This window comes from Eurosta solidaginis, chromosome 5 (assembly GCF_040869045.1).
Source record: "Eurosta solidaginis isolate ZX-2024a chromosome 5, ASM4086904v1, whole genome shotgun sequence".
Classification (NCBI taxonomy): domain Eukaryota; kingdom Metazoa; phylum Arthropoda; class Insecta; order Diptera; family Tephritidae; genus Eurosta; species Eurosta solidaginis.
In genome coordinates this window covers 121,346,600-122,382,611 of record NC_090323.1, presented here as the reverse complement: position 1 = coordinate 122,382,611, position 1,036,012 = coordinate 121,346,600, and the positions used below count along the sequence as shown (strand labels likewise).

Sequence of the window (1,036,012 nt, the reverse complement as noted above, 5' to 3'; positions counted from 1 at the left end):
TCATACACACACATACCAGGGTTATTTTCGGTCCATTTTCCTACATGGTTATTTTCCCTTATGTTGCCACCATAGCTCTCAACTGAGTATGTAATGTTCGGTTACACCCGAACTTAACCTTCCTTACGTGTTATTACTAAAACAAAGTAAGCCTCTTTTAACGAATGACGAAGAAGAAATTGAAGTGTTGTCAACGACACCATTATTTTCACCATCCACAACAATCGCACCGTCGCACAGTGTTTCGTGTAGAACAAGCTAGCTGGACAAAAACAAAGTTCTTATTCCAAGAAAAGTGTAATGAGAAATGAAAGAAAACAAACAAAATAACGGGATTTTTGCTATTTTTGGATATTTTTGCTCATATAAATTGAGTAATTGAAGTAAGAAAGCAGGAGTGCCCGTAAAATGCATTGATTAATTTGCAAAATTCTTGTTGAATATTAAGCTTTGTAAAATAATAAATGAGCAAGGGTAAGGGTTTGGGTTTTTAATTAATTTATTTGCAACGCGATGTGCGGAAATTATAAAGTAGTAAGAAGAAGAAAGATGAAGAAAGTTGAATAAAGATGAAAACAAGTTGAAACCTTAAAAATAAACAAAATTACAGAATTTCATTAATAATAAATGTACGTGGTAATGACAGACCAGGTTTATGCTGTTCGTGTCATATAATATAATAAAAAATATTAGTGACCAGCTTTTCGCTGTTCGCCTAATATATTATTACATTCCTATCTAACAACAAATACTAGAGACCAGCTTTTCGCTGTTCGTCTAAGTAAATGCTTGCCTATCCAATAACAAATACTAGAGACCAGCTTTTCGCTGTTCGTCTAAGTATTTGCTTTACACACACATATAAATATATACGCTGATATATATGTAAAGGCTCCATTACTGATACTTAGCATAGACTTGCGAACTGTCACTTACAGTTCTGTTAAATGAACAATGCATGTTACTGATTACTCAAAACTTAACTTGACTTAGAAGTCTGTTGAATTTTGATTTTCTATGTAAGTTCTAAGTGATGTTTACATTTTGAGATGCCATTTGTTTGTTTCCATTTCATTTTGACATTTTGTCATACAAATTGACATTTATTTAAAAATAAATTTCAACACTTATTATGATGCCAGATTTTATGCGCCAAGTGGAGTATAATCGTGGCTAAGTTGCCAAGTTTACGCCAAGTCAAGTCAAGTCTATGCTAAGTATCAGTAATGGGGGCTTAAGAGGCCAGCTTTGCATTGTCCGTCTTCCACATATTACCAGCGTGCCCTATCTAATTATTTCTTACCTCTTGAGTGAACGTTCGCAATCCAAATGAACGAGCACTCAAAGGAACACGCTATTTATTGAAAATTTGACAAAGCTTTTTGAAAATGTAGAAAATGTAAAAATAGAACCTATGGATATGTTTATGTTAATCTAACAGAAAGCTGTGGACAGTATACTTAGTTAACAGCAAGATTTTGATATTATGTATAACAAGGTTGCCACACTGGAATGATCTTAAACTTAATCCTAACTAACACTATGAAAATATCTTAGTCACACATTATATAATATACACATGCTACAGTCTCCCCCTTGACGGATGATGAGTGTTTGAACAATCAGTCGTCACACGTTTGTTTGGATTTTCGTGGTCTTCCTCTTCTGCGCATTGGGCGAACTGGAGCTGGATGTTCTTCACCATTGCTACCTCTGTAGACTGTTAAAGCTGAGGCGTGATACGAACCTAGCGATATCTCCGGTTGTTCTTTGGAAGCGACTTCATACGTGGATGAGCCAATCTTACGAGTAACGATATATGGACCATCTCGCTTTGGCACAAATTTCGCTGTGACGCCCTTAGACGCTTAGCTGAGTACATGTGTTGTTACCAGAACTTCGGAACCTACTTCAATATTATCTTGTGGTCTGCGACGTTTGTCGACATATGCTTTGTTGCAGTCTTGTATCAATTGCTCAGTTTCCCTTGCGTTCTTGAACCCTTCTATCATGCTCTTTAATTATGGCGTAATTTGAGGAATGAAGTTATCACTTTCTATGATAGCTCTGACATCATGCTCTATATCGTCGAATGTTCGTAGCTCTCGTCCAAAAGTCAGGTATGCTGCTGAGTATCCAGTTGACTGACATTTAGCGGAATTCATGGCAAATCGTACAGCAGGTAAGCCAATATCCCAAACATTGTGATGATTTTGGACGATTATTGCTAACTGAGCTTTCAGGTCTCTGTTTTTACGTTCTACTGGGTTGGCTTCGGGGTGGTACACGGGAGTAAATACTTAATTGATACCCATACAATAAGCAACCTGTTGCATAACTGATAACGAATTGAACACCATTATCAGATTGTAGGCGTCTCGGTACGCCAAAACGAAAAAATATTTCATTTATAAGTGTTTTTGCGCACACTTCCGCAGTAACTTCCAGCTTCCTTTAAGGGAAATATTTCCATCCATCGACTAGCATCATCTTCTGTGATGACTATCCATTGATACCCGTCGTCGGTCTTGGGAAGGGGACCAAATAAATCTATTGCAACTACTTCGAACCGTTGCTTACTCGCGGTGGTTTGTAGTAAACCCATCGGCTTCATGTTGGAAGCTTTGTAACGTTGACACTCGATACAAGTACGTACGTGCTTTGTGATTTCAGTACGCATTCCTGGCCAAAAGTAACGGCTTGCAATACGTGCGATGGTTTTCTCCACACCATAATTACCTGCAGTACTCTCGTCATGGTATGTTTTCAAAATATGAGTTCGCTCATGCTGTGGGACTACAAGTTGTGCATCTTCCATGTCATCATTGGCATAGCAGTACAGAACTCCATCATTAATAAGATATCCACGATTGCACCATAAACTTACGTTTTCGTCACTATCTTCTATTGAGTTTATTATATTCTTCAAATACTCGTCTTTAAGCTGCTCAATACGTATTTCGCTTGACTTTTTTCGCGGCAAGTCTACAAGAAAAGTGCATAGATAGTTTGGAGTGCTATGGCTGGTTTCAGGACAAGGTGGTCGCGAAAGCATATCAGCTAACGAGTTCGTCTTTCCAGGCGAATAATCGATACGAAAGTTGTATTGTTGAATTTGCAGTGCCCATCTGGTCGATTTTACGGTTAGTAACCATTTGAGCGGTTGGTGATCGGTAAGTAGGTGTACTTAAGCACCTTCAATATAGCCTATAAACTTGGCGCATGCCCATACTATGGCAAGTGCTTCCCGTTCCGTGGTTGAGTATGTACGCTCTGCTGAAGTAAGTAAACGACTTGCATATTCGATAGGGTGCTCTTGTTCTTTCTCCCCCTGCATTAAAACTGCTCCTAATGCATAAGCGCTTGCATCGGTTTTTACCAAGAAGGGTGCGTTATCCGCGGCTTGTTTTAAAATTGGTGGGCTGACTAGAAGCTGCTTTAGTTTGTTAAAAGCTTCAATCTGCGGGTCGGTCCACTGCCAAACAGTATTCTTTTTTTTTGATATCTGTGAGTGGTTTAGCAATTTTCGCATAATGTTCAATGAATCGACGATACCAAGAACACGTTTGGATAAAGGATACCAGCTCTTTTATATTACGAGGCGCTTTGCGCTCTGCAATAGCCATTGTTTTTTCTGGGTCAACCATTATACCATCAGCTGTGAGGACGTGACCAAGATACTTTACACTGGCACAGCAAAAACTACATTTAGCGTTGTTAACGCATAGTTTGAACTTTTCCAGCTTCTGCAATACTACGTGCAGATCTTTTAAATGGTCGTGAAATGTAGGCGAACGGATGATAATGTCATCAAGATACGGCAATATCTGTATATTTGGTATTGATGTTTTGAACCGATCAATCTGGCGTTGAAAGGTCGCAGGAGCTTTACGAAGTCCGAACGGCATACGTTTGAACCTGTACGTCTCAAAAGGTGTAATAAGTCATGTCTTATCCCGATCTTTTTCTGCAACAGAAATTTGAAAATAGCCACTCTGCAGGTCCAAAGTTGTCATGTACTTGGTACTCTTTGCGGCGTGTAACAAATCATCCATACGAGACAGTGGGTATCTGTCGGGCTTTGTTATAGAGTTTAGTTTGCGATAATCTACGCAAACACGTATGCTTCCATCCTTTTTCGGTACCATAACAACCGGTGATGACCAAGCTGAATCACATTCTTCGATAATATCGTTTTCAATCATTTTGTGAATTTCGCTCTTCAACTCCTGAAATTTAGCGAAGGACAATCTATATGGTGGTAATGCGATGGGCTCGTGTTCACCCGTATCTATATAATGCTGAGCAAATGGAGTAGGCTCATGAGATGCACCGAAAACTTTCGGATGCGCTTCTAAAGTGTCATTCAGCTGCATCTTTTCGGTTCGTGTTAGCTCTAAACCATCTCTATCTTTTAAAAAACGAAAGTCTACGGAAGCTAGTTCTATTGTCCTGGGTTCTCTGACGACTCCAGTGAACAACCCGCCACCGTAAGCTCTTTCGGGTGTTATAACGTCTGGTGGAAGAGAATCCCTAAATATATTCTGAATAGATTCCGGTGAATATGTATCTGGCACTTCCGGGCCGTAATAATCAAATTCGGACATATACACTTTTTGCTGGTTTTCTTATATCACAACGTCATCTTGTTTACGTTTGCCAATAGGACCACTTACTTTCACTGTCTCTACAAGATTTAACTCAAGCGGCAATGGATCTGCAAAATCGAAATGTTGTGTAGGATCGCTCTCAAAGTACCAGTATCGTTGGGCCATGTTCAAGACAATCTCTGCTTGTTCCATTAAGTCTGCACCTAGTAGGGTTCTTTTTGCATTGGGTAATACTATAAATTAGATATTGAGGCATTTTCCACCAATCTTTATCTTACAAATGGTTGCTAAGCATTCTTCGAACGAGGATCTGCCGTCGGCGAGTGTAATCTCACACCTCACTTTCTTGAAAATATACCCTTTGTAGTCCATAACCCGTTTAAGGTTAACACTAGCAACGCTTGTTCTTTCCCCCGAGTCAAAGTATGCTTGTCCTGGTACACCAAACATTTCTATCATGACAACTGGGATATCTCGACCAATTGTGACATTTAAAGAATTGAAGCTTACCGAGTTCGGTTTAACTACGACCTCGGATTTAATACAGTTAGGGCAATTTGCACGAGTTACACCTGGCGCGTTGCATCCATAGCACGCGTACTTGGGTTTTAACGATTGTGCTTGAGCTAGCTTTTCAGTGTGCGTTTCCTGTGCTTTTGCATTTTTCTTTTTGGGACATTCTTCGGTGCTATGCCCTTTTTTGCGACAAAATCCGCAACGTACTGGCCACCGGCTGGCTTTTCAGATTCCTCAGTGTTCGCAGAAGGAATTTTTCTTTCCTGTAGGCATAGTTCGACTTCACGAGCTTCTTTTAAAAGTTCGTTATAGTTATTAAATTTGTGAAGTTTTACCTTATCACGAATTTGCATGTGCAGCAATCCGAACAATAGATCTAATTGGTCAGCTTCGGCTGGGTCCTTGGTCAATTGGGAAAATAGCGCACGTTTCTTACGGATGAAGGTATCAGTTGGTTCATTTTTCTGCTGTTTCAATTCGAAAATCTCTACATAAATACGCCATGATTGCTTTGGAGGGGAAAAGACTTCACGCAGCATACGTATGACGTCAGAAAACGATTGTGCTTCAGACTTTACCCCACGGCACCATTCTGCACCGTCGACCTCGAGGACCATTGGCATACCGCTTATTGCGTGTTCATCGCGTACTTTTTCGACTGTTTTATAAGTCAGAATTGCCGCAATGAATTCCTCAACTTTTGCGGAGCTACGTTCACCCGTGTAGCGAGCAGTGCAGCGAGAAAACGAGCCAGGCCTTTCATTAACCTGAACTACAGATTGCAGAAATTTCGCAAATTGTTCTTCAGTGAGCATATGCATTTTTGTAGATGCGTTAGAAATAGCTTTTACACGTTCGCTTCGGCGAAGAGGGATTTTTGAATTCCTCAAGAGGTTTACCACTATGTTGGGCGCCAATTGTAAAATAATAAATGAGCAAGGGTAAGGGTTTGGGTTTTTAATTAATTTATTTGCAACGCGATGTGCGAAAATTATAAAGTAGTAAGAAGAAGAAAGATGAATAAAGATGAAAACAAGTTGAAACCTTAAAAAACAAAATTACAGAATTTCAATAATAATAGAGACGTGGTAATGACAGACCAGGTTTATGCTGTTCGTGTCATATAATATAATCAAAAATATTAGTGACCAGCTTTTCGCTGTTCGTCTAATATATTATTACATTCCTATCTAACAAAAAATACTAGAGACCAGCTTTTCGCTGTTCGTCTAAGTATTTGCTTTACGCACACATATAAATGTATACGCTGATATATATGTAAGAGGCCAACTTTGCATTGTCCGTCTTCCACATATTACCAGCGTGCCCTATCTAATTATTTCTTACCTCTGAGTGAACGTTCGCGATCCAAATGAACGAGCACTCAGAGGAACACGCTATTTATTGAAAATTTGACAAAACTTTTTGAAAATGTAGAAAATGTAAAAATAGAACTTATGGATATGTTTATGTTAATCTAACAGAAAGCTGTGGACAGTGTACTTAGTTGACAGTAAGCTTTGGATATTATGTATGTATAACAAGGTTGCCACACTGGAATGATCTTAAACTTAATCCTAACTAACACTATGAAAATATCTTAGTCACACATTATATAATATACACATGCTACAGCTTCATATTTCTTTTAAGTGAACATTTTTATGTAATTTTTTAGATGGATTCTAAGCTCGAAGATAAGTAAAATTTTCTAATAGTAATTCTTTCGCAATTGGAGTATTTTCAATATATTTAACATTCCGTTATTAAGAAGAAAAGGTATTTTTTCTCTATATTTTTAACTTTAGGGACAAAAAAGTTACATACATCCGCGGACATCCGGGCTAAATTTTACATATGTTATAGTAGCAGGTATTTTCTAATAGTCGAAAGAAAAAACCATTGCGAATTCTTTGCACATCTATTTTTAATTTTTTTGTGTAGATTTAGTTATCTCCACATATAAAATAGGATGTATGTACGTACCAGCTCCGACGAGATATTTGAACCTTTAAAGCTGATCTACAAACGGAAAAACCAATTCTCAGGTACAGGGAACAAACACGTAGCCACAAAACACACAAAAAGAAACGCGCAAGGTCAACAAGAGCATACCAAAAGCAAAAAGGCGAAGATCACTAACTTCAACCTGCCACAACCTACCGCACCAGTCACCAAGGTATAAAAACAGGTACATTCAAAGCAATCCTAATGCAGGTATATCCACACAGGAACGCTACACAAGCCAACCCCATTTGGTAGCATCTACGCCAATACCTGAATGTAATATAAATACTGCACAACTGATAACAAATCAGAACGATCAACGACACTTAAGGTGGCAGCACAACAATCATCAACTATTCACCCTGTCGGAAAATCAACAACACAAAACAGTTTAGTTATAACCGTACCAAGAACGGAGTTTTTTGACATTTGGGTTCAACATTTGAACGAAACCAGATATAAAGAATTATTGAGTTTTGTTGTACTTAAGTACGATTTAAGCGAAGCAGCCGAGTATTCGATAAAAAGTTTAAGCTTACAAATATCGGCATATTCGTCGAAGCTGGATCAAAAGTGGAACACTTCTGGAAGACATAACGAGCGTTTTTTGAATAAAAACTCGGAGTGGCTTTCGGGTCCAGACTTCCCATTTACAATAACGGTGGGTTCAAAGTTGCATCAGGCCAACCAACCACTTCTTCAGGTAACCCCGGCCCCGGAAGACGAAAGAAGGACTTTGTTAGTTGCAGTGAAAAAACCAAACGGCGTCGAGTGGATGACCTCTTGCAATTTAGAAGTCCTGGTGAGTTACTTTATGCGGCAGAAGTATCAACGCGTATGTCCGGCAACAGAAATGTTGCTAACATTATAACAAAATCACAGATGCAAGATGCTTGAGCAATGTAGAAGCTTTAGCATACTACGTAGATAGCAAGTCGACGACTCATGCGTACAAAACGACTAGGAAGTGGAGCATCAAGGCAGGCCATAAGGTTGATCCATCATTTTATAGTCTAAGAAAAGCTAAGGCAGAATGCTATCCAAATGAAATTGATGTGGGTGAAACACGTGCGGAAATTAAAGTCCAGTCCGTATTAGATAAAACAGTTGTGCGTTTAGTTTTAGCAAATCAAGAAGTTTTTGTTAGTTTATTACCTACAAACTTGACGTATACTTTAATCAGCAAGTGGGGTTGCGATGGAAGCTCTGGCCATAGCACATATAAGCAAAATTTTACATGCAGTTCTGACACTGATCAGTTTTTGTTTATATTTTCTTTCCTTCCTCTTCAATTACTGGATGAAAAAGGTAACATTGTTTGGCAGAATCCTCGACCTTCTTCTACCATGTATTGTCGTCCAATTAAATTTATTTTTTCTAAAGAAACAAAAGATTTTATTGTTTTTGAAACGAACAAAGTTTTAGAGGAAATAAATGCGTTGTTGCCAGCAAAGTACATGCTCGAAGAATACGAAGTTTCCGTAAATCACAATATGCTTCTAACAATGATTGACGGAAAAGTTTGCAATGCTTTGACTGAAACTTCTTCCGCACAAAAGTGTTATATTTGTGGTGCCACTCTAAAAGATATGAATAACGAGTTACGGGACTTTACGCCTTCCCAAGATAATCTTGGTTTTTGTTCGTCTACTCTCCATGAATGGATAAGATGTTTTGAATGCTTGCTTCACATAAGTTATCGCCTCGAAGTAAAAAAATGGCAGCTTAGGAATGACGCAGATAAAGAGAGTGTAAGGCTACGTTCTCCAGAATAAATTTACCGAAATCCAGAATAAATTTAAAAGTTTACTTGGATTGATAGTAGATAAACCAAAACCAGGTTTCGGCAATACCAATGACGGCAACACTGCTCGTAGGTTTTTCGAAAATTCTGAAGCTAGTGCTGAGATTAAGGGGAATGGATGCAACGCTCCTCAAAAGATTCGACACTCTCTTTCGCGCATTTGCATCTGGGTACAATATAATTATCGAAAGATTTGAAAAATTTGGGTCGAGACTAAGAAACTATACATAGATCTCTATCCATTGTTTAATAACCTTGTTACAATTCATAAAATCTTAGTGCATAGTACTGATATTATAAAATCTGCAATTTTACCTATTGGTCAACTTTCTGAGGAAGCACAGGAAGCCCGTAACAAAGATTTGAGACGATTCAGGGATGATATCACACAAAAGCAGTCGCGTGAAGCCACGAATAGAGATCTTATGAATATGTTGCTTATAACATCGGATCCTTTAGTTAACAGTTTTAGGGAGATACCTAAGAAAAAATTTAAAAGTCTGACTTCAGAAGTCTTAAATTTACTGTCCCCCGATAATGTTGAGGAGTCAATAAATACCTCAGTTCTTTCAAGCTTTCACAGTAGTGTTGCTGATGCTCATGACTATTCCACAAGTGACTCATCGAATGAAAGTGATGATAGCGAATAATAACATAATTAATTATAAAAAATAACCTACCCTATAACTTTTTGTTGGAAAGGTTTTATTTAATTTTAATCTATTGTCATTTCTACTTTGTATGATACTTTTCTTTTAAGTTTTTGTAATAAGTAATTTTCAGATAATTAATTTAATTATTTACATTGTTATTATTATTATTGTAACTGAATGTTACTATAAAATAATTTTGTAAAAATTGTAGTGCCAGGATAAATACTCAAATAAATACAAAATATGTATGTACCTATGTACAGTCACTCACATAAATAAGTAGACATCCCTTTTTGGACAATTCTTAAAATTTTCGCTTTCGAAAATTTATTTTAACTAATTTCCCATAAGAAAATTTGTCACGATCTATAACAAAAACTAAATTATGTTTGAAAAATCCGACGAATTTTCATATTTTAACTAATTTCCCATAAGAAAATTTGTCACGATTTATAACAAAAACTAAATTATATTTAAAAAATGTTTGAAAAATTCGACTAATTTTCATAAAATTTTTTTATTTTTTTCCGAATTTTTAGAATTTTTTAGAGTATTGAGATTTGTAGTCCATTCAATTTAAGTAAAATAAAGTAATATTCTTAATTTCTTTAAATTTTTTTATATGAAATAAGTAAATGTATGCATATGAAGTAAAATTTTGGAAAAAAATAAAAAAAAGAACATATGGCTGAAAAAAATTACGTAGTTGTAATAAATGACTGCATATGAAACGGAAAATCTCATAAAATAATTTTGTCCAGCTAGCTTGTTCTACACGAAACACTGTGCGTCGTCTAAAGGTGATTTTTCAACGAGCGAAGCCTATGAGAATTTTTGCTATAGATGAAGCTATAGAGGCATTTCGTAGAGAGCTCATTGAAAAGGAATCTGATATATATTGGAGGAATTATTGAGTCAAAACAAGCATTTTATCAACATTTTAAATTGGAATATGATAATTTTGATCTACCAATTCGTTGTACTTATGTTAGTAGATACGTAAAAAAAATGTTGAGCATCAAGTGCTTTGAATATCGTGAAATTGAAAGTGAACGAATTCTTAGTAATGGTGATATTGAAAAGATTCTAGCCCAGGATACTTCATTTAAAAGGCCACATATAGAAATAATTGATGTGAAAAACTATAGACAAACATATAATAGGATCATTGTATAATGTGACTCACATGTGTATAGATAAAATCAAAAAAATAAAAAAACCGATATGAAATTAGCTCATTTAATAAAAACTTTACTTATTTACCTGTTTCAATTAAGTTATGGAACAAGTTATCCCTAAAATCAATTTATGAATCAAGAACAAAATATAAACAGCTTTAGAAATTTTGAAAATAGTAAACATACAATAAATACAATATTCCAAACACTTCATTACGTTTAAAAATAAATGTAACAATTCAATTGTTAGATCAAAATTTGCCTGAGCTCCACCAATCATTATTAAAAACAACATCAACAACAACGCAGAGCCCTGGGGATTCTTTTAGATCAACTATCCGCGATCAAAGGAGTGAGTCACATGTTGTGAAAAAAAGTGAATACACCATTCTAGAGGCTATTGACAATTTTAAAGAACTACTAGTTGAAAAGGAAAAGAGAATAGGAGGTATTCTTGAAAGCCCAGAGGTTTTTTATAGACATTTCAATTTAGTTTACCATAATTGTGAAATACGAATTAATGCTCTTAGTACAGCAATTATAAGCAGCGTACTTTAAATATCTATTGCTTTGAATTTCCGGAAGACAATACGGAGTTATTACATAAACGAGAAGCATTATATGAGCACACTTCGTACGATATATGTAAATCCAACAATAATTCATGTTGATCGTTATTATCAAACATTGCATATGAAGGTTCAGTAATGACAAGCATATCATCTTCGTGGTCGTCAGCAGCAGTAGACATATTTAATTTTCTCAAACAATTTCAACAAATTTTACCTGAAGAGCAGAGGAAAAGACTTTTGGAAATTCATTCAAAAATTGAGTATGGAGATAAATTAATGAAAATAAAGAATCATTTCGGTGAACACTATGAAAACTGTGTTTGGTCGAATTCTAATAGCACAGATGGCCCAGACACTTGAAATTGCTCACACCTAGAGCGTTTGGATGAGGAAGCCTAAGCAGCAAATAAGTTTGAGGAAAATTTCTTTAAATTATTGAATAATGCTGTGTATGGGAAAACTATTGAAAATTGTAGATAAAAGAGTAGATGTCAAATTAGTACAAGATTGGGAAAATACTAGTATTGGTATAATTTTCTAGAGGCTATTGACAATTTTAAAGAACTACTAGTTGAAAAGGAAAAGAGAATAGGAGGTATACTTGAAAGTCCAGGAGTTTTTTATAGACATTTCAATTTAGTTTACCATAATTGTGAAATACGAATTAAATGCTCTTATTACAGCAATTATATGCAGCGTACTTTAAATATCTATTGCTTTGAATTTCCGGAAGACAATACGGAGTTATTACATAAACGAGAAGCATTATATGAGCACACTTCGTACGATATAAATCCAACAATAATTCATGTTGATGGTTATTATCAAACATTGCATATGAAAGTTCAGTAATGACAAGCATATCATCTTCGTGGTCGTCAGCAGCAGTAGACATATTTAATTTTCTCAAACAATTTCAACAAATTTTACCTGAAGAGCAGAGGAAAAGACTTTTGGAAATTCATTCAAAAATTGAGTATGGAGATAAATTAATGAAAATAAAGAATCATTTCGGTGAACACTATGAAAACTGTGTTTGGTCGAATTCTAATAGCACAGATGGCCCAGACACTTGAAATTGCTCCCACCTAGAGCGTTTGGATGAGGAAGCCTTCAAAATTACGAACACTTACACACAAATTTATAATCAACTTCCTCATAAATATTGTAAATAAGTTCCAACAGATTGATTACAAAAATATATTGATTTAAATAATTATCATAGAACATTAGCAGCAAATAAGTTTGAGGAAAATTTCTTTAAATTATTGAATAATGCTGTGTATGGGAAAACTATGGAAAATTGTAGATAAAAGAGTAGATGCTAAATTAGTACAAGATTGGGAAAATACTAGTATTGGGGGAAGAGGTAGGAAAAAATTAGGTGCTAGGGCCTTAATAGCAAAACCAAATTTCCATAGTCTAAGCAAATTTTCTAATAATTTAAAAGCGATTCAATTGAAATAAGTGTCAACTCTGTACAATAAACCGATGTATATTGGTTTTACCGTATTAGAACTTTCTAAATTTAAAATGTATAGTTTTCATTATGATTATATCAAAGAGAAATATAAAAATAATATTGCTTTGAATTATATGGATACTGATTCATTCATATATGATATTCAAACTGATGACTTTAATAATGATATTCGTGATGATATTTCAAAATTTTTCGATACATCCTTATATCCAAAGGAAAATATTTTTAATTTTACTCAGTTGAATAAGAAGGTTCTAGGTATGATGAAGGATGAATGTAATGGGAAGTTAATAAAAGAGTTTATAGATTTAAGAGCAAAAATGTATTCATTTAAAATTGATAACGATATAAATGAAACTAAAAAAATTAAGGGAATAAAAATGTGCGTAACTTCTACATTGAGTTTAAGTGATTTTACAAAATTTCTGTTGGAAAATAAATTGTATAATGCATCAATGTATACATTTAAATCTAAATTACATACGGTTTATACACAAAATATTTATAAAGTAGTTCTAAGCAATATGGATGATAAGCGAATTGTACGAGAAAATCATATTGATACTTATGCTTATGGACATTTCGAAACTTTATAGTAGTACTTTACTATTATAAATTTAAGAAAAAAAAAATAATAAACAATTTATATTTTATATATTTTATTTTTATTAAATAAAAATTTTAAACATAATTGACCACATGTTACTGTGTTGTATTTTTCTTTCTGCTCATAATTGTAATGTATTGATGGCTTCAGATAATTAACCAGTTCAATCGGTGGCTGTAAATTTCCAAAACTATAAAAATATTCTTTTTAGTTTTTTTTAACACTTTCATGGTCTTAGCAAGATTTGCTAATGCAGTCATATGATTATTTAACATGATTTTAAACGAACGATCAAAAAAATATGTTACCTATCAGCTGTGTATCTGATAAGAATCTTCTAAGTCTGTTACCTATCAGTTGTGTATCTGATCAGCGGAGAAATCAAAAAGAGACATGAGTTGTATGTGATCCATCAAGCAGGAAAGGTTTTTGTGGTTATTGTTGTTTCAACGATAAAGACACTCCCCGAAGGTTCTTGGGAGTGTTATCGATGATGATGGGCCATTGCCGGACATAGATCGGGTACGTTCCGGTAACAAGGCACCATTAAGGTACTTGTCCCACCATCTCGGTAACGATTAATATAACCTCACTAAACATCCTAGACCATGCTTCTGGCATCCCATACTTATAAGTTAGGCTTCGTCAGTGACATCAGATGTAGGAAGTTCGAGCTGCAGGAAGAAAGAAGAAAATGTGCACCTGTCAACGCAGTAATTAAGCTAGGTTCCAGATATCTTCTATATTTGCAATGAGAACGGAGTTATTCTATAACATATGGCGCATAATTGGGGCTGTTCCGTTTTAAATCTGTTACCTATCAGTTGTGTATCTGATAAGAATCTGGTCTGATACCAATTTTACTTATTTTGAACTGTTATATATGTAGGGTTCGACCTAGGGGCGGCCGTTTATATCAAACAAATGTAACCACGTACGCTACCAGAATAAGTGACACAAAACGATTCTCTTGACCGTGTGATCAGTTTTATAATTTAATAGTTCTTAAAGTTAATTAAATAAAATTTAGTATATAGCTTTTCATTAATATATGTAAGTACTTTCACTGGCAACGATTGGACAACCTTTCTGTTCAAGTGACGCGACGTAACTTAAATTAACTGAAGTTTTACTTGATTGTCTTGTCCATTTTTCGTCAGGCTCGTTCAGTTTAAGGGTTTTGTGATTTTATGTCAGAGTGGTATTGCCGGCCACTTCGGCCTCAATTTGAGCCCGGCACAATATTGGGTGCGCTTAATGGCTACCAACTCATCTACTCGATATTTTGTTTCTTCTTTCCTACTTTTATTAAAATTTCGTCGATTCTCTTGTTGGATCTTACAAATATTTTGCTGCGCATCTTTGCGTATCGATTCTCTTTCCTTGTCTAGTTCTTCGATTGCTACCTGTTCCAAAAGTTCTTTCAAATTGGGTGGCACACTCACCCTCATTTCAACGCCTGTTAGCAACCTAAAAGGCGAAACTTTCGTGCTTATAGGTGGTGTATTATTAATTAGTTGTTGCACCCTATCTTATTGCTTATACCAATTCGTAGGATTGTCAGAACATAACTTCGAGATCATCGGTATGACTATTTTGTGAATACGCTCCACTTGCCCATTACCCCTCGGAACACCGGTAGCTATCATTAAATGCTGTATACCCTCATTCTTACAATATTCAGAAAACAAACGTGACGTAAATGCACTACCTCGATCTGAATCGATCTGATGCGTCTCGGATTTTCAAATATTGATGCCTGTCGCTTTAACTGATCTCCAACGCCCTATGCAGATGTGGTTCGGGTATAACCACACAAAATTCGAAAACGCATCGACAACAACGAGAATATGATTGTAAAATTTGTTTGTTTCCGCCATTGGCCCTACATGGTCGATATGATACGTTCCTAATGGTCTACCTTCTTTGTCTATGGGCGTGAGGAGTCCTTCCTTTTTCCCAGACTTGCTTTCCGTAATTATGCAGGCGACACAACTTTTTACTACTCTTGATGCTTTTGCGAAAAACTGAGGTATATCAAACGATTTTTCGACAGCATCTTGTGTCTTTTTGGGGGAAAAATGACCTTGGCTGTGGGCTATTTTTAATGGGATCCTTATAAAGTACACCGTGTTCCACGAAGTAGTCCTCGTAAGTATCTTTCTCGAGAACTTTGATAACTGCTTTTACCCAAGGGTCCATTAACTAAGCCTGGCGCAGTCTATGCTGTAACGATTCATCCAACATCATAAAACATACTCGGCTTAATGCATCCACATGCCTCATCTTGCTTCCGCTCCTATGCTCTATTTGGTAATCAAAATCTTGCAAAAATAAAGCCCAGTGGGATACTCTTAATGGGATATCCTTTCTGTTCATAGTCAAGGCGAATTTTAGGCCTAATAAATAAACCCTCCACTTCTTCAAGGCGGCTACGATCGCAAGTACCTCCAGCTCATAAGTATGATACTTTTCTTCCGCTGGAGTTGTCTTCTGGCTCATATACTGTATTGGGTGGAAACATTGATCTTCCGAGTTCTTTTGAAGAAGAACACCGCCGTATCCGTGTATAGATGCATCCGTGTGCACCTCTGTCAAAGCTCTCGGGTTATATAATCGAAGAACAGGAGCATTCACCAATGCTCTTTTCAACTGCTGAAAAGCTGCTAATTGGTCTGCTGCAAGTAAAACTTAGCATCCTTTCGCAAAAGTTCTGACAGAGGTTTTGCGACAGTTGCGTAGTTCTCAATAAATCGTCTGAAGTAAGAAGTCAACCCGAGAAAACGTTGTACGGCTTTCTGAAAGGAGAACATTTTCAATCGCTCTGGTTTTCTCTCTTGACGGTTTTATAGTGCCATTTTCAACGACATATCCCAAAAAATCTATTTTGCTTTTAAGAAATTGGCATTTACTCTATTTTATTCGCAAGTTATAATCGGCTGCTCACTTCAGCAAGCGCTCTAACTTAAGTATACCCTCATTTACGTCTTTAGCGGGAATAACAAGATCGTCCATGTAAGTTATGACCGTGCCGTCTTCAACCATATCTTTAAAGACTACAGAAATATACTTCGAAAACACTGCAGGTGAATTCGATATCCCGAAAGGAACATACCGAAACTCGCAGTGCCCGTTATGTGTAACAAACGCAATGTATTTTCTGGAATTTTCTTCCACCGGTACATGGAAGAACCCATTTGCCAAATCTAGTGTCGTGAAGACCTTACTTCCTTCTAGCCTTTCAATGGCATCGTCTAGCAACGGCATTGGAAAATTGTCCCTAATAATCTTGTTGTTTATTCGCCTATAATGACAGCAAAGCCTTTTCGTTCCATCTTTTTTCGCGACAAGCACTATTGGCGATGCATATTCTGATGTACTGGGCTGAATAACACCCTCATGCAACCATTTCGCTATTTTTTCCTCCACTACTTTCTTGTTGGCAAACGATATACGTCTGGGCACTTGGTAAACAGGATTATCGTCAGTCAAGACAATTTTCATTTCAACCGGCGATTCCTTGCTTCTTAAAGGTGCATAGTTTTTAACTAGTGCCCCTACTGCTTTTGCTTCTAAAGGCTTAAGGTGGGATAAGTCTACGTTATCTTTCGCTTCTTCAGCTACTGCCACTTGACACAACCTTTTAAACTCTGTCTCAACATCCTCATCCACATTCTCAACTTTATCTGGAGTTAAACGATTCTCTTCCACGGCGTCAACTGCACTTTTCCCCTCTATTTGACTTTCTGCAGTCCCAGTGATTTTCGCCCTGAACTCCACTGAACCCTCCGACACAACGAAATCAAAAACCTTTAGCACGCTGACACCGATTAATGCTGAATAACGCATGTCACATTCCCTGACCACATGAAAAACCACTTCAAGGTCAATATTGTCTACCACCTCCATGGTTTTGAAACTACCTAACGTCATAAGTTTAGCATTTGCAACGCCGACCATACATCTTTTGTCCTTTCTCAATTCGATTTCACTATAAAACAACAACAAAACATCACGACGAATTAGACAAAGATCACTTCCAGTTTCGATAAGGGCAGAAAATATTGTACCCTTTACCTTAAGGTTCTTAAAAATGCATCCCCCTGTTTCATTTATTTCATTATTCAATGTTTTAACATCGTTTTTCTCTTTTTTAACTTCAACTTGCTGCTGTTGGCAATCGACAGCACGGTGACTTGGATGCTTGCACTTGAAGCATATACTTTCTTTTTGACGGCAATCTTTTGCAAAATGCGCGGTATCGCCACATTTGAAACAAAGCTTCACGTTATCTTTCTTGTCGTCTCCAACTCCTGAAGGTGTTTTCTTCAATTCACCTAAACGACCTGCACCTGAGCTATATACTAGGGGTGGGACTATCCGAATAAAAATTATCCGAATAATAAACTCTTTTATTCGCCAGGTATTCGTAATCCGAATAATATTTATTCGGATTTTGTATTCGTTTATCCGGATAGTACTATCCGGATAATTTTTATTCGGATAGTACTATCCGGATAGTGCGCACTATCCGGATACTTGGAATAGTAAAATAAAAGACATTGCGTTTATGTTACGCTCATCGCTTGTGCAGATGAGCATGCATATATATTTATACGTACATATATTTATGTGTGTATAGATGCATATATGCATATATTTTTGTTTGTTTGGGGTTGCTTTGTTAATATTCATTTATTTAGTTACATATATTTACGTAACCAAATTTGTGCTTGAGGCTTAAGCTAGAAATAGTTATCGGGGTCGTTTACAACTGTACTGATCATAGAACTTTGTTTATTAGTAAACAGGTGTGGAAATGGTAATATGGTAGGGATTTTTGTTTCCCATATACATACATATATACATATGTATGTATGTAAGTTGTATGGAAAATGTTTGTTTTGATATCGTTTGGTTTGTATAAACATCTAAATTAAAAAAATAAGTTTACATGTCATTGTCAACATTTTTTGCGAAGTCTGATGGATCAAAAGTTATTTAAGGTCAATGTTAACTTAATGAAAACTTTTGAAAAAATTTCCTAAAATAAAGTTTGAAGCAATCAATTTTAAACGTAACAAAATTCTAGTGGAATTAGTGACTAGTTTCAAAAACGGCTGTCTGTCTGTTTTTGCCGCTCCTTAAAATTTTGATTGTCCTTGAACGCGTTAAACGCTGTAATATAAATACCCAAATGTGCATATAAGCATATTCTAACATACATATGTACATGTTGTATTCTTGCAGATTCCTTTGAAATTAGATTCATATACAAGTGCATGTGGGTATCTCTATGTGTATGTATATGTATTCAAGAAAATGCGCAAAGGGTGATATGAAATAAGAATCCCACCTACTTTTACGGTTAGTGTGGGTATTAGGGGGACTCATGTAACCGTATAAATGCCTTATAAAGTGTGTAAACGTATAAATTTATCCAAAGCGTAAACGACCTGTCAAATTTTGTATGAAAAATCGTTTACACAATTTGTATAAATTTACGCACACATTTCATTGTGTAAACGCGGTAAACTCAAAGGAATGCAACCTTGCAGACATTACAGCAGGCATTTTCATCAGAAATCTCCAACATCAGCAAGTAAAGGCGTTTTAGTTTTGATTTTTCACTTAATCTTGGCATTTTTTAATTTGTATAACAATCAAAAAAATTTTGTTTGGCAATAATATAGCTGATAAACAATCAAGTTTATCAAGAATATTAACTAGGTGCGTTCATATAACAGTGTGTGTAAATGGACATAATTTTACACCTTATAAGTTTATATGCTTTCATGAGTCCCCCTATTATGTTTATTTTTTTTAATTTAATTTTGTTGATGCTTGGACTAGCTGAGTATTTTTGCTTGCGAATGAAATTCTTTTCTTTTAAATCTTTTGGTTGTTGCAATACTTTTATGTGAGCATACTCGTGTATTCTACCTGCTACTGACTGACCTAACTACTGCTACTGACTGATCACAGTCCTACAACCATAAATACATACGTGTAGGTAATTCTAAAATAAATTTGCATATACATAGATGGAAATATTCAGGCAAACTTTTCCTTCGGTTTTTAGTTGTGGATTTTTAATCGATTATGTATATGTTCTTTGTCTTTCTTTAAATGCCGCGCTTGGAAATTTCGTTAACAATAAATATTAACCAGCATTGTCCTTTTATATCCTGCATCGCGTAACTTATTCATAAATAAAAAACGAAACAATGGAAAGTATAAAATGAGGATACCATCTTCTTTTTGTTGATGGTGTGGGTACCTATACTCCGTATTGAACAGAAGACAAATCACTTATCACAAATAATCAGTAGTATTTTGAGGCATATTTCGAGTTATAAAACATTCAAAAAGCAAAAAACCTTAACCTTTGCCCTTTAAAGTGATCAATTTTTTTTAATTTCATGATAAAATTTTATTTATTTATTTCTTTTATATACATACTTACAATAAAAACAATCTTTGCTTAACTACTCATTTCAGTGTCACATAAAGTTGATTTTCTTATTTATATATATGTAGATGATGACTTAGTTCTAAAATCTGTGTAAATATTTAACTTTTTTTATTTTGGTGTAAAAATATTAAAGCTGATACAAGATATGGTTTAAGTTTACTTCTTGAAGGCTTAACAATATTACCAGCACTTGAGAAAACTCGCTCGGAACTTGCTGAAGTAGCTGGTATGGCTAGATGGCGATGCAGGATATAAAAGGACAATGCTGGTTAATATTTATTGTTAACGAAATTTCCAAGCGCGGCATTTAAAGAAAGACAAAGAACATATACATAATCGATTAAAAATCCACAACTAAAAACCGAAGGAAAAGTTTGCCTGAATATTTCCATCTATGTATATGCAAATTTATTTTAGAATTACCTACACGTATGTATTTATGGTTGTAGGACTGTGATCAGTCAGTAGCAGTAGTTAGGTCAGTCAGTAGCAGGTAGAATACACGAGTATGCCCACATAAAAGTATTGCAACAACCAAAAGATTTAAAAGAAAAGAATTTCATTCGCAAGCAAAAATACTCAGCTATTCCAAGCATCAACAAAATTAAATAAAAAAAATAAACATAATACCCACACTAACCGTAAAAGTAGGTGGGATTCTTATTTCATATCACCCTTTGCGCATTTTCTTGAATACATATACATACACATAGAGATACCCACATGCACTTGTATATGAATCTAATTTCAAAGGAATCTGCGAGAATACAACATGTACATATGTTAGAATATGCTTATATGCACATTTGGGTATTTATATTACAGCGTTTAACGCGTTCAAGGACAATCAAAATTTTAAGGAGCGGCAAAAACAGACAGACAGCCGTTTTTGAAACTAGTCACTAATTCCACTAGAATTTTGTTACGTTTAAAATTGATTGCTTCAAACTTTATTTTAGGAAATTTTTTCAAAAGTTTTCATTAAGTTAACATTGACCTTAAATAACTTTTGATCCATCAGACTTCGCAAAAAATGTTGACAATGACATGTAAACTTATTTTTTTAATTTAGATGTTTATACAAACCAAACGATATCAAAACAAACATTTTCCATACAACTTACATACATACATATGTATATATGTATGTATATGGGAAACAAAAATCCCTACCATATTACCATTTCCACACCTGTTTACTAATAAACAAAGTTCTATGATCAGTACAGTTGCAAACGACCCCGATAACTATTTCTAGCTTAAGCCTCAAGCACAAATTTGGTTACGTAAATATATGTAACTAAATAAATGAATATTAACAAAGCAACCCCAAACAAACAAAAATATATGCATATATGCATCTATACACACATAAATATATGTACGTATAAATATATATGCATGCTCATCTGCACAAGCGATGAGCGTAACATAAACGCACTGTCTTTTATTTTACTATTCCAAGTATCCGGATAGTGCGCACTATACGGATAGTACTATCCGGATAGTACTATCCGAAGAAAAATTATCCGGATAGTACTATCCGGATAAACGAATAAAAAATCCGAATAAATATTATCCGGATTATTTGAAACGAATAAATGTATTCGTTTATTCGAATAACGTTTATTCGGATATAATTCGAAAATAATCCCACCACTACTATATACCTGATGTCTACCTGCCCATAATTTTTCGTATATACTGGGCTGAATCTTGAGCTCTTCAACTGTCTTCGCCTCATATAAATTACGTTTGTTAGCATTTGAATCAGGGAAGCCCTCGAAAAAATATGTAACTAAACTCAACTCATCTAAATTTATAGGCTTTCCTATTTTCATCAAAGTGTAAAGGTATAGCTTTCGTTCGGTCGCTTACGCCGGCTCCTGAGCATAAGATGCACTTCAATGGAAGACACTACAATGCCAAACTCTGATTTTAGTGCCTGTTTCAAAGAGATCCAATCTCTAACACCACGTTGACTTCGAACAAACATTTTAGCCGCTCCTTTCAGCAGCTGTTCGGCATATATAAACTTCTGTAAATAATTCTAGTGAACTGCAGTCGCATTTTCTGGGGAGTTAGAGCCACTAAATGTCGACAAGGAGTCTTCAATGTCACGCAAGGTAAATATAGCTCGCTCATAAGTGGGACTTTGTACAATCGCTGAACCAACATCATCATATTGAGATACATCATCTTCATCACCGTCAGTAGCTAGGCCGAAATGCTCGAGTAGCCTGTCTTGCAAAACTGCCTTACGTCCTGTGGTTATTAAGCTCAACTCCAATAATTTTTCTTTCAAATCGCGCAAATTCAAATCTAGAATATCACTTGGTTCCATGTTGTATATTCGTTCTCAGTGATTACAAATCAATTAAAAATTTTATTTCCAACTCTACGAAAATTAATGTTATTAAATATGTAAATGCAATAAAACTACCAACGGCATTAATTTTATCTTCAATATGTGTATGCTTAAAATTTGTTCATTTAATATCGTATTTTATTTCACTTTTAGAGATCAGTCTTACTCTTTACAGTAGTTAAACTTGTGTAAATTTGGGGATTAACGACAACATTGAAAACATAAAAATGTAAGCAAAAGGTTTTAATGAACACTTTTTCTTATATTCCGTTTCCTATCTTACCAACTACTTCCAATTATTCTACTTATCTTTTCATGCAACTTGAAAAATTCTCTTCCCCGCTCTCTTTTGCATATCGACGCTCTGCTGACCTTGAAATATTTGTTCTCTTCGCTTACTCGCCACTATGTATGGTATTGCCAATCAAAACGAAATGCAGCAATATACACTGTATTTCCAATAACTTTGCATACTGTAATGTACAAACTCTGCAATAGAGCCTTTGTTACAACCAAATGTTTCTATTTTGCGTTTATTGTCTTTGCAAAATATCTTCTTTCCCGCATAAATGTACATACTCGCACAACTGAGTAAATGTCCCATGTAGCACTTCACGTCGTCGCTGTTGATTCTAGTATTCTTCCTCAGCTTTTATCACTTATGTATATGTAGTTACACTGCCTTTCTTTAGTGAGAGTTTCCTTCACTAAATAGCTTCAAATGTATCTCTCGTCGCTTGTGAGAGTCGATTCCTAAAATTCCGTTCAGCGTTATATATTTCGGTGTTATTTACAGCTTGCATATAGCATTACCAAAGATTATCGAAAACAAAGATGTTGCAGGGACGAAAAATTGTGTGAAGCAAGCTTCACAAAATTCTAGTAGGTCACATTCACCACTTACCACAGCAGAATTTGTTAACTACCACTGTCTGTATTTGTTTTTTAATAATTATTTGTACACTTTTTATTCAGGTAATGTGTTCAGAATTTTAACTTTTACTCTCTAAAACTCCAATCAGTGTATTTCTGTGCTTAAATTATGTTAAAAATTGTGTTAAAGTTTTTGGTGTGGTGAACGTGACCTACTAGAATTTTGTGAAGCTCCGCTGCTTTCCACCGAAGTTTGCGCCTGCAACATCTTTATTTTCGATGATTCAAGGTTCGATTCGAGCTCAAGGCCAGAACAATAATTATTTTCTAATGATAATTATTGTTATTTTTTAATTTTTCTAAATTTGAAAAATTTTATTTTGTTTTTGGAATAGTAAGTAGAAAATTTTTCAGACAACCTGCCATAGGCCGATAAAAAAAAAAACAATTGTGGATTAATATACACATAAAAACCTACCATCTGCAAAAACAAAATCAATTCATAATTAGAAGAGATCTTCACAAGTAATATATATCAGTTCAAAATAAGTAAAATTGGTATCAGACCAGATTCTTATCAGATACACAACTGATAGGTAACAGATTTAAACGAAACAGCCCCAATTATGCGCCATATGTTATAGAATAACTCCGTTCTCATTGCAAATATAGCAGATATCTAGAACTTAGCTTAATTGCTGCGTTGACAGGTGCACATTTTCTTCTTTCTTCCTGCAGCTCGAACTTCTGCTGTCACTGACGAAGCCAAACTTATAAGTATGGGATGCCAGAAGCATGGTCTAGGATGTTTAGTGAGGTTATATTAATCGTTACCGAGATGGTGGGACAAGTACCTTAATGGTGCCTTGTTACCGCAACGTACCCCATCTATGTCCGGCAATGGCCCATCATCATCGATAACACTCCCAAGAACCTTCGGGGAGTGTTTTTATCGTTGAAACAACAACAACCACAAAAACCTTTCCTGCTTGATGGATCACATACAACTCATGTCTCTTTTTGATTTCTCCGCTGATCAGATACACAACTGATAGGTAACAGACTTAGCACATTCTTATCAGATACACAGCTGATAGGTAACAGATTTTTTTGATCGCTCGTTCAAAATCATGTTAAATAATCATATGATTGCATTAGCAAATCTTGCTAAGACCATGAAAGTGTTAAGAAAAACTAAAAAGAATATTTTGATAGTTTTGGAAATTTACAGCCACCGATTGAACTGGTTAATTATCTGAAGCCATCAATACATTACAATTATGAGCAGAAAGAAAAATACAACACAGTAACATGTGGTCAATTATGTTTACAATTTTTATTTAATAAAAATAAATTATATAAAATATAAATTGTTTATTATTATTATTTTTTAAATGTATTACAGTAAAGTACTACTATAAGGTTTCGAAATGTCCATAAGCATAAGTATCAATATGATTTTCTCGTACAATTCGCTTATCATCCATATTGCTTACAACTACTTTATAAATATTTTGTGTGTAAACCGTATGTAATTTATATCTAAATGTATGCATTATACAATTTATTTTCCAACAGACATTTTCTAAAATCACTTAAACTCAATGCAGTAGTTACGCACTTTTTTATTCCCTTAATTTTTTTAGTTTCATTTATATCGTTATCAATTTTAAATGAATATATTTTTGCTCTTAAACCTATAAACTGTTTTATTAACTTCCCATTACATTCATCCTTCATCATACCTAGAACCTTCTTATTCAACTGAGTAAAATTAAAAATATTTTCCTTTGGATATGGGGATGTATCGCAAAATTTTGAAATATCATCACGAATATCATTATAAAAGTCATTAGTTTGAATATCATATATGAATGAATCAGTATCCATATAATTCAAAGCAATATTATTTTTATATTTCTCTTCGATATAATCATAATGAAAACTATACATTTTAAATTTAGAAATTTCTAATACGGTAAAGCCAATATGTATCGGTTCATTGTACACAGTTGACGCTTGTTTCAATTCAATCGCTATTAAATTATTAAAAAATTTGCTTAGACTATGGAAATTTGGTTTTGCTATTAAGGCCCTAGCACCTAATTTTTTCCTACCTCTTCCCCCAATACTTGTATTTTCCCAATTTTGTACTAATTTAACATCTACTCTTTTATCAACATTTTCCATTATTCAATAATTTAAAGAAATGTTCCTCAAACTTATTTGCTGCTAATTTTATATGATAATTATTTAAATCAATATATTTTTTTAACCAATCTGATTGATTAAATTGTAGAATTCTATGAATTTTTTTTAATACAAGTCCATGTTTAATACATTGTTGTAAATTTCTATAATGAATAATATATTTTATTTATTTGTTTCGGAAAACACCAATCAACTTTGAGTTTTTCATTGAGCCAACTTTTTTATTTTCAAAACAAAATGGTAAATCATTATGAATATTGTGAGTGGTTATGGGATAATCTAAATCTACTTCTAATATATATCCGACTAAAGAATCTTCTGGTATGCTAAAAACGTCAAACTCCTCTACGTTTTCAGTCCATTCAAAATTATTATGAGGGAGATATTGTGACATAGCATAACCATATAAATTATTAACATCTAAATAAATTATATAATTTGAAGCTTTAGTCTCATCGTAATCACTTAATTATTTATTGTTAGCAACTGAACGCCGTTTGCAACATTGAACAATCCCGCCCTAATACCCGACATTATAAAATTATGCATATTTTCATCAGTAAACAATTCTTATTCTATTCTAGTTATTTTGAGCATTGCGTCCCGAGATAATCCTGGAGATGTATAATATTGACAAGGGTCTAGTTGAAAAATTCCTTTACATAATTTTCTAAAATTTTCAAAAATGTTACTGAGGAGTAGCACATCTACTTTTACGCTTCCCAAGGCAGTCGGTTCTATGTACCGGAGCGACTCGGGATTTTTCCCGACCAAGGACTGTCATTTCAGTGTGACCCCATCTAATTTGTTTCGTCCCTCCCACAAATTATCATCCTTCCAGCAGCTCCTTGCAGCAGGACTGCTACATATTTTCATACTCCGGGAAGGCATCGAATCCAATCCGGGTCCGTCTCCTGACCCCGGTCCTGAGAAATGGTTTTGCTGCATCTGCCGGAAAAGAATCTTTTTAGGACGGTCATACTCTGTTCAGTGTGTCCCGTGCAAGGGATGGTTCCCTCCTGCCACCTGTTGCCCCAGTGGATACCGCCGTAATATCAGGGCCTTACTCACTGGCAACAATCGCATTATCTTAGGCGATTTCAATGCCCATCATGATCTATGGCATTCAAACTTGCGGGCGGAAGTAGGGGTGATACGTTGGCGGATCAAATAGAAGAAACGACGTTCTGCACAATAAACGAAGACGCCCCCACACGTATGGTAGGAAGCTGTCACAGCTCGCCAGATATCTCAATCGTGATCGCAGAACTCGTAAACTGCGTCAACTGGCAGCCGATGGTAACATTGGCATCCGACCACCTGCCCATACTTATTTTGCTTGAGCGTAACGCCGACTTCATCGTCACTGGAAAACGCACTTTCATAAACTTCAAAAAAGGAAAGTGGGAAGAATATAAATCCTTTACAGACAGCCGCCTAGCTGCCCTCCCTATCCCGACTGATGCCCGCCAAGGGGAGCGTGCCTTCCGTAAGGTAATTAAATCCGACTCGGCACATTTCATTCCCGCCGGGAGAATTCCCGAAATCCGGCCCCACTTCCCGGCGGAGGCCGCAAACTTAGCGAGAGAACGTGACCTTATAAGACAGCTTGACCCAGGTGACCCCCAAATAAGGGATATAAACCAACGCATCAGATTGCTTGTAGATGAACACAAGCGGGCGAAATGGGAGGAGCACCTAAGAGGTTGTAACCTCTCTACCGGTGTGGGTAAACTTTGGTCCACCGTAAAGTCCCTATCGAATCCGACTAAGCACAAAGACAAAGTTTCCATCGCCTTTGGCGATAAGTGCTGTCGGACGCGAAAAAATGCGCGAGCGCTTTCTGCCGACAATATATAATGCATCCTACGGTCGACAAAGATAGACGGAGAGCCAATAGACGCGCACATAAACACAAATTCAGCGCGTCACCAATCACCATCACCGCTAAAGAGGTTGAGGACGCCATTGGTCGTGCTAAACCATCCAAAGCAGTGGGCCCAGACGGCATAGCCATGCCGATGCTTAAAAACCTAGGGAAAGAGGGGTTCAAATATTTAGCACATGTCTTCAATCTGTCTCTTTCCAACTTTGTCATACCTGAGAAATGGAAAATGGCCAAGGTGGTCCCGCTACTAAAGCCTGGGAAACCAGCTAACATAGGTGGGTCGTATCGTCCGATATCTCTCCTATCGCCAGTGGCAAAGACGCTTGAAGCCATTCTGCTCCCTTATTTACAAGCAAATTTCCAGCTAGCCCCTCATCAGCATGGCTTCAGAAAACTCCATAGCACTACCACCGCGCTGAATGCCATTAGCACCCAGATAAATTGCGGTTTAAATCAATACCCCCACCATAGAACAGAACTAGTAGCGCTAGACCTATCAAAAGCTTTTGATACGGTCAACCATGGCTCGTCACTGCAGGACCTGGAAAGGTATACCCTTCCCCCATGTCTTAAAAGGTTGACCGCAAATTATCTGGGTGGTCGGCAGGCATCGGTGCAATTTAGAAACGAAACATCAAAACCAAGGAGAATTAAACAGGGGTTCCACAGGGTGGTGTCCTATCCCCACTTTTGTTTAATTTCTACATATCTAAGCTACCTTCACCACCGGAAGGAGTCACAATCGTTTCCTACGCCGATGACTGCACAATAATGGCCACAGGCCCAGGCCCAAAGATCGATGCGCTATGCAATAAAATAAACGGCTGCCTCCCTGATCTCTCCAGTTTTTTCGCCTCGCGAAACCTGGCATTATCACCGACTAAACGCGACCTTATTTACACATGGACGCCCCAAATGTCGACTATTTTGAACATCCATGTCGATGGCACTACGCTACCGACTGTCCGACACCCCAAAATCTTGGGTGTGACGTTTGATCAGGATCTACATTTTGGTGAGCACGCAGCAGCAATTGTTCCGAGAATTCAGAGCAGTAATAAAATCCTCAAATCCCTCGCTGGCAGTACTTAGGGAAAAGATAAAGAAACGCTCATGACTACATACAAAGCATTTAGCCAGCCGATTACATGCTACGCGTCACCCATATGGTCGCCAAGCCTAAAAATCACCCACTGGAAGAAACTACAGGCCTGCCAAAATACTGCTCTCAGAATCGCCACGGGCTGTCTTCTTATGTCCCCAGAACACCATCTGCATAATGAGGCGAGAGTACTCCCCATCAGGGAGAGAAATGAGATGCTGACCAAACAGTTCCTGTTGAATACCCAGAAACCTGGGCATCCCAACAGACATCTGATTGATGAACCAGCACCGCCTAGGGGTTTAAGGAGTCATCTCCGTAAGCATATTGAGGAAATACGGCACCTGAGAACCCAGCCGTATGAAGTGAAAAAACACAAGCAGGTCCTTGGTGAACTCCATAAACAGGCGTCGGACCTTTATGCCGGGAATTGCCCGGTGAATCCAGTACTTAACGAAAATTATCCAAAACTTGCGGAAGAGGAACGCATACTCCCCAGGGAAACGCGTGTCACTCTTGCTCAATTTCGTTCTGGATACTGTAACAGGTTAAACTCTTACCTATCCAGAATCAACCCCGACATACAAAATGTATGCCCCGCTTGCAATGTGTCCCCACATGACACCAACCATCTCTTCAATTGTAATGTGGAACCAACGCCTCTAACACCCCTTTCCTTATGGTCCACCCCTGTTGAAACGGCAAGTTTCCTTGGACTCCCGTTAGAGGATATTGATGACAATTTGTGATCGGTCGCGGCTATTAGGTGGGGCGAGCATTGCTACAACAACAACAACAACAACATCTACTTTTAGATATAACTAGCTTTACCAGGCGCACGTTGTATGTTGGGGAGAGGCTCAAAGTCCCCAAACACAAAATCCCCAAATTCAAAATCCCAAATTCAAAATCCCCAAGTGCAAATCCCCAAATACCGAATCCTTCAAGTGTAGGATCGGCCGTGGGATATTTTTTGTAAGCACGGTCAAGGGCCGCCTACGTAGAATAGAAATACTGGGGATAGCGTAGCCAGTGTCGGATCGGCTAAGAGTTATTTTTATGAAGCCCGTCCGAAGGCCTACGCAGAAGGGTGTACTACGCAGAAGGACGTCACCGTGGCGGTAGCCACGGTTAGTGCACACGTCCGGAATGGCATGGCGTAGCCCAGGGTTATTTTTTATAAGCGTGGCCGTAGGCCACCTACGCAGAAAGTTTTTTTAATACGGAAATACTGGGGATCGCGTAGCCGGAGTTGGATCGGCTAAGGGTTATTTTTATGAAGCATGGCCATGGGCCACCTCCTCAAAAGGAAGCTCTGCACAGAAATACTGCGGATTGCGAAGCCGGTGTTTCAAAATTTCTGAACTTGCTGTTTAGGAAATAGAAAGATCGTAGTCTACTTTGAACATATGCATGAATGTGTGCATACATATTAAAAAAAAAAAATAGTTACATTTGAAGTATTATACGAGTATCGTTCGCTTGTACTTGTGTTAGCAATTAGTGCTTGAAAAAACTTTTTAATTAATAAAATGGAAATCAAAATACAACTAAGGCTTTTTCCTATGCGCCACCTAGCGGAAGATCTGCCAAAACACGCCACCTAGCGGTGAGATCAGCCAGAACACAAACCGGAAGAACGGATGCGACACCTAGCATATATATGTGTGTGTGTGTGTGTGTGTGTGTATGCTTTTCCTTGCACCATTTTTTCCATACAAAATTGGTTTGGAATCGGTATTTACATACTACTTACTACTACATACCCCCCTCTGTGACTGGCAATAAGATATGAAGAAGAATGAGAAAAACTTCAGAGAAGAGAAAAGAGAGAAGTAGAAGGAGACTGAGAAAGAGATATAATGAGATGAAGATGGAGATAGATGAAGCGAAAAATACGGAGGGCGCAGTAAATTCAAAGATTAGGAAAAAGTGTAGAGGGGCGAGGGCAGAGTTAGACGGAAAAAGCTTACTAAAATGTATGCAGATAGACCAAGTTTAGGGGAGAACAACGTCTGCCGGGTCTTCAAGTTTCACTACAAATTTAAATTACTATCCGATATGTATTTGAACAAAATATATGCTGATTTTAAAGCACAACGAATTTGTCGTTGGTTGATTTTCACATTACAATCAGTAGGAAAATGATATTGACAACGCACAACATCTGGGTGTAAACTATATAATCTAGAGAGATTCATTCCATCACATCCTGTACTCTCCCCTTCAATGTTAAACACCGGCTTTTGGAGGAAATCTGCTATCCATACACTTTTTTGTCGCCCCTTAACATAAACTTTTATGTTCTTCAATGCTGACATCAAATAGTTTTTTACATATTTAAAACTATCATTTCCATAGGACCATAATAAATTATGGTGGTGTAACATTAACCAATTATATTGTCGTTGATTATCCTTATTCAGATCCGAAAATTCAAATGGAGCTTTTATGTGGAAACAGTGGAATTCTTCATTGTTGGGGACTACAGCTATTTCCTTTACAATAAATCTATTATCGTTTGATTTGAAGCCTTGAACATCTACTGTCGCAAACATTATGAAAATTAATAAGGAAATATCTTTGTAATGGTAGGCTTTTTATACGTTAAGCACAGACAGGTGAAGCATAAATCAAAAAAAAAAAAAAAACACATTGCCACAGTTATATACTTTAGAAATATGAGAGGTCATTTAAAAATTTGGGCCCTTTAAAAATTTGGAGCCCTATTTTAAAATCTGAGCTCGATACTCTCCTGCACTGATGAACTTCTAAGCTCTTTTTTTCTTGCAGTCAGAACACAAAACAAACAATTCGAAGCTTTTTCTTATAGATCAGCCAGAACGTATGCGCCTAAATGCAGGCACACAAACTTACAAACTAATAAAAAGATAAACAAAATGTTTAGTCTTCATATTTATTTGCGGCTTTATGAAATTCTCACACGCATATATATGGGCCGGCATGTACACACAAACTTACAATCTAATAAAATGCCAAAAAAAATGTTCAATCTGCCCCTTATCGGGTTTCTATGTTTTATACTTACGGAAAATCTGATAACGAATTTAATTAAATGAAATACAGCATGAGGTTTTATTTACTTATATACATATAAATATGTTTCAATGTTGTACGGTTAAGGTTTCTTATCAGTGTGGTGTAATAAAATTCCCATGTACAAACATATGTGACAGTATGTACACACAAACTTAAAATCTAATAAAATGCCAAACAAAATGTTCAATCTTCATATTTAAAAAATTATAATTTATGTATATGCTTTAATATTTAAGGATCTCAAATGGAAATCATAAGTTCAATATTAAGATAACCTTTAGTTAATTATGAAATTCTCACATGCATATATATATGGGACAGCATGTACACACAAACTTACAATCTAATAAAATGTCAAACAAAATGTTCAATAATGGAAAATCATAAGTTCAGTATTAAGATAACCTTTAGTTAATTATGAAATTCTCACATGCAAATAAATGTATATATATATATGGGACAGCATGTACACACAAACTTACAATCTAATAAAATGCCAAACAAAATGTTCAAGCTGCCCCTAATCGGGTGCCCGACAGGCCCGTTTTGTAGACGAGAAAAAAAAGGGGGGGGGGGGGGGGGGGGACCGCGGTACTACAAGTGCCCATCGGCTCCTGTTTGTAGACGATAAAAAAATGGTGTTGGGCTTGGGGTGTTGTGGGTTGGGATTGGGCGGTACTACATGTGTCCAACTGCTACTTTTTGTAGATGAGAAAAAAGAGGGGTGTGGGGGGATTGGGGAGCAGTCGCTCGATTTCTTGCTGGATTCACAAAATTCTCTCACGTACATACATATGCGTCAGTATGTATACAAGACAAAGGCAAGCGGCTCTTTAGAAATCTATGGGACTCTTTAAAAACGCTCGCGTGAAGTCTAGGACTCATTAGAAATATGATGGGACATTTAAAAATTTGCAGCCCTTTAAAAATGTAGGGCCCCCATTTAAAATCTGAGCTCGATCCTCTCCTGAACGGCTAAGCTCTGCTAAAGGCAAACAGCTCTAAGCTTTGTCTTATAGATCAGCCAGAACACAAACCGAAAGAACGGATGCGCCTAAACGTAGGCAACGAAATTGTTTTTCTGTTTTGCGATTTTATACGTATGCGCCTAAATGTAGGCAACGAAATTGTTTTGCTGTATAAATATGTGTGTCGGTGTGTGTATACTTTTCCTTTCTCATTTTTCCTTTCTCCATTTGAGCTGGAACCGCCAATTCCATACTACTAAAGTTTTTCGCAATTGCCTTCTTTTTGCATATTTAATCTTTTACACATTGCATACTTCGTATGTTATTATGTGTTAAAGCTATGCATAAATTTTTCCCAAATTATTAAATAAATTATAAAATTAAAAATTGCTTCAAATAAATGTTTTCATACATTTAAAGCAATACGGGCAATCCCCGATTCAATCATTTAAACTATATTGTTGATTTCCGTGCTTCATTTTTGAAAATTTTATTTTTTCCAATGATGTTCTGTGAACGTTTTCACAGCAAAGGAATAGCGAGATGAAAGGAACCTCATTTAAACAATAACTGTCAATGCGATATTGAGAAAATGGTTAAACAGCGTGGGCCCTTATGAGGCTAGATTAGGCAATCTTGTCGGACTTTCCACGTTTGGACTCACAGGCATGCAGAATTTTCTGTTCATTTAGATATGTCCTACCTACTTATTTATTTGGCCTACAACAATTTAAACGATTTTGGTACTCTAACGAATTGCGATGGTCACTTCTTAACATGGAGCCGATACAACTTGTTAAAGCTTGATGAACCTCATTTGATCCGTGACTGTCCATGGTTGTTTTTTCGAGACATTGTTAAAAGCTCCGGCTATGTCCAGAAAAACATCTAGAGTATATTCCTGGTGTTTCAAGGCTTTCTCTATTTACATGACAACCCTATGCAATGCAGTATCGACTTTTTTGCCTTTGGTGTAAGCATGTTGTGCTGAAGAGAATAACTCCTAGTTCATATTTGATTTATATACACATCTAATAATCTCTCTAGGGTTCTGAGCAGAAAGAATGTCAAACTAGTATGCCTGTAGTCTTTCGGGTGCAGAGGACTGGTTTTCCCGCTTTCGGTATGAAGACAGTTCGAGCCGTCCTCCAGGTTTGCGGGACGTGGTTGAGTTTTATGCAATACATTCTATAATCGTTCCATCGGTCATCTGCAGCAAAGCAGGGAATATCCCATCTGGACCCGGCGATTTGAACTTGGGAAAAGTTTTTATTGCCCATTCAATTTTACCATTTCTCACTATTTGTACCTATCGCTCCGTATTAGGATTGTAGATATGGTTACATAACACTTCCGCATCATCTGCTGATGGGAATTGTGTGTTAAGTAGGGACTCTTCTCTATTGTGTGACCATTCCTCGTCGTCCTTTTTTGTCAGTCTCTATACCTTATCACCCGTAGCACTTTCCTCATCCTCGCCGTTTTACTGGAGCATTCTTAGTTGTCACAGAATTTCCTCCACGAAACCCGCTTTGACTAGTTGATTTCACGTTTATAGGTCCTCAACAGATCTTATAATTCGTCCCAGAACTCCTCGCTTTTCGCAACTTTAGCCAGCTTAAAATTCTCTTTCACCTACTCTCTAAGAATACTCAACCCCTCACTCCACCATGGTGGCTTTGCTTTCGGCTTGGTCCTTCTCAGAGGACAAGTTTTGTTGTACGCAGTTATCATCAACGCTTTTGATAAGAAGTTGTTGGACTCCTTCAACTCCTCTACGGCGGAGAGCTCTTTAGGCTGCCCCAGTCCTCCTGATACACATTTCTGAACTTGTACCAGTCATTTGCACTAGGGTTTCTAAAGATGTTTCCTTTCTCAACCCTCTTTAGGGGGATTTTGCTGATATATGCAAATTAACACGCTCTGCCACTTCACAGTCATACCATTCCCACGTTCGATCAACACACGCACCGCAACGTCAGCACATTTGTTTCCTATCGATCGTTGCACGCGCTGCAGCGTAATCATATTTGTATTTCGTCATGAAATGAAATACCAATAATTTCATTATGCAACGCTTGTGGGAAATCAAGCCCACGATTAATCTCACCTGCATTCGAACACACTTGCGTAAGGGTTGCTCCGCTGCGGCCGGCGCTGTGTTTCTTAGGCAAACTTCCAAGAGCGTTTGGGTAGTTGCTGTCGGGGATCCGTGCAATTAAGTCGAGTTGTCTAAAAATAATATTTAACCATTTAATAAAGATACCTCGTTAACTTTAAATCTTATTTATGTAATTAGCGAGACTTGCTCATATTGCTTTTATACAATGGTTTTTGTTATTGATATTAGGGAAAATTTGCAAAGTTTACAAACGGCGATGGTTACTAGGACATGTTTCTGAATTTCACGTCTTTATCAGCTAGCTTCTCGGGAGATGAGGATTGAACTCGGATCTCCAACAACCACTCAGCCATATGAATGCCCCGCTGCTCGCTTCGCAATTGGTATCTAAGAATTGCATTTTTGTTGCTATCCTTTTTTATTCACTATTAGGTGCATACACTCTGCTACTCAATAAAGACCTTTACACTGGTATGAATGTTGGAGATTCGAGTTCTGTCCGCAGCTCCCGCCGTTTGTAAACTTTGCAATTTTTCTTTAAACCTTATTTTTTTGTATTAGCTTGAAACTTCCTATTTTGTGTGGAGTGAGTTGGCTCTTTAATTTTGTTAGTGGAAGGATCTAACATCCTTTAAGTGGCGCCCGAGCAGGGACCGCTTGGTGAAAGTCAAGTACCTTTAAGGATCCAATTGGAGAAAAGGGCTGTAAAGTGTAAAGAAGCTTGAATTGAAAAGAGAAAGAAAGGGTATAAGGTGTAAAGAAGCTTATATTTAAAAGAGAAAAAAAGGATGACTTTTTAGTCATCAAGGGAAAACCTTTATTCAGTGCTATATTACAGCATATTTGACAAAAAGTCCGGGATACGGCGGACAACGCTCTGATTTCTTACAATATTTTCGACAACAATTGGTCCAAAATGAAGGAAATCCTAACTTTGCATTACGCAGATAAGCGAGATGTCCGCACTCTCGAACATCAGTTGCATCAATTGTAACAAAGAGGTGACACTGTTGTCGAGTTCTACGCTCGAGTGAACCACCTATTCAATTTGATTCTGAACAAATTGCATACCGAGTCTTACACAGAAGAAACCAAGAAGGTCCTTATGGACACTTACAGAAATAGGGCGTTGGATGTATTCATCCACGGTCTAAATGGGGAGAGCTCAAGGATGCTCCTCGTTCAACGACCGAAGACTCTTCCAGAGGCTTATTCAGCTTGCCTGGAGTTGCAGACTGTCAACTTCAGAAATGTATCGCTTCAGCCATCTTTAGGTATTAATCGTATAGTAGTCCCTATTAACAATTTGAACGAGACTAAATCCTCCTTCGAAGGCAGACCACCTGCGATTCCACCCAAGCCCACCTACCGTCAAAAGATAGTAGGGCTCCATTCGATAGAAGGGAGCGTTTTTCAGGTAATCGTGCTCCACCCGCTACTCAGTCTACGAATGCCCCGTCGAAAAAATGAATGTAGACCGCATAAAACAATCGCGAGCAGTAAATTATATTAACCGCCCTAATCCATTCAAACGCGAAGCAAGATCGGAAAACCTTCCTAGGAAACAACAAAGGCTTTTCCACTCGACAACCGGCACCGATGAGGATAACACCAAGGTAGAAGAAGAGACCAAGAACGAGGATGAAGGGGATTTTCTATCGCAGGGTCATCTAGCGTACCATACTTGGAGTACACACTCTCAGACGGCCGCACCCTCGACTTTCTGATTGACAAAGGGGCCAAACAATTTTCATTAGCGAAAAAATTGCAGCTGGGGGTGATCCCGTAGAGAAAGTGTTTAATGCCCATTCAGCTGGTGGGGCGGTGCAAATTAATAAAAATATAGATTTACAATTCTTCAAGGAGTTGGACTTCCCTTTAAAGATAGCATTCCTTTCCTTCCGGGACTGAAATCCTTCGCCGGTATTATCGGCGATGATACGTTGAGAATGTTAGGGGCAGTAGTTGACGGAAAGAATAATTTCTTAAGGATCAATAATTATTGATATTGATATAAATTATAATTTCAATTTGCCACTAAAGGCCAAAATCTCGAATCAAGTTAATTACTCAATGGGAAAGAACGTATCCGCTGATAAAAGACAGCACGTTGACGAAGTATTGGACAAATACTCCGATCATTTCCTCCCTCTTAATGGCAGTGAGCTCGTGGATACAAATGTGCGAGACGAAATACGGACCACCACCCCTGAACCTATCTACACCAAAATGTACCATAAAGTTTAAAGAATGCTCCCGCCATTTTCCAAAGGATGATCGACGACGCCCTCAAGCAATACATAGGGAAAATATGTTACGTCTACATTGACGACATCATTGTTTTTGGAAAGGACCCGGAGAACAATTACTAAACATTGAAAAGGTATTTTCAGGGCTTCGCGAAGCAAAGCTTAAAGTAAATCTGGAGAAGGCCTGCTTCTTCGAAAAAGAAGTAGAATTCCTTGGGTATGTCATCACCTCTTTTTTTTTAATTTATTTATTATTACGGCTGTTTAGGCCTAAAACTTAAACTACTAAAGTACAATTCATTATTACAATCACTTTTTTCTATTGAATATGCTGTTGGAATGCCATGTGATTCCGATCAGCTTATTTACTAGCTTGACAAAGGGACGAGTCTGGGAGCCACTCATTTAAAGGAGGTGGAAAGGACGTGTTTCCAATCCTCCAGTGCTCCCAGCTTAAGGCAACAAAATTCGGAGCTTATATATTTCAATTATATTTGTCTTTTAAGCTGTCGGAATGTATTAGTCTCCGATCAACACAGCTAAGCATGCCTTTGGATGTTGGGAATTGGAAATAACGTGTATCCAATCACCTCTTTGTTTAGTAAAGACGCTGTCGGATTGCATAAATATTCGGATCAGCACAGCTCAACATATAATGGGAGATTGAAAATGACGTGTTTCCAATCCCTCCTGCTCCAACTTTTGTTTGGCCTTATTTTCGGTATTTTCGTTACACATCATTTAATTTTATTGTTATATTAATACTGTCGGAATGCGAGTGATTCCGATCAGCAACAGTAAAACTCGGCTGAAAGTACCGAATTCCAGCGAAATTAGTTGTTGGAACTGTCTGGAGTTACAGGTGGCGACCGTTTTTCTTTTCCTTAGGGCCGGATGCATTATATTTTGCTGCTTCCGATATTACCATTCCCTTTTCGCGTTCCAGTATCGGATATATCATGTAAAAAATAAAAAGAGAATAACTTTATGTTATTGGAAGGGTTTTACAATGCTCCAAAAATTTTTTAAAAGTATTGAGGTTATTACTACTTTTTATGTGATTAGGAAGTTCATAGAAATATTTCAGGCCCTTATAAAATATAGTTTCCTTGTCCACTTCTGTTTTGAAAAGAGGCAGTCTAAAATTATTGTTTTCTCTGATTACGTATGAATGTGAATCATTTAGATATATAAACTTTTCGCTGCGGTATGTTGGTAATTTACCGTGCTTGATATTAAATACAAATTTAATACTGTGGTAGAATATAAGCTGTTTTATACTCATCCAGTTTAGTGCTTCTATCACGTTATTAGTGGGAGTATCAAACCTCATGTTTAATATAAATCTCATAGCTTAATATTGCATAACTTGTAGCTTATTTATCTGAGTTTCATTGGCAATAAAGAATATTGTGGGACAATGAACGAAATGCGGCTCTATGATGGATTTATACACTTTCAGTTTGTATTTTCTATTGATAAATTTGCATGACCTCTTCCAAAAACCAATTTTCTTGCCTGTTTTGGCAATTATATAATCAATATGATCATTAAATTTTAATTTGTTATCAATATGAACCCCTAAGTACTTAAAAGTTTTAATTTCGTTAATGTTTGAGTTCACACATAAGCAGTTTTTCATATAGATGATTTTAACACAAGCTTATGCATTATGAGTAGTAGAATGAGACACTGGCGCGATCTGATATTAAAAAGTAGCCAACTCCCCAATTTTGTTCCAAGCAAATCATAAGAATTTGACATTTACTTTGTCTAAGGGTGTTGGCACACTTTGCAAGTGAAATTATTTTTCCCACTGGTTGGTAAATTTTCTAACATTTTTCGCAATTAAAAACTGCAATAAACAATCGAATACGACACCAAACATGTTAGCAAGTATTTCTGTTGTATAGGGAGAATGTTTACAACAGTGCTTCGCGAAATTTTGTATGTGAATGGGCAAGGCGTAATAAACTTCAATTGCCAAGTCTGAAGTTCCTTCATATTTACAAACGCAACATCCTGGTTGCCTTCAAAAGCAATTTGCGATCACAGTTGACAGCGAACAACCACACGAACTGCATTCTTTTGTAAAAATTGTTACAATTTTAGTTCTTTTCAAGTAATGCAGGGTGGCACTGAACATTTTAAGTGGCTACAATTTCACAGGGCGAAGTGAAAATCTTAAAATGTTTGCCGCTGAAAGTGGCGACATTTTCGTTTAGAAAAGAAATCACCATAAGTTTAAGCTTATTGTTACAAAGCCACCTGTATAGGTAGTTTAAGTCTTCCTGCATTTTGCTCCTAGCTAACGTGATATCCATTTCACTTACTTCGAGCAATGCGCCATCCGCAAACAGCCTTATTTTACTATTTTTTAGTGCCGAAGATATATCATTTATATTTATGTTAAATAGGACCGGTGCCAAAACCGATCCTTGTGGCAATCCAATTCCTATCAATAGCTCATCCGAGACAACCGACTCAATGGCTGTTTTTGTCTTCGGTTACCTAAAAAGCTCTGAAACCACTGCAGCTCGTTACCCCTAATTCCAATTTTTTCTAATTTTTTAATCTTATATTTCTGTCTATCATTTCAAATGCTCTCTTTAAGTCGATAAAAATCGCAGTATACTTTTCTTTTGATTTATTTCTTCTTTCCAGCTCGAGATTACGTAATTTAAAGCCATTTCATAAGAGTGCCCTTCTCTGAAACCGGATTTTCTTTAATTAGTATTTTATTTATTTCCAAGTAACTCGCGAGCTGATTTTTTACTACTGTTAATAAAATTTTTTCGATATTCGACAACATGTTGATCGGTCTAAAATCTTCTGCCATTAACGAATTTTTTTACCTTTTTTTTTTGTTACTATTGTTGATATTTTCCATGCGTCGGGCACTACTCCCTCTAATAATGATTTATTTATGATATCCGCATAGAAATGCCCCATGTAAGACACCAAATCTTTAATTACTACTTCTGATAGTAAGTTTGTCAATCCGATTTTTTTTTTAACCTTTTGGCTACCAATATGAGATCATCACCCGTAACTTCTTGGAATTTCAGACATGTACTAACCGTGTATTGCACACTGTCGCCACTATCAAAAGTTTCGATTTCTCTATTTATATCAACAATACTATCAACAAAGAAGGAATTCAATGCTTTAGCTATATATTCTGGTGTTTCATATGTTAAACCATTTACAATCACTGTCAGGATATTGTCTCGCACCTCAGTTAAGTATATTGCTTGCTTAAGGTGTTTCCACATTAATCTGCTATAAGAGGAATTTAAGGGGATATTTCTCTCCATATTGGTACTTAATCTTTTTAATTTTGACTAGTTATATATATATGTTATAATACTTCGCCACCGTATTATATTCCGAGAATTCACCAGAGGATCTGGCTTGTCAGTGCAATTCGATTTTTAATTTGTTAATTTCGGTCAGTTCATGATCGTACCACTTATTTCTCAACCTCACTATTCTGTCTTGTCCTGATGTTAATAAACCCATGCAGTGTGATAAACAGGTATTTATATATTCTACCGAGTAATTGACATGCATATTTTTTAATAGCTGAAATCATAGTTTCTTAATAAGTAAATGAGGTTATCAGCAGAGTAATTTTTCCAACACATTGTGGGTATCACTCTCCACAGAGGATTTGTATTACACACTTTGAGAGCAAATGTAATGGTTTCGTGATCAGAAATTTGGTGATTTTCAAGATTAGTACAGGACAGTACATCAGCATTTGCATATAGTAGATCTATTCTCGTTTGGGACCTCTCAGCAATTTTTGTATTGAAATTTACAATTTGCCTCATCGCTCTACATGAAAATATATCATTGAGCTTAGAACTCGTTGCAGTAATAATATTTATGTTAATGTTCAAATCCCCAATTAACAAGGAGTTTGTACCACTCTCCAGTTCCTCAGAAAGTATAGCTTCTAAGTGATTTAAAAATTCGATATCACTAGAGCTTGGAGAATAGTACAACACACCTATTTGCCATTTAAAGTCGAACTTTTTTAATTTAATTGAAGCACACCAAACATTTAAATCAATAGATCTGTTATACCTAACTTTGTACTCGATACCTTTTTTTCATAGCAAGACTACACCTCCTGTGTGTCTGCTATGAGAAGCGCAACGAACCATTGTATAATAAGGAATGTTTATTTCCGCATCACTTACATCCGGTCTTATACATGCTTCTGAACATAGAACTATGTCCGGATCTAACTCTTCTATAATTCTTTCGAGTTCAGCTTTGTTGGCTAGAAAACTACAAATATTTAGATAAATGCACTGTAAGTTAAAAGCTTTTATCCCCCGATCAGCTAGTTTTGGTGGTTAAAAGCCCACGCGTTGTCTTTCCAGCTTAAGTTTCCTTAAATAAACTGGACATCCATAAGTCATGATATGCTCTTTATTAATATTTAAACCTAACCGATTATTGGTATCTATGCAATTAGCACATTTATTTAGGGGTACACTCTGTACAGTTTTTTTTACTACACCTCTGTTTAAGTGTACAAGTAGCCGCTATATGGTTAAACCCTAAGCATTTATAACATCTTTTTACCGTTTGAGCGTCGTCGACCGGACAGCGGTCCTCCAATATTGATTTTCTTGCATTTCAACACGTCTTCATAGTATTTGTGCTCAATCTCAATGACTGCATTGATATAACAAGCTCTGTTTTCCTTCCTTGATTTAATAACTCTTACGCATTTCATTTTAGCATCTCGCAAAAACTCATTTTGGTTGGTGATCTTACTAACAATTTTCTCTTCAGGATGCTCCGTACTAATGTTAGTCACCATGATTTTAGGAAAATATACTTTCGGTTCAGCTATGTTGTATTTACTTTTATCTAGCCTTTCTGTTGGAGTGTCCTTAATTTTATCCTTATCACTAGGTGACTTCGCACTAATAATTATTGTACCATTGTATCTATTTTCGACCCTACCTATATTCAAATTGGATGGATCTATTTTATTCAAGTCCGTTTTTGTTTTCTCTAATGGGTTAAAACCCTGGGTTTAATTACTATTGGAGGAAATTCCTTAGTAATATTGACATATGAGTTGACTTCTTTAGCACTAACAGCTTTATTTTGGTTTGCAACATTTTTAACCTCTCTTATAATTTCCCCCTTTTGCTTATTAAATGCTTCATTTGGGATGTTGATCTTATTAAGCATTTCTTTATTTGCTTTGCAAAGACTCTCTACATTTTTAATCAACTCTAATTTTTCCATGTTCACTCTGTTTATATTATCCACAATTCTTTTCATTTCTCTTTCGCTGTGCGTTATGGATGCGCTTATCTCCCTTTGTGTTCACTCAATATTTTTTCAAGTTTACCCGTTTGCTCCCTTAAATTTACTTTGTTAACTTCTGAAATAGAAAATATTTCTCTAAGGGCATCATATCCATTGGAGATATATGTCATACAGCCATCGCACATAAATCTTAACAAGTAAGGAAGGTTAAGTTCGGGTGTAACCGAACATTACATACTCAGTTGAGAGCTATGGTGACAACATAAGGGAAAATAACCATGTAGGAAAATGAACCGAGGGAAACCCTGGAATGTGTTTGTATGACATGTGTATCAAATGAAAGGCATTAAATAGTATTTTATGAGGGAGTGGGCCATAGTTCTATAGGTGGACGCATTTTCGAGGTATCGCAATAAAGGTGGACCAGGGGTGACTCTAGACTTTGTTTGTACGATATGGGTATCAAATGAAAGGTGTTTAAAGGGAGTGGGCCTTCGTTTTATAGGTGTTCGCCTTTTCGAGATATCGCCATAAAGGTGGACCAGGGGTGACTTTAGAATCTGTTTGTATGATATGGGTATCAAATGAAAGGTGTTAATGATTATTTTAAAAGGGCGTGGGGCTTAGTTCTATAGGTGGGCCCCTTTTCGAGATATCGCCATAAAGGTGGGCCAGGGGTGACTCTAGAATTCGTTTGTGCAATATGGGTATCAAACGAAAGGAGTTAATGAGTATTTTAAGAGGGAGTGGGCCTTAGTTATATAGGTGGACGCCTTTTCGAGATATCGCCATAAAGATGGACCAGGTGTGACTCTAGAATGCGTTTGTACGATATGGGTATCAAATGAAAGGTGTTAATGAGTATTTTAAAAGGGAGTAATCCTTAGTTCCATAGGTGGACGCCGTTTCGAGATATCGCCATAAAGGTGGGCCAGGGGTGACTCTAGAATTCGTTTGTGCAATATGGGTATCAAACGAAAGGAGTTAATGAGTATTTTAAGAGGGAGTGGGCCTTTCTTGACCAGGGGTGACTCTAGACTTTGTTTGTACGATATGGGTATCAAATGAATGGTGTTAATGAGTATTTTTAAAAGGGAGTGGGCCTTCGTTCTATAGGTGTTCGCCTTTTCGAAATATCGCCATAAAGGTGGACCAGGGCTGACTCTAGAATGAGTTTGTACGATATGGGTATCAAATTAAAGGTATTAATGAGAGTTTTAAAAGGGAGTGGTGGTAGTTGTATATGTGAAGGCGTTTTCCAGATATCGACCAAAATCTGGACCAGGGTGACCCAGAACATCATCTGTTGGATACCGCTAATTTATTTATATATGTAATACCTGCCAAGATTTTTTATTTCGCCCTGCAGAACTTTTCATTTTCTTCTACTTAATATGGTAGGTGTCACAACCATTTTATAAAGTTTTTTCTAAAGTTATATTTCGCGTCAATAAAACAATCCAATTACCTTACCATATTTCATCCCTTTTTTCGTATTTGGTATAGAATTATGGCATTTTTTTCATTTTTCGTAATTTTCGATATCGAAAAAGTGGGCGTGGTCATAGTCGGATTTCGTTCATTTTTCATACCAAGATAAAGTGAGTTCAGATAAGTACGTGAACTGAGTTTAGTAAAGATATATCGATTTTTGCTCAAGTTATCGTGTTAACGGCCATGCGGAAGGACAGACGGACGACTGTTTATAAAAACTGGGCGTGACATCAACCGATTTCGACCATTTTCACAGAAAACAGTTAGCGCCATAAAATCTATGCCCCTACCAAATTTCAAAAGGATTAGTTAATTTTTGTTCGACTTATGGCGTTAAAAGTATCCTAGACAAATTAAATGAAAAAGGGCGGAGCCACGCCCTTTTTTCAATTTTCTTTTATTTTTGTATTGTGTTGCACCATATCATTACTGGAGTTGAATCTTGACATAATTTACTTATATACTGTAAAGATATTAAATTTTTTGTTAAAATTTTACTTTAAAAAAAAATTTTTTTTAAAAGTGGGCGTGGTCCTTCTCCGATTTTGCTAATTTTTATTAAGCGTACATATAGTAATAAGAGTAACGTTCCTGCCAAATTTCATCATGATATCTTCAACGACTGCCAAATTACAGCTTGCAAAAGTTTTAAATTACCTTCTTTTAAAAGTGGGCGGTGCCACGCCCATTGTCCAAAATTTTACTAGTTTTCTATTTTGCGTCAGAAGTTCAACTCATCTACCAAGTTTCGTCGCTTTATCGGTCTTTTGTAATGAATTATCGCACTTTTTCGGTTTTTCGAAATTTTCGATATCGAAAAAGTGGGCGTGGTTATAGTCCGATATCGTTCATTTTAAATAGCGATCTGAGATGAGTGCTCAGGAACCTACATACCAAATTTCATCAAGATACCTCAAAATTTACTCAAGTTATCGTGTTAACGGACGGACGGACATGGCTCAATCAATTTTTTTTTCGATCCTGATTATTTTGATATATGGAAGTCTATATCTATCTCGATTCCTTTATATATGTACAACCAACCGTTATCCAATCAAACTTAATATACTCTGTGAGCTCTGCTCAAATGAGTATAAAAATTGGCAGCCTTGCAAGCAATTCATGCTATATTCGTCCATAGATGCACTTGCAATTGTTTTGTGGTATACTTTACCACACATACCCTAACATCGTACACCTGTCCCCGCCTTAATTTTTTTGTGGCATTTATCGCACATCTCCATTCTCTTTTAAGTTTCTATTTTCATTGTTACATACGTATGTAGAACTGAACAAGCAAAATATATTTTAGCACAATACCAATTGGAAATTTTACTTTAATGTTTATTTGTATACAAAAACACTTTAATTTTTGAATGTTGGTACATCACGTCCTGTAGCTTTATTGTTTACACCACTTTTGGGTGCTTAATAACGCACAGAACTTAAGAATTTTCACTTTCTTTACTGACTCTAAAAACACACGTCCGTCCGCCGATAGATCAGAAAAATTTAATCTCATCTCTCTGATGGCGTTCGCACTGACCCAACCAAAGTCCAAGCGATTAAGCTTATTTCACCACCAGAAATCTCAAGGATTTGAAACGCTTTTTAGGAATGACTTCTTATTACATTACATTCATAAGAGAATATACAAAAGTGGCCAAACCACTAACCAATCTCACTTGAGGCGAGAATGCTCAGGTGAAAGCAAATTGTGCCAAAAAAGAAAAAATTGAACTTGACGACAGGGCCCTTCAGGCTTTTCATGACTTAAAACAGCTTCTCGTATCTGCTAATGTCCTTTCCTTTCCAGATTTCGAAAAACCATTTAACCTCACTACGGATGCCTCGAACTGCGCCATTGGGGCAGTTCTCTCCCAGGGAGTAGTAGGCGAGGACAAACCTATGCCTTACATTTCATGTACACCGGGCTCCCGGCTGGCAAAAGAGGGTGCTGCACTCGCTGAGTCGACGATAGGTGTCCCAATTCGTTTGTAAGAAATCAGAAGGGGACAGGAGTTGCATATGATCCATCAAGCAGGGAAGACGTGGACAGAAGCACGGGGTTGGAAAACGTTTAAGATCATGTGCAAATCCTACGACGTTAGACCGACAAGGTTCTTATATCTTTAAAGAAAGAAAAGTTAAGCGTCACGAAGTGCATATTAACTTGACCCTGCCTTCTGACGGCATATGCTTATAAGTTAGGCTTGGTCAGTAACAGCAGATGTTGGAAGTGCGAGCTATATTTGTGACCTGCACTCGCCAGGTCAAGGCTCCTGGAACGAAGAGAACACCTGCAACGAGGAGAACACAGTCCATAAAAATTAATAAATGTAAGGCGCAATAACCTCCTGAGATATTTTAGGCCGAGCTTCTCTTCCAATTTGCGGAATGACATGCCCCAGCACATGTATTTTCTTAAATATTTATTTTATTATCAAAACGGGTAATCTATCGCTTTCAATAGCTTTCATTAACCTTAAAAAACAGGATATCTGCCACGTTCTATATACCACAGGTTCTCCTGTTTGATGGAATAACTTTTCAAAGGTGGCCGAGATATCACATACCCCACAAAACTACTGAGGAAACTCTTCGTGTATTTTTTTACTGAGCTTCTTTGTTTACATTATTGATGATTTTTGATAGACTTGTAGGTATTTGTTATTGTAAAACATTAAATGAGCTAAAAGGCCGTAGCTAAATAAAACACAATATTTAAAATTATAATTTAGTTTTAATTCGTCGATGGCTCGATTTCAGTCTGAAATCATCTTCAGGACTGTCAAATACAAATAGAAAAAGGAACATTAGAATAATATTCTACGTTGCATATCTACACTAATTATGTAAAAATGCTTATATGGGAAATGTTTGGAACGGCTAATCTCAAGAAGTACCAAACCGGTTTTTATGAATTTTTTTTAAAACAAAGTATTGGCGCAAATAAACACCCTGCGCTTTTTATATTTTCCATTTTCACAAACTAAAGCCCTTTATTATACTCAGCTGAGCAGAGCTCACAGAGTATATTAACTTTGTTCGCATAACGGCAATCCGTAACGGCATAAAATAATCGAGATAGATATAGACTTCTATATATCAAAATGGTCTGGGCGAAAAAAGAAATTCATTTAGCCACCTCCGTCCGTCCGTCCGACCTTAAACACGAAAACTTGAGTAAATTTTGAGGTATCTTGATGAAATTTGATACGTAGGTTCCTTGGCGCTCATCTCAGATCGCTATTTAAAATAAACGAAATTTGACTACAACCACGCCCACTTTTTCGATATCGAAAATTTCGAAAAACCGAAAAAGTGCGATAATTCATTACCAAAAGCGATGAAACTTTGTAGGTGCGTTGACCTTATGACGCAAAATAGAAAATTAGTAAAATTTTGGACAATGGGCGTGGCACCGCCCCTTTTAAAACAAGGTAATTTAAAAGTTTTCCAAGCTGTAATATGGCAGTCGCTGAAGATATCATGATGAAATTTGGCAGGAACCTTACTCCTATTACTATATGTATGCTAAATAAAAATTAGTAATATCGGATGACGAACACGCCCACTTTAAAAAAAATATTTTTTTAAGTCAAATTCAACTCCGCTAATGATATGGTGCAACAAAATACAAAAATAAAATAAAATTTCAAAATGGGCGTGGCTCCGCCCTTTTTCACTTAATTTGTCTAGAATACTTTTAATGCCATAAGTCGAACAAAAATTTACCCATCCTTTTGAAATTTGGTAAGGGTATAGCTTCTATGACGACAACTGTTTTCTGTGAAAATGGGCGAAATCGGTTGAAGCCACGCCCAGTTTTTATACATAGTCGACGGTCTGTCCTTCCGCTCGGCCGTTGACACGATAAATTGAGCAAAAATGATATATCCTTACTAAACTTAGTTCACGTACTTATCTGAACTCACTTTATCTTGGTATAAAAAATGGCCGAAATCTGACTGTGACCACGCCTACTTTTTCGATATCGAAAATTACGAAAAATTAAAAAAATGCCATAGTTCTATACCAAATATGGAAAAAGAGATGAAACATGGTAAATGAATTGGTTTATTGCCACAAAATATAACTTTAGAAAAAACTTTGTAAAATGGGTGTGAAACCTACCATATTAAGTAGAAGAAAATGAAAAAGTTCTGCAGGGCGAAATCAAAAGCCCTTGGAATCTTGGCAGGAATACTGTTCGTGGTATTACATATATAAATAAATTAGCGGTACCCAACAGATGATGTTCTGAGTCACCCAGGTCCACATTTTGAGCGATATCTCGAAAACGCCTTCACATATACAACTAAGAGCCGCTTCCTTTTAAAACCCTCATTAATACCTTTAATTTGATACCCATATCGCACAAACATATTCTAGAATCACCCCTGGTCCATCTTTATGGAGATATCCGAAAAGGCGTCCACCTCTAGAACTAAGCCCCACTCCCTTTTAAAATACTAACCCCTGGTCCATCTTTATGGAGATATCCGAAAAGGCGTCCACCTATAGAACTAAGGCCCACTCCCTTTTAAAATACTCATTAGCACCTTTCAATACCCCTATAGTACAAACGCATTCTAGTCACCCCTGGTCTACTAAGGCCCACTCCCTTTTAAAATACTCATTAACACCTTTCGTTTGATACCCATATCGTACAAACACCTTCTAGTGTCACCCCTGGTCCACCTTTATGGCGATATCCCAAAATGGCGTCCATCTATAGAACTATGGCCCACTCCCTTTTAAAATACTCTTTAGTACCTTCCATTTGGATCTCATGTCATACAAACACATGCAGGGTTACCCTAGGTTCATTTTGCTAAATGAGGATTTTCTCTTATTTTGTCTCCAAAGCTCGCAGCTGAGTATGTAATATTCGGTTACACCCGAACTTAGCCTTCATTACTTGTTTTTAGGATAAAATTGATGAAAACCCTCAAATAATACAAGGATAAGAATTTTCGATGGCCAAGCCCAAGATACACATACTAGTCCCTCAAATTTTGAGATATCTCAATGACATTTGGCACAAGGATGTATTTTTTTATTATATTAGACATTTGTCGGATACGGTAGGATTGGACCACTATAACATATATCTCCCATACAACCTATCGTTCAGATAAGACGATTTTGGTCATTCCTGCCGCAATTTAGAAAGTATAAACGTCAAACTCGGTGATATATATTCTAATATATCATAGAAGATATCCTGAAAAAATCACTTTGATCGGAGCTATATATAGTATATACCCATACAACCGATCGTTCAGATAGAAAGATTTTTGGCAATTTCTCCCTTAATTTAAAAAGTATAAACTTGAAACTCGGTGATATATATTTTAATATATCATAGAAGATTTTCTGAAGAAACCACTTTGATCGGAGCTATATATATTATATATCCCATACAACCGATCGTTCAGATAGAACGATTTTTGGCAATTTCTCCCTTAATTTATTATTAATATTTATTCTAATATATCATAGACGATTTCATGAAAAAACCATTTCGATCGGAGCTATATATAATATATATCCCATACAACCGATAGCAGTTGGCAATTTCTCCCTTGATTTAAAAAGTATAAACGTGAAACTCGGTGATATATATTTTAATATATCATAGAAGATTTTCTGAAAAAATCATTTCGATCAGAGCTATATATAATATATATCCCATACAACCGATCGTTCAGATAAGGGGCTTTTTTGCCATTTTTTATTTTAAATATATATGTTTTTCTGTTTGTGAGCTCTAGGCCTCTTTTAAATAAAACAACTCGATTTGTTGCTAGTATGCATTTAATTATCGATATTTCGATCTCAATCTGAGATCATCATCAGGAATCTTCCGCTGAAATATATATATTTATTCATTAACGGCCAATAAAAAATCAATTTTTTATTTTATATTTATCTTAAAAATCGTTAAGGTATGTTCATCTGTTCAGTATATAATTTTTATCTTATACATCCGATTATTTGGAGATTACGAACGGGATAAGATTATTGTTCAGCCCCATTCATGAAAGGCATGAAGTCTTCGGCATAGCCGAAGCCAGTCCCGTCCTTACTTGTTTGCTTTGTTATTGTTTTGCGACAACCACTGAAAATCATAACAGTGCGTTCCGTACAAATGAACACATATATACTTATGTATGTAGTAAAGTTGATTAGAAAAACATATTATATGTAAATCCAAAATGTGATTTGCTTTGATATTGTTTTTCTCCAAGAGAGTTAAAATGAAAGGTTGCGGGCATTGAACAACAGGCAAAGGGCGATTGGTCTGCATTCAGCATTTAACTACAAACCACATCTGAATTATATGGAAAATTCTCCACTTTTCATTGGCCGCATAGGTGAAATTTGCGTTTTTTGTAAGGCTGGGAAGTGGCCAAAGGGCACACCAGGTATGTGCTGTGCAATCAAAGCGCTGCTTACAGGAGAGCATACGTCGTCAAGTCATTTTAAACAAAATAAAAAAAAAATACAATGGTTGTTTCGCTATGACTTCGTTTGGCGGTAATGAAAGTAGAGAAGGTAATTTCATGCCAACTTGCAAAATACATGGACAAGTGTACCATATTATTGTAAGTTTATTACCACCGCCAACATGGTTCCAAAATTTTTACAAATATATTTTTCTTCCCAAGAGGAGCAGCTTTCGTTGCGCCAAAATGCTGCACCAACCCTTCAAAGAGATATTTTGAAATTATTTCAAGAAATTCTGGTTGAAAATAATGTGTATGTTCGAAGTTTTATGACTTCTATGGAGCGTATGCTATCTAATCCGAATAACTATGGGGTTGTAATCCATGTCGACAAACGCCATGTTAATGAACACCTGGTTGATATAATGCCCCGACTACAGACGAGGTCGCAGTATTGATAGTTGACGAAAATGATGGTCCCTGCCATATTGTGCTACAGTCCCACGATAACACTCTCCATCGTGTGTCAGAAATTCATCCTTCATATGACCTCTTGCAATACGCTATCATATTTTTAAATGGTGAGGACGGTTACAGCATAAATATATACTTCTCCAAGCAGTGGGGCACAAAGAACAGTTTCATGTATGCAATTTTATGCATATAAAATTATGATTATAGAAAATAGCTTTAATGCGCTTCATAGATATGGATATCTCTTTGACCGATACTGTGTGGACATGGCTGCTAAACTGATGATCAAAAGATTGAATTTTATAAGAGCACACCAAAAGACGTTGCGTGCAAATAGTTCTATACATCTAAGGGATGCTGTTAACAAGGATTGCAATCCTGAAAATATTGCTCAGTTAGTAATTTTGCCGTCCTCATTTACTGGATCCCTCGATATTTGCGTGAACGTACACAAGGCGCCTTCTTATATGTCCGTCATTATGGAAGGCCTGACTTATTTATAACATTCACATGCAATATATAGTGGAGTGAAATCAAAAACGAATTGTTTCCTAATCAACGACCAAGTGAGCGCCATGACATTGTGTCAAGAGTATTCCATATCAAACTACACCAACTCATGTTTAATTACAAAGCAAGATATTTTTGGAGAAGTTAGATGCCATATGTTAACTGTTGAATGGCAAAAGCGAGGTTTACCTCACGCGCATATGTGTTTTCATTTGGCTAATAGATAAAATTCTTCCCGATGACATGGATCGTATTATATCAGCGGAAATTCTAAATAAAGACGAAGATCCGATGTTGTATGATATAATGACTAAAAACATGATCCACGGCCCATGTGGGGTTGATAATTTATCATAGCCCTGCATGTTGAATGGACAACGCTCAAAACGATACCCACGCGAGCTCCAACAGCATACGCAGACCGGGGAAACTGGATATCCAAAATATAGACGAAGGTCTTCAGCGGACGGTGGCTATTCCCATGTATTTTCTAATGGGACAACGTCGACAACCGATGGATCGTTCCATATTCCCCCGTTCTTTCCAGATTTTTCTCCGCTCACATAAATGTAGAGTACTGTCATTTAGTGCAAGCAATAAAATATATTTTTAAGTATGTCAACAAAGGTAGCGACATTTTTTGTTCAAGATAATAAGGGCGACGTGCAAAATTTTTTGAATGGCAGATATTTAAGCACATCAGAAGATATTTTAAGATTACTGGGATTTTCGATTCATGAGCAATTCCCAACGGTTGTATATCTATCTGTTCACTTAGAAAATGGACAAAGGGTTTATGGTACTGCAGGAACCACTATAAACCACTTTGGCAGCATTTTTCCCCTTTGTTCACATGACGATTTTGTAAAGACTTTGCTTTACTCCGAAGTACCCGCCCATTACACTTGGACTAATACAATTATAATAAATAAGTCGCAAGGACAAACATTTGGTTATATTGGCGTAGACCTTCGTAGTGAAGTGTTTTCTCACGGTTAACTGTATTTCGCTATTTCAAGAACTGGTTCCCCGCAGAACCAAACTTTTCTCACTCCAAACTTCATCATTCATTCATGATAATAAAAAAAGAATGTTATATTCCCGGAAGTTTTTAATTAATGAAAAAAATCTACCTTATTTTATGTATTAATTTTTTACGTTCTACAATCCAATTTCGACTGCTGAGTGGAATAGCACCCTATTCAGAGTTGTTTTCAAAAGCGTCCTACCTGGGAATTTGACTCAAAAATGACCTACCGCAAAATTTGATTGAAGAACGCCCTATTTCAAAATTTGTTTCATCACGGTATAAACTCAATACATTTTGAGCTGAGATAAATTCTGAGATGGGGCGTTCTTCAATCATATTCTGAGATAGGGCGTTTTCGAAAAAAAATTCTGATGTAGGGTGTTGAAAAGAATTTCGAGATGGGGCGTTTTTGAAAAGCGTTTTGAAATAGAGTAATATTAGACTCAGCAGGCGATTTACTTAAGTACCTAATGTTATTGGAATTGTTATCTTTTTGCGTTTTGTTTTCTTTCAAAGTGTTTCATTAATAAATCGTTTATAACGCTAACGAATTTAAAAGTGTTTGCATTTCATACAACAGAGGGTATTACACTATTATCTACATTCGTAGCAGAAAAAATACATGACGTATGTATGTTTAACTCTTCTTTTAAACTATACCCAAATAGCAAAAACTCAATAGATTTACTTTTTGCGGCGTAACAACATAAGCCGGGTACTTGCTAGTAGGTATATAAAAACAGAAGAAAGAAACTTACACATATGACTATGTTTGATCGACTGATCAGATGTTCAAAAATTAAGTAAAATAAAGCATAAGAACGAAAGTAAACAATTCAAAATACCGTAAGTGTAAAGAAATTTTTGCAATAACAATAATACATAGCTCAAGGAACAATAAGACAGAAATAAAATAATTAAAAATAAATTTTCAAGTTAAACGGTTTTATTGAAAACAATACTTAAATGAAGAAATAATAATACTAAAAGCTAGAAAATAATTAGGTAGGTCCTAGGTACTAGTCATCACTCTCCTCATCAATCTAGGGCTTTGATCAGACAATTAAATAAAATGTAGTGCGTTGATCAGACAATTAACTAAAAGCGTTGGGCGCGTGAAATTTCTAAAAATGTTAGGCGTATCATAACCTTGTTAAGGTTCTACTTATAAATATCAATAGATATTTTACGCGTCCAACGCTTTTATTTAATTGTCTGATCAACGCCCTAGATTGATGAGGAGTGTGATGATTAGTACCTAGGACCTACCTAATTATTTTCTAGCTTTTAATATTATTATTACTTCATTTAAGTATTGTTTTCAATAAAACCGTTTAACTTAAAATTTTTTTTTATTGTTTTACTTTCAAGTTTTTAGTCTTTATTTAATTGCCTATCATTTCCCATTCTATTTAGTTCATTTAGTGACTCATTATTACAAGCACTCTTTCCTGACAATTTGTTAAAATCTAATTCCTCAATACATAATCCCTCCAAAGACTTTACTCGACTCTGCGCCACGTATGATTGTCCCTCCTCCAACTCCAAAATATTTTGCTGTCACTTCTACTGGACTGTATGTAATATTTGTCCCAAATATGAGCCAAATCGGACATCATAGGTCGCTTTCTATTCCTGTATGTATTATGTGTTCCAAATATGAGCCAAATCGGACCACAAATACGATTTTTGTAAATATCTCGATCCTTGCGCCAGCTAGCGGCGATTTTTTTTTTTCATAGGTCGCTTTATATTCTTGTATGTATTATGTGTTCCAAATCAGACCACAAATGGGATTTTTGTGAATATCTCGATCCTTGCGCCACCTAGCGGCGATTTTTTCATAGGTCGCTTTCTATTCTTGTATGTATTATGTGTTCCAAATATGAGCCAAATCGGACCACAAATACGATTTTTGTGAATATCTCGATCCTTGCGCCACCTAGCGGCGATTTTTTTCCTATTATTGCATTGTCATCGGGTTCTGGACTATATTCCAAGTTTCAAGCTTGTAACTTATCGGGAAGTTACTTAAATTTCACTTACAAAATTCGTTCACAACGGCCGTACATCCGGCCGTTCGGCCTGCCTGTCAAGTCAAGCTAAATAAAACCGTTTAATAACAAGTAAGAAAGGCTAAGTTCGGGTATAATCGAACATTACATACTCAGCAGAGAGCTTTGGAGACAAAATAAGGGGAAATCCCCATTTAGCAAAATGAACCTAGGGTAACCCTTGCATATGTTTGTATGACATGGGCTTCAAATGGAAGGTACTAAAGAGTATTTTAAAAGGGAGTGGGCCTTAATTCTATAGGTGGTGGGCCTTAGTTATATAGGTGGACGCCTTTTCGAGATATCGCCATAAAGGTGGACCAGGGGTAACTCTCGAATGTGTGTGTTCGATATGGGTATCAAATGAAAGGTGTTAATGAGTAGTTTAAAAGGGAGTAGGCCTTAGTTCTATAGGTGGATGCCTTTTCTAGATATCGCCATAAAGGTGGACCAGAGGTGACTCTAGAATGTGTTTGTACGATATGGGTATCAAATTAAAGGTATTAATGAGGGTTTTAAAAGGGAGTGGCTCTTAATTGTATATGTCAAGGCGTTTTCGAGATATCGCCCAAAATGTGGACCTGGGTAACCCAGAACGTCATCTGTTGGGTACCGATAATTTATTTATATATGTATTACCACGAACAGTATTCCTGCCAAGATTCCAAGGGCTTTTGATTTCGCCCTGCAGAACTTTTTCATTTTCTTCTACTTAATATGGTAGGTTTCACACCCATTTTACAAAGTTTTTTCTAAAGTTATATTTTGCGGCAATAAACTAATCCATTTGCCAGGTTTCATCTCTTTTTCCATATTTGGTATAGAATTATGGGATTTTTTTCATTTTTCGTAATTTTCGATATCGAAAAAGTAGGCGTGGTCACAGTCGGATTTCGGCCATTTTTTATACCAAGATAAAGTGAGTTCAGATAAGTACGTGAACTAAGTTTAGTAAAGATATATCGATTTTTCGCCCATTTCAACAGAAAACAGTTCTCGTCATAGAAGCTATGCCCTTACCAAATTTCAAAACGATTGGTAAATTTTTGTTCGACTTATGGCATTAAAAGTATTCTAGACGAATTAAATGAAAATGGGCAGAGCCACGCCCATTTTGAAATTTTCTTTTATTTTTGTATTTTGTTGCACCATATCATTGCTGGGGTTAAATTTTGACATAATTTACTTATATACTTTAAAGATATTCAATTTTTTGTTAAAATTTGACTTTAAATAAATTTTTTTTTAAGTGGGCGTGTTCGTCATCCGATATTGCTAATTTTCATTTATCACACATACAGTAATAGGAGTAAAGTTCGTGCCAAATTTCATTATGATATCTTCAACGACAGCCAAATTACAGCTTGCAAAACTTTTAAATTACCTTGTTTTTAAAATTGGCGGTGCCACGCCCATTGTTCAAAATTTTACTAGTTTTCTATTTTGCGTCATAAGGTCAACGCGCCTACAAAGTTTCATTGTTTTAACCGTCTTTGGTAATGATTTATCGCACTTTTTCGGTTTTTCGAAATTTTCGATATCGATTTCGTTTATTTTAAATAGCGATGTGAGATGAGCGCCAAGGAACCTACGTAGCAAATTTCATCAAGATACCTCAAAACTTACTCAAGTTATCGTGTTTGCGGGCGGACGGACAATGCTAAATGAATTTCTTTTGTCGCCCAGATCATTTTGATATATAGAAGTCTATATCTATCTCGATTATTTTATGACGTTACGGATTACCGTTATGCGAACAAAGTTAATATAATCTGTGAGCTCTGCTTAGCTGAGTATAAAAAGTGCATGAATCATATTTTGGTTTTAGTTCACTGGACTCTGTTTGACTTTGCTGAGCACCGTGAAGCTTGCACTGCATGTTGTTGTTGCTTAAGCTATAAATATCGGTATGCATATGCACATTGGTCGGTGTCACTTTTCAATTCATTCTCTTATCATTAGGTGTGCTCATAATATCGAGCATTTCCAGGGTAAAGCGCTTATTATAATGTTTCTCTATATCCAATATAGAAATATTTTTGAAGTCAGGATAGTGACCAGTATCCTTACAATGCGCTTTCAAGGCCGTCTATTGTTTTTAAGCTTTATATTAGACTTATGACCGGAAATGCTTGTCTTTAGCTTTAATTTGGTTGTCCTCACATATACCTCATCGCATAAGAAGGACCCGTCACCGTTACATGGAATTTTATAAATGATGTTGGATTGTTCATTCTTCGAGATTCTGTCCTTAGTATTGCTGTAAATCTGTCGTAACGTGTTGTTATATGTGAACGCTAGTGTTATTTTCTCTTTATCATATTGTAACGAATTTAGTGCAATTCCTCTTATTTGCAACCTTCTACTAACGTTCAAATCACTAAGCTGTTGAATAAATAAATCCACTATTCAATAATGCAAAAAGGCCTTTATTAAAGTACAATAACACTTATACTTCGCAACTGATAGCTTGCTTAAATCAAACTGATTGTCGTGCCTCAACTGTTGGTGCTTTCTATACTGTTTGGTTTCCTCATTGACATATTTTGCTTAGGCGCTTCTATTTCTAGAATTTACTGGTTAGTTATCAGCTATAAATTTCTCAGCTATAAGTACAGATGCACGATTTTATATCTTCTCTCATAGCCCATGCGCATGTATATGTGAATGATACTTGCACAAATGATTGCATACTTTTGGGAGTATGTGTTTGTGCGTTTCTCTCCGCTGCTCGTATGGTCATATGGGTAGACATAATGATTGATTTGTTGATATGCGTACGGGTCACTGCTTAGTATCGGCTTAGAAATGATAGTATCCCTCAGTGTTGCTAATATTCATCACACTGCCCTCCACCTAAGTCTGATCGTCCCGATCAGACAAATCCCTCGATCCAAACGCTGCCAGCCTTTCCTAATGAACCACTTTCATTTTGGTTCGTGGTTTGGCAATGGTTTGTATGCCGTACACTACATCGTTGATCCGTTTTACAACTTTGTATGGGCCTTCCCAATTACACTGCAATTTCGGGGACAAACTTTTTTTCGTTGTGGGATGTATAACAGCGCCAAATCTATTTCCTGAAACCCTTCCGAATTAATTGCTTTATCGTATCTGGCTTTCATCTTGTCACTCATAATATCTGCTCGTTGCTTTACCAGATCGTGTTCTCTCTCAGCTCTTATTCCAAGACACCACTGAATTTCTTAACATTTCTCTCCGCATCGGCATCTATCCCAAACTTCAAATCAGCTGGCAGTCGAAGACCATTGTCAAAAATTACTTTTGCGGGAGTTTGGCCTGTTGTCTCATGCACTGCCGATCGGTAAGCCATCGAGAATATGTGTGTATCCCACTCCTTATGGTACTTGTCTACTTCTTTCCTTAAATGCTCCTCTAATGTTCTATTGAAACGTTCCACCATACCATCGGACTGCGGGTGCAATGCAGTTGTCCGTGTTTTTCGAACACCCAACTTCTTACACATTTCATGGAACACAGCTGATTCAAAATTCCTGCCTTGGTGAGAATGTAACTCCATTGGTACCACATACCTTGCAACCCAATCGTTTGTAACTGGTTCTGCTACTGTGTCCGCTTCTTGGTTTGGGATTGGGTATACCTCTGGCCATTTACTGAAATAATCCATAACCACCAGCACGTATTTGTTTCCGCGGTTGCTAGTAGGAAATGGACCTGCGACATCCATGGCGATCCTTTCAAATGGTGCACCTGAAATATACTGCTTCATCTGGCTATGACTTCGTGTTTTGGGCCCTTTCGCTCTGTTGCAAACCTCGCAGTTGGCAATCCACTCGGTGACCGACTGACGGCAACCAACCCAATAGAATCTCTGCTTAATTTTCTCGAGCGTCTTCGTGATTCCAAGATGATCTCCACTTGGACCATTATGCACCTCGCTGAGCACGTCAGGAATCCTCTTTCTGGGAACAACTATCAGTTTCTTCTTCAATAACCATCCTCACTCTTCCATACTCGATGCAAGGAACCGGATATCAATTCTAAACTGTTCCACTGTGCCCAATATGACTTTGCAATGGGACTCTCTCCTGACATCTCCTCTCTGTTTGGTCTTTCGAGCCCTTGCATAACATGTGACAGATCTGTATCTTCTAGCTGACACTTTCTTAGTTGTTCCTTGTCCCATTCATGCGTACACGTTATAGTTATTAGTCGGACATCTATAATGTCTTCTTTAGCCTCGGCCTTTGAACAGTGCTTGCATTCCAAACTACATGGTCTTCGTGACATTGCACCAGCATTTCCATTGGTACTACCTTTTCGATGCTCAATGGAAAAGTCATAGCTTTGTAGTCGCTCGATCCACCGTGCCAATTGTCCTTCCGAGTTACCGAACTGCAGAAGCCATTTCAACGCTGCGTGATCTGTCCTGACGCGGAATCGCTGGCCGTAGAGGTATTTGTGAAAATGTTTATTGCACTCTACCAATGCCAACAGCTCTCTCCGTGTAACGCAATAGTTCCTCTCTGGTTTTCCAAACGGCTGTAATATGCAACTGCCTTCTCCTGCCCATCGACCAGTTGTGATAAAACGCCTCCTATAGCATATCCACTCGCATCTGTATCTAGAATAAATGTTGCTCCTGGAATCGGATATGCAAACATTGGGGCAGTGCACAAACGCTCCTTCAATGTTTGGAAAGCCACTTGTTGCTCCTTCTTCCATACAAAAGCTTTATTTTTTCTTGTAAGCTCATGGAGGCTATGGGCTACGCTGGAAAAGTTTGGTACAAATCGGCGGTATTATGTGCACAGCCCAAGGAAACTTCTTAATTCATGCAAGTTCTGTGGTCTTGGCCAATCTTTTACAGCTTCTTTCTTTTCATTCGCAGAGCAGATGCCCTCTGTCGTTACCTTGTGACCCAAATAATTTACTTCCTTTTTAAACAGCGAACACTTTTTGGGAATTAGTTTCAGACCAGCGCCAGCTATTCTCTGGAAAACTTCCTCCAAGTTCTTAAGATGTTCATCAAAGTTCTTGCCCAATACGATGATGTCGTCTAGGTACACCATGCATATTTTCCAATGTAGTCTTTTCAGTACCTGGTCCATGAGTCTCTCAAGAGTAGATGATGCATTACAAAGTTCAAAAGGCATCACTGTAAATTGCCAAAGACCATCACCGACACTGAAGGCTGTTATCTCTTTATCTTCCTCCTGCATCTCAACTTGCCAGTAGCCGCTTTTCAAGTCCAGTGTGGAAAACCATTTCGTACCAGATAGCGAGTCCAGAGTATCGTTAATTCTTGGCAATGGGAAGCTATCCTTTTTCGTGACGTCGTTCAACTTGCGGTAGTCCACGCAAAACCTCATTTTCCTATCCTTCTTCTTCGCAAGTACCACCGGTGAGCTCCATGGACTAGCTGATGGTTCGATGGCGCCGCTGTCGCTCATTCCTTGTACGATTTAACTTACAACTTTCCGCTTCGCCAGTGAAACACTACGAGGAGCTTAACATATCAGCCTCGCATCTCCAGTGTAAATTTGATGTTTCACAACATTGATGCGGCCTTGTTTGGTACCATCCTGGTCAAATATGTTTGCGTACTTTAGGAGCAGTTGCTTCGCCTTACTCTGATAATCTTTATTTAGCCCCTCCGCCCATGCCGTGATGTCATTTGAAATATCAGTCTTGCTAGTTGAAACGTGTTCTTGGAGCTGTTCACAGTTAATAACTATTTGAGCCTATTGGCATCTTCCCAATGTAGCTCCTTTTGTCAGTTTGAGTGGTGACTTGAACTCATTGAGTACTCTTACTGGAATGCGTCCATCTTGTTTTGTTATAGCCACGGTTTTTCCTACAAGTATGTTCGGTGTTGATTTGTTTGCTGCCTCGACAACCCACAATTTGTTTGTCCCAAAATCTCCATCAACCTTTGCCCAGATGACTGCTTCGGCTTTTGGTGGTATTTGCTGACTCTCTTCCACCAGCAATCGTTTACAGCTGTAGTCTCTCTCGTAGCCGAAATTAAGTGGCACATCCATGTTCTTATATCGCATCGTCTTGCTTTGCATATCGATCTTGATGCCTTGGTCGGTTAAGAAGTCCGCTCCAATTATAATTTCATCAACAATCTCTGCCACTATAAAATTGTGTAGTACCGTGTCATTCCCAATTGCTACTTCACATGCTTCTTCTCCAATTATCTGGGTGTCCTCCTCCGTGGCTGCACGTAATCTTGCTCCAAGCAATGGTCTTATCTTCTCGTTGACTAAATCTGATCGAATGATGGAATGGGATGCACCCGTATCTACAGTCAGTAAACGTTCCTTTCCATCCACATGTCCTCCGACAGTAAGATTGCTTAACCTTCTTTCAATTTGCGAGATAGAGATTATGGGACATTCAATGAGGGAGCCAGGTTGCCCCTTGCGGCTGACTCGCTTTAGTTTAAAGATTGAGTGGATTTGGAAATTTGCTCATCTCCTTCAGCTCTGGGTTTACGGCCAGCCACATTGCTGAAACTGTTAGCATTGGTATTGCAATAACGTGCAATGTGCCCTGACTTTCCACATTTAAAGCATTTTACGGCACCATCGTTTTTCTGCTGCGTTCCTTTTAATGCCTCCAAAATTGTGTCTACCCAGTCTGGCCATTCCACTTCCACGCGATGAGCTTTGTATGCGAGCTTACTCCAAAGTGACGCTGTTTCCTGAGTCAGTGCCTTGGATACCGTTTCTGCGAATGTGGGTTTTGGGTTTGCATATGTCGCTCGCTTCGTTTCTACGTCCCGTACTCTGGATTTTTACCCTCTCGGCGTACTCCACGGGTGCGTCTGCATTTGCCAAATGAGCCAACCTTTCAACATCCGAAGCAAACTCTTGCAAAGTCTCATTAGCTTTTTGGTAACGGTTTTGCAATTCTATTTGATATATCTGTTTCCTGTGTTCGCTTCCGTACCTTCGTTCTACAGCAGCTATCAATGCGTCATAAATGTTCCGTTCGTACTCTGGAATAGTCTGTAAGGTTTCGGCAGCTGGTCCTTTCAATGCTACGAAGAGTGCAGCAACTTTATCTTCAGCATTCCAGTTGTTCACTATTGCGGTCTTCTCAAATTGTAGCTTAAAGACCTGGAAAGGAACAGAACCGTCAAAGGATGGTGTTTTTACCTTTGCATTACTTGTTGAAACTGCTGGGCGATTTAGTTGCAACTGCTCGATACGTCCTCTCAAAGCATCCACCTCGGGCTCGATTTTTTCCTCAAACTGTAAAATTTTTGTATCCTGGGCCTCCAGCTTCGATGATACCCTTATCTCCTATGCCTCCAGCTGCGAGGATATGCGTGCCTCTTGTGCTTTCAACTGCTCAGCCAACTGAGATGTCATATATGACTTCTGTTCTTCCAGTTGAAATGCCATATATGTCTTCTGTTCTTTCAGCTGAGATGACATTTGCCTTTCCTGGGCTTCAATCTTGGATGTTATACGGTTCTCCTGTGATTCCAGTTGGATTGCCATTGTCGATGTTTGAGCAGATATTGCAGCCAATATCATGTTCAAGCCTGTGCTGGTAACTGTCTGCGATGTTGCGTTTTTCTCTTCAATTTTTGTTGCTGATTCTTCCACATCAGGATAAAAGACATACTCGTCAACATTAATTTCTTCCAACTCCAATACCTCTCGTAGCCGTACTTGAAGTTGGATCTTATTGCCGGTTGTATTCAATCCACAGCTCTCCAACTCCTCCTTCATTTGCTGGATCCTCAATTCACTCAACTTTGCCATGTCCAAGTTGTATTCGCAATCTTCGGAATTTATTCAACAATTCCTCTTCTGACACCAATTGTAGCGAATTTAGTGCAATTCCTCTTATTTGCAACCTTCTACTAACGTTCGAATCACTAAACTGTTGAGTAAATAACTCCACTATCCAATAATGCAAAATGGCGTTTATTAAGTACAATAACACTAATACTTCGCAACTGATAGCTTGCTTAAATCAAACTGATTGTCGTTCCGCAACTGTTGCTGCTTTTTATACTGTTTGGTTTCCTCGTTGACATATTTCTAGGCGCTTCTATTTCTAGAATTTACTAGTTATTTATCCGCTATAAATTTCTCAGCTATAACTACAGATGCACGATTTTATAGCTTCTTTCATAGCCCATGCGCGTGTATATGTGAGTGATACTTGCAAAAATGATTGCATACTTTTGGGAGTATCTCAGATATATGCATGTGTTTGTGCGTTACTCTCCGCTGCTCGTATGGTCATATGGGTAGACATAATGATTGATTTGTTGATGTGCATACGAGTCACTGCTTAGTATCGGCTTAGAGATGATCATATTCCTTAGTGTTGCTAATAGTCGTCACAATATAATTGCGATGTCTTTATTCTCTCCGATATTCCTGGAACATATACTATTGACTTACATATTTTACTTTTCGTTTCACATGTTACCTCATCATTAGAGGTTCTTATTCTGAAATTTCGTATGAGTTTGTTGACGAGGTTACAGGGAAATTCATTTTCGTCTAGAGTTTGCTTTATAATCGCAATATTCTTTCCGTGGTATTAGCGACAGCTTTCCAGCTTGTGCAATAGCATAATGTCACCTTCTAAGAGTTTCGACCCTTTAACTTCAGATTATAATAAATTTTTGTCTCACGTACCTTATTTTCATTATAAAATAAATAAATGTAAGGCGCGATAACCTCCGAAGAGATCTAAGGCCGAGCTTCTCTTCCAATTTGCGTCGTGCTCCTCTTGATTTTTCCCTACAAATTGGCCGGACGGGACCTACATGTTTTATGCCGACTCCGAACGGCATCTGCAAGGCAGATGAGTTTTTACTGAGAGCTTTTCATGGCAGAAATACAATCGGAGCGCTTGCCAGACACTGCCGAGGGGCGACCCCGCTTAGAAAAATTTTCTTCTAATTGAAAAATCTTATTTCTAAAATTTTGATGTTGCTTTGCCCGGGAATTGAACCCAGGGCATACGGTGTGATAGGCGGAGCACGCTACCATCACACCACGGTGGCCTTATTTTCATTATACCTTTAAAAAATATATACGAATTAAAAAAAAGATACATTTATAGACGAATTCATTTAAAGAAAGATACGTAATATATGTCGTGACTTCAGAATTTCACTAATAGAGCAATTAAGGCTACGCTTGCCGCACAATATAGAAACGCTTAACAAAATAAATTTCTTTTCGGTTGGAAACACTTTGAGAATTGTAAAACCTCAAAGGCTTTCATATTTCACAAATGAAAAAACAAGTATAGCACTAATGAAATTACGAGAGTACAAATGCAGTGGAAAAATATATATATCCTAAATTGGAAAAATGTGACTTCAACATTAAGTTTTTGGTTTGATGTTATTCAGTATAATTCTAAAAGCTTGTCGATTTTGTGCTGCCATTAAGTAATGCTGAAGTTGCAAGAAACTTTTCAAACATGAGATTGATTAAAAGCAAACACAGAAGCAAAATGACTTTAATTATGTTGAATTCGCTTCTGACAATAAGAAGTGGTCTTAAACGGCTGCATAAATGAAGTCATGACTTTGAAATAAAGAAAGATTTCTTAAAATGATTGAAAAAAAAAACAAATATTTATGGGTGTACCAAAAATAACAATTCATCTTCTGAGGACGAAATCATAGATTTTGAAATCTAAGGCCCTTCAAACATATCTTGTCCCAAAACTTGAATATGGCACAAGTGCATTTTTATGGTGATTCGTACACCCGTAGGACGTTAAAAATTGAATAAAAAAATTGGAAAAATTTAAATTTATTTTCATCGGCCAACATTTTGGCAAGCCGTATTTTTGGCGAACCAATAGTGTGAAGTGTGAAAAATACTTCTTACTTTTTAACGATACCTTACCGCCAAATGACAAAACAAAATTAAAAAAAAACGTATTGTAACGAATTTAGGGTAACTCCGTTTATTCCTAACCTTCTGCTAACGTTCGCTAAACTGTTGAATAAATAACTCTAATATTCAATAATGCAAAATGATCTTTATTAGACTACTTTGAAAGTACTTCACAATAACACTTATACTTCACAACCAATAGCTTGCTTAGATCAGAACTGCTTAGCCATGCCTCAGCTTGCGCTGCTTTTATATTCTCGCTTTCCTCGTTCACCCATTTCTTTTAAGGTCTAGTAATTTCGTGAACTTCATGCTTGGTTACCCATCATATACAAGTATATTTGTAGTTCGTAGTCATATGCGTGTGTATATGTGAGTACTACTTCGGCTGATATTGAGTATCTCTCTGTTGCCTTGTATGTACATGTGTAAATGATGATTGCTTTGTTTACGTACATACGAGTGGCTACTTTGTATCGGCTTAGGGATGCTAGTATCACTTACTTACTTACTTACTTAATTGGCGCTTAACCGTCTAAACGGTTATGGCCGTCCAACAAGCCGCGCCAGTCGCTCCTTCGCTCCGTCAACCGGCGCCAATTGGTAACACCAAGGGAGTTTAAATCGTTTTCCACCTGGTCCTTCCAACGGAGTGGGGGCCGCCCTCTACCTCTGCTTCCATAGGCGGGTTCCGATAGAAACACTTTCTTGGCCGGAGCATCATCTTTCATTCGCATAACATGGCCTAGCCAGCGCAGCCGCTGCGTTTTAATTCGCTGGACTATGTTGATGTCTGCGTATAGCTCGTACAGCTCATCATTAAATCTTCTTCGGTATTCGCCATCGCCAACGCGTAGAGGTCCATAAATCTTTCGAAGAACTTTTCTCTCGAACACTCCCAAAGCCGCTTCATCTGCTGTTGTCATGGTCCATGCTTCTGCCCCATATAGCAGGATGGGTACGATAAGTGACTTGTAGAGTATGATTTTCGTTCGCCGAGAGAGGACTTTACTTTTCAATTGCCTACCTAGTCCAAAGTAGCATTTATTGGCAAGATTGATTCTTCGCTGGATTTCAGTGCTGATGTTGTTGCTAGTGTTGATGCTGGTTCCCAAATAAACGAAGTCTTTTACTATTTCGAAATTATGGCTGCCAACAGTAGCGTGGTTGCCAAGGCGCATATGCGCTGACTCTTTGCTCGATGACAGCAGGTACTTCGTTTTGTCCTCATTCACCATCAAACCCATCTTTACCGCTTCTTTTTCCAGCTTGGAGTAAGCAGAACTAACAACGCGGGTGGTTAGGCCGATGATATCAATGTCATCAGCATATGCCAGTAATTGCACGCTTTTATAGTATTTTGTTCCAGTGCGGTTAAGTTCTGCAGCTAGTATAATTTTCTCCAGCATCAAATTAAAGAAATCGCACGATAGGGGGCCACCCTGTCTGAAACCTCGTTTAGTTTCGAACGGCTCGGAGAGGTCCTTCCCAATTCTGACTGAGCTGATGGTGTTGCTCAACGTCATTTTGCACAGCCGTATAAGTTTTGCGGGGAAACCAAATTCAGACATAGCGGCATATAGGCAGCTCCTTTTCGTGCTGTCGAAGGCGGCTTTAAAGTCGACGAAGAGGTGATGTGTGTCGATTCTCTTTTCAAGGGTTTTTTGCAAGATTTGGCGCATTGTGAAAATCTGGTCGATGGTAGATTTACCAGGTCTGAAGCCGCACTGATAAGGTCCAATCAGCCGGTTCACGGTGGGCTTCAATCTTTCGCACAATACACTTGAAAGGACCTTATATGCGATATTAAGAAGGCTGATTCCACGATAGTTGGTGCATTTTGCAGTATCCCCCTTCTTGTGGACTGGGCAAAGAACACTTAGATTCCAACCGTCGGGCATGCTTTCGTCCGCCCATATTTTGCTAAGAAGCTGCTGCATGCGCCTTACCAACTCCTCGCCGCCGAACTTGAATAGCTCCGCAGGCAATCCATCAGCGCCCACGGCCTTGTTGTTTTTCAATCTGGTTATTGCTATTCTAACTTCGTCATAATCGGGCGGGGGGACATATATTCCATCATCATCGATTGCGGGATCGGGTTCTTCATCTCTGCGCGGTGAATTGCTGCCTCCATTTAGGAGAGCAGAGAAGTGTTCCCTCCATAATCTAAGCACTCTCTGGACATCAGTTACAAGGTCGCCGTTTTCATTCCTACAGGAGTTTGCCCCGGTCTTAAAACCTTCCGTCTGTCGCCGTATTTTTTGGTAGAATTTTCGGGCGTTATTCCTGGTGGCTAGCAGCTCAAGCTCCTCGCACTCACGCCTTTCTGCTTCTGCTTTTTTCTTCCTGAAAAGGCGTCTCGCTTCCCTTTTCCCTAGCTAGTATCACTTAGTGATGTTAATATTCGTCACAGTATCTTTGTTATTAAAAAAATATAAAATGAACTATAAAGACAGTATTATTTATGTTCCTCTTTTGTACCTTATTTTTTTTTTTTTTTTTTTTGTGTTAGTTTACTGTACCTTTTTTATAACTTTGTTTAAGTTTGATTTGAAATAAATGCCAAAATTTACATTGAAAAAAATATACATATGGGGTAATCCATCCCATTTCGACCAATTTTGAACCCGACCCTTTTATAATTGCCTGAAAGTTTTTCTTCTTTTTCTAACTTACAAAAGACGTTTTTCAGAATTTTTTCAAATTTTTTCATCCAACTCTAAAAATGTTATGAATTTAAAAAAAAAACACCGTTTTTGATTTCAAAATGCTATAACTTTTTCAAAAATTGACCGTTTTGATCTTTTTTTTTTAAATTTGTTTTAAATGTACTTTTCGGAAAAAATACAAAAAAAATTTTAAAAGTTTTGTTTTTAATTTTTCAGTTTTTCGAGATTTTTCGAATTTCGCCATTTTATGGTAATCTACGATTAAAATAACCAGGATTAATGACTGACACAGTAAACATGTAAGTTTTACCATAATATATAAAGAAAAGAATACTTAAAAATCATTTTCTTACATTTTTTGTTATATAAATAAAATTGATAAAAAAAAATTTTTATTTTTGATCAGCCCAATCCGGGCTTATTGTAGAATTGATTGAAGTTTTTTATGAGAAACAAAAGGGCGAAATTCGAAAAATCTCGAAAAACTGAAAAATTAAAAAAAACTTATAAATTTTTTGTATTTTTTCCGAAAAGTACATTTAAAAACAAATTAAAAAAAAGATACCAAACGGTTAATTTTTGAAAAAGTTATAGCATTTTGAAAACAAAAACGGTGTTTTTTAAAAATTCATAACTTTTTTTGAGTTGGATGAAACAATTTTTAAAAATTCTGAAAAACGTCTTTCGTAAGCTAGAAAAAGAAGAAAAACTTTCATCCAATTCTAAAGGGGTAGGGTTCAAAATTGGTCGAAATGGGATGGAATACCCCATATATTTTTAGCTCTTTTTGCAACGGGTTTTGGATTTTCTTGAAGAAATTTAGCTCCTTCTAGCCCTTTTTTTCTAGATTCGAGCCCCAAAGAAATGTTTTTTCTGGCAACTCTGCCAATGACAACAACTAAAGACCATAGTTATGATTCATGCACTTTTTTCTGTCTTATTGTGCCTTGTTCTATGTATTATTTTTATTGCAAAAATTTGTTTACACTTACTGTATTTTGAATTGTTTACTTTCATTCTTATGCTTTATAACTCGTATACTTAATTTTTGAACATCTGATCAGTCTATCGAACATAGTCATATGCGTAAGTTTATTTCTTGTGTTTTTATATACCTATATGCAAAATAGAATATTATTCTAATGTTCCTTTTCTATTTGTGTTTGAAAGTCCTGGAGATGACTTCAGACTGAAATCAAAATATCGACGAATTAAAACTAAAATACAATTTTAAATATTGTGTTTTATTAAGCAACGGCCTTTTAGCTCATTTAATCTTTTTTGTTTACAATAATAATTTTCCTTTAATAACGCTGGATTTACGAGAGCCTTGAAAGAAAACCGCCTGTAATATTATTATTATCATAAAATAAAACGCCGAAAAAATGTGTAACAATATGACAAAATACTATTTGTAATGTAAGTTTTTATATGTGATGGAAAAGAATTCATTAATTACAAGAAACTTGTTATATCGAATTAATTCAGGACTAACTTGTTCGTGTTCTTCACATGTTTCTTTTCAAAAGAAAGAACCAGATGCGCACAAACAAAATGGCTATCAATTTAACTTATAAAGTACGTATTTTAAGGAATATAAGAAAAGGTTTAAAGTAATCGGTACATAACTACTTGGTATTAATTATTATACGTAACATCCTCCTCTCCGTGATTCGATTCACTGCCGGGAGAATCACCCTTTACATCGAGTACGGCAAACTTTGAAACCGGCCTTTGTAAATTTCCCGCAGCAGTTTTCATCAAGACTGCCTTGACCTAACCATCGGTTGCCGCATTTGCTTCCAGGACGATGCCTTTCTTCCATTGCCCACGGTTTTATTTGTTTGAACCATTTTACGCGTCTAGTCAAAGTCGGAAGATACTCGAGAACCCATATCTTCCAGAACGTTTGCTTTAGCTGCTGTGATATATGCCACTGTTTTCTTAAACATCCCACTTGTGGTACCTCAGCTGCTTCGACGAAGTTGGAATAGCCTAACAGAAAGTGGTTTGGTGTAAGCGGTTCATCGTCGATGTGCTCAAGCGGAACATGTGTTAAAGGACGAGAATTCACAAGATTCTCTGCTTCCGTAAGGAGGCTATATATGGTCTCCAATTACGGAGGTCTTTTCTTTAAGGTGAATTGCAGCACCCTCTTAACCGTGCGAACTATTCGTTCCCACACACCACCAGCTGACGGATTTGCCGGAGCATTAAACAACCACTCGATGCCTCTGCGGCAGCCTTCACTAGAAATGTCTTTTTCAACCTCTACCCACGTTTCTTTGCTAGCACCTACAAAACTTGTGCCTCGATCGCTTCTCATACGAATTGGAACGCCCCTGCGGTTAATAAAGTTGCGACATACTATAACGGCGGCGTCGGTAGATAGCTCTTTCGCTAGCTCCAGGTGAATAGCCCTAATCGTAAGACAAGTAAAGATGGACACCCATCGCTTTTCATGACGCCGTCCAATAGATACCATGAATGGACCGAAGTAGTCCACGCCTGTGAATGAAAATGGTCTTAAAAACGGGGTAAGCCTATCCTTGGGGAGTTGACCGATCAATGGTGTTTGCAGAGCGGCTGCCAAATTTTTGCATAGTTGACAACTTACTTTAATTGATCTTAACAGACAGCGAACGCTTGTAATGCAATATTTGTATCGTATAGCGGCAACCATTGACTCGAAATTATGGTGATGAAACATTTCATGGTAATGTTTTCCTACCAAGAAAGAGACCGGATGACCTTTAGGCAGTATCACTGGTCGCTTAGTTGCAACCAGCGTAATCGATTCGGCCACCCACACAACCCCATCTTCATCCAATGTGGGACATAATTTGTAAATTAAACTGCCTTTACTTAGCGGCGAACCACTGGACAACATTTGCATTTCGTCCGCAAACTTAGTATTTTGAACTAGGCGGTAGATAAAAGTCTCTGTTTGCTTTATTTGTGTCGCCGAATTTATGCACGACCAAATTTTTCTTTTTTGCCAGCGAACGAATTTTCGATGCTGCAAATCGCACCTACGTCATTATTCGGAGAAATTTGTACAAGTTGGTATATTTAGCAAAGGGCACAACATGATCGTTTGTCTGTATTGTATACAGTGTTTTAGAACGCAGCTCGGTATCGGTACCTTCCTCAGCAACGTCTTTTGAAACAGCAGGCCAACGATCTTCGTCCCAATTTAAAAATTGAGGACCATTAATCCATTTATAATTTGAGTAAAAACTTCTTTGGACATCGTCAGCGGGATTGACACTCCTGGCACCAATCTCCACTGGTGCACCTCGGACGACTGTAACATTTCTGATACGCGATGAGCCATGAGCTGTTTATAGCATCTAGGGTCGGATCTAATCCATTGGATCACAGTCTTAGAATCCGTCAAAAACAGTATCATGTTAGGTGTAACGTCGTGGCTGGTGATTATGACTTCCTTCAGCCGAACGCCTATAACGGCATACTGTAATTCCAGGCGATTTCAGATTTTATTCGCGGAATCTTTTTTGAAAAATTAAATGAAAATTTGTCGTAAGCATGTAAAGTAAGTTGTTTTTCGTCGTTTTTGTCAGCTTTCCTATGAAGGTTTTCATCATTTCGTTGTTTTGTCTTTGATCTTGTCTGCACTGCTAAAATTTGTTTGTTCGATTTCTTAATCTCATCGATTGTAATGCGCGATAGTGCATCAGCACCAACGTTTATTAACCCTTAATATATACAATAGTGAAATTATATTCAGCTAGTTCTAGCCTTATTCTTGAAAGTTTTTAAGATGGGTCTTTCATATTGAAAAGGTATACTAGAGGTCTATGATCTGACTTTACAATAAAATGTGTGCCCTAAATATATCGTCGAAATTGCGAAGTAATAGCAAAGAGTTCCAATTCTATAATAGGTTTTTTCTGCTCTGTTTTATTAAATGCTTTAGAAGCGAAACAAACTGGTAAATCCCTGCCTTGCTGTTTTTTACTCAAAATAGCGCAACATGCAGTTGTTGAAGCATCGACCGTAATAATGAATTGTTTTGTAAAATCTGGGTATTGTAATAATTTTGGTGAAAGTAATGCTGCTTTCAAAGATAAAAATGCCCTTTCGCACTCAACATCCTAAACAAATTCAATTCTTTTTCTGCTTAATCGATTTAGAGGCGCTGCCAGAGACGCAAAATTTGGTATAAACCTTCTGTAATAGTTTGCAAACGCGACGAATCGTCCTACCGCGTCTTTATCAGTCGGTTTTGTATACTTTTTACTTGCGTTTATTTTTGAGTCGTTTGGCAACAAACCTTTGACTGAATATTTGTGACCTAAAAATGTAACTTCTGGTCGTAAAAAGTTGCATTTATTTGGGTTAAGCTTGAGATTGAAAGACCTACAAGTATTGAAAACTTTTAAAATATTTTTAATATGGTGTGCTTTACTACAACATATGACGATAATATCGTCGACGTACAAAAATGCGACATTGGGTGGTATACCCGAAAAAGCCATTTTCATTATTCGTGAGAATGAATTTGGTGCTATATTTTAGCCGAATGGAAGAACTTTCCATCTAAATGCACCTCAGTCAGTGCTGAAGAAAGTAATGTCACGTGAGTCAGGATGCAAGGGGATTTGATGAAATCCCGAAAATAGATCTAATGTCGGAAAATACTTTGCCCTGCCAAGATTGTCTAAAATATCGTCAACTCTAGCTAGTGTGAATTTATCAGCATTGAGTTTTTTGTTTACTGCGCGAAAATCTACGCACATACTATAAGCTTTTTGACCATTAGTGTCCTTCTTTGGGACTACAATCAAAGGGCTATTGTAATTAGAGTAACTAGGCTAAATAAAATCGTTGTCTAACAGTTTATATACTTGGCAGTTTATTTCTTCGCGTTGTTAGTATGGCAATCGATAGTTCTTTAACATATACCGGGTCGTTGTCTGTCAGTCTTAATTTTTGCTCGTACAAGTTGTTTAAAGTCATTTTGTCCATGTCAAGAGCGAAAATGGGGGCTAAGGTACTTGGCTTGGCTACTGATAATGGCCGAGCACAGGGGAGAGAGGACCCTTCTAAGGGGCAATATCGGTACACAACGGTAACGAACTGGATTGTTAAGGATTTTGATTTCGACTCTGTTTTGGTCTTGATGACTTTGGGCTGGTAGGTGCGGTATTCTGCCACCTTAGTAGGTCGGGGTGAAACCTTACCGAAATGGCTGGTAGGCTAATTCTGCACCTGCCGACGTCCCGTTAAAACCGTGGCGGGCCTCAAGGTAAGTTCCGGCACCGTTAAGTTGGTGGTGTAGGTGAAAATTTTCCCGCTTTGCGTCCGGTCTGGCTCTGATCGCATTGCCCATAAGGTAATGCGTCAATCCTCGCGTGGCCTCCCTGCGTAGCATAGATAACCACGAGACCGTTGAAGGGCGACTACACAATCGGCTCCGGATAGCGGACTTGAGGGATGACTTATTAGAATGGACAAGACTAACACGAATCCGCCAAGTATGGGGTGCGGAAGAAGATCAGTTTTGACGGAAATCCGTCAAATCAATCTTCAGCACTCTAAGGCGGCTTACGCAAATTCATTGCTCTGCCTTGAAAAAGGCGGAGTGGATATATTCCTTGTCCAGGAGCCGTAGCTGAGTAGTAACGGCAGAAAGATTTCTGGATTAAGGACTGGAAAATTCAGCACATTAGTGCATGGGGAGGCAGGTAGGCCTAGATCCTTTGTGCTTGTTAAAAAAGAGATTAAAGCTTTTATTCTCTCTAATTTCAGTAATTATGACGTAACCACGGTCTGCCTCGAGCGAGGCACTAATGAAATGTGGGTGGTCTCAGCGTACATGCCCCATGGGGACGTAGCGGGACCACCACCTGCGATACTGGGCGAAATCACCGCTGAAGCAAGGCGGAGAGGTGTTGGCGTGATCATCGGTGCCGATGCTAATGCCCATCATAGCATCTGGGGAAGCTCGGACACAAAAACTAGAGGTGAGTCTTTATTTACTTTTATTGTAGATGAGGGGCTTTGTATATGTAATAGGGGGTATGGCCCGACTTGTATTACTGCGGTAAGGGAGGAGGTCCTGGACTTCACCCTGGTTAGTAGAGAATTGGAAGGTCGGATATCTGTCTGGAGGGTTCTCAACGAGCACTCCTTCTCTGATCACCGGTATATTCAGTTCTCGGTGAGCGAAGAACGTTCCGGTAAAATTACTTTTAGGAACTCTAAAAGTACTAACTGGGACTTGTAATGTAGGAAGCTGGGAGAGCTGTTGCCTGCGGCGCCTACTGTTAATTCGGACCTGTCCGAATCTGAGATAGACGTTCTGGTGGAAAACTTCACCTCGGCAAGCAATAGCGCCTTTCAACTGTCCTGTCCATTGGAAACTTACAGGGGGAAGGGCAAGCCGCCCTGGGGGCCGGATTCTCTTGAAGACCTAAGAGCGTCCAGTCGGTGGCTCTTGAACAGAACCAGGAGGAGTAAATTACCCTCGGACTGGGAGCTCTATAAGGTGAATCTGGGGATTTATAAATATGAAATAAGGATAGCCAAGCGAGATTCATGGCGAAGCTTCTGCGAAAACGTAGAACGCTGCAATTAATCCGCGAGGCTTAGAAAAATACTCTCTAGGAATCCCGCTCCTCTGGGGTATCTGAGAGATGAGGGTGGGGACTGGTCGATGAGTAGCGAGGAGTCCCGAAAGATTTTACAATGTCCCATCATCATTTTCCCGATGTCCCAGTTGCGCAGGGATCTTCGCCTGCATGGTCGGCGGTCGTTTGCCATGCATAAGTGCTGCCATTCCAATACGGGAAAGTCAAATAACCTGGGCTATAGGGTCGTTCAAGCCCTATAAGTCTCCGGGCCCGGATGGAATCATTCCTGCGCAACTTCAAAAGTCTTTGGGGATTTCCTAACGCTGGTTGGCCATCATCTACACTAACTGCCTCAGGCTTTACTATATCCCGAAGTCTTGGAACACGGTTAGGGTTATCTTCATTCCGAAGGCCGGCAGAATCTCTGATGTATCACCTTAGAATTTCAGGCCAATCAATCTCTCGTAATTTCTTCTTAAGACGTTGGAGCATTTGATTGACTCAGGGTTACTGTCGGCTTCACAGCATGCGTACTGCAAGGGCAGATCGACGGACACGGCTCTCCATTCGATTGTAAAACAAATAGAGGGGTCCCTAGAACACAAAGCGTATGCTCTGGGTGCCTTTCTAGACATAGAGGGGCTTTTATCTTACCGGGGGCAATCGAAAGAGCTCTGGTGGGTTTAGGAGTCGAGGCGGCTCTGGTTGAATTTGTTAGCAAACTTCTATGCGGCAGAATTGTCGCAGCCGAGTGGGGAGGGGCCATAATTAAGGGGAAGGTGTGCAGAGGCACGCCACAGGGGGGTGTCCTATCTCCTCTGCTCTGTGTTGTGGTAGTCAACGAGCTTCTTGTGGAACTGGAAGCCAATGGTTGTCGGGTGGTTGCCTATGTAGATGACCTCGCTATCCTAGTCAGAGGCAAATTTCTGGGCACCCTGCGCGATGTTCTGCAGGGCTACCTGGATACTGTGGCTAGGTGGGCTGAATCATGTGGATTGGCGGTCAATCCGGGAAAACGGAATTGGTTCTTTTTACAAGGAGATATAACATGCCCGATTTCAGAACTCCCCCAATTTGAGGGGTACCGTTGGTATTTTCTGATAGGGTTAAATATTTGGGGATTGTTTTGGACAAGAAACTGTTAGTTTAATGTCAGTGCAACGGACGGCGCTGATCGATTTTGTCAAGAGCAAAATGTAAGCCGCAAGTTTAAGTTGGCTGATCACTGCAGTGTATTCCAAGCGGAAGTTGCTGCGATTAAGGATGCGGTGGATGAAATGCTATCCAGTAGGGAATTTAACATCTACTCTGATAGCAAAGCGGCTATCAAGGCCTCGAGCTCAACTACAGTGCGATCGAGGGTGGTCTGGGAATGCCTGACCTCGCTTGCGATTGCATCGAATTATTTTACAATTGAGATTATCTGGGTGCCGGGCCATAGTGATATCCCGGGTAACTGTCAAGCGGATTTCTTAGCCCGCATCGGTACAACTGAACCGGATGAAGATGCTCCTCCACAGCTGGGCCTCGAGTCAGCTCAGCAAACGTTGAGCGGACACCACGTCTTGCAGGGTAGCAAGATCTTTCTGGCCGAAAGTGGATGGCAGGAGGTCTGGTGAAATTATTGGGTTCACTAAGGCTCACCTATCAATGGTCATTGGGGTATTGACAGGGCACTGTCCCATGGGTATCCATGCGGTACGTCTCAATATACTGGAAACTCCATCCTGCTGCAGCTGTATGGAGGATGATGAGGTGGAATCACCAAATCACTGTATGCTTGATTGCCCAGCTTTTGCCCGAACTAGGCGAAAGTACTTCGGTCGCGACTCACTTGGTTGGATCTGCCGGGGATTTATGCAAAGTTGAGATCGGTATCACTCGGAGCTTTATCGTTGCTACCCAACGATTCTCTAAGTAGCTAGATCTAAGTCACCGTTATTTTTGGTATATGTGGCATCACAACGGACCTTCGTGTTGTCGAAGTGAGCTATCCTTATTAGGGCAGCTACCACCTAACCTAACCTTATTTATGTTGTATGTGGTATCACAGCGGACCTTTGTGTTGTCCAAGTGAGCTTGCATTATCAGGGCAGGTACCACCTAACCGGAAATGTCGTTATAATCTATGCAAAGTTCAATTAATTAACTTTAAGCATTTTGAGGTATTTGATTTTTTTAAATTGAAATCAGTTTTTTCATACGTTTGTCTTCTGTTTCTTTCTTGTTAATTGTATGAACATTGTAATTTGAGGGTTTTTCTGTCCGAATACTGTTTCTTTTCACATACTTTACATCATCCGTGATGTTTATGACTTTAATTATTGGGTTACCGGAGTTAACAATGCACCTAGCTGTGAAAACAGCCTTTTCAATTTCCTGCGAGTCCACGAAAAGTGGCTCGGGTGAATCTCCTAAGTCAAAAAGTTTGAAAATTTCACATCTGGGAGGAATGATACAACTGTCGCTTTCTGTTCCGTGCAGGATTGGCACCGCGATTTTTCATTACCTACCCAAAAGGAAATACTATTTCTTTCATAATTAATAATGCATTTGTTAATTTTCAGAAAATCTTTACCCAATATGCCATCGGATGGATGACTAAAGTCTTCATTTACTACATGTAAAAGAGAAAAGTGTGAAAATTTTAAATTTACGGAAATTTTACCTAAAGTAGAAACTGAATTGGGATTGACACTGGTAATGTTAATAATGTCGTTTATATTTAAGGAAATTTACTGACTATACATGATATTTTTACTAAAGCTGGAGTGTCTAATAAAAAAAAACAAAATTTTTGTGACTCGTTAAGTTGTAACTCTATGAAATCTGAATAATTTAAATTTAAACAATAGATGCCTATTGGTGAGGGAAAATCGCTTACTCGATTAGTTCGTCCTCCCCCAGTGTTCGCTCTTTTTATACTCAGTTGAACAGAGCTCACAGAGTATATTAACTTTGATTGGATAACGGTTGGTTTTACAGGTATAAAGGAATCGAGATAGATATAGACCTCCATATATCAAAATCATCAGGATCGGAAAAAAATTTGATTGAGCCATGTGCGTCCGTCCGTTAACACGATAACTTGAGTAAATTTTGAGGTATCTTGATGAAATTTGGTACGTAGGTTCCTGAGCACTCATCTAAGATCGCTGTTTAAAATGAACAATATCGGACTATAACCACGCCCACTTTTTCGATATCGAAAATTTCGAAAAACCGAAAAAGTGCGATAATTCATTACCAAAGACGAATAAAGCGATGAAACTTGGTAGGTGAGTTGAACTTATGACGCAGAATAGAAAATTAGTAAAATTTTGGGCAATGGGTAATTTAAAACTTTTGCAAGCTGTAATTTGGCAGTCGTTGAAGATATCACGATGAAATTTGGCAGGAACGTTACTCCTATTACTATATGTATGTTTAATAAAAATTAGCAAAATCGGAGAACGACCACGTCCACTTTAAAAAAAATTTTTTTTTTTAAGTCAAATTTTAACAAAAAATTTAATATCTTTACAGTATTATAAGTAAATTATGTCAACATTCAACTCCAGTAATGATATGGTGCAACAAAATGGAAAAATAAAAGAAAATTTCAAAATGGGCTTGGCTCCGCCCTTTTTCATTTAATTTGTCTAGGATACTTTTAATGCCATAAGTCGAACAAAGATTTACCAATCCTTGTGAAATTTAGTAGGGGCTTAGATTCTGGGACGATAACTTATTTCTGTGAAAAAGGGCGATATCCGTTGAAGCCACGCCCAGTTTTTATACACAGTCGACCGTCTGTCCTTCCGCTCGGCCGTTAACACGATAACTTGAGCAAAAATCGATATATCTTTACTAAACTCAGTTCACGTACTTATCTGAACTCACTTTGTATTGGTATAAAAAATGGCCGAAATCGGACTATGACCACGCCCACTTTTTCGATATCGAAAATTACGAAAAAAGAAAAAATGCCATAATTGTATACCAAATACGAAAAAAGGGATGAAACATGGTATTTGGATTAGTTTATTGACGCAAAATAGAAGTAGAAAAAAAACTTTGTAAAATGGGTGTGACACCTACCATATTAAGTAGAATGAAATGAAAAGTTCTGCAGGGCGAAATAAAAAACCCTTGAAATCTTGGCAGGAATACTATTCGTGGTATTATATTGTTACGAATATTAGCAAAACTAAAGAGTGCTGCCGTCTCTAAGCCGATGCTAAGCAGTGACGTGAATGCACATCAATAATTCAATCATTATGTATCTACATAAACGAAACAATAACTGCGTCTACATATATGTACCATGTACGTATACGAGCAGCGGAGAGTCAATGCACTAACACATGCATATATCTGAGATACTCCTATAAGTATGCAATGATAAAAACTATAAAATTGTGCAATTGTAGTTACAGCTGAGAAGTTTGAGAGCTACGGGACTAGTAGATTCTGGAAGCGCCTAGAAGATGTATAAAATTGTGCAATTGTAGTTACAGCTGAGAAGTTTGAGAGCTCATGGACAATGCTAGTAGATTCTAGAAGATGCGAACGAGGAAACCAGAGAGTATAAAAGGCCGCAGATGTAGAGGCGCTGGAATTCAGTTTGATTTGAGTTGTCAAGCAGTTACGACTAAGACGATATCTAGCGAGCAATAGCAGTATTATTTTGAAAGTCAGTTTCATTTAAGCTATCAGTTTGGTTATTAAGCTATTCGTTGCACAGTTTGAGTGTTATTGTGAAGTATTTTAATAAAGGCCATTTTCCATTATTCAATATTGGAGTTATTTATTCAACAGTTTAGCGATACGAACCTAGCAAAAGGGCAAATAAGAGGATTTGCAAGTAAATTCGTTACAATTGGTGTCAAAAGAGGAATTTTTGAATAAATTCCAGAGGACAACAAGGACATGGCAAAGCTCAGTGAATTGAAGATCCAGCAACTGAAGAAGGAGTTGGAGAGCCGTGGATTGAATACAACCGGCAATAAACTCGAACTTCAAGCACGGCTACGAGAGGTAATGGAGTTGGAAGGAATTGATGTGGAAGAGTATGTCTTTCATCTTGATGGCGAGGAGATAACAAAAATTGAAGAGAAAAATGAAACATCGCAGACGGTTACCAGCACAGACTTTAACATGATATTGGCTGCAATATCTGCACAATTGGCATCCCAACTGGAAGCGCACGTATAACAGGGATGTCATCGCAAATATCCACCAACATGTCATCTCAACTAGAAGAACAGAAAACGTTTATGTCATCACAGATGGAATCCCAAGAGACACGAATAACATCGAAGATGGAAGAACGGAAAACACACATGGCGTCACAAATTGCCGAACAATTAAAAGAACAAGAGGCACGCATAACATTACAGCTCGAAGCACAAGAAGAGCGCATCTCAACAAAGCTGGAGGCACAGGAAACAAAATTCTCATCGCAGCTGGAAGCTGTTAGTGAACGACAAAATAAAGTGGAGGCCGAGATGGATGATTTGAAAGATCGGATTCAGGAGTTACAATTGAACCGTCCAATCACTTTAACGTCTACTCTGAAGGTAAAATCCCCAACGTTTGATGGTTCTGTTCCATTCCAAGTATTTAAGCTCCAATTTGAGAAGACGTCGGTAGCGAACAACTGGAATGCGGAAGATAAAGTTGCTGCACTGTTCGTGGCATTGCAGGTGCCAGCAGCGGAAATCCTACAGACGATTCCCGAAGGAGAGCGGAACAATTATGAAGCATTGATGGCTGCTGTAGAACGACGTTATGGAAGCGAGCATAGAAAACAGATATTCCAAATTGAGTTGCAAAACCGCTACCAAAAATCAGATGAGACATTGCAGGAGTTTGCTTCAGATATTGAAAGATTGGCTCATCTTGCAAATGCGGACGCACCCGTGGAATACACTGAAAGGGTAAAAATCCAGAGTTTCATAAATGGCATACGAGATGTGGAAACGAAGCGGGCTACATATGCGAATCCAAAACCAACATTCGCAGAAACGGTGTCACAAGCTCTGATTCAGGAAACAGCGTCGCTTCTGTGTAAGCCAGTTTTGAAAGCACGCCGTGTGGAAGTAGAAAGGCCAGAGTGGGTAGACGCAATATTGGAGGCGCTGAGAGGATCGCAAAAGGGGAGTGAAAAAGTTATCAAATGCTTCAAATGCGGGAAGTCCGGTCACATTGCACGTCATTGCGATCTTGGTCCTAATAGTTCCAACAATGTGGGTGGCCGTAAATGCAAAGCTGGCGGAAATGAGCAAGAGCGTGTCGGATGTAAAGAACGAAAACTTGCCCCGGCTATTGAATGTCCTGTGATATCTGTGTCGCTGATTGGAAGGAAATCAAGCAGTCTTACCATCAGAGGGAATGTGGATGGTAAAGAGCGTGTACTGACTGTAGATACGGGGGCATCTCATTCCTTGATTCGATCTAATTTGGTCTACAGGAGAGTAAAGCATTACCTGGAGCAAGGTTGCGTGCGGTCACAGGAGAGTATAATCAAGTCAAAGGCGAAGTGGTATGTGAGGTATTAATTGGAAAAGTCATGGTTATACACAAATTCGTTGTGGCGGAGATCGTTGATGAAGTCATATTGGGAGTGACATCAGGATCGATATGCGGAAAAAAATTATGCGCTATAAGAACCAGGACATACCACTTAACTTTAGTTTGGAAAAAGGGTTCAACAGTTAAAAGCGAGCGCGACAAGAGGAGTGTGTGAACACTATCGTGAGTTGAAAAGGGAAGCGAGACGCCTTTTCAGGAAGAAAAAAGCAGAAGCAGAAAGGCGTGAGTGCGAGGAGCTTGAGCTGCTAGCCACCACGAATAACGCCCGAAAATTCTACCAAAAAATACGGTGACAGACGGAAGGTTCTAAGACCGGGGCAAACTCCTGTAGGAATGAAAACGGCGACCTTGTAACTGATGTCCAGAGAGTGCTTAGATTATGGAGGGAACACTTCTCTGCTCTCCTAAATGGAGGCAGCAATTCACTGCGCAGAGATGAGCAACCCGATCCCGCAATCGATGATGATGGAATATATGTCCCCCCGCCCGATTATGACGAAGTTAGAATAGCAATAACCAGATTGAAAAACAACAAGGCCGTGGGCGCTGATGGATTGCCTGCGGAGCTATTCAAGTTCGGCGGCGAGGAGTTGGTAAGGCGCATGCAGCAGCTTCTTAGCAAAATATGGGCGGACGAAAGCATGCCCGACGGTTGGAATCTAAGTGTTCTTTGCCCAGTCCACAAGAAGGGGGATACTGCAAAATGCACCAACTATCGTGGAATCAGCCTTCTTAATATCGCATATAAGCCCACCGTGAACCGGCTGATTGGACCTTATCAGTGCGGCTTCAGACCTGGTAAATCTACCATCGACCAGATTTTCACAATGCACCAAATCTTGGAAAAAACCCGTGAAAAGAGAATCGACACACATCACCTCTTCGTCGACTTTAAAGCCGCCTTCGACAGCACGAAAAGGAGCTGCCTATATGCCGCTATGTCTGAATTTGGTTTCCCCGCAAAACTTATACGGCTGTGCAAAATGACGTTGAGCAACACCATCAGCTCAGTCAGAATTGGGAAGGACCTCTCCGAGCCGTTCGAAACTAAACGAGGTTTCAGACAGGGTGGCCCCCTATCGTGCGATTTCTTTAATTTGATGCTGGAGAAAATTATACTAGCTGCAGAACTTAACCGCACTGGAACAATATACTATAAAAGCGTGCAATTACTGGCATATGCTGATGACATTGATATCATCGGCCTAAACACCCGCGCTGTTAGTTCTGCTTACTCCAAGCTGGAAAAAGAAGCGGTAAAGATGGGTTTGATGGTGAATGAGGACAAAACGAAGTACCTGCTGTCATCGAGCAAAGAGTCAGCGCATATGCGCCTTGGCAACCACGCTACTGTTGGCAGCCATAATTTCGAAATAGTAAAAGACTTCGTTTATTTGGGAACCAGCATCAACACTAGCAACAACATCAGCACTGAAATCCAGCGAAGAATCAATCTTGCCAATAAATGCTACTTTGGACTAGGTAGGCAATTGAAAAGTAAAGTCCTCTCTCGGCGAACGAAAATCATACTCTACAAGTCACTTATCGTACCCGTCCTGCTATATGGGGCAGAAGCATGGACCATGACAACAGCAGATGAAGCGGCTTTGGGAGTGTTGGAGAGAAAAGTTCTTCGAAAGATTTATGGACCTCTACGCGTTGGCGATGGCGAGTACCGAAGAAGATTTAATGATGAGCTGTACGAGCTATACGCAGACATCAACATAGTCCAGCGAATTAAAACGCAGCGGCTGCGCTGGCTAGGCCATGTTATGCGAATGAAAGATGATGCTCCGGCCAAGAAAGTGTTTCTATCGGAACCCGCCTATGGAAGCAGAGGGAGAGGGCGGCCCCCACTCCGTTGGAAGGACCAGGTGGAAAACGATTTAAACTCCCTTGGTGTGACCAATTGGCGCCGGTTGACGGAGCGAAGGAGCGACTGGCGCGCCTTGTTGGACGGCCATAACCGTTTAGACGGTTAAGCGCCAATTAAGTAAGTAAGTAAGTAATCGGGTACTGGTGGAAAAGACTCGACAAAGACCACGAAAGTCAAAGGCAAAGGTTGATAGATCGAATGGGCCAAATAAATCAAAATCAAAAGTACCTGCAAGAGAAACACTGGGACAAAACCTAAAAGACGCAGGAAAACGAAGCAACGAATTTCCGAGAAAGAATGCGAGGGTAGTTTCAAGCCAGAATGCACTACTCTGGGGAAACGTGGGAACGATACTGATTATGCAAAGCAAATCCGTCCAGCGCAAGCTCTACGAAGTAGCTCATCGGCCAAACAACAGAGTGTGAAGGAACGAACCAGGGTATTGAGTGGTACGATGAAACACAGGTACCAGGAGAACAATAATTCGAAAGGTTTCTTGGCGGGAGATTTTGTACTGTTATACAACCCTCACCGGCGGAAAGGTGTTCCATCCAAATTTCGGTGCAGTTGGGAAGGCCCGTACAAGGTTGTGAAGAAGATCAGTGATACCATCTACCGCATACAAAGCATTGAGAAACCACGGAGTAGAATAGTGGTACATTTGGCGATGCTAGCAGCGTTTAGATCGAGAGATTTGTCTGATCGGGACGATCAGACTTAGGTGGAGGGCAGTGTTACGAATATTAGCAAAACTAAGGAGTGCTGCCGTCTCTAAGCCGATGCTAAGCAGTGACGTGAATGCACATCAATAATTCAATCATTATGTATCTACATAAACGAAACAATAACTGCATCTACATATATGTGCCATGTACGTATACGAGCAGCGGAGAGTCAATGCACTAATACATGCATATATCTGAGATACTCCTATAAGTATGCAATGAGAAAAACTATAAAATTGTGCAATTGTAGTTACAGCTGAGAAGTTTGAGAGCTACTGGACTAGTATATTCTGGAAGCGCCTAGAAGATGTATAAAATTGTGCAATTGTAGTTACAGCTGAGAAGTTTGAGAGCTCATGGACAATGCTAGTAGATTCTAGAAGATGCGAACGAGGAAACCAGAGAGTATAAAAGGTCGCATGTGTAGAGACGCTGGAATTCAGTTTGATTTGAGGTGTCAAGCAGTTACGACTAAGACGATATCTAGCGAGCAATAGCAGTATTATTTTGAGAATCAGTTTCATTTAAGCTATCAGTTTGGTTATTAAGCTATTCGCTGCACAGTTTGAGTGTTATTGTGAAGTATTTTAATAAAGGTCATTTTTCCATTATTCAATATTGGAGTTATTTATTCTACAGTTTAGCGATACGAACCTAGCAAAAGGGCAAATTAAGAGGATTTGCAGCAAATTCGTTACAATATATATAAATAAATTAGCGGTATCCAACAGATGATGTTCTGGGTCACCCTGGTCCAAACGCCTTCACATATACAACTGCCACCACTCCCTTTTAAAAGCCTCATTAATACCTTTCATTTGATACCCATATCGTACAAACATATTCTAGAGTCACCCCTGGTCCACCTTTAAGGCTATATCTCGAAAAGGCGTCCACCTATAGAACTACGGCCCACCCCTTTTAAAATACTCATTAATACCTTTCGTTTGATACCCATATTGTACAAACGCATTCTAGAGTCACCCCTGGTCCACCTTTATGCCGATATCTCGAAAAGGCGACCACCTATACAACTACCACCACTCCCTTTTAAAACCCTCATTAATACCTTTAATTTTATTCCGATATCGTACAAACACATTCTAGAGTCACCCCTGGTCCACCTTTATGGCGATATCCCTAAATGGCGTCCGCCTATAGAACTAAACCCCACGCCCTTTTGAAATACTCATTAACACCTTTCGTTTGATACCCATATTGTACAAACGCATTCTAGAGTCACCCGTGGTGCACCTTTATGACGATATCTCGAAAAGGCGTTCACCTATAGAACTAAGGCCCACTCCATTTTAAAATGCTCATTAACCCTTTTAATTTGATACCCATATCGTACAAACAAATTCTAGGATCACCCCTGGTCCACCTTTATGGCGATATCTCGAAACGGCGTCCACCTATGGAACTGAGGGTCACTCCCTTTTAAAATACTCTTTAACACCTTTCATTTGATACCCATATCGTACAAACAAATTCTAGAGTCAACCCTGATCCACCTTTATGGCGATATCCCTAAATGGCGTCCACCTATAGAACTATGGCCCACTCCCCTTTAAAATACTCTATAATACCTTTCATTTGATACACATGTCATACAAACACATTCCAGGGTTACCCTCGGTTCATTTTCCTACATGGTTATTTTCCCTTATGTTGCCACCATAGCTCTCAACTGAGTATGTAATGTTCGGTTACACCCGAACTTAACCAGCCTTACTTGTTTTTTTAATTTTTATTTATTGCCCAAATCACATTTACATACATATTTTACGTACTTATGTTAAAAATTTAGTTATTTGTTGTTATCCTAACATACATTTGTATTTATCTAGGAGCTTAAAATTTGTTCTGTTACTTTCTATATACAATAGATTATGATTATTTCTTTTTATACATTTGTCTTTGACAAGAATTATTTAAGAATTTTTAATTTTCCTCCAAAAAGGGCTTAAAAGAAGATATGCTAATATTTTATCTGGTTATGTGTGTATATAAAATGTTTTTAGATACCTAAGTATGTAACTTAAAGCTACTTCTTTATATATAGGTCTGTACTATAAACTAAATTTTCTGCGTTGGTATTATAGGTTTTGTAACGTCGATGATAGTAAATTGTTTTGTTATTTTTATGTAGTAGAGAATTGTTTTTTAATATTTTTAAATATATTAGAGATAAGTATCTTTCTGTCAAGTGTAAAGATATTTCTGTTTGCTTTGACAAATATTTACTGATCAACTCGTTTTCTAAGTATGTCATTCTTTCAACAAATCTATCTGAGGATTTAATTAAAAAAGTATTTGTTCGTGAAATTTAACATTTTTCATACAAAACTTTATTGGAAATTCTCTTCCTGAAGGTGCCCGTTCCGTATGGTTGGCGGTTGAGCCCGCTACAAAGTCGCAAGATATTACGCTCAAATCGTCTGAGTCTCTCCATTTGGCTCGACGAGATATTAAACCATATAGGATGGGCATATGAGATTATTGGTCTTATTATTTGTTTATATATATTCAATTTAATACAGTTTGAAAGGCCAGTCTGCCTTTTAATTAAGTTGGATAACCGAAAAACATTTTTTTTTGCTTTTGCCAATATAAAATCTATGTGTCTCGCAAATGTAAATTTGATATCCAATAATACTCCCAAATATTTTATTTGCTCTTTGTTGTTTATATTTATTTCATTAATTTTTATTTGCGGTTCATACTTACGAGCGTTTGGAAGCAAACTTTTTTTGTTCCCTTAATAATTATAGTTTCGCTTTTAGCGACATTTAATTTTAATTTCCATTGTTGGAAATATCTATTTATTTGGCCTAGGTATAAGTTAATTGTTGGATTTAGCTATGCGCGAATGAGATCCCAGTATTAGAATATGGTCCGCGTATATAATAACTTTTATTTCGGAATTGTTTGTTATAGTACCCACTGGTGGATTGGGAAAATCGCCTAGGAATATGTTATACAGGAAAGGGCCTAATAAAGACCCCTGGGGCACACCTGCGCCAACGTCTCTTATCATAGAATTAGGTGTATATTCACTTACGTAAAATGCACGGTCTTTTAAGTATCTGAGCAACATTTTGCATAAATGTTTATCAAAGTTAAAATTTCGATACATTTTAAATATAATACCTTCGACCCAGGCTGTGTCGAAAGCTTTTTCCAAATTAAGACTTACTAGAATGGTTGCTTGACGACGGTTTAGATTACTGCATACAAAGTCAGAGAGCAGTGTTAATGCATGATTCGTCGAGTGGTATGGCCGAAAGCCAAATTGATGGTCTTATGAAGTTTACTTATATTTGAAAGAAGGAATATTGGGTGGTAGCTAAAGACTGAATCAGGGTTAGAGTTTGGTTTCGGCACACAGATTACCTTTGAGGTTTTCCATTGTGTCGGAAAATATCCTAATTAAGTGAATGGTTGAAAAGGATAGCTAAAAATCTCCAGAAATCATTCGTTGTTTTCCTGAGTAAGAAATTTGAGATTCCGTCATCACCGCAACTCTTTTTATTACACTTTGATTGTAGAATTGTACAAATTTTCTTAGCATTTACAAATTTATGTCGCTGTTCAGATTCGATATCATTAAGTTCACCGTCCGTAATGGTGTTTGAAAAATGTACTATCGGCTCGCTATAGCTAGTTAGTTCTGCCACACTGTTTTGAACGAAGCCTGAAAAGCTTTCCTCTCCCATGTGTTGGTTTTGAAGGTGTATTTTTTCAAACGCATAAGCTAATGCATTTACTTTGTGAAAATTATCTGTTAGGACAATATTGTTACTATGATTGTTGCTCGTTTGATCTGCATAATCAATGTTTTGTCGATTAATTATCAAGTCTGGAATTTCTGACTTTTTTTTTAGTTCACATAGCCCTTTTATTTTGCTGTATGTTTTGTTGTTCATACGTATTTTGGCAAAATAGTTTGCCCAATATCTGTCTTCATGTATCCGAATTCGATCTTCTATTATTTTATTGAGATTGCGAATGATAGCCATAAGAGTGTTTTTGCGCTGAGGATCCACGCATCTTGAGGCGGCGCGGCGTAAGCGCTTCTTTTCAGATATTAGTTCAAGTATTTCTGTAGGGAGGTCTATCAAACCACGGTTGCGTACTTTCACTTTTGGAATAGCTCCTGAATTTGGGGCTGAATCAATGGCTTTGTTAAAATTTATAATGCAATTTTCAATCTCATTTCGAGATGCATTACAATTGATTGGTAAGAATTTCGATCTAAGGTTGTTTAGAAGAACATTGTTAAAGTGTTTAAAATCAGTTTTTTCATAATTGAAGTACTCGGTTGGCTGGCAATCAAGTATATAATGTTCTGATTCTATTATCAGTTCTACTGCACTATGGTCTGATTCAAATTCAAGTTCTCATCAAAATAAATTCCAGCAAAGGGTGTCACTAAAAAGATATCTAAGTATGAAGCCGTGTGCTTAGTTACTCTAGTGGGATGCTTAGTTGGTATTAAGGTTAAAATGGGGCATAGTTGAAGCCAGTTGTTCAGTATTCTTCCGTTGTAATTTGTCAGGGAATCCGAGCATTGAGATATCCACCAATAATTATTTTGCTTGCGCTAAGAGACTCCAATACTAAATTAAGGTCACTTACATGAAGTAAGTCTGATGGACGATTGTATAAAGATACTATTGAGATTTCTTCATCGTTTTCGAAAAAGATTTTTGTTGCCACTTTTTCCAAATGGATGGTATCAGCAATTTTGATCAATTCATATTTATATTTTTCCCTTATACAAATCTCGGTCGCAGTACTACTTGTGGACTTTCTATTCCTTACATGTTTGGCGTTATCTACTTGAGTGATAAAACTATAACCTTTGAAGTTAACTCTATGCTCTGGGTTCAGCCGATGGTTCAGCTATAAGAACTATGTCTGGGTTATGTTTTTTCAAAAAGAGGTTAAAGAAATGTCTTTTGTGCTTAGATATTAATGAGTTCACGTTTATGAACATGCATTTTAATTGTTTACTGCCCATGATTTCATCTTAACTCTGTTAAAAGGCCAAAGAGAGCTATTGAATTTTCATCATCATTATGCAACTCTTTGTAGGTTTTTGAAAAACTTGCTATTTTTTTCATGCAATCAGAAATATTGCTACCGAATAGTCGAACACATTCACTATTAACACTTTCAAAAGGTTTTGCCCCTGATGTTATCTTTGGTTTGCTGTTGCTACTTTTTAAAGAACGTTTAGTGTCGTCACCACGCTTAACTAAAGCATACGAAGGTGACAACTTACCCGGTGTAAGACTACGTGTAGTCCCTATGCTTAAAGTGGATTTTTTATTGTTGTTATTATTATTGTTATTGCGCACATTCATTCGTTTGATTATTTCTAATCGTTTTGGACAATTTAAATAATTAGCCATGTGGCCCTCTTTGTTACAATTTACACAACCAACTGGGATTCCTATTTTCTTAACTAATTGGCCTGTCTCATTATCAGTATATACGTGCTCCTTATTGTTATGTTCTTTTTGGGGTATTTTACATTCACCAGGGCCATGAGCATCAATACATTTGACACATCGATATGGCAGGTAACAATTACTAGCTGCATGTGTAAAACACTGGCAGTTCTTGCATTGCGATGGTAGCAGTGGTTTTAGTTTTTCAAAATCTACCTTACAATTCAGAATATACTTAATATTATAAAAATCAGCTAGCTTACAATTATGACTGAGTTGGATTAACCAATTTCCACTTTTAAATTTAGATAATATAACTATTTCAATTTCGAGCTTAAGGTCACTTAAATAAGCAAGTATTTCTTCGCGTTCATAGACGTTAGCCAATTTTTTTATTATGATAGAGTATGGCTTTTCCTCATTGGGAGTAAAAGTATAGAAGTTGACTTTCTCGGCAACCAGAAAGGTCTTAATCTCTTTAAAGTCTTTTAAGACGCATGAACTTATATGAGTTACGTTTTTGTTGATAATATTAAAGACAAAGTTTTTGTGGTTAAGTAATTTTTGTAAATTTTTTGACATTTCCTTTTGATTTATGTTATAACAAATAATTACAGGTGGATTCTCCTTAGTTTTTTTCTTTTCACACATTGGTGCTTGTTTTGCCTGCTTGGGTATTGTTTTTGGAAGAGCTCCCGAAACCTGTTTATGGTTCTCTGTATTTTGAGTAACATCATTGTGTTCTTTATTAGGATTTGTGTTTTTCTTTAGTTGTTCATTTTCTTCTTTAAGTTCAGCTTTTTCATAGTTAAGTTGTGATATTATGCTTTTAAGTTCAGCGATCTGCTCGGTAAGTGATTGCAGTAATGCCATCATTGATGGGTTACTCTCAATTTCGTCAACATCGTCTCCGACATTGCGACGTAAGTCGGTTTGGTCATCTCTTTGCTCTCTCCGTCTTTTTATTAGATACTCTGCTTTTGCATTGTTTTTAGCTCCAGAGTTACCACTAGCATTGTTGTTGTATGTTTGCACCTGTTTAAGGTCACCTTGTCGTTCACTTTGTATGCTTTTTGCACACATCATATTGTCTGTTTTTTGAGTTAAATTTTCTTTAGTTAAATTTGTATAATGTTTATTTGAGTAATCTTCCAATAATCCAAATGGATTATTGCTATTATCTTTTTCACTCATAGTGATTGTATTCACATCTAACTAGGATTTAAATGTGTTTTACACAATTTTCAATGTTTTTTTTGTATTTTTTTATTTGTATTTTTACACTATTTGCTTAGACACACGCCCGTTCTCAATCACCACTCTATTGTGAATGTATTGTTACCAGCCGATCGAATTGCTAAAACCTGACGCTCTTTTACTTCGTTATTTTGTTCTACAATTAGTTTCGCTACTACGTCTTTCGGATCAGTAAATGCCGTTGAGGCTAGAATAGTTTTGACTAAATCGGATCTAGCGTTTAAACGGCACACGTTAACCGTTTGTTCAATTGCCATTTCATGAGATTTTGCTAAATCTTTAATTTTTTTTCCGAAATCTGTATAATTGTTGATGTTAACGTGCAACGCTGCTATTTTCCCTGCTACAACTTTCGAGTTGTCTGGTTTGCTCCTACTAGGTAAAGATACTTTAATTTCATCAACTGAATTTACCTGCGTCGGTGTTGCTTCACGGGCTTTTCCCTCTAATTTTGTCTTTAAAAACGCTATTAATGTACTGGCTAAGTTCTATTCTGCGAATTTTTCAACCAATCTAATTTTATGGAGAAAGAATCGAGAGCTAAGGGATCTCCACTATAATTTTCCCTAATTGTCGATGCTCAAATGCTTATGAAAGCTTTCTTTTCTTCTACTGTTGCCATGATTTGATCGCTAAGATCTGAATTTAAATTAGGAAAAGGTGAAGCAAAGTTTGCACTATTTGCATCGTTAAGATCTGGATTTAAATTAGAAGAAGTTGAAGTTAATTTTGTAGTATTTGAATCGTTAAGATTTGAATCTGGGTTAGAAGAAGTTAAATTTTTGCTCGAAGAATCTTCGAAGCCTGGGAAATCTGTCGACAAAGATAACCTATGTTGTATAACTGACTGTTGAGGCAAGGCAGAGCTGCATGTGGCATGCTGGCAAGCCCCTGCTAGCTCGTCGGGTGGGTGAGTTTTTGCTCACTCGCCTTACCTACAGTTATATACACAAAAAGATAGTTCATGCCTGAAATGTACATTTACAAAGAAAAGCAGAAAGAAAAGGTCTGCTCGTGTCAGGTGGAGTCATCCTTCTCCTTCTGCGTCAAGGTTTTTCTTTATGAGTGAGCAAAAACTCACCCCAGCCGACGAGCTAGTAGGGCTTGCCAGCATGCCACATGCCACCTCCGCCTTACCCCGACCGTGTATGGACCATCTCTCCGTGTGGCGAACTTGGACGTGGTGGCTTCACTTGCTTTGATCAGTAAATGCGTTGCAACCAGCACTTTATCGCCCACATTGAATTTGGGACGCGGCCTTCTTTTACCATCGACATACGCCTTGTTCTTATCTTGTTGTTTCTCCTGTATTTCAATAGATGTTTTTAGAGTATCTGCTAACTTTAACAAGTGTGGTGATATCTGTGGTACAAAGTTTTCGGCTTCCACTGTGGCCTTCAAATCATGATGCGCGACATGAGGATTTCGGAGCTCACGCCCAAAGGTTAAATATGCAGGTGTCTGACCTGTACTTTCGCATCTTGCCGCATTCATTGCAAACCTTATTGCTGCAAGACATGTGTCCCATGACGTATGGTCTTTTCCCACGTAAATTGAAAGTCGTGTTTTCAAATCTCTATTCTTTCGCTCCACAGGATTGGACTCTGGGTGATAGGCTGGAGTGAAAGTTTGTTGAATACCTAAACAATATGCAAGCTTTTGCATGAAACATGAAACACATTGGCTACCGTTATCTGCATGGAGCCGTCTGGGAACGCCATATCGGAAAACAACTTCGTTTAAAAGTATTGTTGCACATGATTGTGCCGATGCATTTTTCAAGGCGAAAAGTTCAACCCAACGACTGCAAATATCTTCGACCACGAATATCCATCGATTGCCGTTCACGGTGCATGGCAACGGACCAAAAAGCTAATGGCAACTATTTCAAACCCTTTGTTGCTAGTGACTGTTTGCATTAGGCCAGCTGGTTTTAAATTCGCTGCCTTGTATTTTTACATTCGATGCATGACTTAACATATTCGGCGATTTCGGTTCGCATGCCAGACTAATAATAATTCGGTGTTATTCGATTAATTGTACGTTCGATACCGTAGTGACCTGCTGTTGGATCGTCATGCATTTTCTTAAATATGTCTTGTCTCATATTTTTTGGTACAACTAATTGACCGTTTTCAAAGTCTTCCTCTGCACCAAAGCGATGTGGAACTCCATTCACCATTATATATCCTCTGTTTACGCATCTCGATACATTTTCATCGTCTTTTTCAAATGAATTAATAATGGTTTTTATGTCTTCATCTTCAAGTTGCAGTTTCCTAAACTCTTCGGCTCCTTTTCCTGGGAAATCCGCCTCAAATGCACAAATTTCGCAATTCTCCATCGAATGGGTGGTTGATGAACAGGGAGGGCGGGACAGCATATCTGCTACAATGTTTTGTTTTCCAGGGGTGTACGCAAAGTGCAAATTGTACGTTTGTCGCAAGGTGGCAAGTCGACCTGTGGTTGTTTGGAGACTAAACAACCATTTTAAGGGCTGGTGATCAGTGAGCACTGTTATTTCCGCTCCCTCTATGTAACCCCGAAACAACAGCAAGTGCTTCTCTTTCCGTTGTTGAGTAATTAATTTCCGCCGGAAGTAGTAGACGACTTGCGTATTCAACAGGATGTTCTCTTTCCTTTTCCCCTGGAGCAAAACAGCTCCCAACGCATAGTTACTTGCATCTGTTTTGAGGATGAAAGGTTTGTTTTCGTCCACCTGCTGCAGTACTGGAGGAGAAGCTTAACTATTTTTCAACGAATCGAAAGCTTTTTGCTGCTCTACTGCCCATTGCCACTGTACGTTTTTCTTTCTTAACTTCGATAATGGCTTTGAAATTTCTGCAAAATTCGGTATGTATCGTCGTAGCAAGTCTGTAGAAAGAAAATTAGTTGTTTCAAGTTCTTTGGATTCGCACGATCCAAAATGGCTTTCGTTTTTTCGTTGTCTATCTTTATTCCTTTGGCTGTCAGAATATGACCCAAATATTTAACTTCAGCGCAACAGAAAACACATTTTCTCCTGTTAAGTGTCAACCCAAAAGATTCCAGCCTTTCAAATACTTCCGTCAAGTCATTAAGGTGAGATCGAAAATCTTTTGAACAAATAATTATATCGTCGAGATACGCCAAAATTAAAATTTGCGGGAGTCCCGTTTTAAATTTGTCGATTAGCCGCTGAAAAGTAGCAGGCGCGTTCTTTAAGCCAAATGGCATTCTATTGAAGGTGAATATGCCGAACGGCATTGTAAACGCCTGCCAATAACCAGATTTTACGTCCATAGTTGACATAAATGGTGTAGCTTTAGCAGCGTGCAACAAATCATCCATTATTGGCAAAGGGTACGAGTCAGTGGTGGTAACGGCATTCAAGCGACGATAGTCCACACAAAATCTTACTTTGTTATACTTCTTAGGGACAAGCACTACTGGAGATGCCCACGGAGACTCGCACTCTTGGATAATACCTTTTGCCAACATATCATCGAGCTCTATTTTCAACTTCGCCCTCATCGCCGGTGAAATACGATATGGTGGAGATGATATTGGGGCATGAGAACCGGTGTCAATGAAATGTTAAACGTGCGGTATCGATTTCGCAGTTGGTTCAAAAGCTGCTTTATGCTTTATAATCAGACGTTGTAAGCCGTTCTTTTGACTCTCGTCTAACTGAGTACCCTCGTCGGATCTTAGATGTAGATCAAGTGGATTTATATTGATGAAGCAGCTTACTCTCCCTTCAGACTGCTTGCATCTTTTAACTCTTTTCATAGGCGGAAATAGGTTACTTTTTCCTGGCGATTTATAATTTGCCGGTAAACTGTCAGCGAAAATCTTTTCTATACCCGTTGGCGAATATACGTACGAATCTTCGGCCATGCTTGATGTTTCAGTGCCCTCACTATTCGATTTTTCGAACCAATTTAAAAAAATCTGACAATTCGTCCTGGGTGCTAGTATGACTTTCAACGTTGGCTTCAGTAAGTGAAATGTAATTTTCAATTTTTGCTTCCTGTGACTTATTTTCAAAAATTGTACCAGGGTCATCCTTAAAGTGTCATGTTCTTTGAGCCAAGTCCATTACTATTTCGGCTTGTTCAAGAAAGTACCGAGTAATGTCCGATTATTTCTTGCATTGGACAAACAAATGAAGCATATTCTCTTTAAGCGTTTTCCTATCAAAATATCGACAATAGTAGAGTAAACCATCTCCTTACGGGGTATGCCATCTGCTAATCTTATTTCTGCATATACTTTTTGGAATTTTACTTGCTTTTGTCTTAGTTGTTCATACAGTATCTGACTGGCAACGCTTGTTCGGGCGGCGGTATCGAGGTACGCTTCGCCTTCTAGACCATTAATATTAATTCTGACTGTAGGTACATTCCTTCCGATTATGGTTGATTTCACTAAATTAAAATCGAGTGGTCCGGGCGGTCTAACGGATTGGCTTTATTGCATTTTGGGCAATTAGCACGATAGTACCCAGGCGTTCCACATCCGTAGCAACTGTAGGTAGGTTCCTTGACCTTGCATGAACCTTTCTTTTCCGACTCAATTTTCTTAAAGCATGTTTCAGCCGTATGATTTTTCTTTCGGCAGTATGAACAGCGACCAGAAATCTTATCAACCGGATGAACTATCCTTGTAACTTCGTTGCTTTCTTCCAGCATCCTTTCAGCTTCCCTTGCCTTTTCTAGCAACTCGTGAAATGTTTTCACCGAATCACGAAATATTTTCTCCTTAATTTTTAATAATAATTGCGAGAAGATCATATCGATCATGGTTTTTTCTGAGAGTCTTTCGGACAATTGCGAGAAAATTTGTCTTTTTCTGCATATAAAATCATCAGTTTGCTCAAGAGTTTTTTGTTTATCGCTATTTATTTCAGCGAATATTCGCCAATCCGGTTTTGGTGGAGAAAACGCACTCCGCAGAAGATAAATGGCACCATTGAAGGATGCTACTTCGCTTTACACTCCTTTCCGCCAGGAGGAAGCAGAGCCTTCTAGCAATAAGGGTAAACTTAACAATGCCATTTCATCAGTAACGTTTTCTGCTTATTATTCAATTTTGGTAACATTTCTACCGCAATTAAAACGAGCGCTGCATTTGCTAAACGTTGTTCTGGTTTCCTGAGCTACATGAAGGTTACCTAGCAACAACCTAAATTGACTTTGCGACAAAGTAATATTGGCTTGACCTGAATTAAGATTGGTGCTTCGACTAGCGTCTAGTCTTTGCGAATGTACACCAACTGTACTAGTGCTTGCGTTTGATGGAACAGCATTTGCCGTGGTGTTTGCACTTTGCCTTGCACCTTCCATTGAAATGGCCTTTGAATTGGCATTAGAGGTCGTAGCGTTATTTTGCTTTTGAGCGTCCATGTTAGACTTATCTGCTTCCAGGTTTAATCTGGAGAGGTTTGTCGAAAGGTAAGTAGGACCTTTTAGAAGAACAGCAACACAGAAAAATTCAATACAGGAATATAATTTTAGTCTTCCTAAATGGTTAGTTTCGCAAATATTGACCAACAACCGTTTTATATGGTAGCCAACAACAACCCACGCATAAACTGATTATAATAAATATGTGATTCTGTTATATGGCAATAATTTCAGCACCACACAAAATTTTCCAGCATTCAAACTTAATATTCTCTCGTTTAGATTTTATTTCGTTTTACTGCAATCTTCCCTTGTCTGGTATCAACCATATACGCATAAAATATTGCACCAACAACAACAACAATTGATGATGAATTCGCGTAGGTACACACAGTTAGCGGTGCCAATAATTGCAGTACAACAACAACACACAATTTCTAAATGCCGAGTAAATAAAATTACTTGCCGGAATATTATTTGATGTCGCTTTCTTTTTGCCAGTTGTATTCCGCAATAGTGCCAAAATTCGAGCGTTTTTCTTTTTGCCCGTTGTATTTGCGCAATAGCGCCAAAATTCTAGCGTTTTTTTTTTTTATATATAAATCACTAGCCGCAAGAGCCAAACAACTTTGTCTACAGGCGTCTTAATGAATTATTTTTTGTCTTTTATTTGAAATTTATTTTCTTTTTAGTTTTATTTGATTTTACGTTGGGCGCCAGTTGTAGGAAGCTGGTTAGACTTCGCTAATTAAGGTTTGATGTATGTTGTTGCGTTTGCATGACCAGCCAACAAGAGCCAAGAATGGTCTACAGGCGCACAGTGTTTCGTGTAGAACAAGCTAGCTGGACAAAAACAAAGTTCTTATTCCAAGAAAAGTGTAATGAGAAATGAAAGAAAACAAACAAACTAACGGGATTTTTGCTTTTTTTTTGATATTTTTGCTCATACATATTGAGTAATTGGCCGTAAAATGCATTGATTAATTTGCAAAATTCTTGTTGAATATTAAGCTTCACATTTCTTTTAAGTGAACACTTTTATATAATTTTTTTGATGGATTCTAAGCTCGAAGGTAAGTAAAATTTTTAATAGTAATTCTTTCTCAATTAGAGTATTTTCAATATATTTATCATTCCGTTATTAAGAAGAAAAGTTATTTTTTCTCTATATTTTTAACTTTAGGGACAAAAAAGTGACACACATCCGCGGACATCCGGGCTAAATTTTACATATGTTATAGTCGCAAGTATTCTCTAATAGTCGAAAGAAAAAACCATTGCGAGTTCTTTGCACATATATTTTTAATTTTTTTTTTTGTAGATTTAGTTATCTCTACATGTAAAATAGGATGTATGTACGTACCAGCTCCGACGAGATATTTGAACCTTTAAAGCTGATTTACAAACGGAAAAACCAATTTCCAGGTACAGGGAAAAAACACGTAGCCATAAAACACACAAAAATAAACGCGCAAGGCCAACAAGAGCACACCAAAAGCAAAAAGGTGAAGATCACTGACTTCAACCTACCACAACCTACCGCACCAATCACCAAGGCATAAAAACAGGTACATACAAAGCAATCCTAATGCAGGTATAACCACACAGGAACGCTACACAAAACAACCCCATTTGGTAGCATCTACGCCAATGCCTGAATGTAATATAAATACTGCACAACTGATAACAAATCAGAACGATCAACGACTCTTAAGATGGCAGCAAAACAATCATCAACTATTCACCCTGTCGGAAAATCAACAACACAAAGCAGTTTAGTTATAACCGTACCAAGAACGGAGTTTTTTGACATTTGGGTTCAACATACGAAGGAAACCAGATATAAAGAATTATTGAGTTTTGTTGTACTTAAATACGATTTAAGCGAAGCAGCCGAGTATTCGATAAAAAGTTTAAGCTTTCAAATATCGGTATATTCGTCGAAGCTGGATCAAAAGTGGAACACTTCTGGAAGACATAAGGAGCGAATAAAAACTCGGAGTGGCTTTCGGGTCCAGACTTCACATTTACAATAACGGTGGATTCAAAGCATCAGACCAACCAACCAATTCTTCAGGTAACCCAGGTCCCGGAAGACGAAAGAAGGACTTTGTTAGCTGCAGTGAAAAAACCAAACGGCGTCGAGTGGATGACCTCTTGCCATCTAGAATTCCTGGTGAGTTACTTTATGCGGCAGAAGTATCAACGCGTATGTCCGGCAACAGAAATGTCGCTAACATTATAAAAAAATGACAGGAAACCACTCAAATATCCGGCAAAAAGATGACATTTGAGCCAGATGCAAGATGCTTGAGCAATGTAGAAGCTTTAGTATACTACGTTGATAGCAAGTCGACGACTCATGTGTACAAAACGACTCGGAAGTGGAGCATCAAGGCAGGCCATAAGGTTTATCCATCATTTTATAGTCTAAGAAAAGCTAAGGCAGAATGCTATCCAAACGAAATTGATGTGGGTGAAACACGTGCGGAAATTAAACTCCAGTCCGTATTAGATAAAACTGTTGTGCGTTTAGTTTTAGCAAATCAAGAAGTTTTTGTTAGTTTATTACCTACAAACTTGACGTATACTTTAATCAGCGATGGAAGCTCTGGCCATAGCACATATAAGCAAAATTTTACATGCAGTTCTGACACTGATCAGTTTTTTTTTATATTTTCTTTCGTTCCTCTTCAATTACAGGATGAAAAAGGTAAAATTGTTTGGCAGAATCCTCGACCTTCTTCTACCATGTATTGTCGTCCAATTAAATTTATTTTTTCTAAAGAAACAAAAGATTTTATTGTTTTTGAAACGAACAAAGTTTTAGAGGAAATAAATGCGTTGTTGCCAGCAAAGTACATGCTCGAAGAATATGAAGTTTCCGTAAATCACAATATGCTTCTAACAATGATTGACGGAAAAGTTTTCAATGCTTTGACAACTTCTTCCGCACAAAAGTGTTATATTTGTGGTGCCACTCCAAAAGATATGAATAATGAGTTACGGGACTTTACGCCTAACCAAGATAATCTTGGTTTTGGTTCGTCTACTCTCCATGCATGTATAAGATGTTTTGAATGCTTGCTTCACATAAGTTATCGCCTCGAGTAAAAAAAGTGTACTTGGATTGATAGTAGATAAACCAAAACCAGGTTTCGGCAATACCAATGACGGCAACACTGCTCGTAGGTTTCTCGAAAATTCTGAGGATATTGCTGAGATTACGGGATTGGATGTAACGCTCATCAAAAGATTCGACGCTCTGATTCGCGCATTAGCATCTGGGTACAATATAAATATCCAAAGATTTGAAAAATTTGCGGTCGAGACTAAAAAACTATACGTAGATCTCTATCCATGGTTTAATATGCCTGCTACAGTTCATAAAATCTTAGTGCATAGTACTGATATTATAAAATCAGCAATTTTACCTATTGCTCAACTTTCTGAGGAAGCAAGGAAGCCCGCAACAAAGATTTGAGACGATTCAGGGATGATAACACACAAAAGCAGTCTCGTGAAGCCACGAATAGAGATCTTATGAATACGTTGCTTATAACATCGGATCCTTAAGTTAACAGTTTTAGGGAAATACCCAAGAAAAAATTTTAAAGTCTGACTTCAGAAGTCTTAAATTTACTGTCCCCCGATAATGTTGAGGAGTCAATAAATACCCCAGTTGTTTCAAGCTTTCCCAGTAGTGTTGCTGATGCTCATGACTATTCCACAACTGACTCATCGAATGAAGGTGATGATAGCGAATAATAATATAATTATAAAAGATAACCTACCCTATAACTTTTTGTTGGATCAGGTTTTATTTAATTTAAATCTATTGTCTTTTCTACTTTGTATGATACTTTACTTTTAAGTTTTTGTAATAATTTTCACATAATTAATTTAATTATTTACACTGTTATCTATATATTAATACGCTAACAAAATTTCCATACAATCAATTGACAGGCTGTTTCGCATACTTAGCATACGTAAAATCATACAAAAGTTATATGAATCGATTAGTATTGATCAGCCGCAGTGCATAGGCCTATTTTTGTTAACAAATATTACTATATTTGTTTATAATTAATAGAAAAAGTTGTTTGTAAATTCGAGCAATTCATACAAATATCGTAATTCATTATCGTGCACAAGCGCCCCATCTTTGGGAACAATTTTCTAAGTTTGCTAATGCGAATTTCAAAGACCTAAACCTTTATGCACAAGCGCGCCGTCTTTGGGAACAATTATCTAAGTGTTTAATTTGAATTTCAAATTTTATGTATCCCCGCTAAATTCGAAGGCACAAATGTTTCACCTGCATACAAATATGGTTTCTCATTGTTGCCGCTTACCTATAATAGCCTCTACCAAAATCCTAAAAAATTGTTCCAAAATAATTTATAGCGTACCAAAAACCTTAAATAGAATTAATTTTTGACCGGCCCATTTTTTGTGGCAAATTTTACCTACACGTAAATACATAAGTCTTTATTTAACAGATTCTTTGTTTTTTATTTTAGTTGTTTTCAAAAAAACATGAAATCACAAATAATGAGTTAACTTTTGTTGAAACTAACTAATTTATTTATAACAATTAATGGCAAATTTGCTCGAAAATGTTGTTGTATTTGCAGATTTAATCCTCATTTTAGATAAAGTACGTCTTATACTGAACAAAAAAAAAATACAAAAATATAACATTACATTTTTTATATTGCCTTTTATGCTAATTACGAAACAAAAAAACGTCCCAAAAACTTTTTTGATTTTAGGTCAGAGCGGCAACCAGCATCATAGCGGCCGTCTTGCATAGGCAGTATATTACCCACTCTCTATATATTAATACGCTAACAAAATTTCCATACAATCAATTGACAGGCTGTTTCGCTTACTTAGCATACGTAAAATCATATAAAAGTTATATGAATCGATTCGTATTGATCAGCCGCAGTGCATAGGCCTATTTTTGTTAACAAATATTACTATATTTTTTTATAATTAAAAGAAGTTTTTTGTAAATTCGATCAATTCATACAAATATCGTAATTCATTATCGTGCACAAGCGCGCCATTTTTGGGAACAATTATCTAAGTTTGCTAATGCGAATTTCAAAGACCTAAATCTTTACGCACAAGCGCGTCGTCTTTGGGAACAATTATCTAAGTGTTTAATGTGAATTTCAAATTTTATGTATCCCCGCTAAATTCGAAGGCACAAATGTTTCACCTGCATACAAATATGGTTTCCCATTGTTGCCGCTTACCTATAATAGCCTCTACCAAAAGCCTAAAAAAATTGTTCCAAAATAATTTATAGCGTACCAGAAATCTTAAATAGAATTAATTTTTGACCGGCCCATTTTTTGTGGCAAATTTTACCTACACGTAAATACATAAGTCTTTATTTAACAGATTCTTTGTTTTTTATTTTAGTTTTTTTTCAAAAAAACATGAAATCACAAATAATGAGTTAACTCTTGTTGAAACTAACTAATTTATTTATAACAATTAATGGCAAATTTGCTCGAAAATATTGTTGCATTTGGAGATTTGATCCTCATTTTAGATAAAGTACGTCTTATACTGAACAAAAAAAAAAAAAAAAGTTACAAAAAAATAACATCACATTTTTTATATTGCCTTTTATGCTAATTACGAAACAAAAAAACGTCCCAAAAACTTTTTTGATTTTAGGTCAGAGCGGCAACTGGCATCATAGCGGCCGTCTTGCATAAGGAGTATATTACCCACTATCTATATATTAATACGCTAACAAAATTTCCATACAATAACAAATTGTTCCAAAATAATTTATAGCGTACCAAAAATCTTAAAAAGAATAAATTTTTGACCGGCCCATTTTTTGTGGCAAATTTTAACTACACGTAAATACATAAGTCTTTATTTAACAGATTATTTGTTTTTTATTTTAGTTGTTTTCAAAAAAACATGAAATCACAAATAATGAGTTAAGTTTTGTCGAAACTAACTAATTTATTTATAACAATTAATGGCAAATTTGCTCAAAAATGTTGTTGCATTTGCCGATTTAATCCTCATTTTAGATAAAGTACGTCTTTACTGAACAAAAAAGAAAAAGTTACAAAAATATAACATTACATTTTTTATATTGCCTTTTATGCTAATTACGAAACAAAAACACGTCCCAAAAACTGTTTTGATTTTAGGTCAGAGCGGCAACCGGCATCATAGCGGCCGTCTTGCATAGGCAGTATATTACCCACTATCTATATATTAATACGCTAACAAAATTTCCATACAATCAATTGACAGGCTGTTTCGCATACTTAGCATACGTAAAATCATATAAAAGTTATATGAATCGATTCGTATTGATCAACCGCAGTGCATAGGCCAATTTTTGTTAACAAATATTACTATATTTGTTTATAATTAATAGAAAAAGTTTTTTGTAAATTCGAACAATTCATACAAATATCGTAATTCATTATCGTGCAAAAGCACGCCATCTTTGGGAACAATTATCTAAGTTTGCTAATGCGAATTTCAAAGACCTAAACCTTTATGCACAAGCGCGCCGTCTTTGGGAACAATTATCTAAGTGTTTAATGTGAATTTCAAATTTTATATATCCCCGCTAAATTCGAAGCCACAAATGTTTCACCTGTATACAAATATGGTTTCCCATTGTTGCCGCTTACCTATAATAGCGTCTACCAAAATCCTAAAAAATTGTTCCAAAATAATTTATAGCGTACCAAAAATCTTATATAGAATTAATTTTTGACCGGCCCATTTTTTGTGGCAAATTTTACCTACACGTAAATACATAAGTCTTTATTTAACATATTCTTTGTTTTTTATTTTAGTTGTTTTCAAAAAAACATGAAATCACAAATAATGAGTTAGCTTTTGTTGAAACTAACTAATTTATTTATAACAATTAATGGCAATTAATGGCCTTATACTGAACAAAAAAAAAAAAAGTTACAAAAATATAACATTAAATTTATTTTTTAATTTTTTTTTATGCTAATTTATTTTATTTCTTATTTTATTTTATTATATATTCTTTTATTTAAACTTAGGTTATTATTATTTAAATGCAACTTGACTGAATCGGAAAATTTCACGTTGTATATTAAATGAAAAAAACGTCCCAAAAACGTTTTTGATTTTAGGGCAAAACGGCAACCGGCATCATGGTGGCCGTATTGTGTACGCAGTATACTACCCACTATCTATATATTAATACGCTAACAAAATTTCCATACAAACAATTGACAGGCGGTTTCGCATAGCGAGCATACGTAAAATCATATAAAAGTGATATGAATCGATTCGTATAGATCAGCCGCAGTGCATAGGCCTATTTTTGTTAACAAATATTACTCTATTTGTTTATAATTAATAGAAAAAGTTTTTTGTAAATCCAAAAATTTCTCCAAATATCGATATTTACTTTATTGCACAAAAGCGCGCCATTTTTGGACAAATTATGTAAGTGCTCTATCCGAAGATTAGAATCTTCATATTTCCACAATGATCACATTAAAAACCGGAAAAAAGTCTAAGTGCACTTATTGCGTTTTTATATGGAACTGTTTGTTCACTTCACTTAATTTCAAGTAATTTCACCATAATTCTATATCAATTTCATTTGATTTTACATAATTTTTATATTTTTGTTTAAGGAGCTCCATACCAAAACGTCATAATTACATGTGAAAAGTTTGTAGAAAATTTAAGAAAACACAATCAAAAAGTACAAAGTCTTAGATAAAATTCAAGATTTTACAGAAAAAGTTAAGTAGGTTAGACCAGTCTGCTATATTTCCAACACTTGATGCATAGACTGAGTTGAAAAAAATACACGTTGGTCGAATTTCGACCACAGGCGATACTAGTTATTATTATTGTAATTCTATTTTACATTCCTGACTGGTACTAAAAAATAATTTTGTAAAAATTGTAGTGCCAGGATAAATACTCAAATAAATGCAAAATATATATGTACATATGTACAGTCACTCACATATATAAGTAGGCACCGCTTTTTGGACAATTCTTACAATTTTCGCTTTCGCAAATTTATTTTAGCTAATTTCCCATAAGAAAATTTGTCGCGATCTATAACAAAAACTAAATTATATTTAAAAAATGTTTGAAAAGTTCGTCGAATTTACATATTTTAATTAATTTCCCATAAGAAAATTTGTCACGATCTATAACAAAAACTAAATTATATTTAAAAAATGTTTGAAAAATTCGACGAATTTTCATAAAAAATTTTAATATTTTTTTCCGAATTTTTAGAATTTTTTTGAGTATTGAGGTTTGTAAGTCCATTCAATTTAAGTACAATAAAGTAATATTCTTAAGTCCTTAAATTTTTTTGGATCTATGTCACTTATTCACATGATTTACTGTATATGAAATAAGCAAATGTATGCATATGAAGTAAAATTTTGGAAAAAAATAAAAAAAGAACATACGGCTGAAAAAATAACGTAGTTGTAATAAATGACTGCATATGAAACGGAAAATCTCATAAAATAATTTTGTCCAGCTAGCTTGTTCTACACGAAACACTGTGAGGCGGCCAAATCACACAAAGCGCAGGGGGGAAAAATAAATAGGCGAATTGATTTAGAATAGTCTGCTCGGCTTGAGCAGTGCATAGGCACTGCGAATGAATTTTATTATTCTTACTTTGCTTAGCTTAAGGTACATTTTTAAAGTATTATTGAGAATCAAGAGAAACAAATAACAATAACCGTTAACTCTACATTGTACTAAAACAGTGGTGGCTAAGCATATTAAGCTGTACATAAATAACAATAAATAATATTCAAGTTACACTAATGGTAGATATATTAGTCAGCTCGTTACAAATTTAAAATGTGTTTAAAAGTATATAAGTATGAATTGGCAAAAATGTCAAAAATGTGGTAATCACGGACGCACCACTTTATTTAAAAAAAATCTCAATTGGGTTTTCACGGAACCACCGATTTATATCAAAAAAATCTCACTTGGTTTTCACGGAACCACCGCTTATATAAAAAAAAAAAAACAAAAATTATAGGTTACATGCAAACAGGCGCACCGTTGCTATCCAAAAAATGTAAATATATTGAATGAAATGCGAACGCACCGTATTTAATAAAAGTTTTAATGTTCGTATCATGGTACAATAACCAGGTAAAAGCATCAGAGTTGCATTTTGCATGTTTTTTCATTCGAAGCTAGTTATAAAACGTCAAACTTTGTTTATGTTTACATTTTTTGTTTATTTACTTTTGATGTGAAAATTTATTTTGAAAATTTTAATTGAGCTTTAGGCCAGATTATTGAATAAAACTTTTTTTTGGTAGTATTCAAAATATATTTACTTGTTCGATATTTCGACTTCAACCTGAAGTCATCATCAAGAATCTATGAAAAGAAAACAATTAACATTTTTAAACATACATTTCCGTAGCAAAAATACGACTTATACATATGGATATGTATGATCGACTAAACAGAAATTATGACAAGATAAAGAGCGAAAAAGATAAATCAAAAAACTCCCGCGAATATAAACAATTTCATGTACCGCAAGTGTAAACAAAAATCATATGTATACAATAAAAAATGTGTCAACAAAAGTTAAAAATATATATATGTATGTATATGTACGTATTTAATGTATGCTATGCTCTCAGATTGCGAGAGTTATTGTTCTAGCTTAAATTTAGCGAGTGTGCTTAACTGACAGCAGCTTGAATGTTTTGTTTTAAGACCAAATTTCTGTAGGTTTGTGCACAGTGGTCTACATCTGATTTAAAATTCATTTTTATATAATTAGGGGTGTTCAAAATGTGTAAGGTTTCCAAAATGAAGCGCTTATTATAATGTGTCTGGATAGTGTCCCGTGTCTTTGCAGTGCGCAGCCAATGCTGTCTTGTTTTCTGGATTATTATTTCTCAATTTATTATTCGATTTGTGGGCGGAAAGCCTCGTCTTTAGTTTAAGTTTAGTTGTCAGAACATATACTTGTTCGCATACGTGGGACCCGTCGCCGTTGCATGGATTTTTGTACACCACGTTGGATTTCTCATGATTTGGTATTTTGTCCTTTAAATTACTATAAATTGGTCGTAGAGTGTTGTTGTAAGTAAACGCGATTTCATATTTCTTTTTATCATATAAATTTGAACCCTTGATTCTTTCAGACACTCCTGGGATATATGTCATTGATTTATAAATTTTATCAACTTTCTCGGTTGTATTGTTATTGGCGTTCGCTGTGCGATGTTTATGGATCAGTTTGTTTATAAGGGCCATGGGAAAAGAATTTTGTTCCAGGGTTTTTCTAATTATCGCTATGTTTTTGTTGTGAAACATCTTATCACTTATGTTAAGAACCCTTCTTATAAAATTTTTCGCTGTGTTCAAAATAGTGTTGGGTGCGTGTTTGGAGTTATAATTGATAAGTCTACCCGAAGCTGTTTGTTTTTTATACCAATCAATGTATAATTTATTATTATTTTTAATTATTAATGTGTCAAGGTAGGGAAGTCTGTTGTTTTTCTCCACTTCCATAGTAAATCGTATGGATTTGTAATATGTGTTGAGTAGTTTAAGCATCTTTTCCATTTCGCTCGTTTTGACGATGCCAAATAAGTCGTCAACGTATTTGGTTAACAATCGGGGTTTACTTTCTGATTCTATCTCGAATCTTGTTAGCAGTTCATCCAAAACTATGCCAGCTATCACTGGGGAGGCTGGAGATCCCATTGGCATACCTGATCGTTGTTCCTAAGTTTTGTCGTTGTATTTAAAATATCTATTGTCCCTCACGCAAAATTTTTATATGTTCATGAATAATTCTTTTGTTAAACATGTGTGCTCTTTAATGTCAGTCCACCTGGAGGCAATGATGTCGATAGCCGCATCCACGGGAATGCTGGGAAACAAAGAAACCACGTCAAACGACACCAAACTCTTATCATCGTAAATGTATGTGCCTTAGCTTTTTCTTTGAACTCTGTGGATTCTTTGACATTGTATTTTGAAGATTTTGTAATATTTTTAAGTATACGGACTACATATTTACACAAGTTTTAGGAAGGGGACCCGATATATTAGCAAATCGGGCGCAAAGGTATGCCATCTTTATGGATTTGTGGTAAGCCATAAATCCAAGGAGGTTTTGCAACTTTGGAAATTAGGAAGTTATTTTCTTTTTCTACTATGTGGCCATTTTTAAACATTTTCATTACTAATTCATTGTTGTTGTCCTGTAGCTTTGTTGTGGGATCTCTTTTTAGGACCCTGTAATCAGAAATATTATTCACAATAATTTGTATTTTCCTCGTATAATCAATTTTCTCCATCGCTACAGTGAAATTGCCCTTATCCGCATTAAGTACCAGAATTTGTTTGTTGTTGTTGAGAAACTTTTTAGTAGAATGTAAAGTCTCGCACATGAATTTGTCAAGAAATGAGTGTGTACTCTTTTTCATGAGTTCTTGTATCAATACCGTGAAATTGTTTCTTTCGATTTCTTGCCTTTCTTTGTTTTGCACGGTTTGGATAATATTTTCTCCGTCGGCTATAAATTTGAAAAGGGGGAATATTTCTTTTTCTAATGGTAAAACATGTTTTGGACCTAGAGATAAAAGCCATTGTGAGTCTTTGGGGATGTCCAAAGATGTTGTGTTGCAAAAATATTCTGGTACCACCCTAATGTTGCATTTTTCTTTTTCTTTCTCTCTTAAGTTTTCGTATTTAATTATTTGTATATTTCTTACTTTTTTGCTAAGATTATTTATTAAGAAATCCTCGCTCTCAAAGAATGCCGTTGAGTGATGCGGGTCGAGGCTTAGTGTTATTTCTGCTTTTAGTCTACTTTTCTCTTTTTCTTTTTGTCTTCGTAGATAATGCTTTATACGTATAATGAGGTTAAGGAGTTTTATTTGCCCATTCTCTATGTACCTTGACACAACTTTTTTAAACTTACATGGAATTTTATTGTTGTTGATATTGTTCGTGATGGTGTATGTGATGTTCTTGGTTGCATCTATGATGAACTTTGGAACCAAACCGCTTCTTTTGCACCTCTCCAAAAATTTTGTCGATTCTGCCAGTCGAGTGATTTGTTGTGTGGTTTGTTGGTTTCGTGTGAGTGTCATACTTGACTTTGATTGTTTTATACACTTTGTGTGTATTGTTGATTTTTCGGTGTGCTCTCCGATTTTCCATTTTATTGGAAAATTAATAGCCTTGTTTAATATAATTTGTTAATTTTAATTGAGCTTTAGGCCAGATTATTGAATAAAACTTCTTTTTTTAGTAGTATTCAAAATATATTTATTTTTTCGATATTTCGACTTCAACCTGAAGTCGTCATCAAGAATCTACGAAACGAAAACAATTAAGATATTTAAACATACATTTCCGTAGCAAAAATACCACTTACATATATGGATATGTATGGTCGACTAAACAGAAATTATGACAAGATAATTTTAGTAGAAACAAAAGAGCGAAAAATATAAATAAAGACTAGTACCGCCCGTTGTCGAAATTCGACCAACTTGTATTTTATTCAATTCACTCTATGCATCCAGTGTTGGGGTAGTGCAATAATGCGTTAATAGTTGAGCAGTGAGTGGAAATATAGCAAACTGATCTATCTTACTTAAAGTTCTCATTAAAATTTTGAATTTGACCTAAGACGTTATAATCTTTGATTGTATTTTCTTAAATTTTCTACAAACTTTTCAAATGTAATTATAAATTTTGGTGTAGAGCTCCTTAAAAAAATATAACAAATATGTAAAATCAAATGAAATTTACATAGAATTGTGGTGAAATTACTTGAAATTGAATTGAAAATTTGCGTTTTATACACCACCCGGGAGATACGCTGTTGGCGCGCTAGCGAAGTTAGTTTTGGGTGCTCGGTTCCCCAGTAGGCTTATATCACCAATATAAACTACATATACATATATCGCCCATTTATTTCATAAGCGTCATAATTCAAAAAACACGAATTTTTAGTTAAGAACGAAGAAATGTGCTAAAGGAATTTAACCTATTTCACACCACCTGTTAGGTATGCAATCGGCGCTTTACTACTAAATATGTATTTATAATTAATTAAATAAAATTATAATTTGCCATTAATTGTTATAAATGAATTTAGTTAGTTTCAACAAAAATTAACTCATTATTTGTGATATTCTTGAAAACAATTAAAATAAAAAACAAATAATCTGTTAAATAAAGACTTATGTATTTACGTGTAAGTAAAATTTGCCACAAAAAATGGGCCGTTCAAAAATTAATTCTATGCACTGCGGCTGATCAATACGCATCGATTCATATAACTTTTATATGATTCTACGCATGCTAAATATGCGAAACAGCCTGTCAATTGATTGTATGGAAATTTTGTTAGCGTATTAATATATAGATAGTGGGTAAAATACTGCATATGCAATACGACCGCCATTATGCCGGATGCCGTTTTCACCTAAAATCAAGGGATGCTTTTTTTTCGTTTAATATACAACGTGAAATTTTCCGATTCAGTCAAGTTGCATTTAAATAAAAATAAAATAAAATAAGAAATAAAATAAATTAGCATAAAAGACAATATAAAAAATTTAATGTTATATTTTTGTAAATTTTTTGTTTTTTGTTCAGTATAAGACGTACTTTATTTAAAATGAGGATTAAATCTGCAAATGCAAAAACATTTTCGGGCAAATTTGCCATTAATTGTTATAAATGAATTTAGTTAGTTTCAACAAAAGTTAACTCATTATTTGTGATTTCATGTTTTCTTGAAAACAACTAAAATAAAAAACAAATAATCTGTTAAATAAAGACTTATGTATTTACGTGTAAGTAAAATTTTCCACAAAAAATGAGCCGTTCAAAAATTAATTCTATTTTAGGTTTTTTGGTACGCTACAAATTATTTTGGAACATTTTTTTAGGATTTTGGTAGAGGCTATTATAGGTAAGTGGCAACATTGGGCACCATATTTGTATGTACGTGAAACATTTGTGCTTTCGAATTTAGCAGGGAATCATAAAGGCTATTATAGGTAAGCGGCAACAATGGGAAACCATATTTGTATGCAGGTGAAACATTTGTGCCTTCGAATTTAGCGGGGATACATAAAATTTGAAATTCACATTAAACACTTAGATAACTGTTCCCAAAGACGGCGCGCTTGGGCATAAAGGTTTAGGTCTTTCCAATTCGCAGTAGCAATCTTAGATAATTGTTCCCAAAGATGGCGCGCTTGTGCACGATAATGAATTACGATATTTGTATGAATTGTTCGAATTTACAAAAAACTTTTTCTATTAATTATAAACAAATAGAGTAATATTTGTTAACAAAAATAGGCCTATGCACTGCGGCTGATCAATACGAATCGATTCATATAACTTTTATATGATTTTACGTATGCTAAGTATGCGAAACAGCCTGTCAATTGATTGTATGGAAATTTTGTTAGCGTATTAATATATAGATAGTGGGTAAAATACTGCCTATGCAATACGGGCGCCATGATGCCGGATGTCGTTTTCACTTAAAATCAAGGGACGTTTTTTTTCGTTTAATATACAACGTGAAATTTTCCGATTCAGTCAAGTTGCATTTAAATAATAATAAAGTAAAATAAGAAATAAAATAAATTAGCATAAAAGACAATATAAAAAATTTAATGTTATATTTTTGTAAATTTTTTGTTTTTTGTTCAGTATAAGACGTACTTTATTTAAAATGAGGATTAAATCTGCAAATGCAAAAAAATTTTCGGGCAAATTTGCCATTAATTGTTATAAATGAATTTAGTTAGTTTCAACAAAAGTTAACTCATTATTTGTGATTTCATGTTTTCTTGAAAACAACTAAAATAAAAAAACAAATAATCTGTTAAATAAAGACGTATGTATTTACGTGTAAGTAAAATTTGCCACAAAAAATGGGCCGTTCAAAAATTAATTCTATTTAAGGTTTTTTGGTACGCTACAAATTATTTTGGAACAGTTTTTTTAGGATTTTGGTAGAGGCTGTTATAGGAAAGTCGCAACATTGGGCACCATATTTGTATATACGTGAAACATTTGTGCTTTCGAATTTAGCAGGGAATCATAAAGGCTATTATAGGTAAGCTGCAACAATGGGGAACCATATTTGTATGTAGGTGAAACATTTGTGCTTTCGAATTTAGCGAGTATACATAAAATTTGAAATTCACATTAGAAAACTTAGACGGTGCGCTTGTGCATAAAGGTTTAGGTCTTTCCAATTCGCATTAGAACACTTAGATAATTGTTCCCAAAGATGGCGCGCTTGTGCACGAAAATTACGTACGATATTTTTATGAATTGTTCGAATTTACAAAAAACTTTTTCTATTAATTATAAACAAATAGAGTAATATTTGTTAACAAAAATAGGCCTATGCACTGCGGCTGATCAATACGAATAGATTCATATAACTTTTATATGATTTTTCGTATACTAAGTATGCGAAACAGCCTGTCAATTGATTGTATGGAAATTTTGTTAGCGTATTAATATATAGATAAATCAAAAAACTCCCGCGAATATAAACCATTTCATGTACCGCAAGTGTAAACAAATATCGTATGTATACAATAAAAAATGTGTCAACAAAAGTTAAAAATATATGTATGTATGTATGTACGTATTTAATGTATGTTATGCTTTATCGGTAACCGTATCGGTAACATTATAACAGCTGATTCGACCAACTTTATGAGAATCAATGCAATCGATTATTAGTGCCGCTAAGGTCGTAACCGTATCGTAGCCAACCAATTGGGTTTTGGCTTCCGTCGTAACGATAAACAGCTGATTACGTTGAAGATACGGATACAGCGATACGACATACGGCACCAATGACTCCGGCTTTATTGTTCCAGCTTAAATTTAGTGAGTGTGCTTAACTGACAGCAGCGTGATGTTGTTGTTTTAGACCAAATTTCTGTAGGTTTGTGCGCAGTGGTCTACATCTGATTTAAAATTAACTTTTATATCATAAGGGGTGTTCAAAATGTGTAAAGTTTCCAAAATGAAGCGCTTATTATAATGTTTTTCGTGTTCCAGAATGGTTACGTTTTCAAAATCTGGATAGTGTCCCGTGTCTTTGCAGTGCGCAGCCAATGCTGTCTTGCTTTCTGGATTATTATTTCTCAATTTAATATTCGATTTGTGCGCGGAAAGCCTCGTCTTTAGTTTAAGTTTAGTTGTCAGAACATATACTTGTTCGCATACGTGGGACCCGTCGCCGTTGCATGGAATTTTTTACACCACGAAAATTTATAGGTAATTCTTTACTTTAGCTCACAACTACTAACACCCGTCCAAAAACATCGGGAGAGGTGTCAAAAAACGCCGAAACGGAAATTGAAAATTTTATTTCTTTCCAGATTTATTTATAAACCAAGTTGAAAATTTTCATGTGGCTGTTGTAATTTTGATGGTGTTGGGTACTCACAAAAAAAACTGTGGGTAAAAGTGTTTTGCGCGGATATAGATTTGGTCTCTCATTGTAATTTTTTATAAGCGCGACCGAAGGCCGCCAATGCAGAGAAGTGATCTGCGCAAAAATACTATGAATTCCACCCCCGGTTTCGGAGCGCTTCGGTGCCATTTTTCAGTTTTTTGGGAATATTTTTTGACAGAAATAAAATTTTTAATTTTCGCTTTCGGATTCGTCGTCCTGAGCCCAAAACGCATTTTTTGATACCTCTCCTGATATGTACATATGTGTGATGCAGAATTTATATTTAATACAGTATGCTAATGCAATGTTTCACTCCCTAGTTTTTAGTCTATTGTCAATTTATATTGTTTCTTTTTCTTTGTTTATCACTCTCACCTTACATTTTCGCTCTAATTTTTCATACTGCTTTGTTGAGCACATTTTGCTCGTTTGTTATGTTAATGGGTGATTTCACCAATGATAACGGTGGGCATGTGAGGTGTATTTTGGGCCAAATATTCAAAATACGCAAAACCCTAAATATCTGCCATTTAAATTCTCGTAGTCTCACGGCTGCGAAGTTAGATTATCTTTCATATATATTTGATGATAACGTTATTGATTTAATTTGTATTACTGAGACCTGGTTCAGGTCCAGCGTTGATGATCACTCCTATAAAATGGGTAATTATGTACTATTAAGAAACGACAGAAAAGGCAATGTTCGCGGTGGAGGAGTTGCTATATATTGCAAAGGTGTTTTAAATCCTAGAATAGTGTATCAGTCAGAACTTGGAAGTGAAGTGGAAAGCATTTTTATTGAGATAAGCGACACTCGGACAAAGTGCTTCGTTGCCTGTGTTTACAACCCTAACAGGTCCAATGACCTAACTTACTTATTTCAGAAGTTGACTGAGTTTTCTCTAAGTTATGAGCACGTTATTATTTGCGGTGATTTCAATATAGATATTCTTAGTAGTAACTCCCGTAGTAAGTCCATCATAGATAGCTTTGAATCGTGTGATTTACACATTATAAATCAATTCGCGACCCGTTTTGCTCCCAACAGTAAACCTAGTCTGCTAGACCTGGTATGTGTTAATAATGTCAATTTCGTAAATCATTTTGACCAACTTCCCATGGAAGGCATTTCTGACCATGAAATGCAGATATTAGCGTATGACTTGGAATTTAATACTAAAGAATCTGGCTTTGAATTAACATATAGGAACTAGATCGGTGTTAACTTAGAAGTTCTAAATGAAGAGGCCTCTCGTCTGGATTGGAGAGGATGTAGGTATTTTTCTACGTTAGATGAAAAATTGCAATATTTTTATAACATTGTTAATTGCCTCTTTAATGCACATGTTCCCCTAAAAACCATAAAAGTTCAAAGCCATAAGAAGCCATGGTTTACAGCGGAAATTTTAAATTTAATAAAAAAGCGTGGGAGAGCGTACAGGGAGTGGAAGCGACCTCAAAATGCAACCCATTGGGAAGCTTACCGCGTTTTGCGAAATCGGGTTAATCTTTGCATCCGCGATGCTAAGGTAGCTTATCTGAATGCTAAGTTTGATACTAATTTACCTCCTAGAATGATTTGGAAAAATCTTCGTTCCTTAGGAGTATCCAAAAAAGATCGTCTTGAGTGCAGAGTTGACCCCAATGTTATGAACTCGTTCTTTTTACGCGGCCAATCATATGATAGTGAAAATAATGCTATTATTTATGAAGATGATAACGATCATAGTAAAATAGCTGTAACCGGCCTACCTCAGGTACTTTTGATTTCACTGTGGTAACTGAGAATGATGTGCTAGGAGCTGTTATGGCTATTAAGTCTAATGTCGTGGGAATCGACGGCACTAGCTTGCGTTTTATCAACCTTATACTTCCCTTTGCCATCTCTTCTCTGACACATATATTTCATTTTTCTATAATAACCAGTGGATTTCCAAGTGAATGGAAAACGGCGAATGTTATTCCCATTCCTAAATCAAATTCTCCTGATTCCTGCAAAGACTTTAGACCAATTAGCCTACTGCCTGCTTTATCCAAAGTATACGAAAAGCTACTATCAAAGCAGATAATTGACAATATTCATGAAAACCACTTGCCGTCTGAAGTCCAATCAGCTTTCAGAAAAGGGCATAGTTGTGCTACATCCATGTTGAAGATTCTGGAAGATATACGTCCAGCTTACGACAACAACGATCTTACGGTATTAGCACTTCTAGACTTCTCAAGAGCTTTTGATATGGTTGATTTTAAAATACTACTTCGCAAGCTCGAAAATTACTATAATTTCAGCCCTTTTGCAATTAAGTTAATGCAAAATTATCTCACTGGCCGATTGCAGCGAGTTCAGTGCGGTGATAGACTATCTGATTTAAAGTCCATAACGTTGGGCGTTCCACAAGGATCCATCCTGGGACCAGTATTGTTTACACTTTTTATCAACGACATAGTCGCCTGTTGCCGCCACGCATCTATACATCTTTACGCTGACGATACCCAACTCTACATGTCGCGCCCGATCGGGCTCTCCGAAGACTTATTTGTTAGGCTGAATAATGATTTAAAGCGCATAAGTAACTGGGCTCGCGCAAATAAGCTACATCTTAATGCGTCAAAATCTAAGGCGATTGCAATATCGAACGCAGCATACGATTTAAGCAGCCTTCCTGAAATTTTGCTAAATGATGATAAAATAGGTTTCCAGGATGTGGTTACCAATCTAGGCTTCAGAATTAATTCTAGTCTTACTAGTGCTAACCATATCAGCTTTGTGGTGGGTAAAATCTATAACACCCTTCGCCATCTTTACAGAACTGCCTATTTACTACCGCGAGACACTAAACTGAAGCTGGTAAAAACTCTTATAGTACCTCAAGTTTCTTACAGTGAACTTATATAAGGTAACCTTGATTCGGTATCGCTTAACAAACTTCAGCTGGCCATCAATAATGCCGCCCGATTTGTTTTTTCTAAAAGAAAGTACGATCACATATCTTCGTGTGCCGTGCAAATACTCGGGAGCGACGTCTGCAATTTCTTAAAAATGAGAAATCTATGTTTCTTGCACAAACTTCTGCATTCTCAATATCCCCTTTACCTATTTAATAAGCTAACCTTGAGTCAGTCCACTCGAACATTGAATCTGTTCATACCGGCTTTTAAATACTCCACATCCTCTAGAATGTTCTTTGTCAGTACAATCCGTCTACGGAACTCACTTCCTTCCAAGACAAAAGCAATTCGTAGACAGGATGTTTCAAACAAGCAGTATTATATTTCCTAAACTCTTAACTTACCCTAATTTACATATCCCAAACCTTCATTCTTCAAATATTGGTCTGGAATTGTTTCTATCACACTATTATTAATTAAATACGTATAAGCTTTTTATTATTTTTAATCAAAATTTTGTACTCATTCTTTATTAAGTTTATTTATATGTAACTTAAATTTTTTTTGATGTGATTGATGTACTACCTAAAAGACAGTGTCTTACTTGTACAAATAAGTTTTCAATAAATAAAATAAATAAATAAATATTCTTGCACGTGTTTTTGCAGATGTGAGCTAAAATAAAGAATTACCCCGCAAGATCAAGGAAGAGGAAATATTGGGAAAAAGCTTGTGGCGTTAGCTTCCCTAAAATGTCTTAATTTGTTCGCTCCATTTTCAGGCCTGTGACCTAATTGTGGGAGCTCAGAGAGTAAATTTGATGGCCAACTCCACTCCATCGCTATATTTACCGTCTTTGATGTAAATATTAAGTTTCTCGAATGTAGTAAGATAAAAAATGTAATATAATTTTATGTATGACTTAGCAGTGCTAATCAAGAGTTTGTAGAAAAAGGAAGTTGTCTCATCGTCTCCAACGGTCATTCCTATCTTCCAAAATATCGGACAATACTTTCGCCGCTACTACGTGAAGGAAGGACGAAGAATAAATAATAAAGTCCCTTCTACATGTTCGCTTTTTTTTAAGTGACACCGTTGGAGTGAAAGGCCAATACTTGGCACGCAACAGCTGCAGCACACAAACGGATATGCATGATGTACCACGAATAAGCTGTGAAACCCAGACGCAGTAAGCTCCCCTAGGTTCAGGGGCACCATCAGTTTACAAAGAGCGAAAATATGGTATACAAAGATATGCAAAACGGTCCTTATCAGGGCCACCACTAGTCAACAAAGAGAAAAAGATTGCTAAACTATTATACCTACGAAAAGCGGCCCTTATCAGGGCCACAAACAGTTTACGAAGAGAAAATATTGCTAGACAATTATGTTTTACATACTATAGATTTACTTTTGGATTATTTATATCATCCATATGATGACAAGAAGAAAACCGGAGTATAACCGATGGAGTTGAAAACGGAAATATTCCAAGCCGAACTTTTGCCATAGCAGGTACCGTTACCAGATCCAGCCTAAAGCCGAAACTGCTACAAAAGCCTTCTGGCTAGAGCCAGAAGGAAAACCCGGAACCGTAATTGAAGTCAGTACTACAACCGAACTAGTATCCAAAAATTAAACTGAAAGCAAAATCGGTTCCGAACAGAGGAGCCAAAAGAAAAATTGGATCAAAACAACCATGCAATGGCGCTGAACCTGAAAGTTCTGTGGCAAAACTACTAAATTTGAAATTTTCAACACACCGGTGCTTTTTTTAATTAAAAAAGATTACATCTCAAGACACGGAGTACATATCCTTCAAAGAAATCTGCACCTCAAATACCGACACGACGAGTTTCCAACGTTGAACATTATTATGTATATATGTGTCTTCGATATTTATTAGGTTCCTAAATTACTTAATTTTTACTTTACAAAATACATGAATTTTTAAAATAAATCAGTACTGATTCATGAACACACTATTAACTCAACATTTTATATACAATCTCATCCTAAATTTTCAACATCTCTTGAAGACAGTAACGTTAGCACTCATACATACATGTATTGAAAATAAGGTCCACTACAAAATACATTTAGCAATAACAATAGCATTTCCCAATATAAATTTAATACTACAAAATAACGACCTTAGACAGATAAAGTAAGAACTATATACTTCCTAAAAAGTTGTATCTCACTTTACATTAAACTGCTTTGGAATACAAATACATACATTAAAAGATGCATACAATACAAAACGGTCCCTTATTTATATATATAAACTAAATTAATGTTGCGACCATTGGATATTTTTCAAATCAATTGTTTCTAGCACCATCTCCCATAATGGAGACATTTCACGTAAACGTTCGGCATGTTTGATGCATGTATCGGTAATATAATCAACCTCTTCAATGGTGGTAAAACGACAAATACTAAACCAATAAAAGTTTAACAATAAATTACTTTCAAATTAACTACACAATTCAGTATGGTAAACTCGTATACCTTATTGAACTATGTGCCAAATCCTCATCAGTTCCAATCGCACGTTGTACGTACAAAGGTTCCAGTGATGCAGAAGTAAATGCTGAGGCACTACACAACGCCACATCTTCTAAGACCATCAGTAATGACAATTTTAATAAACCACTATACCTTTGACTAGATCACCATTACATATATCATGTGATAATCTTGAAGTTATTCAATCATATAAACGTTTCGAAAGAAAATCTATAAATTTCTTATCATACTCCTTTTCGTTGAGTGCAAGATCACATGCTGCACCAAATCCAATAACAATAATCCGAAGGCGGAAAAGAAAAATTTTAGCTCGTTCAAAAGATATTCCCAAAAAACCGAAAAATTACCCCGGGTTGGGATTCATAGTATTTTTGCGCTGGCGGCCTCCGGCCACCCTAATCTGGGTGGGTCTAACATCGCTTTGGAGACAAAAACTATATCTGCGAAAAACACTTATGCCCACAATTTTTTTTTCTGGGTACAAAATATCATCAACATTACAACGCCCACATGAAAATTTTAAATTGAAAAATTTCAACTTCTTTTGCAAATATCTCTTGACTAACACAAACTATTTTTCCTCCGCCTTCGGATTATTGTTGTCGAGGTTAATACGCGTCTTCTAACACCTCTCGATATTTATGGACGCGTATTATCAGTGTCATGCTGTCGTATAGAATTACCAAGAGTTGATGCGCTGTAAACGTTGAAGAAATGATTCAACTGCTATATGTAAATAAATAATAACAATAAATTAAATATATCATTTAAAAATCAGCTAATTACCTTTATTTTCCGTTAAATATGCATTGTTTACGCAACTACTAAGATTAAATACAACGCTGTTATTCTTTATGTTTCTTTGTCACATATCATTCATTTATTGTTCTAGTAGTGAAATCATTAATACGACAAAGAGCTTCGATTAAAGCTCAAGTTACACGCATAGAAAATTATTTGCAGAAGCCCGAGTGCACAAATGCCGATATCAAAGTACGTTATGCCAAGATAGACGACATTATCAAGCAATTTGATATGGTTCAGACATCAATCGAACAGTCCGTTGCCGAAGACAAGTTTCCGGAACTAATTAAATGCACGTGATGAATTCGAAAGTATTAGCTATAAAGTTAAGGCTAAAATGTTCACCCTACTCGACGAAGCTGCCACTACAATTGGTAGCCCTTTTCAATACGATGAAGCTAGCAATACAAATATAGGTGCCGCCCTAGAAAGTATCGCTAGTAACCAAACTGCTCTTAATTCCATATTAGAGAAGATATCAAATTCATCAATACAGCGGGAATCTACATCTAATCGTGGCATTATGAAGAACAAGTTACCAGAGCTGTCCATTCCTGAATTTAGTGGAGTGTTTGATGATTGAGTTCGCTTTAGGGATTTATTCGCTGAAATCATAAAATCTCGCAAGGACTTAGCCGGCATTGAAAAAATGGAATATTTGCAAGGTCGACTCAAGGGCGAAGCATTGTCTATTATCAAACATTTTCACCAAGTGACGACAACTTCGAAATAGCGCGGACCCTATTATGTGATCGCTACAAAAAAAATTCTCTTATTGTAGATACTCATCTATGCAAAATATTTGAGCAATCGCCAATTAAAACGGAGAATATTGATTCTCTTAAACAATTTTATTTCACAACAAACAAAAATTACAACGCATTACAAGTATTAAAGCAACCTGTGCTTTCATGGCTAAATTGGCTTGGTCGCGCGAAACTAGAAAAATTGATGAGCCAACATTTCAACAGTTTCTTTCATTCTTAAATGAGCGGATTGTAGAAAAGGAGAAATTCGAAGATTGCACTCGCCACTCACAAAAAGCAGTGCCATCAAAGTACACAAGGAATCGGTCACTTGCAGTTTCATTTCCATCGCGTCTCAAGTGTAAACAACAGCATGCACTTTACCAATGCCCTTCATTTAAGGAATTGTCAATACCTGCGAGAAATGAGCTCGTACATACAAATGGCGTATGTCCAAATTGCCTACGTACTAAACACAACTTGATAGAGTGCGAATACTCAAATTGTAGATTATGCAAGGGCAGACACAATACGCTTCTCCACGAAACCAAGGAATCAACGAATGTTTTATCTGTAAATTCAGCCGAGTATGTACCTATACCAAAATACACAAAAATAAGCATGCTACCTACCGCCGTAGTAATGGTATGTGATAGGCAAGGCGTACTTCATCCATGTCGTGCACTTCTAGATTCTGGTTCGCAGTCGACACTTATAACTGAATCATGTACGCAGCGCTTAAAACTACAACGAACGAACGCAAAAATCTCTATAAGTGGAATTGGTCAACTCAAAAAAGGCATGACAACTCGTGGAAAGGTTGTATTGAACATCGCAGCAGTAGAGAATATTACAGCAACTGCATATGTTGTGTCAGCACTGACAGATGATTTACCGCAGGTAAGATTGACTGAATCCAGTGTAAACTTCTTTCAAAACCAAAATTTGGCTGACCCATACTTCGGGCAGCCAGGCGCAATCGATATTTTATTGGGTGTCGATGTTGTTTTTCAAGCATTTATCGACGGGCAAATTAAACATCCATCACAGGCGTTAATCGCTCAGAATACACTATTTGGTTGGGTCATAGCTGGTAGCACTGAATGCACAGAACCACCAACTGATATAAGTGTACTAAATACGTCTTTCTCATACCTTGATCACCTCTTAAGAAGCTTTTGGGAGCAAGACAGCTTCACTGATGGTGAAGGTTCGGATGAAACCACTGAGAATTCAATAGAAAAACATTTCTGTCAAACCCATGCAGTGCGTGCAGATGGAAGGTTTGTAGTTCGGTTGCCTTTTAAATCGAATGTATCATCCCTTGGCGAAACTCACGATAATGCTATTCAAGGCTATATGCTATATAACGTCGTTTTCGTTGCGATTCCAACTTCAAGGCCCAATATACGGCCTTCATGCGCGATTATGAGACGCAGGGGCTTATGACACGTATTACGCATATTGGCAACGACGATAAAAGCTATTTTTTGCCACATCATGCCGTGCTAAAACCGTCCAGCACATCCACGAAACTCCGCGTAGTTTTTGACGCATCAGCTAAACCTAAAAGGGGATTGGCACTTAATGATTGCTTGATGTTGGGTCCAGTTATTCAAAATGATTTGTTTACAATCTTCGTCCGCTTCAGAACTTTTCGTCTGGCCGTCACCGCTGATATAGCGCAAATGTATAGGCAAATTTTGGTAAACGATAGTGATTCCTATTTCCAAAAAATTTATTGGCGAGAATCTGAAGAGTTAAATCTATCAGTGTACAGGCTAAATACAGTTACGTACGGTACAACACCAGCCTCTTTCCTAGCCACACGAACATTGAAACAAATAGCGCTTAACAACATGGAAATTTATCCTCACGCAGGTTCACATTTGTTAGAACAATTCTATATGGACGATTATTTGGGGGGTGCTCAAACAATAGAGGCTGCAAAGAGTATATCGAAAGCTTTAAACGACTTACTTCTATCAGCCGGCATGAAGCTACGTAAATGGTCGTCAAATTGTCAAGAATGTATAGAAGATATGCCCACCTCCGACCGGGAAACCAGTGAAGAGCAGTTAATTGGAGGAAGGGGTGCCATAAAAACTTTGGGCATGTGGTGGCAACCACAACCCGATGCTTTCCGTTTTCGAGTAGAGCTTAAGGATATCGGCGTAAATGGTACGAAAAGAGAGTTGCTATCAGTAATCGCTCGAATATTTGACCCGATGGGGTGGTTATCCCCTATGACAATATTTCTTAAAATTTTAATGGAAAAGGTGTGGTCTGCTGGTATCACCTGGGACGATCCCATACCAAAACCATTGGTAGACGAATATAACGCATTTCGAAATGGTGCAGAGGTTATATCCGAGCTGTCCGTGGGTAGATGGACACAATTTTTTGAAAATACAAATTCTCAACTGCATGTCTTTGCGGACGCCTCCAAATTGGCCTATGGTGCAGTGGTTTACCTGCGCGTACAAGATTCGGACAACAAAAGTTATGTCTCGCTTATTGCATCGCATTCCACGGTTAGAATTATGCGCAGCACTCCTTGCCGCGCAGCTCATCGATAAGGTCAACCGTTGTATCAAGCACGCCAGCATGCAATTGTTCGGATGGACTGACTCTACAACGGTTTTGTATTGGATCAAAGGGTATCCTCGCCAGAGAAATGTATTTGTCGATAATCGGCTTTCAAAAATCGTTAGCATACTATCGGGTACAAGTTGAGGCTACATTCCCACAACTGTTTATCCTGCGGACTACACAACGAGAGGAGTCACTCCGAAAGATTTATTACAGCTGTCGTCATGGTGGCGTGGCCCTGACTTTTTGCACCACTCAACAGTGAAAGGTTGGTCGATTCCTCCTATTGAATCAAAGTACGCTCACAACGAAGATAACGTTTATACAAGCACAATTAAAAGCTCTCAAACGCCTGACTTCTATGATGAAAATTTAAGCAGATTTTCCAACTATAATCGATTGATCCGCTCCACAGCCAGAATTAAACGACTATTCCGTCCCAAAGGTGAAGCGGTAAACGGTCCTCTCACTGCAAACGAGTTAGATGAGGCCAGACTAACACTAATAAGTCTTGCCCAACACTCAATAGGGGGACTCATGTAACCGTATAAATGCCTTATAAAGTGTGTAAACGTATAAATTTATCTAGTTTACGCAGGAGCTGTCAAATTTTGTATGAAAAATCATTTACACAATTTGTATAAATTTACGCGCACATTTCATTGTGTAAACGCGGTAAACTCAAAGGAATGCAACCTTGCAGACATTACAGACGGCATTTTCATCAAAAATCTCCAACATCAGCAAGTAAAGGCGTTTTAGTTTTGATTTTTCACTTAGTCTTGGCATTTTTTAATTTGTATAACAATCAAAAAATGTTGTTCGGCAATAATACAGCTGATAAACAATCAAGTTTATCAAGAGTATTACTAGGTGCGTTCATATAACAGCGTGTGTAAATGGATATAATTTTACACCTTATAAGTTTATATGCTATCATGAGTCCCCCTAATGTTCGAAACTGAAATCAAACAACTAAAAACTGCTAAGCCAATTCCCAAGCGGGGAACATTCTACGGTTTAGATGCATACATTGACGTTAAGCGTATAGTTCGCGTTAACGGCAGACTTACGTCGGCAAATATTCCATACGAACAAGCGCACCCGGCTATTCTGCACAATAATCACAATTTCAGTAGATTGCTGATTGAGTCGCTTCATAAAAACAATCTTCATTCTGGAGTTCGGCAAACAATTGCCCTAGTCTCATTGACTTACCACGTTATCGGTTGTTCAAGAGCCGTGCGCCGATGTATATACCGATGCACAGTTTGTATGCGGTACATGGGAGTTCCATATCAGCAGATCATGGGACAATTGCCACGACAACGAGTTCAACCCAGCATGCCCTTCACTAACACCGGCGTCGACTACTGTGGCCCGATAACTATTAAGGCATGGAAGGGACGTGGTGCCAAAACATATAAGTCCTATATTGCAGTTTTTGTCTGTATGACGACAAAGGCCCTTCATCTTGAGGCCGTAACTGAGCTGTCAACGGAGGCTTTCATCGCAACCCTTCGTAGATTTGTGGCACGACGTGGTCTGTGCCGTAGTATATTTAGCGATAACGGTCTAAACTTCGTTGGAGCCAATCAATTTTTGCGCAACGTTTTCAACTTACAAAGCACTCAAGATTAACAAATAGCAATCGTCAATGAATCGGCCAGCTTGGGCATAGAATGGTACTTCTCACCGCCTCATGCCCCAAACTTTGGAGGATTATGGGAAGCTGTGGTAAAGACAGTTAAATTTCACCTTCGACGAGTGATGGGGACTAGTTCCTTTACCTACGAGGAGCTCTCAACCGTTTTGTGCCAGATCGAGGCCTGCGCGAACTTACGTCCACTGTGTCTACGGTTTGAAGGCGACACCGATCCGTTAACTCCTGCACACTTCTCTATAATGCGCCCTATAAAGTCCTTACCGGATCAAGGCAGCACAGTTTCCACCTTGAATCGATGGCGTTATATGCAAACGATCGTAAATGAGTTTTGGCGAAAATGGTCAGATGACTATCTGACACAACTGCGTAGAAGACCTAAATGGCATAAAGCACTGGCAAACTTAAAGTTAGATGATGTGGTAATACTCAAGGATGTAAACCTACCGCCTTGCAGTTGGCAATTGGGGCGCTTACGTCAGCTATATCCCGGAAGTGATGGTTTAGTACGGGTAGTGGATGTCAAAACTTCGAGTGGAGAATATCGCAGATCCATATCTAAAATATGCCCGTTGAGTATTGACGACTAGTTGAAGGCCAGCAAGAACTTCAACCGGGGGAGTATGTTTACGCAACTACTAAGATTAAATACAACGCTGTTATTCTTTATGTTTCTTTGTCACATATCATTCATTTATTGTTCTAGTATTCTCTTTAGTGACATTCCTTTTTTCTCTTGTACACATATAATGTAATATAAAAACATCCGGAAAGGAGAAGTAAATTTTTTACAGTCCACATGTTAACGTGATTTAGCAATCGTAATTTATTTGTTAATCAATCAACTTAATGTATACAAAAATAAATGTTCTTTCAAAATCATTAACCGACACATCGCGTTTCATAATATTTCTTACATGCCTTTTTTCTCCAGCTTCATCAGCAAAACAACTTTTTTTCTTTTTTTGTTTTGGCTTTGTTGACGAAAATTACATGTGACATCTTTCTTCTTCCATCACTTTTGACAGAAGAAATTGAAAGAACGATTGACAGTTTATGTACGATCGGCAACAACAAAATACACAGGAGGGTTGCATTTTCACTTCTGCTTCTACCTGGTAATTGTACCATGGTTCGTATACATACATATGTGTGTTTTAAAAGAAAAAACCGGCAGGAAAAACAATTTTAATACATACATATATGTGAAATACTTATTTTCTGCTGCTGCTGCTGGTCTTCGCTGGCGATGCTACTACCGTAAACGCTGCCGTTGCCAATGCTTCTGCTGCCGAAGTCGCTGCTGCTATTTGCGTGATACTGCTGATGTTGTCGCTGGGTGCGTGGAGTGGGTATTTGTGTGCCGTTATGCGCGTTAGATTTTTACGGCGTGACAAAATGCACCGTTGCAAATTGGGGATTAAGCACTAATTTCATTCAAAAGCACTTCCAGGTTAGAAAAATCAACCGACTGGAACAATGTTTACACAGACATTTTCGTACATGAATTCTGAAGAGGCTCACATCGCTTAATTTTTCAAATTTGTTTATTAAACAATTTGTTGCTCCATTTTCAGGCCTGTGACCTAATTGTGGGAGCTCAGAGAGTAAATTTGATGGCCAACTCCACTCCATCGCTATATTTACCGTCTTTGATGTAAATATTCAGTTTCTCGAATGTTGTTAGATAAAAAATGTAATATAATTTTATGTATGACTTAGCAGTGCTAATCAAGAGTTTGTATAAAAACGGAAGTTGTCTCATCGTCCCCAACGGTCATTCCTACAGTTATCTTCCAAAATATCGGACAATACTTTCACCGCTACTACGTGAAGGAAGGACGAAGGATAAATAATAAAGTCCCTTCTACATGTTCGCTTTTTTTTAAGTGACACCGTTGGAGTGAAAGGCCAATACTTGGCACGGAACAGCTGCAGCACGCAAACGGATATGCATGATGTACCACGAATAAGCTGTGAAACCCAGACGCAATAAGCTCCCCTAGGTTCAGGGGCACCATCAGTTTACAAAGAGCGAAAATATGGTATACAAATATATGAAAAACGGTTATCAGGGCCACCACTAGTCAACAAAGACAAAAAAATTGCTAAACTATTATACCTACGAAGAGCGGCCCTTATCAGGGCCACAAACAGTTTACGAAGAGAAAATATTGCTAGACAATTATGTTTTACATACTATAGATTTACTTTTGGATTATTTATATCATCCATATGATGACTAGAAAAAAACTGGAGTATAACCGATGGAGTTGAAAACGGAAATATTCCAAGCCGAACTTTTGCCATAGCAGGTACCGTTACCAGATCCAGCCTAAAGCCGAAACTGCTACAAAAGCCTTCTGGCTAGAGCCAGAAGGAAAACCCGGAACCGTAATTGAAGTCAGTACTACAACCGAACTAGTATCCAAAAATTAAACTGAAAGCAAAATCGGTTCCGAACAGAGGAGCCAAAAGAAAAATTGGATCAAAACAACCATGCAATGGCGCTGAACCTGAAAGTTCTGTGGCAAAACTACTAAATTTGAAATTTTCAACACACCCGTGCTTTTTTTAATTAAAAAAGATTACATCTCAAGACACGGAGTACATATCCCTCAAAGAAATCTGCACCTCAAATACCGACACGACGAGTTTCCAACGTTGAACATTATTATGTATATATGTATCTTCGATATTTATTAGGTTACTAAATTACTTAATTTTTACTTTACAAAATACATGAATTTTTAAAATAAATTAGTACTGATTCATGAACACACTATTAACTCAACATTTTATATACAATCTCATCCTAAATTTTCAACATCTCTTGAAGACAGTAACGTTAGCACTCATACATACATGTATTGAAAATAAGGTCCACTACAAAATACATTTAGCAATAACAATAGCATTTCCCAATATAAATTTAATACTACAAAATAACGACCTTAGACAGATAAAGTAAGAACTATATACTTCCTAAAAAGTTGTATCTCACTTTACATTAAACTGCTTTGGAATACAAATACATACATTAAAAGATGCATACAATACAAAACGGTCCCTTATTTATATATATAAACTAAATTAATGTTGCGACCATTGGATATTTTTCAAATCAATTGTTTCTAGCACCATCTCCCATAATGGAGACATTTCACGTAAACGTTCGGCATGTTTGATGCATGTATCGGTAATATAAGCAACCTCTTCAATGGTGGTAAAACGACAAATACTAAACCAATAAAAGTTTAACAATAAATTACTTTCAAATTAACTACACAATTAAGTACGGTAAACTCGTATACCTTATTGAACTATGTGCCAAATCCTCATCAGACACTAGACAACGCCACATCTTCTAAGACCATCAGTAATGACAACTTTAATAAACCACTATACCTTTGACTGGATCACCATTACATACACCATGTGATAATCTTGAAGTTATTCAATCATATAAACGTTTCGAAAGAAAATCTATAAATTTCTTATCATACTCCTTTTCGTTGAGTGCAAGATCACATGCAGCACCAAATCCAATAACAATAATCCGAAGGCGGAAAAGAAAAATTTTAGCTCGTTCAAAAGATATTCCCAAAAAACCGAAAAATTACCCCGGGTTGGGATTCATAGTATTTTTGCGCTGGCGGCCTCCGGCCACCCTAATCTGGGTGGGTCTAACATCGGTTTGGAGACAAAAATTATATCTGCGAAAAACACTTATGCCCACAATTTTTTTTTTCTGGGTACAAAATATCATCAACATCGCCCACATGAAAATTTTAAATTGAAAAATTTCAACTTCTTTTGCAAATATCTCTTGACCAACACAAACTATTTTTCCTCCGCCTTCGGATTATTGTTGTCGAGGTTAATACGCGTCTTCTAACACCCCTCGATATTTGTGGATGCGTATTATCAGTGTCATGCTGTCGTATAGAATTACCAAGAGTTGATGCGCTGGAAACTTTGAAGAAATGATTCAACTGCTATATGTAAATAAATAATAACAATAAATTAAATATATATCATTTAAAAATCAGCTAATTACCTTTATCTTCCGTTAAATTTGCCTTTTTTCTCCAGCTTCATCAGCAAACCAACTTCTTTCTTTTTTGGTTTGGCTTTGTTGACGAAAATTACATATACACAGGAGGGTTGCATTTTCACTTCTGCTTCTACCTGGTAATTGTACCATGGTTCATATACATACATATGTGTGTTTTAAAAGAAAAAACCGGCAGGAAAAACAATTTTAATACATACATATATGTGAAATACTTATTTTCTGCTGCTGCTGCTGGTCTTCGCTGGCGATGCTACTACCGTAAATGCTGCCGTTGCCAATGCTGCTGCTGCCGGAGTTGTTTCTGCTGCCGAAGTCGCTGCTGCTATTTGCGTGATACTGCTGATGTTGTTGCTGAGTGCGTGGAGTGGGTATTTGTGTACCGTTATGCGCGTTAGATTTTCACGGCGTGACAAAATGCACCGTTGCAAATTGGGGATTAAGCACTAATTTCATTCAAAACCACTTCCAGGTTCGAAAAATCAACCGACTGGAACAATATTTACACAGACATTTTCGTACTTGAATTCTGAAGAGACCCACATCGCTTGAATTCTCAAATTAATTAACAATTAATTAACAATTTGTTGCAAAATAGCCTGCTAATTATGCAAATCTAATAATAAATTTAAATTCAACGTCTCAAAACACCATCTTTATTATTTCCGTAGTATCTGATTTTGATTTTATCTTATAAAAACCGTTATATTTGCTAAAACCTGTTTGAATAAATTCAGTTCGTAAAACTATATAACGATATACCAGCAAATTTAAATTAAAGGTAACAAAAAATTAATTAATTTAAAAAATCGGGCGATGTGAGTCTCTTCAGAATTAAATTACAAAAATTTCTGTTCACTAGGGTAGCACCTTGTCGTTGGTGTGAGGGCTTAGCCGAACTCCATAGCGCCCGACTATGAGGCGGAGCTGTTTAGGACTGACAACTACGCCGTTTCGCTTCATAGGAGGGCGGCGGGATGTCGGCGACCAAGAACTGCCAACCCCCTAATCCAGGGTGTTATGCGGACCGTGCCTATTGGACGATTTGCAGCCAGGGGATAAATTCGGCTGTATTCGAATGGAGCCTTCCCGAAACCGGGCCACCTCGGGAAGTATTAATGGCCTTACCACAGTAAGGGGCGCTGCTGTGGCGGACGATTCTTTCCCCGTATATAATACTGCACCGCTAAGCCCGCCTTGTCGGGCAGATGGTCGTACGACCAAGATGAACGATTCATTACCTAATTGTAATAAGGACGATGTAAAGAGGAGGACTGAGTCGCAATCCAAGGACGAAAAATACGAATTAAGCGATGCGTTGGACTCGGGGAGCGAGAGTAATGCTGATTCAAGGAACTCCGTGTTGGAGAAGCACAAAAATGAAAACGGAGTAGAAGAGTGGAGAAGGGTACGGAACAGAGAAAGTAAAAGAGCTCTCTCGCAGTACCGTGCAGCAGTACGAATTGTACAACGCTTGGGAGCAGTGGTCGATGCAACAGAAGTGGATATCGAGCGCTTGGAATGGGCCCGTGAAGCGGTAGAAGCAGGTCGAAGGCAGTTCAAAGGTTTGCTGCGAGAAACCCTCGGTTCTGCAACCGGTATGAGGAGGAAGAAGCGTCGAATGGCAGAATGAAGAGGCAACGTTCGGCGGAAGGCGACAGGCTTGCTTTCAAGAGGCAGAAAGGATCCAGTCCTAGAGCCGCGAGGCATGGCAGTCGCATAGACAAGACAAGTAGGCCCAAAGCTGTAAGACAGATGGGCTCCAATAACGAGGTAGCAACTACCTGGAAAGCCGCGAGTCAGAGGGAAGTTCCAATTACGGAAGTAGGAGATAAGCCAAAGGGAGATAACGCTAAGACTCCGGTTTTCTCGGAGGCGCTAAAGGGAGTTAACGCTAAGACTACGGCTTTCTCGGAGGTGCCAAAGGGAGATAACGCTAAGACTCCTGCTTTTCCCGAGAAGATGAGTGATGTGGCAAAGCAGTAACTGACTGTGGCGCTGGTTGATCGTAGCAGTCCTTTCGGACAAATAACTACTGAAGGGTGGATATCTGTGGAAAGGGAGCTTATTAGCTTAATGCTTAAGATGATGCGGGAACAACCAAGTAAGCCCCTTCTAACCTTTGATTCGGGGGGAATGGTATAATGGTGTGAAGATGATAGCGTGCGACAACATCGCGAGCTTGCGGTGGCTGGAGAAAGTGGTTCCAAACATCTAAAGGCAAGGCACGAACGCGCGGTTTGAGGTGGTGGATAAAGCGCACACGGTACCAAAAGTTAAGGTATGGATACCATGCGTGATGAAGTCGGAGGATAAACTGCAACTTCTGCAGAATCAGAATCCGAACATACCGACACAGGATTGGAAGGTACTTACTGTATCTCGGCCTACCGAGGATGGTCAGTTCTACATCTTCCAAATAAAAAAGCAGGCGGAGGATATTTTGTACACGCAGCTTGGCAAAATGTCCTTTGGTACTGGAAAAACTTACATGCGACTCAGGAAAAGAAGTCCCGAGGATAAAAACCCTAACACGATGGAGGTGGGAGAAGTCGAAAAGGACCTCAAAAGCCTAATGGAAAAAAGACTGGTGGAGGTCCCCGACGTCACCACGAACGTGCTAGAAGAGGACCAACCGCTAAATGGTGCTGTGACTCGCACAGAGGAACACCCGGCACAACAGTCACGAGGGGCTGAAGGGGGCATCGAATACTCTAAACCAAAAGGGCAAGGGGAGGACGATGACGTCAAGCCGAAGGCGCTGGAGGGGGACAAACAGCCCAATGGTGCTGCGAGTCCTACAGATAAACCTCCAACACAGTAAATTGGCGTCGAACTCCTAACCCTTAAGGAGGGTTGGTTTGACGTGGCGCTGATCAAGGAGCCGTGCTCTTATCGGGAAGAAAGGTTTCTGGACTTAGCGCGCGCGGGTTTGGCGTTTACTACGCGCAAACGGAAGGACGGGTGCGAGCTGTAGTAATGGTAAGGAAACAGCTGCATTCATATATGCTGCCTAATTACACCACTGAGGATCTCGTAGCGGTGGCCGTTGAGCAAAAGAATAAGCAGGCATTTATCCTGGCGTCCTGCTACATGGCCCATGCTGCGGAGGTTCCACCGATGGAGAGCAAAAGGCTAGTAGAGGAGGAAGGGCGCAAAGGGCGGTTGGTCATAGGCGCAGATGCAAATGCGCACCACAATGCGTGGGGAGGAGCAGATATGAACGAGAGAGGCGAATCTCTGTTTTGTTACATCCTGCAAACCAATTTGCAGATAGCCAACAGAGGAAATGTCCCTACATACATTGGGCCAACATCCACCAATATTTGGATATTACATTGAGCTCCGAGCGTGATATATAAAGATATGATTGGATGGTTCTTGATAGACCATCCTTCTCCGACCATGCGTATATCAGCTTCACCATCGCCCTAAATAGGGTAGAGAAGGGAGGAACCTTTAGAAACCCTAGGTCAACGAACTGGACTGAATTCCAGAAACATGTAGAAACAAAACTGGGACAACCCAAAGAGGTTGCTAATGTAGAGGAGCTGGAGGAGTGGAATGAATTCCTAACAAAGACGCTTATGACTGCGTATAACAAAGCTTGCCCTCTAAGAAGATTCAGAGGAAAAGCAAAGCCGCCATGGTGGAGTAATGATCTGAGTCTTCTAAGAAGACAGGTAAAAGAAATGTTTAAGCTCGCAAAGACCGCGGAAAGCGAAGCGTGGGACGAGTACAAGGATTTACTGAGGATCTACAAGCGTGAAATTACCAGGGCGAAGAGAAACTCATGGAAAAGTTTCTGTACTGACATAGAGTGCTCCAGCTAAACGGCACGGTTGAAAAAAGTCCTAGCAAAGGGAAACATAGTCCAGGGACTAATAAAGAAAGAGAACGGGGAATGGTCACGTAATAGTGAGGAATCCCTTGATGTGCTTCTCGATACACATTTCCCACCGGGAGACGGTTTAGAAGAGCCAGCAATCATCACTCACACTTCGATCACGGAGCTAGTAGTGCCGGGCTTGGTGACCGATACCAAGATCGAGTGGGCAGTGAAGACGTTTTCTAAGTTTAAATCGCCGGGCGCAGATGGTATATTCCCGGCCATGCTACAAGTCTCAAGTAGGGCGGTCATGGAATGGCTTAAAATAATATTCGATGGGTGCATAATACTGAATCATGTACCGCACTCTGCTCGTGTAGCTTTTCTACCAAAGGCGGGGAAGATCGGTCACGTGTATCCCAAAGACTATAGACCCATAAGCTTAACATCATTTCTGCTACAAACCTTTGAGAGGCTGATAGATATGTTCATAAAGTCCAACGTGGATGAAAAGCTGCTCTCCACAACACAGCATGCGTACACCAAAGGCAAGTCGGTAGACAGTGCATTGCATAGGGTGGTAATAAGCATAGAGAAATCCCTGGAATATAAGGAGTATGCTCTAGGAGTCTTCTTGGACATTACCGGGGCTTTCAATAATGTTGCAAAATGGGCGATTATGGATGGTCTTAATTACAATAAAGTACATCTTGCCTTAATCAGATGGATCGGCTGCATGTTAAATTGCGGAAAGATTACATCACAATGGGGATTGTACGAGGCCACAAAATCAGTGGACAGGGGCACGCCGCAGGGAGGGGTGCTATTACCTCTGCTGTGGACGCTGGTCATCAACCAACTGCTCAGGCACCCGTAAAATTTACGGCTTACGCAGATGACGTTGCAATTGTCATAAGTGGAAAGTGCTTCCAACGATTAGTTTTTTGATGGATCGGGCGCTTAGGGATATTCATACCTGGGCACCTAATGTCGGGTTGAAAGTCAATGTGGAGAAGACGGATATGGTCTTGTTTACAAAGAGGTACAAGGTCGCAAATTGGACCAGGCCTAAGTTAGGAGGGGTGACCTTACAGGAGAAACCTTGCACAAAATATCTAGGAATCATCCTAGACAGTAAGCTGTAATGGAAGCTCAACGTGGAGGAGAGGGTCAAGAAGGCCTCAACGGCACTCTATGCAGGTAAAAGAATGCTGGGGTGTACGTGGGGCCTATCGCCCTCTCTTTCTCATTGGGTTTTTACAGCGATTGTAAGCCCTATTCTATACTATGGAGTTCTTGTTTGGTGGAAAGCCACACAAAAACAACATACCTCAAAAAATTAGAGGGGGTATGCAGACTATCGATGCTTAGCATTACGGGAGCCCTGAAAACAACCCCGACGGCTGCACTGTATGCCATTCTGCACATCCCACCTGTAGACCTGGTAGCAAAGAACAAAGCGTTAACGACCGCAACCAGGCTCGGTGTTTCGGGGCAGCTTGAGCGCCGACCATATGGCCATAGTAGTATAGCGTCATCAATCACAAGAAGAACAGACTACATGATTCCCTATCTGCGCTTCGAGGGAGATCTTAAGGCCACAATAGAGGTGGACGGTTGGCGCAAGTGTGCGCAAATGGCGGACGAGGCGATAAATGTGTACACCGATGGTTCCAAAGTAGTGGAAGGAGTAGGGTCTACGGTATACTGCACTGATCCTGAAATAAGCAGATCCTACAGTCCGGATTACTGTAGCGTTTTCCAAGCGGAAATATTAGCCGTAAGCAAAGCAGTAGACACCCTGGAAGAGAATAGCTTAAGCTGCAACCGTGTTAACTTTTATATTGACAGTCAAGCAGCAATTAAGGCAATAATCTCGCATAGCACAGCACCTAAATGCGTGTTAGAGTGTAAACAGTCTGTGGAGAGAATCGGGACAGGGAGAAGCATACATCTATATTGGGTCCCAGGGCATATGGGAATAGATGGGAATGAAATAGCGGACGAATTAGCTAAAAAGGGCGCATCCCTTGAAGCTTGCTCCGTAGATGTCCCAATTAGATTGGGCGAGATTAGGCGAATGCGAGAGGTGCACTTGATCGACCAAGCGGGAAAGGCGTGGGTTCAAGCGCGGGGCTGTAAAGTGTCGAAGATTATGTGTAGGTCTTACAACCTTAGACTAACACAGTTGCTTCTATCATTAAAAAGAGAGGACTGTAGACTCATGACGGGTATGCTGACTGGACACTGCCTTCTGGCGTCACATGCCTTTAAATTACACCCAGCGCAACACACACATAAATCTCACTATTTACACGTTGATTTAACTATTTTTGTGAATGGTTTTGCAGTTAATTGGAAAATAGTCATTCTAACTATGCTGCACTTTAAAAATAATATGTTTCATATTTGTTTCAAATATATTCTTTTATAATAATGAATATAATTTTAGTCAAATCTAACTGACAGCTTATTTGTTTCAAAGAACATTCATATTCAATCTTACTATGCAGCATATTTAGAATTACTATTTTTCATAGTTATTACAACTAACTGCATAGTAGAATTTACTATGTTTCGTATTTAATTTTAATTGCACCCATATTTAAATTTACTATGCTCCGTATTTGGTTTTAATTACGTGCATTGTTAAATATAATGTGGTGTATACTTACCAGAAATATTTCGTATTCCAAATAATAGTTTTGAATTAGTTTTTATGTATATTTTATTCAAAAATAAATAAATTTGTACAATATTTCGTACAAAACTGATGGTTAAAGCGATTTGTATTTTACATAACTTTTCCCATTATTCAATTGGTATAAATGTAAAGGGTAACTTGTAAAATAAACTATGTCAAAGATGTACGTTTCTGGATTTCTTTTACCGATTTCATATGCCTGCATGTGGTTATAGAAACGTTCAACATTTATATTATTACATACAATGTATACAATTCCCTTATGACAAAATAAAAATTGTATCTTATACAACTTAAAAACTTCGCCTTTGTGTGCTATATAATAGTAAGCTGACCAGAATTTTTTGGAGAAAAAGGAGGACAAATACTAAAAACATAAAAATTGCTAAGATGAGCAAAATTTTTCGCAGAAAAGGACAAATTTTCCGCATAAAAAAACACAAATTATTTTTTCATTTATTTATTTAGAAACATATAAAAATCGAAAATGAACACTGTTTTAAACAAAAACAAAAACAATTCACAGTTTATATAACTAAAAACAGGTAAATAGCGACAAACGAATTTTAAAAAATTCTAAGTTAGTCAATGTTGATATACATACGTACATATTTCAAGGTACTGAATATAGATTTTTCCATATTTTTGCTTTTAATGGCTAGTACAAATAAAAAATGAGAACAAAATTTGGCATTTGAATGAATTTTCTTCAATAAACCATGATTATTTTTTAATAAGTTATAAAACGACATACAATCTAAATCAATATTACATTTAACAATTATCATTGCTGCTAAAGTCTTCACATGAAGTCTTGACTTTTCACTAGTGCATATATCATTAGATATTGAAAATACTCTTTCAACATTTGCGTTTGTGCCCGGTAAACATAGAACGATTTCTATTATTATTTTTACGTTATTAAAAGGAATGTGGTGTTTTGTAAAAAAGTTGAATATATGGATCCATTTTTTATCAATCTCTACGTCTTCTATTTCATTTAATATATTATTGCTCAACATATTATTAATTCTGCCTACCTCATCAAACAGCAAGTTATCATCAATAACAATACCTAGTTTGTTTTTACAAAAGAGCTCAATACATGCTCCCATTCGATTTCATTTTTTAACAAAACCCATTCAAACAAAAATGAGTAATCGTCGAGTTTTGTCCAATTTTCTAAATATTCAAGAGCGGCTTTATAAAAATTGTTTACATCCAAGTAAAACTTCTTTTTAATTTCCGAATCGTTTCTAGACAATTTGTTTAAATTTGACTGAACAATTAATGGCAAAAAATTACATTCACATCGTCGTTTTAGCTGATCTTTCAAAGTGTTACAGTGAAAACTTACTTCAGTTGCTGTTATGTTTTCCCTTTCAATCTTTTTTATTAATGAGTGAAACATGGTGGCCTGACTATGGATAAATAACAAAATTGTTTCAGGACATTCATTTAAGAAGAAGTTTTTTAGATTAAGAGGACATTTTTCCAAACTTAGAAAATATGATTACAACGGTTCAAATAATTTCAGCACTCTTTCAATTGCTGGGGTTAGCGCCAGCCACCTGGTTTTTGAATAACCTAACAACTTTTTGTATTCTACTGAGGCGTCCTCACAAAAACCCTTCAACGAAGCCACCCTAACCGTAAACCGTTTAAAATGTAAATAAATTTGTATTATGATGATTTCAACATCAATACTCATTAAACTAGAAGCATTATTTAAAGCATTTAAAAAAATATGTGCATTGCACCTTATTCCAAGGAGTGTGTTTTTACACAAAAACATACATTTTTTATGGACATTGTTAATACCATTACGATTGACGCCTCCAAAGTTTGTATTGGTGTTATCAGCGCATATTGCAATTACTTTACTTTGTAATTATTGGTTTCGATCACATTATGTAAGTGGTTGGACAATATTTCAGACGTCTCACCTTGTATTGATTCAAAAGACAAAATTTTTCTTTGAATACCTTTTTCAAAATCCATATAGCGAACTAAAATAGGATACAATTTTATATCTTTGTGGCTTGAGGCATCTGACAACATAGTCACAAAAGCAGCTTTCCCTAAGTCATCTTTTAGCACATCTATTGCATATTGATGAAAAACATTACGAAATATTGCTTCACCTTTAGTTCTAGCGCAGTGAAATTTTTGATTATACAAACATCGGTTAATTTTGGATACACAGTCTAAGCTTCTAAAACTTTGGTTATGCATTACAGCGTGATATGCTGTTAAACCTTCCGCAGTTGCCAATTTCTTTTCAGAATCTCCAAATTGTTCACCTCTTACAAAGCTGGCTACCTTGTGGGAGGTAGTTGCCAAATTTAAACTGCTTTGGTGTTTTTTTGAAGAAAGATGTTTTGTTATGCTCGATCTACCGCCAACTGCAATGGTGAATTCAGCTGAGCAAATGTCGCATCTCACAAAAGAATCGTCTTTCTTCTGGCTTAAATGTATGAAAGCGAATTCTGCCTTTAAATTTGCGGTTAAATGACATTTTCTTTTTTTCGCGGACATGTTAATTCTAGAGAAAAGGTTAGATTTATTATTTATCCTACCTTATTTACCTTTTTATATCTACAGCAACAGGTAATCCGAAAACAATAACAGCAATAGTGATTCAAGTCAAGTATCGATACATCGATAACTACGTACATATGTTAAGATAGTATTCAGCATAATTGCCTAGACACATAGTATTTCAGTATAAAGCCTGGACAAACAAAATCGGTAGTTTTTAGTCAACTTCTCAATGCGAAGTGGTATTGTGAGCATTTTCGAAGCTTGCATATAATAATTTATTGTACATAGGAGATAAAAGTTCGTCGAATACAATTTTAGCTGACACACTAGAAAATGAGGACAAAAGTGGACAAGAATTTTTCGGAGGACAAGCTGCATTTTCGGAGGACAATCCTCCTAAAAGGAATTTAATAGACAAAGAGCGACATGGATTTATTCTTGACATAATTGTACTTAAATACGATTTTGCTTCCTTATGTTTTGCTTCAAAACGCATCACCCAAGCATATTTCAAAGGTCCGCGTTTTGAAATTGCTGTAGGATAATGAACCATAAAGTGATGCTTAGGTTTTAAGAACGGTCCATATAATTTGTGGTGCAATTCTATTTTCTTTTCTAAAGATTTCAAATCTTGTACACTAAAATTATTTTGAAATAATAAATCTATAATTTCCAAAAGTTTTTGTAGTAAAATCCAGTGTTCATTGCTTTCTGGCACCAAATCGCCTATCATTAGTGGCAGAAAGTTAGCAAAACAAAGCATTTCACTAGCGGTCATTTTTAGTTTAAAACTTTTTAGTCTGTGCATATCCAATGGTACCGAGAAATTATCTACCTCTATTCACCATACCAAAAGTTGCTTTCTACTATTAATTGTGTCTAAGCTCAAAATTTTACTGTCGAGCAAGGCCAAGAGAACTTTGCAAATATCATAGACACAAACGCCTTCCAAAATATCGTGCATCAAGTCAAAATAAAAGTTTTGTGTTACATGAAAATTTGTTAGTTTGTTTAATATACAATTGGTTTTGATGCCGGTTTCCAAAAAGTTTTCGGATTTTTAATCATTTTCATATGTAAATTTATTTCTCAAAAACTTTTTTATTTCAATAGTCTGTTTTCATTTCATTATTACTTCGTCGGCAAGATCGGCAAAACCGTCTAGATCTGAATGAACTTACAAAGCCAAGAAATGAATTTAACCCCAAATTGTCTCCTAAAACTAGTCCTGTTACGAAATAAACTTTTTTTATTCCGTTAGGCGTATCAATTTCAATGCCGTTTTCCAACTGCTTAAGCTCACGCAATATATGGTAAAATACCGTTTCATGATCATGAGATTTTAACAAATTTGATGAAATAAATGCAAAAGGAAAAATAAGGCTAGCTTAGACAGCAGGTATTGAGGTATCGTTGGAAACGAATAATAAAATGCGCAAATAGACTGCAGATGAGTTCCTAGAGCATTGTTCATTTGAAATTCATCTAAATACAGAAAAAATGGTATTACAATGTCATCAGATAGAAAATTTTTTGATTTGTTCGCGAATGTACCAGAATTTATAAAATTTGAGAAAGATTCGTTCTCCAAAAGCGTTTTTTGATTGTGAATTGTCGCGTTAAGTATGTTCGGTAGTTCAAAGAAAGTCTTAAACTGAAACTGGACGTTACTGATGTAAATATCAATCTTTTTTGGAAATAAAGACGAATTACCTCTTAAAATTGTTTGTGAAATTTTGCTTGATACAACATACGATTTCGGATCTTGATATAATTTCATTTCTCTTAAAACTTTTAAAAACCGATACTCAGAATCAATATCCTTGAATGGCTTAGTACAGAAATTAGAAATGCATTTCAAATCTTCATCTATGTCAGGAGCGTCGGGAAGTGAGATAAGTTTAAGTATATTTGAAACTGATGAAAGCAAATTCAAGACCATTCTTTGGATAGCAACGACTTGATTTCTAGGCATAAACGACTGTGCATGTAGTCGAAGTGTAAAAGTTATAGCTTCTTTGTTAAGATTTTCTATATGTTCTTGTATGTTAACAGTTTTAAAATTTTTAACTGATATTTTTTCATACAATGGCGTTATACATAAATTTAGATTTGAGTTTTCATAAATAGGGGCTTGTGCGATACTTATAGGATAAATGCCCTTTACGCATGAGTGTATTTTACATAAATGTGCTTTGAATGTGTTATACATATTAAATAATTGGTTACAATTATTCACTTTGCATTGTAATGGGCTATTTCGCGATAAAAAATGGTCATATTTTAGATGCCTTATTAATAAATCTACAGTAATCATAGTTTTGTTATATTTGAAGCAAGGATACATCTTGATAAGCAGTTTTTACTTTGTTTTGTATAGTTTTTGTGTATTTATTTTAAACTACGTTTCAGTTTTCATAAATTTCAACAGTGCCGTCAAATTTGAAGATTTTGTATCATATGTAGTGTCGATTTCAAAAAAGAATTTCTGAATAAATAACCATGATAATTCAGATGCAATTGGGTACTTTAAATTTAATATATGGAATATTTTGAAACATGTTACCAAGGATTCAATGAAGGAGTTTAACTTGTATAAATTTTTATCGAAATAAACAAAAAACGACTTCAGATTGTATGAACTAAATCCTTCTACAATTATAAACGGCTGAACTGTTGAATTTTTTGAAAAATTTTTTTCAACAATTTCGGCTATTTTCTGTTCGTAGTCGCTGACTGAAGACAAATGTAGAACCAGGCTTTCTTGTGCGTCCAGTATTGTTATTTTCTTTCTTTTCTCCTTCGGGCCACTCTTATACCAGGAAGTGGGGGTAAAACAAATGGGAGCAAGGTTGCTATAATGAAGTCGGATGAATCTGTTACGTAAAATTTAATTGGAAATGATTTATTTAAAAACAAATTAATTTATCTGTACTTACCGTGGTTTTCAGCAAGCTGCAATTCTATTAGTAGCTTTTTGCAACTTTCATTGTGTAAATTTTGTCGGTAATAAAGCTCGATTTTTGTTTTAAAAACATCCCACTTGCTAAATAGCTTCAGCTCTTTCCCCGGGTATATGATGTTGAAATCGACCTTGAACTTAAATATTCCAATATAAAAAAAAAATTAACTAGAAACGCAAACATATCTTACTAATTCGATAGATCTGCTATCGCTATATTTGGGCCATTCGCTAAGGAACTCCACCGAATCAAGCAAAGACAAATCTTTAAGGCGCAAGTGAAAAGTTTTATGCCATTTGTCAATAACAGCTTCCCAGTCTGAAAGGTCTCGTTTAAGCTCTGCCTTTAAAGCAGTTGAAATTTTGACATCGAACTCTGGCTCCAGCTCTATATTGGCATCAGCCACCTTATTAGGTGTGTTGGAAAACTTCAATCGCTTTTCTCGGCTGTTTGTATATTTCGCGTACAATTTGTTTTGCCAGTCCGGGCAATAAAGTAAAATTCCTGTTAAATATAGGAAATTAGGAATTTATAAGGGGTATTCCATACCAAATCGACCACTTTTGAGTCCGACCCCTTTAGATTTGGCTGAAAGTTTTTCTGCTTTTTCTACGTTACGAAAGACGTTTTTCAGATTTTTTTAAAATTGTTTCATCCAACTCAAAAAATGACAAACTTCGAAAAATCGGCGAACTTCGAAAAATTGGTATTTTTTTTCGAAAAACTGCAAAATCTCATATAAGATGAACTTTGAAAATTGTTTTTGTATTTATTTCCATTTAAACACAAAAATTATGGAAAAAAGGATCCCAAACGGTAAGTTTTTGAAAAAGTTCTAGCATTTTAAAAAAAAGAGCACTTTTTTCAAAAATTCATAACTTTTTTTTTAAGTTGGATGAAAAAATTTTAAAAAATTCTGAAAAACGTCTTTCGTAACGTAGAAAAAGAACACTTTCAGCCAAATCTAAAGGGGTCGATTTGGTACGGAATACCCCATAAGTATAAAGGAATATTTTGACGTCACACAAAGTCATTTACCTTAGCTTCACGTTCTCCAGGAAATATTGAAATTATTTGGTCCACGATTGCAGGATAGTCGGAAGTTCTAATGGTTATGTCATTGCAATTTACTTCTTCCACTAATATCGTGACTAGTTGCTCACTTTGAGTATTAGTTAAACCAGAGTGATTCTCAGCGGCCACCGTGGTGTGATGGTAGCGTGCTCCGCCTATCACTCCGTATGCCCTGGGTTCAACTCCCGGGCAAAGCAACATCAAAATTTTAGAAATAAGATTTTTCAATGAGAAGAAAATTTTTCTAAGCGGGGTCGCCCCTCGGCAGTGTCTGGCAAGCGCTCCGATTGTATTTCTGCCATGAAAAGCTCTCAGTGAAAACTCATCTGCCTTGCAGATGCCGTTCGGAGTCGGCATAAAACATGTAGGTCCCGTCCGGCCAATTTGTAGAGAAAAATCAAGAGGAGCACGACGCAAATTGGAAGAGAAGCTCGGCCTTAGATCTCTTCGGAGGCTATCGCGCCTTACATTTATTTTTTTATTTTAGAGTGATTCTCATAGTAACTTAGAATGCTCCTGCCTTTCGAACAGCTTTTTAAAATGGTGCTGATGTCCTGAAATTATAGGAAATTTTAAAAATAAATACGGGTAAGAGAAAATAGTGATTTACCAGCAATGAACTTTTGCGTATTTACGTGCTGAATTCCGTTCAATTTGAGGTCTGCGATTTTTCCAACCAAGATATGACTCTGGACTATACACTTTCAATATTGATGGAACTAGTAAGAACGAACGTTTTAATGTTATGACAAGATTATTTAGCTACGTGTGTCACCTCGGATTTACGCCAAGCAAAAAGTTTTTCCCTGAACTCAGCTCTTAATCCAATATTGGAGATAACATCCTTAATGTCAGACTTTGAAACGTATCTGAGACAGCGATAAGTCACTCCGTTCGCTGGAATAACTTTAATTCAATAAAGTTGCATTGACAGTTTTCCAATAATGTTTTACTTACATCTTAAACGTTCAAATAAGCAGTCTAACTCGAATAAATTTAATAGTTCTTATAATTTTTCGTCATCAGTTCGTTCGCTTTGCACATTTAACATTTTATTTCTGAATGGAATAGAAAGAACTAATAAATATTTCAACGTATAAATCAAAAAAGTTTCGCGTGAAAAACATCTATCTACCGGCATTCATACACATTGACATGCAAATTAGGGTAGCATATGGACGCCTGTCCATACATGCTTTTCACGCAAACAAACACTTTTTTAAGAAGATTGATTTCTGATTGAATATTATTTTCACACTTACCAATATCATTAGGTAATATAATTTGCAATTTAGTTCAAAACTCCTATTCACTCCAAGTACACAAAACCTGACCAAAGGTAATCAGAAATAGAAGCAACATTATTTGAATGTAAATGAATATCTTCTGAAGAAATTATTCGCGTATAAACATGTACATATTGTACCGGCATCCATACACATTAGTATGCACATACATACTTACATACGTACGTTTAATTACATCTAATTTATGTATGTGTATGTGCATATTAAAGTGTATGAATGTCTGCCCATACACGTTTTACACGCAATTTAAGATTATTATTTTCTTACCAATAATGTAATTTAATTTTTGATAATAGATCGCACGCCTTATTCACTTCTGATAATTGGCAATTTTACAGTTATCCACGCCAATGACATCCTATGGTTGCCAATGTTCAAAAACTAAAATCTTTGAGAACCTGGCTCATTTTTGATAACAGCACCACTTTCAAATATCATTTCATAATGCGTGTATATTATACATTTTATGCATATTGTAGGAATTTTTTATAAACAATTGTTTTTGTGGATTTTTTTATTATAATTGCATATCTTAGAAGAAAAATAAAACGATGTTAGAATGCTCACTTTTTAAATATCTATATATATAAAAAGAAGTGTACATTTTGATTGTCACTCCATAACTCGAGAACGGATAGAAAGATTGCCATGAAATTTTTAGGATAACTTAATAGGAACCCGGAGAGTGTTTGTGAAAAGTTTTTTTTTCGGGAAGTGGACCAGGGACCGATTTATTCTAAACTGTCGTATATATGGCTCGATTTGCCTGAAATTTGGTACGTAGGTAGCGTTATATCTATAATAAAATGTCGGATAATTTTTCTTCCGGGAAGTGGACCAGTGGTGACTAGGGTCTCGAGAAATAGGACAAAAAGTGGACGCGGGTGCCCCTAGAATGTGTTTATACAAAATGGATATCAAATGAAAGCTGTTGATGAGTGCTTTAGTACAGGGTAGTTTTCATACCTATTGGTGACTAGGGTCTCGAGATATAGGCCAAAATGTGGATCAGGGTAATACTAGCATGTGTTTTTACATTATGGGTATCAAAATGAAGCTGTTGATGCGTGCTTTAGTGCAGAGTAATTTTTATATCGCTGTGTGACTAGGGTCTCGAGATATAGGCCAAAATGTGGATCAGGGTAATACTAGGATGTGTTTTTACATTATGGGCAGCAAAATGAAGCTGTTGATGCGTGCTTTAGTGTAGAGTAATTTTTATATCGCTGTGTGACTAGGGCCTCGAGATATAGGCCAAAACGTGGACCCGGATACCCCTAGAAGGTGTGTGTAATATGGATAGCAAATGAAAGCTGTTGATGTGTGCTTTAGTACAGAGTAATTTTTATATCGCGGAGTGACAAGGGTCTTGAGATATAGGCCAAAACGTCGACCCGGATACCTGTACAATGTGTGTGTATTATGGATATCAAATGAAAGCTATTGCTGAGAGCTTTAAAGTAATTTCCATTGTAATATTCGATTTAGTAGCATCAACCTGGCAAAACTGATAAATAAACATGCGAAGCCAAAATAAAGACATGAATTAATAATACCCACATACCTATATATGTACCTATGTACGTCCTATTCGATTTGCCTGAAATTTGGTGTATTAATTTGCCTGTATTAGTATTTACAATCCTTTTTTCCGGGAATTAGACCAGACGCGAACTGGGACTGGGATTAGGACCACCCTCTGGAACTGGCAATGAGAGATGAAGGAGAACGAGAAGAACTTGTGAGAAGAGAAAATTGGGTAGGAGAAAGAGACTGAGAAAGAGATAGAGTGAGATGAAATAGAGATAGATGAATCGAAAAAGACGGAGGGAGGAGTGAATAAAAGATTAAGAAAAATATAAGAGGGGGAGGCAGAGTTAGACGGAAAGAGCTTATTAAGATGTATGCAGATAGACCAAATTTAGGGCAGAACAACGTCTGCCTGGTCTGCTAGTTTCAATATAAAATAAACTAGTGAAATCCCATTTTGAGACTATATGGTATTCACTTAGCATTCTCACGTCACTAGTCTCTAAAAATAAGTCGCTAATTTGGGATCGGGTTCTGAGCAGATCACAAATGCAGTGCCAGGGTTCAAATCATATTAGTGGTACTTATTTGTAAAAATATTATTATTATTGGTTTGGTTTATTTTATTGGTTTTTATTGAGATAAAAAGAGTCATTTTATTATAAACACAAAATTTTAGAAGAAAAATTCAATTTGCGTGGTCATTTGAGTATTAATTCGTTGCAGCATGCGGCCGCAAAGTATGTCCTAATTTGGTATAAACATGTTGGTATCTTGGCAACACTGAACCAATTGCGGTGAAGTTATGTACATATGTATGAATCGCGGTGCAGATGGCCCATAGTTAATATATAAATAAATGTCTGTATGAATGTATGTACATATAATAAATACTGGGTGACTACGACCATAGTTAAAATAAATATGCTGCAACGTTGAACTAAATATCTACATAAATTAGTTACATTGAAATTTATTTTTGTTAATTTAACGTTGCTAGATTCTTATTTGTTGATCAACTATATTTGTATTCAAGTCAACGTGTGTCACATTTAAAATCAATATTTTTCATAGTAAATCCGTTGATTAACTATATTTTTAGTAAAATCAAGGTGTAAAATATTCAGATTCAGGTTTTTCATATTAGATTTGAGCATATTTAAATTGAATATTTTCATAGTTATTTCTACAACGCGTTTTTTCTCTGGGTGTAGGCTTGGTCAGTGATAGCAGATGTAGCAAGTGCGGGTTGGAGGAGGAAACGATCGAGCACGTTCTGTGCTCGTGCCCTGCACTTGCCAGGCTATGACTCCAGCTATTAGGAGTGATACAGCTGTCAGATCTAGAAGCAGCAAGTGGGTTAAGTCCTAGGAAGCTGCTAGTATTTGCCAAGAGGACGGAGTTATTTTATAACATAAGTCCTGGTTTTTGATAGGGTTTTTCAGTTTGGTCGTTAAAACAAACTTCTGGTAACTCTACGGACTCAATCAGTATATGTAAGGTCCTCATGGACCGGCCAGTTCAACCTACCTACCTCTGTACAAAAACGATTAAAATCGGTTAATATTTGTGATATGTAGGTGGTTTTGAAAAGTTCGTCCCCAATGTGCGTTGTGTCTTCTCATGATACAGCACCGCTAAATTTTTATTAAATCTCTATTTTAAGTAAAGATTCTATGTTTTTCCAAATAAAAACCTTCCGTTTATTTGTGCTTAATAAGCTTTGTAACAACCTACCAAGTCAATAAAATATAAGTCAAAGGTTATTAATATATTTTTTAGTACTTTATTCATCAACCAGATGTTCACTATTTGAATGTCTATAACCAACTAACTACTCTCTCATTCAGCCTGTATGGTATAGCTCTCATTCTCATTGTCAGTTCTCCACATCCCTCCTTTATTAACAACACTAATGACCTGATATGAAACTTCTCGCTCTCTGAGAGCGCGTGAAAATGTGCATTTTTTATAACATCGGCCATAGATGCCATTATGCTAAAAATCAAATTTGGGCATTTCAGAATAACTTTGGGGTATTTTCCATGGTAAAGGTTTAATTTATGATTTTCACTGAAAATTTACTCAAGATTGTCAAATGGGATATCAAAAAACTCGAATTTTTGTCAGGATTACAAATCCGAAGAAAAAAATAACTCCTTTTCACCCGTGGAAAATTTATCAGTGACAACACCTTTCATTGAAGGGCTGCACACGTAACGGGTTTTGGTAGCAATTCCCGATTGATATAAAAGTCAGCTTCTTAGTCTTCGCATTGATGTAAATGGATGCATAAAGGCCATGTTTTTGTGGAGCGTTGCGACATTCCATTTTTGACAGCTGAGATAAATTGTAGGTATACGTATAGGTTAACGCAACATGTTTAATAAATAGCTTTTTGCGGACGACAACGCAGATACTTCACCAAGTGATATAATTTCGTAATTTCTTATACATTTTTTGCGTTTTTTATTGTATGTGGATATACATACATATGTATGTACATAAACGTTTTGGTCGCATCAAAATGAAAAAAGGGGCTAGCCGCTTATTGTTATCTTATGGCGGTGCCAGAGCAACAAAGCAAAGCAACGCAATTGAAATATATTATTTCATATTTTTTCACTTATCTACCACAATATATTTCTACAAAACTTTACCTTTTTTATAAATTTTAATAAGTTTTTATCAGCTTACTTGCTGATTTATTTGAAAATAATGAAACCGAACGGATTTTTTGGAGAATTTTTTTTTGCGTATTTTAGGCAACTCTGTAGCCATCTGATTTCAAGCCCCATTCTTGGAAACGAATGAACTTTTGTTTACAATTTAATAAACAGACAGCTGATTTCAAGCCCCTTTCCTGGAAACGAATTGAGAGAGAATGAAAGTTTCGTATCAGGTATCAGTAATTAACAAGCTTCAAGCGCAACTTGGAATCACCAGCTGTAGCACTGCTTCCGGGTCGGTCGGGATCAAGTTCCCTAGGTGTTTCTGATGAAGTTCCGTTAATGGTGGCGTCATGTGTGTATAGACAGATGTCGGTGCGGCTGAAAATAAAGATGGGGCGGTGGCTTTAGGTGAATTAGTCTGTTCAAGAGTAGGAGTGGTATCCTTCGATTGGGCTAAGGTTTCAAATGGCACTTTTTTTATATGGCTTATATTTCGACGTATTCGTTTCCCATCTGCCGTGACTACAACTTCATTTCCATACCGTTCCAAGACTATGAACTCCGTTGGGCCAAACGTTGGTGTCAGCTTATGCGAGAAAACGAAATTTCCGAGTAGTACCCTATCTATATTAGATGTCTTGGATCTTCTTGCCGTATCCCCTTTCTTTTTCCCTTTTTGGTTATTTATCAAGTCTAAATCCCTCGCTTCCGAATCCTCGCTTCGTTGTATAATGTATTCCAGGAATTTTCTCCCGAATAATGCGATTGAACAAGAGTTCTGTTGGGGCTGATCCCGTGGTGACATGTGGGGTGACGCTATGCATTAAGATAAACTTCTGAATTTCCTCCTTGTAGTTATTTCTGTTGGTATGAGCAATTCTCAAGCGTTTCAATAAGGATCTATTCATATTTTCGACCTCACCATTCGCTTGGGGCCTATAGGGTGGCGTGGTGATTAGCGTAATGTTATTGTTTTTGCAATACTCTCTGAACTCATTACTTACAAACTGCCTACCGTTATCTGCTCTAATAGCTTTGGGTCTTCCCAGACGACAAAATATTTCATCTAAAATTTTTCTTATAGCTTCAGATGTAATTTTCCGTATAAACTTTATTTCCTGATAACGTGAATAATAATCTATCATGACGAGTACGTATTCATTATTGGGTAGAGGCCGCAATAAATCTGTACCAACACTTTGACAAGGACCATTAGGAAAAATGTGCCTCTGCATTAGGGGTTTACGCCGATCACTTTATCGGCGGCGGCGGCGTAGGCTCTATTATATACCGGCGGCGGCGGCGTACGCCGGTGTTCTTACTTCAAAAAGCTTGATTTTTCTATTCAAAAAACTAATATTTAGGAAAGGTTTGTTTGTATGTATTTAAGGAAATCAACGTTTTGGCTCCTTGCGGAGGGATTGTCCCTCGTTCATTTACTCCAGAGAGGCTTCGTACCTAACCCCGGTCTTTGGAATTGGTACTCCTGCGTCTGCTGAAAATAAATAGAGATACGTAAAATGGTCACACCTTTGTCTGTATATCTCGTGCAATGCGTAGTTTCACCTGGGGTTAACTCCTAATAATCGTCGCTGACACAATTTCTTTAAATCATGTGTGGCTCCTTGGCCACAAGCGCAAAGGCGACTTACGGTTGCTATTAATGGTCTATTAATACTCATGACTCTCGTGGCACAGGGCGCCTTCAGTTTTTTCGGCTGTTTTTAAGAGCTACAATTCCCGATGTGCAAACGTAGCAATCCTGACCACATAGACGTCACTTTCCTAGAAGCTCTAGGTGTAGCTCCGAAGACTTTCTAACGGATGTTTTTGTTGAGCTATGCTGCCGAGCTACACCAGAGAAATATCTTGAAACGTTAGGGAGTGACTATTCGGTCAAGGATGCCGCCCTCGAAATCATAAACAGTCTAAGTGGATGTCATTGCGTAACTCATGGGTGAAAATCGTATAATCCTCGGCGCATCTACATAATTAAAATTTTACAAGGACCCTGGATAAAGTTTTTAAAATGTAGACCAAAATTTGCAGACGTTTGTGTTCACAACATTGATTGCAATAGTCTTCGTGAAATCAAAACGATCGTAACGTGTAGGTGATATTTAAACTTCGTTGATAGGCTATAATCAATGTGATTCACTCCAAGGGACTAGTTTTGGATAGGGCCGTCAACTTTATTTAAAACCGGGAGACTTGGGTGTTGAAGGATGAAGTGTGAAAATTAAAATTAACAATTCAGACGTTATTGTATAGTTTCGCAAATAAACAACAGGTTTTTGAATGTAAGCCCAAATGATTTTTCAAAACCTTCTCATACGTACATATATCCTCAACTTAAGTATGAGGTAAGAATAATGTCAAAGGAGTGTTTATGCGCTTAGAACCCACTAAAGGATTTTGCATCACTGATTCCGCTTATTCTTTCAGCCAATCGCAATATAAAATTTTAAAAAAATCGGTACCTTTTTTGCTTTTTTTAACAACTTGAGGATAATTTGAAACGCCTTGGGTAATTTTATTTGAATTCATTGTTCAATATTTTTTGGAAAAAATATACAAAGTAAGCATATAAATTTATTATATAACTTTTCTTTTAGTGTTTTGTTTTAATAACTTGGTGAAATGGGTGATGCAGAGTCCGTATTAAGCTGACATCGAAAACGTCTGTTTTTTTTTCAAATAACTTTTGAACAGTTAGAAAGAGTTAAATTTCGCAATTAGTTTCTTATAACTGGCAGTGATGCGCATCCGTTGATATAACTTTCTACCATATCCGACCAATTTTCGACATGAACAATAAAACAGTCTTTTTAACCGAGTAGAAAATATAGTAACGCGCCGGACGCCGCCGCCGCCGCGCCGATATTTTTGACATTCGGCGGCGGCGTGCGAAAAACGACCCTAATCGGCGGCGGCGGCGGCGTTTATCGGCGGCGTGTATCTCTACTCTGCATGGGTGCTGGGTTATTTAGTCTGGAAACTACCAAACAATCTCTACAGTTTTTTACATATTCCTTCACCTCTCTGTCAACAAGAGGCCGCCAAACTTTGGCCCGAACCCTTCGCTTCATGGCGGACTCACCCGGGTGTCCCTCATGTGCCAGTTCCAAAATTCTTCTTCATAAAGCTGTTGGCACTACAATGCGAGTACCTTGTAACACGATATAACCCACTGTTGACAATTCATGTCGAAACGGATAATATTTATTCCGGCAGTCAGATGGCCACGAATCGATCTTAATATATTCGATGGTGTCAACTATCTCTTTCTCCTGAGAACTTTTTTTAGAAATCTCGGTGATGGTCACCGCAGATGGGGTTGAACTACACACTATATGGAAAATTGATTGTGCCCCATTCTCGTCAAAGGATTTCGTTTGCTCGATTTTGCATAATATCGAAATAGAATCGGCAATATTTTCTTTTACTGGACAGTAAATACCTTTAAATTTATACGGTTGAAGCCTTAACAGCCACCATTCAATGCTGGCAGGTGGTTTCGAAGTCTGTTTAAAAGTAGCTTAATAAGCCCCTTATGGTCAGTGACCAGTTCAAAATCAAAACCAAGTAAATAATAACATAATCTCTATACTGCCCAAACTAATGACAAACTTTCCTTTTCGGTTTGGGAATACCTTTTCGCAACTTCCGAGAGACTCTTTTACTGCCGAACGAAATGATATGTGCTTCGTTATTAGAGTCAAATGGAATGAGAACCGCACCGAGGGCTACTGGACTCGCATCTGCTATTACTCTAGTTCTATTTACTGGATTAAAATACGATAGGCTGGGTATGTTTGATAAACGCCTTTTTAGTTCTTCAAACCCTTTTTCCTGTGAGGCACCCCAATCAATTTAGAATGTAACTTTAGCAAGCTTCTCAGTGGTTCCCTGATATGAGCCATATCTGGAATAAATTTTCCTACGGAGGTAATGAGGCCGAGAAAACTCCTCGTTTATACTTTTGTTTGTGGTGCTCTAAAATCTAAAATTGTTTTTATTTTAGCTGTGTCTGGAAATATGCCTGCATCTGATAGCACGTGCCCCAAAAAACTTAAGCTTTCAAAACCCCAAAGGCATTTCTCTTGATTAAGTAAAATATTATTGTTCTTAAAAACTTCGAGTACGTTTTGAACAGATGTATTGTATTCTTCTTCCGTGTTACCGTATATAATTACGCCATCAATGTAGTTTAAGCAATTTTTACAAGGGGATAATAGTTCCTCCATAACCCGTTGAAAGATCTCGGGGGCAGAGCTAATGCCAAACATAAGTCTTTTGAAGCGAAATCATCTCTTATGCGTTATAAATGTGGTAATTTTACGACTAGATTCTTCAAGCTCCAGTTGATGGTAGGCCCATTTCAGATCTAAGCGGGAGAAGAAATTAGCTTCCTTTAATTTTGTCATAAAACGATCAAAAGTCGGAAGCGTATAATTTTCACGCAACACTGCTTAGTTGGTCCTACGCATATCCACACACAAAAGCATTTCTCCTCCCTCATTAAAAACAGCAACAATTGGCGATATCCATGAACACGGTCCAATAACCGGCTCAATGATATCTTTAGCAAGGGCTTCATTCAACTTGTCTTCGACCTTTTTCTCAGGAGCAATTGGTATACGGCGCATCGGTTGCTTAACTAGTTTTACGGAATGATCAAATGATAATTTTACTTTAATATTGGATATTTTAGGAAAAGGCTTTACTTCTTCAACGCTGTTCACACTCAGACCCAACTTCAACACTTTAAGCTGGATGGCAGTAACACGACCAAGAAAAGATTGCTTGCCATCTTTAATAACGTAAAAAGTCGCTAAACTTTCTGAATGCTGTTTCACCGCTATTGGTGCCTCGAAAACAAAAAAGAACTCCTAGAAGCTGACTCTCTGCGTATGCTTTGAACCGGTTAACTGATTCTGTGCGAATGTTCCACATTACTGCTTTCTACAATTAAGTTCGTCCCAGGCTTGCTGACTAAGCAAATTGAAACGAGACCCTGAGTCGATAATCATAGCGATTTCGCAACCTCCGATATGACATTTAATCATTTCGTTTACTAACTACGAAATGTCTACCTGAAGGCAGTCATGCTCGTACGAGCTATCCGAGAAATCGTCCCTATTTTCCTCAATGCACCTTACTCTTGACGGCTGAAATCGACGTTGTTTTGATTTGCTAACCCCTGACTCATGTTTTCATTTCAAACTTTTTGTTTTGCATCTGCGAGCAAAATGTCCCAATAGTCTACATTTATTACAATTTGATTTCTTTGCCGGACAGTCAATATTAAAACTTGCATGACCAACCCTGCCACATCTAGAACATTCAGCCATACTACTTCCAGCCTTGAGAGATGTCGCATATACCTAGTTAACTGTCTCGTTCTCTTGCTTGGAAAACATACCTTGCGATTGCTTTTGGATTTGTTCATAAATTTGGCACGCCCCAATGATTTCATTCAAGCTTTGCTCTTTTTCAAGAAGGCGTTTTTTTAATTCTACGCTAGCCCAAGGGTCAATAATTTTATTCTTTAATGAGATATCTTCAACTACTCTTTTAGTTTCTCCGAAAGATCATTTGGACGCTCGGTGTCGTAAACGCAACAAAAATTTGTTAAAACATTCGCTTTCTTGTGGGTTAATGCTTCTAAACAGGTGCCTTTCGAATGTCGAGTTTCGCTTGGGTGAAAAGAAATCATTGAGTTTTCCTATCAAAACATTAAAAACATCAATTTGGTTTTCCGTGTCAACTTCTATTAGTGCTCCAGGAATATTAAAAATAACTTCCTGTAGTTGGGGCCCACCTAAATGAAGTAACTTATTTCATAGCTTCACTGTTTCTTTGATATCTTCTGATTGAAGATATAAAGTAAATGATCTCACTCATTTCTCCCACTCACTCCGCAATATCGACTTGTCAATGCTATCGCAAAGGAATGGCCTAATTTCAGTCATATTGTCAGAGCTGATGAATAATGAAATCATTTGCTTTTTGAAATTAGAGCTTTTCTACAATCAGTATTTCACAGTTTTTTCTTCATACGAGAATTATGCTTTCATTTTTTAATTCTAAAATCATGCAGAGAAATAAGGATTTCATTCAGCACCGCATGCAATTGAAGAGAATGCTAAATCAGACTGCAGAAATAAATATACTGAAATCAATGAGGGCACTCAGGTGATTTCACATTTTTGGTGTGTGAAATCATGCATTCAGTACCAATCACTTACTACAAAAATGCGCAAATAGTAACTAAAATAGTATGAAAAAATGTTAATTTCGTTTTTATGAAGCTTAGTTGTAAAAATTGGTTGGAAAAGTTTTTATGAAGATAATTAGCATGAGAAGAGTTAAGACAACTTGCTCAAGAGCATTAAGCATTGCAATTTTAAAAATGTCGGGTTATATACATTAATTCAAAACGGAACGGAAAACAAATGGCTATCCAACTACTTTCTTCTTTGAAAGTGTAGTGTCTGAAAATCCTGCCGATGCTTGCAATCTGTTTGCAAATTATTTTCAGAGAGTGCATCATAAGTGCGACGCTGTTAGCAATCATACAATTGCCCATTTGCCCTTAGGCAATATCGATAGTTTAACGATTTCCTCGGATGAAGTCGAGCTTGCGATTTCTAGTCTAGATAAAAGCACCTGCGTGGACCATGAAGGTTTTGCTCCAATATTTTTTAAGCTGCATTCAGCGCTGTATCAACTCCAATAGCAAATATTTTCAATTCAGCCTTTCTAGATTGTTGGAAAGTAGGGTCAATCGTCCCTATATACAAGTCTGGTAATCGCAATAACGTTTGCAATTACAGACCTATTATAAAGCAAATCACCATTTCAAAGCTATTCAATTTCGTACTTCAAAAAAGACTAACGAATCAGGTAAATTGTGTAATATCGAAATTCCAACACGGCTTTATGCCACAAAAGTCGACTTGCACAAATCTTATGCTAATTACGAAAAAAAATTGTAAATGCTCTCGAAGATCAAGCCCAGCTTGACGTAATTTATACTGACTTTTCGAAAACCTTTGATAAGGTTGATCATGCAAATTTGATCAGCAAGCTCTGGGCTTTCGGTTTTAACGGAAAATTTTTAAATTGTTTTCATAGTTTCTTAACAGGAAAGAAACTATTTGTTAAAATGGGCACCACCAACTCTTCTATATCAGTAAACGCATGGTCAGGTATACCGCAGGAAACGCATTGCGGTCCACTCCTATTTCTTATATTTAACAATGATTTGCCTAATCTTTTTGCAAAATCAGATTGTTTTATGTTCGCTGATGATGTGAAGCTCTTTATCAAAGTACGTAATTTGACTGATTGCCTCGATCTTCAGTCAGATCTAGATAATTTGCATAGGTGGTGCTCAGTCAACAATTTACATCTTAATATCCAAAAGTGTTGTGTTGTTTCATATGCAAGAAAAAGTAATCCTTGTAATTTCGCCTACTCAATAGACGGCAAAACATTAGAAAGGAATACGCTGTTTATGAACTTAGGTCTTATTTTTGATTCGAAACTAACTTTTATAAAGCATATCGACCATATTGTGTCTAAAGCTTTCTCAATGGTTGGCTTCATACGTCGTAACTCCGCCGAATTCTCTGACCCAATGACCTTAAAATCACTGTATATCTCGCTGGTGCGTAGTCTTCTAGACTATTGCTGCATTATTTGGAGTCCATACTTCCAAATTCACTCTCACAAAATAGAAAGGGTGCAAAAAATGTTTACCAAGTTTGCTTTATGTAAATTTAATTGGCCTCATGGCGTGCCTAATTATCTGGGAAGGCGTAAACTGTTAGGATTGACAAGCTTATCAGACAGAAGGAGCTACTTTTCAATAATGCTCATATATAACATCATCAATGGTAAAGTAAATTGTACTCAAATCTATGAGTCAATAAATTTTAACCATACAGCGCGTTAACTTAGACAGGTGAGACCTTTTACTGTTCCTGCGCATAGATCTATACCTATGCATGCAACACATTTTCGGAGGCTATTGATTTTAATTTGAGTATAAATACCTTCAAACTAAATTTATTTAAAATATTTAATTAATCAAGTAGTCTGTAAGATTATCCGTAGACGAAGAAATAAATAAATAAATAAATATTGAAAAAAGTATCATTCTGACAAGTTGAACATTCCTGCCTTTCATATTAAATTTTTTATTGGAGTTGCTGATATAGTGATTTTTTTAATTAGGCATATTTAATTAACCATCGGAGCATATTTGGTGATTCATTTTGTTAAGTTTTTTAACAAATTTTTCTTGCCTTTTTGCGAAGGAGCCCTTTAAATTCGCTGTCACAGCTTTAGAAAAATAAAGCTACGTGGAAAATAAATGCTTATCAACATATTTTTTTTGGAAATTGTCATAGACAAAGTGCGAAACTACCCAAGTAACACACATCGTAAGATTTTAGAGCTCTGAACCTCAGACACCCCACTCATAAATTTTTTATTTGCACCTTAATTTTGAAAATTAACAGTTGGATAATATGTTGCTTTCACAAATGCAATAGACTCTTTAAGTAAGCAGAAGCATTTTTAAATTTAGAAAGATGATTACTTACCTTCTAATGGTAAAAATTGGAAGAGAAAAAGTTGTCTACAGTAAGTTTTCTACCCACCTGTAAAGTTTGCATCATCGGCTTCAATCAATTTTTCCCCCGTGATCATTTTGATAAATGTAAATCTTTATTATTTATTTCGATTAGTTTATGCCATTAGGATGCAGAGTGACAGATGAAACCAATAACCTTATTATCTTGGGTAGAATAAAGTAAAATAGATATATCCAAAATTCTACATCATTTGCGCACCATACAACAATATATGGAACATTTAGTTATATAAAAATCTGTGAAAATCGGCGTGATATCGAGCAATCTATTTAAGTGCGCTTTGGGTGTAAACTATTTACTTTACAACAAAATTTCTAAACTGTACATACTCGCTAAGAGCTATGGATCTTACTTAGCTTGGTATTCTTTATTTACGCTGTTTTTTTTTTGTGCTCTTTTTTTCATAAATAAAGTTTCTAGATTTTTTAATGTTTTTTATGTTATTTGTAAAATATATTTATATGTGACCCGGTCTATGCAAAAGTAGCTTATGACCTAAAAAAAAAACAGCTGTTAACAGCTGTTTCTCGCAAAAAAAAGAGCTGTTAACAGCTGTTTCTCGCAATTTCTATTTTGAGTCATAAGCCACCTTTTCATAGACCGGGTCACATATACGTCCTCACCGTACAGGTTTCTGAGGTCTCGATAACTAGTGATTTAGATAATGTTTTCTAGTTTCCGAATAATAGCACCATGTGCCACCAAATGGGTTAATGAATATGCCAACAAGTTCTAAAACTTCACCTTATATTAGGGATGTCAATATCTTATAATTTCAGAATCCCGGGTTTTTCGGGATCTTGTATTGTAATTAATATCGGGAATTAGATATTCTTTAGATTTCAAAAACTTAACCTACGAAAATGCACAATATTATTTGGGATAACCTTTTATGCATCAAATCATAAGGGTTAAAATTAATTCAGAATTAAATAGGCTTCAAACTTCGTTGCATAATATTTTCAATTCAAACTAACAATCACATATTTTGAAAAAAATAATATATTTTTACGAATATTAGCAAAACTAAGGGGTGCTGCTATCTCTAAGCCGATGCTAAGCAGTGACGCGAATTCACATCAATATCTCAATTATTATGTATCTACATAAACGAAACAATAATTGCGTCTACACATATGTACCATGTACGTATACGAGCAGCGGAGAGTCAATGCACAAACACATGCATATATCTGAGATACTCCTATAAGTATGCAATGAGAAAAACTATAAAATTGTGCAATTGTAGTTACAGCTGAGAAGTTTGAGAGCTGCTGGACTAGTAGATTCTGGAAGCGCCTAGAAGATGCGAAGGTTGAAATCAAAGAGTATAAAAGGCGACAATTGTAGAGGCGCTGGAGTTCAGAAGCAGTTTCGATTAAGACGATAACTAGCGAGCAATAGCAAAACTAAGGGGTGCTGCTATCTCTAAGCCGATGCTAAGCAGTGACGCGAATTCACATCAATATCTCAATTATTATGTATCTACATAAACGAAACAATAATTGCGTCTACACATATGTACCATGTACGTATACGAGCAGCGGAGAGTCAATGCACAAACACATGCATATATCTGAGATACTCCTATAAGTATGCAATGAGAAAAACTATAAAATTGTGCAATTGTAGTTACAGCTGAGAAGTTTGAGAGCTGCTGGACTAGTAGATTCTGGAAGCGCCTAGAAGATGCGAAGGTTGAAATCAAAGAGTATAAAAGGCGACAATTGTAGAGGCGCTGGAGTTCAGAAGCAGTTTCGATTAAGACGATAACTAGCGAGCAATAGCGGTATTATTTTGAAAGTCAGTTTCATTTAAGCTATCAGTTTGGTTATTAAGCCAGCTAGTTGCAAAGTATAAGTGTTATTGTGAAGTACTTTAATAAAGGCCATTTTTCCATTATTCAATATTGGAGTTATTTATTCAACAGTTAAGCGATACGAACTTAGCAAAAAGGCAAATAAGAGGATTTGCAAGAAAATTCAGAAGAGGAATTGTTGAATAAATTCCGAAGATTGGGAATGCAACTTGGACATGGCAAAGTTCAGTGAATTGAAGATCCAGCAACTGAAAAAGGAGTTGGAGAACCGTGGATTAAATACAACCGGGAATAAGATCGAACTTCAAGCACGACTACGAGAGGTAATGGAGTCGCAAGGAATTGATGTGGACGAGTTTGTCTTTTATCCTGATGGGGACGAAACAACAACAAAAATTGAAGAGAAAAACGAAACATCGCAGACGGTTACCAGCACAGACTTGAACGTGATATTGGCTGCAATATCTGCACAAACATCGACAGTAGCATCAATGTCGTCGCAATTGGCATCCCAACTGGAAGCGCAAGAGGCACGTATAACAGAAATGTCATCGCAAATATCCACTAACATGTCATCTCAGCTGGAATCGCAGGAGTTATGCGTGTATCGAAGATTGAAGCACAAGAAACGCGTATGTCAGACACAGATTACATCCAAGATGGAAACCACAGCTCGAACAACAGAAGACATATATCGCATCCCAACTGGAATCACAGGAGCCACGTATTTCAGAAATGACGTCGCAAGTGTCATCTCAACTGGAAGACCAAAACCCATATATGGCATCTCAATTGGAAGCGGAAGAGGCACGTATATCTGAAATGTCGGCAGAAATTTTGGAACAGGTATCATCAAAACTGGAAGCGCAGGATGCAAAAATGGCTCAATTTCAGGCAGAAGTAGATGATTTAAAAGGTCGTATGGAGCAGTTACAACTAAATCGCCCAGCTGTTTCAGCAAGCAATACGAAGGTAAAAACACCATCCTTTGACGGTTTTGTTCCTTTCCAGGTCTTTAAGCTACAGTTTGAGAAGACCGCAGCAGTGAACAACTGGAATGTGGAAGATAAAGTTGCTGCACTGTTCATGGCGTTGAAAGGTCATGCAGCTGAGATTTTACAAACCATTCCAGAGGGCGAACGGATCTGTTATGAAGCATTGATGGGCGCTCTATAGAGACGATATAGAACTGAGCATAGAAGACAGATATACCAAATGGAGTTGCTGAACCGCTTCCAGAGGCCTGGTGAAACATTCCAAGAGCTTTATAAATGGCATACGGGACGTCGAAACAAAGCGAGCTACATACGCAAACCCAAAGCCAACATTCGCAGATACGGTGTCAGAAGCTCTGATTCAGGAAACAGCGTCGCTTCTGTGTAAGCCAGTTTTCAAAGCACGCCGTGTGGAAGTAGAAAGGCCAGAGTGGGTAGACGCAATATTGGAGGCGCTGAAAGGATCGCAAAAGCGGAGTGAAAAAGTTATCAAATGTTTCAAATGCGGGAAGCCGGTCACATTGCCCGTCATTGCGATCTTGACCCTAGTAGTTCCAACAATGTGGGTGGCCGTAAACGCAAAGCTGGAGGAGATGAGCAAGAGCTAGTAAGAAGTAGAGATCGAGAGCTAGATCCAGCTATTGAATGCCCTGTGGTATCTGTGTTGCAAATTGGTAGAAAATCAAGCAGTCTTACCGTCAGAGGGAATGTGGATGGCAAAGAGCGTGCACTGACTGTAGATAAGGGCGCATCTCATTCCTTGATCCGATCTGACTTGGTAAACAGGAGAATAAAACCGTTACCTGGAGCAAAGTTGCGTACGGTCACTGGCGAGTATAACCAAGTTCAGGGAGAAGTGATATGTGAAGTCTTGATTGGAAAGGTCACGGTTCTACACAAATTCGTTGTGGCAAAGATCGTTGAAGAAGTCATATTGGTAGTGAACTTGTTGGTTGACCATGACATCAAGATCGATATGCAGAGAAGGGTGATGCGTTATGAGAACCAGGATATACCACTTAACTTCAAGTTGGAAAAAGGGTTCAGTAGTAATCGAGTACTGGTGGAGAAGACTCGACAAAAACCATGGAAGTCAAAGGCAAAGGTTAATAGGTCGAATGGGCCAAATAAAGCAAAATCAAAAGTACCTGCGAGAGAAACACTGGCATTGACAAAACCTAAAAGACGCAGGAAAACGAAGCAACGAATTTCCGAGAAAGAATACGTCAATCACAAGCTCTACGAAGTAGTTCATTGGCAAGCAACAGAGTGCGAGGGAATGATCCAGGATAATGAGTAGTAAGATGAAACACAGGTACGACAAGGGAAATAATTTGGAAGGTTTCCGGGATGGAGATTTGGTACTGCTATACAACCCTTACCGGCGGAAAGGTGTTCCATCCAAAAATCGGTGCAGTTGGGAAAGCCCGTACAGAGTTGTGAAGACGATCAGTGAGGTCATCTACCGCATACAAGCAATTGGGAAATCACGAAATAGAAGAGTGGTACATTTGGCGATGCTAGCAGCGTTTAGATCGAGAGATTTGTCTGATCGGGACGATCAGACTTAGGTGCAGGGCAGTGTTACGAATATTAGCAAAACTAAGGGGTGCTGCTATCTCTAAGCCGATGCTAAGCAGTGACGCGAATTCACATCAATAATTCAATCATTATGTATCTACATAAACGAAACAATAATTGCGTCTGCACATATGTACCATGTACGTATGCGAGCAGCGGAGATTCAATGCACAAACACATGCATATATCTGAGATACTCCTATAAGTATGCAATGAGAAAAACTATAAAATTGTGCAATTTTAGTTACAGCTGAGAAGTTTGAGAGCTGCTGGACTAGTAGATTCCGGAAGCGCCTAGAAGATGCGAAGGTTGAAATCAAAGAGTATAAAAGGCGACAATTGTAGAGGCGCTGGAGTTCAGTTTGATTTGAGTTGTCAAGCAGTTTCGATTAAGACGATATCTAGCGAGCAAAAGCAGTATTATGTTGAAAGTCAGTTTCATTTAAGCTATCAGTTTGGTTATTAAGCCAGCTAGTTGCAAAGTATAAGTGTTATTGTGAAGTACTTTAATAAAGGCCATTTTTCCATTATTCAATATTGGAGTTATTTATTCAACAGTTTAGCGATACGAACTTAGCAAAAAGGCAAATAAGAGGATTTGCAAGAAAATTTTATCTATTGTGATCTGATAAGTCAAAGAAATTTCATAACATCCTACTATGTTCTTATTTTAAAACTAAGCAACATTCAAAAACTTCAAAAAGTATTCATACATTCAAAAAAGTACTACTACTATAGGTTTGTATATATTCTTATGTAAGGTAAGCTTTAAAAAGCGGGTTTCTGACGGCACCTCATGTTTCTTAAGAAATTTGGAGTTCCGAAATTGCTAGAATTTGTATTAAAGATAATGTCTCTGAATTTACAACATTAGCATACATGTTTGATAATTGTCAAATAAAAATAAAAAATATATTCAAATAATTTTACACACCAAGCGCACCAGTAGGAAATGAGCGCATGTATGGCAAAGTTTCTGCAAGCATATCTTATTGTTACTATTTAATAATGTAACCATCACTAAATTTGTACAAAATGATGCTTTTCCGGACAACATTTTATTAAATGAGGATGTAACCTTTCGGGAGAGCTGCGAAAATAATTTATTCCAGAAAAGAACACAAACATGTCCACTGCCAAGAGTGGGGAAAGGGTTTATGAGGTTGTTTCATAAACTTCACCCTTAAATTGAACAATTGAAGTCTAAGCACTACCGCAGTATTACTTTAACAATTTTTTGCATACTGACGGCCCCAACCGTACACATTAATTCTGCTTAACCGCTTCCCCAACATTTTTGCCGAAAAATATACGTACTTATTCTAAGTACCAAGAAATTGTTTTCATGATATAAACCAAAGTAGGAAATTATGATTCTTAGTGTACGTTTTAGCACCACAAATTAAAGGACTTAAAGGATACAAGTTTTTATTACCTTCATTTTAAATGATCCCATCAAGTAAATGGAGCATTTTAGAAAAAAGTGTTCAGAACGGAGGGTTTTTTTTAATAATTTTTTTTTATGGACGTTGTGACAGCGCACTGCCATCAAGTCGTCCAATGAAAACAGGCTAATCCTGTTCATGCCGAGTCGTTGTAAGGCAATGGTTTGTTAACCGTCGAAATCTAAAACTGCTCAGCTAAAGAGGAAACCTCATCAGCTAAGTAAAATAAATGCCGTATTAGTAATTAATATACATACATATAATGGATAGAATTAGTAGAAAATGAATTCAATATGTTAATGAATACAGTTAGTTACTATTAAGAGAGGAAATGACAGATTTTTTAATACAAAAAAGCGAGTCCGAAATATCAAATGTGCTAGAGTGGGAGTTGTAATTCTGACACAAACAGCGGAAGGGCTCATTTAATTCAAAACTTGATCTACTATATTTTAGTTAGAGAGGTTTAAGATGTCTTGAAGGCCAGTGTACAATTATGGTGTGTCCAAACTCGGCACGGGAGTGGAGGCACCACATTTGTGTTTACGACAATGTGAAATAAAATAAAAGAAAGGAAGGCGAGATATTTCGCGTTATAATAGTGTATTTTAGTGAAGTGGAAATTATAATTGGAACAATAATTTACTTTGTATGAAGCTATGTGGAGGGGCTCCTCGGGACGCTTCTAGCTGTGGTTCGCTCGACAATCGCTGAAAAGTAGACGGTTGCCTTGTCGAGGACAACCGTTGAACCGCGGGAAAATTCTCCGGTTTTAAGGGGAAGCTTCCCCACACAATTGTACCGGCATGTATGTATATGTGCACGGACAACATAACCCTACATATGTACACATATACATGCATGTGGGCGAACTAGTGGTCGATAACGTGGTGCTATTAGGGTGGCGCGAGTTATTATGAATTTGTGCTTCGGGCCTAAACAGCCAGGAAGGGACATTAAAGTTGTTTACTTCGCTCAACAGGAATGAGTTAGAGACCGAACCATTCAGTAATTTAATCATAAATAACTCCAAGCATTTCCCTACGACTAGCAAGGAAATCCCTTAAGCAGAAAAGTAGGAATTGTTTTTGAACTGATTCTAGCTGATCAATATGAACCTGGTAGCTCGGGTTCCAAATTATTACACCATATTCTAATATCGGCCTGACTAATGTTGTAAAAAAGCTTTAGTAGCGTACGGGTCGCTGAATTCTTTATACCATCGCTTTACAAACGCCAGAATACCTCTAGCCTTATTAACAGTTGCAGTAATATGATAACAAGTTTACTGTCCATATCAACCCGAAGGTCTATAAAACTGTATACATTAGACTGGGTCGATTTATTAACCGATATCGCGCCATTGATTTTTCGATAGGATTTGGGCTCAGAAAAAAGTTCTACTAGGCATACCCAAAAAAATAATTTTCGAGCCTGCAAAAAAAAATGACGAAACGGTAAATTTTTCGACCAAAACACTCCCCAAAACCCAAAAAATATTTTTTTCAAAAAACTGTTATCACCAACGTTTTTACAGCAGTTTTTTGAAAAAAAAAAAATATATATTTTGTGTTTTGGGGAGTGTTTTGGTCGAAAAATTTACCCTTTGGTCATTTTTTTTTGCAGGCTCGAAAATTATTTCTTTGGGTATGCGTAGTGGAACTTTTTTTCCCGAGCCCAAATCCTATCGAAAAATCGATGGCACGATATCGGTTAACTTTCACCCATACCAATCGACCGTGTAGGAAGCTGCCTGAAGTGATCTACATTAATTTGCATTTTTTAAGATTAAGTGGCATATAGTTGATGGTGCACCAATTGAGCAGTGTCTCCAAATCTGACTGTAAAGGAGACCTTTCTTCGCTTGACGCATAGGATAAACAAATTTACATCTTCCTTTGTAAGAGAAAGACTTATTATTATTATTAACTCCTTTATTTGGCCGAAATCAAAAATTCTACGTTGGTGTCATGCGAATTTCATCTTTCTATATGAACAAATTTTCTAAAAGTCTTGAAAACGATGGAGATCATATTTTTCATTGCTAGCAAAACTTTCTGAATTTTCAAACCTATTGCAGGGGCTCCAAGAAAACAAAAAAAAATCGTTTTTATAAATAATAATCTGTACAAAATCCCCCTTTCTCCTTCGTTTTGATCACCCTGATGTCTTTATGTTATTTGTACCAAACGGGAAGCTTAGTCAATGCACAGAGACATCACACCCCTAGATTTAGTGGAAAGTAACTATCAAATCTTGGTTTCTTTAAGTTAACCACACAATGCCGAAGACTTTGTAAATCGGAAAAATGGTTTTTTTAAATTTCAGAGTAGCTTGTTTTTTTTTTTGTTTGTTTTGTTTTTTTTCGTTGATTTTTTTTTTTCTAATGACTTCTACTTTTGACTTATACTTAGATACATTGAAACATGCTTTACAGATGTTGTTCAATTTCGATACATATTCGCTAGTAACAGTATTCAAGACTGTCCCAGATAAAGTGTTAAATCACTGATTACCATAGTTAACCATATCAAGAAATGCTGAAATTAATGTACTACAAAGGCAAGCTTATATCTGCAAGTGAAATAGTCGCAGTCTGAGAATATATATTTGGGAAAGATCAAGAAATGCCGGGCCCATATATGTAATACTCCTATATTGCTACAAAAGACTAGGTACATTCCCAAAAATCAGAATGCCGATATATTGCTGTTTAAACGTTTTTGTTTTTGTATTCAATAATCGAATGTACCTAAATTAAAATTTTTTCTTGCTACACTTATGCTGCTACAATCACAAAAATTTTATAGGCTGTCTTGTTTTGATTTCGAATTCAAAACACATTGTGAACATTTTCTGTTAACAATATAGGTGTATTACATATATGGCCGGGCCTTTGAATAATACAATCACATTTTATGTGTTTTTGATATAAAGAGGAACACTGTGCACAACTATTTGACGTCTACCGTTTAAGGTTTTTAAACGCATTTTTCTACACCTTCACTGCACTATAATCTACAAGAAGCACTTCATTATATTACTTATTTATGTGGCAATTGATTTCTACTTAACTTTTAAAAAAATAAAGCTTATTTTTGTAGAAAATACCAAAATACAGTTTTATAATATAAAATGTCAAAACATTGAGTCAGAGTTGCCGTCGCTATTGAATGCCAGAACCACATTTGGGATTTATGATTGGAAATTATTGTATTGGAAATAATATTTTAATCCCATTATGTTTTATGAATGTATTAACTCATTTATTCGTGTTTCTTATTTATTTCAATCAGAACTGGAGCACTTAAAATTGAATTTCATTCATTTGGTGCGAAATTCCCCGATTAAAAATTTTTAGAATCAAACAAAATATTTTAAATGAAATGTGGCAGCCCGGTTATTAATAACAATTTTGACAACTTCAAACCAATCACAGGTATGTTAGCCATCAAAAGTACGAAAGTATCAACCCTGAAAGCGGATATTTCAATGGAACTGGATGAAAAAGTGAGTGCAATCAACAAATTTTGCAATTACTCGTGAGTGGGAGTGCTCTCGATGCATTCAAAATCACGCTAAATGCTTTTTTTACAGTCATGAAATCACTAACGGAATTTTTGGATGGAAAAAATGAAATCGCATTCAAACTTGGCTTATATATTTGAAATAAAACAATCATATTTGTAAAATTAATCAATCTTGATTTATAACTGTATTGATTGAATCATTTTACAGCATTGCGAATGATAACTAAGTGTGATATCTTCTGCATAGACGTCAAAATTCCAAAGTGATTGGATCACCTGATTTGTATTTGACTATCGCTGTCTCATTCTGTATCTCTATCACCCGCTGAAGATAGGCGCCACCATATTGAACACCCTGCCAAAACGCTAACAAGTAGCCATATTGAACATCCTGTCAGGCATTTGACAGATAAGATATCACACTTAGTTATCATTCACAATGTTTTACAGCTCTGGTAGTTTCACTCAAAATTGTTTGACGTATTGGGGGATTTTTGAAGTTTCATAATGTTTGTTGTTTTGCCAGAAGCGTTGCCATACCGTTGCTGTTTAAGGCGAAATTGTGGTTTTTCGGGGTGGAGATTTCCTTTAGTATGAAAACGCAAAGGTCATCTGAGACAATTACGGTTGTCGATAGTGAGAAAATTAGTGTCGACGCTCATGAATTGGTATCGGCGTTGTCAACGTCGATAACTATTGACGGGTGTTGACGCTTTTTTGGTATTGGGTAAAACAATGTAGAAGTTGTGTTGACGTGACGCGACACAAAATTTGTCGACATAGTTTTTGGTGACGACAAGCGCGGCAATACAGAGTTCAGCTATTAAAAATTCAAAAATAAGCTTTTTTATGCTCTTTATTTATTAATTTTTTATTCAATTTCAGAAAATAGCCGAACTAACCAGCAACAGTCAGTTTAATAGAATTGTGGTAATGTTCTAGGGCAGCGATATACTGCTAAACCACGTCCAAAAAAACTCAGGAGAGGTATCAAAAAAAAGGTATTGACCTCGATTTTAATAATCCGAAGCCGGAAAATAAAAATCTTACTTGCGTTCGGAAATATTTGCAAAAAAATCAGTTGCAAGCTTTCAAGTGGTTCATTAAAAGGTGTTTTGTGAATATTCAAGGATTTTTTATTTCCGCCTTCGGATTATTAATACCGGGGTCAATACGGGTATTTTGATACCCCTCCCGAATTCGATTAAATTTTCCATTAGTGCACCACGCTCTGGGAGAGAAATGCAATCATCTAAAATGCTTATTTGTGCACTAATAGATTTCAGCAATTATTTAGATCCACAAATTGTTCACTAAACAAAAAATTAACTCAATACAAATTGTAAATAAACCACTGTCAAAAATATAGGGATCGTATTTTTATCGCTATCACGTCGACATCAATACATTGTCTTAGACGAAGTGATGGTTGACGTTGACAACCGTAATAGGGGTGAATAATAAATAATATGCTTTAGCACGATTTATGTGCATACATATCGATTGAGAATACAGTAAAACATGCAATTTTATTGAAAAATAGTGGATAATGACTCATAGATTGGTTAATGACTCATATGTTTATGGCAGCTTGACCTCTAGACAGAAAAAAATAGACGAAAAATCTTGTTGTTCTAGTATGGCACTATTATCATGCCCCTACAGTGGATATTTCTCAAGGCATGTTGAGAAAAAGTGTACCTCCAAAGTCTGCACATCTATGTCAATGTCCTCACAGCACCAGACCCCATTACATTTTATTTCAGAGTCCCTGTTTATTTATCACAAAAAAAATTATTTGGTGCACTAATTTCCCACTAACGAACAAAAAAATAAAGCTCTGCTGTTAATAAAGGCGATACAATCTCATAGCTAAAAAATTCATTCCCCTAAAAATGAGCTGCCTATATGTCGGGGCGCTCGTGCTTCTATACCCTCCCTACCTTGACATTCAACTCTGCTCATGAAATTTTGTTAATGTCCCTATGTGAGGATCACTTACCCTTTTACTAGGTTACCACCAAGATTAAATTTACTCGATCATATTGGATTTCACTTCATTCACATAATCAATACATTTTATTTAAATCATAAAAATTTGTATGTAGTGGTAACTTATACGTCCTAAATTTTACATGTATATGTTTAACCTAATCGCAATTTCACACAGACAGCTTGCGACGCCATAAATCAGCTTTTCTATATCAATGCTCTTATTGAGCTTAATTCCTCACACAAAAATATAGATTTCTGATTATTTAATCAGCGCAATATTGAATGCCTAATGGAATACCAAATCTAGTCAACTTAGATTGGTGCTTAGAACTTTATTGTTTTTTCTAACAACAATTTATTGTTTTTTCTAACAACAATTGAACGTTAAAGATTTATTACTTTCAATATTTAATAAGAAGCTGAAAAAGTAAATATCTGCAGTTGAACTCCTGCAGCATTGGCAGCACAAGATAAAACGGCTTTTGAATAAAAGCAGTACCTTTACGCGCAGGTGTGATGTCTATACATAACCAATTGATGACCAATTGTACTGGCGTACGTGCTTGAAAAAAAAAATACATATTCGTTATAATGATTATTCCGAAAAAACCACACAACTTACGATAGGGTATATATCATTTTCCCTTTGTCAATTAACCTAATTCGTACTAAAAGTTGTGACATTCCGAACACTTCCTTCTATGACATTCATGAAACAGCTGATTTGCCAGCCTTCAAAAAATTGCCCACTTGAGTTTCCGGGAAACATCTTTCTTTTCTTTTTTTCGGAACGAACGTGTGAGGAGGTAAGACCAGCAGAGATACGCCAACATAACCATGAGTTCAAAACGTTTAATGGTATAGCCAAACGATATAAATATATATTGACGCGGTTATTTAAATATTATTTAGAGTAGTAAATAAAAAGTGTGCGCTTCAAATATTTTAATCGGCAACGCGTGTTTAATCTCTGCTGGCTACAAGGCTGCTACCACCATCCAGATTCTAATTAGCTGCTACCACTATTAAGACTCTGTAACCACCAGGAGGAGGCCGATCCTCTGCGAATCAGCATCATCATCCTACACCAGGAAGCCACAAATTCGTGACACAGATAAATAAACATATTTTCTCTCCCAAATAGGTTGCTTTTTTATCCTAATTGTATTTCACTGCTCCCAAAGTAAAATATTTTTAACTTTGCTGTGCCAATAAATGTTATATTAAATTAAATATGCACCAAAGTAAAAATAACTTAACAATATATACGTGTGTGTAAACACGTGCATACACTAAGCTAATTGCGATAAAAGGTGTTAACATTTTATATTCCCACGAAGGAAATTATACATTAATTTTAAGAAGAAAAAAATCTTAAATCGCGATAAGTATTATAAAGGAATTTTCTTTTATAAAGGTAGTAAGAAACACGTGTTAGAAAAAAAAAGATTAAAAAACTCTAAACTAAATTAATGATAGCGCATGTATGTTACAGTGTGCGTACACAAAGTAATTATGGCAGAATAAAATAAAAAAAAAACAGTTAAATGAAATGTTGAAAACCAAAATTCTGATCTAAAAAAAAAAAAAACAAAAAAAAAACCAAAGGGTAATTTAACTTTTTTTATTGTTTTAACTTTGTGTATTTTAAATTATTGTTAACTTAACTTAGGTCAATGAAAATAAAATCTAATTAGAATAATAATAATTGTTAAATTATGATTAAAATAAGAGTGTCATTTTGGCATCTCTGAGGGCCAAAATAATTATTAGTCTCCCTCAACAAGGGTTGGTTTTCTCCTTTTAGTTTTCTCTTAAAATTTCGATTTCAATGCACACATACGTTTTACATATTTATACACATGCATGCTGTCAAATGATTTAGGAGATCATCACATTTAGTGAGCCCTCCCTTATTATTCCTCTGCTTTTCAATTGAAATTCTTGGCGATTTGTTTCATTTTATTTCTTACAATAACTAAAAATATGAATACTTACTAGGGTGGATAGGAAAATAAATAATATATACATATATGAAACAAACATAAAACCTAGGATTTCAGCGCACACAGCAAGGAGGCCTCCTCGCTACGTGGGACTGCTTTATTGACACCAATGTAAGTGATATTAAATTATTATTTTTCGCTAATTATAAAAACAATTTTTTTTCATCCATATGTACCTATATACGTGTGTATATACATAAGTGCGGTTGTACCCGCGGAATTAGTGTACTTAAATTTCTTTTACGTTTGGTTTACTATTCTGATCACCTCTTCTAAGTGATCATACATACGATGATACGTACATATGGAGGAGCTTAGTTTTTGATCTACATACATATACAACTATGCAAAGATTATGAACGAACTGGAATTCATTCATAATATAAAGAATTTCATTTTTTTCGATTCACTCAAACTTTCTGCCAACATTGTTTTTATTTGAGAACCAACCGTGGTAGACTCTGTTCTCCCACTCTTCCCTAGTTCTTGGTTTTCTCCTTTCCTGTTTTTTGCGAAAACCAATGCATGTGTATGTAGGTATGTAATTAGGACATGCAAAATTACATACTTTAAGAATATAGGTCAATGACCAAATAAGATACCAGCTGTTGAGGTAGGTTAGTTATTGTCTTTTTGTATAAGACCCATCAAGAAATTTGTTAGCAGTTAAGTGATAGAAGAATATGTGAAATTTGAAAGTCGAGTTTCTTCTCTTAGAATCCTAAGTGCCATAAGCACATAATTATGCCTTGAATGTAAATAAATATAGTTTTTATAATGGATTGCTAAAATAATTAGTTTGGTCTGATCGAAGGAAGTGGGGGGTAGTCTAATGGGGTCTCATTACCATCTTAAAGGCCAAGGTAGGGTGGGTTTAGAGCAGCCGAAACCTATAGATGTGCTGGAAGGTTTGAAGGTTTTGTAAGGGTTGAACACGTAAGTACGCTTGTAGAAGTAAGACTCAGGTAATAGTTTTCTTTACGTCTAGTGTGCAAGTATAAATATTTCTTGTTAGGACTGTAGAATAGGGAGAAGGTATCTTGGTCCTGTAGCTGTTTGAACTACCCCGCCCCAGGCTGAAGCTCCGGGAACAATCCAGCGCACACGCGGCAGCTACAGGGGGCATCTCACAAGACCTTCGCTAAATTTTTATTAAATATCTATTTTAAGTAAAGATTCCATGTTTTTCCAAATAAAAACCTTCCGTTTATTTGTGCTTAATAAGCTTTGTAAAAACCTACCAAGTCAATAAAATATAAGTCAAAGGTTATTAATATATTTTTTGGTACTTTATTCATCAAAAAGATGTTCACTATTTGAATGTCTATAACCAACTAACTACTCTCATTCAGGCTGTATGGTATAGCTCTCATTCTCATTGTCAGTTCTCCACATCCCTCCTTTATTAACAACACTGATGACCTGATATGAAACTTCTCGCTCTCTGAGAGCGCGTGAAAATGTGCATTTTTTATAACATCGGCCATAGATGCCATTATGCTAAAAATCAAATTTGGGCATTTCAGAATAACTTTGGGGTATTTTCCATGGTAAAGGTTTAATTTATGATTTTCACTGAAAATTTACTCAAGATTGTCAAATGGGATATCAAAAAACTCGAATTTTTGTCAGGATTACAAATCCGAAGAAAAAAATAACTCCTTTTCACCCGTGGAAAATTTATCAGTGACAACACCTTTCATTGAAGGGCTGCACACGAAACGGGTTTTGGTAGCAATTCCCGATTGATATAAAAGTCAGCTTCTTAGTCTTCGCATTGATGTAAATGGATGCATAAAGGCCATGTTTTTGTGGAGGGTTGCGACATTCCATTTTTGACAGCTGAGATAAATTGTAGGTATACGTATAGGTTAACGCAACATGTTTAATTAATAGCTTTTTGCGGACGACAACGCAGATACTTCACCAAGTGATATAATTTCGTAATTTCTTATACATTTTTTGCGTTTTTTATTGTATGTGGATATACATATGTATGTACATAAACGTTTTGGTCGCATCAAAATGAAAAAAGGGGCTAGCCGCTTATTGTTATCTTATGGCGGTGCCAGAGCAACAAAGCAAAGCAACGCAATTGAAATATATTATTTCATATCTTTTCACTTATCTACCACAAAATATTTCTACAAAACTTTACCTTTTTTATAAATTTTAATAAGTTTTTATCAGCTTACTTGCTGATTTATTGGAAAATAATCAAACCGAACGGATTTCTTGGAGAATGTTTTTTTGCGTATTTTAGGCAACTCTGTAGCCATCTGATTTCAAGCCCCATTCTTGGAAACGAATGAACTTTTGTTTACAATTGAATGAACAGACAGCTGATTTCAAGCCCCTTTCCTGGAAACGAATTGAGAGAGAATGAAAGTTTCGTATCAGGTCATCAGTGATTAACAAGCTTCAAGCGCAACTTGGAATCACCAGCTGTAGGTAGCACTGCTTCCGGGTCGGTCGGGATCAAGTTCCCTAGGTGTTTCTGATGAAGCTTCCGTTAATGGTGGCGTCATGTGTGTATAGACAGATGTCGGTGCGGCTGAGAATAAAGATGGGACGGTGGCTTTAGGTGAATTAGTCTGTTCAGGAGTAGGAGTGGTATCCTTCGATTGGGCTAAGGTTTCAGATGGCACTTTTTTTATATGGCTTATATTTCGACGTATTCGTTTCCCATCTGCCGTGACTACAACTTCATTTCCATACCGTTCCAAGACTATGAACTCCGTTGGGCCAAACGTTGGTGTCAGCTTATGCGAGAAAACGAAATTTCCGAGTAGTACCCTATTTTCAGGAACTATATTAGATGTCTTGGATCTTCTTGCCGTATCCCCTTTCTTTTTCCCTTTTTGGTTATTTATCAAGTCTAAATCCCTCGCTTCCGAATCCTCGCTTCGTTGTATAATGTATTCCAGGAATTTTCTCCCGAATAATGCGATTGAACAAGAGTTCTGTTGGGGCTGATCCTGTGGTGACATGTGGGGTGACGCTATGCATTAAGATAAACTTCTGAATTTCCTCCTTGTAGTTGTTTCTGTTGGTATGAGCAATTCTCAAGCGTTTCACTAAGGATCTATTCATATTTTCGACCTCACCATTCGCTTGGGGCCAATAGGGTGGCGTGGTGATTAGCGTAATGTTATTGTTTTTGCAGTACTCTCTGAACTCATTACTTACAAACTGCCTACCGTTATCTAATAGCTTTGGGTCTTCTCAGACGACAAAATATTTCATCTAAAATTGTTCTTATAGCTTCAGATGTAATTTTCCGTATAAACTTTATTTCCTGATAACATGAATAATAATCTATCATGACGAGCACGTATTCATTATTGGGTAGAGGCCGCAATAAATCTGTAGCAACACTTTGCCAGGGACCATTAGGAAAAATGTGCCTCTGCATTAGGGGTTTACGCCGATCACTTTATGGGCGGCGGCGGCGTAGGCTCTATTATATACCGGCGGCGGCGGCGTGGATTGGGCGCCGGCGTACGCCGGTGTTCTTACTTCAAAAAGCTTGATTTTTCTATTCAAAAAACTAATATTTAGGAAAGGTTTTGTTTGTATGAATTTAAGGAAATCAACGTTTTGGCTCCTTGCGGAGGGATTGTCCCTCGTTCATTTACTCCAGATAGGCTTCGTACCTAACCCCGGTCTTTGGAATTGGTACTCCTGCGTCTGCTGAAAATAAATAGAGATACGTAAAATGGTCACACCTTTGTCTGTATATCTCGTGCAATACGTAGTTTCACCTGGGGTTAACTCCTAATAATCGTCGCTGACACAATGTCTTTAAATCATGTGTGGCTCCTTGGCCACAAGCGCAAAGGCGACTTACGGTTGCTATTAATGGTCTATTAATACTCATGACTCTCGTGGCACAGGGCGCCTTCAGTTTTTTCGGCTGTTTTTAAGAGCTACAATTCCCGATGTGCAAACGTAGCAATCCTGACCACATCGACGTCACTTCCCTATAAGCTCTAGGTGTAGCTCCGAAGACTTTCTAACGGATGTTTTTGTTGCGCTATGCTGCCGAGCTACACCAGAGAAATATCTTGAAACGTTAGGGAGTGACTATTCGGTCAAGGATGCCGCCCTCGAAATCATAAACAGTCTAAGTGGATGTCATTGCGTAACTCATGGGTGAAAATCGTATAATCCTCGGCGCATCTACATAATTAAAATTTTACAAGGACCCTGGATAAAGTTTTTAAAATGTAGACCAAAATTTGCAGACGTTTGTGTTCACAACATTGATTTCAATAGTCTTCGTGAAATCAAAACGATATTTTAGAATGAAAGTCGGCCGATTTTAAGTTGAAAGGTGTTAACTGCTGTTTTCCGGCCTTATGATATAAGAGCTCATTACGGATGACCGCGTAGCTTCGGTTTTCAGACTAGTTCGACTGTCCACTACGTTAGGGTAGTAGCACACACGGTCATTATTTCGACTGTTTTCGGAAAGCTTTTGCTTCACCACTTTGATGCCTACGTATTCACATTTGTAAAAGGAGCCGTAACGTGTAGGTGATATTTAAACTTCGTTGATAGGCTATAATCAATGTGATTCACTCCAAGGGACTAGTTTTGGATAGGGCCGTCAACTTTATTTAAAACCGGGAGACTTGGGTGTTGAAGCAGAGAATTTAAACACAATGAGAAGGCGTTTTTTTGGCATCCACTGCTTACGATCCATTTGCATGTGACACGTCTTGCACTTCACCACTATTCCCCAAATTCATGTTAACTTAACAGGGTGCAAGACGTAACAGAAAATTCTCTTAACGATTTTCTCTGTTCGTCTGTTACCAAAAAATTCTCTGATCAGAGCAAGTATATTGCAAATTTAATTCTCTGATTTTTTTTTAATAAATTATGATGGTTGGAAGGTTGAAGTCTTCGGCACAGACGAAGACAGTCCTGTCCTTACTTGTTTTTTTTTATATTCAAAGTGTGAATTTGAATCTGTGCCTATGATTCAGGGCAAAACAAAAACAAAAGTGCTACAAGTGTATAGGGGTTGAGCAGCTCCGATGTAAAGAAGTATTTTGACAAGTATAAAATACATTATTCAGTCAACAAATATAGTCAAAAAAGATTCAGAAAGCTGAATTAAAAATTATTATAAATTTTTGATCTCCTAAAGTAAACACATTTGATTCAAATATGATTCCAAAATGTGGTTGAAAAAATATATTCAGTGTTTGATCATCTAAAGTATTCATATTTGATAATTTCTTTTGTTCAATTGTATGGTAACTCATTATTTTGTCAGAAAGAGTAATCAAATTATATTAATATGTAGAGAAATTGAAAATTTAATCACCTAAATGGTGAGTGGGTATAAACAAACCTAGATTGGTATATATGTATACACATATATTCCTAAACTAAAGATCAGCCTACACCCCCATTTCCCACCCACTTCATTGATACCAATATATTCATGCATAAGCTAACAAATGTTTGTACATTCACATGTTCAAATAAAAGACAAACTGTTTCAATCAACCACTTCCTACAAAAACTATTCTTACGCACAAGCATATGTACAAATTTATGTTCATATGTAAGCTAAGAAATATTTTTATATTCGCATGTTGACAAACAAACCAAAATTCACTTCAACCATCCAACCATACGCACAAGCACACATACATATGTACATATGTATGCTCATGTTTTGTATGTAAATCGCAAAATCCTGAAAACTAGATTCCTCTAGATTTTTCATTCATAAATGCTTCTTCTTAAGTTGTCCGAATTGGTGATAGAATTCGGCAACATGGCATTTTGCAATTCGGCAACATGGCATTTGATAAAATCGTCAAAAGACAAATTTTTGCGATTTTATAAATTCCAACTTCGATGCATATTGGGGGTATTCATTATGACGAGCATAACTACTTTCATAACCCCTCACTTTTCCTATGAAATAATACCAAACTATTTATAAGCCTGTATGAAAGTACTAATATGGTAGTAAAAAATGTAAATAAACATGCACAGATATTGCCTAGTAATTGTCCACTAACATATTAACTATATAATCTAAAACTTTCCATCCATTGTTCATATAAATTATTGCAAATAATTTTCTCATATCCTGAATTGCCGAGTTGTCAAAGCTTATGGACATTTTTATTTGCTATTTGAAACCCCCTATCATATTCTGCCGAAAAATTGTTCGCGCAGTCACGCAGCCAAATTTGCAGCAACTGTGTTGCAGTTGCTACATAAGAGTGGTGTTTTACCCGTTTCTGGCCCGAATTCGCACTGTGACGTCATACTGTATATGCTGACTTGTTTATCACATGTCAGTACAAAGTAAAAATTTTACATTATTTTCATAGATAAAAATTAATATATGGGAGCGGCGAAATAAATTAAAGTAATTTTGCGAAGAAATATAACATTATTTCGCAAAAGAGCAATAAATTCGTTTATTTTAATTTTATATTAAATTCCCCTTTTAGCTGTGAGTTATTAAAGGTATAAACGGCAACACTTTTAACCACCGACGACACATAATTTGGCTCGTGCCTATTGTATTTCGTCGGCTAATTGCTACGAGCATTGATATTTACATATACATGGCCGTATACGCGGATTGCCATAATTGATTTGGTCGCTTCATAACGCGGAAAGCGACAAGTTGTTTTATTAATAACTTAAGACACTGCCACAGCATCAAAGCGACCAAGCTTTTTATACATGTCTGCCTTTAATTGGAGTATTATTGAATATGTATATGTGTACATATGTATGTATGTACATTTGTACTTTTTTTTGGTTTGTATTTTCATACATATATCATATATATTCAATGATACAATGCTCAACATCTGATCAACAGGCACATGTCTTTTGTGTATTGTTGGTCTTATTTACATATTTAAGGGTTGATTTGAGGCAGGTCAAATGTATTTAAGTTTGACTTGGCTTATCAAACCTGCCTTTGAAAATATTCAAGTACATAGGTACTTACATCATTGTACTGAATAACACATATAAAATGCTTTAGGAAATTTCTTTATAGGTACCTCCCCTCCCACCCATAGTCCAAATAATAACTAAATAATTTTTTATTAATTCAATTGTTACCAAATATTTTATTTATTTCAATTTTTTATTAATAATTCATACTTCATGGTTAATATGCATACATTTTATGCAAATTAACGTTTTATAAAAATGCAATGGATTTCGTGTGCACAGAAATTCCAAGTGTGCAAATGCCGTCGGCAAAACACTATTTGCATGCATATTTCAATTTGCATACATTTTCCTAACATTTTAATTTATTAGCAAAAAGGGATGGGATAATTCATAAATGTATGATTAATTTACATACATTTCATGAAAGGGCATATTTTGGGTATATGAATAGGTTTTTGTTTGTAAAGAAATAAGCAAAATTTCTGCAATTTGCATCAACATAAAACAAGCAAATATATTGCTATTATTATATTAATTAAGTTCAAATTCATATTAAATCATAAAACAAGCAAATATATTGCTACAAGTAATAAAATTTAAATTTAATTAATCCTACTAAATACCTATGTATATTCCCACAAAGAAATCATATTAAGAGAAAATCCAGAGAATTTATACACCAGCTGAAACTGTTGACAGAGAATTTTCTGCTGTTAACTGGTTAACATTGAAATTGGATTGTGTGTGGTGAAGTGCAAGACGTGTTCACATGCAAAAAAGTTGGAATCTAGCAAAAACGCCTTCTCGTTGTGTTTAAATTCTCTGGTTGAAGGATGAAGTGTGAAAATTAAAATTAACAATTCAGACGTTATTGTATAGTTTCGCAAATAAACAACAGGTTTTTGAATGTAAGCCCAAATGATGTTTCAAAACCTTCTCATACGTACATATATCCTCAACTTAAGTATGAGGTAAGAATAATGTCAAAGGAGTGTTTATGCGCTTAGAACCCACTAAAGGATTTTGCATCACTGATTCCGCTTATTCTTTCAGCCAATCCAGAGAATTTAAACACAATGAGAAGGCGTTTTTTTGGCATCCACTGCTTACGATCCATTTGCATGTGACACGTCTTGCACTTCACCACTATTCCCCAAATTCATGTTAACTTAACAGGGTGCAAGACGTAACAGAAAATTCTCTTAACGATTTTCTCTGTTCGTCTGTTACCAAAAAATTCTCTGATCAGAGCAAGTATATTGCAAATTTAATTCTCTGATTTTTTTTTAATAAATTATGATGGTTGGAAGGTTGAAGTCTTCGGCACAGACGAAGACAGTCCTGTCCTTACTTGTTTTTTTTTTATATTCAAAATGTGAATTTGAATCTGTGCCTATGATTCAGGGCAAAACAAAAACAAAAGTGCTACAAGTGTATAGGGGTTGAGCAGCTCCGATGTAAAGAAATATTTTGACAAGTATAAAATACATTATTCAGTCAACAAATATAGTCAAAAAAGATTCAGAAAGCTGAATTAAAAATTATTATAAATTTTTGATCTCCTAAAGTAAACACATTTGATTCAAATATGATTCCAAAATGTGGTTGAAAAAATATATTCAGTGTTTGATCATCTAAAGTATTCATATTTGATAATTTCTTTTGTTCAATTGTATGGTAACTCATTATTTTGTCAGAAAGAGTAATCAAATTATATTAATATGTAGAGAAATTGAAAATTTAATCACCTAAATGGTGAGTGGGTATAAACAAACCTAGATTGGTATATATGTATACACATATATTCCTAAACTAAAGATCAGCCTACACCCCCATTTCCCACCCACTTCATTGATACCAATATATTCATGCATAAGCTAACAAATGTTTGTACATTCACATGTTCAAATAAAAGACAAACTGTTTCAATCAACCACTTCCTACAAAAACTATTCTTACGCACAAGCATATGTACAAATTTATGTTCATATGTAAGCTAAGAAATATTTTTATATTCGCATGTTGACAAACAAAACAAAATTCACTTCAACCATCCAACCATACGCACAAGCACACATACATATGTACATATGTATGCTCATGTTTTGTATGTAAATCGCAAAATCCTGAAAACTAGATTCCTCTAGATTTTTCATTCATAAATGCTTCTTCTTAAGTTGTCCGAATTGGTGATAGAATTCGGCAACATGGCATTTTGCAATTCGGCAACATGGCATTTGATAAAATCGTCAAAAGACAAATTTTTGCGATTTTATAAATTCCAACTTCGATGCATATTGGGGGTATTCATTATGACGAGCATAACTACTTTCATAACCCCGCACTTTTCCTATGAAATAATACCAAACTATTTATAAGCCTGTATGAAAGTACTAATATGGTAGTAAAAAATGTAAATAAACATGCACAGATATTGCCTAGTAATTGTCCACTAACATATTAACTATATAATCTAAAACTTTCCATCCATTGTTCATATAAATTATTGCAAATAATTTTCTCATATCCTGAATTGCCGAGTTGTCAAAGCTTATGGACATTTTTATTTGCTATTAAACACAATGAGAAGGCGTTTTTGCTAGATTCCAACATTTTTGCATGTGAACACGTCTTGCACTTCACCACACACAATCCAATTTCAATGTTAACCAGTTAACAGCAGAAAATTCTCTGTCAACAGTTTCAGCTGGTGTATAAATTCTCTGGATTTTCTCTTAATATGATTTCTTTGTGGGAATATACATAGGTATTTAGTAGGATTAATTAAATTTAAATTTTATTACTTGTAGCAATATATTTGCTTGTTTTATGATTTAATATGAATTTGAACTTAATTAATATAATAATAGCAATATATTTGCTTGTTTTATGTTGATGCAAATTGCAGAAATTTTGCTTATTTCTTTACAAACAAAAACCTATTCATATACCCAAAATATGCCCTTTCATGAAATGTATGTAAATTAATCATACATTTATGAATTATCCCATCCCTTTTTGTTAATAAATTAAAATGTTAAAAAAATGTATGCAAATTGAAATATGCATGCAAATAGTGTTTTGCCGACGGCATTTGCACACTTGGAATTTCTGTGCACACGAAATCCATTGCATTTTTATAAAACGTTAATTTGCATAAAATGTATGCATATTAACCATGAAGTATGAATTATTAATAAATTGAAAAATTGAAATAAATAAAATATTTGATAACAATTGAATTAATAGAAAATTATTTAGTTATTATTTGGACTATGGGTGGGAGGGGAGGTACCTATAAAGAAATTTCCTAAAGCATTTTATATGTGTTATTCAGTACAATGATGTAAGTACCTATGTACTTGAATATTTTCAAAGGCAGGTTTGATAAGCCAAGTCAAACTTAAATACATTTGACCTGCCTCAAATCAACCCTTAAATATGTAAATAAGACCAACAATACACAAAAGACATGTGCCTGTTGATCAGATGTTGAGCATTGTATCATTGAATATATATGATATATGTATGAAAATACAAACCAAAAAAAGTACAAATGTATATACATACATATATACATATTCAATAATACTCCAATTAAAGGCAGACATGTATAAAAAGCTTGGTCGCTTTGATGCTGTGGCAGTGTCTTAAGTTATTAATAAAACAACTTGTCGCTTTCCGCGTTATGAAGCGACCAAATCAATTATGGCAATCCGCGTATACGGCCATGTATATGTAAATATCAATGCTCGTAGCAATTAGCCGACGAAATACAATAGGCACGAGCCAAATTATGTGTCGTCGGTGGTTAAAAGTGTTGCCGTTTATACCTTTAATAACTCACAGCTAAAAGGGGAATTTAATATAAAATTAAAATAAACGAATTTATTGCTCTTTTGCGAAATAATGTTATATTTCTTCGCAAAATTACTTTAATTTATTTCGCCGCTGCCATATATTAATTTTTATCTATGAAAATAATGTAAAATTCTTACTTTGTACTGGCATGTGATAAACAAGTCAGCATATACAGTATGACGTCACAGTGCGAATTCGGGCCAGAAACGGGTAAAACACCACTCTTATGTAGCAACTGCAACACAGTTGCTGCAAATTTGGCTGCGTGACTGCGCGAACAATTTTTCGGCAGAATATGATAGGGGGTTTCAAATAGCAAATAAAAATGTCCATAAGCTTTGACAACTCGGCAATTCAGGATATGAGAAAATTATTTGCAATAATTTATATGAACAATGGATGGAAAGTTTTAGATTATATAGTTAATATGTTAGTGGACAATTACTAGGCAATATCTGTGCATGTTTATTTGCATTTTTTACTACCATATTAGTACTTTCATACAGGCTTATAAATAGTTTGGTATTATTTCATAGGAAAAGTGCGGGGTTATGAAAGTAGTTATGCTCGTCATAATGAATACCCCCAATATGCATCGAAGTTGGAATTTATAAAATCGCAAAAATTTGTCTTTTGACGATTTTATCAAATGCCATGTTGCCGAATTGCAAAATGCCATGTTGCCGAATTTTATCACCAATTCGGACAACTTAAGAAGAAGCATTTATGAATGAAAAATCAAGAGGAATCTTGTTTTCAGGATTTTGCGATTTACATACAAAACATGAGCATACATATGTACATATGTATGTGTGCTTGTGCGTATGGTTGGATGGTTGAAGTGAATTTTGTTTTGTTTGTCAACATGCGAATATAAAAATATTTCTTAGCTTACATATGAACATAGATTTGTACATATGCTTGTGCGTAAGAATAGTTTTTGTAGGAAGTGGTTGATTGAAACAGTTTGTCTTTTATTTGAACATGTGAATGTACAAACATTTGTTAGCTTATGCATGGATATATTGGTATCAATGAAGTGGGTGGGAAATGGGGGTGTAGGCTGATCTTTAGTTTAGGAATATATGTGTGTACATATATACCAATCTAGGTTTGTTTATACCCACTCACCATTTAGGTGATTAAATTTTCAATTTCCCTACATATTAATATAATTTGATTACTCTTTCTGACAAAATAATGAGTTACCATACAATTGAACAAAAGAAATTATCAAATATGAATACTTTAGATGATCAAACACTGAATATATTTTTTCAACCACATTTTGGAATCATATTTGAATCAAATGTGTTTACTTTAGGAGATCAAAAATTTATAATAATTTTTAATTCAGCTTTCTGAATCTTTTTTGACTATATTTGTTGACTGAATAATGTATTTTATACTTGTCAAAATATTTCTTTACATCGGAGCTGCTCAACCCCTATACACTTGTAGCACTTTTGTTTTTGTTTTGCCCTGAATCATAGGCACAGATTCAAATTCACACTTTGAATATAAAAAAAAAACAAGTAAGGACAGGACTGTCTTCGTCTGTGCCGAAGACTTCAACCTTCCAACCATCATAATTTATTTAAAAAAAATCAGAGAATTAAATTTGCAATATACTTGCTCTGATCAGAGAATTTTTTGGTAACAGACGAACAGAGAAAATCGTTAAGAGAATTTTCTGTTACGTCTTGCACCCTGTTAAGTTAACATGAATTTGGGGAATAGTGGTGAAGTGCAAGACGTGTCACATGCAAATGGATCGTAAGCAGTGGATGCCAAAAAAACGCCTTCTCATTGTGTTTAAATTCTCTGGTCCGAACTTCGAAGACGCTTCAGTTATTGAGAAAGAAAGGAAATGGAAGAAGAGGTACATATTAGAAATGTTACATATCGTTAACACACCTTCAAACATACGAATTAACTACAAAAAAGATATTGATAATACTGCACAGTCATACAGACACTTGTTGACAAAAAATAAACAGTATAATACTCCACGTCAGACAGTGTAAAAGTGAAATAAATGTATGTAATTGGTTTTTTAAAGAAAAATTATTGTTATTTGTGATATATTGTTTCATTATAATTTTCATGTTGTTTTTTATTGTTAATGTTGTTGTTGTTGTTGTAGCAATGCTCGCCCCACCTAATAGCCGCGACCGATCACAAATTGTCATCAATATCCTCTAACGGGAGTCCAAGGAAACTTGCCGTTTCAACAGGGGTGGACCATAAGGAAAGGGGTGTTAGAGGCGTTGGTTCCACATTACAATTAAAGAGATGGTTGGTGTCATGTGGGGACACGTTGCAAGCAGGGCATACATTTTGTATGTCGGGGTTGATTCTGGATAGGTAAGAGTTTAACCTGTTACAGTATCCAGAACGAAGTTGAGCAAGAGTGACACGCGTTTCCCTGGGGAGTATGCGTTCCTCCTCTGCGAGTTCTGGATATTTTTCTTCAAGTACTGGATTCACCGGGCAATTCCCGACATAAAGGTCCGACGCCTGTCTATGGAGTTCACCAAGGACCTGCTTGTGTTTTTCCGCTTCATACGGCTGGGTTCTCAGGTGCCGTATTTCCTCAAAATGCTTACGGAGATGACTCCTTAGGCCCCTAGGCGGTGCTGGTTCGTCAATCAGATGTCTGTTGGGATGCCCAGGTTTCTGGGTATTCAACAGAAACTGTTTGGTCAACATCTCATTTCTCTCCCTGATGGGGAGTATTCTCGCCTCATTATGCAGATGGTGTTCTGGGGACATAAAAAGACAGCCCGTGGCGATTCTGAGAGCAGTATTTTGGCAGGCCTGTAGTTTCTTCCAATGGGTGGTTTTTAGGCTTGGCGACCATATGGGTGACGCGTAGCACGTAATCGGCTGGCTAATTGCTTTGTATGTGGTCAAGAGCGTTTCTTTATCTTTTCCCCAGGTACTGCCAGCAAGGGATTTGAGGATTTTATTACGGCTCTGAATTCTTGGAACAATTGCGGTTGCGTGCGCACCAAAATGTAGATCCTGATCAAACGTCACACCCAAGATTTTGGGGTGTAGGACAGTCGGTAGCGTAGTGCCATCGACGTGGATGTTCAATATGGTCGACATTTGGGGCGTCCATGTTGTAAACAAGGTCGCGGAAGATTTAGTCGGTGACAATGCCAGGTTTCGCGAGGCGAAAAAACTGGAGAGATCAGGGAGATAGCCGTTTATTTTATTGCATAGCTCATCGATCTTTGGGCCTGGGCCTGTGGCCATTATTGTGCAGTCATCGGCGTAGGAAACGATTGTGACTCCTTCCGGTGGTGAAGGCAGCTTAGATATGTAGAAATTAAACAAAAGCGGGGATAGGACACCACCCTGTGGCACCCCTTGTTTAATTCTCCCTTGTTTTGATGTTTCATTTCTGAATTGCACCGATGCCTGCCGACCACCCAGATAATTTGCGGTCCACCTTTTAAGACATGGGGGAAGGGTGGACCCTTCCAGGTCTTGCAGTAACGAGCCATGGTTGACCGTATCAAAAGCTTTTGATAGGTCTAACGCTACGAGTACTGTTCTATGGTGGGGATATTGATTCAAACCGCAATTTATCTGGGTGCTAATGACATTTAGCGCGGAGGTAGTGCTATGGAGTTTTCTGAAGCCATGCTGATGAGGGGCTAGCTGCAAATGTGCTTGGAAATAAGGGAGCAAAATGGCTTCAAGCGTCTTTGCCACTGGCGATAGGAGAGATATCGGACGATATGACTCACCTACGTTAGCTGGTTTCCCAGGCTTTAGTAGCGGGACCACCTTGGCCATTTTCCATTTCTCAGGTATGACAAAGGTGGAAAGAGACAGGTTGAAGACATGCGCTAAATATTTGAAACCCTCTTTCCCTAGGTTTTTAAGCATCGGCATGGCTATGCCGTCTGGGCCCACTGCTTTGGATGGTTTAGCGCGACCAATGGCGTCCTCAACCTCTCTAGCGGTGATGGTAATTGGTGACGCGCTGAGTTTGTGTTTATGTGCGTGTCTATTGGCTCTCCGTCTATCTTTGTCGACCGTAGGATGCATTATATATTGTCGGCAGAAAGCGCTCGCGCATTTTTTCTCATCCGACAGCACCTTATCGCCAAAGGCGATGGAAACTTTGTCTTTGTGCTTAGTCGGATTCGATAGGGACTTTACGGTGGACCAAAGTTTACCTACACCGGTAGAGAGGTTACAACCTCTTAGGTGCTCTTCCCATTTCGCCCGCTTGTGTTCGTCCACAAGCAATCTGATGCGTTGGTTTATATCCCTTATTTGGGGGTCGCCTGGATCAAGCTGTCTTATAAGGTCGCGTTCCCTCGCTAAGCTCGCGGCCTCCGCCGGGAAGTGGGCCGGATTTCGGGAATTCTCCCGGCGGGAATGAAATGTGCCGAGGCGGATTCAATGACCTTACGGAAGGCACGCTCCCCTTGGCGAGCATCAGTCGGGATAGGGAGGGCAGCAAAGCTGCTGTCTGTTGCAGATTTATATTCTTCTCACTTTCCTTTTTTGAAGTTTATGAAAGTGCGTTTTTCGGTGACGATGAAGTCGGCGGTACGCTCGAACGAAATAAGTATGGGCAGGTGGTCGGATGCCAATGTTACCATCGGCTGCCAGTTGACGCAGTTTACGAGTTCTGCGCTTACGATTGAGATATCTGGCGAGCTATGACAGCTTCCTACCATACGTGTGGGGGCGTCTCCGTTTATTGTGCAGAACGTCGTTTCGTCTATTTGATCCGCCAACATCTCACCCCTACTGTCCACCCGCAAGCTTGAATGCCATAGGTCGTGATGGGCATTGAAATCGCCTAAGATAATGCGATTGTTGCCAGTGAGTAAGGCCTCGATATTAGGGCGGTATCCACTGGGGCAACAGGTGACAGGAGGGATGTAGATGTTGATGATTTCTAGATTTGCATCGCCTGACCGGACAGATAGGCCTTGACGTTCTAAGACATTGTCACTGCGGTCGATGCCAGGATCAAATATATGATATTGCCCAGAGTGGTGTATGATAAACGCGAGGCCGCCTCCATTTCCGCTCTCGCGGTCTTTCCTGTGGACATTATAACCAGAGCAGGTCTGCAATGCAGATCTTGCTGTGAGTTTAGTCTCTTGAATCGCAGCAATGCGGATGTTGTGCCGCTTCATGAAATCGACTATCTCCGTAATCTTCCCAGTTAGTCCATTACAGTTGAACTGCAGAATTCTGAAGTGCATGAGGGGTGACGCCGCCACTCTAGGGGTAAGTGAGGGGTGACTACGCCTAGGTTGTGGAAGGCCAGGACGCAATTGCTGTTGTGGCCTTGGGACTGGGCGCCCTTGGGCAAGCATTGGGGTACCCGGATGATTTGGGTTTGCGACCTGGCAACATGGCGCGATGAAACCCGTCGAGGGGGTGCCGTCGCGGAGACCAGAACATCTAGGAAAGTGGCACCACCCAAGGCAGGAGCTGCATTGAGCGGATGTCGCAAACCTATATATTCTGTGCTGGCAGACGGTGCAAACGGAGGCAGGGACTAAGAGTCTGTTTCCCTGACCTGCACGATTGCTGCCAGAAAAGAGGGGGGGAGAAGAAGACGGGGGCAGGGGCTGATGCTCAGCATTGCTACCAGCTCTACTACGAAGGTAGTAGTTATGAGTGGTATCAGCTGTTTGAGTTGTTGGCGCCGTGGGGCGCGAGCAGCAGCGGGTACTTGTTGTGGCTTGCTGAGCAGCGAAGCTGCTGGAAGTTAGTGGGGATACGCTTAGGCGTAGACTACTGGACGCCCTTGGGCGTGAGCAGCAAGGAGCCACAAAAGATTTATAAAAGTTACGTGGACGTCGGGTTTTGGGATCAAGCCCAGAACAACCTGTCCGATGCAACCATCCCTTGCACGAGACATACTGAACAGAGTATGACCGTCCTAAAAAGATTCTTTTCTGGCAGATGCAGCAAAACCATTTCTCATGACCGGGGTCAGGAGACGGACCCGGATTGGGTTCGATACCTTCCCGGAGCAAGAGAATATGTAGCAGTCCTGCTGCAAGGAGCTGCTGGGAGGATGACAATTTGTGGGAGGGACGAAACAAATTAAATGGGGTCACACTGAAATGACAGTCCTTGGTCGGGAAAAATCCCGAGTCGCTCCGGTACATAGAACCGACTGCCTTGGGAAGCGCCCTGAGGACGATTACCGAAGGTAATCGAAATATATCGGTTCTACAAGAACTTCTTGTGTTTTATTACACCTGACCTCGAGCCAGCTTAACTCACAGATATATTGTAAGTATAGTTTTTAAGACAATCACGAGTCCAATTTCTTATAGTGTACTTTCTCTTTTTGACACCGGCAGCCCAATCAGTTTGATGAGACGGTCACTGGTCCCAGAACAGCTAAGAGAAAACCATTCGATTAGGACGGGGCCTAATTATAAAGGCATCGGGATGAACAAAATTAAAATTCTTTATAAAATAAAATGTAATATTAAATTTATAAACAAGTTAAATTAAATTAAATGTCATTGAAGATCGAAGTATGAGTATGCCGGTTATTCTGGGACGTGACTTTCTTAGCAAGTTTAATATTAGTCTAATTAGTGATCGCAATAGATATACCAGAGATGAGTTATTGAAAATGAGAGATGATTTTGAAAGTTATAACCTTTATAAAGCAAAGCAGTTTGTAACTGATTCCGACGCACAACTTGCTATTACTAAATAAAACTGGTTTGATGATCAAAATCAAAATGACTACCCCTGTAAGTTTCAAGATCCTGCCGTTTTGACGTACCTGACGACCCCACTGCCGCTAACGGGCCTCATGACCTCACCGTAGCTGACGTACCTGACATCTTCTGTATCGAAATTCCACATGACGAAAAGAACCTACATATAAGTATTAAGTTAACTAAGCAGCAGCAAAATGATATGAACGGCTTATTAGAGATGCATACTTGGACTCGGGCACACAACCCGAAGCATTAAAATACGAAATGAAGATACATCTGACGAGTGATGTTCCTTTCCATTGTGCTCCCCGAAGGCTCTCGTACGCTGAAAGAACACAAGTGCAACCCATAGTTAACGATCTCTGCCGAGATGGAATCATAAGACCTAGTAATTCGCCTTCTAGTTAAGAAGAAGAATGGTAAAATACGAATGTGTGGATTATCGGACGTTGAACAAAATGACTGTCAGAGATAATTACCCATTGCCCCTAATCCATGATTGCATAGAATACCTAGAAAACAAACACTTCTATTCGGTAATAGATTTAAAAAACGGGTTTCACCAAGTGCAAATGGCTCCTGAGTCAATACCCCTAACTTCTTTCGTAACACCTAACGGGCCCTGCGGTATTTCAACGATTCATAAATACTATTTTTAGGGACATGTTAGACACAAGAAAAATTATTATTTACATGGACGACATTATCATAGCTACAGGAAAATTTGACGAACACATAACTCTGCTGAAATTAGTATTGGAACGACTGACCTTACGGGGTCTGAAGATCAATTTGGATAAATGCCAATTTGGATACGATGAAGTTAATTATTAAAATATGTTGTGTCACGGTCAGGAATATCGCCCAATGACTTCCACATTAGAAGTATACAAAATTTTCCAGTTCCGACAAATACAAGGCAGTTACAATCGTGTGTAGGTCTCTTTTCATATTTTCGCCGCTTTGTGCCTTCCTTTTCCCAAATTGCTAAACCGTTGCAGAATCTTCTTAAGAGACGCTCACTACATAACTTTGACGAAAAATGCCTCAATGCCTTTTTCGAACTCAAATCAGGATTAGTCGAGAGCCCAGTCTTGGCAATATTTAACCCGTCTAAGGAAACGGAGCTTCACTGTGATGCCAGTAGTATAGGATTTGGCGCAGTGTTATTGCAACGGCAAGGCGACAATAAGTTCCACCCTATATCATATTTTTCGAAAACAGCATCAAGTGCCGAATCAAGATATCACAGCTTTGAGCTGGAAATCCCATCCATCATATACGCACTTAGGAGATTTAGGACTTATTTAGAGGGTATACCCTTCACTATAATAACAGACTGCAACTCATTGATTATGACTCTTGAGAAAATACAGTTGAATTCTCTGATTGCCAGATGGGCACTTGAGCTCGAAAATTACGATTATAAGATAAAGCACAGAAAAGGATCATCCAAGGGGCACGTTGACGCCCTCAGTAGGAGACAGATAGCATTGATAGTAAACACGGACGATGTGGAGTTCCAGATACAGATTGCACAAGAGCGAGACAAAGATATTAGTTCTATACGGCGCCGACTAGAAAACGAGGATGACAACGAAAATAACTCGGAAAGTTAAAATGGTATTACTGGTTCCCAAACATGCGACAAAAGGTAGAAAATTTTGTTAGGAATTGCTTGAAGTGCATTATGTATGCGGCACCACCACAGGCTAAAGGAAGGACTTTACATGTCATCCCCAAAACTCCACTGCCGTTTGATACGATTCATGTGGATCATTTTGGAGCACTTCCGTCACTTAAGTCAAAGAGAAAGCATATTTTGGTTGTCATTGATGCATTCACTAAATATGTAAAACTCTACCCAACTAACTCAACTACCACTATAGAGGTCACTGCGGCCTTAGACAATTACTTCAGTTATTACAGTAGGCCACAGCGGATAACACTGGTCAACAACATTTTTGTACATGGGTCGTGCGTATATTTTTTTATTGCTTTTGCACCCAGAAATAAGAATATGAACATAAAAAAGTTTTTGATTTGGTTTTGTTCGAAAGCAATGAGAAAAACGAAAAACATGAAAATTCATAAAAATTTGACATAGATTTGATTTATTCAAGTATAGTAAAAATCAATTTAAGATTTATTCTTATAAATTTAGTTTTATAATACAGTTTAAATATTTAAAAATGCTTTTTCCTGCTTTTCCTGCCATATTCGGTAACATTTCCTCTTATTAACGTCCAAATATAGTCCCCCATCATGCTTTTCGTATACTGGCCTTGGTAGCGTTCCTCTAACTCCATTTTATCTTGATGGAATCGCTCCCCGTGTTCTTCTGAATAAGCTCCCATATTATCTTTGAATTTATCCAGATGTGAATGTAACATGTGCATCTTTAGCGACATTCTACATCCGATGGCAGCCCAATTTAATATGCAATAAGGCCCAATTTAATATGCAATGGCGGCATCAATATATTTTTAGGATCGACAATTGCTTCATGTTTAATATTAAATCTTCCCACTCCATACTCACTACGATCAGGCCAATGTTTTGGCGATAGTGGGCGGCATCATTTATGCTATCCCGTAGGCAAAGATAACAGGAGTGTTTGGTATATCCACCTTGCATTCCAGTAAAAAACAAACCATCTTGAAGTCTCCAATAACTTCGAAATAAGAATATGAACATAAAAAAGTTTTTGATTTGGTTTTGTTCGAAAACAATGAGAAAAACGAAAAACATGAAAATTCTTCAAAATTTGACATAGATTTGATTTATTCTAGTATAGTAAAAATCAATTTAAGATTTATTCTTATAAATTTAGTTTTAGAATACAGTTTAAATATTTAAAAATGCTTTTTCCTGCTTTTCCTGCCATATTCGGTAACATTTCCTCTTATTAACGTCCAAATATAGTCCCCCATCATGCTTTCCGTATACTAGCCTTGGTAGCGTTTCTCAAACTCAATTTTATCTTGGTGGAATCGCTCCCCGTGTTCTTCTGAATAAGCTCCCATATTATCTTTGAATTTATCCAGATGTGAATGTAACATGTGCATCTTTAGCGACATTCTACATCCGATGGCGGAAAAAGTCGTAATCATGCCAGTTATCAGATCATCATAATTTTCATCCCTATGATTTCCAAGAAAGCCATGAACTACTGCCTTAAAACTGTTCCACGCTAGTTTCTTCTCATTGCTAAGTAGGTCCGGGAAATATCGCAGTTCATAATTTTTTTTATTTGAGGGCCAACAAAGACTTCAGCTTTAATTTTCGCCTCTGACAGCTTTGGAAAAAAGTATGCAAATATTTGAAAGCTTTAGACTCAATATTAAGAGCCTTCGCAAATTGTTTAATAAGGCCCAATTTAATATGCAATGGCGGCATCAATATATTTTTAGGATCGACAATTGCTTCATGTTTAATATTAAATCTTCCCACTCCATACTCAGTACGATCAGGCCAATGTTTTTGGCGATAGTGGGCGGCATCATTTATGCTATCCCATAGGCAAAGATAACAGGAGTGTTTGGTATATCCACCTTGCATTCCAGTAAAAAAACAAACCAGATTGAAGTCTCCAATAACTTCCCACTTGTATTCCGTATTCTTCATGACGCTTTCTTTGCCGAGATATTCGAACATCAGAAGTAAGTAAATTTCGTTGTTTAAGCCGCGATTCTAATAACTCTGCTTTGTCTTTTGATAGATTTAAGTCTCTTATTAAGTCATTGAGATCTTCAGAGTTGATGAGATGTTGTATTCCTGGTTCAAATTGAGGAGCAAATTCGGAATGTACGGATGCAGATGAACTCGGTGTTTGAAAGCTGTCTTGAGGGAATAGTTGCTTTTCCAACACAGGTGGATCAGGTACAGGATTTTGTTCCGAATTTGGTACTGGAGCGGATGTCGATGGTAGTTCCGGATATATTGTTTTCCTTAAACGTTTCCCTTTCAGTGGGGAAATAGCAATGAGTGTCATGATTACTCGGTTCCCTCCAAATCCTCGGCACTGCGAACTTCATGGCTCTTTTCTCACCCTGGTACCAAATTATAATAAAACGTAAAGCATTTCATAACAATTTCAGTTACTATGCAATTATATATATGTAGATATATGTACATATATATGAAACAGTTAGTATAATAAAAAAAAGAAAATAAACTTGCGCTCCAGAATTCTTTTGCAAGAGTTACATGAAACATGTGGAGCCCATTTTTTGTCCTGGTTTTTAACAGGTAGACCGAAGTAGGCTATGTAGGTCTCGCAAATCCTTGTGTTTTTAGTTAAATCAAACTTTTTTTGTCTTCTTTTAATACATTCCCCACATATATAGCAAAACGAATTAGCCGCTCGTTTACAACTTCTCGAAGACATCATTCCTCTGTGATATGCAAAAACATAGTGTCGCCCACAACGAGTAACCCAAGAAACTACAGCTTCTTAAAAAAAAAGTTTACTTACAAAAACGCTATCAGGTAGCTGGCATGCTCTATTGCTAGGCCTGGCAATCCGTCAGTAAAAGTTTCGATGAGTTTCTTAATATGTACTTAACGAATTGCCAAATCTACCTAAAATCATGTGTATCTGGGATCTTTTATCTCTTTTTACTGTTTCTCAGCCACATTTTTTTGGTTTTGTTTTAAGATGAGTATGTTGTGCTTTAAGTAGATCTTTTTTCGATGCATCGATGCAGCAGGTAGCTAACCGCCGCCATCTATCGACCGAAATAGCGCGAAATTACCTACATTAGCCTGGTGCAAAAATGCAAAATTTTCAAATCGCCATAACTTCTACAAAGCCAAATATTTTTGATTCGTGATTGCATTTTTTTTTATAGAATTGAACATAGAATCCGAATATATAGGGCAAAACCCATGTACAAAATATTTTGGTTGTCATTGATGCATTCACTAAATATGTAAAATTCTGCCCAACTAACTCAACTAGCACTAGAGAGGTCACTGCGGCCTTAGACAATTACTTCAGTTATTACAGTAGGCCACAGCGGATAACACTGGTCAACAACTTTTTTGTACATGGGTCGTGCGTATATTTTTTTATTGCTTTTGCACCCAGAAATAAGAATATGAACATAAAAAAGTTTTTGATTTGGTTTTGTTCGAAAACAATGAGAAAAGCGAAAAACATGAAAATTCATCAAAATTTGACATAGATTTGATTTATTCTAGTATAGTAAAAATCAATTTAAGATTTATTCTTATAAATTTCGTTTTAGAATACAGTTTAAATATTTAAAAATGCTTTTTCCTGCTTTTCCTGCCATATTCGGTAACATTTCCTCTTATTAACGTCCAAATATAGTCCCCCATCATGCTTTCCGTATAGTGGCATTGGTAGCGTTTCTCAAACTCCATGGAATCGCTCCCCGTGTTCTTCTGAATAAGCTCCCATATTATCTTTGAATTTATCCTGATGTGAATGTAACATGTGCATCTTTAGCGACATTCTGCATCCGATGGCGGCCCAATTTAATATGCAATGGCGGCATCAATATATTTTTAGGGTCGACAATTGCTTCATGTTTAATATTAAATCTTCCCACTCCATACTCAGTACGATCAGGCCAATGTTTTTGGCGATAGTGGGCGGCATCATTTATGCTATCCCATAGGCAAAGATAACAGGAGTGTTTGGTATATCCACCTTGCATTCCAGTAAAAAAACAAACCATCTTGAAGTCTCCAATAACTTCGAAATAAGAATATGAACAAAAAAAAGTTTTTGATTTGGTTTTGTTCGAAAACAATGAGAAAAACGAAAAACATGAAAATTCATCAAAATTTGACCTAGATTTGATTTATTCTAGTATAGTAAAAATCAATTTAAGATTTATTCTTATAAATTTAGTTTTAGAATACAGTTTAAATATTTAAAAATGCTTTTTCCTGCTTTTCCTGCCATATTCGGTAACATTTCCTCTTATTAACGTCCAAATATAGTCCCCCATCATGCTTTCCGTATTCTAGCCTTGGTAGCGTTTCTCAAACTCAATTTTATCTTGATGGAATCGCTCCCCGTGTTCTTCTGAATAAGCTCCCATATTATCTTTGAATTTATCCAGATGTGAATGTAACATGTGCATCTTTAGCGACATTCTACATCCGATGGCGGAAAAATTCGTAATCATGCCAGTTATCAGATCATCATAATTTTCATCCCTATGATTTCCAAGAAAGCCATGAACTACTGCCTTAAAACTGTTCCACGCTAGTTTCTTCTCATTGCTAAGTAGGTCCGGGAAATATCGCAGTTCATAATTTTTTTTATTTGAGGGCCAACAAAGACTCCAGCTTTAATTTTCGCCTCTGACAGACTCAATATTAAGAGCCTTCGCAAATTGTTTAATAAGGCCCAATTTAATATGCAATGGCGGCATCAATATATTTTTAGGATCGACAATTGCTTCATGTTTAATATTAAATCTTCCCACTCCATACTCAGTACGATCAGGCCAATGTTTTTGGCGATAGTGGGCGGCATCATTTATGCTATCCCATAGGCAAAGATAACAGGAGTGTTTGGTATATCCACCTTGCATTCCAGTAAAAAAAACAAATCATATTGAAGTCTCCAATAACTTCCCACTTGTATTCCGTATATTTGATTGCAGTTAATAGCATTTTAATACTGTCATAATTTTCTTTGAGGTGTATGGAATGTGCCCGTGGAATAGATGGAAATTTTTTCCCATTGTGTAGTAGAAGTGCTTTTAGACTTTTTGTTGAGCTTTCGATAAAGAGGCGCCATTCATTTGTATTACAAAGAAAACCAATTGCTTCAAATAAACCTTTCACGTCATAGCAAAAACAGAGCCCATCTTCCTTACTGTAGAAACAAGAAAATTCTTCATGACGCTTTCTTTGCCGAGATATTCGAACATCAGAAGTAAGTAAATTTCGTTGTTTAAGCCGCGATTCTAATAACTCTGCTTTGTCTTTTGATAGATTTAAGTCTCTTATTAAGTCACTGAGATCTTCAGAGTTGATGAGATGTTGTATTCCTGGTTCAAATTGAGGAGCAAATTCGGAATGTACGGATGCAGACGAACTCGGTGTTTGAAAGCTGCCTTGAGGGAATAGTTGCTTTTCCAACACAGGTGGATCAGGTACAGGATTTTGTTCCGAATTTGGTACTGGAGCGGATGTCGATGGTAGTTCCGGATATATTGTTTTCCTTAAACGTTTCCCTTTCAGTGGGGAAATAGCAATGAGTGTCATGATTACTCGGTTCCCTCCAAATCCTCGGCACTGCGAACTTCATGGCTCTTTTCTCACCCTGGTACCAAATTATAATAAAACGTAAAGCATTTCATAACAATTTCAGTTATTATGCAATTATATATATGTAGATATATGTATATATATGAAACAGTTAGTACAATAAAAAAAAAGAAAATAAACTTGCGCTCCAGAATGCTTCTGCAAGAATTACATGAAATATTTGGAGCCCATTTTTTGTCCTGGTTTTTAACAGGTAGACCGAAGTAGGCTATGTAGGTCTCGCAAATCCTTGTGTTTTTAGTTAAATCAAACTTGTTTGGTCTTCTTTTAATACATTCGCCACATATATAGCAAAACGAATTAGCCGCTCGTTTACAACTTCTCGAAGACATCATTCCTCTGTGATATGCAAAAACATAGTGTCGCCCACAACGAGTGACCCAAGAAACTACAGCTTCTTAAAAAAAAAGTTTACTTACAAAAACGCTATCAGGTAGCTGGCATTCTCTATTGCTAGGCCTGGCAATCCGTCAGTAAAAGTTTCGATGAGTTTCTTAATATGTACTTAACGAATTGCCAAATCTACCTAAAATCATGTGTATCTGGGATCTTTTATCTCTTTTTACTGTTTCTCAGCCACATTTTTTTGGTTTTTTTTAAGATGAGTATGTTGTGCTTTAAGTAGATCTTTTTTCGATGCATCGCTGCAGCAGGTAGCTAACCGCCGCCATCTATCGACCGAAATAGCGCGAAAGGACCTACATTAGCCTGGTGCAAAAATGCAAAATTTTCAAATCGCCATAACTTCTACAAAACCAAATACTTTTGATTCGTGATTGCATTTTTTTTATAGAATTGAACATAAAATCCGAATATATAGGGCAAAACCCATGTACAAAAAAAAAATGTTTTTTGTTGACCTGTGTAATTAGTGACCGAGGCACTTGCTTCACATCTCTTGAATTTAGTTCATTTTTGTCGAAGCGAAATATTGGCCATGTGCAGGTCGCAGTGGCTTCTCCACAAGCTAATGGGCAAGAGGAAAGAATGAATAGAGTATTAAAAACCATGTTGGGAAAGTTAACCGATCCTATCAAACATGATGACTGGGTTAAAAAGTTGCTCGAGGTCGAATACGCAATTAATAACTCTGTACATAGCACCTGCCGGGATACCCCGAGTCGACTTCTATTTAGAGTCGAACAACGCGGAGTGGTGATTGACGAGTTCACTGAGTATTTCCAAGAGAAGGCTTGCTAAGGCGAAGAACGAGATTTGGATCGCATACGCAAGAATGCATCCGAGTTAATTGCTGCCCGTCAAGTGTACGATACCACGCGGGCTTCCATAAATAAGGGCCAGAGCAGAACCTATGACGTAGGAGACTTTGTGGTAGTTAAAAATGTTGACACCACTCCTGGAAGTAACAAAAAATGTATACCTTTGTACAAAGGGCCATACAAAGTGCATAAGGTACTAGGGAACGACAGGTACGTCATACGCTACATAGATAATTGCCAGATTACCCAAATCCCATATGATGGCGTCATAGAGAGCCACCCAATGAAAATGTGGCGGCAACTCTCCGAGGTTTGCGTCGAGAATACAGAAAAGGATCCACTAGAAATAGGTTAGGCTTCCTTGTTGTTTTTGATCGGGGCCGAGTTGTAAATGTAACGTCAACGGTATAATGAAACATGGTGTGAACTTAATATAATACTGTTTTCACACAGACGGCTTATTGAATAATAAAGGCAGTTTTCTACATTAAGACGCTTATTGAGCTCAATCTTCCCTACAACATTCGAATCTATTATTATTTCATTAGTAGCTAATCGAATGCCTAATGAAGTCAAAAGCACAATGCAACTCTGTTGGCAGCGTTCCGCTTCCGTTTCCGCTTCTTAGTTTTCAAAGCAAATGTCATTGTCTGCATGGCGGAACGATACAAGGTGGCCGCATCGAACAGCTGATTATAACCTTTTTTACTTGATTTGATACATCAACTACCGGCGCAGTACGGTTTTGACATTTGTCCATCGAATTTACAAGTACATGGAATTTTTTTTGTTTGTAGGTATGTCACCATGCTCCCACCTTGTATCGTTCCGCCATGATTGTCTGTCTCATCCTTCATACTAATCGAGCAGTTACTTCTGTGTGAAAGCAAAAAATTTACGATTTCATTAGCAGGTGAAATGAGATCATTAAGTTTCTGTGTGAAAACAGTATAAGGAATGTATAATCTATTATAACGAATGCAACTCTGTATTTACTTGGTATTTAAACAATGAACACAACCATGTATATGTATGTAAGAAAAGATAATAAAAAGAAAAAGGAAATGGTGACACTTCCGGTTTTGGCATAAAAAGAAGAAAGACGTGTTTTTTAACTCGCTAATTTATATCCACTATAATCCGCTTTAAATTAGCGGAAAAGTACCCGAATTACATTAGAGATAATTTTATGCCGACGTTAAAGGTATATACTTAAACAGGATTGTCCCAATCAATCTGAATCATAAAAGTATTCTATAGTTTTAAAAATTATTATGCAACATATACCTAAAATTGCATACATGTTGCAGATTCAGGGCCAAATTTATCATCAAGCTGGTTCGTTATTGCCATACCCCGACGCTGATTATAAATTTTTGCAAATTTATTTTATTGGTGATGAAAATCGTTAATTGGATCAACGTTGTGCAATTGCCTTGAATACAAGACGAGAAATTATTTGTGAGCTACAAATGTTTTTCTATCAGCATAACGCATTAGTTCAATGGTTCAAAATTGCTCTCGATCGTATTTCATCTGATAATCACAAAATCGTAATAAGGGCTGATGGAACACCTTTTGGAGAGCATGAAAGGCGATTCAATGCACCGACATTTGATGAGGTTGCAATTGTAATTCTTGGTGATCAGTTTCAATCCCGTGATATTATAATTCATCGCAGAAATGAGCAATTGCAACGTGTTTCGGAACTTCATCGTAATTACGACGCATTACAATACCCAATATTGCAATGGAAAGGTGACGATTGCTACCATATCAATATACCAATGATTGATCCACGAACAGGTAAATAATATTTTCAGTGTGTTGACATTTCATCATTTGTATAAATTTCTTAAGTCACATTTTGCACTTATTTTCAGGTCTACATGTACAGAAAAAAGTTAGTGCCTTGAATTTTTATTCGTATCGATTGATGGTTCGTCCACAAGAACAAAATTATATCTTGAGATGTGGTAAGCTATATCATCAGTACATCGTTGATATGTATGCCAAAATAGAAACAGAAACTCTTAATTTTATTCGTTTCAACCAAACAAAATTAAGATCTGAACAATATATTCATTTGCAAGATGTGATAGCGAATGATGCTAATATTAATGACATCGGACGTTTAACTATATTGCCATCTTCGTATATTGGTAGCCCACGGAATATGAATGAATTTGCACAAGACGCAACCTGTTATGTACGAAAATACGGTCGACCGGATATGTTCATTACATTTGCATGTAATCCGCAAAGGGATGACATCAAAAACAATTTATTTGCAGGACAGTCGACTACCGATCATCATGACATTACTGCGCGTGTTTTTCGGCAAACATGTAAAGCACTAATGGATTTAATTGTGAAATTATATGTATTTGGGGAGGTGCGTTGCCATATGTACTCCATCGAAGGGCAGAAAAGGGGATTGCCGCACGCACATATACTAATTTGGCTGGTACATAAAATAACTCCGGATCAAATCGATAACCTTATATCAGCTGAAATTCCTGATCACACTACTGGTCCTGAGTTATTTCAAGTTGTCGTTAAAAACCGCCGTGCGGTGAACTAAATGTGAATTCACCATGTATGATTGATGAAAAGTGTTCGAAACGATACCCAAAGCAATTTACTTCAGACACAATAGCGGGCATGACGGATATCCGTTGTATCGACGTAGATCACTTAATGATAATGGCAACACGGCAACCATTAGAATGCATAACCAGGAAGCTGAAGTTGATAATCGTTGGGTGGTTCTGTATTGTCCATTATGACATGTGCTATGAATCAAGATGAGGCAATGAATTATTCAATTGAATTTTTAAATTCATTAGAACCGGCTGGTATGCCACCGCATTCTTTGAATCTGAAAGTGGGTTCTTTGATTATATTATTGCGAAATATTAATCCACCAAAAATGTGTAATGGCACCAGATTGGCAGTGAAAAATTTATTGCCAAATTTGATTGAAGCTACGATCTTAACTGGTAAATCAAAAGGAGAAGTTTGTTTAATACCGCGTATCCCTATGATTCCAACTGATATGCCATTTGTTTTCAAACGATTACAATATCCTGTGCGTTTATCATTTGCGATGTCTATCAACAAAGCCCAAGGGCAAATACTTAACGTTTGTGGTGTGAATTTGGAGGAATCATGTTTTTCACATGGCCAACTTTATGTTGCCTGTTCCAGAGTCGGTACCTCCCAGCTGTTTGTTTATTCATGCTCAAAATGGAAAAACAAAAAATATTGTTTATCCAAATGTTTTGGATTAAGTTTTAAGATAGCTAGCACATAATAAAATATCTTTTTTTTTTTGTAATAATTGAGTTTGATTTAATATTTCACTTTATACGTAGCGAAGCACGTACCGGGGCGCTAGTATCGTATATGAATTACTGTAAGTAGGTAAAATCAAGACATAAAGAATAGTATTAACCAGCAATAACAACTATCGATTATTACATATCGAAGCTTACGATATAAATTTAATGAATAATACTAAGGGAATATCAGTCGCGAACAGCAAGTTTATTAAATTTTTCGGTTTCCAAAGTAAATTTTGATTTATTATGTTGTCCTTTAAATATTCTTAAAATTACATCTACGTCCTTAACCTTAACAATGGCGAAAATATGTCTACATACTTCGTTATGTATTTTATGCTTATGTCGTTGGATTTTAGCTTTATGATGCTATCGTCAATAATCTTGTATAGGATTATGTCGGCTATTGTTGGTGAAAATGGATTGCCCATTGGCATCCCATAAATTTGCTGATGGTATTTGTTGTCGTATGCAAAATAATAATGTTCCCTGGAGCAGAATTCAAGAATATTGAGGAATTTGGTTTTTGTGATTTTTGTGTGGGTTTTAAGGATAGTATAAAATGTGCGTTTTGAAAATTAAGTGCGAATTCTCTTTATTCAAATATTTTTAGCTTATTTATACTAAATTATTCTAAACATATTCTTACATACATATTTACTTTAACTTTAAATACTTAGTCTAAACATATTCTTACATACATATTTATTTTAAACATACATACGTACATATCTACATACAAATCGACACAAATATGTACCTACATATTTGTGTTGATTTGCGACGCCTGTGGGAAATGCAGTATCAGCAAATTTGCCTAAATGCAAATTTGGTTTAGTCGCGCGGTGCACACACATCTGTATTAAATCGTGGGAATTGCGCTATCAGTAACAATTAGTAAATGCGCCGTTTTGTGTTGATAAAACTTTAGACTCATTTTGTTACAAGGTAGCACATTAAGTGGTTTACCCGTTTGGCATTGAAATTGTTGGCTGTTTACACTACATCTCCTTTTTTTCAGAATGCTTATGCATTTGGCGAATGCGTGAGCATTCTATTTATTTAGCTAAATACAAATTAATTCTATATTTTGTTTTTTATGTTTGTAAGTTGAAAAGTTACTTATTCTATTAATTAAAGTCTATTTTTGGGTATTATTCTTTTCTTATTATTTATGATATCGCTATTTTCTATGTTGTCGGAAAATGTTTGCTTATCATTATTTCCTATTCTAGACGGGATTAAAGTGTAACTATTTTTATTTATATCTATGCTTTCTACCTTATAGGGTATTAGAGTAAAATTATTATTTGTATCGATATTTTCTACCTTGTAGGGCCCTTTATATCTGCTATCTAACTTATGACCTGCTTCATTTTTTACAAACACTAGCTCCCCTATAATTATTTCCTTATAGTAAATATTTTTATCATAACTAATCTTTTGTTTTTCTTTAGCTTGTTTTACTAATTTAAAGGTTCTATCCTGTGCTATTTGTAACCTTTCTTTAATTTCTTTATCATAAGCCTCATAATTGTATAATGGGCTTACCATATTTTCTTGTAAAAATTCGTAAGTCTGAGGTTTTTTACCAAAAACCAATTCGAACGGGCAATACCAATGAACTGTAGATGGGGTTGTATTGTAACAATATGCAACATATTTAAGATACTCATCCCAATCATCTTTGTTAATGGATATGTAAGAGCGCACATATTCATTGAAAGTTCTATGGCTACGTTCAATAGTGCCTAAAGTTTGATGGTGATACGGCGTAGATGTTTTGTGCTCAATATTGAGAAGCTTACATAGTTCCTCAAATAAGTTATTTTTATATTCAGATCCCATATCTGTTATTATTGTTTTCATACTTCCATAAATTAAGATGACATTTTCGAATATGGCTCTGGCTACTGTTTTTGCATGTTTGCTCTGTATAGGAATTGCAACTAGGTATTTAGTCAAATCACATATCAGAGTAACAGCGTATTCATTTCCATTTAATGATATCGGTAAAAGTACACTTGTATCTATTTGTACTCTTTCGAACGCCTTCGTTGGTGTTTCAGTCAAAATCATTGGTTCTTTTAAATTTTTATTAATTTTATTTTTATTACAATTTACGCATTTCTTTATATAGTTTCTTATATAATTTTTCATATTTTTCCAATAATATTTTTGTTTAATTTTATTAGTTGTACGATTGATTCCTGGGTGACCACCATTAACAGGATCATCGTGATATTTTTGAAGAATGTTTTTAATTTTATCATTTTCCGTCACATGCACAACCTCCGGAGTTAATGCAATAGTTAAATTTCTGAGAACTTTGGTACAAATCTCTTTAAATGTGTTTACTCGAGTATACTTAAACAATTTGTCTCCTAAGGACAATTGTATTTTATTTATTTTTAAATTGCCGGCTTCTTTCATTAGCCTGGTAAACAATAGATCTAGGTCAATCTTCGCCTCAATAATTTGATTATCAATATTTATTTCACTACAAATTTTCTTTCCTTTTTTGAAATATAATTTCGGAGGATCGAAAACGAGCTGGACTAGTCTTTTTACTTCACATTTATTAAGCACTTCATATACTATAGAGTTCTCTTTGTGACTTTTCTTCTCTTCATTTTTATTAATGTTATTATTGGAGTTATTTTTAGTTTCCAACCTTGTCGTAACTTTCATTATTTTGCATGCCTGTACTGACATTTCTTTCAAATCATTGATATCTATTCGTGACAGAGTGTCTGCCACGTAATTTTCTTTTCCAGCTATGTACTCCACCCCAAAGTCATAATCTTCCAAATCTAACCTGGGGACCTACTCTGTACTGCGATGCGAAAGGCAGTGCGATGCGAAATGTAATTGGAACTCTGTAGCGCTATCGCATCGCTAACAATGCCGCTTTTCGCTTTTCTGGGAAGCCGAAGGTGGAGAAATGGTTGGGGAAATCTTCGGGCACGAGCAGCATTTGCATTATATTGTCTTGAAGAATATCATAATAATAAACATTTTATATACATACTTATTTTACTGAACTTTATGATTGAAAAAACGTGTGTGTGAAAAAAATAAGATTTTCAATGAAAAGTAAAATTTTAATAAGTATAAAATTCATCATTCAGTCAACAAATATAGTAAGAAAAGATTCAGAAAGCTGAATTAAAAATTATTATAAATTTTTGAGCACCTAAAGTAAACACATTTCATTCAAATATGATTCCAAAATGTGATTGAAAAACTATATTCAGTTTTTGATCATCAAAGGTAAGCATATTTGGTTTATTCTTTTTGCTGGCTTTTATGAAATATTAAAATTTAATCATCAAAGGACTTCAAAAATGATTCCAAAAATTGATCAAAAAAGTGAAACTTCTTGACATATGTACCTGGGTATGTCTTCAACATCCCGTGCCGTATTTAAGATATTGACGATCATAGCTGATGCTCTGATGCTGGATGTTGTAGTCGCAGGTGTATATCGGTCAAGTTTGTTTGCGAGTGACCTGTGGTTGAAATAGCTCACATCCGCATGCTTTCTTCCCCTGATGAAATAAGATTATTATGTAGTATTATTTTATTTATTATTTTGAATTAGAAATGAAGAATAAATGCATCATAATCGCATTCAAAAATTATTCAAAAATCTCAACCAAAACGATTGAAATATGTTCACGAATATGATCAGAAAATGACTGTGAAAAGCAGTCAAATATTACTGTAAAACAATTAAAGTTCGTTTTACAATGATATGAATTATGAATAAAAGGCATTTTGAAATATGAATCATAAATGATTATTCAAGAATAATCACATTTATGGTACACCTTTCTCCCGACGATACATTAATTTTCGAACAGAAAATGCTTTTAAATTTTAACGTTTTTAATCATCTTGGGGTATGATATTTAAATATTTTTTGATCAAAATTTTCAAAAAATGCTGGCTGGGTATGAGTCTTAGCGATCAAAGGTAATTTAAACGTTACAAAATTACTTATATACTATTGCTTTATGTTCTATTCATTAGTTTTGTGCAGAATTGTCGGCTTAACAAGGAAGCCTTTTTGTATGTGCTAAATGGCATTAAAAGTGAGTTGAAAACTCCACGGAGAGCAACGGCAGTTCCTGAAATAATAAAAGTTTCTACAACGTTGAAGTTGTTTTCGCGTTTGGTGTTTTAAGTAACCCTTTGGCCAAATCTGGGTGTATTGCCATGAAGTCCACTAGGATTTCAAATTGTTGCTTTTGTGTTTTTGTTTTTTGAGTTGTTCTAGATATTTTTAAAAGAATGTACAATGAATATAAAGATATCAATTTATAAAATCATCAATTAATACTTACATATTTGAACAATGCGAATGCCTATTACTTGTAGCAAGAAAAATGCGAAAATGAATGCTGTTTGACATTCGCTTTCGCTATACAGAGTGCTGGCAATGTGAAAAGGGATAAAAATTGCGAATGGGCAAAATGTGAATGCGAAAGTCAAAATATGCATGCGAATGTCAAAATACAGAGTACCGATTTTGCGATTTCGCGTATTTTCTCTTTCGCATCGCAATACAGAGTAGGCCCCATGATTCTAGTTAATTTTGATGAAGGGTTTTTCATTGAAAATAAATATGTTAAAAGTCGATGATCTGTTTTCACTGTGAATCTTCTGCCATAAACATATGGTCTAAAATATATAATGGCCCAATGTATGGCCGCCAATTCTTTTTCGATCGTGGCTTTATTTATTTCGACTTTTGTAAATGATCTTGAGGCATAGGCAATTGGTAATTGTTTTCCTTCATACTCTTGGCTTAGCACAGCACCGCAAGCACAACCACTTCCGTCATTTGTAATACAGAACTCTCTATCAAGATCGGGATATTGTAGGATATATGGACTAATTAATGCATTTTTTAGGTAGTTAAAAGATTTTTCGCAGTCGTCTGTCCATTTGAAGATGACATTTTTCTTACTAAGCATTGTTAGTATTCTAGCGTATTCCGCGAAATTTTGTATGAATCTTCTATAATAATTACAAATTTTAAATTTATTTGGGTCTGGTAAAATTCCAGTACTTGTGCATTTATGTCCAAGATAAGTAACTTCTTGGCTGAAAAATAAACATTTGTCTGGATGTAATTTTAAATTATATTTTCTGCATGTGGAAAATACATCCCGTAAATTTTTAATCTAATTATTTTCGGAGCATCCTAATACGACTAAATCGTCCATGTATAAAAATACTTCTGATGGTTTTAGACCTGCGAATGCTAACGTCATCATCCTCTGGAATGAGTTTGGAGCTAATTTGAGGCCATAAGGCAATCTTTTGAAAGGATAAGTACCGTTATCCGATGTAAAGAATGTGATATCCCTTGACTCTGGACTGAGTTCTATTTGGTGAAATCCTGACATTAAATCTAGGCATGAGAAATATTTCGCTCTTCCTAATTGATCCAGAATATCATCTATTGTAGGCAAAGGGAATTTATCAGCTGTTAATTTTTATTTATTTGTCTGAAATTAACAACTAATCTCCACCTTTTTTCTTGTTTACCTGGAAGGGATTTTTTAGGGACCAATAAAATAGGGCTGTTATATTCTGAAGTTGATGGCTCCACAATATCATCTTGAATTAATTTGTTTACTTGTTTGTTTACCTCACTCTTATGTGATTGAGGTAGTCTATAATTTTTAATATAGACAGTATTATCAGCTTTTATATGCAACTTTTGTTTGTAAAAATTGTTGGTCGTGATTGGTTCTGTTTCTAATGAAAATAAATCAACAAATTTTGAGCATAACGTGTTGAGTGATTTACTAGCGAATGGCGGAACATTTTTTTTCAATCTTTCTAACTTTTCTTTATTATTAGCTTTATTGTGAGGTATATTTTCAATTATTACATAGTCCTCTAAATTTTCTGTTTTGATGTCATAATCTTGAATGATTGAATATTTATCTGTTATATTTATTATTCCTGCCTGCTTTGACCCTCACTAGGGTAGGCACCTTGTCGTTGGTGTGAGGGCTTAGCCGATCTCCATACCATCCCGACTATGAGGCGGTGCTGTTTAGGACTGGCATCTACGCCGTTTCGCCTCATAGGAGGGCGGCGGGATGTCGTTGACCAAGAACTGCCAACCCCCTAATCCAGGGTGTTATGCGGACCGTGCATATTGGACGATTTGCAGCCAGGGGATAAATTCGGCTGTATTTGAACGGAGCTTTCCCAATACCGGGCCACCTCGGGAAGTATTGATGGCCTTACCACAGTAAGGGGCGCTGCTGTGGCTGACGGTTCTCTTCCCGTATATAATACCGCTGAGCCCACCTTGTCGGGCAGGTGGTCGTACGACCAAGATGACTCATTACCAAATTGTAATAAGGAGGATGATAAGAGGAGGACTGAGTCGCAATCCAAGGACGACGAATACGAATTAAGCGATGCGTCGGACTCGGGGAGCGAGAGTAGTGCTGATTCAATGAACTCCTTGTTGGAAAAGCACACAAATGAAAACGGAGTACAAGAGTGGAGAAGGGTACGGAGCAGAGGAAGTAAACTAGCTCTCTCGAAGTACCGTGCAGCAATAAGAATTGTCCAACGCCTGGGAGCTGTGGTCGACCCAACAGAAGTGGAGATCGAGCGCTTGGAATGGGCCCATGAGGCGGTAGAAGTAGGTCGAAGACAGCTCAACAGGTTTGCAGCTAGAAACCCTGGGTTCTGCAACCAGTACGAGGAGGAAGAAGCTTCGAATGGCAGAATTAAGAGGCAACGTTCGGCGGAATGCGACAAGCCTGCTTTCAAGAGGCAGAAAGGACCCAGTCCGAGAGCCGCGAGGCAGGCAGTCGCATAGACAAGCAGTAAGCCCAAAGCTGTAAGACAGATGGGCCCCAATAGCGAGGTAGCAACTACCTCGAAAGCTGCGAGTCAGAGGGAAGTTCCAACTACGGAAGTAGGAGATAAGCCAAATGGAGATAACGCTAAGACTCCGGCTTTCTCGGAGGTGCCAAAAGAGTTAAGGCTAAGATTCCGGCTTTCTCGGAGGTGCCAAAGGGATTTAGCACTAAGTCTCCGGCTTTTCCCGAGAAGATGAGTGATGTGGCAAAGCAGTCACTGACTGTGGCGCTGGTTGATCGTAGCAGTCCTTTTGGACAGATGACTACTGAAAGGTGAAGATCTGTAGAAAGGGGACATACTAGCTTAATGTTTAAGATGATGCGGGAACAACCAAGTAAGCCCCTTCCAACCTTTGATTCAGGGGGATGGTATAATGGTGTGAAGATGATAGCGTGCGACAATATCGCGAGCTTGCGGTGGCTGAAGGAAGTGGTTCCAAACCTCGAAAGGCAAGACACGAACGCGTGGTTTGAGGTGGTGGATAAAGCGCAAATTCCCACGGTACCAAAAGTTAAGGTATGGATACCATGCGTGATGAAGTCGGAGGATACACTGCGACTTGTGCAGAATCAGAATCCGAACATACCGACACAGGATTGGAAGGTACTTACTGTATCTCGGCCTATGGAGGAAAGTCAGTTCTACTTCTTCCAAATAAACAAGCAGGCGGTACAGGCAAAATTTAAATGCGACTCAGGAAAAGAAGTCCCGAGGATAAAAACCCTAACACGCTGGAAGTGGGCGAAGTCGAAAAGGAGCTCAAAAGCCTAAGGGAAAAAAGACAGGTGGAGGTAGCCGACGTCACCACGAAGGTGTTAGAAGGGCACCAACAGCCAGATAGTGCTGTGAGTCGCACAGAGGAGCACCCGTCACAACAGCTACAAAACGCTGAAGGGGGCTTCGAACACTCTAAACCAAAAGGGCAAGGGGAGGACGACGAAGGTGCTGGAGGGGGACAAACAGCCCAATGGTGCTGCGAGTCTTACAGATAAACCTACAACACAGTAAATTGGCGTCGAGCGAACTCCTCCTAACCATTGAGGAGGGTCTGTTTGACGTGGCGCTGACCCAGGAGCCGTGGCCCTCATCGGGAAGAAAGGTTTCTGTACTTAGCGCGCGCGGATTTGGCGTTTACTGCCCACAACCGGAAGGACGGATGCGAGCTGTAGTAATGGTAAGGAAACAGCTGCATTCATATATGCTGCCTAATTACACTACTGAGGACCTCGTAGTGGTGACCGTTGTGCAAAGGAATATGCAGGCACTTATCCTGGCATCCTGCTACATGGCCCATGCTGCGGAGGTTCCACCGAGGGAGTGCAAGAGGCTAGTACAGGACGAAGGGCGCAAAGAGCGGTTGGTCATAGGCAAATGCGTACCACAATGCGTGGGGAGGATCAGATACGAACGAGAGAGACGAATCTCTATTTTGTTACATCCTGCAAACCAATTTGCAAATAGCCAACAGGGGAAATGTCCCTACATACATTGGTGCAACATCCAGCAATGTTTTGGATATTACACTGAGCTCCGAACGTGATATATCAAGGTATGATTGGATGGTTTTTGATAGACCATCCTTCTCCGACCATGCGTATATCAGCTTCAGCATCCCCCTAAAGAGGGTAGAGAAGGGAGGAACCTTTAGAAACCCTAGGTCAACAAACTGGACTAAATTCCAGAAACAGGAAGAAATGAAACTGGGACAACCCAAAGAGGTTGCCAATGTGGAAGAACTGGAGGAGTCTAATGAATTCCTAACTAGGACCCTTATGACTGCGTATAACAAAGCTTGTCCTCTAAGAAGATTCAGAGGAAAAGCAAAGCCGCCATGGTGGAGCAATGAGCTGAGTATTCTAAGAAGACAGGTAAAAGAAATGTTTAAGCTAGCAAAGACCGCGCAAAGCGAAGCTAGCGAGTCAGGGATCTACTGGGGATCTACAAGCGTGAAATTTCCAGGGCGAAGACAATCTCATGGAAAAGTTTCTGCACGGACATAGTGTGCTCCAGCGAAACCACACGGTTGAGAAAAGTCCTAGCAAGGGGAAATATAGTCCAGGGACTAATAACGAAAGAAAACGGGAAATGATGGCGTAATAGTGAGGAATCCCTAAGTGCTTCTCGATATACATTTCCCATCGGGAGATGGTTTAGAATAGCCAGCAGACAGCACTCACACTTCGATCACGGAGCGGGTAGCGCCGGGCTTGGTGACCGATACGAAGATCGAGTGGGCAGTGAAGACGTTTTCTAAGTTTAAATCGCCGGGCCCAGATGTTATATTCCCGGCCATGCTACAAGTCTCAAGTAGAGCGGTCGTGGAATGGCTTAATATAATATTAGATGGGTGCATAAGACTGAATCATGTACCGCAATCTTGGAGAACTGCTCGTGTATGCCAAAGATTATAGACCCATTAGCTTAACATCATTTCTGCTCAAAACCTTTGAGAGGCTGATAGATGTGTACATAAAGTCCAACGTGGATGAAAAGCTGCTATCCACAACACAACATGCGTACACCAAAGGCAAGTCTGTAGACACCGCATTGCATAGGGTGGTAATAAGCGTAGAGAAATCCCTGGAATATAAGGAATATGCTCTAGGAGTCTTCTTAGACATTGCCGAGGCTTTCAATAATGTCTATAAATGGGCGATTATGGATGGTCTTAATTACATTAAAGTACATGCAGCCCTAACCAGATGGATCGGCTGCATGTTAAATTGTACGAGGCCACGAAATCAGTGGACAGGGGAACGCCGCTGTGGACGCTGGTCATCAACCAACTGCTCAGGCAAACTTACGGCTTGCGCGGATGACCTAGATTGCCATAAGCGGAAAGTGCATTCCAACGATTAGATCTTTGATGTATCGGGCGCTTCGGGATATTCATACCTGGGCATCAAATGTTGGGTTGAAAGCCAACGCGGATAAGACGGATATGGTCTTGTTTACAAAGAGGTACAAGGCCCTAAATTGGATCAGGCCTAAACTAGGAGGGGTGACTCTACAAGAGAAACCTTGCACAAAGTATCTAGGAATCATCCTAGACAGTAAGCTGTCATGAAGCTCAACGTGGAGGAGAGGGTGAAGAAGGCTTCAACGGCACTTTATGCATCTAAAAGAATGCTGGGATGTACGTGGGGCTTATCGACCTCTCTTTCTCATTGGGTTTTTACAGCGATTGTAAGCCCTATCCTATACTATGGAGTTCTTGTTTGGTGGAAAGCCACACAAAAAGCAACCTACCTCAAAAAATTAGAGGGGTGTGCAGACTATCAATGCTTAGCATTACGGGAGCCCTGAAAACAACCCCGACAGCTGCACTGTATGCCATTCTGTACATTCCACCTGTAGGCCTTGGAGCAAAGAACATAGCGTTAACAACTGCAACCAGGCTCGGTGCCTCGGGGCAGCTTGAGCGCCGACCATACGGCCATAGTAGTATAGCGTCATCAATCACAAGACGAACAGACTACCTGATTCCCTATCTGCGCTTCGAGGGCGATCTTAAGGCCCCAATAGAGGTGGACGGTTGGCGCAAGGATGCTCAAATGGCGGACGAGGCGATACATGGGTACACAGATGGTTCCAAAGTAGTGGAAGGAGTAGGGTCTGCGGTATACTGTGCTGATCCGGAAATAAACAGATCCTACAGGCTGCCGGATTACTGTAGCGTTTTCCAAGCAGATATAGTAGCCGTAACAAAAGCAGTAGAAACCCTGGAAGAAAATAGCCCAAGCTGCAATCGTGTTAACTTTTATATTGACAGTCAAGTAGCAATTAAGGCAATAATCTCGCATACCACAGCATCTAAATGCGCGTTTGAGTGTGAGCAGTCCCTGGAAGGAATCGGACAGGGAGAAGCGTACATCTATATTGGGTCCCAGGGCATATGGGAATAGATGGGAATGAAAAAGCGGATGAATTAGCTAAATGGGCGCATCCCTTGAAGCTTGCTCCATAGACGTCCCAATTAGACTGGGCGAAATTAAGCGAAAGTGAGATGTGCACATGATCGACCAAGCAGGAAATGCGTGGGTTCAAGCGCGGGGCTGTAAAGTGCCGAAGATTATGTGCAGGTCTTACAACCTTAGACTAACAAAGTTGCTTCTATCATTAAAAAGAGAGGACTGTAGACTCATGACGGGTATTCGGACTGGACACTGCCTTCTGGCGTCACATGCCTTTAAATTAGGCTTGGCAGTGATAGCAGATGTAGGAACTGCGGGATGGAGGAGGAAGCGATCGAGCACGTTCTGTGCTCTTGTCCTGCGCTTGCCATGCTAAAACTCCAGCTATCAGGAGTGATACAGCTGTCAGATCTAGAAGCAGCAAGGTGCTTAAATCCTAGGAAGCTTCTAGTATTTGCCAAGAGGACGGAGTTATTTTATAACATAGGTCCTGGTTTTTGGTAGGGTTTTTCCGTTTGGTCGTTAAAACAAACTTCTGGTAACACTACGGACTTATTTGGTCCTCACGGACCGGCCAGTTCAACCTAGCCTAACCTGCTTTGAGTTTACTATCGTGTTGGCTACAAAAATGCAATCAGTCAATTCTTGATGTGGTATTAATAGTTCATTATTGTTACTGTGCATATGAACCTGTCTAATTACTTCAGATCTTGCGGGTATTGTAATGCTATTGATTGTTGGTTTATTCGTCATTTGTATAACTATATCTTCTGGGTAATCATATGGTCGTAGTATTAGGCTGTCCCCATTTTTATTATAATCTAAAATGCAATTATATTTTTTAATGAAATCGAGTCCCAAAATTCCATGACATGGGATTGGGAAATTGTCTTGTACTGTGTGAAATTTGTGTCCTATTAAAAACTATCATCTGTTGGATCTGCTTTTACTGTTCCAAGTGTGCTTGTTATGCCTCTACCAATTCCTTTTAAATCTGTGAGTTATTTATTGTGACATTACTGTCAATTTGACCCTTCTTTATAATTGAGATATCCGCTCCTGTATCTATCAGAAACGTTGAAGTTGACTTATTTAGAGTTAGTTAAAGGGAAGGATAATACAGCACTCACCTGCAGTCCAGTGGTTTTGCCAATAGTGATGTTGGTGTTGATGATGTTGCTGATGAGGATTTGGGCGATGTTGGCGGCAACTGACTCCTCCTAGACCGCTCGTTGCGTTTTGTGTGAAATAATACTGACGTCCAACGGCCAATCTCCACAGGTTGCTTTCGCACAATACGTCGGAAAGTATGCCAAAGCGAACAATTGTATATCTTTCCAATTAGGAATATTACCACGGAGTTTGTTAAAATTCTCAAACTCATCAAAAATTTACAGGAAATTGTAGGTATTTGTTGCAGGATTATGCTGCACTTTACTTTGCTTTGCTGAACGAGTTGGTTTTTCCTGAAACCTTAACGTTTTCACCACCTTTTGCCTTATTCTGCACACGAAATGCAGTATTAATCCACTCAATAAAATACGATCTTTTTACATTAATCAAATATTTATCTTTAATTCGGATAATTTCAATATTAAGTTGAATTCACATATTTATATCTGCAATGTTTCACTTACTGAATATAAATCAATTTGATTTCATATTAAGATTTAAGCAAAGCTATACACTTCAAAAATCCACTGCAAACACCGACTATAAAAGGACAGCTAAGTCAAGATGGATTTCACATTGGTTGCAATTTAGACATAGGGTATTGTAAAGTTTTGGATTATTTATTTGAATAGCTTCTTTGTTGAGCTCAAAAGAGAAAAAAAAATCACCAGCAACTTTTCAAGATTTGGATATATAAAGAAACTATATGTATGTTGCCAAAACGGTGGTGGTTTTTTGACAGATTGGCGATCATGCCATATCGCCATCCTGCATTTGCGGCGAATTAAATTTGGTGGATTTTCGCGGTGGAGGCTGCCACACGTCCATTAGGATTCCCACTAGGGAATTCAAGGGTAGATACCATGCATTGATTCTAGGGATATTTCAATATAAATTACAATTCAATAGATCGAATACAATACAAACTATGGGTTGTAAATAAATTTAGAGATATACGTATGTACAAGGAGGAGAGGGGACGGGTGGCAGCCTACGCCGCGTAAACATCCTGGCCCGCCTAGGCGTACTAAGCGCTTAAAGTGTGTTGCAGCTCGGCCAGAGCTCGAACTGCTTCCTTGATTAGGATTTTGCCCACTTTGGTTTTCTACGTGGCGGTGCGTAAACCGGTAGCGGTGCACCGGATGGTGCGGTCTGACACGGTCTGTGGGTGCTGGTTACGCCGGGAACGGGGTGTGGGCGATGCTGCTGCCGGTTGTTGTTGATGAGTGCTGCGTTTTGGTGGTTGGCGGCGGCGCGATTGACGATGATGGCGCACCGGCTGTGATGCTGCATGCTGGGGTTGGCGACCCACGGTGTCGCGGTGCAAGAGTGTGTGGTGAGGGAGCCCACATACGTGACAGCGCTCGTGGGAGGTACACACACGTGTGTGGTGTGACAAGGCCAAGCAATTAGTGCAATATTTATGCGCCCTGGCAATCACGGCACGTTGTTGTGGTGGCATGGCCGTAAACAATGGGCACGTCGATAACGCATGATGTCGCATACACAGACGGCAGCGTCGATAATTGGACACGGCGTCGTCAATTCGTGATGGAGTCGCTGAAGTGTCACTTGGGACGCCAAGGAGCGACGCGGTGTAGGAACCGGGGCACGTTGACGATTCATCTGTTGAAAAAAGGAGTATATGAATGTGTGTTGTATATTGAGGAGAACATCAAGGTAGGGACTGCCTGTGAGAGTTACGGTATGATTCAGTTTGTTCTGAGATGGTATCGATAGTTAAGCTTAGTGGACTGTAGTTGGTTGGGGAGATGGTAAGGAACCGTGGGGTTCTGAGTCGAATTCCGCTGGTGGGAGGAAACACAATTTTGTGATAGGCCTGGTGAGCAGACCATTTTGCGTGCGTACGTCGACTACTCGGATATGGCCGTCTCTTCCTATATGGGTGTCTTCCACGCGTCCTAGGCGCCATTGTTTTCCTAGGGGTATACAGACTACAATCTGTTCCTATTTCTGTATTTACTCAAGAATACTCCAGTTTCGTGCTGTGTGAAGAAACTACAAACTTTTTCATACTGGGTGATTTTAATTTAGACCTTTTGCATCACTGTAATACAACTGACGATTATTTGACCTTGATGGCTGGAAATGGTTATACTTCCTATATTAATGAGCCGACGCGCTTAAGTTCGGGTACGTGTATTGATCATATTTTTTGCCGCTTTAATGCCGTACCATATAGATATTGTAATAGTTTTAACATTGACTTGCAAGTAACTGATCACACGATGACGGGTTTGCAAATATTTGGAATTGTTTTCGACAAACCAAAAGCAAATCGCGTTCAGAAATCATATACCAAAGTTAATTTCCCTATGCTGAATCATAAGCTATGTTTCGAAAGTTGGTCGAATGTCCTCGCTGAAAATGACATATCAGTAGCTTTTTACATATTTTTAGATACCTTAAACGCGCACATTCTCAACTCTTCGTATACTGTAAATGATCGTAAAAAAAATGTGAGACTTAAGCCTTGGATTACTCGGGATCTCCTACAGAAAATAAAGCTTAAAAACCAACTAAGAAAAAAGTGTGCTAAGTATCCTAGTAATAGAAGGCTCCGCACTAGATACAACAAAATAAGTAATAGCACCAATAAGGCCATACGACTGACGCGGGAAAACTTCTTTCGAAACAAGTTTAATTCAGCACTTGGTAATATTAGGAAAGAATGGGAAGTTGTCAATAATCTTCTTAATCGAAACGGTGAAAAAGATAATGAGCGAATAGCATTACAAGCTGGGAGTCAGTCGATTACGGATGCTGTGGAAGTAGCTAATAAACTTAACACGCACTTTACAACGGTTGGGAACACAGTATTAACTAACTGCAATTGTCGGTTTGCGACCCATTTACCATCGGGCCAAGATGCTCGAAATAGCTTCTTTTTTGACCCTATCACAGGTTTCGAAATTATAAGCATTATAAAAACCTTAAAAAACTCTAGTTCATGCGGTGAGGATGGTATTTCCAATTTAATTTTAAAAAAGATATATTTTAATGTGGTTGATATACTGATATACTTATTCAACACCAGCATTACTCAGGGTATTTTTCCCGATGGTTTGAAATGTGCGATTGTAATTCCGATCTTGAAAAAAGGGGATAAAAAAGATGTTAATAATTACAGACCTATTTCACTACTCTCGGCCATATCTAAAGTTTTTGAAAAGGCTGTTAAAACCAGAATTGTTAATTTTCTAAATAAAGCGAGCTTTTTTAGCTCCATGCAGTTTGGCTTTCGTTCTGACCTTTCAACAGAAGACGCTTTGCTAGATTTTTGCACCAACGTCTACAAAGCTCTGGATGAAAAAAGAAGTTGTGCTGGTCTCTTTGTGGACATAACAAAAGCTTTTGATATGGTCGATAGGGGTGTACTATTGGATAAACTATATAGTGCAGGATTCCGCGGTGTTATGCATAAGTGGCTTAAATCGTATATATCGGGCAGAACACAAAAAGTTAAAGTAGAATGTAGCTACAGTAGATTACAGCTTGTTAATCTGGGTGTTCCCCAAGGCTCAGTTCTTGGTCCAATATTGTTCTTGGTCTATATTAATTCAATATTTAAGCTTCCATTGAGAGGCAAGGCCACTGCCTTTGCAGACGATCTTGCAATTGCGTACAGTACACCGAATTACTTTGAATTAATATGTGACATTAACCATGATATACATTTGTTACGAACCTGGTTCGCTTCACACAAACTGATTGTAAGTAGTAAAACTAGACTTATGTATTTCAGTCATGTTCTCAAAGAACAACCAAGTTATGATGTCATATTTCACTCCGCGGTGTGCTCTCGCTTTAACATGCACCATATATCGTGCACTCAAAGTGACGCGATGAGATCTTTTGATTGTAATAGAAACTGTAGTGAGAGCTGCTTCAGGGTTGAAGTTGTTGAGAATTTCAAGTACCTAGGAATTATAATAGACAACCGCTTGAGTTGGTCTGAGCACATTAATGCACTAAAAAAATACTTTCTATATACCACTCGTCACTTTTATCGTCTGAAAAAGTTATGTTCAATATCCACTTTAAAAACAGTTTACTACGGAATATTTCAATCTAAACTGCAATATGGTATCACATGCTGGGGCGGCGCTTCGGCTAATAAGCTGTCAGCAGTGGTAACAATTCAAAAGGGGATTATAAGGCGAATCTGTAGTGCAAACTATAGGTCTCACTCTATGCTATATTTTAGGAAACTAGATATATTTCCGTGTCGACATCTCTATTTTTACAAAGTTTTAAAAACATTCTTTATACGGTGTGGCTACCTGGAAAGCTTTCCTTCGGAAGTCTACAACTTACGAAGAAATCTACTTCCGATGGTACAAATTCCGCATACTAGGACGTCGCACTTTAGAAGTTTTTACACATACACGTCGTGCAAATTTTTCAACTCCCTTCCTGCCACTGTACAGGTAATAAGAAATGTCAACTTATTTAAAAAAGAAGTTAAGCTGTATCTTTTTGGTTATAATCACTTTGAATTAGAAACGATGCTGAGGATGACCCTATAAACCGTACACACCTTAGGAAGCTGCAAATATTTAGTATTGATTCTCTTTCATATCTTTGATGATTTAATTTAATGTATAACTTAAACTCTTTATGAAATTTTTATTTTTGTACACCCCACACAAAACAATATACCAAAGCTAGGACTGGCATTTAGAACTATGTTAAACTTTAATATAATAAATGCCATATACGTTTCCTATGCTGCATAGTAATTTGAAATTATTTAATGTAATATTGTAATCTTAGGTTAATAAGTATGCATCTGGAAAATGTTTAATAAAATACAATACAATACAATACAATACAATACAATTCGGTAGGGGGTAGGTTGTCTTCCTTAATGACGACTAGATCGCCGATTTTAGGGGGAGGTTGAGCGGTTTGCCATCGATAACGCTTATGTAACTCCATGAGATAGTCATTCTTCCAGCGTTTGCTGAATTGGTGATGTAAAACTTTCAACCGGTCCCACCGGTTGATCATAGAGAGGTGTTCATAGTTCGGCTCGGGGATGGCGAGAAGGGGTGCGCCTCGGAGAAAGTGGCCGATTGTGAGGGCGGTGAGATCCGCTGGATCCTGAGAAAGCGGGGAGATAGGACGAGAATTGAGAACGGCCTCGATGCGAATTAATAGAGTCGAGAATTCTTCAAAGGTGAAGCTGTGCGTTCCGGCGACCCTTTTAAGATGGGTTTTAAAGCTTTTGACGGCAGATTCCCATAATCCGCCCATGTGGGGTGCGCCGGGGGGTATAAATTTCCAATCGATGCCTTGTGGCGCATACTTTTGGACAACATCTGTCGAGACTTCGTTGAGGAAGTTGACGAACTCTACTTCGGTAGCTCGCTTAGCACCAATGAAGGTTGTGCCGTTGTCGCTCATCATTTGCTTCGGATACCCTCTACGCCCTACAAACCGGGCGAAGGCAGCGAGAAAAGCCTTACTAGTGAGATCCGAACACAATTCCAGGTGGATCGCTTTGGTAGTGAAGCAAACGAAAACGGCCACATAACCTTTTACGAGGGTTGGAGATCGGAGCATCGACGCTTTGATTGAAACGGGCCGGCGAAGTCTACGCCAGTAGTAGTGAAGGGGGGCGCGAAAGTGCATCGTTCGGGGGGTAAAGCTGCCATTATTTGGGATTGCGTTTGTCGCTTATGGATGGTGCAGACTTTACATTGGAAAATATATTTTTTTAGCTGAGGTTTGAGTCGGGGGGTATAGAATTCCTGCCTCATAGCTTGTTGCAGGAGGCGGAGGTCCGCATGGAGGAAGCTCTCGTGTAGAAACCTTATATAGAGGGAAGTAAATCTCGCTTTTTCGGGGAGAATGATGGGATGACACTCATTGTATGTCATGTCGGCGTTTACTAATCTTCCGTTGGCACGGAGAATCCCGTTTATATCCAGGAAGGGGTCAAGTGCCAGTAGGGGGCTTCGCTTTCCGATTGGTTATGAATTTCCGAGGGAGGCTCTTTCGGAAGCGAAGAATTTCGACTGAGTCAAGCTCAGCAGACGGATTTTCGCGCGCATGACGTCGGCGTAAGAGAGGGCGGGATTGTTAGGGGTACGACTGCCTCCTACGGCATTTCTAAGCCGAGTTACAAATTTTAACACGTACGCTGTTACGCGTAGGGCGCGGGGATAGGAGGAGAACCGTTCCAAGAAGTCTTCTGACTCTTCCGCTGCATGCAGTGATTCGACTCGGCGAAGTTCGGGGGGTACAATATTTCTGGCCGTTGGTGTTGGCCAGTCCTCGGGGGGTCGGGAAAGCCACTCTGGACCATTTCACCATAGCGACGAGTTAGAGAGATCGTCGGGGCTGCATCCTCTGGTTCCAAGATCCGCGGGGTTGTCTTTGCTTCGCACATGTCGTCAAGGGACATTTCCAACGAGGTCTATGATCTGCGCTGTTCGGTTAGAGACGTAAGTTTTCCACGAGTGGGGTGGCTTTTCCAGCCAGGCTAGCACGATTTCCGAGTCGGACCACATGATTAATTTTTTTTGACTTAGGCCGAGATGGGGTTGTACTACTGCGACTAATTTTGCTAATAAGAGCGCTTCGCATAGCTCCAGGCATGGCAGACTAATAGTTTTGAGAGGAGCCACTTTGCCTTTGGACACTATAAGGTGAGAGTGGACCTGAGTACCGACGGTACTTCTTAGGTACAGGGTTGCGGAATAAGCCTTTTCTGAGGCGTCGCAGAATCCGTGGAGCTCAACGTATTGATCGGGCGTAAAATTCATCCATCGGGGTATCTGGATGGCTGAGATAGAGGGAAGGTTTTGAGAGAACTGCGCCCATTTGGCTAGACGGATGGGTTTAACCTTCTCGTCCCATTCGGTCCCATCTAACCACAATTCTTGCATGAGCATCTTCGCTTGGATCATTATGGGCGTCAGCCACCCTGCGGGATCGAAAAGTTTCGCAATAGAGGAGAGAATTTGCCGCTTCGTGGCTGCAGTGGATGCCGGATTTGAGTCGACGGTATACGAGAATGTATCCGTTAGGGCGTTCCACTGGATGCCCGGGTCTTGGCGCTGCTAGTCTTTTCGAACTCGAGAAAGTTTGTTTCCAGCAGATCAGTTTTCGATATTTTTTGGAGGATGTTGGGATGGTTTGCCGAGATCTTTTTTAGGGGAAAGCCGGCTGAATTGAGAGCGTCTATGGTCTCTGTTAGGGATTGCTCGGCTGATTGAAGATCATGACTGCCAAATAAAATATCGTCAACATACGTCTCGGATTTTAGTATTGGGGCTGCGCGTGGATGGGAATCGGCTATGTCTTTCGCCAGCTCGTGTAGAGTGCGAATAGCCAGGAAAGGCGCGCAGTTAACCCCGAAGGTGACCGTTTTTAACTTGTAGTCCTTTATTGGACTGTGTTCGGGGGTTCGGAATATTATCCGTTGGTAGTCTCGGTCATCGGGGTGCAAGAGAATTTGGCGGTATATTTTCTCGACGTCGCCATTAAACACATATTTATATGTTCGCCATTTCAGCAACATAAGTCGGAGATCGGGTTGGAGGGTTGGTCCGGTACATAAAACATCGTTGAGGGAGTGACCGGAACCCGACTTTTTGGTGAGGGAGATAGAATGAGCAGTATTTACCCAGGGATTCTATTTCATTGGGACTGCATTCTTCCATGTGGCCTAGGGACAGATATTCCTCGAGTACCTGGTCGTATTGCTGCTTGAGATCGCCCTTTTTTGAGAGGGAACGTTCCATGCCGTGGAACTGTCGTAAGGCTGCAGTACGGGATTGACCTAGGTCGATATCGTTCGGGAACGTTGGTTTAAAGGGGAGCCGAACCATATATCGACCGTCATCCATGCGAGTGGTCGTGCTTTGATAAAAGTCTTCGCACATTTTATCTTCTGGGGTTTCCACTTGCGTTCTGGGTATTTCTTCGATTTCCCAGAATTGCCTTAGCTGTTCATTCAGCTGGACATTCGTCACTTCCCACGCTTGAGAGGAGTGTGATCCGACCTTTTCGGGGGTTTGGCCACTTATTATCCAGCCAAATAATGTGTTTTGTGCTAGCAGTGTGGGCGAGATCTTTTCTATGCCATTTAGCATGATTTGAGGGATGAGATCGCTGCCTAACACCAGATCGATTTGGGAGGGATTCTGAGAATTCTGGTCTGCTAGCTTGAGGTGTGACCATTTACGTATTTGGTCGTTATTTAGCGTGAGTGTTGGGAGCTGCCTAGTGAGTCGAGGTAGCACGATTGCCTGGGCCTTTATTTTTACCTTGTGGTCATTTGAGACTAGGGTCAGTGAGCATAGCTTGTTGGAGGTTTGTACTACTCCGCCTCCCATTCCCGATATTTCAAATAGGGAGTGGGTATATGGGAGGCCTAGCTTGATTTGAGCTTTCGACGAGATGAAGCTACGCTCTGACCCTTGATCCACTAAGGCTCTGAGCCTGAAGCAGTCCCCTCGGTGCTCTATGGACACTATCGCTGTGGGGAGAATGATCTTGCTATCATTTTCCGCATACAAAGATTGAATGCGGGCAGCGTTTGAGGTGGTGGGAAGTTCCTCGTTGGGATCTGGGTTGGTAACGTCCTGAGTAGTTGCTACTTGGGCTGCCGTTCTTCGAGGGCCATTGGTTTGGTGTGATATTCCGGTATCGTGGAGGGTGGAGTTGTGGCGACCTTGGCAGTATAGACACGTTCCTGTGCTTGTGCAATCTTTTACGAGGTGGGTTTGTGACAGGCAGTTTTCGCAGAGATTGCTTTCTCTCACGAATTTTTTCCGTTCGGGGATTGCCAGCTTTTTATAATGCAAACAGCTTTGTAGCTTGTGGGAGTTCTGCTTGCACTTTCTGCAGGCGTATACTTTTTGATGCTCGGCCACATGAGCATTTGTGCGAGTTTGAGAGTAGTTGTTGTTCTGCGGGGGGTTGCGGCTTTGGTTAGGGGTTTGAGCCTGTCTGAACTGGGGATTGTTTTGACTTGTGGGAGGCTTTGAGAAAGTAGTGGAGGGTGGGTTATATCGGGATTTGGCTGGTCGCCTTTGATCCACCCTTTCCACTATCTCGTAGCGAGTAGTCAAAAACTGATCCATTTGGGCCCAGTTCGGTAGGTCTCTTCTGGAGCTTAAAGATTGCTCTCAAAGCGCAACTGTATTTTCCGGCAGTTTTGAGGTTACCAGATATATTAATATGGGGTCCCAACTGTCTGTCGAGACTTGTTGGGTTGCTAATATCTGGAGACAGTTATTAACGGAGGATTGCAATCGCTGCATGTCTTCGCTGTTTTCAGTCGGAAGGGGCTTGAGGTTCATGAGGGCTTTTATTTGGTTGTCGACCAGGACTCTTTTATTTTCATAACGGGATTTAAGAGCTTCCCAAGCCAGAGCAAAGTTGTCATCACTCAGTGGAAATTGCTTTACTATCTGGCCGGCTTTCCCTTGGGTTTTGTACCTGAGGTGGTACAGTTTTTGGGCGCTCGAGAGTTTGGGGTGGTTGATATAGACCGCCGTGAACATGTCACGGAAGGACGGCCATTGATCATAACTCCCGTAAAAGACTTCGGTGTCACAGGCGGGTACTTTGAGGTGCATCCCGGAATTTTCTTGGGGAGTGGTAGTTGTAGCGGGGACGGGCTTGCTTAGTAACCTTAGCTGGAGCTGATCGCCTATTCTTGCCTTTGTGTCTTCATATGCTATAAGGCAGTCGCGGTATTTATTGAAGGCTGAGGCCTTAAAGTCGACGGGAAGATCGTTGTCATCAGATTCCACGACAGCGTCATATGCGCTCTGTAGCCTTTCCCAGAACACATCAATATTTTTGTCTTTTATCTTTAGGGATGCCTCGGTGTTATCTTGGATCTCGGTTGTGCCGAACCGAGCGCAGTAATCCGAAAAGAGATCCGTTTCGGATATAAATTTATTTTCGACCACGGTAGCCATTCTGAAGAGGGACTTGCTTAGTTTTACTTTAGCTATTTTGGGAATTTTTTGGGACTGCCTGGTGTTTATTTATGAGGGAATACCAAAGGCAGAAGCTTTCCTATCGGTCAAGAGTGGGTAGGTTAGGACCAGTTAGATTAATTGGGAGTAGTCTGAGATCAGTTGGGATGACCTGCAGAATTTGCTGCTGGGTATTTCAGACTATGTGAAAGTGGCCGAATTTTTTGCTGGGTATCGTCAACAATGTAAATGTGGAGATATGTATTTAATTTATACCGCAAGGGACTCAAGTATTAAAGGGCAATGAGCTAACTTTGTGCAAGTGTGTGTGGGATTTGCCTCGAAATTTTTTAATGCACCGCTTTTACGTACAGGTGTATATGGGGGTGATAGTGTATATATATATATATATAAATGTATTTTTAGCGGGAAATTATAATTCTGGCGGGAGCCACCAAAATTTATTCGGGGGATATACGTAATGTATGTACGTGTTTTTTATATTGTTGAGAGGCTGGTTTCGTCAATGGCGACGAAGGACCATTAGTTAAAGGGAAGGATAATACAGCACTCACCTGCAGTCCAGTGGTTTTGCCAATAGTGATGTTGGTGTTGATGATGTTGCTGATGAGGATTAGGGCGATGTTGGCGGCAACTGACTCCTCCTAGACCTCTCGTTGCGTTTTGTGTGAAATAATACTGACGTCCAACGGCCAATCTCCACAGGTTGCTTTCGCACAATACGTCGGAAAGTATGCCAAAGCGAACAATTGTATATCTTTCCAATTAGGAATATTACCACGGAGTTTGTTAAAATTCTCAAACTCATCAAAAATTTACAGGAAATTGTAGGTATTTGTTGCAGGATTATGCTGCACTTTACTTTGCTTTGCTGAACGAGTTGGTTTTTCCTGAAACCTTAACGTTTTCACCACCTTTTGCCTTATTCTGCACACGAAATGCAGTATTAATCCACTCAATAAAATACGATCTTTTTACATTAATCAAATATTTATCTTTAATTCGGATAATTTCAATATTAAGTTGAATTCACATATTTATATCTGCAATGTTTCACTTATTTGTATCCATCTGAATATAAATCAATTTGATTTCATATTAAGATTTAAGCAAAGCTATACACTTCAAAAATCCACTGCAAACACCGACTATAAAAGGACTGCTAAGTCAAGATGGATTTCACATTGGTTGGAATTTAGACATAGGGTATTGTAAAGTTTTGGATTATTTATTTCAATAGCTTCTTTGTAGAGCTCAAAAGAGAAAAAAAATCACCAGCAACTTTTCAAGATTTGGATATATAAAGAAACAATATGTATGTTGCCAAAACGGTGGTGGTTTTTTGACAGATTGGCGATCATGCCATATCGCCATCCTGCATTTGCGGCGAATTAAATTTGGTGGATTTTCGCGGTGGAGGCTGCCACACGTCCATTAGGATTCCCACTAGGAAATTCAAGGGTAGATACCATGCATTGATTCTAGGGATATTTCAATATAAATTACAATTCAATAGATCGAATACAATACAAACTATGGGTTGTAAATAAATTTAGAGATATACGTATGTACAAGGAGGAGAGGGGACGGGTGGCAGCCTACGCCGCGTAAACAAGAGTAGTATTGGAAGATATGTAGCTGTTCAGATGCAAGTTGAATGTACCTACTTTATTACCTTTGGAGTTTACTGTTGGAGTGGAATTTGCTGGTTTTCCTGTTGGTTTATATTATGGAGATTTCGCGTGTTACTCTGATTAGATGATCTTGACTGACCTCCAAAATTGCGTCTTGGGAAATTATTATTTTGTCTATTGTTATTATTATTATACCGGTTAGTGTTATTATGATATCTCCGGTTTTGGTTCCCTCGGTAATTATTATTTCGGTAGCTTCTTCGGAAGTTACCCCGGCAATTACCTTGTGAGCGCGCCAGGCGTAATACTGTATTTGAGTTACCCGTGACCACAGTACAGCTATTCGTAAATTTTGAAATAGCCTCGTTCATAGATGTGAACGTTCCTACTTGCATTATCAATTTAACTCTTTCGTTAGCCGAGTTCTTACACATAGCCTTTACAGCTGATTTTGTGGCACATTTGGTTGCCAAATCAGTGGCAAGACCGTCAGATATGTAAGCACCCTACAACGATTTTGTCAATTTTTCGATTTCTGCAGTGTACTGGTTAGCTGTTTTACTGCGCTGTTGGACGTTTAAGAGTTTTGCTGTCAAAACCTCTACAGATTCACCTTTAATTTCTGAACTCATTGCTTTATTGCTAGTATTGAATTTTCAGTGCTCAAAAGGTTTCTAGCTGTTCCCTTGAGCTTAGTTTTTATCATGGAGACTTCTATGGTCTCATGAGTATCCTTAATTTGTTCTAGGATATCTAGTGCGTCTAAGAAACCAAGTAACTTAGGCAGAAATGACGAAGCCGTTTTTAAAAATTCTACTGTGTTTTGTGCCATTTTGTCTTTTCTTGTTTGGCAGTTTGGTGTCTGTATTAAAATTTCTTTTTGTTCCTCTTTTTATACTCAGTTGAGCAGAGCTCACAGAGTATATTAACTTTGATTGGATAACGGTTGGTTGTATATGTATAAAGGAATCGAGGAAGATATAGACTTCCATATATCAAAATCATCAGGATCAAAAAAAAATTGATTGAGCCATGTCCGCCCGTCCGTCCTTTAACACGATAACTTGAGTAAATTTTGAGGTATCTTGATGAAATTTGGTATGCAGGTTCCTGAGCACTCATCTCAGATCGCTATTTAAAATGAACAATATCGGACTATAACCACGCGCACTTTTTCGATATCGAAAATTTCGAAAAACCGAAAAAGTGCGATAATTCATTACCAAAGACGGATAAAGCGATGAAACTTGGTAGGTGAGTTGAACTTATGACGCAGAATAGAAAATTAGTAAAATTTTGGACAATGGGCGTGGCACCACCCACTTTTAAAATAAGGTAATTTAAAATTTTTCAAGCTGTAATTTGGCAGTCGTTGAAGATATCATGATGAAATTTGGCAGGAACGTTACTCCTATTACTATATATATATGCTTAACAAAAATTAGCGAAATCGGAGAACAACCACGGCCACTTTTAAAAGCAAATTTTTTTTTAAGTCAAATTTTAACACAGTCGACCGTCTGTCCTTCCGCTCGGCCATTATAACGATAACTTGAGCAAAAATCGATATATCTTTACTAAACTCAGTACTTATCTGAACTCACTTATATACCAATAACAAAATGGCCGAAATCCGACTATGACCATGCCCACTTTTTCGATATTGAAAATTACGAAAAATGAAAAAAATTCCATAATTCTATACCAAATACGAAAAAAGGGATAAAACATGGTAATTGGATTGGTTTATTGACGCAAAATATAACTTTAGAAAAAAACTTTGTAAAATGGGTGTGACACCTACCATATTAAGTAGAATAAAAAGAAAAAGTTCTGCAGGGCGAAATAAAAAACCCTTGAATTCTTTGCAGGGATACTGTTCGTGGTATTATATATATAAATAAATTAGCGGTATCCAACAGATGATGTTCTGGGTCACCCTGGTCCACATTTTGGTCGATATCTGGAAAACGCCTTCGTATATACAACTACCACCACTCCCTTTTATGAGCTTCATCAATACCTTTAATTTGATACCCATATCGTACAAACACATTCTAGAGTCACCCCTGGTCCACCTTTATGGCGATATCTCGAAAAGACGTCCACCTATACAACTAAGCCCCACGCCCTTTTAAAATACTTATTAACACCTTTCATTTGATACCCATATCGTACAAACATATTCTTGAGTCACCCCTGTTCCACCTTTATAGCGATATCTAGAAAAGGCGACCACCTATAGAACTAAGGCCCATTCCCTTTTAAAAAGACTAATTATCACCTTTCATTTGATACCCATTTCGTACAAACAAAGTATAGAGTCACCCCTGGTCCACCTTTATGGCGATATCTCGAAAAGGCGTCCAACTAAAGAACTAAGCCCCACGCCCTTTTGAAATACTCATTAACACCTTTCGCTTGATACCCATATTGTACAAACGCATTCTAGAGTCACCCCTGGTCCACCTTTATGGCGATATTTCGAAAAGGCGTCCACCTATAGAACTAAGGCCCATGCCCTTTTAAAATACTCATTAACTCCTTTCGTTTGATACCCATATTGTACAAACGCATTCTAGAGTCACCCCTGGTCCACCTTTATGGCGATATCTCGAAAAGGCGTCCACTTATAGAACCAAGGCCCACTCCCTTTTAAAATGCTCATTAACCCCTTTTCATTTGATACCCATATCGTACAAACAAATTCTAGGGTCACCCCTGGTCCACCTTTATGGCGATATCTCGAAACGGCGTCCACGTATGGAACTAAGGATCACTCCCTTTTAAAATACGCATTAACACCTTTTTTTGATACCCATATCGTACAAACAAATTCTAGAGTCACCCCTTGTCCACCTTTATGCCGATATCTCGTAAAGGCGACCACCTATACAACTACCACCACTCCCTTTTAAAACCCTCATTAATACCTTTAATGTGATACCCATATCGTACAAACACATTCTAGAGTCACCCATGGTCCACCTTTATGGCGATATCTCGAAAAGGCGTCCACCTATAGAACTAAGCCCCACGACCTTTTAAAATACTCATTAACACCTTTCGTTTGATACTCATATCGTACAAACATATTCTAGAGTCACCCCTGGTCCATTTTTATGGCGATATCTCCAAAAAGGCGTTCACCTATAGAACTAAGCCCCACGCCATTTTGAAATACTCATTAACACCTTTCGTTTGATACCCATATTGCACAAACGCATTCTAGAGTCACCCCTGGTCCACCTTTATGGCGATATCTCGACAAGGCGTCCACCTATATAACTAAGGCCCACTCCCTTTTAAAATGCTCATTAACCCCTTTAATTTGATACCCATATCGTACAAACAAATTCTAGGGTCACCCCTGGTCCACCTTTATGGCGATATCCCTAAATGGCGTCCACCTATAGAACTAAGGATCACTCCCTTTTAAAATACTCATTAGCACCTTTCATTTGATACCCATATCGTGCAAACAAATTCTAGAGTCAACCCTGATCCACCTTTATGGCGATATCCCTAAATGGCGTCCACCTATAGAACTATGGCCCAATCCCTCATAAAATACTCTTTAATACCTTTCATTTGATAAACATGTCATACAAACACATTCCAGGGTTACCCTCGGTTCATTTTCCTACATGGTTATTTTCCGTTATGTTGTCACCATAGCTCTCAACTGAGTATGTAATGTTCGGTTACACCCGAACTAAACCTTCCTTCCGTGTTGCTCTTCTTTTTGTTCTACTTCTGGTTCCTCTTCTAAATCGGAGGCTGACTCCAGCAGGAATGTGCTAAAGTCTATTTCTATTTCTTTTTCGAATCTCGTTGGTACTATGAATTCAATATCATATCTTGTCAGTGAGGACACCAATTTGTCTCTAACGCTAGTAAAAATTTGATATGCTTGGGCTTTTCGATTACCGTCTAGTTTAGCATTTAACTGTTGTATCGTTTTCCCTATTTTATTAAATGCTTCAACTATTATTTTGAGATGATTTACTACTGTTTCTGCCTCTATTTTTTTCTATTTATTAATACATTTTTAAGATTTTTCTCCTATCGTTTTTTCGTCTTTAAGTAGTTTAACGATATCTTCCCATTTGCCCATTGGGGATGGTAGATAAATAAGTTTGTTAAACCTTATCTAAACCGTCGGCGCGGCTGGCATATCGCTTTTTTAGGAATTTGTTATGGGTTGAATAGAGTTTCAGAAACAAATTAATGCAAGTAACTGCACAGATGATTAGAAGCATGACCTTAATAGTATATAGTGTCTCAGTATTGTCTACTACTTGGACTGAGTTTACAACGTTTGCCGTTGCTTCTTCTATTTTTGATTCTTGGCCTCCCATCGTAAAAAATATGAAAAAAAAATTTTTTTTGTGTTTATTTCTCCTTTATTAATTTTTTGTCATTATATTATTTTGTTCTTCCTAAAAATTTGACTTCGTACCTATATAACTCTTCAGGTGTTGTTTCTATTGGGTTCCTTAGGCATATCAATAAGTTTCCACCAATTTTTCAACCATACTAGGGTTTTTTCCTCATCTTCAATTTTTATTTCATTTTTAAGGTCCTCAAGTGGGCCTTTTACATAAGTTTTAACCTAACTCTTTCCATAACTTAAAATCAATACTTTTACAATATTTTTATTTTTTTTGACACCCTAATGCTTATATTTTTTTATTTTTACAATTATTATTTCTTAATTACTTAACTTCTTGCTTTAGTTTAATTTTTCCTTCGTGATTGGTACTTAAATTTATTCTTTCATAGATCTTGGCTATTGTTTTTCTAATGTTAAATTGCTTTCCTCCTCTTTTCTTTTTAACTTTATTGGCTTTGGAATTTTTGGTTCTTTAATTTTTTATACCCTATTCCTTTTTCTATATTCTTCGATTTTCAGCGGCTTAGGGCCTTGACTAATCTCTTCGGCTAATTTACTTTTCTCTGTTAATTCCAAAGTCAATGCAGTTAAACTATCGAAGATTTGGTCAAACTGTTCTTGGTTTTCTATGTCCTCCTCTGGGAACATAATATAGAGGAGTAAAAAAAAATTATATTTATTTTACAGCAAAAATATAAAATTTTTGCTAGTCAATAGGCAGCCCTTAGGTTGCCCGAATATTTTCTTACTTAAACATAATGTCTAAATTGTCAACCAGACTTCAGAATTAAGCTAACTATAATTATACGTATTATGCTGCCAGTCCTGTTGTTTATTCCACCCTTTTTATGCTCTGACCGACTTCAATAATTTTTTCCCAATTATTTACCACCTTATCACCATTGGACATTTCTGGCTGGCTAAGGACATAGATTTGTGTTTGTAAAATTTGTGTTTAGCACCAACTTCCTTTGCTGTGACAATTCAAACGTTATTATGTTGTTATGTAGATAATGCCTTTGGCTGGGATATTGCTAGTGCCGCTGGTTGTTCTCCGCCTGACCTTTCACTTTCTTCCTTTCCGTCTACTGCTGCTCGCACTATTCTGTTTATTTTATAAATTTAGAGAAACTATTGTGTTGGTAGCTTCGCGTTTTTTATAAGGCTTAGGCTGTAATCAGCCAGTATAATCTCTGCCAGTTTAGAAAAACTATTTTGTTGGTAACTTCGCTTTTTTATAAGGCTTAGGCTGTAATCAACCAGTATTATCTCTGCCAGTTATGAACTTAGGCTGAATAGTCAGCCAGCTGTATCAAAGGCAGAGACGCCATATAAAATGTGCGTTTTGATGTTTAAGTGCGAATTGTCTTTATTCAAATATTTTCAGCTTATTTATACTAAATTATTCTAAACACATTCTTACATACATATTTACTTTAACTTTATATACTTAGTCTAAACATATTCTTAAATACATATTTAGTTTAAACATACATACTTACATATCTACATACAAATCGACATAAATATGTACCTACATATTTGTGTTGATTTGTGACGTCTGTGGGAAATGCAATATCAGCAAATTTGCCTAAATGCAAATTTGGTTTAGTCGCGCGGTGCACACACATCTGTATTAAATCGTGGGAATTGCTCATTTTGTTACAGGGTAACACATTAAGTGGTTTACCCGTTTGGCTTTGAAATTGTTGGCTGTTTACACTACAATAGGCCATCGTTTTAATATTGTGTTAATCGCCAGATGGATAGGTATATTTGTGAACAGGGATACCACGTCTAGTGATATAAGTATTTCATTGTCGGCAATGTGTATATCTTTTATGGCTTGTTTTAGTTGGATTGAATTTATAATATTATATTTTTCCGAGACCAGGTTTATATCTTTTAGAAGATCCTCCATTTTCATTTTATAATTTTTTTGTACATCATGACAGTTTTATTCCCTTTACCTGCATTAGTGATCATAATGACATCTTTATGCTGATACAAAAATCGCTTATAGGTTTTTCTTTTCTGAAATAAATTGCTGCCTAAGTAAATGGTAAAGCCTTAATAGAGTTACTCCTACCCCTGAAAATTTTCAACATTTATAGTGCATACAAAGAACATTTCAACTCACCATATTCACTCATATTAACAGAGTATATATGGAACTTAAGAGCGAATTGAGAGTTTCACAGAGTTGCACTGCCACATCGCCATTTTATACAGGGTAAAAGAGTAACGCTTTTGCGTTGCGAGCAGGCAACAATTTTCACAAAAGAACGAAATACCCTGTAAAGGCGTTGCCTGTTTTTTAGAATAGAACAACAACCCTTGCGCGGCGTACAAAAAGCGTAACACTTTAGCCAGAAAAGAATACGCTATTAGTTTCTTCGTAGAGTTGCAATATAAATTTCTCTTTCTCGCTGTTTCTTGATTAATTTTTGAATATATTAACCCTTGTTGCGAATTTCCATCTGTACATATCTTTCTCTCTATCATCTGTTATGGTCCGAATAGTCTGTTCGACATCAGCTATAATATGTAGTGGCGAAAAAGTCTTTCTAGTTATTGGATGTGCGAATTTGTTCCCCAGGGATAGTACCCATCGATATTCAAGAGGTATGTCAATTTCGGTATAAACCCGTCTGCATTGAATTTCAGGTCGAATTTTTCAAAATTTTTCTTGATTCTATCCTTCAGTTTTTTATCTAGGTTCTTTTCTATTAGCGTTTTAATATATATTAAAGATTGTTTTTGTGTTTCAACTACGGAGTTATATATGTTTTTTTCTAGAGTTTCATTTAGTTTCTATTGTACCTTCACAATTGTACGATTTAAATTACTAATTATCATATTTCCATCCTTAATTCCCAAATTTAATATTAAAAAAAAAAAATTGTCTTCTTCTTGTTTTTTCCAGTGTAAATCCGTGTATTATTTTTGTGGTCTTACCCGTTAGGTGTGCTGGTATAATTCCGAATTCCGAACTAAACGATTTTTGTATCAGCATAAAGATACCATTATGATCACTAATGCAGATAAAGGGAATAAAACTGTCATGATGTACAAAAAAGATTATAAAATGAAAATGGAGGATCTTCTAAAAGATAAAGCTACATACAAAACTATAAAAAATGATCCAACCAACCCAGGTCCCACTGAGGAAAAATAACAAAATAGTCAACGAAATCTACAAAACACACAACATCGACGAAAAACAAAAAAGACATTTAACATGCACAGCAGCCACAGCCCCACGCCTTATGGCCTTCCAAAAGTTCATAAGGCGCACACACCACTTCGCTCAATATCATCCTCAATATATGTTCCCTGTTCGAAATTATCCAAATTCGTAGGTCAGATTTTAAAAAACGTGTTCTCGGAAAAATATAATATTAGAAATTCGATCCAACTAAAATAAGCCATAAAAGAAATACACATTGCCGACGATGAAATACTTATATCACTAGACGTGGTATCCCTGTTCACAAATATACCTATCCATCTGGCGATTAACACAATATTAAAACAGTGGCCTATCCTTAAAAAACACACAAAAATCACAAAAACCCAATTCCTCAATATTCTTGAACTCTGCTTCAGGGAAAATAAATATTTTGTATACGAAAACAAATACTATCAACAAATTTATGGGATGCCAATGGGCAATCCATTGTCACCAACAATAGCCGACATAGTCCTAGGCAAGATTATTGATGATAGCATCATAAAGCTCAAATCTAACGACATAAGCATAAAATACATAACGAAGTATGTAGATGATATTTTCGCCATTGTTAAGGTTAAGGACGTAGATGAAATTTTAAGAATATTTAATGGACAACATAATAAATTAAATTTTACTTTGGAAACCGAAAAATGTAATAAACTTGCATTCCTAAACATGGAAATCCACAACATAGACAATAAAATAAAAACGAATTGGTATTAGAAAGCCGGAGCTTCTTCAAGAATGATCAATTACTAATCTAACCATCCTTGGGATCAAAACAAGAACACCATTATTAACTTTATAGATAAAGTTAACTCCTTGAGCGACCAGGAGTTCATAAGTGAAAATAAGAAAATCACTAAAACAATACTTACTAAAAATGGATACCCTAATAAAATAATAGATACTCTAATGTCTGCGGCCGAAAATAACATAAAAAGAGTAATACCGCAACAACAACCACATATGATAGCAACAGAAGAATATACACAGGAGCCTTATATATACCAATCCTAACAGACAACAACACCTTGCACAAAATTATCAAAACCAACAACATAAGCTATGCATACAAACCAAATCACACAATTCAAAGCATTCACACAAAAACCAAAGACATAATCAAAAAGGAACAACTACACAAAGTGATTTATGAAATCCCATGCATGGATTGAAATTGGTCGAAGTTTTTAAAACTAAAGACATGACTTCACATTTTGTTTTTGCCGTTTTGGTATCGTCCATACAGTTTTAAGTGACAGCGGTCGTTATTTTGTTTCGGAAGAGTTTTCAAATTTCTTAGAATTTAACAATATTAAACACGTACTTACGTGACCAGGGCAACCATCAACAAATGGTCAAGTTGAAAATTTTATAAAAAATTTTAAGAAATATTTAGTAGCAAATTTGAAAACTGAACGCGATAAAAATTTTGATATAATCCTGAATAGGTTTTTGATTGATTATCGGGTAACAAAGCATTGTACTACAAATGAATCACCAGCTAAGATCTTCCTAGGCAGGTTTATAAAAACTCGTTTCGATTTTGTCAAACCACCGAAAATTACAGAAAATATATTACTTAGTCAACAAAATAGTCAAAAAAATTATCCAGGGAAAAGATCTGTAGAGTTTAATTCAGGAGATAAAGTTTATATTAGAGATTTCAAAAATCCTAATAAAGCAAGTTGGTCTCCAGCGACAATACAATCCCAAATTGGTCCACGATCTTATAATTGCACATTTGAGAGTAGCAAAATATTAATTAAAACACATATTGATCACATCAAAAGCGCGTCAACACCAAGCACTGATATTGAGTTGCTGGAGCAGGAATCCAAAGAAGCTGAGATAAGTCAATCGACTGGCGCTGAGAAAAATAATGTATCTTCTGAATGTCCACATCGAAATGAATGTAATGACAATGAAAATTTGGAAAATGTGTCGAATGACAACGCAAATATACAAGTAGAACGTAGATCATTGCGTTCAAGAAACCAAGTTAAATATAAGTTTTAGTTAAATAATTAAGTTTAATAAAAAACAAAATCGTATGTATACTATTATTGAAAAATACTCTTAATTGAAATACTTTTACATAGGTATGAAAACAAAGAAACTTTGTTTAGGAGGAGCGTGTTATGTGTTTCCCTATGTTACCATATCCTTACATCAACATATGTCTTTGTAGCTATGTAGGTTTCATGATTGACACAAAATGAAATGAAATTAGGCCAGTTGCTAATTATAACTACTCTCTAAAACAACGTCTTTTATTTGCACTCTGACACAACAATTAAAATATCCGATTCAGCGTCTAAGATATTAATTTTATTGTGGTCATTCAACGGAATTCCTCATTTATGATTTCCTCTAACGCCCCGATTCTAGTGTGGTAACAACATTCTTCACCACCGCGGGTTCGAATCCAGCTCAAGGCCTAACAATAATTATTTTATCATTATTATTGTTATGATAAATTTTTTCTTAATTGAAAAAATTATTAAATTAGAATAGAAGAAAGAAAAAATTTAGACAACTGCCAAAGCTCGTTGTATAGATCCATTTCGGGAACTGCTAAATTCCTTCATCGGCAACGTTTAGGCGCCGCTGCTATAACCATTCAGCCATCACAGCGATTTTTTGTTTGTCTTCATTAATCCTACTTCTATTCTGGTTCTTGCCAATTGTTATTCACAACACTGCGACATCTGTTGCAGAATGAATGTGAAAATTGGACTTGTTTGATGGCAATGCTGCCATAGTGTCATAATTTATTGACACTTTTTCCCCGTGCTCTGGGAGGTATTAACAATTTTTGTTGTTATATCGGCCTACTGATTTGTAAGATCGCGGGTTCCAATCGAGCTCAAGGCCTAACAATAAGTATTTTATCATTATTATTGTTATGATCAATTTTTTCTTAATTGAAAAAATTATTAAATTAGAATAGAAGAAAGACAAAATTTAAACAACAGCCAAAGCTCGTTGTATAGATCCATTTCGGGAACTGCTAAATTCCTTCATCGGCAACGTTTAGGCGCCGCTGCTATAACCATTCAGCCATCACAGCGGTTTTTTCTTTGTCTTCATTTATCTTACTTCTATTCTGGTTCTTGCCAATTGATATTCACAACACTGCGACATCTGTTGCAGAATGAATGTGAAAATTGGACTTATTTGATGGCAATGCTGCCATAGTGTCATAATTTATTGACACTTTTTCCCCGTGCTCTGGGATGTATTAACAATTTTTGTTGTTGTATCGGCCTACTGATTTGTAAGATCGCGGGTTCGAATCGAGCTCGAGGCTTAACAATAATTATTTTATCATTATTGTTGTTATGATACATTTTTTCTTAATTCACAGCGGTTTTTTTTCACCACGGTAACGAAATCATGTGGCAACATTTACACCCTTTTGGTATTCTACCCGGAAAGCAGCCGAATAATTTTTTACCCACAAAAGTAGGTGGTTACATCGAAAAAACCACACAACAGCTGTTGTTTAGAAAAAGGCAAAACTGAAAAATAAAGAATTGGTAGCGCAAATAAGTAAAGATAATAGTAAAAAAGTGTTACCTCTTGCTATACATATTTGTTTACCCTATGTACTTTCACAGAATAAATTACAATATCTCTATGTAGAAACTTATAATGCATAATATGCATATAGGTACACATCGTCCCGTTTATTCGTTAACCTCGCATCTACAGGTAAAGCAAGCACGGTTACCACACCATGTTTTCATTTGGGACCAAAATTCATCGAAAAAATGGACTAAATTTTTGTTTTATTTTATTAGTATAAAATACAAAATTTTAGGATGTTTTCATATAAAATTTTACTAAATATAGTGAAGACTTTTCTTTAATTCAAGCTGAACAAACAAATATATGTGCTTGCAACCAAAAATGGTACTATATTTTGACATAGGATAAGTCTATGTCTTTCACCAACCAAACGTTCTCAACCTAGTTTTGGTCACAAAGCTCTTGGTTCTAGCATTATGTTGTTGATTGCAAAGAAATAAAATGTATAGTGCAGTTAGGTTTTAGTAAGAAACGGTTCAAAATTTGCGTTCTGGTGTTGCCGAACTATGTATGTGAATAACTCAGTAAATCATAAATGAAACTAGGCAATTTTGTTAGTGCTATTTTTATAGATGCTTACTTTTTCCCTTAACGTTTAAACTTCATATCAGAGCCTAGATTCAATAAGTGTGAGTTTTGATCCCAGGCCCTAGGGGTTCTGCTAGCACCTATGGAAATAATTTTATACAAAACATTTCTTCCGAAATCAAATCTCTTTTGCATTTGCTCCCTTCTGTCTTCGAGTTAAAATATTTCTTGTGCCAAAATACTTAGTTTTCAATTACCTTGCGTGGCTTAACACCACAATAGTCCTGGAAATCCTTGAACTCATTAACCTGGGTGAGAAAGATTTAAATATCAACGTGCCAAACGAGAAGTAATGCATAGAATTTATTTGTATAAGTTTTTAAAGTGTTAGGCTCACGGCAAAGTGCTCGCTATAAGCTATGCTAGGCGAGAAGCAATTTTTATTTTCATATATGTGGGATTAGATATTAATAAAGTAACCCGTTCAGGAATTGTATATTGAAAAGTCAGTTGTGAAAAAATGAAACTATAAAAGAAGGAATGAAATATTTTTCAGTTTAGTTTTATTAGAAAAATTGTTGAACAAACATATAATTTCAAATCGTTAATTTTGTTAAAAACTATTTAAATGTTTTAAAAAATGTAATAAACTTTTTATAATTAAATAAAGCTACGAATTTACATTTTATAATTAAATAAAACTACATATATTTTACATTGTGTTGTATAACCGATCAAAATATCTAGCCATTATTAATATTATTTTAAAACAAGAGTTTTTTTTTTGATTGGTCGCTTATTTCATCAACAATTAACGACAATGTGTTTGCCAACACTTTTCTTTTTAATGCCTGGCATAAATTATATCCTACGTGAAATGTTATTGTTCTGTTACATTTTATTGACTGAGCAATTTTTTATGGTGAGAGTTCCATTGAAGTAAATTCAAAATTATATGGGGGCTAACGAAAGTGTGGCGAATTTTTGGGCAATAATGTGAATTTTTATCTGAGTGAACAAGAAAGAAAAGTACCAATCGTGGCTACTGCCTAAAAATGACCAAAATTGAAGAAAAGGGACCAGCGGACCAGATGGGGTTAGAAAGGACCATTTTTGGTCCAAATGGACCAAAGTGGCAACCGTGAAAGCGAAGAAAACTACCTTTCAAATTTCTCCAAAGCCACTGGTGAGTTTTTCGGTGATGACAGCGTTACCACTTGGGGCAGAATCGCGGATAAAAGAACTGGTAACGATATTCGGTTACATAATGTTCTGGGTACTATTTTACCGGTAACGCTCAGAGTCGTATGTCAAATTTGTAATGTGAAAAATATCAATACTCTTCATATATGTATAGAAACGTCTCCATTCTCAATCAGTACATAACTTTGTCGGGTATAACCCACAATATCGGTGATTATTGAGCCGAGTAGGGCTTCAATTATAAATAATATCATGTTGAAAATCTACGAATAATTATAATTTTATATTATCCTTATGTATGATAATATCTCTATTGATAATTATTATTTTATTTTCTAAATTTTCCTTAACCTGCTGTTTTTTATATATAGGGTTTAGCTTATTTCTTTCTCCTATAATTTTTTTATAAATAATTTGCCCTGGGCAATGTTGTTTTCAACTCTATCCTTATTATGAGTTGATAGCATTTTATCCTGTGCTTGTTTAAGATTTATTGGTAAATGTTCATGATTCCCCTTATAGAGCCTCGTTCGGTTTGAAATTGGTTACTGAATATACGTTATATTATATTGTTTTACCGCTCTAAGAATTGTTTTCAAATCACTAATTATATTGTACTCCACCTTTATACATCTAGCTATTTCTATTGTCGAATGAACGTTGCATCAAGGATTTAAATGTTGGCGTTGTTAAACTTTTTTCATTGTCTAAAGTCAGGGTTGGGCGCTTACAACATTTTTTGGATTTTTTACACTTTCATTGTAAAAAATTTTAAACAATTGTAAATAATGTAAACAGTTGCAAACATTTTCCAGCATATGTCCCCTGCAAAAAAAATGTGAGACCAAAAACGCACACAGCCACACGAATTTTTGACAGGGGTGATGATTTGGAATGAAAAATTCTCCAAATGAAATAGCATGTTGACAAATTTAGCTTTGCCACAATGTATCGTGCTCTCCCGAACCTACTATATTCATAGGTATTGTGAAATATGTAATTTTTGTGCGGAAACAAATTTTCAGCGAGTCCGCCATTTTCCGCGAATTCAGCTGCAGGCCTGTGCTAATTTTGGAGCATTAAATTAAATTAAATTAAAACAAAAAGCCACAACAACAACCGAACAATAACTTTATAGCTGGTCAATATGGTGAAACAGCTGAACCGCCCCTCAAGCCAATGAGCCAACTTCCATGGGGCAAATATGCCTGGCTTGCCTCATACTTTGTGTTTAATAAATTTTGTTATTTTTCTAGACTGGTCAACCACCAGTTTCAGGTACACCACCAACATCAAGTGCAGGCGGTGTTGCAGCTCCATACCAGCACACAGGTGAATAGCAAATGCCACCGCAATCGTGTTCAATGCCACGACAGTCTGGTCTAATGCAGTCACAATCCGATCAAATGCCACCAACACCATATGCACCAGCCATTTGGTGGCCATGAGAAACATGGTCATCCAGGTATGCCGCCCGCATCAACTGGACCAGGTGGGGCAATGACCACATCCAGTTATACCAAGGTATATACCACAACAGTAACCGGGTTATGCAATGCCACGATAGCAGCAGCAACAACCTCCCCAGGCTGGCTAACTGCCAATACCACAAAATCCGGGCTATCCACCACAACATCAACATCCAGGTTATGCTCTACAACAACCAGGTGCACCACGTGGTCACATGGGTCAAATGATGCCACCAACACAACCTGGACAGACGCCAATGCTCAGTCAACCACCCAAGCCGGGTCAACCCCCAATACCCGGACACGTCCGGACGTCCTTGTTATAATGTATGCTAATACAACTAATAATTTACAAATTTGCTGATGATTATTTTCTTTAGCAACCACCTGCACCTGTTACTGGTAAATATCAACAGCCGCAACAGTATGATCAAGCCCAACGCCGTTTAGATCCCGATCAGATGCCAAATCCGATAAGCGTTATCATTGAAAATCAAAATAGCGCTGATGGTGCTTTTATTACTAAAGAACAGGGTTTATTACCACCATTGGTGACCACAAAATATGTGGTAGAAGATCAGGGTAACTCCTCGCCACGTTACGTTAGGTGTCGATAATCAAAATTAATGTTTTTTTGGCAATTACATTGATCTTTCTTCTTTGCAGGTCGTCTTTGTATGGCATACTTGCAACAGCTGATTTAATAAAAACAACAGCTTTGTCCATTACACTTACCGTCTCACCAATGGCACGCACGGTTGAGGGTGAATATGAGCCACCCATTGTAAATTTTGGTGAATTGGGTGCAATTAGTAGTGTTGGGAACTATCGAATGAAAACTATCGAGTTATTCGATAGTTCACTAATTTTCATTCATTCGATAGTCATTTGAAATTCGTTCATTACTATTTTTTCGAATTACTAGTTTTAGGTATGAATGATTCGTTCACTACTATTTTTTCGAGTTACTAGTTTTAGGTATGAATGATTCGTTCACTACTATTTTTTCGAGTTACTAGTTTTAGTTATGAATGATTCGTTCACTACTATTTTTTCGAGTTACTAGTTTTAGTTATGAATGATTCGTTCATTACTATTTTTTCGAATTACTAGTTTTTGGTATGAATGATTCGCTCATTACTATTTCTTCGAATCGTTCGTTCTGTTTAAATTTTTGCTGTGCATATATCAGTGTTAAAAAGATATTAAAATAAATTTAGCATACGTCAACCTAATCGACAAACGTTTTAAGCGTGGTAATTATTAAATATTTTTAACTGAGGAAGTGATTTTAACGATTTCATTTGTGTAGATATTTATAATACGGCCTGAATTGAAGAGATCTTCCGTTTGGGAGTTTTTACCAAAAATGGCAATGAAGTTAAATGCCATATATGCAAAAAAATTTTAAATTTTCTGGCAACACATCAAATTTAAATGACCATCTACGCCGTAAGCATCCGTCTTCCTCAGAACCATGGTGGAATAACCAGGTGAAGTAAGCCGTCAATTGTCTCGCTCTAAATTCTTCTTTGTTCTATCATTCGGCTATCTGAAAATTTTTCACCAATGTTGTCCCCGAAAAATGTGGTTTTTTTGCATTTTTCAGGAGTGAAATATGGTAGTTTTAGTCATTTTTTCATCTAAACCAGTGGGTGAATATCGATGGACCTTTACCGGATTTAATTACAGAGATTCATATTTGGGTATATTTGGCGTGGGCTTCCATAAGTAAGGTCGTGCTTAACTATTGCGTTTATATTATTGATGTTTCCATCATATAAGTATGTTTAATTTGTTCCAAAAAAATTTGAAACAGGTCTTTGTTAAAACAAACTATTTGAATTCGCGTCATATCCAACAAGGATTTTCGCCTGTGCAGCGCTACTGAAGACTTTCGAAAAATGTGCAAGAACAACAAAACCATCGTATTACACCTTATTTATGTAAACACTTCGCTAAAACAATGGATTTCTAAATACAATTACGAAAAATTGTTACTCACTATGTTTGTTTTGGCCTAAAAATTAGACCACTATGATAAGAAGAATGTTGCTGTTATGGATTGTAAATTAGAATATATGAATCCGGCTCGCTTGGATTAGCACCTTCTAGTTCTAGGCCGACTCCTATTATATCCCCTGACATATTTTAGTAAATAATAACTTGGGACCATTAGTAATACATCATGAATTAACTGTCAAGAGCTTATGGGAGATCTTCTGATCAAGTTTGTATGATATATTAAAAGGTCATATGTTTTACTTCCAACTCTCAATGTCAAATCAACAGAGCAGATGGAAAGAACAATGGAATTTTAGAGATCGAAACACATTTAAAAGTATTACGATCACTTCCAAGTGTGACTGTAAAACTTTTCATCAAACCCGAAACCCATTTAAGTGCGCAAAGTTCCTACAGTTCAACTATATAATGGATAACACCTCTCCCACTTATGTCCGGTTTTTCGATAAAAGCTTCAACTGAAGTTGAAGTTGAGGTCAGTTTACTTTAGACGCATTCTTGAATTTTACTACTCATCGCAGTTTAAGTTTTTAATTTTATTCGATGCCTAAAGTAATATAAGTTCGCACTGGTCTTGTGTATCCCTTTTGTATTGGCATTAGGTTGCACTGATATGCTGAAAAAGAAACAGTCTGTAGTGGCTTTCGTATCGTTATCAAAAAAGGAAATCTTAGGAAATCATACCTCCCAAAATATAGCTACAGAATTGAAGTTAATATTTGATGAGTGGTCCGTTTTTGACAAAATAGTTACTGTAGTAAGTGATAACGGGGCTAATATTAAAAAGACTATAATTGAAATGCTACAGCAGCACCACCACCCATGTGTAGCGCACACATTAAATTTATGTGTAATTGATGCCACCAAAGCTGTTCCACAAGTTACTGCCAAGTGTCGTGCCATAGTCACTTACTTTAACCATAGTTCTCAAGCGACGGAAAAATTAAAAAATATGCAAAAGCAAATGGGCGTTACTGAACTGAGGTTAAAACAAGATGTCCCTACCCAGTGGAATTCCACCCTTATAATGATGGAGCGCATATGCTTGGTAAAAAAACCACTCTCTGCCATAATAACTTCTTTACCAAATGCTCCTGATTTCCTCAATTCATCAGAATGGGAAACATTGTTGGACTACACTAATCTTTTCAAGCCCGTAGAGGCTATGACAACCGAATTGTCAGGAGAAAATTATCCCACGATGTCACTGGTAGTGCCCCCTGATCAGAGGTCTTCAATACGCAGTACGAAATCGCAAAATGAAAACTGTAGAGGGAGAAAGTTTGAAGAGCAGATTGTTAGAGGTAGTTTGGATACGATTAGGGCAGTTGGAGTCTGACAAAATGTGCGCCAAATCAACATTCCTAGATCCTAGGTTTAAAAAAATTGCGTTCGGTAATGAAATTAATGCAAATAATACAACAAAATTGCTAGTGGAAGGAGTAACTTCCCTAATACGGCAACAAAACACAAGTGTTTCTACCAACACCCCAAGAGAAGCATCGGTCGATAAAAGCGAAGTATCTCTCTGGGACCTTCTCGATGTAAGAGTTGCTGAAGCAAAAACAATTTGTCAAAACGCGCCCAATGTCAATGCAAATATTCAGTTGGAGCAATATCTAAGGCAAAATTTTGTTGATCGCTCAAATAATCCCCTAGACTATTGGAATCGTAGCCAGTCAATATTTCCGGAACTATATATGCTTTCGAAAAAATATTTATGTATACCCGCAACATCGGTTCCGTCAGAACGAGTTTTCTCGAAAGCAGGGCAAATAATTAACGACAGGAGAAACCGACTTAAAGGAGATAAACTAGATATGATAATATTTTTGAACAGCAATTTAAACATTGAAGGTATTTTTCATGTCAACTCGATGTACATACTTGAGTTATTTACTTTACAATCAATTTTTTTAGGGGTTTAATAACGCAATCAGTTGCCATCTCTGCGGCGAAAATTTAATATAGACCCTCATGCACTATCCGATTTTGGCTAGAACAACTGTTTAGGCAGGATGCCTAACTTTTCCGAAACTGATTGCGACCCCCCCAATGCAACTCTGCAAATCGATACTCGACTTAATTTACAACCACCTACACCAACACCCTCATGCATGTGCATGCATGTACATGCACGTGTATGTGTGCTTTTTGTCAGCACTCATGCATATGCATGTCGGGGTTGATGTGTGGGTGCCTTTCCCCTCCAAAACGGAGGATTTTGCGGGTCAACGGTTGTAGCTTGCTATACAACCGGCCTCTTTGATTTCAACAGCCAACCAGTTAACATCTGCCGCCAGCGATCTCTGCCGTATTTCTGCGTTTATTCAGGTAATATTGTAACTATTGCTAGTTTTACATTTACCCAATAAATCACATATATTATAACGAGAAATCTCGTCTATTTGCTTATTTTCATTTCCAACCCGCTTATTCCCACTGAGATCGACCCCGGTGCGCCCACCTACCTCCAGGAGCACACGCACCCCGGACGAACAACAACTATAGCGACTTTTAGTATTTAAGTGCTTGAAATATTTGTTTTATGTTTCTTTTATAAGTGAAATTTAATGTGCAATTTTTATATTAATTAAACGTGACCTGAATTTTGAAAAAAAAAAAAACAGTAGCTTATGTATAAGTTAAGGCAATCAATAATGCCTCTGAAACAGATTTGAATAATACAGATAAAAAACCATCTTAAGTAACCCTCTTTCCTGTTGTTGTTGTTGTAGATTTTATCTCCCCACAGGTTTGGGGAGACCAAAAAACTCAGTGGGTTGCGAACCAAGGTCATTTGCATATCATTCATGCGCTTTGCATAACATGTAACAAAGGCATTTAAATTGAATATTTTCATTATTTACTTGAAGCAAAATTTACACCATTTTAGTCATATTTAACGTTTTTGTTACGTTCCAATGTAGCGTGATCCGGATACGGATAGAAATTTAACATACAAATGCAACAACAAATTGATCCATATGGTTCACATTGTTGTCGCATTTGCATGTTAAATCTCTAGCCGTATCTGGATCACGTTTCATTGGAACACGACGTTTTTTGTCTTATATAGGTTTGTTCTTTAGCTACCCCGAGGGGTAACTAAAACAATCCAGAGATTGTTCTTTTGGCTTCTGGCAAGCTAAAGAACAAATCAAATGAATGAATGAATGAATGAAAAATTTCGTTCGATAGTTAAAATCATTCAGTAACTAACTATCGATAGTTGAATTCATTCGATAGTTCCCAACACTAGCAATTAGATGTAATCGTTGCAAGGCTCATATGCAACTTGTAGATGCTGGTTGGCGTTTCCAATGTCTAATGTGTAAAGTAACAAGAGATGGTAAAAAAAAAATCTTTCACCTTTACTTGTGTTCATTTATCCATATTTTGGTAATAGTCTAGTTGAGGGGTCGACTGCTAATACGCGTCAAAAAATATCGAGAGAGGTGTCAATAGATGCGTATTAATCTCGATAACAATAGCCCGAAGGCGGAAAAGAAAAATTTTAACTCGTTCAAAAGATATTAACGAAAAACCGAAAAAAGACCCGCGGGTACCTCCTAAACCGGGGGTGGGATCCATAGTATTTTTGCGCAGAACACCTTTCTACGTTGGCGGCCTTCGGCCGCGCTTAGAAAAATTGTTATAGTCTAGTTGAGGGGTCGACTTCTAATACGAGTCAAAAAATACAGAGAGAGGTGTCAAAAGACGCGTATTAATCTCGAGAACAATAATCCGAAGGCGGAAAAGAAAAATTTTAACTGGTTCAAAAGATATTAACGAAAAACCGAAAAAAGACCCGCGGGTACCTCCGAAACCGGGGGTGGGATCCATAGTATTTTTGCGCAGAACACCTTTCTGCGTTGGCGGCCTTCGGCCGCGCTTTTAAAAAATGGTAATAGTCTAGTTGAGGGGTCGACTGCTAATACGTTACCAAAAATATCGAGAGAGGTGTCAAACGACGCGTATTAATCTCGAGAACAATAATCCGATGGCGGAAAAGAAAAATTTTATCTATATTCGGAGATATTTGCAGTTGGCGATTTTCATGTGGTTGTTGTTGTGTTGTACCCACAAAAAAATTTGTGCATCACCGTGGCGGTAGCCACGGTTATACCACACACCCGGACTTGGCATGGCGTAGCCCAGGGTTATTTTTTATAAGCGCGGCCCAAGGCCGCGCACTCAGAAAGGTGTTCTGCGCAAAAATACTACGGATCCACCCCCGGTTTCGGAGGTACCCACGGGTCTTTTTTCGGTTTTTCGTTAATATCTTTTGAACGAGCTAATATTTTTATTTTTTGCCTTCGGTTCATTAATACAGATGTCAATACGCGTCGTTTGACACCTCTCTCGATATTTTTGGTAGCGTATTAGCAGTCGACCCCTCAACTAGACTATTACCCAATGTCCTCCAATGTCCAAGAGTATCAGAAAATTGTTGATGCTGAATAGCGTCTCCTGTACAATAAACTAGGTAAGTAAGGCGCCAATGTTGTGTTTTCTAAACTACCAATTGGTGATGTTGCTACACAGTATTTTGCAGATCGTGATATGTTCTGTGCTGTTCATGTACCAGACGAAGATTGGAAACGTAGAATGAAAGCTTATGGTGGTGCTGTTATGACTACAGCGAATGATATTAATTCAAGTGTTTTGGGTCAATGTGATTACTTTGAAGAACGTCAGGTTGGTGGTGATCGTTTCAACATTTTCCAAGGTTTGATAGTGGATTTGACATTAATTTCATTTTTATAGTTTATAATTATTTAAAGGTTGCGTTAATGCTAGAACATATACATTGATTTTACGTGGCGGTGCCGAACAATTTTTGGAAGAAACTGAGCTATAATGATTGTGCGGTGGAGTCGTTCAGTGTAATGTGTAATGGCGACCCCAAGTTCCTCGTGGAAATAGGGGGTGGGGCGGGATGGCTTAGAAGGTTTAAAGTGATGATATTAATCGTTCCCGAGATGGTTGTTGTTGTTGTAGCAGTGCTTCGCCCCACCTAATAGGTGCGACCGATCACAAATTGTCATCAATATCCTCTAACGGGAGTCCAAGGAAACTTGCTGTTTCAACAGGGGTAGAGCATAATAAAAGGGGTGTTAGAGGCGTTGGTTCCACATTACAATTAAAGAGATGGTTGGTGTCATGTGGGGACACATCGCAAGCGGGGCATACATTTTGTATGTCGGGGTTGATTCTGGATAGGTAAGAGTTTAACCTGTTACAGTATCCAGAACGAAGTTGAGCTAGAGTGACTCGCTTTCCCTGGGGAGTATGCGGTCCTCTTCCGCAAGTTTTGGGTACTGTTCCTTAAGTGCTGGATTCACCGACCAATTCCTAGCATAAAGGTCCGACGCCTGTTTGTGGAGTTCACTGAGGACCTGCTTGTGTTTTTTTTTTTGCTTCATACGGCTGAGTTCTCAGGTGCCGTATTTCCTCATAATGCTTACGGAGATGACTCGTTAAGCCCCTAAGCGGTGTTGGATCAACAATCAGATGTCTGTTGGGATGCCCAGGTTTCTGGGTATTCTCCAGAAACTGTTTGGTTTGCATTTCATTTCTTTCCCTTATTGGGAGTTTTCTCGCTTCATTGTGCAGGTGGTGTTCCGAGTACATAAGAAGGCAGCCCGTAGCGGTTTTGGGGGCAGCATTTTGGCAGGCCTGTTCTTTCTTCCAGTGAGTAACCTTTAGGCTTGGCGACCATATCGGAGACGCGTACCATGCAAACGTCTATTTATATTTACCACAAGTACTGCTGATTTATCGAATTATATTAAATATTTGTTACAGCTCTGGATTTTCGTTACAATTGCTAGTGCATGCTCTCCAAAATGTAGATCCTGATCGAAAGTCACACCCAAGATTTTAGGGTGTAAGACAGTCGGTAGAGTAATGTCATATGGTCGACATTTGGCGCGGCCATGTTTTAAATAAGGTCACCGATGATTTGGTTGGTGACAATATCAGGTTTCGTGAGGCGACAAAACTGGAGAGATTGGGGAGATAGCTGTTTATTTTATTACAAAGCTCATCGATCACAATAGCATAGGCGTAGAAGCAATAGTGACTCCTGGTGGTAAAGGTAGCTATTGATATGTAGAAGTTAAACAGAATATGAGTTTTTCTTAAGTTATTGCAAAAAAGTGTTGAGGATTTTTAATATCTTACGAGGTACGTTCGTACATGTTTCTAATAATGAAGAATGAGACTTATTCAAACTCAATTTTCACCACGACAAAGCCGCTGAGACTTTGCTATACTTTAACATACAATACTTAGCCCTTTTTAGCACTACTATCATTTTTGATTTTATTAAATTTTATAAAATGTTTCTTCCTCTACAATTTACGTATTAGATGGTAAAGATGGCTTTCGCATTTTCTCCATCAATAACTGTGACAAGGTGGAAGAAATCTATGCGCGTAAATCGCAACATATTATCTTGGTCGAGCGTTTCTTCAATAGTTCTCTAGTGGTGATGGTGACAGCAGAGAAAACCAACTGTTTACTGGGGATACCCACAGTATATGAATGAATCGAACGCACCCAATTGTCTGCCTAACGGATAGTATACATATTCATCAAATCGAAAATATTGCACCAAACGAACTGGCTTTGAATACTGAAACAGTACACATATTCAAAATCGATGAGAAGGATGTGGTATAGGGTGAGTTGTTGAATAACATACGAAAACCACTTTAACCCATCTATATATTTGCATTACAGCTAAAGCTTTTCAAACAGCAAAAATTGCTGGCGCCGAGAAATTGGAAAAGGCAGTGCAGCATTCATCACACTGTACCGATGGTGCAAAGTTAGAAACTGCTGTTGTAACTGCTGCCACCGACACAACAGTCATCTCTACTTCGCCGAGTAGCGGCTCGTCCGACTATCTATCGAATACAGTATAATCATATCTTTTGCCAGGTTAGCGATGTGCTTGCACAGGAAAAGATTTCAATTGGAAAACGAAAACAAATTAAGCGAGTTTATGTTATTATTAAAGTACTTACTTCTTTTTTATATGAACTGTATTAATTTAAGTTACAATTTCATGTACATATATAATAAAGTATGTCGTGGTACGATTGCTGTTGGAATTAGATTTGAAACCAATCAATACTTCTGCTAAGAGTTGCGGAATTATTGCTGGAATGATTAGATTTAGAACAATAATAAGTCTGACTCAATTAATAGTCGTACATTTTAAAGTTCACCAATTACGACAGCAATCTGATACCACGACACCTTTGAATATTCTTGATCTGAAAAAAAAGTAAACCTAATCTGAATTTCTACTAAGCTTTAAGTTGTAGATTATTGAAATAATTGGAGTTTTTCTAAAGCTTAAAATTATTTTCTGCTCGCTTAGAAAAGATTTCAACTGGAAAACAAAACCAATTAAGCGAGTTTAATTATTATTAAAGTATGTTACGTGGCTGACTGTTTGGGTGGCGAGGAGCGGCGGCAAGCAAGTATGCTTGCGGGCCCAGGCTAGCTCGTCGTCTTGGACGGGGCATTTCACCACCGTCCTCACCCGCAGCCACATGAACAAAAAGGGTTCATACCTGCATATGTATAGGAAAGGAAGGAGAAAGAGCTGAAAAAGATGGAAACATACGTGAGGGGCAGAGTTAAAAGGGGTAAAGATGAAGGCCTGTCCTGTCAGGTGGAGTCTTCCCTCCCTCTGTAGTGCAACTTGCACCGCACCGTGGGCACTGTGCTGACTCCTGTTTACCTTACAGTGCCCCAAACCTGACACTAGTCTGTCCTCTGTCAATCGGTCATTTTCCCTAAACACTCACCTTCACCTTACCTTGCCACGCATAAGCGCAGCACCAACACCAAATATTGTCAACCTAACCCTGCATAATGAATATATTCAAATTTCATCCAAACATAATTCTTATAATTTATTTACAAAGCTCTTGGTTTACAAATTAGCAAATACCACCCTACTACTAGTTCAATGATTTATAAAAAAAAAGAGAACTTTAAACTCAGAGTTTAATACAAAATACTGTGACAATGATTTCAAAAGGCTTAGCTACTAGGATCACTTCCAAAGTTTCTATTTAATCAAAAATAAAATAAAAAAAAAATGCTTAAATTTAATGCTAAACTTTATTGCTAATTAAAATTGTAAATTCAATTCAATCGATTCTGAATTCAAATCAATACAAAATACTTACGACTAATAGACCAAGTGTCTGAACTCAAATAGAAAAAAATTAAAACTTTTAGGGCCACCCTAATGCAATATTATTAATAGGAGCTAATTCTAGATCCTAAAGATACAAATTCAATCAAAATAAAATAAGAGGTCGAACAAAAAAATTCAAGTACCCTATTCCCTGACCTATCGCAACCGCTCAAGTAAAAAAAGATCAATTTTGTATAAAACAAAAGTAGGTCACCAAAGTAAAGCAAAAAAAAAAAAAACAGTTTGGCATATTATAAACAAAAGGTGTGTATGTTTGTAGTTATGTATGTACATATATTCCTTAAGCTTAGGTTTCCTTCTTCTATTTTCTCAAGAAGATCAGGCATCACATATTAATATATGTACATACATTCAAATATGTGTATTAGCAAAAATATTGTGCTCAAATTTCACTCACCCATATACTCGTACTCCAACGGCGCCGGTGCAGTTGAGTGGATGTGCTGAATTCGCTGAAATGGCAAAAACATACATACATGCATACGCTCACGGTAGCCACCCTCAATCACTCAACCAGATCGCTCGCTTGAAATCTTGGTTACTGAGTGTTTTGATATTATCAATTTTAACAGCGGGCTGATTAGATGCAAAGATTGAAAAAAATGTGCATTCTATAAAAAATGTCTGTGGTGCGAAAGGCACCCTAACCTGCATAATCTCGGGATGTGAGGCAAAAACAAACATATGTTAGAATTGATTTTGCCTATAATCATCAGTAGAAAAGTAAGTGCCAAACAAAATTGAAAATAGGGCAAAAGTTCGAAATTTTAAAATTTTGTGTTAGTACTACCGTAGGTAGCAAAAAAAAATGTGCAAAAGAAAAATGTGTATATGGTAGAAGATGGGGATATAAAAATACTAAAAAGAAATTAAATGTCAAACTGAAGTGGAAAAATTAAGAAAATGATGACACGAAAAGAAAAAAAAATTAAGGAGGCAAAAGTGCCACCATTAACTCCTGAAATATGGAGTTAAAGTAAAACTCAGACTTTATATGCGCGAAACGGAAATGCTTAGCCCCGGAGATATAATGCCCCCTTTTTGACCGTTCCCTGTAAAAATTATGACCCTTATACCAATATTTAAATAAACTTAATAATATATCCAAAATACACAAATTTCAAAATATAACCTAATGTGTTGTTTGAAAAGCTCCTCCCTCCGCCGGTGTTTGTTGTTGCTTGTGTTTTTCCCTTTTGTCCACTTTGCCCAAAAATTGTCTTGTATTTTTTTTTTGTTGTATATGGTGTTGTGGCTGTTGTTGTTGCGGCCCAGTGCCGCCGGTGAAAATTGCTATCGGTGTTGAAAATTTTATTGTGTTTTTGAAGAATTTGTTTTTGTTGTTGGTGTTGTGTGTGCGGGTAAAATAAACATATAATGTAGTGCTTTTAGATGCGTGTTATTGTTGTTGGCCGGAATGTCACCAGTATGATGTAGTTGTTGTTGACGTTACGCCGCCAATATAAACCATGTTGTAGGGCGGTACGTCGCAAATAAAAAGAAGATACTGTTGTGGTTGCTGCGGCCGTATATTGCCACTAAAAAAGGTGCTGTAGTGGTTGTTCTTGTGGTGTGCGCCACCAAATTACAGATGTCTTGTAGTGCGTGGCAGTTGTTGCCGGGCGGTATGTAGCCAAAACCAGCGCCCAGTGGGTATTTTCCAGCGGAGATTAAATTGTGTGCTCTGTAATGAGATGTCAATGAAATTTATTATCGGAATCCTAAGAAAACATTTTATCTATGCGCCCGTACATATACATAATTGCCTATGGATTTCTTGTCTGCATAGTCATATATTCGTCTGCATACATATATTTGTATACAGTGATATATATGTCGATGCAAGTTTTCTTTTGGCTTGCTTGGGAGATAGGCCAGGTTGGAGACCCAGCTCCCGTCAAGCATGCCTGTACCAACAAAAAAAAAAACAAAGTGGACATGTCTTACCTTTCGCAACATATGCTTGCTGGAAACTGCTATCCCTTTTTAGGTATCGCGGAAACTTTCGACCCGCACAAATTTTTCAAAAATGCGATTAAATTCGCGCACTCCAAACTTTGTAAACTTTTTTTTTCACTTTCGTTTAAAAGCGCGCACTTCACTTTTGACTATCACCACTAGACTTGCACTGGACACTGTTAAAACAAGACTTTGGCCCGTTGACTAATTTTTCCCCTTCGTATAGCCACCGCCGTGGTAGGGAACGTTACCCAGAAACGGAAAATTTTTACCATCACATGCCAAATTTTCTTTTCGGCTTTCCCGTATTTTCCATCTATACAATCAGGCACTCATACATTCACACGCTTACCGCTCCACAAAACGAACACCTACACAGATACATTTGGTTCGTGCCTTGACCGCTCGCACTGCTGCATTCACACGCTCATAGCCTTACACATATACACATACGTATACATAATACAGAACAAACAAACACATAGGTGCAAGGCATTCATCAATGTTGCTAGGTTGTTAGTAACATAGTGACTGCTGCTAACAGCCTGATGCCAACGCGCAACATCTTATTTCCGCTGCAACATTGTGTACCCTGTAGCTACAATGTTGTCAATGTAAATATTATTATGTTAATATCATGTTAATGGCAACATTGCGGCTAAGGCACGGACCTGGACACAAAATACCAAAACACATAGTCACATCTACACGCTGCCACTCATTCCAGCCAGCATGAAAACAGGCTGTCGTTACAGGCTCGCAACCGCCGATGGGGCCTGCACTATGGAGCGTGTGCGTAAAGAAGTTTAAACGCAGCCTGGCAAGTATTATTTCCCGCGTCCAACGTGTGGCCTCGACCCACGACTCAATGCCGGGCCTATTTCTCTTCACGTCTTTAAACTTTTGTACTGCTTATCTACAAACTAAATCACTGGGCTAATGCTACTACTTAAACCTATATCACAGATACTACTCTACATATCTAATAGTAAATAAAATATCACAGATGGCAAAAAAAAAAATTATAAAAAATAAAAAAATATTACAGATTTTATAGTCAGGTAGGTAAAAAAAAAAAATGTAAAATAACTAAATAAATTAAATAAATGCAAAAATAATCAAATAAATAAAAAGTCAAGAAAAATAAAATAATTTAATAAAATAATCACGTACGTCAATAAGTTAATAAATAAAATTCGTCAATAAATAAATAAATAAAATACGTCGATAAATAAATAAACAACATAGAAAAAGAGTACTAGCACTACAAAAAACATTAAACTATTTTGCAAAAATATCTTTAGCGTGGTATACGCCGATCTTTTTCCCATTGCTATCGCCAAGCTCATACATTGAATTCCCTATGGAATTACGTACGATACATTTTACTTGTTTCGGAGCTAGCTTGGCGTTGTAGTTATCGACCTGGGAACTTTGCTTAAAGTTTCGGCGATATACCACTTGTCCAATTTGAAACTTAACATCCCTACTCCTAGTTTCGTATACCTTTTGGCTTCTTTCATGGGCCAACTTCAGCTCTTTCATAATTTTGTTCCGAATTAGTTGCAGTTTATCACCTGGGGCCTCTACCTCGAAATCAACATCCTTCACCGCTGTCAGCTTTCGGTATAGCTCATATGATGCAGCATGCTGTATCATAGGAATATCGAAAGTGGCGTAGTACGGCGACGTGTTGATTGCTGCATGTGAAACGCTGCGGAGTGCAAATGCGGCATCACTGACGCATTTGTCCCAATTTTTCTGATTATCTTTTATAAATGATCTAATGATCTGTAGCACAGATCGGTTTACCCTCTCTGCACCGTTACCCTGAGGTGAATAGAAGGCTGTTTTTACATGTTTGGTGCCATACTTTTCTAAAAAGTTGTTGAAGATCTCAGATACAAACTGTTTTCCGTTATCCGAATGGACGTATTCGGGCACGCCGAATACGTGGAAAACATCCCCCTCTAAATATTTTATGACTTCAGCTGAAGTTGCCCTTCTCATCGGTTTTAACAACACAAACTTCGAGAAATGATCAAGACAAACAAAGATATATACATTACCATCTACAGTACGCGGATACGGACCCATAAAATCTATGAATAAGCGTTGGAAAGGTCGTTCTGTGAGTTTTTGTTTCCCCATTAACGGTTGTTTAAAAACGTTTTGTGACTTATTGATTTTGCAAGATTCGCAATCTTTTGTATGGGCGCATACATCTGTGACCATTCCTGGCCAGTAATATTTCTGACGTAGTCGGGATAGAGTTTTATGTATACCGCCATGTCCAGCGGATGGTGAGCTGTGAGACGGCTCTACCAGCTCCGGTCGCAATTCCGACTGTACCCAGAGTTTCCAGGTCTGGTCCGCTAGGAGATCGTCCCCCCTGTCGAATTGCGTCCGTGTATAAACGTAACCGTCCGATATGCATACGTCTGGTAACTTGTCCTTGTTCTCGGTCACCGTCTTTTTCAACTCCGTATACTCCTCCGACTCGAAGCACGGTGAATCGAGACATACGTCTATGGCTCGGTCATTCGTCTGGATTTCGTCCATGTGCATTCGTGAGAGTGTGTCCGGAACCACGTTTTGTGCACCTTTTCGATGTTGAATATCGAAGTCATAACCCTGGAGTTTCAAACTCCACCTTGCCAACCTCCCAGAAAGATCTTTCTGATTCATGAGCCATTTGAGGCTGATCATTATGATGGTGAACGGGGTTCCCTCCACGTAAGGTCGGAATCTTTTAACACTCACGATCGAAGCATAGCATTCTAGTTCTGTTATGCTGTAGTTTTTCTGCGCTTTATTTAGCTTTGCCGAAACGTAGGCAATCGGTCTTTCGTTCTGGTCATCGTCTAGTTGGAACAAAACCCCTCCCACTCCATCCATTGATGCATCACATTGAATATAAAAGCGGCGATTAAAGTCAGGATGTGTGAGCACCGGTGCAGAAACCAAACTCTGCTTTAAAATTTCAAATGATTTCGTTGCTTCGTCCGTCATTGCAAACTTTTTGATTTTTTCTTTCTTGAGGCAGCGGGCCGCAATAGTCGCATAGTCCTGTATGAAACGTCGGTACCAGCCCGACATACCCAGGAACCGTCGCAGTTGGTTCGGGGTTTTCGGAACTGGAAAGTCCCTCACAGCTACCACTATGTTGGCGTCTGTTCTAATGCAACCATCCCCGACTACGTACCCTAGATATCGAACTTCTTTAAAGCAAAACTTGCTTTTTTCTACATTAATTGTTAGCTTAGCCTCGCGAAGACACCGAGCGACTTTTTCCAACAGACACATATGAGACATAAAATCTTCACAACACACTAACAAATCATCCAAATAAACAAAAACACATTCACGTAAAGCGGACGGAATGACCTTGTCCATGAGACGACACATTCGTTGTGCTGCATTGCACAACCCGAAGGGCATGACCGTGAAATGGTATAGGGGTCGGCCAGGGACAGTGAAAGCAGTCTTTTCTCTTGACTTCTTCTCCAGAGGAATCTGCCAGAAAGCGTTCTTTAAATCGATGGCGGAAATAAATCGCGTATTTTGTAGTCGGCTGAGGATTCCATTAATGTGGGGTAAGGGGTAAGCATCCTTAATTGTTCGTTCGTTGACTTTGCGAGCGTCAAGGCACAAGCGGTTTTTCGTCCCTTTTATTACCAGCGATACCGGCGAATTCCAGCTGCTGTTGGACTCCTCGATGACTCCCATGTCCAACATTCGATCTAACTCTGCGTATATGAGTTTTTGAATAGCTGGTGAAATCGGGTAATGGCACTGCTTTACTGGCAGATTCTCGTCAACCACCTCGATGACGTGTTCCTCTTTGTCTGTCCGGCCTAACCCCAGTACCGCGAAAGACGGGAATTGGGTCTTCACACGCTCCAACATATGGTTTTGTTCCGTCGTCAAAACGTGTTGGACTGCGTCAAAACACAAGTCACCCTCGGCGGGCAGAAGCTCCGCCACACTGGCACCATTCACACTACCTTTACTCACAACACTCATACCGAAAGCCTGCCAAAAATCTATCCCAAAATATACTTCCTGTTGCAGATCAGGAACTATCAAAAATTCTAATTCCCTGGTCGTATTATCCCACTCGACTGGTAACTTTATGACCCCTACCACGGCGGTTTCCTCGCCGTTCGCGGTTCGGATATTTTGGCCCCTGATTGGCACAATCAAGGCCTCTTTACCGCACAGGAGTACCGCTGAGCCTTTTCCTAAGCAGCTGGCACTCGCCCCGGAATCCAAGAGAGCCAATACTGCCTGACCTCCTACACTCGTTTTGGCAAAAAATCTATTGTCACCTTTTACGGTGAAAATTGTCGCGACAATTTTGCTGCGCAAACTCTTGAAATATCTCCTTTTCTCCCTCATCTTATGAATCTTGACCTATTCTTGTTTTCTTTAATGAGTTTCTCGGCTCTCTTGCATTCCGACTTGAGCTCCGCCAACGAGTCCATTTTTATGGCGAAGGTACGGTTTGAGGTTGCCCCTGATGATGCCAACCAACTCCCTCTCAGGGATCCTCTTCCGCAAACGGAACGTTAAGTTGTGGACTTTGCTATAAAAGTCGTCGAAAGCCTCTGCGGGCTGATGTTTCCGTTCCATTATTTCACAGATTATTTCATAGTGGGACTCAGCAGACTTGAAGTGGCTTAGCATTTCGGCGTTCAGCTCGAAGTAGCCGAAATCGGGCTCATCTGCATGGTCCTCTAGGACCTGCCAATACCACTTCAAGGCACCGTCGGAAACCAGACTATGAAAGTCCGTGAAAAGCTGGAAGTAGGAAATATTGTGTTGCTTCCGCATGCGTTCAACACGAAAGATGAAGCTTTCGACGCTTATACCCTTATCGGTCCCATCAAATTTGATGTGCCATTTTTCCAAATCCAACTTTTTCCACCTTGGAGGGTCACTAACATCTCGCTCAGTAATCCGAATGCCACTCGGAATACCGTTGCGGGTAGCAGGTTCCCCCCTGCGGTTATGAGGCTCGGGTTTGGATGCCACAGCGGACCGCTGCCCACCGCGTGACTGGATACCTCCATCTCTGCCACGCGACCACCAAGATGATCGACGTTGGTCTTGATGTTCCGCACTTCACCCGCCATTTACACCACCAAATCTTGTTGTTGCGCCAGCATCGCCATCATGCGGCTCAGCTGTTCAACATTGGTTGCATGCTCATTAGCGTCAGTGCGAGGAGCATTTAGGCCGCCGTGAACCATTTCTGGTGCGTTTCGCGATGGAACATCGCCCCCCTGTGCACCCACGTTCTCGCTATCGGACATTTGGCACACCACATCGATTTTCTGCGAGAAGTTCAAACTGTCCCCTGTCTCGTTAAACGACACTCCGTTCGCGAAAGAGACCCTAATCGGACGCTCAGGGCTAAACGATGTAAAGATCCGCGACGCGCACCTATTAAAGTAGTCCGTAGGGACAAAGTCAACGGGCCTCGGTATACCCGTGTCAATTTGGTTGAAAATAGCACCTGCAATTTGGTTTTCTAGGGCTCGCGCACGGCTCCTAGTTACGCGTTGGTTGGAATCTAGTACCCCTAATCCCCCAGTAACTCTGTCTTTGGTATAATTCCGTTTTTCAGACATTCACTGTCTGAACGAAAACAATTGCAGGAAATTCAAAAACGTGACCAGGTACGCTAATGTAACTAACGATTCAGTATTCCCAAAAGCGAACGCCTACTAACGCACAACCCCAAAAAAATTAGCACGACAATTGTAAAAAAAAGCCAATGAAGTCCAATAACAATATAAAATTTCACTAAAACAGTGGGTATTTGTTTTGACGATAGGATTAACAGAAAAAAAAGGAAATCAGACAATCTAGGGGAAAATGAATTCAAATTTATATGCAAATACGTGGATGACATTTTCGCGGTAATCAAACGAAATGTTGCGAACACAATTTTAAAAATTTTAAATAAGTACCACAATAAATTACAATTTACTATGGAAATGGAAGTGTTTTCCAAAATTCCGTTCCTGGACGTTTGCATACACAGGGAAAATCATAATCTTTTACTTGACTGGAATGCGAATCCCACTTCATCCGAGCGGCTGATAAACTACCTTTCATCGCAACCAAAAAAGTACAAAATTAACACGGCTAAGAACCTTATAAGTAAAGTGTTGGCCATAAGCCACAATAAATTTCACGAAACAAACTTAGAAAAACTAAAGAACATTCTAAGCAAAAATAATTATCCAAAAAGTTTAATACGCGAATTAATAGACCAGGAGCTCATGAAAAGAAACTGCCACAACCAAATAATAACAAATTCGGAACCACAAACACAAAAGAAATTCTTCAGCGCAACATACATACCACGACTCACCGAAAATGTTTACCACAGCATAGCAAAAACACCTAACACAGTACTAGCTTACAGGTCAAACCAAACCATGTCCACAATATATACAAGAACAAAGCATCCCTTAGAACACCAACAACAAAACAATGTTATATACGAGGTAACATGCAAAGGCGATGAAAACGACGAATGTAGAAGAATATATATTGGTACTACAAAACGACCTCTTTCGGTTAGACTAGGCGAGCATGAAGCGGATATCAGAAAACAAAAAACAAGTACAGCACTAGCGCAACATACATATATTAACAAGTGGACACTCAGCTGACTTTACCAACACGAAAATTATTGATAAGGAAAAGAGAGAAGCAACAAGATATACACTTGAGAGCCTGAGAATTATGGAAAGACGAGAAAAGACGATCAATAAACGCGAAGATCCGGAAAACATAGCGGCCGCTTACATTGTTTGTTTACAAAACAATAATTTTTAGTATTAACGAAGCTACCATGATAGTTAGATGGTAATGATTATATTGTGATGATTTATGTTTTTAATGTTTTCTACAACAGTTTTGATTGCTTTAATGACAAAATAACGTAAGTTTATCTTGTTAAATGTTAAACTATTCACCAAATTGTTTTCTTTGTTGTTTTTCATGTCTGTTTTGAAAACTAATTGATAATTTTCATAATTTTTATATATTGTTTGTAACAGATAAATTAATAAATATTCCCCTGATGATGCTAAAAATAACAAGTAAGGAAGGTTAAGTTCGGGTGTAACCGAACATTACATACTCAGTTGAGAGATATGGTGACAACATAAGGGAAAATAACCATGTAGGAAAATGAACCGAGGGAAACCCTGGAATGTGTTTGTATGATATGTGTATCAAATGAAAGGCATTAAAGAGTATTTTATGAGGGAGTGGGCCATATTTCTATAGGTGGACGCCATTTAGGGATATAGCCATAAAGGTGGATCAGGGTTGACTATAGAATGCGTTTGTGCGATATGGGTATCAAAAGAAAGGTGTTAATGAGTATTATAAAAGGGAGTAATCCTTAGTTCCATAGGTGGACGCCGTTTCGAGATATCGCCACAAAGGTGGACCAGGGGTGACCTTAGAATTTGTTTGTACAATATGGGCATCAAACGAATGGTGTTAATGAGTATTTTAAAAGGGAGTGGGCCTTAGTTCTATAGGTGGACGCCGTTTCGAAATATCGCCATAAAGGTGGACCAGGGGTGACTCTAGAATGTGTTTGTACGATATGGGTATCAAATTAAAGGTATTAATGAGAGTTTTAAAAGGGAGTGGTGGTAGTTGTATATGTGAAGGCGTTTTCCAAGATTTCAAGGGTTTTTTATTTTGCCCTGCAGAACTTTTTCATTTTCTTCTACTTAATATGGTAGGTGTCACAACCATTTTACAAAGTTTTTTCTAAAGTTATATTTCGTGTCAATAAACCAATCCAATTACCATGTTTCATCCCTTTTTTCGTATTTGGTATAGAATTATGGCATTTTTTTCATTTTTCGTAATTTTCGATATCGAAAAAGTGGGCGTGGTCATGGTCGGATTTCGTTCATTTTTTATACCAAGTTAAAGTGCGTTCAGATAAGTACGTGAACTAAGTTTAGTAAAGATAAATCGATTTTTGCTCAAGTTATCGTGTTAACGGCCGAGCGGAAGGACAGAAGAAACAAAAAAGAAAAAAATTATCATCATAGAATCTATGTCCCTACCAAATTTCACAAGGATTGGTAAATTTTTGTTCGACTTATGACATTAAAAGTATTCTAGACAAATTAAATGAAAAAGGGCGGAGCCACGCCCATTTTGAAATTTTCTTTTATTTTTGTATTTTGTTGCACCATATCATTACTGGAGTTGAATGTTGACATAATTTACTTAGATACTGTAAAGATATTAAATTTTTTGTTAAAATTTTACTTAAAAAAATTTTTTTTTTAAAGTGGGCGTGGTCCTTCTCCGATTTAGCTAATTTTTATTAAGCATACATATAGTAATAGGAGTAACGTTCCTGCCAAATTTCATCATGATATCTTCAACGACTGCCAAATTACAGCTTGCAAAACTTTTAAATTACCTTCTTTTAAAAGTGGGCGATGCCACGCCCATTGTCCAAAATTTTACTAACTTTCTATTCTGCATCATAAGTTCGACTCATCTACCAAGTTTCGTCGCTTTATCTGTCTGTAATGAATTATCGCACTTTTTCGGTTTTTCGAAATTTTCGATATCGAAAAAGTGGGCGTGGTTATAGTCCGATATCGTTCATTTTAAATAGCGATCTGAGATAAGTACTCAGGAACCTACATACCAAATTTCATCAAGATACCTCAAAATTTACTCAAGTTATCGTGTTAACGGACGGACGGACGGACATGGCTCAATCAAATTTGTTTTCGATCCTGATTATTTTGATATATAGAAGTCTATATCTATCTCGATCCCTTTATATATGTACAACCAACCGTTATCCAATCAAACTTAATATACTCTGTGAGCTCTGCTCAACTGAGTATAAAAATATTAGCGAAACGTTGGGAAAACGGTGGAATAATTTAGTTTTATTCGCACATAAAATATAGATTGGAAAGCCTACTTACACATATATTTAATATTAAAGAAGAACCAATCGGAGTAATATAAAATATAAAAAGAATTCACACAAGATCCAATAACCAAAATGTTATTGCAATATGTCTAAACACAATCCAAGTATTCAAATAATAAGTATTAATAAGTGTGGGTGTACGTATATATTTATGTGTTGAAAATTCAAGTTATGTGTGTAGAATCTGCACTGTAGATTTTTTTATATATATATAAATGCCTAAAAAAAAATTGCTAAAATTTACCCAAAACCCAAGATCAAAAATAAAATGGAAGATATAGGACTGCGTAGTAAGTATTGCAAAAAAACAAATACAAAGCTATTCCGCAAGTTAAGGGATGTGATAAAACATACAAAATTCGAATATATAGGAATTCAATTTACGTATGTATGTGTATTTTTTCTTTCTTTTTAAGTCACTAATGAGACATGACAAGAATAAAACACCAATATATAACAAAGAAAAAGATTCAATATTAAAAATACTTAAAACTAAAAGAAAATTCAAATGTATGGTTTGTGTGGATGTGTGTGTGTAAAACAAAACTTTAATTCAGGTTTCATGTGCTTACAACGAAAATTAGATGCCAATCCTAGTTTTGTGGCAGTGTTATCCGAACGAAGATGGTACTCACAAAAAGGAAAAGTAAGTATGAAACAAACTAAGAAACTGTTGGCTGCGAATTGAAAGAAAACCCAAAACCTGAAAACGCAATAAAAAAAATGCTTGGACACAATCCTAAATTATCAACAATAAAAATTGTTACTGAGGGCGAAAATTCCAAAAAAAAATCAAATTTGAAATTGGCTAAAGAAAAAAAATTCAGAAATGACGCTGAGTGTGTTTAAGTTTACCTTGGTGTGTGTGGTGCTGCCTTGGCGAAGGTTCGGTGAAGGCAGTATGTCCGTCCGTATCTACCTACTGTCTAGTCAGTTTTCGTGCTGTCCGTGGAAGTATGGCACTTCACGCTCGAGAACTAGTCCCTAAGGGTGGATGCCATACCTCCTTTCCTAACTATCGTGGCGACGACTGCAAACCTCACTTACCGGCAGTGCTGGACTCCTGGTAAGGTAGCTTAAACAGCTCGCCACGACCTCCTGCTAACGTCCGTCTTCTAGCTGAGTATCATACCAGGTACCACTTTCTTGAGCTGTTGAAGTTCAACAAAGGAACCCTGACATGGACAGTCAGCTAATCCCTATCCTCTGATCATGATAACACTTGTCGATCAGGTGAACCCAATCGGCGTTGCCATCATGACTGTCCCTGTTCTGTCAAAAGACGGAAATAAGGATTGGGTTTGAAAGGAACATAGGATACAAAAACAGGAAATCTGAAATAAAAGTGGGAAAATTAAGGAATAGTGAAAAATAGAGTTAGTTGAAAAAGGTTGGAGAAAAAAGATGATCGGGCTATTAACGTTGGGCGCCATTGTTACGTGGCTGACTGTTTGGGTGGCGAGGAGCGGCGGCAAGCAGATATGCTTGCGGGCCCAGGCTAGCTCGTCGTCTTGGGCGGGGCATTTCACCACCGTCCTCACCCGCAGCCACATGAACAAAAAGGGTTCATACCTGCATATGTATAGGAAAGGAAGGAGAAAGAGCTGAAAAAGATGGAAACATACGTGAGGGGAAGAGTTAAAAGGGGTAAAGATGAAGGCCTGTCCTGTCAGGTGGAGTCTTCCCTCCCTCTGCAGTGCAACTTGCACCGCACCGTGGGCACTGTGCTGACTCCTGTTTACCTTACAGTGCCCCCAAACCTGACACTAGTCTGTCCTCTGTCAATCGGTCATTTTCCCTAAACACTCACCTTCACCTTACCTTGCCACGCACAAGCGCAGCACCAACATCAAATATTGTCAACCTAACCCTGCATAATGAATATATTCAAATTTCATCCAAACATAATTCTTATAATTTATTTACAAAGTTCTTGGTTTACAAATTAGCAAATACCACCCTACTACTAGTTCAATGATTTATAAAAAAAAGAGAACTTTAAACTCATAGTTTAATACAAAATACTGTGACAATGATTTCAAAAGGCTTAGCTACTAGGATCACTTCCAAAGTTTCTATTTAATCAAAAATAAAATTAAAAAAAAAATGCTTAAATTTAATGCTAAACTTTATTGCTAATTAAAATTGTAAATTCAATTCAATCGATTCTGAATTCAATTCAATACAAAATACTTACGACTAATAGACCAAGTGTCTGAACTCAAATAAAAAAAATTAAAACTTTTAGGGCCACCCTAATGCAATATTATTAATGGAGCTAAATCTAGGTCCTAAAGATACAAATTCAAACAAAATAAAATAAGAGGTCGAACAAAAAAATTCAAGTACCCTATTCCCTGACCTATCGCAACCGCTCAAGTAAATAAAAGATCAATTTTGTTTAAAACAAAAGTAGGTCACCAAAGTAAAGCAAAAAAAAAAACAATTTGGCATATTATAAACAAAAGGTGTGTATGTTTGTAGTTATGTATGTACATATATTCCTTAAGTTTAGGTTTCCTTCTTCTATTTTCTCAAGAAGATCAGGCATCATATGTTAATATATGTACATACATTCAAATATGTGTATTAGCAAAAATATTGTGCTCAAATTTCACTCACCCATATACTCGTACTCCAACGGCGCCGGTGCAGTTGAGTGGATGTGCTGAATTCGCTGAAATGGCAAAAACATACATACATACATACGCTCATGGTAGCCACCCTCAATCACTCAACCAGATCGCTCGCTTGAAATCTTGGTTACTGAGTGTTTTGATAGTATCAATTTTAACAGCGGGCTGATTAGATGCAAAGATTGAAAAAAATGTGCATTCTATAAAAAATGTCTGTGGTGCGAAAGGCACCCTAACCTGCATAATCTCGGGATGTGAGGCAAAAACAAACATATGTTAGAATTGATTTTGCCTATAATCATCAGTAGAAAAGTAAGTGCCAAAAAAAATTGAAAATAGGGCAAAAGTTCGAAATTTTAAAATTTTGTGTTAGTACTACCGTAGGTAACAAAAAAAAATGTGCAAAAGAAAAATGTGTATATGGTAGAAGATGGGGATATAAAAATACTAAAAAGAAATTAAATGTCAAACTGAAGTGCAAAAATTAAGAAAATGATGACACGAAAAGAAAAAAAAATGAAGGAGGCAAAAGTGCCACCATTAACTCCTGAAATATGGAGTTAAAGTAAAATTCAAACTTTATATGCGCGAAACGGAAATGCTTAGCCCCGGAGATATAATGCCCCCTTTTTGCCCGTTCCCTGTAAAAATTATGACCCTTATACCAATATTTAAATAAACTTAATAATATATCCAAAATATACAAATTTCAAAATATAACCTAATGTGTTGTTTGAAAAGCTCCTCCCTCCGCCGGTGTTTGTTGTTGCTTGTGTTTTTCCCTTTTGTCCACTTTGCCCAAAAATTGTCTTGTATTTTTTTTTTTGTTGTATATGGTGTTGTGGCTGTTGTTGTTGCGGCCCAGTGCCGCCGGTGATAATTGCTATCGGTGTTGAAAATTTTATTGTGTTTTTGAAGAATTTGTTGTTGTTGGTGTTGTGTGCGCCGGTAAAATAAACATGTAATGTAGTGCTTTTAGATGCGTGTTAATTGTTGTTGGCCGGAATGTCACCAGTATGATGTAGTTGTTGTTGACGTTACGCCGCCAATATAAACGTTGTTGTAGGGCGGTACGTCGCAAATAAAAAAAAGATACTGTTGTGGTTGCTGCGGCCGTATATTGCCACTAAAAAAGGTGCTATAGTGGTTGTTCTTGTGGTGTGCGCCACCCAATTACAGATGTCGTGTAGTGCGTGGCAGTTGTTGCCGGGCGGTATGTAGCCAAAACCAGCGCCCAGTGGGTCTTTTCCAGCGGAGATTAAATCGTGTGCTCTGTAATGAGATGTCAATGAAATTTATTATCGGAATCCTAAGAAAACATTTTATCTATGCGCCCGTACATATACATAATTGCCTATGGATTTCTTGTCTGCATAGTCATATATTCGTCTGCATACATATATTTGTATACAGTGATATATATGTCGATGCAAGTTTTCTTTTGGCTTGCTTGGGAGATAGGCCAGGTTGGAGACCCAGCTCCCGTCAAGCATGCCTGTACCAACAAAAAAAAAAACAAAGTGGACATGTCTTACCTTTCGCAACATATGCTTGCTGGAAACTGCTATCCCTTTTTAGGTATCGCGGAAACTTTCGACCCGCACAAATTTTTCAAAAATGCGATTAAATTCGCGCACTACAAACTTTGTAAACTTTTTTTTTCACTTTCGTTTAAAAGCGCGCACTTCACTTTTGACTATCACCACTAGACTTGCACTGGACACTGTTAAAACAAGACTTTGGCCCGTTGACTAATTTTTCCCCTTCTTATAGCCACCGCCGTGGTAGGGAACGTTACCCAGAAACGGAAAACTTTTACCATCACATGCCAAATTTTCTTTTCGGCTTTCCCGTATTTTCCATCTATACAATCAGGCACTCATACATTCACACGCTTACCGCTCCACAAAACGAACACCTACACAGATACATTTGGTTCGTGCCTTGACCGCTCGCACTGCTGCATTCACACGCTCATAGCCTTACACATATACACATACGTATACATAATACAGAACAAAACAAACACATAGGTGCATGGCATTCATCAATGTTGCTAGGTTGTTAGTAACATAGTGACTGCTGCTAACAGCCTGATGCCAACGCGCAACATCTTATTTCCGCTACAACATTGTGTACCCTATAGCTACAATGTTGTCAATGTAAATATTATTATGTTAATATCATGTTAATGGCAACATTACGGCTAAGGCACGGACCTGGACACAAAATACCTAAACACATAGTCACATCTACACGCTGCCACTCATTCCAGCCAGCATGAAGACAGGCTGTCGTTACAGGCTCGCAACCGCCGATGGGGCCTGCACTATGGAGCGTGTGCGTAAAGAAGTTTAAACGCAGCCTGGCAAGTATTATTTCCCGCGTCCAACGTGTGGCCTCGACCCACGACTCAATGCCGGGCCTATTTCTCTTCACGTCTTTAAACTTTTGTACTGCTTATCTACAAACTAAATCACTGGGCTAATGCTACTACTTAAACCTATATCACAGATACTACTCTACATATCTAATAGTAAATAAAATATCACAGATGGCAAAAAAAAAAAAAAATTATAAAAAAAAAAAAATATCACAGATCATATAGTCAGGTAGGTAAAAAAAATATGTAAAATAACTAAATAAATTAAATAAATGAAAAAATAATCAAATAAATAAAAAGTCAAGAAAAATAAAATAATTTAATAAAATAATCACGTACGTCAATAAGTTAATAAATAAAATTCGTCAATAAATAAATAAATAAAATACGTCGATAAATAAATAAACAACATAGAACAAGAGTACTAGCACTACAAAAAACATTAAACTATTTTGCAAAAATATCTTTAGCGTGGTATACGCCGATCTTTTTCCCATTGCTATCGCCAAGCTCATACATTGAATTCCCTATGGAATTAAGTACGATACCTTTTACTTGTTTCGGAGCTAGCTTGGTGTTATAGTTATCGACCTGGGAACTTTGCTTAAAGTTTCGGCGATATACCACTTGTCCAATTTGAAACTTAACATCCCTACTCCTAGTATCGTATACATTTTGGCTTCTTTCATGGGCCAACTTCAGCTCTTTCATAATTTTGTTCCGAATTAGTTGCAGTTTACCACCTGGGGCCTCTACCTCGCAATCAACATCCTTCACCGCTGTCAGCTTTCGGTATAGCTCATATGATGCAGCATGCTGTATCATAGGCATACCGAAAGTGGCGTAGTACGGCGACATGTTGATTGCTGCATGTGTAACGCTGCGGAGTGCAAATGCGGCATCACTGACGCATTTGTCCCAATTTTTCTGATTATCTTTTATAAATGATCTAATGATCTGTAGGGCAGATCGGTTTACCCTCTCTGCAGCGTTACCCTGAAGTGAATACAAGGCTGTTTTTACATGTTTGGTGCCATACTTTTCTAAAAAGTTGTTGAAGATCTCAGATACAAACTGTTTTCCGTTGTCCGAATGGACGTATTCGGGCACGCCGAATACGTGGAAAACATCCCTCTCTAAATATTTTATGACTTCAGCTGAAGTTGCCCTTCTCATCGGTTTTAACAACACAAACTTCGAGAAATGATCAAGACAAACAAAGACATATACATTACCATCTACAGTACGCGAATAAGCGTTGGAAAGGTCGTTCTGTGAGTTTTTGTTTCCCCATTAACGGTTGTTTAAAAAGGTTTTGTGACTTATTGATTTTGCAAGATTCGCAATCTTTTATATGGGCGCATACATCTGTGACCATTCCTGGCCAGTAATATTTCTGACGTAGTCGGGATAGAGTTTTATGTATACCGCCATGTCCAGCGGACGGTGAGCTGTGAGACGACTCTACCAGCTCCGGTCGCAATTCCGACGGTACTCAGAGTTTCCAGGTCTGGTCCGCTAGGAGATCGTCCCCCCTGTCGAATTGCGTCCGTGTATAAACGTAACCATCCGATATGCATACGTCTGGTCCTTGTTCTCGGTCACCGTCTTTTTCAACTCCGTATACTCCTCCGAATCGAAGCACGGTGAATCGAGACAAACGGCTATGGCTCGGTTATTCGTCTGGATTTCGTCCATGTGCATTCGTGAGAGTGTGTCCGGAACCACGTTTTGTGCACCTTTTCGATGTTGAATATCGAAGTCATAACCCTGGAGTTTCAAACTCCACCTTGCCAACCTCCCAGAAAGATCTTTCTGATTCATGAGCCATTTGAGGCTGATCATTATGATGGTGAACGGGGTTCCCTCCACGTAAGGTCGGAATCTTTTAACACTCACGATCGCAGCATAGCATTCTAGTTCTGTTATGCTGTAGTTTTTCTGCGCTTTATTTAGCTTTGCCGAAACGTAGGCAATCGGTCTTTCGTTCTGGTCATCGTCTAGTTGGAACAAAACCCCTCCCACTCCGTCCGTTGATGCATCACATTGAATATAAAAGCGGCGATTAAAGTCAGGATGTATGAGCACCCGTGCAGAAACCAAACTCTGCTTTAAAATTTCAAATGATTTCGTTGCTTCGTCCGTCATTGCAAACTTTTTGATTTTTTCTTTCTTGAGGCAGTCGTGCAGCGGGGCTGCAATAGTCGCATAGTCCTGTATGAAACGTCGGTACCAGCCCGACATACCCAGGAACCGTCGCAGTTGCTTCGGGGTTTTCGGAACTGGAAAGTCCCTCACAGCTACCACTTTGTTGGCGTCTGTTCTAATGCAACCATCCCCGACTACGTACCCTAGATATCGAACTTCTTTAAAGCTAAACTTGCTTTTTTCTACATTAATTGTTAGCTTAGCCTCGCGAAGACACCGAGCGACCTTTTCCAACAGACACATATGCGACATAAAATCTTCAGAACACACTAACAAATCATCCAAATAAACAAAAACACATCCACGTAAAGCGGACGGAATGCCCTTGTCCATGAGACAACACATTCGTTGTGCTGCATTGCACAACCCTAAGGGCATGACCGTGAAATGGTATAGGGGTCGGCCAGGGACAGTGAAAGCAGTCTTTTCTCTTGACTTCTTCCCCAGAGGAATCTGCCAGAAAGTGTCCTTTAAATCGATGGCGGAAATAAATCGTGTATTTTGTAGTCGGCTGAGGATTCCATCAATGTGGGATAAGGGGTAGGCATCCTTAATTGTTCGTTCGTTGACTTTGCGAGCGTCAAGGCACAAGCGGTTTTTCGTCCCTTTTATTACCAGCGATCCCGCGAATTCCAGCTGCTGTTGGACTCCTCGATGACTCCCATGTCCAACATTCGATCTAACTCTGCGTATATGAGTTTTTGAATAGCTGGTGAAATCGGGTAATGGCACTGCTTTACTGGCAGATTCTCGTCAACCACCTCGATGACGTGTTCCTCTTTGTCTGTCCGGCCTAACCCCAGTACCGCGAAGGACGGGAATTGGGTCTTCACACGCTCCAACATATGGTTTTGTTCCGTCGTCAAAACGTGTTGGACTGCGTCAAAAGACAAGTCACCCTCGGCGGGCACGAGCTCCGCCACACTGGCACCATTCACACTACCACTCACACCCTTACTCACAACACTCATACCGAAAGCCTGCCAAAAATCTATCCCAAAATATACTTCCTGTTGCAGATCAGGAACTATCAAAAATTCTAATTCCCTGGTCGTATTATCCCACTCGACTGGTAACTTTATGACCCCTACCACGGCGGTTTCCTCCCCGTTCACGGTTCGGATATTTTGGCCCCTGATTGGCACAATCAAGGCCTCTTTACCGCACAGGAGTACCGCTGAGCCTTTTCCTGCGCAACCTCTTGAAATATCTCCTTTTCTCCCTCATCTTATGAATCTTCTCAAAATTTCTCTTTTTTCTATTAGTACTAATGGTTTCACAAAATATCCTTCTTCTTGCTTCCTCATAATCTAGCTTTCTTTGGTGCAAACTCTTTACTTCGCGTTTTTCCACGGTCCTTGTGCTTTCCTAACCTCCCCTCTCTTTTCCATTTCTTCTCTCTTCAGGATACTTATTTCAGGGCTGCCGGGTTGCATAACTCCTGGCTGGAGACCCCGGTCAACTCCGCCAGCCTCGGGTTTCCCTGTTTGGGTTTAAAAACACAGAAGGACGCATCACTACCACAAGCAAAACACACCATGTTGTGAAACGCGGACGAACATTTATTTGGTTTTTGTGTTTCTGCGGGTTTTTCACTTAATGATCCACCGGCATACCGCACGAAAAACATAACATTAAATGGAAGGGAGACGCACAAAAGGAATTGACAGTAGATTTAGATGCAGGACTAACAGAATTACTAACAGACGGACGGGCACTATTGGGATGGGCTGGGATTTGGGTTTGGAGTTGAGTTTCGAAAGCTTCTACTTTTCTTCCCTCTAAATCTGGCATTTCAAACCCTCATTTATTAACCGCCCTTGACCTATTCTTGTTTTCTTTAATGAGTTTCTCGGCTCTCTTGCATTCCGACTTGAGCTCCGCCAACGAGTCCATTTTTATGGCGAAGGTCAAGTTGGCCAGGTACGGTTTGAGGTTGCCCCTGATGATGCCAACCAACTCCCTCTCAGGGATCCTCTTCCGCAAACGGAACGTTAAGTTGTGGACTTCGCTATAAAAGTCGTCGAAAGCCTCTGCGGGCTGCTATTTCCGTTCCATTATTTCACAGATTATTTCATAGTCGGACTCAGCAGACTTGAAGTGGCTTAGCATTTCGGCGTTCAGCTCGAAGTAGCCGAAATCGGGCTCATCTGCATGGTCCTCTAGGACCTGCCAATACCACTTCAAGGCACCGCCGGAAACCAGACTATGAAAGTCCGTGAAAAGCTGGAAGTAGGAAATATTGTGTTGCTTCCGCATGCGTTCAACACGAAAGATAAAGCTTTCGACGCTTATACCCTTATCGGTCCCATCAAATTTGATGTGCCATTTTTCCAAATCCAACTTTTTCCACCTTGGAGGGTCACTACAATCTCGCTCAGTAATCCGACTGCCACTCGGAATACCGTTGCGGGTAGCAGGTCCCCCCTGCGGTTATGAGGCTCGGGTTTGGATGCCACAGCGGACCGCAGCCCACCGCGTGACTGGATGCCTCCATCTCTGCCACGCGACCACCAAGTTGATCGACGTTGGTCTTGATGCTCCGCACTTCACCCGCCATTTGCACCACCAAATCTTGTTGTTGCGCCATCATCGCCATCATGCGGCTCAGCTGTTCAACATTGGTTGCATGCTCATTAGCGTCAGTGCGAGGAGCATTTAGGCCGCCGTGAACCATTGCTGGTGCGTTTCGCGATGGAACATCGCTCCCTGTGCACCCACGTTCTCGCTATCGGATATTTGGCACACCAAGAGAAGTTCAAACTGTCCCCTGTCTCGTTAAACGACACTCCGTTCGCGAAAGAGACCCTAATCGGACGCTCAGGGCTAAACGATGCAAAGATCCGCGACGCGCACCTATTAAAGTAGTCCGTAGGGACAAAGTCAACGGGCCTCGGTATACCCGCGTCAATTTGGTTGAAAATAGCACCTGCAATTTGGTTTTCTAGGGCTCGCGCACGGCTCCTAGTTACGCGTTGGTTGGAATCTAGTACCCCTAATCCCCCCCAAGAACTCTGTCTTTGGTATAATTCCGTTTTTCAGACGTTCACTGTCTGAACGAAAACAATTGCAGGAAATTCAAAAACGTGACCAGGTACCCTAATGTAACTAACGATTCAGTATTCCCAAAAGCGAACGCCTACTAACGCACAACCCCAAAAAAATTAGCACAACAATAAAATTGTAAAAAAAAGCCAATGAAGTCCAATAAAAATATAAAATTTCACTAAAACAGTGGGTATTTGTTTTGACGTTAGGATTAACAGAAAAAAAGGAAATCAGACAATATAGGGGAAAATGAATTCAAATTTATATGCAAATACGTGGATGACATTTTCGCGGTAATCAAACGAAATGATGCGAACACAATTTTAAAAATTTTAAATAAGTACCACAATAAATTACAATTTACTATGGAAATGGAAGTGTTTTCCAAAATTCCGTTCCTGGACGTTTGCATACACAGGGAAAATCATAATCTTTTACTTGACTGGAATGCGAATCCCACTTCATCCGAGCGGCTGATAAACTACCTTTCATCGCAACCAAAAAAGTACAAAATTAACACGGCTAAGAACCTTATAAGTAAAGTGTTGGCCATAAGCCACAATAAATTTCACGAAACAAACTTAGAAAAACTAAAGAACATTCTAAGCAAAAATAATTATCCAAAAAGTTTAATACGCGAATTAATAGACCAGGAGCTCATGAAAAGAAACTGCCACAACCAAATAATAACAAATTCGGAACCACAAACACAAAAGAAATTCTTCAGCGCAACATACATACCACGACTCACTGAAAATGTTTACCACAGCATAACAAAAACACCTAACACAGTACTAGCTTACAGGTCAAACCAAGCCATGTCCACAATATATACAAGAACAAAGCATCCCTTAGAACACCAACAACAAAACAATATTATATACGAGGTAACATGCAAAGGCGATGAAAACGACGAATGTAGAAGAATATATATTGGTACTACAAAACGACCTCTTTCGGTTAGACTAGGCGAGCATGAAGCGGATATCAGAAAACAAAAAACAAGTACAGCACTAGCGCAACATATATTAACAAGTGGACACTCAGCTGACTTTACCAACACGAAAATTATTGATAAGGAAAAGAGATAAGCAACAAGATATACACTTGAGAGCCTGAGAATTATGGAAAGACGAGAAAAGACGATCAATAAACGCGAAGATATGGAAAACATAGCGGCCACTTACATTGTTTGTTTACAAAACAATAATTTTTAGTATTGACGAAGCTACCATGATAGTCAGATGGTAATGATTATATTGTGATGATTTATGTTTTTAATGTTTTCTACAACAGTTTTGATTGCTTTAATGAAAAAATGACGTAAGTTTATCTTGTTAAATATTAAACTATTCACCAAATTGTTTTCTTTGTTGTTTTTCATGTCTGTTTTGAAAACTAATTGATAATTTTCATAATTTTTATATATTGTTTGTAACAGATAAATTAATAAATATTCCCCTGATGATGCTAAAAATAACAAGTAAGGAAGGTTAAGTTCGGGTGTAACCGAACATTACATACTCAGTTGAGAGATATGGTGACAACATAAGGGAAAATAACCATGTAGGAAAATGAACCGAGGGAAACCCTGGAATGTGTTTGTATGATATGTGTATCAAATGAAAGGCATTAAAGAGTATTTTATGAGGGAGTGGGCCATAGTTCTATAGGTGGATGCCATTTAGGGATATAGCCATAAAGGTGGATCAGGGTTGACTATAGAATGCGTTTGTGCGATATGGTATCAAAAGAAAGGTGTTAATGAGTATTATAAAAGGGAGTAATCCTTAGTTCCATAGGTGGACGCCGTTTCGAGATATCGCCACAAAGGTGGAAAAGGGGTGACCCTAGAATTTGTTTGTACAATATGGGCATCAAACGAATGGTGTTAATGAGTATTTTAAAAGGGAGTGGGCCTTAGTTCTATAGGTGGACGCCGTTTCGAAATATCGCCATAAAGGTGGACCAGGGGTGACTCTAGAATGTGTTTGTACGATATGGGTATCAAATTAAAGGTATTAATGAGAGTTTTAAAAGGGAGTGGTGGTAGTTGTATATGTGAAGGCGTTTTCCAAGATTTCAAGGGTTTTTTATTTTGCCCTGCAGAACTTTTTCATTTTCTTCTACTTAATATGGTAGGTGTCACAACCATTTTACAAAGTTTTTTCTAAAGTTATATTTCGTGTCAATAAACCAATCCAATTACCATGTTTCATCCCTTTTTTCGTATTTGGTATAGAATTATGGCATTTTTTTCATTTTTCGTAATTTTCGATATCGAAAAAGTGGGCGTGGTCATGGTCGGATTTCGTTCATTTTTTATACCAAGATAAAGTGCGTTCAGATAAGTACGTGAACTAAGTTTAGTAAAGATAAATCGATTTTTGCTCAAGTTATCGTGTTAACGGCCGAGCGGAAGGACAGAAGAAACAAAAAAGAAAAAAATTATCATCATAGAATCTATGTCCCTACCAAATTTCACAAGGATTGGTAAATTTTTGTTCGACTTATGACATTAAAAGTATTCTAGACAAATTAAATGAAAAAGGGCGGAGCCACGCCCATTTTGAAATTTTCTTTTATTTTTGTATTTTGTTGCACCATATCATTACTGGAGTTGAATGTTGACATAATTTACTTATATACTGTAAAGATATTAAATTTTTTGTTAAAATTTTACTTAAAACTTTTTTTATTTTAAAGTGGGCGTGGTCCTTCTCCGATTTTGCTAATTTTTATTAAGCATACATATAGTAATAGGAGTAACGTTCCTGCCAAATTTCATCATGATATCTTCAACGACTGCCAAATTTCAGCTTGCAAAACTTTTAAATTACCTTCTTTTAAAAGTGGGCGGTGCCACGCCCATTGTCCAAAATTTTACTAATTTTCTATTCTGCGTCATAAGTTCAACTCATCTACCAAGTTTCGTCGCTTTATCTGTCTGTAATGAATTATCGCACTTTTTCGGTTTTTGAAATTTTCGATATCGAAAAAGTGGGCGTGGTTATAGTCCGATATCGTTCATTTTAAATAGCGATCTGTGATGAGTGCTCAGGAACCTGCATACCAAATTTCATCAATATACCTCAAAATTTACTTAAGTTATCGTGTTAACGGACGGACGGACGGACATGGATCAATCAAATTTGACTGATATATAGAATTGAATTTTGATATATAGAAGTCTATATCTATCTCGATACCTTTATATATGTACAACCAACCGTTATCCAATCAAACTTAATATACTCTGTGAGCTCTGCTCAACTGAGTATAAAAATATTAGCGAAACGTTGGGAAAACCGTGGAATAATTTAGTTTTATTGGCACATAAAATATTGATTGGAAAGCCTACTTACACATATATTTAATATTAAAGAAGAACCAATCGGAATATATATAAAATATAAAAAGAATTCACACAAGATCCAATAACCAAAATGTTATTGCAATATGTCTAAACACAATCCAAGTATTCAAATAATAAGTATTAATAAGTGTGGGTGTACGTATATATTTATGTGTTGAAAATTCAAGTTATGTGTGTAGAATCTGCACTGTAGATTTTTTTATATATATATAAATGCCTAAAAAAAAATTGCTAAAATTTACCCAAAACCCAAGATCAAAAATAAAATGGAAGATATAGGACTGCGTAGTAAGTATTGCAAAAAAACAAATACAAAGCTATTCCGCAAGTTAAGGGATGTGATAAAACATACAAAATTCGAATATATAGGAATTCAATTTACGTATGTATGTGTATTTTTTCTTTCTTTTTAAGTCACTAATGAGACATGACGAGAATAAAACATCAATATATAACAAAGAAAAAGATTCAATATTAAAAATACTTAAAACTAAAAGAAAATTCAAATGTATGGTTTGTGTGGATGTGTGTGTGTAAAACAAAACTTCAATTCAGGTTTCATGTGCTTACAACGAAAATTAGATGCCAATCCTAGTTTTGTGGCAGTGTTATCCGAACGAAGATGGTACTCACAAAAAGGAAAAGTAAGTATGAAACAAACTAAGAAACTGTTGGCTGCGAATTGAAAGAAAACCCAAAACCTGAAAACGCAATAAAAAAATGCTTGGACACAATCCTAAATTATCAACAATAAAAATTGTTACTGAGGGCGAAAATTCCAAAAAAAAATCAAATTTGAAATTGGCTAAAGAAAAAAAATTCAGAAATGACGCTGAGTGTGTTTAAGTTTACCTTGGTGTGTGTGGTGCTGCCTTGGCGAAGGTTCGGTGAAGGCAGTATGTCCGTCCGTATCTACCTACTGTCTAGTCAGTTTTCGTGCTGTCCGTGGAAGTATGGCACTTCACGCTCGAGAACTAGTCCCTAAGGGTGGATGCCATACCTCCTTTCCTAACTATCGTGGCGACGACTGCAAACCTCACTTACCGGCAGTGCTGGACTCCTGGTAAGGTAGCTTAAACAGCTCGCCACGACCTCCTGCTAACGTCCGTCTTCTAGCTGAGTATCATACCAGGTACCACTTTCTTGAGCTGTTGAAGTTCAACAAAGGAACCCTGACATGGACAGTCAGCTAATCCCTATCCTCTGATCATGATAACACTTGTCGATCAGGTGAACCCAATCGGCGTTGCCATCATGACTGTCCCTGTTCTGTCAAAAGACGGAAATAAGGATTGGGTTTGAAAGGAACATAGGATACAAAAACAGGAAATCTGAAATAAAAGTGGGAAAATTAAGGAATAGTGAAAAATAGAGTTAGTTGAAAAAGGTTGGAGAAAAAAGATCGGGCTATTAACGTTGGGCGCCATTGTTACGTGGCTGACTGTTTGGGTGGCGAGGAGCGGCGGCAAGCAGGTATGCTTGCGGGCCCAGGCTAGCTCGTCGTCTTGGGCGGGGCATTTCACCACCGTCCTCACCCGCAGCCACATGAACAAAAAGGGTTCATACCTGCATATGTATAGGAAAGGAAGGAGAAAGAGCTGAAAAAGATGGAAACATACGTGAGGGGAAGAGTTAAAAGGGGTAAAGATGAAGGCCTGTCCTGTCAGGTGGAGTCTTCCCTCCCTCTGCAGTGCAACTTGCACCGCACCGTGGGCACTGTGCTGACTCCTGTTTACCTTACAGTGCCCCCAAACCTGACACTAGTCTGTCCTCTGTCAATCGGTCATTTTCCATAAACACTCACCTTCACCTTACCTTGCCACGCACAAGCGCAGCACCAACATCAAATATTGTCAACCTAACCCTGCATAATGAATATATTCAAATTTCATCCAAACATAATTCTTATAACTTATTTACAAAGTTCTTGGTTTACAAATTAGCAAATACCACCCTTCTACTAGTTCAATGATTTATTTTTTAGATTAGATTAGATTAGATTTATTCATTTTCTTTCAAATCAACATAATTTTTTACATGTTTACATATATAAAATTGCCACTTAAATTAATACATTGAAATTGAAAGAAAAGTAAGGCATTCTGTAAAGTTATCTAAAACTTTAGTTTTGAAAGAGAACTTTAAACTCAGAGTTTAATAAAAAATACTGTGACAATGATTTCAAAAGGCTTAGCTACTAGGATCACTTCCAAAGTTTCTATTTAATCAAAAATAAAATTAAAAAAAAAAAATGCTTAAATTTAATGCTAAACTTTATTGCTAATTAAAATTGTAAATTCAATGCAATCGATTCTGAATTCAATTCAATGCAAAATACTTACGACTAATAGACCAAGTGTCTGAACTCAAATAGAAAAAAATTAAAACTTTTAGGGCCACCCTAATGCAATATTATTAATAGGAGCTAATTCTAGATCCTAAAGATACAAATTCAAACAAAATAAAATAAGAGGTCGAACAAAAAAATTCAAGTACCCTATTCCCTGACCTATCGCAACCGCTCAAGTAAATAAAAGATCAATTTTGTATAAAACAAAAGTAGGTCACCAAAGTAAAGCAAAAACAAAAACAGTTTGGCATATTATAAACAAAAGGTATGTATGTTTGTAGTTATGTATGTACATATATTCCTTAAGTTTAGGTTTCCTTCTTCTATTTTCTCAAGAAGATCAGGCATCATATGTTAATATATGTACATACATTCAAATATGTGTATTAGCAAAAATATTGTGCTCAAATTTCACTCACCCATATACTCGTAATCCAACGGCGCCGGTGCAGTTGAGTGGATGTGATGAATTCGCTGAAATGGCAAAAACATACATACATACATACGCTCACGGTAGCCACCCTCAACCACTCAACCAGATCGCTCGCTTGAAATCTTGGTTACTGAGTGTTTTGATAGTATCAATTTTAACAGCGGGCTGATTAGATGCAAAGATTGAAAAAAATGTGCATTCTATAAAAAATGTCTGTGGTGCGAAAGGCACCCTAACCTGTATAATCTCGGGATGTGAGGCAAAAACAAACATAAGTTAGAATTGATTTTGCCTATAATCATCAGTAGAAAAGTAAGTGCCAAAAAAAATTGAAAATAGGGCAAAAGTTCGAAATTTAAAAATTTTGTGTTAGTACTACCGTAGGTAGCAAAAAAAAATGTGCAAAAGAAAAATGTGTATATGGTAGAAGATGGGGATATAAAAATACTAAAAAGAAATTAAATGTCAAACTGAAGTGGAAACGGAAATGCTTAGCCCCGGAGATATAGTGCCCCCTTTTTGCCCGTTCCCTGTAAAAATTATGACCCTTATACCAATATTTAAATAAACTTAATAATATATCCAAAATATACAAATTTCAAAATATAACCTAATGTGTTGTGTGAAAAGCTCCTCCCTCCGCCGGTGTTTGTTGTTGCTTGTGTTTTTCCCTTTTGTCCACTTTGCCCAAAAATCGTCTTGTATTTTTTTTTTTTGTTGTATATGGTGTTGTGGCTGTTGTTGTTGCGGCCCAATGCCGCCGGTGAAAATTGCTATCGGTGTTGAAAATTTTATTGTGTTTTTGAAGAATTTGTTGTTGTTGCTGGTGTTGTGTGCGCCGGTAAAACAAACATGTAATGTAGTGCTTTTAGATGCGTGTTAGTTGTTGTTGGCCGGAATGTCACCAGTATGATGTAGTTGTTGTTGGCGTTACGCCACCAATATAAACGTTGTTGTAGGGCGGTAAGTTGCCAATAAAAAAAAGATACTGTTGTGGTTGTTGCGGCCGTATATTGCCAATAAAAAAGGTGCTGTAGTGGTTGTTCTTGTGGTGTGCGCCACCAAATTACAGATGTCGTGTAGTGCGGGGTAGTTGTTGCCGGGTGGTATGTAGCAAAAACCAGCGCCCAGTGGGTCTTTTCCAACGGAGATTAAATTGTGTGCTCTGTAATGAGATGTCAATGAAATTTATTATCGGAATCCTAAGAAAATATTTTATCTATGCGCCCGTACATATATATAATTGCCTATAGATTTCTTGTCTGCATAGTCATATATTCGTCTGCATACATATATTTGTATACAGGGATATATATGTCGATGCAAGTTTTCTTTTGGCTTGCTTGGGAGATAGGCCAGGTTGGAGACCCAGCTCCCGTCAAGCATGCCTGTACCAACAAAAAAAACCAAAGTGGACATGTCTTACCTTTCGCAACATATGCTTGCTATCCCTTTTTAAGTATCGCGGAAACTTTCGACGCGCACATATTTTTCAAAAATGCGATTAAATTCGCGCACTACAAACTTTGTAACTTTTTCTTCACTTTCGTTTAAAAGCGCGCACTTCACTTTTGACTATCACCACTAGACTTGCACTGGACACTGTTAAAACAAGACTTTGGCCCGTTGACTAATTTTTCCCCTTCTTATAGCCACCGCCGTGGTACGGAACGTTACCCAGCAACGGAAAATTTTTACCATCACATGCCAAATTTTCTTTTCGGCTTTCCCGTATTTTCCATCTATACAATCAGGCACTCGTACATTCACACGCTTACCGCTCCACAAAACGAACACCTACACAGATACATTTGGTACGTGCCTTGACCGCTCGCACTGATGCTTTCACACGCTCATAGCCTTACACACATACACATCCGTATACATAATACAGAACAGAACAAACACATAGGTGCATGGCATTCATCAATGTTGCTAGGTTGTTAGTAACATAGCGACTGCTGCTAACAGCCTGATGCCAACGCGCAACATCTTATTTCCGCTGCAACATTGTGTACCCTATAGCTGCAATGTTCTCAATGTTAATATTATTATGTTAATATCATGTTAATGGCAACATTGCGGCTAAGGCACGGACCTGGACACAAAATACCTAAACACATAGTCACATCTACACGCTGCCACTCATTCCAACCAGCATGAAGACAGGCTGTCGTTACAAGTACTTGCTTCTTATATATATGAACTGTAATAATATAAGTTCCAAAATAATATTGAAAATAATAAATATTGAAAATAATAAATATTGAAAATTCAATTTTTTTGGTTCATATTTTATTCATACGGTTGCTCCAGGTGAAGTAAATCTGCAGGAAAATTAATGTTATATGGCGGTTATATAAATGGTAAAACCGCAGTAAAATTGATTGTCAAATGACTCAAAAATGTAGAGTGAAATGACGGAGAATATGACCGCCATTTGACGAGAATCGTTACGTGTGTAAGCAGCACAGTACTATGCTCACATCCTATAGGTGGGAGCGGAATGCACTATCACATTAATAGGAACGAAACGGAAAATTTGGTCACAAAACCTAATCACGCCCATGCAAATGTGACTATGAATATAACCGCTGAGAAAAGTCACAATGACCGTAAAATGACTAGTCAAATGACGTGGAGCGTTTTTGCAGGGTCTTTCAACTTATATTGTAAACTGCCAAGTCAAACAGGTCGATTGTTGAACACAGATGGTACTGTGACCTTTATCGATAACATAATTTTCGTACATGACTGACAGTTCAGAATTCCGCAAACGTGAATTATTTTAACTCGTCGTCTTATGTTAAAAAATGCATTGTAAATAATGACAAAGTGTGATATCTTATCTGTCAAGCATTTGAGAGGCTGTTCAATATGACAGGCTGTTCAATATGGCTGCCATTGCCGATCGAGCCGAATGATAAAAAAACACGAGCCGAATAAAGACCTTCGTGAAAAAATAACGGGAAAATTCTGGGTTACCGTTGTTAGTTTGGCCACAATCGGCAATTAGGGTTTCGTGCAGGGCCAAGAAAAGTTGAAACAGGGTTTATGTTTGCTCAAAAGTGTTGCTGTGTTGCACACAGCATCGATTTTAATTTGTGACAATTTTTTTTCACACGGAATTGTCGTTTGTTATGTATTTCATATAATTTAGGTTATAAGGGACAGAAAATTTAATAAATACAAATGCAAACGAACGCTCTTCGTTGAAACAGAATTTTTTTTATTTTTAAGTCTAAATGCAAAACCAAAATATGTTTCAATTGTAAATTGTAAAACATGCTCTATGTGTACATTTACTTATTCCATAAAATATTCACGCCTATCTATTAACCTGGAGATTAAGACCCTGGAAAATTTGACAAAGTCATAATGTCTTCGTCATAACCATGTTTATGTAAACATATTTATTGGCATTGCTGCATCTAGAAAATCTGATAATTTCAGAAAAAAAGATTCTTCAAAAAAATTACCAACTACATTGACTTCCATATAGAGCCAGTTAAACTTCATTAACCCTAACGCCATAGTCGTAACCATACCCATATCCATAACCATCTCCATTGTGATCGATTAATGGTGCCATAAGCTTAAACAGCTGAAATTTTCGTAAAAATTAGGAAAACGCAAAAAATTACAAACATATTCCACAAACAAAAAGTCTCTTAGTCAAAACGTATCCCAAACCAGTACATAAAATATTCAAAAAATTTATAAATTCACCAACTCAAATATTTTTAGGTTATGGATATGGCGAAAACCCAAAACCAATTGGTTGGCTATGGTACGTTTATGGCTTTAGCGTTATGGTATGGCACTATTCATCGATTACATTGATTTTCATAAGGTTGCTTCGATCAGCTGTTTTATCTGGTTAGGTATAAGTCACCATTAATGGGCTTTTAAGGTTTGTTGGATCAGCTGTTTTATATGGCAAGTTATAGTCACCCTGTGTTGGTGAAAACGAATATTTTAAATAAAGCCATCTGAAGAATTGCTATCCTCCAGTCATGACTCAATTATAAAGCTGGCTCATTTCGTCAGTTGATTCAGCTTTTTTAAGGGCACTGGCGCAGGAATTTTCAAAATAAGAATAAAAATTCAAAATGTAACGACCACTTCAATAATTTTTTACTGCCGTGATTGTCTACTTGGTATTAAAAAAGTACAAATCAGCTGGCACGCCATGATAGCTTGTTTATATTTTTATTTCACTTGACAATTCATTTTGAAATCAAAAAATATTTAAAATTTTCAATTAATTAAAATTTATAGCGAAAAGCCTTTTTTATGCAACCCTGCAACACATATATACATGCCATTATTTGAAAAATCATTTTAAACGTTTTCTTCAACTAAACGAGAAAGTGGCTTACAATTTTGTGCATAAATTTTACAATTTGTTATTGTTAATAATACGTTTTTCTTTACAGATTTAATAAGGAAAAGGCGAAGCAACATAGCGTACTTCAGTTTGGTGAGCATTGTAATTGAATTTCAATGATTTTAATTATGATATGTGTAACGACAGCCTGTCTCCATACTGGCTTGAATGAGTGGCAGAGTGTATATGCGGCTGTGTTTATGTGTTTTGTGTCCAGGTCCGTGCCTTAGCCGCAATGTTGCCATTAAAATAATATTAACATGATAACATTAACATTGACAACATTGTACCTGTAGTGAACACAATGTTGCAACGGAATTAAAATGTTGCGCTTGGCATCATGTTGTTATAATAAGAAAAATTTCACCATGTTGCTAACAACCTAGCAGCCTTGACGAATGATATGTAACTATGTGTTTGTTCTGTTCGGTATTATGTAGGTGGATGTGTATTTGTGAAAGGCTATGAACGTGTGAATGCATCAGTGTAAGCGGCCAAGGCACGAACCAAATGTATCTGTGTAGGTGTTCGTTGTGTGGAGCAGTAAGCGTATGAATGTATGAGTGCATGATTGTATAGATGGAAAATACGGGAAAGCCGAAAAGAAAGTTTGGCATGTAATGGTAAAAATTCTCCGCTTCTGGGTGACGTTCCTTACCACGGCGGTAGCTATAAGAAGGGGCAAAATGAGCCAACGGGCCAAAGTATTATTTCATCAGTGCCAGTGAGTGTAAGTGCAGTGTTAAAGCCTTAAAAATCTTTAAATACACCCAGTTCTTAGTGCGCGCCTCAAATCGCAGTAAAGACTGTTTGCTAAATAGTTTGGACAGTTAAAGTTTTTTTGTGTAGTGCGCGGCGAAAAGAGTATCGCGAACGCTAACCTTGCCACCTAGCTCCCGATCCTGACTGTGACAGCAGAAATGAGCTAAACCACAACGTGTGTCGCGACAGCTAAAAACCAGGTGAGTCTAATGGTTTTCGTTGGCTTTGGATGGGTTTTCTTTTTCAGTTTGGCATGCCCACTGGGAAGTTGGCTTCCATATAGCCAATTTTCCAAGCAAGCCAAGAGAAAACTTGCATGCATGTATGCACGCCTACATACAGACATATGTGTGTCGGTGCGTATATTAATAATGCAGACAAAAAAAAAAAAAAAATAATAAGTTTCAGCTTCACCAGTTTTTCCACATTAGGAATTCTTGAAGAATAATGTTTTTTTTTGTATATTACCAGGGCACTTTTGGAAAGAACACACGCGGCGGAGAATTGAAAATTTCGGTTAGCGGCCTAAAAGCCAAATTAGCGACATCGCACCCAACAACAAACATATATTTGTTCATCGACGGCGCAACGCCAGTTACAAGTAAAACCCCTTTTTTCTATTGGCAATTACAATTCCCACCTGCGGCCACACTTAATTGGTATTGCAACAAAAGAAACGTGTCACAGAAAACATCAGCAACAACCACAACAAATTTTGACAGCAACGTTTTTCCGACGGCACATCACGCATACAAAAACTACACAGAGGTTTTTCACCGACGGCACAACACCTAGCACAACACAGGTATTTATTGGCGGCGCAACGCCAACAACAACCACATATTTTGATACCGGCAATACATTACCACCACAACAACAACTATAACAACACTATCTCCATCCACCAACCAGCCCAACAAAGTAATTTTTATCAGCATCACACGGATAAGAAGCTAACATATAAAGAAGCATAAAAGCGGTATCGGCGATATATCACCACAACAACTACAACCACAACAACTCCATCTTCATCCCTGCTCAACATAATAAATTTGCATCAGCTCGGTCAGCCTCCAGAGGCCAACAACAACACCATTTCACAACAACACACAACACCACGGCAGCAGCAGAAATAATCACCAACATTTAACTTCAAAATTTCTTTTCTGTCCTTGTAACAAGTAACACGTTTGTATTTAACGCATACCTTTTTACATATGTATATTTCTATCCATATGTATGTTCCTTTTGGGATATAGATTTTGGTGCGAAAAAAAAAGGTGTGAAGAAAGCGAAAGGCTTCGAGCTTTACTTTTGTTAGTTTCTAAATTGAAAATTTTTCGAAGTAAAGTTTTCGTTAAGTAATTTAACTTCACTTTTTAAATTTTTGTTGAGTAATTTTTCACTCACACTTTTCCTTTTCTTCTGACATTTATTTAGACTCATTTATTTTTTTTTTGATTCTTTAAACTCCTTTTCTTGGTTAATTACTATGTTCTGAGTACGCCGATCTTTATCGGTGCGCTCTGCCCACAGTTCCACGTCCGCACATGTTTTTTTTTTTTTGGACTAAGTCGAAATTATGCAATTTTGAACTTACTTATATTACTAATTTGGTTTGCCCAGATCGCACATACATACTACTTTGCCGGAACGCTTCCGACAAACTTACCCCTGACTTCCGCACATTTAGCCTCAGGAGCTTGCTTTTAAACACCTGAAAAATTGTTGAATTTTTTTTTTATAATTTTTTTTGTTTTCTTTCGAATTTTTCTTTTCTTTCACTCACGTTTTTTTTTATATATTGTCAGCACGGCTATAACTTTATCACTATTAATACGCTCACATCCAACACCGTATGCGATCGATCTTGATCAGTGGTTGGGCGTGGTCATATGTACGTATGTATGTTTGAGTTTTTTTTGTTTCAGCTACTCAACTGCAGCGGCGCCGTTGGATAAGGAGAGTAACTTGGTGAGTGTTTTGAGTGAAATATAAAAAATTTATCAGAATACGCCTGTTTAGTTGTATGTACATGTGTTAGCACAGATTCCTGCTCTTGCAAAAATAGAACAGGAATTAGCAAAGCAGAAAATAAAAACAGAGTGCAACGAACATATGTGCATGCATGGAAAACGTCACAAACGTACTTACATACATACCATTTGTTTGCATATACACATGAATTCTTTTTCTTGATGACCTACTTTTGCTGTGTACATAATTGATCTTATGTTTATTTGAGCGGTTGCGGTAGGTCAGAGTTTAGGGTACTTGACTTTTTTTATTCACCCTCTTATTTTATTTTATTTGAATTTGTATCTATAGAATTTAGAATTAGCTCCTATTAATAATATCGCATTAGGGTGGCCCTAAAAGTTTAAATTTTTTTGTTTGACAGGCACTTGGTCTATTAGTCGTAGGTATTTTTTTTATCGAATTGAATTTGGAATGTATCTACTGGTTCTTGCACTCTTATGAATTTTTTATGTTCACCAGTAATAAAATTTAGCATTAAGTTTGAGCAATTTTTCTACTGTTACTTTGAGTAAACTTTTGAAACCCTTGGAAAATTATTTTGTAGTAAATTTTGATTTTAAAGTTTTGTTGAAAGTTTTGAACTGGTAGTAGGGTATTAGTTGGTAATTTGGAAACCAAAAATTTTGTAAATAAATCATAAGAATTAAGTTTGGATGAAATTTTAATATTTTCAATAATGCAGGGCTAAGTCGAATTTTGGTGTTGGTGCTGCGCTTGTGCGTGGCAAGGTAAGGTGAAGGTGAGTGGTAGAGAAAAATGACCATTTGACAGACGGACAGACTAGTGTCAGGTTTGGGGGCACTGTAAGTAGATAGGAGTCAGCACAGTGCCCACGGTGCGGTGCAAGTTGCACTGCAGAGGGAGGGTAGACTCCACCTGACAGGACAGGCATCCATCTTTTTCCCCTCTTAACTCTGCCCCTCACGTTTATTTCTATCTTTTTCAGCTTTTTCTCTCCTTTCTATACACATGCAGGTATGAACCCTCTTTTGTTCATGTGGCTGCGGGTGAGGTCGGTGGTGCAATACCCCGCCCAAGACGACGAGCTAGCCTGGGCCCGCAAGCATACCTGCTTGCCGCCGCTCCTCACCACCCAAACAGTCAGCCGCGTAACAATGGCGCCCAACGTTAATAGCCCGGTAATCTTCTTAGTTTTTTTTTGTCTTTCCATTTAGTTAATATTTTTCAGTTTTGTTTTGATCTACATAAATCCGGTTTAATTACTTTTAGTTCCCAAAATTTTCTTTCAGTTCTTAGGTTTTGTAGCCCGATCAATTTTTCATTTCCACGCTAATTGACTATCTCTTACTTTAAATTTCCCAATATTTTTTTTATTGGAATCCGTATTTTTAATTTTTGAATTTCTTAATTTATTTTTTTTCTACCTTTCCTTCCTTAAATTTCCCAAATTTGGTTCTTCTTACCTTCTTACCCTTCCAAGCCCCATCCCTATTTCCATCTCCCGACTTAGGACAGGGACCGTCATGATGGCAACGCCGATTGGGCTCGCCTGGTCGACAAGTGTCGTCATGACAAAGGTATAGGGAGTGGCTGGGTATTCATGCCAGGGTCCCTTCTTTTGGTTTCTACAACTGGACTAAGTGGTACCTGGTATGACACTCAGCCAAAAGACGGACGTTAGCAGAAGGTCGTGGCGAGCTGTTTAAGCTACCTTACCGGGAGTCCAGCACTGCCGGTAAGTGAGGTTTACAGTCGTCGCCACGATAGTTACGTAAGGAGGTGCGGCATCCACTCTTAGGGACTAGCTCTTGAGCGTGATGTGCCACACTTCCACGGACAGCACGAAAACTGACTTGACAGTAATTAGATACGGACGAACATACCGCCTTCACTGAACCTTCGCCAAGGCTGCACCAAACACACCAAGACTTATACATATATTATAATTCAGGTTCAACTCATATCCAAACTTTAAGTTGATATTTCTAAATCCCTGCCTTTTATAAAAAAAAAAAAAAAATTTTGTTGTTGACTAATTTCCAACCATTAAGATTATTATCAAAAATAGTTCAGTTCCCGTTTCTGTCGGAAAGTTTGGAATTTTTCAATAATTTTTTTTATATATCCTTCAAGTTTTTTTGTAGTTGAATTTTTTTTTTTATTTTTTTTCTTCTTATTTCAATCTTGGTTTTAAGTAGCCATTTTTGTGTATTGCATTGGAATTTTTATATGTTTAATTTATAGTGAAAATTATTATTTTTCTCACATACACACATACATACTTACACACACATCCTTAGCATTGAATTTTCTTACACGTCTTATACATACAGGCATTGCCTGTTATTCCCTTTATTAATTTTGTTTATTTTGCAATTTTCAGTCGTAGGGTTTTCGATAGATTTTTTTTTTTATACCCCCTGTCCATGCATATAACCTCAATACATTTCTTATATATTTAGTTATTCCACAAACAGAAAAATATTTAAGTTTTCATTTTTGGTTTTGGGTTCATAGACATTTAAGGCAATTCACTGAATTCTTTCTTATCTCTAAGATACACACATATACACATTGCCTGGATTTTTACACACATTCACACATATTTGAAATACACATCCATTTATTAACACACATTATTTACAATAAATAACTTATTTATATATAATTTTTTTTCTTGCTAAATTTTGTTCATTCTTCTATCACCTAACACCAAAATATATAGATTAACATATCTTTTTCATATTTTTATCGCTTGTTACTCGGTTAGTTGTGGGGTTTTACTTTCCTTGGATCCATTACACGTAAACTTTTGAGTCTTGACTTTTTTTTGTTTCTTTTCTCGTTTGGACTTTTGCTTAAACGTCTTTTTTTTTGCTGCTGCAGACAGTGAATGTCTGACCAAGACCAGGGCAAACATACCGAGGAAAGACCTTTTGGGGGATTGGGGATCTTAGAACCTAATAGGCGCTTAACTAGGAGCCGTGCACGAGCCCTGGAAAACCAGATCGCCGGGTCCGTGTTCAATCAAATCGACACTGGTATTCCCAGGGCCGTCGACTTTGTGCCTACAGATTACTTTAATAGGTGCGCGTCGCGGATTTTCGGATCGTTTGGCCCTGAACGCCCGATTAGGCTCTCTTTCGCGAACGGGGTGTCGTTCAACGATTCGGAAAATAGTTTAAATTTTTCCCAGAAGATCGATTTGGTGTGCCAAATGTCCGATACCGACAACGTGGGTGCACAGGGGGGCGATGTTACATCGCGAAACGCACCAGCAATGGTTAACGGCGGCATAAATGCTCCTCGCACCGACGCTAATGAGCAGGCAACCAATGTTGAACAGCTGAGCCGCATGATGGCGATGATGGCGCAACAACAAGATTTGGTGGTGCAAATGGCGGGTGAAGTGCGAAGCATCAAGACCAACGTCGATCATCTCGGTGGTCGCGTGGCAGAGATGGAGGCATCCAGTCACGCGGTGGGACATCGGTCCGCTGTGGCATCCACGCCCGAGCCTCAGAACCGTAGGGGGGAGCCTGCTACCCGCAACGGTATTCCGAGTGGCAGTCGGATTACTGAGCGAGATAGTAGTGACCCTCCAAGGTGGAAAAAGTTAGATTTGGAAAAATGGCACATCAAATTCGATGGAACAAGTAAAGGTATAAGCGTCGAAAGCTTCATCTTTCGGGTGGAAAGGATGCGCGAGCAGCATAATATTTCCTACTTCCAGCTCTTCACGGACTTTCATAGTCTGGTTTCCGGCGGTGCTTTGAAGTGGTATTGGCAGGTCCTTGAGGACCACGCGGACGAACCCGATTTCGGCTATTTCGGGCTGAAAGCAGAAATGCTAAGCCACTTCAAATCCGCCGAGTCCGACTATGAAATCATCCGTGAAATCATGGAAAGGAAACAGCTGCCCGCGGAAGCCTTCGATGACTTTTATGCCAAAGTCCACAACATGACATTCCGTTTGCGGAAGAGGATCCCTGAGAGGGAGTTGGTTGGCATCATCAGGGGCAACCTCAAACCGTACCTGGCCAACTTGACCTTCGCCATAAAAATGGACTCGTTGGCGGAGCTCAAGTCGGAATGCAAGAGAGCCGAAAAACTTATTAAAGAGAATAAGAGTAGGACTAGGGTCGTTAACGAGGTCGATTTTGAGCAGTCAAGGTTAGGAGAGGCAACAAAAGTCGAAGCCTTTGATAGGAAACCTCAACACCAATCCCAATCCTTACCCCAACACCAAAACACAGCCAATCCCAATAGTGTTCGTCCTTCTGTTAGTCCTTCCGTGTCCAACTGTACCGTCAATTCCTTTTTTGCATCACCCTTCCACTTGATGTTGTGTTTTTCGTGCGGATGCCGGTGGATCACTTTGTGAAAAACCCGGCAGAAGCACAAAAACCAAATAAATGTTCGTCCTCGTTCCACAATATGGTCTGTTTTGCGTGTGGAAGTGATTCGTCCTTTTGCGTGTTTAAGCCCAAACAGGGAAACCCGAGGCTGGCGGAGTTGACCGGGGACTCCAGCCAGGAGACAGGCAACCCGGAAACACTCAAGTAAAAATTTTGAGGAGAAGGGATACGGAAAACAGGGAAGAAGTGAATCAACCAGGAACGACACGGGAAAAGAAGGAGATTAAGAGTTTACACCAAAGAAAGCTAGAGTACGAAGAAGCAAGAAAAAGAATATTTTGTGATACAATAAATGCAAGTAGGAAAAACAGAAATTTTATGAAGATAGAGAAGATGAGGGAAAAGAGAAAATATTTTAAAAGGTTGAAGAATAAAATAGTTGCAACAATTGTTACCGTGAAAGGAGATAACAGATTTTACGCCAAAACAAAGATAGGAGGTCATGAGGTTCTGGCTCTCTTGGACTCAGGGGCGAGTGCCAGCTGCTTAGGCAAAGACTCAGCTGCACTCCTTCGGGGAAAGGAAGCCTCGATTGTGCCAATCAGGGGCCAAAATATCCAAACCGCGAACGGGGAGGAAACCGCCGTAGTAGGAGTAATAAAGTTACCGGTTGTGTGGGATAATACGACCAGGGAATTAGAATTTTTGATAGTTCCTGATCTGCAACAGGAAGTATATTTTGGGATAGATTTTTGGCAGGCCTTTGGTATGAGTGTTGTGAGTAAGGGTGTGAGTGGTAGTGTGAATGGTGCCAGTGTGGCGGAGCTCGTGCCCGCCGAGGGTGACTTGTCTTTTGACGCTGTGCAGCACGTTTTATCGCCGGAGCAAGATGATATGTTGGAGCGCGTGAAGACCCAATTCCCGTCCTTCGCGGTACTGGGGTTAGGCCGGACAGACAAAGAGGAACACGTCATCGAGGTGGTGGACGAGAATCTGCCGGTCAAGCAACGCTATTATCCAATTTCGCCGGCCATACAAAAACTCATATACGCAGAGTTAGATCGAATGTTGGACATGGGAGTCATCGAGGAGTCCACCAGTAGTTGGAATTCCCCCGTATCACTGGTCATTAAAGGAACTAAGAACCGGCTGTGCCTAGATGCTCGCAAAGTGAATGAAAGAACTATAAAGGACGCATACCCCTTACCACATATTGATGGAATTTTGAGCCGCCTACAAAACACGAGATATATCTCTGCAATTGATCTCAAGGACGCTTTCTGGCAGATTCCCCTCGAGAGAAAATCACGTGAGAAGACTGCCTTCACAGTCCCTGGCCGACCCCTTTACCAATTTACCGTCATGCCTTTCGGGTTGTGCAATGCAGCACAACGAATGTGTCGTCTCATGAACAAGGTCATTCCGGCCGCTTTACGTGAATGTGTTTTTGTTTATCTTGACGATTTGTTAGTTTGTTCTGTAGATTTCGAGTCCCATATGTGTTTATTCGAAAAGGTCGCTCGGTGTCTTCGCGAGGCTAAGTTAACAATTAATGTCGAAAAGAGCAAGTTTTGTTTCAAAGAAGTTCGATATCTAGGGTACGTAGTCGGGGATGGATGTATTAGGACGGACGCCAACAAAGTGGTAGCTGTGAGGGACTTTCCAGTTCCGAAAACCCCGAAGCAACTACGACGGTTCCTGGGTATGTCGGGCTGGTACCGACGTTTCATACAGGACTATGCGACTATTGCAGCCCCGCTGCACGACTGCCACAAGAAAGACAAAATCAAAAAAATTGCAGTGACGGAAGAAGCAATAAAATCATTTGAAATTTTAAAGCAGAGTTTGGTTTCGGCACCGGTGCTCACACATCCTGACTTTAAGCGTCGTTTTTATATTCAATGTGATGCATCAACGGACGGAGTGGGAGGGGTTTTGTTTCAGTTGGACGATGACCAGAACGAAAGACCGATTGCCTACGTTTCGGCAAAAATAAATAAAGCGCAGAAGAACTACAGCATAACAGAACTAGAATGCTATGCTGCAATCGTGAGTGTTAAAAGATTCCGACCTTATGTGGAAGGAACCCCGTTCACCATCATAACTGATCATGCCAGCCTCAAATGGCTCATGAATCAGAAAGATCTTTCTGGGAGGTTGCCAAGGTGGGGTTTGAAACTCCAGGGTTATGATTTCGACATCCAACATCGAAAAGGTGCGCAAAACGTGGTTCCCGACACACTCTCACGAATACACATGGACGAAATACTGACGAACGACAGAGCCATAGACGTGTGTCTCGAGTCACCGTGCTTCGAGTCGGAGGAGTATACGGAGTTAAAAAAGACGGTGACCGAGAACAAAGATAAGTTGCCAGACTTATGCATATCGCACGGTTACGTTTATAAACGGACGCAATTCGACAGGGGGGACGATCTTCTAGCGGACCAGACCTGGAAGCTCTGGGTTCCGTCGAAACTGCGAGCGTCCGAAAAAGAAAAGCAAGAGATTGACATCGTTCGAATAGTATTCACGAAATATCGAAAAATGGCGCCGGACCCCTCCGAAACCGTGATTGGCATCCATAGTATTTTTGGGCTGAAAACATTTTGGCCGGTGTGTGGTCACAATTAATTCCGTGTGTGATCAAAATTAAATCCGTGCAAAATCTTTTTGTACACAATTTTTTTTTGCTGTGCAAAACAAAGTTAGGTAATAGTCTAGTTGAGGGGTCGACTGCTAATACGCGTCAAAAAATATCGAGAGAAGTGTCAAAAGACGCGTATTAATCTCGAGAACAATAATCCGAAGGCGAAAAAATTTTGTCTCTGTCCGGAGATATTTGCAGTTGAAGTTGGCGATTTTCATGTGGTTGTTGTTGTGTTAGTACCCCCAAAAAAATTGTGCATCACCGTGGCGGTAGCCACGGTTATACCACACACCCGGACTTGGCATGGCGTAGCCCAGGGTTATTTTTTATAAGCGCGGCCAAAGGCCGCCAACGCAGAAAGGTGTTCTGCGCAAAAATACTATGGATCCCACCCCCGGTTTCGGAGGTACCCGCGGGTCTTTTTTCGGTTTTTCGTTAATATCTTTTGAAAGAGTTATAATTTTTATTTTCCGCCTTCGGATTATTAATACTGATGTCAAGACGCGTCGTTTGACACCTCTCTCGATATTTTTGGTAGCGTATTAGCAGTCGACCCCTCAACTAGACTATTACCCAAAGTTACAACAACCACATAAAAAGTTCCAATTTCTATTACAAATATCTCTTCGCCGATGCAAAATTTTTTGTTTCGGTTTTCGGATCCGCGATCCTGGGTTCAAAACGCGTATTTTTATACCCCTCCATATTTTTGGACGTGTATTGAGAGATTCATGCTATTGTATAGAATAACAATAACCCAAAGGCGTAACAAAAATTTTTTAATAGTTTACCAACAGGAGTCGACAGCTGATATGCGTCCAAAAATATCGTGATAGGTATCTAATTACGCGTCTTGAGCTCGGAAACAACAACTCGAGGGCGGAAAAGAGAACTTTCAGCTCTGTTTACAATTTTCTTGTGGTTGTTGTAATTTTTTTGTACACACGGAGAAAAACTATGTACAAATTGAATTTGCACGGATTTTATTTTGATCCCACACCATTAGTGGACCGGCCAACGCTACTTATTAAGGGGGCCAATGCAGAAGTGTGTTTCGAAAAAATACTTTCGACCGCTGATTCGGCGAGTGAGGGGGCGGGTGCATTTGGGTATAATAACACCTCTCCAGATATTTTTGGACGCGACTTAGCAGTCGGTTGCTGCTTTAGACTTTTAACGTGAAACCGAAACATTTTGTGAATATGTGAAATTCTTTATATATAACAATTTTCTCATTTTTTTCAGAAAATGGTAAACAAATTTTGTATAGTTGGGTGCGGGTTAGGGGTACCGCTTTATCCCTTCCCACCGGAGGGAGAAATAGACCGGTGAGTAGAAAATGTTTAAAGTCTTAATACAGTGGTCGAAATGGGCAAAGGCTCCAAATCCTCAAATGCGATCCCCAAATACAAAATCTGCAAATACCACGACCCATTCGAACAATTACTTCTTAATAATTTCTACACATAATAACTTTACGTATACTGACCTTCACTAATATTACAAATTCAATGGGTCAAATAAGTCGAGGGCTTGCAAAGTGAGCAGTGACACCCTCCGCCCCCTCCCTCTCTGGTGTGAAATCTATAAATTGTTATAACTCTATAAATTTTCTCCTAAATCAATAATTTTTGGTATCTGGCTCATACAGATCGAGTTTTGGAAAAACGATTAGTGGTGCTCTCCTCATCCCGCTATCCGCCCTCCTTCAATTGTTTTTATTGGCACGCTTTTATTAACTTTACCTGTATGTTTGTTTGTTTTTAACTTCTTCAAGGTCATATCGAGACCCTTCCGGGATCATTTCTGGAATTTCTTCCAATTTCTTTAAAAAAAATAATATATTTTGTCCTTCAATTTTCTTTGCATCCCATTCTACTAACTTTTAGGGCACGCTTCTAACTACATATAATAAAAAATTAAAAATTTTATAGTGTAAAACTAGACCAATATATCTCTTTTTTTCAGCGGAGATGCAAATAAGTTAATAAAACACACTTTCTTTATTCGCAATCAGTCTATATCTTGACAACAGGAAATTGACCATCATCTTTCTTCTTATTTTACATAGTTGCATTTATTCTCAATATCATATATTTCGTAATCTAGTACAATACAATAATACAATTCACTAGCCGTTTCCAGAGTCACCATTTTACAATAGCATAAATACGACAAAATTTTTAAGGGTCCTATTTTTGATGGTTATAATAATAATCGCACTTCTTGATGGCTTTTCCATTGGTTATGTTAAATTTTTGTAACCTTGACTTTCACTTTCATTAAATAACCTTGACTTCCATGCTACATTTTATTAAACCAACTGACTAATCTTTCAAACCCATTTATGCTTCGTAGTTCCCTCATATAGACATGTATGCACATCACATTTCTTGTCCATACGTTTGAACTAATGCATGCTCTTTTGTTTTCTTTCTGCGTGAATGGTTGCGGCTGTTGGGTGTTAATGGCCCGACACCGGTGACAGTCGATGAGAAAAATGACTTAAGTAGTACACTTGACCCTAAATTCCCTTAACCTGATGGAAGTTCACATGATGCAATGATAGTGTTAGGCATAGAAGATTTTCAACCTGTCCACTTGTCGCCCACAGAGGCAGAAATGACGCCATCTCCAATCACAGTTGAGTCTTCTCTTGAAGCTAAAGTTTTAGGCGTCGAAGATTTACAGCCGGTACCTTTGTCGCCCAGAGAGGCAGAATGGACTTTAACCCCAGATATGGTTGAAGTATCCTTTGAGCAATTCCATCTTCCCTCTTCGGATGTTGAGTTTAACTCCTCTTTAACTTCTCTAATCCAAATAGGGGCTAATAGCAGACAAACCCAAACACCTAAACATCTGACTGATGGAACTCCTAGAAAAAGAAAGTACCGGGAAATTATAAAAGAAAAAGATGAGGAGTTTGGTAGGCTGCGCGAAAGAGTAGCCATTTTAGAAAAAAAAGTTTTTAGTTTAGAGGTTAATCCGAATTTAACTGTAGAATGGCAGGACAGTGAAATCCAAGAAATATGTGCCAAATTGCCTCCACATGTGGCAGAATGTGTGAGGAATTGCCTTAAAAACACACCCCGAACGCCTAAGGGATATAGATTTGGCAGGGAGTTAAAAACATTAGCACTAGCTGTTAAGTTTATTGCTCCTTTAGCTTATAGGTACCTTAAGCCCCTATTCACCTGGCCTTCCAGAAAAACACTAGAACAGTTTTTTCAAAGTTGGCCACGTAACCCTCGCTGCGGCTACAGCAGCATAAAAGCTCTAGAGCTGAGAAGCCATGGCTTCACAAAGGCACAGAAGTATGTTTCTATCTGCTGTGATGAAATGTCCCTGAAAGTGCATGTCCAATTTGAAAGGAATAGGGATTTAATTATGGGACTGGAGGACTATGGCGATGAAAATCGCACATCCAGAGTAGCTACGAGCGTTTTAGCTGTCCTTGTCCAAGGCATCAGTGCGAAAGCTTGAAACCATCCTTTGGCATACTTTTTTGTGCACAAAACGTGCCGAGGGTCTGTTTTAAAACAATATGTTTTTGAAATTATAACTCAGCTTCAGAGTATTTGGACTTCATCCCTGCCAAATGGTAACCGACCAAGGGCCAAATTTTGTAGGGTTTTCAAATATTGTGCGAGTCTCTCGGGAAAGGCCATTCTTCGAGGTTAACGGCCATAAAATATTTTATTTCTTTGATTCCCTACATCTCATCAAAACTACTAGAAACTGTTTGGAAAATAACAAAAATAGAGTATTTTTTCAAGACCGCCCTGTAGATTGGATGGATATTGTACATCTTTATGAACAAGGGTCTCAGTATGATATTTCATGTACACATAAATTAACCGAAAAACATGTAAGACCGAAAGTTTTCGATAAAATGAGCGTACATTTAGCTACACAGGTCTTTAGTAATTCTGTGGCAAGTGCAATGTTCGCTATCTACAGCTCCGGGATTTTAAATATTTCCAAATCTCAATCCTTTTTTAACACTGCCGAGTTCGTCCTTTTTTTCGATAAACTTTTTAATATATTTAACAGCAGCTACTTTGGAAAAGTAGGAAATTTTAAAGAACCATTTCAAGGTACTGCGAATCAACTGAATTTTCTTGACGAGACAGAGCAGTTCTTAAGCTCAATTAAAGTTTACGAGGAAGAATGTGATATTACCAACACTTATCTCTTTATAAAAGGTTGGCTGTTAAATATAAGTAGTTTGCGTCATTTGTGGCAATTCTTGTCAAATAATGGCTTTACATTTTTACTCACACGTAAACTATGTCAAGATAAATTAGAAAACTTTTTTGGCCATATTCGTAGAGGTGGGTCATTTGATACGAGGATAACTCCGCAGAGATTCTCGTATCTCTTTAGGCAAGCCTGGGGCATAAGTTATATTAAATGCGTTGACAAGAGGAACTGCGAACTCTTGCCTGAGGATAAATGGGATGAATTTTCTAACAGCACCCTAATAGCAGCTTGCAACGACGCCTTAGTTAGAGATACATCTTGGCTGCTTTTTCAAGGCTTACCTAGGCCTAGACCACGCTCATTTCAAGATGTCCGAATCAATATTTCGGTTGATGTTGATGAAAGTAGTTTCCTCCATAGAGCGCTTTTGTGTATTTTTCGGAATATACGTATTTTAAATATTCCAAGCATAATGTCTGTACAAAACCATTGCCAAGATTTGAAAATGAAATTCCTGAAAGCGATTTCTTTTTTACCAAGGAAAAGCAATTTACCAATTGCCAACTTGTGTGCCCTCCAACCGAATTTGTGGAATTTATATGGAAATTAGAGAAAATCTACACAGATAATTTATTTCAATTATGTTTGAGAAAATGATAGACGTAGAGCCGTTCGAGTGTTGTAAAAATTGCAACACCGATATTTTTAAATGTATTTTTATAAGAATTATAACTTATTTTCTACTTAATAGCTTTAATAAAAAATCGGCCCATAAAAATATAAGTTTTTTGTATGTGCAAAAGAAACCGCCGATTTTAGATACTAGTGTTCGTCCGCAAATTTCGAATCAATCCTAAGGATAAGTTTTATATCGATTTGGGTATCTAAAAATGAGCTCCCAAATAGTAAGGTTGTATGCTCATTCCCTTGTTCAACGATTTGTGTATTCCTCTGCCCACAGTTCCACGTCCGCACATGTTTTTTTTTTTTTTTTGGACTAAGTCGAAATTATGCAATTTTGAACTTACTTATTTTACTAATTTGGTTTGCCCAGATCGCACATACATACTTCTTTGCCGGAACGCTTCCGACAAACTTACCCCTGACTTCCGCACATTTAGCCTCAGGAGCTTGCTTTTAAACACCTGAAAAATTGTTGAATTTTTTTTTATAATTTTTTTTGTTTTCTTTCGAATTTTTCTTTTCTTTCACTCACGTTTTTTTTGTATATATTGTCAGCACGGCTATAACTTTATCACTATTAATACGCTCACATCCAAGACCGTATGCGATCGATCTTGATCAGTGGTTGGGCGTGGTCATATGTACGTATGTATGTTTGAGTTTTTTTTGTTTCAGCTACTCAACTGCAGGGGCGCCGTTGGATAAGGAGAGTAACTTGGTGAGTGTTTTGAGTGAAATATAAAAAATTTATCAGAATACGCCTGTTTAGTTGTATGTACATGTGTTAGCACAGATTCCTGCTCTTGCAAAGATAGAACAGGAATTAGCAAAGCAGAAAATAAAAACAGAGTGCAACGAACATATGTGCATGCATGGAAAACGTCACAAACGTACTTACATACATACCATTTGTTTGCATATACACATGGATTCTTTTCCTTGATGACCTACTTTTGCTGTGTACATAATTGATCTTATGTTTATTTGAGCGGTTGCGGTAGGTCAGGATTTAGGGTACTTGAATTTTTTTATTCACCCTCTTATTTTATTTTATTTGAATTTGTATCTATAGAATTTAGAATTAGCTCCTATTAATAATATCGCATTAGGGTGGCCCTAAAAGTTTAAATTTTTTTGTTTGAGGCCAGATACTTGGTCTATTAGTCGTAGGTATTTTTTTTATCGAATTGAATTTGGAATGTATCTACTGGTTCTTGCACTCTTATGAATTTTTTATGTTCACCAGTAATAAAATTTAGCATTAAGTTTGAGCAATTTTTCTACTGTTACTTTGAGTAAACTTTTGAAACCCTTGGAAAATTATTTTGTAGTAAATTTTGATTTTAAAGTTTTGTTGAAATTATTGAACTGGTAAGTAGGGTATTAGTTGGTAATTTGGAAACCAAAAATTTTGTAAATAAATCATAAGAATTATGTTTGGATGAAATTTTAATATTTTCAATAATGCAGGGCTAAGTCGAATTTTGGTGTTGGTGCTGCGCTTGTGCGTGGCAAGGTAAGGTGAAGGTGAGTGGTAGAGAAAAACGACCAATTGACAGACGGACAGACTAGTGTCAGGTTTGGGGGCACTGTAAGTAGATAGGAGTCAGCACAGTGCCCACGGTGCGGTGCAAGTTGCACTGCAGAGGGAGGGTAGACTCCACCTGACAGGACAGGCCTCCATCTTTTTCCCCTCTTAACTCTGCCCCTCACGTTTATTTCTATCTTTTTCAGCTTTTTCTCTCCGTTCTATACACATGCAGGTATGAACCCTCTTTTGTTCATGTGGCTGCGGGTGAGGTCGGTGGTGCAATACCCCGCCCAAGACGACGAGCTAGCCTGGGCCCGCAAGCATACCTGCTTGCCGCCGCTCCTCACCACCCAAACAGTCAGCCGCGTAACATATGGAAAATATTGCAAGTCACGCAGACGCCATGTTGAATATATTTTTTAACTAGGCAATTTGCAATATTTACATATCCTTGTATTAATGTTTATTATAAAGTTATTTTAATTTTTTTCAGATACTCTTTACTGAATTTTTGAAATTCTGCAGCTGGTGAGTATTTGGAACACCTTTTAGTGAAATCCCAGCCAAAAATGAGGTAGCTTTTTACGCCAGCATGACACCCTTCAAAAATGTCCAAAAATATCGAGAGGGGTATGAAAAGACGTATTTGTGATACAGGATCGCGCGTCCGAAAAAGAAAAGCAAGAGATTGACATCGTTCGAATAGTATTCACGAAATATCGAAAAATGGCGCCGGACCCCTCCGAAACCGTGATTGGCATCCATAGTATTTTTGGGCTGAAAACATTTTGGCCGGTGTGTGGTCACAATTAATTCCGTGTGTGATCAAAATTAAATCCGTGCAAAATCCTTTTGTACACACTTTTTTTTTGCTGTGCAAAACAAAGTTAGGTAATAGTCTAGTTGAGGGGTCGACTGCTAATACGCGTCAAAAAATATCGAGAGAAGTGTCAAAAGACGCGTATTAATCTCGAGAACAATAATCCGAAGGCGAAAAAATTTTGTCTCTGTCCGGAGATATTTGCAGTTGAAGTTGGCGATTTTCATGTGGTTGTTGTTGTGTTAGTACCCCCAAAAAAATTGTGCATCACCGTGGCGGTAGCCACGGTTATACCACACACCCGGACTTGGCATGGCGTAGCCCAGGGTTATTTTTTATAAGCGCGGCCAAAGGCCGCCAACGCAGAAAGGTGTTCTGCGCAAAAATACTATGGATCCCACCCCCGGTTTCGGAGGTACCCGCGGGTCTTTTTTCGGTTTTTCGTTAATATCTTTTGAAAGAGTTATAATTTTTATTTTCCGCCTTCGGATTATTAATACTGATGTCAAGACGCGTCGTTTGACACCTCTCTCGATATTTTTGGTAGCGTATTAGCAGTCGACCCCTCAACTAGACTATTACCCAAAGTTACAACAACCACATAAAAAGTTCCAATTTCTATTACAAATATCTCTTCGCCGATGCAAAATTTTTTGTTTCGGTTTTCGGATCCGCGATCCTGGGTTCAAAACGCGTATTTTTATACCCCTCCATATTTTTGGACGTGTATTGAGAGATTCATGCTATTGTATAGAATAACAATAACCCAAAGGCGTAACAAAAATTTTTTAATAGTTTACCAACAGGAGTCGACAGCTGATATGCGTCCAAAAATATCGTGATAGGTATCTAATTACGCGTCTTGAGCTCGGAAACAACAACTCGAGGGCGGAAAAGAGAACTTTCAGCTCTGTTTACAATTTTCTAGTGGTTGTTGTAATTTTTTTGTACACACGGAGAAAAACTATGTACAAATTGAATTTGCACGGATTTTATTTTGATCCCACACCATTGGTGGACCGGCCAACGTTACTTATTAAGGGGGCCAATGCAGAAATGTGTTTCGAAAAAATACTTTCGACCGCTGATTCGGCGAGTGAGGGGGCGGGTGCATTTGGGTATAATAACACCTCTCCAGATATTTTTGGACGCGACTTAGCAGTCGGTTGCTGCTTTAGACTTTTAACGTGAAACCGAAACATTTTGTGAATATGTGAAATTCTTTATATATAAAAATTTTCTCATTTTTTTCAGAAAATGGTAAACAAATTTTGTATAGTTGGGTGCGGGTTAGGGGTACCGCTTTATCCCTTCCCACCGGAGGGAGAAATAGACCGGTGAGTAGAAAATGTTTAAAGTCTTAATACAGTGGTCGAAATGGGCAAAGGCTCCAAATCCTCAAATGCGATCCCCAAATACAAAATCTGCAAATACCACGACCCATTCGAACAATTACTTCTTAATAATTTCTACACATAATAACTTTACGTATACTGACCTTCACTAATATTACAAATTCAATGGGTCAAATAAGTCGAGGGCTTGCAAAGTGAGCAGTGACACCCTCCGCCCCCTCCCTCTCTGGTGTGAAATCTATAAATTGTTATAACTCTATAAATTTTCTCCTAAATCAATAATTTTTGGTATCTGGCTCATACAGATCGAGTTTTGGAAAAACGATTAGTGGTGCTCTCCTCATCCCGCTATCCGCCCTCCATCAATTGTTTTTATTGGCACGCTTTTATTAACTTTACCTGTATGTTTGTTTGTTTTTAACTTCTTCAAGGTCATATCGAGACCCTTCCGGGATCATTTCTGGAATTTCTTCCAATTTCTTTAAAAAAAAATAATATATTTTGTCCTTCAATTTTCTTTGCATCCCATTCTACTAACTTTTAGGGCACGCTTCTAACTACATATAATAAAAAATTAAAAATTTTATAGTGTAAAACTAGACCAATATATCTCTTTTTTTCAGCGGAGATGCAAATAAGTTAATAAAACACACTTTCTTTATTCGCAATCAGTCTATATCTTGACAACAGGAAATTGACCATCATCTTTCTTCTTATTTTACATAGTTGCATTTATTCTCAATATCATATATTTCGTAATCTAGTACAATACAATAATACAATTCACTAGCCGTTTCCAGAGTCACCATTTTACAATAGCATAAATACGACAAAATTTTTAAGGGTCCTATTTTTGATGGTTATAATAATAATCGCACTTCTTGATGGCTTTTCCATTGGTTATGTTAAATTTTTGTAACCTTGACTTTCACTTTCATTAAATAACCTTAACTTCCATGCTACATTTTATTAAACCAACTGACTAATCTTTCAAACCCATTTATGCTTCGTAGTTCCCTCATATAGACATGTATGCACATCACATTTCTTGTCCATACGTTTGAACTAATGCATGCTCTTTTGTTTTCTTTCTGCGTGAATGGTTGCGGCTGTTGGGTGTTAATGGCCCGACACCGGTGACAGTCGATGAGAAAAATGACTTAGGTAGTACACTTGACCCTAAATTCCCTTAACCTGATGGAAGTTCACATGATGCAATGATAGTGTTAGACATAGAAGATTTTCAACCTGTCCACTTGTCGCCCACAGAGGCAGAAATGACGCCATCTCCAATCACAGTTGAGTCTTCTCTTGAAGCTAAAGTTTTAGGCGTCGAAGATTTACAGCCGGTACCTTTGTCGCCCAGAGAGGCAGAATGGACTTTAACCCCAGATATGGTTGAAGTATCCTTTGAGCAATTCCATCTTCCCTCTTCGGATGTTGAGTTTAACTCCTCTTTAACTTCTCTAATCCAAATAGGGGCTAATAGCAGACAAACCCAAACACCTAAACATCTGACTGATGGAACTCCTAGAAAAAGAAAGTACCGGGAAATTATAAAAGAAAAAGATGAGGAGTTTGGTAGGCTGCGCGAAAGAGTAGCCATTTTAGAAAAAAAAGTTTTTAGTTTAGAGTTTAATCCGAATTTAACTGTAGAATGGCAGGACAGTGAAATCCAAGAAATATGTGCCAAATTGCCTCCACATGTGGCAGAATGTGTGAGGAATTGCCTTAAAAACACACCCCGAACGCCTAAGGGATATAGATTTGGCAGGGAGTTAAAAACATTAGCACTAGCTGTTAAGTTTATTGCTCCTTTAGCTTATAGGTACCTTAAGCCCCTATTCACCTGGCCTTCCAGAAAAACACTAGAACAGTTTTTTCAAAGTTGGCCACGTAACCCTGGCTGCGGCTACAGCAGCATAAAAGCTCTAGAGCTGAGAAGCCATGGCTTCACAAAGGCACAGAAGTATGTTTCTATCTGCTGTGATGAAATGTCCCTGAAAGTGCATGTCCAATTTGAAAGGAATAGGGATTTAATTATGGGACTGGAGGACTATGGCGATGAAAATCGCACATCCAGAGTAGCTACGAGCGTTTTAGCTGTCCTTGTCCAAGGCATCAGTGCGAAAGCTTGAAACCATCCTTTGGCATACTTTTTTGTGCACAAAACGTGCCGAGGGTCTGTTTTAAAACAATATGTTTTTGAAATTATAACTCAGCTTCAGAGTATTTGGACTTCATCCCTGCCAAATGGTAACCGACCAAGGGCCAAATTTTGTAGGGTTTTCAAATATTGTGCGAGTCTCTCGGGAAAGGCCATTCTTCGAGGTTAACGGCCATAAAATATTTTATTTCTTTGATTCCCTACATCTCATCAAAACTACTAGAAACTGTTTGGAAAATAACAAAAATAGAGTATTTTTTCAAGACCGCCCTGTAGATTGGATGGATATTGTACATCTTTATGAACAAGGGTCTCAGTATGTTATTTCATGTACACATAAATTAACCGAAAAACATGTAAGACCGAAAGTTTTCGATAAAATGAGCGTACATTTAGCTACACAGGTCTTTAGTAATTCTGTGGCAAGTGCAATGTTCGCTATCTACAGCTCAGGGATTTTAAATAGTTCCAAATCTCAATCCTTTTTTAACACTGCCGAGTTCGTCCTTTTTTTCGATAAACTTTTTAATATATTTAACAGCAGCTACTTTGGAAAAGTAGGAAATTTTAAAGAACCATTTCAAGGTACTGCGAATCAACTGAATTTTCTTGACGAGACAGAGCAGTTCTTAAGCTCAATTAAAGTTTACGAGGAAGAATGTGATATTACCAACACTTATCTCTTTATAAAAGGTTGGCTGTTAAATATAAGTAGTTTGCGTCATTTGTGGCAATTCTTGTCAAATAATGGCTTTACATTTTTACTCACACGTAAACTATGTCAAGATAAATTATAAAACTTTTTTGACCATATTCGTAGAGGTGGGTCATTTGATACGAGGATAACTCCGCAGAGATTCTCGTATCTCTTTAGGCAAGCCTGGGGCATAACTTATATTAAATGCGTTGACAAGAGGAACTGCGAACTCTTGCCTGAGGATAAATGGGATGAATTTTCTAACAGCACCCTAATAGCAGCTTGCAACGACGCCTTAGTTAGAGATACATCTTGGCTGCTTTTTCAAGGCTTACCTAGGCCTAGACCACGCTCATTTCAAGATGTCCAAATCAATATTTCGGTTGATGTTGATGAAAGTAGTTTCCTCCATAGAGCGCTTTTGTGTATTTTTCGGGATATACGTATTTTAAATATTCCAAGCATAATGTCTGTACAAAACCATTGCCAAGATTTGAAAATGAAATTCCTGAAAGCGATTTCTTTTTTACCAAGGAAAAGCAATTTACCAATTGCCAACTTGTGTGCCCTCCAACCGAATTTGTGGAATTTATATGGAAATTAGAGAAAATCTACACAGATAATTTATTTCAATTATGTTTGAGAAAATGATAGACGTAGAGCCGTTCGAGTGTTGTAAAAATTGCAACACCGATATTTTTAAATGTATTTTTATAAGAATTAGAACTTATTTTCTATTTAATAGCTTTAATAAAAAATCGGCCCATAAAAATATAAGTTTTTTGTATGTGCAAAAGAAACCGCCGATTTTAGATATTAGTGTTCGTCCGCAAATTTCGAATCAATCCTAAGGATAAGTTTTATATCGATTTGGGTATCTAAAAATGAGCTCCCAAATAGTAAGGTTGTACGCTCATTCCCTTGTTCAACGATTTATGTATTCCTCTATTTTACAGTAAATTTGTATAAGCTAATTTTCTTGGCAGTTGTCTGGTGTTATATATTATTATTATTATTACGTTACATATCCCATTTCCCCCCATGTCTACTTACTACATAAGTCATATTTTTCTGGTCTGTCACAGGACGTAGTTGTAAATATATATATATATATATATATATAAAACCATAGCACTAATGTACCTGAATTGTACAATCTTTTATTTTTTGTTTTTAACATATTTCTTAGTAATTTTATTATGTAGGAATAGTATGTATAAATATGTCGCACGTTTTATTGTAAACTGATTCAACTCAAAATTTTGATCCTTTTAGATATTATGACAGACCAAGATAACCAACTGGCGATATTATACTGACATTTATAAAATACTCAAAAAGATCAAAACATAAATGATTATAAAGTCATTTTTATATTGAAATAAAATTTTGGATTAAAGATGTAAATAGATCGTGCGATGTACCGACATATGTAAAAAATTTAATACGTACCTGAATTGTGCAATCCTTTATTTTTCTTAAAACTGTTGCTTAGCCATTTTATTGTTAAGTGATATATTGGTTAGTAGACTTTTAGAAAGTAGATACTTATGTATGGGTGAAAATGGGCCTCCTAGGGAACCGAACACCCTAACAAAGTCGGTAGCGCGCCTGAATTGCTGCCTCTTGGGTGGTGTGGAAAAAGAAAACGAGAAAACTATTGGACTCTGCACGTGGTTATCTACTTTTTTTGTTAGCAAATATAAATGTCTTTAGTGTACTTTGTTTTGGTTAATTGGGTTAGGTATGTGACCCCATTACCTGGTAGTCAAAATCACGTGAATATCCAATATGTACTCTTCTCCAATATGTATTCAACATACTCTATAATTCAATTCTTCTATTTATTTTAATTTTTCAGCATGGAGTACGAGATACGAGGAAAACAGACAAGGAAAAACGGAAACGGAATTTGGTGTAACATCCTGATCTTTCCAAGAAACATATTGTTACGAATATTAGCAACGCTAAGTGATACTATCATCTCTAAGCCAATACTAAGCAGTGACCTGTATGCACATCAACAAGTCAATCATTATGTCTGCACATATGTACGTACACGCAGCGGAGAGAAAACGCACAAACACATGCATATATCTTATCTGATATGCGCTCAAAAGTAGGCAATAATTTGTGCAAGCATCACTGACATATACACGCGCATATGAGAAGCTATAAACGTAGTTAAAGCTGGTAATTTTATAGGTTGTATCGAATTCAACTAACTGATTTTGATTTTGTACCAATGATTTTGTACTGATGATTTTGTACCAAAAAAAATATTTATTTTAAATAGCTTTGTATATTATAAAATAAGAAAAATTAAAGTTAACATTTTGTTTAATAAATCCTTATAAAACTAACTTTGCACAAAATTTTTCTTTGGTATAAGCAGTTGGCAAGTAAGTACCAGCGTACTCGTAGTAGAAGACGTGGAAAGCAGTTTTAATATTAATTAAAATGAAAAGAAATTATAATTGCAAGAAAGGTAATTGAATCAGCTTTCTTTTTATGTAAATGACCATTATGATTTCTTATCATCTTTCCTTAACATTAGCCTGTCCTTAGAAATTACAGTATACCGTATATATACCTCTGAATGCCCAAAAGGCAGTTTACAAAAATTAAAATTTTTAAAGAAATATTAATTAAAATGAAAACAAATTATAATGGCAAGAAAAGCAATTGAATCAGCTTTCTTTTTATGTAAATAACCATTATAATTTCTTATCATCTTTCCTTAACATTAGCCTGTCCTTAGAAATTACAGTATACCGTACATATCCCTCTGTATGCCCAAAAGGCAGTTTACAAAAATTAAAATTTTTTAAAGAAATATTAATTAAAATGAAAAGAAATTGTAATGGAAAGAAAAACAATTGAATCAGCTTTCTTTTTATGTAAATAACCGTTATAATTTCTTATAATTCTTTCCTAAACATTAGCCTGTCCTTAGAAGTTACAGTATACCGTACATATACCTCTGAGTGCCCAAAAGGCAGTTTACAAAAATTAAAATTTTTTAAAGAAATATTAATTAGAATGAAAAGAAATTATAATGGCAAGAAAAGCAATTGAATCAGTTTTCTTTTTATGTAAATAACCATTATAATTTCTTATCATCTTTCCTAACCATTAGCCTGTCCTTACAATATGCAGAGTACGGCACATATAAGCCTGCAGATTATCCATTTGTTCGCGTTGTATCGGATGCGGTTATGCCAAATTTATTACGCAATCTGTTAAGAAAAAAATATGTAACGTACAACTTTTGAAGTTCAAAAAATTACATTATTACCTACTAGTTGCTGCGTTGTAACAATCATTACCCAAAAAATCATAGTTGATGCGTCCATAATGCGCTAATACATTATCATGACTTGACACAACTACATCGACTTTTACCCCCGCCGCCGTAGAGATATTCACCCCTATTCTGCATTTCGACTTGGATTGGAATTTTTTCGATTTGGCAATTTTCGGTATTCTGTGTTCCAATCTCTTTTGATCCAACTTCGAATCGTTCGATTTTGTGTATTCTGCATTTCGATCGTAGTTCCGTTTTTCTAAGTTGCAAATTAGTTGGCGGAAAAACTTTTTTTTAAATTTTTTTATTAACTTATAACAGAACTTTAACAAAAATGTAAGTAAAACTTGTTAAGAAACGTAAAAGGCTTGATGATGACTGTTTTTTATGTTTCCAGGTCAAAAACAACATGTCGATGTCGCACATTGGGGACGAACTTTTCAACACCACCTACATATCACAAATATTAACCGATTTTAATCATTTTTGTACAGAAATTTTTGTAATTGAAATCTGAAGAGACTTACATCGCCTGATTTTTAAAATTAATTAGAAAATAAAAAAAATTTTGCAAAATGTTCTTTAAAAAATTGTTTAAACAAATTAGTTTTGCAAAACGTATGCAAATTAGCAACACCTACTGTCTCTTAAGGTGTATATCATTCTCTTAAGTATTGAGCAAAAATTGTATGCCACGAAAATGATACATAAATACGTATTATAATATAAAGTTCTGCAAAGAATAGGCTATTTTGCAACAAATTGTTTAATAAACAAATTAATTTGAAGAATCAAGCGATGTGAGTCTCTTCAGAATTCAATTACGAGGTAAACATTCACCCTTATCGCGAGTTTTATTTTGACCCGAAAATATTCACAGTTTTTGTTAACCCTATCGCAGAGGGTGGCGAAAAAATGTTTCATGTTCGAAAAGGATTTCACCTTATCGGCAACTCTTTGTTCGGCGAAATGAACACCCAAATTTGTTCACTTATATTTTACAGGCGAACGAGAGGAAAACAAAATTTAAGTAATTTTTTGTTTTGAAATTCGATACTCTTATAATTATATGTTCTTTTATTATTAGAAATAAATCAATAAATAATGCACAATCGGAAGCTGAGTGGAAGAAGTGAAATTCCTGTATTGCTGTAAATTCTATTTTTTATGACAACGTATCAATTGGCCAAGTTATCCATTGTGGACAAAGCAACGGTTCCAAAATGTTGAGCACCTCACTGAAACAAGATTGGCTAAGACCCACTTCATGGTCCTTTCCGACGCCTTTTCCCTATGCGAAAAAACGAAGACATGTACACAATTTTACAATTAGTGGAACTCCAAATTTTTGCTTCAATGGTGACAAGGAGTGGTAAGAATAACTAGCAAATATTAGAATGCGGACTTGTTTAGCCTGTAATATTGGCGAAAACTAATTGAAAAAAATTAATTTGTTATTCAAAAGTGCTGAAAATAGTAATTTTTAGCTTACAGTGAATCATTTAGCTCCAAAGGGTTAGAACTTTCCCTTAATTGCCTCTGAACCGCTTTCACATTTATGTATATTCTCCTCACGCTCAATCAAGACCAACCTAAGTGCAATACTAAACATTATTTTATACATTTTTTATTTCTATTTTTGTTGTATTTTAAGGAAATATATGCTTGGTTACAAAATTTACACAATTGTAAGTAAATCATTTGTTCACTGCCAATTCGCAATAGAGCATCAGCTGTTTCGAAGTGAACTTTTTTCGCCCGAAATTGCCGATAGGCGGAAAAAGTTCACCCGAACAAAAGAAGTGAAGGGGAACACTTTTCCGCGTGAACTTCGCGATAAGGGTGATTGTTGCAATCGGTTGATTTTTCGTACCTGTAAGTGGTTTTGAATGAAATTAGTGCTTAATCCCCAATGTGTGTCGAAGTCCTTGGACGTATTTGCCCCGCAAAAGTATCTAACACATACTTGAAAGCATCCTTATTAAGTCGAAAGTTTTTTTTAACCTAAATAAGAAAATAAGTCATTAAACTTTACCACTTTTAAGTTAAATTTCTTACAATACGGCACTCATCTTAAATGGATTACAAAAATCTCGCAATATTTGCCTTTCCATTCTCGCCTGGCCATTTTCGTATGCGTTGCTTTCCAACTCCACAAATAATGCCGCGGCTATTGATTCCATTATAATAGACAGCTATAATTTGTGTCTGTTCGTTGGGGCAGATTATATGCCAAAGCAAACTGCCGGAGTAGAGGAAGGTGAAAAGCGAAAACGTAAACAATCCTTGCGGAACGAATAAGTAAATCTTTATAAAGTATTTTAGGCCAGTGTAATGAAATTAGCATACATAAAATTCATAAAATGTCAACTATATTCATGCAGGAATCCGTTTTAACAAAATTTGGTGGCCGCGGCAGGGAATTGGCCAAAATAAGGACAAAAACACACTTACAGTTATGAAAGCACTTCATTCAAAAAAATATAACACTGCGGCAATATATTCTATTGCTTTTCTTTGTACAAAATGGCTTGGATAATAAAATATTAACGTTTTTCAGTGTTTTTTACAAATTTTCCTCAATTTATTTTGTCCCAGTGTTCACACATTCCGTACAGACAGCTGATTTCGAAAAATCATTTGCTCCTCCTCTTCTCGTTACGATTTCGTCGTAATGCAGATTACCCAACTTCGACCAAATATTATCGAAAATAAAGATGTTGCAGGCGCAAACTTCGGTGGAAAGCAGCGGAGCGTAACAAAATTCTAGTAGGTCACTTTCGCCACACCAAAAACTTTAACACAATTTTTAACATAATTTAAGCACAGAAATACACTGATTGGAGTTTTAGAGAGTAAAAGTTAAAATTCTGAACACATTAGCTGAATAAAAAGTGTACAAATTATTGTTAAATAACAAATACAGACAGTGGTAGTTTAACAAATTCTGCTGTGGTAAGTGGTGAATGTGACCTACTAGAATGTTGGGAAGCTTGCTTCACACGATTTTTCGTCCCTGCAACATCTTTATTTTCGATAATATTTGCTTCGACTTAAACGGAGCGTAGAACGGGAACGTAATTGAAATGCAGAATAGGGGTGATTGTTTACAAAAGGAGTAAAAACCGTTTAAAAACATTGTGAGCAGTCGTTAGATATACAAATTCAATGGATATAAAACCACTTACATTATTGCTTGCAGTATTCGTTCGGTCACAGCCACACATCTCAACTGGAAATTGTATAAACCCTGCAGAAATCGTTGGATCATGTGGCCCACTGGAGTACTTACCATTGTACTCCACTGTAATGCAGTGATGGACCAACTCATATTTCTACACGAACATATTGTTAGCTGATCATTGCTCGGTTTTAACGATTGTAATCACTACACGATGTTTATTGGACTGTGGGTACTCCATGGATTACTCTGATGTAATGCGGAGCTGGAGTATATGGTCCAGTCCTAGGACATCGCAATGTTAATTGGACCATATCTTTTGTATGAATTCTGGTTAATTTTGGAGCATTCGGTTGGTCCATAGCGAGTACTCCATACATGCATGCATTTTTTCTTCACATTCCTGGCGATTTTACAAAGACCTTTTGTTATGATATCAGTAGACTGAAAAAGATGCATTGCAACAGATTAGCCTAGAATTCATGATAAAATTGTAATTTAAAGAATAAATCAATTTAATAATTACCTATGTGCATATATGGATGTACTATGGTCCTGTCCTCCCTGCTTTGCTGGCGCTTGCAAAGTCAAAGCTACTTCAACCTTTATTCCTAAATAAAAGAAATGAAATGTTTTACAATTTATAAAAAAAAAATGTAAGGCGCGATAACCTCCGAAGAGATCTAAGGCCGAGCTTCTCTTCCAATTTGCGTCGTGCTCCTCTTGGTTTTCCCTACAAATTGGCCGGACGGGACCTACATGTTTTATGCCGACTCCGAACGGCATCTGCAAGGCAGATGAGTTTTCACTGAGAGCTTTTCATGGCAGAAATACACCCGGAGCGATTGCCAAACACTGCCGAGGGGCGACCCGCTTAGAAAAACTTTCTTCTAATTGAAAAACCTTATTTCTAAAATTTTGATGTTGCTTTGCCCGGGGTGTGAACCCAGGGCATACGGTGTGGTAGGCGGAGCACGCTACCATCACACCACGGTGGCCGCCGTACAATTTATAGTTCTCAATATTTGTACAAAATATTACAATATTTACTTACCATTCCCAAAATGTTCTTTGTTTACAAACGAACACCACATGAATATTTTATCGAAGCCACCATGTTCAAAAGCATGGTTGCACTTCGTAGTACTTTTTAAAAACTTTAAAAACCACAGGAACGCTTACTAAAAAGCATATTTATCCTGGCAAAAAATTGTTGCCCCATAGCAAAAACTACAAATGAACTTTGAAAAATATATTATGGTAAATGTTCAATTGGAATTTTTAAACTTTTCAAAAATTCATTTCACCAGTTCACCTGGAGCTACTACATAATTCTACTGCACATGCAAATGCAACTCAGCTCAAAATAGTTATCTTTAGACCAAAAAATCACCTCTGAATATCAGGTGATCCAATCACTTTGGAATTCTGACGTCTATGCAGAAGATATCACACTTTGTCATCAATCACAATGAAAAAATTAGTGGTGCACCGTAAAGGCCAACTTGGAAAAATTTTAACTACAAACAAATAAAAAACGGCAGAAAATACTCAGCCCAGTGTTTGTTTTGTGGCCAAACATTGCAACATGTCGACAGGTATCGCATAGGTAAGTGTAATCATTTCAAAACCTTATACGTGCTTACAGTGAACAACCTATCATTTTTAGAAAACGATGTTTACAGAAAAAGAATACGATGAAACTATAATTCTAGAAGTGGACGAAATCGTCACCAGTGCAACAGAATTAAATGATTCTGCATATTCAGTAATGGATGTGTCAGCAAGTGGCACCCTTATCGATACAGATAATATTTTATCTGATGGCATATCATCAGACTCGCAGCCTTCAACAACTCTAGAAGCAACACCTTCATCAAGCTCCTCAAGTAATGCGATATGTTTTAAAGAACCTTGTGAAAAGCAGAAGAAAAAAAAACAAAGTGGCATTAAAAGTTATATGGACAATATGACTGTGAAGGATTGATTCTGTGCATTTCAGGGCTCTTGTGTGCAAGCTCAGGCCCTGCTATGAGCCTAATATGCCTGGCAGAAAAGCACTTTCAACCACTCTGCTAGACAAGGGGTATAACAAATTCAATCCACAAAAAATGATGTTGACCGTATTTCAGTGCTATTGATTGATGGGTGGAAGAACACGGCGAATAACTCAAAAGCAGTAGTTACTGTTGCATAATGTCAACGGCACTAAAGTATGTCTAGAAGCATGGGACGTGTCGGGAGAAAAAGAAAGTGCTGAAAAGCTATGCGAAATTATAGCTGAGTCTATTAAAATATCGAAAACCTTGTACAATACTGTAGCTTATGCAATTGTGTCGGATACTGCCGCAAACATGGTGCGCATGGGCAAGGATACAAGCATTTTGCATCCATATCATGACCGAAACAAGTTAGATCCTGATAAAACTTTCTACTATTTCGGCGTATTGCAGTCAAAAAACTTGAGCAAAGATGCCTGTTTATGTTAGAGAATGACATCGCTGAAATATCCACATCTAGCAGAAACAGCTTTAAAACTAATCAATATACCAGCCTCTTCAGCGCAAATTGAACGCTTATTTTCGAATGGAATTTTATTCATTCAGATTTGAGGAACAGACTCTCGTTTGAAAGGTCCAAAAAGTTACTTTTTATTTGTTATAAAATGAAAATTGACCAAAACAATGAAGAATCGGACAGCGAAAATGAATAAAAAATATTAAAATACTAAATAAAAAAGCGATTTTTTTTAATTATTTTTTTACAAGTTTGGAAAACTGTTTGAAAAATAGAGGAAATGCTTAATTAGTAGTAAATTGTTTCTGACTCATAAAAAAAGCAAAAAATAAATAGTTTACAATTGTATACAAAAATGGATTGTTAATGTAAACAATTAGCTCGTAAACAATTATATTGTTTACATGTAAACAATTGCTGTAAAACATGTAAACAATTTACAGGCCCAACCCTGCAAATTTTCCACTGTATCATATTCTATTAAATGCCTTTTATTTGCAAAATTTTCAATTAATTTGTGAATTGTAAATCTGTTTCTACATAGGATTATCTGTTGTTTCAATTGATTTACAGGTTTTTTTGTTTCTTGTATTCTAATACTTTCAGTACTTAGTGCGGAATGTTGTGATTCGTTACTCTGCGCATCCTGTGGATCATCGGAAATATCTGACAGTGCGTCTACCACAACATTGGTTTTACCAGGTTTATAACTAACTTTTGGAGAAAACTCTTCTTTTTGTGATCTTTTCATTTTCGGATTAGGGTTACGAGGTGACAAAACAAATGCCAATGGTTGGTGATCAGTGTGAATCTCCAGATTAGTGACACCATATAAATAGGTTCTAAGAGTTTTTATTGCCAATATATTGGCAAATAATTCTTTTTCATTTTTTGCATAATTTCTTTTTATTGATATGAGAGAAAAATTACAAAGTTTACAAACGGCGATGGTTACTAGGACATGTTTCTGAATTTCTTTTCTTCATCAGTTAGCTTCTCGGGAGCTGAGTATTGAACTCTAAATCTCCAAAATTCATACTATATACTAGTATAAAGGCACTTTATCCAAGGCCTTTATCCACTCAGCCACATGAATGTCCCGCTGCTCGTTTTGCAATTGGTATCTAAGTGTTGCCTTTTTCTTACTATTCCTTTATTCACCATTTGCTATGCTATATGCTTTTTAATCAAAATTGTGTGAAATAATTTTAGGCGCGCTGCTTTTATAAGCAGTACTTGCGCTTTTCACTATTAGATCAATATTATTATCTGTGTTTAATTAGCGAGACATGCTCAAATTGCTTTATACAATTGTTTTGTTATTGATATTAGAGAATAAATAACAGTTTAAAAAAAACTAAAAAAAAACACGCTTTTATAGCAAACCGAACTAAAAAATATAAAATAATTTTCAATTAAAAAGAGTTTATATAACAGCAGTAGAAGGTGAAAAAATCGTTTATAATTAATCACCTCAAAACAAAATTATAATAAAATTTAAGTTATTAACAGAATAATTTAATTCAGAGTAAAAAGCGTGGGTGCATTTGACTACATTTAATATCTTTCCTCTACGATAGTTGCCAATAGAATGATTGTAACATTCAATATCAAGCACCCCACGCTTTTTACTGTGAATTAAATTATTCTGTTAATAACTTAAATATTATTATAATTTTATTTTGAGGTGATTAACTATAAACGATTGTTTGACCTTCCACTACTGTTATATAAACTCTTTTTAATTGAAAATTATTCTCTATTTTTATACCTTTCATGAAAATGAAATGGTATATTAATTTCGTCACGAAACCCAAAATTGTAAGTCGTTAAAGGAAAATAGATAGACCCACCATTAAGTATACCGAAATAATCAGGTTGAAGAGCTGAGTTGATTTAGCCATGTCCGTCTGTCTGTCTGTCTGCCTGTCCGTCTGTCCGTCTGTCTGTTTGTATGCAAACTAGTCCCTCAATTTTTGAGATATCTTCATAAAATTTGGTGAGCGGGTGTATTTGAGTGTCCGATTAGACATTTGTCGGAACCGGTCGGATCGGACCACTATAACATATATCCTCCAAACAACCGATTTTTCAGAAAAAGAGGATTTTTGTAATATCTTACTCAATTTAGCAGATTGAAGCTTCAAACTTCACCATATAATTTCGTATATTGCACATATTGTTGCCTGAAAAAATTGATGAGATCGGTAGTATATATAGTAAACTTTATAGAAACTTTTCGTAATTGCTGCCCTATTTTAAGAGCTAGAGGCCTCAAATTTCACCGAATGCTTACGTATATGGCATATATTGTTGTCTGAAAAAATTATAGAGATCGGTTGTATATATAGTATATATCTCATACAAACGATTTTTCAGATAAGAAACTTTTCCCAATTTCTACCCCATTTTAACAGCTATAAGCTTCAAATTTCGCCGATTGCTTACGTATATAGTATATATTGTTGTGTCAAAAAATCATAGAGATCGGTGATATATATAATATATATATGATGGTTATATAGTATGATGGTATATATAGTATATACATATTTTTTTTTTGCGATTTCGGCCCCATTTTCACAGCTAGAAGCTTCAAATTTCACCAAATGCTTACGTGTGTAGCATATATTGGCGTCTGAAAAAATCAATGAGATCGGTGGTATACATAGTATATATCTCATACAACAGATTGTTCAGATAAGAAACTTTGCGCAATTTCTTCCCCATTTTAACAGCTGGAAGCTTCAAATTTCACCAAATGCTTACGTGTATAGTATATATTGTTGTCTGAAAAAATCATTGAGATCGGTGGTATATATAGTATATATCTCATACAACCGATTGTTCAGATAAGAAACTTTGCCCAATTTCTGCCCCATTTTAACAGCTATAAGCTTCAAATTTCACCGATTGCTTACGTATATAGTATATATTGTTGTGTCAAAAAATCATAGAGATCGGTGATATATATAATATATATATGATGGTATATATAGTATATACATATTTTTTTTTGCGATTTCGGCCCCATTTTCACAGCTAGAAGCTTCAAATTTCACCAAATGCTTACGTGAATAGCATATATTGATGTCTGAAAAAATCATTGAGATCGGTGGTATATATAGTATATATCTCATACAACCGATTGTTCAGATAAGAAACTTTGCGCAATTTCTGCCCCATTTTAACAGCTAGAAGCTTCAAATTTCACCAAATGCTTACGTATATAGCATATATTTTTGTTTAAAAAAATGATAGAGATCGGTGGTATATATATTATATACTTCATATATACTGTCATTTTTGCCCCTTTTTTACGGATAGAAGCTTCAACATTCATCAAATTTCATAAAATAGTTACGTTTACGTCATATATTGTGGAAATACGTGATTCGTAGTCATAGTTTTTACACGCAGACCACAAAAAACCTGAAACTTTGCACCCTCACACAAAGTAGCTACCTATTTTTATACCTTTCATGAAAATTAAATGGTATATTAATTTCGTCACAAAACCCAAAATTGTAAGTCCTTAAAGGAAAATAAATAGACCCCCCATTAAGTATACCGAAATAATCAGGTTGAAGATCTGAGTTGATTTAGCCATGTCCGTCTGTCTGTCTGTCCGTCTGTCTGTTTGTATGCAAACTAGTCCCTCAATTTTTGACATATCTTCATAAAATTTCGTGAGTGGGTGTATTTGGGTGTCCGATTAGACATTTGTCGGAACCGGTCGGATCGGACAACTATAGCATATATCCTTCATACAACCGATTTTTCAGAAAAAGAGGATTTTTGTAATATGTTACTCAATTTAACAGATTGAAGCTTCAAACTTCACCATATAATTTCGTATATTGCACATATTGTTGCCTGAAAAAATTGATGAGATCGGTCATATATATAGTATATATCCCCCACAACCGATTGTTCAGATAAGAAACTTTTCGTAATTGCTGCCCTATTTTAAGAGCTAGATGCTTCAAATTTCAACGAATGCTTACGTATATATCATATATTGTCGTCTGAAAAAATCATACAGATCGGTGGTATAAATAATATATATATGGTGGTATATATAGTATATATATATAGTATATATATATTTTTTCGCAATTTTAGCCCCATTTTAACAGCTAGAAGCTTCAAATTTCACCGAATGCTTACGTATATGGCATATATTGTTGTCTGAAAAAATCATAGAGATCGGTTTATATATATAGTATATATCTCATACAACCGATTGTTCAGATAAGAAACTTTTCGCAATTTCTACCCCATTTTAACAGCTATAAGCTTCAAATTTCAGCTATTGCTTACGCATATAGTATATATTGTTGTGTTAAAAAATCATAGAGATCGGTGATATATATAATATATATATGATAGTATATATAGTATGATGGTATATATAGTATATATATATATTTTTTTTTTGCGATTTCGGCCCCGTTTTAACAGCTAGAAGCTTCAAATTTCACCAAATGCTTACGTGTATAGCATATATTGATATCTGAAAAAATCATTGAGATCGGTGGTATACATAGTATATATCTCATACAACCAATTGTTCAGATAAGAAACTTTGCGCAATTTCTGCCCCATTTTAACAGCTAGAAGCTTCAAATTTCACCAAATGCTTACATATATAGCATATATTTTTGTCTGAAAAAATCATAGAGATCGATGGTATATATATTATATACTTCATATAAACTGTCATTTTTACCCCTTTTTTACGGATAGAAGCTTCAAAATTCATCAAATTTCATTAAATAGTTACGTTTACGTCATATATTTTTGAAATTCGTGATTCGTAGTCATAGTTTTTACATTCAGACCACAAAAACGTGAAGCTTTGCATCCTCACACAAAGTACCTACCTATTTTTTATTTTATATTTATCTTAAAAATCGTTTAGAATGTTCAAATTTCAACAAATGTTTACGTGTATAGCATATATTGTTTTCCGAAAAAATCATAGAGACCGGTGGTATATATAATCTCATACAACCGATTGTTCAGATAAGAAACTTTGCGCAATTTCTTCCCCATTTTAACAGCTAGAAGCTTCAAATTTCACCAAATGCTTACGAGTATAGTATATATTGTTGTCTGAAAAAATCATTGAGATCGGTGGTATATATAGTATATATCTCATACAACCGATTGTTCAGATAAGAAACTTTGCGCAATTTCTGCCCCATTTTAACAGCTAGAAGCTTCAAATTTCACCAAATGCTTACATATATAGCATATATTTTTGTCTGAAAAAATCATAGAGGTCGATGGTATATATATTATATACTTCATATAAACTGTCATTTTTGCCCCTTTTTTACGGATAGAAGCTTCAAAATTCATCAAATTTCATCAAATAGTTACGTTTACGTCATATATTTTTGAAATTCGTGATTCGTAGTCATAGTTTTTACATTCAGACCACAAAAACGTGAAGCTTTGCATCCTCACACAAAGTACCTACCTATTTTTTATTTTATATTTATCTTAAAAATCGTTTAGAATGTTCAAATTTCAACAAATGTTTACGTGTATAGCATATATTGTTTTCCGAAAAAATCATAGAGACCGGTGGTATATATAATCTCATACAACCGATTGTTCAGATAAGAAACTTTGCGCAATTTCTTCCCCATTTTAACAGCTAGAAGCTTCAAATTTCACCAAATGCTTACGTGTATAGTATATATTGTTGTCTGAAAAAATCATTGAGATCGGTGGTATATATAATATATATCTCATACAATCGATTGTTCAGGTAAGAAACTTTTCGAAATTTCTGCCCCACTTTAACAGCTAGAAGCTTCAAATTTCACCAAATGCTTACGTATATAGCATATATTGTTGTCTGAAAAAATCATAGAGATCGGTGGTACATATATTATATACCCCATATAAACTGTATTTTTTTGCCCCTTTTTTACGGCTAGAAGCTTCAAAATTCATAAAATTTCATCAAATAGTTACGTTTACGTCATATATTGTTGAAATACGTGATTCGTAGTCATAGTTTTTACATGCAGACCACAAAAAACCTGAAACTTTGCACCCTCACACAAAGTCCCTACCTATTTTCATACCTTTCATGAAAATGAAATGGTATATTAATTTCGTCACGAAACCCAAAATTGTAAGTCCTTAAAGGAAAATAGATAGACCCACCATTAAGTATACCGAAATAATCAGGTTGAAGAGCTGAGTTGATTTAGCCTTGTCGTCTGTCTGTCTGTCCGTCTGCCCGTCTGCCTGTTTGTATGCAAACTAGTCCCTCAATTTTTGAGATATCTTCAAAAATTTGGTGAGCGGGTGTATTTGGGTGTCCGATTAGACATTTGTCGGAATAGGCCGGATCGGACCACTATAGCATATATCCTCCATACAACCGATTTTTCAGAAAAAGAGGATTTTTGTAATATCTTACTCAATTTAACAGATTGAAGCTTCAAACTTCACCATATAATTTAGTATATTGCACATATTGTTGCCTGAAACAATTGATGAGATCGGTCGTATATATAGTATATATCCCCCACAACCGATTGTTCAGATAAGAAACTTTTCGTAATTGCTGCCCTATTTTAAGAGCTAAAGGCTTCAAATTTCAACGAATGCTTACGTATATATCATATATTGTTGTCTGAAAAAATCATACAGATCGGTGGTATATATAGTATATATATGGTGGTATATATAGTATATATATATAGTATATATATATAGTATATATATTTTTTCGCAATTTTAGCCCCATTTTAACAGCTAGAAGCTTCAAATTTCACCGAATGCTTACGTATATGGCATATATTGTTGTCTGAAAAAATCATAGAGATCGGTTGTATATATAGTATATATCTCATACAACCGATTGTTCAGATAAGAAACTTTTCGCAATTTCTACCCCATTTTAACAGCTATAAGCTTCAAATTTCACCGATTGCTTACGTATATAGTATATATTGTTGTGTCAAAAAATCATAGAGATCGGTGATATATATAATATATATGATGGTATATATATATATATTTTTTTTTGCGATTTCGACCCCAGCTAGAAACTTCAAATTTCACCAAATGCTTACGTGTATATCTTGAAATGTATGCTTATATCTCTTGAGATATCTTTGGACTTACAAGAACACTTTCTATACCAAACTTGCTTCTGGTACCCAATGAAGAAAAACAAGTTACTTTGATTATAATATATTTATTGAGATGTTTACTCGAACGCAGTTAAAAAGCAAGTCACTTCGATTTCATTTGAACAAGTTGAAATTATGTACAAAGAACATAGAATAATAAAAACAGTGTTGCATGAATACGGTCGTTGTATATAAGTGTGCCGTGCAATATATTTCAACACGCCTCCTCAACGGTCATATTCGTGCATTTAAATTCAATTTAAATCAATACACAAATAATTTAGCTTAAACCTAACAATTTAGTAAATTTATCGTGACTAGGTCTAGCCAAATTCTTAGTTAATATATCTGCTACCATGTTACTACTGCAACAATATTTTAATTCAATTTCGCCTCCTCTATAAGCATTTCTAACATAATGATACTTGATGTCAATATGTTTACTCCTTGAATGATATACCGGGTTCTTAACAAGATTCATGGCGCTTAAGTTGTCACCATTCACTACAATCGCTTTCGGACATTGAAGGTTCATTTCATTCAGTAGCTGCTTTAAATAAATTGCCTCCTTTTCTGCAGCTGTTAAAGCCATATACTCCGCTTCGGTACTACTCAATGCAACTGTTGCCTGTTTTTTTGATTCATACGAAAATACGCAACCAGCGAAGAAAAATGCGTAACCAGTATAAGATTTTCGATCGCTGTCATCGCCGCCCCAATCTGCATCAACAAACCCTTCTATGTCTTTTCCGGTGCTATAGTATCTTAACTGTTTGTCTTGCGTAGTGTTTAGATAATGCAAGATTCGTTTCGCTGCTGCCATATGCTCTGAATGTGGATCGTTGTTACGTTGAGCAAGTTTACATACTGAGTGTAAAATATCCGGTCGTGTACATATGGCTAAGTACATCAATGACCCAACTAACGACTGATATTTTGTTTGATCAGCCTTCTGACACTCACTTTTGTCACAATTAACTTGATGCCCTGCATCTAATGGAACTGTAATTGGCCTGCAATCATTCATTCCATATTCGCTCAACAATTTACGTATATGTGATTTTTGTCCAATACATATAGGCCCTGTTTCCCCATCACGATCTATTTCCATACTCAAAAAATGTTGTACAGGTCCTTTGTCGACTACCTCGACTTCATCGGAAATACTTTTCTTTATTTGTTGCATCTGTTTATATTCAGAGCACGCTATCAACAAATCATCTACATAGATTGCTATTATGCTGACATTACCATCACTGTGTTTTACATACACACAAGGTTCACTCTCACATGCTTTGAAACCTATCTTCTTTAAAATACTGTCAAGCTTAATATTCCATTGTCGCCCTGACTGTTTAAGGCCATACAATGATTTCTTTAACTTTAAATAATGATTTGGGAAACGTTTATCTATGAACATCTCTGGCTGGTACATATATATTTCGTCACACAACTCACTGTTCAAGTACGCGGTTGATACATCCATTTGGTGTAGATGTAAACCAAATTCAGCCGCTATTGCAAAAATCATTCTTATTGTGCTATATCGTACCACCGGAGAAAATGTCTCATTATATTTTACGCCATAAGTTTGAAAACAACCTTTCGCAACTAATCTTGCTTTGAAACGCTCTACATGGCCTTTTTTATCTTTCTTCAAAGTACTGTCGATGCTGCTTGTTGCATTTCATCTTCGTCTGTATTTACATTCGTATTTACACATTTATCGCCACTGTTGTGCTGTATGACCACTTCAAGTACCTGTGTACCATCTTTTACACCATCAGCTGTATTTTTAGCTGTACAATAATCATTACGTGGTATTGACGTCATACTTTCAACAAAGAACACATCTCTGCTGACAATCAATCGCCTAGCTTCACTATCATACAACCGATATGCCTTCGATGTATCAGAGTAACCCACAAATATGTACTCTTTCCCCTTTGCTTTGAACTTATTATTTTGTCGCTTATCTAATGCAATTGCAACTGAACCAAAAATACGTAAATGAGATACCGTCGGCTTATAATTATGCCATACTTCAAATGGGGTTTGCGTATATAACGCCCTTGTTGGTGACCGGTTTCGTAAATAAGCTGCAGTATTCACAGCCTCTGCACATAACGATTCACTTACACCTGAACTCAGCAACATACATCTTGCCATTTCGATAAGAGTTCGGTTAAACCGCTCTGCCACACCATTCTGCTGGGGTGTGTAGGGCACGGTAAGCTGTCTCACTATACCATTATCTTTTAAATATTTGTCAAAAGCATTATTAATAAATTCTGTACCATTATCGCTACGCAGAATCTTAAGTTTTTTACCAGTGTGGCACTCAGCCATAAGCTTAAATTCTTTAAACTTTTCAAAGACTTCATCTTTTGTTCGTAAAAAATAAACAAATACATATCGCGACTTGTCGTCAATGAAAGTCAAAACATATTTTGCGCCACCAATTGATTCATTTCTCATAGGGCCACATATGTACATCTGTATGTACTAAACCCAAAACATCTACTGCTCTGTTTTCAGCATTGCTATATGGTTTCTGTGTACATTTGCTTTGCATACATACCGTACAAATCATATCTTTTGGTATGCTCACATTCAGTCCCCGCACCATTTGTTTGTCGTTCAAATATTTTATGCTAGCAAAATTGAGATGGCCATAACGAGAATGCCATTTATTTGCCTCTTCAACAGATTTCCTTGCAAAAAACAGTGTGTTTTTATTTGCTTCAAATATAAACTAATCACTGACCTTATTTGCACGTAAAATTGTACCTCCGTGCTTGTTCTTGATTGTTGCCGTGTTTCCGTAAAATTCCACGCTGTACCCACTGTTGACTGCCCTTGAAACTGATACAAAGTTGCATTGCAACCCTTGCACATACAACACGTTCACTAGTGTTACGTCAAACTTGTTGGATTTCAACCGCACAACTCCTCTGCCTGTAGCCAACATCTTGTTGTCGCCAGCTAGCATGATTTCTTCTTCATATTTCTCAAATTCAACGAACATATTTCGATTACAACATAAATGTGATGAGGCGCCACTGTCAACGCACCAAACGTCTGCATTTAATACGTTTTCATTTACTGTTGCAAATAATCCGTTCTTGTTATTGTAGTTGTCGCCTTTCTGATGATTTTGTTGTTGTTTCTCTCTGCACTCGGCTGCAAAGTGGCCTTTCTTGCCGCAACTGAAACATTTTGAATTTTGACGCTTGTTTCTTTGATTGTTTTTGTTTTTGTTGTTGTTTGATGTACCCGACCGTGTGTTTATCTGTTCATTTTTTGCTGTATATTTTGCGCATGTATTTTCGCGCACCATAAATGCTTGTGCGTTGCCTTCTGCATTTTCAGACTTCGTACACTTGCGTCGCTCGCCTTCTTCAATTAGCTTAATCTTTACAGCACTTAGCTTTGGAAGATCATCTCTTGATTCCAATGCTACCACCAAACTTTCGAAAGATTTTGGCAAACTTGCGAGTAGCATTATCACTAAGAACTCATCTTGAAGCGATACGCCAATTTCTCCAAGCTTCTCTGCCACTGACACAAAGTTACACACATATTGTTGCACGCGCTCACCATCGGTCATACGCATTCCAAGTAAGCGTTTGAATAGCGTTACTTTTCGTATTGGCCCTTCTGGTCTGTGCACATCGCGTAGGGTATTCCATGATTCGTTTGCCGTCGTACAATTTTTGATGTGGTTTATCTGCATAACGCCAATGCTTAAAATAATTGTAGCAGATGCTTTTTCATCTTTAGCTTTCCATGCTAAAACTTCTTTATTGTCGCCATTTTCCGCAGGCTCTGGACAAGCTTCACTACCAGAAGTTACTGCCCACAATTCCACGAGTCATAATTGGACTCATCCAATTTCGCAATATTGAACAGAGACGAACTCATCGTTGCTATACACACTTATTGTATACGTATATATTGCGTTTCACCAATTATTTCTTTTTGGCAACTATCTCGAACTTGTTATTTTCTAGGTGCCAATGAATTTGCACCTGGTCCCATAACCTCTTGAAATTTATGCTTATATCTCTTGAGATATCTTTGGATTTACAAGAACACTTTCTATACCAAACTTACTTCTGGTACCCAATGAAGAAAAACAAGTTACTTTGATTATAATATATTTATTGAGATGTTTACTCGAACTTTAACTGCAAGTCACTTCGATTTCATTTGAACAAGTTGAAATTATGTACAAAGAACATAGAATAATAAAAACAGTGTTGCATGAATATGGTCGTTGTATATAAGTGTGCCGTGCAATATATATCAACAGTATAGCATATATTGATGTCTGAAAAAATCATTGAGATCGGTGGTATACATAGTATATATCTCATACAACCGATTGTTCAGATAAGGAACTTTGCGCAATTTCTTCCCCATTTTAACAGCTAGAAGCTTCAAATTTCACCAAATGCTTACGTGTATAGTATATATTGTTGTTTGAAAAAATCATTGAGATCGGTGGTATATATAGTATATATCTCATACAACCGATTGTTCAGATAATAAACTTTGCGCAATTTCTGCCCCATTTTAACAGCTAGAAGCTTCAAATTTCACCAAATGCTTACGTATATAGCATATATTTTTGTCTGAAAAAATCATAGAGATCGGTGATATATATATTATATACTTCATATAAACTGTCATTTTTGCCCCTTTTTTACGGATAGAAGCTTCAAAATTCATCAAATTTCATCAAATAGTTACGTTTACGTCATATATTTTAAATATTTAACGAGCTCGAGGCCATATACATATACGACGCGCATTTTTCCGTATCTGCTTTGTAGTTCATTCGTTTCTCTCTCGGTTCGTTAATAATAAACAACATCTCAAGTGTGTATCTTTTGTTGTTGTTGTGCTACAGTCTTGATGAAAAAATCAGATTATGAAATGAAGGTGCAGCAAATGGTTAATGATATTTCGTGTGACCCTACCAATAAGTTACAAGAAAAAAATAATGAAATTGTTGAGAAATTATTCAAGAATAAAATGATAGATACAAAAGAGAGATATAAACTTTTGAGTAAAACGGCTAACGCGCCAAGATTATATGGTCTCCCAAAGATCCACAAGGAAGGAGTTCCCCTAAGACCCATTTGTTCGTCTGTTAACTCCCCTTCGTACAGTTTATGTAAATATGTTGTTAACGGCCTCAAAAATATTACGAAATCATCAAAATATAATGTCAAAGACGCTATTGAATTCAAGAATAAAATAAAAGACACGCACATATTTGATGATGAGAGTCTAGTATCATTCGATGTTGTTTCGCTATTTCCCAGTATTCCTGTGGATCATGCCTTGGAAATTATATCGTCCAAATGGAATCTGATAGAACCCCATACAACTCTGACCAAAGAACTGTTCTTGGGAGTCGTGCGTTTTTGTATTAAAGAAAATAGGTATTTTAAAGTCAACAATAAAATATATGAACAGCGTGTAGGAATGCCGATGGGGTCACCGGCATCGCCGGTCATAGCAGACATAGTAATGGAGGAATTGCTAACAAAATTTGAAGAGAATGCGTCTCAAAAGCCCCGTTTGCTAACAAAATATGTTGACGATCTGTTTGCCATTGTGAAAACGAATTCAGTGGAAGACATGATAAATCTATTAAACAGCTACAACAGAACTATCAAATTTACATTTGAAATTGAAAAAGATGGATTACTACCATATCTAGATACGCTGGTAGTAAGAAAGCATAATAAGTTATCCTTTGATTGGTACAAAGGACCCACTTCATCGGGCAGATTGATAAATTTTTATTCAAAGCACGACAAATCAACCATAGTCAACACAGCCAAAAACTTTATCAAGAGAGTTTTATCAATCAGTGATACGATATACCATGGAAAAATATAGAAATCATTACGAAAATTATGAAAGACTACGATTTTCCTTTAGGTCTAATAAGAGGCTATATTCACGACTATTTTACAAAAGCTAACACCAATCAAACCTTTAATGACAAAACTAATAAAATATATAAGACATCCACGCATGTTCCGGGGCTATCAAATAGAATGAAATATTCCAAAATGTATGACCGTGAGAGATTTAAAATAGCATTTACTTATAATAATACCGTCCAGAAAATATTCAGTAATACAAAAAGCAAAATAGAAAAATATGACAAATCGGACGTTATATACCGGATTCCTTGCAAAAATGACGGGTCCTACGTATGCCCGAAGGTATATGTTGGTACAACTAAGTCCAGATTAAAAACAAGGATTTCCGCCCATAAATCAAATTTAAAAAATCGCGACCACCCTAATGAAAACAAAACAGCTTTAAGTCAGCATTGCAGAGAAACCGGGCACACTCCAGATTTTGAGAACGTAGCAATAATGCAACAGGAGAAGCATTACAAAAAAAGATACACACTTGAGATGTTGTTTATTATTAACGAACCGAGAGAGAAACGAATGAACTACAAAGCAGATACGGCAAAATGCGCGTCGGCATACCGCCAACTGATCAACAGGAGTAACAGGAGAGCACTATGAGAGTTTCGCCTATTATTTAGTTAGTTTAATGTATTGCTGTTTGTGTAAAAATTTGTTTACCATTACTGTATATTTTTTTGGATGTTTACTTTTTCGGTTCTATTGCCTTCTTGTACTTATGTTTAATATTGTAAAATTAGTCGACAAGCTACACCCAAGAGTGTAAGTTTATAAATAGGTTCTTATATTATTTATGATTTTAATGTTTCATGTTTGTTTTTTACAGTCTTGAGAATGACCTCAGATTGAGGTCGAAATATCGACTAAATAAAATTTAAAATATATACATATATATAAAATCTATCCGGGTTTTAATCTGAATATATATGTATATGGCCTCGAGCTCGTTAAATATTTAAAATTTATAAATCTAAGGCCGAAAATAATCAGAAGATAATTTACGTCATATATTTTTGAAATTCGTGATTCGTAGTCATAGTTTTTACATTCAGACCACAAAAACGTGAAGCTTTGCATCCTCACACAAATTACCTACCAATTTTTTATTTTATATTTATCTTAAAAATCGTTTAGATATGTTCAAATTTCACCAAATTTTTACGTGTATAGCATATATTGTTTTCTGAAAAAATCATAGAGACCGGTGGTATATATAATCTCATACAACCGATTGTTCAGATAAGAAACTTTGCGCAATTTCTTCTATACTTCATATAGACTCTCATTTTTGCCCCTTTTTTACGGATAGAAGCTTCAAAATTCATCAAATTTCATCAAATAGTTACGCTTACGTCATATATTTTTGAAATTAGTGATTCGTAGTCATAGTTTTTACATTAAGACCACAAAAAACGTGAAGCTTTGCATCCTCCCACAAAGTACCTACCTATTTTTTATTTTATATTTATCTTAAAAATCGTTTAGATATGTTCAAATTTCACCAAATGTTTACGTGTATAGCATATATTGTTTTCTGAAAAAATCATAGAGACCGGTGGTATATATAATCTCAAGAAACTGTACGCAATTTCTTCCCCATTTTAACAGCTAGAAGCTTCAAATTTCACCAAATGCTTACGTGTATAGTATATATTGTTGTCTGAAAAAATCATTGAGATCGGTGGTATATATAGTATATATCTCATACAACCGATTGTTCAGACAAGAAACTTTGCGAAATTTCTGCCCCATTTTAACAGCTAGAAGCTTCAAATTTCACAAAATGCTTACTTTGCACCCTCACACAAAGTACCTACCTATTTTTATACCTTTCATGAAAATGAAATGGTATATTAATTTCGTCACGAAACCCAAAATTGTAAGTCCTTAAAGGAAAATAGATAGACCCACAATTAAGTATACCGAAATAATCAGGTTGAAGAGCTGAGTTGATTTAGTCATGTCCGTCTGTCTGCCTGTCCGTCTGTCCGTCTGTCTGTTTGTATGCAAACTAGTCCCTCAATTTTTTAAATATCTTCTTAAAATTTGGTGAGCGGGTGTATTTCGATGTCCGATTAGCCATTTGTCGAAACCGGCCGGATCGGACCACTATAGCTTATATCCTCCATACAACCGATTTTTCAGAAAGAGGATTTTTGTAATATCTTACTCAATTTAACAGATTGAAGCTTCAAACTTCACCATATAATTTCGTATATTGCACATATTGTTGCCTGAAAAAATTGATGAGATCGGTCGTATATATAATATATATCCCCCACAACCGATTGTTCAGATAAGAAACTTTTCGTAATTGCTGCCCTATTTTAAGAGCTAGAGGGTTCAAATTTCAACGAATGCTTACGTATATATCATATATTGTTGTCTGAAAAAATCATACAGATCGGTGGTATATATAGTATATATATATAGTATATATATATATTTTCGCAATTTTAGCCCCATTTTAACAGCTAGAAGCTTCAACTTTCACCGAATGCTTACGTATATGGCATATATTGTTGTCTGAAAAAATCATAGAGATCGGTTGTATATATTGTATATATCTCATACAACCGATTGTTCAGATAAGAAACTTTTCGCAATTTCTACCCCATTTTAACAGCTATAAGCTTCAAATTTCACCGATTGCTTACGTATATAGTATATATTGTTGTGTCAAAAAATCATAGAGATCGGTGATATATATAATATATATATGATGGTATATATAGTATGATGGTATATATAGTATATATATATATTTTTTTTTTGCGATTTCGGCCCCATTTTAACAGCTAGAAACTTCACATTTCACCAAATGCTTACGTGTATATCATATATTGATGTCTGAAAAAATCATTGAGATCGGTGGTATACATAGTATATATCTCATACAACCGATTGTTCAGATAAGAAACTTTGCGCAATTTCTTCCCCATTTTAACAGCTTCAAATTTCACCAAATGCTTACGTGTATAGTATATATTGTTGTCTGAAAAAATCATTGAGATCGGTCGTATATATAGTATATATCTCATACAACCGATTGTTCAGATAAGAAACTTTGCGCAATTTCTCCCCCATTTTAACAGCTAGAAGCTTAAAATTTCACCAAATGCTTACGTATATAGCATATATTTTTGCCTGAAAAAATCATAGAGATCGGTGGTATATATATTATATACTTCATATAAACTGTCATTTTTGCCCCTTTTTTACGGATAAAAAAAAAAAAAAAATAAATGTAAGGCGCTATAACCTCCGAAGAGATCTAAGGCCGAGCTTCTCTTCCAATTTGCGTCGTGCTCCTCTTGATTTTTCCCTACAAATTGGCCGGACGGGACCTACATGTTTTATGCCGACTCCGAACGGCATCTGCAAGGCAGATGAGTTTTCACTGAGAGCTTTTCATGGCAGAAATACAATCGGAGCGCTTGCCAGACACTGCCGAGGGGCGACCCCGCTTAGAAAAATTTTTATTGAAAAATCTTATTTCTAAAATTTTGATGTTGCTTTGCCCGGGAGTTGAACCCAGGGCATACGGTGTGATAGGCGGAGCACGCTACCATCACACCACGGTGGCCGCCACGGATAGAAGCTTCAAAATTCATCAAATTTCATCAAATAGTTACGTTTACGTCATATATTTTTGAAATACGTGAGTCGTAGTCATAGTTTTTACATTCAGACCACAAAAAACGTGGAGCTTTGCATCCTCACACAAAGTACCTACCTATTTTTATACCTTTCATTAAAATAAAATGGTATATTAATTTCGTCACGAAACCCAAAATTATAAGTCCTTAAAGGAAAACAGATAGACCCTCCATTAAGTATACCGAAATAATCAGGTTGAAGAGCTGAGTTGATTTAGCCATGTCCGTCTGTCTGTCTGTCCGTCTGTCCGTCTGTATGTTTGTATGCAAACTAGTCCCTCAATTTTTGAGATATCTTCATAAAATTTGGTGAGCGGGTGTATTTGGGTGTCCGATTAGACATTTGTCGGAACCGGCCGAATCGGACCACTATAGCATATATCCTTCATACAACCGATTTTTCAGAAAAAGAGGATTTTTGTAATATCTTACTCAATTTAACAGATTGAAGCTTCAAACTTCACCATATAATTTCGTATATTGCACATATTGTTGCCTGAAAAAATTTATGAGATCGGTCGTATATATAGTATAAATCCCCCACAACCGATTGTTCAGATAAGAAACTTTTCGTAATTGCTGCCCTATTTTAAGAGCTAGAGGCTTCAAATTTCAACGAATGCTTACGTATATATCATATATTGTTGTCTGAAAAAATCATACAGATCGGTGGTATATATAGTATATATATGGTGGTATATATAATATATATATTGTTTTTCGCAATTTTAGCCCCATTTTAACAGCTAGAAGCTTTAAATTTCACCGAATACTTACGTATATGGCATATATTGCTGTCTGAAAAAATCATAGAGATCGGTTGTATATATAGTATATATCTCATACAACCGATTGTTCAGATAAGAAACTTTTCGCTATTTCTACTCCATTTTAACAGCTATAAGCTTCAAATTTCACCGACTGTTTACGTATATAGTATATATTGTTGTGTCAAAAAATCATAGAGATCGGTGATATAAATAATATATATATGATGGTATATATAGTATGATGGTATATATAGTATATATATATATTTTTTTTTTGCGATTTCGGCCCCATTTTAACAGCTAGAAGCTTAAAATTTCACCAAATGCTTACGTGTATAGCATATATTGATGTCTGAAAAAATCATTGAGATCGGTGGTATACATAGTATATATCTCATACAACCGATTGTTCAGAAAGGAACTTTGCGCAATTTCTTCCCCATTTTAACAGCTAGAAGCTTCAAATTTCACCAAATGCTTACGTGTATAGTATATATTGTTGTCTGAAAAAATCATTGAGATCGGTGGTATAAATAATATATATCTCATACAATCGATTGTTCAGATAAGAAACTTTTCGAAATTTCTGCCCCATTTTAACAGCTACAAGCTTCAAATTTCACCAAATGGTTACGTATATAGCATATATTGTTGTCTGAAAAAATCATAGAGATCGGTGGTACATATATTATATACCCCATATAAACTGTATTTTTTTGCCCCTTTTTTACGGCTAGAAGCTTCAAAATTCATAAAATTTCATCGAATAGTTACGTTTACGTCATATACTGTTGAAATACGTGATTCGCAGTCATAGTTTTTACACGCAGACCACAAAAAACCTGAAACTTTGCACCCTCACACAAAGTCCCTACCTATTTTTATACCTTTCATGAAAATGAAATGGTATATTAATTTCGTGACGAAACCCAAAATTGTAAGTCCTTAAAGGAAAATAGATAGACCCAGCATTAAGTATACCGATATAATCAGGTTGAAGGGCTGAGTTGATTTAGCCATGTCCGTCTGTCCATCTGTCCGTCTGCCTGTTTGTATGCAAACTAGTCCCTCAATTTTTGAGATATCTTCATAAAATTTGGTGAGCGGGTGTATTTGGGTGTCCGATTAGACATTTGTCGGAACCGGCCGGATCGGACCACTATAGCATATATCCTCCATACAACCGATTTTTCAGAAAAAGAGGATTTTTGTTATATCTTACTCAATTTAACAGATTGAAGCTTCAAACTTCACCATATAATTTAGTATATTCACATATTGTTGCCTGAAAAAATTGATGAGATCGGTCGTATATATAGTATATATCCCCCACAACCGATAGTTCAGATAAGAAACTTTTCGTAATTGCTGCCCTATTTTAAGAGCTAGAGGATTCAAATTTCAACGAATGCTTACGTATATATCATATATTGTTGTCTGAAAAAATCATACAGATCGGTGGTATATATAGTATATATATGGTGGTATATATAGTATATATGTGGCGGCAACCACATATTACGAATTTACATAAATAGCTATAATAGTTTCTTAGTGTTCATTTTAGAATTACTACCTAATTGGTATAACTAAAGGTTAAGTTATCTTATATTTTAATTTACATTATTATTCCAACTACATTTTAATATAGCATAATAATGCTATGTTGTTGTTGTTGTTGTAGCAGTGCTTCGCCCCACCTAACAGACGCGACCGATCACAAACTGTCATCAATATCCTCTAACGGGAGTCCAAGGAAACTTGCTGTTTCAACAGGGGTGGACCATAGGGAAAGGGGTGTTAGAGGCGTTGGTTCCACATTACAATTAAAGAGATGGTTGGTGTCATGTGGGGACACATTGCAAGCGGGGCATACATTTTGTATGTCGGGGTTGATTCTGGATAGGTAAGAGTTTAACCTGTTACAGTATCCAGAACGAAGTTGAGCCAGAGTGACACGCGTTTCCCTGGGGAGTATGCGTTCCTCTTCCGCAAGTTTTGGATACTTTACTTTGAGTACTGGGTTCACCGGGCAATTCCCGGCATAAAGGTCCGACGCCTGTTTGTGGAGTTCACCAAGGACCTGCTTATGTTTTTTCGCTTCATACGGCTGTGTTCTCAGATGCCGTATTTCCTCAAAATGCTTACGGAGATGACTCCTTAAGCCCCTAGGCGGTGCTGGCTCGTCAATCAGATGTCTGTTGGGATGCCCAGGATTCTGGGTATTCAACAGGAACTGTTTGGTCAGCATCTCGTTTCTTTCCCTAATGGGGAGTATTCTCGCCTCATTATGTAGATGGTGTTCTGGGGACATAAGAAGACAGCCCGTGGCAATTCTGAGAGCAGTATTTTGGCAGGCCTGTAGCTTCTTCCAGTGGGTAATTTTTAGGCTTGGCGACCATATGGGTGACGCGTAGCACGTAATCGGCTGGCTAATTGCACGACATTGGGGTCACCAATGTAGGATCTTGATATTTATTTAATAATTCATAACGCGTCAGCACGACGCAATAGTCAAAATCCAACTGGTTTTTGACATTGCAGTAAATTCTCATTAGACATTGCTCAAAATCCAACTGGTTTTTGACATTGCAGTAAATTCTCATTAGACATTGCTGTAAATTCAGTTGGATTTTGACTATTGCGTCGTGCTGACGCGTTATGAATTATTAAATAAATATCAAGATCCTACATTGGTGACCCCAACGAAGACTACAACACCAAAGGTGAGCCCTACAAAAAGTACAGTGCAGTCATCAACTGCTTAACTTTTGTATCACATTGGGCATACATCTTTCTTCTTCGCCTTGTACTGCCATCTTGTACAAGAGCAGCCTGTGAGTATTTTAAACACTCATTGGCATTTATTGGTTTTAATTTGCAAACAATTTTTTTTTTTTGCGCAATACCAATTTACAAAAATGCCATCCGATGAGGAGACACCGCGCACATCAAAACCAGCATTGTTTTCCGGCAACAACGCAAACACCGCAACAATCCGTGTCCCCAGTTTTAATCAAGACAAACCGGCACTATGGTTTGCACAATTATAATCGCAGTTCAGAAACCACAACGTGACAAGCGAGATCGACAAATTTCACCACACGATCCCACTTATAGATACGCGCATTGCTGCAGATGCTGAAGATATTATAGAGAAACCACCGGCAGACAAGCCATATCAAAAATTGAAGACATCATTAATCGCTTGCTATTCGAAATCGAGAGAAGCAAAACTTCTTCAGCTTCTGGACGGGGAGCGTCTTGGCGATAGAATGCCCTCTCAACATCTTTGACATCTACGCGGATTGGTTCCTGATATTAGCGAAGAGGTTTTAAAAACCAGGTGGCTCTCACACCTGCCCGATCAAATGCGCGTATGTTTGGTTGCACAACGCACAGCCGAACTTCAAGAGTTGGCCGAAGCAGCCGACTGTTTGCATGATGTACTCAAACCAGCCCCTGGTACACATGTCGCCGCAACATCGTTTTCAAGCGCCCAAGGTGTTTTGCACTCAGACTTCGAGCAACAGTTAGCTCACATTACGAAATGTCTGCAGAAATTGTTGGATAACCAACAAACAACTGGACGTAAACGCTCACGCTCACAAAACACCATTAGAAGCAGGTCAGTTTGTCCCGCTAGTACAGCCGGAAGCATGTGCTGGTACCACAAAAAATTTGGCAACCTAGCTCAAAAATGTACACCTGGTTGCAAACACGTGGGAAACGAGTCAGAGAGACGTTAGCGGCGGAAAGCGCCTCTCTTCCACCATCATACCGCTTCTTCATCATCGACCGAGCCACCTGAACCCGATTTTTAGTGGACACTGGCTCCGAAGTTTCACTATACCCATACAGACGTATTGCCACTGAGAAGATGGCGACTGGTTTCCAACTCATTGCAGCTAACGGAACGCCGATCAATACATTTGGCGTCACAACTATCAGTTTAAGCATCGGTCTTCGAAGACCATTAACATGGCGTTTTATATTGGCAGACGTATCACGTCCAATAATAGGCGCTGATTTGCTATCCTACTACGGCCTTCTCGTTGACCTCAGAAAGCAACGCCTTATCGACGGAACCACTTGGCTACTTACCAAAGGCACCACCCGGAGCGTAGATGTGCAGTCAATCAAACTGCAGGAACCGCACCAATCATCTGCGTTTTGGAATCTACTCGCTGAATTTCCCATGGTTACACGCCCAGACGGTATTCCTGTGCAAGTTTCACACACAACGAAGCACCACATTAAAACAACACTCGGTGCTCCAGTAAGTAGTCGCGCTCGTCGATTGGCTCCTGACCGTCTAAAAATTGCGAAACATGAATTCGAGAAAATGATCAAGCTAGGAATTGCAAGGCCATCAGACAGTCCATGGTCATCTCCACTTCACCTCGCACCCAAAAAGTCTGGCGAATGGCGCCCATGTGGCGACTATCGCCGCCTTAATGAGCGAACTATACCAGACCGGTATCCAGTCCGATATCTCGAAGATTTTACCGCCAATTTACATGGTACGTCATGCTACTCAACCATCGACTTAATTCGAGCTTTCAACCAAATTCCTGTAGAAGAGGAGGACGTACAGAAAACCGCCATAATCACACCGTTTGGGCTCTTTGAGTTCCCATTTATGAAATTCGGTCTTCAAAACGCGGCCCAAACATTCCAGCGTTTCATAGACGAGGTTACTCGGGATTTGCCATTCGTTTTTGCATACATCGACGATTTATTAGTGGCATCTGCAAATGAAACCGAGCACCTACAACACTTCCGTATTGTGTTTGAGCGTCTTCAACGGTATGGTCTGGTTATAAATGCAACAAAAACGCATTTGGGTTTAAACGAAGTCGAATTCCTCGGCCACACTATTTCTGCACACGGCACAAAACCACTTGCAGCTAGAGTGCAGGCAATAATCGACTACCCTCGACCGTCAACCATCACTAAGCTTCGTAACTTTATTGGAACAATCAATTTTTACCGCAAATTTATCAGACACGCATCAACGTTATTAGCACCACTAAATAAGCTACTTGAAGGTCCAAAAATTTCGGGAAAAACTCCCATAACTTGGACTTTATCACTGGAAAATACATTCGCAGAATGCAAAAAGCCCTTGCAAATACAACACTATTGGCACATCCAAATCACAACACGGAATGGGCAATATTTTCAGACGCATCTGAAAGTGGAATAGGTGCCGCCCTCCAGCAACGCAATGGCTATCACTGGCAACCGCTTGCTTTCTTCAGTTGCAAGCTTTCAGCTTCGGTGCAAAAGCGATCACTATACGATCGCGAACTTAATGCGATTTACGAAGCAGTTCAATATTTTCGCCACATTTTCGAAGGGCGACACATTGTCATATACACGGACCACAAACCGTTGATGCATGCCTTCAAACAAAAACCTGAACGTGCGTCACCGTGGCAATTCCGAAGATTAGATTTCATAAGCCAATTCACGACTGAAATTAGACACATCGCTGGCTCAAACAACATAGTTGCCGATGCGCTCTCTCGAGTCGACGCAATCCATAAGGCAGTTACGTCTGAAATGCTCGCACATGCTCCGGCCAATGACACAGAGCTTCAACAGCTAATCACCGACTCCAATACTTCACTAGAACTACGAAAAATAAGCAGCAATTTCACAGACGTTGCTCTCTATTGTGACATATCGACAGGCACCGCACGGCCTTTCGTTCCACAACCACTGAGGCGACGGATATTCGACACACTCCATTCAGTTTCACATCCAGGTCGTCGAGCATCCAGGCGCCTTATAACAAGTAAGTTCGATTGGCCATCGATTAACAAAGATTGCATTAGATGGGCAAAAGCGTGCATTGCGTGCCAGCGCAATAAAATCGCCCGCCATACAGTCTCACCCATCGCAACCTTTGAACCACCATCAAGTCGTTTTGAACACATCCACATAGATTTGGTGACTCTCCCACTGTCAAAGGGACACACCAAGTGTCTTACGATAATTGATCGGTTTACTCGATATCCAGCCGCCGCAACACTCATAGATGGCACAGCGGATCGGGTTGCACATGCACTTATGTTAACGTGGATTTCATATTTTGGCGTCCCAATTCGCATAACTACCGACCTGGGAGGACAATTTGAGTCAGATCTTTTCAAAAAACTCTCTGACCTCCTCGGTTTCAAACATCAACGCACGCGTAGTTACCATCCTCAATCAAACGGACTTATCGAACGCTTTCACCGGCAATTTAAATCATCCCTTCTGTGTCATGGCGAATGTTGGTACGATGCACTTCCCGCAGTTCTCCTCGGGTTGCGTGCTGCTTTCAAAGAAGACATCAAAACTACACCATCAGAAATCGTTTTCGGTGAACCAATTCGACTACCAGGTGAGTTTTTCGCACCATCACGTACAAGCATTGATGCACCCGAACTCGTCAAAACGCTCAGAAAAGCATTCCAAAACCTATCACCTACGCCTGCATCTCGGCACAACAAAGAGAAAATATTTATTTCAAAGGAACTTGCTAACTCATCGCACGTATTCATCCGTAACGACAAAGTTAAGCAGTCATTTTCATCACCATACGATGGACCATTTCTCGTGGTAGAGCGATCTAACAAATTCTACAAAGTGATGCTTCATGGGAAACCTACTACAATATCCATCGATCGACTCAAACCAGCTTTCCTTTGTAATGATGGAAGCGAACATGTTAAATAGCAGTCCATCAGGGGATAATCAACATCACAATAACAACACCGAGCAAAGAAGCCCAAAAAGAGTTCGTTTCCAAATTTCATCAAAATAATTATTTTTTCCTGTATGTAAAATCATTTTTTTTCTGTATGTAAAATTTTTTTTTCCCGCAGGGGAGATATGTGGCGGCAACCACATATTACGAATTTACATAAATAGCTATAATAGTTTCTTAGTGTTCATTTTAGAATTAATACCTAATGGGTATAACTAAATATTAAGTTATCTTATATTTTACTTTACATTATTATTCCAACTACATTTTAATATAGCATAATAATGCTATCTCTTTCACTCATATGAATTAAGCTATTATATTATTGTTCTCAATAATGTACAAGACATCACCTGATGTTCCTTATTTACTCCAACAAGAATTTACAGCAATGTCTAATTAGAATTTACTGCAATGTCAAAAACCAGTTGGATTTTGACTATTGCGTCGTGCTGACGCGTTATGAATTATTAAATAAATACTAAGATCCTACATATGTATATATATAGTATATATATTTTTTCGCAATTTTAGCCCCATTTTAACAGCTAGAAGCCTCAAATTTCACCGAATGCTTACGTATATGGCATATATTATTGTCTGAAAAAATCATAGAGATCGGTTGTATATATAGTATATATCTCATACAACCGATTGTTCAGATAAGAAACTTTTCGCAATTTCTACCCCATTTTAACAGCTATAAGCTTCAAATTTCACCGATTGCTTACGTATATAGTATATATTGTTGTGTCAAAAAATCATAGAGATCGGCGATATATATAATATATATATGATGGTATATATAGTATATATGTATATATATTTTTTTTTTTGCGATTTCGGCCCCAGCTAGAAGCTTCATATTTCACCAAATGCTTACGTGTATAGTATATATTGTTGACTGAAAAAATCATTGAGATCAGTGGTATATATAATATATATCTCATACAATCGATTGTTCAGATAAGAAACTTTTCGAAATTTCTGCCCCATTTTAACAGCTAGAAGCTTCAAACTTCACCAAATGCTTACGTATATAGCATATATTGTTGTCTGAAAAAATCATAGAGATCGGTGGTATACATAGTATATATCTCATACAACCGATTGTTCAGATAAGAAACTTTGCACAATTTCTTCCCCATTTTAACAGCTAGAAGCTTCAAATTTCACCAAATGCTTACGTGTATAGTATATATTGTTGTCTGAAAAAATCATTGAGATCGGTGGTATATATAATATATATCTCATACAACCGATTGTTCAGATAAGAAATTTGCGCAATTTCTTACCCATTTTAACAGCTTCAAATTTCACCAAATGCTTACGTGTATAGTATATATTGTTGTCTGAAAAAATCATTGAGATCGGTGGTATATATAGTATATATCTCATACAACCGATTGTTCAGATAAGAAACTTTGCGCAATTTCTGCCCCATTTTAACAGCTAGAAGCTTAAAATTTCACCAAATGCTTACGTATATAGCATATATTTTTGCCTGAAAATATCATAGAGATCGGTGGTATATATATTATATACTTCATATAAACTGTCATTTTTGCCCCTTTTTTACGGATAGAAGCTTCAAAATTCATCAAATTTCATCAAATAGTTACGTTTACGTCATATATTTTTGAAATACGTGATTCGTAGTCACAGTTTTTACATTCAGACCACAAAAAACGTGGAGCTTTGCATCCTCACACAAAGTACCTACCTAATTTTATACCTTTCATGAAAATGAAATGGTATATTAATTTCGTCACGAAACCCAAAATTGTAAGTCCTTAAAGGAAAATTGATAGACCCTCCATTAAGTATACCGAAATAATCAGGTTGAAGAGCTGAGTTGATTTAGCCATGTCCGTCTGTCTGTCTGTCCGTCTTTCCGTCTGTCTGTTTGTATGCAAACTAGTCCCTTAATTTTTGAGATATCTTCATAAAATTTGGTGAGCGGGTGTATTTGGGTGTCCGGTTAGACATTTGTCGGAACCGGCCGGATCGGACCGCTATAGCATATATCCTCCATACAACCGATTTTTCAGAAAAAGAGGATTTTTGTAATATCTTACTCAATTTAACAGATTGAAGCTTCAAACTTCACCATATAATTTCGTATATTGCACATATTGTTGCCTGAAAAAATTGATGAGATCGGTCGTATATATAGTATAAATCCCCCACAACCGATTGTTCAGATAAGAAACTTTTCGTAATTGCTGCCCTATTTTAAGAGCTAGAAGCTTCAAATTTCAGCGAATGCTTACGTATATATCCTATATTGTTGTCTGAAAAAACATACAGATCGGTGGTATATATAGTATATATATGGTGGTATATATAGTATATATAATTTTTTTCGCAATTTTAGCCCCATTTTAACAGCTAGAAGCTTCAAATTTCACCGAATACTTACGTATATGGCAAATATTGTTGTCTGAAAAAATCATAGAGATCGGTTGTATATATAGTATATATCTCATACAACCGATTGTTCAGATAAGAAACTTTTCGCAATTTCTACTCCATTTTAACAGCTATAAGCTTCAAATTTCACCGACTGCTTACCTATATAGTATATATTGTTGTGTCAAAAAATCATAGAGATCGGTGATATATATAATATATATATGATGGTATATATAGTATGATGGTATATATGGTATATATATATATTTTTTTTTTGCGATTTCGGCCCCATTTTAACAGCTAGAAGCTTAAAATTTCACCAAATACTTACGTGTATAGCATATATTGATGTCTGAAAAAATCATTGAGATCGGTGGAATATATAGTATATATCTCATACAACCGATTGTTCAGATAAGAAACTTTGCGCAATTTCTGCCCCATTTTAACAGCTAGAAGCTTCAAATTTCACCTAATGCTTACGTATATAGCATATATTTTTGTCTGAAAAAATCATAGAGATCGGTGGTATATATATTATATACTTCATATAAACTGTCATTTTTGCCCCTTTTTTAAGGATAGCAGCTTCAAAATTCATCAAATTTCTTCAAATAGTTACGTTTACGTCATATATTTTTGAAACTCGTGATTCGTAGTCATAGTTTTTACATTCAGACCACAAAAAACGTGAAGCTTTGCATCCTCACACAAAGTACCTACCTATTTTTATACCTTTCATGAAAATGAAATGGTATATTAATTTCGTCACGAAACCCAAAATTGTAAGTCCTTAAAGGAAAATAGATAGACCCACCATTAAGTATACCGAAATAATCAGGTTGAAGAGCTGAGTTGATTTAGCCATGTCCGTCTGTCTGTCTGTCCGTCTGTCCGTCTGCCTGTTTGTATGCAAACTAGTCCCTCAATTTTTGAGATATCTTCATAAAATTCGGTGAGCGGGTGTATTTGGGTGTCCGATTAGACATTTGTCGGAACCGGCCGGATCGGACCACTATAGCATATATCCTCCATACAACCGATTTTTCAGAAAAAGAGGATTTTTGTAATATCTTACTCAATTTAACAGATTGAAGCTTCAAACTTCACCATATAATTTAGTATATTGCACATATTTTTGCCTGAAAAAATTGATGAGATCGGTCGTATATATATTATATATCCCCCACAACCAATTGTTCAGATAAGAAACTTTTCGTAGTTGCTGCCCTATTTTAAGAGCTAAAGGCTTCAAATTTCAACGAATGCTTACGTATATATCATATATTGTTGTCTGAAAAAATCATACAGATCGGTGGTATATATAGTATATATATGGTGGTATATATAGTATATATATATATTATATATATTTTTTCGCAATTTTAGCCCCATTTTAACAGCTAGAAGCTTCAAATTTCACCGAATGCTTACGTGTATGGCATATATTGTTGTCTGAAAAAATCATAGAGATCGGTTTTATATATGGTATATATCTCATACAACCGATTGGTCAGATAAGAAACTTTTCGCAATTTCTACCCCATTTTAACAGCTATAAGCTTCAAATTTCACCGTTTGCTTACGTATATAGTATATATTGTTGTGTCAAAAAATCATAGCGATCGGTGATATATATAATATATATATGATGGTATATATATTATGATGGTATATATAGTATATATATATAGTTTTTTTTTGCGATTTCGGCCCCAGCTAGAAGCTTCAAATTTCACCAAATGTTTACGTGTATAGCATATATTGATGTCTGAAAAAATCATTGAGATCGGTGGTATACATAGTATATATCTCATACAACCGATTGTTCAGATAAGAAACTTTGCGCAATTTCTTCCCCATTTTAACAGCTAGAAGCTTCAAATTTCACCAAATGCTTACGTGTATAGTATATATTGTTGTTTGAAAAAATCATTGAGATCGGTGGTATATATAGTATATATCTCATACAACCGATTATTCAGATAATAAACTTTGCGCAATTTCTGCCCCATTTTAACAGCTAGAAGCTTCAAATTTCACCAAATGCTTACGTATATAGCATATATTTTTGTCTGAAAAAATCATAGAGATCGGTGGTATATATATTATATACTTCATATAAACTGTCATTTTTGCCCATTTTTTACGGATAGAAGCTTCAAAATTCATCAAATTTCATCAAATAGTTACGTTTACGTCATATATTTTTGAAATTCGTGATTCGTAGTCATAGTTTTTACATTCAGACCACAAAAAACGTGAAGCTTTGCATCCTCACACAAAGTACCTACCAATTTTTTATTTTATATTTATCTTAAAAATCGTTTAGATATGTTCAAATTTCACCAAATTTTTACGTGTATAGCATATATTGTTTTCTGAAAAAATCATAGAGACCGGTGGTATATATAATCTCATACAACCGATTGTTCAGATAAGAAACTTTGCGCAATTTCTTCTATACTTCATATAAACTCTCATTTTTGCCCCTTTTTTACGGATAGAAGCTTCAAAATTCATCAAATTTTATCAAATAGTTACGTTTACGTCATATATTTTTGAAATTAGTGATTCGTAGTCATAGTTTTTACATTCAGACCACAAAAAACGTGAAGCTTTGCATCCTCCCACAAAGTACCTACCTATTTTTTATTTTATATTTATCTTAAAAATCGTTTAGATATGTTCAAATTTCACCAAATGTTTACGTGTATAGCATATATTGTTTTCTGAAAAAATCATAGAGACCGGTGGTATATATAATCTCATACAACCGATTGTTCAGATAAGAAACTGTGCGCAATTTCTTCCCCATTTTAACAGCTAGAAGCTTCAAATTTCACCAAATGCTTACGTGTATAGTATATATTGGTGTCTGAAAAAATCATTGAGATTGGTGGTATATATAGTATATATCTCATACAACCGATTGTTCAGACAAGAAACTTTGCGAAATTTCTGCTCCATTTTAACAGCTAGAAGCTTTAAATTTCACCAAATGCTTACGTATATAGCATATATTGTTTTCTGAAAAAATCATAGAGATCGGTGGTACATATATTATATACCCCATATAAACTGTATTTTTTTGCCCCTTTTTTTACGGCTAGAAGCTTCAAAATTCATAAAATTTCATCAAATAGTTACGTTTACGTCATATATTGTTGAAATACGTGATTCGTAGTCATAGTTTTTACACGCAGACCACAAAAAAACCTAAAACTTTGCACCCTCACACAAAGTACCTACCTATTTTTATACCTTTCATGAAAATGAAATGGTATATTAATTTCGTCACGAAACCCAAAATTGTAAATCCTGAAAGGAAAATAGATAGACCCACAATTAAGTATACCGAAATAATCAGGTTGAAGAGCTGAGTTGATTTATTCATGTCCGTCTGTCTGTCTGTCCGTCTGTCCATCTGTCTGTTTGTATGCAAACTAGTCCCTCAATTTTTGAGATATCTTCTTAAAATTTGGTGAGCGGGTGTATTTGGGTGTCCGATTAGACATTTGTCGAAACCGGCCGGATCGAACCACTATAGCATATATCCTCCATACAACCGATTTTTCAGAAAGAGGATTTTTGTAATATCTTACTCAATTTAACAGATTGAAGCTTCAAACTTCACCATATAATTTCGTATATTGCACATATTGTTGCCTGAAAAAATTGATGAGATCGGTAGTATATATAATATATATCCCCCACAACCGATTGTTCAGATAAGAAACTTTTCGTAATTGCTGCCCTATTTTAAGAGCTAGAGGGTTCAAATTTCAACGAATGCTTACGTATATATCATATATTGTTGTCTGAAAAAATCGTACAGATCGGTGGTATATATAGTATATATATATAGGATATATATATATTTTCGCAATTTTAGCCCCATTTTAACAGCTAGAAGCTTCATATTTCACAGAATGCTTACGTATATGGCATATATTGTTGTCTGAAAAAATCATAGAGATCGGTTGTATATATTGTATATATCTCATACAACCGATTGTTCAGATAAGAAACTTTTCGCAATTTCTACCCCATTTTAACAGCTATAAGCTTCAAATTTCACCGATTGCTTACGTATATAGTATATATTGTTGTGTCAAAAAATCATAGAGATCGGTGATATATATAATATATATATGATGGTATATATAGTATGATGGTATATATAGTATATATATATATTTTTTTTGCGATTTCGGCCCCATTTTAACAGCTAGAAACTTCAAATTTCACCAAATGCTTACGTGTATATCATATATTGGTGTCTGATAAAATCATTGAGATCGGTGGTATACATAGTATATATCTCATACAACCGATTGTTCAGATAAGAAACTTTGCGCAATTTCTTCCCCATTTTAACAGCTTCAAATTTCACCAAATGCTTACGTGTATAGTATATATTGTTGTCTGAAAAAATTATTGAGATCGGTGGTATATATAGTATATATCTCATACAACCGATTGTTCAGATAAGAAACTTTGCGCAATTTCTTCCCCATTTTAACAGCTTCAAATTTCACCAAATGCTTACGTATATAGCATATATTTTTGCCTGAAAAATCATAGAGATCGGTGGTATATATATTATATACTTCATATAAACTGTCATTTTTACCCCTTTTTTACGGATAGAAGCTTCAAAATTCATCAAATTTCATCATATAGTTACGTTTACGTCATATATTTTTGAAATACGTGATTCGTAGTCATAGTTTTTACATTCAGACCACAAAAAACGTGGAGCTTTGCATCCTCACACAAAGTACCTACCTATTTTTATACCTTTCATAAAAATGAAATGGTATATTAATTTCGTCACGAAACCCACAATTGTAAGTCCTTAAAGGAAAATAGATAGACCCTCCATTAAGTATACCGAAATAATCAGGTTGAAGAGCTGAGTTGATTTAGCCATGTCCATCTGTCTGTCTGTCCGTCTGTCCGTCTGTCTGTTTGTATGCAAACTAGTCCCTCAATTTTTGAGATATCTTCACAAAATTTGGTGAGCGGGTATATTTGGGTGTCCGATTAGACATTTGTCGGAACCGGCCGGATCGGACCACTATAGCATATATCCTCCATACAACCGATTTTTCAGAAAAAGAGGATTTTTGTAATATCTTACTCAATTTAACAGATTGAAGCTTCAAACTTCACCATATAATTTCGTATATTGCACATATTGTTGCCTGAAAAAATTGATGAGATCGGTCGTATATATAGTATAATTCCCCCACAACCGATTGTTCAGATAAGAAACTTTTCGTAATTGCTGCCCTATTTTAAGAGCTAGAGGCTTCAAATTTCAACGAATGCTTACGTATATATCATATATTGTTGTCTGAAAAAATCATACAGATCGGTGGTATATATAGTATATATATGGTGGTATATATAGTATATATATTTTTTTTCGCAATTTTAGCCCCATTTTAACAGCTAGAAGCTTTAAATTTCACCGAATACTTACGTGTATGGCATATATTGTTGTCTCAAAAAATCATAGAGATCGGTTGTATATATAGTATATATCTCATACAACCGATTGTTCAGATAAGAAACTTTTCGCAATTTCTACTCAATTTTAACAGCTATAAGCTTCAAATTTCACCGACTGCTTACGTATATAGTATATATTGTTGTGTAAAAAAATAATAGAGATCGGTGATATATATAATATATATATGATGGTATATATAGTATGATGGTATATATAGTATATATATATTTTTTTTTTTTGCGATTTCGGCCCCATTTTAACAGCTAGAAGCTTAAACTTTCACCAAATGCTTACGTGTATAGCATATATTGATGTCTGAAAAAATCATTGAGATCGGTGGTATACATAGTATATATCTCATACAACCGATTGTTCAGATAGGAAACTTTGCGCAATTTCTTCTCCATTTTAACAGATAGAAGCTTCAAATGTCACCAAATGCTTACGTGTATAGTATATATTGTTGTCTGAAAAAATCATTGAGATCGGTGGTATATATAATATATATCTCATACAATCGATTGTTCAGATAAGACACTTTTCGAAATTTCTGCCCCATTTTAACAGCTAGAAGCTTCAAATTTCACCAAATGCTTACGCATATAGCATATATTGTTGTCTGAAAAAATCTTAGAGATTGGTGGCACATATATTATATACCCCATATAAACTGTATTTTTTTGCCCCTTTTTTACGGCTAGGAGCTTCAAAATTCATAAAATTTCATCAAATAGTTACGTTTACGTCATATATTGTTGAAATACGTGATTCGTAGTCATAGTTTTTACACGCAGACCATAAAAAAACCTGAAACTTTGCACCCTTACACAAAGTCCCTACCTATCATGAAAATGAAATGGTATATTAATTTCGTGACGAAACCCAAAATTGTAAGTCCTTAAAGGAAAATAGATAGACCCACCATTAAGTATACCGAAATAATCAGGTTGAAGAGCTGAGCTGATTTAGCCATGTCCGTCTGTCCGTCTGCCTGTTTGTATGCAAACTAGTCCCTCAATTTTTGAGATATCTTCATAAAATTTGGTGAGCGGGTGTATTTGGGTGTCCGATTAGACATTTGTCGGAACCGGCCGGATCGGACCACTATAGCATATATCCTCCATACAACCGATTTTTCAGAAAAAGAGGATTTTTATAATATCTTACTCAATTTAACAGATTGAAGCTTCAAACTTCACCATATAATTTAGTATATTGCACATATTGTTGCCTGAAAAAATTAATGAGATCGGTCCTATATATAGTATATATCTGTTGAAATATATTGCACGGCACACTTATATACAACGACCATATTCATGCAACACTGTTTTTATTATTCTATGTTCTTTGTACATAATTTCAACTTGTTCAAATGAAATCGAAGTGTCTTGCTTTTTAACTGCGTTCGAGTAAACATCTCAATAAATATACTATAATCAAAGTAACTTGTTTTTTCTTCATTGGGTACCAGAAGCAAGTTTGGTATAGAAAGTGTTCTTGTAAATCCAGAGATATCTCAAGAGATATAAGCATAAATTTCAAGAGGTTATGGGACCAGGTGCAAATTCATTGGTACCTAGAAAATAACAAGTTCGAGATAGTTACCAAAAAGAAATAATTGGTGAAACGCAATATATACGTATACAATAAGTGTGTATAGCAACGATGAGTTCGTCTCTGTTCAGTATTGCGAAATTGGATGAGTCCAATTATGACTCGTGGAGCATTCAGCTCAAGAGTGTACTAATACACCAAGAATTGTGGGCAGTAACTTCTGGTAGTGAAGATTGTCCAGCGCCTGCGGAAAATGGCGACAATAAAGAAGTTTTAGCATGGAAAGCTAAAGATGAAAAAGCATCTGCTACAATTATTTTAAGCATTGGCGTTATGCAGATAAACCACATCAAAAATTGTACGACGGCAAACGAATCATGGAATACCCTACGCGATGTGCACAGACCAAAAGGGCCAATACGAAAAGTAACGCTATTCAAACGCTTACTTGGAATGCGTATGACCGATGGTGAGTGCGTGCAACAATATGTGTGTAACTTTGTGTCAGTGGCAGAGAAGCTTGGAGAAATTGGCGTATCGCTTCAAGATGAGTTCTTAGTGATAATGCTACTCGCAAGTTTGCCAAAATCTTTCGAAAGTTTGGTGGTAGCATTGGAATCAAGAGATGATCTTCCAAAGCTAAGTGCTGTAAAGATTAAGCTAATTGAAGAAGGCGAGCGACGCAAGTGTACGAAGTCTGAAAATGCAGAAGGTAACGCACAAGCATTTATGGTGCGCGAAAATACATGCGCAAAATATACAGCAAAAAATGAACAGATAAACACACGGTCGGGTACATCAAACAACAACAACAACAAAAACAATCAAAGAAACAAGCGTCAAAATTCAAAATGTTTCAGTTGCGGCAAGAAAGGCCACTTTGCAGCCGAGTGCAGAGAGAAACAACAACAAAATCATCAGAAAGGCGACAACTACAATAACAAGAACGGATTATTTGCAACAGTAAATGAAAACGTATTAAATGCAGACGTTTGGTGCGTTGACAGTGGCGCCTCATCACATTTATGTTGTAATCGAAATATGTTCGTTGAATTTGAGAAATATGAAGAAGAAATCATGCTACCTGGATACAACAAGATGTTGGTTACAGGCAGAGGAGTTGTGCGGTTGAAATCCAACAAGTTTGACGTAACACGAGTGAACGTGTTGTATGTGCAAGGGTTGCAATGCAACTTTGTATCAGTTTCAAGGGCAGTCAACAGTGGGTACAGCGTGGAATTTTACGGAAACACGGCAACAATCAAGAACAAGCACGGAGGTACAATTTTACGTGCAAATAAGGTCAGTGATTTGTTTATATTTGAAGCAAATAAAAACACACTGTTTTTTGCAAGGAAATCTGTTGAAGAGGCAAATAAATGGCATTCTCGTTATGGCCATCTCAATTTTGCTAGCATAAAATATTTGAACGACAAACAAATGGTGCGGGGACTGAATGTGAGCATACCAAAAGATATGATTTGTACGGTATGTATGCAAAGCAAATGTACACAGAAACCATATAGCAATGCTGAAAACAGAGCAGTAGATGTTTTGGGTTTAGTACATACAGATGTATGTGGCCCTATGAGAAATGAATCAATTGGTGGCGCAAAATATGTTTTGACTTTCATTGACGACAAGTCGCGATATGTATTTGTTTATTTTTTACGAACAAAAGATGAAGTCTTTGAAAAGTTTAAAGAATTTAAGCTTATGGCTGAGTGCCAGACTGGTAAAAAACTTAAGATTCTGCGTAGCGATAATGGTACAGAATTTGTTAATAATGCTTTTGACAAATATTTAAAAGATAATGGTATAGTGAGACAGCTTACCGTGCCCTACACACCCCAGCAGAATGGTGTGGCAGAGCGGTTTAACCGAACTCTTATCGAAATGGCAAGATGTATGTTGCTGAGTTCAGGTGTAAGTGAATCGTTATGGGCAGAGGTTGTGAATACTGCAGCTTATTTACGAAACCGGTCACCAACAAGGGCGTTATATACGCAAACCCCATTTGAAGTATGGCATAATTATAAGCCGACGGTATCTCATTTACGTATTTTTGGTTCAGTTGCAATTGCATTAGATAAGCGACAAAATAATAAGTTCAAAGCAAAGGGGAAAGAGTACATATTTGTGGGTTACTCTGATACATCGAAGGCATATCGGTTGTATGATAGTGAAGCTAGGCGATTGATTGTCAGCAGAGATGTGTTCTTTGTTTAAAGTATGACGTCAATACCACGTAATGATTATTGTTCAGCTAAAAATACAGCTGATGTTGTACAAGATGGTATACAGGTACTTGAAGTGGTCATACAGCACAACAGTGGCGATAAATGTGTAAATACGAATGTAAATACAGACGAAGATGAAATGCAACAAGCAGCATCGACAGTAAACAGCGAAAATGAATTTGAATCAGCCGAGTCAGCTGAAGAAGAAGAAGCACATACTGTGGAATGAATGATTGCAGGCCAATTACAGTTCCATTAGATGCAGGGCATCAAGTTAATTGTGACAAAAGTGAGTGTCAGAAGGCTGATCAAACAAAATATCAGTCGTTAGTTGGGTCATTGATGTACTTAGCCATATGTACACGACCGGATATTTTACACTCAGTATGTAAACTTGCTCAACGTAACAACGATCCACATTCAGAGCATATGGCAGCAGCGAAACGAATCTTGCGTTATCTAAACACTACGCAAGACAAACAGTTAAGATACTATAGCACCGGAAAAGACATAGAAGGTTTTGTTGATGCAGATTGGGGCGGCGATGACAGCGATCGAAAATCTTATACTGGTTACGCATTTTTCTTCGCTGGTTGCGTATTTTCGTATGAATCGAAAAAACAGGCAACAGTTGCATTGAGTAGTACCGAAGCGGAGTATATGGCTTTAACAGCTGCAGCAAAGGAGGCAATTTATTTAAAGCAGCTACTGAAAGAAATGAACCTTCAATGTCCGAAAGCGATTGTAGTGAATGGTGACAATTTAAGCGCCATGAATCTTGTTAAGAACCCGGTATATCATTCAAGGAGTAAACATATTGACATCAAGTATCATTATGTTAGAAATGCTTATAGAAGAGGCGAAATTGAATTAAAATATTGTTGCAGTAGTAACATGGTAGCAGATATATTAACTAAGAATTTGGCTAGACCTAGTCACGACAAATTTACTAAATTGTTAGGTTTAAGCTAAATTATTTGTGTATTGATTTAAATTGAATTTTAATGCATGAATATGACCGTTGAGGAGGCGCGTTGAAATATATTGCACGGCACACTTATATACAACGACCATATTCATGCAACACTGTTTTTATTATTCTATGTTCTTTGTACAACTTGTTCAAATGAAATCGAAGTGACTTGCTTTTTAACTGCGTTCGAGTAAACATCTCAATAAATATATTATAATCAAAGTAATTTGTTTTTTCTTCATTGGGTACCAGAAGCAAGTTTGGTATAGAAAGTGTTCTTGTAAATCCAGAGATATCTCAAGAGATATAAGCATAAATTTCAAGAATATCCCCCACAACCGATTGTTCAGATAAGAAACTTTTCGTAATTGCTGCCCTATTTTAAGAGCTAGAGGCTTCAAATTTCAACGAATGCTTACGTATATATCATATATTGTTGTCTGAAAAAATCATACAGGACGGTGGTATATATAGTATATATATGGTGGTATATATAGTATATATGTGGCGGCAACCACATATTACGAATTTACATAAATAGCTATAATAGTTTCTTAGTGTTCATTTCAGAATTAATACCTAATTGGTATAACTATAGGTTAAGTTATCTTATATTTTACTTTAAATTATTATTCCAACTACATTTTAATATAGCATAATAATGATATCTCTTTCACTCATATGAATTAAGCTATTATATTATTGTTCTCAATAATGTACAAGACATCACCTGATGTTCCTTATTTACTCCAACAAGAATTTACAGCAATGTCTAATTAGAATTTACTGCAATGTCAAAAACCAGTTGGATTTTGACTATTGCGTCGTGCTGACGCGTTATGAATTATTAAATAAATGCCAAGATCCTACATTGGTGACCCCAACGGAGACTACAACACCGAAAGTGAGCCCTAAATAAAGTACAGTGCAGTCATCAACTGCTTAACTTTTGTATCACATTGGGCATACATCTTTCTAGCGGCGGAAAGCGCCTCTCTTCCACCATCATACCGCCTCTTCATCATCGACCGAGCCACCTGCACCCAATTTTTAGTGGACACTGGCTCCGGAATTTCAGTATACCCATACAGAGGTACTGCCACTGCGAAGATGGCGACTGGTTTCCAACTCATTGCAGCTAACGGAACGCCGATCAATACATTTGGCGTCACAACTATCAGTTTAAGCATCGGTCGTCGAAGACCATTAACATGGCGTTTTATATTGGCAGACGTATCACGTCCAATAATAGGCGCTGATTTGCTATCCTACTACGGCCTTCTCGTTGACCTCAGAAAGCAACGCCTTATCGACGGAACCACTTGGTTACTTACCAAAGGCACCACCCGGAGCGCAGATGTGCAGTCAATCAAACTGCAACAACCGCACCAATCATCTGCGTTTTGGAATCTACTCGCTGAATTTTCCATGGTTACACGCCCAGACAGTATTCCTGTGCAAGTTTCACACACAACGAAGCACCACATTAAAACAACACTCGGTGCTGCAGTAAGTAGTCGCGCTCGTCGATTGGCTCCTGACCGTCTAAAAATTGCGAAACATGAATTCGAGAAAATGATCAAGCTAGGAATTGCAAGGCCATCAGACAGTCCATGGTCATCTCCACTTCACCTCGCACCCAAAAAGTCTGGCGAATGGCGCCCATGTGGCGACTATCGCCGCCTTAATGAGCGAACTATACCATACCGGTATCCAGTCCGATATCTCGAAGATTTTACCTCCAATTTACATGGTACGTCATGCTACTCAACCATCGACTTAATTCGAGCTTTCAATCAAATTCCTGTAGCAGAGGAGGACGTACAGAAAACCGCCGTAATCACACCGTTTGGGCTCTTTGAGTTCGCATTTATGACATTCGGTCTTCGAAACGGGGCCCAAACATTCCAGCGTTTCATAGACGAGGTTACTCGGGATTTGCCATTCGTTTTTGCATACATCGACGATTAGTGGCATCTGCAAATGAAACCGAGCACCTACAACACTTGCGTATTGTGTTTGAGCATCTTCAACGGTATGGTCTGGTTATAAATGCAACAAAAACGCATTTGGGTTTAAACGAAGTCGAATTCCTCGGCCACACTATTTCTGCACACGGCACAAAACCACTTGCAGCTAGAGTGCAGGCAATAATCGACTACCCTCGACCGTCAACCATCACTAAGCTTCGTAACTTTATTGGAACAATCAATTTTTACCGCAAATTTATCAGACACGCATCAACGTTATTAGCACCTCTAAATAAGCTACTTGAAGGTCCAAAAATTTCGGGAAAAACTCCCATAACTTGGACTTTATCACTGGAAAATACATTCGCAGAATGCAAAAAGGCCCTTGCAAATACAACACTATTGGCACATCCAAATCACAACACGGAATGGGCAATATTTTCAGACGCATCTGAAAGTGGAATAGGTGCCGCCCTCCAGCAACGCAATGGCGATCACTGGCAACCGCTTGCTTCCTTCAGTCGCAAGCTTTCAGCTTCGGTGCAAAAGCGATCACTATACGATCGCGAACTTAATGCGATTTACGAAGCAGTTCAATATTTTCGCCACATTTTCGAAGGGCGACACATTGTCATATACACGGACCACAAACCGTTGATGCATGCCTTCAAACAAAAACCTGAACGTGCGTCACCGTGGCAATTCCGAAGATTAGATTTCATAAGCCAATTCACGACTGAAATAAGACACATCGCTGGCTCAAACAACATAGTTGCCGATGCGCTCTCTCGAGTCGACGCAATCCATAAGGCAGTTACGGCTGAAGAGCTCGCACATGCTCAGGCCAATGATACAGAGCTTCAACAGCTAATCACCGACTCCAATACTTCACTAGAACTACGAAAAATAAGCAGCAATTTCACAGACGTTGCTCTCTATTGTGACATATCGACAGGCACCGCACGGCCTTTCGTTCCACAACCACTGAGGCGACGGATATTCGACACACTCCATTCAATTTCACATCCAGGTCGTCGAGCATCCAGGCGCCTTATAACAAGTAAGTTCGTTTGGCCATCGATTAACAAAGATTGCATTAGATGGGCAAAAGCGTGCATTGCATGCCAGCGCAATAAAATCGCCCGCCATACAGTCTCACCCATCGCAACCTTTGAACCACCATCAAGTCGTTTTGAACACATCCACATAGATTTGGTGACTCTCCCACTGTCAAAGGGACACACCAAGTGTCTTACGATAATTGATCGGTTTACTCGATATCCAGCCGCCGCACCACTCATAGATGGCACAGCGGATCGGGTTGCACATGCACTTATGTTAACGTGGATTTCATATTTTGGCGTCCCAATTCGCATAACTACCGACCTGGGAGGACAATTTGAGTCAGATCTTTTCAAAAAACTCTCTGACCTCCTCGGTTTCAAACATCAACGCACACGTAGTTACCATCCTCAATCAAACGGACTTATCGAACGCTTTCACCGGCAATTTAAATCATCCCTTCTGTGTCATGGCGAATGTTGGTACGATGCACTTCCCGCAGTTCTCCTCGGGTTGCGTGCTGCTTTCAAAGAAGACATCAAAACTACAACAGCAGAAATCGTTTTCGGTGAACCAATTCGACTACCAGGTGAGTTTTTCGCACCATCACGTACAAGCATTGATGCACCCGAACTCGTCAAAACGCTCAGAAAAGCATTCCAAAACCTAACACCTACGCCTGCATCTCGGCACAACAAAGAGAAAATATTTATTTCAAAGGAACTTGCTAACTCATCGCACGTATTCATCCGTAACGACAAAGTTAAGCAGTCATTTTCATCACCATACGATGGACCATTTCTCGTGGTAGAGCGATCTAACAAATTCTACAAAGTGATGCTTCATGGGAAACCTACTACAATATCCATCGATCGACTCAAACCAGCTTTCCTTTGTAATGATGGAAGCGAACATGTTAAATAGCAGTCCATCAGGGGATAATCAACATCACAATAACAACACCGAGCAAAGAAGCCCAAAAAGAGTTCGTTTCCAAATTTCATCAAAATAATTATTTTTTCCTGTATGTAAAATCATTTTTTTTCTGTATGTAAAATTTTTTTTTCCCGCAGGGGAGATATGTGGCGGCAACCACATATTACGAATTTAAATAATAGCTATAATAGTTTCTTAGTGTTCATTTTAGAATTAATACCTAATGGGTATAACTAAAGGTTAAGTTATCTTATATTTTACTTTACATTATTATTCCAACTACATTTTAATATAGCATAATAATGCTATCTCTTTCACTCATATGAATTAAGCTATTATATTATTGTTCTCAATAATGTACAAGACATCACCTGATGTTCCTTATTTACTCCAACAAGAATTTACAGCAATGTCTAATTAGAATTTACTGCAATGTCAAAAACCAGTTGGATTTTGACTATTGCGTCGTGCTGACGCGTTATGAATTATTAAATAAATACTAAGATCCTACATATGTATATATATAGTATATATATTTTTTCGCAATTTTAGCCCCATTTTAACAGCTAGAAGCCTCAAATTTCACCGAATGCTTACGTATATGGCATATATTGTTGTCTGAAAAAATCATAGAGATCGGTTGTATATATAGTATATATCTCATACAACCGATTGTTCAGATAAGAAACTTTTCGCAATTTCTACCCCATTTTAACAGCTATAAGCTTCAAATTTCACCGATTGCTTACGTATATAGTATATACTGTTGTGTCAAAAAATCATAGAGATCGGTGATATATATAATATATATATGATGGTATATATATCATGATGGTATATATAGTACATATATATATTTTTTTTTTGCGATTTCGGCCCCAGCTAGAAGCTTCAAATTTCACCAAATGCTTACGTGTATAGTATATATTGTTGTCTGAAAAAATCATTGAGATCAGTGGTATATATAATGTATATCTCATACAATCGATTGTTCAGATAAGAAACTTTTCGAAATTTCTGCCCCATTTTAACAGCTAGAAGCTTCAAATTTCACCAAATGCTTACGTATATAGCATATATTGTTGTCTGAAAAAATCATAGAGATCGGTGGTATACATAGTATATATCTCATACAACCGATTGTTCAGATAAGAAACTTTGCGAATTTCTTCCCCATTTTAACAGCTAGAAGCTTCAAATTTCACCAAATGCTTACGTGTATAGTATATATTGTTGTCTGAAAAAATCATTGAGATCGGTGGTATACATAGTATATATCTCATACAACCGATTGTTCAGATAAGAAACTTTGCGCAATTTCTTCCCCATTTTAACAGCTAGAAGCTTCAAATTTCACCAAATGCATACGTGTATAGTATATATTGTTGTTTGAAAAAATCATTGAGATCGGTGGTATATATAGTATATATCCCATACAACCGATTGTTCAGATAATAAACTTTGCGCAATTTCTGTCCCATTTTAACAGCTAGAAGCTTCAAATTTCACCAAATGCTTACGTATATAGCATATATTTTTGTCTGAAAAAATCATAGAGATCGGTGGTATATATATTATATACTTCATATAAACTGTCATTTTTGCCCCTTTTTTACGGATAGAAGCTTCAAAATTCATCAAATTTCATCAAATAGTTACGTTTACGTCATATATTTTTGAAATACGTGATTCGTAGTCATAGTTTTTACATTCAGACCACAAAAAACGTGGAGCTTTGCATCCTCACACAAAGTACCTACCTATTTTTATACCTTTCATTAAAATGAAATGGTATATTAATTTCGTCACGAAACCCAAAATTGTAAGTCCTTAAAGGAAAATAGATAGACCCTCCATTAAGTATACCGAAATAATCAGGTTGAAGAGCTGAGTTGATTTAGCCATGTCCGTCTGTCTGTCTGTCTGTCTGTCCGTCTGTCCGTCTGTATGTTTGTATGCAAACTAGTCCCTCAATTTTTGAGATATCTTCATAAAATTTGGTGAGCGGGTGTATTTGGGTGTCCGATTAGACATTTGTCGGAACCGGCCGGATCGGACCACTATAGCATATATCCTCCATACAACCGATTTTTCAGAAAAGAGGATTTTTGTAATATCTTACTCAATTTATCAGATTGAAGCTTCAAACTTCACCATATAATTTCGTATATTGCACATATTGTTGCCTGAAAAAATTGATGAGATCGGTCGTATATATAATATATATCCCCCACAACCGATTGTTCAGATAAGAAACTTTTCGTAATTGCTGCCCTATTTTAAGAGCTAGACGGTTCAAATTTCAACGAATGCTTACGTATATATCATATATTGTTGTCTGAAAAAATCATAGAGATCGGTGGTATATATAGTATATATATATATTTTCGCAATTTTAGCCCCATTTTAACTGCTAGAAGCTTCAAATTTCACCGAATGATTACGTATATGGCATATATTGTTGTCTGAAAAAATCATAGAGGTCGGTTGTATTTATAGTATATATCTCATACAACCGATTGTTCAGATAAGAAACTTTTCAAATTTCACCTATTTTTATACCTTTCATGAAAATTAAATGGTATATTAATTTCGTCACGAAACCCAAAATTGTAAGTCCTTAAAGGAAAATAGATAGACCCTCCATTAAGTATACCGAAATAATCAGGTTGAAGAGCTGAGTTGATTTAGCCATGTCCGTCTGTCTGTCTGTCCGTCTGTCCGTCTGTCTGTTTGTATGCAAACTAGTCCCTCAATTTTTGAGATATCTTCATAAAATTTGGTGAGCGGGTGTATTTGGGTGTCCGATTAGACATTTGTCGGAACCGGCCGGATCGGACCACTATAGCATATATCCTCCATACTACCGATTTTTCAGAAAAAGAAGATTTTTGTAATATCTTACTCAATTTAACAGATTGAAGCTTCAAACTTCACCATATAATTTCGTATATTGCACATATTGTTTTCTGAAAAAATCATACAGATCGGTGGTATATATAGTATATATATGGTGGTATATATAGTATATATATATAGTATATATATATATATATATATTTTCGCAATTTTAGCCCCCTTTTAACAGCTAGAAGCTTCAAATTTCACCAAATGCTTACGTATATGGCATATATTGTTGCCTGAAAAAATCATAGAGATCGGTTGTATATATAGTATATATCTCATACAACCGATTGTTCAGATAAGAAACTTTTCGCAATTTCTACCCCATTTTAACAGCTATAAGCTTCAAATTTCACCGATTGCTTACGTATATAGTATATATTGTTTTGTCAAAAAATCATAGAGATCGGTGATATATATAATATATATATGATGGTATATATAGTATGATGTTATATATAGTATATATATATTTTTTGTTTTTTGCGATTTCGGCCCCATTTTAACAGCTAGAAGCTTCAAATTTCACCAAATGCTTACGTGTATAGCATATATTGACGTCTGAAAAAATCATTGAGATCAGTGGTATATATAATATATATCTCATACAATCGATTGTTCAGATAAGAAACTTTTCGAAATTTCTGCCCCATTTTAACAGCTATAAGCTTCAAATTTCACCGATTGCTTACGTATGTAGTATATATTGTTGTCTGAAAAAATCATTGAGATCGGTGGTATATATAATATATATCTCATACAACCGATTGTTCAGATAAGAAACTTTGCGCAATTTCTTCCCCATTTTAACAGCTAGAAGCTTCAAATTTCACCAAATGCTTACGTGTATAGTATATATTGATGTCTGAAAAAATCATTGAGATCGGTGGTATATATAATATATATCTCATACAACCGATTGTTCAGATAAGAAACTTTGCCCAATTTCTTCCCCATTTTAACAGCTAGAAGCTTCAAATTTCAACAAATGCTTACGTGTATAGTATATATTGTTGTCTGAAAAAATCATTGAGATCGGTGGTATATATAATATATATCTCATACAATCGATTGTTCAGATAAGAAACTTTTCGAAATTTCTGCCCCATTTTAACAGCTAGAAGCTTCAAATTTCACCAAATGCTTACGTATATAGCATATATTTTTGTCTGAAAAAATCATAGAGATCGGTGGTACATATATTATATACCCTATATAAACTGTATTTTTTTGCCCCTTTTTACGGCTAGAAGCTTCAAAATTCATAAAATTTCATCAAATAGTTACGTTTACGTCATATATTGTTTAATACGTGATTCGTAGTCATAGTTTTTACATTCAGACCACAAAAAACGTGAAGCTTTGCATCCTCCCACAAAGTACCTACCTATTTTTTATTTTATATTCATCTTAAAATTCGTTTAGATATGTTCAAATTTCACCAAATGTTTACGTGTATAGCATATATTTTGTCTGAAAAAATCATAGAGATCGTTGGTACATATATTATATACCCTATATAAACTGTATTTTTTTGCCCCTTTTTACGGCTAGAAGCTTCAAAATTCATAAAATTTCATCAAATAGTTACGTTTACGTCATATATTGTTTAATACGTGATTCGTAATTATAGTTTTTACACGCAGACCACAAAAAACCTGAAACGTTGCACCCTCACACAAAGTACCTACCTATTTTTATACCTTTCATGAAAATGAAATGGTATATTAATTTCGTCGCGAAACCCAAAATTGTAAGTCCTTAAATGAAAATAGATAGACCCACAATTAAGTATACCGAAATAATCAGGTTGAAGAGCCGAGTTGATTTAGTCATGTCCGTCTGTCTGTCTGTCCGTCTGTCCGTCTGTCTGTTTGTATGCAAACTAGTCCCTCAATTTTTGAGATATCTTCTTAAAATTTGGTGAGCGGGTGTATTTGGGTGTCCGATTAAACATTTGTCGAAACCGGCCGGATCGGACCACTATAGCATATATCCTCCATACAACCGATTTTTCGGAAAGAGGATTTTTGTAATATCTTACTCAATTTAACAGATTGAAGCTTCAAACTTCACCATATAATTTAGTATATTGCACATATTGTTGCCTGAAAAAATTGATGAGATCGGTCGTATATATAGTATATATCCCCCACAACCGATTGTTCAGATAAGAAACTTTTCGTAATTGCTGCCCTATTTTAAGAGCTAGAGGGTTCAAATTTCAACGAATGCTTACGTATATATCATATATTGTTGTCTGAAAAAATCATACAGATCGGTGGTATATATAGTATATATATATAGTATATATATATATTTTCGCAATTTTAGCCCCATTTTAACAGCTAGAAGCTTCAAATTTCACCGAATGCTTACGTATATGGCATATATTGTTGCCTGAAAAAATCATAAGATCGGTTGTATATATTGTATATATCTCATACAACCGATTGTTCAGATAAGAAACTTTTCGCAATTTCTACCCCATTTTAACAGCTATTAGCTTCAAATTTCACCGATTGCTTACGTATATAGTATATATTGTTGTCTGAAAAAATCATACAGATCGGTGGTATATATAGTATATATATGGTGGTATATATAGTATATATATATATTTTCGCAATTTTAGCCCCATTTTAACAGCTAGAAGCTTCAAATTTCAGCGAATGCTTACGTATATGGCATATATTGTTGTCTGAAAAAATCATAGAGATCGGTTGTATATATAGTATATATCTCATACAACCGATTGTTCAGATAAGAAACTTTGCGCAATTTCTTCCCCATTTTAACAGCTTCAAATCTCACCAAATGCTTACGTATATAGCATATATTTTTGCCTGAAAAATCATAGAGATCGGTGGTATATATATTATATACTTCATATAAACTGTCATTTTTGCCCCTTTTTTACGGATAGAAGCTTCAAAATTCATCAAATTTCATCAAATAGTTACGTTTACGTCATATATTTTTGAAATTCGTGATTCGTAGTCATAGTTTTTACATTCAGACCACAAAAAACGTGAAGCTTTGCATCCTCACACAAAGTACCTACCTATTTTTTATTTTATATTTATCTTAAAAATCGTTTAGATATGTTCAAATTAAACCAAATGTTTACGTGTATAGCATATATTGCGCAATTTCTTCCCCATTTTAACAGCTAGAAGCTTCAAATTTCACCAAATGCTTACGTGTATAGTATATATTGTTGTCTGGAAAAATCATTGAGATCGGTGGTATATATAGTATATATCTCATACAACCGATTGTTCAGATAAGAAACTTTGCGAAATTTCTGCCCCATTTTAACAGCTAGAAGCTTCAAATTTCACCAAATGCTTACGTATATAGCATATATTGTTGTCTGAAAAAATCATAGAGATCGGTGGTACATATATTATATACCCCATATAAACTTTTTTTTTCCCCCTTTTTTACGGCTAGAAGCTTCAAAATTCATAAAATTTCATCAAATAGTTACGTTTACGTCATATATTGTTTAATACGTGATTCGTAATTATAGTTTTTACACGCAGACCACAAAAAACCTGAAACGTTGCACCCTCACACAAAGTACCTACCTATTTTTATACCTTTCATGAAAATGAAATGGTATATTAATTTCGTCGCGAAACCCAAAATTGTAAGTCCTTAAATGAAAATAGATAGACCCACAATTAAGTATACCGAAATAATCAGGTTGAAGAGCCGAGTTGATTTAGTCATGTCCGTCTGTCTGTCTGTCCGTCTGTCCGTCTGTCTGTTTGTATGCAAACAGTCCCTCAATTTTTGAGATATCTTCATAAAATTTGGTGAGCGGGTGTATTTGGGTGTCCGATTAGACATTTTTCGGAGCCGGCCGGATCGGATCACTATAGCATATATCCTCCATACAACCGATTTTTCAGAAAAAGAGGATTTTTGTAATATCTTACTCAATTTAACAGATTGAAGCTTCAAACTTCACCATATAATTTCGTATATTGCACATATTGTTGCCTGAAAAAATTGATGTGATCGGTCGTATATATAGTATATATCCCCCACAACCGATTGTTCAGATAAGAAACTTTTCGTAATTGCTGCCCTATTTAAGAGCTAGAGGCTTCAAATTTCTACGAAGGCTTACGTATATATCATATATTGTTGTCTGAAAAAATCATACAGATCGGTGGTATATATAGTATATATATGGTGGTATATATAGTATATATATATATATATTTTCGCAATTTTAGCCCCATTTTAACAGCTAGAAGCTTCAAATTTCACCGAATGCTTACGTATATATCATATATTTTTGTCTGAAAAAATCATAGATATCGGTGGTATATATATTATATACTTCATATAAACTGTCATTTTTGCCTCTTTTTTGCGGATAGAAGCTTCAAAATTCATCAAATTTCATCAACGTTTACATTACGTTTACGTCATATATTTTTGAAATTCGTAATTCGTAGTCATAGTTTTTACATTCAGACCACAAAAAAACGTGAAGCTTTGCATCCTCACACAAAGTACCTACCTATTTTTTATTTTATATTTATCTTAAAAATCGTTTAGATATGTTCAAATTTCACCAAATATTTACGTGTATAGCATATATTGTTTTCTGAAAAAATCATAGAGACCGGTGGTATATATAATCTCATACAACCGATTGTTCAGATAAGAAACTTTGCGCAATTTCTCCCCATTTTCACAGCTAGAAGCTTCAAATTTCACCAAATGCTTACGTGTATAGTATATATTGTTGTCCGAAAAAATCATTGAGATCGGTGGTATATATAGTATATATCTCATACAACCGATTGTTCAGATAAGAAACTTTCCGCAATTTCTGCCCCATTTTAACAGCTAGAAGCTTCAAATTTCACCAAATGCTTACGTATATAGCATATATTTTTGTCTGAAAAAATCATAGATATCGGTGGTATATATATTATATACTTCATATAAACTGTCATTTTTGCCCCTTTTTTGCGGATAGAAGCTTCAAAATTCATCAAATTTCATCAACGTTTACATTACGTTTACGTCATATATTTTTGAAATTCGTAATTCGTAGTCATAGTTTTTACATTCAGACCACAAAAAAACGTGAAGCTTTGCATCCTCACACAAAGTACCTACCTATTTTTTATTTTATATTTATCTTAAAAATGTTCAAATTTCACCAAATATTTACGTGTATAGCATATATTGTTTTCTGAAAAAATCATAGAGACCGGTGGTATATATAATCTCATACAACCGATTGTTCAGATAAGAAACTTTGCGCAATTTCTCCCCATTTTCACAGCTAGAAGCTTCAAATTTCACCAAATGCTTACGTGTATAGTATATATTGTTGTCCGAAAAAATCATTGAGATCGGTGGTATATATAGTATATATCTCATACAACCGATTGTTCAGATAAGAAACTTTGCGAAATTTCTGCCCCATTTTAACAGCTAGAAGCTTAAAATTTCACCAAATGCTTACGTATACAGCATATATTGTTGTCTGAAAAAATCATAGAGATCGGTGGTACATATATTATATACCCCATAAAAACTGTATTTTTTTGACCCTTTTTTACGGCTAGAAGCTTCAAAATTCATATAATTTCATCAAATAGTTACGTTTACGTCATATATTGTTGAAACACGTGATTCGTAGTCATAGTTTTTACACGCAGACCACAAAAAACCTGAAACTTTGCACCCTCACACAAAGTACCTACCTATTTTTATACCTTTCATGAAAATGAAATGGTATATTAATTTCGTCACGAAACCCAAAATTGTAAGTCCTTAAAGGAAAATAGATAGGCCCACCATTAAGTATACCGAAATAATCAGGTTGAAGAGCTGAGTTGATTTAGCCTTATCCGTCTGTCCGTCTGTCTGTTTGTATGCAAACTAGTCCCTCAATTTTTGAGATATCTTCATAAAATTTGGTGAGCGGGTGTAGTTGGGTGTCCGATTAGACATTTGTTGGAACCGGCCGGATCGCACCACTATAGCATATATCCTCCATACAACCGATTTTTCAGAAAAAGAGGATTTTTGAAATATATTACTATATTTCATAGATTGAAGCTTCAAACTTCACCATATAATTTCGTATATTGCACATATTTTTGTTTGAAAAAATCATACAGATCGGTGGTATATATATTATATATATGGTGGTATATATATATATATATATTTTCGCAATTTTAGCCCCCTTTTAACAGCTAGAAGCTTCAAATTTCACCAAATGCTTACGTATATGGCATATATTGTTGTCTGAAAAAATCATAGAGATCGGTTGTATATATAGTATATATCTCATACAACCGATTGTTCAGATAAGAAACTTTTCGCAATTTCTACCCCATTTTAACAGCTATAAGCTTCAAATTTCACCGATTGCTTACGTATATAGTATATATTGTTTTGTCAAAAAATCATAGAGATCGGTGATATATATAATATATATATGATGGTATATATAGTATGATGTTATATATAGTATATATATATTTTTTGTTTTTTGCGATTTCGGCCCCATTTTAACAGCTAGAAGCTTCAAATTTCACCAAATGCTTACGTGTATAGCATATATTGACGTCTGAAAAAATTATTGAGATCGGTGGTATATAGAGTGTATATATATAGTATATATATATATAGTATATATATATATTTTCGCAATTTTAGCCCCATTTTAACAGCTAGGAGCTTCAAGTTTCACCAAATGCTTACGTTTATAGTATATATTGTTGTCTGAAAAAATCATTGAGATCGGTGGTATATATAGTATATATCTCATATAACCGATTGTTCAGATAAGAAACTTTGCGAAATTTCTGCCCCATTTTAACAGCTAGAAGCTTCAAATTTCACCAAATGCTTACGTATATATCATATATTGTTGTCTGAAAAAATCATACAGATCGGTGGTATATAGAGTATATATATGGTGGTATATATTGTGTATATATATATATTATATATATATATATTTTCGCAATTTTAGCCCCATTTTAACAGCTAGGAGCTTCAAGTTTCACCAAATGCTTACGTTTATAGTATATATTGTTGTCTGAAAAAAATTATTGAGATTGGTGGTATATATAGTATATATCTCATACAACCGATTGTTCAGATAAGAAACTTTGCGAAATTTCTGCCCCATTTTAACAGCTAGAAGCTTCAAATTTCACCAAATGCTTACGTATATATCATATATTGTTGTCTGAAAAAATCATTGAGATCGGTGGTATATATAGTATATATCTCATACAACCGATTGTTCAGATAAGAAACTTTGCGAAATTTCTGTCCATTTTAACAGTTAGAAGCTTCAAATTTCACCAAATGCTTACGTATATATCATATATTGTTGCCTGAAAAAACCATACAGATCGGTTGTATATATAGTATATATCTCATACAACCGATTGTTCAGATAAGAAACTTTGCGAAATTTCTGCCCATTTTAACAGCTAGAAGCTTCCAATTTCACCAAATGCTTACGTATATATCATATATTGTTGTCTGAAAAAATCATACAGATCGGTGGTATATAGAGTATATATATGGTGGTATATATAGTGTATATATATATAGTATATATATATATTTTCGCAATTTTAGCCCCATTTTAACAGCTAGGAGCTTCAAGTTTCACCAAATGCTTACGTTTATAGTATATATTGTTGTCTGAAAAAATCATTGAGATCGGTGGTATATATAGTATATATCTCATACAACCGATTGTTCAGATAAGAAACTTTGCGAAATTTCTGCCCATTTTAACAGCTAGAAGCTTCAAATTTCACCAAATGCTTACGTATATATCATATATTGTTGTCTGAAAAAATCATACAGATCGGTGGTATATAGAGTATATATATGGTGGTATATATAGTGTATATATATATAGTATATATATATATTTTCGCAATTTTAGCCCCATTTTAACAGCTAGGAGCTTCAAGTTTCACCAAATGCTTACGTTTATAGTATATATTGTTGTCTGAAAAAATCATTGAGATCGGTGGTATATATAGTATATATCTCATACAACCGATTGTTCAGATAAGAAACTTTGCGAAATTTCTGCCCCATTTTAACAGCTAGAAGCTTCAAATTTCACCAAATTCTTACGTATATATCATATATTGTTGTCTGAAAAAATCATACAGATCGGTTGTATATAGAGTATATATATGGTGGTATATATAGTGTATATATATATAGTATATATATATATTTTCGCAATTTTAGCCCCATTTTAACAGCTAGGAGCTTCAAGTTTCACCAAATGCTTATGTTTATAGTATATATTGTTGTCTGAAAAAATCATTGAGATCGGTGGTATATATAGTATATATCTCATACAACCGATTGTTCAGATAAGAAACTTTTCGCAATTTCTACCCCATTTTAACAGCTAGAAGCTTCAAATTTCACCAAACGCTTAAGAGTATAGTATATATTGTTGTCTGAAAAACTCATTGAGATCGGTGGTATATATAGTATATATCTCATACAACCGATTGTTCAGATAAGAAATTTTGCGCAATTTCTTCCCCATTTTAACAGCTAGAAGCTTCAAATTTCACCAAATGCTTACGTGTATAGTATATATTGTTGTCTGAAAAAATCATTGAGATCGGTGGTATATATAGTATATATCTCATACAACCGATTGTTCAGATAAGAAACTTTGCGCAATTTCTGCCCCATTTTAACAGCTAGAAGTTTCAAATTTCACCAAATGCTTACGTATATAGATATATTTTTGTCTGAAAAAATCATAGAGATCGGTGGTATATATATTATATACTTCATAAAAACTGTCATTTTTGCCCCTTTTTTACGGATAGAAGCTTCAAAATTCATCAAATTTCATCAAATAGTTACGTTTACGTCATATATTTTTGAAATTCATAATTCGTAGTCATAGTTTTTACATTTAGATCACCAAAAACGTGAAGCTTTGCATCCTCAAACAAAGTACCTACCTATTTTCTATTTTATATTTATCTTAAAAATCGTTTAGATATGTTCAAATTTCACCAAATGTTTACGTGTATAGCATATATTGTTTTCTAAAAAAATCATAGAGACCGGTGGTATATATAATCTTACACAACCGATTGTTCAGATAAGAAACTTTGCGCAATTTCTTCCCCAGTTTAACAGCTAGAAGCTTCAAATTTCACCAAATGCTTACGTGTATAGTATATATTGTTGTCTGAAGAAATCATTGAGATCGGTGGTATATATATTATATACTTCATATAAACTGTCATTTTTGCTCCTTTTTTACGGATAGAAGCTTCAAAATTCATCAAATTTCATCAAATAGTTACGTTTACGTCATATATTTTTGAAATTCGTGATTCGTAGTCATAGTTTTTACATTCAGACCACAAAAAACGTGAACCTTTGCATCCTCACACAAAGTACCTACCTATTTTTATACCTTTCATGAAAATGAAATGGTATATTAATTTCGTCACGAAACCCAAAATTGTAAGTCCTTAAAGGAAAATAGATAGACCCACCATTAAGTATACCGAAATAATCAGGTTGAAGAGCTGAGTTGATTTAGCCATGTCCGTCTGTCCGTCTGTCTGTTTGTATGCAAACAGTCCCTCAATTTTTGAGATATCTTCATAAAATTTGGTGAGCGGGTGTATTTGGGTGTCCGATTAGACATTTGTCGGAACCGGCCCGATCGGACCACTATAGCATATATCCTCCATAAAACCGTTTTTTCAGAAAAGGAGGATTTTTGTAATATCTTACTCAATTTAACAGATTGAAGCTTCAAACTTCACCATATAATTTCGTATATTGCACATATTGTTGCCTGAAAAAATTGATGAGATCGGTCGTATATATAGTATATATCCCCCACAACCGATTGTTCAGATAAGAAACTTTTCGCAATTTCTACCCCATTTTAACAGCTATAAGCTTCAAATTTCACCGATTGCTTACGTATATAGTATATATTGTTTTGTCAAAAAATCATAGAGATCGGTGATATATATAATATATATATGATGGTATATATAGTATGATGTTATATATAGTATATATATATTTTTTGTTTTTTGCGATTTCGGCCCCATTTTAACAGCTAGAAGCTGCAAATTTCACCAAATGCTTACGTGTATAGCATATATTGACGTCTGAAAAAATTATTGAGATCGGTGGTATATAGAGTATATATATGGTGGTATATATAGTGTATATATATATAGTATATATATATATATTTTCGCAATTTTAGCCCCATTTTAACAGGTAGGAGCTTCAAGTTTCACCTAATGCTTACTTATATGGCATATATTGTTGTCTGAAAAAATCATAGAGATCGGTTGTATATATAGTATATATCTCATACAACCGATTGTTCAGATAAGAAACTTTGCGAAATTTCTGCCCCATTTTAACAGCTAGAAGCTTCAAATTTCACCAAATGCTTACGTATACAGCATATATTGTTGTCTGAAAAAATCATAGAGATCGGTGGTACATATATTATATACCCCATAAAAACTGTATTTTTTTGACCCTTTTTTACGGCTAGAAGCTTCAAAATTCATATAATTTCATCAAATAGTTACGTTTACGTCATATATTGTTGAAACACGTGATTCGTAGTCATAGTTTTTACACGCAGACCACAAAAAACCTGAAACTTTGCACCCTCACACAAAGTACCTACCTATTTTTATACCTTTCATGAAAATGAAATGGTATATTAATTTCGTCACGAAACCCAAAATTGTAAGTCCTTAAAGGAAAATAGATAGGCCCACCATTAAGTATACCGAAATAATCAGGTTGAAGAGCTGAGTTGATTTAGCCTTATCCGTCTGTCCGTCTGTCTGTTTGTATGCAAACTAGTCCCTCAATTTTTGAGATATCTTCATAAAATTTGGTGAGCGGGTGTAGTTGGGTGTCCGATTAGACATTTGTTGGAACCGGCCGGATCGCACCACTATAGCATATATCCTCCATACAACCGATTTTTCAGAAAAAGAGGATTTTTGAAATATATTACTATATTTCATAGATTGAAGCTTCAAACTTCACCATATAATTTCGTATATTGCACATATTTTTGTTTGAAAAAATCATACAGATCGGTGGTATATATATTATATATATGGTGGTATATATATATATATATATTTTCGCAATTTTAGCCCCCTTTTAACAGCTAGAAGCTTCAAATTTCACCAAATGCTTACGTATATGGCATATATTGTTGTCTGAAAAAATCATAGAGATCGGTTGTATATATAGTATATATCTCATACAACCGATTGTTCAGATAAGAAACTTTTCGCAATTTCTACCCCATTTTAACAGCTATAAGCTTCAAATTTCACCGATTGCTTACGTATATAGTATATATTGTTTTGTCAAAAAATCATAGAGATCGGTGATATATATAATATATATATGATGGTATATATAGTATGATGTTATATATAGTATATATATATTTTTTGTTTTTTGCGATTTCGGCCCCATTTTAACAGCTAGAAGCTTCAAATTTCACCAAATGCTTACGTGTATAGCATATATTGACGTCTGAAAAAATTATTGAGATCGGTGGTATATAGAGTGTATATATATAGTATATATATATATAGTATATATATATATTTTCGCAATTTTAGCCCCATTTTAACAGCTAGGAGCTTCAAGTTTCACCAAATGCTTACGTTTATAGTATATATTGTTGTCTGAAAAAATCATTGAGATCGGTGGTATATATAGTATATATCTCATATAACCGATTGTTCAGATAAGAAACTTTGCGAAATTTCTGCCCCATTTTAACAGCTAGAAGCTTCAAATTTCACCAAATGCTTACGTATATATCATATATTGTTGTCTGAAAAAATCATACAGATCGGTGGTATATAGAGTATATATATGGTGGTATATATTGTGTATATATATATATTATATATATATATATTTTCGCAATTTTAGCCCCATTTTAACAGCTAGGAGCTTCAAGTTTCACCAAATGCTTACGTTTATAGTATATATTGTTGTCTGAAAAAATTATTGAGATTGGTGGTATATATAGTATATATCTCATACAACCGATTGTTCAGATAAGAAACTTTGCGAAATTTCTGCCCCATTTTAACAGCTAGAAGCTTCAAATTTCACCAAATGCTTACGTATATATCATATATTGTTGTCTGAAAAAATCATTGAGATCGGTGGTATATATAGTATATATCTCATACAACCGATTGTTCAGATAAGAAACTTTGCGAAATTTCTGTCCATTTTAACAGTTAGAAGCTTCAAATTTCACCAAATGCTTACGTATATATCATATATTGTTGCCTGAAAAAATCATACAGATCGGTTGTATATATAGTATATATCTCATACAACCGATTGTTCAGATAAGAAACTTTGCGAAATTTCTGCCCATTTTAACAGCTAGAAGCTTCCAATTTCACCAAATGCTTACGTATATATCATATATTGTTGTCTGAAAAAATCATACAGATCGGTGGTATATAGAGTATATATATGGTGGTATATATAGTGTATATATATATAGTATATATATATATATTTTCGCAATTTTAGCCCCATTTTAACAGCTAGGAGCTTCAAGTTTCACCAAATGCTTACGTTTATAGTATATATTGTTGTCTGAAAAAATCATTGAGATCGGTGGTATATATAGTATATATCTCATACAACCGATTGTTCAGATAAGAAACTTTGCGAAATTTCTGCCCATTTTAACAGCTAGAAGCTTCAAATTTCACCAAATGCTTACGTATATATCATATATTGTTGTCTGAAAAAATCATACAGATCGGTGGTATATAGAGTATATATATGGTGGTATATATAGTGTATATATATATAGTATATATATATATTTTCGCAATTTTAGCCCCATTTTAACAGCTAGGAGCTTCAAGTTTCACCAAATGCTTACGTTTATAGTATATATTGTTGTCTGAAAAAATCATTGAGATCGGTGGTATATATAGTATATATCTCATACAACCGATTGTTCAGATAAGAAACTTTGCGAAATTTCTGCCCCATTTTAACAGCTAGAAGCTTCAAATTTCACCAAATTCTTACGTATATATCATATATTGTTGTCTGAAAAAATCATACAGATCGGTTGTATATAGAGTATATATATGGTGGTATATATAGTGTATATATATATAGTATATATATATATTTTCGCAATTTTAGCCCCATTTTAACAGCTAGGAGCTTCAAGTTTCACCAAATGCTTATGTTTATAGTATATATTGTTGTCTGAAAAAATCATTGAGATCGGTGGTATATATAGTATATATCTCATACAACCGATTGTTCAGATAAGAAACTTTTCGCAATTTCTACCCCATTTTAACAGCTAGAAGCTTCAAATTTCACCAAACGCTTAAGAGTATAGTATATATTGTTGTCTGAAAAACTCATTGAGATCGGTGGTATATATAGTATATATCTCATACAACCGATTGTTCAGATAAGAAATTTTGCGCAATTTCTTCCCCATTTTAACAGCTAGAAGCTTCAAATTTCACCAAATGCTTACGTGTATAGTATATATTGTTGTCTGAAAAAATCATTGAGATCGGTGGTATATATAGTATATATCTCATACAACCGATTGTTCAGATAAGAAACTTTGCGCAATTTCTGCCCCATTTTAACAGCTAGAAGTTTCAAATTTCACCAAATGCTTACGTATATAGATATATTTTTGTCTGAAAAAATCATAGAGATCGGTGGTATATATATTATATACTTCATAAAAACTGTCATTTTTGCCCCTTTTTTACGGATAGAAGCTTCAAAATTCATCAAATTTCATCAAATAGTTACGTTTACGTCATATATTTTTGAAATTCATAATTCGTAGTCATAGTTTTTACATTTAGATCACCAAAAACGTGAAGCTTTGCATCCTCAAACAAAGTACCTACCTATTTTCTATTTTATATTTATCTTAAAAATCGTTTAGATATGTTCAAATTTCACCAAATGTTTACGTGTATAGCATATATTGTTTTCTAAAAAAATCATAGAGACCGGTGGTATATATAATCTTACACAACCGATTGTTCAGATAAGAAACTTTGCGCAATTTCTTCCCCAGTTTAACAGCTAGAAGCTTCAAATTTCACCAAATGCTTACGTGTATAGTATATATTGTTGTCTGAAGAAATCATTGAGATCGGTGGTATATATATTATATACTTCATATAAACTGTCATTTTTGCTCCTTTTTTACGGATAGAAGCTTCAAAATTCATCAAATTTCATCAAATAGTTACGTTTACGTCATATATTTTTGAAATTCGTGATTCGTAGTCATAGTTTTTACATTCAGACCACAAAAAACGTGAACCTTTGCATCCTCACACAAAGTACCTACCTATTTTTATACCTTTCATGAAAATGAAATGGTATATTAATTTCGTCACGAAACCCAAAATTGTAAGTCCTTAAAGGAAAATAGATAGACCCACCATTAAGTATACCGAAATAATCAGGTTGAAGAGCTGAGTTGATTTAGCCATGTCCGTCTGTCCGTCTGTCTGTTTGTATGCAAACAGTCCCTCAATTTTTGAGATATCTTCATAAAATTTGGTGAGCGGGTGTATTTGGGTGTCCGATTAGACATTTGTCGGAACCGGCCCGATCGGACCACTATAGCATATATCCTCCATAAAACCGTTTTTTCAGAAAAGGAGGATTTTTGTAATATCTTACTCAATTTAACAGATTGAAGCTTCAAACTTCACCATATAATTTCGTATATTGCACATATTGTTGCCTGAAAAAATTGATGAGATCGGTCGTATATATAGTATATATCCCCCACAACCGATTGTTCAGATAAGAAACTTTTCGCAATTTCTACCCCATTTTAACAGCTATAAGCTTCAAATTTCACCGATTGCTTACGTATATAGTATATATTGTTTTGTCAAAAAATCATAGAGATCGGTGATATATATAATATATATATGATGGTATATATAGTATGATGTTATATATAGTATATATATATTTTTTGTTTTTTGCGATTTCGGCCCCATTTTAACAGCTAGAAGCTGCAAATTTCACCAAATGCTTACGTGTATAGCATATATTGACGTCTGAAAAAATTATTGAGATCGGTGGTATATAGAGTATATATATGGTGGTATATATAGTGTATATATATATAGTATATATATATATATTTTCGCAATTTTAGCCCCATTTTAACAGGTAGGAGCTTCAAGTTTCACCTAATGCTTACTTATATGGCATATATTGTTGTCTGAAAAAATCATAGAGATCGGTTGTATATATAGTATATATCTCATACAACCGATTGTTCAGATAAGAAACTTTGCGAAATTTCTGCCCCATTTTAACAGCTAGAAGCTTCAAATTTCACCAAATGCTTACGTATATATCATATATTGTTGTCTGAAAAAATCATACAGATCGGTGGTATATAGAGTATATATATGGTGGTATATATAGTGTATATATATATAGTATATATATATATTTTCGCAATTTTAGCCCCATTTTAACAGCTAGGAGCTTCAAGTTTCACCAAATGCTTACGTTTATAGTATATATTGTTGTCTGAAAAAATCATTGAGATCGGTGGTATATATAGTATATATCTCATACAACCGATTGTTCAGATAAGAAACTTTGCCAAAAATTTCTGCCCCATTTTAACAGCTAGAAGCTTCAAATTTCACCAAATGCTTACGTATATATGATATATTATTGTCTGAAAAAATCATACAGATCGGTGGTATATAGAGTATATATACATATGGTGGTATATATAGTGTATATATATATAGTATATATATATTTTCGCAATTTTAGCCCCATTTTAACAGCTAGGAGCTTCAAGTTTCACCGAATGCTTACGTATATGGCATATATTGTTGTCTGAAAAAATTATAGAGATCGGTTGTATATATAGTATATATCTCATACAACCGATTGTTCAGATAAGAAACTGTTCGCAATTTCTACCCCATTTTAGCAGCTAGAAGCTTCAAACTTCACCAAACGCTTAAGAGTATAGTATATATTGTTGTCTGAAAAAATCATTGAGATCGGTGGTATATATAGTATATATCTCATACTACCGATTGTTCAGATAAGAAATTTTGCGCAATTTCTTCCCCATTTTAACAGCTAGGAGCTTCAAATTTCACCAAATGCTTACGTATATAGATATATTTTTGTCTGAAAAAATCATAGAGATCGGTGGTATATATATTATATACTTCCAATAAACTGTCATTTTTGCCCCTTTTTTACGGATAGAAGCTTCAAAGTTCATCAAATTTCATCAAATAGTTACGTTTACGTCATATATTTTTGAAATTCGTGATTCGTAGTCATAGTTTTTACATTCAGATCACAAAAAACGTGAAGGTTTGCATCCTCACACAAAGTACCTACTTATTTTTTATTTTATATTTATCTTAAAAATCGTTTAGATATGTTCAAATTTCACCAAATGTTTACGTGTACAGCATATATTGTTTTCTAAAAAAATCATAGAGACCGGTGGTATATATAATCTCATACAACCGATTGTTCAGATAAGAAACTTTGCGCAATTTCTGCCCCATTTTAACAGCTAGAAGCTTCAAATTTCACCAAATGCTTACGTATATAGATATATTTTTGTCTGAAAAAATCATAGAGATCGGTGGTATATATATTATATACTTCCAATAAACTGTCATTTTTGCCCCTTTTTTACGGATAGAAGCTTCAAAGTTCATCAAATTTCATCAAATAGTTACGTTTACGTCATATATTTTTGAAATTCGTGATTCGTAGTCATAGTTTTTACATTCAGATCACAAAAAACGTGAAGGTTTGCATCCTCACACAAAGTACCTACTTATTTTTTATTTTATATTTATCTTAAAAATCGTTTAGATATGTTCAAATTTCACCAAATGTTTACGTGTACAGCATATATTGTTTTCTAAAAAAATCATAGAGACCGGTGGTATATATAATCTCATACAACTGATTGTTCAGATAAGAAACTGCGAAATTTCTTCCCCATTTTAACAGCTAGAAGCTTCAAATTTCACCAAATGCTTACGTGTATAGTATATATTGTTGTCTAAAAAAATCATTGAGATCGGAGGTATATATAGTATATATCTCATGCAACCGATTGTTCAGATAAGAAACTTTGCGAAATTTCTGCCCCCTTTTAACAGCTAGAAGCTTCAGATTTCACCAAATGCTTACTTATATAGCATATATTGTTGTCTGAAAAAATCATAGAGATCGGTGGTACATATATTATATACCCCATATAAACTGTATTTTTTTGCCCTTTTTTACGGCTAGAAGCTTCAAAATTCATAAAATTTCATCAAATAGTTACGTTTACGTCATATATTGTTGAAACACGTGATTCGTAGTCATAGTTTTTACACGCAGACCACAAAAAACCTGAAACTTTGCACCCTCACATAAAGTACCTACCTTTTTATACCTTTCATGAAAATGAAATGGTATATTAATTTCGTCACGAAACCCAAAATTGTAAGTCCTTAAAGGAAAATAGATAGACCCACCATGAAGTATACCGAAATAATCAGGTTGAAGAGCTGAGTTGATTTAGCCATGTCCGTCTGCCTGTCTGTCCGTCTGTCCGTCTGTCTGTTTGTATGCAAACTAGTCCCTCAATTTTTGAGATATCTTCATAAAATTTGGTGAGCGGGTGTATTTGGGTGTCCGATTAGACATTTGTCGGAACCGGCCGGATCGGACCACTATAGCATATATCCTCCATACAACCGATTTTTCAGAAAAAGGGGATTTTTTTAATATCTTACTCAATTTAACAGATTGAAGCTTCAAACTTCACCATATAATTTCGTAAATTGCACATATTGTTGCCTGAAAAAATTGATGAGATCAGTCGTATATACAGTATATATCCCCCACAACCGATTGTTCAGATAAGAAACTAATTGCTGCCCTATTTTAAGAGCTAGAGGCTTCAAATTTCAACGAATGCTTACGTATATATCATATATTGTTGTCTAAAAAAATCATACAGATCGGTGGTATATATAGTATATATATGGTGGTATATATAGTATATATATATATAGTATATATATATATTTTCGCAATTTTAGCCCCATTTTGACAGCTAGAAGCTTCAAATTTCACCAAATGCTTACGTGTATAGTATATATTGTTGTCTCAAAAAATCATTGAGATCGGTGGTATATATAGTATATATCTCATACAACCGATTGTTCAGATAAGAAACTTTTCGCAATTTCTACCCCATTTTAACAGCTATAAGCTTCAAATTTCACCGATTGCTTACGTATATAGTATATATTGTTGTGTCAAAAAATCATAGAGATCGGTGATATATATAATATATATATGATGGTATATATAGTATATATATGTATTTTTTTCCGATTTCGGCCCCATTTTAACAGCTAGAAGCTTCAAATTTCACCAAATGCTTACGTGTACAGTATATATTGTTGTCTGAAAAAATCATAGAGATCGGTTGTATATATAGTATATATCTCATACAACCGATTGTTCAGATAAGAAACTTTTCGCAATTTCTACCCCATTTTAACAGCTATAAGCTTCAAATTTCTCCGACTGCTTACGTATATAGTATATATTGTTGTGTCAAAAAATCATAGAGATCGGTGATATATATAATATATATATGATGGTATATATAGTATGATGGTATATATAGTATATATATATCTTTTTTTTTGCGATTTCGGCCCCATTTTAACAGCTAGAAGCTTAAAATTTCACCAAATGCTTACGTGTATAGCATATATTGATGTCTGAAAAAATCATTGAGATCGGTGGTATACATAGTATATATCTCATACAACCGATTGTTCAGATAAGAAACTTTGCGCAATTTCTTCCCCATTTTAACAGCTAGAAGCTTCAAATTTCACCAAATGCTTACGTGTATAGTATATATTGTTATCTGAAAAAAAATCATTGAGATCGGTGATATATATAGTATATATCTCATACAACCGATTGTTCAGATAAGAAACTTTTCGCAATTTCTACCCCATTTTAACAGCTATAAGCTTCAAATTTCACCGATTGCTTACGTATATAGTATATATTGTTGTGTCAAAAAATCATAGAGATCGGTGATACATATAATATATATATGATGGTATATATAGTATGATGGTATATATAGTATATATATTTTTTTTCCGATTTGGCCCCATTTTAACAGCTAGAAGCTTCAAATTTCACCAAATGCTTACGTGTATAGCATATGTTGATGTCTAAAAAAAATCATTGAGATCGGTGGTATAAATAGTATATATCTCATACAACCGATTGTTCAGATAAGAAACTTTGCGCAATTTCTTCCCCATTTTAACAGCTAGAAGCTTCAAATTTCACCAAATGCTTACGTGTATAGTATATATTGTTGTCTTAAAAAATCATTGAGATCGGTGGTATATATAGTATATATCTCATACAACCGATTGTTCAGATAAGAAACTTTGCGCAATTTCTGCCCCATTTTAACAGCTAGAAGCTTCAAATTTCACCAAATGCTTACGTATACAGCATATATGTTTGTCTGAAAAAATCATAGAGATCGGTGGTATATATATTATATACTTCATATAAATTTTCATTTTTGCCCCTTTTTTACGGATAGAAGCTTCAACATTCATCAAATTTCATCAAATAGTTACGTTTACGTCATATATTGTTGAAACACGTGAGTCATAGTTTTTACACGCAGACCACAAAAAACCTGAAACTTTGCACCCTCACAGAAAGTACCTACCTATTTTTATACCTTTCATGAAAATGAAATGGTATATTAATTTCGTCACGAAACCCAAAATTGTAAGTCCTTAAAGGAAAATAGATAGACCCACCATTAAGTATACCGAAATAATCAGGTTGAAGAGCTGAGTTGATTTAGCCATGTCCGTCTGTCTGTCTGTCCGTCTGTCCGTCTGTCTGTTTGTATGCAAACTAGTCCCTCAATTTTTGAGATATCTTCATAAAATTTGGTGAGCGGGTGTATTTGGGTGTCCGATTAGACATTTGTCGGAACCGGCCGGATCGGACCAAATTTCACCAAATGCTTACGTGTATAGTATATATTGTTGTCTGAAAAAATCATTGAGATCGGTGGTATATATATTATATACTTCATATAAACTGTCATTTTTGCCTCTTTTTTACGGATAGAAGCTTCAAAATTCATCAAATTTCATCAAATAGTTACGTTTACGTCATATATTTTTGAAATTCGTGATTCGTAGTCATAGTTTTTACATTCAGACCACAAAAAACGTGAAGCTTTGCATCGTCACACAAAGTACCTACCTATTTTTATACCTTTCATGAAAATGAAATGGTATATTAATTTCGTCACGAAACCCAAAATTGTAAGTCCTTAAAGGAAAATAGATAGACCCACCATTAAGTATACCGAAATAATCAGGTTGAAGAGCTGAGTTGATTTAGCCATGTCCTTCTGTCTGTCTGTCCGTCTGTCCGCCTGTCCGTCTGTCCGTCTGTCTGTTTGTATGCAAACTCTAGTCCCTCAATTTTTGAGATATCTTCATAAAATTTGGTGAGCGGGTGTATTTGGGTGTCCGATTAGACATTTGTCGGAACCGGCTGGATCGGACCACTATAGCATATATCCTCCATACAATCGATTTTTCAGAAAAATAGGATTTTTGTAATATCTTACTCAATTTAACAGATTGAAGCTTCAATTTTTACCATATAATTTCGTATATTGCACATATTGTTACCTGAAAAAACTGATGAGATCGGTCGTATATATAGTATATATCCCCCACAACCGATTGTTCTGATAAGAAACTTTTCGTAATTGCTGCCCTATTTTAAGAGCTAGAGGCTTCAAATTTCAACAAATGCTTACGTATATATCATATATTGTTGTCTGAAAAAATCATACAGATCGGTGGTATATATAGTATATATATGGTGGTATATATAGTATATATATATTTTCGCAATTTTAGCCCCATTTTAATAGCTAGAAGCTTCAAATTTAAATGCTTACGTATATGGCATATATTGTTGTCTGAAAAAATCATAGAGATCGGTTGTATATATAGTATATATCTCATACAACCGATTGTTCAGATAAGAAACTTTTCGCAATTTCTACCCCATTTTAACAGCTATAAGCTTCAAATTTCACCGACTGCTTACGTATATAGTATATATTGTTGTGTCAAAAAATTATAGAGATCGGAGATATATATAATATATATATGATGGTATATATAGTATGATGGTATATATAGTATATATATATTTTTTTTTTGCGATTTCGGCCCCATTTTAACAGCTAGAAGCTTAAAATTTCAGCAAATGCTTACGTGTATAGCACATATTGATGTCTGAAAAAATCATTGAGATCGGTGGTATACATAGTATATATCTCATACAACCGATTGTTCAGATAAGAAACTTTTCGAAATTTCTGCCCCATTTTAACAGCTAGAAGCTTCAAATTTCACCAAATGCTTACGTGTATAGTATATACTGTTGTCTGAAAAAATCATAGAGATCGGTTGTATATATAGTATATATCTCATACAACCGATTGTTCAGATAAGAAATTTTTCGCAATTTCTACCCCATTTTAACAGCTATAAGCTTCAAATTTCACCGACTGCTTACGTATATAGTATATATTGTTGTGTCAAAAAATCATAGAGATCGGTGATATATATAATATATATATGATGGTATATATAGTATAATGGTATATATAGTATATATATTTTTTTTTTCTAATTCGGCCCCATTTTAACAGCTAGAAGCTTCAAATTTCACCAAATGGTTACGTGTATAGTATATATTGATGTCTGAAAAAATCATTGAGATCGGTGGTATACATAGTATATATCTCATACAACCGATTGTTCAGATAAGAAACTTTGCGCAATTTCTTCCCCATTTTAACAGCTAGAAGCTTCAAATTTCACCAAATGCTTACGTGTATAGTATATATTGTTGTCTGAAAAAATCATTGAGATCGGTGGTATAAATAGTATATATCTCATACAACCGATTTTTCAGATAAGAAACTTTTCGCAATTTCTACCCCATTTTAACAGCTATAAGCTTCAAATTTCACCGATTGCTTACGTATATAGTATATATTGTTGTCTCAAAAAATCATTGAGATCGGTGGTGGTATATATAGTATATATCTCATACAACCGATTGTTCAGATAAGAAACTTTGCGCAATTTCTTCCCCATTTTAACAGCTAGAAGCTTCAAATTTCACCAAATGCTTACGTGTATAGTATATTTTGTTGTCTGAAAAAATCATTGAGATCGGTGGTATATATAGTATATATCTCATACAACCGATTGTTCAGATAAGAAACTTTGCGCAATTTCTTCCCCATTTTGACAGCTAGAAGCTTCAAATTTCACCAAATGCTTACGTTTATAGTATATATTGTTGTCTGAAAAAATCATAGAGATCGGTTGTATATATAGTATATATCTCATACAACCGATTGTTCAGATAAGAAACTTTTCGCAATTTTTACCCCATTTTAACAGCTATTAGCTTCTAATTTCACCGATTGCTTACGTATATTTATTTATTTATTTATTTATTTATTATTTAAAGTCGACGACAAACTATGGTCGACTGCATAATATAAAAGATATATAAATATACAACTCAAAAGATAAAATTTAAGATATATCGAGATTTCAACAATGTTATATTACAAACAAAGAAATATTAATGAACATTACTATTTAATTTCAAAATATAATAATAATAAGAAATATGAGTAGAAATAAGATCTTATGCCGAAATGCATCAGATTCCGCTCAGCATGATATCGGAATGCAGGGGATTCCAATCTCACTGTTGGAATGCAACAAGATTCCAATCAGCATGTCATGGGAATCCGGCAGTGCTAAGAGAAGTGTAATGAGGATACGCCATCACAAGGCATAAAAAAGTAACATGACCTGTGTTGTTGGAATGCACCGGATTCCACTCAGCTCGATGCCTGACCCGTTGTGTCAAAAAATCATAGAGATCGGTGATATATATAATATATATATGATGGTATATATAGTATATATATTTTTTTTTTTTTGCGATTTCGGCCCCATTTTAACAGCTAGAAGCTGCGAATTTCACCAAATGCTTACGTGTATTGCATATATTGATGTCTGAAAAAATCATTGAGATCGGTGGTATATATAGTATATATCTCATACAACCGATTTTTCAGATAAGAAACTTTTCGCAATTTCTACCCCATTTTAACAGCTATAAGCTTCAAATTTCACCGATTGCTTACGTATATAGTATATATTGTTGTCTCAAAAAATCATAGAGATCGGTGATATATATAATATATATATGATGGTATATATAGTATGATGGTCATTTTTGCCCCTTTTTTACGGATAGAAGCTTCAAAATTCATCAAATTTCATCAAATAGTTACGTTTACGTCTTATATTTTTGAAATTCGTGATTCGAAGTCATAGTTTTTACATTCAGACCACAAAAAACGTGAAGCTTTGCATCCTCACACAAAGTACCTACCTATTTTTATACCTTTCATGAAAATGAAATGGTATATTAATTTCGTCACGAAACCCAAAATTGTAAGTCCTTAAAGGAAAATAGATAGACCCACTATTTAAGTATACCGAAATAATCAGGTTGAAGAGCTGAGTTGATTTAGCCATGTCCGTCTGTCGGTCCGTCTGTCCGTCTGTCTGTTTGTATGCAAACAGTCCCTCAATTTTTGAGATATCTTCATAAAATTTGGTGAGTGGGTGTATTTGGGTGTCCGATTACACATTTGTCGGAACCGGCCGGATAGGACCACTATAGCATATATCCTCCATACAACCGATTTTTCAGAAAAAGAGGATTTTTGTAATATCTTACTCAATTTAACAGATTGAAGCTTCAAACTTCACCATATAATTTCGTATATTGCACATATTGTTGCCTGAAAAAATTGATGAGATCGGTCGTATATATAGTATATATCCCCCACAACCGATTGTTCAGATAAGAAACTTTTCGTAATTGCTGCCCTATTTAAGAGCTAGAGGCTTCAAATTGCAGCGAATGCTTACGTATATATCATATATTGTTGTCTGAAAAAATCATACAGATCGGTGGTATATATAGTATATATATGGTGGTATATATATAATATATATATAGTATATATATATATATTTTCGCAATTTTAGCCCCCTTTTAACAGCTAGAAGCTTCAAATTTCACCAAATGCTTACGTATATGGCATATATTGTTGTCTGAAAAAATCATAGATTTCGGTTGTATATATAGTATATATCTCATACAACCGAATGTTCAGATAAGAAACTTTTCGCAATTTCTACCCCATTTTAACAGCTATAAGCTTCAAATTTCACCGATTGCTTACGTATATAGTATATATTGTTTTGTCAAAAAATCATAGAGATCGGTGATATATATAATATATATATGATGGTATATATAGTATGATGTTATATATAGTATATATATATTTTTTGTTTTTTGCGATTTCGGCCCCATTTTAACAGCTAGAAGTTTCAAATTTCACCAAATGCTTACGTGTATAGCATATATTGACGTCTGAAAAAATTTTTGAGATCGGTGGTATATAGAGTATATATATGGTGGTATATATGGTGGTATATATAGTGTATATATATATAGTATATATATATACTTTCGCAATTTTAGCCCCATTTTAACAGCTAGGAGCTTCAAGTTTCACCGAATGCTTACGTATATGGCATATATTGTTGTCTGAAAAGTCATATAGATCGGTTGTATATATAGTATATATCTCATACAACCGATTGTTCAGATAAGAAACTTTTCGCAATTTCTACCCCATTTTAACAGCTAGAAGCTTCAAATTTCACCAAACGCTTAAGAGTATAGTATATATTGTTGTCTGAAAAAATCATTGAGATCGGTGGTATATATAGTATATATCTCATACAACCGATTGTTCAGATAAGAAATTTTGCGCAATTTCTTCCCCATTTTAACAGCTAGAAGCTTCAAATTTCACCAAATGATTACGTGTATAGTATATATTGTTGTCTGAAAAAATCATTGAGATCGGTGGTATATATAGTATATATCTCATACAACTGATTGTTCAGATAAGAAACTTTTCGCAATTTCTGCCCCATTTTAACAGCTAGAAGCTTCAAATTTCACCAAATGCTTACGTATATAGATATTTTTTTGTCTGAAAAAATCATAGAGATCGGTGGTATATATATTATATACTTCATATAAACTGTCATTTTTGCCCCTTTTTTACGGATAGAAGCTTCAAAATTCATCAAATTTCATCAAATAGTTACGTTTACGTCATATTATTGGAAACCTGGCAATCCTATGAAATGCATCCCTGTAAAATGCATATATGTACAACAACTATGTTTTTCAAATTTTCAACGTTGAATTCAGTTCTAAAATAAACTTCGTACTAGTAACAACGTGTTTTATATTTATTCCGAGCTTCGCTGTAAGTATACGCGCAACAGGTTATGGGCCCAGAGCCTTGTCGGGATAATATTTAAAACGTTTAGAAGTTATCGCGTGTGTCGCAAAAGAGACTTGAATAGAACTGTGTGAAAAATAAAAAATAAAATGAGTTCGCTGTATCAAATAGAAAAGTTGGACGACGCCAACTATGATACGTGGTGTATACAGATGCAGTGCATCCTCGTGCATTCGGACATTTGGAGTGTAGTGAGTGGCGAATTTGTGAAGCCAGACGATGCCACGTTAGAAGCCAAATGGAAGAGCGAAAATGAAAAGGCATTAGCTATGATTATATTGTGTTTGAAGCCATCGCAGTTGGGCTATGTGAAGAATTGTACCAATGCTTTAGATGCTTGGCAAAAATTAAAAAGTGCATACAAGCCAAGCGGTCCAATTCGCAAAGTTACATTGTATAAAAAGTTATTAAGCCTGAATATGTGTGAAAATATAACAATGGCAAAGCATATTCAAGAGTTTGTGTGCATTTCTGAGAAATTGGCAGAATTGGATATTAAATTAAACGAAGAACTTTTAGTGATAATTTTGTTGTCCAGTTTGCCACGAAGTTTCGAGAACTTCGTGATCGCAATGGAGACGCGTGACAGTTTCCCCACCTTCGAAGTTCTAAAAATTAAATTGCTAGAAGAGTACGATCGTCAAGTACAGTCAGAGGGGCAGCATAAAAGTGTGACAAGCCAACAAGTGTTTCTAGCAACTTCGAAAGGGGAAGGTAAAAATCAAAATAGACAATTCAACGGAAAATGCTTTAATTGTGGTAAGCGTGGACATATAGCGTCAAAATGTAAAGCACCGAAAAAAGACAAGCAGAGTGAGAAGAGTGAGCAGTGTTCGTTCGCGACGCTGGCAGCAGCCGATGTCTCAAGCATCAAACGTTCGTCGTGGTGTCTTGATAGTGGTGCGCCGACTCACATATGCAGTGAGAAAAGTATGTTTATATCTCTTAAAGAGAGCAAAGAGAAAGTGATGTTGGCATCAGAAAAGTACTTAGAAGCTACAGGTGTAGGAAGTGTTTTGATTAAAGCAAATTGTAACATTGTTTTAAGAGACGTATTATTTGTACCAACAATGGTAGGCAATTTCATTTCAATCGGCAAAGCCATAAGCAATGGTGTGCGTGTAAATTTTGATAAACAATGCGCGATTATAAGAAATGAAAAAGGAAATATCGTGCTAAGAGCAGAGAAGAGAAATAACTTGTATATATTTGAAAGCGAAATGTGTGTACAAAAGTGTTTCAGTGCAGTAGAAGAAAATGCAATGGTGTGGCATAAACGATATGGCCATCTAAATTTTCAGAGTCTGCAAGAGCTGTGTAGCAAGAGAATTGTTAATGGTATAGAGCTAAAAACACTACCTAAAGACATAAATTGTGACGTATGTATGAGAGCAAAAATATGTGTAAAGTCGTTTCCGAAGGTTAGCGATAATAAATCGCAGAATTTGTTAGATGTGGTACACTCAGATGTGTGTGGGCCTATGCCAAAATTATCACTTGGTGGAGCGCGTTACTTCGCTACGTTTATAGATGACAAATCTAGGCGAATGTATGTGTATTTTCTCAAAACGAAAGACGAAGTGTTTGAAAAATTTAAATTATTTAAAAGCTTAGCAGAATGCCAAACAGAGAGAAAAATAAAAGTGCTAAGAACTGATAATGGCAAAGAGTATGTGAATCGCGAATTTGATAATTTTCTAAATGAGTGCGGCATCCAGTGGCAATTGACTGTTCCTTATACGCCTCAGCAAAACGGTGTCGCAGAGCGAGCTAATAGGACAATAGTAGAGATGGCTCGTAGTATGTTAGTAGAAGCAGGTCTCAATGAAAATTTGTGGGCAGAAGCTGTTGCTACTGCAGTGTATTTGCGAAATCGATCGGTAACCAAACAATTAGTAAACAAAACTCCATACGAGGTGTGGACAGGCAACAAGCCGAATGCTAGTCATTTAAGGGTGTTTGGTTCAAAAGCAATTGGGTTAGACAAGAGTCAACATAATAAATTTAGAGAGCGGGGAAAAGAGTATATTTTTGTAGGCTACTCTTTAACATCAAAAGCGTATGGACTGTATGACTGCGAAGAAAGAAGAATAGTTGAGAAACGCGATGTGATGTTCGATGAAAAGGTATTAGGTAGAATGAAAGCGAAAGAGACAGAAATGGTAACAATTGACACAAATGAAATAAGAAGCAAATTACAACAACCATCAAATGAAATCGACAACAAAGTTCGTATTGAGGAGGAGCAATACGAAACAGCATCGGAAGCAGAGAGCGACGTTAGCAACGAAGAAGCAGGAGTGCAATGCGACGAAGGCTGCGTAAATGAATGTTTGACTGAACGAAGAGGAAGAGGAAGACCGAAACGTATACATACTGGAAATGTTGGTCGTCCGCGTAAATAGTACCATGTTGTTAATTTTGCAAACGATAATCGTGTTAAAATACCGCTGAGCGTAAGAGGAGCACTGTCTAGCGAAAGTAGTGAACGCTGGCAAGAAGCAATGAAAAAAGAGTATGACTCTTTAATGAAAAACAACACATGGGTGCTAGTTGATTTACCCAGTGGTAAGAAAAAAATTGGTTGCAAATGGGTATTCAATTTAAAAAGAGATCAGGCAGGAAATATAGAACGATACAAATCGCGGTTAGTTGCTAAAGGGTGTAGTCAGAAATATGGTATAAACTACAACGAAACGTTTTCGCCTGTGGTTCGTCATGCTACTGTACGTATGTTGTTCGCGTTGGCGGCAGAGCTTGAACTGCATATGCATCAGCTTGATGTCTCAACAGCATATCTAAATAGTGATTTAGATGAGGAAATTTTTATGGAGCAACCAGAAGGGTTTGTAAGCACAAAATACCCAAAACGCGTATTAAAGCTTAAAAAGGCGATATACGGCCTTAAGCAATCAGGTCGCCAGTGGAATCACACGTTAGATGAAATATTGAAATATATTGGGTTCGAAGCTTGCGTTAATGAACCATGCTTATATAAGAGAAAAGATGGCGATAATTACAATTTGATTGCGGTATATGTAGACGACATTATCGTGGCTTGTTCCAGCGAAACCGAACTTATAAAAATAAAGCGACAAATTGCAAACAATTTTGAGGTTGTAGACAAAGGCAAAATAAGACACTTTCTCGGTATGGAAATAGAACGCATTGGAAGTGTAGGCGCTATTTCAGTTGGTCATACTCAATACGTTCAAAACATGCTGCGTCAGTATGGTATGGAGAAGTGTCGTAGTGCATCTACGCCATTAGATCCTGGGTTTAAAGTGCATTGTGATAAAACAGAGTGCGAGAAAGTAGATACTACTGAGTATCAGTCACTTATCGGCGCATTAATGTACCTGGCGATAACAACAAGACCTGACATTTTGCATTCGGTCAGCAAGTTGGCACAACGAAACCAAAATCCCCACATTGAGCATGAGACAGCAGCAAAGCATATATGAAGGTATCTTTCTTCAACCAAAGATTTGAAGCTTGTTTACAAAAAGACTGGTAAGCAAGCCGAAGGTTATGTAGACGCAGATTGGGGTGGCAACACAGAAGACAGAAGATCATTCACCGGTTATGTATTTACAATGGCAGGCTGTGTATTTTCATGGGAAAGTAAGAAACAATCAACAGTTGCACTAAGCAGTACCGAAGCTGAGTATATGGCGTTAACAGCAGTGGCAAAAGAAGCAGTATATTTAAAGAAATTGCTTAGCGAGATTGAATATTGCAAGAATGAAGGACCAATGACTATATACGGCGATAATTTAAGTTTACATAATTTGGCGAAGAATCCGGTTTACCATAACCGCAGTAAACATATCGATATCCGATTTCATTATATACGAGATGTTGTAAAAAATAATGTAATCAATCTGAATTATATTAGCACAGATAATATGCCAGCAGATATTTTGACAAAGAATTTATGTAAAGTAAAGCATGTTAAACTAGTAAATTTGCTTGGATTGAAATAGTATTTGCTTTTGAGATTATATAAAAACTATAATTGTTGAGAAGGAGTATTGGAAACATGGCAATCCTATGAAATGCATCCCTGTAAAATGCATATATGTACAACAACTGTGTTTTTCAAATTTTCAACGTTGAGTTCAGTTCTAAAATAAACTTCGTACTAGTAACAACGTGTTTTATATTTATCCCGAGCTTCGCTGTAAGTATACGCGCAACACATATATTTTTGAAATTCGTAATTCGTAGTCATAGTTTTTACATTTAGATCACAAAAAACGTGAAGCTTTGCATCCTCACACAAAGTACCTACCTATTTTTATACTAAGTTAAGCAGAGCTCACAGAGTATATTAAGTTTGATTGGATAACGGTTGGTTGTACATATATAAAGGAATCGAGATAGATATAGACTTCCATATATCAAAATAATCAGGATCGAAAAAAAATTTGATTGAGCCATGTCCGTCCGTCCGTCCGTCCGTTAACACGATAACTTGAGTAAATTTTGAGGTATCTTGATGAAATTTGGTATGTAGGTTCCTGAGCACTCATCTCAGATCGCTATTTAAAATGAACTATATCGGACTATAACCACGCCCACTTTTTCGATATCGAAAATTTCGAAAAACCGAAAAAGTGCGATAATTCATTACAAAGACAGATAAAGCGACGAAACTTGGTATATGAGTTGAACTTATAACGCAGAATAGAAAATTAGTAAAATTTTGGACAATGGGCGTGGTACCGCCCACTTTTAAAAGAAGGTAATTTAGAAGTTTTGCAAGCTGTAATTTGACAGTCGTTGAAGATATCATGATGAAATTTGGCAGGACCGTTACTGCTATTACTATATGTACGCTTAATAAAAATTAGCAAAATCGGAGAAGGATCACGCCCACTTTTAAAAAAAAATTTTTTTTAAGTAAAATTTTAACAAAAAATTTAATATCTTTACAGTATATAAGTAAATTATGTCAACATTCAACTCCAGTAATGATGTGGTGCAACAAAATACAAAAATATAAGAAAATTTCAAAATGGGCATGGCTCCGCCCTTTTTTATTTAATTTGTCTAGGATACTTTTAACGCCATAAGTCGAACAAAAATTAACCAATCCTTTTGAAATTTGGTATTAGCTTATGGCATAGCTTTTATGACGTTAAATGTTTTCTGTGAAAATGGGCGGAATCGGTTGATGTCTAGCCCAGTTTTTATACACAGTCGCCCGTCTGTCCTTCCGCATGGCCGTTAACACGATAACTTGAGCAAAAATCGATATATCTTTAATGAATTTTTCATACTTTATCTTGGTATGAAAAATGAACGAAATCCGACTATGACCACGCCCACTTTTTCGATATCGAAAATTACGAAAAATGAAAAAAATGCCATAATTCTATACCAAATACGAAAAAAGGGATGAAACATGGTAAGGTAATTGGATTGTTTTATTGACGCGAAATATAACTTTAGAAAAACTTTATAAAGTGGTTGTGACACCTATCATATTATGTAGAAGAAAATGAAAAAGTTCTGCAGGGCGAAATAAAAAACCCTTAAAACCTTGGCAGGTATTACATATATAAATAAATTAGCGGTATCCAACAGATAATGTTCTGGGTCCCCCTGGTCCACATGGTCGATATCTGGAAAACGCCTTCACATATACAACTACCACCACTCCCTTTTAAAACTCTCATTAATGCCTTTAATTTGATACCCATATCGTACAAACTCATTCTAGAGTCACCCCTGTCCACCTTTATGGCGATATCTCGAAAAGGCGTCCACCTATAGAACTAAGCCCCACGCCCTTTTAAAATACTCATTAACACCTTTCATTTGATACCCATATCGTACAAACATATTCTAAAGTCACCCCTGGTCCACCTTTATGGCGATATCTCGAAAAGGCGAAGACCTATAGAACGAAGGCCCACTCCCTTTTAAAAATACTCATTAACGCCTTTCATTTGATACCCATATCGTACAAACGCACTCTAGAGTCATCCCTGGTCCACCTTTATGGCAATATCTCGAAAATGCGACCACCTATGGAACTAAGGATTACTCCCTTTTAAAATACTCATTAACACCCTTCTTTTGATACCCATATTGTACAAACAAATTCTGGGGTAACCCCTGGTCCACCTTTATGGCGATATCACGAAACCGCGTCCACCTATGGAACTAAGGATTACTCCCTTTTAAAATACTCATTCACACCTTTCATTTGATACAATAAAGTACAAACGCACTCTAGAGTCACCCCTGGTCCACCTTTATGGCGATATCTCGAAAATGCGATCACCTATACAACAACCACCACTCCCTTTTAAAACCCTCATTAATACCTTTAATTTGATACCCATATCGTACAAACACATTCTAGAGTCAGCCCTGGTCCACCTTTGTGGCGATATTTCGAAACGGCGTCCACCTATAGAACTAAGGCCCACTCCCTTTTAAAATACTCATTAACACCTTTCGTTTGATGCCCATATTGTACAAACAAATTCTAGGGTCACCCCTGGTCCACCTTTATGGCGACATCTCGAAACGGCGTCCACCTATGGAACTAAGGATTACTCGCTTTTAAAATACTCATTAACACCTTTCTTTTGATACCCATATTGTACAAACAAATTCTAGGGTAACCCCTGGTCCACCTTTATGGCGATATCTCGAAACGGCGTCCACCTATGGAACTAAGGATTACTCCCTTTTAAAATACTCATTAACACCTTTCATTTGATATCCATATCGTACAAACGCACTCTAGAGTCACCCCTGGTCCACCTTTATGGCGATATCTCGAAAAGGCGACCACCTATGGAACTAAGGATTACTCCCTTTTAAAATACTCATTAACACCTTTCTTTTGATACCCATATTGTACAAACAAATTCTAGGGTAACCCCTGGTCCACCTTTATGGCGATATCTCGAAACGGCGTCCACCTATGGAACTAAGGATTACTCCCTTTTAAAATACTCATTAACACCTTTCATTTGATACCCATATCGTACAAACGCACTCTAGAGTCACCCTTGGTCCACCTTTATGGCGATATCTCGAAAAGGCAACCACCTATACAACAACCACCACTCCCTTTTAAAACCCTCATTAATACCTTTAATTTGATACCCATATCGTACAAACACATTCTAGAGTCACCCCTGGTCCACCTTTATGGCGATATCTCGAAACGGCGTCCACCTATGGAACTAAGGATTACTCCCTTTTAAAATACTCATTAACACCTTTCTTTTGATTCCCATATTGTACAAACAAATTCTAGGGTCACCCCTGGTCCACCTTTATGGCGATATCTCGAAACGGCGTCCACCTATGGAACTAACTCCCTTTTAAAATACTCATTAACACCTTTCATTTGATACCCATATCGTACAAACGCATTCTAGAGTCAACCCTGATCCACCTTTATGGCTATATCCCTAAATGGCGTCCACCTATAGAACTATGGCCCACTCCCTCATAAAATACTCTTTAATGCTTTTCATTTGATACGCATGTCATACAAGCACATTCCAGGGTTTCCCTCGGTTCATTTTCCTACATGGTTATTTTCCCTTATGTTGTCACCATAGCTCTCAACTGAGTATGTAATGTTCGGTTACACCCGGACTTAACCTTCCTTACTTGTTTATTTTATATTTATCTTAAAAATCGTTTAGATATGTTCAAATTTCACCAAATGTTTACGTGTATAGCATATATTGTTTTCTAAAAAAATCATAGAGACCGGTGGTATATATAATCTCATACAACCGATTGTTCAGATAAGAAACTTTGCGCAATTTCTTCCCCAGTTTAACAGCTAGAAGCTTCAAATTTCACCAAATGCTTACGTGTATAGTATATATTGTTGTCTGAAAAAATCATTGAGATCGGTGGTATAAATAGTATATATCTCATACAACCGATTGTTCAGATAAGAAACTTTGCGAAATTTCTGCCCCCTTTTAACAGCTAGAAGCTTCAGATTTCACCAAATGCTTACTTATATAGCATATATTGTTGTCTGAAAAAATCATAGAGATCGGTGGTACATATATTATATACCCCATATAAACTGTATTTCTTTGCCCCTTTTTTACGGCTAGAAGCTTCAAAATTCATAAAATTTCATCAAATAGTTATGTTTACGTCATATATTTTTGAAATTCGTGATTCGTAGTCATAGTTTTTACACTCAGATCACAAAAAACGTGAAGCTTTGCATCCTCACACAAAGTACATACCAATTTTTTATTTTATATTTATCTTAAAAATCGTTTAGATATGTTCAAATTTCACCAAATGTTTCCGTGTATAGCATATATTGTTTTCTAAAAAAATCATAGAGACCGGTGGTATATATAATCTCATACAACCGATTGTTCAGATAAGAAACTTTGCGCAATTTCTGCCCCATTTTAACAGCTAGAAGCTTCAAATTTCACCAAATGCTTACGTATATAGATATATTTTTGTCTGAAAAAATCATAGAGATCGGTGGTATATATATTATATACTTCATATAAACTGTCATTTTTGCCCCTTTTTTACGGATAGAAGCTTCAAAATTCATCAAATTTCATCAAATAGTTACGTTTACCTCATATATTTTTGAAATTCGTGATTCGTAGTCATAGTTTTTACATTCAGATCACAAAAAACGTGAAGCTTTGCATCCTCACACAAAGTACCTACCTATTTTTTATTTTATATTTATCTTAAAAATCGTTTAGATATGTTCAAATTTCACCAAATGTTTACGTGTATAGCATATATTGTTTTCTAAAAAAATCATAGAGACCGGTGGTATATATAATCTCATACAACCGATTGTTCAGATAAGAAACTTTGCGAAATTTCTTCCCCCTTTTAACAACTAGAAGCTTCAAATTTCACCAAATGCTTACGTATATGGCATATATTGTTGTCTGAAAAAATCATGGAGATCGGTTGTATATATAGTATATATCTCATACAACCGATTGTTGAGATAAGGAACTTTTCGCAATTTCTACCCCATTTTAACAGCTATAAGCTTCAAATTTCACCGATTGCTTACGTATATAGTATATATTGTTTTGTCAAAAAATCATAGAGATCGGTGATATATATAATATATATATGATGGTATATATAGTATGATGGTATATATAGTATATATATATTTTTTGTTTTTTGAGATTTCGGCCCCATTTTAACAGCTAGAAGCTTCAAACTTCACCAAATGCTTACGTGTATAGCATATATTGACGTCTGAAAAAATTATTGAGATCGGTGGTATACATAGTATATATCTCATACAACCGATTGTTCAGATAAGAAACTTTGCGAAATTTCTTCCCCATTTTGACAGCTAGAAGCTTCAAATTTCACCAAATACTTAAGTTTATAGTATATATTGTTGTCTGAAAAAATCATAGAGATCGGTTGTATATATAGTATATATCTCATACAACCGATTGTTCAGATAAGAAACTTTTCGCAATTTTTACCCCATTTTAACAGCTATAAGCTTCTAATTTCACCGATTGCTTACGTATATAGTATATATCGTCGTGTCAAAAATCATAGAGATCGGTGATATATATAATATATATATGATGGTATATATGTATATATATTTTTTTTTGCGATTTCGGCCCCATTTTAACAGCTAGAAGCTGCGAATTTCACCAAATGCTTACGTGTATTGCATATATTGATGTCTGAAAAAATCATTGAGATCGGTGATATACATAGTATATATGTATCTCATACAACCGATTGTTCAGATAAGAAACTTTGCGCAAATTCTTCCCCATTTTAACAGCTAGAAGCTTCAAATTTCACCAAATACTTACGTGTATAGTATATATTGTTGTCTCAAAAAATCATTGAGATCGGTGGTATATATAGTATATATCTCATACAACCGATTGTTCAGATAAGAAACTTTGCGCAATTTCTTCCCCATTTTGACAGCTAGAAGCTTCAAATTTCACCAAATACTTAAGTTTATAGTATATATTGTTGTCTGAAAAAATCATAGAGATCGGTTGTATATATAGTATATATCTCATACAACCGATTGTTCAGATAAGAAACTTTTCGGAATTTCTACCCCATTTTAACAGCTATAAGCTTCAAATTTCACCGATTGCTTACGTATATAGTATATAATGTTGTGTCAAAAAATCATAGAGATCGGTGATATATATAATATATATATGATGGTATATATAGTATGATGGTATATATAGTATATATATGTATTTTTTTTTCCGATTTCGGCCCCATTTTAACAGCTAGAAGAAGCCTCAAATTTCACCAAATGCTTACGTGTATAGCATATATTGATGTCTGAAAAAATCATTGAGATCGGTGGTATACATAGTATATATCTCATACAACCGATTGTCAGATAAGAAACTTTTTGCAATTTCTTCCCCATTTTAACAGCTAGAAGCTTCAAATTTCACCAAATGCTTACGTGTATAGTACATATTGTTGTCTGAAGAAATCATTGAGATCGGTGGTATATATATTATATACTTCATATAAACTGTCATTTTTGCCCGTTTTTTACGGATAGAAGCTTCAAAATTCATCAAATTTCATCAAATAGTTACGTTTACGTCATATATTTTTGAAATTCGTGATTCGTAGTCATAGTTTTTACATTCAGATCACAAAAAACGTGAAGCTTTGCATCCTCACACAAAGTACCTACTTATTTTTTATTTTATATTTATCTTAAAAATCGTTTAGATATGTTCAATTTCACCAAATGTTTACGTGTATAGCATATATTGTTTTCTAAAAAAATCATAGAGACCGGTGGTATATATAATCTCATACAACCGATTGTTCAGATAAGAAACTGCGAAATTTCTTCCCCATTTTAACAGCTAGAAGCTTCAAATTTCACCAAATGCTTACGTGTATAGTATATATTGTTGTCTGAAAATATCATTGAGATCGGAGGTATATATAGTATATATCTCATACAACCGATTGTTCAGATAAGAAACTTTGCAAAATTTCTGCCCCCTTTTAACAGCTAGAAGCTTCAGACTTCACCAAATGCTTACTTATATAGCATATATTGTTGTCTGAAAAAATCATAGAGATCGGTGGTACATATATTATATACCCCATATAAACTGTATTTTTTTGCCCCTTTTTTACGGCTAGAAGCTTCAAAATTCATAAAATTTCATCAAATAGTTACGTTTACGTCATATATTGTTGAAACACGTGAGTCATAGTTTTTACACGCAGACCACAAAAAACCTGAAACTTTGCACCCTCACAGAAAGTACCTACCTATTTTTATACCTTTCATGAAAATGAAATGGTATATTAATTTCGTCACGAAACCCAAAATTGTAAGTCCTTAAAGGAAAATAGATAGACCCACCATTAAGTATACCGAAATAATCAGGTTGAAGAGCTGAGTTGATTTAGCCATGTCCGTCTGTCTGTCTGTCCGTCTGTCCGTCTGTCCGTCTGTCTGTTTGTATGCAAACTAGTCCCTCAATTTTTGAGATATCTTCATAAAATTTGGTGAGCGGGTGTATTTGGGTGTCCGATTAGACATTTGTCGGAACCGGCCGGATCGGACCAAATTTTCACCAAATGCTTACGTGTATAGTATATATTGTTGTCTGAAAAAATCATTGAGATCGGTGTATATATATTATATACTTCATATAAACTGTCATTTTTGGCTCTTTTTTACGGATAGAAGCTTCAAAATTCATCAAATTTCATCAAATAGTTACGTTTACGTCATATATTTTTGAAATTCGTGATTCGTAGTCATAGTTTTTACATTCAGACCACAAAAAACGTGAAGCTTTGCATCCTCACACAAAGTACCTACCTATTTTTATACCTTTCATGAAAATGAAATGGTATATTAATTTCGTCACGAAACCCAAAATTGTAAGTCCTTAAAGGAAAATAGATAGACCCACCATTAAGTATACCGAAATAATCAGGTTGAAGAGCTGAGTTGATTTAGCCATGTCCGTCTGTCTGTCTGTCCGTCTGTCCGTCTGTCTGTTTGTATGCAAACAGTCCCTAAATTTTTGAGATATCTTCATAAAATTTGGTGAGCGGGTGTATTTGGGTGTCCGATTAGACATTTGTCGGAATCGGCCGGATCGGACCACTATAGCATATATCCTCCATACAACCGATTTTTCAGAAAAAGAGGATTTTTGTAATATCTTACTCAATTTAACAGATTGAAGGTTCAAACTTCACCATATAATTTCGTATATTGCACATATTGTTGCCTGAAAAAATTGATGAGATCGGTCGTATATATAGTATATATCCCCCACAACCGATTGTTCAGATAAGAAACTTTTCGTAATTGCTGCCCCTATTTAAGAGCTAGAGGCTTCAAATTTAAACGAATGCTTACGTATATATCATATATTGTTGTCTGAAAAAATCATACAGATCGGTGGTATATATAGTATATATATGGTGGTATATATAGTATATATATATAGTATATACATATATATTTTCGCAATTTTAGCCCTCTTTTAAGAGCTAGAAGCTTCAAATTTCACCAAATTCTTACGTATATGGCATATATTGTTGTCTGAAAAAATCATAGAGATCGGTTGTATATATAGTATATATCTCATACAACCGATTGTTCAGATAAGAAACTTTTCGCAATTTCTACCCCATTTTAACAGCTATAAGCTTCAAATTTCACCGATTGCTTACGTATATAGTATATATTGTTTTGTCAAAAAATCATAGAGATCGGTGATATATATAATATATATATGATGGTATATATAGTATGATGTTATATATAGTATATATATATATTTTTTTTGCGATTTCGGCCCCATTTTAACAGCTAGAAGCTTCAAATTTCACCAAATGCTTACGTGTATAGCATATATTGACGTCTGAAAAAATTATTGAGATCGGTGGTATATAGAGTATATATATGGTGGTATATATAGTGTATATATATATAGTATATATATATATTTTCGCAATTTTAGCCCCATTTTAACAGCTAGGAGCTTCAAGTTTCACCGAATGCTTACGTATATGGCATATATTGTTGTCTGAAAAAATCATAGAGATCGGTTGTATATATAGTTTATATATCATACAACCGATTGTTCAGATAAGAAACTTTGCGAAATTTCTGCCCCATTTTAACAGCTAGAAGCTTAAAATTTCACCAAATGCTTACGTATATATCATATATTGTTGTCTGAAAAAATCATACAGATCGGTGGTATATAGAGTATATATATGGTGGTATATATAGTGTATATATATATAGTATATATATATATATTTTCGCAATTTTAGCCCCATTTTAACAGCTAGGAGCTTCAAGTTTCACCAAGTGCTTACGTTTATAGTATATATTGTTTTCTGAAAAAATCATTGAGATCGGTGGTATATATAGTATATATCTCATACAACCGATTGTTCAGATAAGAAACTTTGCGAAATTTCTGCCCCATTTTAGCAGCTAGAAGCTTCAAATTTCACCAAATGCTTACGTATATATCATATATTATTGTCTGAAAAAATCATACAGATTGGTGGTATATAGAGTATATATACATATGGTGGTATATATAGTGTATATATATATAGTATATATATATATTTTCGCAATTTTAGCCCCATTTTAACAGCTAGGAGCTTCAAGTTTCACCGAATGCTTACGTATATGGCATATATTGTTGTCTGAAAAAATCATAGAGATCGGTTGTATATATAGTATATATCTCATACAACCGATTGTTCAGATAAGAAACTTTTCGCAATTTCTACCCCATTTTAACAGCTAGAAGCTTCAAATTTCACCAAACGCTTAAGAGTATAGTATATATTGTTGTCTGAAAAAATCATTGAGATCGGTGGTATATATAGTATATATCTCATACAACCGATTGTTCAGATAAGAAATTTTGCGAAATTTCTTCCCCATTTTAACAGCTAGAAACTTCAAATTTCACCAAATGCTTACGTGTATAGTATATATTGTTGTCTGAAAAAATCATTGAGATCGGTGGTATATATAGTATATATCTCATACAACCGATTGTTCAGATAAGAAACTTTGCGCAATTTCTGCCCCATTTTAACAGCTAGAAGCTTCAAATTTCACCAAATGCTTACGTATATAAATATATTTTTGTCTGAAAAAATCATAGAGATCGGTGTTATATATATTATATACTTCACATAAACTGTCATTTTTGCCCCTTTTTTACGGATAGAAACTTCAAAATTCATCAAATTTCATCAAATAGTTACGTTTACGTCATATATTTTTGAAATTCGTGATTCGTAGTCATAGTTTTTACATTTAGATCACAAAAAACGTGAAGCTTTGCATCCTCACACAAAGTACCTACCTATTTTTATACCTTTCATGAAAATGAAATGGTATATTAATTTCGTCACGAAACCCAAAATTGTAAGTCCTTAAAGGAAAATAGATAGACCCACCATTAAGTATACCGAAATAATCAGGTTGAAGAGCTGAGTTGATTTAGCCATGTCCGTCTGTCTGTCTGTCCGTCTGTCCGTCTGTCTGTTTGTATGCAAACAGTCCCTAAATTTTTGAGATATCTTCATAAAATTTGGTGAGCGGGTGTATTTGGGTGTCCGATTAGACATTTGTCGGAATCGGCCGGATCGGACGACTATAGCATATATCCTCCATACAACCGATTTTTCAGAAAAAGAGGATTTTTGTAATATCTTACTCAATTTAACAGATTGAAGGTTCAAACTTCACCATATAATTTCGTATATTGCACATATTGTTGCCTGAAAAAATTGATGAGATCGGTGGTATATATAGTATATATCCCCCACAACCGATTGTTCAGATAAGAAACTTTTCGTAATTGCTGCCCTATTTAAGAGCTAGAGGCTTCAAATTTAAACGAATGCTTACGTATATATCATATATTGTTGTCTGAAAAAATCATACAGATCGGTGGTATATATAGTATATATATGGTGGTATATATAGTATATATATATAGTATATACATATATATTTTCGCAATTTTAGCCCTCTTTTAACAGCTAGAAGCTTCAAATTTCACCAAATTCTTACGTATATGGTATATATTGTTGTCTGAAAAAATCATAGAGATCGGTTGTATATATAGTATATATCTCATACAACCGATTGTTCAGATAAGAAACTTTTCGCAATTTCTACCCCATTTTAACAGCTATAAGCTTCAAATTTCACCGATTGCTTACGTATATAGTATATATTGTTTTGTCAAAAAATCATAGAGATCGGTGATATATATAATATATATATGATGGTATATATAGTATGATGTTATATATAGTATATATATATATTTTTTTTTGCGATTTCGGCCCCATTTTAACAGCTAGAAGCTTCAAATTTCACCAAATGCTTACGTGTATAGCATATATTGACGTCTGAAAAAATTATTGAGATCGGTGGTATATAGAGTATATATATGGTGGTATATATAGTGTATATATATATAGTATATATATATATTTTCGCAATTTTAGCCCCATTTTAACAGCTAGGAGCTTCAAGTTTCACCGAATGCTTACGTATATGGCATATATTGTTGTCTGAAAAAATCATAGAGATCGGTTGTATATATAGTTTATATATCATACAACCGATTGTTCAGATAAGAAACTTTGCGAAATTTCTGCCCCATTTTAACAGCTAGAAGCTTAAAATTTCACCAAATGCTTACGTATATATCATATATTGTTGTCTGAAAAAATCATACAGATCGGTGGTATATAGAGTATATATATGGTGGTATATATAGTGTATATATATATGGTATATATATATATATTTTCGCAATTTTAGCCCCATTTTAACAGCTAGGAGCTTCAAGTTTCACCAAGTGCTTACGTTTATAGTATATATTGTTGTCTGAAAAAATCATTGAGATCGGTGGTATATATAGTATATATCTCATACAACCGATTGTTCAGATAAGAAACTTTGCGAAATTTCTGCCCCATTTTAGCAGCTAGAAGCTTCAAATTTCACCAAATACTTACGTATATATCATATATTATTGTCTGAAAAAATCATACAGATCGGTGGTATATAGAGTATATATACATATGGTGGTATATATAGTGTATATATATATAGTATATATATATATTTTCGCAATTTTAGCCCCATTTTAACAGCTAGGAGCTTCAAGTTTCACCGAATGCTTACGTATATGGCATATATTGTTGTCTGAAAAAATCATAGAGATCGGTTGTATATATAGTATATATCTCATACAACCGATTGTTCAGATAAGAAACTTTTCGCAATTTCTACCCCATTTTAACAGCTAGAAGCTTCAAATTTCACCAAACGCTTAAGAGTATAGTATATATTGTTGTCTGAAAAAATCATTGAGATCGGTGGTATATATAGTATATATCTCATACAACCGATTGTTCAGATAAGAAATTTTGCGCAATTTCTTCCCCATTTTAACAGCTAGAAACTTCAAATTTCACCAAATGCTTACGCGTATAGTATATATTGTTGTCTGAAAAAATCATTGAGATCGGTGGTATATATAGTATATATCTCATACAACCGATTGTTCAGATAAGAAACTTTGCGCAATTTCTGCCCCATTTTAACAGCTAGAAGCTTCAAATTTCACCAAATGCTTACGTATATAGATATATTTTTGTCTGAAAAAATCATAGAGATCGGTGTTATATATATTATATACTTCACATAAACTGTCATTTTTGCCCCTTTTTTATGGATAGAAACTTCAAAATTCATCAAATTTCATCAAATAGTTACGTTTACGTCATATATTTTTGAAATTCGTGATTCGTAGTCATAGTTTTTACATTTAGATCACAAAAAACGTGAAGCTTTGCATCCTCACACAAAGTACCTACCTATTTTTATACCTTTCATGAAAATGAAATGGTATATTAATTTCGTCACGAAACCCAAAATTGTAAGTCCTTAAAGGAAAATAGATAGACCCACCATTAAGTATACCGAAATAATCAGGTTGAAGAGCTGAGTTGATTTAGCCATGTCCGTCTGTCTGTCTGTCCGTCTGTCCGTCTGTCTGTTTGTATGCAAACAGTCCCTAAATTTTTGAGATATCTTCATAAAATTTGGTGAGCGGGTGTATTTGGGTGTCCGATTAGACATTTGTCGGAATCGGCCGGATCGGACCACTATAGCATATATCCTCCATACAACCGATTTTTCAGAAAAAGAGGATTTTTGTAATATCTTACTCAATTTAACAGATTGAAGGTTCAAACTTCACCATATAATTTCGTATATTGCACATATTGTTGCCTGAAAAAATTGATGAGATCGGTCGTATATATAGTATATATCCCCCACAACCGATTGTTCAGATAAGAAACTTTTCGTAATTGCTGCCCTATTTAAGAGCTAGAGGCTTCAAATTTAAACGAATGCTTACGTATATATCATATATTGTTGTCTGAAAAAATCATACAGATCGGTGGTATATATAGTATATATATGGTGGTATATATAGTATATATATATAGTATATACATATATATTTTCGCAATTTTAGCCCTCTTTTAACAGCTAGAAGCTTCAAATTTCACCAAATTCTTACGTATATGGCATATATTGTTGTCTGAAAAAATCATAGAGATCGGTTGTATATATAGTATATATCTCATACAACCGATTGTTCAGATAAGAAACTTTTCGCAATTTCTACCCCATTTTAACAGCTATAAGCTTCAAATTTCACCGATTGCTTACGTATATAGTATATATTGTTTTGTCAAAAAATCATAGAGATCGGTGATATATATAATATATATATGATGGTATATATAGTATGATGTTATATATAGTATATATATATTTTTTTTTTTGCGATTTCGGCCCCATTTTAACAGCTAGAAGCTTCAAATTTCACCAAATGCTTACGTGTATAGCATATATTGAAGTCTGAAAAAATTATTGAGATCGGTGGTATATAGAGTATATATATGGTGGTATATATAGTGTATATATATATAGTATATATATATATTTTCGCAATTTTAGCCCCATTTTAACAGCTAGGAGCTTCAAGTTTCACCGAATGCTTACGTATATGGCATATATTGTTGTCTGAAAAAATCATAGAGATCGGTTGTATATATAGTTTATATATCATACAACCGATTGTTCAGATAAGAAACTTTGCGAAATTTCTGCCCCATTTTAACAGCTAGAAGCTTAAAATTTCACCAAATGCTTACGTATATATCATATATTGTTGTCTGAAAAAATCATACAGATCGGTGGTATATAGAGTATATATATGGTGGTATATATAGTGTATATATATATAGTATATATATATATATTTTCGCAATTTTAGCCCCATTTTAACAGCTAGGAGCTTCAAGTTTCACCAAGTGCTTACGTTTATAGTATATATTGTTGTCTGAAAAAATCATTGAGATCGGAGGTATATATAGTATATATCTCATACAACCGATTGTTCAGATAAGAAACTTTGCAAAATTTCTGCCCCCTTTTAACAGCTAGAAGCTTAAAATTTCACCGACTGCTTACGTATATAGTATATATTGTTGTGTCAAAAAATCATAGAGATCGGTGATATATATAATATATATATGATGGTATATATAGTATAATGGTATATATAGTATATATATATTTTTTTTCTATTTCGGCCCCATTTTAACAGCTATAAGCTTCAAATTTCACCAAATGCTTACGTGTATAGCATTTATTGTTGTCTGAAAAAATCATTGAGATCGGTGGTATCGGTGGTATTCGTAGTCATAGTTTTTACATTCAGATCACAAAAAACGTGAAGCTTTGCATCCTCACACAAAGTACCCACTTATTTTTTATTTTATATTTATCTTAAAAATCGTTTAGATATGTTCAAATTTCACCAAATGTTTACGTGTATAGCACATATTGTTTTCTAAAAAAATCATGGAGACCGGTGGTATATATAATCTCATACAACCGATTGTTCAGATAAGAAACTGCGAAATTTCTTCCCCATTTTAACAGCTAGAAGCTTCAAATTTCACCAAATGCTTACGTGTATAGTATATATTGTTGTCTGAAAAAATCATTGAGTTCGGAGGTATATATAGTATATATCTCATACAACCGATTGTTCAGATAAGAAACTTTGCGAAATTTCTGCCCCCTTTTAACAGCTAGAAGCTTCAGACTTCACCAAATGCTTACTTATATAGCATATATTGTTGTCTGAAAAAATCATAGAGATCGGTGGTACATATATTATATACCCCATATAAACTGTATTTTTTTGCCCCTTTTTTACGGCTAGAACCTTCAAAATTCATAAAATTTCATCAAATAGTTACGTTTACGTCATATATTGTTGAAACACGTGAGTCATAGTTTTTACACGCAGACCACAAAAAACCTGAAACTTTGCACCCTCACAGAAAGTACCTACCTATTTTTATACCTTTCATGAAAATGAAATGGTATATTAATTTCGTCACGAAACCCAAAATTGTAAGTCCTTAAAGGAAAATAGATAGACCCACCATTAAGTATACCGAAATAATCAGGTTGAATTAGCCATGTCCGTCTGTCTGTCTGTCCGTCTGTCCGTCTGTCTGTTTGTATGCAAACTAGTCCCTCAATTTTTGAGATATCTTCATAAAATTTGGTGAGCGGGTGTATTTGGGTGTCCGATTAGACATTTGTCGGAACCGGCCGGATCGGACCAAATTTCACCAAATGCTTACGTGTATAGTATATATTGTTGTCTGAAAAAATCATTGAGATCGGTGGTATATATATTATATACTTCATATAAACTGTCATTTTTGCCTCTTTTATACGGATAGAAGCTTCAAAATTCATCAAGTTTCATCAAATAGTTACGTTTACGTCATATATTTTTGAAATTCGTGATTCGTAGTCATAGTTTTTACATTCAGACCACAAAAAACGTGAAGCTTTGCATCCTCGCACAAAGTACCTACCTATTTTTATACCTTTCATGAAAATGAAATGGTATATTAATTTCGTCACGAAACCCAAAATTGTAAGTCCTTAAAGGAAAATAGATAGACCCACCATTAAGTATACCGAAATAATCAGGTTGAAGAGCTGAGTTGATTTAGCCATGTCCTTCTGTCTGTCTGTCCGTCAGTCCCTCAATTTTTGAGATATCTTCATAAAATTTGGTGAGCGGGTGTATTTGGGTGTCCGATTAGACATTTGTCGGAACCGGCCGGATCGGACCACTATAGCATATATCCTCCATACAACCGAGTTTTCAGAAAAAGAAGATTTTTGTAATATCTTACTCAATTTAACAGATTGAAGCTTCAAACTTCACCATATAATTTCGTATATTGCGCATATTGTTACCTGAAAAAACTGATGAGATCGGTCGTATATATAGTATATATCCCCCACAACCGATTGTTCAGATAAGAAACTTTTCGTTTAGTATATATATATATTTTCGCAATTTTAGCCCCATTTTAATAGCTAGAAGCTTCAAATTTACCGGCATGCTTACGTATATGGCATATATTGTTGTCTGAAAAAATCATAGAGATCGGTTGTATATATAGTATATATCTCATACAACCGATTGTTCAGATAAGAAACTTTTCGCAATTTCTACCCCATTTTAACAGCTATAAGCTTAAAATTTCACCGACTGCTTACGTATATAGTATATATTGTTGTGTCAAAAAATCATAGAGATCGGTGATATATATAATATATATATGATGGTATATATAGTATAATGGTATATATAGTATATATATATTTTTTTCTATTTCGGCCCCATTTTAACAGCTATAAGCTTCAAATTTCACCAAATGCTTACGTGTATAGCATATATTGATGTCTGAAAAATTCATTGAAATCGGTGGTATATATAGTATATATCTCATACAACCGATTGTTCAGATAAGAAACTTTGCGCAATTTCTTCCCCATTTTAACAGCTAGAAGCTTCAAATTTCACCAAATGCTTACGTGTATAGTATATATTGTTGTCTGAAAAAAGCATAGAGATCGGTTGTATATATAGTATATATCTCATACAACCGATTGTTCAGATAAGAAACTTTTCGCAATTTCTACCCCATTTTAACAGCTATAAGCTTAAAATTTCACCGACTGCTTACGTATATAGTATATATTGTTGTGCCAAAAAATCATAGAGATCGGTGATATATATAATATATATATGATGGTATATATAGTATAATGGTATATATAGTACATATATATTTTTTTTTTCTCTTTTGGCCCCATTTTAACAGCTAGAAGCTTCAAATTTCACCAAATGCTTACGTGTATAGCATATATTGATGTCTGAAAAAATCATTGAGATCGGTGGTATACATAGTATATATCTCATACAACCGATTGTTCAGATAAGAAACTTTGCGCAATTTCTTCCCCATTTTAACAGCTAGAAGCTTCAAATTTCGCCAAATGCTTACGTATATAGCATATATTTTTGTCTGAAAAAATCATTGAGATCGGTGGTATATATATTATATACTTCATATAAACTGTCATTTTTGCCCCTTTTTTACGGATAGAAGCTTCAAAATTCATCAAATTTCATCAAATAGTTACGTTTACGTCATGTATTTTTGAAATTCGTGATTCGTAGTCATAGTTTTTACATTCAGACCACAAAAAACGTGAAGCTTTGCATCCTCACACAAAGTACCTACCTATTTTTATACCTTTCATGAAAATGAAATGGTATATTAATTTCGTCACGAAACCCAAAATTTTAAGTCCTTAAAGGGAAATAGATAGACCCACCATTAAGTATAACGAAATAATCAGGTTGAAGAGCTGAGTTGATTTAGCCATGTCCGTCTGTCTGTCTGTCCGTCTGTCTGTTTGTATGCAAACAGTCCCTCAATTTTTGAGATATCTTCATAAAATTTGGTGAGCGGGTGTATTTGGGTGTCCGATTAGACATTTGTCGGAACCGGCAGGATCGGACCACTATAGCATATATCCTCCATACAACCGATTTTTCAGAAAAAGAGGATTTTTGTAATATCTTACTCAATTTAACAGATTGAAGCTTCAAACTTCACCATATAATTTCGTATATTGCACATATTGTTGCCTGAAAAAAATATATTTTTGAAATTCGTGATTCGTAGTCATAGTTTTTACATTCAGACCACAAAAAACGTGAAGCTTTATATCCTCACACAAAGTACCTACCTATTTTTTATTTTATATTTATCTTAGAAATCGTTTAGATATGTTCAAATTTCACCAAATGTTTACGTGTATAGCATATATTGTTTTCTAAAAAAATCATAGAGACCGGTGGTATATATAATCTCATACAACCGATTGTTCAGATAAGAAACTTTGGACAATTTCTTCCCCATTTTAACAGCTAGAAGCTTCAAATTTCACCAAATGCTTACGTGTATAGTATATATTGTTGTCTGCAAAAGTCATTGAGATCGGTGGTATATATAGTGTATATCTCATACAACCGATTGTTCAGATAAGAAACTTTGCGAAATTTCTGCCCCCTTTTAACAGCTAGAAGCTTCAGATTTCACCAAATGCTTACTTATATAGCATATATTGTTGTCTGAAAAAATCATAGAGATCGGTGGTACATATATTATATACCCCATATAAACTGTATTTTTTTGCCCCTTTTTTACGGCTAGAAGCTTCAAAATTCATCAAATTTCATCAAATAGTTACGTTTACGTCATGTATTTTTGAAATTCGTGATTCGTAGTCATAGTTTTTACATTCAGACCACAAAAAACGTGAAGCTTTGCATCCTCACACAAAGTACCTACCTATTTTTATACCTTTCATGAAAATGAAATGGTATATTAATTTCGTCACGAAACCCAAAATTGTAAGTCCTTAAAGGGAAATAGATAGACCCACCATTAAGTATAACGAAATAATCAGGTTGAAGAGCTGAGTTGATTTAGCCATGTCCGTCTGTCTGTCTGTCCGTCTGTCTGTTTGTATGCAAACAGTCCCTCAATTTTTGAGATATCTTCATAAAATTTGGTGAGCGGGTGTATTTGGGTGTCCGATTAGACATTTGTCGGAACCGGCCGGATCGGACCACTATAGCATATATCCTCCATACAACCGATTTTTCAGAAAAAGAGGATTTTTGTAATATCTTACTCAATTTAACAGATTGAAGCTTCAAACTTCACCATATAATTTCGTAAATTGCACATATTGTTGCCTGAAAAAATTGATGAGATCGGTCGTATATATAGTATATATCCCCCACAACCGATTGTTGAGATAAGAAACTTTTCGTAATTGCTGCCCTATTTTAAGAGCTAGAGGCTTCAAATTTCAACGAATGCTTACGTATATATCATATATTGTTGTCTGAAAAAATCATACAGATCGGTGGTATATATAGTATATATATGGTGGTATGTATAGTATATATATATAGTATATATATATTTTCGCAATTTTAGCCCCATTTTAACAGCTAGAAGCTTCAAATTTCACCAAATGTTTACGTGTATAGCTTATATTGATGTCTGAAAAAATCATTGAGATTGGTGGTATACATAGTATATATCTCATACAACCGATTGTTCAGATAAGAAACTTTAGGCAATATCTTCCCCATTTTAACAGCTAGAAGCTTCAAATTTCACCAAATGCTTACGCGTATAGTATATATTGTTGCCTGAAAAAATCATAGAGATCGGTTGTATATAGTATATATCTCATACAAGCGATTGTTCCGATAAGAAACTTTTCGCAATTTCTACCCCATTTTAACAGCTATAAGCTTCAAATTTCTCCGATTGCTTACGTATATAGTATATATTTTTGTGTCAAAAAATCATAGAGATCGGTGATATATATAATATATATATGATGGTATATATAGTATGATGGTATATATAGTATATATATATATTTTTTTTTTGCGATTTCGGCCCTATTTTAACAGCTAGAAGCTTCAAATTTCACCAAATGTTTACGTGTATAGCATATATTGATGTCTGAAAAAATCATTGAGATTGGTGGTATACATAGTATATATCTCATACAACCGATTGTTCAGATAAGAAACTTTGGGCAATTTCTTCCACATTTAACAGCTAGAAGCTTCAAATTTCACCAAATGCTTACGTGTATAGTATATATTGTTGTCTGAAAAAATCATTGAGATTGGTGGTATACATAGTATATATCTCATACAACCGATTGTTCAGATAAGAAACTTTGCGCAATTTCTTCCCCATTTTAACAGCTAGAAGCTTCAAATTTCACCAAATGCTTACGCGTATAGTATATATTGTTGTCTGAAAAAATCATAGAGATCGGTTGTATATAGTATATATCTCATACAAGCGATTTTTCAGATAAGAAACTTTTCTCAATTTCTACCCCATTTTAACAGCTATAAGCTTCAAATTTCACCGATTGCTTACGTATATAGTATATATTTTTGTGTCAAAAAATCATAGAGATATGTGATATATATAATATATATATGATGGTACATATAGTATGATGGTATATATAGTATATATATATTTTTTTTTTTTTGCGATTTCGGCCCCATTTTAACAGCTAGAAGCTTCAAATTTCACCAAATGTGTACGTGTATAGCATATATTGATGTCTGAAAAAATCATTGAGATTGGTGGTATACATAGTATATATCTCATACAACCGATTGTTCAGATAAGAAACTTTGGGCAATTTCTTCCACATTTAACAGCTAGAAGCTTCAAATTTCACCAAATGCTTACGTGTATAGTATATATTGTTGTCTGAAAAAATCATAGAGATCGGTGATATATATAATATATATATGATGGTATATATAGTATGATGGTATATATAGTATATATATATTTTTTTTTTTTGCGATTTCGGCCCCATTTTAACAGCTAGAAGCTTCAAATTTCACCAAATGTTTACGTGTATAGCTTATATTGATGTCTGAAAAAATCATTGAGATTGGTGGTATACATAGTATATATCTCATACAACAGATTGTTCAGATAAGAAACTTTGGCCAATTTCTTCCCCATTTTAACAGCTAGAAGCTTCAAATTTCACCAAATGCTTACGCATATAGTATATATTGTTGTCTGAAAAAATCATAGAGATCGGTTGTATATAGTATATATCTCATACAAGCGATTGTTCAGATAAGAAACTTTTCGCAATTTCTACCCCATTTTAACAGCTATAAGCTTCAAATTTCACCGATTGCTTACGTATATAGTATATTTTTGTGTCAAAAAATCATAGAGATCGGTGATATATATAATATATATATGATGGTATATATAGTATGATGGTATATATAGTATATATATATATTTTTTTTTTGCGATTTCGGCCCCATTTTAACAGCTAGAAGCTTAAAATTTCACCAAATGTTTACGTGTATAGCATATATTGATGTCTGAAAAAATCATTGAGATTGGTGGTATACATAGTTATATCTCATACAACCGATTGTTCAGATAAGAAACTTTGGGCAATTTCTTCCACATTTAACAGCTAGAAGCTTCAAATTTCGCCAAATGCTTACGTGTATAGTATATATTGTTGTCTGAAAAAATCATTGAGATTGGCGGTATACATAGTATATATCTCATGCAACCGATTGTTCAGATAAGAAACTTTGGGCAATTTCTTCCCCATTTTAACAGCTAGAAGCTTCAAATTTCACCAAATGCTTACGCGTATAGTATATATTGTTGTCTGAAAAAATCATAGAGATCGGTTGTATATAGTATATATCTCATACAAGCGATTGTTCAGATAAGAAACTTTTCGCAATTTCTACCCCATTTTAACAGCTATAAGCTTCAAATTTCACCGATTGCTTACGTATATAGTATATATTTTTGTGTCAAAAAATCATAGAGATCGGTGATATATATAATATATATATGATGGTATATATAGTATGATGGTATATATAGTATATATATATTTTTTTTTTTTGCGATTTCGGCCCCATTTTAACAGCTAGAAGCTTAAAATTTCACCAAATGCTTACGCGTATAGTATATATTGTTGTCTGAAAAAATCATAGAGATCGGTTGTATATAGTATATATCTCATACAAGCGATTGTTCAGATAAGAAACTTTTCGCAATTTCTACCCCATTTTAACAGCTATAAGCTTCAAATTCCACCGATTGCTTACGTATATAGTATATATTTTTGTGTCAAAAAATCATAGAGATCGGTGATATATATAATATATATATGATGGTATATATAGTATATATATATATTTTTTTTTTTTGCGATTTCGGCCCCATTTTAACAGCTAGAAGCTTCAAATTTCACCAAATGTTTACGTGTATAGCATATATTGATGTCTGAAAAAATCATTGAGATTGGTGGTATACATAGTATATATCTCATACAACCGATTGTTCAGATAAGAAACTTTGGGCATTTTCTTCCACATTTAACAGCTAGAAGCTTAAAATTTCACCAAATGCTTACGTGTATAGTATATATTGTTGTCTGAAAAAATCATTGAGATCGGTGGTATATATAGTATATATCTCATACAACCGATTGTTCAGATAAGAAACTTTGCGCAATTTCTGCCCCATTTTAACAGCTAGAAGCTTCAAATTTCACCAAATGCTTACGTATATAGCATATATTTTTGTCTGAAAAAATCATAGAGATCGGTGGTATATATATTATATACTTCATATAAATTGTCATTTTTGCCCCTTTTTTACGGATAGAAGCTTCAAAATTCATCAAATTTCATCAAATAGTTACGTTTACGTCATATATTTTTGAAATTCGTGATTCGTAGTCATAGTTTTTAAATTCAGACCACAAAAAACGTGAAGCTTTGCATCCTCGCACAAAGTACCTACCTATTTTTATACCTTTCATGAAAATGAAATGGTATATTAATTTCGTCACGAAACCCAAAATTGTAAGTCCTTAAAGGAAAATAGATAGACCCACCATTAAGTATACCGAAATAATCAGGTTGAAGAGCTGAGTTGATTTAGCCATGTCCGTCTGTCTGTCTGTCTGTCCGTCTGTCCGCCTGTCCGTCTGTCCGCCTGTCCGTCTGTCCGTCTGTCTGTTTGTATGCAAACTAGTCCCTCAATTTTTGAGATATCTTCATAAAATTTGGTGAGCGGGTGTATTTGGGTGTCCGATTAGACATTTGTCGGAACCGGCCGGATCGGACCACTATAGCATATATCCTCCATACAACCGATTTTTCAGAAAAAGAGGATTTTTGTAATATCTTACTCAATTTAACAGATTGAAGCTTCAAACTTCACCATATAATTTCGTATATTGCACATATTGTTGCCTAAAAAAATTAATGAGATCGGTCGTATTATAGTATATATCCCCCACAACCGATTGTTTAGATAAGAAACTTTTCGTAATTGCTGCCCTATTTTAAGAGCTAGAGGCTTCAAATTTCAACGAATGCTTACCTATATATCATATATTGTTGTCTGAAAAAATCATAAAGATCGTTGGTATATATAGTATATATATGGTGGTATATATAGTATATATATATATATATTTTCGCAATTTTAGCCCCATTTTAACAGCTAGAAGCTTCAAACTTCACCGAATGCTTACGTATATGGCATATATTGTTGTCTGAAAAAATCATTGAGATCGGTGGTATATATAGTATATATCTCATACAACCGATTGTTCAGATAAGAAACTTTGCGCAATTCCTGCCCCATTTTAAAAGCTAGAAGCTTTAAATTTCACCAAATGCTTACGTATATAGCATATATTTTTGTCTGAAAAAATCATAGAGATCGGTGGTATATATAGTATATATCTCATACAACCGATTGTTCAGATAAGAAACTTTGCGCAATTTCTACCCCATTTCAACAGCTATAAGCTTCAAATTTCACCTGTTGCTTACGTATATAGTATATATTGTTGTGTCAAAAAATCATGGAGATCGGTGATATATATAATATATATGATGGTATATATAGTATGATGGTATATATAGTATATAAATTTTTTATTTTTTTATTTGCGATTTCGGCTGCATTTTAACAGCTAGAAGCTTCAAATTTCACCAAATGCTTACGTGTATAACATATATTGATGTCTGAAAAAATCATTGAGATCGGTGGTATACATAGTATATATCTCATACAACCGATTGTTCAGATAAGAAACTTTGCGCAATTTCTTCCCCATTTTAACAGCTAGAAGCTTCAAATTTCACCAAATGTTTACGTGTATAGTATATATTGTTGTCTGAAAAAATCATTGAGATCGGTGGTATATATAGTATATATCTCATACAACCGATTGTTCAGATAAGAAACTTTGCGCAATTTCTGCCCCATTTTAACAGCTAGAAGCTTCAAATTTCCCAAATGCTTACGTATATAGCATATATTTTTGGCTGAAAAAATCATAGAGATCGGTGGTATATATATTATGTACTTCATATAAACTGTCATTTTTGCCCCTTTTTTACGGATAGAAGCTTCAAATTTCATCAAATAGTTACGTTTACGTCATATACATCCAGACCACAAAAAACGTGAAGCTTTGCATCCTCACACAAAGTACCTACCTATTTTTTTATTTTATATTTATCTTAAAAATCGTTTAGATATGTTCAAATTTCATCAAATGTTTACGTGTATAGCATATATTGTTTTCTGAAAAAATCATAGAGACCGGTGGTATATATAATCTCATACAACCGATTGTTCAGATAAGAAACTTTGCGCAATTTCTTCCCCATTTTAACAGCTAGAATCTTCAAATTCCACCAAATGCTTACGTGTATAGTATATATTGTTGTCTGAAAAAATCATTGAGATCGGTGGTATATATAGTATATATCTCATACAACCGATTGTTCAGATAAGAAACTTTGCGAAATTTCTGCCCCATTTTAACAGCTAGAATCTTCAAATTCCACCAAATGCTTACGTGTATAGTATATATTGTTGTCTGAAAAAATCATAGAGATCGGTGGTACATATATTATATACCCCATATAAACTGTATTTTGTTGCCCCTTTTTTACGGCTAGAAGCTTCAAAATTCATAAAATTTCATCAAATAGTTACGTTTACGTCATATATTGTTGAAATACGTGATTCGTAGTCATAGTTTTTACACGCAGACCACAAAAACCTGAAACTTTGCACCCTCACACAAAGTACCTACCTATTTTTATACCTTTCATGAAAATGAAATGGTATATTAAGTTCGTCACGAACCCCAAAATTTTAAGTCCTTAAAGGAAAATTGATAGACCCACCATTAAGTATACCGAAATAATTAGGTTGAAGAGCTGAGTTGATTTAGCCATGTCCGTCTGTCTGTTTGTATGCAAACTAGTCCCTCAATTTTTGAGATATATTCATAAAATTTGGCGAGCGGTTGTATTTGGGTGTCCGATTAGACATTTGTCGGAACCTGACGGATCAGACCACTATAGCATATATCCTCCATACATCCGATTTTTCAGAAAAAGATGAGTTTTGTAATATCTTACACAATTTAACAGATTGAAGCTTCAAACTTCACCATATAATTTCGAATATTGCATATATTGTTGCCTGAAAAAATTGATGAGATCGGTCGTATATATAATATATATCCCCCACAACCGATTGTTCAGATAAGAAACTTTTCGTAATTGCTGCACTATTTTAAGAGCTAGAGGCTTCAAATTTCAACTAATGCTTATGTATATATCATATATTGTTGTCTGAAAAAATCATACAGATCGGTGGTATATATAGTATATATATGGTGGTATATATAGTATATATATAGTATATATATATATTTTTTCGAAATTTTAGCCCCATTTGAACAGCTAGGAATTTCAAATTTCACCGAATGCTTACGTATATGGCATATATTGTTGTCTGAAAAAGTCATAGAGATCGGTTGTATATATTAGTATATATCTCATACAACCGATTGTTCAGATAAGAAACTTTTCGCAATTTCTACCCCATTTTAACAGCTAGAAGCTTCAAATTTCACCAAATGCTTACGTGTATAGTATATTTTATTGTCTGAAAAAATCATTGAGATCGGTGGTATATATAGTATATATCTCATACAACCGATTGTTCAGATAAGAAACTTTGCGCAATTTCTTCCCCATTTTAACAGCAAGGAGCTTCAAGTTTCACCGAATGCTTACATATATGGCATATATTGTTGTCTGAAAAAATCATAGACATCGGTTGTATATATAGTATATATCTCATACAACCGATTGTTCAGATAAGAAACTTTTCGCAATTTCTACCCCATTTTAATAGCTAGAAGCTTCAAATTTCACCAAATGCTTACGTGTATAGTATATATTGTTGTCTGAAAAAATCATTGAGATCGGTGGTATATATAGTATATTTCTCATACAACCGATTGTTCAGATAAGAAACTTTGCGCAATTTCTTCCCCATTTTAACAGCTAGAAGCTTCAAATTTCACCAAATACTTACGTGTATAGTATATATTGTTGTCTGAAAAAATCATTGAGATCGGTGGTATATATATTATATACTTCATATAAACTGTCATTTTTGCCCCTTTTTTACGGATAGAAGCTTCAAAATTCATCAAATAGTTACGTTTACGTCATATATTTTTGAAATTCGTGATTCGTAATCATAGTTTTTACATTCAGACCACAAAAAACGTAAAGCTTTGCATCCTCACACAAAGTACCTACCTATTTTTTATATTATATTTATCTTAAAAATCGTTTAGATATGTTCAAATTTCACCAAATGTTTACGTGTATAGCATATATTGTTTTCTGAAAAAATCATAGAGACCGGTGGTATATATAATCTCATACAACCGATTGTTCAGATAAGAAACTTTGCGCAATTTCTTCCCCATTTTAATAGCTAGAAGCTTCAAATTTCACCAAATGCGTACGTGTATAGTATATATTGTTGTCTGAAAAAATCATTGAGATCGGTGGTATATATAGTATATATCTCATACAACCGATTGTTCAGATAAGAAACTTTTCGCAATTTCTACCCCATTTTAATAGCTAGAAGCTTCAAATTTCACCAAATGCGTACGTGTATAGTATATATTGTTGTCTGAAAAAATCATTGAGATCGGTGGTATATATAGTATATATCTCATACAACCGATTGTTCAGATAAGAAACTTTGCGAAATTTCTGCCTTTTAACAGCTAGAAGCTTCAAATTTCACCAAATGCTTACTTTTATAGCATATATTGTTGCCTGAAAAAATCATAGAGATCGGTGGTACATATATTATATACCCCATATAAACTGTATTTTTTTGCCCCTTTTTACGGCTAGAAGCTTCAAAATTCATAAAATTTCATCAAATAGTTACGTTTACGTCATATATTGTTGAAATACGTGATTCGTAGTCATAGTTTTTACACGCAGACGACAAAAAACCTGAAACTTTGCACCCTCACACAAAGTACCTACCTATTTTTTATTTTATATTTATCTTAAAAATCGTTTAGGTATGTAGATTTGTTCACTATATATTTCTTATCTTATACATCCGATTATTCGGAGATTACGAATGGGATAAGATAATTGTTCAGCCCCATTCATGAAAGGTATGAAGTCTTCGGCACAGCCGAAAACAGTCCCGTCCTTACTTGTTTATTTTATATTTATCTTAAAAATCGTTTAGGTATGTAGATTTGTTCACTATATATTTCTTATCTTATACATCCGATTATTCGGAGATTACGAATGGGATAAGATTATTGTTCAGCCCCATTCATGAAAGGTATGAAGTCTTCGGCACAGCCGAAGACAGTCCCGTCCTTACTTGTTTTTAGTTCGGTTTGCTATAAAAGCGTGTTCTTTTAGTTTTTTTTAAACTATTATTTATTTTTAATTATTTAGTTCAAGTAATTTTAAAAGTTTTAGTCGAGAGTGATGAAACCTCGAAACGCCAGCAGTCCATGGATGAATAAAACCCCATCGCACCGAAGGGAGGCTGGACGCGGTCTTTCGCCGAAATTGCCAAGGGTCGGCAGATCATTGGCATTATAGACGAGAGCAGCGAAGATGGCAGGATCCCGAAACAACAGTGGAGGTGGATCGAGGCCGCGCTCGCTACCGTGGCCGTTAAGGTTAAAAAGACAACCCTGGCCCACCGCCATCTTACACCGATGCAGGGTGGTGCCAGGACAATTTCAAGCTAATTGCCTGTGACGACACCAGGTCGTTCAACCTTTATAGGGCCGCCGTCACGCTGATAGGGGTGGTATATCCGGGCGCGCGCCTCAAGGTAGTGGAGGCGCGTGATATCCACTCACGACCAAGGGCTGGAGCCTGGTTTCCAGTGACGCCAACGGACCCAGTTGACATCCTGGAGCTGCTCCAGGAGTACAACCCGCCACAGGTTTGGAAGTCAACCCGGATAAAACCGAGCTTGTTCTCTTCACGGGGAGGTACAAAGTACCAAATCTTACACCGCCAAGAACGTTCTTAGCGTTTAGCGATCAAGTCAAGTATTTGGGAGTCATTCTGGGTAGGAAGCTATTATCGAGTGACAATATAGTGGAGCGATCCAAGAAGCCAGCAGCAGAGCTGTTCACCTGCAAGAGGGCAATTGGCACCTCCTGGGGATTCTCTCTAAGGTGACCTACTGTATTTACACAGCCATTGTGCGCCCGATTCTTCTTTATGGTGCCTTGGTCTGGTGGCCTACAATAGCTAAAAGTACCTATCTTAAAATGCTTCAAAAGGTGCAACGGAGTTCGGAGCTCTGCATTACCGGGGCTCCACTCCAGATTCCGTTACATACATACATGGATACATAGATACATAATTAGATACAGGCCAAGCTAATAAAAGCGCGTTAAAAAGGGCTCCAGTATGCTCTTTCGTAGATGGGCCATGCATCCACTTCTATCATTAATAAAGGAATGCGTTTTTCGCATTATGTGCAAGGTTTCAAATCTATGGCCATTTGGTGTGGTCACAAGTTCAATTGACCTTATGTCCGTAACTTTATGTGACCCCACCGTCACATTATTGCATTGTCATCGAGCCTTGATATGTGCGCAAAGCTTCAATCAAACTTATGGCCATAAAAGTGGTAATAAGGCCAATTGACCTTATGGCCGTTGACCTTATGTCACCACGCCATCACATTAAGGCATTGTCATCGAGCCTTGATACGTTTGCAAAGTTTCAATCAAACCTATGGCCATTCAAAGTGGTAATAAGGCCAATTGACCTTATGGCCGTTGACCTTATGTCACCACACCATCACATTAATGCATTGTCATCGGCCCTTGATACGTGTGCAAAGTTTCATCAAACTTATGGCCATTCAAAGTGGTAATAAGGCCAATTGACCTTATGGCCGATGACCTTATGTCACCACAACATCCCAATAATGCATTGTCATCGAGCCGTGATACGTGTGCAAAGTTTCAATCAAACTTATGGCCATTCAAAGTGCTAATAAGGCCAATTGACCTTATGGCCGTTGACCTTGTGTCACCACACCATCACATTAATGCATTGTCTTCGGTCCTTGATACGTATGCAAAGTTTCAAATTAATCAGACTTCTAGAAACCGGTGAAAATTAAGCTCAAAGATTCCGTTACATAGATACAGGCCAAGCTATTAAAAGCGTGTTAAAAAAGGGCTCCAGTATGCTCCTTCGTAGATGAGCCATGCATCCAATTCTATCATTAATAAAGGAATGCGTTTTTTGCATTATTTGCAAGGTTTCAAATCTATGGCCATTTGGGGTGGTCATAAGTTCAAATGACCTTATGTCCGTTAACCTTATGTCACCCCGTCATCACATTATTGCATTGTCATCGAGCCTTGATACGTGTGCAAAGTTTCAATCAAACTTATGGCCATTCAAAGTGGTAATAAGGCCAATTGACCTTATGGCGGTTGACCTTATGTCACCACACCATCACATTAATGCATTGTCATCGAACCTTGATACGTGTGCAAAGTTTCAATCAAACTTATGGCCATTCAAAGTGGTAATAAGGCCAATTGACCTTATGGCCGTTGACCTTATGTCACCACACCATCAAATTAATGCATTGTCATCGAGCCTTGATATGTGTGTAAGGTTTCAGTCAAACTTATGGCCATTCAAAGTGGTAATAAGGCCAATTGACCTTATGTCCTTTGACCTTATGTCACCACACCATCACATTAATGCATTGTCGTAGGTCCTTGATACGAATGCAAAGTTTCAAATTAATCAGACTTCTAGAAACCATTGAAAATTAAGCTCAAAGATTCCATTACATACAGGCCAAGCTAATAAAAGCGTGTTAAAAATTAAAAAGTTTACAAACGGCGATGGTTACCAGGACATGTTTCTTAATTTCTTTTCTCCATCAGCTAGCTTCCCGGGAGCTGAGTATTGAACTCGAAATCTCCAACATTCATACTTTATACTTGATAAAATAGTGAACAGTGGAAGAGTGCTTATAAAAGCAATGCTATAAAAAAACCCCAATGTTATTAAGACCTTAGGTTAGGTGGTAGCTGCCCTAATAAGCGGAGCTCACTTGGACAACATGAAGGTCCTTTGTGATACCACATGCAATAAAATAACGGTAACGTAGATATAGCTACCTAGAGAATCGTTGGTTAGCAACGATAAAGCTCCGAATGATACCAATCTCAACTTTGGATAGATCCTCGGGAGATCCAAGTGAGTCGCGATCGAATTACTTGCGCCTAGTTCTGGCTAAAGCTGGGCAATCAAGCATAAAGTGATTTGGTGAATCCACCTCATCATAAAGCTGCAGCAGGATGGAGTTTCCAGTATATTGAGACGTACCGCATGGATACCCATGGGACAGCGCCCTGTCAGAACCCCAATGAACATTGATAGGTGAGCCTTAAAGAACCCAATTATTTCAGCAGACCTCCTGCGATCCACTTTCGGCCAGAAATATCTTGCTACCCTGCAAGACGTGGTGTACGCCCAACTTTTGCTGATCCGACTCGAGGCACAGCTATGGAGGAGCAATCCACAGGTGGCCAGTGGACTCCCGAAATCCCTACAGCCATCTTCATCCGGTTAAGTTGTACCGATGCGGGCCAAGAGATCCACTTGACAGTTACCCGGGATATCACTATGGCCCGGGACCCAGATAATCTTAATTATAAAATAATTCGATGCAATCGCAAGCGAGGTCAGGCACTACCAGACCACTCTCGATCGCACTGTAGTGGAGCTCAAGGCCTTGATAGCCGCTGGCTATCAGAGTAGATGTTAAATTCCCTAACCGTAGTAGCACTGGATAGCATTTCATCCACCGCATCCTTATTCGCAGCAACTTCCGCTTGGAAGTTGTGATTTTGGAATTGGTGATTTTGGAACAGGCCACTATAGGTAAGTGGCAACAATGGGGAAACCATGTTTGTATGTAGGTGAAACATTTGAGCAACGCGACTACAGAGTTTTCCGAATTTTGAGTTGAGGGGTTACATAATAGGATTGTGTCTTTGAATTTCAAATTAGAGCACTTACATGATTGGTCCAACAGATGGTGCGCTTTTGTGCACGAAAGTAAATTTCGATAGTTATTTATTTATTTATTTCAAAGTAAATCTAGGACAAATTAAAATATCCTTACAAACTATTTACAAATTATTAGCTTAAATATTATCTACCATATCAAATCATTTAGTAGAAGTTTAAACTTTGATTTATTTACTGAAAAATCAATTTCCCTGGCATTAGTAAGATTGAATTCCTTCAATGTCCTAGCAATAGGCGAATTGGTGACATACATATGTCGTTCTGGCTTTATCCAATAAAAAATATCATGATTTCGAAGTGTTCTAGATGGTATATTGAAGCGAATACGCTCCAAAAGAAACGAAAAGTCAATCGTGCCCCCTATAAAATCATAAATAAATGTCAGCGCTAGAATAGATCTTCTACTATCCAAGGACTTCAGTCTTATAAGTAGACATCTAGAGTAGTAAGATGGTAAAGGATTCTGAAAACGTAATGAACGGAGCCCAACACGCAAAAATTTTTTCTGGATCATTTCAAGTCGCTGTATATGACAAGCGTGGTATGATCTCCAAACGAAAGAAGCATATTCCAATTTACACCGTATAAGCGATGTATATAGTAGCTTTAATGTATGTGGATCATGGAAATCCGAGCTAAAGGGGCGAATGAACGCAAGCATTGAATATGACTTAGCAATAACACAGTTAAGTTGACTCTGAAAGAGAAATTTAGCATCGAAGACAACTCCAAGATCTGATATTTCATCAACAGTTTTCAAAACAGAAACACCGATGTGATACGAGGTGTTAATACCACAACGGAATTTTGAAAATGAGATGTGAAAGCACTTATTAATATTTAAATGTAAACAATTCCTACTAGACCAATCTATTACTCTGTCAAAATCTGACTGCAGCCGTAGGGAATATGCCTGATTTGTGACTGATTTAAAAATTTTCAAATCATCTGCGTACAACAAAAATTCGAGTAAATGTGGCAATGACGTATGTCATTAATACAAATGCCGAATAAGAGAGGTCATAGGACACTTCCTTGAGGAACACCAGAGGTCGCGGTAAAAGAACGAGAACTGACACCATCGACCACAACAGTACAAGTCCGATCCGCCAGGTAAGACTTCACCCATGAAAGAATATTGGACTGAAATCCCAGATCAGCAAGTTTTAAAAGTAGTAATTTATGGCTAACTTTATCGAAGGCCTTAGCAAAATCAGTGTAGATGGTATCTACTTGTGCTCTATTATTAAAGATAGAGAGACAATATTCAGTAAAAACAGCAAGATTAGTCACAGTCGACCTACCGGACATAAAACCATGCTGGTTGGGTGAAATAATACTTTTTACCGCAAACGATATATTTTCCTTAATTTTAATCTCGAAAAGTTTCGATATTGTGGAAAGTTTTGATATTGGGCGGTAGTTGGCAATATTGCTCTTATTGCCACTCTTTAAAATAGGAGTAATGGAAGTTACTTTGCAGGCATTAATAAAATCTCCCCGCTTTAGAGATTTATTGAAAATTAATAAGACGCATAAACATTTGCAACAGTATTTTTTAGCAAAAATGAACACAGTCCATTCACATCAGATTGTTTTGAGGACTTTAACACCGAAATTCCCCGAATAACATCATCAAGTGATATGGAAAGTTCACCAAAATTAACATCAGTATGCTCAACCACTTCAGGCAAAACAGTATCAGACACAAAGTTTGAGCTGAAGAAATCTGCAAAAAGATTGACGGCATCAGTAAGAGATTATGCAGAGGTTTCATTAAAAAAACATGAGATGGGATGCTAGGGCATGACTTTTTAGCTCTAACGTAGCATCAGAAAGATTTCGGATTCGACTTAATGTCGCATTCAAATTTCTCAACATATTTTTTATGAAGCCGATTTCTTAGGGATTTAAATTGCTTTGAATAATATACATATTTTTTCTTAAAAGCAGGCGAGTTAGACAGTTTGTGTTTTTTTTTAAGGAATTTGTGTCGTAAATTCTTAATTTTTTTAACTCCTTCGTATACCAAGGAATTTTATGGCAATTTTTCCGCATTCGAGGGATAAACCTACTATAAATTTGGTTGACTATACTTTTGAAATTATCAAAGCACTCACTAACACCAACACCAAAGAATATACTATCCCAATCAATTATGCTTATTTTGGCGTTGATAGCATCAAAGTCACAGTTTCTAAAATTATAGTTTCCTGAGTTCATACCTAATCGAATTTTTTTAAACTCATAAAATTCTAACTTCAAAACTAGTGGAACATGATGTAAGCCAGGGCAAGAGAGAGGATCAAGACATTCGGAGAGTGAAAAAGTAATGTTATCACTAATAAAAATTAGATCCAACGTCCTAGACAAGTTAATTATAAAGGTGTTTGCCTGGGAATTATTCGCGTTCAATAAGTTATCAACAACATATGTTTCAGAAAAACTATTAACGTTATTCGGATACAAGACTGAACTATCATCCACGGCTGCCCAGCCTACATTCTCTAAGTTGAAATCACCTAAAATACAAACATTATTCTCATGTCTCTTAGATACTAAATCTACAATATTATCTACATGCGCCATGTACACATGATCTTCACTTCCTGGCGGAATGTATGAGGCACATACAAAGAGAGGCAAAGAGCCATATATGCAAACACATAGTTGATCCAACAGTGAGTCTCCATTCTGCAGCGATATAAGTGGCGAACCATATTTCCTTTGAACGGTGATGAAAATACCACCACCCCGAGTAGCGCCAGTTTTTATCGAGTCGCGGTCTTTGCGATAGACATTGTATAGGATAGGATCAAAAAATTCGGAGTCATAAAATTCACTATTAAGCCAGGTTTCAACAAAAACTAGAGCATCATAATTCAAATCTTAAGTGAATTCATAAATCTTCTTAGATTTAGTTCTAAGCCCCAATGAATTTTCATAATAAATACTAAGAGGCCTGTCATAGGCTTGTGGTGTTACGGAACTTGTTGCGCTGAACCATTCCTTTGAAAAAACTGGAATACTTTATCATAAATTGATCCAGTTACGCCCAGTTTGAAAGTAATTTTCCTAAGGTCAGACAACTCAGTACCTTTTCTTACTAGTTTATCGCATTTCAAATAAATCTTGTTTATGCCAGCATACTTCGAAACGTAGTTCACAATATCTTCTTCAGTTACACTCGGTTGGAAAGATGAGACATTCAACCATTTAAGCTTAGCGGTAACACCTAATTCTACATTATTGCTCACTCCAAAAGCTAATGGCTTATGTAGATTTATCCGAGAACTCTTTACTTTCGGTTTAGACCCGGGGACTCTGCTTGGGTTAGGAGAGATTGTTCGAATTTGCAAAAAACCCTTTCTATTAATTATAAACAAATAGAGTAATATTTGTTAACAAAAATAGTCCTATGCACTGCGGCTGATCCATACGAATCGATTCATATAACTTTTATATGATTTTACGTATGCTAAGTATGCGAAACAGCCTGTCAATTAATTGTATGAAAAATTTTTAAGCGTATTAATATATAGATTAGGGTTTTTTTTTTTGGTACAAAAATATTCAAACAAGTGGCAGCTGCGAGCATTTATAGTTTTAAAATGGGAAAAGGCCGCCATAATGCCGGTTGTCGTTTTGACCTAAACCCAAAAACACTTTAGGGACGTTTTTTTTTTGTTTAATATACAATGTGAAATTTTCCGATTCAGTAAAGTTTCATTTAAATAATAATAAACTGAATTGAAATAAAAGTATATATAATAAAATTGTTGCCGCGCCATCTACATGTAAAAATTATACTTGAATTTTCCACTCTCACTGTGGCAAGTTCACGTCATCTGTCTTTACAATCTTAATAGATACATACATTTTCAATCGCGGCTAATACTCAAAAGAAGTGACAGACAATTTTTTATATACTTAAAACATTAAATTTGTAAAGATCAAAATTTTACATTATACAATAAAAAGAACAAAAATTACAAAAGGAAACACGTTTGTATCCACATGAGTTGGGAAGTGTACAGCGCCACAAATCGGCGCGACCGCATAAAGCGAGGAATCTGAACGTCTCCGGCCGCGCCCAAATCGAGCGGCATCCGGCTCGCCACGCGTACACGAGTACACCGGCTCGAAAATTTGTCCTTCGAGCGGGATCATCAAGTGCTGTGGGTTCGGCCACATCTATCCTATTCGTTCCCATTCCTTAAATTTCAATTCCATTAATTTCTATTAAAATTGTCAAGTTGCGTTGTGATTTGGATTTACAAGTACACATACCAATTTCACTACATAACCTACAATTCGGGAATCGACTCGCGTTAAGTCTCCCGTGCCGCCTCAATCAGATGATACGAATTTAAACGAATAGCTTTTGCGCGGACAAGTTAAGAAGCGTAGTTCGATCAAAGGTATGCTAACACTATTTTCAGAATTTGTGACCTCATTTGAGGGCGCACAATTAACAAGTAAACAATTATCCGAAATTAATTTGCGAATCGAATCAGCCATGTCACTGCTGAACGAATTCAATTCGATTCAAACCTTAATTGAAGAAGTAACCCCCCAAAGCGGTTAAATGCAACTTTCAATCGTTGGTTAAGCTACCTACAATTTATCTGCCGTCGTTAACGGGTCGAATGGAGATTGGCTTGAATTTCGTGACACTTTTCATTCAATGATACATAACTCTAGCCAATTACATATATAACATGCAAAAATGTCCTTATTTGCGGTCATCGTTAACCGGCACGACAGCACAAGTAATCAAATCAGTGGAGTTACGAACGATAACTATTTGATTGCTTGGGATTTGCTCACTAATCGGTTCAATAGCACAAAATTACTAGTACACAATCACGTTAAGTCTTTATGTTCAACACAACCTTTAAAAAAGAGTCTTCTACAAGCATTAGGAACTTAGTCGACATCGTTCTTAAGAATCTCCGTGCATTAAATACCCTTGGGGAGCCAACAGACCAGGGGGTACATTACTTAAGCTGGAGACATTGGTGCTTTATCGGTAACCGTATCGGTAAACTTTTAACAGCTGATTCGACCAACCTTATGAGAATCAATGCAATCGATTATTGGTGCCGCTAAAGTCGTAACCGTATCGTAGCCAACCAATTGGGTTTTGGTTTACCGTCGTAACGATAAACAGCTGATTACGTTAGGGATACGGATACAGCGATACGACATACGGCACCAATGACTCCGGCTTTATATATATAACGAGCCGGACACGTGCGCATCTTGCGCAACCAATATAAAAGTCTCTTATCAAATATCAACAGAAATCAGCTGTTCTATCAATCAATTAAAACTTGCAACGTACGTTGCCATCTGACGTATGGCAACAACTGCCGATAATGCAGTGCCAATATTCACAATAGTGCCATAGTACAAATAGATTTCTTTGTGTGCTCACAATCGTCTATTTTAACAATTTATTTTAATAAAATATAGCTAAAGAAAAGCACTACTACCAAAATTGCCCAAAGCTCACTAATACCCCGAATCTCCATCTTTACAACCAAAACTTTATTTATAGATTTGGATTCAAAATAAAAGCAAAAAAGGGGCCCGTACATAAAAACAGCAATTAGAAATAATATATATGATCGTTACGAAGCTAGACAGCCAGGGCTCGAATCGTAACATCCGTGATCGTATAACTCGTCACGTAAAAACATGATTTTTGGATTACGACATACGTGAACGTACGACTTCAATTGTAATTTTGGATCGCAACATACGTGACGAGTGACTGAACGTACACGTTACGTTCCAATTTCATTCGATCACAAACCGGCATTCGTATACATACAAATTTCATGAAAAATGTAAGTAAATTGTTGAAATATATGAATAAATAAAATATAATAACACATTTCAAACTCCTATTATTAACAAAGGTCGAATTCAAACAAACTAAATCCAATCCAAAAGGAAATAATGGCGGATTTCATGGCGACACACCCAGGGCTGCGAAGAATAATCTTCCAAACTCTGGAAACGCCAGAATTACCTCCAATAGACCTTGGGAGGAACTTTCTAATAGATTAAATGCTGAAGGGCCACCAGTTAAGGATGCAAAGATGTGGAGGAAGGTATATACAGCCGTTATTATATCTTTTGATGCTTGAAAATAATACACTTGTTTTTATTTCATTTCAAGCCTTTGCTGATCAGAAGTATCAAGCAAAAAAGAAGCTTTCCTTCAACAAACAGTCAAAGAAAAAGACGGGTGGAGGACCCTATCAGGAAAAAACAATAACTGCCACCGAGGAGGCTATCATTGAGGCGGCTGGCCTTGAGATTTGTGTAGCAGGTGATGAAAATATAATTGCGTATGGCAAAGCTCGAGCAACGCTGACTTCATCAAAAAACAGCGATGACGAATCACTAAGTCGTTTGCCAGGTTCATCAACTGCTCCACCCGCCGCCATTGTTGATAGAACGCCGCGATCAAAAACGCCCCGTAAAAAAGTTCAAGCGGACAAAAAATGGCCTTACTGCAAGAAAATTTAAAAACCGTGTCCGATTTTCAAAGGGGGTGGGACGAAAAGCTGGACGTTCAGGAACCGTAGTTCCTGCAAATTAAAGAAGAAAAATATCGCAGGCAAAAAGAGGCAAGTCAGATCGACTTGCAAATAAAGATACTGGAATTGGAGACGCTGCAAATTAAAGCGAGAAGACCTCATTAATTTTTTTTAGAATATTTATTATTATATGCATATTTAGGTATAAGAAACTGACTGTGAAGTCTCTTTATTTTTTTAGTTTTTAAGATAGAAAATGTAATGTAACTTAACTTTGGTACAAATTACTTTTGTTAAATAAAATAGAACGATTGAGAAGGCACGTGTTTTTATATATTTCGTGTCTAGAACAATCTTTAATAATATGTATATTCAAGTGTGTACAATAATAAAGTGGTTGTGCAGTAATATGTATATATAGGAATGTGTATTGTGAATCGATTGTATGTGTGTTCCTGAACCGATGATAAGTGTGTTCCTGACATCCCTCCTTTTCAGCGGTACCTTGCGGATGTCTTAATTACACGTCCAGAGCGAGTGTGTGGTGAATGATTGAGGCTAGCTGCACCCTGTGATGTAGCGGGCGTGGAAGGTTAAGCTTCACGAGGCACGTCATCTGGCGAACACTGTTGTGTTGTGGTTTCTGTAGGTGGCTGTGTTGGATTCGAAGAACTTTGGTTTTTTGGTTCAACAGTAGGACGATCTGTGGACGAGTTAGGATCAACGTCGAGGGATGAAGTAGCTGGCTTAAGATGCCATGTGTTTCTCTGTATATGGCGCCATCCTCGGTTTGTACTCTGTACGAGCGGTGTCCTTCTGGTCTCACTATATAAGCTGGAACCCAGTTATTATGGCTTTGTCTAAGAAGTACTTTCTCTTGCGTTGTGTATTCTCTACTCTGTTTTTATTTCTATCTGCTGTTTCTTTCTCACCTTCCTTAAGTTTTGTTAGTTTTTTGCTTACGTTTTTTATTATTTTTGGATTGAGTAGCTTTTCATTGGTAGATAATAGCGTTCTGGTTCTTCTGTTCATTAACCGTTGAACTGGATACCCTAGGTCCATGCGTGGAGTATTCCGATGATGTAGCAGCGCTAGCTGTATGCCCGTGTTGTCTTCGAGGCACTTTTTCATCAGGTTTTTTGCCTCTTATACATAGCGTTCGGCTAGACCATTTGAACGTGGAAAATGAGGGCTCGAAATTCTATGTTCAAAGTTCCATTCTTTCTGAAAAGCCCTGAAATCGCTGCAATCAATTTATTTACCACCATCTGATAATAGTGCTTCCGGGATGCCGAAGGTAGCAAACCATGTCTTAAGTTCTTTAATGACGTTGAAGCTGGCGATATTGTTTAGTTGTTTAAAGTCAAATTATCCTGAGTAGCTGTCTGCAATGAGGATATAATCCTTTCCTCTTAAGTGGAAGATGTCCGAAGCGACAATACTCCATGGCCGTTTCGGTGCTGCTTGTAAATTTATTTGTTCCATCTGATTATCTTTTTGTATTTTGCTGCATGCACTGCAAGTTTTTATGTACTCAGTTAATCCTTTGGTCATTGTTGGCCAGAATACATTGTCTCGGGCCAGTTTTAGCGTCCCTTGTATTCCTTTACGACTAAGATGGCAATGTTTCATTACTAATGGCACCATTGAGTTTGGTACCAATACTATGTGATCTTTAAAAATTATGTCCTCGTAAACGCTGAGAGCCTCTCTGTAGTACCAATATTTTTTGAGATTTACCGGCACTTTATTGATGGTCTCTGGCCATCCTTTTAATATGGTTGACTTTAAATCATTAAGTTCTTTACTTTTTGTGGTCTCTGCTTTAAGTTCGTCTTTCCGCGTTTTCGTGAATGGTACAATAGCACATATTTGTAAATTTTCTGTATTTAAATCTTCACTATCTAAGTTTTCTCAGTCTCTACTCAGTAAATCTGCTACATACAATTCCGTCTCTTTTGTATAAGTGTCTTTTGGATTATAAGGCAGGATTTGATACATGATTCTTTGCAATCTCGGTGGTGCATCTGTAATTGGCTTTTTAAATATTGTCTCAAGGGGCTTATGGTCAGATTCAATCGCTAAATCTTTGCAACCCCAAGTGTACATGTGAAATTTTTTGCATGCAACTAGAATGGCGTTTGCTTCTTTTTATACTCAGTTGAGCAGAGCTCACAGAGTATATTAACTTTGATTGGATAACGGTTGGTTGTACAGGTATAAAGAAATCGATATAGATATAGACTTTCATATATCAAAATCATCAGTATCGAAAAAAAATTCGATTGAGCCATGTCCGTCCGTCCGTCCGTCCGTCTGTCCGTTAACACGATAACTTGAGTAAATTTTGAGTTATCTTGATGAAATTTGGTATATAGGTTCCTGGGCACTCATCTCAGATCGCTATTTAAAATGAACGATATCGGACAATAACCACGCCCACTTTTTCGATATCGAAAATTTCGATGAAACTTGGTAGGTGAGTTGAACTTATGACGCAGAATGGAAGACTAGTAAAATTTCGGACAATGGGCGTGGCACCGCCCACTTTTAAAAGAAGGTAATTTAGAAGTTTTGCAAGCTGTAATTTGGCAGTCGTTGAAGATATCATGATGAAATTTGGCAGGAACGTTACACTTATTGCTATATGTCTGTTTAATAAAACTTAGCAAAATCGGAGAACGACCACGCCCACTTTTAAACAAATTTTTTTTTTAAATTCAAATTTTAAAAGAAAAGTTAACATCTTTACAGTATATAAGTAAATTATGTCAACATTCAACTCCAGTAATGTTATGTTGCAACAAAATACAAAAATAAAAGAAAATTTCAAAATGGGCGTGGCTCCGCCCTTTTTCATTTAATTTGTCTAGGATACTTTTAATGCCATAAGTCGAACAAAAATTTACCAATCCTTGTGAAATTTGGTAGAGGCTTAGATTCTAGGACGATAACTGTTTTCTGTGAAAAAGGGCGAAATCGGTTGAAGCCACACCCAGTTTTTATACACAGTCGACCGTCTGTCCTTCCGCTCGGCCGTTAACACGATAACTTGAGCAAAAATCGATATATCTTTACTAAACTCAGTTCACGTACTTATCTGAACTCACTTCGTATTGGTGTAAAAAATGGCCGAAGTCCGACTATGACCACGCCCACTTTTTCGATATCGAAAATTACGAAAAATTAAAAAAAATTGTATAATTATATACCAAATACGAAAAAAGGGATGAAACATGGTAATTGTATTGGTCTATTGACGCAAATTATAACTTTAGAAAAAAAATTGGTAAAATGGGTGTAACACCTACCATATTAAGTAGAAGAAAATGAAAAAGTTTTGCAGGGCGAAATCAAAAGCCCTTGAAATCTTGGAAGGAATACTGTTCGTGCATATATAAATAAATTAGCGGTACCCGACAGATGATGTTCTGGATCACCCTGGTCCACATTTGGTCCATATCTCGAAAACGCCTTCACATATACAACTAACGGCCACTCCCTTTTAAAACCCTCATTAATACCTTTAATTTGATACCCATATCGTACAAACACATTCTAGAGTCACCCCTGGTCCACCTTTATGGCGATATCTCGAAAAGGCGTCCACATATAGAACTAAGGCCCACTTTTTTTCAAATACTCATTAACACCTTTCATTTGATACCCATATCGTACAAAAAAATTCTAGGGTCACCCCTGGCTCACCTTTATGGCGATATCTCAAAAAGGTATCCACCTATAGAACTAAGGTCGACTCCCTTTTAAAATACTCATTAACACCTTTCATTTGATACCCATATCGTACAAAAAAATTCTAGAGTCACCCCTGGTCCACCTTTAGGGCGATATCTTGAAAAGGCGTCCACCTATAGAACTAAGGCCCACGCCCTTTTAAAATACTCATTAACACCTTTCATTTGATACCCATATTGTACAAACAAATTCTAGAGTCACCCCTGGTCCACCTTTATGGCGATATCTCGAAAAGGCGTCCACCTATAGAACTAGGGCCCACGCCCTTTTAAAATACTCATTAACACCTTTCATTTGATACCCATATTGTACAAACGCATTCTAGAGTCAACCCTGGTCCACGTTTATGGCGATATCCCGAAAAGGCGTCCACCCATAGAACTAAGGCCCACTCCCTTTTAAAACACTTATTAACACCTTTCGTTTGATACCCATATTGTACAAACGCATTCTAGAGTCAAACCTCGTCCACTTTTATAACGATATACCGAAAAGGCGTCCACCTATAGAACTATGGTCCACTCCCTTTTAGAATACTCATTAACACCATTCACCTTGATACCCATATTGCACAAACATATTCTAGAGTCACCTCTGGTGCACCTTTATGGCGATATCTCGAAATGGCGTCCACCTATAGAACTAAGGCCCACTCTCTTTTAAAATACTCATTAACACCTTTCATTTGATACCCATATCGTACAAACAAATTCTACAGCCAACCCTGATCCGCCTTCATGGCGATATCCCTAAATGGCGTCCACCTATAGAACTATGGCCCACTCCCTCATAAATTACTATTTAATACCTTTCATTTGATACACATGTCATACAAACACATTCCAGAATTACCCTCGGTTCATTTTCCTACATGGTTATTTTCCCTTGTGTTGTCACCATAGCTCTCAACTGAGTATGTAATGTTCGGTTAGACCCGAACTTAACCTTCCTTACTTGTTCTAATTGGCTTCTGTTTTTGTATTAGTACTCCGCCACATGCATAACTACTGGCATCTACTGACAGCAAAATTGGCGCTTTAGTTTCATAATACCCTAGTACTGGTGGATTCTGCAACAGATTTTTTAATTTATTGAATGCTTCATTCTGTTGCGTATCCCACACCCACTCAACATCTTTTCGCAATAATTGTCTTAGTGGTTGGGTGATATCTGCCAAATTTTTTATAAATCTCGACACGTATGTTACCATACCATTGCAACTCTTTCACGTTTTCCGGTTGCTTAATTTTCGTTATAATTTCTATTTTTCGGGATCAGGTTTTACCCCTTCAGCGGAGACTATATGTCCCCGAAACTTTACTTCTTGTGTATTAAAACCGCATTTTTCTTTATTAAGCTTAAGGCCTGCTTTTCTGAATTTGTCAAGTACCTCTTGAGTGGTCCTCTCTAGTTCTAGTTTGCTGGTGGCATGCAAGAGAACATCATCCATAGACACCTCCGCGTTCTTTACGTCCGCTATCAACGAACTCATTACTTGCTGGAAAACTTCCGGAGCCGATGCTAAGCCAAATGGCATTCTTAAGCAAGAGTATCTTCCGAATGGGGTACTGAATGTCAGATATTCTGAAGTACGGGGTGTTACTTGCAGTTGCCAAAAGCCTTTTTTACAATCGAGTAGCGTGAACCACTTAGAGCCGTGGATGCGGGCTGTAATTTCTTCTAACGTAGTAAGTGGATAATAACGTCTTTTGAGATTTTTATTTATCTCCGATGGATCTAAACAGAGTCTAATTTTATTATTATTTTTTTTACTACGACCATGGGTGACACAGCCGGTGTCGGCTTGGTTATGGGTTTAATTATTTTTTGCGCTACCATACTGTCAAGCTCATCTTTAACCTGCTGTCTAATAGTATGCGGGATTTTTCGCGCAGGGCATATGCTTAGTTTTGGATTTTCTATTAAGTCTATGTCGTATTTGTATTGCTTAAGGCAACCAATTCCTTCAAACTAGTTTTCATCAACAGTTAAAGTTTCAATACGCTTCACTAATTTCAAATTTCTCACATGTTGACTTACCAAGCACTGTTGTAACATCCGCTTTGACAACTAAAGTCTCGTTTTCATTACGGAATATATGTTTTCAAATGTTGCCAAAATAATGAAAACGGGTTGCCAAATAGTGTCAGTTGCGTTTGCAGTCAGGTTTGACAGCTCACTGTCAAACAAAATTGCATCCAAGTGAAAACGACCAAGTTTCAGTTTGCCAGCGCAGTTGGCAACGTTTGACACACAAAACAGATTTTCCAACATGCTGGCAAATCTGTCATTAGTGCACAGATAATTTCACAAGAAAGGTAAATTTTATAAAATTTGTAGAAAATGTTTATACTTATATTAATTTGTTGAATTTTAGTTTAGAGTTTATAGTTAAAATGGAGAGCGATATGGGCGGGTTAACTTCAAATTATACAACTTTCCTTCACCCACCCAGCGATATGGACGGGTTAACTTCCAGTTGTACAACTTTCCTTCACCCAGTCGGAACCACGGAAAAAAAGAAGCGTGTGCGCAAACTAACAGAGAAATGGACAGCGAAGCAAACTGAGAAGCTGGTCCAAGAAGTAGAGGTAAGGGACGGTACCTGGAATTTTCTGTCGCCTCAATACAGGGACAGGAATTTGAGGGAGGCTCAATGGCAAGAAGTGGCAGATATCTTACAGATGGCGCGATCTGAGGTATCTGCCAAATGGAACAGCCTGCGCTGCTCTTTCCGCGTAAGTTCTTTTTTTTCTTTATAAATATATATGTAATTGCTAAATCTAACATTTATAATAGGCGGCCTTTAACAGAAAACATAAGAGCAAAAGTGGACAAGGTGCGGTACGAGCATATGCAGTAAATCCGCTATACAACTCCCTCAAGTTCCTGGAGCCGTCGCTGCAAATTGAGGCCAACACAACGTCCAATCTTCCAAGTGTAAGTATATATGTATTTATAAACATACAGATACTTATATATGTATGTAAATGTATACACATATCTTTTTCATAACGATCGACATGATTTAAGGGGTCAGTGCTGTTTGCCAAAAAACGCTCAAGAATTTCTTGATCGTTTTCTTGCGAATAACATTTAGCTCTTTAACAAAAGAAATAAAATAATCAGGGGATTCGTTTATACGCTTATATTCGTCGTAAAGCACAAGTGGTCTAACTCGAATTTTCGTTGTTTTAGATAGGCATGGTACTGCGTATGGAAAAATATGCTCACTTTTACTGTCGCATTAACGGGGTACCTCCTAGCTCCCATAGTCACGCCATAAATAGCAGAACTAATTTATGTTGCCAGTGCTTGTTGTTGTGTGTTGTAAAACTCGTATATGTATATCTAATTTTTCATACAAGTTTACATTACATTATACAAGCTTTTCGAGGCATATATAAGAAATGAAACGAATACCCTGAATATATTCTGCGAAAAAGCTATTTTTAACCGTTGTTCAAACAAATTATGAGATAGGGTGATTTTGAAATTTTTTTTGAAATAGGGTAATCTTCCACTCAGGCGCATTTTTTTTAATAATTAGCGGTTATTTAACATGTACCTATTGATTTATAGAAATGTCCATCGCAGCAGAGTTCACCTGCTTCCCAGGGTGACACAGACGGTTCTGAGGACTGCGATGACTCGATGTCAACACCGTCAACATCCCGAGGATCAGTGTCACGACGTCGCGCTAAAAAAGATGACGATGGTTTATCCGAGGTAATGGAACGAGCATTAGAGACAATGTCAACGGCCGCAAAAGCTGATGCTTGGGATGACCTGGGCAATTTTGTGGCATCAAATGACCGTGAATGGTCAACTGAACTCCCTCAACTGGGAAAGGAATTCAAGGCTGAGTTGTATGAGCTGGTATTAAAATACCAGAACAAATTTGCACGGTAAGAGCAAATGCAATAATATTGATAAAATGTTAATTTCTCTTTTTCTTTTTTTAGCAAAGAATAATGCCGTCGTAATTTTTACAATTAAAAAAAAAAAATAAATGTAAGGCGCGATAACCTCCGAAGAGATCTAAGGCCGAGCTTCTCTTCCAATTTGCGTCGTGCTCCTCTTGATTTTTCCCTACAAATTGGCCGGACGGGACCTACATGTTTTATGCCGACTCCGAACGGCATCTGCAAGGCAGATGAGTTTTCACTGAGAGCTTTTCATGGCAGAAATACAATCGGAGCGCTTGCCAGACACTGCCGAGGGGCGACCCCGCTTAGAAAAATTTTCTTCTAATTGAAAAATCTTATTTCTAAAATTTTGATGTTGCTTTGCCCGGGAGTTGAACCCAGGGCATACGGAGTGATAGGCGGAGCACGCTACCATCACACCACGGTGGCAATTTTTTTTTCTGACGTCTTTGGGTAAAAAAACTTAAGATCGAAAAAAGAATTATCAAAAATTAGGGAAGCGAGCGATCTCCTTGTAAGTTACACATTATTATACAAGAATTGAATGGGCTGCAAAACTTCATATTCGAAAAAATTCTGAAAATTGTTATGCAAATTTTGAAAAAAGAAATTTAGTTGCATCTAAGTAGACTTTTGTGGAACACTGTATACAGTGAACTGAAGTAAACTGGGACAAAACTTAAAATGGTTTCATTCGTAACATATGTACCTACATTTTTGTATATTTTCATTTAAAATATAGTGAAATTTTTTTTCGTCGAGGGTGTTAAGCAATTTCTTTCATACAACACAAAAAAAAAAAATAAAGTTTTTACGAAAATTATTAAATACACATAAATTACTATGTTAACATTTTCCATTTTGTCCAAATGAAATGTGTGTTTTTATTTTTATTTATTTCAATCCAAATGAAATGTATCTTATTTATCTTAATATATACATACCTATTTACCACCCCTGTGAATAGCGTAAATGTAAAAAGCAAAGACTTAAACAGTACAAAATGTTATTTAAAAAAAATGTATATTAAACTGACACCTTTATTGATGTTAATGACAAGCAAAGACTGAATTTTAAAAAAATGTTAGTACGTAAGCCATTTTTTGTTTATTCAAAGACTTAAAAACTACAAAACGTATATTAAACTGAACAGCTTTATTGAACTTAATAATAAGCAAAGACTGAATCAAAAAAAAATTTGAATACGCAAGCCACTTTTTATTTGTACATATCGCTCGTTTCATAGAAAATTGATGTAATCCAAAATTTAAATTTTTTGAGATTTTATGATACCCCGAAACAGCCTGGTGGTCCGATTATACTCAGAGATTAGAATACTCAAAAGTTCAAAAATGGCGGTCATAGCTATCTTTGAATCTCATTTTTATAATGAAGCTTTATGAAGAAATAAAACATTGTTTGCGTTTTCCCAAAAAAATATAATTACAAATAATTTCTATCCTATTTTTTCAACTGTCAATAACTTTTGACCGATTCTCATGATTTTTCTTTGAAATTTTCGTTATTACCTTTACTTTTATATAAATTTATAAACAATTGCATAGTTTAAAAAAAAAATTTGTAGTATTTAGTAAAAAAGTATGACTTTTTTTCAAAAATTAATTTCTCAAAAAGGGTTATTTCTTTTTTGTTTAAACTTTTTCTGTATCGAGTGAGTAGTTTATGTTACAACTTGGGTAAATATCCATTGGCCAAAGCTCGTTGTTTTCGAAATATGAATTTTTGAATATTAATCTTTTTTCCAATATATTAATGCATTACATATCAGCATACAAGGCGATCAATGCCAAATGCTTAAAACTAATTAAAATATCATATTTATTATTCAAAACAATCATTTGTTGTTATTTTTCAGAATTAAAGTGATTTTGTAACACGACATGGCAAAAGCTCTTGTGACGGTATTGGAGGTTTAGTGAAATATTTTGTCTCATACATACAATCTCCGTAGTAGAGTCGGGAGCAATGCCGAGCTTCAGCCCCTGCCCCCGTCTTCTTCCCCCTCTTTGCCACCAGCAATTGTGTAGATCAGGGAAACAGACTCTTAGTCCCTGCCTCCCTTTGCACCGTTTACCAGCATAGAATATATACGTTTGCGACATCCGCCCAACGCAGCTCCTGCCATGGACGGTGCCACTTTCCTAGATGTTCTGGTCTCCGCGACGGCAACCCCCCGACGGGTTTCATTGCGCCATGTTGCCAGGTCGCAAACCCCAATCTACCGGGAACCCCAATGCTTGCCCAAGGACGCCCAGTCCCAGGCCACAACAGCAGTTGCGTCCTGGCCTTCCTCAACCCAGGCGTAGTCACCCGTCACTTACTCCCAGAGTGGCGACGTCTCCCCCTATGCACTTCAGAATTCTGCAGTTAAACTGTAATGGATTAACTGGGAAGATCACGGAGATAGTCGATTTCATGAAGCGGCACAACATCCGCATTGCTGAGATTCAAGAGACTAAACTCACAGCAAGATCTGCACTGCAAACCTGTTCTGGGTATAATGTCCACAGAAAAGATCGCATGAGCCGAAATGGAGGCGGCCTCACGTTTATCATACATCACTTTGTGCAATATCATATATTTGATCCTGGCATCGACCGCAGGGACAATGTCCTAGAACGTCAAGGCCTATCTGTCCGGTCAGGCGATGCAAAATTAGAAATCATCAACATCTACATCCCTCCTGTCACCTGTTGCCCCAGTGGATACCGCCCTGATATCAGCGTCGTACTCAAGGGATATAAACCAACGCATCAGATTGCTTGTGGATGAACATAAGCGGGCGAAATGGGAGGAGCACCTAAGAGGTTGTAACCTCTCTACCGGTGTGGGTAAACTTTGGTCCACCGTAAAGTCCCTATCGAATCCGTCTAAGCACAATGACAAAATTACCATCGCCTTTGGCGATAAAGTGCTGTCGGATGCGAAAAAATGCGCGAGCGCTTTCTGCCGACAATATATAATGCATTCTACGGTCGGCAAAGATAGACGGAGTGCCAACAGATGCGCACATAAACATATATTCAGCGCGTCTCCAATTACCATCACCGCCAGAGAGGTTGAGGACGCCATCGGTCATGCTAAACCATCCAAAGCAGTGGGCCCAGACGGCATAGCCATGCTTAAGGATGCTCAAAAGCCTGGGGAAAGAGGATTTCAAATATTTAGCACATGCCTTCAACCTGTCTCCTTCCACCTTTGTCATTCCCGAAAAATGGAAAATGGCCAAGGTGTTGCAGCTACTAAAGCCTGGGAAACCAGCTAACATAGGAGAGTCATATCGCCTGATATCTCTCCTATCGCCAGTAGCCAAACCGCTTGAAGCCATTTTGCTCCCCTACTTCAAAGCAAATTTGCAGCTAGCCTGTCATCAGCATGGCTTCATGAAACTCCATAGCACCACCACCGCGCTAAATGCCATCAGCACCCAGACAAATTGCGGTTTAAATCAAAACCCCCACCATAGAACAGTACTCGTTGCGCTAGATCTATCAAAAGCTTTTGATACGGCACATTACTGCAAGACCTGGAAGAGTCTACCCTTCCTCCATGTCTTAAAAGGTGGGCCGCAAATTATCTGGGTGGTCGGCAGGCATCGGTTCAATTTAGAAATCAAACATCAAAACCAAGAAGAATTAAACAAGGGATGCCACAGGGTGATGTTCTATACGCCGATAACTGCACAATAATGGCCACAGGCCCAGGCCCACAGATCGATGAGCTTTGCAATAGAATAAACGACTACCTCCTTGATCTCTCCAGTTTTTTCGTCTCGCGAAACCTGGCATTCTCACCGACTAAATCCTCCGCGACCTTATTTACAACGTGGACATCCCAAATGTCGACCATTTCGAACATCAACGTCGATGGCACTACGCTACCGACTGTCCTACATTTTGGTGAGCATGCAGCCGCAATTGTGCCGAAAATCCAGAGCCGTAATAAAATCCTCAAATCCCTTGCTGGCAGTACTTGGGGAAAAGACAAAGAAACGCTCATTACCACATACAAAACAATTGGCCAGCAAATTGCATGCTACGCGTCCCCTATACGATCGCCAAGCCTAAAAATTACCCACTGGAAGAAGCTACATGCCTGCCAAAATTCTGCTCTCAGAACCGCCACATTAAAAAAAAAATCACAGTTTCTGTATTGGGTCATGAAGCATATTTTCATAAAAATTAGTTAACATAATAAATAAACTCGAAGCTCGTGTTGAGAGGGTTTCGGAAAATTTATTTGTTTTTTTTATCCTTACAAAAACAAATAGTTTTTTAGTGTGACTTTTTTATTTGACATCCGATTGATATGGCAAAATGTTTACCTTGAGAGCCAATTTCGGTAATAGTCTAGTTGAGGGGTCGACTGCTAATACGCAACCAAAAATATCGAGAGAGCTGTCAGTCGACGTGTCTTGATATCAGTATTAATAATCCGAAGGCGAAAAATCAAAATATTAACTCGTTCAAAAGATATTAACGAAAAACCGAAAAAAGACCCTCGGATACCTCCGAAACCGGGGGTCGGATCCATAGTATTTTTGCGCAGAACACCTTTCTGCGTTGGCGGCCTTCGGCCGCGCTTATAAAAAATAACCCTGGGCTACGCCATGCCAAGTCCGGGTGTGTGGTATAACCGTGGCTACCGCCACGGTGATGCACAATTTTTTTTGGTGGGTACAACACAACAACAACCTCATGAAAATCGCCAACTTCAACTGCAAATATCTCCGGACAGAGATAAAATATTTCTTTTCCGCCTTCGGATTATTGTTCCCGAGATTAATACGCGTCTTTTGACACCTCTCTCGCTATTTTTGGTAGCGTATTAGCAGTCGAACCCTCAACTAGACTATTACCCCAATTTCTTCTAATGTCCTTTTGAGCTCGGAAGTCGTTTTCACATAGTTGTGTCAGATACCGAGTTGTAGACCCTTAAAATATTATTTTTCTTTCATCAAACAGAGGTATAAAAATATTCACCAAACATAAAAAATATTGGAACTTCTTTGTTTAAAAACTTTGTCAAATAATTCAAAAATAACATTGCCATGAATTTCAAAGCACTTTAATTTGACGAACAAAAAGAATATTTTGAGGAACAACCCGGTCTATTGCACACTTGCTTCTAAACTACCAAAATGAGTCATGTAGTATTGTTCTGTTGTATTGCCAGGCAACTTCACCATGAGGTGTCATGAAGTACTCCATAAATTGTTCACGCACATTTACTGCATTGCTTGCTGGCCTACCTAAAGTACTGCTTGGCCGAATTGATGGGAGCATTCCGCTTTCTCCAAGCTCCATTCGCCAATTACCTTGAACAGCAACACCATTTGTCTCACTATCTACGTCAGATGTTCTCACATATACTGATTTGCGGCTTAAAAGAAAATTGTGTAGGACGCAAATGGCCAGAACAATAGCTTTCGCGTATACTGGTTTCACGTCCATTGGCCTTCTCAGAATTCGGTACCGCGATGCAAATATTCCGAACACATTTTCAACTACATTTCTGGCTCGAGATAGCCTATAGTTGAAAATTTTGTGCGACATAACTTGTTCACGATAACAAAAAGGTTTCATTATGTACGTTTTCAAAGGAAAAGCGTCGTCAGCAACAATGACAAAAGGCATTTCATTTCCTTCATGTGGAAGTGGCTTCGGTGGTGGAAAATTAATTGTATTTTCAGCAAGTGCAGTAGAAAGTGGATATCTGTGTATTTTGGAATAAGAGTTAATGATTATTTACACTAAATTTCAAGATTTTGTAGCAGAATTACCTACCAAATACACCACCATCAGATTCACGGCCATATGCTCCAACTTCTACAAACAAAAATTTGTAGTCGGCGTCCACTAGAGCCATGAGAACAATGCTGTTGAATTTTTTATAATTGAAGTACTCAGAGCCGCAGTTTGCAGGTGCCTGAATAGCTACATGCTTCCCATCAAGTGTCCCACAGCAATTAGGGAAATTCCACCGCTGTTCAAAACGTTGAGCAATTTCTGTCCATTCTTCATGACTGCTGGGAACCTTGACGAAATATAACCACCATTAATATATGTGTAGATTTCTGACTGATTAAAGAAATCACATGAATACTCACTTCTAAAAAATCGTCTTTCAAAGCTTCATAAATAGCACGACATGTCTCACGTATTGCATGACAGATGGTAGTTTTTCCCAACAGGAAAACAGTCATCAGGCTGGAAAAGCTATCTCCTGTTGCCAAGTAACTTAAAGTTACTGCCAACTTCTACCCTACCGAGATGGCATCCCGGAACTTCGTATTAGATTTGTAAACGTATGGGGTTATGCGCTCCACCAGAAAGTCAAAGTCCTCCAGAGTCATCCTCAAAAAATTTTTACACCATTTTGGATCTAGCACGAACAGCTTAGAACGCAATGTAGCGTAGAACCCACATGTTCCTCCATTCCGAAGCCCTGGCCTAACCCACCACTGCTTCCGCTTCCTTAGCTGGTGCCGCTTTCTTCTCCATGCCCTTAGGCTTGTCACAAAACAAAGAGTCGCAGCAGCTATCGCCATTTGTTTATTTTTCAGCATTTTTTTGTTAAAATTAATTATTTGATCGACTTTTACAAAATTTAATTCACTCTCGCACTCCACTTTTATTTTTGTCTTTTGTTCAAAAGAATGCAACAGCTGATGGGCTGTCAAAAATATTTACTTAACGTTTGACAACAGTGGTGAAAACTGGATGTCAATCGACTGACACCAGAATTTGATGACAGTCTTTAACACACACTGCTATATCGACTTCATGCCAGTTTTTTATATGTAATGAAAACACATTTGACACCAAATCGCCATGGTGACAGTTAAGTCAGTATTTGATGTCAGTGATTTTGACATAATGAAAACCAGCCTTAAGTATTTTATGGGTACCTCTTGTTTTTTAATAAGCGTGTCTATGACCACTTCACCCAGTACGGGGATTCTATGGTTTGAAAACGATGTTAATTGCTTTGTTGGCGATGGACTGATGTGAACGTCTATTTTCTTTATTATTTCGTAGTTTAACACGTTGCACTGGCTACCTGTGTCAAGCTTAAACTTTACCATTACGTTTTTGGCCAGCGTAGCTTTTTCATACCAGTCTTCGACGCACACATTGTCTAAATCCGCACCTACCGTAGACACTAAAAAACTGTAATCGTTGCTTTCTCGGTCTTGGACCAGTTCGTTGACCGTTTTGCTTTTGCAACATTTGGTAAGGTGGCCTTTTCTTTTGCATTTTTGGCAAACCTTTTTGAAGGCCGGACAGTTACGGCGACCGTGCGTGGTATCACTCCTATTGCAGTGGAAGGGTTCATCTTTTTTGTTAGTTTCTTTGATGTCTCTTTTATTTTGCTTTTTGTTCCACGTAACGGCGTCAACTGTGGCCGCTTGCTTCATTGTTGTTACCTGCATCTTAACATTCTCTGCAGAGTGACATATATCTATTGCTTTTTCCAGGGTTAATTTACTTTCCGCTAGTAGTTTTTCTCTTGTTGTGTCATTTGTTATACCCACTACTATTCTGTCGCGAATTAAAGTGTCTTCTAACGTCCCGTAACCACAATTTTTAATTTTGCTTCTTAGATCTGTAACGAATTCATCAAATGTTTGACACTCCTTTTGTACGAAGGTGTTGAATACATATCTTTCGTACGTTTCGTTGATTTGGGGTGTAAAATATTATGTAAATCGCATTTTGATTGTGCTGACCCTTTTTTTATCACTTTCTGTTAAATTAAAAGTATTGTAAATTACTGCTGCGTCGTTTCCTACCGACGACATGAATACTGCGACTTGCACTTCTGGTTTCTTAGTATCCAGTTCTGTCGCGATCGCGGACCACTCGAATTGTTGAAGCCACAATTTCCACTCGTTTGCCACATTTTGGTAATTGTTGATGCCAAAACTTTTTGGTGGTCTAATATCGTGGCCCGGTTTTTCGCTATTACTTGCTGATTCTGGCATTTTTTGGCTTTAATTCGGGTTTCGGCACCATGTAATGTACCTTAACTTTGGTACAAATTACTTTTGTTAAATAAAATAGAACGATTGAGAAGGCACGTTTTATATTATATTTCGTGTCTAGAACAATCTTTAATAATATGTCTATTCAAGTGTGTACAATAATAAAGTGGTTGTGCAGTAATATGTATATATAGGAATGTGTATTGTGAATCGATTGCATGTGTGTTCCTGAACCGATGATAGGTGTGTTCCTGACAGAAAATGAATTGATTTATGTTTTACAAAGATTACCTGAAGAATAACTTAAGGTACTGTGATATTTACTTGGTACATACTCTATATACATATTTAAAATAAAAATGAAAGAGAATATTGAATTTAATAAATAATTTCATTTATTTAAATAATGCCAGGCTTAATTTTGAAGCTATTTAGGAACATATCATTGCTTAGGATACCCTTAAAAGTGAACGTTTTATTTGATTTCTTATCGATTTTCCTATATTAGTAAGTTGGTTTGTTTCGCCTGTCTCAATTTCTAGAATATGATCTTCGGAGCGAAGATTTGACGGTTCATAATGTATCTTAAACTTAATGCAAATGTTATGTAATGCAGCAGAAACATCTGCAAATCTTGCCATTTTTGCAGGATGATATCTTCCTCTTTTGTCATGTCCTAAAATCCTCCAGCGCCCTTTGAGAATGCCAATTGTTCTCTCAATAATATACCTTTCTTTAGAGTGAATGTCATTAAAATACTGTTCATCTGAACCGTCTGATGTGCTTCTGTATGGGGTTATTAACCACGGCTCAAATGGGTAGCCAGAATCTCCTATGTAAATGTATAAATTAATTATTGGTACAAAAAAGTTCGCTGCACCCAATAACTTTACCTAAAAGCCAGGAATTTCGATGCCTGTTCTGTTGAAATCCATCCTCCAAATCCCTTCTCTGATCGGAATGTTTCCAAATGAAGGAATCGTGAGCCGCAACATCGTATAGATATTTGATTACCAATATTTTGTAGGTGTGATCATATATCTGAGAATTTTTATAATTGTTTTAAAAATCATTCAAGGTTCGAATCGAGCTCAAGGCCAGAACAATAATTTTTTTCTAATGATAATTATTGTTATTTTTTAATTTTTCTAAATTTGAAAAATAGTATTTTGTTTTTGGAATAGTAAGTAGAAAATTGAATATGAAAAATTTTCTACTTACTATTCCAAAAACAAAATACAATTTTTCAAATTTAGAAAAATTAAAAAATAACAATAATTATCATTAGAAACAAATTATTGTTCTGGCCGTGAGCTCGATTCGAACTTTGAATGATTTATCAATAGGCCGATAAAAACAAAAACAATTGTTTTAAAAATGTTTAATAAAAATTTTTAATAGCAACTTACAATCATAGCATTGATGCTGTGGTACCCTTTACGGTTGAAGTACATGTGTTCGTTAGCTATAGGTTTTTGTAAACCAATATGTGTACCGTCCACACATCCAATCACTAAAAAATTAATAACTATGTTCTGTAATTTCATAACAATTATTCTTAAATTTACCTCCAGGTATTTAATATTTTTCCACGAACCATTCTTTACAGCTTTGGGAGTCATCTGGTTCAAAGCATATAAATTCCGCACACACTTCCTCTCCATCTCGGCAACAACATGTGATGTCAACTTCGAGACAGTGCTCTGGCACATTCCTACTAAATAGTCACTACCGACATTGTGCTGGTAGCCACCGCTAGCAAAAATGAAAGCGTGACTGCCAATTGCAAAATTGGAGGAACCGCTTTGGCATCGGCTTGCTTCAAATTTAATTTCTCCAGAAGGTAACCAAAAGCTTCTTTAGTTAAGCGAAATCTCTTCAAGAATCTGAAATAATTTTTTGATACAACGAAATAATACATCAATGACATGCTTAGGCTTTGCTCGATAAGTCCAACGGGTTACTGCGTTCTCTTAGCCGCCTCCGGACAATTTTTTCATCGCCTTCGCTATCACTTGTGCTCAAACAAAATAATAAAATTAGATCCATCGTAATTATTTACTTTATTTTTTATATTTTTTTCAACCAATTTGACAGTTCAAAGTCTATTGTGCGCTAAAAATACAATCCAATCTAATGTGGATCTTAAAAATTATTGTGAAATGAGAATAAATTACGTTCCGTTTGCTATCGTATGTTATAATCCCATTATGTTTATACGTCTGACGTATCACGTAATTTTCTGTCGTAAGGTTACCGATCCGTGATCGTGTGTTACGATTCGAGCCCAGATTGAGAAAAAATGGGAACAACATCCGCGTTCTATTCTAAGCGAGTACGAAAAGAACGCCAAACTCGGTTAAAATTTCCCTGCGTGTATTTAACAACACTGGTAACATTTCAGCTGTCAAAATAATCTGTTGTTTATTATTGACGTTTTCTTTGTTATTTATATTACTGTAATATCCGATAATGAGGATGATTTTATGTGCGAAGACGACGAAGATTATGGATTGGTAAGTTTAGCGGAATGAAAAATTGTTCTGTTGGCTCTTCCCATGCAGTTCCTAGTTGGCCAATAACCGGAAGTGTCTTTGCAGGAATATTCAGAGGATAGCAACTCCGAACCAGATGTGGATATCGAAAACCAATATTACAATAGTAAATCGCTAAAGGAAGATAATCCTAATGGAGCGCTGGCTTCGTTTCAAAAGGTGCTTGACCTGGAAGGCGGTGAAAAAGGAGAGTGGGGATTCAAGGCGCTTAAGCAAATGATTAAGGTAAATTTTGGTAAAAGTCTATTTGAGGGGTCGACTGCTTATACGCTACCAAAAATACCGAGAGATGTGTCAAAAGACGTGTATTAATCTCGAGAACAATAATCCGAAGGCGGAAAAGAAAAATTTTATCTCTGTCTGGAGATATGGTAATAGTCTAGTTGAGGGGTCGACTGCTAATACGCGTCAAAAAATATCGAGAGAGGTGTCAAAAGACGCGTATTAATCTCAAGAACAATAATCCGAAGGCGGAAAAGAAAAATTTTAACTCGTTCAAAAGATATTAACGAAAACCCGAAAAAAGACCCGCGGGTACCTCCGAAACCGGGGGTGGGATCCATAGTATTTTTGCGCAGAACATCTTTCTGCGTTGGCGGCCTTTGGCCGCGCTTATAAAAAATAACCCTGGGCTACGCCATGACAAGTCCGGGTGTGTGATATAACCGTGGCTACCGCCACGGTGATGCACAATTTTTTTTGGGGGTACGAACACAACAACAACCACATGAAAATCGCCAACTTTAACTGCAAATACTATTCATCTGAACCGTCTGATGTGCTTCTGTATGGGGTTATTAACCACGGCTCAAATGGGTAGCCAGAATCTCCTCTGTAAATGTATAAATTAATTATTGGTACAAAAAAGTTCGCTGCACCCAATAACTTTACCTAAATGCCTGTTCTGTTGAAATTCATCCTCCAAATCCCTTCTCTGATCGGAATGTTTCCAAATGAAGGAATCGTGAGCCGCAACATCGTATTGACATTTGATTACCAATATTTTGTAGGTGTGATCACATATCTGAGAATTTTTATAATTGTTTTAAAAATGTTTAATAAGAATATTTAATAGCAACTTACAATCATAGCGTTGATGTTGTGGTACCCTTTACGGTTGAAGTACATGTGTTCGTTAGCTATAGGTTTTTGTAAACCAATATGTGTACCGTCCACACATCCAATCACTAAAAAATTAATAGCTATTGTTTAGGCCCGAAGCCTAAATTCTTCTTAACTTGCGCCACCCTAATAGCACCACTTTATCGACCCCTAGTTCGCCCACCTGCATGTATATGTGTACGGACAACATAACCCTACCATGCCGGTACAACTATGTGGGGAAGCTTCCCCTTAAAACTGGAGACTTTTTCCGCGGTTCAACGGTTGTCCTCGACAAGGCAACCGTCTACTTTTCCAGCGATCGTTGAGCGAACTACAACCAGCCGTCCCGAGAAGCCCCGCCACAAGTTTCATACAAGGTAAATTATTGTACTAATTATAATTTTCACTTCAAATAAAATCATTATTATAACGAGAAATACCTCTCGCCTTTTTTTTCCTTTCATTTAAATCTAACCTAAACGCAATTGGGGTGCCTCCACTCCGTTGCCGAGTCTGCGAAACACCACAATTGTACATGGTCCTTTCTCCCCGTAAAAAGGAACCAACACCTATATAAAATATACAGTCCACATTGCGCCAAATTTCGACAAAAATTATCCTGGTGATACACAAAACCGCGACAAATCCAGTCCGTTAGGGTACATTTTTGGTGATACGCTTTGATAAACATCTTGGTGACACTTTCAACGTCGACATACACTCAAAACTTCTCATACAAATATCTTGGTGATACCAGCATTTAGTATATATCTTCGTGGTCTTACACTCTTGGTGGTATTGTTTATTTCGTGGTGATACACTCAACAATTTTATTGGTGATCTACACGCTTGGTGGTACACTCCTGGTGCAAGTTATCGTGGTGGTATTTTTTAATTTCTGGTGGCATTACACATCTAGGCAATTTACCGCAGCAACACAACAACAAACACTACTTCACGCAGCAGCCACGTAAGTTTATATATTTCTTGCCACATTTTTTTTTGGTTAAAACAATAAAATAAAAAGTGTGAAAAAAAAAATCAATTTACTGCGATACGTGACTTCTAATTAACCGCGAAAAGTGTAAAAAACAAAAATTTTTAGTGCCAAAAAGAAAAATAAGTGCAAACGCGTTGCATTAACTTCGTTTAAGATTCCTTGTGACTATCTGGTCTGTCCCCCCACCAGCGGTAAGGCTCTCCGGACACAGCACAAGGAAGAGGTGCACATAACCTCACATTCATATTAAAAATCTAACACCATACGGCAGTGGCAATTTTCATTTTCTTTTCAAGCACTTTAATTTTCACTAGTTCAATCAACACAGTTTTTTACAACAGTTTTCACTGAGTTTTTACACTTTTCGTCGAGTTTTTATATCAACGCGCTCACGTATTTTTTATAATAAAATTGAACGCTCAAGTGGCGAGTGGCCCCCAGTGGCGAGTGGCCCCCCTTTGCTTCGCACAATACACATTGGAATTGCTCCCCCCTGCTCTCTGTCTTGCGGCACAAAATAATCTGCAAATAAATTAATACACACACCGATACATACATACATATAAATTTACGTGCGGGTGGCGAGTAAGCCACATTGTTGTGTTTTACTTTTATCGTGGGAAAACCAGACGAATCGGCCAAGTCTGACCCTTATAATTTAATAGCCAGATCAATATATACATATATATATAATTTTCGTGCGGTTGGCGAGTAGGTTACACCATTGCCTATTCTTCCCTTGAAAAAAAAAACAAATATCAGACGAGTCGGCCTTTACCGACGAGCAACCTTTATCATCCGAGAGTGGAGCGGGCACCCATATAGCCCAATCAAACAGTAGGGGATCGGACCCACGACCGTTCCGATCCCTACTAGCCCACGAACAACGAGAAATCGGGGGATCGGACCCACGGCCGTTCCGACCCCTGTTAGCCCACGAAAGACGGAGCCAAAATGGCGCGGAACCATGGCCTTTCCGCACGCTCCAAAAACGCCGGACGCGTAACCATACAAGAGGCCACGAACGCCGACTGGTCAGGCGGCCACGCCAGCGACAACGCACGAGTACCAACGCCCGCAACCAAGAGAGTAGACTGGCCCCACGGCCGTGCCAGCTACGCGCCATACGCAATTGTCATGAGGATAACCGGAACGGTAGACTGGCCACTCGGCCGCGCCAGCTACCGCAACACAGTTCCTTTAGGAACGGGATCATTGCAGCCCACGCTACAGCCGCCCCAACCCTACGACCAATGACTACTCTGGCGCCAACTGCGGTCGTGAAAGTGGAAGCCGGGGGGCGTTTGCACCTCATCCGTGCACTCATAGACGCATGTTCCCCTCGCACAACGATCGACCGTCGGCTGACGCGAGAGTTAGCACTGCCGACAACCAACGCCGCCGGCGAAATCGGCTCCTTTATTAGATTTAGAGGCAAATATGGAGAGAGCAAGACGGTGACGACTCACGCAGTCTGCGTCCATGAGTTTAGGCGCGTCAGCCCAACTTATAGCGTCGACCCCAGCATCGCAGCTCCTTACGAACACATTCGTCTGGCGGATCCACAATTTTACGCGTCCACACCAATCCGCCTCGTTCTGGGCGGCGACGTTTATGCGGAAATCATTACACCGGGCACGTTACCGCCGTCGCTTGGCTCGCTTCTAGCCCAAAGCATTATCTTTGGCTGGGTGCTCTCGGGGACCCACCCGATCTAACCTGACTTTGAAGGGTTACTTAGTTTTAAGTTTTATATATGTGAATAACATCGTTTTTTTTCTCATAATAAATGGATTTCTGTAGCAACTGGCAAGAAATATATGATGCGTGTTCTTTTACTTTACCATTCCTTTATCTCGTCCTAGCTACAGGTACCGGCGAAGGCAAGGAGGATGCCGTCGCGCCATCCGGCGCTCACCGTTTAATTTTAGAATCTAGTTTTAAGACAAATCGTGGTCGGGGAAGCTCGGGCGGAATCTGGGCTGTTGCGTACCGCAAGGGGCCGGCATGTTTAGGCTCGAAGCCTAAATTCTTCTTAACTTGCGCCACCCTAATAGCACCACTTTATCGACCCCTAGTTCGCCCACCTGCATGTATATGTGTACATAGGTAGGGTTATGTTGTCCGTACACATATACATGCATGCCGGTACAACTATGTGGGGAAGCTTCCCCTTAAAACTGGAGACTTTTTCCGCGGTTCAACGGTTGTCCTCGACAAGGCAACCGTCTACTTTACCAGCGATCGTTGAGCGAACTACAACCAGCCGTCCCGAGAAGACCCGCCACAAGTTTTATACAAGGTAAATTATTGTACTAATTATAATTTTCACTTCAAATAAAATCATTATTATAACGAGAAATATCTCTCGCCTTTCTTTTCCTTTCATTTAAATCTAACCTAAACGCAATTGGGGTGCCCCACTCCGTTGCCGAGTCTGCGAATCACCACAATTGTACAGCTATATTCTGTAATTTCATAAAAATTATTCTTAAATTTACCTCCAGGTATTTTATATTTTTCCACGAACCATTCTTTACAGCTTTGGGAGTCATCTGGTTCAAAGCATATAAATTCCGCACACAGCTTCCTCTCCATCTCGGCAACAACATGTGATGTCAACTTAGAGACAGTGCTCTGGCACATTTCTACTAAATAGTTACTACCGAAATTGTGCTGGTAGCCACCGCTAGCAAAAAGTGAAAGCGTGACTGCCAATTGCAAAATTGGAGGAACCGCTTTGGCATCGGCTTGCTTCAAATTTAATTTCTCCAGAAGGTAGCTAAAAGCTTCTTTAGTTAAGCGAAATCTCTTCAAGAATCTGAAATACCTTTTTGTTACAAAGAAATAATACATCAATGACATGCTTACGCTTTGTTCGATAAGTCCAACGGGTTACTGCGTTCTCTTAGCCGCCTCCGGACAATTTTTCCATCGCCTTCGCTATCACTTGTGCTCAAACAAAATAATAAAATTGGATCCATCGTAATTATTTGCTTTATTTTTTATATATTTTGCAACCAATTTGACAGTTCAAAATCTATTGTGAGCTAAAAATACAATCCAATCTAATGTGGATCTTAAAAATTATTGTGAATTGAAAATAAATTACGTTCCGTTCGCTATCGTATGTTATAATCCCATTTTGTTTATACGTCTGACGCATCACGTAATTTTCTTTCGTATGGTTACCGATCCGTGATCGTATGTTACGATTCGAGCCCAGATTGAGAAAAAATGGGAACAAAAGCCGCGTTCTGTTGTTGTTGTTGTTGTTGTAGCAATGCTCGCCCCACCTAATAGCCGCGACCGATCACAAATTGTCATCAATATCCTCTAACGAGAGTCAAAGAAAACTTGCCGTTTCAACAGGGGTGGACCATAAGGAAAGGGGTGTTAGAGGCGTTGGTTCCACATTACAATTTAAGTAATGGTTGTGTCATGTGGGGACACGTTGCAAGCGGGGCATACATTTTGTATGTCGGGGTTGATTCTGGATAGGTAAGAGTTTAACCTGTTACAGTATCCAGAACGAAGTTGAGCAAGAGTGACACGCGTTTCCATGGGGAGTATGCGTTCCTCTTCCGCAAGTTTTGGATAATTTTCGTTAAGCACTCGATTCACCGGGCAATTCCCGGCATAAAGGTCCGACGCCTGTTTATGGAGTTCACCAAGGACCTGCTTGTGTTTTTTCACTTCATACGGCTGGGTTCTCAGGTGCCGTATTTCCTCAAAATGCTTACGGAGATAACTCCTTAGGCCGCTAGGCGGTGCTGGTTCATCAATCAGATGTCTGTTGGGATGCCCAGGTTTCTGGGTATTCAACAGGAACTGTTTGGTCAGCATCTCATTTCTCTCCCTGATGGGGAGTATTCTCGCCTCATTATGCAGATGGTGTTCTGGGGACATAAGAAGACAGCCCGTGGCGATTCTGAGAGCAGTATTTTGGCAGGCCTGTAGTTTCTTCCAGTGGGTGATTTTTAGGCTTGGCGACCATATGGGTGACGCGTAGCACGTAATCGGCTGGCTAATTGCTTTGTATGTAGTCATGAGCGTTTCTTTATCTTTTCCCCAAGTACTGCCAGCGAGGGATTTGAGGAATTGCGGCTGCGTGCTCACCAAAATGTAGATCCTGATCAAACGTCACACCCAAGATTTTGGGGTGTAGGACAGTCGGTAGCGTAGTGCCATCGACGTGGATGTTCAAAATGGACGACATTTGGGGCGTCCATGTTGTAATTAAGGTCGCGGAAGATTTAGTCGGTGATAATGCCAGGTTTCGCGAGGCGAAACAACTGGAGAGATCAGGGAGGTAGCCGTTTATTTTATTGCATAGCGCATCGATCTTTGGGCCTGGGCCTGTGGCCATTATTATGCAGTCATCGGCGTAGGAAACGATTGTGACTCCTTCCGGGGGTGAAGGTAGCTTAGATATGTAGAAATTAAGCAAAAGTGGGGATAGGACACCACCCTGTGGCACCCCTTGTTTAATTCTCCTTGGTTTTGATGTTTCGTTTCTAAATTGCACCGATGCCTGCCGACCACCCAGATAATTTGCGGTCCACCTTTTAAGACATGGGGGAAGGGTAGACCCTTCCAGGTCCTGCAGTAACGAGCCATGGTTGACCGTATCGAAAGCTTTTGATAGGTCTAGCCGCGTTCTATTCTAAGCGAGTACGAAAAGAACGCCAAACTCGGTTAAAATTTCCTTGCATGTATTTAACAACACTGGTAACATTTCAGCTGTCAAAATCATCTGTTGTTTATTACATGGTTCAATTATGTACAGGTTGGCTCATCTCATCAGCTGATTTTATTTATGTCATTGCATGGTCGAAGGGATTGTCAAAAGGAGATGGCAAACTCAAAATGAAACCAACACATTGGCAACATTTTACTTACACATACAAAAACTGCTAAGTTTTATGTTTCCATTCCATACCATTCGCACCAACACCAATACACAGATTTTGACAATTTGAACAGACATATTTTGTTGCTTTACAGATGAGCCAACCTGTATATAGTTGAACCATGGTTTATTTTTGACGTTTTCTTTGTTATTTATATTACTGTAATGTCTTATAATGAGGATGATTTTATGTGCGAAGACGACGAAGATTATGGATTGGTAAGTTTAGCGGAATGAAAAATTGTTCTGTGGGCTCTTCCCATGCAGTTCCTAGTTGGCCAATAACCGGAAAAGTGTCTTTGCAGGAATATTCAGAGGATAGCAACTCCGAACCCGATGTTGATCTCGAAAACCAATATTACAATAGTAAAGCGCTAAAGGAAGATAATACTAATAGAGCGCTGGCTTCGTTTAAAAAGGTGCTTGACCTGGAAGGCGGTGAAAAAGGAGAGTGGGGATTCAAGGCGCTTAAGCAAATGATTAAGATAAATTTTGGTAAAAGTCTAGTTGAGAGGTCGACTGATAATACGGGTCACAAAATATCGAGAGAGATGTTAAAAGACGCGTATTAATCTCAAGAACAATAATCCGAAGGCGGAAAAGAAAAATTTTAACTCGTTCAAAAGATATTAACGAAAACCCGAAAAAAGACCCGCGGGTACCTCCGAAACCGGGGGTGGGATCCATAGTATTTTTGCGCAGAACACCTTTCTGCGTTGGCGGCCTTTGGCCGCGCTTATAAAAAATAACCCTGGGCTACGCCATGACAAGTCCGGGTGTGTGGTATAACCGTGGCTACCGCCACGGTGATGCACAATTTTTTTTGGGGGTACGAACACAACAACAACCACATGAAAATCGCCAACTTTAACTGCAAATACTATTCATCTGAACCGTCTGAGGTGCTTCTGTATGGGGTTATTAACCACGGCTCAAATTGGTAGCCAGAATCTCCTATGTAAATGTATAAATTAATTATTGGTACAAAAAAGTTCGCTGCACCCAATAACTTTACCTAAAAGCCAGGAATTTCGATGCCTGTTCTGTTGAAATCCATCCTCCAAATCCCTTCTCTGATCGGAATGTTTCCAAATGAAGGAATCGTGAGCCGCAACATCGTATTGACATTTGATTACCAATATTTTGTAGGTGTGATCACATATCTGAGAATTTTTATAATTGTTTTAAAAATGTTTAATAAGAATTTTTAATAGCAACTTACAATCATAGCGTTGATGCTGTGGTACCCTTTACGGTTGAAGTACATGTGTTCGTTAGCTATAGGTTTTTGTAAACCAATATGTGTACCGTCCACACATCCAATCACTAAAAAATTAATAACTATATTCTGTAATTTCATAACAATTATACTTAAATTTACCTCCAGGTATTTTATATTTTCCACGAACCATTCTTTACAGCTTTGGGAGTCATCGGGTTCAAAGCATATAAATTCCGCACACAGCTTCCTCTCCATCTCGGCAACAACATGTGATGTTAACTTCGAGACAGTGCTCTGGCACATTCCTACTAAATAGTCACTACCGAAATTGTGCTGGTAGCCACCGCTAGCAAAAAGTGAAAGCGTGGCTGCCAATTGCAAAATTGGAGGAACCGCTTTGGCATCGGCTTGCTTCAAATTTAATTTCTCCAGAAGGTAACTAAAAGCTTCTTTAGTTAAGCGAAATCTCTTCAAGAATCTGAAATAATTTTTTGTTACAAAGAAATAATACATTAATGACATGCTTACGCTTTGTTCGATAAGTCCAACGGGTTACTGCGTTCTCTTAGCCGCCTCCGGACAATTTTTCCATCGCCTTCGTTATCACTTGTGCTCAGACAAAATAATAAAATTGGATCCATCGTAATTATTTACTTTATTTTTTATATATTTTGCAACCAATTTGACAGTTCAAAATCTATTGTGAGCTAAAAATACAATCCAACCTAATGTGGATCTTAAAAATTATTGTGAATTGAAAATAAATTAATTCCGTTCGCTAACGTATGTTATAATCCCATTTTGTTTATACGTCTGACGTATCACGTAATTTTCTTTCGTATGGTTACCGATCCGTGATCGTATGTTACGATTCGAGCCCATATTGAGAAAAAATGGGAACAAAAGCCGCGTTCTGTTGTTGTTGTTGTTGTTGTTGTAGCAATGCTCGCCCCACCTAATAGCCGCGACCGATCACAAATTGTCATCAATATCCTCTAACGAGAGTCCAAGGAAACTTGCCGTTTCAACAGGGGTGGACCATAAGGAAAGGGGTGTTAGAGGCGTTGGTTCCACATTACAATTGAAGAGATTGTTGGTGTCATGTGGGGACACGTTGCAAGCGAGGCATACATTTTGTATGTCGGGGTTGATTCTGGATAGGTAAGAGTTTAACCTGTTACAGTATCCAGAACGAAGTTGAGCAAGAGTGACACGCGTTTCCCTGGGGAGTATGCGTTCCTCTTCCGCAAGTTTTGGATAATTTTCGTTAAGCACTCGATTCACCGGGCAATTCCCGGCATAAAGGTCCGACGCCTGTTTATGGAGTTCACCAAGGACCTGCTTGTGTTTTTTCACTTCATACGGCTGGGTTCTCAGGTCCCGTATTTCCTCAAAATGCTTACGGAGATGACTCCTTAAGCCCCTAGGCGGTGCTGGTTCATCAATCAGATGTCTGTTGGGATGCCCAGGTTTCTGGGTATTCAACAGGAACTGTTTGGTCAGCATCTCATTTCTCTCCCTGATGGGGAGTATTCTCGCCTCATTATGCAGATGGTGTTCTGGGGACATAAGAAGACAGCCCGTGGCGATTCTGAGAGCAGTATTTTGGCAGGCCTGTAGTTTCTTCCAGTGCGTGATTTTTAGGCTTGGCGACCATATGGGTGACGCGTAGCACGTAATCGGCTGGCTAATTGCTTTGTATGTAGTTATGAGCGTTTCTTTATCTTTTCCCCAAGTACTGCCAGCTAGGGATTTGAGGATTTTGTTACGGCTCTGAATTCTCGGAACAATTGCGGCTGCGTGATCACCAAAATATAGATCCTGATCAAACGTCACACCCTAGATTTTGGGGTGTAGGACAGTCGGTAGCGTAGTGCCATCGACGTGGATGTTCAAAATGGTCGACATTTGGGGCGTCCATGTTGTAAATAAGGTCGCGGAAGATTTAGTCGGTGATAATGCCAGGTTTCGCGAGGAGAGATCAGGGAAGTAGCCGTTTATTTTATTGCATATCGCATCGATCTTTGGGCCTGGTCCTGTGGCCATTATTATGGAGTCATCGGTGTAGGAAACGATTGTGACTCCTTCCGGGGGTGAAGGTAGCTTAGATATGTAGAAATTAAACAAAAGTGGGGATAGGACACCACCCTGCGGCACCCCTTGTTTAATTCTCCTTGGTTTTGATGTTTCGTTTCTAAATTGCACCGATGCCTGCCGACCACCCAGATAATTTGCGGTCCACCTTTTAAGACATGGGGGAAGGGTAGACCCTTCCAGGTCCTGCAGTAACGAGCCATGGTTGACCGTATCGAAAGCTTTTGATAGGTCTAGCCGCGTTCTATTCTAAGCGAGTACGAAAAGAACGCCAAACTCGGTTAAAATTTCCTTGCATGTATTTAACAACACTGGTAACATTTCAGCTGTCAAAATCATATGTTGTTTATTACATGGTTCAATTATGTACAGGTTGGCTCATCTCATGAGCTGATTTTATTTATGTCATTGCATGGTCGAAGGGATTGTCAAAAGGAGATGGCAAACTCAAAATGAAACCAACACATTGGCAACATTTTACACATACTTACACATACAAAAACTGCTAAGTTTTATGTTTCCATTCCATACCATTCGCACCAACACCAACACACAGATTTTGACAATTTGAACAGACATATTTTGTTGCTTTACAAATGAGCCAACCTGTATATAGATGAACCATGGTTTATTATTGACGTTTTCTTTGTTATTTATATTACTGTAATGTCTTATAATGAGGATGATTTTATGTGCGAAGACGACGAAGATTATGGATTGGTAAGTTTAGCGGAATGAAAAATTGTTCTGTGGGCTCTTCCCATGCAGTTTCTAGTTGGCCAATAACCGGAAAAGTGTCTTTGCAGGAATATTCAGAGGATAGCAACTCCGAACCAGATGTTGATCTCGAAAACCAATATTATAATAGTAAAGCGCTAAAGGAAGATAATCCTAATGGAGCGCTGGCTTCGTTCGAAAAGGTGCTTGACCTGGAAGGCGGTGAAAAAGGAGAGTGGGGATTCAAGGCGCTTAAGCAAATGATTAAGATAAATTTTGGTAAAAGTCTAGTTGAGAGGTCGACTGCTAATTAACGAAAAACCGAAAAAAGACCCGCGGGTACCTCCGAAACCGGGGGTGGGATCCATAGTATTTTTGCGCAGAACACCTTTCTGCGTTGGCGGCGTTCGGCCGCGCTTATAAAAAATAACCCTGGGCTACGCCATGCCAAGTCCGGGTGTGTGGTATAACCGTGGCTACCGCCACGGTGATGCACAATTTTTTTGGGGGTACAAACACAACAACAACCACATGAAAATCGCCAACTTCAACTGCAAATATCTCCGGACAGAGATAAAATTTTTCCGCCTTCGGATTATTGTTCTCGAGATTAATACGCGTCTTTTGACACCTCTATCGATATTTTTTGACGCGTATTAGCAGTCGACCTCTCAACTAGATTATTACCGGAGATATTTGCAGTTGAAGTTGGCGATTTTCATCTGGTTGTAGTTGTGTTTGTACCCACAAAAAAATTGTGCATCACCGTGGCGGTAGCCACGGTTATACCACACACCCGGACTTGGCATGGCGTGGCCCAGGGCTATTTTTTATAAGCGCGACCGAAGGCCGCCAACGCAGAAAGATATTCTGCGCAAAAATACTATGGATTCCACCCCCGGTTTCGGAGGTACCCACAATTAAAGAGATGGTTCGAGTCATGTGGGGACACATTGCAAGCGGGGCGTACATTTTGTATGTCGGGGTTGATTCTGGATATGTAAGAGTTTAACCTGTTACAGTATCCAGAACGAAGTTGAGCCAGAGTGACTCGCGTTTCCCTGAGGAGTATGCGTTCCTCTTCCGCATGTTTTGGGTACTGTTCCCCGAGTACTAGATTCACCGGGCAATTCCCGGCATAAAGGTCCGACGCCTGTTTGTGGAGTTCACCAAGGACTTGCTTGTGTTTTCTTTTCTTCATACGGCTGAGTTCTCAGGTGCCGTATTTTCTCAAAATGCTTACGGAGATGACTCCTTAAGTCCCTAGGCGGTGCTGGCTCATTCTGTTGGGATGCCCAGGTTTCTGGGTATTCAACAGGAACTGTTTGGTTAGCATCCCATTTCTCTCCCTGATGGGGAGTATTCTCGCCTCATTATGTAGATGGTGTTCTGGGGACATAAGAAGACAGCCCGTGGCGGTTCTGAGCGCAGTATTTTGGCAGGCCTGTAGCTTCTTCCAGTGGGTAGCTTTTAGGCTTGGCGACCATATAGGGGACGCGTAGCACGCAAACGGCTGGCCAATTGCTTTGTATGTGGTAATGAGCGTTTCTTTGTCATTTCCCCAAGTACTGCCAGCAAGGGATTTGAGGATTTTATTACGGCTCTGGATTTTCGGAACAATTACGGCTGCGTGCTCACCAAAATGTAGATCCTGATCAAACGTCACACCCAAGATTTTGGGGTGTAGAACAGTAGGTAGCGTAGTATCATCGACGTGGACGTTCAAAATGGTCGACATTTGGCACGTCCAAGTTGAAAATAAGGTCGCGGATGATTTAGTCGGTGATAATGCCAGGTTTCGCGAGGCGAAAAAACTGGAGAGATCAGGGAGGTAGCTGTTTATTCTGTTGCAAAGCTCATCGATCTTTGGCCCGGGCCTGTGGCCATTATTGTGCAGTCATCGGCGTAAGAAACGATAGTAACTCCTTCTGATATGTAAAAATTAAACAAAAGTGGGGATAGGACACCACCCTGTGGCAGAGTCGGTAGCAATGCTGAGCATCAGCCCCTGCCCTCGTCTTCCCCCTGCCCTGAGTGGTGCCACTTTCCTAGATGTTCTGCATTCCGCGACGGCAACCCCCCGACGGGTTTCATCGCGCCATGTTGCCAGGTCGCAAACCCAAATCATCCGGGTACCCCAATGCTTGCCCAAGGACGCCCAGTCCCAGGGCTACAACAGCAATCGCGTCCTCGCCTTTCTCAACCGAGGCGCAGTCACCTGTCACTTACCCCAGAGTGGCGACGTCTCCCCTCATGCACTTCAGAATTCTGCAGTTAAACTGTAATGGATTAACTGAGAAGATCACGGAGATAGTCGACTTTATAAACCGGCACAACATCCGCATTGCTGCGATTCAAGAGACTAAACTCACAGCAAGATCTGCATTGCAGACCTGTTCTGGGTATAATGTCCACAGAAAAGATCGCGAGAGCGGAAATGGAGGCGGCTTCGCGTTTATCATACACCACACTGTGCAATATCATATATTTGAACTCGACATCGACCGCAGGGAAAGTGTCTTAGAACGTCAAGGATTATCTGTCCGGTCGGGCGATGCAAACCTAGGAATCATCAACATCTACATCCCTCCTGTCACCTGTTGCCCCAGTGGATACTGCCCTGATATCAGCGCCGTACTCACTGGAAACAATCGCATTATCTTAGGCGATTTCAATGCCCATCACGATCTATGGCATTCAAACTTGCGGGTGAGATGTTAGCGGATTAAATAGAAGAAACGACGTTCTGCACTATAAACGGAGACGCCCCACACGTATGGTAGGAAGCTGTCACAGTTCGCCGGATATTTCAATCGTGAGCGCAGAACTCGTAAACCGCGTCAACTGGCAGCCGATGGTAACATTAGCATCCGACCACCTGTCTATACTTATTTCGCTCGAGCGTTCCGCCGACTTCATCGTCGCAGAAAAACGCACTTTCATTAACTTTAAAAAAGGAAAGTGGAACGAATATAAATTCTTTACAGACAACCGCTGTGCTTTCCGCAAGGTCATTGAATCCGCCTCGGCTAGTTTCATTTCCGCCGGTAGAATTCCCGAAATTCGGCCCACTTCCCCGCAGCCGCAAGTTTAGGGAGATACCGTGACCTTATAAGACAGCTCGATCCCGGCGACCCCCAAATAAGGGATATAAACCAACGCATCAGATTGCTTGTGGATGAACACAAGCGAGCGAAATGGGAGGAGCACCTAAGCGGTTGTAACCTCTCTGCCGGTGTAGGTAAACTTTAGTCCACTGTAAAGTCCCTATCGAATCCGTCTAGGCACAATGACAAAGTTTCAAACGCCTTTGGGGACAAAGTGCTGCCGGATGCGAAAAAATGCGCGAGCGCTTTCTGCCGACAATATATAATGTATTCTACGGTCGACAAAAATAGACGGAGGGCCAACAGACACGCACATAAACATAAGTTCAGCGCGTCATCAATTACCATCACCGCCAAAGAGGTTGAGGATGCCATCGGTCATGCTAAACCATCCAAAGCAGTGGGCCCAGACGGCATAGCCATGCCGATGCTTAAAAGCCTAGGGAAAGAGGGTTTCAAATATTTAGCACATGTCTTCAACCTGTCTCTTTCCACCTTTGTCATACCCGAAAAATGAAAAATGACCAAGGTGGTCCCGCTACTAAAGCCTGGGAAACCAGCTAACATAGGAAAGACATATCGCCCGATATCTCTCCTATCGCCAGTAGCCAAGACGCTTGAAGCCATTTTGCTCCCCTACTTCAAAGCAAATTTGCAGCTAGCCTGCCATCAGCATGGCTTCAGAAAACTCCATAGCACCACCACAGCGCTAAATGCCATCAGCACCCAGATAAATTGCGGTTTAAATCAAAACCCCAACCATAGAACAGTACTCGTAGCGCTAGACCTATCAAAAGCTTTTGATACGGTTAACCATGACACGTTACTGCAAGACCTGGAAGGGTCTACCTTCCCCCCATGTCTTAAAAGGTGGACCGCAAATTATCTGCGTGGTCGGCAGGCATCGGTTCAATTTAGAAATGAAATATCATAACCAAGAAGAATTAAACAGGGGTGCCACAGGGTGGTGTCGTATCCCCACTTTTGTTTAATTTCTACATATCTAAGCTACTTTCGCCACCAGAAGGAGATACTATCGTTTCCTACGCCGATGACTGCACAATAATGCTCACAGGCCCGGGCCCACAGATCGATGAGCTTTGCACCAGAATAAGCGGCTACCTCCCTGATCTCTCCAGTTTTTTCGCCTCGCGAAACCTGGCATTATCACCGACTAAATCATCCGCGACCTTATTTACAACTTGGACGTCCCAAATGTCGATCATTTTGAACATCCACGTCGATGACACTACGCTACCGACTGCCCTACACCCGAAAATCTTGGGTGTGACGTTTGATCAAGATCTACATTTTGGTGAGCACGCAGCCGCAATTGTTCCGAAAATCTAGAGTCGTAATAAAATCCTCAAATCCCTTGCTGGCAGTACTTGGGGAAAAGACAAAGAAACGCTCATTACCACATACAAAGCAATCTTTTACAAGTTCGATTTATGTTTTATATGTCTTTTTATATTTCTTTGCAGAAAATGAGCAAAACACACAGGCACATTCAAAAATATCGTAAATAGTGCGCGCAAAGGTGCGTTGGAAGGTGTTAAACATAAAGTTGCCAAGCCTTACAAAAAATTATAAAATTATGAAAAACTGCATAACGAAAAAAAATGTATACCCATATACTTACTTATATTGTATATTTTAAAGTTATCTTGCTGTGAATCTAATGTGTTATGAATCAAAAATGATAAGCAGAAAATAAAATTAAATAACATTATATAAACTGTAATAAATGCAGTCCCATATAATTATTTAAATAAGAGATTAAAATTAGTTATCAACTACGTAAGTATATGTGGATTAGAGGTTTACGCCGATCCTTTTATCGGCGGCGGCGGCGTACTCCGGTATACTCACTTTAAAAAGCTTGATCTTTCTATTTAAAAAAAATAATAGGAAAGGTTTCGTTTGTATGTATTTAAGGAAATCAACGGTTTGGCCATTTCGGAATGATCCGGTGTTTTGCCTCAAAATATCGCAGATCGTTCAAACATTTTCAGGAGTAGCTCCTTGCGGAGGGATTGTCCCTCGTTCACTTACTCCAGAGAGGCTTCGAACATAACCCCGGTCTTTGGAAATGCAGCATCTGCTGAAAAGAAATAGAGATACATAAAATGGTGTCTGTATATTTCGGCGTAGTTTGTGGCTCCTTGGCGGTCACGCACAAAGGCCACTTACCGTTGCTATTAATGGTTCTTTTAATACTCATGTCTCTAGTTGCACAGGTAGTCTCCAGTTTTTTCGGCTGTTTTTAGGAGCTACAATTCCCGATGTGCGAACAGTAGCAATCCCGACCACCAGTCGCTACCACACCTCCTTACCCTCACACCATATGAAAGCACAGAAGCTATAGGACTGCGACTTCGAACTCATACCTTCGTCGACGTCACTGTCCTAGAAGCTCTAGGTGTAGCTCGAAGACTTTCTAACGGATGTTTTTGTCGTGCTATGCTTGCCGATCTACACCAGAGAAACACCTTGAAACGTTGGGAGTGCCTATTCGGCCAAAGATGCCGCCCTCGTAATCATAAACAGTCTAAGTTGATATCATTGCGTAACTCATGGGTGAAAATCGTATAATCCTCGGAGCATCTACATAATTAAAATTTTATAAGGACCCTGGATACAATTTTAATATATAGACCAAAGTTTGCAGACGGTTGTGTTCACAACATTGATTTCTATAGTCTTCGTTAAATCGAAACGATATTTTAGAATGAAAGTCGACCGATTTTAAGTTGAAAGATGTTAACTGCTGTTTTCCGGCCTTATGATATAAGAGCTCATTATGGATGACCGCGTAGCTTCAGTTTTCACACTAGTTCGACTGTCCACCACGGCGGCGGCGTTTATCGGCGGCGTATATCTCTAATGTGGATAAAATATTTGAACCGTTTATTGAATTTGGCACAAGTACATTTTCGAAATCAGTGAACTTATTGGAATTTTGGTAAGCTACAGGTATTTCCATTCAAGCAAGCATTCTTAAAACCGTGTTCGATTAAATTTAACTAAATCATTGACAAAAATATGAAATTTCTTTTTTAGTTTTTTTGTTAATAATAATACTGACATGAGTCCAGTCGATAATAAAATAATCGTAAAATTGAACATGTTTATAATCCAGACTGAACTCTACATAGAGTAACCTACCTCTACCGGTAGTTGATAATCAATCTAAATAATTCGATACATAGAAAAATGTACATGTGACACTCTACAAAGAAACGGCTCATTTGTATGGTTATGCGCTATTATTAAAAATACTTTTATATTGTTTCACCTGATTCACCAAAAAAGCTAAATAAAATGTGTTTTAAACAAAAAAAAAAGCTAAAACTTTAAGGCAACTTTTTAATCATTTTATTCACTTTCTTTCATAACAACATAACATAACAGCATAAACATTTAGTAATTTTTTAAATTAATTCGTTCTTCAATTTCATAAAATATAAGGCAATTTACAGATTCTGCCTGTTTTAAATTTTTTTAAAACCACCAGTTTCATAAAAAACAACCGTTTAAACATATCATACTTCTAGTAGAAATTAAAATTAATTTGTACTTCAATTTCCTAACATATAAAGCAATTTAAAAGGAAAGGTAGTGTTTTATGCACACGTTTTTAAGATTAATAAACATCAAACATTTTAATAATGAACTTACACCTGCGAACAGGAAAATAGCAGTCTCAATTCTTAAAAAATATCGTCAAAAAAAAAAAATAATTATCATTAGAAAAAAATTATTGTTCTGGCCTTGAGCTCGAATCGAACCTTGAATCATTTATCAATAGGCCGATAAAAACAAAATTGTAAATATCGTCAATTAAATACTTTTTTTTATTTCCGATACTTCACGAAAATACTTCCACGATTTTTTTTTAACTGAAGCTATGAAAAACAATATCGAAAGCGTTTTCGAAAAACGCAAAAATTTACCGCAATTTTGAACTTCTTATTTATGGTTCTATGCATTTTTTGAGTATACAATTTTGTAGCAAAATCAATTTTAGTATAACAAAGGTCATGCTATAGGTCTCTCAAAATTCTCGTTGATTTTTGAGGTTTTTTGGAGGGTGTTTGAGATTTTCGTCTAATATCGGAAATAAAAAAAGAAGTATTTAATTGACGAAATTTAATGAAAATTTACACTGCTATTTTTCTCTTCACAGGTTTATGTTTATCGCAAGTATTAAACATTTGATTCAACTTTTTTGAAAGTAAAACTAAGCTTAAGAAAAAGGTATTCAGTCCAACAAATTCCATAAAGTCCAAAAAAATTAATCGATATTACTCTAATAATTAAACATATGTTTGGCTTGCAAGTAAAATATACGGATATTTATTTAATTTTTTTTTTTTATTTATTTATTATTTAAAGTCGACGACAAACTATGGTCGACTGCATAATAGAAAAGATATATAAATTTACAACTCAAAAGATAAAATTTAAGATATATCGAGATTTCAACAATGTTATATTACAAACAAAGAAATATTAATGAATATTACTATTTAATTTCAAAATATAATAATAATAATAAATATGAGTAGAAATAAGACCTTATGCCGAAATCTTATACTGGCGGAATGCATCAGATTCCGCTCAGCATGATTTCGGAATGCAGTGGATTCCAATCTCCCTGTTGGAATGCAACAAGATTCCAATCAGCATGTCATGGGAATCCGGCAGTGCTAAGAGTAGTGTAATGAGGATACGCCATCACAAGGCATAAGAAAGTAACATGACCTGTGTTGTTGGAATGCACCGGATTCCAATCAGCTCGATGCCTGACCCATAAGATTATACTGCCGGAATGCATACGATTCTGGTCAGTGACTCATGAAAAAGCATGTTTTTTACGTTGTTGGAATGCACCAGATTCCAATCAACACAGTACTGTCTTGTTCCTTCCTAATGATACATGTTGATAAATGTTCCTCCATCCTTAAGCGAGATAGTTCCTGTTTTTTATCGAAGGAATAAAATGCCGGCGAATTAAATTAGCTTGTATCTCTTAAATTAGATAGGAGAGTATTGCATTACGTATAGTGGCAAAAGTACATTCAAGACTGATGCAGCTATACAAGACATTGTAGTGCGCGCACCAGATAAGAAGAGGATTATTTTTAGCAAAGTTTCGTCGACAAAGGGGTAAATAGAAAGGAACGTAGTGTCTGGATACTCTAGGGGGAACCGCAAAAAACAAGCAGCTGAGGAGGTCCGCGGAATCAATTTCTCCAATAATGAGCTTATGGATGAACAATACCCCCAGTAATATTCTCCGATTTTCCAGAGTGGGTAAGTTAATAAGAAGAAGTCTACTTCTGTATGGAGGAAGGTGGAGACTTGAGTCCCAATTGAGGCCGCGCAATGCAAATATCAAAAATTGCTTTTGAACTGACTCAAGACGCTTTATATGCTTTTGAGAAACAGGGGACCAAACGCATGAGCAATACTCGAGTATTGGACGAACCAGCGATGTGTAAAGAACCTTAGTGAGGTACGGATCATCGAACTCTTTAGCCCATCTTTTAACAAATCCAAGTAAACCCAACGCTTTGTTGGCTATAGATGAAATATGCATGTTAAAATTCAATTTCGGATCAAAAAGGACACCTAGATCATTTGCAATAGATATACGCTCCAAAGGCGTACCATCTATTACATAAGATTTCAATGCTGGCTTCACTCGGTGAAATGTCATATGCTTACATTTAGAGCAATTTAAAGCTAGTAAATTTGTTGTGCACCAACATTGGAACGAGTCCAAGTCGGCCTGAAGAAGATCCAAGGAACTCAAATCGCTAGGACAGTAAGTGTAGCAAAGTTTTACATCATCCGCATACATTATAGTATGGGAATATAATATTGTCTGTGGCAAGTCATTAATGAAAAGGGCAAAGAGCAAAGGGCCTAGATGACTTCCCTGGGGTACGCCGGAGGAAACTCCGAACGATTCCGACAGATTGCACTTGAAAAGGACTTTTTGGGTCCGGTTAGAAAGATAGCTTTTCAGCCACATTAATAGGTGAAACGGAAAGCCCAGTCAATCAAGCTTATGAATAAGCAACTCATGGTTGACGGTATCAAATGCTTTGCTGAAGTCCGTGTAGATGACATCCGTTTGCTTGCTCGCTAAAAATTCTTCCATAACTATAGAGGTGAATACAAGCAAATTTGTAGTGGTTGACCTTTGACGAATAAAACCGTGTTGGCATGCAGATAAAAGACTAGAACACTGATATTGCAGTTGACTGGTGACAATCTGTTCAAAGACTTTAGGAATGACTGAAAGTTTAGCAATACCCCTGTAGTTTTCAACTTTTGACCTACTACCTTTTTTATGCAGGGGTATAATAAAAGACTGTTTCCAAAGTGCCGGGAATGACGCAGATCCCAGAGATAGCTCAAATAATTTTAAAATAGGCTCATATATGTTTTCGGCGCAGTACCTAAGCACGCAGCTAGGAACACCGTCCGGTCCCGGAGAAAAGGTGGGCTTCAAAGATTGAAGACTCTGAAGAACAATATTTCCATCAATAGCAGGATTCCTAATGTAATTTGAGCTATCTAAGTGATGTTGATATGGGGGCCGGGATATTGACCGGAATGAAAACCACTGGATGAATACATGGACTTAAAGAACTCAGAAAATAGTTCAGCAACGTCGTCATCAGTGCAAGTTTTTTTACCTCCAAAGGTTAATGAGGAAGGATACCCAGAAGTTTTCCGCTTTGAATTTACGAAACTGTAAAACTTTTTTGGATTTCTAAAAAATTCGGCTTTACAACAACTCAAGTAATTTTTATAACAAAGCTGATTAAGACGGTGAAATTTAGAACGAGCTATTAGATATTTAGAGAGGTCTGCAGATGCTCCAGATTTCTTGAACCTCTTATAAAGCCTAGATTTAATGTTATTAAGTCTGATAAGTTGCCTTGAAAACCAAGGGGGCTTATTCGAACATAGGGTATAGCGAGTAGGAATGCAGGTATCAAAGAAGCCATCAAGCGTACTGTAAAATATAGAGATAGCCGAATCGACATCAGTGCAAGCATAGAGATCCGACCAATCATGGGAAGCCAACAGATCATTGAGCATAATGAAATTCGCTTTGTAGAAGCATCTAGATCGGGGACGAGACTGTACTTGAATCCTACGGGGTAGGCTGATATCAAGTGATATCTCTAGCGTAGGGTGAAGAGGGTCTTCTGGAAGGGATAAAGGTGGTATTCGCGTAAGGGCAGTACCCACCGAGCATTCCACAAATATATGATAAGTAAGTTAAAGTAATCTAAATTGGACTGTAGCACACTGTTGAAGTAGTGGAAGTAATGAAAATGTTAACATGACTACATAAGGCTCTCTGCTTCATTTCGAATAGTTTATAAACTCATTAATACACAAATTTACAAACCATCTCGAAATGTTTTATGTATTAGTTCAAACTCAAAACGTGTTCTATTTCATAAATTGTTTGAACTACTACTATTTATAAATTTTATTCAAAAACGCCATATCTCAGAATTTGTTTCATATGAAAATGTATTGCATTCGCGCTCAGATATGGTTTTTCGAAACAAAGTCTGAGCGTTTTTAAAACAAATTCTCAGATATAGTGTTTTTGAATAAAATTTATAAGTAGTAGTAGTTCAAACAATTTATGAAATAAGCCGTTTTTTTAAATTTTCTGATACCATGTTTACACGACAATATCTTTAAATAGATTAACCTCCAGGGTTGCAGGGTGTTTTCTTTAGGACATTTTTCAAGTCAACAAAAGTATAGAAAAATTAGTAAATGGAACCGTTCCCTAAAAATACTCACATATCTCAAACTAAATTTAAAAATAAAAAAGCACTCAGCATAAAAATTTAAAGGTGATAATTTCTGGACAATTTTGAATTTAGTACGAATTGAAGTTGTAGTTGATTTATAGCTTCTCGTTTGTATTCGATTTATGAGTTTTATCCAACTCATTTAAGCGTTGCACCAATTGTTGCAAAATGTTGTGCTGATTGTTCCACAGACATATTCTCTCCATTTGCTGAACATTTACTTTTTAAGGTTGTCATATACATGTTTATATAAGCCAATTATTTTTTCGGATCCTTGCCATTAAGCAATAATTTTATCAAAGTTTTTAAAGTATTTTGTAAACGACTTTCAAATAGCACCATATGCTTGCAGAACTTATCATTTGGTGAATTACTTTCTGTGGCATTATTTATATTTAAGGCATGTGCGAAAGTTATTTTTGATTTTAGTAATAAACTTAAGGCAAGGCGGTTTGCAAATGCTTGCGCATAGTTTTTGATGAAACTGAAAAAAGTATTTAGTATTTAGGAAACTTAACAATTTGGGAAGCTTATATGTACAATCTTTCGTTTAAGAATTCTTTCAATGAAATACGTTCCAGCTGAACTGCCAAATAATCGCTGGCTTCGCGTAAGTTATCTAAAATATCAGCGGCACGTTCATAATGATGTTTGCATAATTCTAAGGTCGCTTTCGGTATTGTGAAGCTATCAGTGCAGCTATTACGTAGCTGACTATAGTGAAATGATGCGATGCTGGAAAAAATTTATATTTGGTTTAGTTGCAATAGCCCTAAATAATTTAGAAAACTCACCGTTTGTGTATAAGTCCAGAGCGATAAGTGTAGAGAATCTGTCTAGAGCCAGGATACTCTAAATCACAGAGTTTCAATGATTTTTGCAAAAAATCTATCACTTCCTTTTCTACTTCAATTCTTGTAGCCTAAAAGACGAAATTCATGAAATGATTGAAAATGAAATTACATTTAGGAAAAATTTGTTAAAAGATTGTATTACCACATCGGCAGTACCAAAATTTTGCATTTGTTTTGCTAATGTAAATGTAGCAGTTGTGAGTTCCTAATTAACCATGTCCCATAGTTCTGCGCTACTTTTTCTTGAACCCAACACATCTTTCGCTTTTTCGTAATTTACAAACGCTTCATTATAAAACAGTTTTTGTTTGCGCACAAAGTCGATACTTTAATAGCAAGATAATCTGTTATAACTGCATAATAACTTTTTAAATAATTGTGTTCTTACTTTTCTTCAGGCAAATATAAGTGCGCTCGAAAACGCATGAAGAGGACCATGTCCCAATTTTTGGCCATTTGAAAGAAGCAATCACCTGCACGTCCCAACAGGCAACTCTTTTGTGATACTATACCAGACATATATTTCATCACAACCTGCTGACAACGACAAGCCATGTAAATCGCTTTTAAACAACTTCCGTACTTCTGCTCCACACAATAATGTTCCGCGTATGTGGCTTATGTAAGACATATCTTCTCTAGCAAGAGCAACTTTAAATGAACATTCCAATACCCAAAAAGCTGCAAATTTGTTTTGTTGCGCTTTTTGTATGAGGGTACCAAAGCGGCGTGTACATTTATTTATATAAACAGCACAAAATTAAAATTCAATAATTTAATTTATACTCACCTATGTGCACACTCCACATTCAGCTGCAACAACTAAAACATCGACGGGATATAATTTAACACCTGTATGATGAAATTCAAATATCTTCCAAATAGGTAGCTGTTCAAAAAAATGTATCTCCACCAAAGAAAAGCTTGGCGTGCGGTGTATTTTAATGTACAATTAAATGTTTGCACAATTTATGTTTCCTTTTGTTTTGCTTTGTGACACTTTAGATATAATTAAAGTGCACAAAACCTCAGCTTCTCAAAACAATAACAAGTTAGTTCGTGAACCCAACAAAAGTCAGTCTCAACCAAAGCTGCATAGCTTCGTATCGACTGAAAGTAAGAAGAGTTCGAAGCAAGGTGGATTGCGTGTTTGCCCTTTATGCGTAGGAGACAGGCATAAATTCCAATGTAATAAAAGCTTGTGTACAAATTGTTTGCGTGCAAAGCACTATATATCCGAATATCATTTCGGTTCCTGCAAGCAATGCAACAAAAAGCATAACAGCCTGCTCCACGGGTATTTCAGTGGCGAAAATTCCGTTTTATCTGTATGGGCACCTGAATTTACATTTACGCCCGACAATAATACGTCAACGGCATTAAACACCTCCGATGAATTGAAGATATTGAACATAGGCAGGATACATCGAATACTATTATTCTAGCTACAGCGCTAGTCGAAGTAGCCGGCATCGATAATGTCTACTTAACAGCTCGCGCTTTGTTAGACAGTGGTAGTCAACACTGCATCGTAACAAACGCATTAAGTCGTAGAATAAACGCCAAATCGATACAGTCCACTTTTCGCATTGCAGGGCATTCAGTCACCCATACAACAGAGTCTTGTGAAATCAAATGAAGGTCTTGTACCGAAAATTACAACACAGTCGTAAAGTGTTTAGTTCATTGCCCTCAATCAGCATAAATTATAAACTTTTAAACATTCCGCAAAACGTTCCTTTAGAAGATCCGTCATTTTATTCGCCGTCAGAAATCTATATCCTCTTAGGTGCAGATATATTCTTAGATTTATTGCTGGAGGGTCGAATCCGCTTAAGAAAGGGACCATATCTACAGAATACAACCCTAGGATGGATTATTTCAGGTGTCATGCGCGACAATAATGTGCATAAGAATAAGGTTCAGTGCAATCTCGTACAAACCATGGAGCTTAGCGATCAATTGAGAAGGTTTTGAAAAATTGAGGAAGTTGCTAACCCATCAACGCAGGGACTCCTGAAAATTCCGCTTGTGAAAAACTGCTTGAAGAAACTATGAAACTTTTCGGTTCGCATTCCATTTAAAGAATAACTCACGCGCTAGGTGACAGCTTTGAAATTGCAAAATCTAGATTTCTATCGTTAGAGCGCAGACTAAGACGTTCCCTTGAGTATAAAAATATGTAAGTATAGCATCTTTATGCTAGAATACGCAAACTTGGGACACATGACTAAAATCGAAAGTTATGAGAAACCTTTTTAAGTGTTTTTAGCTGGCTTGAGGTCCAGAAAATGTATGAATAAATCGCAAGTTTTATCTGTTTCTTACCAATATATTTCAATTACACACGTAATCTTCTTCAGGGTAACTATAAAAACATAAAACTGAGCTGATGGTGTTGCTCAATGTCATTTTGCACAGCCGTATAAGTTTTGCGGGGAAACCAAATTCAGACATAGCGGCATATAGGCAGCTCCTTTTCGTGTCGTCGAAGGCGGCTTTAAAATCGACCAAGAGGTGATGTGTGTCGATTCTTTTTTCACGGTTTTTTCCAAGATTTGGCGTATTGTGAAAATCTGGTCGATGGTAGATTTACCAGGTCTGAAGCCGCACTGATAAGGTCCAATCAGTTGATTCACGGTGGGCTTCAATCTTTCGCACAATACACTTGACAGGACCTTATATGCGATCTTAAGAAGGCTGATTCCGCGATAGTTGGTGCAGTTTGCAGTATCCCCCTTCTTGTGGACTGGGCAAGGAATACATAGATTCCAATCGTCGGGCATGCACTCGTCCGCCCATATTTTGCGAAGAAGCTGAGGCATGCGCCTTACCAACTCCTCGCCGCCGTATTTGAATAGCTCCGCAGGCAATCCACCAGCGCCCGCGGCCTTGTTGTTTATCAACCTGGTTATTGCTATTCTGACTTCGTCATAATCAGAAGGCGGGACATTTATTCCATCATCATCGATTGCGGCATCGGGTTCGTCATCTCTGTACGGTAAATCGTTCTCTCCATTTAGCAGAGCAGAGAAGTCTTCCCTCCATAAGCTAAGTACTTTCCGGACATCAGTTACAAGGTCGCCGTTTTCGTTCTTACAGGAGTTTTCCTCAGTCTTAAAACCTTCCGTCTGTCGCCGAATTTTTTGGTAAAATTTTCGGGCGTTATTCCTGGTGGCTAGCAGCTCAAGCTCCTCGCACTCACGCCTTTCTGCCTCTGCTCTATTTTTAATATTATATTCTGAATTTGCCGTAATGTTCTTCAAAATATCTGCAACATACTTGCATAGACTGTGTGCCGGTGATCCAGTGGACGAGCATATAGGCCTAAGTGGTATTCCTTCCTTGTGCAATTTTGGGAGCCCATAAATCCTCGGGGATTGTGCCATTGTTGTAGTTAGCTTATTTCTCTCGGTCTTTGTTATTATATCTAATTTGAGCAACTGATCGACTAGGCCGTTGTTTTTACTCTGTAATCTCGATGTTGGATATTGTCTCTGTATTCTATACTATGTCAAGTCACTTAATATATTTTCCATTTTATTAATATGGTCATTATTATTCATAGCTATAGTTTTATTGCCCTTGTCAGAAGTTAACATATTTTGTCATTTTTGCTCAGAAATTTACGCGTCTGTTCCACTCTGTCTGCTATTGCACGGTCTATTGCACTTTGCCTTTTTTTGTTGTGTGATCTCTAATGAGCATTGAAAATTATTTCGCGCATCTTCTTGCTGCTCTTTCGTTTTTAGTGTATGCACTAGATCCTCTCCATATGCTATATACCTGAATAGTGAAAATTTTTTGCTTTCGATTGGTATCGCGAACTTTGGACCTTCGCCAATAGCGTTTTTTATCTCGTGGGGAATCATAGCCTAAGGCCCTTGCTGCTATGGCTTTTTAGCTATATTATAATTTTAGCTTTAGCTCGACTTCTGTTTTGTTTACAAACGACCCGTCTTGTTTGTTGTTTTCGATTAGGACGCGGTTTCTCTTACTTCTTAGATTATCGTGCTTTATTCGTTGTCGATTTTTTAGTGTTGTTGTGAGTTTGTCTACGACATTTTTATCGTTTTTAATAAATTTTTCGAGGTGTGAGATGCTTCTTGAGCTTCGTTGTCGTCTGTTCTACCTGTTGTTGTTGTCTTTTTAATATGTTGTCTTTTTGTTTAATAAGGAGGCTTAATATTTTTGTGTGAAAGTAATGTGTGTATCTGCCTAAAGTTCTGTTTATCTTTGTGTATGTCACATGATCAAATACAAATAATTGTTTACATTTACTGGATCTTATTATAAAATTAGGGATTAAATTAGATTTTCTGCATTTTAATAAAAACTTAATATAAGATTTTTGTTTTACCAACTTCTTAGATGTAGCCTGAAATTTGTTTACGAGTGTCTTGGTGTTGTAGTAGTTCTTTTTCATTTCTGCATATTCCATTTTGGTTGTTGGATGCATATGGCGTGCCTTCCGTCTTTGTGTTATTATAAGTTTTGTGCAACCTTTTTACTTATTTAAGTGTTTTAGCTGGCTTAAGGTCCAGAAAATGTATGAATAAAACGCAAGTTTTATCTGTTTCTTACCAATATATTTCGATTACACACGGTAATCGTGTTCAGGGTAACTATAAAAACATAGAACACCCATAATTTAATAAAAATTAAATTTAACAAATTTTAAACAAACAATTTTACATATAAACAATTTAAAACGTTTAATAGATACGTGCATTTGTGTGCACGTCTGTAGTGCTTGACGTGGAGCTTTTCACTAACGCCCCGAATCTAGTGTGGTAACAACATTCTTCACCACGGAAACGAAATCATGTGGCAACTTTTACACCCTTTTGTTATTCTACCCGCGAAAGTAGCCGGATAATTTTTTACCCACAAAAGTAGGTGGTTACATCGAAATAACCACACAGCAGCTGTTGTTTTGAAAAACGCAAAACTGAAAAATAAAGAATTGTAAGCGCAAATAAGTAAAGATAATAGTAAACAAGTGTTGCCTCTTGCTATACATATTTATTTACATTATGTACTCTCACAGAATAAATTACAATATACCTATGTAGAAACTTATCATGCATAATATGCATATACACATCGTCCCGTTTATTACCCTTCAAAAAACGCGAGTACTCTATAAATAATGTAAGGAATACTCCTTTGGGAGTATAGGACTGCTCCAAATCTAATCTGTATTCATACAAAAAATTAACATTGCGATGTCCTGGGAGAGGAGTAGGTGATCCCACTCTCGCTTTGTTTGTGAGTATTACATAGAGTACATACGTGAGGGTACTTTCCAAAGTACTTTCACTGTAGTACTCCATGGAGCGCCCACAGAGGATCATATGCCAAAGTACCAAAGAGGAATTGTGTCGGAAAGAATTATCGAAGTGAATTTAATGTAAAATTAAAGTAAATGAAGAGGGGCAATACAACTTTTATATTTTATACTACGAATATTCTTATGTTATTTAGCATTTGCGTGAATAAAGAAACTAATATTTCTTTATACATACTATAGTATGTATACATAAAACCGTGCGCTGTTGCATTTTATCAGAGTTGCCAAAGTAAAATTTTATTATTAGTTATTTGCATGCAATACTTTACTTTTGGAAACTCTGTTCAATCGTCATCGTGTCGTGATCACTGTCGTTAAAAAACGAGCTATGATCGGCTGATGGTGGTCCGCAAACGCATTGCAAAGGAGTATTGTTAGAGTACTCCAACATGAAGAAAATGGAACACGTAATAATATTTCTTGTACCAGGATACTCAGTTTTCAATTACCTTGCGTGGTTTAACACCACAATAGTCCTGGAAATCCTTGAACTCATTAACCAGGGTGAGAAAGATTTAAATATCAGCGTGTCAAAGGAGAAGTAATGCATAGAATTTCTTTGTATAAGTTTTGAAAGTGTTAGGCTCATGGCAGAGTGCTCGCTATAAGCTATGCTAGGCGAGAAGCAATTTTTATTTTCATATATTTTACATAGTGTTGTATAACCGATCGAAATATCTAGCCGCTATTTATATTATTATAAAACAAGAGCTTTTTCTGATTAGTCGGTTATTTCATCAACATTTAACGACAATGTGTTTGCCAACACTTTTCTTTTTAATGTCTGGCATAAATTATATCCTAGGTGAAATGTTATTGTTCTGGTGCATTTTATTGACTGAGCAATTTTTTATGGTGAGAGTTCCATTGAAGTAAATTCAAAATTATATGGGGGCTAACGAAAGTGTGGCGAATTTTTGGACAATATAGTGAATTTTTCCCTGAGTGAAAAAGAAAGAAGAGTACCAATCGTGGCTACTGCCTAAAAAGGACCAAAATTGAAGAAAAGAGTCCAGCGGACCAAATGTGGTTGGAAGGGACCATTTTTGGTCCAAATGGACCAAAGTGGCAACCGTGAAAGCGAAGAAAACTACCTTTCAAATTTCTCCACAGACACTGGTGAGTTTTTCGGTGATGACAGCGTTACCACTTGGGCCAGAATCGCGGATAAAAGAACTGGTAACGATATTCGGTTACATAATGTTCTGGGTACTATTTTACAGGTAACGCTCAGAATTGGGGCGTAATTGTCTGTTTATTATCAAATGTCTGTAAGCGTGGGAGCAGTTGTCCGTGTCCGATTTATAATTCATTCTTATGTTTGGTGGCGTGTTTATCATATGAAGTACTTCCAATTTAAGTCTCTGTCTTAGACTTTGTTCTTATACAAGAATTTCTTTTTTAATTTCGGAAAATAAGAAGCCTATTAAAAAGGAATAATTTTCCTGATAATATCAAAACAACACTATTGAAAAGATGTCTATCAGAAAATAGTAAACACAAACGGGATAAGCCAAAAATATTTAAATCCAGGCCCGTAGAGAGAAAATCCGGGCCCGGTACTAAACAATTTACGGGCCCTCTATAAAAAATCCACTAATACATTTGATTAACTTGAATTAATGACGTCTCATTCATGAATCATTATTGATGGATTACATCAAAATAAATTTTGCCACATCAACTAAATGATTTTTGGACTAAGAGCTGACAATAAAATTAACACAGAATATTTACTATTTATACTATTTCTTGTAACGTAAAAATAAAATTCTCTTTTAACAGCCATATATTGCTTTAAATAATATTTTCTAGTTATTTGCCAACATTTTAATACATTTCTGATAAATTTAATGATGATTATAAATTTTAATTATTCAATATAGAAGGTTCGGATATCAAAGAGTGTCTTTGCTTGCTTTTTTCACTGTCTTGCCAAAACGGATTCAACACAAAGCGTGGCAAGTCCTAAAACTCGCTCTAGAGATGAACACGATCTATGAAAGTTTTTGATTCTTGAAGGGACGTTGAAGGAACGTTCTGCACTAGCTACAGTGACAGGTACAGTGCAAAAGATCCGTAAAGCGACACAAATGTTGGGGAAAATCGTATACAGATTTAGAACATATGTAAATGGCATTTAGCAATTCCAATGGTGACAGACCTTTATCAAAATTTGCTTCGTAAATGTGTTTCAAGTGAATTATTTTGCATTCTAAGCTTTGAGAAATGTCCGACTTGTATTTTTCGGCATATTTTGCTGCGCTCGCCCGAATCGTAGTTTCATCCATGTCTTCAAATTGCCACAAAAAGAAAACGTCTCGTTCAAATTTCTCATAGCTGCAACTCATTCAGTACTGCCAGTGATTACCGAATCAACGATCACCAAGAATGTACTGTTTTTAAAATCAGACTCTGAATCATCCGTAATCATCTCATTTGAACGCCTTTTCGGTTTTCTCTTTCGAATGTCTGGAAACTTTGGCGAGATGTTCAATTGAATAGCAACTGTTTTGCATTCGTTTAAAATTGTTTCCCATTGGTTCCTGATCAACTTCAAATCAGCTAATAAGGCATCTAGATGTCGGACCTCAACATCTATGGTGGCGCCTCTAGCTTGGAGGACCACGTTTCTTTCATTGATGGTAGTCAGTATTTTGAACCAAATTGAGGACAGCAAGATACATTCGAACTTGTTGATGTACTTGAGAATGCCGGTAACATCTCCGTATGCTTGCGCAGTCAAATTTAGCTTTTGTCGGAAAGACTATGAAGAGAGTGCGGTACATTTTTTTGAGGATGTCCCATCGTTGTGGAGTGCTGCTGAGAATAGTAAAACATTTTTGTACAACTCCGAAGAAAGAAAAATGCAGCCGTACAACATCAGCATACACCATCAACACCACATAAATAGAGACTGTGGGTTGCACAAGTCGAGTAATTAGCATTCGAGTTTTTGTCGAGAATGTGACGTAGTGCTCCGTTGTAAGCTCCTTTCATATTGGCGCCGTTGTCGTACCCTTGTGCACGGCAATCTTTTAATGGGATTTCATGTTTACCTAGAGTATGGCAAATTAGATTAGCGAATTTCTGACCAGTTTTTTGGTTACAATTCACGAAGGCCAAAAAGCGTTCTTGAATTGTAAAATTTGTTGCTTTCGAATTGAAATGGAGTTTGCGCAAAATTAACGTAATCAACGTGACTAGCATCAGGCATAGCATCACCGATAATAGCAAAATACTTGGCTTGTTTGCCTTAATCTAATATAGTTTCCCTCACGTGCTTTGAACAAATTTCTATAAATTCGTTCTGAATGTCTGGGGAAAGATAGAGAACTTGTCAACGTTTGTGTTGCTGTTGTGAAATCCTTACTTTCTCCAAATGATCTCTAAGTATCGGATCATAATGGCTTATCAGATCTTAGATGCCCAAAAATGTACATCGTTTCGTTCACCAAGATATGTACTTTCGCTTTTGAAAGCTAGACGTATTTCACCCAAAAATAAAATAGTGTCCAAAATTCTATATAATATTTCTTTCCACTTTTGAGTTTCACTGATTAGCTGTTCATTGATAAGTGTATCAATTGTAGCCTCCTTTTGAATTAGATTTTGTAAAGATCGCCATTAAATATAACATTTAATGTGAGCTTGAGTATTTTCGTGTAATGGCAGTTTATCGTATAGCTTCTTCCATACCTAGAATTTCCAATATTTGCCAGGACAACAAATTTTAAGTCGATTTAAAGTATTGGTGCTTAACAGACGACATGGTAGGCAATAAAAAGCATTGCTACTGGCACTCCAGTCACACTCCACTTTCTCTCCATTTGGCAAGATTCTGTTTAACAACGAGGTAGGAAATGCCTCGTCCTGACAATCACGTGGAAAAATAACAGGACACTTTTAATGACCTCGACGAATTATTTCGTTGACTTCTTCAGATCGCAAAAACTCATTATTCACGGTACCGTTATCGAAGTCGTTTAAATAATCTGGACTTTGATACAGAGTTGGTGGTATTGTTGGAAGACTTTTTGAAGATGAACCTTCATCCGTATCACCACGAAAACTTTACGATTTTGGATTCATGTAAACATACATTTTTGTTTGATGTTTTCATAGTCTCCTCACTGCTCGAAGGCCCAGGCAAAAAATTATTATCAATATGACGGTCGTGATGGGTTGCGACGCCAATGCAAGGCACGCGGTTTGGGGGAGCAGCGAGGTAAACGAACGGGGTGAGTCTCTGTTTGAATTTATATTAGCTAACAACCTCTACGTATGAAACAAGGGCAGCTCTCCCACCTTCAGTTTTCCGAGTACGGCGAAATACCCGGGGTGGGAGGAAGACATTGACATCTGACTTCCTGGAGCTTACGGTAAGAAACTGGGAGGTGTCGAAAAAACTTTCGCTGTCGGTCACTGGTTGATGCTTTTCAACATAGACTGGGAAAAAGAAATAATTCAGTCACACAGAAACCCTAAACGGACGTCCTGGAGCCTATTTGACAAGATAGTCAGCGATAGACTCCATAGAAGAAGGATGCCTATACAATCTACAGACAGTCTTGACGACCGAGTTCGGTCTCTGGAGAAAAGTTTTCAGGTGGCCTTTAAAGTTGTCAGTCCAATTACGAGGAGCAAAAGGACCTTCCCACCGTGGTGGGACAAAAATCTCAGCGACCAGAGGTCAAAGCTGAGGAGGGTCTTCAACGACTGTCATTTCAGGAACGATTTCCAGGAGTAGAGGAAGGCTCTGAGGGAGTATAAGAAAGCCATATGGACGGCAAAATTAAGCTCCTGGCGAGAACACTGCAAGTCGATTGAGTCCACGAAGAACTCAGCCAGGCTGGGAAAGATTTTTGCCAAGAGTCATTCAAACAAGATATTTGTCAAGCGCGTCGATGGAAAATGGGCAGGATCGGCGGCTGAGACTCTTAACATCCTTTTAGATGCTCACTTCCCGGATGGATCGGGGAAGGGAGTACAAAGACGGGACATCAGGAAGTACGTGTTGGCCTCATAAACAACCTTTTAGCGGAGAAGAAAATTGCCTGGGCAATAGATAGCTTCTCTCCATATAAATCACCGGGCGTGGATGGTATTCTACCTATTATGCTGCAGAAGACTCAGAAATCTTTGCTTAAGGAACTAAAGGAGATCTTCGAGGTATGCATTCGTCTCAACCACATTCCGGCATCGTGGACGAAAACAAGGGTGGTTTTCATCCCTAAGGCCGGCAGAAGGGGGCATGAAGTAGCCAAAGACTTTCGGCCAATAAGTCTCACGTCCTTTGTTCTGAAAACATTCGATAGGCTACTAGACATACATATACGGGAGCTTCTAGACGAGGCTCCACTTTCCACGGCACAGCACGCGTACCTGAGAGGGAAATCCACAGAAACCGCACTACATGAGGTAGTTCGAACGGTGGAAAAGTCCCTTCATCACAAGCAGTTCACTCTGGCTGCGTTTGTTGATGTGGAAGGCGTGTTTAACAATGTAAGAGCTGAAGCGATTGAGGCTGCCCTCGGTAGGGCAGGGGTTGAAGAACCACTACGGCTTTGGATTTCAACCCTGCTTCGCAACCGCGAAATAACAGCAGAGCTAGGCGGAGCTAGTGTTGGCAAGCAGGTATGCAGAAGCACAGCACAGGGTGGGGTGCTTTCACCTCTGCTTTGGTTGATCACCATAAATGAAATCCTAGGAAAACTTAACGCAGGGGGATTAAGATCGTGGCGTATGCCGACGACGTGGCGATCTTGGTCTCTGGTCATTTCTCCTCCGTAATGAGCGAAATCATGGAAAGGGCCTTGGCTAAACTCAGCAGGTGGGCACAGGGATGTGGCCCTGGGTTAAATCCCGACAAGACGGACCTGCTTCTCTTCACGAGGAAGTACAAGCCACCTGTCATCAGACTACCATTCTTAAACGGCCAGCAACTAACCCTGTCATCGAGTGCCAAGTATCCGGGACTAACAACTGACTGCAAGTTGAATTGGAAAGTATGCATCGACGAGCGGGTACGGAAGGCCTGCATCGCCTTCTATGCCTGCAAATCAATGTTTAGTAAGAAATGGGGACTCAAGCCAAGCATGGTACTTTGGATGTACGAGGCGTGGTGCGACCGGTGCTTAACTATGGTTCCATAGTCTAGTGGGAAGCTCTAAGTAAGAGCTACAATCTCACCAGCCTGCAAAAAGTCCAGCGCACTGTGTGTATTGGTGCTTTAGACCCCATTTAGCACCTGCTTCCGATCGACTTGCATATACTTTGTACATCGTCACAAACTGCACTGAGACTCAGCGAGTCTGGGTGTTGGGAGGATACTCAGCAAGGGCATAGTAGTATCCTAAATAAACTTCCGGATGGTACATGTAGTACCGAGACAGATTACTACCCTCGCAAACTGAAGTTTGAGTACGGTTGTAATACCGCGTTTCCAAGCAGGAACGAGTGGAAGAGAAACCCGGGCATAAGGGTCGACGACATCCAAATCTACACTGACGGCTCCAAGATGGAATCGGGAGTGGGCGCCGGAATCTTCTCTGAGTCCCTAGATTTGTCTACATCATTCAGACTCCCATCGCACTGCAGCGTGTTTCAAGCAGAAATCCTCGCGATTTGGCAAGCCTGCAAATCACTGGATGGCATGAATGTAGCTGGTAAAGTTTGCATCCTGTCGGATAGCCAAGCAGCGATAAAAGCGCTTTACTCGCCACACATTATCATATCCCAGTTATCCACCAATCTAGAACTACGCGTTATCTGGCTCCCGGGTCATAGGGGGATAGAGGGTAACGAGAAGGCCGACGGGCTAGCACGCAGGGGGGAGATGAACGAGGAAATAACAAGTGTCGAAATAGGCATACCCTTAGCAGTAACCAGGGAGAATAGCCAAAGCTTCTAATTGAAGAAAGCACAAACAAAGTGTAATAACATCACCACCTGTGCAATATCAAAATCCATTTGGTCAAACTATGATGGAAAGAGGACGAGAAGTCTTCTGAACAAATCCAGGGCTAACACACGCAAACTGATAGCAGTCTGCACCAGTCATTGGGCAGTAGGTACGCATGCGGAAAAGATGGGCATTCCGTATAACGAATACTGCAGAAGCTGCAAAGATCCATATGCCAGGAGACAGTAGAACACTTTATGTGTAAATGCCCGGCTCTAGCTAGAGCCCGGCTAAGGTTCCTTGGAACCCCGTTTCTAGAAGACCTTAGAGGGTTATCTGTGATAGTTATCCCGAATATTCTTAATTTTATCAAAAACTCTGGCTGGTTGTAATACATTGGCCGTAACATTCCGTAGGTTTTTAGACGAGTTACATGGCATCAAAACGGCTTTAAATAGCTACTTGGGCGACCAGGGTCGCAGCCATTTCACCTACCTACCTATAAGACGTACTTTACCTAAAATGAGCATAAAATATCGAAATGCAAAAACCTTTACGGGTAATGTGCCATTAATTGTTATAAATAAATTTAGTTAGTTTTAACAAAAGTTAACTCATTGTTTGTGATCTCATTTTTTTTTTTTGAAAGCATCTAAAATAAAAAACAAAGAACCTGTTAAATAAAGACCTATATATTACGCGTAAGTAAAATTTGTCACAAAAAAAGGACCGGTCAAAAATTAATTCTATTTAAGGTTTTGTTGTACGCTACAAATTATTTTTGAACTATTTTTTTAGGATTTTGGAACAGGTCGCTATAGGTAAGTGGCAATGTGAGGTTCCATTTTGGAGCTTCTGCAAAAATAATGTTCTTGATTGTTCTTGTGTGCACCCTAATACGCGCACGCTCCACTCAAACACCAAAAAACGTATTTTGTAGCTTTAGTTCACTTTGTTTTTATTTAAGTTAATTTTAGTATATATTATTTATTAAATTTAGTTTTGTTGTATACTAAGTAGTTTTTAGTTATTTTCACTAGACTTAGTTAGTTCTTAGTTCGTATAATAATATTTTAGTTTTAAGCTTTTTCTTGCACGCACTTCGTTCAGCATTACAATAGTGATGGCCGGCTTTTTTTCGAGCCGACCTCCCCGTTTCAAACTTTTTTCAACACCTGTTGTCCATTCACAATAGACAACAGGGTTGCACCAAGTGGGAAACAGGGTGAATCATAAGGCTGCTGTTACACCATCCCCCTTTTCGAAAAAAAAGGTTGAAGTCGGCAAGTTGATCAGGTTTGTCGGCTTCAACTTTTTTTGGGTGGTGAATGAAAAATGAACAAAATGGTAAAAATTTGACTTTGGTGCCGGTATATCTAAGTTATCTTAGTTGATTTAGTTACATTTATTTATATTTTAACCTACATACTTACGTATATGAATAGTAGTAGTTTACATATTTTTTTTTGTGTGTAAGTTAACTTAGGTAATTTAATTGCATTTAATGGTATTTACATTTATTATGCTTATTTATTCATTTATCGTAAGCCTACCTATTTATATATATGAATATTAATAACTAAAAACAGTGTGTTTGTTTGTAATTCAAATTCATTTTAATAGGTTTGTGTATTAACTTATGCGTTTATTTTCTTTTTGTTTATTTTACTTACATTAAGTATTGTTTTTACAGTGTGACATATTTTTATTTAAATTTGCTTTTACTTAAATTAAGTATGGTTTTAGAGTATGATAAATTTTGATTATACTCAGTTGAGCAGAGCTAACAGAGTATATTAACTTTGATTGCATAACGGTTGGTTGTACAGGTATAAAGGAATCGAGATAGATATAGACTTCCATATATCAAAATCATCAGTATCAAAAAAAAATTCGATTGAACCATGTCCGTCCGTCCGTCTGCCCGTTAACACGATAACTTGAGTAAATTTTGAGGTATCTTGATGAAATTTGGTATGTAGGTTCCTGGGCACTCATCTCAGATCGCTATTTAAAATGAACAATATCGGACAATAACCATCCCACTTTTTCGATATCGAAAATTTCGAAAAATTGAAAAAGTACGATAATTCATTACCAAATACGCATTAAGCGATGAAACTTGGTAGGTGAGTTGAGCTTATGACGCAGAATAGAAAACTAGGCGTGGCACCGCCTACTTTTAAATGAAGGTAATTTAGACGTTTTGCAAGCTGTAATTTGGCAGTCGTTGAAGATATCATGATGAAATTTGGCAGGAACGTTACTCTTATTACTTTATGTCTGCTTGATAAAAATTAGCAAAATCGGAGAACGACCACGCCCACTTTTTAAAAAAAATTTTTTTTAATTCAAATTTTAAAAGAAAAGTTAGTATCTTTACAGCATATAAGTAAATTATGCCAACATTCAACTCCAGTAATGATATGGTGCAACAAAATACAAAAATAAAAGAAAATTTCAAAATGGGCGTGGCTCCGCCCTTTTTAATTTAATTGGTCTAGGATGCTTTTAATGCCATAAGTCGAACAAAAATTAACCAATCCTTGTGAAATTTGGTAGAGGCTTAGCTCCTAGGACGATAACTGTTTTCTGTGAAAAAGGGCGAAATCGGTTGAAGCCACGCCCAGTTTTTATACACAGTCGGCTGTCTGTCCTTCCGCTCGGCCGTTAACACGATAACTTGAGCAAAAATCGATATATCTTCACTAAACTCAGTTGACGTACTTATCTGAACTCACTTTGTATTGGTGTAAAAAATGGCCGAAATCCGACTATGACCACGCCCACTTTTTCGATATCGAAAATTACGAAAAATGAAAAAAATGCCATAATTATATACCAAATACGAAAAAAGGGATGAAACATGGTAATTGCATTGGTCTATTGACGCAAACTATAACTTTGGAAAAAAAATTGGTAAAATGGGTGTGACACCTACCATATTAAGTAGAAGAAAATGAAAAAGTTTTGCAGAGCGAAATCAAAATCCCTTGGAATCTTGGAAGGAATACTGTTCGTGGTATTACATATATAAATAAATTAGCGGTACCCGACTGATGATGTTCTGGATCACCCTGGTCCACATTTTGGTCGATATCTCGAAAGCGCCTTCACATATACAACTAAGGGCCACTCCCTTTTAAAACCCTCATTAATACCTTTAGTTTGATAGCCATATCGTACAAACACATTCTAGAGTCACCCCTGGTCCACGTTTATGGCGATATCTCGAAAAGGCGTCCACATATAGAACTAAGGCCCACTCCTTTTTAAAATACACAATAACACCTTTCATTTGATACCCATATCGTACAAACAAATTCTAGAGTCACCCCTGGTCCACGTTTATGGCGATATCTCGAAAACGCATCCACCTATTGAACTATGGCCCACGCCCTTTTAAAATACTCATTAACACCTTTCATTTGATACCCATATAGTACAAACAAATTCTAGAGTCACCCCTGGTCCACGTTTATGGCGATATCTCGAAAAGGCGTCCACATATAGAACTAAGGCCCACTCCTTTTTAAAATACTCATTAAAACCTTTAATTTGATACCCATATCGTACAAACAAATTCTAGAGTCACCCCTGGTCCACCTTTAAGGCGATATTTCGAAAAGGCGTCCACCTATAGAACTAAGGCGCACGCCATTTTAAAATACTCATTAACACCTTTAATTTGATACCCATATCGTACAAACAAATTCTAGAGTCACCCCTGGTCCACCTTTATGGCGATATCTCGAAAAGGCGTCCACCTATAGAACTAAGGCCCACGCCCTTTTAAAATACTCATTAACACCTTTCATTTGATACCCATATTATAGAAACGCATTCTAGAGTCACCCCTGGTCCACTTTTATAACGATATTCCGAAAAGGCGTCCACCTATAGAACTAAGGCCCACTCCCTTTTAAAACACTTATTAACACCTTTCGTTTGATACCCATATTGTACAAACGCATTCTAGAGTCAACCCTGGTCCACTTTTATAACGATATTCCGAAAAGGCGTTCACCTATAGAATTAAGGCCCACTCCCTTTCAAAATACTTATTAACACCTTTCATTTGATACCCATATAGTACAAACAAATTCTAGAGTCACCCCTGGTCCAACTTTATGGCGATATTTCGAAAAGGCGTCCACCTATAGAACTAAGGACCACGCCCTTTTAAAATACTCGTTAACACCTTTCATTTGATACCCATATCGTACAAACAAATTCTAGAGTCACCCCTGGTCCATCTTTATGGCGATATCTCGAAAAGGCGTCCACCTATAGAACTAAGGCCCACGCCCTTTTAAAATACACATTAACACCTTTCATTCGATACCCATATTGTACAAACGCATTCTAGAGTCACCCCTGGTCCACTTTTATAACGATATTCCGAAAAGGCGTCCACCTATAGAACTAAGGCCCACTCCCTTTCAAAATACTCATTAACACCTTTCATTTGATACCCATATAGTACAAACAAGTTCTAGAGTCACCCCTGATCCATCTTTATGGCGATATCTCGAAACGGCGTCCATCTATAGAACTTAGGCCCACGCCCTTTTAAAATACTCATTAACACCTTTCATTTGATACCCATATTATACAAACGCATTCTAGAGTCACCCCTGGTCCACTTTTATAACGATATTCCGAAAACGCGTCCAACTATAGAACTAAGGCCCACTCCCTTTTAAAACACTTATTAACACCTTTCGTTTGATACCCATATTGTACAAACGCATTCTAGAGTCAACCCTGGTCCACTTTTATAACGATATTCCAAAAAGGCGTCCACCTATAGAACTAAGGCCCATTCCGTTTTAAAACACTTTTCGTTTGATACCCATATTGTACAAACGCATTCTAAAGTCAACCCTGGTCCACTTTTATAACGATATTCCGAAAAGGCGTCCACCTATAGAACTAAGGCCCACTCCCTTTCAAATACTCATTAACACCTTTCATTTGATACCCATATAGTACAAACAAGTTCTAGAGTCACCCCTGATCCATCTTTATGGCAATATCTCGAAACGGCGTCCATCTATAGAACTTAGGCCCACGCCCTTTTAAAATACTAATTAATACCTTTCCAAATGAAATATCGTACAAAATAAATTCTAGAGTCACCCCTGGTCCACCTTTATGGCGATATCTCGAAACGGCGGCCATCTATAGAACTTAGGCCCACGCCCTTTTAAAATACTCATTAACACATTTCATTTGATACCCATATCGTACAAACAAATTCTAGAGTCAGGCCTGGTCCACCTTTATGGCGATATCCCTAAATGGCGACCATCTATAGAACTATGGTCCACTTCCTCTTAAAATACTCTTTAATACCTTCCATTTGATACACATGTCATACAAACACATTCCAGGGTTACCCTAGGTTCTTTTTACAACATGGTGATTTTCCCTTACTTTGTCTCCACAGCTCTCAACTGAGTATGTAATGTTCGGTTACACCCGAACTTACCCTTCCTTACTTGTTTAAATTTGCTTTATTAGCGTAATGAAATAGTAAAAAAAAATTTTTTTGACTATCTCAAAATGAAATTGGGGACATCCTATTTTATTTATCTAGGTACTCCTCTTATGCGGTTTTTATGTACCGTTTTGTATTTTTTGTTTTCATTATCAAAAATGGTTACATTTTCACCGTCTATATTTGTTACTAAATATGGGCCCTGATATATGTTTTTATGTTTTTCACGTGGTTCCTTTTGAACTAAAACCATATCGTTTATGTTTATCACTATGGGCTGTGCATTTTTGTCGTATGCATCTTTATTTCTTATTTTGTGTTTTTCTACGAACTCTTTAGCCAAGGCGTGGCATTTTTGCGTTCGGTACTTCACTTCTTTTGAATAATTTTCGATATAATAAATGGGTTCGCTTGTTTCGGTCTTCAATTCAGATGACACAATGGCCCTTTTTCCAAAAAATTATTTAGGTCTAGAAGAAAGTTTATTATCGAATACCGTATTTGGCGTTGTGTTATACCAAAACGTAAAATATCTCAAATATGTATCCCAATCATCAAAGAAAACTCTATGGGTTCTTTCGACAGTTCCTACGGTTTCATGATGATGTGGTGTAGAAAAGTTGTGATCAATATTTAATAAACTGGTTAAATTTACAAAAATTTCATTTTTGAATTCAGTGCTTAAATCCGATTTAATGGATTTCATAGCACCTTATATTAAAATGAAGCCTTCGAATAGTGCTGACGCGATATTTTTTGCACTTTTATCTGGTATTGATAGTGTAACTAAGTATTTTGTCAGATCGCAAATTATGGTAAGCGCGAACTTATTACCATATCTCGATTCTGGCAATGGGCCTATTGTGTCAATTACAACAATATCGAAAGGCTTATTAGGAGTAGGAGTTAGAACGAGTTCTTCTTTATTTCCTATTTTGACTTTGTTCAAAAGACATTTTTCGCATTTCCTAACATAACTAGCTATGTCTTTTGTCATGTTTTTCCAGTAAAATTTGTTTCGTAATTTGGCGTATAATTTTTTCGTTCCACAGTGACCTCCAGTGATGGGATCATTGTGATAAATTGCTAATAATTTGGTGTTTCTATTCTAATTTAAAAAAATTTTTTCCATTAAGAAAAAATGTATCATAACAATAATAATGATAAAAAATTATTGTTAGGCCTTGAGCTCGATTCGAACCCGCGATCTTACAAATCAGTAGGCCGATATAACAACAAAAATTGTTCTTTTATTTTTATATGCGCGCATATTCTTAAACATTGTTTATTGTTTCTATCATGAAATATTTCTGATCTAATACGAGGAATTTTTTTTGAAAAGTATGAGTGAATGTATCATAAACGTTTAATGTTTGTATATTTTCACATAAGTCCATATTTTCGATAGAACTACATTTATCTTTTTTCTTGCTCATAGCCCTAGTCTGAACTGCAAATATATTTTTGGTTGTTTCTTTTATTTCGCCGATGGTTATACGAGAAAGTGCATCAGCTCCTACATTTGATTTTCCCTTTATGTACTCTATTGTGAAATTGTATTCTGCTAACTCAAGTCTAATTCTAGAAAGTTTTGAAGATGGATCTTTGTTAGTAAATAAATAGACTAAAGGCCTGTGATATGATTTTACAATCAAGTAATTTTCATAAACGTTTGGTCTGAATTGTTTAAATGACAAAGTAAATGGCTAATAGTTCCAACTCAATGATGGCTTTCTTTTGTTCTGCATCGTTAATAGATTTTGACGCATAACATATAGGTAAATCGCTGCCTTGATGTTCTTGGCTGAGTATTGCCCCACATCCCGTCTTAGAAGCGTCTACTGTAATGGTAAACTGTTTTGAAAAATCTGGGTATTGTAATATCTTTGGTGACATTAGGGATGCTCTTAGTGCATCAAAAGCTTTGTCACATGATTCGTCCCATTTAAATTCTACTCTTTTTCTATTCAGTCTATTCAGAGGTGCTGCCAGAGATGCAAAGTTTGCAATAAAGCGTCTTTAGTAGTTGGCAAAAGCTACAAACCTTCTTACAGCGTCCTTGTCTGTTGGCTTAGTATAGTTACGAATTGCGTCTATTTTAGATTCGTCTGGTGACAGACCTTCAGCTGAGCATTTGTGTCCTAGGAATGTTATTTCCGGTCTTAAAAAATTACATTTATTTGGATTGAGTTTAAGGTTGAATGATCAACAAATATTGAATACTTTAGACACATTTTTAATGTGATAAGATTCGCTACAGCCGATGACGATAATGTCGTCTACATAAAGAAAAGATACATTAGGTGGTATTCCTGAAAATGAGATGGTCATCATTCTTGAAAACGAATTTGGTGCAATGTTCAAACCAAATGGCAATATCTTCCATCGATACGCTCCGCGATCAGTAGAAAATGAGGTTATATCGCCTGAATCTACGTGTAATGGTATTTGGTGAAATCCAGAAAAAAGGTCTAAGGCTGAGAAAAATTTGGCTCTGCCAAGATTTTCTAAAATATCATCGATTCGTGCTAATGGAAATTTGTCTGCTATTAGCTTCTTGTTAACTGCGCGAACGTCAACGCACATTCTGTATGCTTGTTTGCCATTTATTTTTTTTTTAGGAACTAGGATAAGAGGACTGTTGTAGTTCGAATAGCTTTCTTCGATTAAGTTATTTTCTAGTAATTTTGTAACTTGTTTGTTAATTTCTTCCCGCTGCGAATAGGGCAGACGATAGTTTTTTATATACACTGGTTCGTTGTCAGTTATCCGCAATTTCTGCTCATAAAAATTATTTAATGTCATTTTATCGTTGTCAAGCGCGAATATGTCAGCATATTGTATGCATAGATCTAAAATTTCTGATGGTACATTTTTTGGAATTTGATTTTTTAAAATCGAAGTTATTTCGTTAATACGCTTCTCATCTGACTTGGTTTTGTCGATTACATAGATAAGTTTTCTGCTTTAATAGAATTTTTGTGTACGAATTGTACATCACTTGTGGTATTGATTAATTTTATGACTGGGTTATTGGAATTTGTAATGCATCTTGTGGTAAATACGCATCTTAGTAGTATAATACACATATCCCTCTCCGTTCCGTGTAGGATTGGCATACTGACTTTTTCTTTATTTGCCCAGAATGAGATGTTACTATTTGAATAATTTATTACACATTTGTTATAATGAAGAAAATCTTTACCCAGTATACCGTCTGATGGAATATTGAAGTCGTCTTTTTCCACATGTAAGCTGTGTTCGACTAGATTATTAGAAAAATTTAGGTCTATGTTTATTTTACCCAAAGTAGGAACTGAGTTTGATGTTACACCAGTGATATTAACTATATCGTCAGAATTATTTGGAATTTGCTTATTGAAGCTTGAAATTTTAATCAGAGAAATGCCAGCTTGTGTATCTAGTAAAAATGTACATAATTTGTTAGATCCGGTTATATAAATTTCGATGAAATCTGAGTAATTTAGGTTTAGACAAAAAATATTTTTAGTACTTATTCACTTACAGTGTTCGCTGCTGAGGGGCGTCCAAGTTTAAAGAGCGAACGTTTGCATTATTTCGCGTATTTGAACTTCCGACGTTAGTATTGGTTCTGTTTTCTAACCTATTTTGACTGTTGCTAGTGTTAAGGGAATTACCATTGCCTCGATTGTTGTTATTTTGTCTATAATTGTTGTTTTGCCTATTTTGATTGTTTTTGTTATATCTACTGTTGTTATTGTTGTTGTATCTATTGAAATTATTATTGTTATTGAATCTATTGAAATTGCTATTGCTGTTGTATCTATTATTGTTGTTGTAGTAGTTATTGCCTCTATTGTTATTGCGAAAATTATTTTGATTGTTAAACCTTGATCGAAAAGCTAATACCTGTCTTTCTGTAGCCTGATTGTTTTGTTCGACTACCATTTTTGCTACGACGTCTTTTGCGTCACTAAAAGAGGTTGATGCTAGAATTGCTTTGGCTAAGTCTGAGCGCGTATTTAGCCTACAAACGTTTACTGACTGTTCGACTGCCATCTCGTGCGCTTTGGCTATTGATATGCCCTCGAGAATTAGATACCTCTTTAAAGCATCAGATAATTCCTCTACGCGTTTAGCAAACTCGGTTAAATTATTGTTTGCAACTTTTAGTGAAGCTATTTTCCCTGCAACGACTTTTGAATTGTCTGGCTTTTAAGCGCATCTTTAATTTCTTGGATAGATGTTATATTTGTCGGAATTGCTTCTCTTTCTTCGATGTAACAAGTGAAATAAAAGTTGGCATAAGATCTAGATCTGCACAGTCTTCTACTAGTTCAATTTTATCTATGAAGGAGTCTAGCGCTAAGGGGTCACCATTATAGTTTTCCCTGAGAATGGCACCCACGACTCAATAAACTGTTTCTTTTGCTCTGGTGTAGCCATTATTGTTGGTTCTAGAAAATTAGTACGAGATTGGTTGGAATTTGAAAAAGTTGTTAAAAGCCCTAAAGAATTGTTTGATGTAACGACTGGGTTATCGAAATCCACTTCTGTGGTTTCTTGTAATGAAATATTTTCAGTATGAGATAAAGAACAACTTTGTTTACCGATACGACTATCGAATGTTTTTGGCTTTGCTGGGTCAGAGAATTCTTCTTCTTCCTCAGATTCGGTCTTGTGTACGTCGAATGATTGTTTTTCTTCCCGATCAGTATCTGACATAAAAATGTTATCTTGGACTAAGTCGCTGTAGTTGGTTGGTACTTTAACTGTGCAGTTGAGTTTTGTAATACATTTAATTAATTCTTCCCTACAACGTGATAAACTTTTATTCACAGCAATTGGCCTAGGTCGGTTTTGAAAATGACCATTTACCTCTACTAAAATGTTATTATATGCCTCAATTAAAGAGTTTTTGTATTCATCTAACTTCTCTTGCCTTGTGGGTAAAGAACGACCTGTATGTAAAACGCGTTTTTTAATCTTAAAGAAATTTTCTCTCAATTCTTTGAATTTTGTTTCGAAATTTGATATTAGCAGAAGAAAAACTCTTACACTTGCGGCTTTGTATTCTTGGATATTAACAAATTTGAATGAAAAAGAAGGTTGAAATGATTTTATAATCTAAATCGAATTGTGAAAAAGTTGCAAGTTTGAGGTATGAATATGAACGAATTTGAATTTTGGCTTTAAAAAAAAAAATGTTTATACCGGGTGTGCTACCATATACGGTATACAAGAGAGAATTCTGATCCAGTTTTCCAATTGGCGTAAGAAGATATTGATGTTAATTGAATGTTGATTTAATATTTATTACAATTTCTTAACGTGACGGCCGCACCGTTACACAAAAAGTATTAAATTTTAATATTTAACGTGTCGGCCGCACCGCTACACAGCCAAATGTTGAGTATAGAATTGTAAAAATTTATTAAATTTTCATAATTATTTAACGTGTCGGTCGCCCCGTTTCACCAAAAATGTTTTTTTTTTTTTAAATTATTATTATTTTTTTTTTTTGTATTATTAAGTAATAACGTTTTCAACGTATTCAATTTTTAAAGTTTGTTAAAGTATTTCAAAAGTATTGGATATATTCAAAATTACTTAAATTTTCACACAATGTACTATGTATATGCATACGTCTTTCTTTTATAAATGCTTCGCTTTTAGCCACAATTTATGTAATATATGCATATAGATACACACTCTATCAAAATTTATTGTTCTAAACATATTGTGTTTTGTATGTTTTATAAAAAAAATATATGTATGACCAATTTCACTTTTTCGATTTGTGTAAAAAAAATTTTGAAAATAGTTGATAATTTAAATTGATGCAAAAAAAAATCTCCATTTCGCTTCAAATTTGAACAATATTAAAAGTATGATTTTGCCCGAATGTTAGTAATTACATTGGTTGAAAAGCAAATTTGCGAGTTATACATATACAAGTTTGATTTATACTGATTATATTCCAAGCGGTATTGGAAACTAAAATGTCATATGTACATATGCCAAAAATATCGTATTTCTTAAGTATGAAAATTTAAATCTATTGTTTATGGAAATATTATAATTGGCAAAATTGAGGAAACAAGAAATATTCCATTAGATTTGCGATTGATCGCATTTAGAAAGAATTTTAGTATTTTAGCGAAAAATACTTATGAAAAAATTATATGTATACATTTCGAAAGCAACTACATATTACATTTCATATATACATACATAGATACTGCAAACCTCATCGCCGCCTGTAACGCCGCTGCTGGCGTTCTGCTGCTGCCGTCGTCCATTCGCTGCTGCTAATTTTTCTCGTTCAGCTTGCTCGTACTGCTGCTATTTTTTTTTCGATGTGCCGCTAATTATGGTGCCTTCGTTTGTGTTTCGGGGTGGCGTGATGTGCCTTATCCCGTTATGCCGTGGTACAGTTTCTTTTTGATGTTATATGATGAAATATTTGTAGTGTTGCAAATTTTTTTTTTAGATTTTTATGTTTTATATGTTCTTTTTTGTAGGTTTTTGTATTTTATATATTTTTGTAAAGTTTTGTTTTTTATATTTTTTTGTAGAATTTTGTATTTTATATTTTTGTAGTTTTTTTTTGCATTTTGTTTAAGTAAAAATTGAAATTTTTCCACCTATTGGTGACATGCCCACTTAGTGGCCTTTTGCAGGTGGCCTGGTGCCCATCCTGTATCCGATTTGGCACGCTGCCTCACGGTTGCCATGTGAAGTTCCATTTTGGAACTTCTGCAAAAATAATGTTCTTGGTTGTTCACCCTAATACACGCATGCTCAACTCAAACGCCAAGTAGTTTTTAGTTATTTTCACTAGACTTATTTAGTTCTTAGTTCATATAATAATATTTAAGTTTTAATCTTTTTCTTGCACGCACTTCGTTCAACATTACAATAGTGATGGCCGCCTTTCTTTTCGAGCCGACCTCCCCGTTTCCAACTTGTTTCAATACCTGTGTCCATTCACAATAGACAACAGGGTTGCACCAAGTGGGAAACAGGGTGAGATCATAAGGCTGATGTTACAGCAACAATGGGGAAACCATATTTGTATGTAGGTGAAGGATTTGAGCAACACGACTACGCAGCTTTCGAAATGAGCGGGGTTTCATAATATGTAGGTTTGTGTCTTTGAACTGAGCACTTACACAATTGGTCCTACAGACCTTTTGTGCACGAAAGTAAATTTCGATATTTGGAGAGATTGTTCGAATTTACAAAAAACTTTTTTTTTTAATTATAAACAAATAGCATAATATTTGGTAACAAAAATAGGCCTATGCACTACGGCTGACCCATACGAATCGATTCATATAACTTTTATATGATTTTACGTATGCTAAGTATGCGAAAGAGCTAGCCAATTCATTGTACGTAAATTTTGTTAGCGTATTAATATATAGATAATGAGTGTAGTAAAATATGCACATGCGTATATACTTACTGAAGAATATGTTTGGATCAACGCTCATATACCATTCGCCCTCTATGTTGCATGTATATATTCGCCACGACAAGTGCTTGCGATTTACTATTGCATCCTAAAATGTACTTGTATGTAGAAACGAGAATTTTTCTTTCAACAGAGCAGAGAAATAATAAAAAAAGATATTAAAAAAATCAAATCAAATATAAAAAAGCGAAAAAATCAAAAATAATCAAAAGTAAAAAAAAGCTTTTTTTATTACTTTTGATTTTTTTCAATAATCGAAAAAACATGATTTTTTTTTGATATTTTCTAATGGTAATAAACTAGTATTTGCTTTTTTTGGAAAACAATTGAAATAATCACTGGCCATTAAAATAGGCATCTAATTAATTGATTACTAATTCAGATTTACCAGGTCTGGTTCCAAAGTAGTGGAAGGAGTAGGGCCTGCGGTATACTGTGCTGATCCGGAAATAACCATATCCTACAGGCTGCCGGATTACTGTAGCGTTTTCCAAGAGGAAATATCAGCCGCAACCAAAGCAATAGAAACACTGGAAGAGAATAGCTTAAGCTGCAACCGTGTTAGCTTTTATATTGACAACCAATAAGCAATTAAGGCAATAACTCGCATCTAAAGATAGGCCATTCAAAACCAAGTTATGGACACATCCTCCTTTCTACATCTCCCTTCCAATGCCCTTTCTGCAACAACCACCCCAGCCTTCTACACATTCTTGATACCTGTGCAATCTTACAAGCTAAACGTACACCACTATTTGGTTCCACAAAACCTTCAAAACATTTAAAAACTATCACAGAAGACAATGTAATAAAAATATTTTACTATATAAAAACTACTGGTGTAGTTGAAGAACTGTAAATTTTTATAACTTAATATTTCGTACCTGATAAGAATATATATCTACTAAGAAGCCAAGTACTGAAGGCCAATGTAGCTAGTATGCTGTTAAATTAGTGTAATATTTTATATTATCCTAATAAATAATAATAATCTCGCATAAAACAGCATATAAAACTGTATTAGAGTGGAAGCAATCCCAATAAAGAATCGGGACGGGGTGAAGCATACATCTATATTGGGTCCCAGGGCGTATGGGAATGAAAAAGTGGATGAACTAGTTAAAAAGAGTGCATCCCTTGAATGTTGCTCCGTAGACGTCCCAATTAGATTTGGCCAGAATAAGAGAAGGCGAAAGGTGCACATGATCGACCAAGCGTGAAAGTGTCGAAGATTATGTGTAAGTGTTACAGCCTTAGATTAACAAAGTTGCTCCTATCATTAAAAAGAGAGGACTCATGACGTGTAATCTGACTAGACACTGCCTTCTGTCGCCACATGCCTTTAAATTAGGCTTGGTAAATGAATGCAGATGTAAGAAGTGCGGGTTGGAGAAGGAAGCAATCGAACATGTTTTGTGCTCGTGCCTTGCGCTTGCCAGGCTAAGGCTGCAGCTATTACAAGCAGCAAGTGGCATAAGTCCTAAAAAGCTTCTAGTATTTGTCAAGAGGACTGAGTTGTTTTACAACATAGGTCCTGGTTTTTGATAGGGTTTTTTAATATTGTATAAACATGTGGTAACACTACGGAATCATTCCGTCTATGTGAGGTCCTCATGGACCGGCGAGTTCAACCTAACCTAATTTCCTTGGATAATTAGAATGGACCATTATTTGTATTTACTCCTTTTACGCGCTTTTAGCACCCAACTCCTTCACTGTTTAAACATATCTGTAAGCAATTAAGATATGCAAAATATTACACTTCAGGAAAAAGTATTTAGTACTGAATAGTGAAAAAGTGTGCTGTGTGTGTGTTAAGTTAAAATTCCCTTTTGATAGGGATTCACATTCTATATTTAATTACATTTTACCATTACTTTTGTTTTAAGTTAAAATATTTTAAAGATGTTTGTTCAATGGTGTGTCCAGTTTATACTTATATTTAAGAATTCATGAGCTTAACACCGGCTTATAATAATTGAATTTCAATTATTATGTTTTCTAAGAGAAACTGAAAAGAAACATTTACTGGCATATTGCGATGGAACCATTTCGAAAATCGCCAACGTAATCATCATCGGGCAATTTTGTAATGTTATCAAAGGTTTCACCGGGATTCGAACCGCGAATCACATGGTGAAACTGCAGTTGCCTTTAACCACTAGGCTATCTTGCTGGTATTTGTTTTCATGCTTAATTCAGTTTTTCTCATTTCTACACTAACAACACAATTGAGACATTTTGTCTCTATATTAATTTGTGTGCCATGTAGATTTGTTTTTGTAAAGTCCTTCTTCGTTGCGAATGAGAAGCTTTGTAAACTCGGGCTCAGTTTTACATATTTATGTATGTTTGTTTAATGTTGTGTCCAGTTTATACTTATACTAATTTAAGAATTCATGAGCTTAACACCGGCTTATAATAATTGAATTTCAATTATTATGTTTTCTAAGAGAAACTGAAAAGAAACATTTACTGGCATATTGCGATGGAACCATTTCGAAAACCGCCAACGTAATCATCATCAGGCAATTTTGTAATGTTATCAAAGGTTTCACCGGGATTCGAACCGTGAATCACATGGTGAAACTGCAGTTGCCTTTACCCACTAGGCTATCCTGCTGGTATTTGTTTTCATGCTTAATTCAGTTTTTCTCATTTCTACACTAACAACACAATTGAGACATTTTGTCTCTATATTAATTTGTGTGCCATGTAGATTTGTTGAATTTTTAATATAAGTATAAACTGAACACACCATTAAACAAACATACATAAATATGTAAAACTGAGCCCGAGTTTACAAAGCTTCTCATTCGCAACGAAGAAGAACTTTACAAAAACAAATCTACATGGCACACAAATTAATATAGAGACAAAATGTCTCAATTGTGTTGTTAGTGTAGAAATGAGAAAAACTGAATTAAGCATGAAAACTGGTTAAAGGCAACTGCGGTTTCACCATGTGATTCACGGTTCGAATCCCAGTGAAACCTTTGATAACATTACAAAATTGCCTGATGATGATTACGTTAGCGGTTTTCGAAATGGTTCCATCGCAATATGCCAGTAAATGTTTCTTTTCAGTTTCTCTTAGAAAACATAATAATTGAAATTCAATTATTATAAGCCGGTGTTAAGCTCATGAATTCTTAAATAAAATATTTTAAGCCATTCAGGAATGGGGATTTATAATATTGTAACGAATTTAGTGCACTTCCGCTTATTTGCAACCTTCAACTAACGTTGGAATCACTAAACTGTCGAATAAATAACTCCTTTATTCAATAATGCAAAATGGCCTTTATTCAAGTACTTTCAAAATAACACTTCTATTGCTCGACAGATAGCATGCTTAATCAAACTGATTGTCGTGCCTCTACTGTTGCTGCCTTTTGTACTGTCTGATTTCCTCGTTGCATATTTTTAGGCTTTTCTATTCTAGAATTTACTAGTTAGTTATCAGCTATAAAATTACCAGCTACTACGTTTACAGCTTCTCCTATGCGCGTTTATATGTAAGTGATACTTGCACAAATTATTCCCTTCTTTTGTGAGCATCTCAGATAAGATATATGCATGTGTTTGTACGTCTCTTCTCCGCTGCTCGTATGGACATATGGGTAGACATAATGATTGATTTAATGATGTGCGTACAAGTCACTGCTTAGCATCGGCTTAGAGATGATAGTATCCCTTAGTGTTGTTAATATTCGTCACACTGCCCTCCACCTAAGTCTGATCGTCCCGATCAGACAAATCTCTCGATCTAAACGCTGCCAGCTTTTCCAAATGAACCACTTTCATTTTGGTTCGTGGCTTGTATGCGGTACACTACATCGTTGATCCGTTTTACAACTTTGTATGGGCCTTCCTAATTACACTGCAATTTCGGGGGCAAACTTTTTTCGTTGTGGGTTGTAAAACAGCACCAAATCTCCTTCCTGAAACCCTTCCAAATTAACTGCTTTATCGTATCTGGCTGTCATCTTGTCACTCATAATCTTTGCTCGTTGCCTTACCAGATCGTGTATCTCTCTCACTTCTTCTTCCAAGACACCAGTGGATTTCTTGACATTTCTTTCCGCATCGACATCTATTCCATACTTCAAATCAGCTGGCAGTCGAAGGTCATTGCCAAAAATTACCTTTGCGGGAGTTTGTCCCGTTGTCTCATGTACTGCCGATCGGTAAGCCATCAAGAATAATGATATGTGTGTATCCCACTCCTTATGGTACTTGTCAACTACTTTCCTTAAATGCTCCTCCAATGTTCTATTGAAACGTACCACCATACCATCGCACTGAGGATGCAATGCAGTTGTCCGTATTTTTCGAATGCCCAACTTCTTACACATTTCTTGGAACACAGCTGATTCAAAATTCCTGCCTTAGTCAGACCCAATCGTTTGTAACCACTTCTGACAGTTTCCGCTTCTTGGTTTGGGATTGGGTATACCTCTGGCAATTTACTGAAATAATCCATAACCACCAGTACGTATTTGTTTCCGCAGTTGCTAGTAGGAAATGGACCTGCGACATCCATGGCGATCCTTTCTAATGGTGGACCTGAAATATATTGCTTCATCTGGCCATGACTTCGTGTTTTGGGCCCTTTCGCTCTGTTGCAAACCTCGCAGTTGGCAATCCACTCGGTGACCGACTGACGGCAACCAACCCAATATAATCTCTGCTTAATTTTCTCGAGATGACCTCCACTTGGACCATTATGCAGATCGCTGAGCACGTCAGGAATCCTCTTTTTGGGAACAACTATCAGTTTCTTCTTGCATTGACCATCCTCACTCTCCCATACTCGATGAAGGCAACTGGATATCAATTCTAAACTGTTCCACTGTGCCCAATATGACTTCGCACTGGGACTCACTGCTGACATATTCTCTCTGTTTAGTCTTTCGTTTCTTTCGACATGCGACAGATCTGTATCTTCTAGCGGACACTTTCTTAGCTGTTCCTTGTCCCATTCATCCGTACATGTTAAAGTCATTAGCCGGACATCTGTAATGTCTTCTTTAGCCTCGGCCTTTGAACAGTGCTTGCATTCCAAACTACATGGTCTTCGTGATACTGCATCAGCATTTCCATGGGTACTACCTTTTCGATGCTCAATGGAAAAGTCATAGCTTCGTAGTCGCTCGATCCACCGTGCCAATTGTCTTTCCGGATTACTGCAGAAGCCATTTCAACGCTGCGTGATCTGTCCTGACGCGGAATCGCTGGCCGTAGAGGTAATTGTGAAAATGTTTAATGCACTGTACCAATGCCAACAGCTCTCTCCGTGTAACGGAATAGTTCCTCTCTGGTTTTCAAATCGAACGGCTTTAATATGCAACTACCTTCTCCTGTCCATCGACCAGATGTGATAAAACACCTCCTATAGCATATCCACTCGCGTCTGTATCTAGAATAAACGTTGCTCCTGGAATCGGATATGCCAACATTGGGGCAGTGCACAACCGCTCCTTCAGTGTTTGGAAAGCCACCTTTTGCTCCTTCTTCCTTTAGCTTTATTTTTCCTTTTAAGCTCATGGAAGGTATGGGCTACGCTGGAAAAGTTTGGTACGAATAGGCGGTAATATGTGCACAGCCCAAGGAAACTTCTCAGTTCATGCAGGTTGTGTGGTTTACAGGCTCTATCTTTTCGTTCGCAGTGCAGATGCCCTCTGTAGTTACCTTGTGACCCAAACAATTTACTTCCTTTTTAAACAGCGCACACTTTTTGGGACTTAGTTTCAGACCAACGTCAGTTATTCTCTGGAAAACTTCTTTTTCTTCTTTTAAGATGTTCATCAAAATTCTTGCCCAATACGATGATGTCGTCCAGGTATACCAAGCATATTTTCCTAAGTAGTCCTTTCAATACCTGATCCACGAGTCTCTCAAAAGTAGCTGGTGCATAACAAAGTCCAAAAGGCATTACTGTAAATTGCCAAAGACCATCTCCGACGCTGAAGGCTGTTTTTTCTTTGTCTTCCTCCTTCACCTCCACTTGCCAGTAGCTACTTTTCAAGTCCAGTGTAGAAAACCATTTCGTACCAGAGAGCGAGTCCAGAGTATCGTCAATTCTCGGCAGTGGGTAGCTATCCTTTTTCGTGACGTCGTTCAACTTGCGATAGTCCACGCAAAACCTCATTTTCCCATCGTTCTTCTTCACAAGTACCATCGGTGAGCTCCATGGACTAGCTGATGGTTCGATGACGCCACTGTCGCTCATTTCTTGTACGATTTTGGAACCATCCTGGTCAAATATGTTTGCGTACTATAGGATCAGTTGCTTTGCCTTACTCTGATAATCTTTCTCTAGCCCCTCCGTCCATGCCGTTATGTCATTTGAAAGATCAGTCTTGCCAGTTGAAACGTGTTGCTGGAGCTGTTCACAGTTAATAACTACTTCAGCCTCTTGACATCTTCCCAATATAGCTCATTTGATCAGTTTGAGTGGTGACTTCAACTCATTGAGTACCCTTACCGGAATACGTCCATCTTGTTTTGTCATAGCCAAGGTTTTTCCTACAAGTACGTTCGGTGCTGATTTGTTTGCTGCTTCGACAACCCACAATTTGTTTGTCCCACAATCTCCATCAACCTTTGCCCAGATGACTGCTTCTGATTTTGCTGGTATTTGCTGACTTTCTTCCACCAGCACTCGTTTACAGCTGTAGTCTCTCTCGTAGCGGAAATTAAGTGGCACATCCATGTTCTTATATCGCATCGTCTTGCTTTGCATATCGATCTTGATACCTTCGGCGATTAAGAAGTCCACTCCAGTTATGATTTCATCAACAATCTCTGCCACTATAAAATTGTGTACTACCGTGACGTTCCCAATTGCGACTTCGCATGATACTTCTCCTAGAATCGTGGTGTCTTCTCCAGTGGCTGTACGCAATCTTGCTACATGCAATGGTCTTATCCTCTTGTTGACTAAATCCGCTCGAATGATGGAACGAGATGCACCCGTATCTACAGTCAGTAAAGGTTCCTTCCCATCCACATGTCCTCCGACAGAAAGATTGTTTGACCTTCTTCAAATTTGTGGGATAGATATTATGGGACATTCAATTGCGGGAGCCAGCTGTTGTCCCTTGCGGCTGACTCGTTTTAGTTTAACGATTGAGTAGATTTGGAGATTTGCTCATCTTCTTTAGGCCTGCGTTGACGGCCACCCACATTGTTGGAACTATTAAAACCGGTGCTGCAATGACGTGCAATGTGACCTGGGTTGCCGCACTTGAAACATTTCACAACTCCAGCATTTTTCTGTTGTGACCAATTCAGTGCTTCCAAAATTGTGGCTACCCAGTCTGGAATTTCCACTTTCACGCGATGAGCTTTGTATGCTGGCTTACTCAAAAGCGAGGCTGTTTCCTGAGTCAGTGCATGCGATACCGTTTCAGCAAATGTTAGTTTTTGATTCGCATATGTAGCTCGTTTCGTTTCCACATCTTGTATGCCATTTATGAAGCTCTGGATTTTTACCCTCTCGGTGTATTCCGCGGGTGTGTCCGCATTTGCCAAATGAGCCAAACTTTCAACATCCGAAGCAAACTCTTGCAAAGTCTCATTAGCTTTTTGGTAACGGTTTTGCAATTCTCTTTGATATATCTGTTTCCTGTGTTCGCTTCCGTACCTTCATTCTACAGCAGCCATCAATGCGTCATAACTGTTCCGTTCGTACTCTGGAATAGTCTGTAAGATTTCGGCAGCTGGTCCTTTGAATGCTACGAAGAGTGCAGCAACTTTATCTTCAGCATTCCAGTTGTTCACTGTTGCGGTCTTCTCAAATTGTAGCTTAAAGACCTGGAAAGGAACAGAACCGTCAAAGGATGGTGTTTTTCCTTTGGATTACGTTGAAACTGCTGGACGATTTAGTTGCAACTGCTTGATACGTCCTCTCAAAGCATCCACCTCGGCCTCGATTTTTTCCTCAAACTGTAAAATTTTTGTATCTTGCGCCTCCAGCTTCGAGGAAATACGTCCTTCTTGCTCTTCCAGTTGAGCAGAGATCTGCGATGATATTGTAACGACAGCCTTTGACGACACGCAAGCGGGTATATGAACAGATGTGTAAGCAACCGCTAACCAAATCTCCTTCACCACTTTACGATATTAACAAAGCGGATGTTTGAATGTGTGAGTGGGTTGAACTGTTGCTTGCACACATGTGTATACGCTCCGCGATTGGATCGATCGCGGATTGGTTTGACCAAGGCAGGCAGGCTATTCGTGCCTTACGGGGACATTGTTTACGCTGCGTAGGCTGCCACCCGTCCCATCTCCCTCTTGTACATACGTATATCCATGAATTTATATATGTTCCGTATCTTATACTGTATTTTATTATATGGAATTGTATTATATTGGATTAACCACAAAATTAATGAATTGTATTTACCCTTAAATTCCCTATTGGGTCTCCTCATGGACGTGTGGCAGCCTCCACCGCGCAAAATCCTCCAAGTCGAATTCGCCGCAAGTACAGGATGGCGATCTGGCATGATCGCCATCTGTCAGAAAACCACCACCTTTTGGTTATCAAAAATTTTATTATTGTTATTGTCATCTTTGCCAATAAAAGACAAGTTTCCAACTAAATTTTCGTTTTGCGCAAATTATATTTAGATAAATACAAAATATCCCGTTTATCAAAGTTAGTTTTTCCGGAGATCAAAAAATCTATTGTAAAAGGGTGGTTTTTCCTTGCTGTGCGTGTTGTGCAATAACGAATTAAATTTGTCCACATAATTATAATCATACAATTATACTGCATAATTGTACTCTTGGACATGGAACATAGTAGTTTGCTACTGCTTCAATTCTTTGAAATCCGCATACAGGTTTTGCCAATTTGCTAAATAAAAGCAGTTCGAAGTTTTACACTCGTGTGTGCACTTTGTGTTAATTACAAATATCAAATAAATCGTACTATAAACGTTGAAAAGTTGAGTTTTATTGCGGCGCGACGGCTATTGGGAAAATCCTAAACCCTTAAACCATACGCAAACGACCGAAAGATCGCAGAGCCATAATATTGGTCAACCACCAGCAACTCCAGCATCGCCACCCCGCCGTCAAAGCGCCATTACCGCCGGACAGCCACAAAGGGATCGTCCCAACCAGGATTATTCAAAATCGCCAGTAAGCCTCGATTAACTAATGGTCCTTCGTCGCCTTTGACGAAACCAGCCCCTTAAGCAATAATAATACTCCTTAAAGTATATCCCCAATTAAAATTTGGCGATTCCCAAAATCTATATATATAGATTTTCCCGCCATTTACATAAATTTCCCGCCAAAAAATACACTCCCGCCATAAAAGTATATATTCTCACCCCCTATATACACATATACATATCGCGGTGCAGTACAGACCAGCAAATCCCACTCATACTTTTACAAAGTTAACTTGTGTCCCTTGCGGTATAATATAAATACATATCCCCACATCAGTATTACTCGGGATACCCAGCAGCAAATTCGGCCAGATTCTCATAGTTTAAATTACCCAGCAGTCAAATCTGCCCAACTGAACCCAGACTACTCCCAACTGGTCCTAGCCTACTACACTCTCGACCAATAGGAAAACTGCTCCCTTTGAGTTTCCCGTATAAATAAACACAATCTCCAAAATTCCCAAAATAGCTAAAGTGAAATTAAGCAAGTCCCTCTTCAGAATGGCTAGCGTGGTCGAAAATAAATTTATATCCGAAACGGATCTCTTTTCGGATTACTGCGCTCGGTTCGGCACAACCGACATCCAAGATAACACCGAGCTATCACAACTACTGGCGTAGACTTCGCCGGCCCGTTCCAAATAAAAGCTTCAATGCTCCGATCTCCAACACTCGTAAAAGGCTATGTGGCCGTGTTCGTTTGCTTCACCACCAAAGCCATCCATTTGGAATTGTGTTTGGATCTCACCAGTAAGGCTTTCCTCGCTGCCTTCGCCCGGTTTGTAGGGCGTCGAGGGTACCCGAAACAAATGATGAGCGACAACGGCACAACATTCATTGGTGCTAAGCGAGCTACCGAAGTAGAGTTCGTCACCTTCCTCAACGAAGTCTCGACAGATATTGTCCAAAAGTATGCGCCACAAGGCATCGATTGGAAATTTATACCCCCCGGCGCACCCCACATGGGCGGATTATGGGAATCTGCCGTCAAAAGCTTTAAAACGCATTTTAAAAGGGTTGCCGGAACACACAGCTTCACCTTTGAAGAATTCTCGACTCTATTAATTTGGATCGAGGCCGTTCTCAATTCTCGTCCTATCTCCCCGCTTTCTCAGGACCCAGCGGATCTCACCGTCCTCACACCTGGCCACTTTCTCCGAGGCGCACCCCTTATCGCCATCCCCGAACCGAACTACGAACACCTCTCTTTGATCAACCGTTCGGAACGGTTGAAAGTTTTACATCACCAATTCAGCAAGCGCTGGAAGAATGACTATCTCATGGAGTTACACAAGCGTTATCGATGGCAAACCGCTCAACCTCCCCCTAAAATCGGCGATCTAGTCGTCATCAAGGAAGACAACCTGCCCCCTACCGAATGGCGCCTAGGACGCGTGGAAGGCACCCATCTAGGAAGAGACGGACATATCCGAGTAGTCGACGTACGCACCCAGAGCGGCGTACTCACCAGGCCCATCACAAAATTGTGCTTTCTACCGCCCTCTGAGCCTGACTCAGGCCCTCAAGGCTCAGTAGCATCCCCAGACCATAATACAGTCCAACTCCCTGTGCTATCGTAAAATCAACAGAAACAATATTAACCCCTATCAACACTCACTCCCCACCTCACGAGTGACTAAAACGTAATTTTATCCTTTCTTCCTCAGATGGATCGTCAGCGCCCTCCTATGCCCGCACCACGCCGTTCGCTGGAATCGCGAGTCATAGTGCCCGCAGGCCCGTCACGACGCATCAACCCCGCGGTGGCCGATTACAGCAAGTGCCGGCTATGCCTGCAATATCACGCTCTGTCGGTGTATCCTCTTTTCAAGGCAATGCCAGCTCACCAACGTATGACCATCGTAAAGGCACACAAATTCTGTGCAAATTGCTTAGCATTATCGCATCGCACCCACGACTACAACTCAAACGAACGATGCCGGGCCAAGCACCACCCGTAGAGGAATCCCTTCCACAACCACACCGCCGCGTCGCTAAGCATCCCCGTCGCCGACGTCCACAGCAGACTACTACGGCTAATGGTCGCGCGCCAACCGCGCATTCAACCACGCGACCCAGCGTTGGAGATCGCACTATACGATGCACCGCCACCGGATTGCGCACGTCAACTTACAAACATAAAGTTGGAAAAATATTAATTCAAGAAGCAATTCGGGCTCTGACCGAGCTGCAGCACACGTTAGGCGCTTAGTACGCCTAGGCGGACCAGGATGTTTACGCGGCATAGGCTGCCACCCGTCCCATCTCCCTCTTGTACATACGTATACCCATGAATTTATATATGTTCCGTATCTTGTACTGTATTTTATTATATGGAATTGTATTATATTGAATTAACCACAAAATTAATGAATTGTATTTACCCTTAAATTCCCTATTGGGTCTCCTCATGGACGTGTGGCAGCCTCCACCGCGCAAAATCCACCAAGTCGAATTCGCCGCAAGTACAGGATGGCGATCTGGCATGATCTCCATCTGTCAGAAAACCACCACCTTTTGGTTATCAAAAATTTTATTATTGTTATTGTCATCTGTGCCAATAAAAGACAAGTTTCCAACTAAATTTTCGTTTTGCGCAAATTATATTTAGATAAATACAAAATATCCCGTTTATCAAAGTTAGTTCTTCCGGAGATCAAAAAATCTATTGTAAAAGGGTGGTTTTTCCTTGCTGTGCGTGTTGTGCAATAACGAATCAAATTTGTCCACATAATTATAATCATACAATTATACTGCATAATTGTACTCTTGGAAAACATAGTAGTTTGCTACTGCTTCAATTCTTTGAAATCCGCATACAGGTTTTGCCAATTTGCTAAATAAAAGCAGTTCGAAGTTTTACACTCGTGTGTGCACTTTGTGTTAATTACAAATATCAAATAAATCGTACTATAAACGTTGAAAAGTTGAGTTTTATTGCGGCGCGACGGCTATTGGGAAAATCCTAAACCCTTAAACCATACGCAAACGACCGAAAGATCGCAGAGCCATAATATTGGTCAACCACCAGCAACTCCAGCATCGCCACCCCGCCGTCAAAGCGCCATTACCGCCGGACAGCCACAAAGGGATCGTCCCAACCAGGATTATTCAAAATCGCCAGTAAGCCTCGATTAACTAATGGTCCTTCGTCGCCTTTGACGAAACCAGCCCCTTAAGCAATAATAATACTCCTTAAAGTATATCCCCAATTAAAATTTGGCGATTCCCAAAATCTATATATATAGATTTTCCCGCCATTTACATAAATTTCCCGCCAAAAAATACACTCCCGCCATAAAAGTATATATTCTCACCCCCTATATACATATGTATATACATATCGCGGTGCAGTACAGACCAGCAAATCCCACTCATACTTTTACAAAGTTAACTTGTGTCCCTTGCGGTATAATATAAATACATATCCCCACATCAGTATTACTCGGGATACCCAGCAGCAAATTCGGCCAGATTCTCATAGTTTAAATTACCCAGCAGTCAAATCTGCCCAACTGAACCCAGACTACTCCCAACTGGTCCTAGCCTACTACACTCTCGACCAATAGGAAAACTGCTCCCTTTGAGTTTCCCGTATAAATAAACACAATCTCCAAAATTCCCAAAATAGCTAAAGTGAAATTAAGCAAGTCCCTCTTCAGAATGGCTAGCGTGGTCGAAAATAAATTTATATCCGAAACGGATCTCTTTTCGGATTACTGCGCTCGGTTCGGCACAACCGACATCCAAGATAACACCGAGGCATCCCTAAAAATAAATAATAAAAAAATCGATGTGTTCTGGGAAAGGGTGCAAAGCGCATTGACGCCGTCGTAGAGTCAGATGACAACGACCTTCCCGACGACTTTAAGGCCTCAGCCTTCAATAAATACCGCGCCTGTCTTATAGCATATGAAGACACAAAGGCCAGAATAGGCGATCAGCTCCAGCTAAGGGTACTAAGCAATCCCGTCCCCGCTACAACGACCACTGCCCAAGAAAGTTCCGGGATGCACCTCAAAGTACCCGCCTGTGACACCGAAGTATTTTACGGGAGATATGATCAATGGCCGTCCTTCCGTGACATGTTCACAGCGGTCTATATCAACCACCCCAAACTCTCGAGCGCCCAAAAACTGTACCACCTCAGGTACAAAACCCAAGGAAAAGCCGGCCAGATAGTAAAGCAATTCCCCCTTAGCGATGACAACTTTGCTCTGGCTTGGGAAGCTCTGAAATCCCGATACGAAAATAAAAGAGTCCTGGTCGACAATCAAATAAAAGTCCTCATGAACCTCAAGCCTATTCCGACTGAAAACAGCGAAGACATTCAGCGATTGCAATCCTACGTAAGCAACTATCTCCAGATATTAGCAACCCAACAAGTCTCGACAGATAGTTGGAACCCAATATTAATATATCTGGTAACCTCAAAACTCCCGGAAAATATAGTTGCGCTTTGGGAGCAATCTTTGAGCTCCAGAAGAGACCTACCGAACTGGTCCCGAATGGATCAGTTTCTGACTACTCGCTACGAGATAGAGGAAAGGGTGGATCAATGGCGACCAGCCAAATCCCGATATAATCCACCCTCCACCAATTTCTCAAAGCCTCCCTCAAGTCAAAACAATCCCCAGTTCAGGCAGGCTCAAACCCCTAACCAAACCCGCAACCCCCCGCAGAACAACAACTACTCCCAAATCGTACAAATGCTCATGTGGCCGAACATCAAAAAGTATACGCCTGCAGAATGTGCAAGCAGAACTCCCACACGCTACAAAGCTGCTTGCATTACAAAAAGCTGGCAATCCCTGAACGGAAAAAATTCGTGAGAGAAAGCAATCTATGCGAAAACTGCCTGTCCGAAACACACCTCTTAAAAGATTGCACAAGCACAAGAACGTGTCTCTACTGCCAAGGTCGCCACAACTCCACCCTCCACGATACCGGACTATCACATAAAACCAATGGCTCTCGGAAAACAACAGCTCAAGTAGCAACTAATCAGGACGTTGCCAACACAGATCCCAACGAGGAACTTCCCACCACCTCAAACGCTGCCCGCATCCAATCTTTGCACGCAGAAAATGATAGCAAGATCATTCTCCCCACAGCGATAGTGTCCATAGAACACCGAGGGGACTGCTTCAGGCTCAGAGCCTTAGTGGATCAAGGGTAAGAGCGTAGCCTCATCTCGTCGAAAGCTCAAATCAAGCTAGGCCTCCCATATACCCTTTGAAATATCGGGAATGGGAGGCGGAGTAGTACAAACTTCGAACAAGCTATGCTCACTGACCCTAGTCTCAAATGACCACAAGGTAAAAATAAAGACCCAGGCAATAGTGCTACCGCGACTAACGAGGCAACTCCCAACAATCAGGCTAAATAACGACCAAATACGTAAATGGTCACACCTCAAGCTAGCAGACCAGAATTCTCAGAAACCCTCCCAAATCGATCTGGTGTTAGGCAGCGATCTAATCCCTCAAATCATGCTAAATGGCATAGAAAAGATCTCGCCCACACTGCTAGCACAAAACACAATATTTGGTTGGATAATAAGTGGCCAAACCCCCGAAAGGGTCGGATCACACTCCTCTCAAGCGTGGGAAGTTACGAATGTCCAGCTGAATGAACAGCTAAGACAATTCTGGGAAATCGAAGAAATACCCAGAGTGCGAGTGGAAACCCCAGAAGATAAAATGTGCGAAGACTTTTATCAAAGCATAACCACTCGCATGGATAACGGTCGATATATGGTTCGGCTCCCCTTTAAATCAACATTCCCGAACGATATCGACCTAGGTCAATCCCGTACTGCAGCCCTACGACAGTTCCATGGAATGGAACGTACTCTCTCAAAAAAGGGCGATCTCAAGCAGCAATACGACCAGGTACTCGAAGAATATCTGTCTCTAGGCCACATGGAAGAATGCAGTCCCAATGAAATAGAATCCCTGGGTAAATACTGCTCATTCTATCTCCCTCACCATGCAGTCGTAAGGCAAGACAAGAAGACAACAAAAGTCAGAGTTGTATTCAACGCCTCTAAAAAGTCGGGTTCCGGTCACTCCCTCAACGATGTTTTATGTGCCGGACCAACCCTCCAACCCGATCTCCGACTTATGTTGCTGAAATGGCGAACATATAAATATGTGTTTAATGGCGACGTCGAGAAAATGTACCGCCAAATTCTCTTGCACCCCGATGACCGAGACTACAAACGGATAATATTCCGATCCCCCGAACAGTCCAATAAAGGACTACAAATTGAGAACGGTCACCTTCGGGGTTAACTGCGCGCCTTTCCTGGCTATTCGCACTCTACACGAGCTGCCGAAAGACATAGCCGATTCCCATCCACGCGCAGCCCCAATACAAAAACCCCAGACGTATGTTGATGATATTTTATCTGGCAGTAATGATCTCCAATCAGCCGAGCAATCTCTAACAGAGACTATAGACGCTCTCAATTCAGCCGGATTTCCCCTAAAAAAGATCACGGCAAACCATCCCGACATCCTCCAAAAAATATCAAAAACTGATCTGCTGGAAACAAACTTTCTCGAGTTCGAAAAGACTAGCACCGCCAAGACCCTGGGCATCCAGTGGAACGCCCTAACGGATACATTCTCGTATACCGTCGACTGAAATCCGGCATCCACTGCAACCACGAAGCAACAAATTCTCTCCTCCATTGCGAAACTTTTCGATTCCGCAGGGCGGCTGACGCCCATAATGATCCAAGCGAAGATGCTCATGCAAGAATTGTGGTTAGACGGGACCGAATTGGACGAGAAGATTAAACCCATCCGTATAGCCAAATCGGCGCAGTTCTCTCAAAATCTTCCCTCTGTCTCAGCCATCCATATACCCCGATGGATGAATTTTACGCCCGATCAATATGTTGAGCTCCACGGATTCTGCAACGCCTCAGAAAAGGCTTATTGCGCAACCCTGTACCTAAGAAGTACCGTCGATGCTCAGGTCCACTCTAACCTTATAGTGTCCAAAGGCAAAGTGGCTCCTCTCAAAACTATTAGTTTGCCATGCCTGGAGCTATGCGGAGCGCTCTTATTAGCCAAATTAGTCGCAGCAGTCCAACCCCACCTCGGCCTAAGCAAAAAAAAATTAATCATGTGGTCCGATTCGGAAATCGTGTTAGCCTGATTGGAAAAGCCACCCCACTCGTGGAAAACATACGTCTCTAACCGAACAGCGCAGATTATAGACCTCGTTGGAAATGTCCCTTGGCGACATGTGCGAAGCAAAGACAACCCCGCGAATCTTAGAACCAGAGGATGCAGTCCCGACGATCTCGCTAACTCATCGCTATGGTGGAATGGTCCAGAGTGGCTTTCCCGACCCCCCGAGGACTGGCCAACACCAAAGGCCAGAAATATTGTACCCCCCGAACTTCGCCGAGTCGAATCACTACATGCAGCGGAAGAGTCAGAAGACTTCTTGGAATGGTTCTCCTCCTATCCCCGCGCCCTACGCGTAACAGCGTACATGTTGAAATTTGTAACTCGGCTTAGAAATGCTGTAGGAGGCAATCGTACCCCTAACGATCCCGCCCTCTCTTACGCCGACGTCATCCGCGCGAAAACCCGTCTGCTGATCTTGACTCAGTCGAGATTCTTCGCTTCCGAAAGAGCCTCTCTCGAAAATTCAAAACCAATCGGAAAGCGAAGTCCCCTACTGGCACTTGACCCCTTCCTGGATACAAACGGGATTCTCCGTGCCAACGGAAGATTAGTAAACGCCGACATGACCTACAATGAGTGTCATCCCATCATTCTCCCCGAAAAGGCTAGATTTACTACCCTTATATAAGGTTCCTGCACGAGAGCTTCCTCCATGCGGAAGTCCTCCTCCTGCAACAAGCTATGAGGCAGGAATTCTATACCCCCCGACTCAAACCTCAGCTGAAAAAATGTATTTTCCAATGTAAAGTCTGCACCATCCATAAGCGACAAAGCAATCCCAAATAATGCCAGCTTTACCCCCCCAACGATGCACTTTCGCGCCCCCCTTCACAACTACTGGCGTAGACTTCGCCGGCCCGTTCCAAATAAAAGCTTCGATGCTCCGATCTCCAACTCTCGTAAAAGGCTATGTGGCCGTGTTCGTTTGCTTCACCACCAAAGCCATCCATTTGGAATTGTGTTCGGATCTCACCAGTAAGGCTTTCCTCGCTGCCTTCGCCCGGTTTGTAGGGCGTCGAGGGTACCCGAAACAAATGATGAGCGACAACGGCACAACATTCATTGGTGCTAAGCGAGCTACCGAAGTAGAGTTCGTCACCTTCCTCAACGAAGTCTCGACAGATATTGTCCAAAAGTATGCGCCACAAGGCATCGATTGGAAATTTATACCCCCCGGCGCACCCCACATGGGCGGATTATGGGAATCTGCCGTCAAAAGCTTTAAAACGCATTTTAAAAGGGTTTCCGGAACACACAGCTTCACCTTTGAAGAATTCTCGACTCTATTAATTCGGATCGAGGCCGTTCTCAATTCTCGTCCTATCTCCCCGCTTTCTCAGGACCCAGCGGACCTCACCGCCCTCACACCTAGCCACTTTCTCCGAGGCGCACCCCTTATCGCCATCCCCGAACCGAACTATGAACACCTCTCTTTGATCAACCGTTGGGAACGGTTGAAAATTTTACATCACCAATTCAGCAAGCGCTGGAAGAATGACTATCTCATGGAGTTACACAAGCGTTATCGATGGCAAACCGCTCAACCTCCCCCTAAAATCGGCGATCTAGTCGTCATCAAGGAAGACAACCTGCCCCCTACCGAATGGCGCCTAGGACGCGTGGAAGGCACCCATCTAGGAAGAGACGGACATATCCGAGTAGTCGACGTACGCACCCAGAGTGGCGTACTCACCAGGCCCATCACAAAATTGTGCTTTCTACCGCCCTCTGAGCCTGACTCAGGCCCTCAAGGCTCAGTAGCATCCCCAGACCATAATACAGTCCAACTCCCTGTGCTATCGTAAAATCAACAGAAACAATCTTAACCCCTATCAACACTCACTCCCCACCTCACGAGTGACTAAAACGTAATTTTATCCTTTCTTCCTCAGATGGATCGTTAGCGCCCTCCTGTGCCCGCACCACGCCGTTCGCTGGAATCGCGAGTCATAGTGCCCGCAGCCCCGTCACGACGCATCAACCCCGCGGTGGCCGATTACAGCAAGTGCCGACTATGCCTGCAATATCACGTTCTGTCGGTGTGTCCTCTTTTCAAGGCAATGCCAGCTCACCAACGTATGACCATCGTCAAGGCACACAAATTCTGTGCAAATTGTTTAGCATTATCGCATCGCACCCACGACTACAACTCAAACGAACGATGCCGGGCCAAGCACCACCCGTAGAGGAATCCCTTCCACAACCACACCGCCGCGTCGCTAAGCATCCCCGTCGCCGACGTCCACAGCAGACTACTACAGCTAATGGTCGCGCTCCAACCGCGCATTCAACCACGCGACCCAGCGTTGGAGATCGCACTATACGATGCACCGCCACCGGATTGCGCACGTCAACTTACAAACATAAAGTTGGAAAAATATTAATTCAAGAAGCAGTTCGGGCTCTTACCGAGCTGCAGCACACGTTAGGCGCTTAGTACGCCTAGGCGGGCCAGGATGATCGCCATCTGTCAGAAAACCACCACCTTTTGGTTATCAAAAATTTTATTATTGTTATTGTCATCTTTGCCAATAAAAGACAAGTTTCCAACTAAATTTTCGTTTTGCGCAAATTATATTTAGATAAATACAAAATATCCCGTTTATCAAAGTTAGTTTTTCCGGAGATCAAAAAATCTATTGTGAAAGGGTGGTTTTTCCTTGCTGTGCGTGTTGTACAATAACGAATCAAATTTGTCCACATAATTATAATCATACAATTATACTGCATAATTGTACTCTTGGAAAACATAGTAGTTTGCTACTGCTTCAATTCCTTGAAATCCGCATACAGGTTTTGCCAATTTGCTAAATAAAAGCAGTTCGAAGTTTTACACTCGTGTGTGCACTTTGTGTTAATTACAAATATCAAATAAATCGTACTATAAACGTTGAAAAGTTGAGTTTTATTGCGGCGCGACGGCTATTGGGAAAATCCTAAACCCCTAAACCATACGCAAACGACCGAAAGATCGCAGAGCCATAATATTGGTCAACCACCAGCAACTCCAGCATCGCCACCCCGCCATCAAAGCGCCATTACCGCCGGACAGCCACAAAGGGATCGCCCCAACCAGGATTATTCAAAATCTCCAGGTAAGCCTCGATTAAATGCCGCAAGACCAAATGGGGTATAAAAAGGGATACCGCAATCAAAATCGAAAAGTCGCGGTCTTTAGTGCAGTGCCAAAATTGAAGTGAAAAATTGTTTATTCAAAGTGCGTTTTGTTCACCTTAAAGTGTGGGTGTGCGAGTGAAAAAGTATTTTTTCTAAAGTGCGGTTTCACGCTAAAAGTAAACGCGAGAGAATAAAATAAGAGTGAACCTTGATAATAGGGAATCCTCCCTAGGGGCACAGCGGAGCAAGAAGTACCGCCACCGCTGGGCGCGGAAAAATCCCCTCAAGAAAGCAGCAAAGTCACCGGTAAGTCAAAGTGTGAAATTAGAATTTTTTTTTTTTGAAAAACCTTTGTTTTTTTACACGTGATTTTTTTTAAAACCTTTCTCCTTTTATTAGAACATTTTTTTTTTAATCTTGGTTTAAATAATTTTGTTTGAAACTAAAAATTTTTTTTGTAAATTTTGTGAAACCAGAGAGTTGTTAGTAAACCATTTTATTTTTGGAATTAAAAAAAAAAAACTTAATTGAATTAAAAATAGTTTTGAATCGTTAAATCGGCGCAACCTAACATCCACTTCGCGAAAGTAGAGTTTTTCATATGTGTTTCTTTGGCACTTTTATCCAAAAATCATTCCTCTATTATCAAGCTAAACATTTTTGACCCAAAATTCCCTTTGAAATTTTGACCGTCTTCGGTGTAAACACTATTTTTCATTGTATTCCCGTCGAAATATTTGTTGTGAATTTTTATTTTATTTGATTTTTATTCGATCGAATTTGGTTTGAATTTAAAATGCATAAATATTAAAATATGCATAAGTGCACTTATATGTACATATGTATTAGAGGTTTACGCCGATCACTTTATCGGCGGCATAGGCTCTATTATATACCGGCGGCGGCGGCGCGGCAGCGTACGCCGGTATTCTTACTTTAAAAAGCTTGATTTTTCCATTAAAAAAAATAGTACTTAGGAAAGGTTTTCTTTGTATGTATTTAATGAAATCAACGTGTTGGCCATTTCGGAAAGATCCGGGGATATTGCCTCAAGATCTCGCAAACCGTTCAAAAATTTTCAGGAGTAGCTCCTTGCGGAGGGATTGCCCCTCCTTCACTTACTCCAGAGAGGTTTCGAAACTAACCCCGGTCTTTCGAATCGGTAGTGTTGCGTCTGCTGAAAAGAAATAGAGATATATAAAATAGCCACACTTTTGTTTGCATATCTCGTGCAAAGCGTAGTTTCGCCTAGGGTTAACTCCTAATATTCGTCGCGAACACTATTTCTTAAAATCATTTGTGGCTCCTTTTCGGTCACGCACAAAGGCGACTTACGGTTGCTATTAATGGTCTATTAATACTCATGACTCCCGTGGCACAGGGCGCCTCCAGTTTTTCGGCTGTTTTTAAGAGCTACAATTCCCGATGTGCGAACAATAGCAATTCCGACCACCAGTCGCTACCACGCCTCCGTACCCTCACATCATATGTCAGCTATAGGATGCGACTTCGAACTCATACCTTCGTCGACGTCACTTTCCTAGAAGCTCTAGGTGTAGCTCCGAAGACTTTCCAACGGATGCTTTTGTCGCGCTATGTTGCCGAGCTACACCAGAGAAACACCTTGAAACAGTAGGAAGTGACTATTCGGCCAAGGACGCCGCCTTCGAAATCATAAGCAATCTAAGTGGAAGTCATTGCGTAATCGGTGAAAATCGTAAAATACTCGGCGCATCTTCATAATTAAAATTTTACAAGGACACTGGATAAAATTTTTAAAATGTAGACCAATGTTTGCAGACGTTTGTGTTCACATCATTTATTTCAATAGTCTTCGTTAAATCAAAACGATATTTTAGAATGAAAGTCGACCGATTTTAAGTTGAAAGATGTTTACTGCTGTTTTCCGGCCTTATGATATAAGAGCTCATTATGGATGACCGCGTAGCTTCAGTTTTCAGACTAGTTCGACTGTCACTGCATTAGGGTAATAGCACACACAGTCATTAGTTCGACTGTCTTGGCAAAGCTTTTGCTTCACCACTATGAGTGTTCTTGCGAAAGACAAAGCCTGGCCTGGTAAATATATGTGCCTACGTATTCACATTTGTAAAAGGAGCAGTAACGTGTAGGTGATATTTAAACTTGGTTTATAGGCTATAATCAATGTGATTCACTCCAAGGGACTAGTTTTGGGTAGGGCCGCCAACTTTATGTCAAACCAGGAGACTTGGGTATTGAAGGATGAAGTGTGAAAATCAAAATTAACATTTCAGACGCTATTTTATAGTTTCGCAAATAAACAATAGATTTTTAAATGTAAGCCCAAATGATTTTTCAAAACCTTCTCATTCGTATATATATCCTCAACTTAAGTATGAGGTAAGAATCAGTTCAAAGGAGTGTTTATGTCCCTAGAACCTACTAAAGGATTTTGCATCACTGATTTGGCTTATTCTTTCAGTCAATCGCAATATACAATTTTTTTAAAAAATCGGCACCTTTTTTGCTTGCTTTTTTAACAACTTGAGGGCAATTTGAAAACAATTTGAAACGCCTTGGGTCATTTTATTTGAATTCATTGTTCATTATTAATTTTTTGAAAAAAAATATGCAAAGTGAGCATATAAATCTCTACTATATATTTGTGAAAGTATGTCTTTATGTATGTTTAGACTTGCAGCCTAAACCGCAGAATGGAATCGAAAAAAATTTTGCCATGACGTACCCTGAGTGCGTCAATCTATGGTAGGCTATATAAAAAAAGTTTTCGACAAGGGGGCGTGGCACCTCCCATACAACTGGAATTTTTCGTAGTCAATATATCTGAAAGTATTAAGGCTGGACGACTGGAATTAGGTGAGTGGTTATACGAGACCAATCCCTACCCCCTCCAGAAAAACTGGGTATAACGAAAAAGGGGCGTGGCACCTCCCATACAACTGGAATTTTTCGTTGTCAATATATCTGAAAGTATTAAAGCCAGACGACTGAAATTTGGTGAGGAGGTATATAAGACTAATCCCTACCCCCTCGGGAAAAATTGGGGATAGCGAAAAAGGGGCGTGGCATCTCCCATACGAATGGGGGTTGGGATTAGTCTACATTTTAGTCTATATAGTACTGCTCTTATTTATACCCGAACGACGTCGGGTACTCTGCTAGTTTATTATATAACTTTTCTTTCAGTGTTTTGTTTTAATAACTTGAAGAAATGGGTGATGCAAAGTCCGTGTTAAGCTGACATCGAAAACGCTTGTTTTTTTAAATAACTTTTGAACAGTTAAAAAGAGCTAAATTTCGCAATTAGTTTCTTATAACTGGCAGTGATGCGCATCTGTTGATACCACTTTCGACCATATCCGACATGAACAATAAATGGCCTAAACAGTCTTAAACGAGTAGAAAATATAGTAACGCGCCGGACGTCGCCGCCGCCGCCGCGGCGATATTTTTGATATTCGGCGGCGGCGTGCGAAAAACGACCCTAATCGGCGGAGGCGTATATCTGTAATATGTACATATATATGTACACGAGCACATATGGAAACAAAAGGTACATTAAAAGAAGAAGAGGAAGAAAATATCGGAGATAATTGAAATATTTTTTGTTAAGTCATTTTAAATTCAAAGGAAGAAAAACGAAATTTCTAAATCTAATTTAAAATACAAAAAAAATGTTAAGCAAAAATTCTTAAAAAAAAAATAAAAATTTTTAAAAATATATATGCGTTCTCTTGTTGCAGCGCACGAAGCCAGCCGAAGGCCGCGACATCTTTTTACATATAATTACACAAAATCACACACAAAAACGTACAAAAGGATACAAAGTCATTTGGTTGAAGAAAACACGCAATACAACAACAAACACCAACCACACATACAAAAGGGTTCAATTGTCCAATTAAGGGATTGGTTTCTGTCCAAAAGGGAAGCCAACGAGGCTATATTGGCCAAAAGCGTCCAAACGGATTAGCGCCAGAATCGAAGAGCACCAACACACACATGCACATGCCCATAACACAGCCAGAAAAATTCCCACAAAGTCACATCCGAGCTCAAACATATAACCGAAAACATGCAACACCATACATTCTTCACAAAACCAACAAGAGGTAATACAAAACACTTGTATATTCATAACACAACAAATTTCGGAAACGGGTTGCATCAGCTGCATTAGCAACATCTTTAAATTGTTTTGGCCACGCAACATCCATCGTCGCCAACTTGTTGCTAAACACTTAGTGGCACAACATCATCGGCCACATCCATCAACATTTATTCACTACACAGAAACCCACCACACCGCCAATCTCTCACTGAAAAATCTGAGAGCCAGAGAAGTTAAGTGCGATTCACTGGGACCGCACTCGCCAATTTGCATATTTTTTTACCACAGCTTGAATTTATATTTATTATATTAGGCCGTACACCTATTACTTGATTTTTTTTTTTTTTTTTTTCTATAATTTAATTCGTATAAGTTTTTTTTTGCATCCTTCATTTTTCTTACCTTAGTTTCACTGTCAGCAATATATTATTGTTGTCGACAGTCACACTAATTTCTGGGCATTCGTACCCAGCCCTACACAGGCATACCTATTTGTATGTGCATGAGCCACTCGTTAGAAATTTATTCATAAACACTAATTTTTCTTTTGAATTATAATATTATCTTTTCGTATAAACCAAAGAAAAAAATTTTTTCTATCTAAAATTTTTTTTGATTCCCAATTTTCACTTTTCTTTTACTTACACTTTTAATTTTTATTAAATTGATTTATTTTTATTAATATCCAGTCGGTACTCCTACTGTCTTGTTTCCGCGGTTTTTTTTTTTTGTTATTTTTCTCACTTTTTTTACGCAGAAAAAGTAATTCTAATTTGACGTAAATTTGTTTTTCGCGATTTTTTTATTTGGAGCTTTTATAGCAGGTGTATAAAAGTATGCACATGCTTTGAACCGATACGCGAAACTAATAGTTAAAAATATTTGTGGGTAAGATTAGCCGTGACCACGGTCAATCGGCCAAAGACCTGTAACAGAACAAAAATTCCATTGTTCTGCATATGTTGTTTTTTCCTTTTTTTACTTTCAGCTCCGCACAACGATTTGGTACCAACTCGGAGTTCTGAGCGAGGTGAGTTTTTCATAAAAGAAAAAAATCGTATGCACACACACCTTAACCCACGTACATTTGTAACTTACTATCTCAGAGTAATGTAGCACACACCCACACATATAGTTAGTTCAACATTTTTTTTGGAGTCAGCGTACACGTGCGTGCAGATATACACCTGTTTATACGTATGTTTGTACGCAAATGGTTAGATAGGTCGTCTAAGAATTAGAATATAAAGTACGTGAAAGAAAGGAAAAGTTAAGGAAAAGTTAATTGTATGGAATTGGATTAAGTATTAATATATGAGCCGTTTATTTTGAAAGTGGCATAAGTCATTTCCAACTCATGGTCTTAAATGCATTGTTATTTTTGAACGAATGCATATATAGATGGTTCTACAATTATAAAATAATAATAAGAATTGCATCTTTTGGATATTGGACTCTAAAAAACTGGAGGCGAGGAGAGATACAAACAAATTACCACTGAACCTAAACGACATGAAATGACTTATGCCACTTTCAAAATAAACGGCTCATATAGAAATAATAATTTAATTCAATTCATATTCATAGTAAGCGCATAGAAACATAATTTTTCGAGATAGGGATTTAGGTTTTCAATATATATTTTCTTAGAAATACATAGTTGATATCAATAAATTGTTACTTGGAAACGAAAGTTTTGCATAATTATTTTTTTGTCCGCATGCGTGGGCTGAAATTTTGATTTTTAGGCAAGACATAAGTAACCATGCCTGGCTAAAAGCTGCAAGTTGTTGGTGCAGGTGTTGCCCTTGTGGTAAATGATGGTAAGTTGGGGTATTTGAGTAAGTAACGGAAGGGACGTAAAGACTTAGAGACGAACATTAGTCAGGATAAAGGGGACTCCACTCGGGAAGCGGAGCCATAGTGGAGTTCAAAGGCTGTTCACGTCTCGTGAACAGGAGGGGTGGGAAGGCTCCACCTGACTCGGACAGGTTTTCTCCCGCTTTTCTATATTTCGTTTTCTTTAGTTTGTTTAGAAACTTTCCCCCAGGCACGAACTCAATTTTGCTATGCAACTGTTGGGAAAGGAGAAGTGGCAAGAACCGCGCCTCAAAGCCGACGAGCCTCAGCCGGGCTACTACCATGCCACTCCGCCACTGCTCCTCTCCCGCACCAGGCAGTTGCGTAACAATGGCGCCCAACGATATAGCCCACTAGTAATTTTCAATTATTCCCATATTTCGTTTCTTTTGCTTTCGAATTTATCTTTTCTTTCACCTCAACTTGCTTTTCAACATGCTATTTTCAGCGTGTTACTATCCTGCTTGTTTCCTTAATTTTCCTTCTCTCGGACATATTTAGGGTCACGAGGGCAACATCGCTTATTGTCAGCAACGAGCGATATGTGCCTGAGTGACAAAACAGTGGGGGGAGAGCTGGCGGCAATTTCTGAGTTCATTCTAAGAAGTTCAGAGTTTTTAAAAGTGGTATCAGAAGTCATCGGCTGTACTTTAAGACGATGTTTATTTTTTTGTTGTTTTTGTTTTGTTGTAAGCAACAAAAGCTGCCATGCGTATGATCCAGCACCGTACGTATGTGAGATTTTGGTAAGCTTGCAGGGGTAGATAATTAATAAATTAGAGTTTTGAAGTCATTGAAAAATTTATTATTATTATTATATTGGCATTTTTCTTATATAGTTTTTTTTTTAGGATTTTTCTTGGATTCGTTTTTTTGTTTGTTTGAAAACAATTAGGAAATTCATACATTTTTCTAATATTTCTGCTTGCTTTTAGTTTTTTTGGATTAATATCAGACAAGTGTTTTGTATACATATATCGGTACACACCGTCAAAGGTTTCTTTATCGAGGCTATTTATTTTGGATTTGTCTGCCTCTTTGAATTTTACACATTTAAATACATATACTTACATACACCTTAAGAATTGTTCATTTTTGGATTTTGCACATATTTGTTTTTATCCTTTATACACATACGTATCTTTTTATTCACCTTTTATATATATATACACATACATATATTTCGTTCATACCATTTTTACCACTTGAATTGTGACTGTTTGTTTAAATTTTTTTAAACTCCAATTAAAAAATATATCCATAGGTGAAATAACCGTTGAATTTAAAATTTGGGTCGCTGTCATACTTTGGGGTACAAAAGCGTTTCGGTTTTTATATTTTTTTTTTTGTTTCTTTTGTCCAACTTGGAAGTTTGTCGATTTTTTTTTTCAATACGGTTTTGGTAGTCTGATTGCGGATTCCCGTATATACCAGCCCCCTTAGTTTATGGATAAGGCCAAGAATCAGGGAGCTGTACCAAAGAGGGGTTTGGAATTGCTAAAACACGACAAGCGGATGACACGTAGCGTATCCCGGGCTCTAGAGAATCAGGTGGCAGGGTCCTTATTCACTCAAATCGATACAGGCATCGAATATCCAGTCGACTTCATTCCGGTAGACCTCTTGAACCGTTGCACTGCTAGGGTATTTAGACAGCCATAGGACCAAACCAACGTAAGGCAGGAGATTAGTGTGACAGATAGGTTTTCTTTCGAAGCTTCTGACAGCAATTTGAGTATTCCATGGAAGATTGAGAAGATATTGGAAATGTCAGACTCGGAACAAGGGGCAACTGTAGGAGCTATACCGAGGAGAGTCCCTGGGATTGGGACGACCACGTATGGCGGCGACGTTCCTAGGAGGGCACCTGGAGCAGAAGCGGCCGCATATGGTAGAACACCATCAACGTTAGAAGAGAGGTTTGAATATCTGACGCAGGTCATGGAGGTGACGATGCAGCAGAATGCGCAGATGACGGAAAATATGGACCAGGTACGCCAAATGAGAGCTGATGTTTCTAGGTTCAGCAACCGCGTTGCCGACGTGTCGTCAATACGCGCTCCTACTGCACCACCCCCTCCAGCATCAGCGTCTACACCTGGACACGCTCGCGATAAATTGGGAGGCCATCACACCTCCAGCAACACCAACACAAGTTACCCAGGAAGGAAGAAGGTAGACTTAGATAAATGGCACCTTAAATTCGACGAGTCGGCAAAGGGGATGATGGTAGAAAGTTTCGCCTTTCGCCTAGAAAGAATGCGTATCCAATATCAGTTGTCCTACCAGCAACTCGGACTTCCATTGTTTGGCGACAGGTCCTGCTCTCAAGTGGTATTGGCAGATACTGGAAGATCACGCCGGTGATGAAACTTTTGATTACTTTGGTTTAAAAATGGAGATTCTGGCGCATTACAAGTCGGCAGAATCAGACTATGAAGTAATACGTGAAATTATGGAAAGGAAGCAGCAACCCCAAGAGAGCTTTGACGAATATTACGCCGATGCACAGTGTTTCGTGTAGAACAAGCTAGCTGGACAAAAAGAAAGTTCTTATTCCAAGAAAAGTGTAATGAGAAATGAAAGAAAACAAACAAAATAACAGGATTTTTGCTTTTTTTTTGATATTTTTGCTCATATAGTAATTGAAGTAAGAAGGCAGGAGTGGCCGTAAAATGCATTGATTAATTTGCGAAATTCTTTTTGAATCTTAAGCTTCATATTTCTTTTAAGTGAACACTTTTATATAATTTTTTGATGGATTCTAAGCTCGAAGGTAAGAAAAACTTTTTAATAGTAATTCTTTCGCAATTAGAGTATTTTCAATATATTTAACATTCCGTTATTCAAAAGAAAAGGTATTTTTTCTCTATATTTTTTACTTTAGGGACAAAAAGTTACATACATCCGCGGACATCCGGGCTAAATTTTACATATGTTATAGTCGCAAGTATTCTCTAATAGTCGAAAGAAAAAACCATTGCGAATTCTTTGCACATCTATTTTTAATTTTTGTTTTGTAGATATAGTTATCTCTACATATAAAATAGGATGTATGTACGTACCGGCTACGACGAGATATTTGAACCTTTAAAGCTGATCTGCAAACGGCAAAGCCAATTCCCAGGTACAAGGAACAAACACGTAGCCATAAAACACACAAAAATAAACGCGCAAGGTGAACAAGAGCACACCAAAAGCAAAAAGGCGAAGATCACTGACTTCAACCTGCCACAATCAACCGCACCAGTCTCCAAGGCATAAAAACAGGTACATACAAAGCAATCCTAATGCAGGTATAACCCCACAGGAACGCTACACAAAACAACCGCATTTGGTATCATCTACGCCAATACCTGAATGTAATATAAATACTGCACAACTGATAACAAATCAGAACGATCAACGACACTTAAGATGGCAGCAAAACAATCATCAACTATTCACCCTGTCACTTTTAGAGGAGATAAATGCGTTGTTGCCAACAAAGTACATGCTCGAAGAATACGAAGTTTCCGTAAATCACAATATGCTTCTAACAATGATTGACGGAAAAGTTTGCAATGCTTTGACTGAAACTTCTTCCGCACAAAAGTGTTATGTTTGTGGTGCCACTCCAAAAGATATGAATAATGAGTTACGGGACTTTACGCCTAACCAAGATAATCTTGGTTTTGGTTTGTCTACTCTCCATGCATAGATAAGATGTTTTGAATGCTTGCTTCACATAAGTTATCGCCTCGAAGTAAAAAAATGGCAGCTTAGGAATGAGGCAGATAAAGATAGTGTAAAGCTACGTTCCAAGGAAATCCAGAATAAATTTAAAAGTGTACTTGGATTGATAGTAGATAAACCAAAACCAGGTTTCGGCAATACCAATGACGGCAACACTGCTCGTAGGTTTTTCGAAAATTCTGAGGCTAGTGCTGAGATTACGGAATTGGATGTAACGCTCATCAAAAGATTCGACACTCCTTCGCGCATTAGCATCTGGGTAAATATAAATATCAAAAGATTTGAAAAATTTGCGGTCGAGACTAAAAAACTATACATAGATCTCTATCCATGGTTTAATATGCCTGTTACAGTTAATAAAATCTTAGTGCATAGTACTGATATTATAAAATCAGCAATTTTACCTATTGGTCAACTTTCTGAGGAAGCGCAGGAAGCCCGTAACAAAGATTTGAGACGATTCAGGGTTGATAACACATAAAAGTAGTCGCGTGAAGCCATGAATAGAGATCTTATGAATATGTTGCTTATAACATCGGATCCTTTAGTTAACAGTTTTAGGGAGATACCTAAGAAAACATTTAAAAGTCTGACTTCAGAAGTCTTAAATTTACTGTCCCCCAATAATGTTGAGGAGTCAATAAATACCCCAGTTGTTTGAAGCTTTCACAGTAGTGTTGCTGATGCTCATGGCTATTCCACAAGTGACTCATCGAATGAAAGTGATGATAGCGAATAATAACATAATTATAAAAGATAACCTACCCTTATAACTTTTTGTTGGATCAGGTTTTATTTAATTTAAATCTATTGGCTTTTCTACTTTGTATGATACTTTACTTAATATTTTTTTAATAATAATTTAGATAGACATAATAATTTAGATATTTACATTGTTATTATTATTATTGTTATTCACTTTTACATTCCTCACTGGTACTATAAAATAATTTTGTAAAAATTGTAGTGCCAGAATAAATACTCAAATAAATACAAAATATGTATGTACATATGTACAGTCACTCACATAAATAAGTAGACACCCCTTTTTGGACAATTCTTACAATTTTCGCTTTCGCAAATTTATTTTAACTAATTTCCCATAAGAAAATTTGTCACGATCTATAACAAAAACTAAATTATATTTAAAAAATGTTTGAAAAATTTGACGAATTTTCATAAAAAATTTTAATTTTTTTTCGGAACCGTTAGAATTTTTTAGAGTATTGAGATTTGTAGTCCATTCAATTTAAGTACAATAAAGTAATATTTTTAAGTCACTTAAATTTTTTTGGATCTGTCACTTATTCACATGAGTTACTGTATATGAAATAAGCAAATGTATGCATAAGAAGTAAAATTTTGGAAAAAAATCAAAAAAAAAGAACATATGGATGAAAAAAATAACGTAGTTGTAATAAATGACTGCATATGAAACGGAAAATCTCATAAAATAATTTTGTCCAGCTAGCTTGTTCTACACGAAACACTGTGCGATGTCCACGATCTCACGTTCCGTCTTAGGCAAAGGAAACCCGAACACGAGTTAGTGAAGATAATTAAGGGCAACGAAGACCGAAACATTGGCAGAACTGAAGCTAGAATGCAAGAGGGCGGAAAAACTCTTGAAGGAGAATAGGTCTAGGGCAAAACCAGTTAGTGACATAGGGATGAATAGCGGGTTATGGTCAGAAGGGCAGGCGGGTGAGTTTAGTGTTGAGGCGTTCAGCAAGGATACTAGGAACATTAGTGCTAATAAGAATATGTCTCCTGCCCCTGTCTCTCAAAACATTCCTCAGCCTACCATTCCCACCAATCCTAGTCCTATGGTAGGTTCATCGTCCAATGTACATTGTAAAGGTGTTAGTTCATTCCAAAACCAAATGTTTTGTCCTTCCCCGTTCCACCTTATGTTGTGTTTTTCCTGTGGAATGCCGGTGGATTTTTACATAAAGAACCCGACAGAAGCAGCGTGTGGGGGAGATTCATAGTTTTGTGTTATTAAACCCGAGGCGGGATACCGGGCCCTGGCAGAGATGCCCGGGAGCTCTGCACAAAATCAAGAACGCCCGGAGGATTAGTAGAGGCTACACAGATTTATATATTAAAACGAGATAAGGAAAGAGAGACAAAGGAGAAAGATGAAGAGAAGAAGAAGGAATCAGTTAGAGAAAGCTTACACGTTAGGAAGATGATTTACGAAGAAGCAAGGAAAAGGATATTTTGTGAGGAGCTGAACGCTAAGAAGAGGAAGAGAAATTTTGAAAAGATACGAAAAATTAGCGAGAAACAGAAGTTTTTTACAAGGATCAGGAAGAAGATAATTTCAACGATAGTCTCTGTGCAGGATGATAACAGACGGAGATGGGTAAACGAGAGGTGCTCGCTCTCTTAGAATCCGGGGCTAAACGGGAAAAACGCCCATAAATTACTCGAAGAGAAGGAAAGCCTGATTCTGCCGATCCGGGGTCAAAATGTAAAGACAACCAATGGGGGTGAAACCGCGGTTATTGGCGTAGTGACTATTCCTGTACTGTGGGACAATGCCACTCGGGAGCTGGAATTCCTTATAGTGCCAGGGTTGCAACAAGAGGTATATCTGGGGAAAGCCTTCCAGCTTAATGCAGTCAACAGGGGGCCCCAAATCAACTCAAACGTTTCTGCCACGTCAGAGCTTACACCTGTTGATGGTGACTTGTCTTTCGATGCGGTGCAACATGAATTGAGTCCCGAATAAACTGTAGCTTTGGATCGTGTGAAAGCACAGTATCCTTCATTTGCAGTACTTGGGTTGGGTAAGACCGACGTAGAGGAGCACATAATCGAAGTGACGGATGAACACCTTCCGGTAAAGCAGCGCCATTACCCTATCTCTCCGGCAATACAAAAATTGATATTCGCAAAACAGGACAGAATATTGGAAATGGGTGTCATCGAAGAAAGTAACAGCTGCTGGAATTCACCCGTGTCATTAGTCATTAAAGGAACTAAAAACAGATTATGTTTGGATGCCCGTAAGTTAAATGAACGCACAATCAAAGATGCCCACCCACTCCCACATATAGATGGTATTCTAAGTCGGCTTCAGAATACCATGTACATATCTGCCATAGATTTGAAAGACACGTTTTGGCAGATACCTTTAGAGCGAAAGTCCAGGGAGAAAACTGCTTTCACTGTACCTGGTAGACCTTTATAGCATTTCACAGTCATGCCTTTTGGACTGTGCAACACGACGCAGCGAATGTGTCGGTTAATGGACAAGGTCATTCCCGCTTCTCTGCGTGAATCCGTGTTCGTTTATCTGGATGATCTCCTTGTCCTTGTTTTCAGCCCATATAGATTTGTTGTCCCGTGCAGCTGAATGTCTTCGTGATGCTAAATTGACGATAAACGTTGAAAAGAGCAAATTTTGCTTTAAGAAAGTACGTTATTTAGGGTATGTTGTAGGAGACGGATGTATCCGTACAGATCTTAGTAAGGTGGCAGCAGTGCGAGGCTTCCCCGAACACCGAAGCAACTCAGACGGTTCCTAGGGATGTCAGGCTGGTACCGTAGATTCATACAGGTCTACGCGACAATTGCAGCACCACTGCAGGACTGCCTCACTAAACACAAGATAAAAGCTTTTAAAATGACGGACGAAGCGATGCAATCATTCGATTGCTTGAAGTAAAAACTTATATCTGCACCAGTGTTAGTCCATCCGGATCTCGAAAAGCACTTTTATGTGCAGTGTGATGCCTCAACGGACGGAGTTGGAGGTGTACTCTTCCAACTAGACGATGACGGAAATGAACGACCGATTGCCTATGTATCCGCGAAACTAAATAAGGCACAGCGCAACTATATTATTACATTATTACAGAATTAGAATGTTATGCTATGAATTATTAACACACGACAAGCGGATAACACGTAGCGTATCTCGGGCTCTGGAGAATCAGGTGGCAGGGTCCTTATTCACTCAAATCGATACAGGCATCGAATATCCAGTCGACTTCATTCCGGTAGACCTCTTGAACCGTTGCACTGCTAGGGTATGTGGACAGCCAGAGGACCAAACCAACGTAAGGCAGGAGATTAGTGTGACAGATAGGTTTTCTTTCGAAGCTTCTGACAGCAATTTGAGTATTTCACGGAAGATTGAGAAGATATTGGAGATGTCAGACTCGGAGCAAGGGGCAACTGGAGGAGCTATACCGAGGAGTCCCTGGGATTGTGACGACCACGTATGGGGGCAACGTTCCTAGGAGGGCACCTGGAGCAGAAGCGGCCCCATATGGTAGAACACCATTAACGTTAGAAGAGAAGTTTGAACATCTGACGCAGGTCATGGAGGTGATGATGCAGCAGAATGCGCAGATGACGGAAAATGTGAACCAGGTACGCCAAATGAGAGCTGATGTTTCTAGGCTCAGAAACCGCATTGCCGACGTGTCGTCAATACGCGCCACATTCGAGCTCAAACATATAACCGAAAACACGCAACACCATACATTCTTCACGAAACCAACAAGAGGTAATACAAAACACTTGTATATTCATAACACAAAAAATTCCGGCAACAGGTTGCATCAGCTGCATTAGCAACATCTTTACATTGTTTTGGCCACGCAACATCCATCGTCGCCAACTTGTTGCTAAACACTTAGTGGCACAACATCATCGGCCACATCCATCAACATTTATTCACTACACAGAAACCCACCACACCACTGAAAATATGAGAGCGAGAGAAGTTAAGCGCGACTCACTGGGAGCGCGCTCGCCAATTTGCATATTGTTTTTCCACAGCTTGAATTTATATTTATTATATTAGGCCGTACAACTAGTACTTGTTTTTTTTTTCAAAAAAAAAAAAAAGGTTATTTGAATTTTGATTATTAGTCCTATAATTTAATTCGTATAAGTTTTTTTTGCATCCTTGACTTTTCTTACCTTAGTTTCACTGTCAGCAATATATTATTGTTGTCGACAGTCACACTAATTTCTGGGCATTCGTACCCAGCCCTACACAGGCATACCTATTTGTATGTGCGAGCCACTCGCAAGAAATTTATTCACAAACACTAATTTTTCTTTGGACGCAAACGTCATTATCGCTGTGAAGTTGCATTTTATTTTGCCGTGTTTATTTTGCGAGTCTTAAATTATAATATCTAAATTGTAATACTTGTTCGTGACAAAAATAAGTGCGAAAACCTAGAGTTCATTTTAATACAATTGGTTTATTTTGAAAATTTCAGATTTTGTGAATTTTAAAGCTTTTAATCAATTTCTTATTATTCATTTTGTGTTTGCCGAGTCATTGTGCATTTGTGTTTTTGTTGCAATTTTGATTGGCATCTTTTCACCTTGCAATTGTTTTTGTGCACACACTTTTTGTTTTTCTCGCTATTTACCATTTACTGTCTTCGCAGCTGTTTTCGTCGCTTTTTAAGTGTCAAGTGACAGTGACTCTGAAACTGCTAGCTACCGCTAAGCTCTCAAACTTTCAGAATTGCTTTTATATATAACCTTTTCTCATTCTCAGTGCTATTTCAATTGTTTTTCTTTGTAATTTACAAACATATCTATCATTTCTATTTTCTTATACTAGTCTATTTTCATTATACTTCTATAAAAAATGACTTGCATTTTCAAAAACTGTCAGGTAAAAAGCGAATCCGAACGTTTTGTCTCTTGCTGGCTTTGCGATGGGCTCGCCCATGGAAAGTGCGCGGGACTGACGGCTAGAGTTGTTGACACTGTCAATGATGCGGAGAAGGGAGTATGTTGGTCATGCATTAAATGCAGATCAACTGAGGCTGACTTATTTAAACTGTTTAGACAAACACGAAATGCGTTTTCTGAAATTGCTAAAGAGTTTTCCATAATCTCGGAAAAGTTCAATCAATACGATAGCTTGTTCAAGTCTTTCAAGTGTTTGGATGAGTTACCGCATTGTTTAAATAGAAATAAAGACAACCGCGATAATAAACAAAAACACTCTGAAGATTCACCTAACGCTTTGAATCTTAATACTTCTCAGAACATTAATCTTCCGCAAGTGGAGCTCATAGCCTTGGCTTCCCCTAATCCGCAAGCTGTGGTTCCATCCTCTTCTAAGGCCGCGGAAAAACCCTTAGAGTCCCAAACTGTAACTTCTCAATCTGTGACTTATTATTCAGAAACACCGGCTAAGAAGCTGGTTTTAGTCCCGCTCAAAAAATCTATTTTTGTATCTCGCTTTGACAAAGACACTTCCGTTGAGGATATCAAGTCTTATGTCCAATCGAAAATTAAGGCTGTCGGCATGACTTTAAGAAAATTTAAATTTAATTACGAAAGAAACATTTCTTCATTTAGAATTGATGTCTACTCAAAAGATTTTGATAAACTTTTGGACAGCGCATTTTGGTCGCCAGGGGCTTTTGTTCGCAAATTTGTACATAAAACTATTGAGATTACTCAAAATGTAGCAAAAATTCCTACTCAAAGTTCCGATCCAAAAAACTTCATTTAACATCTTGCTTAAGCATTTACTATCAAAACGTTAGAGGCGTAAATACTAAATTAACTGACTTATATTTGAAAACCATTCATTGTAACTATAATATTATTCCTTTTACCGAAACATGGCTGAAACCCAATGTTTTAAATTCCGAAATTTTTTGCGGTAAGTATCAGACCTATAGAAATGACCGCTTAAATAGGACTAGGGGTGGTGTCTTGCTAGCTGTACATTCTTCAATTCCATCTGAAGATGTTAATTTACCCGAAGTTGATTCCATCGAGTTTAAATGCATCCGAATCTTACTAGGCCATATTTACTTAGCCGTTTGCTATATTCCACCGTCTTCTGATCTATCAGTGTATATGCACCATATTTCGCTGTTACAATTAGTCAATTCGATGATAAAGCCCACGGACTCAGTGATTGTTTTAGGCGACTTTAACCTGCCACATATATCTTGGAATACCGCTGATCGCAATATTGTCCCCGTATCATCCAAGATGCATAACAATGACTTTTTGGATGGAATTACTTTGCCTTAATCAGATCAACTTCTTTCCGAATAAGTATGGAAAATTCTTAGACTTAGCATTTGTTGTCGACATATCTAAATTCTCTGTAAATCGGTGCGAACCTCTTGTTTTGCCAGAAGACGTTTACCATCCTTCACTTGAGATAACTTACGAAATCATAAGCAACGAAGTCGGCTGCACTAAGAAAACACCTGTCTCTACCAGGTGCTTTGATTTTTCCAAAACTAATTTCAACAATTTAAATAAAGATCTTTCTGAGATAACGTGGCCTCGATATAAAGAGGATGTAGAGCAAAAGGTTATACATTTTAATAAAACCATTTATACTTTATTTGAAAAACATGTGCCCAAACGCACATGCTCGTACATTGAACCAGTGCAAACCTGGTTTACTAAAGATTTAAAAGCTTTAAAAAATAAGAAATCGCGTTTATTCAAATTATATAAGAGAACCGGTTTACATTCTGATTATGCACAGTACGCTATTTTCCGTCATAAGTATTTTGAACTTAATAAAAAGTGTTATAAAGCTTATAAAAAATAAATAAATGTAAGGCGCGATAACCTCCGAAGAGATCTAAGGCCGAGCTTCTCTTCCAATTTGCGTCGTGCTCCTCTTGATTTTCCCTACAAATTGGCCGGACGGGACCTACATGATTTTATGCCGACTCCGAACGGCATCTGCAAGGCAGATGAGTTTTCACTGAGAGCTTTTCATGGCAGAAATACACCCGGAGCGCTTGCCAAACACTGCCGAGGGGCGACCCCGCTTAGAAAAATTTTCTTCTAATTGAAAAACCTTATTTCTAAAATTTTTGATGTTGCTTTGCCCGGGGTTTAAACCCAGGGCATCCGGTGTGGTAGGCGGAGCACGCTACCATCACACCACGGTGGCCGCCATTATAAAGCTTACATATGTAAAATTAAAAGAAACATTATTTGCAACCAGAAGTCTTTTTATGATTTCTTAAATTTTAAACGCAGAACTAACAGGTTTCCTTCTGCCATGAAGTATAGAAATAGCATTTCCAGCGATGATCAAGAGATTGCAAACTTCTTCGCTCAATTCTTTCACTCTAATTACTCTGCTGTGGTTGATTCATCACCCAAAAGTATCCATATGAGCTCCATTCTAGTAACTCAATATATGACCCACATTTGTTGCCTGAAGATGTTCTACTACATCTAAAGACGCTAAAAGAATCCTTCAAATACGATCCTGATTTGATCCCAACACGTTTTCTTAAAAAATGTGCGGAATACACTTACCAGCCCCTTACTGATCTGTTTAACCTCTCTTTAAAAAATGGCAATTTCCCGACGGCTTGGAAGGATTCTTTTCTTATCCGACTCCATAAAAAAGGAAGCAAGTGGTCTATTGAAAACGATCTTGGAATAGCAAAGCTCTCCGCTATCCCTAAGCTTTTCGAAGCAATCGTTACTAATCACCTTACATTTTCGATTTCTACATTGATAGGTAGTTCTCAGCATAGCTTTTGTAGAGCCAAATCAACCACAACCAATTTGCTTGAATTTACAACTCACGTCTTTAACGGGTTTAGAAACAATCATCATACCGACGTTATATACACTGATTTCAGCAAAGCATTCGACAAAGTACGCCACTCATTACTTTTTATAAGCTCGAATTGCTTGGTTTTCAACCTGGCCTAACTCGCTGGATCTCCTCCTATCTTTGCGGTAGAACTCAAATAGTCATTTTTAAAAACATTTGTTCGAATGTCATCGATGTTCCCTCCGGTGTGCCTCAGGGCAGCCATCTCGGTCCTATTCTGTTTTTGGTCTTTATAAACGATGTTTCCACAACTATAAAATATTCTAAAATTTTAAGGTATGCCGACGACGTAAAACTTTTTAAGTCATACGCATCAGTTGAAGAACGTTCTGTACTCCACGCGGATTTAAATCGAATTTTATGCCACTCAACATAGAAAAATGTAAATCCATGTATTTTTCACGTGGGAACATACAGCCAGCTTCCTACACAATTAATGGCCAAACTCTGGAAAGCGTTGATGTTTTTGTCGACTTGGGAGGTACAATGAATTGCAAACTTAGTTTCAACCCTCATATTAATGCCACCGTCAATAAAGCGAGAGGAGTTTTAGCATTTGTGAAAAGATGGACAAAAGAGTTTAGTGACCCTTACGTTACAAAAACCCTTTTTACATCATTGGTGAGGCCGATATTAGAATATGGATCGATAATTTGCAATCCGCGTTATCAAGTTCATGTGGATAGACTAGAATCAATTCAAAAACAGTGTTTACTTTTCGCCTTGAGAAATCTTCAATGGGACTCTCCGTATAATCTTCCTCCTTACACTAATCGATTAAAACTAATAAATCTGCCTACCATTGCAAGTCGTAGAGAAATGATAGGTGTACTATTTATGGCTAGGCTTTTAAATGGATTGATTTCAAGGCCATTTCTTTTGAACGAAGTAAACTTTAATGTTCCATGCCGAGATTCAAGGCATTATAAACCTATAATTCTTAAACAATACAGAAGCAATTTCCAACTACATGCACCTTTTCTATGTTTGTGTGAAGATTATAACTCTCACTCGAGAATAATTGATGTTTCGGACTCGCTCTTTGCCATAAAAATGACATAAAATATTATATTTAAACTTTTAATCTATTCTATTTTGTGAATCTATATTTCTCAGCTGATGAGTTTCTCTGTCTCTGAGAAACAACAAAAAAAAATATCTTTTCGTATAAACCAAAAGAAAACATTTTTTTCTATCTAAAACTTTTTTTGGATTCCTAATTGTCACTTTTCTTTTACTTACGCTTTTAATTTTTATTAAATCGATTTATCTATATATTAATACGCTAACAAAATTTCCATACAATCAATTGACAGGTTGTTTCGCTTAGTTAGCGTACGTAAAATCATATAAAAGTTATATGAATCGATTCGTATGGATCAGCTGCAGTACATAGGCCTATTTTTGTTAACAAATATTACTCTATTTGTTTATACTTAATAGAAAGTTTTTTGTTTTCTGTAATACCCATTTTGTTCACAATTGTTCTAAATAATTGTTAGCGCACAAAAAAAATTTTAAGGAGAAGTAATAACTTAACCGGCCTATTCTTTTGGAAAAATTTTACTTACACGTAAATGCATAGGTCTTTATTTAACAGATTCTTTGTTTTTTTAATTGCTTTAAAAAAAACACGAAATCACAAATAATGAGTCAACTTTTATTCAAACTCACTAAATTTATTTATTTATAATTTATTTTATTTTTTATATAACGTAAAATTTGATATTATCTTTTATGCTAATTTATTTTGATATATCTTATTTTATTTTATCATCTTTTATTTCAACTTAGTTTATTATTATTTAAATGCAATTTGATTGAATCGGAAAATTTCACGTTGTATATGAAACGAAAAAAAACGACCCAAAAACGTTTTCGATTTTAGGTCGAAATATTGCAAAGGTCGTATATTACCCTACTATCTATATACTAATACGCATATGTACATATTCGTACGCGCCAAATGGTGAGAGAAGTACTACCTCACTCATTTTCAGTTCAAATAATATATTGTTTCCCATTGTTGCCACTTACCTATATTGGTCTGTACCTAAATCCATAAAAAATTGTTCTAAAATAATTGTTAGCGCACAAAAAAACTTTAAAGAGAAGTAATAACTTAACCAGCCTATTTTTTTGAAAAAATTTTACTTACACGTAAATGCATAGGTCTCTATTTAACAGATTCTTTGTTTTTTATTTTAGTTGCTTTGAAAAATACATGAAATCACAAATAATGAGTCAACTTTTGTTCAAACTCACTAAATTTATTTATTTATAACAATTAATTGCAAATTTGACTCAAAATGTTTTTTGCATTTCCATATTTTATGCTCATGGAAATCACAAATAATGAGTCAACTTATGTTCAAACTCACTAAATTTATTTATTTATAACAATTAATTGCAAATTTGACTCAAAATGTTTTTTGCATTTCCATATTTTATGCTTATTTTAGATATAGCACGTCTTATACTGAACAAAAACTAAATAAATTTGCTACAAAGATATTACATTAAAATTTGTGTATTGTCTTTTATGCTAATTTATTTCGATATTTCTTATTTTATTATATTATCTTTTATTTCAACTTAGTTTATTATTATTTAAATGCAATTGGATTGAATCGGAAAATTTCACGTTGTATATTAAACGAAAAAAAACTACCCAAAAACGTTTTCGATTTTAGGTTTAAATATTGCATAGGTCGTATATTACCCTACTATCTATATATTAATACGCATATGTACATATTCGTACCCGCCAAATTGTGAGAGAACTATTGCCTCACTCATTTGCAGTTCAAATAAAATATTGTTTCCCATTGTTGCCACTTACTTATATTGGTCTGTACCAAAATCTTTAAAAAACTTGTTCTAAAATAATTGTTGGCGCACAAAAAAACTTTAAAGAGAAGTAATAACTTAACCGGCCTATTTTTCTTTTTTGGACAAATTTTACTTACACGTAAATGCATAGGTCTTTATTTAACAGATTCTTTGTTTTTATACTCAGTTGAGCAGAGCTCACAGAGTATATTAACTTTGATTGGATAACGGTTGGTTGTACAGGTATAAAGGAATCGATATAGATATAGACTTTCATATATCAAAATCATCAGGATCAAAAAAAAATTTGATTGAGCCATGCCCGTCCGTCCGTCCGTTAACACGATAACTTGAGTAAATTTTGAGGTATCTTGACGAAATTTGGTATGTAGGTTCCTGAGCACTCATCTCAGATCGCTATTTAAAATGAACAATATCGGACTATAACCACGCCCACTTTTTCGATATCGAAAATTTTGAAAAACCGAAAAAGTGCAATAATTCATTACCAAAGACGGATTAAGCGATGAAACTTGGTAGGTAAGTTGAACTTATGACGCAGAATAGAAAATTAGTAAAATTTTGGACAATAGGCGTGGCACCGCCTACTTTTAAAAGAAGGTAACTTAAAACTTTTGCAAGCTGTAATTTGGCAGTCGTTGAAGATATTATGATGAAATTTGGCAGGAACGTTACTCCTATTACTATATATATGCTTAATAAAAATTAGCAAAATCGGAGAACGACCCCGCCCACTTTTAAAAAAAAAATTTTTTAAAGTCAAATTTTAACAAAAAATTTAATATCGTTACAGTATATAAGTAAATTATGGCAACATTCAACTCCAGTAATGATATGGTGCAACAAAATGCAAAAATACAAGAAAATTTCAAAATGGGCGTGGCTCCGCCCTTTTTCATTTAATTTGTCTAGGATACTTTTAATGCCATAAGTCGAACAAACATTTAACCATCCTCGTGAAATTTGGTAGGGGCTTAGATTCTGGGACGATAACTTATTTCTGTGAAAAAGGGCGAAATCGGTTGAAGCCACGCCCAGTTTTTATACACAGTCGACCGTCTGTCCTTCCGCTCGGCCGTTAACACGATAACTTGAGCAGAAATCGATATATCTTTACTAAACTCAGTTCACGTACTTATCTGAACTCACTTTGTATTGGTAGATATACAAAATGGCCGAAATCCGAATTACGAAAAATGAAAAAAATTCCATAATTCTATACCAAATACGAAAAAAGGGATGAAACATGGTAATTGGATTGGTTTGTTGACGCAAAATATAACTTTAGAAAAAAACTTTGTAAAATGGGTGTGACACCTACCATATTAAGTAGAATAAAATGAAAAAGCTCTGCAGGGCGAAATAAAAAACCCTTGCAATCTTGGCAGGAATACTGTTCGTGATATTATATATATAAACCCTTGAGGAGGGTTCGTTTGACGTGGCGCTGATCCAGGAGCCGTGGCTCTCATCGGGAGGAAAGGTTTCTGGACTTAGCGCGCGCGGGTTTGGCGTTTACTACGCGCAAACGGAAGGACGGGTGCGAGCTGTTGTAATGGGAAGGAAACAGCTACATTCATATATGCTGCCTAATTACACCACTGAGGATCTCGTAGCGGTGGCCGTTGAGCAAAAGAATAAGCAGGCATTTATCCTGGCGTCCTGCTACATGGCCCATGCTGCGGAGGTTCCACCGATGAAGTGCAAAAGGCTAGTACAGGAGGAAGGACGCAAAGGGCGGTTGGTCATAGGCGCAGATGCAAATGTGCACCACAATGCGTGGGGAGGAGCCTATACGAACGAGAGAGGCGAATCTCTGTTTTGTTACATCCTGCAAACCAATTTGCAGATAGCCAACAGGGGAAATGTTCCTACATACATTGGTCCAACATCCAGCAATGTTCTGGATATTACATTGAGCTCCGTGCGTGATATATCAAGGTATGACTGGATGGTTCTTGATAGACCATCCTTCTCTGACCATCCGTATATCAGCTTCAGCATCCCCCTAGAGAGGGTAGAGAAGGGAGGAACCTTTAGAAACCCTAGGTCAACGAACTGGACTAAATTCCAGAAACATGTAGAAAAAAATTGGGACAACCCAAAGAGGTTACTAATGTAGAGGAACTGGAGGAGTCGAATGAATTCCTAACAGTGACGCTTATGACTGCGTATAACAAAGTTTGCCCTCTAAGAAGATTCAGAGGAAAAGCAAAGCCGCCATGGTAGAGCAATGAGCTGAGTCTTCGAAGAAGACAGGTAAAAGAAGTGTTTAAGCTCACAAAGTCCGCGGAAAGCGAAGCGTGTCGGGACGAGTACAGAGATCTACTGAGGATCTACAAGCGTGAAATTACCAGGACGAAGAGAAACTCATGGAAAAGTCTCTGTACGGACATAAGAGTGCTCCAGCGAAACAGCACGGTTGAAAAAAGTCCTAGCAAAGGGAAACATAGGCCAGGGACTAATAAAGAAAGAGAACGGGGAATGGTCACGTAATAGTGAGGAATCCCTTGAGGTGCTTCTCGATACACATTTCCAATCGGGAGACGGTTTAGAAGAGCCAGCAGGCATCACTCACACTTCGATCACGGAGATAGTAGTGCCGGGCTTGGTGACCGATACCAAGATCGAGTGGGCAGTGAAGACGTTTTCTAAGTTTAAATCGCCGGGCCCAGATGGTATATTCCCGGCCATGCTATAAGTCTCAAGTAGGGTGGTCGTGGAATAATATGCGATGGGTGCATAAGACTGAATCATGTACCGCACCCTTTTGGAATACTGATCGTGTAGCTTTTCTACCAAAGGCGGGGAAGATCGGTCACGTGTATCCCAAAGACTATAGACCCATTAGCTTAACATCATTTCTGCTCAAAGCCTTTGAGAGGCTGATAGATGTGTACATAAAGTCCAACATGGATGAAAAGCTGCTCTCCACAACACAACATGCGTACACCAAAGGCAAGTCGATATACACCGCATTGCATAGGGTGGTAATAAGCATAGAGAAATCCCTGGAATATAAGGAGTATGCTCTAGGAGTCTTCTTGGACATTGCCGGGGCTTTCAATAATGTTGAAAAATGGGCGATTATGGATGGTCTTAATTACATTAAAGTACATCCTGTCTTAATCAGATGGATCGGCTGCATGTTAAATTGCAGAAAGATTACATCACAATGGGGATTGTACGAGGCCGGTTGATAGTCAATGCGGAGAAGACGGATATGGTCTTGTTTACAAAGAGGTACAAAGTCCCAAATCGAACCAGGCCAAAGTTATGAGGGGTGACCATACAGGAGAAACCTTGCACAAAATATCTAGGAATCATCCTAGACAGTAAGCTGCCATGGAAGCTCAACGTGGAGGAGAGGGTCAAGAAGGCCCCAACGGCACTCTATGCATGTAAAATAATGCTGGGGTGTACGTGAGGCCAATCGCCCTTTCTTTCTCATTGGGTTTTTATAGCGATTGTAAGCGCTATTCTATACTATGGAGTTCTTGTTTGGTGGAAAGCCACACAAAAAACAAAAAATTAGAGGGGGTATGCAGACTATCGATGCTTAGCATGACGGGAGCCCTGAAAACAACCCCGACGGCTGCACTGTATGCCATTCTGCACATCCCACCTTTAGACCTGGTAGCAAAGAACAAAGCGTTAACGACCTCAACCAGGCTCGGTGCTTCGGGGCAGCTTGAGCGCCGTCCATATGACCATAGTAGTATAGCGTCATCAATCACAAGACGAACAGACTACATGATTCCCTATCTGCGCTTCGAGGAAGATCTTAAGGCCACAATAGAGGTGGACGGTTGGCGCAAGGGTGCGCAAATGGCGGACGAGGCGATACATGTGTACACCGATGGTTCCAAAGTAGTGGAAGGAGTAGGGTTTGCGGTATACTGCGCTGATCTGGAAATAAGCAGATCCTACAGGCTGCCGGATTACTGTAGCGTTTTCCAAGCGGAAATATTAGCCGTAACCAAAGCAGTAGAAACCCTGGAAGAGAATAGCTTAAGCTGCAACCGTGTTAACTTCTATGTTGACAGGCAAGCAGCAATTAAGGCAATAATCTCGCATAGCACAGCATCTAAATGCGTGTTTGAAAAAGCGGACGAACTAGCTAAAAAGGGCGCATCCCTTGAAGCTTGCTCCGTAGATGTCCCAATTAGCTTGGGCGAGATTAAGCGAAGGCGAGAGGTTCACATGATCGATCAAGCGGGAAAGGCGTGGGTTCAAGCGCGGGGCTGTAAAGTGTCGAAGATTACGTGTAGGTCTTACAACCTCAGACTAACACAGTTGCTCCTATCATTAAAAAGAGAGGACTGTAGACTCATGACGGGTATTCTGACTGGACACTACCTTCTGGCGTCACATGCCTTTAAACTAGGCTTGGTCAGTGATAGCAGATGTAGGAAGTGCGGGTTGGAGGAGGAAACGATCGAGCACTTTCTGTGCTCGTGCCCTGCACTTGCCAGGCTAAGACTCCAGATATTATGAGTGATAGAGCTGTCAGATCTAGAAGCAGCAAGTGGCTTAAGTCCTAGGAAGCTTCTAGTATTTGCCAAGAGGACGGAGTTATTTTATAACATAGGTCCTGGTTTTTCAGTTTGGTCGTTAAAACAAACTTTTGGTAACACTACGGACTTAATCAGTCTATGTGAGGTCCTCATGGACCGGCCAGTTCAACCTACCTTGCTACAAATGTATAACGTAAAATTTGATATTGTCTTTTATGCTAATTTAATTTGATATTTCTTATTTTATTTTATTATATTATCTTTTATTTCAACTTCGTTTATTATTATTTAAATGTAATTTGATTGAATCGGAAAATTTCACGTTGTATATTAAACGAAAAAAAAAGACCCAAAAACGTTTTCGATTTTAGGTCGAAATATTGCATAGGCAGTATATTACCCACTATATTTATTATTAGGCTAACTTTGTTGGATTATATGCCCATTAATCGGATGCTTAGATCCCATAATCCTAATTTGTTTATGTCGCTTAAAGTTATGAAATAAATTTTATTTTAGTAAATATGTTTGCGTGAATAATTTCAATGTTTTTGTTTGTTTTTCTTTTCTTTCTAATTTATTCTGCTTTGTTATATCTTAGTATTATATTGTTCACAGACTATATTTTATGGTAGATATGGTCATATATATTCATGAAATGGAGTGTTTACAAATTTAATACAAATTAATTACGTACATAGATCTCAATGGGAAACCCAACATTAATTATCCGAACATTAGAATCTTCATATTTCCACAATGATAACATTAAAACCCGGAAAAAGTCTAAGTGCACTTATCGCGTTTTTATATGGAACTGTTTATTCACTTCACTTAATTTTTTCGCACTTTAAGTACTTTATTTTTTTTCTTTCATTTAATTTTTTTTAGTAAACTCTGCCTTCTTTCTCATTACATAATTTTTTTATGAAGGCATCCTCAATTATAGTCGAAATTTTCGTTTTGTGTTACAATTATGTACATACTACATATGCATTTATACAAAATTAAACTCAGTAAAGCGCCAATTGCATACCTAACGGGTGGCGTGAAATAGGCTAAATTCCTTTATCACATTTCTTCGTTTTTAACTAAAAGTTCGTGTTTTTTGAGTTATGACACTATTGAAGTAAATGTGCGATATATGTATATGGGTGATATAGGCCTACTGGGGACCCGAGCACACAAATATGACTTCGGTAGCATCCCAACGGGGATCTCCCGGGTGGTATGGAAAAGGCTATTTTTCAATTTAATTTCACCATAATTCTATGTCAATTTCTTTTGATTTTATATATTTTTTATATTTTTGTTTAAGGTGCTCCATACCAAACGTTATAATTACATTTGAAAATTTTGTAGAACATTTAAGACAATACAATAAAAAATTACAACGTCTTAATGAAAAATTTAAGTAAGTTAGATCAGGGCCCGTATTATGATCCGTGATCGAAACTCATTATACCTTTCATGAAAATGAAATGGTATATTAATTTCGTCACGAAACCCAAAATTGTAAGTCCTTAAAGGAAAATAGATACACCCACCATTAAGTATACCGAAATAATCAGGTTGAAGAGCTGAGTTGATTTAGCCATGTCCGTCTGTCTGTCTGTCCGTCTGTCCGTCTGTCTGTTTGTATGCAAACTAGTCCCTCAATTTTTGAGATATCTTCATAAAATTTGGTGAGCGGGTGTATTTGGGTGTCCGATAAGACATTTGTCGAAACCGGCCGGATCGGACCACTATAGCATATATCCTCCAAACAACCGATTTTTCAGAAAAAGAGGATTTTTGTAATATCTTACTCAATTTAACATATTGAAGCTTCAAACTTCACCATATAATTTCGTATATTGCACATATTGTTGCCTGAAAAAATTGATGAGATCGGTGGTATATATAGTATATATCCCCCACAAACGATTGTTCAGATAAGAAACTTTTCGTAATTGCTGCCCTATTTTAAGAGCTAGAGGCTTCAAATTTCACCAAATGCTTACGTGTATAGTATATATTGTTGTCTGAAAAAATCATTGAGATCGGTGGTATATATATTATATACTTCATATAAACTGTCATTTTTGCCTCTTTTTTACGGATAGAAGCTTCAAAATTCATCAAATTTCATCAAATAGTTACCTTTACGTCATATATTTTTGAAATTCGTGATTCGTAGTCATAGTTTTTACATTCAGACCACAAAAAACGTGAAGCTTTGGATCCTCACACAAAGTACCTACCTATTTTTATACCTTTCATGAAAATGAAATGGTATATTAATTTGGTCACGAAACCCAAAATTGTAAGTAAAAATAAATAAATGTAAGGCGCGATAACCTCCGAAGAGATCTAAGGCCGAGCTTCTCTTCCAATTTGCGTCGTGCTCCTCTTGATTTTTCCCTACAAATTGGCCGGACGGGACCTACATGTTTTATGCCGACTCCGAACGGCATCTGCAAGGCAGATGAGTTTTCACTGAGAGCTTTTCATGGCAGAAATACACCCGGAGCGCTTGCCAAACACTGCCGAGGGGCGACCCCGCTTAGAAAAATTTTCTTCTAATTGAAAAATCTTATTTCTAAAATTTTGATGTTGCTTTGCCCGGGAGTTGAACCCAGGGCATACGGGGTGATAGGCGGAGCACGCTACCATCACACCACGGTGGCCGCCCAAAATTGTAAGTACTTAAAGGAAAATAGATAGACCCACCATTAAGTATACTTTATAAGGTGGTTGTGACACCTATCATATTATGTAGAAGAAAATGAAAAAGTTCTGCAGGGCGAAATAAAAAACCCTTAAAACCTTGGCAGGTATTACATATATAAATAAATTAGCGGTATCCAACAGATAATGTTCTGGGTCACCCTGGTCCACATGGTCGATATCTGGAAAACGCCTTCACATATACAACTACCACCACTCCCTTTTAAAACTCTCATTAATGCCTTTAATTTGATACCCATATCGTACAAACTCGTTCTAGAGTCACCCCTGTCCACCTTTATGGCGATATCTCGAAAAGGCGTCCACCTATAGAACTAAGCCCCACACCCTTTTAAAATACACATTAACACATTTCATTTGATACCCATATCGTACAAACATATTCTAAAGTCACCCCTGGTCCACCTTTATGGCGATATCTCGAAAAGGCGAACACCTATAGAACGAAGGCCCACTCCCTTTTAAAAATACTCATTAACACCTTTCATTTGATACCCATATCGTACAAACGCACTCTAGAGTCATCCCTGGTCCACCTTTATGGCGATATCTCGAAAAGGCGACCACCTATGGAACTAAGGATTACTCCCTTTTAAAATACTCATTAACACCTTTCTTTTGATACCCATATTGTACAAACAAATTCTAGGGTAAACCCTGGTCCACCTTTATGGCGATATCTCGAAACCGCGTCCACCTATGGAACTAAGGATTAGTTCCTTTTAAAAGACTCATTAACACCTTTCATTTGATACCTATATCGTACAAACGCACTCTAGAGTCACCCCTGGTCCACCTTCATGGCGATATCTCGAAAATGCGACCACCTATACAACAACCACCACTCCCTTTTAAAACCCTCATTAATACCTTTAATGTGATACCCATATCGTACAAACACATTCTAGAGTCACCCCTGGTCCACCTTTGTGGCGATATTTCGAAACGGCGTCCACCTATAGAACTAAGGCCCACTCCCTTTTAAAATACTCATTAACACCTTTCGTTTGATGCCCATATTGTACAAACAAATTCTACGGTCACCCCTGGTCCACCTTTATGGCGATATCTCGAAACGGCGTCCACCTATGGAACTAAGGATTACTCCCTTTTAAAATACTCATTAACACCTTTCTTTTGATACCCATATTGTACAAACAAATTCTAGGGTAACCCCTGGTCCACCATTATGGCGATATCTCGAAACGGCGTCCACCTATGGAACTAAGGATTACTCCCTTTTAAAATACTCATTAACACCTTTCATTTGATACCCATATCGTACAAACGCACTCTAGAGTCACCCCTGGTCCACCTTTATGGCGATATCTCGAAAAGGCGACCACCTATGAAACTAAGGATTACTCCCTTTTAAAATACTCATTAGCACCTTTCTTTTGATACTCATATTGTACAAACAAATTCTAGGGTAACCCCTGGTCCACCTTTATGGCGATATCTCGAAACGGCGTCCACCTATGGAACTAAGGATTACTCCCTTTTAAAATAATCATTAACACCTTTCATTTGATACCCATATCGTACAAACGCACTCTAGAGTCACCCTTGGTCCACCTTTATGGCGATATCTCGAAAAGGCGACAACCTATACAACAACCACCACTCCCTTTTAAAACCCTCATTAATACCTTTAATTTGATACCCATATCGTACAAACACATTCTAGAGTCACCCCTGGTCCACCTTTATGGCGATATCTCGAAACGGCGTCCACCTATGGAACTAAGGATTACTCCCTTTTAAAATACTCATTAACACCTTTCTTTTGATACCCATATTGTACAAACAAATTCTAGGGTCACCCCTGGTCCACCTTTATGGCGATATCTCGAAACGGCGTCCACCTATGGAACTAAATCCCTTTTAAAATACTCATTAACACCTTTCATTTGATACCCATATCGTACAAACGCATTCTAGAGTCAACCCTGATCCACCTTTATGGCTATATCCCTAAATGGCGTCCACCTATAGAACTATGGCCCACTCCCTCATAAAATACTCTTTAATGCTTTTCATTTGATACGCATGTCATACAAACACATTCCAGGGTTTCCCTCGGTTCATTTTCCTACATGGTTATTTTTCCTTATGTTGTCACCATAGCTCTCAGCTGAGTATGTAATGTTCGGTTACACCCGAACTTAACCTTCCTTGTTTATTTTATATTTGTCTTAAAAATCGTTTAGATATGTTCAAATTTCACCAAATGTTTACGTGTATAGCATATATTGTTTTCTGAGAAAATCATAGAGACCGGTGGTATATATAATCTCATACAACCGATTGTTCAGAAGAAACTTTGCGCAATTTCTTCCCCATTTTAACAGCTAGAAGCTTCAAATTTCACCAAATGCTTACGTGTATAGTATATATTGTTGTCTGGAAAAATCATTGAGATCGGTGGTATATATAGTATATATCTCATACAACCGATTGTTCAGATAAGAAACTTTGCGAAATTTCTGCCCCATTTTAACAGCTAGAAGCTTCAAATTTCACCAAATGCATACGTATATAGCATATATTGTTGTCTGAAAAAATCATAGACATCGGTGGTACATATATTATATACCCCGTATAAACTGTATTTTTTTGCCACTTTTTACGCCTAGAAGCTTCAAAATTCATAAAATTTCATCAAATAGTTACGTTTACGTCATATATTGTTGAAATACGTGATTCGTAGTCATAGTTTTTACACGCAGACCACAAAAACCTGAAACTTTGCACCCTCACACAAAGTACCTACCTATTTTTATACCTTTCATGAAAATGAAATGGTATATTAATTTCGTCACGAAACCCAAAATTGTAAGTACTTAAAGGAAAATAGATAGATCCACCATTAAGTATACCGAAATAATCAGGTTGAAGAGCTGAGTTGATTTAGCCATGTCCGTCTGTCTGTCTGTCCGTCTGTCCGTCTGTCTGTTTGTATGCACACTTGTCCCTCAATTTTTGAGATATCTTCATAAAATTTGGTGAGCTGGTGTATTTGGGTGTCCGATTAGACATTTGTCGGAACCGGCCGGAGCGGACCACTATAGCATATATCCTCCATACAACCGATTTTTCAGAAAAAGAGGATTTTTGTAATATCTTACTCAATTTAACAGATTGAAGCTTCAAACTTCACCATATAATTTCGTATATTGCACATATTGTTGCCTGAAAAAATTGATGAGATCGGTCGAATATATAGTATATATCCCCCACAACCGATTGTTCAGATAAGAAACTTTTCGTAATTGCTGCCCTATTTTAAGAGCTAGAGGCTTCAAATTTCAACGAATGCTTACATATATATCATATATTGTTGTCTGAAAAAATCATACAGATCGGTGGTATATATAGTATATATATGGTGGTATATATAGTATATATATATATTTTCGCAATTTTAGCCCCATTTTAACAGCTAGAAGCTTCAAATTTCACCGAATGCTTACATATATGGCATATATTTTTGTCTGAAAAAATCATAGAGATCGGTTGTATATATAGTATATATCTCATACAACCGATTGTTCAGATAAGAAACTTTTCGCAATTTCTACCCCATTTTAACAGCTATAAGCGTCAAATTTCATCGATTGCTTACGTATATAGTATATATTGTTGTGTCAAAAAATCATAGAGATCGGTGATACATATAATATATATATGATGGTATATATAGTATGATGGTATATATATATATTTTTTTTTTGCGATTTCTGCCCCATTTTAACAGCTAGAAGCTTCAAATTTCACCAAATGCTTACGCGTATAGCATATATTGATGTCTGAAAAAATCGTTGAGATCGGTGGTATAAATAGTATATATCTCATACAACCGATTGTTCAGATAAGAAACTTTGCGCAATTTCTTTCCCATTTTAACAGCTAGAAGCTTCAAATTTCACCAAATGCTTACGTGTATATTATATATTGTTGTTAAAAGTTATGTTGAGGTTTTTCCCAAAGATCAATAAGTAAAAACACGAGTGTACTGTTCAACGTTTAATAAGAGACTCAAAGTGTCAAAAACAATAAAAGAGTGAGATTATCTGACATACGCATTGTTACAAATTTAAAAAAAATAAATGTAAGGCGCGATAACCTCCGAAGAGATCTAAGGCCGAGCTTCTCTTCCAATTTGCGTCGTGCTCCTCTTGATTTTTCCCTACAAATTGGCCGGACGGGACCTACATGTTTTATGCCGACTCCGAACGGCATCTGCAAGGCAGATGAGTTTTCACTGAGAGCTTTTCATGGCAGAAATACAATCGGAGCGCTTGCCAGACACTGCCGAGGGGGGACCCCGCTTTGAAAAATTTTCTTCTAATTGAAAAAATCTTATTTCTAAAATTTTGATGCTGCTTTGCCCGGGAGTTGAACCCAGGGCATACGGTGTGATAGGCGGAGCACGCTACCATCACACCACGGTGGCCGCCATTACAAATTTATGGTTGCATTTTATGTATCATATTTCAACACCCCTCCTCAATGCGAATGTTATTCTTCTAAACTTAACAATTTCATTAAATCTGTATGTTTCTTCTTCGACAAATTTTTTGTTAAAATATCAGCTATCATGTTGTTAGTTGATACATATTCTAACTTTATTTCACCTTTCTCAACAAACTCTCTAATAAAATGATATCTGATATCAATGTGCTTCGATCTAGCATGATGCACTGGATTCTTTGCCAAATGTTGAGCACTAATGTTATCCCCGTACAATATCGTTGGAGTTTGACCGTTACCACATCCAATCTCAATTATAATACGTCTTAAATGTAGTGCTTCTTTTGCTGCCGATGACATGGCCATGTATTCGGCCTCGGTACTGCTTAAGGCTACACAATCCTGTTTTTCTGACTTCCAGGAAATCGCCCCTCCTGCAAGGAAGAACACGTAGCCGGTGTATGATCTTCGATCAATTCTGTTGGCGCCCCAATCGGCATCTGCGTAACCCTTCAACCCTTGACCGCATGCCCTATGTCGCAACTTCATATTTTTGGTTGATGCTAGGTATCTTAAAATGTGCTTTATGCCCGCCAAATGTTCGCTATGTGGATCTTTGTTTCGCTGTGCCAACTTGGCTACCGAATGGAATATATCCGGTCTTGTCGAAAGCACCAGCCACATCAGCGCCACAATCGTAGATTGGTATGATGTCTGATCAACCCTAGTACAACGTTCATCATCACACGCTACTTGGTAACCAGCATCTAATGGTGTCGATGCTGACCTACATACTTCCATACCATGCTGCGTCAATAAATCTTTGATATATTGGGATTGAACAATGGTGATATCACCTAGTTCACCTTCACGCTCAATCTGCATACCCAAAAACATATGAAGGGGACCCTTGTCAATGCATTCAAAAATATCACATATATTCGCCTTGACCCTAGTCATGATTTCCTTCGATTGGCATGCTAGAAGCAGATCATCAACATAAACAAGGATTAAGCAACGGTTACCTTCTATATCTTGTTTATACAAACAGCGTTTGCTCTCGCACTGACTGAAATCTAAACTTCTCAACGCTTCATCTAACTTGAAATTCCAAGCTCTTCCAGACTGCTTCAAACCGTATATGGCCTTGTTCAACCTTAAGACTTTTGTTGGTTGACTTTCATCACGGTAACCTTGTGGTTGTTTCATGTATACGACATCATCTAGTTCGCTGTTTAAATATGCTGTGCATACATCCATCTGGTGTACATGTAGTCTCATCTCTGCTGCTAATGCCAATACCAACCGTATGGTCTCAAACCGACATACTGGAGAAAAAGTGTCCGAGTAATTCACTCCATACTTCTGTGAACACCCCTTTGCCACCAACCGTGCCTTATACCGCTCAATGTCACCATGTTCGTTGCGCTTTAGGGTATATACCCACTTGCACCCTACTATTGACTGGCCCTTTTGTAAGTCTACCAAAGACCATGTATTATTTCCAACCAACGAATCGTGTTCTTTTTTCATGGCGGCCTTCCATAAATCAACTTCATCGCTACTAATTGCCTCCTCGTATGTTTGAGGAACAAGCACCTCCTTAGTGCTCATAGCATTTAAAACATTAAGTACTTTTCGTGGATGACCTCGTTTACCATTACGCACGAGCTTAGGTCTACCACGCTTAATGTGCTCAACTTCTTCTTCAGCACTCGCATACATATCGCTTGCATTATCATCGCTACAGATTTCTTTATTATCATCGCTACAGATTTCTTTATCAGAATCTACATCACCAGCAATACCAGTGTCAGCTTGAACCTGATTGTTATCAAAAAAAAATCGAATGTTATTTGTTCGTCGTTACACGCCTCCACGCTATGGCATTCATCAAATAATACGTCGCGTTTTTTAAACCACCTGTCTAACATCAGGATCGTATAGTCTATACGCTTTTGAAACCATTGAGTAACCAACCATTTTGTATTGTTTACCCTTCACTTTAAATTTGCTACGCTGCGTTTTATCTAATGCCACTGCCGTAGAGCCAAATACTCGCAAATGTTTTATTGTAGGTTTCTTACCACACCATGCTTCATATGGTGTCATATTATTTAATGCCCTAGTTGGCAATCGATTCCGCAAATACACGGCAGTTGCCACTGCCTCTGCCCATAGCGCCGCACACATACCCGAATGTGCCAATAAACACCTGGCCATTTCAACCAACGCGCGGTTTACCCTCTCAGCCACCCCATTTTGCTGAGGAGTGTAGGGAACTGTTAATTGCCGCACTATGCCATGCTTATCAAAATATTCATTAAATGATTTGTTGACGTACTCACGTCCATTGTCACTAGGAAGTGCTTTCACTTTTCTGCCAGTTTGTCGCTCTACCATTGAGCAAAACGATACAAATTTATCAAAAACTTCATCTTTTGATTTTAAGAAGTAAACAAAAACTCGCCTTGACATGTCGTCAATAAATAGTAAAAAATACTTCGCACCACCAAGTGAAGTTGTTTCAAATGGCCACATACATCCATATGTATCAATTCTAACAAATTCTTTGATTTATTTTCTGCTGCACTTGGAAATGGTTGTATGTATTTTGCTAACCATACACGTTTGACACGATGGCTTCAGAGAAAAATCTACATTTTCTAAACCATTTACAATGCACTTGTTTGACATTTCTTTCAAACTCGCATAATTTATGTGGCCAAATCTATTATGCCACATTACTGCGTCACTTTGAATAGCACCAAATCAACCACTTTTCTCATTACTCAGCATAAACAAGTGCTTTGTTCTTTTTACACGCAAAATATCGGCGCCATTTTTCTTAATTGTTGCAAATTCGCTGCCAAAAACTACTGCGCAGCCCATCTCGACTGCACGACCGACTGATATAAAATTGCCTCTCATACCAGGCACGAACAAAACGTCTTTTAGTGTCACAACATACATGTCCGTTTGTATTTTGACATCGCCTTTACCTTCTGCACGAATGCTGTTGTCACCGGTCAATGCGATCCACTCTGTATGATTCACAAAGTTCGAGAACAATTTTCGGTCGCAACACATATGCGCTGTCGCGCCGCTATCTAAACACCACTTTCCTCTGTCGAATGTTTCGCAATCTGTTGCACCCAAAGCAGTGAAGGAGCTTTGTTGTTGCTGTTTAGCTGCAGATTGTAGATTTGTTTACTTTCGCCGAACAATTGCTTTTTATATGGCCCTTTTTTCCACAACGATAGCAAGTAACATTGTTGTAATTACCTTTTTTCTTCTCTCTGTTGCCGCTAGACGTCGACTTCGCTGCAAACGCTTGCTGTCCGCTAAATTCGTTAGCTGTATGTTCATGCATGCTACCACGACGCTCGCCTTCTTCTAGAAGCTTCAATTTTAGCACGTCAACCGCTGGAAAATTGTCCCTCGTTTCCATCGCAATGACAAAATTCTCGAATTCTTTTGGCAAACTAGATAATAATATAATGGCAACCAGCTCTTGATTTAGCTCTATGCCCACTTCAGCTAGTTTGTCCATAATTGTGGTGAACACATTCAAATACGCCCCAACGTTTTCACCCTCTGACATTTTTAGGCTCAATAACTTTTTATAAAGTGAAACTTTTCTTACCGGACCACTTGGCTGATAAAATTCTTTAAGTTTTTCCACGCTTCTTCCGACGTTTTGCAATGCCGCAAATAATTCAGTTGCGTTGGCTTCACGCTTAATGTGACCATGGCCAAAGCCTTCTCGTCGCGAGCAATCCACTTTGCCACTTCGTCAGCATCACCTGTGTCGTCTCTTTTGCACTCCCCTGAAGTTATTTTCCATAGCTCAGAATGCACCATCACACTGCGCATCTGACCGGACCAAGAATCATAATTCTTATCGTCCAGCTTCTCGATCTGGTACATCGAACTCATTTTACCAAAAATATAGTTTTTAACTTTCAATTGAACTTTTAACAGGTTATGGGCCCAGACCTGTTAAAAGTTATGTTGAGGTTTTTCCCAAAGATCAATAAATAAAAACACGAGTGTACTGTTCAACGTTTAATAAGAGACTCAAAGTGTCAAAAACAATAAAAGAGTGAGATTATCTGACATACGCATTGTTACAAATTTAGGGTTGCTATTTTATGTATCATATTTCAACAATTGTTGTCTGAAAAAATCATTGAGATCGGTGGTATATATAGTATATATCTCATACAACCGATTGTTCAGATAAGAAACGTTGCGCAATTTCTGCCCCATTTTAACAGCTAGAAGCTTCAAATTTCACCAAATGCTTACGTATATAGCATATATTTTTGTCTGAAAAATCATAGAGATCGGTGGTATATATATTATATACTTCATATAAACTGTCATTTTTGCCCCTTTTTTACGGATAGAAGCTTCAAAATTCATCAAATTTCATCAAATAGGTACGTTTACGTCATATATTTTTGAAATTCGTGATTCGTAGTCATAGTTTTTACATTCAGACCACAAAAAACGTGAAGCTTTGCATCCTCACACAAAGTACCTACCAATTTTTTATTTTATATTTATCTTAAAAATCGTTTAGATATGTTTAAATTTCACCAAATGTTTACGTGTATAGCATATATTGTTTTCTGAAAAAATTATAGAGACCGGTGGTATATATAATCTCATACAAACGATTATTCAGATAAGAAACTTTGCGCAATTTCTTCCCCATTTTAACAGCTAGAAGCTTCAAATTTCACCAAATGCTTACGTGTATAGTATATATTGTTGTCTGAAAAAATCATTGAGATCGGTGGTATATATAGTATATATCTCATACAACCGATTTTTCAGATAAGAAACTTTGCGAAATTTCTGCCCCATTTTAACAGCTAGAAGCTTCAAATTTCACCAAATGCTTACGTATATAGCATATATTGTTGTCTGAAAAAATCATAGAGATCGGTGGTACATATATTATATACCCCGTATAAACTGTATTTTTTTGCCCCTTTTTTACGGCTAAAAGCTTCAAAATTCATAAAATTTCATCAAATAGTTACGTTTACGTCATATATTGTTGAAATACGTGATTCGTAGTCATAGTTTTTACACGCAGACCACAAAAAACCTGAAACTTTGCACCCTCACACAAAGTACCTACCTATTTTTATACCTTTCATGAAAATGAAATGGTATATTAATTTCGTCACGAAACCCAAAATTGTAAGTCCTTAAAGGAAAATAGATAGACCCACCATTAAGTATACCGAAATAATCAGGTTGAAGAGCTGAGTTGATTTAGCCATGTCCGTCTGTCTGTCTGTCCGTCTGTCCGTCTGTCTGTTTGTATGCAAACTAGTCCCTCAATTTTTGAGATATCTTCATAAAATTTGGTGAGCGGGTGTATTTGGGTGTCCGATTAGACATTTGTCGGAACCGGCCGGATCGGACAACTATAGCATATATCCTCCATACAACCGATTTTTCAGAAAAAGAGGATTTTTGTAATATCTTACTCAATTTAACAGATTGAAGCTTCAAACTTCATCATAAATTTTCGTATATTGCACATATTGTTGCCTGAAAAAATTGATGAGATCGGTTGTATATATAGTATATATCCCCCACAACCGATTGTTCAGATAAGAAACTTTTCGTAATTGCTGCCCTATTTTACGAGCTAGAGGCTTCAAATTTCAACGAATGCTTACGTATATATCATGTATTGTTGTCTGAAAAAATCATACAGATCGGTGGTATATATAGTATATATATGGTGGTATATATAGTATATATATATATTTTCGCAATTTTAGCCCCATTTTAACAGCTAGAAGCTTCAAATTTCACCGAATGCTTACGTATATGGCATATATTGTTGTCTGAAAAAATCATGGAGATCGGTTGTATATATAGTATATATCTCATACAACCAATTGTTCAGATAAGAAACTTTTCGCAATTTCTACCCCATTTTAACAGCTATAAGCTTCAAATTTCACCGATTGCTTACGTATATAGTATATATTGATGTCTGAAAAAATCATTGAGATCGGTGGTATACATAGTATATATCTCATACAACCGATTGTTCAGATAAGAAACTTTGCGCAATTTCTTTCCCATTTTAACAGCTAGAAGCTTCAAATTTCACCAAATGCTTACGTGTATAGCATATATTGTTGTCTGAAAAAATCATTGAGATCGGTGGTATATATAGTATATATCTCATACAACCGATTGTTCAGATAAGAAACTTTGCGCAATTTCTGCCCCATTTTAACAGCTAGAAGCTTCAAATTTCACCAAATGCTTACGTATATAGCATATATTTTTGTCTGAAAAAATCATAGAGATCGGTGGTATATATATTATATACTTCATATAAACTCTCATTTTTGCCCCTTTTTTACCTATTTTTTATTTTATATTTATCTTAAAATCGTTTAGATATGTTCAAATTTCACCAAATGTTTACGTATTTATCATATATTCTTTTCTGAAAAAATCATAGAGACCGGTGGTATATATAATCTCATACAACCGATTGTTCAGATAAGAAACTTTGCGCAATTTCTTCCCCATTTTAACAGCTAGAAGCTTCAAATTTCACCAAATGCTTACGTGTATAGCATATATTGATGTCTGAAAAAATCATTGAGATCGGTGGTATACATATTATATATCTCATACAACCGATTGTTCAGATAAGAAACTTTGCGCAATTTCTTTCCCATTTTAACAGCTAGAAGCTTCAAATTTCACCAAATGCTTGTATAGTATATATTGTTGTCTGAAAAAATCATTGAGATCGGTGGTATATATAGTATATATCTCATACAACCGATTGTTCAGATAAGAAACTTTGCCCAATTTCTGCCCCATTTTAACAGCTAGAAGCTTCAAATTTCACCAAATGCTTACGTATATAGCATATATTTTTGTTTGAAAAAATCATAGAGATCGGTGGTATATATATTATACACTTCATATAAACTCTCATTTTTGCCCCTTTTTTACCTATTTTTTATTTTATATTTATCTTAAAAATCGTTTAGATATGTTCAAATTTCACCAAATGTTTACGTGTTTATCATATATTGTTTTCTGAAAAAATCATAGAGACCGGTGGTATATATAATCTCATACAACCGATTGTTCAGATAAGAAACTTTGCGCAATTTCTTCCCCATTTTAACAGCTAGAAGCTTCAAATTTCACCAAATGCTTACGTATATAGCATATATTTTTGTTTGAAAAAATCATAGAGATCGGTGGTATATATATTATATACTTCATATAAACTCTCATTTTTGCCCCTTTTTTACCTATTTTTTATTTTATATTTATCTTAAAAATCGTTTAGATATGTTCAAATTTCACCAAATGTTTACGTGTTTATCATATATTGTTTTCTGAAAAAATCATAGAGACCGGTGGTATATATAATCTCATACAACCGATTGTTCAGATAAGAAACTTTGCGCAATTTCTTCCCCATTTTAACAGCTAGAAGCTTCAAATTTCACCAAATGCTTACGTGTATAGTATATATTGTTGTCTGAAAAAATCATTGAGATCGGTGGTATATATAGTATATATCTCATACAACCGATTGTTCAGATAAGAAACTTTGCGAAATTTCTGCCCCATTTTAACAGCTAGAAGCTTTAAATTTCACCAAATGCTTACGTATATAGCATATATTGTTGTCTGAAAAAATCATAGAGATCGGTGGTACATATATTATATACCCCGTATAAACTGTATTTTTTTGCCCCTTTTTTACGGCTAGAAGTTTCAAAATTCATAAAATTTCATCAAATAGTTACCTTTACGTCATATATTGTTGAAATACGTGTTTCGTAGTCATAGTTTTTACACGCATACCACAAAAAACCTGAAACTTTGCACCCTCACACAAAGTACCTACCTATTTTTATACCTTTCATGAAAATGAAATGGTATATTAATTTCGTCACGAAACCCAAAATTGTAAGTCCTTAAAGGAAAATAGATAGACCCACCATTAAGTATACCAAAATAATCAGGTTGAAGAGCTGAGTTGATTTAGCCATGTCCGTCTGTCTGTCTGTCCGTCTGTCCGTCTGTCTGTTTGTATGCAAACTAGTCCCTCAATTTTTGAGATATCTTCATAAAATTTGGTGAGCGGGTGTATTTGGGTGTCCGATTAGACATTTGTCGGAACTGGCCGGATCGGACCACTATAGCATATATCCTCCATACAACCGATTTTTCAGAAAAAGGGGATTTTTGTAATATCTTACTCAATTTAACAGATTGAAGCTTCAAACTTCACCATATAATTTCGTATATTGCACATATTGTTGCCTGAAAAAATTGATGAGATCGGTCGTATATATAGTATATATCCCCCACAACCGATTGTTCAGAAAAGAAATTTTCGTAATTGCTGCCCTATTTTAAGAGCTAGAGGCTTCAAATTTCAACGAATGCTTACGTATATATCATATATTGTTGTCTGAAAAAATCATACAGATCGGTGGTATATATAGTATATATATGGTGGTATATATAGTATATATATATATTTTCGCAATTTTAGCCCCATTTTAACAGCTAGAAGCTTCAAATTTCACCGAATGCTTACGTATATGGCATATATTGTTGTCTGAAAAAATCATAGAGATCGGTTGTATATATAGTATATATCTCATACAACCGATTGTTCAGATATGAAACTTTTCGCAATTTCTACCCCATTTTAACAGCTATAAGTTTCAAATTTCACCGATTGCTTACGTATATAGTATATATTGTTGTGTCAAAAAATCGTAGAGATCGGTGATATATATAATATATATGATGGTATATATAGTATGATGGTATATATAGTATATATATATTTTTTTTTTTGCGATTTCGGCCCCATTTTAACAGCTAGAAGCTTCAAATTTCACCAAATGCTTAAGTGTATAGCATATATTGATGTCTGAAAAAATCATTGAGATCGGTGGTATACATAGTATATATCTCATACAACCGATTGTTCAGATAAGAAACTTTGCGCAATTTCTTTCCCATTTTAACAGCTAGAAGCTTCAAATTTCACCAAATGCTTACGTGTATAGTATATATTGTTGTCTGAAAAAATCATTGAGATCGGTGGTATATATAGTATATATCTCATACAACCGATTGTTCAGATAAGAAACTTTGCGCAATTTCTGCCCGATTTTAACAGCTAGAAGCTTCAAATTTCACCAAATGCTTACGTATATAGCATATATTTTTGTCTGAAAAAATCATAGAGATCGGTGGTATATATATTATATACTTCATATAAACTGTCATTTTTGCCCCTTTTTTACGGATAGAAGCTTCAAAATTCATCAAATTTCATTAAATAGTTACGTTTACGTCACATATTTTTGAAATTCGTGATTTGTAGTCATAGTTTTTACATTCAGACCACAAAAAACGTGAAGCTTTGCATCCTCACACAAAGTACCTACCTATTTTTTATTTTATATTTATCTTAAAAATCGTTTAGATATGTTCAAATTTCACCAAATGTTTACGTGTATAGCATATATTGTTTTCTGAAAAAATCATAGAGACCGGTGGTATATATAATCTCATACAACCGATTGTTCAGATAAGAAACTTTGCGCAATTTCTTCTCCATTTTAACAGCTAGAAGCTTCAAATTTCACCAAATGCTTACGTGTATAGTATATATTGTTGTCTGAAAAAATCATTGAGATCGGTGGTATATATAGTATATATCTCATACAACCGATTGTTCAGATAAGAAACTTTGCGAAATTTCTGCCCCATTTTAACAGCTAGAAGCTTCAAATTTCACCAAATGCTTACGTATGTAGCATATACTGTTGTCTGAAAAAATCATAGAGATCGGTGGTACATATATTATATACCCCGTATAAACTGTATTTTTTTGCCCCTACGGCTAGAAGCTTCAAAATTCATAAAATTTCATCAAATAGCTACGTTTACGTCATATATTGTTGAAATACGTGATTCGTAGTCATAGTTTTTACACGCAGACCACAAAAAACCTGAAACTTTGCACCCTCACACAAAGTACCTACCTATTTTTATACCTTTCATGAAAATTAAATGGTATATTAATTTCGTCACGAAACCCAAAATTGTAAGTCCTTAAAGGAAAATAGATAGACCCACCATTAAGTATACCGAAATAATCAGGTTGAAGAGCTGAGTTGATTTAGCCATGTCCGTCTGTCTGTCTGTCCGTCTGTCCGTCTGTCTGTTTGTATGCAAACTAGTCCCTCAATTTTTGATATATCTTCATAAAATTTGGTGAGCTGGTGTATTTGGGTGTCCGATTAGACATTTGTCGGAACTGGCCGGATCGGACCACTATAGCATATATCCTCCATACAACCGATTTTTCAGAAAAAGAGGATTTTTGTAATATCTTAATCAATTTAACAGATTGAAGCTTCAAACTTCATCATATAATTTCGAATATTGCACATATTGTTTCCTGAAAAAATTGATGAGATCGGTCGTATATATAGTATATATCCCCCACAACCGATTGTTCAGATAAGAAACTTTTCGTAATTGCTGCCCTATTTTAAGAGCTAGAGGCTTCAAATTTCAACGAATGCTTACGTATATATCATATATTGTTGTCTGAAAAAATCATACAGATCGGTGGTATATATAGTATATATATGGTGGTATATATAGTATATATATAGTATATATATATATTTTCGCAATTTTAGCCCCATTTTATCAGGTAGAAGCTTCAAATTTCACCGAATGCTTACGTATATGGCATATATTGTTGTCTGAAAAAATCATAGAGATCGGTTGTATATATAGTATATATCTCATACAACCGATTGTTCAGATAAGAAACTTTTCGCAATTTCTACCCCATTTTAACAGCTATAAGCTTCAAATTTCACCGATTGCTTACGTATATAGTATATATTGTTGTGTCAAAAAATTATAGAGATCGGTGATATATATAATATATATATGATGGTATATATAGTATGATGGTATATATAGTATATATATATATTTTTTTTTCGATTTCGGCCCCATTTTAACAGCTAGAAGCTTCAAATTTCACCAAATGCTTACGTGTATAGCACATATTGATGTCTGAAAAAATCATTGAGATCGGTGGTATACATAGTATATATCTCATATAACCGATTGTTCAGATAAGAAACTTTGCGCAATTTCTTTCCCATTTTAACAGCTAGAAGCTTCAAATTTCACCAAATGCTTACGTGTATAGTATATTATATTGTTGTCTGAAAAAATCATTGAGATCGGTGGTATATATAGTATATATCTCATACAACCGATTGTTCAGATAAGAAACTTTGCGCAATTTCTGCCCGATTTTAACAGCTAGAAGCTTCAAATTTCACCAAATGCTTACGTATATAGCATATATTTTTGTCTGAAAAAATCATAGAGATCGGTGGTATATATATTATATACTTCATATAAACTGTCATTTTTGCCCCTTTTTTACGGATAGAAGCTTCAAAATTCATCAAATTTCATTAAATAGTTACGTTTACGTCACATATTTTTGAAATTCGTGATTTGTAGTCATAGTTTTTACATTCAGACCACAAAAAACGTGAAGCTTTGCATCCTCACACAAAGTACCTACCTATTTTTTATTTTATATTTATCTTAAAAATCGTTTAGATATGTTCAAATTTCACCAAATGTTTACGTGTATAGCATATATTGTTTTCTGAAAAAATCATAGAGACCGGTGGTATATATAATCTCATACAACCGATTGTTCAGATAAGAAACTTTGCGCAATTTCTTCTCCATTTTAACAGCTAGAAGCTTCAAATTTCACCAAATGCTTACGTGTATAGTATGTATTGTTGTCTGAAAAAATCATTGAGATCGGTGGTATATATAGTATATATCTCATACAACCGATTGTTCAGATAAGAAACTTTGCGAAATTTCTGCCCCATTTTAACAGCTAGAAGCTTCAAATTTCACCAAATGCTTACGTATGTAGCATATACTGTTGTCTGAAAAAATCATAGAGATCGGTGGTACATATATTATATACCCCGTATTTTTTGCCACTACGGCTAGAAGCTTCAAAATTCATAAAATTTCATCAAATAGCTACGTTTACGTCATATATTGTTGAAATACGTGATTCGTAGTCATAGTTTTTACACGCAGACCACAAAAAACCTGAAACTTTGCACCCTCACACAAAGTACCTACCTATTTTTATACCTTTCATGAAAATGAAATGGTATATTAATTTCGTCACGAAACCCAAAATTGTAAGTCCTTAAAGGAAAATAGATAGACCCACCATTAAGTATACCGAAATAATCAGGTTGAAGAGCTGAGTTGATTTAGCCATGTCCGTCTGTCTGTCTGTCCGCCTGTCCGTCTGTCTGTTTGTATGCAAACTAGTCCCTCAATTTTTGATATATCTTCATAAAATTTGGTGAGCTGGTGTATTTGGGTGTCCGATTAGACATTTGTCGGAACTGGCCGGATCGGACCACTATAGCATATATCCTCCATACAACCGATTTTTCAGAAAAAGAGGATTTTTGTAATATCTTACTCAATTTAACAGATTGAAGCTTCAAACTTCATCATATAATTTCGAATATTGCACATATTGTTTCCTGAAAAAATTGATGAGATCGGTCGTATATATAGTATACATCCCCCACAACCGATTGTTCAGATAAGAAACTTTTCGTAATTGCTGCCCTATTTTAAGAGCTAGAGGCTTCAAATTTCAACGAATGCTTACGTATATATCATATATTGTTGTCTGAAAAAATCATACAGATCGGTGGTATATATAGTATATATATGGTGGTATATATAGTATATATATAGTATATATATATATTTTCGCAATTTTAGCCCCATTTTATCAGCTAGAAGCTTCAAATTTCACCGAATGCTTACGTATATGGCATATATTGTTGTCTGAAAAAATCATAGAGATCGGTTGTATATATAGTATATATCTCATACAACCGATTGTTCAGATAAGAAACTTTTCGCAATTTCTACCCCATTTTAACAGCTATAAGCTTCAAATTTCACCGATTGCTTACGTATATAGTATATATTGTTGTGTCAAAAAATCATAGAGATCGGTGATATATATAATATATATATGATGGTATATATAGTATGATGGTATATATAGTATATATATATATTTTTTTTTTCGATTTCGGCCCCATTTTAACAGCTAGAAGCTTCAAATTTCACCAAATGCTTACGTGTATAGCACATATTGATGTCTGAAAAAATCATTGAGATCGGTGGTATACATAGTATATATCTCATATAACCGATTGTTCAGATAAGAAACTTTGCGCAATTTCTTTCCCATTTTAACAGCTAGAAGCTTCAAATTTCACCAAATGCTAACGTATATAGCATATATTTTTGTCTGAAAAAATCATAGAGATCGGTGGTATATATATTATATACTTCATATAAACTCTCATTTTTGCCCCTTTTTTACGGATAGAAGCTTCAAAATTCATCAAATTTATCAAATAGTTACGTTTACGTCATATATTTTTGAAATTCGTGATTCGTAGTCATAGTTTTTACATTCAGACCACAAAAAACTTGAAACTTTGCATCCTCACACAAAGTCCCTACCCTTTTTTATACCTTTCATGAAAATGAAATGGTATATTAATTTCGTCACGAAACCCAAAATTGTAAGTCCTTAAAGGAAAATAGATAGACCCACCATTAAGTATACCGAAATAATCAGGTTGAAGAGCTGAGTTGATTTAACCATGTACGTCTGTCTGTCTGTCCGTCTGGCCGTCTGTCTGTTTGTATGCAAACTAGTCCCTCAATTTTTGAGATATCTTCATAAAATTTGGTGAGCGGGTGTATTTGGGTGTCCGATTAGACATTTGTCGGAACCGGCCGGATCGGACCACTATAGCATATATCCTCCATACAACCGATTTTTCCGAAAAAGAGGATTTTTGTAATATCTTACTCAATTTAACAGATTGAAGCTTCAAACTTCACCATATAATTTCGTATATTGCACATATTGTTTCCTGAAACAATTGATGAGATCGGTCGTATATATAGTATATATCCCCCACAACCGATTGTTCAGATAAGAAAATTTTCGTAATTGCTGCCCTATTTTAAGAGCTAGAGGCTTCAAATTTCAACGAATGCTTACGTATATATCATATATTGTTGTCTGAAAAAATCATACAGATTGGTGGTATATATAGTATATATATGGTGGTATATATAGTATATATATGAGTATGACTTACTCATTATTGATTTTTTGTTTATTCTCAATTTTTATTACTTCTTTTTTTATGGTGTTTATTTCCCTAACTTTACTGTTTATGTTCTCAATATTTCTAATTGATTTTTACAGCTTACTTAAAATCATCCAGCTTGTTTATTTTGATTATGGATAAATTGACCAATGATTGTGCTGACAGTGGGCATGTAAGGTTCATACTGAGTCAAATTTCAAAAGAACATGCATTTAATTTATGTCACCTAAATACACGTAGTCTTACGGTTGAAAAATTAGATTATTTTTCTTATGTATTTGCTGAGCAAAATATTGATTTAATTTGCATCACTGAGACTTGGTTTAGATGCAGTGTTGATGATCGGTCATACGCGATTAATGACTATGCATTACTGCGAAATGACAGAAAAGGCAATATTCGTGGTGGTGGAGTTGCAGTTTATTGCAGAGAGGTTTTAAACCCAAAGATAGTTTATTGTTCAGATGACGCAAGTGTGGTTGAATATATTTTCATTGAAATAGGTGACTCACGAACAAACTGTTTCGTAGCGTGTATTTATAACCCGAGTAGGACTAACGATTTGGAAGATTTATTTAAGAAAATTTCTGAATTTACAGTTAAATACCAACATGTTGTCATCTGCGGAGATCTTAATGTTGATCTTCTTATTAACGATTCCCGTAGTAGAAGCATTCTTGGTAATTTTCAGGCTTATGACTTGAATATTGTTAACCAGTTCGCGACACGCTTTGCGCCAAATAGTAAACCTAGCATGCTAGATCTTATATGCGTTAACAATACTAAGTTTGTAAACCATGTTGACCAAATTCCTATGGAGGGTATCTCTGACCATGAAATGATTTTCCTATCCTATGGTTTAAAATTTAATGCAATAGAGCACGACATAGAATTGACGTACAGGGATTTCAATGGCATAGTGATAGAAGCATTAAATGAAGAGGCCTCTCGTCTGGACTGGAGTGGATGTTTTTCATTTTCTCAGTTAGATGAAAAGTTGAAATATTTTAATAATCTTGTCCACTACCTCTTCAGTAGATTTGTACCTCTTAAAACCATTAGAGTTCGAAGTAATAAGAAACCATGGTTTACAAGAGAAATTTTAAATCTTATAAAAAACGGGGTAGAGCATATAGGGAATGGAAGATATCTCAGAGTAAAAACCACTAGGAAGTTTACCGCCTTTTGCGTAACCAAGCTACACTGTGCATTCGGAATGCCAAGATAGCATACATAAACACAAAATTTAATAATAATTTGCCCCCTAAAACGCTTTGGCAAAATCTTCGCTCGTTGGGAATATCTAATAACAGTAAAATTCAATGTAGTTTTGATCCAAATGAAATGAACCAACATTTTTTGGGCAGTAGTTCTGATGGTAATACTAATGATAGTATCGATAATATGTCTTTCAGTGTAGGAAGTACACCAAATATCAATCGCTTCGATTTCTCAGTGGTTACAGAGGCTGAAGTGTTAAACGCTATATTTGCTATTAAGTCGAATGCTGTAGGAATCGATGGAATTAGCATACGATTTATCAAACTGATCCTTCCTGTTGTTATCTCTCCGCTTACTCACATTTTTAATTTGTCTGTAACTAGCAGTAGTTAAAAAAAAAAAAAAAAAAAAAATGTAGTTTTCCTAGTCAATGGAAAATAGCCAATGTTGTCCCGGCCCCCAAAACTAAGTATCCGAGCTCCTGCAATGAGTTTAGACCGATAAGTCTGTTGCCTTCTTTATCGAAGGTATATGAGAAGTTATTGGCAACGCAAATAACTGAACATATAACTACGAATAACTTGCTATCGGACGTCCAGTCGGGATTCAGAAGATTGCACAGCTGTGCGTCATCCGTGTTAAAGATTCTTGAAGATATACGTCCAGCCTATGACAATAATGAACTTACTGTGTTAGTAATACTGGATTTCTCCAAAGCGTTTGATACAGTTGATTTCAAAATACTTCTTTTCAAGCTCGAAGCCAGCTATAATTTCGGCCCTTTTGCAATCAAGTTAATGCGAAGTTATCTCCTCGAGCGATTTCAACAGGTTCAATGCGATAACCAAGTCTCTAGTCTAAAACCAATCACATCTGGTGTTCCACAGGGATCGATCCTAGGACCATTATTGTTTACACTCTTCATCAATGACATAGTTACTTCTTGCCACAATGCCTCCATACATTTATATGCAGACGATACCCAATTATACATGTCTCGACCTATCGGTCTTTCCGAAGACTTATTTGCTAGACTGAATGAAGACTTAAGACGTATAGCAAACTGGGCTAACCTAAATAAACTATCTCTCAATGCAGCTAAATCTAAGGCGATTACGTTAGCAAATACATCAAATGACGTAAACAACTTTCCTGATATTATTCTCAATGGAGATAAAATTATTTTTCATAATGTGGTAACTAATTTAGGTTATAAAATCAACTCTAAACTGACTTGTGTTGACCATATCAACCTTGTGGTGAGGAAGATATATAATACCTTGCGTAATTTATACAGAACTGCCTATTTGTTACCACGAGACGCGCAATTTCTGCCACATTTTAACAGCTAGAAGCTTCAAATTTCATCAAATGCTTACGTATATAGCATATATTTTTGTTTAAAAAAATGATAGAGATCGGTGGTATATATATTATATACTTCATATAAACTGTCCGTTTTGCCCCTTTTTTACGGACAGAAGCTTCAAAATTCATCAAATTTCATGAAATAGTTACGTTTACGTCATATATTTTTGAAATTCGTGATTCGTAGTCATAGTTTTTACATTCAGACCACAAAAAACGTGAAGCTTTGCATCCTCACACAAAGTACCTACCTATTTTTTATTTTATATTTATCTTAAAAATCGTTTAGATATGTTCAAATTTCACCAAATGTTTACGTGTATAGCATATATTGTTTTCTGAAAAAATCATAGAGACCGGTGGTATATATAATCTCATACAACCGATTGTTCAGATAAGAAACTTTGCGCAATTTCTTCCCCATTTTAACAGCTAGAAGCTTCAAATTTCACCAAATGCTTACGTGTATAGTATATATTGTTGTCTGAAAAAATCATAGAGATCGGTGGTACATATATTATATACCCCATATAAACTGTATTTTTTGCCCCTTTTTTACGACTAGAAGCTTCAAAATTCATAAAATTTCATCAAATAGTTACGCTTACGTCATATATTGTTGAAATACGTGATTCGTAGTCATATTTTTTACACGCAGACCACAAAAAACCTGAAACTTTGCACCCTCACACAAAGTACCTACCTATTTTTATACCTTTCATGAAAATGAAATGGTATATTAATTTCGTCGCGAAACCCAAAATTGTAAGTCCTTAAAGGAAAATAGATAGCTGAGTTGATTTAGCCATGTCCGTCTGTCTGTCTGTCCGTCTGTCTGTTTGTATGCAAACTAGTCCCTCAATTTTTGAGATATCTTCATAAAATTTGGTTAGCGGGTGTATTTGGGTGTCCGATTAGACATTTGTCGGAACCGGCCGGATCGGACCACTATAGCATATATCCTCCATACAACCGATTTTTCAGAAAAAGAGGATTTTTGTAATATCTTACTCAATTTAACAGATTGAAGCTTCACACTTCACCATATAATTTCGTATATTGAACATATTGTTGCCTGAAAAAATTGATGAGATCGGTCGTATATATAGTATATATCCCCCACAACCGATTGTTCAGATAGAAAATTTTCGTAATTGCTGCCCTATTTTAACAGCTAGAGGCTTCAAATTTCAACGAATGATTACGTATATATCATATATTGTTATCTGAAAAAATCATACAGATCGGTGGTATATATAGTATATATATGGTGGTAAATATAGTACATATATATAGTATATATATATATTTTCGCAATTTTAGCCCTATTTTAACAGCTAGAAGCTTCAAATTTCACCGAATGCTTACGTATATGGCATATATTGTTGTCTGAAAAATCATAGAGATCGGTTGTATATATAGTATATATCTCATACAACCGATTGTTCAGATAAGAAACTTTTCGCAATTTCTACCCCATTTTAACAGCTATAAGCTTCAAATTTCACCGATTGCTTACGTATATAGTATATATTGTTGTGTCAAAAAATCATAGAGATCGGTGATATATATAATATATATATATATATAGTATGATGGTATATATGTATAGTATATATATATTTTTTTTTTGCGATTTCGGCCCCATTTTAACAGCTAGAAGCTTCAAATTTCACCAAATGCTTACGTGTATAGCATATATTGATGTCTGAAAAAATCATTGAGATCGGTGGTATACATAGTATATATCTCATACAACCAATTGTTCAGATAAGAAACTTTGCGCAATTTCTTCCCCATTTTAACAGCTAGAAGCTTCAAATTTCAGCAAATGCTTACGTGTATAGTATATATTGTTGTCTGAAAAAATCATTGAGATCGGTGGTATATATAGTATCTATCTCATACAACCGATTGTTCAGATAAGAAACTTTGCGCAATTTCTGCCCCATTTTAACAGCTATAAGCTTCAAATTTCACCGATTGGTTACGTATATAGTATATATTGTTGTGTCAAAAAATCAAAGAGATCGGTGATATATATAATATATATATGATGGTATATATAGTATGATGGTATATATAGTATATATATATATTTTTTTTTTGCGTTTTCGGCCCCATTTTAACAGCTAGAAGCTTCAAATTTCACCAAATGCTTACGTGTGTAGCATATATTGATGTCTGAAAAAATCATTGAGATGGGTGGTATACATAGTATATATCTCATACAACCGATTGTTCAGATAAGAAACTTTGCGCAATTTCTTTTCCCATTTTAACAGCTATAAGCTTCAAATTTCACCGACTGCTTACGCATATAGTATATATTGTTGTGTCAAAAAATCATAGAGATCGGTGATATATATAATATATATATGATGGTATATATAGTATATATATATATATTTTTTTTTTGCGATTTCGGCCCCATTTTAACAGCTAGAAGCTTTAAATTTCACCAAATGCTTACGTGTATAGCATATATTGATGTCTGAAAAAAATCATTGAGATCGGTGTTATACATAGTATATATCTCATACAACCGATTGTTCAGATAAGAAACTTTGCGCAATTGCTTCCCCATTTTAACAGCTAGAAGCTTCAAATTTTACCAAATGCTTACGTGTATAGTATATATTGTTGTCTGAAAAAATCATTGAGATCGGTGGTATATATAGTATATATCTCATACAACCGATTGTTCAGATAAGAAACTTTGCGCAATTTCTGCCCCATTTTAACAGCTAGAAGCTTCAAATTTCACCAAATGCTTACGTATATAGCATATATTTTTGTCTGAAAAAATCATAGAGATCGGTGGTATATATATTATATACTTCATATAAACTGTCATTTTTGCCCCTTTTTTACGTGAAGCTTTGCATCCTCACACAAATTACCTACCTATTTTTATACCTTTCATGAAAATGAAATGGTATATTAATTTCGTCACGAAACCCAAAATTGTAAGTCCTTAAAGGAAAATAGATAGACCCACCATTAAGTATACCGAAATAATCAGGTTGAAGAGCTGATTTGATTTAGCCATGTCCGTCTGTCCGTCTGTCTGTTTGTATGCAAACTAGTCCCTCGAAAAGGCGTCCACCTATAGACCTCATGCCCACTCCCTCTTAAAATGCTCAGTAACACCTTTCGTTTGATACCCATATCGTACAAACATTCTAGAGTCACCCTTGGTACACCTTTATGGCGATATCTCGAAAAGGCGTCCACCTATAGAACTAAGGATTACTCCCTTTTAAAATACTCATTACCATCTTTCATTTGATACCCATATCATACAAACACATTCTAGAGTCACCCCTGGCCCACCCTAATGGCGACATTTCGAAAAGGCGTCCACCTATAGACCTAATGCCCACTCCCTCTTAAAATGCTTAGTAACACTTTTCGTTTGATACCCATATCGTACAAACATTCTAGAGTCACCCCTGGCCCACCCTAATGGCGATATCTCGAAAAGTCGTCCACCTATAGACCTAATGCCCACTCCCTTTTAAAATGCTCAGTAACACCTTTCCTTTGATTCCCATATCGTACAAACACATTCTAGAGACACCCCTAGTCCACCTTTATGGCGATATCTCGAAACGGCGTCCACCTATGGAATTAAGGATCACTCCTTTTCAAAATACTCATTAACAGCTTTCATTTGATACCCATATCGTACAAACATATTCTAGAGTCACCGCTGGTCCACCTTTATGGCGATTTCTCGAAAAGGCGTTCACCTATAGAACTAAAGCCCATTCCCTTTTAAAATACTCATTACCACCTTTCATTTGATACCCATATCGTACAAACACATTCTAGAGTCACCCCTGGTCCACCTTAATGGCGATATCTCGAAAAGGCGTCCACCGATAGACCTAAGGCCCACTCCCTCTTAAAATGCTCAGTAACACCTTTCATTTGATACCCATATCGTACAAACAAATTCTAGAGTCAGCCCTGGTCCACCTTCATGGCGATATCCCTAAATGGCGTCCATCCATAGAACTATGGCCTACTCTCTCTTAAAATACTCTTTAATACCTTTCATTTGATACACATGTCATACAACCACATTCCAGGGTTACCCTAGGTTCATTTTCCTACATGGTGATTGTCCTTATTTTGTCTCCATAGCTCTCAACTGAGTATGTAATGTTCGGTTACACCCGAACTTAGCCTTTCTTACTTGTTTATTTTATATTTATCTTAAAAATCGTTTAGATATGTTCAAATTTCACCAAATGTTTACGTGTATAGCTTATATTGTTTTCTGAAAAAATCATAGAGACCGGTGGTATATATAATCTCATACAACCGATTGTTCAAAATTTCACCAAATGCTTACGTATATAGCATATATTTTTGTCTGAAAAAATCATAGAGATCGGTGGTATATATATTATATACTTCATATAAACTGTCATTTTTGCCCCTTTTTTACGGATAGAAGCTTCAAAATTCATCAAATTTCATCAAATAGTTACGTTTACGTCATATATTTTTGAAATTCGTGATTCGTAGTCATATTTTTTACATTCAGACAACAAAAAACGTGAAGCTTTGCATCCTCAAACAAAGTACCTACCTATTTTTATAAATGGTATATTAATTTCGTCACGAAACCCAAAATTGTAAGTTCTTAAAGGAAAATAGATAGACCCACCATTAAGTATACCGAAATAATCAGGTTGAAGAGCTAAGTTGATTTAGCCATGTCCGTCTGTCTGTCTGTCCGTCTGTCTGTTTGTATGCAAACTAGTCCCTCAATTTTTGAGATATCTTCATAAAATTTGGTGAGCAGGTGTATTTGGGTGTCCGATTAGACATTTGTCAGAACCGGCCGGATCGGACCACTATAGCATATATCCTCCATATAAACCGATTTTTCAGAAAAAGAGGATTTTTGTAATATCTTACTCAATTTAGCAGATTGAAGATTCAAACTTCACCATATAATTTCGTATATTGCACGTATTGTTGCCTGAAAAAATTGATGAGATCGGTCGTATATATAGTATATATCCCCCACAACCGATTGTTCAGATAAGAAACTTTTCGTAATTGCTGCCCTATTTTAAGAGCTAGAGGCTTCAAATTTCAACGAGTGCTTACGTATATATCATATATTGTTGTCTGAAAAAAATCATACAGATCGGTGGTATATAGTATATATATGGTGGTATATATAGTATATATATATATATATATTCGCAATTTTAGCCCCATTTTAACAGGTAGAAGCTTCAAATTTCACCGAATGTTTACGTATATGGCATATATTGTTGTCTGAAAAAATCGTAGAGATCGGTTGTATATATAGTATATATCTCATACAACCGATTGTTCAGATAAGAAACTTTTCGCAATTTCTACCCCATTTTAACAGCTATAAGCTTCAAATTTCACCGATTGCTTACGTATATATTGTTGTGTCAAAAAATCATAGAGATCGGTGATATATAAAATATATATATTGTCACGGATATTAGCATCACTAACCTATACCATCACTAAGGCGATGCTAAGGCCATGCCAAGCAGTATTTACGTCAATAATCAAATCATGTATACACATATATAAGGCAGCCGAAAGAGATGTCACACACAGATGCATTTACTTATGCGCCTATGTATACGCGAGAGACTGTAAACTGCAAACATTCACATCAATAATTCAATCATTATATAATTGCGTCTACACATCTGTACGTATACGAGCAGCGGAGCGGCAATGCACAGACACATGCATGTATCTTATCTGAGTTGTCACAAGAGAGAGCAATAATTTGTGCACGTAGTTGTGGCTGGCGATTTTGTAGCGAAAATAACTAGTAAGTTCTGGAAATCGAAGAGCCTAGAAGTATGCAGCGTAAACTATAAAAGCGGTGCAGGCGAGTAAGAAGTAATTCAGTTTGATTTGAATTGTCAAGCAGTTACGAGTAAGACGATATCTAGCGAGCAATAGCACTATTATTTTGAAAGTCAGTTTCCTTTAAGATATCAGTTTGGTTATTAAGCTATTCGTTGCACAGTTTGAGTGTTATTGTGAAGTATTTTAATAAAGGCCATTTTTCAGTTATTCAATATTGGAGTTATTTATTCAACAGTTTAGCGATACGATGCTAGCAAAAGGGCAAATAAGAGGATTTGCAAGTAAAAATCGTTACAATATGATGGTATATATAGTATGATGGTATATATAGTATATATATATTTTTTTTTGCGATTTCGGCCCCATTTTAACAGCTAGAAGTTTCAAATTTCACCAAATGCTTACGTGTATAGCATATATTGATGTCTGAAAAAATCATTGAGATCGGTGGTATTGTTCAGATAAGAAACTTTGCGCAATTTCTTCCACATTTTAACAGCTAGAAGCTTCAAATTTCACCAAATGCTTACGTGTATAGTATATATTGTTGTCTGAAAAAATCATTGAGATCGGTGGTATATATAGTATATATCTCATACAACCGATTGTTCAGATAAGAAACTTTGCGCAATTTCTGCCCCATTTTAACAGCCAGAAGCTTCAAATTTCACCAAATGCTTACGTATATAGCATATATTTTTGTCTGAAAAAATCATAGAGATCGGTGGTATATATATTATATACTTCATATAAACTGTCATTTTTACCCCTTTTTTAGGGATAGAAGCTTCAAAATTCATCAAATTTCATCAAATAGTTACGTTTACGTCATATATTTTTGAAATTCGTGATTCGTAGTCATAGTTTTTATATTCAGACCACAAAAAACGTGAAGCTTTGCATCCTCACACAAAGTACCTACCTATTTTTTATTTTATATTTATCTTAAAAATCGTTTAGATATGTTCAAATTTCACCAAATGTTTACGTGTATAGCATATATTGTTTTCTGAAAAAATCATAGAGACCGGTGGTATATATAATCTCATACAACCGATTGTTCAGATAAGAAACTTTGCGCAATTTCTCCCCATTTTAACAGCTAGAAGCTTCAAATTTCACCAAATGCTTACGTGTATAGTATATATTGTTGTCAGAAAAAATGATTGAGATCGGTGGTATATATAGTATATATCTCATACAACCGATTGTTCAGATAAGAAACTTTGCGAAATTTCTGCCCCATTTTAACAGCTAGAAGCTTCAAATTTCACCAAATGCTTACGTATATAGCATATATTGTTGTCTGAAAAAATCATAGAGATCGGTGGTACATATATTATATACCCCATATAAACTGTATTTTTTTCCCCCTTTTTTACGGCTAGAAGCTTCAAAATTCATAAAATTTCATCAAATAGTTACGTTTACGTCATATATTGTTGAAATACGTGATTCGTAGCCATAGTTTTTACACGCAGACCACAAAAAACCTGAAACTTTGCACCCTCACACAAAGTACCTACCTATTTTTATATTTATTTTATTATTTATTTATTATTACGGTCTTTAAGACCTAGTTTAGGTTAAAATAAGAAATTAAACATAACTACTCATGTCACATTTAGTGACGTACAATATAAAAACAATTTTTCTTTGAACTTACTAATATTTTCACAGTCTTTCAAATCAGAAGGTAACTCATTATACATTTTATACCCTAAATATTGAAGAGACCTTTTGGCGAACTCAGTTCTTATTCTAGGTAGTCTTATATTATTGCAATTTCTTGTTCCATAATTGTGGATTTCATGATTATAATGTATTTTACTACTCAGGTAATTCGGTAACATTCCTAACCTAAGTTGGTGTATAAATTTCAATGTGAAATAACTAACTGACTGTTTAATACTAAGCCAGTTTAATCTATTGAGCATTACAATTTTTGGCGTTCTTGGAGGACATTTTAAAATAAATCGCATTGCCTTGTTTTGCTGTATTTGAAGTTTCTTAATATATATATCATTACTTAATAGCAGAATAGTAGGACAATAAATAAAGTGTGGTTCAATAATTGAACGATATACCAATATTTTATGACTTTGACTGATATGTTTACATGTTCTATACATGAAGCCTATTTTCTGTGCAATTTTCCTTTCCAGATAAGTTACATGCTCTCCAAAATTTAGATTATCATCAATCAAAACTCCTAAATACTTAATTTTGTCTACTCTTTGGATTTCCATGTTTTTTACCTTCAGCGTAATATTATTTAAACTATTTTTACTTATGATATTGGTGTTTTTACAAAATATCATGAACTTAGTTTTTTCGACATTTAATTTCAGTTTTCTAAGGCATAACCATTTGTATAGCGAGTCCAGGTCTTCTTGTACTTTCAGCATGGCACATTCTGGATATTTTTCACTTATGATAAGCAATGCATCATCCGCAAATAGTCGTATTTTACAATATTTTAAGCATCTTTTGATATCATTGATATACAATGTAAACAATATTGGCGCCAAGACCGAGCCTTGTGGTAAACCAATGTTAACATCCACCACTGATGAAACCTCCTTTCCAATTATCGTTCTCTGTTTTCTGTCAACCAAATAACTCCGGAACCATTCCAAAGCCTTTCCTCTTATACCAATTTTAAACATAACGTCCAATAGCTCAGATCTATCGACAGTTTCAAAAGCCCGTTTTAAATCCAAGAAGACAGACACCGTAAATTTTTTGTCCGCCATGTCTTCTTTCCAATCTGCAATTACCATATTCAACGCTGTTTCACAAGAATGGCTCTTCCTGAATCCAGATTGTTCTGGGATAATCACATTGTGCTTCTCTAAGTATGCCACAAGTTGATCCTTCACCACTGTCTCCATAATTTTTTCATCTGTAGGTAACGTGTTAATTGGACGTAGTTTCTCAGGTTTCATTGTATTTTTTACTTTTTCAACAGGTATTATTGTTGAAATTTTCCAGTAACTAGGTACAATACCGCTGTTTAAGGATTCGTTAATTATGTCTTTGTAGAAATTAGCAGTATATGTCATGGCATCTTTAACGACACCCTCCGATAAAAGCTTGTCGCCGCCATATTTGTTTTTAAGTGATTTTGTGAATAATAATATCGTCCACTACAATGTCAGTAAATTTAAATGTTTCAAATGGATTACTATGATTTGCGCTTATTTCATCCCCATTTACAATTTCTTCGATGCTATCATTAATTTCAACAATACTTTGTATAAAAAAGTTATTTAGGGCATTAGCTATATCATATTCATTTTCCAGGCATTCACCGTTAATTACAATTTTAGTGATATGTTTTTTAACATCATTAAGCTCGACGAGGTCTTTTAGACACTTCCACATACGTTTCATATCGCCATTGTTATGATTTACTCTATCTTCCATGTATTTCTTTTTTTTATAAATTATGGTTCTTTTATATATTTTCTTAATGACGTTATATTCGTCCCAAAATCCAGTATTTCGAGCAGTTTTATAAGATTCTATTTTTCTTTTATGCAGGTTTGTTAATTCTCGGTCGTACCACTTATTTCTTATCTGTATTTGGGTCCTCTTTATATAAGTCAGTGCTTGCATAGCCACAGTTACAACTTCGTTTAGGGCTTTAGTTTTAGTTTCTACTCCGGAAATTGACATAAAGCTGAAATCGCATGTTCGTAGCAAAGTTAAAAGATTTTCAGCACTATAGTACTCCCAACATGTAACAGTAGCATACCTTCTCATTTTACAAAGCTTTGTTGTTGGCACTTCGAAGTGGATTGTCTCATGGTCAGAAATGCGATGTTCACCTATATTTACTGCTTTAACTTTATCATTGTTACTGAATAGCAAATCAATTCTTGTAGACGAGTACTCTGTTATCCTTGTGTCGAAGTTTATCCTTTGTATCATTGCCATTTGTGCAAATAAACTTGTTAGCTGGTTTGAGTATGTTGACGATACATTTACATTGATATTAAAATCTCCAATTATTAAATTATTATCCGCCTCCTTGAGATGTTCAGTGATGATTTCATTTAGATAAGTAATAAAGGTGGAGTCACTGCTACTTGGTGAGTGATATAGTACACCGATTTTCCATTTTAACGCGCATTTGTTTATTTTTACAATAATGCACCACACATTCATGTTGATAGCTTTATTACAAACTATGCTAAATTGTATATTTTCATTCACATACATGACAACACCGCCAGTGTGCCTACTTTGAGAGTCGCAACGAATGCATTTGTATGTCGGAATACTAAGTTCAGAATCCAAGATATGTTCTGTTGTACACGTTTCCGTACATAACACAATACTTGGTCTTCTTATTTCAATAAGACGTTCCAGCTCGATTTTATTCGCTATGATACTACTAATATTAAGATAAATGCATTCCAAGTTGTATATATTGCTATCTCGATTTAAATAATATTTTGACTTTTGCGCTGCTGTAAGGATTTTCTTTGGTTGCTAATAAACAACTTTCCTTTTCCTTGCATCTAGTTTTTGTTGGTATACGGGACAAGTTCTATCCAGAGTATCATGGTTTTCGTCAAGTCCTAGATTCAGCTCCTTGTTTGCTCGTATGCAGTTAATGCACTTGTTTACTGCATCCTTTATGCATTGTGTATGTTTATGCTCACCCAAGCATTTTGTGCATACTTCCTTTTCCTTGCAGTCAGCCGCTTTGTGATTGAAGCCTTTGCATTTAAAACAACACAATACCTGCACTGCATCATATACTCGGCAACGTTCCCAACCTACATTAAGCCTCTCTCCAGCTAGTACATTTGTGAACGCTTCAACATTCATTTCTATCACAGCATTATAATAGTTTTTCGCGTTCTTTTTCACTTCATATTGCTTAACAATTTTGATGTCCGTTTCACTTAAACAAATGTTTTGTCGTTTAATTCTTTGCACCAGTTCCTCGTCGCTATATTTAAAATTTATACCAGTCACCATGACTGCTGGTTTCACTTTTTTGGGAATCTTAACCTCATAGTTATTTCCCAGATTGTTCTCAATGGCATTTTTTATTTTGTCACGCTCATGGTCATTTTCGCTTTCAACAATAACAACTCCGCTTTGCCTTGCTACTATATTAGTTATTTGCAGCCCTTTAGGATCAACTTTCGAGTTTAGGTCAGTTTTGGTTATTTCTATATTTTGCTTTTTATTCGGCTTGACAATTAGGGGATGATTCTTTCTAATGTCTGGTAACACTTCTTTTTTTTGTCCATCATTTTTTGTTATCGCTGCGTATGACACTTTGGCTTCAACACTATTAACATTTTTCTTTATTTCATTGCACATTTTTTTATTCTCTTTACTTATTTCTTCAATCATTTTCTTATTGTCATCCTTGTTTGTTTTCAACTCATCACAGACCTGCTCGCTGCTTCGCTTGAAGCCTTCAGCAATTTCCCGTATTTTGTTTACTTCTACAACACTCTTTTCGCATGATTCTTGCGCTTTTTGCATTGCCTTAATTCTGTCGCTAAATGCAACTTCCACTGCTTTTAAAACTTGCTTTATTTCTTTTTCATGTTTCTTGAGAGCATTATCAAATTCATTCCTGTACTCAGATAGTTGTTTGCCATTTTTGCTCACTACCATCTGCATGTCTTTTAGAATGTCATCTACGTTATGCACATACTGCACACAATCATTACACATAAATCTAAGCATTTCACATTCGTCTAATTTATTAACACTGTATTGGTCTATGCCAGAGCATTTTGGTGCTAAATGATAATATCTCCCACATACCCCTTCCGTCAAATCAATCTTCAGCACTCTAAGGCGGCTTCCGCAAATTTGTTGCTCTGCCTTGAAAAAGGCGGAGTGGATATAGTCCTTGTCCAGGAGCCGTGGCTGAGTAGTAACGGCAGTAAGATTTCTGGATTAAGGACTGGAAAATTCAACACCTTGGTGCATGCGGAGGCAAGTAGGCCTAGATCCTGTGTGCTTGTTAAAAAAGAGATTAAAGCTTTTATTCTCTCTAATTTCAGCAATGCTGACGTAACCACGGTCTGCCTCGAGCGAGGAAGTAATGAAATGTGGGTGGTCTCAGCGTACATGCCCCACGGGGACGTAGTGGGACCACCACCTGCGATACTGGGTGAAATCACCGCTGAAGCAAGGCGGAGAGGTGTTGGCGTGATCATCGGTGCCGATGCAAATGCCCATCATAGCATTTGGGGAAGCTCGGATACCAACACTAGAGGTGAGTCTTTATTTACTTTTATTGTAGATGAGGGACTTTGTATATGTAATAGGGGGAATGACCCGACTTTTATTACTGCGTTAAGGGAGGAGGTCCTGGACCTCACCCTGGTTAGTAGAGAACTGGAAGGTCGGATATCTGGATGGAGGGTTCTCAACGAGCACTCCTTCTCTGATCACCGATATATTCAGTTCTCAGTGAACGAAGAACGTCCCGGTAAAATATCTTTTAGGAACCCTAAAAGTACTAACTGGGACTTGTATTGTAGGAAGCTGGGAGAGCTACTGCCTGCGGTGCCTATCATTAGTTCGGGCCTGTCCGAATCTGAGATAGACGTTCTGGTGGAAAACTTCACCTCGGCAAGCAATAGCGCCTTTCAGCTGTCCTGCCCATTGAAAACTTACAGGGGGAAGGGCAAGCCGCCCTGGTGGTCGGATTCTCTTGACGACCTAAGAGCGTCCAGTCGGCGGCTCTTCAACAGAGCCAGGAGGAGTAAATTACCCTCGGACTGGGAGCTCTATAAGGTGAGTCTGGGGATTTATAAATATGAAATAAGGATAGCCAAGCGAGATGCATGGCGAAGCTTCTGCGAAAACGTAGAAGGCTGCAATGAATCCGCGAGATTTAGAAAAATACTCTCTAGGAACCCCGCTCCTCTGGGGTATCTGAGAGATGATGGTGGGGACTGGTCGATGAGTAGCGAGGAGTCCCTAAGGCTTTTACTGGACAATCATTTTCCCGATGTCCGAGTTGCGCAGGGATCTTCGCCTGCATGGTCGGCGGTCGTTGGCCATGCAGAAGTGCCTGCCATTCCAATACGGGAAAGTCAGATAACCTGGGCTATAGGGTCGTTCAAGCCCTATAAGTCTCCGGGCCCGGATGGAATCATTCCTGCGCAGCTTCAAAGGTCTTTGGGGATTTCCTGCCGCTGGTTGGCCATCATATATACTAACTGCCTCAGGCTTAACTATATCCCGAAGTCTTGGCACACGGTTAGGGTTATTTTCATTCCGAAGGCCGGCAGAAGCTCTCATGTATCACCTAAGGATTTCAGGCCAATCAGTCTCTCGTCGTTTCTTCTTAAGACGTTTGAGCGGTTGATTGACCTGTACCTACGGGAAAGGATACCTCGGGGGTTACTGTCGGCTTCACAACATGCGTACTGCAAGGGCAGATCGACGGAAACGGCTCTCCATTCGATTGTAAAGCAAATAGAGGGGTCCCTAGAACACAAAGAGTATGCTCTGGGTGCCTTTCTAGACATCGAGGGAGCTTTTAACAATGTCTTACCGGGGTCAATCGAAAGAGCTCTGGTGGGTTTAGGAGTCGAGGCGGCTCTGGTTGAATTTATTAGCAAACTTCTATGCGGCAGAATTGTCGCAGCGGAGTGGGGAGGGGCCATAATTAAGAGGAAGGTGTGCAGGGGCACGCCACAGGGGGGTGTCCTATCTCCTCTCCTCTGGGTTGTGGTAGTCAACGAGCTTCTTGTGGAGCTGGAAGCCAATGGTTGTCGGGTGGTTGCCTATGCAGATGACCTCGCTATCCTAGTCAGAGGCAAATTTCTGGGCGCCCTGCGCGATGTTCTTCAGGGCTACCTGGATACTGTGGCTAGGTGGGCTGAATCATGTGGATTGGCGGTCAACCCGGGAAAAACGGAATTGGTCCTTTTCACAAGAAGATATAAGGTGCCCGATTTCAGAACTCCCTCGATTGCAGGGGTACCGTTGGTACTTTCTGATAGGGTTAAATATTTGGGGATTGTTTTGGACAAGAAACTGTCCTGGAGACCCAATGCGGAAGATCGGGCCAGGAAGGCCGCCATTGCCTTGTACTGCTGCAGAGGAGCTATCGGAAAGAGATGGGGACTCTCGCCAAGAATAGTACACTGGCTTTATGAGATGGTGGTCAAACCGATTCTGCTATATGGGGTGCTGGTCTGGTGGAAAGCACTGGACACGGCGAGCACCTCCAAAATGTTAGTGTCAGTGCAACGGACGGCGCTGATCGGTATCAGTGGCGCTCTCAGAACAACGCCTACCTTGGCACTGAACGTCATGCTGAACATATACCCAGTAGATATTGCGGGAAAGGCGGCCGCGGCAAGGTCGTTGGTCAGGCTTCGTGATATGGGATATAGACTTTCTGACCGCGGACACTCTAGCCTTCTTACCAGTTTCGACTTCATCCCGGACAGAACGGACTACTGTATGCCGATAACAGCTCCCTATACAACCTTCACCCCAGTTATTCCAGAGAGAGAGGATTGGGGAAGAGGAATTATCTGGGGCATGGGACCGGTTAACTTGTTCACGGATGGGTCAAAGCTGGATGGAAAGGTTGGTGGGGGGGTCTTTTGTCAAGAGCTAAATTTAAGCCGCAAGTTTAAGTTGGCTGATCACTGCAGTGTATTCCAAGCGGAAATTGCTGCGATTAAGGATGCGGTGGATGGAATGCTATCCAGTGCTACCACGGTTAGGGAATTTAACATCTACTCTGATAGCCAATCGGCTATCAAGGCCTTGAGCTCAACTACAGTGCGATCGGGGGTGGTCTGGGAGTGCCTGACCTCGCTTGCGATTGCATCGAATTATTTTACAATTAAGATTATCTGGGTCCCGGGCCATAGTGATATCCCGGGTAACTGTCAAGCGGATCTCTTAGCCCGCATCGGTACAACTGAACCGGATGAAGATGGCTGTAGGGACTTCGGGATCCCGCTGGCCACCTGTGGATTGCTCCTCCATAGCTGGGCCTCGAATCAGCTCAGCAAACGTTGGGCGGATACCACGTCTTGCAGGGTAGCAAGATCTTTCTGGCCGAAAGTGGATGGCAGGAGGTCTGCTGAAATAATTGGGTTCACTAAGGCTCACCTATCAATGGTCATTGGGGTTTTGACAGGGCACTGTCCCATGGGTATCCATGCGGTACGTCTCAATATACTGGAAACTCCATCCTGCTGCAGCTGTATGCAGGATGATGAGGTGGAATCACCAAATCACTTTATGCTTGATTGTCCAGCTTTTGCCAGAATTAGGCGAAAGTACTTCGGTCGCGACTCACTTGGATCTCCCGAGGATATATCCAAAGTTGAGATCGGTATCATTCGGAGCTTTATCGTTGCTACCCAACGATTCTCTAAGTAGCTGGATCTAGGTCACCGTTATTTTTGGTGTATGTGGTATCACAACGGACCTTCGTGTTGTCCAAGTGAGCTATCCTTATCAGGGAAGCTACCACCTAACCTATCCTATCCTACCCCTTCGCAACGAATTTTTGACACTTCTCCACGTATTGTACTTTTGCACTTGTCGCATTTACTCTCCATTTTTTATACAGAATGAATATATGTATATATATGTATCAAACTTTGTAAGTGTATGCGTTTTGCTTTCTTTATTTAGAGTCACTTTCTCGCAAATATATTAAATTTAAAAAATCAAACTTTATTTGGTATAATATTCTTGAAACCAACTTCTGCTTCCGCTTTTTGAGTCTCTGTCTCACACATTATTTATTCTTAAAAAGTATTTGAATATAGTTTTACCATTTTAAAATGTAAAATTCAAGGAGCAGAAATAAACACAACCGTACCGTTTTACCGTTTAGCACTTAGTTGATGCAACACTTCAAGATTTAGAGAAGCCAGGTAGAGATACTGAACCATCACAAGTGCTATTGCGTTATGAAGATGGTTATCAATACGAGAAAGTTATTGGTCCAATTGTGCGCCTGAGACTTCATAAGAAGTTGATCCGTATTCAGTAATTGTTTAGAGGCTGTTGTAATGAAGTTTTTCACAAAAGCAGACAATCCTTTGAAAATTGATATATTAGTCTCGATTAGTTTTCTTTGGAGTAAATTGGTCTTGTAGTGGGTTTCTGTTATTAAACGATCGTTCACCAATGCTGGAGTCTGTTTTTCGTAGAAATCGGTGACAGGCTGTCCAACGAAATTTCCTTTTCGTTGTTGGTTGGCTTGTACTTTACAATTGTGCAGATTGAACGGAATTGAAACCGTTTTGCGAGAATTACGGGATTTTTTTTTTTTTTGTTTTATTAAAAAATGAAGTTTTTTTTCTTTTTTTCCACTTGACCGGCACTATACTTTACTTTAGCTTTTCCGCGGCACGTCCACGCACTTTAAATCCAACTTTTGCAAATGAAATGGTATATTAATTTCGTCACGAAACCCAAAATTGTAAGTCCTTAAAGGAAAATAGATAGACCCACCATTAAGTATACCGAAATAATCAGGTTGAAGAGCTGAGTTGATTTAGCCATATCCGTCTGTCCGTCTGTCTGTTTGTATGCAAACTAGTCCCTCAATTTTTGAGATATCTTCATAAAATTTGGTGAGCGGGTGTATTTGGGTGTCCGATTAGACATTTGTCGGAACCGGCCGGATCGGACCACTATAGCATATATCCTCCATACAACCGATTTTTCAGAAAAAGAGTTTTGTAATATCTTACTCAATTTAACAGATTGAAGCTTCAAACTTCACCATATAATTTCGTATATTGCACACATTGTTGCCTGAAAAAATTGATGAGATCGGTCGTATATATAGTATATATCCCCCACAACCGATTGTTCAGATAAGAAACTTTTCGTAATTGCTGCCCTATTTTAAGAGATAGAGGCTTCAAATTTCAACGAATGCTTACGTATATATCATATATTGTTGTCTAAAAAAATCATACAGATCGGTGGTAGATATAGTATATATATGGTGGTATATATAGTATATATATATTTTCGCAATTTTAGCCCCATTTTAACAACTAGGAGCTTCAAATTTCACCGAATGCTTATGTATATGGCATATATTGTTGTCTGAAAAAATCATAGAGATCGGTTGTATATATAGTATATATCTCATACAACCGATTGTTCAGATAAGAAACTTTTCGCAATTTCTACCCCATTTTAACAGCTAGAAGCTTCAAATTTCACCAAATGCTTACGTGTATAGTATATTTTGTTGTCTGAAAAAATCATTGAGATCGGTGGTATATATAGTATATGTCTCATACAACCGATTGTTCAGATAAGAAACTTTGCGCAATTTCTTCCCCATTTTAACAGCTAGAAGCTTCAAATTTCACCAAATGCTTACGTGTATAGTATATATTGTTGTCTAAAAAAATCATTGAGATCGGTGGTATATATAGTATATATCTCATACAACCGATTGTTCAGATAAGAAACTTTGCGCAATTTCTTCCCCATTTTAACAGCTAGAAGCTTCAAATTTCACCAAATGCTTACGTGTATAGTATATATTGTTGTCTGAAAAAATCATTGAGATCGGTGGTATATATAGTATATATCTCATACAACCGATTGTTCAGATAAGAAACTTTGCGCAATTTCTGCCACATTTTAACAGCTAGAAGCTTCAAATTTCACCATATGCTTACGTATATAGATATATTTTTGTCTGAAAAAATCATAGAGATCGTTGGTATATATATTATATACTTCATATAAACTGTCATTTTTGCCCCTTTTTTACGGATAGAAGCCTCAAAATTCATCAAATTTCATCAAATATTTACGTTTACGTCATATATTTTTGAAATTCGTGATTCGTAGTCATAGTTTTTACATTCAGACCACAAAAAACGTGAAGCTTTGCATCCTCACACAAATTACCTACCTATTTTTTATTTTATATTTATCTTAAAAATCGTTTAGATATGTTCAAATTTCACCAAATGTTTACGTGTATAGCATATATTGTTTTCTGAAAAAATCATAGAGACCGGTGGTATATATAATCTCATACAACCGATTGTTCAGATAAGAAACTTTGCGCAATTTCTTCCCCATTTTAAGAGCTAGAAGCTTCAAATTTCTCCAAATGCTTACGTGTATAGTATATATTGTTGTCTGAAAAAATCATTGAGATCGGTGGTATATATAGTATATATCTCATACAACCGATTATTCAGATAAGAAACTTTGCGAAATTTCTGCCCCATTTTAACAGCTAGAAGCTTCAAATTTCACCAAATGCTTACGTATATAGCATATATTGTTGTCTGAAAAAATCATAGAGATCGGTGGTACATATATTATATACCCCATATAAACTGTATTTTTTTGCCCCTTTTTTACGGCTAGAAGCTTCAGAATTCATAAAATTTCATCAAATAGTTACGTTTACGTCATATATTGTTGAAATACGTGATTCGTAGTCATAGTTTTTACACGCAGACCACAAAAAACCTGAAACTTTGCACCCTCACACAAAGTACCTACCTATTTTTATACTCAGTTGAGCAGAGCTCACAGAGTATATTAAGTTTGATTGGATAACGGTTGGTTGTACATATATAAAGGAATCGAGATAGATATAGACTTCCATATATCAAAATAATCAGGATCGAAAAAAAATTTGATTGAGCCATGTCCGTCCGTCCGTTAACACGATAACTTGAGTAAATTTTGAGGTATCTTGATGAAATTTGGTATGTGGGCTCCTGAGCACTCATCTCAGATCGCTATTTAAAATGAACGATATCGGACTATAACCACGCCCACTTTATCGATATCGAAAATTTCGAAAAACCGAAAAAGTGCGTTAATTCATTACAAAAGACAGCTAAAGCGACGAAACTTGGTAGATGAGTTGAACTTATGACGCAGAATAGAAAATTAGTAAAATTTTGGACAATGGGCGTGGCACCGCCCACTTTTAAAAGAAGGTAATTTAAAATGTTTGCAAACTGTAATTTGGCAGTCGTTGAAGATATCATGATGAAATTTGGCAGGAACGTTACTCCTATTACTATATGTACGCTTAATAAAAATTAGCAAAATCGGAGAAGGACCACGCCCACTTTTAAAAAAAATTTTTTTAAAGTAAAATTTTAACAACAAATTTAATATCTTTACAGTATATAAGTAAATTATGTCAACATTCAACTCCAGTAATGATATGGTGCAACAAAATACAAAAATAAAAGAAAATTTCAAAATGGGCGTGGCTCCGCCCTTTTTCATTTAATTTGTCTAGGATACTTTTAACGCCATAAGTCGAACAAAAATTAACCAATCCTTTTGAAATTTGGTAGGGGCATAGATTTTATGACGTTACCTGTTTTCTGTGAAAATGGGCGGAATCGGTTGATGCCACGCCCAGTTTTTATACACAGTCATCCGTCTGTCGTTCCGCATGGCCGTTAACACGATAACTTGAGCAAAAATCGACATATCTTTAATGAACTTAGTTCACTCACTTTATCTTTGTATGAAAAATGAACGAAATCCGACTATGACCACGCCCACTTTTTCGATATCGAAAATTACGAAAAATGAAAAAATGCCATAATTCTATACCAAATACGAAAAAAGGGATGAAACATGGTAAGGTAATTGGATTGTTTTATTGACGCGAAATATAACTTTAGAAAAAACTTTATAAAATGGTTGTGACACCTACCATATTAAGTAGAAGAAAATGAAAAAGCTCTGCAGGGCGGCGAAATAAAAAACCCTGAAATTCTTGGCAGGTATTACATATATATATAAATTAGCGGTATCCTGGTCCACATTTGGTCGATATCTGGAAAACGCCTTCACACTACTCCCTTTTACAACTCTCATTAATACCTTTAATTTGATACCCATATCGTACAAACTCATTCTAGAGTCACCCCTGGTCCACCATTATGGCGACATCTCGAAAAGGCGTCCACCTATAGAACTAAGCCCCACCCCCTTTTAAAATACTTATTAACACCTTTCATTTGATACCCATATCGTACAAACATATTCTAAAGTCACCCCTGGTCCACCTTTATGGCGATATCTCGAAAATGCGACCACCTATACAACAACCACCACTCCCTTTTAAAACCCTCATTAATACCTTTAATTTGATACCCATATCGTACAAACATATTCTAGAGTCACCCCTGGTCTACCTTTATGGCGATATTTCGAAACGGCGTCCACCTATAGAACTAAGGCCCACTCCCTTTTAAAATACTCATTAACACCTTTCGTTTGATGCCCATATTGTACAAACAAATTCTAGGGTCACCCCTGGTCCACCTTTATGGCGAACTATGGTGAACTAAGGATTACTCCCTTTTAAAATAATCTTTAGCACCTTTCTTTTGATACCCATAATGTACAAACAAATTCTAGGATCACCCCTGGTCCACCTTTATGGCGATATCTCGAAACGGCGTCCACCTATGGAACTAAGGATTACTCCCTTTTAAAATACTCATTAGCACCTTTCATTTGATACCCATATCGTACAAACGCGTTCTAGAGTCACCCCTGGTCCACCTTTATGGCGATATCTCGAAAAGGCGACCACCTATACCACTACCACCACTCCCTTTTAAAACCCTCATTAGTACCTTTAATTTGATACCAATATCGTTCAAACACATTCCAGAGTCACCCCTGGTCCACCTTTATGGCGCTATTTCGAAACGGCATCCACCTATAGAACTAAGGCCCACTCCCTTTTAAAATACTCATTAACACCATTCGTTTGTTGCCCATATTGTACAAACAAATTCTAGGGTCACCCCTGGTCAACCTTTGTGGCGATATCTCGAAACGGCGTCCACCTATGGAACTAAGGATTACTTCCTTTTAAAATAATCATTAACACCTTTCATTTGATACCCATATCGTACAAACGCATTCTAGAGTCAACCCTGATCCACCTTTATGGCTATATCCCTAAATGGCGTCCACCTATAGAACTATGGCCCACTCCCTCATAAAATACTCTTTAATGCCTTTCATTTGATAACATTCCAGGGTTTCCCTCGGTTCATTTTCCTACATGGTTATTTTCCCTTATGTTGTCACCATAGCTCTCAACTGAGTATGTAATGTTCGGTTACACCCGAACTTAACCTTCCTTACTTGTTTATTTTATATTTATCTTAAAAATCGTTTAGGTATGTAGATTTGTTCACTATATATTTCTTATCTTATACATCCGATTATTCGGAGATTACGGTGGTATATATAATCTCATACAACCGATTGTTCAGATAAGAAACTTTGCGCAATTTCTTCCCCATTAGAAGCTTCAAATTTCACCAAATGCTTACGTGTATAGTATATATTGTTGTCTGAAAAAATCATTGAGATCGGTGGTATATATAGTATATATCTCATACAACCGATTGTTCAGATAAGAAACTTTGAGAAATTTTTGCCCCATTTTAACAGCTAGAAGCTTCAAATTTCACCAAATGCTTACGTATATAGCATATATTGTTGTCTGAAAAAATCATAGAGATCGGTGGTACATATATTATATACCCCATATAAACTGTATGTTTTTGCCCCTTTTTTACGGCTTGAAGCTTCAGAATTCATAAAATTTCATCAAATGGTTACGTTTATGTCATATATTGTTGAAATACGTGATTCGTAGTCATAGTTTTTACACGCAGACCACAAAAAACCTGAAACTTTGCACCCTCACACAAAGTACCTACCTATTTTTATACTCAGTTGATCAGAGCTCACAGAGTATATTAAGTGTGATTGGATAACGGTTGGTTGTACATATATAAAGGAATCGAGATAGATATAGACTTCCATATATCAAAATAATCAGGATCGAAAAAAAATTTGATTGAGCCATGTCCGTCCGTCCGTCCGTCCGTCCGTTAACACGATAACTTGAGTAAATTTCTATCTTGATGAAATTTGGTATGTAGGTTCCTGAGCACTCATCTCAGATCGCTATTTAAAATGAAAGAAATCGGACCATAACCACGCCCACTCTTTCGATATCGAAAATTTCGAAAAACCGAAAAAGTGCGATAATTCATTACAAAAGACAGATAAAGCGACGAAACTTGGTAAATGAGTTGAAATTATGACGCAAAATAGAAAATTAGTAAAATTTTGGACAATGGGCGTGGCACCGCCCACTTTTAAAAGAAGGTAATTTAAAACTTTTGCAAGCTGTAATTTGGCAGTCGTTGAAGATATCATAATGAAATTTGGCAGGAACGTTACTCCTATTACTATATGTATGCTTAATAAAAATTAGCAAAATCGGAGAAGGACCACGCCCACTTAAAAAAAAAAATTTTTAAGTAAAATTTTAACAAAAAATTTAATATCTTTACAGTATCTAAGTAAATTATGTCAACATTCAACTCCAGTAATGATATGGTGCAACAAAATACAAAAATAAAAGAAAATTTCAAAATGGGCGTGGCTCCGCCCTTTTTCATTTAATTTGTCTAGAATACTTTTAATGTCATAAGTCGAACAAAAATTTACCAATCCTTGTGAAATTTGGTAGGGACATAGATTTTATGACGTTAACTGTTTTCTGTGAAAAGGGGCGGAATCGGTTGATGCCACGCCCAGTTTTTATACACAGTCGTCCGTCTGTCCTTCCGCATGGCCGTTAACACGATAATTTCAGCAAAAATCGACATATCTTTAATGAACTTAGTTCACGTGCTTACTTGAACTCACTTTATCTTGGTATGAAAAATGAACGAAATCCGACTATGACCACGCCCACTTTTTCGATATCGAAAATTACGAAAAATGAAAAAATGCCATAATTCTATACCAAATACGAAAAAAGGGATGAAACATGGTAAGGTAATTGGATTGTTTTATTGACGCGAAATATAACTTTAGAAAAAACTTTATAAAATGGTTGTGACACCTACCATATTAAGTAGAAGAAAATGAAAAAGTTCTGCAGGGCGAAATAAAAAACCCTTAAAATCTTGGCAGGTATAACATATATAAATAAATTAGCGGTATCCAACAGATAATGTTCTGGGTCGCCCTGGTCCACATTTTGGTCGATATCTGGAAAACGCCTTCACATATACAACTACCACCACTCCCTTTTAAAACTCTCATTAATACCTTTAATTTGATACCCATATCGTACAAACTCATTCTAGAGTCACCCTTGGTCCACCTTTATGGCGATATCTCGAAAAGGCGTCCACCTATAGAACTAAGCCCCACGCCCTTTTAAAATACTCATTAACACCTTTCATTTGATATCCATATCGTACAAACATATTCTAAAGTCACCCCTGGTCCACCTTTATGGCGATATCTCGAAAAGGCGAACACCTATAGAACGAAGGTCCACCCTTTTAAAAATACTCATTAACACCTTTCATTTGATACCCATATCGCACAAACAAAGTCTAGAGTCACCCCTGGTCCACCTTTATTGCGATACCTCGAAAAGGCGTCCACCTATAGAACTAAGGCCCACTCCCTTTTAAAATACTCATTAACTCCTTTTGTTTGATACCCATATTGCACAAACGAATTCTAGAGTCACCCCTGGCCCACCTTTATGGCGATATCCCGAAACGGCGTCCACCTATGGAACTAAGGATTACTCCCTTTTAAAAAACTCATTAACACCTTTCTTTTGATACCCATATTGCACAAGCAAATTCTAGGGTCACCCCTGCTCCACCTTTATGGCGATATCTCGAAACGGCGTCCACCTATGGAACTAAGGATTACTCCCTTTTAAAATACTCATTAAAACCTTTCTTTTGATACACATATTGTACAAACAAATTCTAGGGTCACCCCTGGTCCGCCTTTATGGCGATATCACGAAAATGCGACCACCTATACATCAACCACCACTCCCTTTTAAAACCCTCATTAATACCTTTAATATGATACCCATATCGTACAAACACATTCTAGAGTCACCCCTGGTCCACCTTTGTGGCGATATTTCGAAACGGCGTCCACCTCTAGAACTAAGGCCCACTCCCTTTTAAAATACTCATTAACACCTTTCGTTTGATGCCCACATTGTACAAACAAATTCTAGGGTCACCCCTGGCCACCTTTATGGCGATATCTCGAAACGGCGTCCACCTATGGAACTAAGGATTACTCCCTTTTAAAATACTCATTAACACCTTTCATTTGATACCCATATCGTACAAATGCATTCTAGAGTCACCCCTGGTCCACCTTTATGGCGATATTTCGAAAAGGCGACCACCTATACAACAACCACCGCTCCCTTTTAAAACCCTTATTAATACCTTTAATTTGATACCCATATCGTACAAACACATTCTAGAGTCACCCCTGGTCCACCTTTATGGCGATATCTCGAAACGGCGTCCACCTATGGAACTAAGGATTACTCCCTTTTAAAATACTCATTAACACCTTTCATTTGATACCCATATCGTACAAATGCATTCTAGAGTCACCCCTGGTCAACCTTTATGGCGATATTTCGAAAAGGCGACCACCTATACAACAACCACCGCTCCCTTTTAAAACCCTCATTAATACCCTTAATTTGATACCCATATCGTACAAACACATTCTAGAGTCACCCCTGGTCCACTTTTATGGCGATATTTCGAAACGGCTTCCACCTATAGAACTAAGGCCCACTCCCTTTTAAGATACTCATTAACATAATTCGTTTGATGCCCATATTGTACAAACAAATTCTAGGGTCACCCCTGGCCCACCTTTATGGCGATATCTCGAAACGGCGTCCACCTATGGAACTAAGGATTACTCCCTTTTAAAATACTCATTAACATCTTTCATTTGATACCCATATCGTACAAACGCATTCTAGAGTCAACCCTGATCCACCTTTATGGCTATATCCCTAAATGGCGTCCAGCTGTAGAACTATGGCCCACTCCCTCATAAAATACCTTTAATGCCTTTCATTTGATACGCATGTCATACAAACACATTCCAAGGTTTTCCTCGGTTCATTTTCCTACATGGTTATTTTCCCTTATGTTGTCACCATAGCTCTCAACTAAGTATGTAATGTTCGGTTACACCCGAACTTAACCTTCCTTACTTGTTTATTTTATATTTATCTTAAAAATCGTTTAGCTATGTAGATTTGTTCGCTATATATTTCTTATCTTATACATCCGATTATTCGGAGATTACGAATGGGATAAGATTATTGTTCAGCCCCATTCATGAAAGGTATGAAGTCTTCAGCACAGCCGAAGACAGTCCCGTCCTTACTTGTTTATTTTATATTTATCTTAAAAATCGTTTAGATATGTTCAAATTTCACCAAATGTTTACGTGTATAGCATATATTGTTTTCTGAAAAAATCATAGAGACCGGTGGTATATATAATCTCATACAACCGATTGTTCAGATAAGAAACTTTGCGCAATTTCTTCCCCATTTTAACAGCTAGAAGCTTCAAATTTCACCAAATGCTTACGTGTATAGTATATATTGTTGTCTGAAAAAATCATTGAGATCGGTGGTATATATAGTATATATCTGATACAACCGATTGTTCAGATAAGAAACTTTGCGAAATTTCTGCCCCATTTTAACAGCTAGAAGCTTCAAATTTCACCAAATGCTTACGTATATAGCATATATTGTTGTCTGAAAAAATCATAGAGATCGGTGGTACATATATTATATACCCCATATAAACTGTATTTTTTTGCCCCTTTTTTACGGCTTGAAGCTTCAGAGTTCATAAAATTTCATCAAATAGTTACGTTTACGTCATATATTGTTGAAATACGTGATTCGTAGTCATAGTTTTTACACGCAGACCACAAAAAACCTGAAACTTTGCACCCTCACACAAAGTACCTACCTATTTTTTATTTTATATTTATCTTAAAAATCGTTTAGGTATGTAGATTTGTTCACTATATATTTCTTATCTTATAAATCCGATTATTCGGAGATTACGAATGGGATAAAATTATTGTTCAGCCCCATTCATGAAAGGTATGAAGTCTTCGGCACAGCCGAAGACAGTCCCGTCCTTACTTGTTTTTTAATTAACAATAGCTCTGAAATGGTGGATTGGATTAATGGCGACAAATATTATTCATTAGATCCATAACGTATTATAATTTTTAGAAATTGTTTGACAGTTGCATAGTTATCGCTTGAGTGAAAATGGGTATCAGTCACTGATCGTAACACGTAATACGAGCCCAGTTTGCTATATTTCTACTCACTGCTTAACTATTAACGCATTATTGCACTACCCCCAACACTGGATGCATAGACTGAGTTGAAAAAATACAATTTGGTCGAATCTCGACCACTGGCGATACTAGTTTCTATTAATATCCAGTCGGTACTCCTACTGTCTTGTTTCCGCGGTTTTTTATAAATATTTTTTTTTTATTTTTCTCACTTTTTTTACGTAGAAAAAGTAATTCTAATTTCACGTAATTTTGTTTTTCCCTATTTTTTTATTTGGAGTTTTTATAGCAGGTGTATAAAAGTATGCACATGCTTTGAACCGATACGCGAAACTAATAGCTAAAAACATTTGTGGGTAAGATTAGCCGTGACCACGGTCAATCGGCCAAAGACCTGTAATAGAACAAAAATTCCATTGTTCTGCATATTTTGTCTGTTTTTTCCCTTTCCTTTTTTTCAGCTTCGCATAAAGATTTGGTACCAACTCGGAGTTCTGAGCGAGGTGAGTTTTTCATAAAAGAAAAAAAATAATTCGTACATTTGTAACTTACCATCTCAGAGTAATGTAGCACACACCCACACATATAGTTAGTTCAACATTTTTTTGGGAGTGAGCGCACACACAAGCGTACAGATATACACCTGTTTATACGTATGCTTGTACGCAAATGGTTAGATAGGTATTAGGCCGTGTCTAAGAATTAGAATATAAAGTACGTGAAAGAAAGGAAAAGTTAAGGAATTGTAAATTAAAAAAAGTTAAGGAATTAAAAATTAAGGAATTGTATGGAATTGGATTAAGTATTAATAGGTAGAAATAATAATTTAATTTAATTCATACTCATAGTAAGCGCATAGAAAGAATACGTTTTCGAGATAGGTATTTTGGTTTTCAATATCTATTTTCTTAGAAATACATAGTTGATATCAATAAATTTCACTTGGAAACGAAAGTTTTGCATAATTATTTTTTTGTCCGCATGCATGGGCTGAAATTTAATTTTTTAGGCAAGACATAAGTAAACCATGTCTGGCTGAAAGCTGCAAGTTGTGAGTGCAGGTGCCCTTGTGGTAACTGATGGTAAGTTGGGGTATTTGAGTAAGTAATGGAAGGGACGTAAAGACTCAGAGACGAACATTAGACTGGATAAAAGGGACTCTACTCGGGAAGCGGAGCCATAGTGGAGTCCAAAGGCTGTTCACATTTCGTGAACAGGAGGGGCGGGAAGGCTCCGCCTGACTCGGACAGGTGTTCTCACGCTTTCCTATATTTCTTTTTCTTTAGTTTGTTTAGACACTTTCCCCCAGGCATGAACTCAATTTTTCTATGCAACTGTTGGGAAAGGGGAAGTGGCAAGAGCCGCGCCTCAAAGCCGACGAGCCTCAGCCGGGCTACTACCATGCCACTCCGCCACTCCTCCTCTCCCGCACCAGGCAGTTGCGTAACAATATCTGTGCTGAAATTTGAGCCGACATTTCGGATATTCGTGCCTCTTGTGCTGCAACCTTCGTAGTTATACGGTTCTCCTGCGATTCCAGCTGAGATGATATTTGCGACATTTCGGAAATACGCGTTTCAATTGTGCTTCAATCTTCGATGTTATTTCTGACGACATTTCTGCAATACGTGTCTTCTGTTCTTTCATCTTGGATGTTATACGTGTCTCCTGTTCGGCCAGTTGAGATGTCATTTCGGTGGATATTTGTGACGAAATTTGCTTCAACACTGCTAGCATCGCGTTAGTGTCAACACTTGCTAACGGATTCGGAGTCTCTATCTTCTCCTCCATTTTAGTCGCTGCCTCTTCCACATCAGGATAAAAGACATACTCGTCCACATCAATTCCTTGCTACTCCATTACCTCTCGTAGCCGTGCTTGAAGTTCGATCTTATTGCCGGTTGTATGCAATCCACGGTTCTCCAACTCTTTTTTCAGTTGCTGGATCTTTAATTAACTCAACTTTGCCATGTCCAGGTTGTATTCAATATCTTCGGAATTTATTCAACAATTCCTCTTCTAACACCAATTGTAACGAATTTAGTTCACTTCCGCTTATTGCAACCTTCTACTAACGTTCGAATCACTAAACTGTTGAATAAATAACTCCGCTATTCAATAATGCAAAATGGCCTTTATTCAAGTACTTTCAAAATAACACTTCTATTGCTGGACAGATAGCGTGCTTAAGCAAACTGATTGTCGAGCCCCTACTGTTGCTGCCTTTTATACTGTCTGGTTTCCTCGTTGCATATTTCTAGGCTTTTCTATTCTAGAATTTACTAGTTAGTTATCAGCTATAAAATTACCAGCTATAACCACGTTTATAGCTTCTCATATGTGCGTGTATATGTGAGTGATACTTGCACAAATTATTGCCTTCTTTTGTGAGCATCTCAGATAAGATATATGCATGTGTTTGTGCGTCTCTTCTCCGCTGCTCGTATGGACATATGGGTAGATATAATGATTGATTTAATGATGTGCATACAAGTCACTGCTTAGCATAATATTCGTCACAATATGCAACTAAAAAATCACAATTTTTAATAGAAAATCACACTCAATTGGTTCATTCTTTGTACAGCTTTGTTGGAATTCATCACAGCCCACAAAAGCTTTATAATTGTTTACAAGCAATTCCCCCAATAGGAAAAAACAAGCATAAGTGCGCACTTACAACAGGTTGTGAAAAATAGCTTGAATAAGTACATACACAAAATAGAATAAGTACATACAAAAAATAGACCATTAAGCAGATGATTTTTTTTTTTTTTTGAACTCATAATATCTTAGACTTTTTTTTTTGTTTTTTTCGAATGTGGCGTTCGCTTTGTCGGCCTAGGTGAGTCATATCGTAGCGAAAAATTATAGAGTGGTTATCGAGGAAAACCTTCATATCCTGTAAAATATATACAATAATGCTTATTAGTTAATTTATTTTTAAATATTGTCTCATAAAAATACCTTCGCTTCAAAACGATAGCCGATATTCTTGAAGAAAACAGAAATTTCGTGCAAATCTATGGGTTCAAACGTCAAGATCTGTTCATGCAAAATAGTATTAGAGGACACGAGATTATACCAAGCAATATGTAACGGCACTAATGGTCGAAGTGTCTGCAATGAAGTTAATTAAAGCGTAAGTGAATATATAGAAGATTTGGATAATTTTTTTCTTGCAAATTAAGTAGTAAGCATATGAAAAATAACAATAATAATATTTGTGAAATATATACTCCTCAAGCATTCTCGGAACGCTCACAATGTAAGAATCCGATATGAGTCTAAAATAAGTAAAAAAAAATGAGCCTCAGAAATAAGATCCTATAGGAATCTTTTATGGCTTCGATATGATGAAAAATTTGAGCCTCATAATAATAGTGTTCAGCAAACAAAGGAGCTTGAGAAGAGATATTTGAATATAACCATAACGTTCCTTGCTATTCCCTTTGTAAATTGAAATGGACGCTTTTTCTTATAGCTTCAGCGCTTCCGCAACCCAATTGTCAACCTCTCTGTTTAAGTGACTTAACCTACGAACATTTTTCTTTCCTTTGTTTCATTAACCATTGAGCGCACTTATAATTCTCAACTGGTCAGTGAAAGATTCTAAAGACGTAGTTTAAAATTTTTATCCCAAAATAGGGGGTTTTCATAGCAAAAGATAGATGAAGTGAAAAATACGGAGGGGGGAGTGAATAAAAGGATCACGAAAAAGTGAAGAGGGCTGGGGGAGGGCAGAGTTAGACGGAAAAAGCTTATTAAAATGTATGCAGATAGGCCAAATTTAGGGCGGAACAACGTCTGCCGGGTCTGCTAGTAGACATATAAAATAACATACAGTCCACTAAAATAACAAATGCTATAATTATAAAAAAAAAACTGTTCGCCATTCTAATCACCAAAGCTTAGATACTCAGCTGCGAGAGGGGAATCTTGTTACAAATATGCACGTATCAGGCGAGGCTCTGGCGACCCCAATTTCCTTGGAACTAGGGGGTGGAGGCGGGATGACCTAATTGGTTTAATGTCATCATACTAATCGTTCCCGAGATGGTGGGCCTTAATGCTGGTTGTTACCGGAACGCAACGGATCTTTATCCAGCAAAGAATCATTAACATCGATAACACTCCCCAAAACCTTCGGGGAATGTCTTTATCGTTAATACAACAACTACAACAACAACAACAACAACAACAACATTTGTTAATTATCCGCATATTACCAATATATTGCCTCCGCGGTATACCCCGGTTGGAGTGTCGAGCCTTCGTATGCCTACGATTAGCGCTGACGTCGGTATGCCCCACCTTGAAGGGGTTCCATTTCAAATATCATGCTTTTCAACAAGATTCCAAATATTCCACCCTATCTTTAATGCTTAGTGTCAAATATTCGCCCTGAATGGGGCATACAAATGATCTGAAAGGGTTCATATCATTAGTAGGTTAGGTTAGGTTATGGTGGCTGCCCGAGGGCACACTTAGGCCAGTAGTATTAGGCCCGTTGTGATACCATGAAAAACACCGTTACCTTTCTTCTTCGAACCATTTTGAGAACCTGATGAAAGCTACCAGGTCCTTGACGTCATGCTCCACAACCTGGCTCAGATTATCAAGAAATGGAGCTCCCAGAAAGCGCTGCCGTGCTCCGCTTAGTGTTGGGTAGTTGCAAATGAGGTGAACCACCGTTTCCTCCTCTTCATCCTCTTTACAACTCCTACAGCAACGACGATAAGGCGCTCCTAACCTTTCTGCATGCCTACCTATGACCCGTTAGTGCCCCACAAGTGTGGAAATTGTATTCCTTCTTAGGTTGTACACGTGACGGGATCTTTTAGGATCCCATTTAGGCCAGGTTTATTTCGATGTTCGACACCCCGGTGTTTGTAGCCATCTTTCGTCGGCTTGACGGTAGATGTGCTCTTTTAGCATTAGCTTGCATGTGGACAGGGGCATACATAAGCGTTCTTGTCCAGGAAGAACCTGCATGGTTGTACCCTGCCTAGCGAGTTCATCTGCAATGCAGTTTCCATCGATATCCCTATGTCCAGGGACCCATGTGAAGTGTACACGGTTCTGTTGAGCCATCTCTTGAGAGATCGGCGACAGTTTAGTGCTAGTTCAGAATTGAACGAGTGGGAGCCAAGAGATTTTATGGCAGCTTGGCGATCGCTGAAGACAAAAATGTCTTTGCCGATATTGTTTGTCCCTATCCTAGCTGCGGCTTCCATTATGGCTGCAACTTCTGCCTGGAATACACTGCAGTGGTCGGGTAGTCTGAATGAGAGCTGGAGGTCAAGGTCCCTTGAGTATACTCCACCTCCAACTCTACCGTTTAGCTTGGAGGCGTCCGTGTATATGGAAATGCTGTTGCTCATAGCAAGGCACTTACCCGACTCCGTCCAGGCATGCCTGCTGGGTATGTTTATCTTAAAGTTGGTTTCCGCAACTGTTGTGGTCGCACAGCGATCCGTGCTAGGAGGAAGAAAACTGTATTTGTTTAGTATACTTGAGTGTCCTGTGGACTTGTTGTTCCAACACGACAACTCCCTTAGACGCAGGACTGACGTTGCCGCTGCTCGATGACCAGCTAGATCCAGTGGAAGGATGCTATCATAAGTAAGTTATAAGCAATTTATGAGAGTAATAGAAGTTGGACTCCTATTTAGGGATCTTATCGGACTCCTATTCAGGACCCTGATCTGACTCTTATTAAGGCTCATATTGGACGACCATTGCAAGAAGGTAAATACACTCATTTTGGGCTCTTATACGAGCTCATAATAAGTGTAAATGCTCCGATTAACATGTCTTTTATAACTCTTTTTTGACTCCGAATGATTGCTGAGTGGAGTCATAACCGGCAAAAGAACTTAAATGACACATTTTTCGATTTTCCACTTTGCTCTATAATAAGCCGGTGGGAAATTATATCCAAAAATATTTAACCGAGAAGAAAACTCGCATAGGTTTTATACTTGTTGCGAAAAAAGTTTGCCGACTGTAAACATTTATTTTTGCTGCTTAAATATTTTTAAAAGTAAAGGCTCGATTAATAGCTCTTTTCTCTGCAGACGATGCGTGAGATCATCGTACTCGTAAAAAAATATGTAGCATAACACTTATGTTGCGCACGTTTATTTAAGACATCCCGTAGTTGAATCGCCTCGTCGTGACGATTCAAACAATGCGCTCAAAATATCAGTCAGTCAGAGGCCTTGTTTTATAACTCTATTGGAAATAAATTTCTATCGGGTTTAAAAAAAATGCAAATAATTTGGCAGCTTTCGAATCGACTTACAGAATAAACCCCCTGATACGCTAAAGACTGCCGCATTGCCAAAGAGGATTGATTAAAATAAGAGCGACCAGTTTGATGCGAATAACTCGCTGAGAAACAAAAAATTTGTGTTATCTACGAGTATGAGGTGTTTTTTTGTGATTTATGGAAAGAGAATTAATTAATTAATGAAATACGATGGTTAAAATAAAAACAAACATCAGAGTGCCCATATATTGCTGTTTAAAAGTTTTTGTTTTTGTATTCAATAATCGAATGTACCTCAATTTAAATTTTTTCTTGTTATACTCATGCTACTACAATCACAAACATGTTACAGGCTGTCTTATTTTGATTTCGAATTCAAAACACATTGCGAGCATTTTCTATTAGCAATATAGGAGTATTACATACATATGTATATGGCCACGAAAATGTCGAATTTGAATTTATTTGTTCTTTTTTCATTTTTGTACAACTAGCCTTTACCCGCGGCCCCGTCAGCAAGGAGACAATTAAATATATGGGCTATTCACGTTAGCCTGCTTATCAAGTTATCTGTTTAAACATTTTTTTCTGTCTAATGCATTTTATTTTTGTAATTGGGTAAAAAAAGATCTAAATGAGCTTATAACCTGATAGGATCCCCAAATGATCCCGAAACTATCCAGAAAAAGCCACGAAATGACCCCGACGATATCACGGACGGATTCCGAAAACCATCCAGAAATACCCCGGAAGGGTCTCCAAAAGTTTCCGGAATAGTCCAAAAAAACCCGAAATGACAACGACACGATTCTAGACTTATCCAGAGAACCAGAAAAAAATGATCCTTGAAGGTTACTAAAATGATCCCGAAATAATCCCGAAAAAGTACCGAAATGACCCTGACGGGCTCCCGGACGGATCTCAAAAACCATCCAGAAAATATCCAGGAAGGGTTCCTAAATTATCCCGACATAGTCCAGAAAAAGTTCCGAAATGACCCCGAGGGGATCCACGACGGCTCGGGAAAACCATACAGAAATGATCCCGTAAGGGTCCCAAAACTATTCCGAAAAAGTAACAAAAATATCTCGAAATGACTCCTACGGCATCACAGACGAATCCAGAAATGACCTCGGAAGGGTCCCCAAATGATCCCAAAATGGTCCCGAAATGACCCTGATGGACCCGGCAAACCATCAAGAAATAATGCCGGAAGGATCCCAAAATGATCCCGAAATAATGCAGAAAAAGTCATGAAATGACCCCTAAAGGGTTCCCAAATGATCCCGAAATAGTCCCGAAAAAGTTCCGAAATTACCCCGATGGGTTCCTGAACAGATCCCGAAAACTATCCAGAAATTATGCCGAATGGGTCCCCAAATGATCGCTTAATAGTCCCGGAATGACCTTGATGGGATCCCGGACGGATCCCGAAAACTATCAAAAACAGGTCCCGAAAGGTTACCCAATAATCCCGTATTAGTCGAGAAAAAGTCCCGAAATAACCCCGACGGGATCCCAGACGGATCCCGAAAACCATCTAGAAATGTTGCCGGAAAATACGCCAAATGATCCCGACATGACCCGTCGGGATCCCGGACGGATCCTGAAAACTATCCAGATACGATGCCGGAAAGGTCCTCAAATGATCCCCTAATCGAACGGATCCCGTAAACCATCAAGAAATGGTGCCGAAAGGGACCCCAAATGATTCTGTATTAGTCGAGAAAAAGTTCCGAAATGACCCCGACAGGATCCCGGACAGATCCCGAAAACCATCTAGAAATTATGCCGGAAGGTACCGATGCCGAAATATTCCCGAAATGACATCGACGGGATCCCGAAAACCATCCAGAAATGTTGCCGGAAGAGACCCCAAACCATCCCGCAAAAGTCCCGAAATTACCCCGACAGGATCCCGGACGGATCCCGAAAACCATCCAGTAATGATGCCGGAAGGGACCCCAAATTGTCCTGAAATGACCACGACGGGATCCCGGACGTAGAACCGAAACCATCCAGCCGGTAGGTACCCCAAATTATCCCGAAATAGTCCTGAAATGACCCTGACGGGATCGCGGACGGATTCCGAAAAACATCCAGATATGATGCCGAAAGCGTCCCCAAATGATCCCGTATTTATTTAGAAAAAGTCCCAAAATTACCCCGACGGGATTCCGGACGGATCCCGAAACCCATCAAGAAATGATGCCGGAAGGGTCCCCAAATGATCGCGAAATAGTCCCGAAATGATCCCGGAATAGTTCCAAAAATGTCCCAAAATCACCCCGACGGGATCCCGGACGGATCCCGAAAACTATACAGCAATGATCCCGGAAGGGTCCGAAAATGATCCCGAAATAGTGCCGAAAAAGTCGCGAAATGACTCCGGCGGGATCTCGGACGGATCCAGAAAACTATGCAGAAATGATCCCGGAAGGGTTTCGATATTACCCTAACGGGATTACAAATAAGGTGAAGCTAATTATAAAACCATGTTAATAAGGCAGAAGGCGCGTTGGAGCGAATGAAGAGTTACATAGAAACATACAGGTAAAGCTAAAAAAGCATGCTAATAGAAACAATTGAAGGAGGGCGGATGGCGGGAGGAGAAGGAGAGGACCACTGATCGTTTTTCCCAAATTGTTTAGATCTCGATCTGTATGTGCCAGATACAAAAAACTATTGATTTAGGAGAAAATGTATATTGAGTTATAACAATTTATAGATTTTACACCAGAGGGTTGGAGAAGGGGAAGAGGGGGCGGCGGGTGTCACTGCTCACTTTGTAAGCCATCGACTTATTTGACCCATTGAGTCTATAATATTGGTGAAGGTCCGTATACGTAAAGTTATAATGTGTAAAAATTATTAAAAAGTAATTGTTCGAAGGGGTCGTGGGACCCCCACTCCCCTTTCCATGTTCGACAAAAATTTCGCTAGTAGACTACTGTCTGTGTCCCGAAAATCATCAAAATCCGTGTAGCCGTTCTGGCGTGATTCAGTCACAAAGACGAAAAAATCCAATAATTAAATTATAACTGTCCCTAGGGGGGAAAAAATATAGCTAGTAGATCCTTCTAGACTATTGTCTATATGCGTGCCAAATTTCATCCAAATCGGTCCAGCCGTTCTTGCGTGATTGAGTCACAAAGACAAACGTCTGGACAAACATCCAAACTTTCCCATTTATAATATATATATAGCCTTTACCCGCGGCCCCGTCCGCAAGGAGAAAATGAAATATATGGGCTATTCGCGTTAGCTTCCTTATCAAGTTATCTGTTTAAAATTTTGCTTCTGTGTAATGCATTTTATATTTGTAATTGAGTAAAAAAGAACTAAATGAGCTGATAATCTGATGGGATCCCCAAATGATTCCGAAATTATCAATAAAAATCCACGAAATGACCCCGACGCTATCGCAGACGAAATCCTAAAACCATCCAGAAATGCCCTCGAAGGGTCTCCAAAAGTCGATTCCGGACCCAAAAAACGCGAAATAACACGATTCTAGACTTATCCAGAGAACCACACAGAAATGATCCCTGAAGGGTACCAAAATGATCCCGAAAAAGTTCCGAAATGACCCCGACGGGCTGCCGGACGGATCTCATAAACCATCCAAGAAGGGTTCCTAAATTATCCCTACATAGTCCAGAAAAAGTTACGAAATGACCCAGAGGGGATCCACAACGTATCGCGAAAACCATACAGATATGATTCCGGAGGGGTCCAAAATGATCCCGAAATAGTCCGGAAATGACCCCGATGGGATCCCGCACGGATCCAGAAATGATCCCCGAAGGGTCCCAAAACTATCCCGAAAAAGTACCAAAAAATATCGAAATGACTCCTGCGGTATCCCGGACGGATCCAGAAATGACCTCGGAAGGGTCCCCAAATTACCCTGATGGATCCCGTACGAATCCAGAAAACCACCCAGAAATGATGCCGGTAGGTACCACAAATGATCCCGAAATAGTCCCGAAATGACCCCGTCGGGATCCCGGACGGATCCCTAAAACTATCCAGAAATGATGCCGGTAGGTACCCAAAATGATCCCCACCTAAACCAGAAATGACCCCGTCGGGATCCCTAAAACTGTCCAGAATTGATGCCGGAAAGGTTCCCAAATAATCCCCTAATAGTCCCGACATGACGCAGACGGAATCCCCGACGGATCCCGAAAACCAACCAGAAATGATACCGGTAGGTACCCCAAATGATCCCGAATTAGTCCCGAAATGACCACGCCGGGATCCCGGACGGATCCCGAAAACCACCCAGAAATGTTGCCGGTAGGTACCCCAAATGATCCCGACCTAGCCCCGAAATGACCCCGTCGGGATCCCGGACGGATCCCTAAAACTATCCAGAAATGATGCCGGAAGGGACCCCAAATTATCCCGAAAAAGTCCCGAAATGACCCCGATGGGATCCCGGACGGATCCCGGAAACCAACCAGAAATGATGCCGGTAGGTACCCCAAATGATCCCGAAATAGTCCCGAAATGACCCCGTCGGGATCACGGACGGATCCCGCGAAAGTCGTGAAATGACCCCGACGGGTCCCGGAGGAATACTGAAAACCATCCAGAAATGATGCCGGTGGGTACCCAAAAATGATCCCGAAATGACGCTGAAGGGATCCCCGGGGGATCCCGGAAACAATCCAGAAATGATGCCCGAAAGGTTCTCAAATGATCCCCAAATAGTCCCGAAATGACACTGACGAGATCCCGAAAACCATCCTGAAATGATAGCGAAAGGGTCCCCAAATGATCCCGTATTAGTCGCGAAATAGTCCCGGAAGGTTCCCAAAACTATCCCGAAAAAGTAACAAAAAATATAGAAATGACTTCTACGGCATCCCGGACGGATCCAGATATGACCTCGGAAGGATCCCCAAATGGTCTCGAAATTACCCTGATTGATCCGGCAAACCATCAAGAATTGATGCCGGAAGGGTCCCCAAATGATCCCGAAATAATACAGAAAAAGTCATGAAATGACCCCTAAAGGATCTCCAAATGATCCTGAAATAGTCCCGAAAAAGTCCCGAAATTACCCTGATGGGTTCCCGTACAGATCCCGAAATCCATCCAGAAGTGATGCCGGAAGGGTCCCAAAATGATCCCGTATTAGCCCTGAAAAAGTTGCGAAATGACCCAGACGGGCTCCCGGACGGATCCCGAAAACCAACCAGAAATGATGCCGGTAGGTACCCCAAATGATCCCGACCTAGCTCCGAAATGACCCCGTCGGGATCCGGACGGACCGCTAAAACTATCCAGAAATGATGCCGGAAGGGACCCCAAATGATCCCGAAAAAGTCCCGAAATGACCCCGATGGGATCCCGGACGGATCCCGAAAACCAACCAGAAATGATGCCGGTAGGTACCCCAAATGATCCCGAAATAGACCCGAAATGACCCCGTCGGGATCACGGACGGATCCCGAAAAGGCGTGAAATGACCCCCCGACGGGATCCCGGACGAATACCGAAAACCATCCAGAAATGATGAAGGTGGGTACCCAAAAATGATCCCGAAATGACCCTGAAGGGATCCCCAAGGGATCCCGGAGACTATCTAGAAATGATGCCCGAAAGGTTCTTAAATGATCCCCAAATAGTCCCGAAATGACCCTGACGAGATCCCGGACGGATCCCGAAAACCATCCAGAAATGGTGGCGAAAGGGCCCCCAAATGATCCCGTATTAGCCGCGCAATAGTCCCGGAAGGGTCCCAAAACTATCCCGAAAAAGTAACAAAAAAATATCGAAATGATTCCTACGGCATCCCGGACGGATCCAGAAATAACCTCGGAAGGATACCCAAATGATCCCAAAATGGTCTCGAAATTACCCTGATTGATCCGGCAAGCCATCAAGAATTAATGTCGGAAGGGTCCCCAAATGATCCCGAAATAATACAGATAAAGTCATGAAATGACCCCAAAAGGGTCTCGAAATTACCCTGATTGATCCGGAAAACCATCTATTAGAGTAGCGCACGAAAATAAAACACGACCGATTAGTTCAATTCATTTAATGGAAGCAAGAGCAATATTAAAAAATAGAATGCACAAAGGTATTACATGTTAATATGCATACATATTTACGTATGTGTATGTATAGTGAGAGTAGTTAATTATTGCAGTTGGGATGTTAGGTGACAATAAAGAAATAGTAGTAAGTCCTACAAACTCCGCCTCATCCCGATTGCAATTTTTTTCGATTTTTTGTATATATGTATACGTAAGTTTTCTTTTTCATTATTAATTTCATTACGTTTTACATTTTTTATAAAAAATCAATATAACAAGACATTAAATAATAAATTCATGTTTTTTCAAACTTATTTAAAAGACAACGTTAAAATTTCGCAACAATTTTCACGTTTACTTGAAACTAATGGTTTGGTAAAAATATCGGCTGCATTCTCTGAAGATTGTACATATTCTATATCGATGTCACCACTATAAAACTTTTCTCGTATGTAGTGAAAACGTATGTCTATATGTTTACTCCTCTTGTGTACTGTTGGATTGCGAACCGCAAACTGTGCACCTGGTTGTCACATTTGATAGTAGTCGAAGTTTTTATAAGCATGGTAAAACCCAATTCTTTCAATAAATTACGATGGAATGCAACTTCTTTCGTCCCTTGGCACATAGCTTCGTACTCCGCCTCCATCGTGCTTAAAGAAACCATATGCTGTTTTTTGGCTTCCCATGCAATTAAACCTCCACTAAAGGACAACGCATAACCGCTCATTGACTTACGATCAGTCTGGTCTGAACCCCAGTCGGAATCTGTGAAGCAAACTAAATTTTTATTATTTGGCAAATACATCAACATACCCTTAGGCTTAGTTTTAAGGTATCGTAGTATTCGCTTCGCTGCGACAAAATGCTGCTGATGTGGATGACTGTGGTATTGTGACAGTTTGGACACCGCATACGCTATATCTGGCCGGGATGTGATGGCCAGATATGTTAGACCTCCTAGTAGTGACTGGTATTCTTTCACGTTGAAACCACTGCAGCCCTTTTGTGCACATTTTTCCAGCATGGTACCTTGCGCGTATGGCGTGGAAACACCTTTACAATTTTGCATATTCCACCTTTCCAGCAATTCAATGGTATATTTTTCCTGATGAATAGTGATCGCCCCGCATTCACCTTCTCGTTCGATCTGCATGCCAAGGTAATAACTAATTGGTCCACGGTCTTTGACTTCAATTTTAGCGCTCAATTTGTCAATAATTTCATTCAATGCAATTTTCGATGTACACGCAAAATTATATCGTCAACGTAGATAACAATTATATTCAACTCGTTTTCGTTTCGATTGATATACACACAATTGTCAGACTTGCACCGCCGAAATCCCAACTCATTTAAAATAAAATCTAATTTGTTGTTCCAATCTCGGTCTGCTTGCTTTAACCCATAAATTGATTTTTTTAACTTGCATACCTTATGCGGGTAATATTTGTCGATTAACATTTCAGGCTGTCGCATATAAACTTCTTCTAATTCGCCATTTAGATATGCTGATACGATATCGATGTGATTTACAAATAACTTGTATTGGACAGAAAGTGCGAGCACCAAGCGAATTGTCGATAGTCTTGCGACAGGTGCGTAAGTTTCGTTGAAATCTTCTCCATAAATCTGCGAGCAACCTTGTGCTACTAAGCGAGCTTTAAATTTCTCAACCGTACCGTCTTGGTTAAATTTTGTTGAAACAAGTAAGGAAGGCTAAGTTCGGGTGTAACCGAACATTACATACTCAGTTGAGAGCTGTGGAGACAAAGTAAGGGAAAATTACCATATTGTAAAAAGAACCTAGGGTAACCCTGGAATGTGTTTGTATGACATGTGTTTAAAATGGAAGGTATTAAAGAGTATTTTAAGAGGAAGTGGACCATAGTTCTATAGATGGACGCCATTTAGGGATATCGCCATAAAGGTGGACCAGGCCTGACTCTAGAATTTGTTTGTACGATATGGGTATCAAATGAAATGTGTTAATGATAATTTTAAAATGGAGTGGGCCTAAGTTCTATAGGTGGACGCCTTTTCGAGATATCGCCATAACGTACGATATGGGTATCAAATGAAAGGTGTTAATGAGTATTTTAAAAGGGCGTGCGCCTTAGTTCTATAGGTGGACGCCTTTTCGAAATATCGCCATAAAGGTGGACCAGGCGTGACTCTAGAATTTGTTTGTACGATATGGGTATCAAATGAAAGGTGTTAATGAGTATTTTATTTTGTATGACATGTGTATCAAATGGAAGGTATTAAAGAGTATTTTAAGAGGAAGTGGACCATAGTTCTATAAATGGACGCCATTTAGGGATATCGTCATAAAGGTGGACCAGGCCTGACTCTAGAATTTGTTTGTACGATATGGGTATCAAATCAATACAAAAATAATTTTTACTATTTGCCTTAAGAAATTTCCAATGGGACTCTTTAACTAATCTTCCACCTTATACTAATCGATTAAAGCTTATCGATCTTCCAACTCTTGCTAGTCGAAGGGAAATGCTTGGTGTAATATTTATGACAAAACTTTTAAATGGATCAATTTCGAGCCCATTCTTTCTGAACGAAGTGAACTTTTGCGTTCCCTCTCGGACATCGAGACACTTCAAACCTCATCTGCTGAAACAATGTAGAACGAATTTCGAACAAAATGAACCTTTTCGGCGTTTATGCCAAGATTATAACTCTCACTCAAACACATTTGATAGCTCGGACTCCCTTTTTTCTATAAAAAAGATTGTTCTCACCTCTCTAAATTAATGTATAATACGTTTGCTTCTGTTCTCTTTAAGTATTACGCTTGACTGATGAAATTTCTTCTGTAGCTGAGCAGTCTCAGATCGTGACGCTTGACAAACCGCTGCCCATCACAGACTCGGCAAAATAAAAAAAATAAAAAAAAGTTATTATATATATATATAAATCGATCGCGTGAACAGGATTAGCCTGGTTTCATTGGGCCACTTGAGGGCAGCGCGCTGCCACAACGTCCATTAAAAAAAAAAAAAAAAAAAAACTGAAATGTGTTAATGATAATTTTAAAAGGGAGTGGGCCTAAGTTCTATAGGTGGACGCCTTTTCGAGATATCGCCATAAAGGTGGACCAGGGGTGACTCTAGAATTTATTTTGTACGATATGGGTATCAAATGAAAGGTATTAATGAGTATTTTAAAAGGGCGTGGGCCTAAGTTCTATAGATGGACGCCGTTTCGAGATATCGCCATAAAGGTGGACTAGGGGTGACTCTAGAATTTATTTTGTACGATATGGGTATCAAATGAAAGGTATTAATGAGTATTTTAAAAGGGCGTGGGCCTAAGTTCTATAGATGGACGCCGTTTCGAGATATCGCCATAAAGATGGATCAGGGGTGACTTTAGAATTTGTTTGTATGATATGAGTATCAAATGAAAGGTGTTAATGAGTATTTTAAGAGGGCGTGGGCCTTAGTTCTATATGTGGACGCCTTTTCGAGATATCGCTATAAAGGTGGACCAGGGGTGACTCTAGAATTTGCTTGTACTATATGGGTATCAAATGAAAGGTGTTAATGAGTATTTTGAAAGGGAGTGGGCCTTAGTTCTATAGGTGGACGCCTTTTCGGAATATCGTTATAAAAGTGGACCAGGGGTGACTTTAGAATGCGTTTTTACAATATGGTTATCAAACGAAAGATGTTAATAAGTGTTTTAAAACGGAGTGGGCCTTAGTTCTATAGGTGGACGCCTTTTCGGAATATCGTTATAAAAGTGGACCAGGGTTGACTCTAGAATGCGTTTGTACAATATGGGTATCAAACGAAAGGTGTTAATAAGTGTTTTAAAAGGGAGTGGGCCTTAGTTCTATAGGTGGACGCCTTTTCGGAATATCGTTATAAAAGTGGACCAGGGTTGACTTTAGAATGCGTTTGAACAATATGGGTATCAAACGAAAGGTGTTAATAAGTGTTTTAAAACGGAGTGGGCCTTCGTTCTATAGGTGGACGCCTTTTCGGAATATCGTTATAAAAGTGGACCAGGGTTGACTCTAGAATGCGTTTGTACAATATCGGTATCAAACGAAAGGTGTTAATAACTGTTTTAAAAGGGAGTGGGCCTTAGTTCTATAGGTGGACGCCTTTTCGGAATATCGTTATAAAAGTGGACCAGGGGTGACTCTAGAATGCGTTTGTATAATATGGGTATCAAATGAAAGGTGTTAATGAGTATTTTAAAAGGGCGTGGGCCTTAGTTCTATAGGTGGACGCCTTTTCGAGATATCGCCATAAAGGTGGACCAGGGGTGACTCTAGAATTTGTTTGTACGATATGGGTATCAAATGAAAGGTGTTAATGAGTATTTTAAAAGGGCGTGCGCCTTAGTTCTATAGGTGGACGCCTTTTCGAAATATCGCCATAAAGGTGGACCAGGGGTGACTCTAGAATTTGTTTGTACGATATGGGTATCAAATGAAAGGTGTTAATGAGTATTTTAAAAAGGAGTGGGCCTTAGTTCTATATGTGGACGCCTTTTCGAGATATCGCCATAAACGTGGACCAGGGGTGACTCTAGAATTTGTTTGTACTATATGGGTATCAAATGAAAGGTGTTAATGAGTATTTTAAAAGGGCGTGCGCCTTAGTTCTATAGGTGGACGCCTTTTCGAGATATCGCCATAAAGGTGGACCAGGGGTGACTCTAGAATTTGTTTGTACGATATGGGTATCAAATGAAAGGTGTTAATGAGTATTTTAAAAGGGCGTGCGCCTTAGTTCTATAGGTGGACGCCTTTTCGAAATATCGCCATAAAGGTGGACCAGGGGTGACTCTAGAATTTGTTTGTACGATATGGGTATCAAATGAAAGGTGTTAATGAGTATTTTAAAAAGGAGTGGGCCTTAGTTCTATATGTGGACGCCTTTTCGAGATATCGTCATAAACGTGGACCAGGGGTGACTCTAGAATTTGTTTGTACTATGTGGGTATCAAATGAAAGGTGTTAATGAGTATTTTAAAAGGGCGTGCGCCTTAGTTCTATAGGTGGATGCCTTTTCGAGATATCGCCATAAACGTGGACCAGGGGTAACTCTAGAATTTGTTTGTACGATATGGGTATCAAATGAACGGCGTTAGTGAGTGTTTTAAAAGGGCGTGGGCCTTAGTTCTTAAGGTGGACGCCTTTTCGAAATATCGCCATAAAGGTGGACCAGGGGCGACTCTAGAATTTGTTTGTACGATATGGGTATCAAATGAAAGGTGTTAATGAGTATTTTAAAAAGGAGTGGGCCTTAGTTCTATATGTGTACGCCTTTTCGAGATATCGCCATAAACGTGGACCAGGGGTGACTCTAGAATTTGTTTGTACTATATGGGTATCAAATGAAAGGTGTTAATGAGTATTTTAAAAGGGCGTGCGCCTTAGTTCTATAGGTGGACGCCTTTTCGAGATATCGCCATAAAGGTGGACCAGGGGTTACTCTAGAATGTGTTTGTACGATATGGGTATCAAATTAAAGGTATTAATGAGGGTTTTAAAAGGGAGTGGCCCTTAGTTGTATATGTGAAGGCGTTTTCGAGATATCGACCAAAATGTGGACCAGGGTGATCCAGAACATCATCTGTCGGGTACCGCTAATTTATTTATATATGTAATACCACGAACAGTATTCCTTCCAAGATTCCAAGGGCTTTTGATTTCGCCCTGCAAAACTTTTTCATTTTCTTCTACTTAATATGGTAGGTGTCACACCCATTTTACCAAGTTTTTTTCTAAAGTTATATTTTGCGTCAATAGACCAATACAATTACCATGTTTCATCCCTTTTTTCGTATTTGGTATATAATTATGGCATTTTTTTCATTTTTCGTAATTTTCGATATCGAAAAAGTGGGCGTGGTCATAGTCGGATTTCGGCCATTTTTTACACCAATACAAAGTGAGTTCAGATAAGTACGTCAACTGAGTTTAGTAAAGATATATGGATTTGTGCTCAAGTTATCGTGTTAACGGCCGAGCGGAAGGACAGACGGTCGACTGTGTATAAAAACTGGGAGTGGCTTCAACCGATTTCGCCCTTTTTCACAGAAAACAGTTATCGTCCTAGAATCTACGCCTCTACCAAATTTCACAAGGATTGGTAAATTTGTGTTCGACTTATGGCATTAAAAGTATCCTAGACAAATTAAATGAAAAAGGGCGGAGCCACGCCGATTTAAAAAATTTTCTTTTATTTTTGTATTTTGTTGCACCATATCATTACTGGAGTTGAATGTTGACTTAATTTACTTATATACTGTAAAGATATTAACTTTTCTTTTAAAATTTGAATTAAAAAAAAAATTTTTTAAAAGTGGGCGTGGTCGTTCTCCGATTTTGCTAATTTTTATTAAGCAGGCATATAGTAATAAGTGTAACGTTCCTGCCAAATTTCATCATGATATCTTCAACGACTGCCAAATTACAGCTTGCAAAACTTCTAAATTACCTTCTTTTAAAAGTGGGCGGTGCCACGCCCATTGTCCAAAATTTTACTAGTTTTCTATTCTGCGTCATAAGTTCAACTCACCTACCAAGTTTCATCGCTTTATCCGTATTTGGTAAGAAATTATCGCACTTTTTCGATTTTTCGAAATTTTCGATATCGAAAAAGTGGGCGTGGTTATTGTCCGATATCGTTCATTTTAAATAGCGATCTGAGATGAGTGCCCAGGAACCTACATACCAAATTTCATCAAGATATCTCAAAATTTACTCAAGTTATCGTGTTAACGGACAGACGGACGGACGGACGGACGGACGGACATGGCTCAATCGAATTTTTTTTCGATACTGATGATTTTGATATATGGAAGTCTATATCTATCTCGATTCCTTTATACCTGTACAACCAACCGTTATCCAATCAAAGTTAATATACTCTGTGAGCTCTGCTCAACTGAGTATAAAAACCCACCTCGAACCGATGACATTTTTGCCTTTTGGGTAATCTACTAACTCCCACGTATCATTTTTCACCAACGATTGATACTCCGCCTGCATACCTGCTTTCCACTGCTCGCCGTTTGCCGAATTTAACGCACTCGTCACGGAAACTGGGTTGGCAACCACTGAGTTTACACTCTCAGTCCCTTCCATCACGTATTTTTTTCGCGGTCGTCCAACACTACCACTTCTAACTATTCTCGGCCTTCCTCGTTTGCGTTTCGCTACGACAACGTATTCACCTTCTTCATAACTACTTTCGCTCGAATCAGTTTCATTTTTATCAGGTGCTAAAGCTTCATCTTGATGTGGCCCTTGCTCTGCTTTTTCTTCTGGTTCTTTTTCTTCTTCTTGTTCTTTTTCTTCTTCTTGTTCTGCTTTTTCTTCTTCTTTTGTGATTCGACTTTGATTAGATTTTATACCCTCTTCACAATCAATAAAATTATAAAGATCAGCGTCTTGCAATTCATTGTTTTCATATCCAAATGTATTTTCAAAAAATATTACATCGCGCGCAATCGTAATTGATCGGTTTGATCGATTATACAACCTATAACCTTTAGTCAAATCCGCATATCCAACAAACGTCAACTTCGTACCTTTTGGTTGAAACTTTGACTTATTCGACCTATTACACAATGCTACAGCTTTGCAACCAAAAACCTTTAAATGCGATACCGACGGCTTTTTGCCGGTCCAACGTTCGTATGGCGTTATACCTTTTATTAATTTTGTAGGACACCGATTTCTTATATAGGTGGCAGTACTTAAAGCTTCTGACCACAGGCTTTGGGGAAGTTTCGAATTCTCTAACATACATCGCGACATTTCGACGAGCGTTCGATTAGCTCGTTCAGCAACCCCATTTTGCTGCGGGGTATAACTAACCGTGGTTTGATGGCGTATACCGTGTTGCTTAAATAAATTCTCAAATTTTGTATTCACATATTCGCGACCATTTCAATTTACGCCCGGTCTGTTTCTCTGCTTCAACCATAAAGTCTTTAAACGCCTCGAATGCATCGGATTTTTGGCGTAAAAATTTCGTAACAACGAATCTCGAGTAATCGTCTATGAACGTTATAAAATACCGCGAACCACCTTGGGATGCCGTTCTCATAGGCCCACAAATATCTGTGTGCACTAGCTCAAGCACCATCACTCGTATAAATATTTGACAATTTTTTAAAAGGTTTTTTAATAATTTTGCATACCGCACAAGTTGAACAATCAAAATTTTTAGGCATATTAACTTTCAGTCCGTACACAATGTTCTCTTTCGATAAATCACAAATATCTTTTATATTTAAATGTCAAAATCTTTTGTGCCAAATGTCAATATTATTATTTTTGTTTTCATTTACCGCCGCATTCACGCACTCAACCTCACCAAAGTTAGCATAGAAAATACCATTCTCTGCCTTTGCTGTAAAAATTGTTTGTTTGTTTTTTGACTTCACTTCAGCCAGTCTTTTATTAAACTGTACACAGTAACTATGCTCAGGTATTTTGCTTACCGACAGGAAATTTCCATGTAAGTTTGGAACATAAAGCACATCAGTGAATGTTATGCTTCGCATTCTTCTTTTAATGTAAACTCTACCCATGCCCGTACCGACAACAAAATCAGCTGATGCAAGTGTAACCGTTTGTTCGCACTCTTCTATTTTTGAGAAAAATTTTAAATCATTACACATATGGGAGGAAACGCCGCTATCCAATACCCACATATTGCTATCTCGCAACTTTACATGTGAGCTCATACTCATTACCGCTTCTTTCTTTGTCGCTTTGCATTGTGACTTTATATGCCCCCTTTTACCACAAGAGTAGCATTTAACTGTACTCCAATCACGCGATTTTACTTTCGGCTGCTCAGTTATTTTACTGGAATTGCGCTCTGCCGCTCTTTCTTTCCCACCTTTTCTCCACCTGCTGGAATTCGCCGAAAATACACTCTCATTGTTACCGCCAAATTTTTCATTTCTCCGCCTTTCCTCTTCCAAAACTTTGACCTTCAATTGTTCGAATGTAGGCAAACTGTCTCTGCTTTCAATTGCAACAACAAAACTATCCATTTCGTCTGGTAGGCTGCACAGCAACAAAACACACAGCAAATCTTCCGGCACCTCAACGCCAATCGATGTGAGTTTGTCCAAAATAGTACTAAATTCGTTCATTTGCATGGCCATTTTTTCACCTGCATCAAATCTGAAGCGTACCAACTTTTTAAATAAGTTAACTTTTCGCGCTGGACCATCAGCGCTATATACACTGTTTAGCACCGTCCAAGCTTCTTTCGCAGTTTTGCAATGCTTTATGTGAATCAATTCTGACGGCTTCACACAAAGAGTTATATATGCCAGTGCCTTTTTATCTGTCGATTCCCACTTTGCTTTTCCGTCAGCATCGTCATCAGCTGGACACTTTGTTTCCACTACTTCCCAATACTCCAACGTGATGAGCAGGCTCTTCATATGGATGGCCCACGTGCTGTAATTTTCGGCACTGAGTTTTTCAATATGTGCCAGCGAACTCATAATTCACACTAAATAATTTAATAAATTCAATACCGGCCGACCAACGACAATTATTTAGTAAACGTATTAAAATCGCGACGAACGCCAAAAAAAAAAATGCTTATTATTTTTTAATTTTAATACAAAAATGGGTCTGGGCCCATAACCATTTATTAGAGTAGCGCACGAAAATAAAACACGACCGATTAGTTCAATTCATTTAATGGAAGTAAGAGCAATATTAAAAAATAGAATGCACAAAGGTATTACATATTAATATGCATACATATTTACGTATGTGTATGTATAGTGAGAGTAGTTAATTATTGCAGTTGGGATGTTAGGTGACAGTAAAGAAATAGTAGTAAGTCCTACACCATCAAGAATTGATGAAGGAAGGGTCCCCAAATGATCCCGAAATAATAGAGAAAAAGTCATGAAATGACCCCTAAAGGGTCTCCAAATGATCCTGAAATAGTCCCGAAAAAGTCCCGACATTACCCTGATGGGTTCCCGTACAGATACCGAAATCCATCCAGAAGTGATGCAGGAAGGGTCCCCAAATGATCCCGTATTAGCGCTGAAAAAGTTCCGAAATGACCCAGACGGGATCCCGGACGGATATCCAAAACCATCTAGAAATGATGCCAGAAGGTGCCCCGAATAATCCCGAAAAAGCCCTGAAATGACCCCGCCGGGATTCCGGACGGATCCCAAAAACCATCCAAAAATGATGCCGGAAGGGACCCCAAATGATCCCGAAAAAGTCCCAAAATTACCCCTATGGGATTCCGGACGGATCCCGAAAACAAATCAGAAATGATGCCGGTGGGTACCCCAAATGATCCCGAAATAGTCCCGAAATGACCCCGTCGGGATCACGGACGGATCCCGAAAAAGTCCTGAAATGACCCCGACGGGATCCCAGAAGAATACCGAAAACCATCCAGAAATGATACCAGTGGGTGCCCCAAAATCATCCCGAAATGACCCTTAAGGGATCCCGAGGTATCCCGGAAACTATCCATAAATGATGCCCGAAAGGTTCCCAAATGATCCCCAAATAGTCCCGAAATGACCCTGCGAAGATTCCGGACGGATCCCGAAAACCATCCAGAAATGAAGGCGAAAGGGTCCCCAAATGATCCCGTATTAGTCGCGAAAAAGTCTCGAAATGACCCCGACGGGATCCCGGACGGATCCAGAAAACCATTGGAAATGATGCCGGAAGGTACCCCAAATGATATCGAAACAGTTCTGAAATGACCCCGAAGGGATCCAGGGCGAATCCCGAAAACCACCCAGAAATGATGCCATAAGGGACCCCAAATGATCCCGAAAAAGTCCCGAAAATGACCACGACGGGATGCCGGACGTATACCGAAAACCATCCAGAAATGATGCCGGTAGGTACTCCAAATTAAGAAGGGGGAGAGGGGGCGGCGGGTGTCACTGCTCACTTTGTAAGCCCTCGACTTATTTGACCCATTGAGTCTGTAATATTGGTGAAGGTCCGTATACGTAAAGTTATAATGTGTAAAAATTATTAAAAAGTAATTGTTCGAAGGAGTCGTGGGACCCGCACCCCCTTTTCATGTTCGAAAAAAATGTCGCTAGTAGACTACTGTCTGTGTCCCAAAAATCATCAAAATCCGTGAAGCCGTTCTGGCGTGATTCAGTCACAAAAACGAAAAAAATACAATAATTAAATTATAACTGTCCCTAGGGGGCGGGGACCTCCCCCCTTTTCAAAAAAATATAGCTAGTAGATCCTTCTAGACTATTGTCTATATGCGTGCCAAATTTCATCCAAATCGGTCCAGCCGTTCTTGCGTGATTGAGTCACAAAGACAAACGTCTGGACAAACATTCAAACATCCAAACTTTTCCATTTATAATATACTAGCCTACCCGCGGCCCGTCCGCAAGGAAAATTTTAAATATATGGGCTATTCGCGTTAGCCTGCTTATTATCTGTTTAAAATTTTGTTTTCTGTCTAATGCATTTTATTTTTGTAATTGAGTAAAAAAAATAACTAAATGAGCTGATAACCTGATAGGATCCCAAATGATCCCGAAATTATCCAGAAAAAGCTACGAAATGACCCCAACGCTATCGCGGACGGATCCCGAAAACCATCCAGAAATGCCCCGAAAGGGTCTCCAAAAGTTCCCCGAATAGTCCCAAAAAAACCCGAAATGAGAGCGACACGATTCTAGACGTATCCAGAGAACCACACAGAAATGATCCCTGAAGGTGTTCCAAAATGATCCCGAAAAGGTTCCGAAATGACCCTGACGGGCTCCCGGGCGGATCTCAAAAACCATCCAGAAAATATCCAGGAAGGGTCCCTAAATTATCCCGAATAACTCCAGAAAAAGTTCCGAAATTGCTCCGAGGGGATCCACGATGGATCGCGAAAACCATACAGAAATGATTCCGGAAGGATTCCAAAATGATCCCGAAATAGTCCGGAATTGACCCAGATGGGATCCCGCACAGATCCAAGAATGATCCCGGAAGGGTGCAAAAACTATCCCGGAAAAGTAACAAAAAATCCCGAAATGGCTCCTACGGCATCCCGGACGGATCCAGAAATGATATCGGAAGGGTCCCCAAATGATCCCAAAATGACCCTGATGGATCCTGCAAACCATCAAGAAATTATGCCGAAAGGGTCCCAAAATGATCCCGAAATAATACAGAAAAAGTCACGAAACGACCCCTAGAGGATCCCCAAATGATCCCGTATTAGCCCCGAAAAGGTCCCGAAATAACCCGACGGGATCCCGGACAAATCCCGAAAACCATCCAGAAATGATGCCGGAAGGAATCCCAAATTATCCCGTAAAAGTCCCGCATTGATTCCGACGGGATCCCGAACGGATACCGAAAATCATCCAGAAGTGATGCCGGAAAGGTCCTCAAATGATCACCTAATAGTCCCGAAATGACCCTTAAGGGGTCATGGACGGATCCCATAAACCATCCAGAAATGATCCCGATATAGTCCCGAAGAAGTCCCGAAATGACCCTGACGGGATCTTGAACGCATCCCTAAATGACCCTGACGGGATCCCGGACAGAGCCCGAAATCCATCCAGAAATGATCTTGGGAGGGACCCCAAATGATCCCGAAAAAGTCCCGCAATGATTCCGAGGGGATCCTGATCGGATACCGAAAACCATCCAGAAGTGATGCCGGAAAGGTCCTCAAATGATCACCTAATACCAAAATGACCCTGACGGCATCCCGGACTGATCCCAAAATCCATCCAGAAATGATCTTGGGAAGGTCCCAAAATTATCCCGAAATATTCTCGGAAAAGTTCAGAAATTACCCTGACGGGTTCCCGGACGAATCCTGAAAGCCATCTCTAAATGATCCCGAAAGTCCCGAAATGACCCTGACTGGACCCCGAAAGGATCCCGAAAACTATCCAGAAATGATGCCGGAAATGTCCTCAAATGATCACCTAATAGTTCCGAAAAGACCCTGACGGGATCCCGAACGGATCCCGACAACTATCTAGAAATGATGCCGAAAGGGCCCGCAAATGATCCCGTATTAGTCGAGAAAAAGTCCCGAAATGAACCCGACGGGATGCCGGACGAATCCCAAAAACCATCCAGAAATGATGCCGGAAGGGACACCAAATGAGCCCGAAAAAGTCCCGCAATAATTCCGACGGGATCCTGAGCGGATACCGAAAACCATCCAGAAGTGATGCCGAAAAAGTCCTCAAATGATCACCTAATAGTCCCAAAATGACCCTGACGGCATCCCGGACAGATCCCGAAATCCATCCAGAAATGATCTTGGGAGGGTCCCAAAATTATCCCGAAATAGTCTGGGAAAAGTCCAGAAATTACCCTGACGGAACCCGGACGAATCCTGAAAACCAATCTTAAATGATGCCGAAAAAGTCCCGAAATGACCCTGATGGGACCCGGAAAGGATCCCGAAAACTAACCAGAAATGATGCCGGAAAGGTCCTCAAATGATCTCCCAATAGTTCCGAAAAGACCCTGACGGAATCCCGAACGGATCCCGACAACTATCCAGAAATGATATCGAAAGGGCCCGCAAATGATCCCGTATTAGTCGAGAAAAAGTCCCGAAATGACCCCGACGGGATGCCGGACGAATCCCAAAAACCATCCAGAAATGATGTCGGAAGGGACCCCAATGATCCCGAAAAAGTCCCGCAATTATTCCGACGGGAATCTGAACGGATACCGAAAACCATCCAGAAGTGATGCCGGAACGGTCCTCAAATGCTCACCTAATAGTCCCAAAATGACCCTGAGGGCATCCCGGACAAATCCCGAAATCCATCCAGAAATGATCTTGGGAAGGTCCCAAAATGATCCCGAAATAGTCTCGGAAAAGTCCAGAAATTACCCTGACGGGTTCCCGGACGAATCCTGAAAGCCATCCTTAAATGATCCCGAAAAAGCCCCGAAATGACCCTGACGGGATGCCGAAAGGATTCCAAAAACTATCCAAAAATGATGCCGGAAAGGTCCTCAAATGATCCCCTAATAGTTCCGAAATGACCGTGACGGGATCCCGAACGGATCCCGACAACTATCCAGAAATTATGCCGAAAGGGTCCGCAAATGATCCCGTATTAGTCGAGAAAAAGTCCCGAAATGACCCCGACGGGATCCCGGATGAATCCCAAAAAACATCCAGAAATGATGCCGGTAGGTATCCCAAATGATCCCGAAATAATCCCGAAATGACCTCGTCGGCATCCCGGACGGATACCGAAAATTATCCAGAAATGATGCCGGAAAGCTCCACAAATGATCCCCTAATAGTCCCGAAATTACCCTGATGGGATCCCGGACGGATCCCGAAAACCATCCAGAAATGATGCCGGAAGAGCCCCCAAATGATCCCGAAAAAGTCCCCAAATGACCCCGACGATATCCCGGACGGATCCCGAAAACCATCCAGAAATGATGCCGGAAGAGCCCCCAAATGATCCCGAAAAAGTCCCCAAATGACCCCGACGAGATCCCGCACGGATCCCGAAAACCATCCAGAAATGATGCCGGAAGAGCCCCAAATGATCCCGAAAAAGTCCCCAATTGACCCCGACATACTCCAGAAAAGGTTCCGAAATGGCTCCGAGGGAATCAACGACGGATCGCGAAAACCATACAGAAATGATTCCGGAAGGATCCCAAAATGATCCCGAAATAGTCCGGAAATGACCCAGATGGGTTCCCGCACAGATCCAGAAATGATCCCTGAAGGGTCCAAAAACTATCCCGGAAAAGTAACAAAAAATCCCGAAATGGCTCCTACGGCATCCCGGACGGATCCAGAAATGATCTCGGAAGGGTCCCCAAATGATCCCAAAATGGTCCCGAAATGACCCTGATGGATCCGACAAACCATCAAGAAATTATGCCGGAAGGGTCCCCAAATGATCCCGAAATAAAACAGAAAAAGTCACGAAACGACCCTTAGAGGATCCCCAAATGACCCCGTATTAGCCCCGAAAAAGTCCCAAAATGACCCTGACGGGATCACGAAAGGATTCCGAAAACAATACAGAAATGATGCCGGAAAGGTCCTCAAATGATCCCTTAATATTCCCGAAATGACCGTGACGGGATCCCGACAACTATCCAGAAATGATGCCGAAAGGGTCCGCAAGTGACCCCGTTTTAGTCGAAAAAAATCCCGAAAGGACCACGACGGGATCACGGACGAATCCCAAAAACCATCCAGAAATGATGCCGGTAGGTATCCCAAATGATCCCGAAATAGTCCCGAAATCACCTCGTCGGCATCCCGGACGGATCCCGAAAATTATCCAGAAATGATGCCGGAAAGGTTCCCAAATGATCCCCTAATAGTCCCGAAATTACCCTAATGGGATCCCGGACGGATCCCGAAAACCATCCAGAAATGATGCCGAAAGGGTTCCCAATTGATCCCGTATTAGTCGCGAAAAAGTCCCGAAATGACCCCGACGGGATCCCGGACGGATCCCGAAAACCCTCCAGAAATGATGCCGGATGAGCCCCAAAATGATCCCGAAAAAGTCCCAAAATGACCCCGACGAGATCCCGAAAACCATCCAGAAATGATGCCGAAAGAGCCCCCAAATGATCCCGAAAAAGTCCCCAAATGACCCCGACGATATCCCGGACGGATCCCGAAAACCATCCAGAAATGATGCCGGAAGAGCCCCCAAATGATCCCGAAAAAGTCCCCATATGACCCCGACGAGATCCCGCACGGATCCCGAAAACCATCCAGAAATGATGCCGGAAGGGTCCCCAAATGATCGCGAAATAGTCCCGAAATGATTCCGGAATAGTCCCGAAAATGTTCCAAAATAACCCCGACGGGATCCCAAAATGATCCCGAAATAGTCCCGAAAAAGTCCCGAAATTACCCCGGCGTAATCCCGGACCGATCCCGAAAACCATCCAGAAATGATCCCGGAAGGGTCTCGATATGACCCTTACGGGATTACAAATAAGGTGAAGCTAATTATAAAACCATGTTAATAAGGCAGCAGGCGCATTGGAGCGAATAAAAAGTTAGATAGAAACATACAGGTAAAGCTAATAAAAGCGTGCTAATAAAAACAATTGATGGAGGTCGGATGGCGGGAGTAGAGGAGAGGACCACTGATCGTTCCTCCAAAATTGTCTAGATCTCGTTCTGTATGTACCAGATACCAAAAACTATTGATTTAGGAGAAAATTAAATTGAGTTATAACAATTTATGGATTTTACACCAGAGGGGGAGATAAAGGGGGCGGGCGGAGGGTGTCACTGTTTACTTTGTAAGCCCTCGACTTATTTGACCCCTTGAGTCTGTGATATTGGTGAAGGCCAGTATACGTAAAGTTATAATGTGTAAAAATTATGAAAAATAATTTCTCGAAGGGGTCGTGGGACCCCCACCCCTCTTTCCATGTTCGAAAAAAATATCGCTAGTAGACTACTGTCTGTGTCCCAAATTTCATCAAAATCCGTGTAGCCATTCTGGCGTGATTCAGTCGCAAAGACGAAAAAATATAATAATTAAATTATAACTGTTCCTAGGGGGCGGGGACCACGCCCCTTTTGAAAAATATATAGCTAGTAGATCCTTCTAGACTATTGGCTATATGTGTGCAAAATGTCATCCAAATCGGTCCAGCCGTTCTTGCGTTATTGAGTCACAAAGACAAACGTCTGGATCCAAACATCCAAACATCCAAACATCCAAACATCCAAACATCCAAACATCTTAACATCCAAACTTTCCCATTTATAATATATATTAGATTAGACTAGCCTTTACCTGCGGCCCCGTCCGCAGGGAGAAAATAAAATATATGTGCTATTCACGTTAGCCTGCTTATCAAGTTATCTGTTTAAAAATTATTTTTGTCTAATGTATTTTATTTTTGTAATTTAGTAAAAAAAAAGAACTAAATTAGAAGATAAGCTGAACGGCACGCTTTCATGAATAGTACAATACAGTTTTTTCGAATAAAAAAAAAATACATCTTGTTTTTAAATTAAATTAAGTGATATGAGAGGGGTGAAAGAATTACTACTCATAGAACAAAGGAGTGAAACTACAATTAGTTAAAACCAAAGAGAATTTTTTAGATGAAAATAGTGTTGCTTTTTCGGGTATTTAGTTGGTTAAAATATTACAAAAAGTGTAATTATAGTTATAACAGTTCGTTACACGATTCATTTAAAAAACTCAAAAATAGAACGAAAAAGCTGTGTTAGATTGAAGATAAAACATACCGAATTTTAATTGCGAATAATTAGCAGCAAATCCACGGCCATAAAAGCTCATAATTTAAAAAGGCATGGGTGCAGAACTATCGGTTGCGAAGAAAATGATCCCGGAAGGGTCCCAAGATGATAATAAATTTCCCGGACAGATCCCGAAAATCATCCAGAAATTAACCAGGAGGGGTCCCAAAATGATTCCGAATTAGTCCCGAAAAATTCGTGAAATTACCCTGACGGGATCCAGAAAGCCATCTAGAATTGATCTCTGAAGGGTTCGCAAATGATTGCGAAATAGTCCGGAAAGAGTCCCGGAAAAACTCCGACGGAATCCCGGACAGATCCCGTAAATCATACAGAAATTATCCCGGAAGGGTCTCAAAATGATCCCGAAATAATCCAGAAAAAAGTCCCGAAATAGTACCGAAATAACTCCGACGGGATACCGAATGTGATCCAGAAATTATCCCGGAGGGGTCTCAAAATGATCCTGACGGGATCCTGCAGGAATCCCGAAAATCATCCAGAAATTATCCCTGAAATATCTATCCTCAAATGATCCCGAAATACTCCCAAAGTCTCAAAATGTTTTTGACGGAACCCGATATAGCCCTGAAAAAGTTCCGCTGACGGGATTCCGTATGGATCCCGAAAAACATCCCGAAATAATGCCGGAAGGGTCTCCAAATGATCTCGAAATAGTCCCGATTTGACCCTGACGGCATCACGAAAGCCATCCGTAAATCTGGAGGGATCCCCAAATAATCCCAGAAAAGTCCCGACGGGATCCCGGACGAATCCCGAAAATCATACAGAAATTATCCCGCAGGGGTCCCAAAATGATCCCGAAATATTCCCGAAAAGTCGCGAAATAACCCTGAAGGGATCCCGGACGGAATCCCGAAATACTTCCAGAAACGATGCCGAGAGGGTCCCCAAGTGATCCCGAAATAATACAGAAAAAGTCACGAAATGACCCCTAAAGGGTCTCCAAATGATCCCGAAATAGTCCCAAAAAAGTCCCGAAATAACTCCGACGGGATCCCGGAGAGATCCCGAAAATCATGCAGAAATTATCAAGGAGGGGTCCCAAAATGATTCCGAAATAGTCCCGGAAATTCCCGAAATGACAATGACGGGATCCCGGACGGATCCCCAAAACCATTAAGAATTGGTCTCTGAAGGGTCGGCAAATGATCCCGAAATAGTTCGGAATAGTCCCGAAAAGCTCCGACGAGATCCCGGACAGATCCCGAAAATCATCCAGAAATTATTCCGGAGGGGTCTCAAAATGATTCCGAAATAGTCCCGAAAAAGTCCCGAAATTACACTGACGGGATCCCGGACGGAATTCCGAAATACTTCCAAAAACGATGCCGAGAGGGTCCCCAAATTATCCCGAAATAATAGAGAAAAAGTCACGAAATTACCCCTAAAGGGTCTCCAAATGATCCCGAAATAGTCCCAAAAAAGTCCTGAAATAACTCCGACGGGATCCCGGAGAGATCCAGAAAATCATGCAGAAATTATCAAGGAGGGGTCCAAATGATGCAGAAAGAGTACCGAAAAAGTCCCGAAATGACACTGACGGGATCCCGGACGGATCCCGAAAACCATCCAGAATTGGTCTCTGAAGGGTCGACAAATGATCCCGAAATAGTTCGAAATAGTCCCGAAATAACTCCGACAGGATCCCGGACAGATCCCGAAAATCATGCAGAATTTATCAAGGTCCCAAAATGATTCCGAAATAGTCCCGAAATGACACTGACGGGATCTCGGACGGATCCCGAAAACCATCCAGAATTGATCTCTAAAGGGGCCGCAAATTATCCCAAAATAGTCCAGAAAAAGTCCAGAAAAAACTCCGATGGGTTCCCGGACGAATCCCGAAAATCATTCAGAAATTATCCCGAAATGGTCCCAAAATGATCCCGAAATAACTCTGACGGGATCCCGGACAGATCCCGAAAATCATCCAGAAATTATCCCGCAGGGGTCCCAAAATGATCCCGAAATATTCCCGAAAAGTCGCGAAATAACTCTGTGGGATCCCGGACGGATCCCGAACCCCATCCATAAATGATGCCGAGAGGGTCCCCATATGATCCCGTAATAATACAGAAAAAGTCACGACAGATCCCGACACGTACAGATCCCGAAATCCATCCAGAAATGATGCCGGAAGGGTCGAAATGACCCTGACGGGTTCCCTAACGGATCCCGAAAACCATCCAGAAATGATACCGAAAGGCTCCCCAAATGATCCCGAAATTATGCCGGAAGGGACACCAAATGATCCCGAAAAAGTTACCATTCAGAAATGATGTCGGAAAATACCCCAACTGATCCCGAAATAGTCCCAAAATGATCCCGACGGGAGCCCGGACATATCCCGAAAGCTATCCAGAAATGATGCCGGCAAGGTCCTCAAATGATCTCTTAATAGTCCAGAAATTACCCTGACGGGATCCCGGACGGATCCCGAAAACTATACAGAAATGATGCCGAAAGGGTCTCCAAATGAGCCCGTATCAGTCGAGAAAAAGTCCCGAAGTGACCCCGACGGGATCCCGAAAACTATCTAGAGATGATGCCGGAAGGTACCGCAAATGATCCCGAAATGACCCCGACGGAATCCCGAACGGATCGCGAAAACTATCCAGAAATGATGCCGGAAAGGTCCCCAAATGATCCCCTAATAGTCCCGAAATTACCCTGCTGGGATTCCGAACGGATCCCGAAAACCATACAGAAATGATGCCGAAAGGGTCTCCAAATGATCACGAATTAGTCTAGAAAAAGTCCCGAAATCACCCCGACGGGATCCCGGACGCATCCCGAAAACCATCTAGAAATGATGCCGAAAAATACCCCAAATGATCCCGAAAAAGACCCGAAATGACCCCGACGGGATCCCGAAAACCATCTAGAAATGATGCCGGAAGGTACCTCAAATGATCCCGAAAAAGTCCCAAAATGACCCCGACGGGTCCCGAAAACCATCCAGAAATGATGCCGGAAGGAACCCCAAATGAACCCGAAAGAGTCCCGAAATGACGTGGCGGGATCCCGAAAACCATCCAGAAATCATCCCGGAAGGGTTTCGATGTGACCCTAACCATGTTAATAAGGCAGCAGGCGCGTTGGAGCGAATGAAGAGTTACATAGAAACATACAGGTAAAGCTAATAAAAGCGTACTAATAAAAACAATTGAAGGAGGGCGGATGGCGGGAGGAGAAGGAGAGGACTACTGATCGTTTTTCCAGATACCAAAAACTATTGATTTTGGAGAAAATTTATATTGAGTTATAATAATTTATAGAATTTACACCAGAGTTGGGAAGAAGGGGGAGGTGGGACGGAGGGTGTCACTGCTCATTTTGTAAGCCCTCGACTTATTTGACCTATTGCGTTGTAATATTGGTGAAGGTCAGTAAAGGTAAAATTATAATGTGTAAAAATTATAAAAAGTAATTGTTCGAAGGGGTCGTGGGATCCCCACCCAAGGGGGCTCGAAAAAAATTTCGCAAGTAGACTATTGTCTGTGTCCCAAATTTCATCAAAATCCGTGTAGCCGTTTTGGCGTGATTCAGTCACAAAGACGAAAAAATACAATAATTAAATTATAACTGTTCCTAGGGGGCGGGGACCTCCCCCCTTTTGAAAAAAATATAGCCAGTAGATGCTTCTAGACTATTGGCTATATGTGTGCAAAATTTCATCCAAATCTGTCCAGCCGTTCTTGCGTGATTGAGTCACAAAGACAAACGTCTGGACAAACATCCAAATATCTAAACATCCAAACATCCAAACTTTCCCATTTATAATATATATTAGAAATATATTAGATTAGATATTAGATTGTTATGAATATTAGCAAAACTAAGGGGTGCTGCCATCTCCAGGCCGATGCTAAGCAGTGACGTGAATTCACATCAATAATTCAATCATTATGTATCTACATAAACGAATCAATAATTGCGTCTACACATATGTACGTATACGAGCAGCGGAGAACCAATGCATAAACACCCGGTTGCCTTCATCGAGTATGGGAGAATGAGGATGGTCAATGCAAGAAGAAACTGATAGTTGTTCCCAGGAAGAGGATTCCAGACGTGCTCAGCGAGCTGCATAATGGTCCAAGTGGAGGTCATCTTGGAATTAAGCAGAGATTCTATTGGGTTGGTTGCCGTCAGTCGGTCACCGAGTGGATTGCCAACTGCGAGGTATGCAACAGAGCGAAAGGGCCCAAAACACGAAGTCATGGCCAGATGAAGCAGTATATTTAAGGTGCACCATTTGAAAGGATCGCCATGGATGTCGCAGGTTCATTTCCTATTAGCAAGCACGGAAACAAATACGTACTGGTGGTTATGGATTATTTCAGTAAATGGCCAGAGGTATACCCAATCCCAAACCAAGAAGCAGAAACAGTAGCAGAAGTGGTTACAAACGAATGGGTTGCAAGGTATGGTGTACCAATGGAGTTACATTCTGACCAAGGCAGGAATTTTGAATCAGCTGTGTTCCAAGAAATGTGCAAGAAGTTGGGCATTCGGAAAACACGGACAACTGCATTGCATCCTCAGTCCGATGGTATGGTGGAACGTTTCAATAGAACGTTGGAGGAGCATTTAAGGAAAGTAGTAGACAAGTACCATAAGGCCTGGGATACACACATATCATTATTCTTGATGGCCTACCGATCGGCAGTACATGAGACAACGGGCCAAACTCCCGCAAAGGTAATTTTTGGCAATGACCTTCGACTGCCAGCTGATTTGAAGTATGGGATAGATGCCGATGCGGAGAGGAATGTCAAGAAATCCACCGGTGTCTCGGAAGAAGAGCTGAGAGAGATACACGATCTGGTAAGGCAACGAGCAAAGATTATGAGTGACAAGATGAAAGCGAGGTAGGATAAAGCAATTAATTCGGAAGGGTTTCAGGAAGGAGATTTGGTGCTGCTATACAACCCACAACGGAAAAAAGGTTTGTCCCCGAAATTGCAGTGTAACTCGGAAGGCCCATACAAAGTTGTAAAACGGATCAACGATGTAGTTTACCGCATACAAACCATGGGCAAACCACGAACCAAAATGAAAGTGGTTCATTTGGAGAGGCTAGCAGCGTTCAGATCGAGAGATTTGTCTAATCGGGACGATCAGACTTAGGTGGAGGGCAGTGTTACGAATATTAGTAACACTAAGGGCTATTTTCACAGTGGCAAGTTAACTTACATTCCACAGTTAACTATTGATTCTCAATTTCACTGTAGTGAGTTAACTAAAAGTTTACTGCCCAATGTTGGCGAGTTAAACTCTAGTTAGAAATCAGCTGATTGACTTTGAAATACATATTTATTTATTTATTAATTTGACGTTGACTTTGAAATAGAAATTTTAAATGCAAATTTTATTTTACGTTGCCCGGAATAAAATGGACCGTTTTGACTATCAGGAATTGCAGGATATGAACGATGCAGAAGATCATAGTCTTGCTAGAAGAATAATTGTCCGTAGAAGCAAAACTATTCGCGAAAGAACTGTGTTCTCAAACTATGATGAGAAGGATTTTCGTGATCGGTTTAGATTGACTAAAGAAGTAGCTTGGGCTGTATTAGCTAAAATTAAGGATAAACTGGAACACAAAACGAAATGGTAAGCAGCTACTTTGGTAGCATTGCAGAAATCACTGTAATGTTTCTAAATCGTAGGAATAGTGCCTTAACCGCTGAAACAATGCTGCTAGTTACTCTTCGCTTTTATGCAACTGGAAGTTTTCTGCAAACAGTAGGCGATCTATGTGGAGTATCTACAACAACAACTTCGCGCGTAGTTATAGTTGTCTCCCACAACTTAGCGCTACTTGCCAAAGAAATCATCTGTTTTCCCTCTGATGAAGAACTTCGAAGTATTCAAAAGCAGTTTTATATGATAGCTAAATTCCCCCGGGTTATAGCTGCTATGGACTGTACGCATATAAAAATTAGTTCACCTGGTAAACTAACTCGAAAATTGTTTCCTTCATTGGTTATTGGAAATGTATTATTACAGGAGGAGATGAGGCTGAACTTTATCGGAATCGAAAAGGGTGGTTTTCGTTCAATGTTCAAACCCTTTGTGATAGCACTCTCAAGATATTGGATATTGTAGCGCGGTGGCCAGGATCCGCACATGATGCAACCATTTTTCGAAATTCTCGTATATGCGCACGTCTTGAAAATGGGGAGTTCCAAAATGGAATCGTTGTAGCTGATAGTGGTTATCAAAATACAAATTGGGTATTAACACCTTTGTCACAATGCAATAGTCCAGAAGAAAATCTTTATAACGAGTCCTTAGTTAGAACAAGAAACTGCGTTCAGCGTTCGTATGGCGTATGGAAACGTAGATTTCCAGTACTATCACTAGGGTTGCGAATAAATATAGCAAAAGTTGAGAGTATTGTTGTCGCCACTGCAGTTTTGCACAATATTTTCTGTTTGAATAGAGATTGGGAGCCTCCACCTTTATCGCCAGGCGTTGAAGACATTATAAGAAGCACCAGCTTACAATCATTTACCAAGCATTAGCCGAAATAATCATATGAGACTTACTTTAATTGATCAGCATTTTTCGAACTTATTTTAAATAATGACATGTACATACATACTGTAGTAGAGCAAACTCGTACTTATCCAGAATCAATCAGCCTGCGATGGGTCTCCACATGACACAAACCATCTTTTTAACTGTGATGTGGAGCCAACAGATCTAACGGCACACTGTATGGTCCAACCCTTTCGAAGCAGCTGTTTCCCTTCGACTCCCGTTAGATGATTTCGATGACAACCTATGAGTGGTAGTGGCAGTCTGTTCTATGTACCGGAGCGACTCGGGATTTTTTCCGACCAAGGACTGTTATTTCAGTGTAACCCCATTTAATTTGTTGCGTACCTCCCACAAATTGTCATCCTCCCAGCAGCTCCTTGCAGCGGGACTGCTCCAGAAGGTATCGAATCCAATCCGGGTCCGTCTCCTGACCCCGGTCCTGTGAAATGGTTTTGCTGCATCTGCCAGAAAAGAATCTTTTTAGGACGGTCATACTCTTTTCAGTGTGTCTCGTGTAAGGGATGGTTGCATCGGACAGGTTGTTCTGGGCTTGACCCTAAAACCCGACGTCCACGTAACTTTTATAAATCTTTTGTGGCTCCTTGCTGTTCACGCCCAAGGGCGTCCCGTAGTCTACGCCTAAGCGCCCCCCCCCCCCCCCCTATGCACTTCAGAATTCTGCAGTTAAACTGTAATGGACTAACTGGGAAGATTACGGAGATAGTCGATTTCATGAAGCGGCATAACAGCCGCATTGCTGCGATTCAAGAGACTAAACTCACAGCGAGATCTGCATTGCAGACCTACTCTGGGTATAATGTCCACAGAAAGGATCGCGAGAGCGGAAATGGAGGCGGCCTCGCGTTTATCATACACCACTCTGTGCAATATTATATAATTGCTCCTGGCATCGACCGCAGGGACAATGTCTTAGAACGTCAAGGCCTATCTGTCCGGTCATGTGATACAAACCTAGAAATTATCAACATCTACATCCCTCCTGCCAGCCGTTGCGTTGCCCCAGTAGATACCACCCAAATATCAGCGCCTTACTCACTGGCTGTTAGGTGGGGCGAAGCACTGCTACAACAAAAACAACAACAGTGGTAGTGGTCTCGCTTGAACGGGGCGAAGTACCGCTACAACAACAACAACCCCTTTTGCTGGCCAGCCATCATGGTTCCGTAAATTGCATAGCACCATTAGCGCTAATGCAAGAATCGCATCATAGGACAGTAAGCATAGCGCTTGAACTGTCAAAACTGTTGACACAGTAGATCACAGCACCCTACTCCAGCACATAGAAGAGTCAACGCTTCCCCGCGCCTTAAGAAGTGGACCGCCAACTATTTGAATAGCCGGAAGGATACATTCCTACGCAGATGAGCAGTCGTCTGATGAGCTAAACTCTAAAATAACATATTCAGTTAAATAAAACAAATTTAAAATTATTTTCAAGGTTGTATATTTTCGTCTTTGTCCCTTCCGAACTTTGGCTTTCATATATTTATACATTTTTCGCATTCGCACACACACTCCCACTTCGCACTCCACTCCCACTCCCCACTCCACTCCATTCCCCAATACACTCCACTACCACTCCAGTCTTCATTCCCATTCCACTCCACTCCCACTCCCCACTGCACTCCATTCTCCAATACACTCCACTACCACTCCCCACTTCCCACTCCACTCCCCAATACACTCCACTACTACTCGCCACTTCCCACTTCCCACTCCACTCCCCAATACACTCCACTACTACTCGCCACTTCCCACTTCCCACTACCACTCCATACTCCCCAATTCCCACTACACCACACACTCCCCACTTCCCACTCCACTTCCACTCCCCACACTCCACCAGACTCCCCACTCCCCACTCCACACTCTCCAATTCCCACTCCACTCCACACTCCCCAATTCCCACTCCACTCCACACTCCCCAATTCCCACTACACCACACACTCCCCACTTCCCACTCCACTACCACTCCCCACTCCACACTCTCCAATTCCCACTTCACTCCACACTCCCCACTCCACTACCACACCCACTCCACACTCTCCAATTCCCACTCCACTCCACACTCCCCAATTCCCACTCCACTCCACACTCCCCAATTCCCACTCCACCCCACACTCCCGACTCCACTCCCCCACTCCCACTCTCAACTTACACTCCTACTCTTGTGCCCGCTCATACACGCCATCCTACTCCCAAAATCTCTATAGCTGCTCCAAATCGTTTTTTGGGCTTTGTAGACGTAGTTGTTTTTCTTGCAAATCAGTTTTTAAAATCTTCATCCTGATTTGATGCTCTTCTTCTAATAGCCGTTGAGCACGTCCCGCTTCCTCCCGCCTAACATTCATGTCATGTTCCTTAATACGCATTTCCAAGTCCTCTTCAGCGCATATTTTCTTGGTTTCAGCCAAATCGTACCAGCTGGACTTCGAGCTTTGTCTTAAATTTGGTGCCAGCTTGGCGCTTTTAGCGCTTTTAAGCATACTAGGAGTATATTTGCTCCAGTTTACATTAACATCTAGAAAAATTACATAGTTAAAAGTCACATCGTCGTCAAATTTGAAATTAATATTAGAAATACCTTCCTTATCTTCGCAGTCCTCTAACACTTCCACTATCCCTTCCTCAGTCACTACTTCGTATTCAAAATCTTCGCCACTATTTGCATGAACTGTTCGAAAATAAACAGAAATAATTACCAGCTCTTCCTATAGAATATTTAGTATGCTTACCATCGTGCACTATACGCATTAAATGCTCATCTGATGGAGAATATGTATGGCTTGATGCTGGGCCTCCACCAGTAGTATATAAGGATTTCCGCACTTCTGATTTGGTTTTTTTTAACGATTTCTTTAAATTACTATATTTATCCTTCAACACTTTCTTCGATCGTCCCGTACCAAACTCGGCATTGAAACGAAGGGATATTTCATATCAACACTTCTCCTTCATATCGACACTAACGCGGTCGGTTTTTTTGCATTCTATAATGCTTTTCTTTGTTTCGACAATTAATAATAATTTGTCAATTTCTGCTGATGAAAAATTTTATGCGCGCTTCTGGTCAGACATTTTGCTATTCTGTTTTGATTATTATTCTTCTTTCTCACTAATAAATAATGTTGCCATACTTTATTACTAAAATCATATGATTTTATTTGACTTCATTGGAAAGTTAACTCTTCACTGTGAAATTGAAGTTTATTGAAGTGTAGGTTAACGCTTGCAACGCAGTTAAAGTAAAACTTGAGTTAACTCGCCAGTGTGAAAACGGCCATAAGGGGTACTGCCATCTCCAGGCCGATGCTAAGCAGTGACGTGAATTCACATCAATAATTCAATCATTATGTATCTACATAAACGAATCAATAATTGCGTCTACACATATGTACGTATACGAGCAGCGGAGAACCAATGCACAAACACATGCATATATCTTATCTGAGTTGTCACAAGAGAGGGCAATAATTTGTGCAAGTATTACGCAAATGAGAAGTTATAAACGTAGTTGTGGCTAGCGATTTTGTAGCTGAAACTAACTAGTAAGTTCTGGAATAGAAAAGCCTGTTTGGTTGTTAAGCAAGCTAATTGCAAAGTATAAGTGTTATTGTGAAGTACTTTAATAAAGGCCAGTTTTTTCATTATTCAATATTGGAGTTATTTATTCAACAGTTTAGTGATCGAACTTAGCAAAAGGGCAAATAAGAGAATTTTTTTGAAGTCACTTCGTTTCGTTTATTAGCGTTGATTATCGTAACGAAATGATATCGTTTCGTTCGTTAAGCATGCCTGGTATGAGCATAGCACCTGCTAAGCGGCCACATACGTATACAACGAGCGAACGAAAAATTACTACTTCGTCAAAATCAACGACCAAACACATTTAGTTTGCTTTCGACGTCCGTACAATAAGGAGGTGTCGCACGCAATATTACCACAGAGAACGGTCGAAAAATACGTACATATGAATGAAAAATTTTCAATGTTGTCCCCGAAAAAGTGTTTGTAATTTTTTTGCATTTTTCAGAAGTAAAATATGGTAGTTTTAGTATTTTTAAACCCTTTTATTTAGCTTGACTTGACAGGCCGTTGTGAACGAATTTTGTAATTAAAATTTAAGTAACATTCCGATAAGGTACAAGCTTGAAACTTGGAATATAATATATTTCAAAAAATCGTATTTGTGGTCCGATTAGGCTCATATTTCATATCGCCGCTAGGTGCTGGAAGGATCGAAATATTATATTATCTTCACAGTAACCACTAGGTGAATATCGATGGAATCTTACTGCTCATAACAGTTTAAGTTTGTTATTCATATGGTGATTCCACCATGTAAGTTGTTTTTGTTAAAAATAGCAAACATAGGGAGACAATGCTTTATAAAAAATAATGAATAACAAAAACATAAGAAAGTAAATTAAAGCTCAACTCCATTAAACCATAAAATAGAAAAACTACGAAGAAATATATTTAATTAAATCATCGTAATTTAAAACGAAATTTGAAACTTTAATTCTTAGCAGATCTTCCATGTGCTCATCAGTGAGCTTCTTGTACGAGTTTTTAATAAAAGCCATAGATGAAAACATTGATTCGCACATATAAGTTGTTCCAAACATCGAGCATAACTTAAAAATTTCAGCTTTCAATAAAGGGTATTTCTGCTCATCTATGACCTTCCAAAATTGAATTCCCCCTCCTAAAGTCAAGGCGAAATCATTGTGAAGTAATTTTATCTCTTCTTGCAGCCGCAGTTCCATATCTTCTACTGCACACGGCAGAGAGTTTTCGTATAAATGTATCAAAAGTTTAATTTTATTAAAATCATGAAATCTTTGTTGGTAACAATTTTTGAGATCTTCAAATGACGGTAAATATTGAGAGATCTTGTCTTGCATTTGAAATCGGTCACATACATCCCTAGTATTTTTAAAATTATCTAAAATGCCTTCACGAAGCTGGGATACTAGAATATCAAGTCGCTTTTCGAATATTTCTAGAGATGCAAGATAGTCAAAAATAAATTTGTTATTTCCTTGAGTACTTATATTTAATTGCGAAAATAAAATTGACACATCACACAAAATGGCAAGGCGTAGCAAAAAATTAGGATCTTTTAATTTGCCTATCAATTCTTGAGTTTCAGTAGACGGATCCTCAGCGAAGAAACATATAACTTCTTCCCTCAAATTTAAAAGGCGCTCTAAACATTTAGCTCGGCTTAGCCATCTTACTTCTGTGTGAAGTAAGACACCACCGTATTCTGCCTCAATTTCTTCCAGAAATGCGCGGAATTTTCGGTGCATAAGTGCATTATGTCCACCACGTATTTTTTTTTATAATTTTGACGGTGATTTCCATAGCCTGTCCCACCTTGAAACTTTTAACAATTAATTGCTGTTGATGCAAAATGCAATGAAAGGTGGGCACTTTTAGGCCACTGCGAATGAACTGACCTACTAGTCCGTTTTTTGCACCAATCATTACGGGAGCACCATCAGTGCAACTTTTATCTGCAAATCCAAACACTTCGCGTTCAATACACGCATAAATTGTGCTTCCCGTCACATTTAATTCGAGTCCTCGCAAACAAAACATATTCTCCGACATGTTAAAGTTACCGTCAACAGTCCTCACACATACCAAAAGCTGACAGGTGTCACTAATGTCGGTACTTTCATCCAATGCAATGGAATAAGACCTGGCGGTTAATATATTTTGTTTCAATTGGAAATATAAATATCTTGGACGGCTACAGCCAAATCTTAAAAAAAAAAACCATCTTCTAATGGCTTACCTTATTTTGCTAAAGCAAAGCTAACCACGAAAGAAGCTTTCAATTTTGCTTGAGACAAATTTTCTTCCATTTCATTTATTTTTGAACGTTCCAAAAAAGCAAGCTTACATTCGAAGAACTTTATCATTTTTTCCTCAGGGGTAAGAGTATTTACGCTCCTGTGGAGTAAAACGAAATGTCGACTTAAGCTTTGCTTGCAAATGAAGTTTATAATTTTCCCGCAAACTAAGCATTGTGGCTTATTGGCGCTATTTAAAACAAAAAAAATCTAATTCCCATTCAATCTGAAACATTTTGCATTCATAAGTACGTACAATACTTTCGTATTGTACGACCAAATACTGTACCAAGACTGCGTGTGATATGTGCTTATAGTACAAGCGCTGGAATCAAACTAAGTAAATATTTGATTTTGCATTCGTGCTAGCCACGCGTTCGTGTATACTAACACATTCTCAATTTGGTAATCGTGTATATGTAGTGGTGCCCAACTATGGATATTAGCCTCTCGACGTAATATGCGACCATCACAGGGCGATATCATTATCACAACATCCATAATAATTGAGTATTGCAGATCAACATGTTTGTTGTATTGTACCGAACACTGGTTCGAACAGCTCGACACGACCAATGCCCAGTGCAACAACATAAAAATATACTTAGCGTCGATGTGCTCTGACGAACCAACAGAGTTATATGCTTGTGAGCGGGCGAGCGTAACTTAAAAGCCCAGGTAAGGCAATCACCAACACACCCACTTGATATTGTACAATTGTAGGTACACATATAGGTATAATATACCTATATATATATGTAGATTGGAATTAGTGAGCATGCACTAATACTTGGAAAACCCGCACATGCGCATAACGAAGGTGGCGCTCAACTAGAGAGAACTACTAGATGATGTTAAGGCACAAATCATACTGTAACGAATTTTACTTGCAAATCCTCTTATTTGCAATCCTCTGCTAAGTTCGTATCACTAAACTGTTGAATAAATAAATCCAATATTGAATAATGGAAAAATGGCCTTTATTTAAGTACTCCTCAATAACACTTATACTTTGCAATTAGCTGGCTTAATTATCAAACTGATAGCTTAAATAAACTGAATTTCAAAATAATACTGCTATTGCTCGCTAGATATCGTCTTAATCGAAACTGCTTGACAACTCAAATCAAACTGAGTTCCAGCGCCTCTACATCTGTCGCCTTTTATACTCTTTGATTTTAACATTCGCATCTTCTAGGCGCTTCCAGAATCTACTAGTCCATTAGCTCTCAAACATCTCAGCTGTAACTACAATTGAACAATTTTAAAGTTTTTCTCATTGCATACTTATAGGAGTATCTCAGATATATGCATGTGTTTGTGCATTGACTCTCCGCTGCTCGTATACGTACATGGTACATATGTGTAGACGCAATTATTTATTCGTTTATGTAGATACATAATGATTGAATTATTGAATTATTATCGCGCAAACATAGGCGTATAAGTAAATGCATCTGTGTGTGACATCTCTCGGCTGCCTTATATATGTGTATACATGATTTGATTATTGACGTAAATATCGCTTAGCATGGCCTTAGCATCGCCTTAGTGATGGTATAGCTTAGTGATGCTAATATCCGTGACAATACATATATGCCATGCAGAAAATCCAATGATGCAAGCTATCGCACAACCAGTATGAATGCTATGCCAAACTAGTCTTCATATGTCCCTTTTTTTTTTGTTCTTTTTTTTACAAGAAACTGGTAGATTTTTTTTTCTGTATTCGAGGTATAGTAGATTTCGATTATATAAAAAAAGTCCCCAACCGGACCGGATTACCTAGAACAATATCTGTCCTTATTTAAGGTGAAATAGCCTAGCTGCGCCAGAGCAAGATGGCGAAGTACCCAATAGGGAAAAGTACCAAGTTCGAACCCTAAGAGGAGGATATGGGGAAATATAAAATTTTAGCTTTTGGTTGTTTGCTATTCAACGATCGACAGTTACGTAGATGATTTATTTAGGGTTTACGCAATTTCAATCATTTTTTTTTTTGAACCAGTACGAATTTATGCTGGTACTTTCCTGTTTTTTTTTTTTTTTTTTTTGTTAAGCAAATTTGGATGGCGTGATCTATAACGTTATTTCTCATCTCTCGATACGAATAAGGAAGTCACATTGTCTGATCTGACTGTACAAAGGTATATAAAGAAGAAAAGAAAAAAAAAAACAATGTCTAACGGGAAGATAAGGCGATTATTCCGTTTGACCTATACCTAAGGAGAGTAGATATGGAAAACTGGAAAACTCCCGGTAGAAGCAAAGGCTTTGAAGGCGTAGGCCAAAGATTAATAAAATCAGTTTTGATGTAGACATCGGCAAGACCACCAAGGTGGGCGAGAACCACCCGAACACGCGTGTGTGCACAAAGTTTTACAGTTTAACGATGTTTGGAGTTTATTTCAATTTACCAAGAGTTTATGAGGAGACATCGGAATGACCTGGCAAAAATTAAAATCGTCGGACCCAAGCCCGCGTGCGTTGGGACTACAATCCCCGGCTGTTCTAGATAATTTCTAAAGTTAATTGCTTAAAGTTGCTGAAAACATGGCGTCGAATCAAGTACATTTTATTTCGTGGACGGTTAATTTGTGAATGTGAATAAATGTCTAATAAATAATGCTCCAAATAAGCTTTTACAGAGCGTTAAGATAATGATTGACAAAATTAATCAAGAGAAAATTTATATAAGTAGCCTTAAAAATGAGAATTGTGTTGGCTAAGCTCAAATCTGATAAATTGAAATCGAGTAGTAGCTAATAAAACGCTCTAAAGTGCATTGTGCAATAAAGTGGAATAACCATTAAAGTAGCGAAAAGCTTTCAAAGCGAGTTTCCCAACAGAATAACTTTCAATAGATGAAATACAGAACTGTCTATCAAACTGAAACTCTCCTAGAATCCGAATATTCGGCAATTGCTAACAAAAATTTTAATAAATTTGACCCTCTACATATTTTTTCTTAACTTATTGTTCTTATTATGTGGCGAATGGTTTTCATTGTGCATGAACATACCCTTGATAGCATATCACGTATGGCGCCATAAGAATCGTACTGTTATGACGGGAGCTGGACTTTACGATCCCACAACGAATTTAAAAGTAGCAGGCAAACTGCAGTGATCTCGAAGTAGAACTAAACCACAAAGAAATTACCTAAACCAATTAATAAATATTAAAAACTACAACCAACTCTGAGCCAGTTGTAAGCCAGATGAACAAATCGAACTATTGTGACCATTTTGAAGTTCTAAACGCAATAAGAAAATAAAATCTACTTGCTTGACCCGAGAAAAACGGTGAAAAGTTTGCAGGAGTGATGGAAATTACGGCCACTAAAACCGTGATTCATCAAATGAAAATGTTTAAAGAGGCCAATGTGTCCAACTAACTTTTGAAATGTCAACAAAAAATAAGAAAAGAAAAATCATCACGCAGGTGAAGGAGTAGCTGTACCCTTGGTCCATACTCAGGCACCGAAATGTCCCAACAAACGTCGAGGCGGTCGACTTAACGGATTCCCGGAAATTGATCTCTAGAGTTAAATAAGTTATAAAGATTTTTTTTGTTTCCAAATTTTCTTAGGAAAATTAGCTAGTTAGATTGGTTGCATAAATAAATTAATTAGGGATGTAACTAGTTTCTTGGTCTTTCTTACGATCACTCAGTGATAGTTTCATATTGTAATTATGATAATTTAAAAAGAAAATTTGTGTACCTATGAGATGCGCCCGTATCTACAGTCAGTACACGCTCCTTGCCATCCACATTCCCTCTGACGGTAAGACTGATTGATTTCCTTCCAATTTGCGATACAGATATCACAGGACATTCAATATCCGGGGAAAGTTTTCGTTCTTTACATCCGACACGGTCTTGCTCATTTCCGCCAGCTTTGCGTTTACGGCCACCCACATTGTTGGAACTATTAGGACCAAGTTCGCAATGATGTGCAATGTGATCTGGGTTGCCGCCCTTGAAACATTTGATAACTCCGGCATTCTTCTGTTGAGATCCCTTCAGTGCTTCCAAAATTGTGTCTACCCACTCTGGCCTTTCTACTTCCACACGGCGTGCTTTGAAAACTGGCTTACGCAGAAGCGACGCTGTTTCCTGAATCAGAGCCTGTGACACCGTTTCTGCGAATGTTGGCTTTGGGTTTGCGTATGTAGCTCGCTTTGTTTCGACGTCCCGTATGCCATTTATAAAGGTCTGAATCTTTACCCTTTCAGTGTACTCCACGGGTGCGTCCGCATTTGCCAAATGTGCCAACCTTTCAAAATCCGAGGCAAACTCCTGCAAAGTCTCATTCGCTCTTTGGTGACGGTTCTGCAACTCAATTTGGAATATCTGTTTTCTATGCTCGCTTCCATAACGTCTCTCGACAGCGGCCATCAATGCTTCATAGCTGTTCCGTTCGTACTCTGGAATAGTCTGTAAGATTTCGGCAGCTGGTCCTTTCAATGCTACGAAGAGTACAGCAACTTTATCTTCAGCATTCCAGTTGTTCACTGTTGCGGTCTTCTCAAACTGTAGCTTAAAGACCTGGAAAGGAACTGTTACGTGGCTGACTGTTTGGGTGGTGAGGGCGGCGGCAAGCAGGTATGCTTGCGGGCCCAGGCTAGCTCGTCGTCTTGGGCGGGGTATTGCACCACCGACCTCACCCGCAGCCACATGAACAAAAAGAGGGTTCATACCTGCATGTTTATAGAGAGGAGAGAAAAAGCTGAAAAAGATAGAAATAAACGTGAGGGGCAAAGTTAGAAGGGGAAAGCATAAGGGGTAGAAACAGATGAAGGCCTGTCCTGTCAGGTGGAGTCTACCCTCCCTCTGCAGTGCAATTTGCACTGCACCGTGGGCACTGTGCTGACTCCTGTTTACCTTACAGTGCCCCCAAACCTGACCTGAGTCTGTCCATCCGTCAATAAGTCATTTCCCTATTACTCACCTTCACCTTACCTTACCGCGCGCAAGCGCAGCACCAACACCAAAATTCGACTTAGCCCTGCATTATGAATGTCTTAAAATTTCATCCAAACATAATTCTTATAATTTATTTACAAAATTTTTGGTTTACAAATTACCGACTAACACCCTACTACCAGTTCAATAATTTCAATAAAACTTTAAACTCAAAGTTTACTACAAAATAATTTTCCAAGGGCTTCAAGAGTTTACTCAAAGTAACAATAAAAAAATTGCTCAAACTTAATGCTAACTTTTATTACTGGCGAACATTAAAAATTCATAAGAGTGCAAGAACCAGTAGATACATTCCAAATTCAATTCTATAAAAAAAAATACCTACGGCTAATAGACAAAGTGTCTGGTCTCAAACAAAAAAATTAAACTTTTAGGGCCACCCTAATGCGGTATTATTAATAGGAGCTAATTCTAATTCTAAAGATACAAATTCAAATAAAATAAAATAAGAGGGCGAATAGAAAAAAAATTCAAGTACCCTAATCCCTGACCTACCGCAACCGCTCAAATAAACATAAGATCAATTATGTACACAGCAAAAGTAGGTCATCAAGGAAAAGAATTCATGTGTATATGCAAACAAATGGTATGTATGTAAGTGCAAATGTACGTTTGTGACGTTTTTCATGCATGCACATATGTTCGTTGCAATCTGTTTTTATTTTTCTGATTTGCTAATTCCTGTTCTATTTTTGCAAGAGCAGGAATCTGTGCTAACACATGTACATACAACTAAACAGGCGTATTCTGATAAATTTTTTATATTTCACTCAAAACACTCACCAAGTTACTCTCCTTATCCAACGGCGACGCTGCAGTTGAGTAGCTGAAACAAAAAAAACTCAAACATACATACGTACATATGACCACGCCCAACCACTGATCAAGATCGATCGCATACGGTCTTGGATGTGAGCGTATTAATAGTGATAAAGTTATAGCCGTGCTGACAATATATATAAAAAAAAAAAACGAGTGAAAGAAAAGAAAAATTCGAAAGAAAACAAAAAAATTATAAAAAAAAAATTCAACAATGTTTCAGGAGTTTAAAAGCAAGCTCCTGAGGCTAAATGTGGGGAAGTCAGGGGTAAGTTTGTCGGAAGCGTTCCGGCAAAGAAGTATGTATGTGCGATCTGGGCAAACCAAATTAGTAAAATAAGTAAGTTCAAAATTGCATAATTTCGACTTAGTCCAAAAAAACAAAAAAAAAAACATGTGCGGACGTGGAACTGTGGGCAGAGCGCACCGATAAAGATCGGCGTACTCAGAACATAGTAATTAACCAAAAAAAAGGAGTGTAAAGAATCAAAAAAAAAAAAATAAATGAGTAAATAAATGTCAGAAGAAAAGGAAAAGTGTGAGTGAAAAGTTACTCAACAAAAATTTAAAAAGTGAAGTTAAATTACTTAACGAAAATTTTACTTCGAAAAATTTTCAATTTAGAAACTAGCAAAAGTAAAGCTCGAAGCCTTTCGCTTTCTTCACACCTTTTTTTTTTGCACCAAAATCTATATCCCAAAAGGAACATACATATGGATAGAAATATACATATGTAAAAAGGTATGCGTTAAATACAAACGTGTTACTTGTTACAAGGACAGAAAAGAAATTTTGAAGTTAAATGTTGGTGATTATTTCTGCTGCCGCCGTGGTGTTGTGTTTTGTTGTGAAATGGTGTTGTTGTTGGCCTCTGGAGGCTGACCGAGCTGATGCAAATTTATTATGTTGAGCAGGGATGAAGATGGAGTTGTTGTGGTTGTAGTTGTTGTGGTGATATATCGCCGATACCGCTTTTATGCTTCTTTATATGTTAGCTTCTTATCCGTGTGATGCTGATAAAAATTACTTTGTTGGGCTGGTTGGTGGATGGAGATAGTGTTGTTATAGTTGTTGTTGTGGTGGCAATGTATTGCCGGTATCAAAATATGTGGTTGTTGTTGGCGTTGCGCCGCCAATAAATACCTGTGTTGTGCTAGGTGTTGTGCCGTCGGTGAAAAACCTCTGTGTAGTTTTTGTATGCGTGATGTGCCGTCGGAAAAGCGTTGCTGTCAAAATGTGTTGTGGTTGTTGCTGATGTTTTCTGTGACACGTTTCTTTTGTTGCAATACCAATTAAGTGTGGCCACAGGTGGGAATTGTAATTGCCAATAGAAAAAAGGGGTTTTACTTGTAACTGGCGTTGCGCCGTCGATGAACAAATATATGTTTGTTGTTGGGTGCGCTGTCGCTAATTTGGCTTTTAGGCCGCTAACCGAAATTTTCAATTCTCCGCCGCGTGCGTTCTTTCCAAAAGTGCCCTAGTAATATACAAAAAAAACATTATTCTTCAAGAATTCCTAATGTGGAAAAACTGGTGAAGCTGAAACTTATTATTTTTTTTTTTTTTTTTGTCTGCATTATTAATATACGCACCGACACACATATGTCTGTATGTAGGCGTGCATACATGCATGCAAGTTTTCTCTTGGCTTGCTTGGAAAATTGGCTATATGGAAGCCAACTTCCCAGTGGGCCTGCCAAGCTGAAAAAGAAAACCCATCCAAAGCCAACGAAAACCATTAGACTCACCTGGTTTTTAGCTGTCGCGACACCCGTTGTGGTTTAGCTCATTTCTGCTGTCACAGTCAGGATCGGGAGCTAGGTGGCAAGGTTAGCGTTCGCGATACTCTTTTCGCCGCGCACTACACAAAAAACTTTAACTGTCTAAACTATTTAGCAAACAGTCTTTACTGCGATTTGAGGCGCGCACTAAGAACTGGTTGTATTTAAAGATTTTTAAGGCTTTAACACTGCACTTACACTCACTGGCACTGATGAAATAATACTTTGGCCCGTTGGCTCATTTTGCCCCTTCTTATAGCTACCGCCGTGGTAAGGAACGTTACCCAGAAACGGAGAATTTTTACCATTACATGCCAAACTTTCTTTTCGGCTTTCCCGTATTTTCCATCTATACAATCATGCACTCATACATTCATACGCTTACTGCTCCACACAACGAACACCTACACAGATACATTTGGTTCGTGCCTTGGCCGCTTACACTGATGCATCCACACGTTCATAGCCTTGTACAAATACACATCCGCATACATAATACCGAACAGAACAAACACATAGTTACGTATCATTCGTCAAGGCTGCTAGGTTGTTAGCAACATGGTGAAATTTTACTTATTATAACAACATGATGCCAAGCGCAACATCTTACTTCCGTGGTAACATTGTGTTCACTATAGGTACAATGTTGTTAATGTTAATGTTATTATGTTAATATTATTTTACTGGCAACATTGCGGCTAAGGCACGGACCTGGACACAAAACACATAAACACAAAGACGCATATACACTCTGCCACTCATTCAAGCCAGTATGGAGACAGGCTGTCGTTACAGGCTCGCAACCGCCGATGGTGCCTGCACTATGGAGCGTGGGCGTAAAGAATTCGAACGCAGCCTGACAAGTATTATTTCCCGCGTCCAACGTGTGGCCTCGACCCACGACTCAATGCCGGGCCTATTTCTCTTCACGCCTTTAAATTTTCACACTGCTTAACTACGAACTAAATCACTGGGCTAATGCTACTACTTAAACCTATATCACAGACACTACTCTACATATCTAATAGTAAATAAAATATCACAGATAAGATAAATAAAAAAAAATAACTAAAAACTAAAATAAAATAAAATAAAATAAAATATCACCGTTAGCGGAACAATAAAAAAAAATTTTATAAAATAAAATATCACAGATGGCAAAAAAAATGTATAAAAAAAATATCACAGATCAAATAGTCAAGTAGGTAAAATAAATAAAAGAATAAATAAATGCAAAAATAATCAAATAAAGCAAAAGGTAAAAAAAAATATAAATAAAAATAATTTAATAATATAATCACATACGTCGATAAATAAATAAATAACATAGAACAAGAGTACTAGCACTACAAAAAAAAAACATTAAACTATTTTGCAAAAATGTCTTTAGCGTGGTATACGCCGATCTTTTTCCCATTGCTGTCGCCAAGTTCATACATAGAGTTCCCTATAACGTTTAAAACAATACATCTTACTTGTTTTGGAGCTAATTTAGCGTTGTAATTTTCGGCTTGGGAACTTTGTTTAAAGTTTCGGCGATATCCCACTTGTCCCATCTGAAACTTTATATCCTTACTCCTGGTGTCGTAGACCTTTTGACTTCTATCGTGGGCCAGCTTCAGCTCCTTCATAATTCTCTTTCTTATGAGCTGCATCTTATCACCAGCCATATCTGTCTCCACGTCAACATCCTTCAACGCCGCCAACTTCCGATATAGCTCATATGATGCAGCATGCTGTATCATAGGCATACCGAAAGTGGCATAGTATGGTGTCATGTTGATGGCTGAGTGAGTAACGCTGCGTAGTGCAAATGCGGCATCGCTGACGCATTTGTCCCAGTTCTTTTGGTTGCCATTTATGAAGGACCTAATTATCTGCAGCACAGATCGGTTTACTCTTTCCGCAGCGTTACCCTGAGGTGAATAAAATGCAGTTCTCACGTGTGTCGTGCCGTATTTCTCCAAAAACTCTTTGAATATTTCCGAGACGAATTGTTTGCCGTTGTCCGAATGGACATATTCGGGCACACCAAACACGTGAAAGACTTCTTTCTCTAGAAATTGTATAACCTCAGCTGAAGTGGCCCTTCTCATAGGTTTTAAGAACACAAACTTAGTAAAAATCACTAGAACGAGGATAAGGACACATAAAATCAATGAATAAACGTTGGAAAGGTCGTTCTGTTAGCTTCTGTTTACCCATCATCGGTTGTTTAAAAACGTTTTGAGTCTTATTTACTTTACAAATTTCGCAATCTTTGATATATGCGTCTACGTCTGTAGCCATACCTGGCCAGTAATACTTTTGACGTAGTCGTGACAGTGTCTTGTGGATGCCACCATGACCAGCGGACGGTGAGCCATGAGACGACTCTACCAGCCCCGGTCGCAGTTCCGACGGAACCCAGAGCTTCCAGGTCTGGTCCGCTAGAAGATCGTCCCCCCTGTCGAATTGCGTCCGTTTATAAATGTAACCGTCCGATATGCATAAGTCTGGCAACTTATCTTTGTTCTCGGTCACCGTCTTTTTTAACTCCGTATACTCCTCCGACTCGAAGCATGGTGACTCGAGACACACGTCTATGGCTCTGTCGTTCGTCAGTATTTCGTCCATGTGCATTAGTGAGAGTGTGTCGGGAACCACGTTTTGCGCACCTTTTCGATGTTGGATATCGAAATCATAACCCTGGAGTTTCAAACTCCACCTTGCCAACCTCCCAGAAAGATCTTTCTGATTCATGAGCCATTTGAGGCTGGCATGATCAGTGATGATGGTGAACGGGGTTCCCTCCACGTAAGGTCGGAATCTCTTCACACTCACGATCGCGGCGTAGCATTCCAGTTCGGTGATGCTATAGTTCTTCTGCGCCTTATTTAGTTTTGCCGAAACGTAGGCAATCGGTCTTTCGTTCTGGTCATCGTCCAACTGAAACAAAACCCCTCCCACTCCGTCCGTTGATGCATCACATTGAATATAGAAACGACGCTTAAAGTCAGGATGTGTGAGCACCGGTGCAGAAACCAAACTCTGCTTTAAAATTTCAAATGATTTTATTGCTTCTTCCGTCATTACAAACTTTTTGATTTTGTCTTTCTTGAGGCAGTCGTGCAGCGGGGCTGCAATAGTCGCATAGTCCTGTATAAAACGTCGGTACCAGCCCGACATACCCAGGAACCGGCGTAGTTGCTTCGGGGTTTTCGGAACTGGAAAGTCCCTCACAGCCACCACTTTGTTGGCGTCCGTCCTGATACATCCATCCCCGACTACGTACCCTAGATATCGAACTTCTTTGAAACAAAACTTGCTCTTTTCGACATTAATTGTTAACTTAGCCTCGCGAAGACACCGAGCGACCTTTTCCAGTAAACACATATGGGACTCGAAATCTACAGAACAAACTAACAAATCGTCAAGATAAACAAAAACACATTCACGTAAAGCGGCCGGAATGACCTTGTCCATGAGACGACACATTCGTTGCGATGCATTGCACAACCCGAAAGGCATGACGGTGAAATGGTATAGGGGTCGGCCAGGGACAGTAAAAGCAGCCTTTTCTCTTGACTTCTTCTCCAGAGGAATCTGCCAGAAAGCGTCCTTGAGATCAATTGCAGAGATATATCTCGTGTTTTGTAGGCGGCTCAAAATTCCATCAATATGTGGTAAGGGGTATGCGTCCTTTATAGTTCTTTCATTCACTTTGCGAGCATCTAGGCACAGCCGGTTCTTCGTTCCTTTAATGACCAGTGATACGGGGGAATTCCAACTACTGTTGGACTCCTCGATGACTCCCATGTCCAACATTCGATCTAACTCTGCGTATATGAGTTTTTGTATGGCCGGCGAAATTGGATAATGGCGTTGCTTGACCGGCAGATTCTCGTCCACCACCTCGATTACGTGTTCCTCTTTGTCTGTCCGGCCTAACCCCAGTACCGCGAAGGACGGGAATTGGGTCTTCACGCGCTCCAACATATCATCTTGCTCCGGCGATAAAACGTGCTGCACAGCGTCAAAAGACAAGTCACCCTCGGCAGGCACGAGCTCCGCCACACTGGCACCATTCACACTACCACTCACACCCTTACTCACAACACTCATACCAAAGGCCTGCCAAAAATCTATCCCAAAATATACTTCCTGTTGCAGATCAGGAACTATCAAAAATTCTAATTCCCTGGTCGTATTATCCCACACGACTGGTAACTTTATGACCCCTACCACGGCGGTTTCCTCCCCGTTCGCGGTTCGGATATTTTGGCCCTTGATTGGCACAATCAAGGCTTCCTTTCCCCGAAGGAGTGCAGCTGAGTCTTTGCCTAAGCAGCTGGCACTCGCCCCTGAGTCCAAGAGAGCCAGGACCTCGTGACCTCCTATATTTGTTTTGGCGAAAAACCTATTATCTCCTTTCACTGTAACAATTGTTGAAACTATTTTATTCCTCAACCTTTTAAAATATTTCCTCTTTTCCCTCATTTTCTCTATCTTCGTAAAATTTCTGTTTTTCCTACTTGCATTTATTGTATCACAAAATATCCTCTTTCTCGCTTCTTCGTACTCTAGCTTTCTTTGGTGTAAACTCTTAATCTCCTTCTTTTCCGGTGTTATTCTTGGTTGATTCACTTCTTCCCTGTTTTCCGTATCTCTTCTCCTCAAAATTTTTACTTGAGTGTTTCCGGGTTGCCTGTCTCCTGGCTGGAGTCCCCGGTCAACTCCGCCAGCCTCGGGTTTCCCTGTTTGGGCTTAAACACGCAAAAGGACGAATCACTTCCACACGCAAAACAGACCATATTGTGGAACGAGGACGAACATTTATTTGGTTTTTGTGCTTCCGCCGGGTTTTTCACAAAGTGATCCACCGGCATACCGCACGAAAAACACAACATCAAGTGGAAGGGTGATGCACAAAAGGAATTGACGGTACAGTTGGACACGGAAGGACTAACAGAAGGACGAACACTATTGGGATTTGCTGTGTTTTGGTGTTGGGGGAAGGATTGGGATTGGTGTTGGGGTTTCCTATCAAAGGCTTCGACTTTTGTTGCCTCTCCTACCCTTGACTGCTCAAAATCGACCTCGTTAACTACCCTAGTCCTACTCTTATTCTCTTTAATTAGTTTTTCGGCTCTCTTGCATTCCGACTTGAGCTCCGCCAACGAGTCCATTTTTATGGCGAAGGTCAAGTTGGCCAGATACGGTTTGAGGTTGCCCCTGATGATGCCAACCAACTCCCCCTCAGGGATCCTCTTCCGCAAACGGAACGTCAAGTTGTGGACTTCGCTATAAAAGTCGTCGAAAGCTTCTGCGGGCTGCTGTTTCCGTTCCATTATTTCACGGATTATTTCATAGTCGGACTCAGCAGACTTGAAGTGGCTTAGCATCTCGGCCTTCAGCTCGAAATAGCCGAAATCGGGCTCATCTGCATGGTCCTCTAGGACCTGCCAATACCACTTCAAGGCACCGCCGGAAACCAGACTATGAAAGTCCGTGAAAAGCTGGAAGTAGGAAATATTGTGTTGCTCCCGCATGCGTTCAACACGAAAGATGAAGCTTTCGACGCTTATACTCTTATCGGTCCCATCAAATTTGATGTGCCACTTTTCTAAATCTAACTTTTTCCACCTTGGAGGGTCACTACCATCTCGCTCAGTCAACCGACTGCCGCTCGGAATACCATTGCGGGTAGCAGGCTCCCCCCTACGGTTCTGAGGCTCGGGCGTGGATGCCACAGCGGACCGATGTCCCACCGCGTGACTGGATGCATCCATCTCTGCCACGCGACCACCAAGATGATCGACGTTGGTCTTGATGCTCCGCACTTCACCCGCCATTTGCACCACCATATCTTGTTGTTGCGCCATCATCGCCATCATGCGGCTCAGCTGTTCAACATTGGTTGCGTGATCACTGGCGTCGGTGCGAGGAGCATTTAGGCCACCGTGAACTACTGCTGGTGCGTTTCGCGAATGAACATCGCCCCCCTGTGCACCCACGTTCTCGCTGTCGGACATTTGGCACACCAAATCGATTTTCTGCGAGAAATTTAAACTATTTTCCGAGTCGTTGAACGACACCCCGTTCGCGAAAGACACCCTCAGCGGACGTTCAGGGCCAAACGATCCGAAAATCCGCGACGCGCACCTATTGAAGTAGTCTGTGGGCACAAAGTCGACGGCCCTGGGAATACCAGTGTCGATTTGATTGAACACCGAACCAGCGATCTGGTTTTCTAGTGCGGCCCTCGTAACGCTCCTAGTGACTGGTCTAGCAGTGCTCAGTATACCTAATCCCCCTGCAACACGATTCTCGGCCTCCTCGTCCTTGTCAGACATTCACTGTCTGAAGGAAACCCAGAAACAAAAGTAAACCCAAGTAAAATTGGAAAAATAAGAACGAATGGAATAAAAATTTTGCTCCGGACGCCCTAATGTATCCACGGGCACGATATCCCAAACTGCGAGTACCCACCGACGTTCAACTCAAATGGAAAAAAGAAGGAAAATTTAAAAATGTGACCCAAAGACTTAATTTCAATAAGAACAATCTGTGTATATTTGCAGATCGAAATAGGCTTAAGTAAATATAAAACAACCAGGTATAGTGATTCAAAAAAAATAATAAATAATATAAAGATACCAAAAGAATTCAGTTTATATGTATAAAAGTAATATGTTAGTGTGTATGTGTATGTAATTCAATTAGTGTATATGTTTAAAAGGATTAAATTTTATGCCTTATATGTCCAGTAGGCAGACCTATAAAAATTACTCCAAAGCCGAAAAAAAAAAAAATAACCGGGGGTATATGTAGTTGAAACCAAAAAATATTCAAATTCAAGTTGGTAAACTACGATACAAAGGTATGAAGGAAACAAATAAAAAAAAAATATAAATAGAGAAAATGCTTCCGAATTCAAGAACAAAAAAAAAAATGGTACTACCCTAGCCCTTCTATGAACCCAAAATAGTAAAAATCTTAAAATTAAATAAAAATAAGAAACAGTTTGTTATTATCCAGGCACTTTGTTAGTGGTTGTATTTGTAGTGGATTACTCCAAACCCAAAAATTTTAAAACACAATTTCAAAAAAAAATGTTTGGAAACAATCCTAATACGAAAATAATCCGTAAGAACATAGAAAAAACAAAAATAGTTTATAACTTCGAAACTTCAAAAATATTTAATTTTGACTTCGAACTAAAAAGTTAAGAAATGAAATTTAATGTATTTGTATTGGTGTCCGTGGTGCTGCCTTGGCGAAGGTTCAGCGAAAGTGGTTAGTCCGTATCTAATTACTGTCAAGTCAGTTTTCGTGCTGTCCGTGGAAGTGTGGCACATCGTACCTATCAACTAGTTTCCAGGTGTGGCTGCCACACCCCCCTACTCCTATCTATCGTGGCGACGACTGTAAACCTCACCTACCAGCAGTGCCGGACTCCCGGTAAGGTAGCTTAAACAGCTCGCCACGACCTTCTGCTAACGTCCGTCTTTTGGCTGAGCGTCATACCAGGTACCACTTAGTCCAGTTGTAGAAACCAAAAGAAGGAACCCTGGCATGCATACTCAACCACTCCCTATACCTTTGTCATGACGACACTTGTCGACCAGGCAAGCCCAATCGGCGCTGCCATCATGACGGTCCCTGTCCTGTCAAAAGACAGAAATAGGGATTGGGTTTGGATGGACTTGGGATAAAAAAAAAACACAGGAAATCTAGAAGAAAAGTGGGATGATTAAAGAATAGTGAAAGATAGAGTGATTTGTAAAGTGTGGGAAATAAAAAAAGATTACCGGGCTATTATCGTTGGGCGCCATTGTTACGTTGGGCGCCATTGTTACGTTGGGCGCCATTGTTACGTGGCTGACTGTTTGGGTGGTGAGGAGCGGCGGCAAGCAGGTATGCTTGCGGGCCCAGGCTAGCTCGTCGTCTTGGGCGGGGTATTGCACCACCGACCTCACCCGCAGCCACATGAACAAAAAGAGGGTTCATACCTGCATGTTTATAGAGAGGAGAGAAAAAGCTGAAAAAGATAGAAATAAACGTGAGGGGCAAAGTTAGAAGGGGAAAGCATAAGGGGTAGAAACAGATGAAGGCCTGTCCTGTCAGGTGGAGTCTACCCTCCCTCTGCAGTGCAATTTGCACTGCACCGTGGGCACTGTGCTGACTCCTGTTTACCTTACAGTGCCCCCAAACCTGACCTGAGTCTGTCCATTCGTCAATAAGTCATTTCCCTATTACTCACCTTCACCTTACCTTACCGCGCGCAAGCGCAGCACCAACACCAAAATTCGACTTAGCCCTGCATTATGAATGTCTTAAAATTTCATCCAAACATAATTCTTATAATTTATTTACAAAATTTTTGGTTTACAAATTACCGACTAACACCCTACTACCAGTTCAATAATTTCAATAAAACTTTAAACTCAAAGTTTACTACAAAATAATTTTCCAAGGGCTTCAAGAGTTTACTCAAAGTAACAATAAAAAAATTGCTCAAACTTAATGCTAACTTTTATTACTGGCGAACATTAAAAATTCATAAGAGTGCAAGAACCAGTAGATACATTCCAAATTCAATTCTATAAAAAAAAATACCTACGGCTAATAGACAAAGTGTCTGGTCTCAAACAAAAAAATTAAACTTTTAGGGCCACCCTAATGCGGTATTATTAATAGGAGCTAATTCTAATTCTAAAGATACAAATTCAAATAAAATAAAATAAGAGGGCGAATAGAAAAAAAATTCAAGTACCCTAATCCCTGACCTACCGCAACCGCTCAAATAAACATAAGATCAATTATGTACACAGCAAAAGTAGGTCATCAAGGAAAAGAATTCATGTGTATATGCAAACAAATGGTATGTATGTAAGTGCAAATGTACGTTTGTGACGTTTTTCATGCATGCACATATGTTCGTTGCAATCTGTTTTTATTTTTCTGATTTGCTAATTCCTGTTCTATTTTTGCAAGAGCAGGAATCTGTGCTAACACATGTACATACAACTAAACAGGCGTATTCTGATAAATTTTTTATATTTCACTCAAAACACTCACCAAGTTACTCTCCTTATCCAACGGCGCCGCTGCAGTTGAGTAGCTGAAACAAAAAAAACTCAAACATACATACGTACATATGACCACGCCCAACCACTGATCAAGATCGATCGCATACGGTCTTGGATGTGAGCGTATTAATAGTGATAAAGTTATAGCCGTGCTGACAATATATATAAAAAAAAAAAAACGAGTGAAAGAAAAGAAAAATTCGAAAGAAAACAAAAAAATTATAAAAAAAAAATTCAACAATGTTTCAGGAGTTTAAAAGCAAGCTCCTGAGGCTAAATGTGCGGAAGTCAGGGGTAAGTTTGTCGGAAGCGTTCCGGCAAAGAAGTATGTATGTGCGATCTGGGCAAACCAAATTAGTAAAATAAGTAAGTTCAAAATTGCATAATTTCGACTTAGTCCAAAAAAACAAAAAAAAAAAACATGTGCGGACGTGGAACTGTGGGCAGAGCGCACCGATAAAGATCGGCGTACTCAGAACATAGTAATTAACCAAAAAAAAGGAGTGTAAAGAATCAAAAAAAAAAATAAATGAGTAAATAAATGTCAGAAGAAAAGGAAAAGTGTGAGTGAAAAGTTACTCAACAAAAATTTAAAAAGTGAAGTTAAATTACTTAACGAAAACTTTACTTCGAAAAATTTTCAATTTAGAAACTAGCAAAAGTAAAGCTCGAAGCCTTTCGCTTTCTTCACACCTTTTTTTTTTGCACCAAAATCTATATCCCAAAAGGAACATACATATGGATAGAAATATACATATGTAAAAAGGTATGCGTTAAATACAAACGTGTTACTTGTTACAAGGACAGAAAAGAAATTTTGAAGTTAAATGTTGGTGATTATTTCTGCTGCCGCCGTGGTGTTGTGTTTTGTTGTGAAATGGTGTTGTTGTTGGCCTCTGGAGGCTGACCGAGCTGATGCAAATTTATTATGTTGAGCAGGGATGAAGATGGAGTTGTTGTGGTTGTAGTTGTTGTGGTGATATATCGCCGATACCGCTTTTATGCTTCTTTATATGTTAGCTTCTTATCCGTGTGATGCTGATAAAAATTACTTTGTTGGGCTGGTTGGTGGATGGAGATAGTGTTGTTATAGTTGTTGTTGTGGTGGCAATGTATTGCCGGTATGAAAATATGTGGTTGTTGTTGGCGTTGCGCCGCCAATAAATACCTGTGTTGTGCTAGGTGTTGTGCCGTCGGTGAAAAACCTCTGTGTAGTTTTTGTATGCGTGATGTGCCGTCGGAAAAACGTTGCTGTCAAAATGTGTTGTGGTTGTTGCTGATGTTTTCTGTGACACGTTTCTTTTGTTGCAATACCAATTAAGTGTGGCCACAGGTGGGAATTGTAATTGCCAATAGAAAAAAGGGGTTTTACTTGTAACTGGCGTTGCGCCGTCGATGAACAAATATATGTTTGTTGTTGGGTGCGCTGTCGCTAATTTGGCTTTTAGGCCGCTAACCGAAATTTTCAATTCTCCGCCGCGTGCGTTCTTTCCAAAAGTGCCCTGGTAATATACAAAAAAAAACATTATTCTTCAAGAATTCCTAATGTGGAAAAACTGGTGAAGCTGAAACTTATTATTATTTTTTTTTTTTTTCGTCTGCATTATTAATATACGCACCGACACACATATGTCTGTATGTAGGCGTGCATACATGCATGCAAGTTTTCTCTTGGCTTGCTTGGAAAATTGGCTATATGGAAGCCAACTTCCCAGTGGGCCTGCCAAGCTGAAAAAGAAAACCCATCCAAAGCCAACGAAAACCATTAGACTCACCTGGTTTTTAGCTGTCGCGACACCCGTTGTGGTTTAGCTCATTTCTGCTGTCACAGTCAGGATCGGGAGCTAGGTGGCAAGGTTAGCGTTCACGATACTCTTTTCGCCGCGCACTACACAAAAAACTTTAACTGTCTAAACTATTTAGCAAACAGTCTTTACTGCGATTTGAGGCGCGCACTAAGAACTGGGTGTATTTAAAGATTTTTAAGGCTTTAACACTGCACTTACACTCACTGGCACTGATGAAATAATACTTTGGCCCGTTGGCTCGTTTTGCCCCTTCTTATAGCTACCGCCGTGGTAAGGAACGTTACCCAGAAACGGAGAATTTTTACCATTACATGCCAAACTTTCTTTTCGGCTTTCCCGTATTTTCCATCTATACAATCATGCACTCATACATTCATACGCTTACTGCTCCACACAACGAACACCTACACAGATACATTTGGTTCGTGCCTTGGCCGCTTACACTGATGCATCCACACGTTCATAGCCTTGTACAAATACACATCCGCATACATAATACCGAACAGAACAAACACATAGTTACGTATCATTCGTCAAGGCTGCTAGGTTGTTAGCAACATGGTGAAATTTTACTTATTATAACAACATGATGCCAAGCGCAATATCTTACTTCCGTGGTAACATTGTGTTCACTATAGGTACAATGTTGTTAATGTTAATGTTATTATGTTAATATTATTTTACTGGCAACATTGCGGCTAAGGCACGGACCTGGACACAAAACACATAAACACAAAGACGCATATACACTCTGCCACTCATTCAAGCCAGTATGGAGACAGGCTGTCGTTACAGAACATACCCGTCAAAGGATGGTGTTTTTACCTTCGGATTACTCGTTGAAACTGCTGGGCGATTTAGTTGCAACTGCTCGATACGTCCTCTCAAAGCATCGCCCTCGGCCTCGATTTTTTTCTCAAACTGTTAAATTTCTGTATCCTGGGCCTCCAGCTTCGATGTTACCCTTATCTCCTGTGCCTCCAGATGCGAGGATATGCGGGCCTCCTGTGCTTTCAACTGCTCAGCCAACTGAGATGTCATATATGTCTTTTGCTCTTCCAGTTGGGATGCCATATACGTTTTCTGTTCTTCCAGTTGAGTTTCCATCTTGGACGTTATCTGTGTCGACATTTCTGAAATACGTGTTTCTTGTGCTTCAATTTTCGATGTTACTGTCGACGTTTGTGCAGATATTGTAGCAAATATCACGTTCAAGTCTGTGCTGGTAACTGTCTGCGATGTGTCATTTTTCTCTTCAATTTTTGTTGCCTCCTCGCCATCAAGAGGAAAGACATACTCTTCCACGTTAATTCCTTCTGCTTCCATTGCCTCTCGTAGTCGTGCCTGAAGTTCGAGTTTAATGCCGGTTGTATTCAATCCACGGCTCTCCAACTCCTTCTTCAGTTGCTGGATCTTCAATTCACTGAACTTTGCCATGTCCTTGTTGCCCTCTGAAATTTATTCAACAATCCCACTTCTGACACCAATTGTAACGAATTTGCTGCAATTCTCCTTATTTGCAATCTTCTGCTGAGTTCGAATCACTAAACTGTTGAATAAATAACTCCAATATTTAATAATGCAAAATGGCCTTTATTAAAGTACTTCACAATAACACTCAAACTTTGCAACGAATAGCTTGCTTAATAACCAAACTGATTGATAGCTCAAATGAAACTCTACTATTCAAAATAATACTGCTCTTGCTCGCTAGATAGCGTCTTAATCGAAATCTCAAATCAAACTGAATTCCAGCGCCTCTACAATTGCCACCTTTTAACTCTTTGATTTCAACCTTCGTATCTTCTAGGCGCTTCCAGAATCTACTAGCCCAGCAGCTCTCAAACTTCTCAGCTGTAACTACAATTGCACAATTTTATAGTTTTTCTCATTGCATACTTATAGGAGTATCTCAGATATATGCATGTGTTTGTGCATTGACTCTCCGCTGCTCGTATACGTACATGGTACATATGTGTAGACGCAATTCTTGTTTCGTTTATGTAGATACATAATGATTGAATTATTGATGTGAATTCACGTCACTGCTTAGCATCGGGTTAGAGATAGCAGCACCCCTTAGTTTTGCTAATATTCGTAACACTATTTTTCAATAAATGTATGAAATCATTGTAGTATAAAAGTGAAATGGATTTCTAATTCTTTCATTTGGATGACGAAATATAGGGAAAGGTTAGTATACCAGGTTTAAATGTTTTTCTAGGGTTAATGTACATAAAGTCAAGGTACATTAACAGGTTGGGTGGGTAAAGACGAGGAGGGAAAATTCCATTGTTCCAATCCCTCCATCGCCGGTTGCAATGACCCTTCATGATTCCGCTTTTGTTACACATTTTTTTGTTTCGCTGCTTGAGTTTCGCTGTTTTTTTTTTTTTTTTTGTTGTATTTTTATCTCCGTTCATGAGGTAAATAGTGTTAAATACCCTGCATACAGATTTTTGTTTCGTACGAATTTCGCTGTATGTGACCGAGACAAGCCCACTCCCATTTCCCTGAGTCAGACCGTAGCATAGCAAGGTATGCAGACCAGTCTCGGAAGCATGCGCCTTACCCTTTTTCAGTAGTAAAACGGCAGCATTCAGGAGAAGTTCGCTACAAGTATCAATTTTGTATCTTGACTATTGATTTGCCCATGGAAAATATTTGTTTCGCCCTTAAAATGTATCAAAATGATAACTGTATAAATTTCCTGGTTTCATTATGATAACATTTAATACTACATTGATTATAAAACACATTACATTTGTATGTAGCAAAAATTGCACATTGATGCCTAGATGGCATCGCCTTGATGATAACTTTTTTTACGTGTACGATACAGGCATATATAAGAATGGCTGATTTTTGTGGACTATAAAAAAGTGCACGCATTCCGACAATAGTACACGTGCTCAATTTCCTTTTTTGGTGCACATATTTTTATATGGGTCCCATCTATTAATCCTATTACTCCCGGAAATCCATGCTTTGCAAAAAACTTCGTTTTAATTGCGTTGAACTCTTCACGTTTTGGGAATCTCACAAACTTATGCGCAATTTGATTTAATGCCTGAGCCACTTCAGACATACCTCGACTCACTGAAGTTTGCGACAGTGAAGAGAATTGATCTTGGCCCACCGAACGCTGGAAGCTACCAGTTGCAAAAAACCGCTGAGCGCACAAAACTTTGATGTGGCTTGGTATGGCGTGAACTCTGGAAGATACTTTGAGAAGTGGCTTCAACGCATTTATCAATTCAATGCATAACGCTTTCGGATAGCGATATAGTTCAATGAAGTGCTCCTCAGTTATTTTTGTAAAAGGGTTTTCTGAATCTCAGAGATTTCGCCTCAAAAGGCGAGGATATTTCCTACAAAACAAAGCAAGAAAATAAAGGTGTCTCGTCAAATATTGTGTACGTTTCTGGCGAAGTATAGGTCCTTGTCGGATTTATTTTCAACAGCGAAAATTAGATCATTATCATCTTTATCTTCGCCGTTGTCGTATTCTCCTAGAAGCATTTAGCAGAAACACTACGGCAGACAATTGCTATACTCAGTTGAGCACAGCTCACAGAGTATATTAAGTTTGATTGGATAAAGGTTGGTTGTACATATATAAAGGAATCGAGATAGATATAGACTTCCATATATCAAAATAATCAGGATCGAAAAAAAATTTGATTGAGCCATGTCCGTCCGTCCGTCCGTCCGTCCGTTAACACGATAACTTGAGTAAATTTCTATCTTGATGAAATTTGGTATGTAGGTTCCTGAGCACTCATCTCAGATCGCTATTTAAAATGAAAGAAATCGGACCATAACCACGCCCACTCTTTCGATATCGAAAATTTCGAAAAACCGAAAAAGTGCGATAATTCATTACAAAAGACAGATAAAGCGACGAAACTTGGTAAATGAGTTGAAATTATGACGCAAAATAGAAAATTAGTAAAATTTTGGACAATGGGCGTGGCACCGCCCACTTTTAAAAGAAGGTAATTTAAAACTTTTGCAAGCTGTAATTTGGCAGTCGTTGAAGATATCATAATGAAATTTGGCAGGAACGTTACTCCTATTACTATATGTATGCTTAATAAAAATTAGCAAAATCGGAGAAGGACCACGCCCACTTTAAAAAAAAAATTTTTAAGTAAAATTTTAACAAAAAATTTAATATCTTTACAGTATCTAAGTAAATTATGTCAACATTCAACTCCAGTAATGATATGGTGCAACAAAATACAAAAATAAAAGAAAATTTCAAAATGGGCGTGGCTCCGCCCTTTTTCATTTAATTTGTCTAGAATACTTTTAATGTCATAAGTCGAACAAAAATTTACCAATCCTTGTGAAATTTGGTAGGGACATAGATTTTATGACGTTAACTGTTTTCTGTGAAAAGGGGCGGAATCGGTTGATACCACGCCCAGTTTTTATACACAGTCGTCCGTCTGTCCTTCCGCATGGCCGTTAACACGATAATTTCAGCAAAAATCGACATATCTTTAATGAACTTAGTTCACGTGCTTACTTGAACTCACTTTATCTTGGTATGAAAAATGAACGAAATCCGACTATGACCACGCCCACTTTTTCGATATAGAAAATTACGAAAAATGAAAAAATGCCATAATTCTATACCAAATACGAAAAAAGGGATGAAACATGGTAAGGTAATTGGATTGTTTTATTGACGCGAAATATAACTTTAGAAAAAACTTTATAAAATGGTTGTGACACCTACCATATTAAGTAGAAGAAAATGAAAAAGTTCTGCAGGGCGAAATAAAAAACCCTTAAAATCTTGGCAGGTATAACATATATAAATAAATTAGCGGTATCCAACAGATAATGTTCTGGGTCGCCCTGGTCCACATTTTGGTCGATATCTGGAAAACGCCTTCACATATACAACTACCACCACTCCCTTTTAAAACTCTCATTAATATCTTTAATTTGATACCCATATCGTACAAACTCATTCTAGAGTCACCCCTGGTCCACCTTTATGGCGATATCTCGAAAAGGCGTCCACCTATAGAACTAAGCCCCACGCCCTTTTAAAATACTCATTAACACCTTTCATTTGATATCCATATCGTACAAACATATTCTAAAGTCACCCCTGGTCCACCTTTATGGCGATATCTCGAAAAGGCGAACACCTATAGAACGAAGGTCCACCCTTTTAAAAATACTCATTAACACCTTTCATTTGATACCCATATCGCACAAACAAAGTCTAGAGTCACCCCTGGTCCACCTTTATTGCGATACCTCGAAAAGGCGTCCACCTATAGAACTAAGGCCCACTCCCTTTTAAAATACTCATTAACTCCTTTTGTTTGATACCCATATTGCACAAACGAATTCTAGAGTCACCCCTGGCCCACCTTTATGGCGATATCCCGAAACGGCGTCCACCTATGGAACTAAGGATTACTCCCTTTTAAAAAACTCATTAACACCTTTCTTTTGATACCCATATTGCACAAGCAAATTCTAGGGTCACCCCTGCTCCACCTTTATGGCGATATCTCGAAACGGCGTCCACCTATGGAACTAAGGATTACTCCCTTTTAAAATACTCATTAAAACCTTTCTTTTGATACACATATTGTACAAACAAATTCTAGGGTCACCCCTGGTCCGCCTTTATGGCGATATCACGAAAATGCGACCACCTATACATCAACCACCACTCCCTTTTAAAACCCTCATTAATACCTTTAATATGATACCCATATCGTACAAACACATTCTAGAGTCACCCCTGGTCCACCTTTGTGGCGATATTTCGAAACGGCGTCCACCTCTAGAACTAAGGCCCACTCCCTTTTAAAATACTCATTAACACCTTTCGTTTGATGCCCACATTGTACAAACAAATTCTAGGGTCACCCCTGGCCACCTTTATGGCGATATCTCGAAACGGCGTCCACCTATGGAACTAAGGATTACTCCCTTTTAAAATACTCATTAACACCTTTCATTTGATACCCATATCGTACAAATGCATTCTAGAGTCACCCCTGGTCCACCTTTATGGCGATATTTCGAAAAGGCGACCACCTATACAACAACCACCGCTCCCTTTTAAAACCCTTATTAATACCTTTAATTTGATACCCATATCGTACAAACACATTCTAGAGTCACCCCTGGTCCACCTTTATGGCGATATCTCGAAACGGCGTCCACCTATGGAACTAAGGATTACTCCCTTTTAAAATACTCATTAACACCTTTCATTTGATACCCATATCGTACAAATGCATTCTAGAGTCACCCCTGGTCAACCTTTATGGCGATATTTCGAAAAGGCGACCACCTATACAACAACCACCGCTCCCTTTTAAAACCCTCATTAATACCCTTAATTTGATACCCATATCGTACAAACACATTCTAGAGTCACCCCTGGTCCACTTTTATGGCGATATTTCGAAACGGCTTCCACCTATAGAACTAAGGCCCACTCCCTTTTAAGATACTCATTAACATAATTCGTTTGATGCCCATATTGTACAAACAAATTCTAGGGTCACCCCTGGCCCACCTTTATGGCGATATCTCGAAACGGCGTCCACCTATGGAACTAAGGATTACTCCCTTTTAAAATACTCATTAACATCTTTCATTTGATACCCATATCGTACAAACGCATTCTAGAGTCAACCCTGATCCACCTTTATGGCTATATCCCTAAATGGCGTCCACCTGTAGAACTATGGCCCACTCCCTCATAAAATACCTTTAATGCCTTTCATTTGATACGCATGTCATACAAACACATTCCAAGGTTTTCCTCGGTTCATTTTCCTACATGGTTATTTTCCCTTATGTTGTCACCATAGCTCTCAACTAAGTATGTAATGTTCGGTTACACCCGAACTTAACCTTCCTTACTTGTTTATTTTATATTTATCTTAAAAATCGTTTAGCTATGTAGATTTGTTCGCTATATATTTCTTATCTTATACATCCGATTATTCGGAGATTACGAATGGGATAAGATTATTGTTCAGCCCCATTCATGAAAGGTATGAAGTCTTCAGCACAGCCGAAGACAGTCCCGTCCTTACTTGTTTATTTTATATTTATCTTAAAAATCGTTTAGATATGTTCAAATTTCACCAAATGTTTACGTGTATAGCATATATTGTTTTCTGAAAAAATCATAGAGACCGGTGGTATATATAATCTCATACAACCGATTGTTCAGATAAGAAACTTTGCGCAATTTCTTCCCCATTTTAACAGCTAGAAGCTTCAAATTTCACCAAATGCTTACGTGTATAGTATATATTGTTGTCTGAAAAAATCATTGAGATCGGTGGTATATATAGTATATATCTGATACAACCGATTGTTCAGATAAGAAACTTTGCGAAATTTCTGCCCCATTTTAACAGCTAGAAGCTTCAAATTTCACCAAATGCTTACGTATATAGCATATATTGTTGTCTGAAAAAATCATAGAGATCGGTGGTACATATATTATATACCCCATATAAACTGTATTTTTTTGCCCCTTTTTTACGGCTTGAAGCTTCAGAGTTCATAAAATTTCATCAAATAGTTACGTTTACGTCATATATTGTTGAAATACGTGATTCGTAGTCATAGTTTTTACACGCAGACCACAAAAAACCTGAAACTTTGCACCCTCACACAAAGTACCTACCTATTTTTTATTTTATATTTATCTTAAAAATCGTTTAGGTATGTAGATTTGTTCACTATATATTTCTTATCTTATAAATCCGATTATTCGGAGATTACGAATGGGATAAAATTATTGTTCAGCCCCATTCATGAAAGGTATGAAGTCTTCGGCACAGCCGAAGACAGTCCCGTCCTTACTTGTTTTTTAATTAACAATAGCTCTGAAATGGTGGATTGGATTAATGGCGACAAATATTATTCATTAGATCCATAACGTATTATAATTTTTAGAAATTGTTTGACAGTTGCATAGTTATCGCTTGAGTGAAAATGGGTATCAGTCACTGATCGTAACACGTAATACGAGCCCAGTTTGCTATATTTCTACTCACTGCTTAACTATTAACGCATTATTGCACTACCCCCAACACTGGATGCATAGACTGAGTTGAAAAAATACAATTTGGTCGAATCTCGACCACTGGCGATACTAGTTTCTATTAATATCCAGTCGGTACTCCTACTGTCTTGTTTCCGCGGTTTTTTATAAATATTTTTTTTTTATTTTTCTCACTTTTTTTACGTAGAAAAAGTAATTCTAATTTCACGTAATTTTGTTTTTCCCTATTTTTTTATTTGGAGTTTTTATAGCAGGTGTATAAAAGTATGCACATGCTTTGAACCGATACGCGAAACTAATAGCTAAAAACATTTGTGGGTAAGATTAGCCGTGACCACGGTCAATCGGCCAAAGACCTGTAATAGAACAAAAATTCCATTGTTCTGCATATTTTGTCTGTTTTTTCCCTTTCCTTTTTTTCAGCTTCGCATAAAGATTTGGTACCAACTCGGAGTTCTGAGCGAGGTGAGTTTTTCATAAAAGAAAAAAAATAATTCGTACATTTGTAACTTACCATCTCAGAGTAATGTAGCACACACCCACACATATAGTTAGTTCAACATTTTTTTGGGAGTGAGCGCACACACAAGCGTACAGATATACACCTGTTTATACGTATGCTTGTACGCAAATGGTTAGATAGGTATTAGGCCGTGTCTAAGAATTAGAATATAAAGTACGTGAAAGAAAGGAAAAGTTAAGGAATTGTAAATTAAAAAAAGTTAAGGAATTAAAAATTAAGGAATTGTATGGAATTGGATTAAGTACTAATAGGTAGAAATAATAATTTAATTTAATTCATACTCATAGTAAGCGCATAGAAAGAATACGTTTTCGAGATAGGTATTTTGGTTTTCAATATCTATTTTCTTAGAAATACATAGTTGATATCAATAAATTTCACTTGGAAACGAAAGTTTTGCATAATTATTTTTTTGTCCGCATGCATGGGCTGAAATTTAATTTTTTTAGGCAAGACATAAGTAAACCATGTCTGGCTGAAAGCTGCAAGTTGTGAGTGCAGGTGCCCTTGTGGTAACTGATGGTAAGTTGGGGTATTTGAGTAAGTAATGGAAGGGACGTAAAGACTCAGAGACGAACATTAGACAGGATAAAAGGGACTCTACTCGGGAAGCGGAGCCATAGTGGAGTCCAAAGGCTGTTCACATTTCGTGAACAGGAGGGGCGGGAAGGCTCCGCCTGACTCGGACAGGTGTTCTCACGCTTTCCTATATTTCTTTTTCTTTAGTTTGTTTAGACACTTTCCCCCAGGCATGAACTCAATTTTTCTATGCAACTGTTGGGAAAGGGGAAGTGGCAAGAGCCGCGCCTCAAAGCCGACGAGCCTCAGCCGGGCTACTACCATGCCACTCCGCCACTCCTCCTCTCCCGCACCAGGCAGTTGCGTAACAATATCTGTGCTGAAATTTGAGCCGACATTTCGGATATTCGTGCCTCTTGTGCTGCAACCTTCGTAGTTATACGGTTCTCCTGCGATTCCAGCTGAGATGACATTTGCGACATTTCGGAAATACGCGTTTCAATTGTGCTTCAATCTTCGATGTTATTTCTGACGACATTTCTGCAATACGTGTCTTCTGTTCTTTCATCTTGGATGTTATACGTGTCTCCTGTTCGGCCAGTTGAGATGTCATTTCGGTGGATATTTGTGACGAAATTTGCTTCAACACTGCTAGCATCGCGTTAGTGTCAACACTTGCTAACGGATTCGGAGTCTCTATCTTCTCCTCCATTTTAGTCGCTGCCTCTTCCACATCAGGATAAAAGACATACTCGTCCACATCAATTCCTTGCTACTCCATTACCTCTCGTAGCCGTGCTTGAAGTTCGATCTTATTGCCGGTTGTATGCAATCCACGGTTCTCCAACTCTTTTTTCAGTTGCTGGATCTTTAATTAACTCAACTTTGCCATGTCCAGGTTGTATTCAATATCTTCGGAATTTATTCAACAATTCCTCTTCTAACACCAATTGTAACGAATTTAGTTCACTTCCGCTTATTGCAACCTTCTACTAACGTTCGAATCACTAAACTGTTGAATAAATAACTCCGCTATTCAATAATGCAAAATGGCCTTTATTCAAGTACTTTCAAAATAACACTTCTATTGCTGGACAGATAGCGTGCTTAAGCAAACTGATTGTCGAGCCCCTACTGTTGCTGCCTTTTATACTGTCTGGTTTCCTCGTTGCATATTTCTAGGCTTTTCTATTCTAGAATTTACTAGTTAGTTATCAGCTATAAAATTACCAGCTATAACCACGTTTATAGCTTCTCATATGTGCGTGTATATGTGAGTGATACTTGCACAAATTATTGCCTTCTTTTGTGAGCATCTCAGATAAGATATATGCATGTGTTTGTGCGTCTCTTCTCCGCTGCTCGTATGGACATATGGGTAGATATAATGATTGATTTAATGATGTGCATACAAGTCACTGCTTAGCATAATATTCGTCACAATATGCAACTAAAAAATCACAATTTTTAATAGAAAATCACACTCAATTGGTTCATTCTTTGTACAGCTTTGTTGGAATTCATCACAGCCCACAAAAGCTTTATAATTGTTTACAAGCAATTCCCCCAATAGGAAAAAACAAGCATAAGTGCGCACTTACAACAGGTTGTGAAAAATAGCTTGAATAAGTACATACACAAAATAGAATAAGTACATACAAAAAATAGACCATTAAGCAGATGATTTTTTTTTTTTTTTGAACTCATAATATCTTAGACTTTTTTTTTTGTTTTTTTCGAATGTGGCGTTCGCTTTGTCGGCCTAGGTGAGTCATATCGTAGCGAAAAATTATAGAGTGGTTATCGAGGAAAACCTTCATATCCTGTAAAATATATACAATAATGCTTATTAGTTAATTTATTTTTAAATATTGTCTCATAAAAATACCTTCGCTTCAAAACGATAGCCGATATTCTTGAAGAAAACAGAAATTTCGTGCAAATCTATGGGTTCAAACGTCAAGATCTGTTCATGCAAAATAGTATTAGAGGACACGAGATTATACCAAGCAATATGTAACGGCACTAATGGTCGAAGTGTCTGCAATGAAGTTAATTAAAGCGTAAGTGAATATATAGAAGATTTGGATAATTTTTTTCTTGCAAATTAAGTAGTAAGCATATGAAAAATAACAATAATAATATTTGTGAAATATATACTCCTCAAGCATTCTCGGAACGCTCACAATGTAAGAATCCGATATGAGTCTAAAATAAGTAAAAAAAAATGAGCCTCAGAAATAAGATCCTATAGGAATCTTTTATGGCTTCGATATGATGAAAAATTTGAGCCTCATAATAATAGTGTTCAGCAAACAAAGGAGCTTGAGAAGAGATATTTGAATATAACCATAACGTTCCTTGCTATTCCCTTTGTAAATTGAAATGGACGCTTTTTCTTATAGCTTCAGCGCTTCCGCAACCCAATTGTCAACCTCTCTGTTTAAGTGACTTAACCTACGAACATTTTTCTTTCCTTTGTTTCATTAACCATTGAGCGCACTTATAATTCTCAACTGGTCAGTGAAAGATTCTAAAGACGTAGTTTAAAATTTTTATCCCAAAATAGGGGGTTTTCATAGCAAAAGATAGATGAAGTGAAAAATACGGAGGGGGGAGTGAATAAAAGGATCACGAAAAAGTGAAGAGGGCTGGGGGAGGGCAGAGTTAGACGGAAAAAGCTTATTAAAATGTATGCAGATAGGCCAAATTTAGGGCGGAACAACGTCTGCCGGGTCTGCTAGTAGACATATAAAATAACATACAGTCCACTAAAATAACAAATGCTATAATTATAAAAAAAAAACTGTTCGCCATTCTAATCACCAAAGCTTAGATACTCAGCTGCGAGAGGGGAATCTTGTTACAAATATGCACGTATCAGGCGAGGCTCTGGCGACCCCAATTTCCTTGGAACTAGGGGGTGGAGGCGGGATGACCTAATTGGTTTAATGTCATCATACTAATCGTTCCCGAGATGGTGGGCCTTAATGCTGGTTGTTACCGGAACGCAACGGATCTTTATCCAGCAAAGAATCATTAACATCGATAACACTCCCCAAAACCTTCGGGGAATGTCTTTATCGTTAATACAACAACTACAACAACAACAACAACAACAACAACATTTGTTAATTATCCGCATATTACCAATATATTGCCTCCGCGGTATACCCCGGTTGGAGTGTCGAGCCTTCGTATGCCTACGATTAGCGCTGACGTCGGTATGCCCCACCTTGAAGGGGTTCCATTTCAAATATCATGCTTTTCAAGAAGATTCCAAATATTCCACCCTATCTTTAATGCTTAGTGTCAAATATTCGCCCTGAATGGGGCATACAAATGATCTGAAAGGGTTCATATCATTAGTAGGTTAGGTTAGGTTATGGTGGCTGCCCGAGGGCACACTTAGGCCAGTAGTATTAGGCCCGTTGTGATACCATGAAAAACACCGTTACCTTTCCTCTTCGAACCATTTTGAGAACCTGATGAAAGCTACCAGGTCCTTGACGTCATGCTCCACAACCTGGCTCAGATTATCAAGAAATGGAGCTCCCAGAAAGCGCTGCCGTGCTCCGCTTAGTGTTGGGTAGTTGCAAATGAGGTGAACCACCGTTTCCTCCTCTTCATCCTCTTTACAACTCCTACAGCAACGACGATAAGGCGCTCCTAACCTTTCTGCATGCCTACCTATGACCCGTTAGTGCCCCACAAGTGTGGAAATTGTATTCCTTCTTAGGTTGTACACGTGACGGGATCTTTTAGGATCCCATTTAGGCCAGGTTTATTTCGATGTTCGACACCCCGGTGTTTGTAGCCATCTTTCGTCGGCTTGACGGTAGATGTGCTCTTTTAGCATTAGCTTGCATGTGGACAGGGGCATACATAAGCGTTCTTGTCCAGGAAGAACCTGCATGGTTGTACCCTGCCTAGCGAGTTCATCTGCAATGCAGTTTCCATCGATATCCCTATGTCCAGGGACCCATGTGAAGTGTACACGGTTCTGTTGAGCCATCTCTTGAGAGATCGGCGACAGTTTAGTGCTAGTTCAGAATTGAACGAGTGGGAGCCAAGAGATTTTATGGCAGCTTGGCGATCGCTGAAGACAAAAATGTCTTTGCCGATATTGTTTGTCCCTATCCTAGCTGCGGCTTCCATTATGGCTGCAACTTCTGCCTGGAATACACTGCAGTGGTCGGGTAGTCTGAATGAGAGCTGGAGGTCAAGGTCCCTTGAGTATACTCCACCTCCAACTCTACCGTTTAGCTTGGAGGCGTCCGTGTATATGGAAATGCTGTTGCTCATAGCAAGGCACTTACCCGACTCCGTCCAGGCATGCCTGCTGGGTATGTTTATCTTAAAGTTGGTTTCCGCAACTGTTGTGGTCGCACAGCGATCCGTGCTAGGAGGAAGAAAACTGTATTTGTTTAGTATACTTGAGTGTCCTGTGGACTTGTTGTTCCAACACGACAACTCCCTTAGACGCAGGACTGACGTTGCCGCTGCTCGATGACCAGCTAGATCCAGTGGAAGGATGCTATCATAAGTAAGTTATAAGCAATTTATGAGAGTAATAGAAGTTGGACTCCTATTTAGGGATCTTATCGGACTCCTATTCAGGACCCTGATCTGACTCTTATTAAGGCTCATATTGGACGACCATTGCAAGAAGGTAAATACACTCATTTTGGGCTCTTATACGAGCTCATAATAAGTGTAAATGCTCCGATTAACATGTCTTTTATAACTCTTTTTTGACTCCGAATGATTGCTGAGTGGAGTCATAACCGGCAAAAGAACTTAAATGACACATTTTTCGATTTTCCACTTTGCTCTATAATAAGCCGGTGGGAAATTATATCCAAAAATATTTAACCGAGAAGAAAACTCGCATAGGTTTTATACTTGTTGCGAAAAAAGTTTGCCGACTGTAAACATTTATTTTTGCTGCTTAAATATTTTTAAAAGTAAAGGCTCGATTAATAGCTCTTTTCTCTGCAGACGATGCGTGAGATCATCGTACTCGTAAAAAAATATGTAGCATAACACTTATGTTGCGCACGTTTATTTAAGACATCCCGTAGTTGAATCGCCTCGTCGTGACGATTCAAACAATGCGCTCAAAATATCAGTCAGTCAGAGGCCTTGTTTTATAACTCTATTGGAAATAAATTTCTATCGGGTTTAAAAAAAATGCAAATAATTTGGCAGCTTTCGAATCGACTTACAGAATAAACCCCCTGATACGCTAAAGACTGCCGCATTGCCAAAGAGGATTGATTAAAATAAGAGCGACCAGTTTGATGCGAATAACTCGCTGAGAAACAAAAAATTTGTGTTATCTACGAGTATGAGGTGTTTTTTTGTGATTTATGGAAAGAGAATTAATTAATTAATGAAATACGATGGTTAAAATAAAAACAAACATCAGAGTGCCCATATATTGCTGTTTAAAAGTTTTTGTTTTTGTATTCAATAATCGAATGTACCTCAATTTAAATTTTTTCTTGTTATACTCATGCTACTACAATCACAAACATGTTACAGGCTGTCTTATTTTGATTTCGAATTCAAAACACATTGCGAGCATTTTCTATTAGCAATATAGGAGTATTACATACATATGTATATGGCCACGAAAATGTCGAATTTGAATTTATTTGTTCTTTTTTCATTTTTGTACAACTAGCCTTTACCCGCGGCCCCGTCAGCAAGGAGACAATTAAATATATGGGCTATTCACGTTAGCCTGCTTATCAAGTTATCTGTTTAAACATTTTTTTCTGTCTAATGCATTTTATTTTTGTAATTGGGTAAAAAAAGATCTAAATGAGCTTATAACCTGATAGGATCCCCAAATGATCCCGAAACTATCCAGAAAAAGCCACGAAATGACCCCGACGATATCACGGACGGATTCCGAAAACCATCCAGAAATACCCCGGAAGGGTCTCCAAAAGTTTCCGGAATAGTCCAAAAAAACCCGAAATGACAACGACACGATTCTAGACTTATCCAGAGAACCAGAAAAAAATGATCCTTGAAGGTTACTAAAATGATCCCGAAATAATCCCGAAAAAGTACCGAAATGACCCTGACGGGCTCCCGGACGGATCTCAAAAACCATCCAGAAAATATCCAGGAAGGGTTCCTAAATTATCCCGACATAGTCCAGAAAAAGTTCCGAAATGACCCCGAGGGGATCCACGACGGCTCGGGAAAACCATACAGAAATGATCCCGTAAGGGTCCCAAAACTATTCCGAAAAAGTAACAAAAATATCTCGAAATGACTCCTACGGCATCACAGACGAATCCAGAAATGACCTCGGAAGGGTCCCCAAATGATCCCAAAATGGTCCCGAAATGACCCTGATGGACCCGGCAAACCATCAAGAAATAATGCCGGAAGGATCCCAAAATGATCCCGAAATAATGCAGAAAAAGTCATGAAATGACCCCTAAAGGGTTCCCAAATGATCCCGAAATAGTCCCGAAAAAGTTCCGAAATTACCCCGATGGGTTCCTGAACAGATCCCGAAAACTATCCAGAAATTATGCCGAATGGGTCCCCAAATGATCGCTTAATAGTCCCGGAATGACCTTGATGGGATCCCGGACGGATCCCGAAAACTATCAAAAACAGGTCCCGAAAGGTTACCCAATAATCCCGTATTAGTCGAGAAAAAGTCCCGAAATAACCCCGACGGGATCCCAGACGGATCCCGAAAACCATCTAGAAATGTTGCCGGAAAATACGCCAAATGATCCCGACATGACCCGTCGGGATCCCGGACGGATCCTGAAAACTATCCAGATACGATGCCGGAAAGGTCCTCAAATGATCCCCTAATCGAACGGATCCCGTAAACCATCAAGAAATGGTGCCGAAAGGGACCCCAAATGATTCTGTATTAGTCGAGAAAAAGTTCCGAAATGACCCCGACAGGATCCCGGACAGATCCCGAAAACCATCTAGAAATTATGCCGGAAGGTACCGATGCCGAAATATTCCCGAAATGACATCGACGGGATCCCGAAAACCATCCAGAAATGTTGCCGGAAGAGACCCCAAACCATCCCGCAAAAGTCCCGAAATTACCCCGACAGGATCCCGGACGGATCCCGAAAACCATCCAGTAATGATGCCGGAAGGGACCCCAAATTGTCCTGAAATGACCACGACGGGATCCCGGACGTAGAACCGAAACCATCCAGCCGGTAGGTACCCCAAATTATCCCGAAATAGTCCTGAAATGACCCTGACGGGATCGCGGACGGATTCCGAAAAACATCCAGATATGATGCCGAAAGCGTCCCCAAATGATCCCGTATTTATTTAGAAAAAGTCCCAAAATTACCCCGACGGGATTCCGGACGGATCCCGAAACCCATCAAGAAATGATGCCGGAAGGGTCCCCAAATGATCGCGAAATAGTCCCGAAATGATCCCGGAATAGTTCCAAAAATGTCCCAAAATCACCCCGACGGGATCCCGGACGGATCCCGAAAACTATACAGCAATGATCCCGGAAGGGTCCGAAAATGATCCCGAAATAGTGCCGAAAAAGTCGCGAAATGACTCCGGCGGGATCTCGGACGGATCCAGAAAACTATGCAGAAATGATCCCGGAAGGGTTTCGATATTACCCTAACGGGATTACAAATAAGGTGAAGCTAATTATAAAACCATGTTAATAAGGCAGAAGGCGCGTTGGAGCGAATGAAGAGTTACATAGAAACATACAGGTAAAGCTAAAAAAGCATGCTAATAGAAACAATTGAAGGAGGGCGGATGGCGGGAGGAGAAGGAGAGGACCACTGATCGTTTTTCCCAAATTGTTTAGATCTCGATCTGTATGTGCCAGATACAAAAAACTATTGATTTAGGAGAAAATGTATATTGAGTTATAACAATTTATAGATTTTACACCAGAGGGTTGGAGAAGGGGAAGAGGGGGCGGCGGGTGTCACTGCTCACTTTGTAAGCCATCGACTTATTTGACCCATTGAGTCTATAATATTGGTGAAGGTCCGTATACGTAAAGTTATAATGTGTAAAAATTATTAAAAAGTAATTGTTCGAAGGGGTCGTGGGACCCCCACTCCCCTTTCCATGTTCGACAAAAATTTCGCTAGTAGACTACTGTCTGTGTCCCGAAAATCATCAAAATCCGTGTAGCCGTTCTGGCGTGATTCAGTCACAAAGACGAAAAAATCCAATAATTAAATTATAACTGTCCCTAGGGGGGAAAAAATATAGCTAGTAGATCCTTCTAGACTATTGTCTATATGCGTGCCAAATTTCATCCAAATCGGTCCAGCCGTTCTTGCGTGATTGAGTCACAAAGACAAACGTCTGGACAAACATCCAAACTTTCCCATTTATAATATATATATAGCCTTTACCCGCGGCCCCGTCCGCAAGGAGAAAATGAAATATATGGGCTATTCGCGTTAGCTTCCTTATCAAGTTATCTGTTTAAAATTTTGCTTCTGTGTAATGCATTTTATATTTGTAATTGAGTAAAAAAGAACTAAATGAGCTGATAATCTGATGGGATCCCCAAATGATTCCGAAATTATCAATAAAAATCCACGAAATGACCCCGACGCTATCGCAGACGAAATCCTAAAACCATCCAGAAATGCCCTCGAAGGGTCTCCAAAAGTCGATTCCGGACCCAAAAAACGCGAAATAACACGATTCTAGACTTATCCAGAGAACCACACAGAAATGATCCCTGAAGGGTACCAAAATGATCCCGAAAAAGTTCCGAAATGACCCCGACGGGCTGCCGGACGGATCTCATAAACCATCCAAGAAGGGTTCCTAAATTATCCCTACATAGTCCAGAAAAAGTTACGAAATGACCCAGAGGGGATCCACAACGTATCGCGAAAACCATACAGATATGATTCCGGAGGGGTCCAAAATGATCCCGAAATAGTCCGGAAATGACCCCGATGGGATCCCGCACGGATCCAGAAATGATCCCCGAAGGGTCCCAAAACTATCCCGAAAAAGTACCAAAAAATATCGAAATGACTCCTGCGGTATCCCGGACGGATCCAGAAATGACCTCGGAAGGGTCCCCAAATTACCCTGATGGATCCCGTACGAATCCAGAAAACCACCCAGAAATGATGCCGGTAGGTACCACAAATGATCCCGAAATAGTCCCGAAATGACCCCGTCGGGATCCCGGACGGATCCCTAAAACTATCCAGAAATGATGCCGGTAGGTACCCAAAATGATCCCCACCTAAACCAGAAATGACCCCGTCGGGATCCCTAAAACTGTCCAGAATTGATGCCGGAAAGGTTCCCAAATAATCCCCTAATAGTCCCGACATGACGCAGACGGAATCCCCGACGGATCCCGAAAACCAACCAGAAATGATACCGGTAGGTACCCCAAATGATCCCGAATTAGTCCCGAAATGACCACGCCGGGATCCCGGACGGATCCCGAAAACCACCCAGAAATGTTGCCGGTAGGTACCCCAAATGATCCCGACCTAGCCCCGAAATGACCCCGTCGGGATCCCGGACGGATCCCTAAAACTATCCAGAAATGATGCCGGAAGGGACCCCAAATTATCCCGAAAAAGTCCCGAAATGACCCCGATGGGATCCCGGACGGATCCCGGAAACCAACCAGAAATGATGCCGGTAGGTACCCCAAATGATCCCGAAATAGTCCCGAAATGACCCCGTCGGGATCACGGACGGATCCCGCGAAAGTCGTGAAATGACCCCGACGGGTCCCGGAGGAATACTGAAAACCATCCAGAAATGATGCCGGTGGGTACCCAAAAATGATCCCGAAATGACGCTGAAGGGATCCCCGGGGGATCCCGGAAACAATCCAGAAATGATGCCCGAAAGGTTCTCAAATGATCCCCAAATAGTCCCGAAATGACACTGACGAGATCCCGAAAACCATCCTGAAATGATAGCGAAAGGGTCCCCAAATGATCCCGTATTAGTCGCGAAATAGTCCCGGAAGGTTCCCAAAACTATCCCGAAAAAGTAACAAAAAATATAGAAATGACTTCTACGGCATCCCGGACGGATCCAGATATGACCTCGGAAGGATCCCCAAATGGTCTCGAAATTACCCTGATTGATCCGGCAAACCATCAAGAATTGATGCCGGAAGGGTCCCCAAATGATCCCGAAATAATACAGAAAAAGTCATGAAATGACCCCTAAAGGATCTCCAAATGATCCTGAAATAGTCCCGAAAAAGTCCCGAAATTACCCTGATGGGTTCCCGTACAGATCCCGAAATCCATCCAGAAGTGATGCCGGAAGGGTCCCAAAATGATCCCGTATTAGCCCTGAAAAAGTTGCGAAATGACCCAGACGGGCTCCCGGACGGATCCCGAAAACCAACCAGAAATGATGCCGGTAGGTACCCCAAATGATCCCGACCTAGCTCCGAAATGACCCCGTCGGGATCCGGACGGACCGCTAAAACTATCCAGAAATGATGCCGGAAGGGACCCCAAATGATCCCGAAAAAGTCCCGAAATGACCCCGATGGGATCCCGGACGGATCCCGAAAACCAACCAGAAATGATGCCGGTAGGTACCCCAAATGATCCCGAAATAGACCCGAAATGACCCCGTCGGGATCACGGACGGATCCCGAAAAGGCGTGAAATGACCCCCCGACGGGATCCCGGACGAATACCGAAAACCATCCAGAAATGATGAAGGTGGGTACCCAAAAATGATCCCGAAATGACCCTGAAGGGATCCCCAAGGGATCCCGGAGACTATCTAGAAATGATGCCCGAAAGGTTCTTAAATGATCCCCAAATAGTCCCGAAATGACCCTGACGAGATCCCGGACGGATCCCGAAAACCATCCAGAAATGGTGGCGAAAGGGCCCCCAAATGATCCCGTATTAGCCGCGCAATAGTCCCGGAAGGGTCCCAAAACTATCCCGAAAAAGTAACAAAAAAATATCGAAATGATTCCTACGGCATCCCGGACGGATCCAGAAATAACCTCGGAAGGATACCCAAATGATCCCAAAATGGTCTCGAAATTACCCTGATTGATCCGGCAAGCCATCAAGAATTAATGTCGGAAGGGTCCCCAAATGATCCCGAAATAATACAGATAAAGTCATGAAATGACCCCAAAAGGGTCTCGAAATTACCCTGATTGATCCGGAAAACCATCTATTAGAGTAGCGCACGAAAATAAAACACGACCGATTAGTTCAATTCATTTAATGGAAGCAAGAGCAATATTAAAAAATAGAATGCACAAAGGTATTACATGTTAATATGCATACATATTTACGTATGTGTATGTATAGTGAGAGTAGTTAATTATTGCAGTTGGGATGTTAGGTGACAATAAAGAAATAGTAGTAAGTCCTACAAACTCCGCCTCATCCCGATTGCAATTTTTTTCGATTTTTTGTATATATGTATACGTAAGTTTTCTTTTTCATTATTAATTTCATTACGTTTTACATTTTTTATAAAAAATCAATATAACAAGACATTAAATAATAAATTCATGTTTTTTCAAACTTATTTAAAAGACAACGTTAAAATTTCGCAACAATTTTCACGTTTACTTGAAACTAATGGTTTGGTAAAAATATCGGCTGCATTCTCTGAAGATTGTACATATTCTATATCGATGTCACCACTATAAAACTTTTCTCGTATGTAGTGAAAACGTATGTCTATATGTTTACTCCTCTTGTGTACTGTTGGATTGCGAACCGCAAACTGTGCACCTGGTTGTCACATTTGATAGTAGTCGGAGTTTTTATAAGCATGGTAAAACCCAATTCTTTCAATAAATTACGATGGAATGCAACTTCTTTCGTCCCTTGGCACATAGCTTCGTACTCCGCCTCCATCGTGCTTAAAGAAACCATATGCTGTTTTTTGGCTTCCCATGCAATTAAACCTCCACTAAAGGACAACGCATAACCGCTCATTGACTTACGATCAGTCTGGTCTGAACCCCAGTCGGAATCTGTGAAGCAAACTAAATTTTTATTATTTGGCAAATACATCAACATACCCTTAGGCTTAGTTTTAAGGTATCGTAGTATTCGCTTCGCTGCGACAAAATGCTGCTGATGTGGATGACTGTGGTATTGTGACAGTTTGGACACCGCATACGCTATATCTGGCCGGGATGTGATGGCCAGATATGTTAGACCTCCTAGTAGTGACTGGTATTCTTTCACGTTGAAACCACTGCAGCCCTTTTGTGCACATTTTTCCAGCATGGTACCTTGCGCGTATGGCGTGGAAACACCTTTACAATTTTGCATATTCCACCTTTCCAGCAATTCAATGGTATATTTTTCCTGATGAATAGTGATCGCCCCGCATTCACCTTCTCGTTCGATCTGCATGCCAAGGTAATAACTAATTGGTCCACGGTCTTTGACTTCAATTTTAGCGCTCAATTTGTCAATAATTTCATTCAATGCAATTTTCGATGTACACGCAAAAATTATATCGTCAACGTAGATAACAATTATATTCAACTCGTTTTCGTTTCGATTGATATACACACAATTGTCAGACTTGCACCGCCGAAATCCCAACTCATTTAAAATAAAATCTAATTTGTTGTTCCAATCTCGGTCTGCTTGCTTTAACCCATAAATTGATTTTTTTAACTTGCATACCTTATGCGGGTAATATTTGTCGATTAACATTTCAGGCTGTCGCATATAAACTTCTTCTAATTCGCCATTTAGATATGCTGATACGATATCGATGTGATTTACAAATAACTTGTATTGGACAGAAAGTGCGAGCACCAAGCGAATTGTCGATAGTCTTGCGACAGGTGCGTAAGTTTCGTTGAAATCTTCTCCATAAATCTGCGAGCAACCTTGTGCTACTAAGCGAGCTTTAAATTTCTCAACCGTACCGTCTTGGTTAAATTTTGTTGAAACAAGTAAGGAAGGCTAAGTTCGGGTGTAACCGAACATTACATACTCAGTTGAGAGCTGTGGAGACAAAGTAAGGGAAAATTACCATATTGTAAAAAGAACCTAGGGTAACCCTGGAATGTGTTTGTATGACATGTGTTTAAAATGGAAGGTATTAAAGAGTATTTTAAGAGGAAGTGGACCATAGTTCTATAGATGGACGCCATTTAGGGATATCGCCATAAAGGTGGACCAGGCCTGACTCTAGAATTTGTTTGTACGATATGGGTATCAAATGAAATGTGTTAATGATAATTTTAAAATGGAGTGGGCCTAAGTTCTATAGGTGGACGCCTTTTCGAGATATCGCCATAACGTACGATATGGGTATCAAATGAAAGGTGTTAATGAGTATTTTAAAAGGGCGTGCGCCTTAGTTCTATAGGTGGACGCCTTTTCGAAATATCGCCATAAAGGTGGACCAGGCGTGACTCTAGAATTTGTTTGTACGATATGGGTATCAAATGAAAGGTGTTAATGAGTATTTTATTTTGTATGACATGTGTATCAAATGGAAGGTATTAAAGAGTATTTTAAGAGGAAGTGGACCATAGTTCTATAAATGGACGCCATTTAGGGATATCGTCATAAAGGTGGACCAGGCCTGACTCTAGAATTTGTTTGTACGATATGGGTATCAAATCAATACAAAAATAATTTTTACTATTTGCCTTAAGAAATTTCCAATGGGACTCTTTAACTAATCTTCCACCTTATACTAATCGATTAAAGCTTATCGATCTTCCAACTCTTGCTAGTCGAAGGGAAATGCTTGGTGTAATATTTATGACAAAACTTTTAAATGGATCAATTTCGAGCCCATTCTTTCTGAACGAAGTGAACTTTTGCGTTCCCTCTCGGACATCGAGACACTTCAAACCTCATCTGCTGAAACAATGTAGAACGAATTTCGAACAAAATGAACCTTTTCGGCGTTTATGCCAAGATTATAACTCTCACTCAAACACATTTGATAGCTCGGACTCCCTTTTTTCTATAAAAAAGATTGTTCTCACCTCTCTAAATTAATGTATAATACGTTTGCTTCTGTTCTCTTTAAGTATTACGCTTGACTGATGAAATTTCTTCTGTAGCTGAGCAGTCTCAGATCGTGACGCTTGACAAACCGCTGCCCATCACAGACTCGGCAAAATAAAAAAAATAAAAAAAAGTTATTATATATATATATAAATCGATCGCGTGAACAGGATTAGCCTGGTTTCATTGGGCCACTTGAGGGCAGCGCGCTGCCACAACGTCCATTAAAAAAAAAAAAAAAAAAAAACTGAAATGTGTTAATGATAATTTTAAAAGGGAGTGGGCCTAAGTTCTATAGGTGGACGCCTTTTCGAGATATCGCCATAAAGGTGGACCAGGGGTGACTCTAGAATTTATTTTGTACGATATGGGTATCAAATGAAAGGTATTAATGAGTATTTTAAAAGGGCGTGGGCCTAAGTTCTATAGATGGACGCCGTTTCGAGATATCGCCATAAAGGTGGACTAGGGGTGACTCTAGAATTTATTTTGTACGATATGGGTATCAAATGAAAGGTATTAATGAGTATTTTAAAAGGGCGTGGGCCTAAGTTCTATAGATGGACGCCGTTTCGAGATATCGCCATAAAGATGGATCAGGGGTGACTTTAGAATTTGTTTGTATGATATGAGTATCAAATGAAAGGTGTTAATGAGTATTTTAAGAGGGCGTGGGCCTTAGTTCTATATGTGGACGCCTTTTCGAGATATCGCTATAAAGGTGGACCAGGGGTGACTCTAGAATTTGCTTGTACTATATGGGTATCAAATGAAAGGTGTTAATGAGTATTTTGAAAGGGAGTGGGCCTTAGTTCTATAGGTGGACGCCTTTTCGGAATATCGTTATAAAAGTGGACCAGGGGTGACTTTAGAATGCGTTTTTACAATATGGTTATCAAACGAAAGATGTTAATAAGTGTTTTAAAACGGAGTGGGCCTTAGTTCTATAGGTGGACGCCTTTTCGGAATATCGTTATAAAAGTGGACCAGGGTTGACTCTAGAATGCGTTTGTACAATATGGGTATCAAACGAAAGGTGTTAATAAGTGTTTTAAAAGGGAGTGGGCCTTAGTTCTATAGGTGGACGCCTTTTCGGAATATCGTTATAAAAGTGGACCAGGGTTGACTTTAGAATGCGTTTGAACAATATGGGTATCAAACGAAAGGTGTTAATAAGTGTTTTAAAACGGAGTGGGCCTTCGTTCTATAGGTGGACGCCTTTTCGGAATATCGTTATAAAAGTGGACCAGGGTTGACTCTAGAATGCGTTTGTACAATATCGGTATCAAACGAAAGGTGTTAATAACTGTTTTAAAAGGGAGTGGGCCTTAGTTCTATAGGTGGACGCCTTTTCGGAATATCGTTATAAAAGTGGACCAGGGGTGACTCTAGAATGCGTTTGTATAATATGGGTATCAAATGAAAGGTGTTAATGAGTATTTTAAAAGGGCGTGGGCCTTAGTTCTATAGGTGGACGCCTTTTCGAGATATCGCCATAAAGGTGGACCAGGGGTGACTCTAGAATTTGTTTGTACGATATGGGTATCAAATGAAAGGTGTTAATGAGTATTTTAAAAGGGCGTGCGCCTTAGTTCTATAGGTGGACGCCTTTTCGAAATATCGCCATAAAGGTGGACCAGGGGTGACTCTAGAATTTGTTTGTACGATATGGGTATCAAATGAAAGGTGTTAATGAGTATTTTAAAAAGGAGTGGGCCTTAGTTCTATATGTGGACGCCTTTTCGAGATATCGCCATAAACGTGGACCAGGGGTGACTCTAGAATTTGTTTGTACTATATGGGTATCAAATGAAAGGTGTTAATGAGTATTTTAAAAGGGCGTGCGCCTTAGTTCTATAGGTGGACGCCTTTTCGAGATATCGCCATAAAGGTGGACCAGGGGTGACTCTAGAATTTGTTTGTACGATATGGGTATCAAATGAAAGGTGTTAATGAGTATTTTAAAAGGGCGTGCGCCTTAGTTCTATAGGTGGACGCCTTTTCGAAATATCGCCATAAAGGTGGACCAGGGGTGACTCTAGAATTTGTTTGTACGATATGGGTATCAAATGAAAGGTGTTAATGAGTATTTTAAAAAGGAGTGGGCCTTAGTTCTATATGTGGACGCCTTTTCGAGATATCGTCATAAACGTGGACCAGGGGTGACTCTAGAATTTGTTTGTACTATGTGGGTATCAAATGAAAGGTGTTAATGAGTATTTTAAAAGGGCGTGCGCCTTAGTTCTATAGGTGGATGCCTTTTCGAGATATCGCCATAAACGTGGACCAGGGGTAACTCTAGAATTTGTTTGTACGATATGGGTATCAAATGAACGGCGTTAGTGAGTGTTTTAAAAGGGCGTGGGCCTTAGTTCTTAAGGTGGACGCCTTTTCGAAATATCGCCATAAAGGTGGACCAGGGGCGACTCTAGAATTTGTTTGTACGATATGGGTATCAAATGAAAGGTGTTAATGAGTATTTTAAAAAGGAGTGGGCCTTAGTTCTATATGTGTACGCCTTTTCGAGATATCGCCATAAACGTGGACCAGGGGTGACTCTAGAATTTGTTTGTACTATATGGGTATCAAATGAAAGGTGTTAATGAGTATTTTAAAAGGGCGTGCGCCTTAGTTCTATAGGTGGACGCCTTTTCGAGATATCGCCATAAAGGTGGACCAGGGGTTACTCTAGAATGTGTTTGTACGATATGGGTATCAAATTAAAGGTATTAATGAGGGTTTTAAAAGGGAGTGGCCCTTAGTTGTATATGTGAAGGCGTTTTCGAGATATCGACCAAAATGTGGACCAGGGTGATCCAGAACATCATCTGTCGGGTACCGCTAATTTATTTATATATGTAATACCACGAACAGTATTCCTTCCAAGATTCCAAGGGCTTTTGATTTCGCCCTGCAAAACTTTTTCATTTTCTTCTACTTAATATGGTAGGTGTCACACCCATTTTACCAAGTTTTTTTCTAAAGTTATATTTTGCGTCAATAGACCAATACAATTACCATGTTTCATCCCTTTTTTCGTATTTGGTATATAATTATGGCATTTTTTTCATTTTTCGTAATTTTCGATATCGAAAAAGTGGGCGTGGTCATAGTCGGATTTCGGCCATTTTTTACACCAATACAAAGTGAGTTCAGATAAGTACGTCAACTGAGTTTAGTAAAGATATATGGATTTGTGCTCAAGTTATCGTGTTAACGGCCGAGCGGAAGGACAGACGGTCGACTGTGTATAAAAACTGGGAGTGGCTTCAACCGATTTCGCCCTTTTTCACAGAAAACAGTTATCGTCCTAGAATCTACGCCTCTACCAAATTTCACAAGGATTGGTAAATTTGTGTTCGACTTATGGCATTAAAAGTATCCTAGACAAATTAAATGAAAAAGGGCGGAGCCACGCCGATTTAAAAAATTTTCTTTTATTTTTGTATTTTGTTGCACCATATCATTACTGGAGTTGAATGTTGACTTAATTTACTTATATACTGTAAAGATATTAACTTTTCTTTTAAAATTTGAATTAAAAAAAAAATTTTTTAAAAGTGGGCGTGGTCGTTCTCCGATTTTGCTAATTTTTATTAAGCAGGCATATAGTAATAAGTGTAACGTTCCTGCCAAATTTCATCATGATATCTTCAACGACTGCCAAATTACAGCTTGCAAAACTTCTAAATTACCTTCTTTTAAAAGTGGGCGGTGCCACGCCCATTGTCCAAAATTTTACTAGTTTTCTATTCTGCGTCATAAGTTCAACTCACCTACCAAGTTTCATCGCTTTATCCGTATTTGGTAAGAAATTATCGCACTTTTTCGATTTTTCGAAATTTTCGATATCGAAAAAGTGGGCGTGGTTATTGTCCGATATCGTTCATTTTAAATAGCGATCTGAGATGAGTGCCCAGGAACCTACATACCAAATTTCATCAAGATATCTCAAAATTTACTCAAGTTATCGTGTTAACGGACAGACGGACGGACGGACGGACGGACGGAGATGGCTCAATCGAATTTTTTTTCGATACTGATGATTTTGATATATGGAAGCCTATATCTATCTCGATTCCTTTATACCTGTACAACCAACCGTTATCCAATCAAAGTTAATATACTCTGTGAGCTCTGCTCAACTGAGTATAAAAACCCACCTCGAACCGATGACATTTTTGCCTTTTGGGTAATCTACTAACTCCCACGTATCATTTTTCACCAACGATTGATACTCCGCCTGCATACCTGCTTTCCACTGCTCGCCGTTTGCCGAATTTAACGCACTCGTCACGGAAACTGGGTTGGCAACCACTGAGTTTACACTCTCAGTCCCTTCCATCACGTATTTTTTTCGCGGTCGTCCAACACTACCACTTCTAACTATTCTCGGCCTTCCTCGTTTGCGTTTCGCTACGACAACGTATTCACCTTCTTCATAACTACTTTCGCTCGAATCAGTTTCATTTTTATCAGGTGCTAAAGCTTCATCTTGATGTGGCCCTTGCTCTGCTTTTTCTTCTGGTTCTTTTTCTTCTTCTTGTTCTTTTTCTTCTTCTTGTTCTGCTTTTTCTTCTTCTTTTGTGATTCGACTTTGATTAGATTTTATACCCTCTTCACAATCAATAAAATTATAAAGATCAGCGTCTTGCAATTCATTGTTTTCATATCCAAATGTATTTTCAAAAAATATTACATCGCGCGCAATCGTAATTGATCGGTTTGATCGATTATACAACCTATAACCTTTAGTCAAATCCGCATATCCAACAAACGTCAACTTCGTACCTTTTGGTTGAAACTTTGACTTATTCGACCTATTACACAATGCTACAGCTTTGCAACCAAAAACCTTTAAATGCGATACCGACGGCTTTTTGCCGGTCCAACGTTCGTATGGCGTTATACCTTTTATTAATTTTGTAGGACACCGATTTCTTATATAGGTGGCAGTACTTAAAGCTTCTGACCACAGGCTTTGGGGAAGTTTCGAATTCTCTAACATACATCGCGACATTTCGACGAGCGTTCGATTAGCTCGTTCAGCAACCCCATTTTGCTGCGGGGTATAACTAACCGTGGTTTGATGGCGTATACCGTGTTGCTTAAATAAATTCTCAAATTTTGTATTCACATATTCGCGACCATTTCAATTTACGCCCGGTCTGTTTCTCTGCTTCAACCATAAAGTCTTTAAACGCCTCGAATGCATCGGATTTTTGGCGTAAAAATTTCGTAACAACGAATCTCGAGTAATCGTCTATGAACGTTATAAAATACCGCGAACCACCTTGGGATGCCGTTCTCATAGGCCCACAAATATCTGTGTGCACTAGCTCAAGCACCATCACTCGTATAAATATTTGACAATTTTTTAAAAGGTTTTTTAATAATTTTGCATACCGCACAAGTTGAACAATCAAAATTTTTAGGCATATTAACTTTCAGTCCGTACACAATGTTCTCTTTCGATAAATCACAAATATCTTTTATATTTAAATGTCAAAATCTTTTGTGCCAAATGTCAATATTATTATTTTTGTTTTCATTTACCGCCGCATTCACGCACTCAACCTCACCAAAGTTAGCATAGAAAATACCATTCTCTGCCTTTGCTGTAAAAATTGTTTGTTTGTTTTTTGACTTCACTTCAGCCAGTCTTTTATTAAACTGTACACAGTAACTATGCTCAGGTATTTTGCTTACCGACAGGAAATTTCCATGTAAGTTTGGAACATAAAGCACATCAGTGAATGTTATGCTTCGCATTCTTCTTTTAATGTAAACTCTACCCATGCCCGTACCGACAACAAAATCAGCTGATGCAAGTGTAACCGTTTGTTCGCACTCTTCTATTTTTGAGAAAAATTTTAAATCATTACACATATGGGAGGAAACGCCGCTATCCAATACCCACATATTGCTATCTCGCAACTTTACATGTGAGCTCATACTCATTACCGCTTCTTTCTTTGTCGCTTTGCATTGTGACTTTATATGCCCCCTTTTACCACAAGAGTAGCATTTAACTGTACTCCAATCACGCGATTTTACTTTCGGCTGCTCAGTTATTTTACTGGAATTGCGCTCTGCCGCTCTTTCTTTCCCACCTTTTCTCCACCTGCTGGAATTCGCCGAAAATACACTCTCATTGTTACCGCCAAATTTTTCATTTCTCCGCCTTTCCTCTTCCAAAACTTTGACCTTCAATTGTTCGAATGTAGGCAAACTGTCTCTGCTTTCAATTGCAACAACAAAACTATCCATTTCGTCTGGTAGGCTGCACAGCAACAAAACACACAGCAAATCTTCCGGCACCTCAACGCCAATCGATGTGAGTTTGTCCAAAATAGTACTAAATTCGTTCATTTGCATGGCCATTTTTTCACCTGCATCAAATCTGAAGCGTACCAACTTTTTAAATAAGTTAACTTTTCGCGCTGGACCATCAGCGCTATATACACTGTTTAGCACCGTCCAAGCTTCTTTCGCAGTTTTGCAATGCTTTATGTGAATCAATTCTGACGGCTTCACACAAAGAGTTATATATGCCAGTGCCTTTTTATCTGTCGATTCCCACTTTGCTTTTCCGTCAGCATCGTCATCAGCTGGACACTTTGTTTCCACTACTTCCCAATACTCCAACGTGATGAGCAGGCTCTTCATATGGATGGCCCACGTGCTGTAATTTTCGGCACTGAGTTTTTCAATATGTGCCAGCGAACTCATAATTCACACTAAATAATTTAATAAATTCAATACCGGCCGACCAACGACAATTATTTAGTAAACGTATTAAAATCGCGACGAACGCCAAAAAAAAAAATGCTTATTATTTTTTAATTTTAATACAAAAATGGGTCTGGGCCCATAACCATTTATTAGAGTAGCGCACGAAAATAAAACACGACCGATTAGTTCAATTCATTTAATGGAAGTAAGAGCAATATTAAAAAATAGAATGCACAAAGGTATTACATATTAATATGCATACATATTTACGTATGTGTATGTATAGTGAGAGTAGTTAATTATTGCAGTTGGGATGTTAGGTGACAGTAAAGAAATAGTAGTAAGTCCTACACCATCAAGAATTGATGAAGGAAGGGTCCCCAAATGATCCCGAAATAATAGAGAAAAAGTCATGAAATGACCCCTAAAGGGTCTCCAAATGATCCTGAAATAGTCCCGAAAAAGTCCCGACATTACCCTGATGGGTTCCCGTACAGATACCGAAATCCATCCAGAAGTGATGCAGGAAGGGTCCCCAAATGATCCCGTATTAGCGCTGAAAAAGTTCCGAAATGACCCAGACGGGATCCCGGACGGATATCCAAAACCATCTAGAAATGATGCCAGAAGGTGCCCCGAATAATCCCGAAAAAGCCCTGAAATGACCCCGCCGGGATTCCGGACGGATCCCAAAAACCATCCAAAAATGATGCCGGAAGGGACCCCAAATGATCCCGAAAAAGTCCCAAAATTACCCCTATGGGATTCCGGACGGATCCCGAAAACAAATCAGAAATGATGCCGGTGGGTACCCCAAATGATCCCGAAATAGTCCCGAAATGACCCCGTCGGGATCACGGACGGATCCCGAAAAAGTCCTGAAATGACCCCGACGGGATCCCAGAAGAATACCGAAAACCATCCAGAAATGATACCAGTGGGTGCCCCAAAATCATCCCGAAATGACCCTTAAGGGATCCCGAGGTATCCCGGAAACTATCCATAAATGATGCCCGAAAGGTTCCCAAATGATCCCCAAATAGTCCCGAAATGACCCTGCGAAGATTCCGGACGGATCCCGAAAACCATCCAGAAATGAAGGCGAAAGGGTCCCCAAATGATCCCGTATTAGTCGCGAAAAAGTCTCGAAATGACCCCGACGGGATCCCGGACGGATCCAGAAAACCATTGGAAATGATGCCGGAAGGTACCCCAAATGATATCGAAACAGTTCTGAAATGACCCCGAAGGGATCCAGGGCGAATCCCGAAAACCACCCAGAAATGATGCCATAAGGGACCCCAAATGATCCCGAAAAAGTCCCGAAATGACCACGACGGGATCCCGGACGTATACCGAAAACCATCCAGAAATGATGCCGGTAGGTACTCCAAATTAAGAAGGGGGAGAGGGGGCGGCGGGTGTCACTGCTCACTTTGTAAGCCCTCGACTTATTTGACCCATTGAGTCTGTAATATTGGTGAAGGTCCGTATACGTAAAGTTATAATGTGTAAAAATTATTAAAAAGTAATTGTTCGAAGGAGTCGTGGGACCCGCACCCCCTTTTCATGTTCGAAAAAAATGTCGCTAGTAGACTACTGTCTGTGTCCCAAAAATCATCAAAATCCGTGAAGCCGTTCTGGCGTGATTCAGTCACAAAAACGAAAAAATACAATAATTAAATTATAACTGTCCCTAGGGGGCGGGGACCTCCCCCCTTTTCAAAAAAATATAGCTAGTAGATCCTTCTAGACTATTGTCTATATGCGTGCCAAATTTCATCCAAATCGGTCCAGCCGTTCTTGCGTGATTGAGTCACAAAGACAAACGTCTGGACAAACATTCAAACATCCAAACTTTTCCATTTATAATATACTAGCCTTTACCCGCGGCCCGTCCGCAAGGAAAATTTTAAATATATGGGCTATTCGCGTTAGCCTGCTTATTATCTGTTTAAAATTTTGTTTTCTGTCTAATGCATTTTATTTTTGTAATTGAGTAAAAAAAATAACTAAATGAGCTGATAACCTGATAGGATCCCAAATGATCCCGAAATTATCCAGAAAAAGCTACGAAATGACCCCAACGCTATCGCGGACGGATCCCGAAAACCATCCAGAAATGCCCCGAAAGGGTCTCCAAAAGTTCCCCGAATAGTCCCAAAAAAACCCGAAATGAGAGCGACACGATTCTAGACGTATCCAGAGAACCACACAGAAATGATCCCTGAAGGTGTTCCAAAATGATCCCGAAAAGGTTCCGAAATGACCCTGACGGGCTCCCGGGCGGATCTCAAAAACCATCCAGAAAATATCCAGGAAGGGTCCCTAAATTATCCCGAATAACTCCAGAAAAAGTTCCGAAATTGCTCCGAGGGGATCCACGATGGATCGCGAAAACCATACAGAAATGATTCCGGAAGGATTCCAAAATGATCCCGAAATAGTCCGGAATTGACCCAGATGGGATCCCGCACAGATCCAAGAATGATCCCGGAAGGGTGCAAAAACTATCCCGGAAAAGTAACAAAAAATCCCGAAATGGCTCCTACGGCATCCCGGACGGATCCAGAAATGATATCGGAAGGGTCCCCAAATGATCCCAAAATGGTCCCGAAATGACCCTGATGGATCCTGCAAACCATCAAGAAATTATGCCGAAAGGGTCCCAAAATGATCCCGAAATAATACAGAAAAAGTCACGAAACGACCCCTAGAGGATCCCCAAATGATCCCGTATTAGCCCCGAAAAGGTCCCGAAATAACCCGACGGGATCCCGGACAAATCCCGAAAACCATCCAGAAATGATGCCGGAAGGAATCCCAAATTATCCCGTAAAAGTCCCGCATTGATTCCGACGGGATCCCGAACGGATACCGAAAATCATCCAGAAGTGATGCCGGAAAGGTCCTCAAATGATCACCTAATAGTCCCGAAATGACCCTTAAGGGGTCATGGACGGATCCCATAAACCATCCAGAAATGATCCCGATATAGTCCCGAAGAAGTCCCGAAATGACCCTGACGGGATCTTGAACGCATCCCTAAATGACCCTGACGGGATCCCGGACAGAGCCCGAAATCCATCCAGAAATGATCTTGGGAGGGACCCCAAATGATCCCGAAAAAGTCCCGCAATGATTCCGAGGGGATCCTGATCGGATACCGAAAACCATCCAGAAGTGATGCCGGAAAGGTCCTCAAATGATCACCTAATACCAAAATGACCCTGACGGCATCCCGGACTGATCCCAAAATCCATCCAGAAATGATCTTGGGAAGGTCCCAAAATTATCCCGAAATATTCTCGGAAAAGTTCAGAAATTACCCTGACGGGTTCCCGGACGAATCCTGAAAGCCATCTCTAAATGATCCCGAAAGTCCCGAAATGACCCTGACTGGACCCCGAAAGGATCCCGAAAACTATCCAGAAATGATGCCGGAAATGTCCTCAAATGATCACCTAATAGTTCCGAAAAGACCCTGACGGGATCCCGAACGGATCCCGACAACTATCTAGAAATGATGCCGAAAGGGCCCGCAAATGATCCCGTATTAGTCGAGAAAAAGTCCCGAAATGAACCCGACGGGATGCCGGACGAATCCCAAAAACCATCCAGAAATGATGCCGGAAGGGACACCAAATGAGCCCGAAAAAGTCCCGCAATAATTCCGACGGGATCCTGAGCGGATACCGAAAACCATCCAGAAGTGATGCCGAAAAAGTCCTCAAATGATCACCTAATAGTCCCAAAATGACCCTGACGGCATCCCGGACAGATCCCGAAATCCATCCAGAAATGATCTTGGGAGGGTCCCAAAATTATCCCGAAATAGTCTGGGAAAAGTCCAGAAATTACCCTGACGGAACCCGGACGAATCCTGAAAACCAATCTTAAATGATGCCGAAAAAGTCCCGAAATGACCCTGATGGGACCCGGAAAGGATCCCGAAAACTAACCAGAAATGATGCCGGAAAGGTCCTCAAATGATCTCCCAATAGTTCCGAAAAGACCCTGACGGAATCCCGAACGGATCCCGACAACTATCCAGAAATGATATCGAAAGGGCCCGCAAATGATCCCGTATTAGTCGAGAAAAAGTCCCGAAATGACCCCGACGGGATGCCGGACGAATCCCAAAAACCATCCAGAAATGATGTCGGAAGGGACCCCAATGATCCCGAAAAAGTCCCGCAATTATTCCGACGGGAATCTGAACGGATACCGAAAACCATCCAGAAGTGATGCCGGAACGGTCCTCAAATGCTCACCTAATAGTCCCAAAATGACCCTGAGGGCATCCCGGACAAATCCCGAAATCCATCCAGAAATGATCTTGGGAAGGTCCCAAAATGATCCCGAAATAGTCTCGGAAAAGTCCAGAAATTACCCTGACGGGTTCCCGGACGAATCCTGAAAGCCATCCTTAAATGATCCCGAAAAAGCCCCGAAATGACCCTGACGGGATGCCGAAAGGATTCCAAAAACTATCCAAAAATGATGCCGGAAAGGTCCTCAAATGATCCCCTAATAGTTCCGAAATGACCGTGACGGGATCCCGAACGGATCCCGACAACTATCCAGAAATTATGCCGAAAGGGTCCGCAAATGATCCCGTATTAGTCGAGAAAAAGTCCCGAAATGACCCCGACGGGATCCCGGATGAATCCCAAAAAACATCCAGAAATGATGCCGGTAGGTATCCCAAATGATCCCGAAATAATCCCGAAATGACCTCGTCGGCATCCCGGACGGATACCGAAAATTATCCAGAAATGATGCCGGAAAGCTCCACAAATGATCCCCTAATAGTCCCGAAATTACCCTGATGGGATCCCGGACGGATCCCGAAAACCATCCAGAAATGATGCCGGAAGAGCCCCCAAATGATCCCGAAAAAGTCCCCAAATGACCCCGACGATATCCCGGACGGATCCCGAAAACCATCCAGAAATGATGCCGGAAGAGCCCCCAAATGATCCCGAAAAAGTCCCCAAATGACCCCGACGAGATCCCGCACGGATCCCGAAAACCATCCAGAAATGATGCCGGAAGAGCCCCAAATGATCCCGAAAAAGTCCCCAATTGACCCCGACATACTCCAGAAAAGGTTCCGAAATGGCTCCGAGGGAATCAACGACGGATCGCGAAAACCATACAGAAATGATTCCGGAAGGATCCCAAAATGATCCCGAAATAGTCCGGAAATGACCCAGATGGGTTCCCGCACAGATCCAGAAATGATCCCTGAAGGGTCCAAAAACTATCCCGGAAAAGTAACAAAAAATCCCGAAATGGCTCCTACGGCATCCCGGACGGATCCAGAAATGATCTCGGAAGGGTCCCCAAATGATCCCAAAATGGTCCCGAAATGACCCTGATGGATCCGACAAACCATCAAGAAATTATGCCGGAAGGGTCCCCAAATGATCCCGAAATAAAACAGAAAAAGTCACGAAACGACCCTTAGAGGATCCCCAAATGACCCCGTATTAGCCCCGAAAAAGTCCCAAAATGACCCTGACGGGATCACGAAAGGATTCCGAAAACAATACAGAAATGATGCCGGAAAGGTCCTCAAATGATCCCTTAATATTCCCGAAATGACCGTGACGGGATCCCGACAACTATCCAGAAATGATGCCGAAAGGGTCCGCAAGTGACCCCGTTTTAGTCGAAAAAAATCCCGAAAGGACCACGACGGGATCACGGACGAATCCCAAAAACCATCCAGAAATGATGCCGGTAGGTATCCCAAATGATCCCGAAATAGTCCCGAAATCACCTCGTCGGCATCCCGGACGGATCCCGAAAATTATCCAGAAATGATGCCGGAAAGGTTCCCAAATGATCCCCTAATAGTCCCGAAATTACCCTAATGGGATCCCGGACGGATCCCGAAAACCATCCAGAAATGATGCCGAAAGGGTTCCCAATTGATCCCGTATTAGTCGCGAAAAAGTCCCGAAATGACCCCGACGGGATCCCGGACGGATCCCGAAAACCCTCCAGAAATGATGCCGGATGAGCCCCAAAATGATCCCGAAAAAGTCCCAAAATGACCCCGACGAGATCCCGAAAACCATCCAGAAATGATGCCGAAAGAGCCCCCAAATGATCCCGAAAAAGTCCCCAAATGACCCCGACGATATCCCGGACGGATCCCGAAAACCATCCAGAAATGATGCCGGAAGAGCCCCCAAATGATCCCGAAAAAGTCCCCATATGACCCCGACGAGATCCCGCACGGATCCCGAAAACCATCCAGAAATGATGCCGGAAGGGTCCCCAAATGATCGCGAAATAGTCCCGAAATGATTCCGGAATAGTCCCGAAAATGTTCCAAAATAACCCCGACGGGATCCCAAAATGATCCCGAAATAGTCCCGAAAAAGTCCCGAAATTACCCCGGCGTAATCCCGGACCGATCCCGAAAACCATCCAGAAATGATCCCGGAAGGGTCTCGATATGACCCTTACGGGATTACAAATAAGGTGAAGCTAATTATAAAACCATGTTAATAAGGCAGCAGGCGCATTGGAGCGAATAAAAAGTTAGATAGAAACATACAGGTAAAGCTAATAAAAGCGTGCTAATAAAAACAATTGATGGAGGTCGGATGGCGGGAGTAGAGGAGAGGACCACTGATCGTTCCTCCAAAATTGTCTAGATCTCGTTCTGTATGTACCAGATACCAAAAACTATTGATTTAGGAGAAAATTAAATTGAGTTATAACAATTTATGGATTTTACACCAGAGGGGGAGATAAAGGGGGCGGGCGGAGGGTGTCACTGTTTACTTTGTAAGCCCTCGACTTATTTGACCCCTTGAGTCTGTGATATTGGTGAAGGCCAGTATACGTAAAGTTATAATGTGTAAAAATTATGAAAAATAATTTCTCGAAGGGGTCGTGGGACCCCCACCCCTCTTTCCATGTTCGAAAAAAATATCGCTAGTAGACTACTGTCTGTGTCCCAAATTTCATCAAAATCCGTGTAGCCATTCTGGCGTGATTCAGTCGCAAAGACGAAAAAATATAATAATTAAATTATAACTGTTCCTAGGGGGCGGGGACCACGCCCCTTTTGAAAAATATATAGCTAGTAGATCCTTCTAGACTATTGGCTATATGTGTGCAAAATGTCATCCAAATCGGTCCAGCCGTTCTTGCGTTATTGAGTCACAAAGACAAACGTCTGGACAAACATCCAAACATCCAAACATCCAAACATCCAAACATCCAAACATCCAAACATCTTAACATCCAAACTTTCCCATTTATAATATATATTAGATTAGACTAGCCTTTACCTGCGGCCCCGTCCGCAGGGAGAAAATAAAATATATGTGCTATTCACGTTAGCCTGCTTATCAAGTTATCTGTTTAAAAATTATTTTTGTCTAATGTATTTTATTTTTGTAATTTAGTAAAAAAAAAAGAACTAAATTAGAAGATAAGCTGAACGGCACGCTTTCATGAATAGTACAATACAGTTTTTTCGAATAAAAAAAAAATACATCTTGTTTTTAAATTAAATTAAGTGATATGAGAGGGGTGAAAGAATTACTACTCATAGAACAAAGGAGTGAAACTACAATTAGTTAAAACCAAAGAGAATTTTTTAGATGAAAATAGTGTTGCTTTTTCGGGTATTTAGTTGGTTAAAATATTACAAAAAGTGTAATTATAGTTATAACAGTTCGTTACACGATTCATTTAAAAAACTCAAAAATAGAACGAAAAAGCTGTGTTAGATTGAAGATAAAACATACCGAATTTTAATTGCGAATAATTAGCAGCAAATCCACGGCCATAAAAGCTCATAATTTAAAAAGGCATGGGTGCAGAACTATCGGTTGCGAAGAAAATGATCCCGGAAGGGTCCCAAGATGATAATAAATTTCCCGGACAGATCCCGAAAATCATCCAGAAATTAACCAGGAGGGGTCCCAAAATGATTCCGAATTAGTCCCGAAAAATTCGTGAAATTACCCTGACGGGATCCAGAAAGCCATCTAGAATTGATCTCTGAAGGGTTCGCAAATGATTGCGAAATAGTCCGGAAAGAGTCCCGGAAAAACTCCGACGGAATCCCGGACAGATCCCGTAAATCATACAGAAATTATCCCGGAAGGGTCTCAAAATGATCCCGAAATAATCCAGAAAAAAGTCCCGAAATAGTACCGAAATAACTCCGACGGGATACCGAATGTGATCCAGAAATTATCCCGGAGGGGTCTCAAAATGATCCTGACGGGATCCTGCAGGAATCCCGAAAATCATCCAGAAATTATCCCTGAAATATCTATCCTCAAATGATCCCGAAATACTCCCAAAGTCTCAAAATGTTTTTGACGGAACCCGATATAGCCCTGAAAAAGTTCCGCTGACGGGATTCCGTATGGATCCCGAAAAACATCCCGAAATAATGCCGGAAGGGTCTCCAAATGATCTCGAAATAGTCCCGATTTGACCCTGACGGCATCACGAAAGCCATCCGTAAATCTGGAGGGATCCCCAAATAATCCCAGAAAAGTCCCGACGGGATCCCGGACGAATCCCGAAAATCATACAGAAATTATCCCGCAGGGGTCCCAAAATGATCCCGAAATATTCCCGAAAAGTCGCGAAATAACCCTGAAGGGATCCCGGACGGAATCCCGAAATACTTCCAGAAACGATGCCGAGAGGGTCCCCAAGTGATCCCGAAATAATACAGAAAAAGTCACGAAATGACCCCTAAAGGGTCTCCAAATGATCCCGAAATAGTCCCAAAAAAGTCCCGAAATAACTCCGACGGGATCCCGGAGAGATCCCGAAAATCATGCAGAAATTATCAAGGAGGGGTCCCAAAATGATTCCGAAATAGTCCCGGAAATTCCCGAAATGACAATGACGGGATCCCGGACGGATCCCCAAAACCATTAAGAATTGGTCTCTGAAGGGTCGGCAAATGATCCCGAAATAGTTCGGAATAGTCCCGAAAAGCTCCGACGAGATCCCGGACAGATCCCGAAAATCATCCAGAAATTATTCCGGAGGGGTCTCAAAATGATTCCGAAATAGTCCCGAAAAAGTCCCGAAATTACACTGACGGGATCCCGGACGGAATTCCGAAATACTTCCAAAAACGATGCCGAGAGGGTCCCCAAATTATCCCGAAATAATAGAGAAAAAGTCACGAAATTACCCCTAAAGGGTCTCCAAATGATCCCGAAATAGTCCCAAAAAAGTCCTGAAATAACTCCGACGGGATCCCGGAGAGATCCAGAAAATCATGCAGAAATTATCAAGGAGGGGTCCAAATGATGCAGAAAGAGTACCGAAAAAGTCCCGAAATGACACTGACGGGATCCCGGACGGATCCCGAAAACCATCCAGAATTGGTCTCTGAAGGGTCGACAAATGATCCCGAAATAGTTCGAAATAGTCCCGAAATAACTCCGACAGGATCCCGGACAGATCCCGAAAATCATGCAGAATTTATCAAGGTCCCAAAATGATTCCGAAATAGTCCCGAAATGACACTGACGGGATCTCGGACGGATCCCGAAAACCATCCAGAATTGATCTCTAAAGGGGCCGCAAATTATCCCAAAATAGTCCAGAAAAAGTCCAGAAAAAACTCCGATGGGTTCCCGGACGAATCCCGAAAATCATTCAGAAATTATCCCGAAATGGTCCCAAAATGATCCCGAAATAACTCTGACGGGATCCCGGACAGATCCCGAAAATCATCCAGAAATTATCCCGCAGGGGTCCCAAAATGATCCCGAAATATTCCCGAAAAGTCGCGAAATAACTCTGTGGGATCCCGGACGGATCCCGAACCCCATCCATAAATGATGCCGAGAGGGTCCCCATATGATCCCGTAATAATACAGAAAAAGTCACGACAGATCCCGACACGTACAGATCCCGAAATCCATCCAGAAATGATGCCGGAAGGGTCGAAATGACCCTGACGGGTTCCCTAACGGATCCCGAAAACCATCCAGAAATGATACCGAAAGGCTCCCCAAATGATCCCGAAATTATGCCGGAAGGGACACCAAATGATCCCGAAAAAGTTACCATTCAGAAATGATGTCGGAAAATACCCCAACTGATCCCGAAATAGTCCCAAAATGATCCCGACGGGAGCCCGGACATATCCCGAAAGCTATCCAGAAATGATGCCGGCAAGGTCCTCAAATGATCTCTTAATAGTCCAGAAATTACCCTGACGGGATCCCGGACGGATCCCGAAAACTATACAGAAATGATGCCGAAAGGGTCTCCAAATGAGCCCGTATCAGTCGAGAAAAAGTCCCGAAGTGACCCCGACGGGATCCCGAAAACTATCTAGAGATGATGCCGGAAGGTACCGCAAATGATCCCGAAATGACCCCGACGGAATCCCGAACGGATCGCGAAAACTATCCAGAAATGATGCCGGAAAGGTCCCCAAATGATCCCCTAATAGTCCCGAAATTACCCTGCTGGGATTCCGAACGGATCCCGAAAACCATACAGAAATGATGCCGAAAGGGTCTCCAAATGATCACGAATTAGTCTAGAAAAAGTCCCGAAATCACCCCGACGGGATCCCGGACGCATCCCGAAAACCATCTAGAAATGATGCCGAAAAATACCCCAAATGATCCCGAAAAAGACCCGAAATGACCCCGACGGGATCCCGAAAACCATCTAGAAATGATGCCGGAAGGTACCTCAAATGATCCCGAAAAAGTCCCAAAATGACCCCGACGGGTCCCGAAAACCATCCAGAAATGATGCCGGAAGGAACCCCAAATGAACCCGAAAGAGTCCCGAAATGACGTGGCGGGATCCCGAAAACCATCCAGAAATCATCCCGGAAGGGTTTCGATGTGACCCTAACCATGTTAATAAGGCAGCAGGCGCGTTGGAGCGAATGAAGAGTTACATAGAAACATACAGGTAAAGCTAATAAAAGCGTACTAATAAAAACAATTGAAGGAGGGCGGATGGCGGGAGGAGAAGGAGAGGACTACTGATCGTTTTTCCAGATACCAAAAACTATTGATTTTGGAGAAAATTTATATTGAGTTATAATAATTTATAGAATTTACACCAGAGTTGGGAAGAAGGGGGAGGTGGGACGGAGGGTGTCACTGCTCATTTTGTAAGCCCTCGACTTATTTGACCTATTGCGTTGTAATATTGGTGAAGGTCAGTAAAGGTAAAATTATAATGTGTAAAAATTATAAAAAGTAATTGTTCGAAGGGGTCGTGGGATCCCCACCCAAGGGGGCTCGAAAAAAATTTCGCAAGTAGACTATTGTCTGTGTCCCAAATTTCATCAAAATCCGTGTAGCCGTTTTGGCGTGATTCAGTCACAAAGACGAAAAAATACAATAATTAAATTATAACTGTTCCTAGGGGGCGGGGACCTCCCCCCTTTTGAAAAAAATATAGCCAGTAGATGCTTCTAGACTATTGGCTATATGTGTGCAAAATTTCATCCAAATCTGTCCAGCCGTTCTTGCGTGATTGAGTCACAAAGACAAACGTCTGGACAAACATCCAAATATCTAAACATCCAAACATCCAAACTTTCCCATTTATAATATATATTAGAAATATATTAGATTAGATATTAGATTGTTATGAATATTAGCAAAACTAAGGGGTGCTGCCATCTCCAGGCCGATGCTAAGCAGTGACGTGAATTCACATCAATAATTCAATCATTATGTATCTACATAAACGAATCAATAATTGCGTCTACACATATGTACGTATACGAGCAGCGGAGAACCAATGCATAAACACCCGGTTGCCTTCATCGAGTATGGGAGAATGAGGATGGTCAATGCAAGAAGAAACTGATAGTTGTTCCCAGGAAGAGGATTCCAGACGTGCTCAGCGAGCTGCATAATGGTCCAAGTGGAGGTCATCTTGGAATTAAGCAGAGATTCTATTGGGTTGGTTGCCGTCAGTCGGTCACCGAGTGGATTGCCAACTGCGAGGTATGCAACAGAGCGAAAGGGCCCAAAACACGAAGTCATGGCCAGATGAAGCAGTATATTTAAGGTGCACCATTTGAAAGGATCGCCATGGATGTCGCAGGTTCATTTCCTATTAGCAAGCACGGAAACAAATACGTACTGGTGGTTATGGATTATTTCAGTAAATGGCCAGAGGTATACCCAATCCCAAACCAAGAAGCAGAAACAGTAGCAGAAGTGGTTACAAACGAATGGGTTGCAAGGTATGGTGTACCAATGGAGTTACATTCTGACCAAGGCAGGAATTTTGAATCAGCTGTGTTCCAAGAAATGTGCAAGAAGTTGGGCATTCGGAAAACACGGACAACTGCATTGCATCCTCAGTCCGATGGTATGGTGGAACGTTTCAATAGAACGTTGGAGGAGCATTTAAGGAAAGTAGTAGACAAGTACCATAAGGCCTGGGATACACACATATCATTATTCTTGATGGCCTACCGATCGGCAGTACATGAGACAACGGGCCAAACTCCCGCAAAGGTAATTTTTGGCAATGACCTTCGACTGCCAGCTGATTTGAAGTATGGGATAGATGCCGATGCGGAGAGGAATGTCAAGAAATCCACCGGTGTCTCGGAAGAAGAGCTGAGAGAGATACACGATCTGGTAAGGCAACGAGCAAAGATTATGAGTGACAAGATGAAAGCGAGGTAGGATAAAGCAATTAATTCGGAAGGGTTTCAGGAAGGAGATTTGGTGCTGCTATACAACCCACAACGGAAAAAAGGTTTGTCCCCGAAATTGCAGTGTAACTCGGAAGGCCCATACAAAGTTGTAAAACGGATCAACGATGTAGTTTACCGCATACAAACCATGGGCAAACCACGAACCAAAATGAAAGTGGTTCATTTGGAGAGGCTAGCAGCGTTTAGATCGAGAGATTTGTCTAATCGGGACGATCAGACTTAGGTGGAGGGCAGTGTTACGAATATTAGTAACACTAAGGGCTATTTTCACAGTGGCAAGTTAACTTACATTCCACAGTTAACTATTGATTCTCAATTTCACTGTAGTGAGTTAACTAAAAGTTTACTGCCCAATGTTGGCGAGTTAAACTCTAGTTAGAAATCAGCTGATTGACTTTGAAATACATATTTATTTATTTATTAATTTGACGTTGACTTTGAAATAGAAATTTTAAATGCAAATTTTATTTTACGTTGCCCGGAATAAAATGGACCGTTTTGACTATCAGGAATTGCAGGATATGAACGATGCAGAAGATCATAGTCTTGCTAGAAGAATAATTGTCCGTAGAAGCAAAACTATTCGCGAAAGAACTGTGTTCTCAAACTATGATGAGAAGGATTTTCGTGATCGGTTTAGATTGACTAAAGAAGTAGCTTGGGCTGTATTAGCTAAAATTAAGGATAAACTGGAACACAAAACGAAATGGTAAGCAGCTACTTTGGTAGCATTGCAGAAATCACTGTAATGTTTCTAAATCGTAGGAATAGTGCCTTAACCGCTGAAACAATGCTGCTAGTTACTCTTCGCTTTTATGCAACTGGAAGTTTTCTGCAAACAGTAGGCGATCTATGTGGAGTATCTACAACAACAACTTCGCGCGTAGTTATAGTTGTCTCCCACAACTTAGCGCTACTTGCCAAAGAAATCATCTGTTTTCCCTCTGATGAAGAACTTCGAAGTATTCAAAAGCAGTTTTATATGATAGCTAAATTCCCCCGGGTTATAGCTGCTATGGACTGTACGCATATAAAAATTAGTTCACCTGGTAAACTAACTCGAAAATTGTTTCCTTCATTGGTTATTGGAAATGTATTATTACAGGAGGAGATGAGGCTGAACTTTATCGGAATCGAAAAGGGTGGTTTTCGTTCAATGTTCAAACCCTTTGTGATAGCACTCTCAAGATATTGGATATTGTAGCGCGGTGGCCAGGATCCGCACATGATGCAACCATTTTTCGAAATTCTCGTATATGCGCACGTCTTGAAAATGGGGAGTTCCAAAATGGAATCGTTGTAGCTGATAGTGGTTATCAAAATACAAATTGGGTATTAACACCTTTGTCACAATGCAATAGTCCAGAAGAAAATCTTTATAACGAGTCCTTAGTTAGAACAAGAAACTGCGTTCAGCGTTCGTATGGCGTATGGAAACGTAGATTTCCAGTACTATCACTAGGGTTGCGAATAAATATAGCAAAAGTTGAGAGTATTGTTGTCGCCACTGCAGTTTTGCACAATATTTTCTGTTTGAATAGAGATTGGGAGCCTCCACCTTTATCGCCAGGCGTTGAAGACATTATAAGAAGCACCAGCTTACAATCATTTACCAAGCATTAGCCGAAATAATCATATGAGACTTACTTTAATTGATCAGCATTTTTCGAACTTATTTTAAATAATGACATGTACATACATACTGTAGTAGAGCAAACTCGTACTTATCCAGAATCAATCAGCCTGCGATGGGTCTCCACATGACACAAACCATCTTTTTAACTGTGATGTGGAGCCAACAGATCTAACGGCACACTGTATGGTCCAACCCTTTCGAAGCAGCTGTTTCCCTTCGACTCCCGTTAGATGATTTCGATGACAACCTATGAGTGGTAGTGGCAGTCTGTTCTATGTACCGGAGCGACTCGGGATTTTTTCCGACCAAGGACTGTTATTTCAGTGTAACCCCATTTAATTTGTTGCGTACCTCCCACAAATTGTCATCCTCCCAGCAGCTCCTTGCAGCGGGACTGCTCCAGAAGGTATCGAATCCAATCCGGGTCCGTCTCCTGACCCCGGTCCTGTGAAATGGTTTTGCTGCATCTGCCAGAAAAGAATCTTTTTAGGACGGTCATACTCTTTTCAGTGTGTCTCGTGTAAGGGATGGTTGCATCGGACAGGTTGTTCTGGGCTTGACCCTAAAACCCGACGTCCACGTAACTTTTATAAATCTTTTGTGGCTCCTTGCTGTTCACGCCCAAGGGCGTCCCGTAGTCTACGCCTAAGCGCCCCCCCCCCCCCCCCCCTATGCACTTCAGAATTCTGCAGTTAAACTGTAATGGACTAACTGGGAAGATTACGGAGATAGTCGATTTCATGAAGCGGCATAACAGCCGCATTGCTGCGATTCAAGAGACTAAACTCACAGCGAGATCTGCATTGCAGACCTACTCTGGGTATAATGTCCACAGAAAGGATCGCGAGAGCGGAAATGGAGGCGGCCTCGCGTTTATCATACACCACTCTGTGCAATATTATATAATTGCTCCTGGCATCGACCGCAGGGACAATGTCTTAGAACGTCAAGGCCTATCTGTCCGGTCATGTGATACAAACCTAGAAATTATTAACATCTACATCCCTCCTGCCAGCCGTTGCGTTGCCCCAGTAGATACCACCCAAATATCAGCGCCTTACTCACTGGCTGTTAGGTGGGGCGAAGCACTGCTACAACAAAAACAACAACAGTGGTAGTGGTCTCGCTTGAACGGGGCGAAGTACCGCTACAACAACAACAACCCCTTTTGCTGGCCAGCCATCATGGTTCCGTAAATTGCATAGCACCATTAGCGCTAATGCAAGAATCGCATCATAGGACAGTAAGCATAGCGCTTGAACTGTCAAAACTGTTGACACAGTAGATCACAGCACCCTACTCCAGCACATAGAAGAGTCAACGCTTCCCCGCGCCTTAAGAAGTGGACCGCCAACTATTTGAATAGCCGGAAGGATACATTCCTACGCAGATGAGCAGTCGTCTGATGAGCTAAACTCTAAAATAACATATTCAGTTAAATAAAACAAATTTAAAATTATTTTCAAGGTTGTATATTTTCGTCTTTGTCCCTTCCGAACTTTGGCTTTCATATATTTATACATTTTTCGCATTCGCACACACACTCCCACTTCGCACTCCACTCCCACTCCCCACTCCACTCCATTCCCCAATACACTCCACTACCACTCCAGTCTTCATTCCCATTCCACTCCACTCCCACTCCCCACTGCACTCCATTCTCCAATACACTCCACTACCACTCCCCACTTCCCACTCCACTCCCCAATACACTCCACTACTACTCGCCACTTCCCACTTCCCACTCCACTCCCCAATACACTCCACTACTACTCGCCACTTCCCACTTCCCACTACCACTCCATACTCCCCAATTCCCACTACACCACACACTCCCCACTTCCCACTCCACTTCCACTCCCCACACTCCACCAGACTCCCCACTCCCCACTCCACACTCTCCAATTCCCACTCCACTCCACACTCCCCAATTCCCACTCCACTCCACACTCCCCAATTCCCACTACACCACACACTCCCCACTTCCCACTCCACTACCACTCCCCACTCCACACTCTCCAATTCCCACTTCACTCCACACTCCCCACTCCACTACCACACCCACTCCACACTCTCCAATTCCCACTCCACTCCACACTCCCCAATTCCCACTCCACTCCACACTCCCCAATTCCCACTCCACCCCACACTCCCGACTCCACTCCCCCACTCCCACTCTCAACTTACACTCCTACTCTTGTGCCCGCTCATACACGCCATCCTACTCCCAAAATCTCTATAGCTGCTCCAAATCGTTTTTTGGGCTTTGTAGACGTAGTTGTTTTTCTTGCAAATCAGTTTTTAAAATCTTCATCCTGATTTGATGCTCTTCTTCTAATAGCCGTTGAGCACGTCCCGCTTCCTCCCGCCTAACATTCATGTCATGTTCCTTAATACGCATTTCCAAGTCCTCTTCAGCGCATATTTTCTTGGTTTCAGCCAAATCGTACCAGCTGGACTTCGAGCTTTGTCTTAAATTTGGTGCCAGCTTGGCGCTTTTAGCGCTTTTAAGCATACTAGGAGTATATTTGCTCCAGTTTACATTAACATCTAGAAAAATTACATAGTTAAAAGTCACATCGTCGTCAAATTTGAAATTAATATTAGAAATACCTTCCTTATCTTCGCAGTCCTCTAACACTTCCACTATCCCTTCCTCAGTCACTACTTCGTATTCAAAATCTTCGCCACTATTTGCATGAACTGTTCGAAAATAAACAGAAATAATTACCAGCTCTTCCTATAGAATATTTAGTATGCTTACCATCGTGCACTATACGCATTAAATGCTCATCTGATGGAGAATATGTATGGCTTGATGCTGGGCCTCCACCAGTAGTATATAAGGATTTCCGCACTTCTGATTTGGTTTTTTTTAACGATTTCTTTAAATTACTATATTTATCCTTCAACACTTTCTTCGATCGTCCCGTACCAAACTCGGCATTGAAACGAAGGGATATTTCATATCAACACTTCTCCTTCATATCGACACTAACGCGGTCGGTTTTTTTGCATTCTATAATGCTTTTCTTTGTTTCGACAATTAATAATAATTTGTCAATTTCTGCTGATGAAAAATTTTATGCGCGCTTCTGGTCAGACATTTTGCTATTCTGTTTTGATTATTATTCTTCTTTCTCACTAATAAATAATGTTGCCATACTTTATTACTAAAATCATATGATTTTATTTGACTTCATTGGAAAGTTAACTCTTCACTGTGAAATTGAAGTTTATTGAAGTGTAGGTTAACGCTTGCAACGCAGTTAAAGTAAAACTTGAGTTAACTCGCCAGTGTGAAAACGGCCATAAGGGGTACTGCCATCTCCAGGCCGATGCTAAGCAGTGACGTGAATTCACATCAATAATTCAATCATTATGTATCTACATAAACGAATCAATAATTGCGTCTACACATATGTACGTATACGAGCAGCGGAGAACCAATGCACAAACACATGCATATATCTTATCTGAGTTGTCACAAGAGAGGGCAATAATTTGTGCAAGTATTACGCAAATGAGAAGTTATAAACGTAGTTGTGGCTAGCGATTTTGTAGCTGAAACTAACTAGTAAGTTCTGGAATAGAAAAGCCTGTTTGGTTGTTAAGCAAGCTAATTGCAAAGTATAAGTGTTATTGTGAAGTACTTTAATAAAGGCCAGTTTTTTCATTATTCAATATTGGAGTTATTTATTCAACAGTTTAGTGATCGAACTTAGCAAAAGGGCAAATAAGAGAATTTTTTTGAAGTCACTTCGTTTCGTTTATTAGCGTTGATTATCGTAACGAAATGATATCGTTTCGTTCGTTAAGCATGCCTGGTATGAGCATAGCACCTGCTAAGCGGCCACATACGTATACAACGAGCGAACGAAAAATTACTACTTCGTCAAAATCAACGACCAAACACATTTAGTTTGCTTTCGACGTCCGTACAATAAGGAGGTGTCGCACGCAATATTACCACAGAGAACGGTCGAAAAATACGTACATATGAATGAAAAATTTTCAATGTTGTCCCCGAAAAAGTGTTTGTAATTTTTTTGCATTTTTCAGAAGTAAAATATGGTAGTTTTAGTATTTTTAAACCCTTTTATTTAGCTTGACTTGACAGGCCGTTGTGAACGAATTTTGTAATTAAAATTTAAGTAACATTCCGATAAGGTACAAGCTTGAAACTTGGAATATAATATATTTCAAAAAATCGTATTTGTGGTCCGATTAGGCTCATATTTCATATCGCCGCTAGGTGCTGGAAGGATCGAAATATTATATTATCTTCACAGTAACCACTAGGTGAATATCGATGGAATCTTACTGCTCATAACAGTTTAAGTTTGTTATTCATATGGTGATTCCACCATGTAAGTTGTTTTTGTTAAAAATAGCAAACATAGGGAGACAATGCTTTATAAAAAATAATGAATAACAAAAACATAAGAAAGTAAATTAAAGCTCAACTCCATTAAACCATAAAATAGAAAAACTACGAAGAAATATATTTAATTAAATCATCGTAATTTAAAACGAAATTTGAAACTTTAATTCTTAGCAGATCTTCCATGTGCTCATCAGTGAGCTTCTTGTACGAGTTTTTAATAAAAGCCATAGATGAAAACATTGATTCGCACATATAAGTTGTTCCAAACATCGAGCATAACTTAAAAATTTCAGCTTTCAATAAAGGGTATTTCTGCTCATCTATGACCTTCCAAAATTGAATTCCCCCTCCTAAAGTCAAGGCGAAATCATTGTGAAGTAATTTTATCTCTTCTTGCAGCCGCAGTTCCATATCTTCTACTGCACACGGCAGAGAGTTTTCGTATAAATGTATCAAAAGTTTAATTTTATTAAAATCATGAAATCTTTGTTGGTAACAATTTTTGAGATCTTCAAATGACGGTAAATATTGAGAGATCTTGTCTTGCATTTGAAATCGGTCACATACATCCCTAGTATTTTTAAAATTATCTAAAATGCCTTCACGAAGCTGGGATACTAGAATATCAAGTCGCTTTTCGAATATTTCTAGAGATGCAAGATAGTCAAAAATAAATTTGTTATTTCCTTGAGTACTTATATTTAATTGCGAAAATAAAATTGACACATCACACAAAATGGCAAGGCGTAGCAAAAAATTAGGATCTTTTAATTTGCCTATCAATTCTTGAGTTTCAGTAGACGGATCCTCAGCGAAGAAACATATAACTTCTTCCCTCAAATTTAAAAGGCGCTCTAAACATTTAGCTCGGCTTAGCCATCTTACTTCTGTGTGAAGTAAGACACCACCGTATTCTGCCTCAATTTCTTCCAGAAATGCGCGGAATTTTCGGTGCATAAGTGCATTATGTCCACCACGTATTTTTTTTTATAATTTTGACGGTGATTTCCATAGCCTGTCCCACCTTGAAACTTTTAACAATTAATTGCTGTTGATGCAAAATGCAATGAAAGGTGGGCACTTTTAGGCCACTGCGAATGAACTGACCTACTAGTCCGTTTTTTGCACCAATCATTACGGGAGCACCATCAGTGCAACTTTTATCTGCAAATCCAAACACTTCGCGTTCAATACACGCATAAATTGTGCTTCCCGTCACATTTAATTCGAGTCCTCGCAAACAAAACATATTCTCCGACATGTTAAAGTTACCGTCAACAGTCCTCACACATACCAAAAGCTGACAGGTGTCACTAATGTCGGTACTTTCATCCAATGCAATGGAATAAGACCTGGCGGTTAATATATTTTGTTTCAATTGGAAATATAAATATCTTGGACGGCTACAGCCAAATCTTAAAAAAAAAAACCATCTTCTAATGGCTTACCTTATTTTGCTAAAGCAAAGCTAACCACGAAAGAAGCTTTCAATTTTGCTTGAGACAAATTTTCTTCCATTTCATTTATTTTTGAACGTTCCAAAAAAGCAAGCTTACATTCGAAGAACTTTATCATTTTTTCCTCAGGGGTAAGAGTATTTACGCTCCTGTGGAGTAAAACGAAATGTCGACTTAAGCTTTGCTTGCAAATGAAGTTTATAATTTTCCCGCAAACTAAGCATTGTGGCTTATTGGCGCTATTTAAAACAAAAAAAATCTAATTCCCATTCAATCTGAAACATTTTGCATTCATAAGTACGTACAATACTTTCGTATTGTACGACCAAATACTGTACCAAGACTGCGTGTGATATGTGCTTATAGTACAAGCGCTGGAATCAAACTAAGTAAATATTTGATTTTGCATTCGTGCTAGCCACGCGTTCGTGTATACTAACACATTCTCAATTTGGTAATCGTGTATATGTAGTGGTGCCCAACTATGGATATTAGCCTCTCGACGTAATATGCGACCATCACAGGGCGATATCATTATCACAACATCCATAATAATTGAGTATTGCAGATCAACATGTTTGTTGTATTGTACCGAACACTGGTTCGAACAGCTCGACACGACCAATGCCCAGTGCAACAACATAAAAATATACTTAGCGTCGATGTGCTCTGACGAACCAACAGAGTTATATGCTTGTGAGCGGGCGAGCGTAACTTAAAAGCCCAGGTAAGGCAATCACCAACACACCCACTTGATATTGTACAATTGTAGGTACACATATAGGTATAATATACCTATATATATATGTAGATTGGAATTAGTGAGCATGCACTAATACTTGGAAAACCCGCACATGCGCATAACGAAGGTGGCGCTCAACTAGAGAGAACTACTAGATGATGTTAAGGCACAAATCATACTGTAACGAATTTTACTTGCAAATCCTCTTATTTGCAATCCTCTGCTAAGTTCGTATCACTAAACTGTTGAATAAATAAATCCAATATTGAATAATGGAAAAATGGCCTTTATTTAAGTACTCCTCAATAACACTTATACTTTGCAATTAGCTGGCTTAATTATCAAACTGATAGCTTAAATAAACTGAATTTCAAAATAATACTGCTATTGCTCGCTAGATATCGTCTTAATCGAAACTGCTTGACAACTCAAATCAAACTGAGTTCCAGCGCCTCTACATCTGTCGCCTTTTATACTCTTTGATTTTAACATTCGCATCTTCTAGGCGCTTCCAGAATCTACTAGTCCATTAGCTCTCAAACATCTCAGCTGTAACTACAATTGAACAATTTTAAAGTTTTTCTCATTGCATACTTATAGGAGTATCTCAGATATATGCATGTGTTTGTGCATTGACTCTCCGCTGCTCGTATACGTACATGGTACATATGTGTAGACGCAATTATTTATTCGTTTATGTAGATACATAATGATTGAATTATTGAATTATTATCGCGCAAACATAGGCGTATAAGTAAATGCATCTGTGTGTGACATCTCTCGGCTGCCTTATATATGTGTATACATGATTTGATTATTGACGTAAATATCGCTTAGCATGGCCTTAGCATCGCCTTAGTGATGGTATAGCTTAGTGATGCTAATATCCGTGACAATACATATATGCCATGCAGAAAATCCAATGATGCAAGCTATCGCACAACCAGTATGAATGCTATGCCAAACTAGTCTTCATATGTCCCTTTTTTTTTTTGTTCTTTTTTTTACAAGAAACTGGTAGATTTTTTTTTCTGTATTCGAGGTATAGTAGATTTCGATTATATAAAAAAAGTCCCCAACCGGACCGGATTACCTAGAACAATATCTGTCCTTATTTAAGGTGAAATAGCCTAGCTGCGCCAGAGCAAGATGGCGAAGTACCCAATAGGGAAAAGTACCAAGTTCGAACCCTAAGAGGAGGATATGGGGAAATATAAAATTTTAGCTTTTGGTTGTTTGCTATTCAACGATCGACAGTTACGTAGATGATTTATTTAGGGTTTACGCAATTTCAATCATTTTTTTTTTTGAACCAGTACGAATTTATGCTGGTACTTTCCTGTTTTTTTTTTTTTTTTTTTTTTGTTAAGCAAATTTGGATGGCGTGATCTATAACGTTATTTCTCATCTCTCGATACGAATAAGGAAGTCACATTGTCTGATCTGACTGTACAAAGGTATATAAAGAAGAAAAGAAAAAAAAAAACAATGTCTAACGGGAAGATAAGGCGATTATTCCGTTTGACCTATACCTAAGGAGAGTAGATATGGAAAACTGGAAAACTCCCGGTAGAAGCAAAGGCTTTGAAGGCGTAGGCCAAAGATTAATAAAATCAGTTTTGATGTAGACATCGGCAAGACCACCAAGGTGGGCGAGAACCACCCGAACACGCGTGTGTGCACAAAGTTTTACAGTTTAACGATGTTTGGAGTTTATTTCAATTTACCAAGAGTTTATGAGGAGACATCGGAATGACCTGGCAAAAATTAAAATCGTCGGACCCAAGCCCGCGTGCGTTGGGACTACAATCCCCGGCTGTTCTAGATAATTTCTAAAGTTAATTGCTTAAAGTTGCTGAAAACATGGCGTCGAATCAAGTACATTTTATTTCGTGGACGGTTAATTTGTGAATGTGAATAAATGTCTAATAAATAATGCTCCAAATAAGCTTTTACAGAGCGTTAAGATAATGATTGACAAAATTAATCAAGAGAAAATTTATATAAGTAGCCTTAAAAATGAGAATTGTGTTGGCTAAGCTCAAATCTGATAAATTGAAATCGAGTAGTAGCTAATAAAACGCTCTAAAGTGCATTGTGCAATAAAGTGGAATAACCATTAAAGTAGCGAAAAGCTTTCAAAGCGAGTTTCCCAACAGAATAACTTTCAATAGATGAAATACAGAACTGTCTATCAAACTGAAACTCTCCTAGAATCCGAATATTCGGCAATTGCTAACAAAAATTTTAATAAATTTGACCCTCTACATATTTTTTCTTAACTTATTGTTCTTATTATGTGGCGAATGGTTTTCATTGTGCATGAACATACCCTTGATAGCATATCACGTATGGCGCAATAAGAATCGTACTGTTATGACGGGAGCTGGACTTTACGATCCCACAACGAATTTAAAAGTAGCAGGCAAACTGCAGTGATCTCGAAGTAGAACTAAACCACAAAGAAATTACCTAAACCAATTAATAAATATTAAAAACTACAACCAACTCTGAGCCAGTTGTAAGCCAGATGAACAAATCGAACTATTGTGACCATTTTGAAGTTCTAAACGCAATAAGAAAATAAAATCTACTTGCTTGACCCGAGAAAAACGGTGAAAAGTTTGCAGGAGTGATGGAAATTACGGCCACTAAAACCGTGATTCATCAAATGAAAATGTTTAAAGAGGCCAATGTGTCCAACTAACTTTTGAAATGTCAACAAAAAATAAGAAAAGAAAAATCATCACGCAGGTGAAGGAGTAGCTGTACCCTTGGTCCATACTCAGGCACCGAAATGTCCCAACAAACGTCGAGGCGGTCGACTTAACGGATTCCCGGAAATTGATCTCTAGAGTTAAATAAGTTATAAAGATTTTTTTTGTTTCCAAATTTTCTTAGGAAAATTAGCTAGTTAGATTGGTTGCATAAATAAATTAATTAGGGATGTAACTAGTTTCTTGGTCTTTCTTACGATCACTCAGTGATAGTTTCATATTGTAATTATGATAATTTAAAAAGAAAATTTGTGTACCTATGAGATGCGCCCGTATCTACAGTCAGTACACGCTCCTTGCCATCCACATTCCCTCTGACGGTAAGACTGATTGATTTCCTTCCAATTTGCGATACAGATATCACAGGACATTCAATATCCGGGGAAAGTTTTCGTTCTTTACATCCGACACGGTCTTGCTCATTTCCGCCAGCTTTGCGTTTACGGCCACCCACATTGTTGGAACTATTAGGACCAAGTTCGCAATGATGTGCAATGTGATCTGGGTTGCCGCCCTTGAAACATTTGATAACTCCGGCATTCTTCTGTTGAGATCCCTTCAGTGCTTCCAAAATTGTGTCTACCCACTCTGGCCTTTCTACTTCCACACGGCGTGCTTTGAAAACTGGCTTACGCAGAAGCGACGCTGTTTCCTGAATCAGAGCCTGTGACACCGTTTCTGCGAATGTTGGCTTTGGGTTTGCGTATGTAGCTCGCTTTGTTTCGACGTCCCGTATGCCATTTATAAAGGTCTGAATCTTTACCCTTTCAGTGTACTCCACGGGTGCGTCCGCATTTGCCAAATGTGCCAACCTTTCAAAATCCGAGGCAAACTCCTGCAAAGTCTCATTCGCTCTTTGGTGACGGTTCTGCAACTCAATTTGGAATATCTGTTTTCTATGCTCGCTTCCATAACGTCTCTCGACAGCGGCCATCAATGCTTCATAGCTGTTCCGTTCGTACTCTGGAATAGTCTGTAAGATTTCGGCAGCTGGTCCTTTCAATGCTACGAAGAGTACAGCAACTTTATCTTCAGCATTCCAGTTGTTCACTGTTGCGGTCTTCTCAAACTGTAGCTTAAAGACCTGGAAAGGAACTGTTACGTGGCTGACTGTTTGGGTGGTGAGGGCGGCGGCAAGCAGGTATGCTTGCGGGCCCAGGCTAGCTCGTCGTCTTGGGCGGGGTATTGCACCACCGACCTCACCCGCAGCCACATGAACAAAAAGAGGGTTCATACCTGCATGTTTATAGAGAGGAGAGAAAAAGCTGAAAAAGATAGAAATAAACGTGAGGGGCAAAGTTAGAAGGGGAAAGCATAAGGGGTAGAAACAGATGAAGGCCTGTCCTGTCAGGTGGAGTCTACCCTCCCTCTGCAGTGCAATTTGCACTGCACCGTGGGCACTGTGCTGACTCCTGTTTACCTTACAGTGCCCCCAAACCTGACCTGAGTCTGTCCATCCGTCAATAAGTCATTTCCCTATTACTCACCTTCACCTTACCTTACCGCGCGCAAGCGCAGCACCAACACCAAAATTCGACTTAGCCCTGCATTATGAATGTCTTAAAATTTCATCCAAACATAATTCTTATAATTTATTTACAAAATTTTTGGTTTACAAATTACCGACTAACACCCTACTACCAGTTCAATAATTTCAATAAAACTTTAAACTCAAAGTTTACTACAAAATAATTTTCCAAGGGCTTCAAGAGTTTACTCAAAGTAACAATAAAAAAATTGCTCAAACTTAATGCTAACTTTTATTACTGGCGAACATTAAAAATTCATAAGAGTGCAAGAACCAGTAGATACATTCCAAATTCAATTCTATAAAAAAAAATACCTACGGCTAATAGACAAAGTGTCTGGTCTCAAACAAAAAAATTAAACTTTTAGGGCCACCCTAATGCGGTATTATTAATAGGAGCTAATTCTAATTCTAAAGATACAAATTCAAATAAAATAAAATAAGAGGGCGAATAGAAAAAAAATTCAAGTACCCTAATCCCTGACCTACCGCAACCGCTCAAATAAACATAAGATCAATTATGTACACAGCAAAAGTAGGTCATCAAGGAAAAGAATTCATGTGTATATGCAAACAAATGGTATGTATGTAAGTGCAAATGTACGTTTGTGACGTTTTTCATGCATGCACATATGTTCGTTGCAATCTGTTTTTATTTTTCTGATTTGCTAATTCCTGTTCTATTTTTGCAAGAGCAGGAATCTGTGCTAACACATGTACATACAACTAAACAGGCGTATTCTGATAAATTTTTTATATTTCACTCAAAACACTCACCAAGTTACTCTCCTTATCCAACGGCGACGCTGCAGTTGAGTAGCTGAAACAAAAAAAACTCAAACATACATACGTACATATGACCACGCCCAACCACTGATCAAGATCGATCGCATACGGTCTTGGATGTGAGCGTATTAATAGTGATAAAGTTATAGCCGTGCTGACAATATATATAAAAAAAAAAAACGAGTGAAAGAAAAGAAAAATTCGAAAGAAAACAAAAAAATTATAAAAAAAAAATTCAACAATGTTTCAGGAGTTTAAAAGCAAGCTCCTGAGGCTAAATGTGGGGAAGTCAGGGGTAAGTTTGTCGGAAGCGTTCCGGCAAAGAAGTATGTATGTGCGATCTGGGCAAACCAAATTAGTAAAATAAGTAAGTTCAAAATTGCATAATTTCGACTTAGTCCAAAAAAACAAAAAAAAAACATGTGCGGACGTGGAACTGTGGGCAGAGCGCACCGATAAAGATCGGCGTACTCAGAACATAGTAATTAACCAAAAAAAAGGAGTGTAAAGAATCAAAAAAAAAAAATAAATGAGTAAATAAATGTCAGAAGAAAAGGAAAAGTGTGAGTGAAAAGTTACTCAACAAAAATTTAAAAAGTGAAGTTAAATTACTTAACGAAAATTTTACTTCGAAAAATTTTCAATTTAGAAACTAGCAAAAGTAAAGCTCGAAGCCTTTCGCTTTCTTCACACCTTTTTTTTTTGCACCAAAATCTATATCCCAAAAGGAACATACATATGGATAGAAATATACATATGTAAAAAGGTATGCGTTAAATACAAACGTGTTACTTGTTACAAGGACAGAAAAGAAATTTTGAAGTTAAATGTTGGTGATTATTTCTGCTGCCGCCGTGGTGTTGTGTTTTGTTGTGAAATGGTGTTGTTGTTGGCCTCTGGAGGCTGACCGAGCTGATGCAAATTTATTATGTTGAGCAGGGATGAAGATGGAGTTGTTGTGGTTGTAGTTGTTGTGGTGATATATCGCCGATACCGCTTTTATGCTTCTTTATATGTTAGCTTCTTATCCGTGTGATGCTGATAAAAATTACTTTGTTGGGCTGGTTGGTGGATGGAGATAGTGTTGTTATAGTTGTTGTTGTGGTGGCAATGTATTGCCGGTATCAAAATATGTGGTTGTTGTTGGCGTTGCGCCGCCAATAAATACCTGTGTTGTGCTAGGTGTTGTGCCGTCGGTGAAAAACCTCTGTGTAGTTTTTGTATGCGTGATGTGCCGTCGGAAAAGCGTTGCTGTCAAAATGTGTTGTGGTTGTTGCTGATGTTTTCTGTGACACGTTTCTTTTGTTGCAATACCAATTAAGTGTGGCCACAGGTGGGAATTGTAATTGCCAATAGAAAAAAGGGGTTTTACTTGTAACTGGCGTTGCGCCGTCGATGAACAAATATATGTTTGTTGTTGGGTGCGCTGTCGCTAATTTGGCTTTTAGGCCGCTAACCGAAATTTTCAATTCTCCGCCGCGTGCGTTCTTTCCAAAAGTGCCCTAGTAATATACAAAAAAAACATTATTCTTCAAGAATTCCTAATGTGGAAAAACTGGTGAAGCTGAAACTTATTATTTTTTTTTTTTTTTTTGTCTGCATTATTAATATACGCACCGACACACATATGTCTGTATGTAGGCGTGCATACATGCATGCAAGTTTTCTCTTGGCTTGCTTGGAAAATTGGCTATATGGAAGCCAACTTCCCAGTGGGCCTGCCAAGCTGAAAAAGAAAACCCATCCAAAGCCAACGAAAACCATTAGACTCACCTGGTTTTTAGCTGTCGCGACACCCGTTGTGGTTTAGCTCATTTCTGCTGTCACAGTCAGGATCGGGAGCTAGGTGGCAAGGTTAGCGTTCGCGATACTCTTTTCGCCGCGCACTACACAAAAAACTTTAACTGTCTAAACTATTTAGCAAACAGTCTTTACTGCGATTTGAGGCGCGCACTAAGAACTGGTTGTATTTAAAGATTTTTAAGGCTTTAACACTGCACTTACACTCACTGGCACTGATGAAATAATACTTTGGCCCGTTGGCTCATTTTGCCCCTTCTTATAGCTACCGCCGTGGTAAGGAACGTTACCCAGAAACGGAGAATTTTTACCATTACATGCCAAACTTTCTTTTCGGCTTTCCCGTATTTTCCATCTATACAATCATGCACTCATACATTCATACGCTTACTGCTCCACACAACGAACACCTACACAGATACATTTGGTTCGTGCCTTGGCCGCTTACACTGATGCATCCACACGTTCATAGCCTTGTACAAATACACATCCGCATACATAATACCGAACAGAACAAACACATAGTTACGTATCATTCGTCAAGGCTGCTAGGTTGTTAGCAACATGGTGAAATTTTACTTATTATAACAACATGATGCCAAGCGCAACATCTTACTTCCGTGGTAACATTGTGTTCACTATAGGTACAATGTTGTTAATGTTAATGTTATTATGTTAATATTATTTTACTGGCAACATTGCGGCTAAGGCACGGACCTGGACACAAAACACATAAACACAAAGACGCATATACACTCTGCCACTCATTCAAGCCAGTATGGAGACAGGCTGTCGTTACAGGCTCGCAACCGCCGATGGTGCCTGCACTATGGAGCGTGGGCGTAAAGAATTCGAACGCAGCCTGACAAGTATTATTTCCCGCGTCCAACGTGTGGCCTCGACCCACGACTCAATGCCGGGCCTATTTCTCTTCACGCCTTTAAATTTTCACACTGCTTAACTACGAACTAAATCACTGGGCTAATGCTACTACTTAAACCTATATCACAGACACTACTCTACATATCTAATAGTAAATAAAATATCACAGATAAGATAAATAAAAAAAAATAACTAAAAACTAAAATAAAATAAAATAAAATAAAATATCACCGTTAGCGGAACAATAAAAAAAAATTTTATAAAATAAAATATCACAGATGGCAAAAAAAATGTATAAAAAAAATATCACAGATCAAATAGTCAAGTAGGTAAAATAAATAAAAGAATAAATAAATGCAAAAATAATCAAATAAAGCAAAAGGTAAAAAAAAATATAAATAAAAATAATTTAATAATATAATCACATACGTCGATAAATAAATAAATAACATAGAACAAGAGTACTAGCACTACAAAAAAAAAACATTAAACTATTTTGCAAAAATGTTTTTAGCGTGGTATACGCCGATCTTTTTCCCATTGCTGTCGCCAAGTTCATACATAGAGTTCCCTATAACGTTTAAAACAATACATCTTACTTGTTTTGGAGCTAATTTAGCGTTGTAATTTTCGGCTTGGGAACTTTGTTTAAAGTTTCGGCGATATCCCACTTGTCCCATCTGAAACTTTATATCCTTACTCCTGGTGTCGTAGACCTTTTGACTTCTATCGTGGGCCAGCTTCAGCTCCTTCATAATTCTCTTTCTTATGAGCTGCATCTTATCACCAGCCATATCTGTCTCCACGTCAACATCCTTCAACGCCGCCAACTTCCGATATAGCTCATATGATGCAGCATGCTGTATCATAGGCATACCGAAAGTGGCATAGTATGGTGTCATGTTGATGGCTGAGTGAGTAACGCTGCGTAGTGCAAATGCGGCATCGCTGACGCATTTGTCCCAGTTCTTTTGGTTGCCATTTATGAAGGACCTAATTATCTGCAGCACAGATCGGTTTACTCTTTCCGCAGCGTTACCCTGAGGTGAATAAAATGCAGTTCTCACGTGTGTCGTGCCGTATTTCTCCAAAAACTCTTTGAATATTTCCGAGACGAATTGTTTGCCGTTGTCCGAATGGACATATTCGGGCACACCAAACACGTGAAAGACTTCTTTCTCTAGAAATTGTATAACCTCAGCTGAAGTGGCCCTTCTCATAGGTTTTAAGAACACAAACTTAGTAAAAATCACTAGAACGAGGATAAGGACCCATAAAATCAATGAATAAACGTTGGAAAGGTCGTTCTGTTAGCTTCTGTTTACCCATCATCGGTTGTTTAAAAACGTTTTGAGTCTTATTTACTTTACAAATTTCGCAATCTTTGATATATGCGTCTACGTCTGTAGCCATACCTGGCCAGTAATACTTTTGACGTAGTCGTGACAGTGTCTTGTGGATGCCACCATGACCAGCGGACGGTGAGCCATGAGACGACTCTACCAGCCCCGGTCGCAGTTCCGACGGAACCCAGAGCTTCCAGGTCTGGTCCGCTAGAAGATCGTCCCCCCTGTCGAATTGCGTCCGTTTATAAATGTAACCGTCCGATATGCATAAGTCTGGCAACTTATCTTTGTTCTCGGTCACCGTCTTTTTTAACTCCGTATACTCCTCCGACTCGAAGCATGGTGACTCGAGACACACGTCTATGGCTCTGTCGTTCGTCAGTATTTCGTCCATGTGCATTAGTGAGAGTGTGTCGGGAACCACGTTTTGCGCACCTTTTCGATGTTGGATATCGAAATCATAACCCTGGAGTTTCAAACTCCACCTTGCCAACCTCCCAGAAAGATCTTTCTGATTCATGAGCCATTTGAGGCTGGCATGATCAGTGATGATGGTGAACGGGGTTCCCTCCACGTAAGGTCGGAATCTCTTCACACTCACGATCGCGGCGTAGCATTCCAGTTCGGTGATGCTATAGTTCTTCTGCGCCTTATTTAGTTTTGCCGAAACGTAGGCAATCGGTCTTTCGTTCTGGTCATCGTCCAACTGAAACAAAACCCCTCCCACTCCGTCCGTTGATGCATCACATTGAATATAGAAACGACGCTTAAAGTCAGGATGTGTGAGCACCGGTGCAGAAACCAAACTCTGCTTTAAAATTTCAAATGATTTTATTGCTTCTTCCGTCATTACAAACTTTTTGATTTTGTCTTTCTTGAGGCAGTCGTGCAGCGGGGCTGCAATAGTCGCATAGTCCTGTATAAAACGTCGGTACCAGCCCGACATACCCAGGAACCGGCGTAGTTGCTTCGGGGTTTTCGGAACTGGAAAGTCCCTCACAGCCACCACTTTGTTGGCGTCCGTCCTGATACATCCATCCCCGACTACGTACCCTAGATATCGAACTTCTTTGAAACAAAACTTGCTCTTTTCGACATTAATTGTTAACTTAGCCTCGCGAAGACACCGAGCGACCTTTTCCAGTAAACACATATGGGACTCGAAATCTACAGAACAAACTAACAAATCGTCAAGATAAACAAAAACACATTCACGTAAAGCGGCCGGAATGACCTTGTCCATGAGACGACACATTCGTTGCGATGCATTGCACAACCCGAAAGGCATGACGGTGAAATGGTATAGGGGTCGGCCAGGGACAGTAAAAGCAGCCTTTTCTCTTGACTTCTTCTCCAGAGGAATCTGCCAGAAAGCGTCCTTGAGATCAATTGCAGAGATATATCTCGTGTTTTGTAGGCGGCTCAAAATTCCATCAATATGTGGTAAGGGGTATGCGTCCTTTATAGTTCTTTCATTCACTTTGCGAGCATCTAGGCACAGCCGGTTCTTCGTTCCTTTAATGACCAGTGATACGGGGGAATTCCAACTACTGTTGGACTCCTCGATGACTCCCATGTCCAACATTCGATCTAACTCTGCGTATATGAGTTTTTGTATGGCCGGCGAAATTGGATAATGGCGTTGCTTGACCGGCAGATTCTCGTCCACCACCTCGATTACGTGTTCCTCTTTGTCTGTCCGGCCTAACCCCAGTACCGCGAAGGACGGGAATTGGGTCTTCACGCGCTCCAACATATCATCTTGCTCCGGCGATAAAACGTGCTGCACAGCGTCAAAAGACAAGTCACCCTCGGCAGGCACGAGCTCCGCCACACTGGCACCATTCACACTACCACTCACACCCTTACTCACAACACTCATACCAAAGGCCTGCCAAAAATCTATCCCAAAATATACTTCCTGTTGCAGATCAGGAACTATCAAAAATTCTAATTCCCTGGTCGTATTATCCCACACGACTGGTAACTTTATGACCCCTACCACGGCGGTTTCCTCCCCGTTCGCGGTTCGGATATTTTGGCCCTTGATTGGCACAATCAAGGCTTCCTTTCCCCGAAGGAGTGCAGCTGAGTCTTTGCCTAAGCAGCTGGCACTCGCCCCTGAGTCCAAGAGAGCCAGGACCTCGTGACCTCCTATATTTGTTTTGGCGAAAAACCTATTATCTCCTTTCACTGTAACAATTGTTGAAACTATTTTATTCCTCAACCTTTTAAAATATTTCCTCTTTTCCCTCATTTTCTCTATCTTCGTAAAATTTCTGTTTTTCCTACTTGCATTTATTGTATCACAAAATATCCTCTTTCTCGCTTCTTCGTACTCTAGCTTTCTTTGGTGTAAACTCTTAATCTCCTTCTTTTCCGGTGTTATTCTTGGTTGATTCACTTCTTCCCTGTTTTCCGTATCTCTTCTCCTCAAAATTTTTACTTGAGTGTTTCCGGGTTGCCTGTCTCCTGGCTGGAGTCCCCGGTCAACTCCGCCAGCCTCGGGTTTCCCTGTTTGGGCTTAAACACGCAAAAGGACGAATCACTTCCACACGCAAAACAGACCATATTGTGGAACGAGGACGAACATTTATTTGGTTTTTGTGCTTCCGCCGGGTTTTTCACAAAGTGATCCACCGGCATACCGCACGAAAAACACAACATCAAGTGGAAGGGTGATGCACAAAAGGAATTGACGGTACAGTTGGACACGGAAGGACTAACAGAAGGACGAACACTATTGGGATTTGCTGTGTTTTGGTGTTGGGGGAAGGATTGGGATTGGTGTTGGGGTTTCCTATCAAAGGCTTCGACTTTTGTTGCCTCTCCTACCCTTGACTGCTCAAAATCGACCTCGTTAACTACCCTAGTCCTACTCTTATTCTCTTTAATTAGTTTTTCGGCTCTCTTGCATTCCGACTTGAGCTCCGCCAACGAGTCCATTTTTATGGCGAAGGTCAAGTTGGCCAGATACGGTTTGAGGTTGCCCCTGATGATGCCAACCAACTCCCCCTCAGGGATCCTCTTCCGCAAACGGAACGTCAAGTTGTGGACTTCGCTATAAAAGTCGTCGAAAGCTTCTGCGGGCTGCTGTTTCCGTTCCATTATTTCACGGATTATTTCATAGTCGGACTCAGCAGACTTGAAGTGGCTTAGCATCTCGGCCTTCAGCTCGAAATAGCCGAAATCGGGCTCATCTGCATGGTCCTCTAGGACCTGCCAATACCACTTCAAGGCACCGCCGGAAACCAGACTATGAAAGTCCGTGAAAAGCTGGAAGTAGGAAATATTGTGTTGCTCCCGCATGCGTTCAACACGAAAGATGAAGCTTTCGACGCTTATACTCTTATCGGTCCCATCAAATTTGATGTGCCACTTTTCTAAATCTAACTTTTTCCACCTTGGAGGGTCACTACCATCTCGCTCAGTCAACCGACTGCCGCTCGGAATACCATTGCGGGTAGCAGGCTCCCCCCTACGGTTCTGAGGCTCGGGCGTGGATGCCACAGCGGACCGATGTCCCACCGCGTGACTGGATGCATCCATCTCTGCCACGCGACCACCAAGATGATCGACGTTGGTCTTGATGCTCCGCACTTCACCCGCCATTTGCACCACCATATCTTGTTGTTGCGCCATCATCGCCATCATGCGGCTCAGCTGTTCAACATTGGTTGCGTGATCACTGGCGTCGGTGCGAGGAGCATTTAGGCCACCGTGAACTACTGCTGGTGCGTTTCGCGAATGAACATCGCCCCCCTGTGCACCCACGTTCTCGCTGTCGGACATTTGGCACACCAAATCGATTTTCTGCGAGAAATTTAAACTATTTTCCGAGTCGTTGAACGACACCCCGTTCGCGAAAGACACCCTCAGCGGACGTTCAGGGCCAAACGATCCGAAAATCCGCGACGCGCACCTATTGAAGTAGTCTGTGGGCACAAAGTCGACGGCCCTGGGAATACCAGTGTCGATTTGATTGAACACCGAACCAGCGATCTGGTTTTCTAGTGCGGCCCTCGTAACGCTCCTAGTGACTGGTCTAGCAGTGCTCAGTATACCTAATCCCCCTGCAACACGATTCTCGGCCTCCTCGTCCTTGTCAGACATTCACTGTCTGAAGGAAACCCAGAAACAAAAGTAAACCCAAGTAAAATTGGAAAAATAAGAACGAATGGAATAAAAATTTTGCTCCGGACGCCCTAATGTATCCACGGGCACGATATCCCAAACTGCGAGTACCCACCGACGTTCAACTCAAATGGAAAAAAGAAGGAAAATTTAAAAATGTGACCCAAAGACTTAATTTCAATAAGAACAATCTGTGTATATTTGCAGATCGAAATAGGCTTAAGTAAATATAAAACAACCAGGTATAGTGATTCAAAAAAAATAATAAATAATATAAAGATACCAAAAGAATTCAGTTTATATTGTTACGAATATTAGCAAAACTAAGGAGTGCTGCCAGCTCTAAGCCGATCTAAGCAGTGACGTGAATGCACATCAATAATTCAATCATTATGTATCTACATAAACGAATCAATAATTGCGTCTACACATATGTACACATTCCGACGAGCAACATTTACATACAAGGCAGCGAGAGATGAGATGTCACACACCGATGAATTTACTTATACGCTTATGTGTGTGCGGGAGACTGTAAACTACAAACACATGCATATACCTTATCTGAGTTGTCACAAGAAAGAACAATAATTTGTGCACGTAGTTGTGGCTGGCGATTTTGTAGCCGAAACAACTAGTAACTTCTGGAAATCGAAGAGCCTAGAAGTATGCAGCGTAAACTATAAAAGCGGTGCAGGCGAGTAAGAAGTAATTCAGTTTGATTTGAGTTGATCAGCAGTTACGACTAAGAAGATATCTAGCGAGCAATACCAGTATTATTTTGATTAGTGGAGTTTCATTTGAGCTATCAGTTTGGTTATTAAGCTATTCGTTGCACAGTTTGAGTGTTATTGTGAAGCATTTTAATAAAGGCCATTTTTCCATTATTCAATATTGGAGTTATTTATTCAACAGTTTAGCGATACGAACCTAGCAAAAGGGGCAAATAAGAGGATTTGCAGCAAATTCGTTACAATTGGTGTCAGAAGAGGAATTGTTGGATAAATTCTAGAGGACAACAAGGACATGGCAAAGTTCAGTGAATTGAGGATCCAGCAGCTGAAGAAGGAGTTGGAGAGCCGTGGATTGAATACAAGCGGCGTTAAACTTGAACTTCAGGCACGGCTTCGAGAGGCAATGGAAGCAGAAGGAATTGATGTGGAAGAGTATGTCTTTCATCTTGATGGCGAGGAGACAACGAAAATTGAAGAGAAAAACGAAACATCGCAGACGGTTAGCAGCACAGACTTGAACATGATATTGGCTGCAATATCTGCACAAACATCGACAGTAGCATCAATGTCGTCGCAACTGGCATCTCAACTGGAAGCACAAGAGGCACGTATAACAGAAATGTCATCACAAATATCCACAAATATGTCATCACAACTAGAAGAACAGAAGACGTATATGGTATCCCAGATGGAAGCACAAGAAACGCGTATATCCGAAATGTCGTCGCAAATGTCATCTCAGCTGGAATCGCAGGAGAACCGTATAACAGCGAAGATTGAAGCACAAGAAGCACGGATATCCGAAATGTCGGCTCAAATTTCAGCACAGATATCATCGCAAATCTCTGCTCAACTGGAAGAGCAAGAAGGACGTATTTCCTCGAAGTTGGAGGCGCAAGATACAAAAATTTTACAGTTTGAAGAAAAAATCGAGGCCGAGGTGGATGCTTTGAGAGGACGTATCGAGCAGTTGCAACTGAATCGCCCAGCAGTCTCAACTAGTAATTCAAAGGTAAAAACACCATCCTTTGACGGTTCTGTTCCTTTCCAGGTCTTTAAGCTACAGTTTGAGAAGACCGCAGCAGTGAACAACTGGAATGTGGTAGATAAAGTTGCTGCACTGTTCATGGCGTTGAAAGGGCCTGCAGCTGAGATTTTACAAACCATTCCAGAGAGTGAACGGAACTGTTATGAAGCATTGATGGGCGCTCTAGAGAGGCGATACGGAACTGAGCATAGGAGACAGATATACCAAATGGAGTTGCTGAACCGCTTCCAGAGGCCTGGTGAAACATTGCAAGAGTTTGCGTCGGATATTGGAAGGCTAGCACATTTAGCGAATGCAGACGCACCCGTGGAATACACTGAAAGGGTAAAAATCCAGAGCTTCATAAATGGCATACGAGATGTGGAAACGAAGCGGGCTACATACGCAAACCCAAAACCAACATTCGCAGAAACGGTGTCACAAGCCCTGATTCAAGAAACAGCGTCGCTTCTGTGTAAGCCAGTTTTCAAAGCACGCCGTGTGGAAGTAGAAAGGCCAGAGTGGGTAGACGCAATATTGGAGGCGCTGAAAGGATCGCAAAAGCGGAGTGAAAAAGTTATCAAATGCTTCAAATGCGGGAAGTCGGGTCACATAGCACGTCATTGCGATCTTGGTCTTAATAGTTCCAACAATGTGGGTGGCCGTAAACGCAAAGCTGGAGGAGATGAGCAAGAGCGAGTAAGAGGTAGAGAGCTAGATCCAGCTATTGAATGCCCTGTGATATCTGTGTCGCAAATTGGAAGGAAATCAAGCAGTCTTACCTTCAGAGGGAATGTGGATGGCAAAGAACGAATACTGACTGTAGATACGGGCGCATCTCATTCCTTGATCCGATCTGACTTGGTCAACAGGAGAGTAAAACCGTTACCTGGAGCAAAGTTGCGTACGGTCACTGGCGAGTATAACCAAGTTCAGGGAGAAGTGATATGTGAAGTATTGATTGGGAAGGTCATGGTCCTACACAAATTTGTTGTGGCGGAGATTGTTGATGAAGTTATATTGGGAGTAGATTTCTTGGTTGACCATGACATCAAGATCGATATGCAGAGAAGGGTGATGCGTTATGAGAACCAAGATGTGCCACTTAACTTTAGTTTGGAAAAAGGGTTCAGCAGTAATCGGGTACTGGTGGAGAAGACTCGACGAAGGCCACGGAAGTCGAAGGCAAAGGTTGATAGATCGAATGGGCCAAATAAATCAAAATCAAAAGTACCTGCGAGAGAAACACTGGCATTGACAAAACCTAAAAGACGCAGGAAAATGAAGCAACGAATTTTCGAGAAGGAATGCGAGGGTAGTTTCAATCCAGAGCGCACTACTGTGGGGAAACGTGGGAACGATACTGATTATGCAAAGCAAATCCGTCCAGCGCAAGCTCTACGAAGTAGTTCATCGGCCAAACAACAGAGTGTAAAGGAACGAACCAGGGTATTGAGTGGTACGATGAAACACAGGTACCATGAGAACATTAATTCGAAAAGTTTCTTGGCGGGAGATTTGGTACTGTTATACAACCCTCACCGGCGGAAAGTTGTTCCATCCAAATTTCGGTGCAGTTGGGAAGGCCCGTACAAGATTGTGAAGAAGCTCAGTGATACCATCTACCGCATACAAAGCATTGAGATACCACGGAGTAGAAGAGTGGTACATTTGGCGATGCTAGCAGCGTTTAGATCGAGAGATTTGTCTGATCGGGACGATCAGACTTAGGTGGAGGGCAGTGTTACGAATATTAGCAAAACTAAGGAGTGCTGCCAGCTCTAAGCCGATCTAAGCAGTGACGTGAATGCACATCAATAATTCAATCATTATGTATCTACATAAACGAATCAATAATTGCGTCTACACATATGTACACATTCCGACGAGCAACATTTACATACAAGGCAGCGAGAGATGAGATGTCACACACCGATGAATTTACTTATACGCTTATGTGTGTGCGGGAGACTGTAAACTACAAACACATGCATATACCTTATCTGAGTTGTCACAAGAAAGAACAATAATTTGTGCACGTAGTTGTGGCTGGCGATTTTGTAGCCGAAACAACTAGTAACTTCTGGAAATCGAAGAGCCTAGAAGTATGCAGCGTAAACTATAAAAGCGGTGCAGGCGAGTAAGAAGTAATTCAGTTTGATTTGAGTTGATCAGCAGTTACGACTAAGAAGATATCTAGCGAGCAATACCAGTATTATTTTGATTAGTGGAGTTTCATTTGAGCTATCAGTTTGGTTATTAAGCTATTCGTTGCACAGTTTGAGTGTTATTGTGAAGCATTTTAATAAAGGCCATTTTTCCATTATTCAATATTGGAGTTATTTATTCAACAGTTTAGCGATACGAACCTAGCAAAAGGGGCAAATAAGAGGATTTGCAGCAAATTCGTTACAATATGTATAAAAGTAATATGTTAGTGTGTATGTGTATGTAATTCAATTAGTGTATATGTTTAAAAGGATTAAATTTTATGCCTTATATGTCCAGTAGGCAGACCTATAAAAATTACTCCAAAGCCGAAAAAAAAAAAATAACCGGGGGTATATGTAGTTGAAACCAAAAAATATTCAAATTCAAGTTGGTAAACTACGATACAAAGGTATGAAGGAAACAAATAAAAAAAAAATATAAATAGAGAAAATGCTTCCGAATTCAAGAACAAAAAAAAAAATGGTACTACCCTAGCCCTTCTATGAACCCAAAATAGTAAAAATCTTAAAATTAAATAAAAATAAGAAACAGTTTGTTATTATCCAGGCACTTTGTTAGTGGTTGTATTTGTAGTGGATTACTCCAAACCCAAAAATTTTAAAACACAATTTCAAAAAAAAATGTTTGGAAACAATCCTAATACGAAAATAATCCGTAGGAACATAGAAAAAACAAAAATAGTTTATAACTTCGAAACTTCAAAAATATTTAATTTTGACTTCGAACTAAAAAGTTAAGAAATGAAATTTAATGTATTTGTATTGGTGTCCGTGGTGCTGCCTTGGCGAAGGTTCAGCGAAAGTGGTTAGTCCGTATCTAATTACTGTCAAGTCAGTTTTCGTGCTGTCCGTGGAAGTGTGGCACATCGTACCTATCAACTAGTTTCCAGGTGTGGCTGCCACACCCCCCTACTCCTATCTATCGTGGCGACGACTGTAAACCTCACCTACCAGCAGTGCCGGACTCCCGGTAAGGTAGCTTAAACAGCTCGCCACGACCTTCTGCTAACGTCCGTCTTTTGGCTGAGCGTCATACCAGGTACCACTTAGTCCAGTTGTAGAAACCAAAAGAAGGAACCCTGGCATGCATACTCAACCACTCCCTATACCTTTGTCATGACGACACTTGTCGACCAGGCAAGCCCAATCGGCGCTGCCATCATGACGGTCCCTGTCCTGTCAAAAGACAGAAATAGGGATTGGGTTTGGATGGACTTGGGATAAAAAAAAAACACAGGAAATCTAGAAGAAAAGTGGGATGATTAAAGAATAGTGAAAGATAGAGTGATTTGTAAAGTGTGGGAAATAAAAAAAGATTACCGGGCTATTATCGTTGGGCGCCATTGTTACGTTGGGCGCCATTGTTACGTTGGGCGCCATTGTTACGTGGCTGACTGTTTGGGTGGTGAGGAGCGGCGGCAAGCAGGTATGCTTGCGGGCCCAGGCTAGCTCGTCGTCTTGGGCGGGGTATTGCACCACCGACCTCACCCGCAGCCACATGAACAAAAAGAGGGTTCATACCTGCATGTTTATAGAGAGGAGAGAAAAAGCTGAAAAAGATAGAAATAAACGTGAGGGGCAAAGTTAGAAGGGGAAAGCATAAGGGGTAGAAACAGATGAAGGCCTGTCCTGTCAGGTGGAGTCTACCCTCCCTCTGCAGTGCAATTTGCACTGCACCGTGGGCACTGTGCTGACTCCTGTTTACCTTACAGTGCCCCCAAACCTGACCTGAGTCTGTCCATTCGTCAATAAGTCATTTCCCTATTACTCACCTTCACCTTACCTTACCGCGCGCAAGCGCAGCACCAACACCAAAATTCGACTTAGCCCTGCATTATGAATGTCTTAAAATTTCATCCAAACATAATTCTTATAATTTATTTACAAAATTTTTGGTTTACAAATTACCGACTAACACCCTACTACCAGTTCAATAATTTCAATAAAACTTTAAACTCAAAGTTTACTACAAAATAATTTTCCAAGGGCTTCAAGAGTTTACTCAAAGTAACAATAAAAAAATTGCTCAAACTTAATGCTAACTTTTATTACTGGCGAACATTAAAAATTCATAAGAGTGCAAGAACCAGTAGATACATTCCAAATTCAATTCTATAAAAAAAAATACCTACGGCTAATAGACAAAGTGTCTGGTCTCAAACAAAAAAATTAAACTTTTAGGGCCACCCTAATGCGGTATTATTAATAGGAGCTAATTCTAATTCTAAAGATACAAATTCAAATAAAATAAAATAAGAGGGCGAATAGAAAAAAAATTCAAGTACCCTAATCCCTGACCTACCGCAACCGCTCAAATAAACATAAGATCAATTATGTACACAGCAAAAGTAGGTCATCAAGGAAAAGAATTCATGTGTATATGCAAACAAATGGTATGTATGTAAGTGCAAATGTACGTTTGTGACGTTTTTCATGCATGCACATATGTTCGTTGCAATCTGTTTTTATTTTTCTGATTTGCTAATTCCTGTTCTATTTTTGCAAGAGCAGGAATCTGTGCTAACACATGTACATACAACTAAACAGGCGTATTCTGATAAATTTTTTATATTTCACTCAAAACACTCACCAAGTTACTCTCCTTATCCAACGGCGCCGCTGCAGTTGAGTAGCTGAAACAAAAAAAACTCAAACATACATACGTACATATGACCACGCCCAACCACTGATCAAGATCGATCGCATACGGTCTTGGATGTGAGCGTATTAATAGTGATAAAGTTATAGCCGTGCTGACAATATATATAAAAAAAAAAAAACGAGTGAAAGAAAAGAAAAATTCGAAAGAAAACAAAAAAATTATAAAAAAAAAATTCAACAATGTTTCAGGAGTTTAAAAGCAAGCTCCTGAGGCTAAATGTGCGGAAGTCAGGGGTAAGTTTGTCGGAAGCGTTCCGGCAAAGAAGTATGTATGTGCGATCTGGGCAAACCAAATTAGTAAAATAAGTAAGTTCAAAATTGCATAATTTCGACTTAGTCCAAAAAAACAAAAAAAAAAAACATGTGCGGACGTGGAACTGTGGGCAGAGCGCACCGATAAAGATCGGCGTACTCAGAACATAGTAATTAACCAAAAAAAAGGAGTGTAAAGAATCAAAAAAAAAAATAAATGAGTAAATAAATGTCAGAAGAAAAGGAAAAGTGTGAGTGAAAAGTTACTCAACAAAAATTTAAAAAGTGAAGTTAAATTACTTAACGAAAACTTTACTTCGAAAAATTTTCAATTTAGAAACTAGCAAAAGTAAAGCTCGAAGCCTTTCGCTTTCTTCACACCTTTTTTTTTTGCACCAAAATCTATATCCCAAAAGGAACATACATATGGATAGAAATATACATATGTAAAAAGGTATGCGTTAAATACAAACGTGTTACTTGTTACAAGGACAGAAAAGAAATTTTGAAGTTAAATGTTGGTGATTATTTCTGCTGCCGCCGTGGTGTTGTGTTTTGTTGTGAAATGGTGTTGTTGTTGGCCTCTGGAGGCTGACCGAGCTGATGCAAATTTATTATGTTGAGCAGGGATGAAGATGGAGTTGTTGTGGTTGTAGTTGTTGTGGTGATATATCGCCGATACCGCTTTTATGCTTCTTTATATGTTAGCTTCTTATCCGTGTGATGCTGATAAAAATTACTTTGTTGGGCTGGTTGGTGGATGGAGATAGTGTTGTTATAGTTGTTGTTGTGGTGGCAATGTATTGCCGGTATGAAAATATGTGGTTGTTGTTGGCGTTGCGCCGCCAATAAATACCTGTGTTGTGCTAGGTGTTGTGCCGTCGGTGAAAAACCTCTGTGTAGTTTTTGTATGCGTGATGTGCCGTCGGAAAAACGTTGCTGTCAAAATGTGTTGTGGTTGTTGCTGATGTTTTCTGTGACACGTTTCTTTTGTTGCAATACCAATTAAGTGTGGCCACAGGTGGGAATTGTAATTGCCAATAGAAAAAAGGGGTTTTACTTGTAACTGGCGTTGCGCCGTCGATGAACAAATATATGTTTGTTGTTGGGTGCGCTGTCGCTAATTTGGCTTTTAGGCCGCTAACCGAAATTTTCAATTCTCCGCCGCGTGCGTTCTTTCCAAAAGTGCCCTGGTAATATACAAAAAAAAACATTATTCTTCAAGAATTCCTAATGTGGAAAAACTGGTGAAGCTGAAACTTATTATTATTTTTTTTTTTTTTCGTCTGCATTATTAATATACGCACCGACACACATATGTCTGTATGTAGGCGTGCATACATGCATGCAAGTTTTCTCTTGGCTTGCTTGGAAAATTGGCTATATGGAAGCCAACTTCCCAGTGGGCCTGCCAAGCTGAAAAAGAAAACCCATCCAAAGCCAACGAAAACCATTAGACTCACCTGGTTTTTAGCTGTCGCGACACCCGTTGTGGTTTAGCTCATTTCTGCTGTCACAGTCAGGATCGGGAGCTAGGTGGCAAGGTTAGCGTTCACGATACTCTTTTCGCCGCGCACTACACAAAAAACTTTAACTGTCTAAACTATTTAGCAAACAGTCTTTACTGCGATTTGAGGCGCGCACTAAGAACTGGGTGTATTTAAAGATTTTTAAGGCTTTAACACTGCACTTACACTCACTGGCACTGATGAAATAATACTTTGGCCCGTTGGCTCGTTTTGCCCCTTCTTATAGCTACCGCCGTGGTAAGGAACGTTACCCAGAAACGGAGAATTTTTACCATTACATGCCAAACTTTCTTTTCGGCTTTCCCGTATTTTCCATCTATACAATCATGCACTCATACATTCATACGCTTACTGCTCCACACAACGAACACCTACACAGATACATTTGGTTCGTGCCTTGGCCGCTTACACTGATGCATCCACACGTTCATAGCCTTGTACAAATACACATCCGCATACATAATACCGAACAGAACAAACACATAGTTACGTATCATTCGTCAAGGCTGCTAGGTTGTTAGCAACATGGTGAAATTTTACTTATTATAACAACATGATGCCAAGCGCAATATCTTACTTCCGTGGTAACATTGTGTTCACTATAGGTACAATGTTGTTAATGTTAATGTTATTATGTTAATATTATTTTACTGGCAACATTGCGGCTAAGGCACGGACCTGGACACAAAACACATAAACACAAAGACGCATATACACTCTGCCACTCATTCAAGCCAGTATGGAGACAGGCTGTCGTTACAGAACATACCCGTCAAAGGATGGTGTTTTTACCTTCGGATTACTCGTTGAAACTGCTGGGCGATTTAGTTGCAACTGCTCGATACGTCCTCTCAAAGCATCGCCCTCGGCCTCGATTTTTTTCTCAAACTGTTAAATTTCTGTATCCTGGGCCTCCAGCTTCGATGTTACCCTTATCTCCTGTGCCTCCAGATGCGAGGATATGCGGGCCTCCTGTGCTTTCAACTGCTCAGCCAACTGAGATGTCATATATGTCTTTTGCTCTTCCAGTTGGGATGCCATATACGTTTTCTGTTCTTCCAGTTGAGTTTCCATCTTGGACGTTATCTGTGTCGACATTTCTGAAATACGTGTTTCTTGTGCTTCAATTTTCGATGTTACTGTCGACGTTTGTGCAGATATTGTAGCAAATATCACGTTCAAGTCTGTGCTGGTAACTGTCTGCGATGTGTCATTTTTCTCTTCAATTTTTGTTGCCTCCTCGCCATCAAGAGGAAAGACATACTCTTCCACGTTAATTCCTTCTGCTTCCATTGCCTCTCGTAGTCGTGCCTGAAGTTCGAGTTTAATGCCGGTTGTATTCAATCCACGGCTCTCCAACTCCTTCTTCAGTTGCTGGATCTTCAATTCACTGAACTTTGCCATGTCCTTGTTGCCCTCTGAAATTTATTCAACAATCCCACTTCTGACACCAATTGTAACGAATTTGCTGCAATTCTCCTTATTTGCAATCTTCTGCTGAGTTCGAATCACTAAACTGTTGAATAAATAACTCCAATATTTAATAATGCAAAATGGCCTTTATTAAAGTACTTCACAATAACACTCAAACTTTGCAACGAATAGCTTGCTTAATAACCAAACTGATTGATAGCTCAAATGAAACTCTACTATTCAAAATAATACTGCTCTTGCTCGCTAGATAGCGTCTTAATCGAAATCTCAAATCAAACTGAATTCCAGCGCCTCTACAATTGCCACCTTTTAACTCTTTGATTTCAACCTTCGTATCTTCTAGGCGCTTCCAGAATCTACTAGCCCAGCAGCTCTCAAACTTCTCAGCTGTAACTACAATTGCACAATTTTATAGTTTTTCTCATTGCATACTTATAGGAGTATCTCAGATATATGCATGTGTTTGTGCATTGACTCTCCGCTGCTCGTATACGTACATGGTACATATGTGTAGACGCAATTCTTGTTTCGTTTATGTAGATACATAATGATTGAATTATTGATGTGAATTCACGTCACTGCTTAGCATCGGGTTAGAGATAGCAGCACCCCTTAGTTTTGCTAATATTCGTAACACTATTTTTCAATAAATGTATGAAATCATTGTAGTATAAAAGTGAAATGGATTTCTAATTCTTTCATTTGGATGACGAAATATAGGGAAAGGTTAGTATACCAGGTTTAAATGTTTTTCTAGGGTTAATGTACATAAAGTCAAGGTACATTAACAGGTTGGGTGGGTAAAGACGAGGAGGGAAAATTCCATTGTTCCAATCCCTCCATCGCCGGTTGCAATGACCCTTCATGATTCCGCTTTTGTTACACATTTTTTTGTTTCGCTGCTTGAGTTTCGCTGTTTTTTTTTTTTTTTTGTTGTATTTTTATCTCCGTTCATGAGGTAAATAGTGTTAAATACCCTGCATACAGATTTTTGTTTCGTACGAATTTCGCTGTATGTGACCGAGACAAGCCCACTCCCATTTCCCTGAGTCAGACCGTAGCATAGCAAGGTATGCAGACCAGTCTCGGAAGCATGCGCCTTACCCTTTTTCAGTAGTAAAACGGCAGCATTCAGGAGAAGTTCGCTACAAGTATCAATTTTGTATCTTGACTATTGATTTGCCCATGGAAAATATTTGTTTCGCCCTTAAAATGTATCAAAATGATAACTGTATAAATTTCCTGGTTTCATTATGATAACATTTAATACTACATTGATTATAAAACACATTACATTTGTATGTAGCAAAAATTGCACATTGATGCCTAGATGGCATCGCCTTGATGATAACTTTTTTTACGTGTACGATACAGGCATATATAAGAATGGCTGATTTTTGTGGACTATAAAAAAGTGCACGCATTCCGACAATAGTACACGTGCTCAATTTCCTTTTTTGGTGCACATATTTTTATATGGGTCCCATCTATTAATCCTATTACTCCCGGAAATCCATGCTTTGCAAAAAACTTCGTTTTAATTGCGTTGAACTCTTCACGTTTTGGGAATCTCACAAACTTATGCGCAATTTGATTTAATGCCTGAGCCACTTCAGACATACCTCGACTCACTGAAGTTTGCGACAGTGAAGAGAATTGATCTTGGCCCACCGAACGCTGGAAGCTACCAGTTGCAAAAAACCGCTGAGCGCACAAAACTTTGATGTGGCTTGGTATGGCGTGAACTCTGGAAGATACTTTGAGAAGTGGCTTCAACGCATTTATCAATTCAATGCATAACGCTTTCGGATAGCGATATAGTTCAATGAAGTGCTCCTCAGTTATTTTTGTAAAAGGGTTTTCTGAATCTCAGAGATTTCGCCTCAAAAGGCGAGGATATTTCCTACAAAACAAAGCAAGAAAATAAAGGTGTCTCGTCAAATATTGTGTACGTTTCTGGCGAAGTATAGGTCCTTGTCGGATTTATTTTCAACAGCGAAAATTAGATCATTATCATCTTTACCTTCGCCGTTGTCGTATTCTCCTAGAAGCATTTAGCAGAAACACTACGGCAGACAATTGCTATACTCAGTTGAGCACAGCTCACAGAGTATATTAAGTTTGATTGGATAAAGGTTGGTTGTACATATATAAAGGAATCGAGATAGATATAGACTTCCATATATCAAAATAATCAGGATCGAAAAAAAATTTGATTGAGCCATGTCCGTACGTCCGTCCGTCCGTTAACACGATAACTTGAGTAAATTTTGAGGTATCTTGATGAAATTTGGTAAGTAGGTTCCTGAGCACTCATCTCAGATCGCTATTTAAAATGAACTATATCGGACTATAACCACGCCCACTTTTTCGATATCGAAAATTTCGAAAAACCGAAAAAGTGCGATAATTCATTACAAAAGACAGATAAAGCGACGAAACTTGGTATATGAGTTGAACTTATAACGCAGAATAGAAAATTAGTAAAATTTTGGACAATGGGCGTGGCACCGCCCACTTTTAAAAGAAGGTAATTTAGAAGTTTTGCAAGCTGTAATTTGACAGTCGTTGAAGATATCATGATGAAATTTGGCAGGAACGTTACTCCTATTACTATATGTACGCTTAATAAAAATTAGCAAAATCGGAGAAGGACCACGCCCACTTTAAAAAAAAATTTTTTTTTTAAGTAAAATTTTAACAAAAAATTTAATATCTTTACAGTATATAAGTAAATTATGTCAACATTCAACTCCAGTAATGATGTGGTGCAACAAAATACAAAAATATAAGAAAATTTCAAAATGGGCGTGGCTCCGCCCTTTTTTATTTAATTTGTCTAGGATACTTTTAACGCCATAAGTCGAACAAAAATTAACCAATCCTTTTGGTACGGGCATAGATTTTATGACGTTAAATGTTTTCTGTGAAAATGGGCGGAATCGGTTGATGTCTAGCCCAGTTTTTATACACAGTCGTCCGTCTGTCCTTCCGCATGGCCGTTAACACGATAACTTGAGCAAAAATCGATATATCTTTAATGAACTTAGTTCACGTGCTTACTTGAACTCACTTTATCTTGGTATGAAAAATGAACGAAATCCGACTATGACCACGCCCACTTTTTCGATATCGAAAATTACGAAAAATGAAAAAAATGCCATAATTCTATATCAAATACGAAAAAAGGGATGAAACATGGTAAGGTAATTGGATTGTTTTATTAACGCGAAATATAACTTTAGAAAAAACTTTATAAAGTGGTTGTGACACCTATCATATTATGTAGAAGAAAATGAAAAAGTTCTGCAGGGCGAAATAAAAAACCCTTAAAACCTTGGCAGGTATTACATATATAAATAAATTAGCGGTATCCAACAGATAATGTTCTGGGTCACCCTGGTCCACATGGTCGATATCTGGAAAACGCCTTCACATATACAACTACCACCACTCCCTTTTAAAACTCTCATTAATGCCTTTAATTTGATACCCATATCGTACAAACTCATTCTAGAGTCACACCTGTCCACCTTTATGGCGATATCTCGAAAAGGCGTCCACCTATAGAACTAAGCCCCACGCCCTTTTAAAATACTCATTAACACCTTTCATTTGATACCCATATCATACAAACAAATTCTAAAGTCACCCCTGGTCCACCTTTATGGCGATATCTCGAAAAGTCGAACACCTATAGAACGAAGGCCCACTCCCTTTTAAAAATACTCATTAACACCTTTCATTTGATACCCATATCGTACAAACGCACTCTAGAGTCATCCCTGGTCCGTCTTTATGGCGATATCTCGAAAAGGCGACCACCTGAGGAACTAAGGATTACTCCCTTTTAAAATACTCATTAACACCTTTCTTTTGATACCCATATTGTACAAACAAATTCTAGGGTAACCCCTGGTCCACCTTTATGGCGATATCTCGAAACCGCGTCCACCTATGGAACTAAGGATTACTCCCTTTTAAAATACTCATTAGCACCTTTCATTTGATACCTATATCGTACAAACGCACTCTAGAGTCACCCCTGGTCCACCTTTATGGCGATATCTCGAAAATGCGACCACCTATACAACAACCACCACTCCCTTTTAAAACCCTCATTAATACCTTTAATTTGATACCCATATCGTACAAACACATTCTAGAGTCACCCCTGGTCCACCTTTGTGGCGATATTTCGAAACGGCGTCCACCTATAGAACTAAGGCCCACTCCCTTTTAAAATACTCATTAACACCTTTCGTTTGATGCCCATATTGTACAAACAAATTCTAGGGTCATCCCTGGTCCACCTTTATGGCGATATCTCGAAACGGCGTCCACCTATGGAACTAAGGATTACTCCCTTTTAAAATACTCATTAACACCTTTCTTTTGATACCCATATTGTACAAACAAATTCTAGGGTAACCCCTGGTCCACCATTATGGCGATATCTCGAAACGGCGTCCACCTATGGAACTAAGGATTATTCCCTTTTAAAATACTCATTAACACCTTTCATTTGATACCCATATCGTACAAACGCACTCTAGAGTCACCCCTGGTCCACCTTTATGGCGATATCTCGAAAAGGCGACCACCTATGGAACTAAGGATTACTCCCTTTTAAAATACTCATTAACACCTTTCTTTTGATACCCATATTGTACAAACAAATTCTAGGGTAACCCCTGGTCCACCTTTATGGCGATATCTCGAAACGGCGTCCACCTATGAAACTAAGGATTACTCCCTTTTAAAATACTCATTAACACCTTTCATTTGATACCCATATCGTACAAACGCACTCTAGAGTCACCCTTGGTCCACCTTTATGGCGATATCTCGAAAAGGCGACCACCTATACAACAACCACCACTCCCTTTTAAAACCCTCATTAATACCTTTAATTTGATACCCATATCGTACAAACACATTCTAGAGTCACCCCTGGTCCACCTTTATGGCGATATCTCGAAACGGCGTCCACCTATGGAACTAAGGATTACTCCCTTTTAAAATACTCATTAACACCTTTCTTTTGATACCCTTATTGTACAAACAAATTCTAGGGTCACCCCTGGTCCACCTTTATGGCGATATCTCGAAACGGCGTCCACCTATGGAACTAACTCCCTTTTAAAATACTCATTAACACCTTTCATTTGATACCCATATCGTACAAACGCATTCTAGAGTCAACCCTGATCCACCTTTATGGCTATATCCCTAAATGGCGTCCACCTATAGAACTATGGCCCACTCCCTCATAAAATACTCTTTAATGCTTTTCATTTGATACGCATGTCATACAAACACATTCCAGGGTTTTCCTCGGTTCATTTTCCTACATGGTTATTTTCCCTTATGTTGTCACCATAGCTCTCAACTGAGTATGTAATGTTCGGTTACACCCGAACTTAACCTTCCTTACTTGTTTTTTCTTAATTTTTTTTTTTTTTTGTATTTTTATTTAGTTTTTCTCAACAAAAGAAATCTGTCATAATTTATCATTCAGCAAAGAAAACTTCACTCATCGTAAATTGCAATTTTATTCAGCTAACAGTTTTCACAGCAGTTATAAGAATCGCATTTTCAAACACAGTGAAGTGAAAAAATGAAAACAGTAAGTGATAACCAAAGTGATATATTTTTTTCACTTCACTACAACGCTCAACCGGAATCGACCTCTGGTCCCTTTTTTGCTCTTATTTGGAATTCAAATATATAAATTAATTTTTGGTTATAAATATGGGGATTCGTGCTATTAGCGAGCTTTGGGCATTATTAGTCGTAGTGCTTTTGTTTAGTTATATTTTATTAAAATAATTTGTTAAAAATAAACGATTGTGAGCACACAAACAAATCTATTTGTGCTATGGCACTATTGTGAATATTTTATTAACACTGCATTACCGGCAGTTGCTAACATTCGCCAGATGGTAGCGCAAACGCATGTAAGTTTATAGATGTTTGATTGATAGAATAGCTGATTTCTGTTGATATTTGATATGAAACTTTTATATTTGTTGCACAAGATGCGCACGGGTCCGGCTCGTGTTTCTCTAATAAAAAAAAATAATAATTAAATAACAGTTATTATTAACAGGTGTACACGCTCAAAATCCCACAAATAAGTATGAAGTTTAAATGAAATGAAACTATTAGTTTATACAGCCTGATTAAAAAATTACTTTTTGAGGTTTTAAAATTATCGATATCAAAAACCTTATACCCATTTCTTGGTCTCAAAGCGAATCATATATTTGAAATATGGCAGTATGAAAATTCCAAAGCTTTAATAATGAAAGCTTGGGCGTAGTCTGCCAAAAAATGTGATAATGTAACGTGATTTCATGCAATAAATGCTTATGTGGGGATAACAATGATTTGAATTATTGATATCGTGGCATTTTTATTTAAAGGTTCGCGTGTGTTTCCAGTCGCTAAGCTTCTATGACAACTTTTCAAAATATATGCATACTCACTGGACCAGTATTAAGACCAAGTTTACCTATTCCTAGATTATCTTAATTTTCGTTCTTAGGTCCTAATCGGAAATGAATTAACTAGCTTTCCTGTATGAATTTATCTCTTCGGTAATTATCAACAAATTTTAGAGAGCCCCGATGCTTTTTCGTAGACTTTGGCCGTCAGATTCCACTCAAGTTGGAAGGGCGAAATGAAAGAAGTATAAAAAACACGTAGACAAACGTAAACATGATGAAACGAATGTTCAGGTGTTATCATACCGTTGCAGTTTTCCTTTGTTCTGACAAGGTCAGCGTGTACATTTCAGAGGGTGTTTATCCTACTTAACTGATTCGTTTTGTTGGTGGGTGGTATATTGCAACGATTTTCCGTTATCTCTTGTCAAAATTGGTTTATATTTTGTTTGGTTTGTTGTGTAGATTTTCCGACAAGGTGGATAACTGATGTATATTGGAATGATTTTGCGTCATCCGGCGCTGCGGGTAAACCCTGATTGTCTCCAAACCAAATTTGGCAAGGGATGGCGAAAAATAGTTTCAATAAACATACTTAAATGATTCCTAAACGTAGGGTTAAAGGGTTTCCCTCTGCTTTAAAATACCAGAGTGATTTGTCTAGCGACGATTAAGATATTGCTAACTTCTTTGCACAATTTTTCAAGTCCAACTATTCCACTGAATTTAATACTTTTTCAAATGAATATCCATTTCAGCTTAACTCACTTAACACAATTAATATTCCTGAAATATCTCCAGATGAAGTTTTTTCATATTTAACGTCTTTGAAAAAATCTTACAATTACGGTCCTGATTTAATTCCCATTTGTTTTCTTAAAAAATGCGCTGAACACATTTACCAGCCTCTAACTGATTTATTCAATATATCCCTAAAACGTGCAGTCTTTCCTTCTGCTTGGAAGGAATCTTTTCTCATACCCCTTCACAAAAGTGGTAGTAGGTCGTGTGTAGAGAACTATCGAGGAATAGCAAAGTTTTCGGTCATCCCAAAGTTGTTTGAAGCTATCGTTACCAATCAGCTAACATTTTCCATTTCTACTTTGATTGCAGACCCGCAACACGGATTCTGTAAAGGCAAATCTACTATTACTAACCTAGTTGAATTCACAACTCATGTTTCTAAGGGATTTAGAGAAAATCTTCACACAGATGTTATTTATACTGATTTCAGTAAAGCATTTGACAAAGTATCCCACTCCTTACTTATCTACAAGCTGGATCGACTTGGCTTCCAACCTGGTCTCACAAAGTGGATCTCATCGTATCTCTGCGGTCGAACGCAAAAAGTTATCTTTAAAAATACTTTTTCAAATGTTATCGATGCTCCCTCTGGCGTCACACAAGGCAGCCACCTTGGTCCAATTCTGTTCTTGCTATTTATTAATGATATCTGTACCACTATAAAATATTCCAAAATCTTAATGTATGCTGATGATGTAAAACTTTTTAGGTCTTATGCGTCTATCGAAGAACGTCCCTTGCTTCAAGCGGATTTAAACTGCCTAGTTACTTGGTGCAACGTAAATTCAATGCCGCTGAACCTCAATAAATGCAAATTCATGTGCCTATCTCGAAGATCTTTGCCAGCACCCTCTTACGTAACTAATAATTTTTGTCTTCTATCAGTAAACTATTTTGAGGACTTGGGAGTCACGATAGATGCTAAACTTAGTTTAAACCTTCATATTAATGCTACTGTCAATAAGGCTAGGGGTGTTCTTTCATTCGTGAAACAGTGGTCTAAAGAATTTAGTTACCCTTATGTAACTAAAGCTCTTTTCATAACGTTAGTTAGACCGATACTAGAATACGGATCAATAGTCTGGAATCCACAATATCGAGCTCATTCAGATAGACTTGAATCAATACAAAAGCAATTTCTACTTTTCTCTTTAAGGAATTTTCAGTGGGACTCTGCGTATAATCTTCCACCTTATACTAGTCGGTTGAAGCTTATCAATCTTCCAACTCTTGCAAGTCGTAGAGAAATGCTAGGCGTTATATTTATGGCTGCAACTCCTGAATGAACTGATTTCTAGTCCAATTCTTTTGAACGAAGTAAACTTTAACGTTCCATCACGGGTGTCTAGACATTACAAACCTCTTCTTTTGAGGCAGTGTAGAACTAATTTCGAATTAAATGAACCTTTTCGGTGTTTATGTCATGATTTTAACACTCATTCTAATTCATTTGATATAACGGATTCACTTTTTACCATAAAGAAAACTGTCTTATCCTAAACTTTTAACAAAAAAACAAAAAAAAAAAAAATCAAATAAATTAAAAATATTCACTTATTTAACAATGTAGTATGTATATGTATAATTTCTAACTGTTATGTATAGTACTCAGCTGATGATTTTTCTTCTGTAGCTGAGCAGTTTTAGATCTCGACGCTTAACAAACCTCCGCCTATCAACAACTCGGCAATAACAAATCCGTGCGTCATGCGGATGCGCCCCTCGCCCGGTCGAGCGGGCTTTGGAGGGTATTAATCTTATTATTATTATTATTATTAAATGCCATCTTTTCCGAAGCTCAGACACGGGACCACATATTCCGTTTGATCGATATTAGAAGGTGTTATACAGCTATGGCCATACGGCCGCAACTCAAGCTGCCCCGAGGCCTTGTTGCAGTGGCTAACGCGATATTTTTGGCCATTAGGTCTGCAGGCGGGATGTGTAGAATGGCATGCGACGCTGCTGTCGGTGTAGTTTTTATACTCAGTTGAGCAGAGCTCACAGAGTATATTAAGTTTGATTGGATAACGGTTGGTTGTACATATATAAAGGAATCGAGATAGATATAGACTTCCATATATCAAAATAATCAGGATCGAAAAAAAATTTGATTGAGCCATGTCCGTCCGTCCGTCCGTTAACACGATAACTTGAGTAAATTTTGAGGTATCTTGATGAAATTTGGTATGTAGGTTCCTGAGCACTTATCTCAGATCGCTATTTAAAATGAAAGAAATCGGACTATAACCCCGCCCACTTTTTCGATATCGAAAATTTCGAAAAACCGAAAAAGTGCGATAATTCATTACAAAAGACAGATAAAGCGACGAAACTTGGTAAATGAGTTGAACTTATGACGCAAAATAGAAAATTAGTAAAATTTTGGACAATGGGCGTGGCACCGCCCACTTTTAAAAGAAGGTAATTTAAAATTTTGCAAGCTGTAATTTGGCAGTCGTTGAAGATATCATAATGAAATTTGGCAGGAACGTTACTCCTATTACTATATGTACGCTTAATAAAAATTAGCAAAATCGGAGAAGGACCACGCCCACTTTAAAAAAAAAAAATTTTTTAAGTAAAATTTTAACAAAAAATTTAATATATTTAATAATTTGGGAAAAATTTAAACAACGTGACATCAGGACGGACAAGGCGACAGCTGTTTCGATTATACCTTGTAAATCTCTTCAAAGCCTTTTCTCCCGGGAGTGGGAGTCGAACTCGCACCCCTACGATAGTTGAAATGGTTGTAAACGCATTCAGCTACGTCATGCCTGTTGTGAAGTCTTTCCCAATTGCCTTCTTTTTGCATATTTTAATCTTTTACACATTGCATACTTCGTATGCAATTATGTGTTAAAGCTATGCTTGGTACGGCGGTTTTCAAAGAAACTTTGGTTTTGTTGCTGTTTTTCGTTCTATTTATAGAACTACAACGAATTAACCAATTTTGTCTGTTTGTATGATTTTTAATAATCGGGGATTGCCCATATTGCTTTTTTTTTTTTTTTTTTTTTTTTTTTTATAAATGTATGAAAACATTTATTTGAAGCAATTTTTTAATTTTATAATTTATTTAATAATTTGGGAAAAATTTAAACAACGTGACATCAGGACGGACAAGGCGACAGCTGTTTCGATTATACCTTGTAAATCTCTTCAAAGCCTTTTCTCCCGGGAGTGGGAGTCGAACTCGCACCCCTACGATAGTTGAAATGGTTGTAAACGCATTCAGCTACGTCATGCCTGTTGTGAAGTCTTTCCCAATTGCCTTCTTTTTGCATATTTTAATCTTTTACACATTGCATACTTCGTATGCAATTATGTGTTAAAGCTATGCTTGGTACGGCGGTTTTCAAAGAAAAAAATCATACAAACAGACAAAATTGGTTAATTCGTTGTAGTTCTATAAATAGAACGAAAAACAGCAACAAAACCAAAGTTTCAAAAAAAAAAGCAATATGGGCAATCCCCGATTATTAAAAATCATACAAAAAATTTAATATCTTTACAGTATATAAGTAAATTATGTCAACATTCAACTCCAGTAATGATGTGGTGCAACAAAATACAAAAATAAAAGAAAATTTCAAAATGGGCCCTTTTTCATTTAATTTGTCTAGGATACTTTTAACGCCATAAGTCGAACAAAAATTAACCAATCCTTTTGAAATTTGGTAGGGGCATAGATTTTATGACGTTAACTGTTTTCTGTTGTTTGGGGCGGAATCGGTTGATGCCACGCCCAGTTTTTATACACATTCGTCCGTCTGTCCTTCCGCATGGCCGTTAACACGATAAATTCAGCAAAAATCGACATATCTTTAATGAACTTAGTTCACGTGCTTACTTGAACTCACTTTATCTTGGTATGAAAAATGAACGAAATCCGACTATGACCACGCCCACTTTTTCGATATCGAAAATTACGAAAAATGAAAAAAAATGCCATAATTCTATACCAAATACGAAAAAAGGGATGAAACATGGTAAGGTAATTGGATTGTTTTATTGACGCGAAATATAACTTTAGAAAAAACTTTATAAAATGGTTGTGACACCTACCATATTAAGTAGAAGAAAATGAAAAAGTTCTGCAGGGCGAAATAAAAAACCCTTAAAATCTTGGCAGGTATAACATATATAAATAAATTAGCGGTATCCAACAGATAATGTTCTGGGTCACCCTGGTCCACATTTTGGTCGATATCTGAAAACGCCTTCACATATACAACTACCACCACTCCCTTTTAAAACTCTCATTAATACCTTTAATTTGATACTCATATCGTACAAACTCATTCTAGAGTCACCCCTGGTCCACCTTTATGGCGATATCTCGAAAAGGCGTCCACCTATAGAACTAAGCCCCACGCCCTTTTAAAATACTCATTAACACCTTTCATTTGATATCCATATCGTACAAACATATTCTAAAGTCACCCCTGGTCCACCTTTATGGCGATATCTCGAAAAGGCGAACACCTATAGAACGAAGGCTCACCCCTTTTTAAAATACTCATTAACACCTTTCATTTGATACCCATATCGCACAAACAAAGTCTAGAGTCACCCCTGGCCCACCTTTATGGCGATATCCCGAAACGGCGTCCACCTATGGAACTAAGGATTACTCCCTTTTAAAAAACTCATTAACACCTTTCTTTTGATACCCATATTGTACAAACAAATTCTAGGGTCACCCCTGCTCCACCTTTATGGCGATATCTCGAAACGGCGTCCACCTATGGAACTAAGGATTACTCCCTTTTAAAATACTCATTAACACCTTTCTTTTGATACACATATTGTACAAACAAATTCTAGGGTCACCCCTGGTCCGCCTTTATGGCGATATCACGAAAATGCGACCACCTATACATCAACCACCACTCCCTTTTAAAACCCTCATTAATACCTTTAATTTGATACCCATATCGTACAAACACATTCTAGAGTCACCCCTGGTCCACCTTTGTGGCGATATTTCGAAACGGCGTCCACCTCTAGAACTAAGGCCCACTCCCTTTTAAAATACTCATTAACACCTTTCGTTTGATGCCCACATTGTACAAACAAATTCTAGGGTCACCCCTGGCCATCTTTATGGCGATATCTCGAAACGGCGTCCACCTATGGAACTAAGGATTACTCCCTTTTAAAATACTCATTAACACCTTTCATTTGATACCCATATCGTACAAATGCATTCTAGAGTCACCCCTGGTCCACCTTTATGGCGATATTTCGAAAAGGCGACCACCTATGCAACAACCACCGCTCCCTTTTAAAACCCTCATTAATACCTTTAATTTGATACCCATATCGTACAAACACATTCTAGAGTCACCCCTGGTCCACCTTTATGGCGATATCTCGAAACGGCGTCCACCTATGGAACTAAGGATTACTCCCTTTTAAAATAGTCATTAACACCTTTCATTTGATACCCATATCGTACAAATGCATTCTAGAGTCACCCCTGGTCAACCTTTATGGCGATATTTCGAAAAAGCGACCACCTATACAACAACCACCGCTCCCTTTTAAAACCCTCATTAATACCTTTAATTTGATACCCATATCGTACAAACACATTCTAGGGTCACCCCTGGTCCACTTTTATGGCGATATTTCGAAACGGCTTCCACCTATAGAACTAAGGCCCGCTCCCTTTTAAGATACTCATTAACACAATTCGTTTGATGCCCATATTGTACAAACAAATTCTAGGGTCACCCCTGGCCCACCTTTATGGCGATATCTCGAAACGGCGTCCACCTATGGAACTAAGGATTACTCCCATTTAAAATACTAATTAACATCTTTCATTTGATACCCATATCGTACAAACGCATTCTAGAGTCAACCCTGATCCACCTTTATGGCTATATCCCTAAATGGCGTCCACCTGTAGAACTATGGCCCACTCCCTCATAAAATACCTTTAATGCCTTTCATTTGATACGCATGTCATACAAACACATTCCAGGGTTTTCCTCGGTTCATTTTCCTACATGGTTATTTTCCCTTATGTTGTCACCATAGCTCTCAACTGAGTATGTAATGTTCGGTTACACCCGAACTTAACCTTCCTTACTTGTTAAACATCCCCTTGCATGCATACAGTGCCGCGGAAGTTTTCCTCGCTCTCTTCCACATAGTTTCCACGACAACTTACTATCTAGGATGACTCCTATATATTTTGTGCATAATTTTTCTTGTATGGTTACCCCTCTTAGGACCTTAGGACCCTCCAAATAGAGATCTTATATTTCCTAGTAAATAATACTAGATCGGTTTTACCGCGTTGGAGCCGGATTCATCACAGAGCTGATTGTTGGCAGGCATTTTCCGCTTATGATGATTGAAACGTCATCTACATATGCCGTAAATGAAATTTGAAGTGAAATTTTTTGATAGGCAGCGTCCACAGCATTGGTGATAAGAACCCACCCTGCGGCGTTCCTCTGTTTACAGATTTTGTTGCCTCGCATAGACCAATTTCTTAAGGCCGAGTTGAGACTGTCCATGATTGCTCGTTTCGAGACATTGCTAAAAGCTTCAGCAATGTCCAGAGAAACATATACGGAAAATTCCTGGTATTACAGGGCTGATCTCGGGCAAACAGTGACCAGCCTATTAATTTAGGTTAACTGCGAATAATCAAATAAAAAGCCCCTGACAAAGAGCGACTGGCGAGGAGGGTTTGTTATGACATCGCTAGCTGGTGTATCCTATAAGAGATTTGTGAGGAGCGCCAGTGACCTCATCATGTGACTGCGGCGTGTGCACTGGCTCAACCCGGAGCTTCAGTTTCGTGGGTTCCTATACACAATCACACGATCTAGCTTGCTCTTCCCAAGCCTAACGACATAACAAAATAAACTACAATATTTGCACACTGAGGGAAACCTACTATCTATAAGCCTAAAAGTGCCTAACTGAAAACCACGTCTTCCTACCACCTTACTTGCAGCTCGTCCGTATATGGTTTACGGCTGCTCCTAACCCACCCTACCATGGCATCGTTGGTGTTGAAGACGCCCCGTTGTACCACCTACATTTCCATCAGAATCAGACCAAACAGAGTATTTAGCAGCTCATAATAACAACGTTTATTACCTCAAGTATATACAGACCATATGTTCAATCCATTATTTAAACAAACAAAAAAAAATGCTTATAATAATACCAATTTAAATAAGCAAATCGAGTTTTTGCGTTTAAATTTGAATTCACGTAAAAATTTAACAAGGTTTAGGTTTCGATACTTTGATTTCGCATATCATTATTTTGGCTTACTATGCTAACATAATTTTTTTGTGGGTATTTAAATATTAAATTCCTGACCTACCTCAACATATGGTTTTTGGCCTTGATCTTGAAATTTTAATTACATATATTTACACATATATACGGTCATATGTTTCGCAAAAATAGAGCGAACTAAAAAATAGAAAAAAATGAGGCTCCGCGAGAGTTTATTACATCACAAAAACAGAGAGATGGAATTTGCTAAACCAAAACAAATTGCATTCACTTACGTGTTCACATACATACATACATATGTGAAGTTTTGTACACTCCCAAATTTATTCTTAGGAAGCAAAAAAAAAAAACCAACTATTACTCACATATGTATGAACGCATTTATGTATAAAGGAATAAGACAGTGGCGTATAGCAAAAAGGAATAATGAAACAATTTGAATCATCACTCACCAATAATCTGCAATGCAGTAATCCCACGTAGCGTTGAAGGCCTTCTCGCTTGTGATCGCAGCATGATGACGATGACTGTTGTTGTAGCTATAAATTCGCTTGTTCTTACTTTTCAATTTAAATATATTTATGGACTCATTCTAATAGAAATATTGATTCAATTCGATGAAAAAAAAAAATCGTAGACCAAACAAAAAAAAATCTAGGATGTCCTAATTATTAGGGATTGCACTGTAGTTGGGAGTTAAAATATGAGAGATAATGGGAGGAGCTTTGTGCACATAATGTTGCAAACCCAAAATAAACAAAGGAATTTATGAATGAAGACTGTCTTATAATATCTCTCTGACAAATTTAAAGAACAATCAAAAAGTAAATTGGTAATATGTTGAGTTAAGTTAGGGTTGCTACCATGTGGGTTGGACCCACATGGTTACAACAAAAAAACTTAAACGATATTATGCAGGTATAACTAAATTAGGTATCTATACTAACAAAAGTATACTTCTTTAATTTATTTCTTCTTATTTAGGTAGGTATGGTTTTGATATAATATGTATGTATGTTTTACTTAAATATATATATATGTATATATATATATATGTCCTTTATGCAAAAGAGATGGTATTAAAGCTTTAAAGTCCTTTTTTTTTTTTTTTGAAGGGATATCCGAATAATGTATTAAATATATATTAGATGCGTTAATTATATGTATATCATATAAATGCACGTATTCCTTACAAACATATGCGATTCATTCGCTTACCGAAAAAATTACTGAATCAGTAGATTATTTAAAAAAAATGTATCATAATTTAGAAAAAAAATTCAGAAAAGAATTTAGTTATTTAATTTTTGAATAGGGTTTGTTTTTTTCTTTCTTTTTTTTCTGGAACTATAGGTTTTAATACGTATGTTCTTTTATTATATTTATGTATATAGGAAACTGATTTTTAAACGCAAAGAAAACAACGTATGGCACAAATTTGATAATGGAAGAAAAAAAATTCCAAAGATCTTGTAGTCTTTCAGATATACTCAGCTACATACAAGTACGCTGGTATATTTTATACCTTTCCACGACAGAAAGGTATTAATTATTTTCTTCCTATAGAGATTATGTTTAAGTGGTGTTTGTAATTTCGAGGTTAATTTAAAATGTATGATATATTTATCTGTTTCCAAAAATTTTAGCGTGGATTTTCGGAGTTTTTTTTCTTTTCGCTGTCCACTTATCTAGTACCGCTTATGGAGTCTTGATGGCTGTGAAATAATATGGTTTTGGCTGAAGACTTGGCCTTTTCCTTACTTTGGATAACCAAAACGCAGGGATGTTGTAGGTATTTCACAATTAGAAGGATTTTATTTGTTCGCACTTCACAATAACTATTGGAAACAATTTAATTAAAATAAAGTCCCCACTAGTAATCTCACTGAACTTTGGAAATTGTTATTGAAAAAAACTTACCACTTAGTGAATAATTCCTAGGGAAAGGTGGCTGCTTTTACGGGTATAGTGCAGGATGGTTTCTTTTTTTTTTCTTCTTCAATTAAACTATGCCGAACCGCGATGAAAGTAGATAACTCTACACTCACAAAGTTAATTTCATATTACAAATTCGATCGACATTAAATAAGACTTACTGGATGTGATGTTCTCTGCATGCTGGTTCCGAAGGAAAAGACAGATGGGTTTCTTACGGAAATGGTTGAGAGCTAAGCGTGCAGCTTAAAATCATATGGGCAAAATGACATCGTAAAACATATGTTCAAAAATGAACTCTACGATATTAGAAGATGTGTTTAATATACACTAAATTTTTAGATTTCTCTACTTATAATGGTATTCACAGACTCTAATAAAAGTTCTACAAAAAACGATCGAACTCAACTCATGAAGTTTAAAGACAAAAAAAAACTAAATTTGCATGAAGGTAGTGTTGCCCATATGCACGTGCATACACACCTGAACACAAAAATAATTGCGTAAAGATATTTGAGCAAACTAAAGGTACTTTACAAAAAAAAATATATACATATATGGGAGGTCGAAGACTGGTGTGTGGATATCGATGCACTCCAAAATTCAGACCATAGCGCCAATACATTTGAATTCGAAGTGATGCTCACATTATCACATGTAAAAACCAATCTACACTTTTTATAAAAACAAATCTGCAAACTGGGACACTTTTAGTTTTAGAACAGAGTCTACGGAACAAAGGAGTCCTAAACATAAACTTTACTGATAATATATGGCTTAGAAACATCCATGAAAAGTATTAACGATGCTATTACCAACGCTTGCCAATCGTCTATGAAGAAGCGCAAGGGTACAAAACCTTATAATCCATGGTGGAATAGATCTTTGCAGCTATTAAAAGAAAATTGCACCAAGTTGCATCATAAATTAAATAGATTATCAAAACCGAAGAAGCCCACGAAAGAATTCGCCAAAGAAAATGCCCCGGCCAAGACGGAATATGCTAATGCTCTAAGACAGGCATCCATAACCAACTTCAGAGAATTCTACAACAGACAAGGGAAATTTGACCTTATGTCACCATACCATCACATTAATGCATTGTCATCGAGCCCTGATACGTGTGCAAAGTTTCAATCAAACTTATGGCCATTCAAAGTGGTAATAAGGCCAATTGACCTTATGGACGTTGACCTTATGTCACTGCACCATCACACTAAGGCATTGCCATCGAGCCTCGATACGTGTGCAAAGTTTCAATCAAACTTATGGCCTTTCAAAGTGTTAATAACGCCAATTGACCTTATGGCCGTTGACCTTATGTCACCGCAGTATCATATTAATGCATTGTCATTGAGCCTTGATATGTGTGCAAAGTTTCAATCAAAATTATGGCCTTTCAAAGTGGATATAACGCCAATTGACCTTATGGCCGTTGACCTTATGTCACCACACCGGGCACATTAATGCATTGTCATCGAGTCTTGATACGTGTGCAAAGTTTCAATCAAACTTATGGCCATTCAAAGTGGTAATAAGGCCAATTGACCTTATGGCCGTTTACCTTATGTCACCGCACCATCACATTATTGCGTTGTCATTGAGCCTTGATACGTGTGCAAAGTTTCAATCAAACCTATGGCGATTCAAAGTGGTAATAAGGCCAATTGACCTTATGGCCGTTGACCTTATGTCACCAAACCACCACATTAATGCATTGTCATCGGTCCCTGATACATATGCAAAGTTTCAAATTAATCAGACTTCTAGAAACCGGTGAAAATTAAGCTCAAAGATTCCGTTACATACAGGCCAAGCTAATAAAAGCGTGTTAACAAAGTCGCTTTTTCTGTCCCTATGTCCCTTTGAATGCTTAAACCTTTAAAAGTAGGCAACGGATTTTGATGCGCTTTTTTTAATAGATAGAGTGATTGAAGAGGAAGGTTTGTATGTATAATAACATCCATTAAATAGTGGGATATGCTGATGATATTGCAGTGGTAGTAGGGGCCAAGAAACTGGACCTGCTTCAAGCATTATGTAATGACGCCGTAGCAAGAATAAAGGAATGGCTGACCAATACGGAACTGGAGTTGGCTAGCCAAAAGACGGAAGTGGTATTAGTAAGCTCCAAACGGTCGGCGAACGAGTTAGTCTTAACTGTCGGTGATCATCAAATCACCTCAAAGGATTCCTTAAAATACTTAGAAGTGCACATTGACTCTAAGTTAATTTTCAAAGAGCACTTCAGAGGGGTGGGGGAGAAAATGGATTATGGTTAATGGATCACTTATGCGAATAATGCCTAACATTGGTGGTCCGAGCGAAGCTACACGTCAGCTATTGTCCACAGTAACCAGCTCAATAATACTATACGCAGCACCAGTGTGGTATGGATCTAAACAGACCCATCAAAAATATATATTAGCAGCGTACCGACTTGCTTCTTTAAGAATAGCAAGTGCTTATCGGACGGTGTCCGACGACGCGATCCTGGTTCTAACCCGGAAAATCCCAGTGGACTTACTGGCAAGCGAAATGGCCGATCTGTATAACACTAATATCGAGCGACCATCTGAAGAAGACAAGAAAAGAGCGAGGACACAAACAATAGCTAAGTGGCAAGAACGGTGGGAGGCCTCGAGTAAAGGGCGTTGGACTTTCACACTAGTTTGGAACGTAGCTCAATGGAATGAGCGAAAGCACGGCGAACTGAACTACCATCTCACGCAGATAATGAGTGGACATGGCGGTTTTAAAGAGTATTTATGGAAGCGTAGGATAGAGGAAGATCCTCATTGCCCAATGTGTACCACGGAGTTAGAAAACGCAGAACACGTCATGTTCCACTGCCCCCGTTTCCACGAAGAAAGACTCACCTTGCATGGAGTCTTTGGGGAGGAACCTACCACGAGAAATTTAGTATCACATATGTGCAATAGGAAAGAGTGCTGGACTGCAGTGAGCAAAATGGCATTTATAGTAATGACACGCCTGATGGATGCTGAGAGGGAGCGCAGAGAAATGCGCATGCGAAGCAGTGGCGACTAAATGGACACTCAGAGCAAATAGCGGGAATCTGGACGCAGGGACAACAGTAGGCTCTTAAAAAATGAGAAATATGGAACGCCACCCTGAAGTAATGCGAAAGTGGTGCCGGGGTGGGCGACGGTTCCAGAACGGGGCTGTTTTTTAGTCTACGGACACACGGTTGCTGCGACGGCAGCAATTATGGTGCATTAGGCATTTTTCAGCCTCCCCGCAAAAAAAAAAAATGATATGTATGATACCCCTGGGTGACTAGGGTCTCGAGATATAGGCCAAAACGTGGACGCGGGCGCTCCTAGAATGTGTTTATAGAATATGGATAACAAATGAAAGCTGTTGATAAGAGCTTTAGTACAGGGAAGTTTTTATACCTATTGGTGACTATGGTCTCGAAATATAAGCCAAAACGTGGACCAGGATAACACTAGGATGTGGTTTTACATTATGGGTATGAAATTGAAGCTGTTGATGTGTGCTTTAGTACAGAGTAATCTTTATACCCCTCGGTGACTAGGGTCTCGAGATATAGGCCAAAACCTGGACCCGGATACCCCTAGAATGTGTCTGATTATTGATATCCATGAAATGAAAGCTGTTGCTAAGAGCTTTAAAGTAAGTTTCGTTGTGATATTCGATTTAGTCGCATCAACCTGGCAAAACTGATAAACATGCATGCGAAGCCGAAAAGGACATGAATTAATAATACCCACACACCTGTTTACATACGTCCCATTCGATTTGCCTGAAATTGGTATATAAATTTGCCTATATTAGTATTTACGATTCTTTTTTTCCGGGAAGTAGACCAGAGACGGGCTGGGACTGGGATTAGGACTAGGACTAGGACTGAGCCTCGGAGTGGGACTGGGACTCGGAATGGGACTGGAACAAAATACATACCACCCTCTGGGACTGGCAATAAGGAATGAAGAAGATGGGAAAAAACTTCAGAGAAGAGAAAAGAGGGAAGGAGGCTGACAAAGAGATAGAGTGAGACGAAGATAGAGATAGATGAAGCGAAAAAGACGGAGGGAGGAGAGAATATAAGGATTAAGAAAAAGTGAAGAGGGGGAGGGCAGGGCTAGACGGAAAAAGCTTATTAAAATGTATGCAGATAGACCAAATTTAGGGCAGAACAACGTCTGACGGGTCTGCTAGTGTTGATATAAATATAATGCAAGTAAGTTTGTAGGTGGGAATAATAAGTAAGCTAGTTAAGACGAAAGTACATAAATTTTGAGAGCGAAAGAGTGTACCTAAGTAGGCAACAAATTGTTTAGTAAATGATCAAACTATTATTGATGTATGTATGTTAATATGAAAACGTATAATCCGCTGGCTAAGTGGGATGAATCTGACCAAACAAATGGGTTTTTGGTGTGTTTTTTAAAATAATTTCACCATACATTGAGCGCTTTTCAGCGCCTTCAGGTAAAAAGATTATATTGTTATGTGATTGAATATACCATTTTAATTGGCTGTAGTACATAAGAATGCAATCTCTAAACCTGAAGGCGAGTTCCCAATTGGTCTATATCTCGAGTCCTCAGTTACCCAGCGAAAAGAAAAGCCCTCAGCGCATTTATCAACAACTTACAATGGTTCAAACACATCCTAGGGTTATCCGGGTCCACTTTTTGGTCTATATCTCGAGACCCTAGTCACGGTGGGGCATGAAAAATACTCCATACTATAGCAATCATCAACAACTCTCATTTGCTACCCATATTGTACAAGCACATCCTAGGGTTATCCGGGTCCATTTTTTGGTCTATATCTCGAGACCCTAGTCACGGAGGGGCATGAAAAATAATCTATACTATAGCAATCATCAACAACTCTCATTTGCTACTCATATTGTACAAACACATCCTAAAGTTATCCGGGTCCACGTTTTGGTCTATATCTCGAGACCCTAGTCACGGAAGGGCATGAAAAATAATCTATACTGTAACGAATTTGCTGCAAATCCTCTTATTTGCCCTTTTGCTAGGTTCGTATCGCTAAACTGTTGAATAAATAACTCCAATATTGAATAGTGGAAAAATGGCCTTTATTAAAATACTTCACAATAACACTCAAACTGTTCAAAGAATAGTTTAATAACCAAACTGATAGCTTAAATGAACTCTACTATTCAAAATATTACTGCTATTGCTCGCTAGATATCGTCTTAGTCGTAACTGCTTGACAACTCAAATCAATCTGAATTACAGCGCCTCTACATCTGTCGCCTTTTATACTCTTTGGTTTCCTTGTTCGCATCTTCTAGAATCTACTAGCATTGTCCAAGAGCTCTCAAACTTCTCAGCAATAACTAAAATTGCACAATTTTATACATCTTCTAGGCGCTTCCAGAATCTACTAGTCCAGTAGCTCTCAAACTTCTCAGCTGTAACTACAATTGCACAATTTTATAGTTTTTCTCATTGCATACTTATAGGAGTATCTCAGATATATGCATGTGTTAGTGCATTGACTCTCCGCTGCTCGTATACGTACATGGTACATATATGTAGACGCAGTTATTGTTTCGTTTATGTAGATACATAATGATTGAATTATTGATGTGTATTCACGTCACTGCTTAGCATCGGCTTAGAGACGGCAGCACTCCTTAGTTTTGCTAATATTCGTAACAATACTATAGCAATTATCAACAGCTCCCATTTGCTACCCATATTGTACAAGCACATCCTAGAGTTATCCGGGTCCACGTTTTGGTCTATATCTCGAGACCCTAGTCACGGAGCGGCATGAAAAATACTCTATTCTATAGCATTCATCAACAGCTTCCATTTGATACCCATACTGTACAAACACATCCTAGGGTTACCCGGGTCCACGTTTTGGCCTATATCTCGAGATCCTGGTATTCGATTCTTAAAATTTCAAAACGCAAACCATCTACAGAATAGTCAGAAAAAAAGCCTAAAAATTTGGTTTGGATAGGTGAGCCCGTTCTTGAGTTATAAAATCACAACCAAAAATGGTATTCATTTTTATATACATATATAGATACATCCATAATTCGATTACGCAAAATTTAATGTTTTTTTTGCTCTCTGATTACTTTTTTTCTTCTGAAATTTGACTTCTGATTTTTAACTTCTGATATTTGACTTCTGAAATTTGACTTCTGAATTTTGATTTCTGAATTTTTTTTCTGAGTTGTGACTTCTGAATTTTGTTTTTGAAAAAAGAGTTCTGACTAATGTTTTCTGAAAAAATGTGTTTCTGATTTTTTTTTCTGAATTTATGGGGGGAACCGCTCTCAGTGTAATACACCAATGGGGGAAAATGCTAAGCTAGTATTTGGTAGGGCGAAAACTTAAACTATGGCATTTACGAGAGCGGCTAAAACAGTTAAAATAGAAATGGATGGAACTCAACTGAAGTTTGTTAGTGAGATGAAGCTTCTTGTTGTAATTATTGACGGAAATTTAAGATTTATAAAACATCTGAAGTATATTGTTGAGAAAGCCTATAAAATATCTAAAGATCTTTGTAATTTCGTACGACCAACAGAGGGAGTGCATCCTGATAACGTTGTTATCATTTACCAGCAATTCATAGAACCGACAATTACTTACGCTGCTAATATCTGGGGAAGTTCAAGAAAATGGTACTATATTCGAAAATTATTTAGATCATTTCAAGGACAATTTGCTATTCGCGCTATTAGAGCTTTTCACACGGTCTCAGCTACATTTTGTTGTTGTTGTAGCAGTGCTTCGCCCCATCCAATAGGCGCGACCGATCACAAAATGTCATCGATATCCTCTAACGGGAGTCCAAGGAAAATTGCAGTTTCAACAGGGGTGGACCATAGTGAGAGAGGTGTTAGAGACGTTGGTGCCACATTACAATTGAAGAGATGGTTGGTGTCATGTGGGGCACATTGCAAGCAGGACATACATTTTGTATGTCGGGGTTGATTCTGGATAGGTGCGACTTTAACCTGTTACAGTACCCAGATCGAAGTTGGACCAGATTGACGCGCGTTTCCATAGGGAGAGTGCGTTCCTCTCCTTCGAGTTCTGGGTATTTTTCTTTAAGAACTGTATTCGCCGGGCAATTCAAGGCTTAGAGGTCTGTCGCCTGTTTGTGGATATCACTGAGGACCTGCGTGTGATTTTTTGCTTCATACGGCTGCGTAATTAGGTGCCGTATTTCCTCATAATTCTTACGGAGATCACCTCTTAAGCCCCTGGGAGGTGTGGCCTCATCTATCTGTCTGTTGGTATGTTTAGGTGGTGTTCTGGTGACATAAGAAGACAGCCCGTAGCTGTTCTGAGGGCAGTGTTTTGCTTGGCCTGTATTTTCTTCCAGTGAGTAACCTTTAGGCTTGGCGGCCATATTGGGGACGCGCAGCATGCAAGCGGCGGCCAATTGCTTTGTAAGTGGTAAGGAGCATTTCCTTGTCTTTACCCCAAGTGCTGCCGGCAGGAGATTTGAGGATTTTATTACGGCTCTGGATTTTAGGTACATCTGCAGTTGCAAGCTCTCCAAAATGTAGATCCTGATCGAACGTCACACCCAAACTTTTGGGTGTAAGACAGTCGGTAGCGTAATGCCATCAACGTGGATTTCCAATATGGTTGACATTTACCGCATCCATGATGTAAATAAGGTCGCCGATGATTTGGTCGGTGACAATGAAAGGTTTCGCGAGGGGAAATAACTGGAGAGATCATGGAGATAGCTGCTTATTTTATTACAAAGCTCATCGATGTGCGGGCATGCGCCTGTGGCCATTATTGTGCAGTCATCGGCGTAGGATACAATAGTGACTCCTTCTGGTGGTGAAAGTAGTTTCGATATGTAGAAGTTAAACAAAAGCGAGGATAGGACACCAGTGGTACCCCTTGTTGAATTCTTCTGGGTTTAGATGTTATGTTCCTAAATTGCACCAATGCTTGCCTTCCCTTCCAAGTCTTTATTTATCTTGCAGTAACGTGCCGTGGTTAACCGTATCAAAAGCTATTGATAGTTCTAGCGCAACGAGTACTGTCCTGTGATGGCGTTTTTGATTTAATCCGCAAATCATCTGCGTGTTAATGGCGTTTAGCGCGGTAATTTTCGAAAGCCATGCTGATGATTGGCAAGACGCAAATTTGCAGCGAAATAGGGAAGCAGAATGGCTTCAAGTGTCTTGGCTACTGGCGATAGGAGAAATATCGGACGATAAGATTCTCCTCTGTTAGCTGGTTTCCCAGGCTATTTTCCATTTTTCTGGGATGACGAAGGTGCGCGTTAATGGTAATTGGGGGCGCGGTGTGTTTATGCTTGTGTGCGCGTCTGTTGGCACGCCGTCTGGATTTGTCAACCGTAGAATGCATTACATATTGACAGCACTTTATCGTCCAAGGCGATGGAAATGTTGCCACTGTGCTTAGTCGGGTACGATAGGGACTTTATGGTGGACCATAGCTTACCTACACCGGCAGAGAGGTTACAATTCTTTAATTGCTCCTCCCACCTCGCCCGCTTGTGTTGATCCACAACCAATCTGATGCTTCGGTTTATATGACTTATTTGGGGGTCGCCGGGGTCGTGCTGTCTTATAAGGTTACGTTCTCTCGCTAGAGTTACGTCCCCCGCTGGAAAATGTGGCCAGATTTCCAGGGTTCTTTCGGCGGGAATAAAGCGAGCCGAAGCCGATTTAATTACCTTGCAGAAAGCACGCTCCCCGTGACAGGCATCAGGGATAGGGAGGACAGCAAAACGATTGTCAGTGTAAGTTTTCCTTTTTTAAAATTTATGAGAGTGCGTTTTCAGCTACATACGCATTAGCACTGGTGGGGTGCATACCACTTCACCTAAAAATAGCAGAGTTATAAAAAATATAAGAAATAAGTCAATGGCACATTAAACCAACAAAGTGAACTTAGTCTCCAGAAATTACTGAAACTGCACCCGGCTATCAGGGGAACAATGGAGTATAAAACAGTGGAGTCACAAGAGCAAATAAATTCTACAGACAACGCTGATGTTACTCAAATTTAAATCGACGGAAGGAAGCTTGACTCAGCAGCATATGTAATTCGGTACCCAAATATTCAATGCGAAAATAAAATGTTAAAACTCAACGAAAGTTGCAGCGTATTTCAAGCAATCGACGCGGCGCTAGAGTGGGTTGAACTGGCTTCAACCGCAACCCACGTTCACTTATACTCTGACAGGATGTCCTGTTTGGAAGCCATTAAAGATCGAAGCAATGACATGGTCACTTATAGCTTCCAAAAATGACCGTCTTCACCGGCTCTCTGCACGCAGCATTATTGAATTCTGCTGGGTCAAGGCCCAGGAGAAATCAAATTGTCAGATTTTCGAATGAGCTATGCGAAACGTCAGATTCGTTTAGAAATAGAATCCTTATGGCAAACGGCATTCATTACCGATAAAAATCTCGTGGAGTCATTGAAAAAACCACATTTTGATATTATTAGTACCCTAAAAGTTTTCACTAATATGCTTACTTAAATTATAATATTTATCTTAAACAAAGGAAATAAAAATAAATACAAATATGGTTATTATGTATGTATATAAATAAAAACTATTCACGTTTTCCATTTCAGCCTGTGTCCATTTGCAGGCCCTATTATCATTGTTCAAACCATAAACTTGTATACAGAGCTTCCAATAATTGTCATATTTAATAGGGGAAAAACCAAACTTTGTTATTATGCAAATTTAATAAGGCACATACTACGGGACACCCTTGCGCGTGAACAGCAAGGTGCCGCAAAAGATTTGTAAAGGTACGAGGACGACGAGTTTTGGGTCTAGCCCAGATTATCCCGTGCGATGTATCCATCCCTTACACGTGACACACTGACAATTTTTTTTGAAATTTAATTACATTATTATATTACAAGTTATAGATAAATTCAATTTTAGTGTAAGGGCAGGCTAAATATTACAATGATAAAATCATATTAAGAATTACAAAACTGCTTAAAATTAACCGACCAATTACAATAAACTTTTTATGTGTTTTCTCAAAACAAACTTTCTGTTGGGGGTATTAGACAGATTAATAAGATTTGAGGGTAACTCGTTTAAAATTAATGGTAGTTGCACAGAGAGCATGCTTTTGGTACAGTTGTTGAAGAATTTTGTGATCAACAGTCTATTTTCCTTACATTTACGGGTACCATCACGGTCAATTGGTACCTTAGGCTGCTATCATCATAAAATTCATTCAATTTGTGGCGAATATTAGCATTTCGGTTCATCACTATGCCGCTACTAAATATAAGCACAACAACAATAAAGGAAGCAGCCACACATATGTACATGTAAACATCAAAGCAAGCAGCCACACATACATGCAAACAGCGAAGGCAACAGCAAAGAGAATATTTCACATACATACATGTACGCAGCAGCTAAGAACGTGAACGTGCCGCTTTGATAAGTTCTGAAGCCCACGCAAAGGCCGAATTCTTTTGCACTGGAAAAAACTCTACAAGGCTCAATACCTTTGCACGTTCCCGTAATTCTTAAATACTAAATTAAATAGTTGTCAATAAAATCTGGGATCCAACTCGAAGTTTGCGGCGATAAATATGAAATTTCGACTTTTTCCATGCGATGGAGTTGCTTAAGCACAATTTTGAGTGTAGGCTTTTAAAATGCGTAGGTATGTATATTCACTATTTTAAATTACTTTTAACTCTTTCAGTATGTAGACCAAACTAGTCATAATATAAATTTTTTAGGCAATATTTCTATCACCTAGGTCTCAAATAGCTAAAAAAATTGACTTCTATATGTAAGAAAAATCCTAGTTCGAAACTGGTGCGCTTCTAGTGCATTCTGAGCCAGTACTACTTCGCCCTCTATCTCTTTTAAATGCTTTCAACTGACGATTTTAACTAGGGAAATCCTTCACATCAATTCCTTCTGACTCCATACCTCCCGTAAGCGTGCTTGATGTTCGGATTTACTTCCGGTCGTATTCAAACCACGGCTCTCCAACTTCTTCTTCAGTTGCTGGATTTTCAATTCGCTCAACTTGGCCATGTACTTTTTGTCCTCCACTACTATGGAATTATTCAACAATTCCTCTTCACCATTTGCACCTTCTGCTATAGTTCGAATCGCTAAACGGTCGCATAAATAACTCAAAAATTCAGTATAGCAATATCTCCTTTATTTAAAACTCTACTGTAGTAGTAAAACTTCACAATCACAATACTCGAGTACTTCACAGAAAGCGTGTTAAAATCAAACTGATTCCTTATCCCTCAGCTTGCGCTGCTTGTATACTCTCTGTTATTTCACCTAAGGTTTAGACTTTTCGCGAACAGCTGCTTATTTATTTCTCCTGTATCGTATGTTCACGTTTTGTCTGCTAGTTATATGCGAAATATAAGAAATTTATCAGAAGTATAAGACAGTTTTTTCCTTCCTAAGCACCAGTTGAGCGCTTATTCTTGTTTAAAATTTAGTTGGATTTTGCGAAATACAACCAAATGGCAGATTAACAATATGAAAAAAGGGTATTATTTAAAGCGTATTGTGGTTAATATAAGCATTTCGATACATCACTATGCAGCTACTAAATAAATGCACAACAACAGTAAGCAAGCAGCCACACATATTTCATATTGCATATCTTTATTAAGTCAAATGGTAACAACCTTACTGACTAGATTACAGGTTAACTTAGTACTAGTTTAACAATTTTAAAGTAAGATTTACTGAGATAAGTAATAGGACTCAATGCGTGCCTTAAACAGAGACCTTGGCATGGCAAAGTCCAGGTCAAGGCTTCTGGATAGGCGATTAAATTCTACAAGACCTCTTAGAAGAGGTGCGAAACTGAAGTAATTCGAACGCAGCACTTCAACGCGGAATGTACTGTGAAAGCGGAGAGCTCTGTTAGGGACATTGAAAGTCAACTGCCCAAGTAGTTCTGAGCAGTCAATTGCACCGGATATTATGTCAAAAATAAACATTACGTTTTGAACAAGACGTCTAACTTCAAGTGGCAAGACATTGATAAGCATGCATCTTGCATTGTAGGGTGGCAGGGGATTAACAAAGTGCAGAGGTTGAAGAGCAAATCGTATGAACTTGCGCTGAATTCTTTCAATTCTTAAAGAGTGTGAAGAGTATATGGGATTCCAGATGACTGATGCATACTCTAGCTTGGAACGCACTAAGGCATTGTATAAGATTTTCCTGGTATATGGGTCCTTGAAATCCTTAGCATATCGTCGCAAGAGAGCTAAGTTGGTATAAGCCTTTGATATGAGAAAGTTTACATGATTACAAAAAGTAAAATATGAGTCAAAAGTTACGCCAAGATCGCGAAACTCATTAATTGACGCAAAAGTTACATTTGAAATCGAGTACGCGAATAAAAGCACATTCGTAGACTTAGTATACGTCATGTGACAGCATTTACTAATATTGAGTCGCAGATTATTTTTACAGGCCCAATTATTTATAGCATTCAGATCTTCTTGCAGACGCAAGCATCAGAAGTACAGGAGATTCTCCGAAAGAGTTTTAAGTCGTCAGCATAAAGCAAATAATTCGAATAGTTTATGCATGAGCCAACATCATTAATAAACATTAAGAACAAAATAGGACCAAGGATGCTACCTTGTGGTACACCCGAAGTTGCTGAGAATTCATAAGACTTAGTTCTCTCGATTTCAACAAAAGATATTCTATTTTCCAAATAGGACTTCAGCCACGACAGAAAGCTTGAGTGAAAGCCCATGTTTTAAAGTTTTCACAGAAGTAATTTGTGCGAAACTGTGTCAAAAGCCTTGGAAAAGTCCGTATATATGGCGTCTACTTGACATCCATCCTTAAACGCAGAGACACAAAACTGAGAGAAAACAACCAAATTTGTAGCAGTCGAACGTCCCGCAATGAAACCATGCTGACATGGATCGACTATTTTATTTATAGCGAATGATACTTTGTTTTTAACTACCTTTTCAAAAAGTTTTGAACATGTTGACAGTTTGGATATTCGCCTGTAATTCTTTACTTCATTTTTATTGCCTGACTTGAAGATAGGAGTGATAGACACCAGCTTCCAGCGATCAACAAAAACTCCAGACGATAGCGAAATATTGAAAATGTGGGGCACAGTGGCACACAAAGGGAAATACTACATTTCTTAAATAAAAAAGAGGACAATCCATCAATATCATTTTTGATTGAGGTCTGTAAGGAGGATATACCCAAGATAATATCGGTTTCAGACAAGGACAGAGACCCAAAGTCTAAAGGTTTGGGGCTATCAGTAAGATACCTGTTATCAAAGTTATCGGCCTCAAGAACAAAAAAAAATTTGAGAAAATCAGCAAAAAGATTTGCCGAATCGACCAAACTGTTGGAGCAAATGTCATTAAATTTGACACAGGTAGGTATATTATAACCTTTCTTTGAACGATCATAGTTCCAAAAAGATTTAGGATTAACTTTCAACTCATCTTCAACTCTAGAAACGTATTTATTGTACAAAAGCTTATCAAGAACATTGAACTGCGTCATATATGAAGTATACTGATCTTTAAAAACAGTATCGCTGGTATCCTTGTATAATTTAAAGTACTTATTTCTTTGATTTTTCAATTTTTTCAACCTAGTATTGTACCAGGTTAGTTTGTGAACTTTAACTGGTAGGAGAGAGAGATTCCTACTGAATATGTTAGCCATCTTTAGCAGAAAAATGTCGAAACATTCAGTTGCATTTTTAGCAAAGAAAATAGATGTCCAGTATATTTCAGATATGAGAGAGTTTAAAGATTCATAATTTGCATCCTTAAAGTTATAGGCGCGCTCATTATTATTTATATTGTTTTTCGGCACTAGGTCGAAGAATTCAATAACTGGTTCACGAAACTGTTAAGCTGAATTAGATTGGCACTAAAAAGGGTGTCTAAGAAATTAATCTCATGGGGATGATGAACATTGGTAGGTGTTAAGATATCATCTTCTAGTAATTTCGACCAAACAACTTTGCTGAGATTAAAATCTCCCAGGACGCAAAAAGTACTATCAACATTATATTCATATAGGTCAAATATATTATTAACATGAGCAAAGTACAGCAAAACTGTGCTGCAAGGCGGAATGTACGAAACGCAGATAAATAAATTGCCAGAAGGCGCAGTAATACAGACACAAGGCTGGTCCAAGAGAGAGTCATCGTTAGAAAGCGACACAAAAGAAGAGAGAAAAGAACGCCTTACAGCAATTAACACCCCACCGCCTCTGAAACGCCCTGTTTTGATAGGGTCTCTATCCTTTCGATAAGTTTGAAACAGACTTTGATCAAAAAATTCTGAGTCAGAGAAGTCATTATTAAGCCAAGTCTCAACAATGACGTAGACATCATAGTCGCACCGTGAAGTGGCTAAAAATATATCTTTAGATATCGTTCTCAACCCAGATATATTCTGATAATAGATATTTATACTTTTTTTTAATATTACCGCGTATAGCTAAGGTTTTGCAGTTGAGCCCTGTGCTTTTTGAAAAAATCGGAATGGTTTAATTTTGACGTCCGATGGCCATAGCGAAGACTCAAGAAGCTTATTATATATTGAAGGCGAGAGTCCAAGTTTAAAATTACATCTTGATAACAAACTCGAGTCTGTATCTTTCTTTATTAATTTAAAACAATGAATTAATGAAGGCGAGATGTTTGCATTATGTGAGACATAGTCGACAATATCGCTAGCGTTCACATGTAAACATTAAAGCAAGTAGCTACATATACATGTAAATAGCGAAGCTAACAGCGAAGAGAATATTTCATACATACATGTAGTCAGCAGGTAAGCGCATAAGTTATTACTCGCACATATACACGCATAAAAATAGAAGCCAAAAGTGAATACCAGATACATAAAGGAGGAATAAATAATCAGCTGTTCGTCAAAATTCTAGAACTTAGGGGAAATGGGCGAACGAAGTAATCAAGAGTACATAAGCAGCGCAAACTGAGGAACAGTCAGTAAATTTGATTTTAACATGCCATTAGTGAAGTACGCGAGTATTGTAATTGTATTACAGAAAAGTTGTAAATAAAGAACATTTCGCCATACTGAATATTTGAGTTATCTATTGGACAGTTCAGCAATTCGAAAGTTAACAGAAGCTGCAAAGAATTAGGAATTTCCCGAAATTCGTTACAATTGATGTCAGAAAAGGAATTATTGAATAAATTCCAGAGGATATGGCCAAGTTGAGTGAGTTGAAGATTCAGCATCTGAAAACGGAGTTGGAAGCCCTTGGATTGAATACGGCTGGCAATAAATCCCAGCTACAATCACGACTGAGGTAGCTATGGAATGATGAACACACTGTTCATCCTGACGTGGAGAAGTCAGCAACTAAAATTTTGGAGAAGATAGAGACTCCAAATCCAATGGCAAGTGTAGACACTAATGCAATACTAGCAGTGCTGAAGTAACCGTCGTCACAAATATCAACAGATATGCCAACACAGCTGGATGAACAGACGACATATATGGCATCCAGATTGGAAGCACAGGAGCAGCGCTTCTCACCGCAGGTGGTAAAATGTCTTCGCAGTTAGAAGCACAGTAAGCAAGGGTATCATCAAAACTGGAAAGCTTTCCAAGGCCGTCGGTTCTATGTACAGGAGCGACTCGGGATTTTTCACGACCAAGGACTGCTATTTCAGTGTAACCCCATTTAAATTGTTGCATCCCTCCCACAAATTGTCATCCACCCAGCAGCTCCTTGTAGCGGGGCTGCTCCATATTCTCTTGCTCCGGGAAGGTATCGAATCCAACCCGAGTCCGTCTCCTGAACCTGGTCCTGATAAATGGTTTTGCTGAATCTGCCGGAAAGGATCTTTTTAGGACGGTCATACTCTTGTCAGTGTGTTCCGTGTAAGGGATGGTTGAATCGGACAGGTTGTTTTGGGCTAGATCCCAAAACCAGACGTCCACGTAACTTCTATACATATTTTGTGGCTCCTTGCTGTTCACGTCCTAGGACGTCCCGTAGTCTGCGCCTTAGCGCCCCCTCACTACCTTCCAGCAGCCCCGCTGCTCAGCAAGCCACAAAAAGTACCCGCTGTTGCTCGCACCCCACGGCACCACCAACTCTTACGGCTGTTCCCACTCATACCTACAATCTCCGTAGTAGAGTCGGGAACAATGCCGATCATCAGCCCCTGCCCCGTCTTCTCCCCCCCCCCCCCCCCCCCCCCCATCTTTTCCGGCAGCAATTGTGTAGGTCAGGGAAACAGACTCTTAGTCCCCACCTCCCTTTGCACCGTTTGCCAGCACAGAATATATATTTTTGCGACATCCGCCCAATGCAGCGCCTGCCATGGACGGTGCCACTTTCCTAGATGTTCTGGTCTCCGCGACGGCAACCCCTCGACGGGTTTCATTGCGCCGTGTTGCCAGGCCGCTTACCCAAATACACCGGGTACCCCAACGCTTACCCAAGGACGTCCAGTCCCAGGGCCACAACAGCAGTTGCGTCCTAGCCTTCCACAACCCAGACGTAGTCACCCGTCACTTACTCCCAGAGTGGCGACGTCTCCCCCTGTGCACTTCAGACTTCTAAAGTTAAACTGTAATGGATTAACTGGGAAGATCACGGAGATAGTCGATTTCATGAAGTGGCACAACATCCGCATTGCTGCAATTCAAGAGACTAAACTCACAGCAAGATCTGCACTGCAGACCTGTTCTGCGTATAATGTCCACAGAAAAGATCGCGAGAGCGAAAATGGAGGCGGTCTCGCGTTTATCATACACCAAACTGTGCATTATCATATATTTGATCCCGGTATCGACCGCAGGGACTGTGTCTTAGAGCGTCAAGGCTTATCTGTCCGGTCAGGCGATGCAAGCCTAGAAATCATCAACATCTACATCCCCCCTGCCACCTGTTGCCCCAGTGGATACCGCCCTAACATTAGCGCCTTACTCACTAATATAGAATATAATAGAAGAAACGACGTTCAGCACAATAAACGGAGACGACCCCACATGTATGGTAGGAAGCTGTCACAGTTCGCCGGATATTTCAATAGTGAGCGCAGAACTCGTAAACTGCGTCAAATGGCAGCCGATGGTAACATTGGCATCTGACCATCTGCCTATACTTATTTCGCTCGAGCGTACCGCCGACTTCATCGTCACAAAAAAACGCTCTTTCATAAACTTTAAAAAAGGAAAATGGGACGAATACAAATATTTTACAGACAACCACTTTACTTTGCTGCCCTCCCTATCCCGACTGATGCCCGCTAAGAGGAGCGTGCTTTCCGCAACGTCATTGAATCCGCCTCGGCACGTTTCATTCCCGCCGGTAGAATTCCCGAAATTCGGCCCCACTTCGCGGCGGAGGCCGCAAATTTAGCGAGAGAACGTGACCTTATAAGAAAGCTCGATCCCGACGACCCTCAAATAAGGGACATAAACCAATGCATCAGTATTGGGTATTATATATTATGTGTTAATGGCAACTCAGTTTACGAACATTACATATGCTACATACACATGTATATACAAACGCACTATACTCTCTCTTGTTTCATTACCACTTCTTGTAATCATTCCTATGAACTATAATACTCTTACTAAATAAATCATTCGAAGTTTAGCTGTCAAGTAGGTGCGTTGTAATTATTAATACACAACATAATTGGCGACGAGCGGGTAAAAAAAATTAAACAAAGAACTTTTTAATTGGTGTTAAAGAACCTTTAAGCGTTGCAAAATAACAATAAATAAAGTAAGACGAATTTCGTCAGTGAAAATTTAATTCACAAACAGCGCAATATCTTTTTTACTTCGAATCAAAGTCAGTGGGTCTCTTAAAATGCAACAAAATACAACAACAACAAATACACCGACCACATTATTTCAGACAACAAATGTGCCGGAATTCCAGCCAAATGATGAAACATGGATGATGTGGAAGGACAAATTAGAAAATCATCTTGCTGAGATAAATTGTGTAGAAGAAAACGCAAAAAAACGCATTTTATTAAAATCAATTGGTGCTGCACAGTACAGTTTTTTATACGATTTATGCACACCGTTATCTCCAGCAACAAAAACATACAAAGAGCTGTGTGAAATATTGGAAGCGCATTATACACCACCAACAATTATTTTTCGAGAACGGAAGATTTTCCATCAAGCACCAAAAACGGATGATGAAACCGTTTCTCAGTGGTTTGCAAGAATGAAGAGATTAGCAGCAAAATGTCAATTCGGTACACATTTTGAAACTCTTGTACTAGATCAATTCGTGATCAGCTTACCAGATAAAATTTTTGACCGCATCAGTGAAGAAAACTCATCCTTAACATTGGCTAACGCTCTAACCAAAGCAATGATTTTAGAATCAAAATTCTTGCTCAATACTGCTGATTCTACTACTGGATCGAGTGTGAATTTGGTAAAAAAATACCCGTCAAAAAACAACAATACACGTACAGCAGTAAGCAATAATAAAAATGGTAGCAGCAGTAAAAGTAAGTACGAAAAGAAACCAAAGTGTTTTCGTTGCGGATGGAAGAATCACGAGGCAAAGGAGTGCAAATTTAAAGACAGCACATGTTACAAATGTTCCAAAGTAGGACACTTAGCTTCGGTATGCAGATCTAAATCGAAAAGGGCTGTAAATTATGTGTCTGATTCAGATAAAATTGATCAAAGCCACACTGACGAGTCATTTAATTTTTCTATTTTCAGCGTATGGTGTGTATTCCCTATCAGTGGAGGTCAGAGGGAGGAAAATGGATGTTGTGTGTGACACTGGAGCGCCATGTACACTTTTTCCAAAATCTCTGTATAAGGAGTTATGCAAAAACGAAAAACTTTTCCCATGTTCGATTCCATACGTGGACTATAATGGTAAGCAAATAAAATTATGTGGAAAATTTACTACACCCATTACATATCGCGGTATTACAAAAAAGATTTCTGTGGTCGTATCAGACACTAAAAGCCCTCCACTGCTAGGTAGATCATTTCTGCGAGATTTCAATTTTGAATTAACTCAAATCAACCTTGTGTCAACTGAAGAAAAACATACAATCATATTAGAGCAGCTTAAAATTGAGTTTTGCGGGGTTTTTAAAGAAGAATTGGGAAAATTCAGCGGTCAGAAAGTAAGACTAGAACTAATGAAAGATGCAAAACCGATTTTTTGCAAGCCTCGACCTTTGCCAATAGCTTGGAAAGAACAGGTAAAGAAACAATTACGGGAGTTAATCAAGGGCGACGTTTTAGAACTCGTGGATAACTCTGATTGGGGAACGCCACTTGTTCCCGTCCCAAAGCCAGACGGCACACTTAGAATATGCGGAGACTACAAGGCTACCATAAATAAATATTTATGTGACTATAAATATCCACTTCCGCGCATAGATGAAATATTTGCATCACTAGAGGGTGGTGAACTTTTCACCAAATTAGATTTATCAAATGCGTACAACCAATTAGTTTTGGATGACGATTCACAACTTTTATGTGCGTTGAGCAGACATATAGGTACGTTGAGAGTCAAGCGCATGCCATTTGGTATAAAGCCAGCAGCAGCCATTTTTCAAAAGACTATTGAAAATTTATTGCGAGGAATCCCAAATGTTGTCATATACCAAGACGATATTACTCTCACGGGGAAAACTTTTCATGAGCACATACAAAATTTAAGGGCAGTTTTAGAAAAATTCAAAGCTTCAAATTTAAAACTTAATTTAAAAAAATGCGCCTTTTTTCAATCTAAAATATCCTATCTAGGTTTCAATATAGATAAGCATGGCCTAAGCAAAACAAGTGAAAGGATATCGAGCGTCCTAAATGCTCCTGTTCCAGGGAACGTTTCAGAGGTCAAGGCATTTATAGGAATGGTCAATCATTATTCAAAGTTTGTCGAAAATTTCGCAAAAAAAGTAAGCCCTTTATATAATTTATTGCAAAAAAATGTGCAATTTAAATGGACAAATGAATGTCAAGCAGCATACGAATTAATAAAAAAAGAAATTACTTCGGACCAGGTGCTGGTTCACTTTAATGTCGACTTGCCTTTAATTCTGTCAACTGATGCTAGTAATAGTGCAGTCGCGGGCGTACTTTCCCACAAATTTTCAGATGGTTCTGTAAATCCTATTGCATTTGTTTCGAGATCTCTTTCTAAAAGTGAACGAAATTATAGCACGCTTGAAAAAGAGGATCTTGCCATCGTATATTGCGTGACAAAATTGCGACAATATTTACTAGGAAACCATTTCATTTTAAAAACCGACCATAAGCCGTTAGTGACAATCCTTGGCGAACATAAAGGTTTGCCAGCAATGGCAGCTGCCCGAATGCAGCGGTGGGCGTTCATACTTTCAGGGTTCAATTACACGATTACGTACGTCAAGGGCATTTCCAACGACGCTGATAGCTTGTCTCGCATACCGCAAGCGACAAATCAACAAGACTGTTTCGAAAATTCCTATGTCAATTTTATTGAAAATTCGAACTATTTGAACATCAATTTTATAAGCGTTGGTAGGGAAACTAGAAAAGATCCAATACTTTCCAAGGTATCCCATGCTATTCTTCATGGCGAAGTCAACAATTTGACTGGAGCAAAATTTATTCCTTTCAAGGATAAAATTAACGAACTAACTGTTGAATATGACTGTATTTTATGGGGATATAGAGTCGTTATACCTGAAAAATTTCGATTTTCATATATTAAACGAGCTTCATGCCTCACATATGGGCATCGTGAAAACGAAGGCTCTCGTCAGATCGTATGTCTGGTGGCCAAACATAAACTCTGATATCGAACATGTAATAAAGAATTGTCTCCCATGCCAAAAGTTGCAAGCGAGTCCAGAAAAAAGCTCCTTAATTTCGTGGAAGCCAACTAACTCTCCGTGGAGTCGAATACATGCTGATTTTGCTGGACCAATAAAAGACTTTCACTTTTTGATCATTATTGACTCCTTCACCAAATGGGCTGAAGTTTTTCAAACAAAAGATTTAACGTCGAGCTTTGTCATTAGAAAAATGAGAGAGACTTTTGCTCGCTATGGTATTGTCGACACGCTAGTCACAGACAATGGTCGTCAATTTACTTCTGACGAATTTAAGTCATTTTTGAAAACAAATAACATCAACCACATCTTCACAGCTCCTGGCCATCCGGCAACCAACGGCCAAGCTGAAATATTTGTAAAGAATTTAAAAAAATTACTATATGCAAGTCTAGAAAAAAGAAAACACTCAGACACTGAATTCATTTTAAATAAGTTTTTATTCGATTATCGAAACACAATTCACACAACTACGGGAGAATCTCCTGCAAAATTATTTCTCTCGCGACCTTTAAAGTCTCGTTTCGATCTTTTGAAACCCCCGCTAGTTCAAAAACAGATTATCAAAAAACAAATTGAAAGCGAACAAAACTACAAAGGCAAACGGGAAGAGCACTTTCAAAAAGGGCAAAATGTTTTAATACGCGACTACAGAAATCCAAATAAAACGAGCTGGATGCCAGCAAAAATTAACAAACAAATGGGTCCACGATCATATAGCTGTATCATTGTACACAATAATAGAGAAATAAAAAGACACTTGAACCAAATAAGAGATAATAATTATGTACAAGAAAATACGGGAAATCATAACGTTTACAATGAAATGCGCGAAAGCGTAGGTGAACCACACACTTCATCCAGTCCTCCAGATAACCTTGCTGAGGGTAGTGCACATGATCCGGACGAGCATGTTACGCGATCAAAAATAGAATTAAGACCTAGGATAGCAGGCAAGGTTGTGAAACCTCAAGAATAAGTTGTACATATCCAACTAACATTTAATCTAATTACTTACTGTTCTAAGTTTAAAAAGCATTTACATATTTAAGCAATACATGAATTACAATCAAACAAAATATAATGTACATATTTTATATTTCTATTTTAAATATTTTAAAATTCTATTTTATATAAGCAAAGCTAAGGGGGAGCGTATTGGGTATTATATATTATGTGTTAATGGCAACTCAGTTTACGAACATTACATATGCTACATACACATGTATATACAAACGCACTATACCTCTCTCTTGTTTCATTACCACTTCTTGTAATCATACCTATGAACTATAATACTCTTACTAAATAAATCATTCGAAGTTTAGCTGTCAAGTTGGTGCGTTGTAATTATTAATACACAACAATCAGATTGCTTGTGGATGAACACAAGCGGGCGAAATGGGAGAAGCACCTAAGAGGTTGTAACCTTTCTGCCGGTGTAGGTAAACTTTGGTCCACCGTAAAGTCCCTATCTAATCCGTCTAGGCACAATGACAAAGTTTCCATCGTCATTGGCGATAAAGTGCTGTCGGACGCGAAAAAATGCGCGAGCGCTTTCTGCCGACAATATATAATGCATTCTACGGTCGACAAGGATAGACGGAGGGCCAACAGACACGCACATAAACAGCGTGTCACCAATTACCATCACCGCCAAAGAGGATGAGAATGCCATCGGTCATGCTAAACCATCCAAAGCAGTTGGCCCAGACGGCATAGCTATGCCGATGCTTAAAAGCCACGGGAAAGAGGGTTTCAAGTATTTAGCACATGTCTTCAACCTATCTCATTCCACCTTTGTCATACCCGAAAAATGGAAAATGGCCAAGGTGGTCCCGGTACTAAAGCCTGGGAAACTAGTTAACATAGGAGAGTCGTATCGCTCGATATCTCTCCTATCACCAGTAGCCAAGACGCTTGAAGCCATTTTGCTCCCCTACTTCAAAGCAAATTTGCAGCTAGCCTGTCATAAGCATGGCTTTAGAAAATTTCATAGCACCACCACCGCGCTAAATTCCATTAGCGCCCAGATAAATTGCGGTTTAAATCAAAACCCCCACAAAAGAGCAGTACTCGTTGCGCTAGACCTATCAAAAGCTTTTGATGGTCAACCATGGCACGCTACTGCAAGACCTGGAAGGGTCTACCCTTCCACCATGTCTTAAAAGGTGGACCGCAAATTATCTGGGTGGTCGGCAGGCATCGGTACAATTTAGAAATGAAACATCAAAACCGAAAAGAATTAAACAAGGGGTGCCACAGGATGGTGTCCTATTCCCACTTTTGTTTAATTTCTAGATATCTAAGCTACCTTCGCCACTAGAAGGAGTTACTATCGTTTCCTACGCCGATGACTGCACAATAATGCTCACAGGCCCGGGCCCACAGATCGATGAGCTTTGCACCAGAATAAGCGGCTACCTCCCTGATCTCTCCAGTTTTTTCGCCTCGCGAAACCTGGCATTATCACCGACTAAATCATCCGCGACCTTATTTACAACATGGACGTCCCAAATGTCGACCATTTTAAACATCCACGTCGATGGCACTACGCTACCGACTGTCCTACACCCCAAAATCTTGGATGTGACGTTTGATCAGGATCTACATTTTGGTGAGCACGCAGCCGCAATTGTCCGAAAATCCAGAGCCGTAATAAAATCCTCAAATCCCTTGCTGGCAGTACTTGGGGAAAAGACAGAGAAACGCTCATTACCACATACAAAGCGTTGCAGCTGTTAGGTGGGGCAAAGCACTGCTACAACAACAACAACAACATCAAAACTTGAAGCTCAGGATGCAAAAATGCTAAATTTTGGGCAGAAGTCGATAATTTAAAAGGTCGTATGGAGCAGTTAAAACTAAATCAACCAGCTATTCCAGCGGGGAATCCGAATATAAAAACTCCATGTTTTGACAGGTTTGTACCTTTCTAGGTATTTAACTTAACTTTGAGAAGACGTCAGCAGCGAACAACTGGAATGCCGAAGATGAAGTTGCTGCGCTGTTAGTGGCATTGAAATGGCCTGCAGTTGAAATCTTACAGATTATTCCAGAGGGCAAACGGAACAGCTACGAGCATAGCAGACATATACCAAATGAACTGCTTCCAAATGGCTAGTGAAACATTGCAAGAGTTCGCGGCTGACATTGAAAGATTTGCTCACCTTGCAACTGCGTACGCACCTGTGGAATACACTGAGAAAGATATGTGGATGGCGAGGAGCGTTTACCGTTTGTAGATACGGGCGCATCTCATTCCTTAATCCGATATGTTTAAAGCAAACAAGGAGCGTCGCCGACTGCTACACCGAAGCTATGCAAGAAGAGCTCCGACAGCAAGGCTCAAACATGCACCCCAACATGAATTGAATTAATTAAGCAGGCGCCATCTGCGTTAACTAAGCAAAACCCCCCTGGAGAAAAATAGATGACCAAGCTAGGCAAGTCGATTGAGGACTTGATGTGGTTCTTCATAGGGCGTAATAATATACACGCTGAAATCAAGCGCTTGGCCTCCGTAATAGAAGTGCTGTACATCGAGTCGGCCCTAGAGGTAAAGAATTTGGAACATAAATTGCGGGTGTAGGGTTTCTGTTATAATATACATTTTACCTGTTAAATTTATATACTTTGTGAATTCAATAATTTATGTTCAATAATTTCATTTTCATTATTTTGAATTTTTAAATATCAAATATTTTCATTAGGTTAAAAATAATAATCAAATATAAATATACTTTTAAGCGTTTCCCAATAAAAGTTTAACTATAAAATATAATAGTGGTTTCGACCAATCTATTAAATTTGTTAATACGGTATCGAATACTACATTGGCGATCCTGCCGGTTAAAACAATCGTGAATCGTTAAAATAATAATTAAATAAAATAAGAAATTTGTGTGTGTGTGTGTGCTGAATTAGCATATGAAGTTCACCATACGTCCGTCCGTGAAATGCTTACCCAATACGGTCACACAAAGTACAACATTTTTCAATACTTTTCCTGCGGAACAACAATTGTCGTTACATGATAGTACGAGTAAATTTGCACTAAGCGGCAGTAGCAGCAATTACACGCCAAATATATTACCAGTGACGCAACAACAATTGCCATTACATAATCCGGTAAAAAACGTTTTTCAAAATTTACACAATCTTCAGAGTCACAAAGCGAATCCGACGCAGTTACAAGCGACAACGAATAGTGGCACATCAGTGCAAATACAAGCATCTAATAAATTTAAATACACAACCAGTTTTTCAATGTTTCAACAGCCTCCGTTTGAGGTGTCATTGTTTCCATCAAAATCATCATCAGCAGCAAGTGCAACAGCAACAACCAACAACAACAACAACAGAAAACTTTACAGCAACAGCAAAAACTACAAATACAACACAATTTAAAGCCATTGCATAAATATTAATTACGGAAACAAACTAAATATTCGGAAGTATTGTTATAATGATATCATCTTTTATATACCATGTATATTAATATATAAGTATATTATTATTATTGTAAACTCCTTCTTTTTGAGGTTTAGAAAAATAGTTTTACATTTAATAACGTGGAATTTTTAATGTTATTTTAAAAATTTTGATATTATATTTTAATTATGCTTCGCACACCACCAAACGAAAAAAACACATCTACACCAACATATCCCTGCCAACCAACGCTAACCGCTTTTTGCCATTTCACCTCGAATTCCAACACAAACTCATATTTTTCTGAAAAATACTAACACCACTCAACTACGTTCTGGATGTTGTAACAGGTTAAAGTCTTACCTATCCAGAATTAGCCCCGACATACAAAATGTATGCCCCGCGTGCAATGTGTCCCCACATGACACCAACCATCTATTTAACTGTAATGTGGAACCAACGCCTCTAGCACCACTTTCATTATTGTCCACCCCTGTTGAAACAGCAAGTTTCCTTGGACTCCCGTTAGAGGATATTGATGACAATTTGTGATCCGTTGCAGCTGTTAGGTGGGGCCAAGCACTGCTACAACAACAACAACAACATCAAAACTTGAAGCTTAGGATGCAAAAATGCTAAATTTTGGGCAGAAGTCGATGATTTAAAAGGTCGTATGGAGCAGTTAAAACTAAATTACCCAGTTATTCCAGCGAGGAATCCGAATATAAAAATTCCATGTTTTGACAGGTTTGTACCTTTCTAGGTATTTAACTTAACTTTGAGAAGACGTCAGCAGCGAAAAACTGGAATGCCGAAGATAAAGTTGCTGCGCTGTTAGTGGCATTGAAATGGCCTGCAGTTAAAATCTTACAGATTATGCCAGAGGGCAAACGGAACAGCTACGAGCATAGGAGACATATACCAAATGAACTGCTTCCAAATGGCTAGTGAAACATTGCAAGAGTTCGCGGCTGACATTGAAAGATTTGCTCACCTTGCAACTGCGTACGCACCTGTGGAATACACTGAGAAGGATATGTGGATGGCGAGGAGCGTTTACCGTTTGTAGATACGGGCGCAACTCATTCCTTAATCCGATCTGTTTAAAGCAAACAAGGAGCGTCGCCGACTGCTACACCGAAGCTATGCAAGAAGAGCTCCGACAGCAAGGCTCAAACATGCACCCCAACATGAATTGAATTAATTAAGCAGGCGTCATCTGCGTTAACTAAGCAAAACCCCCCTGGAGAAAAATACATGACCAAGCTAGGCAAGGCGATTGAGGGCCTGATGTGGTTCTTCATAGGGCGTAATAATATACACGCGGAAATCAAGCGCTTGGCCTCCGTAATAGAAGTGCTGTACATCGAGTCGGCCCTAGAGGTAAAGAATTTGGAACATAAATTGCGGGTGTAGGGTTTCTGTTATAATATACATTTTACCTGTTAACTTTATATACTTTGGGAATTCAATAATTTGTGTTCAATAATTTCATTTTCATTATTTTGAATTTTTAAATATCAAATATTTTCATTAGGTTAAAAATCATAATCAAATATAAATATACTTTTAGGCGTTTACCAATAAAAGTTTTACTATAAAATATAATATTGGTTTCGACCAATCTATTAAATTTTTTAATACGGTATCGAATAATACATCGGCGATCCTACCGGTTGAAACAATCGTGAATCGTTAAAATAATAATTAAATAAAATAAGAAATTTGTGTGTGTGTGTGTGTGCTGAATTAGCATATGAAGTTACACTGCAATGGAGCAATAAATCACAGCAAGAATTGATTTTGCCACAACTAAAGTTGCTTGAAGAGCAAACACGCTTGAATAGTATGCCGAACCCAACAATAACCACAAGCTGTTAGCTTCACCATACGTCCGTCCGTGAAATGCATACCCAATACGGTCACAGAAAGTACAACAACATTTTTCAATACTTTTCCTGCGGAACAACAATTGTCGTTACATGATAGTACGAGTAAATTTGCACTAAGCGGCAGTAGCAGCAATTACACGCCAAATATATTACCAGTGACGCAACAACAATTGCCATTACATAATCCGGTACAAAACGTTTTTCAAAATTTACAAAATCTTCAGAGTCACAAAGCGAATCCGACGCAGTCACAAGCGACAACGAATAGTGCCACATCAGTGCAAATACAAGCATCTAATAAATTTAAATACACAACCAATTTTTCAACGTTACAACAGCCTCCGTTTGAAGTGTCATTGTTTCCATTGAAATCATCATCAGCAGCAAGTGCAACAGCAACAATCAACAACAACAACAACAGCAAACTTTACAGCAACAGCAAAAACTACAAATACAACACAATTTGAAGCCATTGCATAAATATTAATTACGGAAACAAACTAAATATTCGGAAATATTGTTATAATGATATCATCTTTTATATACTATGTATATTAATATATAAGTATATTATTATTATTATTGTAAACTCCTTCTTTTTGAGGTTTAGAAAAATAGTTTTGCATTTAATAACGTGGAATTTTAAACGTTATTTTTAAAATTTTGATATTATATTGTTACGAATTTACTTGCAAATCCTCTTATTTGCCCTGTTGCTAAGTTCGTATCACTAAATTGTTGAATAAATGACTCCAATATTGTATAATGGAAAAATGGCTTTTACTAAAGTACTTCACAATAACACTTATACTTTGCTACTAGCTGGCTTAATAACCAAACTGATTGATAGCTCAAATGAAACTCTACTATCCAAAATAATACTGCTATTGCTCGCTAGATAGCGTCTGAATCGAAACTTGCCCATAGCGCCTCTACCGCTGATGCTTTTATACTCTGTGATTTCTTCGTGGCATCTTCTAGGCGCTTCCAGAATTTTACTTAGTTATAAATTTCTCAGCTACAATTACAGATTTCTCATTTGAGTAATACTTGCACACATTATTGCCCTCTTGTGACAACTCAGATAAGATATATGCATGTGTTTGTGCATTGACTCTTAGCTGCTCGTATACATACATGGTACATATGTGTAGACGCAATTATTGTTTCGTTTATGTAGATACATAATGATTGAATTATTGATGTGAATTCACGTCACTGCTTAGCATCGGCTTAGAGATAGCAGCACCCCTTAGTTTTGGTAATATTCGTAACACTGCCCTCCACCTAAGTCTGATCGTCCCGATCAGACAAATCTCCCGATCTAAACGCCGCTAGCATCTCCAGATGTACCACTGTTCTACTCCGTGGTTTCCCAGTGGTTTGTATGCGGTAGATAGTATCACTGATCTTCTTCACAACTTTGTACGGGCCTTCCCAACTGCACCGAAATTTGGCTGGAACACCTTTCCGCCGGTGAGGGTTGTTTAACAGTACCAATTCTCCCTCCAAGAAACCTTCCGAATTTTTGATCTCGTTGTACCTGCGTTTCATCTTACTACTCATTATTCTTGATCGTTCCCTCGCACTCTGTTGTTTAGCCAATGAACTTCTTCGCAGAGCTTCCACTTGACAGATTGACTTTGCATCATCATTATCGTCTTGATGTTTCACAACAGTAGTCCGCGCTGGCTTGAAACCACCCTTGCATTCTTTCTGAAAAATTCTTTCAGTCGTTTTAGTGCGTCCATTAGGGTTTGTCAAGGCTATCTTTTCCTCGCAGGTACTTTTAATTTCGCTTTATTTGGCCCATTCGATCCATCAACCTTTTCTTTTGACTTTCGTGGCCTTTGTCGAGTCTTCTCCACCTTTACTCGATTACTACTGAACCCTTTCTCCAACTTGAAGTTAAGTGGTATATCCTGGTTCTCATAACGCATCACCCTTCTCTGCATATCGATCTTGATGTCATGGTCAACCAAGAAGTCCACTCCCAATATGACTTCTTCGACGATCTTTGCCACAAAGAATTTGTGTAGAACTGTGACCTTTCCAATCAAGACTTCACATACCACTTCTCCCTGGACTTGGTTATACTCGCCAGTGACCGTACGCAACTTTGCTCCAGGTAACGGTTTTACTCTCCTGTTGACCAAGTCAGATCGGATTAAGGAATGAGATGCGCCCGTATCTACAGTCAGTACACGCTCCTTGCCATCCACATTCCCTCTGACGGTAACACTGCTTGATTTCCTTCCAATTTGCGACACAGATATCACAGGATATTTAATAGCCGGGGCAAGTTTTCGTTCTTTACATCCGACACGCTCTTGCTCATTTCCGCCAGCTTTGCGTTTAGGGCCACCCACATTGTAGGAACTATTAGGACCAAGATCGCAATGACGTGCAATGTGACCGGACTTCCCGCATTTGAAGCATTTGATAACTTTTTCACTCCGCTTTTGCGATCCTTTCAGCGCCTCCAATATTGCGTCTACCCAGTCTGGCCTTTCCACTTCCACGCGATGAGTTTTGTACGCTGGCTTACTCAAAAGTGACGCTGTTTCTTGAGTCAATGCATGTGATACCGTCTCTGCAAATGTTGGCTTTGGGTTTGCGTATGTGGCTCGCTTCGTTTCGACGTCCCGTATGCCATTTACAAAGCTCTGAATTTTTACCCTTTCGGTGTATTCCACGGGTGCGTCGGCATTCGCCAAATGTGCAAGCCTTTCGACATCTGACGCATACTCCTGCAAAGTCTCATTAGCTTTTTGGTAGCGGTTTTGCAACTCTATTTGGTGTATCTGCTTCCTGTGTTCGCTTCCGTATCGCCGTTCTACAGCAGCCATCAATGCGTCATAACTGTTCCGTTCGTACTCTGGAATAGTCTGTAAGATTTCGGCAGCTGGTCCTTTCAATGCTACGAAGAGTGTGGCAACTTTATCTTCCACATTCCAGTTGTTAACTGCTGCGGTCTTCTCAAACTGTAGCTCAAAGACCTGGAAAGGAACAGAACCGTCAAAGGATGGTGTTTTTACCTTCGTATTGCTTGCTGAAATAACTGGGCGATTTAGGTGCAGCTCCCGTATACGACCTTTTAAAGCATCTACCTCAGCCTCGATTTTGTTCTCAAACTGCATTATTTTTTCGTCCATACGGGCTTCTAGTTGTACAGAGATCTGCGATGATACCTGTGCTGAAATTTGTCCCGACATTTCGGATATACGTACCTCCTGTGTTTCAATCCTGGATGTTATTTGTGACGACATTTCGGATATACGTGTCTCCTGTGATTCCATCTGTGATGACATATACGTTTTCTGTTCTTCTAGTTGAGATGACATATACGTTTTCTGTTCTTCTAGTTGAGATGACATTGTCGATGTTGGAGCAGATATTGCAGCCAAAATCATGTTCAAGTCTGTGCTTGTAACTGTCTGCGATGTTTCGTTTTTCTCTTAAATTTTTGTTGTTGTCTCGTCACCATGAGGATAAAAGACATACTCGTCCACATCAATTCCTTCTGCTTCCATTACCTCTCGTAGCCGTGCCTGAAGTTCGAGTTTAACGCCGTCAATTCACTGAACTTTGCCATGTCCTTGTTGTCCTCTGGAATTTATTCAACAATTCCTCTTCTGACACCAATTGCTACGAATTTACTTGCAAATCCTCTTATTTGCCCTTTTGCTAAGTTCGTATCACTTAGTTGTTGAATAAATGACTCCAATATTGTATAATGGAAAAATGGCCTTTATTAAAGTACTTCACAATAACACTTATACTTTGCTACTAGCTGGCTTAATAACCAAACTGATTGATAGCTCAAATGAAACTCTACTATCCAAAATAATACTGCTATTGCTCGCTAGATAGCGTCTGAATCGAAACTTGCCCATAGCGCCTCTACCGCTGATGCTTTTATACTCTGTGATTTCTTCGTGGCATCTTCTAGGCGCTTCCAGAATTTTACTTACTTTTACTCTCAGCTACAACTACAGATGTATAATTTCTCATTTGAGTAATACTTGCACAATTTATTGCCCTCTCTTGTGACAACTCAGATAAGATACATGCATGTGTTTGTGCATTGACTCTTAACCTGCTAACCATAGCTAACCACATTTTGCTATTTTCACCTCAAAAACCAATACTATCTCAACTTCTTTTTGGACACAACTAACACCAACTCACATTTGTGGGACATTTTTCATAATTGTCGTAAATTTCTAAGATGTGCGAATGAAACAGTAGTATGATGTGGGAATGCAACAATAAGATACTACACATTTCGCCACCATTTTTGAAAATTTTGTAAGCAAAACGCGTCTAATTTCAAAATAATTTAATAAAAATTGAATTTTAGAAGTGCTCAAGTGAGTAAGGACATTAAAAATAAAAAAAATAAAAATATAACAGAAAAGTGAACGTTCAAAAAAAAACCTCCAACGTAATAAACCAGCTTTCATCAGTCACAAAAGGGCTTCTCCAAGACGCCACTTCAACGTTGGATTATCTGAGGTAAGTAAATGTTTAGTTATTTTAGTATAACTAACTTTTTTGTTGTTGTAGGAGTGCAAATTTGGAAATATATTGCAGAACTTGCCCTTATTATGAAGATACCAAATCAGTGTTACATATTATGGACCTGAACGAGATCAGGAATATTGTTTGGTATTGTCATAATATGAATGGTTCTGAGTAAATACAGGTATTGTGGTGATAGCCAAATTAGTTGAAGTGTTTGATGGCACAATATTTGCTGGTAATTCTTTTCTTTAGCTCACAACTGCTAAAACTAGTCAAAATATATCGGGAGAGGTGTCAATAAAAGAGCTTTGGACTCAGAACAACGAATCTGAAAGTGGAAATTGAAAATTGTATATCTGTGCAGAGATATTTGCAGTTACCCAAAATGTATTAACGGAAACACGAAAAATGATCCCCGCTCCCTCCGAAACCGGCGGTGTGATGCATAGAATTTTGGCCTTCGGCCGCGCTGATAAAAATATACCACCAAAGAGGTGGAATCAAAATTAAATCAGTGCAAATTACCTTCGTATACAAAATGTTTTCCTGTTAACAACAACAATACAATAATCACATGAAAAACGCCAACTTCAACTAAAAATATCTCTGCAGGGATATACAATTTTCAATTTCCGTTTTCGTATTCGTTGTCCTGATTCAAAGACGCCCTCTTGACACCTCTCCCGATATTTTATGACTAGTTTTAGCAGTTGTGAGCTAAAGAAAAAACATTTTTTTTTTATATAAATGTGAAATAAAGTTATTATGTTCCGCTTATTTAATACGAAAGCAAACGCTCGCCTTTTTATATCACCCTCGAAAGTGTTGGTTTGCTTGGGGTAACAAGCGGATACTATGGTGCCATTTGTTTATGATCTTGTTGGCAAAGAAAAAGAATGTGGACATATTTAAAGATATGTATGTTAATTAATTTAGGTAATTCTATTCACTCTAAATAAATCACTGCTACAACAACAACAACAAAACTCTATATAAACGTATAAAAATATCGGGAGATGTATCAAAATATGCGTTTGGACCCGGAAACGGGAATATGAAAACACAAATTTTTAGTCTGTGAAGAGATACTTGCAAAAGAAATTGCAATTTTTTGTGTAGTTGTTGTAATGATTTTGTACACAGGAAACAATTTTGTGTACAAAGGCATTTTGCACGGATTAAATTTTGATTGCACCCCATTAGGGGACTGGCCCCCAGCGGGTTAGGGGATCAGAATATACCCGCGGTAGGTATGCCTGTCGTAAGAGGCGACTAAAATACCATATTCAAGGGGCTGTGTAGCGCAACCCTTCAGGTTGCCTGCGCAATATATAGCTTCTCCAAACCCAATTGTCAACCTCACCTATCCGTGGCGAATCCTGTTTCACTAACAGACGAGGCTCTGGCGACCCCAAGCCCATCATGGAACTTGCGGGTGGGGAGGGAGGGAATGGCCTGAAGGTTTAATGTGGCCACATAAATCGTTCCCGAGATGGTCGGGCTAGCGCTTTAATGGTGCCATGGTACCGGAGCGTACCGGATCTGTATCCGGCAAAGGACCATCACATCGATAACACTCCCCAAAGCCTTCGTGGAGCAACCTTATCGCTACAACAACAACAGGGGACCGGCCAGTGTCTTTTGACACCCTTCCCGATATTATTGGACGTGTATTAAGAGTGTCATGCTTTCGTATAGAATTGCCATCATTTGAACGACTCAAACATTTTTTCCCGTTTTCGGATTCGCATTCTGGGTCCTAGACGCATATTTTGGTAATTCTATACGACAGTATGACACTGCTAATACGCGTCCAAAAATATCGAGAGAGGTGTGAAACGACTCGTCTTAACATCAGTACTAATAATCCGCAACCGGAAAATAAAAATTTTAACTCGTTCAAAAGATATTAACGAAAACCCGAAAAATGTCCCGAGGGTCCCTCAGTAACCGGGCGTGGTATCCATAGTATTTTTCCGCAGAACACCTTTCTGCGTGGGCGGCCTTCGGCTGCGCTTATAAAAAATTACCCTGGGTGGGTCCAACACCGGTTTGGAGACCAAAACTAAAACGCGCAAAACACTTATGTTCACAATTTTTTTTGTGGGTAGAATAACATTACAACACCCACATGAAAATCGCCAACTTCAACTGCAAATATATCCGGACAGAGATTAAATTTTTCTTTTCCGCCTTCGGATTATTGTTGTCGAGGTCAATAAGCGTCTTTTGACACGTCTCCCGGTATTTTTGGACCCGTATTAACAGTGTCATGCGGTCGTATAGAATTACCCGTCTTTTGATAAATCTCCCGACATTTTTGGACGTGTGTTTATAGTGTGATGGGTAATTCTCGACAATAATCCGAAGGCGGAAAAGAAAAATTTAATCTGTCCGGAGATATTTGCAGTTGAAGTTGGCGATTTTCGTGTGTTATTTTACCCACAAAAACAGTTGTGAACATAAGTGTTTTGGGCGTTTTGGTCTCCAAACCGGTGTTGGACCTACCCAACGTACTTTTTTATAAGCGCTGCCGAAGGCCTCCAACGCAGAAAGGTGTTCTGCGCAGAAATACTATGGATTCCCCAACGTACTTTTTTATAAGCGCGGCCGAAGGCCTCCAACGCAGAAAGGTGTTCTGCGCAGAAATACTATGGATTCCACCCCCGGTTACGGTTACCTATAGGCTCATCTTCATCAATACCGTATCCTTCTCATCAGCTTCTAGTACGGTTACTTCACTTATTTCCTCGATGATTAAACTGCAGATTATTTAGACGCGTATAACAATCGCCACAGGTATTCCTCGATGATTAAACTGCAGATTATTTAGACGCGTATAACAATCGCCACAGGTATTCACTGGGAATCCGTCATGAGGCTGCACTGCAATTGTTGTAAATTTGGTCAGCTTTTTGGGTAAACCGGGTATGACGAACAAACCGTAGCTAGATCCATTCTGCATCTTTTTTAGGCAATTCCGACAAATCGAATTTATGGTACACATTTTTTCTTCCTTCATTGTGCATTAATTGTTATTAATTTTTACTTCTATTTATTTACAAATACGCTATCTTTGCAAAATTTTCTGCGCTGTCAATAACGTCAATATCGCACGAATTCAAGTCAAAGAATAAAATAAAAAAAAAAAAAAAAACAGATGTTGCGATGTTGCGAGTTACCAGAGAACTGCTATTTGGAACAGTTGGCTATAATATTACCTATGCAAGGTTCAGTTGGTCTTTCTTATACATACATATATTAAAATATCATTTGTAAAGATATGAGCGGTAGAAATTTTACGTGACCCACGCTTTTTTTTTATGTTTGACCAATGCCCTTGATTGATGAGGAATGTGATGACTAGTACCTACCTAATTACTTCCTAGGTAATTCTTTACGACAGCAAGACTCTGCTAATACGTGTCCAAAAATATCGAGAGAGGTATCAAACGACACGTCTTGACATCAGTATTGATAATCAGAAGGCGGAGAAGGTATAGTCTAGTTGATGGGTCGACTGCTAATACGCGTCCAAAAATATCGAGAGAGGTGTCCAGCGACGCGTCTTGACATCAGTATTAATAATCCGCAGGTGGAAAATAAAAATTTTAACTCGTTCAAAAGATATTAACGAAAAACCGAAAAAAGACCCGCTGGTACCTCCGAACCCGGGGGTGGAATCCACAGTATTTTTGCGCAGAACACCTTTCTGCGTTGGCGGCCTTCGGCCGCGCTTATAAAAAATTACCCTGGGTGGGTCGAACACCGGTTTGGTGGGTACAACATTTTGATGTTTTTGGGTACAACAAAAACATCAAAATAACAACCACATGAACATTTTCAATTTTGTTTGCAAATATCTCTGGAAAGAAATAAAATTTTCTATTTCCGCTTCCGGCCCAGAGTCAAAAGCGTGTTTTGGACACCTCTCCCGATATTTTTGAACGAGTTTTAGTTAAAGTAAAGAATTACCAAATTTTAATTTCCGCTTTCGGATTCGTTGTCTTGGATCCAAATCACGTCTTTTGAAACCTTTCACGATATTTTTAGACGAGTTTGAGCAGTTGTGTGCTAAAGTAATGAATTACCGTCGATATGATCTGGCAAAGTTGATTTTGCGTAATTGATCAGCTGATTTTTGTTTACTTTTTACCAAGATACAATGTGCAACTCATTGCAGTCTCCCGGGCTAATAAATAAATAAATTAACAATTGAACAAACTAGTTTCGCTAAAACTAAGAAAAAAATTAGATGAATTTTATTCAGTTTATTGAAAATTCAAAAAAATATGCTATCGAAAACTAAAGAAAAGGGTATGATCATCAAGGGTAGTTCAATTTCGTATTTATGCATTGCAATAACAGTGTGTGGAAGTTTTGCGCTTGCACAGGAAACAAACGAATCTGAAAAAGATTTTGTCGTCTTGGGATCAAAGCGCATCTTTTGGCACATCTCCCGATATTTTTAGTGGCGTATTAGCAGTGTCATGCTGTCGTATAGAATTACCCATCACACTATAAACACACGTCCAAAAATGTCGGGAGATGTATCAAAAGATTCGACTTGGACCCAGATTGCGAATCCGAAAACGGAAAACAAAAATGTTGAGTCGTTCAAATGATGGAAATTCTATACGAAAGCATGACACTCTTTATACGCGTCCAATAATATCGGGAAGGGTGTCAAAAGACGCTGGCCGGTCCCCCAATGGGGTGCAATCAAAATTTAATCCGTGCAAAATCCTTTTGTACAAAAAATTGTTTCCTGTGTACACAGAAAAGAAGTTGTGTTGAAAGGTGTTTTCGCGAATATAGTTTCTATCTCTAAACCATTGTTGGACACTATTTCAACATTGCGATCGTGATCTTCGGTTTTATTTTGTTGTGTTACTAGTGCTTCACCCCATTCCAATGTGTCATCTATTTCTTCCACGTCGTAAACAGAGTGGCCTAGGAATTAGTCGGTAATGGTTCCAGGTCGTAGGCATAGGATACGGTGGGTAAGGGAGCTTTGGTATGTATAAATTAAACATAAGCGGGGATACGACACCACCATCAACCCCACCACCTGTTTACCGGTTTTGTTCCTGTAAAGTCAAAGGGGAAGGTGTGGACCTTCTATGTGTTCGAGTAGCATGTCGTGGTTCACTGTATCAAAAGCTTTGGACAGGTCAAGTGCCACGAGCACCATCCTATACTGCGGTTTTTCCTGGTTCAGTCCGTAACTTATCTGAGTGTTTATGGCGTTTAGCGCGGGTAGTGTTATGCTTTTTGAGGAAGTAATATTTATGGGTGGCTTTGCAAAGACTGACGAAAAGAGTGAGAACGGTCGATATGACTCGCCTTCGTTTGCTGGTTTCCCAGGCTTTAGTGGTGGAAATATCCTATCAATTTTCCATTGTTCGGGAACGACTAAGGACCTCAGCGAGAGGTTGAAAACGTGCGTTATGTTGTTTATTTTTTCAGCGCGAAGGTTTTTTGCACGGGTATGACTATTTCGCCTGGGCCTATTGATTTAGAGGGCTTGGCCTTGTGGAGGTGATGGTAATGGGTGAGTCTTGTTTTTGTTAATGCGTCCGTCTGCTTGCACGACGTCTATAACCTTGCCTACAGAAAGATGCATTACTAAATGCCCACAGAAAACGCTTGCGCATTGCTAAAGGCGATGGATACTTTATCATTTTATTTTCTGGGGGATGTAAATGTTGATGATTTCTAGGTTTGCATCGCCTGACCGGACAGATAGGCCATGACGTTCTAAGACACTGTCTTTGCAGTCGATGTCGGAATCAAACAGATGATATTGCGCAGAGTGGTGTATGACAAACGCAAGGCCGCCTCCATTTCCGCTCTCGCGATCTTTTCTGTGGACATTATACACAAGACAGGTCTGCAATGCAGATCTTGCTGTTAGTTTAGTCTCTTGAATCGCAGCAATGCAGATGTTGTGCCGCTTCATGAAATCGACTATCTCAGTGATCTTCACAGTTATCCATTACAGTTTAACGGCAGAATTCTGAAGGGCAGCGGGGGAGGCGTCAGCACGCTAGGGGTAAGTGACGGGTGACTACGCCTGAGTTGTGGTAGGTGAGGACGCTGTTGTTGCCCTGGGACAGGACGTCCTTGGGTAAGCATTGGAGTACCCGGTGTAGTTTAGAAGCATTTATTTAATTTTTAATTTTATTTCAATCGCGAAACTATGCATTGTTATGTTACCGATTACTATCAGAATTAGACCGTAAGTAGTATATTATTGAACAATTTCAGTTTTTTTTTGTGCCTAAAATCGGCTTGGCATAAAATGTTCAGTTTCCCCCAACTTAGACTTCCTGACCTTATTTTAATTCATCTGTAGCTTTCATTATGTGTTTGTTTCTGTTTTATTTGTAAATTTTACTAATTTTTTCTTTTAATTTTCTTATTTGCAGTTCATTTATGGGTCAATTATAAAGAACATACACCACATTTTCAATTTTTATTACAAATATTATTATATTAGCCATTATTATATTTGTTATTTTATTCTTATCATTATTATTAATAATATTACTAGTTTTATTTTCATTATTATAATCATAGTTATTTTTATCTTTTTTATATAACTATTAGCTATTTATCATTAAAACAAACATGAATAGGAAAACATTTAACAAACTTTTGAGGAAGGAGAAGGCAGTTTATGATGAAACTGTAAACAAGTTTCGTAGGCTCAACGACTCTTCTAGAGTAGTTAGTGATGATATACCATCAACTAGTAGGGAAGCACATATAGGCCTTAACGAATCTTCCAAAGTAGGCAGTGATGATATACCATCTACTAGCAGGGATACTTTTATTCTCAGAGTAGCAAGCGATGATGAGCCACTTTCCATTGCGGAGCCCACTACTTTTGACTTAAATATTGACGAAGAATATATCGATAGCGATAGCGACAGTGAGAGGTTTTTATTTGACGACGATGAGTTGGTTGAAAGTTTGGAGTAGACATTAAGCCTCACAGACAGAATACGATCAGCGTTGAAAGGTTGGGCGATCAGGCAAAAAACAACTCAAATCAGCCTTACCGACCTTCTACGTTCCTTGGAGGGCGCCGGACTCAAAGGACTACCGTTAGATGCTCGAAAAGTTATGGGAACAAGTAGGGAAGCAGTTTATATTAGACCTTTTCCCGAGGGGGAGCTATTGTATTTGGGAATACAGTACAGTTTCGCATTTGAAGAATTTAATTTTTTACAAGACTTGGAACGGATTTCCATAGATGTAGGCATAGACGGACTGAAAATTTTCAAAAGTTCTAATAGGGCATTATGGCCAATTTTAGGTCACGTAGTAGAGTTTCCCAAATCAAGGCCCTTTTTCATGGCTTGCTACTCAGGAATGAGTAAGCCGCCGGACGTAAATAGTTTTTTATTGGAATTTTGCGCAGAAGTAAATAATTTACGTCAGAACGGAGTAAAGGTAGAATCCGCTGAAGTTTTAAAAGAATTTGATATAAGGCTTTTCTCTTGCGATTCACCAGCACGATCTTTTGTAACTGGTGTCAAGTCGCACACGGGGGCAAGAAGCTGCCCTAAATGTGAACAAGTAGGTCAGAGGTTCGGAGCTAGGATGAGCTTTTCTCAAGTTGTAGCAGAACCCAGAACAGATATTTCTTTTAAGAATAGAGTAGATATGCAACATCATTTAGATCAATTTAGGGATAATGAAAATGTGTTAGAATCCGTAAATATTGACATGGTTTCTCAGTTCCCTTTAGAACCTATGCATTTAGTGGACTTAGGAGTAATGAAGAAACTACTTGAAAAACTTGTAACAAGAGGGAACGTAACAAGAATGAATGCAAAATTGAAGTTTCTCAACAGTTACGTTCCCTCTGAATTCCCTAGACGCAGCCGAGATTTAGATCAAGTAAAAAACTGGAAGTCAACAGAATACCGCCAATTTTTATTGTATTCAGGATTGTTCGTTTTAAAAGACTGCATTCCAGACAACCTGTATTCTCACTTTTTGCTATTACATTGCGGTATTAGACTTCTCTCTTGTGAGAAGTCTTGTAGAGTAGAATCCAATGTCGCGAATGAAATGTTAGAAGAATTTGTTAGAGTGTTTGCTGAATTATACGGTGCGGATTTTGTTAGTTTTAATGTTCACGGGCTTTTACATTTAACTGATTGCGTTAAACAGTTCGGTCCACTAGATAACTTTTCAGCATATAAATTCGAAAATTATATGCAATATATTAAGAAAATGATTAATAGTCCAAATAGTATACTGCAGCAATTATTTTTAAGAATTGAAGAAAGGCGCAATTTTACGGATTTCAGCAAAATTTCAAGGATGGATAAATTTGTTATAAGTTCTACCAAAGACAGGGATAGTTTTTTTTATAGCAGTAAAATGGGTTCCCTAAAAATAGTCAACCAACAGAGCGAAGGAAACACTTTTAATGTTGTAATTTTGACACAAGTTGCAGACGTTTTTAGAGAGCCCATTGTTTCCTCATCTGGATTAGGTATTTTAGTAGGTCAGATTATAGATGAGAGCATTTATAGCATAAGTAAGGAAGACCTAGACTTTAAGTATTTTGCAATCCCAGTAGGTAATAAATTTATTTTAGTTCCATTATTACATAATCTATTTTATAATTTTTCATAGGTCAAATATGGATTCAAATTTTGTCGAGTAAGAGGAGCCGGGAACCAGTCAGGCAAATGGTAATGCAATTTTTTTATTCTTAGTTCTGCCTATCACAATGATTATTCTCATTAAGTTCTTTATAATTGTATGCTTCTTGTTTTTTAGTATCACGACGCTTTAAAACTTCCCAAACATTTTACGAACGTGCTGCCACCCAACCACTGGCTGAAAAGAGTGACTTTGAAGAGGTCACTCAAATGGAACGCCTTTTGGCTGCAGTTTCAAGGATAGAGGCCCGGCAGGAAGAAATGTTGAAACGACTAGCCGCTTTAGAAAAAGTGATTGCCGACAAGGTGGGTTTTTTTAATAAATTCAGTCCATAGAGTGGTAGTGCTGGCATTAATTCACAACCAATTGATAAATCTTTGGTGTTTGATTTAATGCTTTGGTCTACCGCTATCCTGATTTGTCCATAAGTCAAATTTTACCTTAATGAAACTCAACTTAAATTTTAGATGCCCGAACGTGCAGAGGTGCAGACTCAAGGCCAAGTTCTGCGTGAGGTTAAGGTGTTTCCGCCAAAACGCAAAGAAGCATCGGCCGTATCTCCGGAGACGTGTGCAGCGAGGAACAAACCTTTTTACAAAGTTTGCTCCCTATGTCATCAGAAGAAACTTTGCTGAAGGTGGAAGAGTGCCTTACCAATAAGGCTCACGTTGATGCTATGGTATGCCCCTATTTTTACTAGATCTAATATATAAATAAAGCACTCTACAATTGAATATATATATATATATATATAATCTTATAATTTTATAGTCGGCCATCATTTTTCGGCTAAAAGGCACAAAAGGCACAATCGAGAGTGACATGCAGTCACTCTTTACTGACGAGTTGGCGTGGGAGTATAACTGCTACGGCGGATTAGGGAAGAAATCCTTTACAAGTCTAAAGGTCGTAGACATGGTTCTGGGTAGGTATCAACATATTTGAAATTAGTAATTTTTTGTCGCTAAATATTAATATTTGCTTTTTTAATAATCAATAGGGGCATTCGCAAGTATACATAGTGATAAGATTTTAGCTATTAGGCATTATGTGCTATTAAGTCGCAATAGATTTAAGCATGTCAGACGAAAAAAAAAATCTGGGGTTAAATTGCTGACTACTATTTAATTTTTAATGCATAGCAATTTTTTGTGTAATAACAGCGACTATCGCATTCACTATGGCGTAAATGAGAGTAAAATATACAAAATATTAAATGAAATCACCTGCTGAACTGACGACAAATGAATAAAAGTGGCGATAGTTGCTGTTATTAAACAAAAATATTTTTTATTCTTTAACTGTGTAAATAACTTCCTAATATTTCTTTACTTTATATTATTTAATTTAAGATTAGTATAGTTAACTAACAATAAGTTGTGAAATCCACTTTTTCTTTTTATACTTTGTTTTGTTTTTTTTTTTTTCAAACTTCCGATTCCGAATATGACGTTAAATTATTTATAATATAATAAATAGTCAAGTCCACCATTTATGATAATATTGTTCTTTTGTTAATAACCTCCAATTCCCAATACCGATTTACATAGAACGTTTTGTAGCATCCCTCGCTTTCTTCGATATAAATTTTGCTGTACAAAGTTCGTTGAATATTGAATTATGATCAACTTATGCCAAGTCCAAGCGAAGCATGCGACAAAGCGTTCTATTTGAATTCTCATCAGAACTCCTTTCCTATGTTAAACACTTTTCTTACTTATAAATACCCAGTACAAAGTCAGTGGATAATATATTTGAACAAATTTCATAAGTTTTTTTCGAGCTTAACTATGTTTATAGTTTTATATATTTATTTTTTAAAAACTTGCAACTGTTCTTAAATTATTAAAACTAAGTTTTGAAAGTAAAAGTATTTAGTTTTTTATTTTTTTTATTTTATTAAATTTTATATTATTAAATTTAATTGAAAGAATGATAACTAATCTATATTTTAAATAAGAAACATATTTATTTAAATTTTAAATCAAAAGCAAAACGTAACACTAGTCAATAGAAAAATGAAATGTATTAATAGATAAATGTATTTTAACATAATAAATGAAGTAAAACGAATTTTTGTAAATATTTTTTAATGTAAATATCTAAAATATGCATATATCTAAATTATTCATACTTAAAATGAATTTGTTGTATTTTTAAGTTGAACTATATTTTAAATAAGAAAAATATTTATTTGGATTTTAAATGAAAAGCAAAACGTAACACTAGTCAATAGAAAAATGAAATGTATTAATACATAAATGTATTTTAACATAATGAATGAACTGAAACGAATTTTTGTAAATATTTTTTAATGTAAATATGCAAAATATGCATTTATCTAAATTATTCATACTTACTAAAAATGAATTTGCTGTATTTTTAAGTTGAAAATCGTTATTTCTTAATAAAAACACAGAATGAAAAATTTTGGACATTTTTTGGGGGGTTTTTGGTTATTTTGTGGGGTTTTTGCAATTTTTTAGGTATTTTCAATTCGCATTATGGATTAATTTATCATTGGGCTGGCAACTCTGGAGCGCCTAAAAGTATGCAACCTTTTTAAAATTACATTGTGAGAGCAGTTCAGCTATTCACTTTTGATATGATGGTTCTGAATGAGTGCGACAGAGATGGAAGATCACACGTACACGAAATATCCCATTTCACCATGGATAATATCGGCGCCTCGCCGAACAAAATTATCCAACTTATTATCCAATTTTTTAGATAGCGTCAGTATACGATTACCCGAATTTTTATCCACTCATGGTTAGCAGGGTAGCTGCTCGTATACATACATGGTACATATGTGTAGACGCAATTATTGATTCGTTTATGTAGATACATAATGATTGAATTATTGATGTGAATTCACGTCACTGCTTAGCATCGGCTTAGAGATAGTAGCACCCCTTAGTTTTGCTAATATTCGTAATAATATTTTAATTATGCTTCGCACACCACCAAACGAAAAAAACACATCTACACCAACATATCCCTGCCAACCAACGATAACCGCTTTTTGCCATTTCACCTCGAATTCCAACACAAACTCATATTTTTCTGAAAAATACTAACACCACTGCACTTTTGTGGGGTATTTTCAAAAATTCATACGCGCCTAAAAGTAGGTGGGTTATAATTATACAAAAAATCGTAAAATAAAGACAGCTGTCATCAAAAAATTGATATTTACGCAATTTAGCAGAAAGGAAAATATTTCTGCATTTTCTTTTAAAAAATAGCGCTTTTAGGCAAATATACATAGGTAAATACTTTTGCAACATTTATTTATTGGTTTTTAGATAACTACCAATAATTTTATTTCTATTTTCGTAGGTTTTCCAATGGAGGTAAATGTTGGAGCTATTTGAGATGCATTGTGATGTGGGCCTGCAACCAACAGCTGCATTTAGAACATCAATAGGACATTTGATTGTAAGTAACTAGTTTAGTGAAAGTGAACTGCAATTGCGTTGTACCTTACGCAGGGGAGCTGCAATTTTTGATGCCTCCAAATTGTGTGCGATTCCAGAAGTAATAAATTGCACCTCCAAATCATGTCATGCACATAGTACTTATGCAGCCATTTTTTTGGATGGATTGTTTCTTTGTTTCTTTGTTGTAGGGTATCGTGAGACCTGAAAGATTCCGGCAATGAAAATATGTGGACCCGGCGATGTTCCAGATTAACACCATTTAATTTGTGTATTATATATATAACATATATATGTATATTAAAAACTTGAGCAAATTATCCAAAAATGTCGGGAGGTGTCAAACGACGCGTCTTGACATCAATATTAATAGTCCGAAGGCGGAAAATAAAAATGTCAAGTCGTTTAAAAGATATTAACGAAACCCAAAAAATTATCCCGGGTCCCTCCGAAACCGGGGGTGGGAGCCATAGTATTTTTGCGCAGAACACCTTTCTGCTTATAAAAAATTACCATGGCCGCTTCACCAATGGGGTGGGATCAAAATTAAATGGGTGCAAAATCCCTTTGTATACAAAATTTTTTTCAGTGCATAACAACATTACAACAACAACTCCGGACAGAGATAAAATTTTCATTTTCCGCCTCCGGATATTGTTGCCGAGATTAATACGCGTCTTTGGCCTCCTCCCTCGATATTTTTGGACGCGTTTTAACAGTCGACCCCTGTTCTAGACTTTTACCTCGTTTTATTTCATTTCCTCCTATTTCATTCCTTTAGTTGAAATTTATTTCATTTCATTTCGTTTCATATCATATCATTTCATTTCTTTGTTCTCTTTGTTTCATTTTATTCTATGTCATTTCATTTAATATTATTTCATTCCATTTAGTTGAATTTTATTCCATTTCGGTTTATTTCCTTTCATTAAATCCTATTTTATTGCATTCCATTTAATTTAATTTAATTTTATTTTATTCATTTATTTCATTTCACTCAAATTCATTTCATTTCATTAATCTAACTTAAATTCGTTCTGTTTCATTTCATATCATTCAATTTTAGTTTTTTTCACTTCATTTCATTTTACTTGATTTTATTTCTTTTATTTTCATTTCCATACATTTAATTTATTGTTAATTTCATTTAATTTCATTCCGTTCCATATCATTTCGTTTTATTTCTTTTCATTTCCATATGATTTACATTATTTTCCTTTCATTTTATATCATTCCGTTTCATTTCATATAGTTTCATATTTTTTGTTTCTTTTCCATATCATTTCATTTTATTCTATTTCATTCCAATTTATTTCGTTTCGTTCTGCTCTATTTGGTTTCATATTATTTCATTAATTTTAAATTCGTTTCAATATACATATTTTGTTTTATTTCATTTCTTTTCACTCAATTTCATTTCGTTTCACCCAATTTCATTTCGTTTCGTTCCATTTTATTTAAATGTTTAGTTTACATTTCGTTTAATTTTATTCAATTTTATTTTTTTAATTCAATTTCATTTGGTTTTATTTTATTCTACTTTATTTTATTTTATTTCATTTTGTTTCATATTACTTTATATCCATTTCATTTAATTTCATTCCACTTGATTTCGTTTTGTTTCATGTTATTTCGCTTCATTCTATTTTATTTCATTTTATTTTTATCCATTTCTTTGTATTTCATATCGTTTCATTGGTTTCCATTCCAAATTTATTCATTACATTTTGTTTCATAATATTTCATTCCATTTCATTTTATTTCACTCCTTTTCGTTTCAGTTTATTTATTTTTTTAAATTTTTTCATTTAATTTTATTTCGTTTCATGCCATTTCCGTTTGGTTTCGCGTTGTTCCATTTAACTTCCTTTAATTTCATTCATATAATTTAATTATCTCCTATTTCATTTAATTTACTACATAGCATTTTTCTCCATTTTGTTCTATTTTATTTCACTGCATTCCATTTAATTGAACTTTGTTTCATTTTATTTCATTCATTCCATTTCATTTCATTCAATTCCATGTCATTTCATTTTATCTTATTGAATTTCAATTAAATCTTTTCATTTCATTCCATTTCATTTCGTTTCACTTATTAATAATCTACTTTATTTAGTTTCATTTCATATTTTCATATCATTTCATTTTATTTCGTTTCATTTCACTTAAGTTCATGTCATATCATGTTATCTTATTTAATTTTTAGCATTTCATTCCATTTCACTTCATAATATTCTGTTTTATTTAGTTTCATTTCATATAGATTCATATCATTTCGCTTTATTTCTTTTCATTTCTATGTGATTTATATTTTTTTCATATCATTTTATATCATTCCGTTCCTTTTCAGATAGTTTCATATTGCTTTGTTTCTTTTTCATATCATTTCATTTTATTCTATTTCATTTCATTTTATTCCGTTTAATTTCATATAGTTTCATATCACTTCGTTTTATTTCTTTTCATTTCCATATGATTTATATATTTTTAATATCATTTTATATCATTCCGTTTAATTTCATATAATTAAATTTTTTTTATTTCTTTTCCATATCAATTCATTTTATTGTCTTTAATTTCCTTCCGTTTCATTTTTTCATTTCATTTCACTCAATTTCATTTCGTTACGTTTCATTACGTTTCGTTTAAATTTCGTTTTTTATTTTTTTTTTTATTTTTTTTATTTTATTTCATTTGGTTTTATTTTATTTTATTCTATTTCGTCTTATTTTATTCCATTTCTGGTTGATCTGCAACAACAAGTAACACTAATGTCTAAGCTCAAACACTCAGATGACGTTGCTGCTGATGCGGTTGTTTGGCGTACCATCCTCTGAGGGAGAAAACCTGAAGAGTATATTTAATCAGGTATGCATGTGTATCGATTATATGGCACCTCAAGCACGCGACATTTTCAGAACAAAGAAAACGTCTGAAAACCTCAACAGTGCCATTATCATTGAATTTCACTCACTTTACGTGCTTTTGGCGATTACCGGCGGCGAATGAAAACAGCAATATCTCTCTCCGCGCTTGTTTTTGAGGGAAACTTTCATATTTATGAAAGTCCCATTCGAGAATATAGACGAATACTGCAAGAGGCCTTAAAACTAAGGAGAGAGGGTAAACTGTTGGCGGTGAGAACTATCAGAGGAAATGTTCATGTAAGGAAGGATGAAAACGCTTCTGTCAAAATTACGTGTGAAGGCGACTTGATGCCGTTTCGTTAGTTTACTTATTTCTTTATTGTTATGTCTTAATATTTGTTGTTTTACTATTGTAAAGATTGCAAATCTTAAGTTTTTGCTGTGCTGTTTCACCTATGTTGTTCGTTTTCTTAATGTTCTTTTTCTCTATGAGTCTGGTGAACAAAAAACAGAAGAGTAGCGCTGATTATTGTAGTGCTGCAATGTTAAATATTTTATAACGCCCGCCAGAGTGGGCTCAATGTTGTGTATTTCAATGCGCGTGGCGTTAACTCGGCAAAAATGGGCATATACCTTTGATATACCTTTGAATTTTCTTCCATTGATATAGTTTGTGTCTCTAAGACTTGGTTCAGCTCCGATATCAGGGACTCGCATTTTAACATTCAGAATTATATACTTTATCGACACGATAAATTCAATAGAAGGGGTGGCGGTGTAGCTATATATTGTAAACTATCTTTAAAAAGCAGATTTGTTTTTCGCTCCGTTGGTACGAATGTTGAATTTTTGTTTATCGAATTGACTAGCTCTATGTCTAAAGTACTTGTGTCCTGTGTATATAGTCCATATAAATACTGTAATGTGAGTGAATTATTTAATGTTCTGTCCACTTATGCTGTTGACTATAGTCATATAATCGTTTGTGGCGATTTCAGTGTCAATCTACTGTGTAGTGATCTGTACACATCCCGTTTATTAGAGGATGTTTCTAATGTTGGTATGTCTCTTGTTAATGTAAATATATCGACGAGGTATGGGAATAATTGTTGTCCAAGTTTTATTGATTATTTTCTTGTGTCTGATGTCAATTGTGTTTTAAAATTTGACCAGTTCTCGTTTATATATGACCATGACATAATTTTTTGTTGTTTTGATATACATGTTGACAAAAAAGTGTAGCAAATCGTTCGTACAGTTTTTATGATTATAGAATGTTGAATGTTGAAAGATTAGTAGAGGATGTCTCACAAGTTAACTGGGCTACATGCTGGGGGCACTGCTCTGTTAATGAGAAGCTAAGCTTTCTTAATGATTGTGTCTACCAGGCTTTTATCACATGTCCCGATTCGCACTAATGACTGCAAAACCGCCTCATGTCCATGGTTTAACAGGGTAGTCTTGAATGTGATCAAAAGGCGAAACAAGTTGTATTCCGATTGGAAAAATTCCAGGACGGATGAAAAATGGAATGCCTTTAAAACTGCTGGGAATGAAGCTACTTTAAATATTAGGCGAGAAAAGCGAAAGTACTTCCTTAAAAAGTTGGATCCTGTATTGCCCTGCAACGTTTTGTGGCACAAACTGAAAAACCTTCGGGCACATGCTAGTGACAATTAGACTGCTCGCTAGAGTGTGACACTCTTAATGATGCTTTTGTCATCCGTACTACCTTTTCATGTTCGCCCGCTCCTCGCTTGAGTTACTCGTGTCCTGCTAATAATGTTGGTGAAATGTTTGAGTTTAGTACTGTGTCGGAATTAGATGTTGCAAAATGTGTGTTTAAGATACGGTCTAATGCGGTTGGTGTAGATGGAATTCCCTTAAAATTTATTAAAATGATTCTTCCGATTATCCTACCTATGCTTACCCATATCATAAGCCACTGCTTCACGACATATTGTTTTCCTGATGTATGGAAGATTGCAAATGTGATTCCTATAGCGAAAGCTAAATCTGCATGTAGTTCCAGTGATTTTCGTCCTATAAGTATCTTACCTGCACTGTATAAAGTAATTTAGTCTATTATGTCTGAACAAATCCATAAACATGTTAATTGTTTTGGCTTGTTATCTCCGTTCCAGTCTGGTTTTAGGGCCAAGCACAACTGTATCATGGCTATGATGAAAATACTTGACGACATCCGCATACCATTTGACAAGAACCTTGACAAGAACCATATGACGCTGCTGTGCTTGCTAGACTTTTCTAAGGCGTTTGATTCCGTCAATCATGAACTACTGTGTTCAAAGCTAGTAAGATACTTTGGGTTTAGAGAATCTGCTGTGCGGCTAATGAAAACTTATTTGGAAGGTCGATACCAGCGTGTAAAAGTTGTCTCTGAAGTCTCTGGGCTGCGACCTCTTTTAGTTGGTGTTCCACAAGGTTCTATACTGGGCCCACTTCTGTTTAGCATGTTTGTCAATGACGTGTTTAGTACGTTCCAGTCCGCTCAAATTCATGCTTATGCTGATGACTTATAGCTTTACATGTCACGCCCTCTTGCGGAGACTAATGAATTATGTTCTGATTTCAACAAAGACCTATCATTTATCGCATCTTGGGCTTTGCAAAACGGCCTCCGCTTGAACTGCTCTAAGTCCTATGTTCTCCCTATATGCAACAGACGCGTGGACTCCTTAACCATTCCACCGCTATTTTTAGGAGATGAGAGTGTACAATTTGTGTCAAAGGTTACTAATCTAGTTTTTATCATTAATTCTAGCCTAACTGTGCCCATCATGTCAACTCTACCATAAGTAAAGTTTATTATGTTTTACGTAACCTACGATTTTCTGCCTCATATACTCCGGTTGCCATTAGGAGAAAGCTCGCTATACAACTTATACTACCGATCATTTGGTATCCTGAACGCATCTATAGCAAGATGTACTCCCAGTCTGCTCATAAAATTGAAGTGGTGTTCAATAATGTCACGAGATATGTATACGGACTAACAAGATACGAGCATATCTCTGCATGGAAATCTAGCCTCTTGGGCTGTGAAATTTTGGAGTATGTAAAGGCAAGAAATTCTATCTTTCTTTATCGTCTGATGGCGGAGAAAAAGCCTAATCTATATATATAAAAAGAAGTGTACATTTTGATTGTCACTCCATAACTCGAGAACGGCTAGACAGATTGCCATGACATTTTTAGGAAAGATACAGGAAGGAGAGATGATGGTTAGTTGATTTTGAAATCCCAAATCGGTTTAGCCATATATATGTATAAATCAAATTCTGTGTGTGTGTGTGTTCGCTATGTAATCGAAATTCCCACACATCAATCATCACCAAATTTTGGTTATGGGTTCCTTCGATCAACGGGAAGGTTTTAGGCTAAAAATAATTTCGATATATAAAAGGGGCGTGGCACCTCCCATACAAATGGAATCTTTGGTACTGCATACCTTTGAAGGTATACATGCCAGAACATTGAAATTCAATGAGGAGTTATATGAGGTCAATCCCTAACACCACCAAGAAAATGCGGAATTTGGAGAAAGGGGGCGTGGCACCTCCCATACAAATGGAATCTTTAGTAATGCATAACTTTGAAGGTATACATGCCAGAACATTGAAATTCAGTAAGGAGTTATATGAGGTCAATCCCTAACACCGCCAAGAAAATGCGGAATTGGGAAAAAGGGGGCGTGGAACCACCCATTCAAATGGAATCTTTGGTACTGCATAACTTGGAAGGTATACATGCCAGAACATTGAAATTCAGTAAGGAGTTATTTGAGGTCAATCCTTAACACCACCAAGAAAATATGGAATTGGGAAAAAGGTGGCGTGGCACCTCCCATACAAATGGAATATATTATACTGCATATATCTGGATGTCGTAATGGTAGGATAATTAAAATTGGTAAGGAGCCATGTGACGTTAAGTCCTAAAACCTCCAGTAAAATGTGGAATGGGGAAAAACTATGGCTGCCGTACAAAATTTAGTTATTTTAACACCTAAAGTTTGACTGCATTGTTGAGTTTAGCTGTTATGCCTTTTGGACGTTTAGTAATACAAATGGAATCTTTAGTAATGCATAACTTTGAAGGTATACATGCCAGAACATTGAAATTCAGTAAGGAGTTATATGAGGTCAATCCCTAACACCGCCAAGAAAATGCGGAATTGGGAAAAAGGGGGCGTGGAACCACCCATTCAAAGGGAATCTTTGGTACTGCATAACTTGGAAGGTATACATGCCAGAACATTGAAATTCAGTAAGGAGTTATTTGAGGTCAATCCTTAACACCACCAAGAAAATATGGAATTGGGAAAAAGGCGGCGTGGCACCTCCCATACAAATGGAATATATTATACTGCATATATCTGGATGTCGTAATGGTAGGATAATTAAAATTGGTAAGGAGCCATATGACGTTAAGTCCTAAAACCTCCAGTAAAATGTGGAATGGGGAAAAACTATGGCTGCCGTACAAAATTAAGTTATTTTAACACCTAAAGTTTGACTGCATTGTTGAGTTTAGCTGTTATGCCTTTTGGACGTTTAGTAATCTGCCGCTGTTAAAAAAATTGTTTAGCTTCAGTCTATCTATATCTTCTATAAAAATCACATTCTGTGTGTGTGTTCCCTATGAAAACGTGTTTGCTATACTTCGATCATCACCAAATTTTGGCTCGAGGTTCCTTCGATCAAGACGAAAGTTTTTCATATTTCAGAATTAAGAATGTTAAATTTAAATGTTTTTTGTATTTTGGCTATGCGAAAGAACTATCTTAGCTCCAAAAAATGATCATGTTAACAAAATCAATGATCGCTTTCAAAATCAATTTCCTGGTGAAGTGACGAAATATAAATCGATCGACACAGTTACAGATGAAGATAAAATTGTGAATTATCCAAATGAATTTCTATACTCCTTAGAACCAAAAGGAATGCCTGCGCATATATCAACTTTGAAAATTGGCTCACCAGTCATGTTTCTTCGGAATGTAATCAAAGCAACAATCATCAGCGGTAAAAGCAATACAATAATATAAAATAAGATACAATAAGATACAAGAATAAAATGTTTTAACAGAAAATTTCACCAAATATGCGTACAAAATTCAATTCAATTTACAGAACAATAAATTAAATCATCAACAAACAAAACAGAAAAAATAACGCAACATCCATTCGATCTCGGGCGTTACAACGTGCGCCTGGTAAAGCTAGTTACCTATATGAGAAATTGATATTTCCAAGGTCTGGCCGACTAAATTACTTGATTGCTCCCAACTTTTCTCTCCTACCCTCTGCAAGACTATTTTTTGTCAACCCTGTTCGTGTTTGGATTTCCATCCCAGCTTCTATTAAGAATGGTCTAAATAAAAACAACTTTAAGAAAACTTTATATTCATACTTTCACTGATTTGTATATGTACAGCGATGAGATTTGCTATCTATGTTTTCATTTATATAATATTTATCACATAGTTAGTTAAATTCTTTAATTACATGTATATATATATAATTTTTGTTATTGTGTTGCAAATGTTAAATTTTTACATTTTATTTCAATGTTTTACCATTACTATTAATATTTAGTTTTAAGCCTGCTCATGAGTAACTTGTATATTTCTTGTATATTTAACTGTTGTGCTAGAAAAGATCATTTATCGATCTTATTGCACTAATACATTGTTTTAAATAAATTGAAATTGAAATTTAATTCCATGTCATTTCATTCTTTCATTTCATCCCGTTTCACTTCATAATGTTCTATTTTATTTAGTTTCACTTCATATCATTTCGTTTTATTTCTTTTCATTTCCATATGATTTATATTTTTTCATTTCATTTTATATCATTCCTTTTCATTTCATATAGTTTCATTTTTGTTTCTTTCCATATCAATTCACTTTATTCTATTTCATTTCTTTTAATTTCATATAGTTTCATATTTTTTCGTTTTAGTTCATTTTTTTGTTTCATTTTATTTTGCTTCAGCTCACTTCATTCCACTTAATATCATTGAATATATTTTTCTTGTAATTCGTTCCACTCTATTTTTGTTATGCCAATTCACTTTATTTAATTTTATTCCATTTCATTTTCTTTAGTTTCTTTTCAACTTAGTTTTTCTTACTTTATTTATTTTATTTCATTTTATTTTATTTTTATTTATTTACTTTAATTAATTTTTCTTTTATTTTTTTATTTTATTTTGTTTTGCTTCATTTTATTTTATTTTATTCATTTTATTCTATGTTATATTTTTTATCGTTTTAATTTTATTTAATTTTATTCTGTTATTTTATTTAAATTTTTTTTAGTAAATATATATATAAATTATATAAAATTTATATGAAATTTGTAAATTAAAAAAATTAATAAAAATTATGGAACATTTTGTTGGGAATTTTTTGGAAATAAAAAAGTGAATAAGAAATTTGGAACATTTTTAAATTTTTGGAACATGTCTAATTTGTGGGTATTAGGAAAACGTTTTTGAGTGTTTTAAAGGACCGTCTGGCAGCACTGTACCTTGACGTTCACAGCTGTCATTTGCACCTAAAAGTATGCAGTAGTTGCAGACTGACAGCTCACACGTACACGAAATATCCCATTTCACCATGGATAAATCAGCGCCTCGCCGAACAAAATTATTCAACTTATTATCCAATTTTTTGGGCAGCGTCAGTATATGATTACCCAAGTTTTTATCCACTCATGGTTGGTAGTGATCAAGTTAACGATTCACTTATTGATTTAGAAGGTACTTCTTCACAAAATGACATAATAAAGCCATATGCGAATCAAAACAATAACGAAATTTTTTCTACTTCAGTAAAACTTCTTCAGTTTTGGACAAATTGTCCTGAAGCATGGTTAATACATGCTGAAATGCGTTTTAATACTAAAAAAATTACTCAAGAAACAACTAAATACGAGTATATTATTACTGCATTACCTCAAGAGGTCATAGTGACCATTTCAGATTTTACTCAAAATCCACCAGAAATACATAAATATTCTGCATTAAAATAAATTTTGATTGAAAGACATTCCTTAAGTGAGAATGCGAAGTTAGATAAAGTGTTTTGCGATTCTGAAATGGGTGACCGTAAACCTTCGGAATTTAACCGATCTTTAGTTCTACTTTCTGGTTCTAATTTTACCCAAGAAATTTTAAAGAAACTTCGGATTCGAAAATTACCCAAAAACTTGAGTGTAATTTTGACAAGTTCGAATTTCATTGACATAAATGATTTAACTAAATTAGCTGATAACGTTTGGGAAGTTATCAGTAAAAATGATATTGCTTTGATTTCTCAAAATTCTAAAGAAGATTCTATTATTACTAATGGTTAAGACAACATCTTTAATTTGTGATAATTTTCAAAAATTATCTTTGGAATTAAGTGAAATTAGTCAAAATCCTAGGAGATGTGAAGAACAGTGTACGTTTGTGAAAAATAGTAATCCAACAAACTAAAATGTTCCCTTGTTGCAACGACGAATAACGGAATCTCAGAAGTAACAACTCGACGCTTATTTATATTTGACAAAGAAAAAAAATTAAAGTGTTTGACTGATAGTGGGGCAGAAATTTCAGTGCTTCCAGTTTCAAAATTCTCGTGTACAAAAAAATCATCAGATATTATATTAACGGCAGCTAATCGTTCAACGATTTTTACATACGGAAAAAAACTTGTAAATGTTAATTTGGGTTTAAGGCCAGAATTTCCTTTTGTTTTTAGCGAAACCGATTATAGGTTCAGATTTTTTATGCAAATATTATTGATATTAAAAACAAATGTTTAGTAGACCCATTAACAAATTTATCAGTTAGCAAAATTTCGTACTATTGTGATGTCTCTCTTCCAAAAATTGTTTCGGTAGAAGATCACAATACACAAAATTGTTGAAAGAATTTCCTTCCCTTATAGCAGAGCCAAATTATTCGAAACCGGTTAAACACACCACAGTTCATAGATTTGTTACAGAAGGCAATCTTCTTTTCTCAAAACCCAGACGTCTAAACCCAATTTAAGGTTGCTAAAACTGAATTTGATTTTATTGTAAAAACTGGAATTTGTAGATCATCAAATTCCTCTGTAGCATCACCACTCCATTTAGCACCAAGAAAAGAGAGTAATGATTGGCGCCCCTGTTTTGATTTTAGAAGACTTAATACTGTTACTGTTCCTGACCGCTATCCTTTGCCACATATTCAGGATTTTAATATGAATCTAAGAAATAAAAAGATATTTTCAAAGTTAGATCTAAGTATCACCAAATACCAATGACAGAAGAGGATATTTATAAAACAGCGATCGAATGCCTTTCGGCTTGAGGAACTCAGCACAAACTTTTCAAAGATTCATCAATGAAGTTGTAGGTGAATTAGATTTTGTTTTCACGTATATTGATGATATTTTAGTTGCAAGTGAGAGTGAAGAGCAACATTTTAAAGATCTACGTATACTTTTTGAGCGTTTGTCTGAATATGGTTTGAATGTTATACCAAATAAATGCATTTTTGGTGTTACTAGAATTGATTTTCTAGAGCATAGTATTTCTGAATTAGGAATACGTCCATCTGAAGGTAGAATAAAAGCTTTTCGAGATTTTTAACTATCAAAATCCATTAAACAAACACAAAATTTATTGGTGTGGATAATTATTAACATAGATATATTTCACAATTAGCAGAATTTACTGCAGGTTTATATGATTTAATTAATAAATGAAGTAAAACCCGGGACAAAATTCTAGTTTACTTACTTAATTGGCGCTTAACCGTCTAAACGGTTATGGCCGTCCAACAAGGCGCGCCAGTCGCTCCTTCGCTCCGCCAACCGGCGCCAATTGGTCACACCAAGGGAGTTTAAATCGTTTTCCACCTGGTCCTTCCAACGGAGTGGGGGCCGCCCTCTACCTCTGCTTCCATAGGTGGGTTCCGATAGAAACACTTTCTTGGCCGGAGCATCATCTTTCATTCGCATAACATGGCCTAGCCAGCGCAGCCGCTGCGTTTTAATTCGCTGGACTATGTTGATGTCTGCATATAGCTCGTACAGCTCATCATTAAATCTTCTTCGGTACTCGCCATCGCCAACGCGTAGAGGTCCATAAATCTTTCGAAGAACTTTTCTCTCGAACACTCCCAAAGCCGCTTCATCTGCTGTTGTCATGGTCCATGCTTCTGCCCCATATAGCAGGACGGGTACGATAAGTGACTTATAGAAAATGATTTTCGTTCGCCGAGATAGGACTTTACTTTTCAATTGCCTACCTAGTCCAAAGTAGCATTTATTGGCAAGATTGATTCTTTGCTGGATTTCAGTGCTGATGTTGTTGCTAGTGTTGATGCTGGTTCCCAAATAAACGAAGTCTTTTACTATTTCGAAATTATGGCTGCCAACAGTAGCGTGGTTGCCAAGGCGCATATGCGCTGACTCTTTGCTCGATGACAGCAGGTACTTCGTTTTGTCCTCATTCACCATCAAACCCATCTTTACCGCTTCTTTTTCCAGCTTGGAGTAAGCAGAACTAACAGCGCGGGTGTTTAGGCCGATGATATCAATGTCATCAGCATATGCCAGTAATTGCACGCTTTTATAGTATATTGTTCCAGTGCGGTTAAGTTCTGCAGCTAGTATAATTTTCTCCAGCATCAAATTAAAGAAATCGCACGATAGGGGGTCACCCTGTCTGAAACCTCGTTTAGTTTCGAACGGCTCGGAGAGGTCCTTCCCAATTCTGACTGAGCTGATGGTGTTGCCCAACGTCATTTTGCACAGCCGTATAAGTTTTGCGGGGAAACCAAATTCAGACATAGCGGCATATAGGCAGCTCCTTTTCGTGCTGTCGAAGGCGGCTTTAAAGTCGACGAAGAGGTGATGTGTGTCGATTCTCTTTTCACGGGTTTTTTCCAAGATTTGGCGCATTGTGAAAATCTGGTCGATGGTAGATTTACCTGGTCTGAAGCCGCACTGATAAGGTCCAATCAGCCGGTTCACGGTGGGCTTCAATCTTTCGCACAATACACTTGAAAGGACCTTATATGCGATATTAAGAAGGCTGATTCCACGATAGTTGGTGCATTTTGCAGTATCCCCCTTCTTGTGGACTGGGCAAAGAACACTTAGATTCCAAAATTATTAAAATCATTTTAGCAAAGATGCAAAATTAACTTTAACGGCAGTCGGTGGTGTTTACAACCTGAGCTTCTCGCATTTTATTCGAAGAAACTTTCTCCAGCTGAAATGAAATATAGTGCTTTTGATAGAGAACTATTAGCAATTTCAAAAACTAAACGAAGTCCACGACAACCGAGAAATCTTGAATTTATTGCACAATTTACAAGTGATATTCAGCATATTACTGGACAAGCAAATGTGATAACTGATACTTTATCTAGACTAGAGGCAATTCAAAATTCAGAACTTAATTTCAAAATTTTAGAAAAGGAACAGCAACAAGTTGATGAACTAAACAATCTTTTATCTCAACAATCATTTCAAAATTTTTAATAAATTAATTAAAAAATTCCTCTTTTAAATTTCAATATATGGTGTGAATCATCCAGGGATTGTCCTAGACCGTTCGTTCCAAATAACTTACGCAAGATAGTATTTGATATGTTACATGGCATAGTGCATCCGGGTACTAAAGCTACTCGCCGCATTATTATTAAAAAATATTTTTGGCCAAACATGAATAAAGAAATTAATAAATGGTCAAAAGAATGTATTAATATACGAAGGGTGCTCAATTTACTTCGAAATTGTTTACAGAATTAACAAAGCTATTAGGCAGTCATCAAACTACAACGTCAGCTTATCATCCTCAAGCGAATGGCATGGTAGAGCGACTTCATAGACAATTGAAATATTCTTTAATGGCTACAAATGGAACCAGAGATTGGTATGGTGAGCTACCTCTAATACAGTTAGGCTTGCGATCGACATTTAAAGAAGACATTTCAGCGACACCGGCTGAAATGGTTCTTGGACAAAATTTACGACTGCCCAGTGAACGTATTGTTCCAACATCTGAAGATTCATCGTCAAATGAAATTTTGGGTAAATTACATGAAAAATTTAGAAATGTGCATTCGAGTTTAAATCACCATAACCCTAATGTTGGTTTTTATGTTCCGAAAGATTTACAAACATGTAAATTTGTTTTTGTTCGCTTAATTAATAAGCGTTCTTTACAACAACCGTATGGAAGGTCCATACAAGGTACTTGAAAAAAAAAAACCAGAAAAATTTTAAAATTGAAATTGATAATGAAATCAAAGCTATTCCAATTGATAGGCTAAAACCAGCAATTATTGAAACGTTACCTAAAAACTCTAACACTTATCACAATAACAATAGAACAAAAAAGCAAGTCACATTTAATTTATTTAATGTTAATTCTCTGGAAGGGGGAGTAATGTAGGGTTTCTATTATATTATACATTTTAATATGCTTTGTGAATTCAATAATTTATGTTCAATAATTTTATTTTCATTATTTTAAATTTTTAAATATCAAACATTTTCATTCGGTTAAAAATCATAATCATATATAAATATACTTTTAGGCGTTTACCAATAAAAGTTTTACTATAAAATATAATAGTCGTTTCGACCAATCTATTGAATTTGTTGATACGGTATCGGATACTACAGCGTGCAAGCGAAAGTGCCAAGGATAAATGTCCATCGCCCCCAGGGAAAGCGACCCACTACTACACCAAAAGACCTCATGCCAGGGCACGTGGGTAATTACAAAAGACGAATAAAAAAAAATCACCTAAGGCCAGGCCGGACGCAATCATAATTTCCAAGGCGGGAGATGCGACGTACGCCGACACATTGCGTAAAGTGAGAAGTTGTGACGAATTAAAATCCCTGGGTGGGACTACAGATGAAAATATCGCAAGATCGGAAAACAAGCGCCTTACTTACTTACTTAATTGGCGCTTAACCGTCAAAACGGTTATGGCCGTCCAACAAGGCGTGCCAGTCGCCCCTTCGCTCCGCTAACTACCGCAAATTGGTCACGCCAAGGGAGTTTAAATCGTTTTCCACCTGGTCCTTAAAAAGGAATGGGGGCCTCCCTCTACCTCTGCTTCCATAGGCGGGTTCCGATAGAAACACTTTCTTGGCCGGAGCATCGTCTTTCATGCGCATAACGGTACTCGCCATCGCCAACGCGTAGAGGTTCATAAATCTTTCGAAGAACTTTTCTCTCGAATACTCCCAAAGCCGCTTCATTTGCTGTTGTCATGGTCCATGCTTCTGCCCCATATAGCAGGACGGGTACGATAAGTGACTTGTAGAGTATGATTTTCGTTCGCCGAGAGGGTACTTTACTTTTCAATTGCTTACCTAGTCCAAACTAGCATTTAATGGCAAGAACAAGCGCTTACCAAGCAGAAATTGAAGCGGTACAGTGCAGAGATCTCGATGATATTACTATGCCCGAGGAGATTTGCGACGCCCTCCACCAGCAATATAAACGTCCAGATGGACTGCCATAAAAAGCATACGCACAGGGTACAGTGGCACGAAGTCGGCACTTATAAGCCTTACAGCAGATGATACCAAGGCTGTTCTTAGTACGCAAAGAATCCGGGTAGGACGAGTTTCCTGCCGAATTAGAGAGGTTAAGCAAGATAAACGCTGTTATAAGTGCTGGAGTAGTGGTACATTTGCCTTTACAGAATCCGTGTTGCGGTTCGGTAATCAAAGTAGAAATGGAAAATGTTAGCTCATTGGAGCGATAGCTTCAAACAACTTTGGGATGGCCGACAACTTTGCTATTCCTCGATAGTCTACACACGACCTACTTTTGTGACGGGGTATGAGAAAAGATTCCTTCCAAGCAGAAGGAAAGACTCCACGTTTTAGGGACGGATTGAATAAATCAGTAAGAGGCTGATAAATGTGTTCAGCGCATTTTTTAAGAAAACAAGTGGGAATTAAATCAGGACCGTACTTGTAAAATTCTTTCAAAGACGTTAAATATGAAAAAACTTCATCAGGAGATATTGCTGGAATATTAATTGTGTTAAGTGAGTTAAGTTAATATGGATATTTATTTGAAAAAGAGTTAAGTTCAGCGGAACAGTTGGACTTGAAAAATTTTGCAAACAAATTAGCAATATCTTGATCGTCGCTAGACAAATCATCCTGGTATTTTAAAGCTGAGGGAAACCCTTTAACCCTACATTTAGAGTTCACGAAATCATAGAAGGCTTTCGGATTGCAAGTTATTTTCCTTTTCATCTTAGAGATGTACGCATTATAGCACTTTTTGTTTAATTCAAAATATATATGACGCAAAATAGAGTACTGCAAGTAATCGGAATGAGAGCCCGACCTTTTGAATAATTTGAAGAAGCGCGATTTTCTGTTTTTTAAAGACCTCAGTTCATTAGTGAACCATATTTGGACTGGTTCGGTAGATACACGTTTTCGCTTAGGTACGTGTTTTTCCAAAATACCGTAAATGGTGGTATAAAAGTCAGAAACACTTTTGTAAATATCTACACCGTATTTGGGCCAAGCCACTGTAGATAAAGTTTGGCTAAGTTTACTAAAATTTGCCTGCGCAAAGTTAAATCTGAAACTAGAGTCGTATTTATTAGCAATGCTACTAGGAGAATTTCTTTCGAATTCGTATGCTATTTCCAGGGAAGGATGGTAAGGGTCTTCAGGTACAGTAAGAGGTTCACCCCGGCTTAAGAGTACATTTTGATGTATCGTCACCAAATACCAAATCAAGGGTCCTCCCGAATATGTTAGGAATTATATTTATCTGTTTAAGGCAAAGTTCAGTTATTTCAGCTAGCAATTTGTTGTTGGACAGTTTTGAAGAAATAGGTAGAATATCCTGGTCAGATATGGTCCATAATATATGAGGGAGATTAAAGTCACCCAGGACTAGCATCGAATCAATGGACTTCAACATTGAATTAACAATTTTGAGCAAGGAAATATGATCCATAGCTCACAAAAGTAAGGAGACTGTAGATAGGTCTAGACTATGCAGGAAATGCGGTCAGGAAGATCATAAGGCTGCATGTTGCGAAAACGCACCGAAATGCGCGCTATGCGGGGGACAACATTCGGCAGGTACTTTTAAATGCCCACAACGAGAGGGCAGGAAAATTGCTCTCTCATGAGGGTTTTGCAGCTCAATTTAAACCATTGCGAGGCAGCCCAAGAGCAATCAGACTCGGCAAGGAAGGCCTCAATTTGGGCACCAGGGAAATTTCTTCCGCAGGAAAATATGACGCCAACGGTAGCAGGATTCACGTGGGTACAAATCTACGATATAAACGTCAATACAATCATCATCGAAAATAATATAAAAAATAAGAGCTGTATCTGCCGGGCCCGTTATTTTTGTCTAATTTGTCGTGGGATGGCTTGATATATCGGTTTTGTCTTGACTGCATCGTAGTCCCTTAATGTCGATTCGACATTATGAACCCGTGAAATAAACTGTACGGGGTTGCCCTCGAAGGTTGGTAGGGTTTTTACACTATCAGGCAACCTATTTATTTCTTGTAGGTCTGCCTCAGTCAGGCTGATAGAATTATTTGAATTTACCATTTCATTAGGAGGACTAATCCTAGCTTCCTAGCGCTCATGGTTTTCATTTGTTCTATTTGCGCGTTAACCGCACCCGTTAGCTGCGTTATCGCTTCTTCAATTTGCTCCATTCTAAAGTTACTTTTACTTTATGTAAAGAGTTTCATTAATTAAAAAATATTTCCACTGTTTATGATATAAAATAGTTTGCGCTTTATAGTAAATTTTTCTCAAATAAAAATCGGTTTGAAACTTTTTTTCATGCAATTTTAAAGGTAAATTTAGAAAATAATTTTTAATCACTTACTGAATAATTTTAATAATTAAATTTCTAATAATTTTTAATCACTTTTTTTCGGAATTATTAGATCATTTGAGGACCTTTCCGGCATCATTTCTGGATAGTTTTCGGGATCCTTTCGGGGTCCCGTCAGGGTCATTTCGGGACTTTTTCGGGATCATTTAAGGATGGCTTTCAGGATTCGTCCGGGAACCCGTCAGGATAATTTCTGGACTTTTCCGAGACTATTTCGGGATCATTTTGGGACCTTCCCAAGATCATTTCTGGATGGATTTTGGGATCAGTCCGGGATGCCGTCAGGGTCATTTTGGTATTAGGTGATCATTTGAGGACCTTTCCGGCATCACTTCTGGATGGTTTTCGGTATCCGATCAGGATCCCCTCGGAATCATTGCGGGACTTTTTCGGGATCATTTGGGGTCCCTCCCAACATCATTTCTGGATGGATTTCGGGCTCTGTCCGGGAACCCGTCAGGGTCATTTAGGGATGCGTTCAAGATCCCGTCAGGGTCATTTCGGGACTTCTTCGGGACTATATCGGGATCATTTCTGGATGGTTTATGGGATCCGTCCATGACCCCTTAAGGGTCATTTCGGGACTATTAGGTGATCATTTGAGGACCTTTCCGGCATCACTTCTGGATGATTTTCGGTATCCGTTCGGGATCCCGTCGGAATCAATGCGGGACTTTTACGGGATAATTTGGGATTCCTTCCGGCATCATTTCTGGATGGTTTTCGGGATTTGTTCGGGATCCCGTCGGGTTATTTCGGGACCTTTTCGGGGCTAATACGGGATCATTTGGGGATCCTCTAGGGGTCGTTTCGTGACTTTTTCTGTATTATTTCGGGATCATTTTGGGACCCTTTCGGCATAATTTCTTGATGGTTTGCCGGATCCATCAGGGTCATTTCGGGACCATTTTGGGATCATTTGGGGACCCTTCCGATATCATTTCTGGATCCGTCCGGGATGCCGTAGGAGCCATTTCGGGATTTTTTGTTACTTTTCCGGGATAGTTTTTGCACCCTTCCGGGATCATTCTTGGATCTGTGCGGGATCCCATCTGGGTCAATTCCGGACTATTTCGGGATCATTTTGGAATCCTTCCGGAATCATTTCTGTATGGTTTTCGCGATCCATCGTGGATCCCCTCGGAGCAATTTCGGAACTTTTTCTGGAGTTATTCGGGATAATTTAGGGACCCTTCCTGGATATTTTCTGGATGGTTTTTGAGATCCGCCCGGGAGCCCGTCAGGGTCATTTCGGAACCTTTTCGGGATCATTTTGGAACACCTTCAGGGATCATTTCTGTGTGGTTCTCTGGATACGTCTAGAATCGTGTCGCTCTCATTTCGGGTTTTTTTGGGACTATTCGGGGAACTTTTGGAGACCCTTTCGGGGCATTTCTGGATGGTTTTCGGGATCCGTCCGCGATAGCGTTGGGGTCATTTCGTAGCTTTTTCTGGATAATTTCGGGATCATTTGGGATCCTATCAGGTTATCAGCTCATTTAGTTATTTTTTTTACTCAATTACAAAAATAAAATGCATTAGACAGAAAACAAAATTTTAAACAGATAATAAGCAGGCTAACGCGAATAGCCCATATATTTAAAATTTTCCTTGCGGACGGGCCGCGGGTAAAGGCTAGTATATTATAAATGGAAAAGTTTGGATGTTTGAATGTTTGTCCAGACGTTTGTCTTTGTGACTCAATCACGCAAGAACGGCTGGACCGATTTGGATGAAATTTGGCACGCATATAGACAATAGTCTAGAAGGATCTACTAGCTATATTTTTTTGAAAAGGGGGGAGGTCCCCGCCCCCTAGGGACAGTTATAATTTAATTATTGTATTTTTTCGTTTTTGTGACTGAATCACGCCAGAACGGCTTCACGGATTTTGATGATTTTTGGGACACAGACAGTAGTCTACTAGCGACATTTTTTTCGAACATGAAAAGGGGGTGCGGGTCCCACGACCCCTTCGAACAATTACTTTTTAATAATTTTTACACATTATAACTTTACGTATACGGACCTTCACCAATATTACAGACTCAATGGGTCAAATAAGTCGAGGGCTTACAAAGTGAGCAGTGACACCCGCCGCCCCATCTCCCCCTTCTTAATTTGGAGTACCTACCGGCATCATTTCTGGATGGTTTTCGGTATACGTCCGGGATCCCGTCGTGGTCATTTCGGGACTTTTTCGGGATCATTTGGGGTCCCTTATGGCATCATTTCTGGGTGGTTTTCGGGATTCGCCCTGGATCCCTTCGGGGTCATTTCAGAACTGTTTCGATATCATTTGGGGTACCTTCCGGCATCATTTCCAATGGTTTTCTGGATCCGTCCGGGATCCCGTCGGGGTCATTTCGAGACTTTTTCGCGACTAATACGGGATCATTTGGGGACCCTTTCGCCTTCATTTCTGGATGGTTTTCGGGATCCGTCCGGAATCTTCGCAGGGTCATTTCGGGACTATTTGGGGATCATTTGGGAACCTTTCGGGCATCATTTATGGATAGTTTCCGGGATACCTCGGGATCCCTTAAGGGTCATTTCGGGATGATTTTGGGGCACCCACTGGTATCATTTCTGGATGGTTTTCGGTATTCTTCTGGGATCCCGTCGGGGTCATTTCAGGACTTTTTCGGGATCCGTCCGTGATCCCGACGGGGTCATTTCGGGACTATTTCGGGATCATTTGGGGTACCCACCGGCATCATTTCTGATTTGTTTTCGGGATCCGTCCGGAATCCCATAGGGGTAATTTTGGGACTTTTTCGGGATCATTTGGGGTCCCTTCCGGCATCATTTTTGGATGGTTTTCGGGATCCGTCCGGAATCCCGGCGGGGTCATTTCAGGGCTTTTTCGGGATTATTTGGGGCACCTTCTGGCATCATTTCTAGATGGTTTTGGATATCCGTCCGGGATCCCGTCTGGGTCATTTCGGAACTTTTTCAGCGCTAATACGGGATCATTTGGGGACCCTTCCTGCATCACTTCTGGATGGATTTCGGTATCTGTACGGGAACCCATCAGGGTAATTTCGGGACTTTTTCGGGACTATTTCAGGATCATTTGGAGACCCTTTAGGGGTCATTTCATGACTTTTTCTCTATTATTTCGGGATCATTTGGGGACCCTTCCTTCATCAATTCTTGATGGTGTAGGACTTACTACTATTTCTTTACTGTCACCTAACATCCCAACTGCAATAATTAACTACTCTCACTATACATACACATACGTAAATATGTATGCATATTAATATGTAATACCTTTGTGCATTCTATTTTTTAATATTGCTCTTACTTCCATTAAATGAATTGAACTAATCGGTCGTGTTTTATTTTCGTGCGCTACTCTAATAAATGGTTATGGGCCCAGACCCATTTTTGTATTAAAATTAAAAAATAATAAGCATTTTTTTTTTGGCGTTCGTCGCGATTTTAATACGTTTACTAAATAATTGTCGTTGGTCGGCCGGTATTGAATTTATTAAATTATTTAGTGTGAATTATGAGTTCGCTGGCACATATTGAAAAACTCAGTGCCGAAAATTACAGCACGTGGGCCATCCATATGAAGAGCCTGCTCATCACGTTGGAGTATTGGGAAGTCGTGGAAACAAAGTGTCCAGCTGATGACGATGCTGACGGAAAAGCAAAGTGGGAATCGACAGATAAAAAGGCACTGGCATATATAACTCTTTGTGTGAAGCCGTCAGAATTGATTCACATAAAGCATTGCAAAACTGCGAAAGAAGCTTGGACGGTGCTAAACAGTGTATATAGCGCTGATGGTCCAGCGCGAAAAGTTAACTTATTTAAAAAGTTGGTACGCTTCAGATTTGATGCAGGTGAAAAAATGGCCATGCAAATGAACGAATTTAGTACTATTTTGGACAAACTCACATCGATTGGCGTTGAGGTGCCGGAAGATTTGCTGTGTGTTTTGTTGCTGTGCAGCCTACCAGACGAAATGGATAGTTTTGTTGTTGCAATTGAAAGCAGAGACAGTTTGCCTACATTCGAACAATTGAAGGTCAAAGTTTTGGAAGAGGAAAGGCGGAGAAATGAAAAATTTGGCGGTAACAATGAGAGTGTATTTTCGGCGAATTCCAGCAGGTGGAGAAAAGGTGGGAAAGAAAGAGCGGCAGAGCGCAATTCCAGTAAAATAACTGAGCAGCCGAAAGTAAAATCGCGTGATTGGAGTACAGTTAAATGCTACTCTTGTGGTAAAAGGGGGCATATAAAGTCACAATGCAAAGCGACAAAGAAAGAAGCGGTAATGAGTATGAGCTCACATGTAAAGTTGCGAGATAGCAATATGTGGGTATTGGATAGCGGCGTTTCCTCCCATATGTGTAATGATTTAAAATTTTTCTCAAAAATAGAAGAGTGCGAACAAACGGTTACACTTGCATTAGCTGATTTTGTTGTCGGTACGGGCATGGGTAGAGTTTACATTAAAAGAAGAATGCGAAGCATAACATTCACTGATGTGCTTTATGTTCCAAACTTACATGGAAATTTCCTGTCGGTAAGCAAAATACTTGAGCATAGTTACTGTGTACAGTTTAATAAAAGACTGGCTGAAGTGAAGTCAAAAAACAAACAAACAATTTTTACAGCAAAGGCAGAGAATGGTATTTTCTATGCTAACTTTGGTGAGGTTGAGTGCGTGAATGCGGCGGTAAATGAAAACAAAAATAATAATATTGACATTTGGCACAAAAGATTTTGACATTTAAATATAAAAGATATTTGTGATTTATCGAAAGAGAACATTGTGTACGGACTGAAAGTTAATATGCCTAAAAATTTTGATTGTTCAACTTGTGCGGTATGCAAAATTATTAAAAAACCTTTTAAAAAATTGTCAAATATTTATACGAGTGATGGTGCTTGAGCTAGTGCACACAGATATTTGTGGGCCTATGAGAACGGCATCCCAAGGTGGTTCGCGGTATTTTATAACGTTCATAGACGATTACTCGAGATTCGTTGTTACGAAATTTTTACGCCAAAAATCCGATGCATTCGAGGCGTTTAAAGACTTTATGGTTGAAGCAGAGAAACAGACCGGGCGTAAATTGAAATGGTCGCGAATATGTGAATACAAAATTTGAGAATTTATTTAAGCAACACGGTATACGCCATCAAACCACGGTTAGTTATACCCCGCAGCAAAATGGGGTTGCTGAACGAGCTAATCGAACGCTCGTCGAAATGTCGCGATGTATGTTAGAGAATTCGAAACTTCCCCAAAGCCTGTGGTCAGAAGCTTTAAATACTGCCACCTATATAAGAAATCGGTGTCCTACAAAATTAATAAAAGGTATAACGCCATACGAACGTTGGACCGGCAAAAAGCCTTCGGTATCGCATTTAAAGGTTTTTGGTTGCAAAGCTGTAGCATTGTGTAATAGGTCGAATAAGTCAAAGTTTCAACCAAAAGGTACGAAGTTGACGTTTGTTGGATATGCGGATTTGACTAAAGGTTATAGGTTGTATAATCGATCAAACCGATCAATTACGATTGCGCGCGATGTAATATTTTTTGAAAATACATTTGGATATGAAAACAATGAATTGCAAGACGCTGATCTTTATAATTTTATTGATTGTGAAGAGGGTATAAAATCTAATCAAAGTCGAATCACAAAAGAAGAAGAAAAAGCAGAACAAGAAGAAGAAAAAGAACAAGAAGAAGAAAAAGAACCAGAAGAAAAAGCAGAGCAAGGGCCACATCAAGATGAAGCTTTAGCACCTGATAAAAATGAAACTGATTCGAGCGAAAGTAGTTATGAAGAAGGTGAATACGTTGTCGTAGCGAAACGCAAACGAGGAAGGCCGAGAATAGTTAGAAGTGGTAGTGTTGGACGACCGCGAAAAAAATACGTGATGGAAGGGACTGAGAGTGTAAACTCAGTGGTTGCCAACCCAGTTTCCGTGACGAGTGCGTTAAATTCGGCAAACGGCGAGCAGTGGAAAGCAGGTATGCAGGCGGAGTATCAATCGTTGGTGAAAAATGATACGTGGGAGTTAGTAGATTACCCAAAAGGCAAAAATGTCATCGGTTCGAGGTGGGTTTTTATACTCAGTTGAGCAGAGCTCACAGAGTATATTAACTTTGATTGGATAACGGTTGGTTGTACAGGTATAAAGGAATCGAGATAGATATAGACTTCCATATATCAAAATCATCAGTATCGAAAAAAAATTCGATTGAGCCATGTCCGTCCGTCCGTCCGTCCGTCCGTCTGTCCGTTAACACGATAACTTGAGTAAATTTTGAGATATCTTGATGAAATTTGGTATGTAGGTTCCTGGGCACTCATCTCAGATCGCTATTTAAAATGAACGATATCGGACAATAACCACGCCCACTTTTTCGATATCGAAAATTTCGAAAAATCGAAAAAGTGCGATAATTTCTTACCAAATACGGATAAAGCGATGAAACTTGGTAGGTGAGTTGAACTTATGACGCAGAATAGAAAACTAGTAAAATTTTGGACAATGGGCGTGGCACCGCCCACTTTTAAAAGAAGGTAATTTAGAAGTTTTGCAAGCTGTAATTTGGCAGTCGTTGAAGATATCATGATGAAATTTGGCAGGAACGTTACACTTATTACTATATGCCTGCTTAATAAAAATTAGCAAAATCGGAGAACGACCACGCCCACTTTTAAAAAATTTTTTTTTTAATTCAAATTTTAAAAGAAAAGTTAATATCTTTACAGTATATAAGTAAATTAAGTCAACATTCAACTCCAGTAATGATATGGTGCAACAAAATACAAAAATAAAAGAAAATTTTTTAAATCGGCGTGGCTCCGCCCTTTTTCATTTAATTTGTCTAGGATACTTTTAATGCCATAAGTCGAACACAAATTTACCAATCCTTGTGAAATTTGGTAGAGGCGTAGATTCTAGGACGATAACTGTTTTCTGTGAAAAAGGGCGAAATCGGTTGAAGCCACTCCCAGTTTTTATACACAGTCGACCGTCTGTCCTTCCGCTCGGCCGTTAACACGATAACTTGAGCACAAATCGATATATCTTTACTAAACTCAGTTGACGTACTTATCTGAACTCGCTTTGTATTGGTGTAAAAAATGGCCGAAATCCGACTATGACCACGCCCACTTTTTCGATATCGAAAATTACGAAAAATGAAAAAAATGCCATAATTATATACCAAATACGAAAAAAGGGATGAAACATGGTAATTGTATTGGTCTATTGACGCAAAATATAACTTTAGAAAAAAACTTGGTAAAATGGGTGTGACACCTACCATATTAAGTAGAAGAAAATGAAAAAGTTTTGCAGGGCGAAATCAAAAGCCCTTGGAATCTTGGAAGGAATACTGTTCGTGGTATTACATATATAAATAAATTAGCGGTACCCGACAGATGATGTTCTGGATCACCCTGGTCCACATTTTGGTCGATATCTCGAAAACGCCTTCACATATACAACTAAGGGCCACTCCCTTTTAAAACCCTCATTAATACCTTCAATTTGATACCCATATCGTACAAACACATTCTAGAGTAACCCCTGGTCCACGTTTATGGCGATATCTCGAAAAGGCGTCCACATATAGAACTAAGGCCCACTCCTTTTTAAAATACTCATTAACACCTTTCATTTGATACCCATATCGTACAAACAAATTCTAGAGTCGCCCCTGGTCCACCTTTATGGCGATATTTCGAAAAGGCGTCCACCTTAAGAACTAAGGCCCACGCCCTTTTAAAACACTCATTAACGCCGTTCATTTGATACCCATATCGTACAAACAAATTCTAGAGTCACCCCTGGTCCACGTTTATGGCGATATCTCGAAAAGGCATCCACCTATAGAACTAAGGCGCACGCCCTTTTAAAATACTCATTAACACCTTTCATTTGATACCCACATAGTACAAACAAATTCTAGAGTCACCCCTGGTCCACGTTTATGGCGATATCTCGAAAAGGCGTCCACATATAGAACTAAGGCCCACTCCTTTTTAAAATACTCATTAACACCTTTCATTTGATACCCATATCGTACAAACAAATTCTAGAGTCACCCCTGGTCCACCTTTATGGCGATATTTCGAAAAGGCGTCCACCTATAGAACTAAGGCGCACGCCCTTTTAAAATACTCATTAACACCTTTCATTTGATACCCATATCGTACAAACAAATTCTAGAGTCACCCCTGGTCCACCTTTATGGCGATATCTCGAAAAGGCGTCCACCTATAGAACTAAGGCGCACGCCCTTTTAAAATACTCATTAACAACTTTCATTTGATACCCATATAGTACAAACAAATTCTAGAGTCACCCCTGGTCCACGTTTATGGCGATATCTCGAAAAGGCGTCCACATATAGAACTAAGGCCCACTCCTTTTTAAAATACTCATTAACACCTTTCATTTGATACCCATATCGTACAAACAAATTCTAGAGTCACCCCTGGTCCACCTTTATGGCGATATTTCGAAAAGGCGTCCACCTATAGAACTAAGGCGCACGCCCTTTTAAAATACTCATTAACACCTTTCATTTGATACCCATATCGTACAAACAAATTCTAGAGTCACCCCTGGTCCACCTTTATGGCGATATCTCGAAAAGGCGTCCACCTATAGAACTAAGGCCCACGCCCTTTTAAAATACTCATTAACACCTTTCATTTGATACCCATATTATACAAACGCATTCTAGAGTCACCCCTGGTCCACTTTTATAACGATATTCCGAAAAGGCGTCCACCTATAGAACTAAGGCCCACTCCCTTTTAAAACAGTTATTAACACCTTTCGTTTGATACCGATATTGTACAAACGCATTCTAGAGTCAACCCTGGTCCACTTTTATAACGATATTCCGAAAAGGCGTCCACCTATAGAACGAAGGCCCACTCCGTTTTAAAACACTTATTAACACCTTTCGTTTGATACCCATATTGTTCAAACGCATTCTAAAGTCAACCCTGGTCCACTTTTATAACGATATTCCGAAAAGGCGTCCACCTATAGAACTAAGGCCCACTCCCTTTTAAAACACTTATTAACACCTTTCGTTTGATACCCATATTGTACAAACGCATTCTAGAGTCAACCCTGGTCCACTTTTATAACGATATTCCGAAAAGGCGTCCACCTATAGAACTAAGGCCCACTCCGTTTTAAAACACTTATTAACATCTTTCGTTTGATAACCATATTGTAAAAACGCATTCTAAAGTCACCCCTGGTCCACTTTTATAACGATATTCCGAAAAGGCGTCCACCTATAGAACTAAGGCCCACTCCCTTTCAAAATACTCATTAACACCTTTCATTTGATACCCATATAGTACAAACAAATTCTAGAGTCACCCCTGGTCCACCTTTATAGCGATATCTCGAAAAGGCGTCCACATATAGAACTAAGGCCCACGCCCTCTTAAAATACTCATTAACACCTTTCATTTGATACTCATATCATACAAACAAATTCTAAAGTCACCCCTGATCCATCTTTATGGCGATATCTCGAAACGGCGTCCATCTATAGAACTTAGGCCCACGCCCTTTTAAAATACTCATTAATACCTTTCATTTGATACCCATATCGTACAAAATAAATTCTAGAGTCACCCCTAGTCCACCTTTATGGCGATATCTCGAAACGGCGTCCATCTATAGAACTTAGGCCCACGCCCTTTTAAAATACTCATTAATACCTTTCATTTGATACCCATATCGTACAAAATAAATTCTAGAGTCACCCCTGGTCCACCTTTATGGCGATATCTCGAAAAGGCGTCCACCTATAGAACTTAGGCCCACTCCCTTTTAAAATTATCATTAACACATTTCAGTTTTTTTTTTTTTTTTTTTTTTAATGGACGTTGTGGCAGCGCGCTGCCCTCAAGTGGCCCAATGAAACCAGGCTAATCCTGTTCACGCGATCGATTTATATATATATATAATAACTTTTTTTATTTTTTTTATTTTGCCGAGTCTGTGATGGGCAGCGGTTTGTCAAGCGTCACGATCTGAGACTGCTCAGCTACAGAAGAAATTTCATCAGTCAAGCGTAATACTTAAAGAGAACAGAAGCAAACGTATTATACATTAATTTAGAGAGGTGAGAACAATCTTTTTTATAGAAAAAAGGGAGTCCGAGCTATCAAATGTGTTTGAGTGAGAGTTATAATCTTGGCATAAACGCCGAAAAGGTTCATTTTGTTCGAAATTTGTTCTACATTGTTTTAAAAGAAGAGTTTTGTAGTGTCTCATAGTGCGACAGGGAGCACTAAAGTTCACTTCGTTCAGAAGAAATGGGCTTGAAATCGATCCATAGTAGTTTTGTCATAAATATTACACCAAGCATTTCTCTACGACCAGCAAGAGTTGGAAGAGTGATAAGTTTTAATCGATTAGTATAAGGTGGAAGATTAAATGAGGAGTCCCATTGAACATTCCTTAAGGCAAATAGTAAAAACTGTTTTTGTATTGATTCGAGCCTGTCAGTATGGACTTGAAAACGCGGATTCCAGACTATTGAGCCATACTCCAATATCGGTCTAACCAATGTTGTGAAGAGGGTTTTCATGACGTAGGGTTCGCTAAACTTGTTTGACCACCTTTTCACAAATGCTAAGACAACTTTAGCTCTATTGACAGTGACACTTATATGAGTGTTGAAGCAAAGTATGCAGTTCATTGTAACTCCCAAGTCTACAAAAACATTAACACTTTCAAGGTTTTGGTTTTTATTTGTGTAAGAAGCAGGCTCTAAACTCCTACGCGAAAAACACATACATTTACATTTCTGAAGATTAAGCGGCATGTGGTTAACATTGCACCAAGCAGCTAAGCAATTTAAATCCATCTGAAGTAAAGAACGTTCTTCAATCGACGCCATAAGTCTTAAAAAGTTTTACATCATCAGCATACACCAAGATTTTAGAATATTTTATAGTTGTAGAGATATCATTTATAAATAGCAAAAACAGAATCGGGCCAAGATGGCTGCCCTGAGGAACACCAGAAGTGACACTAATGATACTCGAAAACACATTTTTAAAGATTACTCTTTGTGTTCTGCCACAGAGATAGGAGGAAATCCAACGAGTGAGACTAGGTTGAAACCCAAGCATGTCGAGTTTATATATAAGTATAGAGTAGCACACTTTATCGAATGCTTTACTAAAATCGGTGTATATAACGTCGGTGTGAAGATTCTCTCTGAACCCGTTCGAAATGTGAGTTGTGAACTCAAGTAAATTAGTTATGGTTGATTTGCCCTTACAAAACCCATGATGAGAACTTGCAATCAATGTTGAAATCGAAAATGTTAGGTGATTTGTAACGATTGCTTCGAACAACTTTGGAATAGCGGACAGTCTAGCTATGCCACGATAGTTTTCATTGGACGACTTAATGCCAATTTTATGGAGAGGGATGAGAAGGATTCTTTCCATGTCGGGAAAATTCTATACTTCAAAGATAGGTTAAACAGATCAGTAAGAGGTTTGTAGATGAATTCTGCATTTTTTAAGAATGCATGTGGGAATTAAATCAGGGCCGTATGTAAAAGATTCTTTTAGGGTCTTTAGGTACAATAAAACATCTTCAGGTAATAAGTGTGGAGCAGGGATTGAATTACTTGAATGCAGTTCATAAGGACATTTCCCAGGTGGCAAAGCAATCTCGACGGAATAATTAGATTTGAAAAATTTAGCCAAGAAATTCGCAATCTCTTGAACAGAAAATACATTTTTTCTCGTTAAACTCTTCTTTTCTCTTGAAAAGTATCTATTGTGTGATTTCAATTAAATAACAAATAAAAATTATCTTTGATTTGAAAAAATAAATTTATAAATTTTATTTTTGGATTCGTGGTTCATTCAGATCAAAATCACGCAATCCTGACTGTATACCACTGAAATCTTTCATAAAATGATCGTCCTGAAGATTTAAGTTTAAAGTGTCATATCGGTTAGCCAAAACTAAACTAGTAAAATTAGGTCCGGTTTTTCAGTGCGAGTTTAAACTCCAGTTAAAGTTGACTAGAATTTAACCCTGCCACTTCGGCCGCTTAAACTGCTCATCTCAGCAAAATTTGATGTTGTCGAACAAAGTGGCAGTGTGAAACCATAGTCAACTTTAACTGGGGTTTAAGCTCGCATTGAAAAAATCAGCCTTAATGGTAAGAGAGGGCTTAAAGTGTACCTTTACTTTTGGTTTGAAGTTCGTGATAGTGCTTACCTAGAGTCCTTATCCTAACGACTTTATCTGACTCATCTTCTGAGCTTGAAAATATATTCGGAGATCGACTGCGGATTTTAATCGCATTTGAACAACTGTGGGGACTTAATTCCAGTTCATTTCTGTTAAAAGCACTTCCACTGAAGATATCTATTGATCGATTACTAGACGTAAGTCTTTTGGTTTCTTCGATGCCTTCATTTAATTTCACATTAATGATATCTTTTTCTGTGTTGTCTTTAATTGCATTTAATGATTCTTGCAAATGATGAATTGGTATGGAGCCAATGGGTTCATTGGGTGTTTCCGTGAAGGTATCTTTACCAATTTTCCTTGTTCTGTTTTTTTCAGATGATTTATTATTAATGTTCATGTGATGTTGTTGCATTTGCTTCGAAATTTCAGCCCCTTTCTCCGTCTCTGGAGATTTTTCGCGCCCTTGTATTTTATGCCAGTCTTTCAGCAAATAACCGGCTTTTACGTGACTCACTTCAAACAAATCTTGTACATAAAAGCTCTGCAAATTTGTTGAATATTCGCGCTCTAATAATCTAAAAAAATCGTTGGTTGTTTTTAATTGAGCCAAATCTTTACTGATCAGGGAATATGTTGCAAAATTGTCTTCGTAAACATCGGGCAGTTTGTCAACTAATTGCTTATCCATAAGAGATCTAATTCTCAAATCAATTTTTTTTCTTTGATTTTTGCGTTCACCTAACGTTAACGCAGTAAATCTGTTTGCCCGTTTAAATTTACATCTCTGATTTGAGGTAGATGTAAAAACATGTGTTAAGTTATTATAACCTGCGAATAAAAAGAGGGTTAACCTTTACTATATTTATTGTAAGCTTTATTTAATTACTTGTTATATTTATGCACATAGGGAGGGACCAAAAACAAAAGTGGGGTTCCAATGAAACCTGACCGAGATTCCGATAAAAATTTAAAATGCAAACAACGCTGTGATCCTGATGAAAACTACCTAGTTTTATTGTAAACTTACGTAATTCAGAATTTTAATTTTTAGAGATTTTGAGATACCTCACAACAGCTGACAAGTAAGATTATGTTCACATACATAGAATACTCCTATGGGCAAAGATGACAGGCCCAGTGGTCTTTAAATAAAATTTTTGCAATGAAACTATATGAAAAAATAAAACTTTGCGTTTTGCCAACAAACTAAATTTTTGAATTACATCTGTATACAATAAAACGGGGTATCTATCTGGATAAATTTCGGATGAGGGTGGGTCTGTTAATTTGGTTTTTATGGAAAGTTTTTGACTGCATACTCTCTGTACTTAGTAGCACTTACATATGCACTAGGGCATCAAATTTTTAACACATTTTTTCTACACGACAATCCATACATTTTTATTGTATGTCTGAAAACAACATATTAAGGACATAAAATAGTTACATAATATTCATATTAAATTATGTTAGAAAAACTATATATTTTGCATTTGAAAAGTACAGGAACCGCCACGTAATGTGCAATTGCAAAATTACTGACAGAAGTAAAATTCTTAATAGCAGCCTTTTTAAACCATGTTAAAAAACGATACATTTTCCGCGTCAAACTATATGGAATTACCAAATTATTCCTTGCAAGTTTCAATTTACAGCAATGAGCTACACAATCTTGGCGGCCGCCATGGTGTGGTGGTAGCATGCTCCGCCTACCACAGCGAAGGTCCTGAGATTAAGTCCCGTGCAAAGAATCATCAAAAATTTAGTATTTTCAACTAGAAGAAAGTTTTTCTATGAAGGGTCGCCCATCGGCAGTGATTAGGCAAACACTTTGAGTGTATTTCTGCGATGAAAAGCTTCTTTATGAAAATTCATCTGCATTGCAGATGCCGTTCGGAGTCGGCATAAATCATGCATTGCACAACGCAATTAGAAGAGAATTATTATTTATTTTTAATTTGTTTGTTTGTTATTCCGGCATTATAAGCCTAAAACTGAAAAAACTACAGTGAATAATAACATTTAAAAAAATGATTATAGTACTGCTATTTAAGCTGTCGGAATGCAGGAGATTCCGAAAGGCACAGAAATTGGCAGTTCCAAAGGAGGAGTCTAGTAGTGAACTTATTAGGAGGTTGGAAAGAACGTGTTTCCAATCCTGCCCTACTCCTAGAATTAAGAAACAAGGCTCTTATTATATATGTATGCTCTCGGAAAGCGAAGAAATACCAATCAGCATAACGACTGCAATTTCGAAATGGATCATCCAATGTATTTGGGAGATTGGAAAAGACATGTTTCCAATCCTCCCACTCTAGCTCCTGTAGAGGCATAATTACTTTTAGTATAAAATTGTGCTACTGTTGTAGTCCCTCACTATAGCAGGCACCTTGTCGTTGGTGTGAGGGCTTAGACGAACTCCGCAGCGCCCGACTACGGTACTTAGCGGTTTAAAGCCTGCATCTAGGCAGTTTCGCTTCACAGGAGCGGGCCGGGATATCGGTGACCAAGAACTGCCCACCTACTAATCCAGAATGTTATGCGGACCGTGCCTATTGGATGATATTCAGCCAGGGGTATCTTCGGCTGTGTTTGGACGTAGTCTTCCCGATACCGGGCCGCCTCGGCAAGTAATGACGACCTTATCACAGCAAGGGACGCTGTTTCGGTCGACGGTTTTTATCCCCATTATTATCACAAGACCGGTGAGCCCGCCTTGTCGGGCAGGTAGTCGTACGACCACGATAAACTCAAAAACTTTAAAGCAAAGTAAGGATGAGAATGAAAAGGCGATGGCGTCGCAAGCCGGGGAGAAGAAATCCCTATAAGGATGATTCAGACGTGGATAGCGCTGATAGTTTGCAGTCAGTGCGCTCGGTAACGGAGCGGTCAATCAACCCGGACAAAGAACTAACGTTAGAACGGGAACAAAGAGATAGGGAGCTTAAAAAGAACTCTCTCTAAATATCGGGCAGCATTATGATTTATGCAGCGCCTTGGCCCAGTGGTTCGCTCAGCTAACGATGAGAGCGATCGCTTGGCATCCGCTTGTGAGGCAGTGGAAGAATGTCGAAAACAGTTCACCGAAGAAAACTTTGCTGCGAGCAACCCTTAATTTTGCCGCATCGAAGAGGAAGAAGAGGCAGCGATCGGCTGAACCTGAAAAGCCTGCTTTTAAGAGGCAAAACCAGAAGGCGAGCTAGCCGGAATTACAGGAACCTAACCTCAAAATCTGCCAAGCCATGTAGCTCAAAAGCTATAATACAGGAAGAGGAAGGTAATAAGGGTTTGAGAAAGAATGTTATTAAGATAAAGGGGAATCAGACTCCAGCTTACTCGACGATACTAAAGGGGGCTAGCGCTGAGACTCTGGTTTTCATCGAGAAGAAGATGAACGAAGTTGCGAAGCATTCCCTGACTGTGGCACTACTAGATTGCAGCGTCTGCAATGGGCAGATGTCAACCGAAATAGGGAGATCCGTAGAAGGGAGCTGATTAGTATCATGATCAGAATGATGCATAATGACGTTAAACTGATGACCTGCACCAATAACGCGACTTTAGAATGGCTACAGAGCACTGCTCCAAACCTTCAAAAAGAAGAAGTCGCAAGGATGAAGGTGGTGGATACAGCACTGATATCCACGACACCAAATGCCAAGGTTTGGATACCCCGAGTGGTATTAACATGCTGCAGCGGCATAGCCCGAATATACCAACACAGGAGTTGAAGGCACATCATGTATCCCTACCACTGGAGGTGGGCCACTACTTCATCCTCCAAACTAACAAGGAATCGGAAAATCTGTTGCACTCACAGCTTGGGAAAATGTCCTGGGGCGCAGGCCTCAGGACAACAACCCCGATACGCTAAAAGTAATGGAGGTGGAAAAGGATCTCGAGTGAAAGTAGCGGCAAATGACGTGGGCAAAAGCGCAGTGGCAGAGGCTCACTAGCAAATCAATGATGCCGAGAACCCTTAGAAAAACCACAAAATGCTAAAAGCAGGAGAGGTAGGAAAGGACATCGAGTTCAATGATGCTGCGAGTCTAACAAAGACGTTCAGAGCAGAGGAGGAGACCTCCGGACTCTGAAAACAGCGGAAAAAATCCATTGCGTGAGCGCAGTGGCGGATAACTTCGAAAAGACAAACAGCTCAATGACGCTGCGAGTCTTACAGATAAACCTCCAACGCAGTAAAGTGGCAACGAGCAAGCTCGTCCTGACTCTTGAGGAGGGTTGATGTGAAGCTGATACAGGGGTCATGTTTTCTAGACTCAGGGCTCCGGATTAAGTGTTTATTACGCAAATACGGAAAGCAGGGTTAGATCTACAGTCATGGTTAGGAAACACTTGTACTCGTGTATGCCAACTTCATCACCGAAGACCTAGCGGTGGTGCCAATAGAAGGGAAGAAAGAACCGTGCCTTATCCTGGCATCCTGCTACATGGCGCACAACGTGGACGCCCCAACAGAGGAGCTGGTGGAATAAGAAGGGTGCAGAGGACGGCTTGTCATAGGCGCGGATGCGAATTCGTATGGGGAGGGGACGATAATAATGATAGAGTCCCTTTTTTGTTATATTTTACAGAGTATCTACAGGTGGACAACGCGGGGTAGCGTGACTACGTATGTTGGGCCTACATCAAGCAATGTGCTTGATATCACATTGAGTTCTCAGAACAATATATCGGGGCATGAATGGAGGGTCCCTGACAGGCCATCCTTCTCCGATCATGCATACATATATCAGCTTTAGAGTCCCCCTAAGGAGGGTAGAGAAGGGGAACCCCTTCAGAAACCCTAGAGCAACGGACTGGTACAAATTTCAGAAAGAGGGAAGGTGAAAGAGATTTCATGAACGTGAAAATAAAAAAATAAAATATGTTATCTCAGTGGGAGGATTTTGCAGTGCTCCATCAAACTTTTTTAAACGGTTTTATTTAGGCTGACTTGACAGGCTGGACAGCACTTTTTGTAATTGGAATTTAAGTAACTTCCCGATAAGCTACAAGCTTGACACTGTGAATATAGTTCAGAACCCGATGGCAATGCAATAATGAGAAAAAAAGCGCCGCTAGGTTGTGCAAAGATCGAAATATTTCAAAAAATAGTAAATGTGGTCCGATTTGGCTCATATTTGGAACACATAATACATACATGAATAGAAAGCGACCTAAGAAAAAAATCGCCGCTAGGTGGCGCAAGGATCGAGATATTCAAAAAAGTCGTATTTTTGGTTTGATTTGGCTCATATTTGGGACACATAATACATACATGAATAGAAAGCGACCCATGAAAAAATTGCCCTAGGTGGCGCATGGAACGAGATATTCACAAACATCGTATTTTTGGTCCGATTTGGCTCATATTTGGAACACATAATACATACAAGAATAGAAAGCGACATATGAAAAAAATCGCTGCTAGGTGGCGCAAGGACTGAGATATTCACAAAAATCGTATTTGTGGTCCGATTTGGCTCATGTTTGGAGCACATTATACATACAAGAATAGAAAGCGACCTATGAAAAAAATCGCCGCCAGGTGGAGCAAAGATCGAGATATTCACAAAAATCGTATTTGTAGTCCGATTTGGCTCATATTTGGAACACATAATACATGCAAGAATAGAAAGCGACCTATGAAAAAATTGCCCTAGGTGGCGCATGGATCGAGATATTCAAAAAATCGCATTTGTCAGAACAATCTTCGTACCTCAAGGAATATTCTAAAAAAAGAATTAGCGAAATTGGTCCAACCGTTCTCGAAATTCGCGCTTACAACGCAGTTCAGAGACTTAGTAAACGGTTTTATTTAGCTTGACTCTGTGTAGCGAGCGGCCGGCCGGTCGGTCGTTGTGAACGAATTTCCCGATGACAAAGCAATAATAAGAAAAACACTGCGATAGGTGGCGCATGCATCGAAATATTTCAAAAAATAGTAAATGTGGTCCGATTTGGCTCAAATTTGGAACAAATAATACATACATGAATAGAAAGCGACCTATGAAAAAAAAATCGCCGCTAGGTGGAGCAAGGATCGAGACATTCACAAAAATCGTATTTGTGGTCCGATTTGGCTCATATTTGGAACACATAATACATGCAAGAATAGAAAGTGACCTATGAAAAAAATCGCTCTAGGTGGCGCATGGATCAAGATATTCATTCGCATTTGTGGTCCGATCTAGCTCATATTTGGGAGACATAATACACACATGAATAGAAATGGACCTATGAGAATGAGAAATAATAGGGAATTAATTGGAGACTAAAAACTTAAAAATAAAATAATTAAAAAAAAACAAAATTTTAAGTTAAACGGTTTTACTGAAAACAATACTTACATGAAGTAATAATAATACTAAAAGCTAGAAAATAATTAGGTAGGTCCTAGGTAGTAGTCGTCGTACTCGTCATCAATCTAGGGCGTTGATCAGTCAATTGAATAAGAGCGTTGGACGCGTTAAATTTCTATTGATAGTCATAGGTAAGACCAACTGAACCTTAATCAGGTTGTGCTACGGCTCACATTTTTAGAAATTTCATGCGCCCACGCTTTTATTTGTCTGATCAACGCCCTAGATTGATGAGGAGTGTGATGACTAGTATCTAGAACCTACCTAATTATTTTCTCGCTTTTAGTATTATTACTTCATGTAAATATTGTTTTCAATAAAACCGTTTAACTTAAAATTTTTTTTTTATTATTTTAGTTTGAATGCTTTCAAATCGTTACTATTTTTTAGATGACTTGGAATATTTTTAAAATTTTTTTAAAATAAAATTGAAATATAAAAATATAAACTGTGTTTCAATTTTTTAAACTGCCTCGAGCTCATTGAAATTTAATAAATTATGATGACTTGGAATTTCATTAAAATATTTTAAAATTATGTTTCATTGACATAGTTAAGTTAATAACTCAAATACTTTGGTAGTATACCAAGCTTCATATTAAATAAAAGCTTCATATTGTAACAAACTTTGGGAAATTCCGCTTATTTGCAACCTTCTGCTAACGTTCTAATCGCTAAACTGTTGAATAAATCATTCCAATATTCTGTATTGCAAAATGGTATTTATTATACTACTTTGGAAGTAGTACAATTATACTTCACTTCGCAACTGATAGCGTGTTTAAATTAAACTGATCACTGATTGTTCAGCTTGCCCTGCTTTTATACTCTCCGTTGCTTCGTTCGCATATTTCTCCAAAGGTCTAGCCGTTTCACCTTCTAGAACTCTTGTGTCTCCTGCTTGGTAATTAGTTATATGAGTACATGCATATTTGCAGTTTATAGCCATATGACGAATATTTTTTATACATAAATAAAACTCTGAAGATTTTTATTTAAATTCCACTTGATTTAATTTTAATGTTCTTTACTTGCTCTCCAAACTGTTAACTGAAGACTAATTTTTAACAATCACGTTATCTTAAACTAAAGCTTTAAATATAAGAAAGGTACGAAATGAAATTAAAACTAATAATGTGAGAGCGGCTTACAACAACAATAATATATAACTCGCTCCTTCTTAAAATTCGAGTCCCATCAAATCATCTAGATATGTTCATAATTATTATGATGCCTCATTATTCATAATTTATCAATAAAACAAAAGCAATAAATACATTTTTTTTTGTATAAAAAAAATATATATATTTCTTAATCCATAGATATGTTTGCGCATAATTAACCTTTTTTTATTTAAATGCAAGATATGATCATTAAATCAAAGCCAATTTTTATTATTATTTTATTTTTGTTATTGCTGATTTATATACATATTTATTTTATTTTTTATTGTTATTATTATTTTTTTTTATTTAATTTTATTTTTTTTATATAGATATAGATTTTAGTGATCTTCGAAACTGGGCAACGTCAACTTTGTTTGGATTACTAAAATGATACCTATTGAAACGTTTGGCTGTTTTTTGCCTAACAGCAGTAGGATGTTTTGTATATAAATTAGGGTTGGTTAATTCTAATGATATATTTGCTCTGTTCAAATTTGCCTTGTTAATAGCTTTTTGTTTATTTAATTCAGCTCTATTTTTTATTTCTTCGCAATTTATATCTAGCTTGTTTATAAAATCGATTGGTCTTAAATTTATTGTTCGATGTATCGAATTATTATAAAAGGTAATTTCTTTCAAAACAAGTTCCTCTGCGTTTTCAATATTATCTAAGTTTTTCAAGATTCGAATATGCCCGAGAAGTGTGGAGCGTAATCGCTCAATATCGGAATTACCCGTATGAGAATGCGGCGTCGTAAAATGCGTATCAATGTAATTTTCTTGAAAGAATAATTTAATTAAAGCATTATTAAATTCAATATCCATTATTAATTTACATGGTTTACCTAAATGTGCAATTCTTTCCTCTAATTTCCATTCAATTGTTATCATATTTTTGTCAGTTAATTTATGGGCCTATCCCAGCTTAGTAAATTTATCTATTGTAGTAAGAAAATAGGATTTGTGAATATGAAATTTATCTAAGTTTATCACATCGTTTGGCTTCCCGGGAGTATACGTGTTTTCAAATTTTTTTTAATTGGGTTTCTATCGTATTTATTTTCAATACATGTTCCACAATTATTGCAGTATTTATTTACATACTTGAACAATTTAGGATTAAAATACAAGTCTATTAATTGGTCATAATTTTCATTTTTCCTTACGTGGGTATCATTAATAATATTCAGCAAAGTCTTCTCAGATTTTATATCAGTGGCTATTTTTGTACATTTAATAAAATTTAAACTATCGTTAACGGAAAAAAGCTCAAATAGCATTTTCTCTATTTGCTCATATTTATCATCGGAAGCTCGGAAAATATGCCAATAGTGCCTTTCTTAATTTCTCTTCTAAATAAATCATTCAAATAATACGAACTATTCAAATCATTTTCTGCGACATAAATTATTTTATATTTTCAGAATAGTAAATCAGTTTCTGTGTTCTTATTTTTTACTATTACTTACTTAATTGGCGCTTAACCGTCTAAACGGTTATGGCCGTCCAACAAGGCGCGCCAGTCGCTCCTTCGCTCCGCTAACCGGCGTCAATTGGTCACACCAAGGGAGTTTAAATCGTTTTCCACCTGGTCCTTCCAACGGAGTGGGGGCCGCCCTCGACCTCTGCTTCCATAGGCGGGTTCCGATAGAAACACTTTCTTGGCCGGAGCATCATCTTTCATTCGCATAACATGGCCTCGCCAGCGCAGCCGCTGCGTTTTAATTCGCTGGACTATGTTGATGCGTATAGCTCGTACAGCTCATCATTAAATCTTCTTCGGTACTCGCCATCGCCAAGGCGTAGATGTCCATAAATCTTTCGAAGAACTTTTCTCTCGAACACTCCCAAAGCCGCTTCATATGCTGTTGTCATGGTCCATGCTTCTACCCCATATAGCAGGACGGGTACGATAAGTGACTTGTAGAGTATGGTTTTCGTTCGCCGAGAGAGGACTTTACTTTTTAATTGCCTACCTAGTCCAAAGTAGCATTTATTGGCAAGATTGATTCTTCGCTGGATTTCAGTGCTGATGTTGTTGCTAGTGTTGATGCTGGTTCCCAAATAAACGAAGTCTTTTACTATTTCGAAATTATGGCTGCCAACAGTAGCGTGGTTGCCAAGGCGCATATGCGCTGACTCTTTGCTCGATGACAGCAGGTACTTCGTTTTGTCCTCATTCACCATCAAACCCATCTTTACCCCTTCTTTTTCCAGTTTAGAGTAAGCACAACTAACAGCGCGGGTGTTTAGGCCGATGATATCAATGTCATCAGCATATACCAGTAATTGCACGCTTTTATAGTATATTGTTCCAGTGCGTTTAAGTTCTGCAGCTAGTATTTTTTACTATCCTTATTTGATATTCCATATTTGATGATTCTATATTTATTCAATATCCTGTCCGAGATATGAAATTTATTACCTAGGTTTTCTTTCTCGCACTTAATTCTATTTACCGAATTTTGATAAAGTGGAACTCGACTTAAATAGTCAGCCACTTTATTCTCTTTACCCTTAAGAAATTCAATATCAAACTGAAACTCGTCCAGTAGTATCTTCCATCGAATTATTCTTGAGTTAGGGTCTTTCATCGAATACAACCATTTCAGTGGTTGGTGGTCAGTTTGTACTAAAAACTTTCTCCCGTAAAGGTATGGACGAAAGTATTTTATAGACCACACTATTGCCAGCAATTCCTTTTCCAGGGTTGAGTAGTTTTTTTTTTCATGTACATTAAGGGTTCGGCTAGGTTTACCCTCTTGACTCAGAACAGCTCCTGCTACATTGCTGGCATCAGTAGTTTAAATAAACTTTTTCTCGAAGTCTGGATAACTAAGTAGGGGCGGGTTCGTTCAAATATTTTTTAATTTTTGAAATTATTCTATGTAAAGCTGATCATGAGGATTTATTTTTGAGTCTTTTTTTAATACTTTATTACAGGGCTTTTATTTTTTTATTTTTTTTTTTTTTATTACAGGGCTGGCTATGAGAGAATAATTTTTTATAAATTTCCGGTAGTACCCGGTCAAGCCAAAAAAGGATTTTATATCTTTCACAGTTTTCGGAAGTTGTAAATTTTGTATTACATTAATTTTATGTGGTTATGATGTGACCCAAGAAATGGGTTTCTTTTGATAAGAATTTACACTTATCTATTTGCGCTTTCAAATTGTAATTATCGAGTCTTGTGAATATTTTTTGTAAACTTTCCATGTGCTCAGTAAGGGAAGTTGAGAAAACTAATATGTCGTCCATATAAATGATACAAATATTGTTAATAAAATCGTACAATACGCAATTCATCATCCTCAGAAACGTAGATGGTGCGTTTTTAGGCCAAACCGCATTCTAATAAATTCAAAATGCCCTTGAGATGATGAAAAGGCTGTCTTTTCTATATCATTTTCATCCATAAGTATCTGATGAAAACCTTTTGCAAGGTCTAAGGCAAAGTTTATGATCGAGCGCAATCGCATCGCTCGATGCGACGAGAAACGCTCCATCGCTTGTTACATTTTCGCTAGCGTTATCGCTGGCGATTGAGTATTTATAGTAGAGCGAAATCGCAAGCGATGGAATGCTCAACAATATAACTCAACCTCTTTTTATTCACGTTGTGGCAGTGTAGAGAAAGCAACATGCGTACATTAACTCGTAAAATTTTATTATTAGAAAATAGCTATTTTTTACGAAAAAAAATATTTAAAAAGACAAAAAAATATCTAGTGCATCCAATCGCGATTGTGGTAATCTGCATGGCGCAAATTCCACAAACACTGCTTGTCACGTACCTTTTCAATACAAACATCCATATTGTTTCGCTAATTTCGCTCAACTGAATCAAAATATTTTGGTTGCAAATTTTCGTCGCTTGTAATCGCTCAATTCGCTTTACGCTAAATCGCTTTGTCATAAACATCTCCATATGCACTAATATAATTTATCGCTAACAGCGATTCTCGTCGCATCGTGCGACGCGATTACGCTCGATCATAAACTTAGCCTAATGATGAAAAGTATTGCGCTCTACCCAACTTGTCAAATAATGATTCAATATTCGGAAGTGGGAACTTATCGTCTACCGTGATTTCGTTCAACTTTCTAAAATCAATGACTAAACGCCATTTTTTCTCGCTTGGAGAAGTTGATTTTTTTTTAACAATCCACAAGGGTGAATTATACGGCGACTTGGAATGTCTGATTATATTTTCTCTTAGCATTTCGTTTATTTGGCGATTTATTTCACTTTCTAAAATTTGAGGGTGCCTATAATTTTAACATAATGTAGGCTTATGCGATGTAGTAATTATTTTGTGTTTCACACAATCGGTTGCAGTCAAATTTAAGCCTTCAATGTAAAATGTTCTTTTATTTTTATAAAGGAATTTTTTAAACACTTTATATTCTTCTTCATTCAAATCAGGAGGAAATAGATTTGTAAATTCTGCAACTTCAGCCTTTTCTAAGTTGTTGATTTCCTCATACGCAGGATTAAAAGTAAGATAAAAAAGCGGAATATCATTATTATTAACTGTCATTATTTTGGTTTTGAAATTAATTATTGAGCCCATCGGGTATAAGACATTGATATCTAATATGCAATCAAATGTCTTATCAATAAAGTGGGTTAATTTAACATTGTTTCGTCTTTTGGATTAAACTCACTTGGCACATTTACAATTACTTCTTCTGTTATTATATTATTTCCTATTAGGGTATTTATGAAGATGGTTTTTTTCAGATTTCTTTTTACGCCTATATTAGAGAAAAAAACATAATTTCCTAGCGTTGTTGCAGCCCCACTATATACAAGGCACCTAGTTTTTATGTTATTTATTGTTAAAGAAATTATGGGTAATGTGGTTCCAGAGGCGGTAAATTTTGGGTGGTATTAATAGCTCCAATATCCACTGGTTCATGATATGGGACATTATTAAAACTTCTATTCTGATTTTGTTGTAGATCCATATTTGGATTTTGTAAATTATTATTATTTCCATTATAACTATCTGGATGGCCTCTTACAGGGGGAGATCTGTAGTTTTCGCCATTATTTATATTATTCTGAGCATAGTTATTTCCTCTATTACTGTTGTAATATTGATAATCATAATTGCGAAATCTGTTCCTGTTACGATTATTTGAATTTTGAAAATTTCTTTTAAAATTTGTATTCCCACTTGCAAAATTATTTCTATTTTGAGACTTATTCAGAGTAAAATTGTTATTATTAAACGATTTACTTTCGTTTGGAAAATGGCAATTATTTTGCAAATTATTATATGGAAAATTATGCACTTGTCTTCTATTCACTAATATTATGTCTTTTAGTATATTATTTTCTATGTAATATGTATATGCAGTATTTATTCAGCCCAATTCTAAACGAAAATTCCGTGCGAGTTTTTTCCCTTTTCCCATTGCTCGTATTCTAAATAAAAATTCCTTGTGAGTTTTTTCACTTCTCCCTTTCCTCCTATTCTGAACAATGTTCGAAAAAGCGGAAACCGGTTATGGGAGAAAAGTAGGTATTATGAATGTGAGGGAGAGGGAGATTTCTTTGCCATTTCATAGGAGTTTTTTCACTAGTTAAATTAAAGGGAATGCATCAAAATAGTTAAAGGAAATTGGTTATTTTAAGAAAAACACTTATTTGTACAAATTTGTGCTAAAATATGTATTTACGTTCTACCACAATATTCTCACTGCTAATACAACAACAACAACAACAACAACCAAAATATTCTTTATTTTAAGTCGAAAAGTATATCATAAGCAACGGAAGAGCTCTTCGCATATTTGATGCAGCCATTCAGAAATTGCACAAGGATTTTTTAAGAAGGCTTAAATAGATCTTAGCATATGGCGAAAGGCGAACTCAACTCGACTTGGCCGCCAGAAAATTGCATTGCAGAATGAATGCAGGCAACTCCGGCGGATTGGTGTTATCCCGCCGGTCTTCTTCTTATGCTCCTCTGTTGATGTTGCTGTGGCACCAATTCATTACTCATTTCAGTGAATACCACATGAAATACAATAATGTGCATTGTTTATACCTTATTTCTTAATTTCAATGGCAAAAAGTTTACATAAATATCAAATATCATCTTTTCATTATTGTCGGGAGTATACAACTTATCAGGTTCTAAGCTATATTTAATATTCATTTGGCTTAATATTTCTCTTAACTTATCGTGTAACACCTCTATGCTCTTAGCATCAACTTTCATTGCATCGCTTCTTAAATTAAAATAAGTTCTCTTTACTCCAAACTCTTCTACAAGGTTATTTAATAACGCCTCCCAACTTGGGTTGACTCAGTGCACGGACTTTTAAAAAGATAATGTTGGTAGATGAAAAATTAAAATAGTGGTAGAAGTTGGTAGATTTTGTTTTTTTCAAGAAAACCATAGCTACACTTTATATTTGTACAAAACAAATTCATATTTTATTGTAAAACAAATAAAGAACATTTAAAGGAAATAACACTTTAAAAAACAAGTAAACAAAACAAAAAAATTAATGTTAATTTGTATATATATAGCTCATGCCTATATGATACTTGCTTTTTTCTGTATTTTGAGCTTGAAATACTGAGAAAAATTTACCAATACGTCTCATTACAACAACAATTTAGAAGGTACCAGTATTTTTCTGCCACACTGGCATGTTATCGTTTACTTAAAGCTTTTTTATTTTCGTTCAAAATTATTCATTAATAACTGATGAAAATAGCGCAGGAAAATATTTGCGAGTAGATGACGAATACTTTCTTTCATAAAAAATTTATTTCTTGTATTGAATTTGTGCACAAATTTTTCAAAATAAAAACTAAATTTTCGACAAAAAAAAATTGTCAGAAAAAAACAAAACAAAATCTAGTGCCATATGGGTGTTATTAAATACATGGAACAAAATCACCTTCTACAAATTAAAATGTTTGTATAAAATCTTATTAATTCGATTGGAGGCTGAAATAAAGTCCGTCCGACACAATACTCTTTTACTTATTAATATTTGATTGGAAATGCTTGAAATTTTTAATCCATTACTTCATCTACTTACTATTCAAAAAACAAAATACAATTTTTCAAATTTAGAAAAATTAAAAAAAAAAATAACAATAATTATCATTAGAAAAAAATTATTGTTCTGGCCTTGAGCTCGAATCGAACCTTGAATCATTTATCAATAGGCCGATAAAAACAAAAACAATTGTTAATAAACCATGAGCACTTGGGAATGTCAAACAAAGTAATTGACAATAAACAAAAATGCAGCATTATCAGTGATTTGCACCAGATGGCACAACACTGAATAAATATAGTTGGTAAAAAGGAATAGAAGTAGCAAATTTGCCAGTCAAACAAACTACCGCTGTATAGCTAAATGGTTAGCGCAGCATGCCTAAAGCGTACTGATGATGAAGGCTTAGGCACCCTTCGAAATGGATCTATCTGCGCAGCTATGGCAGGTTGTCTGAAAAATTTTCTACTTACTATTCCAAAAACAAAATACAATTTTTCAAATTTAGAAAAAAAAAATAACAATAATTATCATTAGAAAAAATTATTGTTCTGATCTTGAGCTCGAATCGAACCTTGAATCATTTATCAATAGGCCGATAAAAACAAAAACAATTGTTTAATCCATTACGCTTGGCGGTTTTTATGTCGTTCAATATAGAGAACGATCTTTCTGCGGCTGCATAACTTTGAGGTAATATTGCTAAGGAGCACATTTATTCACTCAAATTTTCAAACAAATTTTCTTCAAAAACAGTCTTTTCAGTTCCCAATTTTATCCATCCTTCATCATATAATATCAACGATCGCCATTCGTTGTTAAGAATTTCCTTGGAAGTTATGTGAAATAGAAAAGCTTTAAGTAAGGGAACAATCGTTGTCATTTGACTATATTGAATATTTTTGCATCAAAATATTCCAAAAGGTGTAATTTTTCTTCTTCGAAATTGAATCGTTTCTTAATTTCCTTACAAAGGCAAATGTTGGTAGATTTTTTGGCTTTGGTGGTAGAAGTGGTAGAAAATGAAAATGGGCTAAAAAGTTGGTAGATCTACCAATAAAGTGGTAAAGTCCGTGCACTGGGTTGACTGGAGTTTCCACTACTCTTAAAGCTTTACCTTTTATCCATTGCTCAATACAAGTTGTAGAGTAACTAGATGTTCAGCAGGTGTCAACCAGGGATGATAAATGGATTTTTTCATTTTGTACCAAACGAGGAAAAAAATGTACCAAATCGTCCAAAAATGTACCAAAAGTCTTCGGATATGAATTTGAACCAAACTAAAGCTATATTCTGCTTCTTTATCTAAAAAATGTTTTTAGTCAGGAAACTTTCTAACACAAATTAAAGGTAGTATAACAGGGAAATATGATTTATGAAGAAATACTTTTCCAGTAAAAATAATAAAAGAAGTTTATCGATTGAGGCGTACAATTATATACATATAAAAAAACATTTCTCTATTGAGTACCAGTAAGGAATATAAAATTAATATTTAAAAAAATAACATCTACATTCAATGCAAAAACGTTTCATAAAAACATTTTAGGTTCAAAAGATTTAGATTCACGTATAAAAGTTGACAAATTGTCGCCTACATCTATACTAATAACTCATGTTTCAATGACTACATTAACTGTTCTTCTTCTTTGAGTTCTTTAAATACCTCAGTTGACAAAAAGCTTTTTTTCGTATCTATATTATGACAACTATTGTTAGTTGATTTCATCAAGTCTTTAGTTTTTATTAAATTCGAAACTGTGCTTGTATGAATTCTATTTCTACACTTAGATTTAATTAAATTTTGTATATAAAATATCCTTTCTACGTTTGTGGATGAGTGTGGAATCGACAATATGCCTTGAACTATTCTATAAACATTGGAAAACATTTGCGCATTCACTTTATTTTTAACTGATCTTAATTCTTCCCAAAAGCTGGATATATTTAAATTCATGAATTTTTTAAGGCTCTCATGCTCTGCTAAAGATATAAATTCAGAATTAATTTTTCCTATTTTATCAAATGCAGATTTCGGAAACGAGTGCATAACTAAAGGCACAATACTATTTGTATCACCACTTAAAATACTTTCTGGTGAAAGCTTTGCAGCCCACAACAAAATTCTAGCATTCAAATTTACTTTCTTTAATAAAGTACTACTTAGCACAGCTCTTAAATATGTGTACGTCATCTTTTTAGAAAAGGTTGTTTGATAGAATAATATCCACATTAACACCGCAGTAAACTTGATCTGTACCGAAATGTTCTTGAAAACTCTGAAAGTCTGCCCTCCTAAGGGGGCTGTTACAAAAATGATAGTTTACGTCTTTTAAAAATTATAAGAAATTATAACACGGTGGATTCCAGCTAAGTGCCGTTAAAGTAAAGTTTTATTTGAGCACATATATAGAAAATAGCGATGCGTTCCGGTATACGGTTAACAAAGGACTGTCAAGAATATTAAAGAGCAATGTTTCATATTAAAGTTATAATGAGAGAAATGAGTATACAGTTACATATTGTTGTTTGTTACATTTCGTTATAAAGGGTGTTTGGTACTGAGCGTAGTCGAACTACTTGGATATTCCAACAAAAATTTATCAATTTTATTGGGAAATACATCACAAGTGGCCATTGAAGCTAAATTTAAAATGTGACAAACACACATTAACTTGCAGATTTGGAACAACTTGCTTCAGCCTTGCTTGCACTGCTTTTTGCTCCCATCATAACCGAGCAATTGTTGGCCCTATTATTTGAGTTATTATTTTGTGTGCTTTAAATCTATTGATGCAAAATTTGTTCACAATTTTAGAATCAGTTATGCTATTTTTCATAAGCATATTTAAATGATCCATAATTGCAAATGGCAAATTGTGCTCGGCAACAAAACAACTTAACTATTTATTTTCTTCGAAAAATTTAAAAATTTTTTGTACATTCAGAGCTGCTTTGCAAATGACTTGAGTAGTGCATGTTTCTGAAACATGTCCTAGTAACCATCGCCGTTTGTAAACTCACAATTTTTCTCTAATATCAATTACAAAAACATTGTATAAAGCAATATGAGCAAAGCTCGCTAATTAAATACATATGATGATGTTACTTTTGTTTAAACAAATTTGCTGACATAAGAAAAGAATCGAAGGTAAATATTTCAAAGTTTTATTGCAAAGAAGAAATATTCGAATCGATCCATCCGTTTTGAATTTATAGCTGTGTAAAGAAAAATGTTATGATTTTTTACTACAAAAGTGGAGTTTTTTTAGACTTTTTTAGAATTTTTCTCTCCGTCAGAATAATCCTCGTACCTCAAGGAATATTCTAAAAAAAAGGATTTGCGAAATCGGTTCAACCGTTCCCGAGATTTGCGCTTACAACGTAGTTCAGCGACTTATTAAACGGGTTTATTCAGCTTCACTCTGTGTAGCGAGCGGCCGGCCAGCCGTTGTGAACGAATTTCCCGATGACAATGCAATAATAAGAAAAAACACTGCGATATGTGGCGCATGGATCGAAATATTTCAAAAAATCGTAAATGTGGTCCGATTTGGCTCAGGATAATTTTATAAATGACAATCGAAAGCCATATATGTTGTACTCTACGACACGAAATATTGATCCAATTATTTGGCTAATATAGAACATATACTGTAGTGTAAACAGCCAACAATTGCAATGCCAAACGGGTAAACCTCTTAATGTGCCACCCTGTGACAAAATGAGTCCAACCTTTAATCAACACAAAGCGGCGCGGTTTCTAATTGTTTCTGATAGCGCAATTCCCACGATTTAATACAGATGTGTGTGCACCGCGCGACTAAACCAAATTTGCATTTAGGCAAATTTGCTGATACTGCAATTCCCACAGACGACACAAATCAACGCAAATATGAAGGTACATATTTGTGTCGATTTGTATGTAGATATGTTAGTATGTAAAGTTTAAAGTAAGTATGTATGTAAGAATAGGTTTAGAATAATTTAGTATAAATAAACTGACAATATTTGAATAAAGGCAATTCATACTTAAAGTTCAAACACACATCTTTTATACACACCTTTTATAATACAAGGTTAATCAAATATACCCCAGAAAACATTTACGCTTGAGTCACATTGGATTTCGTCGAAGGCTGGAGTAAAGTAAAATGCAGAGCCGAGAAAGCACCTATTTCGTTTCTAAATGAATACAAGGACTTTTTTGGTGGTATTTGGTTCAGACGTATAAACACAGTATGACAGAGGTTTACCTAGTTATAATATTGAAGGTGACAGGCGTAGATTCGCTAAATAACGTCCATCCGCTGGAACCGGTGGACAGTGTATCTGTTAACGGGCATCATATCGCTGCTGGTGTAATCGGTAAACGGTGACTGGTTTACAGCGAACTACTATCCTGTCGAACAGTAGAGGGGGTTAAGATCGTTGGAAAGGCGACTGGTGATGACGAATCAGCAGACGTGGGTGATGGGTTTGGTGAGTCGGCGAGGCGCGATCTAAAGCAAGTTGTTTCTACATAAGTATAAATCAATACTAACAGTTTAAGAATTTCGCGCACTCGCACTGTCGCGTCTGCAATTATCTGTGCACTCTCGTTCGCTCGCTGATCGCTGCTACAGTGGGCCGTATGTAGTGGTAACTATTTGATGTGAGGTTGTAATGCTAATGAATTCTTTTGATGCTACTAAAAGTGACATTGCAACATTAAACTCAAGTCTCAAGCATTGTTTCTGAACAGTGCCCCAACTTGAGAGTCATAGGGTTCTCAACCGAAAAGACACTTTTCTATATGACAAAAAATTTCTTTTCCTAAAATGAGAAAACGATAAACAAAACAGAACGGGTGGCAAAATTCTTGTTTCGCCTTTTCAATTGCTTTATTTATTTATTTCTTATAGCTTATACCAAGCCTAGCTTATACCTATATATAGTAATTATAATATAATCTAATTAAAGTTATTGACTGCCCAAATGGAGTGAGTGATTGGTAGCAGACAATTGACACTAATGCAAGAATTGTACCAGTTGTATCTGACACTGTTCACGTACATATTTTAGGTGCGACGGCAACATCTGAACGGCAATGCCCTAATTTGGTTGAGTGATGCGTTACAGTATGAGCATAGGTTACTTTTTGTATACGTTGGAAATCATGCTATTGGTGATTCGGAAGTTTGCTCTAGAATGGTAGTGCTCTACAGTAATTGCCATTTGTTTAAATTCCCTTTTGTAATTTATTGTAGAACTTTAGTCCTTTATAGTACAAATTACGCTTGTCGGCTTCTGTTCTATAAGCAGGTTAAGTCGTCTTTGGTGTGAGGGCTTAGCCGAACTCCATAGCGCCCGACTATGAGGCGGAGCTGTTTAGGACTGACATCTACGCCGTTTCGCCTCATAGGAGGGCGGCGGAATGTCGGTGACCAAGAACTGCCAACCCCCTAATCCCGGGTGTTATGCGGACCGTGCCTATTGGACGATTTGCAGCCAGGGGATAAATTCGGCTGTATTCGAACGGAGCCTTCCCGATACCGGGCCACCTCGGGAAGTATTGATGGCCTTAACACAGTAAGGGACACTGCTGTGGTGGACAGTTCTTTCCCCGTATATAATACTAGACCGCTGAGCCCGCATTGTCGGGCAGGTGGTCGTACGACCCAGATGAGCGAATCATTACCTAATTGTAATAAAGACGATGATAAGAGGACTGAGTCGCAAGCCAAGGACGACAAATACGCATTAAGCGATGCGTCGGACTCGGGGAGCGAGAGTAGTCCTGATTCAATGAACTCCGTGTTGGAGAACCACACAAATTAAAAGGGAGTAGAAGAGTGGAGAAGGGTACGGAGCAGAGGAAGTAAAAGAGCTCTCGCAGTACCGTGCAGAACTAAGAATTGTACAACGCTTGGGAGCAGTGGTCGACCCAACAGAAGTGGAGATCGAGCGCTTGGAATGGGCCCATGAGACGGTAGAAGTAGGTCGAAGGCAGTTCAAGAGATTTGCTGCGAGAAACCCTCGGTTCTGCAACCGGTACGAGGAGGAAGAAGCGACGAATGGCAGAATGAAGAGGCAACGTTCGGCGGAAGGCGACAAGCCTGCTTTCAAGAGGCAGAACGAACCCAGTCCCAGAGCCGCGAGGCAGGTCAGTCGCATAGACAAAACAAGTAGGCCCAAATCTGTAAGACAGATGGACCCCAATAGCGAGGTAGCAACTACTTCGAAAGCTGCGAGTCAGAGGGAAGTTCCAACTACGGAAGTAGGAGATAAGCCAAAGGGAGATAATGCTAAGACTCCGGCTTTCTCGGAGGTGCCAGAGGGAGATAACACTAAGACCCCGGCTTTCCCCGAGAAGATGAGTGATGTGACAAAGCAGTCACTGACTGTGGCGATGGTTGATCGTGGCAGACCTTTCGGACAGATGACTACTGAAAGGTGGAGATCTGTAGTAAATGAGCTTATTAGCTTAATACTTAAGATGATGCGGGAACAACTAAGTAAGCCCCTTTCAATCTTTGATTCGGGGGGATATAATGGTGTGAAGATGATAGTGTGCGACAACATCTCGAGCTTGCGGTCGCTGGAAGAAGTGGTTCCAAACCTCCAAAGGCAAGGCACGAACGCGTGGTCTGAGGTGGTGGATAAAGCGCAAATCCCCACGGTACCAAAAGTTAAGGTACGGATACCATGCGCGATGAAATCGGAGGATACACTGCGATTGCAGGATCAGAATCCGAACATACCGACACAGGATTGGAAGGTACTTACTGTATCTCGGCCTACGGAGTTAGGTCAGTTCTACATCTTCCAAATAAACAAGCAGGCGGAGGATATATTGTACACGCTTGGCAAAATGTCCTTTGGCATAGGCAAAATTTACATGCGACTCAGGAAAAGAAGTCCCGAGGATAAAAATTCTAACACGCTACAGGTAGTCGAAGTCGAAAAGCACCTCAAAAGCCTAAGAGAAAAAAGACAGGTGGAGGTAGCCGACGTCATCCCGAAGGTGTCAGAAGAGGACCATCCGCCAAATGGTGCTGTGACTCGCACAGAGTAACACCCGGCACAACAGTTACGAGAGGCTGAAGGGGGCCTCGAATACTCTAAACCAAAAGCACAAGGGGAGGACGACGACGTCACGACGAAGGTGCTGGAGGGGGAAAACAGCCCAATGGTGCTGCGAGTCCTACAGATAAACCTCCAACACAGTAAAGTGGCGTCGAGCGAACTCCTCCTAACCCTTGAGGAGGGTTCGTTTGACGTGGCGCTGATCCAGGAGCCATGGCTCTCATCGCGCGGGTTTGGCGTTTACTACGCGCAAACGGAAGGACGGGTGCGAGCTGCAGTAATGGTAAGGAAACAGCTGCATTCATATATGCTGCCTAATTACACTGCTGAGGACCTCGTATTGAGGGCCGTTGAGCAAAAAAATAAGCAGGGATTTATCCTAGCATCCTGCTACATCGCCCATGCTGTGGAGGTTCCACCGATGGAGTGCAAAAGGCTAGTACAGGAGGAAGGGCGCAAAGGGCGGTTGGTCATAGACGCAGATGCAAATGCGCACCACAATGAGTAAAGAGGAGCAGATACGAACGAGAGAGGCGAATCTCTATTTTGTTACATCCTGCAAACCAATTTGCAGATAGCCAACAGGGGAAATGTCCCTACACCCAGATAAATAACATTGGTTAAATCTAACAATTTCCATGGTTAATTTTACTACAATGGAAATTGTTGTTGCAAAAATGCTCAGCTAACTGCAAACGTTGGTCAAATTAACAATTTTTTTTCGGTTAGTGCATACTCTGTATAATTTGTTGTTGTAATTTAAACAATTTTATGTTGTTATATTAACTATTAGAAAAAGTTAAATTTTTCTTTATATGTTGTTGTTTTTTTCTTACCAATAAATATAGTAGAATTAACCAATTCAAAAATTGTTGCTTTCTTCGCTTACTATTTCGTCTGTAAAACTAACCGACGTAAATCGTATTTTTTCTAATGTTATTTTGTTAGTGTGATTTAACTGATCTTATTTGGTTAATTTTACTATGAAATTATTCATTTCAAAAAATCGTTAAACCAACCACAAACTTTGGTTAATTGTACCAGTACCAATCGGTTAAAATATTTCTCCCTGAAATTGTTGTTGCTTTTTAACTATTTTAATAGGTTATTTGGACAATGGAAAATTGTGTAACTACTATTGTGTTAAAGTAACCATTGATACAGCAGTTAAAAGGTAAGCGACAGCAATAATAGAAGCCGACGCTCATTGCAATCAGTTCGTTGAAAACTTTGAGGAAGCCGGTCGTGCGTGAGTATTGTGTGCAAAATTACAAAAATGGAAAATATTTTAGAATCTCCTGAAAAGGACGGACTAGAATCTTTATTAGAAACTTGGGGATTCAGCGACATTTTACAAAATTTACAAGGTAAGTTTATTAATAATTAGTTTTGTAAATTAACAAATATGCTGTTGAAACTGCGTCATGCAAGCATTCCGTTATTTGGCTTTGGTTGTGTTGTTGCTTTTATTGCTCACATAAAAAGTGTGGAAATAATTACATGCATCGATTGTAGTTTGTAAAAGAAATAATTAAAACTTATTAAATGTGTAATATTTTCACTAATTGTAGATGAATTTATTACACTTAAACGGCTAAGATATTTGGAAGAGCAGGACTTGACATACTTATTCCGGGAACGTAAATTAGGAGAAAAAGTGGAGTTTCGTTTCAAGCTTCAGCAATGGAAAATCGCAAATGTAAGTACAAACATAAAATTAGAATTTTATTTGGTAAACAAAGTAAAACTTTTTTTATTTAAGGGATATGCTGATGTTAAAGCCTGCGATACAATATCTGTTGATACGACTTTCCTGGAAGACATTGAAAATTCACCATATTTAAACTGCAGCCAATCAACAAGCACTTCTTCAAAAGTTATCAACGATCCTCATGGGTACCGCGGCTCCATTGTAAGTATGTAAATATCTTCAGTGTATAATACCCACAATAGAGACACATTCAATTATATGTAAAAAAAATAACGTAGATGAGAAACAGTGTGTTGAGTTCTAAAAATTGTGTCTCTTGGTTAAAATATTTTAATTTATTTTCAAAATATAGAATATTCAATCAGTATTGGCAAGTCATCCAAATGGATACTATGTCAATCAGACTTACAAAGCCACTGGAAAACTGAACGACGCAGCACGTAAAATTCTAATAGATTCTATAATAACTTGGCACTTAAAACATAAAATAAAAATTGGCAGAAAAGAATTTGAGCATATATCTATTCAAATTGAAGGAACATTCAATGACGACAAGGTTTGTCTTTTATTTAAAACTATATTTTTAATGTTTTGCTTATTTTCATTTGGATATTTTCTACATAGGCAATATACTTTAATTTAATTGGATCGCGGCCTTCAGGAAGATTGTATGACAAATATTATAATAATGCAAAACGCTTAAAGAGAACGGGTGAACTTGTTTATGAGAGAAACAATATAGGTGGTGAATCCCCAAAAGCTGATATTTCAAACTGTGGAGAAGAAACAGGTATATTGAAGTCGAATTTTTCTACGTTTTATGTGTACTATTATAAACCTTTTTTGATTTATTCATCAGAAATTGCCAAGGCTCAAGATTGGCTAAAAATTTTTACGGAGCCGTGGAATGAGGTGCAGGAAAATTGGCGGACGTGTTTCAAAAAACGAAGACAAGAAATTTTAAGCACAAACGGTACACAAAGCAGCACTATTAACGTCTTACAAAATTGGAAGCTCTTTTCACATTCATTGGGGTATAATCTGGTAAGTATAGTGCTTATCATAATTATAGGGCACCTGGTATTGAAATGCTTTAACCACTTCTGCCATAAATAATTTTGGGTTTTTGATTTGAAATATTTGAAAAAAAAAATTTAGTGTTTTTCAAACCAAAACCAAAAAATGAAAATCACATACTAAAACATGTCAATACTATATACTTGTACGAATTACAATAATACAATATATATTAACAGCATCAATACTATCTATTTTTAGATTCAAATCGATTTTAGTTACTTACATCCACATTCGACATCTATCGTCGATAAATGGAAAACCTTTAATCTCAAGATTATCCCATTGCTAAATGCAAAGTTGACGGATCCGGCGCACTTGCAACAATTGGAAACAATAAAATCACAAGATAAAGGTTTGTCAGCGCATTTCCTCAAACATTTATTTATTTGTACATTTATTTATATGTATTTCTATACTGTTTTTAAACATATACATAGGTTCAGAACAGCTCATTGCACTACTGCTACATGTTTTGCTACGTCCAACAATAAAACGAAAAGCAAATACCACAAGAAAGATTTACCGGTCCACTATCAAAGATTCGCAAATGTCATTTATTCTTCATGTTGTTACGGCAAATGATGTTGAAAACTGTTTAAACAAGCTGAAGACTTCTCTCTTTGATCGCGGTGAGACCTTACAACCAATAATTATTGCAGTTGGCTATAATTTATGTGACGCTAAGTTTTATGTTTACTTTGATGAAATCAAGTATGAGATGCCTTGTTTTTTAAGTGCGTTTGATACGTGTTTTAAGACATTTCATGTGCTGAATTTAAAATACCCCAGTGATAGCTTAGAATTTTGGTTGTTTGTTCAAAAGTATTTTTGTTCGATAAATTTAGAAGACGACAAGGCATCTCCAAATGTACTGTGTTTAATTAACGATCTTAAATAGTATGATAAGAAAACTTTGTTAATAAGCGTACATATATGTATGTGCATATGTATAATAATTCAATATGGTATCGTGCTTTTTGTGTGAACAAGTTTTTCAAAATGTGGATTTTCTTGCAATTCACTTTAAAGTTTTACATAATTTGACATCTTCAAGCACCTTCTTTTGTGTACATTGTAGTCACCATTTTGAGGGGCTAAAGCCCCCTGTGCATCAAGCACAAAATTGAATGTTTTTCTGAACACTTCCAGTCATACTTGATTTCACTGAAAGAAAGTAATTTTACAATTCTACAGCCGTCCGAATTTTACAAGTCACCTTTACATATAAATCGTTCTCCAAATGGAAATTTATATATAAGACCGAAATTCTATTAATACAATTGGGCAATTCACGACAGTCTGCATATAAAGTTATCTGTTTTAAAAATTATTTCTCTCCAGTGTATTTTGGTTTTATAAACTGTGTTCAAAATATAAACACATAAACAGATAACCTGATAAGCAGGCTTTCGTGAATACACCAAATATATGTTTGTACACATATATATATATATATATTCTAGTAAAAAAACATGTTTAGGCTAAGAAAAATTAATGACCTCTTTAAGGAAAATTGAGGCATAGGTGCTTTAAACACATTCTATCCTCAAAATTCAAGTAATTTTTTAAAATATGTTTTGCAAAAATGTTCATGCAAACGGTATGTAATTTTCGTAAAGACTGTTATGGATAATTAAAAATACGCTTTAAAAGCTTTTACTACGCTGTATATTTTTTTAGAAGTTAAGTATGTTTACTTTTTCTGGAGAAAATTTTATGTATATTTATTCATACTATATGAACCTATTTATTAATATAAAGTTCTCGGAGAAAGAGATTTCTGAATAAATAAAATTTAAGTATGGCACTGAAAACTTGTGATTAAAACGATGTTAAAAAAAAAGAATGCTTGAAGAGGTTTAGAATAGATTCTGCTTTAACCTTATTTTTGGTTTTTTTTAACTGAACGTACACATATTCATTTATGTTTAAAACGTTATCTAAAAGACTGTTATGGTTAACTTAAGAAGAGCGGAAAAGGCTTGAACATTGTAACTTTTTGTGAATTATTTTTATTATTATATATTTAAAAGAAATAAATAAGTTTTCGTGAATAAAATATAAATTGTATGTTTTAATCTTTACAACGTTGATATCTAAATTAAAGTAGATACGTAGCCACAAAAATTTAAATGTTTATTTTAACTATTCTACAAAAACTTTAATGTATCTAAAGGTGTGGTAGTACTAAACTATTAAAATTGTTATCACACAATTTATATTGTAGGACTACAATATAAATAGTAGGACTACAATATAAAAAGTACTATGAAAATTTTTATCGTTTAGTACTATGTACCACAATTTTTGTAACAATACAATTTTTATAGTAACTTAACAGTAAAAATAGTTAATTCTACAAATTTTGTGGTTATATTACAATTTCTACACTACTTTTTACCAACTTTTGTGGTTAGATGGAAATAACTATTAATGTAAGTTAATTTCACCAATTTTTATAGGTTGGAGCCATACGAACCTACTTTTATGGTTAGGTCAACCAACTTCACATGGTTAAATATCAACCGTTTCTTTTTGGTAAAATTAACAATTTTTAACCACGACTTCAGTAAAGGTTTTTAACTATTTTCTATTGGTTGGTTTCACCAATATTTATAGGTTGGAGCCGTTTTAACATAGTTTTTCGGTTAGTTTTACCAATAAAATTTTTTGAGTGTATATACATTGGTCCAACATCCAGCAATGTTCTGGATATTACATTGAGCTCCGAGCGTGATATATCAAGGTATGATTGGACGGTTCTTGATAGACCATCCTTCTCCGACCATGCGTATAGCTTTAAAAACCCTAGGTCGACGAACTGGACTAAATTTCAGAAACAGGTAGAAACAAAACTGCGACAACCCAACGAGGCTGCCAATGTGGAGGAAGTGGAGGAGTCGAATGAATTCCTAACAAAGACTCTTATAACTGCGTATAACAAAGCTTGCCCTCTAAGAAGATTCAGAGGAAAAGCAAAGCCGCCATGGTGGAGCAATGAGCTGAGTCTTCTACGAAGCCAGGTAAAAGAAATGTTTAAGCTCGCAAAGACCGCGGAAAGCGAAGCGTGACGGGACGAGTACAGGGATCTACTGAGGATCTAGAAGCGTGAAATTTCCAGGGCGAAGAGAATCTCACGGAAAAGTTTATGTACGGACATAGAGTGCTCCAGGGAAACAGCACGCTTGAAAAAAGTCCTAGCAAGTGGAAACATAGTCCAGGGACTAATAAAGAAAGAGAACGGGGAATGGTCACGTAATAGAGAGGAATCCCTTGAGGTGCTTTTCGACACACACATCGGGAGACGGTTTAGAAGAGCCAGCAGACATCACTCACACTTCGATCACGGAGCGGGTAGTACCGGGCTTGGTGACCGATACCAAGATCGAATGGGCAGTAAAGTCGTTTTCTGAGTTTAAATCGCCGGGCCCAGATGGTATATTCCCGGACATGCTACAAGTTTCAAGTAGAGCGGTCGTGGAATGGCTTAAAATAATATTCAATGGGTGCATAAGACTGAAGCATGTACCGCACTCTTGGAGAACTGCTCGTGTAGCTTTCCTACCAAAGGTGGGAAAGATCGGTCACGTGTATCCCAAAGACTATAGACCCATTAGCTTAACAGATTTTCTGCTCAAAACCTTTGACAGGCTGATAGATGTGTACATAAAGTCCAACGTGGATGAAAAGCTGCTCTCCACAACACAGCATGCGTACACCAAAGGCAAGTCGGTAGACACCGCATTGCATAGGGTGGTAATAAGCATAGAGAAATCCCTGGAATATAAGGAGTATGCTCTAGGAGTCTTCTTGGACATTGCCGGGGCTTTCAATAATGTTTCTAAATGGGCGATTATGGATGGTCTTAATTACATTAAAGTACATCCAGCCTTAACCAGATGGATCGGCTGCATGTTAAATTGCAGGAAGATTACATCACAATGGGGATTGTACGAGGCCACGCAATCAGTGGACAGGGGCACGCCACAGGGGGGGTTAGGTTAGGTTAGGTTGAACTGGGCGGTCCATGAGGAGCTCACATAGACTGATTGAGTCCGTAGTGTTACCAGAAGTATGTTTTAACGAAAAAACTGAAAACCCCTATCAAAAACCAGGACCTATGTTATAAAATAACTCCGTCTTCCTGGCAAATACTAGAAGCTTCAATTGCTGCTTCTAGATCTGACAGCTCTATCACTCCTAATAGCTGGAGTCCTAGCCTGGAAAGTGCAGGGCACGAGCACAGAACGTGCTGGATCGTTTCCACCTCTAAACCCCACTTCCATCCACTGACCAAGCCTAATTTAAAGGCATGTGACGCCAGAAGGCAGTATCCAGTCAGAATACCCGTCAAGAGCTACAGTTCTCTCTTTTTAATGATAGAAGCAACTTTGTTAGTCTAAGGTTGTAAGACCTACACATAATCTTCGACACTTTACAGCCTCGTGCTTGAACCCACGCCTTTCCCGCTTGGTCGACCATGTGCACCTCTCGCCTTCGCTTAATCTCGCCCAGTCTAATTGGGACGTCTACGGAGCAAGCTTCAAGAGGTGCGCCCTTTTTAGCTAGTTCGTCCGCTTTTTCATTCCCGTCTATTCCCATATGCGCAGGGAGGGGTGCTATCACCTCTGCTGTGGACGCTGGTCATCAACCAACTGCTCAGGCGATTCGATGAGGGGCCCGAAAAACTTACGGCTTACGCAGATGACGTTGCAATTGTCATAAGTGGAAAGTAACTTACAACGATTAGTTCTTTGATGGATCGGGCGCTTTGGGATATTCATACCTGGGCATCTAATGTCGGGTTGAAAGTCAATGCGGAGAAGACGGATATGGTCTTATAAAGAGGTACAAGGTCCCAAATTGGACCAGGCCTAAGTTAGGAGGGGTGACCTTACAGGAGAAACCTTGCACAAAATATCTAGGAATCATCCTAGACAGTAAGCTGTCATGGAAGCTCAACGTGGAGGAGGGGTTGAAGGCCTCAACGGCACTTTATGCATGTAAAAGAATGCTGGGGTGTACGTGGGGCCTATCGCCCTCTCTTTCTCATTGGGTTTTTACAGCGATTGTAAGCCCTACTCTATACTATGGAGTTCTTGTTTGGTGGAAAGCCACACAAAAAACAACATACCTCAAAAAATTATAGGGGGTATGCAGACTATCGATGATTAGCATTACGGGAGCCATGAAAACAAGCCCGAAGGCTGCACTGTATGCCATTCTGCACATTCCACCTGTAGACCTGGTAGCAAAGAACATAGTATTAACAACTGCAACCAGGCTCGATGCCTCGAGGCAGCTTGAACACCGGCCATATGGCCATAGTAGTATAGCGTCATCAATCACAAGATGAACAGACTACCTGATTCCCTATCTGCGCTTCGAGGGAGATCTTAAGGCCACAATAGAGGTGGACGGTTGGCGCAAGGGTGCGCAAATGGCGGACGAGCGATACATGTGTACACAGATTAAGGCAATAATCTTGCATATCACAGCATCTAAATACATGTTAGAGTGTAAGCAGTCCCTGGAGAGAATCGGGACAGGGAAAATTATACATCTATATTGGCTCCCAGGGCATATGGGAATAGATGGGAATGAAAAAGCGGATGAACTAGCTAAAATAGGCGCATCCCTTGAAGCTTGCTCCGTAAACGTCCCAAATAGACTGGGCGAGATTAAGCGAAGGCGAGAGGTGCACATTATCGACCAAGCGGGAAAGGCGTGGGTTCAAGCGCGGGGCTGTAAAGTTTCGAGGATTATGTGTAGGTCTTACAACCTTAGACTAACAAAGTTGCTTATATAATTAAAAATAGAGGACTGTAGAATCATGACGGGTATTCTGACTGGACACTGCCTTCTAGCGTCACATGCCTTAAAATTGGGCTTAGTCAGTGATAGCAGATGTAGGAAGTACGGGTTGGAGGAGGACCGATCGAGCACGTTCTATGCTCGTGCCCTGAACTTGCCAGGCTAAGACTCCAGCTATTAGGAGTGATACAGCTGTCCGACCTAGAAGCAGCAAGTGGCTTAAGTCCTAGGAAGCTTCTAGTATTTGCCAAGAGGACGGAGTTATTTTATAACATAGGTCCTGGTTTTTGATAGGCTTTTTCAGTTTGGTAGTTAAAACAAATTTATGGTAACATTACGGACTCAATCAGTCTATGTGAGGTCCTCATGGACCGGCCAGTTCAACCTAACCTAACCTAAGCAAGTTAAGAAAATCATTTCTTCTTCTTGTATTTACGGAATGAACATTTCTTACATAATTTATGCTACTTTTTAAATAATCAGGCAAGTTGCCATGGATGTGCCTATTCAATTTCGACTACGAAAAAGGATACAGCAGTAAACGGGTGCTAGTGGAGGAGAATAGCAAATACCACCAAAATCGGAGATTGATGGAGATTTTGGGACAAACAAATTGTGCGTTGTAGAGGCAGCAAATAAATCAGCACCAAGTATACTTATAGGAAAAACCCTGGCAATGCAAAAAAAGACGGACGTATTCAGGTAAGAGTACTCAATGAGTTCAAGTCCCCACTCAAACTGACCAAAGGACTATATTGGGAAGATTCCAAGAGGCTGAAGTAGTTATTATCTGTGAACAGCTCCAGGAAAACGTTTCAACTAACAAGATTAAGCCTTAAAATGACATCCCGGCATGGATGGAGGGCCAGAGGAATACTATCAGCGTAAGGCAAAACAACTGCTCCTAAAGTACGTAAACATATTTGACCAAGATGGCTCCAAACCAGGCCGCACCAACATTGTGAAACACCAAATAGACACTGGAGATGCGAAGCCGATCCGTCAAGCTCCTCGTAGTGTTCCACTGGCCAAGCGGGAAGTTGTTAGTCAAATTATGTAATAAATGAGCGACAGCGGCGTTTTTGAACCATCAGTTAGTCCAAGCTCACCTTTGGTACTTGTGAAGAAGAACGATGGAAAAATGAGGTTTTGCGTGGACCACCGCAAGTTGAACGACGTCACTAAAATGGATAGCTACCCATTGCCAAGAGTCGGCAATACTCTGGACTCGTTATCTGGCACGAAATGGTTTTCCACACTGGACTTGAAAAGCGGCTACTGGCAAGTGGAGGCGAAGGAGGAGGGAAAAGAGAAAACAGTTTTCAGTGTCGGAGATGGTCTTTGGCAGTTTACAGTGATGCCTTTTGGACTTTGTAATGCACCAGCTACTTTTGAGAGACTCCTGGATCAGGTATTGAAAGAACTACATTGGAAAACATGCTTGGTCTACCTGGACGACATCATAGTATTGGGAAAGAACTTTGATGCACATCTTAAGAATTTGGAAGAAGTTTTCCAGAGAATAGCTGGCGCTGGTCTGAAACTAAGTCCCAAAAAGTGTTCACTGTTTAAAAAGGAAGCAAGTTATTTGGGTCACAAGGTAACGGCATAAGGCATCTGCACTGCGAATGAAAATCTAGAAGCTGTAAAGGATTGACCAAGAACGCAGAACCTGCATGAATTATGAAGTTTCCTTGGGCTGTGCACATATTACCGCCGATTTGTACCAAACTGCCAGCGTAGCCCATAGCATTCACGAGCTTACAAGAAAAAATAAAGCTTTTGAATGGAAGGAGCAAAAAGTGCCTCTCCAAACATTGAAAGAGCGTTTGTGCACTGGCCCAATGTTGGCATATCTGATTCCAGGAGCAACGTTTATTCTAGATACAGATGCGAGTGGATATGCTATAGGAGACGTTTTGTCACAACTGGTCGATGGGCAGGAGAAGGTAGTTGCCTATTACATCCGATCAATGGGAAAACCAGAAAGAAACTATTGCGTTACACGAAGAGAGCTGTTGGCATTGGTAGAGTGCATTGAACATTTTCGCAAGTACCTCTATGGGCATATCAGCTAGTAGCCTTTGTCGCTTCTGTGATGTCGAAGATGAGTCTGCAGAACACATCCTGAAGGAGTGTGAGGCAGTCGCGAGACGAAGACTTAGAATCCTAGGATCATCCAAACTAGGAAATAGTCACATACACTCTCTGAAGCCGGGAACCATTCTGGATTTTCTGAGGGAACTCGGCTTGGATGAAGTGTTGTAAAGAGAATTGAGGGCACAATAGACCAATAGGTCGCAGTGCTTAACCTCACAACATCTATCTATCTACCTCTATGGGCAGCTATTCCGCGTCAGGACAGATCACGCAGCGTTGAAATGGCTCCTGCAGTTCCGTAATACAGAAGGATTAGCACGGTGGATCGAGCGACTACAAAGCTATGACTTTTCCGTTGAGCATCGAAGAGGTAGTACCCATGCGAATGCCGATGCAATGTCACGAAGACCGTGTAATTTGGAACGCAAACACTGTTCGAAAGCTTAGGCTAAGGAAGACATCATAGATGTCTGGCTTATGACTATAACGTGTTCGGATGAATAGGAAATGGAACAATTAAGGAAGTGTCAGTTAGAAGATACAGATCTGTCACATGTTATTCAAGGGCTCGAACGAAACGAAAGACCAAATAGAGAGGAGATGTCAGCAGATAGTCCTACTGCGAAGTCATATTGGGCCCAGTGGAACAATTTACAATTGATATCCGGCTGCCTGCATCGAAAGTGGGAGAGTGAGGATGGTCAGTGCAAGAAGAAACTGATAGTTGTTCCCAGAAAAGGACCTGGCGTTTTCAGCGAGCTATATATTGCTCCAAGTGGAGGTCATCTTGGAATTACGAAGAGGTTTGAGAAAATTAAGCAGATATTCTGTTGGGTCAGATGAAGCAATATAAATCGGATGCACCATTTGAAAGGATCGCTATGGATGTCGCAGGCCCATTTCCTACTAGCAACCGCGGAAACAAATATGTAATGGTGGCTATAGACAAGTTCCATAAAGAGTGAGATGTCCACATATCATTATTGTTGATGGCTTGCCGATCGGCAGTGCATGAGACAACGGGCCAAACTCCCGCAAATGTAATTTTTGGCAATGACCTTCGGCTACCGGCTGATTTGAAGTTTAGGATAAATGACGATGCGGTAAGAAATGCCAAGAAATCCACTGGTTTCTTGGAGGAAGAGATGAGGGGAATACACGATCTTGTAAGATAACGAACCAAGATTATGAGTGACAAGATGAAAGCCAGATAAGATAAAGCAATTAATACCGAAGGTTTTCTGGAAGGAGATTTGGTGCTGTTATACAACCCACAACGAAAGAAAGGTTTGTCCCCGAAGTTTCAGTGTAACTGGGACGGCCCATACAAAGTTGTAAAACGGAAAAACGATGTATTTTACCGCATACACACCATTGGCAAACCATGGACACAACAACAATGCAGCAAGTATGCGATAGGACTGTTCCATCTTCGTGAAAAGTCTAGACCTTCGGAGAAATATGCGAACGACGCAACAGAGAGTATAAAAGCAGCGCCAGTTGAGTTTGATTTAAACACGCTATTGTACTACTCCTAAAGTAGTCTAAATAAAGACCATTTGGCAATACTGAATATTGGAGTTATTTATTGACAGTTCAGCGATTCGAACGTTAGCACATGTATAACTATCGGAATTTCCCAAAATTCGTTACAATATCTTTTTGGCTATTTTCCCAACCGTGTAATCGATGTGCTCACTAAAGTTTGCCATCGACTTTGATTCCTAAATACTTAAAAGTGCTGACTTTGTCAATAGTTTCGCTGTTTATATTTAGAATTGGTAACTCACTGTTCTGAAAATTCCTTCTTGATATAACTATACATTTTGTTTTGCTTATATTCAGTTTCAATCTATTCGAGCATAACCAATCATATACTCTGTTCAAGTCTTCTTGTAATTTTATATATAAGTATTTCAGTGATATTATCTCCACTAAGCATCAACAATGTATCGTCAGCAAAGAGTTTAATATCACAGTATTTTAGAGAATTGGTGATAGCATTAATATAAATATTAAACAGTATAGGTGCCAGGACAGAAACTTGCGGAAATTCCAGGTGCCTACCTCTCTTTTTTCTGATAGGAATGATCCAATTACAGTTCTCTGACTTCTCTCCATAATAAAGTCTTGGAACCATTTTAGCTCTGTTCCAGTAACACCTATTCTATAAAGTTTTTTCTGCAATAAATTGTGATCGAGTCTCAAAAACACGTCTTAAGCAGGCATGCTTAACCAACGAACCGATATCATTTCGTTACGATAATTAACGTTAATAAACGAAACAAAATCATTTCGTTTCGTTTATTAACGTTAAAAACGTCAAATTAACGAAATGATTTTGTTTCGTTTTCTGCCATATCCCAACGAAATCAAATCGTTTATGTTGATTATTAATTTCAAACTATGCTGGCAAAGCTGATTGATGGCGGAGTCATTAAAGGTGAAAGCATTAGCCGAGCTGATTGCAACTTTTCTCATCAATTTTGACAGTACGAACATTTCTCAGAGTATTTTTGACATTACCACCAACGAATTACACAAACAAATTACATGGAGTTTGTGTGTGTATGTCCGCTCGTTGTTACCACCTTACGGCTTCACCATGGCTATAGCATTGCCAGCACAATTCAAACATAAAGTATCACGGTTTTGTTAACGTTTTTAACGTTAACGAAAGCTTTTCGTTTCGGTTAAAAACGAGATACAATTTATCTTGATAATTTCTTTATCGATAATATTTCGAAGTGTTTCAACGGAAACGGTGGAAATTTTTTGATAAACGATTAGCTTAACGTTAAGGTGCATCCCTGGTCTTAAGTCTAGGAATACACATATAATATGTTTACTTCTGCTCAAATCTTCTTTCCAGTTAGCTAAGACAAGGTTCAAGGCAATTTCACAAGAAAGTTTCTTCCGAAAACCTGATTACTGCCGGATAATAAACTTGTTATCATCTAGGTACTTCACTGGCTGGTTTTTGACTACAGTTTCCACTATGTTTTCATCATGCGCTAAAGTGTTGTTGGTCTTATCTTATGTTGTTCTTGTTGTAGCAGTGCTTCGCCCCATCCAATAGTTGCGACCTGTTTGTGGATATCACTGAGGACCTGCTTGTGCTCTTTTGCTTCATACGGCTGTGTTCTTAAGTGCCGTATTTCCTCGTAATGCTTACGGAGATAACCCCTTAAGCCCCTGGGAGGTGTAGCCTCATCAATCAGATGTCTGTTGGGATGCCCAGGTGTCTGGGTATTAAACAGAAACTGTTTGTTTAGCATTTAATTTCTCTCCCTAATGGGGAGTACGCTCGCCTCATTGTGTATGGGGTGTTCTGGGGAGATAAGAAAACAACCGTAGCGGTTCTGATGGCAGTATTTTGGCAGGTCTGTATTCTCTTCCAGTGAGTACCTTTAGGCTTGACGAACATATCGAGAACGCGTAGCATGCAATCGGCCGGCCAATTACTTTGTAAGTAGTAGTGAGCATTTCTTTGTCTGTACCCCAAGTGCTGCCGGCAAGAGATTTGAGGATTTTATTACGGCACTGTATTTTCGGTACAATTCGGTTTGCATGATCTCCAAAATGTAGATCCTGATCGAACGTCACACCCAAGATTTTAGGGTGTAAGACAGTCCGTATCGTGATGCCATCGCCGTTGATGTTCAATATGGTCGACATTTGGCGCGTCCATGTTGTAAATAATGTCGCCGATGATTTGGTCTGTGACAGTGTCAGGTTTAGCGAGGCGGAGAAGCTGGAGAGATCAACCCGATAGCTGTATATTTTGCTACAAAGCTCATCGATCTGTGGGCCTGGACCTGTGGCCATTATTGTGCAGTCATCGGCGTAGGAAACGATAGTGACTCCTTCTGGTGGTGAAGGTAGCTTTGATATGTAGCAGTTAAACTAAAATGGGGATAGGCCACAAACCTGTGGCACCCCTTGTTTAATTCTTATTGGTTTGGATGTTATTTTCCAGAATTGCATCGATGCTTGTCGACCAGACAGATAATTTGCGGCCCACCTTTTGATACGTGGGGCAAGGGGTGACTTTTCTAGGTCTTGTAGTAACGTGCCGTGGTTGAGCGTATCAAAAGCTTTTGACAGGTCTAACGCAAGGAGTACTGTCCTATGGTGGGGGTTTTGATTTAATTCGCAATTTATCTGTGTGTTAATGGCGTTTAGCGCGGTGGTAGTGCTATGTAATTTTCGGAAGCCATGCTGATGATTGGCAAGACTCAAATTTGCATTGAAATGACGCAGGTGGATAGGGACAAGTTGAAGACGTGCGCTAGATAATTAAATCCCTCTTTGCCTAGGTTTTTAAGCATAGACATGGCTATGCCGTCTGGGCCTACTGCTTTAGATGGTTTAGCATGTACGATGGCATTTTCAACCTCTTTAGCGGTGATGGTAATTGGGACGCGCTGTATTTATGCTTGTGTGCGCGCCTGTTGGCCCGCTGTCTGACCCTGTCAACCGTACAATGCATTACATATTGTCGGCAAAAATCGCAAACTATATCCACACCCACCGAAGCATGCAATCGTTTCATCTATCTGCAGCAATTTCTCTGTACACTCTTTACATTCTGTAGGCATTATGGATGTATACTGTTTGTGAAATCATCACAAACATATATCTATCTATATATTGTAACGAATTTACTGTAACTCCGCTTATTTTCAACTTGCTTCTTACGTTCGTATAGCTAAATTGTCGAATAAATAAATCAAATATTTAATAATGCAAAACGGTCTTTATTAGACTACTTTGAATAACACTTACACTTCACAACTGTTATCGTGTTTAAATCAAACTCACGTCAGACTACTCCACTATTGCCGCTTTTATACTCTTTTCTGCATCGTTGGGATATTCCAGATGTTTCTCCTTGTAGAATGTTCTACTTGTTTACCCTAGTAATTGAGTTACATATATATATGTATACCTATTTGTAGTTTATAGACTCACACATAGGCATATGCGTGTATATATGTGAGTAAAACTTTGACTGTTGACTAACTGTGTACAACTGTGTGTGAGTTATCTCTTCGCTGCCTTGTATGCATGTGGGTAAACGACGATTAATGTGTTTATGTGTATTTCCTCGCTGCGTGTATGTACATGGTACATATGTGTAGACGCAATTATTGTTCGTTTATGTAGATACATAATGATTGAATTATTGATGTGAATTCGGGTCACTGCTTAGCATCGGCTTAGAGATAGCAGCACCCCTTAGTTTTGTTAATATTCATAACACTGCCCTCCACCTAACTCTGATCGTCCCGGTCAGACAAATCTCTCAATCTAATCGCTGCTAGCATCGCCAAATGTAACATTCTTCTATTTCGTGATTTCCCAATTGCTTGTATGCGGTAGGTGACATTACTGATCGTCTTCACAATTCTGTATGGGCCTTCCCAACTGCACCGATATTTGGATGGAACACCTTTCCGCCGGTGAGGGTTGTATAGCAGTACCAAATCTCCCTCCCGGAAACCTTCCGAATTATTTTCCTTGTCGCACCTGTGTTTCATCTTACTACTAATTATCCTGGATCGTTTCCTCGCACTCTGTTGCTTGGCCAATGAACTACTTCGTAGAGCTTGCGCTTGACGGATTGGCTTCGCATAATCAGTATCGTTCCCACGTTTCACAACAGTAGTGCGCTCCGGCTTGAAACTACCCTCGCATTCCTTCTCGGAAATTCGTTGCTTCGTTTACTGCGTCTTTTAGGTTTTGTCAATGCCAGTGTTTCTCTCGCAGGTACTTTTCATTTTCCTTTATTTGTCCCATTCGACCTATTAACCTTTGCCTTTGACTTCCGTGGTTTTTGTCGAGTCTTCTCCACCAGTACTCGATTACTACTGAATCCTTTCTGCAAACTGAAGTTAAGTGGTATATCCTGGTTCTTATAATACATCACCCTTTTCTGCATATCGATCTTGATGTCATGGTCAACCAAGAAGTCTACTCCCAATATGACTTCATCAACGATCTCCGCCACAACGAATTTGTGTAGAACCATGACCTTCCCAATTAGGACTTCACATATCACTTCTCCCTGGACTTGGTTATACTCGGCTGTGACCGTACGCAACCTTGCTCCAGGTAACGGTTTTACTCTCCTGTTGACTAAATCAGATCGAATCAAGGAATGAGATGCGCCCGTATCTACAGTCAGTACACGCTCCTTGCCATCCACATTTCCTCTGACGGTAAGACTGCTTGATTTCCTTCCAATTTGCGACACAGATATCACAGGACATTCAATAGCTGGATCTAGCTCTCGATCTCTACCTCTTACTCGCTCTTGCTCGCCTCCTCCAGCTTTGCGTTTACGCCCACCCTCATTGTTGGAACTATTAGGACCAAGATCGCAATGACGTGCAATGTGACCGGACTTCCCGCATTTGAAGCATTTGATAACTTTTTCACTCCGCTTTTGCGATCCTTTCAGCGCCTCCAATATTGCGTCTACCCACTCCGGCCTTTCTACTTCCACACGGCGTGCTTTGAAAACTGGCTTACACAGAAGCGACGCTGTTTCCTGAATCAGAGCTTGTGACACCGTTTCTGCGAATGTTGGCTTTGGGTTTGCGTATGTAGCTCGTTTTGTCTCGACGTCCCGTATGCCATTTATAAAGCTCTGAATCTTTACCCTTTCAGTGTATTCCACGGGTGCGTCCGCATTCGCTAAATGTGCTAGCCTTACAATATCCCACGCAAACTCTTGCAATGTTTCACCAGGCCTCTGGAAGCGGTTCAGCAACTCCATTTGGTATGTCTGTCTCCTATGCTCAGTTCCGTATCGTCTCTCTAGAGCGCCCATCAATGCTTCATAACAGTTCCGTTCGCCCTCTGGAATGGTTTGTAAAATCTCAGCTGCAGGCCCTTTCAACGCCATGAACAGTGCAGCAACTTTATCTTCCGCATTCCAGTTGTGCACTGCTGCGGTCTTCTCAAACTGAATCTTAAACACCTGGAAAGGAACATAACCATCAAAGGATGGTGTTTTTACCTTTGGATTACTCGCTGAAACAGCTGGGCGATTCATTTGCAACTCCTGTATCCGATCTTTCAAAGCATCCATCTCAACCTCCATTTTATCTTGTCGTTCACTAAAACCCTCCAACTGCGATGATATGCGATCCTCTTGCGCTTTCAACTGCTGAGCCAACTGAGATATCATATATGTCTTCTGTTCTTCCAGTTGCGATGCCATATATGTCTTCTGTTCTTCCAGTTGAGATGACATTTGCGACGACATTTCTGAAATACGCGTTTCTTGTGATTCCATTTGAGATGCCATATATGTCTTCTGTTCTGTCAGTTGAGATGACACTGTCGATGTTTGAGCAGATATTGCCGCCAAAATCATGTTCAAGTCTGTGCTCGTAACTGTCTGCGATGTTTCGGTTTTCTCTTCAATTTTTGTTGTTGTCTCGTCGCCATCAGGATGAAAGACATCATCGTCCACATTAATTCCCTCCGACTCCATTACCTCTCGTAGCCGTGCTTGAAGTTCGACCTTATTGCCGGTTGTATTCAATCCACGGTTCTCCAACTCCTTTTTCACTTGATGGATCCTTAATTCACTTAACTCTGCCATGTCCAAGATGTATTCGCAATCTTCGAAATTTATTCAACAATTCCTCTTCTGCCACCAATTGTAACGAATTTACTGTAACTCCGCTTATTTTCAACTTGCTTCTTACGTTCGTATCGCTAAATTGTCGAATAAATAAATCAAATATTTAATAATGCAAAACGGTCTTTATTAGACTACTTTGAATAACACTTATACTTCACAACTGTTATCGTGTTTAAATCAAACTCAAGTCAGACTACTCCACTCTTGCCGCTTGTATACTCTTCTCTGCATCGTTGGGATATTCCAGATGTTTCTCCTTGTAGAATGTTCTACTTGTTTACCCTAGTAATTGAGCTACATATATGTATACCCATTTGTAGTTTATAGACTCACACATAGGCATATGCGTGTATATATGTGAGTAATACTTTGACTGTTGACTAACTATGTACAACTGTGTGTGAGTTATCTCTTCGCTGTCTTGTATGCATGTGGGTAAACGACGATTAATGTGTTTATGTGTATTTCCCCGCTGCGTGTATGTACATGGTACATATGTGTATACGGAATTATTGTTCGTTTATGTAGATACATAATGATTGAATTATTGATGTGAATTCGCGTCACTGCTTAGCATCGGCTTAGAGATAGCAGCACCCCTCAGTTTTGTTAATATTCGTAACAATATATAAAAAGAAGTGTACATTTTTATTGTCACTCCATAACTCGAGAACGGCTCGAGAGATTGCCATGAAATTTTTAGGAAAGATACAGGAAGGAGAGATGATGGTTAGTTGATTTTGAAATCCCAAATCGGTTTAGCCATATATATATAAAAATCAAATTCTGTGTGTGTGTGTGTTCGCTATGGAAACGTATTTCCCACACATCAATCATCACCAAATTTTGGTTATGGGTTCCTTCGATCAACGGGAAGGTTTTAGGCTAAAAATAATTTCGATATATAAAAGGGGCGTGGCACCTCCCATACAAATGGAATCTTTGGTACTGCATACCTTTGAAGGTATACATGCCAGAACATTGAAATTCAACGAGGAGTTATATGAGGTCAATCCCTAACACCACCAAGAAAATGCGGAATTTGGAGAAAGGGGGCGTGGCACCTCCCATACAAATGGAATCTTTAGTAATGCATAACTTTGAAGGTATACATGCCAGAACATTGAAATTCAGTAAGGAGTTATATGAGGTCAATCCCTAACACCACCAAGAAAAGGCGGAATTGGGAAAAAGGGGGCGTGGAACCTCCCATTCAAATGGAATCTTTGGTACTGCATAACTTTGAAGGTATACATGCCAGAACACTGAAATTCAGTAAGGAGTTATATGAGGTCAATCCCTAACACCGCCAAGAAAATGCGGAATTGGGAAAAAGGGGGCGTGGAACCTCCCATTCAAATGGAATCTTTGGTACTGCATAACTTGGAAGGTATACATGCCAGAACATTGAAATTCAGCAAGGAGTTATTTGAGGTCAATCCTTAACACCACCAAGAAAATATGGAATTGGGAAAAAGGGGGCGTGGCACCTCCCATACAAATGGAATATATTGTACTGCATATATCTGGATGTCGTAATGGTAGGATAATTAAAATTGGTAAGGAGCCATGTGACGTTAAGTCCTAAAACCTCCAGTAAAATGTGGAATGGGGAAAAACTATGGCTGCCGTACAAACTTAAGTTATTTTAACACCTAAAGTTTGACTGCAATTTTTGAGTTTAGCTGTTATGCCTTTTGGACGTTTAGTAATCTGCCGCTGTTAAAAAAATTGTTTAGCTTCAGTCTATCTACATCTTCTATAAAAATCACATTCTGTGTGTGTGTTCCCTATGAAAACGTGTTTGCTATACTTCGATCATCACCAAATTTTGGCTCGAGGTTCCTTCGATCAAGACGAAAGTTTTTCCTATTTCAGAATTAAGAATTTTAAATTAAATTGTTTTTGTTTTTGGGCTATGCGAAAGAACTATCTTAGCTCCCAAAAATGATCATTTTAACAAAATCAATGATCGCTTTCAAAATCAATTTCCTGGTGAAGTGACGAAATATAAATCGATCGACACAGTTACAGATGAAGATAAAATTGTGAATTATCCAAATGAATTTCTATACTCCTTAGAACCAAAAGGAATGCCTGCGCATATATCAACTTTGAAAATTGCCTCACCAGTCATGCTTCTTCGGAATGTAATCAAAGCAACAATCATCAGCGGTAAAAGCAATACAATAATATAAAATAAGATACAATAAGATACAAGAATAAAATGTTTTAACAGAAAATTTCACCAAATATGCGTACAAAATTCAATTCAATTTACAGAACAATAAATTAAATTATCAACAAACAAAACAGAAAAAATAACGCAACATATCCATTCGATCTCGGGCGTTACAACGTGCGCCTGGTAAAGCTAGTAAATCTTATAAAATAAAGTTGCTAAATGCCATGTATGCACATAACTGCACACAGAATGCTCTGATTTTAAAACGGTTTTATGCATTTGAAAACTTAGCTACGTGAGATGGTACAGTTAGTATAATTTGAAGGTATATATTATAGGGGCGTGGCAAATTGCCAAAATGTAGTAGAAAATCATAAAATTTTTGTTTACACAGCTATAACTCATAACCGGAAGGATGGATTTGAAAAATTCTACTTTTCAGTAAAACTTTGAAATATTTACCTTCGTTCTGCATCAAAAAAAAAAATGTTGATTCCTTTCTTATATCAGCCAAATTGTTTCTACAAAAGTAACATTTTTACCAAAAAATTCGTGTGTGTGATTGTTCGGTGTCAACTGTGTGAGCAAATTACTTTTGATTTAGGCATGATGCGACACATACGTATATACACATAGCATTCGCTGCTTTATTTAACTTCGGCCGTAGGTTTATAGGTAGGTATGTATGTACATACACAAATAATAATAAATGGTTAAGAATGCATACATCTCTTGAAAAATACTCTTTCGTTAAAAATATTGAACATTTCCCTAAAATTCTTAAACAAAAGTTTTATTTTTTGGTATTTTTGCAAGTATCACTAGGTAGTATAAAACAGAGTCGCTTTTCCTGTTCCTATGCCCCTTTGAATGCTCAAACCTTTAAGACTACGCAACGGATTTTGATGCGCTTTTTTTTAGTAGATAGAGTGATTGAAGAGGAAGGTTTATATGTATGTATTAACATCCATTAAATAGTGGAGAAATGCTGTTAAATTTGAAATTCCTAATGTGATGTATATATAAAAGAAAGTGGTGTTAGTTACACTATTTATAACTAAAGAACGGATGAACAGATTTGGCTGAAAATTAGTGGAGGGGTAGCATAGAACCAGGAGACAGACATAGGATACTTTTTATCCCGTTCTGGCTATGGTCTTGAGATCAAAACGTGGACTTGGGTAATCGTGGGATATGTTTGTCCAATATGGATATCAAATGGAAGCTGTTTATGAGTACTTTGATACGCGGTATTTTTCGTACCCGTGGGTGACTAGGGATATAGGCCAAAACGTGGACGCGGGTACCCCTAGAGAGTGTTTATAGAATATGGATAACAAATGAAAGCTGTTGATAAGTGCATTAGTACATGATATTTTTCATACCTATGTATTTGTGCCTAGGGTCTCGAGATATAGGCCAAAACGTGGATCAGGCTAACACTAGGATGTGTTTTTACATTATGGGTATCAAATTGAAGCTGTTGATGTGTGCTTTAGTACAGAGTAATCTTTATACCCCCGGGTGAATAGGGTCTCTCGATATAGGCCAAAACGTGGACACGGGTGCTCCTAGAATGTGTTTATAGAATATGGATAACAAATGAAAGCTGCTGATGAGAGCTTTAGTACAAGGAAGTTTTCATACCTATTGGTGACTATGGTCTCGAGATATAGGCCAAAACGTGGACCCGGGTAACGCTAGGATGTGTTTTTACAATATGGGTATCAAATGGAAGCTGTTGATGAATGCTATAGTATAGAGTATTTTTCATGCCGCTCCGTGACTAGGGTCTGGAGATATAGACCAAAACGTGGACCCGGATAACTTTAGAATGTGTTTGTACAATATGGGTAGAAAATGGGAGCTGTTGATGATTGCTATAGTATAGATTATTTTTCATACCCCCCCCCCCCCCTGACTAGGGTCTCGAGATATAGATCAAAACGTGGACCCGGATAACTTTAGGATGTATTTGTACAATATGGGTAGCAAATGGGAGTATAGATTATTTTTCATGCCCCTCCGTGACTAGGGTCTCGAGTTATAGACCAAAAAGTGGACCCGGATAACCCTAGGATGTGTTTGAACCACATTGTAAGTTGTTAATATATGCTAATGAAAAGAGGGCTTTTCGCAGGGTAACTAAGACTCGAGATATAGACCAATTGGGAACTCGCCTTCAGGTTAAGAGATTGCATTATTATGTACTACAGCTAGTTAAAATGGTATACTCAATCACATAACAATATAATCTTTTTACCTGAGGCGCTGAAAAGCGCTCAATGTATGGTGAAATTATTTTGAAAAACACACCAAAAACCCATTTGTTTGGTCAGATTCATCCCACTTAGCCAGCGGATTATACGTTTTCATATTAACATACATACATCAATAATAGTTTAATCATTTACTAAACGATTTGTTACCTACTTAGTTACGCTCTTTCGCTCTCAAAATGTATGTACTTTCGTCTTAACTAGCTTATTTTTATTATTCCCACCTACAAACTTACTTGCATTATATTTATATCAACATGTATGTATGTAGCAGGCATATCGACAAACAAAGTAGGCTTTGAAAAGACATCGAACAATATTACGGTGCATTTTTTTTTTTTGCATAGAGAAATACATGAATATTTTGTATAGATATGTATATAGAGCTTTGGCTCTTAAATAAAATAAAAAATAAATGTAAGGCGCGATAACCTCCGAAGAGATCTAAGGCCGAGCTTCTCTTCCAATTTGCGTCGTGCTCCTCTTGATTTTCCCTACAAATTGGCCGGACGGGACCTACATGTTTTATGCCGACTCCGAACGGCATCTGCAAGGCAGATGAGTTTTCACTGAGAGCTTTTCATGGCAGAAATACACCCGGAGCGCTTGCCAAACACTGCCGAGGGGCGACCCCGCTTAGAAAAAATTTCTTCTAATTGAAAAACCTTATTTCTAAAATTTTGATGTTGCTTTGCCCGGGAGTTGAACCCAGGGCATACGGTGTGATAAGCGGAGCACGCTACCATCACACCACGGTGGCCGCCTTAGCATTAAGAAAATTCAAATTAGGAGAATAAATGACATTGGAGTGTAAACATCGCTGGAGCGTTTTCTTTGGCCTCAACACCATTCGTTAGCAGAATAAACGAAGCAGCCCAATACGTTCAGTAGTGTCCGAAATTGCCGCGGTGCAAATTATTACATAAAAATGCAAATAGCGTTTTTGTTTAATAATTATTGAAGTTTTTGTGAATTTGTGAAAAGAAGAAATATAGCGTAAAGCGAATTTCCGAGCAAAAAACGGTAAGTTTTGAACTGTTGAAGTGAGTTACAGGAATGCATGTGTGTTTCCTTATTTGAAAAAAACATATGGTGTAACACTAATAATGTAGAAATATTTTTAAATTTAATTTATTCTTTTTTAATTGAAAGAAAAATGCCACGACCCACACGAGGAAATATAGGTCGCCGAACGCGTCATGCAAATGTGGCGTCCAGATGAATGAGCACAAGCTAATTCATCGCAGCGTGAACGTAATGCACGAAATAGATCTGTTATACCTGATATTATGCGTGCTGCTTTTAATTACAACAGTCACATTGATTACAGTATGTACGGATATATTGGAATAATGGACGCAATATGTCCAAATTGTGATGCGGCTAAATTTCCAGGTGAAACGCCCGGCATGTGTTGTGCTAATGGCAAAGTGAGATTGCCAGCATTAGAAACTCCACCCGAACCATTATCTTTATTAATTTTTGGGACTTCTGAAAATTCGAAGCACTTTTTGAGTCATATTCAACAATACAATTCGGCATTTCAAATGACTTCTCTTGGTGCTACTAACATTATTAGAGATAATTTTATGCCGATGTTTAAGGTAAAGTCCCAAGTATGTAAATAAAGGGAGCGATATGGCAGTTTTCGGTGTTGCTGGTGATAATACAAATGATGAAATTACTCAGTATCAAATGGGGCGCTATATTAGTAGCAATGAAGCTGTCTGGAGAATTATGTCGTTTCCAATGCACGAAAGACATCCTGCGGTTGTTCACTTGGCTGTACATCTTGAGAATGGCCAACGTGTTTATTTTAATGTAGCAAATGTATTGGAAAGAGTAGCACAACCACCAGCAACTACGTTAACAGCTTTTTTCAAATTATGCGAAACTGATACATTTGCGATAACTTTGTTATATTCTGAAGTGCCTCAGTATTACACATGGAATGTGTCTTCGAAAAATTTTCAAAGACGTAAACAAGGACAGCAGTTCATGGGCATCCTGGCATTTTCCAAACAGATGCAATTGGGAGAATATATACAGTACATCCAAACAATGTTGAGTGTTTTTATTTGAGATTGTTATTAGTTAACATGAATGGCCCAAAATCATTTCAAGAATTGAGAACAGTCAACGGTCATTTATGTCAAACATACCGTGAAGCATGCCAACTTTTGTATTTGTTGGAGGATGATGCACATTGGGATTCAACACTTCATGGTGCATCTACTTCGGCTCATCCTCAACAAATACGAATGCTATTTGCCATTATATTATCAACATGTATGCCATCAAATCCACTTGAATTATGGAACAAATATAAACATTGCAGAAGATGTTTTAATTCGTATGCGTTATCATGCAAGAAATACTGATTTGTTGATAACTTTGGAAATGTACAACGAAACTTTGATAATAATTGAAGATATGTGTCTCACGATTGCAAATAAAACATTAGTACAATCCATTCGTAGGAAGGAAGCTAGCTCGCTCTCCAGAAGGGCGTGGACCATCGGCTGGGGGCCTTAACAATTCGTCGCAAGTGGTAACGAAACCCAAAGGAGCGGAGGCCGAAAGCAAGCAAGGAGCGTTGTCGCTGGGTGATGACGTCAAAACGATTAGAAGAACGGCGAAAGGAGAGCTGTTACTAGAGCTGAAAAAATCGCAAGAGGGGAAAACAAGCGCGTACCAAGCAGAAGTTGAAGCGGTACTAAAGGACTCGGCTAAAGTTATAACAAAGTCCCAAATGGTTACACTACAGTGCAGAGATCTCGATGAGATTACTACGCCCGACGAGATTTGCAACGCCCTCCACCAGCAATGCAACATCAAACTTCCAGATGTGGCTGCCATAAAAAGCATACGCACAGGGTACAGTGGCACGAAGTCGGCACTTATAAGCCTTACAGCGGATGATGCCAAGGCGGTTCTTAATACGCAAAGAATCCGGGTAGGATGGGTTTCCTGCCGAATTAGAGACCTCAAGCAAGAGAAACGCTGTTATAGGTGCTGGGGCTATGGGCATATAGCTCAGAAATGTAAGGAGACTGTAGATAGGTCTAGCCTATACAGGAAATGCGGCCAAGAAGGTCATAAGGCTGCAAGTTGCGAAAACGCACCGAAATGCGCGCCATGTGGGGGACAACATTCAGCAGGCAGTTTTAAATTCCCACAACGAGAGGACAGCAAAACGACTGTCTCATGAGGGTATTGCAGCTCAATTTAAACCATTGCGGGGCAGCCCAAGAGCTATTATCCCAAACAGTCTATGAAGGAGGATATGACATAGTGGTACTCTCTAAACAATACAAAAATCGCCAGGAGCAGGGTTGGCACTCAGATTCAGCAGGGAAAGCCTCAATTTGGGCACCAGGGGAATTTCTCCCACAGGAAAATATGACGCCAACGGTAGCAGGATTCACGTGGGCAAAAATCAACGGTATATACGTCTTCAGTTGCTATGCCCCTCCGAGCATGGCCATCGCCGAGTTCGAAGACATGATATACGGGATCACCATTGAAGCACGAGGTAAACACCCGCTTTTAGTGTGTGGAGACTTCAATGCATGGTCATCTGTGTGGGGAACGAAAACGGGAGAATTCTTCTCGAAAGCCTTACTTCTTTGAGGCTAGAATTCCTAAATGAACCAGGGATATATACCTTCGACACAGGTACCAGACGATCCATTATAGATCTCACATTCGCTAGCAGCGAAATAGTAGGACGAGCAAAATGGTCCATAAGCAACGTCTACACACATAGCGACCATAAAGCTATTAGCGTAAAGCTGCTCGAAACTCCACGAACGGTAGCAGCAAGACATCGACAAAGTAGGAAATGAAAACAGCACCTGTTCGATTCACAAATATTTGACCTTATCTGGAAGGACGCCATAGTACGAGAATCGCATGCGGAAGACCAGTCGGTTCAATCACTAAGTTGCTATGTATGGCATGTGATGCTGCCATGCCCAGAAGTCGCGGAAAAGCACAGCGCACTCCGGTATATTGGTGGAATGACGAAATTGCGGAAGAGCGTAGAAAATGTCACAAAGCACGAAGAATAGCGCAGAGGGCACGCTCATCACCACGATATGCGGAGTTACACAGCACCTATGTCGCACAAAGAAAGGCACTTAAAAATGCAATAAAAAAGAGCAAGAAGTTATGCTTTAGGGAACTGCTGGATAGCGTCGACCTAGATCCTTGGGGATCAGCCTACAGAACTGTGATGGCCAAAGTTAAAGGACCCATATCACAGCAACCTACGTGCCCGATACTGATGAATATTATTGTTGAAACACTTTTCCCGGCGCAAGATCGCTGGGCTTATCCAAGCGAGGATCTAGAAAGTACGGAAATTCCGCAAATTACAGGGCAAGAGGTGCTGGACGCTGCAAAAAGAGTTGCTGATAACAAATCCCCAGGACCCGACGAAGTACCAAACATAGCCCTTAAAGCCGCGATCACAACTAGGGCTACATTATTTACTGATCTTTTTAATGCCTGTATGCAAGAAGGCGTGTTCCCTCGCCCGTGGAAACGACAAAGACTTGTCCTATTGCTGAAACGTGGTAAGCAGCCGGACCAACCGTCCACATATAGGCCACTTTGTATGCTGGATTCCCTAGGGAAGATTTTCGAGCATATAATTAGTGAGCGCCTACAGCTGACTCTAGAAAGACCAGGTGGCTTATCGAATAGTCAATATGGATTTCGCAAATCAAGATCTACCGTAGATGCGATACACACAGTCGTCAATATAGCTAGAGAAGCTATGTCTGGAGGCCAAAATAAAAGGAAGTTCTGTGCACTGATTACGTTGGACATCAAGAATGCTTTTAACACTGCGAACTGGATGCAGATAATGGCAGCGCTGCAAAGCTTCGGCACTCCAGCATACTTACGCAGAATAATAGGTAGCTATCTTAGACAGAGTACTTCTTTTTGACACGGATCAAGGAGCAAAAGAGTACAAAATCACAGGAGGCGTCCCACAGGGATATGTTCTCAGTCAAACGCTTTGGAATGTAATGTATGACGGGGTGCTAAAGATTGATCTACCAGAAAACAAGCAAATTGTGGGATATGCTGATGATATTGCAGTGGTAGTAGTGGCCAAGAAACTGGACCTGCTTCAAGCATTATGTAATGACGCCGTAGCAAGAATAAAGGAATGGCTGACCAATACGGGACTGGAGTTGGCTAGCCAAAAAACGGAAGTGGTATTAGTAAGCTCCAAACGGTCGGCGAACGAGTTAGTCTTAACTGTCGGGGATCATCAAATCACCTCAAAGGATTCTTTAAAATACTTAGGAGTGCACATTGACTCTAAGTTAATTTTCAAAGAGCACTTCAGAGCGGTGGGGGAGAAAATTACCAAAGTTAATGGAACACTTATGCGAATAATGCCAAGCATTGGTGGTCCGAGCGAAGCTACACGTCAGCTATTGTCCACAGTAACGAGCTCAATAATACTATACGCAGTACCAGTGTGGTATGGATCTAAACAGACCCATCAAAAATATATATTAGCAGCGTACCGACTTGCTCCTTTAAGAATAGCAAGTGCTTATCGGACGGTGTCCGACGACGCGTTCCTGGTTCTACCCCGGAAAATCCCAGTGGACTTACTGGCAAGTGAAATGGCCGATCTGTATAACACTAATATCGAGCGACCACCTGAAGAAGACAAGAAAAGAGCAAGGATACAAACAATAGCTAAGTGGCAAGAACGGTGGGAGGCCTCGAGTAAAGGGCATTGGATTTTCACACTAGTTTGGAACGTAGCTCAATGGAGTGAGCGGAAGCACGGCGAACTGAACTACCATCTCACGCAGATAATGAGTGGACATGGCGGTTTCAAAGAGTATTTATGGAAGCGTAGGATAGAGGAAGATCCTCATTGCCCAATGTGTACCACGGAGTTATAAAACGCAGACGTGTTCCACAGCCCCCCTTTCCACAAAGAAAGACTCACCTTGCATGGAGTCTTTGGGGAGGAACCTACCACGAGTGTCACATATGTGTAACAGGAAAGAGTGCTGGACTGCAGTGAGCAAAATGGCATTTATAGTAATGAAACGCCTGATGGATGCTGAGAGGGAGCGCAGAGAAATGCGCATGCGAAGCAGTGGCGATTAAATGGACACTCAGAGCAAATAGCGGGAACCTGGAAGCAGGGACAACAGTAGGCTCCTAAAAAATGAGAAATATGGAACGCCACCCTGAAGTAATGCGAAAGTGGTGCCGGGGTGGGCGACGGTTCCAGAACTGGGCTGTTTTTTAGTCTACGGACACACGACGGCAGCAATTATGGTGCATTAGGCATTTTTCAGCCTCCCCGCAAAAAAAAAAAAGTACAATTGGGTATGATCGCACCAAATCGTGAGATGCATGATCTGTTTGATCGTGAATTGCAACGTGAGCAGGAATTCAATTCTAATGATTTGCATTTATTTGTACAATCGAATATAACCAAAATGTATATTCAGCAAAAACATGTATATGACACCATCATGCAAGCCATTTCCAATAATGCAGGTGGATTATATTTCTTGGATGCACCTGGAGGTACAGGTACAGCGACTATTCAATCGGAACAGAAAATTGCATTGGCAATTGCATCTTCGGGAATTGCTGCTACATAATTAGAAGGTGGTCGGACAGCACACTCTGCATTAAAATTACCATTGAATATACAGGTGATTGAAACTCAAACTTGCAATATTTCAAGAAATTCTGCTATGGCAAAAGCTCTGCGTTTAACGTCAATTATTTTATGGGACGAGTGTACAATGGCGAATAAAAAATTACTAGAAGCATTTAATCGAACAATGCAAGATTTATGTGGTAATCAACAGCTTTTTGGTGGTGCTTTGATATTACTGTCAGGGGATTTTCGACAAACATTGCCTGTCATTCCTCGATCAACTCCTGCTGATGAAATAAATACCTGTTTGAAGTCATCAGTTCTTTGGAGATATGTACAAAAATTGACACTGAACATTAATATGCGTATTCACCTACAAAATGATCCAGCTGCCCATGAGTTTTCAAAACAATTGTTAGAAATTGGTGATAGCAAAATACAAATCGACAGAACCAACGGATTGATCACTGCACCGAACAATTTTTGTACAATTACGAAATCGATAGATGAATTGATTGAATGTGTTTTTCCAAATGTTCTTCAGAATTACAGAAATCATGATTGGTTGGGAGAACGCGCCATTTTAGCACCGAAGAACATTCATATCAATGCCATCGATTATCAAATTCAGGCAAAACTCCCAGGTGTAGTCACGACATATAAATCAATTGACAGTGCTATGAATCAAGATGAGGCAATGAATTATCCAATTGAATTTTTAAATTCATTAGAACCGGCTGGTATGCCACCGCTTTGTTTGAATCTGAAAGTGGGTTCTTTGATTATATTATTGCGAAATATTAATCCACCAAAACTGTGTATGGCACCAGATTGGCAGTGAAAAATATATTGGCAAATTTGATTGCAGCTACGATCTTAACTGGTAAATCAAAAGGAGAAGTTTGTTTAATACCCCGTATCCCTATGATTCCAACTGATATGCCATTTGAGTTCAAACGATTACAATATCCTGTGCGTTTATCATTTACGATGTCCATCAACAAAGCCCTAGGGCAAACACTTAACGTTTGTGGTGTGAATTTGGGGGAATCATGTTTTTCACATGGCCAACTTTATGTTGCCTGTTCCAGAGCCGGTACCCCAGCCGTTTGTTTATTCAGGCTCAAAAAGGAAAAACAAAAAATATTGTTTATCCAAATGTTTTGGATTAAGTTTTAAAATAGCTAGCAAATAATAAAATATATTTTTTTTTGTAATAAATGAGTTTGATTTAATATTTCACTTTATACGTAGCGAAGCACGTACCGGGCCGCTAGTACATTAATAATTATATTACTACGTTATCTTATAATAATGTTAGTACATTAATAATTATATTACTACGTTATCTTATAATAATGTTTATATATGTAACCGCTAAACATTTATATCAGCTTATCTGCCAATATTCTTCCTCCTTCCGTATGCCACCCACTTTCTTTCTTTTGTCACTCACCAATGCAAAACAGTGGTGATGCTGAACAGGCGCAAATATTAAACGCTACGTCACAAACAGGAGAAGCAAAGTGAATAACACCACAAACGAAAAGGAAAATCAACAGTGTGAATGCAGTACAACAACAAAGTAGGCAAAGGCAGGTTTTTGTTTTGCCTATTTGAGTGCAGTCAACTTGCAGGAACACTTGCTTTTATCAAAGATTGATCGAAGAGTAAAGATGTTGCAGGGACGAAAAATAGTTTGAAGCAAGCTTCACAGAATTCTAGTAGGGTCACATTCACCACTTACCACAGCAGAATTTGTTAAACTACCACTGTCTGTATTTGTTATTTAACAATTATTTGTACACTTTTTATTCAGCTAATCTGTTCGGAATTTACATTTTCCCACTCAAAAACTACAATCTGTGTATTTTGTGTGCTTAAATTATGTTAAAACTTGGGTTAAAGTTTGTGGTGTGGTGGAAGTGACCTTCTAGAATTTTGTTATGCTCCGCTGCTTTCCAACGAAGTTTGCGCCTGCAACATATTTACTCTTCGATCAATCTTTGCTTTTATTTGCCAGTTGGTGTCCAGTAAGATGTTGTGATTATTTAACATTGTTTACGCGTTTATATCGTGCGAAATTCACCATTAACAATACACAAATGCGGAACAAGAATTTTCACAATTTTACCGCTTGTTTATTCTTCTCCATTTTGTTTGAAGTAGTAAACTGAGAGTTTAAATAATAAAAATCACTACGCCCGAATAAAAAGGTTGATCAGAAGCACAGTGAGTAGAAGTATACAGGATTCTAGCGTTTGGTGTTACATATCTTGCCAATTCATGCGTGCTTTGCTTCTCCTATCGCCGCTGTTGAGCGTTAACAAAAAACATATACAGACGCATGCTGACATATCGATCGCGGGTGAGAGCGACTATCAACTTGTTGCTGTAATTTTGCTACGCTGCTGATCTTCATTTCGTTTATAATTTTACTTTACTTTTTTTGTTAGTGACAGCGCGCATAATTGTGTTCTACCAGTATCACGTTAGTCTCTCATTGGCAAAGATTTTAGAATAAAAAGATATTGCATGCGCGAAAAATAGTGTGAGACAAGCCTCACAAAATTCTGATAGGACATATTCACCACCTACCACAGGTAAATGTGTTTACTACAGGCATGCTTAACGAACGAAACGATATCATTTCGTTACGATAATCAACGCTAATAAACGAAACGAAGTCACTTCGTTTCGTTTATTAACGTTAAGAACGTCAAATTAACGTTAATTTGACGATCTTAACGTTAATAAACGAAACAAAGTGACTTCGTTTCGTTTATTAGCGTTGATTATCGTAACGAAATGATATCGTTTCGTTCGTTAAGCATGCCTGGTTTACTACCACTGTCTGTGTTAGAGATATACACCGCCGATAAACGCCGCCGCACAGTGTTCCGTGTAGAACAAGCTAGCTGGACAAAAACAAAGTTTTTATTCCAAGAATATTTTAATGGAAAATGAAAGAAAACAACAAAATAACAGGATTTTTGCACACAGTTGTTTTTTTATTATATCTTGAATAATTGAAGTAAGTAAGCAGGAGTGGCCGTAATTTGCGTTGATTAATTTACAAAAATAGTGTTGAATATTACTTTTCATAATACTTTTAATTAAACACTTTTACATAATTTTTGTGATGGATTCTAAGCTCGAAGGTAAGTTGAATTTTTTAATAGTAATCTTCTCGCAATTAGAATATTTTTAATTAAACACTTTTACATAATTTTTGTGATGGATTCTAAGTTCGAAGGTAAGTTGAATTTTTTAATAGTAATCTTCTCGCAATTAGAATATTTTTAATATATTTAAGATTCCGTTATTAGGAAGAAAAGATGCTTTTTACCTACATTTTTAATTTTAGAAAGGGAAAAGTTATATGTACCCGCGTCTACCCGCTCCAAATGTTACATATTGTAACGAATTTAGGGAAATTCCCCTCATTTGCAACCTTCTACTAACGTTCGTATCGCTAAGCTGTTGAATAAATAACTCCTATATTCAATAATGCAAAATGGCCTTTATTAAAGTACTTCACAATAACACTGATACTTCACAACCAATAGCTTGCTTAAATGAAACTGATTGTCGCGCCTCTACTGTTGCTGACTTTTATACTCTGTGATTTCCTCGTTCGCATCTTCTAGGCGCTTCCATTTCAAGAATATACTAGTTGGCCATCAGCTATAAAATTACTTCGTGTATAGCTTCTCATACGAGCGTGTATTTGTGAGCGACACTTCTACAATTATAATTGCATACTTTTGGGAGCATCTCAGATAAGATACCTGCATGCGTTTGTGCGTCTCTTCTCCGCTACGTGTACGTACATATGTGTAGACATAATGATTGATCTATTGATGTGCATACAAGTCACTGCTTACCATCGGCTTAGAGATGATAGTATCCCTTAGTGTTGCTAATATTCGTCACAATATGTTATAGTCCCAAGTATTTTCTAATAGTTGAAAGAAAAAACCATTGCGAATTCTTTGCATATCTATTTTTAATTTTTTTTTTGTAGATTTAGTATTAAACATACCAAGAATGGAGTTTTTTGAAATTTGGTTGAAATATTCGAAAGAATCGAGAAATAGGGAGTTATTGAGTTGTATTTTACTTAAGGCTGATTTAATAGAAGTAGCTGAGCATTCTTTAAGAAATTTATGTCAACAAATTTCAAAATATTCGTCCAACATCGATGAGAAATGGAACAGCTCTGGAAGACATCGGGAGCGATTTTGTAATAAAAACTCGGAGTGGCTTTCGGGAACAGATTTCAAGGTTGCTATCAGAGCAACCAGCTTCTTCTTCAGGTAACCCAGGACCCGGACGAACACAGGACTTTCTGCTTTCCAGTCAAAAGACCAAACGTCGTCGAGTGAACGACCTACTGCAATCCAGAAGTGCTGATGAGTTAGTTTATGCGGCAGAAGTATCAACGTGGATGTCCAGCAACAGGAATATTGCTAATATTATAAAAAGTTCACAAAAAACCACACAAAAAACGACGAACAAGGTAACATGTGAGCAAGGTGCAAGGTGCTTGAGCAGTGTAGAAGCTTTGGCATACTATGTAGACAGCAAGTCGACGGCCCATGGGTACAAAACGACTCGGAAGTGGAGTATCAAGGCAGACCATAAGCTTTATTCATCATCTTATAGTTTAAGAAAAGCTAAGGCAGAATGCAACCCAAATGAGATTGATGTGGGTGAAACAAGTTTAGATTAGATTAGATAATATTTATTCATTTTCTTTCAATAAGTTTTTTACATATATGTATACAAGTGCTGAAATTAAAGTTCAAGCCGTATTAGATAAAACTGTTGAACGTTTAATTTTAGCAAATCAAGAAGTTCTAATTAGTTTGTTACCTACGTCTGTGTCATTTACTTTAATCAGCAAGTGGGGTTTCGATGGAAGTTCTGGTCATAGTATATATAAGCAAAAATTCACATGCAGTGCTGACACTGATGAGTTTTTGTATATATTTTCTTTCGTTCCTCTTCGGTGACAGGACGAAAAAGGTAACATTGTTTGGCAGAATCCTCGACCTTCTTCTGCGATGTATTGTCGTCCAATTAAATTTATTTTCTCAAAGGAAACAAAAGATTTTATTGTTTCTGAAACGAACAAAGTGCTATACTGTTTTCACACAGACGGCTTATTGAATAATAAAGGCAGTTTTCTACATTAAGACGCTTATTGAGCTCAATCTTCCCTACAAAATTCGAATCTATAATTATTTCATTAGTGACTAATCGAATGCCTAATGAAGTCAAAAGCACAATTCAACTCTGTTGGGAGTGTTAAGTTTCTTAGTTTATGGTGTGTTCAGTGCTTAAAAATGTCATTTATCAAAGTAAATGTCATTGTCTGTCATATAGCATTGTCATTTTATTCGCTTGACATTTCATCCTTCGTACTAATCGAGCAGTTACTTCTGTATGAAAGCAAAAAATTTACGATTTCATTAGAAGGTGAAATGAGATCATTGAGTTTCTGTGTGAAAACAGTATTAGAGGAGGTAAATGCTTTGTTGCCAACAAAGTACTTTCTCGAAGAATGCGAGGTTTCTGTAAACCACAACATGCTCCTAACAATGATTGACGGAAAAGTTTGCAATACTTTGACTGAAACTTCTTCCGCACAAAAGGGTTATATTTGTGGTGCCACTCCAAAAGATATGAATGATGAGACACGGGTTCTTATGCCTAACCGAGATAATCTTGGTTTTAGCTTTTCTACTATCCATGCCTGGATAAGATGTTTTGAATGCTTGCTTCACATAAGTTATCGCCTCGAAGTAAAAAAATGGCAATTAACGAATGAGGCAAATAAAGAGAGTGTTAAGCAACGTTCCAGCGAAGTCCAGAATAAATTTAAAAGTGAACTTGGATTGATAGTAGACCAACCAAACCCAGGATTCGGCAATACCAGTGATGGTAATACTGCTCAAAGATTTTTCGACAATTCTGTGGCTAGTGCTGAGATTACGGGGTTGGATGTAACGCTCATCAAAAGATTCGATACTCTCCTCGCATTAACATCTGGGTATAATATCAATATCCAAAGATTTGAGATATTTGCGAGTGAGACTAAAAAACTATACATAGATCTCTATCCGTGGTTTTATATGCCTGCTACAGTTCTTAAAATTTTAGTGCATAGTACTGATATTATAAAATCAGCAATTTTGCCTATTGGATCAACTTTCTGAAGAAGCACAAGAAGCCCGTAGCAAAGACAAAAGCAGTCGCGTGTAGCCACGAATAGAGATCTTATGAATATGTTACTAATAAGATCTGATCCCTTAGTTAACAGCTTAAGGGATGTTTGAGCGACTGTCGTAGTCGCCAACAGCCAACCCTTCTATTTAATAGAAATTAGGCTTAAGAAAACCTAAACATGAATTTAAATGAATTTAGCTGAATTTTATATTGAAGTTTTTTACATATGTACCTTTTACGTATAAGTATGCATCGTGAATTATTTGCATGTACAAATACGTATATTCTATATTACGTACATATTCCTTATTAACTTTAAGTATTTGAGACGTTTGTATTGTACACTAACACGCCAGCGTATTTCACCTCTCTGGCAACCCCAACAATGGGTTGACAGATGTGACTATCTACACATACATATATTTATTATTGCTTTGACATTTCTTTTTATATTTTATTACTCGAAATTTATCCATACCGGTGTGACATTAAAAAATTTTGTGAAAACCCCTCTGAAAATTTGTAAAACCCTTGGAATAAAAGAAAATAATTCTCCAATTTTGCAAGGTGTTTTTTGTTTGGTAACTCAAAGGTTCAAGTGAGAATAATAATTGTCCAGTAGTAACGAACTGAAATTTTGTGAAGTGTATTTTCATTCGAAAAGTTCCGTGTGAACGACTATTTATATTGCTTGCAAATATCTGCAGCAGCACTGGAGCAGATTGAGCTCGGCCACCACCACTCCGCAGAAGTAGATAAGTTTTATAGTATCCACCAAAGGGTCTACTACTGCCGCCACCATCATCTACAATCACACCGCCGCCACAGCACCACCACATCATCGCCATTGTCGCCGCATCCACCATAGCTACATCCCGCCAGGAACAACAGGTAAAGTTTATACTACCACCCCCGTGAACAGTGGTCCTTCGACGCCACTAAGGAAACCAGCGCAATAAAAACGCAAGTACCTTCGCCCTTTTTGTAAACCGTTAGTATTAAATGAGATATAATACAACCCAATCATGGAAAAAATACATATAAACAAAGAAAATTAAGGCAAATTTCATTTTCGAGGATTATTATTTCCCGCCAATAATCCGCATTTCCCGCCAAATTTTCTCAAGTTCCCACCAAATTGGCACATACCATTTCGTATATATATATATATATATATATTAGCAATAACCCCATATTGCAAAACTCAGTACGGTATATGTGCAAAGCAAAATAAGAAAAACTCAGTAGTTAGCTACAGTGGGCACACTTGCTAAAAGCACCCCTTATATTTTAATGCGACAAATCTCTTAATAATTTAAAATTTCCTCATTTTAAATTAAAATATTTCTTTTCGTTAATTAAATATATTGCACAACCTCTGCTAACTTCTGATTTCTCCCCATTGAATTAATAAAAATATATATACACATATATACGGATATATAAAAGAAAGAAAACGACATAAGCGGTGAAATAAAATATCGTACACAGTGGTACAAGAGTGGTGCAGTGCGTATTATAGCACTTTTCTCGCATTAAATTTGCACGCTATAAATTCTCAATCCCCATTAAGAATTTCGATAAGCTACTAATTTCTCTCTCCTCAAAGTCCCTACAGTCCAACAAATCGAAGCTAAATAAGACTCCTCTAAGTCACAAAAAAAAAAAAATAAAAATACACATTTTTAGATAATCTCATACGTATCAAAATTATAATAATTTACCCCCGAGATACTTTTAATACGTATATATACATATATCTCACATAATTTTTCCCACGTATATTTAAACCACCCTCATATACATATATTAAATATAGTGCAAACGCAGCACAGTGGTAAAATTTTCTCAGTCTCACCCTCAAATAAATTTAGCTTAAAAACTTTTTTTTGGTTTTGAAAAGTACTCTCTCTTGCTATTTAACGTGAATATTTTAACGTAACTCCCTCACATAGTTAAAAGCAAATACTCTCTCTTCAAAAAAAAAAAGTTTTCTCTCTGAAGTTAAATTTTTTGTTGATTCTCAACTCTAAGCGACATAAAACAAAGCTCAAAAATGAGTGACGATGAAACCAAAAAAGGTGGCTCCAAAACTCAAGGAGTTAAAAAATTTAAAATTTCGTCTGCCCCCAAAAAATTTACATCCGAAACGGACAATTTTTTGGAATATTGTGCTCGGATTAGGTCGACGTCGCTCCAAGACAACACGGAGTCCTCACTCAAAATAAAAAACGCCAATATAGACAAATTTTGGAATAGAGTCCAAACCGTATTCGATAAGATTGTCGAAACCCCAGATCAGGACCTGCCCGAAGATTTTCCAACATCTGCTAATAGCATATACAGGTCCTGTCTCATAGCATACGAAGACACAAAAGCCCAGATCGAAGACCAGCTTCAGTTGCTTAAAAAAGCAAATGCCCCCGCTCCCCCTACCTTCACAACAGGTCCACCAGATAACTTCGGTATTTCGCTAAAAATCCCTCCCTGCGATACCGAAATATTTTATAGTGGTTATGAAAAATGGCCCTCATTTCGTGACATGTTCACAGCCGTTTATATTAACCACCCGAAACTCTCCCAAGCGCAAAAATTGTATCACCTCAGATACAAAACCCAAGGAAAGGCAGCTCAAATAGTCAACCAATTTCCCTTGACTGATGACAACTTTGCCTTAGCGTGGGAAGCCCTAAAGGCCCGATGCGAGAACAGACGTGTTCTCGTAGATAATCAAATACGGGCCCTAATGAACTTAAAAACGATCACCACGGAAAACAGTGAAGACATTCAAAGGTTGCAATCGTCGGTAAATAATTGCCTTCAAATTCTCGCCACGCAACAAGTCTCCACAGATAACTGGGACCCCATACTTATTTATCTCGTGACCTCTAAACTCCCTGAAAATACAGTCACGTTATGGGAGCAGTCTCTGACTTCAAGAAGAGAACTTCCTAACTGGTCCCAAATGGACCAGTTCCTCACAACTCGATATGAAGTCGTAGAGCGAGTCGATCAATGGCGACCAAATAAATTTAAAGCCACCCCACAAGCTAGGCCACCATTCAAACCCCAGCAGTCGCATCCCTTTCAAAATAGATCGACCTCCCACACCCAATTTCATATGACAGAGCAGCGAACAATGTACAAGTGCGCTATGTGTAAAACCTCATCTCACCCCCTTATAAGTTGCTTCAAATTTAAGAAGCTGTCGACCTCTGATCGCAGAAGGTTTGTGAGAGAAAACAATATGTGTTTCAATCGCCTCTCTCAGTCACACATATTGAAAGACTGTTCCAGTACTCAAACTTGCAATCAATGTCAAGATCGGCACAACTCAGTTCTTCACGAAGACACATCTCAAGTGCCGAAAAGACAACCCTCACGATGGCAAAGGACAGCCTCACAAGCCACCACCACGAATTCCACAGTCTCACCCGGCAATACTCCCGATCAAGCCAATGCTCTGGATGAAAGCCCTTCATGCTCGCAGAAAAGCCAAGTGCAATCGTTTTATTCCGAAAACGATTGTGAAATAATTTTACCCACGGCTATCGTTCCCGTAGAGCATAAAGGAGAAATTTTTAAACTACGAGCTCTTGTGGATCAGGGATCTGAACGAACCTTTATCTCTACCAGAGCCCAAGATAGACTCAAACTCCCATTCAAACCCTCTAGATTTGAAATATCAGGGATGGGCGGCAAGGTAGTTCAGACCTCAAACAAATTGTACTCTCTGACTTTGGTATCCCCCGATTTCAAAACCAGAATAAGTGCAGAGGCAATAGTATTACAACGGCTAACAAAAATGCTCCCCTCGCTTAAGCTCACTAGCGAGCTTCAAGCAAAATGGGCACACCTCAACCTCGCAGACTCGAACTGTCACTCCCCCTCGCAAATAGATCTCGTCCTAGGCAGTGATGTAATACCGCAAATCATCCAAAACGGCGTTGAGAAACTTTCCCCCCATCTTCTAGCGCAGAAAACCATTTTTGGATGGATTCTGAGCGGTAGAGCTCCTGTTATGGTAAACGCTTTCTGCATGCAAGTGTCAGAAGTGTCGAACGAAGATCTTAACTCTCTATTGCGTAAATTCTGGGAATTGGAGGAAGTTCCCACCAAACCCCAAATAATCCCAGAAGACGAGTTTTGCGAAAATTTCTATGCAGCCACAACCTCACGCGATGATAACGGTCGTTATATCGTAAGGCTGCCGTTTAAACCCAGCTTCCCAGAGTCAATCTCATTATCCCACTCTCGGTCTTCAGCTCTAAGCCAGTTTCTTGGAATGGAGAGAAGTCTGCAGAAGAAAGGGGATTTAAAGACTCAATATGATAGTGTTCTAGAAGAATACCTCACCCTTGATCATATGGAGGAAACCGGCTCCTATGAAAAATTTGACGGAGGAAAATGCCTCTCATTTTATCTTCCTCATCACGCAGTTGTCAAACCCGAGAAAAAGACATCAAAGGTGCGGGTCGTGTTTAACGCCTCAAAGAAGTCGGCATCTGGACATGCGCTCAACGACGTTCTTTATACCGGCCCTACCCTCCAGCCCGATCTGATGCTTCTGATTCTCAAGTGGCGTACCTACCAATTTGTTTTTAACGGAGACGTAGAAAAAATGTATCGTCAAATCATAATGCATGAAGACGACAGAGACTATCAGAGGATCGTCTTTCGCTCATCTCCGAGCGACCCCATAAAAGACTATCGTCTGAAAACAGTCACATTTGGTGTGAACTGTGCCCCCTACCTCGCCATACGTACCCTTCACCAACTGACCAAAGATGTAGAGGAAACTTTCCCCAAAGCCGTCCCTGTTTTGACGAAAGAAACATATGTAGATGACATTCTCTCTGGCAGCCATGAAATTCTCTCTGCTGAAACATCTCTCTCCCAAGTCATCCAAGTGTTAGCGTCAGCAGGATTTCCATTACGGAAAATAACGGCCAATCACCCCAGTATAATAAAAAACATCAAAGAAGAGGACTTGCTAGATACCAATCTTTTGGAATTCGAGAAAGCAAGCAACACCAAAACTCTCGGCATACAGTGGAACGCTCTGACCGACACGTTTTCGTATACAGTGGACTCAATACCCCTCTCGTCCGCTAATACAAAACGACAAATTCTCTCCTCGGTCGCAAAACTTTTTGACCCCGCAGGGTGGCTTACGCCGATTATGATTCAGGCCAAGATTTTACTCCAAGAGCTATGGATAGACGGAACTGGCTGGGACGAACCAGTGAAGCCCCTCCGCTTCATTAAATGGACGCAGTTCGCAAAAAATTTACCCAACATCTCAGAGATAAAGATACCTCGATGGGTTGACTACATGCTGAACCAGCAGGTTGAACTGCATGGTTTCTGCGATGCGTCAGAAAAGGCATATTGCGCCACTATATATCTGCGAACAACCCACGGTGCCACCACGTCGTCCCACCTTCTGGTCGCTAAAGGCAAGGTTGCCCCTCTTCGCACTACCAGTCTTCCAAGACTAGAACTATGTGCAGCTCTACTCCTTGCCCGACTAATCGCCGTCGTACAATCCCATCTCGAGCTCTCTCTTAAAAATCTTTACATGTGGTCTGACTCGGAAATTGTGTTAGCATGGCTCGAAAAGCCTCCCCACGCTTGGAAAACTTTCGTATCCAATCGAACAGCTGAAATTATGGATCTCGTCGGAAGCGCCTCCTGGAAGCATGTAGGCAGTCGCGACAATCCAGCAGATATGGGCACACGAGGATGCAAGCCCATGGACTTGGCAAATTCTTCGCTGTGGTGGAATGGCCCTGCGTGGCTGACCCAGCCCCCCGAAGCTTGGCCAAACCCATCTACCCGCAGCATCAACCCGCCTGAAATGCGCCGAGTCGAAGTACTACACTCAGCTGAAGATGACCCCGATGTATTGGATCGATTTTCCTCTTTTCCTCGCGCCCTCAGGGTCATGGCATATGCCTTCAGGTTCATTAATAATCTCAAGGACCGAATTCGAGGCATTAAACCCGCTTACACTCCCTCTCTGTCTCATGAAGATCTCCGCAAAACGAAAAATAAACTTGTGACGTTAACGCAAACCCGATATTTTCCTCGCGAAAGAGCATGCTTAGGAAATGCAAAACCCATTGATAAAAGAAGCTCTCTACTAACCCTCAACCCATACCTCGATGAAAACGGGCTCCTCAGGGTTCATGGTAGACTAGTTCATTCGACGTTGACTTACAATGAAAAACATTCCGTTATTATCCCAGAAAAATCAAGATTCGCTGTCCTCTATATACAGTACCTCCATGAACTTCTTCTCCATGCCGAAATACGTCTCATGCAGCAATGCCTCAGACAGGATCTCTATATTCCACGACTTAAACCCCTCATAAAGAGATGCATACATCAGTGCAAAACTTGTACCCTCCACAAGCAGCAAATGCGATCGCAAATCATGGCGGCTTTGCCCCCGGAACGATGCACATATGCTCCGCCTTTCACCACTACCGGTGTCGACTTTGCGGGGCCTTTTCAAATAAAAGCCTCCTTGCTAAGGTCTCACACCTTACTGAAAGGCTACGTGGCCGTTTTTGTCTGTTTCGTGACAAAATCTGTCCACCTTGAGCTGTGCTCGGACCTAACAACAAATGCCTTTCTCGCAGCATTCGCTCGCTTCGTCGGACGTCGTGGATATCCTGCCACAATGATGAGTGACAACGGCAAAACGTTTATTGGAGCTAAAAGAGCGACGGAAAAAGAGTTCGTTGACTTCATGAAAACTGCCTCTCAAGAAGTAATCGCAAGATACTCTCCCCAGGGCATTAATTGGAAATTCATTCCGCCCGGAGCTCCCCCAGCAAAAGGTGGAAGGATGACTACCTAAAGGATCTCCAAAAAAGGCAGAAGTGGAAAAATCCACAACCCGAACCCAAGGTCGGTGAGTGTGTCTGCATTCACGACGACTCACTTCCCCCGACTGAATGGCGCCTTGGACGTATTGAAAAAATACATCCAGGTCCTGACGGCCATATACGTGTTGTTGACGTTCGTACTCAAACCGGCACCCTCACACGACCACTTGTAAAGCTCTGTTTCCTCCCTCAGATTGGAAGCCCACCCTCTCGGGCAACCCCGGAGAATTCGTAGCTACTCTCAAACCACCTCTGTCCACTCTTACCACATCGCCGTCACTAATAGTCGTATTTCGCAACATAATGCCAACTGAAACTCCCTGCCTTAACATTTCTCTCACCTAAAAGGCATTTACAACTATACTTTCAGATTGTCATGAATCGCGAGCAGCAACGGGCACCCCGAAACTCCTTGCGGTCAGCAGTGGTCGCGCGCAGCCCGCCGCTGCAAATCGACTACCGACGATGCCGCGTATGTATGCAAACCCACGCTCTTCGCAATTGCAGAGTCTTCAAGCAACTAAGCCGCCACAACGATGGATTCTCGCGAGGGCGCATAGATTCTGCCTAAATTGCTTAGCGCTATCGCACGCCACAGATGAATGCAGCTCACATGATCGCTGCCGAACTTGCGGCTTACGACATCACTCTCTGCTACATCGACGGGATGCAACCCCGAGCATCCCACGTCATACCCAGGCACCCCGGCCTGGTCGCCAAGTAGTACCACCTCAGGTACCCTCTGCCCCCACCGTGCGACCCCGTTCTCGCCCAGCTATCTCTCGGTCTCGTCCAGCTACCGAAGCACAACCGCCAGCATCTACTGCCGCTCGACGCACCGTTCGGTGCACCGCTCAAGGGCTGCAAACTGCCACTTTCAGGGGAAAGGTGTCTGACCTCCTCGTACGAGATGCGCTACGGACTCTTCAAGAGCTGCAAGAGGCTCTAGCCGCTGAACGCGCCTAGGGCGGGGACGATGTTTGAGCGACTGTCGTAGTCGCCAACAGCCAACCCTTCTATTTAATAGAAATTAGGCTTAAGAAAACCTAAACATGAATTTAAATTAATTTAGCTGAATTTTATATTGAAGTTTTTTACATATGTACCTTTTACGTATAAGTATGCATCGTGAATTATTTGCATGTACAAATACGTATATTCTATATTACGTACATATTCCTTATTAACTTTAAGTATTTGAGACGTTTGTATTGTACGCTAACACGCCAGCGTATTTCACCTCTCTGGCAACCCCAACAATGGGTTGACAGATGTGACTATCTACACATACATATATTTATTATTGCTTTGACATTTCTTTTTATATTTTATTACTCGAAATTTATCCATACCGGTGTGACATTAAAAAATTTTGTGAAAACCCCTCTGAAAGTTTGTAAAACCCTTGGAATAAAAGAAAATAATTCTCCAATTTTGCAAGGTGTTTTTTGTTTGGTAACTCAAAGGTTCAAGTGAGAATAATAATTGTCCAGTAGTAACGAACTGAAATTTTGTGAAGTGTATTTTCATTCGAAAAGTTCCGTGTGAACGACTATTTATATTGCTTGCAAATATCTGCAGCAGCACTGGAGCAGATTGAGCTCGGCCACCACCACTCCGCAGAAGTAGATAAGTTTTATAGTATCCACCAAAGGGTCTACTACTGCCGCCACCATCATCTACAATCACACCGCCGCCACAGCACCACCACATCATCGCCATTGTCGCCGCATCCACCATAGCTACATCCCGCCAGGAACAACAGGTAAAGTTTATACTACCACCCCCGTGAACAAGGGAGAAACCCAAGAAAAAATTTAAAAGCCTGACTTCAGAAGTCTTACATTTACTGTCCTCAGCTATTGGTGAGGAGTCAATAAATACCCCAGTTGTTTCAAGCTTTCACAGTAATGATGCTTATGACTATTCCACAAGTGACTCATCGAATGACAGTGCGATAATGAGTGGTAACATAATTATAAAAGAAAACTTACGCTATAACTTTTTTCCTGATCAGTAAGTAGTAAAGTAAAGTAAAAAGAAGAAAATTTTAGAAAAAAATAAAAAAAAAGGCACATATGGCTGAAAAAAATATTATACTTGTAATAAATGATTACATATGAAACTAAAAATATCAGAAAATAATTTTGTCCAGCTAGCTTGCTCTACGCGAAACACTGTGCGCCGCCGCCGCCGATTTTTGTGGTTTTTCGCACGCCGCCACCGAATGTCATAAATATCGGCGCGGCGGCGATTTATTGTTCATGCCGAAAATTGGTCGGAAATGGTCGAAAGTAGTATCAACGGATGCGCATCACTGCCAGTTATAAGAAACTAATTGCGAAATTTAACTCTTACTAACTGTTCAAAAGTTATTTAATAAACAGGCGCTTTCGCTGTCAGCTTAACACGGACTTTGCATCGCCCAATTCACCAAGTTATTAAAACAAAACACTAAAAAAAAGTTATATAATAAATTTATATGCTCACAATGCAATTTTTTTTTTTTCAAAAAATTAATAACGAACAATGAATTCAAATAAAACGACCCAAGGGGAAACATGTTTTCAAATTGTCCTCAAGTTGTTAAAAAATGAAAATTACCCGAAAAGGTGCCGATTTTTAAAAAAAATGTTATATTGCGATTGGCTGAAAGAATACGCGAAATCAGTGATGCTAAATCCTTTAGTAGGTTCTAGGGGCATAAACACTCCTTTAAAATGATTCTTACCTCATACTTAAGTTGAGGATATATGTACGTATGAGAAAGGTGTGAAAAATCACTTGGCCTTATATTCAAACAACTGTTGTTTATTTGCGAAACTATAAAATAGCGTCTGAAATGTTAATTTTGATTTTCACACTTCATCCTTCAACGCCCAAGTCTCCCGATTTGACATTTCCTAAAATTTGCGGCCCTATCCAAAACTAGTCCCTTGGAGTGAATCACATTGATTATAGCCTATCAACCAAGTTTAAATATCATCTACACGTTACTGCTCCTTTTACAAATGTGAATACGTAGGCATATATATTTACCAGGTGAGGCTCTGTCCTTCGCAAGAACACTCAAAATGGTGAAGCAAACGCTTTCCCAAGACAGTCGAACTAATGATAGTGTGTACTACTACCCTAACTAGTCTGAAAACTGAAACTACGCGATCATCCATAATGAGCTCTTATATCATAAGGCCGGAAAACAGCAGTTATCATCTTTCAACTTAAAATCGGTCGACTTTCATTCTAAAATAACGTTTTTATTTAACGAAGACTATTGAAATCAATGTTGTGAACACAACCGTCTGCAAACTTTGGTCTACATTTACGATTTTCACCCATAAGTTACGCAATGACAGTCTAAGTGTTTATGATTTCGAGGGCGGCATCCTTGGCCGAACAGTCACTTCCTAATATTTCATGGTGTTTCTCTGGTGTAGCTCGCCAGCATAGCGCGACGAAAACATCCGTTAGAAAGTCTTCGGAGCTACACCTAGAGCTTCTAGGAAAGTGACGTCGACGAGGGTATGAGTTCGAAGTCGAAGTCCTATAGCTTCTGTGCTGGCATATGGTGTGAGGGCCACGAGGCGTGGTAGCGACTGGTGGTTGGGATTGCTACTGTTCGCACATCGGGAATTGTAGCTCTTCAAAACAGCCGAAAAAACTGGAGGCGTCCTGTGCCACGAGAGTCATGGGTATTAATAGAAAATGAATAGCAACCGTAAGTCGCCTTTGTGCGTGACCGCCAAGGTGCCACAAATGATTTAAAGAAATTGTGTTCGCGGCGATTATTAGGAGTTAACCGCAGGTGAAACTACGCTTTGCACGAGATATACAGACAAAAGTGTGACCATTTTATTTATCTCTATATCAGCAGACGCAGCAGTACCAATTCCAAAAATCGGGGTTAAGTTCGAAGCCTCTCTGGAGTAAGTGAACGAGAGACTGAAAATTTTTGAACGATCTGCGAGATTTTGAGGCAAAAACACCGGATCTTTCCGAAATGGTCAAAACGTTGATTTTCTTAAATACATACAAACAAAACCTTTAAATATTAATATTTTTAAATAGAAAAGTAAAGCTTTTTAATGTAAGAACGCCGGCGCCGCCGCCGATAAAGCGATCGGCGTAAACCTCTAGTCTGTATTTATTATTAAACATAACTAACAATTATTTGTACATTTTTGATGCACACAATCTGTTCATAACTCTCAATTTTATTCTCTAATCCTCCAATCAGTGTAATTTTTGTGCCTAAACTATGTTAAAAATTGTGTTAAAGTTTGTGGTGTGGTTAAAGTGTCCTACTAGATTTTTTACACTCCACTGCCACGTTCGCGCAACCATTATCTTTGTATTCTAAAATCTTTGCCATTGGTGAAGGACAGAATGAAAAAAGTGAGGAACATCTGAGGGTGGAAAATAATAAGCAGCATCGTTAGATTGCTACGCTTAAACATGTAAAGAGGAGCTTAATTCAATTCCCACAATTTATATTTCTAAATTTAGGCCGCCGTGGTGTGGTGGAAGCGTGCTCCGCCTACCGCACCGAACATCGTTCTTCCAAGCGGGGTCGCAGTGATTTGGCACTCCGAGTGGATTTCTGCCATGAAAAGAAGCTCGGCCTAAAATCCCTTCGGAGGTTTATTTATTTTTATTTTTTTTATTTTATAGTTATTGTTTTATTTCATTTCATAAGCACGAAAAAAAATTTTCAATTATGCCGTTATAGTGAAACGAATACACTGCGAAATAAAAATAAATAAATAAATGTAAGGCACGATAACCTACAAAGAGATGTTGGGCCGCGCTTCTCTTCCAATTTGCGTCGTGCACCTTTTTTTATTTTCCCTACAAATTGGCGGGATGGGACTTAATTGTTCTGATGCCGACGCCGGATGGCATCTGCAAGGCAGATGAGTTTTCACTGAGAAGCTTTTCATGGCAGAAATACACTCGGAGTGCTTGGGAAACACTGCCGAGGGGCGACACCGCTTAGAAAATTGTTCTTCTAATTAAAAAAACTTTTTTCTAAAATTTTGATGTGTTGCTTTGCCCGGGGCGTAAACCCAGTATCTTCGGTGTGGTAGGCGGAACACGCTACTATCACACCACGGGGGCCGCCTATGCTGCTTTAAGTGCAGTAGTATTAAAATAATTGAAATAAAGATAAGAATTGATAATATTAATTTAAAGTGATTGTGTACTCAATGCGCATTATCAGATACCAACACAAATTTTATTCAGATTAAACGTTTAATCAACAAAAGCCAAGAAGAAAGAATGAATTGATGTCAAACAAATAATTGAGCAAATGTTTAATAATAAATTTTCCCAAATAAAAAGCAGTATCTTAACCGATTTCAATTCGCTGTTAGAGCACAAAATTAAAATTAGATGCGATGAAAGCCGGAATCATAAAAGATTTCACAGCCAAAGAGCAATAAAAAGCAATGAGTGGCTTAATAATATAAGAGTTCAACAAGCCAGATAATGCGAAGTAGAGCTGGATTCGATTCGATTTTTTGTTGAATAAATTTTTTGATTCGATTCTCAAAAAAATCGATTTAATCGTGTCGAAAAAACTTGATTGTTGTTTTTTTACGCTTTATTGAAGCTCTTCTTCGTTTCGGTAACTGCGGTTATATCATCATAGCTGCCCCGAAGTATGGGTCGGAATCATGCCCTTTTGATTGTTCCAGAGAAGTCCTGCCGAAGATGTATGGTCTTCTCCGTGATGCCAACTGCTAGATCATGTTATGGGAATGCATGAAGACTCTCCGGCACAGAAAGTACTCCTATCGGCACACGTACTTGGAAACAGGGGAATGGGGAGACCTCCGCCAACAAGACCGCTGAGCGCCAATTATGGCGATAATAAAATTTCTTAAATTTTTTCCTTTCACTCAAAGCCACCAACACAATAGCGCATAGACATAGTTTATGGTTCTAAATAAAATCGAGCTTTTTGAAAAATGAAAAACTACTTTATTTGGACTGTGAATATGCACCAATAAAGCTAAATTTATAAAAAAAATAATAATAAATATATTTTCTGCCCGTTTTTATCAATAAATATGAAATTGTAGCTACCGTTTCTGTGAGATCACAACTTCGAAGACTAAAAAAATCCAACGACTCTAACCAAAAAATCGATTGTTCATTCCTTAAAATCGATTGGATCGAATATAAATCGAATCGAAATCCAGCTCTAATGCGAAGCTGGAATATGACAAAACGGCTTCAACGAGTGAGAGCAAGATTGTATTTAAGCCGAAAAATAAGAGTAAAAAAGCAACAGAAACTAAAGAATCCTTAAAAATAATAGTTGAGCCCACTGATGGCCTAAAAGAAATTAATAAGGGAGCAATAGTTGTAGAATTCAGGAATAAAGATGCTTGTGAGCGAGTGCAGCAAAAAGTAAGGGAAGATATCGAAACGGAATACGAAACAGAGAAAACTAGGAGTCAAAGCAAAATTAGGGAGATATGGAAAAAAGTAGGATTAGTAACTGAAAAAATAAGTATTGAGGGTTTGGAAGAATGTCTAACTAAGCAGAAGGATGTGTCTGCTGGAAAGGTCTCAACAATAGAGCAAAAAGCTTTGGTTGAAACGGATGCAGTTACATATGAGAATATTTTATTAGTAAAAATAGTACCTATATATTGAATGGGACCGTCGTTTTCGAACTTGTGACGGTTTTGAGAAGCTTTAAATGTGCATTATACAGACACAAAGCACAGGAATGTATAAATAAATAAAGTAGCATGTTCTAAATCCGCTGTATCTCACGATATTAAAGCATGTGCAAACATCGTTAAATGTGCAAACTGTAGCGAATTGTTAAAGAAAGGATTTATAAATGTTGACGTTAATTACTACGCGTTCAGCAAAGACTGTCCAGCATACATAAAGCACGCTCAATCAAATAAAAAATCGCCCATATAGCAACAAAAAATAAGTGAGTTGAAATATATTTACCTTAACGGAAGTACAAAAGCCCCATTTGATTTTATGATCAGAGAGTTGCTCCACTTAGGATATTTGTTTATTTATTTAGTTAGTCTATGAAAAAAAGTTTCTTACAGACTAATACCAATGTAAAATAATAACTAAGGCTAAAAACCTAGAATATAGTGTTTAGAATCTTAGAAAAAACACTTTTCGAAGATGAAAAATTTAGTTGGATAGAACCCGATATTACACTGAAAGAAATGGTGCTGGTAAAAACAATAAATCCGTTCTGTTGTTCTTGGCTTAACGCAGATTCGGTGAAATTGATCGAATTCGACCGAGTTCTATGTCAAGCGATCAAATTAGTTTAGTCATTTCAACAGAGAAATTGTCGCTCTTAAGTTAACAAAATTCTGTAAAATTGACAGATTCCTAATCAATCTAACTGATTTTTCTGTTAACACAACTGATTTTACAGGTCATTTCAACAGCGAACAACTGTCAGTGCATGAGCAAATTTCAAAGAGAACTTTACGCTCACTGCGCTCTCTACTTTGTACTTATGACGATGATGCCACTTGTTTAAAAAAAAAACACCAAAATACGTAAACTACCAAATCGAAAAAAACACACAATTTGGGAAAACAACAAAAAACTATTTTTTCAGTTATCAATACAAAACAAAAAACCCTTTTTTGAATTTAATGTGCATAAATCTGCAAAAAATTATGCGATAGCGGGACACCTATTTATAGGGTACAATTTTGCAACTTCTGCTCCAAGCGAAATGCAAAATTGCGCCCTCTTGTTGCAACAGTTTTGTTTGAACGAACAGGATTTTTCCAAAGTTAGTGACAGTTGGTTCAAATTTTTACGAATTTTCACTCACGCGAACGAATCTAATAAAATAATAAAAAACATCCTTTTTAAATATTGATGTTTCTGACAGCATAAAAGTTTGAGTTGTTTTGGAATCGTTTCAAAATAAAGTGTTACGAGAACTAAACTTGCCGAATTACTTGTTTGGTTATTCCAATGGTGAATTACCTTACTGCGATTTCATTCTTTACTTTTCTATAGCTTACAAGTTCTCTATTTAAAATGTTATGTTAAACATTTATACTAATAGTTTTGTTCGAAAAAATCACGTGTGGCAACTCTACATGCGAGAGAAGAATTGAGAATAAGCAGTAAAGTGAGGCGCGGCGAAGCTCAAAACTATAAATTAAATAAATTATAAAAAATAAAATTTGGTGAAAATGCTTTTAATAAAACAAAGTAAAAAAGTGTATAATGTTTAATTGTAAAGTTGAAATAAACTTCTTGAAACCGACGCCAATGTGGTTTAACAAACAATGCATGCCATTATTTTCGCTAGAGCATGTAGTAACGCTTGTATGAATATGTATGTAGCAAGCATGCGTATTTATGTATTCACGTATTTACGTATATATTTGGCAACGTACTTACGTACAAAGCTGTCGATGGTAATTCGGAACAAGTTTTGTTTTTTTGAATTCAGATTTAAGTTATTATTATTTTAATTAATATTACTAAATATAGCAATAAAATTATTAGAAATGAAATGTACTTATGTGTAATTTATACAAATAAAAAAAAACTACGTAAGTTTAAAAACATATTTATCTGGCTTTTATTTTTTCCACAGGTATTAATGTCATAGGTATGAACAGAAAACTCTATTGATGTAAAAGTTTACGCTATTAATCTAGAAAAAACAGAAATAACTGTTATTTCAATAGATTTCACTGTCAGGGTCATTTCGACAATAAACACTGTTAATTTAACAGTTAACGCTGGTTATTTCGAAAAAAACAGAAATCCCTTTCATATTAACAGTTTTGATTGCTATTTTTAGAGCGATAGTAATTATTGTTAATTTAACAAAACTATGGGTAAAGTATAATGAAACTACTTTTTTTGTTTATTTGACTACTAAAACGGCCAATTACGAATCAACGATTTCTGCGCAGTTGATTCAACATCTTGTTGCGATGGATAAAAATTGACAGAAATTTCGGTTGAATTGACCCTTATTTCGGTTGATTTTACCGTCTTTTTCTTTCAGTGTAAATTAAATTTAATCAAGGCTCGCACAAGAGGAGCATTAAGCGAATAATCAGTTATATAATTAACGCCATAAGAAGGTAAGAAGCTACGAAGATTACGCTGGTTAGGTTAGGTTGAACTGGCCGGTCCATGAGGACCTCACATAGACTGAATAAGTCCGTAGTGTTATCAGAAGTTTGTTTTAACGACCAAACTGAAAAACCCTATTAAAAACCAGAACCTTTGTTATAAAATAGCTCCGTCCCCTTGGCAAATACTAGAAGCTTCCTAGGACTTAAGCCACTTGCTGCTTCTAGATCTGACAGCTGTATCACTCCAAATAGCTGGAGTCTTAGCCTGACAAGCGCAGGGCACGAGCACAGAACGTGCTCGATCGTTTCCCCTCCAAACCGCACTTCCTACATCTGCTATCACTGACCAAGCCCAATTTAAAGGCATGTGATGCCAGAAGGCAGTGTCCATTCAGAATACCCGTCATGAGTCTACAGTCCTCTCTTTTAAATGATAGAAGCAACTTTGTTAGTGTAAGGTTGTAAGACCTACACGTAATCTTCGACACTTTACAGCCCCGCGCTTGAACCCACGCTTTTCCTGCTTGGTCGATCATGTGCACCTCTCACCTTCGCTTAATCTCGCCCAGTCTAATTGGGAGGTTTACGGAGCAAGCTTCAAGGGATGCGCCCTTTTTAGGTAGTTCATCCGCTTTTTCATTCCCATCTATTCCCATATTCCCTGGGACCCAATATAGATGTATGCTTCTGCCTGTCCCGATTCTCTCCAGGGACTGCGTACACTCTAACACATATTTAGATGCTGTACTATGCGAGATTATTGCCTTAATTAATGCTTGACTGTCAATATAAAACTTAACACGGTTGCAGCTCAAGCTATTCTCTTCCAGAGTTTCTACTGCTTTGGTTATGCCTAATATTTCCGCTTGGAAAACACTACAGCAATCCGGCAGCCTGTAGGATCTGTATATTTCCGGATCAGCACAGTATACCGCAGACCCTACTCCTTCCACTACTTTGGAATCATCTGTGTACACATGTATCGCCTCGTCCGCCATTTGAGCTCCCTTGCGCCAACAGTCCACCTCTATTGTGGCCTCAAGATCTCCATCGAAGCGCAGATAGGGAATCAGGTAGTCTGTTCGTCTTGTGATTCATGACGCTATACTACTATGGCCGTATGTTCGGCGTTCAAGCTGACCCGAGGCATCGAGCCTGGTTGCAGTTGTTAACGCTATGTTCTTTGCTACCCGGTCTACAGGTGGAATGTGCAGCCGTCGGCGCCCGATCCATCAAAGAGCTAGTCGTTGGAAGGTACTTTCCACTTATGACGATTGCAACGTCATCTGCGTAAGCCGTACGTTTTACGGACCCCTCATCGAATCGCCTGAGCAGTTTGTTGATAACCAGCGTCCACAGCAGAGATGGTAGCACCCCTCCCTGCGGCGTGTCCCTGTTCACTGATTTCGTGGCCTCGTACAATCCCCATTGTGATATAATCTTCCTGCAATTTAACATGCAGCCGATCCATCTGGTTAAGGATGCATGTACTTTAATGTAATTAAGAGCATCCATAATCGCCCATTTAGAAACATTACTGAAAGCCCCGGCAATGTCTAGTAAGACTCCTAGAGCATATTCTTTATATTCCAGGGCTTTCTCTATGCTTATTACCACCCTATGCAATGCGATGTCTACCGACTTGCCTTTGGTTGACGCATGTTGTGTTGTGGAGAGCAGCTTTTCATACACGTTGGACTTTATGTACACATCTATCAGTCTCTCAAAGATTTTGAGCAGCAATGATGTTAAGCTACAGGGTCTATTGTCTTTCGGATACACGTGACCGATCTTTCCCACCTTTAGTAGGAAAGCTACACGAGCAGTTCTCCAAGAGTGCGGTACATGCTTCAGTCTTATGCACCCATTGAATATTATTTTAAAACATTCCACGGTCGCTCTACTTGAAACTTTTAGCATGGCCGGGAATATACCATCTTGACCCTTAGAAAACGACTTCACTGCCCATTCGATCTTGGTATCGGTCACCAAGCCCGGAACTACCCGCTCCGTGATCGAAGTGTGAGTGATGTCTGCTGGCTCTTCTAAACCGTCTCCCGATGGGAAATGTGTGTCGAAAAGCATCTCAAGGGATTCCTCATCATTACGTGACCATTCCCCGTTCTCTTTCTTTATTAGTCCCTGGACTATGTTTCCCCTTGCCAGGACTTTTTTCAACCGTGCTGTTTCGCTGGAGCACTCTATGTCCGTAAATAAACTTTTCCATGAGATTCTCTTCGCCCTGGAAATTTCACGCTTGTATATCCTCAGTAGATCCCTGTACTCGTCCCAACACGCTTCGCTTTCCGCGGTCTTTGCGAGCTTGAACATTTCTTTTACCTGTCTTCTTAGAAGACTCAGCTCATTGCTCCACCATGGCGGCTTTGCTTTTCCTCTGAATCTTCTTAGAGGGCAAGCTTTGTTATACGCAGCCATAAGCGTCTTTGTTAGGAATTCATTCGACTCCTCCAGTTCCTCCACATTGACAACCTCTTTGGGTTGTCCCAGTTTTGTTTCTACCTGTTTCTGAAATTTAGTCCAGTTCGTTTACCTAGGGTTTCTAAAGGTTCCTTCCTTCTCTACCCTCTTTAGGGGGATGCTGAAGCTGATATACGCATGGTCGGAGAAGGATGGTCTATCAGGAACCATCCAATCATACCTTGATATATCACGCTCGCAGCTCAATGTATCTAATATCCAGATCATTGCTAGATGTTGGACCATTGTATGTAGGGACATTTCCCCTGTTGGCTATCTGCAAATTGGTTTGCAGGATATAACAAAATAGAGATTCGCCTCTCTCGTTCGTATCTGCTCCTCCCCACGCATTGGGGTGCGCATTTGCATATGCGCCTATGACCAATCGCCCTTTGCGCCTTTCCTCCTGTACTAGCCTTTTGCACTCCATCGGTGTACCTCCGCAGCATGGGCCATGTAGCAGGATGCCAGGATAACTGCCTGCTTATTCTGTTGCTCAACGGTCACCACTATGAGGTCCTCAGTTGTTTAATTAGGCAGCATATATGAATGCAGCTGTTTCCTTACCTTTCCGCCCGATGAGCGCCACGTCAAACGAACCGTCCTCAAGGGTTAGGAGGAGTTCGCTCGACGCCACTTTACTGTGTTGGAGGTTTATCTGTAGGATTCGCAGCACCATTGGGCTGTTTGTCCCCCTCCTGCACCTTCGCCGTGACGTCTTCGTCCTCCCCTTGCCCTTTTGGTTTAGAGTATTCGAGGCCCCCTTCAGCCTCTCGTAACTGTTGTGCCGCGTTTTCCTCTGTGCGACTCGCAGCACCATTTGGCTGTTGGTCCTGTTCTAACACCTTCGTGATGACGTCTGCTACCTCCACCTGTCCTTTTTCACTTAGGCTTTTGAGGTCCTTTTCGAATTAGCCCACTACTAGCGTATTAGGATTTTTATCCTCGGGACTTCTTTTCCTGAGTCGCATGTAAATTTTGCCTGTACCAAAGGGCATTTTGCCAAGCTACGTGTACAATATATCCTCCTCCTGCTTGTTTATTTGGAAGATGTAGATCTGACCTTCCTCCGTAGGCCGAGATACAGTAAGTACCATCCAGTTATAAAGTACGGCTTCGCTTTCCGAGCCAAAAACTCACCCGTGGTTATGTGGGATTAAATCCTACCCTCGTGGAGGTCGCCGCCTCCATATCGTTGCACTGGTGCCCATTTTTAAATTAAAAATTCTTTGAGCGGGTTTGCAATAAATACTTTATTTATTTAATTTTTCAATAACCCAAAATAAGAAAATTGAAGTTTTTAAAAATTTGCCTCCAAGCACTTAGTTGCACAAAATTATAATGATGGCGGTGAAACATGAAAGTGCCGATGTCACTCTTGCCACTCGTCATTTTCATGTTTCACCCCACATATATCGTACTCTCTCTTACATGCTATATTTCAATGGCTGAGAATATGTTACAATGTTTTATTCTTTTTGTTTTACGTTATTCACAATTAAATACGCCGTTGTGAACGACACTATTGCGATGTTACCAGATAGTTTATGAAAAGCTAATTTAGTGGATTTTACCCTTACATCACCCTTTTTGGGGAAAAGAAGAATTGACAAAGTGATCAGTTTTGTCACATTCTTCTTTGGCCATAAACTTTTAAAAATTGTTGCGAAGAAACTAATATATATTTATATTAGGGTGTACCTTCCCTTTTTAATTCGTTGGTTCGGAACCATTTTTATTACTAATTGAAAAAGATTTTATACATTGAATACTCAAATTGTAGTTACATTTTGTAGTTTATTGTAACTTAAATGAAAGCTATAAATATTAATAATATTTTAATTTACGACAAAATATGTTGAATGTTTTTCTTTTATTTTTTTTTAAATATTTGTGTTTTATATATTCAATTTAAAGTTTTGCATTTTGTATTACATATTAAATATGTATTTTTGTGTTATGAACAATTTTTATAAAAAAAGTTTTTTTTTTTTGAATATACAAAATTTGTGTTATTTTCTCTTTTTTTGTTTTAACAGTTTTTAAGCCTTCGTGGCTGCTTTATACTAGTAAGAAAATTTTGGATTTGTTTTTCAATCAGATTTAAAGTAAAAGTATTGAAGTAATGTTAATTTACTTTACTTAGGCAGTTTTTATGTACTACTTTTTCTTTTTTTTAACTTCATCGCAAAAAGTTACGTTAGGTTCGTTAATTTTGGTTATAATAAACGGACCTTTATAAATATTTTCGTGTTTATGATGTATTTCTTTCTGTAAAAGTACTTTATCTCCGATTTTTACAATTAAAGGTCGTGCCGTTTTATCTATTTTAACTTAAATGAAAGCTATAAATATTAATAATATTTTAATTTACGACAAAATATGTTGAATGTTTTTCTTTTATTTTTTTTTAAATATTTGTGTTTTATATATTCAATTTAAAGTTTTGCATTTTGTATTACATATTAAATATGTATTTTTGTGTTATGAACAATTTTTATAAAAAAAGTTTTTTTTTTTTGAATATACAAAATTTGTGTTATTTTCTCTTTTTTTGTTTTAACAGTTTTTAAGCCTTCGTGGCTGCTTTATACTAGTAAGAAAATTTTGGATTTGTTTTTCAATCAGATTTAAAGTAAAAGTATTGAAGTAATGTTAATTTACTTTACTTAGGCAGTTTTTATGTACTACTTTTTCTTTTTTTTAACTTCATCGCAAAAAGTTACGTTAGGTTCGTTAATTTTGGTTATAATAAACGGACCTTTATAAATATTTTCGTGTTTATGATGTATTTCTTTCTGTAAAAGTACTTTATCTCCGATTTTTACAATTAAAGGTCGTGCCGTTTTACAAAATTTGTGTTATTTTCTCTTTTTTTGTTTTAACAGTTTTTAAGCCTTCGTGGCTGCTTTATACTAGTAAGAAAATTTTGGATTTGTTTTTCAATCAGATTTAAAGTAAAAGTATTGAAGTAATGTTAATTTACTTTACTTAGGCAGTTTTTATGTACTACTTTTTCTTTTTTTTAACTTCATCGCAAAAAGTTACGTTAGGTTCGTTAATTTTGGTTATAATAAACGGACCTTTATAAATATTTTCGTGTTTATGATGTATTTCTTTCTGTAAAAGTACTTTATCTCCGATTTTTACAATTAAAGGTCGTGCCGTTTTATTTATTTTAACTTAAATGAAAGCTATAAATATTAATAATATTTTAATTTACGACAAAATATGTTGAATGTTTTTCTTTTATTTTTTTTTAAATATTTGTGTTTTATATATTCAATTTAAAGTTTTGCATTTTGTATTACATATTAAATATGTATTTTTGTGTTATGAACAATTTTTATAAAAAAAGTTTTTTTTTTTTGAATATACAAAATTTGTGTTATTTTCTCTTTTTTTGTTTTAACAGTTTTTAAGCCTTCGTGGCTGCTTTATACTAGTAAGAAAATTTTGGATTTGTTTTTCAATCAGATTTAAAGTAAAAGTATTGAAGTAATGTTAATTTACTTTACTTAGGCAGTTTTTATGTACTACTTTTTCTTTTTTTTAACTTCATCGCAAAAAGTTACGTTAGGTTCGTTAATTTTGGTTATAATAAACGGACCTTTATAAATATTTTCGTGTTTATGATGTATTTCTTTCTGTAAAAGTACTTTATCTCCGATTTTTACAATTAAAGGTCGTGCCGTTTTATCGTACAGAATTTTAATTTGTAATTTATTTTTATTAATCAGATTTTGTGCCATTTTGTGCGTTTTCTGCATCCTAAACTTAACTTCTTTGGCATAGTCTTCGACGTTATAAATTGGGTCAATTGTTTCTTTTGTCAATTCATTAGGCAAAGTTGCCTTTTTCCCAAAAACTAACTCGAAAGGAGAAAATTGATTGTCGAAAACTGTGCTACTCGTAGTGTTGTGTAGGAAAGTAAAATATTTTAAATAAACATCCCAATCAGAAAAAGTATCTTTTAAATATGCACGTAAGTATTCATTAAAAACTCTATGATTACGTTCAATCGTGCCAACAGTTTCGTGATGGTATGCAGTTGAAAAATTATGTTCAATATTTAGAAGTTTAGTTAATTTTTCGAATAATTCATTTTTAAATTCTGTACCTAAATCTGATTTTATGGCATGCATTGTGCCGTAAGTTAATATGAATCCTTCAAAAATTGCTGAAGCTATTGTTTTTGCCGATTTGTCTGGCACAGCGACTGTTACCAGGTATTTAGTCATGTCGCAAATCATGGTAAGTGCGAACTTGTTACCATATTTGGACTCAGGTAGGGGTCCTATTGTGTCAATTACTAGTATATCAAATGGTTTACAAGGAGTTGGTGTTAAAACAAGTTTTTCTTTTGTTTTAGGTTTAACCTTGTTTAAAAGACAATCATTACAATTTTTGATATATTTTGATATATCACGAGTCATATCTTTCCAATAAAATTTCGTTCGTAGTTTTGCGTAAAGCCTTTTCATTCCGCAATGTCCACCAGGAATGGGATCATTATGGTAAATTTTCATGAGTTTTAATTTTGTATCTTCATCTGTTACTGTCTCCACTGGATCTGTTAGTATAATTTCTAATGATTTTAAAATTTTATTTCCAATATTTTTGAAATTTGTAATAGTATAATGTTCGAACAAAATATCGTTTTTAGGCCATTCAATTTGCTTAGTTTTGTGTTTGCCGGCTTCTGATTCAAGCCTCGAAAGTAATTTCTCTAAAGTCATTATTTCGTTAACAAGCTCAAAACTAAGTAACTCGAGTTTCTTATGTTTAATATGCGCAAAAATTCTTAAATTTGTTGTTTTATTAGTTTTATCGTACGTAATTTCAGATCTTATTCGTGGAACTTTTTTCGAAAAATTAAATGAAAATTTGTCGTAGACATGTAAAGTAAGTTGTTTTTCGTCGTTTTTGTCTGTTTTCCTATGTAAATTTTTGTCGTTTGCCTTTTTTGTCATTGCCCTTGTCTGCACTGTCAAAACTTGTTTGTTAGGTTCTTTAATCTCATCGTTTGATTTACCCTTTATATATACAATAGTAAAGTTATATTCAGATAGTTCCAGTCTTATTCTTGAAAGTTTTGAAGATGGGTCTTTCATGTTGAATAAGTATACTAGATGTGTATGGTCTGATTTTACAATGAAATGGGTACCATACACATATGGTCGAAATTGCTTTATTGCGAAATAAATAGCTAAAAGTTCCAACTCTATAATTGGTTTTTTCTGCTCTGCTTTATTAAATGCTTTAGAAGCGAAACAAATTGGTAAATCACTACCTTGCTGTTCTTGACTTAAAATAGCGCCACATCCAGTCGTGGAAGCATCAACGGTAATAATGAATTGTTTAGTAAAATCTGGATATTGAAGTAATTTTGGTGAAAGTAACGCTGCTTTCAATGATAAAAATGCTCTTTCGCACTCTACATCCCATACAAATTCAACTCTTTTTCTGCTTAATCGATTTAGAGCCGCTGCCAGAGACGCAAAATTTGGTATAAACCGTCTGTAATAGTTTGCAAACGCGACAAATCGTCGTACCGCGTCTTTGTCAGTCGGTTTTGTATACTTTTTAATTGCGTTTATTTTATAGTCGTCTGGCAACAAACCCTTGGCTGAAGATTTGTGACCTAAAAATGTAACTTCTGGTCGTAAAAAGTCGCTACAAGTATCGAAAACTTTTGAAAGATTTTTAATGTGGTGTGCTTCACTACAACCTATGACGATAATATCGTCGACGTACAAAAATGCGACATTGGGTGGTATACCCGAAAAAGCTATTGTCATCATTCGTGAGAATGAGTTAGGTGCTATATTTAAACCGAATGGAAGCACTTTCCATCTAAATGCCCGACCGAGGTGCTGAAAGAAGTAATGTCACGTGAGTCAGGATGCTAGGGGATTTGATGAAATCCTGAAAAAAGATCTAATGTGGAAAAATATTCTGCTCTACCAAGATTGTCTAAAATATCGTCAACTCTAGCTAGTGGAAATTTATCAGCAATGAGTTTTTTGTTTACTGCGCGAAAATCCACGCACATACGATAAGCTTTTTGACCATTAGTATCTTTATGTGGGACTACAATCAAAGGACTATTGTAATTCGAATAACTGGGTTCAATGATATCGTTGTCTAACAATTTATTTACTTGGCGATTTATTTCTTCGCGTTGAGAGTATAGCAATCTATAGTTTTTAACATATACAGGCTCGTTGTCTGTTAATCTTAATTTTTGCTCGTAGAAGTTGTTTAAAGTCATTTTGTCCTTGTCAAGAGCGAAAATGGGGGCATAATCTATGCAAAGGTCAATTAGTATACTATGCATGTTGAGGTATTTAATTATTTAAAATTGAAGTCATTTTTTTCGTACATTTGTCTTCTGTTTCTGTCTTGTTAATTGTATAAACATTATAGTTTGAAAGTTTTTCTGTCCGAATACTTTTTATTTTGACATACTTTATATCATCCGTGGTATTTATGACTTTGATTATTGGGTTACTGGAATTAACAATGCACCTAGCTGTGCAAACACCTTTTTCAATTTCCTGCGAGTCCACGAAAAGTGGCTCGGGTGAATCTCCTAAATCAAAAAGTCTGAATATTTCACATCTTGGAGGAATGATACAACTGTCGCTTTCTGTTCCGTGTAGGATTGGTATCGCGACTTTTTCATTACCTACCCGAAAGGAAATACTATTTCTTTCATAATTAATATTGCATTTGTTATTTTCAGAAAATCTTAACCCAGTATGCCATCGGATGGAATATTAAAGTCTTCATTTACTACATGTAAAGTATGTTTAATAGAAAAGTTAGAAAAATTTAAATTTGCTGTAATTTTACCTAAAGTAGAAACTGAATTAGAAGTGACACCGGTAATGTTAATAATGTCGTTCGTATTTAAGGAAATATTTCTGTCTAAACATGATATCTTTATTAAAGAAATGTCGGCTTGAGTGTCTACTAGGAAAGAACAAAATTTTTGTGACTCTTTAAGTTGTAATTCAATGAAATCAGAGTAATTTAAATTTAAACAATAGATGCCTATTGGTGAGGGATGTTCGCTTCTGGCTTAGTTCGTCCTCCCTCAGTGTTCGCTCCTGAGGGGCACTCACGTTAAAAGCGCGAACGTTTGCGTTTCTACCTCTACCATTGGCTGCTCTCGAATTGTTACCTCTATTGTTACTGCTGTTTGTGTTTGAATTGGAATTTGGACGTATATTATTTATATATTGTTGTTATTCTGGTATCTATTTCTGTTACCATAGCGATATCTCTGATTGTTGTTACCGTTATAGTTTCTATTATATGAAAATGAACTATTATTTCTATAACCAGTATAGCCGCGGTTTGGGTAAAAACCTCGATAACTACCACGTGAATTTCTGAATGTACTGTTACCACGTGATCGAAAAGCTAAAACCTGACGCTCAGTTACTTCGTTGTTTTGTTCTACAATTAATTTTGCTACTACGTCTTTCGGATCAGTAAATGCCGTTGAGGCTAAAATGGGTTTTACTAAGTTTGATTTTGCATTTAAACGACGCACGTTAATAGTTTGTTCGACTGCCATTTCATGAGCTTTCGCTTGAGTGATCCCTTCAATAATAAGAGACCGTTCAAGTGAGTCAGCTAAATCTTCAACTTTTTTGGCAAAATCTGTATAATTGTTACCGTTAACGTGCAACGCTGCAATTCTCCCTGCTACAACTTTCGAGTTGTCTGGTTTGATCCTATTACGTAGAGCTGTTTTAATTTCATTGACTGAAGTTACTTGTGTTGGTATTGCTTCACGGGCTTTACCCTCTAATTTTGATTTTAAGAACGCTATAAAAGTATCAGTTAAATCTGCAGTAGCGAATTGTTCAAGTAATGCAATTTTGTCTATAAAAGGATCAAGTGCTAGAGGATCACCACTGTAGTTTTCTCTAATAGAATTAGCACATGAGTTAATGAAAATTCTCTTTTCCTCAGGTGTTGCCATGATTTGATCGTTAAGATCTGGAGCTGAATTAGCAGAAGGTCCACGTTTGTACTATTTGGATCGTTAGGATCTGATTTTAAAGTAGAAGAAGTTGAAGTTAATATTTCACTATTTGAATCTAAATTAGAAGTTAAATTTTTACTGGAAGAATCTTCGAAGCCTGGGAAATCTGCTGACAACGATAATTTATTTTCCTGTTTGGTGACTTTTCCGGTCGGAGATGAAGTTAAACTTTCGTAGCTTGAGGCTGATTTATCGGAATCGGATTCTGAATCTGAAGTTTTTTGCACTTGCTTACCGCTTCTAAGGTTGTACATATGAAATTAATGAAGCACTTGTTTGAATGTTGAATTTATATTTGAAGCTGAAGTGTTGAGGAAAAAGAAAAAAAAATGTGTACAAAGGGAACTGATTTACAGTTGAATAGTCGCTAAAGAAATATTTAACAATTTATTAGAAGAATTAATTGAGACTGCAGTATTTGTATGTAAAATCTGTAAAGAGTAATTGATTTTAAAATGGCTCAAAAGTATGTAAGTATTAATTGGTAAAAGTCTCAAAATCTAATTACGGACGCACCGCTTTATTCAAAAAAATCTCAATTTGGTTTTTCACGGAACCACCGCATGTAATAAAAAATCTTAGTTGGTTTTTCACGGAACCACCGCATGTAATAAAAAAAGTTAATTGGTTTTTAACGGAACCACCGCATATATCGAAAAAGTTAATTGGTTTTTAACAAACCACCGTTTATAAAAAAATTCAATTCGTTTTTCACAAACCACCGTTATATCAAAGAAATCCAAAATTTTTATGAAATGCGAAATAAATTTTTCCTTTAATTTTTGAAATTTTACATTTTTGATTGAAAGCACCGAATTTTATAAAAGTTTTATAAATTTTTTATTATACAGACATAAAGCGTAAGAAAAATAACCGTAGGCAACACGTTAAATACATATATGTATACTTATTTTTTCTTCTTCTGGTCACTGCTGCTGCTGCGCTGGCAGACCTGAATCGCTGCTGGTGTTGTTGCTGCTGCTGGTATGTGTCTTTGCGTGTTAATGTTGTTGGTGGTGGAAAATTTTGGGTGCCGTTAAATGCGCCGTTATGTGTGGCGTCGTGCGAGTGCCGTTATGTATAATTTATAGAATTTGCAAAATTTTGAGTTAAATTTTCATTATTAAATTGTATTTTAATTTTGTTGAATTTTGTTCTTGTTAAATGTTGATTAATAAAATTGTTCTTGTGGTTTATTAAATTCAATGTAGAAAATGTGTACTGTCGTTTTTAAATTAAATTTATAAAATTGAATCGAAGAATTGTTTAAAGTTGTATTAGAAAAACAGATTGTAGGTTTGTTAAATTTTATTTTAAGAAATTATATCGTAGTTTAGTAGAATTTTATTTAGCAAATTGTATATTTAGGTTTTGTTGAATTTTATGTATTGTACTTTTATTGAATTTTATTTAGAAAATTATTAAATTTGTTTTAGGAATCGTAGATTTGAATTTGATTTAGAAATTTTTATTAAATTTATTAACTTTATTGATTTTATTAAATTTTATGTAGAACAACACGCACTTGAATTCGCACACCCAAAAAAAAAAAATTTTCCACTCACCACTACTGCCGAGAAAAGACGTCCGCTTCGCCACGATGCCAAAATTGAAAAAGGACGAGGCCCCAGCCTCACGGTCGCCATATAAAGTACGGCTTCGCTTTCCGAGCCAAAAACTCACCAGCGGTTATGTGGGATTAAATCCTACCATCATGGAGGTCGCCGCCTCCATATCGTTGCACTGGTGCCCTTTTTTAAATTAAAAATTCTTTGAGTGGGTTTGCAATAAATACTTTATTTATTTAATTTTTCAATAACCCGAAATAAGAAAATTGAAGTTTTTAAAAATTTTCCTCCACGCACTTAGTTGCACAAAATTATAATGATGGCGGTGAAACATGAAAGTGCCGATGTCACTCTTGCCACTCGTCATTTTCATGTTTCACCCCACATATATCGTACTCTCTCTTACATGCTATATTTCAATGGCTGAGAATATATTACAATGTTTTATTCTATTTGTTTTACGTTATTCACAATTAAATATGTCATTGTGAACGACACTATTGCGATGTTACCAGATAGTTTATGAAAAGATAATTTGGTGGATTTTACCCTTACACAGTCCTGTGTCGGTATGTTTGGATTCTGATTCTGCAGAAGTCGCAGAGTATCCTCCGACTTCATCACGCATGGTATCCATACTTTAACTTTTGGTAAAGTGGGGATTTGAGCTTTACCCATTACCTCAAACCGCACGTTCGTGCCATGCATTTGGAGGTTTGGAAGCACTTCTTCCAGCCACCGCAAGCTCGCGATGTTGTCACACGCTATCATCTTCACACCATTATACCATCCCCCGAATCAAAGGTTGGAAGGGGCTTACTTGGTTGTTCCCGCATCATCTTAAGCATTAAGCTGATAAGCTCCCTTTCTACAGATCTCCACCCTTCAGAAGTCATCTGTCCGAAAGGACTGCTACGATCAACCAACGCCACAGTCAGTGACTGCTTTGCCACATCACTCATCTTCTCGGGAAAAGCCGGAGTATTAGTGTTATCTCCCTTTGGCATCTCCGAGAAAGCCGGAGTCTTAGCGTTAACTCCCTTCAGCACCTCCGGGAAAGCCGAAGTCTTAACGTTATCTCCCTTTGCTTGTCTCTTAATTCCGTAGTTGCAACTTCCCTCTGACTCGCAGCTTTCGAGGTAGCTGCTACCTCGCTATTAGGGCCCATCTGTCTTACAGCTTTAGGCCTCCTTTTCTTGTCTATGCGACTGCCCTGCCTCGCGGCTCTGGGACTGGGTCCTTTCTGCCTCTTGAAAGCAGGCTTGTCGTCTTCCGCCGAACGTTGCCTCTTCATTCAGCCATTCGAGGCTTCTTTCTCATCGTACCGGTTGCAGAACCGAGGGTTTCTCGTAGCAAACCATTTGAACTGCCTTCGACCTACTTCTGTCGCCTCATGAGCCCATTCCAAGCGCTCGATCTCCACTTCGGTTGGGTCGACCACTGCTCCCAGGCGTTGGACAGTTCTTAGTGCTGCACGGTACTGCGAGAAAGCTCTTTTACTTTCTCTGCTCCGTACCCTTCTCCACTCTTCTACTCCGTTCTCATTTGTATACTTTTCCAACACGGAGTTGATTCAATCAGCACTACTCTCGCTCCCCGAGTCCGACACATCGCCTAATGCGATTTGTCGTCCTTGGATTGCGACTCAGTCCTCCCCTTACAATCGTCCTTTTTACAATTAGGTAATGAGTCGTTCATCTTGGTCGTACGACCACCTGCCGGCCAAGGCGGGCTCAGCGGTCCAGTATTATATACGGGGAAAGAACCGTCCGCCACAGCAGCGCTCTTACTGTGGTAAGGCCATCAATACTTCCCGAGGTGGCCCGGTATCGGGAAGGCTCCGTTCAAATACAGCCGAATTTATCCCCTGGCTGCAAATCGTCCAATAGGCACGGTCCGCATAACACCATGGATTCGGGGGTTGGCAGATTACGCTGAGGTATGTTAAAATTAATTCTCTCCAAAAAAAGAGCAGTCGCTCTGATAATATTATAAACAAAAAAAAGCGAGAGAACCGTTCATCTGGCTTCCAAAGTTTTTAAATTTATCGAAAGCAGGCGAGATTCATAAAATAGAATTGGTTCATCAAAATTCAAAGAATTTAAAGCATATTTAAGAAAACCCTTTTGGACCCGTTCAATCCTAGTTATTAGCGTAGTTTTTGTGAGTTAGCCTCTATATGAGAGCAGCGTATTTCAAATTAGAACGAACAAACGCCGCGTATAACAACTTGAGTGTATAAGGGCTCACACAAATTTTAACTATTCCGCCTCACACATCCAAATACCGAGTAAGCTTTCGAAATAATGTTAGTAATGTGCCTATTGAAAGAGAAGTTACTAGAAAAAATTACACCAAGATCTTTAATTTCATCCAAACTTTGTAATTGTGAATGCGAAATATGATAAGATGTCGGCAAGGTATTACGAGTTTTAGCGTACGTGACTTTAAAACTCTTTTTATTTAAAGAAAGCCGAGAATTAAAGCACCATACTTCTATGCTGTCAATGCCTTCCTGAAGCTTAAGAGAGCATCATCCGGTTTTACAATTTTCGAAAATATATTTAAATCATCGGCATAGAGTAAGAACTCTGTGAAATTGAAGCAGCTGCTTATATCATTAATAAACAAAACATACAGTCAGAAACGATATCATTTCGTTGGTTAAGCATGGCTGCATACAGTATACTATATTTCCTTGAGGAACCCCAGAACAGGTGAAGAATGGTTCAGAAGAAGTCCCGTCAACTGTTACCACACAGTTTCTGTTACATAAATAAGACTGAATCCATTTCAAAAAAAACCGAATGAAATCCTAAACGAGCTAACTTATAAATCAATAAAGAATGTGAAACTTTATCGAAAGCTTTTGAGAAATCAGTGTAAACGCAGTCAACTTGAAGTCCCGAAGAGAAAGATGCAACAAAATACTCACTGAATAATGCAAGTTTCGAAACCGTAGATCGGTTGGAGACAAATGCATGCTGGCTTGGCGAAATCAGACTCTTACATTTAGTTTTAAAGGCACAGCTAAAGCAGGATAATTCTTCAATAGTAGAACTGAAGGTACATCAGCAACCGTTTTCGCAGACGGTTTAAGTTTATTAATGCCAGTAATAACATATTTAGAAGAGAGACTAAGAGAACCAAAATTCAAAGGAGATTTGCAGTTATAGTTCAAGCTAGGCGTCAACAACAAAATTTTAGCTGAAAAAATATGCAAACAAATTAGCCACCTTAAATGGGGTGCTAGCAAACTACTTATGGTAAAATACACCCGAAGGTGTAGAAGATTTCGATTTTTTAGACTTAATAAACTGCCAGAAGGCCTTTGGATTTGATTTAATATTCTCCTCCATTCCAAGAATATAGTATCTGTACAAAAATTTATCTAAACAGTTGAAATCTTTCGGGTATTCTTGATGTTTGATAAAATATGTTTGATTACCAGATGATTCAAATTTTTGAAAGAATTTACTTCTTATGTTCTTTAACAGGCAGGACTGATGCTTCTAGTTGCTATCATACTTTTAAAACTTTACTGTCTGACTTTTGTTTAAAAAATATTCCGGCTATAAAGAAAAGGCCTTATAAACTTCCGTGGTATAACATTAAATTGAAAGAGTTAAAGAACATAAGAAGTAAATTCTTTAAGAAATTTTAATCATCTGGTAATCAAACCTATTTTATCAAATATCAAGGATACCCGAAAGATAGAATATGCCAGTCGTAATCCATTAAAAAAGCGTTGATCTTGTCAAAATGACAAGCTGCGAAGTTAAAAGATACGTTGTCATCAGGAACAAATGACGAGAATTCATAAAATTTAAAAGTAACAGTCAAAGGCACATGATGCTTTTCAAAAGATGATATGGGAGAAATGCACACAGCTATATGGAATATCAAATTATCTCTAATAAAATTAGATATAGAGTTTTATACAGCCTGTTTACAAAGCTATTAAAAATAAAAAATAAATGTAAGGCGCGATAACCTCCGAAGAGATCTAAGGCCGAGCTTCTCTTCCAATTTGCGTCGTGCTCCTCATGATTTTCCCTACAAATTGGCCGGACGGGACCTACATGTTTTATGCCGACTCCGAACGGCATCTGCAAGGCAGATGTGTTTTCACTGAGAGCTTTTCATGGCAGAAATACACCCGGAGCGCTTGCCAAACACTGCCGAGAGGCGACCCGCTTAGAAAAATTGGCTTCTGATTGAAAAACCTTATTTCTAAAATTTTGATGTTGCTTTGCCCGGGGTGTGAACCCGGGGCATACGGTGTGATAGGCGGAGCACGCTACCATCACACCACGGTGGCCACAAAGCTATTGACTTGATCAAATTGAGAATTAAAAGACTATCAATGAAATAGGAGTCATGAACAGAGTTAACGTTCACCTGATCTTGAAAAGCTACCAGACCAACTAACATTACTTAGGTTAAAGTCACCCAAGATACATATTTCATGATCACTTAACTTATTTACTATAGAAGTAATATTGTCAGCATGTAGTCGATAGATAAAATCTCCACTATTTGGCGGAATATATGAAACCGCAAAAAATAGTGATCCATGTGTTGATGTACATAAATACACAGTTGATTAATCAAAGAATCATTATTCTCAAGTGATACTAAATAAGCTTGATATTTACGTTGAACCGCGATTCTAAACCAGTTTTCGTCATATGTATATCCATACGATGAACATTATATAGGTTGGCATCAAAAAATTCCTCATCAAAAAAATTTGAATTAAGCCAAGTTTCAACAAAGATAAATACATCATAATCAAGTTACGAGCTAACAGCGCGAACATTCAGGGATTTCCTTCGCATACCGGATACATTTTGAAAATAAACATTCCAGCCATTAAAATTCCCAGTAGTTTCTAGGGATTTTGTTGTTTCTCCTGTTTTCGAAACAAAGGGGCGTACATTTACATTTACGGGCCTGAGAACAGCCGAAAACAATTCATCAAAAAATGAAATAGAAACAACTAGCTTAAAATTAACATTTCTAACGCTATTAGGCGGTGAATTTTATTTAACTAATGCATAGCAAAATATATGTTTCTTATCAATAGCTGCATGCTTGACAATATAGTCAATAATATTGTCGGCAGAGACAGAAGGCAAAAACGAAAAAAGATGTAACCGTTTCATACGGACAGCCACCTCCAAATCAGTATTTGCATTCAAACCAACAATACTTAATTGTTTGCGATTGGGTGGTAATTGTTTGATTTTTGGCTATTTTTTATTATTTGTACTCATTACCTTCGTCCACTAACCGTTTACATACGAAGTTTCATCAACAGTGGAGCACGGCGGCGTTCGACCAGCAACAGTAGCAGAAGATGTGTGACATTTTTCAGCATTAGCACGAACTAAAGGCGAGAAAAATCCAAAAGACCATTCGTATTAGCAACAACTTTTGACAACTTATTAGAACCAAGAATATCATGCACAGCTGGATTAGCAGAGCGAGAGGGTGGCAGCACAGTAGCAGTGGGAGAACGCAAAGAACTACCAACATCAGTATCAATACTTACAGTGAGATCGTTCGAATTGTGACAATTACCCAAGTTGGTAACTGCTGAGAGCACACTTGTATAGGCGCTGCCGAACCATTCTTTAAAAGAACAGTACACGAATTTGTTGTTGTTTGACCATCATTTACTGCACTATCAATTAGCTTTGTGAATAAGACTTTTAGGTGATTAACCACCTTGGTCAAACGTGTAATAGATGACACCAAATTCAACGAGTTATTTAGGCAATGATCGCCCTTAAACACAATGTATGAATTATTAACTAGCAAATCACAAACATCTTTGCTATCCACCTTTGTTTTTACAAACATGGCATCAGATTTAATAACCAATACGAAGAGATTTAGAACATTTAGCACAGGTTAAATTATACATAGCAAGAGCGAACAAAAAACACGTTCATTCACTTCGACTACCAAACACATATGTGACCTGGAATCATGAAACGACCCTATTGTGCGTAAATACCGTTTTTCACTTTTTGCGAGATTCTTATAGGAAATTTAACGCTCTTTCCAATGGAACAAACCAAACAAACCAAAAAATCGGACCACAAATACGAGTTTCTGAAATATTTCGTTCCAGGCCACCTACCGGAGTTTTTTTCTTATTATTGCTTTGTCATCGGGTTCTGAACTATGTTCCAAGTTTCAAGCTTGTAGCTTGTCGGGAAGTCACTTAAATTTTAATTACAAAATTCGTTCACAACGGCCGGCCGCTACACAGAGTCAAGCTGAACAAAAACTTTAAACGCGTTTTTCTGGAAAACTTATTTTCGCCCAATAGGGTCGTTCATGATTCCAGGTCACATATACTATGTATGTAAAGGATATATCAAACCGAGAGTAGGAAATGCAAACATAAAAACTTTTAAGATGTGATTGACACATTCAACAAAAACATGTGGTGAATAATGGTCAGAATTAAAAACCTCTTCCCACAATATCAATTACGACTTATCTATCACGCACCTGGTTGGAGTGATGCAGATTTTGTTTCATATGTGCATGTCATTCTGAACAACCACTACTTAACAAATGACGAATTAGGATTTCATTCGGTTTTTTTAAAATATCAATATAAAGCTGTACAAAAGCATGACATATAGAGCCCAATTCTAAACAAAAATTCCCTCCGAGTTTTTTCCCTTTCTCCTTTCCTCGTATTCTAAATAAAAAGTCCTTGGGAGTTTTTTCACTCCTTCCTTTCCTCTTATTATGAACAATATTCGAAAAAGCGAACACCGTTTAATGGAGAATAGGTATTATGAACGTTATTGAATGAGAGATTTCTCTGCCATTTTTTATGAGTTTTTTCAGTTGTTAAATGAAAGGGGGTGCATCAAAATATTTTAGGTAGGTTGTTTCTTTTACGAAAAAACTCTAAATTGTACAAAATTTGTGGTAATTTATCTTTCTACCACAATACTCTTTATTTTAAGTCGAAAAGTATAGAAATAAGCAACGGAAGAGCTCTAAGCAAATTTTATGCAAGGATTTTTTAAGAAGGCTTAAGTAGATTTTGCCGAAAAATGGCTTTGCTGAATGGAAGCAGTAACTCCAGCGGATTTGTGTCACCATGCAGTCTTCTTCTCATTTCAGTCAATACCATATGAAATATGGTGTGCATTGTATATTTTTTAGTTCTCAAAAAAACAAATTCACAACCATATATGTATATAATATCCCTTAATAGCTCGTACAGGCTATGTACACTCACAAACATCAGAGTGACGATATATTGCTGTTTAAATGTTTTTATTTTGTACTAGCGGACCCGACTGACTTCGTTCTGTCAAAACTATTTGTAATGCGGCAGTTTTTTGTTCCTACCTACTTTATAGTCGGGCCAAAAAACTCTCCTGTACATACCGTTATAGGGCGTTGTGAATAAAAAATAATTAAATAAACAGATATAAACATGTATAAGTAATCGCTTTATTGTTAATTATGTGAATCATAATGATTAACAAAAATAAGTTTTATTATTATTGTAGTGCTTTGTAATATACGATGTTTTTTGTTTGATTACCTGGCGCATATACAAACAAATTTGATGGTTTTCCAACACGGGAACAGGCAACATAAAATTGACCGTGTGAGAAACATGGGTTTTCCAGATTAATACCACAAACACTTAAAGATTGCCCTGGGACTTGTTTATGGTCATAGCAAAAGCAAACCGCACTGCAGTCGTTTAAACTCGAATGGAACATCGGTCGGAATCATTGGGATGCGCGGTATGAGAACATCTTCTCTTTTATACTTTCCCTTCAGTATAGTTGCTTCTATCACGTTGTTTAGTAATTTTTTTATCGCTAACCGTGTGCCGTTGCAAAGACGCGGTTGGTTGATATTTCGCAACATTATAAACTACCGATCCAACCTTTAATTGACGATTGTGAGGTGGCAATCCTGGCAAATCCAGCGAGTTTAAAAATTCCGGTGGATAGTTGACTACATCATCTTGGCTAGTAGCCGAATCAACTGATTTATATATTCTCGATTCGCCTGTAATTTGATTTTGAAATTTAATTCATTTACATCTATGTTTTTTGCAGCCAATATAGCTCGTTCGCTCAACCAATCATGGTTTCTGTAATTTTGAGAAACATCTGGAAACACTTTCTGAATAAGTTCATCTTTTGATCGAGTTAACTGACAAAAACTTTGAGGAAAGTTAATGCAGCCAGTCAAGATATCTATAGGAAATTTGCCATTGCCAATGTCAATGAGCTGTTTAGAGAATATGTTTCCAGATTGGTCATTTTGCAACTCCACACGCATATTCTTGCTTAAATGAAGTACTTTGACATGTTACCAGAAATTGGAGGACTTTAGACATGCGTTGAGTTCATCAGCTTGTGTTGATCGTGGAATCACGGGCAATGTTTGACGAAAATCTCCTGCTAATAAAATCATCGCACCACCAAATCGGTGATGATTGCTCCGTAGATCTTTTAAGGTTCTGTCTAAAGCATCCAAAGATTTTTTATGTGCCATCGTGCATTCATCCCAAACAATCAATTTACATTGCTGCAAAACCTTTGCCATTGCCGAGTTCTTCGAAATGTTGCAGGTTGGAGGTTCATTGCTTTGCATATTTAATGGCAATTTCAGTGCTGAATGGGGACCACCTTCAAGCAAAGTTGCTGCGATTCCCGACGAAGCGAGTGCAAGCGCAATTTTATTTTGTGAGCGAATTGTTGCTAATATCAATGAAACCAAAAAAGTTTTTCCTGTACAACCAGGTGCATCTAAGAAGTAAATCCCTCCAGTTTCATCATTTATTACTTTCATAAGAGTATCAAATAAACACTTCTGTTGTTCATTCAAAAGTGGAAGATTTGTTTGAATTAATTCATTCAAAATGTTGAGATCATACAGTTTTTCTCGATACAACTCTTGGTTAGAAGCATCATGCATTGGACGATTGGGAGCGGCCAGGCCTAATTGAATTAATAATTTGTTTGACATCATCAAGCACATGTCCTCAATTGAAATCAATGTTTCGTTGTAAATTTCTTCACTGATTTGTATATTTGGATTTCTCATTCTGTTCCGTATTTGATACAAAATATCATCACGCATATAATCTTTGTACTTGATCCACAAATCATTTGGGTTTGATGGGAAGCATGTTGATATGATTATAGAAAACAATGTTCGTATTTGATGAGCGTTTGGCGAAATCACAGCATCATTGAGAGTTTGATCCCTATGAGCGTCATTTTCTAGCAATTGCAAACGCTGGCAGGCTTCTCTGTAAGATCTACACAATTCACCATCAACAGTTCGCAAATGTTGGAATGATGTTGGGCCACGTACATTGACTAATAGCAGTCGTAAATAAAAACATTCATCATTGCTTGGATGTACTGAATAAATTCGACCAAACGCATCGGTGGAATACACATCTCGGTATTCTGGAACTGGTTTTCCTTGTTTCCGTCGTATAAATCTCCTTGATGGTTGATTCCAAGTATAATATTTTGGCATTTCAGAATATAGCAATGTTTGTGCAAAATCATCATTTTGGCATGTCTCAAAAAAACTGGTTAGTGTAGTAGATGGTGGCTGAGCAGTTCTTTGCACTGCGTTCTGTGTTGTAAAATACACTCTTTGTCCATTTTCTAAATGAACAGCTAAGTGAACAACAGTAGGGTGTCTTTCATGAATAGGAAAAGAAAATATTCGCCAAACTGCTTCATTACTACTAACATAGCGGCCCATTTGGTATTGGGTAACTTCATCTTTGGAATTCTCTGCACCAATTCCAATCACAGCCATATCACTCCCTTTGGTTACATATTTGCAAATGTATTTAATAAATTTCACTGAATGGCAAGATTCAACGTTGATATGTGCTTTGAACGTCTTTGATAAAATGGGTGAATATGGAACAATCCAACGATTATCTATTTCAATATCTTGTTGATTTAATTTGACAATTGTTGATCTTCCATTGTCTGCTCTCGATCGGCGACGATACAGTGGATAACCGTCATTACCAGTAATTGTTTCCGCTATTAATGTCCGTGGATATCGTTTTGAGCATTTACCATCAATCATACTACACTATGCATTTTGATTAAGTGTTCCACAGAGACCATGTATCATATTTTTGATATCTACATCATGCAATTCAGGATCTACTTGTACATTGGGGATTTCAGCTGATATCACTGCATCAACTTCATTTGGCCTTACCTTTTCAACTAACCAAATTAAAATGTGTGCATGTAGCAATCCTCGTTTCTGCCACTCTACAGAATACATCCAGCAGCGTGTCTCACCAAATACACAATGTTTTACAATGAAATCCATTAAAGATTTCAACTTTTGTCTAAAGACTCTGGCTGTAATATCATGGCGATCCATGGGTGATTGCCCAGGGAATAACTCCTGTTTGATTTCTATCCAGTGCGGATTACATGTAAATGTGATAAACAAATCTGCTGTACCATAATGACGAACATACGACATGGCATCTTGAGCATATTCGTGCATACGCCGAGGGCTTCCGATGTATGTTGCTGGAAGAATAGTCATCCGACCAACATTATATGCATTTCCATCAGCATTAATCGCATCTCGAAGGTGAATATACTCTTCAGATCGGTGTTTGGTCTGTTTCAAATTGATGAATGTTAATCTCTCCGTTTCAATTTTAACATACATGTCAACAATATATTTGTGATATAATCGCCGACATTTCAATATGTGATTTTCTTCATTTTCCCGAATCATAAGGCGGTATGAATAATAGTTCATTGAACTGACTTTTTTGCTGGTTTCAGAACCTGTAAATAGATTTTGTTTTATAACATGAAATATAAAATTAAAATATATACTGAGATATTATCGCTATAGCTAAAATAATATTTTAGTTACCTGTAATGGGCTTTATCATTTTTATTGAGAAATCATAGCCATCTTCACCTTGCCAAAATATAATGGGATATTGCAGTGCATCATATGAGCGGTATGTTTCCTTTATACGTTGTAAATGATCATTCCGGCGATGTAAAACAATATCACGGGATTCCAAGTTTTCTCCAACAACGACGATAGCAACTTCATCAATAGTTGGTGCATTAAAACGTCTTGCATGTTGACCCACAGGTGTTTTATCAGCTCTGATTACAGCTTTGTGACTATCAGATGGCATCAAATCTAGTGCAGTTTTAACCAATATAACCAATTGATTGTGTTCATGAAATAAAGTTTGTAATTGTTCTATGATATATCTCTTTACTAAACTGTTATGTTCGCAACGCAGATTAATTTCCTGCGGTGAATTGCCCATAAAATAAATTTGCAGGAATTTTTAGTTGCTGACACTGGTAACAGTGAACCTGCTCTGTGATATATTTGGCCTTGTATCTGGATATTAAAAAAAAAAAACATTTTTTTACCAAACACTATAAAATGGTATAACAGAAATAAGGTGCTATAATACATACCTTAAAAGTTGGCATAAAGTTTTCCCGAACTACATTTGTTGCCCCAAATGAAGTCATTTGAAAGCAATTGTTATATTGTTGGATATTTGTCAAAAAGTGTATAGAATCTGTTCCTATTTCTGAAACCAATGAGTACAATGGCTCTGGTGGTGGAGCCAATGGTATCAATTTCACTTTACCATTTGCGCAACATAATCCATTGGCTTCGGTTTTGTATTTCAATGCCTTACAATATGAGCAAACCGAGTTCATAGAACCAATAAGAACACATTGGTATTTACTGTAGTCAATTGACACATCGTAACTGAAAGCAGCTCGATTCAAACTTGCGCGGTTATTACTTGAATTTCGAACTCTCGCTTCACGCGTTTGTGATATCCGAATTCTTTCACGTTCATTTCGATCGTCACGTTCTTGTGCAGAATAATGAGATCGATAATTAGCTTGGTTTGTAGCACTTCGGGTTCTTCTACATAACTTTCTTCGTCTTATAGGAGGCATCTTTTATATTAATTATTATGTCACATACAATAATAAGTGATCAAAGTTAACTTAACACTTCGCGCAAAACAATATATACGTTTTTTTTTCGTTTATCAGTTGACAAAAGCAAACTCAGTAGAGTAGATAACGGAAAATCGAAGAAAAACAACACTTGTACACTGGCAAATCGGCATATGTAATGAGAAAAAAAATATATGTATATATATCGCGAAGCCAACTAAGTTGAAAAAAATTTTTTTGGGTGTTGATGTACCTTTGTCAGTTTGGGTTTGACTTATTTAATGACGTGAAAACAGATGCATTTTAAAGAAAAAAATATCGCGCAGCCAACCAAGTTGAAATTTTTTTAAATAGGTTTGGGTGTTGATGTACCTTTGTCAGTTTGGGTTTGACTTATGTAATGACGTGAAAACAGATGCATTTTCAAGAAAAAAACAAAATACCGCGTAGCCAACCAAGTTGAAAATTTTTTTTAACAGGTTTAGGTGTTGATGTACCTTTGTCACCGAAATCTTAATCACTTTTAAATTTTTTTTGTAAACAAACCTCGCCATGGCAACAACAAACACAAAAATATTATTCCCAAATTTTCGTTGTTTTTGTGGAATTTTCCGAGTTTTCTACTAAGAATTTTATATATATCCTTTCAAAAAGCCATTCCGAAAAGATTGCACACCAAACTCCCTATAAAAAATCCATTTTAGATTTTTCTAATTTTCCGACTTTTCCGGAAGGTTTTCCAACAAATTTCTTTAACAAAAACTCTTTTCTGGTAACTATAAAAATTCAACGGAATCGTGCCATACACAAAAAAACTATTTCTAAATTTTCCGAATTTTTCGACTTTTCCGGAAGGTTTTTCGGCGGCCACCGTGGTGTGATGGTAGCGTGCTCCGCCTACCATACCGTATGCCCTGGGTTCACACCCCGGGCAAAGCAACATCAAAATTTTAGAAATAAGGTTTTTCAATTAGAAGAAAATTTTTCTAAGCGGGGTCGCCCCTCGGCAGTGTTTGGCAAGCTCTCCGGGTGTATTTCTGCCATGAAAAGCTCTCAGTGAAAACTCATCTGCCTTGCAGATGCCGTTCGGAGTCGGCATAAAACATGTAGGTCCCGTCCGGCCAATTTGTGGGGAAAAGCAAGAGGAGCACGACGCAAATTGGAAGAGAAGCTCGGCCCTAGATCTCTTCGGAGGTTATCGCCCCTTACATTTATTTTTTTATTTTATTTTCCAAAATTTTCGTCCGCTAGGACCGTCTCCTGGAAACTATGAGTAACTGGGAAAAAAATTCAACGAAATAGGGCCATCCGTTCTCCAGATATGCGCTAACCAACACATTTTGCGATTCATTTTTATATAATAGAAGATTCAATAATCGAATGTACATTTTAAATTTTCTCATGTCACACTTATGCTACTTCAAACACAACAATTTTGTAGGCTGCCTTGTTTTGATTTCGAATTCAAAATTCATTGCGAGCATTTTCTATTAGCAATATAGGAGTAAGTATTACATATACTATGTTCACAACCATGATGTAATAACGACAAGGTGGTCCATGTAGTGACATCTCATTTTGAAAGCTCCCAATTAATACGAATGAGGAGAGAAAGGGGAAGAACAGAAGAGGCCGCTTTGTGAAACAGTATTAAATCGAGTAAAGCACTTAATCCAAAATAGTAACGAAACTAATATCTTGTCATCTATAATATAAAAATAAGTCGGGTTTTCCTTCCTGACGCTATAACTCCAGAACGCACGAGCAGATTTCCACGGTTTTCGTTGGAAGGGTCTCGGCCTCCATGAGGTTTATAGCAAAGAAAACTCAGGATCGACGCACAGAGTCTGGAGATATAGGCCAAAACGTGGAACCGGGTACCCCTAGAATGTGTTTGTAGAATATGGATATCAAATGAAAGTTGTTGATGAGTGCTTTGGTAGAGGGTAATTTTCATACCCCTGGGTGACTAGGGTCTCGAGATGTAGGCCAAAACGTGGGCCCGTGAACGCCTAGATAGTGTTTTTACATTATGGGTATCAAATTGAAGCTGTTGATGGGTGCTTTAGTACAGGGTAGTTTTCATACCTATTGGTGACTAGGCTCTCGAGATATAGGCCAAAACGTGGATCAGGGTAACACTAGATAGTGTTTTTACATTATGGATATCAAATTGAAGCTGTTGATGTATGCTTTAGTACAGATTAAGGTTTATGACGCTGGGTGACTAGGGTCTCGAGATATAGGCTAAAACGTGGACCCGGATACACCTAGAATGTGTTTTTATTTTATGTGTATCAAATTGAAGCTGTTGATGTGCGCTTTAGTACAGAGTAAGTTTTACACTGATGGGTGACTAGGGTCTCGAAATATAGGCCAAAACATGGACCCGGATACCCCTAGGATGTGTGCGTATTAAGGATATCAAATGAAAGCTGTTGCTGAGGGCTTTAAAATGATTTTCATTGTGATATTCAATTTAGTCGCATCAACCTAGCAAAACTGACAAATATGCATGCGAAACCGAAATAGACATGAATTAATAATACCCACATACCTATTTACATACGTTCTAATCGATTTGCCTGAAATTTGGTATATAAATTTGCCTATATTAATATTTACGATGATTTTTCCGGGAAGTAGACCACAGACGGACTGGAACTGAGACACGGAATGGGACTGGAACAAAATACATCATCTGGGACTGGCAATAAGATATGAAGAAGAATGAGAAAAACTTGAGAGAGGAGAAAAGATAGGAGGAGACTGAGAAAGAGATAGAATGAGACGCAGATGGAGATAGATGAAGCGAAAAATACGGAGGGAGGAGCGAATACAGAGATTAGGAAAAAGTGTAGAGGGGCGAGGGCAGAGTAAGATGGAAAAAGCTTATTAAAATGTATGCAGACAGACCAAATTTAGGGCAGAACAACGTCTGCCGGATCTGCTAGTTTTTTTATAAAAATAAAAAGTGATATAGGTCACTGCGACTGCCGCCATATATAGGCTTGTTTACCATAACGAAATTGTGGAAGCCAGCTCAAAGTACTTTAGAAACAATTTTATTCTTTAATTTTTCCAAAAGGAGCTTTTCGGCCGATAAATAAAAAGACAAACACTTTTGTTTTTTCTTATTCTCCTACGCGTTTCGATGGTTTTTGTAACATCTTCATCAGGGAGTCTGGTTTATTCTAATAAAACATAAAACGAAAAAACAAACATTAAAAAGTTATTAATAACTAACATATAGCAATAACTTATTTTCCAACAGTTCACTTAAATTAACATAATACAATAACATTTGAACTGCAATTTTGTCTTTAGACGTAACATTTAACATAAAATGTTTACCTTTAACATAAAATGTTTGCTTTTTACGTGTAATATTTATTAACAAAAACGTTCATTCAACAACAGACATACATATACAAACTAGCCCAATTAAAATTTTCGACTGCGTCCATTGCATTTGATGGCAGTTGTGTATCCGCCGTTTATATTATTTACGTCTTCTTTGAAGTTTACCGTCTTCTCTATTTTTTGTTGTATGCGTAACCATTCGAGTGTTGGTCGCGTCCTCTCTCTCCTCTCTATATCTAAAATCTTAACATTATCGAAGTCCGCTGTATGGCTTTTGCTGGTTAGGTGCTCAGCAATAGCAGTAGTCGTTTTCATATTTTTCGCATCTGATTTGTGCTCACTAATTCGGATGCCCAATGATCTCTTCGTTGTACTAATATACACTTTTTCGCACACCTCTCCTTCCTTTCCGTTGCATTTTATTTCGTAGACTACATCGTGTTGTTGTTCCTTGTTAATTTTGTCTTTTGTTTGTGTAAATATTTTATTTAGTGTTTGGTTTCATTTATGTGCTAATGTTATGTTGTTTCGCATAAAATTTTCCATTGATTTGTTGTCCGTTAGTCCTGGTATGTATGTTACACCTGTATATAGTCCCTTATTGTTTTCATTATTTAAATTTGCACTTTTGGTTACATTGTTAGTGCTGATTGTTTTTGTTGTTGCCAGCCATGTGTCTTTTAATTTATTAGGGTAGGCATTTTTGTATAAAATATTTTTAATTTTTCGGTTATTTTCACTTATGAACTCCTGATCACTTAAGTCGCGTACTTTCTTTATAAAGTTGATTGCCGTGCTTCTTTTTTGTATCCATGGTTGATTAGAGTGATAGTTAATCATTCGCGACGATGCTACAGCTTTTGCATACCAATTCGCTTTCAACTTTTTATCCGATTTTATTATTTCCATTATTAGTAATTTTGGGCCAGAGTAAAGTTTTTATTAATTTTTCCAAAAAGAGCTTTTCAGCCGATAAATAAAAAGACAAAAACTTTTGTTTTTTCTTATTCTCCTACGCGTTTCGATGTTTTTTATAACATCTTCATCAGGAAGTCGGGTTTATTCTAATAAAACATAAAACGAAAAAACAAACATTAAAAAGTTATTAATAACTAACATCAAGCAATAACATATTGTTACGAATATTATCAAAACTAAGGGGAAGCAGAAGGAATTAACGTGGAGGAGTATGTCTTTCATATTGATGTCGACGAGACAATAACAAAAATTGAAGAGAAAAATGAAACATCGCAGACAGTTACGAGCACAGACTTGAACATGATTTTAGCTGCAATATCTGCTCAAACATCGACAGTGTCATCTCATCTGGCAGAACAGAAGACATATATGGAATCGCAGGAGAACCGTATAACATCCAAGATTTAATCCCAAGAGACACGAATAACGTCAAATATCGAAGCACAAGAAACGCGTATTTCAGAAATGTCGACACAGATTACATCAAAGATGGAAACACAACTGAAAGAACAAGAGGCACGCATAACAGTACAACTCGAAGCGCAGGATGCGCGTATATCATCAAAACTCGAAGCGCATATGGACGGGAAAATAACGCAGTTTGAGGAACAAATCGAAGCCGAGGTGGAAGCTTTGAGAGGTCGTATACAGGGCTGCAATTACATCGCCCAGCTGTTTCAGCAAGCAATCCAAAGGTAAAAACACCATGCTTTGACGGTTCTGTTCCTTTCCATGTCTTTAAACTTCAGTTTGAGAAGACCGCAGCAGTGAATAACTGGAGTGCTGAAGATAAAGTTGCTGCACTATTCGTGCTATTGAAAGGATCTGCCGCTGAAATCCTACAGACTATTCCCGAGGGAGAGCGGAACAACTACGAAACATTGATGAGCGCTCTAGAGAGGCGATACGGAAGCGAACACAGGAAGCAGATACACCAAATAGAGTTACAAAACCGCTACCAAAAAGCTAATGAGACTTTGCAGGAGTTTGCGTCAGATGTCGAAAGGCTTGCACATTTGGCGAATGCCGACGCACCCGTGGAATACACCGAAAGGGTAAAAATTCAAAGCTTTATAAATGGCATACGGGACGTCGAAACGAAGCGAGCCACATACGCAAACCCAAAGCAAACATTTGCTGAAACGGTATCTTATGCACTGACTCAGGAGACAGCGTCACTTTTGAGTAAGCCAGCGTACAAAGCCCATCGTGTGGAAGTGGAAAGGCCAGACTGGATAGGCACAATTTTGGAAGCATTAAAAGGAACGCAGCAGAAAATGCTTTAAATGTGGAAAGCCAGGGCACATTGCACGTTATTGCAGTACCAAACCTAACAGTTCCAGCAATGTGGGTGCCCGTAAACGCATAGCTGAAGGAGAGGAGCAAATCTCAAAATCCACTCAATCGTTACACTAAAGCGAGTCAGCCGCAAGGGGCGATAGCTGGCTCCCTCAATTGAATGCCCCATAATCTCTATCTCTCAAATTGGAAGAAGATCAAGCAATCTTGCTGTCGGAGGACATGTGGATGGAAAGGAACGTTTACTGACTGTAGATACGGGTGCATCCCATTCCATTATTCCAGCGGATTTAGTCAACAAGAAGATAAGATCATTGCATGGAGCAAGATTGCGTACAGCCACTGTAGAAGAAAGCACGGTTCTAGGAGAAGTATCATGTGAAGACGCAATTGGGAACGTCACGGTAGTACACAATTTTATAGTGGCAGAGATTGTTGATGAAATCATAATTGGAGTGGACTTCTTAATCGACCAGGGCATCAAAATCGACATGCAAAGCAAGATGATGCGATATAAGAACATGGATGTACCACTTAATTTCGGCTACGAGAGAGGCTACAGCAGTAAACGAGTGCTGGTGGAAGAGAGTCAGCAAATACCACCAAAATCCGAAGCAGTAATATGGGCAAAGGTTGATGGAGATTGTGGGACAAACAAATTGTGGGTTGTCGAAGCAGCAAACAAATCAGCACCGAACATACTTGTAGGAAAAACCCTGGCTATGACAAAACAAGATGGACGTATTCCGGTAAGGGTACTCAATGAGTTCAAGTCACCACTCAAACTGACCAAAGGGGCTATTTTGGGAAGATGCCAAGAGGCTGAAGTAATTATAAACTGTGAACAGCTCCAGGAACACGTTTCATCTAGTAATATTGATCTTTCAAATGAAATCACGGCATGGACGGAGGGGCTAGAGGAAGATTATCAGAGTAAGGCAAAGCAACTGCTCCTAAAGTACGCAAACATATTTGACCAGGATGGTTCCAAACCAGTCCGCACCAATGTTGTGAAACATCAAATTGACACTGGAGACGCGAGACCGATACGTCAAGCTCCACGTAGTGTTCCACTGGCGAAGCGAGAAGTTGTGAGTCAAATTACACAAGAAATGAGCGACAGCGGCGTCATCGAACCATCAGCTAGTCCCTGGAGCTCACCGGTAGTACTTGTAAAGAAGAAGGATGGAAAAATGAAGTTTTGCGTGGACTATCGGAAGTTGAATGACGTTACGAAAAAGGATAGCTACCCATTGCCAAGAATTGACGACACTATGGACTCGCTCTCTGGCATGAAATGGTTTTCCACACTGGACTTGAAAAGCGGCTACTGGAAAGTGGAGGTAAAGGAGGAAGACAAAGAGAAAACAGCCTTCAGCGTCGGAGATGGTCTTTGGCAATTTACAGTAATGCCCTTTGGACTATGTAATGCACCAGCTACTTTCGAGAGACTCATGGATCAGGTATTGAAAGGACTACATTGGAAAACATGCTTGGTGTACCTGGACGACATCAGCTTATTGGGCAAGAACTTTGATGAACATCTTAAAAACTTAGAGGAAGTTTTCCAGAGAATAGCTGGCGCTGGTCTGAAGTTAAGTCCCAAAAAGTGTGCGCTGCTTAAAAAGGAAGTAAATTATTTGGGTCACAAGTTAATAGTCAAAGAGCTGGTACGCATTTTTGAGCAGATATTTCAGGCACAATAAAAATTATGTATAATGCTTTTTTAAAGGTATCTAAATAAAGAAACGCAGAACTGGCTAAGGGGTGGCGGAGCTGAAACAACCCTTGAATTTAACAAAAAAATTAATTTTTGCATGCTAAAAATGTTTTTGAGGCACATTGGAAATTAGATATGTTAAAATTTAATATTTGAAAAATATAAAAAGAAATAAGCCAGATTATTAGGTTGGGCCTAAAAGGTTGCCAGGTCATTGCAAAATAATTTTTTTTTTAATTGAAAAAATGTTTTTGAGGCACTTTCAAAATTAGATATGTTAAAATTTAATATTTGAAAAGTATAAAAATAAATAAGCCAGATTATTAGGTTGGGTTCAAAACTTTGCCAGGTCATTGCAAAATATTTTTTTTTAGTTGAAAAAATGTTTTTGAGGCACTTTGAAAATTAGATATGTTAAAATTTAATATTTGAAAAATATAAAAAGAAGTAAGCCAGATTTTTAGGTTGGGTCTAAAACTTTGCCAGGTCATTGCAAAATAATTTTTTTTTTTTTGAAAAAATGTTTTGGAGGCACTGAAAATTAAATATGTTAAAATTTAATATCTGAAAAATATAAAAAGAAATAAGCCAGATTATTAGGTTGGGTCTAAAACTTTGCCAGGTCATTGCAAAATATTTTTTTTTTTAATTGAAAAAATGTTTTTAAGGCACGTTGAAATTTTAATAAAATTGTTATAAAACTACTTTGCTTATTTATCACTTGGTAACAACATAGAATATTTAACTTAGTTTTATTGGCTTTGGAATTTCTGTCAGTGAATTAAAATATTGTACTAATTTTTTACAGTCGAAATTATACGTGCCATTGTGAATCAAACTAAGTGTGACTGCCTGACAGGATGTTCAATACGGCTACTTTTTAGCGTTTTGACAGGATGTTCAATATGGCGGCGCATAGGGCCGGCTATCTTCAGCGGGTGATAGAAAGAGATACAGAATGAGACAGCGATAGTCAATTACAAATCAGGTGATCCAATCACTTTGGAATTTTTACGTCTATGCTATTTTTCAGGCACTGAAAATTAGATATGTTAAAATTTAATATTTGAAAAATAAAAAAAAGAAATAAGCCAGATTATTAGGTTGGGTCTAAAAGAAATGATTTTTTTTTTTGATGACATATTCATCAATAAAGTTACAAATTTTATCGAAAGCGTCTTTATATAATTCTAAATTCTTATGGAAATTTGTTTCCGGTTTTTTTTCGTACTCTCGTAATTTGTTAAAATACTCTTTACGACAAGGCCTATGGCAACTCAAGTTCTCGGAGCTTTGTACTTTTTTCTAAACTTCAGATTTATATCCTCAGAAGTTTCCAGATTATTTTTTTCTAAATGCATAGCTGAAGAATCTGGAATAGTATTGTTGTCTCCGACTTCAGCATTGATTTCAGATCCAGATACTTCACATGAACTTCGTTCAAGTGCATTATTATTAGAAGATGAAATATCTGTCATACATTTTTTTATTAAAATGTTGCTGATAAAATGAGAATTTAAAAAGACAAACAAAAAAACAAATATATTGTGTTAAAAGATTAATTTTTTTAATTGCTTTTATACACATTATTGATTAAAAGTTTTTTTTTCACCTAGAAATATTACTATGAAAAAACTTTAATTGAATAACAACTTTTTTGAAATGAATTAACAAAATCATGAAACCACCGAAAGAAATTAAAAAACAATAAATAAAAATTTGTAATGTAAATATTAAATTCTTAGGATTTTTGTTTTCTAGTATATACGAAGCATAGTGGATGGTTCACGTGTTTAGCAACACAAATCAAAGATTGCGATTATAAAAAAATATTAATTATTACAATACCTGGTTGACGAATGTCTGATTCCCTTGGAGTGTTGTCATAATATTTTTTCATTACAGTAAGAAAATTTTTGTGACACTGTGTATGATACCCATCTTTGATGTTAACATTTAATGGCAATAACTTTATCTTTGCTTTTGCCACAAATCACACAACCTAATTTTTCGCTATCCATTTCGATATTTGTAAATATTTATTTTAAAAAAATTTTAAACATAACATCATACAATTTTTCTCCACAATTTCAACTACCAACAGCATTGGAACTTTAAATCACGAGCTCTCGCCAGAGCCAACATTATTCGACACAGAGAGCTGCAGATATACAATTTCACTAACACTCAAACGCAGGCATAACGAACACCTGGCAGGTAGAAAGTCCCATCTAAACATTTATTAATGTAGAAAAAATACTAAACACTCAAACTCGTTTTCAATGCACGTATCATTGTGAATCAAACTAAGTGTGATATCTTCTGCATAGGCGTCAAAATTCCAAAGTGATTGGATCACCTGATTTGTAATTGAATATCGCTGTCTCATTCTGTATCTCTTTCTATCACCCGCTGAAGATAGCCGGCCCTATGCGCCGCCATATTGAACATCCTGCCAAAACGCTAAAAAGTAGCCATATTGAGCATCCTGTCAGGCAGTCACACTTAGTTTGATTCACAATGGCACGTATAATTTCGACTGTAAAAAATTAGTACAATATTTTAATTCACTGACAGAAATTCCAAAGCCAATACAACTAAGTTAAATATTCTATGTTGTTACCAAGTAATAAATAAGCAAAGTAGTTTTATAACAATTTGATTAAAATTTCAACGTGCCTTAAAAACATTTTTTCAATTAAAAAAAAAATTATTTTGCAATGACCTGGCAAAGTTTTAGACCCAACTTAATAATCTGGCTTAATTCTTTTTATACTTTCCAAATATTAGATTTTAACTTTTTATTTTAGGATGCAAAAAATAATTTTTTTGTTATATTCAAGGGTTGTTTGAGCCCCGCCACCCCTTAGCCAGTTCTGCGTTTTTATATTTAGATACCATTAAAAAAGCATTGTACATAATTTTCATTGTGCCTTAAATACCTGCTCAAAAATGCTTACCAGCTCTCCTACTATAACGACAGAAGGTATTCGTACAGCGAATGAAAAGATAGAGGCAGTAAAGGGTTGGCCAAGACCACAGAATCTGCATGAATTGAGAAGTTTCCTTGGGCTGTGCACATATTACCGCCGATTTGTACCAAATTTTGCCAGCGTAGCCCATAGTCTCCACGAGCTAACAAAAAAAATAAAGCTTTTGAATGGAAGAAGGAGCAAGAAGTAGCTTTCCAAACATTGAAAGAGCGTTTGTGCACTGCACCAATGTTGGCATATCCGATTCCAGGAACAACGTTTATTCAAGATACAGATGCGAGCGGATATGCTATAGGAGGCGTTTTATTACAACTGGTCGATGGACAGGAGAAGGTAGTTGCATATTACAGCCGTTCAATTGGAAAACCAGAGAGGAACTATTGCGTTACACGGAGAGAGCTGTTGGCATTGGTAGAGTGCATTAAACATTTTCACAAATACCTCTACGGCCAGCGATTCCGCGTCAGGATAGATCACGCTGCAGTTCCGTAATCCGGAAGGACAATTGGCACGGTGGATCGAGCGACTACAAAGCTATGGCTTTTCCATTGAGCATCGAAAAGGTAGTACCCATGGAAATGCTGATGCAATGTCACGAAGACCATGTAGTTTGGAATGCAAGCACTGTTCAAAGGCCGAGGCTAAAGAGGACATTATATATGTCCCGCTAATGACTATAATGTACAGATGAACGGGACAAGGAACAGCTAAGAAAGTGTCAGCTAGAAGATACAGTTCTGTCACGTATTATGCAAGGGCTCGAACGAAACGAAAGACCAAACAGAGAAGAGATCTCAGCAGAGAGTCCCATTGCGAAGTCATATTGGGCACAGTGGAACAGTATAGAATAGATATCCGGTTGCCTTCATCCAGTATGGGAGAGTGAGGATGGTAAATGCAAGAAGAATCTGATAGTTGTTCCCAGAAAGAGGATTCCTTACGTGCTCAGCGAGCTGCATAGTGGTACAAGTGGAGGTCATCTTGGAATCACGAAGACGCTCGAGAAAATTAAGCAGAGATTCTATTGGGTTGGTTGCCGTCAGTCGGTCACCGAGTGGATTGCCAACTGCGAGGTTTGCAACAGAGCGAAAGGGCCCAAAACACGAAGTCAGGGCCAGATGAAGCAGTATATTTCAGGTGCACCATTTGAAAGGGTCGCCATGGATATCGCAGGTCCATTTCCTAGTAGCAGCCACGGAAACAAATACGTACTGGTGGTTATGGATTATTTCAGTAAATGGACAGAGGTATACCCAATTCCAAACCAAGAAGCGGAAACAGTAGCAGAAGTGTTTATAAACAATTGGGTTGCAAGGTATGGTGTACCAATGGAGTTACATTCTGACCAAGGCAGGAATTTCGAATCAGCTGTGTTCCAGGAAATGTGTAAATCATTGGGCATTCGAAAAACACGGACAACTGCATTGCATCCTCAATCCGATGGTATGGTAGAACGATTCAATAGAACATTGGAGGAGCACTTAAGGAAAGTAGTAGACAAGTACCATAAAGAGTGGGATACCCGCATACCATTACTCTTGATGGCTTACCGATCAGCAGTGCATGAGATAACGGGCCAAACCCCTGCAAAAGTAATTTTTGGCAATGACCTTAGACTGCCAGCTGATTTGAAGTTTGGGATAGATGCCAATGCGGAGAGAAATGTCAAGAAATCCACTAGTGATTTGGAAGAAGAGCTAAGAGAAATACATGATCTGATAAGGCAACGAACAAAGATTATGAGTGACAAGATGAAAGCCAGATACGATAAAGCAATTAATTCGGAAGGTTTTCAGGAAGGAGATTTGGTGCTGTTATACAACCCACAACGTAAAAAAGGTTTGTCCCCGCTGCAATAATTGGGAAGGCCCATACAAAGTTGTAAAACGGATCAACGATGTAGTGTACCGCATACAAACCATCGGTAAACCACGAACCAAAATGAAAGTGGTCCATTTGGAAAGGCTGGCAACGTTTAGATCGGGAGATTTGTCTGATCGAGACGATCAGACTTAGGTGGAGGGCAGTGTTACGAATATTAGCAAAACTAAGGGGTGCTGCCATCTCTAAGCCGATGCTAAACAGTGACATCATGCACATCCATAGATCAATCATTATGTATCTATATAAACGAATCCATAATTGCGTCTACACATATGTACGTATACGAGCAGCGGAGAAGCAAAGCAAAAACACATGCATATATCTTATCTGAATTGCTCACAAGAGAGGGCAATAATTTGTGCAAGTATTACTCAAATGAGAAGTTATAAACGTAGTTGTGGCTGGCGATTTTGTAGCTGAAACTAACTAGTAAGTTCTGGAAAGGAAAAGCCTGGAAGTATGCAATGAGAAATCAAAAAGGATAAAAGGCGCGACAGTAGAGGCGAAGAGTGAGTTTCATTTGAGCTATCAATCAGTTTGGTTATTAAACAAGCTATTCGTTGCAAAGTATAAGTGTTATTGTACTTTAATGAACGCCATTTTTCTATTATTCAATATTGGAGTTATTTATTCAACAGTTTAGTGATTCGAACTTAGCAAAAGGGCGAATAAGCGGATTTGCAAGTGTTTAAGCCGCCTACATTATCAAATTAAACGGCGGCATGCGCCACCCTCACGCGCAGCCGTACGCGGCGAACTGGAAGGCGCCAACACCGACGAGGGGCCATCACTATCAACCAATGCACGAATCGGACAGTCTAGCACTATCAATCGGCAAACGCGGACTAGGAGCGTACAAAGTTGTGTACACATATATATGTACATTAAATACTTTGAATTTTACCAAGTTTGAAGAAAGTGAATAGGAAGGAAATAAAAATAATTATTGAATAATAAAATAAAATTGTGAATTTGTAACGTTTATAAAAAAAACTATAAATCTTTTTATTTCGGATTTGAGTGTAGCGAAGAGAGACCAAGTGAAATTTGTTCATGGTCCTTCGCAGCCATCCTTGGCCCGCCCCTAAAAAAAATTTAATTAAGATTAAATTATAAAAATCGGATATACGTTCGCTTGAAAAATAAATAAACATTTTAAAATAAAACAAAAATACACAAATGTGCAAACAGTGAGTGAAAAAAAATATATATATACATATATAATTGGAAAAAAAATTTTTTCCAACATAAGAAATAAGAAATATACATACAAACGAATGCTATGAAGGTTTTCAAGTGACAATACAAATACAAAATTACAAAAAAAATTTCTATAAACGAATCCTCATCCAGTGTCAAGTGCTTTGTTGCAAAACACAAACAAAACCACTTATACATTTACAAAAAAAAATTGCGAAAAAATTTCAATTTTCAAAAACAAAAGAAGAAAAGTTTTGCAATCATCAAAAATCATCTTTACCCACCAGCCAAGCAGTACCACCAAGCAGCAGCAACAGCAGCCAGCTAATCATCAGCAACAATCAACAACAACATACATAAATAAGCAGCAACAGAATACAGTTATCGGTGAGTAGGCAGTTTTTTATTTTTCATAAAAAATATATAAAAAATAATAAAACTTTTTTTCCACAAAAGTTATATTATTTTTGTAAACTGCAAAATCATATATATATATATATATATATATATATTGCGGAAATTTTCTTACCGTTGGTTTTACTGCAACTTTTTTGCAACCAAAAATTGGTAGAAAATATTCCGCTATACCAATAGGCAAAATCCGCCAATTATATATATATATATATATATATGTATACATATTTCTAGTGGTATTTAACCAACAAAAAATTGCAGTTTACTGGCCTACTCAAACACACTGTGCAAGAACAACATCAGCAAAAACTTCTTCTACAGCTGAGTTTACCCCGTTGTTCGCACAGAGCGTTGAACTTGTCGATACAGTTCAACTTCTTCCAAGTAATTTTTTCTTGCTTGCCAGCATATATAAAAATCATAATATTCATATGTACATACTTACATACATGTACAAATAATTTCAAGTTGCTTTTCCAACATTCCTATTTCTCCACTCAGAGAACATCATACGTGTTTACTCACACATTCAAGTCGCTCTTCCAGCGACATTCTCCCAGCACATATAGCTACATTAGCAACGAGAGCTGTGTACTGCTGATCAAAGTTCTCAACCTCTCTCATATTTGCAAGTTTTTCATCTTTCTTTGCTGCATTCTCCCAACAGTGCAATCAAGTGCACTCAGCTTCACAAAGAAACGCGACATTAAAGCGACGAAGAAGCGAATCAAAACAAACTCTTCTGTTTGTAAACATAAACAGAGAAGCTCATCTGATTCCCGTGCATACGTTCGCACAACCAAACATATATACATACATACGTTTGTATATTGCGCATGTACATTTGTACTTATTCTGTCGTACAAAACTAAGTTTGAGATATTTTCGTCCCTATAGGAACTTTTCAAAAAATATCCCCACACACCTCAAAGTATTATTATTTTCTAATATGTACATCCCTATATATACCAGTAATTTACAAATACACGTTTATTTCCACACGTATATTTACACGTATATATTAGTGAAAAGTGTTTGTGATTTTTTTTTTTTTTTTTTAATTTTACACTTTTTGTTTTTACAAAACAACATACATCCTATTAAATTCCGAATTTCGCGGATTTAAATCATTTAAGGAACGTCCCGTTGTCCGTGCTTGGCTCTATTGTTCAAAAAAAAAAACACAAACACCGCCACCAATTTAAATTCCCTTTTTTAAATTTCTGTGGCACGAAGAGTTTTCCATCTTCGAATTTTGCGAACGTTCTCTGAGCGGACAAATATTTTATTCGGTTTTTTTTGGTGAAAACCCAAAAGTTTGCATAAAATGCCTCTCAGTCCCCCAAAAGCGTCCGAAACCGGGACAAAACCAAAAGGTGGCCCAAAGGAAGAAACGGCCAAGGAAAGGTCAACATCCCCCCGCCGGAAATCCAAATCAGTTGACCCATCCGCGCAAAAGTTCATCGCGGAAAGTGACAATCTGATGAGATACTGTGCAAAATTCAACGAAGCACCGATTCAGGATCACACTGAATCGTATCTCATGATAAAGGACAAATCAGTAGATGATTATTGGGCACGACTTTAATCGGTTTACGATCTGGTATTTTCGAAACCAGACGAAAGTTTCCCTGAAGACTTCAAGAGTTCAGTACAAGGCAAACAATGCGCCTGCCTTGATACGTATGAAGTGACAAAAACAAAGATTGCCGATCAACTTTCGTTGATCAAAATGATGGCAACGCCGAGTCCACCACTCCGCGTGGAACAACCCCCGGCTGAGGCAAATATTTACCTCAAAGTCCCAGCATGCGACACGGAGACCTTTTATGGTGGCTATGAAGAATGGCCCGCTTTTCGTGATATGTTCACAGCGGTGTACATTAACCACCCAAGGCTCTCCCGTGCTCAGAAATTGTTCCATCTCCGGTACAAAACGCAAGGCAAAGCCGGCTCCATCGTCAAGCAATATGCGTTGAGCGATGATAACTTCGACCTTGCCTGGGAAGCTTTACGGTCACGATACGAAAACAAGCGGATCCTGGTGGACAACCAGATAAAATCCTTACTGACTCTTGCCACTATTCCATCCGAAAACAGTGAGCAACTTCAGAAATTGCAACATACAATCAACAACTGCCTATCCGTCCTTCACTCCCAAGGAGTTACGACAGACAGTTGGGATCCGATTCTGGTGTACATTTGTTCATCAAAGCTCCCCGAAACAACCCTGTCACTTTGGGAACAATCTCTCTCTTCTCGAAGAGTTCTACCCTCATGGTCACAAATGAACGACTTTCTCACCTCGAGATATGAAGTCGTTGAAAGGGTCAATAGGCTTCAACCAAGCAAACAAAAACCAGTCGCTCATCAAAATTCTGCGCAAAACAGGTCCTTCAACAGGACGCAAACCCTTGTGGCAGAATCTAAAAAGGAAACTTGCCAATGTTGCAACTCCCGGCACCTTATTAGATTCTGTCCACGTTTCAAACGAATGTCTGTGCAAAACCGGACACAATTCGTAAAACAAGCTAAGCTGTGTACAAACTGCCTTAGCAGCACTCATATCATCAATGAGTGCACGAGCAAGTGGTCATGTTCGACATGTCATCAACGGCATCACACGCTGTTGCATGCGAGCCCACAAGCTCAACGTTCCACCCCGCGAACCAATGCACCAAACGTGCAGCACACAACTGCTGAGTCAACATCTCCCGTTCGACAAACGCAGAATAGCTCCGATTCTAGCGAGCTACCGTGTTGTTCAAAACACGCACCGGTTCAATCATTGCATGCAGCCAATGATAACCAAATTCTCCTTCCTACTGCTATGGTCGCAGTCGAACACGAAGTGGAATTATTTCAACTGAGAGCCCTTATCGATCAGGGCTCGGAAAGAACTTTCATTTCCTCGAAAGTTCAAAAACGGTTGAAACTTCCATTCGAACATTCAAAGTTCGAAATCTCTGGCATGGGTGGACAAGTTGTACAAAAGTCCTCCGAGCTTTGTCCTTTGACACTGGTTGCATCCAAGGCCATGAAAAGGATAAAGGCTCATGCCATTGTGTTGCCGCAATTGACAAAAAATCTGCCAACATCCACCATTAGTCGCAAAATCCGGCAGCAGTTCAAACTCCTTGAGCTCGCTGATCCCAGTTGCCACATACCGGGTCAGACTGACATGGTCATTGGCAGCGACATACTTCCACAAATTCTGCTGGAAGGTATAAAAAAGGTGTGCGGTAGCATACATACATAGCAACAAACCATTTTTGGTTGGATTCTCAGTGGTCCAATAACTGAAAATGTTGTGTCATTCTCGACACAAGTCCAAGCGTCAAACGAGACACTCAGTTCTCAACTGAGAAAATTTTGGGAAGAGGAGGAAATTCCACAACCTCCACAGATATCCCCCGAGGATCAAGCGTGTGAGCAGATATACGCAACAACAACGACACGTGCACCAAACGGTCGATACATTGTGCGACTTCCATTCAAGGAAGAGTTTCCTGAAAAACTCTCCCTCGGCAAATCCCGCCCGGCTGCTCTGCAGCAGTTTTTCAGCATGGAGCGATCGCTTCAGAAAAAGGGGGAGTTAGGTACAATGTACAACAATGTGTTGCAAGAATATCTCGACCTTGATCACATGGAATCTACCGACCCATGCGAAATAACTTCGAATGGCAAGGTCTTCTCATTTTACTTGCCACATCATGCGGTAGTCAAACCAGATAAGGTCACCACCAAAGTTCGTGTGGTTTTCAACGCCTCTAAAAAATCTGGGTCAGGAAAATCCCTGAATGACGTGCTATACACTGGTCCAACTCTCCAACCAGATCTCATGCTACTAATGCTACAGTGGCGCATGCATAAGTATGTGTTCAATGGAGACATTGAAAAAATGTACCGTCAGATCCTTATACACGAGGACGACAAAGATTTTCATCGAATCCTATTTCGCAAATCGGCCAACTCCAAGGTTAGCGATTTCAATCTAAAAACGGTTACATTCGGCGTCAATTGTGCACCATATCTCGCTATTCGTACGTTGCATCAACTATCCGATGACACGAAAGCGACATTCCCGTTGGCTGCAACAATTCTCAAGACGCAAACGTATGTCGACGACATCCTATCCGGAAGTCATACCATCGATAACGCCACTGAATCACTCGTTCAAGTGATAAACGCCCTAAAATCAGCTGGTTTCATACTAAAGAAACTAACGGCTAATCACCCGGCCATATTAGAACAGTTTCCGAAGGAGGATCTTCTAGACTCCAACTTCTTAAAATTTGAGAGCACTTCCAATACCAAAACTCTTGGCATTCGATGGAACGAGCTCACGGACAAATTTTCATACACCATTCTGCCGGAACACACCCAAAATTCGGTCACAAAGCGACAAATTTTATCTTCTGTTGCAAAACTTTTTGACCCGGCAGGATGGCTGTCGCCAGTTATGATCCAGGCCAAGATGCTTCTCCAAGAAATCTGGCTGGATGGCAGCGATTGGGATGAAAGCGCCAAACCCGCAACATTATCAAAATGGCAACATTTCGCAGAAAATCTGCCAGCCATTTGCCACATCGAAATCCCTCGATGGGTTAATGTCGTTCCAGGGCAAGACACCCAAATCAACGGGTTCTGTGATGCCTCGGAAAAAGCATATTGCGCAGCGATTTACATCCGCACACATGTGGGCAACCAAATAAAATCTTCTCTTTTGGTTGCGAAAGGCAAAGTTGCCCCCATAAAAACTGTAAGCTTACCCCGCTTAGAGCTATGTGGTGCAGTCCTACTCGCAAAACTGGCTTCAACTGTTCGAAAACAGCTCGACTTACAAGCATACAGCACATTCTTATGGTCAGATTCTGAGATTGTACTAGCCTGGCTAGAAAAATCTCCATCGACCTGGAAGACTTATGTGGCTAACCGTACCTCTCAAATTCGAGAATATCTTCCCAGCGGCACCTGGCGCCATGTATCTAGCCAAGACAACTCTGCTGATCTTGGCACACGTGGTTGCAAGCCGCATGATTTGATAAGCTCTTCACTTTGGTGGCACGGACCACAATGGCTTTCTCGCCACATTTCGGCATGGCCAAAGCCGAAAGCAGGTAGCGCTTCTCCACCCGAGAAACGCAAGGTCGAAGCATATCACGCACTCGAAGAAGAGGACGATATTCTCCAACGCTTCTCCTCATACTCTCGAGCTCTCCGTGTGATTGCATACGTGTTCCGCTTTGCGAACAATGCCTGCAACAAATCCAAATCGGTGGCAACAACACATAATCCCCATCTGACGTACAAAGAGTTGCAACATGTGAAAACGCGGCTTGTGGCAATGGCACAATCTCGCCATTTCGGGGCGGAAAAGAGCGCCTTACAAAACAAAATGCCAATAAGCAAAAAGAGTTCCCTTCTGGCTCTTGATCCATTTCTGGATGGATACAGACTCCTACGTATCGGTGGCCGATTGGAACATTCTACAATGCAATACAACGAGAAGCATCCTGTAATCCTTCCTCCGGATTCAAGGCTCTGCCAGTTGTATATGGAGTTTTTACACCGCCTGCTTCTTCATGCAGAAATGCGGTTAATGCTCCAAATGGTGAGGCAAGAGTACTACGTACCAAAACTAAAGCCTCTTATAAAGAAATGCATTTTTCAATGCAAATCTTGCACGCTTTTCAAACAGAAAACGCGCACGCAAATAATGGCAGCTCTACCACCTGAGCGCTGCAATTTCTCACTCCCCTTTTCCACAACAGGAGTAGACTTTGCAGGTCCATTCCAAATAAAAGCATCGGTACTGAGGTCGACCTTGATAGTGGTACGTGGCAGTATTCGTCTGTTTTTCCACAAAGGCCGTACACCTCGAGCTATGCTCCGACCTTACCACCGAAGCCTTTCGCGCAGCATTCGCCCGATTCGTTGGCAGACGAGGTTATCCCTCAAAAATGATGAGCGACAATGGTAAAACGTTCATTGGCGCTCAGCGCGCACTCGAACGCGACTTCGTTAAATTTCTTAACGAATGCTCTGCGGACATTGTGCAGAAATATGCCCCCCAGGGAATAAACTGGCAATATATTCCACCCAGCGCCCCTCATATGGGCGGCTTGTGGGAATCCGCAGTAAAATGTTTTAAAACCCACTACAAAAAAACCGCTGCATCCCACAAGTTTACATTCGAAGAATTCACGACGCTGTTGGTGCGTATTGAAGCAGTTCTCAATTCGAGGCCTCTAACCTCACTATCCCAGGACCCAGCTGACTTCACAGCGCTCACTCCGGGTCACTTCCTTCGAGGTGCACCGCTATTAGCCATTCCTGAGCCAAACGCGGAAGACCTCTCCTGGATAAATCGATGGGAAAAACTCAAATCGCTTCATCACCAATTCAGTCGACGCTGGAAAGAGGATTATCTGAAGGCCCTTCAGAAGCGCTATAAATGGCAAACGCCACAGCGAAATCCTCAACCAGGCGACCTCGTCGCAATTAAAGAAGATTCGCTCCCACCCACCGAGTGGCGTCTGGGACGAATCGAGAACGTTCGCCTCGGACCTGACAACCATGTTCGGGTTGTAGAGGTTCGCACCCAAAATGGGCTTGTCATGCGCCCCTTAGTTAAACTGTGCTTCCTTCCAATGGAGCACTCTTCGAGCACAGCGCTCTAACTTATATACGTCCAACTACTTCTCGTTTCTCTCTCTGATCTTGTACTTTCAGGACGACACCATCATGGCATCTCGACCAGCATGCCCACTGGCTCCCACATCAGAGACCGATAACTGCCTCCAGTGTCGGCTCTGCCACCGCTACCACGCGCTGCGGACCTGCCCGGTTTTTAAGGCGATGCGGCCACCGCAGCGTGCTACAGTGGCCAGGGCACAGGGCTACTGTTTGTCTGGCACTCACGCACACCACGGGGGAATGCGACTCCCGAGGGTCGTGCAAGATTTGCGGCTTGGCACATCACACCCTCCTGCACGAGACGCCAAAAGGCCGACGTGGGCAGCGCAAAACCCCTCCACGGAAAACCCCCCAAGCATCCCGCAAGCCGAAACCCAAGCCGAAGAAGGAAAAAGAGAGGACACCGACCTGCGCCTGCAGCGCCCAAAAGGCGCATCCTGCAGTTAAAACCGCGGCAACACCCAAACTCGCGAAGACGGCCAAGCGCACGATCGCGCGCACCCCTCAAGGCCTGCAAACGGCGCAATGCCAACGGCGCAATACGAGTCGCGCCTTAGATACTACCATCCGCGCCCTGCAGGAACTGCAGAAGGTGCTTACTAGCACCTCCCTGCAGGGCGGGCAGGATGTTTAAGCCGCCTACATTATCAAATTTAACGGCGGCACGCGCCACCCTCACGCGCAGCCGTACGCGGCGAACTGGAAGGCGCCAACACCGACGAGGGGCAATCACTATCAACCAATGCACGAATCGGACAGTCTAGCACTATCAATCGGCAAACGCGGACGCGCTCCTACTACAAAGTCGTGTACACATATATATGTACATTAAATACTTTGAATTTTACCAAGTTTGAAGAAAGTGAATAGGAAAGAAATAAAAATAATTATTGAATAATAAAATAAAATTGTGAATTTGTAACGTTTATAAAAAAACTATAAATCTTTTTATTTCGGATTTGAGTGTAGCGAAGAGAGACCAAGTGAAATTTGTTCAGCAAGTAAATTCGTTACAATATTTTCCAACAGTTCACTTAAACTAACATAATACAATAACATTTGAACTGCAATTTTGTCTTTAGACGTAACATTTAACATAAAACGTTTACCTTTAACATAAAATGTTTGCTTTTTACATGTAACATTTATTAACAAAAACGTTCATTCAACAACATACATACATATACAAACTAGCACAATTAAAATTTTCGACTGCGTCCATTGCCTCGTCCATAGCATTTGATGGCAGTTGTGTATGCGCCGTTTATATTATTTACTTCTTTGAAGTTTACCGTCTTCTCTATTTTTTGTTGAATGCGTAACCCTTCGAGTGTTAGTCGCGTCCTCTCTCTCCTCTCTATATCTAAAATCTTAACATTATCGAAGTCCGCTGTATGGCATTTGCTGGTTAGGTGCTCAGCAATAGCAGTAGTCGTTTTCATTATAATACTCGTTTTCTTAAATAATACTCTGGCCTAAAATCACTAATAATTTTTTTTTTTTTTACTTAACGGATTGGTTCTCGCGGTAAATGAAGACATTACGAAGTACTTGCTGTCAGAAAGAATCGGCCCATTTGCACCTTGACAGCCATGTCACTGTTGACGGGTATAATTTCGACACTGTAAAGGATTTCGTCTATTTTGAAGCCAGCATTAACAGAAAAAACAATGTCAGATTAGAAATCAATCGGAAAATGTCTTAGGCAAACAAGTGCTACTTTGAACTGAGTAGGCAACTGAAAAGTAAAGTCCCATCCCGACGAACAAAAATCACTCTGTACAAGTCACTCATCATGCCTGTCGTGCTCTATGGCTCGGGAATCATTGAGTGTCGCGAGAAGATGGCTCTTGGAGTGTTGAGAGAAGTTTTCCGGAAGATTTATGGTCGGGCACGTGATGCCGACGGCGAGTATCGAAGGATAATCCAGCGGGTTAGTGGGTTAGAATATACCCGCGGTAGGTATGCCTGTCGTATGAGGCGACTAAAATACCAAATAGATTCAAGTTGTGTAGCGCTACCCTTTCAAGGGGTTGCCAGCGTAACATATAGCTTCTCCAAACCCAATTGTCAACCTCACCTATACGTGGCGAATCCTATTTCATTAACAGCCGAGGCTCTGGCGACCCCGAACTCCTCATAGATCTAGGAGGTGGGAGGGCAGAATGGCCTAGAAGGTCCCATGTGGTCATAACAAATCGTTCCCGAGGTGGTACCGGAACGTACCGGATCTGCATCCGGCAAAGGACCATCAACTCGATAACACTCCCCAAGGCCTTCGGAAAGTGTCCTTATCGCTACAACTACATCAAAGAGGTATAGTGATGAACAGTATGAGCTTTAACACTTTTTCATGCAGAGCGAGTTTTGAGCTGCATAGGCAACTGCTACATAAAAACACATTTGTACTGAATTAAAGAATTATTAAAGGATGCGATGGAAGCAGCATCATGCGATGTTTATTGCAGTGTGCATGAAAGAAATTGTTCTGGTGCAGATAGTGTGATTCATGGCTCTATTTGAATGTTTCGCTATAATGAGGTGAAATGTGTACATTGTTCTTCAATGTTGTGTTCATCTGCGCCGCCAAACATCAGACATATAAAACAACGTAGCTAGATCGACTATGTCGCGACACGCGGAAGGCACATGCTTTAATTCTTTTTGATATCCGCAGGATTCGAGAATCAATATCAAAACGGGTCACTATCTCGTCATAGCCAAAATCAGCCCTTGCTATTGAGCTGCAAAACGTGCATCCTGAAACAGCAGTTAAGCAGAAACATAAAATAGTTAAAACATGTATTAGAATTATTATTAATAAACATCTTGCCATTATTTTCGACGGAAATATTAAAAGTCAAACAATTTCGTTTAATATAAAATGTTTTATATAACAAATTTTACGCATTTGAGTTATAGAAAAGTCAACTCAAAATAGAATTGGAGAAAAAAGTGATGCCTTTGCATACTTTTCCAGGAAAATTGATTTGAATGGTTTTTACTACAATTTTTCCTCTGAATGAAAAAGTAGTTTCGCAAAGAGGCAAACTGCGTTTCAGAGAGCGATTTCAAGATGGCGGATTAGAAAGAGAAGCTGCTAACGTCAGTCACCTTGTAATTGCATCATGGTTCACAACGATAATTAAACCTTTCAATTTCTTAAACAAAAATAGAGACGCGCAGCAAAAATTTCAATTGGCAAAACAGCTGACGTCGAAAATTCGAAATTCCTATTCCCCAATTATTGTTCTCCCTAGGAGAGAAGAATTTTCCGCACATCCCAAGGCAGCCGGTTCTATGTACCGGAACGACTCGGGATTTTTCCCGACCAAGGGCTTTCATTTCAGTGTAACCCCATTTAATTTGTTGCGTCCCTCCCAAAAATTGTCATCCTCCCAGCAGCTCCTTGCAGCGGGACTGCGCCATACTCTCCTGCTCCGGGGAGGAATCGAAATCCGGGTCCGTCTCCTGACCCCGGTCCTGAGAAATAGTTTTTCTGCGTTTGCCGGAAAAGAATCTTTTTAGGACGGTCATACCCTTGTCAGTGTGTCACGTGCAAGGGATGGTTGCATCGGACAGGTTGTTCTGGGCTAGATCCCAAAACTGGACGTCCTCAAAACTTGTATAAATCTTTTGCGGCTCCTTGATGTTCACGCCCAAGGGCGTCCCCTAGTCTACGCCTCAGGGCCCCCCTTACTACCTTCCAGCAGCTCTGCTGCTCAGCGAGCCACAAGAAGTACCCGCTGCTGTTCGCGCCCTACGGCGCCGCCAGCTCATACGGCGGCCGCTCACACTAATAACTACAATCTCCGTAGTGAAGTCGGTAGCAATGCCCAACCCGCCCCCGTTTTCTTCCACCCCTCTTTTCCGGCAGCAATCGTGTAGGTCAGGGAAACATACTCTTAGTCCCTACCACCTTTTGCAACGTTTGCCAGCACAGAATATATATGTTTACGTCATCCGCCCAATGCAGCTCCTGCCTTGGACGGTGCCACTTTCCTAGATGTTCTGGTCTCCGCGGCGGCAACCCCCCGATGGACTTCATTGCGCCATGTTGCCAGACCGCAAACCGAATTACACCGGATACCCCAATGCTTACACAGGGACGTCCAGTCCCAGGTCCACAACAGCAATTGCGTCCTGGCCTCCCACAACTCATGTGTAGTCACCCGTCACTTACTCCTAGAGTAACAGCAGGGATGAGATGTTGGCGGATCAAATAGAAGAAACGACGTTCTGCACAATAAACGGCGACGCCCCAACTAGTATGGTAGGAAGCTGCCACAGTTCGCCAGATATATCAATCGTGACCTCGTAAACTGCGTCAACTGGCAGCCGATGGTAACATTGGCATCCGACCACCTGCCAATAATTATTTCGCTCGAGAGTACCGCGGACTTCATCGTCACCGAAAAACGCACTTTCATAAACTTTATAAAAGGAAAGTGGGGTGAATACAAATCGTTTACAGACAACGGCTTTGCTGCCCTCCCTTTACCGACTGATGCTCGCCAAGGGGAGCGTGCTTTCCGCAAGGTCATTGAATCCGCCTCGGCTCGCTTTATTCCCGCCAGAAGAATTCCCGAAATTCGGCCTCATTTTTCGGCGGAGGGCGCAAATTTAGCGAGAGAACGTGCCCTTATAAGACAGCTCGATCCCGGAACCCCCAAATAAGGGATATAAACCAACGCATCAGATTGCTTGTGGATGTACACAAGCGGGCGAAATGGGAGGAGCATCTAAGCGGTTGTAACCTCTCTGCCGGTGTAGGTAAGCTTTGGTCCATCGTAAAGTCCCTATCGAATCCGACCAAGCACAACAAGAAAATTTCCATCGCCTTTGGCGATAAAGTGCTGTCGGATGCGAAAAAATGCGCGAGCGCTTTTTGCCGACAATATATAAAGCATTCTACGGTTGACAAAGTAAGACGGAGGGCCAACAGACGCGCACATAAACATAAATTCAGTGCGTCCCCAATTACCATCACCGCCAAAGAGGTTGAGGATGCCATCGGTAATGCTAAACCATCTAAAGCTGTGGGCCCAGACGGCATAGCCATGCCGATGCTTAAAGGCCTAGGAAAAGAGGGTTTCAAATATTTAGCGCATGTCTTCAACCGGTCCCTTTCCACCTTTGTCATTCCCGAAAAATGGAAAATGGCCAAGGTGGTCCCGCTACTAAAGCCTGGGAAACCAGCTAACATAGGAGATTCATGTCGCCCGATATCTCTCCTATCGCCAGTAGCCAAGACATTTGAAGCCATTTTGCTCCCCTAATTCAAAGCAAAATTGCAACTAGCCTGTCATCAGCATGGCTTTAGAAAACTTCATAGGACAACCACGGCGCTAAATGCCATTAGCACCCAGATAAATTGCGGTTTAAATCAAAACCCCCAACATAGAACAGTACTCGTTGCACTAGACTTATCAAAAGCTTTTGATACGGTCAACCATGGCACGTTACTGCAAGACCTGGAAGGTTCTACATCAAAACCAAGAAGAATTAAACAAGGGTGCCAAAGGGTGGTGTCCCATCCCGACTTTTGTTTAACTTCTACATATCAAAGTTACCTTCGCCACCAGAAGGAGTTACTATCGTTTCCTACGCCGATGACTGCACAATAATGACCACAGGCCCAGGCCCACAGATCGATGAGCTTTGCAATAAAATAAACGGCTTCCTGCCTGATCTCTCGTTTTTTCACCTCGTGAAACCTGACATTATCATCGACTAAATCAGCGGCGACCTTATTTACCATGGACGTCCCAAATGTCGACAATTTTGAACATCCACGTCAATGGCACTACGCTACCGACTGTCTTACATCCCAAAATTTTGGGTGTGACGTTTGATCCGGATCTACATTTTGGTTAGCATGCAGCCGCAATTGTACCGAAAATCCAGAGCCGTAATAAAATCCTCAAATCTCTTGCTGGCAGTACTGGGGTAAAAGATAAAGAAACGCTCGTTACTACTTACAAAGCAATTGGCCAGCCGATTGCATGCTTCGCGTCCCCAATATGGTCGCCAAGCCTAAAGACTACTCACTGGAAGAAGCTACAGGCCTGCCAAAATACCGCCCTCAGAACCGCCACGGGTTGTCTTCACTGAAAGAAATGGTGCTAGTAAAATCAACAAATCTTCTATGTTGTTCTTGACTTAACGGAGATTCGGTGAAATTGGCCGAATTATGGTTAATTCGACCGAGTTCTTTGTCAAGCGAACAAATTAGTTTAGTCATTTCAACAGAAGAGAAATTGTCGCTCTTACGTTAACAAAATTATGTAAAACTGACAGATTCCTAATCAATCTAACTGATTTTTCTGTTAACACAACTGATCTTACAGGTCATTTCAACAGCGAACAACAGTCAATACATGAGCAAAATTCAAAGAGAATTTTACGCTCACTGCGCTTTCTACTTTGTACTTATGACGATGGTGCCACTTGTTAAAAAAAAACACCAAAACAAGAAAACCACCCAATCGAAAAAACACACAAATTGGGAAAACTAGTTTTTCAGTTATCAATACAAAACAAAAAACCCTTTTTTGAATTTAATGTGCATAACACTGCAAAAAATTATGCGATACCGGAACACCTATTTATCGGGTACAATTTTGCAACTTCTCCTCCAAGCGAAATGCAAAATTGCGCCCTCTTGTTGCAAAAGTTTTGTTTGAACGAACAGGATTTTTCCAAAATTAGTAACATTTTGTTCAAGTTTTTACGAATTTTCACTCACGCGAACGAATCTAATAAAGCATGTTTTGGAATCGTTTCAAAAAAAGTGTTACGAGAATTAAACTTGCCGAATTACATGTGTAGTTACTCCAATGGTGAATTACCTTCCAGCGATTTCATTCTTTACCTTTCTATAGCTTACAAGTTCTCTATCTAAAATTTTATGTCAAACAAGTTTTGTTCGAATTTTCGCTAGAGCATATACTAACCCATGTGTGAATGAGTATGTAACATATATACATATATATATAACATGCGTATTTATGTATTCACATATTTACGTATATGTATGGCAACATACGTTCGTACAAAGCTTTGGATGGTGATTCGGAACAAATTTTGTTTATTTGAATTCAGATTTAAGTTATTATTTTAATTAATATTACTAAATATAGCAATAAAACCATTAGAAATGAAATGTACTTATGCATAATTTATACAAATAAAAAAAAAACTACGTAAGTTTAAAAATATATTTATCCGGCTTTTATTTTTACCACAGGTATTAATGTCATGTGTTGCGGCCACCGTGGTGTGATGGTAGCGTGCTCCGCCTATCACACCGTATGCCCTGGGTTCAACTCCCGGGCAAAGCAACATCAAAATTTTAGAAATAAGATTTTTCAATTAGAAGAAAATTTTTCTAAGCGGGGTCGCCCCTCGGCAGTGTTTGGCAAGCACTCCGGGTGTATTTCTGCCATGAAAAGCTCTCAGTGAAAACTCATCTGCTTTGCAGATGCCGTTCGGAGTCGGCATAAAACATGTAGGTCCCGTCCGGCCAATTTGTAGGGAAAATCAAGAGGAGCACGACGCAAATTGGAAGAGAAGCTCGGCCTTAGATCTCTTCGGAGGTAATCGCGCCTTACATTTATTTTTTTTTTTTTTTTTATTAATGTCATAGGTATGAACAGAAAACTCTGTTGATGTAAAAGTTTACGCTATTAATCTAGAAAAAACAGAAATATCTGTTATTTCAATAGATTTCACTGTCATTGGAATGGAAGCAGAACGTGTGTTATAAATTATGGAAGAATAGCCAAACTCAACACTATTCCTAAGCTATTTGAGCTGATTATCACAAAACAGATTGCTTTTAGAGTATCTTTATTAATTGACTTTTAACAACATGGCTTTTCCAAGGGTAAATCAACGGTGTCCAACTTGCTCGAGTTTACAACCTTTTTATCCAACAGTTTTAAGACTAATTGTGAAGTTGATGTTATTTATACTGATTTTAGTAAGGCATTTGATAAAGTTTCTCATTCTATACTTTTATTCAAACTTGACCCAGCCAGCATTTTTTGAAAATTTTGATCAAAAAATATTCAAATATCATACCCCCAGATGATTAAAAACGTTCAAATTTAAAAGCATTTTCTGTTCGAAAATTAACGTATCGTCGGGAGAAAAATGTACCATAAATGTGATTATTCTTGAATAATCTTTTATGATTCATATTTCGAAACGCTTTTTGTTCATATCTGATATCATTGTAAAATTGGGCTTTAATTGTTTTAGAGTAATATTTGAATGCTTTTCACGGTCATTTTCTGATCATATTCGTGAACATATTTCAATCATTTTGGTTGAGATTTTTGAATCATTTTTGAATGCGATTATCATGCATTTATTCTTCATATCTCATACAAAATAAGATACTACATGCTAATCTTATTTCATCACGGGAAGAAAGCATGCGGAAGTGAGCATCAGCTGTGATTGTCAACATCTTAAAATACGATATGGTACGGGATGTTGAAGCCATATCCAGGTACATATGTCAAGAGAGTTTCACTTACCTGTGGTTCAAATAGTTCACAACTTTTGTATTGTCCAACTATTTATGTATTTTCTGGGAAACCGAAGGTGGAGAAATGGTTGGGGAAACCTTCGGGCAAGATCAGCATTTGCATTACATTGTCTTGAAGAATGTGTTAATAATAAAAATTTTATATACATATTTTTTCTGAACTTCATGAATCATGATTGAAAAAATGTGTGTATGTGAAAAAATAAGATTTTCAATGAAAAGTAAAATTTTAACAAGTATAAAATTCATTATTCAGTCAACAAAGATTGTCAGAAAAGATTCAGAAAGCTGAATGAAAAGTGATTAAAATTTTTGATCACCTAAAGTAATCATATTTGATTCAAATATGATTCCAAAATGTGATTGAAAAACTATATTCAGTTTTTGATCATCAAAAGTATTCATATTTGATTATTTCTTTTGTTCAGTTGTATGATAACTCATTATTTAGTCAGAAAGAGTAATCAAATTGTATTGAAATGTAGGGAAATTCAAAATTTAATCACCTAAATGCTGAGTGGGGATCGGTTAGGATTTCCTCCTTTGCTTCTATCTTGGGTTTCTTCTTATGTGAAGGAAAGAAAACAAACAGTTATATTTAAAAATTGTTGGTCTCGGTTCGTAAACGTAACTTCTGGTGTTCCTCAAGGCAGCCATCTTGATCCGGTTTTGTTCCTGTTGTTCATTAATGACCTTCCTAGTGTTTTGAAGAGCCGCAAGCCGTTGATGTACGCTGATGATGTCAAACTTGTAAAGCCTATCCGCTCACCCGTGGATAGGGCATTTCTTCAGGCTGATCTAAATGGTCTAGGTGACTGGTGTAATGTAAACGCCATGTCACTAAACCTAACTAAATGTAAGTTCATGTGTTTTACAAGGAAGTCCTTCCAATCCCATGATTATGTTATTGGCGACTATGTAATCAAGCAAGTCACTAATTTTATGGATTTAGGCGTTACAATGGACCCAAAACTCGATTTCAAACTTCATATTAAATCTTGCGTGAATAGCGCTAAAGGTACTTTGGCTTTCGTTAAACGTTGGTCTAAAGAATTTAAAACTCTTTTTATATCATTGGTCAGACCTACTTTGGAATATGCTTCAATAATTTGGAATCCGCGTTATCAGGTTCATTTTGACAAGCTGGAATCGGTCCACAAACAATTTTTGCTTTTCGGTTTAAAACACTTACCATGGGATCCTTCTAAAAATCGTCCCCCCTATTGCAGCCGGTTAAAACTAATACAGCTGCCCACATTGCAGAGCCGCAGGGAGATAATTGGTGTCTTATTTATTGTTAAATTAATAAGAGGATCAATAAATAGTCCATTTTTGCTTAGTGAAATTAAGTTTAACGTTCCTATTAGGCCATCTAGACATTTTCAGTCAATTTTAGTAGCTACATGCAGGTCGAATTATGAAATGTACGAACCACTTCGCTGTTTATGTCGTGATTTTAATAAACACTGTAAAAATTTAGACGTCTGCGACTCGTTTCTTGGTATCAAGAAATACCTTTTAACTACATTAAATTTGTAACTCGAAATGAAGCAAAGAACGCTAAACCGTGATATACTCTGTTCAACCCTCTGTTTCAAATATGAAGTACCAGTGACTTGAAACTTGTTTGCAAAATTGCGTTGTGATCATTATTTTTATATGTATGCAATCAAATTTAGGTACTCTGTATAAATTCTATTCTGTATATATTTTATCTACTATTAATTTGCTTTATTGTCAATTTCATAAAAAATTATTTAATAGCTCCTTCATGAGTACATTTTAACACATTTACAACATTTTAACTTTTGCTTACTTCTAAGTTTTTAACTGAAATTGTTTGTAATACCTATAATATAAAATTTTAAGATGGACCAGGGACCGAGATATTTTTGAAAATCTATTTAGAATATGTCCGTTAGGTGGCATACGGGTCAATATAATCACAAACATGTATAAGAGATTTGGAATCTTTTGATCGGTTTTGATGTATCATCCTGGAAAACTAGAGGCTTGAAATCTTGAGCGTATCCAGAAGCCAAATACATATAACAAGAAAATCCTCTACGGGACGCTCGCATCGTTGCGTTTAGAAATATGCGTCAAAACGCATCGACAAATGTGCCCGCAAATGTCAGTCTTGATCGACTTTAAATTAAAAAGGAGGATGGGGAATGGTCACACAGTAGTGAAGAGTCCCTGGTGCCACTACAAAACACACATTTCCCATGTTGTAGTTGTTGTTGTTGTAGCAATAACGCCACGGGAAAATTTTATAATAGCACCCCCTTCATATAAAAAAGTTTTTTTTATGGTGAAAGAGGGGGCTTTCCTGATCACAAATATATATAACTTAAAGTGCGCATACTTATAGTTTACAAGTTATTTGTTGTTAAAGTTTGCAAATTCGGCAAATTTCTTACTTTCACTTACAATTTACACATCTATCAAAACCTTTATCCACATACATATCTATATAAATTGGCAACGATATACTTAAATTGCATTTTTGTATATTTCACATATCCTTTTTGCATTTTTTTACTTAATATAAATGTTTTTATTACATCAATCGCGCTTTTGTAGCAACATGCACATTTATATATACATATATATTGTTACGAATTTGCTGCAAATCCTCTTATTTGCCCTCTTGCTAGGTTCGTATCGCTAAACTGTTGAATAAATAACTCCAATATTGAATAATGGAAAAATTGCCTTTATTGAAGTACTTCACAATAACACTCAAACTGTGCAACGAATAGCTTAATAACCAAACTGATAGCTTAAATGAAAACTGACTTTCAAGATAATACTGCTATTGCTCGCTAGATATCGTCTTAGTCGTAACTGCTTGACAACTCAAATCAAACTGAATTTCAGCGCCTCTACATCTGCGGCCTTTTATACTCTCTGGTTTCCTTGATCTTCTAGAATCTACTTGCATTGTCCATGAGCTCTCAAACTTCTCAGCTATAACTAAAATTGCACGATTTTATACATCTTCTAGGCGCTTCCAGAATCTACTAGTCCAGTAGCTCTCAAACTTCTCAGCTGTAACTACAATTGGACAATTTTATAGTTTTTCTCATTGCATACTTATAGGAGTATCTCAGATATATGCATTTATTTGTGCATTGACTCTTCGCTGCTCGTATACGTACATGGTACATATATGTAGACGCGGTTATTGTTTCGTTTATGTAGATACATAATGATTGAATTATTGATGTGCATTCACGTCACTGCTTAGCATCGGCTTAGAGACGATAGCATCGCTCAGTGCTGATAACATTCGTTACACTGCCCTCCACCTAAGTCTGATCGTCCCGATCAGACAAATCTCCCGATCTAAACGTCGCTTGCATCTCCAAATGTACCACTCTTCTACTCCGTGGTTTCTCAATGGTTTGTATGCGGTAGATGGTATCACTGATCTTCTTCACAACCTTGTACGGGCCTTCCCAACTGCACCGAAATTTGGATGGAACACCTTTCCGCCGGTTAGGGTTGTATAACAGTACCAAATCTCCCGCCAAGAAACCTTTCGAATTATTGTTCTGATGGTACCTGTGTTTCATCGTACTACTGAATACCCTGGTTCGTTCCTTCACACTCTGTTGTTTGGCCGATGAACTACTTCGTAGAGCTTGGGTGGACGGATTTGCTTTGCATAATCAGTATCGTTCCCACGTTTCCCCACAGTAGTGCGCTCTGGCTTGAAACTACCCTCGCATTCTTTCTCGGAAATTCGTTGCTTAGTTTTCTTGCGTCTTTTAGGTTTTGTCAATGCCAGTGTTTCTCTCGCAGGTACTTTTGATTTTGATTTATTTGGCCCATTCGATCTATCAACCTTTGCCTTTGACTTTCGTGGTCTTTGTCGAGTCTTTTCCACCAGTACCCGATTACTGCTGAACCCTTTTTCCAAAGTAAAGTTAAGTGGTATGTCCTGGTTCTAATAGCGCATAATTTTTCTCTGCATATCGATCCTGACGTCATGGTCAACCAAGAAGTCCACTCCCAATATGACTTCATCAACGATCTCCGCCACAACGAATTTGTGTAGAATCATGACTTTTCCAATTAATACCTCACATACCACTTCGCCTTGGACTTGATTATACTCACCTGTGACCGTACGCAACCTTGCTCCAGGTAATGACTTTACTCTCCTGTAGACCAAATCAGATCGAATCAAGGAATGAGCTGCCACCGTATCTACAGTCAGTACACGCTCTTTACCATCCACATTCCCTCTGATGGTAAGACTGCTTGATTTCCTTCCAATCTGCGTCACAGATATCACAGGACATTCAATAGCCGGGCAAGTTTTCGTTCTTTACATCCGACACGCTCTTGTTCATTTCCGCCAGCTTTGCGTTTACGGCCACCCACATTGTTGGAACTATTAGGACCAAGATCGCAATGACGTGCAATGTGACCTGGGTTGCCGCACTTGAAACATTTAATAACTCCGGCATTCTTCTGTTGAGATCCCTTCAGTGCTTCCAAAATTGTGTCTACCCACTCTGGCCTTTCCACTTCCACACGATGAGCTTTGTATGCTGGTTTACTCAATAGTGAGGCCGTTTCCTGAGTCAATGCATGTGATACCGTTTCATCAAATGTGAGCTTTGGGTTCGCTTGGGTTTTTAACTGAAATTGTCAAGCGTTTAATTAAATACTGTTTAAATATTACTTTAAGATTGATTACTGCTTATGTTGTTTATATCGTGTATTACATCTGAGAACTAAGTGTCGGTATATCTGGTCTGTATAATTGTTTAATTTGTAGACTGATAAATAAATAAATAAATAATTAAATAAATTGTCATTTCGACAACAAACACTGTTAATTTAACAGTTTACGCTGGTTATTTCGAATGAACAGAAATCCCTTTCATATTAACAGTTTTGATTGGTATTCTTAGAGCGACAGTAATAGTTGTTAATTTAACTATGGGTAAAGTGTAATGAAACAACTTTTTTTGTTTATTTGACTACTAAAACGGTAAATTACGAATCAACGATTTGTGCGCAGTTGATTCAACATTTTATTGCGATGGATAAAAATTGACAAAAATTTCGGTTGAATTGGCCCGTATTTCGGCTGATTTTACCAGACTTTTTCTTTCAGTGTTCTTATGTCCCCAGAACACCATCTACATAATGAGGCGAGAATACTCCCCATTAAGGTGAGAAATGAAATGCTAACCAAACAGTTTCTGTTGAATACCCAGAAACCTGGGCATCCCAACAGACATCTGATTGATGAGCCTTCACCGCCTAGGGGCTTAAAGAGTCATCTCCATAAACATAATGAGGAAATACGGCACCTGAGAACATAGCCGTACGAAGCCAAAAAACACAAGCAGGTCCTCAGTGAACTCCACAAACATGCGTCGGACCTCTATGTCAGGATTGCCCGGTGAATCCTGTACTCAAAGAACAATACCCTAAACTTGCAGAACAGGAACGCACATTCCCTAGGAAACGCGAGTCACTATAGCTCAACTTCGATCTGGATACTGTAACAGGTTAAACTCTTACCTGTCCAGAATCAATCCCGACACACAAAATGTACGCCCTGCTTGCAATGTGTCCTCACATGACACCAACCATCTCTTCAATTGTAATGTGAAACCAACCCCTCTAAAGCCGCTCTTATTATGGTCCACCCCTGTTGAAACAGCAAGTTTCCTTGGACTCCAGTTAGAGGATATTGATGATTGGTCACACCTGTTGGATGCGGCGAAGCACTGCTATAACAACATCGGTCATATGTATCCCAAAGACTACAGGCCCATTAGCTTAACATAATTTCCGTTCAAAGCCTTTGAAAGACTGATAGCTGTGTACATAAAGTTCAACGTGGATGGAAAACTGATCTCCACAAGGCAACATGCGTACACCAGAGGAAAGTGGGTAGACTCGGCACTGCATAGGGACTTGGAATATAAGAAGTACGCCTTAGGAGTCTTCTTAGATATTGTCAGGGCTTCCACCAATGTATCCAAACATGCGATGATGCTGGGATGTAGGTGCGGTGTATGTGGGGTCTATCGGCCTCTCTCTCTCATTGTATATTAACAGCGATTGTGAAGCTATGAAACTTAGTTTGGTGGACGGCACCACTAAAAGCACCTACTTCAAAAAATTAGAGGAGATATTAAGGCTATCAATGCTTAGCATAATGGGAGCCCTGAAAACAACCCCGCTCCGGGGGAAGCTTAAGCGCAGACAATATGCCCACAGTAGTATAACGCCACGAAATATTTGGCGAGTAGACTTCCTACCTATCTGCGCTTCAGGGGGTCTCTTAGAGCCACAAAGAAATGGAAGGTTGGCTCAAAGGTACTCAAATGGTAGACGAAGCGATACACGTGCACACCGATGGTTCCAAAGTAATGGAAGGAGTGGGGACTGCGGTATAATGAGCTGATCCGAAACACAAGAAACACTGGAGGAAAATAGCTTAGAGTGCAGCCGCGTAAATTTTTACATTGACAGCCAAGCGGTAATTGAGGTATGTAATAATCGCTTATAGCAAAAAGTGAATCTGAAAGTGTGTCAAAGTGTGAGCAATCCCTAAAAAGAATGGGGACATCTATATTGGGTTCCAGGGCATATAGGTATAGATGATAACCAAAAAAGGTGATAGCTGTATAGAGGGTTACACTGGAATGACAGCCCTTGGTCGGGAAAAATCCCCGTCGGTCCGGTACATGGAACCGGCTGCCTTGGGAAGCGATATTGAACATCCACGTCGATGGTAACACGCCACCGACTGTCTTACACCCAAAAATCTTGGGTGTGACGTTCGATCAGGATCTACATTTTGGAGAGCATGCAACCGCAATTGTTCCTAAAATCCAGAGCCGCAATAATCCTCAAATCTCTTGCCGGAAGCACTTGGGGTAAAGACAAAGAAACACTCATTACCACTTACAAAGCAGTTGGCCGGCCGATTGCATGCTACGCGTCCCCGATATGGTCGCCAAGCCTAAAGGTTACTCACTGGAAGAAAATACAGGCCTGCCAAAATACTGCCCTCAGAACCGCCACGGGCTGTCTTCTTATGTCCCCAGAACACCACCTACACAATGAGGCAAGCGTTCTCCCCATTAGGGAGAGAAATTAAATGCTGAAGAAACAGTTTCTGTTAAATACCCAGAAACCTGGGCATCCCAACATACACCTGATTGATGAGGCTACACTCTCCAGGGGCTTAAGGGGTCATCTCCATAATCATTATGAGGAAACACGGCAACAAACAGGCGTCGGACCTCTATACCAGGAATTGCCCGGCGTATCCAGTACTTAAAGAAAAATACCCAGAACTAGCAGAAGAGGAACGCACTCTCCCTAGGGAAACGCGTGTCACTCTAGCTCAACTTCGATCAGGCTACTGTAACAGGTTAAACTCTTACCTATCCACAATCAACCCGACATACAAAATGTATGTCCTGCTTGCAATGTGTCTCCACATGACACCAACCATCTCTTCAATTGAGATATTGAAAAAATTCATTTGGAGCATATGGAATCTTGCGACCCATACTTGAGTAACTTCCAGTAGAGCTTGAAACTAGGAAGATACTTCAGAACCCGATTTCAACTCAACATGGAGAAGCAATTATTTGTCTAGGTGGAACCGTGGTATTTAAAAAAATTCCTCCAAACTTGGGAATTTTTCTTTCCAGTTTGAAGTAATTTCCCGATAACCTAGATACCTGAAACTTTGAACATTGTTTTGGCACTCATTAGTTTGTAATACCTATAATATAAAATTTTAAGATGGACCAGGGACCGAGATATTTTTGAAAATCTATTTAGAATATGTCCGTTAGGTGGCATACGGGTCAATATAATCACAAACATGTATAAGAGATTTGGAATCTTTTGATCGGTTTTGATGTATCATCCTGGAAAACTAGAGGCTTGAAATCTTGAGCGTATCCAGAAGCCAAATACATATAACAAGAAAATCCTCTACGGGACGCTCGCATCGTTGCGTTTAGAAATATGCGTCAAAACGCATCGACAAATGTGCCCGCAAATGTCAGTCTTGATCGACTTTAAATTAAAAAGGAGGATGGGGAATGGTCACACAGTAGTGAAGAGTCCCTGGTGCCACTACAAAACACACATTTCCCATGTTGTAGTTGTTGTTGTTGTAGCAATAACGCCACGGGAAAATTTTATAATAGCACCCCCTTCATATAAAAAAGTTTTTTTTATGGTGAAAGAGGGGGCTTTCCTGATCACAAATATATATAACTTAAAGTGCGCATACTTATAGTTTACAAGTTATTTGTTGTTAAAGTTTGCAAATTCGGCAAATTTCTTACTTTCACTTACAATTTACACATCTATCAAAACCTTTATCCACATACATATCTATATAAATTGGCAACGATATACTTAAATTGCATTTTTGTATATTTCACATATCCTTTTTGCATTTTTTTACTTAATATAAATGTTTTTATTACATCAATCGCGCTTTTGTAGCAACATGCACATTTATATATACATATATATTGTTACGAATTTGCTGCAAATCCTCTTATTTGCCCTCTTGCTAGGTTCGTATCGCTAAACTGTTGAATAAATAACTCCAATATTGAATAATGGAAAAATTGCCTTTATTGAAGTACTTCACAATAACACTCAAACTGTGCAACGAATAGCTTAATAACCAAACTGATAGCTTAAATGAAAACTGACTTTCAAGATAATACTGCTATTGCTCGCTAGATATCGTCTTAGTCGTAACTGCTTGACAACTCAAATCAAACTGAATTTCAGCGCCTCTACATCTGCGGCCTTTTATACTCTCTGGTTTCCTTGATCTTCTAGAATCTACTTGCATTGTCCATGAGCTCTCAAACTTCTCAGCTATAACTAAAATTGCACGATTTTATACATCTTCTAGGCGCTTCCAGAATCTACTAGTCCAGTAGCTCTCAAACTTCTCAGCTGTAACTACAATTGGACAATTTTATAGTTTTTCTCATTGCATACTTATAGGAGTATCTCAGATATATGCATTTATTTGTGCATTGACTCTTCGCTGCTCGTATACGTACATGGTACATATATGTAGACGCGGTTATTGTTTCGTTTATGTAGATACATAATGATTGAATTATTGATGTGCATTCACGTCACTGCTTAGCATCGGCTTAGAGACGATAGCATCGCTCAGTGCTGATAACATTCGTTACACTGCCCTCCACCTAAGTCTGATCGTCCCGATCAGACAAATCTCCCGATCTAAACGTCGCTTGCATCTCCAAATGTACCACTCTTCTACTCCGTGGTTTCTCAATGGTTTGTATGCGGTAGATGGTATCACTGATCTTCTTCACAACCTTGTACGGGCCTTCCCAACTGCACCGAAATTTGGATGGAACACCTTTCCGCCGGTTAGGGTTGTATAACAGTACCAAATCTCCCGCCAAGAAACCTTTCGAATTATTGTTCTGATGGTACCTGTGTTTCATCGTACTACTGAATACCCTGGTTCGTTCCTTCACACTCTGTTGTTTGGCCGATGAACTACTTCGTAGAGCTTGGGTGGACGGATTTGCTTTGCATAATCAGTATCGTTCCCACGTTTCCCCACAGTAGTGCGCTCTGGCTTGAAACTACCCTCGCATTCTTTCTCGGAAATTCGTTGCTTAGTTTTCTTGCGTCTTTTAGGTTTTGTCAATGCCAGTGTTTCTCTCGCAGGTACTTTTGATTTTGATTTATTTGGCCCATTCGATCTATCAACCTTTGCCTTTGACTTTCGTGGTCTTTGTCGAGTCTTTTCCACCAGTACCCGATTACTGCTGAACCCTTTTTCCAAAGTAAAGTTAAGTGGTATGTCCTGGTTCTAATAGCGCATAATTTTTCTCTGCATATCGATCCTGACGTCATGGTCAACCAAGAAGTCCACTCCCAATATGACTTCATCAACGATCTCCGCCACAACGAATTTGTGTAGAATCATGACTTTTCCAATTAATACCTCACATACCACTTCGCCTTGGACTTGATTATACTCACCTGTGACCGTACGCAACCTTGCTCCAGGTAATGACTTTACTCTCCTGTAGACCAAATCAGATCGAATCAAGGAATGAGCTGCCACCGTATCTACAGTCAGTACACGCTCTTTACCATCCACATTCCCTCTGATGGTAAGACTGCTTGATTTCCTTCCAATCTGCGTCACAGATATCACAGGACATTCAATAGCCGGGCAAGTTTTCGTTCTTTACATCCGACACGCTCTTGTTCATTTCCGCCAGCTTTGCGTTTACGGCCACCCACATTGTTGGAACTATTAGGACCAAGATCGCAATGACGTGCAATGTGACCTGGGTTGCCGCACTTGAAACATTTAATAACTCCGGCATTCTTCTGTTGAGATCCCTTCAGTGCTTCCAAAATTGTGTCTACCCACTCTGGCCTTTCCACTTCCACACGATGAGCTTTGTATGCTGGTTTACTCAATAGTGAGGCCGTTTCCTGAGTCAATGCATGTGATACCGTTTCATCAAATGTGAGCTTTGGGTTCGCGTATGTAGCTCGCTTCGTATGCCATTTCTAAAACTCTGGATTTTTACCCTCTCGGTGTATTCCACGGGTGCGTCCGCATTTGCGAGATGAGCCAACCTTTCAACATCCGAGGCAAACTCCTGCAATGTTTCATTCGCTCTTTGGTATCGGTTTTGCAACTCAATTTGGAATATCTGTTTTCTATGCTCGCTTCCATAACGTCGTTCTACAGCAGCCATCAATGCTTCATAATTGTTCCGCTCTCCTTCGGGAATCGTCTGTAGGATTTCCGCTGCTGGCCCCTTCAATGCCACGAACAGTGCAGCAACTTTATTTTCCGCATTCCAGTTGTTCACTGCTGCGGTCTTCTCAAACTGTAGCTTGAAGACCTGGAAAGGAACAGAACCGTCAAAAGATGGAGTTTTTACCTTCGTATTACTCGCTGAAGCTGCCGGCCGATTAAGTTGCAATTCCTGTATGATGAATTTCATATCAAATCCAATATGCGTTGAATCCGACACCCTCAGAATTTGATGAAATTTTGCATGGGGTTACATCTTACCCACCCAAACACAACCTCATTTTTAGAAATTTCATTTTCGAAAAATTGTGGGCGTGGCAAGGCATCGAAATATCCGAAAATATTAGAAAAATTACGATAATAGGTACTTTTAAAGTGTGATTGCTACAGAATGGCTTTACCGATTTCAAAGATCTTCATACCATTAGAAAGGTATTGAAATAAGCTTTCAAAAAAATACACTGTAAAAATTTTTTAGTACACTGAAAAAAAATGTTTTTTAAATAAAATTTAAAACTGAAAAAACACTTCAAAGATCAAGCGATTTTGAAAAATAAAATTTTATTTTAGAAAGGTCTATTTAATATATATAACATATCTGAAAACTAAAATGGGGTTTTTTTTTTAATTTATTTAAGTAAATGCATCTCTTGGTTACTTTCTCATATTTGGATATCACACGTAAATTAATCAACCAATTTGAAAAATTTTTATACCGTTAGAAAGGTATTAAAATCACCTTTGAAAACATATACTGTAAAGATTCTATATTACACTGAAAGAAAAAAAAATTTTTAATTTTTTTTTACATTTTTTTTTTTTTCAAACTGGGAAAACACTTCAAAGACCAAGCGATTTAAAAAAAATTTTTTTATAAAGATCGATTTAATATAAAAGCTAGATTGGTGTTTTTTTTTCTTTTAAAAAAATTTTTTTTTAAATCGCTTGGTCTTTGAAGTGTTTTCCCCAGTTTCAAAAAAAAAAATGTAGAAAAAAATAAAAAAAATTTTGTTTCTTTCAGTGTAATATAGAATCTTTACAGTATATGTTTTCAAAGGTGATTTTAATACCTTTCTAACGGTATACAAATTTTTCAAATTGGTTGATTAATTTACGCGTGTTATCAAAATATGAGAAAGTAACCAAGAGATGCATTTACTTAAATAAATTTAAAAAAACAAAAAAAAACCCATTTTAGTTTTGCAGATATGTTATATATATTAAATAGACCTTTCTAAAATAAAATTTTATTTTTCAAAATCGCTTGATCTTTGAATGGTTTTTTCAGTTTTAAATTTTATTTAAAAAAACATTTTTTTTCAGTGTACTAAAAAATTTTTATTTCAATACCTTTCTAATGGTATGAAGATCTTTGAAATCGGTAAAGCCATTCCGTAGTAATCACACTTTAAAAGTACCTATTATCGTCATTTTTCTAATATTTTCGGATATTTCGATACCTTGCCACGCCCACAATTTTTCGAAAATGCAATTTCTAAAAATGAGGCTGTGTTTGGGTGGGTAAGATGTAACCCCATGCAAAATTTCATCAAATTCTGAGGGTGTCGGGTTCAAAATGTACGTTTTTTTCAACCTTTGATATGAAATTCATCGTATACGACCTCTCAACGCATCCACCTCGCGCCTCTTGTGCTTCTAGTTGTACTGTTATGCGTGTCTCTTGTTCTTTCAGTTGGGTTGCCATATATGTATTTTGTTCTTCCAGCTGTGATGACATATTTGTGGATATTTGTGTTATACGTGCCTCTTGTGCTTCAATCTTCGCTGTTATACGGTTCTCCTGCGATTCCAGCTGAGTTTCCATCTTGGATGTAATCTGTGTCGACATTTCTGAAATGCGTGCCTCCTGTGATTCCAGTTGGGATGCCATATATGTCTTCTGTTCTTCCATCTTGGATGTTAAACGTGTCTCCTGCGATTCCAGCTGAGATGCCACTGTCGATGTTTGAGCAGTTATTGCAGCCAATATCATGTTCAAGTCTGTGCTCGTAACTGTCTGCGATGTTTCGTTTTTCTCTTCAATTTTTGTTGTTGTTACGTCCCCATCAGGATAAAAGACAAACTTGTCCACATCAATTCCTTGCGTCTCCATTACCTCTCGTAGCCGTGCTTGAAGTTCGATCTTATTGCCGGTTGTATTTCATCCACGGTTCTCCAACTCCTTTTGCAGTTGCTGGATCTTCAATTCACTGAACTTTGCCATGTCCTTGTTGTCCTCTGGAATTTATTCAACAATTCCTCTTCTGACACCAATTGTTACGAATTTGCTGCAAATCCTCTTATTTGCCCTCTTGCTAGGGTCGTATCGCTAAACTGTTCAATAAATAACTCCAATATTGAATAATGGAAAAATGGTCTTTATTGAAGTACTTCACAATAACACTCAAACTGTGCAACGAATAGCTTAATAACCAAACTGATAGCTTAAATGAAAACTGACTTTCAAGATAATACTGCTATTGCTCGCTAGATATCATCTTAGTCGTAACTGCTTGACAACTTAAATCAAACTGAATTTCAGCGCCTCTACATCTGCGGCCTTTTATACTCTCTGGTTTCCTCGTTCGCATCTTCTAGAATCTACTAGCATTGTCCATGAGCTCTCAAACTTCTCAGCTATAACTAAAATTGCACGATTTTATACATCTTCTAGGCGCTTCCAGAATCTACTAGTCCAGTAGCTCTCAAACTTCTCAGCTGTAACTACAATTGCACAATTTTATAGTTTTTCTCATTGCATACTTATAGGAGTATCTCAGATATATGCATGCATTTGTGCATTGACTCTCCGCTGCTCGCATACGTACATGGTACATATAATGTAGACGCGGTTATTGTTTCGTTTATGTAGATACATAATGATTGAATTATTGATGTGCATTCACGTCACTGCTCAGCATCGATTTAGAGACGATAGCATCGCTCAGTGCTGCTACCATTCGTTACAATATTTTATTGATGACATTACAAAGCTGTGCTGCCACATCAACAAAAAAAAACCGACGTGTGGCACTCGGGGACTGCCGCGGTAAAGCTATTGCATATTATCAACTTATGCAATTATAATAAAAAATAAATAAATGTAAGGCGCGATAACCTCCGAAGAGATCTAAGGCCGAGCTTCTCTTCCAATTTGCGTCGTGCTCCTCTTGATTTTCCCTAAAAATTGGCCGGACGGGACCTACATGTTTTATGCCGACTCCGAACGACATCTGCAAGGCAGATGAGTTTTCACTGAGAGCTTTTCATGGCAGAAATACACCCGGAGCGCTTGCCAAACACTGCCGAGGGGCGACCCCGCTTAGAAAAATTTTCTTATAATTTAAAAACCTTCTTTCTAAAATGTTGATGTTGCTTTGCCCGGGGTGCGATCCCAGGGCATACGGTGTGGTAGGCGGAACACGCTACCATCACACCACGGTGGCATAATATTTATGCAAATTTTTGTTTTCTTTGATATTAATTCAAGTTTTGTCTTTGATATTAATTCAAGTTAACCTTTTTTGGCGGCCACCGTGGTGTGATGGTAGCGTGCTCCGCCTACCACACCGTATGCCCTGGGTTCGCACCCCGGGCAAAGCAACATCAAAATTTTAGAAATGAGGTTTTTAAATTAGAAGACAATTTTTCTAAGCGGGGTCGCCCCTCGGCAGTGTTTGGCAAGCGCTCCGGGTGTATTTCTGCCATGAAAAGCTCTCAGTGAAAACACATCTGCCTTGCAGATGCCGTTCGGAGTCGGCATAAAACATGTAGGTACTGTCCGGCCAATTTGTAGGGAAAATCAAGAAGAGCACGACGCAAATTTGAAGAGAAGCTCGGCCATAGATCTCTTCGGAGGTTATCGCGCCTTACATTTATTTTTTTTTTTACCTTTTTAAGCGTGGTGACCGATAAGAAAACAAATTTTTTACTTTTATTGAATAAATGAGAAGTTAATATTTAACTTTCACTTTAACTTTATTTTTAACTTTAGCTTTCACTTTAACTTTAACATTCACTTTAACTTTAACTTTAATTTATTTTTAACTTTAACTTTAACATTCACTTTAACTTTAACTTTAACATTAATTGTAACTTTAACTTTAAATTTAACTTTAACCTTAACTTTAACTTTGACTTTAATTTTAACTTTAACTTTAGCTTTAACTTTAACCTTAACTTTAACTTTAACTTTGATTTTAACTTTAACTTTATTTTTAACTTTAACTTTAGCTTTCTCTTTTAACTTTAACTTTAACGTTAACTTCAGCTTTAACTTTATTTTTAACTTTAACTTTAACTTTCGCTTTAACTTTAACATTCACTTTAACTTTAACTTTAACTTTAACTTTGACTTTGACTTTACCTTTAACTTTAACCTTAACTTTAACTTTAACTTTAACTTCCACTTTAACTTTAACTTTATTTTTAACTTTAACTTTAACTTTCGCTTTAACTTTAACATTCACTTTAACTTTAACTTTAACCTTAACTTTAACTTTAACTTTAACTTTAACTTTAACTTTAACTTTGACTTTAACTTAAACTTTGACTTTAACTTTAACTTTATCTTTAACCTTAACTTTAACTTTAACTTTATTTTTAACTTTAACTTTAACTTTCGCTTTAACTTTAACATTCACTTTAACTTTAACTTTAACTATAACTTTAACTTTAACTTTAGCTTTAACTTTAACTTTAACTTTAATTTCAACTTTAACTTTAACTTTAACTTTAACCTTAACTTTAACTTTAACTTTCACTTTAACTTTAACTTTATTTTTAACTTTAACTTTCGCTTTAACTTTAACAATCAGTTTAACTTTAACTTTATGATCCGGGGTGGGCGTGAGCTTAGCACCTGCTAACAAGCCAACCTAATATTAACGCACGCAAGTAGTTTTCTGTCAAAAATGTCTCATCCACATACAACTTGTATGAGAGCAACTCAAATTGAATTTGCTGCGTGAAAACCTAACTCGATTTTTGTTCTGCGTGACATTTAGATTTGACTTTTGCACACAGGCTTTACATTGTCGCAACGCATTTTTATTTGGGTTAGGGCAAAAAACGCCGGTTGTTTGAGTGCGCTAAAAAAACGCAGTGCGGTTTTATTAGGTTGGCTTGTAAGCGACCATATATGTATACGATAAGCGATAGCACAATGGCTACTTCGTGAAAATCAACGACAGCTCTTTTAGTTTGGTACTCTGTTTTAAGCGCTCGTGCGACACTTCCTCACCGTACGACCATCGAAATCAAAGAGTGAGTGTGACACATGTTCACCGTTCAAGCATTGAAATCAAACTAAATAAATAATTGATTTTGCTTTCGTGCTCGCTACGCGTTCGTGTTTACTAACACATTCTCAATTTGGTAACATGCCCACCGCTGATTATGCTAGAGATCCAATATTATGTATTTGGCCTGTTGCTAACACCGAACCTTTACGAACGTTTTCGAATCTTTTCGAACCTTCTCGAGCCTTTTCGGATCTTTTTTGACAAATATCCGTTACGGTTTTTTTTGATTTAGTCGCCAAGCCCGCGATAAAATCTATGCAATAGCTTAAAAAACCAAATATAAATATAAATATAAATATTACCTTACCACCTTTCAGTTAATAAAGAAAAAGGAAATATATATTTTAACGGATTGTACGTATATTTAATTGCCTCAATTAATTTCAAGAATGGATCTTCGTGATTATTGCTAATTTTTTGTCTCCATAAATACTCACAAAAAAAGACGGTACCATGCAAAATCAATCAGTGGTGCCGACACAAAAAAAATCTAAGTAGGAAACCTTTCCGCGTAGGCGGCCTTCAGCCGCGCTTATAAAAAAATAACCCTTAGCCGGTCCCACACCGGCTTCGTGAACTACAGTATTTCTGAGTGGAACACCTTTCCGCATAGGCGGCCTTCGGCCGCGCTTATAATAAATAACCATTAGCCGGTCCAACACCGGCTTCGCGAACCACAGTATTTCTGAGTAGAAGACCTTTCCGCGCCGCCAGGATCTCAAAGTTGGCCAAAAATGATGCCGTTTTATTTATGACATATATAACCCCCTTCGAAATGCTCTATCTAATTTGTTTGTTAACGTATACATTTTCTTTTTATACCAGAAGATAGATATTGATTCTTTCTATTAGAAAAAGGATCATTCTTGTTGTTATCAATTCAATCTGAATTTCTATGATTTTTCAAAAATTGATAAAAAAATTATGAAAAACAATTTTTTTTTAAAACTTTAAAATTCAAAAAAAAAAAAACAAACAAAAAAAAACCACCTCTCCAAATTTTTTTTATGTTTTGAAACAACATCTTCTTTATAAAATTCCATAATCAGCAAGGAAATCCACTTGCCCGACATGCTGTAATAAGTTCTCTCCCATTAGACTTAAATTGCATTTCTGTAAACCCATTTTTATGCATTATTTGTCATAAAAAAATTTATATATAAAATAAAAGTGTGTACTTCAATATTTCCGTATATTATAGAAAATAGCATGTTTTATGAAGTTCAGAAAAGAAATTGTAAATAACTTTACAACTTTTAGTTTTATTATATTGCGAAAAAAATTGTAAATTTTTGGCATCAAATAAAAAAAAATAACAAAAAACACCTCTCCAATTTTTTGATATTTGATAGCCCCAAGTATGGTTTATAAGATTTTAAAGTAAGTTTTAACATTCTCTTGCCCGATTGATTTTGGTACATTTTTTTCGAATGGTGTATTAGCGCGTGTATTCATTAGGCATAGCTTTAGGAAAGGGACATTTCATGTGCAATTTTTTGGTTTTTTTTTTTTAACAGCTTACGTATTAACTAATGAAATATTTAATAGAATATGTGCTGTACCGTAGTACTAAGCCGCAAATATAATTTCATTTTTTTTCTTCACCTTAATTTATAGCTGCTTTTAGTTTTCATTGATATTGTCTCCCATATTTTTTGCTTGGCAACCACTGTTTCAACTTCTATATTCTACCTCTGTTAATGCCAAAAAAAAAAAAAAAACACATGTTTTTGAACTGAGTTATCGACACATATGGTAAACTCGAGGGTCTAATGTAACTTCCTGAAGCAACCATCGTTCCTTTTCCTGTGGATATCTGATCGAATCAACATCGTGGTCGTGGTAAAGTTTAATTAGCAAATCGGAGTGAATTTATGAATAGACTTATAAAAGTCTAAATATCTAATAAAAGTGAATTTGTGTGATATATATAAATATCCACTAAGTTTTATTAGATATAAAAGCTGACATTTTTGTGTTCGATTGAATCGATAAATTCGGAAAGCCCGTACGACTTAATACACATTTTTTAATTATACTAACGTTCCTGTCGTCAGCATATCAAAGCCACCTTGAGCAGGAGTACATACATATCTGTGGTAAGTCTTTATGCCTTTTCTTTAAAGAATTAAACCCTTTTATCCCTTGTTTGATATTATATTGTGTGGTGTTGAAAGTGAAAGAAAAATTTCTAATAGAGCGATATCGGTTTCTTCCGCAGATTCTTTCTACACGAAAACAAACACCACATTTTTCCGAAAATCTACTTGCCAGCATATTTTTGCATCATATGCATGTGGGTTGCTTGTGCGAATCGCAAGCAACCCTCCCCTTTACTTCACCCGCATTCCGCTTCCACGGTGATAAGCATCAAGTCATCACCAGTTCCTGAAAATCTACATGCCCCTGACCTTCACCTAGGCCGTACATAAAATCTTGTTTTAACATACGTTTCATCATCGTTGGAGTCTTCAAAACCCCAAATCAATAAGGAAATGTAAATTATTCAACGAAAATGTAAAAATTAGATTTTTAATATACATACACATACCATATATATAATGTAAATTTTTTTAAGAGTTCCAACTCAAACTCGAAGAAACGAGTTCTTCTTCTTCGTTAGTTTAGGTTTAGAAACATAAAATTTGGATACATAAAATGTTGCAGAGAAATTGGAATTAATTTTATAAAAGTTAATGAAATAACTAGTATTGTTATACTAGCAGCTAGACTTAAAGAAAGCCTTAAGAAGATTTAGGCCCTTTATTTTTACGATCCACTATAGCTTAAGTTAGCCAACTTCGAAAAGTTGGTCAAAATGCATTACTTACCAAAATGTAGTTAGCTAAACGCAAAATATATTTTTGTTGTTTTTGTTGCACAGCAGACTCTCCAGCATTTTACGATCAAACACATGTGAGTGAAGTGGACATGTTTGAGAGAGAGAGCTGTATGATGCAATATTAACAAAGGTTATATGACATCGTTCGAAGCAACCATTTATTATAAATATTTTTCTTAACTGAGTTCTCTTCATAATACTTTAATATTTAACATCATTGTCAACATTTGCGGTTGGCTAATGTTATTAAGTCATTTTGTAAGGTTCCGATGGAACCTTCGAGCAAAAATCTGCTACTGGTGCCCACACACGCACTCCTGGGCACCTTTGTAAGGTATCAAATATGTGCTCGCACGCGCAAGCATCTCCACACCCAATCATAAAACACATGTATATTTTAGTTCGTGTACTTTTCTTTATCTACTTATGTTTAATGGAAATTTTTAAATAAATGTTTATTTGTTGTTTTACACAAATTCTTAATTTGAACTTAAATATTTTAGTTTCACAAATTAGTTTTAGTTTTCGTTTTAGTTTAATTATGATGGATGGATTTTGCCGAATTGCTCTGTGTTCAAGTTGTTCCACACCCGTGGGTAGACAACGGGTGTTGCAGCAACTTGAACATAGGGTGACATTTTATTATTTATTAAGGTTCTGTTACATCATCCTTTTTGGGGAAGAGAAGAATTGACAAAGTGATCAATTTTGTCACATTCTTCTTTGGCCAAAAACTTATAAAAATTGTTGCGAACAAACGAATATATATTTATATTAGGGTGTTCCTCCCCTTTTTAATTCGTTGGTTCGGAACTATTTTTATTAATAATTGAAAAAAAGATTTTATACATCGAATAGTTAAATTGTAGTTACATTTCTATAGTTCATTGTAACTTAAATAAAAGGTATAAATATTAATAATATTTTAATTTACGTCAATATATGCTGGATGTTTTTTTTTTGTAAATATTTGTGTGTTACATATTCAATTTAAAGTTTTACATTTTGTATTACATATTAAATATGTATTTTTGCGTTACGGACAATTTTTATGAAATAGGTTTTTTTGAATATACAAAATTTGTGTTATTTTCTCTTTTTGCTTTTTGTTTTAGCAATTTTTAAGCCTTCGTGGCTGCTTAAATGCTAATAGGAAAATTTTGGATTTGTTTTTCAATCAAATTACAAGTGAAAGTATTGAAGTAATGTTAATTTACTTTATTTAGGCGGGTTTTATGTACCACTTTTTCTTTGTTTTTAACTTCATCGAAAATAGTTACATTAGGTTCGTTAATTTTAGTTATAATAAAAGGACCTTGATTATCTCCGATTTTTACAATTAGAGGTCGTGCCGTTTTATCGTACAGATTTTTACTTTGTAATTTATATTTATTAATCAGATTTTGTGCCATTTTGTGCGTTTTCTGTATCCTAAACTTAACTTCTTTGGCATAGTTTTCGACATTATAGATCGGGTAAATTTTTACTTTACTTAATTCATTAGGCAAAGTTGCCTTTTTCCCAAAGACTAACTCGTAAGGCGAAAATTGGTTGTCGAAAACTGTGGTACTCGTAGTATTGTGTAGGAAAGTAAAGTATTTTAAATAAACATCCCAATCAGAAAAAGTGTCTTTTAGATATGCACGTAAGTATTCATTAAAAACTCTATGATTACGTTCAATCGTGCCAACAATTTCATGATGGTATGCAGTTGAAAAATAATGTTCAATATTTAAAAGCTTTGTTAATTCTTCGAATAATTTATTTTTAAATTCAGTACCTAAATCTGATTTTATGGCATTCATTGTGCCGTAAGTTAAAATGAATCCTTCAAAAATTGCTGAAGCGATTGTTTTTGCCGATTTGTCTGGTACAGCGACTGTTACCAGATACTTAGTCATGTCGCAAGTCATGGTAAGTGCGAACTTGTTACCATATTTGGACTCAGGTAGGGGTCCTATTGTGTCAATTACTAGTATATCGAATGGTTTACAAGGAGTTGGTGTTAAAACAAGTTTTTCTTTTGCTTTAGGTTTAACCTTGTTTAAGAGACAATGTTTACAATTTTTGATATATTTCGATATATCACGAGTCATGTTCTTCCAATAAAATTTTGTTCGCAATTTTGCGTAAAGTCTTTTCATTCCGCAATGTCCACCAGAAATGGGATCATTATGGTAAATTTTTATAAGTTTTAATTTTGTATCTTCATCTGTTACTGTCTCCACTGGATCTGTTAGTATAATTTCTAATGATTTTAAAATTTTATTTCCAATATTTTTGAAATTTGTAATAGTATAATGTTCGAACATAATATCGTTTTTAGGCCATTCAATTTGCTTAATCTTGTGTTTGCCGGCTTCTGATTCAAGCCTCGAAAGTAATTTCTCTAAAGTCATTATTTCGTTAACAAGCTCAAAACTAAGTAATTCGAGTTTCTTATGTTTAATATGCGCAAAAATTCTTAAATTTGTTGTTTTATTATTTTTATCGTACGTAATTGCGGATCTTATTCGTGGGACTTTTTTCGAAAAATTAAATGAAAATTTGTCGTAGACATGTAAAGTAATTTGTTTTTCGTCGTTTTTGTCTGTTTTCCTATGTAAATTTTTGTCGTTTGCCTTGTTTGTCATGGCTCTTGTCTGTACTGCCAAAATTTGTTTGTTAGCTTCTTTAATCTCATCGATTGTTATACGCGATAGTGCATCAGCACAAACGTTTTATTTACCTTTTATATATACAATAGTAAAGTTATATTCAGACAGTTCCAGTCTTATTCTTGAAAGTTTTGAAGATGGGTCTTTCATGTTGAATAAGTATACTAGAGGTCTAGTGTCTGATTTTACAATGAAATGGGTGCCATAAACGTATGGTCGAAATTGCTTGATTGCAAAGTAAATTGCTAAAAGCTCTAATTCTATAATGGGTTTTTTCTGTTCGGCTTTATTAAATGCTTTAGAAGCGAAACAAATTGGTAAATCACTACCTTGTTGTTCTTGACTCAAAATAGCGCCACATCCAGTTGTGGAAGCATCAACTGTAATAATGAATTGTTTAGTAAAATCTGGATATTGAAGTAATTTTGGTGAAAGTAACGCTGCCTTCAAAGAAAAAATGATCTTTCGCACTCAACATCCCATACAAATTCAACTCTTTTTCTGCTTAATCGGTTTAGAGGCGCTGCCAGAGACGCAAAATTAGGTATAAACCGTCTGTAATAGTTTGCAAACGCGACGAATCGTCGTACCGCGTCTTTATCAGTCGGTTTCGTATCCTTTTTACTGCGTTTATTTTAGAGTCGTCTGGCAAAAACCTTTGGCTGAACATTTGTGACCTAAAAATGTAACTTCTGGTCGTAAAAAGTTGCATTTATTTGGGTTAAGTTTGAGATTAAAAGACCTACAAGTATCGAAAACTTTTGAAAGATTTTTAATATGGTGTGCTTCACTACAACCTATGACGATAATATCGTCGACGTACAAAAATGCGACATTGGGTGGTATACCCGAAAAAGCTATTGTCATCATTCGTGAGAATGAATTTGGTGCTATATTTAAGCCGAATGGAAGCACTTTCCATCTAAATGCGCCACGGTCAGTGCTGAAAGACGTAATGTCACGGGAGTCAGGATGCAAGGGGATTTGATGAAATCCTGAAAAAAGATCTAATGTGGAAAAATATTTTGCTCTACCGAGATTGTCTAAAATATCGTCAACTCTAGCTAGTGGAAATTTATCAGCAATGAGTTTTTTGTTTACTGCGCGAAAATCTACGCACATACGATATGCTTTTTGAGCATTTGTATCTTTCTTTGGGACTACAATCAAAGGACTATTGTAATTCGAATAACTGGGTTCAATCAAATCATTGTCTAACAATTTATTTACTTGGCGATTTATTTCTTCGCGTTGAGAGTATGGCAATCTATAGTTTTTAACATATACCGGTTCGTTGTCTGTCAGTCTTAATTTTTGCTCGTAGAAGTTGTTTAAAGTCATTTTGTCCGTGTCGAGAGCGAAAATGTCGGCATAATCTATACAAAGGTCAATTAATTTACTATGAGCATGTTGAGGTATTTGATTTTTTAAAATCGAAATTAGTTTTTTCGTACGTTTGTCTTCTGTTTCTGTCTTAATAATTGTATAAACATTATAGTTTGAAAGTTTTTCTGTCCTAATACTTTTTCTTTTCTCATACTTTATATCATCCGTGGTATTTATAACTTTAATTATTGGGTTACTGGAATTAACAATGCAAATAGCTGTGAAAACACCTTTTTCAATTTCCTGCGAGTCCACGTAAAGTGGTTCGGGTGAATCTCCTAAATCAAAAAGTCTGAATATTTCACATCTTGGTGGAATGATACAACTGTCGCCTTCTGTTCGGTGTAGGATTGGTATCGCGACTTTTTCATTACCTACCCAAAAGGAAATACTATTTCTTTCATAGTTAATAATGCATTTGTTAATCTTCAGAAAATCTTTACCCAGTATGCCATCGGATGGAATATTAAAGTCTTCATTTACTACATGTAAAGTATGTTTAATAGAAAAGTTAGAAAAATTTAAATTTGCTGTTTTTACCTAAAGTCGAAACTGAATTTGAAGTGACACCGGTAATGATAATAATGTCGTTCGTATTTAAGGAAATATTTCTGTCTAAGCATGATATCTTTATTAAAGAAATGTCCGCTTGAGTGTCTACTAGGAAAGAACAAAATTTTTGTGACTCGTTAAGTTGTAATTCTATGAAATCAGAGTAATTTAAATTTAAACAATAGATGCCTATTGGTGAGGGAAGTTGGCTTACTGGCTTAGTTCGTCCTCCCTCAGTGTTCGCTCCTGAGGGGCGCTGGCGTTTAAAGCGCGAACGTTAGCGTTTCTACCTCTACCGTTGGATGATCTAGAATTGTAACCTCTATTGTTACTGCTGTTTGTGTTTGAATTGGAATTTGGACGTATATTATTTATATATTGTTGTTATTCTGGTATCTATTTCTGTTACCATAGCGATATCTCTGATTGTTGTTACCGTTATAGTTTCTATTATATGAAAATGAACTATTATTTCTATAACCAGTATAGCCGCGGTTTGGGTAAAAACCTCGATAACTACCACGTGAATTTCTGAATGTACTGTTACCACGTGATCGAAAAGCTAAAACCTGACGCTCAGTTACTTCGTTGTTTTGTTCTACAATTAATTTTGCTACTACGTCTTTCGGATCAGTAAATGCCGTTGAGGCTAAAATGGTTTTGACTAAATTGGATTTTGCATTTAGACGACACACGTTAACAGTTTGTTCGACTGCCATTTCATGAGCTTTCGCTTGAGTGATCCCTTCAATAATAAGAGACCGCTCAAGTGAGTCAGCTAAATCTTCAACTTTTTTGGCAAAATCTGTATAATTATTACCGTTGACGTGCAACGCTGCAATTCTCCCTGCTACAACTTTCGAGTTGTCCGGTTTTATACTATTACGTAGAGCTGTTTTAATTTCATTGACTGAAGTTACTTGTGTTGGTATTGCTTCACGAGCTTTACCCTCTAATTTTGATTTCAAGAACGCTACAAAAGTATCAGTTAAATCTGCAGTAGCGAATTGTTCAAGTAATGCGATTTTGTCTATAAAAGAATCAAGTGCTAGTGGATCACCACTGTAGTTTTCTCTAATAAAATTAGCACATGTGTTAATAAAAATTTTCTTTTCCTCAAGTGTTGCCATGATTTGATCGTTAAAATCTGGAGCTGCATTAGCAGAAGATGAGGTCACGTTTGTACTAATTGGATTGCTAAGATCTGGGTTTACGTTAGAAGTTGAAGTAAATATTTCACTATTTGAATCGTTAAGATTTGAAACTAAATTAGAAGTTAAATTTTTACTTGAAGAATCTTCGAAGCCTAGGAAATCTGCTGACAATATAATTTATTTTCCTGTTTGGTGACTTTTTCGGTCGAAGATGAAGTTAAACTTTCGTAGCTTGAAGCTGATTTATCGGAATCGGATTCGGAGTCTGAATTTTTTGCACTTGCTTACCACTTCTAAGGTTGTACATATGAAATTAATGAAGCACTTGTTTGAATGTTGAATTTATATTTGAAGTTGAATTGTTGAGGAAAAAGAAAAAAATTTGTAAAATTGAACTGATTTACAGGTGAATAGTCGCTAAAGAAATATTTAACAATTTATTTGAAGAATTAATGAAAACTGCATTATACTTGTATAGAAAAATCTTTAAGAAGTGATTGAATTTAAACTTTGCACAAAAGTATGTAGGTATTAATCGGTAAAAATTTCACAAATGTGGTTATCTGTTAAAATATTCGTTTATGTTCACAGACGCACCGATTTTTAAAAAAATTCGTATATCTTCACGGACGCACCGCTTTATATAAAAAATCTGACTTGGTTTTTAACGGAACCACCGCATATTTCAAAAAAAAAATTTGTTATTGGTTTTCTAACAAACCACCGTTTGTATCAAAAAATTAATTGGTTTTTTCGAAGACCACCGTACGTATCAAAAAATTAATTGGTTTTTTTCGAAAACCACCGTATGTGCAAAAAACTAATTGGTTTTTTCGAAAACCAGCGTATGTATCAAAAAAATTAATTGGTTTTTTAACAAACCACCGTTTATATAAAAAATTCAATTCGTTTTTCACAAACCACCGTTATATCAAAAAAAAAATGCAAAATTTACATGAAATGCGAAATCAATTTTTCCTTTAATTTTGAAATTTTAAATTTTTGATTGAAATGCGAAAGCACCGAATTTTATAAAAAATTTATAAATGTTTTAATATACATACATAAAGCCGTATACATACAAAACCCGTAGGCAACATTTTAAATACATATATGTATACTTATTTTTTCTGGTCACTGCTGATGCTGCGCTGGCAGACCTGAATCGCTGCTGGTGTTGTTGCTGGTATGTGTCTTTACGTGTTAAAGTTGGTGGTGATGGTGGTAAAAAAAATGGCGATTATATGCCGTTGGATAGTGGCGTGGGTTTATATCCCGTTGCATAAAAAAAATGTTCCACTGGCCCCAAAATGCAAAAATGACCGGGCTCCAGCCGTCACGGTCGCCATGTAAGGTTCCGATGGAACCTTCGAGCAAAAATCTGCTACTGGTGCCCACACACGCACTCCTGGACACCTTTGTAAGGTATCAAATATGTGCTCGCACGCGCAAGCATCTCCACACCCAAGCATAAAACACATGTATCTTTTAGTTCGTGTACTTTTCTTTATGTACTTATGTGTAATGGAAATTTTTAAATAAATGTTTATTTGTTGTTTTACACAAATTCTTAATTTGAACTTAAATATTTTAGTTTCACAAATTAGTTTTAGTTTTCGCACTTATGTGTTGCGTTTTGGTTGAGTTGCCAAAATTAATTATGATGGATGGATCTTGCCGAATTGCTCTGTGTTCAAGTTGTTCCACACCCGTGGGTAGACAACGGGTGTTGCAGCAACTTGAACACAGGGTGACATTTTATTATTAATTAAGGCTCTGTTACAATTTTCTTTTGACCATTTAAACAATTATATTTTGTAATTGGCTTAGGAAATGTTTTAATTCTTATTTAAGGAATGGAAACACATCTCTCCAGGCAAGAAGATCTTCGACGCTAGGTAGAAATGCTATATATATACATGAAGATGAAATTATTTGTGATTACTTAATGCCCCATATACCTAATGTAAATTTACCAATTTATTAATATTATATTTTTGATTATATATACATACAGGCATGCTTAACGAACGAAACGATATCATTTCGTTACGATAATCAACGCTAATAAACGAAACGAAGTCACTTTGTTTCGTTTATTAACGTTAAGATCGTCAAATTAACGTTAATTTGACGTTCTTAACGTTAATAAACGAAACGAAGTGACTTCGTTTCGTTTATTAGCGTTGATTATCGTAACGAAATGATATCGTTTCGTTCGTTAAGCATGCCTGTATACATATATACATTTACGCACACGCCTGTACATACATATGCATGTACATTTGTACATGAATAGATATTAATATATCAAGTGAAGTTTCCTTTTCTTCAAACATACAATCTTAGTGTGAAATACATTTTTTTATATTTTTTTTGCATATGCATAATGATATGCGCGCATACATTTTTACATACATATGTATATTCATTTTCGATGGCAAGATACAATTCAGTGTACACGCAGTAATGATTATTGTTCTACCATGTCATTTTTTCTATACTTTCTTTCATATTACTTTCTATTGTTTAAAATCAAAACCTATTTTGTGAGTTAAATTCAGGTCAGCTAGGCTAAAACTAAACAAACTTGTATAATGCATTGATTTTGTGAATAATAACGAATAATGTGTACATAAGTTTGTTTTACTTTGGTTTGTGACATGGGAGGTTAGTGGTAAAATAACGGGGCCTCAATAACATCCATGAGGCCAATGGTAGGGCGGGTACAGGGGCAGCCACCCATCGTTGCAACAAAGAGCTGCCATGCATAAGAGTGAGTATACGGTGTGTCATATGGCTGAAGTGTGGCATGCAAGTGCGTTTGTCGTTTTCTTATTCTTCTTATGGTAGAGTATCCCAGTGTGCAAAACTATTTATTCTGTTTGACCATTGACTGGGGAAAGTTGTGCTGTGCCGTGATCACGTTTAAAGAATCCACGAAGCTGAAGCTCCGGACCTACACGCCAGTGCACACGCCGTAGTCATTGCACCTTGCTACAAGCACTGCTGCTCTTTTGTCCGTGAATGTGCCTATCGCACACTCAGTCGATGGATATCATAACAGTGCATACATATATTCATACTGACTTTTCTATGTACATTTATAAGAAAACAAAACAACATCCCAGTAAGCACAATGCCTTATCTTATAGAAATTTCCCGAGGAGTTTCAATAAATTACACAAGTAAAAAAACTAATTCAAATTTTTGTTAGACATTGTTTTGAAGGTTGCGTTAGAGCAAGTATTTTTTAATGTCGATAAATATATTATTATATATTAAATATTATACATATAATTGTTTTTGTTTTTATCGGCCTATTGATAAATGATTCAAGGTTCTATTCGAGCTCAAGGCCAGAACAATAATTTTTTTCTAATGATAATTATTGTTATTTTTTAATTTTTCTAAATTTGAAAAATTGTATTTTGTCTTTGGAATAGTAAGTAGAAAATTTTTCAGACAACCTGCCATAGCTGCGCAGATAGATCCATTTCGAAGGGTGCTAAGCCTTCATCATAAATACGCTTTAGGCACGCTGCGCAACCACCACTGTATAGCAATTTTTCAAATTTAGAAAAATTAAAAAATAACAATAATTATCATTAGAAAAAAATTATTGTTCTGGCCTTGAGCTCCTCGAATCGAACCTTGGATCACGTATTATACATATATAAAAATTGTTTTGAGATGTTTATGATAACCTACCTCAGTGTTTGTTGGGTTATGGCTAAAAAGAATTTGGCATTCTACTGTTGCTTCATAAACACAAAATGCATTAGCCAGTGTCGTAAAAAAGTGGGGGCTGTGTTTGGGGGTCACAACCACTAATGGTTAGTATGTAAAAAAAAAGCATTACAATGAGTATCGATGTGTTTGTTGGGTTATGGCTAAAAAGAATTTGGCGTTCTACTGTTGCTTCATAAACACAAAATGCATTAGCCAGTGTCGTAAAAAAGTGGGGGCTGTGTTTGGGGGTCACAACCACTAATGGTTAGTATGTAAAAATAAAGCATTACAATGAGTATCGATGTATAGCCGTATCCCGCTATTAAGATTATTGTTAAGAAGTTGAACAGTAAACTCCTTACTTTTTTGTTCCATCACTTTTATTGTCTTACCCCCCTTTTATTATAAAAAATTCTGTGCTTTTGTCTTATTTTGGTTTTTAGAACGATGTGAAGTGATAAAAGAAAATTTAAAGTGAACGTGTTTATAAAAAGTATAAATTTAATAGAGTATCAAAGCCTTAAATTTGTTAAAAGTAAGTCATTATTATTTTATTTTATTTGATTGTACTTCATAATTTTATTATTTAGTGACTATCATAATTTATTTTCTTTTAGTGACTTTTTGAAATGTTTGTATGGTGAACCCCCCGGGGGGTTCCAGGGGGTGTGCCACTGGTATCCGTGGGTCGGGCATCCAAAGTTAGTGGAGGTCGGTCATACATTTGGACTCGATTGGAGCACTCTAAATGGGTCAAAGTGGGATTTTTTCAAAATTTGCCCCTACCCAAAAGTTCGACCCAAATTGGGGGACACCAGAATTCGTTTTAGAGGTATGGTTCCTTCGGCAAAGTTTCTTATTTTGATCCCTAGAAGCGATTTTTTTGCCTCCCCACAAATCGACCCGGCCTAATGTATACAGTGCTGTGCAAAACGGAAATTATCCCATGAGCGATTTAGTACATCTGTGACTAAAAATATACAACCAATTTCAAAAAAATTACTAATAAATCATTTTAATTAAATTTTAAAAGCAAGTATTTAGGACAGCACTGCACATACGTATATATGTAATCCTAATTTATTGATAATTTTAAACTCCTTTTTTTTTTTTTTGCTTTCGTTGTTTAGTTAATCTATAATTTAACAGCGTATAATTAATAATTATTGACAAAAATTTTTTAGTTTATGTTTCATTTCACTTGAGTTTGTAGTTAAAAGTTTATGTACAGATTGTTACTATTAAATCTTAGGAACCAATGGCAACAGATAATGAAGCTTCCACTTCTAAGCGTGGTCGCCCACGTTCGAGCAGTGAATCAGAACGTACAAAACGAAGACGAGTTGCGGAGCTATGTAGCAATTACAGTTCCGATGTATTGGCAAAAGCTGCTACTGAAAAGTGCCAACTGAAATGCCAATTAAATAATAAAGAAATATCGTCCATAAACGGGTCTTTAGCCATGTATATCGATTTAGGTTACAGCAGATCAAAATATATGGACATGCGTTTATATATCCTTAGATGCTGGGTGAAAAATTTTACCCAAGTTACGAAAAATTAAGGGAAACTAAGACTGACTGTTACCCACCCAACATATCAGTGAGTGAAATCGGTGCAAAAGTAAAGTTACAATCTCTTCTGAACCACACTGTCCAACGTATAATTGGTTCGTTGGAATTGAAAAATTAAAGATCGCTAATGGAAAGGAACTTACTTTATATGGTAAATGGGGAATGGATGGATCTTCAGGCCAGCAAACGTTTAAGCAAAGGTGGGGTGGTACTGTAACTGAACCATCGACATCTGCTCAAGCAAAGCTTTTAAATGATCAGCAAAATTTGACGGATAGTAGCGTTTTTATTATAAGTTATGTGCCCCTTCAACTCACTTTAAATGCAAATAACTATAAGTTATGGGAAAATGAACGACCATCATTAACACGTCCAATAAAATTTCAATTCAAGAAAGAGACAGTGGAAGATACGTTAAGAGAGGTAAATTTTTACTCCGAAGAAGTGAGATATTTAGAGTCAATATGTATTTTAAGAGAAGCGTTAGCATTTACAGTTACATTCAAATTACAGTGCTCTATGGTGGGTGGAAAAGTTTGAAATGCCCTGACTGGCCAAAAGTCAACGGCATCATGCAACATTTGTGGAGCAAAGCCATCTGAAATGAATAATTTAGAAAAAATTAAACAGTTAAAGGTAATTAAAAAAATTAAAACAATCCAGTTTAAATAGTTTGGTGAATTAAATTTTTAAAGGTAAACACTGCAAATTTTCAATTTGGTCTTTCAACTTTACATTGTTGGATACGTTTTATGGAGTGCGTTTTGCATTTATCCTATAATCTGGAAGTTAAAAAGGGATTTGTATCAGGAGAAAACAAAGTCAAAAAAGAGGAACGGAAGCGACAGATTCAGAATAAACTTAAACAAAATCTATCGATTTGTGCAGATTTTGTAAAGCCTAGTTATGGAAGCACAAATGATGGCAATACTGCCCGGCGTTTTTTTTTCAGAAGCGGAAATTTGTTCGCAATGCACAGATATTGATGTAAACCTCATAAAACGATTTAGGAATATTTTTAAAGTTTTATGTTGCGTGAAGAGAATTGCCACTGAAAGGTTTGAATCCTACACCAAAGAAACAGCAGAGATGCTTGTTCAACTTTATGGCTGGTATAATATGCCTCCATCTGTCCATAAAGTTTTACTAAATGGAAGGCAAATAATAGAAGCTATAACAATTCCAATTGGGCGATTAACTGAAGAGGCCCAGGAAGCGTCGAATAAAGTATTTCAAAATGCCCGGCATGATTACGCTAGATGCTCGTTTAGAGTCGAAAATAATGAAGATGTATTTCATTATCTTTTGATTTCATCAGACCCGCTTATTAGTATCTTAAGAGATAAGCCATTTAAAGAACTGGCACCAGAAGCGCTGGAAATGCTTATCAAATGAATATGTAGCTTTAAGCATATTTTAAAAAATGTGTGAATGAAACTAACTTATATATGTAATTAATGGTGCAGATAACCAAATTTCGGTAATTTTTGTAAAGTACATTTTGAAAAAAAAAAATTATGAAAAGGGTGTAAACGCTTTCAAAATATGATAATAAAACTTTTCTTTAATTTCATATACTATATGTGCTTATATATCAATTTTGAGCATTCTAACTTCATTGGTTTTGAAAATATTGCAATTTGGACGGTTTTCAAAATTACCGTTATATGGGGATGGGGAGTATTTGTAGACGGATTAAGCTCATTTTAGTAATTCATCAAAGAAACATGTGTGCCAACTTTAAAGTATGTAGGTCGATTTTTACTATTTATGCCCAACTTTTGTATGAAGTGCCCCACTGTGAGCCGGTCCAACACCGGCTTCGCGAACCACAGTATTTCTGAGTAGAACACTTTTCCTCTAAAGCCTGTAAAATCGGACGAATTTTTGCAACGAAGACGAACCAACTGCACCATAAAATAATAATAGGGGCAGGAGCCCAGAATCCAATACTCCTACTACTGTTAATTTATGGAAATGAATATGGTAAGACCGCACTTATTCTACTTGGTGTTTTTTAGATGTGGCAGCACAGATTTGTAATGTCATAATATATATATACGTATACACATATAAAAAATGTATAGAAATTTGCAAACTTTAACAACAAATAACTTTAAAATTATAAGTTTGCGCACTTTAAAATATATATATTTGTGATCGGGAGAACTCCCTCTTTCATTTGATACCAAGTTTAACCCCGAACTCGGGGGGTGCTAAATTAAATCGCTGCCAACGCCACTCCCCAAAGTTTTTTGGAGTGTTATAAATGTTGATGGTCCGCTGCCGGCTGCAGATCAGGTACGTTTCGGTAACGAGCACCATTAAGGTACTAGCCCTACCATCTCGAGAACAATTTAAGATGACCCTATAAAACCTTCTAAGTCATTATACCCTCCCGCCTATAAATCAATGAGGAACTTGGGGCCACCAGAGCTTTGGCTGTTAAAGAAATAGGATTCGCCATGGGTAGATGAGCTTGAAATTGGGTTGCAGAAGCTATATTTTGCGCTGGCAATACCTTGAAAGGGTTGCGCTACACAACCACTTGAAGCATACCTGCCGCGAGTATATTCTAAGCCCCCTAACCCGCTGGGGGCTCCGAGTCATATCGACCGATATCACTCCTTTCGCCAGTAACGAAGATATTATATATATCGTTAGCTTAATGTGAAAATTTGCTATCACTTTTTTTGAAAAAAAATTTTTTAATGCAGTTTTAAAACTGAATTCAAAATACCTCGATCACAAAAAAAAATATTTTAATTTTTCATTTTTACGTGCTGTGGGCAATGATGTGTAAATGTGCTAAGTCGTCAGCTGTTAAAAAGAATGTCAACCTGTTAATAATATCGATCTGAATTACTAGTAATTTCTTTGTGCGCGCATTTTATTTATTTATTTAATACATTCAGTCCAAAAGTACATGTTTTGTTGTTGTTGTTGTATTAACGATAAAGACACTCCCCGAAGGCTTTGGAGAATGATACCGATGTTGATGGTCCTTTGCCGGATATAGATCCGGAACGTTCCGGTAACAAAGCACTATTAAGGTACTAGCCTGACCATCTCGGGACCGCTTTATATGACCACATTAAACCTTCTAGGCCATCCCGCCCTCCCCTCCCCACCCCTTAGTTACATGAGGAAATTGGGGTCGCCAGAGTCTCGACTGTCAATGAAACAGGATTCGCCACGGTTAAGTGAGGTTGACAATTCGGTTGGAGAAGCTATATATTGCGCTGGCAACCTCTTGAAAGGGTTGCGAACACAACCCCGTGAAATTGGATTCACACGTTTGGGACATGCCTTGGTGTTTGATAAATTCTTTGCGCTGACCATAATCTACTTCAATTCTTTCATGTCGATAACTACATTCTTTCTTACAGACTAGTTAAAAATAGAAAACAATTCAAGCCTAAACTTATATAAGCTATTATTAAAATTAATAACACTACTGAATCGGTTTGCTAGATGTATAGTCCTAGTTATAGGTTCATTCATAGCATAATTCGTTTGGTTGTGGAAACGCATTTTCAATGCGAGCGACAAGGAAGGCAGTCGGCATGATCTAGTGGTGCTCTGTGGCTAGTCATGTCGGCTGGGCGGGGTTCCTGCCAACCTTGCCGTCCTGCGCCATAAAGAGAAAAAAACCTATCATGTCTTAAAAAAAATGGTCAAAAGCGCAGAACTAATTCAAACGCTCAAATGGACTAAAAACAACATCCGGTAGAACCGGATGTCACGGACAGACCGTTAAACATTCAAATTGAAAATTCAAACGAAAAATCTAAACGCATAAAAAAAATTTACCGGGAAATAGGACTCGAATTTTAATTTAAACTACAACTGAAAACTACCAACTGAAATTTTAAAACGACTGACACAAAAAAAAATCCGTACCGGATACAACCGGTTGCACGCTGAGAACCAAATAACAAAAAAAGCTGAAAATTAGAAAAGGGGAAAACAACAAAAAAAGGGCCGAATATACGCAGGGGGCGCCGCGGGTGTTGCTGCGACGCCCGGTGCTTGACCCACCCTCAAATCCATGGCCCCGACGCACCTAATTTTTCAGTGGCTCCTTACCTGTGTTACCTATGCCTTCTATATCAAGAGAATGCCAGCATTCCCATTTTAATTACAAAAGTTTATTCAAAATTCATTTCAAAATAGTTCATAGACTATGGATTCAACCATTTGCGATTGTCGTTAAATGTATGTATATCGCATTCTTTGAAATGTCCAATACTAGTATATATATATCTGTATATATATGAATGTTAGCTTATATATCTATATTTCTTTTTGTACGTTTCATTTAATGCCTCACACGCCTAGTATGGATATAATATATAATTACATATGTAATACAAATTATGTAATGGAAAAAAAAACTATAAGTAATGAAAACTATATTAAGATTGTATTTACATATGTGTGCAAATGAATAGACGTCGTATAAGGTGGTGGTTTCTCTAAATGTTGTTTTAAAAACAACATTGTTTAATTGTAAAAAAAATAAAAATAAATGTAAGGCGCGATAACCTCCGAAGAGATCTAAGGCCGAGCTTCTCTTCCAATTTGCGTCGTGCTCCTCTTGATTTTCCCTACAAATTGGCCGGACGGGACCTACATGTTTTATGCCGACTTCGAACGGCATCTGCAAGGCAGATGAGTTTTCACTGAGGGCTTTTCATGGCAGAAATACACCCGGAGCGCTTGCCAAACACTGCCGAGGGGCGACCCCGCTTAGAAAAATTTTCTTCTAATTGAAAAACCTTATTTCTAAAATTTTGATGTTGCTTTGCCCGGGGTGCGAACCCAGGGCATACTGTGTGATAGGCGGCGTACGCTACCATCACACCACGGTGGCCGGTGTTTAATTGTAACGAATAATAAAAAAAGAGTAGCTGTAGGTTCCTGCAAAGATTCGCAAACGAGCTCGCATACGACTATCGCCAGGAAAACTGGGAAAGTAAAAATTATTAATGTATTTGTATTTGGTGGTTATAAAATATAACTTCGTGTTCTAATTCCCTTTTTTGGTTTTAAAATAACTTTTCTGTGTATTTTAAAGAAAGTTTTCGGTTGTTTTGCAAATTTTAAAACATTTTTAATTGTAGTACTATATAAATTGTAATATGTGTTTTTTGAGCGCAGCTGTTGAAATATTAGGTTCAAAATTATTTGTTTCCTAGTACATAGAGTACCAACATATTTTTACTTTGTACGACGCACGAAAAATTGGATCTTAAATACAAGCGCGCAATACGGCAACCAACAATCATCGGATACCATTTATGATTATATTAGTAAAATGCTTTTCGAATTTCTTACATCATTTTTGTTTCATTTAATTACGTTAATTTTTCTCTACCATGCAGGTATAAAGCTTCTAACGATTTTCAGCAATGATTTATATGGGAATATGTAGGTATCCGAAGTGTTTGTGCTTACGAAGTTAGCTATGATATGGCTATGTATACCTATAATTATGTCGTCGTATATGTATTTAATATATGTGATTGTGTAGCCTAAAAAAAGGTATAGAGCTAAGTTAATTATAAGTTAATAAGGTCGTTCCTCATCTTTTGTATTTTGTACATATGTACGTATACTAGACTAAGTGCGATATTTTTTTTTTTAAGTAATTAATTTTTTGTGTGTTTAGCAAACAAAAATTTGTGCACGTCACTTTTTATATTGGGTGTATAGATATCTTATATGTTGTCATAGTAGTAGTATGACGTAGTAGATGTATTTGTTATATATATATGTATAAGTTTATAAGTCTTTTATATTACTTTTTTTGTTTATTAATTATAAGTAATGAAGACGGGGAAAATATATGTATTTAAAATATATTTCAAAATGCGTTGTTCTTTAACAAACTCCTTTTCCTGCCTCTGCTTCATTTTCTGCTGATACCCAACTTCTCTCTTGATTTTTTTATATATCCTTACAGGAGGTTTAAAAAGGATATTTTACATGTATATGCATTTAGGTAGGAAGTGGGAAATTTTCGAATTGACTTTTGTCAGTGAAAAATCTAATTCTTAAACAAAAAACTCGTCCTCGAGTGAACTGGAAAACTTCATTTTACTGATATTGGATTTGTCTGTCGTCTTTGCTTTAGCGTAAATTGGAATATAATAAATTTGCCTTACTTTTTTTCGCTATGGACAGAATTCGCCCACTGTGTCGGTAGTGTTGTGCTGTTGCTGACTAATATTACCATTTCCGTTATGTGTCGGAATCTCTCTTGGCGATAGATGCGCTTGATTATGATGAGGTGATTTGTGCGACTGCTGATGCGTACTCATGTGGTGGGAGTTATGATGCTGTGTCTGTTGAGCTAAATTAGGAGTGGACAATACATCGACGAGACTTTCAATGGCAGCGATCTCTTGTTCCGAGGAAACGATTTCCTTCAGACACTGTACGCCGTTGAACTTTTTGAGGGCGACCGTGTCACAGTTTTGATAACGTCGGTTGAGTCAATTGCCCTTTCCTCTCCGCCAGTTGAGGCTGTGGTCCGCTTAGGTTTATAGATAATGTAGACCTCGTGAAATATTGGTTTACACGCCTAACGCAATCGTACCAGCTAAGGCGCTTGCGAAAACACTTGGCTGAAATATTTGAAATGCGCCTACGCGAAGGTAACTACTGGCATGGAATTTTTTTCTTTTTCCTTAACTTGGAACAGTGGCCAGAGAATTAATTGGGTCGCGAGTGCAACAAAATCAACGAATGCTATTTGCTTTTTATATTTATGCCTCATCAACACTGTTATTAATCATTTAACGATCAGGTGCTTAACGCCGCAGGCAATACCATCAATATCATCCAACCAGCTGCATAGCTGTGCCCCATATGGAATTACCTGGAAACGGAAATGTTCCTTGCTTGATGCAAATCCGAAAATGAATTGTTTAGTTTGGGTTATAGATCGGGTATTTCCTCAGCCTCTTTCCTCTTTCATGAATCATCAAATTAGGCACTAGTAAATCGAAGACTTCGCCGCTGGTGGCAACCAATATTTTTTTATTTCAGATCGGGCAAGTTCTAACAAAATGAACCTTCCTCCTGACCCAACCAAAAACGAAAAGGAGAGAAGAAGCCGCCCCTCTCCCCAGACTAGATTTTTTTTTCCAAAATTTTTTCACGAAGTCCCAGAAACCCACTATTTATATGCAGTATTTGTATAAATATAATGATGGATATTTGATCGTTACTTTTCATAATGCAGTTTTTGTATGCATGCTTTAATCAAGTATCAATTTTCAAATGATATTAGCGCTCAACAGAAGAATGCTCATGCAAATCAGTCCAATGCTGAGAAATATTTGCGCTGTTGATAACATACTGATTCAAACCTTACTTTATTGAATAAAGTTTATTCAGAATCTTATATGATGACAATATAAGAGAAGATTTTGTAACTTTCCGTGATGCGTACGATTCGATCCGAGAAGATGTTATAAATGGAGAAAAAAATTTTACAGGTGTAGCCTTGGCACACATGGTGATTTAATAATTTAGGACTACCCTTCGAAGATTGCTTTGCAATTGGAACGGATGGATGTTCTGTAATGACATCAGAAGTTAAGGGAGCTGTGCAGGAGCTTATTAAAATATGTACCAATGCTAATCATTGTCCGTGTTTCAACCATTGTCTTAATAACTCGCTTGCGAAAACGTCGAAAGTTCTTCGAACAAAGGATTGTATTGCGTTGATGTAAAAAATTATCAGTTTCCCAAATCAGTCTCCGAAACGTACCATAGCTTTCAAAAAACATCTGCAGGAATCATTAAGTGGACTATGTGAAACGCGCTGGTCTGAAAAACATCATGGTATAATGCAGTTTGAAGAAAACGTCACAAAAATTGTTGCTTCGTTTCAAGAAATTTGTACTTGGCAAGATTCAACAACAAGTTCTGAGGCCGGTTCTATGTTGAAATCTATTTGCGAGACAGAGTTCGTGATTTCAGTGATTTGTTTGAGCAATGTACTTTCTGTTACACGACCACTAAGCTTACTTTTGCAAACACCGTCAATAGATTTGAATCAAGCTTCTGAGGCATTGAGGGATTGACTTTGCGAACATTAAAAAACCATAGACTTGAAGCAGAAAGTCGTTTTTCGGGACTTTACAAAAAATAGTCGCTTTAGCAGATGAGTTGAAGTTTGATATTTCCTCCCACGAATTGCTAAAAAGCAAATACATCAAGCGAACTACACTTCATTAGACGCTGAAGAGTATTATCGAAAAGCAATTTATATACCTCTTCTTGATCATATCATTATTGATTAACAAGGTAGATTACCTGAAGATACATTGCAAGTTTTTAATCTTAATTTGCTACTCCCATCGCGAATCATCAAAGATAATACACTGCAAAAAAGAATTTGTCTAAAGATAAAAAGATAAAATAAAATTAATCTAGATGGAGAGTATGAAGTGTGGTCAGAACGTTGGTCTGATAAGCAACAAAAAATATCAATTCCACTATCAGCTGAAAAAGTTTTAAATGATTGCAATGAATATGCGTTTCCATCAATAAAATCTCTTATCAAAATTCTGGCCACGCTTCCAGCTAGCAATGCTGAAAGGAGTTTTTCGACACTTCGCCGGTTGAAAACGTGGTTACGGTCCACAATGTCCGAGAACAGACTCACTGGTCTTGCACTTTTAAATACCCATTTCGATATTGACATTGATATTGGTCATATAATTGAAAGATATGTAAAAAAAGGGAAGCATAGAATTAAATTTACTGTGTGAATATGAACTATGTAGAAGATAAAAATGTTGTAAAAAAATTGGATGTACTATTGTTAATTTGAATAACTAAATGAAATCAAATATGTGTATGAAATTATTAAACGATGTAAAAAAATACTAATAAATTTACCCCTAAAAAATAACGGTCTGCTATACGTTTCCCTTGTTGTTTTGTCTTGCATTTTCACGTATAAAGTATCTTGATGTGAACTTTGTTCAAAACACATCAGCTATTGGGAGAAACAATTACAGACTGAAATCGCCTCTCCCCCCCCCCCCCCCCCCCCCCTCAAAAAGCAGCCTGGATCCGCCACTGACCATAACAGTTTTATGAGCTATTTCGATAATTAATCTATTATGCCGAAGATCACGCAGTGGAATATATGGAATGAACAAATTAGATAAATTAGAGCAATTCGTACTAAAGTTTATTACACTATAGGCAAGCATGAGTGAGACAAAAGATCTTCTGTCATGCAAAGCCTGAAGACCAAGCAATTTGTGCCTGCTGGTATATGATAGGAGGCCGTCTGACCAGTGAAGCAATTTTTGTAAAAAAATTTTGAACTTTCTCAATTTTATAAGAGTTAGATTCATAGAAAGTATTCCATATTATTGAGCAATATTCAAGACCACTTCTGACCAAGGATGTATAAAGTCACTTCAACGTCATAGGGTCCTTAAAGTTACAGGTGTTATGTCTACTGAACCCAACCATTGCAACAAATTTTGAAACAATGAAGGCAATATGACTAGAAAAAGAGAGTTTGGAGTCAAAAATTACACCCAAGTCTTTTCTCTCTTGACGATGATTAAGAATTTAGCATTTAGTTTGTAGATAAAGTATGTGGCAGTTGTCTTTATGGAATAAGACACAACACAGCATTTGTTTGAATTTAAAAATAAATTATTGTCTGCGCACCATTCGGCAAAGGAGTCCAGATCAGAATCGTTAGAAATAGTTTGACAAATAAATAGTATTTTTTGTGAAATATATATGGTGTTAGTGTTATATTTCAATCATTAAAGGGGATGAGTGATGGGGAAACATGTTGAGTAAAAAGTGCTAGGTCAGGAGACAAAATTTGTTTGCGGAAATTGTGCTAAGTCATAAAATAGCTGCTGGGTTAGCATACATGATTTTTATTTATCATTTTCAAAGCTTCTACACTCAAAGTATTGCAACTAAGGTATCCTCATTCACAGTTTTGAAAAAAGGTTATTTCAAAAATTATTCATTTTTTTCGTCTCCTGTAAAATTCCTAAAAAGTGACTTAGCCGATCACTTTATCGGCGGCGAAGACTCTTACTTTTCTTGATTTTTATACCTTTCATGAAAATGAAATGGTATATTAATTTCGTCACGAAACCGAAAATTGTAAGTCCTTAAAGGAAAATAGATAGACCCACCATTAAGTATACCGAAATAATCAGGTTGAAGAGCTGAGTTGATTTAGCCATGTCCGTCTGTCCGTCTGTCCGTCTGTCTGTTTGTATGCAAACTACTCCCTCAATTTTTGAGATATCTTGATAAAATTTGGTGAGCGGGTGTATTTGGGCGTCCGATTAGACATTTGTCGGAACCGACCGGATCGGACCACTATAGCATATATCCTCCATACAACCGATTTTTCAGAAAAAGAGGATTTTTGTAATATCTTACCCAATTTAACAGATTGAAGCTTCAAACTTCACCATATACTTTCGTATATTGCACATATTGTTGCCTGAAAAAATTGATGAGATCGGTCGTATATATAGTATATATCCCGCACAACCGATTGTTCAGATAAGGAACTTTTCGTAATTACTGCCCCATTTTAAGAGCTAGAGGCTTCAAATTTCAACGAATGCTTAGGTATATAGCATATGTTGTTGTCTGAAAAAATCATAAAGATCGGTGGTATATATAGTATATATATGGTGGTATATATAGTATATATATATAGTATATATATATATATATATATTTTCGCAAATTTTAGCCCCATTTTAACAGCTAGAAGCTTCAAATTTCACCAAATACTTACGTATATAGCATATATTGTTATCTCAAAAAATCATAGAGATCGGTTGTATATATAGTATATATCTCATACAACTGATTGTTCAGATAAGAAACTTTTCGCAATTTCTACCCCATTTTAACAGCTATAAGCTTCAAATTTCACCGATTGCTTACGTATATAGCATATATTGTTGTCTGAAAAAATCATAGAGATCGGTTGTATATATAGTATATATCTCATACAACCGAAACTTTTCGCAATTTCTACCCCATTTTAACAGCTATAAGCTTCAAATTTCACCGATTGCTTACGTATATAGCATATATTGTTGTCTGAAAAAATCATAGAGATCGGTTGTATATATAGTATATATCTCATACAACCGATTGTTCAGATAAGAAACTTTTCGCAATTTCTACCCCATTTTAACAGCTATAAGCTTCAAATTTCACCGATTGCTTACGTATATAGCATATATTGTTGTCTGAAAAAATCATAGAGATCGGTTGTATATATAGTATATATCTCATACAACCGATTGTTCAGATAAGAAACTTTTCGCAATTTCTACCCCATTTTAACAGCTAGAAGCTTCAAATTTCACCAAATGCTTAAGTATATAGCATATATTGTTGTCTGAAAAAATCATAGAGATCGGTTGTATATATAGCATATATCTCATACAACCGATTGTTCAGATAAGAAACTTTGCGCAATTTCTGCCCCGTTTTAACAGCTAGAAGCTTCAAATTTCACAAAATGCTTACGTATATAGCATATATTGTTGTCTGAAAAAATCATAGAGATCGGTGGTATATATACTCTCTTTTTTGCCCCTTTTTTACGGCTAGAAGCTTCAAAATTCATCAAATTTCATCAAATAGTTACGTTTACGTCATATATTTTTGAAATACGTGATTCGTAGTCATAGTTTTTACATGCAGACCACAAAAAAGGTGCAGCTTTGCATCCTCACACAGATTACTACCTATTTTTTATTTTATATTTATCTTAAAAATCGTTTAGATATGTTCAAATTTCACTAAATGCTTACATGTATAGCATATATTGTTGTCTGAGAAAATCATAGATACCGGTGGTATATATAGTATATATCCCATACAACCGATTGTTCAGATAAGAAACTTTGCGCAATTTCTTCCCCATTTTAACAGCTAGAAGCTTCAACTTTCACCAAATGCTTACGTGTATAGCATATATTGTTGTCTGAAAAAATCATTGAGATCGATGGTATATATAGTATATATCTCATACAACCGATTGTTCAGTTAAGAAACTTTGCGCAATTTCTGCCCCTTTTTAACAGCTAGACGCTTTAAATTTCACCATATGCTTACGTATATAGCATATATTGTTGTCTGAAAAAATCATAGAGATCGGTGGTATATATATTATATACTTCATATAAACTGTCATTTTTGCCCCTTTTTTACGGCTAGAAGCTTCAAAATTCATCAAATTTCATCAAATAGTTACGTTTACGTCATATATTTTTGAAACACGTGATTCGCAGTCATAGTTTTTACATGCAGACCACGAAAAACGTGAAGCTTTGCATCCTCACACAGATTACCTACCTATTTTTTATTTTATATTTATCTTAAAAATTGTTTAGATATGTTCAAATTTCACTAAATGCTTACGTGTATAGCATATATTGTTGTCTGAGAAAATCATAGATACCGGTGGTATATATAGTATATATCCCATACAACCGATTGTTCAGATAAGAAACTTTGCGCAATTTCTTCCCATTTTAACAGCTCGAAGCTTCAAATTTTCACCAAATGCTTACGTGTATAGCATATATTGTTGTCTGAAAAAATCATAGAGATCGGTGGTATATATATTATATACCCCATATGAATTCAATTTTTGCCCCCTTTTTACGGCTAGAAGCTTCAAAATTCATCAAATTTCATCAAATAGTTACGTTTACGTCATATATTGTTGAAATACGTGATTCGCAGTCATAGTTTTTACACCCAGACCACAAAAAACCAGAAACTTTGCATCCTCACACAAAGTACCTACCTGTTTTTTATTTTATATTTATCTTAAAAATCGTTAAGGTATGCAGATCTGTTCACTATATATTTCTTATCTTATACATCCGATTATTCGGAGATTACGAACGGGATAAGATTATTGTTCAGCCCCATTCATGAAAGGTATGAAGTCTTCGGCACAGCCGAAGACAGTCCCGTTCTTACTTGTTTATTTTATATTTATCTTAAAAATCGTTAAGGTATGCAGATCTGTTCACTATATATTTCTTATCTTATACATCCGATTATTCGGAGATTACGAACGGGATAAGATTATTGTTCAGCCCCATTCATGAAAGGTATGAAGTCTTCGGCACAGCCGAAGACAGTCCCGTTCTTACTTGTTCTATTTAAAAAAATAATATTTCGGAAAGGTTTTGTTTGTATGTATTTAAGGAAATAAACATTTTGGCCATTTCGGAAAGATCCTGGGTTTTTGCCCCAAAATCTCGCAGATCGTTCAAAAATTTTCAGGAGTAGCTCCTTGCGGAGGGATTGTCCCTCGTTCACTTACTCCAGAGAGGCTTCGAACCTAACCCCAGTCTTTGGAATTGACACTGCAGCTTCTGCTGAAAAGAAATAGAGATACATAAAATGGTCACACTTTTGTCTGTATATCTCGTGCAAAGCGTAGTTTCACCTGGGGTTATCTCCTAGTAATCGTCGCGAACACAATTTCTTTAAATCATTTGTGGCTCCTTGGCGGTCACGCACAAAGGCGACTTACTACCGTTGCTATTAATGGTATATTAATACTCATGACTCTCGTGGCACAGGGCGCCTCCAGCTTTTTCGGCTGTTCTTAAGAGCTACAATTCCCGATGTGCGATCAGTAGCAATCCCGACCTCCAGTCGCTACCACGCCTCCTGCCCTCACACCATATGCCAGCACAGAAGCTATAGGACTGCGACTTCGAACTCATACCTTCGTCGACGTCACTTTCCTAGAAGCTCTAGGTGTAGCTCCGAGGACTTTCTAACGGCTGTTTTTGTCATGCTATGCTGCCTAGCTACACCAGAGAAACACCTTGAAACGTTAGGGAGTGACTATTCGGCCAAGGATGTCGCCCTCGTAATCATAAGCAGTCTAAGTGGACGTCATTGCGTAACTCATGGGTGAAAATCGTATAATCCTCGGCGCATCTATATAATGAAAATTTTACAAGGACCCTGGATAATTTTTTTAAAATGTAGACCAAAGTTTGTAGATGTTTTTGTTCACAACAGTGATCTCAATAGTCTTCGTTAAATCAAAAAGATATTTAAGAATGAAAGTCGACCGATTTTAAGTTGAAAGATATTAACTGCTGTTTTCCGGCCTTATGATATACGAGCTCATTATGGATGACCGCGTAGCTTCAGTTTTCAGACTAGTTCGACTGTTCACTACGTTAGGCTAGTGCCACACACAGTCATTAGTTCGACTGTCTTGGGAAAGCTTTTGCTTCACCACTTTGAGTGTTCTTGCGAAGGACAAAGCCTCACCTGGTAAATATATGTGCCTACGCATTCACATTTGTAAAAGGAGCCGTAACGTGTACGTGATATTTAAACTTGGTTGATAGGCTATAATCAATGTGATTCACTCCAAGGGACTAGTTTTGGATAGGGCCGCCAACTTTAAGAAATGTCAAACCGGGAGACTTGGGTATTGAAGGATGAAGTGTGAAAATCAAAATTGACATATCAGACGCTATTGTATAGTTTCGCAAATAAACAACAGATGTTTGAATGTAAGCTCAAGTGATTTTCCAAGCCCTTCTCATACGTACATATATCCTCAACTTAAGTCTGAGGTAAGAATCATTTCAAAGGAATGTTTATGCCCCTAGCACCTACTAAAGGATTTTGTATCACTAATTTAGCTTATTCTTTCAGCCAATCACAATAAAAAATTCTTTAACAAATCGGTTTTTTAAATAACTTTTGAACCGTTAGAAAGAGTTAAATTTCGCAATTAGTTTCTTATAACTGGAAGTGATGCGCATCCGTTGATACCACTTTCAACCATATCGGACCAATTTTCGACATGAACAATAAATGCCCTAAACAGTCTTAAACGAGAAGAAAATATAGTAACGTGCCGGACGCCGCCGCCGCGCCGATATTTTTGACATTCGGCGGCGGCGTACGAAAAACGACCCAAATCGGCGGCCGCGGCGGCGTTTATCAACGGCGTGTATCTCTAATATATATATATTAGAGCGGGTCAAATTGTTTTTCCGTCAGGAGTATAGCACAAACGTAATCTACAGATGATTCTTTGACACCATAGCTGTAAGTCCGATTTCGAGTCCCCGACTTCTGCAAAATAGATATTTTGACATACGAATGTAGGGTTTAGCCAAAAAATCTTCATAGCTTCTGATAGAATTATAGGAAAAATATCATATTGGGCTTACTTTAAAGGTATTTTACGTACATTTCAGAATCTGTATTAATATCTATAGTGTTTTTGAATTTTAGTATAGATAATTAGTATGGAAATTAGCCTAAAATGAACTTTTAACTACTATATTATCATTTTTAACAAATTTTTTTTTCTTTACAGATTTTTGTATTTAAATATAAAATGAATGAACCAAGTCCTTCTACATCATCTGAATCCACTTTATAGCATATACTTGAACACGATATTATTGCATTTGGTTTATCAAGTGAATTAAATAATCTGAATTTACCGTATAGTCGTGACATTTTAAGATTTTCTTTCTTTTTAAGTGATCATGCTAAAATTCAAAGTAAAATGATTTCGCATATAAATTTTACTCCTCATGTAATTGATAAATTGGTTGAAATTTGGAATAAATTGAATATTCCACTAATTGATAGACGTAGTATTCTAAGAAAACTAAATGTTTTAATTGAAAAATATCACAAAAGCATTAAAAACAGTTCGCCAGATATATCAATCGTGAGCGCAGGACTCGTAAACTGCGTCAACTGGCAGCCGCTGGTTACATTGGCATCCGGCGGAGGCCGCAAATTTAGCGAGAGAACGTGACCTTATAAGACAGCTCGATCCCGGCGACCCCCAAATAAGGGACATAAATCAACACATCAGATTGCTTGTGGAAAAACACAAGCGGGCGAAATGGGAGGAGCATCTAAGAAGCTGTACCCCTTCTGCCGGTGTGGGTAAGCTTTGGTCCACCGTAAAGTCCCTATCGAATCCGTCCAAGCACAACGACAAAATTTCCATCGCCTTTGGCGATAAAGTGCTGTCGGATACAAAAAAATGCGCGAGCGCTTTTTGCTGACAATATATAATGCATTCTACGGTTTACAAAGCTAGACGGAGGGCCAACAGACACGCGCACAAACATAAATTCAACGCGTCCCCAATTACCATCACCGCCATCATAGCCATGCCGATGCTTAAAAGCCTAGGAAATGAGGATTTTTAATATTTAGCACATGTCTTCAACCTGTCTCTTTCCACTTTTTTCATTCCCGAAAAACGGAAAATGACCAAGGTGCTCCCGCTACTAAAGCCTGGGAAACCAGCTAACATAGGAGAGTCATATCGCCCGATATCTCTCCTATCGCCAGTAACCAAGACGCTTGAAGCCATTGTACTGCCCCATTTCAAGAGAAATTTGCCACTAGCCTCTCATCAGCATGGCTTTAGAAAAATACATAGCACCACCACCGCGCTAAATGCCATTAGCACCCAGATAAATTGCTGTTTAAATCAAACCCCCACCATAGAACAGCACTCGTTGCGCTAGACCTATCAAAAGCTTTTGATACGGTCAACCATGGCACGTTACTGCAAGACCTGGAAGGATTTACCCTTCCGCCAAGTCTTAAAAGGTGGACCGCAAATTATCTGGGTGGACGGCAGGCATCGGTGCAATTTCGAAACGAAACATCTAAACCAAGGAGAGTTAAACAAGGGGTGCCACAGGGTGGTGTCCTATCCCCACTTTTGTTTAACTTCTACATATCAAAGCTACCTTCGCCACCAGAAGGAGTTACTATCGTTTCCTACGCCGATGACTGCACAATAATGGCCACGGGCCCAGGCCCACAGATCGATGAGCTATGCAACAAAATAAACCGCTACCTCCCTGATGTCTCCAGTTTCTTCCCAAGCGAAACCTGACATTATCACCGACTAAATCATCGGCGACCTTATTTACAACATGGACGTCGCAAATGTCTACCATTTTAAATGTTCACGCCAATGGCACTCCGCTACCGACTGTCTTACACCCCAAAATCTTGGACGTCACGTTCGATCAGGATCTACATTTTGGTGAGCATGCAGCCGCAATTGTACCGAAAATCCAAAGCCGCAATAAAATCCTCTAATCTCTTGCTGGCAGTACTTGGGGAAAAGATAAAGAAACGCTCATTGCCACTTACAAAGCAATTGGCCAGCCGATTGCATGCTACGCGTCCCCGATATGGTCGCCAAGCCTAAAGATTACCCACTGGAAGAAGCTACATGCCTGCCAAAATACTGCCCTCAGAACCGCCACGGGTTGTCTCCTTATGTCCCCAGAACACCATCTACATAATGGGGCGAGAATACTCCCAATAAGGGAAAGAAATAAAATGCTAACCAAACAGTTTCTGTTGAATACCCAGAAACCTGGGCATCCCAACAGACATCTGATTGATGAGCCAACACCGCCCAGGGGCTTAAGTAGTCACCTCCGTAAGCACTATCAGGAAATACGGCACCTGAGACCAACGCCGTATGAAGCCAAAAAACATAAGCAGGTCCTTGGTGAACTCCATAAACAGGCGTCGGACCTCTATGTCATGAATTGCCCGGTGAATCTAGTTCTCAAAGAGCAATGCCCCAAACTTGCGGAAGAGGAACGCACACTCCCTAGGGAAACGCGAGTCACCCTATCCCAACTTCGATCAGGATACTGTGACTGGTTAAACTCTTACCTATCCAGAATCAACCCCGACATACAAAATATATGCGCTGCTTGCAATGTGTCCCCACATGGCACCAACCATCTCTTCAATTGTAATATGGAACCAACGCCTCTAACGCCTCTCTCAATATGGTCCACCCTGTTGAAAGCAAGTTTCCTCGGACTCCCGTTAGAAAACATTAATGACAATTTGTGAGTGGTCAGACCTATTGGATGGGGTGAAGCACTGCTACAACAACAACAACGACATTAAAAACAGAAAAAAAGTTCAGGAATTTACAGCATTCGTGCAATCAACAAATTAATTATTTTACATTGGAAAATGTAAATGCAAGTTAAAAACAACAGAATGATCATGTTGTTTAATACCAAACCATTTAGAAGAATTTATGATGGACCAACATAATGATAGAAAATTCACAATACCTGAATATATGGATGACATTGTAGAAGAAACACCTACAACAATACCAACAATGCCAACAGTTAGTGATGATCCAACATACGAACCACTTGGAACAGATATGGAAACAGGTGAAGCACAAATTGCAATGAAGCAGTTGTAGAAGTATCTGCTACAATGAAAGTTGATCCAACTCAACTCAGAGTTTACATAAAATATATTATCAATTTTAATGGTTCAGATTATACTGATATGATTGATCTGAATTACGATAATTTACTATCTGAACCGGCATTCACAAGAAATATTCCATACGATCTCTTGATACAATTCTTAGATTATGATGAGCCAACACTAGATGATCCTAATATTCCAATGCATATACAAGGAATATAAAGATATGTACAGTCATAGCCGTAGAGAGAAAATCCGGGGCCGGGACTAAACAATTTACGGGCCCCTATAAAAAATCCACCAATACATTTGATTAATTTGAATTAATGACGTCTCATTCATGAATCATCATTGATGGATTACATCAAAATAAATGTTTGCCACATCAACTAAATGATTTTAGGACTAAGAGCTCACAATAAAATTAACACAGAATATTTACTATTTATACTATTTTATTGTAACCTAGAAATAAAATTCTCTTTTAACAGCCACATATTGTTTCAAATAATCTTTTCTAGTTATTTGGTAACATTTTAATACATTTCTGAAATATTTAATGATGATTATAAATTTTAATTTTCAATATATATGGTTCGGATATCAAAGAGGAACGTTCTGCACTAGCTACAGTGACAGGTATAGTGCAAAAGATACGTAAACAACCCAAATGTTGGGGAAAATTGTATACAGATTTTGAACATAGATGGCATTTAGCAATTCAAATGGGGCAAACCTTTATAAATATTTGCGTCGTAAATGTGTTTCAAGTGAAATATTTCGCTTTCTAAGCTTTAAGCAATGTCCGACTTGTATTTTTCGACAAATTTTGCTGCGCTCGCCCGAACCGTAGTATCATCCATGTCTTCAAATTGCCACAACGTCTCGCTCAAATTTCTCATAGCTGCAAATCGTTAAGTAATGCCAGTGATTACTGAATCAACGATTACCAGGAATGTATTGTTTTTAAAATCAGACTCTGAATCATCCGTAATCATCTCATTTAAATTATCTTCAGAACGTCTTTTGGGTTTTCCGGACATTCGGGAAACTTTGGCGAGATGTTCAATTGAATAGCAGCTGTTTTGCATTCGTTTAAAATTGTTTCCCATTGGTTTCTGATCAACTTAAAATCAGATAATACGGCATCTAGATGTCGGACCTCAACATCTATGGTGGCGTCTCTAGCTTAGAGGACCACGTTTCTTTCATTAATAGTAGTCAGTATTTTGTACCAAATTGAGGACAGCAAGATACATTCGAACTTGTTGATGTACTTGAGAATTCCGGTAACATCTCCGTATGCTTGCGCAGTCAAAAATAAAAAAAATTCCATAATTCTATACCAAATACGAAAAAAGGGATGAAACATGGTAATTGGATTGGTTTATTGACGCAAAATATAACTTTAGAAAAATACTTTGTAAAATGGGTGTGACACCTACCATATTAAGTAGAATAAAATGAGAAAGTTCTGCAGGGCGAAATAAAAAACCCTTGAAATCTTGGCAGGAATACTGTTCGTGGTATTATATACATAAATAAATTAGCGTTATCCAACAGATGATGTTCTGGGTCATCCTGGTCCACATTTTGGTCGATATCTGGAAAACGCCTACACATATACAACTACCACCACTCCCTTTTAAAAGCCTCATTAATACCTTTAATTTGATACCCATATCGTACAAACACATCACGTTAATATCGTCGTGCCGTTCGGACGTGTTTTAGTTCGCTCTTTGAAATTTTTATTTGTTTCGTTTGGATTTTTTCTGTTTATTTGTTTTTCTGCCAATATTGGCGCAATGGACAAGTACTGTGGAAAATGTGACAAGTGCTTTGGTCGAAATGTGTCCCATATTGTGCCGTGCGGTAGATTTTGCAAGAAGGCAGTTTGTCTGAATATGATGTGGACTTGCTCATAAAAAATCGACACCTCAGTTACTTGTGTACGGAATGCTTGAATTCCTACGAAAAGCTTTGCAAGGCCTATGACACTATCCTAGCATCACATAAAGTTGGCTTGGAATCCGCATTGCTCGCTATAGACGTGAAATTCAAGCTTTTGTTTGACCAGAGAGCTGAAATAAGAAAAGATTTTAACACTCATGTTAAATCCAACAATAATAAATCCGACAATAACAAATCGAACGAGTGCCGTATGGATGCGACGACTGTTACTACCAGTCAAATAAAACCTGCTGTCAGCTCTGTCAATGCTACTAATATAACGTTGAGCAGTGATATAAACAGTTGCGCACTCACTCCACTTGCCGTGTCTATATCTCCTCTCGTTCAGCCAATTCAACAATGCATGCAATGCCATTTAGTTGCTCGATCACCTGGTTTCGCAAGCTCATATACATTGCCTTCTACTGCTAACATTGTAATTGCAAACCTCCCCTCCTTGCCAAACACCGCAATGCCTAACTTGTCCTATGCCCAACAGCTGGCAGCGCCTTTTGTTGCTGGTAATAAATCTACACCTGCTAAAGCTGACACCTCTTTTAATGCCAATGTTGCTAACACAAATGCTGCTAACTCGGGCGCTTCTGTTATTGCTATCAATGCTAGTGGCAATGCTGCTAACGCTAACGCTGTTAATGCTGGTGTTATGGCTAACAATTCTGCTAACACTCTAGGTGGGTGTCGTGGGTTGTAGGTGGGTTTCCTTCCAAAACCAAATCTGCTAAAGCCAATACCAATGCTAAGTCGAACCCTGCAGCTGAAGCCAATGCCGCTGCAAGCACTAATACTAGATTACGCCCTGCTAATGCTACTGCCGCTGTTGCAATTTCTGCTGATATGAGCAGTGCTACGGATTCTGTTGATGCTTCTGGCCCTGCTGCAATCACTCTTAATAATGTGGATAGTGCTACTGTTGGCCGTCAAACTACCGGTGAAAGGAATAGCCTTAGGAGGACCATAATTCATGGCTGCAATGGGAGCACCGAGCTCGAGGCTGTTGCTAAAAAGAAATGGGTTCACATTTCCTCCTTCAGGCCGACGGTCTCCGAAAAAAATATCATTGATTTTGTCTCAAAGTATGCTGGAATTGACCGCAAACATCTTTCGTGCCGTAAGCTAGTGAAAAATGGTGTTCCACTCGATAGCCTGGAGAGCATAAATTTCAAGCTCGGAGTCACTACTGCTTTGTATGCCAGTCTTTTAAACCCTAACGTTTGGCCAGCTGACGTCAACGTTCGGCCCTTTCAGCAATTTGAAAGTCAGTCTAATAACACCTAGCTCTTATAAATCGCTCAACGCTGAACGAGCTACCCATCCAGTTGACAGAGCGGGTAGATCACTGAAAATTTATTTCCAAAATATAGGCGGCATGCGCACAAAGGCGATAGATGTTCTCCTGTCCTCCTCCCGGATGGACTACGATGTTTACGTCCTCGTCGAAACTTGGCTTAATGAGAACTTCTTCGATGAAGAGTTTTTCGATCCTATGCTCTTTGTAACTTATCGCAAAGACCGAGATTATATCAAAACCGGGCTGAGAAAAGGTGGTGGTGTTTTGATCGCAGTAAAAAGAGGCTTACGTGCCATTGAATTACTTCACCGCGATTCCCTAATCGATCAGCTGTGTGTCCGAATCTCTGGCTCTTCGTGTTATACGCTCATCTGCTGTTCATACATACCGCCAAACAGTTGTGACAGTATATATAGTGCTCACATCGAAAATATTGTCAACCTTTGGGAAACTAATGCTGATGCTAATTTTTGTATTATTGGCGATTATAATATGCCGGACATCACATGGCTGAATTTACAGAATAATGGCATTTTAACTCCTACAAATGTTACGCGCTTACATGAAATTAATCTTATTGATAGTTTTTTAAGTTGTGATCTTATCCAAATTAATCATTTATTTAACGCTCTTTCTAGGTTGCTTGATCTTGTGTTTGTGGACGAAAATTTAATATTTGAACTGTCTGAGAGTACTCTCCCATTATGCGCGTCCGATAAACATCATGTTTCGCTTGCTATATTTATTCAATACTTTGATGCGATTCCCGTTTCTACTCTCGCGGATAATCTTTCTTTGAACTTCCGCCGAACTAATTTTGAGGAGCTTAATAATGCCTTCCTCGATGTAACTTGGGAAAATCTATTTAACTCTCAGGACGTCAGCGCTTGCTACGATACCTTCCTGTATAAGTTGTGTGAGATCTTTAATATCAAGGTGCCTCCTCTTGGGCCAAAACTATACAAACTGCCTTGGTACAACCAAACTCTAAAAAATTTAAAAAATAAACGAAATAAGTATAACAAGTTGTATAGGGCTAATACTACGGATACGTTCCTCAAGGAGCAATATACAACTAGTGTGAAACAGTTTAACGTTCTCGATAAATTTCTGTATAACCAGTATATGGGAAGGCTAATATTCCCACTTGCATGCACTTTAATGGCAAGTGCGCGCAGTCTCTGGATGATTCTGTTGAACTCTTTGCTGAATTCTTTAAATCTAATTTTGAAGGTGATGTTGCTGTTCCGAATCTGCTCTCTGCTGTCAATGAACGATTGGATTTTGGATCGCTCACGATCTCCAATACTGACGTTGGCAATGCTATGTTAACACTAAAGCCCTCACTGAAATGCGACAGTGATGGCGTCTGCGCGTATGTTCTGAAGCACTGCAGTGTATCTTTATGTTCACCTCTTTGCTACATCTTTAATTTGTCTCTCTCATCTGGCATTTTTATAGATAGATGGAAATGTGCTTCGATAACACCGATTTTCAAAACCGGGAATAAAAACGATGTTTCAAACCATAGGCCTATTGCTAAACTTACTGTTTGTTAGAAACTTTTCGAAAATATAATAAAAGATAAACTATTCTTTATAGTCAAACGCATTGTTGAACCCAATCAACATGGTTTTACTGCCGGACGCTCTACTGTCACTAACTTGGCGTCTTTCTCGGATTTTTGTATATCCGCATTTTAAGATGGATCTCAAATTGATTTTATATACACGGACTTCTCGAAGGCCTTCGACAAGGTCTCTCACCAGATTCTTTTATATAAACTTGAGTGTATTGGCTTTCACTCTGTGTTTTTAAGCTGGTTGAAATCCTACCTGACGAATAGACTCTTGTGTGTTAAGATCGAAAATCTTAAGTCCCACTCATTTGTCGCAAAATCTGGAGTGCCTCAGGGAAGTATTCTCGGTCCACCCCTATTTGTGCTTTTCATAAATGATATTGGTTCCTGCTTCAAAAACTCCAGTTTTCTGCTATTTGCTGATGATCTTAAATTTTTCCGTAGAATTAATGCCCCTTCGGATTCCTGCCTTCTGCAAAGTGACCTTAATAATGTGGATGATTGGTGTCGCGCCAATAATCTTTTCTTAAATGTTAAAAAATGCTTCAGTATGTCTTTCTCAAAATCCATGAGTTACTATTCTTCGTTGTACTCTATTTCAGGCATCCAGTTGGCGTCAATTAACGAACATGTTGATCTAGGCGTTGTCTTTGACTCAAAATTCACATTCACCAATCACATATGTTATGTGCTCCCAATGGCCTACAGGAACCTTGCTTTTCTTCGCAGATATGCAAGGGAATTTAAAGATCCGTATACTAAGAAAGCCCTATATATATCGCTAGTGCGCTCCAAAATTGAATATGCTTCCAATATCTGGAACCCCATCTACAGTAATCATTCGGCCAGAATAGAAAGAGCTCAAAGAAAGTTTGTCCGTTTTGCTTTGAACTCCATACATTTTGATAACCCGCTGCCTTCTTATTCTTCTCGTTGTCAACTGATCAATCTGCAATCACTTGAAGCGAGGAGAACGGTGCACTTGGTTATGTTTGTGTATGACTTAATTGTGGGCTCTTTGGACTGTGCGACTCTTCTTGAGAAAATATCGTTTAATGTGCCGCAAAAAAATTTGCGCGCATTCCAGCCTTTTTACTTGAGTTCTTGCAGAGCAAATTACTTTTATTTTAGCCCAATTTTCTGCGCCCTTACTGAATTAAATAAAATCCCTACTAGACTAAATATTGATTTTTCTGCGTCCAGAGATACATTCAAGGCTTCCTTTGTCTTACTCTTTACATAATGTTGTACCTAATGTATATGTTTGATACCTATATTTATTTTATTTTTAATATGTTATTGTATCTAGTCTGTAAGATTCTTGATCATAGACTGAATTAATAAACTATACTATACTAGAGTCACCCCTGGTCCACCTTTATGTCGATATCTCGAAAAGGCGGCCACCTATACAACTATCACCACTCACTTTTAAAACCCTCATTAATACCTTTAATCTGATACCCATATCGTACAAACATATTCTAGAGTCACCCCTGGTCCACCTTTATGACGATATCTCGAAAAGGCGTCCACCTTTAGAACTAAGGCCCACTCTCTTTTAAAATACTCATTAACACCTTTCGTTTGATACCCATATTGTACAAACGTATTCTAGAGTCACACCTGGTCCACCTTTGTGCCGATATCTCGAAAAGGCGACCACCTATACAACTACCACCACTCCCTTTTAAAACCCTCATTATAACTTTAATGTGATACCCATGCGTACAAACACATTCTAGAGTCACCCCTGGTCCACCTTTATGGCGATATCTCGAAAAGGTGTCCACCTATAGAACTAAGCCCCACGCCCTCCTAAAATACTCATTAACACCTTTCGTTTGATACCAAATATCGTACAAACACATTCTAGAGTCACCCCTGGTATATTTTTATGGCGATATCTCGAAAAGGCGTCCACCTATAGAACTAAGCCCCACGCCCCTTTGAAATATTAATGTTGTTGTTGTTGTTGTAGCAATGCTCGCCCCACCTAATAGCCGCGACCGATCACAAATTGTCATCAATATCCTCTAACGGGAGTCCAAGGAAACTTGCCGTTTCAACAGGGGTGGACCATAAGGAAAGGGGTGTTAGAGGCGTTGGTTCCACATTACAATTGAAGAGATGGTTGGTGTAATGTGGGGACACATTGCAAGCAGGGCATACATTTTGTATGTCAGGGTTGATGCTGGATAGGTAAGAGTTTAACCTGTTACAGTATCCAGAACGAAGTTGAGCAATAGTGACACGCGTTTCCCTGGGGAGTATGCGTTCCTCTTCCGCGAGTTCTGGATATTTTTCTTCAAGTACTGAATTCCCGACATAAAGTTCCGACGCCTGTCTATGGAGTTCACCAAGGACCTGCTTGTGTTTTTTCGCTTCATACGGCTGGATTCTCAGGTGCCGTATTTCCTCAAAATGCTTACGGAGATGACTCCTTAGGCCCCTAGGCGGTGCTGGTTCGTCAATCAGATGTCTGTTGGGATGCCCAGGTTTCTGGGTATTCAACAGAAACTGTTTGGTCAGCATCTCATTTCTCTCCCTGATGGGGAGTATTCTCGCCTCATTATGCAGATGGTGTTCTGGGGACATAAGAAGACAGCCCGTGGCGATTCTGAGAGCAGTATTTTGGCAGGCCTGTAGTTTCTTCCAGTGGGTAGTTTTTACGCTTGGCGACCATATGGGTGACGCGTAGCACGTAATCGGCTGGCTAATTGCTTTGTATGTGGTCATGAGCGTTTCTTTATCTTTTCCCCAGGTACTGCCAGCAAGGGATTTGAGGATTTTATTATGGCTCTGAATTCTCGGAACAATTGCGGTTGCGTGCGCACCAAAATGTAGATCCTGATCAAACGTCACACCCAAGATTTTGGGGTGTAGGACAGTCGGTAGCGTAGTGCCATCGACGTGGATGTTCAATATGGTCGACATTTGGGGCGTCCATGTTGTAAATAAGGTCGCGGAAGATTTAGTCGGTGACAATGCCAGGTTTCGCGAGGCGAAAAAACTGGAGAGATCAGGGAGATAGCCGTTTATTTTATTGCATAGCTCATCGATCTCTGGGCCTGGGCCTGTGGCCATTATTGTGCAGTCATCGGCGTAGGAAACGATTGTGACTCCTTCCGGTGGTGAAGGTAGCTTAGATATGTAGAAATTAAACAAAAGTGGGGATAGGACACCACCCTGTGGCACCCCTTGTTTAATTCTCCTTGGTTTTGATGTTACGTTTCTGAATTGCACCGATGCCTGCCGACCACCCAGATAATTTGCGGTCCACCTTTTAAGACATGGGGGAAGGGTAGACCCTTCCAGGTCTTGCAGTAATGAGCCATGGTTGACCGTATCAAAGGCTTTTGATAGGTCTAGCAATTTATCTGGGTGCTAATGACATTTAGCGCGGAGGTAGTGCTATAGAGTTTTCTGAAGCCATGCTGATGAGGGGCTAGCTGCAAATGTGCTTGGAAATAAGGGAGCAAAATGGCTTCAAGCGTCTTTGCCACTGGCGATAGGAGAGATATCGGTCGATATGACTCACCTACGTTAGCTGGTTTCCCAGGCTTTAGTAGCGGGACCACCTTGGCCATTTTCCATTTCTCTGGTATGGCAAAGGTGGAGAGAGACAGGTTGAAGACATGCGCTAAATATTTGAAACCCTCTTTCCCTAGGTTTTTAAGCATCGGCATGGCTATGCCGTCTGGGCCCACTGCTTTGGATGGTTTAGCGCGACCAATGGCGTCCTCAACCTCTCTAGCGGTGATGGTGATTGGTGACGCGCTGAATTTGTGTTTATGTGCGTGTCTATTGGCTCTCCGTCTATCTTTGTCGACCGTAGGATGCATTATATATTGTCGGCAGAAAGCGCTCGCGCATTTTTCCGCATCCGACAGCACCTTATCGCCAAAGGCGATGGAAACTTTGTCTTTGTGCTTAGTCGGATTCGATAGGGACTTTACGATGGACCAAAGTTTACCTACACCGGTAGAGAGGTTACAACCTCTTAGGTGCTCTTCCCATTTCGCCCGCTTGTGTTCGTCCACAAGCAATCTGATGCGTTGGTTTATATCCCTTATTTGGGGGTCGCCTGGATCAAGCTGTCTTATAAGGTCGCGTTCCCTCGCTAAGCTCGCGGCCTCCGCCGGGAAGTGGGGCCGGATTTCGGGAATTCTCCCGGCGGGAATGAAATGTGCCGAGGCGGATTCAATGACCTTACGGAAGGCACGCTCCCCTTGGCGGGCATCAGTCGGGATAGGGAGGGCAGCAAAGCTGCTGTCTGTTGCAGATTTATATTCTTGCCACTTTCCTTTTTTGAAGTTTATGAAAGTGCGTTTTTCGGTGACGATGAAGTGGGCGGTACGCTCGAACGAAATAAGTATGGGCAGGTGGTCGGATGCCAATGTTACCATCGGCTGCCAGTTGACGCAGTTTACGAGTTCTGCGCTCACGATTGAGATATCTGGCGAGCTATGACAGCTTCCTACCATACGTGTGGGGGCATCTCCGTTTATTGTGCAGAACGTCGTTTCTTCTATTTGATCCGCCAACATCTCACCCCTACTGTCCGCCCGCAAGTTTGAATGCCATAGGTCGTGATGGGCATTGAAATCGCCTAAGATAATGCGATTGTTGCCAGTGAGTAAGGCCTCGATTTTAGGGCGGTATCCACTGGGGCAACAGGTGACAGGAGGGATGTAGATGTTGATGATTTCTAGATTTGCATCGCCTGACCGGACAGATAGGCCTTGACGTTCTAAGACATTGTCCCTGCGGTCGATGCCAGGATCAAATATATGATATTGCACAGAGTGGTGTATAAAAACGCGAGGCCGCCTCCATTTCCGCTCTCGCGGTCCTTCCTGTGGACATTATACCCAGAGCAGGTCTGCAATGCAGATCTTGCTGTGAGTTTAGTCTCTTGAATCGCAGCAATGCGGATGTTGTGCCGCTTCATGAAATCGACTATCTCCGTAATCTTCCCAGTTAGTCCATTACAGTTTAACTGCAGAATTCTGAAGTGCATGAGGGGTGACGCCGCCACTCTAGGGGTAAGTGACGGGTGACTACGCCTAGGTTGTGGAAGGCCAGGACGCAACTGCTGTTGTGGCCTTGGGACTGGGCGCCCTTGGGCAAGCATTTGGGTACCCGGATGATTTGGGTTTGCGACCTGGCAACATGGCGCGATGAAACCCGTCGAGGGGTTGCCGTCGCGGAGACCAGAACATCTAGGAAAGTGGCACCACCCAAGGCAGGAGCTGCATTGAGCGGATGTCGCAAACCTATATATTCTGTGCTGGCAGACGGTGCAAACGGAGGTATTGGCTAAGAGTCTGTTTCCCTGACCTGCACGATTGCTGCCAGAAAAGAGGGGGGAGAAGAAGACGGGGGCAGGGGCTGATGCTCAGCATTGCTACCAGCTCTACTACGAAGGTAGTAGTTATGAGTGGTATCAGCTGTTTGAGTTGTTGGCGCCGTGGGGCGCGAGCAGCAGCGGGTACTTGTTGTGGCTTGCTGGTCAGCGAGGCTGCTGGAAGGTAGTGGAGGGCGCTTAGGCGTAGACTACGGGACGCCCTTGGGCGTGAGCAGCAAGGAGCCACAAAAGATTTATAAAAGTTACGTGGACGTCGGGTTTTGGGATCAAGCCCAGAACAACCTGTCCGATGCAACCATCCCTTGCACGAGACACACTGAACAGAGTATGACCGTCCTAAAAAGATTATTTTCTGGCAAATGCAGCAAAACCATTTCTCAGGACCGGGGTCAGGAGACGAACCCGGATTGGGTTCGATACCTTCCCGGTGTAAGAGAATATGTAGCAGTCCTGCTGCAAGGAGCTGCTGGGAGGATGACAATTTGTGAAAAATCCCGAGTCGCTCCGGTACATAGAACCGACTGCCTTGGGAAGCGTTGAAATATTAATTAACACCTTTCGTTTGATACCGATATTGTACAAACGAATTCTAGAGTCACCCCTGGTCCACCTTTATTGCGATATCTCGAAAAGGCGTCCACCTATAGAACTAAGGATCACTCCCTTTTAAAATACTCATTAACACCTTTCATTTGATACCCATATCGTACAAACAAATTCTAGAGTCACCCCTGGTCCACCTTTATGCCGATATCTCGAAAAGGTGGCCACCTAAACAACTACCACCACTCACTTTTAAAACCCTCATTAATACCTTTAATTTGATACCCATATCGTACAAACATATTCTAGAGTCACCCCTGGTCCACCTTTATGGCGATATCTCGAAAAGGCGTCCACCTATAGAACTAAGGCCCACTCTCTTTAAAAATACTCATTAACACCTTTCGTTTGATACCCATATTGTACAAACGCATTCTAGAGTCACACCTGGTCCACCTTTATGCCGATATCTCGAAAAGGCGACCACCTATACAACTACCACCACTCCCTTTTAAAAACCTCATTAATACCTTTAATGTGATACCCATATCGTACAAACACATTCTAGAGTCACCCCTGGTCCACCTTTATGGCGATATCTCGACAAGGCGTCCACCTATAGAACTAAGCCCCACGCCCTTTTAAAATACTCATTAACACCTTTCATTTGATACCAAATATCGTACAAACACATTCTAGAGTTACCCCTGGTCCATTTTTATGGCGATATCTCGAAAAGGCCCACTCCCTTTTAAAATGCTCATTAACCCCTTTCATTTGATATCCATATCATACAAACAAATTCTAGGGTCACCCCTGGTCCACCTTTATGGCGATATCTCGAAAAGGCGTCCACCTATAGAACTAAGGATCACTCCCTTTTAAAATACTCATTAACACCTTTCATTTGATACCCATATCGTACAAACAAATTCTAGAGTCAACCCTGATCTACCTTTATGGCGATATCCCTAAATGGCGTCCACCTATAGAACTATGGCCCACTTCCTCATAAAATACTCTTTAATACATTTCATTTGATACACATGTCATACAAACACATTCCAGGGTTACCCTCGCTTCATTTTCCGACATGGTTGTTTTCGCTTATGTTGTCACCATAGTTCTCAACTGAGTATGTAATGTTCGGTTACACCCGAACTTAACCTTCCTTACTTGTTTTTTTTTTTTTTTTTTGAGGATTTCCCATCGTTGTGGACTGCTGCTGAAAATAGTAAAACATTTTTGAACAACTCCGAAGAAAGTAATTGCAGCCGTACAGCATTATGCAGCATCAACACCACATAAATTGAGACTGTGTTGCACAAGGCGAGTAATCAGCATTCGAGTGTTTGTCGAGAATGTGACGTAGTGCTCCGTTGTAAGCTTCTTTGATATTGGCGCAGTTATCGTACGTATTGTGCACGACAATCTTCAATCAAGTATGGCAAATTAGATCAGCGATTTTCTGACCAGTTTTTTGGTTACAATTCACGAAAGCCAAACCCGTTCTTGAATTGTAAAATTTGTTGCTTTCGAATTGAAATTGATTTAGCGCAAAATGAACGTAGTCAACGTGACTAGCATCAGGCATAGCATCAACGATAATAGCAAAATACTTGGCTTTCTTGCCTTGATCTAATATATGTAGTTTCCCTCACGTGCTTTGCACAAATTTCTATAAACTCGTTCTGGGAAATATAGTGAACTTGTAAACGTTTGTGCTGCTGTTGTGAAATCCTAACTTTCTCCAAATCATCTCTAAGTATTGGATCATATTGGCTTATGAGATCTTAGATTCCCAAAAAATGTCCATCGTTTCGTTCACCAAGATATATACTTTTGCCTTTGAAAACTAGGCCTCTTTCAGCCAAAAATAAAATAGTATCCAAAATTCTATAAAAATTTTCTTTCCACTTTTGAGTTTCAGTGATTAGCTGTTCATTGATAAGTGTATCAATTGTAGCGTCCTTTTGAATTAGGTTTTGTAAAGATCGCCATTGCATATATCATTTAATGTGATCTTGCGTATTTTCGTGTGATGGCAGTTTATCGTATAAATTCTTCCATACCTGGAATTTCGAATATTCGCAGAACAAATTTTAGGTCGATTTAAAGTAGTGGTGCTTAATAGACGACATGGTAGCCAATAAAAAGCATTGCTATTGGCATTCCACACCAACCAGTCACGCTCCACTTTCTCTTGTTGTTGTTGTTGTTGTTGTAGCGATACGGTTGCTCCCCGAAGGTTTAGGGAGTGATCGATGTGATGGTCCTTTGCCGTTTACAGATCCGGTACGCTCCGGTAACACAGCATCATTAAGGTGCTGGCCCGACCATCTCGGGAACGATTTATATGGCCACATTAAACCTTCAGACCAATCCGGTATTTTAGTCGCCTCTTACGACAGGCATACCTACCGCGGGTATATTCTAACCCCCTGACCCGCTGGGTTCCACTTTCTCTTCATTTGGCAAGATTCTGTTTAACAACGGGGTAGGAAATGCCTCGTCATGACAATCACGTGGAAAATAATCTGGACTTTGATACAGAGTTGGTGGTATTGTTGGAAGACTTTTTGAAGATGAACCTTCATCAGTGTCACCACGAAAATTTTACGATTTCGGATTCATGTAAACATACATTTCTCTTTGATGTTTTATTGTCTCCTCAACCAAAGACTCTCCTGAATTTAAAAAAATTTCTTAGTACCTCTAAATCACGGGCCCCCTGAGAAACACATTTTCGTTTGATGTTTTTATTGTCTCCTCAGGCCCAGACAAAAAATCATTATCAATATTCATTGTTTTGAAATTCGACTTAAGATTTGCACATGGAACAACTAAAGACTATCCTGAAATAAAAAAAATGCCTTAGTACCTCTAAATCGCAGGCTCCTGAGAAACCCCGGGCCCGGGGGGAATGCCCCCGTGTTATAGAAAAAAACGTGAAGGTGTTATGGCTGTTACAGCAGAAAATCGCGAAAAACAAAAAAGAAAGCAAAAAAGATTTTAAAAAATAATAACATAACATTACTTTTATTTTGAAAAATACGTTGAAATGGCCAATTCTAAGTAAAAAAATAATTTTTTTAATAAATTACATTAAAATTATAAAAAATTGTGTTTTTTTACTTATTACTTGAAAATATAGGATTTTTTGAAAATTTTTTTCTACTAAAACAAATTCGAAAAAAGAAAAACTGCCTGAATGAAAGTTGTTGGAAATGTTCTGAACTTATTTTAGCTGTAAAGAAAGAAAAATTCCATAAGAAATTTGTTAAAAATTATAATATAGTAATTAAAAGTTAATTTTAGGCTAATTTCTCATAATTTAAGCCTGATATCTCTACTAAAATTCAAAAATACTATAGATATTAATACAGATTCTGAAATATACGTAAAATACCTTTAAAGTAAGCCCAATATGATATTTTTCCTATAATTCTATCAGAAGCTATGAAGATTTTGTGGCCAAACCCTACATTCATATGGCAAATTATCTATTTTGCAAAAGTCGGGGACTCGAAATCGGACTTACAGCAATGGTGTCTTCAACAATTTTTCTTAAAATCATATGCTTACGTTTAGATTACGTTTTTGCTACGCGTCACCAAATTGGTCGCCTGGTCTTGCTGGAAAAAGCTGCAAGCCCGTCAAAATGCTGCAATCAGAACTGCCACGGGATGTCTTCTTATGACCCCTGAACACCACCTACATAGTGAAGCCAGAGAGCTCACCATTAAAGAGCACAACGAATGCGATTTGAACTAGGCGGGGCTAAGAGAACATCTCCATAAGCAATATGATGAGATCCAGCACCTGCCAACACAGCCGTTTGATCCAGACAAGCATAAGGAGGCCCTAGCCAAAATCCACACAGAATCGTAAACGCCCTTGCCAGGACGCGCCCGGTACTCCTCGTTATCAATATACAATATCCTACTCTTGCAGAAGAAATCGCACTCCCAAGAGAGACACCTGGCCCAACTTCGTTATGGATACTGTAACAGGTTAAACTCTTACTTGTATGTCCTGCATGCGATGTGTCCGTACATGACACCAACCATGTGGAACCTACGCCTCTAACATCAATCTCCCTATGGTACGCTCCTGTTGAAACTATCAGTTTCCTTGGACTCCCGTTAGAGGGCTTTGATGACAATTTGTGAGTGGTCATGTCCATTGAATGGGGCGATGCACTGTCAACACAACAACAACAACAGTTCTGTTGCACAGAATTTTGTTAATGCTCTTTCTATGGTCTCAGGTAAGACATTGTTAAACGCCCCCTCGATGTCTAGGAAGGCACCCAGAGCAAACTATTTGTGTTTAAGGGATCACTCTATTTTCTTTACAATGGAATGGATAGCCGTATCCGTTGATCTGTCTTTACAATAGCCATGCTTCGAAGCCGACAATAAGCCCCTTGGAATCATTTCCCTTGGTGAAAGTTCAAACAAGTGCTCCAACGTTTTAAGAAGAAACGATGAGAGACTGATTGTCCTATATACAACTAAATATTTTCATTTTTAGCAATTTCTTTTCTAAAATAATTTTCACCCCAAATTTGCGACACCCGACAAAACATCACCCGCAACCCCAATCACTTTACAGAGGTGAATAAAAACAGCTCATCGAAGCTGAGTTTTCCTACAGATTTACTGTGGTACAGTATATAAAATAGAAAGGCATTCATTAAGGCTCGGGTTTTCAGTGCGAGTTTTATCTCCGGTTAAAATTGACTAGAGTTTAACCCTACCACTTCGACCGCTTACGCTGAGATAAGCGGCAAAATTTTATGTATGTTATCGAACAAAGTAGCAAGGTTAAACTCTAGTCAAATTAAGCTGGAGTTTAAACTCGCACTGAAAAACCCGGCATCATTTACCCACCAACCTCGACCATAGACAAGTCGACGATATTTCATTGAATTTGACACCATTTCCGCCTTTAGATGCATTAATTCATAAATTTGAATACTTCATAAACTTACCTTCTGGAAGAGTGCGAAATCCATATTGCTGTAAGATATGCTTGATAGCATTCGTTTTGTCGCCTTCATTATTTTGAGTTTTATATTGTTGAATAGCAAGGCTTTCACTTGTACCACTTGTTTCGGTTTCAGATTTGGATAAAGCCAATGCAAGCTGTATTTCATCAGGACTGAAGTTATCTAGTCTACAGTGCTGTGCTGTAATCTCAGAGAAAATACGCTCACTTCGCAGGAGAGACTTTCTTATGTCTGGTTGAAAATTTTTAGATCTTGCTGGTTTTAGCGTTGAGGCAGAACGATTTCGTCTCACTTTAGCTGCCTTCTTCACCTCCTTTAATGGTATTTTTGTGCCTTTTTTTAAATCCTCCACATCTTTTTCACTTAAGTAATTCGGTTTATCATGCTGTGGTATATTTGTTCCATTTTTGAGCACAAAGTCTTTAAGTTTCGTTCGTTTCCGGTTAGTTTTAGTAGGAGAGGCTTCCTTATATAAAAAATCATAAGAACTATATTTTTCTGGTGCAGTTAAGGTGTCATCCTTATCCTGTTTTTGTACGCTGTTTTTGCTATCTGCAGGGGGATAACGCAAGTGGTTTCCTTTTGCGTCAATTCCCTGCTTCTTATCCTTATTTATTGAAGCTTCAGTTTGATTTATAAGGGGTGTGTGAAAATATTTTGAAGCAGTGGAATTTGTAGATCGAGTTTTCCTTTAAGTAAAAATTAAAATTAAGATTACAAAAGCTTAAATATTTTAATTCATTATATCTTAAAATTTTAATTGGATAGGCAATAGCATGGTTTAAGTATACCAGGTAAAACCACCTTTCGACCTAGGCAGCCATCTTAACCGTTCGACTTTAGCTGGAATGATGAAATTTCATGCTGCCGAAGTGAATATCAACAAATTAATTTTGGTTCGTAAACTTACATTCGTGGCAGAAAAAAATTATAACCATTGAAATAAATTAATTCAAAAAAATATTTATGGGAGAAAATTGTGCGAGATGATATCTGGTGTGATATTCGCCAGGGGCATGGGTTCATCTAGGCTTCCTGCCAAATACTTTTGCAATACTTTTGGTCCAGTTTCTATTGGTACAATATCATATTCTTTACCATTCTTCTCCTTCTTGTAGCAGTGAGTCAACCCACCAAATAGGTGCGAAAAATCAAAATCCATATCCTCTAACGGGAGTCTAAGGAAACTTGCAGTTTGCAGGTGCACCATAGAGACATAGATGTTAGATTGTATTATGCTGGACATAAGTATATTGCACTGATTCTAGATAAGATCAGCTGAGCTCAGGCCAAAAGGGTTACTGCCGGCAAACAGTGAACGGGCTATTAATGTAGGTTAGCTGCGAATATTCAAATAAGCAGCCCCTGACCAAGAGAAGCTTGCGAGGAGGGTTTTGCTTAAAAGGCCTCACGCACCCTCTGAAACCCCCAGTGACCGGGCGAGATTTAAGCATCCAACAACCCACATCGAGGCAGCACCGAGAGAATACCTACCCAAGATAGGGGGCACCTACACGGCGTGAGATACACATTCAGGAAGGAAAAAACCTCAACTCTTAATAATTAAGAAAGCTTATATCTGATAGTATATTATGACTGAGTCCAGTAAGGTCTTAATGAAGGTATACTGGAAATACGATTTGGATTTGTTTCCTACGGGCTGGCGAGTGTGACATTCGGAAATCTTAGTACACGGTTTGACACCCCGTCAAAACGACCTTCCGGCTAATGTGAAATTCGTCTCCGTACCGTTAAAACCTTGGCAGGCCTTGGGCAACGTTCGAAGTCCGTCATCATTAGTTAGTGGTGCAGGTTCGGTTGAGATTCCACCGATTAACGCTGGTCTGGCTCTGAACGCAGTTTTCATAAAAGAGTGCGTCAACCTTCACCTGGCCGTCGCATAGATAACCACGGGATCATTCATTCGGACTAAGATAGCGGCCCCAAGTGGGGACCTAATCACATTAATGGGTAACGAAAATAAAAACAAAAATCAAGATAGGGAAGGTACGGTCAACCCATTTATGGGACCAAAGCTACTTCGTTCCCCAGAAGGATCTGGTCTATCGGCCGTAGGTCAAAATGTCTCGTCGAACACGGGGACAAAACCAAAGGAGCAGACGCGAACAGCAGGCAAGGAGCATCTCCGGCTGTTACTCCAAGGGCAGGAGAAGGCTAAAACAAGCACTCCTTCATTAAGTGACTGTAGTGTTCTTAAATTATAATGATTCAATTATTTTTATTTAGCTTTGTTATTATGTTACTTTGAACTTTGTATTTTTAATATGTTTTACAATACTTTAATTTTCAGTATTGGTTTTTCCTTTTTCACAAATTTTCATTATATTTCAATATTACATCATAAAAATATAATTAGCATTTGATGCAAAAATTAATTCTAATAAAAATAAAATTGTTTACAATTAAACTTGCTACAATTGGCGATCCTGGCAGGAGCCGTAAAAACCCTGAAAAATTAATTTAAAACAATTTAAATATTGTAAAACATATTAAAATTACAAAGTTAAAAGTAACATAATAACAAAGTTAAATAAAAATAATTGAGTCAATATACACCCCTATCATGCATTTCGATTACGTTCCCGCTCTACGCTCCGCCGGAGTCGAAAGTAGGTATCATGCGTTGCAATTGGATTGAAAGAAGAAGAGGAAGAGCTATAACTCTTTCGATATCAGCTGTTTGCCTTGAAATATGTGAAACTGGAACATAACAAAGCAAAAATACACAAATTAGTGCTGTTCAAAGAAAATAAATAAAAGTAAAATTTTTATATTGTTATTATTTTTATTAAACGTAAGTATGGAATCCTTATCCGCGGCGATATTACTGGTTGAGAAGGAGAGCAGCGCATCTCAGAATGCTGTGGTGAGAATTGAAAGTAGAAGATTGCGAGATATGTGCGATCCCTTCCAGATGATCGATGGGCTGTAAGTAATTGCACGTGAAAATAGACAATTTTCTTACAATTTGGAGCATGCACATCTTCCTTCGGACGCTGGTGGAAACCGTTGGCTATATCTGGCTTACTCTCCATCATATCTGCCAATTTTCCATATTGCTCTGGTGTTGTTGTTTTTGACCTGAAAGCATATCAAAAAACATCATTCGAGCGCAAAAACTGGAAATATCGTGAATTTTACAACTCTTAAATAAAAGTTTTACTTACATTTTAAGAAAATTAAAAAAAAAATCACGCAAATTAATAAAATTTGTACAGCTAAATAAAAAAACAAAAAGTTCTCCGCCAACAAAATTGCAACTTAGAAAAACGGAGCTACGATCGAAGTGCATGATAGGCAGAATTGTAAATTTCGAAGTTGAACTGAACGGAAACGGAACGCATGATACCAAAGTTGCCAAACGGAGAAAATTTCAATCCAAGTCGAAATGCATGATAGGGGTGATAATTTAAGAACCCTGCATTACTCCTAAAAGTAGGTAAAACTGAACTCAGCACAAACTTGTCAAAGATTCATCAATGAAGTTGGAGGTCAATTAGATTTTGTTTACGCATACATTGATGATCTTTTAGTCAACGATCCGACGCAGATTCAATGACCTTGCGGAAAGAACGCTTCCTTGACGAGCATCAGTCGGGATTGGGATGGCATCAAAGCTATTGTCTGTATAGTTTTGTAATCTTCCCACTTTCCTTTTTTTAAAGTTCATGAAATTTTTTTTTTTTTTTTTTTTTTTTTTTTTTTTGTATAATTTGTTTATTTGCAATCTATTTTCAAATAATAAGCAAATTCTATAACTTATGACTAAGAAAAGTGACTTATATTATTGAACTCCATTGAGGTCAATAATAATATATGTGCTTACAATTATGCAACTTACATAAATGTGAGCTTATATTCAGACATCTAAGTTACATTTTAATATTTTAGTTTTACATTTAGTTATTAAATTCTAAAGGGAAGGTCTAATACATGATGCCTTTTAAGTCTAATAATTTCATTAGATTCATCAAGTAATGCAACTGCTAGCCCGTTATCATGATTACTTATTCTCTGTAAATATTTTGTACTAATTCTTTTAATTTCATTTTTTATAAAAGGAATTTCTAGATCAGAATGAATGGCTTTATTAGTAAGGAACCAGGGTGCACCAGTAATTAATCTTAAAGTTTTGGACTGGTATCTTTGTAGAATTTCTATGTTCGAATTACTAGCAGTACCCCACAGTTGTACTCCGTAGGTCCATACTGGCTTTAGTATGGCCTTATATATTAAAATTTTATTTTTAAGATCTAACGGTGATTTCGGACCTAGTAGCCAGTAAAGTTTGTTGGTTTTTATCTTTAATTGTTTACTTTTGGCTTGAATATGGCATTTCCAGGTTAGCCGTTTGTCCAAATGTATACCAAGATATTTGACACTGTCATGTTTGGGAATTATATCACCATTTAGCTGCAGTGAAGGGCAGTCTTTCCTTCTAAGTGAAAACAAAACGTGTACAGATTTGTTTGTGTTTACTTTTATTTTCCATCGGTCCAGCCACGTCTGTATCTCGTTTAATTCTCTCTGAACTAGATTAGTTGCATCAATTGGAGACTGACTTGATGCTAGGATAGCGGTGTCATCAGCATATGTAGCAATTAGAATATTTTCGGTTTCGGGTATGTCAGATGTAAAAATGGTATATAGTATAGGGCCCAGTACGCTGCCCTGTGGTACTCCAGCTTTAATGTGTCCTATTTCAGATATTTCTTCATTCACTCTAACGTAAAATGATCTTTCGGCAAGGTAAGACTTTAGTGTTAGATAAAAAGGTGTAGGAAGTATATTTTTTAATTTATATAACAGGCCTTGATGCCATACTTTGTCAAATGCTTGCTGTACGTCCAAAAATGCGGCAGAGCAGTATTCCTTTCTTTCAAAGGAATCCGTTATGAAATTAACAACGCGGTGGCATTGTTCGGGTGTACCATGATATCGGCGAAAACCAAATTGATGTTCGGGTATTACCATATTTTCTTTCAGTATTGGGAATAATCTGCGCAAAAATAGTCTTTCAAATATTTTGGAGAATAGTGTCAATAAACTGATTGGCCTGTAAGAAGATATTTGATTTTCAGGTTTTGTCGCTTTAAGAACCATAACTATTTCGGCGCACTTCCATTGCGTGGGAAAATAGTTTAATCTTAATATTGAGTTATATATCAGAGTTAAGAACATGATTCCTTTTTTCGGTAAGCACTTGGCCACTTTGGCGTCAATTTTATCATACCCAGGAGATTTATTGTTACTCAAGTTTTTGATCTCAGAAGAAATTTCTTTCGGTGTAATATGTTTTATCGGTAGAGATAATTGACATGGAGTATCCAGAGATGCAAGCACATCATAATCGTTATTGCTTTGGTTTATAAACGGAGTAAACGTTGTCTCTAGATACTTAGCATATGCATTAGCCTTACTCTTATCTGTCCTACACCAAACGTTGTTACTATCTTTTATAGGCGCATTTCTCTTTTTGGGACATTTGAGGTATTTCGTAGCATTCCAGATCTTATGGTCATCAACATTTCTATCATTTAAGCTGTGTATATAATCTGATACTGATTTATTTTTGAATTCTATTAGTTTTTCCTTAACCTGAGTTGTAGCTCTATTTAGTGCAGTTTTGTCTATTGGATTTCTGGTAGTTTGCCATTTTTTCCGAAGGCGTCTCTTATGCTTAATTAGTGCTCTTATCTCACCACTTACATGCATACAGCTACGAGATTTAAACTCATTACTCGTTTGGGGAGTAGAAACAAAGGCCGCTTCGTGAATTTGATTTGTGAAATATTCCACTGCATTATCAAGTTCAACTGAAGTTTTAATTGATATATTAAGTTTTAAATTTTTAGTTAACCAGTCTTGAAAAATATTAATTTGACTCTTACTGCTTAATGCTTTGTACTTCTGTTGTCTCAGGCTAGTTAGAGTGTCGTAACTAATAATGATAGGAGAATGATCGGAGTTGAGTTCTTCAGAACTGACTACTTCTAGTAATTGGGCTGGGATACCATTGTACACAGCGAAATCTAATAAATCTGGAATTTTCGATGAGTCACTGGGCCAATACGTAGGCTCACCAGTCGACAAAGTCCTAAAATTATTTTTAACAACACATTTGTAAAGCTCTCTTCCCTTTGGGTTAGAAGTACGTGAGCCCCACCAGGGGTGCTTCGCGTTTTAATCGCCTCCTACTAAAAATCTAGGTCCTAAAGAGTTAAACAAGTTTTCATATTCAGCAGTTTTGATTGTATGGCGTGGAGGTGTATACAATGCATAAATTTGTAGGTCGGCATTGTTTGCTTTTATTTTTATTCCAGCGGCTTGTATTGATGTGGTTTGTTTTGGTTCTAGCACATCATACTTTATGCTAGATCTTACTAGCACAGCACAACCAGCATGCGCCCTATTGCTTGGGTGATTACATGTGACTAAATCGTAGTTTTTAATTTTGAAATAGGTTTTGGTAGTAAAATGAGTTTCTGAGACTAACATTATGTCAATAAAGTTTTCGTTTAAAAATAATTCTGTTTCATTTGCGTGACGGGTTAAGCCATTGGCATTCCATATTGCTAACCTAAGATTTACTTGCATAATTTATTTATGAGTAGAGACATCATATTAAGCAGCGTGTTTGTTAACTCTATTTGCTTAGTTAGTAGCTGCTCTATTTTTTCCATTGCATTTTCGCCATTCTTTTCATAGTTACCTTTTAAAATGTTTGAGTATGACTGTTTATTGTTGTTGAGTTCATTAGAATTGTTTTCCGTATAATTTGCTTCATTGCCTAAATGAGCATGATTTTCTGGGTTGATAATTGTACTCTCTTTAGCACGATTGTAATGTAGCGGATTTTTGCGAACAAGTTGTTGATATACAGCACAACCTTTATAATTTGATGTGTGATGCTGGAGACAATGAACACATGTTGGGAGAGAGTCTTTAGGTTTTGTGCACTCAATTGTTGGGTGCATTAAATTACATTTCACACATTTATAGGGTTTTTTGCAATACGTTTTAGTATGTCCAAACTCTTGACACCTATGACATTGGACAATGTCACTTGTTTGACGAGGAGGTTCTACTTTAACTATTGCATTATTTAGATGTCTTAGCTCATATATTTCTTTGTTATTTTCATTCGGTTCCAAATCAACAAAGAACATTGACAAAGGTTGTTTATGTATTCTGCTTTTAACATTATAAATATTTCTAACTTTATGTCCTAGCTCTGTAATTTGATTGGTAATTTCTTCGATAGGAGTGGAATAGTGAATTCCTTTTAACACTACTCTATATGATCGTTCTTGCTTTGGTTGATAGGTGTGATAACTGATTTTGCTTATATCTAAATTTGTGACAGTTTTTCTGTAAGCATCAATGTTTTTTACCATAAGTCTAATTTTTCCATCTGCTAGAGATTTATAACTAAAGTCTTTTTTATCAATCACACTAGAAATATAGTTTATCATTTCACTTATATTTACTACGCCTGGTATGATTAATGGTGGTGGCTTTGGAATAGTCGACTCTGCTTCCTTGCTCGCTGCTAGATTATCATCCTCTCCAGCTTCCATTTGATCGTCATCATCGCTGAGTAAATCGAATCGATTTGGATGTATAAGAATCTGCTTTTTATTTTGATATAGCTTGGGAGACTCCTCATTGACACGTTTTCCAATTTTAGTTGGCACATTTTGCCACATAAAAACAGTATTGTCATTTTCATCATCGTTCTCTCCTGTAGCATTCATATTGAGTGCTTTGTTTGTGATACACAGAAGAAACAAAAACACAAAGATTTACTCTCACTTTCGTTGTCAATAGCCGAAATTTGATAAACACGTATGTTCGCTCGCACGGTCAATCAACGACTATTCATGAAATTGAGTGAAATGAAGTGATAAATTCGGCAGATCGCTCTAGCAAAAGGATTATGGATAGGTTGTCGGATGCCAATGTTACCATCGGCTGCCAGTTGACGAAGTCAACGAGTCCTGCGCTCACGATGAAGATGCCCGGCGATCAGCATTCCACAGATCGTAGTGGGCATTGAATTCGCCTAGAGTAGTGCGATTTTCACCAGTGAGTAGTGCGCTGTCAGGGCAGTATCCACTGGGGAGCAGTTACCACGAACCGCTAAGAAACCGGGTGTGGGAACCATAAAATTGCGCAGAGCACGTTTCTGCATTGACAGTCTTCGCCCGCGCTTGAAAAAAAAAACGTGAGGGCATGAATCAACCCTCTCAAACAATTTATTCATAAGTGCGTGTAGAACAAAATCATGGAAATCACCGTATGAAATTATTAAATTTTGTTTGCAAATACATATCTCTTCACAAAATTAAAATAGGGAAATTCTGTTAGGAACCATAAAAAACGAAGAATGTTTTCCGTATTATTGCCAATAGTTTTCTATACGCCACAACAAAATACACTTACCGAAATAACATCTCTTTATCGCCAAAGTTAAATATAAGATATATATTTTTAAGATTCAAAAAGTTTACAAAACTGCCGGGCAACGAAAATTGTTGCTTTTTAAATAAAAATTGAGTTTCAACGATCTTCTCACAATTATAAATTTTCCATTCAAATAGACATGAGGGTAATTTTCTCAGTCTAGTATCCGTAGAACGAGTAGAATATTTCCCACCTCTTCTAAGTGGTCTTGGCAAGCCTTTACAACTTCTATCTTTTCGCTCGCATCTGCACTGCGCTGAGCCCTCTGTTGTTACTTTATGGCCCAAACCACTCAGTTCCTTTTTAAACAGTGAGCACTTTTTGGGTCTTATTTTCAGACCAGCACCAGCTATTCTTTAGAAAAATTCCTCCAATTTCTTAAGATATAATTCAAAGTTCTTTCCCAATACGATGATGTTGTCTAGGTACACTAAGCATGTTTTCCAATGAAGTCCTTTCAGCACCTGATACATAAGCCTCTCAAAAGTAGCTGGTCCATTACATGACCCAAAGCCATAACTGTAAACTGCCAAATACCATATCCGACACTGAAGACGAGTTGGAAAATAACTTCGTATCAGATAGCCAGTCCAGTGTCATCAACTCTTGGCAATTGGTAGCTATAATTTTTTGTGACGTCCTGTAACTTCCGGTAGTCCACGCAAAACCTCATTTTTCGATCCTTCTTTTTCACTTGTACCATCGGTGACCACCATGAACTTGCTGTGGTTCGAATACGTCGATGTCGCTCATTCCTTGTATGATTTGACTCAACTTCCCCGCTTGGCTAATGGAACACTACGAGGATCTTGACGGCGCTTCCCAAGGCAGTTGGTTGTATGTACCGGAGGGACTCGGGATTTTCCCCACCCAAGGACTGTCATATCAGTGTAACCCCATTTAATTCGTTATTTCCTTTCCAGAAGTTGTCATCCCTCCAGCAGCTCCTCGCAGCGGGTCTGCTCCATACTCTCCTGCTCCGGGCAGGTATCGAACCCATGGATGGTTGCATCGTACAGGTTGTTCAGGGCTAGACCCTAAAACCAGACGTCCCGTACTTTCTATAAAACTTTTGTGGCTCCTTGCTGTTCACGCCCAAGGGCGTCCCGTAGACTGAGCCTTAGCGCCCCCACTACATTCCCAGCAGCCCCGCTGCTCAGCAAGCCACTACTATTTCTCACAGCAGCTCGCGCCCTATGGTGCCTCCAGCTCATACGGCCGCTCCCACTCATAACTACAATCTCCCGTATATCAGCCCCTGCCCCCGTCTTCTTCCCCTTCTTTTCGGGAAGCAATTGTGTAGGTCAGCGAAACAGACTCTTAGCCCCTACCACCTTTTGCACTGTCTGCAAGCACAGAATATATATGTTTGCAACATCCGCCCAAATGTCGACCATTTTGAACATCCACGCCGATGGCAATACGCTACCGACTGTTCTACACCCCAAAATCTTGGGTGTGACGTTCAATCAGGATCTACATTTTGGTGAGCACGCAACCGCAATTATTCCGAGAATTCAGAGCCGTAACAAAATCCTCAAATCCCTCGCTGGCAGTACCTGGGGAAAAGATAAAGAAACGCTCATGACTACAAACAAAGCAATTAGCCAGCCGATTACGTGCTACGCGTCACCCATATGGTCGCCAAGCCTAAAAATTACCCACTGGAAGAAACTACAGGGCTGCCAAAATACTGCTCTCAGAATCGCCACGGGCTGTCTTCTTATGTCCCCAGAACACCATCTGCATATTGAGGCGAGAATACTCCCCATCAGGGAGAGAAATGAGATGCTGACCAAACAGTTCTTGTTGAATACCCAGGCCCAGAGATCGATGAGCTATGCAATAAAATAAACGGCTATCTCCCTGATCTCTCCAGTTTTTTCGCCTCGCGAAACCTGCATTGTCACCGACTAAATCTTCCGCGACCTTATTTACAACATGGACGCCCCAAATGTCGACCATATTGAACATCCACGTCGATGGCACTACGCTACCGACTGTCCTACACCCCAAAATCTTGGGTGTGACGTTTGATCAGGATCTACATTTTGGTGCGCACGCAACCGCAATTGTTCCGAGAATTCAGAGCCGTAATAAAATCCTCAAATCCCTTGCTGGCAGTACCTGGGGAAAAGATAAAGAAACGCTCATGACCACATACAAAGCAATTAGCCAGCCGATTACGTGCTACGCGTCACCCATATGGTCGCCAAGCCTAAAAACTACCCACTGGAAGAAACTACAGGCCTGCCAAAATACTGCTCTCAGAATCGCCACGGGCTGTCTTCTTATGCCCCAGAACACCATCTGCATAATGAGGCGAGAATACTCCCCATCAGGGAGAGAAATGAGATGCTGACCAAACAGTTTCTGTTGAATACCCAGAAATCTGGGCATCCCAACAGACATCTGATTGACGAAGCAGCACCGCCTAGGGGCCTAAGGAGTAATCTCCGTAAGCATTTTGAGGAAATACGGCACCTGAGAACCCAGCCGTATGAAGCGAAAAAACACAAGCAGGTCCTTGGTGAACTCCATAGACAGGCGTCGGACCTTTATTTCGGGAATTGCCCGGTGAATTCAGTACTTGAAGAAAAATATCCAGAACTCGCGGAAGAGGAACGCATACTCCCAGGGAAACGCGTGTCACTCTTGCTCAACTTCGTTCTGGATACTGTAACAGGTTAAACTCTTACCTATCCAGAATCAACCCTGACATACAAAATGTATGCCCCGCTTGCAATGTGTCCCCACATGACACCAACCATCTTTTCAATTGTAATGTGGAACCAACGCCTCTAACACCCCTTTCCTTATGGTCCACCCCTGTTGAAACGGCAAGTTTCCTTGGACTCCCGTTAGAGGATATTGATGACAATTTGTGATCGGTCGTGGCTATTAGGTGGGGCGAGCATTGCTACAACAACAACAACAACAATACCCAGAAACCTGAGCATCCCAACACACATGTGATTGATGAACCAGCACCGCCTAGGGGCTTAAGGAGTCATCTCCGTAAGCATTTTGAGGAAATACGGCACCTGAGAACCCAGCCGTATGAAGCGAGAAAACACAAGCAGGTCCTTGGTGATCTCCATAAACAAGCGTCGGACCTTTATGCCGGGAATTGCCCGGTGAATCCAGTACTTAAAGAAAAGTGTCCAAAACTCGCGGAAGAGGAACGCGTACTCCACAGGGAAACGCGTGTCACTCTTGCTCAACTTCGTTCTGGATACTGTAACAGGTTAAACTCTTACCTATCCAGAATCAACCCTGACATACAAAATGTATGCCCCGCTTGCAATGTGTCCCCACATGACACCAACCATCTTTTCAATTGTAATGTGGAACCAACGCCTCTAACACCCCTTTCCTTATGGTCCACCCCTGTTGAAACGGCAAGTTTCCTTGGACTCCCGTTAGAGGATATTGATGACAATTTGTGATCGGTCGCGGCTGTTAGGTGGGGCGAAGCATTGCTACAACAACAACGACCAGTCCCCAGGGCCACAACAGCAATTGCGTCCTAGCCTCTCACAACCCAGGCGTAGTCACCCGTCACTTACTCCTAGAGTGACGACGTTTCCCCCCTTTGCACTTCAGAATTCTGCAGTTAAACTGTAATGGATTAACTGGTAAGATCACGGAGATAGTCGATTTCATGACGCGGCACAACATCCGCATTGCTGCGATTCAAGAGACTAAACTCACAGCAAGATCTGCTCTGCAGACCTGTTCTGGTACAATGTCCACAGGAAAGATCGCGAGAGCGGGAATGGAGGCGGTATCGCGTTTATCATACACCACTCAGTGCAATATCATATATTTGATCCCGACATCGGCCGCAGGGACAACGTGACGTGACGTGCTATCACGGCTGGCCAATTGCTTTGTATGTAGTAGTGAGCGTTTCTTTACCTTTTCTGACAAAGGTGGAAAGAGACAGGTTGAAGACATGTTCTAAGTATTTGAAACCCCCTTTCCCTAGGCTTTTAAGCATCGGCATTGCTATGCCGTCTGGGCCAACTGCTTTGGATGGTTTAGCGTGACCAATGGCATCTTCAACCTCTCTGGCGGTGATGGTAATTGGTGACGCGCTGAATTTATGTTTACGTGCGTGTCTGTTGGCCCTCCGTCTATCTTTGTCGACCGTAGAATGCATTAATATTGACGGCAGAAAGCGCTCGCGCATTTTTTCGAACCCGACAGCACTTTATCGCCGAAGGCGATGGAAACTTTGTCACTGTACTTAGACGATTCGATAGGGACTTTACGGTGGACCAAAGTTTACCCACACCGGCAGAGAGGTTACAACCTCTTAGGTGCCCCTCCCATTTCGCCCGCTTGTGTTCATCCACAAGCAATCTAATGCGTTGGTTTATATCCCTTATTTGGGGGTCGCCTGGGTCGAGCTGTCTTATAAGGTCACGTTCTCTCGTTAAATTTGCGGCCTCCGCCGGGAAGTGGGGCCGAATTTCGGGAATTCTCCCGGCGGGAATGAAACGTGCCGAGGCGGATTCAATGACCTTGCGGAAAGCACGCTCCCCTTGGCGGGCATCAGTCTGGATAGGGAGGGCAGCAAAGAGGTTGTCTGTAAAAGATTTGTATTCGTCCCACTTTCCTCTTTTAAAGTTTATGAAAGTGCGTTTTTCTGTAACGATGAAGTCGGCGGTACGCTCGAACGAAATAAGTATAGGCAGGTGGTCGGATGCCAATGTTACCATCGATTGAGATATCCGGCGAACTGTGACAGCTTCCTACCATACGTGTGGGGGCGTCTCCGTTTATTGTGCAGAACGTCGTTTCTTCTATTTGATCCGCCAACATCTCACCCCTACTGTCCGCCCGCAAGTTTGAATGCCATAGATCGTGATGGGCATTAAAGTCGCCTAAGATAATGCGATTGTTGCCAGTGAGTAAGGCGATAATATTAGCGCGGTATCCACTGGGGCAACAGGTGGCAGGAGGGATGTAGATGTTGATGATTTCTAGGTTTGCATCGCCTGACCGGACAGATAGGCCTTGAGGTTCTAAGACATTGTCCCTGCGGTCGATCCCAGGATCATATATATGATATTGCACAGAGTGGTGTATGATAAACGCGAGGCCGCCTCCATTTCCGCTCATGCGATCTTTTCTGTGGACATTATACTCAGAACAGGTTTGCAGAGCAGATCTTGCTGTGAGTTTAGTCTCTTTCAGTGTAACCCCATTTAATTTGTTGCGTTCCCCCCACAAATTGTCATCCTCCCAGCAGCGCCTTGCAGCAGGGACTGCTCCATATTCTCTTGCTCCGGGAAGGTATCGAATCCAATCCGGGTCCGTCTCCTGACCCCGGTCCTGAGAAATGGTTTTGCTGCATCTGCCGGAAAAGAATATTTTTAGGACGGTCATACTCTGTTCAGTGTGTCTCGTGTAAAGGATGGTTGCATCGGATAGGTTGTTCTGGGCTTGATCCCAAAACCCGACGTCCACGTAACTTTTATAAATATTTTGTGGCTCCTTGCTGTTCACGCCCAAGGGCGTCCCGTAGTCTACATTTAAGCGTCCCCACTACCTTCCAGCAGCCCCGCTGCTCTGCAAGCCACAACAAGTACCCGCTGCTGCTCGCGCCCCACGGCAGCAACAACTCAAACAGCTGCTCTTTTGTGGCTCCTTGCTGTTCAAGCCCAAGGGCGTCCCGTATTCTACGCCTAAGCGCCGCCCCCCCCCCCCCCCCCCCCCCCCCCCCCCCCACTACCTTCCAGCAGCCCCGCTGCTCAGCAAGCCACAACAAGTACCCGCTGCTGCTCGCGCCCCACGGCGCCAACAACTCAAACAGCTGATACCACTCATAACTACTACCTTTAGTAGAGTTGGTAGCAATGCTGAGCATAAGCCCCTGCCCCCGTCTTCTCCCCCCCCCCTCTTTTCCGGCAGCAATCGTGCAGGTCAGGGAAACAGCTCTTAGTCCCCTACCTCCGTTTGCACCGTCTGCCAGCACAGAATATATAGGTTGGCGACATCCGCCCAATGCAGCTCCTGCCTTGGGTGGTGCCACTTTCCTAGATGTTCTGGTCTCCGCGACGGCAACCCCCCGACGGGTTTCATCGCGCCATGTTGCCAGGTCGCAAACCCAAATCATCCGGGTACCCCAATGCTTGCCCAAGGACGCCCAGTCCCAGGGCCACAACAGCAATTGCGTCCTGGCTTTTCACAACCCCGGCGTAGTCACCCGTCCCTTACCCCCAGAGTGGCGGCGTCTCCCCTTATGCACTTCAGAATTCTGCAGTTAAACTGTAATGGACTAACTGGGAAGATTACGGAGATAGTCGATTTCATGAAGCGGCACAACATCCGCATTGCTGCGATTCAAGAGACTAAACTCACAGCAAGATCTGCATTGCATAGACTTGCTCTGGGTATAATGTTCACAGGAAAGACCGCGAGAGCGGAAATGAGGCGGTCTGAGACAATGTCTTAGAACGTCAAGGCCTATCTGTCCGGTCAGGCGATGCAAACCTAGAAATCATCAACATCTACATCCCTCCTGCCACCTGTTGCCCCAGTGGATACCGCCCTAATATCAGAACCTTACTCACTGGCAACAATCGCATTATCTTAGGCGATTTCAATGCCCATTATGATCTATGGCATTCAAACTTGCGGGCGGACAGTAGGGGTGAGATGTTGGCGGATCAAATAGAAGAAACGACGTTCTGCACAATAAACGGAGACGCCCCCACACGTATGGTAGGAAGCTGTCACAGCTCGCCAGATATCTCAATCGTGAGCGCAGAACTCGTAAACTGCGTCAACTGGCAGCCGATGGTAACATTGGCATCCGACCACCTGCCCATACGCTTCCCAAGGCAGTCGGTTCTATGTAATGGAGCGACTCGGGGTTTTTCCCGACCAAGGACTGTCATTTCATTGTGACCCCATCTAATTTGTTTCGTCCCTCCCACAAATTGTCATCCTCCCAGCAGCTCCTTGCAGCAGGACTGCTCCATATTCTCTTACTCCGGGAAGGCATCGAATCCAGTCCGGGTCCGTCTCCTGACCCCGGTCCTGAGAAATGGTTTTGCTGCATCTGCCGGAAAAGAATCTTTTTAGGACGGTCATACTCTGTTCAGTGTGTCTCGTGCAAGGGTGGTTGCATCGGACATGTTGTTCTGGGCTTGATCCCAAAACCCGACGTCCACGTAACTTTTATAAATATTTTGTGGCTCCTTGCTGTTCACGCACAAGGGCGTCCCGTAGTCTACGCCTTAGCGCCCCCACTACCCTCCAGCAGCCCCGCTGCTCAGCAAGCCACAACAAGTACCCGATGCTGATCGCGCCCCACGGCGCCAACAACTCAAACAGCTGATACCACTCATAAATACTACCTTCGTAGTAGAGTTGGTAGCAATGCTGAGCATCAGCCCCTGCCCCCGTCTTCTCCCCCCTCTTTTCCGGCAGCAATCGTGCAGGTCAGGGAAACAGACTCTTAAACCCTACCTCCGTTTGCACCGTCTGCCAGCACAGAATATATAGGTTTGCGACATCCGCCCAATGCAGCTCCTGCCTTGGGTGGTGCCACTTTCCCAGATGTTCTGGTCTCCGCGACGGCAACCCCCCGACGGGTTTCATCGCGCCATGTTGCCAGGTCGCAAACCCAAATCAACCGGGTACCCCAATGCTTGCCCAAGGACGCCCAGTCCCAGGGCCATAACAGCAATTGCGTCCTGGCCTTCCACCACCCAGGCGTAGTCACCCGTCACTTACCCCCAGAGTGGCGACGTCTCCCCTTATGCACTTCAGAATCCTGCAGTTAAACTGTAATGGACTAACTGGGAAGATTACGGAGATAGTCGATTTCATGAAGCGGCACAACATCCGCATTGCTGCGTTTCAAGAGACTAAACTCACAGCAAGATCTGCATTGCAGACCTGCTCTGGGTATAATGTCCACAAGAAAGACCGCGAGAGCGGAAATGGAGGCGGTCTCGCGTTTATCATACACCACTCTGTGCAATATTATATATTTGATCCTAGCATCGACCGCAGGGACAATGTCTTAGAACGTCAAGGCCTATCTGTCCGGTCAGGCGATGCAAACCTAGAAATCAGCAACATCTACATCCCTCCTGCCACCTGTTGCCCCAGTGGATACCGCCCTAATATCAGGCCCTTACTCACTGGCAACAATCGATTATCTTAGGTGATTTCAATGCCCATCATGTTCTATGGCATTCAAACTTGCGGGTGGACAGTAGGGGTGAGATGTTGGCGGATCAAATAGAAGAAACGACGTTCTGCACAATAAACGGAGACGCTCCTACACGTATGGTAGGAAGCTGTCACAGCTCGCCAGATATCTCAATCGTGAGCGCAGAACTGGTAAGCTGCGTCAACTGGCAGCCGATGGTAACATTGGCATCCGAACACCTGCCCATACTTATTTCGCTTGAGCGTACCGCCGACTTCATCGTCACTGAAAAACGCACTTTCATAAACTTCAAAAAAGGAAAGTGGGAAGAATATAAATCCTTTACAGACAGCCGCTTTGCTGCCCTCCCTATCCCGACTGATGCCCGCCAAGGGGAGCGTGCCTTCCGTAAGGTCATTAAATCCGCCTCGGCACATTTCATTCCCGCCGGGAGAATTCCCGAAATTCGGCCCCACTTCCCGGCGGAGGCCGCAAACTTAGCGTGAGAACGTGACCTTATAAGACAGCTTGATCCAGGCGACCCCCAAATAAGGGATATAAACCAACGCATCAGATTGCTTGTGGATGAACACAAGCGGGCGAAATGGGAGGAGCACCTAAGAGGTTGTAACCTCTCTACCGGTGTGGGTAAACTTTGGTCCACCGTAAAGTCCCTATCGAATCCGACTAAGCACAAAGACAAAGTTTCCATTGCCTTTGGCGACAAAGTGCTGTCGGACGCGAAAAAATGCGTGAGCGCTTTCTGCCGACAATATATAATGCATCCTACGGTCGACAAAGATAGACGGAGAGCCAATAGACACGCACATAAACACAAATTCAGCGCGTCACCAATCACCATCACCGCTAAAGAGGTTGAGGACGCCATTGGTCGTGCTAAACCATCCAAAGCAGTGGGCCAAGACGGCATAGCCATGCCGATGCTTAAAAGCCTAGGGAAAGAGGGTTTCAAATATTTGGCGCATGTCTTCAATCTGTCTCTTTCCACCTTTGTCATACCTGAGAAATGGAAAATGGCCAAGGTGGTCCCGCTACTAAAGCCTGGGAAACCAGCTAACATAGGTGAGTCGTATCGTCCCATATCTCTCCTATCGCCAGTGGCAAAGACGCTTGAAGCCATTTTGCTCCCTTATTTCCAAGCAAATTTGCAGCTAGCCCCTCATCAGCATGGCTTCAGAAAACTCCATAGCACTACCACCGCGCTAAATGCCATAGCACCCAGATAAATTGCGGTTTAAATCAATACCCCCACCATAGAACAGTACTCGTAGCGCTAGACCTATCAAAAGCTTTCGATACGGTCAACCATGGCTCGATACTGCAGAACCTGGAAGGGTCTACCCTTCCCCCATGTCTTAAAAGGTGGACCGCAAATTATCTGGGTGGTCGGCAGGCATCGGTGCAATTTAGAAACGAAGCATCAAAACCAAGGAGAATTAAACAAGGCGTGCCACAGGGTGGTGTCCTATCCCCACTTTTGTTTAATTTCTACATATCTAAGCTACCTTCACCACCGGAAGGAGTCACAATCGTTTCCTACGCCGATGACTGCACAATAATGGCCACAGGCCCAGGCCCAAAGATCGATGCGCTATGCAATAAAATAAACGGCTACCTCCCTGATCTCCCCAGTTTTTTCGCCTCGCGAAACCTGGCATTATCACCGACTAAATCTTCCGCGACCTTATTTACAACATGGACGCCCCAAATGTCGACCATTTTGAACATCCACGTCGATGGCACCACGCTACCGACTGTCCTACACCCCAAAATCTTGGGTGTGACGTTTGATCAGGGTCTAAATTTTGGTGAGAACGCAGCCGCAATTGTTCTGAGAATTCAGAGCCGTAACAAAATCCTCAAATCCCTCGCTGGCAGTACTTGGGGAAAGATAAAGAAACGCTCATGACTACATACAAAGCAATTAGCCAGCCGATTACGTGCTACGCGTCACCCATCTGGTCGCCAAGCCTAAAAATTACCCACTGGAAGAAGTTACAGGCCTGCCAAAATACTGCTCTCAGAATTGCCACGGGCTGTCTTCTTATGTTCCCAGAACACCATCTGCATAATGAGGCGAGAATACTTCCCATCAGGGAGAGAAATGAGATGCTGACCAAACAGTTCCTGTTGAATACCCAGACACCTGAGCATCCCAACATACATCTATTGATGAACCAGCACCGCCTAGGGGCTCAAGGAGTCATCTCCGTAAGCACTTTGAGGAAATACGGCACCTGAGAACCCAGCCGTATGAAGCGAAAAAACACAAGCAGGTCCTTGGTGAACTCCACAAACAGGCGTCGGACCTTTATGCCGGGAATTGCCCGGTGAATCCAGTACTCAAAGAAAAGTATCCAAAACTCGCGGAAGAGGAACGCATACTCCCCAGGGAAACGCGTGTCACTCTTGCTCAACTTCGTTCTGGATACTGTAACAGGTTAAACTCTTACCCAACGCCTCTGACGCCCCTTTCATTATGGTGCACCCCTGTTGAAACAGAAAGTTTCCTTGCACTCCCGTTAGAGGATATTGATGACAATTTGTGATCGGTCGCACCTATTAGGTGGGGCGAAGCACTGCTACAACAACAACAACAACATCAACCGTGTGAAATTAATCCCTTTTTACACCACCACAGCCTGGGACCTGGGTTATGTTCAATACCTTCCCGGAGCAGCAGGGTATGGAGCAGTCCAGCTGCAAGGAGCTGCTCCGAGGATGACAACAAATTACGCAACAAATTAAATGGGGTTACACTGAAATGACAGCCCTTGGTCTGAAAAAAAATCCAAAGTCGCTCCAGTGCATAGAACCGACTGCCGTGGTAAGCGGAAACTTACTCGTTTATTGTGGTATATGCGTGCACGTACCAATAGAAGGTTGCTCGATGGTGCAAGTGCGGCCACACACATGTACCCATCAGGGATTTAAGTCAGGAAAATACCAGTTTATTTTAGAGAAATACACACGAGCCATAGCTTCATGGACGCGTACTATACGCTGCGTACGATATCTGTACGATTTGGTGTCAAACGCGTGTATTTGAATGGAGACCTGCACAGGAGGTGGCCACAAAGCATAAAATTTTCATGTAGCTAGGCGTACGTACGCTTGGAAGAAAGAAAGAACAAAAAGTATGTTTACATTTTTGTGTAGGTATGCAAATTTCTGTTAGAAACTTAGTTACTTAGAAAATGCCCTTTATTCATAACAAAAGCGGCCAATGTACATTTTAAAGGCGAGAAAAAGTATGTAAAACCAAAAAAGCTTGGTTATACATTGTCAAAGTGATTAAATGGCTGTACTGTGTTCCACACTATAAGTCCCTTTTTTCGCTAATACGCGGTAATGAAAGCTTGCTCCTCCTAATTTAATAGCTCTATAAGACAGAATGAACATCCACGTCAATGGCACTACGCTACCGACTGTCTTACATCCCAAAATCTTGCTTGGGTGTGACGTTTGATCAGGTTCTACATTTTGGTGAGCATGCATCCGCAATTGTACCGAAAATCCAGAGCCGTAACAAAATCGTCAAATCTCTTGCTGGCAGTACTTGGGGAAAAGATAAAGAAACGCGCATTACCACTTACAAACCAATTGGCCAGCCGATTGCATGCTACTCGTCCCAGATATGGTCGCCAAGCCTAAAGACTACTCCCTGGAAGAAGTTACAGGCCCCCAAAATACTGCCCTCAGAACCGCCATGGGTTGTCTCCCTATGTCTCCAGAACACCATCTACATAATGAGGCGAGAATACTCCCCATTAGGGAGAAATGTGAAATGCTAAACAAACAGTTCCTGTTGAATACCCAGAAACCTGGGCATCTCAACAGACATCTGATTGATGAGCCAACACCGCCCAGGGGCTTAAGGAGTCATCTCCGTAACCATTATAAGGATATACGGCACCTGAGAACACAGCTGTATGAAGCCAAAAAACACAAGCAGGTCCTCAGTGAGCTCCACAAACAGGCGTCGGACGTCTATGCCAGGAATTGCCCGGTGAATCCTCTTCTCAAAGAGCAATACCTCAAACTTGCAGAAGAGGAATAGGCATTCAAGGGGTTGTGTAGCGCAACCCTCTCAAGGGGGTGCCAGCGCAATATATAGCATCTCCAACCCAATTGTCAACATCACCTACTAGCGGCGAATCCTGTTTCCCTAACTGACAAGGCTCTGGCGATCCCAAGCTCCTAATGGAACTAGGTAGGTAGGGATGGCCTTGAAGGTTTAATGTGGTTATATAAATCGTTTCCGAGACGGTCGGTCTAGTACCTTAAGCGTGCTTTGTTACCGGAACGGGTAATAGTCTAGTTGAGGGGTCGACTGCTAATACGCTACCAAAAATATCGAGAGAGGTGTTAAAAGACGCGTATTAATCTCGAGAACAATTATCCGATGGCGGAAAAGAAAAATTGTATCTATGTCCGGAGATATTTGCAGTTGAAGTTGGCGATTTGCATGTGGTTGCTGTTGTGTGGGTACCCACAAAAAAATTTGTGCATCACCGTGGCGGTAGCCACGGTTATACCACACACTCGGACTTGGCACGGCGTAGCCCAGGGTCATTTTTTATAAGCGCGGCAAAAGGCCGCCAACTCAGAAAGGTGTTCTGCGCCAAAATACTATGGATTCCACCCCCCGTTTCGGAGGTACCCACGGGTCTTTTTTCTGTTTTTCGTTAATATCTTAGGAACGAGTTAATATTTTTGTTTCCCGCCTTCGGTTTATTAATACTGATGTCAAGACGCGTCGGGTGATACCTCTCTCGCTATTTTTGTGGTAATAGTCTAGTTGAGGGGTCGACTGATAATACGCTACCAAAAATATCGAGTCTGGTGTCAAAAGACGCGTATTAATATCGAGAACAAGAATCCGAAGGCGGAAAAGAAAAATTTTATCCCTGTCCGGAGATATTTGCAGTTGAAGTTGGCGATTTCCCTGTGGTTGTTGTTGTGTTCATACCCACAAAAAAAATTGTGCATCACCGTGGCGGTAGCCACGGTTATACCACACACCCGGACTTGGCATGGCGTAGCCCAGGGTTATTTTTTATAAGCGCGGCCGAAGGCCGCCAACGCAGAAAGATGTTCTGCGCAAAAATACTAAGGATCCGACCCCCGGTTTCGGAGGTACCCGTGGGTCTTTTTTCGGTTTTTCGTTAATATCTTTTGAACGCATTAAAATTTTTATTTTCCGTCATCGGATTATTAATACTGATGTCAAGACGCGTCGTTTGACACCTCTCTCGATATTTTTGGTAGCGTATTAGCAGTTGACCCCTCAACTAGACTATTACCATTTTTGTAGCGTATTAGCAGTCGACCCCTCAACTAGACTATTACCCCGGAACGTACTGGATCTATATCCGGCAAAGGATCATCGATAACACTCCCCAAAGCCTTCGGAGAGTGTCGTTATGCTCAAACAACAACCATATTCCTCCCCCTCATGCGCGTATTTTCGTGTTAAGTGAATATTGCTTGAATAAGATTTAAGTTTTTTTCGTCATATTTCCAAAAATTTATTAAACCCTTTGTTTACATCATGTAGCTAAGCCTGAAAGTAAAAAAAACATGCAGATGGCATTTTTGATTATAAGCCTTTTACCGTATACTACTACTGCTTCTGTTTCCAGTCGGCGTAACTCCACGCAATCGTAATTTTTTTAAATTAGCTTTAAAACTGTCTCGACTTATAGCAGGTATGTCTTTATTCATTTGTGTACATTTATCTTTCGGAGAACAACTCTTTTCCAGCACTAACATGTTTCTCTATTTCCTTACTAGGAAGGGGCTTGGCCAAGTTGAAAAGGTAGCGCCTACTTATTTCTTCTTCACTTGGATGCATGAATCGTTCGCTTAGTTTCTTACTGAAACTTTGAAAAAATGGAGTGCAGCTGTAATATATAAAAATTCAATTTATTTTGGGTTGTTTGTCTGAGTTTTATCATGTGCTTACGACCAAGCGGCAAACAGAACAGATCCCCCAACGATCCAAGCTAATGCAAATTTATTTCTATAATAATATGAGGGCGTTCCCCTAGTGCGCCGAGGTTTTCTCTGATTCTGTTCAATATTTTCCATTACCACATCAAACTAAGTATTAGAGTTGTCAAATATCCTTGTACCTGTGATTTTGGGTCACCTACTGAAAGAACAAATACCCTACAAAAAATTTGGTCACAAAACCTAATCACGCCCATGCAAATGTGACTATGAATATAATCTATGACCGTAAAATGACTAGGCAAATGACTTGGAATGACGAGAGCGTTTTTGCCGGGCAGTTAAAAGGAATCACAGTGACCTATGGTGGACCTATACAAGGTGGGAGCACGGGTCAGCAGATTTGTACTTTTTTATTTGATTTGATACTTCAATTTCCGGCGCAGTGCGATTTTGACATTAGTCCTTCGGGTAATAGTGCATTTTAGGGCCCCACCCTAAAGTTGGGCCAAGATTTTCGAGTGATGTATCAAAAGACGCGTATTTACGTCTAGATTAACAGCTGGATTCAGTAAGCCGTCTCTAGTCACTATTAGAGACTATCTGGGGTGAAAATCACGTTTGAGACAATTTGCCATTCTGTAACTTGTCTCGCGTATCCAGCCTCCCAAAAGCAATCACTAATTTGTGAGCTAGGCCGGGGCAGATCACAAACGTGAAAATTTCAGAAAAAGTATTAAAATTATTTGCGAAAAACGCTTAAAATATATTTTTTTTTTTATTCCTCAAATTAAAATAAGCATAGAAAGAATTAAAAAACAGAAAATACTTAAAAGAAACATCGAACTATGTGGCGCCACTGAGATTCGAACCTACACACTTTGGGATTTTCTATAAAAATTGTGAACGGCATCTTAGCAAGCTCAGCCACAATATCACCTAACGTTTTGTTGACAAAAAGCAATGCTATATTATTTGTTCAATGTATGAGTAAATTGTCATTTTGGTGAATTTCGTTGATATGGTGAATTGTTTTTGTGACTTTCGTTTACTGAATACCGAAATCATCTCAAGTCACAAAAATTGTCTCTAAAGGAAAATCTCAAATTTAGAGACTTGAGATGAGGCTGAATTACAGAATTCAGCCGTAAGAATCCGTATGCGGATGTTAACTTTTTTCACCCGTTTAAAAGTTATCGGCGAAAAACTGGTTTGTGTGATACATATTGTTCCCGCACGTTTACAATCTTTTAAGCGCACACATCACTTTACTTTTTATATTTATAGCTGAATTCAGTAAGCCGTCTCTAGTCACTATTAGAGACTATTTGGGGTGAAAATCACTTTTGAGACAATTTGCCATTCTGTAAGCTGTCTCGCGTCTCCAGGCTCACAAAAGCAATCACTAATTTGTGAGCTGGGCCGGGGCAGATCACAAACGTGAAAATTTCAGAAAAAGTATGAAAATTATTTGCGAAAAACGCCTTAAATATATTTTTTTTATTCCTAAAATTAAAATAAGCATAGAAAAAATTGAAAATTCATAAAAAAACATCGAACTCTATGTGGCGCCGCTGAGATTCGAACCTACACACTTTGGGATTTTCTATAAAAATTGTGAACGGAGTCTTATCAAGCTCAGCCACAATACCACCTAACGTCATGTTGACAAAATGCAATGCTATATTATTCGTTCAATGTATGAGTAAATTGTCATTTTGGTGAATTTCGTTGATATGGTGAATTGTGTTTGTGACTTTCGTTTACTGAATACCGAAATCATCTCAAGTCACAAAAATTGTCTCTAAAGGAAAATCTCAAATTTAGAGACTTGAGATGAGACTGAATTACAGAATTCAGCCGTTAGTATATTAAAATTATCTAACTTGCACGTATAAACGAAAAAATTATGTTAAATTTCACTAATTTACTTATAAAATACCAACACAAATATTGCAAAAAATGTCTGTCCAAATGAAAACACATGAAAGTAAACAGTGTTGCCAGCTCAGCAACGATGGAAATTACCTTTGTTGTTCTCTGTTAGGATTAATACAAGGCGGTGGCGGCTCAACATAAATTAAAATAAACATACAATTACATTGTTTTTGTAATTTACTGAATATTTTGCAATTTAATATATTAAAAGAGAGAGTAATGCGTCTATTTATCCAAATAAAGTGATGCTGGCAAATATTTGGAATTTTCGTTTTTATTTAGGCGCAGTATTTTCTCCTCTTCTCTTCCCTTCTTTCTTCTCGTCCCTTTCCTTCTCTTCTCCACTCCTTCCTTTTCTTCTTCACCCTTTCCTTCTCTTCCTTTTTTACCGAGAACCTTTCATCATAAGCACTGGTTCGAAAAAATGGCAGCATGTATATGTGACTACGTGTGATATGTCTAGGTTCGTGTGTTGGTGGCAATGTTGCAATGACTTTCGCAACAGCACAACGGCAACATTGTGTCTGCAGTACATACGATGGCGTAGCAACATTGCAGTCAAGACACGAACTAAGTGTATCTGTGTAGGAGTTAGTTTGTGTAAGCTTTTAAGTGTAAGAATGTATGAGTGTGTGGATGGGTAAAGGCGGTAACACAATGACATTTTTCATATAGATGCGTTTAACACAAGCTTATGCATTCCAATAACATCGCCACAATCAACCAAGATGTTGCGTTTGTAAATATGAAGGAAATTCAGACGTGGCAATTGAAGTTTATTACGCCTTGCCCATTCACATACAAAATTTCGCGAAGCACTGTTATAAACATTCTCCGTATAAAACAAAAATACTTGCTAACATATTTTGTGTCGTAATCGATTGTTATATTGCAGTTTTTAATTGCGAAAAATGTTAGAAAATTTACCAACCAATGGGAAAAATAATTTCACTTGCAAAGTGTGCCAACAACCTTAGTCAAAGCAACTGTCAAATTCTTCTTCTTATGCCTTGCTTCAAACAAAATTTGGGAGATGGCTACTTTTCAATATCAGATGGCGCCAGTGTCGGTCATTCTACCGTTGTCCATAAAAATACGTGCAATCTACTCATAATGCATAAGCATGTCTTAAACTCATCTATATGAAAAACTGCTTATGTGTCGGGCCTATAAATGAAAATACGGGAAAGCCGAAAGATAGTTTTGCACGTATAGTTAAAAATTTTCCGTTCTAAGTAACGTTCTCTGCCACGTTCTGGCCACAAGAAAAAAAGTGCCATAGTACAAGTGAAGTGCGCGGCTTTAAATGGGAACAAAAAGAAAAAATAGTTTTTGCGTTGTTTTTTGTGTTGTGCGCGCCGCAAGTTAGCGCACGTACTCTTACGAGTGCCAGACTAGGACCAGAAAACCTGCCGGGAAATCAAGGATCGAGGTAAGTCAAAGTCCTCTGCTACTTGGCGTATGTACAGGCAATTTGCTCCCACCTAGCGAATTGCCCAAGCAAGCCAAATAGAAAACTGCATTAATGCAGATGCATATATACACAAATGTGTGTATATGCGTCTGCAGCCATGCATACACAAAGCCCCCAAGTACATATTCCGTGTTTTGAGCTAAATTTAGTAGTTTTGACTAATCCGCACCATTTTTCTGTCAGGCCACCTCGCCAACGCAAAGACCCACTGGGCACAAATTCATACGGCACACAACGCCTACAACAACATCACCTTTTAAACTGACGGCACGGCACGCCTGCTACAATAACACCCATTGGCTTTCTTGGACGGCACACAACTCATTCAAAAACTACACGTAATTTTTTTCCACCGATGGCACACAAAGTCTAGAACAACATCACATATTTTTGTTCATCGGCGGCGCAACACCAACAATAAGTACGACACCCTTTTACTGCTGGCAATTACAATTACCACCTGTGACACAGGCAGCAGCAACAATAATACTTTTTCTATTGGCGGACACATATTCTGTACCGGCGATATATCGCCACAACAACACCATTTCCGTCCACCGACTAGCTCAACATAATCAATCTTCATCAGCTCGGTCAGCCCCCAGAGGCCAACAACAACAACAAACCACCACGGCAGCAGCAGAAATAATCACCAAAATTTAATTTCAAAATTTTTTTTCTGTCTTTCTAACAAGTTGCACATTTGTATTTAGCGCATACCTTTTATATATGTATGTATATATTCATATTAATATGTACACTCCGCGATAGAACTTTAGCACACTACACATTTTTTATGACAATTTTTAATAACAAAATTTTTTTAGCTTTTATATTCTACAATTAAAAACGGTGAGTGAAGATATTCATGTAAATAGTAGTAACGGACAGCTATTGGTTACGTATAGGATCCGCGTAAAATCGTGGCGCCCGAACGACGCCACAAAACTATAGCACAATTAGGTAAAAATAAACAAAAAACTGATTAATATTTTTAATTTTTATTTCAGTAACTGGTATATTCCCCGTTATTTTTTACAACTTCAATAAGTCTCTTTGGCAGCATTTCATATAGGCTTTTAATATAATCTTGATCTAACTTTTCCCACTCATATTGAATAGCATTTTTTAAATGTTCAGCATTTTATATTGTTTACCATTTAAGTACACAGCACGTGCTAGTTTACCCCAACAATTTTCCATAATATTTAAATCAGGGGAGTGCCCTGGCCACTTTAAATTTTAAATATTATGTTCTGAAAAATAGTCTGTTACGAGTTTTGCGGTATGAACTGCAGCATTATCTTGCTGAAAAATATAATTCTGACCACAAATTTGTGTTTCATGTTTGGCTAATTGTTCGTCGATCAATTTATTGTAACTTTTACTATTTATTTTCCCAGAGATAAATTTCTTTCTTTCAAAGCCCATAGCAGCCCAACACATAACACTTCCTCCACCAAACTGCCTGCGACAAAAAATTCTTCCGTTTTTTCTTAAATAATGATAATAATACTTATACCCATCAAGGCCATCTAAATTGAATTTCTTTTCATCCGAAAACATTACATGACGCCACTTTTTTTCCATGCGATATGTTCTCCGGCAAATTGTAAGCGTTCTTTCTTGTGTTTTTCACTTAAACGTGGTTTCTTTAATATTTCCTTTCCGCTTAAATGCTTAGCATCATGTAGGAGACGTTGAATATTCCTTACATCCGTCTTTACGCCAGCTGCAGAAGCGATTTGATTCGCTGTTAACGCAGAACTTGAAGCAACTCGCAAAATTGCTCGTCTATCTCTATCACTTATAGCTCGTGGCAGACCTCCTGTATTTTTTAATGTAATTTTCTGGATCTTTTAAATAATTCATGATGACTTTTCTAGATCTATTTCTTGTATTTGCTATTTGTGACACTTAAATTTATTCTAGATCTATTTATTGTATTTACCATTTGTGACACCCTAAATTTTTGCTTTTTTAGATTCTTGATAGTGTTTATTTCAAACATACTAAGTTTTTTAAGTAATTTTGTTGTTAAGTAATTTAACTTAACTTTTTTAAATTTTTGTTGAGTAATTTTTCACTAACACTTTTCCTTTTCTTGATTTTTATTTGTATTCATTTATTTTTGATTTTTTGCATTCCCTTTTATTTTTTTTTTTTGGGGTTAGTTACTATATTCAAAGTACACCGATCTTTATCGGAGTGCTCTGCCTATAGTCCTACTTCCGCACATGCGTTTTTTTTTTGTTCCATTTCGGTTAGACCGCCACTAACTCGAAATTATGGAATTTTGAATGTTTGAGATTTTTTTTTTAGTTTGCACAAATTGCACTTACATGTATTTGCCAGAACGCTTCCAGCAAACTTACCCTTATCCTTCCCGCTTTTAGCATTAGGGGCTTGCTTATAAGCACCCAAATTAAACCTTTTTTTATTTTCTATTTTTTTTATTTTTATTTTTATTTTTTACACACGTTTTTTGTTTTTTTTTTTTGATATCACGGCTATAGAGTAATTACTAGTTATACGCTCATTATGCATGACTTCACAATAACACTTATATTTCACTTACTGATAACTTGCTTAACTCAAACTGATTGATAGCTTAAATGAAACTGAATTCTCGCGCCTCTAGTGTTGCCGCCTTTAATACTGTCTGGTTTCCTCGTTGCATACTTCTAGGCTTTTCCATTCCAGAACTTACTAGTTAGTTATCAGCTACAAAATCACCCGCCACAACTACGTTTATTTATAGCTTCTCATATGCATGTGAGTAATACTTGCACAAATTATTGCCCTCTTTTGTGAGCACCTCAGATAAGATATAAGTTAACACCTGCTAAGCAGATTTATGGGAAACAATATCTTCCCATATGAATTGCCGAATATGAAAACCTACTAATGCATTTAATGTGAACATCCGTTCACACCAAAAACGCTGACGCTATGTCTGTGAAGGTAGTTAACACCTGCTAAGCAAATTTATGGGAAACAATATCTTCCCATATGTATTGCCGAATATGAAACCTACTAATGCATTTAATGTGAACATCCGTTCACACCAAAAACGCTGACGCTATGTCTGTGAAGGTGCACGTGACAATATTGAAGTAAATTAGTAAACAACAACAATGCTTTGAAATGAATGATAAACAACGGCGAATGCGACAAATGCAACAACAATATCAACTGCGACCGCTGCTGCCTTCGCAACCGCTTTGGATAAAATAGTTTGATTCTGTTATTTACGTTTAGTCTTTTGCCAGGCTCTAATCGAGATTGTATTCGGTGATTAAAAATAAAGTAAACATAAAAAACCCTCTTTCGGTTTTATTGAAGAGCGAAAGTAACTGGCGCCCAAGTGTGGGGCCGCGCGTGTTTTAACTAAATCCTATTTATTGGACGAACTGCGTGGTCGTGATTTCGGACTCACCAAGGAAGAGTTGAACCAGAGAAGATCCAAAGCAGCAGCAAGAGGAGTCCAGTTACAACAAAAATGATAGTAAGGAAGTAGATTTAAGAAAGTGAATTAAATAAAAAAAAAAACAAAAAAAAAACGAAAAATTACGTTAAAGCATAATAAGTTGATTGATTAAATTGTGTTTTGGAAATTTATAAAAAAGTGAGCTGTAAGCCAGTGAATTTAATAAAAAAATAATAAACTTAGTAGGCTCAAGATAATTACGTGTTGAAAATCAAGATAGCAAAAAGCTGTAAGCCAGCGAATCTAAAAAGTTTGTGAATTAAATTTTAAATTAATATAAAAGAAAATGGATGAAATGCAACTTCGTTCAGTCATTAGTGCCGCTATAAGAGTAGCTACTGACAAAACAAAACGTGACTTTCAGAAAACTATAGACGAAATGACTCAAAGACTCGCTAGGATGGAAACACCCACTACAGTAGAAGAATATCAGGAAATAACATTTAGCCATGATATTGAGTGGATCACTGGACGTGGTGAAATCTTTGCCAGAGTTTTCTGGTGACCAGACACGTTATGTGTCATGGCGGCAGGCGGCTCATGCCGCCTACAAAATTTTCGAATCATTTGCTGCTAGTTGTAAACACTACCGAGCCGTGGCGATTATTCGTAACAAGGTTACAGGACGCGCAGATTCTGTGCTCTCCTCGTTCAACACCGTCCTTAATTTTAAAGCAATTATAGCAAGACTTGATTTTTCCTATGCTGATAAGAAACCTATCCATGTTGTAGAACAGGAAATGTCCACCCTCCGCCAGGGAGGCCTGACAATTAATGACTTTTATGACAAGGTCGAAAGGAAACTGATGGCCATAACTAATAAAACTCTTATGACCTACGGAAGCGAGCGACAGGTTATTGAATCACTTATGACCAAATATCGCCAAGACGCTCTTAGGGTATTCATATCCGGACTTAATAGGCCATTATGTGACATCTTATTTTCATCTAGACCGAAAGACATGCCATCGGCTCTTGCTCTTGCGCAGGAATTGGAATCTAACCAAGCTAGATCATTCTTCGCCTCAAGGTTTGCCGATGGCAGAACCTCAGAAAATCGTTTGGCAAAACCAACTAATGTTAGGTCCTTTCCCATTGCCAATAGCCCTCATTTCAAAAGAGTATCAAGTAATCAAGTTCAACAAAATGTCACTCCAATGGAGGTTGATCCCAGTCTTTCTAAATTGAGGTATCCTTCTCAACAGACGCCTTCCTCTTCTCGTAATCGCCCAAATTATCCTTCAGGCAGGACTCCATTTGGAAATCCAGTTTCAACCGGTTGCACTGCCGCGAATGCAAAAAGACCACATGGTAGTGACCAATTTAATTATAATAAAATGCAACGAATCAATGCCCTTAACCAATATGACGAGGAAGCCTACGCAGATTCCGACGCCTAGGATGAGAAAGATGGGGAAATTGATAATAATGGCAATGCAATAGCAGAAGTACCAAGCGACGAAATAAATTTTTTAGAGTAGCGTCCCTGCTACCGTTTGTTAGCAGGAAGTTCAAAGGTAAACCAGTAAAATTTCTGATCGACACCGGCGCTTCTAAAAACTATGTAAAGGACTGTGGATGGCAAGGTGTAAAAACAGTAGAGTCAACATTCCTGGTGAAATCCATTCATGGTACCAATCGCGTTACGCAAAAATGCACTATCAACATTTTTGACACGAATTCTGAATTTTTTCTTTTACCAACTCTTGAAACATTCGACGGTATAATAGGTTACGACCTTTTGCGTAAAATCTGGTGAAAAGAAAATGCGAATGGTGGTGGACTTCAAGAAGCTCAATGAAAGGACCATCAATGATAGATACCCTATACCTGACACCTCCATAATACTAGCGAATCTAGGTAAATCCTCAATTTTCACAACGATAGACCTTAAATCGGGTTTCCACCAGATAATACTGGCTGAGCGGGATAGAGAGAAAACCGCATTTTCCGTAAACAATGGAAAATACGAGTTCTGTAGACTGCCGTTTGGGCTGAAAAATGCCCCGAGTATTTTCCAACGTGCCATCGACGACGTGCTGAGGGAGGAGATAGGAAAAATATGCCACGTCTACATCGATGATATAATCGTGTTTTCCAAGGATTACGAGAGTCACTTCAGCGATGTCAGCCGTGTCCTTCGGAAGTTATATTTGGCTAATATGAGAGTTTCTTTAGAAAAGACCCAATTTTTCCAAACAGAGGTCGAATTCCTCGGATTTGTGGTCTCACAAAGTGGTATCAAAACGTCAAAGGACAAAGTTCAGGATATTGTTAATGAACAAATGGTGGGTCTTTCTTCGCTACACTCTTCACTTTCGCACAAAGAAAAAGATGTTTCAGTTTTTCTTAAAACGTTATAAATTTTAAATTTTTAATTTCTCCTTTAATTGTCCATGATTTTACAAAATTCACTTTTTAAACTTTAAAAACAACTTTGGCTGATCATATAAAAAATATATATTATAATTGTATATATATATATGCTTATGGCACGTTAAAATAGGAGCGCGTCCGCGATTGCCGATTGATAGTGCTAGACTGTTTTGACCCAATATCGTTGACGACGATGGCAGTGGTCGCTCGTTGGTATCTTCCACTTCGCCGCGCACGGCTGCGCATACGTATATTTGACGCCGTCTAAATATTTGTGACGGCGGCTTAGACATCCTGCCCGCCCTGCAGGGAGGTGCTTGTAAGCACCTTCTGCAGCTCCTGCAAGGCGCGGATGGTGGTATCCAAAGCGCGACTGGTATTGCGCCGTTGGCCTTGCGCCGTTTGCAGGCCGTCTGGGGTGCGCGCGATCGTGCGCTTGACCGTCCGTTTTGGTTTTGGGGTTGCTGCGGGTTTGGTCGCAGGGTGCGCCTTTTGTGCCCTACAGGCGCAGGTGGACTTTCTCTCTTCATTCTTCTTTTTCGGCCTGGGTTTCGGCTTCCGGGATGCTTGCTGTGTTGGGACCTTTCCTTGACCACATTGACTTTTCGGTCCATTGTGCAGGAGGGTGTGATGCGCCAGACCGCACATTTTGCACGACCCTCGGGAGTCGCATTCACCCGTTGTATGCGTGAGGGCTAAGCAATTATAGCAATAGCCCTGTGCCCTGGCCACGGTAGCACGCTGCGGTGGCCGCATCGCCTTAAAAGCCGGGCAGGTCCGCAGAGCGTGGTAGCGGTGGCAGAGCCGACACTGGAGGCAGTTATCGGTCTCTGCTGTGGGAGCCAGTGGACATGCTGGTCGAGATGCCATGATGGTGTCGTCCTGAAAGCATAAGAGCAGAGAGAGAAACGAGAAGTAGTTGGATACAGCGGATGATACGGAAATTTAATTATACAGGGGAAACGTATATGAGTTAGAGCGCTGTGCTCGAAGAGTGCTCCATTGGAAGAAAGCACAGTTTAACTAAGGGGCGCATGACAAGCCCATTTTGGGTGCGAACCTCTACAACCCGAACATGGTTGTCAGGTCCGTGGCGAACGTTCTCGATTCGTCCCAGACGCCACTCGGTGGGTGGGAGTGAATCTTCTTTAATTACGACGAGGTCGCCTGGTTGAGGATTTCGCTGTGGCGTTTGCCATTTATAGCGTTTCTGAAGGTCCTTCAAATAATCCTCTTTCCAGCGTCGACTGAATTGGTGATGAAGCGATTTGAGCTTTTCCCATCGATTTATCCAGGAGAGGTCTTCCGCGTTTGGCTCAGGAATGGCTAATAGCGGTGCACCTCGAAGGAAGTGACCCGGAGTGAGCGCTGTGAAGTCAGCTGGGTCCTGGGATAGTGAGGTGAGAGGCCTCGAATTGAGAACTGCTTCAATACGCACCAACAGCGTCGTGAATTCTTCGAAAGTAAACTTGTGGGATGCAGCGGTTTTTTTGAGGGATAACCTCGTCTGCCAACGAATCGGGCGAATGCTGCTCGAAAGGCTTCAGTAGTAAGGTCCGAGCATAGCTCGAGGTGTACTGCCTTTGTGGAAAAACAGACGAATACAGCCACGTACCCTTTTATGATAGTGGTCGACCTCAGAACCGATGCTTTTATTTGGAATGGACCTGCAAAGTCTACTCCTGTTGTGGAAAAGGGGAGTGAGAAATTGCAGCGCTCAGGTGCTAGAGCTGCCATTATTTGCGTGCGCGTTTTCTGTTTGAAAAGCGTGCAAGATTTGCACTGAAAAATGCATTTCTTTATAAGAGGCTTTAGTTTTGGTACGTAGTACTCTTGCCTCACCATTTGGAGCATTAACCGCATTTCTGCATGAAGAAGCAGGCGGTGTAAAAACTCCAGATACAACTGGCAGAGCCTTGAATCCGGAGGAAGGATTACTGGATGCTTCTCGTTGTACTGCATTGTAGAATGTTCCAATCTTCCACCGATACGTAGGAGCCCGTATCCATCCAGAAATGGGTCAAGAGCCAGAAGGGAACTCTTTTTGCTTATTGGCATATTGTTTTGTAAGGCGCTCTTTTCCGCACCGAAATGGCGAGATTGTGCCATTGCCACAAGCCGTGTTTTCACATGTTGCAACTCTTTGTACGTCAGATGGGGATTATGTGTTGCCACCGATTTGGATTTGCTGCAGGCATTGTTCGCAAAGCGGAACACGTATGCAATCACACGGAGAGCTCGAGAGTATGAGGAGAAACGTTGAAGAATGTCGTCCTCTTCCTCGAGTGCGTGATATGCTTCCACCTTGCGTTTCTCGGGTGGAGAAGCGCTACCTGCTTTCGGCTTTGGCCATGTCGAAATGTGGCAAGAAAGCCATTGTGGTCCGTGCCACCAAAGTGATGAACCTATCAAATCATGCGGCTTGCAACCACGTGTGCCAAGATCAGCAGGGTTGTCTTGGCTAGATACATGGCGCCAGGTGCCGCTGGGAAGATATTCTCGAATTTGAGAGGTACGGTTGGCCACATAAGTCTTCCAGGTCGATGGAGATTTTTCTAGCCAGGCTAGTACAATCTCAGAATCTGACCATAAGAATGTGTTGCATGCTTGTAAGTCGAGCTGTTTTCGAACAGTTGAAGCCAGTTTTGCGAGTAGGACTGCACCACATAGCTCTAAGCGGGGTAAGCTTACAGTTTTTATGGGGGCAACTTTGCCTTTCGCAACCAAAAGAGAAGATTTTATTTGGTTGCCCACATGTGTGCGGATGTAAATCGCTGCGCAATATGCTTTTTCCGAGGCATCACAGAACCCGTGGATTTGAGTGTCTTGCCCTGGAACGACATTAACCCATCGAGGGATTTCGATGTGGAAAATATCTGGCAGATTTTCTGCGAAATGTTGCCATTTTGATAATGTCGCGGGTTTGGCGCTTTCATCCCAATCGCTTCCATCCAGCCAGATTTCTTGGAGAAGCATCTTGGCCTGGATCATAACTGGCGACAGCCATCCTGCCGGGTCAAAAAGTTTTGCAACAGAAGATAAAATTTGTCGCTTTGTGACCGCATTTTGGGTGTGTTCCGGCAGAATGGTGTATGAAAATTTGTCCGTGAGCGCGTTCCATCGAATGCCAAGAGTTTTGGTATTGGAAGTGCTCTCAAATTTTAAGAAGTTGGAGTCTAGAAGATCCTCCTTCGGAAACTGTTCTAATATGGCCGGGTGATTAGCCGTTAGTTTCTTTAGTATGAAACCAGCTGATTTTAGGGCGTTTATCACTTGAACGAGTGATTCAGTGGCGTTATCGATGGTATGACTTCCGGATAGGATGTCGTCGACATAAGTTTGCGTCTTGAGAATTGTTGCAGCCAACGGGAATGTAGCTTTCGTGTCATCGGATAGTTGATGCAAGGTACGAATAGCGAGATATGGTGCACAATTGACGCCGAATGTAACCGTTTTTAGATTGAAATCGCTAACATTGGAGTTGGCCGATTTGCGAAATAGGATTCGCTGAAAATCTTTGTCGTCCTCGTGTATAAGGATCTGACGGTACATTTTTTCAATATCTCCATTGAACACATACTTATGCATGCGCCACTGTAGAATTAGTAGCATGAGATCTGGTTGGAGAGTTGGACCAATGTATAGCACGTCATTCAGGGATTTTCCTGACCCAGATTTTTTAGAGGCGTTGAAAACCACACGAACTTTGGTGGTGACCTTATCTGGTTTGATTACCGCATGATGTGGCAAGTAAAATGAGAAGACCTTGCCATTCGAAGTTATTTCGCATGGGTCGGCAGATTCCATGTGATCAAGGTCGAGATATTCTTGCAACACATTGTTGTACATTGTACCTAACTCCCCCTTTTTCTGAAGCGATCGCTCCATGCTGAAAAACTGCTGCAGAGCAGCCGGGCGGCATTTGCCGAGGGAGAGTTTTTCAGGAAACTCTTCCTTGAATGGAAGTCGCACAATGTATCGACCGTTTGGTGCACGTGTCGTGGTTGTTGCATATATCTGCTCACACGCTTGATCCTCGGGGGATATCTGTGGAGGTTGTGGAATTTCCTCCTCTTCCCAAAATTTTCTCAGTTGAGAACTGAGTATCTCGTTTGACGCTTGGACTTGCGTCGAGAATGACACAACATTTTCAGTTATTGGACCACTGAGAATCCAACCAAAAATGGTTTGTTGCGCAAGTATGCTACCGCACACCTTTTTTATACCTTCCAGCAGAATTTGTGGAAGTATATCGCTGCCAATGACCATGTCAGTCTGACCTGGTATGTGGCAACTGGGATCAGCGAGCTCAAGGAGTTTGAACTGCTGCCAGATTTTGCGACTAATGGTGGATGTTGGTAGATTTGTTGTTAGTTGCGGCAACACAATGGCATGAGCCTTTATCCTTTTCATGGCCTTGGATGCAACCAGTGTCAAAGGACAAAGCTTGGAGGACTTTTGTACGACTTGTCCACCCATGCCAGAGATTTCGAACTTTGAATGTTCGAATGGAAGTTTCAACCGTTTTTGCACTTTCGAGGAAATGAAAGTTCTTTCCGAGCCTTGATCAATAAGGGCTCTCAGTTGAAATAATTCCCCTTCGTGTTCGACTGCGACCATAGCAGTAGGAAGGAGAATTTGGTTATCATTGGCTGCATGCAATGATTGAACCGGTGCGTGTTTTGAACAACACGGTAGCTCGCCAGAATCGGAGCTATTCTGCGTTTGTCGAACGGGAGATGTTGACTCAGCAGTTGTGTGCTGCACGTTTGGTGCATTCGTTCGCGGGGTGGAACTTTGAGCTTGTGGGCTCGCATGCAACAGCGTGTGATGCCGTTGATGACATGTCGAACATGACCACTTGCTCGTGCACTCATTGATGATATGAGTGCTGCTAAGGCAGTTTGTACACAGCTTAGCTTGTTTTATGAATTGTGTCCGGTTTTGCACAGACATTCGTTTGAATCGTGGACAGAATCTAATAAGGTGCGGGGAGTTGCAACATTGGCAAGTTTCCTTTTTAGATTCTGCCACAAGGGTTTGCGTCCTGTTGAAGGACCTGTTTTGCGTAGAATTTTGATGAGCGACTGGTTTTTGTTTGCTTGGTTGAAGCCTATTGACCCTTTCAACGACTTCATATCTCGAGGTGAGAAAGTCGTTCATTTGTGACCATGAGGGTAGATCTCTTCGAGAAGAGAGAGACTGTTCCCAAAGTGACAGGGTTGTTTCTGGGAGCTTTGATTAACAAACGTACACCAGAATCGGATCCCAACTGTCTGTCGTAACTCCTTGGGAGTGAAGGACGGATAGGCAGTTGTTTATTGTATTTTGCAATTTCTGAAGTTGCTCACTATTTTCGGATGGAATAGTGGCAAGAGTCAGTAAGGATTTTATCTGGTTGTCAACCAAGATACGCTTGTTTTCGTATCGTGACCGTAAAGCTTCCCAGGCAAGGTCAAAGTTATCATCGCTCAACGCATATTGTTTGACGATGGAGCCGGCTTTGCCTTGCGTTTTGTACCGGAGATGGTACAATTTCTGAGCACGTGAGAGCCTTGGGTGGTTAATGTACACCGCTGTGAACATGTCACGAAAAGCGGGCCATTCTTCATAGCCACCATAAAAGGTCTCCGTGTCGCAGGCTGGGACCTTGAGGTAAATATTTGCCTCAGCCGGGGGTTGTTCCACGCGGGGTGGTGGACTCGGCGTTGCCATCATTTTGATCAATGAAAGTTGATCGGCAATTTTTGCTTTAGTCACTTCATACGTATCAAGGCAGGCGCATTGTTTGCCTTGCACTGAACTCTTGAAGTCTTCAGGGAAACTTTCGTCTGGTTTCGAAAAAACCAGATCGTAAACCGATTGAAGTCGTGCCCAATAATCATCTAGTGATTTGTCCTTTATCATGAGATACGATTCAGTGTGATCCTGAATCGGTGCTTCGTTGAATTTTGCACAGTATCTCATCAGATTGTCACTTTCCGCGATGAACTTTTGTGCGGATGGGTCAACTGATTTGGATTTCCGGGGGGATGTTGACCTCTCCTTGGCCGTTTCTTCCTTTGGGCCACCTTTTGGTTTTGTCCCGGTTTCGGACGTTTTTGGGGGACTGCGAGGCATTTTATGCAAGCTTTTGGGTTTTCACCAAAAACAACCGAATAAAGTATGTGTCCGCTCAGAGAACGTTCGCAAAATTTGAAGATGGAAAACTCTTCGTGCCACAGAAATTTAAAAAGGGGAATTTTAATTGGTGGCGGTGTTTGTGTTTTTTTTTTTTTTTTTTGAACAATAGAGTCAAGCACGGACAACGGGACGTTCCTTAAATGATTTAAATCCGCGAAATTCGGAATTTAATAGGATTTATATTGTTTTGTAAAAACAAAAGGTATAAAATTTGAGGGGTTTCACAGTGCTTAAATATATATATACACATACACTCGTATTCAAAAACAAAAAAATTGCGAGAGCATTAAAAATTTAAAAACAATATTTTTGAAAATAGTTTTCGCACAAGCACTTACATATATTCACAAAAAATTGCCAAAAAAAAAATTTTTTTAATTTGTTTAAACAAAAGAAGGAAATCATCTTTACCCAGGAGCTGAGCAGCAGCATCATCAACAAGCAGACCAACAACAACAATATAAGCAACATAAGAATACAGGAATCGGTGAGTAGGCAGTTTTTTATTTTTCATAAAAAATATATTAAAAATAATAAAACCTTTTTTCCACAAAAGTTATATTATTTTGTGTAAACTGCAAAAACATATATATATATCCACATATATACTTGAATATTGCGGAAATTTTCTTACCGTTGGTTTTACTGCAACTTTTTTGCAACCAAAAATTGGTAGAAAATATTCCGCTATACCGATAGGCAAAATCCGCCAATTATATATATATATATATGTATACAAATTTCTAGTGGTATTTAACCAACAAAAAATTGCAGTTTACTTGCCTACTCAAATCCACTGTGCAAGAACAACATCGGCAAAATCTTCTTCTACAGCTGAGTTTACCCCGTTGTTCACACAGAGCGTTGAACTTGTCGATACAGTTCAACTTCTTCCAAGTGATTTTTTCTTGCTTGCCAGCATATACAAAAATCGTAATATTCATACGTACATACTTACATACATGTACAAATAATTTCAAGTTGCTTTTCCAGCAATCATACTTCTCCACTCAGAGAACATCATACGTGTTTACTCACACGTTCAAGTCGCTCTTCCAGCGACATTTTCCCAGCACATAGAGCTACATTAGAAACGAGAGCTGTGTACTGCTGATCAAATTTCTCAACCTCTCTCATATTTGCAATTTTTTCATCTTTCTTTGCTGCACTCTCCCAACAGTGCAATCAAGCGCACTCAGCTTCACAAAGAAACGCGACATTAAAGCGACGAAGAAGCGAATCAAAACAAACTCTTCTGTTTGTAAACATAAACAGAGAAGCTCATCTGATTCACGTGCATACGTTCGCACAAACAAATATATATACATACGTTTGTATATTGCGCGTGTACATTTGTACTTATTCTGGCGTAGAAAACTAAGTTTGAGATATTTTCGTCCCTATAGGAACTTTCAAAAAATATCCATACAAACTTCAAGTACATATTATTATTTTCTAATATATACATACCTATATATACCAGTAATTTACAAATACACGTTTATTTCCACACGTATATTTACACGTATATATAAGTGAAAAGTGTTTGTGATTTTTTTTTAACGTTATAAATTTTTAATTTTTAATTTCTCCTTTAATTGTCCATGATTTTACAAAATTCACTTTTTAAACTTTAAAAACAACTTTGGCTGATCATATAAAAAATATATATTATAATTGTATATATATATATGCTTATGGCACGTTAAAATAGGAGCGCGTCCGCGATTGCCGATTGATAGTGCTAGACTGTTTTGACCCAATATCGTTGACGACGATGGCAGTGGTCGCTCGTTGGTATCTTCCACTTCGCCGCGCACGGCTGCGCATACGTATATTTGACGCCGTCTAAATATTTGTGACGGCGGCTTAGACAGTTAATTATGAAGTCCCGAGAACACTTCGAGCATT

The 1,036,012-nt window shown here is 38.0% G+C and overlaps 9 protein-coding genes and 2 long non-coding RNA genes across 12 annotated transcripts; 6 read left to right on the top strand and 5 right to left on the bottom strand.

Annotated features, from left to right (window-relative positions):
* The first annotated feature begins 424,727 nt into the window (after positions 1-424,727).
* LOC137233605 (uncharacterized) lies at positions 424,728-426,217 on the top strand. The gene is made up of 3 exons (XM_067756739.1): positions 424,728-425,043; positions 425,105-425,245; positions 425,888-426,217. Exons 1-3 carry the CDS (start codon positions 424,765-424,767, stop codon positions 426,215-426,217), a joined length of 750 nt encoding a protein of 249 aa, XP_067612840.1. The 5' UTR covers positions 424,728-424,764.
* A 4,272-nt stretch (positions 426,218-430,489) lies between these two features.
* Positions 430,490-434,076, bottom strand: LOC137252013 (uncharacterized). The gene is made up of 3 exons (XM_067787138.1): positions 432,365-434,076; positions 432,038-432,291; positions 430,490-431,970 (listed from the first exon to the last, which is right to left on the bottom strand). Exons 1-3 carry the CDS (start codon positions 432,458-432,460, stop codon positions 431,388-431,390), a joined length of 933 nt encoding a protein of 310 aa, XP_067643239.1. The 5' UTR covers positions 432,461-434,076; the 3' UTR covers positions 430,490-431,387.
* A 13,664-nt stretch (positions 434,077-447,740) lies between these two features.
* LOC137252913 (COP9 signalosome complex subunit 2-like) lies at positions 447,741-452,657 on the top strand. Its single transcript, XM_067789048.1, has 3 exons — positions 447,741-447,849; positions 447,936-448,125; positions 452,438-452,657. The coding sequence occupies exons 1-3, from the start codon at positions 447,796-447,798 to the stop codon at positions 452,476-452,478; spliced, it is 285 nt and encodes a 94-aa protein (XP_067645149.1). The 5' UTR covers positions 447,741-447,795; the 3' UTR covers positions 452,479-452,657.
* A 9,729-nt stretch (positions 452,658-462,386) lies between these two features.
* On the bottom strand, positions 462,387-463,055 carry LOC137254267 (uncharacterized; the record flags this gene model as incomplete). The annotated part of the gene is made up of 1 exon (XM_067791953.1): positions 462,387-463,055. A coding segment is annotated over exon 1 (669 nt), but the record flags the coding sequence as incomplete, so codon positions are not given.
* Positions 463,056-464,289: 1,234 nt separating this feature from the next.
* Positions 464,290-1,018,586, bottom strand: mus312 (mutagen-sensitive 312). Of its 2 annotated transcripts, none has more exons than XM_067756651.1 (5): positions 1,018,303-1,018,586; positions 995,984-996,690; positions 805,267-806,070; positions 484,880-485,011; positions 464,290-464,617 (listed from the first exon to the last, which is right to left on the bottom strand). In XM_067756651.1, exons 1-4 carry the CDS (start codon positions 1,018,458-1,018,460, stop codon positions 484,977-484,979), a joined length of 1,704 nt encoding a protein of 567 aa, XP_067612752.1. In that variant the 5' UTR covers positions 1,018,461-1,018,586; the 3' UTR covers positions 464,290-464,617; positions 484,880-484,976. The 2 variants fall into 2 exon arrangements, with proteins under 2 accessions (XP_067612752.1, XP_067612751.1); XM_067756650.1 differs by lacking the exons at positions 464,290-464,617; positions 484,880-485,011 and adding exons at positions 651,051-651,838; positions 651,904-652,056.
* On the bottom strand, positions 582,470-583,471 carry LOC137252324 (uncharacterized). Its single transcript, XR_010953516.1, has 2 exons — positions 583,323-583,471; positions 582,470-583,257 (listed from the first exon to the last, which is right to left on the bottom strand). It is a non-coding gene; the product is annotated as an uncharacterized lncRNA (long non-coding RNA).
* On the top strand, positions 615,393-616,527 carry LOC137252871 (putative nuclease HARBI1). The gene is made up of 3 exons (XM_067788987.1): positions 615,393-615,613; positions 615,670-615,953; positions 616,010-616,527. Exons 1-3 carry the CDS (start codon positions 615,393-615,395, stop codon positions 616,525-616,527), a joined length of 1,023 nt encoding a protein of 340 aa, XP_067645088.1.
* Positions 683,993-685,127, top strand: LOC137252869 (putative nuclease HARBI1). Its single transcript, XM_067788986.1, has 3 exons — positions 683,993-684,213; positions 684,270-684,553; positions 684,610-685,127. The coding sequence occupies exons 1-3, from the start codon at positions 683,993-683,995 to the stop codon at positions 685,125-685,127; spliced, it is 1,023 nt and encodes a 340-aa protein (XP_067645087.1).
* Positions 771,425-772,271, top strand: LOC137233560 (uncharacterized). The gene is made up of 3 exons (XR_010947508.1): positions 771,425-771,785; positions 771,874-772,061; positions 772,224-772,271. It is a non-coding gene; the product is annotated as an uncharacterized lncRNA (long non-coding RNA).
* On the top strand, positions 828,137-829,873 carry LOC137252868 (uncharacterized). Its single transcript, XM_067788985.1, has 7 exons — positions 828,137-828,234; positions 828,439-828,566; positions 828,630-828,779; positions 828,931-829,134; positions 829,203-829,368; positions 829,438-829,622; positions 829,835-829,873. The coding sequence occupies exons 1-7, from the start codon at positions 828,144-828,146 to the stop codon at positions 829,871-829,873; spliced, it is 963 nt and encodes a 320-aa protein (XP_067645086.1). The 5' UTR covers positions 828,137-828,143.
* LOC137233558 (uncharacterized) lies at positions 898,283-901,684 on the bottom strand. The gene is made up of 2 exons (XM_067756649.1): positions 901,656-901,684; positions 898,283-901,564 (listed from the first exon to the last, which is right to left on the bottom strand). Exon 2 carries the CDS (start codon positions 900,831-900,833, stop codon positions 899,079-899,081), a length of 1,755 nt encoding a protein of 584 aa, XP_067612750.1. The 5' UTR covers positions 900,834-901,564; positions 901,656-901,684; the 3' UTR covers positions 898,283-899,078.
* Positions 1,018,587-1,036,012: the final 17,426 nt, after the last annotated feature.

Bases quoted from the DNA above. Each gene is read 5' to 3' on its own strand.
- LOC137233605 (XM_067756739.1), top strand. From the start codon at position 424,765: ATGGACGGGTTAACTTCCAGTTGTACAACTTTCCTTCACCCAGTCGGA. The intron at 425,044-425,104 runs GTAAGTTCTTTT...CATTTATAATAG, and splicing joins GCCTGCGCTGCTCTTTCCGC to GCGGCCTTTAACAGAAAACA. The intron at 425,246-425,887 runs GTAAGTATATAT...ATTGATTTATAG, and splicing joins CAACGTCCAATCTTCCAAGT to AAATGTCCATCGCAGCAGAG.
- LOC137252013 (XM_067787138.1), bottom strand. From the start codon at position 432,460: ATGACTGTTTTCCTGTTGGGAAAAACTACCATCTGTCATGCAATACGT. The intron at 432,292-432,364 runs GTGAGTATTCAT...TATTTCGTCAAG, and splicing joins TGAAAGACGATTTTTTAGAA to GTTCCCAGCAGTCATGAAGA. The intron at 431,971-432,037 runs GTAATTCTGCTA...CAAAATACACAG, and splicing joins GATGGTGGTGTATTTGGTAG to ATATCCACTTTCTACTGCAC.
- LOC137252913 (XM_067789048.1), top strand. From the start codon at position 447,796: ATGTCTTATAATGAGGATGATTTTATGTGCGAAGACGACGAAGATTAT. The intron at 447,850-447,935 runs GTAAGTTTAGCG...GTGTCTTTGCAG, and splicing joins ACGACGAAGATTATGGATTG to GAATATTCAGAGGATAGCAA. The intron at 448,126-452,437 runs GTAAAAGTCTAG...ATTTCTTTGCAG, and splicing joins AATGATTAAGATAAATTTTG to AAAATGAGCAAAACACACAG.
- LOC137252871 (XM_067788987.1), top strand. From the start codon at position 615,393: ATGGACCGTTTTGACTATCAGGAATTGCAGGATATGAACGATGCAGAA. The intron at 615,614-615,669 runs GTAAGCAGCTAC...TCTAAATCGTAG, and splicing joins CTGGAACACAAAACGAAATG to GAATAGTGCCTTAACCGCTG. The intron at 615,954-616,009 runs GTAAACTAACTC...GTATTATTACAG, and splicing joins TATAAAAATTAGTTCACCTG to GAGGAGATGAGGCTGAACTT.
- LOC137252869 (XM_067788986.1), top strand. From the start codon at position 683,993: ATGGACCGTTTTGACTATCAGGAATTGCAGGATATGAACGATGCAGAA. The intron at 684,214-684,269 runs GTAAGCAGCTAC...TCTAAATCGTAG, and splicing joins CTGGAACACAAAACGAAATG to GAATAGTGCCTTAACCGCTG. The intron at 684,554-684,609 runs GTAAACTAACTC...GTATTATTACAG, and splicing joins TATAAAAATTAGTTCACCTG to GAGGAGATGAGGCTGAACTT.
- LOC137252868 (XM_067788985.1), top strand. From the start codon at position 828,144: ATGGAAAATATTTTAGAATCTCCTGAAAAGGACGGACTAGAATCTTTA. The intron at 829,135-829,202 runs GTTTGTCTTTTA...TTTTCTACATAG, and splicing joins GAACATTCAATGACGACAAG to GCAATATACTTTAATTTAAT. The intron at 829,623-829,834 runs GTAAGTATAGTG...ATATATTAACAG, and splicing joins ATTCATTGGGGTATAATCTG to CATCAATACTATCTATTTTT.
- LOC137233558 (XM_067756649.1), bottom strand. From the start codon at position 900,833: ATGATTGATGGTAAATGCTCAAAACGATATCCACGGACATTAATAGCG.
- mus312 (XM_067756650.1), bottom strand. From the start codon at position 1,018,460: ATGTTAGTGCTGGAAAAGAGTTGTTCTCCGAAAGATAAATGTACACAA. The intron at 996,691-1,018,302 runs GTAAAAGGCTTA...TTTTACTTAAAG, and splicing joins AGAAGCAGTAGTAGTATACG to GAAAACTCGATCTACAAATT. The intron at 806,071-995,983 runs GTAAGTTTATGA...TTTTATTCGCAG, and splicing joins ATTTCGCACTCTTCCAGAAG to GTTATAATAACTTAACACAT.